Source organism: Lissotriton helveticus, chromosome 5_1, assembly GCF_964261635.1.
Source record: "Lissotriton helveticus chromosome 5_1, aLisHel1.1, whole genome shotgun sequence".
In the NCBI taxonomy this organism is placed as follows: Eukaryota; Metazoa; Chordata; class Amphibia; order Caudata; family Salamandridae; genus Lissotriton; species Lissotriton helveticus.
This window is the reverse complement of record NC_136065.1, coordinates 744693343-745831193: the sequence shown is the minus strand read 5'-3', so window position 1 is coordinate 745831193 and position 1137851 is coordinate 744693343. Positions and strand designations below refer to the sequence as shown.

General features: G+C 45.5%; 1 protein-coding gene and 2 pseudogenes across 1 annotated transcript; all 3 read left to right on the top strand.

The window, feature by feature from the left end:
- The first annotated feature begins 166266 nt into the window (after nt 1-166266).
- Nucleotides 166267-1106458, top strand: KIFBP (kinesin family binding protein). Its single transcript, XM_078643211.1, has 7 exons — nt 166267-166731; nt 357869-357967; nt 359158-359237; nt 715531-715714; nt 884188-884281; nt 988708-988811; nt 1105266-1106458. Exons 1-7 carry the CDS (start codon nt 166351-166353, stop codon nt 1106136-1106138), a joined length of 1815 nt encoding a protein of 604 aa, XP_078499337.1. The 5' UTR covers nt 166267-166350; the 3' UTR covers nt 1106139-1106458.
- Nucleotides 200818-229975, top strand: LOC144756469 (dnaJ homolog subfamily B member 1 pseudogene; annotated as a pseudogene).
- LOC144756468 (exosome complex component CSL4-like) lies at nt 615211-630661 on the top strand (annotated as a pseudogene).
- Nucleotides 1106459-1137851: the final 31393 nt, after the last annotated feature.

Genomic DNA, 1137851 nt, shown 5'->3' with positions numbered 1-1137851 from the left:
GGAAGCCGATTTAGTCGTTTCCGCGGTGGCTGTCTCAGCCAATGAATTCCCTGCAACGTGAACGCCATCACGCTGATGACTCAATGAGTGTATCACGTGAGTCTTTGGTAGTTCTTTTTGTAAAAGAACTACTTGTTCCCATAGCATTTTATGCTTGATTGTGCCACCTTTTGCATCTTTAAAACCGTTCTGAACCCAGATCTGCAAGTATTCATTATAAGACTGAACGCAATAATATGAATCGCACACTATGAGTGTGGGGAATTCGCGATCGGTATTTTCAAGCGCCATCTTAAATGCCAGTAGTTCAGCTCGTTGAGCTGTACAATCTCCTAGAGATTGTGTTTTAGTTACCAGTGGTTTAAATTTTCCTTCGTGCCAGCGACCTTTAACAATCGCGCACGCAGCACTGTAAGCTTGTTTACTCCCAACTGCGGGTTGTGCTGATCGGTCTGTATATATTATACAGCCGTAATGTTCTAGAGGCAGGATTTCGGTCGGCATAGGACATTCAAATTCATATTGGAGAAATTCTTGTGTTTTTAAATTAGGATCAAATTCGTATACCACGTCTGTTGCAGCAAGAGAATTCGCCCACTGAATCCATCTCGGATGTAGTGCTTTAGCATTCGGAATGCTTGCCTTTGTTACCGCCTCCAGGGCTGGTATTGGTGTCACGATGATTATTCGTTTACCTTGTGCTAGGGCTCTTTCTTTCGCTACAGCAGTCTGTACCGCGGTTAGAATTTTTTCCGTTGGGCTAAATTTCATTTTAGCTTTCGTGTACAAATGTGATTTGTATGATATTGGTACCGTTTCTCCCTCATTAGAGGTCAGGTATGTGAATCCGCATCTTCCTGGGATGACTCGGATTACAAGGTTGCGTGTGTTGTCGCGTGTTTGTAGTTTTGTTTTAACTAACATGTCTGTTTGTAAAGATCTCAAAATTTTGGTGTGTTTTTGGGTCCAATTGATTCTTTTAAAATCTGGTTTTATTAGATCATAGAGAGGTTTAACTCTCTCTGCATAATTTATAATGTAAGTTCTTCCAAAATTCAGGAAACCTAGAATTGATTGTAAGTTTTTTAGCGTTCTTGGTGCTTGGATTACAGCACATTTCTCTAAGAAATTGTCAGCCAGGCTTTTGCCTTCACTTGATAATTCATATCCTAAAAACAGGACAGTTAGATGGGCAATTCTTGACTTTTTAAAGTTGAATTTGTAACCCTCTGCTGCGAACCCAAGTATTATGGTGTTCACTCTTTTCAAGTGAGTATCCAAGTCATCATCTGTTAGATAGATGTCGTCGACATAAGATAATGCCTCGTCATCATATATTTGTAGTAACTCTGTTACTCTCGCTGAGAATAATCCTGGGCTGTTCTTGAACCCCTGTGGCAAACGACAGATATATTTTTGCGAGCCGTTTATTGAGAACGCAGTCAAATATCTGCTTTCTGGTGCTATATTTTGACAAAAGAATCCATTAGAGATGTCTAATGTTGTTTTATATTTTTTGCGCACTATGCTATTCATTAGTGCTGCACTGTGTGAGTTTTGTACTGCAAAGGTCTTGCAACATGAGTTCAAGTGTCTGTAGTCCAAAACAAGACGATATGAATCATCTGGTTTGGAGACAGGAAAAAAAGAATTGTTCATTTGTGAAGTGAAAGTTTCAATCACCCCCTGGTATTCAAGTTGATCTAAGATCTCCTTGACCTGTTTTTTTAGCTTCTTGCTTAATTGGGTACTGCCTCTGCGCAGTAGGTTGAGATTTTAACTGGATTTTGTGAGGAGGAGAGTCCTCATCCCATCCCACATGTTGTTTATATAATGCAGGAGCTTGGGCTACTGCCCACTTTCTTGCAAGTGTATATTTTTAATGAATTGGAATATGATTTGAGAAGGCAGGCATAATTATTTCTTCGCCATGAGGGCACTCCCTCACAAACTCTGGTGGCCAATCTTTTTCAGCTAGAAGGATGTCATAGCCCTTGGAGAGATTATCCCAAAATAGACCCCTTATTTTCCTAGTCTTATCTCCCTCTATACGTAATGTTATTTCGTATATTTTATGATGTTTGCTAACTCTGGTATCTGCAGTTTCCACCTGAATGTATTCATTCGTATCCACTGTCTCCAGATGATTCATCAGGATCTTGCGAGCTATGCTCACTTCTGCTGCGCTGTCTAGCATTGTCTGAGCCCACTCTCCGTTTTTCAGCTGTGTCCTCAGTATGTTCGGCATGTTTGATTACTTTAATACTGGCTACCTTCTTCTTTGAAAATTGTAATTTTTTATTTTGATGAGCAGGTTCCTTGTCTTTGGACTTGACGTGCTCTTCCCTGTGTTCTGATCGTCCTCTTCTTTCGGATTTCTGCGAGGAAGTCTGAAAAGATCGAGAGGGACGTGTATCAATATCTTGATATCTATCAGGTTTCTTCAAATTATCCCTATTTCTAAGGTTATATCTTTTCTCAGAGGTCTCCCTTTGGGGAGACTTGTGTCCTAGGTCTGGAGATCTTTCTCTCCGCCGAGGAGACCTTCCTCTGTACTGGAATCTTTTTTCTTTGGCGGTGGATTGTTTATTTCCATCCCAGCTCTTTTTTGCAGTGTTTAGATTATTTTTAATAAATACCTTTTCAGGATTTTCAATTAGTTGGGGTTTTACTGGTATTCCACCCGAACTATCTCTTCCTAGTTCTTCATAGGATTTTTCTATGATTCTGGCAAGTTCAAATGGTTGGTCTGCTATATCTGTCTCTTTTAACCTTTGGCGGATTGCCACATTCGCTGCTTCCCCCTTTATGTTGGCTAGTAATATTGCCGAGACCTGCTTGAAGTCTTTCAGTAATTTCATACCCAGAGTTAAGGCAGGTTCTGGACCGTATTCGCTTTGAATCTGTTTTAGCACATCTGGTATTACCGACATGGATGGAACACCATGTGTTTTTGTGTAAATGGAAGCAAAGACTGTGCCCCAAGTGTCACAGTCCTCTACATGTGGTGCGATCCCCATTGGAAGGCAGATAGTCAGAATTCTGTGTTTCTCAACAGGGGTGGTATCCGGAAATACCGCCTCTACTTGAGTGATTTTTTGTGCTAACCAGAATGGAATTTGTTCCCGTTTAATGGGTACTTTACCTAGACAGGACTGTATGTTCTGTGGTGTAATTTTATTTGTGTTCCCCTGATGAGGGGTCAGCTGTGGAATTTTAATAGCTGGTTGGACTGTGGAAGTCCGCATTACATATTGGACTAATTGTCTGTGTATTTTAATCAGTTGTTTTAGCTGTGCTAAAAGATCTGATACAGACATTTTTTCAATGTCTGGATGAGGTGTGTATCCGGCTAGAACCGGCCACGTTGCTCCTGGTCTACCTAGTGGACCGAGCCTGGTGATGTGTTCATTATGTTTTAGGGCACCATTAAACCAGAGCAGGTGCTCTTGGTATTTCAGTGGTATTTCCACCTCATCCAAAGGAGTGTACTCATTCGGAGGTTCCTCTATTTTGTAATAGTGGAATTCCTTTGTTACAGCGTTTGCTGCTGGAAAGTTTATCCATGAATAGAATACCTCTGTCTGCCGATATTCATGTGCCTCAATTACAAATATGACTGTACCACCTCTCGGTGTTAGTCCATTTTCTATAAGTTTTAAAGTTATAGTTTTTCTTATGTTGACCGGAATGATTATTGCTCCCGGTTCAGTTTGCAGGAGACTATTGTCATCCGCTAGGAGTTGAGCTGCTACTCTAGCTGTCTCCCTTTCTACTTCACTGTCTGACATTTTACTGACAGGAAGGTTTTTTTTTTGTTTTGTTTATTTGCAGATCAGGTTTCTACGGAAACAAAGATTAGATGCACAATATTTTGGAACAGTGTATCCTTCAACGTTGAATAAACCAAAAACTATACATAGGAGTCTCCTCCTACTAAGTTTGGCGGATTTAACCTTTCACCCACTACAGACGTCTTTGGAGTTTTATGGGACAAAGGAGAGTCTGTGTGAAAAAGCACGACTGAGTTACTCTAATGCCTTGCGTTAGATTTATCGCCTATCCAAACTTTGGGCGCCATCTAGTGTAGTTCCTATTTTCCCAATTGGCTCTGCGCATTGGAATAATATCTTCAATAGTATAGACGTAGGACTGAGGTTAACTAGGTCTTCTACTGACGATATTAGACTTAAAGTTATGTGTGCCAGCTAGCTCAGAGTTCACTAGAAACTTTCTCGAATAGGCAAGGAGGAGTTTAACCTCCCTGGATAGACAAGAAGGGATTTAGTTTCTGACAACCATAGAACATGACAACTTTGCTCCCCCTAATTAAGAGTATATCTCTAGAGTCGTGTGAAAACAAAAGACAGCTATTTTACTCAGTCAATACGTGCATTCTTAGTTTCACCAGATTGTAGAGAAAAGAAGAGACAGGCGTGTTCAATAAAAAGGTGTTATTTATTGATCAGTCTCTTTTCTCATACAAGAGAAATGAATCGCTACGATTGCAATACTTAAGGTTAAGTAAAGTGCATACAGTAAAAGCAGGATTATAAAATAATACTGTAAAAGCATTGATATGGTTTCTTAGCCATATGATACTTAAAATGGATAAAAGATATACATACTTGACTAATCGTTCTTAACTGGTGCTTCTAACTACGCCTACCCCGGTGTACCTGACCTAAGCCTAATACGTGGGCGGGAGTAAATAAGTAGCAGTTTAAGTTAAGTTTGTTTTGCCAAGGATCTGACTCAAGAATTCTCTGTAAGGGGTTAGTCAGTTCAGTACCTGGGATTTAGAAGGCTGGAGGGCTGGTATCTCTGTCTCAGAACTCGATATCCCAGTTACCTGCAAGGGCGGCTGGAAACGCCAGAGGCTGGATTTCTCGGCAGGAGAAAAGGCAGCGTCTCTCTCAGCGCGTCAAAAGGGAGGGGCAGCGTCCGTGGGCTTTCTGCATCAGCTGGGCTCTCCGGCAAGTAGCGCTGCTCCAAGCTCGTCACCACCGTGTGTTTGCTTAGGGCAATGTCGGTATTATTTATACCTAAAAGGTGCCGAGTTTGACGTAAGGATGGACATGATACGTCAATAAGGATGTCATAAGAACTGGTCGTTCTTACATTCTTTACTGGAGTTCTCGGCTGAATCAAAACAATAGCTGCGGGGATTTCCCAGGTCTGCTGGAGGTTTGATTTGTTTTGAGAACTCGGTATGCTTTCTAGGGGGGCTGGAGGAATAGTGCTTGCCTAATGTGATAGCATGCGCTATGACCTAATCAGAAAACGGGTTTCTGTGCCGTTGTATGGCTATTAGTGATTTATTAACCGGACAAGGGTCAGAAATAGGAGTATCGATACAGATCCCTAGATAAACATACTACAGTCTGTGGCAGCAGCATCCATTTTGTGATGCTGAGGCTCTGGTTAGATTTAACCGTGTTTAAGTAAAGCAACATGTAACACAAAAAGGTGGGTTTGCCTTAATTAATCCGCACATCTACTTGCTTAAATGAAGAAGAACAATTTCTTAGGTAAACATACGGTCAGTACGGGGTGCTTACTATGATGTACAACATCTACCCACTGAGATATTGCTTAAGCCAGAAATTCAAAGAATTCTGGTCTATCAATTTCAAATCTGTACCAGAGCACACCCAATCACTATATCTATAATCCACCTATTGTAACAGACATTGATAGGTCCTTTCAATACTGTAGTTAAGGATTCCAAATTGTCAATCTAAAAAAGGGATCCAGCCACACTCGTCAATCAGATCCATGAATTTTTTTATTTTCCAATCAGAGCATTGTTGGTATGACAGCAGCCGAAGCGCGTTTTGCCCTCAGGGCTTTTTCAAGGCTGCAATGAAATGAGGTGTACACTAGTTTTAGACATCATATTCCCATTATTCGAAATAATGTACACATATTGATTGGCCATTTTGAATTACAGATCTAGTTTTTAGAAAAAAGTGATAACTCCCGTGAAGAGATCATTTCAGTTAACAGTTTTAACCACACTGTGATTGTAAAAAATATTAAAAACATTTTTGGAGGAAGAGTATTCCGAAAGTATGCACTGTATATTCTCCTCATCCAAAAAGTCCCATTTATGCTGGTGGTAAAAGTCAGTCAATCACTTAAGTAATGCAAAAACAGATTCACCTCATCAGAATGAGGTGGACAGCATGATCAATGTGTATCGTGAGAACAACCACATCTTGTGACACCCGCACAACCATCACCAAGTATGTCATATGTTTGACCCAATACCCAATTGGCGATGTACCTAAAGTACATGGATGTGATTTTAGAGAGAGAACAACAGGCTGTGGGTCTGATTAGCAGGCCCACAGCCACATTAAGTCGAAAACCAGTGAAGCAATAAAGCAAAAAGTGGGGTGACCATAGGAAAGCAGACCCTACTCTCCTACATAACCCCCCCCCCCAAATGCAGGGACATTAAACTTAACCTTGACCAGATAAGTCTTCATGTTCTAAGTGGAAATACCTGGAGAGAGCATCTGCATTGCCATGGTCAGTCCTGGTCTGTGCTCCACTGTAAAGTCCATCCCCTGTAGGGAAATGGACCACCTGAGCAGTTTGGGATTTTCACCCTTCATCTGATTTAGCCACAAGAGGGGCTTATGGTCTGTCTGAATCTTGAAGTGAGTGCCAAACAAGTATTGTTCCAACTTCTTCAGGGCCCAACCCACAGCAAAGGCCTCCCTCTCAATGGCTGACCAACGTTTCTCTCTTCTGCTAATGAAAGCAATGGGCTGGTGTTGACCATCTACATTAAGTTGTGAAAGCACAGCTCCCACCCCAACTCAGAAGCATCTGTTTGGACAATGAACTCTTTGGAGTAGTCAGGACTCTTTAGGATAGGTGCAGAGCACATGGCCTACTTCAGGTCTTCAAATGCCTTTTGACAGCTAACTGTCCACTGAACCTTTTTTGGCATCTTCTTGGATGTCAGATCATTTAATGGTGTCACAATGGACCCATAATTCTTTACAAATTTTCTGTAGTACCCATACAGGCCCAAGAAAGCTCTGACCTGTGTCTGGGTGGTTGGAGGAGCCCAGTCCTGTATGGTCTCTAGTGGTTGAACCTGACCCCCACCTACAAGGTGGCCCAGGTACACAATCTGACTCTGCCCTATCTGGCACTTTGTGGCCTTGATAGTTAGGCCTGCCTTTTGCGGGGACTCTAAAACCTTCTTCAGGTGGATCAGGTGATCCTCCCAGGTGGAGCTGAAGACAGCAATATCATCTAGATAAGCTGCGCAAAAGTCATCCAACCCGACAAGGACTTGGTGCACCAACCTTTGGAAAGTGGCAGGTGCATTCTTCAAACCAAAGGGCATTACCACCAACTGATAATGACCTCCAGGGGTTGAGAAAGCTGTTTTGGCCTTGGACTCCTCAGCTAACCTGATTTGCCAATAGCCAGCTGTCAAATCAAATGTGCTCAGAAATTTGGCAGAATCCAATTTATCTATGGGCTCATCTGCTCTTGGAATAGGGTGAGCATCTGTCCTAGTGACAGCATTGAGACCTCTATAGTCCACACAGAACCTCATTTCTCTCTTTCCATCTTGGGTATGAGGTTTTGGCACAAGGACTACTGGGCTGGCCCAGGGGCTCTCTGATGGCTCAATAACTCCAAGTTCAAGTATTTTCTGCACGTCAGTCTTTATACAATCCCTGACATGGTCAGGTTGCCTGTAGATTTTATTCTTCACAGGCAGATTGTCACCAGTGTCCACCTCATGGGTGCACCAGTTAGTTTGACTGGGTGTTAATGAAAACATATGTCTGTGAGCCTGCAGAACCTGTCTGCAGTCCCATTGCTGCTGTTCAGAGACGTTGCCTGCCAAGGCTACTCCATCCACTGAACCATCATCAGGGTTTTGGGATAACAGGTCTGGGAGAGGGTCACTCTCTTCCTCCTGGTCCCCATCTGTAGCGATGAGTAAACCCATGTCTGTATCAACAAAGAGAGAGGTAGGGAGATTTCAAAGACACTCTCTTAGTCCCCGGTTAAATGTCAAACAACAAAAAAAGAGAGGTCTGAACTGGTCAAGCCCACGGCTACCAGAAATGTGGAGCAAAAAGATAAGCGAGATATTATTGATCACAGTCACTCTAGTTGAGTGGGATCACAGTCACTCTATTTGAGTAGGAAAGCCCTCACACACCGACCTAGTCAGTGTCATGCTTCATCATCGGGCCCCACCGAAGAGACCGAGTGTCTCTTCGGTGTGCTGCGACGCCAGAAAGACTGCGGAGCTGGTTGTGTGGGGAGGATGTGTTGTGAAGATTCTCAAATTAAAAGTGACTAACAGGGTATCAAAAAAACTTTAATAAGTGATCCCTAAGACACGTGTAAGTGGTATATGTGTCTGAATTTAATAGCCAAGGTTATTAGGATCTAGTTTAAATTCAGCTAAATACCACAAATTTATTAAAATCAGTCAACATGTTTCTGCCTTCAATGTGGTATATATTCACCATGGCATTCTTCAGGACTATAACCCCGGCGGTATGGACACTCTAATAGTCCACCCTGACCTGGGGGCGTGAAAGTGAAAAGGAAAAGTGAAAAAAGTGCTTAAAATGGGAGAGCAATTTGCTCAATCCAAAAAACCCCAAAATTAGGGGTGTATCAGCACCTGTAGGAAAAGATATACAGACAAACACATAAAGACATACATACAATTAGTATATGTCAGCGTAGACTTATCGTAGTGCTCCTAAGATGGTGGCAAACCTTTGTGTGCACACAATAATAGATAACTTATGCACCATCCAAGTAGCCCTTTGGGAATAATCGTATTTGCTAGGAGGTGAAGTGCTAGAGGTGGTTTAAAAACTACTATTGTAGTGAAGGAGATAAAAACGCGATGTGAACTCTCCATGAGAAGGGATCAATTTGACCAAATGGTCAGTGACCCCCACAAGATGGTGGAATATGGAGAACATCTCACTTTAAAAATGGGCGCTACTTGCACCATGGGTCTCGGGAGGGGGGTTGGAGCGCGATTGGCACATCCTAAGAAAAAGTACAGAGTCGAAATGTCAGCATAACCCATACAACACACAGGCACTTAGCTTTGTTAGTCGTAGTAATCGTTCCGCTGTGGATGTAGACTCACGCCCTCAGCGCTCACAGCCCGCTTTTAAACCTGTTGCGACCCTCTAGACCGGACCCCGACGATGGGAAGCGGGGCCGGTGAATGCGTATAAGAGCGCTTTGTTTACGCGCTCGATTCATGGTGCAAGTAGCGCCCATTTTTAAAGTGAGATGTTCTCCATATTCCACCATCTTGTGGGGGTCACTGACCATTTGGTCAAATTGATCCCTTCTCATGGAGAGTTCACATCGCGTTTTTATCTCCTTCACTACAATAGTAGTTTTTAAACCACCTCTAGCACTTCACCTCCTAGCAAATACGATTATTCCCAAAGGGCTACTTGGATGGTGCATAAGTTATCTATTATTGTGTGCACACAAAGGTTTGCCACCATCTTAGGAGCACTACGATAAGTCTACGCTGACATATACTAATTGTATGTATGTCTTTATGTGTTTGTCTGTATATCTTTTCCTACAGGTGCTGATACACCCCTAATTTTGGGGTTTTTTGGATTGAGCAAATTGCTCTCCCATTTTAAGCACTTTTTTCACTTTTCCTTTTCACTTTCACGCCCCCAGGTCAGGGTGGACTATTAGAGTGTCCATACCGCCGGGGTTATAGTCCTGAAGAATGCCATGGTGAATATATACCACATTGAAGGCAGAAACATGTTGACTGATTTTAATAAATTTGTGGTATTTAGCTGAATTTAAACTAGATCCTAATAACCTTGGCTATTAAATTCAGACACATATACCACTTACACGTGTCTTAGGGATCACTTATTAAAGTTTTTTTGATACCCTGTTAGTCACTTTTAATTTGAGAATCTAAACCCATGTCTGCCCTGTCCACATATGCTTCCAATCTGTTAAATGGAGCACCCTGTGGGGGCTCCTATGGGTGCCAAGGTCCACCAAGTAGGTGACCTCTCCCTTTTTCTCAAGTATGGTGTGGGGTCCAGACCATTTGTCTGGGAGGGCTGCTGGGGCCACTGGCTCGAACACCCACACCTTCTGTCTTGGCTGGTACTCAGTCAGCACAGCCTTTTGGTCATGCCAAGCTTTCTGTAATTCTTGACTGGCCTCATGGTTTTTGGTTGCCTTCTCCATGTATTCAGCCATCCTGGAGTGGAGACCAAGTACATAGTCCACAATATCAAGTTTAGGCTTTTTGAGAGGTAACTCCCATCCTTCCTTCACAAGACACAGGGGACCCCTTACAGGGTGTGAAAACAAAAGCTCAAAAGGGCTGTAGCCAACCACCTTTTGTGGGACCTCTCTGTAAGCAAAGAGTAGGCAGGGTAAAAGGATGTACCATCTTCGCCTAAGCTTTTCAGGTAACCCTTTTATCATCCCTTTTAGGGTCTTGTTGAACCTTTCAACAAGCCCATTGCACTGTGGATGGCATGGTGTGGTGAACTTGTAGTTAACACCACATTCTTTCCACATTGCTTTCAAATACCTCTGTCTGAAAGTACCTCCTTTGGAAAGCCCACTCTGGAGAAAACTCTAAGTAGGGCCCTTGCCACAACAGGAGCTGTTGTGGTCCTCAGGGGAATTGCCCCTGAATACCTGGTGGCATGATCCACCAGTATAAATCTGTGCCCAGATGCTGTTTGGGGATCCATTGGTCCAACAATGTCTATCCCAACTCTTTCAAAGGGTGCCCCCACCACAGGTAGTGGTATTAGGGGGGCCTTTGTGGTTCCACCTGATTTGCCACTGGCTTGGCAGGTGTCACAGGAGCGACATAACTTCTTGGTATCTTCTGACATGTGAGGCCAGTGAAAGTGAGGGACAAGCCTGTCTCAAGTCATTTTCTGGCCTAAGTGTCCTGCTAGGGGAATTTCATGGGCCAAGGTTAGAAGGAAGCCCCTAAATTGCAGAGGTATTACCAACCTCCTGGTAGCACTAGTCTTGGGGTCTCTAGCCTCTGAATAAAGGAGCCCATCATCCCAATATACTTTATGGGTACCTTGAGCATTCCCAGCAGCCTCAGCAGCAGCCTGCTGTCTGAGGGGTTCAAGAGAAGGACAAGATAACTGAGCCTGCCCCAGATCTGCCCTTCAGAGTCCCCCTGTCCTCAGGAACTCAACCTGATCAGGTTCAAGCTCCTCCAGGACATTCTCCTCTTGGATCACAGAATCATCCTCCTGAGAGGGCTGATCCTCAACCTGGGGCAAGGTGAAACGTACTGCCTTAACCCTCTTGCTCTTCCTCTTGGGTTGTGTCTGGTCTATAGTTTCAAGATCCAGAACACGTTCAGGTAGGCACTTCTTGGCCTGGGACCTGGTTACAGCAAGGACATGTGCTGAAATACCTAGCATCTCTGCATGAGTCCTATACTACACTTCTGAACATAAGGAATCCTCTAGATCATTGCCCAAAAGACATTCAACTGGGAGGTCTGCACTCACCACAACTCTTTTGAGGCCAGTTACCCCTCCCAGGAGAAGTTAACAACAGCCACACTATGTGTAGTAGTGGCATTGATAGCATTGGTCACTAGGTAATTTTCACCCAGTACAATTTGTCCAGGGTCCACAAAGTTAGGTGTCACCATGGTGACACTGGCACATGTGTCCCTGTAGGCCTGAGCCATTTTCTCATTGATCAAAGGTGTCTGCCTATACTTGCCCAAAGTATTGGGACTGATAGTAGTGGACATAGCCATGATCACATCATAGATCAGAACTGCCTGAGTAGGGATCCTGCCTAGGCCAGAATCTCCCTCAGTGCCCAGGGTTAACCCTACTAAAGTCTTGGGTTGTGTACCACCACTGCTTACTGTACTAGGGGGTGCAGGTGCCTTAGGGGCTACAGTGGTAGGGGCTGTACCTATCTTAGTGCATTCACTACCCCAGTGTGAAACTGATTTACAGGTATTGCACCAAGGTTTCTTTGGGCCATCATTCTTCTTCTTTTTCTTTCCAGTTTGGGACCCCCCCTCATTAGAAGTATTTTGGGGGCCTGAAGAAGACTTCTGGTCTTTTTGTTTCTGTTCTCCACCCTTCTGGTCTGCTTTTTTCTGATCACCTCCCTGGTTCTGGGGTTTCTGCTTAACCCTGGCTCTGACCCATTTGTCTGCCTTCTTTCCCAATGCTTGGGGAGAGGTCAGATCTGAGTCAATCAGGTGTTGATGCAACAACTGGTTCTGGCAATTATTAAGGATCTGTTCTCTCATTATTAGATTGTACAATCCTGTATAGTATGTAACGTTGCTTCCCAGCAACCAACCTTCCAGAGCCTTAGTGGCACAATCAACAAAATCAGTCCAGTCCTGAGTCTGAGCTTTTTGGATATCTCTGAACAACAACCTGTATTGCTCAGTGGTTAGGCCAAACCCATCAATAAGAGCACTCTTCAGGACAGTGTAGTTGTTAGCATCCCCAGGACTAACTGTGAGGAGCTTATCTCTCCTTTTCTCAGAAAAGGAGAGCCACAAGATTGCTGCCCACTGGTCTTGGGGGACCTGCTGTACCATGCAGGCCCTCTCCAGAGCAGTCATCCATTTGTGGATGTCATCCCCATCTCTGTAGGGGGGCACAATCTTACTCAGGTTCTTATGATCATAGGACCTGTCTTTATCTCTAGGGATATTGCTGCCACCAGTGGAATCTAATGCACTCAATTTTTGTTCCCTTGCTAAAGCAAGTTTAGCTTGGGCCAGGGCTATCTCTTCTCTCTCTATCTGGAGTCGGACAGCTCTCATCCTAGCCCTATGCTCTTTTCTCTAAGGTGAAGTCATTCCCCTTTGAGAAGCCCTTGAGGCACTAGAAAGGTTAGATTCCCTGGAAAGGGATCTCTCTCTTCTATTGCCAGGGAGTAGTCTACTATTAGTTCTGGGAAGGTGGATGTTGGACTTGGCCCTTCTGGCAGGTTCACCCCTAGACTTTTTGCTTTTAATGGTGACCTGGTGATGGTGATTTTTGGGTTCTGCGCACTTTCACTATGTCCCAGTGGAAAGTGCGTGCATACTTTGAGTGCATGTGTTGAGATAGGCCTGCCCTCCCGTAGGGATGCATGGGGAATGTGTGTGTCCCTGGTAGTTCCTGATGAGTGGGGTGTACAGGCTAGAGTCTGGTATGTGCGGACTCGTGTGATTGAATGCTGCGGAATGGTATGTACGGCTTGTATGTGTCTAGTGGGGAAGTGCCACTTCTAGATATGGCTATGTGTGTGCTGTGAAGGTGCTGGCGTGTGATTGGCTGGAGCTGGCTGGGATGCCAGGCTCCAGGAAGTCTGGATGGGTCTGCCCGGTGGTGAGTGTTGGATTAGCATGCTGATGGCTGGGGAGGGCTGCACCTGGTTCCTGATGGGGCTGGGCTTTACCCACACAATGCTGGCTCCGCCCCCTGTGGTGCGTCTAACGACCCTAGCCCTGCCAGTGAATAGAGTGAAGTGATGAGCACATCAAGGGTGCTCCAAAACCAGCTGCGACTGGTTTCTCCCTCACCCTGCACCTACAGACAAAGGAATTTACCTGTATAAAAAGGGGCTGTGTCCCCTTACAATTTGTTCTCTTCCAGGATCCTGCCTGAGGGGGCTGCTGCTGTTGCTGGGCCAGAGGACCGCCACTTGGACTGTCTCCCTGCCTGGAGACCCAGTGAGCTGGCTCTGGGCCCAGCCTTGCCCCCCCTGCCTGCCTAGAAGGACTTTTGCTGGTCTTGTTGGCCCCTAGCGCTTGGGAGCGCTTTTTATTGCCTTTTAGCGCTTGAGAGCGCTTTATTGTAACCCAGCGCTTAAGAGCGCTTTATTTTGCTTATAGCGCTTGGGGAGCGCTGTATTTGCCTTTTAGCGCTGGGAGCGCTTCTCTCTCATCCCTAGCGCCTGGGAGCTCTTTATTTTTCTCATCTAGCGCTGGAAGCGCTATATTTGTTCAGCCGGTGCCCACCCGGCATTGCCCCGCTCCTTGCCGCATTTTTTCTTTGCCAGTATCTCCGCCGCCGCCCGGCCGGAAGTCAGGCAGGCCGGGGGCGGGACGAGCGGTACACCAGGAAGCTGACGGGACACCCCGTGACATCGTTCCCCGGGCCGCGCTCTGATTGGCTGCCAGCCCGGGACCTGACTGGAGAGAGAGGAAGCCGGAAGCTGCCTGCCGGGGCTCCCATGTGAAGGGAGAGCCCCGGGGTAAAGGAGCAGAGGCGCGGCCGCCGGCAAGGCCCCGGAGGAGGAGAGCCCCGCCCGTGGCACCTGAGGAGCAGCCGGAGCACTAGGGACGATCCCCGCCAGAACCCGGTGAGTGCGGGTGCTTTCAAAGAGGAGAGAGGGGTGTCGGGACACATTGCCGGTGTCCGCCCCCTCCCCTCTCAGTAGCGCGACCTCTGGGGGTGCATTGTCAGAAGAGGAGGGCGTCGGGGCACATTGCCAGTGCCCGCCCCTCCTGCCTCCTCATTAGTAGAGCGGCCCCGAAGGCAGCGGGCCGCTCCCACCTTGCCCCTCCCTTTCGCTCGAGTCCAGAGGGGCTCCGGGGGCAGCACGTTGTTTACGAGCCCCAGAGGCTCACAGGGCACTTGCATTTGTTCCGAGTCCCCAGAGGGGGGGCTCCAATGACGGGCTGCATTGTTCTTTAGAGCCTGCGAGTTTCAGGGCAGCATTTGTTTTCAGAGCCCGAGAGGCTCGTGGCGGCCATTATTGATTTAGAGCCCGGAGGGGCTTAGGGGGCAGTTCAAGTTGCGCTGCAAAGCCCACGAGAGGCTCACATGCCCCACTGTTGTTTCCAGAGCCCAGAGAGGCTCAGAGGGGGCAGTCATTTGTTTAGAGCCCTGAGAGGCTCAGAGGGGACATTTTATTGCTTCAGAGCCTGGAAGGCTCCAACGTTGACCCCACCATTGTTTGCACCAGTTGCCCAGCACTTTGTGGGCAACTGCTCCGTTTAGGCCCCTGACACTGGGACACAGGGCGTCCTAGCCCTAGAGAGGCCAGGTGGCCTAGGGACAGTCACAGGTGGTGACTTATGTGAGTTTGGCGCAATTGTTCTTTCTGCACCTCTGAATGTGTTTTTATGCGTCATGTGCCTTGTTCTTACACCTCTGAATGTATTGTTGATGCATCATGTGTTTTCCTTCCTTACACTGCTGAATGTATGTTATGCATCATGTGTTATGTGCTTATACCCCTACAGGTATTGTGATACTTAGGATGTTTTTCTCCTAGTGCAGGTGGTGCTAGTGAGGTCCTGGTTACCAGTAATTACTGGTTGTGTGCTATTTTGTGCTAAAGTAATTTTACATTCTATATGCTATGTTCTAAGTGCTAATTCTACCAAGAGCTAAGTTCTAAAAGTGCTGATTCCTGACAGTGGTCCCGGTGGCCCTGTCTTGTACATATCCCCTGTAAATTCTGCCCGTGCCTGTTGGCACATTGTAAAGTGTGTGTTTTTATCTAATGTGTTTTGGTATAATACAAAGGCTATTTTTATATAACCTTGTGTGGAGTTTCCTTTGTGGTGGGTCTTGGATGTTGTTGCTGGGGTGCGTGCGCAAATACTTAACTCACAACGCCTCCAAGTTTAGCCTTGCTGCTCGCGCCACGTTACCTAGAGGGTGAGCAGGGGTTATCTTGGCGTGTAACTCCCTTGCCCTGACTTAGGAGTGGTGGTCTCTGACTGACTTTGGCGCAAGCCCTGGCCAGCCAGGGATCCCATTTCTAACAGTGGAACACCTCTCCATCCCCATGTAGGCTTAGGTTAGCCTGGCTAAGTCCTCTGACCTGTACCTGGCTATCCCCCTGATCATCTGAATCATCACCTCCATCTACCTCCTCTTCCTCTTCTCCTTCTGGGGTGATGGGATCCTCTTCTATGGGGGTTCCTCCTTCTCCTGTATTTCTTGAGGGGACTGCAGAAGCCTTCTCAAGATCATCTGCCTCTAGGACACCTATCAGGATTGGGTTAGTAGGGTTGTGACCCTTTTTCAGCCCCCTTGTAGTGCACAAGGCACTCAAGTCTCGGAAGCTGAGTTTTCCATAGCTGGAAGGTGCCTTGGAAGATCACCTGTCACAGGTAGAGAACTGGCTTGTTCACCTGTGCCAGACATGGCTAGGGAGGTGTAAGTGTGTGCACCTACCTACACTAAGTGTTTTCCTACTGGAACCTTGCTAGTGAGTTGTAGGCAGGATGTGCTAAGCCCTTTGGTCTACAACTACTAAGTTCAGTAGAACTTAAATATATTAGCTTTGTTTTTATGTACCTATGGTACTCAATGTGATCTTTCCAATGATATAAGATTACAATTGGTAAAACAACAGCAAGCTCAAATCCCAACCGCTGCACACCAATGTGAGAAGTCGGCCTGATGTATGATGTTCACTATTCTAGTGAGCACCTTGTATCAGTCCAAACAACCCTTATGGTGGTGGTTGTAAAGTCAACCTTATAGACAAGCCATCCTAGGGGTAGCATGGACCTAAGCAATCTTAGGCTTAACTCAAGAGGGCATGTGAAGCCAGCTGTTTTACCATATGCAATTGTGTAATATCAAATGAAAGGACACCATACAAGTTATATATTATAAAAATATATATATTTATTAATAGAATAATCCTATGTACTCTTTATGAGTCCAGAGGCACAAGCGTTTAAACAAAAGCACAGTTAAACATACAAAAGTTGCACAATTTTGGATAGGCCCGGTTGCCGCTCAAACCATATACTAAAATAGTGGTATAAGTACCACCTTTCGAACAATGGTAGGGCCTAGGGCCTTGTGAATCGCTGGGACTACTCTGGACTAACAGCAGTTAGGACGGGAGAGGCCCGCGGAATTCGGGTGCAGTGCCTAAAGCACACGCATGCACCAATGCAAAGTCAATGGCGCATAAAAGTTACAATGTTACAGTTTTGGAAGTCTTCCGACTGGACTAGAAATTAGCCACTTTAAACTAGGACACTAGAGGTGTAAACCACTACAGGAGCACCGGTGTTTGATCGTTACCTCACCCACATGAAGCGGGTGCATAGGTGCCAAAGTGTGTCAGGTTTCGTCGTGGAGTTCTATGGAGCCTGGAGATGAAGATGCTGCAGGCGGCCAGGAGAGAAGAGTCCGGTTGGATCCAAGGGTGGATCGAAGATGTAGAGTACCTGAAAGCAGAGGGGACAGAGTCTGGGTCACTAGCCAGTGACCAGGATAGAACCAAGAAGGAACCAGGCGATGTCGGGTGCAATCAGGTGGTTGTCGAGAAGCTTATCTCCGCTGCCACGTGGACTCAGGGGCATCGACGATGACCAGGAGTGGAACACGGACTCACCCACGAAGGCTCTCGCAGTCGGTGGTGTCAGCTTCCGGATTGGAGTCAACAGGCCTTGGCAAAGGCAACCCACGCAGGATTTGAAGATCGCTTCTTACTCGGACCAGCAAGGTCAGAGAGGTTGCTCCTTTTCAGGGGAGCGAGGGCCAATCTGGAGCAACCAAACTAGCAGAGTAAATTCAAAGGTTCGTAAAGGCCACTAGCCAACGGGCAAGTGACCGGACAGACGCGTCAAGCAGGAAAATGCAAAAGGGCCCCACGCAGTACTCAGTGAGTGTGGAGGGGTGGGCTTCGGTGCAAAAGCTGCTCGGGCTGGAGCTTATCAGTCCCCAATGCACAGCTTCGAGGGTGACTTGGGAGCTGCACGGGAAGCACTTCACAGTCTTTTCAAGATGGCCAGTCCCACGTCTCACGTCGCCTCCACGGGTCTCAGCTTTGCTGTGGCTGTGGATCAGGCTGTTGGATGTCTGGGAATCCGGTTCTTGTTGATCTCTGTCACTCGAGCTCTGGCGCGAGCTGCAACAAAGCAAACTGGTGGGCGCTGCATGGTGCCTGTTTGCACAGGGTGGTCACTCCTTGACCACAAGGGAGATTCTTCAGTCTTCCACGTCGAGTGGGATGTCGAACGGTCCAGAGTTTCGTTTCAAAGTTTCAGTCAGGATATCTAAAGTCTATGGACACAGCTCCTACCTTTATTCCAAATCAATGGGCTGGATTACCTGCTAGGTCCCTCCTATGGGTGGGACCCAGGAAGGGGGTGGTTACACCCCTTTTCCTTTGTCCAGTTTCACGCCAGAGCTGGGGCTGGAGTGCCCCAGCACCGGTTTGAACTGGGCTATGCATGGGGAGCCTTGTGCGCCCCAAGCAGTGTCTTCGGATCATGACGCCCACATCCTGCAACTCAACTGGTGCCCCCCACACCCTCCAGTTCCCACCTGGCGGCTACCTCTGGAGTGTCTGACTGACCAGGTCTTTAAACACGCACACACGCAGAGCATACAAGACTTTTTTACCCACAATGCAGGCTCAGCTTCGTCCCTGTTGGTAGAGTGGGATGCATTCTAGACGGTGGCTCGCGGGGAATGCATCAAGCAAATCACTGGGGTTCGGCGGACACTAGAGCAGGCGCTCACCAAAACGGAACAACATCTCGCCATGGTCACCAAGCGAGACGACCTCTCCGAGGAGCATGCTGCACTCACGGCAGAGGATAAAACGGCTTATCAGTTGGCTTGCGCCGACCTCCGCAAATACAATTTTAGGGCATATACTGCCAGAGTACATAAAGATAGGGATAAAACCGGCACAATGCTTGCCTGGTTGTCGCGCCAAGACACTGAGATCCGACCGATCACCGACATCATCGCTCCTGATGGTACCCTAGTGCGCTCCCAACACGAAATCCTCCTAGCGTTCCAACATTCTTATGCGGCGGTATATAATGCCCCACACATAATCTCACATTCCTCGGCGGACCATTTTCTTGACCCATTGACATTGCCTACGATCGCGGATGCTACCAAACAGACACTGGACTCCGCGATCACATCTACGGATGTCACCCACTCGATACGCGCCCTATCCCGTAATAAGGCCCCAGGCCAAGATGGGCTCCCGCTAGAATACTATACAACATTCTCCACACTACTAGTACCGCAACTAACTTTGATGTTTGCGACAGCCCTCGAACAAGGGAAGCTGTCCCATTCCCTACGGGAGTCTGTCATAGTGACCTTTCTAAAACCACACCGGGATCCACAACTTATGTCATCGTATCGTCCCATCACGCTTCTGTCGGCCGACTGTAAAATCCTAGGGAAAATATTGGCCAATAGATTTATTCAAATTATACGCCCCCTGGTACACCCGCATCAATGCGGGTTCGTCCCCGGCAGGAACACATCCCAAAACATTCGTCGTATTTTTCACGTACAGGATCAAGCGGAACATCTGTTCCCACGCTCTGCCTGCCTCATCCTAGACCTTGAGAAGGCGTTTGACACCCTCACTTGGCCATACCTGTTCTCTGTCTTGCGCCGGCTTAACATCGGCCCTGTCCTCACAGCGTACACGCAGATTCTGTACACAGATCTTACCTCACGAGTTCGAATAGGGAAACACATCTCTGTGACCTTCGCGGTGCAAAAGGGTACGAGGCAAGGCTGTCCGCTCTCGCCTCTCCTATTCGCCCTCGCGGTCGAACCCTTAGCCATTAGATTGCGTCAGGAGGGTGTCCACTGGGGCATTCCACTCGCAGATGTCACTCACAGCGGTGCAGAGCGGGAATATCGTCGTAAAAATATCGACTAACCTTAATATCGCCGCAGAAATATCGACAAGAAGAAATATCGATGACAAAAATATAGTTTGACAAGAATATCGACAGACAGGTAAGTAATATCGTTAACATTAATATAGTTGTAATAAATATCGTTTACAAAAACATAGTTTACAAAAATATCGTTTTTTAAATAATAATAAGTAATTAAGTGTTTTTAATGAGTATTGGTTGTCAAAGTAGTATTTTTTGTAGTATTTTATTAGTTAATACCGTATTTTATGTTGAATTTAGTGTTAATAGTTCCGTAGCGGGTTGTGGGTTTATAGGGGAGTAGGGTGGGAAGTAGTTTAAATATAATAAAATAATTGATTAATTAATGTGTTAATTGAATATAAATAGTGTAATAAATAATAGTTAATTAATTTCAATTAGTTAATTGATTAATAATTATGTAAATTAATTATGTTAATTGTTTAATTAATTTTAGGTGTGTGTAGTTGAATTTTTAAGTGAAAAAGTAGTGAATTAATTACATTTTAATTGAATAATTATTAAATTAATTATGTTAATTGTTTAATTAATTTTAGGTGTGTGTAGTTGAATTTTTAAGTGAAAAAGTAGTGAATTAATTACATTTTAATTGAATAATTATTTAATTAATGATTAATTAAATAAAAATAAAGATTTGTTAATTTTTAAACATTGTAAATACATTTAGTAATTTTTACCCCTACACTATCCAACGCTTTCCCTACTGTTGCACCCTCTGGAGTGGGAATAGTAATTTTTACCCCTACGCTACTCAACGCTTTCCCTACTGTTGCACACTCTGGAGTGGGAATAATAATTTAAACCCCTACGCTATCCAATGCTTTCCCTACTGTTGCACCCTCTGGAGTGGGAATAGTAATTTAAACCCCTACGCTATCCAACGCTTTCCATACTGTTGCACCCTCTGGAGTGGGAATAGTAATTTTTACCCCTACGCTATCCAACGCTTTCCCTACTGTTGCACCCTCTGGAGTGGGAATAGTAATTTTTACCCCTACACTATCCAACGCTTTCCCTACTGTTGCACCCTCTGGAGTGGGAATAGTAATTTAAACCCCTACGCTATCCAATGTTTTTCTTACTGTTGCACCCTCTGGAGTGGGAATAGTAATTTTTACCCCTACGCTATCCAACGCTTTCCATACTGTTGCACCCTCTGGAGTGGGAATAGTAATTTTTACCCCTACGCTATCCAACGCTTTCCCTACTGTTGCACCCTCTGGAGTGGGAATAGTAATTTTTACCCCTACGCTATCCAACGCTTTCCCTACTATTGCACCCTCTGGAGTGGGAATAGTAATTTTTACCCCTACGCTATCCAACGCTTTCCATACTGTTGCACCCTCTGGAGTGGGAATAGTAATTTTTACCCCTATGCTATCCAACGCTTTCCCTACTGTTGCACCCTCTGGAGTGGGAATAGTAATTTTTACCCCTAAGCTATCCAACGCTTTCCCTACTGTTGCACCCTCTGGAGTGGGCATAGTAATTTAAACCCCTACGCTATCCAATGTTTTTCTTACTGTTGCACCCTCTGGAGTGGGAATAGTAATTTAAACCCCTACGCTATCCAACGCTTTCCTTACTGTTGCACCCTCTGGAGTGGGAATAGTAATTTTTACCCCTACGCTCTCCAACGCTTTCCATACTGTTGCACCCTCTGGAGTGGGAATAGTAATTTTTACCCCTACGCTATCCAACGCTTTCCCTACTGTTGCACCCTCTGGAGTGGGAATAGTAATTTTTACCCCTACGCTATCCAACGCTTTCCCTACTATTGCACCCTCTGGAGTGGGAATAGTAATTTTTACCCCTACGCTATCCAACGCTTTCCATACTGTTGCACCCTCTGGAGTGGGAATAGTAATTTTTACCCCTATGCTATCCAACGCTTTCCCTACTGTTGCACCCTCTGGAGTGGGAATAGTAATTTTTACCCCTACGCTATCCAACGCTTTCCCTACTGTTGCACCCTCTGGAGTGGGAATAGTAATATTTACCCCTACGCTATCCAACGCTTTCCCTACTGTTGCACCCTCTGGAGTGGGAATAGTAATTTAAACCCCTACGCTATCCAATGCTTTCCCTACTTTTGCACCCTCTGGAGTGGGAATAGTAATTTAAACCCCTACGCTATCCAACGCTTTCCTTATTGTTGCACCCTCTGGAGTGGGAATAGTAATTTTTACCCCTACGCTATCCAATGCTTTCCCTACTGTTGCACCCTCTGGAGTGGGAATAGTAATTTTTAACCCTTCGCTATCAAATGTTTTATTTAATAATATATTTTATATTTTAATTATATGTATGTATTATTGTTGTTATATAAAGTAATGTGTTAAATATATGTATATGTACACATTTATTAAGTTTATAATGAAAAAGTGTAGTTAATTTGTTTTCAATAGTCAAAAAATAAAAGTAATGTAATGTATTTTGTTAATAGTACTTATATTTATGTAATATTGAATGTAATTTTAATTAATTAAAAAATTCGATATTTTTTACATCGATATTTATTACAACGATATTTTTGAGTCGATATTTATGTACTTACCTGTTTAGGTATAGGGTGTCGATATTTTTGTAAACGATATTTTTACAACTATATTTTTGTCAACTATATTTTTGTAATCGATATTTCAACACCCTATCACTCACAGCGTATCCATGTAAGCCGGTGACCTCTTGATTTATGTAAGAGACATCTCGGACGACCTTACTCCCATATGGTCGGCACTCACAGACTTCGCGAGCGCCTCCGGGCTCCGAGTCAACTGGGACAAGTCCACAGTATACCCATTTCATCCTGACTTGCCCCCTCGCGACATCTGGATAGGGACACAGAAAGTGTCCTGGACAGCGGAGGCCCCCCGATACCTCGGGAGCCGTCTCTACCACTCCCCGACCGATCTATTTGAGGGGAACCATTGCAGGGCGCTACCCGCATCCGATCGGCGGTCAGCTTTTGGTCCAAGCTCCCACTCGCCCCGATTGGTCACGTAGCCTTAGCTAAAATGATCATGCTCCCCCGACTCCTGTACCAATTCGTGAACCTACCGGTCATCCCACCCAGAACCTTTTTCCGCGACCTCGATTCTCTCCTGAGTACACTCATATGGGGATCGGGCAGGCACAGAATAGCGCTAAGGACACTGCTACTGACTACCACCCAGGGAGGCCTAGGAGCCCCATCCTTCGAGTCTTATTTCCTGGCGGCCCAACTCCAGTGGTTATCTTACTGGACGGCGGGGCGATACATGAGCGAAACACATACCCCGACGGGCGAGATCCCCATACCGGAACTCACCCGTCTCCTTCTTCCGGGAACAAAATCACGGCGTACATATTCCCTACAGGTGACGGTGGCGCGCCGATGCATGCTCAGGGTACATCGCATATCACCCGGTACACCCCCATATTCCCCACAGCTTCCGTTGATCGGTTGGCCTAGGCTCAAAACATACTTCCCGACCAACATGCTCACTGCATGGACGACATGTGGGATCAAGGAAATGGAATCCCTCTTTGAAGAGGGGCAACTCAAACCTTTCTGGCGGCTTGTGAACGAGTACGACCTCCCCCCAGGTCAGTTCCTACGATATCGCCAGCTCCTGGAAGGCTTCCTCCCCCATCACAACCTCCAGGCTGGGGAACCAAGTACGCATCCGGTTATACACGCAGTCCTACGCATGGGGATGGGCCGACACCTAGTTACCTGGCTATACAAGGCGCTACGAGACATTGCACACACACCCCTGACAGCTTTATGTGCCACATGGGATGATAAAATTGGACGACCACTACACGACTCTGAATGGGTCAAGGCCCTCGAAGCCCCCAAAAAGACATCTAGAAGTGCCCGTTTCAAAAATATACAGCACAACATTCAACATTCTTCATAGGGCATATTTAACGCCAGCACGCCTACAAAAATTCTACCCCGACTCCCAATTCCTTTGCCCCAGATGTCACTCCTAAGACGCAGACTTCCACCACACGCTCTGGAGCTGCCCTACCCTCCACACTCTATGGCAGATGGTCCATACCACTCTGACAGAACTCACAGGACTTACAACCCTTGCCGCATGGGAAGCCAGCGCGCTGGGCATATTCAGAATCCAAAAGGATCTCAAGGCACACAAGCGTTTCATCTCCCAAGCGCTATTACTGGCAAAGATGGGCATAGCCATGCACTGGCGATCCCCCGCAGGCCCCCCCTTAGCGGCATGGGTGGGAGGAGTATGTAAGTGGGCGGCAGCGGAGGAAGATGCTTTGCGAGAAGAAGAGGTTAAAGGGGTCCGGAAACATCCCATCTCCATGGAATGGGCCATGCTGCTGCATAGCTTTAAACAGCTGACATAGGAGAAAGCCCCGGAAACTCCCCCGCCCAATTCCACCACCCCTAGCCCCTCGGTGCAGTCATGATCCTAGTCCTTATGCCCCCTCTCTAACAGCACCACGATTCTACGATACAACTAGCCACGTCCATTCTCACCAGACCCGTACCGCCCCTTTGATAGGCGCACTCTGCACCTACATGCTTCTTTCCCTAGTTTATACCCCACACGTTTCTTGCTATTGCTACTGCTGATACACGGACCATACAGACCCGACCCAATTATCACTGTTCCCCTATTCTAGACTTCCAATGCTGTTGGTAGGAATTGTTGTTTATATGTCTCATGATATGGTCTGTATTGAGAAATATCAAAATGCTAATAAAAACAAGTTTCAATCTCTGCATTAGTCCTATACTCCACTTCTGACCATACTGAGTTTTCCAGATCATTGCCCAAAAGACATTCAACTGGGAGGTGTGCACTTACCACAACTCTTTTGAGGCCAGTTACCCCTCCCCAGGAGAAATTAACAACTGCCACACTATGTGTAGTAGTGACATTGCTAACATTGGTCACCAGGTAATTATCACCCAGTACAATCTGTCCAGGGTCCACAAAGTTAGGTGCCACCATAGTGACACTGGCACATGTGTCCCTGTAGGCTTGAGCCACTTTATCATTAATCAAATGTGTCTGTCTGTACTTGCCCAAAGTATTGGGACTCACAGTAGTGGATATAGCCATGTCCACATCACAGATCAGGACAGCCTGAGTTGGAATCCTGACTAGGCCAAAATCCACCTCAGTGCCCATGGTTAACCCCACTATAGCCTTGGTTTGGGAACTACCACTGCTGACTGTACTAGGGGTGCAGTTGCCTTAGGGGCTGCAGTGGTAGGGGCTGTACCTTTCTTGGTGCACTCACTAAACCAGTAAGAGGCAGTTTTACAACAATTACACCAAGGTTTCTTTGGACCTTCTTTCTCAACAACAACAATTATTGCTTTATTCGAGGGTTAACTCATAAAAGCTTTTACAAGCAGCATAAAAAAACCATTAAAACATATATATTTGTTGAAAATGAGGTTAAAAAGTTAATAAAAATGCATCAGTTACATTATCACTTAAAATATTGCTGATAAAATACAGTGTAAACACTCTGGTAATACCCTCGTCTTAATTCATCTGTCTGAAAACTTTTGTCTAATGGACCATGACCAGCCGAGAAATTTAGAGGTGGCTGTGGCTATAAACAGTGAGGAACTAGTACATATAATTCTTAAAGCCACAGCACTGCTGGTCGTACCTAAATTCTTACACATGGGGGTAAGCCAGATGCGTCTGGGCTCTGCATAGGATTTGAATGCGAATAAAAAATGTCCAATTGTTTCATCATGCACTCCACAGGATGGACAAGAACTATTTGATGGGCCTCCCCACCTGCCTGTTAGAGATCTAAGGGGAAGAGCACCTGCTCTAATCTGGAAAAGCAGCTTCCTATCCCTCTGGCTAGTGATGACATCCCAATAAGGTTCGAGGGAGGGAAGAAACTTTACTTCCAAAAATGTTCCCGCCATAGTCTCTGAGCTAGTTTCATTCCAGGTACATTCGACCACCTTCTCCCAATAGATCTCTTTTAAACTAGTCTTTGATGGGAATGAGGGGGCCTCTGGATTTTCCCATAGCGTATGGAGGCCAAGTACACCCAACATTTTTCTAAGTTCTTTTAGCCATCCTATTTTGTGGAACACATCTGCATTGATTATGTCCATAAATCCCTCTGCATAGTGTAAGAGTTCAGGTGTAGTCCAAAGTCTGCGCCAGTACATAATAGGTCTCAGTCTTGCTAAATCAGTTAATGCCTTCCTGCCTAAATCATACCTTAACGGCAATAAAGGGGTACCCTTGGGGAGGCTAGTAATAAGTCGGAAGAACTTATTTTCCGAAATTTGCAATTTCCCAAGGTTCTCGTAACCCCACAACTCGGCCCCATAAAGTGAAGATCCTAGGGCTTTGGCCTCATACACCTGGAGCACAGGTTTTACAGGTTTTGTTAGAGATTTTCTGTGCTCAGGGCCAAGTGCACCTGCTATTTGCCTGTGTCTTATAGTTGCAGTATCTATATGTTTAGTCCATCTTTGGTCATTTGATATCTGGATTCCCAAATATGTAAAGGCATTAACAGTCTCTAGTGGGTGATCGTTCATAACAATATGAGTTTTATGGCCTCGAGATGGATTAAAAGCCATTCGTTTTGTTTTGGACACATTGATTTCAAGTCCATGGTCCTTACAAAATTGATCAAAGATTGTTAAGGCGTGCTGTAGACCACTCGGGGTCTTGGATAAAATTAGAGTGTCGTCTGCGAACATTAAAATCGGTATCTTGGTACCAGCCAATGATGGGGCGTCCACGTTTTCAGACAACATACGGGAAACAACTCCATTAATATACAGCGTGAACAGCGTGGGGGCCATTGAGCATCCTTGACGTACCCCACGCTCCACAGGGAAATCTGGAGTGACCATACCATGTCCTCCCCACTGAATCCTCGCAAAATTTGCCTCATGTAGCCTCATTATCATTGTTAAAAGTTCTTCTGGTAGACCTAGATTCTTCAACACTTGCCACACCTTCTTTCTTCTTTTTCTTGGAATGTTGGGACCCCACCCCTCATTAGAAGTATTTTGGGGGCCTGAAGAAGACTTCTGGTCTTTTTGTTTCTGATCTCCACCCTTTTGGTCTGCCTTTTTCTGATCACCACCTTGGGTCTGGGGCTTCTGCTTAACCCTAGTTCTGACCCATTTGTCTGCCTTCTTTCCCAATTCTTGGGTAGAGGTCAGATCTGAGTCAATCAGGTGTTGGTGCAACAACTGGTTCTGACAATTATTAAGGATTTGTTCTCTCATGATCAAATTGTACAATCCTGTATAGTCCTTAACTTTACTTCCCAGCAACCAACCTTCCAGAGCCTTAGTGGCACAATCAACAAAATCAGTCCAGTCCTGAGTCTGTGTCTTCTGGGTATCTCTGAACATCAACCTGTACTGTTCAGTGGTTAGGCCAAAGCCATCAATTAGAGTACTCTTCAGGACAGGGTAGTTGTAGGAGAGTAGGGTCTGCTATCCTATGGTCACCCCAAATTTTTGCTTTTTGCTTCACTGGTTTATGACTTAATGTGGCTGTGGGCCTGCTAATCAGACCCATAGCCTGCTTTTCTCTCTCTAAATTGATGCCAATGCACTTTAGGTGCATTACGAAATTGGAACTGGTTCACCTTATTGGCCCCTGTAACAGTGTACCCAGGTACCCAGGGCATAGGTGCTTCCAAGGCCTACCAGGGGCTGCAGCACATATTGTGCCACCTCTGGCCTGACCTCCATATTTGACACAACTGGCTGATCACTCAGCTGGAGTAAGTCGGTGTAATCACCCCATACTTAGGTGTAGTATGCCTATACCTAATCCAAAATGGACACATATGTTCCTATCAGCCACTCCTATGGAAGGCCTCATCAATCCTGGAGGCAGAGTGCTTGGAAATATGTGAGATGGTGCTCTGGCATGAGCTGAGCCTGTCTGCAGCTTTCGTAACCATTTCCTTTAGCTGTTCCATGATACTGCCATACCATATACTTTTAAGTGCATTATGAACCTCGCGGTTAAATGCTAACTTAGGTTTGGCTTTATCAAAACATGTCGAGTAAGGTGTCATACGAATTGGGATACTACCCCCTTGCCAGTTCTGGCGACGGGGGTAGCATTCCACCCTTCTAGAGGGACACGATATGTACCTAACCTGAACCCCGGTTAAAGTTAAACTGAGCCTCAGCATCACAAAATGGATGCTGCCACCACAGACACAAGTCTGACCTCCTGCTGCTGGGAGTCCTTCCAGCGAGGGCAGCTTGGACAAAGGGTTTCCTGCCTTGGGAGGTGCTAGCACCACCCCAGACAGGATTTTGTGTATTGGGTAGGACAGGGCTGAATAGAATCAAACATGCCTGGGGCACACAAGGTGTCCCCGTGCATTTGCCAGTTCAAACCGGTGCTGGGGCTTTCCAGCCCCAGTCCTGGCGCGAAGCTGGACAAAGGAAAGGGGGTGTAACCACCCCCCTTTCTGGTCCCACCCAGAGGAGGGACCTAGCAGGTGATCCGGCCCCCAGAATTGGAATAAGAGTAGGAGCTGTGTCCTGAGACTTCAGATCATCCTGAAATCGACTTGAAACGAAGAAGAAGACTGGACTTCGACATTCTGCTGCACAGAAGACGGAAGAGAATCTCCCTTGTGGCCAAGGAGTGACCACCCTGTGAATACAGGCACCAACCAGCAACTCGACGTCTGCTTTGCCGCCGCCTCCCATCGGAGCCCGAGCCCAGAGCCTGACAAGACCCAGACTCCCAGACATCTCACAGCTTGATCCAAAGTCAAAGTCAAAAGCAAGCTTTATTCGATTACTTAAAATCATAAAAGCAACAAGACAATACATATTTAGAAAATTTGACATGTCACATAGTTCATATAATTAAAATCATTAATAAGTCAAACCCGGTAGCAGTATCTAGTGCATTCAAGTAGTTAAAAGTTGGTACAAAAACAATTCAATCACAATGTAATAAATAGGAGAATAATTAACTTAAAAACGTTAACAGAATCTGCAGTATAGTGACGTCACCCTTCCAAGTACCTCGGGGATAGCTTCCTGGCCTTCGTGCGCATGGCTGCGACCAGAAAGCTAGCAACCCCGAAGTCTATCCTAGAGCTACCTAGTAGCTGTAAGTAAAGTAGGGCTGGGCGTACTTGTACAAAACCTGCTTCCCTTAAGATAGGGGCCAAAAACAGCTTTTGTCTCTTCTTGAAGTGATCCACAGTCCCTGAAAAGAAGAGACCCGTGGAGGCACCGAGAGACGTGGGACCGGACATCTTGAAAGACCCCCGAGAAGCTGACTGCGCAGCACCCGAGGCACCCTCGACGCTGTGCTTTGGGGTTTAAGAAGCCCCGACACCGCGCAGCATTTGCACCGAAGATCAGCCCCCCAGCATCTCCAGGATCTGCGTGGGGCCCTTTTGCACTGTGCCACTCGACGCGCCGTCCCGGCAACTTGCCACGTGGCTAGCGGCCATCTTGGCGATGAAATCTACAAACTACACTGCTGGTCTGGTTGCTCCAGACTGGCCCCTGCTCCCCTGAAAAGGAGCACCCGCTCTGACCTTGCTGGTCCGAGTGAGAAGCTTGAATCGATTCCTGCGTGCTTGCTTTAGCCAAGGCCTGTTTGCTCCAATCCGGTTGCCGACACCGCCATGAGCGAGAGCCTTTGTGGGACAGCTCATGACCAATGCCTGGACGTCCTTGACCTCTTCGTGTCCACGTGGCTGCAGAGACAATCTTCATGACATCGCCTGTTTGCACCCGACATTGCCTGGTTCCATCCTGGTTCCACTGTAGTCACTGGCTAGTGACTTTGAACATTGTCCCTTCTGCTTTCAGGTCTTCACCTCTTCAGATCCACCCTTGGATCCACCGGAACTCTCCTCGACGACCCGCCTGCAGCATCTTCATCTTCAGGCACCATCGACCTGCGTGACGAAACCCGACACTACTTCGCACCTGTGCACCCGCTTCCTGTGGGTGAGGTAACTCAGCAACGCCGGTGTTCCCACACTGGTGTACACCACTAGTGCCTGTGTCTAAAGTCTTATCCTTGTAGGTCCAGCGGAAGGTTCCTAAAACACTAACTTTGTAACTTTTACGCACCATTGACATTGCATTGGTGCATGCGTGCGCTTTAAGCACTGCACCCGAGTCCCGCGGGCCTTTCCCGACTTCATCACTGCTAGTCCCGAACAGCTCCAGCGATTCCCCAGGCCCTAGGCCTCTTTCCTTTCCCCATAGTGGTTCTTATACCACTATTTTAGTATATGGTTTAGGTGGCCCCTAGGGCTCATCCATATTCGTGCAACTTTTGTATATTTAAACTGTGTTTTGTTTTAACGCATTTGCTTCTGTGCTCATAAAGAGTATAGGGGATATTTGTAGAAATAAATCTATATATTTTTTCAATATATATCTGTGTGGTGTCCTTTTATTTGGTATTCAAGGGGATTGTGTATGGTAAAACATCTTGCTTCACATGCCTTTACAGAGTTTAGCCTAAGACTGCTTTGCCCATGCTACCACTAGGATAGCTTGTCTATAAGGTTGACTTACAACCACCACCATAAGGGTTGCTTGGCATGGTACAAGGTGATCACTAGAACTAGTGAGCAGCATATACTAGGCCAACTTCTCACATTGGTGAGCAGCGGATTGGGATTTGAGCTTGCTGTTGTTTTACCATTACAATCTTTGAGAGTATCATTTGAAAGATCATACAGGTACCTGATAGGTACACTAAAACAAGACTAGTATACTTAAGTTCTACTGAACTTAGTTGTTGTAGAGGAATAGGGAGTAGCACACCCTGACTACAACTACTAGATAGGTTTAGTAGGAAAACACAAGTGTAGGTAGATTGCAACATATCCACCCACCCTAGAGCAATGTCTGGAGCAGAGGGGTCCACTGGACCTATCCCTGTTGAGAGTGACCCTCCAAGGGCACCATCCAAATTTGCTATCTTTACTTTTAAAGAACTGAGGCAGCTGTGTTCCTTAAGAGGAATCAAAATGGGTCCTACCCCTACAGCAGACCACCTCAGGGAGCATTTAGACAAGTCTGAAGCTCTAAAGACCTCCAAACCAGGCCCCTCAGGGACTGGAGTTGGAGGCTCTCCTTCTGAAGAAGAAAACACTGATGCCCCTGTCCCTGTCATCCAGATAGATGAGGAAGACCAGAACACTGGAGATACTCAGCCTGAGGATGAGGAAGAAGAGGAAGAGGAGGAAGAAAGTGGGTCTGATGATGAGAGAAATAGCCAGGTGTTAGTCAGCAGGCTTAACCAGGCTAACTTAAGCTTATTTGGGACTGAAGGTGGGTCCAACCCATTCAGACCCCCAAGTGGACTTAACCAGGAGCAAAGGAGGAGGAGGAATCACTCAGGTGAATCCAATAACTCCCAAGCTTCTAGAGGTTCTCATGGTCACTCCAGAAGGGAGTTGACTAGCCCTCAGAGAAGGGAACATGAGGCCAAAATGAGAGAGGCTGAACTTAGGATCCAGAAGCAAGAATTAGAAGTTGCCCTGGCCAAAGAGAAACTTGCTAGAGCAAGGCAGCCTAGAGAGAGTGGATTAGGATCCACTGGTGGCAGCACTATCCCTAAGGATAAAGACAGGTCCTATGACAATAGAAACCTGAGTAAGATTGTGCCCCCCTACAAAGTTGGGGATGATATCCACAAATGGATGACTGCACTTGAGAGAGCCTGCAAAGTACAGCAGGTCCCTCAGGATCAGTGGGCAGCAATCTTGTGGCTCTCCTTTGAAGGTAGAGGCCGAGACAGACTCCTCACAGTTAGTGATGGGGATTCTAGAAACTACCTGGTCCTGAAGAATGCACTGATTGATGGGTTAGGCTTAACCACTGAACAGTACAGGTTAATGTTCAGAGATACCCAGAAGACACAGACTCAGGACTGGTCTGAATTTGTTGAATGTGCCACTAAGGCTCTGGAGGGCTGGTTGCTGGGAAGTAAGGTTACAGACTATGAAGGATTGTACAATTTGCTTATGAGAGAACAGATTTTAAATAACTGTCAGAACCAGCAGTTGCATCAACATTTGGTTGACTCAGATCTAACCTCTCCCCAAGAATTGGGAAAGAGGGCAGACAAATGGGTTAGAACCAGGGTTAAGCAAAAGAACCAGAACCAGGGTGGTGACCAGAAGAAAACAGACCAGAAGGGTGGGGAGCAGAAAGCTAAAGACCAGTAGTCTTCGACAGGGCCCCAAACTAATACTGAGGGTGGGTCCCAAACTTCCAAGAAGAAGAAGAAAGAAGGTCAAAGAAAACCCTGGTGTAGCTTTTGCAAAAACACCACTCACTGGACAAGTGATTGTAAAAAGGGTGGAGCCCCCAACACTGCAGCCCCTAAGGCACCTGCACCCACTAGTACAGTTAGCAGTGTTGGTCCACAGACTAAGGGGGTAGTGGGTAACACCTTGGGAACGGAGGGAGATTCTGGCCTAGTCAGAATCCCTACACAGGCTGTTCTGATCTGTGATGGGCAGATTGATTTTTCCCCTACTGTCAGTCCCAATAATCTGGGCAAGTACAGACAGACACCTTTAATTAATGAAAAAGTGGCTCAAGCATACAGGGACACATGTGCCAGTGTCACTATGGTGACGCCTAGCTTTGTGGGCCCTGGACAGTACATACCAGGTGATAATTACCTGGTGACCAATGCCAGCAATGTCACTACTACACATAGTGTGGCAATTGTTAACTTTTCCTGGGGAGGGGTAACTGGCCTAAAAAGAGTTGTGGTTAGTGCTGATCTCCCAGTAGAATGTTTGTTGGGCAATGACCTGGAGAGCTCTCTATGGTCAGAAGTTGAGTACAGGACTCATGCAGAGATGTTAGGGATATCATCACAGGTCCTTGCTGTGACCAGGTCACAGGCCAAAAAGTGCCTCTCTGAACCTCAGGTCTTGGATCCTGGAACAATGGACCAAGTACCTCCCAAGACAAGGAACAGGAGGGTAAAGGCTGTGCCTTCCCAAATGCCTACAAGTGAGGATCAGCCTTCACAGGAAGATGATCTTGAGACCCCTGAAGGAACTGTCCCTATAGAGCTTGAACCTGATCAGGTTGAGTTTCTGGGGACAGGGGGACCTTCTAGGGCAGACGTGGGGCAGGCTCAGTTATCCTGTCCTTCGCTTGAACCCCTCAGACAGCAGGCTGCTGCTGAGGCTGCTGGGAATGCTCAAGGTACCCATAAGGTTTATTGGGATGATGGGCTCCTTTATTCAGAGGGTAGAGACCCCAAGCCTGGTACAACCAGGAGGTTGGTCATACCTCTGCAATTTAGGGGCTTCCTTCTTACCTTGGCACATGATATTCCCTTAGTAGGACACCTAGGTCAGAACAAAACTTGGGACAGACTTGTCTGTCACTTTCACTGGCCTCACATGTCTGAAGATACAAAGGAGTTTTGTCGCTCCTGTGTAACCTGCCAAGCCAGTGGCAAAGCAGGTGGTACCACAAAGGCCCCCTGATACCACTACCTGTGGTGGGGGTGCCCTTTGAAAGAGTGGGGATTGACATTGTTGGTCCAATGGATCCCCCTACAGCATCTGGGCACAGAATCATACTGGTGGTGGTGGACCATGCCACCAGGTACCCAGAGGCAATTCCACTTAGGACCACAACAGCTCCTGCTGTGGCCAGGGCCTTACTTGGAGTTTTCTCCAGAGTGGGGTTTCCTAAGGAGGTAGTATCTGATAGAGGTGCCAACTTCATGTCAGGATACTTAACAGCTATGTGGAAGGAATGTGGTGTCAACTACAAGTTCACCACTCCCTATCATCCACAGTGCAATGGGCTTGTTGAAAGGTTCAACAAGACCCTAAAGGGCATGATCAAAGGATTACCTGAAAAGCTCAGGCGAAGATGGGATATCCTTCTGCCCTGCCTTCTGTTTGCTTACAGAGAGGTCCCACAAAAGGGGGTTGGCTTCAGCCCCTTTGAATTGTTGTTTGGGCACCCTGTAAGAGGACCCCTATGTCTGGTAAGGGAAGGATGGGAGTTACCTCTCAAAAAGCCCAAGCAAGACATAGTGGACTATGTACTTGGTCTCCGCTCCAAGATGGCTGAGTATATGGAGAAGGCATCCAAAAACCTTGAGGCTAGCCAGGAATTACAGAAAGCCTGGCATGACCAAAAGACTGTCTTGACTGAGTACCAGCCTGGACAGAAAGTATGGGTGTTGGAGCCAGTGGCCCCAGCAGCACTCCAAGACAAATGGTCTGGACCCCATACTATCATTGAAAAGAAGGGAGAGGATATCTACTTGGTGGACCTAGGAACTCCCAGGAGCCCCCACAGGGTGCTCCATGTTAACAGGCTGAAAGCATATGTTGACAGGGCAGACATGGGCTTGCTCATGGCTACAGATGAGGGGCAGGAGGAAGAGAGTGACCCTCTCCCAGACCTGCTGACTCAGAACCCTGAGGATGGCTCAGTTGATGGTGTGGCCTTAGATGGCAGCCTCACTGAACATCAGCAAAATGACTGTATACAAGTTTTGCAGTCATATCGACATATGTTCTCCCTGACACCCAGTCAGACTAGCTGGTGTACCCATGTGGTGGACACTGGTGACAATCTTCCTGTAAAGAACAAAATTTACAGGCAACCTGACCATGTCAGAGATTGTATCAAGACTGAGGTGCAAAAGATGCTGGATTAGGTGTCATTGAGCCTTCAGAGAGCCCCTGGGCTAGCCCAGTGGTTCTGGTCCCCAAACCTCACACCAAAGATGGAAAGAGAGAGATGAGGTTCTGTGTGGATTACAGAGGACTCAATGCTGTCACCAGGAAAGTTGCACACCCTATTCCAAGGGCAGATGAGCTCATAGACAAATTGGCTTCTGCCAAGTATTTGAGCACATTTGACTTGACAGCTGGCTACTGGCAAATCAGGTTAGCTGAGGAGTCTAAAGCCAAGACAGCATTTTCTACCCCCAGTGGGCATTATCAATTTGTGGTGATGCCCTTTGGTTTGAAACATGCACCTGCCACCTTCCAAAGGTTGGTGAATCAAGTCCTTACTGGGTTGGATGACTTTTGCGCAGCATATCTGGATGATATTGCTGTCTTTAGCTCCACCTGGGAGGATCACCTGGTCCACCTGAAGGAAGTGCTAGAGGCTCTGCAAAAGGCAGGCCTCACTATCAAGGCAACCAAGTGCCAGACAGGGCAGAGTAAGGTTGTGTACTTGGGCCACCTTGTAGGTGGAGGCCAAGTTCAACCACTGGAGAGTAAGATCCAGACCATAAAGGACTGGTCCCCTCCAACTACCCAGACTCAGGTCAGAGCTTTCTTGGGCCTGACTGGGTACTACATGAAGTTTGTTAAGAACTATGAGTCCATTGTGACTCCTCTTAATGATTTGACATCTAAGAAGATGCCCAAAAAGGTTCAGTGGACAGTAAGCTGTCAAAAGGCATTTGATGACCTGAAGAAGGCCATGTGCTCTGCACCTATCCTGAAGAGTCCTGACTACTCAAGAGATTTTATTGTCCAAACAGATGCTTCTGAGTTGGGAGTGGGAGCTGTGCTTTCACAACTTAATGTAGATGGTCAAGACCAGCCCATTGCTTTCATTAGAAGAAGGCTGACCCCCAGAGAGAAACGTTGGTCAGCCATTGAGAGGGAGGCCTTTGCTGTGGTGTGGGCCCTGAAGAAGTTGAGACCATACCTGTTTGGCACTCACTTCAAGATTCAGACCGACCATAAGCCCCTCTTATGGCTTAATCAGATGAAGGGTGAAAACCCCAAACTGCTCAGGTGGTCCATTTCCCTACAGGGGATGGACTTTACAGTGGAGCACCGCCCAGGGACTGACCATGGTAATGCAGATGGTCTCTCCAGGTACTTCCACTTAGAACATGAAGACACAACTGGTCAAGGTTAGTCTAATGTCCCTGCGTTTGGGGGGGGTTGTGTAGGAGAGTAGGGTCTGCTATCCTATGGTCACCCCAAATTTTCTGCTTTTTGCTTCACTGGTTTATGACTTAATGTGGCTGTGGGCCTGATAATCAGACCCACAGCCTGCTGTTCTCTCTCTAAATTGATGCCAATGCACTTTAGGTGCATTACGAAATTGGAACTGGTTCACCTTATTGGCCCCTGTAACAGTGTACCCAGGTACCCAGGGCATAGGTGCTTCCAAGGCCTACCAGGGGCTGCAGCACGTATTGTGCCACCCCTGGCCTGGCTTCCATATTTGACACAACTGGCTGATCACTCAGCTGGGGTAAGTCGGTGTAATCACCCCTTACTTAGGTTTAGTATGCCTATACCTAATCCAAAATGGACACATATGTTCCTATCAGCCACTCCTATGGAAGGCCTCATCAATCCTGGAGGCAGAGTGCTTGGAAATATGTGAGATGGTGCTCTGGCATGAGCTGAGCCTGTCTGCAGCTTTCGGAACCATTTCCTTTAGCTGTCCCATGATACTGCCATACCATATACTCTTAAGTGCATTATGAACCTCGCGGTTAAATGCTAACTTTGGTTTGGCTTTATCAAAACATGTCGAGTAAGGTGTCATATGAATTGGGATACTACCCCCTCGCCAGTTCTGGCGACGGGGGTAGCATTCCACCCTTCTAGAGGGACACGACATGTACCTAACCTGAACCCCGGTTAAAGTTAAACTGAGCCTCAGCATCACAAAATGGATGCTGCCACCACAGACACAAGTCTGACCTCCTGCTGCTGGGAGTCCTTCCAGCGAGGGCAGCTTGGACAAAGGGTTTCCTGCCTTGGGAGGTGCTAGCACCACCCCAGACAGGATTTTGTGTATTGGATTGGACAGGGCTGAATAGAATCAGACATGCCTGGGGCACACAAGGTGTCCCCGTGCATTTGCCAGTTCAAACCGGTGCTGGGGCTTTCCAGCCCCAGTCCTGGCGCGAAGCTGGACAAAGGAGAGGGGGTGTAACCACCCCCCTTCCTGGTCCCACCCAGAGGAGGGACCTAGCAGGTGATCTGGCCCCCAGAATTGGAATAAGAGTAGGAGCTGTGTCCTGAGACTTCAGATCATCCTGAAATCGACTTGAAACGAAGAAGAAGACTGGACTTCGACATTCTGCTGCACAGAAGACGGCAGAGAATCTCCCTTGTGGCCAAGGAGTGACCACCCTGTGAATACAGCCACCAACCAGCAACTCGACGTCTGCTTTGCCGCCGCCTCCCGCCGGAGCCCGAGCCCAGAGCCTGACAAGACCCAGACTCCCAGACATCTCACAGCCCGATCCACAGTCCCTGAAAAGAAGAGACCCGTGGAGGCACCGAGAGACGTGGGACCGGACATCTTGAAAGACCCCCGAGAAGCTGACTACGCAGCACCCGAGGCACCCTTGACGATGTGCTACCACTAGGATAGCTTGTCTATAAGGTTGACTTACAACCACCACCATAAGGGTTGCTTGGCATGGTACAAGGTGATCACTAGAACTAGTGAGCAGCATATACCAGGCCAACTTCTCACAGTAGTTATTAGCATCCTCATCACTAACTGTGAGGAGCTTATCTCTGCCTTTTTCTTCAAAGGAGAGCCACAAGATAGTTGCTCACTGACTCTGGGGGACCTGCTGGACTTTGCAGGCCCTTTCCAAAGCAGTTATCCACTTGTGGATGTCATCCCCAACTTTGTAAGGGGGCACTATCTCACTCAGGTGCCTAGAATTCTCATGGGCCCTGTCTTTTTCCTTAGGGATATTGCTGCCACCAGTGGGTCGTGACCCACCCAACTTCTGCTCTCTAGCTAGGGCAAGCTTCTCTTTGGCAAGGGCAACTTCTAGTTCTTGCCTCTCAATCCTCAGATTAGCTTCCCTCATCCTAGCCTGATGTTCCCTCCTTTCAGGAGAGGTCACCCTTCTCAGAGCAAGGGTATTGGATCCCCTAGAGGCCTGAGAGTGGTGGGAGTCACCTGAGTGAGACCTCCTCCTCTCATACCCCTGGTTAAGTCTACTAATAGGTCTGTATGGGTGTTCCCCATTGTCAGCCCCATGTAGGCTTAGGTTAGCCTGGCTAAGTCTTCCTACTTGGACCTGGCTATCTTGAAAAATCTCTTCTTCAGATTCTTCCTCTGGTTTCTCCCCATCTTCACCTATGATAGTGGGGTCTGATGCATCATCTGTAGATGGCAAGACCTCTTCTGCTTGAACTGAGGGACCTTGTCTAGAGGCCTTCTCAGCATCAGCCCTTTCTAGGACTTCTATCAGGTGGGAAATGGTAGGGTTGGAACCCTGTTTCAATCTCCTTGAGGTACACAAGTGTCTCATCTCTTGGAAATTGAGCATTTCATATCTAGAGGGTGCCCTGGGAGGGTCACCTCCCACAGGGAGAATCATACTTGGCTCACCTGTGGTAGACATGATTCTAGTGAGGTGTGGTGTGTGCACCTACCTACACTATGTGTTTTCCTACTAGAACCTCTCTAGGAGTTGTAGTCAGGGTGTGCTAGGCCCTTTGGTCTACAACAACTAAGTTAAGTAGAACTTATGTATTCTAAGTCTTGTTATATGTACCTATGGTACCTAATGTGATCTTTCAAATGATATATCAAAGATTACAATTGGTAAAACAACAGCAAGCTCAAATCCCAACCGCTGCACACCAATGTGAGAAGTTGGCCTGGTATATGATGTTCACTATTCTAGTGAGCACCTTGCACCAGTCCAAACAACCCTTATGGTGATGGTTGTAAAGTCAACATTATAGACCAGCTATCCTAGGGGTAGCATGGACAAAAGCAGTCTTAGGCTAAACTCAAGAGGGCATGTGAAGCCAGCTGTTTTACCATATGCAATCCTTTTAATACCAAATAAAAGGACACCACACAGGTTATATATTCAAAATATATATGTATTTCTAAAATAATCCTCTGATCTCTTTATGAGAACAGAAGCACAAGAGCATAACAAGTAACTTAATATAACATACAAAAGTTGCACAAATATGGATAGGCCGTGGTGGCCCGCTAAACCATATACTAAAATAGTGGTATAAGAACCACGTAACGAACAATGGTAAGGCCTAGGGCCTTGGGAATCGCTGGGGCTACACTGGACTAACAGTAGTTAGGGAGCAGGAGGCCCACGGGATGCGGGTGCAGTGTCTAAATGCACACGCTTGCACACATAGAAGTCAATGGGTGCGTAAAGTTAGAAAGTTAAATATTTAGGAGTCTTCCGACTGGACTAGAAACTAACCACTTGAAACTAGGACACTAGGAGAGTTACTCTTCATAGCAGCACTGCAGTACTCGTTATACCTCACTCACATGAAGCGGGTGCATAGGTCCCAAAGTGTGTCGGGTTTCGTCCTGGAGTTCTATGGAGCCTTGGAGAAAAGATGCTGCAGGCGACCAGGAGAGAAGAGTCCGGTTGCATCCAAGGGCGGATCGAGGATGAAGAGTACCTGAAAGCAGAGGGGACAGAGTCTGGGTCATTAGCCAGTGACAAGGATGGAACCAGGAAGGAACCAGGTGATGCCGGGAAGTGATCAGGTGCTGTCATGAAGTTTGTCTCCACTGCCATGTGGACCAGGAGGTGTCGACGATGACCAGTAGCTGGGCATGGACTGGCCCACAAAGGCTCTCGCTGTTGGCGGTATCGGTTCTTGATTCCGAATCAACAGGCCTTGGCAAATGCAACCCACACAGGAATCAAAGATGGCTTCTTACTCAGGCCAGCAAGGACTTAGGGGCTTCTCCTTCACAGGGAAGCAAGGGCCAGTCTGGAGCAACCAGACCAGTGGTGTAGATTTTAGATTTCGTTGTCACAGAGGCCACTAGCCAACGAGCAAGTGACCGGATAGATGCATCAAGCAGGAAAATGCAAAAGGGCCCCACGCAGCACTCGGTGAGTGTGGAGAGGTGATCTTTGGTGCAATGCATGCTCGAGGCTGGGGCTTCTCAATCCCCAATCAAGAACTTTGTTGGTGCCTCAGAAGCTGCACAGAAAACGTTTTTCTGGCTTTCCAAGATGGCCGGTCCCACGTCTCGCGTCGCCTCCATGTGTCTCAGATTTGCTGTGGCTGTGGATCGGGCTGAAGCAAGTCTGGAAGTCTGGGTCTTGTCAGGCTCTGTGTTAGGGCTCCGGCAGGAGAAATGACAAAGCAAACCGTTGTGCGCTTGATGGTGCCTGCTTGCACAGGGTGGTCACTCCTTGACCACAAGGGAGATTCTTCAGTCTTCTACATCGAGTAGGATGTCGAAGGGTCCAGAGTTTCATATCAGAGTTTCAGTCAGGATAAATCTAAAGTCTTGGGACTCAGCTCCTACCTATATACCAAATCTAGGGTCTGGATTACCTGCTAGGTCCCTCCTATGGGTGGGACCCAGGAAGGGGGTGGTTACACCCCTTTCCCTTTGTCCAGTTTCACGCCAGAGCTGGGGCTGGAGTGCCCCAGCACCGGTTTGAACTGGCCTCTGCATGGGACACCTGGTGTGCCCCAGGCAGTGTCTCCTTTCATTCAGCCCTCCCTGCCCCAATACACTATAGCCTGTCTGGGGTGGTGCTAGCACCTCCCTGTGACAGGAAACCTATTGTTCAAGCCTCCCTCGCTGGTCTGTGGCAGCAGCATCCATTTTGTGATGCTGAGGCTCTGGTTAACTTTAACCGGGATTAATGGAAGCAACATGTCTTCTCCCTTTAGAAGGGTGGAATGCTATCCCCATCGCCAGAATTGGCAAGGGGGTAGTATTCCAAAGCGTATGACACCGTACACGACATGTTTTGATAAAGCCAAAACAAAGTTAGCATCTGACCGCGAGGTTCATAATGGACTTAAGAGTATATGGTATGGCAATATCCTAGAACAGCTATAAGGACATGGTTCCGAAAGCTGCAGTCAGGCTCAGCTCATGCTAGAGCCTCATCTCACATAAAACCATGCACTCTGCCTTTAGGATTGTTAAGGCCTGCCATAGGAGTGACTTATAGGTGCATATGTGTCTATATATAATGGTAGGTATAGGAATACTATACCTAAGCAAGGGGTGATTACACAACCTTTCCCCAGCTGATGGATCAGCCAGTTGTGTCAGTTTGGATGGCCAGCCAGGGGTGGCACAAGATATGCTGCAGCCCCTGGTAGGCCTTGGGTGCACCTATGCCCTGGGTACCTATAGTACACTGTACAGGGACTCATAAGAGTGACCCAAATCCCAATTGGTGATGTACCTAAAGTACATAGTGTGAAATTTAGAGAGAGAACAGCAGGGCTGTGGATCTGATTAGCAGGCCCACAGCCACATTAAGTCGAAAACCAGTGAAGCAAAAAGCAAAAAAATGGGGTGACCATAGGAAAGCAGACCCTACTCTCCTACAGCCTCTGTGATGGCGAAACCTTGAATCTACACTGCTGGTCTGGTTGCTCCAGACTGGCCCTTGCTTCCCTGAAAAGGAGAAGCCCATCAGACCTTGCTGGTCTGATCAAGAAGCCATCTTTGATTCCTGTGTGGGTTGCCTTTGCCAAGGCTTGTTGACTCTAGTCCGGAAGCCGACACTGCCGACAGTGAGAGACTTTATGGGACAGTCCGTATCCATTGCCTGGTCATCGTCGACACCTCCTGGTCCACGTGGCTGCAGAGACAAGCTTCACAACATCACCTGATTGCTTCGCGACATCGCCTGGTTCCATTCTGGTTCCATCCTGGTCACTGGCTAGTGACCAAGACTCTGTCCCCTCTGCTTTCAGGTATTCTTCATCCTCGATCCGCCCTTGGATCCAACCGGACACTTCTCTCCTGGTCGCCTGCAGCATCTTTCTCCAAGGCTCCATAGGAATCAGCGACGAAACCCGACACACTTTGACACCTATGCACCCGCTTCCTGTGGGTGAGGTAACGCGAGTATTTCAGTACTCCTGTGGGTATTGACTATCCTAGTGTCCTAGTTTCAAGTAGCTTTTCTCTAGTCCATCCGGAAGTGTCCTAAAAGAACTAGTTCCCAATTCTTTCATTCCCATTCTAACTCTATGGTAACTCGCATGCGTGTAAAGACACTGCACGCGCATCCCGTGGGCCTCCTGTTCCCTATCCTTTGGTAGTACAGTGTAGCCCCAGCGATTCTCCAGGCCCTAGGCCCTTCCTTTGTTCGTGACGTGGTTCTTATACAACTATTTTAGTATATGGTTCGAAGTGCCCCTAGGGCATTACTGTATTTTGTGCAACTTATTGTATGTTTATTAAGTATCTTGTTATGTGCTTGTGCCTCTGACCTCATAAAGAGTTCAGAGGATTAATTTAGTAATAAATACCTATATATTTTTGCGGAGGAGCTTCACGCACATCCGAGATGGCCGCGTGAGCACAGGGCTCCCGAGACCCTTGCCGCCCTCCACACATATTCTGAAAGATATCCTGCTTTTGATGACGGGTTCTCGTAGGTGAACCTCAGCTGATACCTTCGCTGTTTTTAAAATCTGATTTGGACTTCGGGAACTGACGCTACGCTGATTTGATCTTTTGAGACCCACCGAGGCGACACCGGGGGCTTGGCACACCAGAACGCCGAGGAGTAGTTGAACAACATCGGCCTGAGGGGTCGCCCCTGTCCCCCTGCTCTGCTTTCGGTTTTGTTTTTGGGTCTCCGGCCTTATCAGATCAAAGGGCTTCTCCGGTCCCCCCGAGGTTCGGCCTAACGCTGCCTATCCATTGTGTGCCTGCTGTCGTCGATCCTTGGGTGTTGCGCTACGTTGCTGCCTGTACCTCTGGGGCCCACCTTCGTGGTCTTGGTGGTTTGGTCTTGACCGGCCATTTTCACCAGGTCTCGCGGGCCCCTCCGGGGCACACTTTTTAAAATGGCGACTAGGGCTGACAACGAGAAACGGAAAACCAAAACGCCTCTTCGGGGGGACCGATCCAGACTAACGTTATGGATCGATATACCCATTCCAAGGGGTCCCCCGATGGCACCAGTCGTGCTCTGGCAGATTCCAAGGAAGACCCGGCCGCGTCGACTGAACTGACTCTGCAGGATGCCATGGGCGTCATTGCCAGCATGAAGGCATCCATTGGCCAGCAATATGAGGCTCTCGCTCTCAAAATTAACACTGTAGCTGTTGATGTTACTTTGATCAGAGCGGACTTGTCCAAGACCAATGAAAGGGTCAAGTCACTAGATCTGAAGACCTCCAGCCTCACGACCGATGTGTCCGACGTGCAGACGGAAATCGGAAACTTGCGCTACTCGAATGACCTCATGGCCCATCGACTGGAGGATTTTGAAAATAGGGCCCGACGCAATAACGTTCGTATTATTGGTGTCCCTGAAACCTCCGACAATGTGGCGATGGATCTCCTGGTGGAAGACCTTGTCCTGAATCACTTCTCCCCCATTGGACTGAGTAAAGTTTTTGCAGTGGAGTGTGCCCATCGTGTACCGGGTGGGAAACCGAAGCCGGGTGCCCCTCCGAGGCCTATCATCGCCAGAATTTTCAACTTTAGAGACAGAGATACTATTCTGCAGGCCTCGCTTGTGGGTGGCCCTGTCAAATTCGAGAACACGACGGTGAGTTTCTACCCGGACTTCACCCAGCTCGTACAGAGGCAGCGGATCGGGTTTCAGGGGGTGAAACGGAGGCTAAGAGACATGGGCCTGAAATACGCGATGCTATTTCCAACTAGACTCCGTGTTGAATATGAAGACCAAACATTTTTCTTTGATTGTCCCGAGAGAGTTAGTGACTGGCTGGATAGTCTTCCTAAACAGACTGACCGAACCGGGTACCCGGGTGGAGCCGAGGGTTGCCTGCTGGAACAAGAGTGACTCTGTGATTCCCGAGTCCCGAACAATTGACATATCGTACAGCTGGGTTTGATGCCTTTCATATTATTGTCATATTGAGCTATACCCGAGGGTGGCGGGGGGCAGTGGATCTCTATCCTCCTCAGGGGTTCTTCTTGTAGTCTAGTTTCTTGTTAGGGCGACAGGCACACTGCAAGTTGGGGTGGCTTCTGAGTCTAATGCAGGGGTGCAGGGTGGGGGGTATTGTAACGGTTCTAAGTTTGGGGGTGGAGGGGGGAATTTGGGTGTTTTGTGTTTTTTTTCCAAGGCAACGCATTGTTTTTCTTTCTGATTTGGTTATTGTGTTCATTATGGGGTGGATTCGGCCTTTCTTTCTGGGGTGGGGGGTAGTGGGTTGAAACTAATGTGTTGGAATGTCAATGGACTGGGGGATAGGATAAAACGGGGTGTGGTTTGCAGTTATTTCAACGCCTCTCCCCCGACATTGTACTGTTGCAGGAGACCCATCTGTTCGGAAATCTTTGTCAAGCCATGAATCGGCGAGGGTATCGCCTCGCAGTACATTCTGGCTTCACTTCTGGTTCTAGGGGCGTAGGCATCCTTGTCAGGTCCTCTCTCCCCTTGGAGATAGATGATATAATTCTCGATGATAGGGGGCGCTATGCTGCTCTCACCGGCAGATGGGAGGGGAGGACTGTTTCTTTGATCACTGTCTATGTCCCGCCCGGTCTACAGACCTCAACCTTTGCGGATCTTGGGCGTTTGGTACTGGGGCTCCCAGAGGGTATCCTAGTGATAGGCGGAGATTTTAATTCTGTTGTCTCCTGTAGCATGGATCGCTACCCCCCTAGAGATCTTCCCAAGTCTCAATCCTGGTTGGGTGGGTTTTTGGAGACCCTGGGTCTGGTGGATTGTTAGAGATTGATGCATCCAGAGCAGGCACAATACACTTTCCATTCTGGAGCCCATGGCAGTCTCTCTAGACTTGACTACGTTCTGATGCCAGCGGCACAAGCCTCCCATGTCAGGGAAATAAGACATCTGGCCCGGGGCATATCAGACTACTCCCCATTGTGGCTCAGCATGGACATCACTATGAGTAATGTGGGGCATGTCGCCCCGATAAACCCCTGGTACCTCCGCAACCCTAAGACCCGCGCCGAGTTGATAAAGTCCTTTGATCATTACTTTGTTGAAAATGTGGGGTCTGTGTGCTCTGCTGTATCATTGTGGGAGGCTTTCAAAACTGTGATCCGTTGGCAGGCCTTGTCTCTAATCGCTGGCGCCAAGAAAAGTAATCATGAAGAAGTTGCCCGTTTAGAGATTGAAATAACTGATTTAGAAAATGACTTGAAGCTTGGTGTGACCCGTGCTAAGCTTCACTCCCTTAGCCTTAACCAACTGGACTACAGAGCACTGGTGACTGATGCTGCAAAAGTCATGAATAGAGAGCAACAGGGCAGACTGTATGATGCTGGTGATAAGGCAGGTAAATTGATTGCGTGGTTGGACAAGAAAGAAAGGGCGAGTTGTGTGGTTCCCGTGATTGAGAGGCCTGATGGTGTGCGTGTTACGGACCCGGTTGATATTGTTGAGTGTTTCGTGGAACATTTCCGAACCGTTTACTCTCCGGTCTCAGATAGGCCGGAGGAAGACTCTCATCTGTTACGATCCGCGATATTGCTTTGCCCTGTCTGGCTGACAGAGACCTAATGGATGCGGCGCTTTCGATCGATGAGGTAGCTACCGCTATCCGTGCCGTGCGTTCAGGTAAGGCCATGGGTCCCAATGGCCTGCCCATCGCATTATACATACTACGTCCTGACACAATGGCTCCGTATCCTCGTGACCAACGTCTTGCCACTATCGTGGTGATTCATAAGGAGGGGAAGCCGCGAGATCGCTGTGCCTCATACAGGCCCATCTCACTTCTCAATGCCGAACCCAAAATTCTTGCCAAAGTATTAGCCAATCGTCTGATAACGGTTATCGGGGATTTGGTCCACCCGGATCAGTCCGGTTTTATCCCGCACCGTAATACGGCGCTCAACCTGCGGCACCTGCATGGTGTTCTCGCGAGGGCGGCGTCTCTTCGTGAGCCGGCCATCTTGGCTTCCCTGGATGCCACGATGGCTTTCGATACGCTAGAGTGGTCTTATCTCTGGGCAGCTCTTGCGAAGTTCGGTTTTGGTTCTGGGTTCATCGGCTGGGTGAAACTTCTGTATGAGGAGCCACTGGCACAGGTGGTTGTGAATGGCCGTCTGTCTGGGTCCTTCGTCCTCGGGTGGGGCACATGGCAGGGCTGTCCATTGTCGCCGCTGCTTTTTGCCCTTGCCCTGGAGCCGCTGGCCGCTTGGCTGCGGTGGGAGCCCTCACTTAAGGGTATTCAATGGACCCCGGACTTCGAGGATCGCGTATCGCTTTACGCAGATGATATTTTGTTGTACCTCACGTCCCCTCGGAAATCGCTGAATGTTTTGTTTGACATGCTTACTTCGTTTGGAAAGAACTCAGGCCTTGTGATCAATTGGGCCAAGTCCTGTGTGTATGTGCTCTCGGGTGGTCTCCCTCCCCTGCCTCGCAGGTGCCCTATTCAGATTTCGCCGATGGGATTTAAATACCTGGGGATTTTTATATCTCTAGACCCAGCTGCTCGCTATGAGAATAACCTGCTCCCTCCTCTTCAGAGGTTAAAGCTAGATGTTGTGCGCTGGCGCAGGCTGCCGCTGTCTCCACTCGGGCGCGCTGCTCTTTTTAAAATGATGTCCTTGCCGCGGTTTTTGTACGCCCTCCAAAATACGTTCGATACTATTCCGGCGAGCTATTTTCGAGAGGTTGAGAGCCTCCAGAGACGGTTAATCTGGGATGGCCGTTCGCGCATCGCCCTGGCTAAACTCACACTTCCCTGGTATGACGGAGGTATAGCACTTCCGGATATCAGGCGATATTACCGGGCCTCGCAGCTGAGTGCGATTAATCATACAACATATGCTCCTGCTCCTAACCCTGCATTTGAGATGGACAAATACCTGCTACCGGGCGGGGACTACAACAGGGCACTCTATTCTAAGGTGGCGGGTAAGGACTTATCTGGCCCCACCAAGATTGATGTACAAGTGTGGCATGATGCGACTGGGGCAGTGGGTTGGCGGGGTCGATTGACTCGAGCGACCCCTTTGTATGCGTCTGAAAGACTGGGATGTCTCAGGAAAACGAAAGGCTTTGAAACGTGGGACATGATTGGTATCAGTACTGTGGGTGACCTCTGGACCAAGGGCAAAGTCAAGACCTTTGCGGCATTGAAGACAGAATATGACCTGAGTGATCGTGAATTCTTTAGGTATGCACAGATTCACCATGCCCTGACATCGGCCTTACCGGCGGGGACTGAGGTCCCCGAGTCCTCTCCTCTTGAAGATCGGGTCCTCGACGGCTATGTGCCTGATAGCACTATTTCTTTGATTTACAAAAAGTTGATCAACAATCGAGTTGACTTGTTGATACGACTCATTTACATTTACATTTACTCAGGGAGGCTTGGACCGGTGACGGTCTTGAGCTGGATGACGAGGACTGGCAAGCTGCATTATCCTCGCCCAAGGAGGTGGCGATTCCGGCCCGTCTCCGACTCGTTCAGCTCAAGATCCTGCATCGTATATATGTAACAGGTCCGCGCTTGATCCGAATGGGCTATTCCTCTGATGGGTTATGTAAGCGCAGTTGTGGAATGGTTGGAACATTCCTCCATATCGTCTAGGAGTGCCCCCAGGTGGTGCAATTTTGGAGTCGTGTGCATGCTGTGATGGAAAGGGTCACTGGAGTGGTGTTGTTGCCCGAAGCCAGATGCTGCCTGTTGAATGTATGGGAGCCAAATGATTATAATGTGGCGCAGACGCAGTGGGCGACCCTTGGGAATATGATCGCCAAGAGAGACATCGCGCAATTGTGAGGTTCCCAGCGGCCGCCCACCATATCGGTGTGGAAGGAGAACATCGACTGGTGTATGTTCAGGGAGAAGACTGTGTATGTGGTGCGGGGTAAACCCCGAAATGGAACAAAATTTGGGGCCAGTGGAACACGTCTCGAGGCGACATATGCACGCCCCCGTCCAGCGTGAGCCAAGATGTCCCCCTTTCCCCTTGATCCGACATTCCACGTTTTTTGTATTATCTGTTATCACTAATTTGTTTCTCCGCTGGCCCCCCTCCCCTTACCTCTCTGAAGTATTGTTCTGCTGTGTAATAATTTGATTGATCGTCCTCCTCTCTGAGCACATATCCATACGTACTGCTTTTTTGCCTTGTATGTTGTTATTTTTCTTAATAAAAGTCTTTTTAAAAAAAAACTATATATTTTTTTTTTTTTTGTAAAATTTTTATTTTGCAGTTTTAAGTACAAACAAGAACATACATGAAAAGGTCAGCTAGGTGCTACATATTCCGCCTTACAAGGACACTGATTCAGGAGCATTGTTCCCACGGAAGTAAGTCCGTGTTCCGTGATGAAGGCCATAGCACCAACAGTTCGGCGAAGCCAGCGTCAGCAGCGGCCGGGGCGGATGCCAAGGGGAAGGGACCCCAGACCAAAGTTCTGTACCGCACAGCCGAATAGCCATGGCCCCAGCAATGAGCAACAAACACCAGAGTGACCAGAACAAGAAGAAAGTAAACAGTTCCCCCCCACCCCCCCCCACCCCCTCATGGTGGTGACCCCATCACACATACTCGCACATTCGGCCTCCATACTAAACCTGAAAGAGATGCAGTGACCTCAAGGATGCAGGACATACAGCTGCGGGCAGACCTTTGGACAGGAAGTCAACTAACGGGCCCCATTGGAACTGAAAATCCTTGAATTTACCCAGGAAGATGTCCGCCAACCTCTCCATGCTTAAAAGCTTCCAAAGTCGAGCATGCCACAGAGATATTGCCGGTGCCTCACTCCGCTTCCAGGCAGCAGCCAGTGTAAGCTTGGCGGCGCCCAGACAGAGCCATAAAATCTTCTTGTCGGCCCGAGTTTGATGTTCAAGACCGGGGTCACGCAAACCCAACAGAACGAAGGCAATATCGTCCTCCACTGGGTAGTGAAGGATGTCCCTGATATGCGAGAGAATCTCCTCCCAAAAGGGCCTAATCACTGGGCAGTCCCACCAGATGTGGCGGAAGTCCCCAAGCAGCCCGCATCCCCTCCAGCATAGGTCAGACGTGGCCGGATAAATACGGTGAAGTCGAGTCGGGCACATATACCACTGCGTCAGCGTCTTGAGGTGGGCCTCCCGCAAGTGGAGCGAATGATTAAATGTCGCTATGTCCCTCCACAAGGCCGACCACTCCGCATCGGAGATGTCTCTCCCCAGCATGACCTCCCACTGGCCCATGTAGCGGTGCCTAGGCGCCACAGCCGATTTAAGCAACAGCTGGTATAAGAAGGAGATGGCTCCCCTCATGACATTTGACCGCAGTATGAAAGCCTCGAAAGGCGATGGGGGTCTCGTCGCAGCCTCCATCATCACGGGTGAGGTGGCCCAGTGATACAGTTGTAAATGACGAAACCGTTCAGTATGGGCTAACCCGTAGTCCCTCATACAGTTAGCAAAGGTTAGGGGTACCCGCCCATGAAACAGATGAGTCAGTGCCCGGCAGCCTCCCTCCCTCCATGCATCAAAGACCCCCTCCCGAAGCGCCGGCGGAAAAGCTGGATTGAAGTGGATAGGCGTAAACGGCGATGGGAACGTAGTCCATCGCTCATCAGCAGCTAAGGAATCCCAGACCTTCAGGGTGGTACCGGTAGGAGTACTGATATAGGCGTTCAGCGGACGGTCCTTCTTAGGCTTCCACGCCAGGTCCCAGACTGACCTGCCAGCCACGCTCCGGTCCATATGCAGCCAATGTTTCTCCGACGTCTGCTGCGACCACTCCACCAGCACTCTCAATTGCGCCGCTTTATAGTAAAGCTGTAGATCAGGAAGACCCACACCCCCCTCGGATCTCAGCTGCCGCAACACCGTAAAGGAAAGGCGGGCCCGGCCCCCCTGCCATACAAAGCGCAGTATCTGAGTTCCGAGACGCTGAAAAAAATCGTTAGGAAGAGGGATGGGTAGGGCCTGAAATAAGTATAAATATTTAGGGAGGAGAACCATCTTAACAGCATGGACCCTGCCCAACCAAGATATCAATTTGGGCTTCCATTTCTCCAACTCGTCTCGGGTCTTTGCAAACAAAGGCGGGAAATTGGCCGAAAAAAGCCCGCCCACCGTCGGGGTCAGGTGAACCCCCAAGTAGACTAGAGATCCATCTGCCCAAGCCAAAGGAGTCAAGGGCCGCACTCGTTCTACCTCCTCCCGAGAGAGAGTAAGATTCAAGATATGGGATTTGCCATAATTAACCCTGAATCCTGCCACCGCCTCATAGGCCAGCAGAGCTTCCCGAAGGCATGGCAGTGAACGTTCCGGCTCCGTTACCGATAATAAAATGTCATCCGCGAAGAGCGTGATTTTATGTTGCTCTCCCGTGAACGGGATCCCCCGAATCCCCTCATGCTCTCGCACCGCAATCGCCAAGGGCTCAATACTTAATGCGAACAGGAGCGGGGAAAGGGGACACCCCTGCCTGGTGCCTCTGGAGTGTGGAAAAAACTCCGACACATGCCCGTTCACTGTCACCCTAGACCTCGGGCAGCTAAAATTGGCCCGCACCATAGTAATGAATTTATCCGAGAACCCGAAGGCGGTCAAGGTGTTAAATAGGAAGCCCCAATCCACCCTGTCAAAAGCCTTTTCGGCGTCCAATCCCACCAGCACCGCTGGGATACGGAACCTGTCGGCTTTTTCAAGTAAGTGCACCACCCTGCGAGTATTATCGTGGGTCTGGCGCCCCTTGATGAAACCGGATTGATCCGGGTGTATGATCGCAGGTAACAGATCCTGCAATCTATGCGCCAAGATCGCGGAATATAATTTGGCGTCTACATTTAGTAGAGCAATGGGGCGGAATGATGCACAATGGGCGAGATCCTTCCCGGGTTTAGGCAGGACCGTAACCACCGCCTCCGCCAGGGAGCCGGCCGAGGAGCCGGACACGGCCATGACGTTAAAAAGAGAAGTTAGGAAGTCACACAGTTCTGAGGCGTAAGATTTATAGAAGATCGCTGTATAGCCATCCGGCCCAGGCGCTTTGTGTAACTTCAAGCGTTGAATGGCTTCGAGTACTTCCTCCCTGGTAATTGGTGCTTCTAGCAAACCATTCCACTCGGCGGAAATCCGCGGGAGGGGCAATCGCCCCAGGTACTCCCTCTGAGCCTCCGCGGCGAGCCTGTCTCCCGCATACAAGTCCGCATAAAAGCGTCCAAAAATAGCCGCCTTCACCTCATCCTTGTGTTGCAATACACCCGCCTCATCCCGGATCCCTCCAATATATTCGCGCTCCCTCTTATCGCGCAGCTGACGTGCCAAGTGCCGACCCACCTTGTTCCCACCGGAGTAAGAATGTCGGCCCAGCCTCAGCATCGTTAGTTCAGCCCTGTTATTGTAATGAGCCCGCAGCTTCCCTCGCATCGCGGTCAAGGGTCGGAGGGTAATCCTCGAGGGATTGAGCTTATGGGCCTGTTCGAGGCGGGACACCTCCGCCTCCAGAGCCTCCCGGTCCTTACGCCGCTCCTTATTAAGACGGGCATTGAGGCCCAAGCACGTGCCCCTAACAGAAGCCTTAAAGGCATCCCAAGTGTTAGCGACCGACGTATCTGATACAGGGTTAAGCTCAAAGAACTCCCTAATGGCCGCCCGCAAGGCTTTGTTGGAGGCATCATCCCTGATCACTGAAGCCGGGAAGTACCACTTTCTCTGTCCACCGCTAGTCGACGACCAACGGAGGCTAAGCACCAGCAAACTGTGGTCTGACACCGAAAGCGGAAGGATGGTGGAGTCCAGGACATCTCCCTTAAGGGCCTGACTGATAAAAATGTGATCCAGGCGGGAATAGGAGTGATGTACGTGAGAGAAATAAGTGTAATCCCTGGCAGTAGGGTGGTAAAAGCGCCAGCCATCAACCATCCCCAACTCGCCCACCCGCTGCTGTGTAGCTGCTGAAAAAACCCCTGCCCCAGCCCTGTGGAGCCCTGAGCTATCCACCGACTTGTCCCACACCAAGTTAAAGTCCCCCAGGAGGAACAAATGACCGTCAGCAAAATCTCCCAACTTCTGCAATAAATCTTGTAAGAACTTATTCTGACCTGCATTAGGAAGGTACACCACAACAAAAGAACAAAGCCGCCCCTGAACAAGCCCTTTCACCATCAACCATCGGCCATCCCTGTCAGTGTGCACCTCAATGGGTTGGAAGTGTAGTGCAGCGCGAAAAAGGAGGGCCACCCCTCTATGTTTCTTAGAAGCAGAAGACCGGTATATAAGGGGATATGCCTTATGCTTGAGCCGCAGCTCGTCTCTGCGCGCCAAATGCGTCTCCTGAAGCCCCACAACATCCAACTGATGATCCATCACGTACTTCCATACTTTCTGCCGCTTCTGAGGCGAGTTGAGCCCCTTAACGTTCCAAGTCCCTATACTAACAGGCATACCAAAAAAAAAATATCCCCAAGCCCTCTACAGCCAGCGTACCTGGACCCCCACCGTACTCAGACCCTTCCCCAATTAGAGGACCAGCCGAGGGACCACCCTGGACATCCCATTGGAAGACAACTGATGCACCTAAGCCAACCCGTGTCCGGCGACCAAACACAGCATAAGGGAGGCAGCGGGACAGAGGCGGCATCAACAATGGACAACTCGACACCCCCCTCCGCAACCCAGCACTCATCCCCCCCTCCAACACTAAGGGGACCATGCCAGAATAGCCTACAGCAAGTACAGAGTCCAAATCTGGACCAAAAACAGCCGCCGGGCCCAAGAGGCGGCACCAACAACAGAAGCTAAGGAAAAACTCCTCGAGAGGCGACATCACTTCACACACCCAGCAGACAAACATCACCACCATCCCACCCCGCCCCACCCCTACCCCACACAAAGGGAAAGAACATTGTAAGATAATACCAAGAACAATAACAATAGAAACGATACTCATCGTGAGTTGCATCGCTCCAAGTAGTCCAAAAGTCACGGAGATCCGTCCACTCCTGGGACAGAACAGGGAGACCAATCCGGATCCTCCCAAGGTCACGATCCGGGGAGTCTTCTCCAAAAGTACTTCCATTCACCCAGACCAGGGGGGCCGATGCCCCCTCCAGCGCCGATCCGTCATCCACGAAATCTACGTCACGCTGCTCCGGAACTGGCCTGCGACACCGGCAGCGTCGTCGAAGCCACTGAAGCTACCGCGTTCACCCTTTCCTGCAGGCTGGCAATGCGGTCCGGGCGTACCCGATCCCGAGAGGACCCCACTCCGTGCCATGAAGAAGATCGACGGCGCCGCCGAGACGGGGACGCACTCGACCTCTGTGATGGAGCCGCGTCATCCAAACCCAGGAGATCCTTCGCTTCCCGAAGGGAGCGTATCTGCACCAGCCGATTTTGCCATCTGAAGATGATCCTGAAGGGATGGCCCCAGGAGTACGCGATGTCACGCTCCCGCAAAAAGGACGTTACTGGGCGGAAATCTCTCCTTTTTTGGAGTGTGGAGGCTGCCAAGTCCTGGAACAGCTGAGGACGATGACCCCTAAACTGCAGCGATGCAATGGCCCTGGCTTTACGGAGGATGCGCTCTTTCACTTGAAAATCATGGACACAGACAAGGATATCCGGGGGCGGCCCCCCCCTCTCCTGTGCAAACCAACGCGATGGGCTCTATCCATTCTGACTTCCTTTACATCGTCTTCGTCCAAGATCTGCAGAAACAGTTCCTGTACATAGCCTCGCAGGTCTCCTGCCTCGCCGTCCCATGGCACCGCCTTAATGCGTATGTTATTCCGACGGGATCGGTTTTCTAAGTCCTCCGTGTGCGCCTGCAGATCCAAGTTTTGCTCAGTGAGACGGAGGACATCCTGTTGGAGTAAGTGCACATCATTGGCTGTGCTCAAATCATGGTCCTCCAAAGTCGCCACTCGTTCGCCAATCCCATCAACATCCCTTCGTACCTCCCGAAGGTCGGATGCCAACTGCGCCCGCAGCTCGGAGATATCCTCCTTGATGGAGGCAAAAAGTTCGGTCATAAATGCCTTGGTAGCCGGGGCCTCATCATCGGACAGCCTCGGCGAGCCACTAGGACCGGGGGAGGCCGGCTGCTGCGAGGATTTAGAAGCTCCGTCTTTCACTACCCGCCCCTTGCGGGCCTGGTTAGACATGATGCCGGGCAGGTCACCACCGGGCGGCGTCCACCAGACACTCTCAAAGACAGGGGGGATGGGAGCCCGGGCCCGCAGATGTAGAGGACGGCCCCCACAAGGCGGCCCAACTCTGACCACCAGGCCGACAGCTCCCAGAGAGACCTCGATCTCCGAGAACCCAAGGGACAGGACCGTACAAAAGTCAAGGGACCAGGAAGCCCCCAGCCCCCGATGCCAAGTTCCGGAGGGGAGGGTGCAGCGGACAACTCAGATACCCCCTATCCAGACGCCGGCGATGGGCACACTAAGCGATCAGTAGAGCCAGAGAAAATGGCGCCGACACTCCCCCTGTCCAAGCCAAACCTTCAGAGGCAAACTCCCAGCTTCTTCACTAGCCCTTCTCCAGTCCGCAGCCAGTGAACTGGGCCAGCACGAGCCAAGTTTCAGGGAGGGGCGCGGGTTCCACCAGACCCCCCAGGCGATCACGCACTTCAGCCGGAGTTCAGCCTCCCCGGGCCCACACTCCTCCTGGGCCCCCGCAGGCCGCAACTCCCAGGGCTCTCCCACTCCGTAGGTAGCCGAGCTGGCTCCAAGGTCACTCCCCCGGCTCGGGCTGCTGGGCGCCACTCACATCCCCGTCCAGGCCAGTGCGCAGCTTCTCCTGCAGTGTCCGGGCCCCACAGCGAGTCACAAGGGCAAGCAGCAACCGGAATGCTCCCGGAGCCTCCTCCGGGCCTGACCCACGTGGTTTCCGCGCTCCCTCCAGCTCCGGCCCTCTCCTCACCTCCGGTCGGGACAGCCACACACCACCAGCGTCTTCTGGCACGCTGCCCTGCCCACCGCTGATCATACGGCTCGCCCCAGGGAGCCGGTGTATGGGGAGATCCCCAGTCGGGCAATGGGCGAGCCCCTCTCCGTCGCCGCAGCCACTCCGAATCTCCGGTCGGCCCTCTGGGTACGCGAGGCCGGGGATGTAGAGGCCGCACCGTCTCTCCGCTCCAGCAGCCGCCACGAGCGGCTCAGGGCTCCGCAAACAGCACCGGACCACTCCGCACCGTGTCGCCGACCTCCGACAACGGTCTGGAGCCAACCTGCACCGGGGACAGCGAGCAATCAGCAGCAATATCAGATCGGCGCTGGAGAGGCTCGGAAAAGCGTCTTACACCGACGCCATCCTGGCCACGCCCCAAAAAAACTATATATTTTATATATATCCTGTGTGGTGTCCTTTCATTTGGTATTATAAGGGATTGCATATGGTAAAACAGCTGGCTTCACATGCCCTCTTGAATTAGACTAAGACTGCTTTGTCCATGCTACCACTAGGATAGCTGGTCTATAAGGTTGACTTTACAACCATCTCCATAAGTGTTGTTTGGACTGATACAGGGTGCCCACTAGAATAGTGGACATCACATATCAGGCCAACTTCTCACACCTGCTATCATGAAAGACCTCAGGGCTGCATCTTTTGAGCCCAGATCTGAGCCTGAAAAGCGTTTTCAACCCCACTTACAAGTAAAACTTGCTACAAAGTCCCTGGCTGCTCTTCACTGAAAAGCTGGCTCTGCGTCGATTTTTGGCATACGTTTGCTCCTGCCGGGTAAGCCGAGCGGCGAATTCCCGCTTACCCACCTGCTATCATGAGAGACCTCAGGGCTGCATCTTTTGAGAGCAGTACTGAGCCTGAAAAGCGTTTCCAACCTGACTTACCAATTAAACTTGCTAGAATGTCCCTGGCTGCTCTTCACTGAAATGTGGTTCAGCAATTATTTTTGGCATACGTTTGCTCCTGCCGGGGCAGCCGAGCGGCGAATTCCGATTTACCCACCTGCTATCAGGAGAGACCTCAGGGCTGCAACTTTTGAGCCCAGTGCTGAGCCTTAAAAGCGTTTCCAACCCCACTTTCAAGTAAAACTTGCTAAAATGTCCCTGGCTGCTCTTCACTGAAAAGCTGGCTCTGCGTCGATTTTTGCCATACGTTTGCTCCTGCCGAGTCAGCTGAGCGGCAAATTCCTACTTACCCACCTGCTATCATGAGAGACCTCAGGGCTGCATCTGTTGAGCCCAGTACTGAGCCTGAAAAGTGTTTTCAACCCCACTTACAAGTAAAATTTGCTAGAATGTCCCTGGCTGCTCTTCACTGAAAAGCTGGCTCTGCGTCAATTTTTGGCATACGTTTGCTCCTCCTGGGTCAGCCGAGCGGCAAATTCCTACTTACCCACCTGATATCATGAGACACATGCCTGCATCTTTTGAGCCCAGTACTGAGCCTGAAAAGCGTTTCCAACCCCACTTACCAGTAAAGCTTGCTAGAATGTCCCTGGCTGCTCTTCACTGAAAAGTTGGTTCAGTCTCGATTTTTGGCATAAGTTTGCTCCTGCCGGGTCAGCCGAGTGGCGAATTCCGATTTACCCACCTTCTATCAGGAGAGACCTCAGGGCTGCATCTTTTGAGCCCAGTACTGAGCCTGGAAAGCGTTTCCAACCCCACTTACAAGTAAAACTTGCTAGAATGGCCCTGGCTGCTCTTCACTGAAAAGCTGTCTCTGCGGCGATTTTTGGCATACTTTTGCTCGTGCCGCATCAGCCGAGCAGCGAATTCCGACGTACTCACCTGCTATCCGGAGAGACTTCAGGACTGCATTTTTTGAGCCCAGTACTGAGCCTAAAAAGCGTTTCCAAACCTGTAGGAGAGTAGGGTCAGCTTTCCAGCTTCACTGGTTTTCAACTTAATCTGGCTGTGGGCCTGCTAATCAGACCCACAGCCCAGCTGTTCTCTCTCTAAATTCATACCATGTACTTTAGGTACATCACCAATTGGGAATTGGGTGACCTGTACGTCCCTGTGTAGTGTACCATAGGTAGCCAGGGCGGAGGTGCATCCAAGGCCTACCAGGGGCTGCAGCATATCTTATGCCCTCCCTGCCCCAATACACTATGGCCTGTCTGGATTGGTGCTAGCACCTCCCAAGACAGGAAACCTATTGTTCAAGCCTCCCTCGCTGGAAGGACTCCCAGCAGCAGGAGGTCAGACTTGTGTCTGTGGCAGCAGCATCCATTTTGTGATGCTGAAGCTCTGGTTAACTTTAACCGGGATTAAAAGTGACCAACATGTCTTCTCCCTCTAGAAGGGTGGAATGCTACCCCCGTCGCCAGAACTGGCGAGGGGGTAGTATTCCAAAGCGTATGACACCTTACACGACATGTTTTGATAAAGCCAAACCAAAGTTAGCTTTCTACCACGAGGATTATAATGCACTTAAGAGTATAGGGTATGGCTATATCCTAGAACAGCTATAAGGACATGGTTCCGAAAGCTGCAGACAGGCTCAGCTCATGCTAGAGCCTCATCTCACATAAAACCAAGCACTCTGCCTTCATGATTGTTAAGGCCTGCCATAGGAGTGACTTATAGGTGTATATGTGTCTAGATATAAGGTTAGATATAGGAATACTATACCTAAGCAAGGGGTGATTACAGGACCTTGCCCAGCTGAGTGATCAGCCAGTTGTGTCAGTTTGGATGGCCAGCCAGGGGTGGCAAAAGATATGCTGCAGCCCCTGGTAGGTCTTGGGTGCACCTGTGCCCTGGGAACCTATGGTACACTGTACAGGGAATCATAAGAGTGGCCCAATTCCCAATTGATGATGTACCTAAAGTACATGGTGTGAATTTAGAGAGAGAACAACAAGGCTGTGGGTCTGATTAGCAGGCCCACAGCCACATTAAAGTCGAAAACCAGTGAAGCAAAAAGCAAAAAAACGGGGTGACCATAGGAAAGCAGACCCTACTCTCATACATAACCCCCCCCCCCCAAACGCAGGGACATTAGACTAACCTTGACCAGTTGTGTCTTCATGTTCTAAGTGGAAGTACCTGGAGAGACCATCTGCATTGCCATGGTCAGTCCCTGGTCTGTGCTTGTGAGAAGTTGGCCTGATATGTGATAGCCACTATTCTAGTGGGCACCCTGTATCAGTCCAAACAACCCTTATGGTGATGGTTGTAAAGTCAACCTTATAGACCAGCTATCCTAGTGATAGCATGGACAAAGCAGTCTTAGGCTAACCTCAAGAGGGCATGTGAAGCCAGCTGTTTTACCATATGCAATCCCTTTAATACCAAATGAAAGGACACCACACAGGATATATATATATAAAATATATGTGCTTTTATTACTAAATTAATCCTCTGGACTCTTTATGAGGTCAGAGGCACAAGCACATAACAAGAGACTTAATCAACATACAATAAGTTGCACAAAATACAGTAATACTCTAGGGGCACTTCGAACCATATACTACAATAGTGGTATAAGAACCACGTCACGAACAAAGGATAGGCCTAGGGCCTGGAGAATCGCTGGGGCTACGCTGTAATACCAAAGGATAGGGAGCAGCAGGCCCACGGTATGCGCAGGCAGGTTCTTTACACACACGCGAGTTACCATAGAGTTAGAATGGGAACGAAAGAAATGGAAACTAGTTCTTTTAGGTCACTTCCGAATAGACAAGGAGAAAGCTACTTGAAAGTTAGACACTAGGATAGTAAATACCCACAGGAGCACTGAAGTACTCGCGTTACCTCACCAACAGGAAGCAGGTGCATAGGTGTCAAAGTGTGTCGTGTTTCGTCGCTGAATCCTATGGAGTCTTGAAGAAAGATGCTGCAGGCGACCAGGAGAGAAGTGTACGGTTGGATCCAAGGGAGGATTGAGGATGAAGAGTACCTGAAAGCAGAGGGGACAGAGTCTGGGTCACTAGCCAGTGACCAGGAAGGAACCAGGAGAGAACCAGGCGATGTTGCGAAGAAATCAGGTGATGTCGTGAAGCTTGTCTCTGCAGTCACGTGGACCAGGAGGTATCGACGATGACCAGGAGCTAGTTACAGACTGTCCCACAAAGTCTCTCGCTGTCGGCGATGTTGGCTTCCGGATTGGAGTCAACAAGTCTTGGCAAATGCAACCCACGCAGTAATCGAAGCTGGCTTACGGATCAGACCAGCAAGGTCTGATAGGCCTCTCCTTTTCAGGGAAGCAGGGGCCAGTCTGGAGAAACCAGATCAGCAGTCTAAATCAAAAGGTTTGTCGTCACAGAGGCCACTAGCCAATGGGCAAGTGACCAGATAAACGCATAAAGCAGGAAAATGCAGAAGGGCCCCACGCAGAACCCGTGGAGTGTGGAGGGCTGATCTTCAGTGCAGTTGGTGCTCGGGGCTGGGGCTTCTCAATCATCAAAGCACAACTTCGAAGGTGCCTCAGAAGTTGCACAGAAAGCAATTTGCTGGCATTCCAAGATGGCCGGTCCCCCGTCTCTCGTTGCCTCCATAGGCATCTGCTCTGCTGTGACTGTGGATCGGGCTGCTGGAAGTCTGGAAGTCTGGGTCTTGTCAGGCTCTGTGCTCGGGCTCCGGCGGGAGCGTCAACAAAGCAAACTGTTGATCGGTGCCTGCTTGCACAGGGTGGTCACTCCTTGACCACAAGTGAGATTCTTCAGTCTTCTATCTTCAAGTAGAACGTCGAAGGTTCAGAGTTTCGTTTCAAGTTTCAGTCAGGATAAATCTAAAGTCTTGGGACTCAGCTCCTACCTATATACCAAATTTAGGGGCTGGATTACCTGCTAGGTCCCTCCTATGGGTGGGACCAGGGAAGGGGGTGGTTACACCCCTTTCCCATTGTCCAGTTTCGCGCCAGAGCTGGGGGTGTTGGTTGTAAAGACAACCTTATAGACCAGCTATCCTAGTGGTACCATGGACAAAGCAGTCTTAGGCTCAACTCAAGAGGGCATGTGAAGCCAGCTGTTTTACCATATGCAATCCCTTTAATACCAAATGAAAGGACACCACACAGGATATATATATAAAATATATGTGCATTTATTACTAAATTAATCCTCTGGACTCTTTATGAGGTCAGAGGCACAAGCACATAACAAGAGACTTAATCAACATACAATAATTTCCACAAAATACAGTAATACCCTAGGGGCACTTCGAACCATAGTCTACAATAGTGGTATAAGAACCACGTCACGAACAAACGATAGGCCTAGGGCCTGGAGAATCGCTGGGGCTACGCTGTACTACCAAAGGATAGGGAGCAGGAGGCCCACGGGATGCGCGTGCAGTGTCTTTACACACGCAATTTACCATAGAGTTAGAATGGGAACGAAAGAAATGGAAACTAGTTCTTTTAGGACACTTCCGGATGGACTACAGAAAAGCTACTTGAAACTAGGACACTAGATAGTCAATACCCACAGGAGTACCAAAATACTCGCGTTACCTCACCCACAGGAAGCGGATGCATAGGTGTCAGAGTGTCTCGGGTTTCGTCGCTTATTCCTATGGAGCCTAGGAGAAAGATGCTGCAGGCGACCAGGAGAGAAGTGTCCGGTTGGATCCAAGGGCGGATCAAGGATGAAGAGTACCTGAAAGCAGAGGGGACAGAGTCTGGGTCACTAGCCAGAGACCAGGATGGAACCAGGAAGGAACCAGGCGATGTCGCGAAGCAATCAGGTGATGTCGTGAAGCTTGTCTCTGCAGCCACGTGGACCAGGAAGTGTTGACGACAACCAGGTGCTGGATACAGACTGTCCCATGAAGGCTCTCACTGGCGGCGGTGTCAGCTTCCGGATTGGGGTCAACAAGCTTTGGCAAAGGCAACCCATGCAGGAATCGAAGATGGCTTTTTGATCAGACCAGCAAGATCTGATGGGATTCTCCTTTTCAGGGAAGCAAGGGCCAGTCTGGAGCAACGAGACCAGCAGTGTAGATTCAAGGTTTCGTCGTCACAGAGGCCACTAGCCAACGGGCAAGCGACCGGACAGATGCGTCGAGCAGGAAAATGCAGAAGGGGCCCACGCAGAACTCGTGGAGTGTGGAGGGCTGATCTTCGGTGCAATTGGTGCTCGGGGATGGGGCTTCTCAATCACCAATGCACAACTGCGAGGGTGCATCTGAAGTTGTACGGAAAGCAATTCGCTGGCTTTCCAAGATGGCCGGTCCCACGTCTCTCGTCACCTCCATGGATCTCAGCTCTGCTGTGACTGTGGATCGGGCTGTTGGAAGTCTGGAAGTCTGGGTCTTGTCAGGCTCTGTGCTCGGGCTCTGGTAGGAGCGTTGACAAAGCAAACCGTTGATCGCTTGATGGTGCCTGCTTGTGCAGGGTGGTCACTCCTTGACCACAAGGGAGATTCTTCAATCTTCTATGTCGAGTAGAATGTCGAAGGTCCAGAGTTTTGTTTCAAGTTTCAGTCAGGATAAATCTAAAGTCTTGGGACTCAGCTCCTACCTATATACCAAATTTAGGGGCTGGATTGCCTGCTAGGTCCCTCGTAAGGATGGTACCAGGGAAGGGGGTGGTTACAGCCCTTTCCCTTTGTCCAGTTTCACACCAAAGCTGGGGCTGAAATGCCCCAGCACCGGTTTGAACCGGACTATGTATGGGACACCTTGTGTGCCCCAGGCAGTGTCTCATTTCATTCAGCCCTCCCTGCCCCAATACACTATGGCCTGTCTGGGGTGGTGCTAGCACCTCCCAAGACAGGAAACCTATTGTCCAAGCCTCCCTCGCTGGAAGGACTCCCAGCAGCAGGAGGTCAGACTTGTGTCTGTGGCAGCAGCATCCATTTTGTCATGCTGAAGCTCTGGTTAACTTTAACCGGGATTAGTAGGAACAACATGTTTTCTCCCTCTAGAAGGGTGGAATGCTACCCCCGACACCAGAACTGGCGAGGGGGTAATATTCCAAAGCGTATGACACCTTACACGACATGTTTTGATAAAGGCAAACCAAAGTTATCATTTAACCGCGAGGTTCATAATGCACTTAAGAGTATATGTATGGCTATATCCTAGAACAGCTATAAGGACATGGTTCCGAAAGATGCAGACAGGCTCGCCTCCTGCTAGAGCCTCATCTCACATAAAACCAAGCACTTTGCCTTCAGGATTGTTAAGGCCTGCCATAGGAGTGACTTATAGGTGTATATGTGTCTAGATGTAAGGTTAGATATAGGAATACTATACCTAAGCAAGGGGTGATTACAGGATCTTGCCCCAGCTGAGTGATCAGCCAGTTGTGTCAGTTTGGATGGCCAGCCAGGGGTGGCAAAAGATATGCTGCAGCCCCTTCTAGGTCTTGGGTGCCCCTGTGCCCTGGGTACCTATGGTACACTGTACAGGGACTCATAAGAGTGGCCCAATTTCCAATTGGTGATGTACCTGAAGTACATGGTGTGAATTTAGAGAGAGAACAGCAGGGCTGTGGGTCTGATTAGCAGGCCCACAGCCACATTAAAGTCGAAAACCAGTGAAGCAAAAAGCAAAAAAATGGGGTGACCATAGGAAAGCAGACCCTACTCTCCTACATAACCCCCCCCCCCCCCAAATGCAGGGACATTAGACTAACCATGACCAGTTGTGTCTTCATGTTCTAAGTGGAAGTACATGGAGAGACCATTTGCATGGCCATGGTCAGTCCCTGGTCTGTGCTTGTGAGAAGTTGGCCTGATATGTGATGTCCACTATTCTAGTGGGCACTCTGTATCAGTCCAAACAACCCTTATGGTGTTGGTTGTAAAGACAACCTTATAGACCAGCTATCCTAGTGGTACCATGGACAAAGCAGTCTTAGGCTCAACTCAAGAGGGCATGTGAAGCCAGCTGTTTTACCATATGCAATCCCTTTAATACCAAATGAAAGGACACCACACCGGATATATATATAAAATATATGTGCATTTATTACTAAATTAATCCTCTGGACTCTTTATGAGGTCAGAGGCACAAGCACATAACAAGAGACTTAATCAACATACAATAATTTCCACAAAATACAGTAATACCCTAGGGGCACTTCGAACCATATACTACAATAGTGGTATAAGAACCACGTCACGAGCAAAGGATAGGCCTAGGGCCTGGAGAATCGTGGGGCTACGCTGTACTACCAAAGGATAGGGAGCAGGAGGCCCACGGTATGCGTGTGCAGTGTCTTTACATACATGTGAGTTACCATAGAGTTAGAATGGGAACGAAAGAAATGGAAACTAGTTCTTTTAGGTCACTTCCGGATAGACAAGGAGAAAGCTACTTGAAAGTTAGACACTAGGATAGTAAATACCCACAGGAGCACCGAAGTACTCGCGTTACCTCACCCACAGGAAGCGGGTGCATAGGTGTCAAAGTGTGTCGGGTTTCGTCGGTGAATCCTATGGAGCCTTGAAGAAAGATGCTGCAAGCGACCAAGAGAGAAGTGTCCGGTTGGATCCAAGGGCGGATCGAGGTTGAAGAGTACCTGAAAGCAGAGGGGACAGAGTGTGGGTCACTAGCCAGTGACCAGGAAGGAACCAGGAAGGAACCAGGCAATGTCACGAAGCAATCAGGTGATGTTGTGAAGCTTGTCTCTGCAGTCACGTGAACCAGGAGGTGTCGACGACAACCAGGAGCTGGATACAGACTGTCCCACAAAGTCTCTCGCTGTCGGCGGTGTTGGCTTCCGGATTGGAGTCAACAAGCCTTGGCAAAGGCAACCCACGCAGTAATCGAAGATGGCTTACGGATCAAGCCAGCAAGGTCTGATGGGCTTCTACTTTTCAGGGAAGCAGGGGCCAGTTTGGAGCACTAGATCAGCAGTGTAAATCAAAAGGTTTGTCGTCACAGAGGTCACTAGCCTACGGGCAAGTGACCAGACAAACGCATTGAGCAGGAAAATGCAGAAGGGCCCCACGCATAACCCGTGGAGTGTGGAGGGCTGATCTTCGGTGCAGTTGGTGCTTGGGGCTGGGGCTTCTCAATCATCAAAGCACAACTTTGAGGGTGCCTCAGAAGTTGCAGAGAAAGCAATTAGCTGGCATTCCAAGATGGCCGGTCCCACGTCTCTCGTTGCCTCCATGGGCCTCAGCTCTGCTGTGACTGTGGATCGGGCTGTTGGAAGTCTGGAAGTCTGGGTCTTGTCAGGCTCTGTGCTTGTGCACCGGCGGGAGCATCAACAAAGCAAACCGTTGATCGCCTGATGGTGCCTGCTTGCAGAGGGTGGTCACTCCTTGACCACAAGGGAGATTCTTCAGTCTTCTATCTTCAAGTAGAACGTCGAAGGTCCAGAGTTTCGTTTCAAGTTTCAGTCAGGATAAATCTAAAGTCTTGGGACTCAGCTCCTACCTATATACCAAATTTAGGGGCTGGATTACCTGCTAGGTCCCTCCTATGGGTGGGACCAGGGAAGGGGGCTTTCCCATTGTCCAGTTTCGCGCCAGAGCTGGGGCTGGAGTGCCACAGCACCGGTTTGAACTGGACTATGCATGGGACACCTTGTGTGCCCCAGGCAGTGTCTCATTTCGTTCAGCCCTCCCTACCCCAATACACTATTGTCGTATCGGGTTCAGTCAGGTCTACATACTCTGCTAAAACTCACGAATACCATAAAACAGAAGTTGGCACGGAAACTGAAAAATGCAAGAGACAAGTTTATTAAGGCCCCATGGGGTGGTGGTACATTCCTACAGCACCCTTCGGCAATGCAAGAAGTATCACACCGAACATCGGTGTGCGACCTCTTTTATACAGTTTAACAGCAATAAAAAGAATAGGCGGTATACTTTCGTACAGTTTAGGTACATATAAGGGCATTTTTGGAACACAGCCAACATGTGGGAGGAGTTTAGTACCACTGGTCAGTTGAAGAGAACATTCCTGAGAGATGACCAGTCAGTATACAAATGCGCATGCGTGCGCTTGACCAGTACTAAAAATAGCCTGTTGCCGGGCAAGGTTTATAGTCATGGGTACAGAGAAAGGACAAAAGGGCATGCTGACCACGCGGCGGCATAATCATACAAAATGGAAGCCCACGAATACAAAATGGCTCCCGCACGTTTTGGTCAAGTTAACGTAAAAGCTCGTGTAGCTGAGCTAAATGCTAACTCAGGTGCTGCCAAATTACGACAGACGGCCCTTTTAGCATTTAGCTGAAGCTACCTCATAATGAAAGTAATCAGGATACTCGTCGTCAATATTGATCGCCATAATGTTCATCATTTCGGCATTGATCATTTGTTCGTGTTTTTGCAATAGCTCGTTTGGAAGGAATACAGGCTGTAATACATACAGAACATAAGGTGGGGCCACATTGAATACACAAACAGAGGAAAAAGAGTATTCCAATAATTATACATAGAATAGTTAATAATTTCTAACCCCAGGTGCTAAGTAGAGTCCAGAACCAACTAGAGAATGTCCATGTACCATTCTCAGGGTGAATTTCAGCAGCAATTTTATGCAATTTGGAAATAGCATCGTACACAGAAGGTGAATTATCTGGCACGTATACACAACAACTACTACCGATGATGCGGCATGCACCTCCACGGTCAGCTAGCACTACGTCTAGAACCATTCGGTTCTGGAGCGTCACAATTCTAGTAATCTGAAGTTCTTCAGTTACGTTTCCCAAAGCAGAGGCAGTTTCATTAGCAACAGCTTCCACAACACGTGTCAGCCGTCTTATTTTCCTACTGTTTAATGCAGCTCCAACAAAGGAGAACAAACCTAAATTAAAATCTACATATTGCTGTAAAGAGGTATCAGTTTGGTCTATAGTTTCAATGTCTAATGTTCTCTTGACTCTATTCAGTATAAAATCATGATACAATACAAAGTCATTATGATACATAGGTGAAGCAATAAACACAGGTGGTAGCACAAAGGATATATAACAAGTTCCTAACCACCCAAGGGGAAGACGGTGGTATCCCTTATTTCCACAAATAAAATACGTGTTACGTGATGCTACAAAAGTAATACCATTTGGTGTATCGAAAGCGAGAGTAGTGTTACATTCACTTTTCCCTACAGGGAAAGTTCCTATATTACGGATGCTTAGATCAGCTTTTGTATCAATAACAGTAATCACATGTAAACTAGACATATTTATACGTCTTTGATTAGTGAAGATGCGAGGTGTAGATACATTGTCCGGACGATATTCTTCCCACTCAAATTTAGTTCCTTCGGCTTGTGGATAGCCATCTCTATCATTGTAACAGACTTTGTTCAATCGAAAGAGTAGTCCACCTTTTGTTGGCCACCTTAAAGTAAAAAGAAGAGTGTACCAAGCATTACAGGAACCATTATGAGAAAACGGGAGAGGAATAAGTGGAGTTCCTCCCTTCTTTTGATGTCCAGGCAACATTCCACATACCCAACAGTTAGTAGTATTAGTCATGTTGTGGGTGTGATGCAGAATCTGAATGAAACTGTTATTCAAATAAGTCTGTATATGTCTCTCTTCATGATAAGGCAAAGTAAAATGGAAATGTTCAGATGGGCTTGGAGTGGTAGGCAGTAAATAATCTCGTGCAGGAAGCAATCGTTCAATAGTCCAAGGTATTACTGCTATTACCATATAGTCGTAACAAAAAGCACAGCACCAAGAATTTTCTTGCTTCTCGTTGTAGCAGGTGCCATAGTTCACAAAACAAAATTCTTCAGAAGCAAAACTAAATAATAAAAAGTTAGTGCTGAGAACTGAGGCTGCCGCCGGTGTCTTCTCCGAGATTCAAGACGGGTGTCGCTACACTGGGCAGAACTGATCCCCCCCCTTGATATTCCCGGCTTTCGTTTTCACAAACCTCAGAACGGTAACAAACCGGTCTTGAACAAAAATTATTTCCTTGAACGTAGATTATACTTCACTCCATCAGAAACAGTGTGGTCCGGGAAGGCTCCCTCTGATTCATTAGGTGTGGCAGCTGGGCTCTTCTCTGTATCCAAGATGTCTCGGTAGTCGGCTAATACTTCAGGATTCACCAGGTCCGGGGAAACACGACGGCAGTGGGTAGAATGGATCCACCGCTTCTTATACGTGACCCGCACGGCCGTCCGAGTTGTCAGCAGTATCTGTTCAGGGCCACGCCACCTCGGCTCCAAACTGCTGGATCTCTCGAACGCACGAATCATCACATAATCGCATGTCGCCAACACCGCCAACAGCGAGAAGCTTGCGTGGGACAGCTCGTGACTGACTCCTGAACATCTTCGACCCCTCGTGTCCACGTGGCTGCAGAGAGAAGCTACACCTCGACGCCTGTTTGCACCCGACATTGCCTGGTTCCAGCCTGGTTCCACGGTAGTCACTGGCTAGTGACTTTGAACATTGTCCCCTCTGCTTTCAGGTCTTCACCTCTTCAGATCCACCCTTGGATCCACCGGAACTCTTCACATCGAGTCGCCTGCAGCATCTTCAGCTCCAAGCACCATCGACCTGCGTGACGAAACCCGACACTACTTCGACCCTATGCACCCGCTTCCTGTGGGTGAGGTAACTCAGCTCCGCCGGTGTTCTCACACTGGTACACACCTCTAGTGTCTGTGTCTAAAGTTTCATCCTACTAGGTCACTCGGAAGGTTCCTTTTTAACTAACTTTGTAACTTTTACGCACCATTGACATTGCATTGGTAAAGCGTGCACTTTCCGCACTGCACCCGAGTCCCGCGGGCCTTTCCCGACTTCTTCACTGCTAGTCCCGAACAGCTCCAGCGATTCCCCAGGCCCTAGGCCTCTTCACTTTCCCCATAGTGGTTCTTATACCACTATTTTAGTATATGGTTTAGGTGGCCCCTAGGGCTCATCCATATTGTGCAACTTTTGTGTATTTAAACTGTGTTTTGTTTTAACGCATTTGCTTCTGTGCTCATAAAGAGTATCAGGGATATTTGTAGAAATAAATCTATATATATTTTCAATATATATCTGTGTGGTGTCCTTTCATTTGGTATTCAAGGGATTGTATATGGTAAAACAGCTTGCTTCACATGCCTTTACAGAGTTTAGCCTAAGACTGCTTAGTCCATGCTACCCCTAGGATAGCTTGTCTATAAGGTTGACTTTACAACCTGCACCATAAGGGTTGCTTGGCATGGTACAAGGTGATCACTAGAACTAGTGAGCATCATATACCAGGCCAACTTCTCACATTCACCTCTCTCAGATCAATCACAAATCTGTAAACAGGTGGCTGGGAAGGGTCAGTTCGTTTCAAAACAGGCAGAACAGGACTATTGCAAACGTGACCTCTTGTCTCTTCAATCACATCTTTTTCAATCAGATCGTAAACGATCGCTAACAACGCTTTTTCACCTTCACTAGAGATTTTGTATTGGGGAATGCATGGCATTTTAACATTGGCTTTCAATGTTACAACATATTGTGGTATTTCTAAAAGACCCACATCATTAGGACCAGTAGCCCAAAGAATATCAGGAAGAAACGACAATTCTGTTGGAAGTTTATCCCTTGACAAATACATTGAGGAAACCACTTTCTTACCTAAAGTAAGTTGTACTCCTGAAGGAGAACAGTGCAAAGTCGCAAACAATCTTTTTAACAGATCCAATCCTAACAAGTTTTCACCACAACCTGTTGTCAGAATAAGGGGTGCTTCTAATTCACAAGGACCAACAGAAAGGGACATAGGACTAGAAATCGGGTTCCTAACCGGGGCGCCAGAAAAACCTACAGAAACATTCATTTTGCCAGACAAAGGTGCGCCAGGGAGTTTTGAGTGCATAATAGAACTCTTTGTAGCACCAGTATCCAACAGAAAAGGCTCTGACACACCTGATGTAATTACCTCAACGTATGGTACACTCTGATCTACTGGAACTGAAACAACTCCCTCTCTTTGTCTATGGCTGTCATAGCAATCAATACCTTCCATATGCTCATCTTCTGCATAGTAATCATCAGCATAGTACTGAGCTGTCCTACCAGATGCGTTATTCTGTTGATCGAACCTATTCATTGAATTCTGAAGCGGGAGAGACTGTGTGTTCTGGGGGAAATTTCCACGTCCTCTACCTCTAGACGCTTGTTGAACACCTCGACCTCTTACACCAGAAGCACCATTTGTACGCTGTAATAAAATAGGACAACTATACTTGAAATGACCCTCTTCCTTGCAATACGAACACTGGTTGGGGCCTACAGGGACACGTGGTTGAGTATACTTGACTCTTTGCGAGTTCCTCTGATACTGTTGAGCCTGCTGATAATTATTCTGATAGTTATTCTGACCACCATTATTCTGGCCACCACCACCACATGGCGGATACGCTTGCTGTAATAGAACCTTTGTTTTTAACTCTTTGGTTTTCTTTTCTGCTCTATCTTTCTCATCTTTGTCTCGATTTTCGTAGTACTGTGCAGTAGCCAATATCTGTGCTGAAGAGGAAACTGCCCAAGAACTCACTGAATCTTTCAACTTTTTACACAACTCGGGAAGCAGATTGTGCACAAATTTATCGACGAACAATGGCTGACCACCTTCTGTGCTCATATCTTGACCACTGTGGTCGACAAACGTTTCTTCAAACCTGGTGAAGAAATCAGACACCGTTTCATCTTTCTTCTGCTTACACGCAGACAACTTATCCCAATTTACACGCATCGCAGGCATTAAAGTTTTCATATAATCAATGATCCTACCAGGAAGTTCTGCTACTAAAGGCTCAGGCTTAGCACCACCAACCTGTCGGGCATCTGCAGCAGCAATATTAGCCCATGAGTCACCTAATTCCTGATCATGATCTGCATGACGAATCTTTCCCCATAAAGGCTGTGGAACAACATTCCCAAATAACATATCGATATTGGCTAAATTCATAATGCATGAACCTGCAGTCTGCGACAATTCCTTGTAATACCCTGCAGGATTCTTACGGGGATCAGGCAATGTCTGTTTAAGGGCCAAAACTTCAGCTCGCTTCCAAGGAACATGTACCCACACACGCTGAAAGTGTGCTGGTATGGCTGGGGGGGTTATTACCAGGACCAGCCGCTACCTCTTCCTTCCATTGTGGAGGAACTTCTCTCATGGGATATTGTCTTCCCTTCTTTTTATCAGAAGGATCAGACTCAAACAATGACTTGGAAACACCTTCAGTCCTAAGTGACAACAACGTCGCAACTGCTTTCCTAACATCTGAACCCACTATTGCGCTTTTTGAAAACTCAAACCGTACATGGCTCAACTCAGGAGGATTAGAGTCCAAATCATTTTCCTCTAAATCTTCACACAGAAAAGCACACATTTTCTCAAAAACGTATCTCTGCTTTGATGCTTCCCACTGATGGAAGACATCCATAACAGATCCTAGATCATATATTGTCAGGTCAGTCACCCATCTATGTGCCAAATGATTTAACGTTTCTTTCTCCCTAGAATCAGGCTGTTGACTACGCAACTGTTTATGCTCAGAGACAGGAGCCGGACTTGCCGCCCCAAAGAAAGGATATAGAATACTAGTAACAGTACTAGCCACTCTCTGACGAACAGAAGGAAAAGTCGATGAAAAGACAAGAGGGAAAGCAGAGTGAGACGAGGCAGATGCAGAGGCAGTGTCAGGAGAAGTACCAGGAGTGGTAGTCGATATAGTAGTCAAAGTTGTAGGGAGTATAGGAAGAGCGGATGTAAAAGCCGGTGGCCCTTGAGGAGGCTGCACTGGAGGAGCAGGAGCCAGCTGAAGAGTAGCTGGTGGGTGCTGTGGAGGAGCAGGAGGCAATGCAACCACGGGTTGCGCAGCTAAAGGTTGCGGAGGTGCTGTAGCATTCTGCGCATAGGGGGTGGCGAACTTAACAAATGCGCCATTAACGGATCTTTTTCAAGCTCTTTTACTGCTTCTTGCTGAAGAGGCGGCAAAACTGGATAACATTTATTTATTACCATTTTACGTTGCCTGTGCAACTGCTCACTCATCTGTTCTTCTTCATTGTCTTTATACTGCATAGCAGCTTGCATTATCGAAATACCCCTTTCTCTCTTATTTTTCTTCGCTAATTTAATTTCCTTCTGTTTGGCCTCCTTACGCCATAGGCGGAAAGAGTCAAACATCGCCGGCCGGGCTTTCTTCTTAAAAAGTTTAACTTCGAGGTTGTCTAAGATTTCCGTGTCAAAGCTACCATATTGGGGCCATTTTAAAATACCATCTTTTCTGGTGTATTTGATCCACACTTCATTATATGTGATGGGGCCTACTCCATGTTTCACATATAGTTCATAAGTTGGAGTTCCAATCGGAAGAACCTGACACGAGTCCTCCAATCGGGAATCCCTATTATTACAACCAAGACAAAACAAATTTCCAAGTCTGCTAAGACCAGGGATCTTCGCTCTCTAGTCTAGCTCCAAACTTCAAAGGATTATCGATTACGATATTCTCGTGAATACACGAGTCCTTTGGCACTTGCAAGTTCCAAATAAAGATCCCAAAGGGATACCCAAAACTAAGAACCAACTAAGGACTGGGAAACGCTCCACTTATACTTAACTGAGATATCGATGACGTCACCAGAAGACTGGTCTTATCGTTTCGCTCTACCAAACTTCAAGGGTCCAAATCAGGGCGATAGCCAGGGCAGCAGTCCTTCGTAGCCGTCGGGAAGCGGGGAACCTCGCAGCAAAGACTTTCGGACCACGTCGACATGCAGGGGTCGATTGTCGTAATTTAGCAGCACCTGAGTTAGCATTTAGCTCAGCTACACGAGCTTTTACGTTAACTTGACCAAAACGTGCGGGAGCCATTTTGTAATCGTTGGCTTCCATTTTGTATGAACATGCCGCCGTGTGGTCAGCATGCCCTTTTGTCCTTTCTCTGTACCCATGACTATAAACCTTGCCCGGCAACAGGCTATTTTTAGAACTGGTCAAGCACACGCATGCGCATTTGTATACTGACTGGTCATCTCTCAGGAATGTTCTCTTCAACTGACCAGAGGTACTAAACTCCTCCCACATGTTGGCAGTGTTCCAAAAATGCCCTTATATATACCTAAACTGTACGAAAGCATACCGCCTATTCTTTTTATTGCTGTTAAACTGTATGAAAGAGGTCGCACACCGATGTTCGGTGTGATACTTCTTGCATTGCCGAAGGGTGCTGTAGGAATGTACCACCACCCCATGGGGTCTTAATAAACTTGTCTCTGGCATTTTTCAGTTTCCGGGCGAACTTCTGTTTTAAGGTATTCGTGAGTTTTAGCAGAGTATGTAGACCTGACTGAACCCGATACGACAAATTGGCGACCACGAAGGGACTCATCGGCGACTCGGATGCCCGAAGGAGAGGTCGCGACGAAGGATTGGAAACTCGCCATGGACGCGTACGCTGCCGTTGAGTGACCCGAGTCTTGGCACCCACGGTGTTTTTTCCTTTCCTTCTGATCTGACCTTCCAGGTGGCGCCGGTCCTCGACTGAGATCCTGATCGGTTGGGTTGTCGTGCAGTGCCCGTTTGGCTGATTCGATTAAAGAACTTGGCAGTTGGAACCTGGACGTTTTGAGGATACTTGGTAAGCTTGTGATTGGTAAGGTAGTCTACTGACACTTACTGTGGCTTTTTGAATTTGTTTGAGTTAGCTAACGTTTGAACCTATGAATTTGACTTATATGTGGAGTGCACCTCACATAGGCAGGCATGTAGGGATATTTCTCTGACTTTGTATTTGTTTGAACGGCACACCGTGCGTAAAGCATATTAAGTGCCATTTTATGTAGTATCACGTTTTCGTGATATTTTGACATGCCTGTTCTCAGCACACTTCGAGGAATGTGCTGTCTTGGAAATGGTACCAGTTATCGATTAAATGAATCTCAGCCGGATCCCCCAGAGGGGACGCCTAATCGCGATATGTACGTAAAATTTGGCCTTCCGCCTATAATGTATAGCACATTATGGCATAGATATACCAAAGCCGATCATGAATTACAATGGCCACTACATGGGTCATTTGATTTGCGAAAGGTTCAATACATAGAGCAGTGTTTGTTTCAGCGCAGGTCTAGGCAGGATATGTTTGATTGTGTGCGTATGTGGGAGAAAGCGGTGTGCGAACGAATGAAGCGTGAGGAAGCCTTGGCGGATAAGGAGCAGCGAAAGGCTGCTCGTGACAAAGCTTTACAGCTACAGGAGAAATAATTGCAGGAACAGAAAGAGAGGGAGACTCGAGAACGTAATTTACAGGTTAATGGTCAGTTCCCTATTCGACGTCCTCTTTATCCTGTCCTTACTAATGAATCAGATGATTTTTCATTCTTAGATCGTTGCCCGCCTCCGTATGTTCCGCCTACGGCCCCGGATGAGGAATTGGATGAGGATGATCAGAATTCACAGCGTACTAGGTTAACTGCTGATCGAACTGCGGAATTGCGTTCGCTTGCGCGCAAACTTAATACAAATTCTATAACTGTTTCAGAGATTAATGAGTACATGAGTAAATGGTCTGATAAGGAACGATTGTATTTTTTAGATCATTTTGGAGATGAAGTTGTTGAACGGTTTAGACGGTATTCCTCTGAATTAGAACCTAAGGATATATCAGTTGGTCGTGATAATTTTCGTAAAGGTCTCTTTGTTCTTACAGATGCGGATAAGTTTTTCCAGCGTTTGGTTCAGCTACGGGATGAAGCGTCACGGCTACGGGAGTCGAAAAAGACATCGGAATCGCCTGCGTCTGGATCGACTGAACTATCCAAAGAATGCCCTATCTTTGGAACAGATAAGAACGCTGCGATTAATGTTATGCCTATGCGAGAAGCTGCGCCTTTGTATGTTCCTCCTAAAGGCCAAGGTACAGACGATAATAAATCATCTGCGGATGCAAAGGGTTATTTTATATATAATTGGGTTTATACGCCTTGGAATAGAGCAGATGTTATGGCGCTTAAGAATGCTTTGCCTGACCCCCGTAAAAATCCAGCAGCTTTCTACGAAGGTGTGGAAGGTGCCATTTCTTCATGTGTTATGACATTAGTTGATATTGATCTTTTTTATGGGATGATATTGCCTCCTGATATGTGGAGGGCGATTCGTAAGTTTGATGATCGAACGATTTTTGGTGCAGATTGGAAGGACATAGTTCAAGCTGATTTAGACAGGGAACTCGCGTGTAAACCATGCCAATTAATATTAAATCTCCCAGAGGCTATTTTGACTAAATTGAAAACGCTTGTTCCCCCTAAGAAAATTGATTGGACAATGTTAGCGTTGTGCAAACAGAAGCCGGATGAAACGGTCTCTGATTTCTTTTCACATTTCGAGGAAGCGTTTCATGATTACAGTGGTCAATTATTAACAGAAGATACAGGCAGGCACTTGTTCGTTGATAGGTATGTGGCTAATCTCCTACCAGAGATTGCAAAACGATTAAAGGCTAGTGAAAGTTCATGGACCACGGCAACCCCTGCTTCTTTATTGACTATGGCTCAGTACTATGAGCGACAGGAATTGGAGGCTAAGGAAAGTAGTGATAAGAAAGCGAAAGATTTGAAGACGAAGGTGATGTTGGCTCAGGTTTACGCTACGCAGCCGAGAGGAAACGATAGAGGTAGACGAGGATCGTACAGTGCGTCTTCTCCCCGTTCCGATATTTCTGAGGATCAGTGTGCATACTGTAAGCAGTTTGGACATTGGGCTTCGGATTGTCCGGTGCTTCGAGAACAGCGTAATCAGCGTGGTCGAGGGAGTGGAAGGTCTAGGAATAGTTATCCAGGATCGAGGGGTGGAGCGAGTGATCGTGGAAGGTTTGAAGCAAGGGGTCGTGGACAGGCAGACCATAATACTTTCGATCGACGCAATCAGTATCAGATAGCTGAGGGTGAATCTTTGGAGTCACAGGACAATAGTTATGCATAGGATTGCGTAGGATGGGGTGTGGAATCGGTTGAAGTACCAGTTGATCAAAGGGGTCCATATATATCAGCACATGTCTTGGGTTCTACTGATCAGTTTCTGGTCGATACAGGAGCTACTCGTAGCGCTTTGTCCAAACACTTGGTTCCAAGGGCTCCCCTGTCTGGCGAAACGATTACAGCAATAGGGTTCGATGGAACACCTTCTTTTAGCCCACTATCTCAACCCGTTATACTTTCCATTGATAAATGTGCTGCCCCATGTCCGTTTTTGTTGTCTCCGAACATACCAGATAATATTGTGGGACTTGATATGCTAAAACATTTTCGAGCAACGATACGCTGTGCCCCTGAAGGGGTGCGGGTTATTCTGAATGAGAATTATCCAGAAGTTGAGAGGTTGTGCCTCCTTCAAGAGGCCGATGTGTTAGCTTCTCTTCCAAAAACGTTGTGGGCCACCTCCGATACTGATGTGGGACAGATGACTATTCCTCCAGTACGTATTACTGTAAAGGAGGGAGTATCTCTGCCTCGTGTCCCACAGTATAAAATCTCTAGAGAAGGCGAAATTGCATTGACACACATTGTGAATGATTTGATTATGGCAGGGGTGGTGGAGGAAGTCCCTTATAATGTTTGTAACAGCCCAATTCTTCCGATTCTCAAGAAAGACACAGACACCAAGGTCTATCGTTTTATTATTGATTTGAGGGGAATCAACAAGATAGTAGTGCCTCAGTACCCGGTGGTGTCTGACATTACCACAGTACTTACTTTGGTTCCGCCCACAGCAACTACCTTTACGGTCATTGACCTCAAAAATGCATTTTTCTCGATTCCCATACATCCTGATAGCCGATATCTCTTTAGCTTTACATTAAGTAACAAATCGTATAGATTTTGTAGGGTTCCTCAAGGCTACACAGAAAGTCCTAGCATTTACTGTCAGGCTTTAAAAAGACAACTTGATTCTTTCGACCTACAGTCTGGGGTGGCTCTTATTCAATATGTGGATGACATTTTGCTTGCAGCAGACACACAGGAACAATGTGAGGAGAGCACTTTTTCTCTGCTTTCTTTTCTTGCTAAGCATAATCACAAGGTTTCAAGGAAGAAGCTGCAATACTGTAGACCAAAGGTGACCTACCTCGGTCATCTTTTGTCTAAGGAGGGGCGCGCATTGACATCAGATCGAATTCAAGCAGTTTTAGACACGCCAGTCCCCCGCACTCAGAAAGATGTACGTGCTTTCATAGGTTTGACGTCCTTTTGTAGGCAATGGATACTAGGATTTTCACACATTGTAAAACCCTTGATAGCATTGTTATCCAGCACTACACCGATTCCCATTGAATGGACAGATGAATGTCAGAATGCTTTTGAACAATTGAGACAAGCTCTTTGTTCTGCACCAGTGCTAGGTACACCTGATTACACAAAGATCTTTACATTATATGTCCACGAGAAAGATGGGTGCGCATTGTCAGTCTTAGTGCAGACACACGGAGACAAACAGAGACCTTGTGCGTATTTCTCAGCGGTACTCGACCCTGTGGCTCGAGGACTGCCTGGATGTTTTCGGGCAGTTGCAGCAACAGCAGTAGCTATACGACAGAGTGAGGGAATAGTTTTGTCACACAAATTGTTGGTGTTAGTTCCCCATGCGGTAGATGCTTTACTGAATCAAACGAAAACACAACATCTAACTAGTGCCCGTCTAACAGGATATGAGCTAACGTTGTTGGCGCCACATATCACACTGAAAAGATGTGCCACTTTGAACCCCGCTACTTTATTGCCATATCCTGTTGCTGAGACCCAGAAGGAAGAACAACATGATTGTGTTTTTCTAACTGAGGAACAAACAAAGGGTCGTATCGATTTACAGGATACGCCACTTCCAGATGTGGATGGGGAACTGTGGGTTGATGGATCGTGCTTAAAGTTGCCAGATGGTACGACCTCTGCAGCCTATGCGATCACGACACTCAAGACAGTGGTAGAAGCAGCACGAATACCGCAGAAATCGGCCCAAGCAGCTGAATTGATAACCTTAACGAAAGCATGTGAGTTAAGTGCTGGACTGTGTGTGAATATCTACACTGATAGTCCTTACGCTTTTGGAGTAGTGCATGATTTTGGCCTACTCTGGAAGGAACGAGGGTTCTTGACCTCGCATGGAGTGCATATTATGCATGGAGAATTGGTACGTGATCTCCTGAATGCACTATTATGTCCAAAGAAAGTAGCGATAATCAAATGTAGTGCGCATAAGAAAGTGACAGACAAAATCGGACAAGGAAATGCTTTTGCAGATCGCATAGCGAGAGAGACTGCTACGTTACAAAATGTCTCTCCCATGTATGTGGTGAAATCACAGGCTGAGCGATGGCATGATGCTAGAGAGGAAATACTAGACATACAGAAATCAGCATCTGAAGCGGAACTTGCAATTTGGGCAACAGAGGGAGTGTTGGACGATGAGGGTTGTTGGCGTAGCAAAGATATGGAACGATGGAAATTGCCCGCTGCTTATTTGCAAACAATGGTTCAAATGACACATGGGCTGGCACACGTTGGAGCTCTCGCAATTACCAAATTGCTCACACGAGTTTGGGAGCATCCTGAGATTGCCAGCACGGCCAAGAGAGTAGTGCAGACCTGTCTGATTTGCTTACAGTACAATCCTGCTAAAGGGACTTATACTCCTAAAGGAGGGTTTGTTCCACCTACTGCACCATTCGAAGTACTGCAAATGGATTACATTCAGCTGGAGCGCTGTAATAACCTGAAGTATGTCCTAGTGGTGGTGTGTGCCTTCAGTAAATAGATTGAGGCTTACCCCACGAAGGATAATACAGCTTTGACAACAGCTAAGGTGTTACTTAAAGAGTACTTCCCGCGCTATGGTGTTTGCAAATTTTTGTGGAATGATAATGGTCCTCACTTTGTTGGGAAAATAGTGGAGTACGTCCTGAAAGGATTGGGAATTAAGCAAAAGTTTCATGCTGTATTCCACCCGCAGTCAGCAGGTCTGGTAGAAAGGTATAACGCGACTCTGAAGCTGAAGCTAGCAAAGATCGTGGCATCCACGTCTTTGAAATGGCCAGACGCTTTGCCTTTGGCATTGCTGTCTAGCAGATCAGTATCACATTCTCGATCAGGCCTCACACCTTATGAAGTGGTGTTTGGAAGGCCTATGAATATTTGGGGAGTACCTAAGCCTCGTTTGATACATGATGTGCCTTGTATAATGATGAACGATTATTTGGCACGATTAACAAATGATTTACTTTCTATTCATCAACAGGTTCGAGAAGCGGCAGCCTCAGTTCTCAGCACTAACTTTTTATTTTTTATTTTTGCTTTTGAAGAATTTTGTTTTGTGAACTATGGCACCTGCTACAACGAGAAGCAAGAAAATTCTTGGTGCTGTGCTTTTTGTTACGACTATAGTGGTAATAGCAGTAATAGCTTGGACTATTGAACGATTGCTTCCTGCACGAGACTATTTACTGCCTACCACTCCAAGCCCATCTGAACATTTCCATTTTACTTTGCCTTATCATGAAGAGAGGCATAGACAGACTTATTTGAATAACAGTTTCATTCAGATTCTGCATCACACCCACAACATGACTAATACTACGAACTGTTGGGTATGTGGAATGTTGCCTGGACATCAAAAGAAAGGAGGAACTCCACTTATTCCTCTCCCGTTTTCTCATAATGGTTCCTGTAATGCTTGGTACACTCTTCTTTTTACTTTAAGATGGCCAACAAAAGGTGGACTACTCTTTCGATTGAACAAAGTCTGTTACAATGATAGAGATGGCTATCCACAAGCCGAAGGAACTAAATTTGAGTGGGAAGAATATCGTCCGGACAATGTATCTACACCTCGCATCTTCACTAATCAAAGACGTATAAATATGTCTAGTTTACATGTGATTACTGTTATTGATACAAAAGCTGATCTATGCATCCGTAATAAAGGAACTGTCCCTGTAGGGAAAAGTGAATGTAACACTACTCTCGCTTTCGATACACCTAATGGTATTACTTTTGTAGCATCACGTAACATGTATTTTATTTGTGGAAATAAGGGATACCACCGTCTTCCCCTTGGGTGGTTAGGAACTTGTTATATATCTTTTGTGCTACCATCTGTGTTTATTGCTCCACCTATGTATCATAATGACTTTGTATTGTATCATGATTTTATACTGAATAGAGTCAAGAGAACATTAGACATTGAAACTATAGACCAAACTGATACCTCTTTACAGCAATATGTAGATTTTAATTTAGGTTTGTTCTCCTTTGTTGGTGCTGCATTAAACAGTAGGAAAATAAGACGGCTGACACGTGTTGTGGAAGCTGTTGCTAATGAAACTGCCTCTGCTTTGGGAAACATTACTGAAGAACTTCAGATCACTAGAATTGTAACGCTCCAGAACCGAATGGTTCTAGACGTAGTGCTAGCTGACCGTGGAGGTGCATGCCGCATCATCGGTAGTAGTTGTTGTGTATACGTGCCAGATAATTCACCTTCTGTGTACGATGCTATTTCCAAATTGCATAAAATTGCTGCTGAAGTTCACCCTGAGAATAGAACGTGGACATTCTCTAGTTGGTTCTGGACTCTACTTAGTACCTGAGGTTGGAAATTATTAACTATTCTATGTATAATTATTGGAATACTCTTTTTCCTCTGTTTGTGTATTCAATGTGGCCCTACCTTATGTTCTGTATGTCTTACAGCCTGTATTCCTTCCAAACGAGCTATTGCAAAAAACGAACAAATGATCAATGCCGAAATGATGAACATGATGGCGATCAATATTGACGACGAGTATCCTGATTACTTTCATTATGAGGTAGCTTCAGCTAAATGCTAAAAGGGCCGTCTGTCGTAATTTGGCAGCACCTGAGTTAGCATTTAGCTCAGCTACACGAGCTTTTACGTTAACTTGACCAAAACGTGCGGGAGCCATTTTGTATTCGTTGGCTTCCATTTTGTATGAACATGCCGCCGCGTGGTCAGCATGCCCTTTTGTCCTTTCTCTGTACCCATGACTATAAACCTTGCCCGGCAACAGTCTATTTTTAGTACTGGTGAAGCACACGCATGCGCATTTGTATACTGACTGGTCATCTCTCAGGAATGTTCTTTTCAACTGACCAGTGGTACTAAACTCCTCCCACATGTTGGCTGTGTTCCAAAAGTGCCCCTATATACTGTACGAAAGTATACCGCCTATTCTTTTTATTGCTGTTAAACTGTATAAAAGAGGTCGCAAACGGATGTTCGGTGTGATACTTCTTGCATTACCGAAGGGTGCTGTAGGAATGTACCACCACCCCATGGGGTCTTAATAAACTTGTCTCTTGCATTTTTCAGTTTCCATGCCAACTTCTGATTTAAGGTATTTGTGAGTTTTAGCAGAGTATGTAGACCTGACTGAACCCGATACGGCACGATGAAGTGGTTGGCCTTCCTCCAGAATTTTCACACGAAGCTCCTCACGAACCTCTGGCTGGACCGGTACCGCTGGTATCGCCCCACGTTGGGCGCCAACTGAGGTACTGGGTTTTTCAGAACCGGTACCGAACCGGTAACCCAGTGGTGTCAGGGTACACACCCAAAGACCTCGAGTACTTTCCTGATTTAGACCACAGAAACTCAGAGTCTTCTAGGTGAAGTCAAGGATCGATTTTATTGGCTGCAACCAAGTAACAGGCGTCCTAGAAGTACAACAACAGGGGATGTATATTCTCAGGAGACTGCTCAATCTTACAAAGTCAGGCTTCTCTTTTTATACGAAATATTGTGCTTTAGGCAAACATTCTTCAAATTTTAGTGTACCATTCACATGTTTCCACTACAAAGGAAAAGCAGAGTCATGATGACAAGCCCACATTTCAGTTCATCCAGCCCACAACAAATTACCCGGCAAGGCCCAACATTTTCATCAGATATCGGTGGACCCCCAATAAAAACGGGCACCTCCTCATCATAAAGCAAGTGAGAGAGAAAAGAGCAGGGACAGGTGTGAGCAAGATTAGGCAGGGTGTGTGTGCAATGAAAAGGGTTTATGGCATGTTGTGCCTTGATGCTATCTCTTTCGGCCACTGGGAGAGGATCTGACCAAACAGGTTTGGCCTGGGGCAATGGTTCCAGCTTACCCAGGTCACAGAAAAGTCAATTAAGGTGTACTTGTCCTTTGATATCGAATTTGGCTGTAGTTATAAGCCTATGTGAGGGCAACTCACAAAATGGCTGCCGTACACAAAATGGAAGCCAAGGGTTCAGGACGAAAATGACGATTTCGAGGTGAAATCGTCACTCGAATATGACAAAAATGCTTGTACATAGTGTACTAGCCATTCTCGGTCTTTTGATATAAAAATCGTCATGCTATGCTGAAGTTTAATTCTCGAGTCCAGAATTTTCAGAACCATAAACGTCACAACATATGGCGGAATCTCCAAGAGACCCACATCATTAGGACCAGTAGCCCAAAGAATATCAGGAAGAGAAGACAATTCCGTCAGACGTTTATCCTTCGACAAATACATCGGAGAGACCACTTTCTTACCCAGTGTAAGTTGTACTCCCGAAGGAGAACAATACAATGTCGCATACAATCTTTTCAACAGATCCAATCCCAACAAATTCTCACCACAACCTGTCGTCAAAATAAGTGGTGCTTCGAATTCATGAGGTCCAACAGAAAGGGACAAAGGATTAGAAATCGGGTTTCTAACTGGGGCGCCAGAAAAACCTACTGAAACATTCGTCAAGCCAGACAAAGGTGCGCCAGGGAGTTTAGAGTGCATAATAGAACTCTTCGTAGCACCAGTACCCAACAGAAAAGGCTCTGACACACCTGATGTAATCACTTCAACATAAGGTCCACTCTGATCTACTGGAACTGAAACAACTCCCTCTCTTTGTCCATGGCTGTCCTAGCAATCATTATCGTCTACATTCTCACCTTCGATATAGTAGTCGTCAGCATAGTATTGAGTCGTCCTACCAGGTGCACCATTCTGCTGATCAAAACTATTCATTGAGTTCTGTGGGGGAAAGAAACACGCGTTCTGGGGGAAATTCCCACGTCCTTTACCTCTAGGAGCTTGCTGAACACCTCGACCTCTTGCGCCAGAAACACCATTCATGCGCTGTAACAAAATAGGGCAACTATACTTGAAATTACCCTCCTCCTTACAATATGAACACTGATTAGGGCCTACCAGAAAACGCTGTTGGGGAGGCTCGAACCTTTGCGAGTTTCTCTGAAACTGCTGAGGCTGCTGAGGCTGCTGATAATCACGCTGGTTATTACGGGGCGGATACGCTTGCTGTAAAAGCACCTTCGTCTTCAACTCTTTAGTCTTTTTATCTGCTTTGTCCTTCTCATCCTTATCTCTATTTTCGTAATATTGCGCAGTAGCCAGTATTTGTGCTGATGAAGAAACGGCCCAAGAACTCTCTGAATTTTTCAACTTCTTACACAGCTCGGGAAGCAAATTGTGCACAAACTTGTCAACGAACAACCTTTGACCACCTTCCATACTCATCTCTTCAAACCTAGTGAAGAAGTCAGAAACAGTTTCCTCTTTCTTCTGCTTACATGCAGACAATTTATCCCAATGTACACGCATTGCAGGCATTAAAGTTTTCATGTAAGTAACTATCTTACCAGGGAGGTCTGCTACTAAAGGCTCAGGCTTAGCACCATCTACTTGTCTGCCATCTGCAGCAGCAATATTAGCCCATGAGTCACCTAACTCTTGCGCATGATCCGTATGACGAATCAATCCCCATAAAGGCTGTGGAACAACATTCCCAAACAACATGTCTATATCGGCAAAATTCATAACACATGAGTCTGCAGTCTGTGATAGTTCCTTGTAATACCCTGCAGGATTTTTACGGGGGTCAGGTAAAGGTTGCTTAAGAGCCAGAACTTCAGCTCGTTTCCATGGAACATGTACCCAAACACGCTGAAAATGAGCTGGTGCGGCTACAATACCAAGATTAACATTGGCTTGAACTGCCTCCTTCCATACCGGAGGAACTTCTCTCATTGGATATTGTCGCACTTTTCTCCTAACAGAAGAATCAGGTTCAAACCGTGACTGAGAAGGAGACTCACTCCTAAACGACAACAACGTCGCAACTGCTTTCTCAACATCGGAACCCACAATAGTTCCCTTCGCAAACTCAGACTGTATATTGAGAAACTCAGATGGAGCCTGTCCCACACCATCATCTTCCCATTCTTCACGAAGGAAAGTACACATTTTATCAAAAACATATCTCTGCTTCGGTGCTTCCCATTGATGGAAGATATCCATAACAGACTCTACATCGTATCCTAAAGGGCGAGTAACCCATCTACGCGCCATACGATCAAACATTTCTCTCTCTCTCGAGAATCAGGCAATTGGCTACATGACTGTTTACGCTCCGAACTAGGGGTCATACCAGATGACCCAAAGAGGGGAAATATAAGACTAGCCACAGTATCAGTCATTCTCTGTCGAACAGAAGGAGAAGTCGACAGGACGGGAGATAAAGCAAACTGAGAAAAAGTCAACGTAGGAGCAGTAGTAGAGGAGGTAGCAAGAACAGGTGAAAAAGTTACAGGGGGTAATGGCGGAGCAGGTAGCAAAGTCAGTGGCTCTTGAGGAGGCAGGACCATAGAAGTAGGAGCCAACTGGAGAGGAGCTGGCGGCTGTGGAGGAGCAGGAGGCAACACAACCGGAGGTTGCGCAACTATAGGTGGCGGAGGTGCTGTACCACTCTGCGCATAAGGGGGTGGCGAACTCAACAAATGCGACATTAGAGGATCTTTCTCAAGTTCCTTCGCTGCATCTTGCTGAAGAAGCGGCAAAGCTGGGTAGCATTTATCGATCACCATTTTACGTTGCCTGTGCAACTGCTCACTCGCTTGTTCCTCTTCATTATCTTTAAACTGCATAGCAGCTTGCATTATCGAGATACCCCTTTCTCTCTTATTTCTCTTCGCTAATTTAATTTCCTTCTGTTTGGCTTCCTTTCGCCATAGGCGGAAAGAGTCAAACATCGCCGGCCGGGCTTTCTTCTTAAAGAGTTTAACCTCTAAATTATCTAGAACTTCGGTGTCAAAACTACCATATTGGGGCCACTTTAGGACACCGTCTTTCCTTGTGTACCTAACCAATACTTCATTATACGTGATAGGGCCCACGCCATGTTTTACGTAAAGCTCATAGGTTGGAGTTCCAATTGGAGGAACCGGACTTGAATCCTCTAATCGGGAATCCCTATTTCGACCACAACAAAACAAATTTCCAAGTCTGCTAAGACCAGGCATCTTTGCTCAATAGTCTAGCTTCAAACTTCAAAGGATTATCGAATACGATAGTCTCGTGAATACACGAGTCCCTCGGCTTTGGTACTTGCAAGTTCCAAATCAAAGATCCCAAGGAGATACCCAAACTAAGAACCAAACTAAGGACTGGGAGACGCTCCACTCATACTTAACTGAGGTATCGATGACGTCACCAGAAGACCCGTCTATCGTCTCGCTCTACAAATCGTCTAAGGCTCCAAGACAGGGCGATAGTCAGGGCAGCAGTCCTTCGTAGCCGTCGGAAAGTGGGGTACCTCGCAGCAAAGACTTTCGGACCACGAGAACATACAGGGGTCGATGAAGTGGCAGGCCTTCCTCCAGAATTTTCACACGAAGCTCCTCACAATCTTCAGGCTTGGACCGGTACCGCTGAAATCACCCCATGTTGGGCGCCAAATGGAGAACCAGGTTTTTATGGACCCAGTGGTGCCAGAGAACACACCTGAAATCTCCTAGATTCACCTGTCTCAGAGTTACAGAAACGCGGCAACTTCTTGGTGATGTCAAAGTACAAATTTATTGGCTGCAACCAGTAACAGAGGTCCACAAAGTACAGTGGCTGTATATTCGTAGGAGACTGCTCAAACTTACAAAGCAAGTCATCCCTTTTATACCAAATATTGTGCTTCAGGCAAACATTCCTTGTTTACAATAAACCAATCCTATGTGTATACATCAAAAAGCATCACATGACAAGCCCACATTTCTTTGTCCAGCCCACCATCAATGACTTGGCAAAACCCAACACTCTTCATCAGATAGATGGTCGGACCCCTAATAAAAATGGGAACCTCCTTATCGTAAAGCAGGTCATAAAGCAAGGAGCAGAGACAGGTGTGTGTAAGATTAGACATAGTTGTGTGCAATAAAGGGTTTATGGTAGGCTGTGCCTTGATCTCAATCTCGATCGGCCACTGGGAAAGGAACTGGCCGAACAGGTTCGGCTCCGGGCAGTGGAGTCAGCTTGCCCAGGTCACACAGAAGTCAGCTAAAGGTGTACGTCTCCCCAAGACTCGTTCGGCCTTAGTCATCGGCCTATGTGAGGGCAACCACAAAATGGCTGCCGTACACAAAATGGTACCCAGGGTTCAGTACGGAATCTTTGATTTCATGGTGATCTTGTCACTCGAACATGAAGAAAACACTCGCATATAGTATACTCGTCATTCTCGGTCTGCTGATCCCAAAATCGTCATGATACGACGATGTTTATGACACGGGTCCAGAATCCACAGAACCACAAGTTCCCTGAGGAGGCTGACTCTCACCTAATGTCTGGTGGGAGGGAGACTTTTCTTCCTCCCCAATGCTCTCTGTCTGAGTGGAGTGATCCATAGTTTCAGTTTTCACAACACTAAAATCTGTTTGAGTTTGGGCTGTGACCATCACAGCCCTACCAACTTTTTCAGGAGGGAACTCTGTTTGCGTGTGGGTTGTGACCATCACAGCCTGCCAACCTCTTCAGGGAAGTCTGCTTGAGCTTGGGCTGTGGCCATCACAGCCATTCCAACATCTTTAGGAAGGAATTCTGCTTGAGCTGGGGCTATGGCCATCACAGCCCCACTAACCTTTTGTGGGAGGCCTACTATTTTGGTATGGGTTTCTTGTTCTACCCCAGCCCAGGATGAGACCTCTAGATCATTTCCCAGTAGACAATCTACAGGCAAGGTTGTAGACACTGCCATTCTCTTTGGGCCAGTGACACCTCCCCAGCTGAGATTTACTACTGCCATGGGATGATCTTTCTGTACTCCATCAATGTTGGTCACCTGAGAGGTGAACCCAGCTAAAAGTTGTCCTGAGGGGACTAGACTGTTAGTCACCATAGTGATTGTAGGAGAGTAGGGTCTGCATTCCTATGGTCACCCCACTTTTTGCTTTTTGCTTCACTGGTTTTCGACTGTAATGTGGCTGTGGGCCTGCTAATCAGACCCACAGCCCAGCTGTTCTCTCTCTAAATTCATACCATGTACTTTAGGTACATCACCAATTGGGAAATGGGTCACTCTTGTGAGTCCCTGTGCAGTGTACCATAGGTACCCAGGGCATAGGTGCACCCAAGGCCTACCAGGGGCTGCAGCATATCTTTTGCCACCCCTGGCTGGCCATCCAAACTGACACAACTGGCTGATCACTCAGCTGGGGCAAGGTCGTGTAATCACCCCTTGCTTAGGTATAGTATTTCTATACCTACCATTATATATAGACATATATATACCTATAAGTCACTCCTATGGCAGGCCTTAACAATCCTGAAGGCAGAGTGCTTGGTTTTATGTGAGATGAGGCTCTAGCATGAGCTGAGCCTGTCTGCAGCTTTCGGAACCATGTCCTCATAGCTGTTCTATGATATAGCCATACCATATACTCAGTGCATTATAATCCTCGTGGTTACTGCTAACTTTGGTTTGGCTTCATCAAAACATGTTGTGTAAGGTGTCATACGCTTTGGAATACTAACCCCTCGCCAGTTCTGGCGATGGGGGTAGCATTCCACCCTTCTAAAGGACGAAGACATGTTGTTCCTGTTAATCCCGGTTAAAGTTAACCAGAGCCTCAGCATCACAAAATGGATGCTGCTGCCACAGACACAAGTCTGACCTCCTGCTGCTGGGAGTTCTTCCAGCGAGGGAGGCTTGGACAATAGGTTTACTGTCTAGGGAGGTGCTAGCACCGCCCCAGACAGGCCATAGTGTATTGGGGCAGGAAGGACTGAATGAAATGAGACACTGCCTGGAGCACAATCAATCAATCAATCATGCCATTTGTATAGCGCACTACTCACCCGGGAGGGTCTCAAGGCGCTTGGGGGGAGGGGTATGCTACTGCTCGAACAGCCAGGTCTTGAGTTGTTTCCTGAAGGCGAGATGGTCCTGGGTCAGCCAAAGGTGGATGGGGAGGGAGTTCCAAGTCTTGGCAGCCAGGTAAGAGAAGGATCTTCCTCCGGCGGTGGCTCTTCGGATGCGTGGTACGGCTGCGAGGGCAAGGCTGGTGGACCGTAGCTGACGGGTGGGCGTGTAGAAGGTCAGGTGGTCGTTGAGGTACTTGGGGCCCAGGTCGTGGAGAGACTTGTGTGCGTGGGTGAGGAGCCGGAACGTGATCCTCTTGTCGACGGGGAGCCAGTGCAGGTTCCTCAGGTGGCTGGATATGTGGCTGCGTCGGGGGACATCCAGGATGAGTCGGGCGGAGGCGTTCTGGATGCGCTGGAGTCTTTTCTGTAGCTTGGCTGTGGTTCCGGCGTAGAGGGCGTTTCCGTAGTCCAGTCGGCTGGTGACGAGTGCCTGGGTGACAGTCTTCCTGGTCTCGGTCGGGATCCAGCAGAAGATCTTGCGAAGCATACGCAGGGTGTTGAAGCACGATGAGGAGAAGGCGTTGACTTGTCTGGTCATCGAGAGGGAGGGGTCCAGGATGAAGCCCAGGTTGCGTGCGTGGTCGGTTGGCTTGGGTGCGGTGCCCAGGGCTGGGGGCCACCAGGAGTTGTCCCAGGCGGAGGGCAAAGATCCCAGGATGAGGACTTCCGTCTTGTCCGAGTTCAGTTTCAGGCGGCTGTCCTTCATCCACTCGGCGACGTCTTTCATCCCTTCGAGTAGGCAGGTTCTGGCGGTGTCGGGGTCTCTGGTGAGGGAGAGGATCAGCTGGGTGTCGTCGGCGTAAGAGATGATGTTGAGGTTGTGCTGGCGTGCGATGGCTGCGAGAGGTTTCATGTAGATGTTGAAGAGGGTGGGGCTGAGTGAAGATCCTTGCGGGACGCCGCAGATGACTTCGGTGGCCTCGGAGCGAAACGGGGGGAGGCGGACTCTTTGTGTTCTTCCGGTGAGGAACGAGATGATCCACTCCAGTGCCTTCTCTTGGATACCGATGTTGCTGAGGCGCTGGACTAGGGTGCGGTGGCAGACCGTGTCGAACGCAGCGGAGAGGTCCAGGAGGATGAGGGCCACTGTTTCCCCCTTGTCGAGCAGGGTCCAGATGTCGTCGGTGGCTGCGATGAGGGCGGTCTCGGTGCTGTGGTTGGCTCTGAAGCCGGACTGCGAGGGGTCGAGGGATCCGTTCGTCTCGAGGAAGGCGGTCAGCACACAAGGTGTCCCATGCATAGCCCGGTTCAAACCATTGCTGGGGCACTCCAGCCCCAGCTCTGGTGCGAAACTGGACAAAGGGAAAGGGGTGTAAACCTGAGAAACCAGTAGCTTTTTTTGTATGTGGCAACTGTTCTGTATGTAAACATGGGATCAATAAGATTGAGAGTTTCTGTTACAACAGCTCCAAGAAACATAGGACCATCACATTCATAAGTTGCAATACCACTTATGTGGTGTATCTGATTATTTGTCATTGCGACATGATCTATGTGGGCAGTAGTCCTGTGGCACAACACATTCTAGAGTGTCATCCCCTAAAGAAAGAAATTAGGTTTCATGCTGTTGACAGTGTTGCTTTAAACACTCGGGGTGGAGATAGGACAACATATCTCAGACAATTAGAGGCACGTTGGATTTACAGATTGAGATCAGTGAACTTTGGTTTAAATATCAGTAATGAGTTTCACCACTTTCTGTAGGGCGAGGAATGTTTATGGGCCAACAACTTTGAATGGTAGTTTCATGATGAAAAGGACTGTTTCCATAGGTGTTAGGTTGGTTCTTGTGACAGCCACAAGACAAGCATGTTGTTACCTACCTATAAATCTGTGGACATTTAGCTGCAGCACAGACATAAAAACAAAAAGCTTGAAATTATTAATATACCTTTTAGCCACTTACAGATGACACAATAAATTTTGTGTCTTCTTAGTATGATTAGCATCCCCTCTTATTAGATCATGAATACCCTCTTAGTGACAATGCCTCATACCTATAATGTCAGATATTGTTACATTTGTAGACTGCAGTTGAGATAACAGGAACTATATTCTTGAGCGTGTTCTGTGTGGGCAAAAGATGGAAATTTAAAAGTAACAACGGAAATTTTAAAATTCAATGTACTTTTAGAGGCATATATTGTCAGGTTCACCGTGCTCTTCGGGATCCGGTTGATGCTCAAATGGGTCCACCTCCAGACCTCCCCAAACTCTGCTTGAATAATACCCAGAGCTTAGAGGTGATCAGGCGAGGGAAAAAAGGGGTAGGGAAGGTGCTGCGTGGGATTGGGAAACCTGAATGACAAGAGACAACCCATTACTAATGTGTTCACATTCTCACTACTATCTATATTCTCACTAGTGTTGTTCCACGTACCTGCTGACTTCGCTGTGGGAGACTAGTAATGTTGTCACTGAACGGCCTCTCCTAACGTGGAACAACCTGGCGTATAGCCTGCAAAACACAAGCAGATATTATACACCCGTTCAATCATTCAGATTCCCCCCCAGACCCCTAGACTCCCCTTCCTCATGCATACCTGGAATCATGCCCCAAGCAGCTGAAAAGGAGTGACCCAAAACCCCCCCACAGGAGCGAGTATTCACGGTATCAAAGTTGAAGTAATCCCAGACAACGCTATTCTGTTCACTCCACAGAATTAGTCGTGGTCCTCCGGGGGCTAGCACTGTAACGAAATGATAAGTGACCAAACGCCAAAACAAATAGTTCCCAGGATGAGGTATTCCCCAAATGCAGTGTCACCAAAGCACAGATTATCACGGAGTCTACAGTACCTCTGGGCTCCTAGGCTGTGCATACAATCCTGGTAATCCTTTAAAACAGAGTCCCCCATACATCCGCAGACATGGCAATCTGCACGGGTCTACGATGCTTGATCATGTAGTTGCGGCGGTATGCAGGGTAAAGAACACAAGGTCCCGAAATGAGATCCAGCGGCCGCTGGATCTTGAATCACCAATGTCCACGAGGAAACGGTTCCTCCACAGAGTTAGAAGACTCCTTGTTCGCAGCCGCGAACAAACAAAGGACTCACCCCTCCCATGACGCGTGCACAGATGAGACCGCGCAACCCCAGCGCTCCGGGTGACAGACAGCTGGAGTTCGTGTCTTCAGCAGAAACGTCTGCGAAGCACCACAGAACTCCTGGATATAGCGGGCAGCCACTCCATTACGGTACCGATGGCAAGAATCAAATACAACCCGACTTCCGGGTTGTATGTGTCTATATAGATCCCTCCTTCTTGTTGCAGGGATTTCTGGGACTGGTAGTTCTGGAATTGCTGGGTAGGCGCGAAACAGCATCAGATCCTGACAGTACGTCCTCCTCCCAAGCGCCTCCTAGAACCCGGCTTTCCGGGATTGCGAGCATAGAACAAACGCACAGCCCTAGGGACATGCACACCAGACCTGGGTTCCCATGAGTCATCCCCCGAGGTATACCCCTTCCAGGAAATCAGGTACCAAAGACGGCCTCATTTGAACCGGGAATCCACAATCCGTCGCACTTCATACTCCAACTGGCCATCCCGCTCCACCGGAGGCGTTGCCAACCGCCGTCTCCCGGTCGCTGGTTTCAGCAGACTGCAATGGAACACCGGGTGGATCCTCAGAGACGCAGGCAGCTTCAACCTGTATGCCACAGGGTTAACCTGACGCAGAACCGGATACGGACCGATGAATCGAGGATGGAAAATGCTGCGGCACCAGAACCGGATGTTCATGGTGGACAACCACACTTGGTCCCCCACCCGATACGTAGGTCCTGCCTGGCGATGTCGGTCCGCCCATTTCTTATAGGACAGTTTAGCCTGAACCAGCTCCGCTTGTATCCGCTTGGGCATCTCCAGCAGGTTCTCCACCTGAGCGTGTACTGAAGGGTGGTTCCTCACCTCACTAGGTATGTTCGGAGGCAGAGTGTTGGCATGATATCCGGCGTTAGCCCTGAAGGGCGTCTCCTTGATGGAACTGTGCCAAGTGTTATTGTAAGAGAGTTCAGCCAACCACAGCAACGAAACCCAGGACTCCGAGGCCTCTTTAGCGTAACATCTCAGGAATTTCTTAAGAGTCTGGTTCAGCCTCTCGGTCTGCCCATCCGTCTGCGGATGGAAGCTAGTGGAAGCTAGTGGACAGAGCCACCTCCACGTGAAGAGCCTTACACCAAGTCCGCCAGAACCTTGCGATAAACTGTGGTCCCCTGTCAGAAACAATGACCCTGGGGAGTCCATGCAACCTAAACACCTGTTGTAACAGCATCTGCGCTGTCTGGGCGGCGGTGGGCAAATTCTTGCACGGAAGAAAGTGTCCCAATTTAGTTAGACTGTCCACCACCACCAAGATAGCATTGCACCCTTGATCCATGGGTAATCCAACGACAAAATCGAGGCTGATGGTCTGCCAAGGACACGAAGGAGTAGGCAGCGGCATCAGAGCCCCCTTACTTCTGCTGTTATCTCCCTTAGCCCGGGCACAAGTATCACATTGGGACACCCACAACTTCACATCCTTCGTCATGGATTCCCACCAAAAAGAGCGCTGCATGGATTGAAGCGTTTTCTTGTAACCAGGATGACCTGCTAACACCGCATTATAACACCAGTTGAAAGCTTTTAGTCAGACACCATGCTGCGGTAAGTACAGACGGTTCTGATGTAAGGGTATGCTGTGTTGAAGAGTTCATTGTTTATTCTGTGCGGCCCATGCTTGCCACTGGACCAAGGTATGGTGGTTCTTCACCTGGTCCAGGAATTGGTCCACGGTGACCACACATAGAACCTGATCCGGAGACACGATAGCCTCCGGCATCGCCAGACATGGGCTGTCCTCATCACTCTGTCTTGACAGAGAGTCTGCTTTCCTGTTGTCATAGCCAGGACGGAAGGTTACCACGAAGTCGTATTCGGCGAAGAACAAGGTCCAACGCATCTGTCTTTGGGATAGATGTCGGGCTGTCTTCATGAATTGCAGATTGCGATGATCCGTGTACACTGTTATGGGATGACAAGCCCCCCAAAAGTACTGTCTCCATTCCTGGAAGGCTCTCTTGATCGCCAATAGCTCTTTCTCTGCCACTGTGTAGTTGTTCAGTTTTTTGGACAAAAACGCCACCGGATGCAGCTGCCCTGTCTCCCTATCCCGTTGTGATAGGACCGCTCCTATAGCCACATCTGAGGCGTGTGCTTCAACAACGAAAGGTATATCGACCTGAGGATGATGCAATATAGGTGCAGAACAGAAAGCCTTCTTGAGCTGTACGAACACTTTCGTTGCTTCGGGAGTCCAGAAAAAAGGAACACCTTTTCTCAACAGCCTGGTAACAGGGGCTGCCAACTGTGAGAAATGAGAGATGAATCTCCTGTAGTAATTGGAGAAACCAAGGAAAAATTGCACCTCACGCACATTCCTGGGAACAGGCCATTCTTGCACCGCCGCCACTTTCCTCTCAGCCATACTGAACCCCTGAGGACTTAAAATAACACCCAGAAACTCCACCTGTCGTACACTGAACTCGCACTTGCTAAGTTTGCAAAGCAAGCTGTTCTCCTGCAAACGTTGGAGAACCCTGCCCACATGTTCAGCGTGTTGTGCCGGAGAGGCTGAATAAACCAGTATGTCATCGATGAACACAATCGCTATGCGATCCAGGTATTCTTTCAGCACATCCTTTAAAAAAGACTGGAATGCCGCCGGGGCATTGCACAACCCGAACGGCATCACCAAGTATTGCGTCTTGAACGCTGTTTTCCACTCATCCCTTTTCCGTATGCGTACCAGATGGTAGGCTCCTCTGAGATCCAGGCGAGTGTAGATAGTAGCCTCTCTCACCTCATCCAGCAACACCGGGATGAGCGGAAGCGGATACCGGTTCCTCACAGTGTTCTTATTCAGGATGCGATAATCAATGCAAGCCCTCAGATCCCCATTGGCCTTAGCTGTAAAGAAAGGAGGAGAGGCTGCAGGGGCGCGCGAAGGCCGGATAAACCCAATAGCGCAGAAGTGGTCCAGGTATTCTCGAAGATGTCTGTTCTCGGGTTCGGACAAGGCATACACCCTACAAGAAGGAGTGACTGCTCCATCCACCAGGTCAATACGGCAATCATACTCGCGATGAGGCGGTAATACCTCAGCTTTAGCTTCACTGAACACCTCCTGATATGCGGCATACTCGAGAGGGAACTCCACCATTTTCTCTGCTGCCGTGGCCACTTGGTTAACAAGCGTGAGGGCCAAAGCGATCGAATGATGGTCTTTTATGCAATGAGTCAGGCACTCCATGGATTGGAAACAAATGGTTTTCTGTCTCCAATCCATGGAGGGGCTGTGTGGCCACAACCAGGGCATTCCCATGATGAGTTCGTACTGAGGATCCTCAATAATGTTTAAGATGATGTCTTCCACATGATCTTGAGAATCCCCTGGAAGAGTCAGTTCTAATGATTCTGTGTGTTCGGTTATTGGACCTGATTTCAGTGGGGTGCCATCCACCGCCAACACTGGTGCGGGTTTCTCACTGCGCACTCGGGTCAGTTCCAACCGATGTACCGGTACAAAAGGGGGTTCAGACATGGCTATATGCAAATCAGTCTGACCCTGTACCGCTTTTGGAAGCCATAAGTGTGGCAGGGTATGCTCAGACGTGAGTCCCTTGCTCACTTTGCCACTGGATTCAAGCAAGCCGGGCTGAAGACGGCTGGAATGCCAGAAACCAGTCCTCGGAAGCTTGTTTCCGGTCCAGGGAAGACCTGGCTTGGCAGTTCGGGCTGGACTGTTCCCATGAGGCACAGGGTCAGACTGATTTGCATATAGCCATGTCTGAACTGGGGTGGCAGAGTGGGCTAAAGAACGGTGATGGATCAAACCCAGATCTTTTGACTGGGTGTGAGTGTTTGATTGGCTCAGATGCTCCGTCCATCGCCACCCCCTTTTGTACCGCTTTGGCCGCCATAAGTGTGGCAGGGTATGCTTAGACGTGAGTCCCTTGCTCACTTTGCCACTGGATTCAAGCAAGCCGGGCTGAAGACGGCTGGAATGCCAGAAACCCCTGGGCCCGGCGCCTCTCCATTTCTGTCCTGGATAAAAGCGGTCTGACTGCCCCTATATCCATGGGTTCTGGCCCTGCTTCCTTATGGGTAGCCAGAGACCGGTTCTCATATTCCTTTACCATCCATGACCTGTCTCCCTTTCGGCGTTCCCCGCCTCTTTCTGCCATGCGGTGATCTAACCTCAGAGTGAGATTAATCAGGTTGATGCATGATGTGGGTCGATTTGTGCCAACATGTCTTTCATGTCCTCGCACAAGCCTTAATACTACAGAGACATCCTCTTCTCCTCTGGCCATGCGGTCTCTGCTACCAGGCGATTAAACGCCGTCATGTAAGACACCAGGTTTTTTTTACCTTGCTTGAGATCTAACAGCTCCTTATCTGCATTAAAGGAGGTAGCCCGACGGTCGAACACCCTCTCGAATTCCTTCCTAAATTCAGTCCAGTCTGAGAGCAAATGGTCATCGTTCCTAACCAACAGGACCGCCCAATCGGCAGCGTCCGCTGTTAGGTACGAAATCGCAAAAGCGACTCTAGACAGATTATTAGGGAATGACGCGGGCCTGCAAGAAAAATGTAGAGCTATCTGGGTAAGAAAAGTTTGTATCTTATGAGGATCGCCCGAATACCTCTCTGGCGTGGCTAAAGGAATGGGCGGGGGCACCGTAACTTGTATCTGTGGGGAGGATGTGGAAACATCAAAAGGGTTGCGAGCCTGCCTGTCCACCCTTTCCCTTAACGCGGCCGTCTCTGCCTTAGAAGCAGCCAACTCTTGCTGCACTAATACTAGCGCCTGTAACACATCCTCCAAAGACGCCATCTCGGAGGATCACCCAGACCAGGAAGAGCATATAATTCGTGGGTATTTGATTCTGTCAGGTTCACCGTGCTCTTCGGGATCCGGTTGATGCTCAAATGGATCCACCTCCAGACCTCCCCAAACTCTGCTTGAATAATACCCAGAGATTAGAGGTGATCAGGCGAGGGAAAAAAGGGGTAGGAAAGGTGCTGCGTGGGATTGGGAAACCTGAAAGACAAGAGACAACCCATTACTAATGTGTTCACATTCTCACTACTCTCTATATTCTCACTAGTGTTGTTCCACGTACCTGCTGACTTCGCTGTGGGGGACTAGTAATATTGTCACCGAACGGCCTCTCCTAACATGGAACAACCTGGCGTATAGCCTACAAAACACAAGCAGATATTATACACCCGTTCAATCATTCAGATTCCCCCCAGACCCCTAGACTCCCCTTCCTCATGCATACCTGGAATCATGCCCCAAGCAGCTGAAAAGGAGTGGCCCAAACCCCCCCCACAGGAGCGAGTATCCACGGTATCAAAGTTGAAGTAATCCCAGACAACGCTATTCTGTTCACTCCACAGAATTAGTCGTGGTCCTCCGAGGGCTAGCACCGTAACGAAATGATAAGTGACCAAACGCCAAAACAAATAGTTCCCGGGATGAGGTATTCCCCAAATGCAGTGTCACCAAAACACAGATTATCACGGAGTCTACAGTACCTCTGGGCTCCTAGGCTGTGCATACAATCCTGGTAATCCTTTAAAACAGAGACCCCCATACATCTGCAGTCATGGCAATCTGCACGGGTCTACGATGCTTGATCATGTAGTTGTGGCAGTATGCAGGGTAAAGAACACAAGGTCCCGAAATGAGATCCAGCGGCCGCTGGATCTTGAATCACCAATGTCCACGAGGAAACGGTTCCTCCACGCAGTTAGAAGACTCCTTGTTCGCAGCCGTGAACAAACAAAGGACTCACCCCTCCCGCGACGCGTGCACAGACGAGACCGTGCAACCTCAGCGCTCCGGGTGACAGACAGCTGAAGTTCGTGTCTTCAGTAGAAACGTCTGCGAAGCACCACAGAACTCCTGGATGTAGCGGGCAGCCGCTCCGCTACGGTACCGATGGCAAGAATCAGATACAACCCGACTTCCGGGTTGTATGTGTCTATACAGATCCCTCCTTCTTGTTGCAGGGATTTCTGGGACTGGTAGTTCTGGAATTGCTGGGTGGGCGCGAAACAGCATCAGATCCTGACATATATGGTAAGCAGCTTACATGAGTTGTACACTAACTTACGTGACTACTTACTGTTATCTATACCACTCTAAGATGGTGGTTCTTTGATTCGTAATGGGCACATGATTTTGATACATGAATCTGCAAGAGAATTTAAAGCCTAGCCTCAGATGCTCTACATCAGTGTTTCCCAAACTGTGGTCCGCGGACCCCCAGGGGTCCTTGACACATTCCCAGGGGGTCCGCAGGCAGCAGTTTTAAAAGCACTTGAACGTTCCTTGCAGAATTAGCAGTTTTCGAGCAACAATAAAAGTGTCAAGATAACACCAGTGATTAATGTACCTGCTGGAGATAGAGAGAGAGGAGAGTTTTGTCCAGTGGCAGCTTTAACTTATCTAATGTAGCACAGAGGGTTAATATGCCTACTGCAAAGAACATGTACCATGCATTTAATTTCTTTTAAATTTCATGTGCATGGGTCAGTCTGTTACTTACTGCTTTTGTCAGTAACTTATGTTTCTTCCCCAGATTGTCCTATCCTGGTGCATAATAAGGTCTTCATTTACTATTCTTTGAAAGCTAATAAAATTCAATATGTAATGATAACTGTGTTGTAGACTGCACTATTGTTTCCCAAAAACTTTTGGGGGAGAGCATTCCAAAGCCCCCTCTGTAGTGGCCAGGCTCACTCATTGCACTTGGTATGCGCCGTATGGGGACTGGTCTGAAAACATTTTCTAGGGCTGCTTTTGGTTTCCAGGCTGGCCCTGGCAGGAGCAGGAGCCTCGAACTGCAAAATAAAACCAGCCATGTAAAAGTTTGTCATTGGGATGCAGCACCAATCTTCCCATTAAATTATTTAGTTTTTTACAAATTATTTCAATATAAAATTTTAAGAGCGATATTTACAACAGAAGTGGAGGAGCGTGTCGTTAGCCTCCTTAGCTTAATGACACGGTCCACCACTTAGGAAACGTAGGGCTGCACCATATTTACAAGAATATGGTGCAGCCCTGCGTTTCCCCCTGTCCTGGTGCTAAACTTAGCAGGGTAGCGCCAATGCAGGCACCCTTGCACCATAGTGCAAGTGTGACTGCATGCAGGGGAAGATTGTTTATGTACAGGAAGACCCTCCTTCCTGAACGTAAAAAACGCAAGGCGTTTCGCTTTTTCCATGTGTACTGCATAAGGCAGCACACATTGAAAAAGCAAAATCGAGTAGAAAAGCATTTCTCCTCGTTTCGTCAAGTTAAGTCCAGGTGTTTCCTGGTTTTAATTTTGGCGCAGCCTCCTATTTACCCTGCCCTTGTAAATAGGAGGCAGCGTTAAAAAATCAATGGGTGTTGCAGTGGAACGCCCATCGCAACACCCACTGCCCACCTCTTTCACGTTAAGTATTGCATGAAAGGGGGTCTTATTTGCAAAGCTATTTACAACAAGGGGTGGTGATGGACAGAGTCTCTGAATTAAGCAGAGTACTCTCACCCAGTCAAGAGATCAGGGCTAGATCCAACACCGTTTTTTAGCTCATTGCACCATCCCAGTTTCAGAACCTGGCTGTATGCAAATTAGTCTGTCCCTGGCCCAGTGCATCATGGGAACAGGGCAGACCAGACTACAAAAGCCAATTCTTACACTGGGAAGGAAACAAGCTTCCGGGGACCGGTTTCTGCCATTTCAGGCGTCTTCGGCCCGGCTTGCTTAAATCCTGATGGTGCAATGAGCAAGGGACTCACATCTGAGTATACCCTTCCACGCTTAGGGTGGACAAAATTATTTACAACAAGGGGTGGTGATGGACAGAGTCTCTGAATTAAGCAGAGTACTCTCACCCAGTCAAGAGATCAGGGCTAGATCCAACACCGTTTTTTAGCTCATTGCACCATCCCAGTTTCAGAACCTGGCTGTATGCAAATTAGTCTGTCCCTGGCCCAGTGCATCATGGGAACAGGGCAGACCAGACTACAAAAGCCAATTCTTACACTGGGAAGGAAACAAGCTTCCGGGGACCGGTTTCTGCCATTTCAGGCGTCTTCGGCCCGGCTTGCTTAAATCCTGATGGTGCAATGAGCAAGGGACTCACATCTGAGTATACCCTTCCACGCTTAGGGTGGACAAAATTATTTACAACAAGGGGTGGTGATGGACAGAGTCTCTGAATTAAGCAGAGTACTCTCACCCAGTCAAGAGATCAGGGCTAGATCCAACACCGTTTTTTAGCTCATTGCACCATCCCAGTTTCAGAACCTGGCTGTATGCAAATTAGTCTGTCCCTGGCCCAGTGCATCATGGGAACAGGGCAGACCAGACTACAAAAGCCAATTCTTACACTGGGAAGGAAACAAGCTTCCGGGGACCGGTTTCTGCCATTTCAGGCGTCTTCGGCCCGGCTTGCTTAAATCCTGATGGTGCAATGAGCAAGAGACTCACATCTGAGTATACCCTTCCACGCTTAGGATGGACAAAATTATTTACAACAAGGGGTGGTGATGGACAGAGTCTCTGAATTAAGCAGAGTACTCTCACCCAGTCAAGAGATCAGGGCTAGATCCAACACCGTTTTTTAGCTCATTGCACCATCCCAGTTTCAGAACCTGGCTGTATGCAAATTAGTCTGTCCCTGGCCCAGTGCATCATGGGAACAGGGCAGACCAGACTACAAAAGCCAATTCTTACACTGGGAAGGAAACAAGCTTCCGGGGACCGGTTTCTGCCATTTCAGGCGTCTTCGGCCCGGCTTGCTTAAATCCTGATGGTGCAATGAGCAAGGGACTCACATCTGAGTATACCCTTCCACGCTTAGGGTGGACAAAATTATTTACAACAAGGGGTGGTGATGGACAGAGTCTCTGAATTAAGCAGAGTACTCTCACCCAGTCAAGAGATCAGGGCTAGATCCAACACCGTTTTTTAGCTCATTGCACCATCCCAGTTTCAGAACCTGGCTGTATGCAAATTAGTCTGTCCCTGGCCCAGTGCATCATGGGAACAGGGCAGACCAGACTACAAAAGCCAATTCTTACACTGGGAAGGAAACAAGCTTCCGGGGACCGGTTTCTGCCATTTCAGGCGTCTTCGGCCCGGCTTGCTTAAATCCTGATGGTGCAATGAGCAAGGGACTCACATCTGAGTATACCCTTCCACGCTTAGGGTGGACAAAATTATTTACAACATCACCACCCCCTTTTCTGAATCGATTTTGGCCACTATAGGTGTGGCAGGGTATACTCAGACATGAGTCCCTTGCTCACTGCTCCATCAGGATTCAAGCAAGCCGGGCCGAAGAGGCTGAAATGCCAGAAACCGGTCCCCGGTAGCTTGTATCCTTTCTGGTGAAGAATTGGCTTGGTAGTTTGGTCTGCCCTGTTCCCATGATGCACTGGGCCAGGGACAGACTAATTTGCATATAGCCAGGTTCTGAGCTGGGATGGGGCAGTGAGCTAAATAACGGTGATGGATCAAGCCCTGATCTTTGGACTGGGTAAGAGTGGTCTGCTTAATTCAGACACTCTGTTCATCACCACCCCCTTTTCTGAATTTATTTGCAAAGCAGCGTTAAGCCACAGTAAGTGGCTCAACGCTGCCTTGTACATGAGGCGAAGCCTATATCGTCACGGGAACATCGCAAAAAGTGACGTTCCCATGAGGATAGGGGCTTGTAAATATACCCCAAAAATTGTTAGTAATTCGAGTTTTTCTTTTGTGTACACCTGTGTATTTTGTTCGAATTACTGTTTTAATGTTTGAAATTTAAATCCTACAATTGCTTGGGGGTCCTCGGCTTTCGGTGGTGACTCAATGGGGGTCCACAGGAGTGAAAAGTTTGGGAACCACTGCTCTACATTGCCTATTTACAAAAAATTATGCTTTTTGTTGTTGTTCTGACAGTACTAAAATTCGTGATTGGACATATGATGCACAAATGAATGTCACTATATGGTGAATCTGCTACTATTTTATCATGTTTAGATGGCGGTATAAATTAGCATGCAATATGGAATGTGTAGTATCTTATGTAACGTCTTGGTGTTACTCGACACCATTCTAAGATGGTGGCCACTGTTTTGCTATGGGCACGTGACTTTGATTCATGGATTTCTGAGAGAGTACAATGCCCCGTTGCCGATGCTCTATATCGCGCGATTATACAAAATATTTTCGTCCTATTTTTGTTGTTGTTTTGATATCTTCAAGATTCTTAAATGGACATATGTTGTTCAAATGAATTCCTTTATGTGGCGAATCCGCTACTTTTTAACTGTGTTAAGATGGCGGTGAAGATCAAGCATATTATCCTAGAAATAGAAAAATAGACCATACGAGCCTATGACTACCTCTGACCGCTCTAAGATGGCGGTGATTGTCTGTTGACTAGAAACGTCATCAAAATACGATTAAACCAGGGTCAATTGGCAATTTACTTTTGGCAATTACTTGTTGATTGCTCTTTTATGGGGTATAAAGCGCGTGGTTCGCAACGCATTTTCAAACCAGATGACCACATGCCGGATTAGATGCCGATATCTTCCTGCGGTGAGTACCCACTAGAAGTAGATTTATGTATAGTTAGGGAGCTTTGCTCGTTGTTGATACCATTTACATTTGTTAAACTGGTTAGGATATGAGAATATTTCTCTAAGCTTTTAGCTACCCGAAATTGTAATATTGATAGAGAGTGCTCATGACTAGCTTAAAATGGCCGCCATATCGATGAGTGTTATATTGCTGGGTAAAATGAGGCTGGACGAAAGCACATTGATAAAAATAGAAATGATTGCTTCATTTGGAAGCAAGCCCCAGAGTAAAATGCGCAGTGTACCTGCACTGGCCCGATTCTGTGAATATAGTGATGTTTTCATTGAAGAAGAGAATACGATGTTTGTCTCCTTTTCGTGTGAATTTTGACTAGTTTAAGATGGCCGCTAGTCTGCCATAGTAAGAGGCATATCACGAAAGTGAACGTTAGGAGAACTTTAGTGCGTTTTAAACATGATAAAGTTTGAACATATGCTTTTGTCAAACGGGGCATTTATGAAAACTAAAAACTCTAAGTAGTTGTTGTTGGGACTAAATCACTCTAACAACGTGGTCCTTGGTATGTTCTATATGGAATGTGCTATACGAATAGCGTGTTTTTCGGAATGGCTCTATCTCGCTCTCACCAATAATAAAAAAGTAGTTTGAATAAGTACTCTTTATGGTGTGCATGGAATCTATACAAATCACCGAGAATGTTGGTACTAGGATAGAATTTGGATGCTGTTATTGCCATTATCAAGGTGGTGATGATAGGCAATATTATATATTCTTTTTATGATAAAGCGCATCAATAACTAGCGGGCACATGCATCAATGATTCATTTTGCGAATCGTTATTTGCGAAAATTAGGGAATCGCAAATAACGATTTGCAAAATGGAATGCATCATTATTTTCGCAAAATTTATGCGATTCGGTAAAAATCGCAATTTTTACCGAATCGCATAAAAATGCAAATTGCGAATTCACACACTTGATGCATCTCTGTACAATTGCTGCCAGGAAGCTAGGGAAGCAATCAAATGCACCTGATTCTGCATTTGTACTGCAGGAGAGATTTCTGGCAGTTGGAGCTGTGTCTGTTGGTAGTGGAGGAGCCTGTGTTCTCCCCAGAAGCAATGGAGTCAGAAAATTTGACAGAAGAGCAGCATGCAAGGAAAAGAAAAGTAAAATTTAGTGAACAGGAGTTAGAGATTTTAATAGAAGAGGTGACAGCGAGACAGGATCAGTTGTTTGGCAAACAGTCCCTTAAGGTGCCTTAAGGCGTGAAAAGGACACTGTGGATGGCAATACAAGCCAAAGTTAATGCAGTAGGCGTATCGCACAGATACATCACCAACCTGCAAAAAAGATGGTATGATCTGCGCAGTCGCGCAAAAGAAAGACTTGCTACCCGCATTAAGTCTGCCAGAAAGACTGGTGGAGGAACACCCAAAGACAAGCCACCTACACCCCTTGAGGACCTTGTTGAAGCAACCCTTTCCACAGAAGCGGTGATTGGATTCATAGACATTGACACATCAGAGCTACCAGGAACTTCTCAAGGTAAAGACGCATTCTGTGTTTTTAGTTGTAATTTTTGTGTCAGCTGGCTATTTCAAAGTACATTAACAGTGATGTTGATTTGTTTCACTAACTGCTTCTATGTGTGAACCAAGGACGTGTGTGTAATATTGCTTTACCTAGTTGCTGCACTGCATCATGGTACTTGTAGTTTTTTCTTGACATTTGCAGAATTCTTTTGCTAATTGTGTTTCGTTAAACAAAACAATACATGTAGTAATAGGCAACAAAAGTAGGCTGTAAACATGTAGTGAATATATACATGAAGTACTTTATTTAATGAAACATAAAATACTTTTCACACATACTAAACACATTTCTGCACTCTTTTAACCATAGATGCAGATCTGGACACACAATTCATAGACTTTGCTGAGTCTTTCACTGAGGATTTGCTGAATTCTTTAGAAAATCAGTCTGAAGCATCCTCGCCAACAGTCCAGAGAAGTAATCCACGTCACAGAGTATGTCAACTACCAGAGTCAGACAGCGATGTACAACAAAATGATACTGTTCCAGTCCAAGTTACTCCACCAAACCCTGCTCTTCCGCAAAGACAGCTTGGCAGACGTCATAGATTACAGCAATTCTTTAGGCGCAGGACACGTCATGGGCAGCGAAGGTCAAATAATGATGATGACCCCAGTGCCCAGTGCCAGTGTGGTAGAATTGAAGCTTTTAAAAATCCAGCATCTGCAAGGAAAGGACATTAGTGTCATTAAAAGAAAAATGAGTAACATGAGTGATGATTTCAGTGCCATTAGTGGAAGTTTAACACAAATATCTGCACTCATGGAAAATGCCCATGTGGTGTCCTCTCAGAAACTGGACCGAATAGCAACTTAAATTGATTCCATGTGTGCAACAATGAAAGCCCAATATTTACTACAGTCAAAAAGATCAAAAAGGTCACACATCTCTATGCTATCTTGTAGTAGGGCAATGAATAGAATGTGCATGAGCACAGCACAACTTGTAAAGAATGCAGTTACAATGCAGAAGGGCCTGACAAAGTGCTGTGATGATATTTCCAGGGGAATGTCCTCACTCATGACTTTCACACATAACATGCAAGTTATGAGAAATAGTGAAATGCCTGTGGAAGAGGAGGTCAGTTATGGTGGGGCAGATGTAGCAGAGCAAGGGAGTAGTAGTCAAGTAGTGGAACGCCGCAGCAACAGGAAAAGTTCAAAAGGAACCAGCATGACCAAGGGCACTGACAATGTCACAAGTAAAGCCTTAGGGGTGAGAGGTAGAAGGAAATAGCATGGTTTCAAAAATGATGTGATACATTTGTCATCATAGGACTTATGCTTCTCAAAAGATTATAACAACTAAATACATGTAACTTTACTTTATTCAAAAGCAATTATGATGACTACCTTTGTTTTAGCAATCTGTTCACATTAACCTTAATAAACAGAACATGTTACCAAAATATAAGCATTGTATGTGTCATACCTGAGTTAAAAGTAATGTTGAGTGATCCCTGGCCTCCTTCTCCTGCCCTCTGCAGCATCTGGTCCATGTATTCTGGCCTGGGGTTGTTGGGGTTGGTTGTCATTGTTTTGAAGACATCCTCAAAATCCAATTCAAGTCCTCTCTTAGTTGCTACGTTGTGCAGCATGGCACATGTTGCAACTATCTTACAGCAAACCTCAGGGTGATATTGTAAGGCACCTCCTGTTTTATGTAGTATGCGAAATCTAGATTTCCTAACTTCAAAGGTTCTTTCAATGACATTACGTGTTGAAATATGTGCATGGTTGTGCTGTTTCTCTTTGCGAGTAGTAGGTGTCAGATAGGGTGTGAGTATGAATGATCTGACACCATAAGCACTATCACCTACAACACATGAAAAGGTTTAAAACAAGCTATTAGTGTTAATGGTAAGTATCCATTCACTACTTAAATGTATTTCCATAAAAATTCACTTACCAAGCAAATAACCATCACCAAATTCTCCAGCCAGCAGTCTACCATGAATAGCACTGTGTCTAAAAATGTAGGAATCATGAGCACTTCCAGGAAAGCTAGCAACAAGATCAGTTATAATAGTTTTAGAGTGACATATAGCTTGAATGTTAAGAGAATGGTAACATTTCCTATTGCGGAAAATGTACTCATTGTCAGAAGGAGGGCAAATAGGAATATGTGTGCCATCTATGCAGCCTATGACATGTGGGAAATGTGCCAAATTGTAGAAGTCTAACTTGGTCTGAAGCAATTCCTGGGCAGTTGTAGGGAAAGTAATGTAATGCCTTATCCTTTGCAACATAGCATCTAGAAAATTATTTAAAAACCTAGAAAGTGAACTCTGGGACACCCCACCAGCAACAGCTATGTCACCTTGAAAAGATCAAGAGGCAAGAATGTGGAGTGAACAAAGTACCTGAACATGAGTAGGTATGGCTTGGGTCCTACGTGTCTGCCTCTGCAAAATTGGGTCCAAATCTGCAATCAACTCTAAAATAGAATCACCATTAAGCCTATACTTATCATAAATCTCTGGCTCTATCTGCCCTAATAAAGTTATGCGCAATCTAAATATTCTTTCACTAATCATCCTTCTCCTCCTAGCAGCAGCTCTCAACCTCATCCTACGTGCAACTACAATGACTGCAGCCATAATAAATGTTTCTAAGATGCATTTGTGTTCCCCTTATATGCCTTTCTAAACACTGTCACCTGATTCTCTATTTGGAAAAAAAAATATCACCAGCTCAGACCTCTTCTAAAAATATTAATCTCAATTTGCGATTTCTAAGAAAATCGCAAATTGCGATTTTTCATGCATGCACATTTTTGCACAGAAAATGCGATTCCTTAAAATTTGCGACTCAAAGTAGAAATCGCAAACACAATTGCGATTCCAAAATTTGCGAAATATACTTTCTCATTGATGCATCCCAAAATTCAATTTTGCATTCGCAAATGGCCGATTTCTGCGAATCGCTCCATTTGCGAATGCAAAAAAGAATGATGCATGTGCCCGTAAGTACCAAACACACATCTATCGATTAGTTTTCTTTTCTGTCCAGGCCTTCACTCTTCATCCTGAATTATCAAATTTGAATCACTCACACCATGGGACCATGACGATAGTCGTTCCCTGAAGTAAGTAACAGGAGTGGATAAGTCTGTAATATTTGGCCATTGAGCAGAGATGAATAGGTGTTACTACATAAAGGTTAGGTAAAAGGGCAATGGACATATGATAATCAGGCATTTCGATTAAATTTAAAGGGAGGAAGACTTTTTGCAGATTATTGTTTCATATAAACTATCTAAATATTGGACCATTTCTGGTTTTGCAGAATATTGTTCGATCCAATTAATATGGATATTGATTAGATGGTCTGGGACATTATGTAGGAAGGACCATCTCTGGTTTTATAAAACATCTGGAAATCAGATCCGCTTTACTCCAGTGTTAAGCATATATTGTTTTGCTTGCAGATTACCTGAACTTCATCAATGTGTGAAGATTTATGAGAAGCTTTTTTCTATAAAGAAACTTGAAAAGGTATTTGTTTTGTATATGATAATTTTTAATCACTATGGGCCAGATGTAGGTAATCCCCAATTACCGATTCTTAAATACCGAATCATACCGATTCGGTATTTAAGAACTGGCAATCGGGATGTAGGTATATTTACCGAATTAATTACTGAATCGGTATCATTCGGTAATTAATGAATCGGTATTTACCGAGTCTGTAACTGCCATTGTTTCCTATGGGCCTTGAGGCCCATAGGAATCAATGTCAATTACCGAATCGGTAAATACCGATTCGGTAATTGGGGGAAATATTGAAGGGTGGCAGGGTGTCACTTTGACACCCTGTTGCACCCCTCAATTGTGCATGGGTGCACATGTTGCTGACATATATGCCCTTAGGGCATGTATGTCTGCAACATGGCACTGTGTAAAAAGCAAAACAAATGCTTTTTAAATGGTTTTCTTAATTTACCACCAACTACTAGTTGGTGGTAAATTAAGAATTCTTAAACCCTTGTAGCACTGAAAACAGTGCTACCTACATCTGAAATTACAGAATCGGTAATTTTACCAATTCGGTATTTTACCGAATCGGTAAAATTACAGAATCGGTAAAATTACCGATTCTGTAATTTTACATGCCCCTACATACCAATGTCCAAATACCGGTCGGAAACGGCCGAAAATCGGTATTTTCGGCCGTTTCCGACCGGTATTTGGACACCTACATCTGGCCCTTAGTGTTAATGCGACAGTTTCTTCCTAAAAAGTTCAAATGAATTACGCATGAAATATAGGTTGATACTTGCTGTGTAAGAAAAATCATTTTTCGCATCATGGAAATACTATAGTGCAGGATATGTGAAATGATCAATCAACTGTATATAATACACTGACTGGCTAAAAGAATTTTCCTTATAATATAGATCTCGAGATCAATGTCTAGCAATTACTACCATAGCTCTCTAAAGTATTTGCCTATGAGAACATGTTAACAATATTTTGTGAACAGCTCATCAACATCTTGTCAATAGTTACTACAGTGGCTTTCGGATTGTTTGTTTTTTGTTTTTTTAGATCGTTTTCCCATGAGTAGGCTTATAATTCATATATTAAACATTGACTGCTTGTTATTGGATCTTATTCTGTTTTTTTCTTCTGTATATATATTTATGTTTGATATGTGCACTAAATCTTTGTAAATAGCACAAAAATATAAAAAATGTTTTATGTTTTGTATCTTCTATATAGCCCTGAAGAAGTCCGGTAACGGACGAAACGCGTTGGCTATTGATTTTAATCATCATTGTGAATAAAGAACTCATTCAAACTGAAGAACCTGACTTTGAAATTATTGGGAGAACGTTTAAAAACATCAAGGAACTTTGCAGATAACATTGTTGAAATGGAATAAACACTGTAATAATAACTGAAGGGTGCGGAGTCACCTTTTGTGTAACTCTATGGTAACTCGCGTGTGTGAATAGACACTGCACACGCATCCCGTGGGCCTCCTGCTCCCTAACTCTTGTTAGTACAGCGTAGCCCCAGCGATTCCCTAGGCCCTAGGCCTATCCTTTGTTCGTGACATCGTTCTTATACCACTATTTCATTATATGGTTTTACGTGCCCCTAGGGCCCTACTGTAATTTGTGCAACTTATTGTATGATAATTGAGTAACTTGTTATGTGCTTTAGTCTCTGATCTCATAAAGAATTCAGAGGGGTTGTGTTTATAATAAATACATATATATGTTATATATAACCTGTGTGGTGTCCTTTCATTTGCTATTCAAGGGGTTACATATGGTAAAACAGCTGGCTTCACATGCTCTCTGAAGTTTTAGCCTAAGACTGCTTTGTCCATGCTACCACTAGGATAGCTGGTCTATAAGGTTGACTTTACAACCATCACCATAAGGGTTATTTGGACTGATACAGGGTGCCCACTAGAATAGTGGACATCACATATCAGGCCAACTTCTCACAGTGATTACACGACCTTGCCCCAGCTGACTGATCAGCCAGTTGTCAGTCAGTCAGTCAAAGATCTTTATTCGGAAAGAATAAATCCATAAAAGTACACAACAAATGCAATGGCATACAGTACTATACAAGAATGAACAACCGATAAATATGATCTGATCTGTCTGATGTGCAAAAATACAGAAACATGTTAAAAAGACAAGACAATATGTACAGTATTTTTTTTAAAATTCTTAAAAACAGCGACAACTATCCGAACAAGTATATGTGTGCAAATTACAATGTGCAAAAAAGAAGATGATATAAAGTGCAATATGCAAATTGTGGGTTCTTATCAATCAATGTGCAAAGTAGCTCGTGAGCGAACAGCAGCTTTGAGAAAACAGCTCACTCTAAATATTATTTCATCAGTACCCAACATTAGCAAATTCCTCATTGCAATCTTAAAATCTAGGATATCGTGTTTCCTGCAATATGGCATTAAAAAGTGCACAGTAAACAATTTATAGAAATCACAGAAAAACATGAAATGCAAAAGGCTTTGTTTCATAGTCGGGTTACATGGACAACCTAACGTTTCCAAATGTTTGTTATAACCCAGTGGAAAATTTAACAAGTTTACTATGCTCCCGTCCCAGAAATGGAATAATAAACTTCTATTCCATCTACCAAGATTTAAACGTAGATATTTCTGGGGCGGGGCAGAGTAACTAGAAGTGAGCTCTAAATGGCCCATATATTTTACGACCGTACATTTTGGAAAATGTATCCTTTCCCGTTTTTCTCTGTACAGGTTGTACAAAGCCCTTTTAATACACTTCTTATGTGAACGATCTATAAGGTTAGGGGATGTAAACAAATGACCATGCCCTACATTTGTTAGACTTTCATTTACTGCTTTCAGCCATGGTATATAATGTGCCCTATCACATTTTAAGCAGTCTGATATTATATCTTGGGTCAATATGGCTGCCGGGTTCGTCCATATCTTTAACCAAAAAAGAGCAGGCCTTGATCTAACAAAGTCCTCAAATAGGGGATATTTAATTCACTATGACATATATAATTTGAAGCACAGATAACTCCATCCAACACCTTCCGGCAAAATCTGTTTTCTTCCGTCTGGATATGGAGACAATTTGTATATCCCCATACCTCTGCACCATAAGTGCCGGTAGGGATGCATTGTGTTTGATAAATCTTAATTAATGGTGTTATCACATCCGCATGGTTGGGTTGGCGTAGAGAGATTATTGAGTTAATAGCTTTACCCAATTTGTTTCTTGCATGAGAAACATGCGGTTGCCAGGAACCGCTGTTTGAGAACAACAGCCCCAAATATGGGAAAGTGCATGTGCTTTGTAGAACGTCCTCCCCTGAGATTATCCTTGTGATTTTATGCTTTTTTGGGCCACAGGACATAATAAATGATTTTTTTAAATTTGTACTTAAGCCCAAATCAGCCATAAAGCTAACGAAACCTGAGATTAAAATACGCAGTGCCTTTGGAGTGCGGCCCATTAGGACCGCATCATCAGCGTAAAGTAGGGTGGGTATCGGCATGCCGTTGATATACGGTACATCTTTAGTTAGGGTACTTAATGAGCTACTCAATTCATTAATGTATAAAATAAAAAGCAGAGGGGCCAGAACGCAACACTGTCTGACCCCCCTGCCAATTAAAATGTCACTGGATACTTCGCCAGTGGAGTTAATACGCACACGAGCTCTTAGGTTGCTATGAAGATAAGATAAAAAATGCACCAAATTTTCATCTAAACCATAATTAAGAAGGACGGTCCATAAACGGGAGCGGTTTACAAAATCAAAAGCAGAACTCAAATCCATAAAACCAAAATATAAGGGGGATTTTTTGGCAATTGTATATTTGGCCATTATCAAATTTAGGTTTAAACACTGTTCTACCGTGCCCAACTTACTACGGAACCCTAGCTGGCTCGGGTGTAAGATGGAACTTTCCTCCGCCCAAGTTCTAATTCTTTTAAAAATTACCCTACCCAAAACTTTCAGGGTGTTATCAATTAATGATATTGGGCGGTAACACCCGGGATCCAGCCTGTCGCCTTTTTTAAAAATGGGGACGATAGTACTGTTTGACCATGTTTCAGGAATGGATTCGTGTGTTAGGTTATTAAATACATTGCATAATAGTGGTGCCCAGAAATTAATTTCACATTTCAATTGGTCGATGGAAAGACCATCTGGGCCAGGTGCTTTATTGCTGGCAGATTCGGCAATAGCATCCTCTACCTCAAGCAATGTGATGTTTAAAGGAGTTGGGGGAGGGAGGTTTACTACAGGGTAATCAGATACAGCATAGATCTTTGAGAAGTGCTCCACCCACACAGGTCCCAAGATGTTACAGTTAATTGATGTTATATTTGAGCCAAGTGATCTTAAGTTCTTTACCTCCCTCCAGAACCCTGGAGTGTCTTTTAGGGCGGCTGTACGTACAAGGGATTCCCAATGATCTTTAACTAGTTCATTGGATCTAATACGCAGGGTGGATTTATACCTTGCTCTCAAGAGCCTTACCTGGGAAATATCCCGTGGTTTGGCCGTTAGAGCAGCCCTTAGATCCCGATTTGCCTTCGAGCAAGAGGCATCAAACCATTTTGGGGCTTCCTCAACTTTCCTTGATGTTGGCTTGGAAATCTCGCTTTTTATTGCGAAACAGAGTTCACCAAATGATTTGATCAAGTTACCCCCGCAGCTGTCAATATCTAGACAGTCCGAGATCAATGCAGGATGTTTCTTAATCACGGTACCCAAGACACCCCTATTATCCACCCCCCTCCAAACAACCCTTAATCCATCCGTCGTGGCAGCCAAATTTGCTGCCCCGATTTCCCTATGTGATTTTTTCTCCCCTAACAATTTTAGATAAATCACAATTGGGTAGTGGTCACTATATACATTACACACTACCTCTGCTTTTAATAAAACATCGGCAAGGGAAGCTGAAACAAATATATAATCGATAGTTGTTGCACATCCGTGACCGATATAAGTAGGAGCCGGTTTGGTGCTTATGTCATTGCCAGCGAACTCCATAGAGTTTATAAGTTCTCTAGTTGCAAGGAGATCAGATAGTTCTACACCTCTCCTGCAAGGGGGATTCCTTAAATGGATGTGAGCATTGAAATCCCCTCCTAAGCAGATCCCGTCAAACTTCCCGTATTTACGTCCCTCCACTATGTCATCAAAGAAATTAAACAAGTCTAAAAAAATTACAATTAGGATAGGATAAAAAATCATTATTATAAAAATTAATCAGACATAATTTTACCTCTCTTGCATATACCAATGCCATAAAACTTGGATTATTGGTTTGTATTACTTCTGTTTTTACCCCTGCTGTTATCTTTATCCAAATTGATAAACCCCCACTTGGACGACCTAAAGGTGGAGACGGCACAATACTATTGTGACAGCTGTACCCTTCTAATAACAGATTAGTTGTACTCCAAGTTTCCTGAAACATTAAAACATCATAACAATTTACCCAATCCTTCCAAGCTTTAATTTCTAACTTTGCCTTTAGCCCTGCAATGTTCCAACTTATAATGGACAAATTCTCATTAATACGTGGGCAAACATCATAAATGGCAATGGTTGTCAAATTAGCCAGTTGATCACATTGAGGGTTTGATGGCAGAGAAGGGTGGGGTAATGTCAAAGCCACCTCGGAATCTACAGTCTTTAAAAGATCGTCAGCAATGGGCACCGCTACGACAGAATCTTCCCGAGTTACTGGCAGTCAGTCTAAAGTGCCCTGGTCTGATAGTGCTGAAAATCTGTTATGTAACGGGAACATAGGGGGTGATTGCAACAATCTGTTAGGGGGTCTGTAAAAGTAACTCAGAGGTAAGGGGATCACCACGGTAGATACAATCCCCGTTGATGTTTTTAAACAGGGGTCCGACCCAGGTCACCCGGCGGGCAGAGAGAATTTCATTTGATATGTCGTAGCCGACCCCCTTGTGTTTGGTTAACCAGTCAATGCATTTGTTGTGTAACTGTACCCAAGATTCGCCTTGACCCTCCCTAAGTGGTGGTATACCGGCCAAAACCAAAACATATGGGCACGACTCAGGAGGAAGGTGTAAAGCAGGACCTTGATGTTTTATCGGTCTGTTATCCTCCGGTTGACCTCTGTGCTGGCCTGGCCTGGTAGGTACTTTCTGCTTAACTATACCACTGGAGGGGTTGCTCTTTTTGGTAATATTTGTGGTATTAGGCAGACCGGAAGATGGTGGAGGAATGGGAGGCGGAGTTATTGGAGAGTCATTTTGCCTTGTATTTGCTTCCACTGGAGGTTGTGTCAAGGGGGCAATATTGACATTTAATGCCCCTGTGGCCCCTTCAGATGTAGCTAAATTACAATTTTTATTAGGCTCTCCGCTAGATAGGGTGCTGGTGATAGACTCTAAGTCTTTTAACAGGCGATCACCTCTAATTTGATCTAGGCAAACCATACCTTTCCTCTTAGCTTCATAATTTTTCACAAGAGTCTCCAGTCTGTCAAACCTCTTAAAAATAATATTAAATTGTTTGATCATTTGACCTTCAAGTTGTTTAAAAATTGTATCTGCAATAGTCTCTATGAGGTTTCCCTGTGGTTTGAGTTGATGAACATTTTCATTAGGGAAATCCGTCTGTGTGCAGATTGAATTAGTGCCATCATTTATTATCACAGTATCACAATGATCCCCAGTGTCAGAGCAAACAGTTGGGACCTCTATTTGACGCTTCTTCCCCCTAGACCACATACTCTGTGGAGTTGGCTGATTAACACTCCTAGGAGGCTGCTTCCTCTTGTTTATTACAGTCTTTGCTGGGCCCCTTTTACGTTTCGCTCCTGTGATCTTAGTGTTTACAGATGGGAGCTCTAATAGCAACGCAGGATCACTAGCAGTAGCTATGACAAGGGTATTTCCTTCTTGTGATGCAGCAGATGAGCTCACCGCAGAGGTAGATTTTACTACAATTACCTCTGGCAGTAGGGGTATAGAGTGGTTAGGACTGATAATAATGGTCGGTTGGCCGTTGCTTTGGGAAGCCAAAGACAACCTACTTTCAGTCTCTGCAATCTCATTGAAGGCATTATCCAAGAGACTCTCAAATGAGAGTTGTAGAGATGCAGGGACTTCAATAGCCTGAGAGTCTATGTTGATTGTACTGGTGGACATATTATTGATTTCCCCCATGATAGACAATAAGGCTCACCTTCCAATGGAGGTTAGACGTTAGATGGGTGGCCCGCCCGACCACTGTTGACCTCTGAGGACCACAGAGGGCCCGCCCTTTGCCCGGGCTTAGCCCGGCGCACGCCCGCGCGCGTCCCGCGACGCGGACGAAGCCTACGCCCTTTGAAGCGCCTCCGGGCGCGCTGGCAAGCGGAAGTGGGCGGGAGTGCTTGCCGAGCACTCTGGGAGCTGTAGTCTCCCCGCGGCGTCCACAGGCTTCACTGGACCACTGCGGCGGGAGAGAGCTGCAGCGTGAGCACCCCAGAGGCGGCGAGGCAACGAGCAGGTAAGTGCCCCCAGGTCCGATGACAGCCGTCCCGCTCCTGTTCCGCTTTTGAAAGATGTCCTCCGCTCCTTAGATGGAGCCTACGCCCTTTGAAGCGCCTCCGGGCGGGCTGGCAGGCGGAAGTGGGCGGGAGTGCTTGCCGAGCACTCTGGGAGCTGTAGTCTCCCCGTGGCGTCCACAGGCTTCACTGGACCACTGCGGCGGGAGAGAGCTGCAGCGTGAGCACCCCAGAGGCGGCGAGGCAACGAACAGGTAAGTGCCCCCAGGTCCGATGACAGCCGTCCCGCTCCTGTTCCGCTTTTGAAAGATGTCAGCCAGTTATGCCAGTTTGGATGGCCAGCCAGGGGTGGCATAATACATGCTGCAGCCCCTGGTAGGCCTTGGATGCACCTATGCCCTGGGTACCTATGGTACACTATACAGAGGCTCACAAGGTGACCCAATACCCAATTAGATATGTACCTAAAGTACATGGAGTCCATTTTACAGAGAGAGCAGATAGCCTGGGGCCCTGAATAGCAGGATCCCAGGCCAACTAAGTCAAAAACCAGCTAAATACTAGGCAAAAAGTTGGGGTAACTCTATAGTCAGATATCCACCTTCCTACACCACCCATAGTATGGTAATTGTTCATTTCTCCTGGGAGGGCTAACTGGCCTCAAAAGAGCTGTTTTTAGTTCAGACCTCCCTGTAGAATGTTTGCTTGGCAATGACCTAGAATCTTCAGTCTGGTCTGAAGTTGAGCATAGGACTCATGCAGAAATATTATGTATATCAGCACATGCCCTTGCTGTGACCAGGTCACAGGTCAAAAAGTGCCGCACTGAACAGGCCCTGGATCATGAAACTATGGACCAGTTGCCTACCAGGAGGAGAAGCAGTAGGGTTAATGCAGTGCCTTCCCCCTTGCCTCAGAATGAGGATCAGCCTTCCAAGGAAGCTTACCGTGAGACCCAAGAAGGAACTATCCTAGAAGAGCTTAAGCCTGATCAGGTTGAGTTTCTTGGGACAGGGGGACCTTCAAGGGCAGATCTGAGGCAGGCACAGTTGGACTGCCCTTCTCGTGAACCCCCCAGACAGCAAGCTGCTGCTGAGGCTGCTGGGAATGCTAATGGAACCAATAGAGTGTATTGGGATGAAGGGCTCCTGTATTCAGAGGCTAGAGATCCCAAGCCTGGTGCTTCCAGGAGGTTGGTCATACCTTTGGCATTCAGGGGCTTCCTTCTTACATTAGTCCATGATAATCCCCTTGCAGGACATCTTGGCCAGAACAAGACTTGGGACAGGGTTGTCCCTCACTTTCACTGGCCAACATGTCAGAAGACACCAAGGAGTGTTGTCGCTCCTGTGTCCCCTGCCAAGCCAGTGGCAAATCAGGTGGCACCACAAAGGCCCCCTAATACCACTACCTGTGGTGGGGGTTCCCTTTGAGAGAGTTGGGATAGACATTGTTGGACCAATGGATCCCCAAACAGCATCTGGGCACAGGTGTATCCTGGTGGTAGTGGATCATGCCACCAGATACCCAGAAGCTATTCCCCTAAGGACCACAACAGCACCTGTTGTGGCAAATGCCCTCCTGGGAGTTTTCTCAAGAGTGGGTTTTCCGAAGGAGGTTGTCTCAGACAGAGGTGCAAACTTTATGTCTGGATATTTGACTGCTATGTGGAAGGAGTGTGGAGTGAACCACAAGTTCACCACACCCTATCATCCACAGTGCAATGGTCTGGTGGAGAGATTCAACAAGACCTTAAAGGGCATGATGAAGGGTTTACCTAAAAAGGTTAGGCGAAGATGGGACATCCTACTGCCCTGCCTTTCGTTTGCTTACAGAGAGGTACCACAGAAGGGGGTTGGCTACAGCCCTTTTGAACTTCTGTTTGGGCACCCTGTAAGAGGACCCCTGTGTCTGGTGAAGGAAGGATGGGAGTTACCTCTCAAAGCTCCAAAGCATGACATTGTGGATTATGTACTTGGTCTCCGTTCCAGGATGGCTGAGTATATGAAAAAGGCATCCAAAAACCCTGAGGCTAGCCATGAACTCCAAAAAGCCTGGCATGACCAAAGGGCTGTGCTGACTGTTTACCAGCCAGGGCAGAAAGTGTGGGTGTTGGAGCCAGTGGCCCCAGCAGCACTCCAAGACAAATGGTCTGGACCCCACACTATTGTTGAACAGAAGGGAGAGGTAACCTATCTGGTTGATCTTGGAACTCCCAGGAGCACCCCCAGGGTGCTTCATGTCAACAGATTGAAACCATATGTTGAAAGGGCAGACATGGGCTTGCTCATTGCTACAGATGAGGGACAGAGGAGGAGAGTGACCCTTTTCCAGACCTGCTTTCTCAGAACCCTGATGATGGATCAGTTTATGGTGTAGCCTTGGCAGGCAGCCTAACTGATCAGCAGAGGGACTGCAGACAAGTTCTGCAGACCTACAGACATATGTTTTCACTGACTCCAAGTCAGACTAGCTGGTGCACCCATGAGGTGGACACTGGTGACAGTCTGCCTGTGAAGAGTAAAATCTACAGGCAACCTGATCATGTCAGGGACTGTATCAGGACAGAGGTCCAAAAGATGTTGGAGTTGGGAGTCATTGAGCCCTCAGAGAGCCCTTGGGCCAGTCCTGTAGTTCTTGTGCCTAAACCTCACACCCAAGATGGTAAGAGAGAGATGAGGTTTTGCGTGGATTACAGAGGCCTCAATGCTGTCACTAGGACAGATGCCCACCCAATACCAAGAGCAGATGAGCTCACTGACAGATTGGCTACTGCCAAGTTTTTGAGTACATTTGACTTGACAGCTGGCTACTGGCAGATCAGACTTGCTGATGATGCAAAAGCCAAAACAGCATTCTCAACCCCAGGAGGTCATTATCAATGTGTGGTAATGCCCTTTGGTCTGAAGAATGCACCTGCCACATTCCAAAGGTTGGTGAACCAAGTCCTCTCAGGTCTGGATGACTACTATGCAGCTTATCTTGATGATATTGCTGTCTTTAGCTCCACTTGGGAAGATCAGCTGGTACACCTAAAGAATGTTTTGGACCCCCTGCAAAAGGCAGGCCTAACTATCAAGGCTACCAAGTGCCAGATAGGGCAGAGCAAGGTTGTATACCTGGGCCACCTGGTAGGTGGAGGTCAGGTTCAACCATTTGAGAGCAAGATCCAGACCATAAAGGACTGGACTCCTCCCACCGCCCAGACACAGGTCAGAGCTTTCTTGGGCCTATCTGGGTACTACAGGAAGTTTGTTAAGAACTATGGGTCCATTGTGACACCTCTTAATGACTTAACTTCCAAGAAAATGCCAAAGAAATGTCAGTGGGCTGTAAGCTGTCAAAGGGCATTTGATGACCTGAAGCAGGCCATGTGCACTGCACCTATTCTGCAAAGTCCAGACTACTCCAAGGAATTCATTGTTCAAACAGATGCTTCTGAGTTGGGTGTAGAAGCTGTTCTTTCACAACTAAATAAAGATGGTCAAGACGAGCCAATAGCATTTATTAGCAGAAGGCTGACCCCTAGAGAGAAACGTTGGTCAGCTATTGAGAGGGAGGTCTTTGCTGTGTTTTGGGCCCTGAAGAAGCTGAGGCCATACTTGTTTGGCACTCACTTCAAGATTCAGACAGACCATAAGCCCCTCTTGTGGCTAAATCAGATGAAGGGTGAAAATCCCAAACTACTCAGGTGGTCCATTTCCCTACATGGGATGGACTTTACAGTGGAGCACAGACCAGGACTGGCCATGGCAATGCAGATGGTCTCTCCAGGTATTTCCACTTAGAACATGAAGACACAACTGGTCAAGGTTAGTAAATGTCCCTGTGTTTGGGGGGGTTATGTAGGAGAGTAGGGTCTGCTTTCCTATGGTTACCCCATTTTATGGCTATTTGCTTCACTGGTTTTCGACTTAATGTGGCTGTGGGCCTGCTAATCAGACCCACAGCCCTGCGTCTCTCTCTCTAAATTTATAATCATGTACTTTAGGTACATCACCAATTGGGATTGGGTCACCTTATGAGCCCCTGTACAGTGTACTATAGGTACCCAGGGCATAGGTGCATCCAAGGCCTACCAGGGGCTGCAGTATATCTTTTGCCACCCCTGGCTGGCCATCCAAACAGACACAACTGGCTGATCACTCAGCTGGGGCAAGGTCGTGTAATCACCCCTTGCTTAGACATAGTATATCTATGTCTAAACCTATATCTGGACACATATACACCTATAAGTCACTCCTATGGCAGGCCTTAAAATCCTGGAGGCATAGTGCTTGGTTTTATGTGAGAGGGTGCCCTAGCATGAGCTGAGCCCCTCTGCAGCTTTCGGAACCATCTCCGTATAGCTGTTCTATGATATAGCCATACCATATACTCTTAAGTGCATTATAATCCTCGCGATTAATGCTAACTTTGGTTTGGCTTTATCAAAACATGTTGTGTAAGGTGTGAAACACTTTGGAATACTACCCCCCCCCCGCCAATCCTGGCGGCGGGGGTAGCATTCCACCTTCTAGAGGGAAAAGACATGTATGTTACTGCTTTACCCGGTTAAAGTTAAACAGAGCCTCAGCATCACAAAATGGATGCTGCTGCCACAGACACGAGTCTGACCTCCTGCTGCTGGGGGAAACTCCAGCAAGGGAGGCCTGGACAATAGGCTTCCTGCTAGCACCTCCCCAGACAGCCTGTAGTGTATTGGGGCAGGGTGGGTTGAATGGAAAGATGCTTTTTTAGACACTGCCTGGGGCACACAAGGTGCTCCATGTACAGCCCGGTTCAAACCAGTTGCTGGCGCACTCCAGCCCCGCTCTGGCGTGAAACTGGAAAAAGGGAAAGGGGTGTAACCACCCCCTTCCCAGGTCCGCCCATAGGAGAGACCTAGTAGGTAATCCAGCCCATTTTCTTAGTATAAAGATAAGTGCTGTGACCCCAGGACTTTAGATTATCCTGTAACGAAACTCTGAAATGAAACTCTTGGACCTTCGACGTTCTATTCTGACTAGAAGACCACCCTGTGCAAACAGGCACCGCCAGTAACTTGCCGGTCTGCTTTGTCGATGCTCCCTGTAGTACTGAAAATTCTGGACTCGTGTTATAAATATCGTCGTATCATGACGATTTTGGTATCAGCAGACCGAAAATGATCAGAATACTATGTACGAGTATTTTCGTCACATTCGAGTGACGACAACACCCTGAAATCATAGGATTCGTCCTGAACCCTCGGGTTCCATTTTGAGAACGGCAGCCATTTTGTGATTGCCCTCACATAGGCCAATGACTAAGGCCAAAAACACGCTTCTGAAGGACACGTACACCTTCCCTGACTTCTTTGTGACCTGGGCAAGCTGACTCTACTGCCCGAAGCCAAACCTGCCCGGCCATTTCCTTTCCCAGTGGCCGATCGAGATAGCATCAAGGCACAGCCTACCATAAACCTTTTCATCGCACACAAACCCTGCCTAATCTTACACACACCTGTCCCTGTTTCCTACTTTATGACCTACTTTACGATGAGGAGGTGCCCGTTTTTATTGGGGTCCGTCGATATCTGATGAAAATACTGGGCCTTGCCGGATAATTTGTTGTGGGCTGGACGAACTGAAATATGGGCTTGTCATCATGACTCTGCTTTTTCTTTGTAGTGAAAATATGTGAATGGTCAACTGTAAAATAAGGAATGTTTGCCTAAAGCATAATATTTTGTATAAAAAGAGAAGGCTGGCTTTGTAAGATTGAGCAGTCTCCTGAGAATATACACCGTGTTGTACTTCTAGGATGCCTGTTACTGACTGCAGTCAATAAACTCGATCTTTGACTTCACCTAGAAGACTCTGTGTTTCTGTAGTCTAAGCAGGAAGGACCCGAAGTCTTTGGGTGTACCCTGGTACCGCTGGGTTCCGAAAAACCCAGTACTTCAGTTGGCGCCCAACGTGGGGCGATTCCAACGATACCGGTCCAAGCCAGAGGTTCGTGAGGAGCTTCGTGTGAAAATTCTGGAGGAAGGCCGCCACTTCATCGACCCCTGTATGTCGACGTGGTCCGGAAGTCTTTGCTGCGAGGTTCCCCACTTCCTGACGGCTACGAAGGACTGCTGCCCTGGCTATCGCCCTGCTTTGGACCCTTGATGATTGGTAGAGCGAAACGATAGACAAGTCTTCTGGTGACGTCATCGATACCTCAGTTAAGTATAAGTGGAGCGTCTCCCAGTCCTTAGTTTGGTTCTTAGTTTGGGTATCCCCTTGGGATCTTTGATTTGGAACTTGCAAGTACCAAAGCTGAGGGACTCGTGTATTCACGAGACTATTGTATTCGATAATCCTTTGAAGTTTGAAGCTAGACTAGAGAGCAAAGATGCCTGGTCTTAGCAGACTTGGAAATTTGTTTTGTCTTGGTTGTAATATGGATTCCCGATTGGAGGACTCGTGTCCGGTTCCTCCGATTGGAACTCCAACCTATGAACTATATGTGAAACATGGCATAGGCCCTATCACATATAATGAAGTATGGATCAAATACACCAGAAAGGATGGTGTTTTAAAATGGCCCCAATATGGTAGTTTTGATACGGAAATACTGGATAATCTAGAGGTTAAACTTTTTAAGAAGAAAGCCCGGCCGGCGATGTTTGACTCTTTCCGCCTATGGCGTAGGGAAGCCAAACAGAAAGAAATTAAATTAGCGAAGAAAAATAAAAGAGAGAGAGATATATCGATAATGCAAGCTGCTATGCAGTTTAAAGATAACAAAGAAGAACAGATGAGTGAGCAGTTGCACAGGCAACGTAAAATGGTAATCGATAAATGCTATCCAGTTTTGCCGCCTCTTCAGCAAGATGCAGCAAAAGAACTTGATAAAGATCCTTTAATGTCACACTTATTGAGTTCGCCACCACCTTATGCGCAGAGTGCTATGGCACCTCCGCAACATTAAGGTGCACAACCTCCGGTTGTATTGCTTCCTGCTCCTCCACAACCGCCAGCTCCTTTTCAGTTGGCTCCTATTCCTTTGGTGCAGCCTCCTCAAGGGCCGCCGACTTTGCTACCTGCTCCACCTGCACTTCCTACGACTTTGCCTACTACATCTACTGCCTCTTCTGGTATTCCTCCTGATACTGCCTCTGCGTCTGCATCTGCATCTGCCTTGCCTCCCTCTGTTTTTCCTCCTGTTCTTTCGTTGACTTCTCCTTCTGTTCGACAGAGAATGACTGATACCGTTGCTAGTCTTATATTTCCCCTCTTTGGGTCCGTTGGTGTGACCCCTAGTTCGGAACGTAAACAGTCACGTAGTCAACTGCCTGATTATCGAGAGAGAGAAATGTTTGATCGTATGGAGCATAGATGGGTTACTCGCCCTTTAGGATATGATTTAGAATCTGTTATGGATGTCTTCCATCAATGGGATGCACCAAAGCAGAGATATGTTTTTGAGAAAATGTGTGTTTTTGTTTGTGAGGAATTGGAAGACAATGATTTGGAATCTAATCCGCCTGAGTTGTGCCGTGTACGGTTCGAATTTGCAAAAGGCACGATTGTGGGTTCCGATGTTGAGAAAGCGGTTGCGACATTATTATCGTTTAGAAATGAGGAAGATACTTCTCGGTCGTTGTTTGAATCTGATTCCTCTGTTAAAAAGAAGGTGAGACAGTATCCAATGAGAGAAGTTCCCCCGGTTTGGAGAGATGGGAACCCAAATACTAATCCACTCATTCCGCCACACTTTCAGCGTGTTTGGGTGCATGTTCCATGGAAGCGAGCTGAAGTATTGGCTCTTAAGCAGACATTGCCTGATCCCCGTAAAAATCCTGCAGGGTATTACAAGGATTTGTCACAGACTGCAGGCTCATGCATTATGAATCTAGATGATATAGACATGTTGTTTGGAAATGTTGTTCCACAGCCTTTATGGGGAAAGATTCGTCATGCGGATCATGATCAAGAGTTAGGTGACTCATGGGCTAATATTATTGCTGCAGATGGCCGACAAGGTGGTGGTGCTAAACCCGAGCCTTTAGTAGCAGATCTTCCTGGTAGGATCATTAATTACATGAAGACTTTAATGCCTGCGATGCGTGTGAATTGGGACAAATTGTCTGCGTGTAAACAGAAGAAAGATGAAACGGTGTCTGATTTCTTCACCAGGTTTGAAGAGACGTTTATCGACCACAGTGGTCAAGATATGAGTACAGAAGGTGGGCAACGATTGTTCGTTGACAAGTTCGTGCACAATTTGCTTCCTGAGTTGTGTAAGAAACTGAAAGATTCAGAGAGTTCATGGGCCGTTTCCTCTTCAGCACAGATATTGGCTACTGCACAGTACTACGAAAATAGGGATAAAGACAAGAAAGATAGAGCAGACAAGAAAACTAAAGAGTTAAAAACGAAGGTTCTTTTACAGCAGGCGTATCCGCCACGTGCTAATCAGAGTAACTATCAGCAACCTAAACAGTTTCAGAGAAACTCGCAAAGGGTCGAGTTTTCTCAACCACGTGTTCCTGTAGGCCCCAATCAGTGTTCATATTGTAAGGAAGAGGGTCATTTCAAGTATAATTGTCCTATTTTGTTACAGCGTATGAATGGTGCTTCTGGTGTAAGAGGCCGAGGTGTTCAACAAGCTCCTAGAGGTAGAGGACGTGGAAATTTCCCTCAGAACGCGCGTTCCCTTCCGCCTCAGAATTCAATGAATAGTTTTGATCAGTAGAATAACGCGTCTGGTAGGACGACTCAATACTATACTGATGACTACTATGCAGAAGATGAGAATATGGAAGGTGATGGTTGCTAGGACAGCCATAGACAAAGAGAGGGAGTTGTTTCAGTTCCAGTAGATCAGAGTGGACCTTACGTTGAGGTGATTACATCAGGTGTGTCAGAACCTTTTCTGTTGGATACTGGTGCTACAAAGAGTTCTATTATGCACTCAAAACTCCCTGGCGCACCTTTGTCTGGCAAAATGAATGTTTCAGTAGGTTTTTCTGGCGCCCGGTTAGGAACCCGATTTCTAGTCCTATGTCCCTTTCTGTTGGACCTTGTGAATTGGAAGCACCCCTTATTCTGACAACAGGTTGTGGCGAAAACTTGTTGGGATTAGATCTGTTGAAAAGATTGTATGCAACATTATATTGTTCTCCTTCGGGAGTACAACTTACGCTGGGTAAGAAAGTGATCTCCCCAATGTATTTGTCGAAGGACAAACTTCCGACAGAATTGTCGTTTCTTCCCGAAATTCTTTGGGCCACTGGTCCTAATGATGTGGGTCTTTCTGAAATACCACCATATGTTGTGACATTGAAAGCCAATGTTAAAATGCCACGAATTCCCCAATACAAGATCTCTAGTGAAGGTGAAAAAGCGTTGCTAGCGATCATTTACGATTTGATTGAAAAAGATGTAATTGAAGAGACAAGAGGTAACGTTTGTAATAGTCCTGTTCTGCCTGTTTTGAAGCGTAATGACCCTTCTCAGCCGCCTGTTTACAGGTTTGTGATTGATCTTAGAGAGGTCAATAAAATAGTTGTGGCACAGTTTCCAGTTGTACCTGATATCACTGCCCTATTGACTATGATCCCAGCTTCCGCCGCCTGGTTCTCGGTGATTGACTTGAAGAATGCTTTCTTCAGCATCCCGATTGCCGAGGAGAGCAGGGATATTTTTGGATTCAGTTTAGGAGGCCGAAGCTTCCGCTTCAAACGCGCTCCCCAAGGCTACTGTGAAAGTCCATCGATATATAGTCAGGCTTTAAAGACACAGCTTGATACGATTGTTTTACCTGATGGCGCTACCCTTATTCAGTACGTTGATGATTTGCTCGTCGCTGCAGATACTGAAGAGATTTGTAAAGAAGCCACGTTGTCGTTGTTGCGTCATTTGTCTAAATTGCATCACAAAGTGTCTCTTTCAAAATTGCAATATTGTCGACAAGAAGTGACCTACTTAGGTCATCTCTTATCGAAGGAGGGAAGGAAACTGACCCCAGAAAGAATCCAGGCAATAGCGAAATTGAGTGTGCCAAGGACAAAGAGAGAAGTAGGTGCTTTTTTGGGCATTACATCATATTGCAGACAATGGATACCAAATTTTTCTTTATTGGCCAAACCTTTGGTGGCATTAACTTGTAAAGATACACCGAATCCCATTCCGTGGTCTGAAGATTGTCAGAAAAGTTTTTCCGAATTGCGTGATGCACTGTGTTCGGCTCCTGTGTTGGGTACCCCCAACTACAGTAAGCCCTTTACATTGTATGTCCATGAGAAAGAAGGCTGTGCATTGTCAGTGTTGACACAGTTGTTCGGAGACAAGCAACGTCCATGCGCGTATTTTTCGTCGACTTTGGACCCGGTAGCTAAAGCATTGCCGAGTTGCTTGAGAGCTACAGCGGCAGCAGCTGTTTCTATTCCACAGTCTGCTGGGTTAGTGATGAATAATATGTTGATTGTGATGGTTCCACATGCAGTGGACACCTTGTTAAACAGGACCAAGACACAGCACTTAACTAGTGCTCGATTGTCAGGTTACGAGTTGACACTGTTAGCGAGTCATGTGCACATAAAGAGGTGCAATACGTTGAACCCAGCTACGTTATTGCCGATTTCAGTAGAGACAGATGATGTTGAACAGCATGATTGTTTTCTCAGGACAGAAGAAGAAATGAAAGGGAGAGTAGACTTAAAAGATACTCCTCTTGCGAAGTGTGATGGTACTTTATGGGTGGATGGTTCATGCTTCAAGCTTCCGAATGGTGATACGACGGTGGCATATGCTGTCACGACTTTGCATACGATTGTTGAAGCTGCACGTATTCCACATAATTCAGCTCAAGCAGCAGAGTTGATTGCACTCACGAGAGCATGCGTGTTGTCGAAAGGAATGAAAGTGACCATATACACGGACAGCCAGTATGCATTTGGTGTGGCTCACAGTTTTGGACGATTGTGGAAAGAACGTGGGTTTCTGACTTCGCATGGAGCTAAGATACAGCATGGTCAGTTGGTGAATGAGCTTATTGAGTCACTGACTTTGCCGCTACAAGTTGCGATTGTAAAATGCAGTGCACACAAGAAAGTTACTGATGATGTTGGTCGTGGAAATGCATTTGCTGACGAAGTCGCAAAGGAAACAGCAAAAGATGTGATGAATCGAATGTATGTTGCAGGCCCTGCAAGATGGGTTGGTGACGTTGGAATGCGTGAAGATACGATTGAGAGTGTGAAGTCTATTCAAGCTGAAGCTACAGAGAAAGAATTGAGCGTGTGGAGAGAAAGCACGGGTAAATTGGATGCAAATGGTTGTTGGATTGAATTGTCAGAGCATCAGCGATGGTTGTTACCCGATGCGTACGTGCTTGCAGTGGTTACAATGGCCCATGGAATGGCTCATATCAGCGTGAAAGGGATTTGCAAGTTGTTAGCTTCAGTATGGCAAAATGCTGGAATTCCTAAGTGTGCAGAGAATGTGGTCAAGAATTGCATGGTGTGTCTGAAATACAACCCTGGTAGGGGAACCCCAACTCCAGCTGGTCATTTTGCGCCTCCAACGTATCCGTTCGAGGTTTTGCAGCTAGATTTCATCCACATGGAAAGGTGCAACAATCTAAAATACGTACTCGTTGTTGTTTGTGCCTTTTCAGGATGGGTAGAAGCATATCCCCTGAAAGACAACACTGCCTTATCCACAGCAAAAGCCCTTGTCAAAGAATTCTTCCCTAGATTTGGAATGCCGAGAATGGTCTGGAGTGATAATGGGAGTGAATTTGTGGGTCGAGTGATGAAGAAAGTATGTGAAGGGCTAGGCATCCAACAGAAATTCCACGCTGCAAATCACCCCCAATCCGCTGGACTAGTAGAATGCTACAATGGCACGTTAAAACTGAAATTGGCCAAGATTCAAGCAAGCTCTGGTCTTAAATGGCCTGACGCTCTGCCCTTAGCACTCCTATCAACAAGAATGACTGTGCATTCACGAGTGGAACTTAGTCCTTACGAAATAGTGTTCGGCCGCCCGGCCAACATATGGGGAGTGCCAAGGCCAACAAAATTCAGTGAAATCGAACACCCTGTTCTGCTTGACTATTTGTATGAATTGACGGCTAAATTGCGTGTTTTACACCATCAGGTTCACGATACTCTACCTCTGGTCTCTGAAGCTCCAGGACATCCGATCGATCCTGGATCCTGGGTGCTGGTCAAGAATTTTCAGCGAACAAAGAATGACCAGCCCCGGTGGACAGGCCCCCATCTAGTCCTTCTCTCAACGAGATCAGCTGTTCGAGTGGAAGGAAAGAAAAACTGGATCCACGGCAGTCACTGCAAGAGGATCCCTTTACCTCTGCCATACGACCGGTGGGTCCAGGAGGGTATCGCTGACTCAGAGACTGAAACTATGCCTCGTTTTCTGCTTTCAGTAATGCACGTATAAAAGGAACAATTTCTGAAAAGGAAAGTGACAATCTCTTGCAAGCAGCTGTAGGGTCGCGGTTGCCCAAGTCTTTGGGGTGCAGCTGAAGACGTTAGGTCGACAGTTCTGGTTGGTCTAAGGGAGTTGCCTTGGACCGACAGAAGCATTCCTTAGCATAGAACACCCTATCATCATGAGCAGCATTTAGAGAGGATGGAGTTTTTCGAGATGGAGAGACCTGCCAAAACAACGAACTTTAATGCCAGAATATGTAGAATGATGACCAAGAAACGCTTTTTGATATTATGCATTTTCATGTTGTCCAGTGTAATGATGTTTTTTGTAGGATATGTTTTATTCTCTTTTCAAGTGACATTTGCACCCACTACACCGCCCATACCTCCTCCTACTGTTTCCTCGCATTCTATTCACCCCCTTCCTGAACATGAATCCACTAGGAGATTAGAGTTTATTAATAACTCTTTCGTTCAGCTTATACACCAACACCAACTAGTAGTGAACACGACTAACTGTTGGGTTTGTGGCCTTATGCCTCACACTACGGACAAAGGTATCCCTTATTTAGTTCTGCCTTTCAGCCATAATGGTTCTGTGTGGGCATACAGAACAATGTTCATCTACGCACATGAAGTCTACCCCCTACGTTCTGTGAAAGACAATCCTAAGAATAGTGCTCTAGTTAAGGGTATAGTAGACATGATTAGGAAATATATTTTCTATGAGACTATCCCGAGAGATGAGACACTTGTATATATAGGATGGAACGTGACCGGATATGGAGTTACACTGAGTGAGAAACAGCAATCTAAGAGATCTTCCCCGATTTGGATCGTACCCCATCAAGGTCACCTATGTCTGCAAGGTAATGGCAAGAATCCCAGAGCTCAGTTAGGGAAGAGTAGCTGTAACTTGACAGCTGAGCTCCAGTCGGATCGCCTTATGACTCTTCATAACAGGGTCGCGTTAGACGTCATACTTGCAGACCGAGGTGGGGTATGTAGAGTGATCCAATCGAGTTGCTGTGTTTTCATTCTAGATAACGCTCCAACAGTGTACCAGGCCATTTCCAAACTGCATAAGATTTCCGAATCTATTCATGTAGATAAAGGAGATTGGTCATTGATGGGATGGTTCTGGGAACTGATATCCGCTTGGGGCTGCAAGATTCTTATGGTCATTGGGATAATCTTAGCCATTCTTTTCCTGTTCTGTCTGTGCGTACAGTGTGCTCCTGCAATATGTGGCCTCTGTGCTACGTCATGTGTAAGGAAGCCTGTCTCAAGAGACGAGCTAAGTAATAGGATGATGCTACAGCAACATCTCAATGACTTCATGAATACAGACCTGGACTCAGATTAGCATGAGTGTAGGTTAATTGCCTATGTAAGGGCAAAAGGAGGGTCTGTAGTACTGAAAATTCTGGACTCGTGTTATAAACATCATTGTATCATGACAATTTTGGTATCAGCAGACCGAAAATGATCAGAATACTATGTACGAGTATTTTCGTCACATTCGAGTGACGACAACACCCTGAAATCATAGGATTCGTCCTGAACCCTCGGGTTCCATTTTGCGAACGGCAGCCATTTTGTGATTGCCCTCACATAGGCCAATGACTAAGGCCAAAAACACGCTTCTGAAGGACACATACACCTTCCCTGACTTCTTTGTGACCTGGGCAAGCTGACTCCACTGCCCGAAGCCAAACCTGCCCGGCCAGTTCCTTTCCCAGTGGCCGATCGAGATAGCATCAAGGCACAGCCTACCATAAACCTTTTCATCGCACACAAACCCTGCCTAATCTTACACACACCTGTCCCTGTTTCCTACTTTATGACCTACTTTACGATGAGGAGGTGCCCGTTTTTATTGGGGATCCGTCGATATCTGATGAAAATACTGGGCCTTGCCGGATAATTTGTTGTGGGCTGGACGAACTGAAATATGGGCTTGTCATCATGACTCTGCTTTTTCTTTGTAGTGAAAATATGTGAATGGTCAACTGTAAAATAAGGAATGTTTGCCTAAAGCATAATATTTTGTATAAAAAGAGAAGGCTGGCTTTGTAAGATTGAGCAGTCTCCTGAGAATATACACCGTGTTGTACTTCTAGGATGCCTGTTACTGACTGCAGTCAATAAACTCGATCTTTGACTTCACCTAGAAGACTCTGTGTTTCTGTAGTCTAAGCAGGAAGGACCCGTAGTCTTTGGGTGTACCCTGGCACCGCTGGGTTCCGAAAAACCCAGTACTTCATCCCGACGGATCCTGAAGACTCAGCGACACAGGAAGTGGACTCTCAGACTTCTCTGACTCCGACCCACATCCACAGCAAAGCTGAGACCCGTGGCGGACACGAGTGATAAGGACCGGACACCCTGGACATCCTGCATTTTGCTAACAGTGCAACTACCGAGGCACCCTCGCAGTTGTGCATTGGGGTACGAGAAGCCCAAGACCCGAGCACCATTTGCACCGAAGCTCAGCCCTCCACACTCCACGAGTGCCGCGTGGGGCCCACTCTTGCATTTCAGCTCAACGTGTCTTCCTAGTTGCTAGCCCGCTGGCTAGTGAGCCCCCTGAAGACACACCTTTGAAACCAAACTGCTTTCCTGGTTGCTCCAGGCTTGCTCCAGCTTCCCTGCAAAGGTGAAGCTCCTTAGACGTTGCTGGTCTGCTCCAAAGCCAATCTTCAACTCCTGCATGGATAGCGTTTGCCAAGGCTTGTTGGGTCCAGTCCGGATACCAACACCGCAGTCAACTAGATCCTTCATGGGACAGCTCAAATCCAGCTCCTGGTCATCGTCGACACCTCCTGGTCCTCGTGGCTGCAGAGACAAGCTTCACCTCTTCACCTGAGATCATCGCGACATCGCTTGGTTCCTTCCTGGTCACTGGCTAGTGACCCAGACTCTGTCCTCTCTGCTTTCAGGTTCTTCTGTTCTTCGATCCACTCTTGGATACACCCGGACACTCTTCCTTTGGTCGCCTGCAGCACTTCTTTTGCAGATCTCCATTGAAAGCATCGACGAAACCCGACACAAAAAGACACCTATGCACCCGGCTTCCCTGGGTGAGGTAACTCGAGTACTCTGGTGCTCCCGTGGGTATTGACTCTCCAAGTGTCCTAGTTTAAAGGGGTTTTGTCGTAGTCCATCCGGAAGTGCCCTTAAACAGTAACTTTGTAACTTCTTCGTTCTCCATTATAAGTCAATGGTAACACGCGACTGTGTTTAGACACTGCACACGTCTCCCATGGGTCTCATATTTCCTAACCTTTGGTTGTTCAGTGTAGCCCCAGCGATTCCCTAGGCCCTAGGCCTATTCACTATTTCTGAAGTGGTTCTTATACCACTTACTTAGTATATGGTTTGCGAGGCCCCTAGGGCATAACTGTATTTGTGCAACTTATCGTATGCTAATTGAGTAACTTGTGATGTACTTCGATCTCTGACCTCATAAAGAGTGCAGAGGGGTTGTGTTAGAAATAAATACATATATATTTGATATATACCTTGTGTGGTGTCCTTTCATTTGGTATTCAAGGGATTATAATTGGTAAAACAGCTGGCTTCACATGCTCTCTGAAGTTTTAGCCCAAGACTTCTGGTCCATGCTACCTCTAGGATAGTTTGTCTATAAGGTTGACTTTACAACCACCGTCAATAAGGGTCGTTTAGACTGGTGCAAGGTGCCCACTTTCCTACGTTTCCCTTCTCTGTCTTTTCCCTTACCCCTATTTTCCCTCGCTCCCATTGCTCCTTAATATCTTCTGTTTTTGTAATGATCTAATCATTAGATGTATTTGTATAACCTTGGTTTTCCTCTTCCTCGCAACGATCTTTCATGTAAATTTTGTAAAGTTTGTATTATGCTAAATGCTAAATTCCTCACGTAAAGCGCTCTGATACCTCTGGGTCTAGCAGCGCTATATAAAACTCTTAAAATAAATAAATAAATAAATAGAATAGTGGACACCATATGCCAGGCTAACTTCTCACATGCAGCAGCTATAAAACTAACCAAAAGCGGCATGAATGTGCTTTCTGTCTGTCTATTTGTGACGAAAACATGAAGACAGGTGAGCAAATCATGCATATATGTTGCTTTATTTGCTAGGTAACAACTTTCCTCTGATATCTTAGTAAGGGGGAGGTAAACAGAAGAGTTATAATTCAACAATTTACGTTTAAATTGTGTTTGTTTTTATGTTAGTTCCCGTTCAGGCCTCTGCGGCCTAGAACAAAATGGACGTAGAGTGACTTAGAGATTGAAGTGCAGTACGCATGCGCAGGATTGAAAGAAATTGTAGGCGAGCTCGAGATGCCTGTGCCTGTGCAGAATGGGTCAAGGACAGCGTGACTGCCAACAAAATGAACATTCGTATTGAAAACCGCGTGAAAGGAACTGAATATTGTAATTTGAAGGACATGGATGAAGTAGATATAATAAGGACAATGGTGAAATTCATTGAGCTGACTTTGCGGAAATCAAACAATAAGAAGATGAGGTTATGCTCATCACCCCTTGGACTGACCAATCAGAACTGTTGAAGACCCCAAATGTTTCAGAATTTAGATAGTTTAGTTAGTGAAAAAGGGTATAAAAGAGTAAGTTCGGACTTAAGAAAAAACTGTCTTCTTCGATTTGCATCTGTGTATCCTGACATGCTGCCGGAGTGCTGAATTTTCCTGGAGCGTAAGAACTTTGAATTTTTCTGAACTTTAACTTTACTTGAGCGAGTGAGGAGTCTTTACATGAGGTTAATAGCTAGAGAGAATAGGGAGATGAATTTTGGGAACTATCATGTCTTTTGCTAATATTCCTGTCCTATAATCTTGAAATTATTGAGCTTATTTTCTGAGCTTTGAATTAAAGAAATATAAATGTACGAGTTAAAATTCTTTCTTTCCTAATTTTGCATTAAGTTGAATAAATGAGTGAATAAATATAGATCTTGCTAGGAGATTTCTTTTTAAATAGAAATTAGATAAATTAAGAACTAAGCTGGTCTTGTTCATCCTTAGCCTAATTTTTTACTAGCAGATCCATTGACAAATAATGGTGGTGTGTCTGAATAAATTGTCTTGTTGATAATAAAAACCATGGTAAAACCATTTAAACTGCAGATGTATATATTATAAATAGTTAGCTTAATTAAGACACTCCGCTATGATACAGCAGCTCTCCTTTGAGTCTCACCGATCCATGAAGTATCGAGAACGTGTGTATGAGTGACTCGCAGTGTTATGAGCCCCACTGATGAGTAAAATGTGTGATTTGAAACTTCAGGGAAAGGTGACGTGGTTTTAGAAGATATTTCCGGAGTAGCACTGTATCAAGACCACATCCTCTCCTGTCATGCATCCAGATATATGATACAACAAGTAACATCATACCTACAACAAGTGAGGACAGGCGGGCAACTAGAGACAAATTTCGGGGGGGACTGAAAATATTTCGGGGACGGGCTAATTCTTCCAACCACGGACAAAGTGGCTGTGAGAAGGGGTGACCACACAACAAAAGCCTCATTTACAACTAAATGGTCTTTTAAAGACCTGTTAAGTACTCGGGTGCGGTTGCAATTACATGCTCGCCAGCCCGCGAAGCTGTGTCAGCCCGGGCTGACAGGCACGACGGGGGAGGCTGAAGCCCCACGAGCCCAATGGGTGTTGCGCACCTGAGTCAGGACTATTTGCTTTGTCAATGGTTGTTAGTTGCATCAGAAAAATAAGCAGCAACAATGGCTTGAATATAATATTGAAAACGTTTCCGCTTAAAGCCCTGGTGACACCACAACAAAGGATGTTTCTGCTCCTGAGTTTTAAAAAAGAGAAGGGAAATCCAGAGAGAAAATTACTCTCTTTAACTGATTTCCCTTCCCCGACAACGCTCACCTGGCATGACGTCATCCCCTAACTTTTCCACTAGTGAGAAGTGAGCAGTGTGAGCACTGGCATATGTGCCAGGACACAAAACAGAGCCCGATAGAGACCCGTTTCGGGTCCTCTTTAAACATGCATTTGCAATGCAATAGGTCTCGCAGCATTAAAGTTTGAGTTATTGCCATTGTATATGACAATGTGTTGCATTACATTTTTAGCAAAGTCTGTATTGGTGTATAAAGATGATTTGCAAGATGATAGCGATGGAGTGGGGGATGGATGGATGGATGGATGTAGTGGAGGGGATGGATGGATGGAGTGGAGGGGATGGATGGATGGAGTGGGGGGATGGATGGATGGATGGAGTGGGGGGATGGATGGATGGATGGAGTGGGGGGGATGGATGGAGTGGGACTTCCGTTCCCTTTCTTTTGGAGGCATGACACCTCTGGTAAAGTCCGCACTATATCAAAACGCATAAATAAACAAATCTCGGAATGGTAACAAAAATCCCCTCCATTGCCCGCACCCATATGCGTATCTCTCTGCATTCATTGTCCTGGACGGACCCCTCCCCCAACTCTTCTCATCCTTCCTTTACCCTGCAATCCGACCCTATTATCCCTCCTCCATGGTCACCTAATTGGCGCCCTTTCTCTGATTTGCCCAGATTCACAGGATCTTGACCCTCCCGCCGCGACTCAAACTCTGTTCCCCAGCATCAAAAGCAACCGCTCTAGCCGTTATGCCACATCCTGTCTTGGCGGCCGTGTCTCGCATTTCCCCTCCCCCTCCCCACAGCAATGCCAAGAGCATGTTATGCTAGCACATACGGCCGTCTTTTTGCCCCCACACTCCATACAAGTGCATGTGTTTGAACTCAGTCTCCTGTGTTTTTTCTTCACTTTAATATAAAGCAAACTCTACTTGATGTATCGGAGCGCTTTACATGATGAGCCAGTTGCAGTGCACACAGACAGATTCATTTTTATGCATGGAGAGATTAAGTGATTTGCCCAGATTCACAGGATCTTGACCCTCCCGCCGAGACTCCAACTCTGTTCCTCAGCTTCAAAAGCGACCGATCTAGCCGTTATGCCACATCCTGTCTTGGCGGCCGTGTCTAGCATTTCCCCTCCCCCTAGCAATGCCAAGAGCATGTTATGCTAGCACATACGGATGTCCTTTTGCCCCCACACTCCATACAAGTGCATGTGTTTGAACTCAGTCTCCTGTGTTTTTTCTTCTAACGCAAACTCGGCTTGATGGTATCGGAGCGCTTTACATGATGAGCCAGTTGCAGTGCACACAGACAGATTCATTTTTAGGTCTTGCCTGTCAATGCGCATGCGCATTGAGCTTGCGAGACTATAGGGGCTTAAACAGACTTTAACCAACTTGCGATTCCGTGGCGATTCCTTGCAGTGCCCGTCAAATTTAAGCTCAATGCGCAAGCGCATTGACATTAAAAGCGCGTGCACATGAAAGCGACAAGGCTCCCTCCAACGGCTATCACCACCCCCAGCCGCCAGCACCTCCCCTCGCTCTCCCCGCACACAGCCAGGCTCGCATTTCTCCTCCCCCTCCCCAGCCGCCAGCACCTCCCCTCTCTCTCCCTGCACACAGCCATGCTCACATTTCTCCTCCCCCTCCCCAGCCGCCAGCACCTCCCCTCTCTCTCCCTGCAGGTTCACAGCAGTGTCTTGTCTTAAACCCGCAACTCCACGACTCCAAGCGCCACCGCCTCAGCCTGCACAACTCGAGATAACAGACTATTTATTTTTTTAAATCGCCAGCCTTCGCCATCTGTTCCCCAGCCCCCAGCCGCCATCACCTCCCCCCGTACACAGCCAGGCTCGCATTTCTCCTTCCCCTCCCCAGCCGCCAGCACCTCCCCTCTCTCTCCCTGCACAACCACTACCAACAGAGCAAAGCTATTAAAGTGACCAGGCATCCCACCCCCTCCCTCTCCAGCGCGCGCCGCGCTCTCCCTCTGTTGCCACACGCATTACACTTAGTAGGCAGACCACCCCCTCCTCCCTATGCTCGCTCGAGTTGCAGGCAGCCCACCTCCTCCCTCTCCATACTGAGTGGATTTCAGTGACGATTGTTTTATCACTCATAGTTGTTTTGTTCAAATTTCCACTGAAATCTAAGCAAATCACCAGCTATGGACAGCTATGGACGCCAAAAAAAAACAAAAACACCCATGTTCTATCTCCACCAATCTTAATGGTGGCACTTTACTAAATTACAACTTCGCTAAGTGTAGAACATACTCATAGCAGAACAAAAACAACACTATTCTGACCGATGGTGCCGCAAAATTCATACAATGTTACTGACTCACAAAACAAACAGAACACTAACGGCAATCACTTATAATAACATACAAATAATCACTGATGAAAGCAAATCCACTCATGCAATGGAACATTGAGCACATAATGATTGCAAGAGGCAGGCAGCAGCAGGCCCATCACAATACTTTTGATTGAAAAAAAATCCATCTGTTTCGAGAAAAACAAAATGATTTGCTGTGATACGGCGAGCAGCGCTGTGTGTTGAGAACATCCACAAAACCTGAGCTCTCACTTACATCTTCGAAAGTAAACTTAGCAAAAACTGACCAAGCATTGACGTCCTCTATTGACTCTGTTACAAAAGCTGGGGATTTGATATGCATACAGGAGCAGACTGGAGGAACCAAATATCACTCCGGACAGCAAGTGCAATGCTTGACATATGAGTGCAGCCTTTATATGATTGTATTCGTAGCACTGTGGGGTCATTGTGTGGAAGTATAATCACCCACCATACAAGTCCAAAGCTACAACAACTCAGCATTAAAACAAAAAGCGTTTGCATTATTGCACTTGCTGCTGCCGACATCCAGAGGCTGGAATCCACGCACAAGCACTGGAGTAAGGCCCAGAGTTAGCGTATTCTCCAGCATGTACAACCTTGAGATGTACCTCTTACAGTAGTTGAATGATACAGCAAGTCCACACACCCACGCACACGCACTCTCTCTCACCCACCCACGCACACGCACTCTCTCTCACCCGCACATGCACTCTCTCTCACACGCCCTAGCACACTCTCTCTCACGCCCACGCACACTCTCTCTCATGCCCACGCACACTCTCAAACGCCCACGCACACTATCTCTCACACGCCCACGCACACTCTCTCTCACATGCCCACAAACCACCACCACCCACACACCACAGCCGCCCATACACCACAGCCGCCCACACACCACAGCCGCCCACACACCACAGCCACCCACACACCACAGTTTGGGGTCCAGCATACGACTGTCAGGCATCCGCTTCAAAACATGTATGTTTGCTATAGACATGGGCAGGAAGAAAAGCAGATGAGGCAACAAGTACTATCAAAAAGGTTTTTATGGTCAGAAAGAGGGAGGAAAGTCGTCATCGTTTACAAGAAGTGTGCAGCCAAAAAATAAATCAAAACACCCATGTTCTATCTCCACCAATCTTAATGGTGGCGCTTTACTAAATTACAACTTTGCTAAGTGTAGAACATACTCATAGCAGAACAAAAACAACACTATTCTGACCGATGGTGCCGCAAAATACATACACATACAACACTCACCCTCAAACTCTCAGCCTCACTCCCCAACACCTATCATCACACACTCTCACACCCCCTTACCCTGACCCCCTCATCCTCACACACCCTCACAACACTCACACCCTCACTCATACTAAAACCGTCACCCTCAATCACCCTCACACACCCTCACACCCCCGGACCCTCACATCCACTCACCCTCACACTCACACCAAGTCCACCCTCCAACTACACCCTATAACTACAATACCACCCTACAACTCTACCCTCCAACTACAACTCCACCCTCCAACTCCACACATAAATAGCGTTAGGCAACATTTATTTTAATAAGTAAAAATCGTATTACACACTTGTAGCTATTCAAATATAAAAACTTAATGCATCGCGAGGACAGTGCAGCAATTAATACACAAAAATGCAGAAAGAGATTGTAAAATAAATCATTTTTTTAACAAAAAACATAAATGCACACAAAATAGGGAAACATCTGAATACACTGCAAATAATACAACATTTTAAAAGTGGACAAAGCCATCTAAAGGACACAAATTCACAACAGAAAGCACTTACTAAAGTAAGGGAAAATAAACCATTAAACAATGCCGGGAAAAAAACAAAACACAAACAAAGTGCGTAATCACAAATGCACGAGACTTCACAGCCTAACTGCAATTCTTCCAAAACTACAATAAAGTATTCCACTCAAAGTAACCAAAAAATTCTAAACAATTAATAAAGGTGGCTTCATACGTATACTTGACCATTAATTAACATACATAGTACTTTAAAGTCATTCAAATGGTATTGAAAACATAACATTTCTTTTTGATAAAAAAATACAGGTTTTGAAAAGTATAAGCTTACACTCCATAAGTATTGCTTTAAAATGTTATAGTACTTACAAAAACATACATAAGGAATTGGTGCTCAAAAGCAGCAAAAACATGTAGGTTTCAAAATATACAGCAAATATAGCTTTTACGTACCAGTACAATAAATAGAAATATTTAAAGGTGGGCGAAATTCAGAAAGTATACGGAAAACAAAACAACAAAGAAAACATAAATACAATTTAATCAACACCAAAACACAAGGAACAATAAAAAAAAGTACAGTCTAAATAACACATTGTCAACTAAACAAATATAGCAACATGTAGAAAGAGTACATCCCAAAACGTTTTCTTTATAACATACATTACATAAAAGTAAGCAAAAATACATTAACTAAGGGAAATTAGAAACATTTCATAAAAGTACAATAGGTACATACACAAGCCAAGTACGATCGCAAAGTTAATTTTTAAAAAAACATTACTAAACATTACAAAACTTAATAAATATATATATAGTAAAGAAACACTAGGTAAACAACACAAAAAAATGATTAGATTGACAACTTACCTGTCAAACGACGCGGCTACAACGCGGGAAGCACGACGCGCCTTAGACATACGCCGGTTCCTGAAGATCTGGAAGTTTCAAAATTAACGTGACGCAATTGCAATGCTACGTAAGAAAACGTTGCAATTTGATTGGACGGAATACACGTCAATCAAAATCCAAGGTAAATCGGCAAAATAAACTAGAACGCTAACCTAAATAACATAGGTAGCGTTATGGCACAGGGTAGCGTCCGCAATTTTTACGCACGAACAAAAAAAAGGGAAAAGGGACTAATTCTAGGACTATGCAAAATTCCGTAATCAAAACGTACACACATACAAACTCACACTGCCACACACACACAAGCTCACAACAACACAACAACACACACACATACAACACACTTACAGTCACCCCCACACACTCACCCTCACACCCTCATTCACCCTCACACAATTACCATCACACCCCATCTCTCACCATCACACCATCACCCTCACACCCCATCACCCTCACACACCACTCACCCTCACACACCATCAATCACTCACACAATAACCATCACACACAACCACTTACCCTCACCCAATTACCCTCACACACCATCACTCACCATCACCAATAGCTCGTTTGGATGGAATGCAGGCAGTAATACATATAGAACATAAGGTAGGGCCACATTGAATACATAAGCAAAAGAAGAAAAGTATTCCAATAATCGCACATAGGATCGTTAATAGCTCCCAACCCCAAGTACTAAGCAAAGTCCAAAACCAGCTAGAAAATGTCCATGTTCCATTCTCGGGTGTATTTCAGCAGCAATTTTGTGCAATTTAGAAATAGCATCATACACAGAAGGCGAATTGTCGGGCACATATGCACAACAACTACTACCGATAATGCGGCATGCACCCCCGCGATCAGCTAATACTACATCTAGAACCATCCAGTTCTGGAGCGTAACAATTCTAGTAATTTGAAGTTCTTCAGTCAAGTTACCTAAGGCGGAGGCAGTTTCATTTGCAACAGCTTCTACAACACGTGTTAGTTGTCTTATTTTCCTGCTATTTAAAGCAGCACCAACAAAGGAAAACAGGCCTAAATTGAAATCTACATATTGCTGTAGAGAGGTGTCGGTCTGATCAATATTGTCAAGTTCTAATGTTCTCTTAACCCTATTTAATATGAAGTCGTGATACAATACAAAATCATTATGATACATAGGTGGGGCAATAAATACAGGGGGTAACACAAAAGAAATATAACAAGTTCCTAACCACCCAATGGGAAGACGGTGGTATCCCTTATTTCCACAAATGAAGTAAGTGTTACGTGATGCTACAAAAGCAATACCATTTGGTGTATCAAAAGTGAGAGTAGTGTTACATTTACTTTTACCTACTGGAATAGTGCCTTTATTACGGATGCATAATTCAGCCTTAGTATCAATAACTGTAATTACATGTAAACTAGACATATTCGCAGTTCTTAGATTGATGAAAATACGAGGTGTAGATACATTGTCCGGTCGATATTCTTCCCACTCGAATTTAGTTCCTTCTGCTTGTGGATGACCATCTCTGTCATTATAACAAATTTTATTCAATCGGAAAAGTAGTCCACCTTTTGTTGGCCATCTTAGGGTAAAAAGAAGAGTATACCAAGCATTACAAGAACCATTATGAGAAAATGGAAGAGGAATAAGTGGAGTTCCTCCTCTCTTTTGATGTCCAGGCAACATTCCACATACCCAACAGTTCGAAGTGTTCGTCATATTATGGGTATGGTGTAGAATCTGAATGAAACTGTTATTCAAGTAAGTCTGTCTATGTCTCTCTTCATGATAAGGCAGAGTAAAATGAAAATGTTCAGATGGGCTTTGCGTGGTAGGCAGTAAATATTCTCGTGCAGGAAGCAATCGTTCCATGATCCAAGCTATTACTGCTATTACCACTATAGTCATAACAAAAAGCACAGCACCAAGAATTTTCTTGTTTCTCATTGTAGCAGGTGCCATAGTTCACAAAACAAAAATCTTCAAGACAAAAATAAAAAAATTAAAAAATGAGTGCTGAGAACCGAGGCTGCCGCTGATTTCTTCTCCGAGATTCAAGACAGGTGTCGCTACACTGGTCAGAACTGATTCCCCCCCCCCCTTGATATTCTCGGCTTCCGTTTTCACAAACCTCAGAACGGTAACTCAGCCAGTTTTGGACAAAACAACAGCTTTTCTTGACCGCAAATTATACTTCGCTGCACCAGAAACAGTATGGTCCGGGAAGGCTCCCTCCGATTCGTTAGGCGTGGCAGCTGGGCTCTTCTCTGCATCCAAGATGTCTCGATAATCAGACAGCACCGCAGGATTCACCAGATCCGGAGAAACACGACGGCAGTGAGTAGAGTGTATCCACCGCTTCTTGTTCGTAACTCGTACAGCAGTCCGAGTTGTCAGTAAGACCTGTTCAGGGCCACGCCACCTCGGCTCCAAACTGCTGGCTCTCTCAAACACGCGGACCATAACATGGTCCCCAGGACGGAGATTGTGAGCCTCTCCAATGGAATTGTCGGGGAGCGCTTCTCGAACCTGTTGATGAATAGAAAGTAAATCATTTGTTAATCGTGCCAAATAATCGTTCATCATTATACAAGGCACATCATGTATCAAACGAGGCTTAGGAACTCCCCAGATGTTCATAGGCCTTCCAAACACCACTTCATAGGGTGTGAGGCCAGATCGGGTATGTGGCACTGATCTAATAGATAGTAATGCCAAGGGTAGGGCGTCCGGCCATTTCAAAGACGTGGATGCCACGATCTTTGCTAGCTTCAGTTTCAGGGTTGCATTGTACCTTTCTACCAGACATGCTGACTGCTGATGAAATACAGCATGGAATTTTTGCTTAATTCCCAATCCTTTTAGGACGTACTCCACTACTTTTCCAATGAAATGAGGTCCATTATCATTCCACAAAAATTTACAAACACCATAGCGCGGGAAGTACTCTTTAAGTAACACTTTAGCTGTTGTCAATGCTGTATTATCCTTTGTGGGGTAGGCCTCAATCCATTTACTGAAGGCACACACCACCACTAAGACATACTTAAGGTTATTACAGCGCTCCGGCTGGATGTAATCCATTTGCAGTACTTCGAACGGTGCAGTAGGTGGAACAAACCCTCCTTTAGGAGTATAAGTCCCTTTTGCAGGATTGTACTGTAAGCATATCAGACAGGTCTGTACTACTCTTTTAGCCGTGCTAGCAATCTCAGGATGCTCCCAAACTCATGTAAGCAATTTGGTAATTGCAAGTGCTCCAACATGCGCCAGTCCATGTGCCATTTGGACCATTGCTTGCAAATAAGCGGCAGGCAATTTCCATCTCTCCATATCCTTGCTACGCCAACAACCCTCATCGTCCAACACTCCCTCTGTTGCCCAGGTTACAAGTTCTGCTTCAGACGCTGATTTTTGTATGTCTAGTATTTCTTCTCTAGCATCATGCCATCGCTCAGCCTGTGATTTCACCACATACATAGGAGAGACATTTTGTAACATGGCAGTCTCTCTCGCTATGCGATCTGCAAAAGCGTTTCCTTGTCCTATTTTGTCTGTCACTTTCTTATGTGCACTACATTTGATTATCGCTACTTTCTTGGGACATAATAGTGCATTCAGGAGATCACGTACTAATTCTCCATGCTTAATGTGCACTCCATGCGAGGTCAGGAACCCTCGTTCCTTCCAGAGTAGGCCGAAATCGTGCACTACTCCAAAAGCGTAACGGCTATCAGTGTAGATATTCACACATAATCCAGCACTTAGCTCACATGCTTTCGTTAAAGCTATCAGTTCAGCTGCTTGGGCCGATTTCTGCGGTATTCGTGCTGTTTCTACCACTGTCCTATTATTATTAATTTTATTAAGCGCACAGCTACCCAAAAGGTTTCCCGGCGCTGACCAACAAAGGTATGAAATTGCAACAGATTACTGGTTGAATAACCATGTCTTCAAGTCCCTGCGGAACTTCAGATAGTTGGGCTCAGTCCGAAGACCGAGAGGAAGAGAGTTCCACAGGGATGGACCCAGGAAGGAAAAGGAGCGGCCTCCTTGGATTGGGAGGATGATCTAAGAGTACGGGAAGGAACATAAGAAATAATAAAAGATTTAAGGTATTGTGGGGCGTTGCCCGCAATGATTCTGTGTATAAAACACAGAGCCTTAAACTTAACCCGGCTCTCAATACGGAGCCAGTGAAGGCTACGTAGAAAGGGGGAGATGGAAGACCTGTTAGGGAGTTTGCCAAGAAGGCGAGCTGCCATGTTTTGAACAGTCTGCAATTTCCGGACAATCTCCCTGCCGGCACCCAGAAAGAGAACATTCCCATAGTCCAGGCGGGAGGTGATTAGTGCCTGGACTACGGTTTTCTGGGTGTCAAGAGGGAGCATCCAGATGATTTTCTTTAACCACTTGAGAATGACCGTACAAGTGGCGCAGACTTTCACAACATGGTCCCTCATTGATAATTGGTCATCAAAAATGATGCCCAAATTTCGAGCAGTTCTGGAGGGCAAGGAAGGAGTGCCCATTTGGTCAGGCCAGTGAGAGGGCCCCCATAGATCACAATTAGTACCAAACAGAAGAAGCTCAGTTTTCCCTCCATTCAGTTTTAATTTATTCTCATACATCCAAGCAGAGATTTTACTAAGCCCGAGACGTAGGGAAGAAGGGAGGGATGTGTGGCTGGTGGATAATGAAAAGATTAACTGAGTATCATCAGCATACGAGTAGATGGAGAGCCCCGCTTGCTCCGCAATCGTAGCCAAAGGTCTCACGTACAGATTGAAGAGAAGGGGGCTCAAGATGGAGCCCTGCGGAACCCCGTATGCTGATGTATGGGTTTTGGATGCTGATGAGGCTGAGAAAACATGGAACGTCCTATTATTCAGGAAACTAGTAAGCCATTCTAAGGCACGATGGGAAATGCCAATAGATCTGAGGGTGTTAATAAGGATAGAGTGGGAAACCGTGTCAAATGCGGCACTTAAGTCCAGCAGGATAAGTGCCACGGTTTCCCCTCTATCCACCAGATGCCTAATAGTTTCCGAGACTCCCAATAGTGTAGATTCAGTGGAGAAGCCTGAGCGAAAACCCGACTGAGAAGGATGTAAAATAGTGTGGGCTTCGATATATTTAGTAAGTTGTTGATTAATGTGCTTCTCCAAGATTTTTGAGAAAACTGAAAGAAGGGAGATGGGACGAAAGTTAGCCAGATTATTCGGATCAGCATTAACTTTTTTTAGCAGTGGTACAACCATTGCATGTTTCCATGATTGGGGAACCTTAGCCTCCCTAAGTGAGGTATTAAGTAGCTCCAGAATGAGATTGAGTGAAGGGGAATCAAGGGTGGACAGAATTTGAGGGGGAAAGGATCTAGAGGGGAACCAGATTTAATGGTACTAATAATATTGCGTAAAGTGAGTGGGGTCAAGGGAGTCCAAGCGGCAATTCCGGATTCTAATATGCAAAGATCTGGTTCCGGAGATTGGGAATTAGACGAGGGAGGGAAAGTAGTAGAAACAGCTGGGATAATGGAGCCAAAGTCAGAGTAAATGTCTTAAGTGTCGTGATCGCATAAGCTGCGGAAGTCGTACCATCTGGCAATCTTAAACACGATCCATCAACCCACAGTTCCCCATCTACATCTGGAAGTGGCGTATCCTGTAAATCAATACGACCCTTTGTTTGTTCTTTTTTTTAATTTTATTATCTTTTTATTGAGATGGTTCCGGGTATCAAAAATACATTAATCAACAGGATAAAATCACACATTGATATTAATATATACATCTTACAGTTGCAATAATAAAAGCCAAAAAACCATGTATGTGTTTTTAAGAAGGGTCAGACAGTAGACATGGTTACCATGTAGTTGAGAATACTCCTCGGGTAACATGATGCATCCTATTCCAGGATACATCACATTGTGATGGACATATTGACCTTTTGTCAGATTGGGTTACTGTGGTCCTTAAGTCCAACTATCTTTACCCAAGACTGAGCGTCGATGGGTCCCCCTGATTTATGTACATAGGGACCTCTTTGTTAAATATATTGCTTAAAGAAGATCCTTTAATCTTTTCATGTACATAGGGACCTCTTTGCTAAATATATTGCTTAAAGAAGATCTTTTAATTCATTCATGTACAGAGGGACTTCTTTATTAAATATATTGCTTAAAGAAGATCTTTTAATTTGATTGGGAGCTCCCTGTAACTCATGTCTCCTTATGAGGTCTGGAATCTACACTGTGGGAGACTATGTCCTTTAAGAACTACATTTCCCATTATCAGCGCGCTAATTGGCCACTGAGTATTAATTGTTTTTAAACAATAATATCGTCCTTTGACTAGCTCCCTGTTTGTTTAAATTAAGGGTGGTATTGTTTATGTTGCGCACGTCCTCTAAAGAGGACTCGAACCGGCGAACCGCGGCAGTTCAATACTCCGTGGGAACTACAATTCCCATGACTACCAGCACATCATTGAGGGCGCGCGGCGCGCTGTACGCTATGACGCACTACAGGCGTCAGGAAACGCCTGGCCCGCCCCAAACACTGAGGCGGATGAAGGCATTTAAACCGTGTCGGTGCACCGCGTCGGTTCCTCCCTACGAGAGAGCTTAGAGGGACGACCGGTGCACCGACGGATAGGTGAGTGAGCTTATGCCTGAGTGATGAGCGTTTGGCTATTAGCTGTGGATTTTGAACTTTGTAATGCATCAAGAATCTTTGAAAAATTGTAGAGATGTTTTAAAAGTGGCGCTTGGTCATGAGGTTTGGCATGGGAACCCAATAACTATCAATCTTGAGTTACATTTTACTAAGCTACCCACGCAACCAGGTGGGGTTCTGTGGCAATGACGGGGCGGGGCGCCGTGTGTGGCGCTTGTTGAGATCAATTGGGCTAGGACTACAGGTGTAGATACATCTGTTTAATTGTTGTTTTTTTCTTAGTGCGGTGCATCCACTACCTGAGCTCGTGCCAGGTGAGATGGGGCAGTTCCTTCCCATCACGTGGGTGAGTGAATTTACTTCTACACATTGATTGTAGTGGTGATTGTGACTGACCTTGACAGTCCGAGATGATGGTCGATAATTGTTTACGACCAGCACATTGAAATGATGGCACATAGTGCATGTTGTTTTTTGTTAAAAGTATTCTTGACTTTGTACCCTTCTATATACGTTTTTTCTCTTAGGATGAGAAGATGAACACACATACACCATCAGGTGATATGGTTTTTGTTATTTTAATTCAGCAGTAGCATTAATGGTCCTGAAGAAGCAGCAGGAGATCACTAGACTCCAACTGTCTGCAGAAACATGTCGACCTTACACCTTTTTTAGTGGTCATTTGTTACACCACTAATTTTGCACTGTTTTTATTGATTTAGGAGTGTGAGGGTGTCTATTAAAATTGTTTTCCCGATCACGACCTAATTTTAGAGCCTTTCTCTCTTTCACATACACCTTTTCTTTGCACTGCTTTTTAGTTCCCCGAGTATACACGCCTTCTTCGCACATCTATAATAACACTACGGTTTTTCCTGTGCATGGCTTAGCCATCTGCCAGCCCAGGTTTTTTTACCCTCTTTGTGTTATTTATAAACATAAAAGATCCCAGATGATGAAGGGCGGTCTCGATGGTGGACTGATGGGAACTTGTTTATAATTAAACTACTCCCTGGTGTTGCTATATTTTGGGTACATTGTCTGTTCTTGGACTCACTGTTAATTTTGGTTGGTGTCGGGTCAGACAGTAGTACATAAGGAAGTCAATTTACATCACCAATAGATCTACTCACTCTTATTTATCTGACTTCTCTCGAATTTCTAAGGGGAGCCCATATCTTCTTACCAAATTCTCTCGTCCTCTTTCCTTTAAAATCATACAGACATTCCTCTATATTATGAGTTCCCAGTAGCCTAGTTATCCACATCTGAAAAGTGGGAGCTACAGAGTCTTTCCATCCAGCCGAAATTAAAATCCTAAAAACGGCCATAGATAGAAAAATAAATGCTTCGGCATCTTGCTCTAGTTTTAAGTTTTCATCCCTGCCAACCAAAACAATAGTAGGGGATAGAGTGATCTGTTGCTCTAGCAGCCCCATTAAAAACTTTTCAATTTCTTTAAGAACTGGAGTAAGATTCTGACAGTGATAAAACATATGGGATAAATCTGCAGGGCCTTGGTCACACCTGGGACACCTGTCATTTTCTCTCTTACCCCACATGAACAGCTTGGCAGGCGTGTAGTACAAATTAAAAATAGTCTTATAGTGCTGTGCTTTCAAATTTGAAGCTCTTAATTTTTTCTTATTCATTACTAACGCATAATCGATGTCTATATCTGAATCCCCAATTCTTTGGGCCCAAGCTGATTCAATTTGTCCAATGTCATCTCCCAAACCTTGCAAAAGATATCTATACCCAATTTTAATCTTCTTGCCACCATTCCTAACATAGCCCACAATCGGATTAGGCTCCTGAATTGAAATCCTGGGTCTGATTGACTTAACTGTTTGATCCAATTGTCTATATAAGAGCCATTGGCTAGCAGGTATACCAAACTTTTGCTGAAGTATATCAAATCCCATTAATTCATCCTCAACCATGACATCCCCCAAACACCTAATACCCGGCTCCTTCCATAACCTACTATTGCTATTCTGTCCAAGATGAACAAATGGGCTTGACCGCCACAGATCTAATGTGCTATTGATTTTTGGTATCTTCAAGAATCTCATTATTGACTTCCAAGTACCCCAAGCACTAAGCATCACTTTACTTTTACTCCTTTTATAAAATCTACAGTTAATTTCTCGTGTTAGGAGCCCCAATGCTCTTTCCCCTACTAACAGCTCATATATTGTGGGGGTTCTGTACATACCAGTCGACAGGTCTATTTCCTCATATTTAAATAGGACATTCATCTGCATCATTAAACAAACCAAATGATACAGCCTCAAATTTGGTGCAGACAGTCCCCCTCCCTCCAGTGGTACAGATAGTCGGGCCAGAGATCTACGTATTTTTCCATATTGCCACACAAATTGGGAAAAAACAGCTTCCATTTTCTTCAACAGACCCTCTTCGACTAGCAGAGGGATGGCACGAAATAAGTACAGTAATTTCGGGAACATTGACATCTTCAGAACATTCACTCTACCAATCAGGGATAAATGTAAAACGTCTATTCTTCTTAGTTCTTTGTCTATTGTAGCAATCAGGGGAACATAGTTCTCTTGTATAATTTTATCCACATTTGCATTAATCCTCACCCCGAGATATACTGCAGACTCCACATACCTCTGGTCGACTTTATGGATATTATTGGTGCTAATTATTACCCTTTTTTCTTCATTCAGCTTATACCCAGAGCGGGTTCCATATGCGTTAGCCAGTTGACTCAATTCCACCATTGCCGTCTGCGGGTTAGTGGTGACAATTGCTAAATCATCTGCATATGCCAATAATTTAGTGGTGTGACCATTTACTATAACAGGGGAGATTTTATCTGACGCTAAAATTTCTCTGATAAGGGGATCTATATAGAGTGAAAAGAGTATAGGAGAGCAAGGGCATCCCTGACGGGTACCTCTTCTAATTACCACCTCTTCCGACTGCAAACCCATAGTTGTAATTCTAGCCAACGGATCCGAGTACATTGCCCTTATTGCTTTCCTACACTTCTCTCCAAAGCCTCTTCTAACCAGAACATCCCATAGAAATTCCCAGACCACACGGTCGAAGGCTTTTTCCGCATCTAGGAGGATCATGGCCATTTCTCCCCCCGTGACAGCCATAGCATCAAATAGTGAGATCGCACGCGAAGTGTGATCCGTTGTACCTCTCCCTGAGACAAAACCGTGCTGCCACGGAGAGACAAGTTGACCAATGATCCCCCCTAACATCTTTCCCCACACCTTAGAATATAATTTGGTGTCCGCATTTATCAGCGATATTGGCCGAAAGGAGCCCGGATTTTCCTCTGGTTTACCCTTTTTGTGGAATACCACTATATTGGTCTCTTTCCAAGAATCAGGAATCTTCCCGGAGCAGAATATACCATTAAATAGATCTAACAGCAATGGAAGAATTTCCTCCCCTAAAATATTATAAACTTCCATCTGTATCCCATCTGGGCCTGCAGCTTTACCTGCTGCTAGATCCTGTATTGCAGTCCTTATCTCCTCCAGGGTTATATCTTTTTCCAACTGCTCCCTATTTTTATCATCTAAAACCGGACATGCAGGCCCGAGCCCCTGACTAGAGGGTGACCCACCCACCTCCTGATCATATAGTTTTTGGTAAAATTTCTGGAACACCCCCATTATCTCTTTCGGGTCTGAATATTCTATCCCGTTATCTTGAATTCTGGGGATGTTATTTTTATTATTTTCTTGTCTAATCCGCAGCGCTAGTGCTCTTCCCGCTTGTTCACCTGTCTCATAACGCCTTGCTCTTGATGCCTGATATTCTTTAATCTCCTTTTGCGTAACCACTTTTAGAATGTCTCCCTTGATCAGAGCCATAGTTCTCGCCGTTTCACTACCATCCTTGCCTATCCCTATTTCCTCTATATGTCGTTTCTCTGTCCTCGCCAACTCTGAAATGAGCTTCTCCACTTTATTTCTATCCTCCTTCCTTAGCCTGGCGGAACAGCTAATCGTCTCCCCCCTTAAGGAGGCCTTGAAGGCTTCCCAAACTCCATTACGGGATGTACTATATCTGTTGGTATCAAAAAACTCTTTCGTCCATTGTTTAAGGTGCTTTACAAACCTATCGTCATTTAATAGTTTCCTTTCAAATGTCCACCTAGTTGTTTTCCTCGAAATATTGTGCACCTTGTATGTTAATATCAGAGGGTTGTGATCAGAGACTATCCTAGGAAGCTTGGCAATACTAACATTGCATAGCTCCCCCACCGAGACAAAGAAATAATCCAGCTTAGAATATTTCTGCGCTGGATGTGAGAAATAAGTAAAACCTGGATCCCCAGGCGCTTTTTCCCCCCATACATCTGTTAATCCATGCGACTGTAGTAGGGAGCCTAATGCCCAAAATACCTTATGTTTACGTCCTATATATTTACCTCCCTGCCTCCAATCAGCAGAAATATTCATGTCTCCACACAAAACAATGGGGGTACCCCAATCTGCCAGCTCCTCTTCCAGCTCATCAAATACTGCAGGCTCATCCTCATTTGAACCATAAATCACACAGAGTGTAATGCCTAGATTCAATTCTGCTAGAACCCATCTACCAGACCCATCGGATTTGGTACGTCTCACCCCCCCCCACATTGCATTTCCCCATGATGGCCACCCCCCTTATCATAGATGATTGCGACGAGCAACCCAGCATTGTATCATATTCAGTAACTTCCTTTTAGCCCAGGGCAGATGAGTCTCCTGAATGCAAAATATATCTATATTGTTGAATTTAGCAAAGTGGTTCAGTCTCTGCCGTTTCTTCCAATCATTTAACCCCCCTACATTGATGGTACATATCTTAATGTGTGACATTGTTAACATAGCTGCTACTTCCGACCTGTCTGTTATCCAAGATTCTGCTAAATGCCGACATCATACCCATTTCCATCTCAAAGCTTTTTTTTTTTATTCCCCCCTCTCCTCCCTCTCTTCCCCCGCCTCTCCCACTCCCTCCCCACTTTCCCCCCCCCCCTCACCCCCTTTGACCCCTCCAACCCTCCCTCCCACCCCCTCTTTTCAGAGGCGCTCAGACCCGCTGGTCTGTGCATGTGATGGTTCGCAGTAAAGACCGAGGAGATTTCTTAATACCCTATCCTAGTACCTGTGACATTCTTGACCCTACCACCCTACATGACACACCACACCCCACACATTATTCCTGATATCCAATTCACCCAATTTTGACATCGATCATATCTATCAGAAAGTAATCCTTGATCACCTCTACAGAATATTACTAAACCCCTTGTGTGACCAAATAATCCTTTGCTTTCACTTCGGAGTTGAAATACAGGGTTCTCCCACCGTTAATTATTTTTAGCTGTGCAGGATTGATCAGGTAAGCCTGCATACCCTTGTCCTGAAATGGTTTTATCATCTGCCTTAATCTCCAGCGTCTCTCCACAGTAACATGGCAGAAATCCGGGCGAACAAAAAAAGAGAAACCATCAACATTCTTTTTCAGGTCCGGTCTTGCCCTTTCTAATATTGCCTGCCTCAGATTATAGTTACCCAGAAATATTAAAATTGCTCTGGGCTTATCTCCCTCTTTGGCATTTTTATGAGTTTTGAAGGGAGTGCGATGCGCCCTCTGAATCTCCTTTGCCCAATCCCATCCCTTCAATTCCGTGAAATCATGTTCAAAAAGTTTTACCACAAAGGCTCTCATATCTGTATCCTCTGATCCTTCCGGTACCCCCAATACACGTAGGTTATTCTGTCGAGACCTATTCTCCGACGCCTCCAGCTTCCATTGCACATCTATCAACTGTTCGCTCTGTAGATCTACCTTGCTAGAGGCAGCCGCTGTCTCTGCTTCAGTCGACACCACTCTCTCCTCCAAGTTAGTGACACGTTCTCCCAGATTCACATACACCTTAGTCAGTTTCCTTACTACGCCTTGCATTTTTCTCACCGCCGCCTGTGATTTGCGACTTTCTTGCCGAGCCTCTTCCCTGTGTGCGATTATTTCCTGGTGTATCACCTCCAAAAGAGACATCTGTGCCGCTTCCCCTCCCGGGCTCTCCAGAAGCGTATTAGCAGTCGGATATTCACATTTCTGTCCTTGAATTTTTACTCCTGTATTGGATTTCACCGCTGTTGTTGGGGGACTGAAATCTTCCTTCTCCAACTCACTGTCGGTAGTCGATCCACTAGCCTCTTGCTCCAGACTATCATCTTCCTCCGACCATTCCCCCCCCCCTCTGAAACTGAGAAAAAAGCCTCACTGGTAGCTTCCTTCTTATCGCCTGTACCCTCACCGGACTCATCTTCCAGCACATCTTCCAGCACCAGGGGGGCTATATCGGGGGCCGAAGTCAAAGTTACAGGAGTATTATCCTCAGCTTCTTCGACAAAGCCTGCTTTCTCATTTAGGTTCTCCTCTTTATTTGTAGAAACATCTAACTGAGCAGGGGTATCCACCAAGTTTTCTGTAGCCCCACCATAGCCTTTAGGGCAACCATCCCCCTCCAACACCTCAGCGGTGATCTCAACATTGGAGTCCTTTTCTTTAATAATTTTCTGAAAAATGTCTGAGATCGGGGTAGTACCTTGATTGCCCTTGGCTGTGCCTTGTTGTTGCACTATTCTCTTAGCGGGGGATGTTTGCTTTTTCTTTTTGTTCCCTTCTAGTTCCCTCTCCGCTGTTAACTCTGCCAACTCCGCTGCAGCCTTCCTTCTCGCAGCTGCTTTGGCACTTGCACTCGTTTTAGGAGCCATAATCTCCCTCCTCCTTTCCTTATCTCCAAACTGCTCCTTACCGCCCGGTTGAGTGCTCCACTTTCTCTCTTCTGCCTCCGCGGCAGCCTCCAGGATGCTCTGTGATTTTTCCCCCGACTTTTGCTGCAGGCTTGTCTGCCGAGACTGCCAAGACCGCCGCTGCTTCCTTAGCCGCGAGCTCCGCCCGCTATGCGAACTCCGTTCCACAAGCTCGACTAGCTCCGCCAGCAGGCCTGCTCCTGACACGCCTCCCGACGTGAGCCACCTCGCTACCTGCGTTAGTTCCCACAGAAGCCGCTTGAGCGTCCGGCGGCAGGTAAGGAGCATACGGCAGTCGTTGGTCCGCTCTGTGCTTGCCGCTTTTCCTTTCCTTTACCAGACTTAATCCGACCCTTTACACCGTCCTCGCAGGTGAATATTCATGAGTATATGGCATGGGTATATGGCTGGTAGCTTCTTAACTCCGACTATCGAACTGTATCAGACCACATCTCCTCGGTCTCACTGCTTCCCGGTCGTCCTACGCGGCCGCCATCTTGCCTTGTTCTTCGGTCAGAAAAACACAATCATGGTGTTCTTCCTTCTGGGTCTCAGCAACAGGATATGGCAATAAAATAGCGGGGTTCAAAGTGGCACACCTCTTCAGTGTAATATGTGGCGCCAACAGCGTTAACTCGTATCCTGTTAAACGAGCACTAGTTAGATGCTGTGTTTTCGTTTGGTTCAATAAAGCATCTACCGCATGGGGATCTAACACCAATAATTTGTGTGACAACACTATTCCCTCACTCTGTCGTATGGCCACTGCTGTTGCTGCAACCGCTCGAAAACATCCAGGCAGTCCTCGAGCCACTGGGTCGAGTACTGCCGAGAAGTACGCACAAGGTCTCTGTTTGTCTCTGTGTGTCTGCACTAAGACTGACAATGCACACCCATCCTTCTCGTGTACATACAGTGTAAAGATCTTCGTGTAATCAGGTGTACCTAGCACTGGTACAGAACAAAGGGCTTGTCTCAATTGTTCAAAAGCATTCTGACATTCATCTGTCCATTCAATGGGAACCGGTGTAGTTTTAGACAACAATGCTAACAAAGGTTTTATAATGTGTGAAAATCCTAGTATCCATTGCCTACAAAAAGACGTCAAACCTATGAAAGCACGAACATCTTTCTGAGTGCAAGGGACTGGCGTATCTAAAATTGCTTGAATTCGATCTGATGTCAATGCACACCCCTCCTTAGACAAAAGATGACCGAGGTAGGTCACCTTTGGTCTACAATATTGCAACTTCTTCCTTGAAACCTTGTGATTGTTCCGGGCAAGAAAAGAAAGCAGAGAAAGAGTACTCTCCTCACATTGCTCCTGTGTGTCTGCTGCTAATAAAATATCATCCACATATTGAATAAGAGCCACTCCAGACTGTAAATCAAAAGAATCAAGTTGTCTTTTTAATGCCTGGCTATAAATGCTAGGGCTTTCTGTGTAGCCTTGAGGAACCCTACAAAATCTATACGATTTATTATTTAGTGTAAAGCCGAACAAATATCAGCTATCAGGATGAATGGGAATCGAAAAGAAAGCGTTTTTCAAATCGATTACCGTAAAGGTAGTGGCTGTGGGTGGAATCAAAGTGAGTAAAGTAGTAATATCAGACACCACTGGATACTGGGGCACTACTATCTTATAGATTTCCCTCAAATCAATAATAAAACGATAAATTTTAGTGTCCGTGTCTTTCTTGAGGATCGGCAGAATTGGACTGTTACACACATTATAAGAGACTTCCTCCACCACCCCTGCCGCAATCAGGTCATTTCCAATATGTGTCAAGGCAACTTCTCCTTCTCTAGAGATCTTATACTGCGCTATGCGAGGCAAAGACACTCCCTCCTTTACAGTAATGCGTACGGGAGGGATGATCATTTGACCCACATCATTATCAGAAGTGGCCCATAAAGTGCTTGGGAGAGAAGCTAACGCATCGGCCTCCTGCATGAGGCACAATCTCTCAACCTCTGGGTAGTTTTCATTCAAAATAACCCGCACCCCTTCAGGGACACAGCGTATAGTTGCTCAAAAATGTTTTAGCATATCCAATCCCACAATATTATCTGGCGTGTTTGGAGATAGCAAAAATGGACATGGAGCAACAAATGTATCAATGTGAAATGTAAGGGGTTGGGACAGTGGGCTAAGGGAAGATGTTCCATCGAACCCTATTGATGTAATCATTTCGCCAGACAGGGGAGCCCTTGGAACCAAGTGTTTGGACAGAGCGCTACGAGTAGCTCCTGTATCGACCAGAAACTGATCAGTAGAACCCAAAACATTCGCTGATATATAGGGACCCCTTTGATCTACTGGTACTTCCACCGATTCCATACCCCATCCTACGCAATCCTATGCATAAGTATTTTCCTGAGACTCAACAGACTCACCCTCAGCTATCTGATACTGATTCCGTCGATCAAAAGTATTATGATCAGTCCGACCACGACCTCTCGCTTCAACCCTTCCGCGATCATTCGCTCCACCCCTCGATCCTGTATAACTATTCCGAGACCTTCCACTCCCTCGACCATGCTGATTTTGCTGTTCTCGAAGCACCGGACAATCCAAAGCCCAATGTCCAAACTGTTTACAGTATGCACACTGATCCTCAGAAATATCGGAAATAGGAGAAGATGCACTATACGATCCTCGTCTACCCCTATCATTTCCTCTCGACTGCGTAGCATAAACCTGAGCCAACATCACCTTCGTTTTCAAATCCTTCACTTTCTTATCACTAGTTTCCTTAGCCTCCAATTCCTGTCGTTCATAATACTGAGCCATAGTCAATAAAGATGCAGGGGTTGCGGTGGTCCATGAACTTTCAGTAGTCTTTAAACGTTTTGCAATCTCCGGTAGGAGGTTGGCCACGTACTTATCAACAAACAAATGCCTGCCCGTGTCCTTTGTTAATAATTGACCACTGTAATCATGAAACGCTTCCTCGAAACGTGAAAAGAAGTCAGAGACCGTTTCGTCCGGCTTCTGTTTGCAAGACGCCAACATTGTCCAATCAATTTTCTTAGGGGGAACAAGCGTTTTTAATTTATTCAAAATAGACTCTGGGAGGTCTAAGATTAATTGGCATGGTTTACACGCGGGTTCCCTGTCTAGATCAGCTCGAGCTATGTCCTTCCAATCTGCACCCAAAATCGTTCGATCATCAAACTTACGAATCGCCCTCCACATATCAGGAGGCAATATCAACCCAAAGAACAGATCAATATCAACTAATGTCATAACACACGAAGAAATAGCACCTTCCACACCTTCATAGAAAGCTGCTGGATTTTTACGGGGGTCAGGCAAAGCATTCTTAAGCGACATAACATCCGTTCTATTCCAAGGCGTATAAACCCAATTATATATGAAATAACCCTTAGCATCTTTGGACATTTTATCATCATCTACGCCTAGCCCTTTAGGAGGGACATACAAAGGCGCGGCTTCTCGCATAGGCATAACATTAACCGCAGCGCTCTTATCTGTTCCAGAGATAGGGCACTCTTTGGATACTTCCGTAGTTTCAGACGTAGACGAACCCGGTGTCTTTTTCAACACCCGTAGCCGTGACGCTTCATCTCGTAGCTGAACCAAACGCTGGAAAAAAGTATCCGCATCTGCAAGAACAAAGAGACCTTTACGAAAATTATCACGACCAACTGATATATCCTTAGGTTCCAATTCAGAGGAATACCGTCTAAACCGTTCGACAACTTCATCTCCAAAATGATCCAGAAAGTGCAATCGTTCTTTTTCAGACCATTTACCCATACGATCATCAATCTCTGAAACAGTTATAGAATTTACATTAAGTTTACGAGCAAACCCGCGCAATTCCGTAGCTCGATCAGCAGTTATCCTAGTACGCTGATTATTCTGATCTTCCTCATCCGAGTCCTCATCCGGGGCCGTAGGTGGAACATACGGAGGCGGGCAACGATCTAATAATGAAAAATCATTTAATTCATTAGTAAGGACAGGATAAAGAGGACGTCGAATAGGAAACTGACCATTAGTCTGTAAATTACGTTCTCGAATCTCCCTCTCTTTTTGTTCCTGCAATTCTTTTTCCTGCAGCTGTAAAGCTTTATCAAAAGCAGCCTTTCGCTGTTCCTTATCCGCCAAGGCTTGTTCACGCTTCATTAGTTCACGCACCGCTTTCTCCCACATACGCACACAATCAAACATATCCTGTCTAGACCTGCGCTGAAACTAACACTGCTCCACATATTGAACCTTTCGTAAGTCAAACGACCCATGTAGTGGCCATTGCAATTCACGATCAGTTTTCGTGTATTTGTGCCATAATGTACTATACATTATTGGAGGAAGGCCAAATTTTATGTACATTTCGCGATTAGGCGTCCCCTCTGGGGGAGCCGGCTGAGATTCACTTAATCGATAACTGGTATCATTTCCAAGACGGCACATTCCTCGGAGTGTGCTTAAAACAGGCATGTCAAAATATCACGAAAACGCGATATTAAAAAATGGCACTGTGAGAAGTTGGCCTGATAGGTGATGTTTCCAATTCTGGAACCACCTGGTATCAGACCAAACAATCCCTTATGGTGTCTGGTTGTAAGTCAACCTTATTAGACAAGCTATCCTAGGGGTAGCATGGACTAAGCAGCCAAAAGGCTTAACTTAAGAGGTCGTGTTAAGTGAGCTGTTTTACCACATACAATCCTGTAATATCAAATGAAAGGACACCACACAGGTATATATTATAAAAATATATGTATTTATTACTAAAAACAATCCCCAGTATTCTTTATGGATAAAGGGGCACACGCGTTAAATCAAAAACACAGTATAACATACAAAGTTGCACAATTTTGGATGAGGCCAAGGGGCCACTCAAACCATATACTAAAAAAATGGTATAAGAGAGACCATTCGATCAGTGGTTAGGCCTAGGGCCTAGGGAATCGCTGGGAGCAGTCGGGACAAGCAATGCTGAAGTCGGGAAAAGCCCGCGGGATTCGGATGCAGTGCAGAAAGTGCACGCATGCATTAATGTTAACCAATGGTGCGTAAAAGTTACACAAATAGAGTTTAAGGACACTTCCGCTGAACCTAGAAGAACAAAACTTAAGACACAGACCCTAGAGGTGTGTACCAGTGTGGGAACACCAGCGTTGCAATGTTACCTCACCCACAGGAAGTGGGTGCACAGGGTCGAAGTTGAGTCGGGTTTCGTCACGCAGATTCTTGGTGCTTGGAGCTGAAAGGGCTGCAGGCAAGGTGAAGGAGAAAAGTCCGGTGGAGTCCAAGGGTGGACTCAAGTCGAAAAGTACCTGAAAGCAGAGGGGACAGAGTCTGGGTCACTCAGCAGTGACCAGGGTGGAACCAGGACGGAACCAGGCAATGTCGGGCGCAATCAGGTGGTTGTTGAGGAGCTTCTCTCCGCTGTCACGTGGGCTCTGGGGCATCTACGACGTCCAGGAGCGGGTCACGATCTGTCCCACGCAGGCTCTCGCCGTCGGCGCTGTCGGCTTCAAGATTGTAGCAAACAACACTTGGCAAAAGCAATCCACGCGGAACCGGGAGATGCCACGCGGAACCGGGAGATTGCTTCTCACTCGAACCAGGAGGGTCAGAGTGGGGGCTCCTTTTCAGGGGAGCTGGTGCAAATCTGGAGCAACCAGAATCACAGGTCGAATTTCAAGTTTTGTTGGCACAGGGGCCACAAGCCAGCTGGCAAGTGACCGGGCCAACGCGTTGAGCCAAAAGAAGCAGAAGGGCCCCACGCAGCACTCGTCGAGTGTAGAGGGGTGAACTTCGGAGCAAGAGTGGCTCAGGGTTGGGGCTTCTCAAACCCCGTTGTACAGCTTCGAGGGTCACTCGTGGGCTGCACGGTCAGCGTCTCGTGGTCTTTACAAGATGGCGTGCCCCACGCTTCCGGTCGCCTCCACGGGTCTCAGCTCTGCAGGGACTGTGGATCGGGCTGTTAGAAGGCAGGCAAGCTTGATCTCGTCGATCTCTGTCGCTCGAGTTCCGGCGGGAACTGCAACAAAGCAGACGTCGATGGCTGGATGGTGCCTGTTTGCACAGGGTGGTCACTCCTTGACCACAAGGGAGATTCTTCAGTCTTCTACGCCGAGTAGGATGTCGAAGGGTCCAGAGTTTCGTTTCTTATGTTTCATCAGGATAATCTGAAGTGCATTGGCACTGCTCCCATTCTTATACCAATCTAGGGGGCTGGATTACCTGCTAGGTCCCCTCCTATGGGTGGGACCCAGGAAGTGGGTGGATACACCCCCTTCCTTTGATCCAGGCTGCGCTGGCACGAGGGCTGGAGTGCCCCAGAACCGGTTTGGCCGGATTATGCAAGGGGCAGCCTTGTGCTCCCCATGCAGTGTCTGGTTTCTTTCAAACCTCCCTGCTACAATCCACTATCTCCTGTCTGGGGGGGTGTGACACCTCCCTGCGACAGGAAACCCTTTGTCCAGGCCCCCTTGGCTGAGTTTCGGTCAGCTACAGGGGGTCAGACCTGTGTCTGTGGCAGAAGCATCCATTTTGTGGATCTGAGGCTCTTTTAAAATTAACCGCATTTCAGTAAAGTAACATGTCTTCTCCCTCTAGAGGGGTGGAATGCTATCCCCGTCGCCAGAACTGGCGAGGGGATAGTATTCCAAATCGTATGACACCTTACACGACATGTTTTGATAAAGCCAAACCAAAGTTGCTATATAACCGCGAGGATTATAATGCACTTAAGAGTATATGGTATGGCATTATCCTGAAACAGCTTAGGGAGTTGTTCCCGACAGCGGCAGACAGGCTCAGCTCATGCTAGAGCTCCATCTCACATTAAACCAGGCACTCTGCCTCCAGGATTGATGAGGCCTTCCATAGGAGTGGCTCACGGGTTTATATGTGTCCAGATATAGGTTTAGATATAGGTATACTATATCTAAGTAAGGGGTGATTACACCACCTTACCCCAGCTGAGTGATCAGCCAGTTGTGTCAATTTAAGAACCAGCCAGGGGTGGCAAAAGATATGCTGCAGCCCCTGGTAGGCCTTGGTGGCTCCGATGCCCTGGGCACCTATAGTGCATTATTCAGGGCCTAACAAGGAGTCCATTTCCAATTGTGGTATGTGCCTATAGCACATGTATCATTAATTTAGAGAGAGAACAGCAGGCTGGGGGTCTGATTAGCAGGCCCACAGCCTCAGTAGTCCAAAACCAGTGAAGCAAAAAGCAAACATTTGGGGTGACCATAGGATAGCAGACCCTACTCTCCTACACAACCCCCCCCCCAAACGCAGGGACATTAAACTAACCTTGACCAGATAAGTCTTCATGTTCTAAGTGGAAGTACCTGGAGAGACCATCTGCATTACCATGGTCAGTCCCTGCGCGGTGCTCCACTGTAAAGTCCATCCCCTGTAGGGAAATGGACCACCTGAGCAGTTTGGGATTTTCACCCTTCATCTGATTTAGCCACAAGAGGGGCTTATGGTCTGTCTGAACTAGGAAGTGAGTTCCAAACAAGTAGGACCTCAACTTCTTCAGGGCCCAAACCACAGCAAAGGCCTCCCTCTCAATGGCTGACCAACGTTTCTCCCTGGGGATCAGCCTTCTGCTAATAAAAGCAATGGGCTGGTCTTGACCATATTGATTTAGTTGTGAAAGCACAGCTCCCACCCCCAACTCAGAAGCATCTGTCTGTACAATGAACTGTTTGGAGTAGTCAGGACTCTTCAGGATAGGTGCAGAGCACATGGCCTTCTTCAGGTCATCAAATGCCTTCTGACAGCTAACTGTCCACTGAACCTTTTTTGGGCATCTTCTTGGATGTCAAGTCATTTAATGGTGTCACAATGGACCCATGGTTTTTCACAAACTTTCTGTAATACCCAGTCAGGCCCAAGAAGGCTCTGACTTGTGTTTGGGTAACTGGAGGAGCCCAGTCCTGTATGGTCTGGATTTTGCTCTCCAGTGGCTGAACCTGACCTCCACCTACTAGGTGGCCCAGGTATACAACCTTGCTCTGCCCTATCTGGCACTTGGTAGCCTTGATAGTCAGGCCTGCCTTTTGCAGGGCCTCCAGAACCTTCTTCAGGTGGATCAGGTGATCCTCCCAGGTGGAGCTAAAGACAGCAATATCATCTAGATATGCTGCACAAAAGTCATCCAACCCAGCAAGGACTTGATTCACCAACCTTTGGAAGGTGGCAGGTGCATTCTTCAAACCAAAGGGCATCACCACAAACTGATAATGTCCACTAGGGGTAGAGAACGCTGTCTTGGCTTTTGACTCCTCAGCTAGCCTGATTTGCCAGTAGCCAGCTGTCAAATCAAATGTGCTCAGAAACTTGGCAGAAGCCAATCTGTCAATGAGCTCATCTGCTCTTGGAATGGGATGTACATCTGTCCTAGTGACAGCATTGAGACCTCTGTAGTCCACACAAAACCTAATTTCTCTCCTTCCATCTTGGGTATGAGGTTTTGGCACAAGGACTACTGGGCTGGCCCATGGGCTCTCTGATGGCTCAATCACTCCAAGCTCCAACATCTTTTGCACCTCAGCCTTGATGCAATCCCTGACATGGTCAGGTTGCCTGTAGATCTTATTCTTGACAGGCAGACTATCACCAGTGTCCACCTCATGGGTGCACCAGTTAGTCTGGCTGGGTGTGAGTGAAAACAAATGTCTGTGGGCTTGCAAAACTTGTCTGCAGTCCATCTGTTGCTGGTCAGTGAGGCTGCCTGCCAAGGCTACTCCATCAACTGAACCATCATCAGGGTTCTGAGAAAGCAGGTCTGGGAGAGGGTCACTCTCTTCCTCCTGTTCCCCATCTGTGGCCATGAGCAAGCTCATGTCCTCCCTGTCCACAAATGCTTTCAAACGATTCACATGGAGCACCCTGTGGGGGCTCCTAGGGGTTCCAAAGTCAACCAGGTAGGTGACTTCTCCCTTTTTCTCAATGATAGGGTAGGGTCCAGTCCATTTGTCCTGGAGTGCTGCTGGGGCCACTGGCTCCAACACCCACACCTTCTGCCCTGGCTGGAACTCAACCAGAACAGCCTTTTGGTCATGCCAAGCTTTCTGTAATTCTTGGCTGGCCTTCAGGTTTTTGGATGCTCTCTCCATATACTCAGCCATCCTGGAGCGGAGACCAAGTACATAGTCCACTAAATCTAGCTTAGGCTTTTTGAGAGGTAACTCCCATCCTTCCTTCACCAAACATAAGGGACCCCTCACAGGGTGGCCAAACAAAAGTTCAAAAGGGCTGTAGCCAAGCCCCTTCTGTGGGACCTCTCTGTAAGCAAAGAGCAAGCAGGGTAAAAGAATGTCCCATTTCCGCCTAAGCTTCTCTGGTAATCCTTTTATCATTCCCTTGAGGGTCTTGTTGAATCTCTCCACAAGCCCATTGCACTGTGGGTGATAGGGTGTGGTAAACTTGTAGTTTACTCCACATTCCTTCCACATTGCTTTCAAATAGCTAGACATGAAGTTAGTACCTCTGTCTGACAATACCTCCTCTGGAAAGCCCACTCTTGAGAAAACTGCAATGAGGGCTTTTGCCACCACAGGTGCTGTGGTGGTCCTCATGGGAATAGCTTCTGGATACCTGGTGGCATGATCCACTACCACCAGTATAAATCTGTTCCCAGATGCTGTTTGAGGATCCATGGGACCCACAATATCTATTCCAACTCTTTCAAAGGGTACCCCCACCACAGGTAGTGGTATGAGGGGGGGCCTTTGTTGTGCCACCTGACTTACCACTGGCTTGGCAAGTGACACAGGAGCGACAAAACTCCTTGACATTTTCTGACATATGAGGCCAGTGAAAGTGTGAAACAAGCCTGTCCCACGTTTTGTTCTGGCCTAAGTGTCCTGCAAGGGGAATATCATGGGCCAAGGTAAGAAGGAAGCCCCTAAACTTCAGAGGTATAACCAACCTCCTGGCTGTACCAGGCTTGGGGTTTCTAGCCTCTGAGTAAAGGAGTCCATCATCCCAATACACAGTATGGGTACCTTGGGCATCCCCAGCAGCCTCAGCAGCAGCCTGCTGTCTGAGGGGTTCAAGTGAAGGGCAATCTAATTGAGCCTGCCTCAGGTCTGCCCTTGAGGGTCCCCCTGTCCCCAGAAACTCAACCTGGTCAGGTTCAAGTTCCTCAGAGACAGTCTCCTCTTGGACTGCAGAATCAGTTTCCTGTGAAACCTGATCCTCAACCTGGGGCAAGGTGGAAGGCTCAGCCTTTCCTCTCTTGCTCCTTCTCTTGGGTTGTGGTTGGTCTATTGTTCCAAGATCCACCACTGGTTCAGGAAGGCACTTCTTAGCCTGAGTCCTTGTCACTGCAAGGACATGTGCTGAAATCCCTAGCATTTCTGCATGAGTCCTGTACTCCACTTCTGACCAAACTGAGCTTTCAAGATCATTGCCTAACAGACAGTCTACTGGGAGGTCTGCACTCACAAAATAACTACACAGTATTGCAGGGCTAGAGGGACGTTTAAAAGACCAAGCCTAAGTAGTATCCCCCACAGGAACAAACTACTAAACAACAAACTTAGGGGTCTATTTAGAAATCCACAAGTGATTCTATGCTTTTGTAATCATGTCATCAGTACATGAGAAACAAACACAGCAGATCCAACAAACCATACCACCAAAAAGTGAGGCACCAGTAAACGTGAGTCACCCCTGGTTAAGGATTCCCATCAAAAGTCTTGTATGGATCAATATTCTCATTTGGTAGTCCTTATCGGGTATCGTGTCTCTTGATCATTGAGACCGGCATACCCCGACAGCCAGTTAGGGGTAGCGACCCACAATCACTCGGTACTACCACATGATGTTGATACAATGGGAAGTGCAGTGCAAAAGCAAAAAAGTGGTGAATTAAAACAGGATAGGGAACTTAACACAAACCAGTTTTAATAAACGTTAGCCCCTTCCCCTTTAAAAACAAGAACAGTATAATAGCATCAACGCAGTCAACACAAATAGCTGCGAGGAGACCAACATGTTTCAGCCCCAGTGGGAAAATTGCCCAGGCTTTCGTCAGGGTCTCTGTTCTAAATATATGCTACTGCCTCCCCCTGACTCAGTCTCAGATCCAGAGACAACGACGGACAGAGCGGGGTCTCATATATCCTGAGCCAGGTCCAGGAAGAGGTGAGGTCCACTCCCCGGACATCCTGGTACTAAATCGACCAGGTGCCGAAGAGAGGAGTTGATACAGTTGAAGGAGAATTATATCCTTTTCTGGTCTTCACTTGTGTGTTTTTTTGTCTAGTTTTTTCACACGTTTATCACTTATAATGCAGTAGCATATATTTAGAACAGAGACCCTGACGAAAGCCTGGGCAATTTTCCCACTGGGGCTGAAACATGTTGGTCTCCTCGCAGCTATTTGTGTTGACTGCGTTGATGCTATTATACTGTTCTTGTTTCTGATTAGCAGGCCCACAGCCTCAGTAGTCCAAAACCAGTGAAGCAAAAAGCAAAAATTTGGGGTGACCATAGGATAGCAGACCCTACTCTCCTACAGGCACTTAATATGTTTTACACATGGTGCGCCGTTCAAACAAATACAAAGTCAGAGAAACATCCCTACATGCCTGCCTATGTGAGGTGCACTCCACATATAAATCAAATCATAGGTCCAAATGTTAGCTAACTCAAACAAATTGAAAAAGCCACAGTAAGTGTCAGTAGACTACCTTACCAATCACAAGCTTACCAAATATTCTCAAACGCCCAGGTTCCAACTGCCAAGTTCTTTTAATCGAATCAGCCAAACGGGCACTGCACGACAACCCAACCGATCAGGATCTCAGTCGAGGACCGGCGCCACCTGGAAGGTCAGATCAGAAGGAAAGGAAAAAACACCGTGGGTGCCAAGACTCGGGTCACTCAGTGGCAGCGTACGCGTCCATGGCGAGTTTCCAATCCTTCGTCACGACCACTCCTTCGGGCATCCGAGTCGCCGATGAGTCCCTTCATGGTCGCCAAATTGTGGTATCGGGTTCAGTCAGGTCTACATACTCTGCAAAAACTCTCGAACACCTTAGAATAGAAGTTGGCACGGAAACTGGAAATGCAAAAGACAAGTTTATTAAGACCCCATGGGGTGGTGGTACAATCCTACAGCACCCTTCGGTATCACCCCGAACATCGGTGTGCGACCTCTTTTATACAGTGTTAACAGTAATAAAAAGGTAGGCGGTATACTTTTGAACAGTTTAGGTACATATAAGGGCATTTTTGGAACACAGCCAACATGTGGGAGGAGTTCAGAACCACTGGTCAGTTGTAGAGAACATTCCTAAGAGATGACCGCTCAGTAGTCCAATTGTGCGAGTACGCATGCGCAAGATTGACCAGTGCTAAAAATAGCCTGTTGCTGGGCAAGGAAAATGGTCATTGGTACAGAGAAAGGACAAAAGGGCATGCTGACCACGAGGCAGCATGCTCATACAAAATGGAAGCCAGGGAATCTAAAATGGCCCCCGCACGTTTTGGTCAAGTTAATAAGAAAGTTCGTGTAGCTGAGCTAAATGCCAACTCAGGTGCTGCCAAATTACGACACAACCACAGCATCACTCAGCGCAAAATACAGCATCACTCAGCTTAACAAAAGCATCACTCAGCGCAACCACAGCATAACTCAGCATCGCCACAGCTTCGCTGGTTCAAATATGTTCTCTCAATGTTTCAAGCTTTATTACAAATGTCAACAAAAATATTAAAATTTCACTTCTGTTCTTGGATTTTCGACCCTCTAAAATACACTGAACAAAATATTCACTACAGTTATTTACAAAAAATTTAACTATTGCCAGTATAAATTACAATCACTTTTATTTAACTATTAATTATTTTAACCAAAAAAACCACAAAACTAATTACAATATCAATACATCTAAGTCACGTAAACACAAAAAAAAATAAACCATCAAACCATCGGCCTAACACCCCATCACACTCTCACACCATCACCCTCACACACCACTCACCTTCACACACCATCAAGCACTCACACACCGTCAAACACTCACACACCTCACCCTCACATTCTCATAACACCTCAGCCTTACACCCTCACCCATTCTCACTCACCCTCACTCTCACACATCCTCACTCACCTTCACACACTAAAAACGCTCTAGCGCACTCACACTCACACATCCTAAACAACACAAACACTCATTTCCTCAAAAACTCACTCAAACACTCACACTCACCTACCCTCACACCCACACACTCCCTCACACACCCTCACTCACATTCAAACCCTCACACCTTCACTCATTCACACCCTCAACACCTCCTCACACACCCTCACTCAACATATACACTCACCCTCACCCTCACACATCCTCACTCACCCTCACACACTAAAAATGCAATAGCACACTCACCATCACACATCCTAAACAACACAAACACTCATTTCATCAACTCACCAACAACAACTACATCCTCCAAATACACACTCAAACACAACACCCTAACGCCACAGCACCACTCAATGCCACAGCACCTCTAAATGCCACAGCAACACTAAATAACACTACACCACACAATGCCACAGCATTACTCAATGCTACAACATCACTCAATGCCACAGCATCACTTCATACAACAGCATCACTCTATGCCACAGCAACACTCAATAGCACAGCATCACTCAATGCCACAAACAAAAACAACGCCGCAGCATCACTCAGCACCAATCAACGCCACAACAGTCAACGCAACAAAACAATTAAATAGCACAGAAGCACTCAATACCACATCAACACTCAGCGTCACAGCGTCACTCAGCGCCACAGCATCACGCAGCACCACAGCATCACTCAGCGCAACAGCATCACTCAACGTCAAAGTGTCACTCAGCGCAACAGCATCACTCAGCGCCACAGCGTCATATAACGCCATAGCATCACTCAACGCCACAGCAACACTCAGTGCAACAGCATCACTCAGCAGCACAGCATCACTCAGCACCACAGCATCACTCAGCGCAAACATAGCATCAATAGTTCAAATATGTTTTGCCAATGTTACAAAAAATATTCAAATTGTCAAACTAAATCCCCAAATGCACTTCTGTTCTTGGATTTTCGCCACAATAAAATAAACAAAATCTTCACTAAATATATTTAATAAAGTTTAAGCTAATAGCAATATAAAATAACATGCATTTTTTTTACGTATTAATTATTACAAAAATGTAAAAGCCATTGATTTTTTTTATATCAATACATAAAAGTCACGTACATACTAAACATGTTGCTTTACAAATGCTAGAGGTGTCACATTTACAAAAATTATAACTATTGCCTTTGTAAAGAAGAAAGCTATTAATTTAGCTATTTACAAAAAAAACATACATAAAAAAATAAAAATAAAATAACACCTATAGCTCTAACTTTCCTACTGCGAGACCTATTGCATTTCCAATGCTTGTTATGCTTGTTATGCATGGAGAGATTAAGTAATTTGCCCAGATTCACAGGATCTTGACCCTCCCGCCGAGACTCCAACTCTGTTCCTCAGCTTCAAAAGCGACCGCTCTAGCCGTTATGCCACATCCTGTCTTGGCGGCCGTGTCTCGCATTTCCCCTCCCCCTAGCAATGCCAAGAGCATGTTATGCTAGCACATACGGACGTCCTTTTGCCCCCACACTCCATACAAGTGCATGTGTTTGAACTCAGTCTCCTGTGTTTTTTCTTCACTTTAATATAACGCAAACTCGGCTTGATGGTATCGGAGCGCTTTACATGATGACCCAGTTGCAGTGCAGACAGATTCATTTTTATGTATGGAGAGATTAAGTGATTTGCCCAGATTCACAGGATCGTGACCATCCCGCCGAGACTCCAACTCTGTTCCCCAGCTTCAAAAGCGACCGCTCTAGTTTTTTGTTTTTTTGGCATGGGTAGATTTTAATGATTTGGGGCAGGGGCACTCACTCACAGTGTCCGTCCCGCCTGCCTGCCTCCCTCGGCTGTTTCTGCCTCGCGCACACGGAAAGAGACAAACGAAACCGAAACCTAAGAGGCACGCGAAGTGAGCTGTGTCGGTAGAAGCTCACGCGCGCGACGCACCATGCCCCCTCCCGCGGCTCCGTGACGGGTCCAGTAGAGTGCAGGTAAACCTTGGCCGAAAAAACGCCGGCCGCGGCCAGGAGTGCACCCTGTGGGTTGCAAGCATCCGGCGGGGACCCTACAGATGCCACGCTGTTCTTTCTGTCAGGTGGAGGAGGATTTCAGCCCGTGATCCCGCAAGACGGACGTCGAGCTCAGGAACTCGACACCGAGGACTGCTTCGGGGTCAGGCTCTCACGGAAAGGTAAGAAGCAGTGGCGCAAGCGAGTCTGCTGTGCCTGGGGAAGCGTGTGGCTAGGGGGAGCACTGATTTGTGGTTGGGTTGAAGAGCGATGGCTGCGACAGGGGAGAGCAGACAGTGGGGACTGGGTTTCTCACCAACACGTCCCTAAACGTAACGAAGAGCACGCCTGCCCGAGACGCTACTCACAAGCGCGCGCTCAGAGCGGCGTCAGCCCAGGATGGGCTCTTAGTAGGCACTGATCGCCGATTAGATTACAGCACTGAAGTTTTCCTAGGAAATAGCCCTGGCGCTGAATTCAAGGAGGAAGGAGCTGTGTCCCGTGGTCCGGCCCCGGGGATCCTTTCTTGGAGCCCGGGAGCAGAAGCTGCCGAAATCAAGGTGAAACCAGACTGCGAGGGACACGCAGAAAGAGCCCAGTAAGTGGGGGGGGAAAGGAGATGTGTGTGCGTGTATGTGTATGTGTGTGTGTGTGTGTGTGCATGTGTGCATGCATGAGTGTGGCTGTTTGTGCGCTCAGGCGAGAGCCTGTCTTGCTGTGAATCTGAGGCAGGGGCTGGCCGTGCGCGCCCACGAGGTTAAGTCGACGCTCGTGCCCGGCCCCTGTCTCAGATTCCCAGGAGACTGCTGACAATAGTTTGATTGCTGGTGCTCAGCACCGGTGAGACCCGGCCCACTTAAAGCCCTGCATGGAAGATTAATCAAAAGAAGCTGAACACAAACACGACATTCAACGCAGAATAGAGTTGGGGCAGTAAGGTCTTCTGGGTTACAGTGAGCAGAAGAATTTCGATCTAGAGAGCGCATGAAAACCGGTTACAAGAGGCAGTATTCATATCGGTTTTATTGAAAAGCGTCGGCCATGTTACGTGTGGGTGGTCTCACGAAAGATGTACAACAGAGAAGAAAACAAATTGTGAACAACATACCCCGGTAGCGTGCGTTCATATAAAGTACTATTTGTTGAAAAGAAGCAATATATTTACGGATTTCCACACTCCGTGGAGTTATGTGCAGGCTAACATTGAGATGGCTGCTGCAAAACCATCAGTACGTTTGGAAGGATGCTTTCGTTTTTCATCCCTCTTCTATGTTTATATTGGAGCAGTGACGCTCCCCCTTTTAGTCCATCTTCCACTTTTATGCCAGCAGTGACGAATTAAAGGCTGTTGTTGTCGGGTCCCAAAAACAAGAAGAGATTGAAGATGGAATCTGGCAGTCTAATAAAAAACCTACGTGATAAATATCAACGCTCTCTGCTTCTGTCCGAAGAGGAGTCGAAAAAGGACCCCGACACCGATCCTTACCGTTCTAAATATAGCGCCCGAGAGCTGCTCAACGAGATCAAGGGGCATATGGGGCAGCTGGATGTGGGCAGGGAAGAACAGGCGAACGGCCCTGATCCCGCAGACTCCCCCGCCGGAATTTTGATTATACGGCTTGCTGTGATAGAACTGCAGCTAGGGGTTAATCACACTGAGACGGAGGAATTGTCAGCTGGTGAGGAGCACTTGGTAAACAGTTTGCGACTGTTGGAACCATACCGACTGAGTCAGGAGTGTGTATCGGCTTATGTGCAAGCCCAGGTGAGGAGGCTGGACACACCTACATTTAATAGGGGTAGGAGGGCTTTAAGTGAAATGCTAAAAGTGGGGGGCATTTGAATGGGGCGTGGCCTATGCAATTAAGGGACTGGTTTAAGTCCTTAAACTCAATTTGTGTGAATGACATAGCGTGCTGGTATTTTATTTCCGCTCTGAGCTTTCTGTTATTGCATCCTCCTCTAAAGCAACAACTTTACCTACACGTAAAACCAGCCAGAGCTGTTTGCTTTGTCAATGGTTTTTAGATGTTGAAGATAAATGAGTAACCACAATAATTTTTTTGTAAATAATATTTAAAAGGTTTTAATTCTGAGTATTAAACATTACGGAGGCGGTGGAAAAGCTAGTGGTCGTTAGAATATCCCAGTCACTCCTGTAATTTTCTCTCTCTATGTTAAAAAATGAAGGCAGGGCTTTAAGTGGGATCAAAAAACTATGGGGTATAATATCAAGAGAAGTATCGCCGCTTTATCAGCACATCGAAGAAAAACGGCGATTTTTCTATCGCACTATTAACAAGGATTCGCTAACAAGCATCAGCGCTTGTTACCTCCAGTTAGCAGCCGTTTTTTTTGCCAATTTGCATGTTAGCGATATTTATCGCTAATGACATGCGAAGTGGGCGGTCCTTCATACAACTCCATGACCAACACTCACTAAGACAGCTTTGAGATATTAACAGGGCTGCACCGGATTCGCGATGCGAGAATGAAAGCCGTGCTAAGCTCCCTTTATGGCAGGTTTTTAACTCCAACTAAAAATACGACTTAGCCATCTTTTATATGGGAGGTAGATTGCAAGGCGCTAAGTCCAAACCTGCCTATTAGCAAGGTTTTCAGTATCGCAGGAAAATGATTACTTTTTTTCAATTAAGAGGTGGTCGGCTAGGGCGTTACAGATCAATGCTTTAACATTGGAATATAATTTACATGCACTAAATGGTAGAACGCCCTCGGACCCAAATAGGGCCATGACTTTCAATAGACTTAACGGCCCTTCGCGTATTGATTACATTCTCCTGGATACAAGACTATGGGGGAATGTGGTCGATATGGAGGTCAAGCAAATGCCGGATAGTGACCACAACCCTCTCTGCATGGAAATTAGATGGGACCACAAGAGGAAGACAATAAGTGGTCCATTATTTACAAAAGAAGTAGTTCCGTCTAATTCCAACCGCAGATTAAAATGGTATAAGGTGGCATGCCAAGAGAATATCCTGACTAGCATAGGCGTCTTGGTTGCATCAAAGAGTGCTGAACTCACCATGCTTAATGCTGTGCAGGTTGAAGGGAATGGACCAGATCTTAGTGAGATCTATGGGGATTTTATAGTAAATTTAGGTTCATATTTTATGATCAAGGCTGCTAGAGGGCATACAAATAAATCAGCTAAAAGTGTTAATTTATGGTTTACAGCTGATTGTAGGAAAAAGAGAAAGGCTATCTCACTAGCTCTTCGCAAAAAAGACCCCATAGCCGTAAGGTTGGCCAGAAAGGAATACAACAGCACCATAGAACTTGCAAAACGGGCATGGGAGGAAGACCACTGGCAGGAACTCAAAAGGGCGGCCTCTGTAAAAGATTCTACTTTATTTTGGGACTTAATAAACAAACTCACTAGAAGGGGAGTAGAGCCTGTCCCAAATCATATAACTGAACAGCAACGGTACTCCCTTTTCTCGAACCTTTATTGCTGTGAGGCTGATTCAGAGCAATTGTTAGATGCCGAATCAGAACCAGAATTAGATCATATGAGTGCTGAACCAGTAGACCCTTTTACACTTCTTGAGGTTCAATCGGCTATTAAAAACATAGGGCCCGGAAAGGCCGCTGGCCCGGATGGCCTGCCAGGTGATTTACTCCTACATGATCCCACCCTATGGGCTAATTTTATCCTTCTCTTGATGAACCTCCTGGCCCAGGGCCACCCAGTCCCTGAGTCTTGGAAAGGAGCAGAAGTGGTCACAATATATAAGAAAGGCGCCAAAGAGGACCCTGCCAACTACAGACCTATAAGTTTAATTGATGTAATACAGAAGGTAGTTGGCAGGGTTCTCATCTCTAGAATGGTGTCCTGGCTAGAGGCGGAAAACATCCTGACGCACTTACAAGCAGGGTTCAGGCAGAAGGTGGGTAGGATGGACCAGGTTTTCAGATTTTCTGCGACATACTGGAAAACCGTGTCCATCGGGAAAGGCTCCCTATATCTGGCCTTTATAGATCTGAAAACCGCCTTCGACCTTGTGCCCCGTGGCAAACTTTGGCAGGTGCTCCAGGACATGGGTTTCCCACGATACCTCCTCGAGTTGATAAAAAGATTACATGAGGGCACCTATGCAAGAATTAGATGGGGGAGTCAGGGCGAATTGACTAAGAGTATACCAGTGAACAGGGGGGTCAGTCAGGGCTGTGTGATGGCCCCGACTCTGTTCTCCCTCTTTGTAAATGGGGTGGCAGACCTTTTGAGGGAGGACCCATCCGATGCCCCACCCTGGCGGGTGAAAAGATACCGACCATCCTCTTCGCGGACGATACCCTCCTGATGTCTAAAACTCCCTCTGGTCTCCAGAAACTTCTAGACAGGTTTAGCCTGTTCTGTGAAGAACGTGGACTAATTATTAATACTACCAATACAAAATTGATGGTATTGTCCCAGACCAAAAAATCCAAGAAGATTAATGTTGCCCTCAACGGATCAATGTTAGAGGGGGTGGATGCCTTTGATTACTTGGGTGTAAGGGTCCATTATAGAATGAGATGGAACTCCCATGTGGCCAAAATGCTTTTAAATCATAAAAGAGTGTCGGGAGCCATTTTAAAGGATCATCGAGCCTCTTTAGGTAGACCTATCGCCCCTGCTTTAGCCGTCTACGATGGAAAGGCTTTGGCCGCTGCAGTCTACGGGTCAGAACTATGGGGTTTTCGACAATATTGAAGAGCTAGTTAAAGCTGAGAATAAGTTCTTGAGAGACCTAGTTGGTCTCCCGCTCTCTACCCCCTTAAAACCACTTCTTCACGACATGGGCCGACGATCAATCAAAGACATAGTTTGCCTTAGCCCAGTATTATATTGGGTGCGCCTGAGAAGGACACCGGAGTTGGCAAGCTATGCAGCAGTCTTTGACGAACTTATCACTTTGAATAGCTCAAAGAAGATCGTATGGCTGAACAAATTGAGACAGTTGGTCAACAATTTGGGGTTGAGTGAAGCGTGGTTATCCCAGGCCCCCCCCCCCCCCTCCCCGAAAGAAACTGTTAAAAAAATCTACTGGGAATGGGTGCAGGCTAAGGGTCTAAAAGATACCAGGTGGGGTACTCTCAACTGATCAGTTCCTAGAGCACAAACCGGTGAGGAAGCTGGAACCCTTTTTAGATTTCATTACAAAACCCAGAGATAGAACTCTCTTTCTAAAATTGAGGTATGGGACACTCCCTTTGAATGAATTTACCAAGCGTTGGAAATCCTCCCAGTCCCACCAAGCTACCTGTCCGGGATGTGCAAACCCCACCGAGTCCTTAGCACACTTCCTGTTTGTCTGCAGTGCCTATAGGGGGGTCAGGAAAAGATGGTTAAAACCAGTATGCAGGGAACTGGGAGTGAGGCACCACACGATGGCCCTTCGCATTCTGAGAACGGACACAACATCTATGATGGTCGTTTGTGGAGTTGCAAAGTATCTGGGGAGAGCCTGGCAGATACGCTCAAAGCTTATGCAATCGAAAATAGGGTAGAAAACTAAGATTAATTAAATTGGCTCTTCAAGAAATGAATACCACTGCACTTTATGTCCTATGGCTTTTTAATTGTATATATTGATTTTCTATCTTAACATATCCCTTTCTCTGTATTATGAAATATGATTAATATGAATTGTATTCTTTTATGATGAAATTGTATCTACTTTTAGGATAAATCTTTTTATCGAATAAAGTATTAAAACAACAATTACTTGTTTTCTCACGATAAAGCTTGTTCTCACGGCTATGGCTGGATTTCATATCACCTTGGAGCAAAGCGTTGTTAAAACTGCGCTACCACGGGGATGAAATCCAGCGATAGCCGTCAATAATAAAAAACGCGCTAAGCGCGCTTTGCGATAATTATCGCAATCTGAGCATATTTTTATTGGTATTTAAAGGTGACCATGACAGAGTACACTTGGATATCGTACATTGTATTGCAATACTCTCCATTATTATATGGTACAGTGCTACTTAGTCCTGTTTTATATATTACTTTTTGATATATTAAATATTTTGATATATTTAAATACTTAGTCCATTTTTCTGGCAACAGTGAGGCGCCGAGTCGGATGACTGCCATGTAAAACTGGGGTACGAAACTGGGGGTGTTTATGAAATTCTGGGTACTGTTGTCATATGAAGGATCGGGGCATTGTATACACATTGGTCACTGCAGCTATGTCCCACTAGGCAGAACGGGGGATCCCCAGTATGACGTGGTCTCGTATCTGGCATTCAGATGTGACGTGGTGTATGGCACTATGTGTTAGTGGCTCTGCGTGAACACCTCAGGGGGAGAACTGGGGTGTGTATTTGTGGGCTGGTCTGGTGATTGTGAGGCCCTAGGTACTTGTGTGTTGTCGTCTAGGTTATCAAGGGGCGGAGACTGTTTGAATTGGTGCAGTAACAGCGCCAATTCCATGGGAATCTTGCGTATCCCTTTCACCTCCTCCTCGCGCAATGTTTCTTCCTCTGCCACAGCCCATTTGGGTACTGCTCCTACCCATGCCACGATCAAGGGGCCTTTGGGGGATCGCCAATGCATGGCTATGCCTCTGATAGAGCGATGGGGTTAAATTGCTTGGTTTTACCATACTCACCTGGGCCCATAAAACTCTTAACACTCACACTTGAACAGGTTACCATTACACTCCACCAAGGTATAAGTTTACCTATTAGGTCCTATACCATTGACTTACCAATCCCTGTCGCTGGTACCTAAAGACCTAAGTGTGAGAAAGTGCCATCTTTCTTGCCTTGGTATGCCACTTTTTCTGACTGCTGATGTGCTTTGACTGAGTGTGCCCTGGGCTCTTGCCAACCAGGTACCCAGGGCCTGTGTTCCTTCCCTAGAAACTGTGTTGAAACAAAACCCAATTGGCATCTCTGGCCACTTGTCAGCCCCTAGTAAATGGTACCCTAGGCACCCAGGGCATGGTGCCACCCTTAGGGGCTCAGTACCTTGGTACCCACACACTGCTTTTGCAGGGTGAGTGCCGAAGTACAGAACTAAACAAAGAGTTGACATGGCACACATCCCTGTGTGCCATGGCCACAAACCCACTGCCCTGGCATACATCAGTCACCCCTCTAGCTGGGTGCTCTATGCCAGTGGTGTGGGCACAGGTGCATGAGCCCTGTGCCCCTACAGTACCCAGGGCCATTCCTGGGCACTGTAAGTGCAGTGATGCCATTAAGAGTATATGGTGCTGGGAGGTTGTCATTACGAACTTCACAGCACCATAATGGCTACACTGAAGACTGACAAGTTGGTTACCAAACTTCTCAGCACATTAAACCCGCACTGATGCCAGTGTGAGATTTAATGTAAAATGCACCAGAGGGCATCTTAGAGATGCCCCCTGAAAACCTAACCTACAATCCACCTCTAGGCTGAGTGGCTGCAGAGGCAGCCACACAGCAGACATGTTGCTGGACCCCTGGGCGGAGAACACTCGCTCTCCCGGGCCTGCAACAATGCACATCATGGGCGAGGTGCTAGGTCTCCTCCCCCAGGTTGGGCAGGGGGAAGTTTCAAAGGCATGCCGCCTCTGTGAGCTTCTCCAGACCATTTGCTGTACCCAGCAACTGGCCCCCACCAGTTCTAACCCCCACTCTGGTGGGAAGACTGGCGGGAAAACCTATGTCAGGAAGGGGGGTGTGCCAACCCCACCCCTCAGGCGGGGGAGGCAAGGTGAAGCACGACCCCGGGCTCCGGCCATCTTGAAGATGGGGAGCTCTGCCCAATCACAGCTAGGCTCCTGCCCCCCTCCCACAGTAGAGAAGCAGGCTAGGGGGTGTACTCACCCCAGGACAGGGACCCCTTGGTCCCTGTCCTTGCCCTACCTGTAACGCCCCTTAATACAGTATTTAGGAGTTCCCTGAACCTTCCTTCCTTAGATCCCGAAAGAAAAAAGAAGAAAGACGATCAAGAGGAAGAAGACCCGCCGTGCAGCTGCTAACAACAGGACGACAATAACGGACTTGGCCCCAGCCCTACCGGCCTGTCGACCCTGGAACCTGCTCCTGCCTATTCCCGGCGATTCCTGCGGACAGCAATCTTGGGACACCCAGAAGACCAGCCTGCCTGGACATTCCTAAAGCTTGGGACTGCCATCAGCAGAGGCTCTGCTGCAACAACCCCCCCTGGTGCCAGCCAGGAAGCTCCAGACCAGCCCACTCTGTACCCTCCGAGCCCAACCGAACCAAGACCACAAGGACGTCCCCCCGGCGACTGGGACCCGAAGTCCAGTGCCCAAAGACCCTCCTCGATGAACCAGACGATGCCTGCAGACTCAGAACCAGGAGCCATCCCAACTGCGACCAGCTGAGGGTAAGCTTTTCCGACACCCAAAGACACCCTCGCACCCGGCGCCCTCCAGCCCCCTGTGCCTCCCTTTGGGGTACCTACCTGTGCTCTAAGATCCCAACTTACCTCTCAAAGTGCTGGTCGCCCCTGGAGAGTCTCCGTCCCCGAGCCTGCAGCCTGTTTTCCTTTTTGACCTTTCCTATTGGATAACATTGAGCGCCCGATGGCTCAAAAGCACCCTGCACCCAGCCGCCCGAGTGCCGCTGGCTGTGCCACCTTTGTTCTATCCTACTTCCCCCTTTGCCCTGAGCAAGGAACCAGGATCCCAGCTGCCACAGCCGCGTGGCCTGCTAGCCAGCAACCGAAGGCCCCCTTTTCCCTCATTGGATATCGTTGGGCCTAACTACCTCTGCACCCTGTGCTGCTGGGGCTGAACCAACTGTACTTACCTGACCCTGGGGGACCCCTGAGTCTATGCCCAGAACCTTAACTTCACCAGCCAAGTACTCACCTGGAAACCAGTAACTCACTTACCTGCCCTTGGATAACATTGACTAATTTTGACTCGCAAATGTTCTTAATGTGAAGTTTTGGAAACTGAAAATATTCATATAAAATCAGCCGAATTCCGAAGTACTCGCCTGTGAGCAGGGGAGAAGCCAGTACTGTACCTTGTAGCCCAGTACTGAACTATAAAAGTAATCCTTTTGGGGTTTACTAGTTATCTGTTTTTCTCCATAGGAACCCATTGTCTGCTTTTCAATTACATTTCTTCTAAGTGTCTACTTTTGAAAACTTGAAATATTCTTTAAAAATCATAAAAAATACTGAAACGCAATTACCTACCTGTTTTAAGTTAAGACCCCAGTGCTGGCCCTAGGAGCCCAGTACTGGATTACAAAAGTAACGCAATCGTACTTTACCTGCAACCTGAATTTTCCCCCATTGAATGACACTGCCAGATTTTCATTGAAAAGATTTTAAGTGTGAACTTTTAAAACCGCTTTATATTCATGAAAATTCACTACAGTAACTAAAACGTTTTTGCTAATCTGGTTTCAGCTTAGACCCCAGGACTGAATCTAGGATCTAGTCCTGGAACTACTAAAGTAATGTGTACTATAATCAACTGTACTTTTATGATGACAATCCATTGAGCTCAATGCTAAAGTGTGTTTAGACTGGTGTTGCCTACTGCAACCTCTCTATCTATTGTGTTCACACACTTTATTGCTTCCTTGAAAAGTAATTACATGAGTACTCATATCTAGCAAAGTATATTTTTATGCCTGTTGGTTCTAAAAATAAAACGACTATATCTTTTGATATAAAAACAATTGGCCTGGAGTTCAGTCCTTGAGTGTGTGAAATCCTTTGCTGACTGAGTGTCTACAACAAATGCTTTGCATTGCCCTCTGGTACTGCCTTACTGCTCGACCAAGCTACCACTTTTGAGAGTAAGGTCAGTCCTGACTTTAACCTCTGTTATACCTTTGGGTTTTGTGGACTCTATACACACTGTACTTCATTATAGTTCAGTATATATAGAGCCACTTTCTCACACTAAGGAATCAAAGGTGTTAGAATAATAGATAGTGAATAACATTTCCTATATACAAATGACCATAGACTCTGGAAACGTTTTAACCTTTTATCTATGAAAATTATTAAATGTCAGAATCCATATCACTTTGCAATAGCTTGTTCAGTTAGGAAAACAATGATTAAAGTGAAATATGCAATATTTTGATAAGAACTGTCTTTAAACATTTGAAAACATAGGAAGGGTAGAAAAAGGAAAAACATACAATGACGAACCCACATGTAAGTATAGTTACCTAGAATGGTATGGCGACCAACCCTGGCCACGGGTTTGGATAAAGAACAGGACTCCCGATTGGTTCAGGTGTCAGTAGACAGCTCAGATGCAGATCAGGACAGGTGAAAGCCAAATTGGGATGGATGCAGACTTAACCAGGTACCCTCAGCTTAGTGTAACGCCAGCGTCACACTTTTCTCCCTCTCTGCCGGCAGCTAACAGTTGGACCCTGACTGGGTTAGCGAAAGTCTTTTCCCTTTAGACCCCGATTAGGTTATCGATTCTTCTCCTTTGAGAACCCCGGTGGGGTTATGGTTTCTTCTCCCCGAAACCCCGATTGGGATATCGAATCTTCTAGTAGAGTGCTCCGCCAGCACCTCTGCTCTCGCTCACCTATTGAGTGTGTTGGGTCAGTGACAGGTCAGCTATTCGGACAAGTATGACAATCTAACTAACTAATCCTACCTTAGTTATACCATTTCCAGGGCAGTGTACCACCCCCCCAATGTTGTGAATTTGTGTATTCCCGCAATTTGATTGGGCAAAAGACGAGGAGAGGTCATCGCACCATACCAATTATTAGGTAACTTGATTTATTATTCAAAATCATGTTCCCTCCCATCAATTTATTTTCCCATGCATCTTTATTCCACCCAGCAGTGAATGTATCAATAAAAAATACAATGTATTCTAAATTGTACAGTCCAGCTTCCTCTTGCAGGGTCATCAGGTCGAGTTCCCAGGCACATCTTCTAGCAAGTCAGAACTTGGCTTGGATTCAATGACCATGACTTGAGTGTTCTTGGAGTCTTTACTCATGCGCGGTGTGGGTTTCAAAATGGAGTTCACAGCACATCCCAGGCCCAAAATGTGATACATGCAAAATAGAAGAGAAACAGTTTTAGAACACAGAAATAAATGAATGCACTGTATACCACTTATCTCTACTCTATTCCCATTAAATTATTTTAACTATTGCATTAGGGATTAGGCAGAACGAACAGCTTAGCAGAAGCAGCGATGCAAGCTTCTTGCACGTTAAGACACAGAGCAGCCATTTTAGTTCTAGTGCGCAGAAGCAAAAGTTTCCCTCCAAGCAAAGAAATACGTCATGTCACATGAGGGTGACAGACGCATGCGCAATGGAAAATCCCGCGTAGCAGCGGCCATTTTAGTGCAAGCAAATTATGATTAGTAAAAGAACATAGGCGAGCTTCCACTAGATACTAGAAATGTCGTGTGGTGCAATATTAATAAGGCGAAACATGCTAGTTAGTATATTATACGTTATTTCGAGAGGGCTGAATACAAACAAGTCGCTTTATGTGCGAATCCATGCTCCATCAATCCCCTCTTTGAGGATATTTTATATCATCACAAATTATTGAAACAGATGCCAATTTTCCCAACTCTCCCAACTCAATTTCTTCAAACTTTCTGTTTGGTTTCTTTCCATTATTCATGTGAAAGTTTTTCACTTTCTTGTACATCTTTCCATTCAACTCTTCAAGTTCTATTTCTTCAAAATTTCTTTTCTTTTCTTTCTTATTTACTGTATATGTCTTTTTGTTTCTGCAGCATTTACACCAAATTATTATTGCTAAAATCAGTAAAGCAACTCCCGATATTGGCATCAGTATTGTACCGACAATACTTTTTCCTACGTTAGAAAACCAACTACCTATAGAGGAGAGACCTTTTGTTAGTCGCTTCCATGCACTGTCAACCTCCAGTGGTTTGAGTTCTCTTTCCAAATGTGTAATATTCTTTACATACCTTTTTGATTTCAACACTTTTGTCAGGTATGTAAGTGCAACAGTGTTGCGCCCTCAAAATTCTACAGACTCCTCTCTCTTTTGCTAATAATGTATCAAGAGCAAGTCGATTTTGTAAAACCATCGATCTGATTGCAACTAATTCGGTATTGATCATCAAAAATCCTCCAGCAGTGTCAGTCGATAAGCGATCTACCACTGTTGATAATTTGCAAATTCTTTGAGTATTCAGAACCACTCCCACTGAAGGTATCAATGCATTAAATAGATAACCTACTGTTTCAGAAAAACTAGCTCTTTTATTACGTATTAGTCCATTTTCTTCATTGCTTCCAGTGATTTTGTTTACATGATATACCTTTGGGAATACTATTCCAAAATAGCAACTCCCATACCAATGATCTGGCAGTTTGTAATATGCCCAGGTTCCACATATATAATAAATTCCAGGAAATACAGGTTCAGTTCCATCTTTGAAACCCCAACCCCCAATTACCTTATAATTGTGATCACATTCACTGGAACCAATGAATATATTGTTATAATAACTTGTTCTTTCCCTATGGAGACAGAGTTTCCCCTTCTTTTAAAAATCCAGCAACGTAGCAGCGTGAGTCTTGCCATTTAAGGTAAACCCTATATTTTCAGCCCATTTAGGAATTTTATTTTTCTGTTCTTTGGCCTTTCTTTGGAAATCCTCTCTCCTTTTCTCAACTAAATTTAAACATATTTTCTCCTTTTCATGTAATATGCATGTTAGATTATTCTTGTGTGCTTCAGCTATATCTATTGTACCCATTGTTAGAAAATATTCACCCATATAACGTGTTATGTCACTCTTAGTATGTACAGGATTCAGGTTATTACGTATAGGAAGTTAAAAAAATATCACATCTGAGTTAGAATAGTAATAGTGTAAAGGTTCTTTCTTCTAGAATAAACTAGCTAAAATACTACAAGTCAGTGGTAAGTAACACCCTCAGCTACAGATGAAGATAATTTCATACAAACATAACAATCACTTATTTCCATTGCTTCTACATAGTGTACTAACAGTTTAGCAAACACGTTTAAATGAGTCCTGTTCTTAACTCTACTATAGTGTAATCCTTCCTCATCTGATGCTTCTAAATCTACCTTTTACTGTTTAGGACTAACTCCTCTTTCATGTATTTTTAACTTTTCAGGGGTATTTATCTTCTCATGTTTGTTACTGTCATTCTGCATATTTCTATTCATCAGATAGGGAATAGCTAATGTTAGTCCTAACCATACTATGAGTACTATCACTATACTACATGTGCATATTCTACAGCATGTTTTTACACCATTTCTTTTCAGTCTTCCATCAACAGTGCGATCAGCCATTTTTAGGTCTCACTGGTGTTGAAGCGCTGTCGCCAGCGAGACTTATTGTCGACGTGTAGGTAGCGAAGTGGGACAGGAGAGTTGCACAAGCTTAATAAACCCATTGCAGTCATTGGCTGTGACGGTGCGCTTTAGGAGGCACGCGCTGTAAATGCGCGTGCTTTAGGAGACACACGATGTGAACGCGCGCGCTTTAGGAGACACGCGATGTGAACGCGTGCGTCTCTTCTCGTGCTCTCCCACACTTTCACATTCACAGCGCGTGTCTCCTAAGGCGCGCGGTCACAGCCATTGTTTTTAGCTCGGGAGTAGGAAGCAGACCGCTCTGACGGCGGGCCCGGGGTGAAGGTATGTGAGGCAGCTGTTGTGTGGCCCCGCAGGGTGGGGTCGGCAGCCGGAGAGCCGCTCACACCATCCCAGGACCCCGAACGTGCACCCACAACCCGTCCACCTCGTGCGCACTCACCACCCATCCACCTCGTGCGCACTCACCACACATCCACCTCGTGCGCACTCACCGCCCATCCACCTCGTGCGCATTCACCGCCCGTCCACCTCGTGCGCCAGCCTTACCCGCACCTTGGGCCTGGACGAGGAGGAGACATGTCGGAAGTGCAGAGCTTCTACGAGGAGAAGATCATCCGGGACCTGCACACCAAGGAGATCGACTTGGTGGACACGGATCCCAAGCGGATCAACGAGGACGTGGTGAAGGTACGAGTCACGCACGTTTTTTCTGATGTCCATGCACTCCTCTGCAGCAGGTTCTTGCACAGAGATGAGGTCTTCAGGAGCGGAAGCAGGCACTCAGCTGGCCTGCACTGACGTCATAACCAGGAATCAGTATTTTGTCATCATATATTTTTTGCCTATCGCGATGTTATTAAAGTTAACGTTTCCATAAGGTCATAAAGAGCGTCTGATTTATAATTCCACTATCTTGGAAGGTCTCTTCTGTTCAGGGCCGTCTCCAAGTTGTTATTCAGTATGCTACAGGGGCACCAGTCTTTGAACGTTTAAATACTCCAAATTAACCCTGACATCAGACCGTGGAAACCGCAGTCTGTGCCCTTCTGCTGTGCTGCATCCTTCTTTCCCTGCAGCATGAGCCGATCGCCCAAGTAACCTCTCCTGGCTCTTCCATTTCACAAACTTCGTATTTGGCTTTTGTTTTCTCCCATACTTTTTAGCTTTCGTATCCACTGGCGTTGCTTGTAATGGTGCACCAGGTGCAGTGGCACCGGGGCCTAGGGACCCCTGAACTCTGATTTATTGCTGTATTTCACAGTTCAAACAGCAGCCAGTGGGTCGAATTACTTCCTTGCACAGGGGAGTAGCTTCCATTGGCATAGTGGCACCGGGCTCCAGAGGCCCTTGAGCTCTGATTATTGTTGTATTTTACAGTTCAGACAGTGGCATGTTTGCCCAATTCCTTCCTTGCACAGGTAAGAGGCTTCCATTGGTGCAGCCGGTGCAGTGGCACCGGGGCCCAGAGGCCACTAAACCCTGAATATTGTATTTAACAATTCAGACAGTGGCCCAGTTTGCCAAATTCCTTTCTTGCACTATAAACCATGATACACTGGCTAACCCACGTCTTATCCACACACATTTTCGGTTATCTCACCCATATGTTGATTTCTTTCTTGCATTTTCTCCTACTCTATTCTCAACACATCCTTTCATCCAGAACAGGAATACACTCCAACCTTTCTTTCAATGTCTACTCACCCACCTTCCTACCTATGATCAGATTTGATCTATTACCCCGTTTGACTGTTCTTCAAACTACTCCCAGAGATCTCATGAGCCTCCAGTGTCAAACAGGATTAGTTCACCATGACCATTTATCCTTTTGCATTCAGGGATTTTTAGGTCTCGCCTCTCAATGCGCATGTGCATTGAGCGGAGCGAGACTATAGGGGCTTAAACAGGGTTTAACGAAGCACACAATTCCACTGGCGATTTGATGCAGTGCATGTGCGCTTTTAGCTCAATGCGCAAGCGCAATGAGTTAAAATGCGCGTGCACAGCAGCAAATCGCCAGTCTTCGCCATCTGTTTCCCGTTCCCCAGCCTCCAGCACCTCCCCTCTCTCTCCCCGCACACAGCCAGGCTCGCATTTCTCCTCCCCCTCCCCAGCCGCCAGCACCTCCCCTCTCTCTCCCTGCACACAGCCAGGCTCGCATTTCTCCTCCCCCTCCCCAGCCGCCAGGACCTCCCCTCTCTCTCCCTGCAGTTTCACGGCCGTGTTGTTTCCCTTCCATTTCTTGTTTTTGCAGAAGTGCTTTTTTTAAAAACAAAATATAGTCCTCAGTTTTTTGATAATATGCAAAATATACGATGGCAAGAAAGGCTGTATGACGAGAGTTTGCGCGCCCCTCGTCTGTATTCCATCTCATGCAAATCAAAGCAGCATTGAAGCAAGCCTGTATCTGCATCTAAATAAATCAAAGTCAACTGTGTCCCAACTAAATTTCCTTCTCTTTGATGTCCAAGACAGCCGCTGGCTAATCCCTATGCATATGTGGCAAGCTCTGTCACCAAAGCCAACCTCACAGCGAACGAAGAAGGCCGCCATTTGCATGACACTCGGAGGATTACCATGTTGGCTACACGGTCATCCAGTCACGGTGCAGCCACTTTCCTGGCTCAACAAGCGGGTGCTCGGGAAATCTGCGTGTTTACAAGGTGATTAGCCTCTGTAACAGATTAGCATTTAAAAGGTATTGCGCTTCTATCATCAGACTGGCAAAGAGGGCAATCTAAGCAAAGATGCCCCCTCCCCCGAAGAAGTAAGGTGTTTATCTGATCTGCGCGCTTAGCTTAAAGGCACACTTCCCTCATTTCAATTACAGGTAACTCGAGACGTGTCTGATCTGTTTACCTAACTTCATGCCACTTGGTGTTTGCTTATTGAGCCGTTTGCTTGGATATTAGTTTTGGGGCCACGGTGATTTAAAACAGCTTTTTTTTACTTTGAATCGCGAATGTAATGTAGCTTTCTGCCCGTCAGTCATCCCATCATCAGCCTCCCTCCCACAGGCAGCCATCCGTTTGTCCCCCCGCACGCCCCCCCGCTCCGCCCCCTGCTGCAGGTGTGGTTTTCTCACTCTTGATTGCACGCAGGTTAACTTTATTTTACTGACATTCAATGCTCTACATCACGTGAAACTTTTCTACATTTTTGTTTCTCTCTTGCTATGAAATATGTTTCTACTTTATAATTTGTCCTAAGTGCTTTTTTGGCCACTTTTGTAAATTTTTTCTGTATCCGAATATGTAAGTGCTTTGGGAATTGGGAAGCAGGTTCACGTTTTTTGCTGTCAAATAGGCACAAGAGCATCTCCATGTGTATTTAGGGATAACTCCTAAGCCCTCGTTGGAAGAACTTAGAGTTCTGCTACGAGCGCACTGTTTCTCTCTCCTTCGTAGATAGAGAGAGCTGAAAATATGCCAGGCCCTCTCAGCGATGTTCACGGTTTTCAACATTATCCTCTGTTTAATGGGAGCCAATGTAAAGGCTTCAAGTTTTACATAGTATTGTCTTTTGGGGCATGCCAAAATAAGATAGGCCGCTGCATTTTGGACTAGTTGGAGTTTATTAAAAAGTCCTCTTGGTAGTCCAACTCACACCCTCACCCACCCTCACACCCTCACTCATCCTCACCCCCTCATCCTCACATACCCTCACTCACCCTCATACCCTCACAACCCTCTCACCCTCACTCAGCCTAACACCCTCACCCACACACACCCTCAAGCACCCTCACCCCCCTCACCCTCGCACCCTCTCACCATCACCCCCTCACACTCACACACCCTTGCCCTCATCCCCTCACCCTCACACACCCTCAGTCACCCTCACACCCTCACCCTCACACCCCCTAACCCTCACCCTCACCCCCCCACACACCCTCACACACCCTCACTCACCCTCACACACCCTCATCCTCACACACCGTCACCCTCACACACCGTCACATACCCTCACCCTCACACCCCCTCACTCACCCGCACCCTCACACACCCTCACCCCCCCTCACCCCCCCTCCCCCTCACACCCTCACACCCCTCGCCCTCACACCCCTCACCCTCACACCACTCAGTGCTACAACACATATTGTGTTACAATAGGTGTCACATTTGCGAAAGATAAAAATATTGGCATTGTAAATAACAAAGCTATTAATTTCGCTATTTTCAAAACAAGCACATAAATAAACAAGCACTGGCGTTGCCAATAGGTCTCGCAGTAGGAAAGTTGGAGCTATTGGTTTTGTAAATGACAAAGCCCTTTATGTTTTTTAAATGAAAACAAAAATAAAAGGCATTGTTATTTGCAATTGTAATAGCTCCAACTTTCCTAATGCGAGACCTATTGGCAACGCCAGTGCTTGAGCGTGTTTGAGTGGCGTTGCGAGGGTGAGTGGCGTTGCGTGGGTGAGTGGCGTTGCGTGGGTGAGTGGCGTTGCGTGGGTGAGTGGCGTTGCGTGGGTGAGTGGCGTTGCGTGGGTGAGTGGCGTTGCGTTGCGTTGCGTGTGAGTGGCGTGTGAGTGGCGTGGCGTTGCGTGTGAGTGGCGTGGTGTTGCGTGTGAGTGGCGTGGCGTTGCGTGGGTGAGTGGCGTTGCGTGGGTGAGTGGCGTTGCGTGGGTGAGTGGCGTTGCGCGGGTGAGTGGCGTTGCGTGGGTGAGTGGCGTTGCGTGGGTGAGTGGCGTTGCGTGGGTGAGTGGCGTTGCGTGTTTGAGTGGTGTGGCGTTGCGTGGGTGAGTGGCGTTGCGTGGGTGAGTGGCGTTGCGTGGGTGGGTGAGTGGCGTTGCGTGGGTGAGTGGCGTTTTGAAAATGCAAAATTGTTGTTTATTTATTTTTGTTTGTGAAATAAAGTTAAATAAAAACAATTGTGCATTTTCAAAACACAAGCAGCTGTAGCCAAGGATGGGGAGCGGGCGTGTACAGTGAGAGCTTTTTGTAAATATGAAGCGGCCAATAAAGCGCGACGTCCAAGCAGCTGTACCCAGACAGTAACGTAGTCTTAATTTTAAAAAAAGTTTGTGTGCCGAGCAAGCACATAATAGCTGAAAGTAATAATCTGCTAATAAAAAACAAAAATACTAGGCTGTTGGTTAAAAGGCACAAATGTAGCAGGGTTATAATATTTTAGTGCTAATATACTTTGTAATTGTTAATAAGCAACAGAAATGCTGTGTTTGCAGAGCGCAAGAACTGCTAGCAAGCAAGCACCAATGTAAACGGCGGTGGAGATGTAGCTGAAAGTGAAACATTGTGTTGAATGAAATGGGAAAGTAAAGCAATTATCTTTTTAACCCCGCTGCTGAGGTGTATAAGTATAGGATCAATATTGGCATACACAGAGCATCAATGTAAACAGGGGGGGATATCCGAGGGGGGGTCAGTATAGTCAGATGGGACAGAACATGCACGCAGATGAACGTGGCCCCCATCGGCGGACCAGATTCACACGAAGCCTGATGCCAAATATTAAATTGCGTGCCTTATGCAGGAGAGATGCACCTGGTTAGCATAAGCTTGCCCCGTGATGCAGCAGGACGTTGGACTCTTTCTGCCGCCAGCCTTCATGCTTCGGAGGTTGGTAAACTCCGTGCCATTAAATGATGCAATAGTTGCATCTGATGGTTACAGTGCTTAGAAATGACAGAAGCGCATTATGAAGCGCTGAATCAATAAACCTGTTTGTGGAAGGAGCCCGACCGAGGGAGGAGAGCCAAGTACCTGAAATCCATAAAAAAACATAGCCTTGAATCCATAAAAAAACATAGCCTTGAATTAAATGCTGCATATGTGCCACTGGCAATGGAAGCCCATAGGTTTGTGCTAGCGCCGCCGTTGTATTTTTGAAGCTCCGTTAACTGGACATGCACTAATAATGCAGGCAGAGAAATGCCGTTGCGAAAACTGAATTAAAAACACGGCAAAAGCAAAGCATTAGTTATAGTGGAATAAAAGACAATGATAATGCAGAGGAGAAAAGCTGTAGTGAAAACACAATGAAAAATACGTGACAATCAAAGCAGTTGTTATTGCGTAAATAAACGCCAAAGTTAAAAAAAAATTACCTTAGAAGAACCACTAAGTGGGCTGAGAAATGCTGTTGCGCCGACGCAATGAAAAACAATAAAAGCAAAGCAGTTGGGGACAGTTGAAAAACAGTATCCGAAATCTAACCATTACCTGGAACGAAATGGTTAAGTAAATAAAACATCACCTTATAAGAAATGGTACGGGGTTGACGCACATGCATCGGAGACAAAACGATCAGAAAAAAGCAAAGCCTAAAACGTGAGCGAAATCACATGCTACGGGAAATGCTCTGCTCTGCTATCGATGACAAAACAAACCCTAAAACCAGCATGGGGTGTGAGTGAGGCCAAGTGCGTGCCTCGGAGGTCGGTAAACTCCGTGTCATTAAATGATGCAATAGTTGCATCTGATGGTTACAGTGCTTAGAAATGACAGAAGCGCATTGTGAAGCGCTGTATAAATAAACCTGTTTGTGGAAGGAGCCCAACAGAGGGAGGAGAGCCGAGTACCTGAAACCCATAACAAAACAAGCAGAAACACGAGAGACGGCCTGCGGCCGTCAAAGTGAAGTGGACACGGCGGGCAGGGGAGGGGGCGGAGCGGGGAGAGCGGCATGAGGGTGTGAAGCAGCAGGGGCCTGAGACGAGGACGCCTTGCCTTTGATGTGGTAATGCCAGGCAAGCGGCTGGTGGCATTGTGCACGCGCTTTCACGTGCACTGGAAGAAATCGCCTGGGAATCGCCTGATCTCGGTAAGCTCTGTTTAAGCCGCAATAGATCGAGCTCCCGCTCTCAATGCGCACATGCGCATTGAGATAGGTCGCTCGACCTAAAAATGTGTCCTTTACAATACCAATAGCTCAAACTTTCCTAATGCGAGACCTATTGCATTGCTGTGCTTCTCTCCCCTGCTGCACTCTCCTGCTCTCTAGAGATGTGGCCTAACGACCAGAGCTGCCATCTAAGTCCCGTAAATACAAAACATGTATATTCCAAATGCTATAGGTGTCACATTCGCGAAAGTTATAACTATTGGCGTTGTAAATGACAAAGCTATCAATTTAGCTATTTTAAAAACCAACAAATAAATAAAATATTTGTCATTTACAAGACCAATAGCTCCAACGTTTCTAATGCGAGACCTATTGCATTTCCAATGCTTGTTAGGCTGGCAACCATCATTGGAAATAAAGATCCACAAGTCCAAGAATGCAAAGGATATAAAAAAGAGATCGGATAACATACTCCAGCCTGAACTCTGTTACGGAGCCATACGTAGCAATGCAATAGGTCTCGCAGTTGTGAGAGTTTGAGCTATTGGCATTGTAAATGGCAATGCCTTGTAATTACGTGTTGGTTTTTAAACCATAAATGAAAGGCATTGTCATTTACAATGCCAATAGCTTAAACTCTTGCAAATGCGAGACCTATTGCATTGTAAATGCTTGTTTAACATGATGCTATCACTTTGGAACTTAAAAGGTTTTCGAATTGTAATACTGCTAACGTGGTCTATTGTACATGGTGTCCCTGCCCTCCGATCTATATTTGACAAACAACCCAGCAGGTGAAGGCACAAATTGAATGTATAAATTCTTTATTAACCGTACGATTACTTAAAATCTTTGTCGGGGTCAGAGGAGGAACATGGTGGCCTCTAGCTAAATGGCAGCGGTCACGCTCCCTCGGTTTCTTCGTTTGGGCATTATGTCGAAGGCCTGATATCTTCAAAGTTTAAAAAAATACCCTTTCCCCCCTTACTTATGGTGGTGTGCGGCGACGAGATTTCCCTTGCTGACTCCGGAGGCTGTGCGGCTGCGGCTCTGGATCTTCGCAGTGGCCCAGCGGGGGTTGGAATTTGGCACTGGGGGTGGAGAAAGGCTGCATGGGAAAGGAGACGTCGTTACGCCCGCTTCCTGCTCCGGATCGCAGGAGGCAGAGACAGCACCTGCGTTTGCGATGGCACCTACTCGAGCTCCCGGATTAGAGTCGACCACGGGGGTGATTTAGGGCTGCAGTCGGCAGCCCACCCGGTTGTAGGCTCACAGGTGGGGTGTTGGGCTCTTACTCTGTAGTATGGCCTAAGGCCTGCTTTGCGTGCATTTTATCTTAGCATGGCCTATTAGAAGTTTAAACGCCATTTTACCTTTTGCTGCCTTTGCAAACTACAATTCATAGGTGTTTTTGTAAGTTAGCCTTCACGAAGGTCTACACATGAGAAAAGGTTTGTTTTCGACATCTCTAGACTTACATCGTGCCCCTAGTCTGAAGAGTGAGTGCTGAAGCCGTCAAGGTTATCAATACATGTTAGCTGTATTTCGACATGTTTGAGTAACGCTTTCTAGACACAACAATTTGGCAGCTGTGAGCCAAGTAAAATTCTGGCGCCTTTATTATTCCACACTTGCCATGATTTCACACACTTGGAAGATGTCCGTTTCCAGGGATGCAGAGAGCTTATGCTGATCCAGATGTAATTTACTCTTAATGAGCGAAAAGGTAATGGGGTCCCACACACAGGCCTAAGACACCTTCTTTAGTGAATAAATACATAGTTCCTATACAGAGAGGGTGTTGAAACTAGGTGCTATAATACCTATGTTTACCATCATTGTAATATGATTTCTCCTTTTGAATTTTATGGAATTGTAACAATGCTGACCATATTATTTTAAATCATATGTCTGCTTATTTTGGCTAAGATACTGCACATGAGATCACGTCGTTAAAATAAATATTTTAACCTTACCTGTGTCTCTAATTTACTCCTGTTGTGGACTGGTATGAGAGTATAACAAAAGAGTGTTCTCACTTCCCACCATTCCTGAGATGCTCCTAAGTCGCATGTTCTAGGTTGTCTAATCATTGGTTACTTTGCTATAGGACGAAGAGCTAATGTGACACTGATGCTAGCTGGTTGGGGGTTTTCTAGGTAATGGGGTGAGTTACTGGTACAATCCAAACAACTAGAGAGTGAGGGAGAAAGGCACTCTTAGTCCCCCAGTTAAATATACAAAACCAACGAAAGAGTGGCTACCTGGAAAATCATGTGGGGAACACACACATGTTTGTTTTAAGGACCCTCACTCACCGACCTGGTCAGTGACATGCTTCATCATAGGGTCCCCACCTAGGAGGCCGAGTGCCTCCTTGGTGTGTTACAACGCCTGCAGCTGCAGCGGAGCAGGTTGTTTGTGTGAGGGGTCAGTGCAATTTAAATAGTAACCAAATACTACCTATAAACCAATTTATTCAAGGTGACTTGGTTGCTATTAAAAACTGGTGACGGATCTATGTTTAGCTAATAAATGTAGCCAGGAGGATCCGATTTAAATAAGAACGTGTATACTGGTCAACATGTTTCTGCTTTCATGTGCAAATTCTGCAACCTTTCATCAGGACCTAGATAAAGACCATGGCGGTATACGCTCACTAAGGCGTACCCTAACCTCTGGTCTAATGTGTGGGCAAAACTCACGGTTTCACCATGTTGATCAAACGGAATTTCCGAGATCAGTCGTAGCCTGCAAAAGAAAAAACTACACACCACGTATATTCTTTAAACAGTTCAATATGTTTTTGTTTTCCCAGTTGGTGGCTAAGTACTCATCACAGCTGTTCCCTGAGTAAAGTGATTTAACAGACCTGAAATTCATTTGTGCTCAGGCGTTCCAATACATCCCCACCATGCTATATGTCTGTGGAGTGAGTTGTGCAAGAAGCTTTCATGCATCAGAAGGTATCCTCAAAATATCACAGGGCAAACTCTATTCTAACCCCCAATTTGAGGGCAGTTTAAGGTTCAAGTGCCGATCGCTATTGGGGTAAATCTTTTTTGCGAAGTGTGATGTAAAAAATACAAAACGTGTCCGTTAGCTCTTGTGGTCCTAGCACTATGGAGAGTGCGCTATGGGCATACACAGGACTTCGGTGCACGGATAAAAACAGCGGCATGCGGGAGAAACGCGGATTACTTAAAATAATGATGCAGCTTGCATCATGGATCTCAAGATGTGGGATCTGCCTGGAAATTACTGCGGAGGATAAAGGATAGTAAGGGTACAGTCGCACATTAGCTCGTATGTTGAAGCATAAATAGGAACAGAGTGCCGTCTTTGATTAACATTGGCCACTTACTTCCAAATGAGGCAAGATCCCGCCGTACACCTAACAGGTTTCGTCTTGGCCCGAATGTTATGGAAAATCGGCGTTGGGTCCCTAGAAAAGACTTGTTCCGGGTCACGTGAGGCGAAAAACGCTGGTGTAGCGCATGACTTCATCACGTTAGGTGTGAAAAGACTAGAACGTGTGGACCACTTCCCGATATATTGAATGTTCCCAACTTTAATGTTTAATGAGGTGCAAAGAGACACATTTATTTGTATGATGTCAGTATTTTGTGTTCAAGTGCGCTCGAAGGTATGCACATTGCTAGTGTCACTGTGATAAATTAATAGTGATTCTTGGGAAAGCACTAAAATCGTGTACCACATTTTACCACCCAGGCGTCTATTTAAAATAAACCGCAGCATTCGGGGACCAAATAGCGCCGGGAGACATGTTCAGTTTCATAATACCAATATCATTATTCGAATGCGCTCAAACTGAGCACCTGACCGGTCTCAATGAGGGTATGTAATTTTGGTGCCCGGGAACGCACTAAGCTCAGGTACAGCATCCTCTCACCCAGATATCAATTCGGGAGGGGCAGTCTTCAACCATATAAGCTGAGAGTGAGTCATACTAAAGTTCCCTCAATTATGAACTGTATAAAGAGGGGTACTATAAAAGGTGGCACAAGGCATGACTACAGATTCAATCGGACAAGACAAATACAGAACCACTCGGACAGGGAAGATGGTTATCTCAGAACAGACCCCCACGGGATGTTGTCATTCAGCCCTTGACGGTGGGTCGACAGACGATATATCCATCGTTGTTCTTTTTCGAATAATGTCTGCTGGGGGCAGGGACCTGGTTTGATCTGCTCTATGATAGTCCAAGTCAGATCGTTGGTGGTATGGTTCGAGGCCAGAAAATGATCTGTGAGTTTGGTACTTGCCTTGCGGCACCTAATATTGCTCCGGTGTTCGCACACACGTTGCTTAATCTTACTGGTCGTCATTCCCACATACATTAGTTTGCAGGGGCAGGTAATCAAATAAACCACGTTCGTGGAATTACAGTTAGTGTGGGTTGTTTGTCGCCAGACATTCCCTGGTTCCAGATTGAGTTGCTTGGTTGCTGTCGTCAGGTGGCACACACTGCACGCTCCACACGGGAAATGGCCTGTCACAGGTGGTAGGCCCCATGCATTGGTGATTGTTTGGATGGGAGCAGAGTCTTGGGCCTTGGGGCGGGTATGTACGAGGGAATCCTTGAGGCTCCTGGCTCTTTTGTATGAAAAGAGGGGCAGCTCCCATTGATGGTTATTGCTTTCTAAGATTTTCCAGATCAATTTGCTGACTTCATAGGAGGCGCTGTTGTACGTCGTCACACAGGTTAAAGGGATGTCCCCTGGGGCCTTAGTGATGTCCTCAAGGAGAGCTTCCCTGTTCTGGTTGCGAGCTCTCTTGTAGCTTTTCTTAAGGATCCTTTCCGGGTAGCCCCTTTTCTTCAGTTTTTGGGTAAGTTCGTCTGCCTGCGTCTTGAAAATTGCGACCTCACTGCAGTTACGCCGGAGTCTCAAAAACTGTCCGAAAGGAAGATTTTCACGTAAGGGGCATGGGTGGTAGCTGGTAAAATGTAATGGATTGTTCTTGGCTGTAGGTTTATGATGAGTCTGTGTCTGGAATGAGTTCCCAACCTTAGTAATCGCAACATCCAGAAACACCATTTCCTCCTTGTGGTATGCATAGGTGAATCTAAGGTGAGGGTCACAAGTGTTGATCCAGGAGAAAAAGTCCAATAATTTTATTTTCTGGACCCTGCCAGATGACAATCACGTCGTCTATATACCTTCTCCAAAAATTCAGGCAAGGGAGGTATGGATTCTGATCCGAAAGGATGTATTTCTTCTCAAAATTGAAGACGTACAACCCAGCCACACTGGGGGCAAAACACTGTCCGTCGAGGTACCCCTTGATTGTAAATAGAGGTCCCCTTCGTATTCGAAAAGGTTTTTCTTCAGAGCCAGGGTCGCGCATGCGATGACAAAATCCCTGGGGGTGACCTAGTCCCACGTGGTCTCTTCAAGGGTCGCCTCTATCACTCTGATGGTGTCATCCTGCGGAATGCAGGTATAGAGGCTTACTATGTCCTGGGTTACGAGAAAGATGGGTTCCACCTCCAGCTCCATGTCTCGTAGTAGAGCCAGAAGGCTCTTAGTGTCCTTCAGATATGTACTGGTTGATTCGACCAGAGGCTTCAGAAAGAAATCGTAATAGCGAGATAGAGGCTCCAGTAGTGATCAATTCCCGATACAATCGGCCTTCCAGGTGGGGGCATACGATTTTTATGCGTCTTGGGTAGCGTATAGAAATAGGGGATGATGCCCTTAGTAGTAAGGAGGAAGTCTGCCTCATGTTTGGTAATGTGTCCTGATGCTTCTGCCTCTGTCACCAGGTCCACAATAGTTGCCCGCGTGTTGGTGTAGGGTCTTCCGAAAGGCGGGTATAGCTGTCTTCATCGGACAAGAGGCGTCTGCACTCTTTGTCGTACGCTGCTGCATCTTGTATTACCACGCCCCCGCCCCTTATCGGCCGATTTTTATCACGATCTTGGGGTTGTCCTGTAAGGAGCGGAGGGCCTGGAATTCAAAGGCTTTTAGGTTTCTGTATGGTGTCCCCTCTTCAAAGGATTCTATGTCGTTAAACACTGCTTGCTCAAAAGCAGTGATATCTGGGGGCACACAGTGAGGTGCTGGGGTAAAGGTAGATTTCAGCCTAAACCCGGTATCACCCTGAATAATCTGAGTGCACTCGGAATCCTGTTTTTCAAAACAGCTCTTTAATTTCAGCTTACGAAAAATTCTGATAGCTCACAATGGAGCTTAAACCGATCCAGTCGAGCTGGAGGTATGAAGCCAAGGCCCTTCTCCCGGACATCTTTTTCTGCTTCTGTTGATCCAGCGGCCTATAGGAAATATGCCATAAGCTATGCTACCCAACTCCACAATATACACTATTAATCATAAATCAATCACAAGGCCCATAAACTAACATGACATATTTTGACCAACTGAATCATGTGACCTAATTAACCTATTCACAAATTATATACATTTATATACAACCGCGGTAAATGAATTCATCATACTTCTACAAACCTCACAATTAATTAAGCCACTGTGGCGAAAGGATCTGCTAATGGTAACCTAAACTCATGAAATAACAAGGCCAGCTTGTTTTTCAAAGTAAAATATTTATTAACTATTTATTTAGATAGTGAATTAGAAATCTTTATTAAAGCATTTTTATTAAAATCTTTGCAAATGGTAATGACATTTTCAAGTTAAATCAGATACATAATTCAAATAGAAAATAACAGTTTTAGCATCCTCAAATCCTAAGTCCCTAACTACACTTGCTATATTAGAGAATGAAGGGTAAAAGTCTTTAAAGTCTCTTATGTGCTCCAAGAAAGGTCCAACAGCACGTCACACCCATCTAAAGGTCAGCAAGAAGCAGCGCTCTCTTCCCCGGGGGAAGAGTTTTTATACCCTTTCTACGCTAAACTAATCTAAGAAAACTTATATTTTTCTGCTGAAGTCAAAGTCTGATTGGCTGTCAAGCGACAGGCCATCGTGTCGTTCCATTTTTTAGAACATCAGTTCCGTCACTTTCTTAGAGTCCATTGTTTTTAGCTTTCGAATTGCGAGGCTTCCTCCAGTTTGCAACATTTACTGAAAGAAAATCATAACTTCCTCGGCTTGTCAAACTCCTCTGCCGGTTCCTGGCCTTGGCCTTGCTTGACTAAAGAACAGTCAGCTCATCACGTTTCATTTTTCTCATTACGTCAATAAGTTTGGCAGGGATTTCGACCACATTTGGACTCTTGCCTTCTCCGAGCAGAATTTTGCCAATCACGTATGCACTAGGCCCAAAACCACTTTTACGATAACTATTATATAAACAAACACAAAAGAATAATTAATGAAAGAAATACAGTTTGTTCTGTTACCCACCCACCATTGCTAATGATTAACCCATTAGTCTAAATTACCTAGCAGAAGCACACAAACAAAGCAGCATTTATATCTACCATTCTTCATTTAATCCAGCAGGATTCTCCATGCACCTGTAAAGGAATAAAAGACACCACGTAGACAAAAGCATACATAAAATAGGCACATGCCATTAATTAAAAGAGCCGCAATTAGTTATGACATGACAATAGACAGGATTCATTTATTAATTTCCACATACAAGAAGATGCAACATAATGCACGTTTATGAGCACACATGTTAATTTCCCACATGTTTTGTGTGAATGCAACTTTTAAAACTAGGTTGAATTAATACACACAGCACAGATCATTAGTATTATTAATTCAGTTATGGAAGTGTGACTTCACGAGCTGAAATGAATACATTTCTGAAACTCGCTTCATCAACTCCCTCATCTGATGATTTCCAAATCACCACACCTAAAATTTTTATCTAAAATGAGTATGATTTCATTTCACTGTGTTAGTATTTCTAAAGACTTGTTTCAGCTGTTTCTTTGCAACTATCATATTGAGCTCTACGTAACTCTTCCAGCTCTACCTCCCTCTCATGTTCCTTTCTCATTTTGTAAATTCTTCTCTTTTCCTTCATGTACTTCTTTCTCTTGTGTAACATGCAACTGACCTTCAACAAAACTATCACAAAAATTATTACAAACAAAGGTGTTAAAATCTTGCCAAGAACTGAACCACCAATCTCTTGAAACCAGGTTTTGATAGCCTGAAATCTTTTTGAAAGACGCTCTGAAAAATCATCCTCTTCTAAGGGAACTATTTCTGAATGCATCTCTGTCATGTTCCTAATGTACATTTCAATATTCTTGCTCTCGTCTGGGATATACGTACAGCAGTGCTGGACATGTAAAATGCCACAGACTCCTCCCTCTTTTGCTAGGAGTATGTCCAAGGCAAGGCGATTCTGCATCACCATCGATCTGATTGCAATGACCTCGGTATCCACTAATTGGAAACCACCAGCTGTGTCAGTTGACAATCTATCAACAATTATGGACAATTTTCTGATTCTTCCTGCATTCAGGGTTATACCTACTAAAGGTATCACAGCCTCAAAAATGTCTCCCAAAATTTCTGAGAAACTTTCTCTTTTATACCTGTTTACATGATTACTGATTTCAAATGAGCCCTCTGCATTTCTGTCAACATGAAATATTTTTGGAAAAACAAGACCAACAAAACATGTTCCGTACCAATGGTCCGGAAGGTTATAATAAGCTTTATCCCCACAGATAAAATAAATCCCAGGAAAAAATTGGGTCTTTACCACCTTTGAATCCCCAACCCCCCATGATTTGATAAGTGTCCTCACAATTACTAGCACCTACAAAGTAATTATCAAAAAGTGTATTATCTCTCCTAATGCAAAGCTTGCCACTAATTGGCTTGTCTATGTGGATTGCAACATTGTCAAAAGATTTGCCATTAAACTTTTCGTCCTCCTTCTGCCAGAACTTGGATTTGGTCTGTTTGACCATCTCATTTCTTTTATAGATTGCCCTTCTCTCCTCAACAAGATTCAGGAAAGTCTTTTCCTCAGCTCTCAATTTGCAGGTTAGATTATTTCTGTAAGCATACTCATAAGTGAGTTCATTAGTAACTAAAAAGAATTCCCTCATCTGTTTAGCTTGTTTATGTTTTTTTAAAGCCTTCTCAATTTTCAGGTTAGCAAAAATCTCATCGTAGTTAGAATAATAATACTCCAAGCGACCAGTCTGATAAAATAAACTAGCTATCACACTGCAGGTTATGCCATAAGTAAGAGGAAGCATATTGTATGTCACTCCCTCAGAAACAGAAGCAGGTAACTTTACACAAATGTAGCAATCATTGACACCCATAACCTTAACATACTCTCCCAAAAGCCTCGAAAATGTATTGCTAGAAAAATCACCAACATACCTATCTTGATGAGCCTCTGGTCTGTGATCAATAACTTTGTTAGCTCTGCCTGTTGCACTATGTTTGTCTTGACTAACTGAAGCTTTGCTTGTCATATTGACTTTGTACATCTCCTTATCGATCCCGAAAGGAAAGATGACAGCTAAAAGTAACCAGAGCAGAATTAATATGAGCATACATATCAGAGTCATCTTACAGCAATTTTTAAGAATGGAACATTTCGAAGTACCACGCTTCAAAACAAAAGGCATTTTCACTAGCCTTATCACAGAAAAAGAAAACAAAAATTTAAAAATCTGTCTAATGTAAAACCTACATTTTTAAATACCCCCCTTTAAAAATTTTTTTTTTTTAACCCTCTAACAGCGTTTCTTCGACCTTACGTCACAAGTTATTTTCCAACTAAACACAATTTCTTCGACCTTGTGTCACCTAACACAATTTCTTCAGCCTTATGCCAAAAACAGAAACCTAAATTCTAACAGATTAGTACTTCAATCATTGTCACTATTGTCTTCAACTTCTTCCTGACTGCTACTATTTATCTCAACTACAGGCGGTATTATAATATAAGCCCATTCAGGAGACTTATACTTTTGATTTTGCTTTAAAACTCTCTTTGTTTTTCTTGAGATAACTTCTATTTTCTTTCCTTTCTCTGCTTTCTTTTCAGGATCCTCCTGACTAGTTATCTCATTCGTACATAAACAAAAAGAGAGAGGTCAGATCAATCTCTGATCAAACTTTCAGGGATTTTTAAAGACCACACGAAACGGAGTCAGAATAAGGTTAGCACACCCTATTTGGGTGATAAAGAAAGCCCTCACACACCGACCTAGTCAGTGTCATGCTTCATCATCGGGCCCCACCAAAGAGGCCGAGTGCCTCTTTGGTGTGCTACGACGCCAGAAAGACTGCGGAGCTGGTTGTGTGGGGAGGGAGTGCTCTAGATTACAGTGAAATAATTAAAAGTGCCTTAGAAAGGGTATCAAAAACAAAATTTAATGAGTGATCCCTAAGGCACAAAGAGTATTAAGTGTCTGGATTTAGTTGCCAAGGTTTATGGTTGGTTAAATACAGAATATACTCAAAATAGTTTTCTTAGTCAACATGTTTCTGCCATAAGGGTGGTTGTTAATTACCAAGGCATTCGTCAGGACTAAACCCCGGCGGTATGGGCTCTCTAATCACCCACCCTAACCTGGGGACGTGAAAGTGAAAATTAAAAAGGTGAAAAAAGTGCTTAAAAATGGGGGAAGAGTAAGTTACTCATTACAAAAAACTCCTTAAATTTTGGAGTGTTACAGCACCTGTAAAGAAGAAGGAACAAACAAACAGAAGACAAACATCAACATAATTAATATGTGCCCTTCTGAATTGTCATCGTGCTCCATGATATGTGGCTTAAAAGTGGTTTTCCCAAAGTAACCAATGAATTTACAGCACCTTCCAGATAGCCCCTAGAGGAAGATAGCGAATAACTCTGGGAAGTGCAGTGCTAAGGGTGTACTATTAACAAACTAGAATGGGGGGGTTTTAAAAACAAATGCGTGAACTCCTTCTGAAGGGATCAATGGACCTCAAAGGTCTGTGCCCCTCAAGCTGGTATCTCTAGATAGAAATCTCACTTTCAAAAGGGGCGCTATTAGCACCATGGGTCACGGGAGGGGATCGGAGCGAACCTGGCACATCCTAGGAGAAAAGGAAGAACCATTGCAGTAACCTGTGCAAATGTGGACACTTAGCTTATATTGTAGAAGAAGAGCGACCTCGAAAGTGTCTACTCACACCCTCAGTGCTCTCGATCCGCCGGAAACCTAGTTGTGGCCTCGATACCGGACCCCGAAGATGGGAAATCGGGGCCGGCAATGCGGATCTTAAGGGAAAAACAATCGCGTCTGCGCGCTGTTTCCGGATGGGCGTGTTCCGCCGCAAAGCGAGGCTTGGAACGCACCCGCCCACCCTGGAAGGTACGGTCCGGAGTGAGAGCGAGGCTTGGTTGCCGTCAAGCTCTCTCAATGGACCCCCTGATACAGCGGTGCTGTGTGAGCGGAACTGAAAAGTAAATCGCCGCGCTAGTGCCAAATGTTTGGAAATAGGGGCGCTGGCTTTGAAATAAACCCCAATTAACAATGGATCAGAGGTAGAATATAACCGCATACCAAATGGAGTGGGCGTGGCGCACCGCGTGTTTGTCAAAGTTTTTTGGAAAGGTGATAAGAGTATCAAGGTGAAGGTGCTCCTACAGGCGGCGTAACTGTTCAAAGTACGTCCTAAATGGTTGAAGGGTTGAGTGCGCTACAAGGGTGTAGGCGCATCCCTGTGGTGGGCACACTTATGTGGAGCTGTGCGTGGTGAGACAACACAGTGGTTTCCAAACAATTGTAATTAATAAGGTTCCAAAGTTGAATGTTTCAGGTAAGTTTTTAATCCAGGTTTGTCATATTATATTCATATGAATTAGCAGACCATCGTTTCATATCGTCTGAGAATGTACATAGCTCCGATGCATTTCGGACAATGGTGTCCTTTCTCAAGGAGCTCTAAAACAAAGAGGATATATAGCCACATCAATATCGTTAAAAGTCAAAGAATACAAAACATGTAATACATTTCAGTGTGTCAAGGATAATTTGACAATTATTCAACATGCATCAAATGGTCGGTGAAGCAAGGAAAGCAGACTGTGGAAATTAAATAGAGGATTGGCTTAGGGAGCGTGAAAGAAGAGAACTAAGGGAGCATGAAGACGAAAAGTGTGGGCATAGTAAATCAGGTGAACCATACGGGCTTAATGAAGCGCAGTACCATGGATCGGGTGCGGGGACGCAGGATAAGAAGGGCGCTCTGGTTTCGACATGGGAACGAGTGAGTAGTAATGGCTCGGGCGAGCTTCAAAAGCAGCAATGCGTAACTAAATCAACGAGCGAACCCGTTAAAAGGTATACGGGTCGCTGAAACTCTGCTGGGTGGCGGGTTGCGGAAAAAGGTGGTGCCATAAAGCTTACCGGGTCAGTCTCATCAGCGGGACCGGTAGAGGCGGTCTGTGAAGGTGGAACTCCGCGGAGTGAACGCGGAGTTTAGGGGAAGGGTGTAAAAACAAAAAAAGGACTAAGTGAAATGTGGATGGGTCGGATCATAAGGAAACAAGGGTAGCCATCTTGGAAGGGAAATTGGGAAGTGAGCTTCCTGCCTCAGTAATGTGACATGGTTGAGAAAATGACTATATCAAAAGCAAACAGCAAGACAGTGTTACAGTGCATCAAAAAGTGCCCGAGGGCGGCATTACAAATAGCAACTTAGCTCAGTCCGGTCATTGAGACCAAAAGGTTTCTGTGATTGTAGCCTGTACATCCAGGCTGTTTCTCTCTGCAGCAGCGCCTTGTTGTTGTCTCTGCCTTCTTTTTGTTGGACAATCTCAAGAACCAAATATTTAAGTTGAGATATATTGTGGTTCGCTTCATTGAAGTGAAGCGCAATGTTCGATTTGGAGTTCTTGGTCCTGATATTGGACTTATGCTCGTTCAACCTTGTTTTGATTTTCCTACTTGTCTTTCCCACATATGTTTTGCCACATGGGCACTTCAGGAGATAGATTAAGTTTGAAGAGTCGCATGTAGCGTCGACGTTCAGTTTGATATTAAACCCTCTCATTGGATGGCAAACGGTGTTGCCTTTAATAACATTGTTGCAATTACTGCAATGGTAACATGGCCGAGTTCCAGTGTGGATGATAGATGTGTTTGCAGCAAGAGGCTTGGATAGAATTTCCTTAAAGTTCATTGGCCTGGTGTAGGCGAAGATCGGGGGATCATGAAAGAGGTCGCCGAAATCCGGTTCTGATGATAGGATGCGCCAATGTTTCATAATGATCTGTTTATATTGGTTGCTTGAGGTCGAATACCTTGAAACCAATACCATTCTCTGGCTTTCAGTTTTAGATTTGCTAGCTAAGGCATCTGTTCTTGAGATGTTGGATATGCGATCCATGACGTCTTTAAGGATGGTCTCAGGGTATCCTCTCCGTTGGAATCTGGATGCCATGTCTGTGATTTGGTTCCTTCTGATGTTGGGGTCAGAAACAATCCTGGTTACTCTAAGCATCTGGCTGTAAGGTAAATGTCTCTTGAGAGAGTCTCGATGTAAGCTGCTATACAGTAGCGCGTTATTGCGGTCTGTAGTTTTCCTGTAAAGATCCGTCTGTATACCTTGTGGGGTTATTTGAATGAGCACATCCAAGAAGGCAATTTCTTGGTGGTTGATGTTCCAAGTAAAGTCTATACGGTCGTCCTTGGTGTTGAGATCCATTAAGGCCAGTTCTAAGCTTTCTTGGGAGCCTTTCCAAATAAAAAGTAGGTCGTCGATGTAACGTGTGTAGAGTTTGAGGTTGTCCATCCAAATTCTGTTCTGGTATATGTGGTTGTGTTCAAAATTACCCATGTATAGGTTCGTATAGGTAGGAGCCGCACAATTCCCCATAGCCATTCCGGACATTTGTAAGTACCAGGTTTGGTCATGTTCAAAGTAACTGTGGTACAGGGTATATACCATCAATTCTAGAATGAAAGGTTTTAAAGAGTCGTTGATTCCTGATGAAAGCAAGGCTTGTTCCACCGGGTTAATGCCTCCTTCATGCGGAATGGAGGTATATAAACTTCTCACATCTGCTGTGCAAAGAATCAAGTTCTCATCTTCACAAAATTCCATGGTCAATAATTTATTTAGTAGTTGTGTAGTGTCCTTAATGTAACTGGGTAAAGATTGGACCATTGGTTGCAAATACCGGTCTATAAATTTGCCAGTGGGCTCATGAATTGATCCTCTAGTGGAAACGATTGGACGAAATGGTGGGTCCAACAAGTTTTTGTGTATCTTCGGGAGCATGGTTATTGACGGACTCCGTGGATGTTCCATGATTAGATATTTCTTGGTTCTTTCTTCAATGACTCCATCAGTTGTGGCTTTGTTAACGATGGACACTAATTCCCTTTTGTATTCATTCGTGGGATTACCGTCTAAAGGTAAGTAGACATCACAGTCCATGACATGTTCTATGGTTCTCTGTCTGTAAAGATCCGTGTTAAGGATGACGAGAGCGCCTCCTTTGTCAGCTTTCACGCATTTTATCGCCTGATTTTTTGCAATGTTTCTGAGAGTGTCCATGTCTTTGTTGGTGATGTTCTTATGAGTCTTTTTACGAAAGTTAATCTTGGAGATATCCTGTTTCACCAGAGTTTCGAACATGTCGATGCTTTTGTGGCTGACTGGTGGTATGAAGGTACTAGAGGGTCGTAAACCCAACAATTCATCTGGTTTTTGGTTGGTAGCGGGATCCAAAACTTTTTCAAAGAAGTGTCTGAGGCGAAGTTTCCTTGTGAGTTTGAATGTGCTAACATCCAATTCAAGGAGGTTGGTGTCACTGGTGGGAACAAAAGTCATGCCTTTTTGAAGAATCTTGGTTTCGTGATCGGTCAGGGTAGTGTTCGAGATGTTGATCACTAGCGGTGCTTCCTGGTTTTCTTGTTGGTCTTTGGGGGTTGTTGAGTTTCTCCGTTGCCTTTTTCCAGCCCTCTTCCCCCGTCGAGGTCTGCGGTTTTGTCTGTGCCTTCCCCTAAAAAAGACTCAGTGGAGGTTAAATCGATATTTTGGGTTGAAGGTGTTTCACTAGATGCTTGAGCAGACGTGGTTGGTCCTGCGGGTGCTCTTCTAGGGGGTCTGTTGGTATTATCACTCCCGAAGATGAGGTATCTGTGTTTGGGTTAAAGGGTTTGTTTCTGCGGCGCTGGGCATAAACATCAGCCCACGTATATACCTCCCCTAGCTTGTAGTCCAGGGTGTCCCGTCGAAATTTGCGTATCTTCCTTTCATTTATTTCTCTTGTGTGTCTGTCCAGTTGAGCAGAAATTTCTTCTAGTGTCGCATTTAGTTCTTCAGGGGTGCTCAATTCTTTTAATTCACTTTCAAGCGTTGTTATCTCCTGAGTGAGATCAGATAGTATGCCAGATAATTCCTCCACAATTAACAAGATCAAGTCAAGGCTGCACTTATTTAGGATTGCGTTCCATCTCTCAATGAATTGTTTGGAATTTTTACAGAGTGACGGTTTCAATGCGATCCGTAGGCCACGGGGAATGCGGAGTACCTTGTGATATTTTATCAAGGTGTTGGCGTGTAGCTTCTGGTTAATTCGACGTCTTGATAGATAAAGAAGTTGCTTGATGCATTGTTCCTTTGTTCTGCTGGTCGCAGTTTGTGTTAGGTCATCGCTAATCAAAGCGTATATCCTCTCTGTGGCGTCTGTATCGAAAACTAAGGTTTCAGCTCGAGCTTCAGTGGATTTGGATATCTCTTCGTACTGCATGTTGTTAGGTGCGTGCCGTCAAGCCCATTAACATAAATGGGCTTAACGATGACATCCCATATCGACCAAGATCATTGCTGTGTCATTGTCTATATCAGCACTAGGTACCCAACGATCAGCGCTCTGTGCCCTGTATAGTTGGCTTATTGATCCATGTAGCGGTTATATTCTACCTCTGATCCATTGTTAATTGGGGTTTATTTCAAAGCCAGCGCCCCTATTTCCAAACATTTGGCACTAGCGCGGCGATTTACTTTTCAGTTCCGCTCACACAGCACCGCTGTATCAGGGGGTCCATTGAGAGAGCTTGACGGCAACCAAGCCTCGCTCTCACTCCGGACCGTACCTTCCAGGGTGGGCGGGTGCGTTCCAAGCCTCGCTTTGCGGCGGAACACGCCCATCCGGAAACAGCGCGCAGACGCGATTGTTTTTCCCTTAAGATCCGCATTGCCGGCCCCGATTTCCCATCTTCGGGGTCCGGTATCGAGGCCACAACTAGGTTTCCGGCGGATCGAGAGCACTGAGGGCGTGAGTAGACGCTTTCGAGGTCGCTCTTCTTCTACAATATAAGCTAAGTGTCCACATTTGCACAGGTTACTGCAATGGTTCTTCCTTTTCTCCTAGGATGTGCCAGGTTCGCTCCGATCCCCTCCCGTGACCCATGGTGCTAATAGCGCCCCTTTTGAAAGTGAGATTTCTATCTAGAGATACCAGCTTGAGGGGCACAGACCTTTGAGGTCCATTGATCCCTTCAGAAGGAGTTCACGCATTTGTTTTTAAAACCCCCCCATTCTAGTTTGTTAATAGTACACCCTTAGCACTGCACTTCCCAGAGTTATTCGCTATCTTCCTCTAGGGGCTATCTGGAAGGTGCTGTAAATTCATTGGTTACTTTGGGAAAACCACTTTTAAGCCACATATCATGGAGCACGATGACAATTCAGAAGGGCACATATTAATTATGTTGATGTTTGTCTTCTGTTTGTTTGTTCCTTCTTCTTTACAGGTGCTGTAACACTCCAAAATTTAAGGAGTTTTTTGTAATGAGTAACTTACTCTTCCCCCATTTTTAAGCACTTTTTTCACCTTTTTAATTTTCACTTTCACGTCCCCAGGTTAGGGTGGGTGATTAGAGAGCCCATACCGCCGGGGTTTAGTCCTGACGAATGCCTTGGTAATTAACAACCACCCTTATGGCAGAAACATGTTGACTAAGAAAACTATTTTGAGTATATTCTGTATTTAACCAACCATAAACCTTGGCAACTAAATCCAGACACTTAATACTCTTTGTGCCTTAGGGATCACTCATTAAATTTTGTTTTTGATACCCTTTCTAAGGCACTTTTAATTATTTCACTGTAATCTAGAGCACTCCCTCCCCACACAACCAGCTCCGCAGTCTTTCTGGCGTCGTAGCACACCAAAGAGGCACTCGGCCTCTTTGGTGGGGCCCGATGATGAAGCATGACACTGACTAGGTCGGTGTGTGAGGGCTTTCTTTATCACCCAAATAGGGTGTGCTAACCTTATTCTGACTCCGTTTCGTGTGGTCTTTAAAAATCCCTGAAAGTTTGATCAGAGATTGATCTGACCTCTCTCTTTTTGTTTATATACGATTGGTTGGGGACTGAGAGAGTGTCTCCTTTCCCTTGCTCTCCCTTTGTTGTTGAGTAGTTATCTCATTCACCTGTTCCTTTGATCTCTTTATTAACCTGACTCTCAGCCCTCCGTTTTCACTTGGCCAGGTATCACCTTTTCTTAGTAATTTTCTCTTTGGTTCAGTCACATTAGATTCTGTTTTCCACGATCTTTTTCTAAATTTCCTTATTTGAGATTCTTCATCACTTTCATCAAATTCACTGTCAGAAATTCCAGCTCTTGACTCAGGTTCTTCTCTACTCTGCAGCCTCACTCCGTTAGGAACATTACTTCATAACTGGTACTTGGCAATTCGTCTTCCTCCGCTTCTTCAATTACCTTCATCTTCCCAGTATCAGATTTCTTGTTCCTGCTTTCAGAGCTTCTTTTCTGCTTTTCGATACTCTCCTGGTCTTGCTTTGAACCTGATCAGACTCTCCTCCTGTTTCTGCTCCTTTTTCTTTATCTTGATCAGATTCTTTTGCTTTTTCTGCTTCTTTGTTAGATTCTTCTGCTGTTTCTTTTTCTAGCAGATCTCCATCATTGTCAGAATCTACTACAATAATTTTCAAGTCTTTTTCAGTCAAATCTCCATTCACAGATGTATTTTCCAGATGTCGACCTCCCTGTCGATCTTCAGAATCTGGATTTTCTTCAGCTTCTTCTTCAGAATCTGAATCAGCTGTTGTATCACTCTCTTCATCAGAGTTCTCAGGTGTAGGTATAGGAATAGTATGACTAGGATGAATCCACCTTTTTATTCCTCTACACTTTACTGCATTTGTTGTCACAAGTATCACCTGTCTCGGTTTCTGCCACCTCGGCACCAGACAGTTTCTTCTTCGGTGAACTTTTGTTCTCACCCAATCTCCAGGTCTCAGATCATGCGTTTGCACTTTGTCTTTTGACTGTACTTCAGTTCCCACCTGATTAGACACAGAAGTCACGACGTCAGAAAGCTTCTTACAGTATTCCAAAATTGCACTGTCATTAATGCTCAACAGTTTTCCTACTGGTATAAATGCTTGTCTCATGACTCTGCCCATTATGATATCATGAGGACTCAGACCTGTCTTTTTATCTGGTGTACTTCTTAGAGTCATCAGAACAAGTGGAAGAGCATCTGTCCACTTTATGCCTGTAGCTAGACACATTTTCCCTATTCTGTTTTTAATCGTCCCATTTATTTGCTCTACAACTCCAGATGCCTCTGGTCTGTATGCACAGTGTAACTTCTGCTCAATGTGTAAGGCTTCACAGATTAATTTCAACAGTCTGTTATCCAAATGTCCTCCTCTATCACTCTCTATAGTTACAGGGAATCCGTATCTCGGATTTATCTCTCTTAAAAGCAACTTTGCTACAGTAATTGAATCACTGTGACGTGTGGGGAATGCTTCTACCCATCTTGAAAACAAACAGACAATCACCAAAACATATTGCAGCCTGTTGTGTTTGGGCATCTCAATGAAATCCATCTGTAACCTGGTGAAAGGACCACCCTCCCGTCCTATGGTTCCCGTTCCCACAACCGACTTCCTGTTTGGGTTCATTTGTTGACAGATCAAACACCTTTGGCAGAGTGATTCTGCAATTGTTCTGAATTTGGGATTAAACCAAGTTTCTTTGAAAAGCCTAATCATTGAATCTCTTCCAATATGACCTGGGCCATGGTACATTCTGGCCATGTCAGCAATCATGCAATTTGGTAAAACTACCCTGCCATCTTTGTAAGTCCAAACTCCATCCTCATCTCGCTGTCTAAATTCTGCTCTCAACCATGTGTTTTTCTCCTCATCAACAGCTTCATTTTTCAAATCCTTGACTTCTTGCCATGTCTCAACTATTGATGTTAGCATTAGTGAATTCAAAACATACTCTTTGTTTTTCTCCCGATTAAGTGCAAAATTGTTTCTTGCACAATATTTTGCAATTTCATCTGCGTAAGCATTCCCTTTGGTGATAAAATCCTCACCCTTTTTGTGAGCTGCACATTTTACTACAGCAATTTCTTTTGGCAACTGTATGCCATCTATTAGCCTTTTGATAAATTTTGCATTTCTGATTGGTGAACCTGCTGATGTCATGTAGCCTCTCTGAGACCAGAGCTGTCCATAATCATGCACAACTCCATACCCATATTGGCTATCAGTTATTATGGTGACTCTCAAATCCTTTGCTATTTCACATGCACGAATTAAAGCAATCAATTCAGCCACTTGTGCTGAACGAATTCCTTCAAGACATGATGCTTCTGCAACATCTGCAACTGTACAGACTGAGTAGGCTGCTCTTAAAATGCCTCCCTCTGATCTCAGACAGGAACCATCCACAAAGTAAACATGATCTGACTCAGGCAATGGTACATCTTTAATGTCCTGCCTTGGCTTGGTACAATATTCCATAACATCCAAGCACTCATGCTCCACATCATTTTCATCACCAATTTCAGTATCAGGTAACAACGTTGAAGGATTTAAATTCACACACCTTGCTATAGACACATTATCTGATCCCAGAATGACTTTTTCATATTTGGTCAGTCTATTGCTTGTGAGGTGCTGAGTTTTGCTCCTTGTAAGGATAATCTCAACTGAATGGGGAACATAGACTTTCACAGGGAATCCCATTATGATTCCTTCACTTTGCTCAAGGCTAACACTGGTTGCTGCAACTGCTTTTAAGCAGCCTGGTAAAGCTTTTGCAACTGGATCAAGGACTGCTGAGAAGTAGGCAATAGGTTTTCTCAAATTTCCATGTTTCAGTATTAACACAGACAATGCACATCCTTCCCTTTCACTGCAATACAGCTCAAAATCTTTTTCATAGTCTGGCATGCCCAGAGCTGGAGCTTCAAACAAGCTTCTTTTTATTTTTTCAAAAGCTTCCAACTCACTTTCAGTAAGAACAATTGGATCTTTTATGTCTGATTTTGTCAGTCTCTGCAGTGGTTTTGCAATTACTGAAAATCCACTAATCCATTGACGACAGTAACCAACCATTCCCGGAAACATTCTGACCTGTCTTTGTGTTTTTGGAGGTTGCATTCCCTGAATCATTTTGATTCTCTCAATTGTCACCTGTCTCATTCCTTTTTCAATTCTATGGCCAAGATATTTTACTTCTTGTTTACAAAACTGCAATTTTGCAGGAGACACTTTATGTCCTTCATCTGCCAGATGATTCAAAAGAGTAATCGTATCTGTAACACAGTTGTCTCTTGTTTTTGCAGCTATCAACAGATCGTCAATATACTGGACTAATGTTGATCTGCCAGGTAAATTTAGATCTTCCAATGATTTCTTTAACAGCTCATTAAAGATAGAAGGACTCTCTGTATACCCCTGAGGAATTCTACACCATGCGAGAGTCCTATTTTGGAATCTGAACGCAAAGATTTCCTGACTCTCTGGATGCAATGGAACAGTAAAGAACGCATTGCAAAGGTCAATGACAGTATACCATTCTGCATCATGCGGAATCTGGTAAAGAATAACTGCTGGGTTTGGAACAACTGGACAACAAGGAACAACTATTTGGTTAACCTTTATCAAATCCTGAACGATTCTGTACGTTCCATTTGGCTTTTTGATCCCCATAAATGGTGAGTTACAAGGACTACTCTCAATTTCTTTCAAAACATCTTGCTTAATGAAATTTTCAATCACAGGAATAACACCCTCAATTGTTTCAGCATTCATTTTGTACTGAGGAATGTTTGGAAATTCTATTCCCTGTTTCACTGTAATTTTGACTGGATCAACATGTTTCATCAGATCCATTTCATTTCCTGTCAAATCCCAAATTTCATCTTTGACTGTCTCTTTCAATTCTTCAGGTAAATTTTCTTTATCAAATGCAGGAAATAATTTTGTTTCTTCTGCTTCAACCATTAACATTGTTAATCTGTACAACCCATCTTCCTCCATGGTTTGTAATTCTATTCCTTGTGGTGAGCAATATATTCTGCAATTCATCTTGCACAATATATCTCTCCCCAGCAAATTCACAGGACTGCTGTTGCAAACCACAAACCTGTGTTTGTCTTTGAAATTGCCAATTTCCACTTTCACAGGATCAGTCAGATCCGTTTTAATTTGCTGATTACTTACACCGACTACTTGGATAGTATGCCCAGAGAGAGGCAGGTTTTCAATTTCTACTGATCTAACAGTAGAACGGGTAGCACCAGTGTCCACAAGAAAAGTGATTTCTACATCATTCACTTTACCATTTACATATGGACCAGACTGGTCAACCTCAAGAGTGGCTCCAATTACACACTCTTCACCCTCTCTCGGGCACCGTCAGAAGCAGTCGTCTGAATCACTTCCTTGGTTTCCTGTTAACAAAAATTGTCCTGATGCATTTTGCACATTAGGTCTTTGAGCTCTTATTACCTGATCACCTCCGCTGAATCCCGTACCTGGATTATATTTTTGACCACCCCCACAATTGGGAAGTGGAGGCTGTGGAATCTGATTCTGCTGCTGAGCTAACTGTCGCTGTAGCTGTTGCTGTAGACTCAATTCATTTATTTGTCGCTGTAGCTGTTGCTGCAGATCCACATCGTTCTGCATCTGTGGATTTAATTATGTATTTTTAACATTTCTGGGCGGGTTTTTACACTCACGCTTCCAGTGTCCAATTTTGCCGCAATTAAAACAAGGTAATTTCTGTTTTAACTCTTCAATATTAACATTAAACTTTGGCTTGTTGAAATTATTTTTAAACTTTCTCTGATTCTGGTTCTGATTCTGAACAAAATCCACATTTTTGTTCTCAAGGCTTGCTATCTGATGTTCAGCCACCTTCACCTGTGCTTACATTGCCTTTTCCTTTAATTTCTTCTGTTTTGCTTCTAGCTCATCACTGCAGTATTTTGCTTTTCTCAAAATATCGTCAACTGAATTTGATTGCCATCCGACAATATTATTCCTGATCATTTCTCCAATTTCTGGTCTAAGACCGTAAACAAATCTGTAGATAAAGTGGCTCATATCCTTTTCATCTAATTTTTCATAGTCGCTGTACTGCTTAAAAACCAGTAATAACCTTTCATAAAATGAATGAACTGACTCCTTTGGTTCCTGATTTGTCCTGTCTATTTTTACCCAATCAACTTCTTTTGGGGCAATTTTCTTTTTCAACCAGTAAATCACTTTGTCATAAAGATCCATGACCTCTTGTGCCGGAGCACCTGTTTCTTTGTTTCGTTCTGGTTCCACTTTTGGCCAACTCACAGCAATTTTACATTCTGTCCAAAGATCTGATGGGACAACAATGTCAAAAAATCCATCCAGATCAATCCACAGAACTTTCGAAACCTTGATGAATCTGTCTACCTGTCGATACCATTCTACAGGCTTCTCTCTCAGCCGAGGAAAATCATTTGTAAAAAGCAGACTATCCTGTCTTGACCATGGGACATGAACATATCCACCACCTGCAATTTCCCTCATTGGAAACTGTTTAGACAGTTTATCCAACCTTTCGTCTTCCCTCTTTTTGGTCCATTTCACTCTCCATTTACTCAAGTCACCCAACTTTTTGATGTACACAATCAACTCTTTTATATGCGTAATTCTTCCCATTGTGTTAAAGTTCCCAATGTCCTTTTCTGTAAAATCTAATCTGTAATGCTTTCCCAAATTTTTCTGTCTACTCAAATCGATTTCTAATTCTGCAGCCAGTTCCTCCAACTGATCATATTTATTCTTTGTTTTCCATTGAATGCTCTTACTGATGAACAAAGGTTCATCATCTCGATAGTACTTCAAACTGTCAGGACCAATTGTACCAATTATTACTTCTTCTTAATCTGCTTTTAATTTCGCAACATCAAGTTTTGAATTAGACTCTGCTTTCTCAGGAGTCCCAGCATCTGACTCTGCACCCATTGGTGTCTGGTTAAAAGAACCTTGATTAAAAGTCAAATCAGACATTTTTGATTTCTCATGATGTATTTCAGATAAATCCGAATAAAACTTTTCAGCTACTTTTTGAATTTCTGCATTTAATGGAATTGTCAAACCTGGCTGTTTAATTTCCCCTTGATCAAAAACAGGCTGAACAGGACCAATCGTTACTGGAACTGTCACTGCTTCCATGCCCTTAGTTAACTGCCGAGTTAATTCCTCTTTTGATCGTAAATATTCTGAAGTATTTGCAACTTCCTCATCTCTGACAGCTCTCATTGAATATCTAGGGCCTTCCCTTTCCATTGGAGTTTCAGGAAAATTTCTGCTTTCATTATAAACACTGGAATTAGTTCTTGTTTCAAGCCTTTCTGGAGTTCCAAAAGATTCTGAATTATTTGGGTACAATTTAGGTGATTCATTTAATGGAGGTGCACTTGGTGTGGTTCCTGTAGAAACCATCGGAGTGGACCATGAACAAGGCGATCTCAGTGAGGCCTGCTTTTTATTTGTAGTATAAATTTCTTCTAAGACTGCATCTTCTGATTCACTTTCTACAACAGCATTATTTTTCTTTTCAGTACTTTTTTCACCTGGAGTCCCTAAGCCCATTTCTCTTATTAGATAGAGACCATCGCACATGTCTGCCTGTCTCCACACACGCATTCTATCTTCATGTGTTTCCCGTTTGTAAATCGATGTTTTAGGAGGTCTTTTTAGCCAATTCGCTTCCTTCTGAAGTTGAAACATCTCATCCGCCCATTCAACTAAAGCTTCAAATTGTGTTGGTCTAGGCTTTGGTACAAGAGCCGTCATCTTTTCTCTCAAATTTCTTAAAATTCTCATATTAAATGAACCATCATCCGGCCAGGCCAAAACACCGTCATCTTTGGTGTAATGTTTCCAAACATCAAACCATAGGCAAGTATTATGACCATATTCGCCTTCCATATACGCTGCAGGTGTCTTGTATTTATGAAGTAATTTACCACCTCGCGTCTCGATTTTCTTATCAGGAAAAATAAAAATTTTAAATCTTTGAAGCATTGTAAGTCTTTTCTCAATTTTTTTGTAAAAATAACTCATTTTTAAATCAAATCCGCTTAATTGGAAATGATCGTAAATATTTCCTGGTTGTTCCGCAACGCTAACCAATCCGTGCGCGAAACACACCAACAAGCCAATCAGGGTTGAGCTACGTCACCACCTTGCTCAACCAATAGAAATGATATTTTCCCAAAGAGCCAATCAGCTTACAGCTCGTCAGAGTCACGAGAGCCAATCCGAGCACAGCCTGTGACGTATGCTACCCAATCACTGCACGGACCGTGTGACGTACACAGCCACTGCGGTTTCTCTCGTCTCACTCTCAGCGCTCACCCCTCCTTCACAAAGACTTTTCACAGCGCCATTTTAAGAGCGCTTTTTCAATGAAACTCAATTAATAACGACAAAAAGAACAAACCATTTGTCTGTTTCTCTAAAATAAAGTGACAGGTTTTTACAGATGTGCAAGAATTCTTTTGCGTGGAATAGACGACGCTACTCTCACAGAATATACATGCGCCGATAAAGTAAACTTTTACTCTACCCTTCGAACAAGCAATTGCGAACGCGTTTCCCTCTGAATGCACATAAAGTAGCAATTCAAAGTTTGACTCGAACGGAATTACAAAATCATTTACGCACTTTTAAACGGAAAGTATCCCTAACCATACATACACAAAATCCTGGCAGGACTCTAACCAGCCACAGATAACCTAAATCGCCAGCAAAATAAACGACGTTACCTTACCCTTCACTCAAGCTCGAATATGTTCTAATACTTTTTCCGCAATGAGTTTTAGAACGGGCTCCTTGTCCCTATACTCAAAGCTTCGATTTCATAGACAATCCTCACTATACATACATTCTATCTAGCACACCTATAACCCTAACGCGTGTTGTACAACTACAACACTTGTGATATATATTAATACCACTATTCTGAAACGGATCAAATGCACTGTGTGACTTCACTCATATCACACCACTCTGTACCGGTACAACTAGGATTTTTCACACTGCAGGAAAAAACCTTTCGACTACATGTAATACAAATGAACAAACTCAACCTATGTTATACATCGATCCTATGTAACTACCATGTAGCATGTTGGTTACCATAGCAACCATCAGTCTGCTACCAGGAAATTGATCCAGCGGCCTATAGGAAATATGCCATAAGCTACGCTACCGAACTCCACAATATACACTATTAATCATAAATCAATCACAAGGCCCATAAACTAACATGACATATTTTGACCAACTGAATCATGTGACCTAATTAACCTATTCACAAATTATATACATTTATATACAACCGCGGTAAATGAATTCATCATACTTCTTCAAACCTCACAATTAATTAAGCCACTGTGGCAAAAGGATCTGCTAATGGTAACCTAAACTCATGAAATAACAAGGCCAGCTTGTTTTTCAAAGTAAAATATTTATTAACTATTTATTTAGATAGTGCATTAGAAATCTTTATTAAAGCATTTTTATTAAAATCTTTGCAAATGGTAATGACATTTTCAAGTTAAATCAGAAACATAATTCAAATAGAAAATAACAGTTTTAGCATCGTCAAATCCTAAGTCCCTAACTACACTTGCTATATTAGAGAATGAAGGGTAAAAGTCTTTAAAGTCTCTTACGTGCTCCAAGAAAGGTCCAACAGCACGTCACACCCATCTAAAGGTCAGCAAGAAGCAGCGCTCTCTTCCCCGGGGGAAGAGTTTTTATACCCTTTCTACGCTAAACTAATCTAAGAAAACTTATATTTTTCTGCTGAAGTCGAAGTCTGATTGGCTGTCAAGCGACAGGCCATCGTGTCGTTCCATTTTTTAGAACATCAGTTCCGTCACTTTCTTAGAGTCCATTGTTTTTAGCTTTCGAGTTGCGAGGCTTCCTCCAGTTTGCAACATTTACTGAAAGAAAATCATAACTTCCTCGGCTTGTCAAACTCCTCTGCCGGTTCCTGGCCTTGGCCTTGCTTGACTAAAGAACAGTCAGCTCATCACGTTTCATTTTTCTCATCACGTCAATAAGTTTGGCAGGGATTTCGACCACATTTGGACTCTTGCCTTCTCCGAGCAGAATTTTGCCAATCACGTATGCACTAGGCCCAAAACCACTTTTACGATAACTATTATATAAACAAACACAAAAGAATAATTAATGAAAGAAATACAGTTTGTTCTGTTACCCACCCACCATTGCTAATGATTAACCCATTAGTCTAAATTACCTAGCAGAAGCACACAAATAAAGCAGCATTTATATCTACCATTCTTCATTTAATCCAGCAGGATTCTCCATGCATCTGTAAAGGAATAAAAGACACCACGTAGACAAAAGCATACATAAAATAGGCACATGCCATTAATTAAAACAGCCGCAATTAGTTATGACATGACAATAGGCCGGATTAATTTATTAATTTCCACATACAAGAAGATGCAACATAATGCACGTTTATGAACACACATGTTAATTTCCCACATGTTTTGTGTGAATGCAACTTTTAAAACTAGGTTGAATTAATACACACAGCACAGATCATTAGTATTATTAATTCAGTTATGGAAGTGTGACTTCACGAGCTGAAATGAATACATTTCTGAAACTCGCTTCATCACTGTTAGGGTAATAGAAGACAGATTCGGGACTAGGCTTACTGATTGCTCAGACCTGCTTGTCGTTCTTGGGTTTTGCTCCTGGTGTTGTGCCCCACTGCTTCCTCCTCTTCCCACTGGACCTGGTTGTTGCTTTTTCTTCTCCCGCGGACTCTCGGGCCCCTCTCTAAACAAGCATTGGCATTGCCAATAGGTCTCGCTTGTGGGACCTTATAAGTATTTAGTTTTGCAGCACAATATCCTTGTTGCACCAAGGATATTGTGCTGCAAAACTAAATACTTATAAGGTCCCACAAGCGAGACCTATTGGCTATGCCAATGCTTGTTATTGTTGACTTCCCTGATGTTAAAACAATCACAGCCTGTAGAAAGCTCAAATCCATGCAGTCTTCTATACCCTGAAAAATCATGTGTACTGCGTGTCTTTACGAGTTCAAACCTGCAACAAGTTCGAAATATGGGCCGCTTTTTTTTATCTATCTAATTACACATGGGGGGCGCATTTATTTTGATGTCCGGGGCCGTAATCTTTCCCAGTCCGACAATGCCTTCTAACAAGCGGGCCGAGCTTTCAGGCACTTTGTGCTGGCCAATAACCAAGTGAGTGCAATATGCTTGGATGTGTGTGTGTCCTGCTCCGGAACTCAACCTGCAGATAAATCACACCAGGCAAACAACTTCAAGGCAGTGGAGGAGACAAGAAAGCAAGCTGCCACACTCTCCATCTCTCAATACTTTATAAACATCAACTGAACACAAGTGGAAATTATATAAATCACAGGAACCGGTTAGCCTGAAACAAGAGCTTCATCTGAGTCAGAATCACGTGGATTATACAAAGAAGGCCGTGCCGCTCTAAAAGGCACAAAGGGACAATGGGAAGTACTAGGTGTTACCATGGACTCACAGGCAGAAAGAGCAAATGGCAGAGACATGCAGACAGCTGCCATGTCCCCGAGGCACGCGCTGTCCCTGCACAGCTTATAGCTGGGCAGATGCACTCAGAATCACCGAGCTGGGGCGTTCGGAGGCGTGCGATGTACAGGCACTGAATGCGCCCCAGCGGGGGCCATGGCGAGCTGCAAAAGACACGGGGACATAGTGCCAACATGATACTACTGCTGTAAACCCCCCGCTGCGCGATCAATCAAGGTGTCGAAATTGTCCATGTTTTGGTAGTCAGAATGAACTCTAAATGGCGAAGTAGGGAAGCATACATCATATCTATTTTGAAGGAAGTTTAAAAAAAAAGAGAAAAAGGGACTGGAAGGCATGGTGGAGCAACAGGAGAATGGGCGAGGGAGGTGGGGGCAAGCAACTGGACGGGAAAGCACAAAATAAATAGAAACACGAAACAAAACAAACAAGCTCCTGGCATTGCTGTGGGGAGGGGGGGAAGAGAAATGCACGGCCGTGAAAGTGGCTCTCAGAGGGCGCATTCCTTTGAAGTGTCTGATGCAATTATGCGAGGCAGGCTGGTTAGGAAGCAAATGGCATGGGAGGGAGGCTGAGGCTTTGATGTGGGGAGTCACAAGTTAAGTGAATAATTAGGGGAGGAGAACTGGCAGGCTGATAGGCACAAGGCTCAGGCAAGGTCGTGCACGAAGGAGCTTGCTGTCACGTGGTTTACGTGAACTTAAAGGAAACCGCAGGGCAAGAAGCCCTTAGTTTCACGAGGATTTTGGCTACTTGAATTCTCGCTCTGCTCGGGTCGCGAGACCTAAAAAGGTGTTCGGTACATGTTCTGTTGGAACATCGGTGGTGGAAAAGGGGGATTCCATCCCATCATTTGTTGGTACTGGGGATGCTGGAACATGCCATGGTAGCCACCTGCACCAGGTTGTTGGAATGATGGCCAATTTTGTTGATAATTGGGTTGTCTTCTGTTCTTGCCTCTTCCTCTTTGGCGAGATTTTGAGCAGTCGCCGCTTGACCCACTTGCTGTGGAGTCACTGTCAGAACTGTCACTGCCCCCTGTTTTATCAAAAGACCATTTGGCAAGGTCTTTTTGGAACTTCTGTGCCTTAGATTGGGCTAATGAATCCTTATATTCATTGATCTCTTTGTTTAATTAGTCTAACCTCTTTTTATACCCTGTCAAAGTGGCTCTGAAGTGTGTTTCTGTGAGTTGTATCACCACCATTATCGCCTCAGACAATCTTAGGGCTGTTTTTATTATCAGGACTAACCAGTCGCGGGTACAGTGCCACGCGATCTGGGCCCATTCTTTTCGAAATTGTGCGTCGTCCAAAATGATTCGTGGTGCGTTAGTTACCAGCAAACCCTTTGGTGCAACATTATTTCTTAAATATGAAGTTAAAATTGTACCGTGCAAAATGGCCCTGATTCTACTTCGCTTCTGCTCTGTGAGTTTATCCCATTCCGTAGTTTGCAAAATGGTCTGGGCAATTGTAGGGTCAGAAAACAGTGAGGGGTCTGCCAGAAGGGCATCCACCTCTTCATTAGAATAAGATAAGCCGAGTTACTGGTACACCATAATTGACTGATGACGGTTGACCTCTCCTGAGTTAAGACCCCTTTATGCCTCTGCAGTGTCCGTAATAAGGGGTCTGGTTCAATACATTGCCCGCAACCTCCCTCTATGGTTACTGCGGTTATGGGCAAGCGTCCCCAAGATAAGGATGAAATGCCTTTTTGGCTTGCTGAAAAATTTGACCAACTGGAGGAAGTATTCCTGAATACCACTCCTGTGGAGAAACACAGGATCCTGACCATTCGTTTGCAGAAAGACTTAGTGCCAGACGTAAATGACTGTACCACTTGGGGTGTGATTTTTGCAGCAGTCTATACAAGGTGCTTTGGCACCCCGTCGATGGCTGTACTACCCTCCGTCATTAAGCTTGTTCAGGATCAACACGAACCGGAGGCGGCTGTGGAGTTGGGAATGCGTTTGACTTGGTTCGCGATCTCGTCCTTGCTAATGTCAAGGGAGATGCGGTAAGTTTCCAGGTGTATAATGCTTTGCGCGATATTCCAGAAACCGAGAAACCCTGTCAGTTACCGAGAATTATTACGGAGGCTTATAAGACCGTTGGCCGTAATAGTTTGGGTATTATCCCCCAGATTCATCAAGAACACATTTTGCTATTCCTAGATAGCGAAAAATACCGATTCGCTATTAAGGAATAGCAAAATGCTATGCATCAAGAAATCATTACAAAAATAGCGTAATTGCGACTCGCAAATTGCGAGTCGCAATTAACCCCTTCACTGCGGCGGCTATTCCGCCGCTGTGCTAAGGGGGCGGGGCGGAAGAGCAGCGGGCGCATGCTGGTGACGGAACCGCTCAGTCATCTGCGTCGGTTGCGCTGTGCTTATGACGGAGCGGTTCCGTCATAGCCCGCCCCGCTGAATAGAACGCTCAGCGCAGTCGCGGAATCCGCGCCGTGCAGGCGTGCCGAGCGGGCCATGACAGAACCGCTCCGTCATCAGCACAGCACGACCGCGGCTGATGACGGAGCGGTTCCGTCATCAGCAGGGGAGGGGTTAAGGAATATCTCCCCATTCATTCCTATGGGCCTAGAGGCCCATAGGAATGAATGGGAAGACAATCTCAATTTGCTAATCGCAATTAGCGATTCGCAAATTGAGATTGCGATTTGAAGGGTGCAGGGTTGTCCAAAGGACACCCTACCCTGTTGCACCCCTGAAATTGATGTGTGCACATATGTTGCGCACACACATGCCCTTAGGGCATGTGTGTGCGCAACATGAAACTTTGAAAAATGCACTTTAGTGCATTTTTCAAAGTTTTTGCAAATTACCACGAAGAAGTACTTCATGGTAATTTGCGTGCCCTAATAGCGAATTCGCTATTTTTTTCACTTTCATGCATTGCATTTAAGGAATCTCAATTTGAGATTCCTTAAATGCAAAGAATCGCATTTTAGTGAATTCTTAATTAGCGATTTTTAGGGCTCGGCCTCCGCCCACGAAAGTGGGAGGAGTTTCGAGCTCCTAATGTTAAAGAGAAAAAAAAAGTATCTCCTAGGGCTTTGGCGAGACACATTCCACACATTCCTTAGTGTGTTATGTCATCTGGCCAGTGATTCGTCTTCGCTGTGGTGTCTTTTTAATAGCCTTGAAGTGATAGGCTAAATGTCGTTTTGGTCGGCCATGTTTGGCATTTTTCGTTTGTGTGCGCGCAAAGAAGTACATTAATTATAATTAGGAGCTGTCAGGGCGCCTCCGTAAGTGAATCCAGATGGCCGGGCGCGTTCACCATTCAGCAGCGCTCAGCACGGGCAAGATTACCAAAATGAAACTCTTTGCAGGGCGCGTGGAATTGACATTCCTTTCTGAGAGAAATCAGAGCGCATTCGTTGGGAGGGGCAGTTCAGCGGTGCAGGGGAGGCTTGCAGCCCCCACGCTGGCGGTAGCCACTGCTAAACAAAACTTCTCTGGTTCTTCACCAGCCTTTTCCCAATAAAGAGCAGTTCTGTCCGATAGCTTTGTTTCGCACTCCAAGTACTAAATGTTTTTCCCCATTACTGTCCCCATTAATGTGTGTTTTGTCGCTCGTTTGTTTAGCACTTAATACCATTAGACCGTTTCGAAGCACTAGATCTGCCAAGAGAGATGGACGAGCGAAACACTCATTTGTGAAAAAGTGATATATGCGCTCTGTTACCCAGTCTGCGAGGCGCTCTGATGCCAGTCAGGGCCTTGTCCGCTCTATTGAAAACACACAAATACATGAGTCACTTGGATGCCTGTGGGCGCGCGTACCCTGCACACATCAACATTGCATCCACACATCGCAGACCAGCGGTCACCTCGCCTGACCCCAGCATGCGTGCTCCCAGGGGCCGGGTGCCAAGGCGCTTTCCCTCGAGATATTCGAAATTGCAGATAGACCAGCGCTGCACAGGGAGACACATTCCAGACACGACAAAGCGCTAAGAGGCCACTACAGCGGTAGATGTTTTTTCTATACATACCCCACTAACGTATTGTGGCACAGAGTTCTATAGATTGAGTGGAAATACAGCTCCCCCTTCCCCTCAGTTTTCCGTAACTGCCTGAGTCAGTTGTATTCTTGTTCGACAGAGTTTATAACGTAGCAGTGCAAGGATTTTTTCCGTTATAAACCTTTATACAAAGTTGAAATAACTCCCTTCTGTCCCCAATTATTAAATACAATCACCTGACCTTGAGACTAGACGTTGTATAGTGGTAAAGTACACGTTTTCTTTGGGGCTAGTGAGAAAATTCCAAGATAAAGCAGTAGGCGCAGGCGCGCCGCCTGGGCTACAGGGGACGAGGTTGAATCTGGCAGGGAATAATCAGCATCTCATCTTTACAGAATCGGTAAAATGAGAACCAAAGAGTTAGGTAAGATCAACACTTGTTATTCAGGCGCTGAGAGAAAATGCCTTGCGTGTATTGTGCAATGTGTACGTAGAGCTGTTGAAACGATGCTGCCTATAGTAACTAACATATTTTATAGGAATAGTGTTTTTTTATTTTTTGCTGAGAGTGTCAGGTTTCCCAAATACACGTTCGCCGATGTATTCATCCAATCGCATCCATTTTCATTTTCTGCCCAGGGGAACAGATTCTTAAGAAAGTGGTGGATTTGTTCTTGCCCAGTGAAGTTTCTCTTCGGTGGATCTCGAGTGTCTCACTCTCCTCTGGAATGTTTTACCCACACTAGCTGACGTAGTGTTCATACGTGTGCAGTTCTTTGATCAGGCTGCCTCGCTGTGCCCAGTAGTATGCACACGTGTGGCGCTGTGCAAACAAACACGTTCCAGCGCACGAGACGCCGTCTTGGTTCAGAAACCTCCCCCCTCAGATCAATAGTTACTAGACTGGGCCTGGATGACCCTCAGCGCCTCGTACAACTCACAAATCAACACTCTAGTGGCACCTTGGGAATGGGGACACACTTGGTACATGTCGGCGGGCTCGGGCCCTCTGAGAACGGAGTTCACTTCCTGCTCCTCTCCAAGGGGCACCTTGCGCCGAGGAGGTCACAGCCCCGGTCTTTCCCCCTCTAAATCTTTTTAATGGGAAACGTTTGGTGGTAATAACAGCCATTCTATACATTAAGGGCATTGATGCAGTTTAACTGTAAAGATCACCTTCACTGTGTGGGCAATCATTTACACCCCCCTTTTTTATCAATATTTAACGACAGCTTTAAGATTGATTTGTGGAGCATCGGGCCACTTGGGAGAGGTGAAGGGGGGCGGGGGGGGGGGGGGGGTAGCGTTTACCTTGCCACCCCTAAGCTTCTGAAAAAACATTGGTTAGTGGTCTGTTGACGATTTTATGGACAGTGGTCTGTGTAAAGGAGGCGCGCTATCTCTTTATTAATTGAATGTAACAAGTGTATGTTTTTATCTGCTTTTTTGATCATATATATATATATATTTATAATACGAGAGTCTGTGTTCTCACTAGTTTGTCTCATTTTTTTTATGGCAAAACTTTATTCTCTCCCTGTGTTCAACAACAGACACTCCCCGTTTGCATGTATACTGTTTTTATTTGTAAATTGTATTTATATAGCACTTACTACCCCTGACGAGGCCTTAAAGCGCTTTCCAACAAGTACCACGCTACTCCAAAACCCAATGTTAGATGCAGATAGGTAGATTAGTAATATGTGATTCCCTTGCCCCTGTAGGCTTGGTTGTGGTAAGTGTTTCGAGTGTGTGCTCCTGGGATCGCGTGGTCAGGAGCACATTGAGAGTTGAGAGTGCAGTTTGAGAGTTGAGAGTGCAGTTTGAGAGTTGAGAGTGCAGTTTGAGAGTTGAGAGTGCAGTTTCAGAGTGCAGCACGAGAGTTGTGAGTGCAGTTTGAGAGTGCAGTTTGAGAGTGCAGTTTGAGAGTGCAGTTTGAGAGTGCAGTTTGAGAGTGCAGTTTGAGAGTGCAGTTTGAGAGTGCAGTTTGAGAGTGCAGTTTGAGAGTGCAGTTTGAGAGTGCAGAGTGCAGTTTGAGAGTGCAGAGTGCAGTTTGAGAGTGCAGAGTGCAGATTGAGAGTGCAGATTGAGAGTGCAGATTGAGAGTGCAGATTGAGAGTGCAGATTGAGAGTGCAGTTTGAGAGTGCAGTTTGAGAGTGCAGTTTGAGAGTGCAGTTTGAGAGTGCAGTTTGAGAGTGCAGAGTGCAGTTTGAGAGTGCATAGTGCAGTTTGAGAGTGCAGAGTGCAGATTGAGAGTGCAGATTGAGAGTGCAGATTGAGAGTGCAGATTGAGAGTGCAGATTGAGAGTGCAGATTGAGAGTGCAGATTGAGAGTGCAGATTGAGAGTGCAGTTTGAGAGTGCAGTTTGAGAGTGCAGTTTGAGAGTGCAGAGTGCAGTTTGAGAGTGCAGAGTGCAGTTTGAGAGTGCAGAGTGCAGTTTGAGATTGCAGTTTGAGAGTGCAGTTTGAGAGTGCAGATTGAGAGTGCAGATTGAGAGTTGAGAGTGCAGTATGAGAGTTGAGAGTGCAGATTGAGAGTGCAGAATGAGAGTGCAGAGTGCAGATTGCAGTTTGAGAGTGCAGTTTGAGAGTGGAGAGTGCAGATTGAGAGTGCAGATTGAGAGTGCAGATTGAGAGTGCAGATTGAGAGTGCAGATTGAGAGTGCAGAGTGGCAGTGAGTGCAGAGTGACAGTGAGTGCAGACTGAGTGCAGAGTGACAGTGAGTGCAGAGTGACAGTGAGTGCAGAGTGACAGTGAGTGCAGAGTGACAGTGAGTGCAGAGTGAGTGCAGAGTGAGTGCAGAGTGAGTGCAGAGTGCGTGCAGAGTGGCAGTGCGTGCAGAGTGGCAGTGCGTGCAGAGTGACTGCAGAGACAGTGTGTCAGGGTGCACATTGTGTGAGTGTGCAGAATGAGTGTGCAGGGTAAACAGTGTGTGACTATGCAGGGTGACATTGGGAGTGTGCGGGTGAGCAGTGTGTGAATGTGTAGGGGCAGTGTGTGAGTGTGCAGAAAACACCACACACACATACACCACACACACATAACGCACACACAAACCACACACCTCAGTCTCTCAACACCACACACTTGTCACCACTCAACACAACACACTCACCACCACACTCACTCCCCAGGCTCACCCCCACAGACTCACCACCACACACTCACCAGCACATAGAAAACAACACACACAACAACACACCCCCAGCCGTCAATGAATGCTTTCACCATGCACAAACACCAACAACCATCATCCATCTGTGCACGCTTTTACCAAGCACACACCCACCAGCCGTCAGTGCACCCTTCCACCAGGCACACACACCTCCAGCCGGCAGTGCACTTTTCCACCAAGCAATCGCAGTATGGTACACTTTACTTTTAAACATATTCATATAAAGCACAGCATGCCACCATTGGTAAAATTACAATTCAACCAACATACTTCCACTACACACCACATGCACACACTCCATAACACATGGCAAAAAGACATTGGCATTTACAATGCCATTAGCTCAAACTCAAATAAATCCGAGCCCGATTGCATTTCTAATGCTTGTTGCATTTGGGATGATGCATCCCAAATGCAAAAATACCGCTCGCAAAGGCCAGATTCTCAGAATCTGGCCCTTTGCGAGTGGATTTAAGCTTGATGAATCTGGCCCTAAGACTTTTGCTAAGAAACATACGCAGCAGCAAACTCAGCAGGCGTCATCTGATAAAGATGACCACCAGAAAGTTCCGAAACAGAATTGGAGTAAGAACAAAAAAAACAGGGGAAAGAGCAGCAGAAACAGGGGTCCCGTCCTGCTTCACCTACACCTGCCTCTGCTGAGCGTACATATGAGTTGCCCGACGGCGCTACGATTAAATCACCTGATGGATTTCAGGTTCCTGAACAACGTTCTCCTCGCTCTTTGCAGGAAGCATCGGTTTCACCCACCAGTGGAGGAGGCGGCGGCAGAGGACGTGGTGCTCAACAAAGCCGTGAACAGCCTCGCAAGGCTGACCGAAAAGGCAAGCAGGACGAGTCACCGCGTCAAAGGCCCCAGTTTCAAAGAAGAAAGTTGCAGCAGTAACAGCGAGATATGCCACAGATAGTGAGAACGTTGCTTCGGAATCTGACATGGGCGCTGACATTACTGGACAGCGCGGCGGAGATTACCATATTTCGAGAGGCGCTGCGTCCACTACTGAAGGTGACCGCAACGGACACTTTTGTTGTAGTAGAGACGGCTGACTCTAGGGTGGCTCCCCCTGAAAGACTTCATGAAATTGTCCTTATAATTGAAGGTGACATGGCACGTACCATAAAAGGGGTATTTTGGGAAAATCTAACTACTACCTATGATATTTTGTTGGCAGAGGTCGACTGCCCCCACCCTTTGTCTTAGCTGCTCCGCAATGGGAGGAGGCGATCTCCCTGCTTTCGCACACATAGTGCTGAAGGAGCAGGCTCTGCATTTTGCAGAAGATTGGGCTAAGGCGCTTGCGCTGGCGTTGTACCGTACTCACTGTGGGTGGGATAAATTTTCCCCTCGACATGAGATTCCATTGTGGTCTTTGCCACAGCCTCAACCCCAATACCCCATGCGGCGAGAAGCGAAAGCTTTTGTTGCGGAAATCCTTTAACAATTGGAATATCAAGGTGTGATTGAACCGTCTGTGTCTCCGATGAATAACCCTCTCTTTACTGTGACCAATCCGGATGGTTCGTACCATTTGCTATTAGATTACCATCACTTAAACTCCCATTGTCGGACTTGTGCGGTGCAGAATAATCACAGTTCTGCTCTTGTGGATGGTCTCGTGCGTAAAAGGTTCAAAACCACACCTCTTGTGGATGGTCTCATGCGTAAAAGGTTCAAAACCACACTTGACATGTCCAATGTTTTTTTTGCCCATAATCTGTCCCCTCTAAGTAGTCAATGGACAGCTTTTACCAGGGGTGGCAAACAACGCCAATTTCGACGTTTGGCTATGGGCTATAAGAACAGTCCAGGCGTCTTTGTCGCCCGCATTGTCTCTCTCCTGGAGGGACTCGACGCAGATGCATGTTCGTATGTGGATAACATCTGTCTCACAGATGACTAATTATGCCGTGTAGACCGCCTAATTTGTCGTTTTGCGGATTTTGGCTATAAATTTAAATTTGCAAAGTCACATATTGCAGAGTACACAGTGTTGTTCCTGGGTTACGAGCTCAACAATGAAGGTGGAGGTTTAGCTCCTCACTTCTTGGAGAAATGAGCTCTTTTGCGAGCTCCCACAACACTGAAGAAACTACAATCTTTACTGGGCTTTTTCAATTTCAGGCGCACCTACATTCCTGAGTATGCCCAGCGTATCAAGCCTCTTTATGCCTTGATACAACCTTCTTTTTCCAAATCGTGCTGGCTGCCTGCACATTCAGCCACCTTGCAATCTTTGCAGGCTGATCTTCTAGAATCTAAATTCTTGTCGACTCGTGATAACCACACCAACCTGGTGATGAGAATCGTACCAGGGGCGGTGGGTTTCACGTACCTCACTTTTAATGAGGGTAACACAGTCCTATCGCTTACAAGTCACACTTGTACACTTTGGCTGAGTTGCAGTTTTCCACTGTGGAAAAAGTTTTGACAGCAGTGCAGATGGCGATTCTTAAGGAACGGGCACTGTCACAGGGAAAACGCATTTTGGTTGTTACTCCGTATCCTACCTTGGAGGCAGTGACGAAAGGCAGTGTACCAAATTCAAAAGCTTTGCACCAGCGGTGGATACAATGGGCCACGTCCTTGACATCCCCGGATGTCACGTTCATTTTTGATTCCTCTCTGCAGACTCAGGAGTTCTTGCAGTATGAATTTGTTCATCCTGCTCCTCTGACTATGCACCCACTTGAGGATTTCTGCACGCATATTCTTCGGCCTGTGCAATTGTGGTTGGTACTATGGTGGATGGTGAATTCAAGTCCGATGTCGTGCATACACAGACATTAGGGGACTGTACCGCCCAATTGGCAGAACTTCGTGCTCCGATGCTTGCATTGGAGTACTCCGATCCCAGTGTGACTACTCCTTATTGTAAGTGACTCTTACTACTGTGTTCAATCATACAATGACAATCTACCCTTTTGGACTCCAAAGGTCGCACAATAAAACATAAAATGATCTGGGTTCGAGTGGCTGAGCTTAAAGAACGGCTACCACTCGTGTTTGTAATTCATACTCTGGGTCACCAGCGTGTCGGAGTTCACGCTGTTGCCAATTCTCTCGCGGATGAAGCCGCTAAGACAGCAGTTGCGACATATGCAGTAGCAGCAGTTACACGTTCCAAAAGTAAGATTGATGAGGACATCTTGGCAGCTATTGCCACAACAGAGAAGGGAGGTAATTACCCTAGAGGTTTCCCTTCTAAATACTCTTATCATTTACGTCCTGATAAAGTCTCTTATGTGAGAATTAACGACGTTGGTGACAGGTTGATACCCAACGCGGACCGCAGGCAGACTTTGATTACAGCAGCCCACGCTGGGATAGCCTCATCGCATGCCGGCGTGTCAGCTACTGTATCTCTTCTCCAGCAACGGTATTGGTGGCGGGATTTGTACAATTAAACGTGTGATTGTGTCCTTCAATGAGGCATTTGTCAGCAAATTAAACCTTCTGCTGCACGCCCATCCCGAACTCAGTTGTACATATCTAATAAGCCACTTGCGTGCGTTTATTTAGATCACTGCGGTCCTTTCTCCTCTGATATTGCGTATAAGTACATCTTAGTAGTAGTTGACTCTTGCACGCGCTTTGTGTGGTTGTGGCCTCAAAGGAGTGCTGATTCCAGAACTGTCGTAAGGGATTTGCGTATCTTTGTAGGAATTTTTGCGTGTGGTACCTTTCATTCGCACCAGGGTCCTGCTTTTGCCTCTAAGGCATACAAGGATGCCATGCGTTCATTGGGGGTCCAAGTCAAATTTTCGTCTCCATACAGGCCTGAGGGTAATAGTGTTGTGGAGCGAATGAACCGTGAATTAAAGCAGTCCTTGACAGCAAGGTATTAGGTACTGGCCGAGACTGGCTTACCCACCTCAATAGCGTACAGCGTGCACTAAATAATCTCCCTAGAAGGTCTCTGGGTGGGCGGACCCCATACGAAATGCTCTTTGGCATCAAAATGTTTGTCCCGGACCTTAATGGTCTAGGCATGGCGGCGGCCGCATCCTTTGACGTAGATGAACATTCTAATGTTTTACAGAACCTACATAAGACCAGAGACAGCCTTGCAAAGGAACACTTGCCCTCCACATCTGATGCTGCGTTGCAGATTGCGGTAGTCGGTAGTTGGCTGGCTACCCCGAGTTGGAGAACTGGTCCGATAGAAGATTGAGAACAAGATGGAATTCGGTCCCTCCTATCGAGCACCAGTTCCTGTGCTTGGCGTGCTGAATACAAGAACAGTCATTTTACCTCCTCTTCCTGGACGAATGGGGAACAGGTACATCTCCATTGACAATGTCAAACTACACAGGGTGGCTGATTCTTTATGGTATGACACCTGCGGTTTCTTGTCCCACAATGGTGCGACACTCTGTTTTAGTCCAAGATCCTGCCATCAGGTCTGATGTTGCCATTGAGATTAATACAGTTGTGAATCCTTTATTGAATCTACCTGCCGGTGATCCTCTTGATGATACTGAATATACTTACCCCACTGACATGTCTATGCCTGATTTGGAGACCCGTGTGGCTAATCAATCACGTTTTACATTTGACACTGGCTATACCACATCAAAGTCCCCTTCAAAAGTTTCGATGTTTGCTACCTGGTTTAAAAAACATTTTTTGATTCCTCCTTGGATTTACATTTGGCTGGTGCTTTTTTCAATTTATTTTATTCATGTCCATCGGATTTGTGGTGTCTTTTTCGTTTTATAAATGGACACTACGTTCAAGAAAGAACTTCAATTAGACTAATTGATGGAACTTTGGCTCCCCACTCCTCTTCACCCAGAATGAATAGGGACCAGACCTTTGAGAATATAACTTCTTGGTCCGTTTTAGATGGGATTGTATGGGATGCTGTAAAGTTCCAGATTCATGGGCCCAGAGAGGTTATTAATGTTCCCAATGTACTCCGTGTTTCTATGGGGGATATGGTTAAACAAAATATTTGCTGTGATGATTGGGACGTCAAGGCCGTAGAGGCTTTATTTTCTGATTTGAAATATTATGCTGCCTTCGATGCTGAAGATTTATATTAAGACTCTGCAAACTATGGTGATTTGTACTGTTACCAGCATTTTCGCAATTACTACACACAGTGGGAACACTGTCCTGCACCTGTGGAAGGCAGCTCAAAAACTCTTTTGAAAAAGTTTTCTTATTTTACTGATTTTAATCAATTAAACCCTAATGCATTTTATTTTAAGATGACTGAGAAGTCCTCTTCCAAGGTTAGACTTACTCACACAAAATTGCTCTATTCGAAGTCTTTTATTGACCAGTGGCTGTTGGGGGCTATGAACTGTGGAAAGATACTATGGATCTTAACTCTGTTTGGGGTTTTAAAAATTGGCAAGTGCAAGGCACTGAGGCTTTGCATCGTGCATGTCTCATCCCGAACCATATGTTGTTTCTGAATGCTACTATTTCACAAACCACCTGCTTTGGATTGGCTACCTCTAAAAAAATTAAATGCTCCTTCATTTCCTGATTTGGGTGAATTTCCCCCTTGGAATAATTACACCAGTACTTCCCTAAGTGATTTACAAGCCCTGTTGAGAAATTCCTCTTAATGTTTCCGGCATTAATCCCGAAGGCTGGTTGCTATGGCAAAAAAGTGCAGATTCCTGCCAGCACCGTTTTCTGGGTCTAACCCCTGGCTATACAGAGGTTAGAGTAGAACCCGGTTTTCAGACTCAACATTCAGTCACCACCTATTCTGTCGGCAAATTGTGCCAGAGTTGGCTGAGACATTCAACCTTGGCGTCTGTTGAGCTGCATTCATCCAAATCACTCAAGCCGTTGACTTAAATGATTTTGTTAAAGGTCCTGCATCAGGCAGATCGAAAAGATGGATATATGCTGCTTACAACGAGGTTTGGAAACTGTCCCAGATTGAAGCTGCTAGTAGGCTCAGAGCTATAGATCGGGCCAATTTAGAAAAAGTGCTTGCTGTTGTAGATAATAGCATTAACACCCTTTCTTCCCATATTTACACATTAGACAATATTGTTTCATCTGTGGTTGATATTGTGCAAGAAGACGTTGCAGTACTGTACCATGGGCAGAATCAATTGTGTTCTTTTAGGCAGTTTGCTTGGCCTCTTCAAACGTTGAAAAATGGAAAGGTGCCCTGGGATTACATGAACACGACTTTGTTATTTTTATCTTTTAATTTGACTGTTAAACAACAATTTATGTCCATGAAGGATGCCGCGTTTTCCCTGTTGCATATTGAAAAACTGGAACCGTTACCATTTTCAGTGGCCGAGTCGAATTCAGCAGTTTGGCACATCCATGGGTTAATAACTCTACCTTTCCCCCTGTTTAAATTTGAGTCATGCATGAAACACTATGCCATAGGTAGATTTGAACCTTTAGGTAGTGCTTATCTTCATGAAGTTTGGAATCTCCCATTTACACATAGGTGCTTGAGGGAAGGAAAGGAAGTTTATCTGAAAGGTAAAGATTGCACAACCACACCAGATCATTCTTTAGTCTGTAGAAATCTGCATTTGCACGGTTCTTCTAATGTACTTGCACTGAACTTGCCTGTGTTTTAAAAGGCACTCCCACCCCGGCTATTACACCGACTTTCACGTTGATTTCAAACGGTAGTTATTTGTTATTGATTAATAAAGATTGCTGTGGTATGCTTGCCGGTATTCCTTATATCGTTACAGTTTCCCAGTGTGTAGTTTGCTGTAAGAATGTCTTGTTTCCTCCTCCACATGGGAGGCTCGATGTTTCCATCTGGCCTTCTATCCCGACTTTGAAAGCAGAGTTCCACAAGATGAGTCGAATAAGAGCCCTTTTGTCTCAGAAGGAAGTCCCCCTTACATCTGCGTGTGAGACATTCGTCCTTCACGTTGCAAATACTCGTAATGAGGTGCATGCCTTATTAAATACAGATCTGCCCCAGCATTTCGGTGCTTTGATTCACACAACCTTTAATGACTCGTCGAGCACAGGCCATGCACACTTTTTTAAAGTAGTAAGTTCTGGCCTTGTGACCTCATTCCAAACTATATTTGGTGTGATTCCTGCATTTTTTAATTTGATTTTTTTTTTTTTGTGTCTTTGGCGGTTTTCCTTTAATTCGCCCTTTGCGAGCGGGCATACTGCTGTTAATTTGTTTACTCCAAAATGGATGCACAGTCTGCCCCACGACGATCTGCCCCGGCTGCTCCAGCTTCGTAACCGGATGCTAGAATACTATGGATGGCTGCCTCTGGTGACTGAATGTGGGGTATGGTTTAACCTTCCGGTTCTCATTCTTCACTTGCGTGCAGCCTGTTTTCCATTGCCTGGATTGTGGATTTGAATGGGCCCTGGATTTGTGTCTCTGCAACACGGTGTCTCCTGACCTGGATTTTAATCTACTAATGAGTCCCTTAGTTGCTCATAAAATGGATTGTTCTAGTTTCGGGATTATGGCCTGTGCAGCGGCTTATGGGGTTCTAGGCAATTGGAACATATGGACTGCCGCCAATGACTTTCTGGCGCGCAGTTATCTTGAAGTAAGCCAGAGTTGTCCTCTGATGGTGCTAGAGGCTCCGGCAATTGAAGAACATGTATGTTCATTTCCATTACTTAATTGGATGGCTGAAATGTTAATGGATGATAACGACTTCCTATTGGATGCAGTTGCAATGTATGGTGCTTATACGCTGTTGGATTGAAGTTTGAATTTTTCTGCTTCATAGACATGTACTGAACTCGTGAGTTTTTTTTCCCTCTAATACCTTAATGTTTTTCTTAATTTTTTAGGTCTTTTTTCACACCATGGCCACCTGTGATTATTTTCACTGTCTTGATTACTTTTTAATTGGGATATCTACTTCCAATTCTCAAGTTGGGCAAAATTCCTGAACTTGGTTCTGTCTCATTCGAACTTGAACTCTGCATTCTATCAATCTTGCCCCCTTTATTGTGCGTTCCCCGATCAAGGGAGAGTGTAGTATGGCCTAAGGCCCGCTTTGCGTTCATTTTATGTTAGCATGGCTTATTAGAAGTTTAAACGCCATTTTACCTTTTGCTGCCTATGCACACAACACTGCATAGCTGTTTTTGTAAGTTAGCCTTCATGAAGCTCTACACATAAGAAAAGGTTTGTTTTCGACATCTCTAGACTTACATCGTGCCCCTAGTCTGAACAGTGAGTGCTGAAGCAGTCAAGGTTATCAAATCATGTTAGCTGGTTTTCGACATGTTCGAGTAACGCTTTCTAGACACAATATTTTGGCAGCTGTGAGCCAAGTAAGGTTCTGGCGCCTTTATTATTCCACACTTGCCATGATTTCACACACTTTGAAGATTTCCGTTTCCAGGGATGCAGAGATCTTATGCTGATCCAGATGCAATTTACTCTTACTGAGCGAAAAGGTAATGGGGTCCCCCAAACAAGCCTAAAAGACCTTCTTTACTTTATAATGCATAGTTCCTATATAGGGAGGGTGTTAAAACTAGGCGCATTAAGACCTGTTTTCACCATCATTGTAATATGCAGGGGTGGGGGAATCCTATCGCCCGACGCCCGAACCATGTTGTTTTTATTGATGGGCAAGAAGATTTATTGTCTATTACGTCCGACGGACAAGTAGACATTAAATCACATTAATACAACAGGCTGTGGGCACTCTGGGGCTCACAGCCAATCAGAAGCATGCAGACAGCCTTTGGATGCATCTGATTGGCTGCAGCCCATGACTCGGGTCTAGCCAGTGATTGGCTGGGGGGTGAAACGTCACTCAGCCTCTGCAAGCAGCAGTCCGTGTCCACCGCGAGGCTCTCATTCAGGTAAAATAAGCAGTTTTGCCCGCTACAGCATTGTTAGAATCTGGAAGTGTGAGGTTGGATGCTTGCATAAAACTATACTTTACTTGATTGCGTGAGAACCATGGGTAAACAGATGAATTAGTGCAAAAGCCTAGCCCTGGCACGCCGTGGCGCCTCAGAAGAGGACGTCATAAAAGCAACGTATGCCAAGCAGGCGCGCTGCGCTACCACGCTGACAAAAACAAGGAGCCAGGCTGCTTCAGACGTGGTTAGTAACCCCAAAAAACAAGAGTTCTTCGACAAGTACGGTGAAGATAATTATGAAAGGCGTGGTTGGCGGGCTCGGTGGACCTAATGGCCCGTCATTCAGTTACACTTCACTGCGATCCTCGTGCTATGTTTTCAGTGTTCTTCACAGGCCGCAATCGTTTTGATACGTTCTTCAGTGCACAGAACGAAACGAGGCCATGGAAGTTAATGACCCATTTGCCAGCTTTGGGATGGGGGCCGGTGGATTAGGTAACTGGTTTTCCGTGGGCTCGGCGAGGACGTGATCACATCAGCAAAAAGCAAGACCCTCCAGTAGTGCGTGAGCTTAAAAGGCATCTTGATGAAATCTACACTGGAAGCAGCAGTAAATGAAGATTTCTGATAAGCGCCTGAATCCAGACGGCAGAACTGCACACTCAGAAGGACGAGATCGTATTACCATAGAAATCAAGAAAGGGTACGAAGATTACCTTCCCTAATGAAGGAGATGAAACACCCACAAACATCCTCTCCGATCTAGTGTTTTTGTCTGAAAGATAAACCCCACCTAGTCTTTAGTGGGAAGGCTCAGACATTATCCACCGAGCAAAAATCACCCTGAGAGATGCGTTCTGTGAATGTACCGGTAATGCCCCAACCCTGGACAGCAGGACCATCCGACCGAGTTCAAGGATGACCTTATTGAAACTGAGAATCCCAGGCGAAGGCCTCCTGCCACCCAAAGCCCCAGAGCAGCAGGGCGACCTCATCCTCGAATCTGAAGCGAAGTTCCCAGACTAAATTCCTCCTGGAGCGGATACTGCCCACATAGCCACAACGCAGACAAGACAATCGAACCGTAAAGTTGTTGTTTGTTTCCAGCTGATATAATCTGTCAGGAGAGGGCGCTGTATGGCCTGAAGAAAAATTGTAAAAAGCAAGAGTAACATGCTTAAGCACTCTTGTATTCAAACTCGTTTCATGTTAAGTTTTTATCTACTGGGCCTGAACAAAGTTAGTCTCAGTGTGTGTGAAACTTGGGGTTGCATTTTGGCAAGCTGTTGTTTTTCACCGATATACAACGGGGTATCACGACTTCACTGTGCACCGAGGGTTAGGTTCTTGTAAAATAAAAATAAAAAATGTAAATGCGAATTTGTATAGCGCAGACTTGAACATCTGCATATTGAAATTAAAATAAGTCAGACAGCAGAGGCGCAATTAGAGCCACATTTCGGCGGGTGGAGGGGGAGGACTAATCTTTCAGCCATAGGCAGATAGTGGTGATGCAGGGACTCTAAGGGGCGAAAACACAATAAAAGCCTCGTTAACAAGTGAATGGTCTTTGAAAGACCTGTGAAGTACTCGGGTGTGGCTGTGTGTGTGCCCATGAAGCTGTCTCAGCCCGGGTTGACACCCACGACAGGGGTTGGGGGAGAGAGTGGGGGCTGAAGCCCTGTCCATTTTCAGGTGTAAGGGCCTTTGCTTCTGTGGAGCTTCTGAGAATCGTGGACAGTGTCTCTGTAAATCTCGCCTCTTGTAAGTAATCTACTTAAGATAGAGATTAAAATATCTTTTTTTTTTTTTAAAGCATTGCTAGAGTGTTCAAAAACGTTATTTTTTCGAGCAGATCGCTCAGAATAGAATAGAACTGCTGCGCCTGCTGTGACGGACCTTGTGTACTGAGATACCCTTGTGGCTGCAGGATGCGCAGGCTCCCATCGACCTCATCGCTGCTGTTGGAGCAGTGCAGACTGTGCACCTTTCCATTGGTGGGCAGAGCAGATTCAAACTCCCTTTCACACCAGACATGTGATAGAGATGCCACATTGGACAATTTTCCTCACAAATCGGTGATATTTTTCCCATTTGTGCGAGAAAATACTCAATTGGCCAGTGTCTTCTATTTTTCAAGCTTCATTTGGCCCAGTGTGCGCATTTTTATAAGCTGCGGCGGTGCAACAGCGTCAGCACTGCAATTTATCATTCTTGAGCTGCCAGGCTTGCTAAAAATTGTAAAAGGACACTGGCATTACTGGATAATGGGTAAGGAGGTACCCTCCAGAGTATCACATCATTAGAGGGAGGCGCAAAGGTGGCTTTGCATTTGCGGGACTCACTATGATGATTATGTCACCTCTTGAGTAGGGTCCTTTCAGTCTGGAACAGAGCCACGACGTGTAAATTGCACCATTCTCATTGTTTGTTAAGACCCAAAATGCCATGGCAGGGCTTCAGACCCAGATCTGAATGTGGGTGAAAAATATACTTATTCTGAAAAGTGAACGTTGTTTTCCATAGAACACAGTAGCCGCCTCAATGTACTAATAATATCAAATTCTGCTATTTGTGATATTGCAGAATTCTTCATGACGGTCCGGAACTATTTAAGTACTCTTTTGTGAAAGAGAACCTGGCTGGATAAAAAATGGCTTCCATGCTTAATTTGTGTGATCTTAGGCACAGATTTATTTAATCAAAACTTTATCTTCATAATGAAGAATAGAAAAACTTTCAAATGCATGCGTTCTGAATACCACCCGTACAAAAACCTGTAGTTTTTTTATTAATAGACTACAATGTTCTATAATATTCTGTCCACAGTAGTGTTCACATGACAACTGCCTTGCCTCTTGGTTCACTAATGGCACGCACGCAGTGTGGTACATCATAGAATGTTAAGACTGATGGCGCAGGCAAATCGAGCAGGAGGGTTCAGTTTTCTACCTATACATTTCAGATAAGACCCAGTCAGTGAGATTCTAGCTCCGTGGCAGGGCATGAAACAGGCTTCTGTGTCTGTAGGCAAGCCAAAGGGGGGTCCATTTTTGATCCGTTAATAAATATTTTCAAAACATGTGCCCCGTTATTCCATAGGCGCATGCATTTTTGATGATGCCCGCATTTGCACACATCCTCATAAATCTGTGAGCCTAGGAAATGGTCCAGTCATCATCATGGCTGTTTGTTTTTCCTCTTATATTCACAATGCTACACAGCATCAGCCAAAAGCTTTTTGCTAATGATGCACAGCATGGCCAAAAAGCACTGACAAAACCAATAGGTCAGAAAAGCAAGATCCTTCTCTGATCAGGCAGTAAATAAAAAAAAAAGTAATCTGCTCATGCAGCTTTCTGATAAATGTACATGATCATCAAGCATGCATGTGTAAGTGGTGCGACATGTGATTGCGTCATCACTTTTAGGTCTGGTTTTAGCCAAGACCTTTTGATTTTACTAAAATAATATGTATAATATTACTTAATTGGGCATTCCGACACCTCTATTCACCCATTGGTCTGTTGTTGTGTCATTCCCATTTGCTTCCACCCACTACAGCGTACAGCATGGGGAAGTGGGTCAGCACCATTACTTAATCCTACGGTTAAAGTCACTTTGAGTAGCTGCAGTGCATTTTTTCTCTTTCACAAGGTGCACATGCACACTCAAGGATTTTCCTTTAGTACCAGTGTTGCCAGATGTGATCGTAGGACACATTTGAAGTGAGCCCATGGCATATTTCAGCTTTATCAGTTCCTATCTCCTTCCAGCGCTGTTGTAAATTCTGTTTGAAGTTAACTGCTGCTATTTCATGGCATTCCTAGACTCTCTTTCACCAGTGGTTGTTTGATCAACTTTGTGCCGGGAAAAGAAACATTTTATGGTGTTTAATTTGCTACCGTTTTATTGTAATATAGGTGGGGTGTGTAACTTGGTTTTTAGTATCCAATATTTCTTTATACTTGGTACCCTCTTTCCTTCCATTTTCTTTCTTTCCTTTTTGTCTTCCTTCTTTTTTCTTTTTTTCTTTTCTGCCTTTTCTGTTTATCTTCACTTTTTCCATTCCTTTCTGTATTACCTACCTTCATCCTTTATTTTTCTTTCCTTTCTTTTTGCCTTATTTCCTTTTACCTTTCATTTTTTTCTTTCTGTTCATTCTTTCCTTTATTTTATCCATCAATCTTTCTCGAGCAGTCATTTACACATGCTTTCTAATGTTTTTCATTTATTTTTTTATTGGTAACGTTGGATGGTAGATTTGCATTATTATAAAGCATTTAATTGTTTACTGATTTCAATAAAACAAAAATATATTGAATGTTTCTCTGTCCGCCCTTCTAATTGTTGTAGGGACGGAAGTAGGTGGGACAAGTGGATTTTACAGGACATGTAGATCTCAGTGGCATTTTGTCCCTTGGCCAAGTAGATTATTTAAAAAATTCCACACCCCTGAATATGATTTCTTCTTTTGTATTTTATGGAATTGTAACAATGCTGACCATATTATTTTTAATCATAAGTCTGCTTATGTTGGTTAAGATACTGCGCATGAGATCACGTCGTTAAAATAAATATTTTAACCTTAACCATGTCTCTAATTTACTCCTGTTATGGACTGGTATGAGAGTATAAAAAAAGAGTGTTCTCACTTCCCACCATTCCTGAGATGGTCCTAAGTCGCATGTTCTAGGTTGTCTAATCATTGGTTACTTTGCTATAGGACGAAGAGCTAATGTGACACTGATGCTAGCTGGTTGTTTTTTTTTCTAGGGACTGGGGTGAGTTTCTGGTACACCACAATTCACTGATGCCCTAGGGCTCTGTGCACTGTTCTGTGTAAGAGCAGGATCCTTGCAACAACTCCCTCCAACGAAGGTTTCAAGGTCAGGTACTGTAAAGGGGAGAAGGGGCCTATTTTACTCCTGGAGTGTTCCATCGATAGCTCTACTGGCAGCATTTCTTCCTCTTGTTATAGGAGGGCATTTGTGGCTATTAGGCACTCAGGAGTGGAGGAGGCACTCCCTTACTGTATGGAAACTCGTGAAGCAACAAAAGTGGGTATTACACCGCATATAATCGCAGATACACACTGTGAGCTAGAGCAGCCCACTCTTCACTCACCACTGATATCACTCAACCTATCCTCCTATCCTCCCCCCCCTCCCCACCCAGAGTCTCCCTCCCTATCTCTGAAGTTATGCTGTCAGTTAAACAGCGCAAACTGAAAGAAGATACATCGGAACCTGGAATTGTCATCAAGGGAAGATAGACCGGGAAGGGGAAGGGAAAAGGCAGAGGTAAGAAACTGTCATTATTAAAAGTGAAAATAACTCCATCTCTGAAATCTTACCGTAAAGTAATGTATACCTCCACTGCAACTGCCAGTGAACCTACAAAGAATGTTGTGCAGGAAAGCCCGCAGAGGTGGCGCATAGTTCACAAGGTCTCCCAGAAGGTGGCATAAGTAACCCTCTAGACAAATTTAGCCTAGCTTCAGGAAACAGATCTACCATCCCACAGAGCAATTTGGAGGGGTTAAATTGATTCTTTCCTCTCAGTAATTCAGTTGTGAGTTCCGATACCCCACGGGCACTTGTAATAACTGCATCTGCGATTGCAACTGCTGTTCACCCTGCTGTGTGCCTTTCTAACAGATATTCCCCCATGGAATTACCAGACACCCAGGAAGATCAGCGGGAAGTCGTTAACGGCCCTATCGATATAAGCAATGCTATAACTGACAACTACAAGGCCTCAGATTCAACATCACGCTCTTTGGCAGATATACTACTTGCCATGAAAGACGAGATGACAAGCAGGTTTACAGTGTCGGAGGCAAACCAGGCTGAGGTGGGCAGTAGATTTTCTGTGTCGGAAGCAAACCAGGCTGCTATTCAATCGTCCTGTGAAGTACTGGCTCATAAACTAGAAGAAGTCACTATGAGGACAGATGCAATAGAGACGGAGATCCCTAAACTTAAGGAAGCCATACATACCACTTCCATGGATTTGCCAAAGTTATCAGCCCAAAATAAGGAATTAAAAGACAACCTTGAACGTTTAGAAAACCTTCCAAGGAAGAATAATTTAAGGCTCCTAAGCATCCCTTAAGATCTTGAGGGGTCAGATAAGAAGGGGTTTATGATTACTTTATTACAAGGAACAGTCTTAAAAAAACTCTCTCAGTATAGATCTAGTGTGCGAGATTCAAAGGGTACATCGCGATCCTTTTAAGAGGAACCCTTGCAGGCAAAGACCAGGAAGATACTGGTTAACTTTTTGTCTTACACCGTTAAGGAGCATATTTTATCTTCTGCTCTCAAGGAAGGCACCATTACCTCTACATCTATGGGTCAAACCCCCTTCTCCTTTTCTATATGATCTGATATTTCACATATCACGGCAACAAGGTAATGGGTGTTGGGGAAGAGACTCAAGGAGTTAAAAGGTTTGGGAGCCAAGGCTCAGTGAGGTTCCCTGCGTCACTGCGTGTCATGTGGAACAATCACATGCACCAGTTCCGTACGAGTGAGGATGTTGATGCCTTTATGGTTAAAGTCAAGATGGAGCAGGAGGCTAGAGGGGGAGAGTGTTGAAATTATGGAGGCTTCTCGGCATCAGGTCCCAGAATCACTCATTAATATGTATTTTGGTATTTTTAAGAAACCCAAGGGAGCAGTGATCGAATAGGCTTAGCCTATTGGAAGGGAGGGTTCCTTATGGGGGAAGGGGTCACAGGGTGTTGGGGGGAGGGAGGGTGGGGAGTACAGGGTGGGGAGCAGTGGATAAAAAAAAATATATATATATATACCTCGTTTCATCTGAATTTTAGGAAATATCTGTTTAGCCAGCACCAATGATTTGCAAGCTGGTGGCAGGAATTTCTACAAGAGATACTAAGATCAGCTTTGTCTCCTGGAACGTAAATGGGATAAGATGCCCACGTAGACAAAGGTTGATTCTGAAGTACTTAGAGCTTTCCCCAGCTCAGGTTTGTCTCTTGCAAGAGACACATTTGACCTCTGCAGAATGCCACCTGATATTCTCAAGAATTCACTGGATTAAAAGTCATTGCTCCTCTCAACAAACGATTAATAGTAGGGGTGTCCCTCCTCCAAATCCCACGCTTTAGACGCAAAAAGTGGGGTGGGTCCAATTTTTCCACCTTGGCCCCCACTTTCTGGAACTCCCTTCCAGACCACTTACGTGCGTCTACCCACTATGCATCCTTCCGTAAGGAACTAAAAACGTTTCTTTTTAAACAGGCATTCCCTGTGTAATTCTCCTTCCCCGGCTCTTATACCGGGCTCCACTTTTGTCTCTGTAGCCAATCCCCTCCACTAGCGCCAAGAAACCGTTCGGTGCACGCTGCGCTTTATAAATGTTTTAAATTAGAAATTAAATTAGGTGTCGCGATTTTGATTAAACAAGGGGTTTCTTGTTCTATTTCTTGCGCAGACCAGTCAGACAGGGAGATGGATAGTGGCACATCTCGATCATGGAGGGATTGAATTAGCTTGCGCATCCTTCTATGGACCTAATGTTGAAAATCCAACCTATATTTGCAAGTTGCAATCTAAACTAATTGTGGTAATTCCCCCCCTTGATCATAGGTGGAGATTTTAATGTCCTCCTAGACCCTCTAAAAGATAGGTCAAACAATAGCCATTATAAAGGGGCCCCTCGAATCCGACGAGCAATGGAAAATCTAATACATGACTTGGACCTGATAGATATTTGGAGGGCAAAAAAGGGAGATCTTCAGGGAATCACATTTTATAGTTAAAAGAATCACCATTCATCCAGGATTGATTATATTTTAACCAATAGGCATGTCCTAGATACTCTGACTGGGGTCTCAGTATTACCCCAGTGTGGCTCACCGATTAGAGTGGCAGACCCTGAGGCAGAGGTCTGGCCTGGGACCAGGGTTCAATTCCCGACGCGGCAGGGTCTTGGGCTCAATGTCCACGGATTCGATAATTCTCGCCTAGGTGCCTACTCTAATCATGGGTCCCACTCTGCAACTCTGGGCAATAGCTTGCTTAATCTCCACAATGGCCCTGAAAGCGCTAGGATGCTTGGCCTCACCTTGGAGGTGCCCAGTAAGGGGGCATCTCACAGGGAAAGCCAGGAAGGGTTCCACAGCGGTATACAGCGCCAAGATACCTTTCAGGTGATAGTGCGCTTTACAAGTATACACACATTTACAAGTATACACACACACACATTTATTACCAAGTCATCTCTCGGAACGTGCTCCAGGCATGCAGGCCAGACCATGCTTGGGAAGAGCAATACATTACAAACTAGATGGACGCTTAACAGAGCAATGTTGCTAGACCCCGAAATTATTTGAGCTGTTAAATCATCCTCCCAAGAATATTTTTTATTTAACATCGGCTCTGCGATCATGGACGCCTTTAAGGCCAACCTGAGGGGGAGGCTCCATGGCCTTATATCCTCCGAGAATCGGGCTGAGGCCCGGGAGCTACATATCATCGAGGGTAGAATCGCGTAATTGGAAGCAGAGAGGAACCAACTTAGCCATGGGAGCCCAAGAAAGTTGGTACAAGTTCAGGGAGATCTAGAGGGAGTGAGGCAGGAATACAGGGGTAAGCTGGACCAGAAGTGCAGCGCACAATGGCTCATTAAGAGCATGCACAATTTTGAGTACGGAGAGAATGCTGGTGCTCTATTGGCCTCCAAGGCCAGAGCCGGCCGCTCCAAAAATAACATCAATGAGCTTATAATAACAATGGGGAAAAATCTAGCAGGGTAGAGGACATGCAGACCTGCCTCCTCTCCCTTTTTTCGGACCTCTATAATGAGAATTTAGCCCCCTCCCCAGATCAAATACAAACTTGGTTGAGGGGTAAATCGTTGTCAACATTAACTGAAGCCAGCCGTGACCACCTCGACGCCCCTATATCTTTAGAAGAGATCAAAAATCAAATAAAGACTTCTAAAAACAATAAAGCATCAGGGATTGATGCACTGCCAAATGAAGTCTTCAAACTCCTATCTGAGGAATTAACTGCGGTACTGGGTACCTTGTTCAATTCAGTATACAGCTCCTACATGTCAGGTCCCCTGTTCATGGAAGGAAGTAACCATCGTACTGATATTAAAACCCAGAAAGGATCCCCTTAAAGCTGACTCTTATCATCCGATCTCCCTGCTGAATGCCTATTATAAGATCTTTATGGGTATTCTGTCAGGGAGATTGGACAAACTGGTCCCCAACCTGGTTAATATCGATCAGAAGGGCTTTGTAACTGGGAGATATATTCAGGAGCAGACACAATTGTTGATAGGCAACATTGACTTGGCCGTAGTAAGATCAGATCCTTTGGAAGTAGTTGCCTTGGACGCAGTCAAGGCATTTGATAGGGTCTGCTGGGTGTATCTTTGGGAGGTTTTAATGGCAATGGGCTTTGCTCTCATCTTTATTCAGACTTTGAGGAAATGTTATCAGGGAGCCTCTGCAAAGATCCTACTGAATGGTATGCTTACCTCCAGTTTTAACATTCAGAGGGGAACAAGACAGGGCTGTCCTATTTCACCCCTGTTGTTTAATATCTATATAGAGCCACTGGCCATTAGACTGGATGACTTAATTTACCCCTTTAAATCTCAGCATTATCATTGTAAACTAGCCCTGTATGCAGATGACATAATATTATACACCAGTAATCCCGGGGCGACTATTCTGGAGGTTGAAGCCCTTTTGGAGGAATTTGGAATTATCTCTGACTATTTAGCCAATTCTTCGAAAACTGAGGTGATGTATTGGAACATCAATCAATGGGAGGGCCCCACTAGTAGACAGTTAAAATACTTGGGATATATATTGTCAAACTTGATAAAATCCCCCAGAATAATTTGAATAAAATCATTAAGGAAATTGATCGCCTCTTCACCAGATGGGGGAATCTTCCCCTGACTAGCTACAGGAAGGTTAACCTGGTAAAGATGGTTATCCTCCCCAAGCTGACTTATCTGTTTAATGCAGTTCCCTTGGTTTTCTCCAATATGGGTAGTTGTAAGGTCCAAAGCAAGATCAGGAGCTTTATTTGGGGAGATAAAGGAGTAAGGCTATCATGGAAAAAGTGTAGGCTTACTAAGGGGGTTGGCTCTCCCAGACATCAGATGGTATTCTGTTGCATTCTAACTCAAAGGTGTTCGGATGCTACTCTCCTTACCAGTGGAGACATCATGGGGAATTTTATTGGGTGAGATGGCTACGATGGAGGGCGGAGAATGTTTTCTATATAAGTTCGGGGCCCCGAGGTACTTTAAACGAGTGCGTCTGAAGGTTCTCAGGGCTGCCCTAGAAACCTGGTATAAAGTGAGAAGTTGCTGGGTAATCGATATTACTCAGAATTTGCCCCTATATGGGAGTTTTTCGAGTTTTATTGTATTTGGTTTGGTTCTCCACTGAGAACCACAAATATTAAATACACAATGTAATAGTTTAAACAGTTTTGATAACATTTTCGTTCTAATACAAAATTAAAAATGGTTTTAAAAATGTGTACAGATTGTGACATACAAATATGTTTCGCGGGACTTTACATAAAATAATTAATTCCTGTACTGAGTTAATTCTGCATTTTGAATAAACTGGTTGTAAAAATCTTTTCCTTGCCTTTGCCACTGACGCATTTGTGCAAGTAGACAATAAATGTTCTAAATCCTGCTCTTCACCATTACATAGATTACAAATAGGGTTTTCTTCTAAATACCACCTAGATGTAAGGGTTTTTACAGGAAGTATTCCGAATCGGAGCAGAACAATCGATCTCCTAACCCCATGGTACAGGTTAAAATTAATATATTGTTGAGGTTTCTTATACTCAATAGTTTCGGTGACATTTTTATATAAAGACAGTTTAAGACAATGTTGAGAGTCAAGGTCAATACTTAGTCTTGTAGTAAAGTGCTTTAAGAAAAGTTTCAATTGGGCAGGAGTCCAAGAGAGTAACAGCTTGATGTTGACCTCTGATAGCTTAAAAGCAGATAGGGCATTTCTTGAAAATACATACTTCGATGATTCACGTTCAAATGTCTCAATTTTTAACAGGAATCGGAGCGTTCCTTCTTCAGCATGGAGGAGATTATACGCCCACCTGATGATATTGGCGATTCCTCGGGCATAGGAGCTAGTTAACGAAAACTCAAGACGGAGAGCTTGTACTGGAACCGACTGGGATAACTTCATTAGTTTCCGTAGGATCTTTCCTTCTTTTAAATCTAGAAAGGACCACTGACTTATTGGTATGTGTTCAAGTGCGTACGACAGTACTGGTGGAACTTTGGCACTATATACCTTAAGCATTGCAGAAAAATGTCTCTGTCCAGATGCAGCGTATAGCCGTAAAAGTGCTCCCACGTGAACGTCAGATTTCCGGGTCAGATTCAAAGTATGGGACCTATTTTGTAAGGACTTCGTGAAGATTCTTCCTAAGTAGGTGTATTCATTTACCACTTCCACCGTTTTCCCCCCTTGAGACCAAGTAAATTTAGTTTTTCTACCAGAGAACGGTACTATTTTTGTTTTCGAGATGTTCGGAATTAGGTAATTTTCCTCTGTAAAGTTATAGAGAGCCTGAAGGCTTCTTTGCAAACCAAATGGGGTTAGATCTAGGATGATAACATCATCTGCATACAATAGAGTATGTATTTTGTGGGAAGCAATTTTTGGCGGAAAGTTACTTATCTGCTGGAAACACTGAGGCAAATCACTAAGATAGAGGGAAAACAATAAGGGAGCAAGGAGACATCCTTGCCTAAGGCCATTTAGGGTCAGGATAGCATTAGTAAGACCTTTTTCCTTCCCCATTTGGACTTGGCACCAAGTATCTGTATGTAATGCTGATAATATATGTAGTAGATTGTCCGGGATACCCATATTACTGAGTTTTCTCCATAGTGTCACTCTGTCTACTCTATCGAATGCGGTGGAAAAGTCGATAAAAGCAGCATATACAACCTGAGATTTTATAGTAACATATTTATCTAAGATGGTTTGCAGAACAGCCATATTGTCGGTAACTGAATGCTTTGATCTAAATCCAGCCTGGTATAGGGGAATCTGTCCGGATGAAAAGGCCCAATCTTTTAAGTGATCTAATACTGTCGGCTGTAAAAATCTTTCCAGTTGCGTCCAAAAGGGCTATCTGTCTATAATTACAAGGATACAGCCTTGTTCCCTTTTTGTGTATGGGTATTATAATGCTCCCCTTCCAGGATTTGGGTATATCTCCAGTACTGAAGATGTAGTTGAAAAGGGGAGATAACATCTTACTCCACTCTTTGGGGTTGCATTGGAGGACCTTAATCGGTATTTGGTCCGGACCTGTTGCTCCTGTTGATCTTGCCTTTCTTATGTGTAGCTCAATAGAGAATGGGCTAGAAAATCCACAGTCTGAAGATTTTATTTCTGAGTTCCTAACAGAGTGGTAGCTCATTTATGCGGTAGTATTTAATTTATATAAATTTGTCAGATAAAGTTCCCATTCTGATAGAGGCACCGGGATAGTTTGTAATACTTTTTTCGTGCCTATTTCTTTAGCGATTATATTCCAATACACACGTTGATTGTTTTGTCTCGCTGCTATCTGCAGATCTACCCAGTTTTTGTCTTGGGTTGTTCTCTTGTTTTTTTCTCTTTCTCTCCTGCGTAGATTTTTCAATTTGTTAATTTCTAGCTGTCTGGATGGTGATTTTTCCAAAAATTGTGCTCATATCACTTTGTTTGGATAAGTTGTATTGGTAGCTAACTTTTGTTTTTTGTTTTGATTCTTTGTATGTTGCACCCGTTTTTCCTGTAATTTTTGTGTTAATTTTTTGATCACAGTTTTGAAATTTTATTATCGGATTTGCGGAGTGTATTCTTTGCAAGAGTTGTGTTGAGTCAATTATGGAGATTATTTTGGTAAGAGTGGCTGAATTCCAATGAATCCGTCTTTGAGATGGATTTACCAGGACTGTACTATGGCTATACATAATTTGATTTGATTGAGACTGTTGTGCTTTCCACTCTGTACTTAACTGTAGTATCGCATGATCACTACCATCAGCAAGGTTGATTTTGAGTTCTAAAACTGATCTAAACAGATCATAGCTACAGATCATGTAGTGCAGTAGTGAGGTATTACAGTTTCCCTGTCTAGTATTTGAGGCAGGGATGTCTCCTTCTACATTGCCATTTAATATTGTTCCATTTAGAATGGGTAGTGAAGCGATTAGAATCTTCCCTCTTTTATCTGCCTTATTTTCTTTAGGAAGAAGTGGAATAGAGATTCCCAGTGCCTTGTCTGTGAGCCAATTTGCCCATTTCGATAATAACTCATTGGATATTTTCCCGTTAAAATCACCCATGATAAAAAGCGATGGATAACCCTGCTTTTCTATTGTTTGTTCGATATCCTTTAGGATATCTATAGTAAGTGCATCCATTTTTACTCCAGGGGGGATATAGATGTTGTAAATTAGTAGATCTTTTAAGGTTTCTGAAGGATTTGTCTCGCACTTGATTTTAATACATTGGTGATTCTTAGAGTTAGTTGGAATTACTTCTTGTGCCCATTTGTAGTCTTCATTTAATAAGATCGCTATCCCATCTTTCGCGTGTCCCCGATCGACCTGTTCTGCAGGGATATCATATACAAAATATTTCTCATAATTGAAGTTTTGTGTAGACCAAGTTTCTTGGAGGGCCACTATTGCTGGGCAATCTTTTGTTATTTCAGCCAATTTTTCTCTAGTTTTTCCCGCTATGTTCCATGAAGAAATCGTAAAGCCTGTGCTAAACAGAGAATTTGTTATCCTTAGTCTGTTTATTACTGTTCAAGGTTTCTGAAATCCAGGACCAGGAATGATCTCTCTTTGTTATTTTAACACTGGGGGTTTTCTTACTCCAGATTTCTCTATCGCCGTTCTTTATGGACACAAATATATTTTCTGTAGCATGATCTAGGATATTGATGGTGGTGTTAAGAGATTGGTTAGACCGAGGCTTTTTGGGAGATTCATCTGGTATATGTCTCTTTTGAGGTTCGTATTTTAATACGGGGGCCAGGTCATACCCGTATTTGTGTAAAGTGTCACTCTCCTGCAGTATGATTCCTGGGATCACTGGAGACCAAAATTCAACAATCACAATTGACATTTTTGATTTTTCTGGAAACATAACTAGTTTTATTTCGTTACGCGCTAGAGATTGAAACGGCCGAATTTTCTGTAGCAAACTAATAATTCGGCCGTGGTTGAGTGGTGCTTCGTCAGAAGGGAATAGGTCTATAATTTCCAGAAAATTGGACGTAGTTTCCTCTGTTTGCAGATCCTTTTTCTGAGTAGAGAGAGTTTCTTTTGAGATCTCTCTTAACGCTGGACTTATCGGACCGTGTCCTGATGGTAGAAACTGTGATGCCTTAGGATTTAATTTACTCAGTTGGTCAGAGTTTTCTATTTGAATTTTTTTCGGCGATTTCTGCTCCTTTGTTCTCATAGTCAGGGGCATTTCTGCGCTTTCTTCTATTTCAGGTAAAAGAGGAGAATTGTTCTGAAGTCTTATTTTGCAAGCTTTCTTTTTCTTAATTCTTCTTTGCGTTTTTCTCCTTTTTAGTTTATTCAACTTTTGATTTCTTTTGTCATTAGCGCTTTTTTGGTCCTGTGTGTCATCATTAGATAGCACAATCTCAACAGTTGATTTAAGGTTAGATGTTGCCGGACTGGTCAAGGTGGAGTTAGATTTTCTTTTAGTGAAGATTGGATAGTAGGCTACGGGCTGCTGGGGAGACACTGATTTGGTTTCCTCCTTAAAAAGGTTTCTAAGAGAGTATGTATGATTAGAATCCTGTTTGCCCTTAGGTTCCTTAATTAGTTTGTTTCCGGTTTGGGTTGCAGTTTCCTTTGTTTGAGAAAGAGGTGTTTTTATTGTTTCAACTTTTGAGTTATTAGAATGTTCACCATTACATTTACCACAAGCTCCTGTTGTTGCTGTCGACTTTGTTTGATCTTTCTTCCTTTTTTTCTCAACTAGGAATTTGAGTATTCCTAGTTGGGTGTCAAGTGTTTGGTCAGAATTTTCTAGTATGTTCCCTAGATGAATGAGAACTGCTTCCAGGATGCTTTGCAATGTGAATAAGGATTTGGATATTGGATTGTGGTCATTATGAAAATCAATACTTTTAAAGAGAGAGAGATCTGGTGATTTTTCGAGGAATCCCTCTTGGTCTGATGATTTTTGTTGAGTACTGGTCTGTATGTTTTGGGTTTCCTTCTGTGGTCCCGTGTGATATATTAAGTCTTTGATATTGATATCTGGACAGGTAATGTTATATTCTAGGGATTGTTGTAATTTGAATGATTCCGGTATTATTGAACCAACTGTAGTGGAGGTCGGGATTAACTCATCCGATTCGGTGGAGATACTTTTTTGAGGAGCTTCAGGTGTCCTTTGGTTTTGGGTTTGAGTTTGATGTATTTCATCCTTTCCAACCTCTTTATTCCCTTTTTTTTCTTTAACTGTCTGTTCTTTTTTTGTTTGTTCCTGTTCCTCTAGGTTTAATTTTGTAAAATACTTTTTAATCCCGGGAATTACTACAGACTTTCCGGCGCTTACTGTCTTGCCCGTGCTCTTTCTAATTGCTTCTTCCGTTCCCATCCTCTTCATAAAAATGGTTCTTGACCTTAGTTTTTATAGGCCATTACAGTGTGGTGAATCACTTTGTATTGTTTTTAGTTGTAGTTTTAGCCGTGCTATTTGCACCGGCCGTATCTTACTTGGTAGATCTTGGCCACCTGTGTGGTTGAAATGCTGTTTCTTGTTGCCCACTACTTTAGTCCCAACATTGAAATAAAGATTCTTGCAGAATTCCAATTGACACAGCCAAGGAGGTAAGGTTCCAAAGTGCCAGTATAGAGGGGCGCCGCTCATGCAACACCAGGAACTAGCACCCTGTTTCTGCTCCCTGGCTCCGTTACTTGTGAGGTTATAACAGTTTCATGCACAATAAACATTAATTGTCTGTCTTTCTTTAGTTAGTTGTTATGGTTTAGTACCTCTATTGTAGTTGCGTCTTATAGCTCCAGCCTCACTTGGGACGTCGGTCGCGGCTGTTACCGCAGTCTCTCGTGGCTCTGGCCGCACCCAAGGCGCCACTCGCAGCAGCTGTCGCGTCCTGCGGGGCTTGCGGCTCCGGTCACACAAAAAGTATGCCAGGAGTAGAAGCAGGGGCTCCAGCCGCGCCCCAGACGTCCAGCAGGCGCTCACACTGCGTCCAGCAGGTACTCGCGGTTCCAGCCGCCGCCTGCCCACCTATCGCGGCAAATGTCTTGCTCCAACCGCGTCCAGGAGGGACTCACGGCTCAGGCCGCACCTGAGAACGCCACTCGCGGCAGCCGCCGCATTCAGGAGGCGCTAGCAGCTCTGGCCGCACCCAGAATGCCACTCGCGGCAGTTGCCGCGTCCTGCGGGGGCTCGCACTGCGTCCAGCAGGCGCTCGCGGTTCCAGCTGCCGCCTGCCCACCTATCGCGGCAAACGTCTTGCTTCAGCCGCGTCCGGGAGTGCCCCGCGGCTCTGGCCGCACCAGAACACCAGGAGGAGGAGCAGGGGCTCCAGGCACACCCCAAACGTCACCCGCGGCGCTCGCAGGCGCTCGCGCTCCCAGCCGCAGCCTGCCCACCGATCGCGGGAGTCGTTTTAGTCCAGCCGCGACCGGGACAGGTCAACACGGGTCCACAGGTCCACTGCGTCCGCGATACCTATCCGGCAGTCAGGCAGTCAGGAGTGGGGTGCGGCCAGACGCCACAGTCGGCGTCTCCTCGCCGTCCTTCTCGCCTCGCTTCGCTCACAGCCGGAACCCACAGCTCGTTTATTCCACCCTATATGGGACTCTCCCGGGACTCCACTCTGTCTTTAAGATGGTTTGGCGGTACCAATCAGGAGAGCTGGCATAACCATCTGGTCTGATTTGGAAAATGCAGAAGGAATTCACTCTTGGGAGCTATTAAGAGCTACAATAGGCCCTGGTTTTTCTAAGTTTAAGTATTTACAACTTAAATCTTGGTTCGAAGCAGAAAATGGGGACTTAAGTGGAGATTGGGACACAGAGATTCTTTTTCAATCAGTACAGCCAAATAAGAAAGAAATCTCAACTTGGTATAAGAAGTTCCTAGATGCAGAAGACACTGTACTTACACCACAATCTGCGGTCTGGAACCAATCCCCCTTTGAGCCGAACATTGTAGACCTACTTGAGCCCTCTCTGAAATTACTTTATAAATTCATCAAACCAGCCAGTTTAAAAAAGAACCACTTTTTTGTCACCAATTGCCTGCTAAGATAGCCAAGTTTGCCCCAGTGCCTATTCCCAAATGCCCCAGATGTATGACTCCCAACGACATACATATTTTCCACGAGTGCCTCGAAGTAAGATCTTTCTGAAAGGGGGTGGGAGATTCTCTCCGTGACATTTTCAAAGTAAACATCAAGGTTAACTCCTCATTAGTGTTTTTTGGGAATGATGGATTATCTACCTCAAACCTATCACAGATTCATAGCGGGTTGTTGTTATACTTGGTGTTGCTCGCTTGGAGAGAAATATGTATGAGGTGGAAAGATTCCCACCCCCAAAGAGAGAAGATTGGCTTAAAGCCTCATTTGCTATGGCCCGCCTAGAACAGGATAGGACTGGGGATAGTTCTATAAACATCTGGCAACCCCTTATGAGCTGGGGGCGTGACTTGAGATTAATATAATTCTTTGCTGGCTTTCCCCATCGTCCTATGATTACACCAAGCCTTCATCAAACGAGGCCAGCGAGGCAGACCTAAGCAAGTGCAGTAAGTCGTAGGGCGCCCAGTTGGAGAAAGAAGACTTTTTAAGATCTGCAGAAGCTTATTGGAGGGATGAGGACAAAAAAAAATCTTTACAGTAAAAACATTTAATAAAAAAAATCGAATGCACGATGCCTGCATGGGCGCAGTTTTGAGCAGTATACTCCTGGGAGAGACTATGTTACAATAGGTTAAAATTATAAAGACCCTCCTGAACATACCAATTGATTACTTTGTCCTGTAAAAATCCCTTTTTACATAGAATTCATCAGTCATTGTTGCCAAATCTAGTTAAGCCACCTACGCGGACCCGCTTTAACTTAGTCTATTTAACCACACTGTGGGCACCTAAGTTAGATGACTTCCACCAGGGTTAGAGCGCCAGCTGATTTAGTTACTGGGAAGTGGAAGCCCCAGGATCTGCGATCTGTAGCAGGGGGTCAAGAGCGATTCTTATTTGAAGAACGAATTTGCTGACTCTAGCAAAAAGGCAGGTTGTTGTTTCCGTAAAGCACCAGTCCGAGGCGTCCCTGCACAAATTGGACAACATCAAAGCAGGAATTGTTGTGGAGTAACCACTGTTCCCCCTTGTATCACACTACACTGATGGGCAACACATGTCCAACGATAAGAGATACAAAAGGGGGTGCTGATGGACGGAGCATCTGAATCAATCAAACACTCACACCCAGTCAAAAGATCTGGGTTTATTCAACACCGTTCTTTAGCCCACTATGCCACCCCAGTTCAGACATGGCTATATGCAAATCAGTCTGACCCAGATCTTTTGACTGGGTGTAAGTGTTTGATTGATTCAGATGCTCCGTCCATCACCACCCCCTTTTATACCGCTTTTGGCCGCCATAAGTGTGGCAGGGTATGCTCAGACGTGAGTCCCTTGCTCACTTTGCCACTGGATTCAAGCAAGCTGGGCTGAAGACGGCTGGAATGCCAGAAACCGGTCCTCGGAAGCTTGTTTCCGGTCCAGGGAAGACATGGCTTGGCGGTTCGGGCTGGACTGTTCCCATGAGGCACAGGGTCAGACTGATTTGCATATAGCCATGTCTGAACTGGGGTGGCAGAGTGGGCTAAAGAACGGTGATGGCTTAAACCCAGATCTTTTGACTGGGTGTGAGTGTTTGATTGATTCAGATGCTCCATCCATCAGCACCCCCTTTTGCAACGATAAGAGATGGCAAGTACTGGATGTGGCTAAGGTGCCTGAGCGAGGAGGGGATCTTTCTTTCATTCTACAAAAATACCTTTTTTGTTTTAATTCTTTTTATTAAAAGATGAAGCAAAGAAAACTGCGGCGACAGCAAACATCTCTGATTGAAATATAAAAACAGCCTTATCCACCGACAAAGTCCCATCATGATAGTGACAGAGTGACATTGGATCATTGCACCAACAATACACAGAGTAATAGTAACATCTCTACCTTCAGCATTACAAGACCTCATAATTAGTATCCACCAGAGTTTCACACAGCTCCCCACTATAGGAGTTCCATTTCCCCCATATTTAGTCCATTTATTTGGATAGCCCCTCCCCGCATAGACCACCCTCTCAGCCAGCATGCACCAATCCATGTTTCTCTTCTAGTCCTCAAACTGGGGTTTAATTCAGAGCTAAACATGCAACTACATTTCGCTTGGCCACCTATAGTCCCAATGTGAGCCAAAGACGATTGAGGTCCGTTTCAGCCCACACATTCAAGAGGCACCACTTAGCTGACAGACAAAAATCACTCACCACAACATTATTACGTCAAGATAGCACCCTCTCCCAGTAATGTTGGAGCACTGAGCAGCTTCACCACATGTGGACAAATGTACCCTTCAGACCACAATTTCAGGCACCCAAAACATTATCTACTGTACCCATTTTAACCAGTGTAGTGCATGCATAAGAACTTTGGTGAAAGATCTTAAATTCGAGGGTCAGGAGAGTTATTTAACAATTTACTATAGGTAACCAAGATAGCCTTTCATGGCCATCTCATAAAGACTTGAACATAAATGCTTTGCCATATGTGACACCATTTCAAATGGACTGAACTCCTTTGAGGAGTAGAGAGGATTTTTTCTCTACCTCAAGAGTAGTATGTACTTTATTCTGAATTCCTTGTAGGAACAGAAAGGATTTGGCTTTGTCTATGGGCACCATGGACTTCAATGTGATATATCGCACATTACTTGCGGTGGAATTGCATATTCATTTCGTTGCATGATTCCTTGCAATTATGTTCTTATTTCAAATACAGAGAGTCACTTATATATGCCTCCTACCCTCTGCCTCTCGCCTTTTTCTTGGATGGTTATTTGTCATTGTGTCTTTCATTTTCACTAGGGCCACTACCAAATAGTAAACCATGTTATATCTTGACACTGGCTGTCCCTCTTCTTTCACTGTGTAGAGCAGTATATACACTGAGCTCAAGTTGGGACTTGAAATGCATGACGCGTCTCAAGCCCCTTTTTAGAGCCATCTTGAAACATTCCTCCCAAGTGCGTGTTCGCGAGCCATCACGGACAGCGACGGTTGCCCCACACTGTCCTCTTTCTTAATGGAGCACTGACTCCTCGCAGCTGGATGCCAATCAATCAGTAAAGCCTATTCTGCTTATCACGGCTCCCAATCTCTGTGCAAATAAGGGGCAGCAGTTCCAATTTCATCCCCAAGTGTGGCTGGCGCTCTATTATTGACAGTAACAATAGCCTTGGGCTGGTTCTGATTTCTGTGAGCATTGACTCCCTGTAACAACAAAAAGAAATACACCTTTCCCCAGGAGGAGGTACTAAAACGGCGTAACCAAGCAAAAAAAGCAGCGTGCAGGGGGAAGAAAAAAAGGGGGGGATTCCCCTTTTGGAACTGAAACCCTCACACACCCAGCATGCTAGGTGTCATGCTTCATCATATGGGTTTTGCTCCTCGTCAGACTGGCGCTGCAATGTCTGACGGGCACCCATAAAGGGGCTCTTTATCGGAGATCTTTTGTTCCTGCCAGTTGGTGCATATGGGTATGAGGGTTTCAGGGAAAATGTAGACGTAAGTGAGAGTGGTGAAGGTTAAAAAAGGTTAGTGAATCCACGACAATCTTTATTGGTGTGGTTCACCACCTTACTAAAAACAGTGAGGTGAAAACACACGCTGGTGCAAAGATCCAGCCGTGTGTATCCTACCTAAAGGTCGACATGGACATGTTTCATGCTTTGAGAGCAATTCGTCAGGACCTACAATATTATAGTGCTACACAAACAGGAAGGGGAAATACTACCTTCCTCTAGAAGTAGGACTGCAGGCCAGATGGTCCTGCTCTGTCTAGGTGGGACCTAAGAAAGGGTGACATGAAGGTAAAAGAGTTAACCCTCAATAAGCGCTATAGTCAGTACAGGTCACCACAGCTTGGTTACAATGTTTTAGGACAGTGGGTAGGGAGCGTTGGGTTACCCATTCTGTACCATCAAATTAAAAGTACACAGTGATTGTATTCAACAATCGGTTAAAATCAAAGAGAGACAAAAGCAGTGGGAATCAGTGCGACTATGGATTACTGTGACTCAGTTGTGAACAATAAAATGTGTCAACCATTGCTCGAGTATCTCACCCCACTAAGACCAATATGGGCATCTCCAGTCTTCTCTGTAGTGCACGGCACCTGGGTAGTTGGTACCTTGGGAGGAAGGGGGGGGAAGAGATATCGTGAGGGAATCGGTAATGGGCCCCGATGGAGAGTACCATAATCAGACCCACACACTGGGGGCGCGTGGCGGAAACCCCGACGGTGGACATACCAAACTCACATTCTGCTCGCGGAGAGACAGTGGGGACCGCCATCAGAATATGTGGGCAGCACGATCGCGCATAACTCCGGAGGCCCCGCGCCCACCCCATCAACCCAGGAGTTAACGAGGGGGAGACGCGAAACCCCCGCAGCAGATGCACACATATAGAGCAAAACACACGGCAATGGCTCCCTGGTTTTTCGCGGCATCAAGGAGATGAGGCATACCACGACTCTGGAGCAACCGCAGCGTCACCCTCAATTCAAGGAGGCTGTGGTCTGGCAGCAATGGAGGTCATTGCAGAGGACGGACCCTGTGGGGGACGCTTACCTGTCCGAAGTACGGAACACACCGTGCCACCTACCCACACGTAAGGGTCGGGGAGAAGCCGGGGCACTGTGGCACACGAGAACTTTGCTATTTAGCTAGTCGTGCCGGAACTCCCGTGACCGCGTGTCACGTGGGGGGTGGGGCGATTGGAGGTTACGCAAACGTTGGGGCAGTGACAGCAGGGCAAGGCTCCAATGCAAGGCCCATGTGAGCCCCGTATCACAGTGGCAGCCATGTTTTAGTGTGTGTAGGTGCCGATCGAGACAACCCGCCAGGCAGAGCTATGTCACAAGACGCTCGTGAGATAGGCGTAGTAGATTATTAATTGTGTAGGGCAGGGATGCCAATGTGTAAGACATGCCGGCGGCGGTGCTGATGTGTGATTTTTATTGTTAGTTTGTAAAACCGGGTAACCAACCCAAAGGGATGATACAAAAGGGCAGGATAGCCCACCTCTAATTCGGTCATATAAAGGGGAATAGAGCCTGTAAATATGAATGGTATCAGGTCTAAAGGGGGTTATAAGGATGGTCGTAAGGACCCCGAAATATCAGGGTAACGGAAGGCCAGTAGAGCGGCCTTTGAGGACATGGTGGATATCCTCCCCCCTAGAGGTGACGTCCTGTATTGCATCTCAGGACGTCGGAATCAGTACCTAAGCGGTGGACCCACCTCTGCTCTATCCTGAGGAGCGCCTGGTGAGTAATCTGCTGATGTGCTTCCAGTATCGTCCACCGCAGGCTGTCTGCTGAGTGATTCATTTCCATATAGTGGCTGTAAAGCCTTGTGTGTGTTCTGTGGCATCTAATGTTGCTCCTATGCTCAGTGATACGCAGCTTGACCAGTCTCATGGTCATGCCTACATATCTCTTCCCGCAAGGGCAGGTGAGGAGATAAATGCACCTGGGGGAGTTGCAGTTTGTGTGTCGCTTTTGTTTCCACGTGAAGGTCTCAGTTAGTTTTAACTCCTTGCTAGGGCTGGTTTGCTTGCAGATGGAGCATCCGCCACAGGGAAAGTGACATGTCACCTATCACTGGGGGCAGATTCCAGAGGGTCCTCTGAGTGACCACTTCCCTATTCTTTGGACTGGTGTGTATTAGTTGATCTTTAAGGTTAGCTGTACGTTTGAATGCAAACCTAGGGCGGGGGAGTGAGAGGTCACCCGAGTTGATGATGTCCCAGTGTTTGTTTATGGTCTTCTTGATGTGTGTGGAGTGTTTAGTAAAGGAGGTCACACAGGTAATGATTTCAGACTGTTCATTGGTTCTTGTTTCAAGGAGAGTTTTTCTGGGGTTGTTCATCGCCCTTTTGTACGAGTTGTGAATTTGTCTGTGAGGGTAACTACTATCATGAAGTTTATGTTGAAGTAGTTTCGCTTCTTTTTTTAAATCAACCATGGTGGAACAATTCCTCCGGATTCTGAGGAACTGCCCGAAGGGTAGTTTGTCTCTCAGGGATTTGGGGTGGTGGCTGTTATAAAGTAGAAGACTATTCCTGTCTGTCTCTTTTGTGTGTAAGTTCGTACTCAACCCACTATCAGAGAGCCAGATCCTGAGGTCCAGGAAGGGAATGTTAGTGTCTGAAATGGTACTCGTGAACCTGAGGAAGGGGTTCTGCGTGTTAATCCATTGACAGAATGCTTGACAAGTGTTTGCGTCACCCTTCCATAGTATAAGGATATCATCGATATACCTGCGCCAGAGGGAGAGGTTTTCTCTGTATGGGTTTTGGTCCCCCCAAATGATGGTCTCCTCAAAAACTGCCATATAAATACAGGCCAGACTCGGGGCGAAGGTACTACCCATCGAGGTACCCTGTATTTGATGGTAAATCTGGGTGCCATATTCGAAAAAGTTATCAGTGAGTGCAATTGATGCACATTCCATTTGATCCCTGTGCCATTCGGAGTAACCTATTCTGCTGATCACAGCTCTCTATCCTTGAATTCTTTCTTTACTGTAGCTTCAACTTCATTCAGGGGTAAGTGATCTCCGAGTTGCTGAGTTTAAAGGTGACAGTCCCCTTAATTACTACTTTGGATTGCTCATTTAATATTTTTATTTTCACCCCCATTGGCCACATCACCCTCACTAAGTCAGGGGTGTGGAATTTAATGAAATATCTACTTGTCCATGGGGCACATTGCTTCTTAAATATACTTGTACTGTACCAAAATCCACTTGTCCCTGTTGTGCCTTGTAATGTGGCAACAAATTATGGCAGCAATCTCATTATAAGACCTTTGAAAGAGTCTCTCTGATTATGCCTGGGCTCATTCCATAGTAGGGTTTGAATACTAGCTATTCCCTTATGTTTCCGAAGAGCTACATACTCTGGCAGAAGGTAATGGTCCGCATGTTTCAGGGTTGGAATGCCCTTTTGCGTCTGTGCATATCTACAAACCTCCACGTTGTAAGGGTTTCCACCAACTCTTCTCTTTTCCCACACTGAGAAAGGTTGAAAATTTACTCCTGACAATGGCAGACATAAAACTTTTTCCAGGGTTGGAAAGAAATGGTTGGAGGGAAAGTGAACTTGTAAACACTCAGATTTTTCACATTAGCAAATGTACACCTGCATATTTGCTCGTGCTAAAATGCAGTTCACAAATATTTTCTAGGAGTACTATTTCTTGGCCTACTTCTGTAAAGTCTTGTGAATTCATGAAAGCTGCATATCTGCACTTAATGCAAGGAGATGGGTGCACTTTTGAGACGTTATTTAATAATTGAGCCTCTAATTAGGTCTGGTGTTAACAATGACCTTTTGTGTTTATTAAAATTCTCTCTGTCCATCGGATAGCTCTGCTGTGAGAGACCGCATTCTGTTCTTTCAGTAGTTTTGTTCAGTAACAGGAACTACTAGGACAATGTGTGCTTTTTGAGACCACATTTTGTTTTTGCTGTTTACAATGCTTGTTATAATGGTAAGGGCCCTCCAGCTCCCACACCAATAAGGTTTTACAAAAACTATGCTAAAACAAGTCACGCATTGACTAACCCCTTCCATGCTCATGACGAGCTCAGCTCGTCATGCAGTACAGTGCTCCTGTGCTCATGACGAGCTCAGCTCGTCATGACCACACCCGTTTCTATTGACCCTCAGCACAGAGGGAGAATTCATAGAGCAGTGATGTGGTTAAACCAAAAAGCTGACCAACAATTTCAGACCTACTGGCTTTACCAGTGCTTGTTTATTTTTGTTTCCCATAGTCTTATTAAAACTGGTTACACTGGTTTTCCACTATGAATATTTTTGGGAAATACTGGCATACATCAACACACTTTACTAAATGATGCTGCAAAGAAATTGTATATAACATTTTAGAGTAGTTTAGCGAAATGTTGAATTTTTTTGTGAACATTTTATTTAGAAAGCAAAGAATCATCAATCTTGCATTCAAGGTTCTGCAAATATTTGCATCTAATCAGAGAGCATTCTGGGAGCATTATACATAGCCTCATATTGCTAATCATTGAAAACGGATGTACCCATTTTTACACTGGAGCCACTGTCAGTAGTGCAATCTGAGCTTATATTTACTTAGAGCGCTCACCCTAATAATAAAGGCTTTGCATTAATGAACCATTAGTACAAGTTTTGAACAGCATTAACTCATGGACACAAATATTACCTTAATTGCAGGAAGTGCCTTTCCCTGATCCATAATTTCATACGGTCAACTGGCAGCCAAAGGGTTTGTGCTGTAGGGGGTTGGGCCTACTTGTCCCAACGTCAAAATATACATGAAAACTTGTTGCCCTTGACCCCAAACAATATGTCCCAGGCGTGGATCTATAGGAATTCCACATCCCTGTAAGTGCTTATCTTCCTTATCTCACTAAAGTACCTGTGTGTGTTTTATCAATGGGACACTTCCTTAACTGTGGCTAAAAACAAATCATTAACTGTGGTTATTTTCATCCCCTATTAATTAGGGATGTTCATGTAAATTCCTCATCAACACTCGTGGTTTACACAATATAGACCACTACCATTGCCTGATTCTGTTTTTATTAAACATTACAGTTGTGCCCACAGTCCTTTAGTCCTGATGAGACCCTTGTATCCTAATTAAGGGTCGAAACGTCGTAGACACAGATGAGTAACAAACAATGTAACTACTAATTTTGCAACATGAAATAATCCAAGAATTCTAAGTGGTTGTTTGGTACAAACACATCAGCCTTTCCTTATACTTTTACATTTTATTTGGTAGTGGGTGTTATACTGGGGACACATTGCACTATGTTTATGGACATATTGTTGAAATGTAATATTTGAAGATATAACATTTTTCTCTTTTATTTCACTTAGTACATTGTTGTTTTATCAATATGATGTTATTTATTGCATTAGGTTAGGTTATTTCGCCTCCTAATTAAATATCCTTTATCATACGTTACCAATGAGAACCACTGTTGCATTTACATTATGTTATACCCAGGTTCCCATGGGTTTAAGGTTTGCTCTTGTAGCTCAATGAGAATCAGAACTAAGAAGGGTAGAGTCCAAAAGTCCTAATACACAAACCACCCTCTATACTCCACAATAGATTTTAGGATATATTTGAGCCTCGAAGTATTAATTGCCTCTCCTCATGTACGCGGAAAAGAGGCCAAACATGGCTTATGAACTGGCACAAAGCCTATATGTACATGAACCGCTGCAGGCAGAATAGTTGTGCTTGAATGGAGTTCAGCTAGCATTTTGCAATGGGCTTGTGTGATAATGCTTATTCAGACAAAAACACTTTAAGCGGCATAAATGAATAACTTCTCAAAGGCTTGTGTCAGATGTGACTCCTTCAAACATTCTCTACTGTACAGAAGGAGTAGTTTCTTACCTGTAACTCCAGTTCTGTAGTAGGGGTATCTCTGTTATAGTCCTAATCTTGTGAATAGTCCCACCCTTGTGCGTGGACCCCAGAGCAATTGAAATAGTCTCTTAAGTTGTCTTCTTCTGCTGTCCTGCATAGACACTTAAGAGAAAATCAAAGACAAATAATGCAGCCTAAAACTGCAAGGCTACATTGGCCAGCACTTCATCTCGAAGTGAAAAAGATAGCCAAATAACATTACATTTTACACACTTTGTAAAGTTCCACACCTAGAAAACTCCCCTTCACAAAAATTCTTTGTCAAGATAGAGAGGAAGGGTTGGACAGACAAGCTCCATAGGCTGCCATTATGTGTCTGGAAAAAGGATACCGTGCCTTTAAGGAACTCTCCAGAGACCCTCGGTATCCCAGGATGCACAGCCTAAGGTCTTTTACTTTCAGTTCTTTTTGAAGGTGTATAAAGCCAGGCATTCAGTACATTATCGTTTCATCCACCGGGGAGGAGGGCGGGCGCTTATGACTATAACCGAGATACCCCTACTACAGAACTGGAGTTACAGTTAAGAAACAAGTCTTTCTGTAGTAGGGGATCTCTATGTATAGTCATAATCTTGTGAATAGAATGGCAAGCCCATCCCAACAAACTAACCCAGTGGTGGAGGAAACAGACAAATCCGCTACTGTGCAAACAGATTTCTCAACTAAGCCTGCCCAACCTGAGCGTCTGCCCTGGGGGAACATCCCTTTCGACGCGGATTTTACACCGCAGTACTTTTACAACGCACCCATTACAACGCAAGTCGTAACCACGACTTGCGCTGGAGGACGCTAGAGGATAAAGAATAATACATTTACTATTCCAACAACTTCCCTAGTATCCACGGGGACTGGTGTTGGAATAGTAAATTATATTATTTACTATCCGCGCCCCCAACGCAAGTCGTGGTTACGACTTGCGTTGTAAAAGACGCGTTGTAAAAGCACGCGTTGTGACGGTACGCGTCATACCGTCATAAATCCTCTGCCCTGGCATCAGAGTCCAGACAGTAGTGTTTGGGAAAGGTATAAACCGACTTCCAAGTGGCAGCCCTACAGATATCTGCAATGGGAACATTATGTAGCAAAGCTGTAGTAGCCGCTTTGCCCCTGGTGGAATGAGCCTTAGGCTTACCCCCTAAGGTCTTGTTAGCCTTTTGGTAACATAGCTGGATACAGGACACAATCCACCAAGAGAGGGACTGTTCAGAGGTGGCAAGACCAGTCCTGACCGAACCATAATTGACAAACAATTGGTCTGACCTACGAATGTCCTTGGTCTTATCTAAGTAGAATTTTAAAACCGTTCTTACATCCAGGGAATGAAGGGACCTCTCGGCCGGAGAGGAAGGATGTTGAAAAAACGTAGGTAAAGTTATCGTCTGATTAACATGGAAATCAGAAATTACTTTCGGAAGGAACTTAGGGTTAGTCCTCATGACAACTTTGGAAGCATGAAACACTGTATACGGCTCTTGACAACACAGAGCCTGAATCTCACTCACCTTGCGGGCCGATGTTATAGCCACAAGGAAAGCTGCCTTCCAGGATAAATGCTGTAGACAAACCCTATGAATAGGCTCAAAAGGCCCCTTCATCAACCTGGACAGCACCACATTCAGCTTCCAGGAAGGCGACGGACGCCGAACAGGGGGAAATACTTTCTTCAATCCCTCCCAAACATCTTTAATTACAGGAATGTGGAAGAAGGATGTTTGTGAAGGGCATTTCCTGTACGCAGTTAATGCTGCGAGGTGAACCTTAATAGAATGGAATTTAAGGCCAGATTGAGCTAAATGCAAGAGGTATGGAAGGATGACATCTTCATTGCAGGAGGTAGGATCAGCGTTCTTGGACTGGCACCAGATGCAGAACCTTTTCCACTTATAGGCATAGGAAGTCCTTGTGGAAGGTCTCTTAGCCTCCTTGAGTATTTCCATGCAGTTTTCAGGCAAGTTCAAGCGTCCATATTGTACTATCTCAGGAGCCATGCCGCCAAACTCAACGATGAGAGGTTGGGGTGCACCATCTGCCCCCGATCTTTGTGAGAAGGTCCGGCCGACATGGAAGCCGCAGATGGGGTTGGAGAGACCAGTGGAGCAGGTCCGTGAACCACCACTGTCGAGACCACTCCGGAGCAATGAGGATCATTCGTGCTCTGGATTGAGACCGCTTGATGAGTACTGCCGGAATCAGGGGAATGGGTGGAAAAGCATACAGAAAGCTGTTCGACCACCTGATCCATAGCACATTCCCCAGAGTCCCCGGTTGGTAGAACCTGGAGGCGAAGTCTCTGCATTTTCTGTTTTCGACGGTGGCGAACAGATCTATTTCTGGAGTGCCCCATCTTTTGAAGAGGTTTCCTAGCACCTCGTCGTTTAGGACCCACTCGTGGTTTTCCTGGGCCAGTCTGCTGAGTGCGTCCGCCTGTGCATTCTGTACACCTGGTAGATGCGTAGCCGTGATCGTCAGTCCTCTGGCTAGCAGCCAGTGCCAGATCCCTGCAGCCCTCTCGAAATCTGTGAGCGTGGACCAAAGTGTAGTGAGGTCTGCTGTAATATCTCTAACGTAGATGATGATATCATCCGCATAGGAGACGCAATGAGCGCGACCCACAATGGGATGCCCCAATGTTAACCCACCTCCCGCAGCCATGCTGCCAGCGGCTCCTTGGCAATGGCAGATATGACAGGGGACAGGGGGCACCCCTGGCGTTTGCAGCGCATGATCGAGATGGGAGAGGATATATAACGGCCTTGTGGTGATGTCGGTGTATAATTGCCGGGTGTACGCTATAAATTGGGGTCCTATTCCCACCTTCCGGAGTGCCTCAAAAAGGTATTACCACGCTAGGGTGTCAAACGCCTTTTCAAGATACAGTACAAGGCACGGCGCACGTGGGAATCTGCCCCACACCCCGTCCTGGACCTGGAACAGTCAACGTATATTCTGGGAGGTGTTTCTCCCGGGTTTCTCCCAGGTACAAATCCACTCTTGTCTGTGTGTACCAGTCTGGTTAGTCTGGTTAGTATCTCTGTGAGTCTATCTGGCAGGATCCTCCCTAGAATTTTGCAATCCGTCATCAGGAGGGTGATAGGGCGATAGGTAGTTCGGAGTAGAGGATCCCGATCGGGTTTGGGTAATGTTACCAGTACGGATTCCTGCATTGATTGCGGGAGTAGTTCCACTTCCAACGCCTCCCGAAAGATTGTGTCTAACTGCGGGACTAGCTGCTGAGAGAATGCGGAGTACAGTTCTATCAGGAAACCATCATGTCCCGGATCTTTGTTTTTGGCTAAGCGGCGAAAGGCTGATTTGATCTCCGCTGAAGTGAGTTGATCATCTAACGTTGTGCATTCCTCATACGTGATTTGGACTATTGTGTTTGTGGTTAGTATGCTCTGAATGTGTTCCCTCCTGTCCTGGGTCAGCTTCTTGTAAAGCATGGTGTAGTAGTCATGGCAGGCTGATAAAATGTCAGCCTGGGCGTATACCACCTCCCCCACTGCGTTGCGAATGCCGGTGATCGGTTGTGTTTGCGTATCCTGACGAATGAGCCACACTAGCAGGGTGACGGCGCGGTTCCCTTAATTGTGGGCTCTAGTGGTGTATGTGTGAAAATTATTGCGACGTAGATCGGCACATGCCTCCTCGTATTTGGTTTTGGCCTCCGCTAGTTGCGTGGGGGGGAGCTCCCGTTGATCAGCCGTTTTGGATAACTGCGCTACTTGTTGTTCTGATCTTTGTACCGTCCTCTCTAGTGTTTGTTTCACTCCTGTAAGTGTTGGATGGTGGCTGACTGCTCGCGGTGGAACACTGGGTCCAGAAGGCAGTCTCTGGGGAGGCGCCACGTAGGGATCGGTGGTACGGGTGGCCGCCATACGAGTGATACGATATGCGCGTCGTGATCTGAGATGACCCTGCCCAAGTAGTCAGAGTGTCTGATGCGTGAAGGGAGACTGTGTGCACATGACAGGATCCAGACGGACTCATAAGTTGTGAGGTATCGAGTGAAAGGAATATATTTTGGTGGTCGGATGTGTGTGTCTCCATGCGTCCGCTAGGGACCAGTGGGCCGACCAGGCGCAGAATGTGGCTGTGCACGTGTGGGCTGGGGAGTGTGTGGTGGGGGTAGGATCTATCCAATGCGAGGTCTAGGGAACAATTGTAATCCCCTCCTAGTATCCACGGGAATGTGTGAATCCCGCCAAGGTATTAGTCGGGGTCTCCCAAAATGGTGTCTGATCTATATTGGGGTGTAGATGCTGCCTACGAGGATGGGCTGCCCATCCAATAACCCTTCTAGTAGTGCACACCTCTACAGGTCTCGCGAAAGTGCACTTCGGGGCAGATCCAGATCAGTGCTCCACTCGCGAAGGCGGAGTAGGTTGTCGCGCCATTTTTTCTAGAGTTTGGGTAATTCCTCATTAGTGAGGTGGGTCTCTAGGAGGGATATGTTCTGTGCCTGCTGCGGCTTAATATACGCATAGATCGCATAGAGTTTCCTGGCCGTGTGCATCCCCGTACATTTTTAAAAAAAAATGTCTTTTTATTAATGCACACAAAAAGAAATCATAAACACATACAATAAATATACTGGGTTGCATTGTAATTCACTTTGCATATAGAGACGTCCTCCTGATCAAATATGTACAGCTATGATAACAACAAATGGTTTCAGGGATCTTCCGACCGTGTCGGGTCATCTGGCAACTCTGGAGGAGCATATATATCGCCCCTATACTGATTCCATGGCCCCAGATTTTGCCCCATTTCCTGGGTCTCCCTCTGGCCACATACAGCGCCCGTTCCCTAAACTTACACCAATCCAAATCTTCCTTCCATTTCCCTATCATAGGGGGTTGAGTCGCCCCCCACAATTGAGCGATATTACGCTTAGCCACCCCGCATGCCAATGTGGCCCACACCTTTCCATGTGGGGAGAGGTCAGATGGCTCCCAGACATTCAAGAGGCACCGCCGCGCCTTCAACTCACAACTCACCCCCCACACCTCCTGCACCTTGGCATGAATAGCGACCAATACCCTCTCAGAAGAGCACAGTCCCACAGGATATGGAAAAACGTTCCAGCCTCCCCACATCCTCTCTTACACACGTCACTCTCCGCCAAGCCCATTCACACCATCCGTGGGCCAGTAACATAGCAGCGGTGGAGGATCTTCAATTGAACCAGCCGAAGTCTCATTGGAATTGCAACGACCCTTGGTGAGGCCACCGCCTCCCTCCAGTCCTCACCCTCAAGGATCAATCCATCAGCTGTCCATTGGTCTCTAAGAACCACTAGGGGATCCTCCGTATGATTAACAAGTTTTTTATAAATCAAGGAGGTTGTCTTTGTTGGAAGATGCCCGTCCAACACTCGATCCTCTAAGGGGGATGCCTCCGGGAGCGTCACGTCCCCGGGAATCCCGGCCCGCAACGCGTGCCTAATCTGGAGGTAGCTAAACTTCTCACTCCCTTGCAGTTGATATCGTTCCTGCAACGTTTCAAACGGTAGGACCCCATCCTTACCCCACATGTCACCTACTCGGGAGATCCCAATGAGGTCCCATTTATCAAAACCCTTGGACTTCCGTAAGCTTCCCAGGCGCTCAGCGTTCCAGAGGGGTGTAGCCAATGTAATCCTCCCTTCCCACTGGAGGGAGCGATTGGCCTCATGCCAGACCTGCACTGCAACCGCCGCTAGTCCCACGAGGGGAAAACGCCCGCGCCTAGCATACAATGCTCTAGTAAACTCCCCGCCTGGAACCTGACTCCGATCCATAGCATAGCCTGGATCCATCGGTGAACCATATATGGCGTGATTAACCGCTGCCAACTGCGACACCCAGTAATACATACGGATATCCAGCAGACCTATCCCCCGTCATACCACGGCAACGTCAATTTCGCGAAAGCAATTCGGGGTCTACCATCCCAGAGAAGCTGTCTCTGAAGAGACTCAACCTCCCTGAAATACGACGGGGGAACCGGGTCCAGTGAGTTTTGGAGCGCGTACAGAAAACGGGGAAGGGCCATCACCTTAAACAGGACCGCACGACCAAGAAGGGAGATAGGGAGCGACTTCCATCGGGTCACATCCCGTCGAAGCCGGGCGAGAGGCGGTAACAAATTGTTGGAGTATCTACTCCGAGGGTCAAGGGAGATAAAGATGCCTAGATATTTAAAGCCCACCGTTTCCCGTCTGACCGGATATCTCGGAGGAACCTCCGGGGGATCACCACTCAGAACAAAAAGAACCGACTTTGTCCAGTTAATGGCGAAGCCAGAATACCTACCATACACCTCAAGGATATCCAGAAATGCTACCAACGAAGATCGAGGGGAGGTCCAATACAACAGAATATCATCCGCATAAAGCGATATCTTGTCCTCCCACTCAGACGTCCATCGAAGCCCCCTGATCGACCTGTCCCAGCGGACCCAGGCCGCTAGCGGCTCGGGTGCCAATGCAAATAACAGCGGGGAAAGAGGACATCCGTGTCTGGTGCCCCTTCCCAACGTAAAGTCAGCCGACCGATGGTTGTTAACAACTATTCGGGCCAATGGGCCAGAATACAAAAGGCGGACCCAAGACACGAACTCTGGGCCAAAGCCCATCTTACCCAGGACAGCAAAAAGATACGGCCATTCCACCCTGTCCAACGCCATAGTGGCATCCAAGGACAACAAAACCGCCGGCTCATGTATATGTGAAGCACCTCCCAGAACCCCATGCATCCTACGGAGATTGAGTGCCGTATTTCGGCGAGGCATAAATCCGGACTGGTCTGGGTGAATCATTTGCGTGATGACCTTCACAAGCCGGGTCGCCAACAGTTTAGCCAAGACTTTAGGCTCAACATTTAACAAGGAGATCGGCCGGTATGAAGAGCACTTTGTTTTCGATCTGCCTTCCTTGTGCAGGACTATGATGTTCGCTACACGCTGATCATACGGGAGTTGACCCATCTCCTTACTTTCCTCAAACATGTCTCTAACGAAGGGAGACAACTTATTCGCATTCACTTTATAGAGCTGAACGGGTAGCCCGTTAGGGCCAGAAGCCTTACCAGAACGGACCCCCCCGATTGCCTGTGCCACTTCGTCGTTAGTTAGCGGAGAGTCAAGGAATGCCTTGTCCTCATCCGAGAGAGTGGGCATCGGAATATCTCGAATCAAATCCGCATTCTCGTCCTCTGCGTAGTGACATTCGGCCAGGTACACCTTCTTATAATAGCTAGCAAACTCCTCCACAATCTCCTGAGGACTCGTGATTTTGTCCGAACCAGCGCGGTGCAGCACAGAAACGAACCGTGACGCCCAATCCCCCTTCTCCAACCAGGCAATCAGCTTCCCAGCCTTGTCCCCGTGTTCATAGACCCTACTCTGGGTATCCGCCAGCTGTGACCTCGCATTATCCCGGGCCAAGCTCCGATATTCATCCTTAAGGAGACGCAGGCGATGTAATCCCTCCGGCGTGGAGTCAAGCGACACCTCCCGTTCCAGAGCAAACAACTCCGATTCCACCCTGTCCACCTCGGCGCGCCCCTCTTTCTTCTTTCCGAAAACATACGCCAGCAGCTCCCCCCCGGAGGACAGTCTTATACGCTTCCCACAGGGAACATTTGGAATCCACCGAGTCAACATTCTCTTGAAAGTATCTATCGGCCACACACACTATCTCCTAGCCGCCGGGTCTCGGAACCGCCAAGCACTAATTGGAGCAACCCTGGCCACATCACGCCCGCCCAGATCCAAACTGATCCAAATAGGGGAGTGATCCAAAATTCCCCTAGCCAAGTGCCGCACCTCCTGTAGCCACGCAGCCTGGACCACAGGCACCAGTACATAATCCAATCTGAAGAGGGACTTGTGCGCTGCCGAGACCGGAGTGTATTGAGATTCACCGGGGTTTTTAAACCTCCAACCATCAATCAAACCAACAGTTTCTGCAAAATCAGCCAACCACCTCCGGGACGACAATAGCTCCCGAGCCGGCCACCTATCAACCATCCCATCCATGACTGCATTAAAATCACCACCAACAATCAACAACCCAACAGGCAACGTCTGAAAAATTTTCCCCAGATCCTGAAAAGTGTCAGACTGAAGGGCCGGGGGAACATAAACAGACATAAAGGTTTCAGTTCTTCCCTCCCACATCCCCGAAATACCAACATATCTACCCCGATTATCGATCCAGGTAGCCCGAATGGCCAGCGGGAAAGTATTCCTAATCAAAATCCCGACACCTCGTGATCCAGTCGTGAAACCTGCGTGTGCAACCAACTTATAGCCCCCTTGTGGAGAGCCATACATCGCTTTCCCATAAGGTGAGTTTCCTGCAGCAACACCACATCTGGGGAGTGTCTCCGAATCAACTGGCCAACCATACCCCTCTTGATCTTATCTCCCAGTCTATTTACATTCCAACTCAGGGCGGAGATCCCAACCACCCCTCTAGCGGAGGACATCACCCTTCCAGGAAATTTCAGATGTCGACACCCAGTGTAAAATAAAAAGACAGAAACACAACACAACAAACCACAATCCCAAACAAACCCCCTTCCCCCCACCCTGCACCCCTGCCTGTGACAAACGCCTCATCCCCAACTAGCAGTGTGCCTGTCGCCCCAAACTAATCTAAAATAACTAAAAGTAGTAAATAGAGGAGGGCCTACCCACAAGCCCGTCGTACCCTCCCCCTCCTGAACAATACCTCTACCCCCTCAGTGACTACTCATATGCTGTAACCAGACTAAAACATTTTTAAACAAAGGGTTCCAATATTCGCTCCCTTAACTCCTCAAGATGCAGAAGACTCCAGTCAAGGTCCCATGGGCACCCGTTCACCGCCTCACTGTTCATCGGATGCCGCCGGATCACCGGTCCCAGACTCCGGCCCATGGGAGCTGTCTAGCCAGTCCATCACCACTTCAGGATTGTCAAAGAACCACGCCTTACCACCGTACTCCACCTGCAGGCGAGCCAGATACAGCATAGCGTACTTGGCGCCCTTGTCTCTCAGCCGCCGTTTGACAGACAAAAACCCCTGTCGTTGTTTCTGTACCAGCTGGGTAAAATCCGGAAAGAAAAGAATGGACGCATTCTCAAATGCCAACGGGCCTCTGGTGCGGGCCGTCTGAAGGATGACATCTCGGTCACGGAAATTGAGAACTCTGGCTATCATAGGATGGGGATTTACTCCTGGCCTGGTTTTCCCTCCAGGGACCCTGTGAGCCCGTTCAACTGTAAAAAAATTACTTAGGCCCTTGGGTTTCAAATGATTCAAGATAAGGTTTTCCACAAATAGATCCGGCGTAGGGCCCTCCGATTTCTCCGGCACCCCTAAAATGCAAATGTTATTGCGTCGTGCCCGTCCCTCGTATTCATCAAGCTTCCTGTCGGTCAGGTCCCTCGACATTTTAAGATCGCGCACCTCCTGCTGCAGTACATTGACATCATCATTAAGGCTTGTGGCCTTGACCTCCAGAGACTTAACTTTCTCACTGGTCTTGGTGAGGTCTGCCCACAACAATCCCATCTCGATGGTAACCGTATCAAGTTTGCCGTCCATCGCCTCCATTTTCTGGCCCAGGGATGTCTGTACGCCTGTGATTGCGGCCATAAGATCCGACAGGGTAGGCTCCTCAGTCACCAGAGCGCCCTCCGCACCCCCTGCCAGCACTTCTTGACCTCAATTGGAGAACCCTTGGGAAGAGTATACCGATCAAGCTTGTTAGATTGAATCTACCTGGCACCCCTCGACGTCTTGGCCACCAGCTTGTCGGTATCCCCTCTCGCCGCCATCTTGTCCCTCGACGCGCCGTCCTCCGCCGCAGCTCCACCTCAAAGGAACAGCACCTCCGTGTTTCCGGCAACCAGAGGACCCCAGGAGCACCTTCGCAGCCCACAGACGTCTTTGCCAGGGGTCCAACCAGGATACCCCCAGGGCCCCCCTGGGGAATTCAGCGATCCACTCGGGGGCCGGCTCCAATCTGCACTCCCCCTGCGGTGCACACCCAAGGCCCACGTCGTGGTCCACCACCGCTGTGCACCAAGTCCAAATCGGTTGGGCCCCCCCTTACTCCTCACCGAGGCTCACAATTCACAGGCAGTTAACTGGTCTCCACAGGGCGCAGCACCCAGCAGTAGATTGACACCGGGCAGCCCCAGCAGTCCCCGAGCTCCCGGTGCCTCAGTCTTGAAGGCGATTAGCTTCCAATCCAGGTCCCCTTCCTCACGCTGACCGAGCCTCGGGGGGGGGGGTTAATACCCTCGCCCGCGCCCACAATCACTTACGGGGGGAAGACTGTGACCGCATCTGTGCTCCGATTTCCACCCCGCAGCCCTGCCTTCAGCAGAGCGCCGGGGTACATACGCCGCCCAGGCGCCGCACCAAGCTCGCGGTCCCCAGTCCAGCGGGCCGTCCCTCTGCCTCCGACCGGGTCCGCGGAGCAGCCGAGGGCACATGCAAAGACCTCAGAAAGGCGGCGTCCCAGGACGAGGGCCCCCAAGCAATGCCCCTCCTCAGCAGCGCTGGTCCCAGACCGTCGAGCCCACCAGGGACCTGCGGCAAATTTATTGCGGACTCCGACCGATCCGACCCTGCCACGCCCCCGTGCCCGCTGTTATCGCACTACAGGGCGGGCAGGCAGGGAAGCACTCGAGGTCCTGATCCAGCACCGAACAGGCGGCAAAACCATCGGGCGGCTCACAGGGGCTAACGATCTCTCCACGGGCCCCAAATTTCACCACCTACCACCGGAGCAGTTCCCCCACCCGAAAGTGGGACGGGAGCTCAGGATGTATGTTCAGGAGTGGGGGGCCGGCGGAGCAGGTCCCTAAGCCGCCATCTTGCTCCCCGGCTCGGCTCCTCCTCGATCCCCGTACATTTAGGGTTAGAAACTGGAAGTCTGCTTGTGCCATGTGGGATACTGGGGGGAGTGGTGTCTCCTAACTCTAGCTGATGGGTGTCGCATGTGACGCTGTGTAGAGTTGTCAGTGTGCGCCCCTGCCTTGTAAATGGGAGGTAATGAGAACATGGTATATGGGGTGGGTGAACTAAGAACTGGGATCGGGAAACAGTCCCAATACTGGGGACCTATCGCTGGGAGCGATACGTCCAAACTTGCACTCTGGAGGAAGGAGATCGTGCACAAGACGTTAACAACTATGGGGTGGAGGTGCGTGCCTGCGAGGGTGATCCTTGGGCGGGTCTGTGAAGGATCAGTGTGAGTCATCTGGTCCCTGGCAGGGTCGGAACATTGTTACTTGTGTAGCGGGGAGGACTGCCGTTGTGGAGGGGGTCTTGACCATCTGCTAATAGGTCTACCCTGTGTCTGTGTATTGCAAGAGACTGAGGATAGTGTTTCCAGGTAGTCTCCGTTGTGTCACCTTGCGTGCTCTCTAACCTATGAGATCTGCTGTCTGGGGGGTGACTTGTGGTAGGGTGATGGAGTCTCCCTTAGATGATGCTTCCTCGCTATCTTCTTCCCCCGCTGAGGAAAATAGGCACGTGGCTCTGTCCATGTCATCTGAGGGCGGTGAGACCTGTAAGGCTGTCACGGCCCGTAGAGTGTCTCGGCGTTCCTGCATGATTTGCTCCAGATCCGGGGAGTCTAGTGCGGGGCTCCGTGCTATAGTGTTCTCGCCATTTCGCCCCTTGTTTGGGTTTAGTTTCCTGGGATGTGGCGCCCTTTTTCTCTGTCCTCTCACGGTTCCTGACCCGGGCAGCTGTGGGCAGTGCAGGTCCGCCGAGTCCCTTGCTTCCTCCGGCATTTAAAAAATAACGCAGAGTCGTTGTAGATAATTCAGAGTCTGGCGGGAAATAACAGGGAGTATTGAATGTCATTTGCCCGTAGCCACCGTTTCACTTCCTGGAAGAGTGCTCTCTGCTGCTGCACCGCCAGTTCATAATCTGGAAAGACCATCACCTGTTTGACCTCGACCCGGAGGGGGCCCGATCGTCTAGTGGCTTTGAGCACTGTATCCCGGTCTCTGAAGTGGAGGAATTTCGCTAGCATCGGTCGGCGTGGAGGGTGGTGGGGGGGCGCGGCTCCTGGCTGGGGTCTTCCCACCGGGACTCTATGGGCGCGCTCAATGGAGAAAAAGGCTGACCGGTCGGCAGCTGGGGCAATTCCTTCGGTAGCCCAAGCACCCGTATATTACAGCGCCATGAGCGTCCTTCTAGGTCGACCCTTCGTTTCTCTATTGTGGATAGGCGGGTCAGGACATCGCGGATTGTCTTTTGTTGGTCTTTTACTCCAGGTTGCAAGTACGCCATGATCTTACCCCCTTCGTTGACCTTATCGGCCAACTTTCGGTGGTCGTCTTTGATGAGGCTGATGCTGGTCGTCAGAGTGCCCAGCCTCTCCTCCATAGATGCTCTGGAGAGTTCTATGGCTGCCAATACTCTGTCCAGTTTATCCGATATGGACAGGTCGGGCGGGGTCGCTGTTAACTTGGTCTCCGTCTTGGGCTGTGGCATATTTTCCGGCGCCGTCTCTGGCACCGCGGTGGTTTGCGTGGCCCTAGGTTTGCCTATTGTGCCTCCTGGGGTGCTTTGTCTCTCTAAGGTCCGTGTGTTGTGGTGCTGGGGCCCAGCGGACACTATGACCCCCACCTGCACTGCTGGCAGAGGCGAGTGCTCCGGTTGTCCGATCTGGGGGTGTTTCCTTCTGATAGCGCTCTGTGGTGAGCACCGTGTGGGTCACTCAGTGGGGCACAGCCATCGTGGGCGTTTGTACCTCCCTCCTTCCCTGTCCGCTGTCTTTGTTATTAGGTGACTGGTATAGCCAGAGGGGTCCAGACTGGTATGGCTCCCTAATGTCTTGTGGGGCCGATGGGGAGTGTATTGTGTCGCACTCTGTGGTCAGTTGGCTGGTGAGGGCTAAGTACTGCTCTGGGCTCCAAGCGACCTATTAATCCGTCATCTTAGAGTCAGGCATTTGTCAGATTGGGTCTTGGTGGTGGTGGGGGGTACCACACACACTCCCCGGTATCAGGCAGCCCAGGAGTGGGTTCCCCCCACCACTCACCATTTTTAAGGCTGCGTTGTTCACACCCAACCGGTTCGGTTTACTGATCTCTCCCCCAGGCTCAGTAGTAGAGTTCGCCGGGCACCATGTTGGGGTCAGGCAGCCTCGGTCTCAGAGGTGCTCCGGTGGCCGACGGCCCAGGAGGGTGAATCAACCTGGTGCCACCAGTCTGCATCTGCCCAGCACGCTTATTCCTCACGGTCTTCACCGGCTGTGGCAATCTGGTGCATCTGTTCGTCACCATCCACTGTGGCTTATGAGGTAGGGGCTCGGTGACCCGCTCGGTGTGCGGGGGCTTTCTGCGGCGTCTCGTCCCTCAAGTGCTGCTATCAGGCACCCGGGCTGTCCCGGTGCTTCACGCCAGGTCTTCCCGGTCTCGAGAGTGGCGCCTCGGGACGTGGCTCACTCAACGCATCCAGCCCCTTGGATGTCGGACAAAAGCGCGGGCGGCCGCCATCTTGCGGACCGGCACCGGGTCCCTTAAGCGCAGCGCTGGTACAGCAGAGTGAGACAGTGGCATTAAGATGTGTGACAATGCATTTCAGTGTGGTGATGCGGTACACCACACTGAAATGCGTTAGTCACACCTGCAGCGTGATACTTGGCAGGTCTGCTATATCACTAGACACAGTCAAACAATTAGATATGTGTGTGAGAGTGTGGTTATTTGGGTGTGCCTAAAGATAACTATAGCTCTAACTATAAACGTAAAAATGTTTGTCTATAATGTATACGCATATCAGTACATATACAACAGATACTCATTTTATATTCACAAGTGTAAAAGATATACGCATATGACATATTACACATGCCGGATTATTTATATATATGTTCCCATTTATAAGAGGTGTGGGCGTGTGTATAAATATGTTCATTAATTCTTTGTGTGTGATTTGTGTACTTTGGTGTATGTTTGTATAAAAACAAAGCGTAAATATTTAGTAAAGATTATGATGGGTTTGTGTTTGTTTGTTCTGAAGTTCCTTAAAACGCAGTTTGTAATTCCATGGAAAGCAGTGCACTTCACCCGGATCAATAACACACTGTCAAAGATGCTTGTTTGTGTTTTCGCTCTCACTGCCCCCTGGTCCCCGTGAAAATGTTTGCATTGCAGGCAGCAAAGGACGCTGCCAGCCCAGGGGTGGCAGGAGGGAAGGGGCCTGAGCTCCACCTGAGCACCGGCAGCACGGCCGCACTCTCTTGCCCTGGGCTGGCACCTGGCCCTCAGCCCTGCATCTCCACCTTTCGCATTTGGGATGCCAGGCAGCGGTCTGGAATTAACCATCTCTGCCTAACATAGACCTTATTTGAAGCTTTGAGGGCGGGACCTTAACTTATTTAAGACCACCTTACTGTATGTATACACAGTCCTCTTATTAGCATTTCTAAAGTTACACCCATTGCTGAAGCTGCTTTGTGCACGCACCTTCTGTGCATTATTCTGCCCATCTTATGTTTATGGTGAGCAGGCCTGCATAAGGGACTCCTCTCCCAACCGGACCGCTCGAGTTATCGTAGGGCCAGATAAACAAATAATTTTAACGGTCAACAATGCTATAATTCGGTCTTTGCGACCATTTAAATAGTTATTGCTGGTTACCACTCTAATTTGAGAAGTGGGAAATGCTTTTTGACTCCTAAAATGGAATTCCAAATGGCTACTGATTCTGTGTCAGAAAGGGGCGTGTGGTTGACAACCCTTCAAAATACCTGATTGGTATCATATTTATCAATGTTTTGCAATCAAAGTCAAGTTGTACTTCACTGCAAGTTATTATTTCAACTTTGGGGAAAGACCATGCTTTTTAAAGGACTCATTCATGTCTGCATTGTGTTAAAGCTCAGAATACTGCATGTCTTGAAGTTCCTGCAGGCTTGAGTTGCAAATGCTTAGTAGTGCCCCAAGGAAAGGCAGGCCCGTCGCGTTACTGTGGCAGAGGCCGCCATGTTAGAAGCACGTATTGTTAATATCAAGTCTGAAAAATGAGTGTTCGAGGCATATGAGCTGCAGATTACACACTGTTCATAGATTGCCACCTGGTGTTGGGCTCGGATGTTTGCACTTTGTTATTGTCCTGGAAAAGTCTTTGGAAGTCATGAGATAGGTGACTTCTCGTGTGGACCATTGTGCGCATGGGCATCGGCTCCATGTTCAGATTGTTTTTTGGCGCCATCGGGTTCGGATGTACTTGTAGAGCTCCAGTTCGGAACCGCTACCGATTCGATATCGACGTGCAATCCTTCACCCTTTCAACAGAATTGTTTCGATCGCGATCCCAGTCGACGCGCATCTCAACTAATTTGAAGTCCTCAATTCCGATCGTCGACGAGGGCCTTCGGGCCTACTTGGGCCTCAGTATCTGGCTCACGTAAAGGACTCATTTGAAGAAGTGTCCTCAATGTGGGTCCTAGTTTCCTCACACCAATCTGCATGAGGTGTGCAACCTCTGCCTTTCACCGGAGCACAAGGCTAGAGACTGAAGCTTGTGCCTCTTTCTGCTCCAAAAAAGACTATTCGAGATCGTCAAGCTCGAAGGAAAATGGCTCGTTCCTCGACTCCAATCCCCGACGACATCTTTCAGAAGGGCGTCGACGTACCGGAACAGGAGAGCATCGAACAAATCCTCAGCAGCGAATCTGAAGCAGAGGAATTCGACATTGAAGAAAGGACTCTGGCTCAGCGGTCGTAAGTAAGATCGTCGACCCCGACCGCCTCCGTAAAACACCAAAAAAGGCTTCGGTCACACCTTCACCTTCGGGCCCAGGTGCACACCGAGAGACTGCTTCCCATGCCCCGCCCTCGGGCTTGGCAAAGATGCCCATTAAGCCTTCAGGCAGCTCGGGCTCGAGCCAGCCTGCTGTCGGCACCGAAACACTGGCACTGAAAAGGAAACCGCCTACAGCCTCATTGTCTATCGCTGCTTCCACATCCAAGCACTCGGCACCGAAATCCACCAGCATTGAACCATCCAAACAGTCGGTACCAAAAGCCGCAGGCACCAAATCCTCGACTCCGAAAAAACACCCGAAGCCGAGCAAACAGCCAATCCCAAAAACTTTGGATCCAAGTCCTCCGGAGCCGAAAAAACCCTCGGTCTACTGACCCTAAGAAGTCGGTCCTGAAGAACTGCCTACGCCTCAGGAGCTTTTTACCCCAGATCCTAAACAAAAGATTCTGGTCAAGGACCCCAAAACTGGGAAACTCACCCTCAGCTCAAAGAAGAGACCTTTGGATGACCCTGCACCAGGCCCACCACCTAAAAAGGAGGACATTGATACATCTCCTCTCAGTGTCCCTTCTCCACCACCTCCTCCATCACCTCCTTCACCTTCTCCTCCACCTTCTCCCCTACCTCCACCACCACATCATTCTCCTACGCCATCTCCACCAGGAAATGAGGACCACTCTTCTGATGGAGACAGCCCATATGAGGAACCACTAGGGGGTCATAGTCCCCATCTTCCCCTGACCCATGGGATGACTATAATACACCAGATGTTCCTAATATTCCACAGGAGGAAATATACCCTACTAGGGCTTCCCCTCCAGAGGACACAACCGGCTTTAACCAGTTACTTCACAGGGCTGCTCAGTACCATGGTGTTACCTTACACACAGACCCTGTAGAATAGGATATCCTTATGGACACTTGACACCTCACAAAGGTCCACTTCCATTTTACCATTGCTAAAAGGGGTAATTAGGCATGCACCAGAAGTATTCAAAGATCCTGTGCGGGCTAGAGTTATTAGCCCCAGGATCGACAAAAAATATAACGCCCCACCTGGAGACCCTGCCTATATTAAAGGCCCTATCCCATTAGACTCACTCGTAGTGTCTAATGCCAGAAAAAGAGCAAACTCCCAAATGTGAGAAGTTGGCCTGGTAGGGGATGTTTCCAATTCTGGAACCACCTACTACCTGACCAAACAATCCCTTATGGTGTCTGGTTGTAAGTCAACCTTATTAGACAAGCTATCCTAGGGGTAGCATGGACTAAGCAGCCTAAAGGCTTAACTTAAGAGGTCGTGTTAAGCGAGCTGTTTTACCACATACAATCCTGTAATACCAAATGAAAGGACACCACACAAGTATATATTATAAAAATATGTGTTTATTACTAAAAACAATCCCCAGTATTCTTTATGAATAAAGGGGCACAAGCGTTAAATCAAAAGCACTGTTTAAACATACAAGTTGCACAATTATGGATGAGGGCGGGTGGCCACTCAAACCATATACTAAACAAGTGGTATAAGAGAGGCCACTCGAACAGTGGTTAGGCCTAGGGCCTAGGGAATCGCTGGGAGCAGTGAGGACAAGCAATGCTGAAGTCGGGAATGGCCCTCGGGATTCGGGAGATGTGCGGAAAGCGCACGCATGCACCAATGTTAACCAATGGTGCGTAAAAGTCATAGAGTTAAAGTTTAAGGACACTTCCGCTGAACCTAGAGGAACAAAACTTAACACACAGACCCTAGAGGTGTGCACCAGTGTGGGAACACCGGCGGAGCAAAGTTACCTCACCCACAGGAAGTGGGTGCACAGGGTCGAAGTGGCGTCGGGTTTTGACACGCAGGCTCTTGGTGCTTGGAGCTGAAAGGGCTGCAGGCAGGTTGAAGATGAAGTGTCCGGTGGAGTCCAAGGGTGGACTCAAGTTGTAGAGTACCTGAAAGCAGAGGGGACAGAGTCTGGGTCACTCAGCAGTGACCAGGGTGGAACCAGGACGGAACCAGGCAATGTCGGGCGCAATCAGGTGGTCGTCGAGGAGCTTCTCTCCGCTGTCACGTGGGCTCTGGGGCATCTGCGACGTCCAGGAGCAGGTCACGATCTGTCCCACGCAGGCTCTCACCGTCGGTGCAGTCGGCTTCAAGTTTGGAGCAAACAAGCCTTGGCAAGAGCAATCCACGCGGGATCGGAAGATTGCTTCTCACTCGGACCAGGAAGGTCAGAGTCGGGGCTCCTTTTCAGGGGAGCTGGTGTGGATCTGGAGCAACCAGATTCACGAGTCTTCTTTGTAGTTTCGTCGGCACGGGGACCACTAGCCAGCTGGCAAGTGACCGGGCCAACGCGTTGAGCCAAATAGAGCCAAAGGGCCCCACGCAGCACTCGTCGAGTGTGGAGGGCTGAACTTCGGCTCAGGAGCAGCTCAGGGTGGGGGCTTCTCAAACCCCGTGCACAGCTTCGAGGGTCACTCGTGGGCTGCACGGTCAGCGTCTCGTGGTCAATTCAAGATGGCGTGCCCCACGCTTCCGGTCGCCTCCACGGGTCTCAGCTCTGCAGGGACTGTGGATCGGGCTGTTGGAAGGCAGGCAAGCTTGATCTCGTCGATCTCAGTCGCTCGAGTTCCGGCGGGAACTGCAACTAAGTAGACGTCGAGGGCTGGATGGTGCCTGCTGCTGCAGGGTGGTCACTCCTTGACCACAAGGGAGATTCTTCGGGCTTCCACGTTGAGATGGAGGTCCAAGGGTCCAGAGTTTCGTTTCTAATGTTTCTTCCAGGAAATCTGATGTGCATTGGCACTGCTCCCACTCTTATTCCAATCTGGGGGGCGTGATTACCTGCTAGGTCCCCTCCTATGGGTGGGACCCAGGAAGTGGGTGGATACACCCCCTTCCTTTGATCCAGGCCGCCCTGGCACGAGGGCTGGAGTGCCCCAGAACCGGTTTGGCCGGATTATGCAAGGGGCAGCCTTGTGCGCCCCAGGCAGTGTCTGGTTTCTTTCAAACCTCCCTGCTACAATCCACTATCTCCTGTCTGGAGGGTGGTGACACCCTCCTGTGACAGGAAACCCTTTGTCCAGGCCCCATCTGCTGAGTTTCGGTCAACTGCAGGGGTCCAGACATTTGTCTGTGGCAGAGGCATCCATTTTGTGGATCTTAAGGTCTTTGGAGAAATTAACCGCATTTAGTAAAGGAACATGTCTTACCCCTCTAGAGGGGTGGAATGCCATCCCCGTCGCCAGAACTGGCGAGGGGATGGTATTCCAAATCGTATGACACCTTACACGACATGTTTTGATAAAGCCAAACCAAAGTTGCTATTTAACCGCGAGGATTATAAGGCACTTAAGAGTATATGGTATGGCATTATCCTGAAACAGCTTAGGGAGTTGTTCCCGACAGCTGCAGACAGGCTCAGCTCATGCTAGAGCTCCATCTCACATAAAACCACGCACCCTGCCTCCAGGATTGATGAGGCCTTCCATAGGAGTGGCTCACAGGTTTACATGTGTCCAGATATAGGTTTAGATATAGGTATACTATACCTAAGCAAGGGGTGTTTACACCACCTTACCCCAGCTGAGTGATCAGCCAGTTGTGTCAATTTAAGAACCAGCCAGGGGTGGCAAAAGATATGCTGCAGCCCCTGGTAGGCCTTGGTGGCCCCTATGCCCTGGGCACCTATAGTGCATTATACAGGGGCTGACAAGGAGTCCATTTCCAATTGGTATGTGCCTATAGCACATGTGTCATTAATTTAGTGAGAGAACAGCAGGCTGGGGGTCTGATTAGCAGGCCCACAGCCTCAGTAGTCGAAAACCAGTGAAGCAAAAAGCAAAAATTTGGGGTGACCATAGGATAGCAGACCCTACTCTCCTACACAACCCCCCCCCAAACGCAGGGACATTAAACTAACCTTGACCAGATAAGTCTTCATGTTCTAAGTGGAAGTACCTGGAGAGACCATCTGCATTACCATGGTCAGTCCCTGGGCGGTGCTCCACTGTAAAGTCCATCCCCTGTAGGGAAATGGACCACCTGAGCAGTTTGGGATTTTCACCCTTCATCTGATTAAGCCATAAGAGGGGCTTATGGTCTGTCTGCACCAGGAAGTGAGTTCCAAACAAGTAGGACCTCAACTTCTTTAATGCCCAAACCACAGCAAAGGCCTCCCTCTCAATGGCTGACCAACGTTTCTCTCTGGGAGTCAGCCTCCTGCTAATGAAAGCAATAGGCTGGTCTTGACCATCTTGATTAAGTTGTGAGAGCACAGCTCCCACCCCCAACTCAGAAGCATCTGTCTGAACAATGAACTGTTTGGAGTAGTCAGGACTCTTCAGGATAGGTGCAGAGCACATGGCCTTCTTCAGGTCATCAAATGCCTTCTGACAGCTAACTGTCCACTGAACCTTTTTTGGCATCTTCTTGGATGTCAAGTCATTTAATGGTGTCACTATAGACCCATAGTTTTTCACAAACTTTCTGTAATACCCAGTCAGGCCCAAGAAGGCTCTGACTTGTGTCTGGGTAACTGGAGGAGCCCAGTCCTGTATGGCCTGGATTTTGCTTTCCAGTGGCTGAACCTGGCCTCCACCTACTAGGTGGCCCAGGTATACAACCTTACTCTGCCCTATCTGGCACTTTGTGGCCTTGATAGTTAGGCCTGCCTTTTGCAGGGCCTCCAAAACTTTCTTCAGGTGGATCAGGTGATCCTCCCAGGTGGAGCTAAAGACAGCAATATCATCTAGATAAGCTGCACAAAAGTCATCCAACCCAGTAAGGACTTGGTTCACCAACCTTTGGAAAGTGGCAGGTGCATTCTTCAAACCAAAGGGCATTACCACGAACTGATAATGTCCACTAGGGGTAGAGAATGCTGTTTTGGCTTTTGACTCCTCAGCTAGTCTGATTTGCCAGTAGCCAGCTGTCAGATCAAATGTGCTCAGAAACTTGGCAGAAGCCAATCTGTCAATGAGCTCATCTGCTCTTGGAATGGGGTGAGCATCTGTCCTAGTGACAGCATTGAGACCCCTGTAATCCACGCAAAACCTCATTTCTCTCTTTCCATCTTGGGTATGAGGTTTTGGCACCAGGACTACTGGGCTGGCCCATGGGCTCTCTGATGGCTCAATCACTCCAAGCTCCAACATCTTTTGCACCTCAGCCTTGATGCAATCCCTGACATGATCAGGTTGCCTGTAGATCTTATTCTTGACAGGCAGACTGTCACCAGTGTCCACAACATGGGTACACCAGTCAGTCTGGCTGGGTGTGAGTGAAAACAAATGCCTGTGGGCCTGCAAAACTTGTCTGCAGTCCATCTGTTGCTGGTCAGTGAGGCTGCCTGCCAAGGCTACTCCATCAACTGAACCATCATCAGGGTTCTGAGAAAGCAGGTCTGGGAGAGGGTCACTCTCTTCCTCCTGTTCCCCATCTGTGGCCATGAGCAAGCTCATGTCCTCCCTGTCCACAAATGCTTTCAAGCGATTCACATGGATTACCCTGTGAGGGCTCCTGGGTGTTCCAAAGTCTACCAAGTAGGTGACTTCCCCCTTCTTCTCAATAATAGGATAGGGTCCACTCCATTTGTCTTGGAGTGCTGCTGGAGCCACTGGCTCCAGTACCCATACCTTCTGTCCTGGTTGGAACTCTACCAGCACAGCCTTTTGGTCATGCCAAGCTTTCTGTAATTCTTGGCTGGCCTCCAGGTTTTTGGATGCTCTTTCCATGTACTCAGCCATCCTGGAGCGGAGACCAAGTACATAGTCCACTATGTCTAGTTTGGGCTTTTTGAGAGGTAACTCCCATCCTTCCTTCACCAAACACAATGGACCTCTCACAGGGTGGCCAAACAAAAGTTCAAAAGGGCTGTAGCCAACCCCCTTCTGTGGGACCTCTCTGTAAGCAAAGAGCAGGCAGGGTAAAAGAATGTCCCATTTCCGCCTGAGCTTCTCTGGTAATCCTTTTATCATGCCTTTAAGGGTCTTGTTAAATCTCTCCACAAGCCCATTGCATTGTGGATGATATGGGGTGGTAAACTTATAGTTTACTCCACATTCCTTCCACATTGCTTTCAGATAGCTGGACATAAAATTGGTGCCCCTATCTGATAACACCTCCTTTGGGAAGCCCACTCTTGAGAAAACTGCAATGAGGGCTTTTGCCACCACAGGTGCTGTGGTGGTCCTCAGGGGAATAGCCTCTGGATACCTGGTGGCATGATCCACTACCACCAGTATAAACCTGTTCCCAGATGCTGTTTGGGGGTCCATTGGACCCACAATATCAATTCCAACTCTTTCAAAGGGGACCCCCACCACAGGTAGTGGTATTAGGGGGGCCTTTGTTGTGCCACCTGACTTACCACTGGCTTGGCAAGTGACACAGGAGCGACAAAACTCCTTGACATCCTCTGACATGTGAGGCCAGTGAAAGTGTGAAACAAGCCTGTCCCACGTCTTGTTCTGGCCTAAGTGTCCTGCAAGGGGAATATCATGGGCCAAGGTAAGAAGGAACCCCCTAAACTGCAGAGGTATGACCAACCTCCTGGTCATGCCAGGCTTGGGGTCTCTAGCCTCTGAGTAAAGGAGTCCATCATCCCAATACACAGTATGGGTACCTTGGGCATCCCCAGCAGCCTCAGCAGCAGCCTGCTGTCTGAGGGGTTCAAGGGAAGGGCAATCTAATTGAGCCTGCCTCAGGTCTGCCCTTGAGGGTCCCCCTGTCCCCAGAAACTCAACCTGGTCAGGTTCAAGCTCCTCAGAGACAGTCTCCTCTTGGACTGCAGAATCAGTTTCCTCTGAAACTTGATCCTCAACCTGGGGCAAGGTGGAAGGCTGGGCCTTTCCTCTCTTGCTCCTTCTCTTGGGTTGTGGTTGGTCTATTGTTTCAAGATCCACCACTGGTTCAGGAAGGCACTTCTTAGCCTGAGCCCTTGTCATGGCAAGGACATGCTCTGAAATCCCTAGCATTTCTGCATGAGTCCTGTACTCCACTTCTGACCATGCTGAGCTTTCAAGGTCATTGCCTAACAGACAGTCTACTGGTAGGTCTGCACTCACCACAACCTTCTTTAGGCCATCAACCCCTCCCCAGGAGAAGTTCACAACTGCCACACTATGGGAGGTAGTGGAGTTGCTGGCGTTGGTCACTAGGTAGCTCTCACCTAGTACAATCTGTCCAGGGTCCACAAAGTCAGGTGTCACCATTGTGACACTGGCACATGTGTCCCTGTATGCTTGAGCCAGTTTCTCATTAATTAAGGGAGTCTGCCTGTATTTGCCCAGGTTAGTGGGGCTTACTGCAGTGGGCAACTCAATGTCCACATCATACAGGAGAACTGCCTGTGTAGGGATTCTGACTAGGCCAGATCCTACTTCAATACCCAGGGTCAACCCAGCTACACCCTTGGACTGTGTTCCACCACTGCTTACTGTACTTGGGGTTGCAGTTGCTTTAGGAGCTGTAGTGGTGGGAACTGGATTTGCCTTGGTGCACTCACTGCCCCAGTGTGAAACTGATTTGCAGGTATTACACCAAGGTGTCTTTGGACCTTTGTTCTTCTTCTTCTTGTTACCATTTTGGGAACCACCCTCCTTACTATTAGTTTGGGGGCCTGAAGACTTCTGGTCTTTTTCTTTATCTTTCTGATTCTGGTTACCACCCTTCTGGTCTGTTTTCTTCTGGTCACCACCTTGGTTCTGGGGTTTCTGCTTAATCCTTGTTCTGACCCATTTGTCTGCCTTCTTTCCCAATTCTTGGGGAGAGGTCAGATCAGAGTCAATAAGGTATTGATGCAACAGCTGGTTTGTGCAGTTATTAAGGATCTGTTCTCTCATCATAAGATTGTACAATCCTGTATAGTCTGAAACTTTACTTCCCTGCAACCAACCCTCCAAAGCCTTAGTGGCACACTCCACAAAATCAGTCCAGTCTTGAGTCTGTGCTTTTTGGGTGTCTCTGAACAACAACCTGTATTGCTCAGTGGTTAGGCCATACCCTTCAATAAGAGCACTCTTCAAAACAGAGTAGTTTTTGGCATCCTCAGGTCTAACTGTGAGGAGCCTGTCCCTCCCTTTCTCAGAAAAGGAGTACCACAAAATTGCAGCCCACTGATTCTCAGGAACCTGCTGTACCATGCAGGCTCTCTCAAGAGCAGTCATCCATTTGTGGATGTCATCCCCTTCTTTAAAGGGGGGCACAATTTTGGTCAGGTTTCTATTGTCATAGGCCCTGTCTTTTTCTCTTGGAAAATTGCTGCCACCAGTGACATCTAAGCCACTTAATTTCTGCTCTCTTGCCAAGGCAAGTCTAGCTTGAGCCAAGGCTACCTCCTCCCTCTCTATCTGGAGTTTGACAGCCCTCATTCTGGCCCTATGCTCTAGCTTTTGAGAAGCATTCATGCCTCTCTGTGATTCTCTGGAGGCACTAGAAACATGAGAGTCCCCTGAGGGAGATCTCACTCTTCTGTTGCCTGGGAGAATAACATGTTGGGTTCTGGGGAGGTGCTGGCCCTCTCCATTCCCCAGTAGGTCCAAGTTGGCCTGGCTAAGCCTGGCAACTGGAACCTGGCTACCCTGATCCTGAACTTCTAAGTCCTCAACATCTGAGTCCTCATCTAAGTCATCATCATCCTCCTCCTCCTGAGGGGGATCAGTTTCAGGGGGGTTCCCTCCATTTCCTGTGTCCAGGGAAGCTGCCTTTGCCTTCTCTAAGTCATCCTGTTCTAGGATTTCTACCAGGATTTGGCAGGTGGGGCTTCTGCCCCTTTTTAACCCTCTTGCTTTGCACAAGGCAATCAAGTCTCTGCGGGTTAGTTTGTCATATCCAAAAGTTGCCTGGGTAAGGTCAACTGTCACAGGAGTAGACCCTGAGGCTTTTCCTGTGTCAGACATGGTTACTAGTGAGGTGTAAGTGGTGCACTTACCTACACTAAGTGTTTTCCTACTGTACCTTGCTAGTGAGTTGTAGTCAGGGTGTGCTAATCCCTTCAACCTACAACTACTAAGTTCAGTAGAACTTAATATGCTAAGCTTTTGATTTATATGTACCTAGAGGTACTTGATGTGATCTTTCAATTTGATATAAAGATTGCAATGGTAAAACAACAGCAAGCTCAAATCCGCACCGCTGCTCACCAATGTGAGAAGTTGGCCTGGTAGGGGATGTTTCCAATTCTGGAACCACCTACTACCTGACCAAACAATCCCTTATGGTGTCTGGTTGTAAGTCAACCTTATTAGACAAGCTATCCTAGGGGTAGCATGGACTAAGCAGCCTAAAGGCTTAACTTAAGAGGTCGTGTTAAGCGAGCTGTTTTACCACATACAATCCTGTAATACCAAATGAAAGGACACCACACAAGTATATATTATAAAAATATGTGTTTATTACTAAAAACAATCCCCAGTATTCTTTATGAATAAAGGGGCACAAGCGTTAAATCAAAAGCACTGTTTAAACATACAAGTTGCACAATTATGGATGAGGGCGGGTGGCCACTCAAACCATATACTAAACAAGTGGTATAAGAGAGGCCACTCGAACAGTGGTTAGGCCTAGGGCCTAGGGAATCGCTGGGAGCAGTCAGGACAAGCAATGCTGAAGTCGGGAATGGCCCTCGGGATTCGGGAGATGTGCGGAAAGCGCACGCATGCACCAATGTTAACCAATGGTGCGTAAAAGTCATAGAGTTAAAGTTTAAGGACACTTCCGCTGAACCTAGAGGAACAAAACTTAACACACAGACCCTAGAGGTGTGCACCAGTGTGGGAACACCGGCGGAGCAAAGTTACCTCACCCACAGGAAGTGGGTGCACAGGGTCGAAGTGGCGTCGGGTTTTGACACGCAGGCTCTTGGTGCTTGGAGCTGAAAGGGCTGCAGGCAGGTTGAAGATGAAGTGTCCGGTGGAGTCCAAGGGTGGACTCAAGTTGTAGAGTACCTGAAAGCAGAGGGGACAGAGTCTGGGTCACTCAGCAGTGACCAGGGTGGAACCAGGACGGAACCAGGCAATGTCGGGCGCAATCAGGTGGTCGTCGAGGAGCTTCTCTCTGCTGTCACGTGGGCTCTGGGGCATCTGCGACGTCCAGGAGCAGGTCACGATCTGTCCCACGCAGGCTCTCACCGTCGGTGCAGTCGGCTTCAAGTTTGGAGCAAACAAGCCTTGGCAAGAGCAATCCACGCGGGATCGGAAGATTGCTTCTCACTCGGACCAGGAAGGTCAGAGTCGGGGCTCCTTTTCAGGGGAGCTGGTGTGGATCTGGAGCAACCAGATTCACGAGTCTTCTTTGTAGTTTCGTCGGCACGGGGACCACTAGCCAGCTGGCAAGTGACCGGGCCAACGCGTTGAGCCAAATAGAGCCAAAGGGCCCCACGCAGCACTCGTCGAGTGTGGAGGGCTGAACTTCGGCTCAGGAGCAGCTCAGGGTGGGGGCTTCTCAAACCCCCGTGCACAGCTTCGAGGGTCACTCGTGGGCTGCACGGTCAGCGTCTCGTGGTCAATTCAAGATGGCGTGCCCCACGCTTCCGGTCGCCTCCACGGGTCTCAGCTCTGCAGGGACTGTGGATCGGGCTGTTGGAAGGCAGGCAAGCTTGATCTCGTCGATCTCAGTCGCTCGAGTTCCGGCGGGAACTGCAACTAAGTAGACGTCGAGGGCTGGATGGTGCCTGCTGCTGCAGGGTGGTCACTCCTTGACCACAAGGGAGATTCTTCGGGCTTCCACGTTGAGATGGAGGTCCAAGGGTCCAGAGTTTCGTTTCTAATGTTTCTTCCAGGAAATCTGATGTGCATTGGCACTGCTCCCACTCTTATTCCAATCTGGGGGGCGTGATTACCTGCTAGGTCCCCTCCTATGGGTGGGACCCAGGAAGTGGGTGGATACACCCCCTTCCTTTGATCCAGGCCGCCCTGGCACGAGGGCTGGAGTGCCCCAGAACCGGTTTGGCCGGATTATGCAAGGGGCAGCCTTGTGCGCCCCAGGCAGTGTCTGGTTTCTTTCAAACCTCCCTGCTACAATCCACTATCTCCTGTCTGGAGGGTGGTGACACCCTCCTGTGACAGGAAACCCTTTGTCCAGGCCCCATCTGCTGAGTTTCGGTCAACTGCAGGGGTCCAGACATTTGTCTGTGGCAGAGGCATCCATTTTGTGGATCTTAAGGTCTTTGGAGAAATTAACCGCATTTAGTAAAGGAACATGTCTTACCCCTCTAGAGGGGTGGAATGCCATCCCCGTCGCCAGAACTGGCGAGGGGATGGTATTCCAAATCGTATGACACCTTACACGACATGTTTTGATAAAGCCAAACCAAAGTTGCTATTTAACCGCGAGGATTATAAGGCACTTAAGAGTATATGGTATGGCATTATCCTGAAACAGCTTAGGGAGTTGTTCCCGACAGCTGCAGACAGGCTCAGCTCATGCTAGAGCTCCATCTCACATAAAACCACGCACCCTGCCTCCAGGATTGATGAGGCCTTCCATAGGAGTGGCTCACAGGTTTACATGTGTCCAGATATAGGTTTAGATATAGGTATACTATACCTAAGCAAGGGGTGTTTACACCACCTTACCCCAGCTGAGTGATCAGCCAGTTGTGTCAATTTAAGAACCAGCCAGGGGTGGCAAAAGATATGCTGCAGCCCCTGGTAGGCCTTGGTGGCCCCTATGCCCTGGGCACCTATAGTGCATTATACAGGGGCTGACAAGGAGTCCATTTCCAATTGGTATGTGCCTATAGCACATGTGTCATTAATTTAGTGAGAGAACAGCAGGCTGGGGGTCTGATTAGCAGGCCCACAGCCTCAGTAGTCGAAAACCAGTGAAGCAAAAAGCAAAAATTTGGGGTGACCATAGGATAGCAGACCCTACTCTCCTACACAACCCCCCCCAAACGCAGGGACATTAAACTAACCTTGACCAGATAAGTCTTCATGTTCTAAGTGGAAGTACCTGGAGAGACCATCTGCATTACCATGGTCAGTCCCTGGGCGGTGCTCCACTGTAAAGTCCATCCCCTGTAGGGAAATGGACCACCTGAGCAGTTTGGGATTTTCACCCTTCATCTGATTAAGCCATAAGAGGGGCTTATGGTCTGTCTGCACCAGGAAGTGAGTTCCAAACAAGTAGGACCTCAACTTCTTTAATGCCCAAACCACAGCAAAGGCCTCCCTCTCAATGGCTGACCAACGTTTCTCTCTGGGAGTCAGCCTCCTGCTAATGAAAGCAATAGGCTGGTCTTGACCATCTTGATTAAGTTGTGAGAGCACAGCTCCCACCCCCAACTCAGAAGCATCTGTCTGAACAATGAACTGTTTGGAGTAGTCAGGACTCTTCAGGATAGGTGCAGAGCACATGGCCTTCTTCAGGTCATCAAATGCCTTCTGACAGCTAACTGTCCACTGAACCTTTTTTGGCATCTTCTTGGATGTCAAGTCATTTAATGGTGTCACTATAGACCCATAGTTTTTCACAAACTTTCTGTAATACCCAGTCAGGCCCAAGAAGGCTCTGACTTGTGTCTGGGTAACTGGAGGAGCCCAGTCCTGTATGGCCTGGATTTTGCTTTCCAGTGGCTGAACCTGGCCTCCACCTACTAGGTGGCCCAGGTATACAACCTTACTCTGCCCTATCTGGCACTTTGTGGCCTTGATAGTTAGGCCTGCCTTTTGCAGGGCCTCCAAAACTTTCTTCAGGTGGATCAGGTGATCCTCCCAGGTGGAGCTAAAGACAGCAATATCATCTAGATAAGCTGCACAAAAGTCATCCAACCCAGTAAGGACTTGGTTCACCAACCTTTGGAAAGTGGCAGGTGCATTCTTCAAACCAAAGGGCATTACCACGAACTGATAATGTCCACTAGGGGTAGAGAATGCTGTTTTGGCTTTTGACTCCTCAGCTAGTCTGATTTGCCAGTAGCCAGCTGTCAGATCAAATGTGCTCAGAAACTTGGCAGAAGCCAATCTGTCAATGAGCTCATCTGCTCTTGGAATGGGGTGAGCATCTGTCCTAGTGACAGCATTGAGACCCCTGTAATCCACGCAAAACCTCATTTCTCTCTTTCCATCTTGGGTATGAGGTTTTGGCACCAGGACTACTGGGCTGGCCCATGGGCTCTCTGATGGCTCAATCACTCCAAGCTCCAACATCTTTTGCACCTCAGCCTTGATGCAATCCCTGACATGATCAGGTTGCCTGTAGATCTTATTCTTGACAGGCAGACTGTCACCAGTGTCCACAACATGGGTACACCAGTCAGTCTGGCTGGGTGTGAGTGAAAACAAATGCCTGTGGGCCTGCAAAACTTGTCTGCAGTCCATCTGTTGCTGGTCAGTGAGGCTGCCTGCCAAGGCTACTCCATCAACTGAACCATCATCAGGGTTCTGAGAAAGCAGGTCTGGGAGAGGGTCACTCTCTTCCTCCTGTTCCCCATCTGTGGCCATGAGCAAGCTCATGTCCTCCCTGTCCACAAATGCTTTCAAGCGATTCACATGGATTACCCTGTGAGGGCTCCTGGGTGTTCCAAAGTCTACCAAGTAGGTGACTTCCCCCTTCTTCTCAATAATAGGATAGGGTCCACTCCATTTGTCTTGGAGTGCTGCTGGAGCCACTGGCTCCAGTACCCATACCTTCTGTCCTGGTTGGAACTCTACCAGCACAGCCTTTTGGTCATGCCAAGCTTTCTGTAATTCTTGGCTGGCCTCCAGGTTTTTGGATGCTCTTTCCATGTACTCAGCCATCCTGGAGCGGAGACCAAGTACATAGTCCACTATGTCTAGTTTGGGCTTTTTGAGAGGTAACTCCCATCCTTCCTTCACCAAACACAATGGACCTCTCACAGGGTGGCCAAACAAAAGTTCAAAAGGGCTGTAGCCAACCCCCTTCTGTGGGACCTCTCTGTAAGCAAAGAGCAGGCAGGGTAAAAGAATGTCCCATTTCCGCCTGAGCTTCTCTGGTAATCATTTTATCATGCCTTTAAGGGTCTTGTTAAATCTCTCCACAAGCCCATTGCATTGTGGATGATATGGGGTGGTAAACTTATAGTTTACTCCACATTCCTTCCACATTGCTTTCAGATAGCTGGACATAAAATTGGTGCCCCTATCTGATAACACCTCCTTTGGGAAGCCCACTCTTGAGAAAACTGCAATGAGGGCTTTTGCCACCACAGGTGCTGTGGTGGTCCTCAGGGGAATAGCCTCTGGATACCTGGTGGCATGATCCACTACCACCAGTATAAACCTGTTCCCAGATGCTGTTTGGGGGTCCATTGGACCCACAATATCAATTCCAACTCTTTCAAAGGGGACCCCCACCACAGGTAGTGGTATTAGGGGGGCCTTTGTTGTGCCACCTGACTTACCACTGGCTTGGCAAGTGACACAGGAGCGACAAAACTCCTTGACATCCTCTGACATGTGAGGCCAGTGAAAGTGTGAAACAAGCCTGTCCCACGTCTTGTTCTGGCCTAAGTGTCCTGCAAGGGGAATATCATGGGCCAAGGTAAGAAGGAACCCCCTAAACTGCAGAGGTATGACCAACCTCCTGGTCATGCCAGGCTTGGGGTCTCTAGCCTCTGAGTAAAGGAGTCCATCATCCCAATACACAGTATGGGTACCTTGGGCATCCCCAGCAGCCTCAGCAGCAGCCTGCTGTCTGAGGGGTTCAAGGGAAGGGCAATCTAATTGAGCCTGCCTCAGGTCTGCCCTTGAGGGTCCCCCTGTCCCCAGAAACTCAACCTGGTCAGGTTCAAGCTCCTCAGAGACAGTCTCCTCTTGGACTGCAGAATCAGTTTCCTCTGAAACTTGATCCTCAACCTGGGGCAAGGTGGAAGGCTGGGCCTTTCCTCTCTTGCTCCTTCTCTTGGGTTGTGGTTGGTCTATTGTTTCAAGATCCACCACTGGTTCAGGAAGGCACTTCTTAGCCTGAGCCCTTGTCATGGCAAGGACATGCTCTGAAATCCCTAGCATTTCTGCATGAGTCCTGTACTCCACTTCTGACCATGCTGAGCTTTCAAGGTCATTGCCTAACAGACAGTCTACTGGTAGGTCTGCACTCACCACAACCTTCTTTAGGCCATCAACCCCTCCCCAGGAGAAGTTCACAACTGCCACACTATGGGAGGTAGTGGAGTTGCTGGCGTTGGTCACTAGGTAGCTCTCACCTAGTACAATCTGTCCAGGGTCCACAAAGTCAGGTGTCACCATTGTGACACTGGCACATGTGTCCCTGTATGCTTGAGCCAGTTTCTCATTAATTAAGGGAGTCTGCCTGTATTTGCCCAGGTTAGTGGGGCTTACTGCAGTGGGCAACTCAATGTCCACATCATACAGGAGAACTGCCTGTGTAGGGATTCTGACTAGGCCAGATCCTACTTCAATACCCAGGGTCAACCCAGCTACACCCTTGGACTGTGTTCCACCACTGCTTACTGTACTTGGGGTTGCAGTTGCTTTAGGAGCTGTAGTGGTGGGAACTGGATTTGCCTTGGTGCACTCACTGCCCCAGTGTGAAACTGATTTGCAGGTATTACACCAAGGTGTCTTTGGACCTTTGTTCTTCTTCTTCTTGTTACCATTTTGGGAACCACCCTCCTTACTATTAGTTTGGGGGCCTGAAGACTTCTGGTCTTTTTCTTTATCTTTCTGATTCTGGTTACCACCCTTCTGGTCTGTTTTCTTCTGGTCACCACCTTGGTTCTGGGGTTTCTGCTTAATCCTTGTTCTGACCCATTTGTCTGCCTTCTTTCCCAATTCTTGGGGAGAGGTCAGATCAGAGTCAATAAGGTATTGATGCAACAGCTGGTTTGTGCAGTTATTAAGGATCTGTTCTCTCATCATAAGATTGTACAATCCTGTATAGTCTGAAACTTTACTTCCCTGCAACCAACCCTCCAAAGCCTTAGTGGCACACTCCACAAAATCAGTCCAGTCTTGAGTCTGTGCTTTTTGGGTGTCTCTGAACAACAACCTGTATTGCTCAGTGGTTAGGCCATACCCTTCAATAAGAGCACTCTTCAAAACAGAGTAGTTTTTGGCATCCTCAGGTCTAACTGTGAGGAGCCTGTCCCTCCCTTTCTCAGAAAAGGAGTACCACAAAATTGCAGCCCACTGATTCTCAGGAACCTGCTGTACCATGCAGGCTCTCTCAAGAGCAGTCATCCATTTGTGGATGTCATCCCCTTCTTTAAAGGGGGGCACAATTTTGGTCAGGTTTCTATTGTCATAGGCCCTGTCTTTTTCTCTTGGAAAATTGCTGCCACCAGTGACATCTAAGCCACTTAATTTCTGCTCTCTTGCCAAGGCAAGTCTAGCTTGAGCCAAGGCTACCTCCTCCCTCTCTATCTGGAGTTTGACAGCCCTCATTCTGGCCCTATGCTCTAGCTTTTGAGAAGCATTCATGCCTCTCTGTGATTCTCTGGAGGCACTAGAAACATGAGAGTCCCCTGAGGGAGATCTCACTCTTCTGTTGCCTGGGAGAATAACATGTTGGGTTCTGGGGAGGTGCTGGCCCTCTCCATTCCCCAGTAGGTCCAAGTTGGCCTGGCTAAGCCTGGCAACTGGAACCTGGCTACCCTGATCCTGAACTTCTAAGTCCTCAACATCTGAGTCCTCATCTAAGTCATCATCATCCTCCTCCTCCTGAGGGGGATCAGTTTCAGGGGGGTTCCCTCCATTTCCTGTGTCCAGGGAAGCTGCCTTTGCCTTCTCTAAGTCATCCTGTTCTAGGATTTCTACCAGGATTTGGCAGGTGGGGCTTCTGCCCCTTTTTAACCCTCTTGCTTTGCACAAGGCAATCAAGTCTCTGCGGGTTAGTTTGTCATATCCAAAAGTTGCCTGGGTAAGGTCAACTGTCACAGGAGTAGACCCTGAGGCTTTTCCTGTGTCAGACATGGTTACTAGTGAGGTGTAAGTGGTGCACTTACCTACACTAAGTGTTTTCCTACTGTACCTTGCTAGTGAGTTGTAGTCAGGGTGTGCTAATCCCTTCAACCTACAACTACTAAGTTCAGTAGAACTTAATATGCTAAGCTTTTGATTTATATGTACCTAGAGGTACTTGATGTGATCTTTCAATTTGATATAAAGATTGCAATGGTAAAACAACAGCAAGCTCAAATCCGCACCGCTGCTCACCAATGTGAGAAGTTGGCCTGGTAGGGGATGTTTCCAATTCTGGAACCACCTACTACCTGACCAAACAATCCCTTATGGTGTCTGGTTGTAAGTCAACCTTATTAGACAAGCTATCCTAGGGGTAGCATGGACTAAGCAGCCTAAAGGCTTAACTTAAGAGGTCGTGTTAAGCGAGCTGTTTTACCACATACAATCCTGTAATACCAAATGAAAGGACACCACACAAGTATATATTATAAAAATATGTGTTTATTACTAAAAACAATCCCCAGTATTCTTTATGAATAAAGGGGCACAAGCGTTAAATCAAAAGCACTGTTTAAACATACAAGTTGCACAATTATGGATGAGGGCGGGTGGCCACTCAAACCATATACTAAACAAGTGGTATAAGAGAGGCCACTCGAGCAGTGGTTAGGCCTAGGGCCTAGGGAATCGCTGGGAGCAGTCAGGACAAGCAATGCTGAAGTCGGGAATGGCCCTCGGGATTCGGGAGATGTGCGGAAAGCGCACGCATGCACCAATGTTAACCAATGGTGCGTAAAAGTCATAGAGTTAAAGTTTAAGGACACTTCCGCTGAACCTAGAGGAACAAAACTTAACACACAGACCCTAGAGGTGTGCACCAGTGTGGGAACACCGGCGGAGCAAAGTTACCTCACCCACAGGAAGTGAGTGCACAGGGTCGAAGTGGCGTCGGGTTTTGACACGCAGGCTCTTGGTGCTTGGAGCTGAAAGGGCTGCAGGCAGGTTGAAGATGAAGTGTCCGGTGGAGTCCAAGGGTGGACTCAAGTTGTAGAGTACCTGAAAGCAGAGGGGACAGAGTCTGGGTCACTCAGCAGTGACCAGGGTGGAACCAGGACGGAACCAGGCAATGTCGGGCGCAATCAGGTGGTCGTCGAGGAGCTTCTCTCCGCTGTCACGTGGGCTCTGGGGCATCTGCGACGTCCAGGAGCAGGTCACGATCTGTCCCACGCAGGCTCTCACCGTCGGTGCAGTCGGCTTCAAGTTTGGAGCAAACAAGCCTTGGCAAGAGCAATCCACGCGGGATCGGAAGATTGCTTCTCACTCGGACCAGGAAGGTCAGAGTCGGGGCTCCTTTTCAGGGGAGCTGGTGTGGATCTGGAGCAACCAGATTCACGAGTCTTCTTTGTAGTTTCGTCGGCACGGGGACCACTAGCCAGCTGGCAAGTGACCGGGCCAACGCGTTGAGCCAAATAGAGCCAAAGGGCCCCACGCAGCACTCGTCGAGTGTGGAGGGCTGAACTTCGGCTCAGGAGCAGCTCAGGGTGGGGGCTTCTCAAACCCCCGTGCACAGCTTCGAGGGTCACTCGTGGGCTGCACGGTCAGCGTCTCGTGGTCAATTCAAGATGGCGTGCCCCACGCTTCCGGTCGCCTCCACGGGTCTCAGCTCTGCAGGGACTGTGGATCGGGCTGTTGGAAGGCAGGCAAGCTTGATCTCGTCGATCTCAGTCGCTCGAGTTCCGGCGGGAACTGCAACTAAGTAGACGTCGAGGGCTGGATGGTGCCTGCTGCTGCAGGGTGGTCACTCCTTGACCACAAGGGAGATTCTTCGGGCTTCCACGTTGAGATGGAGGTCCAAGGGTCCAGAGTTTCGTTTCTAATGTTTCTTCCAGGAAATCTGATGTGCATTGGCACTGCTCCCACTCTTATTCCAATCTGGGGGGCGTGATTACCTGCTAGGTCCCCTCCTATGGGTGGGACCCAGGAAGTGGGTGGATACACCCCCTTCCTTTGATCCAGGCCGCCCTGGCACGAGGGCTGGAGTGCCCCAGAACCGGTTTGGCCGGATTATGCAAGGGGCAGCCTTGTGCGCCCCAGGCAGTGTCTGGTTTCTTTCAAACCTCCCTGCTACAATCCACTATCTCCTGTCTGGAGGGTGGTGACACCCTCCTGTGACAGGAAACCCTTTGTCCAGGCCCCATCTGCTGAGTTTCGGTCAACTGCAGGGGTCCAGACATTTGTCTGTGGCAGAGGCATCCATTTTGTGGATCTTAAGGTCTTTGGAGAAATTAACCGCATTTAGTAAAGGAACATGTCTTACCCCTCTAGAGGGGTGGAATGCCATCCCCGTCGCCAGAACTGGCGAGGGGATGGTATTCCAAATCGTATGACACCTTACACGACATGTTTTGATAAAGCCAAACCAAAGTTGCTATTTAACCGCGAGGATTATAAGGCACTTAAGAGTATATGGTATGGCATTATCCTGAAACAGCTTAGGGAGTTGTTCCCGACAGCTGCAGACAGGCTCAGCTCATGCTAGAGCTCCATCTCACATAAAACCACGCACCCTGCCTCCAGGATTGATGAGGCCTTCCATAGGAGTGGCTCACAGGTTTACATGTGTCCAGATATAGGTTTAGATATAGGTATACTATACCTAAGCAAGGGGTGTTTACACCACCTTACCCCAGCTGAGTGATCAGCCAGTTGTGTCAATTTAAGAACCAGCCAGGGGTGGCAAAAGATATGCTGCAGCCCCTGGTAGGCCTTGGTGGCCCCTATGCCCTGGGCACCTATAGTGCATTATACAGGGGCTGACAAGGAGTCCATTTCCAATTGGTATGTGCCTATAGCACATGTGTCATTAATTTAGTGAGAGAACAGCAGGCTGGGGGTCTGATTAGCAGGCCCACAGCCTCAGTAGTCGAAAACCAGTGAAGCAAAAAGCAAAAATTTGGGGTGACCATAGGATAGCAGACCCTACTCTCCTACACCAAACATCAGGTGATGCTCCACCCCCTGATAAGGAATTCAAGCTCCTCGATGGCTCAGGCAAAAGAACAGCATCACAAGCAGCTAATATTTGGCGTATCCCCAATACTCAAGCTTTGTTGGCCAGGTATGATAGGGCACATTATGACAAATTAGAGACCCTATTACAACACTTACCAGATGAATATAAAAATAGGGCCAATTACCTCCTACAGCAGGGTAAAGTAATTACGAACACCTCCATTGTGCGCTCTGGACGTAGCTGATACCACCTCTAGAGCAGTAAATACAAGTGTATTCTTGCATAGGCATGCGTGGCTTCGCATCTCAGGATTCAAACAAGAAGTCCAAAATTCTATTCTAAATTAGCCTTTTGACCAAGAGCATTTATTTGACCCTTATGTGGATTCTTCATTAGAGAAAATGAAGAAAGATACAGACACAGCGAAATCTATGGGAGCCTTGCAATCGCAAGCTCCCAGACGTTCATTTTGTCACTCATTTTACAGAGGCACATCCAGAGGCGGCTACTCTGACAAACCTACCACTTCTTACATAGCTCCCACCCAGTCTACTTTTACCAAAGGTTACCAAAGAGGTGGTTACAGAGGCAATAACAATAAGGGAAGAGGCAAAACCAGCAACACCAGGTCTGCCTCCACCCCGACCCAATGACTTTCCTCCACTCCCCCCGGAACATTCCAATCCTGTCGGGAGCAGAATACAACAGTTCCTTCCTGTCTGGAACAAGATCACCACAGACAGGTGGGTGAGACAAATCGTTCAATCAGGCTGCTGTCTAGAACTGACCTCCACGCCCCAAACATACCACCCAGGCAGCGTCAAATGTCAGTGGATCATTTATCACTGCTCAAATAAGAGGTCATCTCCTTTCTACAAAAACATGCAACAGAACCAGTACCACTGCATCAACAAAACACAGGGTTGTACTCCCTGTACTTCCTCATTCCAAAAAAGGACGGCTCTCTAAGATCCATCCTAAACCTCGGAGGCCTAAACCTATACATACAATCGGACCACTTTCACATGGTCACGCCTCAACAGGTTCTCCCTCTACTGGCACAAGGCGATTTCCTTGCTACTCTAGATCTCAAGGACGCCTACTTTCATATTCCCATTCATACCTCTCACAGAAAGTATCTCAGGTTCGTAGTGGACGGTCAGCATTACCAGTTCAAGGTACTCCATTCAGAGTCACCACAGCACCCAGAGTTTTCACTAAGTGTCTAGCAGTATTTGCAGCTCATCTAAGGAGGCAAGACATTAGTGTTTACCCCTACCTAGACGACTGGCTCCTAAAATGAACTCGTACATCCAGTGCGTACAACACACTCACGCTACAATCCAACTGCTTCACGACTTGGGGTTTACCATAACCCATTACAAAGTCTCACCTGCAACCGTTACACATACAGCTATACCTAGGGGAAACATTAAATACCTTAAAGGCACTTGCATATCCAAATCCAGCCAGGATATCAAGCATACAAAGCCTTCTCACAAAGTTTCAACCACAACACTCTCTCCCAGCTCGAGTGTTCATGTAACTTATAGGGATGATGCCATTTTGCATTTTCATAGTCCCTCACGCAAGACTCCAGATGCGTCCCCTACAGGAATGTCTAGCCCGTCAGTGGAACCAGGCTCAAGGTCAACTTTCAGACCTGGTGTTGATGGACGGTCGCACTCATCACTCTCTGCAGTGGTGGAACACCAAAAACCTTTCCAAAGGGCAACTGTTCATCGAGCCAGTTCCACAGATAGTACTAACAGCAGACGCATCGCTCTCCGGCTGGGGAGCTCATCTGTTGCATCATACCATACAGGGCACGTGGACACCCTAACAAGGTTGCTCCACATCAATCATCTGGAATTGCTAGCCATATTTCTATCATTAAAAGCATTCCAGAAACACATTGTAGCCAAAGCTGTCTTAGTTCGCACAGACAATATGACAGCAGTATACTACATACAAAAACAAGGCGCAACACACACTCTCCAACTCTCCCACCTAGCACAGAGCATATGGAGATGGCCATTCCTCAAAAAATCTTTCTCCTAGCCCAACATGTTCCAGGGGTCCAAAACTGCATAGCAGACATGCTGAGTCGTCAAACACAACAGACTCACAAATGGGAACTGCATCAGCAAGTTTTTCAACCATTCTTCTACCTATAGGGGCATCCAGAGATAGATCTCTTCGCAACCCACGAAAACGCCAAATGCCCAACCTTCGTCGCCAGGTATCCACACCCACTGTCCAAAGGCAATGCGATATGGATGAATTGGTCAGGCAGATTTGCATACGCTTTTCCGCCTCTCCCACTCATTCCACTAATAATGCGCAAGCTACAGCAACACTCACTGATGCTCATCCTAGTTGCTCCAACATGGGCCAGACAACCGTGGTACACCACATTACTGGAACTCTCAGTAGTCCCCCACCAAAAACTACACCTCTCTCTACACCTCTTAAACCAGAGCCATTTAGAGATCAGACGTCCAGATCCAGCACAACTCAACCTAGAGATCTGGCTCCTGAGATCTTAAGAGTTTGGTTACCTTAACCCTCCGCCTGATTGCATGAATATTATCAAAGAAGCTAGATGCCCAACCACTAGAGCTTGCTATGCAGCCAAGTGGAAAAGATTTGTTATATATTGTAACAATAACAAGATCAATCCCTTAGATGTGTCAATCCAACACATTTATTTATTTATTTTATTTATGGGTTTGTATAGTGCTAAAATCGACTCCCGAAGGAGTATCTCTGCGTTTGAACAGACACTAAGGGGAGTAGGAACTGTTGAGGTTAATGAGTGAGGAACAGCAAGGTCTTTAGAAAGTTACTAAATATGTTTTTTTCTGAACAGAGTCTGAGAAGGTGCAGGGTGTCTTACAGTTAAGAACAGGAACTACTTCTTTAAAACAGGAACTATCTGCTGCTGGTTCCCAGAATTGGCAGAACCACAGAAATGTGTGGTCAATGAACGGGGGTGCCAGAGGCAGGGTGTCTTGCTTGTGGGTCTGAAGACAAAATGGATGTCACACACAAAATGGGTGCTTGTCTGAATGAAAAAAAATGGCTGTCAGGCAGAAATAGGGAAATGATGGGGCACAATTGTCAATTTTATTTCCACAGTCAGCTCTGTCATGGATGAGGAGTTTTTTGTCTGGTCGCTCGCAAAGTGTCAACCTCGGTCCTTATTGTTCCACCCCTATGAAACTGACCAAGGGGGTGCCACAGGGCTCTTGACTGAGCCCTACATTATTTAATATCTATCTCGTCTCCTAAGGACCTTTGGGTTTATCCCCGTTTCCTATGCTGACAACACTCAGCTCCTTTTTCCATTCAGCAAATTTACTATCACGGTCCAACAGGCCTTTTCTGATGGAATGCGAGCTGTGTCTCAGTGGATGGTTAACAACTTTTTGCAATGCAATGTAGGGAAAACAGAAGTCATGCTGTTCGGTGACGCTCCTCTTTTGTGGACCCCGGAATGGTGGCCTTCCGATCTCGGCCTCAATCCCGACCCTAAAGCAGTCGTAAAAAAACATAGGCATCCGTTTAGACCAGGCTCTTAGCCTAAAAGAGCAAGTAACTCAGACTGCTGGTTCATGCTTCCACATAATTGGGATGCTCCGGAGGGTCTTTCCTTTACTTCCTGACTCTACCCAGAAAACTTTAGTCCAGGCTTTAGTCATCAGTCGCCTGGACTATTGTAACGGGATCCTGATCTCAGCCAATGACTCCCTACTAAGCAGACTGCAAATAGTCCAAAATACTGCAGCTAGATTGGTCAAGAATGCACCTCCTAGGTCACCATCGCACCCTTTACCAGTGAAGCTCCACTGGCTACCCATCCGCCAACGGATCAGGTTTAAAGTCTGCTGCATTGTCCATAAAGCACTCCATGATTTGGGCCCATCTTATCTGGCCGACAAATTTATTCCCTACACTCCTTCACGCGCCCTGCGTTCCAGCAGTAAAAATCTTCTTGTAGTTCCTATCATTAAGAGAACAAGATTGGGAGGGAAGGCCCGCTCTCATCTCGGTCCTCGCCTCTGGAACGAACTTCCCGACTTCAGCCAATTCCCAGAACCAGCAGATAGTTCCTGTTTTAAGAAATAGTTCCTGTTCTTGACTGCAAGCCAGAGAGCAGATGGTCTCTGTTTTACACAAGATAGTTCCTCTTGGAGGAGGAGCTTTGCGGGCATCCAAGATGGTCGCGTGAGCACAGAGCTCCCCGGACCCACGCTGCCCCTCACCAATATCCTGGCACCATCCTGATTTTGAGGACGGGCTTTTGTTCGCATATCCTTGCTGATCCTCAAGCACTTTGAAAAATCAAATTTGGACGCTGGGGTCCACTTTTGCATCGTTTCTACTTTTTGAGGCCCACCCCGAGGCGGACCGGGGGCTCGGTTGCTGAGCAGGCCGTGGAGTAGTTGATCAACAACGGCTGCAAGGGTACCCTTCTGGTCGACCCCTCCTGACTTTCGGTTTCGATTTCTGCTCCCGGCTCCGATTGGCAGGGGTGAAGCCTTTCACCACCTTCGGCTGGCCTGCTGTCTCCTTTCTGCTTGGTACTGGCCCGACTGCCTACTTACGACTCGACCCCTTTTGTGCCTACAATACTCGGAATTGGTCTTGTTGACTGTGTGGACATTTTGTGCCCGGCCATTTTCACCAGGTCGCAAGGGCCCCTTCGGGGTCCCTTTTCCAAAATGGCTACCGGACAGCCTCTTGAGAAGCGCAAGACTAAGGCACCTCTTCGTGGTGGCCAAAACCAGACTAATATCATGGACCACTACTTGCAGGTCAAGGGGTCGCCCGGCGCTGCGGGCCGTGCTTCGGATACTTCTAAGACCCTCTCTCCGGTGTCCTCGGACCCTTCCTTGCAGGACGTCATGGGAGCCATAGCCAACATGCAGGCCTCTATGGGACAACAGTATGAGGCCTTAGCCTCCAAGATTGACACGGTGGCCGTCGACATTACGCTGATTAGAGCGGATCTTTCGAAGACCAATGAAAGAGTCGAGTCACTGGGCTTGAAGACTTCTAGTCTTACAGCGGATGTCACGGAAGCCCAGGCTGAGATCGGCAACCCGCGTTCCTCGTATGACCAGATGGCTCGTCGTCTCGAGGACTACGAAAATAGGGCTCGTCACAACAATGTGCGCCTTATTGGTGTCCCGGAGAACTCCGAGATTATGGGGGTTGACCTCTTAGTTGAGGACCTGATTGCCAACCATCTTTCTCCCGCTGGACTCAGCAAGTTCTTCGCGGTTGAGCGCGCTCATAGTGTTCCTGGCGGGAAGGCTAAGCCGGGTGCCCCCCCCGAGGCCCATTGTTGCCAGGTTGTTTCACTGTAGAGACCGGGATGCTGTTCTACAGGCTTCACAGGACAAGGGCCCAGTGAACTTTGAAAATGCCTCTGTTTCTTTTTACCCTGACTTTTCGCCGCTTGTCCAGAAGCAAAGACTTGGCTTCCAGGGAGTTAAGAAGCGATTGCGAGACTTGGATCTTAAGTACTCCTTGTTGTTCCCTACCAGGCTTCGGATTGAATATCAGGAACGTGTATTCTTTTTTGATCGCCCCGAAAATGTCAGTGACTGGCTCGACTCCCTGCCTATGAGAACTGAACATGCTGGGCACCCTGGAGGTGCCAACGGAGGTGTGGCCGAATGAGGACTTCGCCCGTGGATCCCGGCGTCTGAACTTTCTTGCTGTATCCGCTGAGTCTGGACTTGGGTCTTTGTTAGGCCTAGATCAGCCGGGGGTGGCGGGGGGGTGGGGGGGGGGGTGTGAATGGGGACTTTCCTCCTCCTGGGTTCTTTGCGTAGCTTAATTTAGTCATGGGGCGACAGGCACACTGCAAGTTGGGGTGCCTTATTAGTCTTATGCAGGGGTGCAGGGTGGGGGGATTAACATGGTTAAGTTGGGGGGTGGGGGGATGTGTGTGTGTTTTTGTTAATTCACGAGGCATTGTATTGTTTTTCTTATTTGCACTGATCGTGGTGTTCTATGTGGGTCCTGCTCTTTCTATTTCTCGGGGATGGGGGGCGGCGAGTTGAGACTTTTATCCTGGAATGTCAATGGATTAGGGGACAGGATTAAGCTAAGTATTGTTTTGCGATTCCTTAGGCGTCATTCCCCCGATATTGTCCTCCTACAGGAGACGCATTTAATAGGCAACGCTTGTCAGGCGATGAATAAGCGCGGTTATCGGTTAATGGTCCACGCGGGGTTTACTTCTGGGTCTAGGGGGGCTGATATTCTTATTCGGTCCTCTCTCCCTTTCGCAGTCGACGAGGTTAGACTTGACGACAGGGGGCGCTATGCGGTGCTTACTGGCAGGTGGGAGGGGAAGACCTTGTCCATACTTTCAGTCTATGCCCCCCCGGGTCTGCAGGCTTTAACCTATGCTGATCTTTGTAGAGTCCTATTGGATCTTCCTGAGGGGCTTCTGATCTTGGGTGGAGATCTGAATTCGGTGGTCTCTGGCACCTCTGATCGTCATCCTCCCAGAGACCTACCCAGGGCGCAAAGGTGGTTGTGTGATTTGTTAGAGACCTTCGGGCTTGTCGACGCCTGGAGGCTACTACACCCTACACAGTTGCAGTACACCTTCCACTCTGGGGCACATGGCAGTCTTTCTAGACTGGACTATTTCTTAATGCCAGCGGTCCAGTCCTCCTCCATCAGAGAAATTTGTCAGCTCCCTAGGGGTATTTCCGATCACTCCCACTTGTGGCTCCGGTATGAGGTAGGGGCGGGCGACGAGGGTAGAGTAGCTCCTATTAACCCGTGGTACTTTCATAACCCCAAGACTCGCTCGGACCTTGTGAAAGCCATCAAGCATTATTTTGATGATAATGTGGGGTCTGTTTCTTCTGTTGTATCGTTGTGGGAAGCATTTAAAACTGTTGTACGTGGTCAGTCTTTATCCTTGATTGTCGCTGCTAAAAAGGCTGCCAATGTGGAGGTTGTGCGCTTGGAGTCCGAGATATCCGCTCTGGAGGACGATCTTCGTCTGGGCGTATCCAGTACCAAGTTGCACTCCCTCGCTTTGAAGCAAGCAGATTACAAGGATCTTGTAACGGATGCTGCGAAAGTGATGTACAGGGAGCAGCAGGGACGACTGTATGATGTGGGTGATAAAGCGGGTAAATTGCTAGCGTGGCTGGATAAGGAGAGAGTGAATCGTGTGGTCCCCGTGATTGAGAGGCTTGATGGCGAGTGTGTCACTGACCCTGCTGGGATCGTTCAGTGTTTTGCGGATCACTTCGAGACTGTGTACACTTCCGTTTGTGACAGGGATGAGGAAGACTCCCGTTTGCTGTTGCGGGATATTGCTTTGCCTCGCCTCTCTGACTCCGACAGAGACCTCATGGATGCTCCACTTAAAGTAGATGAAATCGCGGTGGCTATCCGTTCCCTCCGTTCGGGTAAGGCGCTGGGCCCCAATGGTTTGCCCATTGAATTGTACAAGCTGCGACCCGACAAAATGGCGCCCTATTTACGAGACATGTTTCTCGAGGCCCTGAAGTCTGGCTCCCTCCGGCCCGACCAACGACTCGCTACCATCGTTGTCATTCCCAAGGAGCGTAAGCCTCGGGATCGCTGTACTTCCTATAGACCTATCTCTTTGCTCAACGCCGAACCCAAACTTTTGGCTAAACTACTGGCTAATCGCTTAGTAGCTGTGATCGGGGACCTGATCCATCCAGATCAATCCGGTTTTATCCCGCACCGCAACACTGCTTTGAATCTGCGTAGACTCTACTGGGTTCTCGCGAGAGCTGTGACGCTTACTGAACCGGCCATCTTGGCTTCTCTTGACGCTACTATGGCCTTCGACACTATCGAGTGGCCCTACCTTTGGGCGGCCCTCTCGAAATTCGGGTTTGGGCCGGGCTTCATAGCCTGGGTGAAACTTCTTTATGAGAGTCCCCTGGCCCAAGTAGTTGTTAACGGACGAGTGTCTTGCGTTTTTGCGCTTGGGCGGGGCACCCGACAGGGCTGTCCGCTGTCCCCTTTGCTTTTTGCTCTCGCTCTTGAACCGTTGGCGGAGAGGCTCAGTTGGGAACCTTCTATGCGGGGCATCCGATGGTCCCCTGATTTTGAGGATCGAGTCTCGCTATATGCGGACGACATCCTCCTACATCTCACCTCCCCTAAAAAGTCCCTTAATGTGCTTTTCGATGTTCTTACTTCCTTCGGTAAGAACTCCGGTCTTGTTATTAATTGGGCTAAATCCTGCGTCTACGTTTTGGCTGGAGATCTTCCTCCACTGCCGCGTAGATTTCCGATTCAAGTGACGGAGACCGGTTTCAAGTACTTGGGAATTTATGTTTCCTTGGACCCCTCCAGGCGTTATGAGCTTAATTTATTACCCCCCCTTCAGTGGCTCAAGCTCGATGTGGCTCGCTGGCGTAGGTTGCCGCTGTCGCCCCTCGGTAGAGCGGCGCTTTTCAAAACGATGTCTTTGCCCCGATTTTTGTACGCACTTCAGAACTCCTTTGACCCGATTGCCTCGGGCTATTTTCGTGAAGTGGAGAGCCTACAGAGACAACTGGTCTGGGATGGGCGTGCCCGTATCGCCCTTTCTAAACTCACACTTCCGTGGTACGATGGCGGTATAGCCCTCCCGGACATCAGACGTTACTATTGGGCATCTCAGTTAAGTGCAATTAATCATGCGACCTACGCACCGGGCCTTGCCCTGGCGTTCTCCATGGATAGATTTATTTTGCCAGAGGGGACCTTTAGCAGAGCGTTGTACTCTGGTTGCCTCCGCGGAGCACTGACCGGTCCCACCAAGATTGCTGTGAGAGTGTGGCGGGATGGAAATGCGGCCTTGGGCTGGTGTGGCAGATTTACTCAGGCCACCCCTTTGTATGATTCGGAATGCTTGGGCCATCTGTGGAAAACGAAAGGCTTTGATAAATGGGATATGATTGGTATTAGCAGAGTGGGCGATTTGTGGTCGAAGGGTACGGTCAAGTCCTTTGATGTGCTGCGAGTGGAGTATGAGCTTGGTAACACTGAATTCTTTCGGTATGCCCAGATCCGTCATGCTCTGTTGTCTGTGTTTGCAGCGGGTGCCGACATTCCTGAGTCTTCCCCTTTGGAGGACCGCATTTTGGATGGTCACGTGCCCGACAGCACGATTTCCCTAATTTATAAGAAACTCATTAATAACACAGCTGACTTGCTGGTCCGTCTCCGGGCTGTGTGGTGTACGGACGGACTTAAATTGGATGATGAGGACTGGCAATCTGCATTGTCCTCGCCCAAGGAGGTCGCCATTCCTGCTCGCTTGAGGTTCGTCCAACTAAAGATACTTCACCGAGTGTATGTCACTGGGCCTTGTCTGGTTCGAATGGGTTTTTCCTTGGATGGGTTATGTAAGCGTGGCTGTGGGATGTCTGGTTCCTTTCTCCACATGTTGTGGGAATGCCCGGAGATGGTCCGGTTCTGGTCTCGAGTGCATGATGTCATGAAAAGTGTCACAGGTGTGTCCCTGCTGCCCGAGGCCAGGCGTTGTTTGTTGAATGTTTGGGAGCCTAATGACTACAGCTCAGCTCAGATTATATGGGCGACTCTTGGAAATATGGTAGCGAAGAGGGACATTGCCCAGCTCTGGGGTTTGCACAGACCACCCACCCTGTCCACGTGGAAAGACAACATAGACTGGTGCATGTTCCGGGAGAAGACTGTGTAACTTTCCCGGGGACGGCCCAAGAAATGGGGTAGAATTTGGTCCCAGTGGAATGCTTATCGTGGTAATATATGTACTCCCCCACATGATGTGACCATTGACGTGTCTTTGTCCCCCTAATTGGCATTCACTCGTTATCTATTGGTATTTAGGTCGCTTGTTTCCTTGTCCGCCCCTACCCCCGTTTTCTTCGACTGTATTGTAATTAACCCTGGGCGTAGTGGGGCGTAGTGGGGCTCCGCGGAGCTACGCGGAGAGGGCGAGAAGCTACGCCCACTCCCGCACTCCGCGTAGCCCCACTACGCACCTCCCTCCCGCTCTCCCCTACATACTTTATTTAAGCATTTACACGGATTAAAACAAGTTAAAAGCACTTACCTTGTCCGGGGCTCGTCCGGGTCTTCATCTTTGAATAGCGTCCTTTGCCTGGATACCAATGCGCAGGCGCGGGCGGCCGCGCATGCGCATTTCTCCCGAGAAATGCGCATGCGCGGCCGCCCGCGCATGCGCATTGGTATCCAGGCAAAGGACGCTATTCAAAGATGAAGACCCGGACGAGCCCCGGACAAGGTAAGTGCTTTTAACTTGTTTTTATCCGTGCAAATGTTTAAATAAAGTATCTAGTGGAGGGCGGGAGGGAGGCGGGTGGCGGCCGACTCGGCTACGCTCACGGAGTGGGCGTAGTGTTGCCGGCTACGCTGTCTACGCAAAATGCGTAGAAGGCAACACTACGCCTACTCCGTGGGCGTAGCCGATTCGGACGCCCACCCTTAATTGTAATCGTCCAACCTCTGAGCTCCGCCCGCACGGACCCATGACAATGTACTATTATGTCTCTGCCTTGTGAAGTTTGGTTGTTTATTTGTATGTCTGTTTCTTTCAATAAAAACTTAAAAAAAATAAAAAAAATAGTTCCTCTTTTTGACTCTTGTGGTTCAGCCAATTCCCAGAACCAGCAAGATAGTTCCTGTTTTACACAAGATGGTTCCTGTTCTTGACTCTAAGCCAGAGATAAACCCCCGAATGAGGAAGGGCCTTCAACTGAAAGAGAACACATTTCCACACATTGCATGCCCTCTCACGAGACACAAGACACGCCCCTACCTTGACACATCTGTTGGAAATTACTGCTTGTCACTTCCCTTTTTCTTGTCACTTCTCTTTTCTTCTTTTTTCTATTGACTGAAAACTGTATAAATATTCTGGTGTGTGAATAAAGCTGCAGACCACTCCTGTACCCGCTTGGTGCTGGAGCTCTCCCCTTAACTCGAGTTACTGGACCTTTTTTTGTACTCGAGCACCACGGACTCCTCTCTTTGCTTTGACTGAAATTATGATTATTAAGTATAGAAATTTTGAGATGAGGTAATATTGAATTAATTTACCACATTAATTGGCGCCCGAATAGGAACGTTCCCTTTTCCCCACGCGCCAGCGATATTGGACCCGGTACTGTCCCCTCCTGACCTTTGACAGACTTCAAAGTGCACAACGCGGGGAATTCCCGCTAACTCCCTCGAGGCGAAGAGAGGGACCGACTGCAGCCCGGCATCCACACGAGGCGGTGAGGAAAATTGCGGAACGTCCTGAACCAGAGCCCAACCTGTGAAGAGACGAGTCTGAGGTTCTGCGAGCCCCACCTTAGAAGCTGCGCGCATTTCAAGATCTTCAAGAGGCCTTCCAGTTTTTTTTCCGGTGAGTACTGCTGATAAGTATAAAGACGAACCCACAGCTTTTGTGGGTGCGGTAAAGATACATGTTTTTGTTGGTTTCTCACTTATTTTGTGAGGACTGCTAAACTAGTATAAAAGACGGACTCACCACTTTCGTGGGTACGGTAAAGATATATGTTCTGTTTGTTTTTCTTTTTCTCTCAATTCTAAATCTTTGAAAAGTCTTGCCATCATGCCTATTTTCTCGAAAATACGTAAGATAGCAACCAAAGGGAGTATTCTTGAGAAGGAAATTCCCCTTCCTCCTCGGGATACTCCAGGACACTTCATGTATGCAAAACATGGTGTCAGTGCAATTATTTATTGTGATTTATGGGTGGATTATACTAAAGACCTAGAACACAGATATAGATGGCCTGAAAATGGTACTTTTGACATGGAATGTATTATAAAATTAGAGGAACAGTTGTGGAAGAAAAAGGGAGTCCGCCAGTCACAAAGTGACTCGGTGGAATTATGGAGAAAAGAAGCCCATAGGAGGCAACAGAAGGAATTACATAAAGTTGAAAAGGGTAAGAGAATGTCAGAGCAGGCCAAGAAAGAACAGTTACAAGAAATAGGGAAAGAAGTATTTAGTGAAAGGAATAAAAGGGAACCATCAGCCATTTCTACTGGTTGTTATCCTGTATTGCCATCTGCACCTGAAAACCTTAACATTGCACCACCTAAGACATAACCTGCCGCCCCATCACCAGAGGATACTTTCACCAATTTCCTCTTAGATACTCCACCCCCATATGAGGTTCCAGTAATTCAACACCCTCTGCCTCCGCCACCCCTTTTACAACATAACGCACCACCTCTCACTCCAGAAGGGGGTGCCGTAGGTCCGGACCCAGGTAAAACAATTCCCGACTGCCCCTATGACCCGACTCCGAGCAACACAGGGGAGGCGGGCCGAATAGGTAAAATACTTCATGACTACTGGGAAGAAATAAGACATCTACCAGCAATTGACACGTTTCTTCAAGCGGCCTCTGAGTTTCTTCGTACTGGAGAGAACTCACGAGCCATTAACGCTATGACTACAAGAAGATCACACCCTGTAAAAATGCACATGTATAGGTTCCTCCTTTGCTGTTTCATAAAACACATACAAGCAGAGGAAAGAAATGTACCAGTTTCACTTTTTGACTTATTAGATTCCGCATCCGACCACACTAGTCTAGAACTTATAAATGATGCACTAGACAGGTTCACCCGTAAGGTTACCCGTATTCTGCAAAACTTGCAAACAAATGAAGAGAATAAGAAACTTGAGGAGGAAATTACTGAACCTACTGAAAAAATCTTACCCGTTCGTTCTTCCGCCCCTAATTCACGAACACTCCCGCCTACATTCCTCCAAGGTCACTCTGAACGGTCATCTCCAGATGAGTTATTTGAAAATACATCCAATGCATTAGACTACTGGTTAGACCAGGAACCTCCGCTTACACCGGAGGAGGAGGAAATAGCCAGAACTGCGACCCTTTGGGTCTCTCAATATAAGATATATGACAATGATCTCATAGCCCAACTTTTTCTAGCATTACCACGCTCACATCAAAGATTAGCAAGTCTCTACATGGTACAACATCTCATCACACTCAATGACACTCATTTTAAACATGATCCAAGACTCGAAGATTTTCTGTCTGACTGCGCTGATAACATGTTCCTCCACAATAGTTCAGTTTTTCTCAACACATTTATAGATTTAAGACAGAAATACCAGAAAACGACTGAATATAAATCTTTCAATAATACTTGTGGACTAATTAATAACTTCCTCAAACACGCCAGTTCCCCATGAGAGAGGTCCACCCCAGAGCTGACACGAATGGCGCGCTACAACGCGTTTTATTTATGTACCCTTGACAAAACTTGAGTTACTAAGGATAAAAGAGATGGTTCCCTCCCACTCAAAGGATCCTGCTGGATTCTTTAAAGAATTAGGAGATGTATTAATGATGGGAACATATACTCTTTCTGATATCACAGCAATTCTGAAATTATTGTTGCCATCGGGTATATATGACAAACTAAGAGAAAAAGATTGGGAAGTAGCAGGTGAACACATTAGATGGACCGAACTTCAGAATGACGAAAATACTAGAGTAGCAGGTCAAGGTATAGGAGACAGACTAAAAGCACTTCCAGGCACTATTTTAAAGGTGCTAACACAGTTACTGACAGTGAAAAAGGAGGACTGGGATACCATTTCCTCCTGCAAACAGAAACATGGTGAAGACATAGGAGATTATTACACCAGACTTGAAAAATGTTTTGCGGTAAATAGCGGCCTTACGCCGACAAGCGAAGCTTACCCCCATCTGTTTGTTTCCAAATTAGTAGACAACGCCTTGCCAGCTATTAAGGAAAGAGTACTAAAAGTAGAAAGTACCTGGCAAGCACATACACCACCACAGGTGTTACAAATGCTACAATATCACCAAAATCGCATTAGGGATGAAGAAGAAAATGATACGAAACGCATGAAAGACACCAAGATGAAAGCATTAGTAGCCCAAACTGCACCCCAGCGCCAACAGACACCAGGTAGCCAGACAAACGTGAAGAGCACTTGTAATTATTGCAAAAAGACGGGACACTTCGTTAAAGACTGCCCTGTCTTAAAGCACAATTTGGCTACTGGTAACACACAGCCTCGTCCATATCAGCCAAAACAGAATGTTTCCCAAGGTAGTTCAACACCTTCAGTTCCACCGACAACACAAATGGCCCAAATGAACATTATAGACAGCGACTACACTGAATACTACCCAGATTTTTCATGATGTTGCCCAGGGAGAGAAGATGATAAACTGCCCCTAATCCCCATCCCAGTAGATCAGAAAGGCCCATTTATAGAGGTCCGACTTCTTGGGGAGGATAGAAAGTTTCTACTAGACACTGGGGCCAGTAAAACAACAATAAGCCATCAAGAGGTCCCAGAGGCTCCTCTCTCGGGTTCAAAAAGTATTTCTCTGGGTTTCTCCGGACAACCTGTGACAAACGCCATGTCAAAACCACTGCCCTTGCAGGTTGGTCCCCTCACAACAACTACAGATCTTATATTGACTAAATCATGTCCAGAAAATTTGCTTGGTATAAAAACATTGAAAGAATTAGGAGCTGTTATTGTTTGCTCACCCAAAGATGTCAGATTATTTCTACGAGATTTTAAGGGCCACTACACAAGTAGAGAATTAGCCGAGCGTTTGAAAGATTTGCCACACACCCTTTGGCCCACTGATTCCACCACAGTAGGATGTATGGAAATAACACATCACAAGGTTACACTGAAAGAGGGAGCCCAACTACCACGTATAAGACAATACAAAATTCCACCTCCAGCTGAACAAGCATTAATGTTAATTATTCAGGACCTAATGCAGTCAGGTGTGATTAAAGAAACAACTTTGAACATTTGCAATTCCCCTGTTTTACCAGTTCATAAAAAAGTGGAACCAGGAACACCACCTGTCTACAGACTAGTGGTGGATTTGAGAGAGCTCAATAAATGTGTTATTCCACAACACCCTGTGGTCCCAGACATCTCCACTTTACTCACAGCCATAGATGCAGAAGCAACGCATTTTTCTGTCATTGACTTAAAAAACGCATTCTTCAGTATACCCATTCACCCAGATAGTCAATACCTTTTCGGCTTCTCCTTACAAGGACGAAGTTTCCAATTCGCAAGAGCTCCTCAAGGTTTCACCGAAAGTCCAAGTGTATAAAGCCATGCGCTGAAAAGACAATTGGATACTATTCAAATGCCCACGGATACAGCCATACTACAATATGTTGATGATATCCTCATTACGGCCAGATCTGACGCAGCATGTGCTGAAGCATCACTACTAGTACTAGAATTCCTACCTGCAAATGGCCATAAAGTTTCCCCTGGTAAGCTCCAATTTTGTTTACAGCAAATGGCATACTTAGGGCACTTGCTGTCAAAGGAGGGTAGGCAGCTTACACAGGAACGCATCCAGCTCATACACAAAATACCACAACCAACAACACAGAAACAAGTTCGAGCTTTTGTTGGTCTCACCTCATATTGTAGACAGTGGATCCCGCAATTTGCACTAATTTCTAAACCATTAGTGCAGCTGACAACACTCGAAGCTGGCGCTATTTCACAATTACCCTGGACAGATGAACACACGCAAGCTTTTCAGTCTTAAAAAGGCTATGTGTCAAGCCCCAGTGTTAGCAACACCTGATTACACCAAAGATTTTACCTTGTTTGTAACAGAAAACTCAGGTACAGCACACCCAACTTCAAGCAGACAGACATAGACCATGTGGTTATTTTTCAAGTACATTAGATCCAGTAGCACAAGCATTACCTGCATGTCTAAAATCAGTAGCAGCTACTGCACAATCTATTAGACAAAGCGATGCTATTGTATTGGGACATCATCTGATAGTCCAGGTCCCACACGCTGTAGAACTTCTGCTAAACAGAACACAAACACAGCATCTGACAATAGCCAGACTCACCGGATATGAGATGACGCTTTTTCAGCCACATATTGAGATTAGACGATGCAACATTTTAAACCCAGCAACACTGTTGCCACTGACCTCTCCTACTGAACAACTTCACGATTGTATTGACATAATTGATTTAGTGACCAAACCCAGACCAGATTTACAAGATACTCCCCTTTCTAAGGCAGAAATTACACTTTTTGTTGATGGTTCTTGCATGAGACTCCCCACTGGAGAACTAGCAGCAGCCTATGCCGTCACAAATGGTACAAACACTTTGGAAGCACACGAGATAGAGATACTGTCGGCACAAGCAGCCGAACTCCTAGCAATAACACGAGCATGGCACTTAGCAAAAGGAAAGTCAGTTAACATTTATACTGATTCACAGTACGCTTTCGGGGTTGTACACAACTTCGGCACATTATGGAAAGAGAGAGGATTCCTCACATCACACGGGTCTAAAATACAGCATGCTACACTCATCACTGCCCTCTTAGAGGCCAGTCAGTTACCAGCGAAAGTTGCAGTATTAAAGTGTAAAGTGCACACAAAAGGAACCAATGAAATATCAAAAGGAAATGATTCCGCAGACAGTGCAGCCAAATTAGCAGCAAACACAGAATTGAATATACTACACCGCCAATACGCAATACGAGACCCCTTTTCTGACATCCAGGATGTCCAAAGTCACACCACACCACAGGAACTGCTAGAATGGAAGGAAAAAGGAGGGGTCCTTACAGATCAGGGTTGGATGACACCTGAAAGAGCAGTATGGTTTCTGCCGGATGCTATGGTACAGGTTATAATAAACACCATACATGGACCAGCGCATCTGGGAGAAAAAGCAATGTTAGACAGCATACAGAACATATGGCACAACAAACATTTGAGAGCTGCAGCCAAACAAAAAGTTAAAACGTGCATGATTTGTAATCAGTTCAACCCAGGTAAAGGCACAAAGGTGGAGCAGGTTGGATTCCAACCCCCTGACCATCCATTTGAAGTTCTCCAAATGGACTATATCCAGATGGAGAGATGTAGAGGCCACAAGTGTGTGCTAGTTGTAGTATGTGCTCTGACCAGATGGACAGAAGCCTATCCCGTCCCAGATTACACTGCAACGACAACTGCTAAGCAACTAGTAAGAGAATATTTCCCGAGATATGGGTTGCCCGCGTCATCTACTCGGACAGTGGCCAGCCCTTCTCCTCTGAACTCATGAAGCAAGTGTCTCTTCTGTTAGGGTACACTTGGAAATGTCACTGTGTAAGACATCCTCAAGCAGCAGGTCTAGTAGAGAGACACAACCAGACTTTGAAGAAAAAATTGGCCAAGATATGTACAGACAAAGGCGTGGACTGGATGGTAGCCTTACCGGTTGCCCTCTTCTACATGCGTATGGTAGCACATTCTAGAACTGGTCTATCCCCGTATGAGGTGGTCTTTGGCAGACCACCAAATATGGGGGGTACGCCAATGCCTAAAAGAATTACTGATGTAGACAGCAGAATATTGACTGATTACCTGGCTTCCTTGATGTCTGCACTCCAATCTTGTCGTTCACAGGTCGCTGCAGCCTTCCCTGACAAAACCGCCCCTGGAGAACACACCATCCGACCCGGCGACTGGGTGATGATAAGAAACTCCGACAGGACCAGTCCTCTTCAGCCCAGGTGGAAGACTCCGAAGCTCTCGCTCCTAACCACGCGGACCGCGGTGAAGGTCGAAGGCAGGAAGGGCTGGCTACACGCGAGCCACTGCCGGAAATATTTTGGACAAAGAGACACTGTTGCCGGCGACACTGCCAACCCTAGTGACATTGTAACAGAACAATCTTTTGTGCCCTTGGAACTGACCCCACAACAAGAATATAAATCAAAGTTGAGGTCTGCCATCCGGACTCTGGCTAATTAAGTCCACTGGGCGCAGGTCCAGTGGTGAAGCGGTTGGAGCATGGGGATGGATTTAAACACCTTGACTATGTGGGAAAAAGATAGAATGAAACGCAGAAACAAGAACTTTAAGAAATTGCGTAGTGGTTTTATCATATGTTTAATGATATTGTTTTTCTTCATAACCATTATGACGTGTCTTGGTTGGATCCTCCACACTTTTTTTCCTCCAGCACCACACACCTCTCATGCACCCAACAGCACTCAGGAACACACATATCATGACCTACCCCCTCATGAACAAGACCATAGACTAGCCTTGCAAAACAATACCTTTATGCAGATGTTACACTACACTCATCAGGCCAGCAATAGCACAATTGCTGGATATGTGGCCGCCTCCCACCTCATCAGAAAAAGGGAGGGATGCCTCTTTTCCCCTTTCCATTTTCCTATAATGGGACTTGTGAATCCTGGTTCACCCTAATAACAGCTGACGATACTACCCCCACCTCCTGCTCTGACGGAAATAATTCATGCAAGAATGGGTGGCCTTGGGGGGACTTAAACAAGGTACTTAATGCTGCCTGTTACCCAAATGAGGATGGAAATCCTCAGGCGACAGGTACAGTCCTAGAAAGTGAAAAATACAAGCAAGGGAACATGACCATGTCCTACAAGATGTTAAATACCAAACCTAAAAAGAATGCTGGTCCCCCTTCCATCTCGGTCTCACCAGTAAAAGGACACCTGTGCATCCAGAAAAATGGCTCTGTTCCATTAGGACGCAGTGACTGTCATACCACTATAAGTTTTGAAGACAGAGGAAAGTCCTCATTTCTAGCATCTCGCCATACTTATTTCGTCTGTGGCCAAATGGCCTATGTGCAGCTGCCCTTGAACTGGGGGGAACTTGCTATATGGCATTCCTGTTACCCCCTGTCTTTGTGGCCCCATCCACTTACCACCGAGACTTCCTAGTGCCCCATGTCAGACATAAAAGAACGATCGATACCTCCTTGGTTGACCAAACAGAAACCTCATGGGAACAGTATACAGATTTTAACAAAGGGTTCTTCTTCTTTGTTGGCCCTGTACAGAACAGCAAGCTTATACGCAGGTTGTCAAGGACCTTAGAGGCTGTTGTAAACCATACGGCGTCTGCCCTGGGGAGCTTAACCCAGGAGCAGTCTGCCATACGATTGGTTACTCTCCAAAATCGCCTTGTCCTTGACATCCTGGCTGACAGAGGCGGAGCCTGTAAAATTACAGGCTCTAGCTGCTGTATATTTATTCCTGATAATTCCCCATCTGTATACACGGCCACTGACAAAATTACACAAGATAGCCGTAAGTTTACATCAAGAACCTGGCACTTGGACGTGGTCTGATTGGTTCTGGAAGATAATACCGTCCTGGGAATGGCAACTGCTGTCAGCAGAAGGTATAATATTCCTGATAATAACTGGATGCTGCCTTTGCATCCAATGTGGTCCTACCCTGTGCGGTCTATGCGCTGCAAACTGCATTCCTAAACCACTTGTCCAGCAGAGAGAAAGGGAAAGAATTATGCTGCAAGAATGTATAGATGATCTCATGCAAATTGAGATATAATGTAGGTACACTCTGGGGCAAGGAGGGAATGTGGAAATAAAATTGACAATTGTGCCCCATCATTTCCCTGTTTCTGCCTGACAGCCATTTTTTTCATTCAGACAAGCACCCATTTTGTGTGTGACATCCATTTTGTCTTCAGACCCACAAGCAAGACTCCCTGCCTCTGGCACCCCCGTTCATTGACCACACATTTCTGTGGTTCTGCCAATTCTGGGAACCAGCAGCAGATAGTTCCTGTTTTAAAGAAGTAGTTCCTGTTCTTAACTGTAAGACACCCTGCACCTGGCATCTTGGTTCATTGACCACCCCTTCCTGTGCTTCAGCCAATTCCCAGAACCAGCAGATAGTTCCTGTTTTAAGAAATAGTTCCTGTTCTTGACTGCAAGCCAGAGAGCAGATGGTCTCTGTTTTACACAAGGTAGTTCCTCTTTTTGACTCTTGTGGTTCAGCCAATTCCCAGAACCAGCAAGATAGTTCCTGTTTTACACAAGATGGTTCCTGTTCTTGACTCTAAGTCAGAGATAAACCCCCGAATGAGGAAGGGTATTCAACTGAAAGAGAACACATTTCCACACATTGCATGCCCTCTCACGAGACACAAGACACGCCCCTACCTTGACACATCTGTTGGAAATTACTGCTTGTCACTTCCCTTTTTCTTGTCACTTCTCTTTTCTTCTTTTTTCTATTGACTGAAAACTGTATAAATATTCTGATGTGTGAATAAAGCTGCAGACCACTCCTGTACCCGCTTGGTGCTGGAGCTCTCCCCTTAACTCGAGTTACAGGACCTTTTTTTGTACTCGAGCACCACGGACTCCTCTCTTTGCTTTGACTGAAATTATGATTATTAAGTATAGAAATTCTGAGATGAGGTAATATTGAATTAATTTACCACATGACCCTCTTAGTCCGACTCCCACCTCTTCCAGTCTTTTGAGCATGATGTCATGGGAGACTGTGTCGAACGCCGCGGATAGGTCCAACAGCACCAGAATCATAGAATGTCCCTTATCAAGGGACAGTTGGATGTTATCAGTCACTGAAAGGAGTGCGGATTCGGTGCTGTACCTGGGCCTGAACCCGGATTGGGAGGGATCAAGACAACCAGTTTGTTCAACAAAGTCTGACAGGTGTGTATTAACGTGTTTTTCAGTCAATTCGCTCAGGTATGGAAACAGTGAGATAGGACGGAGGTTTGACAGCTTTGACCATGGAATGCTGGAATTCTTCTGAATGGGTCTCACCTGGGCCACCTTCCATTCCTGTGGCATGGTGCCATCAGTGAGGGACAGGTTGACCAGTGACTGCACTATGGGGCTGAGTTGTTTGGCCAGTAGGGGGATGGTTTTGGCTGGGATATAATCAGATGGAGAACCAGATTTAATCTGGCACATCAAAGTCTCAACCTCATTTGTGGTGATGGCAGGGAAGTTGTCAAACATCACGGAATTAGCTGGTTTATGGGTGTGAGAGAATACCGTACTGCTCGCCAGTCTTCCAGTCTTTAAGATTTTATCATATATCACCTCTATTTTATGAGAAAAATAAGAGGAGATATCATCACACATCCTTTGAGAAGGTGCCTCTAAACGTTCACATGCCTTAGGTTTGGTGAACGATTGTAAAATTTGGTATAGTGTTTTTGATGAGTTTCCGGCCTGCGTCAATTGTAATGATATGTGCATTTGTCGTGCTGATCTTATGTTCTTATGATAGTTAGTCAATTAACAATAGTATCGGGTTCTATCCTGTTCAGTATGTGTGGTCCTCCAGATTCTTTCTAGCTTCCTACCTGCTTTCTTTTGTGTACGCAGTGTATCATATGCTATCTACTACATCTACAAAGGACTAACCTAGCATACACATCTATTAGGTTACACCTTGATGCTATAGAAGCTTACTTGCAAAATAGACAACACTTGTCATTATTTAGAGTACCTGCCATCAAAGCCTTCATGGAAGGACTCAAAAGAATTATTCCACCCAGAGTACCACCCTCACCTGTGTGGAACTTAAATATTGTCCTCACAAGACTCATGGGTCCTCCGTTCGAACCTATGCACAAATGTGTATTGCAATTCCTTACATGGAAGGTTGCTTTCCTAGTAGCCATTACTTCTCTTAAGAGTTAGTGAGCTTCAAGCACTTACCATTCAAGAACCATTTTTACAAATACATCATAACAAAGTGGTTCTTAGGACAAACCCAAAATTCCTACCAAAAGTCATCTCTCCTTTTCATCTCAACCAGTCGGTAGAGTTGCCAATATTTTTCTCGCAACCACAAACAGTTGCAGAAAGAGCTCTTCACACCCTAGATGTCAAAAGAGCACTCATATATTACATTGACAGAACCAAAGCTTTTCGTAAAACAAAACAACTTTTTGTATCCTTCCCTCCACGGCATCAAGGCAATCCTATATCAAAATCTGTAATTGCAAGGTGGATTGTGAAATGCATTGCTCCTTAATATCTTCTGTTTTTGTAATGATCTAATCATTAGATGTATTTGTATAACCTTGTTTTCCCTCTTCCTCGCAACGATCTTTCATGTAAATTTTGTAACGTTTGTATTATGCTAAATGCTAACTTCCTTGTGTAAAGCGCTCTGATACCTCTGGGTCTAGCAGCGCTATAAAAAACTCTTAAAATAAATAAATATTCAAATTTTCTATCAGAAAGTAAAACGTACCTTAACTATTCCACCTAAAGCCCACTCTACAAGAAAAATAGGGGCTTCAATGGCTTTCTTAGGGAACATTCCCTTAGATGACATCTGCAGAGCAGCTACATGGTCTACACCACACACATTCACAAAACATTATTGTGTAGATGTGAAAGCAAAGCAACAAGCTAGTGTGGGTCAGGCTGTACTCAAAACATTATTTCAAACAATTGCAAGAGATACTGATGGTCGCCGCTAGGGTGGAGTACTGCTATACAATCTATGCATAGTGTGTAATCTGCAGCTCATATGCCTCGAACGGAAAATGCTACTTACCAGTATGCATCTGTTCTTGGCATGTAGAGCTGCAGAGTTACACATGCCCACCCGCCTCCCCGGCTACCTATATCTGTTCCAGTATTATCTTATTTAGATACACCATACATAGGCATCTTTTCTGTTCTCACAAAACTCCATCATGTCCCTTAACTGGCGAAAAAACAATCTGAAGATGGAGTCGATGCCCATGCGCACTATGGTCCTCAGGAGGAGTCACCTATCTTGTGACTTCCAAAGACTTTTCCAGGACAATAACAAAGTGCAAACATCCGAGCCCAACACCAGGTGGCGATCTATGCATAGTGTGTAAGTCTGCAGCTCTACATGCCACGAACAGATGCATACTGTTAAGTAGCATTTCCCTTTTAATCATTCATAATTACACAAACACACATGAAAATGCACTGCAGAACAGGCAATTTTTCAAGTGCTAAATATTGTTATCATGAGAATGAGTAAACAATCAAAATAATTACGTTACCAAACTGACAGCATGATTAATGGTGTGTTTCAAATGTACACAAACACACGTTCAGGTAAAAGTTGCAGACAAAGCTCAGGTTTTCATCCCTCAGTGTTTAACCATGCAACAGTTAATGTTGTTGCACCAAGGATATTGTGCTGGATAACTAAAAACTTATAAGGTCCCAAGGGGAGACCTTTTGGCTATGCCAATGCTTGTTATGTCTTCTTTGGTTTGTTGTTTTGAAAAGCTGTTTGCGCAATTTTCATGCACTTCCCTTTATAACAAACAGCGCTGCAAGTCAATTCAACCTTAAATATTGGGGCCGCTTCAGGAGGCCAGCGCCCGCAGGTAACATTTTAATTATCAGTTCAACAAACGCCCCAGCCTAATCTCTAAATGTTGCGGCTGCAAGCATTTCTTTTGTCCGTGTCAGTTTTCTCGTCCCCCACCCTGCTCTTTCACCATTGCAGCAGGCGAACACTGTAAAGACAGCATTCGCAGAAAGCACTAAGCACACCAAGGAGACCGCAGTCAGAAAAAATAGGAACATTAGTTCACAGACTTTATGCAACATGATTATAAAAAAAAAATATCCAAGTAATCCTTCACTGGTCCTGTTCTAATGGCAAAGATTAAGTAATGTACCTACTGCACTTATCTGAACTTCGAAAATTCACTGAAAAAAGATGGCGTTTTGCAGGAAGTACAGCAAATTAAATCATTGCAAGCACTTTTTTCAAGATATTCATGTAAAAGAATGCTATGTTCGAGAAACTAATTTTTATTGCGAAAAGAAAAGTAAGTTGAAAAAATTGTGAACTGGTGAATTCCCTATATCATAGACAAACACCCAAATGTGATTGATACCATAGATATACTTATAAAATAACATACCACTAGGCAGAGACTCACATTACGGATTTGATACATAAATACATTCACTCACATTAATAATGATATATGAAAAAATATACGTAAGACTCATTAGAAAACAAAACACATCCATGCATAGTTTATTATTTACATATGCAGCCATTTATTCGCATGCTTTTGTGAAACACCTTTCGAATCCATTTGCATACTTTATTATCCTAAGAATGAAAAAAATAAAGATTATTGAAGTCCTCAAAATGTTTTGGGTGCATGCCGAGGACTCGAATGGAATTCAGAACTACATGTTCGAAGGGCCTTTATGAACAGCCAACCCTCTCAGAACTGCTTGTGCAGCTCGGTCCAGTGGTAAATCGCGTTGATTGCATGGATGCCAGTACAATTTCTCACTGTCATTTCACTTGTACTGTTGGCAGGTCCATTTTGTAGCAGACTTTGCACGGTCATTTGGGATCAGTGCAAAGCTGCATCAGAACCAATGCATTTTACGAATTTAAAATGTAGTGTAAAAAAACAACTGCACTTTCAATGTTGACTTCTTTCTTTGAAAAGACATTTTTATATGGAATCAAGCTATTCTGGCTGAAGAGGGGTGAAACCCCGAAACCGGTCCTAGGATGCTTGTTTCCAGTCCAGGGAGGACCTGGCTTGGCAGTTAGGGCTGGACTGTTCCCATGAGGCACAGGGTCAAGACTGATTTGCATATGGCTGGGTTCGAACTGGAATGGCATGGTGAGCAAAAAACCATGGATTTAGGCCCAGATCTCCTTACTGGGGTGAATGTATGACATGTTTCTGCATTCTGTACATCAACTGTTGTTTTTGCCTATGTATGGTTTAGGGCACTATTCTTTTTCATTTGCACACATAATGCACCTGCTCCCAGCTGAATGTTGTAAAGCCTATCCTTATCTTGTTTTGTCTCATTTTGTGAAGGTTGTGTGCTTTTTTCTTCCTTTTTCCTGAAGTAGTGTGTTTCTTGTTTTATACATCTGCCTGGCCTGCGGCTTACACCTTCATCCGGTTGCCACCCTGGACGAACGTTACTAGAGGCATTATGCAATGAAGTAGGTGGCAGTATTGAAGTTCAGATTGAGGATGTTTTATTTAAGTTGGATGGTAAACACTATAGCCTCAGTAGTGTAGCCACCGGTAGACCAGGACAGGCTCTAATCAACTAAACTCCTTCAAGTACAAACATTCTATCACCAGGAACAACCATAGCACTGTCCCAACATTCTAGTTCAGCTAACACTGATTTACAACACATATCCGTGTTAGCTGTGATACAGGATATTACACATTACCCTCTGCTCCACCGAGAACAATAAATGCTGTATGTATGTCCAGCATTCAAATTTCTTATTGGTGATAAGAAGGCGGACGCGTGATTACTTACCATGTTGCCTTCCGGTCCTTCGGTGTCTGCCTGATGTTTACCAGCTTATTTTACTTCTATACACCATACTCACCTGGGCCCATAAACATTCTTACAATAAGCTGGTAACTCAACCACCACTGATATTCCGGACTTAGTGGACCTTGAAAATATACTCTTCAAGGCATATGGGCTGCAGACCACACACTATTGCATAGATCACTATCGGATGGTGGGCTGGATGATTACACTTTGTTTTTGTCTTACCCGAGTCTTTGTCTGTTGGATGACTCCTCCTGTAGATCGTAGTGCGCATGGGCATCAACTCCATCTTCAGATTGTTTTTTTCCACCTTCGGGCTCGGATGTGTTTATCGTTCAGTCCCGTTACCGATCTCCTTTCGACTTCCAGAACTTCATCATACCATCGGTATTGTCTTCGACAGCAATTCTGGTTACCCGCGTTGAGGAAAGGCTTGCGCTTCTCGATTCCAGCGTTCGTCGGGGCCGTCGGGCCCAACTGCGCCATTGGGCCTTTGGCTCATGGAAAGAACAACCTTCAAGAAGTACCTTCAGTGTGGACACAAATTCCCTCACACTGATCTTCATGAGGTTTGCAATCTGTGCTTTTCTCCAGAGCACAAGAGTCGAGACTGTGAGGCCTGCGCTTCGTTCTGGTCCAAGAAGACCATCAGGGACCATCGAGCTCGATGAGTCATTGCGCAGTCATCTTAATCGACACCAGACCTCATCATACACGAGGCTCCGATCGAAGTAGAGTCCGAAGAACAGCACCAGGACGACATAATTTCCGAAGCAGAGGATTCCGCTTCCGGAGCCGAGGACCGATCGGAAGACGACGATCTTCTTCCAGCTGGTCAACAGGTCGTGAGTATGAGCGTCGACCCTGTTCACCTCCCCTTCAGTTCCACCTCCGGGTCCAGGTGCACAACGAACAAAACCTTCCGACGCCCCGCCTTCTGGTTCGGCAACGAAGAATCCAAAAAAGCCTCCAGGCGACTCGGGATTGAGTCAGTCTGTCGGTCCTGACAAGCAAAAGGTCCTCAAACCAAAATTAACCCCGGCACCGAAGCCATCGGCGCCGAAACCGGTCGAGCCGAAAACATGCTCGGCACCGAAAGACGTTCCTAAGTCTGCTGAACCGAAGACCACTCCGGTTATGAAAAAAGTCGACCCGAAGCCTACTTCGGCATCGAAACGTACTTCGACTCCGAAAATCGATCATTCTAAACGGATTTCGGGAGCAAAGATTTCGGATCCAAAGAGCGCAGATCCGACAAAGACAAAGTCTTCGGAACCGAAACAAAAATCCGCTCCAAAGACAATAGACATTGTAAAACTTAAGAATTTTGGTCCTAAACAAGATAAATCAGCCCCAAAAAAGATTTCTTCACCAGAAGAGCTTTTCCAAACAGACCCAAAGCAAAAGACTCTGCGTATTTACCCAAAGACTGGACATGTTATTATTACAGTGCCTGAAAAGAGGAAAATGGACTATCCTAAACCACCTCCAATTCCTCTCAAAAAGCATGCTCAAACTTCCCCCATAAGAATTCCTTCACCATTAATAGAAATACCAGCAGATATTTGCCCAGTACACTCACCATCCAGCACACATAGCATTATACCACAGGATGATGATGATGATGACAATTATTCACAGGAGGTAGAAAGTGAGCATCATGTAGATGACACAGATGACACAGACAATATTCTTGAGCCATCAGATGATCCCTGGGGAGATTATAATGCACCAGATCTGCCACAAGATGACGTATACCCCTCGAGACCATCTCCCCCAGATGATACTATTGGCTTTACACAGCTCATTCATAGAGCAGCTACCTTTCACGGGATAGACTTACAAAACAGATCCAGCGGAAGAAGATTTCCTCATGGGTACACTACTATTACTGACACATAAAACCACGACCACATTACCAATACTTAGTGGAGTGGTGAGACATGCACCAGAGGTTTTCAAAGACCCCGTCAGAACCAGGGTAATTAACCGCAGACTGAAAAAGAAATATAAAGTGGCTCCAAATGACCCAGCATACATTAAAGGTCCACTGCCATTAGACTCATTGGTAGTATCAAATGCGAGAAAGAGAGCTAACTCGCAGACAACAGGGGATGCTCCACCCCCTGATAAAGAGTTAGTGCATTTCCCTGAAGCATCTAAAAGCTTTATCTCACAAGCAGCCAATGTCTGGAGGATTGCTTACACTCAAGCCTTGTTAGCGAGATGTGATAGAGTTCATTATGATGAGTTAGAATCACTCATGCAACATTTACCAGAGCAATACAAAACCAGAGCTTCTGATCTAATACAAGAAGGCAAGGTTATTACAAACACCTGAATACGCTGTGCATTAAACACTGCAGACACAGCCTCTAGAGCAATAAATATGGGAGTACTGTAGCGTAGACATGCATGGCTATGCATCTCTGGGCTTAAACCAGAAGTAAAAGCCAGTATTTTAAATCAACCCTTTGACCAGTAACATCTCTTTGGTCCAACAGTTGATAGTGCACTAGAGAAGATGAAAAAAGATACGGATACAGCAAAATCCACGGGAGCTTTACAAATGCAGACCCTTAGAGCGTCCTTTCGTCGCTCCTCATATAGAGGCGCCTCCAGGGGTTTTCAAACTGACAACACCTACTCTTCTTATAAAACGCCCACCCAAACATCACCCAGCAGAGGTTATTACAGAGGGTGATATAGTTGTACCATTAATAAGTGTAGAGGTATTGGCTACAACAACAACCGCAATGCCTCTACTCCCAAACAGTGACTTCCCTTCCATCCCCCCAGACTATCCCACTCCTGGCGGGGGGAGATTACAACAGTTCCTACCTGTCTGGAACTCCATCACCACAGACAGGTGGGTAACACAAATAATTCAATCAGGTTATTCCCTAGCTCTCACTTCCACTTCTCCAACAATACTACCCAGAGAACATCCCATGTCACAGGAACATCTCATACTTCTAAGACAAGAGGTGGCATCTCTATTAAAAAAGAATGCAATAGAACCTGTCCCAAAACACCATCAAAACACAGGAGTTTACTCCCTATACTTTCTCATACCCAAAAAGGACGGGTCCCTCAGACCTATACTAGATCTAAGACCCCTGAACCTGTACATACAATCCGACCATTTCCATATGGTCACATTACAACAAGTTCTACCGTTGCTAAAACCAGGCGACTTCCTTGCCACATTAGATCTTAAGGACGCTTACTTTCCCATTCCTATCCATCAGTCTCACAGAAAGTACCTTTGATTTGTACTAGAAGGTCAATACTACCAATTCAAGGTACTCCCTTTCGGAGTAACTACAGCACCTTGAGAGTTTACAAAGTGTCTAGTAGTAGTAGCAGCACACTTGAGAAGGGACAACATTCATGTCTTCCCATACCTAGACGACTGGTTAATAAAATCCAAGTCATACCACCAATGTGTACAGCACACGCATCAGACTATATGTCTGTTGCATAAGCTGGGGTTCACAGTAAATCAGAAGAAGTCACACCTCCCACCATCCCTATCTCAACAGTATCTAGGTGCCACAATAGATACCTCCAAAGCAATTGCATACCCCAATGTCACAAGTATACAAAGTATGCAAGCTCTTATACAAAAATTCCAGCCACAACACTCACTACCAGTTCGAGTGTTCATGCAATTAATAGGAATAATGGCATCTTGCATTTTCATAGTACCATACGCAAGACTACAAATGCGTTCCATACAAGAGCGCTTGGCAAGTCAGTGGAATCCGGCTCATCAACAAATAACAGATCTTGTGATGGTAGACGACCAGGCATATCGCTCTCTGCAATGGTGGAACACCAAAAACCTTTCCAAGGGCCATCCGTTCATAGAGCCTGTTCCGCAGGTGGTGCTAACCACAGACGCATCTCTCACAGGATTGGGAGCGCATTTAGACAAACACACAGTACAAGGTACATGGACACCGCAACAAAAGTTACTCCATATAAATCATCTGGAGTTGTTAGCGATTTTCCTAGCCCTAAAATCATTTCAACAGTACCTATCAACAAAGACTGTACTAGTCCGTACAGACAATATGACGACCATGTATTACATCCAAATACAAGGAGGAACACACTCCGTACAGCTCTCCCGGCTGGCGCAGAGCATAGGGAGGTGGGCCATTCCTCAAAATATTTTTCTGTTAGCAGAACATCTACCAGGAATTCACAGTCAAGTTGCAGATCTGTTAAGTCGTCAAAGACAACAGATACACGAATGGGAACTTCATCCGCAGGTTCTTCAACCATTCTTTCACAAGTGGGGACAGCCAGGGATAGATCTGTTTGCCACACACCGCAACTCCAAATGCCCAAGCTTCGCCGCCAGATACCCACACCCATTGTCCAAAGGCAATGCAGTATGGATGAGCTAGTCAAACAAATGTGCGTACGCTTTTCCACCTCTCCCGCTAATTCCATTAGTGGTACGCAAGCTACAGCAACATTCCTTCACATTGATTCTCATAGCACCAACGTGGGCAAGACCACCGTGGTACACCACACTACTAGAGCTATCAGTAGTAACACATCAAAAATGAAAACTCTCCACATCTACTAACACAGAACCATGGAGAGATCATGCATCCAGACCCAATGCAGCTCAATCTAGCGATTTGGCTCTTGAGATCTTAGAATTCGGATACCTCAATCTTCCTCCTGATTGCATGAATGTCATAAAAGAAGCAAGGTGCCCCACCACTAGAGCATGCTACGCAGCCAAGTGGAAAAGGTTTGTTGTGTATTGCACATTTATCAACATTAACCCATTAGATGCTTCTATACAAAACATCATATGCTACCTACTCCATCTACAAAGATGTAATTTAGCGTACTCCTTAATCCGGTTACATCTTGCTGCTATAGCAGTTTATCTTCAAAACAGACAACATTTGTCATTGTTTAGAGTACCTGCTATCAAAGCGTTTATGAAAGGATTAAAAAGAATAATTCCTCCCAGAATACCACCCTCTCCGGTATGGAATTTAAATATTGTTCTCACTAAACTTATGGGTCCTCCATTTGAACCATTACATAAGTGTGAGTTACAGTTCCTTACATGGAAAGTTGCATTTCTAGTGTCTATTACCTCACTCAGAAGAGTAAGTGAGATGCAAGCATTAACAATTCAAGAACCATTTATACAACTACATCACAACAAAGTGGTTCTTAAGACAAACCCGAAATTTCTGCCAAAAGGCATTTCACCGTTCTACCTCAACCAATCTATTGAGTTGCCAGTATTCTTTTCCCAACCACAGACAGTTGCAGAAAGAGCTCTACACACATTAGATGTAAAAAGAGCACACCTCTACCACATTGATAGGACGAAACCGTTTCGTAAAACAAAACAACTGTTTGTGTCTTTTTCTCCTCCACACAAAGGCAGTCTGATCTCAAAATCAGGCATTCCAAGGTGGATTGTTAAGTGTATTCAAATCGGTTACCAGAAAGCAAAACGCACTCTATCTATTCCCCCTAGGGCTCATTCTACCCGTAAGTTAGGGGCATCTATGGCATTTCTAGGAAATATATAATTAGATGATATATGTAAAGCAATTACATGGTCTACACCGCACACATTTACAAAACACTATTGTGTAGATGTGTAGACAAAACAACTAGCTACTGTGGGCCAGGCTGTACTCAAAACATTATTTCAAACTACTGCAACAGATACGGGTGGTCGCCACTAACGGAGAAAACTGCTGTGCAATCTATACAATAGTGTGTGGTCTGCAGCCCGTATGCCTCGAACGGAAAATGCTACTTACCAGTATGCATCTGTTCTTGGCATGTAGGGCTGCAGAACCACACAAGCCCACCCGCCTCCCCGGCTACCTATATCTGTTCCTGTAATATCTTAATTAGATATACAGTACATGGACATCCTTACCTATACTCTTACAACTCCATCATTTGCCCAATGGCGAAAACAATCTGAAGATGGAGTCAATGCCCATGCGCACCACGATCTACAGGAGGAGTCATCCAACAGACAAAGACTCTTCCAAGACAAAAACAAAGTGTAATCATCCGGGCCCAACACCACATGGTGATCTATGCAATAGTGTGTGGTTCTGCAACCCTACATGCTAGGAACAGATGCATACTGGTAAGTAGCATTTTCCTTACCTGTACACCCTTTTCTGTTACTATCTATAATTCCTCTGGTTGATGAATCAGGTGGTTAGAATAATAGGCATAAAATAACATTTATTTAGATAAAACTTCGGTTGCGCGGTGGATTGGCTGGAGTCCAAGATCCCATCGTGGAGTCGGCTCCCGCTGTCTTTGGCCGGTCGCATCGCCATCGCCAAAATGGTGGTACTTCCAAAATTCCTCTACTTGTTTTTGAACATTCCCATCTCCCTCACCGCTCATTTTTTCCGCAAACTACGCTCACTAATTATCTCTCTAGTCTGGGCTGGTAAACAACCAAGAGTAGCTTACGATATTCTCTACTTTACCCATGTCTGCTGGCGGAATGGGTGCGCCTGACTTCAAGCTGTATGCCCTGTGCGCTCAGGCCAGTTTCCTGCATTTTGGGATCCACACCTCTCCCTATCAGCCTCACGTCGCCATTGAGACGGACATAGCTTCTCCCTGGCCTCTTTCCACAGCTCTGTTTGCGCCAGCGGTGCGTCCCCGGGCCGAGGTCCACACGGTCGGGATGCTGCAATGGGCCTGGTCTGGCCTGCGTCGGCTGTCTGACTTCCCCTTGCTCTTCGCCAACTCTGTGCCCATAGTTAACCACCCATATTTTCCTTCCCTTCAGGCCTCCAGCATGTCCAGAAGTGCAGCGCGCAAAGGTCTGACGATGGTGGCAGACCTATATCCGGGGAATACCTTTATTCCGCTCCCTGGCGCATCGGGGCCACAGGACACGCTCCTGTTCTACCAGCTGCGCGCCACGTGCCGGAAGCTGCATTCCACTTTTCCTCAACCCCCACCCAATATGCCTGCTCTGGATCTCATTTATACCTCCTCGTCCCCACACAAATTAGTCACTAAACTATATGCCCTCACATTGGTGTCCATCCCCATCTCTTCTGATCGTGCTCGGGAGGCGTGGGGTGCTGATATTGGCGCCGACATCTCGCCAGCTGACTGGCTACACTGTTGTAATCAGACGAAGAAGCTGTCGCCAAATTACCGGCTTCGTCTGATCCATTTTAAGTAACTGCATAGGCTTTACCGTACCCCGGTGCAACTCCACAGGCTTGGGCTCACTCTCAGAGATAATTGTGTGCGTTGCGCCGTCCCTGCGGCGTATTTCGCTCATCTGGCTTGGCTCTGCCCTAAGGTTTCGGAGTTTTGGAAGTCAGTGTGCTCTGCTATCTCTGACATTACCGGTGCAACAGTGCAACCCGAACCACCTTTGTGCCTCCTAGGGTTTGTTAGGTTCTGTCCTGACGCCTCCTGTCGCCTGATCGCAATGCTGCTGGTCCTTGCTAGGCGTAGGGTGGCCATGTGTTGGGGGCGTAAGCCGGGCCCCAAGGTCGAGAGTTGGCCGGAGGATGCCTCCCGGTATCAGACTCTCCTTTCATAGTTTTGGGATTTGATGCCTGCTAGGTCCCGACCTGCTGACATTTGGGCCCCCCTGATTGCCTATCTCCTTTCTCGCTCTCCCCCTGGTGGCGCTGCCTCTCCCGCGCTCCCCGCCGGCCCTGAGTCAGCGGCGGCCGCCGGTTCTGGTCAGTGACTGCCCCCCCTGCAGTGTGCGCTGTAAAATAAGGATCCACAATTTGTAGGTAAAAGTAGAAGTTTATTCCAAGAAAAGATCTCATCCACAGGTGAACATCCAGCCAGCAATAAAGTAAGATACAACTGCTTAGTCGTCAAATGATAACATTCCATCTGAGAATCCAGTGTCTCATGACATCAGCGCAGCTATGTCATGAGGCACAGACATACAGGACCAGGATGCCACACATCTCCCTTCTAATAACAACAAGACAATTATAAGAGAAAACAAAACAATGTTAAAACAATGATCACACAGTGACGTAGTCTTTTAAATATTTAGGAGAATGAGAAACCCTTGCAGACTTGCGAAGAAGTGAGGAGGACTCAACTCTAGGAGTTTGAGAATGACGACTGCAAGAAGCTTCCACAAGATCATTACTAACCACCACCACCCTGTTTAAATTCCAAACTCGATGATCAGCAGTTTTGATGGCGTTCTTGAAAACTTTGATGACACGAATAGGCTTCTTAAAGGTAGCAGAAAGAGCCTTATTGTTTTTGCAGGGATTCTTAATAAGTACCCAATCCCCCACTTTAACAGGTGTGACCTTAACAGAATGTCTCTTATCAAACATCCTTTTTCTAGACTCAATTCTAGAAAGTTCACGCAACATCCACTCATCAGAGTCATCACGAGGAGGTGGTTGCAAGTCATTGACCCATGCTGGTACTACAAGGGTATTAGGAGTGCGTGATCTAAAAAGTTCAAAAGGAGTCTTTCCAGTAACGGCATGGGGAGATAACCTGTAAACCTTAACCTTCTTAAAGACATCTGTTCTCCAATCTGTACCAGCAGACTTAGCCATTCTAATAGTCTCCTTAAGGACACGGTTAAACCTCTCAACCATACCGTTGGTTTCTGGGTGGTAAAGGGAGGACCTTTTGTGTTTAATTCCTTGCTCTAACAGAAAATTCTCCATCTCTTTAGAGACTAATTGGGGACCATTATCTGTGAGGATGGCGTTAGGGATGCCCTCTCTAGCAAAAAGTTTAGTTAAAAATTCCACTACATGCCTAGTCTCGATACCACGAGTTATGGCAATTTCTGGCCATCTAGAAAAGAAATCAACCAGAACAAGAACATACCACTCACAACCTGCTGAAGTAATAGGCCCCAAAATATCTAAACCCACTTCTTTCCAGGGCGCATCCGGTCTGTCTCTAATCACCATGGGTTGGACTTTAGGTTTTACTACCTTCTCACTAAGAGCACAGTCAATGCAATCCCTAACTTTGCGCTCTACTTCCAAATCCATATTTGGCCACCAATACGAGCTCCTTAAAATTTCCTTAGTCTTAGAGATTCCTAAATGACCGATATGTGCTAAAGATATTAGCTCATCCCGAAGAGCTAGGGGTGGAACCAATCTAGTTCCTCTGAAAAGTAAGCCATCTTGTTCAGAAAGCTGATCCTTAACATGCCAAAATTTCTCGAGACCTTCACTACATTTAGGTTTAATCTTCCATCCTGTCATTAGAAGTTTAAGTACCTCTACCAGAGTCGAATCTTCCTGAACCATTTTCAACCACCTCTCTTTATTAACGACAGCCTCTTCCACAACACAAACCATCTCATCATCAACATCACAATCTTCCTCACCCTCAACCTCAGAACTGGGAACAAGGCGAGACAAAGCATCAGCTACTTTGTTTTCTACTCCAGGTAGATACTTTACACTAAAATCGTAATCCTGTAACCCAACAACCCATTTTGTGATTCTACTAGACACCGCATCTATACCTTTTTTCTTTAAAATTTCACAAAGCGGCTTGTGATCTGTCCTGACCTCAAAATTGGTTCCCCACAATAAGTTTTTAAGCTTCTTGACTGACCAGTAAACAGCAAGAGCTTCACGCTCAATCACTGAGTAACGAGTTTCAGCTCTCTTCAAACTTCTTGACAAGAAAAGAATGACCCTCTCAATGCCTTCAAATTTCTGTACAAGCACCGCACCTAAACCTTTCAGGCTTGCATCAGTAATCAAAATAGATTTCTCAGAAGGATCAAAACTGCTCAATTTCGGAGCAGAGGCTAGCCTTTCTTTGATGACCTCAAACTCACGCTGACATTTCTCCCCCCAAATGAAGTCTACACCCTTCTTCAACAAATACCTCATATTGGTACACAAAGAGGCAAAGTCTTTCACAAACTTGTTATAATACTCAGTAAGTCCCAAAAAACTCATCAACTCTTCCTTGTTCTGCGGGGGAGACATCTTAGAAATTGTAGAGATCAGATTTTCCTTAGGCAAAATTCCTCCTTCTGTAATAGTGTGACCTAGATAATCAATGGAAGTTTTTCTAAACTTACACTTCTCAATCTTAACAGTCAAACCTGCATCACACAACCTTCCCAGAACAGCAAATAGCCTAAGATCATGTTGAGGATCATCTATGCCAAACACAAGAATGTCGTCCTGATAGACTCTAACACCATGTAAACCTTTTAAAACCTTTTCTAATGCCCTCTGAAAAACCGATGCGGCTGACACTAAACCAAATGGTAGTCTAACGAACCTAAAAGTGCCATATGGTGTCACAAAAGAGGTTAAGTTTTTCGAGTCCTCTTCCAACCTAATCTGATGGTACGCGGACCTTAGATCAATGGTGCTGAAAATTCTAGCACCTTTAAGAAGCATAAGCATGTCCGCAATCTTGGGTAGAGGATAGTGATCAGTAACCACACACTTGTTGAGTTCTCTTAAATCAACACAGAGACGGAGAGAGTTGTCCGATTTCTTGGCTGCGACAATCGGGGCGACCCACTCCGTTCCCTCTACTGTCTCAATAATGCCTCCCTTGACCAGCTTATCAAGTTCATCTTTAACTTGTTCTCTGACCGCTACAGGTACATTACGCACTTTGCAGCAGACAGGTACAGCATCTTTCTTCAAGATGATACGATGACAATAGTCATTAAGGCATCCTAAATTTTCTGAAAAAACTTTAGGGAATTTGGCTTTCAGTTCACTAGTGAAATCATGAGAAACTAATGAAACAATTTGAGGTGTGCAGGGAAAGGGTTGTTTTAGGAGAATAGGGGGTGTCGAATTCGGATCAAGCATAACACCCAATTCCTTGAGAGCAAACCAGCTTATTATGCTATCTCCTTTTTGAGAAACATAAATTTTTGCCTTGGCCATCCTATTCTTATAATTAATCATACCTTCAAAAACTCCAAGTAGTTTAATGGGTTGGCCAGCATAACCAAATGGTCTTATATCAGGGCGTGAGAGCTCAAGTTTATGTCCCAACTTACTCAAGAAAAAATCTTTTGCCACAATAGTAATCTTTGCCCCAGAATCGAACAAAACTTTGGTAGGATAACCTTCTACCAAAATTTCATCACTAGGGGAATTCTTTGCTTCTTCAGCACTCACAGTTTGAATATAAATTTGTCCACAATCTAGGTGTTCATCTAGATTATCATCATTTTCAAAATCATAAAATATTTCATTCACTCTACCTCTATAGTTTCCCCCTTTACAACATGAGGTGAAATGTCCTTTCTTTTTGCACTTACTACAATAAGCTTTCCAACCTGGACATTGTCTATCAGTGGCAAAATGCCCTATTTTACCACATCTGTAACACTTCACTTGAGAGAAATCTAAACTGTTATCCTTTCTTTTATAAGGAATTTTGTTTGAAACATTTTCATTTCTAGAGTCTTTTTGCTGATTTTCACTTGATCTAGTAGTAGATTTCACAACATTTACAGTCTCTTTCGTAGTTTTGTTGTCACCATTCTTTTTGATGACTTCTACACACTTAATAGAATGTTCTATCCTCTTAGCAATAGTAAGAACCTCCTCTAAAGAAGGTTCATCCTTTTGCCACAATTCCTCTCTCACCTTTTCAATATAACACCCTAGCATGAACTGATCTCTAATATGTTCATCAAGACTTGCCCCAAATTTACATGAGGACGCAAGTTTCCTTAACGCTGTGATATAGTTCTCAATCGTTTCTTCTTCCATTTGTGTTCTCCGACCAAAATGATATCTTTCTAAAATTGTACTGACTCTAGGAAGATAATGTTCATCCAGTTTTGCAATACATATTTCATATTCATTTAAACTACTATCATCAATGTCGGGTAAATGATCGAATACCTCTTGTCCTTCTGCCCCCAAACAGTGTAAAAGTAGAGCTGTCTTCCTCTCAGCACTCAAACTAGATCCACACACCCTTGCATACCTTTCGAACACTTTACGCCATTTTTTCCATCTAATAGGTGGATCCCCAGGTGAAGACAAGAAGAAAGGGGGAGCAGTGACATTTTGCATTTTGTTGTTGAATAAATAAATTAGAGCACAAAATGGAAATAAGAAAAGAAGTATCTATTATGTGTGCGTGTCACAGAAGCAGGACACACTATAATGTGTGTGTGTCACAGAAGCAGGACACACTACCATGTGTGTGTGTCACAGAAGCAGGACACTTTACAATGTGTGTGTGTCACAGTGGCAGACCACACAACAGGGCTTTCCAGTGAGAGTGTCAAATATTGGAAAAGGAAAGAAAACAGTACCTTAATATTGTTGATATTGAGGGTGGTAAATATTGTAGATAATAAGAGAGTTCAGGGTAAAATAGAAGAATAGCGATGACTAGCGGTGTTCATAACGTGATTACCGCGTAACGTGTATATTGTGAACTGGAAACCGAAAAGTTCTCCAAACAAAGATGGCGCCGACGTCTGCGTGATTCCCAGGGTGCCTTGCGGCACGTTTGCGTGTCTCCCGGCAGGCTTTGTGAAGAGTCGAGAAGCGAGGTGAAGCAAGATGCCCACGTTCCAAAGCTTCGAGAATCTGGCAATGGCGCTCTCCTGGCAAAGGCAGCTCGCGAGAACACTCGCTCGTGAAGGCGCTTGTAAAGACGTTGGCAGGTAGGAGAGTATTTCAAAAAATGCAGGTTGAGAAATTGAGTGCGCTATGTAAAATACGCGCAAAAGTGTCTGAATTAGTAATTAAAAAGTCAATAAAGTTAACACCGCTAAGTTACACCATCAGAACTATGTAGGAAGAAAACAAAGTGGTTTGTTTTCTTGTTGAAATTTTAAGTTGGAATCTTCTTACCCTGAAAACGGAGGTAGAAGTCTCTTTCTCTTTTGAAGTCCGGTGTAAAGTTATTCAATTATGTTCCATGTTGAGAGTTGAATGTCACCAGGGTATCTCGGGTTGTTTCAAGTATCCAGGAATTTTCAAAGAAACAAATCCTTTTAAAAAGGAGCAAATGTTTTTTTTTTTTTTTTTTTTTAAAAAATCTTGAGATAGGTGTTGAGATCTTATCTTCTTCTTCCCATCCTGCGTCGCCAAATGTAAAATAAGGATCCACAATTTGTAGGTAAAAGTAGAAGTTTATTCCAAGAAAAGATCTCATCCACAGGTGAACATCCAGCCAGCAATAAAGTAAGATACAACTGCTTAGTCGTCAAATGATAACATTCCATCTGAGAATCCAGTGTCTCATGACATCAGCGCAGCTATGTCATGAGGCACAGACATACAGGACCAGGATGCCACATGCGCCTCCACCCCTTTCTCCCTAGCCCTTTATTGCTGATGAGGCTCGCCCTGTATTTATCCATTGGGGGACCTTGTTGTGATGGAGCTGTGATATTCTCACCTTGTTTATTCACTGTGTTGACATTTGATATCAATGTCTAATTGAATGCCTGCCCAGCTTTTTTATTTTGTGTATTGCACTGGACTATTGCACGATGTACAGTGTCTGGTTTGATCGTTTTCAATAAATCCCTGAGAGCTGGAAGCACGCCGAAATCAGCGCTCTACTAAAGAAACCAACAGCGGACCCCACCGAACTCAAGAATTACCGCCCCATCTCGCTCCTCCCGTTTCCAGCCAAAGTCATCGAGAAGACCGTCAACAAGCAGCTGGCCGCCTTCCTCGAGACGAATGGATCCCTCGACCCCTCACAGTCTGGCTTCCGAGCCAACCACAGCACCGAGACCGCCCTCATCGCTGCCACCGATGACATCCGAGCCCTGCTGGACAACGGTGAAACAGCAGCCCTCATCCTCCTAGACCTCTCCGCGGCGTTCGACACTGTTTGCCACCGCACCCTAGTGCAGCGCTTCAGCAACATCGGAATCCAGGAAAAGGCTCTGGAGTGGATCATCTCCTTCCTCGCTGGAAGGACACAGAGAGTACGCCTACCACAGTTCAGATCTGCAGCCACGGAAGTCATCTGCGGCGTTCCTCAGGGCTCCTCGCTCAGCCCCACCCTCTTCAACGTCTACATGAGCCCCCTTGCCGCCATCGCACGCCAACACAACCTCAACATCATCTCCTACGCTGACGACACCCAGCTGATCCTCCCGCTGACCAACGACCCCGCCGCCAGAACCAACCTCCACGAAGGGATGAAAGACGTAGCCGAGTGGATGACGACCAGCCGCCTGAAACTGAACTCAGACAAGACGGAAGTCCTCATCCTAGGCTCCTCGCCCTCCGCCTGGGACGACTCCTGGTGGCCCCCCGCCCTGGGCACCGCACCCAAACCGACAGACCACGAACGCAACCTGGGCTTCATCCTGGACTCCTCCCTCTCCATGACCAGACAAGTCAACGCCGTCTCCGCGTCCTGTTTCAACATCCTGCGCATGCTACGGAAGATCTTCCAGTGGATCCCCACCGAGACCAGAAAGACGGTCACCCAGGCCCTCGTCACCAGCCGACTGGACTACGGCAACGCCCTCTACGCCGGAACCACCGCCAAGCTCCAGAAGAGACTCCAGCGGATCCAGAACGCCTCAGCCAGACTCATCCTCGACATCCCCCGACGCAGCCACATCTCCGGACATCTGAGAGACCTGCACTGGCTCCCCGTCAACAAGAGAATCACCTTCCGTCTCCTCACCCACGCACACAAAGCCCTACACGACCATGGCCCGAGCTACCTCAACAACCGCCTCAACTTCTACGCTCCCAAACGCCACCTCCGATCGACCAACCACGCCCTCGCCGCCGTCCCCCGCATCCGAAGAGCGACAACAGGAGGAAGGTCCTTCTCCTACCTGCCCGCCAACACCTGGAACACCCTCCCTCCCGACCTTCGCCTGACCCAAGACCACCTCTCCTTCAGGAAGACCTGGCTGTTCGAGCAGTAGCGCCCTCCCCCCCCCCCCCCCCAAGCGCCTTGAGACCCTCCGGGTGAGTAGTGCGCTCTATAAATGCCTTGATTGATTGATTAAAGGTTTTTGTGAAATAAAATAACATTTATCTTGTTACTCTAAATGACCTCAGACTCTGGAGCGTTTTTAAAACTTTATCTATGCAATATTTTGTGAGTCAAATACCAGCATACATCAGTCACCAAATTCTCAAGGAGAAAAATAATGATCAAAATAAGAATCTTTAGAGACTTAGTGAAATTTCTAGACATTGGTACCTGGAAAGGGTGAGGAAGGGAAACGGTACAAAGGGATACCACACAGAGTTCTATTTACCTAGAATGGTGCAAGGACCAACCCCTAGGCAAGGGCTGGAAAGAAAAGGCTCCCGACTAGACAGGAGCCAACAGGTCAGGACAGGTGCAGGACAGAACAGGTAACCTCTTCTAAGTGCACCACCAGCGTTACACCCCTCTCTGGTGCTACTCTCATTCCCTTTTTAGATGGACGGATGCTTCTCCTTCAGCAATCTCCCAAAATCTTCATTCAGAGTGCTCGACCAGCCCTCTGAGCTCTGCGACATCCACAATCTCCTTCAGCACACGTTGGGTCAGTGGTAGGTCTGTGACAAGTCTGACAATCTAACTGACTAAACCTACCTTATTTATACAATTTTCCAGGGTATGTACCACTCCCCAATGTTTCAATATCCGTGTATTCCCTGCATTCGATTGTTCAGTGGGACCAGGAGAGGTCATCACACCATACTAATATGAAGTCATATTTTAGTTTAATTTCTAAGTTCCCACCCTTAAATTTATTTTCTCATGCTTTTATTCCTCCCAGCAACGTTCATATTATTTAATATACAATGTATAACATTTTATTTGAATCTTCTTCCTCTCTTCAGGTCAAGAGGTAAAGTTCTCAGGCACACTGCTGGTAAGATGGGAATTGGCAGCCCTTCAATGTCATTGTTCGAGGTCCTGCAGTGTTCCCAGCACATGCACATTCAGATTTCAAGATGGCGATACAAGTCACCCTTCAGGCCCAAATACGAGCTAATAGCAAAATCAAAGAAGGACATATTAGAATGTAAAAATAAATGAATGCACTGTATACCACTTATTTCTACTCTGTTCCCATTACTTTATTTTAACTATTGCATTAGCAGATTAGCAAAACACTCAAAGTTTAGTTCAAGCAGAGGCATATACATTAGCATGTGAGGTTCAAAGCGGCCATTCTAGGCACTACTGCGCAGCTGCAAAGAATTCCCACCAAAAACAAAGAACGTCCTACTACGTAGATGCAGTAGACGCATGCGCAGAAGAGTTACGGCGCGTTTTCAGCAGCCATTTTAATACACTCAGATTACTTGTTATTAAAGCACATTAAAAGCTTCCCCTAGATACAGAAATGTCGTGTGGTGTAATTCTTAGTAATCACAAAACATGTTGGTTAACTTATTACATGTTATTTAAAGAGGATTGAATTCAAGCAAGTTTCTTTATGTATGAAACCTTTCTCCATCAGTCCTCTCTTTGATGGCATTTTATGCCATCACTAATTACTCAACCTGATGCCAATTTTAGCAGTTTCCAAATTCAATTTCTTCTATTACTTTAGTATTTCCCTTTTCCCTTTTTTTGGGAAACCTTTCATACTTTTACAAATATCCCCTTTCAGTTCTTAAAGTTGAATTTCATCAAATTTCTTTTCCTTAAGTTTTCATTTACTGCATACCATTTTCTATTTCTGCAGCATTTACACTAAATCATTATCACTAATACTACTAGTGTTATTCCCATTATTGCCATCAGTATTCAACCTAAAATATTCCTTCCAATACTAGAAAACCAACTACCTACAGAAGAGAGAGACGTCCGTTAGCCTCTTACAAGCACTATCTACCTCCTGTGGTTTCAATTCTTCTTCCAAATTCATAATATTCCTGACATATTTCCCAATTTCAATACTTTGATCAGGTATTTAGGTGCAACAATGTTGCACCTTCAACATTTTACAGACTCCGCCCTCTTTTGCCAATAATCTGTCAAAAGCAAGTCGATTTTGCAAAACCATAGATCTTATCGCAACTAATTCGGTATTGATCAATAAGAAACCTCCAGTAGTAACAGTCGATAAGCGCTCAATCACTGTAGATAATTTACTAATTCTTTGTGTATTCAGAATTACTCCCACTGAAGGTATCAATGCACCAAATATATCTCCTATGATTTCAGAAAAACTAGCTCTTTCCTTTCGTGTTAGTCCATTATTTTCTTAATTGTTTCCAGTGATTCTTTTTACATAATATTTCTTAGGGAATACTATTCTAAAATAGCAACTCCCATACCAATGATCAGGCAGCTTAAAATAAGCTTTATTTTCAGATATAATAAACTTCAGGAAATACTGGATCAGTTCCCCCTTTTAGTCCCCAATCCCCAATTATTAGGAAGTTGTGTTCACATTCACTGGAACCAATGAATACGTTGTTATACTCTGTTTTTAACCTATGGAGACAGATTTTTCCTTTCTTTTCAAGGTCCAAGGACATTGCAGCATGAGTCTTGCCAGTTGCATTAAAATCTTCCTTCTCAGCCCATTTAGGTATCTGAGGTTTCGGTTCAGTAGCCCTTCTATGGGAATCCTGTCTCCTATTCTCTACTAAATTCAAAAATATCTTTTCTTCTTTGTGTAACTTCCATGTTAGTTTAACTTCATGTGCTTCAGCTATATTTATAGTTTTCATTGTTAGAAAATATTCACCCATGAATTGTGAATCTCTACTGCTAAGGACAGGATTCATATTTCTACGCAGTGGAATTTCAGAAAAAATCACACCTATGTTAGAATAATAGTATTGTATGTTTCCAGTTCTATAAAATAAACTAGCTAGTTTACTACATGAAATACCATATGTCAATGGTAAATGATATGTCACTCCTTCTGCTACTGATGTTGGTAATTTCATACAAACATAACAATCACTAACTTCCATGGTTTCTACATAATGTACCAACAGATTAGCAAAAACATTTAGATCTGTCTCATTTCTATTTATACTGTGATGTAAATCTGTCTCAATTGGTGCTTCTAATTCTACTCTGTCTTGCTTAAGGTCAGCTAGCTTTTCATGTGTACCAGTGTCATTCTGTTTCTTTGCATTCATTAGATAAGGCATGGCTATTGTCAGTCCTAATCATGCTATAAGCACTATGAGTATACTACATATGCATATTCTACAAGATGTCTTTATACAATTTTATTTCGGTTTTCCAGTAGCTCTTTTATCAGCCATTTTTGACTAAGGAGACTTATTCCCCTCTTTGTAACTTTTGTACAGAATACAAACTATAAAATGTCAATTATTTCGTTGGTCTCACTTCTTCGTCAATTCGATCATCATTCAATTCGTCATCACTGTCTCCACTTATTTCTATATTCTCAAAGTCTTCAAGAATCACATATGTCCATTCAGGACCCTTGAATTTATTATTCAGCCTGTTCAAACGTGGACTTCTTCTTTCAGGTTTTTCTGTTGACGGTCCAGATGACTTGTTATTTCATCTATTAGATCTGGTTCTTCATTTATTGTTTTAAGGTGATATTTCAGTCTTTTAATAATACTAGGCCAAGTATCACCTTTTCTGAGTCTTTTAGCTCGCACTGCGCTTTTCCAAATGCTCTTTTGTTTTCGTTGATTTGTGGCACAATTTGGTTATTTCCGTCTTCAGAATTCCTTTCTATCTGACCTTGACCAGGGCTTATTAACTTTGCCGTTTGTGCCTAGATGGGTTCTTCTACACTACTCTGACCCTGTTCAGGAGTTCTTTTGATTTGACTTTGTTTCCCTTCTTCTTCCTGAACTTTTTTTCTCTTTACCTAACTGGTCCTGCCCAGGTCTTCTAATCTCTTGATTGTCTTTTGCCTGGGCGTTTTTTCTAGTGCCTATTTGTTCCTCCTCAGACTCACGAATGCTGTTTCTATTTTCTTCTGGCTGAGTGCATTGTTATTTCCTTATCTGATCCTCCTCAGATTTGCTGTTTGCTATATTTTCTGTGATCTGAGTGCTGCTGGATACTTGGAGGTACACTCACCCTTTACGGAAAGAAGGGACTCACTACACGTCCTACACTGGCACTTGGGTGCGTCTTGATTTGCTGTTTGATATCTAGAGGGTTGAGCACGGGTCTCACTGATGCTACATACCTGGCCAGGACATATTCGGATCATTGTCCTGTTCGGATCCAGTTGCATATCCCTCGATGTCATAGACCAAAACCAGTTCGGCACCTCCAGCCTAATGCTTTGCTGGATTCAGTTTTTCAGACAGAACTTGGGGAAGAGATCGCAGCTTTTTTCCCATGCAATAGGGGATCAGTTGATAGTGTTGAAGTTATTTGGGAAGCTTTTAAAGTTACAGTGCGGGGTTACTGTATATCAAAGAGTTTTGGAGTATTAAGGTATATACAGCAGACACGTCGTACCTTAGAACGAGATCTGAAGAGATTAGAGGAACGCATGCGGTATTGCGATGTTGTACAAGCGCACAAGGATTTTAGGGTCAAATTGTCAGAATATGAGGAGGAAGCCGCTCGGGAAGCCAAAATTCGGGGTTGACACTGGGTGGCACGCAGATGCAGTGAGGGGGAGAGACCCGGGAAGGCGCTATCTGAAGTTACAAGAAGTCCGCGATTTAATACTAGCATACCAGAAATAGCCAGACCAGAGGGTGGGACATGTTGGGACACTGTAGATATATTAGATGTCTTCACCGCACACTACACTCAATTGTATACTAAGCAGAATATGGGTGAGGTAGATATTGCCCTGTGCTGGTTGAGTGATGTCCACAGAGAATTTCTCAGTGCTCCTTTGGAGCTTGATGAGATTCGAGAGGCGATTATGTCACTTAAGAATGGAAAGGCACCGGGGCTTGACGGGTTACCTGCTGAGTTCTACAAGTGTTACATTGATATTAAGGCTCCGGTGTTACGGGCGGTGTTTACATAGTCATTAGAGGTAGGGATACTTCCTCCAACGATGCGAGAAGTAATGATCACGTCCCTTTTGAATCCTGGTAAGGCTCCTGAATTATGTGATTCCCATCGCCCGTTATCATTTATAAACTGTGGCGCGAAAATATTAGCTAATGTACTGGCAACTAGGTTGTCCCTATTGATGATGAAGATTATACTCCTTGACCAGTCTGGGTTCGTCCCTGGAAGGGCCACTAATCACAATCTGCGTACACTGTTTTCTTTGATACAGACTGTGGCGCCTGATTTTCCGGTTGCTGCGGTGTTCCTTGATGCCACCAAGGCATTTGACTCTGTTGAATGGAAGTATTTATTTACAGTTCTGCAGAGAATGGGGTTCCCTAAGATGTATGTCCCCTGGCTGCAACTGCTGTATACCCAACCTACTGCTAGAGTACTTATAAATGGCAATCTGTCCTCGTCACTTTCTATAACGCAGGGTACCAGGCAAGGTTGTCCCCTCTCCCCTCTACTTTTTACTATAGCAATTGAGCTGTTAGCCTGTCGATTGCGACAACTTCATAGGGATAGTGCGTTTAAATGTTTCCAGTGCCAAATCTCGATCTCCCTATATGCTGATGATCTAACGCTTCACGTTACTGACCCGCAGCATAATTTAAATCCGCTGTTAAGGGAGTTCTTGGTGTTCGGTGGACTATCAGGGGTACATATAAACTGGGGAAAGTCGCAATACTTCCCACTTACAACTGCAGTAACTGAATTTCAACTGGATTACCCTCTTGAATGGTGTAACACGGACCTTCGATACCTAGGGGTCCAAGTGTCAAGGGATAGGGAGGAAACGCTAAGGCTTAATTATGGCACTGCCATCACTAAGCTGATTGCCAATGTTACGCGTTGGATATCTCTACTTTGTCCATGGCGGGTAGAGCCTCACTCATTAAAATGATCATACTGCCGCGTTTTTTTATACTTTTTTCAGACTATCCCTTACTATCCAGACGCTTTTTTCTTTAAAACTTTACGCAAGGAATAGATACGTTCATTGTGGGGTGGCAAACAGCCACGACTCAAATGGTCGATTATGGCGCAACCGTATGATAAAGGAGGGTTTGATATACCCGACTTTGAAGCCTACTATATAAGCGCGCAGGCTCAATATGCTTATCACTGTATGGTACCCACGCCTTATATGCCCCAAATAGCTACGGAGGACTGGCTGGTACATCCTTTACCATTGAATGGCATAATACATGGCTATGTCGAGGCCCTTGAGACTCCGCCCACAACGGTTACAGGCACGATCGATACTTGGAGACGAGTAGCAAAGATACTACAGGTTATGCTGTTGTACTCGCCGCAAATGCCTCTTACCTATCACCCCAAATTGGAATTGTTACAGGAAAAGGGGTTTCAGACATTGTGCACACGTCTTCGGATTGGTACATGGGGCGATTTATTTCTGGGGGGGATATTTCTGTCCAAGGCCCTGTTTTTCAAAGATGTACATCCCACTGCGCTTGAAGTTTTTTATTATATGCGGCTCAGACAAGGTATGAGGGATATTTTACCGGATTTGCCTCTGGAACCTGAGAGCCTGGCTCCGCTTCATCTCATGCTAAGTTCTGTGGATGATGCTCAACTGGTATCTAGTATATATGGCAGTATTAGGATGCAGAGGCGGGAGATAGAGGGGTCGGCTCGTATGCACTGGAGTGAGGACATGGGAACGGAAATAACTGATGATCAATGGAAGTTTTGCTGTGGGGTTACGGAGACTGCATCTGCGAGTAGTAGATTCAAACGACTCTACTACACGCCCGCCAAGAAATATAAGTTTCATTTGTCTGATACTGACAGATGCAACAGGTGTAGTGGAGCCGGAGCTGGCTTTATGCATCTGGCGTGGGAATGCCCAGATATATGGGAATATTGGACGCAGGTGCATGAGGCGTTGGAGACCATGCTAGCATTCACGTTTGAAAGAGACCCATTGATCATGCTGCTGGGATACACTGCGCAGATCCTCAAACAATGTCGGAAATTTCTAGACATCACTCTATTGGTGGCTAAGCGGAGACTAGCATGTTGATGGGGGAGAGGGAGAGCTCCGAAGTTTAAGGTTTGGCTAAATTATGTTATATATTGTCAGGAGCAAAATGTCACTCATGCTGAAACGCAGCCGCTTGCAACTTGGCCCAGGGACATATGGGGGCCGTTGCAGGCTTATCTTGAACTTGCAGTGGATCGTTACTCAGATGATCCATCTCAAACTACTGCTCAAAACTGCGAAGCTGTGGAAGGTCTGTCCCCAATTTAATGATATACCTTTTAAAACTTTGCCAACGTCATTGTAGAGTGAAGCATGTAAAGGGTTATTGTGTAAACTGCGATGTTACCACGGATTGTGGATACTTTAGAATATTTGTTTAATGGTTTAAACTGATATGGATTGTCTTAATCAATATAGTATTGTTCCTGCCATGCCTGCTGCATATGCTGGGAAATGTTACTGCACTCCTTAGATGAGTCTTCTGGGAACTGATGCCTTATTTCCACCATGCGACGTGTATAAGTTTTATAATTATCATGCCTATGATGCTGTATGTTACATGAGAAAGACCACACTGATGAATGCTTATGTTTGTATTACAAAAATGCTATAAATAAAGTTTTTAAAAAAGTTTTAAAAAAAAAGAATTCTGTGATCTGAGTGTGTTCTTTTATTCCTGTCTCATCTTCACTATCACTCCGACTTTCTAAATGAGTTTGACTTCTGGTTCTTACGACGATTTCAGGTATATCCACTATTGTGATTAAGTCATCCTGACTAGTGCTAGGTTGTTCTTGATCTGCTACATCAGAATGTATTGCCTGTGATTCTTCAGCTGTACAACTGTCAGTCCCTTCAACCACTTCAGCTTGTTGTGATTCATTTTCATCAGGTGCTGGTATCCTCTTTGTATGGCTGGCATGTATCCAATTAGGCAATTCTGCACATTTTACAGCTGTTGTCGTAACCAATTTAACCTGATGTGGCTTTCTTGCTATGCAAGATTCTTGAGTGTGCTCTTTCACTACTACCCTATCACCAGGGTTCAGATCATATGCATGGTTCGGCTGCCTGGCAACTGCGTCTTCCCCAACCTGGTGAGAGATAGAACGCACTTGGTCAGCCAACTCTTTGCAATATTCCAGTACCAAATCATCAGTTATATTCAACAGCTTATGTCCTTGTATACATGCTTGCTTCATTGCCCTTCCCATGAGTATCTCATGGGGGATCCAGCCTGTATTTTTGTCTGGAATGCTTCTGAGTCCCATCACAAAGCATCAGGCCCCTCCAGTGGGGTGGATGCACACACCTTTCCCAGTCTTGACTTGATTGTGCCTTTCGATTGTTCTACCACTCCAGAAGCCTCTGGGCGGTATGCACAGTGCAACTTTTGCTCCATTTTAAATGCTTCACAAATGAATCAAATTATTTCATTATTAAAATGAGACCCTCGGTCTGACTCAATTGTTACTGGAAAACCAAATCTAGGAATGAGTTCTCTCAATAAGAGTTTAGCCACAGTTAAACTGTCATTTCTTCTGGTCGGGTATGCCTCCACCCACTTGGAAAATAAACAAACAATGACAAGGACATATTTTAAGCCTCAACAAACAGGTAACTGAATGAAATAAATCTGAAGTCTTATGAATGGACCCTCAGCTTTCCCAATTTTTCCTGGATAAACTACAGTTTTTCTATCTAGGTTCATTTGTTGACAAATTAGCATCTCTGGCAAAGCCTCTTTACGATATTCCCGAACCTTACATTAAACCAATCTTGTTCGAAAAGTCGAATCATTGCATCTCTGTCTATGTGCGTATCTCCATGATACATTCTAGCCATTGGTGCAAGCATATAGTCTGGTAACACAGGTCTCTCACCTAAGTAAATTATTACACCATCATCAGTTCTTCTCTTACAACCTATTTTCTCCCATTCCCACTCCTCTTTCTCTTTTGTTTCTGCTTCATTTTGTAATTCTCTCACTTCTGCCCATGTTCCTATGCCCCCAAGTAGCATAAGTTGGCAGATGATTCCACATCCATCCATTTTCTTGTTTACTGCTATTTTGAACTTTGCACAATGTTGGACCACTTGGTCAGCATAACCATTACCAGCTGTCACTTTATCGTTTGCAGATTGGTGAGCAGCACACTGGACCACGGCCATTTCTTTTGGCAATTGATTTGCTTCAATCAATTCTTTTACAAAATGTCAATTTTTAATAGGGGTTCCTGAAGGAGTCAAAATGAAATCCCTTTGCATCCAGAGCTAGCCAAAGTTGTGCACAATCCCATAACCATACTGGCTGTCAGTGTAAATGGTTCCTTTCCAATTTTTCCCAATTTTGCAAGCTTTAAATAAAGCTACCAATTCGGCTATTTGTTCAGACTTGACTCTTGGTAAATATGATGCTTCGACTATTCCAGCCAATGTGCACACAGTATAAGCAGCCCTCAATCCTCCTTCCTCATGACGCATGCAGGAGCCATCTACAAACCGCTCATGTTCTGCATCCTTTAAAGGTTCTTCCTGTATATCTGGGCGTGGTATGGTACTTAGCTCAGTAACATCAAGGCATTCATGTTAGACCTCATCTTTTACTTCTTCAAAAGGTGAATCAGGCAACAGAGTTGGTGGGTTTAAAATAGTACACCTGACTCTTGTTACATTTTCTGCACCTAGTATAACTCGCTCATACTTAGTCAGTCGACTAGGAGTAAGATATTGGGCACGAGTCTGTGTTAACAGAATCACAACTGCATGTGGGACATATACTGTTATGGGGTGTCCCATTACAATGGATTTACTTTACTCATGCAAGGTGTAGCTACAGATGTTAGGCTCCCTGGTAATGCAGATGCAACTGGGTCCAATGTGGCAGAGAAATAAGCCACAGGACGTCGCATTAGGCCATGTTGCTGTGTTAGGACTGAGAGAGCACAATTGTCTCTGGCATCACAGAATAATGCAAACTCTTTGGAGTAATCTGGCATTCCTAACGCAGGCGCTTCACATAGACAGTTGCATAATTTCGCAAAGGCTGCCATGCTTTCATCATCCCAATCTACTGGATCTTTTGCTCTTTTCTTTGTCATTTGTATCAATGGTTTAGCAAGTACTGCAAATCCCGCAATCCACTGCCTGCAATATCCTACAACTCCGAGAAACATCCTGATTTCTTTCTGGGTTTGGGGTAATTTCATATTTCAAATTATTTTGATTCTTTCTGAAGTCCCTTTTCTGACTCCTCTTTCTATTTGGTGTCCCAAATATTTGACTGACGTGGTACAGAATTGTAATTTCTCAGGTGACACTTTATGTCCACCTTCAGCCAGGTGATTCAGCAATGCAATTGAATCAATGACCCAATCATCTCGGATTTTTGAAGCGACTAGTAAGTCGTCAATGTACTGCATGCACCAAGACGGACTGTCTGGGCAACACCAGAGATTCGAGACACTTTTTAAAAATCTGATTAAAGATTGATGGACTTTCTATGTACCCTTGTGGAACACGATTCCAAACGTAAACATGCTCGTCAAATTTGAACGAAAATAAAAGCTGACTGGATGCAATGGAATGGAGAAAAAGGCATAACATAAATCAATTACAGTGAAGCATCCTGCTCTCCATGGTATCTGATATAGGATCACTGCTGGATTCGATTCCAAACGTAAACATGCTCGTCAAATTTGAACGAAAATAAAAGCTGACTGGATGCAATGGAATGGAGAAAAAGGCATAACATAAATCAATTACAGTGAACCATCCTGCTCTCCATGGTATCTGATATATGATCACTGCTGGAGTCGGTACTATTGTGCAACATGGTACAACTATTTTATTTATTTTGCGCAAATCTTGAACCACTCTATATTTTCCCTTTGGTTTCTTTATGCCAATTATAGGTGAATTACAGAGACTACTCATGACTTCTTTCAATAGGCCTTGTTCGACCAAGCGTTCAATTTCGACTGCAACACCTGCTTTTAATTCTGGGCTCATCTGGTATTGTCAGGTATTTGAGTAAGCTGCACCTTCTTTTACAGTCACTTTTACTGGGTCTACATTTGCCATTAATCCTGTTTCTATTCCAGTAAAATCCCACACATCAGAATTTACAGTAATTTGGACCTCTTCTGGTAACTCATCTGGGGTCATTTTTTTAACTATAGCTCCCTGTCTGGCTAACATGATTTTGTAAACTCGGTCTTCATCAGGAGTCTAAATTCCAACACCCTCCTGTGAGCAATATATTGTGCAGTTCATTTTGCACAATAATTCCCTTCATAACCGGTTCACAGGGCTCGAGTAAGACTACGAACTTGTGCATTTCTTTAAAGTTGCCAATACATACCTCCATTGGTTCTGTGATAGGGGTCCTAATCTGTTTATTAGAAACACCCACTACTTGGATCGCTTAGTTTATGGATGTCTGCTGTTCTCACAGTAGAACGGGTAGCACCAGTGTCAAATAAAAAGGTGATGTCCTTTCCCTCAACTTTACCTTCTATGTACGGGCCTGAACACTTTACCGGCAAGGATGCGCCAAGTAAGCATTCCTCTCTCCCCCCCGGGCACCGCATTCAGTCTATTCGTCAAAAAATGTGTCCTGTAAAAGAAACTGTTGGGTTACAGAATTTTTCTTACCACTTCTCTCCCGGAATCCGATGTCCACACTGTACTTGGCTTGACTCACAAAATCTGGCATAGGGGCAGGTGGCAATTGACTCTGTATTACCTGTTGCCTCATTAACACCTCATTCTCCATTTGTGGATTACAATTTTGATTTTGGACATTGTTATTCTGTATACGTTTGCACTCGTTATTCCAATGCCCCAATTTTCCGCACCCGTGACAGGGAAACTTTTTCTTTGCCCCCACTACCTTCATTCACCTTTTCCTTCTCCTTTTCCTTGATTATTTGCCTGATTACTTAGCTGGAGTTCTTGTTGTTCTGCTAATTTTACTTGGGCCCACATTACTTTCTGTTCTAATTTCTTTAGTCTATTATACATTTTATCCCCACAGTATTTTACATACTTGGAGATTTCATCAATAGGCTTTGCTTGCAACAACTTATGTTCTTTAATCATTTGGGATATATCTGTCCTTAATCCAGTCACAAAGCGATATACAAAGTGTGTCATGTCTTTATTATCGATGTTTTACAACCCACTGTACTGTTTGAATCCCTGCAAAAGGCGCTCATAATATGCATGTACAGATTCATCCTTTTCTTGGGTTGGTCTGTCTATTTTTATCCAATCTGTTTCTTTTGGGGGAACCTTTCCCTTCAAATAAGTTATTACCTGATAATATTTTTTCATTACCTCGTCTGACGGGGTTCCTGTTTTTTCATCTCTTTGGTACTCATTGTTGGGCCAATCTACTGACATTTTACATTCTGTCCATAAGTCAGCAGGAACAACTATGTCAAACAAACCATCTAGATCTTTTAGCAACACTTTTGAAACCTTCACAAACCTTTCAACTTGCCTATACCATTCTACTGTTTTTTCTCTAAGCTTTGGGAAATTATTTGTAAATGATAATATAGCCTGTCGGGACCATGGGACATGTACATAACCTCCTGCTGGAACTTCTCTCATTGGACACAATCTTTCAAACTTTTCTGTTTCTTTCACTACATATTTAGATGTCGTTCGATTCGCCTGTGCGTCTTCCTTTTTCTTTGTCCATCTAGCTTTCCATCTATCGGAGTCTCCTCATTTTTGTAACAATATCAATAATTCTTTTATCTGCAATTTTCTTCCTGACACATTCATGTTCTCTAAATCTTTGTTGGAAAATTCTGCCCTATATGGTTTCTGCAACACTTAAGATTTACCGATGTCAATTCTCGTTTCTGAGGCCAAATTCATTAATTTCTCATGGAATGTTTTTGTATTTCAAGTGATGCTTCTGCATATGAATAACAACACCTCTTCGCTGAAAGAATTTAATCTCTCCAGCCCTACATTCTCAGCTATCATTTCTTCCAATTCTACCCTTAATTTAAAGATGTCTAACACCTTTGGCTGTGATTTTGACTTCTCTATTTCTCGTGTCCATCTTTCAATTTCTTCTGGGGTTACTACAGTGGCACTCTTTGTCCCTGTGGACATTTCAATCTGTACCTCTCTTGAGCATCCAGGGGTAACTTTTCTGAACGAATCATTTATTAACTCTCTTATAGGCAAATCCATTAGGGAAATTACTGACTCACACTTACTTACTTGCTTGATCATCAATTATTATTTTTTTCTTTTCTGGGTTGATTGATTGGTGTAGTCAGAACGAGAGTTTTAGGACTGGTTTGCTTATCTCCATACAAGGGAACAACAGGACCTATAGTCACTGGGATCGTTAGTGCTTCAGGACTTGTATTTAATTGGGTTATTTTCTGAATTAATTCACTTCTGTTTTTATTTATTGCTTGTCTTTCTTTTTCCTGTATAACCTATTCTATAGTAGTTTCATGTACAATCTGCAGAACCAAGGGAGTTTTTAAAAACTGGGCACTAGGGGTAATTCTGTTTGTCTCTTTCTGATAAGGTGGCAGATTTTCCATTAAAAGGTCTTCAAGAGAAAAGTCTTCAAAATCGCCATTACCAGTCCCTAATGTTTTGTTTTCTCTGTACATTTACTTCCTGTCGGTTCATCTGTGGTAAATATAGGATATAATCCTTCCACTATCATAGACTGTCTCCATTTTTTCATCTGCTTATCTCTGGTTTCTCGGGGGAATCTTGAATAAAATTTACTTAAGTTCCAGTAACACAGAGATCTGTCTCGCTCAAAAGCCTCTGTTTTCCACTCTTCTAAAGCTTCATACTGTCTAGGTTCTAATTCATTCATGCAAGTTCGCAAATTATGCAAAATTCTACCATTAAATGTTCCGTACTCTGGGAATGCTAATATTCCATCATCTTTTTTATACTCTATCCAATTTTCTAACCATACACAAGTGTGGTAGCCTCTTTCTATCCTCATATATGAAGTAGGTGTTTTCAGAGGAGGAATAATAATTCCTTCTCCCTCTTAATGGGTTTATCCTTTTTGAAATAATTCTTAATTTTCCTCATAAATTACATTTTTTTCTTTTCTCCGTACATGATGTTTGGTTTCCCTCTAAATTACTGCTCGTGAGCAAAGCCTATAAATCTTCTATTTGGACGGGACCCTATTATAGTTGGATCGAGGTTCCACATATAATCACCACTATCTATTAGCACTGAAAATTCTATTTTTGCAATTGAATCAATTGTTTACCTCTCTGAAATATTTTTCCAATACTGGCGTGTCTCTTATTTTAATGATCGAATCAACATTTATTTTACAAAACCACTTTATCCAATGCTTGCGCGGCTTCCCTGTGATGTAATTTTTTCACTCTCTGTACTCACCCCTCCTTTACAAAATTACCTCAGCTACACACCTGCTGTCTTAACCAATCCCAGCGTGGCTCTCAGTGACGTCAGTGCAGCACCCACGACAGGCCCCTCCTTTGCAAGGTAATATGACAACTCAATTTCTTTCAATTTTAATTACACATTTCATTAATTAACAACATAAAACATTCGCTAATGTGCCTGATTGACTAAATTCAAAGAAAAGTCAAATTATTTTCACTGCGAGTAAAACCTTTCCGTTTACCCTTCAAACACTGAGTAAAGCCTCTTCCGCTTACTCTTCACGCAAGCATAATTGAACCTGTTACTTCTTTAGACTTACCCTTTCTAGGTGATATAAGACCAAAGTTTCACCAGCGAACTCCTTTGCTCTCAATCACTCACTTTTACACGCAAAAATGAATCCCTACCTAGTGCTTCAAGTTGTACATAACTTTCCACACTTCATCCAGGCCAGTAACCTCACTGCTGTGTGGCTTCCATTTACCACCCGCTATTCAGTCAGTCAAAATAACTTTATTCAATTCTTGAGAATCCTAAAAGTTTATATGTATACATAGTATAGTTCCTAAAAGAAAACCTATAGAAAAAGACTCACAAAATACATAATCAAGCCTTAAAAATTTAAGATTTTAACACATATATCATCCTCCAACATCATTCTAACTCCCTCTGCAAAAGTGTCATAATGAATCAAATTAATTCATCATATTAGTGTTCCACACATGAATATTAAATAGATAATGCTATAAAATCATTAAAAAACTTAATTTCATATTACGATTCATACCGTTTCCTAATTGATAAGGCTGTTTGAGTAAAGTTAAGCATGGTAATAAAGATAGTAGCAGTAGATAAAGAGCGTAAGAAATGAAAACTCTCCTGATAGGAACAGGGTCTAATATCAGGCAAATCAGGTTTGATGAAACGTGTCCTTGGGTCTTTGTAGAGATTGCAGAACAATACAAAGTGATCGTGCTTTGTTGGGCTAAATTGTTGCACGGACAGGAAGTTAGTCTCTCACACCAACTCACCTGTTTGGGGAAAGCCACTAGAAAGTGCAATGTGCAGAGTCGCAATCTGGTCATAAGGAAACGTGGATGAACTTGGAGAGTGAAGGGCAGATAAAATTGCAGATGGTTTGGGCGTCCACCTACACACTTAAGTTTCGCAATCCCGACTAGACATTCAGCGTAGTAGGCATTTTTTATCATCAATTTCATATTAGGTTGAATGCAGTCGGGATTATTATAGTAATGCCCTAACCTGATCTTGTAAAGATTTTCTTTGGCATATCTGAGCCAGGGAATGGCTGGGCTTTTTCAAGGGACATGCAGTCTCTGAGAACATCCCTTGAAAATGATAAGTCCTCTGATGTCCACACTTTTCCCCAGATGATCAACGGTGCAATATTTATTCTATCCCTTACAAAGTCCAACCCCACATATAGGTGACTAAAAACATTGGAGGAACTAACAGGGATCATTAGTAATCTTTTTAAAAATTTATTTTCCAGGATTTGTACCTAATTGCTTTTGTGATGTCCCCATACACCTGCCCCGAAAGTGGCTACTGATAAACATTTAGATTTGTATAGGGTTATCATCTCCGCTACTGGCTTATGTCCTAACTTACAAGCAAAGCAAACAGTCCCTCCACTATTCTGCTAGTCTGTTGGACTCTGTCCGCAATCAGTTGCTCCCAATTTAATTTGTCATTAAAAACATTCCCTAAATAAGTAAAATTGTGCACCTTGTCTATTATCTTGTCCTTCACCATAAATGTCCTTGTTTTTGTTTGTTTAGGACCACACACCATAATAAAAGATTTACTAAAATTTACTTTCAAGTCTAGTGCCAACATAAAGTCAGTAAAGGCATTCAAGGCTTTTTGAAGGCTGTTAGCCGTCAAGGCCATCAGGACAATGTCGTCTGCGTATGACAGCAGGGGTACTGATTTACCTCCTATGCTGGGAAAATCTAGTTGTTGCTCCAAAAGAAAAGCCTCCAGACCATTTGTATAAAAAAGTAGCCAAGATGCACCCTTGACGAACCCCCTCCGTTTAAACAATTGACCTGGTGTTCCCACCGTGGGACCATAACGGATAGAAACAGTAGCAGAGGCATGCAACCTCCACAACAGGGTTATAAGGGGCTCCCCGCAGCCCATTTTTTCCATTAAATTCCATAACTTCCCCCTATTTACTGTATCAAATGCGCTGGATAAGTCCATAAAGACAAGCTGGATTGACCCTCTCCTCGCCTTCATGTACTTACCCATGATCAGGGACAGGTTGAGGCACTGTTCGTTTGTTCCAATGCCCCTTCTGAAACCATATTGAGTGTTGGATATGAGACCAGAGTCATTAGCCCAAGTTTCCAAGCATGCTAGAATTACCCTCCCCAAGACTTTACACGTGGCATCAGTTAGGGATATGGGCCTGTAGCATGATGAATCGTTTCTATTACCTTTTTTGTACATCGGCACCACTACAGCCTCTTTCCATGATGAGGGGATATGTCCCACTATTACAGCTTTAAAAACATTAACCAATAATGGAGCCCATAGTTCGTGGTTGCTTTTAAATAAATCCAGGGGCACCCTGTCCGGATCTGGTGCTTTTGAGGAAATACCCTTTGTTAGAGCGTCTTTAACCTCACCAACAGTCAGGGAGGAACTAAGGTGATACTCTGTATCTAAATTAATTACTAGGCAGTCCCTTTGTTCATCTTGACAGACGCAGTTTGGGTTAAAAAATGTTGTATTGCTATTCAATATCCTCTGGGAATTCTGGACAACATGAAACAATACAAACAGGTTTTGGTTAAAACATAAATCAATATAAAACCACGACTAACTACCTATCTTAACTAAAACCTAACCATCATTCTGCTACCAAGAACTAATACTGATGGCGTGAGTTTACCAGCTCGTTTTATTTCTGTACACCAAACTCACCTGGGCCCATAAACATTCATACAATAAGCTGGTAACTACCACCACTGATATTACGGACTTAGTGTACCTTGAAAATATACTTTACCTGTACACCCTTTTCTCTTACTATCTATATTTCCTCTGGTCGATGAATCAGGTGGTTAGAATAATAGGCATAAAATAACATTTATCTTGTTACTCTAAATGACAACAGACTCTGGAGCGTTTTCAAAACTTTATCTATGCAATATTTTGTGAGTCAAATACCAACATACATCAGTCACCAACTTCTCAAGGAGAAAAATAATTATCAAAATACGAATCTTTAGAGACTTAGTGAAATTTCTAGACATTGGTCCCTGGGAAGGGTGAGAAAGGGAAACGGTACAAAGACATACCACACAGAGTTATATTTACCTAGAATGGTGCGAGGATGAACCCCTGACCAAGGGCTGGAAGAAAGGGCTCCCTACCAGACAGGAGCCAACAGGTCAGGACCAGCGCAGGACAAGACCGGTAACCTTGTCTAAGTGGAACACCAGCGTTACACCCCTCTCTGGTGCTCCTCTCATTCCCTTTTTAGATGGACAGTCTTCTCCTTCAGCAATCTCCTGAATCTTCTTTTAGAGTGCTCGACTAGCCCTCTGAGCTCCGCGATATCCACGATCTCCTTCAGCATACGTTGGGTCAGTGACAGGTCTGTGACAAGTTGGACAATCTAACTGACTAAACCTACCGTATTTATACCATTTTCCAGTGTATGTACCACCCCCCAATGTTTCAAAATGTGTGTATTCCCTGAATTCGTTTGATCAGTGGGACGGGGAGAGGTCATCACACCATACTAATATTAAGTCATCTTTTAGTTTAATTTCTAAGTTCCCACCCTTAAGTTTATTTTCTCATGCTTTTATTCCTCCCAGCAACATTCACATTATTTAATGTACAATGTATAACATTTTATTTGAATCTTCTTCCTCTCTTCAGGTCAAGAGGTAAAGTTCTCTGGCACACTGCTGGTAAGATGGGAATTGGCAGTCCTTCAATGTCATTCTTCGAGGTCCTGCAGTGTTCCCAGCACATGCATATTAAGATTTCAAGATGCCGATACAAGTCACCCTTCAGGCCTAAATACGAGCTAATAGCAAAATCAAAGAAGGACGTATTAGAATACGAAAATAAATGAATGCACTGTATACCACTTAATTCTACTCTATTCCCATTACTTTATTGTAACAATTTCATTAGTAGATTAGCAAAACACTCAAGGTTTAGTTCAAGCAGAGTCATATGCATTAGCATGTGAGGTTCAAAGCGGCCATTTTAGGCACTACTGCGTAGCTGCAAAGGATTCCCACCAAAAGCAAAGAACGTCATACTACGTAGATGCAGTAGTCGCATGCGCAGAAGAGTTCCCGTGCTAGTAAAGCACATTTAAAAGCTTCCCCTAGATATAGAAATGTTGTGTGGTGCAATTATTAGTAATCACAAAACATGTTGGTTAACTTATTACACGTTATTTCGAGAGGATTGAATTCAAGCAAGTTTCTTTACGTATGAAACATTGCTCCATCACGCCCGGGCTTATAAAGAGACCACCAGGCAGCCCAACTGCAAGCGACTAAAGCACACTAAGCACTAGGCCTCTTGCACTCTCTCTGCAATTACTAATCATGCAGGCGGTAATTCACAACTGTTTAGTTCCTGAGTTCTGCAACCAGGCATCTTTTCTTTTGGGATTATGTGAGTAAACAACCCATTTCTTCATAATAGTATTGCCTCTTGAATTCCTGCACAGTGCTTCAAAGTCTTGTCTTTAAACGCGTTGTGAATGATTCTCTGTTTTGTGAAGTGTGGCACGTTTTACAAACGCATCATAAGAGCAGAGTAGTTCTACTGTGTAAAGTGTATAATAATTGCAAATGCTTTCTGTACTGAGGTGGTAGTTCACAAATCCGGTCTCTTGGAAATTAGCACAGCACACCTTTAAGATGGATGTTCTTATACACCAATTCCACGTTTGGAGTCTTTAGTTGTTTTCATTATCTATAATTCCAAATGAATAGATACGGAATACGATCAGATTTGTTATTACCTATGTTTTTTTATTGTTAATATAATGTCATCCAATCCAAAGCAGAGTACACAGTACCCTTAGTCTGAGCGTTATATACCAACACGTGTTTCTCACAGGATGAAGTTACCAGTGCGCTTCGTCAAGCCAACTCTTATGAAATCCATTATAAATTATGAGTGTATTATTAACCAGCTACCGTCGATCCAACGGTTTGAGACTTTGGATTGGACTGTGGTCTGTGGATAACTATTGAGTCAGACCACTATTAGGAAGATATTGTTTTATTTTCTTCCTTTGTCATTTGATTCAATTAAAATTGGCATTCTTCATGAAACACACTGGAATGTTCCATAAGCTTGAGACTATACTAGGTAATTCTGTAAGGATGCTAGGCCACATAAAGTAAACTTAACCTCTACACCATCCTCCAGAAGGCCTTGGGCAACACTGCACACCCTTACCAGTCCCTTAAAGAAAGACTAAAGGTGTTCTTTAGATACTGTCTAACTTGGACAGTGAAGAGTAGGGCAATGTTTAAATATCTGTATGAGGTTTTATCATTATACAAAGTGAAAGTTCACGTCTGAATGGATGTATATGACACTTTTATTGGGTGATTATTTTTGTTTTTCCTACTTTAAACTGACAGTCGCATGCATAACACTTCAACCAAATACATTGTAAACATTCTTCTCGTTCCTCGTGAAGGCTAGGAAGGGCTTCACGAGGAACGGAAATGAAAGAAACACACTACACATTCCCCTTTCTTAAAAACAAAATAAAAATACAATTAATTACAAATATAGTCGTCCCATAACCATGCGACCGGAACATCCTCCATAAAGTCATCCTGATTTTCAACTAACTGTGAAGAAAACCTTGAAAGAAAATCAGTGACTGTATTGTCCTTACCAGGAATGTAAACCACTTTGTAAATATAGTCTAAAAGTATCATTTAAATTCTCGCTAACCTAGCTGTAACATTAATCATACCAACATTGGATAATACTTTTACAAGAGGATTATGATCACACTTGATGATCATTTCCTTTCCCCACACAAAAGTTCTAAAGTGTTCTAAAGACCAGGCACAGGCAAGTGCTTCACGTTCAATAACTGCATATCTGCATTCAGCAGGGGACAAATGCCTTGATGCATAAGCTACAATATACTCTTGTCCATTCTCATCCAATTGTGAAAGGACAGCACCAATGCCGGTGGCACTGGCATCCGTAGTTATGATATTTTTCCCACAAGGATCAAAACCCTGGAGAGCAGGAGCAAATGCAATAGCATTTTTTATGTCATCAAACTAGTTTTGGCAAGAACTGGACCACAAAAATTCTACTTTCGCTTTAAGGAGTTGCCTGATATGAAACGTTCTACTTGAGACTTTTTTTATGAATTTAGAAAAGAACTCTACCATGCCTAGAAAAGAATTTACATCAACTTTGCTTTTTGGGTTTGGAGCATCGGTTATAGACAAAACTAACTTGGCCTTGGGTTGAATGCCCACTGCACTAATTTCGTGTCCCAAATAATTCACAATAGTAGCAGCAAATTTACACTTAGAATACTCCACAGTCAACCCAAATTTGTTTACCAAAGAAAGTACTTGGACCAGTTTAGCTTTGTAATCAGAGTTGTCCTTCTCCATAACCAGAATATCATCCTGAAATATAAGGGCGTAATCCAAATGACCACAGATGTTGTGCATAAGGAGCTGGAATACAGCGGCTTCTGAAGCCAGGCCAAATGGCATCCTAGTGTATCTAAAACAACCAATATGAGATACAAATGCAGTGAATTCTCTTCCAGGGGAGGATCCTCATCAATAGTCATAAGCACTAGAATATTCCCACCCAAGCGCGGGACCCTAGAAACACAATCCTATATGTGAAAACATATATGTTTTCCTCCACCTTGGCTGCCTTGCATTTTGATAACTCGAACTTCAGTCGTTGACTTTTTTTATTTTTTTATTTTTTACTTTCTCTTTATTTATTTTACTGGCCCTGTATGTATTTAAATGCTATGGACTCCTCAACATAGTTGTTTAATTTAAAATGGTCGCTTGCTGGTGTATTCCCACTACCCTATGACAACTGAAAGAGGACCATAGTCCCTACAATCACTAAACAGAGTAATAGGACTCACCAATGCTGGACACTAACAAAGGACTATATATCCGAGCAACAAGTCATACTAAGGATTCGGCCATCTTGGAATGTCCTCATTACATTGATTTAGACTGATCTCTCACATAGGTACCCCAAAGACTAGACTTTTTAACCACCTCCTGATCCTCGCTCTATTCTGGGGGAGTCCGAAACACATACATGACCGACTCCCGGTGGAGAAGGCTCCGACAGCTATAGTGGAGACTGGCTCTGGCACATCGCTATGGCCATCACCTACCCAGCCGGACTTTGGACATTTGTCTCGTTTTCTTCCCCGCTGCTGTCTCCTCCTGTGGTTTACCAGCTTTCCCCGTTCTTTCTGATCTTGATATACATGTTCATCTGTTTTTGGAACCTTATGTAAAGCCGTTGAGACGATCATGGCCATTGCCCGGTGGAGCCGCTTGGTTCGGCTATAGAGGAGTCTGGCGCCCGCGGCCGTCACCTACCCAGCCGGACATTGGTGCATGGCACTCCTCGTCCTTTCGCTGCTGTCTCTTTATATCTTCCTCCGAGGACCTCCTCTCCCTCTCTCAGAATCCCTTTTCTTGTCCCCATCTTCCTTCTCACCCTCTCCTCTGATCCTGACCTGCCGTCTTGTTCCGTCCTTTGGCGAAACAAAAGGGGATGATGGACGGAGCGTTTGAGCAAATCAAACACTCACCCCCAGACGTGAGTCCCTTGCTCACTTGGCCACTGGATTCAAGATAGCCTGGCTGATGAGGATTATGAATCCGAAACCGGTCCCAGGATGCTTGTTTCCGGTCCATGGAAGACATGGCTTGGCAGTTCGGGCTGTACTGTTCCCATGAGGCACAGGGTCAGACTGATTTGCATATAGCCATGTCTGAAATGGGGTGGCTGAGTGGGCTAAAGAATGGTGGTGGATTAAACCCAGATCAGTTGACTGGGGGTGAGTGTTTGATTTGCTCAAACGCTCCGTCCATCATCCCCTTTTGTTTCGCTTTGTTCGCCCTAAGTGTGGCAGGGTATGCTCAGACGTGAGTCCCTTGCTCACTTGGCCACTGGATTCAAGATAGCCTGGCTGATGAGGATTATGAATCCGAAACCGGTCCCAGGATGCTTGTTTACGGTCCATGGAAGACATGGCTTGGCAGTTCGGGCTGTACTGTTCCCATGAGGCACAGGGTCAGACTGATTTGCATATAGCCATGTCTGAAATGGGGTGGCTGAGTGGGCTAAAGAATGGTGGTGGATTAAACCCAGATCAGTTGACTGGGGGTGAGTGTTTGATTTGCTCAAACACTCCATCCATCATCCCCTTTTGTTTCGCTTTGTTCGCCCTAAGTGTGGCAGGGTATGCTCAGACGTGAGCCCCTTGCTCACTTGGCCACTGGATTCAAGATAGCCTGGCTGATGAGGATTATGAATCCGAAACCGGTCCCATAATGCTTGTTTCCGGTCCATGGAAGACATGGCTTGGCAGTTCGGGCTGTACTGTTCCCATGAGGCACAGGGTCAGACTGATTTGCCTATAGCCATGTCTGAAATGGGGTGGCTGAGTGGGCTAAAGAATGGTGGTGGATTAAACCCAGATCAGTTGACTGGGGGTGAGTGTTTGATTTGCTCAAACACTCCGTCCATCATCCCCTTTTGTTTCGCTTTGTTCCGTCCTTTGTCAGTTCCTCTCTCCCTGCTCCCACACATTCCCACGTTTCCCTTCTCCCTCTTTTCCCTTACCCCTATTTTCCCTTGCTCCCATTGCTCCTTAATATCTTCTGTTTTTGTAATGATCTAATCATTAGATGTATTTGTATAACCTTGTTTTCCCTCTTCCTCGCAACGATCTTTCATGAACATTTTGTAACGTTTGTATTATGCTAAATGCTAAATTCCTCATGTAAAGCGCTCTGATACCTCTGGGTCTAGCAGCGCTATATAAAACTCTTAAAATAAATAAATGTCAACCACAGTGTCTTGTGCCTCCGGAGTCAGTTGGGTGGACACTCACTGATGAATAGGGTACCAATGGGTGCTGCTTAGAGACACCTGAATGGTACATTTTGTTATCGGCTTTTAATAGTTAATCGAATCAAGTATCACCTCTCATAGCAGCATTTTGAACGCTTCCGTGTTCCATAAAAGGCTGGTGTAACTAGATCCACCAAAAAGGACACCCTTTCCCCCACCGTAAGCAACAGAATAATTCCCACAGGACACCGTATCCACCTGCAAACTACACTGTGCGGAAGAAACGGCATTGTACAGGATTCTCCCCCCCCATTAAACCGTAAGATTCAGAAAGCGAAGTAAACCCCAACAAAGCATCCTGTACAAACCAGGACACTTTTGTAGCCACTGTAATAGTTCTGACAGGCACATTCCACTCTCGTAAGAAAAAGAAACGGGACTTTCCTTCGCATCCAGGAGAGATACCGAGGAGTAGCAGCTCACCAAGCCTGGGTGGAGCAAACCCCTACCAAGGCTATCACCCGGCCAACTCTAGACTAAGCCATGCCGCCCCACCGCAAGGAACTGCAGTCCAGTTTGGGGACACTATAGAAGTTTCCAGCCCTGTCTGCCACGATACCGGATCTCCAGCATCAGTGGCTGGGCGGGGGGTGTAGGGCAGACCGAGCCTCCAACGTAAAGGGGACGAACAACTAACTGCACTACCGGTTGTCGTTCTCTCCGTGGGCCTCCAAATACGACCTGTCGCCACATTCTGAACCAGCCTTTTACCGAGAATGCCCAATGGCAGGTCTCTGGAAGAGAGCAACATGAAAACAGACTGCAGCTTTCGATCCAGAAAGAGGAAGGCAGATGTAGCAATCCACTTGCAGGACCCAGATGAAGAGGTGGCTCAAATAGAGATGTCCAGGAAGAAGCAGAATGAATAGGCTTCCTGTGAGAATGGCTCTTGTAGAAGTTCACACCTGCTTATTCCTACACCTGAAAAAGATGATGGCGAATGCAGGAGTGGTTTCTCTCCATTTGATGTTCACCGGTTCACTCCAGTGAGGGCATCTCTTCTGCCGATCCTTGGGTTTGGAAGCAAAGATGTTGTTTGGAAGAATATGGGCACCTTGAACTTTCCATCGGGCACGAGGCGGGCTCTGCAGAACAGTGGCGCAGCAGCACCCACAGTGCACAATGCCAGGGCATGTTTGAATAGAGCATGCGCAAATGCAAAACGTTAGGGGGTACACGGAATGATGGTGGGCGTGGTGGGACGTCATGTGCCGTAATGTGCCGTAATGTGCGCATGCGCACCATTCTTGCGCATGCGCAAAACGGGAGGGGTAACAGAGCTCGATAGGGTACAGAGCTCTATAGTACACCGGCTCAAGAAGAGGAGGGGCGAGAGGGAGGAGAAGAGGACGCCACAGAGCCAGTCAGAGCGCTGCTGCTGCTGCACAGGGAGAACCCAGAGGAGCTGGTGCTGCAGAGGGAGAACCCCGAAGAGCTGGAGCTGCGGAGGGAGAGAAAAACGCTAGGAAAAGGAATCCATGAAGAAGACGCCCGACCGAAGAACCGCCTATAGGTAAGGTCCCAGAGTCAAGCCGGCCTGAAGAGGAGGAGGGCGGTGAGGCTCCCCCTGCCAGGACCCTGGAGGGTCGTGGCCACAGGCAAGCGCCTTTCTTTACTTATTTTTCCACAGGCTGGTGGAGGTTGGTGCAGTGAAGGGCACCTGTATGTTCATGTCTACCAAAGTCCATATTCACTTCCACGTATTTCCCCAGAAACCTTGTACAACACAGCCCCTTTCAACCCTACACCATCCGACCCCAGGTGACGGTACACTGACTGGCTCAACCCCTTCATACCTGATCCCTGTCTGTCTTTTCTTCCGAGGGCCCTGTCTACTGACACCTCTCCCTACATCCAGCGGGCTGGAAGAACAGAACACGAGGACATCTCCTAGCAAGAGAACGGGAGGGAGAGACTGACCCAGAAGTCTAGAGACTGAGAGGGAGGACAAGGAGTCCTCCAGTTTATTTGATTTATTGTCTTTGCTGGACGTTTGTTTCACTTCCACGTCTTTCTTTTGATTTGACCATTAAAACCCCTATATAATTATTCCTGACGCACTGTTCTGTATAACCACGCGACCACACCAATGCTTGTTGTTTTTATATCACTGCTCAAAAGTGTAATATTAAGCTGTCTTGTAATGAATAAACAGTAACTAACTTATCTTGTGGTCTTCAATGTTCCTTCTTGTAAACTACGACCTAAATGACTGGCATGCACATTTCTATTTATGAATTACTATTAGCAATACCTGTTTTAAGAACCTGCACATGTATTCATATTAAACTTGATATGCTTCCAGAGTATCTCGATACATTTGTGTACCTATCCTACCTAAAGCTGAAGATCATCAAGCACTTTTTTTTGAGCAGTCATGTAGCTTATTAGAATGCCACAAATTAGTAAATTTGTCACATGTAAGGTATGTGAACATTATTATGCCTGTTTTAAAACGTCGTTACCTTTCTCTCTCCTAGCTTAGATCTGCTGAGTAACTATCTATGTGTTGTGTGAACACGAGTGTTTTTTCCTCCTAACTCTTCTATCTTTTAATTTTAGAATAATCTAGGCATTTTATGGGCAGGAAGAGGCGAAATTCAAGTTGCTCAAACTTACTTGGAATCTGCCGAGATCCTGTACATTAAATATATGAAACAGGTAATTATCGTTTTACTGCGTTGCCATTTTTATGCAATTCAGATTGTCTTTGTCCCAAGAACAAGTTCTGTTACATCTCATTTCACAAATTAAGTATAGTGAAAACTGTCTAGAACAGTTTTTACTCCTTTGCTTCTTCCGAAAACATGATGATTTTAATGTATGCCTTTTTTAAAGTTGTGAAGTTGTCTATTTCCTATCTAATATCTACTCCTCAAATGAAGCTAAACTTGATACGCATGTGTAATATTTGTGGTATAATTCCATACCTCTTTATGCGTTTTTAAAGGAAATAGTGTGTGGTTTGTATATTAATTAACATACAGGCACATGCATCAATATTGCATTTTGCGATTCCTTAATTTCGAAAAATAAGGAATCGCAATTAAGGAATTGCAAAATGCAATGCATCAAGAAATTGCTAAAAAAATTGCGATTTCTTAATATTCCTTAATTGTGACTCGCAATTTGAGAGTCGCAATTAAGGAATACCTCCCCATTCATTCCTATGGGCCTAAAGGCCCATAGGAATGAATGGGAAGACATTTTCAATTTGCGATTAGCAATTAGCGAATCACAAATTGAGAATGCGATTTCAAGGGTTCAGGGGTGTCCAAAGGACACCCTGTTGCACCCCTGAAATCAATCTGTGCACATATGTTGTGCACACACATGCCCTTAGGGCATGTGTGTGCACAACATGAAACTTTGAAAAATGCACAAAAGTGCATTTTTCAAAGTTTTCGCAAATTACCATGAGGTTCAACCTCATGGTAATTTGCTCCCCCTAATTGCGAAATCGCAATTTTTTAAAGTTTCATGCATTGCATTTAAGGAATCGCAAAATGTGATTCCTTAAATGCAATTGCAATTTGAGAATTCGCAAATATTTGCGAATTCTCAAATTGCGAGGGCCTTTACCCTTCATGCATTCCAAAAGCAGATTTTGCGATCGCAAATGACCCATTTTTGCGATTCGCACCGTTTGCGATCGCAAAATCCTTTGATGCATGTGCCTGATAATGTGTTAATTTCAACTACAAATTAAGTACAAATTAACGTTAAATCCTTTTATCTGAAGATTCTTATTTAACGTAGGCTCTAAATTAAAGTGCAACTAGCGGACTATATTTCACTTTGCGAAATTGCATGCAGATTTTTAAAATTGTGTTCTCACTTATTTGACTTAGATTGGAAGACCTCCTCTAGAGCTGCATGAACACTTTATGGGAGAAGAAGAGCGATTTACCGAACAAGAACGATTCAAAAGGTGGTTTTCTGTCACTGATTTCCTTTTTTGTTTTAAGGTAGGGCTAGAGCCAGCTCTAGATTTCTAAAGCAGGGCTAATTTGTTAGAGAAGAAAGGGATTGTGGTGACGAAATGCATTTCGTAGAGGTTTGTGGACGGGATAGTCTATCACAAACATGACAGATAGCCCGTTCCCTATATTACAAGTGCATTATAGCTTTCAGCTCTTCAAATAAGATAGACTGGATGTCCGCTAAAATAAGGCCCAAAGTAATTAAAAATGACCACATGCATCAGTTGTGTTTACCCTCCAAGGCCACGGCGGAAGCATGAACTCTAATGGCTCCCCTTAAGGATGGATTCCTTGAGCTTAAATAGGAGAGAAAAAAATGCATAACCCCCTAGTGGACTCCCTTCTTGCTTCTCACTTGTGCTGTGTGTGGTTCCGTCTGCAAAGACTAGCTATTTGACTACTTCTTTAACTATGTGTGTACCATCCCTCTGCATGTAACCTAATACTCACCAGCTGCGAGTGTTCCCATCTCTGCCCCTGCTCCTGAATCTAATCGCAGAGAGTATGACAGTAGTCAGAAGTATAGTGCAGAAAGGTGCCAAAGTCTTCTCAGTTGACACAAACAACGGTACTTCAGCTCCTTTTGTGGAAGCCTACTCTGCCACCTCATTTATCATTGCCACCTCTAAATATTGTTGACTCCCAACCACCTTTGCCAGGTGTACCTAATGTGAGTCACTTACAACCTGACCAGCAGTTGAGATGATGCACCTGCAATTCGTCCCAAGACCCATGATGATTACAGGAAGAATGGGTTTCTGCTAGGGCGCTTATTACAGAAAGTGTTTATGCAGTCAGAGAATGAACCAGATGAAATGTAATCCTGGCTTTTGTACCAGACTTCTGCATGTTCCTGATGAGAATACAGCAGTTGGTTTCTTCCCTCCGGAAATGCTTTTATTAGGGGTCCCTTTGTGATCAGTGTTTAAAAACTAATCCGGAGACAGGTTAGGGAACATGGTTTTCCAGTAGCCCTCTAGCAATAGTGCTGGGTTAAAAGGGAAGACTTCCAGACTTCTTCATTCTACACGCCACCAGTTTTTTCTTTCTTGTCTGTCTCATGCCTTCTTTTATGTGGCGATACAAGGGTATATGTGCACACGTCTAGCGTACCATATCCTAGAGATGGAGACTGCAAGTACGCAAAGGTATGCCTCAATAAAAAGAAAACAAAGTTCAGTACAGCGAAAACCTAGGGTCTTTATTTATTCAAGAAAAACTCTTCATCCAGCTGAGAAATACCTACATTTAATAAAAGTTGCGGTTGAGAACCATTGTTGGCTCAGTGTGTGCCTGACAAAAAATTAATTTAACAACAAGGGGTGGTGATGGACAGAGTTTCTGAATTAAGCAGAATACTCTCACCCAGTCAAGAGATCAGGGCTAGATCCAACACCGTTTTTTAGCTCACTGCACCATCCCAGTTCAGAACCTGGCTATATGCAAATTAGTCTGTTCCTGTCCCAGTGCATGATGGGAACAGGGCAAACCAAACTACCAAGCCAATTCTTACACTGGGAAGGAAACAAGCTTCCGGGGACCGGTTTCTGGCATTTCAGCCGTCGTCGGCCCGGCTTGCTTGAATCCTGATGGTGCAATGAGCAAGGGACTCACATCTGAGTAAACCCTTCCACGCTTAGGGTGGACAAAATATTTAACAACAAGGGGTGGTGATGGACAGAGTTTCTGAATTAAGCAGAATACTCTCACCAGTCAAGAGATCAGGGCTAGATCCAACACCGTTTTTTAGCTCACTGCACCATCCCAGTTCAGAACCTGGCTATATGCAAATTAGTCTGTTCCTGTCCCAGTGCATGATGGGAACAGGGCAAACCAAACTACCAAGCCAATTCTTACACTGGGAAGGAAACAAGCTTCCGGGGACCGGTTTCTGGCATTTCAGCCGTCGTCGGCCCGGCTTGCTTGAATCCTGATGGAGCAGTGAGCAAGGGACTCATGTCTGAGTATACCCTGCCACACCTATAGTGGCCAAAAACGATTCAGAGTATTCTGCTTAATTCACATGCAGAGGGGGACTGAAGCGATTCACTGCTGGCTTGGTTGGCCCGTTGGAGAGGCTCCCCGATCCTAGCTATTGGGGGGACTGATGGGTAATGTTATATCGGCGAGAGAACATAAATAGGAGATTCCTGGAGAATTGTACTGACTTTACAGATCCTGTTCGAGACAGGGAGACAGCACCATCAGAGAATACCGGACTGCTATCCCGCTCCCCACTCTGGAGGCTGATGATGTGGGGGGCCCCCATAGCTGTAAAGGAAATTAGAGTGCGATTAATTGTGTGGCTAGCGGCAAAACTCCTGGAACAGATGGGATGCCCATAGAGCTTTGCGTGGCCTATGTTGAAGGATTGGCCCCTAAACTATTGGAATTATGAGGCAGCTCTGGAGGAGGGCCGCTTCCCAAGTTCCACCCGGGAGGCACTGATTGTTCTGTTGCTCAAACCTCGCAAGACCCCAACTGAATGCGAAGCTTATAGACTGCTATTAATGCTAAATCTAGATTATAAAATTTTAAGTAAGATATCGGCCACGAGGCTCCAATCATTGTTGACTGGCCTCATACATCGGGGCCAGGCAGGATTCATCCCGGGGCGCAATACAGCTATTAACATCAGACGACTCACGGCACTTATGACAAGAGGGGACGAAAGGATGGGTGGTCTTTGCAGTAGATATGGAAAAGGCTTTTGACAGTTTTGAATGGGAGTTCCTATATGGAGTCTTAGATAAAATGGATATGGGACAGGGCTTCCCCAATTGGGTTAGATTATTGTACAAGAGACCGGTGGCGAGGTTTATATCTGGAAGGACGATATCAGTTGCGACGGGGGACAAGGCAGGAATGCCCCCTCTCGCCACTCTAGTTTGCACTTGCCATGGAACCTCTGGCCTCCCTGGACCGCACAGGAGCTGGATATCAGGGGATTCACCTAGGGAATAATACACATTACATTGCCCACTATGCAGATGATCTCCTGCTCTTCCTTGGAACCATAGAGGAGGGTTTACCAGGGGCGAAGGCACTGATGAAGGAGTTTGAAGAGATGTCCAGATTGAAAAATAATTGGCAGAAATCCAAACTGTTCGCACTAACACTCAGCAGGGCACCCTCAGTGGAATTGGGTGCTCTGAAATGGGAGCCCCACTGCCTAGAATACCTAGGCGCAAAAATATATAATTCCCAAGCAGAAATATTCAAGGGTAATTTAGGGACACCCTGAGATCATTAAAGACCAACATGGAATTCTGGAAGGGCCTCCCACTATCTTTGGAGGGAGAGTGGTCCTCCTAAAGATAGTAGTGTTACCACGACTATTATACTTCTTTACAGTACTCCCAATATGGATCCCCTGAAATGGCATACAGACTTAAATTCCATACTGACCTCCTTCCTGTGGGGTACGGGTTGCAGGCAAGTAGCTCAGAGTACAATGCATTGCTCAACAGAAGAGGGTGGACTAGCTGTTCCTGACTTTATTTTTTGTTGAAAATCTTTTTATTATAATCAAGGCACAAGTTAATCCGACAGTATGTACATACATTGCATCCAGACATCAACATTTTTATGACAATTTTCATAGTGATAGTGCTCACCGTATAGCAAATGAAAGTATTCCTCACATTAATCTCGCATCTCCCCGCCATTTTCGTCATCAGAGCTCTCCTCTGTCTGTTCCCTGGGTGGCTCACAGATGTATCCCCTGAATTTATTCCAGGCCCCCCAGACTCTGCTCCACTTTTGAGGACAGCCTCGATTGATGAATACTGCCTTCTTGGCCACCATAGCTGTGTCCATATCTTTGCACCACGCATCAAGTGTTGGTGACTCTTCCGAGCCACATTTTTGTGCAATGTTAAGCTTTGCAACCATTATCCCCAGCATGGCCCAAACCTGTGCTGGGCGAGTAAGATCATTTGGCTCCCAAACATTTAGCAAACATCTCCTGGGTTCCTGCACTAGTGACACTTCCTCTGCTTGCAATATTGTTCTCATCACCTTTACCCAATACTCCATGATCTTCGGACATTGCCTCGCGGTATGATAGAATGTACCCTCCTCTCTGCATCGCCTCAAGCAGTACAGGTGTGAAATTTTATAAAGGGTGAGCCTGGTATATTAGGTTCTATGTAGTATTTTGAGTTGCACTAGTTTGAATTTTGAGGGTTTTCCCACCTCCCGCGGGGTTGCCAGTGCGTCCTGCCATTCGGAGTCGTCGAATTCCTCCACATCTCGGGACCATATTTTCCTGAACGCCACATGAGCGTCCGGTAAGTTGTTGACTAATTTTCAGTAGGTGAAGGAAGTAGCCTGTTTGTGCATGCAGTCCGTCAGCAGTCAGTTCTCTAGGGGGGGTGGCCTCTGGGACCTCGGTACCAGATGGTATGGCAGCTTGTAGTGCGCGTTTTATCTGTATACATCTAAATATTTTGGAAGGCGCTAGCTTGTACTGTGTTTTAAGATGTTCGAATGCGATTACCTCCCCTTTGTGCCACGTCACCCACCGTGCAATTGCGTCCCACCGAGCAAATCCCTTACAATTCCTAAGTCTACCCAATCGCTGTATATCCCAAAGAGGAGTAAGTTGGGTCACCACTCCTTGCCATCCTAATTTAGTATGTGCCTCGTGCCATATGTTGATCGTCTGCTTTGTGGGCCCGGGAACAGTGGGGGCTCGCTTCTTATTATAAAGTGCAGACATCATTCCTTCTGCCCCTAAACCATGTCTGTCTGCTTTGAATGCGGGGTCCGTTTGTGTGGTGTGTATACATTGATTAATGACCTTCAGCTGGGCTGCCCAATAGTACAATTGTATGTTTGGAAGTGCTATGTCGCCATCATACCACCCTTTAACCAATTTACCCTGCGCTATGCGTGCCGGCTTGTTCCCCCACAATAGCCCGGAAACCTGAGCTGCTAGCTTTTTGAAAAAGCCTGGCGGCACTGGGAATGGTGTCTTTTCTAATGCGTACAGGAATCGAGGGAGCGCCATCATTTTAAAAAGTGCTGCCTTTCCCAGCAGTGTCAGTGGTAATGTGCCCCAGTGTATTGCGTCCCTTTTTAGGTCTCGACCTGCCAATGCACAAGTGCATTGCAGCTCGAGACATAGAGTTGGATCACGAAAGGTGATCAAGGGGCTTTGGCAGGCGGATTTCGCACAGTGCATGTGCCCGTGCACTCGCTTTCCGTTTGCTCCCCGAGCCGCCTCGCATCATCGCATCAGACCCGCCACAGCAATGCCGAGAGCTTCAGATTTCAAAGGAATGCACTCCCCCCCCCCCTGCGCAATGCCACTCCGAAGACTTTTTTTTGTTGTTGACTCGACGTGCCGTCCCGCACCACCTCCTGCTGCGTTTCCTGCTAGTCGGCGCCCGTTGCCATTGAAAATTCTTTTGCATGTCCTATGTGAAAGCTGCAGTATTTCTCTTTGGTCAGTCCAGGGTTGCTATTTAAAATATCATACTAAAGATGTTGTTACAGTATACCCTTACTTTATTGTTCTGACGACGGTTTGCTGCGCCAGAGAAGAGGAACGTCTGTTCCTTGCTGAGTGTTATGTAATGTACCCGTGGTGCGCATTCCTGTATTTTCGACTCAGCTTTGATTGCAGGCGTTTTCCGGAAAGCAGGCTTCTAACAGCCTGCCACAGTCTGCGTGATGCTCCGAGTTCCTCGGGGAGTAGCAGTTGAACACATTGTAGTATCGGTGTATGCGTTCTCTTTCGCGTCCGTGACATTTTAGTCAACCTACATGTGTCATCATAAACGGAAGGGTGCCCCTTCCCATCCGCTACTTCTCTGCGTGCGTTTTCCCACGTGTTTTTGTGCTGAAGTTCTGAACGATATATTTAGCACTGTGCTTCGAGGTGTTAAGATTAATTCACAACGACTTTGAATTCTCCACGTCACGCCTTGCTGTTTTTTTTGCAACTCCAGTTTTTGCCCCCTAACGATTCGCTCATGTAAGTACCACAGCGCAGGCAGCTTATCTGGAAGCTTTCTTAGACAGTGGCAGCAACAGTATTTGTATTTCATTCGACACCTTTTACAAAGCGTCACTGGCCAAGCTAGAAACGATTTCCATTTAATGTAAAAGCGTGTAGATTTTGCTATTCTTGTTTATTTTGGAAATTAATAAAAACCGGATTACATTTTGCCTCTTATGAATGTCTATTGTTTCACCAGAGGTAAAACGTACTAGAAGAAAACCTTGTCCTAAAAGTAATCTCTGATGTACTGTGAAGGGATGTTGCGAGTTGATATTGAAGGCATGTCCGGTCTTGCATTGTGTTCTATAGTTGTTGGTCCTTAAACAGAATAAAGTTTTACCACCTTGATTGCCGTGGTGCTGGAATAATTTTCAGACTTGAGCGCTGCCTTCGATATTACGTAATTGAAGTCACAAGGTTTATGAAGATGGATACGTGTAGAAGATGAGCCAAATTCATTTAGCCCGCCCCATCATACATCAAATGAATGTGCATGGAGAACTGGGGTTTTTTAGGAGTACAGGGAAATACTAGGCGCACAGCACACGTTAGTATTGGGTATGGATAGGTCTGGGTGCAAGTAGGCGAGGGGAAAAGGCCCTAAACCCCTCCAAGAGTGTGCGAGGCACACGCTATACAAAGCAAGAACAAAAACCCAATGCACACCAAATTGCAGTACAGAGAGAGATGTCTCAATGGGCATAAATAAGTACAAGTAACAAAGTTCAGAACAAAAAGGGGAAGCGATGTAGTGCGATTCCTCTTTAATTGCATGGATGTCCAGCCGACACGTGTTTCGTCGTCAAGCGGTAACAATGCTTGCACGACTCATCAGGGCTGGGGAAGATACAAAGTACATGATGGAATATGATGTCCACACGACCTAAGCATAAACGAATTTAAAAGAATTGCACTCGTGTCCAGTTTTCTAGTGCGCGTGAGAGTGCAAGTGGAGGTCGTGGCAATGATGAATTGTTTTAAGTAAAACAGATTGCATGGTGGAAGCACACTGTGCCAAACAAAGTGAAGGTGAAAAAACGTTACATCGGACGCCGGAGGTGATTGAATAGAGGTGCGTGAGAGAGTGCGGGTGCTGTGGACACCGGTCGCCATGTACGTTTGGTAGTCAGGTTCTCTGGGGGAAGACGGTTGAAAGTGAGTATCCCGTGATCGTAATGTGGGTGGTGGTGCCCAATGTGGTAGTTCCAGAAGACCATGAGGATTAGCAGTCCTCTACTGGTGGTGCGAAAACATGCCAACACGGGACGCAGGTAGATTCAAAAAAATTTTTTTTTAAAAGTGCATGTGCACAGAGTCCATTGAGGAAGTGAGGCGGATTGACTAGGCGCTTCCTACCTGTAGCGCGAAGGAAATGGACCACAGGTCTGTGGAGAGGAAAAAGGAGGAGGAAACAAAAGGGCAAAACAAAGTGTCAAGACCAGTTAAATCGTAGCATGGAGCACTGTACACCTATCTTAGGTCTCATGAGCGGGTACTATTACTGACGAGAGAATAAGGTAGACACAGTAAATAGAAACTCACCGCTAAGCCGGTGATACTTCCGACCCGGCCCCTGCTCGAGACCAGGTTGACGCTCGTTGGTGGATGTGGCTCCAGATTCCAAGGGTCATGCAGTGTAAACGATGCTAATGGGAAGCACAATGAGAATGCTGCATTTGTAACACCCCAAACGTATGTACTTTTTAGGTTAAAAAATGCCCCACAGGATCAGGGCGGTGCGCGAGTGAGGTAACGGGACCACTCAAAGTGAATGTGTCCCCAAGTAAGAGTAAAGAGTCTCACCTTTATGTTAAGAAAACAGTGCTCCAAGCGACTCCAGTAAATAGATGCCACCAAATGAAATAAAGCATCCGCTTCGAGGTACTAGAGTAGCTGAGTTGAAGGGTCAGTGGTGAGTGTCAAAAGTCTTGTGATCACTCAATAGCGCGGGATCTGTAGGGGACGAGATAAGGAAAGGCGAGCGTGTGTAGGCTCGTTACTGAAGACCGAATTGTGCGGTCTTAATTGGGGCTGTGAGGATCGGACTATACTGTCCCTGAGTTGGAGCAAAAGAACAATAACTTACCGGTAGTTTGAGCAAGAACTGCGGGATGGGTACCTCCACGCAGCGGTTCCGGGTGCGGACACGTGGTTCCGACCCGGAAGTGAATTTATCAGATTCTGAGACGGGGCCCGTATGCGGAAGACTAGAGCGCTACCTCCCCCGGTAGGTGGGTGTGTCTTGGAGAGCGTAGGGCTCGCAATGGAATGTCCGCAGGTGGGGCAGAGCGTGACAAGTCTGTCAAATAGCAATGAAGTTGACATGCATCTCCACTGCGGAGCCCGTATGTCGGGGAATGCAATGACAACTGCCCCGGTTGGTGGGTGTGTCACCGGAAACGTCAGGTTTGCAGCGGAATGCCCGTAGGAGATGTAAAAATGCGATGAATAATGACTCCGCCTCCCCTGTCTAGTTTACTTACTGGCTTTACTATGCGCGGCCGGCTCCAGAAAGGGGTTGTAGGCTTATCGCTGTGTTCACAATAAAAACAGATTTGAACAAAAAAAAAAAAAAAATGCGATGAATCTGTCAAACGACTACATAGTTGGCAGACAAGAGATATAAGTGAAACGAAAACGATTTTTATATAGAGAATATTCAAGATGTGACATGAATATATGTCAGAAAAAAGTGGGATGATCATTAATGCAGTAAATACCAACAACATGCAAAAGGTGGTCATGCATCCGATCCACAAGGTGCAAAAGTGGTTAGTGGCACATTAATTAAGACGGTAAAAAACGTATTACATCACATGAGTCTTATCACATCAATCAAAAAGGCATAGACGGGCAGAGAAACAGGTGATAAACATATCTCATCCCAACTCTCCTGTAAGGTCTTACAAGATATCCAGTTTAGGCATTGAAGCACATAATAAACAAAATGTTCCAGCAGGTTAATAGTATTACGCACCTGATATGACATGAAGGAAATGACATGGGTAATGCAATATCATTTGTGGCATGAGATTAACATTCATATGTTGTGATAGTGCATAGAGAAACAATAATGTCATAACCAATAGTAACCCCATGGGAACCTCATTGTGAGATGCCGCCGCAAGGGTGGTATCAGAGGACAAAGCAATGAGGTCTGGTACAATGTTCACTACAGAAATGACAAGATTATGGCCTGTAAAGCTGTATGTGCAGGAAATGGATACAGGGGTTCAGTCTCCTAGAAAGAATTGCATCTCCTGGTCATAGTTGAGCCCCTGAGACACGGTACGAAGGCGGAGAATCCATGTCGCCTCTAGGCGTCTTAGCTTGAGTTCTCTGTTACCGCCTCGTACACCAATAGGGACAGTGTCAATCCCATAAAACGAGACTTGTTTGTCCAGAGATTGTTCACCACACGCAGCCGCGTGTAGGGCAACTGGATATCTAGGATCCTGTTTGTGTAGCGCCCTTATGTGTTCTGCTATCCTTTCTTTTAGCGGGCGGATGGTACTCCCCACGTAGATTTTTTTGCATTTGCATTCGATTACGTATACCACATAGCGTGTGGTACAGTTAATGTTGGTCCTGATGATGTAGGTTTCTCCTTTGGTGTCGTGAAATTCAGTAGTTTTGTGTTTAGCCCACCGGCACATGGAGCAGAACCCGCATTTGTAGAAGCCAATATTACGTTTGGTCAACCAATTGTCCTCTGTGCTGCTTCGAGGGATTGAAGGGCTTAGTCTATTTCTCAAAGTTCTGCCTCTCCTGTAAGTGATCTGAGGATGTTCTCCTATGTAATTCGAGATGTTCTTGTCCTTCTTGAGGATATTCCAGTGTTTGCTAAAGGTCCTGCGTAGTGCCTGGTGATGGTTGCTGAAATCGGTAATCATGCGGATAGTCCCAAGATCGTCTGTCTTTTTGTTGGGCTTGTCCTTCAGAGTGTCTTTTCTTTGGATTCTCATGATCACTATGGATGTGGTAGCCCTGTACACCAGCATCAAACCAGATCTTGGACTCGAAGTCGTCACCAAAATTCTACAGAAGCGTCCAGCCACCATGTGGCAACACACCAACATGCTCATCTCCATGATGGACCTTATCTTGAATAACAATTCATTCATGTTTAACAACGCATGGTACAGACAAACTAAAGGAGTCGCCATGGGCTCGAAATTTTCCCCTTCGTTTGCCAATCTATTCATGGGCGCACTTGAAAACGACCTAATTTGGGGCACCAAAGGGGCGAACTTTATTGACTCAATAGTATATTGGGGGCGCTACATAGATGATTGCTTCTTGATTTGGTCCGGCACACATGAACACCTGATGGATTTTTACAGGCATCTCAACCACAACACGTGGGACATGAGGTTCACCATGGTGGCGAGCCTAGATAGGATTGAGTTTCTAGACCTGGAGATTTACATCCTAGACAACAAACTGAACAGCAAACTCTTCAGGAAGGACACTGCCTGTAATGCGATTCTGCACGCCAACAGCGCTCACCCATCCCACCAGATCAGCAGCATACCTTTTGGAGAATTCCTAAGAGCTCGCAGAAACTGCAGTAATGATCAAGATTTCGAAAAAACATTGAAAAGTATGCAGGAACGTTTCAAGAGAAGAGGTTACTCAGATGACCTGCTCAAAAAAGCGACATCTAGGATCATGAGAATCCAAAGAAAAGACACTCTGAAGGACAAGCCCAACAAAAAGACAGACGATCTTGGGACTATCCGCATGATTACCGATTTCAGCAACCATCACCAGGCACTACGCAGGACCTTTAGCAAACACTGGAACATCCTCAAGAAGGACAAGAACATCTCGAATTACATAGGAGAACATCCTCAGATCACTTACAGGAGAGGCAGAACTTTGAGAAATAGACTAAGCCCTTCAATCCCTCGAAGCAGCACAGAGGACAATTGGTTGACCAAACGTAATATTGGCTTCTACAAATGCGGGTTCTGCTCCATGTGCCGGTGGGCTAAACACAAAACTACTGAATTTCACGACACCAAAGGAGAAACCTACATCATCAGGACCAACATTAACTGTACCACACGCTATGTGGTATACGTAATCGAATGCAAATGCAAAAAAATCTACGTGGGGAGTACCATCCGCCCGCTAAAAGAAAGGATAGCAGAACACATAAGGGCGCTACACAAACAGGATCCTAGATATCCAGTTGCCCTACACGCGGCTGCGTGTGGTGAACAATCTCTGGACAAACAAGTCTCGTTTTATGGGATTGACACTGTCCCTATTGGTGTACGAGGCGGTAACGGAGAACTCAAGCTAAGACGCCTAGAGGCGACATGGATTCTCCGCCTTCGTACCGTGTCTCAGGGGCTCAACTATGACCAGGAGATGCAATTCTTTCTAGGAGACTGAACCCCTGTATCCATTTCCTGCACATACAGCTTTACAGGCCATAATCTTGTCATTTCTGTAGTGAACATTGTACCAGACCTCATTGCTTTGTCCTCTGATACCACCCTTGCGGCGGCATCTCACAATGAGGTTCCCATGGGGTTACTATTGGTTATGACATTATTGTTTCTCTATGCACTATCACAACATATGAATGTTAATCTCATGCCACAAATGATATTGCATTACCCATGTCATTTCCTTCATGTCATATCAGGTGCGTAATACTATTAACCTGCTGGAACATTTTGTTTATTACGTGCTTCAATGCCTAAACTGGATATCTTGTAAGACCTTACAGGAGAGTTGGGATGAGATATGTTTATCACCTGTTTCTCTGCCCGTCTATGCCTTTTTGATTGATGTGATAAGACTCATGTGATGTAATACGTTTTTTACCGTCTTAATTAATGTGCCACTAACCACTTTTGCACCTTGTGGATCGGATGCATGACCACCTTTTGCATGTTGTTGGTATTTACTGCATTAATGATCATCCCACTTTTTTCTGACATATATTCATGTCACATCTTGAATATTCTCTATATAAAAATCGTTTTCGTTTCACTTATATCTCTTGTCTGCCAACTATGTAGTCGTTTGACAGATTCATCGCATTTTTACATCTCCTACGGGCATTCCGCTGCAAACCTGACGTTTCCGGTGACACACCCACCAACCGGGGCAGTTGTCATTGCATTCCCCGACATACGGGCTCCGCAGTGGAGATGCATGTCAACTTCATTGCTATTTGACAGACTTGTCACGCTCTGCCCCACCTGCGGACATTCCATTGCGAGCCCTACGCTCTCCAAGACACACCCACCTACCGGGGGAGGTAGCGCTCTAGTCTTCCGCATACGGGCCCCGTCTCAGAATCTGATAAATTCACTTCCGGGTCGGAACCACGTGTCCGCACCCGGAACCGCTGCGTGGAGGTACCCATCCCGCAGTTCTTGCTCAAACTACCGGTAAGTTATTGTTCTTTTGCTCCAACTCAGGGACAGTATAGTCCGATCCTCACAGCCCCAATTAAGACCGCACAATTCGGTCTTCAGTAACGAGCCTACACACGCTCGCCTTTCTTTATCTCGTCCCCTACAGATCCCGCGCTATTGAGTGATCACAAGACTTTTGACACTCACCACTGACCCTTCAACTCAGCTACTCTAGTACCTCGAAGCGGATGCTTTATTTCATTTGGTGGCATCTATTTACTGGAGTCGCTTGGAGCACTGTTTTCTTAACATAAAGGTGAGACTCTTTACTCTTACTTGGGGACACATTCACTTTGAGTGGTCCCGTTACCTCACTCGCGCTCCGCCCTGATCCTGTGGGGCATTTTTTAACCTAAAAAGTACATACGTTTGGGGTGTTACAAATGCAGCATTCTCATTGTGCTTCCCATTAGCATCGTTTACACTGCATGACCCTTGGAATCTGGAGCCACATCCACCAACGAGCGTCAACCTGATCTCGAGCAGGGGCCGGGTCGGAAGTATCACCGGCTTAGCGGTGAGTTTCTATTTACTGTGTCTACCTTATTCTCTCGTCAGTAATAGTACCCGCTCATGAGACCTAAGATAGGTGTACAGTGCTCCATGCTACGATTTAACTGGTCTTGACACTTTGTTTTGCCCTTTTGTTTCCTCCTCCTTTTTCCTCTCCACAGACCTGTGGTCCATTTCCTTCGCGCTACAGGTAGGAAGCGCCTAGTCAATCCGCCTCACTTCCTCAATAGACTGTGCACATGCACTTTTTCCCAAAATTTTTTTTGAATCTACCTGCGTCCTGTGTTGGCATGTTTTCGCACCACCAGTAGAGGACTGCTAATCCTCATGGTCTTCTGGAACTACCACATTGGGCACCACCACCCACATTACGATCACTGGATACTCACTTTCAACCGTCTTCCCCCAGAGAACCTGACTACCAAACGTACATGGCGACCGGTGTCCACAGCACCCGCACTCTCTCACGCACCTCTATTCAATCACCTCCGGCGTCCGATGTAACGTTTTTTCACCTTCACTTTGTTTGGCACAGTGTGCTTCCACCATGCAATCTGTTTTACTTAAAACAATTCATCATTGCCACGACCTCCACTTGCACTCTCACGCGCACTAGAAAACTGGACACGAGTGCAATTCTTTTAAATTCGTTTATGCTTATGTCGTGTGGACATCATATTCCATCATGTACTTTGTATCTTCCCCAGCCCTGATGAGTCGTGCAAGCATTGTTACCGCTTGACAACGAAACACGTGTCGGCTGGACATCCATGCAATTAAAGAGGAATCGCACTACATCGCTTCCCCTTTTTGTTCTGAACTTTGTTACTTGTACTTATTTATGCCCATTGAGACATCTCTCTCTGTACTGCAATTTGGTGTGCATTGGGTTTTTGTTCTTTTTTTATCAAATGAATGTGCTCCCGCCCCCGCCACAGCAATGCCAAGAGCTTGTTTACCATCCTTTTACCAAGCTGACTTCCAACTTCCCCTCCCACCTCCCACGGCCCCTCTTCCCATTTACCCGCTCTGCAGGTCTGCTCGTTCCCTCCCACCCTTCCTTTGATGCCCCTATCAGACTTCGAAGGAATGCGCTCCAGATCTTGCTGGCTCGCTCTCGTGAACAAGCACCCATACCTCTAAACACCCCCCCCCCCCCCCCCCCCCTCGGCCACGCAATGCCGAGAGCTTGTCTGCTTTGGTGGGTGGAACTTCTATTATTAGGTTTCGCATGCACAGCCTTTACTGTGTACCATTCCCTAATCTCCCCATGGGTGCACGCGTTTCAAGCGTGCTTGTCGGCTGCATTTTTTTTTGTTGGTCCGATGCCTTTTCTCTTTATATCGTGGTACAAAAGGGGGTGGTGATGGACGGAGCATCTGAACCAATCAAACACTCACACCCAGTCAACAGATCTGGGTTTAATCCATCACCGTTCTTTAGCCCACTCTGCCACCCCCTTTTGTACCACTTTTCTCTTTATATCAGCACGCATTTCAAGTGTGCTTATTCCCTCCTCCCCCGACCACTCAACGGTGCATACTTACACCCACACCCGTGCATACACACACTCCAACACCAGACGGAGCCACGACCGAGCTATCTCTCCACTCATAAGCATAACGAGCTAATCTGTTTTATTAAATAATGTGTTGGTGTATGCTGCAAACATATTAAATGCTGGTGCACGTTAAAAGCTTAGCTCAGAAAGGATATCAGACTTCTCCCGAAACCAGCTCAATTTCGTTTGATTCCTGTTCTGCTCCATCTTATTTCAATTCAAAATATGTTCCGATCATGTCACACATGATACTTGCAACAAGGGGAAAAAGACACAAAGCTACAGAAACTTAAAGGACTAGCAGTGCCATACATACCCTCATAGCCATTTTAATGCTATACTGTTGAAAGTGTCAGCACCCTTGCTTGTTCCCTCTTCCCCTGACCGCTCAGCACTGCCGATGTACAGCCCCATCCCGCACACACACACACACACCTAACAAAACAGAGTCCTGAGCTATCTCCCCATTCATAACGTAATGAGCTAATCTGTTTTATAAAACACAGTGTTGATGTATGCTGTGAGCATGTGAAAGGATGCATGCTAAAAGCTTGGCTCAGAAAGGATAACAGCCTTCTACCAAGACTAGGTCCATTTTGCTTGATTCATGTTCTGCACATGTCTTAATTCAAAATATATTCTGATCAAGTCACACATAATATTCGCAGCCAGGTGAAAAGGCAGAGAGCAACAGAAAATCAAAGGACTGATCTTTCCATACATCCCCGTAAAGCCGTTTTAAAGCTATAATGTTGAAGTAAGATTTGATGCATGCCCCCGAGCGCTCTTTCTACATCATGCCAGACTTGACTGTATTTCCCGACTTCCCTGCATCAGTTCCGCACAGCCTATTCCTGCTTGTTTACTTTTGTACTCGCACTCCGAACCTGCGCTTCCTCACAGTTTGCAAATTATTGCTGTCTGTGTATCCCCTGCACTGTGAAACGTTTGCATCACTCGCTACGTGCATGCCTTGGAATCTGATGTTCAGTTCAAGAAACTATTGAAGGTCAGTTCAAGACACTAATGAAGGTCATATATCACAAAATGATCTCAAACACAACCCATTTAAGAAGAAATCGATCCTGTTTTCAAATTTTTCTCACTAAGCAGTTGCCTCTTCCTTCCCACACCAACGTGTTACTTTGCTCACGCTGTATTTTTATGGCTATGGTTTTTGTGCGACATTCAGTGCCCTCCCTGTATCTATCTATCGCCCTCACTCTATCGCCCTCCCTCCCTCCCTCTATCGCCCTCCCTCTCTTCCACCCACCTCCTTCTCTAACTCACTGTTCTCTTCTCTTCTCCCATGGTGATCTGCTGCTCTCTTCCACCCTGCCTCCTTCTCTCACTCTACCGCCCTCACGCTCTCACTCTACCACTCTACCGCCCTCACTCTACCGCACTCACTCTACCGCCCTCACTCTACCACTCTACTGCCCTCCCTCCACCGCCCTCACTTTACTGCCCTCACTCTACCGCCCTCACTCTACCGCCCTCACTCTACCACTCTACTGCCCTCACTCTACCACTCTACCGCCCTCACTCTACCGCCCTCACTCTACCGCCCTCACTCTACCAACCTCACTCTACCACTCTACCGCCCTCACTCTACCGCCCTCACACCCTCACTCTACCACCCTCACTCTACCAATACCGCCCTCACTCTACTGCCCTCACTCTACCGCCCTCACTCTACCGCCCTCACTCTACCGCCCTCACTCTACCGCCCTCACTCTACCGCCCTCACTCTACCGACCTCACTCTACCGACCTCACTCTACCACTCTAACGCCCTCACTCTACCACTCTACCGCCCTCACTCTACCTCCCTCACACCCTCACTCTACCACCCTCACTCTATCACTACCGCCCTCACTCTACTGCCCTCACTCTACTGCCTCACTCTACCGCCCTCACGCCACCGCCCTCACTCTACCACTCTACCGCCCTCACTCTACTGCACTCTCTACCGCCCTCACTCTACCGCCCTCACTCTACCGCCCTCACTCTACCGCCGTCACTCTACCGCCCTCACTCTACCACCCTCACTCTACCACTCTACCGCCCTCACTCTACCGACCTCACGCCCTCACTCTACCGCCCTCACTCTACCACTCTACCGCCCTCACTTTACCGCCCTCACTCTACCACTCTACCGCCCTCACTCTACCACTCTACCACCCTCACTCTACCACTCTACCACCCTCACTCTACCGCCCTCACGCCCTCACTCTACCGCCCTCCCTCTAACACTCTACCGCCCTCCCTCTAACACTCTACCGCCCTCACTCTACCGCTCTACCGCCCTCACACCCTCACTCTACCACTCTACCGTGCTCACTCTACCACTCTACCTCCCTCACGCCCTCACTCTACCGCCCTCACTAACTCTACCGCCATCACTCACTCTACCGCCATCACTCACTCTTCCGCCCTCACTCACTCTATCACACTTGCTATATCGTCCTCACTCACTCTATTGCACTCACTCGCTCTATCACCCTCGCTCATTCACTCTATTGCCCTCCCTCACTCTACCTATCTATCTATCGCCCTCCCTCCCTCTATCACCCTCCCTCTCTTCCACCCACCTCCTTCTCTAACTCCCTGTTCCCTTCTCTTCTCCCGTGGTGACCTGCTGCTCTCTTCCACCCTGCCTCCTTCTCTAACTCCCTGTTCTCTTCTCCTGTGCTGATCTGCTGCTCTCTTCCACCCCGCCTCCTTCTTTAACTCCCTGTTTTCTTCTACTGTGCTAATCTGCTGTTCTCTTCCACCCGCCTCTTTCTCTAACTCCCTGTTCTCTTCTCCTGTGCTGATCTGCTGCTCTCTTCCACCCACCTCCTTCTCTAACTCCCTGTTCACTTCTCTTCCCCAGAGCTGATCTGCTGCTCTCTTCAACCCGCCTCCTTTTCTACCTCCCTGTTCTCTTCTCTCATGCTGTTCTGCTGATCTCTTCCACCCCACCTCCTTCTTTAACTCCCTGTTCTCTTCTCCTGTGCTAATATGCTGCTCTCTTGCACCCCACCTCCTTCTTTAACTCCCCGTTCTCTTCTGCTGTGCTGGTCTGCTCCTCTCTTCCACCCACCTCCTTCTCTAACTCCCTGTTCTCTTCTCTTCTCCTGTGCGGATCTGCTGCTCTCTTCAACCCCACCCCCTTCTTTAACTCCCTGTTCTCTTTTGCTGTGCTGAGCTGCGGCTCTCTTCCACCTCCTCCTTCTTTAACTCCCTGGTCTCTTCTCCTGTGCTGATCTGCTGCTCTCTTCAACCCACCTCCTTCTCTAACTCCCTGTTCTCTTCTCTTCTGTGCTGATCTGCTGCTCTCTTCCACCCCACCTCCTTCTTTAACTCCCTGTTCTCTTTTGCTGTGCTGAGCTGCTGCTCTCTTCCACCTCCTCCTTCTTTAACTCCCTGGTCTCTTCTCCTGTGCTGATCTGCTGCTCTCTTCCACCCGCATCGTTCTTTAACTCTCTTGTAGGAGAGTAGGGTCTCCTTTCCTATGGTCACCACAATTTTTGCTTTATGCTTCACTGATTTTCGACATAATGTGGCTGTGAGCCTGCTAATCAGACCCACAGCCTGCTGTTCTCTCTCTAAATTCACATCCATGTACTATAGGTACATCACCAATTGGGAATGGGTCACCTTATCTGCCCCTGTACAGTGTACTATAGGAACCCATGGCCAGTGGCGGCTGGTGACATTTGAAAGTGGTGAGCCGTAACATTATTGTCGTACTGCACTGCGGCGAGCGAGCATAGCGAGCAAGCCTGAACAACATACTGGGCGCTTGGGGGGGTTCTCCGGCAAAGAAATTTTTGAAAAAAGAGTGCACAAATGGTGCATTTCCAAGCAAATTTGAGAAAGCAGGAAGGTTAATAAAGCAATTAGTGCAGGGCCTAACAAACATAGATCAGTCACTGCACCTCCCCTCCCTTCACACAGCTTTGCTTATATCTGTTTGGGATCAATGTAAAACAAGGTGGCGCAACTTCAGTTGGGTCAAAGATGTTGTGCCCCTTGAGGAGAAAACATTGGGTCAGCCAGAAAAGTGAAAATAGAACAAGTTGAAACAGCTGTCTGAAGAGTGTGTGGAGTTTCATCCTGGTACCCTAAGAAAATCACAAAAACACTCAATATATCACAATTCACATGCCACTTCACAAATCTGCATATAAGCAGTCTGGGAGCTTGGAAGCTAGGAGGACATACAATGACATACAATAACAAAACCACACACCACCCACCTATGGCACAGTGAAGGCCCTATAACGAAGTGTACTCATGCCATTAATGTATCTGAATTGCTTTGATTTGCAATTGCATTTGCCATATATAGAACACCTCTTACTCCTGGCGATTTTGAAAGGTTATCATAGGCAGTGACACGATCATTTTGTGATTTGAAATAAACTAAGTCGGGTGCAGAGGGTGAAAGGTAGGTGCATGCATGTTAAAAGGCAGATGCATTTTTCAGAATATTTGCACTGTACATTTCGCTGGATACACTGGTTCAGAGTTTCTCCCTCAGCGCTTACAAAAACACATTTACATTCCACCAAATGCAACTTCTGACATATTTTAAAAGCAAATATAAGAAAGTGATGTTGCGCTCATGTAATCCCAATTTTCTTGTTAACATGTATGCCAGCTTTAAATTATTAACATTGGTAACTGTAACTCATTAAAACACGAGAAGAGATGTTTTAAAACAGTGTAGGATTTCAACAGAAAAGCTGCTGTGCTTCTGAAAACGGACTTTCCGATGATATGCCTTTACTACTAGTGCCCAAAGAGCAGTTCTTTGTAGTGTCTTTCATGCGCTCTTCACAGTCCCCTTGTGCGTCTCTGAGAGTCCCTCTCACAGTCCCTGGGAGAGTTTCACAAAGTCGCTCTCACAGTCCAAGGGGTGTCTCTCCAGTCCTCAAGGTGCCTTCCAAAGCCCTTTCATGTGCTGATAACTCCCTCGGTGTATGTCTCAGAGCAGCCTCGGATTGGTAACGCAGGCATTCGGGCAATGCCCGAGGGGCCGGTGTCTGAGTCCCTGCTGTGGGCTGCTTTTTTTAGCAGTCTGGGGCCGATTTGGACGGTGTCTTTATTTTCCGAATACAGCCGGCGGCCAGGTGGGTGGCTGAGTGGCCTTTCTGCAGGCAAATGGGCGCTCATTACCACCCCCTGCCACCAACACCGCCGGTCCCCCACCCCCGGTTTAGCAACAGGCAGAGGTATCACTCCCTTTGTCTCGCTGGCCGGCCAATTAATGTATGCACATACTGAGCGGGGCAGAGGGCCTCTGTAGAAGTGGCCTCACTTGTTTTCAGGTGTGTTTCACTAGTGTAAACTAAGGCGTGCATTTTTTTAAGCCCCCCTTTTTAATGCAATTACACTGAATCAGTAATTTGAGGAAAGGCATTATGCAAATTTGGGCCGATTTTATTTGTGTGCCCGGACCGATTTTCAATCCCAATCTGACCCTGTCTCAGAGTCCCTCTCACAATCCTCTGAAGCGTCTCTCACAGTCCCTGGGGGTGTCTCCTAGTGGATCTCGGTGTGCCTTAGTCTTAGTCCCTCTTACAATCCCTTATGATGTGCCCCTCACAGTCACTCTCGTAGTGTCCCTCACAGTCCCTCTCGTTGTGCCCCTCACAGTCCCCCTCACAGTACTCCGAGGTTCTCCCAGAGTCCCCTGGATGCCCACCCCCGTCTACTTGTGTCCTTTCACATTGTCTGTGCCAGTCTGCAGCTCCTTCTCTCTCTCCATTTCTATCCCCTAAGCGCCTAGAGACGGTTCTGTTCGCACCGCTACGCTACGCTAGAAATAGTTCTCCCCTCGCTCCGGCCCTGTTTGTTATGGTCCCCTCTCCCTCACCCTTGCTGTGGCCCTCCTTCTCTACCCCTTCTCTCTGTCCAGCGCCTCTCCTGCCGTTACTCTCCTCACAGCAAACAAAGAGGAGTTAGGTCCGTAGCGGGGCTGAGGGAGGGCTGGACCCTATATATTGTGAACCAACAAAATGTGCCCCCTCACTCAATCACTTGAATGTTATTTCAGGACCAAATAAACATATACATTAAATCTGGTCTGGTATCTTTATTTATACCTTTTATGACTGATTTTTTCAAAAAATATTATTTCATATGGCAACAGTAGAATACAACATACATAATTATTTACAAAATAAAGCAAAACTTCATTAACACAATACTACTACCCCACTCTGTGAACATTATTTACATGTGACATTCCAATGACGACACAATACTCAAATCATAACCATCGTCACAAAGCAGTTTCATAAACCCAAAGAAATTTTTTTCAAATTGATCAACACACATATAAAGAGCCAATTCAAAAACAAGAGAAATAGCGTGAAGCACGTATAATTCGTAATACACAATGAATGTATATCTTTAACCCTTGCTGGATTGCCGACGCGTTTCAAGTTTGGACGTGAAGTTTCCAAACTATCATCAGGGCTCTTGTAATTTTTCTGTTGGAATGTAAAAAAATAAACTATTTTAATACAACCAAATGGCCTCTTCTCTCAGAAAAAAAGAAGAACCGTTTGAATGGAATTAAAAGTACCTGCACGTTAATGTTCGATTGGCCTGTGTATGGGTTTCTGTAGATGGACCAAATCCTATATTCAGGACACAACCTGGGTGACTTCAGTGGCAGCACCAACCTGGGAAAACAGGTGTTGCCTTTGTTTAACATGGGGTCCCTCAGGGCTAGGATTTCCTCCTACCCTTTATTTATAACCAAATACTGATAATAAAAAACACGCATTGTCATACCTTGAGTGGTTCAACTTTGTAGCCACAAAAAGTAGGGATTTTTCGGGAAGCAGAGGATTATCTCTTCTTTTAGTCCTACATGGAGAATATATACCCATTTAGCATAAACTCACATCTACCACATTGTCTCTCACTAGAATCATAATTGTCTTTCATTAGAAACAAAAATCGTGATAACATACCTTACACGATTTTCTGAAAAAAGGCGGCAGGAAATTCCACCCTGTATCTGTGGACACAATAGACTAAATCAATGCGCGCTTTACGTTTTGACAAAACATTATACAAAACTCAAAATTGAAATTTTGGAGTTCTGTAGGAAACTCAGGTTGAAATCCTTCTTTTTCAATCGACCGGTGACTCAAAATCTGGAAGTAACAGGATTAAGGAACAAGTCCACTTTTGTTCCTCATCAAAACATTCCCAAGCAAATAATAGCTTTTGAGCAAATAATGCTCTCTTCCATTAACAAAATGGAAAAATCCAAAAGATATGTGCCTTCTAACATCAGCAAGGGCGAATTGCAAGCACTACAAGGCCTCAAAGAGGATCCCACCCTGGTCATAAAACAGGCCGACAAGGGTGGTGCGGTCGTTGTTTGGCCCCGTGAAAAATATGTCACTGAAGGAAACAAACAGGTCAACAACACCATGTGGTATCGTCCTCTAAATGAGGACCCCACTAAACAGATTCAGGGTTTGATCTCCGATGTTCTCGCACAAGGAAAAGACGCTGGTTTTTTGGGCAGTAAAGAGTTTGATTTTTTGAATAAAAAATTCCCCCGTACACCGGTTTTATATTTACTCCCAAAAATCCACAAAAACTTAGCAGAGCCACCTGGACGCCCGATTGTGTCGGGAGTCGACTCTTGCTTAGAGCCACTATCCAAGTATGTGGATTTCTTTCTGAAGCCCTTTTTGACGGAGGTAAAATCATATCTCAGGGATACGACTGATTTTTTAACGAAGGTGGAGGGTATTGATTTTGATTCATCGAAACAGATCATGGCAACGATGGATGTCACATCGCTTTATACCCAAATTCCACAGGAAGAGGCACTGGAGGTTATTGAACTTGTTTTGGATAGAAGAGAGAGGCCACATAGGGTACCCACTGCATTCATCCTCAGACTTGCAGCTATAGCTCTACAAAAGATTTTTTTTACATTCAATGGCCAGTTTTATATGCAAATTAAGGGCACTGCCATGGGGTGTCCTTATGCCCCAGAAATGGCAGTGCTCTACATGGCACAATACGAGGCTCTGTTTGTAGATAACAACAATCCCTACAAGTCGAATATCCTTCAATGGTGGCGATACATTGATGATATCTGGCTCCTGTGGCAGGGGAGCCAGATTGAACTAGTTGAGTTCCATGAATGGATCAATAACAGACATCCGGATATTAAGTTTTCCATCGAAACGAGTACCACAAAGATGACGTTCTTGGACGTCGAGGTAACCTGTGAGGAGGGTAAACTTAAAACATCATTGTTTAAAAAAGCGACTGATAAGAATACTATTCTCCACCACAAAAGCTACCACCCAAGAAGTCTGAAGGCGAACTTGCCCTACGGGCAAATGCTACGCATCCGAAGGAATTGCTCGGAGCTTGGCGATTATGACCATCATGCCCAGACATTTTGTAATGAAATGATTCATAGAGGCTACCCTAGGAAGCTCCTTAAGAATTCATTTAAGAGGGCACGCTGTACCCCACGTGAAACCCTATTACAAACCAATGAGAAAAAGGAATTGGACAGGTTGGTGTGCGTAACCACATTTGGGCCAGATACTCATAAGCTAAGGCAGACAGTCCTCAAGAACTGGCATCTGTTAGAGGAACTAGAATGCCCCTTTCAACGCCCAATTTTTGCTTACAAAAAGAATCGCAGTTTGGGTCAGCATATTGTGCGAGCAGATCTCCCCAGGACACAACCCAAACAAGATCTTAGAGCCCTATGGGACATGAAACCGGTAGAGGGTCACCATAGGTGCGGGAATTGTGTCTCATGCAACAGCACCATCGAGGGTAGCGATTTTGAGCACCAAGGAATAAAGTGGAAACACTCGGGATTCTCGAATTGTAAAACCAAGAATGTGGTTTACGCCCTTATCTGCCCCTGCCAAAGGCTGTATATAGGGAAAACCAACCAGCAGGTGAATCTTCGAATGGGACAGCATCGATCAAGAATTAAGAAAAGAATATTAACAGCCCCAGTGGTAGAACATTTCATCGAAATGTCCCACAATGAAAATGATTTCAAATGGACTGTTTTATACACTATGAGTCACATACAGCGCCCTGCAGACATTGACAAAATGCTACTAACAAAAGAAGCATATCTAATTTTGAAATTTAATTGCATTATGACTGGCCTCAACAATATGTCTGAACTGTCAAGAATTTGAGACTTGTCGCCATACTGCAGTGTCGTCATGTTCTTGCTACTCCCATGAATTAAAGAGTGTAAATTATGCATCTTTCCCAGCATCACATAGATTAAATTCATTGTCGTTTTGCCATAAAATGTAGCACCTTGTAGTACTTTTCAGATTGAATTCCCGCTCCGTGGGCCAGAAAAACAACTCTGGATCGACTCTAGTACATCGGATAGGGTCACACACTGCAATCCCCAGAATGCACCATAGATCAAGCAGGTTGCCTCTGCGGTGTAACTTTAAGAATGAAACATGGCCGCCGCCCCTTGTAGCTAGCTGCGAGTGAGAAGCGCCGGTTGCATGGTGAGCAGAAAGCAGAGAGATCTGAGGTAAGCGCCTCTCAGGAGGGTCAATTACCCGTTATGAGTCTGCCGCTTGACGTGTAATTCCGCACTCTAATCTCCTGCGCGTCTCTCTAGATCACGACGGGACGCGAGACAAGGAGTTGAATCGGGTCACTGTTCCCCGCGAGTGCCCCGGCCGGGGCCCTGACATTTAAAGCGGTTAACAAATGAAAACGAAATAAAGGTACGTTTAGGATTGGCATACCGAATAGGTTGACAATCACGGGACAACGTTAGATGCAGCTTTTGTCAAAACGTAAAGCGCGCATTGATTTAGTCTATTGTGTCCACAGATACAGGGTGGAATTTCCTGCCGCCTTTTTTCAGAAAATCGTGTAAGGTATGTTATCACGATTTTTGTTTCTAATGAAAGACAATTATGATTCTAGTGAGAGACAATGTGGTAGATGTGAGTTTATGCTAAATGGGTATATATTCTCCATGTAGGACTAAAAGAAGAGATAATCCTCTGCTTCCCGAAAAATCCCTACTTTTTGTGGCTACAAAGTTGAACCACTCAAGGTATGACAATGCGTGTTTTTTATTATCAGTATTTGGTTATAAATAAAGGGTAGGAGGAAATCCTAGCCCTGAGGGACCCCATGTTAAACAAAGGCAACACCTGTTTTCCCAGGTTGGTGCTGCCACTGAAGTCACCCAGGTTGTGTCCTGAATATAGGATTTGGTCCATCTACAGAAACCCATACACAGGCCAATCGAACATTAACGTGCAGGTACTTTTAATTCCATTCAAACGGTTCTTCTTTTTTTCTGAGAGAAGAGGCCATTTGGTTGTATTAAAATAGTTTATTTTTTTACATTCCAACAGAAAAATTACAAGAGCCCTGATGATAGTTTGGAAACTTCACGTCCAAACTTGAAACGCGTCGGCAATCCAGCAAGGGTTAAAGATATACATTCATTGTGTATTACGAATTATACGTGCTTCACGCTATTTCTCTTGTTTTTGAATTGGCTCTTTATATGTGTGTTGATCAATTTGAAAAAATTTTCTTTGGGTTTATGAAACTGCTTTGTGACGATGGTTATGATTTGAGTATTGTGTCGTCATTGGAATGTCACATGTAAATAATGTTCACAGAGTGGGGTAGTAGTATTGTGTTAATGAAGTTTTGCTTTATTTTGTAAATAATTATGTATGTTGTATTCTACTGTTGCCATATGAAATAATATTTTTTGAAAAAATCAGTCATAAAAGGTATAAATAAAGATACCAGACCAGATTTAATGTATATGTTTATTTGGTCCTGAAATAACATTCAAGTGATTGAGTGAGGGGGCACATTTTGTTGGTTACTCTCCTCACAGCACTCCCACAGTCCCTCAGTCCCAGAGTGTCACTCACACTCACAGTCTCTCAGCGTATCACTCAGTCCTTCGGTGGCTCTCCCCTCACGATGATTGCCCCTGTTTCTTATGGTCTTGTCCCTCCCTTTCCCCCACACTTGCTGTGGCCCTCCTCCTCTCCCCTTCTGTCTGTCCAGCCCCTCTCCTGCCGTTACTCCCCTCGCAGCGCTCTCCCTCACACTTTACTCCTTCTCTTACACTAATCCCTCTTGTTCATTCCCTCTGCCCCCCACCCCGCTACTCTCCAGACGCTTCACTGGACAATTACTTCTCGTAGGGCAAGTGCGTGACAGAGCTCGATCATGTATACATATGACACCGTCCTTAGTGCGGAGCTGGTTGTTCCATTAGTGCAGTGCTTTGAGTATTATAAAACAAAATGCACAAACACAATTGAAATATATTTGTAAGGAAACAGGCAGGGTTTATTCACTTTCGGCCCAGAACAAAAGTGTGGAGAGGCGAGGGTCTTGTGTAGGTCAGCAGCAGCCAGGAGACAGACAGGTTTAGTCGCGGACGGCATGACGGGTGGGGGAGGTGGGGGGGGGGGAGGCGGGAGGGGTTTAATTAAAGAAAAATGATTAAAACTTACCTTCCCACGCCACCACAGTTCTAGATGGGTCCATCCTGCTGAAGTCTGCGGTAACTCAGCCAATCCTGGTGCAGCATTAACAGCGCCACTGCACCAGGATTGACTAAGAGCAGGGCTAATACTGCCCATATTGAGACCCGGGAGACCCGGGTCCCTGCCTGTATCAGTGCTAGGGGAGGAGGAGGAGGGAAGGGGCTACTGCGTGTGTGCGCATGCGCGGGCAAGTAAAAAAAAATGACTTGTCCAAAATGCGCACACACTGCTGCTGCCCTGCCTGCTGCGCTATTTCTTCTGCTGAGTGTCACTGTCACTCATACCGGAGGCCCGCCCCCACACCCTTCCGCGATGACGTCCGATGATTCTGTCGGGCTTGTCCCAATACAGCTTTCTCTGAGAGCTACACAGTACAGACTGTGTGTGTGTGAGTGCGCTCACGCTCAATAATGTATTTTATTTTTGAATTAATTTGTTAATCGCACGAATGCGTGACGTGACGGTCGTCCATGGCTAGTGGGGCAATGCCCCAACGCCCCCAATGGACTTGCCGCCACTGGTAGTCAGGCCTCGCCCAGCCCCCTATGCGCCGTATTAGACGCTGGGATTGCCCAGCGCGAGCGTGTGTGTCCCGGTGATCGCCGTGGCCCTCCGCTGGTCGCAATTATCTGGCCCCCTCCAGCCAAACACGGTCGTCAGGTAGAGGCCCCACAGCTCCCGGTCTACCATCGGTGCTCTGCGCCTCTTCCAAATCTTTGGTGGCCACACAGGATTGTGGTAAGTCTATCACGCCCCGCGGCAGACCCCCCCCAGCGCCAACCGTGCACCGGTCAGCGAACTCCGGTCCAGGCGCAAGGAAGACACGCGGCTCCACTGCCTAGCTTGCCGGTATGGCCTCAAGCGCTCTCCTCCCTCTCAGGCAGCCCGGGACTCACCGCGATCTCCCCCGATGGTGCAGTGAGTCTCCCAGGGTAGAGCCTTGCCACTATTGACTCTGGTGCACCGGCAATGTAGGGTCTTTGTGCAGTCGCGCCAATCCTGTGCCTCCGGTACGTGTGCCGCAACTCCGGCCGCACGTCGGGTGAAGCACGCCGGGCAGCTAGTTAATATAGTCCGGGGCTTCGCGGCCTAGGCTGCCGGCATGTGAGGCCGGCCGCCGCTTCGCCTCAGGCAGGTCAGGCTCCACCGCTGCCACCACTGATGTCGCCGGTAATCTCCGGGAGGAACCCCGTGCAGCGGACTTCATGGAACAGTGGTTCCGGGATCATGTAGCAGCTGATGGTTTGTCACTGTACTTTTCCAACTGGCCGACCCAGACCAGGCCGACCGCCCCGTCCGCTGATAGTAAAGATTCTCAATTACCGAGACAGAGATATTCTACTGCAGAAGGCCCGAGAGAAGTCCCTCATCCAATATGAAAATCATCGAGTATCTCTGTACCCGGATTACACAACAATGGTCCAGAAACAGCGCTCTTCGTATCAACTGGTGAAGAAGAACCTCCAGAAGGCCCAGTTAAAATACGCCCTCCTCTTCCCCGCCCGGCTGAAGGTCGTCCACGAAAAGAAGACGCACTTTTTTGAAAGCCCAACGGACATTGAGGAATGGCTGGAGGTGATGTGTATCGGAGGGAGCCAGGACTCTACTCGAGCGTTCAGGCCAGGGTTCGGAAGGTGGCGACTCAGGTCGGGTAGATAGGAGAGCCCCGAGGCGAGGTGGGAGGAGTGGACGTTCCGGTTTGTCGCGAGAGCAACAGAAGAAGGACAAATTGGGAGCGCTGGCGACAACTGGCACCTTCCGTGAGGACACGGGGAAAATCGCGACGGATTCCGAAGACAGCACGGTCCACTGGACAATTGAGGATAATGGCAGCCCAGTTCTGTGCAGAGACATAGTGTGAAGACACATGGTATCCTTTATAAAGTGCTGCTTGACTGTAATTATACTGTTCATTTTGATTACACTGTGAATAATGCATTGGGCAGCTGGAGCTCGGGGGTGGGGTAGTGGGAGGGATGCCTCTTGGCCCGGTCCCTTTGCGCTGGGCACAGAGGGGGAGCCTGAATGGGGCCTGGCCCTTGTGTGTGAGATCATCCATTACTATTGAAAATGTATCCCCACTCCTGTGCTACTGGTTTATTTTATCCTGTTGTCCCCGGGATGGTCTGCCGTTGAGCCAACGGAGTGTAACATGGACAGCGATGGGATCATACCAGTGCTTGGCCACCCCCCCTATTGGCGTATGCACCAGGATGTGGTTCTGTATGTTCGATATTTTAGTGTTGGGCCCAGCATTGTTTTCATGCTGTTCCATGTTTGGTTGGTTTTCAGGGTTGGGTTCAGGGTATACGGGCTCCTGGTCACTCTCCTTAGGTGATACTACAAAGTTGCTGCAGGTCCTCCTTTACCTGATAGCTGAAGACCATGGCTGACACCGCAGGGACATACAAGTTTATTTCCTGGAATGTGCGAGGTCTGGGGGCGATACAAAAACGTCATAGGGTACACTCATTTCTCCTTAGACATCACATTCAGGTCGCATTCCGTCAGGAGTCCCATCTCACTGACATAGAATGACAGAAACTGCGAAAGAGGTTGATAGGTACGGTTTATTCCACAATGTACTCGGCATTCTCTAGGGGAACAACTATATGGGTCCGCCACGGGACACCGTTTGTGGAGATGGAAAGGAGGGTGGATGATCAGGGCAGATACATTTTAGTGAAGGGTACATTAGATGGTACGTTAATAGTATTATTAAGTATATATGCACCGAATTACGACCAGGACAGTTTTTTACGCAAAATTGGTCTGGCACTGTCTGATTGGGTTAAGATCCCATGGGTACTAGGGGGAGATTGGAATGCGGTATTGGATTTGGGATTGGCTAGATCGCACCCCCCTCTCCAGGCGGCCGGAGTGACCAAGCTAACTGACCTTTTTGCTTCCTGGGCGGAGGGCTGGAGGTTGTGCTCAGGGGGGAGACGATAGGGAAATTGGTGGGGGCCAGACAGGAAATTCATAAGAAGTTATGTGACGTGGAGAACCGTCTGAAGGTACTTGAACGAGAGGCAGGACTTGAGCCAGGGAAGAAGGGAGCACTACAGATGGGATACATAGAACATGCAGAGGTGTTAGAAACATTACGGACGATAGACTATAAGGAATATTTACGCCGCCAACACACTGATGCCGACAGGTCTGGTACATTACTGGCTCGGTTGATACGTGATCAACCGGACCCACCGACCATAACCCAAATATATGATTCCGTAGGTACACTGGTCCGAATGCAGGGAGAGGTCAACAGGGCATTCTGTGACCATCTACGAGCTCTCTACGCGCCCACCGGCCCGGAGGACTCAGTACAAATTATGGAATTCCTGAAAGATCTTCCTTTTCCGGTCCTGTCGGAGGATACAAAAAAGACACTAGATGAACCTATTACGGAGCATGAGATACGTGCAGCGATCAAGAGCCTAAACCGTAACAAAACACCAGGCATGGATGGGCTCCCAGTGGAGTTTAATTTGACCTATTCGGACATACTGATACCGATACTCGAGAAGATGTATAAAGTGGCGTTTGAAGAAGGTCGATTGCCGGATTCGACCATGCAGGCACTAGTTACCTCTATACCTAAACCCGGCAGGGATGTACTAGAAATGACCAACTATAGACCGCTTTCCCTGCTGGCTACAGAATATAAGTCCCACCTCACCACACTTATACATCAAGATCAATGTGGATTTCTTCCAGGGCGCAGTACATTGCTGAATACACATAGACTGCATGCTCTAATGACTGCGTTGTGGCATGGAACATATCGGCATTCCAGTGGGTGGGACTCACCATTTGATATCTATTTATGCGGATGATATCCTGTTGTATTTGCGAGATTTGGAAGCAGATCATGCTGCGATTATTAATATATTTGAGCAATTCGAACTAGTGTCAGGCCTGGCGATTAATCCCGTAAAATCAACGGGTTTCTTCTTTAGGGAGGGTTCGCACTCTCCTTATATATGTTTTAGCGTATATTCGATTCCGGTGGCTCAGGCTTCCTTTAAATATTTAGGTACGATTGCCAGAGGACCAAATAGACGGCAACGTTAAACGTGCCATAACACGACTCCGTAGTAGCATAGGTTTTTGGAATTCATTGCCCCTGTCAATCATGGGCCGCATTGCTATTTCAAAAATGGTTATGCTTCCCCGATTATTATATTATTTTGTGAATATACCAGTGTTCCTCCCTCAACAGATTTTTATGCAATAAATACCTTATTAATCACTCTTATTTGGGTTAATGGACGAATACGGATTAGTCTGCGCAAACTTCAGCTAGGGACCAGATCTGGGGGTCTCGGGGTCCTGGATTTCAAGGGATATCACTACGCCAGCCAGCTTCAATGGCTTTCATATTGGACGGCGGGTAGGAATCTGCATGAGATTGATTTTACGAAGGAACGTCTGGACCGAGGGGAGCTTCACTCCTTATTACTACCGAGAGTCCGAATTCCTTCGGACTGCTCTCCCCTCCTACACACGGCCCTGACATGTTGGAAGAAAGCCCTGCTGTACACTTCCACAGTACCGCCGTTTGCGGCGAATATTCCCTTGTTGGGCATTCCGACGCCGCAGGGTAGGCTCACACGCCATGCGTTACATCAGTGGACGGAAAACGGGATAGAAGAGGAAGGGGCTTTTTTCGGCAATGAGACACTGCTAGACCATGAATCCTTTATGCAGATCACTGGGGCTCCCCTGAGAATGTACTTCTTACATGCCGCAGTGACATATTACATTAGGAACACATGGGCACCACTACGGCTCAAGCCTACACAACACGAATTAGTGTATCTGTCATGTTACATGGGTGCAGGGGGACATCTTGTGTGCTGGCTGTACACTGGAATTAGAGAACATGCAGCGATTCCGCTCACGACCCTTAGGATGACCTGGGCTCAGGACTCCAATTCGGAATTAACAGATAAGTCGTGGCAGCTAATACTAGAACACCCCAAAAGGGTGTGGCGTAATGTTAAATTTAAGTTTATTCAAGCAATGGTGCTCCATAGGGCATATCTGACCCCAAAGCGACTACACCGTATGTTTCCAAACTCCTCACATTCCTGCCCCCGTTGTAATGGTGATGAAGCTGACTTCATCCACATGCTGTGGACCTGCCCACGGTTACGGAACTACTGGGCCGAGGTGTGCCAGATAATTCATGCAGTGACAAGCTTGCCGGTCCCAATGGAAGTTCTGAAATGCCTGGTTGGGTTAAGGAAAAGATCTAAGATATTGAAAGTTAAGTTGAAATTTATAGACCTAGCCTGTTATCCTGGCGATCAGAGCCATAACGATGAGGTGGAAGTCCCCCAGGCCCCCTAGACTACTTACCTGGCAGACAGATCTAGTGCAGTGGGGTCGAGCAGAGGGTGCGGCCCTAAGGAAAGAAGAGGAGAGGGGTCACCGGAAACAACCTATAGCGATGGAATGGGATGTCATGGTGTTGGAGTTGGAAGAGCTAGACCTGCTTCCTTCTCAGGTGGCAGAGTCTCAGTAGCTAATTGGCTCTGGTGGGTACTAACCAGGGAAGGAACCCAGACCACTAGAGGGTGTGCGGAATACATAACACTTGAGTGCAGCGGACGGACTGTCTTGAATGTTGGTCCCGAGGGCATTCACCTGGATGAATAAGGAGTGACCAGGAGAAAGGGTGGGAACGGGGTGGGGGGATTGTTTGGGAGGGATGTTACTATGTTTTAAGACAATACTGATATAAGTATGGAAACCTCATATACAAAACAGCTACATGAAACTAGTCTCTGTTAACGAGGATAATTGTCTGTTATCTTTGATCAATGTGTAGTTACAGATGATTCGAGGGATTGGTGAATGCCATATGCATTAGAGGGGTGTAAAATGAAAACGGACTGCGATGCATATATTTCCTTATGTAAGAATGTTTTATTTCTGCAGTTGACAATAAAATGTTTGAAAAAAAAAAGACTAAGAAAAGAGGTGAGGAGGTCCAGGGCCCGGCCGCCAACCCCTATCTCCTTGAGGCGCTCCACCAGTCTCAAAGGGGACAGGGTGTGGAATGTGGCGGTGAGGTCAAGGAAAATAAGGAGAGTGGTATGCCCTGCATCCACTTGAACTTGTATATTGTCCAACACCATGGTTAGAGCTGTCTCCGTGCCATGCGCCCGTCTGAACCCATGTTGGGACCCATCCAGGATATTGTAGTCCCTCAGGTAGGCACTCAGATGTGAGTTAAGATGGGATTCAAGAATTTTTGCAGGGAGCGGCAGCAGGGAAATAGGACGGATTTTTTTTAGAATTAGTGGGTCTAGGTTATAAATCCAGGCAGTGGCTGAGACGTACAGCATCCGTCGGCGTCTCTGGGAATTTGCAAGAATTGCCATGACACCGGCCCTAGCTTATAAAGCCAACGTACACGTTAGGCAACGGAGCACGCTGTCACACGCGGTTACGTTGTGTTCGGTTACAGCGTAGACAGGCTGACTGGGGGCACGGGCTCGCCCGGTACATGAAAAAAGACTGTGAAGCTTAGGTGTCTATATGGGGGCAACACCAAGGGGGCATGTTTCAAATTACGACTGAGGGGGCCTTACATAGAACCAATTATTGCACACAGAGGCAATGGCTATAATATAATATTGACGATAACGTTTGGACATAAGCCAATTACTGTACAAGCACGTAGTGATGCGATTCTAATGGCAGTTCAACATCGTTTGCCATTTACTGTACATAGATGAATGTGATACATATCATATAAATACTATACAAAACCGGAGTGATACGATGCCAAATAACAGTATACCTAAGATTGTCAAAACAGTACATCATGTGCCCATTACTGTACATATATTAAGTGGTACATACAATATAAGTTAGGTAATGAAAAACAGTGGGTGATACATATAGTACAAATTCTAAAATGCAGAACAGGCATCATATTATCTCATGACAAATGATTGAAAATGGGAAGAGAGTGCGGCAACAATGTCTGCTAGTGAATGTGTTTATCCATTATGGAGGGTAGATATTTGTCTGGAAATCTCCTCATATTCATTGAGGCCCTTATGCACAGTGTCAAAGATATGCTGTTGCATATATGGTTCATTTTTGAATGAATACTCAGCGCAAATGAATAAATTGAAGTTTGCAAGCTAATTAATTTTGAAGGGGCCTGCAGTTTGTTTCAATGATCTCTTTGCTTTTATGAATGTGTCTATAGCCTCAAAATATTATTTACAGTAGTATAGTCTGTCACTGTTATAGAACTGAGTATAGATAAGGAGTGTCTAGGACCACTGTTTTCTATATCGATATATCTGAAGAGACACATACTTGGGATGTCTGGGATAAATATGCTAGAGTCACAGGGTAAAACTGATCCTGACCTCTATCCTACACACCCATCACCACCAGATGGCACCTCTACCTATCAAGACATAATAGTCCTAGCAGCAGCTTTTTATCAAGTGCCTTTACATAAAGACCCTATAGGGGATGACTTACTTTTCTAAACCCACTCCACTGGGTCTCATAATATTTACCACTCATTAAGGGAATGTTACTTCATGTAGAAGACATTTTTAAAGAGCCCTGTAAAGGCAAGAATAAGAAGACAAAAAATACAAGGCTGGTTCTATGTACATTAGAGGACAATTCACCACTGACTCCCTGGAAGTGTCTAATGCACGAAAAAGGGCAAACAACTGGGGAGGCACCTCCCCCAGAAAAGGAGTCAAAATGTATTTGCGCCTCAGGAAAACGCATAGCAGCACAGTCTGCTAATCATTGTTGTATTGCCAAAGGCCAAGCTCTGTTGGTTCGTTACAATAGGGCTCTTTTGGATGAAATGGAGGGGCTCCTCCAACCTCTTCCAGAAGAATACAGAAAAAGGGGGCAGGAAATTGTTAATGAGAGGAAGTTAATAACCAATAACTTTATAAAAGGCTCACTAGATTCCGCAGACACTGTAACCAGAGACTTTAACCACTTTTCTTTTATATAGGCCTGCTTGGCTCCGTGTCTCTGGCTTTAAACATGTGGTGCAACAGGCTATCCCTTAATCTTCCCTTTGGCAGGAAACACCTCTTCAGCCCTCAAGTGGACGCAGACCATGAAAAAGGATACTGATGTTGCAAAATCAAAGGGGGCCCTACAAAATCCCACCTACCGTGTGTCTTATTGTCGCCCCAATTTCAAAAACGGTGCTAGGTCTGCCTCCAAAGACCACAGGGTCCTCCCATAAAAATAGAGGACAATCCTACACTCCTAAAACCTTTTACTGGGACACATACAGAGGAAATAATGACAAAGTACGCAGTCGCTGTAATATCCAGACTACAAATGCCAAAAAGACTTCGCACCTTTCCCCATACCATTTAACACCAGTCGGAGGACGTCTTCAACATTTTTCTACCAGCATGGAAATCAATGACAACAGACCAATAGGTATAGGACATTATCCAACATGGTTACTTTCTGGAGCTCATCGCAACTCCTCCAAACATTCCACCTTGCAGACACAAACTATCAATGCAATACCAATCTCTCCTCAAACAGGAGATATCAGCTCTCTTGCTCAAAGGAACAATAAACCAGTCCAAATACAATATCAAGGAACAGGGGTATATTTACTATATTTCCTTATTCCCAAAAAAGGCGGTTCACTGACCCATTCTCAACCTCAGACCACTCACTCACTATATCCTATCGGAACACTTCCACATGGTCACTCTTCAGCAGGTAATACCACTATTACAAAAAAGGCGACTTCATGGCTGCCTTAGACCTAAGGGGCGCATACTTCCATATACCCATCAATCCCTCACACCAAAAATACCTACGGTTTATTTTCAAAGGAAAACATAATCAATTCAAAGTTCTTTCCTTAGGATTCATCTCTACACCACGGGTATTCACAAAATGTCGAGCAGTAGCAGTAGCACATCTGCACAGACAAAACATGTATGTGTTTCCTTATTTGACTAATAAAAGCAAAAAGCTCCCGCCTTTGCAAACCGCATACACAACAAACTCTCAGCCTTCTACATCAACTAGGGCTTACCATCAACCTGCAAAAACAAAAAATGCATCTACAACCATCTTCAATACAACTGTATGTTGGAGCCATACTCAACGCTCACTTGGGATTAGCATACCAAAAAACAGACCGGATACAAAGCATTGTGACACTAATCCAACACCTTAAAACTGGGACCTAGGTCTAAGTCAAAATAATCATGCGACTTTTGGGCATGATTTAACAACAAGAGGTGGTGATGGACAGAGTTTCTGAATTAAGCAGAATACGCTCACCCAGTCGAGAGATCAGGGCTAGATCCAACACCGTTTTTTAGCTCACTGCACCATCCCAGTTCAGAACCTGGCTATATGCAAATTAGTCTGTTCCTGTCCCAGTGCATGATGGGAACAGGGCAAACAAAACTACCAAGCCAATTCTTACACTGGGAAGGAAACAAGCTTCCGGCGACCGGTTTCTGGCATTTCAGCCGTCGTCGGCCCGGCTTGTTCGAATCCTGATGGTGCAATGAGCAAGGGACTCACATCTGAGTATACCCTTCCACGCTTAGGGTGGACAAATTATTTAACAACAAGAGGTGGTGATGGACAGAGTTTCTGAATTAAGCAGAATACTCTCACCCAGTCGAGAGATCAGGGCTAGATCCAACACCGTTTTTTAGCTCACTGCACCATCCCAGTTCAGAACCTGGCTATATGCAAATTAGTCTGTTCCTGTCCCAGTGCATGATGGGAACAGGGCAAACCAAACTACCAAGCCAATTCTTACACTGGGAAGGAAACAAGCTTCCGGGGACCGGTTTCTGGCATTTCAGCCGTCGTCGGCCCGGCTTGCTTGAATCCTGATGGTGCAATGAGCAAGGGACTCACATCTGAGTATACCCTTCCACGCTTAGGGTGGACAAATTATTTAACAACAAGAGGTGGTGATGGACAGAGTTTCTGAATTAAGCAGAATACTCTCACCCAGTCGAGAGATCAGGGCTAGATCCAACACCGTTTTTTAGCTCACTGCACAATCCCAGTTCAGAACCTGGCTATATGCAAATTAGTCTGTTCCTGTCCCAGTGCATGATGGGAACAGGGCAAACCAAACTACCAAGCCAATTCTTACACTGGGAAGGAAACAAGCTTCCGGGGACCGGTTTCTGGCATTTCAGCCGTCGTCGGCCCGGCTTGCTTGAATCCTGATGGTGCAATGAGCAAGGGACTCACATCTGAGTATACCCTTCCACGCTTAGGGTGGACAAATTATTTAACAACAAGAGGTGGTGATGGACAGAGTTTCTGAATTAAGCAGAATACTCTGAATCGTTTTTGGCCACTATAGGTGTGGCAGGGTATACTCAGACATGAGTCCCTTGCTCACTGCTCCATCAGGATTCATGCAAGCCGGGCTGACGACGGCTGAAATGCCAGAAACCGGTCCCCGGAAGCTTGTCTCCTTTCTGGTGAAGAATTGGCTTGGTAGTTTGGTCTGCCCTGTTCCCATGATGCACTGGGCCAGGGACAGACTAATTTGCATATAGCCAGGTTCTGAGCTGGGATGGGGCAGTGAGCTAAATAACGGTGATGGATCAAGCCCTGATCTTTGGACTGGGTAAGAGTGGTCTGCTTAATTCAGACACTCTGTTCATCACCACCCCCCTTTTCTGAATCGTTTTTGGGCATGATGGCATCCTATAACTCAATAATCCCACATGCCCAATTATACATGAAACTGCTTCAAGAATGTCTCAAGTCAATGGACACAATCACAGTGTCACCTTCACAATTGAGTGTTGGTAGACAGCCGCACTCATCACTCTCTGCAGTGGTGGAATCAACAAAACGTACACAAAGGGCATCCATTTCAAGACCCAGTTCCCCAAGTAATTCTTACACCGGATGCTTCTCTAACGGTTTGGGGAGCTCACCTTCAAAATCTTACAATTCAGAGTCAATGGGACTCCAAACACAGGGTTCTCCTTATCAATTACCTAGAGCTTCAAGCTGTTCACCTAGCATTGAAATCTTTCCAACCTCACTTACTACACAAAGTTGTCTTAATCCGAACGGACAGTATGACAAGTATGTACTATCTACAAAAACAGGGAGGCAGGGACTAGCTCTGCAATTATCACGCTTAGCCCAACACATGGTGCTTAGTTATACATCACAACATGAATTTATTGGCAGAACACTTACCAGGGCCAAGCAATCGGGTTGCAGTCCTTCTCGGCAGGATGCAGCAACAAGTCCACAAATGGGAACTCCACCCCAGAGTCCTCCTACAATACTTTCAGAAATGGGGGTTTCCACAAATAGACCTTTTTGCTACACCAGAAAACGCAAAATGCCCAAACTTCGTTTCCCGGTTCCCACACCCATTTTCCAAGTGCTATGCTCTGGATGAAGTGGTCAGGGCTATTTGCCTATGCTTTTCAACCTCTCCCACTATTGCTGTTAGTGGTCAAAAAGGTCAGGCAGGCCTCCCTCGCCCTAATGTCTCCTGTTTGTTAGGCTAGTCCTGTCATGTATACTACCCCTTTTTACTTACATTGTCCCACCCCACAACAATAACGGTTCAGAAGGGTGACCTTTTACCTAGTAGTCAGCTCTGTCCCTTTGTGAACAGGCTCTTGGTAAATTATGAAAATAACGCTGTACCTGACATACATAAGCATGTCCCCAGGCAGGGCATATTTACTCTGTATCGGGGTCACCACTTTTTTTAATCCTTCGCCAACAGGCCCCCTCTGCATGATCACATTGTTTTGAAAAACATTTGATTGTTTGCAAAACAATTATGGTTGTATTCAAAACATATTGGTTCCAGAAGAAACCCTGGAGTGCCCACTCTAGTATATAAGACCCTTATTCCCCCCTGCAAATTAGAGGAGAATTTCTTCCAAGCTGACACAGGGTCCTGCATGCTGAATCTTCGACACGTAGCGGTCTGACATCATTTGCCGGGTGTAATCCTCGGAGCAGAGACACGGTTCTTAGGGTCTCTACCATCAGGTAAGGGGGTTAGAGCTTCCCTAGGCGATTCTTGGGCAGCTATACTACTCCTACATTTAGGCAAATTAGGTAGGGTGCGCATTCTAGGAGTATGCAAGTGCTACTGTCTTATCTGAAAGGTATGTGTTAATCTGCTTAGCACTATGGTAGAAATGAATCTACTGTTTACTATATTGGTACTTTCAATTTCTTTCGTATGCTTCTGTCTCCTGCTTGTCGCAGCAAATATGTTTTGCACAAGATTGACGCTGGACTAATAAATACTTTTTGAAAATTTCCTAATCACCATCCTGTGTATTTTCTGAAAATAAGTGAACGAGAGTGACTGAGGGAAAAGTATACTGCTGTTTTCCACGAACACTGTGGAATCAGGGTTGTCATGTTAGGTGGTTGCCAGAAATTACCTACATCACTGTAAGATACAGGGGGGGTAGTGGCACTGTAGAGCTAGCTGGTCTAATGTCTGAAGTATCCTGTGGGGGTGTCCGGAGTCTGTTTTTACACCAAGCCCTCAGTTTAGGTCATCCAAAATGTGCAGGTCCTGGGAACTCCTAGAAACTACACGACATGGCACCGCCACCGTTTGTTTGGTTCTTATATTGACAGTTAAAGTCGTTCAGTCGTGCTTTCTCAGAAAGATCTACTCATACTTTTTCAGAGACTTCTGAAGTGGAAAGGGAAATTCGCCTCAGCTGAGCAGATATACTCTGTGTATTGGCTGAAGGTTTAAACAAGCTTGTAAGGATAACTTTTTTCACATTGTGCAAAACCCTAGCTCTTAATTTTTTTTTCTTCTGTTTTAAAAAGGACTGACCTTGCGAGTAGAAGTTCGGGTTCAGGGAAAGACCAATTGCAAATGCTCTGAACATCACAGAGAACTGCAGACATGCAGTAACTTAAAAATTGTTAGAACATGGAGTACCCACATCAGGCGGCTGTGTTACCTTCATGCATGAAGCACACGAGATGTTCTGATCAGAAGTATTCTATTCTTGGGTTCATTTCCCGCCTGCAGACACGGTGACTACATTTTTTTTATACATACATTGTAGTTGAACCACCGCAGAAATTCATTCCATACAAAGACATTGAAGTCCTGTTAATTTACCAGCAACACAAACTGGATTAGAGGTGCCCTCCCACACACATCTGACGGTAGACTCGGTCCACTCAGCATTGAAGGAGCGACCTGGCTGGTCTTAGCAACATACACTCCACATCCAGAGATAGATACACTACCAGTGGATTAGGTCCGAACAATATATAAAAGCATAGTGAGGCTAAACAGACACATTGTCCAGTTTGGCATACGAACATTAACAGGTCCAACCTGCAAGACATGCTCCAGTCGGTCCACATCAGACCACACCAACAACTAACCCACGGACGCTAGAATCAGTAATAGGAACAATCCCCTTCAAACTGGAACATATTCTTCCCTGGATACCACAAAAAGTTTCACAGCTGGAGGCAGTATTTCCCCACACGGGTCCACAGGAAAAACAGAATGCTAACCATTTGCTTGCCAATGGAGATGGTTCCCTCGCTTGAGGATCATACCACTTGGGGAACAATCTTTACTGCCGTTTACATAAGAATACATGCTACCCTTTCCATAGCAGTCGTTCCAGAGGTATTTAAACAGATACAGAATGAGTACGGGGCAGGGCCTGTCCTGGACTTGGGGATAAAACTGATGGGTAATATTGCCCAAAAGTCAGCAATAATGCTGAGCAACATTAAGGGGGAGGCAGCAGCAGTGGCTATACATAACCGCTTAAGGGTATAAGCTCCTACAAATAAGGAGCAACAATTGCCAAAAATTATCGAAGAAACCTGTGCCGCATTAGGTAGAGATTGTTTGGGAGCTAAACCGGGGAAGCCACAAATGGCGGGTAGTCCCGACAAGGACCATTCTGAACCAAGCACCATCTTCTTCTAAAAAGCAAATGGAAGAGCAATCTAAAAATAATATTACAGAAAAAATAATTAATGATCAAGGGGTGGGTCTCTCCAACGGGAATCCTCTGAAAAGAAGTATAACCTCAGGAATCGTGATAACATTAGGAAACCTGATCGGTTTTCAGGACACTGATACAAGTGTCTATCATTTTATTAAACACAAGGTCCGCCATCAGACATCATCAGGAATTATTCATACTTCTAGACACGGATAAACCTGATCTCTTATTCTTAACTGAGACATGGTTCTGTGAGTCTTCTCTTCCGTCTCTTCTGGCCGCCCTCCCTTCGACCTATTATTCTATCCGGGTTGACCGCCCAGCTGGGAAAACGGGTGGCGGTGTTGCTCTGATCGCCCGCACCGATTTTCAGTTTCAGACTCTTCCCTCACCCCCCTTGGGAGGTATCGACCACCTCGTGGTTCGCTCCTCCTCTTTTTCCCCTCACCTAGCCGTTGTGCTGGTCTATCGTCCACCCCAACCCACCCCGTCTTTTCTCCCTGCCTTTCAAGATTTACTTGGCACTCTGGCTGTCAACTATGCTTCAGTGTTGGTCCTTGGGGATTTTAACTATTGGCCCTCGGACCCCAAGGAATGTGCCCCATCCAAGGAATTTTCTGAAATTCTTTTGTCACTTAACTTTATCTCCCTAGTCCACACTCCTACCCACATTCACGGCCACATCTTAGACCAAGTTTGGCCTCTCAATTGCCCCCTGTCCTCACTCACAGTCTCTCCTTGCACTTGGTCAGATCACTTTTTAATCTCCTTCTCCCTTAATCTTCGTCCGACCAAGATACCTGCCCATGCCAAAAACTCTTGGGCACGCAACTGGGGCAAGGCCAATTTGCCGGACCTAACCTCCTCACTTCTGGCCTCCTCTCCTTCTCTGTCGGGCTTGGCGTCTGCAGCTCAAGCTAAGGCCATTGATTCCTGGCTTAAGAACGGAAGCGACAGCTTGGCTCCCCTTCGGCGCACCTCGATCAGGCGCCCTAAAGACGCCAATCGGTGGTTCAGTAAAGAACTGAAAGAGCAGAAATTAACGGTCCGACAAGCAGAACGTAGATGGAGACTGGACTATTGTCCCACCTCCAAGTCCCGCTACGTCCTTCTCTTAGGGACTTATAAAAAAAACATTATAGAGACCAAGAAAGCTTACTTCTCAGCCAAAATCCTGGCGGCAGAGAATCAACCCAAGGAGATCTTTTCCATCACCCATGACCTGGCCTTCTCTGACAGGACCTCATTGAAGCCCCTCCCCTCTCAGCATCTCTGCGATTCATTGAATTCATACTTCGTGGAAAAAATCGCGACAATCCAAACTAACACCCCCCCCCCCTTCCCCCCCCCCCCCCCCTTCCCCCCTCTTCGTAGACCCCCAGTTACCCCGGTTCTAGCTTCTCTCAATTCTTTTCCACTCCTTACTGAGGAAATCTTCCTCTCCCTTCTCCCTAAAATCAAATCTGGCTCCCCAGCAGATATCTGCCCTGCACATATTTTACGGCAGATCTATTCTGTCTGCACTCTGCCTCCTCTTAGGTTCCTCAACGATTCCTTGGCCCGGGGTGTAGTGACCCCGTCACTGAAAGCTGCCTCTATCGTTCCCATTTAAAAAAAAACAGGAGCCGACACCTCTGCCTTGGCCAACTATCGCCCCATCTCCCTGTTACCCTTTTTAGGCAAGGTGCTGGAGCGTCACGTCACTTCTGCGCTCAGCTCCTTTGTCAAGGAAAATGGGGTGTTGGCCCCTTCCCAGGCTAGGTTTCGACCTAGGCACTCGACAGAGTCAGTGGTGGTGTCGGACACCCTCAGAGAAGGTATGGACATAGGTCAACCTCAGGCGCTGGTCCTCCTTGATTTGTCCGCCGCTTTTGACACGGTGGACCATTCCATCTTACTCTCCCGTGTCAGGGCGGCGGGCATTGGAGGCTCGGCCCTCATCTGGCTCTCGTCCTTCCTGAGGGACCGGACCCAGGCGGTTCGTCTTGGGGAGTTTTCAGCTACCCCCTGTCAGGTCCAGTGCGGGGTGCCCCAGGGTTCTTCTCTGTCCCCTTTATTATTTAATCTCTACATTTCTCCGCTCATCTTTGCACTTCAGCAGCTGGAGGTCACGGTATACAACTACGCCGATGACCTCCAGCTCATTTTCAATCTGTCCTCTTCACCTGATTCTATCTCTAACTTTCAATCAATTCTATCTTTCATCAGGGACTGGATGAACTTCAACCACCTGAAGCTCAATCCCGACAAGACGGAACTTGTGCTTACGGGTGGTTGCTCCAGTCCCTGGAACTCCCTATTTTGGCCCCCTTCCTTTGGCTCTCCTCCCACCCCAGTCTCCTCTGTTAAAACTTTAGGTATCAAGCTCAACGACAAACTCACCATTCACTCCCAGATAGGCTCGGTGGTTTCTTCCTGTTTTCTCACTCTCCGCACTATTCGTTCTATTTCTCGCTTTTTTTCTTTTCCTGCACTCAAACTGATTATGTCCGCACTGGTCCTGTCCCGCCTGGATTATGGGAACGCCCTGTACAACGGTATCCCCCAGTACTGCATGCGCAAGCTACAACTGGTCCAGAACCAGGCGGCTCGCCTTGCCTTTGGTCTCCCTAAATTTCACCACACCTCTCCCCTATTGAAGACCCTCCACTGGCTCCCTGTCCGGGAACGCGCCTTGTTCAAACTAGGCTGTATGGCTTTTCAGGCCAGATCTGGCCTGGCCCCCTTCTTCATAGCTTCAGCCATCAAAACATACGTTCCCAGTAGAGACCTCCGTTCCTCGGCCCAACATCTTTTAGTAGCCCCTCGTTACAGGAAAAAAAGACTGGGCGGCTCTAAATTTTCCACCCTTGCCCCTGCGTTTTGGAACTCCCTTCCCCTTCACCTCAGATCCCCCACCCAGTACTCTACCTTTCGCAAATCCCTTAAAACCTTTTTGTTCACCCAGGCCTTTCTGTCTTAAAATCCTCTTTCCCCCTGCCTCAGTTTGACGCCCGAGCTGTTGATTCCGACACTTAGGCTGTTTTGCCATTATAGCGCCAAGAAACCGTTTAGGTGTATGTTGCGCTTTATAAATATTTTAAACTTAAACTTAAACTTAGTTCTTTCCAGGGTTTATCAAAAAAATCTGAAAGGGATGGGCAATCTGTACAAAAATCAGAAGATCGACCAAGAGAGAAAAGGGAAACTCATCATAATTCAGATTACATTATCAAACAGGAAGACCAACCTAAAGAAAAACCTCAATTCAAAAAGAAGAAAGTAGCTGGGTTGAAAGTTAGACATGCCCAGGCTACTGAGGACTCCGCTTCTGAACGGGCTCTGGCGATGCTACACCGTGTGGCAGAAGTAACATTAGCTCGCCAGAACCTGAAGGATTTTCTGGTGACAGCTGTATTGAATGAAGATATCCCGGTGGAAACACCTGATACAAGAGTTAGTGTCCCACATATACTATACGAAATTACACTCCAAATAGAGGGGAACATCTCAAGAAAAGTTAAAGGTCTCTTTTGGGGGAATTTAACATTTGGATATGACATCCTGTTTGCAGAAAAAGATTGGCCGCCGGAATTTGTGATGGATTGCCCAAAAGGTCAAAGCGTCATTTTGCCTGCTTTCTCTGACCTCCTTTCAGTATCTTTAAAACACTCATACGTGCAGGAGTGGGCGCTAGCACTAGCATTATACCGCAACCATGTAGGATGGGACGTGGAGTCCACTCACCACGAAATCCCATTCAAATCTACTCCAAATCCACAGAGACAGTACCCTATTACAAACAATGCAAAAAGACCTGTCAAAGAAATCTTAGACCAACTTGAATACCAAGGTGTGATTGAGACTTGTACCTCTTCAAAGAACAATCCTTTGTTTCCCGTAATGGAACCTGACAATTCATATTGTCTAGTTTTAGATTACCAACGTTTAAACACAAGCATGTGAATATTTGCAGTTTAAAACGCACATAGTGACTCATTAAAGAATAACATTGTGCGGAAGAAATACAAAACAACATTAGATATCTCAAATGGAGTCTTCTGCCAAAATATAGCTCCAGGAAGCAGATATTTGACAGCATTCTCTGCGTCAATTTTGTCGTTTGCCTTAAGGGTATAAGAATAGCCCGGGGCTATTCCCGGCAAGAGTGGCAGAATTATTACAAACATGCGACGATGAGGCAGTGTCCTAAGTAGAAGACATCTATCTGATGGACGATGAATTACTTGAACACTTGTGCAGGGTGAACAACATAATTGTGAGGTTCGCCAACTTGGGCTACAAATTTAATTTAAAAATAAATCAAACATAACCCATCTAAATGTCCTATTTTTGGGATATGAGCAATCAAGGAAGGCAAAAGCCTAGTAGCCAACTTTTTAGAAAAGTGCACGCTGCTTCAACCTCCAAAGACTCTGAAGGGTTTGCAATCCATTTTAGGATTTGAATTTTTTGGCAGAACATACATTCTGGATTACGCAGAACGAGTAAAACCTTTATACAACTTAATCAGACCTACTTTCACAGCACATCAGTGGACACAGGAACATAGAGATACTCTCCGTTCCGTTCAGGCTAACCTGATAGCATCAAAACATTTGCACACGTGTGAATTCGACCAAATTGGTGATCCGGGTTCTTCAGGATATACACACATCCCTTTCAATAAAGGTGAGACAGACCTGATTGCATACAAATCACATTTGTACACAAATGTTGAAATGCGATTTGCAGCCACAGAAAAAGTACTGACAGCCCAACAGACTGCGGTAGTGAGAGAAAGAGCGCTAGCACAGGAGAAATGCATAATCATTGTAACCCCAGTACCAACTTTAGAAGCTGTTTCCAAAGCGAGCATTCCAAATGCGAAGGCACTGCATCCACGATGGATACAATGGACTAATTCTCTCACTGCAACAGATGTAGATTGTAAATATGATCCTACTTTGAAAACACAAACATTTCTATACGAATAAGAATACCCTCTCCTGAATGAAATCTTGCCTCTAGAAAAATATGAATACATCATTTACACTGACGGTTCTGCTCAGCCTACCATTGCAAGTTAGCTACAGTATAGTGTAGGACGTACGCAAGATGGTAAGTTCCATCCCAGCAATGCAACCACACAATCGCTAGGAGACTGCCCAGCGCAACAGGCAGAACTAAAAGCCCTGATACTAGCACTACAATATACAGATCGGGAATACCCCACACCGATATTTGTTGTCTAAAATTCCATACATTTATCAAGCTGGTTACCCCACACAATTGTCCCCTGTCCTTATGATGACCTAACAAATCAATAAGTTTGAAACGTTGTTTACTCCTTCCTTTAGCAAAAATTAAAGAGGAAGCATACACCTGTTTTGTGGATTTTACCCTGTGAAATGTATGTTGTAATCATTGTTTGTGTATCCTTGTGAGCACAATTAGCATATTGTATGTTAGAGTTTTGTATCTCTTATGAATAGTGGCGGCTGGTGGAATTTGAAAGGGGTGTGATGCAAGCGTAATAAATTAATGTTTGCAAGCGTAGCGAGTGAGCGTGAATAGTACTGGGGGGTTCTCCCCCATTTTTTTTTAAGTGGTGCATTTTGGTGCCATCTTCAGCACTATATTTTGTCATAAATGGTGCAAAACTACTACTGGAGAATTTCCTTAGCAACTCTTCAATCAATCATTCTTTTCATGCAGGAAAGTCGGGGGCTTAATTGCCTAATTTGTGAAGCCTATGCTTGGCCATAATAATCATGCCTGTTGGTTATTAACACAATGAATGATTGAAGGCACAAAAATACCCTGTAATGTATTGCCGGTTTGCAAGCATTACCTGCACCTGCTTCAGATATGATTTGCCTGCATTGCTCCTGCTTAGAACGGAACGTATTGAACTAAAAAGTATTTGTTTATAAGGCTATGTCTGTGTTTTGAACCTAATCCTACATTTTGAGAAATTCAAGTAATCCCAGAATTCTTTTTTAATGTATAGAAATGGACATTCCACCATATTTTTTCTACTATCTGCTGCAGTTGGGATATTTGGAGGCAAGGCAGCAACTGCAGAAAGTGAGTGAATTGCAGGCTGCTGCTTCAAGTTCATCCTATTACTTCTGTCTCCCCACAATTCAGCTTCAGATTTATCATCAAAGGCAAAGGGTTCGATGAATGCTTCAAAGCAGTATTGGTTAAACAATGGAAGTTGAAAGTTTGACAGGATTGTGCCTAATCAGACACATTGCACAAATTAGTTTTTCAGGTACGCTGAGATTAAGTGATTTTCCCAGAATCACAGGATATTGAGCCAATGCAGAGACTCGAACCTGGTTCCCAGGTTCCAAAATCTGTAGCTCTGGCCTAACTCATCCTCTCCTGGTGCTTCTGGATGCCAGGGCAGTCATGTCTCTGACATTAAGGCTTAGTGGCGCTTGCACTTTCCGGTTGAATTAGGGGCCACTCCATTCAAGGTGTTCCCATTCATTTTAATGGTTTCTCAAAAGAAAAAACAGTCCAAAAGCTGTGTTTAACAGCACATTATTTGCCTTATTTGTGCTGCAGCTTGTCATCACTGAAATGCCTTTACAAACCGAGGCTATTCTCAATAAACCCGATTTCTGAAACTGCAATAGTGAGAGATTTGTATGATTATCGAATATACAGAGAAGGGTTTGCTACTTCTACAGTGCTTTTATATAAAGGGAAGATGTCCAAAACCCATTTCTTCTAAATTACTGAGGACTCTATGTTCTAGCTGTTCCTGATCATTGGACACAACGAGAGGAAATCTCATGCTCACTGGACCAGTAACATGCCCCTTGCTAGGGCCTGATAACTGGTGAAATGCAAAAGAGGAAAAGGCCTCCGTAGCCAGGTTGATAGTTCTCTCCTTAGAGGCCTTTTTTGGCAGCCTTATTGCCACCCGCCTGCAAATTATCTTGTCAGTCGGTCAAAGTATTTTATATTGGTTATAACCCACAAAAACAATAATACAATAAAGCAAAAATACTAATAACCCACTTTCATAAAAACAGTGGATATCTAATTTTACTGCCACATCAAGAAGTTACAAAATAAAAATGATCAAATCTAATTAATCATGGGGAGTGACAGAACCTATTATTATTTAGTGTGCATTTCCATTATCATCCAAGTAACTAGTAGAGAATGAGAGCGATGACACACGCCACATTTGTTTAACACATTACCACTAGCCTCTCAATTTCACTTTTACTCAATCCATTCTGGGAGCTGCCCAAGGCATCGTAAATGATAAGGTCATAAATGGGGAGGGGAGTGTCCCAAATACTCCATGCAGGCCCCCTACCCAGGACTCTTAGGATGGTGGTCCCAACGCCAACTCAGTGGATGTTGACGAGTCGGGTGCAGTGTTAAAAGGGGCTACAAAAGATGACAATGAGTTCTAAAGCCTCATCGCAGGACATAGAATCTGGGGAATATTTTTTCTCGTTATCAGACCAGTCCAATTCGTCAAGCGACGACCTTGAGTCTATACTGACAGCCTCAGCTATGATTGGTGAGCAGGGTGATGAAGGTAGTGATCGTAGTAGTATACACCTAGAGGACTCCGGCGATATATCAGATGGTAGTCTGTGAACAGTACATAAAAGACAGGATCTGAAAGGTGGCGCCAAGCAAATGAACGATGGCAATGGAAGTAATGACTTACAATGGGACTACTCCTGTTCAACTGACTTAAGTGTAGAGAATGGCCGTAACCCGGGGACTGCTACCGAACTACCAACCAATCTAACCAAGGATATATCACTAGCTCTGATCAATCAAACTATGGTCACCCACAGAGAAGAGGCAAAAGTAGAGACCCAGAGAGTCCATGGGTCATGTCGGGAACTGCAGAATTCGGTGCGGCATATAGCAAAGACCTGCTAAGAGTTCACAACAAGATTTAATGAAGCAGAAGCGAGAATCTCATGTCTTGAAGATGAATTGGTCGCACAGAAGGCTCTGACTGATTCTTTCGGTCCCTAAAAGACGATACACAGTGGAAACTAGCCGATATAGAAAATCGCTCTCGTAGAAACAATCTTAGTCTTGTAAGTTCCAGAGGGGGTTAAAGGATAGGATCCGTTTAAATTCATTATTGACTTATTTAAAGAAGCCTTTCCGGAACTGGGTAAATGGGACTGGGTGAGAGAAGTAGAGAGAGCACATCGCTTCCCATTTAACCTTCGTCCTAGATCTGGTCGATCTGTAGACAGACAGAGAGCAATCTTGATTTCTCTAAATACTTTTCTGGCTCAGGAAAATGTGTACTCTCTGGCACTGCCTGATTAAAAAAGGGCAGGGAAAGGGCTTGAGATCTTTGTTAGGCCTGATTTTTGTCATCTAACCGTGGAAAGACGCAGGCATTTACGCCAGCTCATCGCCCCAATACAGGCCAAAAGGGCTCAAGTCTGCCTGTTAAACCCAGCCAAGCTCAAAGTTATTGTTAAAGATCAAATCCTTTTCTTCACCTCTGAGGTATTAGCGAAAGAGTTTCTAAAATCTATGTAAAATGCGCACTACCTGGGGTTTTCAGTTCGAAACAGTTAGAATTAAGGTCAGGACCCGAACTAAGATGTAAATCCGAAACTATTTCTGCTTTCTACTTTTTTTCTCCTATTCTCTCTCTTGTGTATTATTTCACTCTATGTGATACTAGGGGATGCAATTAGGATAAGTTGGCACCGGCAATATGTATTTGGTCTAAGAATGCTGTGAATTCAATATGTTCTGTATGTTGCCATGCTTGGTTCATAGGGTGATGGGTGTGGTGTGGGGGCGATCACCTGGGTGGCGGTAGCTTGTCAACACAGGGACTATCGGTCCAAAAGCCTCGCGGAGGTAGGGGTAGGGTTGGGGGCTGGTTGTGCATCACGAGGGGTAAGGGGGGCTGGGCGGTTGGGGTGAGGTAAAATAAAAAAAATAATCCACAGTATCGATAAAATTTTTAGTTTGACAGATTTAATGTCCGTTTATAGACAATTGAGTATTGGATTGCCCCCCTATTTTTCTAATGGTTAAACCTGGGCTTCGGATATGCTCATTCAATGTATGTGGCCTAAATAGCTATAATAAGAGACAAAGGGTCACGGCTGAACTTCGGGTAATCCAACCAGATGCGGTGTGTTTACAAGAAACCCACGTATCCTGGGGAAAGCGGAAAATCTTATCAGAAATGGGTTTTGTGCTATTAGCAGCCTCTGAACAATCTACAATGACTCGGGTGGCGGTATTAGCCAAACCTGTAATACAAACCTTGGGCGGGTATTAGCTGATAAGTTAGGGTGATGGATTATCCTGGAATGTATGATAGGGGAGAATAAGTTTACACTCTGCACTGTTTACGGCTCCAATCTTGATGAAGCAATGGTTTTGGAATAACTTAATGTGGAGCTCGCACTATGGCCTACCCCCTTGGTGTTGTGTGGGGATTTATTTATTTATTTATTTTTTAACTTCTTTTTATTTAAGCGGTCACACACAGGGCATAGCAGCGTTATTAGTTATACATCTTCAGGAATACACATGAGTTAAAAATCTAGCAAATCAATATCTAGCATAAGTCTAAGTCCATTTCTGACAATATCATAATCATCAATCAATTAGTTTGTCAACAGTCGTAATCGTGGGGGGTTCACATATGTTTGCCCTGTATTCATTCCATTTGGACCACACCGCTACCCACTTCCTCAGGCACCCCCTAGCCACATACACCATCTTTTCCTGAACCATGCTCCAATCCATATCTTTCTGCCAAGCCCCCAGTGTTGGTGGTGTGGCTGCCCCCCATAACCTCACGATGTTTCTCTTTGCTATTGCCAGACCCAGTGTGGCCCATAGTTTGCATTTCGCTGAGAGGTCTGAGGGTTCCTATATGTTAAGGAGGCACTTCTTCGCCTCAGGCCGCAATTCCACCCCCCACACGTCCCTCATACAGTTAGTACCCGTGTCCAATAGGCATGTATCTCCTGGCATTCCCACAATGTGTGCAGAAAGGTTCCCACCTCCCCACACCCCCTACGGCAGAGTCCTTTGTCGCTGCACCCCATCAGGACTAGCCTGATACCAGAGATGTACACTCTGTGCAGGATCATCAATTGAATCAGTCGCCGTTTGGCTGATATTGCTATTTCCCTGAGTGACGCTAGCGCCTCTCGCCATTCTTCCTCGTCAATCTCGAGTCAGTCTTCCTCCCACTTCTCTCTAAGGGCTAGTAATGGATCTGGGGTATGGTTAATGAGCTTTTTGTATGTGAGCGATATGGCATTCTCCGGGAGGTGGCCATCTAGCAATCAATCTTCTAGTGGCGAGGACTCTGGGAGTTGTGTCCCATGAGGAATATTGGCCTGTAGTGCATGTCGGACCTGCATATAACGGAAGTGTTCCGTCCGGGCAAGATCATACGTGTGTTGAAGGGCATCAAATGTGAGTACTCCCTCTGGGCCCCATAAGTCCTTGATCCGAGAAATGCCTATGAGATCCCAGTGCGACTAAGGGTGCCTAGCTTCTCTGAAGCCCACAGTGAGGTTGCCTGGGTGAGTCTGCCAGCCCAGCCCAATTTCTTGTGAACTATATGCCACAGCTGGACAGAGTGTTTGGTTGGCCCCGTCAATCGGTACCTTCCCGGTCTGGAGTAGAGGGCCGCCTCGAAGTTTCCTCCCGGAAGAAGCCATTTGTCCATCTCGTACCCTGGGTCATTCCCTGCACAGTATGTCCACTGATTAATGGCTGACAGATGCGCCACCCAGTAATATTTCCTAATATCCGGGAGTGCTATCCCCCTATAAAACCAGCCCAACGTGAGCTTCTGGAGGGAGATATGAGGTGTCTACCAGTCCAGAGAAGGTCCCTCTGGGTTGCCTCAATAGCTGCGAAATACTTTGCGGGACTAGGTCCGGGTGATTTTGGAGGGCATATAGGAATCGTGTCAGCGCTATCATTTTAAATAGGGCAGCCCGGCCAGCCCGGCCAAGCAGCGATATCGGGAGGTTCTTCCAGACTGCGGCATCTCTTTGGAGCCACCGTAGGGGTGGCAAAAGGTTCCTCTCGTACCTTGCGGCACGGTCTTTTGAGATGTATATGCCTAGGTATGTAAAGCCGTTGCTGACTATTTGGATCGGGCAATCAGCCGGTGTCTGTGGGGGAGGTCCTTGCAAGACATAAATTAGAGTTTTCCCCCAGTTAATACTGTAGCCGGAGTACTTCCCAAAACTCCGATAGATATCTAGTGCTGCCGTTAGGGACTCATTGTGTGAGGATTTTAATATCAATTTGATTTACAAGGAACATCAGTCGAGTATACAAAATTATAAAGGTCGGAAACCTAGGGTTTTAAGGCACTATCTCACTTACTGATGGATCATGGTTTGGTCGATGTATGGGATCATATCTGCTTGCAAGATTCTGGTTTTACATGTTATTCTCATCCCCATCAAAAGTTAGTATGACTTGATTTTTTTTTGTATTGCCTGCTTTACTTACCGAAGCCAAAATATTTTTTTTTCCCAAGAACCAAATCTGATCATGCACCAGTGGTCATGGATTTTCCTGCATTAGGTTCTTGTATAAACCCACAAACTTTTACCTTTAATAGGAAACTGCTTCTTGAAAAAACTTTTATAGATCACATCAATCGCTGGATCAAGGGCTTCCATTGAGATAACCGGCACTCAACTTCCACTGGGGTTCTCTGGGATGCGTTTAAGGCCTGTCTTAGAGGGGGGGTCCTGAGCTTTGGATTACACCAGCAAAAGAAAGCTAAGTTTACAATGCAGGAACTGTATACTAAACATAAGACTGCAGAAGAAAGTCTGGCACAGGGGATCTTGGCTAGTCAATCAATCAATCAAAGCATTTATAGCGCGCTGCTCACCCGTGAGGGTCTCAAGGCGCTGGGGGGGGGGGGGGGGGGGGGGGTGCTGCTACTGCTCGAAGAGCCAGATCTTGAGGTGCTTCCTGAAGCTGAGATGGTCCTGGGTCAGTCGTAGGTGAGTGGGGAGGGAGTTCCAGGTCTTCGCAGCCAGGTAGGAGAATGATCTTCCTCCGGAGGTGGTTCTGTGGATTCGTGGGACGAGGGCGAGGCTGGTGGAGCAGGGCTGGCGGGTGGGGGTGTAGAACGAGAGTCGGCTGTTGAGGTAGTTTGATCCCATGTTGTGGAGCGCTTTGTGTGCGTGGGTGAGCAGTCTGAACGTGATCCTTTTGTTGACAGGGAGCCAGTGGAGGTTTCTTAGGTGGGTTGTTATGTGGCTGTGGCGAGGGATGTCAAGGATGAGTCGTGCGGCAGTGTTTTGTATGCGCTGGAGCCTAGTCTGGAGTTTGGCGGTGGTTCCTGCGTATAGGGCGTTCCCGTAGTCCAGTCGGCTGATTACGAGGGCCTGGGTGACTGTTCTTCTGGTTTCTGTGGGGATCCACCGGAAGATCTTCCGAAGCATTCTCAGGGTGTTGAAGCATGAGGATGAGAGGGCGTTGACTTGTTTGGTCATCATGAGGGAGGAGTCCAGGATAAAGCCCAGGTTGTATGCGTAGTCCGTGGGTGTCGGTGCGGTTCCCAGCGCCAGGGGCCACCAAGAGTTATCCCAGGCAGATGGGGATTGTCTGAGGATGAGGACTTCCGTCTTGTCTGAGTTGAGCTTGAGACGGCTGTGCTTCATCCAGTCTGCTACTTCTTTCATCCCTTCCTGGAAGTTGGTTTTGGTGGTGGCTGGGTCCTTAGTGAGAGACAGTATCAGCTGGGTGTCGTCGGCGTAGGAGATGATGTTGATGTTGTGTTTTCGTGCGATGGTGGGGAGGGGGCTCATGTAGATGTTGAAGAGTGTTGGGCTGAGTGAGGATCCTTGAGGAACGCCACAGATGATCTCGGTGGCCGCGAGGAAAGCAGTCAGCTGTTTGTTGACGGTCTTCTCGATGACTTTAGCCGGGAAGGGGAGAAGAGAGATGGGACGGAAGTTCTTGAGGTCTTTTGGGTCTCCGTCCATCACCACCCCCTTTTGTACCGCTTTTTTCCGCCATAAGTGTGGCAGGGTATGCTCAGGCGTGAGTCCCTTGCTCACTTTGCCACTGGATTCAAGCAAGCCGGGCTGAAGACGGCTGGAATGCCAGAAACCGGTCCTCGGAAGCTTGTTTCCGGTCCAGGGAAGACATGGCTTGGCAGTTCAGGCTGGACTGTTCCCATGAGGCACAGGGTCAGACTGATTTGCATATAGCCATGTCTGAACTGGGGTGGCAGAGTGGGCTAAAGAACGGTGATGGATTAAACCCAGATCTTTTGATTGGGCGTGAGTGTTTGATTGATTCAGATGCTCCGTCCATCACCACCCCCTTTTGTACCGCTTTTGGCCGCCATAAGTGTGGCAGGGTATGCTCAGACGTGTGTCCCTTGCTCATTTTGCCACTGGATTCAAGCAAGCCGGGCTGAAGATGGCTGGAATGCCAGAAACCGGTCCTCAGAAGCTTGTTTCCGGTCCAGGGAAGACATGGCTTGGCAGTTCAGGCTGGACTGTTCCCATGAGGCACAGGGTCAGACTGATTTGCATATAGCCATGTCTGAACTGGGGTGGCAGAGTGGGCTAAAGAACGGTGATGGATTAAACCCAGATCTTTTGACTGGGTGTGAGTGTTTAATTCAGATGCTCCGTCTATCACCACCCCCTTTTGTACCGGTTTCTTCAGGAGGGCTTTGATCTCTGCGTGTTTCCAGCTTTCAGGGAAGGTCGCTGACGTGAAGGAGCTGTTTGACGTTCCGCAGGTGGGGTGCGATGGTGGTGCTGGCTTTGTTGAAGATGTGGTGGGGGCAATGGTCGGAGGGGGAACCGGAGTGGATGGTGCTCATGACGTGGGTGGTGTCATCATTGCTGATGTGGGTCCAGGAGTTGATGGTGTTGCTTGGGGTCGTTGGTTTGTGTGAGAAGTTGGCCTGATGTATGATATCCACAATTCTGTGGGCACTTTGTATCAGTCCAAACAATCCCTTACGGTGGTGGTTGTAAAGTCAACCTTATAGACAAGCTATCCTAGGGGTAGCATAGCCCTAGCAGTCTTAGGCTTAACTCAAGAGGGCATGTGAAGCCAGCTGTTTTACCATATGCAATCCTGTAATATCAAATGAAAGGACACCACACAAGTTATATATTATAAAAATATATGCATTTATTACTAGAATAATCCTCTGTACTCTTTATGAGTGCAGAGGCACAAGCGTTTAAACAAAAGCACAGTTTAACATTCAAAAGCTGCACAATTTTGGATAGGCCCGGTGGCCACTCTAACCATATACTAAAAAAATTGTATAAGTGCCACCTCTCGAACAATGGTAGGGCCTAGTGCCTTGTGAATCGCTGGGGCTACTCGGGAGTAGCAGTGATGAAGTCGGGAGAGGCCAGCGGGATACGGGTGCAGTGCCTAAAGCACACGCATGCACCAATGCAAAGTCAATGGCGCGTAAAAGTTATAAAGTTACTGTTTTGGAAGTCTTCCGACTGGAATACAATCAAACCACTTTAAACTAGGACACTAGAGGTGTAACCCACTACAGGAGCACCGGTGTTAGATCGTTACCTCACCCACAGGAAGTGAGTGCATAGGTGCCAAAGTGTGTCGGGTTTCGTCGTGTAGATCTATGGAGCCTGGAGATGAAGATGCTGCAGGCGGCCAGAAGAGAAGAGTCCGGGTGGATCCAAGGGTGGATCGAAGTTGTAGAGTACCTGAAAGCAGAGGGGACAGAGTCTGGGTCACTAGCCAGTGACCAGGATGGAACCAGGAAGGAACCAGGCGATGTCGGGCGCAATCAGGTGGTTGTCGTGAAGCTTGTCTCCTCTGCCACGTGGACTATGGGCCATCGACGATGACCTGGAGTGTAACACGAACTCACCCACGAAGGCTCTCGCTGTTGGCGGTGTCGGCTTCCGGATCGGAGTCAACAGGCCTTGGCAAAGGCAACCCACGCAGGATTTGAAGATCGCTTCTTACTCGGACCAGCAAGGTCTGAGCGGTGGCTCCTTTTCAGCGGAGCGAGGGCCAGTCTGGAGCAACCAGACTAACAGAGTAGTTTCAAAGGTTCGTCGGTACTGGGGCCACTAGCCAACTGGCAAGCGACCGGACCAACGCGTCTAGCAGGAAAATGCAAAAGGGCCCCAGGCAGCACTCGATGAGTGTGGAGGGGAGATCTTCGGTGCACAAGCTGCTCGGGGCTGGGGCGTCACAAACCCCAATGCACAGCTTCGAGGGTGCCTCGGGAGCTGCACAGTCAGCACTTTGCCGTCTTTTCAAGATGGCCGGCCCCACACTTCACGTCGCCTCCACGGGTCTCAGATTCGCTGCGACTGTGGATCGGGCTGTTGGAAGTCAGGGAAGCTGGGTCTTGTCAATCTCGGTCGCTGGAGTTCCAGCGGGAACTGCAACAAAGCAAACCGTTGGGCGCTCGATGGTGCCTGTTTGCACAGGGTGGTCACTCCTTGACGACGAGGGAGATTCTTCAGTCTTCCACGTCGAGTGGGATGTCGAAGGGTCCAGAGTTCTGTATCAAAGTTTCAGTCAGGATAATCTAATGCTCCTGGGCACAGCTCCTACCTTTATTCCAAATCAAGGGGCTGGATTACCTGCTAGGTCCCTCCTATTGTGGTATTGGGTTTCAACAGATCTACATACTCTGCAAAAAACTCTCGAACACCATAGAATAGAAGTTGGCACGGAAACTGGAAATGCAAAAGACAAGTTTATTAAGACCCCATGGGGTGGTGGTACAATCCTACAGCACCCTTCGGTAATGCAAGAAGTATCACACCGGACATCGGTGTGTGACCTCTTTTATACGATTTAGACAGCAATAAAAAGGTAGGCGGTATACTTTTGCACAATTTAGGTACATATAAGGACATTTTTGGAACATAGCCAACGTGTGGGAGGAGTCTAGTACCACTGGTCAGTTTGGGGTACATTCCTGAGAGGTGACCATTCACTAATCTAAATGTTCGAGTACGCATGCGTGAGCTTGACCAGTGCTAAAAATAGCCAGTTGCTGGACAAGTTAAATGGTCATCGATACAGTGAAAGGACAAAAGGGCATGCTGACCACGAGGCAGCATGTTCATTGAAATGGAAGCCAGGAAATACAAAATGGCCTCCGCAAACATGGTCAAGTTAAACACGAAAGTTCGTGTAGCTGAGCTAAATGCTAACTTAATCACTGCCAAATTACGACAGACGGCCCTTTTAGCATTTAGCTGAAGCTACCTCATAACGGACGTAGTCAGGATACTCATCATCAGTATTAATCAACATTATTTTCGTTATTTCTTTACTAATCATTTGCTCATTTGTGGCAATAGCTCGTTTAGACGAATGCAGGCAGTAATACATACAGAACATAAGGTAGGGCCACATTGAATACATAAACAAAGGAAGAATAGTATTCCAATGATCATACATAGGATAGTTAATAGTTTCCAACCCCAAGTACTAAGCAGAGTCCAGAACCAATTAGAGAATGTCCATGTACCATTTTCAGGATGAATTTCAGCAGCAATTTTGTGTAATTTAGAAATGGCACCATACACAGAAGGTGAATTATGTGGGACGAACACACAACTACTGCCGATAATGCGGCATGCACCCCCACGATCCGCTAATACTACGTCCAGAACCATTCGGTTCTGAAGCGCTACAATTCTGGTAATTTAGAGTTCCTCAGTCAAGTTCCCTAATGCAGAAGCAGTTTCATTAGCAACAGCTTCCACGACACGTGTTAGCCGTCTTATTTTCCTGCTATTTAAGGCAGCACCAACAAAGGAAAACAGGCCTAAATTGAAATCTACATATTGCTGTAAAGAGGTGTCAGTTTGATCAATATTTTCTATCTCTAATGTTCTCTTAACCCTATTTAATATAAAATCATGATATAATACGAAGTCGTTATGATACATGGGCGGGGCAATAAATACAGGGGGTAGTACAAAGGAAATATAACAAGTTCCTAACCACCCAATGGGAAGACTGTGGTATCCCTTATTTCCACAAATAAAGTAAGTATTTTGTGAGGCTACAAAGGCAATACCATTTGGTGTGTCAAATGTGAGAGTAGTATTACATTCGCTTTTCCCTACTAAAATAGTACCTTTATTTCATACACATAAGTCAGCTTTGGTATCAATAACTGTAATCACATATAAACTAGACATATTTGCAATTCTTTGATTAGTGAAAATACGAGGTATAGATACATTGTCCGGTCGATATTCTTCCCATTCAAATTTAGTTCCTTCTGCCTGCGGGTAACCATCTCTATCATTATAACAAACTTTATTAAGTCGGAAAAGTAGTCCACCTTTTGTTGGCCATCTCAAGGTAAAGATAGAGTATACCAAGCATTACAAGAACCATTATGAGAGAACGGAAGAGGAATAAGTGGAGTTCTTCCTTTCTTCTGATGTCCAGGCAACATTCCACATACCCAACAATTCGAAGTGTTTGTCATATTATGGGTGTGATGTAGAATTTGAATGAAGCTATTATTCAAATAAGTCTGTCTATGTCTCTCTTCATGATACGGCAGAGTGAAATGAAAATGTTCAGATGGGATTGGAGTGGTAGGCAGTAAATATTCTCTTGCCGGAAGCAATCGTTCTACGATCCAGGCTATTACTGCTATTACCACTATAGTCATAAAAAGTACAGCACCAAAACTTTTTCTGTTTCTCATCGTAATAGGTGCCATAGTTCTAAAAACAAAATTTTCAAAACAAAGCTAAATAAAAAAAAAAATGAGTGCTGAGCTCCGAGGTAGCCGCTGGTTTCTTCTCCGAGATTCAAGACGGGTGTCGCTACACTGGACAGAACTGATCCCCCCCCCTTGATATTTTCGGCTTCTGTTTTCACAAACCTCAGAACGGTAACTCAACCAGTCTCGCACAAAAACAACTATTTTCTTGGCCGTAGGTTATATTTTGCTCCACCAGAAACAGTGTGGTCCGGGAAGGCTCCCTCCGATTCGCTAGGCGTAGTAGCTCGGCTCCTTTCTGCATCCAAGATGTCTCAATAATCAGACAGCACCGCAGGATTCACCAGATCCGGAGAGACACGACGGCAGTGAGTGGAATGCACCCATCGCTTCTTACTCGTGACTCGCACAGCCGTCCGAGTTGCCAGCAACACTTGTTCAGGGCCACGCCACCTCGGCTCCAAACTGCTGGATCTCTCGAACGAGCGGACCATTACATGATCCCCAGGACGAAGATCATGAGCCTCTCCGATAGAATTGTCTGGGAGCGCTTCTCGAACCTGCTGATAAATAGAAAGTAAATCATTTGTTAATCGTGCCAAATAATCGTTCATCATTATACAAGGCACATCATGTATTAAACGAGGCTTAGGAACTCCCCAAATATTCGTAGGCCTTCCAAACACCACTTCATAAGGTGTGAGGTCAGATCGGGAATGTGGCACTGATCTAATAGACAATAATGCTAAGGGCAAGGCATCCGGCCATTTCAAAGACGTGGATGCCACGATCTTTCCTAGCTTCAGTTTCAAGGTAGCATTATACCTCTCTACCAGACCTGCTGACTGCGGATGGAATACAGCATGAAACTTCTGCTTAATCCCTAATCCTTTCAGGACGTACTCCACTATTTTCTCAACAAAATGAGGACCATTGTCATTCCACAAAAATCTACAAACACCAAAGCGCGGGAAGTACTCTTTGAGTAACACCTTAGCTGTTGTCAATGCTGTATTATCCTTCGTGGGGTAGGCCTCGATCCATTTACTGAACGCACACACCACCACTAAGACATACTTGAGATTGTTACATCGCTCAAGCTGGATGTAATCCATTTGCAGTACTTCGAATGGTGCAGTAGGTGGAACGAACCCTCCTTTAGGAGTATAAGTCCCTTTAGCAGGATTGTACTGTAAGCATATCAGACAGGGCTGCACTACTCTCTTAGCCATGCTGGCAATCTCAGGATGCTCCCAAACTCGTGTAAGCAATTTAGTAATTGCAAGAGCTCCAACATGTGCCAGCCCATGTGTCATTTGAACCATTGCCTGCAAATAAGCGGCAGGCAATTTCCATCTCTCCATATCTTTGCTACGCCAACAACCCTCATCGTCCAACACTCCCTCTGTTGCCCAGGTCGCAAGTTCTGTTTCAGATGCCGATTTCTGTATGTCTAATATTTCCTCTCTGGTATCATGCCATCGCTCAGCCTGTGATTTCACCACATACATAGGAGAGACATTTTGTAACATTGCAGTCTCTCTCGCTATGCGATCTGCGAAAGCGTTTCCTTGTCCTATTTTATCTGTCACTTTCTTATGTGCACTACATTTGACTATCGCCACTTTCTTTGGACATAATAACGCATTCAGGAGATCACGTACCAACTCTCCATGCATAATATGTACTCCATGCGAGGTCAGGAACCCTCGTTCCTTCCAGAGTAGGTCGAAATTGTGCACTACTCCAAAAGCGTAACGACTATCAGTGTAGATATTCACACATAATCCAGCACTTAACTCACATGCTTTCGTTAAGGCTATCAATTCAGCTGCTTGGGCCGATTTTTGCGGTATTCGTGATGTTTCTACCACTGTCTTAAGTGTCGTGATCGCATAAGCTGCGGAAGTCGTACCATCTGGCAACTTTAAACATGATCCATCAACCCACAGTTCCCCATCTACATCTGGAAGTGGCGTATCCTGTAAGTCGATACGACCCTTTGTTTCCTCTTCAGTCAGAAAAACAATCATGGTGTTCTTCCTTCTGGGTCTCAGCAATAGGATATGGCAATAAAGTAGCGGGGTTCAAAGTGGCACACCTCTTCAGTGTAATATGTGGCGCCAACAGTGTTAGCTCATAGCCTGTTAAACGAGCGCTAGTTAGATGCTGTGTTTTCATTTGGTTCAACAAAGCATCTACCGCATGGGGAACTAACACCAACAATTTGTGTGACAAAACTATTCCCTCACTCTGTCGTATAGCCACTGCTGTTGCTGCGACTGCTCGAAAACATCCAGGCAGTCCTCGTGCCACAGGATCAAGTACCGCTGAGAAGTACGCACAAGGTCTCTGTTTATCTCCGTGTGTCTGCACTAAAACTGACAATGCACACCCATCTTTCTCGTGTACATATAATGTAAAGATCTTTGTATAATCCGGTGTACCTAACACTGGTGCAGAACAAAGAGCTTGCCTCAATTGTTCAAAAGCATTCTGACATTCATCTGTCCATTCAAGGGGAATCGGTGTAGTTTTGAACAACAATGCTAACAAAGGTTTAATAATGTGTGAAAATCCTAATATCCACTGTCTACAAAAGGACGTCAAACCTATGAAAGCACGAACATCTTTCTGAGTGCAAGGGACTGGCGTATCTAAAATTGCTTGAATTCGATCTGATGTCAATGCACGCCCCTCCTTAGACAAAAGATGACCGAGGTGGGTCACCTTTGGTCTACAATATTGCAACTTTTTCCTCGAAACCTTGTGATTATTCTTGGCAAGAAAGGAAAGCAGGGAAAGAGTACTCTCCTCACATTCTTCCTGCGTGTCTGCTGCTAAAAAAATGTCATCAACATATTGAATAAGAGCCACCCCAGACTGTAAGTCGAAAGAATAAAGCTGTCTTTTTAAAGCCTGGCTATAAATGCTAGGGCTTTCTGTGTAGCCTTAAGGAACCCTACAAAATCTATATGATTTGTTATTTAATGTGAAGCCGAACAAATATCGGCTATCAGGATGAATGGGAATCGAGAAGAAAGCATTCTTCAAATCGATAACAGTGAAGGTAGTGGCTGTGGGTAGAATCAAAGTAAGTAAGGTAGTAATATCAGACACCACCGGATACTGGGGCACTACTATCTTATTAATTTCCCTCAAATCAATAATAAAACAATATATTTTAGTGTCTGTGTCTTTCTTCAAAATCGGACGAATTGGGCTGTTACAAACATTATAGGGGACTTCCTCCACCACCCCTGCCATAATCAAGTCATTTACAATGTGTGTCAAGGCAACTTCACCTTCTCTGGAAATTTTGTACTGTGGTACGCGAGGCAAAGATACTCCCTCCTTTACAGTAATACATATGGGACGGATAATGATCTGTCCCACATCAGTATCGGAAGTAGCCCACAAAGTATTTGGAAGAGAAGCTAACGCATCGGCCTCCTGCATGAGACACAATCTCTCAACCTCTGGATAGTTCTCATTCAAAATTACCTGCACCCCTTCAGGGGCACAGCGTATAGTTGCTCGAAAATGTTTAAGCATATCGAGTCCCACAATATTATCTGGTGTATTTGGAGATAACAAAAACGGGCATGGGGCAGTAAACTTATCAATGTGAAATGTAAGGGGTTGAGACAGTGGGCTAAGAGAAGGTGTTCCATCGAACCCTATTGATGTAATCGTTTCGCCAGACAGGGGAGCCCTTGGAACCAAGTGTTTGGACAGAGCGCTACGAGTAGCTCCCGTATCAACCAGAAACTGATCAGTAGAACCCAAAACATGCGCTGATATATATGGACCCCTCTGATCTACTGGCACTTCAACCGATTCCACACCCCATCCTACGCAATCCTATGCATATGTATTATCCTGAGACTCAAAAGACTCGCCCTCAGCTATCTGATACTGATTCCGTCGATCAAAAGTATTATGATCAGCCTGACCACGACCCCTCGCTTCAAACCTACCACGATCATTCGTTCCACCTCTCGACCCTGAATAACTATTCCGAGACCTTCCACTTCCTCGACCACGCTGTTTACGCTGTTCTCGAAGCACCGGACAATCTGAAGCCCAATGTCCAAACTGTTTACAGTATGCACACTGATCCTCAGAAATATCGGAACGTGGAGAAGACGTACCATACGATCCGCGTCTACCCCTATCATTCCCTCTCGGCTGTGTAGCGTAAACCTGAGCCAACATCACCTTTGTTTTCAAATCCTTTGCTTTCTTATCACTACTTTCCTTAGCCTCCAATTCCTGTCGTTCATAATACTGAGCCATAGTCAATAAAGAAGCAGGGGTTGCCGTGGTCCATGAACTTTCACTAGTCTTTAAACGTTTTGCAATCTCCGGTAGGAGATTAGCCACGTACTTATCAACGAACAAATGCCTGCCCGTGTCCTCTGTTAATAATTGACCACTGTAATCATGAAACGCTTCCTCGAAGTGTGAAAAAAAGTCAGAAACCGATTCATCCGGCTTCTGTTTGCAAGAAGCCAACATCGTCCAATCTATTTTCTTAGGGGGAACAAGCGTTTTTAATTTATTCAAAATAGCCACCGGTAGATCTAAAATCAGTTGGCATGGCTTACATGCCGGTTCTCTATCCAAATCGGCTCGAGCTAATTCCTTCCAATCTGCACCTAAAACCGTTCGATCATCAAACTTACGAATCGCTCTCCACATATCAGGAGGCAATATTAACCCAAAGAAAAGATCAATATCAACTAATGTCATAACACATGAAGAAATAGCACCTTCCACTCCTTCATAGAAAGCCGCTGGATTTTTACGGGGGTCAGGCAAAGCATTCTTAAGCGCCATAACATCTGTTCTATTCCAAGGTGTATAAACCCAATTATATATAAAATAACCCTTTGCATCCGTAGACAACTTATTATCATCTGTACCTTGCCCTTTAGGAGGAACATACAAAGGTGCAGCTTCTCGCATAGGCATAATATGAACTGCAGCACTCTTATCTGTTCCAAAGATAGGACACTCTTTAGACACATCTGCCGATCCAGACGTAGTCGAACCCGATGCCTTTTTCGCCGCCCGTAGTCTTAACGTCTCATCCCGTAGCTGAACCAAAAGCTGGAAAAAAATATCCGCATCTGTAAGAACAAAAACACCTTTCCGTAAATTCTCACAGCCAACTGATATATCCTTAGATTCCAACTCAGATGAGTATTTTTTAAACCGTTCAACAACTTCTTCTCCAAAATGGTCTAGAAAATACAATCGTTCTTTGTCAGACCACTTACGCATAAGGTCATCAGTCTCTGAAATAGTAATAACATCAAGATTAAGTTTACGAGCCAACCCGCGTAATTCCGCGGATCGCTCAACACTAATCCTAGTACGAGTATCCCGCTGATCATCCTCGCCCGAGCCCTCATCCGGAGCCGTAGGCAAAACATACGGAGGCGGGCAACGATCTAGTAATGAAAAATCATCAGATTCATTAGTAAGGACAGGATAAAGAGGACGTCGAATAGGAAACTGACCATTAACCTGCAAATTACGTTCTCGAGTCTCCCTCTCTTTCTGTTCCTGCAACTGTAAAGCTTTGTCACAAGCAGCCTTTCGCTGCTCCTTGTCCGCCAAGGCTTGTTCACGCGTCATTCGTTCACGCACCGCTTTCTCCCACATACGCACACAATCAAACATATCCTGTCTAGACCTGCGCTGAAACAAACACTGCTCCACATATTGAACCTTTCGCAAATCAAACGACCCATGTAGTGGCCATTGTAATTCATGATCAGTTTTCGTGTATTTGTGCCATAATGTACTATACATAATAGGGGGAAGGCCAAATTTTATGTACATTTCACGATTAGGTGTCCCCTCTGGGGGAGCCGGCTGAGATTCATTTAATTGATAACTGGTACCGTTTCCAAGACAGCACATTCCTTGGAGTGTGCTTAAAACAGGCATGTCAAAATATCACGAAAAACGCGATATTACATAAAATGGCACTTAATATGTTTTACACATGGTGTGCCGTTCAAACAAATACAAAGTCAGAGAAATATCTCTACATACCTGCCTATGTATTGTATTGTATTGTATTGTGGCATACTTATATAGCGCAACCTGTCACCACCAAGGGCATCCTGGCGCTTTGACCCGTACTCAATGGAAAACAGTAGCTCAGCCTATCCTGGGAAAAAGATGAGTTTTTAGAGCCTTTCTAAAAGATAAGAGATCTCCAAGGCTTCTCAAGGATATAGGCAGAGAGTTCCAGAGTTTGGCTGCCGCTACTCTGAAAGAGCGGCCCCCCATCCTCACTCTCTGGAATCGTGGGACTACCAGTAGCCTGGATGACGAGGAGCGTAGGGCTCTAGATGGACAGTACCAGGCAAACATTCGCCGCAAAGGAATGGGGCCCAGGTCATGGGTAGCCCTAAACACAATACACGCCGCTTTGTAGCGCACCCGTAGATGAACTGGCAGCCAATGAAGTTCTCGCAGTGCTGCCGTAGAAGAGCTATGGTAGGGGCGAGAAAGGGCGAGTTTAGCAGCGATATTTTGCACCCTTTGCAACTTGCCCAAGAGTGTTACCGGGGCCTCCAGAAGTAGTGCGTTGCAATAGTCAAGTCGACTTAGGATGGTACAGCGCACTACTTCTGGTCTGGCTTGCGCAGGGAGGAGAGGGAGGACCTTCCGCAGCATGCGAATCAGCATCATACATGTGAGGTGCACTCCATATATAACTCAAACCATAGGTCCAAATGTTAGCTAACTCATACAAATCCAAAAAGCCACAGTAAGTGTCAATAGACTACCTTACCAATCACAAGCTTAACAAATCGTCTCAAACGTCCAGGTTCCAACTGCCAAGTTCCTTAATCGAATCAGCCAAACGGGCACTGCACGACAACCCAACTGATCAGGATCTCAGTCGAGGACCGGCGCCACCTGGAAGGTCAGGTCGGAAGGAAAGGAAAAAACACCGTGGGTGCCAAGACTCGGGTCACTCAGTGGCAGCGTACGCGTCCATGGCGAGTTTCCAATCCTTCGTCGCGACCACTCCTTCGGGCATCCGAGTTGCCGATGAGTCCCTTCGTGGTCGCCAATTTGTGGTATTGGGTTTCAACAGATCTACATACTCTGCAAAAAACTCTCGAACACCATAGAATAGAAGTTGGAACGGAAACTGGAAATGCAAAAGACAAGTTTATTAAGACCCCATGGGGTGGTGGTACAATCCTACAGCACCCTTCGGTAATGCAAGAAGTATCACACCGGACATCGGTGCGTGACCTCTTTTATACGATTTAGACAGCAATAAAAAGGTAGGCGGTATACTTTTGCACAATTTAGGTACATATAAGGACATTTTTGGAACATAGCCAACGTGTGGGCGAGTCTAGTACCACTGGTCAGTTTGGGGTACATTCCTGAGAGGTGACCATTCACTAATCTAAATGTTCGAGTACGCATTTGTGAGCTTGACCAGTGCTAAAAATAGCCAGTTGCTGGGCAAGTTAAATGGTCATCGATACAGTGAAAGGACAAAAGGGCATGCTGACCACGAGGCAGCATGTTCATTGAAATGGAAGCCAGGAAATACAAAATGGCCTCCGCAAACATGGTCAAGTTAATGATGAAAGTTCGTGTAGCTGAGCTAAATGCTAACTTAATCACTGCCAAATTACGACACTATGGGTGGGACCCAGGAAGGGGGTGGTTACACCCCTTTCCCTTTGTCCAGTTTCGCGCCAGAGCTGGGACTGGAGTGTCCCAGCACCAGTTTGAACCGGGCTATGCATGGGGAGCCTTGTGCGCCCCAGACAGTGTCTAGTTTCACTCGCCCTCCCTGCCTCAATCCACTATCTCCTGTCTGGGGTGGTGTAACACCTCCCTGTGACAGGAAACCTTTTGTCCAGGCCTCCCCTGCCGGAGTTTCGGTCAGCAGCAGGAGGCCAGACTTGTGTCTGTGGCAGCAGCATCCATTTTGTGATGCTGAGGCTTTGGTTAGATTTAACCGCGTTTAAGCAAAGTAACATGTCTTCTCCCTCTAGAAGGGTGGAATGCTACCCCCGTCGCCAGAACTGGCGAGGGGGTAGTATTCCAAAGTGTATGAAACCTTACACGACATGTTTTGATAAAGCCAAACCAAAGTTAGCAATAACCGCGAGGATTATAATGCACTTAAGAGTATATGGTATGGCAATACCCTGGAACAGCAATAAGGAATGGTTCCGAAAGCTGCAGACAGGCTCAGCTCATGCCACAGCACCATCTCACATAAAACCAAGCACTCTGCTTCCAGGATTGTTAAGGCCTGCCATAGGAGTGACTGATAGGCATATATGTGTCCACATATAGGTTTAGATATAGTATACTATATCTAAGCAAGGGGTGATTACACCACCTTGCCCCAGCTGAGTGATCAGCCAGTTGTGTCTGTTTGAATGGCAAGCCAGGGGTGGCAAAAGATATGCTGCAGCCCCTGGTAGGCCTTGGATGCACCATTGCCCTGGGTACCTATAGTACACTATACAGGGGCTGATAAGGTGTCCAGTACCAAATTGGTGATGTACCTAAAGTACATGTATGTGAATTTAGAGAGAGAACAGCAGGCTGTGGGTCTGATTAGCAGGCCCACAGCCACATTATGTCAAAAACCAGTGAAGCAAAAAGCAAAAATTGGGGTGACCATAGGAAAGGAGACCCTACTCTCCTACATTTTGGTGTCCTGAAGTGGAGTTTGGGGTCCGAAGGTGTTGTGTATGTCTGCAATTTTGTGGTGGAAGAATGTGGCGAGGGAGTTGCAGAGGTCTTGCGTAGGGGTGATGTCGTTGTTGCTGGCGTTGGGGTTGGAGAGCTCTTTGACGATGCTGAAGAGTTCCTTGCTGTTATCGGTGTTGTTGTCCAGTCGCTCTTTGAGCGATGTTCTCTTGGTGGTCCGGATCTGCTGATTATATTCGCGGGTGGTGGTTAATGACATTGCTGAATTACAAACAAAGGTTGCTAGATGTAAGGCTAACATCAATTTATATTGGAGTAAGGAAATCGCAGCTACATACTTGGTATACAAAAAAGAATGTTATGAGTATGGAGAAGCAGTAGGGCGTTGCCTAGCCAACAGATTACGTTCTAACGAAGCTGCTCATGGAATAGCCGAAATGAAGAATCAGTCAGGTGATAAGGTTTATGATCCCCAAGAAATTCTCCAGACTTTTTATGAATTTTATGAAAATGTATATCTGGGGAAAGAATCCAGGTTGCATTTGGGAGACTGCAATACAACAATTGGTGGAACAAGTTGGTCAGGAGGAGGCAGAGATCTAGGAGAGCCCTATTACCATGGAGGAGTTAGAACTAGCCTTAACCCCTTCCATGCTCATGACGGAATGGTTCCGTCATGAGCATCGGTGCTCCTGTGCTGATGATGGAACCATTCCGTCATGAGGCCAGGGGCACTAAATCCCTCTGCTGCAGACAGCAGAGGGATTTCCTTACCACCCTTCTGACCTTGGGAGCTGGGGAAGAGCTTTCCCAGCTCCCGAGGCCCCCTCCCTGGTTTCTGTTCAATGACGATCAGCGCGCACGTCGCGCTGCCGTCATTGATCACAAACCGAAACTAAAATAAGTCTTTAGGCTCATTTCAGTTTCACTTTCTACATGCTCAGTGGGCTATCTCAGCCCCCTGAGCACGTAGAAAGACGGGAGAGGAATCATTGGAAAGGGGAGAATCTTCCCTTTCCAATGGTACCCCTCCCGAGTGGATCCCTGCTAGGGGATCGCCCCAGGAGGGCGATCCCCAAGCAGGGATCCACCCACTAGACACCAGGGCGGGGGGAGCGGCCCCTTGGGCAAGGGCCTTCACTCCCCCCATAAATAAATTTATAGTATTTAGTCTTTCTGCCCCCCCCTGGGGGGCAGATGGGGCAATAGCCCCCAATCTGCCCCCCTGGGGGGGCAGAAAGCCCACTATACACCAGGACATTTTTTTGGGGGCACTTTTTTAGGGTGGGGGCTGCCCGAAATGGGCGCGCCAATGCCCCCACCCCCCCGGCACCATTACAGCCTTTCTACCCCCCCGGGGGGCAAATGGGAGCAGTAGCCCCCAATTTGCACCCCCCCCGGGGGGGAAGAAAGGCCACTATGCACCAGGGATTGTTTTGTGTGCACTTTTTTTAGGGTGGGGGCTGCCCGAAACGGGAAAGCCAATGACCCCAACCCCCGCCACCATTACAGACTTTCTGCCCGCCTCTGTGGGACAGATGGGGGCAGTAGCTCCCAATTTGCCCCCCCCGGGGGGGGGCAGAAAGTCCACTATGCACCAGGGATTTTTTTGTGTGCACTTTTTTTTTACGGTGTGGGCTGCCCAAAACGGGCAAGCCAATGCCCCCACCCCCCGCCACCATTACAGACTTTCTGCCCCCCCGGGGGGCAGATGGAGGCAGTAGCCCCCAATCTGCACCCTCGGAGGGGCAAAAAGCCCACTAGACGCCAGGGATTTTTTGGGGCAAATCTGAATTAGGGTGGGGGCTGCCCCTACCCCTCCCCCACAAAAATTACAGCTTTTTTGCCCCCCAAGGGGGCAGATGGGGGCATTAGCACCCAATCTGCCCACAGGGGGGGGCAAAAAGGCCAGTAGAGGTCAGTTTTTTTTTGGGCAAATGTTAATTAGGGTGGGGGCATTATCATGCCCGTTTTGGGCAGCCCCCACCCTAATTAAAATTTGCACAAAAAACTCCCTGCCGTCTAGTGGACTTTCTGCCCGCCCTGGGGAGCAGTTGGGGGCATTAGCCCCCAATCTGCCCCGCCAGGGGGGGCAAAATGGCCACTAGACGCCAGGGATTTTTTGAGGGGGCAAATATGAAATAGTGTGTGGCTTCCCAAAACGGGCATGCCCATGCCCCCACCCCCTCCCCGCAACAATTACAGCCTTCCTGCCCTCCCTGGGCGGCAGATGGGGCAGTAGCCCCCAATCTGCCCCCCAGGGGGGCAAAAATCCCACTAGACACCAGGGATTTTTTTGGGCACATTTTTATTAAGTTGGTGGCATTGGCATGCCCGTTTTGGGCAGGCTCCACCCTAATTAAAATTTACCCAAAAAACTCCCTGGCGTCTAGTGGTCTTTCTGACCCCCCTGGGGGGCATATGGGGGCATTACCCCCCCAATCTGCCCCGCTGGGGGGGGGCAAATAGCCCACTAGACGCCAGGGAATTTTTTGCGGGCAAATTTGAATTGGATGGGCTGCCCAAAACGGCATGCCTATGCCCCCACCCCCTCCCCCACAAAAATAACAGCCTTCCTGCCCCCTCTGGGGGCTGATGGGACAGTAGCCTCCAATCTGCCCCCTCTGGTGGGGCAAAAAGCCCACTAGACACCAGGGATTTATTTAGGCAAATTTTTATTAGGGTGGGGGCATTGGCATGCCCGTCTTGGGCAGACCCCACCCTAATCAAAATTTGCCCCAAAAACTCCCTGGCGTCTAGTGGACTTTCTGACCGCCCTGGGGGTAGATGGGGGCATTACCCCCCAATCTGCCCTGCCCGGGGCCAAAAAGCCCACTAGACACCAGGGATTTTTTGGGGGGGCAAATTTGAAATAGGGTGGGGCTGCCCAAAACTGGCATGCCCATGCCCACCCCCTCCCCTGCTAAAATTACACCCTTCCTGCCCCTCCCGGGGACAGATGGGGCAGTAGCCCCAATCTGCCCCCCCCGGGGGGGGCAAAAAACCCGCCAGACACACAGGATTTTTGGGCACATTTGTCTTAGGTTGGAGGCTGCCCAAAATGGGCATGCCAATGCCCCCACCCCCCACCTGCAACAATGACAGCCTTTCTGCTCCCCCTGGAGGGAGGATGGGGGCAGTAGCTCTGAATATGCCCCCCCGGGGGGGCAAAAAGCCCACTTGACGCCAACGATTACGCTGGCTTTTTATTATGTGTGGGGGTGGGGGCTGCCCAGAATGGGCATACCAATGCCCCCACCCCCCAAAAATATAGCCACAATGTTTCTGCCCCCCTTGGGGGCATATCGGGGCAACCCCAGCCCCGAAATCTTCCCCCCAGGGCAGCAGAAAGCCGACTAGGCACGGATTTGTTTTTAGCAATATGCCTACCTGTGGATTTTGAGTCCTAACGCAGCTGCCACATAGGGAAACCTAGCAAACCTGTACATTTTTGAAAACTAGACACCCAGGGGAATTCAGGATGGGGTGACACGACTACCTCCCACCAGGTTCTGTTACCCAGAATCCCTTGCAAACCTTAAAAATTGACAAAACAAACGCATTTTCCTCACATTTCTGTGGTGGAAAGTTCTAGAATCTGCGTGGATCAACAAATTTCCATCCACCCCGCGTTCCCCCAGGTCTCCAGGAAAAAATGGTACCTCACTTGCGTGGGTAAGCATAGTGGCTGCAACAGGAAAGGCCCAAATCGTACGGTGGAGAATTTAAAATAACCTATAGCAAAACTACCTTCTTTTTTGGGGGGTCACCTGAGTTTTTGGCCCGGGGCTCGGCGGCAAACATGTGAAACTACCACACCCCAAACTGTTCTGAAAACTAGACACCCGGGGGAGTCCAGCAAGGTATGGCATGTGTGGGTCCCCCAAGGTTTTCCTACCCAGAATTCCCTGCAAACCCTAAAATTTGGTTAAGAAAACACTTTTTCATACATTTTTGCATGGGATCTCCGTGCCGGCACAAATGTCCTGCCGCCCAGTGTTCCCCTTGTTATCCCGAGTAAAATGATACCTCATTTGTGTGGGTGGGCCAAAGGCCTGTGACTAAGGTGAGGTGCTTAATTTGTCAATCCCAAACACTACAATTTTAAAAAATTAATTTTTAGCCTGTTCTGCTTTGGGGCACCCACACAAGTGAGGTATCATTTTACTCGGGAGAACAAGGGGAACACTGGGCTGTAGGACATTTGTGCCGGCACGGAGATCCCACGCAAAAATGTATGAAAAAGTGTTTTTTTAACCTAATTTTAAGGTTTGCAGGTAATTCTGAGTAGGCAAACCTTGGGGGACCCATGCATGCCATACCTCGCTGGAATCCCCCGGGTGTCTAGTTTCCAGAAATGTGTGGGTTAGGTAGGTTTCCCTACATGGCCGCCAAGCCCCGGGCCAAAAACTCATGGGAACCCTCTTGCAAAACCAGGTTGGTTAGTGATAGGTTATTTTGATGTCGCCTCCTTAGGTTTGGGGCCCTTGCTTGTCACGGGTCCTTGAGCCACCCACGCAAGTGAGGTACCATTTTTATCGGGAGACCTGGGGGGACACTGGGCGGGAGGAAATTTGTGTGAGCCCAGTGGTGCCACGCATTCCCACACATAAAGGTGTGATAAAAACGTTTTTTCTCAGCAAAAAATGAGGTTTGCAAGGGATTCTGGGTAAGAGAACATTGAGGGATCCACGCAAGCCATAGATCCTTGAAAGCCCCCGGGTGTCTACTTTGTAGAAATGTGTGGGTTTGGTAGGTTTCCCTAGATGTCCATCTAGCACGGGGCCAAAAACCCAGATGACCACACTTTCAAAAGCTGGTGGGTTTGACAAAGTCAATGTTGAAGTCGCCTATGTCAAAACCTCCAGCTTTTGCTAGTGGGGACATCTGGATTTTTGGCCCCGTGCTAGACGGCCATCTAGTGAAACCTACCAAACCCACACATTTCTAGAAAGTAGACACCCGGGGGCTTTCAAGGAGCTATGGCTTGCGTGGATCCCCCAACGTTCTCTTACCCAGAATCCCTTGCAAACCTCATTTTTTGCTGAAAAAAAACGTTTTTTTCAAACATTTTTGTGTGGAAATGCGTGGCACCACTTGGCTCACACACATTTCCTCCCACCCAGTGTTCCCCCAGGTCTCCCGATAAAAATGGTACCTCACTTGCGTGGGTGGCTCAAGGACCCGCGACAGGCAAGGGCCAAGGACCCGCGAAGGGCAAGGGCCCCAAACCTAAGGAGGCAACATCAAAATAACAAAACACTAACCAACCTGTTTTTGAAAGGGGGTTCCCATGTGTTTTTGGTCCGGGCTCAGCGGTCATCTAGGGAAACCTACCTAACCCACACATTTCTTGAAACTACACACCCGGGGGAGTCCAGCGAGGTATGGCATGCGTGGGTCCCCTAAGGTTTTCCTACCCAGAATTCCCTGCAAACCCTAAAACTTGGTTAAAAAAACACTTTTTCATACATTTTTGCGTGGGATCTCCGTGCCGGCACAAATGTCCTACAGCCCAGTGTTCCCCTTGTTCTCCCGAGTAAAATGATACCTCATTTGTTTGGGTGGGCCAAAGGCCTGTGACCAAAGTGAGGTGCTCAATTTGTCAATCCCAAACACTACAATTTTTTAAAATTCATTTTTAGCCTGTTCTGCTTTGGGGCACCCACACAAGTGAGGTATCATTTTACTCGGGAGAACAAGGTGAACACTCGGCTGTAGGACATTTGTGCCGGCACAGAGATCCCACGCAAAAATGTATGAAAAAGTGTTTATTTAACCTAATTTTAAGGTTTGCAGGGAATTCTGGGTAGGTAAACCTTGGGGAACCCACGCATGCCATACCTCGCTGGACTCCCCCGGGTGTCTAGTTTCCAGAAATGTGTGGGTTAGGTAGGTTTCCCTAGATGGCCGCCAAGCCCCGGGCCAAAAACTCATGGGAACCCCCTTGCAAAACCCGGTTGTTTAGTGATAGATTATTTTGATGTCGCCTCCTTAGGTTTGGGGCCCTTGCCTGTCACAGGTCCTTGAGCCACCCACGCAAGTGAGGTACCATTTTTATCGGGAGTCCTGGGGGGACACTGGGTGGGAGAAAATGTGTGTGAGCCCAGTGGTGCCACGCATTACCACACAAAAATGTGTGAAAAAAATGATTTTTTTCAGCAACAAATGAGGTTTGCAAGGGATTCTGGGTAAGAGAACGTTGGGGTATCCACCCAAGCCATAGCTCCTTGGAAGCCCCTGGGTATCTACATTGTAGAAATGTGTGGGTTTAGTAGGTTTCCCTAGATGGCCGCTGAGCCCCGGACCAAAAACTCATGGGAACCCCTTGCAAAACCAGGTTGGTTAGTGATAGGTTATTTTGATGTTGCCTCATTACGTTTGGGGCCCTTGCCGGTTGCGGGTCCTTGAGCCACCCACGCAAGTGAGGTACCATTTTTTTCGGGAGACCTGGGGAAACTCTGTGTGGGTGGAAATTTGTTGATCCACGCAGATTCCAGAACTTTCCACCACAGGAATGTGAGGAAAATGCATTTTTTTCACAATGTTTTAGCTTTGCAAGGGATTCTGGGTAACAGAACCTAGTGGGAGGCAGTCGAGTCACCCCATCCTGAATTCCCCTGGGTATCTAGTTTTCAAAAATGTATAGGTTTGCTAGGTTTCCCTAGGTGCCGGCAGAGCTAGGGTTCAAAAACAAAAGGTAGGCTCTTTGCCAAAAAAGGGCACGATTTCACTGCGAAATTGAGTTGCGACCGCGTTGCGTTTTGCGCTGTTTCCTGTCGCAGGCACTAGGCAGACCCTGGCAAGCGAGGTACCATTTTTTTGGGGAGACCCGTGAGAACGCTGGGTGGGTGGAAATTTGTTGATCCACGCAGATTCCAGAACTTTCCACCACAGAAATTTGAGGAAAATGTGTTTTTTTTGTCAATTTCTTAGCTTTGCAAGTGATTCTGGGTAACAGAACCTGTTGGGAGGCAGTCGAGTCACCCCATCCTGAATTCCTCTGTGTGTCTAGTTTTCAAAAATGTATAGGTTTGCTAGGTTTCCCTAGGTGCCGGCAGACCTAGGGTTAAAAAACGAAAGGTGGGCTCTTTGCCAAAAAAGGGCACATTTTCACTGCGAAATTGCGCTGCGACCATGTTGCGTTTTGCGCTGTTTCCTGTCGCAGGCACTAGGCAGACCCAGGCAAGTGAGGTACCATTTTTTTCGGGAACGCTGGGTGGGTGGAAATTTGTTGATCCACGCAGATTCCAGAACTTTCCACCACAGAAATGTGAGGAAAATGCGTTTGTTTTGTCAATTTTTTAGCTTTGCAAGGGATTCTGGGTAACAGAACCTGGTGGGGGGCAATCGAGTCACCCCATCCTGAATTCCCCTGGGTGTGTAGTTTTCAAAAATGTATAGGTTTGCTAGGTTTCCATAGGTGCCGGCAGAGCTAGGGTGCAAAAACTACAGCTAGGCACTTTGCCATAAAAAGGTCCATTTTTAACTGCAAAATTGAGGTGTGACCACGTTGCATTTTGCGCCATTTCCTGTCGCAGGCACAAGGCCGACCCACACAAGTGAGGTACCTTTTTTATCGGGAGACTTAGGGTAATTCAGATTTGTAAATCAACTGTTATTACCTATTGTGTTTTCATGCATTTCTCCCTTCCCAATGAAAGACATTGTGTAAAAAAAAAATCTTTTTGAAAAATGACCAATAATTCTCATGCTAGTATGAGTATTCCCAGTTTTGAAAATGTGCAAATATATACTGTTTCTAAACTCTATAGTTTGTACCCAATTCAGTAATACATAGGTGTCTTTCATACCGATTTTTCCATGTATACATTTTCCAAGAATAAGTGCTCTATACCCAGTAAATAATAAAATACCATTGCAAGTTGCTGCTCAGTTTTTGGCTCTGGGTTCGTCTGGTTCTTGGTGAAACTACAAGTCCTATATATCCCCACAACCAGGAAGGTCAAACGGATGTAATGGTATATTGCTTTCCAAGAGCTGTCAAAATTACAAGAAGTTATTTCAATTATTCCAATATTTAACTGTTAGTTTCTATAAAGAAACCTTCGTGGATTTAGACAAATGACCCCTTTCTGGATTTAGAATTTTGTCTACTTTTTGGAAATGTATCGCTTTCCAGGATCCATTATTGCTTTCAAACTCATTTCTACCATTAACTGGAAGGAGGTTGAAAGCTCTAAAAATAGCAAAAATAGGCTATGTCCCAGAAAAATGCCAAAACTGTGTGAAAAATGTTGGTTCTCAGACAAAAGACCGTCATTCCCTAAAAGCTGAGAAAATGGAGATTTCAGCCCCACAAACCCTTTTTTGATAATATTTGCAGGGAAAAACCGAGAGGCTTTCATTTGCAACCCGTTTATCCCATTTTTCTGAAAAAAACTAACATTTCACTGTATTTTGCTTAATTTCTGGGACCCCTCCATGGCAATCCACAAACCCTGAGCACCTTTAGAATCCACATGATGTTGGAAGAAAAGGACGCAAATTTGGAGTGGATACCTTATGTGATCAAAAAGTTACAGGGGCCTAAGCGCGCACTACTCCAAATCGCCAAAAAAGGCTTAGCACAGGAGGGGAAAAGGCCTAGCAGCGAAGGGGTTAAATAGTGTGGGCCCTGATAGGCTCCCTTCGGAAGTGTAGAGGGCCTTTTTTCAGAATATCAAAATATCTGTTGGCTGTCTTCCAAGCAGCCCAAATGGGAAGGGCCCCCATTAATCCTGGGACAATGCCAATATCGTTATCTTTAGGAAAAAAGATAACCCACCGGACCTACCAGGATCATACCGCCCGATATCTCTTGTTAATTGTGATGGGAAGATCTATGCTAAAATTCTTGCGAACAGGTTATCAAAGGTTATTTCTCCCCTAGTCGCCCCAAAACAACATGGATTTATTCCTAGTCGGGGGACTGTGAATCACATTAGTAGAATAGCGACGCTCTTCGATATTGCTCCGGTCGAAGTCAGGGACTTAGGGTTGATTTTACTTGATGCCGAGAAGGCGTTCGATCATGTAGCCTGGGATTTCCTCTGGGTGGTTATGCAGCGAATGGGGTTTGGTCAGGGGTTCATCCAGGCTGTAGAAGCACTATATCGATCGCCTTTGGCAAGGATCTGCTCTATGGGTCTTGTATCAGATCCTATAAAAATTTCAAGAGGCACACGGCAAGAGTTGCCCCTGCTCTCCCCTGATGTTCACCTTATATATTAATCCTTTTTTAACAATGCTAGAGAGAAGTACTCCGATGAAACCCTTCCGTGTTCTGGAAGACCAGTTCCGTGTCTTCGCATATGCCGATGACATCGCCATCATAACATCGGATCCTGTCACGGCTGTACCTGAAGTCGAACGCCTAGCATGTGAGTTTGGCGCAGTTTCGGGTTATAAGATGAACACATCCAAAACCCAGATTCTGTGTACAAAACAGACTGTATTGTATCTATGCTTGTATAGCGCTTCTGCCACCCTACAGGTATCCTGGCACTTCAGATATCAAACACTTGGTCAGCTAGATGGTAAACAGAAGGATGGAGCGTGGATCACAGTTTCGGAAATAGCCACGTTTTCAAGTTTTTCCTGAATTCGGTTAGTGAAGCACTCTGTCTGATCGTTTGTGGCAGCTTGTTCCATAACTGTGCCCCTACCGCGCTGAAAGCCTACCCCCCCACATCTGAGAGCGTTTACATTTTGTGACTGCCAGCAAACCAGTACCCGAGGACCGGAGCTGTCTCTGAGGAAGGTACCAGGAGAATCTTTCCTGAAGTGGAATTGGGCCCATCTCATGTGAGGCTCTAAACACCTGGCAAAGTGACTTGAAAAGAACCCTTTCCCTGATTGGTAGCCAGTGAAGCTGTCTCAGTGCGGAAGTGGAGGACGGGTCGCGTCGCAGACTCAGCACTATTTTTGCCGCTGCAGACTGGACTCTTTGCAGCCCCTGAAAGATGTACTTGGGGCTCCTAAATATAGGGAGTTACAATAAATAGTCCTGTCAGCTCAACACTGTGCTGCTCACTACCAAAGAGCGCAAATCTCTTGGTAGGATGGGGAGAATTCGACGTAACAGGCGTAACAAGCCAAAGCAAACATTAGCTGTCTTAGTTGCCTGTGACTCCATCTGGAGGTTCTGGTCTATTAGGACCCCAAGATTCCACACCGTATTGGCCGGGATCAGTGGATCCTCCTCCGGAGTGAGTTTAACCTCCAACGGAGAATATGTGGACGGCCTTGCAGGAGAGCAGTAGAGCACCTCAGTTTTTCCGCCATTGAACTGCAAAGAGTTCTTCCGCAGCCAATCTTCAGTCTGGCGCATACACTCTTAAAAGTGCTCCAAGGAGACAGCCTGTTCTCCTTCCAAGGAGAAAGCCAGCTGTGTGTCGTCCGCATAGTTGACCAAGTCAACCCCGAACCATTTAATAATAGGAAATAGTGGCTGCAGGAGTGGCTGCAGGTAAGCATTAAAAAGAATAGGGTTGATGGCAGATCCCTGGGGCACCCCATGAGTGACCGATGTCTTGCAGGAGGTAAATGGTGCCATGTAGACTGTCTATTCTCTATCTATCAGATAAGATCGAAGCCATTGCAAGGCCCTACCCCTAACCCCCATCCTTTTCAGTCTCTCTAAGAGGATTCGAACGCGGCCGACATATCGAAGTACCAATATTGCGCCATTCCCATTGTCGGCCCGCATTCGTAAGTTGTCCATCATAGTCGAGAGGGCGGACTCCGTCCCGTGCCCCGGCCGGAACCCAAACTGATCCTTGTCCAACAGCTGGTGTTCCTCAAAAAAGTTGGACAAGGACCTGCTTACAGCCCTTTCCAAGATTTTAATAGGAAAAGGGAGCAGAGAGATTGGGCGGAAATTGACAGGGTTTGTGGGGTCCAAGGAGGGTTTTTTTAATCAGTGGTGTCACCACCGCCTGCTTCAATTCCCCCGGGACGCTGCCTTCTTCCAGGGACTGGTTGCCTATCTGTCTAAGCCAGGGGAGAGTCGCATGGCCATAGGTTTTCCATATTTTCTGGGGCAAGGGGTCCGCGGGAGATCCTGAGGATATACTTTGCACCACCTCATTAAAGGCAAAGTCAGAGAGAGCCTGAAAACTATCAAGGGTGTGTAACTGGCTCAGGGCCCCCTCCCTCTCCTGTGAGATGGGGATCTGGGTGTCGATATTATGCACCCCGAGCGAGCTAACAATCTTCCCCACTTTATCCAGGAAATGCGAGGCAATATAATCACATAGTTCCTGGGAGGCCACCACTTTATTGCTCAGACATGTTGGAGCTGATAGGTCTCTGACTATCCTAAAAAGTTCCCTGGTTCCATTAGAGGCATGTGAAATAGAGTTGGCATAGAAATGGGTCTTACGGTCTAAAATCTGTTGCTTATACACAATCGGTGCTGCCCTCAGCTCTAGCCTATCCCCCTCCGAATAACCCTTCCTCCATTTCCTTTCCGCCTTTTTGCACAGCAGGCGTAGATGTCTCAATTCGTCATTATACCATGGTTTATTTCTTATTCTGATTTTTTTTTATCGGGATTACTTGATCCAAAGCATCCACGATATACCCCCAGATGCATCAAAAACCCATTTAGCGATTCCTTAATAGCGAAAAGTACCGATTCACTATTAAGGAATAGCAAAATGGAATGCATCAAGAAATCACTAAAAAAATAGCGATTTCTTAGAATTCCTTAATTGTGACTCGCAAATTTGTGCTAAATTCTTGTGGGCTCCAGGGAAACCCCGGAGAGCTATGCATTTCATGACTCTTCCCAGACAGAGGGGGAGGGGGGTCAGTTCCTGACTTTACACTTTATTATTATTCCTGTTTATTATTAAATATGTGAATAATCTAGACTGGAGAAAATGTGAGCAATACTGCAGAGGCTCCCTCAATTTACCAGATGGTGTTAGGTAAAGAGGTCAAGCACTGGCTGTCTGCAAATCCAGGCATTAACTTATTATACTCCTATCATCTGTAGGGATATTACCATCCATATTTCATGACCAAGTCCCACTTAGTTGAAGACGGAATGGCATTTCCCAGATCGGGGACTTTTATGAGGTTGGGGGGCTTTATGCTTCGTTTACAGATCTAGCAGATACATTTTTTCTCCATAAAAATCAGTTTTTAAAATTTTTACAGATACAAGACTTCCTAAGTAAACAACCCACGGCGATGGTACCACTTAAAATAGTTGAAGCTATTAGGCGCCAGGAAAGTATAGGGGGTCTTTCTAAAATCCTTTTAGCTTCAAAGAGGGATGACTTGGAAAAACAAAACTGTAAGTGGGCAGCAAAAGTGGGAGAGCCATGGGTTTCTATACAGAAGGCAATTGCTATCACGGGGGAAATTTGTCTGCCGGCAAATCTCAAAGCCCAGTTTTATAAAACCATATTTAATCTCTATCATACTCCTGCCAAGATGATGAAATGGGGGAGGGGCAATGATGGTAAATGTTTCCGATGTGGCATGGATAATGCCATATTTTTTATGCTTGTGCTAAATTAGGGCCATATATACAACATATAGAGAAATTAATGACAGAGATCTCCGGGGTTAGTGTTAAAATATTGGCTTCCATGATGCTGTTGGGGATTGGTGAGGATCTCGAACAAGGGAGACCTGTGTATAAATTTCGATATTTGCTCTTCATTGCCACAGCGGTCGATCGGTTATGTCTAGCGTCTTCTTGGCTCCAGCCGGAAGCACCATCTTTTGAAATGTGGCGAGCCCGGTTTTATAATATGTTTAATTTGGAGCATAGTTTGTATTCTGGGAAAGGAACAAGGAAACGTAAATTAGGTATTTATGTATGGGGGGTCAATGATTGAGCAAATGAATTGCTGAAGGGGAAAGATAATGTAACTTAATTTATTTTATATTTTGTGGTATAACTGACTTAAATGAATTGCTTTTATGCCTTATCAGATTTGTATGTATTTATCGATGTTTTGATACTGTGGATAATTTTTAAAAAATTACTTAAAAAATAATATATATATTCCCTGTGGTAGCATATAAGGGCAAACAAATTACCTAACATCCTCAGTTTGATCTGTGCATATATAGCCCTTCTTTTGTATGCAGTCACTGGACTGCAGACACCTCTCCAGGCCCAATTTACACACCACACACAAATTGCTGATTGGTCAGTGTTACAGAGAAAGATCAGCTCAATCCCCCAGCAGGAGAAAGGAATCGGATGTGGTGATAAGAGCTGAACGAGGTTCCAGTCGCGGCATAGGCTCAACATCCTGAGATTCTTAGCAAAATCACGTATTCAGCCCATACCTGAATTTAATGTAAAATGATCCAATGCCTTCGGATCGAGTTCGCGCTATATAAAACATACTTACACTGACCCTATCTGTAAAAACATTACCTCAAGTTAACTATGCTTCTTGCTTTCCGCCAACTCCTAAGCTGACAGGGGAGTTACTTTAAAGCCTTTACTTTAGCAAGTATTTTATGGTAGCCAGCAAATAAGACGACGTGCGCTCTGCTTCAGCCACAGTGCACGGAGGGAAAACACATTGTGCCATCAGCTCATGCGCAGCTTAGAGGGAACTATGGCTGTAGTGAAACCCCTCCCTTTCCCAAGTCGTCACGCTGTGACAACTTGGGAAAGGGTTGGGTTGGTGAGTGGAAGGTTCATAATTGACAAGCAGCCCCAGGAGTCAACGGCTGATTCTGTACACGCCCGGCTGCTTTAAGAATACGTTGCTGCATTGCGTCAGAACTGGGCGGTCCCTGGGACCCCAAGTTTTGCAGACCCTGGCTGACAGCATGTCAGCCCGTAAACTACGTGAAATGCACCACCTGCCCAGCCAGCATACAAACTGGCACATGCGCAAAAGTGAATGTGCCTGATTACATTTTCCTCACTGCCTGACTTTCATTTCAGCGAACGGACGAGGCAAGCCAAGGTAATATATGCCTATTTTAATAATAAAAAATGGATGGTGATTGCTTCTTAGAATTACTATCCATAATGCCAGCAACTAGAAGGGTGCAGCCCCTCCGCCCAGCACCAGAAACCGCCACTGTTTATGAATATAACTGGTCATTTGACTTGCACATTGTAATGGGTACCTCTTTCCAAAGAAGACCCATCAGCCTGGTGATAGGTCATCAGTATATGCAGGGCATAGCTTATCTCCCTTGGTGTGACTGTCTAGAGTGAATGCACAAACAGGTTCCTGTCAGTCTAAACCAGACATTGATTCCACAGGCAGACAGAGGCAAAGGAGGACATGTAAAACACACCATGACAACTCCTACCTTTCACATACACTGCACCCTGTCCATAGGGGTACCCTGGGCCTACCTTAGGGGTGCCTTTCATGTAGAAAAAAGGAAGGTTAGGGCCTGGCAAGTTGGGGGAACTTGCCATGTCAACATGGCAGTTGTTTAAAATGGCACTCGCAGACAGTGTGATGTTTGCTGGCACATCCCTTTCATTTATTTGTACATTTAATTTTTTGCTCTGCAGCAGTAGTCCTAAACTTGAGTCCATAGAGAACTGAAGAGGAGTAAGATCGGACTGCCGCCAGAATCTGGAGATGTTCCTCCTTACCACTAGGTAGCTAATGGTAGTCCATATCCTCTAGGGAACGAGAATTCGCCCACCCATCCACGACCCCCAACAGTTATTTTTGTGTCTAAAGTGGTCCGTAAATAAAGTAGATGTGTAATGCCCCATCCCCTCAAACCTAGGCCTGCTGATTGGCTCCCCAGCTCTCCGGCAACCCTGAGTTCTCCTCACGCCTGCCCAGGCCCCTTAAGGGTTTGCTTAACATTGTCCTCCATTTTGTGAGTTCAGTTTACCTGTGAGCCAGATTGCAGTGAAAAAAAGTCCAGGAGGTGGTAAGGAGGCAGACTAGTGTTGTTTCATAACTGAATCATGGTTGGGAGATGATATGGCTCCAGTCCTACATGAAGCCATTCCTCTAGGCAATCAAACAATCACCAAAAATCTTATGGGCAAAAAAGGAGGTGGTTCCTTTTTGGAAAAATTCGACTTAAGAAGGATGCCCCATCACAACGGTCGGTCAGTGCATGGGTAAAAATGTTTGACGGAAATAAGTCTCCCTGCCTATATGAGAAAATTCAAGCTAGATGGTAGAAAAGGGAAGGGATGCACTTCTCTAATTTAACTTGCAGCAGGATTAATAAACTCAATGCTTCAGTACTGAGAGGCGCAAACCTTAAGCGTATGCAAGTTTATTCTAAATGGCTAATCTATAGGACTCCAGCTACCGGAAGCGTTTGCCAGCCTAATACCACTCAAAACCACACAACAGAACAAAAAAAATAGCACCTTGGAGAAATATAGAGATAAAGTCATAAAACAACAAATTTGAAAGCTGCAATGTACCTGGCTCAAAACAAACGCCAAACAAGACAAACTTCATCTACATAAAAGTAACAGATTACACAAGTCAGCCATCAAAAAATCTAAGAAAAGGTACTATTCAGACAGAATTCAAAATGCGAAATGTGCAAATAAAGAATTCTGTAAAATACTCAATGAATTTTGTAAACCAAATTGCTGAGAAGGAACTCATCCTGTAACTCAAGATTTCACAGACAAACTGGCAAATCATTACACGGACAAAACAGACATGTTGGACTCCTACTTAAAACAGATACAAAGCACCAGCACTAACCCTTTTACAAAACAACAATCCAAGAATACTCTAACCTGGCTGCTCCGTTCCTTCCAACACATCTCACACAATGAATTTATGGACCTGGTCAAAGCAAGCAGGCCTGCCAGCAGCCCATCTGACCCATGTCCACCTCAAACTTTCAAGACAATTCTTTTAACAACTGCTGCTGCCACTCCAGTAAGAAGAATCATCAACTACCGGCATACATCCAGAAAAACTCAGTCATACATCTGCCCTTTACTGAAAAAAAACAACTTGGACGCGCTGAACCCCTGACAAGTACAGATCCATTACAAATGGACCTTTTCTGGGAAACTGATAGAAAGAGCAGCGTTCGCCCAGATGTCACAATTCATTGAAGACCATGCCATACTTTCAGACTTCAAAACAGGATTCCGTCTGGGAAGAGGCACAGAATCAATGGGGTTGCTGCGCTACTCCTCTTGGACCTCACGGCTGCCTTTGACACAGTTGACCTTGACACTCTGAAACAAAGACTCTATGAAGCCAGCATAGAGTGGACTACTCTAGACTGGATCGCGTCCTACCTTCGAAACAGAACTAATGTCATCCATACCCCACCTTTTTCGTGCGAACCATACTTCACAAAAGCTGGTGTCCCTTAAGGCTGTATCATCTCACCCACGCTTTTCAATATCTACATGAAGTAATTACAGGTACTGATCAATCCATTTCACCTCATGTGCTATAACTATGCAGATGGCACACAAATACTCCTTCAACTGGACTGCCCCAAAGACATCGGAAACTCTCCAATTTTCAGTTGTCTCAGAGCCATGAATGACTTGGACCCATCTCAAATCGAATGCTTCCAAAACGGAAATACTCACGTTTGGCGATTGGAAACATTATGACCCACTTGCCACCTGGCCTGATGAACTGAGATCACCACTTAAAGTATTGAAGGAAGTAAGAAACTTCGGAATGACCATGGACTCCAAGCAATCTATAAATGCCAAAGTGGACAAACTAGCAAGATCAAGCTTTGTCACTATAAAAACGCTGTGACGAATTTACCCCCATTTAGGATTTCCACACAAGGTCCAAGCTACCATCTCCCTTGTTCTATCCAAACTCGATTATGCCAATAGCCTGTACCACGGATCACCTTTAACGACCATGAAAAGACCACAACAGATTCAGAACTCGGCTGCCAGTTTACTCGTGCATTTCAAACCACAAGACCATATCTCACCTGCCTTGAAAGCCCCTGCATTAGTTACCAGTTGCCAGAAGCAATACCTGGAATACGACCGCTCTTCATCAGGAATAAAATCACCATACACATTCAACAAAGGAACAAGATACAAGAAAAAAAAACGTGGGTGGCTCATGCTTTTCTGTTCAAGCAGCCAAACTATGGAACCCTTTACCTCCAAACATATGATCCACGGACAACCACCCTATCCTCAGAAACCTACTCAATAATTGGCTCTTCCCCACATAGCATCACACACAAACAGAAATTTACAGCACATCGCTCTGTATATAAGCATTTATTTTTACTATAGATATGTACCTATCTTTGTGTATTGCTTTGTTTAAACATGTGGAATCATTTTGTTAAAGATAAACATAACATTTTAAAGTACAATAACACTTGAAAACCAGAGTTTATCTAACCTATCTTCAATCTACATATACTTAATTCCTTTATGCATCTATATAGCTTCCATGTACTTGGATCTATATATTTATTACTTTTCTCCTAAAAAAGCATATCCAATGCACTACCCTACTTCTCATCCTATACCTCTATCAATATCTACTTATGCCTACCTCCTTTATGCATCTATATACTTTACATGTACTTGTGGATCTATATATTTATCACTTTTTTCTAATTCAGCATATCAAATGGACTACCCTATTTCTCACCCTATACTTCTCTCAATAGATCTTCTACCCCAACTTTCTGACTGATCTCAAACTTTTCTACTATTCTTTCAAATGCACTACCCTATTTCTCACCCTACCACTACTATGATCCCCAAAATAACCCTTTCTAAACTCTCCCCTACTCTACCCCTCCTTGCATCATCTGACAACTTTCACTATACCGATCCCCCAAAACAAGCCTTTCTAAACTCTTCCATCTGACTCTTCCCCTCCATATCCCCTTTATACTCATCCCAAGCCTCCTCCTACTGCTATGACCTCCAAAACATTTTTTTTTAAAAAGATAATTTACTCTTCTATTCCTCCACTATCCTCTTTATTCAAAATAACAGACTAACATGTTCACGTCTCAAATTTCATATTTCACTGTACTAATTCACCACTAATCCTTTATGGGTTCTGGAGTGGCGTGCTACTCGCCAAAAATCACTTCAATAACTCATCAGAGGTAGCAAGCGCTATATAAATGCAAACGTTTTTCCTTTTTCTACCCCTCCCCAACCCTTCTCAATCCAAATAACTGACTAACATATCCACCACTTAAATTACTTTCATGTTTTACTATACTAATTCAACACTAATCCTTTATGGGTTCGGGAGTAGCGTGCTACTTGTCAAAAAAGCGCTTTGACGCCTCGTCAGGGGTAGTAAGCTCTATATAAATGCAATTACAATACAATAGTGTGCGATTTGTTCCACTGTGTAAAGTTTTATAATGAATATCTTCATTACTGGGGCCAGAATAGGTTTAGATATTCCAAGGATTGCACAACAAAACATAAATTGTTATAGGAGCAAGTGTCAAACCTGAAAGAATGCCTGCCATGGGCTCAAATTATTCACTTCTTGAGTCACCAGCAAGTTGGTGTACACGTTGAAGGGAATTTACTGTCTGATGAACCCACCAAGGGGACAGTGCCAACTACTGCCATCACTCGTTCTTGCACGAGGATAGACTGAGACATATTGATAGCTATGAATGCCTCTAAGAACGCCTCTGCTGTGCCAAAAGGCTTTCCACTCAAGCACTCCAATAAATTATATGCTTAAAACACACTGTATGCTCAAATTCCTGGAGTGGGGGATAGTCATACCAAACATTGATCGCAGATTAGGTTTAGTTCTAGCTGCACATGAGGGTCTGGGCTCAGCACACGCAGGAGTCGCTGCAACAATTTCATTGTTGAAGCATTAGTGACCAGGTTTGTCTAAACAGACCAAGGATTATTTCCTGAAGTGCGACATCTGCCTGCAGATGAAAGGTTCCACCATCGCGTGGCCACCACAAACACCACTACTTATTTCAGACAGACATCGCGCATGTTTATTTTGACCACTGCGTCCCCCTGAATTCTGATGTCGCCTACAAGTATATCTTGGTGGCAGTAAATTCATGGTCTAGATTCCTAAGGGTTTGGCCTCAGCGTTCAACTGACGCCTGAACTGTTATAAAGGATTTGCAAATCTTTATCCGGACATATGCAATTGGCACATTATGTTCCGACCGTAGCCCTGTGTTAAGCTCGCGGGCTTGCAAGGAAGCCATTGGAAGTAGAAGTGTGGCCTTGCGGTACTCCTTCCCCTACCATCGTGAGGGAAATTTGGTTGGTGGAGAGGAAAAACCGGGACCTAAAGCAATCCTTAACTGCAAGGGTATTAGGTGCAGGCGGTAGTTTGGTCAGTCACCTATATAAAGTCCAGAGGGCACTAAACAACATGCCAGGAAAATCCTTTTTAGGACTGTTTAGGACAAGAATGTGGGTACCTGACCTCGATTGTGCCAGCACAGTGGCAAATACGAAACTATTTGATTTGAATGATCGTTTGGCTGTTTTACAGGAATTCAATGAATTCCGGGCATTACAAAGCAATGTCCAAGTAAAACGCACTGCCACTGGGGAAGTGAAACCAGTTCCTTCAAGACCTGCCTGGGTCCCGAAGATAGGGAACTGGTCAGAGAAAATATTGCGGACAAAAAGGAGTTTGGGCCATCTTACAGAATTCCTGTACCCATCCTGGCTGCCGAACCACACTATGTGGCTGATTCTCAACAGTAGTCGGGTCCTGGGTAGCCGCAGATCTCCCCTAGCTTCTAAATAGGAAGTTCAGATGGAAAGAATAATAACGTTTCAAGACTCCCCTGTACAAAGCACAAGAGTATCGAATAACGGAGTGTGAATAACATAAGTTGAAATTGAAAAACCTCAAATATGACTGAAATGCAAATTGCAATTTGGCCCAACAGTGACCTCTACATCAATGTGCCTTCACAAGAAGCACCTGCCGGTTATTTGAACGCTGCAGAGGTACCAAAGATAGATCGAACTGCATCTGTCTACTTCATTAACTTCAATGCCTTTTCCTGAGATCCAAGTGATCCTGAGCAAACGCCACCCGTTTCCAAAAAAGAAAAATTCCGACACTTCTATCTCTGGCTGAAAAATACTTACTTTGTGTCCCCTTGGTGCATCTTTGGTTTGCATTAGGGATCCTGTGCCTGTTAATTCGGATTGGTATAGTAACTGTCTTTTTCCTGCTAGTGAATGGACATTACCTCCCCTACCGCTCTGCAGTACAATCTGTGAACTTGGCCCTGAAACCAAATACGTCATCGCACCATATGCAGAGAGTCCTGTCCCTTGTGAACATTACAGCAGTTCCAGTACCTGATGGTATAGTTTGGTATGGGTTTCTTATGATGTATGTGGTCCTACTTAACATTTGAAAATTCTTCATGTATTCAATCATTCATTGAATGATTTAATTCCCCCAGAGTACGCGCTCTGATGATTGGGACATTGAAACTGTAAATACTATGCTCTCAGATTTAGAACAATCTGCTGCATTTTCTTACTGGGAATTGTATGACAACACACCTGATTTTGACACCATGTATTGTTACCAGCATTATTGAACATCACTTTTTGCACAGACAAAGCGTTCCATGCACTGTTAACACTCACCATCAATGGGAACATTGCCCAACACCACCGAAGGGTAGTTCTATGACCTTTGCACAAAAATTCGCATACTTTTCAGGGTTCAATACCTCAGACCTGACGTCATACTACTATACGCTTGCACAAACAAATGCACATGCACAGAAATTATGCTGAGAGACACAAAGCTGATATATTCAGCACCTTTTATCTCCCAACTGTCTATAAAGGGTTTTGACTATTGGAGGGACACAATAGACTCAAAGTCCATCTGGGGGAAAATAGATAGGCAGGTTCAGGGAACTGCGGCTTTATTTAGAGCTTGCTTCATACCATTACAGATATTCTTCCTGAATAGAACAGTGCAGCAGACTTCCTACTACGGGTTTGCTAAAGTAAAAGACCTGAAAACATCATGCATTTCCTCGCCCACACCTATTGAAGATATATCAAAGGATACATTGGCAAGCGAGGAGACACTGGGTTCAATGATACAGAATGATGCATACAATTCAACCTATTAACCATCAATGTTTCTCGATTTGGAACTGAAATGGCAAACGTGTCCGTTGTAGTTTAAGAATGATATCAATAACTTTTTTACCGATAAACATTGATGGTTAATAGGTTCCAACCAGTGAAGCCGAGACAGAAGTCTGTCGTCGGTTTCTATTACCGACCACATAGCAACTATGAGCAGGAAGGTCCCGGTAATCAGTTTCCGAATCCGGACACTGGGAAACATCGTCTGACCCGGTGCGAGCTAACTTTGAGATTCGGTAAGCCTATGCGATGAATTTATGGGCGATTCTGCCATTATATCTTGGAAGTAGTGGGCGGCTAATGGCGTTTGGGTATTTGCAGATGCAGCGTGGGGGAACACGGTGCCCCGACCTCGTGTCCCTTGACCTCGTTTTGTGATTAACCCGCAAGACTGAACAGTAATAATTTTTCCGGTAAAGATCCGGTAAGCATAATTAAGACGCTCATGAACTAAGATGTTTTAATAAAACACCCAATTATAGTGGCTCCTTTGCTAAATGTCGGCTGGTTTTTTCACAGATGCAATCTGTGGGAATGTATTGTCTTGACTTCTCCTGGTGAATTAAGTACAAGGTGGAGAATTAACTTACCGTAATTCAGCATGCAGGTACAGTGAAGTAACGTTGTGTTCTTTTGGTTAGCTTAACATTGGCCCAGAGTGAGTGTGTAATGTAGGCTCCACTGTTTTGACAGGTCGCTGTAGCGTTATAGTTGACGAATAAACCACTAATTTGAGCCAGATCAGGTTGATCTTCTAATGAACAGAATATACCTTCGACTTACTTGTGAAGATATATGGATCACCACAAGGTATAGTGCCCCTTTTTAAGAAAACCCTTTTCATGAATTTAACCCTTGTGGGTTGCCGAAGGGGTTGACAGATTTTTCTGTTATTTATTTTTTATAGTGCAATTCGCGTGAAAAGGACCGCACCTACCTCTTCTTGGAGTAATTCATCTCTCCTGAATTTTTTGGTAAATATTGACTTTGGAGTTCAATTAGGATTAATGGACTTTTTAGAAGGAGATTGCAGTATCTTCTTACAAATCACTGTTGTAGGTTAGAAGAACACCTTTTGGGATGTGGAAACAAGCACCACCCCGTGGAAGGGTAAGACACCTAGATACATTTGGCTCCTTTTTTAATAGAATTATTGGCAACAGCTTATAGATCTATTTTTTTTTTGTTATAGGGTCATCTACTACCCTTGGTTGCCTCTCTATTTTCTGTCCTGGTGAAGACTCGCATGGCCCAGGCTTAAATGACCGACAGGCCACAAAGACGAGTCGAAACGTCGACGCCTTTAGAAATAACCTGGACCAATTTGTTCCTATATATTGATGTGCAAAAAAATTTTGGACACTGATCAATCATGAATAGTTAAAAAGCCTGTTTCAAATTATTTTGCTGGCCAGTTTGAACAGTACGATGAATTGATTCTTTGTCTGTTATATATGTACAAATTGTTTTAAACATCTTATGTCACAAATATTCTCTGTGAATTCCTTTCCTTCTTAATTCCACACACTTTATCACTATACTTTTTCTATTGGCACGCTCTAATTGGGGCAACCGTTGTTATTTATTTATTCTAAAATGCTTGAAAAATTATCAAGTTGTTGACCTTGAGTTATTAAACATTACTCTAGGTTGTATATTGCTTTGCTGTTGCTTGTTTCAAAATCCTAATGTGGTAGATAATGAGATACATTAATTGAATATAGCTGATCCATTGTGACAAGCTTTCAATTTTGTTGAAACAAAAAACTACTGATTAATTCAGGCATCAAATATAGAGGTCTTGGACCATTTTTCTATACCGTACGTAACCCAGGTCCAGTACCTTTCTGGGTCACCCCATTACTTTAATGGGCATACAATTCATCAGCTTCAATTGAAAGGGATGGTTTGTTTGGCCTATCTCAAAAACAAAAGAGGGAGGTAGAGCGAAAAGTCTGGATTCTTGCTCCACGGGGGTACTTAGGTAAACACAGAGAATCCAACATGAAAATTGGAAGGGAAGAGAGTGATCAACGTGTGTTGAAGCACTCAGTGTTTTGTAAAATACCCCTCACACACCAAAAGGCCCCTTGGTGTCATGCTTCATCATCGGGGTCTTCGCACCCCTCTATCGGGATGCGGCGTGCTACGACCTACGACTACGCGGGAGCACTAGTAGTAATGACTATGTGTGGTGTTAGGTGTGTGGGGTGTATTTAGTTTAAGTGAGTGGTGGGATGTGGTGAAAAAAATTAAAAAATACCTGGCGCATGAGTTGAAGGAAAATTTTATTCTGAACTCTGGCTGGTATTATTAAAAAGAAGTGCAGTGTGAGGTCAGGGCTGTTATATTAGGGAACAGGACCTCTGGTGTGCGTTGTCGACATGTTTCGGAGCCAAGCTCCTTCTTCAGGACGGGGGCACGACCTCCCCACCTTACTCACGTTTTTTAAATAAAAAAAGTGTATTATACAGAAAAGTGGCAAAAAATAGGCTAAGTGTGCCTACAGCGGTCTGCTACAAGTACAATGACCTGTAGAAAGACAAAAAAGGGAGAAAACAACATTGGTTACCCTTGTAGCGGGTAGTTCAAGCAGGTGCAGTCACCTGGAACCTCACCAGAATGCTTGTTTTAAAGCCTGTGGAAGGAAAAGGACTTACAACACATATAACATAGAACACACATGTTTGGTACTAGGAGTTATTGTTGGTCATACTTATGAAGCTTGCTTGTGGGCTTTATGAGCAAAAAGGAACGTCTGGGGAGTTGCTATTATTGCAATCTGTTGGGAAGAATGATGCAGGTTTTAATAAATCATTCTTACTCACTCAGATGTCAGAAGGATGGTCTTGTTCAGGTCGATCTATGTAATACTCACAATGACAGGACGCTATGGACACCGTCTATCCCCACACGCTGCTCCGCTGGTTGTGAAGTGGTGAACCAGTGGGCATGCTATTTATACCATTCTTTTAATTGGGCGGAAGCATCTGTGTTGCCTAACATGGGCGTTCCGCTCCATGTTAATTGACAAATGCCCATGTACGGAGCGTCCGCCAATTAGCCCATATCATGCTTCTCTGTCCGTCATAGAATGACATGGAAATAGCGTCTTGTTATTTTCCCCGCATGCGCATGGAAAGTGTTCTGTCGCGCATGCGCAGGGTAGCGTTTCTAGCGCATGCGCTTTAGGTTCTGGCACTACTAAAAGGCACTGATTATCGTGCATGCTAAAACTCCTAATGCGCATGCGCGATAATCAGTGCCTTTTAGTAGTGCCAGAACCTAAAGCGCATGCGCTAGAAACGCTACCCTGCGCATGCGCGACAGAACACTTTCCATGCGCATGCGGGGAAAATAACAAGACGCTATTTCCATGTCATTCTATGACGGACAGAGAAGCATGATATGGGCTAATTGGCGGACGCTCCGTACATGGGCATTTGTCAATTAACATGGAGCGGAACACCCATGTTAGGCAACACAGATGCTTCCGCCCAATTAAAAGAATGGTATAAATAGCATGCCCACTGGTTCACCACTTCACAACCAGCGGAGCAGCGTGTGGGGATAGACGGTGTCCATAGCGTCCTGTCATTGTGAGTATTACATAGATCGACCTGAACAAGACCATCCTTCTGACATCTGAGTGAGTAAGAATGATTTATTAAAACCTGCATCATTCTTCCCAACAGATTGCAATAATAGCAACTCCCCAGACGTTCCTTTTTGCTCATGAAGCCCACAAGCAAGCTTCATAAGTATGACCAACAATAACTCCTAGTACCAAACATGTGTGTTCTATGTTATATGTGTTGTGAGTCCTTTTCCTTCCACAGGCTTTAAAACAAGCATTCTGGTGAGGTTCCAGGTGACTGCACCTGCTTGAACTACCCGCTACAAGGGTAACCAATGTTGATTTCTCCCTTTTTTGTCTTTCTACAGGTCATTGTACTTGTAGCAGACCGCTGTAGGTACACTTAGCCTATTTTTTGCCACTTTTCTGTATAATACACTTTTTTTATTTAAAAAACGTGAGTAAGGTGGGGAGGTCGTGCCCCCGTCCTGAAGAAGGAGCTTGGCTCCGAAACATGTCGACAACGCACACCAGAGGTCCTGTTCCCTAATATAACAGCCCTGACCTCACACTGCACTTCTTTTTAATAATACCAGCCAGAGTTCAGAATAAAATTTTCCTTCAACTCATGCGCCAGGTATTTTTTAATTTTTTTCACCACATCCCACCACTCACTTAAACTAAATACACCCCACACACCTAACACCACACATAGTCATTACTACTAGTGCTCCCGCGTAGTCGTAGGTCGTAGCACGCCGCATCCCGATAGAGGGGTGCGAAGACCCCGATGATGAAGCATGACACCAAGGGGCCTTTTGGTGTGTGAGGGGTATTTTACAAAACACTGAGTGCTTCAACACACGTTGATCACTCTCTTCCCTTCCAATTTTCATGTTGGATTCTCTGTCTTGTTTGGCCTATCAACACAAATAGGTGTCAGTCCAGATTTATGGGTACCACAAGAGGGTTTAGTATCCATAGTCCTGACCCTTGCTGTGTAAACAGACAACCCAGGGGTAGTGACTTCTTATAGTGTTGGAAAAGTTATACCTAGAATGGCTAAAGACCTCAACACTATCACAAGTGAAACACTTGTCCCTTCGTTCTGATAACCTTGATATTAGGGATTTCTTGTTAGGTCCAAAGAAACCACTTAAAAACGCTTCTTATATGTCATCTACAATGAACCGTGGAAAATCTCCCAACAGGAAGCTGCTGGGAGATTGTGTGAGATTGATGGAATTAACCTAGAAAAGGACTTCGCCATGGTGGACAATGGAATGACCACACTTTCTTTGCGTATTTATTCACTGGGCAACATTGTGTCCTCAGCAATTGACATAATGAAACAAGTCTTGTCTATTCTAGAACATGGGCAAACTCAATTACGCTCCATTATGCTTTTAAGCTTAACGCTACAATCATTACATTCTGGCCACGTGCCATGGCAGTACATTAACGGCACAAATCTGTTTTCGGCACATAATTTGACTGTCAGACAATTGATCATGGCACGCAGAGATGCAAAGTACACCATGCTGCTCATTAAAAAATTAGAAAAGTTACCTTTTACAGTAGCAGAGTCACCGTCTACGGAACAGTTAATTCCTGGCTATATCACACTGGCAATCATGACATTTCAGTTCCAGTACGGCTTTGAACAAGCCCAGGTAGGCAGGTATGAAGAATTGGGCGAAGGGTACATACAGGAAATCTGGGAGTTGCCATACAGATATAGGTGTAGTAATAAGGACACTAAAGTTTTCGTAAGCGGTACAGACTCTGAGAAGGCTTTAAGTGGGTCTTTGGTGTGCAAGGAGGTCTCGCTTCACGGAGCGTATAATGCTTTAATAGCAAACTTATCTTGCTACTTGAATGGCTCCTTAGCTGCCGGGATTCATCCGGTTTTTGAGTTGTCCGGATTGGGAATTATATAATGCTGACTGATCAGGGCTGTTGCGGGATGGTGCCAGGCATCGCGTATCTAGTCACAGTAAACTCCAGGGTTGTTTGTTGTAAGCAAATATTGTTTCCCCCAGCTCACACAGTTAGTGAGGCACAACTGTGGCCTTCAATGAATTTTTCCAGTATAAAGTTTGATTCGCTGGGCAGACTGAAAGCCATCTTTCAACAAAATGTGGCCTTAACTTCAGCCCAAGAGACCTTTGATCTCCAGGTTGCAGGGTCTTTGGTAGAGATACAAGCCCTGGTCCGTACGAAGTTCCCGGTCCATTTCAGGGAAAATGGTTCATCGCATCTATAACATGTCTGATACGAGGGGGGGGGGGGGTCGTACACTTATTTAAGCGCATTGGATCAGGTCTGCTAACCACCTTTCAGACCATCTTTGCAGTTATTCCAGGTTTCATACACTCCATATCGGGAGTGTTTTTGGAGGGCTTCCTCTGGTCCTGCTATCGTTGGTGGGCATCCTGATTTTAATCCTATTGCTTCGCAATGGACGTCTCAGGTCCTCAAGGGAGAGAACACTGCTGTAATTTTATTTCCTCCTCTTTAGCCAAGAGTCTTTGTCTTGGCACCTTGCCTTTAAGATCTGTAACGAGCCAGTGGCGCAAGTCCCTCGGTGCTAGTACTTGTCCGGCATGTGGCTTGGTAGATGAAGATGAAGCTCACATATTATTCTTCTGCCCAAGCATTCGCAGTCCGCGCCGGAAATGGATTATTCCTGTATGCAAAAATCTGAAGGTCAAAAAATATATAGTGGCCCCATAGAATACTCCGGAGCGACACAACTCCAGTAATAGCCATTGCTACGAGCTAATTTTTACAGGCTGTGTGGTGCAAACGTGTTAGAATATTGCCTGTGCCCCCAAGTGATTAGGCCTTTCTTTTTAATGTTTCTCTTGCTTTTTAACATTGATTTTCTATATATATTGCTGAAGATCGCTTTTTAAGCTTTCTTTATGTATCTATTTAAATATCCATTGCTCAATTTGCACATAGCTTTGGCTGATTTCTGCTTCCATCTGGCATACAAATAACGTCCAAAGAAAATGAAATTCTGAATGGTGCTGCTTCTCTTGTGATGATTTGTGCTGTAAAATCTTTTATATTGGTTTTATGAAATGTCTCTTGTAATATCTATGCACATGTGCACTTTGATGGTGCTTGGATACCGAATAAAGTTAATTTATTACTACTGCTGGAACGACGTTGTCGTGAGCGTATGGTGTTCTACCTGGATATGCCTCAGCTTCGAGAGCTGAGTGAGCATTGGTTCCGGTTTTTCAGATCCATCTGGCTAGACTCTGTCCTGCCTGTGTTATGCTTCCTCTTATAGACATGCTCCTGGAGGCCGACATGTACAGTTGTCCACAGCGTATTCCCATGTTGATGACGTATTCTTAGTGCCTCCAATGGATACTTCAGCTCCTATTGGAAGGGAAGTCGGCTCTTATCCTGACGTTTAGGTGTTGGTTCCAGGCGTGCAGGCATCTAATTCTTGCCCGGCAGCTACTGTGGGAACCAGAGATGACCATCTTTGCTCATTCAACATAATACTGGAAGTACTGGAGGGTTTGTTACCTGAGGATGCAATATTGGGTCTTCCACACAGGATTCATAAACAATCTGGCCTTCCCTGTGCTGGGAACAATTCAGTGATTTTTTTAAATTTACCAAATTAAAGGTCGAAACTGACTTTGTTTTATTTTTCCTTCTCTGCTCCAACTAAGCATAGTGGCTTTCAAGGTGCTCAGTGTAATAATAACCCCATATACAAGTTAGAGGACCTTTTTGAATCCTTTTAGGAAAGGGCTTTTTCGGCTTTGAATTTATGCTCTTTTATGGACATTTTTACAAGCTTTTAGAGTGATTTTAGTTTTTTTTTATAAAAGGATTTTATGCTTTTAATGGTCTTAGCTGTAGTATTACCTAGCTAACCCTGTTAACCTTTTAATGAGTGGGTGTCATGTTCGTTAGCCTTAGCCCTGTCAAGTATACCCCAGAGACGGTCCTTCCTTCTCTACCATCACGTGATGGGGTTGGAGCTTCCCTAAGGGATTCTTGACTAGCTACATACATATACATGCTACATATACATATCTAGGCTAGGTACATTTAGGCAAACTTACGTAGGTTGTGCATTCTAGGAGTATGCAAGTGCTACTGTCTTATCTGAACGGTATGTGTTCATCTGCTTCGCACTTTGGTAGAAATGTATCTACTGTTTATATTGGTACTTGCAATTTCTTTCGTAAGCTTCTGTCTCCTGATTGTTGCAGCAAATATGTTATACACAAGACTGCCCCTGGACCAATAAATACTTATTGAAAACATCCTAATCGCCATCCAGTGTATTTTCTGCACGAGCCAGGGAGAGTGACTACAGCCCCCTTGCTCCTTTACACCAGCCACGTCGTTTCGCCTGCAGGTGCATATCTGCACGCCAGAGGCCCTGCTGCGCGGGATGCACCCTGCACGAGCCAGGGAGAGTGACTACAGCCCCCAGTATCCTTTACAACAGCCGCATTGTTTTGCCTGCGCCTGGAGCCCCAATTTCCATGCCAGAGGCTTTGCTGTGCGGGGCACACACTGCACGATCAGGGGAGAGTGACTACAGTCTCCAGGTTTCTTTACACCGGCCGCATAGTTTCGCAAGCACCTGGAGGTGCATATCTGCACGCCAGAGGCCCTGCTGTGCGGGACGCACACTGTACGATCCGGGAGAGTGATGACTGCAGCCCCCAGGCTCCTTTACACCGGCTGCATTGTTTCGCCAGCGCCTAGAGGTGCATATCTGCACGCCGGTGCCCAGCTGTGTGGGCTGATCCCGGGCCATGGGCGGCCCCCCCTTTTCATCTTTACTTTAAATCTTCTGGCTCAACATGGGAAAGAAAAAAATCGCGTGCAAAAGAGGAGGGAACTATAACTTCTTTAGATACATTTGGAGCCTAGGCAACATCGACCTTAGAAAAAGGAATTGCCCTTACTGAAAAGAGACTCACTGGGAGCTGTGGTAGGGCAGGCTTCAAATACTGCTGTCACTCTAACCCAGGGGGGGCAACGGAGGGTCATGGGGGCGTTCCTTCAAATTCATCTGTGGTTAATCAGTCGCTTCCTGTTATTCTACAGCCGGGGTCTCCAACCGGTCGATCGTGAGCTACCGGTAGCTCGCGGAGACCCCGGGAGTAGCTTGTGTAGCCCTTCAGTAGTATTTGGTGGTATTTTGGGCTATTAGCCTTTCCGGATCCATTTGCCCGCCCTCACCCAAACCAGCCGCTCGGATTGGAGCTAGGCTGGGGTGGGCTGCGGGCGAAAAGTATGACGCTCCTCTCCTGGAGCTGTAGATTCCTCTCGTGAGAGTCTGACTCTTGTGACGTCATTGAGACGTGATTTCCACCGCCAGAAGCAGTCAGGAGATGTGCCTTCCACCGCAGGTAAGCTCTATGGTAGAACAGAGGACAGAGAACAGAGGGCAGAAGGGCACAAAAAAAGTGCAACAGAGGGCAGAAGGGCACAAAAAAACGAAGTAAAAACGAGTGAACAGAGGGCAGAAGGACCCAAAAAACGAGTGGAGCAGAGGGCAGAAAGGCACAAAAAGCTAAGCAAAAAACGAGTGGAACAGAGGGCAGAAAGGCACAAAGAATTAGTGGAACAGAGGGCAGAAGGGCACAAAAACGAGGGGATCAGAGGGCAGAAAGGCACAAAAAGCTAAGCAAAAAACGAGTCGAACAGAGGGCAGAAGGGCACAAAAAACAAGTGGAACAGAGGGCAGAAGGGCACAAAAAACGAATGGAACAGAGGGCAGAAAGGCACAAAAAACGAGGGGAGCACAGGGCAGAAGGGCACAAAAAATGAAGCAAAAACGAGTGGAACAGAGGGCAGAAGGGCACAAAAAACGAGTGGAACAGGGCAGAAAGGCACAAAAAACGAGTGGAAAAAAGGGCAGAAGGGCACAAAAAATGAAGCAAAAACGACTGGAACAGAGGGCAGAAAGGCACAAAAAAACGAGTGGAACAGAGGGCTAAAGGGCACAAAAAACGAGAGGAAAAAGTGGAACAGAGGGCTAAAAGGCACAAAAAACGAGTGGAACAGAGGGCAGAGAGTGCACAAAAAACGAGTGGAACAGAGGGCAGAAGGGCACAGAAAAAGCAAAAACGAGTGGAACGGAGGGCAGAAGGGCACAAAAAACAAGGGGAAAACGAGTGGAACAAGAGGGCAGAAGGGCACAAAAAATGAGTGGAACAGAGGGCAGAAAGGCACAAAAAACGAGTGGTACAGGGGGCAGAAGGGCACAAAAAACAAGGGGAAAACTAGTGGAACAGAGGGCAGAAGGGTACAAAAAACAAGTGGAACAGAGGGCAGAAGGGCACAAAAAACTAAGCAAAAACTAGTGGAACAGAGGGCAGAAAGGCACAAAAAACTAGTGGAACAGAGGGCAGAAAGGCACAAAGAATTAGTGGAACAGAGGGCAGAAGGGCACAAAAACGAGGGGATCAGAGGGCAGAAAGGCACAAAAAGCTAAGCAAAAAACGAGTCGAACAGAGGGCAGAAGGGCACAAAAAACAAGTGGAACAGAGGGCAGAAGGGCACAAAACGAATGGAACAGAGGGCAGAAAGGCACAAAAAACGAGGGGAGCACAGGGCAGAAGGGCACAAAAAATGAAGCAAAAACGAGTGGACAGGGCAAAAAGGCACAAAAAACGAGTGGAAAAAAGGGCAGAAGGGCACAAAAAACGAAGCAAAAACGAGTGGAACAGAGGGCAGAAAGGCACAAAAACGAGGGGAAAAAAAGTGGAACAGAGGGCAGAAAGGCACAAAAAAACGAGTGGAACAGAGGGCTAAAGGGCACAAAAAACGAGAGGAAAAAGTGGAACAGGGCTAAAAGGCACAAAAAACGAGTGGAACAGAGGGCAGAGAGTGCACAAAAAAAGAGTGGAACAGAGGGCAGAAGGGCACAGAAAACAAAGCAAAAATGAGAGGAACGGAGGGCAGAAAGGCACAAAAAACGAGTGGAACAGAGGGCAGAAAGGCACAAAAAATGAGTGGGGCAGAAGGGCACAAAAAACAAGGGGAAAACGAGTGGAACAAGAGGGCAGAAGGGCACAAAAAACGAGTGGAACAGAGGGCAGAAAGGCACAAAAAACGAGTGGTAAAGAGGGCAGAAGGGCACAAAAAACAAGGGGAAAACGAGTGGAACAGAGGGCAGAAGGGTACAAAAAACGAGTGCAACAGAGGGCAGAAGGGCACAAAAAACTAAGCAAAAACTAGGGCAGAAAGGCACAAAAAACGAGTGGAACAGAGGGCAGAAAGGCACAAAAAACGAGTGGAACAGAGGGCTAAAGGGCACAAAAAACGAGAGGAAAAAGTGGAACAGAGGGCTAATAGGCACAAAAAACGAGTGGAACAGAGGGCAGAGAGTGCACAAAAAACGAGTGGAACAGAGGGCAGAAGGGCACAGAAAACAAAGCAAAAACGAGAGGAACGGAGGGCAGAAAGGCACAAAAAACGAGTGGAACAGAGGGCAGAAAGGCACAAAAAATGAGTGGGGCAGAAGGGCACAAAAAACAAGGGGAAAACGAGTGGAACAAGAGGGCAGAAGGGCACAAAAAATGAGTGGAACAGAGGGCAGAAAGGCACAAAAAACGAGTGCAACAGAGGGCAGAAGGGCACAAAAAACTAAGCAAAAACTAGGGCAGAAAGGCACAAAAAACGAGTGGAACAGAGGGCAGAAAGGCACAAAAAACGAGTGGAACAGAGGGCAGAAGGGCACAAAAAACGAGTGGAACAGGGCAGAAAGGCACAAAAAACGAGTGGAAAAAAGGGCAGAAGGGCACAAAAAACGAAGCAAAAACGAGTGGACCAGAGGGCAGAAAGGCACAAAAACGAGGGGAAAAAAAGTGGAACAGAGGGCAGAAAGGCACAAAAAAACGAGTGGAACAGAGGGCTAAAGGGCACAAAAAACGAGAGGAAAAAGTGGAACAGAGGGCTAAAAGGCACAAAAAACGAGTGGAACAGAAGGCAGAGAGTGCACAAAAAACTAGTGGAACAGAGGGCAGAAGGGCACAGAAAACAAAGCAAAAACGAGTGGAACGGAGGGCAGAAAGGCACAAAAAACGAGTGGAACAAGAGGGCAGAAAGGCACAAAAAACGAGTGGTACAGATGGCAGAAGGGCACAAAAACAAGGGGAAAACGAGAGGAACAGAGGGCAGAAGGGTACAAAAAACGAGTGCAACAGAGGGCAGAAGGGCACAAAAAACGAGTGGAACAGAGGGCAGAAAGGCACAAAAAACGAGGGGAAAACGAGTGGAACAGAAGGCAATAGGGGCACAAAAACAAGGGAAAAACGAGTGGCCTTTTGGTGTTCTAGGGAACTCTTCAGTCAGGCCTGTCTTGGGTATTTTGTTCAAACCACAGTAAGGGCTCTGATGAAATTAGGCTTAAAGTCAATGAAACTGGACGTGGGGGGGGTCTCGGAAAAATGCGCGAGTTGCTTCGGGTTCAGTAGCTCACGTCGATTTTCATTGGCCAGAAGTAGCTCTGACTACACAAAAGGTTGGAGACCCCTGCTCTACAGACTTCCTCTACATTAAATGGCAATCCAATAGTTTCAAGTACCTCTAATGGGAAAGGGAAAAGAGGTCCAGCAAAATCACCTTTTAACTGCCCTGCCAAGAAGACCAGAAAGGCCACCATGTCAGCAGCATCCACATGTAGGATTGGATAAATACATCCAGAGACTATATCCAACCCCTAATTGGAGCAAGCTTTTTGATAATTTTAAACTACTCCTGGAACCGATCTATGCCCGTTTAGACTCCATAGATAGTGCTTTACAAAATTTGCTAGCGAACAATCTAGTGCCATATACAGCAGTAGATTCTAATAGCAGCTCTGCCAATTCCAGTGTCCAACCTCTTACCAGGGTTAACTCCTCTGATGCCTGTCAAATTTGTAAAATCTGTAAACTCTAATTCTGATTGTTATGATTTGTGTATGAACTGTAAAAATAAATGTTCGAGGCATATGAGCTGCAGATTGTACACTATGCATAGATCACCATCTGGTGTTGGGCTCGGATGTTTGCATGTTGTTTTTGTCTTCGAAGAAGTGTTGTTGTCACGAGGTTGGGGACTCCTCCTTCGGTCGACAGTGTGCATGGGCTTTGGCTCCATCATTAGATTGTTTTTTTCCGGCATCGGGTTCGGATGTGACTTGCTGCGCTACAGATCGGTATCGTTATCGAATTCCCTTCGACGCGTAATCACACTTAACCTCCGGTATTGTCTCGATCGCGTGCCTTCGACGTGCACCCTCGGCAACTTTTGATTAAACTTCGATGCCTGCGATCCTCAACGCAGGCCGATGGGCCTACCTGCGCCAATTGAGACGGGCGTCGATGGAACGGACTCCATTTAAGAAATGTCCACAGTCTGTTGCTAAGTTTCCACACTAGGACCTACATCCGGTTTGCAATCTGGGCCTCTCTCCAGAACATCGATAGGATGATTGTGAAGCTTGCCATTCATTCAAGGCAAAAAAGACCATTCAGGATTGTCGAGCTAGATGCCGCGAAATGCAGCGAGGCATGGGTTCCATTCCGGACATCTTCCATCCAGGCCCCGGTAACCTTCCGGAGCCAGAACAAGAAGAGGTTCCGGACTCCGAAGTAGACGTCTCCGGCGGCGAAGATGATATCACCCTGGCTCAAAGGGACGTGAGTACTGAGACACCAGCCCCGACCAAGCCCACACCAATGGCTTTGGTAACACCTTCGTCTTCGGGCTCTGGTTCTCACCGTACAAAAACTTTGAATGCCCCACCCCTGGGCCCGGCACCAAAGGACAAAGAAAAGCCATCCGGCTCGAGCCAACCTTCCAGTACCGAGAAACCACCTTCGGCACCGAAAGCTCAGTTGTCCGAGTTGCCACGCCCTCTTTCACCGGCACCGGAAAAACATTCGACACTGAAGTCTACAAAAGATCTCTCGGCACCAAAGCAGCCTGATAAAACAACGGCATCTCGGCGGCCGGATAAAACATCGGCACGGAAGCAGCCGGATAAGCCACCGGTACCGAAATATCCTGATAAAACCTCGGCCTAAAGCACACAGACAAAACTTAGGCACCGAAACACACAGAAAAGACTTTGGCACCTAAAACTTCAAAACCAAGACCATTAAAAGACAAGGCACCGAAAGCTTTGGAACCAGGGAAGGATGCTGTACCGGACAATGTCCCAAAACATCCCAAAACAATTCCCAAAGAGAAATATTAGACACCATGCAAACCTGTTGATCCCGAAGAGCTCTTCTTTCCCGATCCAAAACAGACTACCATCTTTATTCACCAAAAGACTGGTCACATAGTCACCAAGCTACCTACAAAGAGGAAGCCAGAACATTTGCCACAGGCTCCAGTTCCTCCAAAGAAAATTCATATAACTACTAACGCTTCACCACCACCTTCACCTCCACAACCACTTAACCCTAATTTAATCATTTCGTCGCCACACTCTCCACAATCGGAGGATAGTGACACTTCACATGGGGATGGCCAACTGGATGAAGATGTAATGCCATTAGATCCTGATGATTCACCACAGGAACCAGACCCACGGCATGATAACAATACTGATCCGGATCTAACCAATGATCAGGATTTGTACCCTCAAAACCATCCCCACCAGCGGACAATGAGGGTTTTGCCCAGTTAATCAATAGGGCAGCTACATACCACAAAGTCAAACTTCATTCAGACCCTGTAGAACAGGATTTTCTATTGGAGACTTTTGCCCAACCACAAAAATGTGCTCATGTCTTACCCATGTTACAAGCCTTCTTAGACAGGCTCCTGAGGTTTTCAAAGACCCAGTTAGAGCTAGCGTTCTTCACCCTGTAGTGGACAAAAAATACAAAGCAGCTCCCACTGACCCTATAAACACCAAGGGCCAATTTCCTTTAGATTCACTAGTGGTTGCCAATGCACGCAAAAGGGCAAACTCCCAAGGGTCAGGTGAAACTCTACCTCCTAACAAAGAATCTAAATTATTAGATGAGTCAGGTAAACGTATGGTGTCTCAAGCTGCAAATTCATGGAAAATAGCAAACACACGTGCCCTTCTAGCTAGATACGATAGGGCCCACTATGATGAGCTAGAAAAGATCATGCAACATCTACCTCAAGAATATAAGGACAAAGCCAGTGACTTTATACAAGAAGGGAAACTCGTAAGCAATACTTCCATCAAATGTGCGCTTGACGCAGCAGACACTGCATCATGTGCAATAAATACCAGTTTTTTGCTACGCAGACACGCCTAGCTCAGGGTATCTGGGCTTAAACAAGAGGTACAAAATACCATTCTAAATCAACCATTTGATCAAGAGCACCTCTTTGGCCCTGCAGTTGACGCATCTTTAGAAAAGAAAAAAAAAGACATAGAGACCGCAAAGTCTATGTGAGCCTTGCAGTCACCATCTACCAAAGGCTCCTTTCGTCGCTCCTTTTATAGAACAGGTTCCAAAACAAATACATCAGAACACCCGTCCTCCTCCCATAAAAGTCACAACCAGGAATCCTTTTCTAGGGGATACAATAGAGGAGGCTACAGAGGTAACAACAATAGAGTAGAGGCAGAGGTAATAACACCCGCAACTCCCCCAATAACATACAGTGACTTCCTTACTCTTCCCCCCCGATCATCCCACTCCTGTCGGGGGACGCCTCTCACAGTTCCTACCTGTCTGGAATTCCATCACAACAGACAAGTGGGTAAGACAGATTATCCAGTATGGTTATTGCCTGGAACTCACTTCCTCACCCCCCAACATTCCTCCAAGACAGCGTCCAATGTCATTAGATCACCTGACGCTCCTCAAACAGGAGGTCTTAGCAATGTTCCAAAAGGATGCACTAGAGCCAGTTCCCCAGCTTCATCAGGGCACAGGAGAATAGTCCCTTTATTTTCTAATCCCAAAAAGGACAGCTCTCTCAGGCCAGCTCTCAGACCGTTCAACTTTTACATTCAATCAGACCACTTCCACATGGTCACTTTACAACAAGTGCTTCCACTACTAGAGCAAGGCGACTTTCTCTCCACTCTAGATTTAAAGGACGCCTTCTTCCACATTCTGTAGTAGGGGATCTCTGTTATAGTCATAATCTAGTGAATAGTCCCGCCCATGTGCGTGGACCCCGGAGCAATCAAAAATAATCTCTTACAGTGTCGAAAAATGCAGAACTGCACAGACACTTAAGAGAGAATTTAAAGACAGATAATGCAGCCTAAAAAGGCTACACTGTCCAGTACTTCAACTAGAAATTCCACCACAAAATCCACAAAAACAGCAAAGCCTGTACAGATTTCCCTTGCTTTAACAGCAAAATCCCTCAGGAATGATAGAGAGAAGAACCTGGACAGACAAGCCCCATAGGCTGCCATTATGTGGCTCAGAACAGAATACTGTGCTCTTAAGAGAACTTTCCAGAACTTCACAGTATCCCCAGAATGCCCTGCAGGTCCCAGTTACTTTCAGTTCTTTTTTCCGGCTCCTGCAAGCAGGACCCTGGAGCATTGAGCTCTCCCTTTTCAAGGGTTTATTGGTATTTTTTCACTTTAAATTCGATTTGAGTACTTTCTAAGTACTTTTGTGCTTTTCTTCTTGGTTTTTTGCACCCTTTTGATGTCAAATATGCTGCTTCTCTGGCAGGACCCTGAAGGACAGAATGAAGATCAGGCTTCAGGGCCTCGAGGAAAGAAGGCTGAAGGCGCAAGGTGGGTCTGGAGGGGCTTCATCTGCCCATGCTGAGGCCTCTGGGGGGCTCCCCAGGGGCAGGAAGTCCAGCAAACGTCCCCATTCTCTGTCTGGGTCGGTGGCACCGACCACGACGTCGAGAGGGAGGTCCAGGCCGGCTCCCCGTCTCCCCAGGGCTCTGGGTCGAGGAAACGTCGCCCGTCGACGTCGAGGGACTTGCACAGGCCGCCGTCGAACCCCATGACGATTTCATCGTCGTCGTCTTCGGCGCCGACGTCGAGTGATCGGCGTCGACGGGCCCGGCGTCGGCGCTTGCCTTCGAGGCGACACCGCCGATCGCCGTCGACGGACAGGACACATTCGTCGTCGAGGGGATCCTCGTCGTCGAGACCGCCGTCGAAACGGAAGAGATCGCCGTCGAGGCAGAAGAGATCGCCGTCGAGGCGGAAGAAGTCGCCGTCGAGGCGGAAGAGGTCGCCGTCGAGGCGGACGAGGTCGCCGTCGAGGCGGTCGAGGTCGCCGTCGAGACACAAGGGATCGTTGTTGAGATGGTCTGGATCGACGTCGAGGCATGGAAGACGTTCGACTCCAAAGCGACGTCTGGTCACCGTTCTTCGGCGTCGAGGGATCGTGATGCAAGGCCTAGGACTGTGGGGGGCTCCCCTCAGTCCGGGAAGGATGGCGGATCACCGGGATCGGTGTACTCGGAGGTGTATACTCCGAAGAAGACTATTACACCTCCTCCTCCGTTGCCAAGAGGTCTACCTCCGAGGGCTCCTACCCCTCCTCCGTTGCCTCCTCTGCCTCCGCTTCCAACAGGACCACGGACCCCTGTGCCAGACAAGCCGCCACCGGTTCCACCGAGGTCGGTCTCGTTGCCCAGGCTTCCGACCCCTCCCAAGAAGACTCCTAAGTCTAAGGAACCGCCCAAGACGTCCACCCCGGGGAAACCGGCAGAACGTCCCAGACATAGGAGATCAAGGTCGCACTCCAGACGGAGAGAAAGATCGAGGAGCAGACACAGGTCCTCCACTAGATCTAGACATCGCCATAGGAGGCATAGGTCCAGGTCCCGTACAGCATCCTCTAGGACCCGTTCCTATTCGCCTACTTTATCGGACTCCCCGGAGACGAGGGTGTCCCCGGTAGACGACATTGGCACGTTCCAGGAGGTTCTCCTGAGGGGGGCTGCAAAGTTGGGTATCACGGTGACAGCTCCTACACCTACGACGTCCGTGATATTCGAGACTCTTCACAAGAAGCACCTGTCTCGCCCTCTGCTGCCGTTGGTACCAGGACTGGTTGAACCTGCGGAGGTGCTGTTCCTTACACCGGCTGTGGTGAAGGCTGCTCCCTCAAGACTCCTGAAAAAGTACAGAGCGCCTGACTCGGACCCGGATTTCCTACGTGTGGACCCAGTGCCCGACTCTGTGATAGTGACGGCGGCCAGGAAGTTACATTCTACCTCCCCGTCCTCCACCGTGCCACCGAATAAAGAGAGCCGCTGGATTGATTCGGCTGGTAGGAAAGCCTGTGGGACTTCTTCCACCACTATGAAAGCCTCCAGCGATTCAGCTTTGCTGGGGCGGTACGGCCGTGCGCTGTGGGACTCCCTGGAACAGTTCGCGGACCTTCTACCACGCGACAGGAGGGAGGACTTCCTAGAAATTGTCAAGGAAGGGATGCTGGTCTCCAACCAGGCCATCAGTGCCGCTGCGGACATAGCACTGTTGGCCGCACATGGCTACTGTCACGGGGTCAACCAGCGCCGCCATGCTTGGCTCAGGCTTACGTCGCTCAAGCCTGAGGCGCAACAGCAAGTGGCCAATCTGCCGTTTTCCGGTGAAACACTCTTCGGGAAACATGCCGACGATGAAATGGCCCTCATGAAGGCCGAGGCGGAAACCCTGACGGCTGTGGGTCTGGAGAAGCCCAAGGACAAAAAGCCCTACCGCCAGTTCCAACGGCGGTTCGGCTCGCAGTGTAAAGGAAGAGGACAATCTTCGGGACAACAGCAGCAGCAACAACAGCAGCAGTTCCGGAGACCCTTCCAGAAACGCCAGAGGGGTAGAGGTGGACAGCAGTCCTCTACCGCGAACAAGGGCCCGGCCGGGTCTCGACCCTGAGCGGTTACTTCCCCTTCATCCGTTACCCGCTCCGGTGGGGGGAAGCGTTCAATTTTTTCTGGCAGAGTGGAGAAAAATTACTCAGGACAAGTGGGTGCTGAATATTGTTTGCAATGGATACAGTCTTCGGTTCACCAGCCCTCCTCCATCGATTCCTCCGGTCAGCTCGCAGTATCAGCTGCGCGAGCTCCAGGCGGAGGCTGATATGCTGTTAAGGAAAAGGGTGATAGAAGATGTACCTCTGTCTCAGAGGAAGAGGTCTGTACTCCCGGTTCTTTCTGGTCCGCAAGAAGGACAAGAACGAGTTCAGGCCCATTCTGGACTTACAACAGGCAAACAAATGGATTTGCAGAGAAAAGTTTCGCATGTTGTCGTTGCATCAGATCTATCCTCAGTTGCAACAGGGAGATAGGCTATGTGCCATAGACCTACAGGATGCATACTTCCATGTGCCCATTGCATGCAAACACAGGAAGTTCCTGCGATTTCAAGTCGGCACCAATCACTATCAGTACACGGTACTTCCGTTCGGGCTGAAGTCTGCGCCCAGGACGTTCTCGAAGTGCATGGCAGTGGTAGCGGCACACCTGAGGAAGAACAAGGTGTTTGTCTACCCGTACCTGGACGATTGGTTGATCAAGGCCTCCTCCTTCTCGGAAGCTCAAGCACACTTCCAGAAAGACGTGCGTTCTATTGAACAAGCTGGGGTTGCACATCAACATGTCCAAGTCTGTCCCGACTCCGGTCCAGTGCATCCAGTACTTGGGAGCCTCCATCAATACGCTGTCAGCAAGCGTGTCTCCTTCGGAGGAGCGACGTTTATCACTCCTTCGGAAGGCTCGGGCTCTCATGTCCACTCCATCTACGACAGTGAGGTCGGTGTCTTCTCTACTGGGATCGATGGCCTCTTGTATCTTCCTGACGCCACATGCGCGGCTGCACATGAGACCGCTGCAAGAGTGCTTAGAGGATCAGTGGGACCAGAGGAGAGGATCTTGGGACGACAAAATACGACTGTCTCTACATGCCCTTCAGTCTCTGAAGTGGTGGTGTTCGGCGGAGATTCTCCTCAGAGGGGTTCCCTTCCACAAGGACATTCCCACACAGACTATCGTGACGGATGCGTCTCTCCAGGGATGAGGAGCGCACTCCGGAGACTTACAGATTCAAGGGACGTGGTCCCCGACGGAGTCCACGTACCACATCAATTTCCTGGAACTCAGAGCTGTTCACTTGGCACTGAAGGCTTTTCACACGTCCTTCCGGAACAACTCTCTGCTTGTGCAGACGGACAATACGACTACGATGTATTACCTCAACAAGCAGGGGGGCTCGAGATCCCGCACTCTGTCGCAGGAGGCGCAGGCGATCTGGCACTGGCTTCTGGCCCGAGGACTGTCGATCACGGCCACCCATCTGCCAGGTGTGCAGAATGTTCAGGCAGACGAGCTGAGCAGACTGATTCAGGAACACCACGAATGGGTCATAAACGACGAAGTACTAGGAGAAGTCTTCGCAAGGTGGGGAACTCCAGACGTAGATCTGTTCGCCACCGCCGAAAACAGCAAATGCCGAGACTTCGCCTCCAGGTACTACCAGCCTGGGACACTGGGTAACGCGTTATGGATCGACTGGTCGAACAGCTTTCTGTACGCTTTTCCACCCATTCCCCTGATCCCGGCGGTTCTCATCAAGCTGTCCCAATCCAGGGCGAGGATGATTCTGATTGCCCCGGAATGGCCCAGACAGTGGTGGTTCACGGACCTGCTTCACCGGTCTCTCCTTCCTCACATGAAGCTGCCGTGCAGGCCGGACCTTCTCACGAAGTTCGGGGGGCGGATGGTGCACCCCAACCTCTCGTCTTTGAGTTTGGCGGCATGGCTCCTGAAATAGTGCAATATGGCCATCTGAATCTCCCAGAGGATTGTATGGACATACTGAAGGAGGCTAAGCGACCTTCCACTAGGACTTCTTATGCTTACTAGTGGAAGAGGTTTTGCATCTGGTGCAAGTCTAAGAACTATGACCCTACGACATGCAAGGAGGATGTCATCCTTCCATATCTGCTACATCTGGCGCAGTCTGGCCTTAATGTTCATTCCATTAAGGTTCATCTGGCTGCTTTGACTGCCTACAGGAAATGCCCTTCACAGACTTCCTTCTTCCAGATCCCTGTGATCAAAGATTTTCTGGAAGGCTTGAAGAAAGTATTCCCTCCTGTCAGGCTTCCTTCGCCTTCATGGGACTTGAATGTGGTGCTGTCCAGGTTGATGAAGGAGCCCTTTGAACCTATTCATAAGGCTTTGTTGCAGCACCTGTCCTGGAAGGCGGCGTTCCTCGTGGCCATTACATCGGCCCGCAGGGTGAGTGAAATTCAGGCGTTGTGTTGCCAAGAACCTTATACTGTATTTCATGCGGCTAAGGTTGTTATGCGTACTCACCCTAAGTTTCTTCCCAAGGTTATTTCTGATTTTCATATCAACCAGACTATAACTTTACCTACGTTCTTTCAGAATCCTTCATCTCCAGCGGAAAGGTCTTTACATTCCCTGGATGTTAGGAGGGTACTGAAATTTTATCTGGATAAAACCAAAGATATTCGTAGGTCAGACCAATTGTTCATCAATTATGGATCAGTCAGGAGGGGTCTTGCTACCTCTAAACAGTCCATCTCGAGGTGGATTGTGTCCTGCATACAATTGTGTTACTACAAAGCTAATAAGACCTTAGGGGGCAAACCTAAGACTCATTCCACCAGGGGCAAAGCTGCCACGACAGCGTTGCTCCGTAATGTTCCCATTGCAGAGATCTGCAAGGTGGCCACTTGGAAGTCGGTCCATACCTTTGCTAAGCATTACTGCCTGCACGCTGATGCCAGGGCAGACGCTCAGGTTGGGCAGGCTTCGCTGCGAAATCTGTTCGCACAATAGTGCTATTATTTCTCTGTTCTCCACCGCCACTTTGGTGTGGGGATGGGCTTGCCATTCTGTTCACTAGATTATGACTATACACAGAGATCCCCTACTACAGAAGGAGTAGTTTCTGTCCTGTAACTCCAGTTCTGTAGTAGGGGTATCTCTGTTATAGTCATAAGCGCCCGCCCTCCTCCCCGGTGGAGAGAGATATTCATGTAAGGAATGCTACAGGTCTGGCGTGTTACGCCTTCAAATAGAACTGAAAGTAACTGGGACCTGCAGGGCATTCTGGGATACTGTGAAGTTCTGGAAAGTTCTCTTAAAGGCACAGTATCCTGTTCTGAGCCACATAATGGCAGCATATGGGGCTTGTCTGTCCAGGTTCTTCTCTCTATCATTCCTGAAGGAATTTTGCTGTTAAAGCAAGGGAAATCTGTACAGGCTTTGCTGTTTTTGTGGATTTTGTGGTGGAATTTCTAGTTGAAGTACTGGACAGTGTAGCCTTTTTGCATTATCTGTCTTTACATTCTCTCTTAAGTGTCTGTGCAGTTCTGCATTTTTCGACACTGTAAGAGATTATTTTTGATTGCTCCGGGGTCCACGCACATGGCCGGGACTATTCACTAGATTATGAATATAACAGAGATACCCCTACTACAGAACGGGAGTTACAGGACAGAAACTACTCCTTCCCATACATCCCGCTCACAGGAAATATCTCGGGGTTTTGGTAGATGGTCAACACTACCAGTTCAAAGTGCTCCCATTCGGAGTCACTACAGCACCCAGGGTTTTCACCAAATTCCTCACGGTGGTTGCAGCCCATCTTAGAAGACAACACATTCATGACTTCCCCAACCTAGACGATTGGCGCCTAAAAGCAAACTCCCACAACAGCTGTGTTCAACACACACTCCGGACAATACAGTTGCTTCACAATCTGGGATTCACAATAAATCTAAGCAAATCCCATCTCTAACCGTCCACAATGCAACAATATCTAGGGGCTACAGTGAATACTTCCACAGCTCTTGCATATCCCAATACTGCCAGGATAAATGCTATACAAAACCTAGTTCAAACATTTCAGCCACAACACTCCCTGCCAGCAAGAGTGTTCATGCAGTTAATAGGAATTATGACCTCTTGCATTTTTCTTGTTCCTCATGCAAGATTGCGAATGTGCTCATTACAAGAGTGTCTAGCACGTCAGTAAAATCAGGCTCAAGGTCAACTAACAGATCTGGTGTTGGTGGACGACCGCACCCATTGCTCTCCGCAGTGGTGGACCACAAACACTTTTCCAAAGGGCGGTCGTTCCTCGAGCGAGTCCCACAAATAGTGCTAACAGATGCATCGCTCACTGGCTGGGGAGCACATCTCCAAAACCATACCGTTCAAGGTTTATGGACATCTCAACAAAAACAATTCCACATCAACTACCTGGAATTGTTGGCAATCTCTCTAGTGTTGGAGTCTTTTCAACCGCAACTGCTAGGCAAAGCTGTCCTAATCCATACAGACAACATGACAGCAATATATTACATACAAAAACAGGGGGACACACTCTCTCCAGTTATCTCGTCTAGCACAGAGCATCTGGAGATGGGCCATTCCACGGATGATATACCTCCTAGCAGAACACCTACCAGGAGTACACAATCAAATAGCGGATCTGCTCAGCCGTCAAACACAACAGATTCACGAATGGGAACTTCATCCTCAAGTTCTTCTTCCATTTGTTCGTGGGAACATCCAGACATAGATCTGTTTGCCACACACCATAACGCAAAATGCCCAATCTTCGCATCCAGGTATCCACACCCATTGTCCAAAGGCAATGTGCTATGGATGAATTGGTCAGGCAAATTTGCTTACGCTTTTCCGCCTCTCCCACTGATTCCATTACTAGTGAGAAAACTCCAGCAGCATTCCCTCACAATAATCCTAGTTGCTCCAACATGGGCAAGGCAACCATGGTTCACAACTCTGCTGGAACTATCAGTATAGTGCCACATCAAAAGCTGCACCTCTTACCCAAGCTGCTCACTCAGCAGAACCATGGAGAGATAAGACACCCAGATCCCACTCAGCTCAACCTTGCAATCTGGCTCCTGAAATCCTAGAGTTTGGCTACCTTAATCTTCCGCCAGACTGTATGAACGTTATCAACAAAGCTACAACAAGGGCATGCTATACAGTAAAATGGAAGAGGTTCGTCATTTATTGCTCACACAACAAAATTGACCCACTGGATACTTACATTCAAAACACCATCTGTTACCTTTTGTATCTACAACAATATAACCTAGCTTATACATCTATAAGATTACATCTAGCTGCCATAGCGGCCTACCTACAAAACAGACAGCATTTGTCTTTGTTTAGAGTTTCCGCAATCAAAGCTTTTAAGGAAGGACTTAAAAGAATAATTCCACCAAGAGCTCCACCCTCTCCAGTGTAGAATCTCAATATAGTCATTACCAGACTAATGGGTCCTCCATTTGAACCTTTACACAATGTGAACTGCAGTTCCTTACTTGGAAAGTAGCATTTTTAGTCGCCATCACATCTCTCATAAGAGCGAGTGAACTCCAGGCATTAACCATACAGGAACCATTTTTACAAATCCATCATCACAAAGTGGTTCTGAGAACAAACCCACATTTTTACCCAAAGTGGTATCTGCCTTCCATCTAAACTAGTCTGTTGAACTACCAGTATTCTTACCTCATCCAGACTCTGTGGCAGAAAGAGCTCTACACACTCTGGATGTTAAAAGAGCTTTACTACTTGGGGCGTGGCTACGCGGGCGACGATGGTGGACGCAGCTTGTTAGAGCTCCCACCGGCCCGATCTTTATCCGACATTTTATCCTGGCTTCTGGACCTGCTCCGTTGCCCACACCAGCAGTGAACGTAGCGGAGGGCAGGAGGTGTTGTCCGGTGCACTTTTCGGTGCTCCCGGACCTTTTGCAGTGTCGATAGCAGCAGCGGCAGTCTGCGGCCTGGTCCCCGAGGGTGAGCCGGGACCTAGAGTTTGGCGCCTCCGGGTCGGAGGATCTCCGCGCCGGCCGGCTGGGCCTCCACTTCTTCAGGGCCGGCGGGCCCCCCTTGAAGGCGGAACAGAGAGCTGCTTAGCGGACTCACCGTCAGTGGTGGGTGCACTGACCTGGTCTACGGAGACAGCTGGAGGGCATCGCGGCCTACATCGGGGCAGATAGACCGGGTCCTCGATTTTCGAGGCTCCCAGCCGCAAACACAGCAGCAGTGCGGAGGCGGAGGAGCCGGCTGGGGCAGCTGGGGAAACGGTGCCCAGAAGTTAGGTGTGCTCCCTTTGCCTCGATCCTGAGTGGACCCGGTGGCGGCGCCTGGCGGGACGATATTCTGGTTGGTGACTCTGGTTGGAAAGGCGGTGCGCCGGCCGCCGGCCCAGGAGACACCGGTGAGTGCCCGAGATCATTGGCCTGCAGGGCGGGGGGGCTCCCCGGCTAGATACTGGTGGTGACTTGCCACGTGGACTGGAGTGGCCCCACGGGACCCCCCCACTTGTGGCTGGAGTAAAAGTGGGGTAGAGCAGAGCGGAGCCTGGGTCCGCCTGGAACGCCGTGGCGCACCAATATCTTTGGGACCACCTCGTGAGCCAGACGCCCCCCCCCCCCCCCCCGGCAGCAGACGGCGATTGAGGACTTGTGTGCCCGGAGATCCTCCTGTGGTGTGCTCTTGCCTCCATTCAGGGGTACGGGGGTGGGCTCCGAGTCTAGCTACAACTGGTCGGACGTTGGTTGGACCCAGGGGTGCTGTGGCCATGACCAGAGGTGGAGGTGGCAGCGGGTCCGCTAAGCAAGGGACCCTGGATAAGTTTACGGGGCCGAGTGGGGCGTCGGGTGCCTCGGGTGGAGGCCACGGGTCGGGCCCTAACAACGCAGCACTGATGGCGGCGATTACCCAGTCCAGGGACATGCTGGATGCCAAGATCGGGGCGGTAGGCGCGGATGTGACCCTCCTGCGTCAGGACCTGCGGAACGCTGTGGTGCGCATTACCGAGGCCGAATCCAGGATATCGGTGGTGGAGGACGACGTCGTGACCTTGAAGCGGAAAATGGCGGCGGTGGAAAATGCTGGAGGAGTAACCCCTCGTGGACAGAGAGTTATCTCTCTGATTGCGAGCTTATGTGCTCTACTCAGCAGCATATGACCCAACCTGTTGCTGGATAATGCATATCCTTATAGAAGACCCCTCACTCACCAACCTAGTTGGTGACATGCTTCATCATCGGGGTCGAGTTCCCACTTCACATAGTGTCGAAAAATACTTTTCCCTCACTCTCTCTTTTGTTATTAAGGCGGTGGAAAATGTCCAGAGAGGCCTTGCGCTCCGCGTGGAAGATGCGGAAGGGCGGGCGCGCAGAAACAACCTACGCTTCGTGGGCTTCCCGGAAGGTTGCGAGAAGGGAAACATGGAACTGTTCTTGTCCCAATGGTTGGAGTCCTGGCTTCCCCCCAATGTACTGTCACGATGCTTTGTGATTGAGCGCGCGCATAGTGCCCTGACACAGAAACCGCCGGCGGGGGAGCGGCCCAGACCGGTGATTGCAAGGATTCTAAACTTCCACGACAGGGACACTATCCTACGTGAGGCAAGGACCAAGTACTCTCTTCTATTTGAAAATCAGAAGATAATGATCTTTCCGGATTATACCAGGATCGTGCAGCAACAACGCCACTCGTTCATCGCAGCCAAGGCAAAACTGCGAGGTCTGAAGATCCAATACTCCCTCCTTTATCCGGCCCGCCTGCGGGTCATATTCCAGTCGCGAACCCACTTCTTTGACACTCCGGAGGACGTCTTTAAATGGACTGATGAGACAGTAAGGGTCCGGCCGCATGCTCAGCCGGGTCTGAACCCGGGCCACTCGAGGGGCCCTTCGCCGGAGCGGGAGGATCCAACCGCCAAGAGCAGAAGAAACAGAAGGTCAAGGTCGCGAAAACGCTCCCTTTCACGTGGTGGGAAGCGAGATGGCGCACCCGCAGACTCAGACCACTCTGGCAAGGACGGTGGTACCTCAGGGGACTGAACTTGCTCGTGATGATTACAGGCTCCCGCTGGGAGAAGGTTTTCCTAAGTTTGTTTGGACTGCAGCTTTCTACTAGACTGCGTAATTGCTGCTTGCTATACTTTATCAGTCTTGGGACGGTGTGGGGGACGGGGGGGGTTCGGATAGCTCTTCTATAAGGGCTTTGCCTCCTACTTAAGTGGGAGATGCTAGGGGGGGAGTCTGTTAGCTGGGTGGGTAGTTGGGACTGTTGGGGGAGAGGTTCGTGGGGATCCATTGGAGTGGGTGGCCGCTGACCTCCCGTTGGGGGTTAGGGCGCTCCTGCACCGCGACAGGTACTTCAATGTTGTTGAGGTATAGGGGAGGGGGGTGGTCGGTTTGCTGGGAGTTGGGTTGGGGTTGGGGTTGGGGCTGGGGGCTGGGGGTGGGGGGATACACGATGTTTGGGTCCACAGGGGCAACATGTTCACGCACGATGGTTCACCAGGTTCGCCTTCTGTCATATGAGCAATTGCGCTCTCCTATGCCCGGGCGGCTGCGCCCATTTGCTTTTAATGGCGGTTAGGGGTCCTGCCTTGGAGCTCCCCAGAGCTACGTTGAGAATTGTGAGTTGGAACGTGAGGGGCATGCTCGATAAAATCAATCGAGGGGCTGTACTGCGACAGGGGAAAAGAGAAAAGGTTGACGTCCTCCTGTTACAAGAAACTCATCTCCTAGGTACGAAGACTTTGAGTCTGCAACGCTATGGGTATCACCAGGTTTACCATGCAGGTTTTGCCCGGGGGTCCCGGGGGGTGGCGGTCTTGGTCCACCGAAGGGTTTCCTATACCCATTTCTCGCAGTGGATAGATGCCCAGGGCAGGTATGTCTTCATCAAAGGAATGATTGGCGAGGAACAAGTGGTGTTTGGTAGTGTGTATGCTCCCCCCCCCCCCCTTGCAATGGTCTCTAGTGGAGAAGCCGTTTGCGATCTGGGCCGAGGTGCCGGACGTCTTGTCGGTGATAGGCGGCGACTGGAACGATGTAATGAATGGATCTGCGGATCGCTTCAGGCCTGATGGCAGACAGCTAGTGGCTGCCCCTACGAAACTGAGTGATATGGTCGGAGGTATGGGATGGATGGATGCCTGGCGCTGCCAACACCCACACAGTAGGGAATTCACTTACGTGTCGGCGGTACATCGCTCCTTCTCGCGGCTGGACTATTTGTTTGTCCCGCGCGCCGTCATCGGAAGGGTGGCGTCGACCGCTATTCTGCCCAGGGGGCTTTCAGACCACTCCCCCGTCACGATTGATATCCTCCTTGACAGGCGGCGACAGCCGTTTCGATGGCGCCTCTCTACCTGGCATCTGCAACGAGATGATTACCAATCCCATATGCGTGAAGCCATAGCTCACTACTGGGAAGAGAATGAGGGGCCGGGCTTGGATGCGGTGACCCTCTGGGAGGCCATGAAGCCAACACTCAGAGGTGTAGACATAGCCTGGTGTGCGAGGGCCCGTAGGACTCGGAAGGAGGACCTGGAGAAGGCGGAAGATCGCATCCGCACTCTGGAAGTGCGGTCTACGGAGACGGGGGCAGAGGAGGATACGCGGCGGCTCCTGCAGGTGCAGAATGATGCTGCCTCTATTTTGCTTGAGGAGTCGCGCCATATATGGCTGGCAACGCAGAGTAGAATATACCAGTGGGAGGATAAATCCAGCTCTATGCTGTACAGGCTGTGCCAGGGCGCGTTCCAGGCTCAGACATTACCGGCGCTGATGGATGAGGCCGGGGCCCCTATCACTGACCCTGGGACCATGGCTGCCAGCTTTGCGCACTACTATGAGGCACAATACGCACCTAGAGACTCCCTTTTGGCGGCAGATGTGGACACATTTCTGGCGGATCTCCCACCGCGGGGGATCTCCGACGAGGAGCGTGATGATCTAGAGCTCCCTCTGTCCTCGGAGGAACTGGGCAAAGCATTGGGCGAGCTGAATGCCGGGAAGGCCCCTGGGCCGAACGGCTTCCCGTGCGAGTTCCTTCGGAAATACCAACTTCAGTTAGGGCCTCATTTCAAGAAGGCGTTGGATGCTGCAAGGGAGCGAGGTCGGCTGCCGTCGGATTGGAGACATGCCGAAATAGTGGTGTTCTGCAAGCCGGGGGGACCGCCGGATAGACACGAGTCATACCGCCCTATCTCTCTCCTAAATATAGAGGCGAAGATTCTGGCGAAGGCGCTTGCCAATCGTCTCCTGCCTCTCATTGCCACTCTGGTCCATCCGGACCAGGCTGGTTTCATGCCCAGCAGGGCCACTAGGCACAACATCAGGCGGGCCCAAGTGGCTCTGGAGATGATGAAAGCCACTGGCACCCAGGCGGCGCTCCTATTGGCTGACATTGATAGGGCCTTCGATTCGCTGAACTGGACATACCTACAGGCACTTCTGCCTCGCTTGAATCTTGGCCCTCACTTCCTCTCGTATGTGCGACTGCTCTATACAGACCTGACGGCGTCCGTGCGGGTGGCGGGTGCGACTTCCGACGCCTTTCCCATCGGGCGGGGCACCCGGCAGGGCTGCCCGCTCTCGCCATACCTGTTTGCTCTCGCAATGGAACCCCTTGCGGCTTGGGTGCGAATTGATGCACAACTGAAGGGGTTCGAGTGGGAGGCTGTGCCGTCGGACCGCATCGCGCTATACGCGGACGATGTACTGTTTTTCTTACGGACCTCGACAGGTCAGGCCCCAGAATTCTTGAGATTATGAGAGTGTTTGGTGAGGTGTTAGGGCTGAATCTCAATGTGAGGAAGTCAGTTTTGTGGACCCTGGGCAGCGGGGTAGCTCCCGGTGCCTGGGCGTCGGCTCTACAAATAGCGACGGGAGGCCTTAAGTACCTAGGGGTGTTCCTGACTGACATCCCTGGGGTATCGTGGGAGCGTAATATTGTTCCGGTTTGGGACAGAGTCCGATCGGACATGAAGACGTGGTCCCGTATGCCTTTGAATCTATATGGCCGATCGGCCATCTTTAAGATGGTCGCCCTCCCGCGCCTGCTCTACCAACTGCAGAACCACCCATATCCTATCTTGCCACAATGGTTCCGCCAGGTCAATTCAGCACTGGGCCGCTTCCTCTGGGCTGGGGGGGGCGGTACGTTTGGCCCTTCGCACCTGCTTCCTGTCTACATACTGCGGTGGACTGGCGTCTTCGGACATTCTATCCTACTACCAGGCGTCCCATCTCTTGATACTTAATGAATGGTGGTATGGGGATCGGGGCGACCCGGCGTATGCTCTGGAGAGGTATTTAATGGAACCCGACACCCTGCACACACTTCTCTACTCAGCCGGGAAAAGGAAGAAGCTCCCGGTGGTTACGCAAACTGTCTTTCAGGTCTGGCGTCGGGCGCTTGGTCGTATGGGGTGGTGGAATAGGCTGACTGGGGAGACCCCGCTGTGGCAGAATGGCCGCCTGCCGGCCTTGTCAACCCTGTCGGGGTTTCGTGGCTGGGACTCGATAGGAATCTCGGCGTTGGGACACATTATGAGGGGCACGGCCCTTAAGTCCTTTCAGGAGTTGAGGGACGAGTTTGAAATGCCGAGTACCCAGTTCTTCAAGCACCTGCAGTTTCGCCATGCTATCTCCCCCGCTTTGGAGGGGTTGGACTCCCTGCCGGAGTTCAGTCCCATAGAGGCTAAACTGTTCATGGGTGAATTGACAGAGAAGAAGATATCATGCATATACCAATCGCTAGTCACACACTGTGCGTCCTCCTTGGATGGCCTACGGTCCAAATGGGAGAGAGATGTGGGTGAGATTGATGAGGAAGGGTGGAGGGAGGCTCTTGCGGCCCGAGGGAGGCGGCTGTCGCCGTGCGGCTGCGCTTTATCCAATTTAAATACCTGCACAGGGCTTATTACACGAGAGAGAGGCTGTGGCGGGCTGGACTGATTGCCTCCCCTGACTGTCTGAGGTGTGGTAGGGAGATGGGCACGTTTTTGCATACGGTGTGGACGTGTGGGGCTATAGCCCGATATTGGAAGCGTGTTTGGGACTGCTTGGATGAGGTTCTGGGTTGGCAGCTCCCGCGCACATCGCAGCTGGGTCTTCTGCATGTCTTGGAGCGGGTGGGCGGCAACATCTATAAGAGGCATCTCTTACTCCTGGGCCTTACAGTTGCTAAGCGGGATGTGGCCCGTGCCTGGAAAGATCCGGGGGCGCCCCCGATTGGGGTCTGGAAACGGGGCATGGACTATTGCATGGGACTGGAACGCCCCGTGTTTGAGGCCCGAGGCTGCCCCAGAAAACATTATAAAATCTGGAAGAGGTGGGCAGAATATAGGGGGCTGTGGCTGGAGCCGCCGTCGCAGCAGGATACACTAGTGGATCAATTGTCATGAGTACCGGGGCAAGAGTGAGAGTGCATCGACATCTCTGTACAGCTTATGTTGTTTTAGATTCTGGTGACCCTCGTGAACGGGCGGGGGTGGGAACCGGGTGGAGGGAAGTTGTGAGGTTGGAGGGGGGGATCCGGGAGGTTAATGTCATTTGTCTTTTCCAACTTCTCATGCTGATTGCTGCAACTGTGATTCATGATTATCTGCTTACAGCCTCTCCAGTGTCTGGAGTGCTGTGAATGTTTCCGCAATCCATATTTGAAATGTTAATAAAATCTGGTTTTGAAAAAAAAAAAGAGCTTTACTTTACTACATTGAAAGAACAAAATCCTTTAGGAAAACCAATCAACTTTTCGTAGCTTTCTGCCCACCTCATAAGGGAAATCCTATATCCAAAACAGGAATTGCAAGGTGGATTGTAAAATGCATACTAATATGCTACCTTAAAGCCAAACGCACATTAACCATACCCAGCTCTACATGCCAAGAACAGATGCATACTGGTAAGTAGCATTTTCATTACTGGCTGTGAGTTAGATAAACTGTCCTCCACTCCAGCTGCACGAGCAGACAGGCTTATCCCCAAGGCAATGTGTAAAGTATTTGCACTAACACGCACAGTAACACAGTGAAACACCATAAATGTACACTACACAGGTTGTTCTAAAAATATAAATATCTTTATCTACTTTAGGCAAGATCAAAACGACATATCCAACATACCCAATACAGGTTGTTTTAAAAACAAAGGTTCTCTTGTAGTGTTCATTTTTTAAAATATGTAGAAAAATTTCCTTTGTCAAAAGCGCACTGAGGATGTTAAAAATACTTGTGGGCTCCGTAAGGCTGTGAGCGCGCTACCTGGGCGTGCTCACTTTCACCTTTGGGAAATCATCCCCTCACTAAAGCGTGAGCGCGCGCCAGTCACCAACAGGCCACTGCCGTCAATTATTGCCCACATTGTATTTTCAAAAATGCCCTCGTTGCCCTTTAATTCACATGGGGCACCGTTCTTTTAAATGCCCCCATTGCAGCTGCACTTTGGATCCAAAAGGGCATTGTTCTCTTAGACGCCCCCGCTGCACTTGAAATAAACCTGGGCTTTCAAAAGCATGAGCGCACGCTAGTTCCCGCCAAAGACGCGAACTTTGAATATTTCCCTCGCTTTGCTCTGTCCACTTTCTAAAAGTGCTATTTTCAAACACGGAATTTAAAAATCATCTTTCCTAAAAGATACTTTATCAATTTCTGAGTTCAGGTATACCAGACTTCAGCTTTCCATCTTGCTCCTATGGGGAGATATGCAGGTACCCATGGGACACAGCATTCCCCATTCTATCCTTTGACCAAGATGGCCATTAAATAGTGAAAAACTAAATTGGCAGTATTTCACTATCGGGACATATCACTCGCACCAGTACATGTCCTACCTTTCACATACACTGCACCCTGCCTAGGGGAGTATCTTGGGCCTACCATAGGGGTGTCTAATGTGTAAAGGGAAGGGTTAGGCCTGGCAAGTGTGTACACTGGACAGGACAACAGGGCAGTTCACCGACTGCGCACAGGCACTGCGGTGGCAGGCCTGAGACACCATTTTAGGGCTACTCCAGTGGGCGGCACAATCAGTGCTGCAGGCTCACTAGTAGCATTTGAATTACCAGCCCTGGCACACTCAGTGCACTTTACTAGGGACCTACTGGTAAAACAAATATGCCAATCAGGGATAGCCAATCATGGATAACCAATCACAATAACAATTTACAGGGAGAGCATATGCACTTTAGCACTGATCAGCAGTGGTAAAGTGCTAAGAGTATTATTGCCAACAACCACATGTCAGGAAAAAAAAGGTAGGAAGAAGCAAAACGTTTGGGAATAACCCTGCAAAAAGGGCCATTTCCAACAGTGACTTTTATTAATAATTCGCCTTACTTTCACATTATGCTAGCTGAGGGTTCTGGGGAAATTGATTTGTTATTGATAAACTTCTATACTAACTTCCAGAATTCCATTCAGGTGATAGAGGAGTTGGAGGTAAAAATGGAAGCTCTGTTAACTCACCACCCCCCTCAATTTTTATTATCTGGGCTGGTGATTTTAATGCACACTGTTGTATCAAAACAGACCAACGTATCTGTGGAGTAACTGATACTAATGACTCACTGTTGATTCATTTTTATTATGGAAATGTCTCAAACAGTGTATTATTTACCTGGGACCTAGTTATAATAAACCTGTGTCACCGCATTACAGTTCTGCCTCTCCCTACCTTTCAACGATCCGGGGCTATTTCGACAATTGATTTCACAATTATTCAAGCTAACTTTAAGAGATATATTAAGTCCTTAAAGGGTAAGTTGATATAATTCAGTGATCATGCTTTCCTCCTTTTCTGCTTTGTTTGGCCCCTTTTTGCTAAGGCCAACCCCCTATTAGCTCCAAAATCTATTTTGAGCCGTACAAATGGATTCACCCTTAAATGGGAGAAATTGGATTCAACTTACTTTCTCCCAAAGCTTGTGAAGGAGGTGTTACCTGAGATTCAATCTTGTTTAAATGGCCACTCTGATAGCTAACAAGTAGTAACAGCATTCAAAAGTGTTTTAACATCTATAAGTGCTAATCTCTCATACCCAGCAATAAGTAATACTCCACCGGTAACAAGATGGTTTGAGGTAACATTTTTGAAGGCCTCTAAACAACTCTGCACTGCTCTCAAAATACACCCCAGAAAGAAAGTCCTGATAAGGAAGTTACAAGCTGACAGCTAGGGAGGTGGGAATGAAGCAATTGCGGGACGAAGTATGGGAGAATTTGTGTGAGGCCTCTAGGAGTAAAGACAGCAAAACCTTTTGGGGGGTGGTAAATGCACCTTTCCTACTGGAATAGGGCGCCCCCCCTCTTGATCTTCATATAGATGAAGCCACCTGGCTGGTTCACTTTCAGAACATATATTATGTTGGAAGGGATAGTACCAAAAAAGAACCCGAGGATCTGGTGGTGGACCGACCAGGGCTGAAATTTTCCGTAGAGAAAATTGAGCTTACTCTTTCGCAATCATCTGCCTTAAAAGCAGCGGGTTCAGATGGGGTCCCATTGGATATTTTCTTTGTTCATAAACATTTGTGGGCCCTACTCCTGACCCAAGTTTTTAATGCTGTTGCCAAAGTGGGTCCCCTGGGATCTTGGAAACAATCAGTGTTTATTCTTATTTATGAGAAGGGGGATCCCTCGAACCCCGCAAATTATCACCCAATTTCCTTGCTGGACAGTACTGTTAAATTAATGGGGAGATTGCTTTTAAATAGATTGGAGGAGTGGGAATCTGAAAACAATGTTTTAGCTGAGGCTCAATGTGGGTTTAGAAAGGGGAGGAGTACGATCGACCAAGGATGAAACTTAGCCTTGTTCGCTGAGAAATATGTCCATGCCAAAAGGGTTCCGTTTTATACAGCTTTTATGGACTAGTCTGCGGCCTTCGACTGCGTGAGCCACACAAAATTGTGGGTTCTGTTAGAGGCGATGGGAGTCGACAATTCCATAATTCTCTTTATTAGAGAGTTGTATAAAGAGACAGGGGCTGTAATTGGGTTTAGAAAATGGGGAATGTACAAAAATATTTCGAATTGAAAAGGGGGTCTGACAGGGCAGTGTTCCTGCCCCTTTTCTTTTCTCCTTGTATACCAACAAAGTTAGTGAAGTTTTGACCTCACAGTGTAGAGCTGTTCCATCTGCAGGTGGCTTTTTGCTGCCAGCCCTTCTCTATGCAGATAATGCGGTCCTGATTGCTAGAACACTGTTGGCCCTACAGTGAGTGATTGGCATCTATTCAAATGATATGGTTGATCTGGATTTGTTTGTCAACAAATAAAAAACGTTTGTCATATCAGCGGGGTTAGGAAGGAAAAGGCAATTTCGCTCCAATTTGATGGGGTTCCCCTGGAATGTGTGCGGTCTTTTATGTATTGAGGCCTCCTTTTTGATTCCAAACTTAACTGGTCTGTTAGGATAGAAAATAGAACAAATATGTTGAAACGAAGTATAGATGCTCTTTGGAAATTTGGTTCTAATCTGGGTAAAAAAGACATGCAGGGAAATGGTAGAAGTCTACTTGGCAAAATCGGTAGCAAAAGCTACCTACGGCGCTGAAATTTGGGGCACAGCTCAAGTAGATACCTTGCAGATAGCGGAGCATGGATTTGTCAAAATGTTGCTTTCAGTCCCTCCAGCTTGTTCAAATTTGATTGCCCACAAAGAACTCGGTCAGCCTTTTATTACTGATTTGATCAATTTGGCTCCACGCCTTCTATGGCTGAGAATTTGGAAGAGGGACTCTGTTATGGTGTAGTGTAGCTCCTATTTTCCCAATAGGCTCTGCGCATTGGAATAGTACCTACAGCAGTAAAGGCCTAGGCCAGACGTTAACTAGGTCTACTACTGTCGATGCTAGACTTAATTTTTGGGTTTGCCAGCTAAGCTCAGAGTTCGCTAGAAACTTTCTCGAATGTTCAAGGAAGGATTAACTCCCCTGATTAGACAAGAAGGGATTTAGTTTCTGACAACCATAGAACATGACAACTTTGCTCTCCCCTAATCAAGAGTCAATCTCAAGAGTCGTGTGAGCACAAGGCAATTATTTTACTCAGTCAGTACGTGCATTCTTAGTCTCATCAGAATGTAGAGAAAAGGAAGAGACGGGCGTGTTCAATAAAAGGTGTTATTTATTGATCAGTCTCTTTTCTCGTACAAGAGAAATGGATCGATATTATTGCAATACTTATAGTTAAGTAAAGTGCATACATTAAAAGCAATAGTATAAAATAATACTGTAAAAACATTGATATGGTTTCTGAGCCATATGATGTTTTAAAATGATTAAAATATATTTACATACACATATACATTTGACTAAACGTGCTCAACTGGTGTTTCTAAATACGCCTACCCCGTGTACCTGACCTAAGTCTAATACGTGGGCGGGAATAGAAAGTTACAGTTTAAGTTAAGTTTGTTTTTGCCAAGTGAATAACTAAAGAATTCTCTAGGAGGGGTTATTCAGTTCTGTACCTGGAATTTAGGATGAATGAGGAATGGTATCTCTTTCTCTGCTCTCGATATTCCAGGCTGCCTGCGAGGGCTGCCCAGAAGCGCCGGTGCTGGGTCTCTCGGCTTGAGATAGCAGCGCGTCTCTCAGCGCGTCAGGAAGGCGGGGCTGCTGCCTGCGGGGTCTGCTTCTGCTCTCGGCTTCGGCAAGTATGGCTGCTCCGTCTTGTCACCACGCGTGTGTTTGCATAGGGCAAGGTCGGCAATATTTATACCTTAAAAGTGCCGGGATTGACGTAAGGATGGACATAGGTACGTCAATAAAGATGTCATACGACTTGCTCGTTAGCACATTCTTTACTAAAGTTCTCTGTGAAATCAAAACAATGGCCGCACGGATTATCCAGGTTGTCATAGGTTTGATTTGTTATGAGAACGTCGTATGCCTTATCAGGGGCTGGAGGAATGTCGCTTGTCTAATTAGATCTCAAGCGTTATGACCTAATCAGATAACACGTTCCTGTGCCGTAGTGTGACTGCGTCAGATAACGGTATCTGCATCATGGGGGATTTCTTGCCTCATGGGCTGACTGTTAGTTAACTAGCTAGGTAGTTTAACCAGAATAGGGTCAGGAATAGGGGGATCGATTCAGAACCTATAGAAATACACGACACCCACTCCACGCTAACTATGGTCATATCTACTAATCTATGCATAGTATAACATAGTACAACATACTATAGAGTATAGTGTATACCTTACCACCCCAAAATACATAAATGCATTTTGAAATTTTCAAATATACTGAAAAATTGCAGTCATATATATTGTATGCACTTAAGTTATGAATTAAATGCAAAAGTAAACACGCATTGTTATGCATTATTGCTTGTTGGTATATGAGAAATACACATGAAATGGCTCTTAATATGGCTATACAGAAAAAAAGTCGAAACCATTTCATCACATAAAATATATTGTGAACATACCAGCGGGCAGCTAAAGTCTATATAAAGTCTATAAAGTATCTAAAAAAAATAGAAATCTTAGTTCTCTAGGAATAGTTTCTTACTTTAAGCAGAAGGTCAGTGTCCCGGGGAAAAAATATATAGAAAAATATTTTAAGGGCTTGCTGAAAAAAGTTGCTGTCCGTGAACTGGATTGTAATTGTTCATGTGACTTTATTTTTTAAGTTGAAGGCCGGATTCAGGGAACGCCGTGTGCGAGTTTACTCAAAAGTCTCTATTTCTGTTCCGGAGAGAACATCATATCATTCAGGCTTTTGAAAAAACTGTCAACAGCTTCATGGGAAAGTTCCACTAAGTCGGAAATAGGGGTAACCATGCATTCATGCGCATGATTGTCTGCATTGACATTCTGATTTGCATTGCTGACAGAAGGTCGTACCTGTTCGATGCTGCTTTCATCTTGAACTTCACTACTCTTCAATCGTAATGGTGAAGATTCCAGGAATGCCGTCATCAGAATTGGCAGCCTTTGAGGGCAGCACAAAGCGTGAACCTTGGTAGGAACCAGCAGTGTATCTGCATCCACCGGCGCATCCGATTGTAGTGTCAGACAGGTGTCTAACACGCATTCTTCTCCGCATAGCAGACACCTTAGTACAGGTAAAACACACCTTTGCCACATTGGTCGAAATGATAGAAACCAAGTCATGTTCAGGTCTCTAAGCCGGGAAAGTCCCAGGATTTTTGATATCCGGTCCCGGTATCCAATGGCTAGGATCGTATCTTCCATTGTCGCGAGAGTTTGATCTGTGACATGGGTTGCCATATCGAAAAATAAGGACTAGGAATAGGATTCCTGCAATTAGTCCTAGGATCAGGGGAAGTCCGCCAAAAATCGAATGGACGAAATCTGGAAAAATACCCAGTATGGCTTTGAATGGTGTTAATGCCATCGAAAATACTGTCTTAAATACCTTTGAGACCCCTGTGGTATCAGAAATATTTAAGATTTCGCTCAGGATTTCCGCGAAATGTACAGGGGAATTGGTTGATAATAATGTATGTATCTCTGCAGTCGTCCTTGCGACTTGTAGATCATACGTTTCTTTTGATGACGTGAGCCTTGTAGGCGTCTGAAGAAGCACTGTTTTCATTCTGCTTAAAGTGTCTATTCGAATAGAAGTAATTTTCAAACCGGGCCATGCCCTTGCCTCCCTGTCTGGAAAGGAGCTGGGGAACAAAGAACGTCCACAGCACTTGACCTTCGCCGTCGTAGTGACGAGATAAGGAGTCCCGGGCATAAGACTACAACATCTGCGGTCTACAATAAGAATGTAACTCCCATTATAGAGTCTTTGAAAGAATGGTTCTATTTCAGTTGCAGGTGCGCCTTGCTGGTGACATGAAAGGTTGTATGAATTCCCTTCACAGGCTCCGTGCAAACTAATACCGTTACACAGAAGCGTGCCGCTTAGTGACATAGCACAATTGTTGCCACTAAGAAACACTTTCTGTCCTTTATTACTGACACATGCATGTGAATAGGGCAGGTTCCAAGTTGTTTTAAGGTACCCCTTCCCCAATTTCTCGTACATGCCAGCCTGTATATATTTTTGGCAGTATTGAAACCTGAAGGTTGAGATTGGAATATTTATGATTCCGTGGATTATCCATTCACTGACAGGTCGTTCTGACATTGTCAACGGTAATCTTTCTAGTTTTTCAATGCTCAAGATTGTATAATCAGCACCCTTCTGCGCCATACCGATTTGTCTATCAGTAAGGTTAAAGATTTGGAATAGTGACGTAGTGTTGATTAAACGCCAAGGCACATAGCCTGAACGCAGATTTTGTAACGTCCAGCCAAGCTGTACAATAGAACGCAATTGTGACTGACCATGTTGTAATAACAGTAAGTCTTGCGATAATATATCGATTGCTGAAGACACAATGCTGTCCAATGAAAAAATTCTGGAGGACAGAGTCATTAACCCATTGTCCACTACAGAAAGTGATTTTTCCAAATTAATACGATCAATTTCACGTATTCTCTCTGCTGTTTCAATTTGAGTAACCTTCCAGGCCTCATTGTATGCTGCATATACAGAGGCTGCTATGAAACGCTTTTGACGCTGTTTGCGTGGTCCCATTATGAAATCACGCAAGTCAGCACCATCAGTAAGTAAAGTTAGGTGTTGCTTAATTTCAGGCAGTGTGGAAGACTGTAGCCATTGAAGGCATAATTTGCCCACACTGTAGGTTGTTATTATCCCTGGGTGATGTCTTTGGGGATATCTAGGGTCTGGCCTGGTCATTTTGAAACCCTGTGTTTTATTCAGGAATCTATCTTGACAGTTATTTGTATCTGTGGGCCAGATCAACCATTTTTTCCAATCAGGATGTGTTCTGTTTTGGTTAAGTATATGGTTTATGTCTATTTCTTCATCTGTATCATAGTTATTGCTAAACATTGTTGGCTTTGGAATAGACGGGTTATTTAAATCTTTGATTTTGGCTAAGCCAAGACAGGTGGTTTGTTGAACAGTGTCATTTAAAAATATCATTTGTTCTGGGATCATGCAGGCTCTAAACAAAGCTTCTATACCCTGTACTTGCCATTCTTTTGTACCCCAAACACTTTTCAAATCAACATTTTTGTCCCAATAATCGAATCCAAAAGTATTCATTTTTTCCAAAGAATGAATCAGAATAAATCAATTTTGTGTTGGTTATCATGGTTTTGGTCCCTGTCTTGTTTGACAATTTATAATAAAATGTTTCAGCATTACTAGTGTTAAAACCTTGAAAGTATGAATATTTGTCATAAACGGTTCTAGAGCTCCCTTTTGGAGGTGTAGCACAATGTTCCCATTGATTAAAATTTAAAACATTTCTAGGTTGTGCAGATTTATGCAAGAAATGGTTACCATAGTGGTTATAGCAATACATACTATCATAATTTGTAGAACCTTGCAAATAATCATGTTTTGTAAATTTAGCAGACATTACTAAGTCAGACATCATATTGTTTATACTTTCAAAGTCCCAATCATCAGCAAATGAGTTTGGTTTTGCAAAGTCACTCAAAGAGATCTTAATTTGGTGTGGATATTTCAGGATCTCGACCGGACCATAAATTTCATAGTCAGTGTTGTCCCAGGCTACCCCACCAGGTATTGGAATTGCTGTGAAGTTGGCTGAAGAAAGTTCTGAAGAAAGTTCTCGTTTCTCGACGTGTGAAGATGTGTGTGGTTTGAGGACCAAGTTGATGTTCTGACTTGCTGTGTCCATTTTAGCATATTTTCCCTCAATGAAGCGTCCCAAAGTAAATACCATGATGAGCCAAAGTATGAGGATAAATGCACCAAAACCCACCCAAAATTCAATCCATGGAGAAATCAGATATGTTTCTTTTAGTTGTTTCAAAAGTTCCTTCGCTTTGTCTTTAAAGGATTTTGATGATGGCTGTGTCTTTTGTTCGCTGAAGCCTTCAGAGGAATCATCGAAGTTGATGAAGTAACCGGATGCAGTTCTGTCAATTGTTCCAATTGGTTCAGGATTTTTGTTTTTTGCATTTTCACTTGGTACTTCAGTATAGATTGGTGTGTCTCTGCTAAATGTCTTTATTTGGGTTTTCAGAGGTCTAAGTTCTATTGCATTGTTGCATAGTCCTTGTTGTTCTTCTGTAGGCGTTTCGAATGTGATGAGCCTCTTTGTTAGGACCTCTGTACTGGTAGCAAACCTTGGTGTTCTGCTACTTATTGGGAGTCCACTTGGCCTACTGTTTGTTATCGGCCACATGTTGTGGTTTTACCAGGTCGATGGATACAACTCGGTTCTCCTTTTTTCCAGCAAGTGGCGGTAGTACAACTGATCTTGTCCCGTTGACAGACAAGACAGGAACTGCTTTTCTGTAAGAAGGCCCAAATTCCTTCTTTACCGCGATCTTCTCCCTGACTAGATCCCCGACTTTTGGAATCCAGACAGTACTTGCTGGGACAGGTGGTGATTCTTCAGTGGTTGTTGGCTGTTGTTTCAACTTTATGTTGCTCAGGTCTTTTCTTGTTTTGTTTAAGTCCTGCAAAATAGCCAAACGGTCTTTGACCTCAAAGCTTTTTTCTGTTACCACTGAAGTCTGACTATCAAGGTCAGAGATCAACATCCTAGTTCCGAATAATAATTCGTACGGACTGAATCCCTTCAGAGAATTTCTTGGCAAGTTATTTATACTACGTTGGACACTTATTAGATGTTTGACCCACCCAGCTCCCGAACCTAATATCCTTTCTATTATAGATTGCTTTCTGTCTTGGTTTTTTCTTTACACCATCCCATACCCTCAGGAAGGAAGTGAGAAGATTCCCGCTGGGCTGTGCTCATTTGGCCATTCTTTCCCCCCCCAGGCTGGATTGCCTGAGAAAAAGAAAAAAATGGTCGAACGTAGCATGCTCTTAGCGTATATGCCATTTAGACTCGCAAATCTTGTATAACAGTCCGGACGTCAGCCGAGTGCTGTGGATCTACATTATAAGTGGGAACTAGCCTGTATATGTTAATCGCAAGCCATTCTTTTTGCTGGTAATATTATCTGCCTTGATACGACGAGGTATTAAACTGCTTCTCTCCCCACTGCGATCTCTGTTGCAGTTTGGGCAGTTTTTTACAAAGATGGTAAGATGGAGGCTCATGCCTGGCCACCAGTACCGTGATTGTAAATCTTCCAGAGAATCTTTTAATTTAAGGTGTCTGTGACCCTCGCCCATGTGTGCGTCTGCGATTAACAAGTTTCTCCTGTCCATGTTTGGAATCACTCTATCCCCCACTCCAGGGATTCGAGCAAAAGGGACGGAGTTTGCATCGATTATGTATGTATAATTGAGTGGATAGTTGATCGGTAACGCTGAGCAGTCGCCTTTTGATGACGTTTTCACCGCCAGCAATGTTTCACCGTCAATGTATTTTAATGTACGCTTTTTTCGATCTACGGGAGCCGATTTAGTGGCTGCCGCTGCGGCTGTCTCAGCCAATGAATTCCCCACAACGTGAACGCCATCACGTTGATGACTCAGTGAGTGAGTCACGTGAGTCTTTGGTAGTTCTTTCTTCAAAAGAGCTACTTGTTCCCAGAGAAGTCTCTGCTTTATTGGTGCATCTGTGTCATCTTTGTAACCGTTCTGAATCCATGTCTGCAAATCCTTGTTATATGCTTTGACGCAGAAATATGAATCTGACACTATAAGTGTCGGGAATTCGCGATCCGCATTATCTAGCGCCATTTTCAAAGCTATTATTTCAGTTTGCAGTTCTGAATTTGTTTCTACTGAGTGTGATTTTGTTAATAGAGGTCTTAGTTTACCTCCGCGCCACACTTCTTTTGTGATCTCACATGTGGGATTGTATGCATGTTCTCCCCAAACGGAGGGTTGAGCATGTCCGTCTGTATAGATTACACAGGCGTAATGTCGTAGAGGCAGAATGTCGATTGGCAGAGGATACGTTTTTTCATATTTTAGATTTTTTAATTCTTCTAGTTCTGGATCAAAGAAGTAGTATACTGTGTCCGTTGTGATTGAATTTACCCATTGTAACCATTCTGGATCCAATGTTGTTGTTGGTAAATTACACGGTGTTGTTAATGCCTCAAAGGCTGATTCAGCTGTTCTGACTGTGATATGTCTACCGTCAGCTATGTCTTTTTCTCTAGCTATTGCGGTTTGAACTGCTTGAACAATTTTTCCTTTGTTGCTGAATCTCTGTTCAGCTTTTGTGTACAAGTGTGATTTGAATGCAATTGGTACCTTTTCTCCCTCATTAGAGGTCAGGTATGTGAATCCGCATCTCCCTGGAATGACTCGGATCACAAGGTTGCGTGTATTATCACGTGTTTCTAATTTTGTCTTAATTAGCATGTCTGTTTGTAAGGATCTCAAAATGTCTGTGTGTGTTTGAGTCCAACTTGATCTTTTAAAATCTGGTTTAATTAGATCGTAAAGGGGTTTGACCCTTTCTGCGTAATTTGCAATGTAAGTTCTTCCGAAATTTAGGAAGCCTAGAATTGACTGTAGGTTTTTTAGTGTTTTAGGAGCTTGGATTACGGCACATTTCTCTAGGAAATTGTCTGCCAGGCTTTTGCCTTCACTTGATAACTCATATCCTAAGAATAGGACCGTCAGATGGGCAATTCTGGACTTTTTGAAGTTGAATTTGTAACCCTCTGCAGCGAAACCAAGTATTATGGTGTTCACTCTTTTCAAGTGAGTTTCCAAGTCATCATCTGTTAAGTAAATGTCATCGACATAAGATAATGCTTCATCATCATATAATTGTAGTAATTCTGTTACTCTCGCTGAGAATACCCCCGGGCTGTTCTTGTACCCCTGGGCTAACCGACAGAATTGTTTTTGAGTGCCATTTACTGAGAATGCAGTTAAATATCTGCTCTCTGGTGCTATGTTTTGACAAAAGAATCCGTTGGAGATGTCCAAGGTAGTTTTGTATTTTTTGCGCACTATGTTATTCATTAGTGCAGCACTGTGTGAGTTTTGCACTGCAAAAGTTTTGCAACATGTGTTAAGGTGTCGGTAATCCAAAACTAGACGGTATGAATTGTCTGGTTTGGAGACCGGAAACAAAGGATTGTTCATTTGTGAGGTGCAAGTTTCAATCACCCCCTGGTATTCTAGCTGATCTAGTATTTCATTTACTTGTTTTTTAGCCTCTTGCTTAATTGGGTACTGCCTTTGTGCAGTTGGTTGTGATTTTAACTGGACTTTGTGAGGAGGAGAATCCTCATCCCATCCTACATGATTTTTATATAAAGCAGGTGCTAAGGCCACTGCCCACTTTCTAGCAAGTGTGTATTTTTTATGAATCGGGATTTGATTCGAGAAGGCAGGCATAATTACTTCTTCGCCATGAGGGCACTCCCTGACAAACTCTGGTGGCCAGTCTTTTTCAGCTAAAAGTATGTCATAACCCTTTGAGAGGTTATCCCAAAATAGTCCCCTTATTTTCCTAGTCTTATCTCCCTCTATACGTAATGTTATCTCGTATATTTTGTGGGGCTTGCTAACTCTGGTATCTGCAGTTTCCACTTGAAGGTATTCATTCGTGTCCACTGTCTCCAGATGATTCATAAGGACTTTGCGAGCTATGCTCACCTCTGCTGCGCTGTCTAGCATTGTCTGAGCCCACTCTCCGTTTTTCAGTTGTGTCCTCAGTATTCTCGGCATTGTTAACTACCTTGATACTGGCTACCTTCTTTTTTGGAAATTGTGATTTCTTTTTCAGTTGAGCAGGTTCCTTGTCTTTGGACTTGGCGTGCTCTTCTGATCGTCCTCTTCTTTCCGATTTCTGCGAGGAATTCTGAAAAGATTGAGAGGGACGTGTATCAATGTCTTGATATCTATCAGGTTTTTTAATATTATCCCTATTTCTAAGGTTATATCTATTCCCAGAGGGTTCACTCTGGGGTGACCTTTGTCTCGGGTTTGGAGATTTCTCTCTTCGCCTAGGAGACCTTCCTCTGGACTGGAATTTCTTTTCTTTGGGATTGGATTGTTTGTTCCCATCCCAGTTCTTTTTTGGTGAATTATTATTATTATTAAAAAACATTTTTTCTGGACTTGTAGTCAGTTGCGGTTTTACTGGTATTCCACCTAGACTATCTCTGCCTAGTTCTTCATAGGATTTTTCTATGATTCTGGCAATTTCAGCTGGTTGGTCTGCTATATCTGTCTCTTTTAACCTCTGGCGGATCGCCACGTTTGCTGCTTCACCCTTTATGTTGGCTAGTAATATAGCCGAGACCTGCTTGAAGTCTTTCAGTAATTTCATACCAAGAGTTAAAGCAGGTTCTGGACCGTATTCATCTTGAATTTGTTTTAGCACATCTGGTATTACCGAAATGGATGGAACACCGTGCGTTTTTGTGTAGATGGAAGCAAAGACTGTACCCCAAGTGTCACAGTCCTCAATGTGTGGTGCGATTCCCATTGGGAGACATATAGTCAGAATCCTGTGTTTTTCTAATGGGGTGGTGTCAGGAAACACCGCCTCTATTTGGGTAATTTTCTGTGCCAACCAGAATGGTATTTGTTCCCGTTTTGCTGGGACTTTACCTAGGCAGGATTGGATGTTCTGTGGTGTAATTTTATTTGTGTTCCCCTGGTGAGGGGTCAGCTGTGGAAGTTTAATCGCTGGCTGAATTGTTGAAGTCCGCATTACATACTGAACTAATTGTCTGTGAATTTTTAGTAGTTGTTTTAGCTGTATTAACAGCTCTGCTGCAGGCATTCTTTCGATGTCTGGATATGGTGTGTATCCGGCTAGGACCGGCCACGTTGCTCCTGGTCTTCCTAAAGGACCGAGCCTTGTAATGTGATTATTATGTTTTAGGGCGCCATCAAATAAGAGCAAATGCTCTTGGAATTTGAGTGGTACTTCCACCTCCTCGAAAGGAGTGTACTCATTAGGAGGTTCCTCTACTTTGTAATAGTGGAAGTACTTTGTTATAGTATTAGCTGCTGGAAAATGTATCCATGTATAGTATACCTCTGTCTGCCGATATTCGTGTGCCTCGATTACGAATATGACTGTGCCACCTCTAGGTGTCAGTCCATTTTCTATAAGTTTTAAGGTTATAGATCTCCTTTTGGCGACCGGAATGAGTATTATATCCGCGTCTGCTGCTTGCATGGTAGCATCAGCATCTGCTATTTCAGTAGCTAATCTAGTAACCTCTCGTTCTTCATCGCTGTCCATTTTGCTGACAGGATGGTATTATGTTTATTTGCAGATCAGGTTTCTTATGGAAACAGAGATTAGATGCACAATATTTTGGAACACTGTTTATCCTTCAACGTTGACTAGACCAAGAACCATACATAGGAGTTCCCTCCTGCGAGGTTTTGGAGGATATTATAACCTTTCACCCACTCCAGACGTCTTTGGAGTATTTGGGAAAAGGGGTCTGAGTGAGAAAGCACGACTGAGTTACTCTAAATGTCTTACGTTAGTTTTATCGCCCTTTCCAAACGCGTTGGGCGCCATGTAGTGTAGCTCCTATTTTCCCAATAGGCTCTGCGCATTGGAATAGTACCTACAGCAGTAAAGGCCTAGGCCAGACGTTAACTAGGTCTACTACTGTCGATGCTAGACTTAATTTTTGGGTTTGCCAGCTAAGCTCAGAGTTCGCTAGAAACTTTCTCGAATGTTCAAGGAAGGATTAACTCCCCTGATTAGACAAGAAGGGATTTAGTTTCTGACAACCATAGAACATGACAACTTTGCTCTCCCCTAATCAAGAGTCAATCTCAAGAGTCGTGTGAGCACAAGGCAATTATTTTACTCAGTCAGTACGTGCATTCTTAGTCTCATCAGAATGTAGAGAAAAGGAAGAGACGGGCGTGTTCAATAAAAGGTGTTATTTATTGATCAGTCTCTTTTCTCGTACAAGAGAAATGGATCGATATTATTGCAATACTTATAGTTAAGTAAAGTGCATACATTAAAAGCAATAGTATAAAATAATACTGTAAAAACATTGATATGGTTTCTGAGCCATATGATGTTTTAAAATGATTAAAATATATTTACATACACATATACATTTGACTAAACGTGCTCAACTGGTGTTTCTAAATACGCCTACCCCGTGTACCTGACCTAAGTCTAATACGTGGGCGGGAATAGAAAGTTACAGTTTAAGTTAAGTTTGTTTTTGCCAAGTGAATAACTAAAGAATTCTCTAGGAGGGGTTATTCAGTTCTGTACCTTGAATTTAGGATGAATGAGGAATGGTATCTCTTTCTCTGCTCTCGATATTCCAGGCTGCCTGCGAGGGCTGCCCAGAAGCGCCGGTGCTGGGTCTCTCGGCTTGAGATAGCAGCGCGTCTCTCAGCGCGTCAGGAAGGCGGGGCTGCTGCCTGCGGGGTCTGCTTCTGCTCTCGGCTTCGGCAAGTATGGCTGCTCCGTCTTGTCACCACGCGTGTGTTTGCATAGGGCAAGGTCGGCAATATTTATACCTTAAAGGTGCCGGGATTGACGTAAGGATGGACATAGGTACGTCAATAAAGATGTCATACGACTTGCTCGTTAGCACATTCTTTACTAAAGTTCTCTGTGAAATCAAAACAATGGCCGCACGGATTATCCAGGTTGTCATAGGTTTGATTTGTTATGAGAACGTCGTATGCCTTATCAGGGGCTGGAGGAATGTCGCTTGTCTAATTAGATCTCAAGCGTTATGACCTAATCAGATAACACGTTCCTGTGCCGTAGTGTGACTGCGTCAGATAACGGTATCTGCATCATGGGGGATTTCTTGCCTCATGGGCTGACTGTTAGTTAACTAGCTAGGTAGTTTAACCAGAATAGGGTCAGGAATAGGGGGATCGATTCAGAACCTATAGAAATACACGACAATGGTAAATCAAGCAATATTAAAAGATATAATTAATCTTGATCGAGCCAACTGTATCCCATGGTTAGCATATGTTAAGCATTCCTTCACAGACCTTGGCTTAGATGTTTTGTATGCATCACCCTTAAAATGTCTGTCTTTCCCTAAATCGAAGATAAGAGAGGCCTTTGTTAAGAAGTGCATACTAGAAAGATGGAACCATTACCAAAATAAAGTTACGGTGTTATTTTACCAGACCCTGTCTAGTGTGGGTATGGGTCCTGATTCCCAGCTCTTTTGTCTCCAATATTACGCATAGATACTTAGTAACAAGGATGAGACTGGATTTATTTCACTTAATGCTATGTCCATGTGACGACCGATCTCCACAAAATGTCGCACATTTGATTTTTTTTGCTGTTTCTATAAATCGGAAAGAAAAACCGTTATTCTCCCTATAATAACAAAATTGGGGTTAACCTCTCATTTTTCAGCCCTTGCAGTTACCAATAAACTGGAAACCCCGTTTCTCTGTTTTATGACTGCAAAATTTCTGGGGGGCGTGGCTTATATGGCAATGCGAGGAGCAGACTAAGTCCGGAACTCCTCTATACCCTGAGACTTAACCAAGATTACCAGCGCGACAACACGGGACATTCCGAGACCCAAACAGAGAAAACAGAATCGGAACAACTCCTGCACGGAATGATAAGAGCAACACACGGACTGCACTAACCAGCGACCCAAACAAAGCAAAATCAAAAGCACCCGGTCGGCAAAAGCAGACTAGACAAGAAGGCGGCGGGGGTGTAAGGATTAACGAGGTTAGTGCCTGCGTTCACCCTAAGAAGTAGAGCGACCCCCCCCCCCCCAAAACAGAGCTCGCGAAGAGGAGCAGGGACCACCTTGGGCACAGCGCGCAGCGGACCGAAACTAAAGTGCGCGGAGGAGGCCATCTTCACAGGGGCTCACCAACACAACTGTGGTGTACCGGCGGTCCAAGAAGGGGGTGAGAAAAACAGCACAAAAACACAAGGCACACCAGCGCGGCACTAGGGCTGCCCAATCCAGCGAAAAAGCAGCCGTTGCACTGGCCAGCAAGCCGGGAGAGAGCGCTTAGAGGGAAAACGAGTGGCTGAGGCGGCCATCTTAACTAAGCTCAAGCCAAAAGAAACAGACAACAAGAGTGGCGAGCAAACAAAAACGACAGAGAAGGGGGTCAGAAAATCAACACAAAACACAAGGCGCACCAGCGCGTCACTAGCTCTGCCCAATCCAGCAAAAAGGCAGCGGTTGCACTGGCCGGCAAGCCGGAAGAGAGCGCTTAGAGGGGAAAACGAGTGGCTGAGGCGGCCATCTTAACCGAGCCCAAGTCAAGCGCCTCCCCCCTAAACAGAACTCGCCAAGACAGCAAGGACCATCCTGGGCATAGTGCGCGGCGGAACGAAACCAAAACTAATTTGCGCTGAGACGGCCATCTTCACAGAGAGTGCTTAGAGGGGAAAACGAAAGCGAGTGACTGGGGCGCCCATCTTAAAAGGAGCTCAAAACAAAGAAATGGACAATGAGAGCGGTGAGCAAAACAGTAACGGGAGAGTTGTGAGCTACTCCTCTCACATCAGCGCAACCCCATGAAGGGGAAGAACAATAGGTTTCGGTGAGCCAGAAAAAGCGCACCACGGGAGCCACGAACTCCGCCACGGGCTCCGCGAGAGCATAACGAAAGTGAAACCACGCCCCGTGAAGACGACGATCTTAGGCACCTTGAGCAGCAAACACCACAGCAACTGATGTTGCGTACCAAGAAAGTGGATCCTGCATCAAACGGGAAAACTTCAAAAGCCGGCAGCACAGGAAATTTATATTGCGAGCTTCGAGGAAACAAGCATCACTAAAGTGGAACTATTGCCAATGAAAGCGGCCATCTCAAACACCAAACTCCTTAACGTGAAGGAGAGCGGGAAGGGGGTAGCGGACCAACGATGGTGAGCGAACCAACGGCAGTAAATCTGCAATAAACGGCTAAGAGTCACCACAAAGAAGTGCGACGGGGTAAAAAATAACTCCAGATAAGGAGCAAAAAACGACTGGAGGAACAAAAGAAGCAACCAGCAACAACACAGAGAGAAACTCTAGGACAAGTACGCAACCTTCACCCAGCGTGGTGGGAACAAACAGCCAACATAAGAATAGCACTCTACCACCGCCGCTAAGCAACGACAGGAGATTTGCGATCCTACAAGTCAAAAGAGGCCTTCGAGAAATGGCAGGGAGCGAGGGCAAGGCGTTGCAAATACAAAAAAAGACTAAAGGCGAGAGCCCGCCAGAGTCCCCCTTCAAATAAAAATCAGACATCGGCAGCACGCTAGATAATATACTCAAAAAACTCGCCGAAGTCCTTGATTTGGCAAAGTCGACGAAAAAAAACACTGATGCCATGCAACTAGAAGTCGCAGCATGCAGAGCAGACATCCATACGGCCAACACCAGGCTGTCGACAGTAGAGCAAAGAGTGAGCGACATCGAAGACAAATCACTGCTAGCGAGCAAGGCGATGGGAAATATGGCTAAAGCAACTGCAGACATACAGAGGCAAACAGCTGACTTTGAAGATCGACAGGGAAAAGGGAATATAAGAATACTCGGTATTCCGGAGGGAGAAGAAGAAAAAGTGGGGTCTTGCGTAGCCATGCTACAGGACCTCATCCCTAAAATAACAAATCTAAAATTCGAAAACCCCTTCGAACCAGACAAAGCATACAGAGTGCCGGCGCACAAACAAAGCAATAGACAAACGCCAAGGCCAATAATCTGCAAACCCTTGCGCTCACATCAAACAGAAGCCATCTTCGGAGTTGTTAGAAAGAACCCAAACTTGCAATGGGGCGGAAACAGGATCATACTCACGCAGGACTACTCGAAATCTTCAGTTGACATCAGAAAGGGCTTTCTGATGCAAAGAGAAAGGTTACGGAAAAAAAACATTGTCTACTCTTTTGTTGGCCCATCAAGGTTCAGAGTAAGCAACAATGGATCAACGAGAATCTTCGATGATCCTACAGAACTAGCGCAATACCTGGCAACAACCGAACCGTAAGAAATGGAAATGGCAACAACATCATCAAAAAGAAGAGCCTCGCAAGACAATGAAACCGAGTAGATTCGTAAAAAGAACGCACAGGAGGGACCAGAAACCCAGGAAGGGGGATTGAGTACACATCTACCTCAATAAAGTACCCTAAGACACATCTACCTCAGTAAGGTAACCTAAAAGGGAAGGAAGACCCCGATGCAAAGAAAACAAGCACAACATAGAACTACCTCATATAAGGATACCACGCAGCGCAATCTACCTCACAGAAGGCTTCCACAGGAACTCTACAGAAGGAAGTACTAACATAAGAACTACAGAGACCCGAAGAGAGGACTCATCCTTAAGAACCAGCTTCGAGTGACACAAGAACAAAGATATCCTTTTAACGGGAGGGGCTAAAAAAGGGAATCCTGCTCAATGAAAACCATACAATCTCAGGGAGTGGGTTGGCAGGCGGACCAAAAAAGGTCGCTCAGTTACGAGAAGCACTATGACTCCATTCCAAGTCCCGGGGGTGGGGAGGGGGGAGGACCTTGCTGTCGCACGCTTCCAGTACGACAGTTTTGCAAGGAGGGGAGGGGGGAGAAGGGCAGAAGAGAGGGGGGGTTGTCGCGTCCGGTTTGTTGTGTTTGTCATGTTCGTCACGTTCGTCAAGTTTGTCCAACCCAGAAACTTAGCGCATGCTTAGACAGGAAACACGCTCTACCCTACAGCTCACCAGCCAAAAGCTCGAGTAGGCTACACACACAAGATGTCTAGCACGTCAATCACAGACAGAGAGAACAGCGATTAGCACCCGACCACGATGAGTAACAAGAAACACTCCAATCCGACCTCAAGGTTATATCCCTGAAGGTTAAAGGCCTGAATCACCCAATAAAGAGGAAGTAAATATTAGACTACCTGGCTAAAACGAAGGGGGATATCATCCTCCTGCAGGAAACTAAACTGTCATCAGAAGACGCAAATAAGATTAATGCGAGATGGATAGGCCAGCTAGCCTGTTCCCCCGCGGTGGGGAAAAAGGGAGGAGTGATCACCTTGGTGAACACAAAGTCCAAAATAACAATAGAAAGAGTAGAACAAGATGACAAAGGTAGACTTCTGTACACTAAGCTAAAGAGGGGAGAGGAAACAATATCAGTGACCGACATTTATGCTCCAAACAAAGAAGACCCAACATTCTGGGATAGGGTAACAAGGAAATTAGAGTAACACCAAACACACAATTTAAACATTGTAGCAGGAGACTTCAATCTAATCCTAGACCACACCCATGACAGACAAACAAGCTCCCAGTCTAGACCCCCAGCCTCCCACAACACCTTGAAGAATATCTGTAACAGGTTTGAACTACAAGACCCATGGAGGCTACAGCACCCAGACATCAGGGACTACACCTTCTACTCCAACCCGCACAACACATACAGCAGGATCGACTACATTCTCATCTCAAAGTCGCACACACATCTAATAGAACACGCAGACATCACAGCTAGAACGGTCTCAGATCACTCGTGCATCAGTCTACACCTCATGGGCAGGCACAATGAATACATTACCCGTAGATGGCGGTTCAACAACATAACAATAGCAAACACGGAAGACAAAGACACAATAGAGAGAGCAATCAGGAACTATATAACTGAGAACGACACACCAGATATATATCCCAAATGCCTGTGGGATGCCCTAAAGGCAACCATCAGGGGGAGCCTGATAGAAATCAAAGCCAGAAGGGACAGAGAAGCAAAAGCACAACTAGACGCATTAGAAAAGGACATAAAAAGACTAGAAACCAAGCACATAGACAACATCTCAAACACAGAACTCCTTCTAGAATGTACAGGAAAGAAATACCAATTCAACAGAATCCTCAGCGAGAGGGTGGGACTGTGGATAAAAAAGTACAAACAGATTAACCTCTGTGAGGCAAACAAGGCAGGGAAGACTCTAGCGACATACCTCAAACGCAAGCAGAGACAGCATTGCATAACCACCATCACCGACCAACTAAACAAAACACACACAGGCCACAAGGAAATCCTGCATACCTGAAGGGAGTTGTACAAAGAGCTATACACAAAAGACGACAACATCGACATGGCTGGCACCGCAGACCACCTAAAAAGACTGAACTTACCAAAGATTCTGATAGAGGTGGCGAAAACACTAGGCCAAGATTTCAAAGAGACAGTGATACCAATAGCCATGAACTCATTAAAAGACGACAAAGCACCGGGCCCAGACGGATACACAGCACCCTTTTACAAAAAGTTCAAGGAACTTTTTCTGCCAGTTCTGACCAAAACTTTCAACTACTGCGCTAAAGAAGGGTCAATAACAGAAACAATGGCACAAGCCAACATAATTGTGATACCAAAAGAGGGTAAAGACCCACAATGGCCAAAAAACTACTGCCCCATATCACTAATTAACCTAGTCTGCAAGATATACGCAAAAGTGCTGGCCACAAGACTTAACAAAATACTACCCCAGCTAATTGGAAACACACAAGTAGGCTACATGAAGTCAGAATGTCGCACGACAACACGAGACTCCTTTGCCAAGTCATACAACACTCTTCAAACGCACTAGGCCCGGCAGTCGCTATCACACTAGATGCCGAAAAGGCTATTGACAGAGTTTCCTGGCACTTCCTGGAGAGCTGCATGCAAGAGTACAAGTTAGGGGACGAGTATACTAAGAAAGTCATGGCACTATACAAAACCGAAAGCGCAAATAGCCATAAACGGGGGCTCATCGGCCCGTTCGAATTAGAAAGAGGTACGAGACAAGGCTGCCCGCTATCCCCGCTACTATTCCTACTAGCCCTAGAACCTCTGATCACAGACACACTAGCAAATAGGGACATCGCAGGGATAACAATTAACAACACAACAGCCAAGATCGCCGCCTACGCCAACGACATACTCAAATACTAACAAGCAAACCAGCCCACTCTATACCGGCTCTCATGGGCACAATCGAAACATACGCCAAACATTCGAGCTACAAACTCAAAGACAAATCTGAGTGTATGCCACTCGACATACACACAACAAAGGAAGTTATAGGCAGCTCAGGCCTGGCCTGGCATGGCAACCAAAAGCAGTCAAATATCTGGGGATTCAATTTAAAAGAAACCTAAGGGACACCCTAGATCTGAACGAGATGCTCACGCTAAGGAAGATTAAAGAACTATTAGATACATGGTCACCAAAGTTCATCACTTGGTGGGGTAGAATAGACATCATCAAAGTGATGGTAATGCCTATAATCAACTACCTGGCGTACATGCTCCCCCTGACCCTAACAGAAGACTTCCACAAAAAAATAGACCTAATGATCAACAAATTTATATGGAGAGGTAAAAAAGCTAGAATAGGCCTCCGGAAGCTGAGGTTGGGAAATAAAATGGGGGGGTCTCAATATAGCGAACCTGAAAACGTTCCAACTTGCATTCATCGCCAGGCAAGGGATGCATTGGTTACTACCTCCACAAAAAAACACCCCAACATGGCTAGCCATAGAAAAAGCATTGTTGAACAACACAGAGCCACTCACACTGCTAACATCTAACAAAGAAGCTCTCAACAACAACCCAATCCTAAAGTTAACAAAACAAGCCCTACTGAAGGTAGACCGCAATCTGGAATTCAGCATCAAAAACTCACAATGGGAGTCACTCTGGTGTAACCCCAAGATCAAATACAGAAGGAAAACACTGGACATGAATACATGGAAGTAGCGGGGAATTCAATTCCCAGCACAACTAGAAACGAAAGGAAAGCCATATACGTTTAACAACCTGAAAATTAAACACAAATTCCCAGATATAGAACTATATAATTTCCTAGCCATCAAAACAGCCTTAACTAAATCAAACCTACACAGACAAACTCCATCCATCTTCCAACTTATGGTAGACATAAACAAGACAGGGCACCAAGTCTCACACCTATACAAACTACTCCAACCCACCAAATCCAAACTCGACGCCAAAAAGTCGGCCTACTGGGAAGCCCAAACTAAAACCAAACTGACAGAACAGGAACTAGAGACACTGTGGGCGTCCCCATCGAAGTATATGATATCACCGGTACTAGCACAGACCACATTTTGGCTACTCCATCAAGCTCACTGGACACCAGCGCAACTAGCATCTATAGGCCTAAGTGACAGCGACACCTGCTGGAACTGTGGAATGGAGAGGGGAGATCTAGAACACCTCATCTTTAGCTGTACAAATGTCAAACAGTTCTGGACACAGGTCCTAGACTTCACAAACAGAACGTTGGGCTGCAGCCTTGGGCAAACATTCGCCACAATCATCACAGCACATATAACACCAGACGTCTCCACTCAAGAGGACAGGAATCTTCTTGACTTCCTCCTCACGTCAGCGGCAAAGATAGTACTCATGAACTGGAAGAACACCAGCAAGGCCAAATTCAAAGGATGGCTAAACTTGCTGATCTTCCTCAGAGAAGCAGACTACACCACGCTCAGGAACACTCCTGGAAGACACCCTCACAGAGAGATGTGGGTTAAACTAGACAAATTCATAGACTCCTTCAAACCACCATAGACAAATATAGCTGAACCACAAGGAAGGTCGTGCTCCTCTGTCAACAAACAACAAGCAACTCCATCGTTGTATGTTTTAGTGTTCCAACTAGGCAAAAATAGCTGAACCACTAGTATGGTTGTGTTTCTCTGTCAACAAACAACAAGCAACTCCATTGATGTATGTTTTTTAGTTTCCAACTAGACACCAGACAATGGAGACAGTATCTGTTACATGTTACGTGTTACGTGTTTTCGAGACCGTTGGGGCAAAATAAAACCGAACAGTCAAACTCATCAGATTGACCCAACGGGCGGACCATCGAAGAACATCAAGCTTATATGTATGTTATTAAATGTAAACTGCAAATACCAATAAAAAGATTAAAAATAAATAAATGACTGCAAAATTTCTATATTCAGTTTTGCCAATCAGTAAAGGTTAATCCGAGAGGGGAGTTGTTTTACTGGACTAGTCCTAATTGCGGGGTTTTTATTGTCTGTTGGTAGTATTTTAATCTAATAACCAGTGTTTGCTTTGGGATCAGGTAGACCCCGTATTGGTGAGGTGTTGTAACTCATTTGTTTTAAATATCTTTTTTTTTGTTGTTGTAGAAAATTAATTGTTGATTGATTTTTATATCTTAGTAAGGTGCGCTGTTAGTTTTTAGCATTGGATATTTTTGAGAATATTGTTAGTTTAACCAATAATCAATTGTTGATTTTAACATGTTTTTGCCCATTTTGCACTGTGATTTTTCTTTGCACGTTTATGCATTTGTAAAATGCGAATTGAGAATAAGTGAGCAGGAGTGACTAAGCGAAAAGTACTGCATTGTTTTTCACTGATCCTTGAGGAATCTGGGTTGTCCTGTTCAGTGCTTGCCAGAAACTACCTACACCCCTGTAAGATACAGAGGGGTGGTAGTGGCACTATAGAGCTAGCTGATCTAACAGCTGATGTATCCTGCAGGGTTGTCCGGAGTCTGTCTGTACACCAAGCCCTCAGTTTAGGTCATGTAAAACATGCAGTTCCTGGGGACTCCTAGAAACTACAAGACAAGTGCTCATATCTCCAACATGGGCTTGTCAACCATGGTTTACCACACTACTAGAACTTTCCTAGGTCCCACATGAGAAGCTTCCACTCAACCCGGACCTTCTCACATAGAACCATGATAAAATAAGACATCCCAAGCCCAAGGAAATGAACCTTGCAATATGGCTCCAAAAAGTCATAGAATTTGGATACTTAAACTTACCACAAAAATGGATGGATATTTTTAAACAAGCTCGTAGACCTACCACTAGACAATTTTATGCTGCCAAACGGAAATTACTTGTTCTATGCTGCCAGCATCAAAACATTAACCCTCTAAATGCACAAATGCATTTTTTTCTTATTTGTTGCATTGGCAAACCACAGGGTTTCTATACGCTTATACCTTGCTTCGATTGCAGCCTACAAGCAGAATAGATAACATTTGTCTTTGTTCAAAATACCTGTTATTAAAGCGTTTATCGAACGACTTAACAGAATTATTCTCCATAGACTTACACCTGTGCCAGCATGTAATTTAAACACTGTACCAACAAGGCTTATGGGGCACCCATTTGAGAAACCAAATTCTTGCCATTTCAATATTTATCTTGGAAAGTCGCCTTCTCAATCGCTATCATTTCATTTAGGTGTGTTAGTGAGCTACAGGCGCTAACCTGGGAAGAACCATTCTACAACTTCATAGACACAAAGTAGTGCTCAGAATAAACTCAAAGTTCCTTCCTAAAGTTATTTCACCTTTTCACATTATAATCAATCAATAGTTACCTGTCTTCTTTCAACAACCTGACTCGGTCGCAGAAATGAGTCTACGTACTTTAGATATTACAATAGCTTTATTGTATTATATCCACAGAACTAAAACTTTTTCAAGAGACTAAGCAATTATTCATTGTTTTTTCACCTCCTCACATTGGAAAAACCATCTCAAAAAGCAAAATTTCAAGATGGATAGTAAAATTCATCAAAACTTGTTATGCTAAATGTAGGAAGGTGGCTACCTGACTATGGTTAAACCAGATTTTTTTCCTTGTGTTTAGCTGGTTTTTGACTTAGTTGGCCTGGTTCCCTGCTAATCAGGGCCCCAGGCTATCTGCTCTCTCTGTAAAATGGATTCCATGTACCCTAGGTACATACCCCAATTGGAAATGGACTCCTTGTTAGCCCCTGTATAATGCACTATAGGTGCCCAGGGCATAGGAGCCACCAAGGCCTGCCAGGGGCTGCAGCATATCTTTTGCCACCCCTGGCTGGTTCTTAAATTGACACAACTGGCTGATCACTCAGCTGGGGTAAGGTGGTGTAATCACCCTTTACTTAGATATAGTATACCTATATCTAAACCTATATCTGGACACATATAAACCTGTGAGCCACTCCTATGGAAGGCCTCATCAATCCTGGAGGCAGAGTGCGTGGTTTAATGTGAGATGGAGCTCTAGCATGAGCTGAGCCTGTCTGCAGCTGTCGGGAACAACTCCCTAAGCTGTTTCAGGATAATGCCATACCATATACTCTTAAGTGCATTATAATCCTCGCGGTTATATAGCAACTTTGGTTTGGCTTTATCAAAACATGTCGTGTAAGGTGTCATACGATTTGGAATACTATCCCCTCGCCAGTTCTGGCGACGGGGATAGCATTCCACCCCTCTAGAGGGAGAAGACATGTTACTTTACTTAAATGCGGTTAATTTCTAAAAGGACCTTGGATCCACAAAATGGATGCTTCTGCCACAGACACAAGTCTGACCCCCTGAAGCTGACCGAAACTCAGCCCAAGGGGCCTGGACAAAGGGTTTCCTGTCGCAGGGAGGTGTTACACCCCCCCAGACAGGAGATAGTGGATTGTAGCAGGGAGGTTTGAAAGAAACCAGACACTGCATGGGGAGCACAAGGCTGCCCCTTGCATAATCCGGCCAAACCGGTTTTGGGGCACTCCAGCCCTCGTGCCAGCGCGGCCTGGATCAAAGGAAGGGGGTGTATCCACCCACTTCCTGGGTCCCACCCATAGGAGGGGACCTAGCAGGTAATCCAGCCCCCTAGATTAGTATAAGACTGGGAGCAGTGCCAATGCACTTCAGATTATCCTGATGAAACATAAGAAACGAAACTCTGGACCCTTCGACATCCTACTCGACGTAGAAGCCCGAAGAATCTCCCTTGTGGTCAAGGAGTGACCACCCTGTGCAAACAGGCACCATCCAGCCATCGACGTCTGCTTTGTTGCAGTTCCCGCCGGAACTCGAGCGACAGATCGACGAGATCAAGCTTGCCTGCCTTCCCACAGCCCGATCCACAGTCCCTGCAGAGCTGAGACCCGTGGAGGCGACCGGAAGCATGGGGCACGCCATCTTGAAAAGACCACGAGACGCTGACCGTGCAGCCCACGAGTGACCCTCGAAGCTGTACACCGGGGTTTGAGAAGCCCCAACCCTGAGCCACTCTTGCACCGAAGTTCAGCCCTCCACACTCGACGAGTGCTGCGTGGGGCCCTTCTGCTTCTTTTGGCTCAACGCGTTGGCCCGGTCACTTGCCAGCCGGCTAGTGGCCCCTGTGCCGACGAAACTTGAAAAACGACTTGCGATTCTGGTTGCTCCAGATCTGCACCAGCTCCCCTGAAAAGGAGCCCCCACTCTGACCCTCCTGGTTCGAGTGAGAAGCAATCTCCCGGTTCCGCGTGGATTGCTTTTGCCAAGTGTTGTTTGCTCCAATCTTGAAGCCGACAGCGCCGGCGGCGAGAGCCTGCGTGGGACAGATCGTGACCCGCTCCTGGACGTCGCAGATGCCCCAGAGCCCACGTGACAGCGGAGAGAAGCTCCTCGACAACCACCTGATTGCGCCCGACATTGCCTGGTTCCGTCCTGGTTCCACCCTGGTCACTGCTGAGTGACCCAGACTCTGTCCCCTCTGCTTTCAGGTACTTTTCGACTTGAGTCCACCCTTGGACTCCACCGGACACTTCTCTTTCACCCCGCCTGCAGCCCTTTCAGCTTCAAGCACGAAGAGCCTGCGTGACGAAACCCGACTCAACTTCGACCCTGTGCACCCGCTTCCTGTGGGTGAGGTAACATTGCAACGCCGGTGTTCCCACACTGGTACACACCTCTAGGGTCTGTGTCTTAAGTTTTGTTCCTCTAGGTTCAGCGGAAGTGTCCTTAAACTTTAACTTTGTAACTTTTACGCACCATTGGTTAACATTGATGCATGCGTGCACTTTCTGCACTGCACCCGAATCCCGCGGGCTTTTCCCGACTTCAGCATTGCTTGTCCCGACTGCTCCCAGCGATTCCCTAGGCCCTAGGCCTAACCACTGTTCGATTGGTATCTCTTATACCACTTGTTTAGTATATGGCCTGAGTGGCCCCTCGCCCTCATCCATATTTGTGCAACTTTGTATGTTATACTGTGCTTTTGATTTAACGCTTGTGCCCCTTTATTCATAAAGAATACTGGGGATTGTTTTTAGTAATAAATACATATATTTTTATAATATATACTTGTGTGGTGTCCTTTCATTTGATATTACAGGATTGTATGTGGTAAAACAGCTCGCTTAACACGACCTCTTAAGTTAAGCCTTTAGGCTGCTTAGTCCATGCTACCCCTAGGATAGCTTGTCTAATAAGGTTGACTTACAGCCAGACACCATAAGGGATTGTTTGGTCTGATAACAGGTGGTTCCAGAATTGGAAACATCACCTATCAGGCCAACTTCTCACACTAAAGCTAAAATACTTTTACCTGGTCCCCCTAGGGCTCACTCTACTTGTAAAATGGGTCCCTCTATGGCATTCTTAGGGAACATTCCTATTGCTGACCTTTGCAAAGTAGTTACATGGTCCGCACCACAAACCTTAACAAAACATTACTGTGTGAATGTATTAGCACGTCAACACTGTTGGCCAAGCAGTGCTATGGACTCTTTCAAACAACTGCAACACCCACAGGCTAACCACTGCTTACGGAGAGGTACTGCTTAACAGTCCATGTAAAGCATGTGTATGTATAGTGCACATGCCTCTAACGGATTATGTTACCCGGTAAGCATCTGTTCTTGGCATGTAGTGCTGTAGATTCACATGCACCCTCCCTCCTCCCCAAAAGCCTGCGTAGGTTGCAGTTTATTTACTTTAATTCACATTGTTCACATGGACATCACATTATTGATACTTACTACACAACTCCATTCTCACCCACCTGTGTCAAAGCAATCTAACAATGGAGTTGATACCCATGTGCAGTATCACTAATAGGAGGAGTCGCACAACCTTGTGATTCGAAGAAACATCTTCAAACAAAAACAACTTGTAAATATCTGGGCCCAAAACTAGATGGTGGACTTATGCATGTGAATCTAGAGCACTGCTTGCCAAGAACCAATGCTTACTGGGTAAGTAACATAATCCTCTTTTCACAGCTCCAATATGAGTTGACAAGAACTTTCATTAAGAGTTAAATCCCTCAGTGCTTCAGTTGTTCAGCTCTGTGCCCTTGGGTCCTAAATCTGACTTGAGTACTGACTGCTCATTATCAGGCCGTGCTATCTGCAGCCTGATGATGATGTAAAATAAACACAGGCTTCCCTTAACTTTATGAAAAAGGAACTCGAGCCTGTGAGCTACTCTGAAGGTGTCTGGGAACTACTGGTAGCTCAAGATCGACTGGTTGGAGATACCTGGCTTAGAGTTTCTGGCTTTAAGCCAGATGTACAGCAGCATCACTTGAACCTACCTTTGATGGCTAAAATCTGTTTGGACCACAAGTGGATGAAATGCTTGAAGCTAAAAAAGGATATGGATACACCTAAAACCATGGGAGCCCTCCAAACTTTTCAACATAAGGGTTTCTTTCAGTAATGCCCCAAAACAGCCAGGTTCCTATATGGCACACTACTCAAGAGGTGCATACTGTAGGTCACATTATAAAAACAATAGTGGAAGGGGTGGTGGTTCCACTCAAAAGCTACAACATCTACAAAACAGTGACCACCTAAGCTCCCACCTCAACATTTCACACCGGTAGGAGGATGGCTCCATCAGTTTCACCAACAATGGACACAAATCACCACAGATCAGTGGGTGCTATCTGTCATCCAGGACGGGTATTGTTTATAACTCATACACACCTTACACAAAACCACCAAGGACACAACATATGTCACTAGATCATCTTACACTCCTACAAGACGAAGTTCAAGGCCTCTTTCAAAAAGGGGCTATAGAAATAGTCCCAAAACAACTCCAGGGACATGTGGTGCACTCACTATACATCCTCATTCCCAAGAAGTATGGAATGTGAAGCCCAAGACCTCAGACCACTCAACATTAAATCTCCTCAGAACATTTTCACATGATCACACTACAGGACGTGATGCCATTACTACAGCAAGGATATTTCATGACCGCATTAGACCTCAGACACCTATTTCCATATTCCCATACATCCAGCCCTGTATCGCGAGCTAAGTTTCCAAATCAACAAACAGAACTACCAGTACAAGGTGTTATATTCAAAGTAACTACAGCACCAAGAGTAATCACCAGATGCCTCGCAGTGGTAGCAGCTCATCTCAGAAGGGGGCAAACATGTTTTCCCCTATCAAGATGGTTGCTCATCAAACATCCATTCAAACAACAATGTCTGCAGTACACACAATAGATAATTAACCTTCAACAAAAATAAGGGTTTACTCTCAATGTTATAAAGTCTCACTTCCGACCTGTGCAGGTACAGCCTTTTCTAGGCACACCATTAACCTTAATCAGAGTCAAAGTGTACCCGAGTCCAGAAAGGGTAAAAAAGTTCATGCTAGCATTTCCTCTGTTTCAACAACAAACTCTGGTCACTGTAACAATGTCAAGAGCTTTCTAGTAATGATGGCATCCTGTATAGCCATAGTATTAAATGCTCGACTACACCTGCCTCCCCTTCAACACACTCTTCAATCACAATGTTCTCAAGTGGAGGGGCATCTAAAAGCTCTAGTGTTAGTATGGCCAGTGACCCATCACTCTCTGTAGTGGTGGAACAACAGTCTGTTGCAGGTTCAGCCCTTCAAAGCCCCAATCCGCAGATCATCAGCACCACAGATGCATCCCTTCAGGGTTACAGACCACATATAATACAACACATTTTAGGTAGGGTCAGAGGCAAAAGTTTAAAGACCTATCGGGATAATAAGCCCCACATTAACTATACAAACAACAATATCCCAGAGTCTACACACAAATGGAACCACGCATTCTTAACCTAGCCAAGGCTATCACAAAAAATAGTAAATCCTGAAAGAATATTCAATACATTTTCGGATTCCCATCACTCACCGTTCCAGGTGACATGCTTTATCATCTGGGTCTCCTTTAATAGTCAACCTAGTGACTATAAGGGCTACAACTCCACCCTATTGATGGAGGAGCCCAAGGATGTTTTATAAACCTATACTAGATAGTTTATTCACACAGATGTGAGTAGAAGTATTATGGAGTGTATGGGAAAGAAATGCAGTGCAATCGTGAGTGTGAAGTTAAAATTGAAACGTGGTAAGACCACAATTTTATTCTTGTCTGCCACGGTCCAAATTAAAAACAGTGCAAAAGAACAGTTTCAACAGATAGCTGTTTCTAATAGTCAAATGGTCAACATGTTTCAGCACATCTCGGCAATGCTGTACCTTGTGCTTTCATCAGGACCTATCTAATTATTTTTGCTACTGCAAAAGTGAAAATATAAATCTAAAGAATGTCCATGCATATGCCTCACTTGGAAACAATACAACCTTGTCACCTGTTTCTCACAGTTCACAATTCTCGTATCTCTTGAAGTATCTACGAGAAAATACAAAAGGAGTACATATCATGGCAATCTAAAAGCCTTGGATGTAATCACACGTGTTCCATATTAATAACCATTGTAGAAACAAATTTGCCAGCCAGTCAACCCCTGTTTAGGGCACTCATCACTCTTTCTTACCTCAAGTATCCGGAGAAAATACCTCACCCCACCTGGCAACGGCTCAGGGTAAAGGAGGCACCGCTCTGAAAAGGAAGAAACGGAGCAACCCCACATTTAAATTTTAGTGCTCTGACTTGCCTTACATTTTCTACCTATTATTCATATTGTAGCAAAACCAGTGTATAACTTCTCACATTCCCACAACCTAACCCTTCTTGTTGGCATGGGCATGTCCCTTGTTACTGATATCATGGTGCTCAACTTTCTATGCACCTGACTCAACCTAGAGGTTCAAAAAACCTTTTCTCAATCACTGAATTAAAATAGTAGTGGAGATACCCTGAGAGAGGTAGTGGTATCTGTCTGAATGCTAACCATCCCTCCGTATCTACTCGGTATCTCTAGATCAAAGGTACAATTACACATAACTCAGGGATCGCCGCAAACACACATGATTAATGTTGCACATGCTTATATCCTGTTCCTACTATGTGGTCCGACATCACGGCTATGCAAACTAGTAATGCCCGAGTAAAAAACTGGGAAAAGTCTTCCCCTGAGATCATAATACGTTACCCCTTAAGCATCCCGAGTGACTCAGTGCAGCTAGCTAGAGGGACGTCATTGTCTATATCAAAGTGCTACAGAGCTTAATCGATAGGCGCTTCTCGCTCGCCATTGTCACTATTGTTGCTAGACCTTACCTTGTTGTCGGTACCTCTGACGGTCATCCAAGCCGTAGGGGAGGTACCGACTACAGGAACTTGTGGTTTTTATATTAACCGGCTCCTTTCTTCCTACTCCGTGTTGCCGGCGCGTAACCACGCTGGAGCGTGATTACGTAATCTCGTGTCGCCTCAGCCTCATGGGCAATGTAATAATACTCCCATCGAGTAAGATCGCGATGCTAAAGGCATGGTTGTGTCATAACATATCGCCTCAGCCTCATGGGTAATGTAGTCATTTACCTAATGAGTGCGAGCGCAATAATGAATGCTAATGCTCAAAGGCTATCCCTCAATCTTTGATCATTATGTCGATAGTATATGTGAATCATAGTGTGTTGTTTACTATAATAGACTTACAGTACAAATGGCAATACTTTAAAAATAGAATAGTTTGAATTGCCCCGGTCTCAATAAAGTTAATAAAGATAAAAAAATAAAAACATATACCTGAGTTATCGGCCATTAAGGTTATCTACTTTTTGGCCAAAGGTTATCCAATTAAAACTTCAAAAAACCACTGTATACCTAATAGTGGTTGTCACTCGCTTCCAAACAGACCCCCATAGATTAGTGATCTGAAAGGTGTGATCTATCTAGCACACCATTATAATCTATCTGACAGGGAACAATTAGCATAGTGATGGAGTCTGCGTATAGATGTAAACATTCTTCATGTCATGCATTGCTTGTGTCAGCAAATCTTCACATAACGCATTATAACATGGTCCAAGGAATGGAATCGTTCAGACCTATTTTATCGCTCTTGAGTCTGAAAACCTATTTTTGTTCCCTGAGCATGAGAAATTTAGATATATCAGTCACATGTTCAGGGATGTAGGGTTGTTCTAGAACTGTCCAGACAAACTCGTCTGGTCGATAGTTCAGTTCCAAAAAATGAGTTGCGAGTTATGTAGCTTGTTTTTTGCACCTCACGGTGCTCATGTGCAATATATCACAAAATCCACCTCCAAGCAGAATACCTACCAGAGGTGGAGAATGACTTTGCAGATATGCTCTGCAGCAGACTTCAACAACTGCACAAGTCGGAATCAATATAACACTCCTACTTCAAACGGTGGAGAATCAGGGCGATAGACCTATTTTCAACACAGCACAACGCAAATGCCAAAACATCGCCTCCAGGTTTCCTCACCCCAAATCCAAGGCAATGCCCTATGGATAAACTGGTCAGTAATACTTGCTTATGCTTTTCTCCCTTTTCCACTAATTCCTTACATGGTACAAAAGCTATCACAAACATCCTTCACACTAATGCTAACAGCCCCAACATTGGCACATCAAGCATGTTTCAAAACCCTGCTACAACTACCAGCAGTGCCATACAAGAAGTTAACTCTTTAGCCATATCGTCTAACTCAAGATCAAGGGAGATGAATGCATACATATGCCAAACAGCTCAATCTAGCGATCTGGCTCCTTAAAATCTAGAATGTGGACACCTCAATATACCACAGGAATGTATGGATATTCTCACACAAGCACACAGACCAACTACACGTACATGCTATGCAGCATAATGGAAAAGATTTATACATTACGGTCTAAATAAATTAATTCAACTTCTATCACCAACAGTGCAAGACTTTATTGGTTCTCTCTTCCATCTACAGCAAGCAGAACTTGCTTGTACATCAATTAGGTTACACATGGCAGCCATAGCAGTTTCACCGCCCCGGAAATTGAAACTCTGCACTCCAGTACTCCAGGCAGGGGGCAAGCAAGGCGGCAGGCAGCAGTAGGAGCTGAAACGGGCGGCTGGCCTAAGTTTCAGGGATAGAAGCTGTTTGCTTTGCCTCTTCAGCCGCACCTGCCGCATCAATTCACTGCTCTCCAATCCTGCCGCCTCCCCACTGGGTGTGCCCGCATCTAGCCGTCTTGCCATTCGGAGAAGCAAGCAGCAATCTTTGTGCAGTTCTCTCAGCGCGGCTAGTAAGGCTCAGAGCTGCTGAGGTCTTTAGGAGGTGTGGAGGCAGCCAGCAGTAGGCTGGTGTGGCTTGCTGTCTCCCGAGAAGATCCCGCCCTGCGTGTGCGACTGGGCTAGTGACCGCACCATAGCCAGGTAGCTATAGACCCCACAAAGCTGCCCACACATGCCCTCTGCCGTTTAGACCACTTTACCTTCACGCCTAAGAGGGGGGTAGGTGGGGATAGGGGACAGGTGAAAAACATGCTAAATCCATAAAAAGGGTAGAAAGGGGTAAAAAAATACCCGAACCGAGAGAGGGAAAAGAGGAAGGCAAAACAATTAAAGTCAAAAGACTAAAGGGGGGAAAAAAGTGCAAACTACATGGAGTAAATCGACAAGGCCACACAAGCTTCAAGTAACAAGCACCTACAAAATATCTGCTGGACCAAAAGGAAAGCGGAAAACTAATAGCGCTTCACTTGCCAAGCGGGGACGAAAGAGGAAGAAAAAAAAGCACCAGCCTCAAGTGCCTAGCCCTCCAGTAGCTAACACCAAGTAGAAGAAAGTAGCCTCAAGGGGTGGTTGCAGGACCATTTGTGCTTGAGGGCCTCTGTTCACCCTCAACAAATAACAAGCCCTCAGCAGGGCGTTCTGCAGTGACTGAACTGGGCTTGCTAGGGAGAGTTCCAGACTCAGAACTCTAGGGAAAACAGAGCTATCTAAGGCTTTGCTTCCTCCTTGCACAGCTCCTCCACGTAGTTGCTCCCAGTAGGGGCTGACACCAAAACCATACTCAGTTACTTGTGCACTAAGGCGCAATCAAAGTAGGTAGCAAACATTACACAAAACAAACAAGCAGTCAGGCAAGGCAATATATATCACCAGCATGAGGTCAGGAAGAGTGAGAGGGACCTCATAAGGCCCAAGAAAAACAAAAAGATAGGCAGTCCCAATCACAGCAACAGAATTACAGCCACCTCCAAAGACATCAAAGATATATCAGCAACCATTTCAACAATCGCAGCAAAGACAGCAGTAACGATAGAAGCTCAGCAGGAACAAAGAAGCAGAAAAAAAACAGTTGGAAAAGAGATCCAAAAAGTAGCAAACCAGAGGAACTCCTCACCATCGATGGGGCGACCCAGGTGAAAACTCATGCACACATCAACCAAAAGTTAATACCAAATTTGCGTTCCTGAAAAAATCCTGGGAAAGCAATCTACTTGAAGATCGAGGGCATCAAGGGTCTCCAAACCTCCTTCAGCGAGGGGGTTCTGAACACTACTTAGGGGCACCAACTTCATCATCTGGAGGGGGCACCCAACCTACGGCCGGTCCAACAGACAAAAAACCTACATTATTAATAGGAGTGGTAGAAGTTCACCCTGAGGCACTTCGATAATTAAGGACTTCCCCTGTCGAATAACACCTAACTAGCACCGGAACATTTAGCAAGCCTAAACATAGGAAAAAACTATGAATCTAAAGGCTCACATGCGCCCTCACCTACTTGAGCCTCAGAGATCAGGCAGAATGCCCCGCACTCACCACAACCAAAAAACAATTCTCCTTCAAAATCAACAAACCTACAATCCGCCACCCGACCGCCTTTAACCCACTGTTGCATAATCCCTATTCTACCCACTTCGCTCACCGACTAAGCGAAGATTCCCAAGGAACAGTTTGTGACTTGTCCTTTCTAACATCCCAGAAATGGGAGGAACTTGGTGCTTCATAGACTTTAAAGCCCACCTGAAGTGGCATCAACCAGCGGAAGCAGCTTGGAGAGAATTCTTCTCACAGAAACCATCTGGGAAACCCTATTCAACCCCATGCAGCTTTCAGCCACCGCCCTCCAATACCAATCAGATAAACAGGACATGCAGCTTACGGTCCTCTACACTTTAGCAGTCTTCACCTTGGGGATAGACAAGAAGCTCACAGGCCTTAATGGCCTCATCAACCATGGGCAAGCAGCCACCTGAGCCACCCTAATTGCACATCCTGAGTGCACATGTGCACCAATTCATGAGAAATGAATCACCCTGCCAACTAAGGCCAACTAAGCTAGAAAACCTATTAATAGGCTTGAAAACAAACATCAAACCCAATAGCACCATCGATACCACCAAGGAACAAAGGAACCCAGAAGGAAGTGCTATAGGCCAGGACACAAGGACAGGCAGAACCCACAGTTAAAGGAACCCCCCTTGAGCCCAAACCAATCAACAAGGGTGCCCATTGCACATATTTCAACCCAAGAGGGAGCCGGTAATACAAATCCTAGGAATGCACAAGCTTGCCGCAAACAAAGAAGAAAAGGTAGGAACAGGAAGTCTGAGATCACGGGCTACTTCAGGGTAAGCTCCCCCTCAAGCGGTCTCAATGACCCTAAGGAGACCACACATCACCCGGTCTCACCACAGCAACTCTAGGTCTTAATGACCTATGGAGAGGGGACAACTCTGTGGGCACATTTATACAAGTCAAGCACCACATCAGCAAATGCAGGCATTGCTGAGGTTCTGGATATTAAGAAACTAAACAGCGCACCTGGAAGGGCTGCTAGGGAAACTTTACAAGATTCATATAGCAGGATACCCCCATCACTGCAGAATGCCATGCTTCAGCAACCCAGAATAGAACAGAGCAAGGTGCGGATTCCCAGACATCTGAGGAAGGAAAAGACCACCAGAATCGGATAGCTACCTACTCACAAGAATCCTCACTCAACTCACAAGAATCGCTACCAGCCCGCAACTACTGTTGATCAGGCCTCGCCACAGTGCATGGAGACGTAAGGAGACGTAAGGTTCAGAAAACGCGCACACTGCAGGAGCTTTGATGTGGTGAGCCCCAGGCTGTTGCATGGGAGCCCATTCTTCAGGTCTGAGGTGAGGAGTAGCACAATAGCGCCTAGAAGGGTGGTACACTTGGGGCAAGCATTAAAGCAAAGGAGAGAGGCCTGATCAGACGCTGACTCAACATCACCCAGCCGCAGAGTCACCTGCAGTACTGGGGGCACTCTAACGTTTGCCCCCATCAGCACGCAGTAGGGGACGCCTGGTGCTCACTCCAGAGCCCTGTAGGGATTGCACCCACTCAAACACTGCCCATCACGCACTGAGAACGCTGCAGTCTGCGAGTGGATTCTAAGCTTCTCCGGAGGGCTGAGGACTGCGACCCCTGACACATAGGTGGCAGGGTCCGCTTGCCACGCACCAGATTCCCTCGGAGGCCATCCTAGGAGTCACCCGGCACTCCTATCTCCACTGGAGTGTTTAGCTTCTGGGACTTGCGTGGCCCCTGACTCGGCTGCGACCACTCCACACCAACCAAAGCAAGACTATGACCTCTATCTGGGGAAAGAAGGATAAGACGTTGAAGGAACTATTCGCACAACCCCAGAGTGGAGCTACAATGTAGTACCCCCTCCCGGGCGAGCCCACCAGTTCGCAGGCAGACAGCGCCAAGGAGGAACCAGTGACGCATGCCATCCTCAAATCTCTTTTCACGGCCCTCTGCGAGGACCTGCAGACAGTTCAGCGACCTCACATCCAAAATTAAAGATATCAGAAGAGACGTGGCCGAAATAGGGGAGCGCGTTGCCGCACTGGAGGACAAGGGTGACAACAGAGACACTGAAATGACAGCCTTACAGCAGGAAGTCATCCGCCTCCATGAACAGCAGTTGGATTTGCAAGCTCACCTCGAAGTTCTAGAAAATCGGTCCCCCAGACGTAACATCAGGATCAGAGGGGTGCAAACCAATGAAGAGGCCGGGGACATCTTCAACTACATGAGAGATCTCTTCAATCATATCCTTGGCAACCCACCCAGCACAGACCTTAAAATAGACAGAGCACACAGAGTGCGCCCACCTAGCTCTGATAAAGCCCCACGGCGGATATATTAGTCTATGTTCAAGACTTTTGCACGAAGGAGGAGAACCTCATGCAAGGCCAGATCCATGCACCCGATCACTTTCAGAGATCAGACCCCAATCCTGTATCAGGACCTTGCTGCGCTCACTCTGCCGAAACGTAAAGCCTTTCGACCCATCACTATGCATCTCCATCAGCACGACATCTCATACTCCTGGGGCCACCAGTTTCGGCTCATCTTCTGGATGGCAAACTTCACTAACTGTGCTCCCTCTCTGAAGCCAGCCAGCTGCTAGGTGTTGTTGTTCCTGAAGAAGACGACGGAAGCCACAGCCCCACCGCTGGGGACACACACCAGCAACAGGGCAACGGCAACAGGGGCGCTGACGCCGACTGAAACAACATGATCAGGTGGAGATCACAAAAGGACAGCAAGAGGTGTTAGAAGCCCTCCCAGAGGTGCTGGCAAAGACACAAACTTAGTGAGCATATCATGAGCTGCCTGTCTTTTCTTCTCCCTGCACCGGGGTGGGCAGAGGGCGGGACGAGGGGGACAAACTAGACCACACTATGGCCCCCTCAAAGACTCTCTACCGATCTCCCTGGATGACGCACTGTATCCTGAACTCTCACTCTCTCCTTATTCATGAGTTTGTTATGTTAGTTCATAAAGGGTTTTTCGTTATTGGGATCTCCTGTTCACTGCTCCCTGGCACGCATGGGCTTTTTAATACCATATTGAGCCCACTCTACACTTGCACGCTAGCCCGAACGTACAGACCCGGTAAAGAATGTCTGGGAACGCATGCGAAATACTATTACCAAGTCCTAACAGCTCCAGCTGGAACCCTAAAGAGCATGCTGAAGCCAATTTTTGGGGAGTTAATTAACCCGTGGCATCGCTACACAGAAGAAGCAGTGGAAACACTGGGATTAGAAACGGAAAATTGGGTTCAGGGAATGGTAAACTATCTGGCCATCAAAAATTCAATAAATAAACAATGTTATCAACTGTCGCACCAAAGTGATCTAGCAGAACACTCAACAGGAAGAGGCTCACCTTGGCTGAAAAAATCATTTGCCGGGAGTAAAATCCAGCCATATCTGAAGCAAGCTCTGGGAAGGAAAGCACTAAAAAACATTGTATGGGCCAGACTGGTGCCCCTCCCCATTAAGGAATTAAATCCCCGGTGGAGATCCCTAGAACAAAGAATCGATGCAGAATCTGTGATTACCAATCTGAATCTTTGCTAAACTTGATCTGTTGCTGCCCTGGTATGTCGCAGCCCCGTAGGATCCTTTTAAAACAAATATGGCTCCGTAACGGGGTACGGACAGTGAAAGAAGCAATTTCAGTTCTTTTTTCCTGTACAACACCACAGGACTTGGCCAGATTTGGGAGATACATGGCCGAGCTGCGTCTGAGGCTTATGGAATAAGAGGGGCCAGATATTACATAAGGCAACTTGGCCCGTTAAACCAGCATTTTCCAACATGGCCGAACCGACAACGAACTGACAATCATTCGCAGATTTTTAAATTGCATATAATACACTTTCTTACTTAGTATTTACACGGTTGCAAGTAAACCCAATGTCCTTTTATTTTAGAAGTATGTATGCTTTTTTGTTTTTAAAACAATTGTTTCAATTTGCTTTTAAAATCGCATGTAAGTTATATTGCAGATGGTTTTAAGTAACTGTGCAATACAAAATAAAATAAATAATAAAAAAAAAAATACAGTCTCCTGGGAGTGCCGATTCCCCTAACATACCCCCTCTTGTCCAAAAGAAGTAGCCAGATAGCGATAGCTCTGGGAACAGCCACTCAAAACATTTTTATTCACTAGAAGACTCCTCAAATTCCCACACACACAGGTTAGCTCCAGCGTTTGTGGCACATACTGGGAATGGAGAAAATATCCCTTACACTGGCAGGGAAAGGCTCGACTTTTGGAGACCTCTGGCAGCCACTCTTAGTCCTACTTGCCCAGGAGTTCAGAGAACTTACGTGCCCCATGTATCTATGTCTCCAATGTCTCACCACATCCGACACTACCACTTATCAGGACATGAAACCACAGTGAAACAGTCTGCACCCAAACTTGATTCCTAATTTGCAGTGGACGGCAGAGGGGAAGGGGTAGAGAGAATGGGTGGGGGAGATTTTATTTCTTTTGTTCTTTACATCCTGAGTTTGCACTTTGTGCCAAGTCACCTGCTCGGGCTCTGCATAGCCCACAATTGGATATTTCCTGCACAGCACATTGACTTGCTTGTTGTTAAATCAATACAAAAGATTTAAATCTAAAAGGTACACGTGGCAGTTCTCCAGTGCCCAACTTAAAAACACCCCATTAGGTAGTCAAGAGTTAAAGGGCTCAAAGCCAGTGACAGCAGATTCCAACTGGACCTCTTACGGCGAACAATCAAGGTTGATTATACCCAATGACGGGGAATCCCCCGCTTTTCTCCATTTTTGAAAGAGCTAAGAAGGATCCGCATGTGTGTCTGGAACATCAACAGCTTGTCCAGCAAGGCAAAGGACCCTGAGGTATTAAACTATCTAAAAGCATTAGATCTCATACTCCCTACAAGAAACCTGGGAGGAACTAGCGATGGAACTACAAGGGTTAATGTCGCAACTGGTTCCCGCGATAAAGAGGTCCAAATACGGACATCAGTCGGGCATTCAAATAATCTATGCCTCAATAATCACAATAGGAACTATCCACCCAAGGGCGTCTATAGCAGCCCAAAGCGCCATACAGGCTGTAACCACAGCAATCATCTTTAACAAAGTAGAATGGCCAATCATAATTAACACATATACCTGAAGCACAGGCTTAAAGATGGCAAAGAATTAAATAACTGACAAGAATCTCAGGAGAGTGTGACACATGGAACATCGTGCTAGCAGGAGACTTCGATCTCCACCTTCTTGGCACCACAGGCGAAGAGGAGCAGCTACAGGAGCTTTAGCAGAAGAGTGTTAAATTCCGATCCAGGGGCCAGCTCATTCAAATAATCAAACCAGACCATCAACTTTCTTACTGCGAGAGCTCAATCATCTCAACCTATCTAAACGGCCGCTTTATTGAGGATAAAGTCACCAGTCCTAACTTTCTCCACAACAACCCCCTTCCACCTTGATTTATACTTTTGACACACTCCCCTGTTCCACAAAATTTCTCTTACCAACTGGGAGATAATGAATGACCACTTACCCCAAGAGTTGACACTCAAAGCAAAAGTCAAATACTTAATGGAGCCAAGCAAAAGTATTGGCACAGAATACACCGCTGACTACAAGCGGATAAAGTATAGCTCTGCTTCAGTTGAGAAACTATCAGAGAAATTGACACGAGGACTCACACCCTAACGGTATGGGAGAAATTCACTGAGGCCCTCCGGGACAAATTTGCCACCAAGATAGCAATGAAAACTGGAGAAACATTGAATACCCCATCTGCAAACATAATCACCCCCCCAGATCAAAAGACTCAAATATTCAGTAAAGCAAACTTTAAGGCAGTTTCGCAGGAACACCTCAATATCCAGCCCTGGCGACCTGAGGAAATTGAAGGCATCTCTGGAAAAAAAAGAATGGGACAAAAAAAGCAAGAAAACTAATCACTCTGGGCAAGGTTCCTGCATGATTCAAAACTCAAGAATAGTGACCGGTTCGGCGGACAAGAAACACCCTCTGATCCCCAGCCTGACAAGGAATAAACTCTCATATCTCAGAGGAAGACTGGGCAAAATATTTATACCATCACTTTAATAACAGGAAACAAGGGGTGGAATAGACTGTGGGTTGAATCCTAAGCCAAATAAGGGGATAGATGCGACTTATCTAGTGAAGGGCCCGGACCCAAATCAGATCTGACACCACACTGAATAGTCACAAATTTGCCTCGGGCGTAAAAGCAGCAGGCTTAGAAGCACCTCCAAACAGCGACGAGGTATGTCACGGAATAACAGCGCTACAAATCAGGATGCAAATAGCCAAAGGAAGGCTAGAAGTTGCTCCAGTCTCCAATAGAATACCTCCAATTCTGTACAAACTATTCAGAGTACTGGAGCAAAGCCCTGGTGTCAGTCTTCAACAAGGTACTGGAAACTGAAATCATCCAGGAATCTTGGAAGGGATCCACAAATGTTCCCTTCTATAAGCAGGGAGACCAGGCCAACACAAATAATTATGATCTTGTCACCTTACTCGACAATGTAGCTAAGTACTATGTGGGAGAGATCCTGAAAGCATTAACATCCTTGGCCTCGTCAAAATCCATCATCCCTGTAAACCAGACCGACTTCTGAAGATAAATGGGAACCACCACTCATGCGAACCTGGCACTGCTGATTGACGCAGCCAAAGAGGCAAACCAACTGCTATTTCTATGTTTCATAAACAATAGCGTAGTATTCGATCATGTAGACCGCTCTAGATTATGGCAGAAATTGGCAAAATGGGTGATCCATCAGCCCTCCTAAACTTGTTGATTTTACTACACACAGACACCTGGGTCAAAATCGAGCTTCAACACTCCTCTCTAGGCGAATTAACACCTCCTAAGGCTAAAACAAGGTTGTGTCTTAGCACCCTTGCTCTTTAACCTCTTTATGGCAGACCTCCCCAGGGAACTGGATTAAAGCATATCACATGCCCCGAAACTAGGAAAAATGTACCTTTCCAACCTTCTACACATGGATGACCTGGTCTTAATAAGCAAAACGCCAATTGTACTGCAGCACCTCCTGGGCACCACCACCAACAACTTCTCACAAGTAAACTCAATACGCATCAATTTAAGCAAAACAAAAATGATGGTAATCAACTATTCCAGAAAGAGAAAGCTGAACTGGTATCTGGGCGGCCATTGCCTTGAACCAGCAACTGAATATATATTTCTCAGAGGAGATTAGATAGCAGAGGCTGTTACAAACCTCAGATGGAGGCCCTGCGCCGGAAAGGCATCACAAATTCACTAGCAATGAAGCCCCTAAAGAAAGCCCTACCAGGCCTAACCTTACAACCACTTCTACAGGTTATCCAGGCCAAATTACAACCAATTCTAACTTATGGAAGCGAATAAATGCGAGGTAGGGATGCGATTGATTTGGACAAAATCATAATGTGCAAACTGCGCTAGTATGCGCTTTTAAAATCGTCGTTTAGCTATTTTTTAAATAAAAACGAAATTGCTGTACTAAATCTTTTATAGCACACATAGCGCTTACCTGCACATAAACGGTAAAACTCACCGCTGTTTGGCGGATCACTTAGCTCCCTACACCCACGCACCCAGCCATCTTGGTGGTAGGCAGGGACAAAAACGCGGCGCCATTTTGGTGAGCGTCCTAGTCTTTTGCCTGGCTGAACTTGGACCTACTTAAACCTGCCAGATGCCTCGCAGCGGGAACGCGCAGCGGGAAAGCCGGACTCACGCCGGAGTCCGGCCAGAGTCCGGCCCGTCTGCGCTCGTCCGCGTCGAGGCTGCGGCGAGGGTAAGGGAGGTCACCCCCACATTAGTGAATTCCAGGGATTGGTTGGATTCTTTTAATACTCATTCTCCCTTTTGTCACAATCTTTTGAACCCAGATAAATGGAAGGATACAGTGGTATGTTTGCATTGTAGAACTGAGCTCAATCCAATATCAGGCTCTCATGCTTATTTGCATCCTACTATCCTTCGAGGGGGGCTTATTAACGCCAGATCGCTATGTAAAAACGCTCAGCATGTCCATGATTTGATCATCGAAATGGACCTGGATTGCCTATTTGTCACCGAGACATGGCTTCGGCCGTGGTGCAATCCGGACTTAGCTGTTGCCTTGCCCCATGACTTCTCAATTCAAAGATGGGATAGACCAGTGCAGCGGGGAGGCGGCCTGGCCATTATCCATCGTACCACCTTCAAATGTTCTACATTTGAACTGCCTGACATCAAAGAAGCTGAGGCCATGGCTTTCTGTCTTACTATTAATGACACCCTCTCTTTTTCTGGTGCTCTAATCTATCGTCCACCTGGCCCGCGGACAGCTTTTCTGGACAGTGTGGGAGACACTCTGAGCGAGCTCACTCTTAGGTTCGCACATTGTACAGTATTGGGAGACCTTAACCTTCACCTGGACTCCATTAAAGAGCCAGGAACTAGTGATTTTATGGATATCATAAACACACTCGGCCTTACTCTGCTGACATCGGAACCTACACATGCAGCGGGCCATGTCCTGGACTGCATCTGTACTAACATGGAGAGCTTGTCTGTTAAGGCCCCATACACCTTGACATGGTCAGATCACAAACTCATTCCATTCAACCTTTCTGCAAAACAGAAGGTTCCGATTCCTAAGGCAGACTCAAGTACGGCCGACCACAAGCCAAATTGGATTAATGCCCTGGCGCGTCCATTGCTCATTGAAAAGCTGAGGGCTAGCAAACCCGGTTTAACGGGTTGCACTTTAACAGATAACCAGCAATACTGCGATTGGTTATCAACTTTTGGCTCATCCCTAGATGCAAGGAAAAAGTGTGGTTACACACATGGTTCCATAAATAAAAAGAGCGCCCCTTGGTTTACATTAGCTCTGAGAATGGAATTAAGTGCAGTAAGATCCCTGGAGCGCAGATGGCGAAGGAAATATGAGCCAGCTGCACGTCATATCTATACAGTTGCACGTAACAACTATCACGTGGCAATTAAGCTGGCAAAAATAAACTACTATCTGAAGGCTATTTCTTCCTCTGAAGGGGGACAGAAGGAAATCTTCAAGATAGTTAAGAGTTTTACTAATCCCATTGCGCTTTCCCAGGAGATCCCCTCCTCGCAATCATTGTGTAATGATATAGCTGATTATTTCGAAAAGAAGGTCGTGGATATTGTCAGGGATTTTCCAGCGAGCTCCCCCATTCCGCCTAGTCCGGACAAAATGAGGACAGACGCCTTGACATCCAGGACCTCTTGCTTGGAATCATTTGCACAGGTCTCTTTGGAGGACTCATACCAAGCCATTTCGGCCATAAAATCTGGTTCCCCATTTGATCCATGCCCGCCCATAGTTCTTCGAACTCTGGTTGCGGATTTAAATCCAATAATCAACAGTATCATTAACTCCTCGCTGGCTACTGCTGTAATCCCAGAGGATTGGAAATGCGCAGCGGTTATGCCGCTGCAAAAGAAAGCCCTGTCAGACCCAACCACCCTGTCTAACCTGCGACCAATTTCCCTATTACCGGCAGTATTTAAACTGACGGAGAAGTTTGTCAATCATCAACTGTCAAATTTCCTAGAGGAGAATAACATCCTTCACTCCAATCAATCGGGGTTTCGGTCCAAGCACTCGACTGAGTCCGCTCTTTTGTTCTCGGCCGAGACATTACGCATGGCATTGGACCAGGGGAAGAAGGCCGTCTTGATTTTACTCGATCTATCGGCGGCCTTCGATACGGTCGCCCATCCAATCTTGATCGACCGCTTGAAGAATGCAGGTGTGGGTGGAACTGTGCTGGCATGGCTTGCTAACTTCCTGTCTCTGCGTCGTCAGGTAATAGTACTAGGTGACTACAAATCGGAGGAAAAGACTATCAACTCAGGGGTCCCACAGGGCGCTAGTTTGAGTCCTGTCTTATTTAATCTTTATATGGTCCCCTTGTTAGAGCTGATTGTGTCTTATCGGATTGAAGTCATAGCGTACGCTGACGACACTCAGTTGATCCTGGTGCTGGACAGGGAGCTGCCAGGGGCAGAAGAAAACTTGAGGAACTGTCTCCGGGCTACCTTTGAGTGGATGACCAACAATCACCTCAAGTGTAACTCGGGGAAGACAGAAATAATATCTTTTGGTCCTCTAAACATGTTTTCCCCCTCACAATGGTGGCCTGAGGGCGCTGAAGCTCCCCCTAACACTATTGCCTCTGCACAAAATTTGGGAGTCAAATTTGATGCCCAACTTTCTTTTAAACCGCAGGCAGTAGCCGTGGCGGGCTTGTGTTTCCAGATCATCAGATCACTGAAGAAGTTTTTTGATTTGCTGCCTTTAGAGGCCAGGAAGACTGTTGCAGTGGCCCTTATAACATCCAGACTGGACTACTGCAACAGTCTTTATGCAGGCACCAATAAAACGGTGCTGCATAGGCTGCAGATGGTTCAGCATGCTGCAGCTCGCCTGGTTTTACGCTGGCCAAAAAGATCATCGGCCACGGCAGCACTAAAAACTTTACATTGGTTGCCAATTCATAAGCGAGTTCTTTTTAAAATTCTCGTGATTGCTTTCAGAGCCTTTCAGTCCCAAGGCCCTAAATATCTTCGGAGGGGATTTCAACACTACACGCCAACGCGATGTTTGAGGTCTGCCAATCAAAACCTTTTAGTTGTCCCTAGATTTAGATTAGCCACTAAGGGAGGGAAGTCCCTCTTCGTGCTGGGTTCAAAAGCCTGGAATAAACTGCCAGCTCAGCTCCGTTGTATAGTCAAGGAGGTTGACTTCAGAAGATCATTGAAAACATGGATCTTTTCGCTCTCTGACGCAGCCTGCAGAGCTTTGGTGTAATAATTGTACAGTGTGTCACTGCCTTCTGTCTACCAACTCATCTCCATCAGGGTTGGGTGTGGAGCGCCAAGATGCTCCTCGGAGCGATAGCCGCGCAATAAAAATGTGTGCTTACATTACATTACATTACATTACATAATAAGCACCTACAGAGCGATCTTCCACCTACTGACCTACGCGTCTCCTGCCCAAATTAGTCTAGAATTTGTCCTACAGAAGCAGACTGTGGCTAGGAGGGGGGCGAACATAAAAAGCTGTCACAAGATTAGGGGAGCGGAGCAAGGATTACTAAATTCACACCTCTGGACTAAATGACATGCCATGGAAAATCACCTGCCAGAGAGTACCTCTTAGACTCCCTATTAAAAGTAGGTCTACCGAACCTGTGGACTACATCTGCAACCCCAACAGGGCTTCAAGAAGACAGTAACAAATGCAACAAAAAAACATATCCATAATCGAAGGCCAAGAAACCTTGGCCTAAAGGGCATATGGCTGGTCTGTGCTCAACTATTACAAAAGTCCTCAAATCACAACCATACTTAGGTGTAGGATTCAAAATGAAGACAAAATAAACATTCTTAAGACTCCATCTGGGCATCACTTGAAGGCAGACAGTGAAGCTTTGCTTCAACTCCACTGTTACCCAACTAAACTGCCTCCTCACAAAGTTTTTCAGTATAGTAGAAAGGAGACTGCCTCAAACGTTTCCTTACAACGAAGGCACAGAGAGCAAATCACAATCTGCTCAAAAGGATACTGATCACAACACAGGAAAAAGTAAGGACACTACAACAACATTCGGCGGCTGAGCACTCGCAAAAATTCCTACAGAACCCCCAATCAAGCATCCTGGGAACAGAAAAAGCTGGAAATCAACAAGATCTCATAAAACAAAACATATATATTTTTTTTTAATACGCATAATGAACAATAAACCAAGTAACGGTTTTATTCCTTAAAGTTGCACCAGGTCAGGCAAGTGAATCTGCAGAGCACAACAAAATAACCAATCGAGGGCGTGGCCAGCCGGGACCCAAGATGGCTGCTAATGGGTAGAGCTCTGATCACCGACTCCCTAAAGTTCCTCCACATCCGCACAGACATCTGAGATTTAAGCCAGCCCCCAGGCATACGCAGTGGCTCCGGTTCGAAAACTGAGCAATTCCGATGACCCAGAGTGGCGAAATCGCTTCAAGACCCTGGACGCACTGGGAAGCGATGGAGGTCCCAACAGTGATGGCAGAAGCGTCACCTTGTGCAGCTTCGATCGTCGGAGGTAGGACCTTGGTGTGCGGTGCACAAGTCGCTCCAGAAGTCTGAGTCCCCTCCGGGGACCCGAGGCTCAGAAAAATGCCTCCTGTTGCAGCGACCGGCAACTGCGGCATCGCCGTGTAGCCCCCGTGGCACTGTGGCCCGGTCCGTGTTAAAGCCCCACGGGGACTTCTCAACCAATGTGGCTGCTCGTTGCAGCTGCCCACTGCCAAGCGGGGCAGCTGGAAAAGGAGGTCAACGCAGCACCGGGCACGTGCGAGCCCCCTGTCTCTCTCTCTGCGGCTTGGGAATACTGGGGGAAGGCACCGACAGTGTGCCTCGACTAACCCCCCCCTCTTGGCTCGCCCCAAGCCCCACTCACCAGACTCTTCTGGAACTCCCGGCTCTCCTCTCTTCGGGCTGGTCTGAAGGTCGGCTGGCCCCGATCATGGGACCTCTTCTGGGCGGCTCCGGTCCTATTCACCCGGGCCGTCCCTCGTGGGACCCAGGACTTTAGCTGCTCTTGCCCGCGGGGCTGTCCCTTCCACCTGGGAGCCCTGCGAATCACTCACGGCTCTTCCTCACTGGCGAAGGCGGGGTAGACTCCCGTCCTCCTTTCTCCCGCACTTCTTGATGCCGGCCGGCAGTGGTTCAACACGCGGGGCACTCCTCTGCTCGCGGGGAGCCCCGCCAACGCCAGCACCTCACCGGACTTCACCCGGCCCCCTCCTGGGACCCGGGACTTCCTGGTGAGCTCGCCGACTCTGGACCTACCGCATCCTCGGTCGCTAGGTGGGGCTTCCGCCAGGCGCTCCCACCGGCGCAAATCCCAGCGCGGCTCCCCTGACGTCACGGGTGAGTCCGCGCAGTGCTCCTGGACCCCCGGGCTGGCAGCGGTAATCCCCGGCAGTTCCTCTGGGCGGCAATGAGGGGTGGGCTCCCTCCTGAGTAAAAGCACACACGCGGGATGGGCACCCGCTACTAAATTATGTGTAGAACGGGGGAGGCGCCACATTTTTAAAGCGAGAGCGCAGCAAAACGCGGGGTGGGCTCCTGCGGTGTTTTCTAAGTCACGGCTCTCCCTGGCAGAACGCGGGGTGGGCACCTGCTCTTCCTTGGATCGCGGGGCTCCCCCCCGGGCACACCAGAGCTCGCTGGGATATGGATTCTCTTCCTGGGGCACAAACGCGGGGTGGGCTCCCGCTGTTTGCAGGCAATGCGGGGGGAATCCCACACGCTGGGATTTCCTCATGGCACTTCGGCAGCACAGCGCTGCAGGGACGTACACGCTCCTCACCTCCTGGGAAATCCGAATGTAGCGCAGAATGCAGCATCAGATGGTAGCGCTCTGTCAGCACAGTGCTGCAGGCGACAGTCCCTCTTCTAGCAATTTGAACATAGCGCTCAAAAGGAGCTAGGTCCCAGGAATGCAGTCAGGGTCCCACACCATCAAGTAGCGCCCACGCTCCTCACCTCTCTGGAGTGCACCTACCAAAAAGAGCCAGACACTTCTAGAAGGTTCCTGGCAGTTCCAGTCCCAACTGTCACTGTGGGGGAGGTGTAGAGCACCCTGTCACTTCGAGCGCTAGACCACCTGTTGTGATTCTATCTAGGACCCTAATTCGATATTCCGGATTTATGCCCTTATATGGTTATAACAAATAATTTCCTTATAAAGGCATAGGAATCATATCCATATTTAGTAATAGCCCATGCGGTCCAAATACGGCAAGGCTACTCCCATAGACTCCTAGAAAAGTACAACGCGTTCTTTAAACAAACCAAGCCTCCAGTAGCCCGGGAAATCCCCCTGCTTTTGTTTTGATTTGAACAAGAACTCCTGGAGTCCAGAAAGAACTGTTAGTTCTTAGTGACGTCTTATGTCTAACCTTATGTCAAACCCGGCACCTTCCAGGTATAAATATACCAACGTTGCCTTAAGCAAACACACGGTGGTTTGGAGCACAGCGACTATCTACTTGCCCGACGCCCAGCTGATGCGAGAGCCGAAGAAAGCCAACCCTCCCCTTTTGACGCACTGAGAGAGACGCTGTCTTTTTCTCCAGCCGAGAAAATCCAGCTCCGGTGTTTCCAGTCACCCTTGCAGGTTGCTGGGAGATCGAGTCCTGAAAGAGAGAGAGATACAAGACCTCCTACATTTTATTACCAAGGTACGGAGCTGACTAAACCCTTAAGAGAATTCTTGATTCAGATTCTTGGCAAATAACCAACTTAACTTAAACTGCAACTTACTTACTCCTTCCCAAGTACTAGGCTTAGGTCAGGTACACCGGGGTAGGCGTATCTTAGAAGCACCAGTTGAGTACGTTAGTCAATGTTTTTATGTATGTATATAATTTATCCGTTTTAAAGTATCATATGGCTCAGAAACCATATACATGCTTTTACAGTATTATTTCATGATACTCCTTTTACTGTATGCACTTTACTTCATGACAAGTATTGCAATTGTGGCAATTCATTTCTCTTGCATGAGAAAGAAGACTGCTCAATTAATAACACCTTTAATTGAAAACGCCCGTCTCTCTATTTCTCTGCACTCTGGTGAAACTAAGTATGCACTGAGTGAAATAACTGTCTATTGTTTTCACACAACTCTAGAGATACACTCTTAATTCTGAGGGAGCAAAGTTGTCATGTATATGCGGTTGTCAGAAACTAATCCCTTCGTGTCTAAATCAGGATGGTTAACTCTTTCCTGAACATTCGAGAAAGTTTCTAGTGACCTCTGAGCTAGCTGGCAAAACTAATTAAGTCTAATATAGTCAGTAGAGACCTAGATGACCTCAGTCCTATGTCTACACTGCTGTTTATATTATTCCAATGCGCAGAGCCTATTGGGAATATAGGAACTGCACTACATGGCGCCCAACGTTTGGTAAAGCGATAATCTAACGCAAGACATTAGAGTAACTCAGTCGTGCTTTTTCACACCGTCCCCTTTTCCCGTAAAAACTCCAATAGACGTCTGGAGTGGGTAAAAGGTTAATATCCGCCGGAACTTAGTAGGAAGAGATTCCTATGTATTAGTTTTTGGTTTAGTCAACGTTGAAGGATACAGTGTTCCAAAATATTGTGCACCTAATCTTTGTTTCCTTGAAACTTGATCTGCAACAAAACTTTCTGTCAGTAAAATGTCGGATAGTGAAGAGGAAAGGGAGAGAGCTAAATTAGCAGCTCAACTCCTAGCGGATGACACAAGTCTCCAAGACAATGACCCGAATGCTATAATCATTCCGGTAAATGTAAGAAAAACTATAACTAAAAAACGTATAGAAAATGGAGTATCATCAAGAGGTGGTACAGTCATATTCGTGGTAGAGGCCCATGAATATTGCCAGACAGAGGTATTCTATTCATGGATACATTTTCCAGCAGCACACGCTGTGACACACAAATTCCACTATTGCAAAATAGAGGAACCTCCGGATGAATACGCTCCTTTCGAGGACGTAGAAATCCCACTAAGTTACCAAGAGCACATGCTCTGGTTTAAAGGCGCCCTAAAATATCAAAATCACATCACCAGGCTCGGTCCACTAGGTAGACCAGGAGCCACGTGGCCGGTTCTAGCCAGCTACACACCGCATCCCGACATAGAAAAAATGTCAGACCGAGAACTTTTAGCTCAGCTAAAACTACTAATTAAAATACATAGACAATTGGTCCAATATGTCATGCGGACTTCAACAGTCCAACCAGCAATAATAATTTCACAAACCACCCCTCACCAGGGGATCACAAATAAAATCACACCACAGAATATACAATCAGCCATTGGCAAAATACCCGCAAAACGGGAACAAATTCCATTCTGGTTAGCACAAAAAATCACTCAGATAGAGGCAGTATTTCTTGATACTACACCTCATGAGAAACACATAATTCTGACTATCTGCCTTCCAATGGGGATCCCACCACATGTGGAGAACTGTGACACTTGGGGCACAGTCTTTGCTTCAATATACACAAAAACACATGGTGTTCCGTCTATGGCGATAATACCAGATGTGCTACGACAGATTCAAAATGAATATGGTCCAGAACCTGCTTTAACTCTGGGTATGAAATTACTGAAAGACTTCAAGCAGGTCTCGGCTATATTATTAGCCAACAGAAAAGGAGAAGCAGCATCTGTGGCGATCCGCCAGAAATTGAAAGAAACAGATATAGCAGAACAACCATTTGAACTTGCCAGAATCATAGAAAAATCCTATGAAGAACTAGGTAGAGATAGTTTGGGTGGGAAACCAATAAAACCCCAACTAACTGAAAATCCTGAAAAAACATTTATAAAAAATAATCTAAACACGCCAAAAAGGAGTTGGGATGGTAATAAACAATCCACTCCCAGAGAAAAATGTTTCCAGTCCAGAGGAAGGTCTCCTCAACGGAGAGATAGATCTCCAGAACGAGGAGGCAAGTCTCCCCAAAGGGAGCCCTCTGAGAAAAGATGCAACCTTAGAGATAGGGATAAATTGAGAAAACCTGGCAGATATCAAGATATTGATACACGTCCCTCTCGATCTTTTCAGACTTCCTCACAGAAATCGGAAAGAAGAGGACGGTCAGAACACAAGGAAGACCATGTCAAGTCCAAAGACAAGGAACCTGCTCATCAAAGTAAAAAATTACAATTTCCAAAAAAGAAGGTAGCCAGTATTAAAATAAAACATGCCGAGGATATTGAGGACACAACTGAAAAACAGAGAGTGGGCCCAGACAATGCTAGACAGCGCAGCAGAAGTAACCATAGCTCGCAGGATCCTGATGAATCTTCTGGAGACAGTGGACACGAATGAATACATTCAAGTGGAAACTGCAGACACCAGAGTTAGCAAACCACATAAAGTATACGAGATAACATTGCGTATAGAGGGGGATACAACTGGAAAGTAAGGGGTCTCTTTTGGGATAACTTATGTAAAGGCTATGACAACCTGTTAGCTGAGAAAGACTGGCCAGCAGAGTTTGTCAGGGAGTGCCCTCATGGCGAAGAAATTATTATGCCTGCCTTCTCAAATCATATTCCAATTCATAAAAAATACACATTTGCAAGAAAATGGGCATTGGCCCAAGCTCCTGTATTATATAAAAATCATGTAGGATGGGATGATGATTCTCCTCCCCACAACATCCAGTTAAAAAATCAACCTACTGCACAAAGGCAGTACCCAGTTAAGCAAGAAGCTAAAAAACAAGTCAGGGAGATCTTAGATCAACTTAAATACCAGGGGGTGATTGAAACATGCACCTCACAAATGAACAATCCTTTGTTTCCTGTCTCCAAGCCAGACAGTTCATATCGTCTAGTTTTGGACTACAGACACTTAAACTCCTGTTGCAAAACATTTGTAGTACAAAACTCACACAGTGCAGCACTAATGAATAACATTGTGCGCAAAAAAAATAAAACGACATTAGACATCTCTAATGGATTCTTTTGTCAAAACATTGCACCTGAAAGCAGGTATTTGACCGCTTTCTCAATAATGGGGTCGCAAAAACAATTCTGTCGATTCCCACAGGGATTCAAGAATAGCCCAGGATTATTCTCAGCAAGGGTAACAGAGTTACTACAAATATATGATGATGAGGCATTATCTTATGTCGATGACATCTATCTCGCAGATGATGACCTGGAGACACACTTGAAAAGAGTGAACACCATAATACTTGGGTTCCCAGCTGAAGGGTACAAATTCAACTTTAAAAAGTCACGAATTGCTGGATGACGTCTGAACACGGGGACCCCCTCGAATTATTGTAATATCCTATTGTCCTATGTTTGCTTTTTTGAACCTCAATAAAAAGATTTAAACAAAAAAAGTCACAAATTGCTCATCTAACTGTCCTGTTTTTAGGATATGAATTATCAAGTGAAGGCAAGAGCCTAGCAGACCACTTCTTAGAGAAGTGCGCTGTACTCCAAGCACCAAAAACGCTGAAGAACTTACAATCAATACTAGGTTTCCTGAATTTCGGAAGAACATACATTCTAAATTATGCAGAGAGGGTTAAACCTCTCTATGAACTAATAAAACCTGATTTCAAACCAATAAATTGGACTCAGAAACACACAGAAATGTTAAGATCATTGCAAACAGACATGTTAGCTAAAACAAAGTTACAAACGTGCAAAAACGTACGCAACCTTGTAATCCGAGTCATCCCAGGAAGATGCGGATTCACGTACCTGACCTCTAATGAGGGAGAAACGGTACCAATAGCTTAAAAATCACACTTGTATACACAAGCTGAAATGAAATTCAGTTCTACTAAAAAGATTCTAATAGCTGTTCAAACTGCTGTAGAAAAAGGAGCCCAAGCCCAAGGCAGAAGGATATCTGTTTTAACAGCAGAATCAGCCCTTGAGGCATTAACAAGCCCACGCAATCTGAATGCTGTGGCACTAGATCCAAAATGGATACAATGGGAAAATTCTCTTACTGCAGAAGACGTGAAGAACTATTTTGACCTGAAAATGAAAAAAATAGAAGATCTAGAATATGAAGAAGAATATCCTCTGCCAATCAAAATTCTGCCTCTCGAACAGTACACATGTGTAATCTACATGGACGGATTTGCACAACACTACGATGTATAGACAAAATCCTACAACGCAGCGTGCGCGATTGTTAAAGGTCGCTGGCGCATTGGTAAATTCAGACCAATAATCACCAAAACTGAATCACTCAGAAACTGCTCAGCTCAACAAGCTGAAATAAGATCTTTAAAGATGGCGCTTGAAAATGCCGATCGCGAATTCCCCACACTAATAGTGTGCGATTCCCATTACTGCGTCAAGTCTTACAATAATGACATGCAGACATGGATCAAAAATGGTTACAAAGATGACACAGGAGCCACAATAAAGCATATAAAGCTTTGGGAACAAGTAGTTCTTTTGCAGAAAGAACTACGAAAGACTCACGTGATACATACACTGAGTCATCAACGTGATGGCGTTCACGTTGCAGGGAATTCATTGGCTAACAGAGCCACAACTGAAGCGGTTCAACCGGCTTCTGTAGCCACAAAAAAGCGTTCTAAAAAACACATAGATGGAGAAACCATGCTGGCGGTAAAAGCCTCGTTAAAAGGCGACTATGCAGCATTACCTCTCGACTATCCACTCAATAATACATACATAAATGATGCAAACTCCGTTCCTTTTGCTCAAATCCCTGGAGTGGGGGACAGAGTAATTCCAAACACGAACAGGAGAGTCTTCTTGATTGAAGACGCACACATGGGTTTGGGTCTAAGGCACCGAGAGATCGTAAAATCTCTAAAAGAATTAAAATCAGAATACTGGTGGCCGGGGATGAGCCTGCAAAATTACAGGTTTGCAAAGGATTGTCCAGACTGCAACAGAGGTTCGCAGTTGTGAACCAGACCAGACTACTGCCAGGACTCCTTTATTAGAAAGCATCAGTGTCGTAACAGGCCTCAGCTAGACCCGCTAGTGCAAGGGGTTCGCCTTTCTGTGCACAAAGTCCTCAGACTCCAAAGGAAAAAGTTGGCACGGAAACTGGAAAATACAAAACATAACGTTTATTACACCTCATGAGGTGGTGCTATAGTTCAACCAGTACCCTTCGGTACTGCGAGAAGTAGCACAAAGAGCTACTGAACACATTGTTTATTTATACCCACACAGGGGCTAAAAAGAAGGCGGTACAAAGCATAACAGCACATTTTATGTCCATACAAGGTAATATCGAGAAGCACAATCGGTCAGTGGGAGGAGCTAACAGTCTTGGGGTCTCGGCTAACACATTCCAATCTAAGGCTAACCATTAACAGATGTGGACCCTAACGGTCAGCAGCAAAACACAGGGATGGTAATAATAGCCTGTTGCTGGGCAGATTCAAAGGCTATGAGCAGAAAGGTAGGACAACGCACATGGTAAACACGAGGTAGCGTGTGGCAGACAGAATGGCCGCCGGGAATCCAAAATGGATGCAGCCAAATGTCAAGATAACTGCCAAAACTAAGATGTCTTTTGCTAATGCTCAACTTAATCGCCGTTAAATTACAACAGACGACCCTTTTAGCGTTAGCTAAAGACATACGCTCTTTTGGGGTAATCTGTGCATTCATCCTGTATATCTATGCACATTATATTTGTCACTTCTTTATTCAATGTTTGTTGTGCTTTCATGGCATTTCATGGCATTTCGTTTAGATGGTATACAAGCAGTTATGCACATAGAACATAGCATTGGGCCACAGTGGATACACATACAACAGGTGAAAATCACTGCAATGGCAATACATAGAAAAGTCAGTAATTTCCAACCCCAGGCAGAAACTAGAGCCCAAAACCATCCAGCAAAAGCCCAGGTGCCATTTTTTTTTTTTTTTAAACCTTTATTGTGCATGAAAAGAACAAATACGGGCCCACAACCGTCAGGCCGGACACGATACATTGAAGCACAAATGCAAGTAAAACAGTTCCCCGGCGGCTATAGGTGGTTTAGCAATAATCAACGAACGTTACACTGGATAGAAACATGGCGCCGGGGAGAAGGAGCAGTGAAGGTTAAGTTTTACATTTTCTGTTCGAAACATAAATCAATGAAGAATAAGAACAAAAGAATACTGAGTCCATACAATAGCATCACTACAGGAGCGGGAGGCATCATCACTAAAAACAACAATGGAAAGTAATACATCGGACAATATGGCGGTACTAAGAAAACAACAAGATCAGCAGCCAGCATTCACGTACCACAGACAGCGCCACCCCCTCCCCACTAACCCCCAGCACGGACCCAGAACAGAAACAGGTGAAGAAAGCGCAGAGAGATAAAAATGAGGCCCATAGAAACTAAATGGAGAAAACTAAAAACCCTACAGCAACGCGGAGGCTACGGCCTACCCCCCCCCCCCGGCAGGGTGTCTGTCGCCCATTAAAGAACCCGAAATATAGACAAGAAAAGAAAGAAGGAAAGAAGAAAAAAGAAAGAGAAAAGAAAAGAACAGCCCCAATAATCTCCCATGAAAGGGAAAGCGGGGAGGAGTCCACCACCCGTCCCCCAGCTCCACCTGACATGACGACCGGCGGCGGCAAGCATTACAAGCAAGAGAAGTCGGAAACACAAAGGCAACCCACATCATAAGCAAGGATAACGATCCACATCCCACATGTCTGCCCTCAGTATCACCCTCCCAAAAATCAATAGGGATGTAGAGTCCGGCGCAAAAAACATTACCAGCAGAGCAATTCACAAGGCACGAAGCCGGCACAGTGCACAGTAAAAGAAATCAGCACTTAACAGATCTGGCTCGGTCAGCAACGAGTAACCCATCAGTCAGTAATAGGAAGCGTTCACCCCTGTCCCGTTTTTTCACGTGCACCACAGATCACCAAAGTGTCCAAAAAAAACGCAAACAGCAACCCAAAATCGGCAAGTCGGTACAACCCCCCAAGCATGGCAGCTACGCTCAAATCCAATGATCCCATCCCGGGCAAAGAATGAACCATCCTCATGTCACAACGCGGAGCCAAGTCAGGAGGAAAAATGGCAACATCCAACAACTCCCGAGGCGACCCCCGGGCAGTGGGGAGCATGGCTAGGGGCAAATACTCCCATCGCGATTCCAGTCCGAAATCTTCACATCGCCCCGGGCATGTAACATCCGCAGCCTTGAAGTTTCCGAGGTCCGGAGATTCGGATCCGCCATTGTGAAACAGGGCAGCCATCTTGATGGAGACGGACGAGGAACAAGAACAGTAGAAATGTATCTGCGAATCAACCGTACGCGAACTCCCCAATGCACACATGATATCTTCCACCTTGTCGATCAGGATTTTAGCAGAGTGCGCCAGAACGTGACGAAGGGAGAGGATAGCAGCCAGAAGATCGCCATTTCCCAAATCTACACCACTCTCCCCTTCGAGTGTGTCCCTTTGCACTACACGTCCGCCATCATACTGGAGCACCGACTTCCCCAGGTTGTGTTCCATCATGGCCGCCGTTGGCGTAGGGGTAGACACTACGAAACAGGTCAGGGCAGTCAAAGTGGGAAGCCAGAGTTCCACTCAATATAATGGTCACAAACAGTGCCAATATGTTGCCACAAACTGAAGACCCAGAGAGACGCCGTCTTGTGAAAGTGAGCGGGAGCAGCAGATTCGGGAGCCTCCCGCCGATTGCGGAGCTCCACAAAAGCCGTTTCTCGGCAGCCAGCAGTTAGGGCACTAGCCGCTGTGCGGTGCCCCGAACGAAGCGTCAGGCACGATTCGATCCGTACCTGCAGGAGAGCGGGGCATGCGTGTTGAGATTCGGGTACCCCGCACCAGGAAAAATCCGACCGGCTCACAGCGATTGCAGGCCTCCCAAGTCGCGCACTGAGCGGCCGGCCTCACCATCCACTCGAGGTCCCGGTCTGAGAAGCGCTGCGGGCCGCATATTGTGATCCGTCATTTCTCCCGCTGGCGAAAACGGTACCGCTTCAGAATTTCTCCACCGGTCGCCGTACGTCATCACCATCACCAATCTGCCATGGCGGGCCAGGATAGACGGCAGGATAGTGGCCAAGGTGGAGATGACCCTCGGAGCCGAGGGACTGAGCGTCCTACCCGGACGCCATCTTGGCTCCTCCCCCCCCAGGTGCCATTTTTGACATGAATATCGGCAGCTATTTTATGCAGTTTAAGAAGAAGGCGAATTGTCGGGGATAAAAACACAACTACTTCCGATGACTTTACATGCTCCTCCTCTATCTGCTAACATAACATCTAGAACCATCCGGTTCTGAAGAGTTACAATTCTAGCAACTTGCAACTCCTCCGTAATGTTTCCTAGGGCTACAGCAGTTTCATTAGTGACAGCCTCCACAACTCTAGTCAGTCGTCGTATTTTCCTACTATTTAATGCAGCCCCCACGAAAGGAAACTAGCATAAATTAAAATCAACATATTGCTGCAAACTAGTGTCTGTCTGATCTAAATCATCAATTCGTATTGTACGTTTATAACGATTCATAGAAATGTTTCTAAACAGTTTAAAATCTCGGTGATATGAGGCAGGTGCTAGAAAAACAGGGGGCAATAGAAAAGAAACATAACCTATGCCAGACCACCCTACAGGCAGTCTGTGATATCCATGACTTCCACATACTAGATATGTGTTATGTGAAGCCAAGAAGATACTCTCATTTATTCCATCCATATTTAATACAACAACACAATCACTAGTTCCAACTGGAATTCGTCCAGTACTTTGTACACAAAGGTCTGCTTTTGTTCGTGTTACAGTAATTACAGATTCATTGCTTGTGGTAGAGTCTCTCGTGTGGGTGAAAACATAAGGCGTAGAAGCATTGTCCGGTCGGTATTCTTCCCATTCCCATATAGTTCCATTTGCTTGGGGATACCCATGTTCATCTTGGTAACACTCTTTATTCAAACGGAAGAGAAGTCCACCTACTGCAGGTTTTCTGTTCGAAAAAAGAAGAGTGTACCAGGCTCGACAAGAACCATTATGTGAAAAGGGAAGTGGAATAAACGGTGTTCCACCTTTCTTCTGATGAGCTGGAAGCATACCACATATCCAGCAATTCGTAGTGTCAGTTGCATTGTGAGTGTGGTGGAGCATCTGAACAAACGTATTATTCAAATAGGACTCTCGATGCTTATACTCATGATACGTAAGAGTGAAATGCTGATGCTCTTCTGGAATTGGGGTAGTAGGAACCACAACAAACTCACGAGCAGGAATCATCATTTCAACAGACCAAGTGATCACTGCTATATTTGTCAAAACAACAAAAACACCTAACACTCCTAAAATCTTTTTCTTTGTAGTTATCATAGTCACAAAGTCAAATCTTCAAACTAAAAGATAGAAAAAACAAAAATAGTCAATGAGCTCTTTACCCTGGGTAGACGTTGGTTTCTTCACCACAGATCAAGACAGGTGTCACTACACTACGCAGGGCTGATCCCCTCCCTTGTCATATTGGCTTTCCGTTTCCACTACCCAGAGCGGTTGCTCAACCAGTCTCGCAAAGAAAAACTATAAAAATCACTTTCTTGATCTCAAATTGTATCGCGCTGCTCCAGGGGTCGTCTGGTCCGGGAAGAACTCCGAAGATTCGTCAGGTGATACTGCAGGGCCTTTCTCCGTAGTCAAGATCTCTCACACAGCAGGTTCCACCAAGGTCGACAATACCTTCCGACAGTGGGTGCTAGGCACCCAGTTCTTCTTGTTGGTAACTCAAACTGCCGTTCTTGTGGCGAGGAGTACTTGTTCTGGTCCACGCCACCTCGGCTCCAGGCTGCTTGACCTCTCGAAAACTTTCACCATGACAAAGTCGCCAGGACGGAGTTCATGGCCCTCACCTTGGGATATATCGGGGAGAGCTTCTCGAACCTGTTGATGAATGGAAACTAAGCTATCAGTTAATTGTGCCAAATAGTCATTCATTAAAACACAAGGTACATCATACACAGAACTCAGTTTCGGAACTCCCCAAATATTCATTGGCTGTCCAAATCCCACCTCGTACGGGGTGAGACCCGTCCTAGAATGTGGCACTGATCTGATGGACAACAATGCCAATGGCACCGCATCTGGCCAAGTCAAATTCGTGGAAGCTTGGATTTTCGCGATTTTCAGCTTCAGAGTAGCGTTATACCTTTCCACCAATCCTGCTGATTGTGGATGGAACACAGCATGAAATTTCTGCTTGATTCCTAATCCCTTCAGAACATACTTGATAACTTCCCCAACAAAATGAGGTCCGTTATCATTCCATAGGAGCCTGCAAACACCAAATCTCGGGAAGAACTCCTTCAGTAGCACCTTAGCAGTAGTAATAGCAGTATTATCTTTTGTGGGGTATGCCTCAATCCATTTACTGAAAGCACAAACCACCACTAGGACATACTTTAAATTATTACACCACTCAAGCTGAATGTAGTCCATTTGCAGGACTTCAAAAGGTGCAGTTGGTGTGACAAAACCTCCAGATGGAACTCGTGTCCCTTTTCCAGGATTGTATTGCAAACAAATCAAGCAAGACTGCACTACTCTCTTAGCTGTGCTAGCAATTTCTGGATGCTCCCAAACTTGTGTAAGCATTCTTGTTATCCCGGAGGCTCCAACATGTGCTAGCCCATGTTCCATCTGAACCATAGGTTGTACGAAAGCTATAGGCAGCTTCCATCGATCCATCTGTTTGTTTCTCCAACAACCTTCGTCATCTAACTCTCCTTCTTTAGACCACTGCTCCCGTTCCTTGTCAGAAGCCGTCTTCTGTATCTCTCACACTTCCTGCCTAGCATCATGCCATCTTTCAGCTTGTGACTTCACTACATACATGGAAGTAGTGTTTCTCTGCATCGCAGTTTCACGTGCCACGTGGTCTACAAAGGCATTTCCCTGTCCAATTTTGTCTGTTACTTTCTTGTGTGCACTGCACTTCACTATGGCTATTTTTTTCGGGTATGTCAATGCAGTCAAGAGATTATGCACTAATTCTCCATGCATTATCTGTATTCCGTGAGATGTAAGAAAGCCTCTTTCCTTCCAGAGTAGGCCGAAATCATGCGCTACTCCAAAAGCATAGCGGCTATCTGTGTAAATGTTCACACACAACCCAGCACTGAGCTCACACACTCGCGTCAGAGCTATCAGTTCAGCTGCTTGGGCCGATTTCTGTGGTATGCGAGCTGTCTCCACTACTGTCTCAAGCATGGTAATTGCATATGCGGCTGAAGTCGTACCATCTGGTAGCTTCAAGCAAGACCCATCAACCCACAGCTCACCATCCACATCTGGAAGGGGCGTATCCTGTAAGTCAATGCGACCCTTTGTCTGTTCCTCAATCAGAAAAATACAATCGTGCGTTTCTTGTGACTGAGGCTGGGTCACCGGATATGGCAACAAAGTGGCTGGATTCAAAGTTGCACATCTCTTCAATGTAATGTGGGGGGCTAGCAATGTCAGTTCATATCCTGTAAGACGAGCGCTAGTTAAGTGCTGCGTCTTTGTCTGATTCAAAAGGGCATCAACAGCATGTGGTACTAGCACTAACAATTTGTGTGACAAAACTATTCCCTCACTCTGTCGAATTGACACAGCTGTTGTTGCAACTGAGCGAAAGCACCCAGGTAATGTCTCTAGCAACGGGATCAAGAACTGCTGAGAAATATGCACACGGACGTTGCTTATCGCCGTGTAACTTAACCAACACTGACAATGCACATCCATCTTTCTCGTGCACGTAAAGTGTGAAGAGCTTCGTGTAATCTGGTGTACCTAACACTGGTGCTGAACAAAGCGCTTGTCGTAACTGTCAAAAAGCACTTTCACATTCCTCTGTCCATGGAAGAGGTACTAGAGTATCTTTCGTCAAAAGTGCTAACAAAGGCTTAACAATGTGTGAAAATCCCAAAATCCACTGTCTACAAAAGGAAGTAAGACCCAGGAATGCACGTACTCCTTTCTGTGTGGTGGGAACTGGCGTATCTAAAATTGCTTGTATGCGATCTGATGTCAATGCACGTCCCACCTTAGACAAAAGGTGACCTAAGTAGGTTACCTTTGGTCTACAATATTGCAGCTTTTTCCGAGAAACTTTATGATGATGTGAAGCAAGAAAAGAAAGCAAAGATAGACTAAATTTTTCACACTGTTCTGGGGTGTCAGCGTCCGGGGGGCAAGATGGCGGCCGCTTAGTGGCCGGTGCGGAGGCGCGGTGAGGAAGCTGTTTGGTCTCAGCCCGATGGAGACCTAAGCAGGAAGCAAGGAGCAAGCGCAAAACAAACTGTGCTCTAACCTGGAGCCCGACCGCTGCAATGTTTTCGGCTCTTACCGGGTCCGCCCTGACAAAATTGCTTCTACGGGCAGCGGTGTCGATTTTGGAGAGACTCGCTACCGGTCGAGGACGCCTCTCAGCAGCAGGAGGGCGGAGCCTAATGCGGTGCCGGCGGAGTTCGCGGAGTAAAGGAAAAACGGGAGCGGAGACCGCGGGAGCCTTTAGTGGACACAGACAACTACTTGGAACCCAGCAGCAGCGGATTTCTGAGACTGAGGGCGCTGGTAGTGCTCATAGCCGATTCGGGAGGCTGCAGAGACGGTTGCTGGTCAGAGGTATGGCCCCAAAACAGAACCCGGGTTCAAAAGCTAACAGCCTGAAGAAAAAGGGGGCATTAAAGGGGGAAAATGAGCATAACGCCACTGAGGATATTTGTGAGGATAGCCAGCCCCAATCCCAGCCCCAGCTAAAGAAGAGGCAGCAAGGTGCCCCTAAGACTCGGCAGGCTGCTACGATTGTTGATTTATTCACAAAAGTGGGCAAGGAGAAAAGCTCTAAAGAGCTAGAAGTGGAAAATGTTTGCAACGTAGCTGGCAACCCGAATCTGGCTCCAGAAACCCTAACTGAGATCGCAAGCTTGGGTAGCAGCTTGGAGGCAGTAAATTTGGCTACCGCTAGTAAGGGGAGCCAGGAGTCCCTCACGAGCCCCCCTGGGATGGGGCAGCCAGCTGGAGACCCTCAATCCTCAGTGCAAAGCGAACTCCCTGGCTCAATAGTACCCCCGGAAGTTGTACTGGATGAAGCTGTCGAAGGGGCGACTGGAACCAGCATCGAGAAAGAAAGCGTCCCAAGCGAAGCCTTCTATTCTGTTTCAGATGGGGGGGCAGAGTGGTCTGAAGACGAGGATGAACGTAGCTCTTTTGTAGAGTCCGAAAGCGACCCCGGGAACGACCAGCCGGCTACAGCTTTGAAACTCCAAAATGCCGCGGTGGGTCAAGCTCACCTGCGACGGGAATTAACCTGGGACCACTCCTCGGCTCTACCGCTGCAAGGCAGCCCTCTGTTGGAGCAGACACAACTGTCTCTGCTGGAGACTATACACCAAGAGATCCTAGCGCATAGAGAGGAAACGCGTCAAGATAGCCATAAATCCCAGGCCGCCATGAGGAAGATGCAGGGAGTGGTTCGGAAACTTTCTAGGGCTTGTGCAACGACGGGGGATAGAGTGTCTAATTTGGAGGAGAGGGTGGTGGCTACAGAAGCCGAAGTGGCAGGAGCAGTCGCTAAGGTGGACTCGCAGAACTCCCAGGTCTCGGACATACAATGGAAGCTGGAGGAGATGGAAAATAGGCTTCGAAGGAATAACCTAAGAGTCCTGGGAATCCCGGAGGGGGTCGAGGGGTCCGACATCAGGTCTTACGTCATCAAGCTCTTCCAGCAAGCCTTTCCCGAGCTGTCCGGTTGGGACTGGTCAAATGAACTACAAAGAGTCCATCGCACCCCTTTTAAAATACGACGGAACGCTAAAGGAGATAAACCCAGGGCGGTGCTGATATTCCTTGGCAATTTTATTTTACGACAGGCAATTGCAGAGAAGGCAAGACCTGACGCCAGGAGAAGCTGTGATGGGGTGTCGTTTTTTGTCCACCCTGACTTTTGCCACGTGACTGTGGAAAGGCGCTGGCGCCTTAGGGGGCTGATCAAACCCTTCCAGGACAGGAAACTCCAAGCATATTTAATCAACCCAGCGCAGTTAAAAGTCATTAATGAGGGGAAAACATTGTACTTCTCTTCAGAAATCAAGGCCAAGGAGTACCTGGACAGCTTGGGCAAATAGGTTTCATATGGGGCATGTCATAAGGGTAATAGTCGGTGCCTCTAGCTGAAGGATAGCTGCTCCTGGTGCCCTGCTTTAGTGTTTAGATTTCCACATGTTTAGTATTTTTGGGCTTAATGTAGGTTTAAGAGGTGTTTATCGCTGTCCTCACCGCAAACACTGCACTTTCATCGCAAGCACAGTTTAGTTCTGTGCGCCCCATTGAGGGGGATGATGAGCGGGTTGGGTCACAGAAGGGTTGGGTGGGGGGGTGGGGATGTGAGGGAAGTGGGTGGGTGTGTTAGGGGGGGAAAAAAGAAAATGGGAGGGAAAGGTGCATCATCGGTATTGTTTTTGTGGTCACATTATTTGGACTTAAAGGGTATCTAAGGAACCTTGGAAGGTATAAGATATATGGTCGATTGGAGGGCCGAACTGAAAGCAAGGATGGCAGACATTAGAATTTGTACCATGAATGTGGGTGGACTAAATGACTGGCGGAAGAGACAGAGATTGGCCTACTTTGTCAAATTTAATAAGATTGATGTGTTATGCCTCCAGGAGACCCACATCCCTTGGTCTAAGCGGAATTTGTTGGCTATCAATGGGTATGAGTTGGCCGCTTGTTCATCCCAATCCTCTACAATCAGGGGGGTCGCTATATTGATTAGGAAATCTTTGGGAGGTGTGAGAAGGACAAAGGTGGATAGCTGTGGTAGATGGGCTATAGCAGAAACAGAAATGGGCTATACTTTGTGTGTTGTGTATGGCTCAAATAGTGATGACCCTGAGATTTTTAATCACTTGGAAATTGAACTAGCTGGTTGGCCTGCACCGTTGTTAGTATGCGGGGATTTAAATATCTCTGCAGACTGGGTCAATGGGGGGCATTATGCTGGGCGCAAACCCAGGGTTTTCAGGGCCATAAATGCTCTCATGGACTCGCTCGGATTAGTAGATATCTGGGGGACTAAGGAGCCCCAAAATCCCGGAGTTACCTATTTCTCAAACCCAGCTCAGAAATATTCCAAATTGGATTACTTTTATATTTCCACCCCCGAAATTAATAGAGTGGATATATCCAGGCTACCAATGGTAATCTCCGATCACAATCCTCTAGTAATTACGTACCAAAAAGAGAGGTGTGAAAGGGTAAGGTCCGCTTGGTCCTTCGAGAGGAAGCTATTGGAAGATACTAGATATGTGGCCCATATCAAGTGCTGGACGGATGACTTTTTCGCTGCCAACAGATATAGCTCCTCTCGTAATGTAGTGTGGGAGTCTTTTAAAGCGGCATTTAGAGGCGAAACAATCAGCACTGCAGCCAGGTTGAGGAGAGAAGATAGGACTGAGGAAATGAACTTGGTAAAGAGGTTAGCGACAGTAGAAGAAGAGCACATTAATGATATCACTTCTGGGGGTGATGGTAGTAGCAGCCATAATGTTCTATCTGTAATTAAGGCAGAACTACAGAAATTGATTACTCAGAAGGCGATAGGGGAATATCAGGCCACCAGAACTAAGAGGTATGAAACGGGAGAACATGCAGGCAGAGCCCTGGCCCTTCGTTTACGGCAAGAGAAGTCCAAAAATGTTATCTCAAAAATAGTAGAGAGCGGTAGGGAATTCACAGAGGCTAAATAAATCCTAGCGGTATTTAGAAAATATTACCAGAAATTGTATGGTGCAGAGGTCATGGTTGGGAGACAAGTGGATGATATTTTAGATATAGGACCCCGACTGGACAAGTCATGTCAGGAGGAACTGGATAGGGATATTACGGAAAAAGAAATTAAGGCTGCCCTTCAGGAACTAGCCTCTGGGAAGGCTGCCGGCCCAGATGGCATTCCATTAGAGGTGTACAAGCATATAGAACCAGAAATCATGCCGCTATTAATAGATCTTTTTAACGGGGTCATATGCACCGGGTTGATTCCGGATTCGTGGAAAGAAACTAATATTGTCATATTCCACAAAAAGGGGAAGCCTAGTGAGAACCCTGGGTCTTATCGACCCATCTCTCTAATCAATGCGGATACCAAGCTATATTCAAAGATCTGGGCTTTGAGGTTGGGCAGGATTATTGGTGGTCTCGTTTCCCCTTGGCAGCATGGGTTTGTCCCCGGTCGTGGCACTACGGATCATATCAGCCGGGCAATAGCCCTATTTGACACCCATGCTGCCACGGGAGGTGAGATGGCCATGATCCTGCTCGACGCAGAGAAGGCTTTCGACCGTGTGGACTGGAGCTTTCTCTGGGGTATCTTGGTAGGTAGAGGGTTTGGGCCGAAATCCATCAGAGCACTAAGGGCAATGTACTTAGAGCCTAGGGCCAGAGTTATAGTTATGGGTGAGAAGTCTGACCTGTTTTCCATAGAGAGAGGAACGCGCCAAGGGTGCCCGTGCTCCCCGATCCTTTTCTCTCTCTATATTGACCCTCTCATACAGGCTATTTTGGGCTGCCCCAGGCTAAGACCAGTGGTTTTTAATGGTTTCGAAAATAAAATTCTAGCATATGCAGACGATCTTGCGGTTTTTTCATCAAACCCCCAGCAGGCAATGGTTGTTTTGTCCGAGCTCACCAAACAGTTTGGTGCCTCCTCAGGGTATCTATTGAACGAGGCCAAGACGCAGATCATCTGCACAAAAAATATAGTAAAGACTGACTCCAGATTTGTTGATGTAGCAATTTATTTAGGAGTGAAAATTAATGCCTCAGTAGGGAAAATAGTCGAAGAGAACTATATACCACTTAGTAAATCCATAGAGACTGATCTGAGAAGAATGGATGGGCTACATCTTTCATTGATAGGGAGGATTAACGCGGTTAAGATGACAATGTTCCCTAAGGTATTATATCTCCTCAGGGCTATACCGCTACTTCTGGAAGAGAAAATAATAAAAAATTTGGAGTCTGTCTTTATTAGATTTATTTGGCAATTCGGGAAAGTAAGGCGTTCAACAAATTTATTGTCACTTCCAAGAGAAAGGGGTGGGTTGTCCTTGCCGAATCTAAGGCTGTACCATTGGACTTGTCTTTTATCACAAATGTCGGTACTATTTCAGACAGAGGTATGCTCTAACGATGTAAACTTTGAAGATCAGCAACCCCCCTCTATATATGAGCTGCTGTTAGGTAGGAAGGCAATGGGTTTAATGCTATGTGAAGTGGACCGTAGATTTTATAAGAAAGCCAGGTATAAGGTTATGGATAGTGTTTGGCGGGTGTGGAAGGCCTGTCGAAAGCATTGCAACATCCCAAAGGTTAACCCTTTCCTACAGATTTATAATTCAAGCCTCTTCTCAGGGATAGGGGCCGATAGGACCTTTAAAATTTGGAGGGGGTTGGGCATTAAGACCCTGGGAGAAGTAATGAATGGAGACGCAGTTGTAAGTTTTTCGGTCCTACAAAATAGGTTTGGAATTCCCTCCAATCACTGGTTTGTTTATGGTCAACTGCAGCGATCTCTGAAGGCACTTAGACCAAAACCGCCAAATCAGGATAACTGCCCGCTTTTGGAGGCACTGACCAAAGGATGTAAAAAAATTAAGATCTTGTATAACATACTTCTCTTGGAGGTTCAAGACGATGTTGATAAGGTGGAAGCAGCCTGGTCTAGGAAACTTGGGAACCCTGAGGTAGATCTCGATCTGGCTTTATTACTGAATAGAAAGATCCTTAGAGCCTCAAATTTACGGGCCCAGCACTACAAAACTGTCTTTAATCTGTACTTCACTCCCTCTAAACTGTTTTCCTGGGGACAGAGGGATGACGATACATGTCCTAGGTGTGGGGCTGGACAAGCAGATTTATTGCATATGTTTTGTAATTGTAATCTCTTGACCCCTGTGAAGAATGAGATTGAGAAGTTCTGGGAGGGGCTGCTAGGTAAAAAGATCGACCTATCCCCTACCCTAGCAATCATTGGTATTGATTTTAATCAAAAGTTGGGGAAAGAGGAAGAAGCCCTTGTTTTTATCTCTGTGGCTGTCCTTAGGATCTTAATCTCAGCAGGTTGGAAGGATGTGGTGGCTCCGTCCTTTCAAATGTGGCTCTCCAGGCTTCTGGGAATTCATAATATTGAATCGTGCTTGTACGAACAAAAAGGGGCGAAGGTAAGAGAGTTTGGAAGGAAGATATGGGCCCCAGTAACTAATTGGAGGCAGAATAAGCTGTAATCGCTGGAGCTATATTGGTTCTTAATCTCTATTATCTGCTTTTATCAGCCCGTTTTATATGATGAGTCAATCTGTATTGTTAGATAAGAAGTATTCTGTTATTTATTAACTATGGATTGTATTTATGAACTCTTGTTGATACCCGATATATGATTATTTTTTTTTTTATGACTGGATCAATTTATTAATATCTGTATTTTTTTATGATGCACTGTAAATCCCCCCCCCCCCCCCAAAAAAAAAGTTCTGGGGTGTCAGCTGCCAACAAGATGTCATCGACATATTGAATGAGAGCCACACCTTCGGGCAATACAAAAGAATCAAGTTCCCTTTTTAATGCTTGACTGTAAATACTCGGACTCTCAGTATAGCCTTGAGGAACTCTACAAAATCGGTACAATCGATTATTCAAAGTGAAACCGAACAAATATCGGCTGTCAGGATGTATAGGGATCGAAAAGAAAGCGTTCTTCAAGTCTACAACAGAAAATGTAGTGGCAGTCGGTGAACCAAAGTAAGTAGTGTCGGGATGTCGGAAACCACGGGATACTGTGGTACGACAATCTTGTTCACCTCCCTCAAATCAATAATGAACCTGTAAACTCGTGTGTCAGTATCTCTTTTTAAAATCGGGAGAATCGGACTATTGATACATTGTATGGAACTTCCTCAACAACCCCAACTCGGATCAAATCATGTACAATGCATATGAGTGCTTCTTCTCCCTCCTGTGAAATCCTGTATTGTGGCAAACGAGGTAACACAGCCCCCTCCTTGATACTAATCTGAACCGGAGGAATGATCATCTGACCCACATCAGTGTCTGAGGTAGCCCATAAAGATTCAGGAAGTGTGGCTAATGCGACGTCTTCCTTAACAAGACAAATTCTATCAAATTCAGAATAATTATCATTAAGGCTCCCGGTTTTCCGTTTAAACGGATTTTTACATATAAATACAGACGGAAAAATATTTTTCCTTTGTTTGCATTTATATGTAAAAACGGAAAAATGACAATAAATCGTTTTCTAAGACAAGTCTGTCCGAGCACAAGCAGTGAGAGGGCTTATCGGAGTTCAGCTGAATGAATACAAAGGTCGATGTTAAGGGGCCATTAGGGCCTCCTTTTGTTTAAGTATCCTGGCTTGGAGCTGTCCTGGCAGGAGCTGAGGTGCGGCGGGATGCACTTTTAAAAGAAATTAAGGGAAAACAAATGCACAAAGCTATTCACTTCACGGGGGAGGGGGGGGTAAGCTGCAGGGGCTCCTTTCAGCACATGAGTTAGGCCGGGCATTTGCAGGTCTCTGGTGCCAGAGACTTGCTCAGGTTTTGACACTTGTGACATTCACTCACATTTTTCGCCACAAGGGCATCTTAGAGCTGGAACCCGTACTTTCTGGTGTATTGGAGGTTTTGTTGCCACTGTCCCTCTGCGGCCGTCACGGCCTGGCTCCTCAGCCTGATGTTGTGGGAGACGTGTGCTCTCTCCCAATGAGTCCATGGCGGCTGCTGGCCAGTACTGTCCGTGGGTGCCTGAAGAACTTTAGCTGTGCCAAGGGGCTGCAAGTGCCGTCTGTGGGCGCACTCTGAGCCCCCCACTGCTTCGGGTCCCGGAGCGTAGAGGCGCCTGCTGTGCTGGACCACTCATTGACACTTGCATTAACACGTCCTTGCTGAATGCATGGTGTTTGACCGGCTTGACTTCATAGCTCAGGTATTTTTCAGGAAATTTCAGCCACTGAGAGTGCGGTGTAGTTATTTGCCAGGTGGAACCTGTGAATTATTTCTAGCCCTGTAGGCAGAGGCACCGCCTTTCTATTGTGAGGGGAAGTTTTGTTTTAGGATTTCTGCAGATTGAAATCAGAGAAAGGTGGTCCGCTACAAGGGTGAATAGTTTCCGTTTCACAAAAAAGATGAAATGCTCTCAAGGATTCTTATTCAGCTTCAGAATATGCCTGTCTGGCTTGCTGAGACTGTGGCTGGAATACAGTATGATTTCACAGGGTGCTTCGGGTCAGGTTCTCCTTGCATCATATCTCTCCCACGGCTACTGGGATGGCATTGACAATTACTCCAGTGTGTAGCGAAGGATAGTAGGCCACATTCCCCGCAGTTATCTGTCTGTGTCCAATTGAACAAGCATTTGCAATGCAATAGGTCTCGCATTTACGAGAGTGTGCGCTATTGGCATTGTAAATGACAATGCCTTTTATTTATGGCTTGTTTTTAAAACCAAAATAAAAGGCATTGTCATTTGCAATGTCAATAGCTTAAACTCGCACAAATGTGAGACCTATTACATTCTAAATGCGTTTGGCGCCTGTACTATAAAGATAAGCGTCAGGAGAGAGCGTGTCCTGCCTAAATAAATGTGAATAAATACTAGCTACAGCGTCTTTTTTTGCTCACAACAATATAAATATGGATAAATACAGAAAAAATGACCGAAAAGTAAATATGGATAAATACAGACGGAAATGTTAAAAAAAGAAATACCATAAAACCGGGAGCCCTAATTATCATTTAAAATGACTCGTACCCCTTCAGGAGAACATCGTATCGTGGCTCTAAAGTACTTCAACATATCAAGGCCCACAATATTGTCTGGTGTGTTAGGGGAAAGCAAGAACGGACATGGAGCACTGAATTTATCAACATAAAATGGGAGTGGTTGTGACAATGGGCTAAGGGAAGGTGTTCCATCGAAACCTATCGAAGTAATAGTTGTGCCAGACAGGGGAACCCTTGGAACCAATTGTTTCGACAAAGCGCTACGAGTAGCTCCTGTATCAACCAGAAACCGATCAGTAGAACCCAAAACATGTGCTGTAACATAGGGACCCATCTGATCTACTGGAACTTCAACTGATTCCTTACCCAATCCTAGGAAATCCTATGCATGAGCAGAATAGTACAGATCAGGCTGAACATAATCGGACATTTGATATTGATTTTGTCTAAGGAAAGTGTTCTGTCTATACTGAGGACGTACATTTGTGTCAGCTCGGGCACGATCATTCACATTTCCCCGGGGTTCCGAGGATCCTGAACCATTTCTCCCTTGGCCCCGCCCACAGGCATCCTGCTGTGGACGCAATAATGGGCAAATACGCGTCCAATGGCCAAGCTGCTTACAATATGCACATTGATTGATAGATAAGTTCGTACGAGTGTAAGGAGTATTGAGAGATGCTCGTCCACCTCTATCATAGTTTCTATCAGGGCCCCTATCGTAACCTCTAGAAGGCGGTCCATAAACCTGAGCCAACATAACTTTCGTTTTTAACTCTTTAGATTTCTTGTCCTCATTCCCCTTCGCTTCCGCTTCTTGGCGCTCATAATATTGAGCCATCGTTAAAACAGAGGCCAGAGAGGATGTAGTCCAAGAACTTTCGCTAGCTTTTAAAAGGCTGGCTATCCCTGGTAACAGATTCGTAACATATTTATCGACAAACAAATGCCTGCCGGTATCATCTGTTAAAGACTGGCCGCTAAAATCATGAAAAGCTTCTTCAAAGCGTGTGAAAAAATCAGAAACCGATTCATCTACCTTTTGTTTACACAATGCTAGAACAGTCCAATCAATCTTTTTAGGGGGAATAATCGTTTTTAGTTTAGTCAAAATGGCTGCAGGGAGATCTAATATTAACCGATGCGGTTTTTGGGCGGGCTCTCTATCCGCATCAAATTGTTCTAAATTTTTCCATTCAGTACTGAAAGTAGCACGGTCATCAATTTTCCGAACAGTCCTCCACATGTCTGGGGACAAAAGTAGACCGAAAAACAAATCTATATCACATAAGGTCATAGTACAGGAATTTAAAGCGCCTTCAACTTCCTCATAAAAGGCGGCTGGATTTTTACGCGGATCAGGCAATGCTGTTTTAAGCGCCATTACATCTGCTCTATTCCAAGGAGTGTACACCCAATTATAAATAAAATATCCTTTAGAATCAACAGAATTTTTATCATCACTATCACCCGTTCCTTTAGGAGGAACATACAAGGGCGCGGCTTCCCGCGTAGGTCTCATGGCAACTGGTATTATCTTATCTGTCACGAAGATAGGCGACTGCGCCTCTCCGGGCGGATTGGACTGTGGAACGCTGCCCGCAATCTTTTTCTGCTCCATCAGATGACACGCCTCATTTCGTATTTTAACCAGTCGTCTAATCATGTCTTCTACCTGGGAAAAAACAAAAGAACCATCACGTAGCTGTTTACGATCAGTTGCTATATCAGTAGGTTCTAAAACTGGAGAGTGTTTTCGAAACATTTCTACAACTTCATCAGCAAATGTCGCAGTAAAAATATATCTGCTCCTTTTCTGACCAATCCTTCATAATAGCAAAAAGATCGGAAGCAGGATCAATGCTACGTAATGCTTTACGAGCAGCTTGTCTGATTTGGGATGCACGGTCAGCAGACAACATGGATCGAGTGTCCCGCGCTTTCTGTTGGTCCGAACCAGAGTCCTCGTCGTCTCCGGACGGAGCGGACGGAACGGCATACGGAGGTGGAGGTCGATCTAATAACAAAAAATCAACTTGCAGTTTATTAAGGACAGGATAGAGAGGCTGTCGGACAGGATATTGGCCAGATATCTGCAACCTACGTTCTTTTTCCTCTCGCTCCTGCAATTCTTTCGCTTCTTTCTTTCTCAACTCAAGCGCTTTCTCATACACATTCTTTCGCTGTTCTTTCTCAATCAACGCTTGCTCACGCTTCTCTTGCTGTCGTACTTCTTTCTCCCACATGCGCAAGCTTTCAAACATATCACGTCTAGACCGTCGCTTAAACAAACATCGTTCCACATACTCAACCTTTCGCGCATCAAATGACCCATGCAGTGGCCAACGTAACTCAGGATCCTTTTTAGTGTATTTGTGCCACAATGTGCTGTACATTATGGCAGAAAGACCAAACTTCACATACATATCTCTATTAGGCGTCCCCTCGGGTACCCTTACAAAAGCAGCACAACCTTCGAAGTGCGCTAAAAACAGGCATGCCAACAATAATAGCGCAAAATATACACTATTTATAGGGAAAGAGCGCTAAAGGTACTTTCTTAGTACGTTGCGCTATACAAATCAAAAGTTGGAGAAAAAAAATCTCCATGCATTACCTGCCTATATGAGTTGCAACACATATATTTCCCACATGCAAATACACATACAAATACAAATTCCAAAGTAGACAAGTCTATTCCCAAATACAAATATGCCACAGTAAGCGTTCCTAAGACTACCTTACCATAAAAGGGCATCCAAATCCAAAACCTACAACAGGCGCCGCAAAACGGCTCTTACCAATCATAGGCTGTCCAGGTTCCAACTGCCAAGTTCTAAATTCGACCAAACGGTCACTGCACGCCAGACCAACAGAAGAGATCTCAGTCGAGGACCGGCGCCGCCTGGATGGTCGGATCGGAAAGAAGGGAAGAACCGCTGCGGGTGCCAAGACTCGGGTCTCCTCTGGCAGCGATCGCTTCCTCAGTGAAGTTGCGAACCTTCGTCACAACCAATCCATCGGGCATCCGAGTCGTCGATGAACCCCACGTGCTGGGCGCCAATTTGTCGTAACAGGCCTCAGCCAGACCCGCTAGTGCAAGGGGTTCGCCCTTCTGTGCACAAAGTCCTCAGACTCCAAAGGAAAAAGTTGGCACAGAAACTGGAAAATACAAAACATAACATTTATTACACCTCATGAGGTGTTGCTATAGTTCAACCAGTACCCTTCGGTACTGCGAGAAGTAGCACAAAGGGCTACTGAACACATGGTTTATTTATACCCACACAGGGGCTAAAAAGAAGGCGGTACAAAGCATAAGAGCACATTTTATGTCCATACAAGGTAATATCGAGAAGCACAATCGATCAGTGGGAGGAGCTAACAGTCTTGGGGTCTCTGCTAACACATTCCAATCTAAGGCTAACCATTAACAGATGTGGACCCTAACGGTCAGCAGCAAAACACAGGGCTGCTATTAATAGCCTGTTGCCAGGCAGATTCAAAGGCTATGAGCAGAAAGGTAGGACAACGCACATGGTCGACACGAGGTAGCGTGTGGCAGACAAAATGGCCGCCGGGAATCCAAAATGGATGCCGCCAAATGTCAAGATAATGGCCAAAACTAAGATGTCTTTTGCTAACGCTCAACTTAATCGCCGTTAAATTACAACATCAGGCTATCTATACGCAAAAATCCAGAGAAATGCGTTCCCATAAATATTAAGACTAGATTCACTTAAAATGTAGACCCCAGCGCTCGGCTGGCGCCAGAACTGTTATAAAAGATTTCCGAGTCTTTATCGGCACATACGCAATTGGCATGCTACATTCTGACCAGAGTCCTGCGTTTAGCTCTCGGGCTTACAAGGAAGCCATGGCCAGCATGGGCATTGCATTGCGGTACTCATCTCCCTTCCATCCTGAGGGAAATGCGGTAGTGGAAAGAAAAAAACGTGACATAAAGCAATCTATAACGGCGAGGGTATTAGGTTCGGGTGATGGGTGGGTCAAACATTTAACAAGTGTCCAACGTAGTCTTAACAATCTGCCAAGAAATTCTATAAAAGGCTTCACTCCCTACGAACTATTGTTCGGTACTAGGATGCAAATTCAGGACTAAGATAGTCACACTTCAGTGGTAGAAGAAAAAGCCTTTGATATCAAAGACCGTTTGGCTGTTTTACAGGACTTAAATGAAACAAGAAGAAGTCTGAGTAATATAAAGTTAAAGCCAACAGCCACTGAAGAAAAACCACCTGTCCCAGCAAGACCTGTCTGGATTCCAAAGATTGGGGATCAAGTCAGGGAGAAGATCGCGGTGAAGAAGGAATTTGGGCCTTCTTACAGAAAAGCAGTACCTGTCTTAGCTGTCAGTGGAACAAGATCAGTATTACTACCGCCCCTTGCTGGTAAAAAGGAGAACCGAGTTGTATCCATCGACCTGATAAAACCACAATCATGTGGCCAATAATAAGTAGTAGGCCCAGTGGACTCCCAAGAAATAGCAGAAGACCAAATCTTGCTACAATCCAAGAGGTTCAAACTGAGAGACTAATCACATTAGCTAAACCTGCAGTGAATAATAAAGGACTATGCAACAAAGCCATGGAACTTGTGCCTCTTGAAACCCAAAGTGCAACAGTTCGTCAAGAAACACCAGTCTACAATGATGTAGCATCAGACTATGCTAATGAAACAAAGAAAAATGCAAAGACAAATGAAAATCCGGAAGCAATTCCAACAATTGACAACTGCATCTGGCTACTTCATCAATTTCGATGACTTTTCTGAAGATCCAAGCGAGCATGAAGAAACGCCAGCAACAAAAACTTTCAAAGAATAAATGACTGAACTTTTTCACCAACTAAAAGAAACCTATCTGATTTCACCATGGATTGAATTTTGGATTGTGTTAGGTGTACTTTTCTTCCTACTTTGGCTCATCATGGTTCTATGTTTGGGAAAATTCATTGAAGGAAAATATAGTACAATGGACACAGCAAGTCAGAACATCAACTTGGTCCTAAAGCCTCACAGATCCTCTCACATCGAGAAAGAGAACTGTCATCAGTGAACATCACAGCCAATCCAATACCCGGTGGGGTAGCATGGGACAAAACGGATTATGAAATCTATGGCCCGATTGAGCTCTTGAAATATCCACACCAGTTTAAGGTTTCCTTAAGTGACTTTGTGACACCAAGTACTTTCTCTGATGATTGAGACTTTGAAAACATTAATAATATGATGTCAGATTTAGTAATGTCAGCTAAATTCACAGAACATGATTATTTACAGGGTTCATCAAATTATGAAGAGTTATATTGTTATAATCTCTTTGGTCATCACTATTTGCATAAATCTGCACAACCTAGAAATGTTTTTACTTATAACCAATGGGAACATTGTCCAACACCGCCAAAATGCAGCTCAAAAACATTTTATGAGAAATTCCAATACTTCTCAGGGTTTAACAAGAGTGATCCAGAAACGTTTTATTTTAAAATGTTAAATAAGACAGTAATGAAAACAATGTTGACAAATACTAAATTGATTTATTCTGTAAAAAGTTTATGAAAAAATGTCTACTTTTGGTTTTGAATTTTGGAAAAATAACATTGAAACAAAAACCATCTGGGGTTCAGAAGACTGGCAGGTACAGGGTCTAGAAGCATTATTTAGAGCCTGCATGATCCCAGAACAGATAATATTCCTAATTGACACAATTCAGCAAACAACCTGTCTTGGTTTAGCCAAGATAAAGGACTTAAATAAACCGTCTATTCCGAAGCCAATACCTGATAGTAATAGCACTACAGATATTGAGATAGACGTATCCCATATTTTACACCAAAACAGAACAAATCCTGATTGGAAAAAATGGTTGATCTGGCCCACAGACACAAATAACTGTCAAGATATATTCCTGAACAAACTACAGGGGTTAAAACAGAACAGGCCAGACCCAAGATACTCCCAGAGACAACATCCAGGGATAGTTACAACATACAGTGTAGGGAAACTATGCCTTGAGTGGCTACAGAAATCCACACTGGCTGAAATTAAGCAACACTTAACTTTACTTAAAGACGGTGCTGACTTGCGTGATTTCATATTGGGACCACGCAAACATCCTCAAAAACGTTTCATATACGCCGGTATATACGCTGCTTACAACGAGGCTTGGAAAGTAACACAGATTGAAACAGCTGAAAAAATACGAGAAATTGATCGTATTAATTTTGGAAAAATCCCTTTCTGTAGTGGACAATGGGTTAACGACTCTGTCCTCCAGAATATATTCACTGGACAGCATTGTATCATCTGCTATTGATATAATAGAGCAGGACTTGCTAATGTTACAACATGGTCAGTCCCAATTGCGTTCTATTTTACAACTTGGCTAGACGTTGCAAAATCTGCGTTCAGGCTACGTGCCATGGCGTCTAATCAACATAACGTCATTATTCTCTATCTTTAACCTTACTGATAAACAAATCAGTTTGGCACAAAAAGGAGCAGACTATACGATTATGAGCATTGAAAAACTTGAGAGATTCCCATTGACAATGTCAGAGAGACCTGTCATTGAATGGATAATACATGGAACAATTATAATTCCGATAACAACTTTCCAGTTTAGGTATTGCCAGAAGTATATACCAGCAGGCCTGTATGAAAGGTTGGGTAAAGGATACACCAAGTCAACATGGAATTTACCTTATACACACACATTTTATAATGAAGGGAAAAAAGAGGTCTTCCTTAGTGGTAACAATTGTAAAAAATCACTAAGCGGCACACTTATGTGTCAAGGTATTAACTTGCATGGAGCCTGCGAAGGTTCATCAAACAACCTTTCATGTCACCTGCATGGCACTCCTGCAACACAGATAGAGCCATTCTTTAGACAGCTTTCCAACGGCAGCTACGTTCTAATAAGTGACCACAGCTGTTGTGGCATGGTGCCAGGAAAAGCCTATCTCGTGAGCGTTACTTCCATGGTCACTTGCTGTATGCAAGTATTGTATCCAAACAGCAATCCAAACATGGAGGCTGCGTTGTGGCCTTCTTTAAATAGCTCTTCTATTCGAATTGATACTTTAAGCAGAATGAAATCTATTCTTTTACAGACAACTGTGCCTTTAACCTCGTCCAAAGAGACGTATGAACTGCAAGTTGCAAGGACAAGCTGCAGAGATACATTCCCTATTATCAACAAATTGCCCCGTGCATTTCGTAGAAATGTTAGGTCAAATCTTAAACATGTCTGATACCAGTGGCATCGCACATGTATTTAAGACAATTGTTTCGGGATTGTTAGCACCGTTTGAAACAGTTCTGGGCATCTTCCGATATGGCAAGCCAAGCCACAGACAAAACTCCAGCAACGATGGAAGAAACGATCATAGCTATACGCTACCGAGACCAAATCACTAAAGTCCTCGGATTAGCCCGGCTAAGAGATCTGAGTGCAACCTGATTTCTTTCATTCAGACGAATCTGGCAAGATTGCATCTTACCTGTGCTTCGATGTCTGCTATGCAGAGAAGAATGCGTGTTGGACGTCTGTCTTACACTACCATCAGCAGTACCAATGGATATCGATACTTTGCTAGGTCCGGTAACGACTCATGCAACGTGTTGTCCCCAGCGGCTACCTATTCTGATGACGGCATTCATTGAGACTTCACCACTACGAGTAGGTGGCGGTGAAGTACGAGAGGAAAGCAGCACCAAAGAGGTACAACCTTCTGTGAGCATTGCTGATCCAAACATCGATGATAGCAATCACTCTCACATATGCACTGTTTCAGCATTTTTGAACTTGGTCGAACTTTCATCTGATGTTGTAGACCAATTTTTTGCAAGCCTGTCTGATATGATGTTCTCTCCAGTCAACGAGAATAACTTTTAAAACAACGAGCACACAGCATTCCCTGAAATCTGAATTCGGCCTTCAGTTTTTGATAAACAAAACTACTGAAAACATTTGGAACTATTTTTTCCCCTGAAAGCGAAATTATTTTTTTTCCACTTCCAAAATATTTACCTTTTTTCTGGCACATGGTACTCTGCTTAAAGTAGAACTATTCTTAGAGAACAGAGCTTCTATTTTTAGGATAACTAGAGACAATATTTTACCTCAGGCTCTAGCACATGTACAGTATTGTATAAATATGTGATGAAATGGTCTCGAACTTCTTTTCTGTATACAGAGCCGTTTCATGTGTAATTTTCTCAATTCATTCAGCCGATATATATATATATGCATTTAACTGAATGATACCACTGCTTGAAAAACGTACAGTACCAATACTCATTTTCGTGTATTTACCATACACCATTTCAAATGTGATTTATGTATTTAGGGGTGGGTTGGAAAACACACATGCATCGTTATATGTTTAATATTGCTTAGTATTTAGTAATGATGGACATTAATACGTGGAGTGGGTGTTGTGATTCTATCTAGGACCCTAATTCGATATTCCCGATTTATGCCCTTATATGGTTATAACAAATAATATCCTTATAAAGGCATAGGAATCATATGCATATTTAGTAATAGCCCATGCGGTCCAAATACGGCAAGGCTACTCCCATAGACTCCTAGAAAAGTACAACGCGTTCTTTAAACAAACCAAGCCTCCAGCAGCCCGGGAAATTCCTCTGCTTTTGTTTTGATTTGAACAAGAACTCCTGGAGTCCAGAAAGAACTGTTAGTTCTTAGTGACGTCTTATGTCCAACCTTACGTCAAACCCGGCACCTTCCAGGTATAAATATACCAACGTTGCCTTAAGCAAACACACGGTGGTATGGAGCAGAGCGGCCATCTACTTGCCCGACGCCCAGCTGATGCGAGAGCCGAAGGAAGCTGACCCTCCCCTTTTGAGGCACTGAGAGAGACGCTGTCTTTTTCTCCAGCCGAGAAAATCCAGCTCCGGTGTTTCCAGTCACCCTTGCGGGTTGCTGGGAGATCGAGTCCTGAGAGAGAGATAGAAGGCCTCCTACATTCCATTACCAAGGTACGGAGCTGACTAAACCCTTAAGAGAATTCTTGATTCAGATTCTTGGCAAATAACCAACTTAACTTAAACTGCAACTTACTTACTCCTTCCCAAGTATTAGGCTTAGGTCAGGTACACCGGGGTAGGCGTATCTTAGAAGCATCAGTTGAGTACGTTAGTCAATGTTTTTATGTATGTATATATTTTATCCGTTTTAAAGTATCATATAGCTCAGAAACCATATAAATGCATTTACAGTATTATTTCATAATACTCCTTTTACTGTACGCACTTTACTTCATGACAAGTATTGCAATTGTGGCAATTAATTTCTCTTGCATGAGAAAGAAGACTTCTCAATAAATAACACCTTTTATTGAAAACGCCCGTCTCTCTATTTCTCTGCACTCTGGTGAAACTAAGTATGCACGATTGACTGAGTGAAATAACTGTCTATTGTTTTCCCACGACTCTAGAGATACACTCTTTATTCTGAGGGAGCAAAGTTGGCATGTTTATGCGGTTGTCAGAAACTAATCCCTTCTTGTCTAAATCAGGACGGTTAACTCTTTCCTGAACATTCGAGAAAGTTTCTAGTGACCTCTGAGCTAGCTGGCAAAACTAATTAAGTCTAATATAGTCAGTAGAGATCTAGATGACCTCAGTCCTACGTCTACACTGCTGTTTATATTATTCCAATGCGCAGAGCCTATTGGGAATATAGGAACTACACTACACACCAAACCACCTCAGGCACAAAGTACATCAAAATGGCGACTGTTGTAAGTGACACTTCTACCACTAAACATACATATTCATTGTGCTTCATTGTAAACCACCAATTTCGTGTTAGAAAAAAAACTAGGGGGAAGGCAAAAAGTTCCTTGATGACCCTGCAAGCAGGGCCCAGTCCAACAATTATCCTCACCTGGCGCCGGATGTTTTGAGGCCCCCCGCACATTTCCTCTCTATCGGAGTCCTGAAGTGAGACTGCTGTTTGTTTACCCTCCCCCACAGTCAGCATTGCGTGCCCTGGCAACCCAACTGAGGCTGAAGAATCCACAGGCAAGTCAGGTGGAACTATCAACGCACGGGCCCCCTTCCTCATCGGGGGTGCCAATACTGCGGGTTCTGTTGTCGGAAAAGCTGTCTTGTAAATTGAGGTTTTTGGCCAGTGGACAGAGACCGGTGTGCCAGGGTTGTGTCGAGGTCTGAGGGGTTGTCGGAGGCCTCTATAATAACTGGTTCTCCTTGTCTCTCTGGTGTCTGAGGTGGAGTTTGTCCGCAGGTGCATTTGAACTGAGCACTTGCTACTGACGCTCTTCCTTGTTTGTTGGTCGCGCTCGACCCCAACGCGTGCAGCCTCACCACCCCAGAGTGCCTCTGGAGCTCCTTTAAGACGGCGAGACGGCAATCTTTTGTTATTGTTATTTGTTATTGCGGGTTTATATCGCGCCAAATCACCTACAGGTCTCAGGGCGCCGCCACCGCGCAGCGATCCAAACTTACCCACATGTTAAAACCTGGCAAAATGTGCACAGTCCAAGGTGGATGCCACGGAGGAGAAACTTTCAGCACAGGACGCAAAGGAACAGGTGGAGGACGGAACCCCAACCCTTGTGGATGTTATGGAAGCCATACAGGGGATACTGTCGGCGCTAGAACACAAGATCGACACGGTGACGGCCGAGGTCACCCTCATGCATGCCGACCTACGCAACCTGGGGGACAGGTTCAAGGCGACCGAAGACTGTGTCAACGCTCCAAAAATCCACAAAATCAATAGAAATGACTGTCAAACAGCTCCTGGTGCAAACTTCAGACCTAGAATCAAAGCTTGAAGACTACGAGGGGCATGCACGCAGAAACAAAATGTGCATTTTGGGGGTTCCTGGAGAGAGCAGAGGGGAACGCTACTGACCTCTTTGTGGAGGAATTGATTCAGAAACATCTACGGCCCCGGGCGCTGTCCCAAAATTTCTCAGTGGAACGTGCTCAGAGTGCCTGTAGGCTCCTCAAAACCAGGCCTCCCCATGTCCTATCCTGGCAAGAATATTTCATTTTTACGATCTAGACATTATTCTTCAAACAACACACGCAACCCCACCGCATAAGTTCGAAAACTCGATGATTAGGTTCTTTCCAGACTTCACATCGAAATTGCAGAAGATGGGTAGATCCTTTCTGGAAGTAAAGAGGGCATTCCGCGACAAGAACTTGAAAGATGCAATGCTTTTTCCTGCCAATCGGAGGGTGCTGGCGGAGGGGAAGTCGTGGTTCCTTCAGACCCCAGAGGAAGCTTGGGACTGGCTGGAGGGTTGGAGAACCCCCGATGCCCAGTCATAACACTCCTAGCCGTTTCCAGCGACAAAATAGCAACGAAAGATCAAATGGTGAAGAAGGCGTTGTTCACTTCTACCCTTTGCGGCTGACGTGCTGACCTCCCAAGGACTGCGGAGCGGCATCGTATGCAAGAGTGGTGCTGAAAGCTGATCGGTCACGACAAGGGCTGGGTGAATATGTTAGGTGGAAGTCTGGACTTATGCTGGTTATACGAAGTATGCATAATTTGTGGGGACTGGCGAGCAGTGACTGACCTTGGTTCACATATATTAAACATGCCAGAGGGTGACCTACAGTTGGGCGGCAATTGTAATGCGGCTCTTAATGGCGATCTAGACCGACGTCCGCCCAGACGGGGGAAACACCCGGGGAACTGCTGACAGATTTCCTCTGAGCTTTGGGCCTGATAGATGCCTGGAGAATATGCAACCCCTCGGCCAAACAATACACTTTCCTCTCGGAGGTCCACGGTTGCATGTCCCGAATAGATTTTATTTTTTGTAAAGCTACCCAACTCCCCAAGTTTGGAGAACTCTCCTTCCTTCCCAGGGGCATCCCTGATCATTCTCAACTGGTGGCATATTATAGAGGTGCCCCCCCTCCCACATGCCACGAAATGGTCCTTAACCCCTGTTACCTCGAGGTGCCAGCTATTAGAGATAAACTCACAGAGACCACCAATAGTTATTTCGCAGAGAATGATGGATTCTGATGTAGTGTTGTGGGAAGCGTACAAATAGGTGGTTCGGGTTGGTGAGGTGGCAGCAATAGCGGACATAGGAAGGAAAAGCGTAGACAGCTAGAGGAGATAAAACGTGAGATTACCCTTCTTGAAAGTGGTCTTGTTACATCAGACACTCCAGTCACACAAACCGCTCATGAAACAAAGCAAATATTGAAACATCGCTATTAGGCCACTCAACACTGTGTTTGACATTGGCGATAAGGCAAGTAAACTGTTAGCCTTGTTGGACAAGCTGGACATAGCCAGTAGATGGGTGGTAGAGATTGTATGCCGAGGTGGTACGAAACAACAGGACAGGTCTGGGATTGCGGGGGCATTTGCGGTCCATTTTGAGCAGGTGTATACCTCCACTCAGGGCTCTACTCTACAGATGCAAAAGAATTGCTAGCTACCCTTAAACTACCCATTTTGGAGCCCCAGGACGTTAAACACCTGGCCACGACTAGACGTCCGATGAAGTGTCCAAGGCAATTGGCGCCATGCATTCCAGAAAAGCCATGGGCCCTAGTGGCCTTGTGATTGAACTTTACAAATCAAATGCTTCCACGATTGCCCCATACCTCATACAAATGTACGATGAAAGTGTGCACAAGGGGGTTTTGCCCGAAACGCAGAGATTAGCCAATATTGTTGTTGTACACAAAAAGGGTAAACATAAAGGCCTATTTCCCTGCTAGACCCAGAAGTCAAATTACTAGCCAAAATCCTGGCACGCCTTCTCTCCCCGTTTCTCCCTAAACTGATCCATCCGTACCAATCGGGCTTTATGCCAACTAGAAACACTGCTCTAAACCTTCGCATTTACGGGGTCCTGGGTAGAGCAGTTACAATTCAGGAAGACTCTGTAATTTTGTCTTTGGATGCCAAGATGGCATTCAACATGATCGAAAGGCCCTTTTTATTTGCCGCACTCGAGAGATACGGATTTGGAGACAGGTTCTTTTCCTGGAGGCGACTTCTTTACTCGAAGCCGCTGGCCCGAATCACAGTTAATGGGGAGCGATCAACAATGTTTGCATTACAGAAGGGAACGAGGCAAGGGTGCCCCCTTTCCCCCTTGCTTTTTGCCTTGGCTCTGGAACCCCTGGCGATATGGCTCAGGGGGGACCCCCTCATTAGAGGCCTCACCTGGTCGGTTGACTGGATGGACAAGATCTCCCTCTATGCCAGAGTTCTTCAAACTTTTGGAGGCCGAGACGCCCCCTGTTAACATTTCGAGGTGTAAGGACCCCCTCCTGACAAAAATTTGTAAGCTCACCTGGCCCTGGCCGGGAGAAGCAGGGGTCCCTTAAAACCCTGGCAGTTTTGTGCAGAGGTAAACAGTTTACCGATACAGCTTTCCTCTCACCCCCTCCCTTCCATCCCTCTCTCCTCTCCCAACCCCGGATCCCTCTCTTACTTTGCAGGCCATTTTCTTTCAACCCTTTTTACAACTTCTGAACTCTCCCCATTCAACCTCTCACTTAACCTTTAATCACCTCTTGCCATTCTGTCTTTTCACTGCCCTCATCTCTAACAGTCTCTCGCATTTATCTCATGGCCTCTCTGGCCACGACACCTCCCGTGCCCCTCAGCACTTCTCATTCACCTCGTCTCTCCATTCAAATATTTGTCTATTTCTATCTTACACCTCTCCAGTCCCCCCATTAATCTTTCACATCTTCCCTTTGGTCTAACAGAAGCCCTCACTTTTGGCTCACACTTACTTCTTGCGTGTCCACACTTTTCTTCGGCAATTCACATTTCTCCTCATCCCTGACCTCTTCAATCAAATTCTCTCACTCCCTTGCTGTCCTCTCTCATCCTCTCATCACCAAGCATACGGGTCGGACCCGTATGCTCCTCACGGCCTGCGCCACTCTGCTTATTGTTCCCGAACTCAAGAAGGCATGAGTTGCCTGTCTTGCTGTTTTGGTGCAGGCCGCGCAGTTATGGAACTTGCACCCTCCTTTGCTTCGCCCCACCAAGAATCTATTATCCTTTAGGAAGATATAAACAACTTTTTCTATGCTCTGTAGGTTACCCCATTTGGTTGGTTCTCCTTCTCCTTCTGTGTGTTCTCATTTGCCTTCAGGCAGCAGGTGATTATTAGCCCCAGGACATCTTTTGGTTACAGTAGCGCACTACAAATATAAATAATAATAATAGGCAGAAGCAGGGGAGCCACTAGACCAGAACTTCGAGGGAGGGGGGGGGGGCTAACACTCCCAGCCAGTGCTGGCCCTAACACTGGTTGCACACGGTGCAACAGTCTTTTTTGGTGCCCCACCCACCTCATCTCTCTATAGCACCTTTCTGACAAACATTTCATTTTTTTATAGCGCTACTCAAAGTTTACTCACACTCATTTCTGTGATCTGCATGGTACATATTCTTTGCAGCAGGCACATTAACCCTCTGCTCTGTGTTGGTGACAGGAGGGCCCATGTGAGTTCATGGTGAGTGATGCAACAGTGTGAGTGTAGGGTGAGAGGAGTGACTGCAGGGTGAGTGAGGAGGCCGTACAAATGTGGGTGCGGATGCAAGTTCAGAATGGGACAAATGAATGTATGATTACTGATGGGCTTGTTTGAGTGAGTTGCATATGGAGCAGTGAGGAGGACAGGTGAGTGACGTGTCACATGAGTGCAGGATGAGTAGTGTGCTTGTGTGACTGCAGGGTGAGGTATAGGGTGAACAGCGCAAGTGCATTGTGAATGCAGAGTGATCACTGTGAGTGCAGGGTGAGCGGGTGAATGGTGTGAGTGCATGGTGATCAGTGTGAATGCATGGTGATCGCTCTGAATGCAGGGTGCATTCCCAGTCATTTGAAGTAACTCAGCATGTTATTGACGGTGGCGTAGGGTTTAAGACCTACGTTAAACTATTGCTAAGATGGCATTAATCGGGGATTGAGGGTGGAGGAAATAAATAATGTGCTGATCGTGCAACAAACTTCCACTCCTATGGTTAGGGTTGCCAGCAGATTATTTTGATGGCCCTGTCGGTACAAAAATAAGAAGTCACCTAAAGCTGTATTTTAAGCACTTATCTGTGCATACTTCGAACAGCAAATATAAATAGAAATCACGTTTAATTGTGTTCTAGGGCTGCCTCAATGATCCATGACTGATAATTATTATTATTTGAATTTATAATGCACAACGGCTACCCAAAAAGGGCTTTCCGGCGCAGGGGCACCTCTGAGACGCAGATAGAAATATAACTGCAGGTTAGTTGTCAAAAAGCCATGTATTCAAGGATTTGCAGAATTGAATATAGTCCGTTTCGTTGCGCAATGCTGTAGGCAGTGCATTCCACAGTGAGGGGCCTAGATAGGAAAACGACCTTCCGCCCATCCGGGATAGTTTGATTTTGGGAATGATGAATTTCCCTTGCGTGGAGGAACGGAGGTTTCGAGAGGGGAAATAGGGACCGACTATAGATTGAAGATATTTTGGGGTGTTACCTGTTTTGATTTTATGCATAAAGCTCCGGGCTTTGAACTTGACTCGGTTCTCCACCCTGAGTAAGTGCAAGTGTAGTAAATGAGCAGAAATGGATGTAGCTCTTGGGACCCCACACAAAAGCCTGGCTGCAGAATTTTGTACCATCTGTAGCCTGCCGGAAACTGCTTTGTTTGAGCCCAAATAGAGCGCATTTCCGTAGTCAAGCCTTGACGTAATCAGGGCATTGACCACGGTTTACTGAGTGGACTCTGGTAGCATCCAGCACATTTTATTTAGCCATTTAAGAATGGCGAAACACGTAGCCATTACTTCCACTGATTGAGAGTGCATGCTAAGCGAATCATCAATCATCCAGATTTCAAGCTTGGGGGGAGGATGTGGGGAGAGCGCCCATTTCACACGGCCAGTGTTGAGGGCCCCAGAGATCTTTGTTTTGACCAAATAGAAGCACCTCGGTTTTCTCTCCATTTAATTTAAGAAAGTTTTGTTGCATCCATGATGCTATTTTGATTAGACCCATTTGTAGAGGGGAAGAATCATTAGTGTTCTTTGAGGAGAGAGAAAAATGATCTGGGAATCGTCGGCATATGAATATAAGGACAGCCCTGATTCCTCTACCACATCAGCTAGGGGTCTAACATACAAATTAAAAAAATAGAAGGCTAAGTATGGAACCTTGTGGCACCCAGTGGGGAAAATAATGAGTTTCTGAACAGGCTGTATGGGAAAAAAACTTGAAAGGTACGATCAGTGAGGAATGAGGTAAGACATTTGAGAGCGAGCCACGGATGCCCAGAGAACTGAGATTTTTTATTAGAACCGTATGAGACACCGTGTCAAATGCGGCGCTTAGATTCAATAGGATAAGAGCCACGGTGTCTCCAATATCCAGGTGACGGCGTATGTTTTCTGTAACCCCTAACAAGTGGTTTCGGTGGAGAAGCCTGTTCTAAAGCCCGACTGGGAGGGATGCAAAAGACTGTGGGTGGTCACAAACAGAGAAAGATGTGAATGAACATGCTTCTCTAGAATTTTTGAGAAGACAGGCAGCAAGGAAATAGGTCGATAGTTCACGGGTTGGTCAGGGTCAGCGTTTGACTTTTTTAGGAGTGGGTGTATCATGGCATGTTTCCAGCCAAGTGGGACAGTAGCTTCCTGTAGGAAAGCATTTAGGAGATCTGTGATCAAGAGTAGCAAAGAAGGATCCAATTGCTTAAGCACAGAGATAGGCAAAGGATCTTTGGGTGATCCTGATTTAATGTTATTAAGGAATTTTACTAGAGTGTCTATATTTAGCCGGGGCCAGGAATCAAGAAGGCAGTTAAGAGCGCCAGGTAACTCAAATTGGTTACGGCGAGTATTGTCTGTGAAGAGTACTTTGGGTAATTCAGCAGGGGAAAGGAGGTTCTTATCTTGCGCAAACACGATGTCTTGGTAAGTGTTTTCAACTTTTTGGACAAAAAAGGTGGCAAGTGCCTCACATTTCTGTTTATGTAGTGCAAGGGGAGTATTGTCTGTGAAGAGTGCTTTGGGTAATTCAGCAGGGGAAAGGAGGTTCTTATCTTGCGCAAGCACGATGTCTTGGTAAATGTTTTCAACTTTTTGGACAAAAAAGGTGGCCAGTGCCTCACAATTCTGTTTATTTAGTGCAGGCGGCATAGCTTGAGTATTTGAGCCAGCAAGCTCCTTGACCATATTAAAGAGCGTTTTGGAGCAGTTAAGGGCATCCGAGATGGTGGTGGAAACATAGTCCGCTCGGGCTGTTCTACAAAGATTGATACTTTTTTAACATGGTTTTGTAGTCCGTTTTAGATTCAGGTGTGTAGTTCTTTCTCCACCTATGTTCCATAACTTTGCATTGAGCTTTTTCTAATTTCAGTGATTCAGTGAACCAAGCTTCCAGGGGCCGGTGATTGCCTACTCTTGTTTTTTTAGAGTGGTAGACAGGTGTCTATAGCCGTAAGAAGCCATTTCTGCACTCCGGTAGACAAAGAGTTGACTAATTGTTTGGAACAGGGAAGGTGAGAATTTAAATATGTGTTTAGGGCAATGATACCTAGTTTTTTCCAGTTCCTAGTTTGCGATACGGATACAGAGGAGGTTGATGTATAATATGCTGGGAGTGTTACATTGAATCTATTAAGATAGTGATCAGACCAGCATATTGGAAGTGCAGGAGAACATATAATTTCAAAGAGATTAGAAAAGATAGGGTCCAGTAAATGGCCCACCTCATGTGTGGGCCCAGAATTAAGTAGATTAACGTTTAAGGAGGCCAAATCAGAAATAAAATTGCTGCTAATTTTGCATGCAGGATTTTCTAAATGAATATTTAAGTCTCCTAGAAGAGAAAAATTAGCTGTTCTCATAACCAAAGGAGTTATAAGTTCGGTGAAAACAGAAGCCCAGGAAGAAGCGGGTGCAGGAGGTTGATAAATGAGTACACCAGAAAAGGTGAAATAAGGGGTAAGAGACAACTTAAATAGGGCTGCTTCACAATTGGGGAATGGTAGATGTTCAAACTCACATTGGTAGTCTTTCTTGAATATAATGGCAATATCCCCCCCTGTTTTGGTGTTGCGATCTTTCCTGATTATTAGGTAATTGGTTGGTAAGGCAACAGCAATATCTGGACCTGAACTCTCATGGAGCCAGGTTTCCGTGAGGAAGATTACTTCAGGTTTGTCACTGATTAACAGGTCAAATAAATCAAGTTTATGTTTAGGGAGGGATCGACAATTTGTGCTAATAAATGAAAAGTTTTTATTTTGCAGAGTTGTTTGATTAGCTCTAGAAATTATTTTTTCCTTTTTGGTTTTAAAATATGGGGTAAAGGCAAAGCCACACTTTGAACATATTTCTGTTTGGGTATCAAAGTGTGATTTTATATATTCTGGGGACGGAGGTACATGAAAAACCTTTAATTGCTCAGGAGTGAACATGAGCCTATGACCTTTCTCAGGGCTGCGTTTTGGTACCATATTTGGCAAAAGAACCAGGATTTGTGGCCCTAGGCCCGGGCCAGGCGCGGACGGGTGCAGACGGGCTAGCCTTTGGCGCGCTAGCGGCACGCCCGCTGCGCTCGTCCGCTGCGCGTCCCTGGCATCGGTCCCTTATGTGCTTCCCACCTGATGAGTGGGCATGTCGCGCTCTGCCGGTCCGCCCTCCACTATAGCAGCCAACAGCTGTGGTGGACCGGGGTCAGAGCGAGCAGCGAGCGGTGCAAGATCGGACTTTTTAAAAACACAGTAAGTCTGTCCACAATACAATGTTTAAAAGAGTTGAGATTGAGTTAAAAATTGGCACAAATGAGCGCAGCCAGCAGCATTCACAACACGACTTACACTAAAACATAGACAGAAAAGTCACATAATGAATGAATACATACTTTTTTATTTATAAGTCTATTTAGTGTCAAGAGGAGGTCTTTGCAGGCTCTTTAACAACACACGGCAGGCATTTTCCTTTTGGCAACCCTACTTTATATTCCTTTTCATGAAATGCATTCTCACACTACAGCAGTAAATGCAAAATACAAATGTAAGGAATAGGCAGAGTTGGGACCTAGGGGGTACTGGAACCAGGAAAAAACACTAAGCCTCTGTAACCAGTTTCAAAGGCATGTACATATGCAAACGGTCTTCAATGACCTGTGAAAAACTTGGACGGGCGTGCCGGAGATAAGACTCCAGACACTGCCCAGCTGAGCCCCCAGCAACTCGAGTTGCACTGCAGCAGCCCGGGCTGAGACACAGAACGGGGGAAGAGGGGATCTGAAGCCCTTGGGCCTTGGCAGAAGTGTGACTGGGAATGCGCGACCCCCTTTGCATCGCTCCACGGCCCCCTTGGGGGTCGCGCCCCACAGTTTGAAGGTCCCTGCTCTATGCCGACGATATTCTGCTTTATCTGGCCAGGCCCCGTTTCTCAATTCACTGTGTCCTACATATATTTGCCCCATTCCGGAAATACTCTGGCTATACAATTAACTGAGATAAATCCCTGGTTTATGTTCTGAGCGGGGAACGCCTGGGCCTCCCTACGGGCTGCGAGGCCAAGATAGTTACAGACAGCTTTGTGTGCTTGGGTATATACGTTACTGTGAACCCAACAGTATTCTACGACCACAACCTGGTTTCTCCTCTGCCCAGTATCTAAGCTGACGTGCAACACTGGAAGACGCTGCCCATCACCTTATTGGGCAGAGCCGACCTCTACAAAATGATGGCGCCACCCCAATTTTCTCTGTGCCCTGCAGAATACACCCTTTTTGGTTCCCGCCACAATACGTTAACGCTATTGAGTCAGAAGTACGTGCCTTGCTTTGGAATTATGGTATCCCTCGAATAGCGTTGGCCAAACTCACAAAAAGTTGATACAACGGTGGTATAGCTCTGCCAGCAATTAAAAGTTATTATTGGGCCTCAACTTAACGTTCTCAATCCTTGGGTGCATCACCCAGGTACAGATCCTGCTTATAGGATGGACAGACACAGTATGCTCCCAGGCAATTATCCAAGGGCATTGTATGGAGGGAAGAAGCATGTACCAAAATGCACTCCTACCTCCACCACAATTACGCTCTGGCACACAGCAACCGCCGCCCTGGGGTGGAAGGATAAAATCACACAGGTCACCCCATTGCTCGTCACGTGCCAGTTGGGAATGTTATCGTCACAACCCGGGTTTGACAAATCAGACATGAAAGGTCTCACGATGGTGGGCAACGTATGGGCGGGCGGCAAGGTGATCCCGTTCAGTGATCTTCAATCGGATTATCAACTACTCAGCGGAGAAACATTTAGATACCTTAATTTTTTTTTATTTTAAATCTTTTTATTAAAAGTTTTTGTTATTACATACAGGACACGGCATTGTTACAAAAAACAAAATATATCGCATTGAGAGAGAAAACAGAAGTACATATAAAGTTAGCACCCAGTTAAAGAATAATCACAAATAAAAAATTCTATTCTAGAATGTTCCATACATTTACTTATATACAATTAAATCGTGCTCATCTATGTAGTATCCATCTTTTATGTCCCTCATAATATTACAATAATATTATTCAATACCCTATATGTTGTCCTAACTGAGCCTCATTTTACTCGCATGAAATTATTTTATTCTATTTCACCCTCTTTCCATCGTGTAATAGGGCCCCAAATTAGCTTACCCAACTTCCTTCCCCTTTTCCCTTTCCGTGCATAAATCTCTTTCTCCACATTATATGTTGTTATTAATTTGGCCAACCAGTTATGAAAAGTAGGAGGGATAGGGTCGATCCATGCAGAGGCTATGCATAATCTCATAACTGATAAGGCTACAAATAAGAATTCCCTCCCGGTTAATAGTTGTTGTTCATCCTCCACATTCACTCCTAATAATACGGTTCCGGGAGTTAGCACAATTTCAGTTCCTAATATGTTGTTTATAAAGCCTTCTATATCTTTTTTAAGTGTATGTAGATGAGGACACGTTGAAAATACATGTTTTAAATCTGCTTCCAAGCTTCCACACCTAGAACACTTGATACCCACGGTGCCACCCCATTGTGCTATTTTTGCAGGGGTATAATATAAATGATATAGCGTTTTATAATGTTGCGCCTGCAATGGTGCCGAGCATAAAAGAGAATATCCATATTGCAAAGAGGTGCCAAAGCTTTCCCCGGTAATATTAAGGTTTTCTTTCCATTTTGCATTCCATTTGTCATAATCATCCTGTTTTGATTTTATCAGTTCAGCATAGAGCCTCTTGATAGTACAATCTTCCCCTAATTGAATCAATTCCATAATCGGATCTTGGTTAAATCCCAGTGGACCTCCCTTTTTGCTCAGCAAAAAACTCCTAATTTGTAAGTATTTAAAAAATTGCCTGGTGTGTAGGTTGAATCTGGCCTGTAGTTCTGAAAATTGAAAAACCCCCTGATGTCCCATTACGTCCCCTATGCTTCTAATTCCCTTACTTTCCCACTCACTAAATGTGAAACCTGAGAAAATCTCTTGTGGGAGATTTGGGTTATCTATAAATCTGGTATATACATTATATTTCCCCAAGCCAGCTCTTTTACTAAAGCTTTTCCAAATTGTGCATGCTGCTATAAGCGTCTTAAACTTTGTCTTTTTGTAGTAGCTTGCCTCTGTAAACTTCAAAAATACATTTTCCACTTCTATTCCAAGGGTTAGTCCATATATTGCCAGTGTTCCAAATTCACACCAACCTTCTAACTCTGCCCCTCCCAGCAAGCCTGTCATATTTTGAAGAGCTGCCGCCCAATAATAGAGCTTTAATTCTGGTACTGCCCAGCCTCCCCTCTCTCTCGGGAGTGTCATAAATCTAAGGGCTCTTCTAGTTTTCCCCTTTGCCCAAATGAATCTATTTATAATATACTCTAACTTTTTAAATAATTTGACATCAAATAACAAAGGTATGGCTCTAAATAAATATAAGAATTTTGGGAGGATCAGCATTTTTATTATATTCGTCCGCCCTACAATTGACATGTGTAGATTATCCCATCTGTCTAAGTCTTTCTCCACTTTCTTAATTAAAGAGGAAATATTCTTGTCTACTAGCGAGTCCAAATCTGCCAAGATAGTTACCCCTAAATATATGCCTGTCTGCGTCACTCGGTTATCTGTACAAATAGTATAAGAATTTTTAATTATCTGTGTTTTCGATGTATTTAATTTATAGCCCGATATCTTTCCAAATTTTAACGCCTCAATTTCAACATGCTCTATAGATTCAGTAGGGTTAGGAGTGATTACAGCAAGATCGTCTGCATAGGCTAAGATTTTACAGTGCCCAATAAGTGTTGTTAAAGGTATAATCATCTCAGAAGCCTCTATTTTGCGGATTAGTGGGTCCATATATATAGCGAACAAAAGCGGTGAGCAGGGGCACCCCTGTCTTGTACCCCTTTTTATTTGAAATTGTCGCGTATTGCCAGCGTTCACGCGTACAGTTGCTACCGGGTTTAGATATAGAGTCTGTATTGCTTTAAGATAACCCTGTTTTACACCTATTCTCTCTACTACAAACCAAAGGTAATCCCAGGAGACCCGATCAAATGCTTTTTCTGCATCAAGTAACATTACTGCCATCGGGTCTCCTGTGACTGTTGTAACATCAAATAGAGTTATTACTTTGCGTATGTGGTGAGTAGTCCCTCTTCCCGGTATAAATCCACGTTGAACACAACTATTTTGTGTATTACTCTGGCAAGTCTTGACGCAAGTGGCTTGGAGAATACTTTCACGTCTGCATTCATTAAGGTGATGGGCCTATAAGAGCCTGGTTCCTCCGGATTTTTCCCTTTTTTTAATATTACTACCACCTCGGCACTCCCCCATGATTTGGGTGCTGAGTCACCCGCCTGTGCGCACTGCATGATCTTTATTAGCTCTTTTCCCAAAATATCCCAAAACACTTTGTAAAACTCTATAGGTATTTGGTCAGGGCCCGCTGATTTCCCTGAGGGAAGTTTCCATACTGCCTCCTTAATTTCTTCTGTCAACAATACCCCCTCTAAGCCATCTGCGTCATCCTCGTCCATTATATCTACCCGAATCTCTTGCAGGTACTCCTGCATGTCTTCTTTGATTTTCTCTATATCCCACCCCCTGTTCTGCGCTATCCCTATTAATAACGAAGAAATCACTAATCCGTTTATTCATATGTTCTATATATTTCTCATCTTTTAGTAACTCTCTTTCGAAAGTCCAATTTGTGTAATGTCTAGCATTAGTGTTTGTTGCTATTGTAAGTACTAAGGGGTTATGGTCACTAAGGATCCGTGGCAGCCTTTCAATATTTACGTTCGATATATTAGTACTTGAAACAAAAAAATAATCTAATCTTACACAAATTCGATGGGGGGCTGAATAATATGTAAAACCTTTGTTATCCAATCTCTTTTTCCCCCATACGTCTGAGAGAGCATTATTCAAGATTAAACTGTGTAGTGCCTGATTAACCCTCCTTTTCCGACCTTTATATTTTCCAAAAGAGCCCAATCCTAATCCATCTGCCCCATTTATGTTGAAGTCGCCAGCCAGTATAATTTTCGGTGCCCAAGTTGCTAACTCCACATCTAAAAATTGAAAGATTTCGGGGTCATCCTCCGTTGAACCATAAACGTTTAAAGCGTTGTCCACTCCCCATCTATCAGACACACAACCATAGCCCATCGTCCCCATTTATCCTGTGCTTTCTTCCTAGTCAAGGTATTTTTATTTCTAGCTAAAATAGCTACCCCTCTTTTTTTTACCCCTTGACTAGAATCTTCTAGTAAATGAAATCCTAGATGCCTAAGAAAATATGTTTGTGTTGCAATAACATGTGTTTCTTCAATACAAACAAAATCCACGTTCATTTGTTTCAAGGCTACTGATATTTTTGATCTTTTTTGAGCATCGTTCAAACCACACACATTCCATGTTACACACCTAACACCCATACCTTAACTTACAGTATAACTTTTCCCACATCTGGTCTCTTATTCACCCTAACCGTCCAACATCCTATAAACACTCTAACATCGTTATTTCTTATCTTTCTTTCTTCAAATTTTCGCTTCCCTACCCATTCTCCCAATTCTGCTGTTTCTGTTTCTAAGATACTTCTCTCTTTTATATGTCGTGCCGTGTCCTGTGCCCCCCTAGCTCCCCCCCAACTCCCTCCTCCTCCTCCTCCCCCCCTCCCTTACTGGCAAATAGGTCAATCCTGACCTATGTGTGACAGCCGAGCCCCCCCCAGGGACTTTCCCTCATCTACTCTCCCGTGCTCCCTTTCTTATATCCTTTATTCAAGGTGTAAAGAGCTTGTCTCCCCTTTTCGTTTTATCATTTTATTTCTTTGTTATGCAAGCTACTTGTCTTGTGTCTTCAATCCGGTTGGATTGGGTATTCCGTTCCCTATGTGTTCTCTCTTCTCGAAGAAAGGATAGATACTCCTGTGCAACTATTTTCAGAGAAAAATACTCTGAACTGACCATTACATCCTACTTTAAGGCGAGAAGGAAACAACAGATATACCTCACACCCTAGATTTTGAAATGGTACTATAAGTTGCCTCATGCGCCATCTTCTCTCGACTGTTGTGTGGCAAAAATCCGGACGAGCAAAAAAAGTTATGTCCTTGTATGTACGTTTCTTCATTGGTTTGGCCTTCCTAATTACTTCCTCTCTTAACAAATAATTTCCGACATACACAAGAATAGCTCTTGCTCTTGGGCTCGCATTACCCTTTTTCTGCGACAGGTGAAATCGATGCGCTCGTTGGACTTCCTTATCCCAGTCCCAGTTGTCCATCTCTGGAAAGGCACCTTTCAGCAGCTCCACCACAAAAGCTCTCACATCTCCTCCCTCTTTCCCTTCCTCCACCCCAAGCAATCTTATGTTACGTCTCTGCCTATTTTCAAAATCTTCGAGTTTCCACAATATATCAGACTCTGTTTTCTCATGCTCCTGTCTAAATTCCTGGATCTTTGCCACCTCGTCTTCCATTTTGCCAGTCCTCTGTTCGACCTCCGTCAATCTACCAGTGACTTCAGTGTACATTTCGTTTACTTTGTATAAAGATCTCTGTATTTTCTTATTAGCACGTTTTGCCCTTTTACTTTCCAATCGAGCTTCCCCTTGTATTTGTTTCAATGTAGAAAGTAGAAGATCGAATCTGTCTGTGTCTGTGTGTGACTCTGAAAAACCTTGGTGCTGATCCTGATCCTGAGCCTGTTCCCGTTCCTTGACCACCTTCACTTCTTGTGAGCCATCACACCTTACTCCATCTTGATGTTTCTGCGGAATGGGTATCTTATCCCAGTCAAGCTTTTTAGCCAGTCCTCTTTGTGACGTACTCTCTACTCTATTAGGTCTCATATGGGACCTCCCCCTGGATTTATAATTTTTGAGTTTCGGAATTTTTTTGGAAGCAATGTTCTGTTCCATCTCTAATGGCGAGGAGGAGTTGCCTGATTCTTCGGTGCCGCTTGACGAGGAGTGGTCTGGAGACGAGGTGAAACTTAGGTCCGTTTCATCACTCTCCTCTTCCTCCTTATCATCATCGTTGCATATTGAGAAACACTCGTCGCTAGGTGGTCCTGTAGCAGATAATTGTCTGATGTTATTTATATTTCTTTCTCCCTCCCGATCAGGTCTTCTAAAATCTGGTAATAAGACATCTTTAGCTCTAAGAGGTCTAGCCAGTCTGGAAGACTTCATTTTGATATTTTCTTTGGGGATAGCACCACTGCTTGGGTTTGTTGCTGCTTTTACTGTCAACGCTACGTTTGTCTCGCTTACTGCATTTAATGAAATGCCAGTGATTACTCTTTGCTGCATAGTTGTTTGCCCTTGTTGACCTTGTTGACCATTATATTCAATTCCATTTTTGATTGCATGTGAGGCTCCTGCTTGCCGAGAGGGTGCTTCCCTTCCCCCCTCTGCCAAGTCCGCCTGTATACTTAAATGATCAGGATGCGCTGTTGTTTCAGTCACCCTTGTGTCTAACCTTACCCCTTGCGGGTCGCCTTGCTGGCAAAACACAGATTGAGGCACAGATTGATAGATACCTTCAAGCCCACAGTGCATTACAAAGCGCTATACCCAAAGATACGGATCTACCGGTCTCCTTGCTCCTGGAGGACAGATTCCTACATTTTTTGAGATGGTTGAATTGATCAAGTATTTACACAGATGATTATAGAAGTACTATATAGTATGGTGAAGCAGTGTTTAAGGCCTGATGAAGTCATGATGCAATAGGATTTGCATGACGAAACACGTGTTGGCTGCACTTCTAGAGTTTTCAGTATCACCTGGATTTGTACAATAAATCCTTTCAAAGAAGATTTTGTTAAAATTGGGGACATTTTGGACTTGTGAATAATCAATGGTTTTGTGACCAACGGACATCCACAAGACTTGTAAATTGAATTGATGATCTAATATTTTGATATTTAGTTTGGGACTTTGAAGCAAATATATTTGGATGACCTGCAATTTGAATAATATTGCATTGTTAAAATTGTACGCTTGAATGTATGTTATTTTATTTGCAGTGCTCAGGGAGGAAGTGTCATATAGTTTTGGTAGTGCCCATTATGTGGGGACTTGTGGGATTGTCTGGTAACCGATCCCTCCACCCTTGGTAGCACGTAATCACTTTAGAAATCCTTAAAAACGAGTCTAGATAAGACGGTAGAGCGCCCAAATCTATACATGGTTACCATTCTTGTTGTTAAACTATTCAATTGCATGTTTATCGTTTCTGTCACTATATTACTCCTATCCTAAAGCTCACCCGATGAGCCAAAAACAGTCTAACAAAGAAGATAAGGAACATGCGCAATACACACTAGAGGAGGAGTTGCTATACCTCATAACTCGAAGACTTCTTCAAATAAAAACAATTTGAAAATGTCCTAGCCCAACACTGGATGGAAGGATATGCTCAGCATAAGAATCTACGGCACTACACGCTACAAATAGATGCTTACAGGGTAAGTAACTGTGAGAAGTTGGCCTGGTATATGATGTTTCCAATTCTGGAACCACCTTATATCAGTCCAAACAAACCCTTATGGTGTCTGGTTGTAAGTCAACCTTGTAGACAAGCTATCTTAATGGTAGCATAGACTAAGCAGCCTTAAAGGCTAAACTCAAGAGGTTGTGTTAAGCGAGCTGTTTTACCAATCACAGTCCTGTAATATCAAATGAAAGGACACCACACAAGTATATATTATAAAAATATATGTATTTATTCCTCAAAATAATCCCCAGTATTATTTATGAACAAAGGGGCACAAGCGTTAAATCAAAAGCACAGTATAACATACAAAGTTGCACAATTATGGATGAGGGCGAGGGGCCACTCAGACCATATACTAAAAAAATGGTATAAGAGATACCAATCGATCAGTGGTTAGACCTAGGGCCTAGGGAATCGCTGGGAGCAGTCGGGACAAGCAATGCTGAAGTCGGGAAAAGCCCGCGGGATTCGGGTGCAGTGCTGAAAGCACACGCATGCACCAATGTTAAATCAATGGTGCGTAAAAGTTACACAAATAGAGTTTAAGGACACTTCCGCTGAACCTAGAGGAACAAAACTTAAGACACAGACCCTAGAGGTGTGTACCAGTGTGGGAACACCGGCGTTGCAATGTTACCTCACCCACAGGAAGCGGGTGCATAGGGTCGAAGTGGCGTCGGGTTTCGTCACGCAGGTTCTGGGTGCTTGAAGCTGAAGAGGCTGCAGGCGATGTGTAGGAGAAGTGTCCGGTGGGATCCAAGGGTGGATCAAAGTCGAAAAGTACCTGAAAGCAGAGGGGACAGAGTCTGGGTCACTCAGCAGTGACCAGGGTGGAACCAGGACGGAACCAGGCAATGTCGGGCGCAATCAGGTGGTTGTCGAGGAGCTTCTCTCCGCTGCCACGTGGGCTCTGGGGCATCTGCGACGTCCAGGAGCGGGTCACGATCTGTCCCACGTCGGCTCTCACCGTCGGCGCTGTCGGCTTCGAGATTGGAGCAAACAACACTTGGCAAGAGCAATCCACGCGGAACTGGAAGATTGCTTCTCACTCGGACCAGGAGGGTCAGAGAGGGTGCTCCTTTTCAGGGGAGCGGGTGCAAATCTGGAGCAACCAGAATCACAAGTCGTATTTAGGTTTTCACCGGCACAGGGGCCACAAGCCAGCTGGCAAGTGACCGGGCCAACGCGTTGAGCCAAAAGAAGCAGAAGGGCCCCACGCAGCACTCGTCGAGTGTAGAGGGGTGAACTTCGGTGCAAGAGTGGCTCAGGGTTGGGGCTTCTCAAACCCCGGTGTACAGCTTCGAGGGTCACTCGTGGGCTGCACGGTCAGCGTCTCGTGGTCTTTCCAAGATGGCGTGCCCCACGCTTCCGGTCGCCTCCACGGGTCTCAGCTCTGCAGGGACTGTGGATCGGGCTGTAAGAAGGCAGGCAAGCTTGATCTCGTCGATCTCTGTCGCTCGAGTTCCGGCGGGAACTGCAACAAAGCAGACGTCGAGGGCTGGATGGTGCCTGTTTGCACAGGGTGGTCACTCCTTGACCACAAGGGAGATTTTTCAGTCTTCTACGTTGAGTAGGATGTCGAAGGGTCCAGAGTTTTGTTTCTTATGTTTCATCAGGATAATCTGAAGTGCATTGGCACTGCTCCCATTCTTATACCAATCTTGGGGGCTGGATTACCTGCTAGGTCCCCTCCTATGGGTGGGACCCAGGAAGGGGGTGGGTACACCCCTTTCCTTTGATCCAGGCCGCGCTGGGACAGGGGCTGGAGTGCCCCAGAACCGGTTTGGCCGGATTATGCAAGGGGCAGCCTTGTGCGCCCCAAGCAGTGTCTGGTTTCTTTCAAACCTCCCTGCTACAATCCACTATCTCCTGTCTGGGGTGGTGTGACACCTCCCTGCGACAGGAAACCCTTTGTCCAGGCCCCCTTGGCTGAGTTTCGGTCAGCTGCAGGGGGTCAGACCTGTGTCTGTGGCAGAAGCATCCATTTTGTGGATATGATGCTCTTTTAAAATCAACCGCATTACAGCCAAGTAACATGTCTTCTCCCTCTAGAGGGGTGGAATGCTATCCCCGTCGCCAGGACTGGCGAGGGGATAGTATTCCAAATCGTGTGACACCTTACACGACATGTTTTGATAAAGCCAAACCAAAGTTGCTATATAACCGCGAGGATTATAATGCACTTAAGAGTATATGGTATGGCATTATCCCAGAACCGCTTAGGGAGTTGTTCCCGACAGCTGCAGACAGGCTCAGCTCATGCTAGAGCTCCATCTCACATTAAACCACACACTCTGCCTCCAGGATTGATGAGGCCTTCCATAGGAGTGGCTCACAGGTTTATATGTGTCCAGATAGGTTTAGATATAGGCATACTATATCTAAGCAAGGGGTGATTACACCACCTTGCCCCAGCTGAGTGATCAGCCAGTTGTGTCAATTTTAGATAGCCAGCCAGGGGTGGCAAAAGATATGCTGCAGCCCCTGGTAGGCCTTGGATGCACCTATGCCCTGGGCACCTATAGTGCTCTGTACAGGGGCTGATAAGGTGACCCAAGCCAATCTAGTTATGCACCTAGGGTACATGGAATCCACTTTACAGAGAGAGCAGATGGCCTGGGCCCTGATTAGCAGGGAACCAGGCCAACTAAGACGAAAACCAGCTAAACACAAGGCAAAAAAATCTGGGGGAACCATAGTCAGGTAGCCACCTTCCTACAGTAACCTATACCTTCATTGGATCTATCATGTAGTCACCTGCTTGAATCATTCTCTGTTAGTCTGTGAATCCCAGGTAATAGTATATGTCAGTAAATAGTGCTAGAATGGCCATAGGCTTCAACAACAGTGTTTGCCGTGCATCCTCTAGCACCATGGTAGGAACTTTCTCCTGCACCCATTGTGATTTCAACTACAACACCGCAGACTCCGATACCACCCCTACCAAACTACCAAACTACCAGAGCTTGCGTGTAGCTCTGTGGCAGAGGGCTTGCGCGAGGCTGTCACTGCAGTCTTATTTTTAATACCTTGCGCCTTCCTTTGCTGATTACAAGCAGATCAGTCCCCCTCTCCCGCTGACTACGAGCGGAGGACTCGATTCTAATCTTTTAAAAATCACCTCCCAACCCGCCCTGCTGACTCCGCCCACCACCCTCGTCATCCGCCTACTTAGGCTTCCCCTCCTTCTTCCTCAGTGCTTGCGTGTAGCTCTGTGGCAGAGGGCTTGCGCGAGGCTGTCACTGCAGTCTTATTTTTAATACCTTGCTCCTTCCTTTGCTGATTACAAGCAGATCAGTCCCCCTCTCCCGCTGACTACGAGCGGAGGACTCGATTCTAATCTTTTAAAAATCACCTCCCAACCCGCCCTGCTGACTCCGCCCACCACCCTCGTCATCCGCCTACTTAGGCTTCCCCTCCTTCTTCCTCAGTGCTTGCGTGTAGCTCTGTGGCAGAGGGCTTGCGCGAGGCTGTCACTGCAGTCTTATTTTTAATACCTTGCTCCTTCCTTTGCTGATTACAAGCAGATCAGTCCCCCTCTCCCGCTGACTACGAGCGGAGGACTCGATTCTAATCTTTTAAAAATCACCTCCCAACCCGCCCTGCTGACTCCGCCCACCACCCTCGTCATACGCCTACTTAAACGTCCCACATGCGTCAGCGCAGCGGACGAGCGCAGCGGGCGCGTCGTAGGCGCGCCGGAGTTGCGCCAGAGTTAAGCCCGTCTGCGCCCGTCCGCGGCCGGACGGGCCCAGGGGCTAGGGACTCTGCCGCTGTGATATCCTACTCCTCCAGTGTGTTAAAGAGCTTACAATGTAACTCTCATTCCCCCCCGCCCAATGTCAAAGCGCTTATCGCTGCTTTAGGACTCTCAGGGAATACCCCTCCCCTATCGGGACCTCACACCTTACCCACCCCCAGTAAATCTAACATCCGGATTTTATATCTCAATACACGTTCCCTTGTAAAACATCAAACCGACATCTTTCTCCTACTTTCGGCTGAGAACCCGGATGTCCTTCTGCTCTCCGAAACCTGGCTAACCGATGACTCCCTCCCGGATATCTTGGTGGCATTACCCCCCAATTACTATCTGCTGAATGCCAACCGTCCTGGGGGTCGGTCCGGTGGCGGGGTGGCAGCTGTCGTACGTAAAAACATTAAAATTATTGCCACCGCCTCGCTGATCCTCCCTGAAGTGGATAATTTGGTTCTCAGCCTAGGCACTGAGGTAGGTGCAGTCATGGTTATAATTCTCTATCGCCCTCCCTCTCCTATGCCTTCCTTTCCGTCTTCCCTTACTGAGCAGCTCGCCAACCTCATCACATCTACCTCTCGCGTCGCCATTTTTGGCGACTTTAACTATTGGTTCCAACACAAAGATGCTGGGCCGCACGCTACTGAGCTCTTCGAGACCCTTTCTAGTCTTAATTTTACCCAACTTATCAATTTCCCCACGCATAGTGCCGGTCATATTCTTGACCATATATGGACCATGGGGGTGAAATCCTCCTGCCCGCAGATCTCTCCTTGTGTGTGGTCCGACCACTTCCTGATCGATATTATACTCTCGATCAGTGATAATATCAGAGCCCCCCCTTTAGAGGGTGGTGTGGCTCGCAAGTGGAGGTCTGTCGATTCTTCTGCATTTCTTTCTCACCTGGCCCGTTCCCACCCTCCCCTCCCTAGCGACATCTGTATTGACGAGCGAGATGGTAATATCTCTGCCTGGCTCACGTCTGCCAGTAACATCTTTGCTCCGCTTACGAAGTTCCCCCGATCACGGCATAGCAACTCCCACAAATGGTTTGACCATCAACTTAAAACCCAACATTTGGAGTTACGCCAGCTGGAGCGTAAATGGAGAAGAACCTACTGTTCTTTGAGCAGAGACATTTACGTTACTGCCCGCAATAAATACAAAAAAGCCATTGCTGTGGCCAAAGCTACCTATGTCTCTAACAGGATCCTCTCCGCCCCCTGTAAATCAAAGGAGATCTTCAAGGTGCTTGAAGAATTCTCTTCCGATCCCAGGACGCTCCCTACCCAGGCTCCGACTCAGGAATCCTGTAATGCCCTCAGCACTTTTTTTTTCTGGAAAAAATTGTCCTGATCAAGGACACTATTCCGGTTACCGTTCCTGGTGCAAATCTCACCTGCCCCCCTCCTAACGCTCTCACTTTCACTCACTTTCCCCCTCTAGATTCTAAATCTTTGGCCACCCTGGCCACTCGGATTAAATCTGGTTCTCCGGATGACTGTTGTCCACCTTCCATTCTACGGGACATCTGTCTCCATCTCCCTGATAATGTTCTCTCTCTGCTAAACTCTTCTCTTTCTTCTGGCTCCGTACCTAACTCCTTCAAGGCAGCTGTTCTAGTGCCTTTACTGAAGAAACCGGGAGCGGACCCCACGGTCCTGGCGAATTATCGGCCTATTTCTCTTCTACCCTTCTTCGCCAAAATCCTGGAAGCCCACGTCACCACTTGTCTCTCGCAGTTCATTGAGAGCTCCAGCTTCCTCGAGGGCAACCAGGCCGGTTTTAGACCCGGCCACTCCACGGAGGTAGTCATCTTGGCCGTACTGGACGCTCTCCGAGCTGGCGTGGACAGGGGCACCTCCCAGGCCCTGGTTCTTTTAGATCTGTCGGCCGCCTTCGACACGGTGGATCATAACATCTTACTCCACCGTGTCGAACAGGCCGGCATCCAGGGCCTGGCGTTGACGTGGGTCAAATCCTTCCTGTCCGGGAGGTCTCAGACTCTTAGCCTGGGTACTTTCAGGTCTTCCAGGGAGTGTTCACTCTGCGGGGTCCCCCAGGGCTCTTCCTTATCCCCTCTTCTCTTTAATCTATATCTTCAACCTCTTCTCTTTTCTCTGAGGCAGTGGGACGTCACCGTATTCAATTACGCTGACGACCTGCAACTCATCTTTCCTCTTGACTCTTCTTCTGCTGTTTCTAATTTCCAGGCGGCCATGACTCATATCCTCCAGTGGATGAGCCAGAACCAGCTCAAACTCAATCCCGGGAAGACGGAACTCCTTCTTCCCGGCAAGAGCTCTATTCACTGGGGCCCGCATTTCTGGCCGGGAGACCTCGGTGCTCCTCCTTCCCCCGTGGCTTCAGTAAAAAGTCTCGGGGTCATCATTGACTCCGAATTATCTCTCAAACCCCAAATAGGGTCGGTGGTCTCCACCTGCATGTACCAGCTGCGCAGGATCAGAAAGGTGGCGTACCTTCTGACGCCCGAAGCCCTGGTTTTAGTCATCATGGCCCTTGTCCTCTCCCGTTTGGATTTCTCCAACTCCCTTTATCATGGGCTGCCTACAGGCCTTCTCGCTAGACTCCAGATCGTCCAGAACCAAGCGGCGAGACTAGCCTGCGGGATTCCGAAATGGCAATCAGCCAAACCCTTTCTTGCTAAACTCCACTGGCTTCCTATTTCCTCCAGGGCAGCCTTTAAAATTGGCTGCCTTACTTTCAAATCCCTCACTGGCACTTTCCCTGCCTTTCTGAAATCCCTCATCAGTCCCTATTGCCCCTCTCGGAATCTCAGATCTTCTACCCTTCGCCTCTTGGTTGTTCCCTCTTTTAAACTTTGCAGAATGGGTGGCCGGAGATTTGCTCTCCTTGCCCCCACACTCTGGAACTCTCTTCCCCCCTCACTCAAATTCACTAACCCAATTTCGTAAATCCCTAAAAACCTGGCTTTTCCCACACTCTGGTTAATCCTTTTTCCCTCTCAGTGTCAGACTAGCGCCAGGAAACCCACGGTGACAGAGCGCTTTAAAAATGCCCCTTAACATAACATAACATAACATAACCAAACAAGTAACGCACCCCACCACCCCACCGAAACTTTCCGCCATGCTCTTCAACATCCAATCCCTCGGGAAGCACTCAACTGAAATCTGTGACCTCCTTAACAGCATTACACCAGACCCTCTTTCCTTTACCAAAACATGGCACAACCCAGCCTCCAATCCGGACATTGCTGCAGCCATCCCTCCCCCCTACAGAATCATACACCTGGACTAAACCCACAAACCAGGCGGAGGACTTGTGATCATATACAAAAACATGATTTACTGCACCACATACATGGACTCTGACACCAAACTCTTGGAATTCTTCCACTTTAAAATACTAACTGACTTTAATGCCACCCTTAAGGGATCCCTCGTCTACTATCACCCGGACCCCTGAGCGGAATTCTGCAACTACATTGATGACTTCATTTCTCCCCTCTCCATCAGATCAACCAACTACGTCCTCCTCAGGAGCCTCAATTTCTACCTGGAAGACACCGCTGACCATAACTCCATGGCCCCCCTCGTCCACCTCAGCAACCTCGGACTCACCCAGCTCGCCCAAAGACCAACCCACACAGCAGGTCACACACTTGACGCTATTTTCACCTCCCAAAAACAGGATCACATCCACCCACACTACTTCGCTCACATGGTCCAACCACTACTTCATACATTTCAAGATGCCACCCCACCAGAAAAACCTAAAGCACCATCAAGATACTGGGGCAAAATATCAAAAGAAAACTGGACCAAGACCCTAAAGGAACACCCACACAACCACAATGGGAACCTCTGCCGACACCATGCTCTTTCATAAATGGCTCGCCAACTGCGCCAATCACACCTCTTCCACCTGAAACAAGACCTACAAAACAACAAACAACCCAGTTGGTATATGAACGACCTCAGATAGTCCAAGCACCACTGCAAACCACTTAAGAGAAAATGGAGACTCAACAAAAGCACCACGATAAGATCCACATGCAAAGCTGTTCTCCACCTCTATCACCAATTGCTACTGGACACTAAGAAAAAGGCCAGAACTCTAATGCTCTTAGCCAGCTTCATCAACTGCAAAGAACTCTTCATCATCAAGGAGTTCTCCAATCCCACAATTGCCAGTAACCTCATTCATCCCAAGTGCTCTACAACGACCTCTCAAACCTGTTTGAACAGAGGATTGCCAAGATCTACAAGACATTCGACCTACAGCAAACCGATACGAACTCCCCCACCAGCCAGATAACCTCCTTCATTGCCAAACAGCAGCTAAGCAACTGGAAACCCTTTTGTACAAAGAAACAACCGGCCTGATGAATACCACCACCCAGGATCCCTCTCAGAACCTATGCCTTCACTTGTTATACAACCTTGTAAGAACCATTGTCACTCCCACACTGACCAGTATCAATTCCTCCATAACCACCGCCACCTTCCTGTCTTTCTGGAAAAATGTAGTAGTCCACACCTTATTGAAGAAGCCAACTGCAGGCTCCCAACACCCTCAGAAGCTACAGACCCATCTAGCTCCTGTGTTTTCCTTCTAAGTTCCTGGAGAAAGCCTACCTAGAACTCCAACTCCTAGACAGCTCTCCATCTGGCACTGCACCAATCCGGCACTGCACCAACCACAGCACAGAGACAGCTCTTATTACGGCCACAAATGACCTCAGAAGAATCCTCGACCGAGGAGAAATGGGCGCACTCCTCCTTCTTGACCTCTCCACAGCTTTCGATACAGTCTTCCACAAGTCACTCATTGGAAAGCTTCAGCACTTGAGTATGTCTGGTCCAGCCCTCAAGTAGATAGCCTCTTTCCTCACGGAAATAACTCAACGAGTTCGACTTCCACCCTACTCCTCAGAACCCAAGAAACTCCTCTGCGGAGTCCCTCAAGGATCGTCGCTCAATCCAACACTGTTCAACATCTACATGACTCCCTTCACGGACATCGTCTGAGCCCATAACATCAACATAGTATCCTACACCAACGACACATAGCTCATCCTCTCCCTTACCGACTCAACCAGCACCGCCAAAGCAAACTTCGCCAACTGCAACCTAGCTGTTTGGATCAAAAACAACTGCCTCAAGCTCAACAAAGTCCTAATCACTTGCAACAACCACTTCCCCCAGGTTAACTTCTTAGTGGCCCTCCAAACTTGGCCTCCCACCACCCCTGCAGACCATGCCCAGAACCTCCGGATCATCGTGGACACCAACTTTTCCATGAGCGGATGTGGAACACTGCCTTCTCATGCTTCCACATCCGCGAATGCTATGCAAGATTTTCAAGTGGATCCCACTGAACACCAGACGAACGGTCACCCAAGCTCTTATCACAAGTATACTTGATTATGGAAATGGCCTCTACATCGGAATCCCAGCCCAGGTCCTACACTGACTCCAGATCACCCAGTACGCTGCCAGACTCATCCTGAACATCCAGAAATATCCACATCTCCACACCACAACAATCTCCACTTGCTCCCAGTCCAGAAAATATTTAAGTTCAAGCTTCTCACCCATGCCTACAAAGCTCTCCACAACACTGGTCCAGCTTACCTCAACCACCACCTCAACTTCTACCAACCTACCAGACACCTTCGATATGCATACCAGGCAAGAGCACATCTGCCTCACATCAAGAAGTCCAGAAGCAGACAACACTACTCATACCTCACAGCCAAGACCTGAAATGACCTCCTGAAACACCTTAGAACCTCCCTTTCCCCATGGGCTTCCGAACGAATGTCAAGACATGGCTCTTTCAGACGAAACTGGCATGATCTCCACGCCCCTTTCAGGCCTACCTTACTCAGTACCTGGATACCCTCACGGGTGATTAGCTGTGTTCTACAAATTCACATAAAATGTTTAGTAGCACGTCCGCCTCTTTCAAAGAAACCCAAACTTCAGCCAGTGAGGTGCAATTATCAGCTCTTGCCCCCCCACCCCATTCTCCCCCACCCCTCCCCCCTATGGCCAGCATAGATCACATTTCTACTGCACATCATATGTGAGGGAGTCCAGTCAGATCTCTTCTGTAACCTTTCAGTGACCTTATATTGCTGCCTTTTCTGGACTGCCCTGGGGTTGAACCATCCCTGTCTTCAGCTTTTAGCCTACAGTAAGTTGTTTTAAGGAAACAAAATGTATTCTATGGACCAGGGAGACCTTGCCAGATACTTTCACCAACTGTCACAATGACTGACTGAGAGAAGGAAACACTCTTTTAAGGCCTACTATATCCGTGGCTAAAAAGATCGATTTTGATGACTGATGACAAATGTCTTCATTGCCTTGATCCTAAGCAAAAGATAATTGTAATACTTTTATTACAAAAACCATGAAGGACAAAGAAAGGAGACTGTCACATTATTCATAGGCGGAGAAGAAATAGCCTCCTTCTAATGAGAATGTACCACTGTCAGACGATGATTCATTGAAAAGTGCTATTCCAAGCACTACCACAAAGGCGATACATAAGATGAACCATGTGGTCTTTCCTAAGCTGGATCTTCATCCTAAAGCGCCTTCTGCCATCTACCTGCATAAAAGAACTCTGCTTTCCTCAGAGAAATGCCCGAAACATCATGAACGCAAGTCTGCGCAAAAACATACCTCTAAGCCTTCAAATTGATTTCCTGTCTCTGCTAGTGACTTCTCCATTGTTGACAGTGAAGAAAGATCCACCATCAACAATGTTTCCATTGACACCTATGACAGTCACTGACGACAAAGCTGCTGAGGCCACCATCGATGTTGATAGAAACATCTTCAATGGTGAGTACATGGTCGAACCATAGTGAATGAAATAATCATTGTTGATCGCAACACCAAAGATGTCCCTTACTGACGTCCATTCCATCAGTTTTCTCTACGCTGATTACCATATCACTTATCAAGTGATGACAAATCTTCAAAAACAAAATATATACTTTGAATTTAAAAGTGAATGCAGTGACCAAGGTACCTTAGAGACAGATTACAGTCCCATGCTCTTAAATGTCTACTATATACCAGAGTTTGAAGGTTGATGCCATAAATGAGGATGATCCTTACCACGTGAATGATTATTAGTCACAGGATTTTGAACCATGCCATCTTGGACACCTTATGACCGACCTTGTGCATATTCTGAAATTGAAATGCTTCAAGTGCCTGCGCTATTTTTGACTACAATGCAACAGATGATGGACATTTTTCAAAGATTACTACCCTTCCATCCTCATCCCGCCCACTACACCTCTGCCACCACTGCCTCCACCACCGGTTCATGCCATGTCTCAGCCGCCTCTTACATCTTCAAGATAGGTTTCCAAAGACAGGGACAGTTAACTTGGTACCACCAACTACAGAAGATATGGGAGATGGAGATTCTTCTGAGTCACTTTATTCTGACCTGGAAGAAGGTGAATTACCTCATGATGAGGGCACTTGAGTTGGATGACTGTGGCAACTAAAGGGGTGACAAGCCCCTCATTCAGCTGGATGGTCCTTTAGACGACCTAGCTAGATTACATACATTAATAGAGAGAGCTGCTTTAAAATTTAACTTGCATATTTTCTCTGAGACAGAAGTGCTTCTTGTATGAATTTAAAGAGCTACAACGTCGGGCTATAAACTCTATTCATATATTGGACTTCATCTGGTTCTGGGACCTGAAGTTAATGAAGACTCTGGCCACAGTTCCAGTTTTTTTGCCTAATGGAGAAGAAGTACAGGGCTCCTGACACAACCCCGGCCTCCCTTACAGGCCATCCTAAGCTAGATTTTGTGGTAGCCTCAGCTGATGATCGAAGCTGAAAAAGCCCAGTCACCTCTGCGTCTCTTGATAGAGATGGAAAACATATTGATAATTTAAGCCATAAGAGTAGGTCAATGGTGTCTACTTCTATCAAGGCCACAAATGCTTTAGTGGTTGTGGGCCATTACAGTCATCAGATGTACATGTACATGTATTTATATAGCGCAAATCACCGACACGGTATCTAAGTGCTTGCTTAGGGAACCCGTCCTGGTATTCCCCTGTGAGATACCCCGGCAGGGTATCCACAAGGTGAAAGCCAGTCATCCCGCCGTGAGGGGCCGTAGTGGAGATTAAGCAAGCTATTGCCCAGAGTCACAGAGTGTGACCCCGTGAGTCGAGTAGGCACCGGAACGAGAATTATCGAGTCCGTGGAATTTATGAGCCCGAGACCCGCCGAGGCGGGGAATCGAACCCTGGTCCACGGCCGATCTCAGCTTCCGGGTCTGCCGCCTCTAACCACTGAGCCACGCTTCTCCTGTGGCATGGCCACTTGATGCTAATTGACCTCATTGCGGGAGGATTAGAGGTACATGGCCAGGAATGTTCAAGAAGGTGCAACAACATCATTGGCTGTCGCTGACACATAAAGGGACTTTTCCAATATAGGGTTTCGTCAGTTAGCAAGAGCAGGTTTTTTCAACTGAAAGATTGGCTGCTGTCTACTTTCGTCCATCCAGAAGTTCAGGCAAAAATTTGATTGAGTCACTTTATTTGGCATACATGATACAGCGCAATTGCTGGGAGCGCACAGTTTTGCCGTTCCAGTTTCACACCTTTTCCTGGCTCACGAAGGTCTCAAACTTGGTGTCAATTTCTATCAGTAAAGAGGGCACCCATATTGTTGCTCAAGACAACCTAGGTATGATCAGGGTTCTACATCCAGCAGAAATAGGCAGAGCAATTCAGATATTCTGGATGAAAAAGGAGCGCCTCTCATTTGTGCTCCCAAAACAAACACAAACATGCTTGACTTCTTAAAGCTGCATTCCCCCCCAATTTCCCCCTCCCCCTTATGCGTCTTCTCATCTAACGGTAGAAGGAAGAATTTCCCTTTTCCACTCATGGGTGTCCATAACACTGGACCAATGGATGAGACAGATTGTTCACTCAAGTCATACCTTATAATGTCTTCAAAAACCACCAAAGAAGGAGCTGCAATCAATCCAACAAGCTTTATTCAACTTGTATGTCATAAAAGCACGATACATACAATACATACTCCGTAAAACACAATACAAACACGCCATTTAAAAATCATAATTGGATGCTTCAGATCTTGGATCGGAAATGATAAAACAGGATAAAACTGTTTAAAACGGCTAGAAAGATACTAAAACCTATAAAAACGTCATTCTATTAGTTGCTACTGGGCTACAGAGGTTAAATCACGAGCGTTAAACACGTGTTCACATATTTCATTTGTACCAGTTCAGATTAGAATTGACTGATAAAAACCTTCAATGTGCATGGAGTGCCTGTGATCTAATAGCCCAAGACCATCCCAGAAATTATGCTACTCCAATGACAATGGGGGATGAGGTGTTGTGTGCAGTATTCTTTACGCGTCACCACTCCTGGCATCCAGTGTCCTACAAATTGGCGTCCGCCACAATCGAGGAGGGGCATTGTATGCAAGGCAGATAAACTGGTTGGCTAGGGACTCCAGTTGTGCCTTACAGGTGGGACACGCTCTATAACCCAGAGTGACCCATCTTGCTGTATAGGATCTTATTGGTAGTGAACCTACCCTAAACTGGAAGTATAACTTCCAATTGTGCGGTTTGGTTATTGTGTCCCAATACTGTTCCATGCTTGGGGATGGTTTAACTTCTAGGAATCGTCCCGTGAGTGGGGATGTGTCAGTTTCTATAAATATTTCGGGTCACCAGGTGCCTATATTATTTTTCTTTTAGGATCTTCTTAGAGGGGAAGAGGTCGCATGAAGGATTTTCCCACAATGTAGCCATGCCCGTGCTTACTAGGGAGGCTCTAACCTCCCTTAATCATTTGATTTTATGGATTCTATTCCGTATTCTTTCTGGTAAACAAGAAAGGCCAATAAAGACCTATCATGGATCTCAGGGCAACAGGTTTCTTAGAAAACAGACCTTCCGCATGAGCATGTTCTAGGAGGTCCAGGAGAATTGACTACATGATGTCCCCGTCAGCAGCAGCTCCTCCGCAATGGCGAAGGAGCATCTCCCCACTGGCTCAGAGCCAGCAGGTGAAAAATAAAACTATCTTGGTATTGTTTTATTTTTTCATTTGTCTGCTAAGAGCCAGCTTGTGCAGGGAGGGGATGGAGCCGGGGCATGGGAGGGGGTGGAGGAGTGCTATATGCACTTTGAAGTACACATGTGTGCCTGGCTGTCCGTCTCATCCCGGCAAAACACACATGCCCACTTGGCTATTCAATACAGCAGGGCTTTAGAAACCCACAGGCTGCCTGTCTTGAGCAGAGCATCACTCAGGCTAATCCCCACATTCCTCTTACATGAGCCACGGTTGCTTCTTACCTCCGACGTTTGGGTCACCAAGTATACCCTTACTTGGATGACTGGCTGGTCTAGACTCCCTTGACAGAAGAAGCAAACACTTTGTTGTTTGCCTCACATCATGTTTTTTTTTTAATTAGATGTAAAAAAATGCCTCATTTCACATCATCACCCAAAGTTTTTAGAATGATGCTGCTGATTGTTTGACTCTGAAAGCGCACAGAGTCCAGCTCTGACCCTTAAATATATGTTTAATTGGCTCACCGACAATTGAAATAAGTTAACTTACTTAAGTCCCTGACACTGTTATATTTTGCAAGATACCCCAATATAGGCTTGAGTAGTCCCTTAACCCTTCACCTACTTTTACTGTACCATTGTACTACATATCTGGATTTGGTATTGACCTTTTACCTAGTTAAGCGCTGCATAAATGTGTGATTTTCCCCGAAAACTAGCCTCATTATTTATGCAGGAGGTTTTTCAGAATCGCAGCAGGATTACCATCTTCTGCATAATAGCTATGTAGAAGGGTCATCCCTTCCGTCTTCCTTGGCTGACATGACACAGCAAGGTAGAATCCCCTGAGGGTACCTTTTGGGTATATATACACCATATCTTTGCCAGGGCAGGTAGAGGAGAAAGAATTCCATGCTGACACACCGACACGAGACGCTGAGGTTCCTGCATGCAGACACTCCAGCACGTAGTGGTCTGACATCCCTTGCGGGGTGTGCATCTCAAGACCAAGATGGGGGTTCTTCATTCTCTCGCAGCAGGTAATGGAGTTGGCCTCCTCCCAAGGAGATTCTTGGCTCTACACCTACATACAAGCTAGGTACACTTGGGTGCATCGTAGGAGTGCGCTTGATTACTGTCATGTATTTACATACTTGCATATATTCATTGTTTTAGCACTATGGTAGAAATCTATCATCTATTTACTCGGTTGGTGATTATAATCATTTTTAGCTGTTTCTGTCATATGGTTGTTTCAGAACACTTATTTTACACTATAATGACGCTGGTTCAATAAATACTTATTGGAAAACGTATCCACTGTTTATTCTTTGTAGCTCTCTGACACAAAGTGAGCACGAGTGACTGAGCGACAAGTACTGTACTGTTTCCACGATCCCTGATGGGACAAGGTTGTCATGTTCGATAGTTGCCAGGAACTATTCTCTCCTTGGTAAGATAAGTTTACAGTGGCACTGTAAGCTAGCTGGTATACAGGGGAACCTATCCAGTGGGGGTGTCTTGAATCAGGCTGAACGCCAATCCCACAGTTTGTTGTCTAAACGCACAGATGCTATATAGATTTATAGGACCTACCTGAAATTGCGCCACCAACGTTGGTTTGGTTCTTATTTAATGAAAAAATGAGTAGTTCAGTCGTGCTTTCTCAGAGACCCCTACTCACAAATTATCCAGAGATGTCTGGATTGGGGAGGGAAAAATATGCCACAGCCGAGTAGGCAGATCCTATGTATTGGCTGTAGGTTTATTCAAACTTGAAGGATCAATAGTTCCCTATTGTCCATAAAACCTTATCTCAGTTCCCTTGAAACTCTCATCAATGACTGAAGAAGATTACTGTGCAGCCGCATTACGTGCGACTGCAATGGGGGAAGAGTGGCGGGAAGGTGCTATAAACATTTCAGAGAATGTTAGAACTGCCCTTACTTTTAAATTAGCGGACTATGGAGTCACAGCTAGAGGTGGGACAGTAACTTTCGTCATTGAGGCACACAAGTCATACAGGATGGAGGTGTTCTATTCCTTGGTCAAATTCCCACCAGCAGATGCACGCACAAACACATTTTATTCCTACACTGAAGATGAAATACCAGAGGAATACTTTCATTATGACGACATTGAAATTACGCTCAACTATCAGGAGCATATAAACTGGTTTAAAGGCGCCCTCCCCCACACAACAGATAAAGTAAGACTTGGTCAGCTCAACAGAGACGAACCAACTTGGCCAGTCCTAGCGGCTTACACACCGCATCCAGACATTGACACAATGCCAGTAGCAGACTTAACATCCACTACACAAAGAATTATTAAAGCTTTAGGGGGAATATCAACTTACTTTGCTGTTTGGCCCGTTTTGCTTGCTACAGAAAGAATCCAACTGGGGGCATTGCTGTGGGCTCGCTCCTTATCCAGAGGGGATTGCTGTTACACCTTGCTGCACCCGTTCTCCCCCTGCTGCCGCAGCTCATTTCCAACAGAGCGCGGCCGCCAAGGGGTGGAGAGCGCGGGTGTAAGGAACTACATTACCCAAGTGCCTTAGCGGCCGTATGCCGCAAAACGCAAGACAACGCGCCTGGAGGCGCATAAATTTGCGTGTTATCCCCCGGGAGAAGCCCGGGACAAGGGCGGGGCCATCTGTGGCCATCCGGGGCCAGAGGCGGCCGGGTCGGGGCACACCTCTTGGTCTCACGGTACAGGACTTACAGTAAGAGACTTTGCCTACGCTTGTGACTTGTTATCATAATTATAGGGGCCACGGTTCCACCCACCCATCTGTTTGTTCATTTTGCATATTATAAAGTTCCATGGTTAAAATTACAACAAGATGACCACACGCTTAAGCAGAAGCAGGAACTCCTTGGCAGGAGGGACGCTAGATCATTTTTTAACTTAGGCTGCTACAAAATTAGACCATGAAATAGCAGCCGCCAAACATTGCATGTCCTTAGAACTTTATCACAATAAACGTTCGTCCCTGGGTTCCATGCAAACAGTAATCTCCCCGCCTACACAATCTACTGAAGTAAATCTAAACAGTGACTCCGGTATTCCTCTACTCTTACAAGATCGATTAGTATCATTACCACCTTCTAAGGGGAAGACATTAACACTGTCAATCTGGACCCCTCCCTAGATTCCACCCTGGAGGAGTCCTCATCAATCTTGGCATCTAATCCTAATCCTAGGATTAAGAAAAATCACAAACCACAAAAATACCCCCGGGCAAGCGGTTACATCAAAAAGAAAGAGGGGTGGGGACTGTCATAGGGGCAGACGTGCAAAAATACTTAGAACCCGCATCAGCCCCATAAAGGGCCAAGGGACCTTAGTACCAAAGATCACGCTTGATGCACAACCCCCTGCGCGTACCTCCACCGAAGGACTACTAGAGAGCATAGAACATTTAGTAAAATCCCTTTTATTGCCCCTTTCTGAGAGAGTTAAGAGGCTCTGCGATCAAATGAGCATGATATTGGAAGTAACCACTACCAATAGTAAGTCATTAAAGGAATTGACAGTCCAAAATCAGCCTCAGGTAACATGCGGATTGATATCTACAGATATCAGCACCATTAGGGATATTCCATCAATACCAGACGAGCTCACATCAGCGCCCGCAAACAAAGTCAGCACACCAAGGATAACCAGGGAGATGGGAACAGTAGGACGCACGAATAAGCCAGTTACTAATGATGCCACAATTAGGAGGGTACCCTTTCTGGATAGGAACACAACAGCATTTATGCAACATATAGATCTGCCACCTGAGGCGGCCCCATACGTTATAGTTCTTACTGGGGTCCCTGAGCTAGCAGAAGGGAAAGAAGGAAGGTTATACTGACCTTAAAAATAAAGCAATTTATTGGCTAAGGAATAATAGACCCCTGCCCCCCAACATCAATGGGGAAATAGTATTTGTGAGAAGACTAGCCTGGGTGGGGCATAGACCCAAAGATATTGAGGGAGACATCCTAATTATCAACTTTAGGGACCGCAGGGTAGTCACTCATATAGTTGACTGGTACCTAGAGAGAGGTGGTAGAGGAATATCAACGCGTGATCTGAGTTACTTCTACCCCCAAGCGTTACTAGCCTCTCCAAATACTAGATCTACCTATGAGACATCTAAGAGTTCCAGACATATCTCTCTAGCTCAAACCACCAGACCCCCCATCCGATGGGCATCTTCCTACCTACCACAGCCATATGCAGATAGGCCTTCATTACCCCACCATGGCAGACAACAACATGTAGTTTTCAATCCACAATGGTCTATTCCTATAGGTAATCGATACGAGGCATTAACAGGCTTGGATGAATTAGATTGACAAATGACGAACGCCCCGGAGGGGATACCACTAGAAATGGTTCCTTTATCCTTATCGGATCTAATTAGCTCCCAGAGAAATGCATACCTAGCCAGGCCAAGGATCCAAAACACGGACATGGAAAGGGTGGCCGAAGGGGTTTCACAACATTTGGGCCAAAACGAAGTACACAAACCATCTATTGACTCTAAGCCTCAGATTAAACATCAACCTAAGACAGTTCCCCCCCTTATTTAGGGCTGCGACAGTCAGAGGTAAAACTGACAACACTCCCCCCAAGGAGCCAAAACCTAATTATAATATCCTCTCGTGGAACGTTGCGGGACTTGCTAATAAAGTAACCGACCAATCATGGCTAGACATAGCTACCAAGCATAATATCCTCTGTTTTCAGGAGACTTGGTCCACAGAAGAATCACACTTATTTGGGGTTCAAACCTTTCACACCCCTGCAGTAGTAAGCCCCCAGGGTAGAAATAAAGGGGGCCTGTGCACATATGTCTCTACTATAGGGGGGATCAGAGTACTTAGGCACTCATCAACCGAGTTCTATCAGATCCTAACAATCAGCTGGGGCCATCTAAATACCATGATCTTAATAAACATTTATAATAACGTGCCATTAAACACCTTGGAAAATGTAATTTATAAATTGATGCACAGCGTTACCACTCTTAAAGACCAGATAACAGGGGAGATGGCCTTGTTCTGGGTGGGTGATTTTAATTGCCATGTCTGCCCCAATAGCTCGACGGGCGTTTGTGGCCTAGGCGAACAGAAGGACGACAATCCCACCCAATTCACACACTCCAAACCTGGTAACACGCTCAACATGATTTTCCATTTTAATTTGTCCTTTGTTAATGAGTTATGCATCCCAACCATGCAGTTTCGGCCAACTTTCCATGGGAGGGGGTGTAACTCAAAGATAGATTTTACTCTTTTATCTTCTACTCATGCATGGTTAGTATCCTCATGGGAAACACTTGATGCTGTCTTAAGTGACCGCTACCCTATTTCTTTCAATGTACAATTGAAGGGTGTCAACAGACCCCGGGGGATAAACTCTCATATCAACCGCAGATTAACCTAGCAACTAGAAACGGATACTCCATTAAATGGGACAAGGTGGAACCCATTGACTTATCAAAAAATTAGTAATATCAACCCATGAAGACATGCTCATTTGTCTGTCACAAACGGCGGAGCCATTAAAAGTCCTGGGCTCATTTTCAAAAATTCAAGCAGAGTTAAAAAGGCTATTAGCCAGAGATTACAGACCAGTCTCAAACGGCCCTAATGGCTGATTTGACAACAACTGCACAAAAACACTCAAAGCTTTAAAAAAGGCATTGCACACAACTCCAAGATCCCCCACGGAGATTCGTCAAGCCAGAAAGCTCTACCTAGCAGCCTTTAAAACAAGGAAACTATCACTGAAGAAAGAGGCCTGGACGGCTCTGATTGCAGCCTCCAAAAGCAAGGACAATACCGCTTTTTGGAAAGCGGTCAATGCCCCTTATCTGCAGAAAAATGAGACGGACGTCTTAGACATAGCCATTGACGGGGAATCCTGGGTGAATCACTTCAAACATCTCTATAAGAAAGTGAACCCCCTGGAATCCGCAAATTCCATATCTGGGAAACTAGGAGTTGATCTTGATAACAATTCACCCAATGCATTCCCGCTAGGTATCACTTTTAATTGCGAGGAGGTCATCAAGGCAATCAAAGAAAGCCCCACTGGTAAAGCCCCCGGGCCGGATGGAGTCCCAATAGTTGTCTAAAAAACTGAGACTGATCTTTGGGATCCCATGTTAACTAATGTTTTAAACAACGCAAACTGTCATGGGTTCATACCGTCCTGGATCGAAGCAATAGTTGTCCCAATTTTTAAAAAGGGAGACAGAAATTACCCCACCTGCTACCGACCAATCTCGCTTCTTGATGCACTTATGAAGGTCGTATTATTTTAAACAGAATTCAAACATGGGCAGAAGAGGGAAACATCATCTCAAATTTACAGTACGGATTTAGAACAGGCAAGGGCACAACAGAGCAGGGTTTAAATCTGGCCCTAGTTATATCAAAGTACACCAGGGCAAAACAGGGAAACCTTTCTGTTACATTTGTGGACCTGAGCTCTACTTTCGATTGTGTGGACCATATGAAATTATGGTCCACACTAATCGATATGGGTATAGATGATCAAATACTCTCATTCATCAAGGAATTATACAGGGGTGCAGGCGCCAGGGTATGCTATGGTAGAATGGGAGAGTGCTCAGGCAGGTTCCCCATTAGGAGGGGTGTGAGACAGGGGTGCATACTAGCACCCCTTCTCTTCACCTTATATATAAATTCCATAGGCGAACATCTTAAGGAGTCACAGTTTGACTACCCGACCATTATGGGAACACCAGCACCATTATTTTTATACGCTGATGATGCCGCTAGTATGTCTAGAACTAGGGTCGGCCTACAGAGGGCTGTCTTGAAATTCACCAACTTCATGAGAGATAGAGGGCTTAAAGTTAATACCTCAAAAACTTACATCATGGTTTGTGGTCCTGGGACCAAGTGGGCACCCTGTCCAATTTTTCTTGATGGCCAGAGGATCGAGACTACGGATCAATTTCCCTACCTCGGAATACATTTTGATAGGAGGGGAAATTGGCACGCAGCCTTGAGTGCAAGAAACTTAGCCTTCTTCCGGGCAGTAGGCGCCCTGAAAAATTTTGCGGCAAAATTAGGGGGTAGACCCGTCAAAGAACTGATTCTGATTTATAAGGCTAAATGCATTTCCACAGCCATATATGGATCAGGCCTTTGGGGGATTGAGAATGCACAATTGATCCAACAAACTGAGAATCAGTTCCTCCAATATTTATTAGGGACCCCCAAATCGACGCCCATTTACATCGCACATATTGAACTGGGCTTACCGTATATTCTAGATGCCATAGAAATCGCACCCATACTATTATGGCACAAGGTATGGGTCACCCCATAAACATCGTTAAATAGAGATCTGATCTCCGATTGCCTCACCCTTGACGGAGCTAGTAACATCAAGTGGCTAGCCTAAGTTAAGAACATGCTTGCTGAGATTGGTCATCCTGAATATTTTTCGAGATCACCCAGCATGGAGCTAGTGGCTAGAAAATCACTGGCAAAAATGGCCCTAGACCACCTAGCTAGCAAGAGGTGGGGCTTGGAAAAAGCTAAAATCTCAGTTTTGGATTACCAGCAAATTACCATCAATGAAGGGCTCCAACGGTATCTTATAACTCAATCAAGCTGTTATGCTCGTATGCTATTGACCCGTTTCAGGCTTGGTACTTTTTTCCGCTTGACCACTTTTCCAGATTGTAACAACTGGTCAAGGGAGAACCTAGTATGCCCATTTGATGATACCTCTGTTCAATCAAACATTCATTGTATGTTATTTTGTAAATTTTATACTGTACCAAGGTTTTTTTTTTCTGAAACCTATTTTAAGGGCGTGGGGGTTTCGCAATTGTAGACCAGCTTTTATTAGGCTGCAACAGCTGGAAAATGACTCAGTTATCCATGCCGTATCTAGCTTTTTAAAACTAGTAATCAAGTTCAGAAATTCAATGTAAATAACCATGAGAACTAAACCTCTTTTTTAGATTTTGCGGCTTTTATCGGAATAGCATTGCTTATTATCGGCGAATGTTTTATAAATGTAACATTTTTAATTAATGTGTTAGGCACTTTTTATGTATGCTTTCATGATTTCAATTTTGAATATCGAATAAAGCTTTTTTTTAATTTGAATTTTGAAAATAAAGCTTTACAGAAACTTAATTCCGTTCATTATGAGAACACTCACACTTCAACCAACAAAGGTTACACGAACAGGTCAAATACAAGGATCTGCAACTAAAATAACTCCACAAACACTGAATGCAGTTATGGGTAAAATGCCCACTAAACGCAAACAAATGTCATTTTGGATAGCTCAGAAAATTACACAGTGAGCGACGATGTTCCCAAACACAAGCCTTCGAGAAAAGCACAGAATGCTAACAATCTGCTTACCAATGGGGTTAGCTCCCCCGATAGAGGATTGTGCCTCTTGTGGGACAGTTTTCACTGGCATTTATACCAGAACACAAGGCATCCCTTCAATAGCAGTAATACCAGACGTATGAGACAGATGCAGAATGAGTATGGAGCAGAACCTGCTCTGAACTTAGGGAGCATTATGTTAGCTAACATAAACGGGGAGGCAGCAGGAGGGGCAATACGCCAATGCCTGAGGGATTCCACTCCTATACAAGAGGAGCATGAATTGCCTACAATTATCAAAGATACAAACGCCAAATTAGGTAGAGATCATTTGGGAGCTAGAGCAACAAAACCAACTCATGGGTGGTCCTGAAATGGATAACACTAAGCAAGTACCTGATTTTTCTAAAAAGAAAAGGGGACAATATAAAACAAAAGAATGGAGACAATAGATCACAATCAAGGGGTGGATCTCCTTAACAGGAACTCTCCGAAAGGAGATACAACCGTAGGAATCGTGATAACAAAAAAAAACGAACAGGTATTAGGTTACTGATACATGTTCCTTTCGTTCCTTTCAGGGTTCATCAAAAAACTCAGAGCGGGAAGGACAGTGAGAACAGACCATAAGAATGGACCCAGTCCAGAGATACACACCATACTTTGGACTATAATTCCAAGAAAGAGGATAAACCAAAATGAAAACCTCAATTTAAAAAGAAGTTAGCAGGCCTTAAAATTAGAAATACCAAGGATACCGAGGACTCCACTTCTGAATGGGCTCTGACGATGATAGACAAAGCAGCAGAAGTAACAATAGCTTGCTAGAACCTGATGGAATATCTGGTGACAGCGGTGTTGAATGAACATATCCTGATACTAGGGTAAGTGTCCCACACCTGTTTTACGAAATAACATTCCAAATGGAGGGGGACAACCTCAGATAAATTAAAGGCCTCTTTTGGGAGAACCTGACCTTAGGATATGACATCCGTCTGGCTGAAAAAGATGGGCAGCCTGAGTTGGTTATGGATTGCCCTAAAGGGGAAACAGTAATTTTACCAGCTTTCTCTGACCTCGTTCCAGAATCACTGAAACATTCATAAGCGCAGGAGTGGGAGGTAGCATTAGCTACCTGCATTATACCGCAATCATGTAGAGTGGGATGCTAAGTCACTACATCATGTAATCCCAGTAAAAACTACTCCAACTCCACAGAGACAGTACTCAATAAAACAAGAAGCAAAAAAAACCTGTCAGGGAGATCTTAGAACAACTTGAATATCGAGATGTAATTGAGGATTGCACCTCCTCATTAAATAATCCTTTGTTTCCCGTAATTAAACCAGGTAATTCATATCGTCTAGTTTTAGAATACAGACCTTTAAATACATGCACAAAGACATTTTCAGTACAGAATGCACACAATGCCGCATTAATGAACAACATTGTGCGGAAGAAACACCACAAGATATCTCAAATGGATTTTTCTGCCAAAATATAGTGCCCGAACACAGAAATCTGACAGCATTTGAGACCTAGGCTCTCAGCATCAATTCTGTCGACAGCCCCAAGGATATAAGAATAGCCCTGGGTTGTTCTCAGCTAGGGTAACGGTTACTTAAAAATGTTGATGAGGAGGCATTGTCCTATGTGGATGATATTTATCTGACTGATGATGATTTATTGGATCATTTGACCAGGGTGAGCAACATAATTTTGGGGATTCGCCTCTGATTGCTACAAATGTAACTTTAAAAAAATCAAAAATAGCCTACCTCTGTGTCCAAGTTTTGGGATACGAGTAATCAAGTGAAGGGAAAAGCCGTATAGCTTATTTTTTAGACAAATGTGCACTGCTCCAACCTCCAAAGACTGAAAAATTTACAATCCGTTTTAGGATTTCTAAATTTTGGCAGAACATACGTTCTAGATTACCCAGAGAGAGTTGAACCTTTCTACGATGTAATCAGACCTGATTTTTCAATGAGACTTTGGACACAGGAACATACAGAAATCCTATGTTCCTTACAAGCTGACATGATAGCTTCAAAATACACATGTGTAAATACCACAAATCTAGTGATCAGTGTAATAGCGGATCAATCAGGATACACATACCTAACCTTCAATGAAGGCGAAAGAGTACCCATAGCATACAAATCACATTTGTACACAAACGCTGAAATGCACTTTGCTTCTTCAGAAAAAAATCTGACAGCAGAGAGAGAGTTCTGTCTCCGGGGAAACAAATAATTGTTGTATATACGGTACCGACCTTAGAGGCTGTTACAAAGTCAAGCGTTCCAAATGCAAAAGCTTTACATCCGCAATGGATACAATGGGCTAATTCTCTCACTGCAACAGATGTAGACTACAAATTTGATTCTACATTAAAAACACAATGGGATAGGAACAAGAATATCCTCTTCCGAATTAAATAGTGCCTCTAGATTAGTATGAATAAATTATTTACACTGACGGTTCTGCTCAGACTGCCATAGATAGTAAGTAGCAATGCAGTGCAGCTTGTGCGATTGTAAAAGGACGTATGTGGGAAGGTAAGTTCCATCCTAGCAAAACAAGAACACAGTCTCTCGGAGACTGCACGGCACAGCTGGCAGAATTAAAAAGCTCTACTACTGGCATTAATAAATACAGATCGGGAATCCCCCACACTTATAGTGTGTGATTCATTTTACTGTGTCGAATCTACAATGAATATCTTCACAACTGGGGTCGAATGGATTTAAAGACTCAAAAGGTTGCACAATAAAGCACAAATTGCTTTGGTAACAAGTGGCAGAACTGAAAAAAGACTTGCTGCGGGCTCACCTGATTCATACGCTGAGTCGTCAAAGTGAAGGCATTCACGTCGAAGGGAATTTATTGGCAGATGAAGCCGCAAAGGTGGCAGTACAATCTGCTGCCATAGCTCCAACCACTTGTTCTAATATGAGAATAGATGGATCCATAATGGTAGTTATCATTGCTTCAGGCGAAAACAGCAACGCCTTGCCAAAAAGCTTTCTGCTCAAGTACTCCTACAAGTTAGATGCAAAAAATCTTCTGTATGCTCAGATTCCAGGAGAGGGGGATAGAGTGATCCCAAACATGGATCATAGATTGTTTAATTCTAGCTGTACATGAGTGTTCAGGTCTGCACAATCAGAATTACCACAACAGCTTCTCTACTGAAGACACTTTATTGGTGGCCAGGTTTAACCAAACAGACAAAAGCATTTGTGCTTTAGTGCGACATCTTTCAGCAGATGAAGGGTCCAACCATAGCACAACCACTAAAAACGCCACTACTGATTTCAGACAGACCTCTTGCTACTGTCTATTTGGACCACTGTGGCCCCTTATACTCTGATGGGGCTTACAGGTATATCTTAGTGCCAGTGGATTTCTGCTCTAGATTCCTATGGGTTTGGCCTCAGCACTTGGCTGACGCTCAAACGGTTATAAAAGATTTGTGAGTCTTCATAGGGATACACGCAGATGGCACATTACATTCTGATTGTGGCCCGTGTTTAGCTCTAGGGCTTACAAGGAAGCCATGGGAAGTTTGGGTGTTGCATTGTGGTACTCCTCTCCATACCATCCTAAAGGAAATTTGGTTGTTGAAAGGAAAAAAACAGGACTTAAAGCACTCTTTAACAGCAGGGATATTAGGCTCGGTGGTAGTGTGGGTCAATCACCTATATGGGGTCCAGAGGGCACTTTATAACAGGCGAAGAAGTTCCCTAGGAGGCCATACTCCTTACAAGGTCATATTTGGGACGAGAATGTGGGTACCTGACCTTGATTGTGGCAGCACAGTGGTGGATTAAAAAACATTTGACATCGATAACCCTTTGGCTGTTTTACAGGAACTCAATTAATTCTGGGCACTACAAAGTAACCTGCAAGTAAAATGTACTGCCACTGGGGAAGTGAAATCGTCAATGCATAACCTGCCTTGATCCCAAAAGTCTGAGATCTGGTCAGAAAAAAGATTGGGGACAAGAAGGAATTTTGGTCATCCTGCAGAACGCCTGTGCCTGTCCTGGCTGTCGAAGGAACAAGAACAGTACTATTGCCTCTTGCTGGGAAAAAAGAAGAGATTTGTCTCCATTGATCTGATAAAACTGCAGTATTTGGCCGATCCTGAACAGTAGGCCACGTGGACTCCTGGGTAGCGGCTGCTCTCCTCTCGCTACCATACAGGAGGTTCACACAGAAAGACTAATAACATTTGAAGTTTCTACTCTACGAAGTAACAAAGTTACCAACAATGGGATGGAACTTGTGCCTGTTGAAATTGACCAACAACAAAATTAAAATGAAACTCTGAAGTACTGGGTTTTTCGGAACCCAGCGGTGTCAGGGTACACCCTAAGACTTAGAGTTCTACCTTCTCAGACCACAGAAACACAGAGTCTTCTAGGTGGAGTCAAAGATCGAATTTATTGGCTGCAACCAAGTAACAGGCGTCCTAGAAGTACACCACGGTGTATATTCTCAGGAGACTGCTCAATCTAACAAAGTCAGGCTTCTCTTTTTATACAAAATATTACGCTTTAGGCAAACATTCTTCACATTACTGTTGACCATTCACATGTTTTCACTACAAAGGAAAAGCAGAGTCATGATGACAAGCCCATATTTCAGTTCGTCCATCCCACAATAAATTATCCGGCAAGGCCCAGTATTTTCATCAGATATCGACGGACCCCCAATAAAAACGGGCACCTCCTCATCGTAAAGCGAGTCATAAAGAAAGGAGCAGGGACAGGTGTGTGTAAGATTAGGCAAGGTTTGTGTGCGATGAAAAAGGTTTATGGTAGGCTGTGCCTTGATGCTATCTCGATCGGCCAAGGAGGAAAGGAACTGACCGAACAGGCTTGGCATGGGGCAGTGGAGTCAGCTTGCCCAGGTCGCAGAGAAGTCAGCGAAGGTGTACGTGTCCTTTAGGAGCACGTTTGGCTTTAGTCATCGGCCTATGTGAGGGCAACTCACAAAATGGCTGCCATACACAAAATGGAACCCGAGGGTTCAGGACTAAAACTACGATTTCAGGGTGATTTAGTCACTCGAACATAATGAAAATGCTTGTGCATAGTGTACTAGCCATTCTCGGTCTACTGATATCAACATCGTCATGCTACGATGATGTTTATAACAAGGGTCCAGAATTTTAAGTACTACAGACCCTCCTTTTGCCCTTACATAGGCAATTAACCTATACTCATGCTAATCTGAGTCCAGGTCGATATTCATAAAGTCATTGAGATGTTGCTGTAGCATCATCCTATTGCTTAGCTCGTCTCTTGATACAGGTTTCCTTACACATGAGGTAGCACAGAGGCCACATGTTGCAGGAGCACACTGTACGCACAGACAGAACAGGAAAAGGATAGCTAAGATCACCCCAATGACCATCAGAATTTTCCAACCCCAGGCGGATATCAGTTCCCAGAACCATCCCATCAATGACCAATCTCCTTTATCCACATGAATAGATTCGGAAATTTTATGCAGTTTGAAAATGGCCTGGTACACTTTCGGAGCATTGTCTGGAATGAAAACACAGCAACTTGATTGGATCACTCTACATACCCCACCTCGGTCTGCAAGTATGACGTCTGACGCGACCCTGTTCTGAAGGGTCATAAGACGATCCGACTGGAGCTCAGCAGTCAAGTTACTAAGGGCACCAGCAGTTTCAATTACGGTGGACTCTACCACCCTCGTCAATTGACTTATATTCCTGCTGTTCACCATGGGTCCCCAAAACGGCAGAAAACCTTTCACAAAGTCTCCAATTTCTTGTCCTGCAGTGTCTTCTTTACTCAAGACACCTCTAACTATCCTTGTCTTATGGTAGTCTGCCGCAGCTGTGTAGGTGGGAGGCAACAGGAACGAAACAAAACATGTGCCCGAAAAGTCAGGGGGCAACCATGTATAGGCTCTATCATGGCAGATGAAATATGTACCCTTAGCTGCTAGAAACGAAGGGGAAGTCTGAGACGCAAAAACATACGTTTCAGTACAGATACTCTTCCCTAACTGAGCTCCGGGATTCTTGCCATTACCTTGCAGACATAGGTGACCCTGATGGGGTACAATCCAAATCGGGGAAGATCTCTTAGCTTGCTGTTTCTCACTCAGAGTAACTCCATATCCGGTCACGTTCCATCCTATATATACAAGTGTCTCATCTCTCGGGATAGTCTCATAGGAAATATCTTCCTTAATCATGTCTACTATACCCTTAACTAGAGCACTATTTTTAGGACTGTCTTTCACAGAACGTAGGGGGAAAACTTCATGTGCGTAGATAAACATTGTTCTGTATGCCCACACAGAACCATTATGGCTGAAAGGCAGGACTAAATAAGGGATACCTTTGTCCGTAGTGTGAGGCATAAGGCCACAAACCCAACAGTTAGTCGTGTTCACCACTAGTTGGTGTTGGTGTAAAAGCTGAACGAAAGAGTTATTAATAAACTCTAATCTCCTAGTGGATTCATGTTCAGGAAGGGGGTGAAAAGAATGTGAAGAAACAGTAGGAGGAGGTATGGGCGGTGTAGTGGGTGCAAATGTCACTTGTAAAGAAAACAGAACATATCCTGTTAAAAACATCATTACACTGAATAAAATATAAATGCATATTATCAAAAAGCGTTTCTTGGTCATCATTTTACATATTTTGGCTTTAAAGTTCATTGTTTTGGCAGGTCTCTCCATCTCGAAAAACTCCATCCTCTCTAAAATGCTGCTCGCGATGGTAGGGTGTTCTATGCTAAGGAATGCTTCTGTCAGTCATGGGCAACTCCCTTAGACCAACCAGAACTGTCGACCTAACGTCTTCAGCTGCACCCCAAAGACTTTGGGCAACCGCGACCCTACAGCGGAACCCGGATAATGGTTCGAAAAACAAAAATAAAAAAGTTTTTCAGATGAGAGAGCTGCACTTTCAAAAATAGCAATAGAAAAGGCAATTTTTATTAGTTCATAGTTCTCGGCCTCAGATTATATCTTTTCTTTCCATGTATTGTTTGGTCTCGGAACAGGAGTTCAGGCTCTGTAGTGTCCAATCGAATTGACGTTGGTACAGTTTGTTGCAAAATATTGTCACTCTCTTTTTCAGAAATTGTTCCTTTTATACGTGCATCACTGAAAGGCAGAAAACGAGGCACAGTTTCAGTCTCTGAGTCGGCGACACCCTCCTGGACCCACTGGTCGTACGGCAGAGGCAAAGGTACCCTCTTGCAGTGTACACCATGGATTCAGTGTTTCTTCCCTTCCACTCGAACAGCTGATCTTGTTGAGAGAAGAACTAGATGGGGTCCTGTCCACCGGGGCTGGTCATTCTTTGTTCGCTGAAAATTCTTGACCACCCAGGATCCAGGATCGATGGGGTGTCCTGGAGCTTCAGAGACCTGAGGCAGAGTATCGTGAACCTGTTGGTGTAAAACACGCAATTTAGCCGTCAATTCATACAAGTAATCAAGCAAAACAGGGTGTTCGATTTCACTGAATTTTGTCGGCCTTGGCACTCCCCATATGTTGGCCGGACGGCCGAACACTATTTCATGTGGACTAAGTCCCACTCGTGAATGCACAGTCATTCTTGTTGATAGGAGTGCTAGAGGCAGAGCGTCAGGCCATTTAAGATCAGTGCTTGCTTGAATCTTGGCCAGTTTTAACTTTAGCGTGCCATTATAGCATTCTACTAGTCCAGCTGATTGGGGGTGATTTGCAGCGTGAAATTTCTGTTGGATGCCTAGCCCTTCGCATACTTTCTTCATCACTCGACCCACAAATTCACTCCCATTGTCATTCCAGACCATTCTCGGCATTCCAAATCTAGGGAAGAATTCTTTGACGAGAGCTTTAGCTGTGGATAAGGCAGTGTTGTCTTTTAGGGGATATGCTTCTACCCATCTTGAAAAGGCACAAACAACGAGTACGTATTTCAAATTGTTGCACCTTTCCATGTGGATGAAATCTAGCTGCAAAACCTCGAACGGGTACTTTGGAGGTGCAAAATGACCAGCTGGAGTTGGGGTTCCCCTACCAGGATTGTGTTTCAGACATACCATGCAATTCTTGACAACATACTCTGCACACTTGGGAATTCCAGCATTTTGCCATACTGGAGCCAACAACTTACAAATCCCTTTCACGCTGATATGAGCCATTCCATGGGCCATTGTAACCACTGCAAGCACGTACGCATCGGGTAACAACCATCGCTGATGCTCTGACAATTCAATCCAACAACCATTTGCATCCAATTTACCCGTGCTCTCTCTCCACACGCTCAATTCTTTCTCCGTAGCTTCAGCTTGGATAGACTTCACACTCTCAATCGTATCTTCACACATTCCAACGTCACCAACCCATCTTGCAGGGCCTGCAACATACATTCGACTCATCACATCCCTTGCTGTTTCTTTTGCAACTTTGTCAGCAAATGCATTACCACGACCAACATCATCAGTCACCTTCTTGTGTGCACTGCACTTCACAATCGCAACTTGTAACGGCAAGGTCAGCGACTCGAGAAGCTCATTTACCAACTGACCATGCTGTATCTTAGCTCCATGCGAAGTCAGGAATCCACGTTCTTTCCACAATCGTCCAAAACTGTGAGCCACACCAAATGCATACTGGCTGTCGGTATGTATGGTCACTTTCATTCCTTTCGACAACACACATGCTCGTGTAAGTGCAATCAACTCTGCTGCTTGAGCTGAATTATGTGGAATATGTGCAGTTTCAACAATCGTATGCAAAGTTGTGACGGCATATGCCGCAGTCGTATCACCATTCGGAAGCTTGAAGCATGAACCATCCACCCATAAGGTACCATCACACTTCACAAGAGGAGTGTCATAGAGATCTACTCTCCCTTTCGTTTAATCTTCTGTTCTGAGAAAGCAATCATGTTGTTCAGAAGCATCAAACTCTTCTACCATCGGCAATAACGTAGCTGGATTAAGCGTGTTGCATCTTTTTATGTGCACATGCCTCGCTAACAATGTAAACTCGTAACCTGACAGTCGAGCACTAGTTAAGTGCTGTGTCTTGGTTCTGTTTAACAACATGTCCACTGCATGTGGAACCATCACAATCAATGTGTTATTCATCACTAAACCAGCAGACTGTCGAATAGAAACAGCCGCTGCCGCTGTGGCTCTCAGGCAATTCGGCAACGCTTTAGCTACCGGGTCCAAAGTCGACGAAAAATACGCGCATGGACGCTGCTTGTTTCCGAACAACTGTGTCAACACTGATAATGCACAACCTTCTTTCTCATGGACATACAATGTAAAGGGCTTACTGTAGTCGGGGGTACCCAACACAGGAGCCGAACATAATGCATCGCGTAATTCGGAAAAACTTTTCTGACAATCTTCAGACCACGGAATGGGATTCGGTGTGTCTTTACACGTTAATGCCACCAAGGGTTTGGCCAGCAAAGAAAAATTCGGTATCCATTGTCTGCAATATGATGTAACACCCAAGAAAGCACGTACTTCTCTCTGTGTCCTTGGCACACTCAATTTCGCTATTGCCTGAATTCTCTCTGGGGTCAGTTTCCTTCCCTCCTTCGATAAGAGATGACCTAAGTAGGTCACTTCTTGTCGACAATATTGCAATTTCGAAAGAGACACTTTGTGATGCAACTCACATAGATGACGCAACAATGACAACGTGACTTCTTTACAAATCTCCTTAGTATCAGCAGCGATGAGTAAATCGTCAACGTACTGGACAAGGGTAGCACCATCTGGTAAAACAATCGTATCAAGCTGTGTCTTTGGAGCTTGACTATATATTGATGGACTTTCACAGTAGCCCTGGGGAGCACGTTTAAAGCGGAAGCTTTGACCTCCTAAACTGAATCCAAAAATATCCCTGCTCTCCTCGGCAATCGGGATGCTGAAGAAAGCATTCTTCAAGTCAATCACCGAGAACCAGGTCGTGGAAGCTGGAATCCTAGTCAACAAGGCAGTTATATCAGGTACAACTGGAAATTGTGGCACAACGATCATGTTGACCTCTCTAAGATCAATCACAATCCGGTAAACAGGTGGCTGAGAAGGATCAGTACGCTTCAAAATAGGCAGAACAGGACTATTGCAGATGTTACCTCTTGTCTATTCAATCACATCTTTGTCAATTAAATCATAAATGATCGCTAGCAACGCTTTTTCACCTTCATTGGAAATCTTGTATTGGGGAATACGTGGCATTTTCACATTGGCTTTTAGTGTCACCACATATGGCGGTATTTCCAAAAGACCCACATCATTAGGACAAGTAGCCCAAAGAATATCAGGAAGAGACGACAACTCTGTCGGGAGTTTGTCCTTCGACAAATACATTGGAGAGATCACCTTCTTACCCAGGGTAAGTTGTACTCCCGAAGGAGAACAGTACAATGTCGCATACAATCGCTTCAACAGATCCAATCCCAACAGGTTTTCACCAAAACCTGTTGTCAAAATAAGGGGTGCTTCGAATTCACATGGTCCAACAGAAAGGGACATAGGACTAGAAACTGGGTTTCTAACCGGGGCGCCAGAAAAACCTACGGAAAGATTCATTTCGCCAGACAAAGGTGCGCCAGGGAGTTTAGAGTGCATAATAGAACTCTTTGTAGCACCAGTATCCAACAGAAAAGGCTCTGACACACCTGATGTAATCACCTCAACGTAAGGTCCACTCTGATCTACTGGAACTGAAACAACTCCCTCTCTTTGTCTATGGCTGTCCTAGCAACCATTACCTTCCATATTCTCATCTTCGGCATAGTAGTCATCAGCATAGTACTGAGTCGTCCTACCAGATGCGTTATTCTGCTGATCAAAACTATTCATTGAATTCTGAGGCGGAAGGGGACGTGTGTTCTGGGGGACATTTCCACGTCCTCTACCTCTAGGAGCTTGTTGAACACCTCGACCTCTTGTGCCAGAAACACCATTCGCGCGCTGTATCAAAATAGGGCAACTATACTTGAAATGACCTTCTTCCTTACAATAGGAACACTGATTTGGACCTACAGGGACACGTGGTTGAGTATACTCGATTCTTTGTGAGTTCCTCTGAAACTGTTGAGGTTGCTGATAGTTACTCTGACTACCACCACCACGTGGCGGATACGCTTGCTGTAAAAGAACCTTCGTCTTTAACTCTTTCGTTTTCTTGTCTGCTCTATCTTTCTCGTCTTTATCTCGATTTTCATAATATTGTGCAGTAGCCAATATTTGTGCTGAAGAGGAAACGGCCCACGAACTCTCTGAATCTTTTAACTTCTTACACAACTCTGGAAGCAAATTGTGCACAAATTTATCGACGAACAACCGTTGACCACCTTCTGTGCTCATGTCTTGACCACTGTGGTCAACAAACGTCTCTTCAAACCAGGTGAAGAAATCAGACACCGTTTCATCTTTCTTCTGCTTACACGTAGACAATTTATCCCAATTCACACGCATCGCAGGCATTATAGTTTTCATGTAATCAATTATTCTACCAGGGAGATCTTCTACTAAAGGCTTAGGTTTAGCACCACCAACTTGTCGGCCATCTGCAGCAGTAATATTAGCCCATGAGTCACCTAACTCTTGATCATGATCTGCATGATGAATCTTTCCCCATAAAGGCTGTGGAACAACGTTCCCAAACAACATGTCTATATCAGCTAGATTCATGATGCATGAACCTGCAGTTTGTGACAACTCCTTGTAATACCCTGCAGGATTTTTACACGGATCAGGCAATGTCTGTTTAAGGGCTAAGACTTCAGCTCGCTTCCATGGAACATGTACCCACACACGCTGAAAATGTGCTGGAACAGCATCAATGTTATTACCTACATCAGCCGCAACGGCGTCCTTCCATACCGGAGGAACTTCTCTCATGGGGTACTGTCTTACCTTCTTCTTAACAGTGGAATCAAACAATGAACGAGAAACACCTTCACTCCTAAAAGATAGCAATGTCGCAACCGCTTTCTCAACATCTGAACCCACAATCGTGCCTTTTGAAAACTCGAACCGTACACGGCTCAACTCGGGCGGATTAGGCTCCAAATCATTTTCCTCTAAATCCTCACACAGAAAAACACAAATTTTCTAAAAAACTTATCTCTGCTTCGGTGCTTCCCCCTGATGGAAGACATCCATAACAGACTCTAGATCATAACCCGTTGAGTCAGTGACCCATTTACGTGCCAAATAATTCAACGTTTCTTTCTCTCTTGAATCAGGCAGTTGACTACGCAACTGTTTACGCTCTGAGGTAGGGGTCGTACTTGTCGCCCCAAAGAAAGGATATAGAAGATTAGTGACCGTGCTAGCCACTCTTTGTCGAACAGAGGGAGAAGTCGATGAAAAGACAAGCGGAAAAGCAGGGTGAGGCAAGGCAGATGCAGAGGCAGTGTCAGGAGGAATACCAGGAGTGGGAGTCGATATAGTAGTCAAAGTTGTAGGAAGTAAAGGTAAAGCAGATGTCAAAGGCGGTGGCCCTTGAGGAGGCTGCACCGGAGGAATAGGAACCAACTGAAGAGCAGCTGGTAGTTGTAGAGGAGCAGGAGGCAATACAACCAAAGGTTGCGCAGCTAAAGGTTGCGGAGGTGCCGTAGCATTCTGCGCATACGGGGGTGGCGAACTCAACAAATGCGACATTAGGGGATCTTTCTCAAGTTCTTTTGCTGCATCTTGCTGAAGAGGCGGCAAAACTGGATAGCATTTATCACCATTTTACGTTGCCTGTGCAACTGCTCACTCATCTGTTCTTGTTCGTTATCATTGTACTGCATAGCAGCTTGCATTATCAATATACACCTTTCTCTCTTATTTTTCTTCGCTAGTTTAATTTCTTTCTGTTTGGCTTCCTTACGCCATAGGCGGAAAGAGTCAAACATCGCCGGCCGGGCTTTCTTCTTAAAAAGTTTGACCTCGAGGTTGTCCAGTATTTCCGTGTCAAAACTACCGTATTGGGGCCATTTTAAAACACCATCCTTTCTGGTGTATTTGATCCATACTTCATTATATGTGATAGGTCCTACGCCATGTTTCACATACAGTTCATACGTTGGAGTTTCAATCGGAGGAACCGGACACGAGTCCTCCAATCGGGAATCCCTATTATTACAACCAAGACAAAACAAATTTCCAAGTCTGCTAAGACCAGGCATCTTCGCTCTCTAGTCTAGCTTCAAACTTCAAAGGATTATCGAATACGATAGTCTCATGAATACACGAGTCCCTCGGCTTTGGTACTTGCAAGTTCCAAATCAAAGATCCCAAGGGGATACCCAAACTAAGAACCAAACTAAGGACTGGGAGACGCTCCAGTTATACTTAACTGAGGTATCGATGACGTCACCAGAAGACTCGTCTATCGTTTCGCTCTACCAATCATCAAGGGTCCAAAGCAGGGCGATAGCCAGGGCAGCAGTCCTTCGTAGCCGTCGGGAAGCGAGGAACCTCGCAGCAAAGACTTTCGGACCACGTCGACATACAGGGGTCGATGAAGTGGCGGCCTTCCTCCAGAATTTTCACACGAAGCTCCTCACGAACCTCTGGCTTGGACCGGGACCGTTGGAATCGCCCAATGTTGGGCGCCAATTGAAGTACTGGGTTTTTCGGAACCCAGCGGTGTCAGGGTACACCCTAAGACTTCGAGTTCTACCTGCTCAGACCACAGAAACACAGAGTCTTCTAGGTGGAGTCAAAGATCGAATTTATTGACTGCAACCAAGTAACAGGCGTCCTAGAAGTACAACACGGTGTATATTCTCAGGAGACTGCTCAATCTAACAAAGTCAGGCTTCTTTTTTTATACAAAATATTACGCTTTAGGCAAACATTCTTCACATTACTGTTGACCATTCACATGTTTTCACTACAAAGGAAAAGCAGAGTCATGATGACAAGCCCATATTCCAGTTCGTCCAGCCCACAATAAATTATCCGGCAAGGCCCAGTATTTTCATCAGATATCGACGGACCCCCAATAAAAACGGGCACCTCCTCATCGTAAAGCAAGTCATAAAGAAAGGAGCAGGGACAGGTGTGTGTAAGATTAGGCAAGGTTTGTGTGCGATGAAAAAGGTTTATGGTAGGCTGTGCCTTGATGCTATCTCGATCGGCCAAGGAGGAAAGGAACTGACCGAACAGGCTTGGCCTGGGGCAGTGGAGTCAGCTTGCCCAGGTCGCAGAGAAGTCAGCGAAGGTGTACGTGTCCTTTAGGAGCGCGTTTGGCTTTAGTTATCGGCCTATGTGAGGGCAACTCACAAAATGGCTGCCATACACAAAATGGAACCCGAGGGTTCAGGACGAAAACTACGATTTCAGGGTGATTTCGTCACTCGAATATAACGAAAATGCTTGTGCATAGTGTACTAGCCATTCTCAGTCTTCTGATATCAAAATAGTCATGCTACGATGATGTTTATAACACGGGTCCAGAATTTTAAGTAATACAACTCATATCAGTTCGGCCTAACACTGACTTCTACATCAATATGCCTTTACAAAAAGACATCTGCAAGTTCAACTAAACCTGCTGAGCTACCAAAGATAGATTAAACTGCATCTGGCTACTTCTTCGATTTCAACACTTTTTTCCCTCTGGATCCAAGTGAACGTGAGTCACCGCCAGCTCATTTCCCGTAAAAAACAACTTCATGATTTCTACATTTTTCTGAAAAAGACATACCTAGTCACACCATGACTACAGTTCTGGATAATAACTGGAATACTGTTCCTACTATTTTGGATAGGTTTGTCACTGTCTTTTTCGTACTCGTGAATGGACACTATCTCCCAGAACTCTCCGCTGTATCACATGTGAACTTGGTACTGAAAGCTCATACATCATCTCATCATGAAAAGAGAGACCTGTCATATGTTAACGTTACAGCAGTTCTAGTTCCTGAGTGAATAGTTTGAGATAGGGTTTCATATGATGTATTTGGTCCCATTGAACTTTTAAAAATACTACATGTATTCAAAATTTCATTAAATTATATCACCTCCAGTAGATATTCCGACGATTGGGATTTTGAAACTGTTAATAATATGTTGTCTGATTTAGAACTGTGTGCAGCATTTACAAAAAATTAAATGTCTTATGACTCATCTGATTTTGATACCATGTAATGTTACCAACATTATGATCATCACTTTCTGCATAGAACAAGTGCACCACGTAATGTTTTTACATACCATCAATATGCCCACTGCCCACAACCACCTAAAGGTACTATACAAACATTTGCAGAGGTTTGCTTACTTTTCTGGGTTTAATACAAAAGATCCACTCTCGTATTATTATAAGCTCGGATCTACATCTGCAAAGTAAAGTATGCTGACTAACACAAAACAGATATACTCTGCATCCTTTATTGCCCAACTGTCTGAACAGGGTTTCAACTTATGGAAAGACACTATAGACATTAAAGTCTGAGGTACTATTTAGGGCAGTTGATTTTCCTGAAAGACATAGTGCAACAGGCTTCCTGTCTTGAGTTAGCCAAGATTAAGGACTTTAACACACCACGTATTCCCTCACCTTCACACTTGGAGGGATGGCAGAACTATACAGAAAGTGGTGAGGGTATGCTCGATGACATCATGCATAACGTTTAATACAATTAAACAGACACCAATTGGAAGGGATGGTTAGTTTGGCCTATCAAAACAAATAAGTGTCAGTCGAGATTCAGTGGTACCACCAAAGGGTTTAGTATCCTAAGGCCAGACTTGCGCTATGTACACTGAGAACACCCAGGGGTGCTGACCAGTGTTCCCAGGAAGCTGCGCGCAAGTGCGCACGCGCACATCTTTCACTCCGAGCGCGCAGTCTCCTGTTTGAAGCGCACACACAGCAGATCCCTCGAAGCGTTCGCATTGCTGGGACTGGCAGGAGATAAGTTTGCTTTTTTTACTGGCAGCCTGTGCACGCATTCAGCAGTAAGAAGCTTGTGCACTTGCTGAATTTGATTTCCTAATGGGGCACGGCTGGGGGCTGATTGTGGGTCATTGTGAAAATATTTCTGTTCATTGCAGCGCATGACGGTGCTGCGATTAACAGGAATACTTTCACAAAGACCCACAATCAGCCCGCAGCCGTGCCCCATTAAGAAATGAAATGTAGTAAGTCCAAAACCACAAGGTGTGCTTTACACGTTGTGCTTTTGAACTACATGCATGTTTTTTTTGTTAGTGGAGCGCTGCTGCGGGCTGATATGAGCTTTTGTGAACAAATTCCTCTTAATTGCAGCGCATGACAAATGGTTGTGTGACAGAGCCCATCACGTTGGTTCACGGTCGTTAGAGCATGCATCGCTGCGCTAGAGTGTTTGGGACCAGCAGAGTGGTTGTGGTCATGGCTCCTGCACGATACTGTATACCTGGAGAACGGTTGTGCAGTCTTGAAGACTTTTACTCTGGCAGTGGGACATATAGCAGGCATGGGTATATTTATGTCTCCCTCTCTGGGTATATGATGAAGAAAAGTTATAATGGAATTGTTAGAACCGGGGGTCTCTAGTTGGCAGAGGTAGGTACCTTAGACCAAGTAGGGACCCTTGCTTCTAGTCAGGGTGAAGGAATAACCCTCTGAGATAACCCCTGCTCACCCTCTAGGTAGCATGGCGCGAGCAGTCTAGGCTAAACAGAGGCAATGTGGATAACATTTGCACTTAACACAACAATATTCCCCAATCCACCACAAACTGAGACCACACAGGTAAGTATATTTTATAAAAATATATAGCTTTATCTAGTTACAGCAAGTAAATGAAGCAGTTGCATGATAATCACTTCTTTAGAAAAATGTTGCAGTTAATCTTAAGGGTTGCACTTGATCTTCATGATGGTACTTGTAAATAGGAAGTTCTTATGTAAAAACAAGGATAGTCTCAAGTCTCTTTCAAGATCAGCAATTAAGAATAACACTTGGTAGTTATCTAAAATTAGCTCTCTAAAAATGAGCCAACTAGCTATGCCACTGATCCTCCTCGGTCAATTTCGAGCCCACAAAGCAATGGGCTCCTCACGCTGAAAGCGCGCCTCACCAGCGTCCCTGGGGACTCTTTGTTTTCTCACCGGCACTGCCTCAGGGCCTGGGGCGCACCTCGCCTGTCAGCGCTCACTCGCGCTCAGGCCCGGCCGGTCTCCGCAAGCTCTCCGCCCACTCTCAGTCCTTCGGGAGCGGCGGGGGCAGAGACGGCAGGCCGGGGGCTGGGACACTTTCACAATCCCTCGGCGAGGTCGGGTCTGTCTTTCCCGGTCCCGCCGGGTATCGCACGGCAATTCCGGGGTCTCCGCAGCAGCTCCTCCGCTGGGCCAATCAGGTCGCGGCACTGAGGACGAGCCTCCACACACACCCGGGAGTCAGCCAACGGCAGAGCGGCTCCCGGGACATGCAACGATGACGCTCCGCTCCTTCGGCCAATCACGGCCCAACACCACTGATGACGCTGCGCCGCACGGGCCAATCCCGTTGCGGCGTTAGTGAGGGGGCTCGGCTCCCTCCACCAATGGGAGCGCGGCGGCTTCGTTCTTCGCCGCTTCAGCTCCCCAACGATCGGCGATCTTGGGGGGGGGTATTCCTGGCCCCCGGGCTGCGGTGGTGACACAGCTCACAGTCGTTTTCAGTGCGCCTGGCACTGGGAAGGCCCACAAGTCTGTGGTCTGCCCCACACGCGTGTCGATGAACACGCCGATCTTGGCCACACAGCAGGCTGGGTCAGCGCGGCGCTCTCAAGCAGATTAGAGAGCCGCCCGTGCGCTAAGCAGGCAAACCACAGGGTTTCACGATCTCCTCGCCACACAGCAGCTTCAGGGGGCACAGCAGGGTCTTGTAGTCCTTGGGCAACCTTTATGTCCCTGGGTTGCAGACAGGGGCCAGCTCTTCTCAGGCCCTTGGAGATTCAAGATTGTAGACACAGCACACAGCAAAGTCTTGGAAGTTTCAAGCAGGCAGGGTCACAGCACACAGCAAAGTCCCTTTCTCCTCCTCAGCTTCCAGTTAGACAGCAGAACAGGTCAGCCCTCAGAGCACACAGCAAGGCAATCTTCCTTTAGTTCCCCAGCAGTCCTTCTTCCAGGAGAGGTTCCTCCTTGATTGTAGAATTTCAGAATCTAACTCTCTGTAGTCAGGGGTCCTTTCCTTATACCCCTCAAAGTCTTTGAAGTCCTTTGAAGTCTTTGTGCAAGCAGCCCTGAGTCCAGTCTAAACCAGTTCTGGGGGTTGCGGAGCACTGAGGTGTCTCTGGTTTTCTTCTTCCTGTCAGCTTCAGGGCCAGAGGTGTCAGTAGGCCGGCAGGAGGGAACTAGCATGGGGGGCCAGGCAGGCACAGCCCAGCACTTATCAGGCGTTTCTTCCTCCCACCTCCCGGGCAGCAGATGTGCCCTTTCATCCCCGGGCTGGCTCCGACCCTCTCCTCTAGGGGCTCTGCAGCCCCCCTGTCACACCCAGGCCAGACAGGCATTCCACAAACCCAGGCACACAGAAAGGTTTAGACAAGAGAACAGCCACTTTCTAAAAGTGTTATTCTCCATTACAGGATTTAAAAACACCCTTCACTAAAAGATGTGTCCTTAAATTCTGAGTTCAGGGATATCTTTCACTTATGTCCCATCTTGTTCCTATGGGAAGATAGGCTGGTATCACATGGGCCCAGCCTCCTCCATGTTACTCTATGGAGCAAGATAGCCTTACAGCAGTGAGCACATAAAATGGCTGCAGCCCACTACCAGAGCATGTGACCTGCACTAGTACATGCTCTACCTTATCCATACACTGCACCCTGCCCAGGGGGGTACCTAGAGCCTTCCATAGGGGTGACTGATGTGCACAGACAGGGAAGGGTTAGGCCTAGCCAGTGGGGACACTGGCCAGGCTGACATGGCAGTCACTGACTGCACACAGGCCCTGCGCTGGCAGGCCTGAGTCACCATTTTAAAGCTACTCATGTGGGTGGCGCAATCTGGGCTGCAGGCCCACTAGTAGCATCTGTCATCACCAGCCCTGGCACACACAGTGCACTTTACTAGGGACTCCATGGTGATACAAATATGCCAATCAGGTATATTCAATTAATATGGCAATTTACAGAGGGAGCACTTACACTCTGACACTGATCAGCAGTGGCAGAGTGTCCAAAGCATCTAAATCAGCAAAAACGAAATCCAGCACAGCATCAAAACACATGAGTCAGAGGCAAAAAGATGGGGGAAGAACCACGCCAAAAGGTGTCAGGTCTAACACGTGTCTCCTCCAGCTGAAAGTGGGGAGAACTACCCAACCTCTTGGGAGTCGTCATCACTAAGGCGGAAGAATCTGGACAGACCGTCAGCATTGGCGTGTTCTGTACAAGGGCGGTGCTCCACCGTAAAGTCCATCCCCTGTAGGGAAATGGACCACCTCAACAATTTCGGATTCTCACCCCTCATCTGCATTAACCATCTGAGGGGCCTGTGGTCGGTCTGAACACGGAAGTGAGTCCCAAACAGGTAGGGCCTCAGCTTCTTCAGAGCCCAGACCACAGCGAAAGCTTCTCTTTCAATGGCACTCCATTTCTGTTCCCTGGGGATTAGCCTCGGCTAATGAAAGCCACTGGTTGGTCTCCGCCCTCATCATTGATCTGTGAGAGTACTGCTCCCACGCCTTGCTCTGAAGCGTCAGTTTGCACAATGAACTCACTGGAAAAGTCAGGTGCCTTAAGCACCGACGCTGTGCACATGGCAGTTTTGAGGGTGTCAAAAGCAGTTTGACAGGCCTCGGTCCAATTCACTTTCCTGGGCTGATTTCTAGATGTCAGCTCTGTCAAAGGGGCCACAATGGTGCCATAACCTTTGACAAACCGTCTGTAATACCCGGTGAGACCTAAAAAGGCTCTCACCTCAGTCTGGGTCATGGGGGGTTCCCAAGCCAGAATGGTATCAATTTTTGCCCATAGGGGCGCCACCTGGCCGCTCCCCACCTGTTGTCCCAAGTACACCACAGATCCCTGCCCTATCTGGCATTTACTGGCCTTGATAGTGAGGCCTGCCTTCTGCAGAGCCTTCAACACTTCAGTGAGGTGTTGCAGGTGTTCCTCCCAAGTGGAGCTGAACACAGCAATGTCATCCAGGTAGGCTGCGCTGAATTGCTCCAGCCCTGCCAGTACCTGGTTGACCAATCTCTGAAATGTGGCGGGAGCATTTTTCAACCCAAAGGGCATGACACGGAACTGGAAGTGTCCTTCTGGCGTTGAAAATGCTGACCTCTCCTTGGCCCCGTCAGTTAAGGCAATCTGCCAGTACCCTGAAGTCAAATCAAAAGTGCTCAGGTACTGGGCAGCTCCCAACCGATCCACCAGCTCATCAGCTCTGGGGATGGGGTGCGCGTCAGTCTTGGTGACCGCATTGAGCCCACGGTAGTCCACACAGAACCAGAGTTCTGGGGTGCCATCCGGGGTAGCAGCTTTCTTAGGCACTAAGACCACTGGGCTAGCCCAGGGGCTGCTGGAGGGCTCAATAACCCCTAGCGTCAACATCTTGGAAACTTCTTCCTTGATGCTGGCTCTGACCTTGTCAGCCACTCTGTAAAACTTCTGTTTCACAGGCAGACTGTCTCCAGTGTCCACATCGTGGATGCACCACTTGGTGACACCTGGGGTCAGGGAGAACAGTGGGGCGAACTGACCCAAGACTTGGCGACAGTCCTCCTGCTGTTCTGGAGTCAGGGTGGGGGAGAGGACCACACCATCCACTGACCCATCATGCTCCTTGACTGCCAGGAGGTCAGGGAGAGGATCACTATCCTCCTCCCCTCCAACATCGGTAGCCATGAGCATAGTCACTTCGGTCCTTTCAAAGTGGGGTTTGAGGTGGTTCACATGTAGCTATGCCTGGGAGTCTTCAGGTTAACCAAATAGGTAACCTCGCTCTTGCGCTCCACCACCTCATATGGCCCAGATCACTTGTCACGGAGCGCACAAGGCTCCACTGGCGCCATCACCCACACTTTCTGACCAGGGTGAAACTCAACCAGAGAAGTGTTCTGGTCATACCACCTCTTCATTTCCTCCTGGCTAGCCTCCAGGTTCTCTTGAGCGAGCTTCCTGAAGCGCTTGGTCTGGTTGCGAATAGCCAGCACATAGCTGAACACATCCTGAGGGGTTTTCCCACGGGATTTCTCCCACCCCTCCTTCACCAGAGTAAGAGGCCCTCTGACAGGGTGGCCATACAGCAACTCAAAGGGACTGAACCCTAAGGATTTCTGAGGCACCTCCCTGTAGGCAAACAACAGGCATGGCAACAAGACATCCCATTTCCGCCTCATGGGCTCTTCCAGGCCCATAATCATGCCCTTCAATGTGCGGTTGAATCTCTCAACCAACCCATTTCCTTGAGGGTGGTACGGAGTGGTGAATTTGTATGTCACCCCACACTCCGCCCACAGGGACTTCATATACTTAGAAATGAAGTTAGTCCCTCTGTCCGAGACCACCTCCCGGGGAAATCCCACCCGGGAAAAGATTCCCATAAAGGCACGGCCCACCACGGGGGCGGTGACTGTCCTGAGCGGGATGGCTTCCGGGTACCGAGTGGCATGGTCCACCAAGACCAGGATAAACCTGTTGCCTAGGGCCGTTTTGGGATCCAGGGGCCCCACGATGTCAATGCCCACCCGCTCAAAAGGGGTGCTCACCACAGGAAAGGGTTGGAGGGGTGCCACGCACTTCCCTCCGCTCTTGCCACTGGCCTGGCAAGTCTGACAGGACTTACAAAAGGCAGCGACGTGCTTCTTCATCTGGGGCCAGTAGAAATGGGTGACAAGCCTGTGATAGGTCTTGTCTTGCCCCAGATGTCCTGCGAGAGGCACGTCATGAGCCAGACCCAGTAGGAAGTTCCTGAAGCGCTCCGGTACTACCAGCACACGGGCTGCACCGGGCTCAGCGAACTTAGGCTCACTATAAAGTAAGTCATCCTCCCAGTAGATCAAATGCTCCTTGGACCCCAGGCCTGCGGCCTGGTCGGCAGCCTGCTGCCGCACACCAATGAGAGAAGGGCACTCCTTCTGAGCCTGGCAGAATTCCTCCCTGGAGGGACCACCCTCTTGCTGCCACTGGGACAGCTCAGGCAATTCCCCTAGTTCGGCCACCTGCTCCCCTGTAGGTTCCAGGGCATCCCCCTCTGGGTCTGCCTCCTCCTGGACCGTGGGAACAGTGGGGGCCGGTTTCCCGTTCCCTCTACCCCTTCTTCTCTTGGCAGGTTCCTGGGCCATTGTTCCAGGCTCCAGTTCTGCTACACCGCCCTCTCTGGCTGTCATCGCACGGGTGGATACACAGATCCACGCGGGCAAACCCAACATCTCCAAGTGAGTCCTGTGCTCCACCTCTTTCCATGGGGAGCTCTCCAGGTCATTACCTAATAGACAATCTACAGGCAAGGCATCACTTACAACAATCTCCAGAATACCGGAGACTCCTCCCCATTCAAATGGAACTTTTGCCAACTTGCAGTAGCGCACTGAACTGTCAGCTGCCACCACAGGCCGGAGTACCTTGGGAACAATTTGCTCGTCAGACACCCACCGACACCTGACAGATGTCACGCTGGCCCCTGTGTCTCTCAGAGCCTCCACCTCCTGTCCATTGATGGTCACCTTCTGCCCGTATTTCTTAGTGTTTTGGGGCAGCAAGGTTTCCTGGGCCATCTCTTGGTCTCCTAGAGAGACAAGGGTCATCAATGCTAACCCCTTCTCCCCACTAGAAATCAAATCCCCTCCCAAAGCTACACTGGCTAACGCCGGAGCTGGAGCTGGATCACCAGTGGGTGCTGATTTCTTCTTTGGACTGTTGGGAGCAATGTGCCCCACCTCCCTACATGAATAGCAAGTAGGCGGGGTCTTTTTGTCCTGCGTGCCTTTATGGGGCCAGGACTTCTTAGGCTTGGGGGGTTGAGACACCTTCTCCTGGGAACTACTTTGGGGCCCTTTAGAAGACTCCTTTTGATTACCCGTGTCCCCCCCACTCTTCTGCTGGGGACCCTGTCCACCTTTGGCTGGGGTACTTACCACCCCCTTGTGGACCCTGGTGCTAGTCCAGAGGTCCGCCTCTTTAGCAAGCTCACTGGGATCAGTTAACTTACTATCCAAAAGATGCTGGCGCAGCTCTGGGACACATAAACTACTTAAGTGCTCCCTACTAATCAAGTGACACAACCCCACATAATCAGTAACTTTGCTGCCCTTCATCCAACCTTCCAGTGCACGCGTGTACATACTCACACACTCCACCCAAGTACTTGAATCAAGCTTCTTGAAGTTCCTAAACTTCTGGCGGTACTGTTCAGCAGTGAGCCCATACCTGAGGCACAAAGCATCCTTCATGGCGGAGTAGGATAAAGCATCCTCTGCTTCTAAGGGTGCCAAAACATCCCTCCCCAAGGCCTCAAAATGCTTCCACAATCCTGCTCCCCAATTCTTCTCAGGCACTTCATTCATCTTTAAGGCAAGTTCATACGCTCTGAACCACGCATAAATATCCTCACCCCTCTGATAATTCTGTACCAGATCCTTTGGTATGTACACTTTACCCGCCTGTACTGGTTGTGCGCTGCCACCTTTAGAACTGGACTCCTCCTTTCTGAGTTTAACGTCCAGCTCCTTCATGCTCAACTCATGAGCCAATTGGAGTTTCCTCTCCTCCAAAGCGAAAGCGGTTCTTCTCTCCTCCGCCTCTGCTTGTGCTTTGAGCTTAAAAAGCTCAATCTCATGGGCCCTAGCTCTCCGATTCTCCTCCACTTCCTCTGGAGAAATCCCCCTACCGGAGTGGTTGCTGCTGGGCCTAGACGCTTGCCTCGCCACTGGCAATTCACTGGACACAAACGCATTCTCCTGTGTGCCTCCCTCTCCAGTAGTGACTTCGGGAACACCATGTTTGGCCTCCCACCAGGCCCTCAGAGCTGTCCGTAGCTCTTCCTTGTTTGCGCCGCCCCTTACTGGGCATTCAAGCTGTTTGCAGACTTTTCTCAGTTGCTCCTTGTTATAGGTTAACAACTCCTGGATTTCAAATTCCACTTCCACTTCTCCATTCACGCTTGGCGCTTTCCGAGACATGATGCTTCCTAACCTTTTCAACTAACAAGGTTTCACCAAAAAGAAAAAATCTTGCGCAACCTGTTCTGCTAAACTAGACTAGTGATGTACAAGAAATCACTGCAGGTCAAGTGCAATTATTAGTTCAAAATCCGCACCGCTGTCCAACAATGTTAGAACCGGGGGTCTCTAGTTGGCAGAGGTAGGTACCTTAGACCAAGTAGGGACCCTTGCTTCTAGTCAGGGTGAAGGAATAACCCTCTGAGATAGCCCCTGCTCACCCTCTAGGTAGCATGGCGCGAGCAGTCTAGGCTAAACAGAGGCAATGTGGATAACATTTGCACTTAACACAACAATAATCCCCAATCCACCACAAACTGAGACCACACAGGTAAGTATATTTTATAAAAATATATAGCTTTATCTAGTTTTAGCAAGTAAATGAAGCAGTTGCATGATAATCACTTCTTTAGAAAAATGTTGCAGTTAATCTTAAGGGTTGCACTTGATCTTCATGATGGTACTTGTAAATAGGAAGTTTATTTATTTATTTATTTGGGCATTTATTAAGCGCCTGGTTACGCCACTGGCGTGTCCCCGCGCTGTGATAAGTGAAGTAGCTGTCCCCCCTCCTCCCACAAAAGGCTATCTGCTAAAAAGATGTGTTTTCAGTTTTTTTCTGAACAGGACTTCAGAGGGTTCAAGTCGCAGTTCCAGCGGGAGAGCATTCCAACGTTTGGGAGCAAGGTATCTAAAAGACCTGCCCCCCATGCGTGCTCTTGATACTCTGGGGACTTTTAACAGCTCAGTCTGAGAAGACCGTAGACTGCGTGTGGGCTCGTAGTGGGTTATTAGGCTCTGGAGCGGTCTAGGCGCTTTGCCGCTCAAGATGCGGTGACAAGTGGCAAGGGCCTTAAACTCCACTCTCCTCTCAATGGGAAGCCAGTGGAGGGCCCGCAAAGCTGGTTTAGCGGAAGACCTCCTGGGGAGCCTAAGTACCAGCCGTGCTGCCGCATTTTGAAGGACCTGCAGACGGCCCATAACCCTACCCGTGGCCCCCAGAAAAAGCAGGTTCCCGTAATCAAGTCGGGAGGTGACGAGGGCATGCACCAGCGTCTTTCGAGCAGAGATGGGAAGCAGATCTAACACTTTCCTAAGGGCTCTCAGGACACTGAAGCATACCCCCGCCACCCGTCCGACCTGTGGGCCGAAGGTAAGGTCCTTGTCCAGCCACACACCAAGGTTCCTAGCCTCACGGCAGGGGACCGGGACCTCACCCAGGCAGGGCGGCCACCACGCCGATGACCACGCAGACGGCCCACTCCCCACCACGAGCACCTCAGTCTTGCTGCCGTTCAATTTTAAACAGTTTGCGGACATCCAGGCAGCAAGATCATGCATGCAGTTCCTGAAGATGTCCGCTGCAAGACTGGGCGCGCGCGATAGGGAGATGACCAGCTGCGTGTCATCGGCGTAGGACACCAGACGAAGACCATATCCTTCCACGATGGCCGCCAGGGGGGAGACGTAGATATTAAATAGGGTTGGGCTCAGAGACGAGCCCTGAGGCACGCCCTGGCCCAACTCAATCTCCCTGGAGTAGCATTCCCCTAGCCTGACTTGAAAACGCCTGTCCGACAGGAAGGACGTGATCCAGCCAAGCGCAGCTCCTGTCACCCCTCCTCCGTTCAGACACTGTAGCAAGGTGGAATGAGCTACAGTGTCGAACGCTGCGCTTAGGTCTAAAAGGATCAATGCCATAGTTTGGCCCTCGTCCACACCCTGTCTTAGTGCTTCCACCGCCACGAGAAGAGCAGACTCCGTCGAATGACGGGGGCGGAAGCCAAATTGCGAGTCGTGGAGTAGCGAAGCCATCTCCACGTACTGCATAAGCTGTATATTGGCAATTTTTTCCGCCACCTTAGCCATATAGGGCAGGAGGGAGATGGGACGGAGGTTGTCCAGTTTGTCGAAACTGACGTTGGCCTTCTTCTGCAGAGGAAGTACCACTGCCTGCTTCCAGGCGTTCGGGACCACCTGGGACTCAAAGGAGGTGTCCAGTAGATGACGCACATAGGGCTCAAGTACTGGCAAGCTACCCTTTAACCGACTAGGAGTGGTCGGATCTCTAGGGGAACCGGTTTTTATTGATCCACAAACACGGAGGAGTTCCGCAGTGTGGGGAGTAACAAACGTGGATAACCGTTGTTCCCCTTCCATTCTAGTGGGTTCCGGGTAAATAGGGCCGCTATCTGTCCTCTGGGGGAAGGAATGATAGATATTGGTAACCTTTGTTGCAAAGAACTCAGCAATCCGGTTACAGCCCTCCGTAGTACATAATTTCTTAGGCACCACGGCTGGTTTCCCTATTGCAATAGACTTATAAATAGAGAAAAGCTCCTTGGTGGACTGCTCTGCTTCCTCTATCTTATTGCAATAGTACAGTGATTTAGCCTTCCTAATCAAAGTGTGGTAAATGCGCCTGCAATCAATATATTCTGTTTTGGCCCGAGTTGCATAGGCAGTCCTCCATTGCCTTTCAGCCCGTTTGCATGCTGCTTTGGCCGTTCGCAGGTCCGCGTTATACCAAGGTGCCGATCTTTGCACTCGGCCCCCCAATTTCGCCATACCCAATGGTGCCACCGAATTCAGGGCTTCCAATATGCGTTGGTTCAAGTTGGTGTTAATTTCATCAACCCCATCGCCCCCAGGAAGGCCCTTCTCAGTTAGTGCCAGATCGAATTTGGCTTGAGAGAACGCTGCCCATCTCCGCCTAGGGTGTTTGTCGGCGGGGGGGTCACTGGGGCGAGGTCCCTGCATTTCGATGGTAAAAGGGACGAGGAAATGGTCAGACCATGGGATGGAAATCGGGATTTGGGCGTTTACTTGATTCCAGTTTGCGAAGACTGGGTCCAAAAGGTGGCCCAGCTTGTGGGTGGGGTGCGACACCTTCTGCTCGAACTGTAAGCTAGCCATCGTATTACAGAAATCACTTGCCACCCTGTCCGTAGGGGTGTCTAAATGTAAATTCAGATCCCCTAAGACCATGAATTTATCCGTACGTAGCGCGGCTTCTGTGACGCCTTCCACTAGCTTCTCGATAAAGGCTGCAGTGGATCCCGGAGGGCGGTAGATTAGAAGGCCTTTCAGGGTGAAATAGCCATTGATAGAGATGGAAAAGGCACCAGCCTCGCTGTCATCAATCACGCTGCTGTCTAGCTGACATTGATAGTCTTGTCTAGCAACTATGGCTATGCCACCCCCTCTCCCCCGTATTCTGTCTAATCTTAACAGACAGTAGCCCTCTGGAATGGCTTCAATAATCTCTGGCATGGAGTCTTGGTCAAGCCAAGTTTCCGTCAGAAAAAACAGATCCCATTGTTTACCACTGAGGAGGTCATGGATGTCCAGAGAGTGTTTGCGTAGGGAGCGAACATTCAACAGGCCGCATATCAAAGTATGCTGGCCTGTGATTTGAGCCTTGCTGATGTCGAAGGTATAAGTACAATGGCTACAGCCCACGTTGTTTGCTGCCTTGATGCTGTGTGGACATAGTCCACCCAGCTCTCCACGGAGGAGAAGAAGTTCCTCTCGACTCCAAGTGGTGCGGCAAGAAAAAGGGGCATGGGGACTGGCCCTGGACCGCTGTCTGCCGCGGACGGGCGCAGACGGGCTTAACTCAGGCGCAACTCCGGCGCGCCTTTGTCGCGCCCGCTGCGCTCGTCCGCTGCGCTGCCGACAGCACATCCGCCTTATATTCCCCCCAGCGTCCCAACAACTAGAGCGCTGCTGTTCCCTGCCGGAAGTGTCTGGCTCGGACCCTCCACGCCCTCTGCTCAAACGGTACTAGTCACCGGCGTCAGACCGAGGCGGGAGGGAGGGGCGAGTCCAGCACTCCGTTGCCAGGCAGCAGCACCTGCTTGTCCGCCTACGGAGGCTCTACCGAGCAAAATGCGGAAGTAGCAGAAATCACGCTGTGCCTAGCAGCTTACACAAAGCCAGGTGAGGAGAAGAAGGTTGTGAGATTAAAAGTATAAAAAGCGCTCATGCGCTAGAAGGCATGCGAGCAACACGCAGAAGCGCCAGAGCAAAAAGCGGTAGGGACTGCACTGTCCACTTACCACACAAGGCTCCAGGCTCCAGGCTCCAGTGCCTTATATCCCCCCCAGCGTCCCAACAACTAGAGCGCTGCTGTTCCCTGCCGGAAGTGTCTGGCTCGGACCCTCCACGCCCTCTGCTCAAACGGTGCTAGTCACCGGCGTCAGACCAAGGCGGGAGGGAGGGGCGAGTCCAGCACTCCGTTGCCAGGCAGCAGCACCTGCTTGTCCGCCTACGGAGGCTCTACCGAGCAAAATGCGGAAGTAGCAGAAATCACGCTGTGCCTAGCAGCTTACACAAAGCCAGGTGAGGAGAAGAAGGTTGTGAGATTAAAAGTATAAAAAGCGCTCATGCGCTAGAAGGCATGCGAGCAACATGCAGAAGCGCCAGAGCAAAAAGCGGTAGTGACTGCACTGTCCACTTACCACACAAGGCTCCAGGCTCCAGTGCCTTATATCCCCCCCAGCGTCCCAACAACTAGAGCGCTGCTGTTCCCTGCCGGAAGTGTCTGGCTCGGACCCTCCACACCCTCTGCTCAAACGGTGCTAGTCACCGGCGTCAGACCGAGGCGGGAGGGAGGGGCGAGTCCAGCACTCCGTTGCCAGGCAGCAGCACCTGCTTGTCCGCCTACGGAGGCTCTACCGAGCAAAATGCGGAAGTAGCAGAAATCACGCTGTGCCTAGCAGCTTACACAAAGCCAGGTGAGGAGAAGAAGGTTGTGAGATTAAAAGTATAAAAAGCGCTCATGCGCTAGAAGGCATGCGAGCAACACGCAGAAGCGCCAGAGCAAAAAGCGGTAGGGACTGCACTGTCCACTTACCAAGTTCTTATGTAAAAACAAGGATAGTCTTACGTCTCTTTCAAGATCAGCAATTAAGAATAACACTTGGTAGTTATCTAAAATTAGCTCTCTAAAAATGAGCCAGCTAGCTATGCCACTGATCCTCCTCGGTCAATTTCGAGCCCGCAAAGCAATGGGCTCTTCACGCTGAAAGCGCGCCTCACCAGCGTCCCTGGGGACTCTTTGTTTTCTCACCGGCACTGCCTCAGGGCCTGGGGCGCACCTCGCCTGTCAGCGCTCACTCGCGCTCAGGCCCGGCCGGTCTCCGCAAGCTCTCCGCCCGCTCTCAGTCCTTCGGGAGCGGCGGGGGGCAGAGACGGCAGGCCGGGGGCTGGGACACTTTCACAATCCCTCGGCGAGGTCGGGTCTGTCTTTCCCGGGCCCGCCGGGTATCGCACGGCAATTCCGGGGTCTCCGCAGAAGCTCCTCCGCTGGGCCAATCAGGTCGCGGCACTGAGGACGAGCCTCCACACACGACCGGGAGTCAGCCAACGGCAGAGCGGCTCCCGGGACATGCAACGATGACGCTCCGCTCCTTCGGCCAATCACTGCCCAACACCACTGATGACGCTGCGCCGCACGGGCCAATCCCGTCGCGGCGTTAGTGAGGGGGCTCGGCTCCCTCCACCAATGGGAGCGCGGCGGCTTTGTTCTTCGCCGCTTCAGCTCCCCAACGATCGGCGATCTTGGGGGGGGGTATTCCTGGCCCCCGGGCCGCGGTGGTGACACAGCTCAGTCTTTTTCAGTGCGCCTTGCACTGGGAAGGCCCACAAGTCTCTGGTCTGCCCCACACGCGTGTCGATGAACACGCCGATCTTGGCCACGCAGCAGGCTGGGTCAGCGCGGCGGTCTCAAGCAGATTAGAGAGCCGCCCGTGCACTAAGCAGGCAAACCACAGGGTTTCACGATCTCCTCGCCACACAGCAGCTTCAGGGGGCACAGCAGGGGCTTGTAGTCCTTGGGCAACCTTTATGTCCCTGGGTTGCAGACAGGGGGCCAGCTCTTCTCAGGCCCTTGGAGATTCAAGATTGTAGACACAGCACACAGCAAAGTCTTGGCAGTTTCAAGCAGGCAGGGTCACAGCACACAGCAAAGTCCCTTTCTCCCCCTCAGCTTCCAGTTAGACAGCAGAACAGGTCAGCCCTTAGAGCACACAGCAAGGCAATCTTCCTTTAGTTCCCCAGCAGTCCTTCTTCCAGCAGAGGTTCCTCCTTGATTGTAGAATTTCAGAATCTAACTCTCTGTAGTCAAGGGTCCTTTCCTTATACCCCTCAAAGTCTTTGAAGTCCTTTGAAGTCTTTGTGCAAGCAGCCCTGAGTCCAGTCTAAACCAGTTCTGGGGGTCGCGGAGCACTGAGGTGTCTCTGGTTTTCTTCTTCCTGTCAGCTTCAGGGCCAGAGGTGTCAGTTGGCCGGCAGGAGGGAACTAGCATGGGGGGCCAGGCAGGCACAGCCCAGCACTTATCAGGCGTTTCTTCCTCCCACCTCCCGGGCAGCAGATGTGCCCTTTCATCCCCGGGCTGGCTCCGACCCTCTCCTCCGGGGGCTCTGCAGCCCCCCTGTCACACCCAGGCCAGACAGGCATTCCACAAACCCAGGCACACAGAAAGGTTTAGACAAGAGAACAGCCACTTTCTAAAAGTGCTATTCTCCATTACAGGATTTAAAAACACCCTTCACTAAAAGATGTGTCCTTAAATTCTGAGTTCAGCGATATCTTTCACTTATGTCCCATCTTGTTCCTATGGGAAGATAGGCTGGTATCACATGGGCCCAGCCTCCTCCATGTTACTCTATGGAGCAAGATAGCCTTACAGCAGTGAGCACATAAAATGGCTGCAGCCCACTACCAGAGCATGTGACCTGCACTAGTACATGCTCTACCTTATCCATACACTGCACCCTGCCCAGGGGGGTACCTAGAGCCTTTCATAGGGGTGACTGATGTGCACAGACAGGGAAGGGTTAGGCCTAGCCAGTGGGGACACTGGCCAGGCTGACATGGCAGTCACTGACTGCACACAGGCCCTGCGCTGGCAGGCCTGAGTCACCATTTTAAAGCTACTCATGTGGGTGGCGCAATCTGCGCTGCAGGCCCACTAGTAGCATCTGTCATCACCAGCCCTGGCACACGCAGTGCACTTTACTAGGGACTCCATGGTGATACAAATATGCCAATCAGGTATATTCAATTAATATGGCAATTTACAGAGGGAGCACTTACACTCTGACACTGATCAGCAGTGGCAGAGTGTCCAAAGCATCTAAATCAGCAAAAACGAAATCCAGCACAGCATCAAAACACATGAGTCAGAGGCAAAAAGATGGGGGAAGAACCACGCCAAAAGGTGTCAGGTCTAACAGGAATGTTGCCTACGGTTTCTGTGGTGAGAGATGCGCAGTTCCTGCTCCTACCTGATGTGGGTGCGACTGTCACTTGGGTGTGCAGCATTAATTCCCGCTTTGCTAAAGTTCAGATCCTCTACATTGCATCAACTCCATTGAAGAATACATTCAGAGGAACAACACGAAAGGAAAACATTTGAGCCACTGAAAAAGACAAGGGTGAAGTGTACAAGAGTTTCTGACCTGGTGACATCGTCCTGGCAAAAGTTATTTCACTTGGTAATGCACAGTCCAACTATCTATTGACAACTGCTGAGAACGAGCTGGATGTGGTGGTTGCCCACAGTGAAGCAGGAGTGCAGATGCTTCCCATCAGCTGGAGTGAGAAACAGTGCTCGCAGACGCACATGAAGGAGTTCAGGAAAGTCACCCGGGTGCAGCCAGAGTTTCTGCAGATGTAGTCCACTTGAATTTCTCAGAAGAGACTATAACTGGCAGTAGGGAACATCACAACCTGTCACGCGGCACTGGGCGACGCCCCGCATTCGAGTTGTGCAGTAGATCATACAAAAATGTATAATGTTAGAGTATGATAGGTGTCTCCAGTATTCAAGAAAGTGCATCTTAAACCAGCGGGACCATTAACTTTAATAATCAGATTATTTGAGAAGTACTTATTAAAAGTGTTTTTTAACATAAATTGAGAAACATTACTGCCTCCGTCTTGATGATTACTATCACTGAACAAAGATGCAGGTCAGGGTACCCGTGCACCCTATATGTTGCTTAAATTGTTATGGATCGAGTATCATAGGCTATTAAATCAAACTCAGCACCTTTTTTTGCACAGTGCATATCCCGGACTCACGTATTTGAAGGTCCTCTCATAAGTGAAACGGGGATGAATGAGGGTTTCAAGGATGAGAGTCCTAGAAAATGCTGGGCTGTTGCTGCTTGCAGGATCCTCTGAGATGGTGTGCCTCGAGCAGCCGTATGTTGCCAGGGAGAGGAACATTTGTAGGCCCTTCGAGTTGAAATGAGGAAGCAATCCAGAGATCTGTCTGCAAAGCACACCAAATCCGCTGTTATTGACTGCCTAAAGTGAGCTTTGTCAAATGACAGTTACACAGATAAGGGTCTTTGAGGCACTGCTGGGCACTTCATCTGCTCCTCACTGCCCCTACAGAAAGACAATGATGTAATTCAATACACGTCCCCCTGGCAGCTGGTTAACTTCTGTGGTCTTGACTTTTATTTGCTCACAGACTACACCAGCTAAGTTACAACAAGCACTTCTATGCAGTCCACGTTGCTGCACATACTATGTGGTAAAGGACTGGATGCTAACTCTTCAGCAAACTCTTGTCTTGGGTATAGGCCCATACCATTAGCAAAGCAAATGGCTTTAACTTAATAAAAGGCGAGACCTATTGCATTTTTAATGCTTGTTTTTTTTTTACAGATCCATGCAGACAGTCTGTATTTATGTTTAAATATGGAAGGATACAGAAAACATATTTCTTTTGAATGATTGTCACTACTGTCAGTCATGTGTGTTAGGTCAATAGCTATGTGGATTGACACTTAGGGGAGTTTTAAAAGAAGAAAAACAATCATAATGAAGCTTACACACCTGCAGTTGTTTAACCCCTTCGCTCATGACGAGCTGGGCTCGTCATGCAGTAGCCTCCTGCTACGCTCATGACGAGCCCAGCTCGTCATGATAAAGGGCATCTGCAGATTTCCAGCACAGGGGAAAAATCCCCATAGCGTTCAAGGTGTTAAGCTGTTCTATACTACAAATCATTTCATATAATTGTACTGTAAAAGGTGCCAATTATGTTTTACTCTCCAAATATGGTTTATGCCATGACTTTTTTTTATTTTAAAAAGAAAGCATCTAAGAAAACCAAGATACACCTCAGAATTCAATATTTTCTGGCCAATAAATGCTACTTCTGTCAACAGTCATGCTCCCTCAACCAATTGATGCTTTTCAGGGCTAAAACCAGAACAGCCACTTATGGAGACCATGCTGTTTGTACAGAAGCAGCCAAACTGAGTAACTCTCTTCTTTGAGTTTGGTTTGTAGGCAGAAACAAACCAACTGTTTTAGACACTAACTGAAAACCCAGATTTTTAATAATTATCTTCCGGGCTTTATTTCTCAGACACTGGCTTTATAGCTGTCTTCCAAAACCAAGAAGCATCTTTGTATGGTAACTCTACAAATAAACCCTACCATAACATATAAGAGAAATTACATTTATGCGGCGAGGCAAAAAAACATTGAAAAAGAATTGTGACTGTTAGGAGAGGTTTGTTTGTAGTATGCGTGGCTGTAAATACACATGCACTGCATACTCCTGCTATCTAGTGTTGGGCTCAGACATTTGCAACTATTTTTTCTTCGAAGAAGCAGTTTCGAGTCGTGAGGTATAGTGACTCCTCTTATTTGGCAGGGCACATGGGCACCAGCTCTATTGTTGGATTGTTTATTTCCAGCTGCTCCAGTTCAGTTCAGAGGCAAGCTCACATTAAAAAACGGAGGTTCAGTTACAACAATATAACCAGCAGCCTGTGATAATTATAAAGTAGTAACAATGGTATGGTCTAAAGGGTGGGGTAGATTTGCTGCAGGCTGGGCTACGCTCCACCTGGCCTTTAAAAGGAACCGTCCCTGGGGGTCCCATTAGATACAGTGCCCTGAGGGCCTTATTTATTTATTTAATTCACAGCATGACCACATTAAATTTAGCGGCCGTGCTACAAAAGCTTTCTTTCTTTTTAATACTTTGTGTAAAAGTGCCCCATACTCACTTTCACTTTAATGTTGGCCACGCCCCTTTCTTCAGACACTGCACCCACACGCGTGGTCTGGTTCCTGGTGCACATAGTCTTGACTGCAGCGCACAGAGACCTTACACTGACGCACACAGAGGAAAAAAATTAGAGGGAACATTGGTGCTGACATCATACAGTGTTGGGAAGTTATGCTTCGATTGGCTAAAAACCTCGACACTGTCTCAGGTGAAACTCTTGTCCCTTCTCTCAGATTACATGGATCTTAGGGATTTTTTACCAGGTCCCCAAAAGCTACGTCAAACGCTTCTTATACACGGTTTATAATGAAATCTGAAAAACCTCCCAATAGGAAGCTACGGAGAGATCGTGTGAAATTTATAGAATTAACTTAGAAAAGGCTTTGGTTGTGGTTGACAATGGCATGACTACACTAACATCCAGGATTTATTCACTGGGCAACATTGTATCTTCTGCTTTAGATACAATGGAACAGGATATGTCCATCTTACAACAGAGACAGTCACAATTACGTTCTATTGTATCATTAAGCTGGACGCTACAATTACTGCGTTCAAGTTATGTGCCCTAGTGATCTATCAAATGTACATCTCTGTTCTTTGCATATAATTTGACTGCTAAACCGATGACAATGGCACACAGGGATGTGAACTATATAATGCTGCGCATTGAAAAATCAGACCAATTACCTTTCGCCGTGGCAGAGGCACCATCTACAGAATGGTCAATTCATCGCCATATAACATTGCCAGTTACAACTTTCCAGTTTAAATATTGCCTAGAATATCACCAGGTAGGCAGGTATGAAGCAATGGATAGGGAATTCATTCATGAATCTTGGGAATTACCATATAGATTTAGATGCAGGAATTGGGACACTAAGTGTTTCTCAGCGGTACAGACTGCGAGAATTCTTTGAGTGGATCTCTAATTTGCCAGGATATTATGCTTCACGGGGCCTGAAACGGTTCAGTAGCTAACTTATCCTGTCATTTGAAAGGTTCCTCAGCTACTGTGATTAATCCAGTGTGCAGGCTGCTCTCAAATGGGAGTTACTTTATGGTGAATGATCAAAGTTGTTGTGGCATGCTTCCAGGCATCGCATATCTTGTCTGTAAGTTCCAGGGTTACTTGTTGTATGCAGGTATTGTTTCCACTGACCCACACAGTCAGAAAGGCGCTGTTTTGGCCTTCTGTGAAAGTTTCCTTTGTACAGTTTGATACTCTGACCCAAATGAAAGCCATGCTTTTGCAGAAGGCTGTGCCCTTAACCTCAGCCTGAGAGACTTTGGATCTCCAGGTTGCAAGGTCCTCAGCTGAGATACAGGCACTGGTACAAACAAATTGGCCTTTTAATTTCCGAGAAATGGTACAATGCATCTTTAATATGTCTGATACGAAGGGTATAGTACACCTATTTAAGACCGTAGGTTCTGGACTGTTAAGCACATTTCAGACAGCCTTCGGAGTGATTCAAGCATTTATACACTCCGTATTTGGAAGCATTTTTGGGAGGTCTTCTGCTGATACAGATAGTGGGTATCCTGATTTTTATTTTTCTGCTACGCAATGGACGTCCCAGTCACCAAGAAAATGGAAAAAGCGCTCTTGGAGCGACGTTACCATGATCCCATGGTACTAAATCTTGGCATTCCTCGACTTTGGGTCTGCGTTGACTGTGTTTTTTGCCTGTTCTCTGCTGCTTGTTCTGTGGACAAGAATGCGTGTTGGTCTAACACTTCCATGGGTTGCGCCACCGGACGTGGATGCACATGCTAGACCTGTTAACAGTCCACATACTGCAGTGTCCTCAGCGGATTCCCATGTTGATGTCTGCCTTCTTAGAGCCACCACTGGATGCTTCAGCTTCTTTTTGAATGGATACCAGCTCTACCACAGGTACACAGGCTTTGCAGATTTCAAATGTTTCCCCAGCATCGTCTGTGGGAACTGAAGATCATCTTTTCTCAATTGACCTGATCTGTGAGGTATTCCAGGGACAGTCGTCTGTGAAGGCAAGCAACAGTGATGTTGTGTCTACCACACAGGACACATAACCATTTGGCTCTCCGTGTGCTGAGAAAAATTCAGCTTTTTCTAAAAGAACCAAAATTGGAATTTAAATTAAAAAAATCTTCTTATTTACTTTTACTGAGCACCATGGCTTTCAGTCGTACTCCGTGTCTCAGACTTAATATAAAGGACTTTTTATAGATTTTATGAATTTTTTAATGCCTTTTAACAATGTTTAATGCTTGATTAGAAGGACATTCCCTTTTTAGTACGTCCAGTCAGATGTGTAGTGGGTGTTATGTTTCGTTAGGTACCCCAATATAGGAATGAGTGACTTAACCCTTCACCTACATTCACCGTACCATTGCAGTACATAACTGGTTTTGGTATTGACCTTTTACCTAGTTAAGCTCTGCATAAATGTTGTGTGGTTTTCCCTGACAACTAGCCTCATTAATTATGCATGAGGATTCTCAGAATCACAGCAGGATTACCATCTTCTGCATAATAACTATGTATAAGAGTCATCCCTTCCATCATCCTCGGCCGACAAGACACAGCAAGGTAGAATTCCCTGAGGGTACCTTTTGGGTATATATACACCATATCTTTGCCAGGGCAGGCAGAGGAGAAAGACTTACATGCTGACGCGAGACACTGAGGTTCCTGCATGCCGACACTCCAGCACGCAGTGGTCTGACATCCCTCACGGGGTATCCATCTCGAGACCAAGACTAGGTCCTGCATTCTCTTGCACCAGGTAATGGGGTTGGCCTAATCCTAGGGGGATTCTTGGCTCTATACCTACATAAATGATAGGTACACTTGGGTACATCTAGTTAGGGTTGCATCGTAGGAGTACGCTTTATTACTGTCATGTATTTACATACTTGCATATATTCATTGTTTTAGCACTATAGTAGAAGTCTACCATCCATTTACTCTGTTGATCCTTATAATAATTTGTATCTGTTTCGTCTATGGTTGTTTCAGCACACATATTTTGCACTAGAATGTCGCAGGTTCAATAAATACTTATTGGAACACGTCCTGTGTATCTCTCTGAGACAAAGTGAGCATGAGTGACTGAGTGAAAAGTACTGTATTGTTTCCACGATCCCTGAAGGGACAGGGTTGTCATGTTCGATTGTTGCTAGGAACTGTTCTCTCCTTGGTAAGAGGAGTTAACAGTGGCACTGTAAGCTAGCTGGTATACAGGCAAACATATCCGGTGGGGGGGTCTGGAATCAGTCAACACCAATCCCACATGTTGTCTAAACGCCCAGATTCTATATAGATTTATAGGAACTACACAACAGTACATGGTACTAGAGGTACCCCGGGCCTGTAAGTTTGAGTTTCCTTCGTGAACTGCAGCACGTATCGCACCATCCAAGTGTGACACAGCAAAGCATGACAACCAACTCGCATTTGCCGGCTGGCTGGTCAGTTTGTCAACTGCTAGCTTGACTTTGCCATTTAAACCAAAGGCAAAGCCCAAACATTGCTTTCAAATGTTTGTAAGTCACCCCTAAGGCAGGCCTACAGAGCCCTAAAGGCAGGGTGCATTATATTAATAATATGGACGTGTGTCCTTAACTTTACATGTCCTGACAGTAGAGGTCCTGCATTGTTGTCATTACTGTGGAAAGGCTAGTATTCTCCTTCGAGTAAAACGCTGAAAACTCAGCAAGGTTAACTTGTGTATGGAACTATTAAATGTAATACATCAAGGTATCTAAAATTGCTGCATTATACCCGATGTGATGCTCAAGTCAAAGTTAAAGTAACCCTTGCAGAAATGGCAACTTTAAAAATGTGCTGCTTTGTTGTATTAAGGCTATTTACAATTACAGAAGCTGTTGTCCTCTAGACAGTCTTCTGCCCTCCTGGCGATACGTGTGAACGACTCTCAAGAGAATCAACAAAGGTTCTTCTAAGAGTAGAGGTGAGAACTCCAAGCAGGATAGCTAGTTTTGGTGTGTGCCTTAAAGGTAGCTTCGAAAGGGAGCCGCCTTTGAAGGGCAAAAGGTAATCGCACACAAGAGGTGCTGCTCTTTCGTTTTAGCAGATAGGCAGTCTCTCTGACAGAGGGAGAAGCTATTGGCAAAGTGTTTCTTCCTGGGGCGTGTAGCTCCTAGGTAGCCACACTTCTGGGTTGGGCTAGGTAGCTTCACACATCAAGAGAAGGGTTCTGCCATGTTAGGAGTGGGCAGAATAGTGTGTTTGTGGCTAGCTAGATGCCTCACTGCACAGAAAGTTGTCAGCCCACTACCCCCTTTTAAACAGTGCCCTTATAACCTTTTTTAAGTTACTTGTCCTGGCTAACCCTAATCAGTCATGAATGGGAGCTCCATCAAGTCCAAGTGCATTATGTCTTCCCCAGATGGGGTCTCCCAATACTAGATTTGTTTGATCTCTGAACATCAAGAATTGCAGGTATTACGCAAGGAAGTTTTGGCAACCAGTGTCAGAGGGCAATGCCTTTTCAATTAAACGGTCCAACGTCTTTGCATCCGCCTTTCCCCCTGATCCCCAGGGTTCTCAGAAAAGTTAAGACTGAACACTGTACCCTGATTTTTACTACACCATCTTGGCCTTTGCAGTTCTGCTTCACGGAACTCCTGAATTTCTCTGTATGCCCTTCGGTTCCATTGGCGATGCACCCCAAGCTCCTTTCCAGGCAAATTCTACACCATAATCTTAGGTGGCTGAGCTGAACAACGTGTTTCCTGATGAGCTAGAATATGGTTATCTGGATCCCATAGCAGAATATAGAGACATCCTGGTGCAGGCCCAATCACCAGCTATCACAAAAAACACACCATGCTAAATGGAAATGTTTTGTGTCTGGTGCAAGTTCAAATAGCACCTCATTAGATACTTCTTTATTTACTCGGCTTAGCAAAGAATGGTTTAAAATCCAAGTCCAGCTGACAGCAGTGCCACGGTTCTGGGAACAGATGAAAACTGAACCATGCTTTTCTCTCAAAGGATCATAAAACAATTTATGAAGGAATTTTTTAGGGTTGTAACAATTGTTATCAGTTTTAAAATACAACAACCATTGCCAACATCCAAAGGCCGGCAAGGAAAACAAGACATAAGAGGGAGAATTAAAGGAAGAGTGGGGGAGAAGAGGAAGGAAGGGTTTACAAGTGAAAAGCAGAGGACTAAGACAAGCACTGTATTACAATATCTGTGGAGTCTGTCCGCTCCCATTATTGGTAGCGCCCTGGTTATCAGTTCTAGCTGTGAACGTGAGACGAAGGACTCATAAATATACTGGGCAGGTGAGTTTGCGGTAGATATCAGATAAGTGTGTAACACATGGTCCCCATGTCTTTTCAAACTTAGGTAGGGTGTAGGTCATTACTGCTGTTAATTTCTCCATGCCTAATAGATCCCAAAGTGTATGCAACCAGTCAGTGTGTGTGGGTACAATGTCATACCCCCACCTAGATAGCAGGACTTGTTTCGCTGCACAGAGTTCCATTGTGATGGCACTTCCCCTCGTGGATATGTTTGAACATTGGGTAGACCCAGCAAGACATAGCTAGGGAAGCAAGGTATTTCTGTTAGGAACATTTGGTCTATGTCTGCCAGGATGTCCGCCAAATAGCGATGACGCTTGGGACAGTGCCACAGCAAATGGACAAGTTAACCAGGATGGCCACAGTGGAGCCAGCATTTACCATCTTTCCCTATCTGCCACTGAACCAAACGGGCTGGGGTATAATACCAATAGTGTACAATTTTTAACAATGTTTCCTTACCGGAGGCACTTATTGCCGATGTGCAGGCACGGTGTAAGATATTTACCCATGCTTTGTCCGTAAAACTTCGTTCACATTCCCCTCCCCATCGTTTCCTGGCAGGTGAATGTGTGGGGTTGGGGACTGTGTTCAGGAATGTATATATATCTGATAACAGTCGATGGTAGTCTTTTCTTGACAAAAGCCAACGCTCAAATGGAGTAGATTTCCTACTTGGGTGTGGTCTTGTGGAAATCACAGATGAGTTCTCTTAGCATAAGCTGAAACCATCTTGTTTGTGGCATCCATTTTGTTAGCTATGTAGTTCCTCCATCCTCTGCTGCTTGTCTTTTTCCCTGCCTGAGCTGTCCTTCCTGACTCGGCTAAAAGCAATATGCATGCTAAAGAGTTTGTTGCTGCCAGAACACCTGGTCTCAGACTTAACTGTTAATCTTAGTGCTGCCATAAGCAGTTCTGTTCCCCCTCCCACTTTGCTGACTAAGTGAATACTCATCTGCCCATGTCTGGATGTAACTATTTCTGTGTAGGCCTCTACCTTCTATTTGAGTCTACATGCTTACTCTGCAACAAACTCAGTATAAAAGGCCCATGGTCTGTGTATTCAAGTCACTACCTCCTGGAACACTTGAGGGTGTTGCATGGACGTGGTGTCACTCATGAGTGAATAAACTTGTAATTTTGAATTTCAGCTTCAGTGTCAATCTCTATTTTGTTGGTATGAAGGACCCATGGACAAAGATAAGGGTGACCACTGCACTGGTATGCCCCTAAAAAGGCAAATTTCCACATTTGGCGCCCGACTCGTTGGGCTCATTGGAGATGCGGCCACCAAAATGAGTGGTCTTGATGGAAGAATGGAATCTTGCTGAGGAGACGTCCTGCATGAGGAGACCCTTGTCTTTGCAGACCAAAGTGTTTTTCCGACTTTCTTGATCTAACCCTCCAGGAGGTGGCCGGTCCAGGCTAAGATTTCCTTTGGTGCACGTTTTGAAGTGACCATTAAGTCGACCCAGAGATTGGCAGTTGGAGGTTGGAGACTTTTGTTTGGTAAGGTTACTGAAGCGGCACTCTTGATTTTGGATTTGCTTGGCCAAGATTCTAGTTGTTTTGTTTGTTTATCTGTTGCAATAGAGAAAGGCAGGTAATGTGGAGATTTTTCTCTACTTTGGAAAATTTTTGAAAAGTAATATTTTACGTAAATTTGGTAGCATGCCTGCTCCTAGCACACTTTGTAGGTTGTGTTGCTGTCTTGGAAGTACCAAAATGGATTTAGAAAGAGGTCAGCCAGCTCCCTCAGAGGGGACACCTAATAGGCATATGTACATTAAATATGGTATTTCTTCCATAATATATAGTACACTGTGGAACAAATATACAAAAAAGGATCCTGATTTATGATGGCCTGTGAATGGATCATTTGACTTTAAAGAGATTCAATATTTAGAGCAGTAGATCAGTGTTTATTTAAAAAGAAAACTCAACAAGATATGTTTGATTGTGTACGAATGTAGGAGAAAGAAGGGCAAGAGCGAGTGAGGGAAGAAGAAGCTATAACAGAAAAAGAGCAGCGTAAAACGATGTACCAAAAAGCAATGGAATTTAAAAATAAGGAGATGAAGGAAATAAAAGAAAAAGAAGATGGGGAGCATCGTTTAGAGGTAACTGGCCAGTACCCTATTAGGCGCCCTATTTATCCCATACTTAATAAACCTCAAGATGATTCCATCTTGTTAGATAGACCTCCACCCCCTTATAAATTCCTTAGTGCCCCTGAGACTGAGGTTTCTGACGAGCATTTGTCCTCAGATGAGAAGGATATAGATAAGCAAGGTGGGCGGCACACTTGCTCTACTTTGACCAAGGAGAGAAAGATAAATTACGAGTCATTGCCAGAGAGGAAGCGCAACGGACTAATACAGCGATGCCCCTCACAGTTACAGTTCAGACTTGGGAAACCGCCAAACAGTTATATTTTTCAGAAAAATTATCTTGGGAGGTAATGTATGGTTGGCGGCATAATTCTAATGAAACAGAGCCAGATGATATCAGTATTGATAATAAACAGTTAATAGATGGGACTTTCCTTTTTTCAAACTTACCTGATATGATTAGGCGAGTGGTCAAATTACGAGATGAAACATTGCATTTACGAAAAGGGAAAGAGTTAGCTAGAAAAAATAACATTGTAGAAATAGCTCCATCTCAGACAAAGGTAGTAGATGCTTCAGTAGATGCAAACAAACCTAGTAGTAGTGAAGCTGTTATGAAACCAATGCGTGAAGCAGCACCTCTGTATGTTCCCCCAAAGGGAGCGGGAATGGATGAGGATAAAACCCCAGATGATGCAAAGGGATATTTTATTTATAATTGGATTGGGTCTATACCCCTTGGAGTACAGCAGATGTTATGGCTCTTAAAGCTGCTTTGCCTGATCCGTGGAAAAATCCAGCCGCTTTTTATGAAGAAGTGGAAGGAGCTATTAGCTCCTGCACGATGACCCTGCCAGATATGTATATGTTTTTTTGGGGACTTAATTTGCCCCCTGATATGTGGAGAACAATTCGGAAGGTAGACGATATTGCAGCTTATTAACTGGGTGCATTTAGAGGAAATAGATGTGGCTAGAGAGCCTGCTCCGAAACCGCAACAGGTGATATTAGATCTTCCCAAAGCTATTGTAACTAAGTTAAAGACTCTCATACCCCCTAAGACAATAGATTGGACAACGTTGGCGTCCTGTAAATAGAAAAAGGATGAGTTCGTTTCTGATTTCTTTTCAAGATTTGAAGATACATTGCATGATTTTAGTGGTCTGTCATTGGCCACTGATACTGGTAAGCATGTGTTTATTGATACATTTGTTGCTAACATGTTGCCAGAAATAGCTAGTCGCCTAAAGGCCAGCGAGAGTTCATGGACTACGTCTTCCACAGTCTCCCTTTTGACTATGGCCCAGTATTATGAGTGTCCGTAATTGGAAGCAAAAGGCAGGGAGGATAAGAAGGTTAAGGAGTTAAAGACAAAAGTTATGTTGGCTCAAGTATATGGTCCACCATTTAGGGGAGGTGGAAGAGGCGGACGTGCAATGTATACACCTGGGGTGCCCCCTCTCCCTTTAGCAAATCTGTCCCCTGATCAGTGTGCTTATTGTAAAGACACTGGGCATTGGCGTTCTGAGGGCCCTCTTTTGCAAAGTCAGTAGTACCACCGGGGAAGGGGTGGTGTTAGAAGACGCCCAGGGAATTCAATCAATCAATCAGTCATTTGTTAAGCGCACTACATATCCACAAGGGTCTCAAGGCGCTGGGGGGAGGGGGGGCGCTACTGATCGAACAGCCAGGTCTTTAGTATCCTCCTGAAGGTCAGCAGGTCTTGGGTCTGTCGTAGGCTCAGTGGGAGGGTGTTCTATGTCTTTGGCGGCGAGGTGGGAGAAGGATCTCCCACCGGTGGTTGTTCTTCGGATGCACCGGATGGTGGCGAGTGAGAGGTCGGCGGAGCGTAGCTGGCAGTTGGGGGTGTAGAAGGAGAGCCGCCTGTTGAGGTAGTCTGGGCAGGTCTTGTGGAGTGCCTTGTGTGCATGGATGAGGAGTTTGAAGGATATCCTCTTGTTGACGGGGAGCCAGTGCAGGTTTCTCAGGTGGGGGGTGATGTGGCCGTGCCATGGTACATCGAGGATCAGTCGTGCTGAGGTGTTTTGGATGCGTTGTAGTCGATTGATGAGCTTGGTCGGGGCTCCCGCATAGAGGGCGTTTCCGTAGTTGAGTTTGCTGCTGACGAGGGCCTGGGTGACTATCTTTCTTGTATCTGTCGGGATCCATCTGTAGATCTTGCGGAACATGGGGAGGGTGTTGAAGCAGCAGGAGGAGACGTCTTTCGACTTGCTTGGTCATTGAGAGCGTTGAGTCGCGGATGATTCCCAGGTTGCATGCGTGGTCAGTGGGGGTCGGGGCTGCCCCCAGTGCCGTTGGCCACCAGAAGTCTTCCCAGGCTGACGGGTTGGAGCCGAGGATGAGTTCAGCTTCAGACGGCTGATCTTCATCCAGTCGGCGACAGCCTTCATTCCTTCATGGAGGTTGGCTTTGGCGGTGATGGGGTCCTTGGTGAGGGAGAGGATCAGTTGAGTGTCGTCGGTTTAGGAGATTATGTTGAGGTCGAGCTGTCAGGCGACCTGTGCGAGCCGGGCCATGTTAAATGTTGAACAGTGTCGGGCTGAGGGAGGATCCTTGGGGTACGCCTCAGATGATCTTGGAGGCTTCAGAACGGGGGAAGGCGGACGCTCTGGATTCTGCCAGAGAGGAAGGAGGTGGTCCAATCCAGAGCCTTGTCTCGGTTCCCTGCGGCGTGGAGGCGTGCGCGTAGTGTGCGGTGGCAGACGGTGTCGAAGGCGGCGGAGAGGTCTAGGAGGATGAGTGATGCAGTCTCCCCGTTGTCTAGCAGGGCCCTGATGTCGTCGGTGGCGGCGATGAGGGCGTTCTCGGTGCTGTGGTTGCTGCGGAACCCTGACTGGGAAGGGTCCAGGATTCTGTTCTCTTCGAGGTATCAGGTTAGCTGTCTGTTAACGATTTTCTCGATGACCTTGGCCGGGAAGGGGAGCAGAGAGATGGGTTGGAAGTTCTTGAGGTCTCTTGTGTCTGCCTTGGGTTTTTTGAGTAGGGCGTTGATTTCGGCGTGTTTCCAGCTTTCTGGGAAAGTCGCGGTCTCAAGGGAGAGATTGATGACATTGCGTAGGTGGGGTGCGATGGAGCTGCTTGCTTAGTTGAAGAAGTGGTACGGGAATGGGTCTGACGGAGAGCCGAGTGGATTGTGCTCATGGTCTTGATGGTGTCATCAACGCTCACGCTTGTCCAGGCTAGCAAGGGGACGTGGTCGATGGTGTGCGGAGGGTCTGTTGTGTTACTGTCTGTTGGGGCTGTCTAGGTGGTGAAGCTGTCGTGGATGTCTGCAATCTTGCGGTGGAAGAAGGTGGCGAGGGAGTCGCACAGGGCTTGCGACGGCGGGATGTCGTTGGTGTTGGAGAGTTCCTTCACGATGTTGAAGAGCTCCTTGCTGTCGTGTGCGTTGTTGTCGAGGCGGTCTTTGAAGGAGGTCTTCTTGGCAGCCCTGATGAGGTAGAGGTGGTTGCGGACGGTGTCCTTGTGTGCTGTGTAGCTGTCCGAAGTTTGTTCACTGTGGCATTTCTTCTCTAGTTTCCGGCATGCTTGCTTAGAATCTAGGAGTTCTGGGGTGAACCAGCTGGCCCTCTTGCTGGTGTCTCTGTGGGGGGGTTTCTTCAGCGGGCGAGGGTGCTGGCGCAGTCCTCGATCCAGCGTCTGAGGTTGTGGGCAGTGACGTCAGTGTTGGAGGGTTCGGTGGGTGGGCTGAGAGCAAGGTTTGCATGTAGTTGGTCTTTGGTTATTTTGCTCCAGCGGCGGCGGGGGATCTGTTGGGTGCGGTGGTGTGTGGTGGGTTTCTGGAAGGTGAAGTGGATGCAGCAGTGGTCGGTCCAGAGGAGTTCGGTGGTGTGGCTGACGGAGACGTGCGGGCTTGAGGAGAAGACTGGGTCGAGCTTGTGGCCGGCGGAGTGGGTGGGCGTTGTGACAAGTTGCCTCAGTCCGAGGTTGGCGAGATTGGTGATCAGGGTGGTGGAGTTGCTGTCGTAGTTGTTCTCAAGGTGAAAGTTCAGGTCTCCGAGGAGAATGTAGTCGGTGGAGGTCAGGGCGTGCGTGCTGATGAAGTCGGCGATGGCGTGGCTGAACTGGGGGCGGGGTCCGGGGGGTCGGTAGACGAGGGTGCCTCTGAGGGTGGAGTTGGGGGTCTATGTGGATCTGGAAATGAATGTGTTGACGGTGCTAGTCGAGACCCTGATGCTGTTCTTGTAGACGATGGCGATTCCTCCTCCGACTCCGTTGGTGCGGTCTCTGTGGGTGATCTTGTAGCCGTCTGGGATGGCTATGGCGATGTTGGGTGCGGAGGAGTTGTTCAACCAGGTCTCTGTCAGGAAGGCGACATCCGAGGAGGTTGTGTTGAGCAGGTCCCAGAGCTCGACGGCGTGTTTGCGTGCGGAGCAGGTGTTCAGTAGTATGCATCGGAGGTGGTTGAGGTCTTTCTTGGCGGGTGGTTCGTCGGCTCTGTGGCTGGTGTAGCTGCAGTTCCGGCAGGTGAAAGGACCATGTGTGCGTTTTGGGGCAGCCTTGAAGCAGTTGTGGGTCCGTCCGGGGTTGAGAGCGTGCAGAGTGTTGGCATCGTAGTGGCGGCGGTCGTCGAGGCGGGGGCCAGGGGTTCTGGCGCTGGGTGCAGTCCAGGCGCAGACGGGCTTGCCGTGCGCCAGCGGCATGACCGCGCAGCGGCTGGCATGTATGGGGAGGTGAGAGTGAGGAGCAGGTGGGAGGTGGGGGCAGCGAATGGGCAGTCAGGGGGGCAGAGCCGTAGGGGACGCAGCGGCCCGGGCGGTGAGGGGCGACGAAGGAAACAGAAGGCAAAAGGGCACAACAATTGAGGGGGAAACGAGTGGCACAGAGGGCAGAAAGGTCACAAAAAGGGCAAAAAGGTCACAAGAATACAGGGGGAAACGAGTGGCACAGAAGGCAAAAAGGTCACAAGAAGGGCAAAAAAAAAGGTCACAAAAAATGGGGGGAAACGAGTGGCACAGAAGGCAGAAAGGTCCCAAGAAAGGGCAAAAAGGTCACAAAAAACTGGGGGAACGAGTGGCACAGAGGCAGAAAGGTCCCAGGAAAGGGCAGAAAGGTCTCAAAAAAATGGGGGGAAACAAGAGGCCCAGAGGGCAGAAAGGTCACAAGAAAGGGCAGAAAGGTCACAGAAATGCAGGGGCAGCTAAGCAACAGAAGGCAAAAACGGGCAGACAAACACGGGGGCCGCGAGGGGAGCGGAAGGAAAAACCTGGCAGAGAGACACGGGGCAGCGAGGGGAGCAGAAGGGAAACCGGGCAGAGAGACACGGGGGCAGCGAGGGGAACAGAGGGAGAGAACAGGCACAGACCACGTACAGGCAGCGGGGAAGACAGACAACAGCAGTCACAGACACAACAATGAAAATGCAGTCACTACAACAAGAGCAATTAAATAAAATACAGGCAATACAATGGAGGATGAGCAACCCTACGGCCTACCACTGGCCACCAGGGATGAGGCGCAGGTGCTAGCCTGCGGGTGGAGGAGGGCCTCGAACTTCCTCAGCAGCGGCAGCTGGGGCAGGGACACACAGGCGGTGCTGTGCGGAGGTAGAGCGACCTACCTGGAAGGGTCAAGGGTCGCTCTCCTCACCGCGCAGCGGCCGGCCTATATGTTAGGAGCAGCTGAGAGGCGGGAGGTGGGGGCAGCGAATGGGCAGTCAGGGGGGCGGGGACGCAGCGGCGAGGGGCGACAAAGGAAACAAGGCAAAAGGGCACAACAATTGAGGGGGAAATGATTGGCATGGAAGGCAGAAAGGTCACAAAAAGGGCAAAAGGTCACAAATATACAGGGTGAAACAAGTGGCACAGAAGGCAAAAAGGTTCCAAGAAAGGGCAGAAAGGTCACAAAAAAACAAGGGAAACGAGTGGCACAGAGGCACAAAGGTCCCAAGAAAGGGCAGAAAGGTAAGAAAGGTCACAAAAGATTTTTTGAGTAGAGCGTTGATCTCGGCGTGTTTCCAGCTCTCTGGGAAGGTCGCGGTCCCAAGGGAGAGATTGATGACATTGCGTAGGTGGGGTGTGATGGAGCTGCTTGGTTTGTTGAAGACATGCTGCAGGAATGGGTCTGGCGGAGAGCCGAGTGGATTGTGCTCATGGTCTTGATGGTGTCATCCATGCTAACGCTGGTCCAGGATAGCAAGGGGACGTGGTTGATGGTGTGCGAAGGGTCTGTTGTGTTACTGTCTGTTGGGGCTGTCTGGGTGTTGAAGCTGTCGTGGATGTCTGCTATCTTGCGGTGGAAGAAGGTGGCAAGGGAGTCGCACAGGGCTTGAGACGGCGGGATGTCGTTGGTGTTGGAGCTGGGGTTGGAGAGTTCCTTCACGATGTTGAAGAGCTCCTTGCTGTCGTGTGTGTTGTTGTCGAGGCGGTCTTTGAAGGAGGTCTTCTTGGCAGCCCTGATGAGGTGGTGGTGGTTGCGGACAGCGTTCTTGTGTGCTGTGTAGATGTCTGTAGTTTCTTCACTGTGCCATTTCTTCTCTAGTTTCCGGCAGGCTTGCTTGGAATCTAGGAGTTCTGGAGTGAACCAGCTGGCCCTCTTGGTGGTGTCTCTGTTGGGGGGTTTCTTCAGCGGGGCGAGGGTGTTGGCGCAGTCCTCGATCCAGCGTCTGAGGTTGTGGGCAGCGAAGTCGGTGTTGGAGGGTTCGGTGGGTGGGCTGAGAGCGAGGTTTGCATGTAGTTGGTCTGTGGTGATTTTGCTCCAGCTGCGGCGGGGGTTCTGTTGGGTGCGGTGGTGTGTGGTGGGTTTCTGGAAGGTGAAGTGGATGCAGCAGTGGTCGGTCCAGAGGAGTTTGGTGGTGTGGCTGACGGAGATGTGCGGGCTTGAGGAGAACACGGGGTCGAGCGTGTGGGTGGGCGTTGTGATGAGTTGCCTCAGTCCGAGGTTGGCGAGGTTGTCGATCAGGGTGGTGGAGTTGCTGTTGTTGTTCTCAAGGTGAAAGTTCAGGTCTCCGAGGAGGATGTAGTTGGTGGAGGTCAGGGCGTGCATGCTGATGAAGTCGGCGATGGAGTCGCTGAACTGGGGGCAGGGTCCGGGGGTCGGTAGACGAGGGTGCCGCAGGGTGGAGTTGAGGGTCTGTGTGGATCTGGAAATGCATGTGTTCGGCGGTGCTGAGCGCGTCGGCGGTGCTAGTCGAGAACCTGATGCTGTTCTTATAGACGATGGCAATTCCTCCTCCGACTCCGTTGGTGCGGTCTCTGCGGGTGATCTTGTAGCCGGCTGGGATGGCTATGGCGATGTCAGGTGCGGAGGAGTTGTTCAACCAGGTCTCTGTCAGGAAGGCGAAGTCCGGGGAGGTTATGTTGAGCAGGTCCCAGAGCTCGACGGCGTGTTTGCGTGCGGAGCGGGTGTTCAGTAGAATGCATCGGAGGTGGTTGAGGTCTTTCTTGGCGAGTGGTTCGTCGGCTCTGTGGCTGGTGTAGCTGCAGTTCCGGCAGGTGAAAGGACCAGGTGTGCGTTTCGGGGCGCCCTTAAAGCAGTTGTGGGTCCGTCCGGGGTTGAGAGCGTGCAGAGTACTGGCGTCGTAGTGGTGGCGGTCGTCGTGGCAGGTGCGGGGCCTGGGGTTCTGGCGCTTGGTGTGGTCCAGGCGAGGACGGGCGAAGACAGACTTGCCACGTGGCAACGGCGTGACCGCGCAGCGGCCGGCATGTATGGGGAGGCTGGAGTGAGGAGCAGCTGGGAGGCGGGAGGCGGGGGCAGCGAATGGGCAGTCAGGGGGGCAGAGCCGCAGGGGACGCAGCGGCGGGGGCGGTGAGAGGCGATGAAGGAAACAGAAGGCAAAAGGGCACAACAATTGAGGGGGAAACGAGTGGCACAGAGGGCGGAAAGGTCACAAAAAGGGCAAAAAGGTCATAAGAATACAGGGGAAAACAAGTGGACACAGAAGGCAAAAAGGTCACAAGAAGGGAAAAAAGGTCACAAAAAACGGGGGGAAACGAGTGGCACAAAAGGCAGAAAGGTCCCAAGAAAGGGCAGAAAGGTCACAGAAAACAGGGGGAAACGAGTGGCAGAGAGTCGGAAAGGTCCCAGGAAAAGGCAGAAAGGTCACACAAAAATCGGGGGGATAACGAGTGGCTCAGAGGGCTAAAGGTCACAAGAAAGGGCAGAAAGGTCACAGAAATGCAGGGGCAGCTAAGCAACAGAAGGCAAAAATGGGCAGAGAGACACGGGGGCCGCAGGGGCAGCAGAAGGAAAAACCGGGCAGAGAGACACAGGGCAGCGAGGGGAGCAGAAGGGAAACCGGGCAGAGACACGGGGGCAGTGAGGGGAACAGAGGGAGAGAACGGGCACAGACCACGTACAGGCAGCGGGGGAGACAGACAACAGCAGTCACAGACACAACAATGAAAATGCAGTCACTACAATGGGAGAAATGAAAGAAAATACTGGCAATAGAATGGAGGATGAGCAAACCTACAGCCTACCACTGGCCACCAGGGATGAGGCTCAGGTGGTAGTCTTTGGGTGGAGGAGGGCCTCGAACTTCCTCAGCAGCGGCATCTGGGGCAGGGACACACAGGCGGTGCTGTGCGGAGGTAGAGCGACCTACCTGGAAGGGTCAAGGGTCGCTCTCCTCACCGCGCAGCGGCCGGCCTTTATGGGGAGATGGGAGGGAGGAGCAGCTGGGAGGCAGGAGGTGGGGGCAGCGAATGGGCAGTCAGGGGGCGGGGCCGCAGGGGACGCAGCAGCGAGGGGCGATGAAAGAAACAGAAAGCAAAAGGGCACAACAATTGAGTGGAAAATGAGTGGCACAGAAGGCAGAAAGGTCACAAGAACGGGAAGAAAGGGAACAAAAAACAGGGGGAAACGAGTGGCACAGAGGCGCAAAGGTCCCAAGAAAGGGCAGAAAGGTAACAAAAAATGTGGGGAAACGAGTGGCACAGAGGCAGAAGGTCACAAAAAAGGGCAGAAAGGTCACAAAAAACGTGGGGAAACGAGTGGCACAGAGGCACAAAGGTCCCAAGAAAGTGCAGAAAGGTCACAAAAGGTTTTTTGAGTAGGACGTTGATCTCGGCGTGTTTCCAGCTCTCTGGGAAGGTTGCGGTCTCAAGGGAGAGATTGATGACATTGCGTAGGTGCGGTGCGATGGAGCTGCTTGCTTTGTTGAAGACGTGCAGGCTAGCAAGGGGACGTAGTCGATGGTGTGCGGAGGGTCTGTTGTGTTACTGTCCGTTGGGGCTGTCTGGATATTGAAGCTGTCATGGATGTCTGCTATCTTGCGGTGGAAGAAGGTGGCGAGGGAGTCGCACAGGGCTTGCGACGGCGGGATGTCGTTGGTGTTGAAGCTTGGGTTGGAGAGTTACTACACGATGTTAAGGAGCTCCTTGCTGTCGTGTGCGTTGTTGTTGAGGTGGTCTTTGACGGAGGTCTTCTTGGCAGCCCTGATGAGGTGGTGGTGGTTGCGGACGGCGTCATTGTGTGCTGCGTAGCTGTCCGAAGTTTGTTCTTTGTGCCATTTCTTCTCTAGTTTCCGGCAGGCTTGCTTGGAATCTAGGAGTTCTGGGGTGAACCGAATTCAGGAAATGGGGGAGGTACAGTAGCTCGCCTCAGATTTAAAGCAGGTGAACCAGGACCAAATTATTCTAATACTTTTGATAGACGAAATCAATATCAAATGTCTGATTATTTGCTGATGCTCTTGCAGATTTCGATTATGGGTAGGGATGCCTAGGATGGGGTAAGGAACCGGTTGAAGTGCCAGTAGATCAGAAAGGTCCTTATGTTGATGCAAATGTTTTGGGCTCTACTGATCAGTTTCTGGTTGATACACGAGCTACTCGTAGTGCTCTGTCTAAAAATTGGTTCCTAGGGCTTCCCTGTCTGGCCCAATGAGCACATTGATAGGATTCGATGGGACACCTACACTTAGCCCACTGTCACATCCACTTGCATTTAGTCTTGATAAATTTACTGCAGCTTGTCCATTTCTGCTTTCCCTGGACACGGCGGATAACATTGTGGGTATCAATATGCTTAAACATTTCTGTGCTACAATACGTTGTTCCCCAGAAGGTGTGCGTGTTATTTTAAATGATAACCATTCAATGGTTGAGAGATCCTGTCTTATCAATGAGTATGCCGCTCTGGCGTCCTTACCTAGTGTGAAGAAGGAAGGAGTAGTTTCTTACCTGTAACTCCAGTTGTGTAGTAGGGGTATCTCCGTTATAGTCATAATCTAGGGAATAGTCCCGCCCATGTGCGTGGACCCCGGAGCAATAAAAAATAATCTCTTAAGTTGTCCTCTGTGCAGTCCTGCATAGACACTTAAGAAAAAATTAAAGACAATAATGCAGCCTATACCTGCAAGGCTACACTGTCCAGTACTTCAACTAGAAATGCAAAGGATATTCCATCAACATCACATTTAACACAGTCTGTTAAGTTTCACCCATAGAGAAACTTCCCCTTCACAAAATCCTTGGAGAGGAAGGGATGGACAGACAAGCCCCCACAGGCTGCCATTATGTGTCTGCAAAAGGGATACCGTGCCTTTAAGGAACTCTCCAGAGACCCTCGGTACCCCATGATGCACAGCAAACTCCTTTTACTTTCAGTTCTTTTTGAAGGTGTATAAAGAAAGGCCTGTAGCATATATTACAGTACCATTTTCTCCACCGGGGAGGAGGGCGGGCGCTTATGACTATAACAGAGATACCCCTACTACAGAACTGGAGTTACAGTTAAGAAACTACTCCTTCTGTAGTAGGGGATCTCTGTGTATAGTCATAATCTAGTGAATAGAATGGCAAGCCCATCTCAAGAATCTAACCGGTGGTGGAGAAAAAGACAACACCACTACTGTGCAAACAGATTTCTTAATGAAGCCTGCCCCACCTGAGCATCTGCTCTGGCATCAGAGCCCAGACAGTAATGCTTAGCAAAGGACTTCCACGTGGCAGCCCTGCAGATCTCTGCAATGGGAACATTACGTAGCAAAGCCGTTGTAGCTGCTTTGCCCCTGGTGGAATGAGCCTTAGGCTTACCTCGTAAGGTCTTATTAGCCTTCTGGTAACATAACTGGATACAGGACACAATCCACCTAGAGATGGATTGCTTCGAGGTAGCAAGACCAGTCCTGACCGACCCATAGTTGACAAACAGTTGGTCTGACCTATGAATGTCCTTGGTCTTATCCAGATAGAATTTCAATACCCTTCTCACATCCAGGGAATGAAGAGATCTTTCCGCTGGAGTGGAAGGATTCTGGAAAAAGGTAGGTAAAGTTATAGTCTGATTAACATGTAAATCAGAGATCACCTTAGGAAGGAACTTAGTGTAGTGTAGTTCCTATATTCCCAATAGGCTCTGCGCATTGGAATAATATAAACAGCAGTGTAGACGTAGGACTGAGGTCGACTAGGTCTCTACTGACTATATTAGACTAAATTCATTTTGCCAGCTAGCTCAGAGGTCACTAGAAACTTTCTCGAATGTTCAAGAAAGAGTTAACTTTCCTGATTTAGACAAGAAGGGATTAGTTTCTGACAACCGCATAAACATGTCAACTTTGCTCCCTCAGAATAAAGAGTGTATCTCTAGGGTCGTGTGAAAACAATAGACGGTTATTTCACTCAGTCAATCGTGCATACTTAGTTTCACCAGAGTGCAGAGAAATAGAGAGACGGGCGTTTTCAATAAAAGGTGTTATTTATTGAGCAATCTTCTTTCTCATGCAAGAGAAATGAATTGCCACAATTGCAATACTTATCATAAAGTAAAGTGCGTACAGTAAAAGGAGTATTATAAAATAATACTGTAAAAGCATTGATATGGTTTCTTAGCCATATGATACTTTAAAATGGATAAAATATATACATACATAAAAACATTGACTAACGTACTCAACTGGTGCTTCTAAGATACGCCTACCCCGGTGTACCTGACCTAAGCCTAATACGTGGGAAGGAGTAAGTAAGTTGCAGTTTAAGTTAAGTTGTTTTTTTGCCAAGGAATCTGAATCAAGAATTCTCTTAAGGGTTTAGTCAGCTCCATTACAAAAGGGGGTGGTGATGGACGGAGCATCTGAATCAATCAAACACTCACACCCAGTCAAAAGATCTGGGTTTAATCCATCACCGTTCTTTAGCCCACTCTGCCACCCCAGTTCAGACATGGCTATATGCAAATCAGTCTGACCCTGTGCCTCATGGGAACAGTCCAGCCCGAACTGCCAAGCAATGTCTTTGCTGGACCGGAAACAAGCTTCCGAGGACCGGTTTCTGGCATTCCAGCCGTCTTCAGCCCGGCTTGCTTGAATCCAGTGGCAAAGTGAGCAAGGGACTCACGTCTGAGCATACCCTGCCACACACTCAGCTCCGTACCTTGGTAATAGAATGTAGGAGGTCTTATATCTCTTTCTCAGGACTTGATCTCCCAGCAACCCGCAAGGGTGACTGGAAACACCGGAGCTGGATTTTCTCGGCTGGAGAAAAAGACAGCGTCTTTCTCAGTGCGTCAGAAGGAAGGGGCGGCGTCCTTCGGCTCCTCGCATCCGCTGGGCTTCGGGCAAGTAGATAGCCGCTCTGCTCCAAACCACCGTGTGTTTGCTTAAGGCAACGTTGGTATATTTATACCTGAAAGGTGCCGGGTTTGACTTAAGGTTGGACATAAGACGTCACTAAGAACTAACAGTTCTTTCTGGACTCTAGGAGTTCTTGTGCAAATCAAAACAAGAGCAGGGGGGATTTCCCGGGCTGCTGGAGGCTTGGTTTGTTTAAAGAACGCGTTGTACTTTCTAGGAGTCTAGGGGAGTAGCCTTGCCGTATTTGGACTGCATGGGCTATTACTAAATATGGATATGATTCTTATGCCTTTATAAGGATATTATTTATTATAACCATATAAGGGCATAAATCGGGAATATCGAATTAGGGTCCTAGATAGAAACACAACAGCCACTCCACGTACTAATGTCCATCATTACTAAAAACTAAGCAATATTAAACATATAACGATGCATGTGTGTTTTCCAACCCATCCCCAAAATACATAATTTGCATTTGAAATGGTATATGGTAAATACACGAAAATGAGTATTGGTACTGTACGCTTTTCAAGCAGTGTTATCATTCAGTTAAATGCATATATATATCAGCTGAATGAATTGTGAAAATTACACATGAAATGGCTCTACATACAGAAAAGAAGGTCGAGATCATTTCATCACATATTTATACAAATGCTGTACATGTGCTAGAGGCTGAGGTAAAATATTGTCTCTAGAGTTCCTAAAATAGAAGCTCTGTTCTCTAAGAATAGTTCTACTTTAGGCAGAGTACCATGTGCCAAAAAAAGGTAAATATTTTGGAAGTGAAAAAAAATAATTTTGCTTTCAGGGGAAAAAATAGTCCCAAATGTTTTCAGTAGCTGTGTTTATCAAAAACTGAAGGTCGAATTCAGAGTTCAGGGAACGCTGGGTGCTCATTGTTTTTTTTAAAGTTATTCTCGTTGTTCAGGGGAGAACATCATATCAGACAGACTTGCAAAAAATTGGTCTACAACATCAGGTGAAAGTTCGACCAAGTTCAAAAATGCTGAAATTGTGCATATGTGAGAATGATTGCTATCATCGATGTCAGGATCAGCAATGCTCACAGAAGGTTGTACCTGTGTGGTGGTGCTTTCATCTCGTATTCCACCGCCACCTACTCGTAGTGGTGAAGTCTCAACGAATGCCGTCATCAGAATAGGTAGTTGCTGGGGACAACACGATGCATGAGTCGTTACAGACCTAGCAAAGTATCGATATCCATTGGTACTGCTGATGGTAGTGTAAGTGCATTTTTCTCCGCATAGCATACATCGAAGCACAGGTAAGATGCAATCTTGCCAGATTGGTCTGAATGAAAGAAACCAAGTTGTACTTAGATCTCTTAGCCGGGCAAATCCGAGGACTTTAGTGATGCGGTCCCGGTAGCGTATAGCTAGGATCGTTTCTCCCATTGTTGCTGGAGTCTTGTCTGTGACTTGGCTTGCCATATCGAAGCAGAAGGATCAAAAATAAAATTCCTGCTACGAGTCCCAAAAGAAGAGGCAGACCGCCAAATAACGAATGGACAAAATTCGGGAAAATGCCCAGAACTGTTTCAAAGGGTGCTAACAGTCCCGAAAAAACTGTCTTAAATACATGTGCGATGCCACTGGTATCAGACATGTTTAAGATTTGACTTAACATTTCTATGAAATGGACGGGGCAATTTGTTGATAATAGGGAATGTATCTCTGCCGCTGTCCTTGCAACTTGTAGTTCATACGTTTCTTTGGACGAGGTTAAAGGCACAGTTGTATGTAAAAGAATGGATTTCATTCTGCTTAAAGTATCAATTCGAATAGAAGAGATATTCAAAGAAGGCCATAACGCAGCCTCCATGTCTGGATTGCTGTGTGGATACAATACTTGCATACAGCAAATGACCCTGGAAGTGACGGTTACGAGATAGGGTTTTCCTGGCACCATGCCACAACAGCTGTGGTCACTTATTAGAACATAACTGCCGTTGGAAAGCTGTCTGAAAAATGGTTCTATCTGTTTTGCAGGAGTGCCATGCAGGTGACATGAAAGGTTATTTGAAGACCCTTCGCAGGCTCTATGCAAGTTAATACCTTGACACAGAAGTGTACCACTTAGTGATTTTTTACACTGGTTACCACTAAGGAATACTTTCTTTTTTCCTTCACTATAACATTTATGTGTGTAAGGTAAATCCCAGGTTGATTTGATGTATCCTTTACCCAACCTTTCATACTGGCCTGCTGGTATATACTCTTGGCAATATTTAAACTGGAAAGTTGTTATCAGAATTGTAATTGTTCCGTGTATTATCCATTCAATGACAGGTCTCTCTGACATTGTCAATGGTAATCTCTCAAGTTTTTCAATGCTCAGAATCGTATAGTCTGCTCCTTTTTGTGCCAAACTGATTTGTTTATCAGTAAGGTTAAAGATGGAGAATAATGACGTTGTGTTGATTAAACGCCATGGCACGTAGCCTGAACGCAGATTTTGCAACGTCCAGCCAAGCTGTACAATAGGACACAATTGGAACTGTCCATGTTGTAACATTAGTAAGTCCTGCTCTATTATATCAAAAGCAGATGATAGAATGCTGTCCAGTGAATATATTCTGGAGGACAGAGTCATTAACCCATTGTCCACTACAGAAAGTGATTTTTCCAAATTAATACGATCAATTTCTCGTATTTTTTCTGCTGTTTCAATTTGTGTTTCTTTCCAAGCTTCGTTGTATGCAGCGTATATACCGGCCGCTATGAAAAGTTTTTGACGCTGTTTGCGTGGTCCCAGTATGAAATCACGCAAGTCAGCACCATCTTTAAGTAAAGTCAAGTGTTGCTTAATTTCAGCCAGTGTGGATTTCTGTAGCCACTCAAGGCATAGTTTCCCTACACTGTATGTTGTAACTATCCCTGGATGTTGTCTCTGGGAGTATCTAGGGTCTGGCCTGTTCTGTTTAAACCCCTGTGTTTTGTTCAGGAATCTATCTTGACAGGTATTAGTGTCTGTGGGCCAGATCAACCATTTTTTCCAATCAGAATGTGTTCTGTTTTGGTATAAAATATGGGATACGTCTATTTCCACATCTGTAGTGCTATTACTATCAGGTATGGGCTTCGGAATAGACGGTTTGTTTAAGTCTTTTATCTTAGCTAGGCCAAGACAAGTAGTTTGTTGAATTGTGTTATTCAGACATATTATTTCTTTTGGGATCTTGCAGGCCCTAAATAATGCTTCTAGACCTTGTACCTGCCATTCTTTTTAACCCCAGATGTTTTTTGTTTCAATATTGTTTTTTCAAAATTCAAAACCAAATGTAGACATTTTGTCATAAAATTTTTCAGAATAAATCAATTTAGTATTTGTTAACATTGTTTTCATTCCTGTCTTATTTAACATTTTGAAATAAAACGTTTCTGGATCACTGTTGTTAAACCCTGAGAAGTATTGGAATTTCTCATAAAATGTTTTTGAGCTGCCTTTTGGCGGTGTATGACAATGTTCCCATTGGTTATAAGTAAAAACATTTCTAGGTTGAGCAGTTTCATAATTTGATGAACCCTGTAAATAATCATGTTCTGTGAATTTAGCTGACATTACTAAATCTGACATCATATTATTAATGTTTCCAAAGTCCCAATCATCAGAGAAAGTACTTGGTGTCACAAAGTCACTTAAGGAAACCTTAAACTGGTGTGGATATTTCAAAAGCTCAATCGGGCCATAGATTTCATAATCCGTTTTGTCCCATGTTACCCCACCGGGTATTGGATTGGCTGTGATGTTCACTGATGACAGTTCTCTTTTCTCGATGTGAGAGGATCTGTGAGGCTTTAGGACCAAGTTGATGTTCTGACTTGCTGTGTCCATTGTACTATATTTTCCTTCAATGAATTTTCCCAAACATAGAACCATGATGAGCCAAAGTAGGAGGAAAAGTACACCTAACACAATCCAAAATTCAATCCATGGTGAAATCAGATAAGTTTCTTTTAGTTGGTGAAAAAGTTCAGTCATTTTTTCTTTGAAAGTTTTTGTTGCTGGCGTTTCTTCATGCTCGCTTGGATCTTCAGAAAAGTCATCGAAATTGATGAAGTAGCCAGATGCAGTTCAGTCAATTGTTGGAATTGATTCCGGATTTTCATTTGTCTTTGCATTTTTCTTTGTTTCATTAGCATAGTCTGATGCTACATCATTGTAGACTGGTGTTTCTTGACGAACTGTTGCACATTGGGTTTCAAGAGGCACAAGTTCCATGGCTTTGTTGCATAGTCCTTTTTTATTCACTGCAGGTTTATCAAATGTGATTAGTCTTTCAGTTTGAACCTCTTGGATTGTAGCAAGATTTGATCTTCTGCTATTTCTTGGGAGTCCACTGGGCCTACTACTTATGATTGGCCACATGATTGTGGTTTTACCAGGTCGATGGATACAACTCGGTTCTCCTTTTTACTAGCAAGGGGCGGTAGTACTACTGATCTTGTTCCGCTGACAGCTAAGACAGGTACTGCTTTTCTGTAAGAAGGCCCAAATTCCTTTTTTCACTGCAATCTTTTCTCTGACTAGATCCCCAATCTTTGGCATTCAGGCAGGTCTTGCTGGGACAGGTAGTTTTTCTTCAGTGGCTGTTGGCTTTAACTTTATATTACTCAGACTTCTTCTTGTTTCATTTAAGTCCTGTAAAACAGCCAAACGGTCTTTGATATCAAAGGCTTTTTCTTCTACTACTGAAGTGTGACTATCTAAGTCCTGAATGTGCATTCTAGTACTGAACAATAGTTCGTAGGGAGTGAAACCTTTTAGAGAATTTCTTGGCAGATTGTTAAGACTACGTTGGACACTTGTTAAATGTTTGACCCACCCATCACCCGAACCTAATACCCACGCTGTTATAGATTGCTTTATGTCCCGGTTTTTTCTTTCCACTACCGCATTACCCTCAGGATGGAAGGGGGAAGAGTACCGCAATGCACTGCCCATGCTGGCCATGGCCTCCTTGTAAGCCCGAGAGCTAAACGCAGGACCCTGGTCAGAATGTAGCATGCCAATTGCGTATGTGCCGATAGACTCGCAAATCTTTTATAAAAGTTCTGGCGTCAGCCGAGCGCTGGGGCCACATCCAAATGAATCTCGTGCAGGAATCCACTGCGACCATAATATATTTATAGTTGCCATCCCTTTGTAAGGGGCCACAGTGGTCCAGGTAAACGCATGCTAATGGTTTACCTGAGATTAGAAGGGGCGTCTGTGCTGGTCGTTTCACTGTTGATACTTTCATTTTTTGGCATATTTCACATTCTAGAACATAGTTCCTAGTTTGTTTTCTCATGCGCGGCCACCAATATCTCTGTTTTAATAACGATATTGTGGCAGAAACACCAGCGTGTGCAGAAGCGAGCCCTTCGTGTGCTGCTAAAATTAGTCCTAATCTGTGTTCCATGTTTGGAATTGCTCTATCCCCCACTCCAGGGATTCGAGCAAAAGGAACATTATTCGCATCAGTTATGTATGAGTACTTCACTTCACTTCAAAAACGACTTTATTTCGATTCATAACGAATCATAAAAAGCACGTAGACATGAAATACATAATTAAGGGGTACAGTTACAACGGTTTGCAGTCACTGTTAAAATAGATCAATTAAAATATTTACAAAATTTAAAAAAATGCAAAATTTTTTCAATAATTCCATCGGATATTGTCAAAAACTGATAAGTTATCTATTTCCAGAACGTTTTTTAAGACGGAAAGCAGCTACCAAGAAGTTAGCGACACTAAACATAAATAGTGGTGAATCTAACTTTTTTAAGTAAAATAGGGCAGGCTTGATTTGGACGAACCCCTTGTTCTTAAGCAATGGGACAATATACTTTTTCCTGGGCAAATCATACATACCACAGAAGAACATAAAATGAGCAGTGTCCTGCAAAGAAAAACCATCACATTTGCAGGCCGCTAAGTCCTCTGGCTTGGCCCATGCCTTCGAGTCATTTAACAGCAAGTGAATCTGGTTGAATCTTAGTTTGGTTAATAACCAGCGATGTAATGGAATAGACACTACTGTTAAATAAGTTTCAATGGCCGGTGTAGTTTTGGAAATATAGTGCTCCCTCACAGTGGGTTTCGCAAGCTCACAGCTCTCCCGCTCCATTTCTCTCACTTTAGAAAAAGTCACTTTGAACCATTCCAGGTCATTCTTAACGATGCAGTCTGGTTTATGGAAAAGATCTGGGCGGCCCAGGGAAGTTAGTGTTTTTTTAATGTATGCTAGCCACGGGATATTTTTCATATTGTCCAGAAGTAGGCACTCTCATAATTGTGTGGTTCAGAGTTAAGTTGGAGTTCAGCCATGTTTTTAACCACATCAAGATAGGGGATTGTTTGATGATGTCACTGATATACCCCTGGCCTAGTTCCATATGGACAGAAAAAGTGGCTGTAGATTGAGGTAATCCTAGTAGCATACGTAAGAATCTGTTTTCTTCCATCTGTATTGATTCTATATTTTTGGAATAACCCCAGATGGAAGCCCCGTATCTTACTACTGAGATTGATTTCGCTCTGTAGAGTGCCAGCATTGCTTCCGTGGGCTTACCTCCCAGACGTTTTGAGAAGCCGACAATGGCGGCTGCTGTTCTTTTCATGGCATTGGTTTTGACAGATATTTGAGGTGCCCACGTGCCCTTATCGTCGTATACTACCCCCAGGTAGGTAAAAGTTCTCACATTGGAAATAGAAGTATTAGCACAATAGAAGGTCTTCATGTCCTTATTTTTACTGCCACCTACAGCCATAACATGGGACTTGTCTGTATTGATTTTTAACTCAAGGGAGGTCATAAAGGCATCGAAGGATGTCAATAGTCTTTGTAGCCCATGTATGAGTACTTTACTGGAAAGCCTTTCGGGAGTATTTTTTTATCATCTTTTACTGAAGCACTGACAGCTTGCATTATATTGCTGTCTATTTTTGTTTTTGACCGGGTGATAGCAGCTACGGAAGCCGTTTGCACAGCTGCCTTCGCGGCTTCATTAGCCAATGAATTCCCTGCAACGTGAACGCCATCACGTTGATGACTCAGCGATTAAATTATCCGACATTACGGCCCCTTTGGGCCTGGTCCCCTACGTCTTTGAACCAACACATGATATAGGCCATACTTTAGATCAGGTCTTTTCCACGTCCCCTATTGAGGTGACGGCACTTTCACCGGTCCTATGGACAGACCAACGGCTGATCAATTTTCATGTATTGGGTACAAAGAAGCCTCCGAGCATGGCCCTCAGACAACAGGGACCAGCGTCGAGAGCATTTCATCGGGTGACCCCAGAAATGTTGATTCAGGCATCTTACGATCATCCTTGCCCCCTCATCGGGGATCTGGATAGGGATTTGGAGTCCCTGCAGATGTGGCTTCTGGATAGATTGAACGATCTAGCCCCTGCGAAGGCCTCACGGTTGACACCCAAACGGGCCTCCACCCCTTGGTTCACGGAAGCGCTGGCGGCTTCCCTTAGGCAGTGCAAGGTGGCCGAAAGGGCTTGGCGTGTTTAGTATGACTCTGCCGCCAGGCTCGCTAATAGAACTATGGTCAAAGCCTATCATCGGGATATCCTCCGGGAGAAGAAAGGTTATTTTGCCAGGAGGATTGAGGCCGCTTCTAACTCCTGCAAGGAGATTTTCACGATTGTTAGGGAATTCACGGCTCCATGGTCGAATTCGACCTTGGCCGTCCCTACCGAGACGTGGGTTTCCGATCTCGCCAACTTTTTTACGACTAAGATAAAGCTGATTCAGGACTCTTTTCCATCAAGATCGGCTGTAGTTTCCCCTAATTCTGTGGACGAACCAGCTTCATTGGTCCCTCTAGAATATGTTTTGTCAGACTTTCCGCCTATCTCTGCTACTTCGTCATTGACACTCATGGCCAATCTTAAATCGGGTTCGCCGCTTGACCTATGTCTGGCCAAATTTCTGGCGAAGATGGCGGCAGCTGTCAATCCGTTGGCGAATCCCCTCCTGAATCTCTCGTTGAGCCGGGGGGGGGTCCCGCAGGCTTGGAAGCAGGCAATGGTCATTCCCCTCCTTAAAAAGCCGGGCCTTGATCCCGAGGTTCCGGCCAATTATAGGCCCATTTCTCTCCTCCCAGCGCTGGCCAAAATCTCGGAGAAGCATGTACACAGTGTGCTCTCCAATTTTTTGGAAACTTGTGGTATGCTTCATCCCTGCCGGAAAGGAGAGGTTTTCGATGGAGAGAGTATCCGTGAGTGCCTATGGGCTGTCTTCAATTGGTTCCAGCTGAACAGCCTCAGGTGCAACTCAGATAAATCTGAGGTACTTTTCTTCGTTTGCCAATCCGATCCAGACTGGCAGGGATGGTGGCCCGCCGATATGTCGCCTCCAACTCGATCGTCTCAGTCGACCAGGAATTTGGGGATCAAGGTAGACAGTGGCCTGACTTTCAGACCTCAGATCCTTACTCTTACTGGCACCTGTTTTGCCCTCCTGAGGATGCTTCGGAAGTTTCTTCCTTTGCTCTCCGAGGATCATAGGAGGACCACGGTACAGGCCTTAATTGGTTCAAGATTGGACTACTCCAACGTCCTGTACCTTGGCCTGCCGGACTATCTCCTGCAACGGCTCCAGGTTGTCCAGAATACGGCCGCGCGAGCCATATTCGGCCCTCATAGGCGAGCCAGAGTCTCCGGCCTTTTACAGACTCTCCATTGGCTCCCTATTCGGAAGCGGATAGTCTTTAAGGCCTTGACCCTGGCTCACAAGGCTCTCCAGGCCTCAGGGGCTAAATATCTGCAAAGGAGGCTTGCCTTTTACCAACCGGCACGAGCGTTAAGATCAGAATCGATGTTCCTTGCCACGGTCCCGCGCGTGAAGAAGGCCCGCATTGGAGGCCGTTCCTTTAGGCTGCGGGCCCCACAGCTGTGGAACACCTTGCCTTTGGCATTGCGCTGTACCTCGAATCTGTTGGCCTTCAGGAAGGGCCTTAAAACTTGGTTGTTTGCCCTGTAGTTTCCCCCCTCTTCTTAGCTGATTCCGTTCTTTTTATCTATGTGTTGTGTTTGTCTTTCTCAGGCTGTCAATAAAGCGCCGGGACACTCTTTTGAGTAGCCGTGCGCTATAAAAGACATAATTAACATAACATAACATAACATATGTATCACGTGAGTCTTTTGTAGTTCTTTCTGTAAAATAACTACTTGTTCCCAAAGCGTTTTATGCTTGATTGTGCCACCTTTTGCATCTTTGAAGCCGTTTTGAACCCAGTTCTGCAAGTATTCATTATAAGACTGAACGCAGTAATATGAATCGCACACTATTAGTGTGGGGAATTCGCGATCGGTATTTTCAAGCACCATCTTAAATGCTAGTAGTTCAGCTCGCTGAGCTGTACAATCTCCTAGAGATTGGGTTTTAGTGACCACTGGTCTAAATTTTCCTTCGTGCCAACGACCTTTAACAATCGCGCACGCAGCACTGTAAGCTTGTTTACCCCCAACTGCGGGTTGTGCTGGTCCGTCTGTAATGTTCTAGAGGCAGGATTTCGGTCGGCAGAGGACATTCCTATTCATATTGGAGAAATTCTTGTATTTTTAAATTAGGATCAAATTCGTATACTACGTCTGTTGCAGAAAGAGAATTAACCCATTGTATCCATCTCGGATGTAATGCTTTAGCATTTGGAATGCTTGCTTTTGTTAGTGCTTCTAGGGCAGGTACTGGTGTAACGATTATTATTTGTTTACCTTGTGCTAGGGCTCTTTCTTTTGCTACAGCAGTCTGAACCGCAGTTAGAATTTTTTCAGTGGAACTGAATTTCATTTCAGCTTGTGTGTACAAGTGTGATTTGTAAGCTATTGGTACCGTTTCTCCCTCATTAGAGGTCAGGTACGTGAATCCGCATCTTCCTGGGATGACTCGGATTACAAGGTTGCGTACGTTTTCGCGTGTTTGTAATTTTGTTTTAGCTAACATGTCTGTTTGCAATGATCTTAAAATTTCTGTGTGTTTCTGAGTCCAATTGATTGGTTTGAAATCAGGTTTTATTAATTCATAGAGGTTTAACCCTCTCTGCATAATTTAGAATGTATGTTCTTCTGAAATTCAGGAAACCTAGTATTGATTGTAAATTCTTCAGCGTTTTTGGTGCTTGGAGCACAGCACACTTCTCTAAGAAGTTGTCTGCTAGGCTCTTGCCTTCACTTGATAATTCATAACCTAAAAACAGGACAGTTAGATGGGCAATCCGTGACTTTTTAAAGTTAAATTTGTACCCTTCAGCTGCGAACCCAAGTATTATGGTGTTCACTCTTTTCAAGTGTGTCTCCAGGTCATCATCTGTGAGATAGATGTCATCGACATAAGATAATGCCTCATCATCATATATTTATAGTAACTCTGTTGCCCTTGCTGAGAATAATCCTGGGCTATTCTTGAATCCCTGTGGGAGTCGACAGAAGTGTTTTTTGTGACCCCATTATTGAGAAAGCGGTCAAATACCTGCTTTCAGGTGCAATGTTTTGACAAAAGAATCCATTAGAGATGTCTAATGTCGTTTTATATTTTTTTCCGCACAATGTTATTCATTAGTGCTGCACTGTGTGAGTTTTGTACTGCAAATGTTTTGCAACAGGAGTTTAAGTGCCTGTAATCCAAAACTAGACGATATGAATCGTCTGGCTCGGAGACATGAAACAAAGGATTGTTCATTTGTGAGGTGCATGTTTCAATCACCCCTTGGTATTCAAGTTGATCTAAGATCTCCCTGACTTGCTTTTTAGCTTCTTGTTTAACTGGGTACTGCCTTTGTGCAGTGGGCTGATTTTTTTTTTTTGTTGTTGTAACTTTTTATTACATAAAACAGAAAAATAGGAAAACACATCAACAAACATTCAAGGCAATATAGCAATAGCACATCCATTAGGTCTGTGCTCAAGGAGGACGGGAGACACATGTAAACAGAAGAGAAGATTCTTCGAATACAGATAAGGGGGGGGGCAGAGGCAAAACTGCATATAAACAGCACAATGTACCACAGCTCAGAAGGAATGCAGTTCAGGGCGAATGAGAAGGACTAGGAATTTCTGCGAGTGAGGGCGTACAGATATCTCCCCGGTATGAGTTCCACTGGTCCCAAATCTTTCCCCATTTTCTGGGTCTGCCTCTTGCTATATACACTGTCTTCTCTCTGAACATGCACCAGTCCACACTCTCTTCCCAAGCAGTCACTGTAGGCGGCCTCGGGGACCCCCACAATTGTGCATTATCTCGTTTGGCAACCATATTGGCAAGAGTCACCCACCGAAGCTGCAACATGTTATAATCATTCAAACCCCATACATTCAATAAACATTGCCGGGCTTCTGGCATCATCACAACACCCGTTACTTCATTCATCACATCCTGTATACGGTTCCAAAAACGCACAACCTCAGGGCATTCCCATATTATATGAAGATAGGTGCCAAGGAGACCACAACCACGCCTACACAAGCCATCCGTGGAATAGCCCATATGGATCAGACGGGGGCCGGTGACATAGATTCTGTGGAGGATCTTGAGTTGGACCAGACGGAGGCGGGCCGGAATCGCAACCTCCCTGGGAGAGGAGATCGCAGACTGCCAGTCCTCATCATCTAGTTCAATACCATCAGCAATCCAGGCTTCACGAAGGCGATCAAGCAAACTCGAACGGTCATTAATCATCTTTTTATAAAACAATAAAATAGTACTATCTGGCACATGACCATCTAATATACGATCTTCGAGGGGGAGGATTCCGGAATATCACTACCCACAGGCAACACAGAATTCAAGGCATGGCGTACTTGGACATAACGAAAAATTTCCCTGTCACTCAGCTTATATTCCGCTTATAGGTCCGAAAAGGTCTTCACCCCTCCTTTAACCCAGAGATCACGCACTTTACTAATACCGATCGTGTCCCATTTATCAAATCCCTTCGTCTTCCATAGACAACCCAATTTTGCGGATGCATACAGCGGAGTTGCGCCGGTTAGTTTATCACTCCAGCCCATAGCCGCAGTCGCGCTATGCCATACCCGCACGGCTATAGCGGTAGGTCCCGAAAGTTGTGAACGGGAGGATCCCGAGTAAAGCGCCCTGTAGTAGTCACCACCCGGGAGCAGCCACCTATCCATTTCAAAAGCCGGATTCAATGCCGGACCATACATCCCATGGTTGATGGCAGCAAGTTGGGAAGCCCAATAATACCTACGAATATCCGGGAGTGCTATGCCGCCATCATACCAGGGAAGTGTTAATTTTGGAAGAGCGATGCGTGAACGTCCGTCCCATATCAATTGCCTCTGCAACGATTCTACCTCCCGAAAATATTTCGACGGATTACATCAAAACTATTCTGAAGTGTGTATAGAAATCGCGATAAGGACATCATTTTAAAGGGAGACAACGGTAATCTACACAACGCGCTACATCCGAGCGCAACCTTTGGAGTGGGGGGGAGTAAATTACGTTCGTAGCGAACCGCCGGATCCAGCGAGATAAACACACCCACGTATTTAAAACCAGACTGCGACAATTGGATTGGACAGCCCCGCAGTAAACGAGTGACATCACCCGCGAGCACGTAGATATAGGATTTTGACCAATTAATAACAAGGCCCGAGTTCTTCCCGAAGGAGTTAAGCACGTCGAACAATACGTTAAGCGATTTTTGGGGAGATGTGAGGTACAATAAAATATCATCCGCATATAAGGAGATACGATCTTCAAATTCCGGAGTCCAACTTATGCCCTTCATTGAAGGTTCCCACTGTAGCCAAGCGGCGAGTGGCTCCAATGCAAGAGCAAAGAGAAGCGGGGACAATGGACAACCCTGCCGCGTGCCCCTCCCAAGAGCAAAAGGCATGGATACACGACCATTAACCACCACCTGCGCCAGTGGCGTTTCATACAGGAGTTTGACCCAACCAATAAAGCCAGCGCCAAATCCAAATTTGGCGAGTGCGGCCCAGAGATACGACCATTCAATTGTGTCAAAGGCCATCGTGGCGTCCAAGGACGCCAGGATGGCCGGTTCACGCAACGTCGGGGCCCTCGCGAGAACACCATGCAAACGTCGCAAGTTTAATGCCGTGTTACGATGAGGGATAAAACCCGACTGATCCGGATGGATCAGGTCGCTGATCACCATAATCAGACGATTAGCGAGTAGCTTGGCGAGAATCTTAGGCTCCGCATTTAAGAGCGAAATGGGTCTATAAGACGAGCAGCGATCCCGTGGCTTGCCCTCCTTGTGGATCACCACAATGGTCGCAAGACGCTGATCCCTAGGGAGGGAGCCATTTTCTCGTGCAGCCAAAAACATATCTCGGAGATAGGGAGCTAGGGTATCAGGGCGTAATTTATACAATTCTATAGGAAGGCCATTGGGACGCAGAGCCTTGCCGGAACGAATGGAGCGCAGCGTGAGAGCCACCTCATCCACCGAGGGTGCAGCATCCAAACAATCCCGATCTGAGTCTGACAAACACGGCAGTGCTATATCTTTAAGCAACAACTGAGAATCCTCCTCGGGCCTGTTGGACACCGAGGTATACACTTCTCGGAAATAATCAGCAAAGCATTCAACAATTTCAACAGGGTCCGTTACACGCACACCATCCAATTTCTCAATCACCGGAACCACACAACTCGCTCTCTCCTTTCTGTCCAGCCAGACAATCAATTTTCCTGCTTTATCGCCCACATCATATAACCGTCCCTGCTGTTCCCTACTCATCATCTTGGCCGCATCAGTAACCAAAGTTTTATATTCCAATTGTTTAAGGTGGAGAATATGCAATGCTTCTCAAGTCACATCTCGCTCCAAAGCAGTCTCTAATTCTGTAATTTCTGTCTCGAGATGAACAATTGCCTCATTCTTACATTTCTTAGCACACCCAATCAACGAAAATGCCTGTCCCCTGATAACAGTCTTGAAGGCTTCCCACAGCGAAACAGGTGAGGACACAGAACCCACATTTTCAGCAAAATACAGATCAAAGGATTTAATCAATTCAGGGCGAGTTTTGGGGTTAAGAAGATACCAGGGGTTAATCTGGGCCATCCTCCCTTCAGCGCCTGTGTTAAGATTAAAATGAAACCAGATAGGGGAATGGTCCGATATACCCCGAGCCAGATGTCTAATCTCTCCAATCGAAGGGGACAGGGCAGCCGGTATCAGGATATAATCCAATCTAGAAAGACTACCATGTGCTCCCGAGTGGAAGGTAAACGGAGTCTGCTCTGGATGCATTAGCTGCCAGCAATCTACAAGCCCCAATGTCTCCAGAAAGTCACCCAACCAGGATTGCGCAGCAGGAAGGTCTATGGGCGGATAGCGATCCGCTCCGCCAGAAATAACGGAGTTAAAATTACCACCCAATATCAAAATACCCTCCGGGAGACCCAAAACCATCCGCCCCCAAGTCAGCAAATGTCGTGGATTGTAGGCCAGGAGGAACATACACCGACACCAACAAAACCGTTTTTCCCTCCCACCGCCCAACAAGTGCAACATATCGACCCCTGGCATCAAGGACCACCTCATCAACCTCGAAGGGGAGGGAAGTCCTAAGCAATATACCCACCCCTCTAGAACAAGATGTAAACCCAGAATGGGCAGCAAGACGATAACCCTGTCTATTAAGAGCGTAGCAAGTATTCCCAATCAAGTGCGTCTCTTGTAGCAGAACAACGTCGGGCGAGAGGCGCCGCCAAAGCTGCATAACCACCTCTCTCTTTATCCGATCACCCAACCCATTCACATTCCAGCACAGTACCCTCAACCCCCTACCCCCATCCAGATCCACAATGAACTCCCATCTCAAAACGAGCACCACACCAATGTCAGAAATAGTGAAAGTTCTTTGCCTTGAAAAAGAAAAAACGAACAATCCCAAAACATTTCCCTCCCTCCCCCCAATGTTCCCAACACAACTCCCCCCCCCCCCCACCCTGCACCCCTGCACAGACTCAGAAGCCACCCCAATTTGCAGTGTGCCTGTCGCCCTAACAATTACAAACAAACAACTAATCTACACAAAGGAACCCCAGAGGAGGAAAGGGTCCCGTCATCCCCGCTACCTCCCAGGATACGAAGGGAATGATCAAAGAAGTCAGTGAGTCTCAGCTGTTCACGGTGAATAGTGTTCCGGACACAGACGCCATAGTCATTCTTGGTCCATTAGACCCCCCTCAGCGCCACCAGTATGATCCTGGCCAGCACGGCGAGCCGGTAAAGTGTCCAACCAATCACTCGCTTCCTCAGGCCGGACAAAGAAGAATGTTAGCAGTCGGGCCGGGAACAACATCACGTATTTTAACTCCATGTCTCTAAGCCGCCGTTTCACCCCTTGAAATCCCATTCGTTGTTTCTGGACCGATTGGGAAAAGTCCGGATAAAAGTTCACAGCAGCGTTCTCGAACTGCGTAGGACCGCTTGTCCGTGCTGCCTGCAAGATGGCGTTGCGATCTCTGAAGTTGAAGATCCGTGTGATAATCGGACGGGGGGGAAAACCGGGCTTCGCCTGTCCCCCCGGCACCCTGTGTGCACGTTCAATGGCAAAGAATTTGCTCAGGCCCTTGAGTGCAAGGTGATTGAGGATAAGGTCCTCCACTCGAAGATCAGTGGAGAATGAACTAGAATCTTCCGGGACCCCAAAAATTACGCACGTTGTTGCGCCGTGCACGGCCCTCAAAATCCTCCAAGCGACGCGCAAAGAAGTCATTGGCAGTTCTAAGGTTACGCACTTCTGTTTGCAAGTCGGACACATCCGTTGTGAGGCTGGATGTCTTTAGGTCAAGCGACTTCACCCTCTCGTTCGTCTTAGCCAAATCAGTTCGAATGATGTTGACCTCGATGGCTACCGTGTCCAGCTTCAGAGCCAGGGCTTCATATTGTTGGCCAATAGAGGACTTGATACCAGCAATGGCGCTCATCACGTCCTGTAGCGTTAAGTCCGCTGATACAGCAGGATCGTCGACAGCCTCCTCCCGGGTCTTAGGTGTGCCACCGGGGGATCCTTTAGAAAGTGTGTAGCGATCCATGACATTCGTCTGGGTTGAGCCTCCTCGGAAGGTGGTCTTGACTTTCCGTTTTTCACCCTCGGGCTTGCCCGTCATGGCGAGCCGGGTGCCCCGAAGGGAGGCTTGGGACCTGGTCCAAATGGCTCCTTAGAATTCACCCACGAGAGTACCAGAGGCAGAGTTGAGTCAATTTGAGTTCACAGCCAAACTGTCGCTAGCTCCAAGCCCAATGAACTGGCATATGAGCCAGCCCGATCATCCGTCACCCAGCGGAGGGAAGACGGTGCGCAGGAGAAACTAAACCGAAAGTGAAGTGAGGCTGTGTACTGATCCCCGCCAGCCGTTGTTGTTGAATTACGACCTGGGCAAAACCACAACTCAAGGCCCAGGCGGTTCCATGGAGAAGGCCACAAACTTCAGGACGGCATAACTCGGGGACCCTGCGTCCGATTCCGACCCAGAAACCTGCTAGTACATCAGCCGGGTTGTGTCTTCAATGACCTTCCATCAAATCAGGATATCATCCAGGATAAATGCGGGAGGCATCGAGGGTCCTCGGGAGCCCTGTGCTCACGCGGCCATCACAGATGCGCGCGAAGCTCCTCCTCGTGGGCTGATTTTTTAACTGGATTTTGTGAGGAGGAGAGTCCTCATCCCATCCTACATGATTTTTGTATAATGCAGGGGCTTGGGCCACTTCCCATTTTCTTGCAAATGTGTATTTTTTATGAATTGGAATATGATTTGAGAAGGCAGGCATAATCATTTCTTCGCCATGAGGGCACTTCCTGACAAACTCTGGTGGCCAGTCTTTCTCAGCTAACAGGATGTCATAGCCTTTCGAAAGGTTATCCCAAAAGAGACCCCTTACTTTCCTAGTCTTATCCCCCTCTATACGCAATGTTATTTCGTATAATTTATGGGGTTTGCTAACTCTGGTGTCTGCAGTTTCCACTTGAATGTATTCATTCGTGTCCACTGTCTCCAGAAGATTCATCAGGATCTTGCGAGCTATGGTCACTTCTGCTACGCTGTCTAGCATTGTCTGGGCCCACTCTCCGTTTTTCAGTTGTGTCCTCAGTATCCTCGGCATGTTTTATTTTAATACTGACTACCTTCTTTCTTGGAAATTGTAATTTTTTACTTTGGTGAGCAGGTTCCTTGTCATTGGACTTGACGTGCTCTTCCTTGTTTTCTGACCGTCCTCTTCTTTCCGATTTCTGTGAGGAAGTCTGAAAAGATCGAGAGGGACGTGTATTAATATCTTGATATCTATCAGGTTTTCTCAATTTATCCCTATCTCTAAGGTTGTATCTTTTCTCAGAGGGCTCCCTCTGGGGAGACTTGCCTCCTCTTTCTGGAGATCTATCTCTCCGTTGAGGAGACTTCCTCTGGACTGGAATCATTTTTCTCTGGGAGTGGATTGTTTATTACCATCCCAACTCTTTTTTGGACTGTTTAGATTATTTTTAATAAATGTTTTTTCAGATTTTTCAGTCAGTTGGGGTTTTACTGGTTTCCCACCCAAACTATCTCTACCTAGTTCTTCATAGGATTTTTGTATGATTCTGGCAAGTTCAAATGGTTGTTCTGCTATATCTGTTTCTTTCAATTTCTTGCGGATCGCCACAGATGCTGCTTCTCCTTTTATGTTGGCTAATAATATAGTCGAGACCTGCTTGAAGTCTTTCAGTAATTTCATACCCAGAGTTAAAGCAGGTTCTGGACCGTATTCATTTTGAATCAGTCGTAGCACATCTGGTATTATCGCCATGGACGGAACACCATGTGTTTTTGTGTATATAGAAGCAAAGACTGTGCCCCAAGTGTCACAGTCCTCCACATGTGGTGCGATTCCCATTGGAAGGCAGATAGTCAGAATTCTGTGTTTCTCATGAGGTGTAGTATCAGGAAATACTGCCTCTATCTGATTGATTTTTTTGTGCTAACCAGAATGGAATTGGTTCCCGTTTTGCAGGTATTTTGCCAATGGCAGATTGTATATTCTGTGGTGTAATTTTATTTGTGTTCCCCTGGTGAGGGGTGTTCTATGGAATTATTATTGCTGGTTGGACTGTTGAAGTCCGCATTACATATTGGACCAATTGTCTATGTATTTTAATTAGTAGTTTTAGCTGAGCTAAAAGTTCCCGGTCTAACATTGTTTCAATGTCTGGATCTGGTGTGTAGCTGGCTAGAACCGGCCATGTGGCTCCTGGTCTACCTAGTGGACCGTGCCTGGTGATGTGATTTTGATGTTTTAGGGTGCCTTTAAACCAGAGCAGGTGCTCTTGGTAAGTTAGTGGGATTTCAACGTCCTCGAAAGTAGCGTATTCATCCGGAGGTTCCTCTATTTTGTAATAGTGGAATTTGTGTGTTACAGTGTTTGCTGCTGGAAAGTTTATCCATGAATAGAATACCTCTGTCTGCCGATATTCATGGGCCTCTACCATGAATATGACTGTACCACCTCGTGATGATACTCCATTTTCTATAAGTTTTTTAGTTATAGTTCTTCTTACATTTGCCGGGATGATTATAGCATCCGGGTCAATCTCTTGGAGAGTTGTGTCATCCACTAAGAGCTGAGCCGCTATTCTAGCTCTCTCTGTTTCATCGTCACTTTCCACCATTTCTATTGACAGAAAGTTATTTTTTGTTGCAGATCAAGTTTCAAGGAAACAAAGATTAGGTGCACAATATTTTGGAACACTGTATCCTTCAACGTTGACTAAACCAAAAACTAATACATAGGAATCTCTTCCTACTAAGTTCCGGCGGATTTTAACCTTTTACCCACTCCAGACGTCTATTGGAGTTTTTACAGGAAAAGGGTCTGTGTGAAAAAGCACGACTGAGTTACTCTAATGTCTTGCGTTAGATTATCGCCTTACCAAACGTTGGGCTCCATGTAGTGTAGTTCCTACATTCCCAATAGGCTCTGCGCATTGGAATAATATAAACAGCAGTGTAGACGTAGGACTGAGGTCGACTAGGTCTCTACTGACTATATTAGACTTAATTCGTTTTGCCAGCTAGCTCAGAGGTCACTAGAAACTTTCTCGAATGTTCAAGAAAGAATTAACTCTCCTGATTTAGACAAGAAGGGATTAGTTTCTGACAACCGCATAAACATGACAACTTTGCTCCCTCAGAATAAAGAGTGTATCTCTAGAGTCGTGTGAAAACAATAGGCGGTTATTTCACTCCGTCAATTGTGCATACTTAGTTTCACCAGAGTGCAGAGAAATAGAGAGACGGGCATTGCAGAAAAATAGAGAGACAGGCATTTTCAATAAAAGGTGTTATTTATTGAGCAGTCTTCTTTCTCGTGCAAGAGAATTGAATTGCCACAATTTCAATACTTATCATAAAGTAAAGTGCGTACAGTAAAAGGAGTATTATAAAATAATACTGTAAAAGCATTTATATGGTTTCTTAGCCATATGATACTTTAAAATGGATAAAATATATACATACATACAAACATTGACTAACATACTCAACTGGTGCTTCTAAGATACGCCTACCCCGGTGTACCTGACCTAAGCCTAATACGTGGGAAGGAGTAAGTAAGTTGCAGTTTAAGTTAAGTTGGTTTTTTGCCAAGTAATCTGAATCAAGAATTCTCTTAAGGGTTTAGTCAGCTCCGTACCTTGGTAATAGAATGTAGGAGGTCTTGTATCTCTTTCTCAGGACTCGATCTCCCAGCAACCTGCAAGGGTGACTGGAAACACCGGAGCTGGATTTTCTCAGCTGAAGAAAAAGACAGCGTCTTTCTCAGTGTGTCAAAAGGGAGGGGCGGCGTCCTTCGGCTCCTCGCATCAGCCGGGCTACTGGCAAGTAGATAGCCGCTCTGCTCCAAACCACCGTGTGTTTGCTTAAGGCAACGTTGGTATATTTATACCTGAAAGGTACCAGGTTTGACTTAAGGTTGGACATAAGACGTCACTAAGAACTAACAGTTCTTTCTGGACTCTAGGAGTTCTTGTGCAAATCAAAACAAGAGCAGGGGTATTTCCCGGGCTGCTGGAGGCTTGGTTTGTTTAAAGAACGCATTGTACTTTCTAGGAGTCTAGGGGAGTAGCCTTGCCGTATTTGGACTGCATGGGCTATTACTAAATATGGATATGATTCTTATGCCTTTATAAGGATATTATTTATTATAACCATATTAGGGCATAAATCGGGAATATCGAATTAGGGTCCTAGATAGAAACACAACATTAGGGTGAGTACGCATCACAACCTTAGCAGCATGGAAAACAGTATAAGGTTCTTGGCAACATAATGCCTGAATCTCACTCACCCTTCGAGCCGATGTAATGGTCACAAGGAAAGCCGCCTTCCACGATAAGTGCTGCAGTGAAGCCTTATGAATGGGTTCAAAAGGATCCTTCATCAATCTGGACAGCACCACATTCAACTCCCAGGAAGGCGAAGGACTCCGAACAGGAGGAAACACTTTCTTCAATCCTTACAAAAAATCCTTAATCACAGGGACCTGGAAGAAGGAAGTCTGTGAAGGACGCAGTTAACGCTGTGAGGTGAACCTTAATAGATTGAAAATTAAGGCTGGACTGAGCCAAATGCAAGAGATATGGAAGGACATCTTCCTTGCAGGTAGTCGGATCATAGTACTTGGAAGTACACCAGATGCAGAACATCTTCCACTTGTAGGCATAAGACGTCCTAGTGGAAGGCCGCTTAGCCTCCTTGAGAATGTTCATGCAATCCTCAGGCAGATTCAGGTGTCCATATTGCACTATCTCAGGAGCCATGCCGCCAAACTCAACGATGAGAGGTTGGGGTGCACCATCTGCCCCCCGAATTTCGTGAGAAGGTCTGGCCAACACGGCAGCTGAATGTGGGGTAGAAGAGACCGGTGAAGCAGGTCCGTGAACCACCACTGTCGGGGCCACTCCGGAGCAATGAGGATCATCTGTGCTCTGGATTGAGACAGCTTGATGAGCACCGCGTGAATCAGGGGAATGGGTGGAAAAGCGTACAGACAGCTGTTCGATCAGCTGATCCATAGCGCGTTCCCCAGGGTCCCCGGTTGGTAATACCTGGAGGCGAAGTCTCTGCATTTTCTGTTTTCGGCGGTGGCGAACAGATCTACGTCCGGAGTGCCCCACCTGTCGAAGATGTCTCCTAGCACTTCGTCGTTTAGAACCCACTCATGGTTTTGTTGCACCAACCTGCTGAGTGCGTCCGCCTGAGCATTCTGCACACCTGGCAGATGGTTAGCCGTTATCGTCAGTCCTCTGGCTAGTAGCCAGTGCCAAGATCGCCTGAGCTTCCTGCGACAGTGTGCGCAATCTCGAGCCCCCCTGCTTGTTGAGGTAATGCATTGTGGTCGTATTGTCCGTCTGCACTAGCAAGGAGTTGGTCTGGAAGGACGGATGAAAGACCTTCCGTGCCAAGTGCACAGCTCTGAGTTCCAGGAAATTGATGTGATACATGGATTCCGCCAGGGGACAACGTTCCCTGGATCTGTAAATGGTCTGAATGCGCTCCCCAGCCTTGGAGAGAAGCATCCGTGACAACAGTCTGAGTGGGAATGTCCTTGTAGAATAGGACCCCCTTGAGGAGATTCGCTGCAGAGCACCACCATCTTAGGGACTGTTGAGCGTGGAGGGATAGCTTGATCCGGTCGTCCCAGCTCCCTCGCTTCTGGTCCCACTGATCCTCCAGACATTCCTGCAACGGCCTCATGTGTAGGTGTGCGTGTGGCGTGAGGAAGATGCAAGAGGCCATCGACCCCAGTAAAGAAGTCCCATCCTCACTGTTTTTTTTTTTGTTTAAATTTGTTTATTGGGTTTTGGTTAACATTGTACAGGTAGCATGTCAGCGATAATGCAGTACAGTGGTACATATTCGTAAATACACAGTATCGAAACACACCAGTAGCCTTCCCCATGCAGTGTACATGTGGCAATCAGCCCTTCCAAGCTGTACGGGCCACTAATATTCAGCACATAGTTCCCCCCACCACCCGGGGCATACGTCCCAGGCAAGTAGAGGTTGTCCATGGTGATCAATTCTACTAAGCGTAGTGTAATAATGACTCTGTGACACGTTGTTCCTTACTCAGTCTTCCCGTATGGCGTCGACGAGGTCGGCAAGATACGTGTCTGCATATGTCGTCGTGATGTTCCTGCCAACCGGTTCCGCCAATAAACTATCAGTAGGGATAACTGTTCCCACAATCTAAACTTCCAATTGTTTCAACTTTTGGGGTTAACTTAGTGTGGTGGGGCGAGGGGTTGGGTGGGAAGCGGGAGATGGTCTGGTGTGTCAGGGGAGGTGGTGGTAGATCTTACGCATGGGGAATAGCAGTGTGGCACGCGGGTGGTCGTGGGCGCGTGCTGAAGAGCAGGGATCGCGGGTAGTGGGGTCATGTGGCGTTTGGGAGGTTGCGTGACTGTGTCAGTGTGGTGTAGGGGACGAGGCGACTGCACAGGTCTGGGACTGTGAGGCCTAAGTGACTCTGGTGGGTTCGTCGCCTGAGTGAAGTCATGCATCAACTGGGCCCAGTCTAGGGAAATTGGGTGTTTTCGGTGCCCCCTCACTTCCTCTTCCCGGAGTATCTCCTCCTCTGCTTTACCCCATTTGCGTACTGCGCCGATCCAGGTTGCCACCGGTGGTCCGGCGGGGGCTCTCCAGTGCATGGCTATGCCCCTCTTTGCTAGGAGGGTGGCCAGTGATAGGAAACGATACTGCATTTCTCGGTCTTCCGCCTGCGGAAGATTCCGAGTGCGCATGTCTCCCATGTAGACATAGTCGTGATGGCAGTCACCTCCTCAAGGGTCCGATGGACTGTGTTCCAGAACCCGTGGAGTGTGGGGCAGTCCCAGAAAATGTGTTTAAAGTCTGCCATCGGGGTTTGACAGCGGGGGCAAGCAAAGTGTGTATCCGGAAAGAAGCGATGTAGTCTATGTGGTGTGAGATATGCTCTATGGAGGAAATTAAATTGTATGTTGCGGAATCTTGCATTCCGAGAGACCTTTTTTGGGTATTCCAGGGCCATGTTCCATTCTGTGTCGTGGACTACCCTGCCTATGTCCGTCTCCCATTTCTGACGTAGGGGCTGGAGGGATGGAAGGAGTAGTGTGCGTATTGCCTTGTATAGCCAGGTAGCCACGTGGCGCCCCACTCCCATGTGTAGGATCGTGTGTATCACTGGGTGTGGCGTGGGCTCTCCCTCGGCAGGGTCCCAGTATCTACGACTACTCTCTAGTAGTTGTCTATGGAGTAAAAATTGTCCGGGGGGGAGATCGTATTGCTCCATCATTTGGTCATATGTTTTCAATCGTCCCTCTTCGAAGAGTGATTCCACCTCTGTGACTGTCAATTCAGTCCAGACTCGTAGTGTACCCTGTGTATAGTACGTGGCTCCTCTTGGGAAGCCCACCAGTGGAAGTAGGGGTGAGTATGGTGGGCGCGCTCTAGACATGCGGTGAACACGCATCATACAGGTGCGAGCTATGGAGAATTGCAGGGGTCGGGTACGCATAGGTTTGGTACCCGGGAGCAGCGTTCGGTGGATTGCTGGTTGCGGTATGGGGCCGTCCGCCGTGATGGTCTCTCCCATGTGTCGCCCCGCTGTCCAGTATGACAGCCATTGGAGCTGGGCCGCCAGGAAGTACGCCTCGAAGGCCGGTGCTCCCAATCCACCGTCCGTGGTGGGTAGGTAGAGTGTCGACAACGCCACCCGTCGCCGTCCCCCACCCCACACCAGTTCCGTGAGGAGACTGTCCAGCTCCTTAAAGAACGATCGCGGCGGGATCACCGGGAGGTTGGCAAAATGATACAGTAGTCTGGGGACCATGATCATTTTGGCCAGGGCTACCCGGCCTATAGGCGCCAATGGAAGTTTCTTCCAGAAGCCCACCGCTGATCGTAGTCCAGCTAGGGTCTTGCGATGGTTCCCGTCGTATAGATCCTCTGGGGTGTGATATAATCGCACTCCCAGATAACGGGGGGCCTCTGCATCCCACGTCAGTATTTGGGGGCCTACTCGGGTCTCGAATGGGGCCATATGGTGGCTCAGCGGGTATAACGAGGATTTCTCCCAGTTGACCTTGAGGCCCGAGACGTCTGCGAAGTCTTCTAGAGTTCTCCAGATACTGGTCAGGTCCTTAGTGGCGTCCCGGATATATATTAAGAGGTCGTCCGCGTATAAGGACACGCAGTGTTTCGTATCCGCTAGAGGGATTCCCCATTCCTCGCCCTCCCGTCGCAGGCGTATTGCGAGGGGTTCGACCGCTAGGGCGAAGAGAAGGGGCGACAGCGGGCATCCCTGTCTCGTTCCTCTCTCCACCGTAAACGCCGACGAGATGTACCTGCCCATCCTGACTCGAGATGTGAGGTTCGTATAAAGGAGCCTTGTGTACGCTAATAAGTTCGGGCCAACGTTATATCTCCGAAGGACCTCGAATAAGTATGGCCATAAGAGAGTATTGAATGCCTTCTCGAGGTCTAATATGAGGCATGCTGCCTTGGGGAACTGCTCCCGTGTCTCGTCTTGGACATGGAACAGCCTACGGAGGTTGTGGGATGTGCTGCGGTTGGGGACGAACCCGCTCTGGTCGGGGTGGATTAACGGAGGTAGGACCTGGGTATACCTTTCTGCTAGAATTTTGCCTAAGATCTTGCAGTCCGTATTAAGTAACGTGATCGGTCTATAAGACGATGGGAGCGTGGAGTCCCTGTGTGGTTTGAGGAATGATACTACTATCGAGTCCCTAAGGGACTGTGGTAACATCCCCGCCTCGAGTGCGGCATTAAACATGGTGACCATTCGGGGGCCCAGGAGAGTCGAGAATGTACTATAATATTCGAGGGGGAAGCCGTCCATCCCAGGGGCTTTATTTCTAGCTAGTGCCCCTATCGCCTTTTTCACTTCGGGTAGGCCTATCTTACTGTCCAGGTCTTTCTTATTTGTCGGTGAGATTTGGGGGGTGGTCAAAGTGTGGAAGAATCCATCCATCTCTTGGGAGTCTCCTTGTCGCGGGGCCTTGTATATGTTGGAGTAATATGTGTAGAAGACTTGAAGGATTGCCAATTGGGATGTGTGGAGCTGACCAGATTGATCTCTAATTTCTGTGACAGGTTTCAGATCAGGGTCCTGCCGTCCCGTCCTCACTGTTGTAGATGGAACAGCTATGAGAGCCTGAGCCTTCCGAAAGATTAATAAATGTCTCTCCTCTGAAGGAGACACGCTTGCTGAAAGAGTATCGATGGAGGCTTCCAAGTACTGTAGGCACCGCACAGGCGTCGGAACAGACTTGGACATGTTTATGTGCAACCCCAGCTAGTTCAACAGAAAGGTCGGCCTGTTGAAGTGCAGTTGCGCTTCCTGGCAGGTGGTGGCTTTGATCTACTAGTCGTCCAGGTACGGGTAGACAAACACCTTGTTCTTTCGCAGGTGTGCTGCCACCACTGCCATGCATTTCGAAAAAAACCTGGGTGCAGACTTCAGTCCGAACGGTAGTACGGTGTACTGATAGTGAATGGATGCCGACCAGAAATCGCAGGAACTTCCGGTGTTTCCGTGCAATGGGCACATGGAAGTACGCATCTTGTAGATCTATTGCGCAAAGCCAGTCTCCCCTTTGCAGCTGAGGATAAATCTGGTGCAAAGACAGCATGCAAAACATTTCCCTGCAAATCCATTTGTTTGCTTGTCGCAAACCCAGAATGGGCCTGAACTCGTTCTTGTCCTTCTTGCGCACGAGGAGGAACCAAGAGTAAAGACCCTTTCCCCTTTGAGACAAAAGGACGTCTTCTATCGCCCTCTTTCTTAACAGGGTATCCGCCTCCACCTGAAGCTCACGCAGTTGGAACTGCGAGCAAACCGGTGGAATCGCTGGAGGCGGGCTGACGAAACGAAGACAGTATCCATTGCAAACAATATTCTGGAACCACTTATCCTGAGTAATTTTTCTCCACTCTGCCAAGTAATGTTGTATGCTTCCCCCCCCCGGAGTGGGTAACGGACGAGGGGGAAGTAGCACCTCAGGGCCTAGACCCGGCCGGGCCTTTAGGCGTCGAGGAGGACTGCTGGCCGCCTCTACCCCTCTGGCGTTTCTGGAATGGACGCCGCTGGTACGGCTGCTGCTGGTGTTGTTGCTGCCCAGCTTGACGACCTTGCCCTCTTCCCTAGGCACCAAAACGTCTCTGGAAGGGGATGAAGGTCTTCTTCTTCTCTTGCGGCTTTTCTAACCCGACGGCCGTCAGGGTTTCAGCCTCCGCCTTCATGCGGGCCATCTCCTCATCCGCATGCTTTCCAAATAGCTTAGCACCAGAGAGCGGCAGGTTGGCGACTCTCTGCTGCGCCTCTGGTTTTAGCGAAGTCAGGCGCAACCAGGCATGACGCCTCAGATTAATCCCGTGGCAGTATCCATGAGCCAAATCAAACAAAAAGAGGAGTACCCCCAACGGAGAGTTTGAAAAATTCTCTGGAGGGTGGACTTACTGGCAAAAAGGAAACAATTCATCCTTGTATATAAAACCCCTCACTCACCAACCTAGTGGTGACATGCTTCATCATCGGGGTCCACCCTGGTGACCTAGCGTCACCAGGATGTGCTTCGACACCTGTAATACAGTGGAGCGGGTTGTGACTGTAGGTGCAAAAAAATGATGTTAAAAATAGTCCTGGTTTAACTCAAAACATAATTTTTATTTTAGAGCAACTGAACAATGTTAAAAAGTAATGGCGAGATACTGGTAGGAAAGTTACGACCAGAGTATCTCTATATGTGTCTTTGTGGGTTGGTCAACATGTTTCTACCAGATGGGCAAATACCCGGTATTCCTCAGGACCAAAAACCAGGGAGACGGACGGTATGGGCCCCCTAAAAGGCGCATCCTATCCTGAACCCCTGTGTACCTAAAGGCAAATGGCCAGTGGTATAGACGCTCAGTCGATTGGACGAGCATGCGACGGTAGAAGTAGGTTAATGGCCGGTTTCTTCACCAACCAACTAATATGTTCCCCTTGTGTGAAGAGCCTACCCCCTGCCCGCTGAAGCACTTGAGAGCCTATAACTAAGTCTCTTCTTTTCTATTTTTTTGCATGCTCGTCCAATCGACTGAGCGTCTATACCACTGGCCATTTGCCTTTAGGTACACAGGGGTTCAGGATTGGGTGCGCCTTTTAGGGGACCCATACCGTCTGTCTCCCTGGTTTTTTAGAAATATGTTGACCAACCCACAAAGACACATATAGAGATACGCTGGTCGTAACTTTCCTACCAGTATCTCGCCATTACTTTTTAACATTGTTCAGTTGCTCTAAAATAAAAATTATGTTTTGAGTTAAACCAGGATAATTTTTAACATTATTAGGAAGGTGCTTCAGAAACTGTTGTAGGGAGTCCCATGAAGACCGGTCATACCGTCCCAGGAGAGCCGTGGCACTAGCGGCTTTCATTGATGTCGCTGCCGTACCACACACCTTTCTTCCCGCTGAATCCATCATACGGCTCTCCTTATTTGGAGGCATCATAGAGGACTGGGCAGTGGCGTGCTGCTTCCTAGCCGCCATGACGATCACTGAATCCGTCACCGGGTCTGATCTAAGGAACGCCGGATCGGAGTCTGGGGGTCTGTATTTTTTCTGCAGCCGGGAAGGAGCAGATTTCCTCGACGCCGGAGTCAGGAAGAGCTCCATAGCCGGCTCCTCCAGCCCTGGCACCAAGGGCAACAAGGGCCGAGACAACTGCCTCCTGTGCTGGGACTCGAAAATCACTGACGTAGAAGGTGTTGGGACTGTCAGCGTAATTCCCAGCTTCGCCGCCCCTCTCAACAACACCTCTTGGAACGACACGATGTCATCCACCGGTGACACCCTCGTAAGTGGTGAATCCGATAAGGTGGGTGAGTAGTCGCGGGCACTGGAAGAGCCCTTGTGACGGGACCTGGACCTGTCCCTCCGGTGACGGTGTCTGGACCATGTTGAAGAGCGACGGTCACTCCTTGAACGGTGTCTCCGCCTAGACCGTGACCTTGACCTCCTAGGCCTAGGGCGATCCACTGGCTGTACTGGAGGGGTAAGCAGCACTGAGTGTCTATGCAGCACTGCACTGAGGACAATCTAAGAGATTATTTTTGATTGCTCCGGGGTCCACGCACATGGGAGGGACTATTCACTAGATTATGACTATACACAGACATCCCCTACTACAAAACACTGTTATTGTTCCTCTTTCTTGTCTCCCATCATCATAAAGTCTCTCGGAAGAAATTGCAATATTGTAGACATCAGGTTACCTACTTAGGTCACCTCCTGTCTAAGGAGGGAAGTGCACTTACACCAGATCGCATTCAAACTATTTCAGACACTCCTGTACCCCGCACTCAGAAGGATGTCTGTGCACTGATTGGCTTTACCTTTATTTTTGTAGGCCGTGGATCCCTAGTTTTTTACACATTATTAAACCTTTGTTGGCCTTTTTTGACTAAAGACACTCCAATGCCTTTCCCATAGACTACTGAATGTCAGATTGCTTTTCAACAGTTACGTCACACTCTTTGTTCTGCACCAGTATTTGGAACTCCAGACTACACTAAGGACGCCTTTGGCGTGATACATAGCTTTGCCCAACTTTGGAAAGAAATAGGCTTTCTCACTTCACATGGGACACAACTAGTGCATGGGGAATTATCCTAAGAAAGTGGCAATTCTTAAGTGTAGTGCACACAAGAAAGTGACTGACAAAATAGAAGCAGGCAATACTTTTGTAGACCACACAGCTCGCAAGACTGCAATGCAACAAAGTACCACATCTATGTATGTAGTTAAATCCCAGGCTGAACATTGGCATGATGCCAGGCAAGAGGTCCTGGACATGCAACAATCTGCCTCTGTTGATTAATTAGACCAGTGGTCCAAGGAGGATGCATTGGACGATGAAGGCTGTTGGAGCAATAAAGAAATGACAAAATGGAAGTTACCCACAGCCTATTTACACCCTATGATTCACATGGCACATAGGCCGGCACATGTTGGAGCATCCGCAATAGCAAAGCAACTTATATAAGTTTGGGATCATCAAGAGATTTTCAGTACAGCTAAGAAACTAGTCCAGTCCTGTCTGACTTGACTTCAGTATAATTCTGGAAAGATAACACAAACTCCAACAGGAGGGTTTGCAATACCTACTGCACCTTTTGAGGTTCTGCAAATGGATTATGAACGCTGTAATAATCTGAAGTATGTCTTGGTAGTGGTTTGCGCCTTTAGCGAATGGGTGGAGGCACATGCCACAAAAGATAATACAGCTCTTACTACAGCAAAGGTGCTCCTAAAGGAGTTTTCCCCAGATTCTGCATTTGTCGAGTTTTGTGGAGTGATAACGGACCCCATTTCATTGGGCAAGTTGTTGAATATATCATGAAAGGGTTTGGGATTAAGCAGAAATTTCAGGCCGCTTTTCACCCACAGTCAGCAGGTCTGGTGGAGCATTCCAACTCCACCCCGAAATTGAAACGGGCCAGAATACAGGCTTCCACATCTTTGAAATGGCCTGATGCACTGCCATTGGCATTGCTATCCATTAGATCGATACCACATACATGATCTGGCCTTACACCAGATGAGGTGGTTTTTGGAAGGCCAATGAATATTTGGGGAATCCCTAAGCCTCGCTGTGAGAAGTTAGCCTGATATGTGATGTCCAGTATTCTAGTGGGCACCCTGTATCAGTCCAAACAACCTTTATGGTGATGGTTGTAAAGTCAACCTTATAAACCAGCTATCCTAGTGGTAGCATGGACAAAGCAGTCTTAGGCTAAACTCAAGAGGTTATATATATAAAAAATATATGTATTTATTACTAAATTAATCCTCTGAACTCTTTGAGGTCAGAGGCACAAGCACATAACAAGATACTTAATTATCATACAATAAGTTGCACATAATACAGTAATGCCCTAGAGGCACTTCAAACCATATACTAAAATAGTGGTATAAGAACCACGTCACGAACAAAGGATAGGCCTAGGGCCTGGAGAATCGCTGGGGCTACGCTGTACTACCAAAGGATAGGAAGCAGGAGGCCCACGGGATGCGTGTGCAGTGTCTTTACACACACGCGAGTTACCATAGAGTTAGAATGGGAACGAAAGAATTGGAAACTAGCAGCCTGATTCATGTAGCTAAAAGCGCTCGCAAAAGGGCCAGATTCTGAGAATCTGGCCCTTTGCGAGTGCGATTTTTGCATTTGGTATTCATCATCCCAAATGCAAAAATCGCTATTTAAGAATTCGCATATTTGCGAGGAATGGCATTTAAGGAATCTCTAATAGAGATTCCTCAAATGCTATTCATGACACAATAAAAAATTGCGATTTAGCACTTTTGGGCCGCTATTTACCGAGAGGTCAGACCTCTCGGTAAATAGCAAAAACTCAGAAAAATGCTTTTAAAAGCATTTTTCTAAGTTGCATGTTGCACACACACATGTCCTTTGGACATGTGTGTGCGCAACACCTGTTCAATTGTGCATTTTAGGGGTGCTACAGGGTGTCCTTTGGACACCCCTGGCACCCTTAAAATCGCTATCTGATTTGCGAGTAGCAAATTGCTACTCGCAAATAATAATAAATAATAATAATGTGATTTATAGAGCGCGAACAGCTACCTCACAAGGAGGTGTCCCGGCGCTGTAGGAATGTAGCACAGAGGTCCAGGGGCAGGAGGGGGAGACCTATCGAGGCTGGGAAAAGAGCCACGTTTTTAGCAGCTTCTTAAAGCAGGATTCAGCAGGGGCCTGCTGGATTGCTTGCGGTAGGGAGTTCCATAGCGCAGAAACATTTGCTGAAAAGGTGCGACCACCAAGGCGTGCCTTTTTTGCTCGTGGTACAGCCAGCAGGATACGGTCATTCGACCGTAGTGCACGATGTTGTGTATACCTAGGGAGGCGTTTTCTTAGGTAAGGAGGGCAGGAACCATGCAAAGATCTGAACGCGAGTGTCAGGGCTTTGAATTTTATCCGGTTGGCGACAGGGAGCCAATGCAGGGTTCGAAGATGCGGAGAGACCGACTGTTTGAATGGAATTTGCAGTAACAGCCTTTTGGCCCATAGGAATGAATGGGGAGTTATTCCTTTTTTTGCGAGTAGCAAATTGCTACTCGCAAATAGAGAACATGTAGGAATCGCTATTGATTTAGCAATTCCTACATGAATGCCGTTTTGCGTGTCCTCAATAGCGAGTCGCTATGATTCGCTATTAGGGCCACGCAAAACGGCCCGTACATGAATCAGGCTGTAGTTCTTTTAGGTCACTTCCAGGTGGACTAGGAGAAAGCAACTCAAAACTAGGACACTAGGATAGTTAATACCCACAGGAGCACCGGAGTACTCGCGTTACCTCACCCACAGGAAGCGGGTGCATAGGTGTCAATGTGTGTTGGGTTTCGTCGCTGAAGCCTATGGAGCCGTGAAGAAAGATGCTGCAGGCGACCAGGAGGGAAGTGTCCGGGTGGATCCAAGGGCGGATTGAGGATGAAGAGTACCTGAAAGCAGAGGGTACAGAGTCTGGGTCACTAGCCAGTGACCAGGAAGGAACCAGGCGATGTCGCGAAGCAATCAGGTGATGTCGTCTCTGCACCCACGTGGACCAGGAGGTGTTGACGACGACCAGGAGCTGGATACGGACTGTCCCACGAAGGCTCTCGCTGTCGGCGGTGTCTGCTTCCGGATTGGAGTCAACAAGCATTGGCAAAGGCAACCCACGCAGGAATTGAAGATGGCTTCTGGATCAGACCAGCAAGGCCTGATGGGCTTCTCCTTTTCAGGAAAGCTGGGGCCAGTCTGGAGCAACCAGACCAGCGGTGTAAATTCAAAGGTTCGTCGTCACAGAGGCCACTAGCCAACGGGCAAGTGACCGGACAGACGCGTCGAGCAGGAAAATGCAGAAGGTTCCCACGTAGAACTCGTGGAGTGTGGAGGGCTGATCTTCGGTGCAGATGATGCTCGGGCTTCTCAATCCCCAATGCACAACTTAGAGGGTGCCTCAGAAGTTGCACGGAAAGCAATTCGCTGGATTTCCAAGATGGCCGTTCCCACGTCTCTCATCGCCTCCACGGGTCTCAGCTCTGCTGTGGCTGTAGATCGGGCTGTTGGAAGTCTGGAAGTCCGGGTCTTGTCAGGCTCTGTGCTCAGGCTCTGGCGGGAGCGTCGAGAAAGCAAACCGTTGATCGCTTGATGGTGCCTGCTTACACAGGGTGGTCACTCCTTGACCACAAGGGAGATTCTTCTGTCTTCTATCTTCAGGTAGAAGGTCGAAGGTCCAGAGTTTCATTTCAAGTTTCAGTCAGGATAAATCTAAAGTCTTGGAACTCAGCTCCTACCTATATACCAAATTTAGGTGCTGGATTACCTGCTAGGTCCCTCCTATGGGTGGGACCAGGGAAGGGGGTGGTTACACCCCTTTCCCTTGTTCCAGTTTCGCGCTGGGGCTGGAGTGCCCCAGCACCGGTTTGAACCGGACTATGCATGGGACACCTTGTGTGCCCCAGGCAGTGTCTCATTTCATTCAGCCCTCCCTGCCCCCAATACACTATGGCCTGTCTGGGGTGGTGCTAGCACCTCCCAAGACAGGAAACCTATTCTTCAAGCCTCCCTTGCTGGAAGGACTCCCAGCAGCAGGAGGTCAGACTCGTGTCTGTGGCAGGAGCATCCATATTGTGATGCTGAGGCTCTGGTTAACTTTAACCGGGATTAGTAGGGACAACATGTCTTCTCCCTCTAGAAGGGTGGAATGCTACACCCGTCGCCAGAACTGGCGAGGGGGTAGTATTCCAAAGCGTATGACACCTTACATGACATGTTTTGATAAAGCCAAACCAAAGTTAGCAATTACCCACGAGGTTCATAATGCACTTAAGAGTATATGGTATGGCTATATCCTAGAAAAGCTATAAGGACATGGTTCCGAAATCTGCAGACCGGCTCAGTTCATGCTAGAGCACCATCTCACATAAAACCAAGCACTCTGCCTTCAGGATTGTTAAGGCCTGCCATAGGAGTGACTTATAGGTGCATATGTGTCTATATATAATGATAGGTATAGGAATACTATACCTAAGCAAGGGGTGATTACACGACCTTGCCCCAGCTGAGTGATCAGCCAGTTGTGTCAATGTGAATGGACAGCCAGGGGTGGCATAATACATTCTGCAGCCCCTGGTAGGCCTTGGATGCACCTTTGCCCTGGGTACCTATGGTACACTGTACAGGGGCTCAAAAGGTGACCCAATATCCAATTGGAGATGTACCTAGAGTACATGGAGTCCATTTTACAGTGAGAGTAGATAGCCTGGGGCCCTGATTAGCAGGATCCCAGGCCAACTAAGTCAAAAACCAGCTAAACACCAGGCAAAAAATCTGGGGTAACCATAGTCGGGTATCCACCTTCCTGCACTCGCCCTATACATGATGTACCCTATGTATTGAGGAGTGACTATTTGTCCCAATTAACTGACAGCTTGTCTACCATTTATCAACAGGTCTGGAGACTCTTCCAGACAGGTCACAAGGTCAGGGCCACGGTTTGCGCCCTGGAGACTGGGTGGTCACTAAGTCTTTTCAATGGACAAGCTCCTTGAAGCCTCTTTGGCGTGGCCCTGAGCAGGTGCTCTCAGCTACCAGGACTGTGGTTCGAGTGACCAACCGGAAGAACTGGGTCCACGCAACAGATTGTTGGAAGGTGTTGCAAGACCTAGTCAGCCCAGCTGTGTTTGAAATCATCGGGACATCCTGGCTATAGAGAAAGAACAAGCTACGTCACCTGAAGGACGTGAGGAAGTCTTCCCGGACCACACGGGGGCGCTAGGGGGCGCTAGGTGGTGCACATCCAACATGGTCGCACACCTGTGAGGCTCTTGACATCCGGTGAAGAAATCCGCCATAAATCCGCATCTCAGCCTGTCCTCTCTCCCTGATGATGCCTGCATCTGATGCCTGAGATCCCCCGGAGCTCCTGTTGTAGTGTAGTTCCTATATTCCCAATAGGCTCTGCGCATTGGAATAATATATCCTATAGATTAGACGTAGGACTTAGGTCGACTAGGTCTCTATCGAATATATTAGTCTTAATTGTGAGTGCCAGCTAGCTCAGAGGTCACTAGAAACTTTCTCGAATAAACAAGAAGGGAGTAGTTTCTGACAACCGCATAAACATAACAACTTTGTTTCCCCAAGATAAAACGTATCTTCAGAGTTGTGGAAACAATAGATAGATATTTTACTCAGTCAATCGTGCATGCTTAGTTTCATCAGAGGTGCAGAGAAATAGAGAGACGGGCGTTTTCAATCAAAAGTATTTATTGAACAGTCTTCTTTCTCATGCAGAAGAAATGAACTGCTACAATCGTAATACTGGCTGTAAAGTATAATACGTACAGCAAGAAGAGTATTATAAAATAACACTGTAAAAGCATGGTATGGTTTCTAAGCCATAAAATACATATATAAATAACAATGACTAAAAGTACTCAACTGGTGCTTCTAAAATACGCCTACCCCAATGAACCTAACCCAAGTCTAGTAAGAGAAGTAAGTATTGTGTAGCATAGGTTTAGTATTCTTTTGCCAAGAATCTATCCAAGATTTCTCTTCGGGTCTAATCAGCTCCGTAGCTTGGTTTAGAATGAAGGTGGTCTGGTATCTCTCTGTCTCGGGACTCGATTTCCCAACACCCCGCAAGGGGAGCTTGGAAACACTGGAGCTGGATTTCTCGGCAAGAGAAAAGACAGCGTCTCTCTGTGCGTCTGCTGGAGGGCCGGCTTCCTTCGGCACTTGCTGTAGCGAGATGCGTCAGGCAAGTAGATAGTCGAACTGCTCCAAACCACCGTGTTTTTGCTAGGGCAAGTGTGGGCATATTTATACCTTGAAGGTGCCAAGTTTGACGTAAGGTTGGACATAATAACGTCATCAAAGAGTCTTGGTTCTTTGAAAACTCCATGAGTTCTTGGACAAATCAATATTCAAGCAAGCGGAAGTCCCTGACTGCTGAAGGCGAGTTTTCCAAGAAATCGTTGTGGATTTTCGGAACTAGTGGAAGTAGCCATGCCGTATTTGGACTGCATGAGCTATATCTAAATATGGTTATGATTTCTATGCCTCTATAAGGATAGGGTGATTTATACATATATAAGGGCATGAATCAGGAAAATTACACTAGGATCCTAAAATGCTATACAACACTGTGGGGAAATTTGCTGCCTTTGCTTTGCTTCCTGAGGAGCTACAGTGCCTCGCAATACACCGGCCTGTGAGCGCTTGCTGATACTGGAGCTGCTGCTGGGCCATAGGTGCTACGTGACTCCCTGGTCGCCCACGAGGTGCTACGCCGCTGTGGCCTCTGTGAGGACTGCGTGTCTGCCTTGGCGGGACAACTCGGAGACAACTCGCACCTCCGCTGTACATCCTGAGGTGAGCCGCGCACCAAGACCTGTTTGCTGTGACCTCCCCTGCATGCGGCTCAATTGCGGTGCATGCGGCAGCTTTGATCCGGCCCCCTCCTGAAGTGCAGGGCATCGGTGATCGCAGCGGATGCCCGCCACTTCAACACGCAGCGCATTTTCTCCTGTGCTCACCTGCTCCTCATCGCACCGGCAGAGAACTGGCACCGCCACTCCGATCGCGCTGTGTGAAGCGCTTTGAACTGTTGTTGACAACCCGCGCCTCCGCTATTCATCCTGAGGTGAGCCGCGCACCAGATCCTGCTTGCTGTGACCTCCCCTGCATGCGGCTTAATTGCGGTGCACGCGGCAGCTTTGATCCGGCCCCCTCCTGAAGTGCACAGCATTGGTGATTAGTAGCGCATTTTCTCCTGTACTCACCTGCTCCTCCTCGCGCCGGCAGAGAACTGGCACCGCCACTCCGATTGCGCTGTGTGAAGCGCTTTGAACTGTTGCTCTCCCTCGGAGCCGCACTTGCACCCCCATCGCCTTAAGGCGGATAAGTGCTACCCAGCTGCTATACCACTTGCCAATTGCTGCTGTGAGGTGGGAGGCATTGCTTGGCCACCCCACCTGCTGAGCTTCTTTTGTGCCTTATACCAAGCCAACGCCTGGACACTGAGCCTCTCACCTCTTCCTTGTGCTGCCGAGTGTGGAATGGGCTGCGTCTGAAGGGATGTTAACTGCGTGTGGCCCACCCCTCAGTGCCCCGTGAAACCTCTGGGCGTTAGGGTGCTGTCTACCCTCCTGCCATCACTGTGCCCCCCTTCTTCTGGTGGAGGTTGCCCCACCCCACTGTCTCATCTGGACACTCCACCTCGCAGGGTCTCAGCCATCATCTTGGTTTGCAGCATAGGCAGGGCCTTGCCCCTGCCATCACACTGCTAATATAGCATGTCCAGGTTTTTGCCATTTCGTGCGCTGCACGCCACCAATGGCTCCCCGCTGCATGCTGACATCATAGCTACCCAGGATTTACCCGCAACACCCCAGCTTTGTATGGACGGGCGAGCTAGTCGGCCAGCCGGAGGCCTCTCCTCCAGGGTTTCACTCATTATAAGGAAGGTAACGACCGTCGCGCCTGGCTCATACGATTCAGCGGCCTGCTGCGCCTCTCTTTGGTCCTCGCGGCTATGGGAAAAACCGACGCCCGTCAACCTTGGTTGACATTTGATTCCAAGAAAGCCAACACTTGCTCTGCCTCATTTGACTCAGAGTCAGATTCAGATTCAGAAAATGCTTTATTCGATTTTAAGTACTAGAGAAAAAATTTTAAAAGCAAAAATACCAACAAACAATTCATAAATACATTATATCTTTTTAAAATGCATTACAATAACAGCTACCCCCATAAAGCACAGTTTATTACAATTATTAAAAGCAGTTAAAAATTTAAGCTTCTCCTTTTTTAAGAAACCAGCCATGATTCCAATAACATACACATTTTCCAATATTTGTAAAAATGGAAAGGCCGGATGACATTGCCGCCATGCTCCTTGCTTTAAAAAAGGGATAATCCATCTTGCACGTTCATTAGCATAACATTTACAAAAAAGAATCACATCCATTGTGGTTTGAGGAGATAGAATATTGCAGGGACATGGACAGAGCTGCCTAGACCAATCATTTGCTGCTGGAAAAGATACTAAGTGATGAAAACAGTAGAACCTGAACCTGGTCAGGATGCATCGGTCATAACCACCTAGGCACCACACTAAGTGTAGTTGAATAGAGCTATAGGCCAATGTCATTTGGTGGCGAAGCACTGTACTTTTGTTAATTTCCAGCCCAATTCTTCTAGACTCAAAGTGATTTAGACAAAGAGCTTTAAGCACTTTTCTAGATAAGGAGCACATTGAATCCGGGTTAGTATAAAAATCAGATCTACCTAGCTCATTAGACCGCTTTCTAATCTAGTTCAACCAGGAAATTTTTACAGAATTTTCTAATCCCAATGAATCTTTTCTGATGTCTCTATTTAACCCTAAATAGGGCGACGTCCATACTCTATGGCAAAGTAACATGGGCTCATTTTAATCACATCGGCAATATGGGACAATTAATCCTTTCGATGCTCATGACGGAACGGTTCCGTCATGAGCTACGGTTGAGCTGTGCTCATGACGGAACCGTTCCGTCATGAGCCGGTAGGCTCATTAGAACCTTCAGCACAGCGCAGGAATCTGCGCCGCGCTGAAGGTGTTAAAAACCAACGAGCTTTGAGGGACAGCTAATATAAATCTTAAAAAAGCATTTTCTATAACTTGTAAAGAGGAAACGTCATTAAACCCCCAGATTCCTGCCCCATAAGTAGCTATGCTTAAACATTTAGCTTGGTAGATTTTTAATAGGATCCCCGGGGGCCTTCTGCCCATTTTCTTCGCCAATAACAGAGGTCGATCTCTTAAAAAGGAGGGTCCTATTCTTAATTGCAATCAATCCATCAATCAGTCATTTGTTAAGCGCACTACATACCCGCTAGGGTCTCAAGGTGCTGGGGGGAGGTGGCGAACAACCAAGTCTTTAGTGTCCTCTTGAAGGTCAGCAGGTCTTAGGTCTGTCGTAGGCTCAGTGGGAGGGTGTTCTATGTCTTTGGCGGCGAGGTGGGAGAAGGATCTCCCACCGGTGGTTGTTCTTCGGATGCACCGGATGGTGGCGAGTGAGAGGTCGGCGGAGCGTAGCTGGAGGTTGGGGGTGTAGAAGGAGAGGCGCCTGTTGAGGTAGGCTGGGCCGGTCTTGTGGAGTGCCTTGTGTGCGTGGTTGAGGAGCTTGAAGGATATCCTCTTGTTGACGGGGGAGCCAGTGCAGGTTTCTCAGGTGGGGGATGATGTGGCCGTGTCGTGGTACATCGAGGATCAGTCGTGCCAAGGCATTTTGGATGCGTTGTAGTCGATTGATGAGCTTGGTCGGGGCTTCCGCGTAGAGGGCGTTTCCGTAGTCGAGTCTGCTGCTGACGAGGGCCTGGGTGACTGTCTTACTTGTATCTGTCGAGATCCATTTGTAGATCTTGCAGAGCATGCGGAGGGTGTTGAAGCAGGAGGAGATGGCGTTGACTTGCTTGGGCATTGAGTGCGTTGAGCCGAGGATGATTCCCAGGCTGTGTGCGTGGTCGTGGGGGTCGGGGCTGCCCCCAGTGCTGTTGGCCACCAGGAGTCGTCTGACGGGTTGGAGCCGAGGATGAGGACCTCCGTCTTGTCCGAGTTCAGCTTCAGACGGCTGATCTTCATCCAGTCGGCGTCGGCCTTCATTCCTTCATGGAGGTTGGCTTTGGCAGTGATGGGGTCCTTGTTGAGGGAGAGGATCAGTTGAGTGTCGTCGGCGTAGGAGATTATGTTGAGGTCGTGATGTTGGGCGACGTGTGCAAGGGAGACGGGAAGACAGAAGGGAGACAATCTGTTATTGACTTGTGGAGAATCTCTCGCCCTGGCCACCAGTTCCTCCTCCAGAGTGTTGGTGTCTAATGAGAAGAGGAACGGGGCCAGTACACAACCTTGTCTAACACCCCTCTCCACGCGGAACCACTTGGAACATTCCCCCCTTAGACCATACCTCACCCTTGCTGTGGCTCCTGCATATAATTGCCTTAAGAATAACACCAGGGAGTACTCAACGTTCAGGCCCTCTAAAATTTGCCTTAACCTGCTATGGACAACACAATCGAAAGCTGCGGTAAGATCAACAAAAACCACACATAATTTCCCCTCCTTTGCTTGAGTATACTTCCCCTGTATTAAAGAAAAATTTAAAACCTTTTCAATGGTTCCCCTACCCTCCCTGAAACCGTATTGGACCAGACTTAGAATGTTATTGTCTTCGGCCCACTGTTGGAGTCTATTGAGAATGACCCTTCCCTCAACTTTCATAAATGAGTCTAGGAGGGATAGGGGCCGGTAACAAGCGGGGTTTTCCCTATCCCCCTTTTTAAAAATTGGTATAATTACGGACTCCAACCATGTTTTGATAAAACCCTCGGCACAACAAGCTGCGAGCACTCGGGTTAACAATGGAGACCAGACATCCATCGTAAATTTATACAGGTCTATTGGGGTCCCATTAGGACCCGGGGCCTTTCTACCTTTGCTCTCATTTATGGCCATCAAAACTTCATCATGAGTGAAGTGAATATCGATCGGCACAAAGCGAGTAGGGATATCCGATGATGGATCTTTTGAGATTATAACGGTTTTACCCTCTTTACCATAAATCTGGGAGACAGAAGACACCACGTCTCAACTTCGAGACCGCGTTATGACCATGGATACGTTGCTGCAAGTTATCGCAGCCAAGAACGAGGACATCGAGGCGCGCGGACGACTCAATAACAGACTAGTTGGTATACCCGAGTCGACCAACACAGGCTGTTTAGAAGACTATGTTGAACGTCTCCTTAAAGGCTGCTTTGGCGCTGACTCCTTTTCACCCCACCTGGTCGTTGAGCGCGCCCACCGATCCCTGGTGCCGCGCCCGCCCCCAGGCACCCCTCCTCCTCTTATTATTGCCAGGCTATTGAACTTTAGAGACCGTGATGTGGCACTACAGAAAGCTCACAAAACGAAACCTCTGCAATTCGACGGCAATGCCTTTTCAATTTATCCAGATTTCACCCTCGCGGTACAGGAGGCGCGTCGGAAATTTCTACCTGCGAAGCAAAACTCCGGAAGGCTAACATAGAATATGCACTCCGGATCTTCCACGACGATAAACACACCATTTGTGCAAGTCCAGAGCAAGCTAAAGACTTCTTGAAGAAGCTGGTGCGAGGTTCACCTCGGCGCAACCAGGGCTCTGGACCTTCCTCGCCTACTGGCAATTGAACTCCCACCAGGCTTGAGGTCTCCCGGCCACCTGACGTCCCTAATCTTGTGCTTTGATCCTACGAGGCACATGTCGAACTCTCGTTCCCCTCCATCTGGCCACCTCGCATGTTATGCTTGTCGATCTACTGCATTTTGGCGAAGGTTCCTATTCAGATAAGTGCTATGGGGGGTCTGATTGTTTTGACTTTCATTGGTATATGTGTCGCAGTCAAACCTCTGCCCATTGGACAGGTACACTTACTATTTCACTGCCCCCCCCCCCCCATGCTGCTGGTCTCCCCTCTGGCGAGAGGACATGGTTCTCCTCTTCCTCTTTGGGTGTATGACATAGCGCTGCTGGATACGGGGAGGTGGTTCATGCCCACCTGGCGCCCCCCCTACGGGAGCTCCCCACTGCATGCTTGTCTTTTTGATTTTTTATACTGCTATTCAATGGCCTTGCGCCTGTTTTTTGGGGACCCTGTTGTGTTTCTTTTGTTCTGGGTTTCTTCGGGTGGTAGGTGGTATACCGGCACGATTGGGGTGGTGTTGTGGGTGGGTTGGGTTCCAAATGATGATGACTGTTCTCCATTGCTCCTGCACAGATGCTCTTTGCTGTTGGGTGGGCTGGGTGGGGGTGGGGGTGGTTTTGGGCTGGAGATTGATGGGGATTTTTTTTTCTCCATTCACCGCACTGTTGTGCATATTGTACATGTATCTTGTTATGCTGTTCAATACACTGGTACACACCACACTGCTTTATGATTGCCTATATGACAGTGCCTTACTTCTCCCTTTCTTATGGCGACGCACCCTAAGACCCCAGGCATAAAATTCCTTACATGGAATGTTAGAGGTCTTTGTGACCCCCGTAAATGGAGGCATATTTTGGCATATTTATACCGGCACGAGGTGTATATTGCACTACTTCAGAAGACAAGTTTTGGCTCCAGATGGGCCTCAGTCCGCGCCTTCTCCTCTTACTCTACCTATTCTAGGGGTACCGTCATTCTGATTAAAAAGAATACACCGTTTATACTGGGAGGCACATACTGCGACAACTCTGGCCGCAGTTGTACAGTGTGGGGGTACTCTATGCACACACTCAGTTGCCCGGCGTGTAGCTACGGCTCTAACCAGGACGACCCACAATATTTCTCCTCCTTCTGGGGCTGCATATTAGATAAGGGTTCTACACATGTGATATGGGGGGGGATTTTAATATAGCATTGCACCCAGCTGCGGACCGCTCCAACCCCCTCAGCCTCACCATTACACCAGGGCACGGGATACGCTTTTAGGGCTACTGGAAGAGCACTGGCTAGTCGATGTATGGAGGTATACACATCCTGGTAGGAGGGAGGGCACATGCTACACTTCTGGTCACACCACATGGTCTCGCCTTGACTACTGGCTTTGCTCCCGGGGTACAGCGCCGTGGATCCAATCTGTAACTCACCTTGCCCCTACATACTCTGACCACGCTCCAGTGTGCTTTGAGACAGCCCCCCCACTTGCTGTGGCCACCCCTCGCTGCTGGCGTCTCCTTCCGGAGTCCCTTTTAAATGCAGTCTTCGAGGCTGAACTTGGGGAAGAAATCAAGGATTTCTTTGACAGGAATAAGGGCTCCGTCGATCTTCTATCCACATTATGGTAGACTTTTAAAGTTACCGTCCGAGGCATAGGCATATCCAAGGGCTGCGGTGTCCTCAGGGACATTAGACGTAACTTGCATTGCCTTGAGGTCGAGATACGGCAGCTGGAGTCTGACATGTGGAGGGAGGGATCTGGCAATCGTAGAGCACTGCTTCGAGAAAAAATGACTGACTATGTTACCACCGCGGACCGAGAAGTGAAATTCCGAGGCAAATACTTCACAGCTCGCCGATACGGGGAGGGGGAGCGACCTGGTCAGGCTTTAGCTACAGAGATTAGACACCCTCGCTTCTCCAACTTCGTGCTGGAAGTGGTTGACGAGGACGGCGTACGACATAGGGATAACCGCGACATTTTGCACACATTCACCTCGTTCTACAAGTATTTATATAAAACGCACTGTACTTCCCCATCAGACTTCACACCTCTATTCGGTGACCTTTATTTGGGATGACTGGGGGACACACAACATGAGTTTCTGGCTGCGCCTTTTGAGGACGACTAGCTCAGAGAGGCTATTATGCAGATGAGGTCGGGCAGAGCCCCGGGCTCTGACGGCCTCCCTGTAGATTTTTATAAATTATATATCGAACAGCTACTCCCTGTGTTGAAGGAAGTCTTCATTGAAGCCCAAGAGACCCAAATCCTTTCATGAGAGAAGCCCTAATCACCTCATTGCTAAAACCAGGTAAACCCCCTGACCGGTGCGAGTCCTACAGACCGCTATCTTTGCTGAATACTGACACCAAAATTCTTGATAAGCTTTTGACGAACCGACTGTGTCTCCTGCTAGACAAATTGGTCCTTCCAGACCAGTCTGGTTTCATACCAGGCAGGGCGACGTCACACAATCTCCGCACCCTTTTTTCCATTTTGCAGAGAGTTGATCCCAAGCTGGCACTTGTGGCAGTTTTTTTGGACGCCTCCCAGGCCTTGGATTCTGTAGAATGGGATTATTTATTCGCTGTGCTTCAATGTATGGGACTACCCGTTGGTTTCCTCTCCTGGATTCGCCTGCTGTACACATCGCCAACAGTGAGAGCACTGATTAATGGGCAAGCTGCACCATCTTTCACCTTATCCCACGGCACCCGCCAGGGATGTCCCCTCTCCCCCCTCCTTTTTGCCCTCATTATGGAGCCACTGGCAGCGAGAATTAGACGGCACAACCAACATGTAGGTCTTCGTTGCCTGTTGCGCCCCATCCTCATATCCCTATAGGCGGATGATGTCACCCTTTATGTAAAAGACCCCAGCCATAATTTGAATCCTCTTCTGCGTGAATTTGTACGATATGGTGGCCTTTTAGGCGTTAACATAAAGTGGTCCAAATCGCAAATCTTCCCCTTGACTAGTTCTGCTGTTCCTTTGGAGATGGACTACCCAATAGTGTGGTGCGAAGACGAGGTCAAATATCTCGGGATCAAAATCACGACGAATCGCGAGGAACTTATGCGCCTCAATTATGGATGCGCCATTAAACACATTGCTAGCCCTATCACCAGCTGGATAGCGTTACACCTAACTATGGTGGGTCGTATTTCCCTTATTAAAATGATTATATTACCGAAATTCCTCTATCTATTCCTTAATATCCCTTATAACCCTGGGCGCCACTTCTTCTGTTCCCTTTGGTCGGAAATGACTAGACTAATGTGGGGGGGCAAACAACCCTGTATCCAATGAGACACGCTTGTACGACCATACGAGCAGGGAGGCCTGGATATTCCAAACTTTGAGTTGTATTACGTCAGTGCACAGGCACATTTTGCTCATTATTGGTTCCATCCACCCATTACACCCCTCACGTGGTGCTGAGCATTGGTTGTCAGATCCCATCCCGTTGGATGATGTTCTACTATCTAGAGTGGTACCTCGCAAGAAGGAGCCGACCTCAATTGACTGCACAAACGCAGCCTGGGCTCGTATTCTAGCTCCTACGTCTGCACCCTACCTTTACTCTCCTCTATTTCCTTTGACTTATCACCCTGATGTGGCATTGCTGCAAGAAGGCATTTTTAAAAACATGACACGTGCACGAAATATTCGCACCTGGGGTATCTCTTTGATAAAGGTAAATTTTGCACTCCCCAGCAGTTATGTCATGACCCTACACCCTCTACCATGGACACATTTCTGTATGCCTGCCTGAGACATGGGATACGAGCATGCCATGCCACGTTCCCCTCAGAACCTTCCACCCTGTCGCCTCTGCAACGTGTGTTTCAAGCGGAGAGCGCTAGTCACCTGGTGTCTGTATTCAACCACTCCCTGTACACCGATCATGACTATTCGCCTTGGATTTCCCGCGCTAAGGGGGGGATTAGATCGGAGTCAAGAGCTCACTGATGAGCAGCGGGCATATTGCTGTCAACAGACGGAGGGGATCTCATCAAACAGCAGGTTACGCATTATCCTTTACCGTTATCTTCAACCCTATTACCACACTCCCGTGCAGCTACACAGGTACGCGCTGCGCGACTCTGACAGCTGTGCTAGGTGCCAGACGGGACAGGCGGATTTCCTTCACCTTGCCTGGGCGTTCCCTGGGGTATATGACTACTGGCAGCTGGTATTTGATGCTCTCGATTCCATGACTACTGCACTCCTCCCTAGATCTCCACTCACTGCCCTCCTGGGCTACACTGCGCCTATCCCTACCACATACAGTTTGTTTCCTTCAGCCTGGTTCTGGCGAAGCGGCGTGTGGCCTGCAGGTGGGGCCGTGGCCGCGTGCCAAAATTCAAGGAATGGTTGGGAGATATGATCCTCTGGCAGGACCAACTTTGCATGTATGCTGATTTATTACCTCGCTCTTCCTGACCCCGAGATATATGGGGACCGCTACAGTCCTATTTGCTAGAGCATCCTCTCACTGTTGATTCCTAAACCTGCATGCGGGGCATGTGGTCCAGAGATAATCTTGCCATTCTTGTGGTTTCTGGGGTGGGACTCACAGCCCTGTCTTGTTCCATTTGCCAACATTTACTGAACAATGTACCCTGTTTCCTCCATTGTCATTGAACGCCCAATATATATACTATGCAGCTCTATTGTTGACTTACGTTTCTTGGGTCGTAAATCTTCAATTGTATGCGTCCTTGCACAATGATAATGTGATTTAATGTACCTTATGACTACATCACTTGTACCCTGCTGACGGTTGTTTAATAAAAATTATTTTAAAAAATGTATTTTAAAAAAGTCTTCCCGGACCACACGATTCCTGGTACATCTCAATATCAGCTGCGACCCAGGAAGAAAGACACTCCATTGTTGAAAAAGACTGTTTGAGCCACTCACCTGGGTGGTTAAAGACTGACTTCAAAGGGGGGTAGCCTTTTAGTGACTACTTGTCTCAATGTTAGTGAAGAAACCCTCGCCTGCCCAGGACCTTAGGGCACCATCTGTTTTGTTGTTTGCCGATGAAAATGAGCTCCACTAAGAATAAGGAGATCGCTGCGACAATGTGAAACAGCTGTACAATCTGCATTCTTGGTCTAACTTTGACTGTTGCCATCCTCGCTACTGTAATGTGGGTAGTGGAGGAAGTAATGCCTGGAGCCTCCTTACCTAACATTACTGTTACATCACTTGCTGCAAAAGAGCATCATCATTTTGATTTGCTGCAACATGAACGGGGATATCGGCAAAATCTGAGAAATAATTAATTTGTTCAAATGTTGCATCAGACACACCAGCTAAGCAATGCTACTAACTGTTGGGTTTGTGGCAAGATTCCTCCTCATCAGAACATAAAAGGAATTCCGTTGTCACCGTCGCCATTCTCTCACAATGGCTCATGCCCAGCTTGGTTCAAATTACTACATTCCTCTAATGAACAAAATCTGTTAACCCAATGTGGAGAAGATGCGGCCCTTACCACCCCGGGGCGACATCCGAACGTGGGGCCCCTGCCCACTGGGACCGGGCATGCAGTGTCCCTAACCTCCAGGACCCCTCCTTTCTCTCTTCCCCTACAGGACCCGGCAGCAGCAGCCGAACGCGGACAACCGGAAGTGAACGCCCCTGACCCCGGAAGTCAGGCATTCCTCGAGGAACCGGAAACCAGCTGCCCCGACCCCGGAAGCGCTTGGACGAAACCCTGCCCGGAACACAGAAAACCCGACATCAAGGAGGACAAAGGGTTCCCAGCAGCTGACTCGTGGCAGGAGGCAGCAGCCAGCAGAGAACCACGGACAGAGCCGAGCGGAGGAGACGAACCACGACGAGGACGAAGAGGAGGACGTCTGGACCGAAGACTGGTGGCGTCCTCTGGAGGTGGCTGGAGAGCGGCCGCAACTCGGAGAAGAGTTGCGGCGGGGCACGTGAGTACACTCTACCCTTTCTCCGTGTTCCTCCCTGTAGTTAACTGTAAATAAGTGTATATTCCCCTCACAAGCACCCAGCACTGTATGTGGTAGTATAGCACCTGCACTGTATTAAAGACCAGAGCACCGGTACCCCGAGACACGCTGACCCACTTCCTGTTCCCTCTTGCGTGACTGTTCCCGGCCTACCCTACCAACCCCCCCCTCACTGTCCTATTTCCATTCCCTCACTCCCCGGTGGAGGTGGAGGTACTCCGGAGACCTTTCACAAGGACTAACCGCCCTGTATTCCTCTCTCCCTTATATACCTCCGAGGAGTGCCAGGATTCTACCGGAGTACAGATGACATCAGCCCAGGAGAAGAAGCCCTCCAGACTACCTCGCCGCACCAAACCATCGTTCCTGTTATCCCTGCCCTACCCATCCATCCGGGACACTCTCTTCCTACTCCACTAAGATAAAGACTTTTGTCCGGAAATCAATAAAAGTCGCTGATCATTGCACAATATATCCGGCCTCCCCGCCTGTTATTCCAGTCCGCCCGCACCCCTACTCCACACCCAACGAAGATGGGGACCCACAAGCAAAAGGGACTTCCTTAGAAATTAAAGATTATAGTAAAAGAAGTGTAGCATCAAACTATGTTTATTCAAATTCTAGGTTGGCTAAAGGAAATGGACCCCTTGTTATCTCTGTTGCCATGACCACTGTGCCCCTTTGTGTACAAAGAACAGGCGATGTGCCAGTGGGCCACAGTAACTGTACTGCAGTGTGGCAGATGTCTACGAGAGGCCAAAATAGCTTCCTTGTATTATGTCCCACTTATTTTTGTGGAACTAAGGCTTACTACTTCCTACATCCAGGCTGGTCTGGTACCTGTTACATAGTCTTCCTTCGCCCACCTGTGTTTTTAGCTCCCCAAACCTACCATCAAGATTTTTAATTGTTCAATTATTATACTGGAAGTAGGGGAAAACGTGCAATTGATGTCTTTGTAGTCGACCATACAGATGTTTTATACCCTTTGTATTTCTACCTGTACCTCGTGTATACCGACTAAACAAAATGCTAAGAAAGTTAATGCTCGCTTGGCAATGGACCAGGAAATTACTGAATTAATGCAGATAGATGTGCACAATGTTTTCCGTACTCCCTCAAAAGCATATGCTAAAAGGGCAGTCTGTGGAAATTGCAGTTAATCTGTTAACAATTAGCTGAAACAATCTTGTTTGTGGTATCCGTTTTGTCAGATATGTAATTCTACCATCCTCTGCTGCTCCTCTTTTTCCCTATCTGAGCTGTCTATTTTAGTTGACTTCCTGACTCAGCTAAAAGCAATATGCATGCTAAAGAGCGAGAACACCTGGTCTCGGACTCGACTGTCAATCTCTTAGTGTAAGACAGGGTACAAACCCTTTTGTTTGTTCATGAAGCCCTCACCACCAACCTGGTTGGTGGCATGCTTCATCATCGGGCCCACCCAGTGACACAGAGTGTGTCCGGGGTGTGCTTCGACGCCTGAATACAGCGGAGCAGGTATGTTTCAGAGTGTCAAAAGGGGGTGGGGTCGCACACTACTCACACACGGCGGTGTCGCCCCTAGGGACTCTGGTCAATGTAGTAAAGTGTTCGCGATGCATCATCTTTCGATCTTCTGCTATCTTCGCTGTCTTCGCCATCCCTGGACACGTGTTTCGGGGTATCACCCCTCGTCAGCAGGGATAGGCCGTGTACTGGGGTTGCCGATGGCTGCCAATATCTGCCAGGTATAGTACCACTCAGGCGCGTAGGTGCGGGATCCCAGGCTCGTCAGCCCACTGCTCACGGGAGCTTTAAAGTTACAAAAGGGGGTGGGGTCGCACACTACTCACACACCGGCGGTGTCGCCCCTAAGGACTCTGGTCAATGTAGTAAAGTGTTTGGGATGCATCATCTTTCGATCTTCTGCTATCTTCGCTGTCTTCGCCTTCCCTGGACACGTGTTTCGGGGTATCACCCCTCGTCAGCAGGGATAGGCCGTGTACTGGGGTTGCCGATGGCTGCCAATATCTGCCAGGTATAGTACCACTCAGGCGCGTAGGTGCGAGATCCCAGGCTCGTCAGCCCACTGCTCACGGGAGCTTTAAAGTTACAAAAGGGGTAGGGTCGCACACTACTCACACACCGGCGTTGTCGCCCCTAAGGACTCTGGTCAATGTAGTAAAGTGTTCGCGATGCATCATCTTTCGATCTTCTGCTATCTTCGCTGTCTTCGCCATCCCTGGACACGTGTTTCGGGGTATCACCCCTCGTCAATGCTTCTCGGTGAGTGAGCGTTGCCACTTCACCAGGAAACGCAGCTGTGCCGCTTGATAATATCTAGTTAAATGAGGTATACTCAATCCTCCCTTGGCCACTGGAAGGTAGGCTCGCTCCCGAGCCATCCTAGCACGTTTACCACCCCAGATGAATGACTCAATAGCAGATTGTAATTTCTTAATCACGGAAATGGGTGTTTGTAATGGCGTGACCTGCAAGAGATATAAAATCTTGGGCTGGAGAGTCATCTTACTGCTGCTTGCGCCCCAACCAAGAGATGGTTCCCTCATGCCAAGATTGAATAAGTGTCTGCACAGATGTCCAGAAATTAGAGTAATTATATGATATTGATAATAATAATAACAATTTATTATATTGTTTAGTTAATAAAAACCATAACAAATTGTCTTTACGTTTGGCCAATGTTAGCTTAAAACAACCAAAACAACGAAAACAGTAAACATAAAATTTCAATAAAATTACTTTCAATCGTTATCTTTCCTAAAACCTTTAAAAAAAACTATCATTAGTTTGTATTTACATATGTAAATGAGAGACTTCCTTCAGGCTTAGTCCGCAGTGCTAAAGGGGCTTAATAATATCAATTCATTATAGACACGTTTGCTTTCAGGCGTTTTTCAAGAGCTAGCAAAAACTTTATCATTTTGCAGTTCATTTGGGGATCAGTTGAATCCAGGCCCCCAATAATAGCTGTCCTGCACGTACGTATTCTCCTTACCAGAAAGGCATTCTTCAAAAAAGTTACTCGCTCCTTGTGCAGCTTCTTACAATGGCATATTATATGGATTAAATCTTCCTTTATGTTTCCGCAGAGACGGCAATCTTTTGACTCAATGTGCCTCCAAGATGGTTCATCGGCTAAAGTTGGAAATTTGCCAAAACCCAAGGCCATTAGTCGTTTTTTAATGTAAATGGGAAACGTTGTGTCTAAGTAGGCCGCCGGTTGAAGAGTTTTATAATTATTGATCACAGTCCAAGAGTGGGAGCGATGAGAAAAAATACCTTTATCTGTAAGCAACGAGTGAAGTTTGGCGGCTCTATTTAGTGCCTGCTTGAATTATATGAATTGCACATTTTTATTCCAGAGGTTAGAAGAACATGTTGTCTCCAGTGCACTGGTCATTTGTTTGTTAGCCTGCGATTTTTTTTGCATTTCTAGTTCCTGCCATAGAAATTTGTTGAGGTTATTTTCACTAGCACTTTGCGTGATTCGATACCACACCTTTATGTAAGTATAAAGTCTACCCAGTGATTTGTTCATTAGTCCGAATTCTAATCGTATTTGCGCTGGTGAAGCTGAAGTGGGAAGTTGAAGAACCTTTTTATAGATTTTTGTTATTAGGTTATTAAGGATTTCGGAATTTTTGCCATGCATTGCGACGCTGGCATAAGATAAGGTGGCAGTGCTTTGCTAGCGATCACAGTCAGGAGAGGCCTCAGTGATGGTCCTTCCAATTTTTTTGCCAATGAGCTAAATGCAAATATTAAGGCCCCCGCTCTCTGTGTCATGTAATTTTCCTGATCTTTTAAGGATAACTTGTCGTCTATGTAATATCCCAAGTATTTATAGTAAGATACTTTTTCCAGTGGTTTTCCTTCTAGCCAGATGTTATGATGAGCGGCTCGTCAATTAGTAAGTAGCATTGTTTTTGTTTTTGATGAGTTAAGGTCCAACTTGTTTGTAAACAGGAAATCTGAAAGTTCTGTTAGAAGCCTCGACAATCCAACTTTTGTTAAGCTCAAACAAACAATGTCATCTGCATACGCTAGGTGAGAAAGTTTTAGCTTGCCTAGTTTCGGTGAGTGAGTATTGCTGTTATCTAGTTTTCCGGAGCGATCTGATATGAACAGATTGAATAAGTGTGGTGCCAGGACGCAACCCTGTTTTAATCCGATAGTAGTATACACTTTTCTCGATAGACAGGTACCGTCCCCAAGTTTTACATATGTCCAGGTGTCGGAGTAAAATAATAACAGACCCCTCAGTATACTCTCTGGTATATCCCATGCTTTAACTTTGCCCACAGCTGATTCCGGTCCACACTGTCAAAGGCAGCTTTTAGGTCTATAAAACACAGGTGCAGCTCCTGTTTCTCAAGCTGGCATTTTTCGGCAACCATTATAATAGATAGGATGTTCGAAGTTGTTCCAATCCCTTCTCTGAATCCCGTTTGATTAATTGGAATCAGGTTTCTTTCTCCGGATCAGTTTACCAGGTCTTTCAGAAGTAATGATGCGAAGTATTTAGCTTCAACGTCCTGCAGTGCAATTAATTTGTAATTAAGTGGGTTTCTTCTTTCTCCACCTTTGTATATGGGCATTATTATCGAGCCTTGCCAGCTGTCCGGTACTTGGTTATTGATCTGCACATCGGCAAAGAGTTTCTCGAGTGAGAGCTCCAGTATTCTGGTGCGTGTTTGTAAATCGCTTGAGGAATGCCATTCGGCCCTGGAGCCCCATTGCTTTTACCCTTTTTAATTATTTTTGCTATCTCCTCTGCTGAGTAGATGACATGATTTACTACTGGCATGGATGTTTTGCGTTGGTCTATTGTTAAGGACTGACGACGACTTTCTTCGTCAGAGTTCATTTTTTTCAGATTTTCCTAAATGGATTGTTTCCATGGAGCTTTTGATAAGTTTTCTTTAAATTTTTGCGAGAGGAAGCTGACCCATTCCGTTTCCTGCACATTCGATTTTAAGGTGTTTCGATGTCTAGTCAATTGATTTAATGTCTTCCAAAATGTATTTGAGTTTGGGTGCTTAATACTAAATTGCAATTTAGACCAAAAACTCTCAGTTTTCCTTTTTTTGAATTCCCAGACCTTCTTTTGTATTCTTTTCTTTGAAGGAGGAAAGTCTTCAATAGTCGTCCTTCTGTGTTATTTAATTGTAGCTTCTTTTGTGTTCTTCGTAAGGCCCTTCTTAGATCTTGCACCTCTTTCTGGAGTTTACTATTTGGACAGGGTCTTTTGTCCTTCATGTTCGGGACTTTCGTTTTCGTCTTTAGTTTCTCTAAGAAGAGAGACCAGGCTTGAATCTTATTTGTTGAAGCGTTTCCTAATTCAGCCAGTATATCCTTTATTATCGAAACCCACTCAATTTTATTTGTATTTGTCCAATTTATGCGTTTTTAATTAATTGAGTCTATTTGGCCCTCCAGTATATGAGATGGTTGAAATCTTTCCATGCAGAGATTGAATTTGATGTGTTGAAACGCATGATCACTCAAGGGGGTATAATCTATATGAAAACTGACTAGCAACGGGATTAGCGAAAGACTTACAATTGTAAAGTCAAGTGTTGATTGGGCCCGCAGGCCGTAGTAAGTTTTTTTTGGCGGACGGTCTTCATCTGTCCTTCCATTCAGCACTCGCATACCTTGATACTCAAGATCTGTCACTAATTGCTGGCCCAGTCGATCCGTTCGAGACCTCGCCCCAATTTGAGACTGTTGTGGGACACACCAATACATATTATCTGCTGTCAGTATTTCATCTTCTTCTGGCGAAAATATCAGGTTTGAATTGAAATCACCAGTCACTATTATATTCCACGAAGGCTCGGTACTGCGAAGGCCTGTAATTACTTTGCTTAGTAGAGCATTTTTTATCTTTTTGACTAGGAGCTTCGGTTGTGTGTAATAATTAATCAAGATTGTCGTTCTTTTGTTAATTACGTTTTGTTCTGAAAATTTAATTAGTTGGATACTTGGGTCAGGAGATTTAAGCTGTTCCGAATTAATCATTAAGGCTGTAGATACGTAGACTAATAATTAGAAAAAAGGGGACCCCTATACGTAATCGTAGCACCTGCTATACATAGGGAACAAACAGAGTTAAGAAAAGTCTATAGCTAAGTGACACATACCAATTGTACTTAAATTAATACAGTCTAGATGTATGATTGAAGATAGAAAGTCCAACTGTATAATGATAGTCTCCAAACACTGAAAACTTCTGTTATGATTTTATTAGTATGTATTATTCATATCAATCAATTTTTTGGGGAGAAATTACATATTTTATATAGTTTTTTAGTGTATTTCTCTTTTGTTTTTGTTTTTTTAGGATTATATTTCAATATAACAAATAGTCAGTTAAAACCATATTAGAAAAAGGACAAAACCAATAGACATAAAGCTGAATGCATTGTTGAAGGCAAAGCGGTAGATGTCACACAACGCGCGTTTCGGCTCTTGAGCCTTCCTCAGGTTACCGTCTACTGCTAGAATAAGGGCGAACTCTGATCTGGTTGTTAACTCAGATGTAATTGGTGCATCTTTATTGAAAATCTCTGTTATCTTGAGGAAAAAGTGGATGCCATAAAACTAGTTGATGGATAACGGTGATGGCTAGAAGTCACTAGTGTGGATCCTGTTCGTTTTATACAATGTTTATGGTACTCAATATAGTGTAGGTATGAACTGTCTTGATTGTAGGTTTATAGTAAACGACGATAATGATGATACACGATAAAATCAGCAAACAAGACCAGTCAAATTCTGGTTTTATATAGAAAATCGATTTCCAGGAGTAGGGATCTGTCTAACTGATGACATTCATGTAGTCATATCTGTGGTGAAACGCTGATAGTATTCAACTCCCGGTATTTGCACGAATTGGCCGTCTGTTCGTTAGATCGCTCAAAGTTATCCTGTTAGTCTGTAGATACGTAGACTGTCAGGCCGCCTATTGCGCGACCGTAGTATTTACATTTTTTTGCTGCTACAGTGTAGTGGACGGAGCCTGCTAACGGGATATCTTCTTGCAACCATGTTTCTTGTAGGGCAATTATATCGCAATTAGCCCACTCTTTTATAGCTACTCCGTCCTCTAGCAATTTTTTAGCCCCTGCTATATTCCACGATAGTAAATGAATACCGTCAGTTGCTACGTGTTTCTCCCTTATGATATTGATGTATCTATTGTTGGCAGGATTTGTATACCCAGATAGGAAATCCCTCTTGTAGCCCAAGTAAAGGGGAATTCAGATGCCAGCTGTTCCTGCTCGCTATGTGGAATGGTAATGTTTAGTGCTTGAGATTTGGTATTGTTTACTTGGAAACCCAAGACTTCCCCGAATTCAGTGAATTCCTCTAGTAATGGAAGCAGAGAATGGCGAGGTTTAGTGATAGTTAACAATTCATCATCTGCATACAAGACCACCTTGTGGGACTGCCCCCCCCCCATCCAGACCCCTTCAATGACGGGATTCCTACGGATATGCTTTGCCAGCGGTTCCATGTATAGCGCGAACAGTAGCAGTGAAACGGTGCACCTTTGTCGCATTCACCTGAGAATAGGTAAGTGGGGAGATACAGAGTTGTTGACGCAGGCCAGTGCCATTGGATTCTCGTAACTGGCCCAGATCCAACTCCTAAAGCGAGGACCCAGGCCAAAAGCCTCTAGCACCCCCTGCAGAAACGGCCAGTGTACTCTGTCAAATGCCTTTTCGGGATCTATTGACAGAAGTAGGGTTGGTGTCTAAGCTCTGAGTTTTGTCCATCAAGTGGAAGAGACGCTTTGTGTTATCCCCACATGGGTGGCCCCGCACGAACCTAGACTGATCAGGTTCCACCAACCCAGGAAGATGCTGTCCCAATCTGTGTGCCAGTATGCCGGTAAAGATCTTAGTATCTACATTAAGTAGCGAAGTGGGACTGTCTTTACCCGGCTTTGGCAAGACAAATATAATAGCAGTGCGCATAGATTCTGCCAGCATTCCAGAGTCACTGAAAGAGTTGTATAGCCTAACCAATATGGGGGATACTAAAGCAACATATTGTTTGTAAAAGGCTGCTATGTACCCTTCCTGCCCAGGTGCTTTCTCCAACTTGTGCCTCCCAATTGTTTCCATGACCTCAGGCTCAGTATATCGACTTCTAGGGGTGCTGCTACATGGTCCAGGAGAGTGGTCAGAGGTGTCTGTTTTACATAGGCAAGGCCATCTTCCTTTGAGAGTTGATCTCCTCCATATAATTGATCGAAATAAAGGCCAAATTCAGCAGCTGTATCCTCATCATGTGTTTTGAGTTGCCAATCGTGGCCTATCAATCTACGTATGTGGCGGAAGTGAGTTTGAGCTCGCCAGCTATGGGCCAACAGTTTCCAAGCCTTATTACCTCCCGCATAATACTTCTGTCTTGTGCGGAGCAGAGCATGTTCTGCAAAATCCATATTCAAAGCCTTCAGTTGCTTCCGAGCAATAGTAAGCTGTCTCCCAACAAGGTGAGAGCCTGTCCTCCTATGTCCTGCCTCATAGTCCCTTACTGACATCTCCATCTCTGCTCGCTTCACCTTACGCTCCTTATTAAACCAGCAACAAGGGCAAGGTATACCCCACACACCCCTGCTTTAAGAGCGTCCCATATTATCTCTATTTTTCTACGTCAATTGTCATTCACCTCCAAAGAGTCTATAATTACTTTTTCTACTTCCTTGACAGCTATTTTGTGGGATAGCAATTTTGGTTTAAGCCACCGCATTATAACCCGCATATTCTGTGAGGTTAAATTCAGTGTAAGATGAATGGGGACATGGTCAGAGATGGAGGCCACATCAATTTCTGCTTGTCACCCACGGAATTAATGATGCAGATACCAGAAAAAGGTAAAGTCTAGCGTAGGACTGATGTACAGCAGAGAAGGAGTATGACTAAGTGGGGTGCATTTTCCTCCAGACGTTCACTAAACCTGCGTCTGACAACCTGTGGGCGCCCTCTGGGGAGATTGAACCTGTAAACCCCGCCCGCTGAGATCGATCCAAGTTGGCATCTTGCACCAGGTTAAAATCGCCACCTATCACTATACTTGCATCAGGTGTTGTCAATATGGTGCCAATGGCTTGCTTTAAAAAGGGTTCCTGGTGGTCATTAGGGGCATAACTGCAAGCTACAGTGAATGTATAGGTGTGAAAGGATCTACGCAATGAGCATAGGGCATGTAATTTCAGATTGAGTCTGTAAGACCTATCCTTGAAAGTGTGTGGCTATTAATATAGCAACTCTTTCTTTCTTCCCTGGTTCGGGCTGACCAATACGGTCTATCAAACCATTTGGATCGCATACTACCCCAATCTTTTTAATGGAGATGGGTTTCCTGCAAGAGGCAAATATCAGGCGCCACCCTGAGTTGAGATAGCAATGCTTGTCTTTTAGTGGGTGAGTTCAATCCCCTTACATTCAGAGTGAGTATTTTCACCATACCGTATCAAAAACAGTGGCTGCTAATGAGACCCTGCTATGACGGGTGGTAATTTCTTACCTAACTGGTGCATTGGGGCCTGACAGTGTGGCAAGCAAGTGTGCATGGTAACATATATTAACAAGGCAAACGTCAAAATAATTATCGGCACCAAAAGGTGCAAAACTTGCAGTTCCGTGAGAGGGGTCCATGTCATCGGCAACCCTCTCCAGTGGTCCGCCGGAAGGAGGGGGGGGTTGCATCTGCCGCTGCCTGCTTTTATAAAATAGTTAAAGCACAGACCCAGGGGTGCCCACCCCGGTACCCGCCCAACAGCGCCAGCGGGGCAGCACTGTTTCCCAAATGAAATGGTCAAGAGGTCGCATAAAATTTCAATGCGTGGGTGCCATATCTTATCTGGCAGTCACAACTCAGTGCCCATTATTCATTTGTACGTTCTGGGGACTGCCTATGATCCTTAATTTGTTGTAGCACTGGGGACCACTCCCTGAAGCTTTCCGATTTGGTCGGTTTGCTCACTTGTGTTTGCGACCTATTCCTTAACTGCTGTCTACGACGGGACTCCTCTGATGCCGACTAGGAACCAGCCTGTTGCTATGAGTACTCTTGCTTCATATCTGAGTATCTCTGCTACTTCGGAGTAGTACAGACCCTGTGAGTCTGCCCATTTCAAACAAAAACCAGTCAGAAGGGGTGTCCTCATTTGTATCTCGCACCCTGGTCTCGCAAAAAATCTGCAATCAATCAATCAATCAATCAGTACATTTGTAGAGCGCGCTACTCACCCGTGAGGGTCTCAAGGCGCTGAGGGGGGGGGGGGGCTATTGCTCGAATAACCAGGTCTTGAGGTGTTTCCTGAAGGTGAGATGGTCCTGGGTCAGTCGTTGGTGTGTGGGGAGGGAGTTCCATGTCTTGGCTGCCAGGTAGGAGAACGATCTTCCTCCGGTGGTTGTTCTGCGAATTCGTGGGACGGTGGCGAGGGCGAGGCTGGTGGAGCGTAGCTGGCGGGTGGGGGTGTAGAACGAGAGGCAGTTGTTGAGGTATTCGGGCCCACGTGGAGCGCTTTGTGTGCGTGGGTGAGCAGCCTGAACGTGATCCTCTTGCTGACGGGGAGCCAGTGCAGGTTTCTCAGGTGGGCGGATATGTGGCTGTGGCGCGGGATGTCGAGGATGAGTCGTGCGGAGGCGTTCTGTATGCGTTGAAGGCGTTTCTGAAGTTTGGCTGTGGTTCCAGTGTATAGGGCGTTCCCGTAGTCCAGTCGGCTGGTGACGAGGGCCGGGGTGACCGTCTTTCTGGTTTCAGTGGGGATCCACCGGAAGATCTTTCGGAGCATGCGCAGGGTGTTGAAACAAGAGGACGAGACTGCGTTGACTTGCTTGGTCATCGTGAGGGAGGAGTCAAGGATGAATCCCAGGTTTTGTACGTCGACCGTGGGTGTCGGTGCGGTGCCCAGCGTCGTGGGCCACCAGGAGTCGTCCCAGGCGGATGGGGATTGTCCGAGGATAAGGACCTCCAACTTGTCCGAGTTGAGCTTCAGACGGCTGTGCTTCATCCATTTTGCGACATCTTTCATTCCGTCCTTGAAGTTGGCTTTAGCGGTGAGAGGGTCTTTGGTGAGGGAGAGTATCAGTTGAGTGTCATCGGCATAGGAGATGATGTTGACGTTGTGTTTGCGTGCGATGGTGGCGAGGGGGCTCATGTGGATATTGAAGAGGGTTGGGCTGAGCGAGGAGCCCTGGGGTACGCCGCAGATGATCTTGGTGGCTTCGGAGCGGAAGGGAGGGAGGCGGACTATCTGGGTTCTGTCGGAGAGGAACGATGTGATCCAGTCCAGGGCCTTTTCTTGGATCCCAGTGTTGTAGAGGCGGGTTATTAGGGTGCGGTGGCAGACGGTATCAAAGGCTGCCGAGAGGTCCAGGAGGATGAGAGCGGCTGTCTCTCCGTTGTCCATCAGGGTCCTGATGTCGTCGGTGGCTGCGATGAGGGCGGTCTCGGTGCTGTGGTTGGCTCGAAATCCGGACTTGGATGGGTCGAGCGAGTTGTTTTCTTCGAGGAATGCAGTCAGCTGTTTATTGACGGTCTTCTCGATGACTTTAGCCGGGAAGGGGAGAAGAGAGATGGGGCGGAAGTTCTTGAGGTCTTTGGGGTCCGCTGTTGGTTTCTTCAGAAGGGCGTTGATTTCTGCGTGTTTCCAGCTTCCATGGAAGGTGGCTGACGTGAAGGAGCTGTTGATGATGTTCCGAAGGTGGGGTGCGGCCGTTCTTTGAACGATGTCCTTTTGGTGGTGCGGATCATCTGGTGGTATTCGCGGGTGGCGCTCTTGAGGTCTGTCATGTTTTCTGATGTCTGTTCGTGGCGCCAGGCTTTCTCGAGGGTTTGGCATGATTTCTTTGTGACTCTGAGGGCGTCTGTGAACCATGCAGTTTTTCTGTTGCTAGTCTTGCCTGGGGGGTTCTTCAGTGGAGCGAAGTGGTTGGCGCAGTTGGTGATCCACTGTGCGAGATTGTGTGCTGCGTTGTTGATGTCGGGGGTGTCTACAGGTGGGTTCCGGCTCAGCGATGTGGTCAGTTGGTCTGCGGTGACTTTGCTCCAGCATCTGCGGGGGATCTGTGGCGTCTGGTGGTGGGAGGTGGTCTTCTTGAAGGTGAAGTGGATGCAGCTGTGGTCGGTCCAGTGTAGTCTGGTGGAGTGGCTGAAGGAGACGTGGTTGCTGACGGAGAAGATAGGGTCGAGCGTGTGGCCGGCGAGGTGGGTGGGCGTGTCCACCAGTTGCTTGAGTTCGAGGTTGGCGAGGTTGTCGAGCAGGGCGGTGGTGTTGTTGTCGTTGTTTTTCTCCAGGTGGAAGTTCAGGTCCCCTAGCAGGATGTATTCAGGTGAGGCTAGGGCGTGCGGGCTGATGAAGTCGGCGATGGTGTCGCTGAATTGTGTTAGTGGACATCATGGATCGCCTTCGTTGTAGGGTGATAATGGATACGTTCTGGAATAGCTGGATTTTACCTTCAAAGGAGATGAGAGACTGGTCCTGGGTTGTTGCCATTATGAGGTTTTTACCTGTAGTCGTGAAAGCAAGTAAGGATGTCCTGTGGAGAACCTGGCGACGACTAAGGGCGGCCAGCTCTATGCGTGCGAACCAGCGGGAGGGCTTTTGATGCCAACTCCGGGACAATCTGACAGAACAGTAGCAGGACATAATCCTCCAGGCGGCCTGCGTCTGCTTGCAATGGAACGCCCTTAATGCGGCTGTTAGATCTATGAGATTTATGAGATCGTCTTCCAAATGGTAATTGAGATCTGGGTTCCGATCCTTGAGCTCTAGAAGCTCCCTACAGTAGTCCTCCAGCTTTTCTTCACAAGAATCCCCTGATCGCTCAAATGAGTCCACACTTTGTTCTAGCTCACTCATGTTGTGGCGCAGCTCCTTCACCTCCCTCGATACCTCGGTCTTCAGGGCCGCTATGTCATCGTACAGTGAGCTAAATAAGACCTACATGAAGCCATGCGTGACAGGTGCACCTTCAGACTTCTTCTCCGAAAGGTCAGCGTGGCTCAGAGAGGCCGATCCCGAGGCTGCTCCAGACCGCTTCGTAGCACCTTTAGCAAGGAGGTCCTTGATAGAAGCCTTTCTTCGGCCTGGACGTTGTCATTATGCTCATGCCCGGTTCACAATAAGGTGAGAATCAGCTTGACCAGTGTATCGCATTTTCCCTTTGCCGACCACTCTGCTCAGGGTTTCGGACAAGTGGCTTGGTGTCATGAACAGCTAGCTATCACCCCAGGACGTCGACAAAGTCTCTCCCCCACCGCGATGTAGGGGTTAAGGTCCTGTGCGCTGCTCAGGGGTTAAGGTCCTGCGAATTGTGCATATGGCAGGGATCTCCATCCTATCAAGCCCCACCAGCTCACCACTGGTCCAAACTCGGTCATACACAAGTGGCGACATGGCCTATGCAGGCAAGAATGACCCACACCTTCCGGTGTTCTCCATCTCACCGCTGCTATCCGGGAGCCGCCGAACTCAAGAGAGTGCCTTTCCTAAGTCAACAGCACCCGGCCAGCACAGCGTCTATACTGGCGATAGTCAGCCTCTTCCAGCGCTCCTGCAATGCCCAGTGTCCGTCCTCCGCGGCCGCGCCCCCAGCCGCTCCAGACAACGCCGACGTCACTCAGGCCCAGCGGGCATCACCAAGATGGTCGCCGTGGCTCTCTTGGCACTATCTCCAACCGCACACCAGCTGTCAATGTAGCACCTTCCCTGCGGTCGCGGTCCCCAGCACCGGGACTCCCGACTCACTCTGCCTCAGTGAGGGCCTCCCTCAGCCATCTTGTCGCCGATCATTCTGGGATGTCCAGCAAGCATTAGGATAGCCCCCTCCGGGTTCTGCCACCTCAAGACGTCCGAAGGTGAGGCACCGGGACAAGCTGACACCCGGGATCCGTATGTTTGAAATGCGGCGCGGTGGAGCTCCGTAGAAGAGCTACTGCATGGCTGCCATCTTGGACACGCTCCCCTGAAGGAATTTTTTAAAGCCTTTTCCCTAGTACAAGGTCCACCAAGTACTATTGGAAGTTCATCCTTTTCTGACTCAACTCCTGTTGCCTCCCTTCACACCAATCCATAAAGCCCATCTGAAATTCCTTTCTTGGAAAACATTACCTCTTGCCCTCACTTCAGCACAAAAGAGTAAGCGAAATCCATGCATTTACTGTGAAAGAAAGTTATCTTGGGCCAAACCTGAATTTATTCCTTAAATCCTTAATGCCTCATCACAATGGTCTAGTTATTATGCGGTCCTTCTTTCCAAATCCACAGAGAAATCCTTACACTTACTTTATGTACATAGGTACATTAACAAAACGAAGGTATTTCGCACTACTGACCAACTGTTTGTGTCATTCGATCACCCAAGAATAGGCTGACCCCTTTCCAAGCAAGAAAATGCGTGTTGGTTAATAGCCTGCATACCACAGCAAGTTTGAGCATCCACTCCAGGGGCAATGGAATGCAAACTCCCTTGGCAAGGGAGTTTGCATTCCATCAGGAGCATGGTTATGACTGCAGCTCTCTACACTGGTGTGCCTTTACTTAACATCTGCCTTGCAGCTACTTGGAAGAGTGGTCACATGTTAAAAGTTCTACTGCCTTGATGTGAACGCAGATGCAGACTCCGCAGTGCAGCAGGCTGTCCTTAATAATCTGTTTCATTAAGGGTGAGCGTGCTTCCCGCTTTCTTATATTTATCATTGCCATGTACTTCTACCTGATCATGCATGTGAATATATGAAAGATCCAATGCTGGTGCAGTTAGTTACTTAACTAACTCCTTTTTTCCAGCGTTGGTATCTTTCATATATTCACATGAAGCCATACCTCCTCCGCAGTAAGAGGCTTATTTATTATAAACTCTTCTCACACTTGTGATATGAATTCTGAGCCATGATGTGCTTTAGGAGGTGTAGGAGAGCTGGCACCTCCACCTCACTGGCTGAAGTTCTGGTTGTTTCAAATGAGGTGGATGTTCTACTAAACAATGTTGTTGAGACATATGGCCATTTTATCACTGTTTACTTCTATTTAAGATTTCTGGGATTTCCCAGCCAGATGACTGAGAATGATTCAAGCATGTGAATATATAAAAGGTTCCCACACTGGATAAGTTTAGTTACAAGTAAGTAATTTCTTCTGTGGTATGTAAACCACCATTACAGTTGGAGCGTGCACATTGCCCGTTTTGTACATAAGGACCATCATGCCAGATTTCATATTGAAGTTGGGCATAGCACCATTATCATGCTAGAAAACAAATTGTCTTGACATGTAAAGCCCCATTTCATTAGAAGATCTTTTGTAGCATATTATGAGCCAATACCTCTACGCTCTCCCTTCTCTTCTTGTTTACGCTCCGGGGCCTCCGCTACAATAAATTTTGCAGGCTGTGGATGCATACACCAATTACCATAAAGAGCACTAGCTGCTTTGTATCCATTTTCTTTCTTTATAGTGCATTGTCATTTTTACATTCTTTTACACTCAGATGCATATTAGCCCTCGTGCTCCAAGTTTCCTCTACAGAGAACCTGCATTGGAAAATCCCAGTGCACAAGTGCATGTGTTGTAGCACTGTTTTACTTTGTGGTCTGGAAAAGCAATCTATGGTGCTGCATTAAGTCACTGAAGCAAGCATTTCAGTTTCCAGAAGCCTGCCAGTGGAAGGGGTCCAAAACCACTTTCATGATTAGATCATAGCAGTCGGTCTAGTCCTTAACCCCTTCCGCGCTCATGACGAGGTCAGCTCGTCATGAGTTACGACGCTCGTACGCTCATGACGAGCTGAGCTCGTCATGTAACGCGGCTTTTTAAAAAAAGCAGCGCACAGCGGGAAAACCGCTAGCGCGCATGCGGTTAAAGCATCTCCTGTTTGTACCAGTCTGGGGGGGAAATGCAAAAATGGTTTACTGACCAGTCTGCCACTACTTCATTGAATGTTGCTTTGTTTTTGTAAAAATGATAAAAAATGTTACCTTCAGGTCATTAGCAAATGTCATCCCCTAGCGAATGCACAGCATCTTTTACCATTCAAAATCGTACACAAGCAAATGTAATCAACTGTTACCATATATATCAAGCTTGATTGTCGGATCAATGCTTATTAGTTATACTAATGCAAATTTTAAATCCTTTCTTTGCAGGTTTGAGAGGGTCCACACCCATACTCTTTATTATTTAGCCCAAGTATACAAACACTTGGAGTTGAACGAGAAGTCAGCTCAGTACTGTCACACCACTCTTCAGCGCCAATTGGAATTCACCACCTATAATCCACTGGAATGGGCAATCAATGCTGCAACACTTTCACAGTATTATCTTCCTAAGGTGAAAATCTAGCTATGTTTACTAGTTTCTGTTAACCTGCAGTTCTGTCAGAATTGCCCTCTTGAGTTTTGTGTATATTATGTGATATTGTGCTGTAAAGGCTTTGGGTTCGTGATGCCAGTAAATACACACTATTGAAAATGTTATGCCAGGTTCTGCAGAGATGTTGGACCAGAGCAGGAGAATATTTTCTGTTTTTCTTACCTTAAAGACATTCAAATGTAGTGTACTGTAAGGTGAAGCATTCTGATAAAACTCAGTATTTCAGATGTGGCCATTTTCAGCAGTTATCTTCTTTTTCTGTCCCTGGTATTGGGCCCAAGAGCTCTTCTACTCGGAGATGCTGAATTGGTCTGGGGCAGGACACGCTTTTGGAGCTACATGCACTATGACACTTTCCTCTCACTCTTCTACCATTGTAGTTGAACACTGTGCCGCTAAGCAGAATATGAAAGTCGCCTACATGGTAAGGGTCGTGCACCTTTGCTGTGAGTGCTCCAGCTGTGTCAATACTTGGATCCTTGGTACCAATTTTCTTCATGAGCTAACGAGAATCATTCATGTGCACCATGGCTTGGGCTTGTCTCACAGATTGCTGTCTTTTTAGAGTGGGAAATACATGCAAAGCATTACCCTGGTAGTGGTAAAGGGCTACTGCCCTTACCCATAGTTCAGTAGCATGAGTGCAGTGTTGGCAGCATGTTATTTTTTATTTGTAACCATGATCAGTAAAGGGAACAGGCCTTTTTACCTGTCTTACTGGAGTGGGGTTTAAGAGCCCACTTGTGTAAACTTCTGCTGCTGTGTACCTAACTTCTCCTAACCCTACATCATTTTAGTATGCAGGGGTATGCAGCAGGTGTGTCATTGTGTGTGTTGTAATGTACGAGTGCCTGTCTATAGGACAGTACATGGAGGCCTGCAAGTTCCACATTGAAAGCCCAGTGCCGTGGAGAATTTATGTGGAGGAGCCATGCCAGACATATCTGTGGACTGCCTGCATTCGTGAGAGGAGGAATGACGAGCCAAGCGCTTGCCTTGCACTTCAAAAGGGTTCTTTGATTCTGAAAAGGTCATTGGTTTGTGGACCTGGACACGTTTCGGGAACCAGATAGAGTGCTAATAAGGGAATGTTAATGAATATGCTGGGAGCCTTGGTAACCCTTTGATAGGCTTATATCAGTGAAGCAAGCATCTAAGTTTGATCCTCTAGTCACACCCATGGCTTGTGTGTGGTGCTTTCATGTTTGGGGTCACTTCTGATATGACAGACTGCATCCTGGACAAAGGACATGACAGAGGAGTAGTGGGCAGTACAAAAGGGGCACCTTCACAAGTGAAATTAGAGAAACTTTTAGAGTTACCCCCCCCCCCCACATCTGGTTCTATCTCACCTGCCCAGGCTCTTAGAGATATAGGGTGACAAAGGACTGTTGTTTAAGTTGTGTGTGTAGACCGCTCCTTTGAAATACATGTGATACAGGGAATAGCTCAGCGCCACATGTCCTAGCAGGATCGCCCATCCACTCAAAATCTAGTCCCCCTTTACCTCACTGTCTGGGAGGAATACGCAAAGGCCAAATGCCATGCTAATCAGGCATGGGACACAGGCTGCAGGCATCAAATGCTTAGGACAAGAAATGCCAATTTTTGAAACGTGTCATTTTCAGAATTGTGACTTGAATCCGACTTTACCCATAAGGAAGATTTTAAATTTCTTTTCTTTTTAGACCAAACATGATATTTCTACCTGCTCCCAATCAAAAGTTATCACTTATTAAATCAAATAAGGTAACCCAATGTTATTGTATGAGAGATGTAGGCCTCACAGTAGTGAAAAAAATAATTTGGGAGTGTTCCACTACCAAGCCATGTAAAAATACATGTCCAACGTTTTAAATACATTGCACTCCGCCCTAATGGATGTTTACGGCCTAACTTAGGGGTGATTTATATGTATTAAAAAGGGATGTTTGGGCCTGACAAAAAGTTTATTTTGCCAGGAAGAATTAGTAGTTTAAACCTGCATTCACAGCCGCAGCAGCAGACCTGAGTCATATTTTAAAGGGCTACTTAAGTGGGCAGCATTTAAGTGCTGTAGGTCCACTAGTAGCACTTAATTTATAGGCCCTGGGTACTTGTAGTACCACTGTGCTAGGCACATATAAGTACATTTCATGTGTTACAAATGGGGTCTCTAGTTGGAAATGGTTTGCACCTTTGTCCAAATAGGGGCACTTCCATCTAGTCAGGATAAAGGGGATACACTCCTAAAATAAACCCCTGCTCGCCCCCTTGGTAGCTTGGCACGAGCAGTCAGGCTTATCTTGGAGGCAGTGTGTAAAGCATTTGCACATAACCAACAGTAATATAGTGTAAACACTACAAAAGGACACCACACCTGTTTTAGAAAAATAACCAATATTTATCTGTGCAAACAAGACCAAAACGATAAAAAAAATCAACATACAGTAACATACAGTAATCAGAAATAGGAATTTTGCAAGTATGAATTAAATATGCAGTTCCTTGAAGTTGGTGGCTCCATCCGGGGCTACAGCGGTGCTGACAACAGAATCCACCAGTACTGTCCGATTGCATCTGTGTGGACCGGCGTAAACAGAACCTTTAGTTCCGGATGACTGCGTCTGAGCGGGCCGGTCGTGGCAACCGTTGAGGTTGCGATGTAAAGCATAGCAATGTGGTCTGCGGTGCCCCGTGCAGGCAATGGCTCGTAAAGGTCGTCCAGTGGCGCCTGTAAGACCAGGGCTGCGGTGCAGAGTGAGGCGGTGCTCGTGGTGGTGCTGACAGGTCACGGTGCAAGCAACAGAGCCAGTTTGATGGAAGCTGGTGTCGGTCGTCCAAGACAGCTGTGTAGGGCGGGCAGTGCATCGTGTGACTTATGAGCAGGTCTCCCAAACCACGGTGCGGTCACAAGTTTTGTGGTCTGCGGGCAGCGACGTCATCGATGAGACAAGGGCGGCGGCATGAAGCGAGGTGGTGTGGAGTCCAGTGCCCACAGGTCGCGTTGCAAGCAGCACCTCGGTGGCGGTGGTCATCGGTGAGACCATAATTGCTGTGCAAAGTGTGGCATGCCCTCTGCAGTGCCTTCAGTACCCGTAGTCCACACTGCTGCAAGCATCTAATGTACAGTTTCACATGTATGCAGACGACACCCAACTCTACCTCAAAATACAATCCCCTGAAGATATCAAACTATTCAACACAACACTTAGGTACACACAGTCATGGCTGGCAGAGAATCATCTCAAACTTAACGCTCTAAAAACGGAATTCCTTCTAATAGCACCTCCCACTAAAATCCCCATCACTCAGGCTTGGCTTAAACACCTAACTGCACTCAACGTCCAACCTACCATTGTGGACTCAGCAAAATCTTTAGGCGTAACCCTTGACGCCAATCTCAATATGCAACATCATATCAGCACGGCAACTAACGGAGCTAATTTCCAAATCAATACTTTGAGGAAGCTTAAACCCTTCCTCCCAGCCAAGGACTTTAAACCGCAGTACAAGCCCTAGTTATCCCTCGGATAGACTATGGAAGTGTCGCCCTCTGTGGTCTCCCCATATCTACAACCGCACCACTAAGACCCTCTTTGAACGCCGCAGCGAGACTTATCACTGGATCAAAAAAACGCTCGCACATTTCTCCTGACTTAAAATCCCTGAACTGGCTGCCTTATGAAGCTAGAATCCATCTGAAAATCGCTTGCATGACACACAAGGCTATACACCACAACTCGCCCAGCTACCTCACTGGTGGTTCAAGAGCCACAAGAAGCACACAAAATCTTCTTCTGAAACCACAATAATTCCACAAGGAAAAAACCTATAAACGCTCCTTCTCAGGGATGGCACCCAGGATCTGGAATACCCTCCCTCCAGAAACCAGACTTATCTCCTCCACGGCATATTTCAAAAAAGAAGTAAAAGCGATCCTCATGGCTAAATTCACTGGAATATAAGCTATGGAACTCTCGAGACTCATCATCTACCCTTTTACTACATGTCTGGACTGATCTACTATGTACCCTGTTACCTTACCTTACTTTGCTCTCCACTGATAACCTTCTGCTCCTATGTGCACAAAACCTTTGTTAATCACTCACTTGTTTTTCTTATCCCATGTATTTGTAAAGCGCTCTGATATCTGCAAGGATCTTGTTCGTGCTATATAAAACTTTCAAAATAAAAAAAATAAATGGAGATGATACTGATGATGATGGTGATGACACACACCAATAGATTTTTTAAAAAAAAAATTTGTATTTTATGGAGAAAACAGAGAGAATAAAACAAGCGACAGTCCCACAGTGCTTCCCGCACAGGGGGTATTTAAAGAGGCATAAAGCATAGGCAAGGCGTTATAGAGAGGTACCACATTGCAGTTCGAAGGATCAGTCCCGGAGGGCAGTAAGACGGGTACTCAAAGTCAATCCCCCTCCAGAGTCCTAGAGGAGTAGAAGCACTGCGAAGAAGGGGTAGTGGAACCAAGGCGAGTGATTCGATGCAGAAGATTTTCGAGGCCTCCAAGTGCCCTTTGGGCGTCGCAACAAATAACATAACCACATTACCCCACCCAACCCCCCTCCCTACCCACCCCCCAGGTGGTGGTGACAACCACATGCATTCATTCCTACATTCATACGACCGTGGTTATATCTGAAAGAGGTGGAGCGCGCGTACTGAGGATGGGCAGACTGCAGATGGTAAGCCCCGTGAGAGGAAGCGGACCAAGGGACCCCATCGAAACATAACATTTTTGAAGTTGCCTAGAAAGATGTCCGCCACTCGTTCCACGCTCAGTAATCTCCATAGTCTCACGTTCCACAGGGAAATTGCCGGGGCGTCCGGTCTCTTCCAGGCTGCTGCCAAGGTGAGTTTGGCCGCTCCAAGACAGAGCCACAAGATCTGTTTGTCAGCTTTGGTTTGATGTTCGAGAACTGGGTCCCGGAGACCTAGCAGGACTTGGGCCATGGAGTCAGCTATCGGGTAGCCGAGAATTTCTTTGATATGGGACAAAATCTCTTCCCAGTATGGGCGGATGACCGGGCAATCCCACCAGATGTGGTGGAAGTCACCTAATAGACCACAGCCCCTCCAACATCGGTCCGAGGAGGCCGGGAATATGCGATGTAGCTTGGACGGGTACAAGTACCAATCCATAAGGGTCTTAAGATGGGCCTCCCGCAAATCTACCGAGTGGTTGTGCGTCGTAATGTCTCGCCAGAGGCCCGACCACTCCTCATCTGTAATGTCCCTGCCGAGAAGTTCCTCCCAGTGCCCCATATAACGGGGACGTGGTGTCACAGCAGTGGTAAGCAGTAGATTATAGAGGAAGGAAATAGCCCCTTTCATAGCATTAGTTCGCAGGATGAAGGCCTCAAACGGGGATGGAGGTCTCGTGGCTGCATCGCTAACCCCAGATGAGGTAGTCCAGTGGAGTAGCTGGATGTGGTGAAACCTCTCAGAGGCCGGGACCCCATAGTACCTTATACAGTTGGCAAAAGTGAGCGGCGCGGATCCGTGGAACAAGTGTGTAAGGGCCCTACAACCCCCCTCTCTCCACAGTTGAAAGGGGCCGTCCTGCATCGCCGGCGGGAAGGCCGGGTTGAAGTGGATCGGTGTAAAGGGGGAAGGAAACGTAGTCCAGCGATCATCACTGAAGACTGTGTCCCAGACTTTCAGGACAGTGCTAGTGGGCGTACTGATGTAAGCGTTCTTGGGCCTATCTACCTTAGGTTTCCAAGCCAGGTCCCATACGGACCTCCCTGCGACACTCCTGTCCATGTGCAGCCAGTGTTTTTCCGAGAGTTGCTGGGACCATTCCCCCAGAACCCGTAGCTGCCCCACTTTATAGTACAGGTGCATATCGGGGAAGCCCACCCCCCCTCCCTTCGCGGCCGTCGTAGAGTAGTGAAGGAAAACTGCGCTCGCCCTCCCTGCCAGATGAAGCGCAGCATCAAGGACTTAAGGCGCCGAAAGAAGTCCAGGTCTATCGGAATAGGAAGAGCTTGGAAGAGGTATAAAAATTTGGGGAGGAGGACCATCTTTAGAGCATGGATTCTACCCAGCCACGAGATATACTTCGGTTTCCAACGATCCGGATCTGCCCGCATCGATGCCAGCAACGGGGGGTAGTTTGCGGAGAACAGTTTCCCTATGGAAGGCGTCAGCCGAACTCCCAGGTATAGGATAGAGGCGGTCGCCCAAGACAGAGGTGTTAATAGCCGCACACGTTCCACCTCAGCAGGAGGGAGTGTGAGATTGAGGATATATGATTTATCAAAGTTGACTTTGAAACCGGCCACCCCCTCAAAGCGAGACAGGACTGCTTGGATGTTCGGGAGTGAGTGAGTCGGATCTCCGATGGATAGCAAAAGGTCATCCGCAAACAGGGAGATTTTGTGCTGTTCACCGGTAAAGGGGAGACCCCGAATCTCCTCGTGCTCCCTCACCGCCAGCGCAAGCGGCTCAATGCTCAGCGCGAAGAGCAGGGGGGAGAGGGGACAGCCCTGTCTGGTACCGCGGGAGTGTGAGAAAAAGGTGGATAGGTGCCCATTAATCGTCACTCTAGAGCGGGTATCACTATAGTTTGCATGGATCATTGTGATAAACTTGTCTGAAAAGCCAAAGGCGACCAGGGTGTGGAACAGAAATCCCCAGTCCACGCGGTCGAAGGCCTTTTCCGCGTCAAGGCCCACCAGCACTGCCGGTATGCGAAACCTATTGGCCTTTTCTATCAGGTGGATCACTCGTCTCATATTATCGTGGGTCTGCCGTCCCTTGATGAAGCCGGACTGGTCCGGATGGATGAGGACCGGCATTAAGTCCTGGAGCCTACTTGCAATGATAGAAGAGTATAACTTAGCACCAATATTGAGGAGGGCTATCGGGCGATATGAGGAGCATTGGGATGGGTCCTTCCCTGGTTTAGGAATAACGGAGATCACTGCCTCCGCCATAGATCCCGAAGTTCTACCCGTTTCTGCCATTGCATTAAAGAGGGAGACCAAATAGTCACACACCTCTGCCGCGAACGTCTGATAGAAAAGCGCGGTATAGCCATCTGGACCCGGTGCTTTATGGAGTTTCAGAGCTTTGATAGCATCCAGCACCTCTGTTCTGGAGATGGGGGCAGCCAAGAGATCATTCCATTCCTTAGAAACCTGGGGTATGGGAAGATCTGCCAGATATCTCTTCTGAGCTTCATGATCGAGGGCATCCCCCACGTAAAGTGCGGCATAGAAGCGGCCAAAAAGGGCCGCCTTGTCCTCATCCCGGTGTTGCAGGTCTCCCGTCGAATCCCGGATACCCCCAATGTAATCCCTCTCTCTCTTATCCCGAAGTTGGCGGGCCAGGTGCCTTCCCACTTTGTTCCCCTGCGAGTACGAGAGAAGCCGTAGCCGCAGCAGGGTGAACTCCGCTCGGTTATTGTAGTGGGCTTTCAGTTTTCCCCTGACCGCTGTCAGCGGGCGGAGGGTCAGTCTAGAAGTGTTCAATTTGTGCGCTTGTTCCAAAGTGGCGAGCTCCGCCTCCAACCCTTCCCGCTCCCTCCTCCTCAGTTTGTTAAGGTTAGCGTTGAGAGCTAGGCAGGTGCCCCGCAGCGAAGCTTTGCATGCGTCCCAGGTAGTGAATACGGACGTATCTGAAATGGGATTGAGGGTCAGGAAGTCCCGAATGGCCTTCCGCAGTTCCCTACATGACGTGTCGTCTCGGACTAGCGCGGCTGGAAAGTACCATTTGCGCAGGCCGTCACCCTTTGCCGACCAGTGTAACCCGAGGACTAGCAGGCTATGATCAGACACAGAGAGTGGAAAAATGCTGGAGTCACGGACATCTCCCCTGAGGGCTTGGCTCAAAAAAATGTAGTCTAGGCAGGAATAGGAATGGTGGACATGAGAGAAGAAGGTGTAATCCCGGGATTGGGGGTACAGAGAACGCCAGCCATCAATCAAGCCCAAGTCACCCATCAGTCGCTGCGTTTCAGTAGAGAACAGACCGGCATCAGATCTCTGAGTACGGGAGCTATCCAGGTCCCTGTCCCAGACCAAATTAAAGTCTCCCAGAAGGAACAAGTGTCCCTCAACAAAGTTCCCAACTCTACGTGCAGATCTTGGAGAAAGCTATTTTGTCCCGCATTGGGGACATACACCACCACAAAAGTGCACAGCCTACCGAGCAGCATCCCCTTGACCATTAACCAGCGGCCTTCCTTATCGCAACTCACCCCTATAGGCTGAAAGTGAAGGGACGCACAGAACAAAAGGGCCACCCCCCAGTGTTTAGTGGAGGCAGAGGACCTGTAAATGAGGGGGAAATGTCTGTGCCGGAGGCGAAGCTCATCCTTGCGCGCCAAATGGGTCTCCTGGAGGCCCACCACATCCAGTTGATGATCATTCAGGTATTTCCAAAGTTTCTGGCGTTTTTGCGGGGAGTTCAGACCTTTCACATTCCAAGTACCAATACTAAGTGGCATTGTAACACATTGATTCCACACTCGCTTTCCCTACCTTGTCAATGGGCCCCAGCGTTCCTCCCACCTCCCATGACCGAACCCCCCCCCTGCTCCCCATCCCCACATCCCCTCCTGCCGGTATGCCACTTCCCCCTCCTGAGCAACCTCCAGATCCATTCTCCAGGCTTCACCGGAGACCTTGCCAACCGCGGCACCAGATCGGCGCCAACAGAACTAGGAGCATAGGCAACACCACGGCCGAGGTCCAAGCCAACAGAACGCATACATAACACAAATTCAGAAGCAGCAATCACATCAAACCACACATTCCGGTCACCACCACCCCCTAGTGCAGCCCCACCACCTTCCCCATGTCCCCCCTCCCCACTCCCTCAACATACCATCCCGGATCCCACCCCTCCCAAAGAACTGAAGCAATGAAAAATAGTAAAACAAACAGTAATGGCGAACCTAACAGTCCCCATGTGTGGACACTTGTAGTCGCCCCCAAGGGGCGGGGGGAAGGGCAGCAGGAGGTGTGCCCTCCGAGGGCCGGACTGGGGTGTCTTCCCAAAAGTACAATTTTACCCACAGTACCTGATGGAGAAGGGCCCCTCCGGCGCCATGCAAGCTCCGCTGCAAGGCTCAAGCTGCCCCGGAGCTATCTTGTGATGATGGCACCATCACAGAGGCGACAGATGCAACCGCCGCCCCCCGCTCCTGCAAGCTGGTCGCACGGTCAGGCCTCCTCAGATTCACCTCTCGCCCCACTCTCTGCCATGACGGTGACCGCCGTCTCCGCCTCGAAGAAGAGCCCCTGTCATCTGGGGCAGGAGCTGCATCATCAAGGCCCAGGATGTCCATTGCTGCTTGAAGAGATCGGACCTGTACCAATCTGTTCTGCCACCTGAAGATGAGGCGAAAGGGGTGGCCCCAGGAGTAAGATACATTTTGTTCTCGCAAATAGGTGCTGACAGGGCGAAACTCGCGTCTCTTCTGGAGCGTCGATGCCGCTATGTCCTGGAATAACTGGGGGCGGTGGTCTCGGAATTGCAAAGATGGGGTCTCCCGTGCCTTCCGGAGAATGCGCTCCTTCAGTTGGAAGTCGTGAACGCAAACCAAAATATCGGGGGGAGGGCCCCCTCCGCGTCTAGGCAGGCTGACCCTGTGGACCCTGTCCATCCTGATGTCGCTCACGTCTTCGTCATTGAGGATCTGCAAGAAGAGCGCTCCTACATATTCCCTAAGATCACCAGCTTCCCCGTCCCATGGCACAGCTCGGATGCGGATGTTGTTCCGGCAGGAACGGTTTTCCAAGTCCTCCGCATGCGCCTGGAGGTCAAGATTCTGTTCCGTGAGTCGGATCACATCTTTCTGCAGTTGGTGCACATCGTTCGCCACGCTCAGGTCATGATCCTCCAGAGTAGCTACCCGCTCTCCGATGCCATCCACATCTCTCCGCACCTCGCGAAGGTCCGAAGCCAGCTGAGAGCGGAGATTAGAGATGTCCTCCTTAATGGAAGTGAAAAGTTCCATCATAAAGGCTTTAGTTGCGGGAGCCTCATCGTCCTGTGGCTTAGGCGATACGCTGGGCCCAGGAGACGCCGGCTGCTGGGTCCCCTTCTGAGGTGCATCCTTACCAGGCTTCCCTTTACGCTGTGATGTGGACATTGCGGCGCCGCCGGTCCTCCCCCCTCCCAGCGGCGAGAGGCGGCCCGGAAGCGCCGGGACGGTACGCCACGGGACTTCTTGTAAATACCGTTGCCGCTGCAGCGAATAAAGGGCCGGTAGTACCCCAGCCCAGGAGTCGATCCTTCCGCGACTACAGCAGCGGCTTCACCGGACCCGTCTCCAACGGCCAGTCCTCTCTCCTTCTCAGCTCAGCTTCCGGCCCCGCGCAAGATGTTAGCGCTCCGCGGATCGCCGTCTGGTATCGTGCTCCCACGTGGCTACTCCTTGCGGAATCTGCCTGCCATTTCGCAGCCTCCGACAGGTCCACCTTCAAGAAGAGTCCCCCTGCGCCTCTCCACACGACTCCTGCAGGTGAGGTGCTCTGGATTGACAGTCCCACCGGTCACCGCGGCTGGAAGCCAAGCCACAGGACTGTAGCAGGTCGTTGGGGGGGGCCAAGCGGGGACAGCTCCTTATGTCGTGGCGAGCACCCGCACCCCAAGCGAGTCCGGCAGGTCCCAGCTTTGAAGTTGAAGGCCACGATTGCGGGGCCCCGCCTCGCCAAAGTCCCGCTCCTCCTCGTCAATGCAGTCCCCAGCCAGGCCCAGGGGGAGATCGCTTCAGGAGTCCCAGGCCGCTCTTGGTATGTGTTGCCCTCGGGATCCGCCCCAGACCTGTCGTCTCACTCTGTGGGGTGTGCTGGGTGCAGGCGGGAGTGTTCCCCCTCCAACCGTTGTTGCGCCGGAATGCCTCGTGGGGCAGACCCCGCGCCGACTAGACCTCCAATCCCCGGCCTCGGGTGAATCCGGTGATCGGTCTTGCCGTGCGCTGCCAGCCGCGCCACTCCAGTTGTCAGCAGCGGCTCGGCACCGCCGCCCTCAGTCACCGGGCAGTAAGTCCTCCAGTGTCCCCTGGGGCGGGCCCCGCAGCGCCCAGGCCACAAATCCCCGGCCTCGGGTGAAGAAGCTAGCCGGGCCGGGATCCACCTCTCATAGCCGTCCGCGCCGCTCAGATCTTCCCGGCCTCAAGGGCCCCGGAGCTAGCGCTATTCCCCTGCCGCTCTCCGCTTCGGGCCGCGGGCCCTTCAACGCACCACGGGGCAAGGTTCTCGAGTCCCGGCGGCGGAGCCTCTGATGCCTCTCTGTTCCGCCCGCCCAAAGGTCTCCGCGCTCAGAGGCCCACAGCAGCCGCTCCCGGCACCTCCGCACTCCGGGCAGCCAGAGACACCGGAAGGGTGTCGCGCGGGTCCAGATCGCCTCACGGGGCCTCCCTAGCCAGTCCGACGGCAAGCTGTGCCCCCGAGAGGACGCTAGTCAATGCTATGAATTCGTGGCGCCGGAGGGACCTGGAAAAGCGTCCTACTCCGTCGCAATCTTGGACACCCACCACCAATAGATTTTTTGACGGATTATGCCATTGATCCTCCACAGGATACAGACCCAGATCTTTACCCTGCCAGACCATCTCCACCTGATGGCAATCTGTCATATCAGGAGCGCATGGCTGGAGCTGCACAGTAGCAAGGGGTGGAGCTCCATAAAGAGTTCTTAGATGAGGATTTTTTTTTTTGAAACTCTAGGAACACATAAGTCCAGTCAGTCACTGCCTATGCTTAAGGGTATGTTAACGGTACAAAAGGGGGTGGTGATGGACGGAGCATCTGAATCAATCAAACACTCACACCCAGTCAAAAGATCTGGGTTTAATCCATCACCGTTTTTTAGCCCACTCTGCCACCCCAGTTCAGACATGGCTATATGCAAATCAGTCTGACCCTGTGCCTCATGGGAACAGTCCAGCCCGAACTGCCAAGCCATGTCTTCCCTGGACCGGAAATAAGCTTCCGAGCCGGTTTCTGGCATTCCAGCCGTCTTCAGCCCGGCTTGCTTGAATCCAGTGGCAAAGTGAGCAAGGGACTCACGTCTGAGCATACCCTGCCACACTTATGGCGGCCAAAAGCGGTACTGAGTCCCTTGCTCACTTTGCCACTGGATTCAAGCAAGCCGGGCTGAAGACGGCTGTAATGCCAGAAACCGGTCCTCGGAAGCTTGTTTCCGGTCCAGGGAAGGCATGGCTTGGCAGTTCGGGCTGGACTGTTCCCATGAGGCACAGGGTCAGACTGATTTGCATATAGCCATGTCTGAACTGGGGTGGCAGAGTGGGCTAAAGAACTGTGATGGATTAAACCCAGATCTTTTGACTTGGTGTGAGTGTTTGATTGGTTCAGATGCTCCGTCCATTACCACCCCCTTTTGTACCACTAAGGGTATGTTAAGGCACATAGACAACATCTTTAAAAATCCTTTACGTGCTAGGATCCTCACTCCTAGAGTAGATAAGAAATACACACCTTCCCCAACAGACCCTATTTTTACTAAGGGTCAGTTACCTCTTCACTCTGTAGTAGTATCCAATGCTCGAAAGTGGGCCAATTCTCAAGTGTCTAGAGATGCTCCTCCTCCAGATAAAGAAAGAGTCAAAACTGATTGATGCTTCTGGCAAACGTGTAGTTGCGCAAGCATCTAATCACAAGCATCTAATCACTGGCATATTGCTAACACCCAAGGGCTCCTAGCAAGATATGATAGGGCACACTGGGACAAAATAGAGCATTTACTACAATTTCTCCCAAATGTGCATAAGGCCAAAGCACACAATTTATTTCAATCCGACAAATGGGTGATTGGAATTATCCAACATGGTTGTTGCCTGGAGCTTACCAACAACCCTCCAAACATTCCACCTCAATATCATAAATTGTCAACAGACCACCAGCACTTGCTTCAACAAGAAGTGCGATCTCTATTACTCAAAGGGGCCATAGAACCAGTCTCACTTCAGTACCAAGGGTCGGGTTTATTCCCTTTACTTTTTCATTCCCAAAAAGGATGGCTCATTAAGACTATTCCAGATCTCAGAGAGTTAAACAAATACATACTGTCAGAGCACTTTCACATGGTGACTCTTCAACAGGTACTTCTTCTTTTACAACAAGGTGACTTTATCTACTCCACATCTAAAAGACGCCTACTTTCACATTCCAGTTCATCCAGCTCATCGCAAATACCTCAGATTTGTGATAGCAGGTAAACATTACCAGTTCAAGGTACTTCCATTTGGCATCACTACGTCCCCCAGAATGTTCACCAAATGTCTCGCAGTAGTAGTAGCAGCTCAGCTCAGGAGACTGTGTATCCATGTCTTCCCCTTATCTAGACGACTGGCTTGTCAAAGCGGGCACTTACCAGAATTGTATAGTGCACACTCAGGCAACAGTACACTGCTTCATCAGTTAGGTTTCACAATCCATGCACAAAAATCTCATATGTGGCCTGCACAAGTGCAGTCTTATCTAGGAGATTCCCTCTACACTCTCAAAGCTCTAGCCTCTCCCAATGTAGCCCCGATTCACAATATTCAGTCCATATTACTACAATTTCAACCCAATCAAACATTACTAGCCAGAGTTTTTATGCAACTGCTGGGAATTATGGCATCCTGCATTGCAATCGTACATCACGCAAGGATTCACATGCTTCCTCTGCAGGTTTCTCTAGCACTTCAGTGTAATCAGTCGCATGGTCAATTAACCGATCTAGTGTTGGTAGACAGCTTCACCCATCGCTCTCTGCAGCGGTGGAACCCTCAAAACTTATCAAAATGGGGGCCTGTCATAGAACCGATTCCACAGACAAATGACAGTAGACACATCTTAAAACCGGTTGGGATGCCCATCTCTAACATCTCGCAGTACAAAGGCTGTGGTGGAATATTCCCCTAGCCGACATCTGTAAGGCAGCAACATGGTCAACACCGCACACATTCACCAACCACTTTTGTGTAGATGTGTTTGCGAGACAACAAGCAAACGTAGGCCAAGCAATACTTACAACACTGTTTCAAACAACTACAACCACTACAGGTTAGCCACCGCTTTGAGAGTATACTGCTATATACTCTATGCAAGCATGCGATCTACAGCTCACATGCTGAACGGAAAAGGTTACTTACCTAGTAAGCATCTGTTCTTGGCATGTAGAGCTGTAGACTCGCATGCGCCCACACGCCTCCCCAGTCTCCTGTAGTTGTTTTAGTTCTCAATTTACATTCATACACCTGAACATCTCTATTCTACACTTACTAACGCCGAAGAAAGAAGAAGAAAAACAACTTGCAAACATCGGGACCCAACACTAGATGGCAGGAGTATGCAAAACATGTGATCTACAGCTCTACATGCCAAGAACAGATGCTTACTGAGTAAGTACACTTTTCCTTCTCTATCTTGTCCCAATGGGAAGATATACTCATGAAATGTTACCAGGTAGTCCCCATTCTATCCTATGGGACAGATAGCCTTTCAACAGTGAAAAACGAATTACACTGTGTAGGAGGATGGATATCTGACTATGGTTACCCCCAACGTTTTTGCCTAGTGTTTAGCTGGTTTTTGACTTAGTTGGCCTGTGATCCTGCTAATCAGGACCCCAGGCTATCTGCTCTCACTGTAAAATGGACACCATGTACTTTAGGTGCATAACCAATTGGGAAATGGGTCACCTTTGTGAGCCCCTGTATAGTGTACCATAGGTACCCAGGGCATAGGTGCATCCAAGGCCTACCAGGGGCTGCAGCATATCTTATGCCACCCCTGGCTTGCCATCCAAATTGACACAACTGGCTGATCACTTAGCTGGGGCAAGGTTGTGTAATCACCCCTTGCTTAGGTATAGTATTCCTATACCTACCATTATATATAGACACATATATACCTATAAGTCACTCCTATGGCAGGTCTTAACAATCCTGAAGGCAGAGTGCTTGGTTTTATGTGAGATGAGGCTCTAGCATGAGCTGAGTCTGTCTGCAGCTTTCAGAACAATCTCCTTATAGCTGTTCTTTGATATAGCCATACCATATATTCTCAAGTGCATTATAATCCTCAAGGTTATTGCGAATTTTGGTTTGGCTTTATCAAGACATGTCGTGTAAAGTGTCATATGCTTAGGAATACTGCCCCCTCGCCTCTGACGACGGGGGTAGCATTCCACCCTTCTAGAGGGAGAAGACATGTTGTTCCTGTTAATCCCGATTAAAGTTAACCAGAGCCTCAGCATCACAAAATGGATGCTGCTGCTACAAACACAAGTCTGACCTCCTGCTGCTGGGAGTCCTTCCAGCGAGGGAGGCTTGGACAATAGATTTCCTGCCTTGGGAGGTGCTAGCACCACCCCTGACAGGCCTTAGTGTATTGGGGCAGGGAGGGCTGAATGAAATGAGACACTGCCTGGGGCACACAAGGTGCTCCATGCATAGTCCGGTTGAAATCAGTTGCTGGGGCACTCCAGCCCCAGCTCTGGCGCGAAACCGGACAAAGGGATAGGGGTGTAACCACCCCCTTCTTTGGTCCCACCCATAGGAAGGACCTAGCAGGTAATCCAGCCCCTTTTATTGGTATAAAGGTAGGAGCTGAGTCTAGAGACTTTAGATTAATCCTGAACTGAAACTTGAAACGAAACTCTGGACCTTCGACAATCTACTTTACAGAAGACGACTGAAGAATCTCCCTTGTGGTCAAGGAGTGACCACCCTGTGCAAACAGGCATCATCCAGCGATCAGTGGTTTGCTTTGTCGACGCTCCTGTCCGAGCACAGAGCCTGACAAGAACTGGACTTCCAGACTTCCTTGAGCCCGATCCACAGCCACAGCAAAGCTGAGACCCATGGAGGCGACGAGAGACGTTGGACCGGACATCTTGAAAAACCTGCTCCTTGCTACTTATGCAGCTTCTGAGGCACCCTCGAAGTTGTGCATTGGGGATTGAGAAGCCCCAGCCCGAGCACCTTTTGCACCGACGCACAGCCTCCCACATTCACCTAGTGCCGCGTGGGGCCTGCAAGTACTTTTGTGCTCGACGCGTCTGTCCGGTCACTTGCCCGTTGGCTAGTGGCCTCTGTGACGACGAACCATTGAATTTGAACCGCCTGCCGGGTTGCTCCAGGTTGGCCCCTGCTTCCCTGAAAAGGAGTAGCCGCCCAGACCTTGCTGGTCTGAACAGAAGCCCATCTTTGATTCCTGCGTGTTTTGCATTTGCCAAGGCCTGTTGACTCCAATCCGGAAGCCGTCACCGCCGACAGCGAGAGCCTTCGTGGGACAGTCCGCCTCCAGCTCCTGGTCATCGTCGACGCCTCCTGGTCCACGTGGCTACAGAGACAAGCTTCGCATCTTTACCTGACTGCACCCGACATCGCCTGGTTCCTTCCTGGTTCCTTCCTGGTCACTGGCTAGTGACCCAGACTCTGTCCCCTCTGCTTTCAGGTACTCTTCCTCCTCGATCCACCCTTGGATCCAACCGGACACTTCTCTCTTGGTCGCCTGCAACATCTTTTTACAGGTCTCCATAGGATTCAGCGACAAAACCCGACACATCTTGACACCTATGCACCCGGCTCCTGTGGGTGAGGTAACGTCAGTACTCCGGTGCTCCTGTGGGTATTGACTATCCAAGTATCCTTGTTTTCAGTAGCTTTCTCCTAGTTTATCCGGAAGTGTCCTAAATCAACTAGTTTCTAACTTGTACGTTCCCCTTGTATCCCTATGGTAACTCGTGTGTGTGTGTGTGTAGACACTGCACACGCTTCCCGTGGGCCTCCTGCTCCCTAACTATTGTTAGCTCAGTGTAGCCCCAGCGATTCCCTACGCCCTAGGCCTATTCCTTGTTCGTGACGTGGTTCTCATACTACAATTTTAGTATATGGTCTTCAGCGCCCCTAGGGCTCGACTGTATTTTGTGCAACTTATTGTATGATAATTGAGTAACTTGTTATGTGCTTTAGCCTCTGACCTCATAAAGAGTTCAGAGGGGTTGTGTTTATAATAAATAAATATATATATATATATATATATATATATATATATATATATATATATATATATATATATATATATACATATATATATATTTATATATATATATACATATATATATATTTATATATATCCTGTGTGGTGTCCTTTCATTTGGTATTCAAGGGGTTGCATATGGTAAAACAGCTGGCTTCACATGCTCTCTGAAGTTTTAGCCTAAGACTGCTTTGTCAATGCTACCACTAGGATAGCTGGTCTATAAGGTTGAATTTACAACCATCACCATAAGGGTTGTTTGGACTGATACAGGGTGCCCACTAGAATAGTGGACATCACATATCAGGCCAACTTCTCACACCCTGTAGTTCACTATCAGGACATGTCACACACACCTAGACATGTCCTACCTTTCACATACACTGCACCCTGCCCATAGGGTTACCTTGGGCGTACGTTAGGGGGGACTCGCATGTAATAAAAGGGAAGATTAGGGCGTGACTAGTGGGTGCACATGCCAAGTCGAAATGGGAGTAAAAACTGCGCACAAACACTGCAGTGGCAGGTCTGAAAACCCTTTGAATAGCTGCTCATATGGGTGGCACAACTTACCTTGGGCCTACATTAGGGGGGACTCGCATCTAATAAAAGGGAAGGTTAGGGCTTGGCTAGTGGGTGCACTTGCCAAGGCAATATGGCAGTAAAAACTGCACGCAGACACAGTAGTGGCAGGTCTGAGAACCCTATGAATGTCTGCTCATGTGAGTGGCACAATCAGTGCTACAGGCCCACTAGCAGCATTTGATTTACAGGCTCTGGCACTCTGTGCACTTTACTAAGGACTTACCAGTAAATCAAATATGCCAATCGGGGCAACACTAATCCATAATGCAATTTACAGTAGGAGCACTTGCACTTTAACACTGAACAGCAGTGAGAAAGTGCGCAGAGGCACTAAACCAGCAAAAACAGCGTCAAAACCAGGAGGTCCGAATGCAAAAAGACAGGGGAAACACTCCAAGAGGCGCCTGGTCTAACACGTGTTCCCTCCAGCTGTAAGTTGGGAGAACTACCCAACCTCCTTGGAGTTCTCTTCACTAAGGCAGAAGAACCTGGACAGACCATCTGCGTTTGCGTATTCTGTACCAGGGTGGTGTTCCACCGTAAAGTCCATGCCCTGTAGGGAGATTGACCACCTCAACAGTTTTGGGTTCTCACCCCTTTTTTGCATCAACCATCTGAAGGGTCTGTGGTCTGTCAGAACTCGGAAGTGAGTCCCAAACAGGTAGGGTCTTAGCTTCTTCGGTCCCCAGACCACACCAAAAGCTTCTCTTTCCATGGCACTCCACCTCTGTTCCCTTGGGAGTAGTTTCCTTCTAAGGAAGACTACAGGCTGGCCTCAGACACCCACGTCATGGTAACATTGGAGAAGGAACCTGGACTGGTGCCAGCAGGCTGAGGAGAACATCTTTAAGAGCAGGGGATGCCCGAAGAAGTGGAAAAAGATCTGGGGACAGTGGTGAAAGTACAGAGGAGTAACCCGGCCACTGGTCATCCTGATAGTGCCCTATTGTATTTACGGCATTGAAAACCACGGTGCTAACTACTTGTATGATCATTGTTCACTGATTGTAGTGACTGTATACTATGAGCATTGTTCAAAAATAAAAAACATTTTTTTAAACTTCCCAGAGGTGCTGCAAGTGCTCTTCCCAGCTGGAATGGAACACTGCAATGTCGTCCAGGTAGGTGGCACTGAAATCCTCCAGCCAAGCCAACACCTGGTTGACTAACCTCTGAAACGTGGCAGGGGCATTTTTCAACCCAAAGGGCATCACCCGAAACCGGTAGTTCCCCTCTGGGGTTGAAAATGTTGACCTCTCTTTGGCCCCCTCGGTTAAGGCAATCTGCCAGTACCTCCAACTGAGCTCATCAGCTATGGGGATGAGGTGCACGTCAATCCTGGTAACTTCTTTGAGCCCACGGTAGTCCACACAAAACCTCAGTTCTGGGGTGGCACCGGGTGCAGCAGCTTTTGGGACCAAGACTCCTGGGCTGGCCCAAGGACTGTTGGAGGGCTCGATCACCCCTAACGCTGACCCAGTCAGTCAACCTGTAAATACTGTTTCACAGGAGTGCTGTAACCAGTGTCCAAGTCATGGGCACACCAGTGAGTAACACCTGGGGTTAGGGTGAACAGCGTGGCGAACTGCCCCACCAATTGGTGAGGTCACACTTCTGCACTGTGGTCAGTGTATGGGAAAAGATCACACCTTCCACCTTCCCACGCCCCTTGCCCTTTGACTTGGCGGGAACCTGTCTCAGGCTTCAGGTACTTCTGATCACCTTTACCGGCTGCCATTCTGTCAACCCAGCATCTCCAAGTGAGACATGATCTCAACATTCTTCCACAAGGACTGCTCCAGATCGTTACCTAGCAAACAATCTACAGGGATGGTAGGGCTCACAACACCCTCAAGGGATCTCAGACCCCCTTGCCCCACCCACATTGAAAGGGAACCTGCGCCACCATACACTGGCGCTCTGAGTTGTCCACAGCAATTATTGGTGGAATGCCCCGGGGACCACTTGCTCCTCAGAGACCAGTTGACACCGGACTGAGGTCACACTGGCTCCAGTAACTCTGAGAGCCTCTACCTTTTTCCTATTGATGGTCACCCAGGCGCTGTATTTCTTAGGGTTAGCAGGCACCTGGTTTCCCGGGCCCATCTCACTGTCCTCTAGTGAGACAAGGGTAATTTCTGCGGGACAGTTGGGTTCCCCCTTCCAGTGATCCACCTGCTCACAGGCATAGCACTTGTGAGGGCCGGTCTCTGCAGGCTTTCTGGAAGAGAACCCTTTTTTCTTATCTACTGGGGGATGGGAACCTTTATCCTGGGTATTAGTTTGGGCCCTTTAGAGAACTCCTGTGCTTTATCCTTGTACCCCCCCCCCCCCACTCTTCTGCTGGGGACCCTGCCAACCTTTGGCAAAGTCTTCCGCCATACATCTTCTTGTGGACCCTGGTACTCACCCAGCGGTTCGCCTCCATAGCAAGTTTCCTAGGGTCAGTCAGCTTACTATCAGTTAAGTGCTGGCACAGCTCTACAAAACATGGACTAGACAAGTAATCCCACACAATCAAATTGTACAGCCCCTGAAAATCTGTTACATTGCTGCCCCTGACCAAACCATCCAGTGCCCTACAGAAAGAATCCACACATTCCATCCATGTTGGGAAATCCGTTTTCTTACTAGACCTAAACTGATCCCGGTATTCATCAGGAGTGAGAACATACCTAGTGAGAAGGGACTCCTTCATGTCAGTGTAGGTGAGGTTGTAGCCCTTATCTAAAGCCAACAGTGTCCCTCCCCTCTTCCGAGAAATTATGCCACCCCCCCCCCCCCACAATGCTTTTCAGGGACCTCATTCATGTGTACACCTGCCTCATAGACCGTAAACCACCTTTGTCTTCAATCTTCTTAAATTCCTTGCCTACATTCTTGGGAATGTGCACAATTCTGTCTGATTGCACTGAGGAATTGCTACCACCATCTGTGCTGGATTTACTCTTTAACTCCAGCTCCTTGAGCCCACGCTCTGGGTCTAAAACCATTTTCTGTGATTTCATCTTGAGCCTCTCAAGCTCTATCTGATGCCTCCTAGCTTCCCTTCTGTCTTCCAGCTCCTCTGTTATGTTACATAAATTTGTAACGCGCACAGCTACTCATGAGTATCCCGGCGCAACGCCCAGCGGGGAGGAGACGGAATACTATCAGGAGAATAAGTGTGTTTTCAGTTTCCTCCTGAACACACCTGGGTCCTGGATGGAGCGTAACGCAAGAGGGAGGGCATTCTAGGCAGTCGTCACCTTCAGCGTGAAGGAGCTGCCCCCTATTCTCTGAAACTTATAACGAGGGACCCGAGCATAGCAAAGGGACGAGGACTGCAGAGAACGTGCGGGAACATAAAAAGAGAAATGCCTCTGTAGGTAAAGAGTGCCACAGCCATGTAGGGCACGGTGGGCCAAAGTCAAGGATTTACATTTAACTCTCTCCAACATGGGGAGCCAGTGAAGAGAGCGTAGCTGTTGGCGGACACTGTTTCTAGCCGGAATGCCCAGAAGAAGTCTGGCTGCTGTATTCTGAACCACTTTCATTTTTTCATCAGGTACCCAGGAACACCAGCATACAGGGCATTGGCATAGTCCAGCCTTGACAAAATCAGCGCACAGATGACTTTTCCTCGCTGCTTGAGGAAGCAGGGGAAAGCATCTTCTAAGAGTTTTAAGCAGGCCAAAACAGCATCTTCACTGTCTAACGAATGACAGCACCTCATGAGTGTCTGCTCACTGAAGGAATTCCAACATTTCCATATACATTATTTACTGACATTTACAACCCGCGTTTCTTAACGGGGTGCACTGCAGGATTAGGGACCACACGCAGCTCACGCTTACCTAGGCCTGGTCATAGTATAGGGAACGACATCCTCTTGTGTTTTTTGCCCATTAGCACGATCGAACCATACAAGACCCTTTCTAAGATGGCCACCACAGTTGTGAGAAGTTGGCCTGGTATATGCTGTCCACTAGTTATAGTGGGCACCTTTTACAAGTCCAACCCTTATTGATGATTAGGTTAAAGACAACCTTTATTGAAAGCTATCCTAGTGGTAGCTATGGAAAGCAGCCTTCAGGGTAAGTCTTGAAGGAATGTAAAGCAGCTTGGTTTAGTGTCCGGATTGGAGCTCAACAAGCCTTGGCAACTGCAACCCACGCGGTGAAAGAAAAAGTTGTTTCGGTGAGGACCAGCAAGGTCCTGGGGACTCCCCAAGCTATGGAAAGTTGGGCACGTCTGGAGCAACCAGGAAAGCCCATGGAAAGTCAAAGTTAACCTTCACAGAGACCCACAGGTTGACGGACCAGGGATCACGAAAGGACCTCGAGAGGAATCACAAAATACCAGCCCACGGAACACCCATTTCAGTTGCTAGAACACAGAGCTTTAAAAAATGCCAATGTCACTGCTCTGTGAAAGCCAGTCTTTAGTTATTTGTGCTCACGCTGCTACTCACAAGCTTTTTTTATGGATGCTCCAGGAAGGAGACAGCCTGATAAGATAAGGATCAGCAGTCAAAGGCTATGTCTGTTTTCAAGAAACATGTGCTGCTTTTCTGTTACTATAATATGATACATCGTGAAATTTGTCAAAATCATCCATTTCTTTTTCTTTTTTAAGAAACATTTACACGATAATCCCCACACTACTAGCCTATCATAAAAATATTTGTGATGCTTCAAATGCTTTTGTTATTTAATAGTTTTAGAATAGTATTCTGCTTTTGTAAAACTTTTCCTTTTTTAATCTTTTTATTTTCTAAAGTGTCTAAAATATAATTCAAAATCCAAGGGAACTCCAGACCTGTAAACAGTGCATATTGATGTAACCAATACATCTGGGCTATTTGTTTTAAGCAAACAATTATAACCCACAAGTTTCTACAAAAGGACTCCTCCTTTACTGGAATGAAAAGAAAAGTGTGCTCACTCAGGAACTATACACAGGACTGCTCTCTTTCTAGAAATTGTATGAATGTTAACAGTGTTTTTCTGAAGCTTTTGTGTGATGTTTGGACCGTTTTTAAAAGGAAGGCTTTTTTATATGTACTCAGCACTGCTGCAGAAAAAACAACAAGGATTCAGCGCCATATAAATCAAAACAATGCCACACCATACAACATAATTACAATCCACATAATACCACTTAACACTACATAATTCAACTTCACCTAATTGCACGCTACTCAATACAACCTAAATACACCCCACATATGTCCACTCTGACACACAACAATCCACATGAATACACTCCACGCCACATAATTCCATTCAACATATTTTCCCTCAACACCACCTTATTCCATGCCACGCTATTCAACTCCACACAAATCCATTCCAAGCTACATAATCAACACTAAACCACGTTATTCCACTCCACAGCACAATTCCACTACACACCACATATATTAGATTTAGAACACAGAATTCATCATACCACAAAATTCAACTGCACACCACATAATTAAACTCCACTACATAATAATCCACAACATTCCAATGCAATAAACACCAAATTACTATTCACATAATACAACTGCACACCATGCCACATAACTCCACTACACAAATCCATGCCACACAACAATGCCACAACTAACCATTCTAATCTCACCCACATAATTCCACTACACAACACATACATCCACTCCATAACACATAAGTAAGATATTTACATTTACAACACCAGTAACTCTAACTCTTATTTTTAATACCCAAACACACAGATCTGGAGCTTAGCTCCTAACCATTTGGTTTTTTTCGTCACAGAAATGCAACACTATCCACACAGTTCCACGCCACACAATTCAACTCTACACTTTTCCAACATACACCACATAGTTCAAAACCAAACCACATTATTCCACTCCACAACACCATTCCACTACAACTCAACACAATTGCACAACACACCACATATATACAGTCCACCACACAAATCCAATCCTTACCACACAGTTCCACACCATGCCACAAAATTCAACAGTGCGCCACACAATTAAACGCCACTACATACCACTCCACAACACAAAATACCATTCCACATAATTACACTCCATAACACAGAATCCCACTCCACCTGATTCCAGTACACTAAATGCCACATATTTGCTATCCACATAATAAGACTGTACACCATGCTACATAATTCCACTACACAAATCCTATCCACACCACACAATTCCATGCCACACAATTACACAACTAACTAATCCAATACAACCCACATAATTCCACTGCATAACACATACATACACCCCATAACATATCGGTAAAAGACATTGCCATTTACAATGCCAATAGCTCTAACTCAAACTAATGTGCAACTGATTGCTTTTTTTGTTTAAAAATGTCCCAGCAGTGGAATAAGTATGGGTGCAGTACCCTTTATGGCTAATAGAGGTCCCTTTACAACTCCACAAAGACACCTAGTAACAGCCTGTGGTCTGCACCTTTTTCTTGCTTTGTGGATTTTCTTTCATTACTTACGCTACTGCTGGGATATTTTTTAACAAAACAAAATCTACAAACATTATCATTTGCAACGCGAATAGCTGAAACTTTTAGTAAGGCGAGACCTATTGAATTGCAAATGCTTGTCAGCTAGGTGGGAGAGCGACAGTTATCTATTTCAACACGCTCTTGGAAGGGGTTGTTCCGGATGGACAAGAGCAGAGCTGGGCACTGCGCTCTCTTTGACCAAGCTGGTGAAATGGGTTGTCCAGGGTGGGGGAGGCAGCGAGACCTAGTCAGTTTAGTTGGCCCCAAGGTAAGGTGTGGTTAGGTTTCCTTGCAGAAGGTTGCAGCTGCCTTGCCCTGATATGAAAGGGCCCTTTTTCCGCATGTAGCTAGCCAGCTGCGCTGGAGCTGCCAGGAAGCTGACATGCTTTTTTCGGCAATGAGTTACGTTTGCCAGGTGGAGCTCTGCCCCCATCCCACTGCGGTAACGCCAGAGGAACAGGAGTTGAAGTGGAATCTGAGACTACTTGCCGACTGATCCAGCACTCAGGAACATATAATTTCCCAAAGTCAAGGCCCAATTTCCATTACCCAAGAAGCTCCTTTGCACTTGGATTTTTTTTTTTTTGTAAAACCGTTTTTATTGCAGAGCCACATCACATATACATCTTACATTTATGAGCTTCTTGCATGGTCATTATCAGTTCTTATGTCCTGTACGGGTAATTCGCATACACAGCCTGTAAGCCCACAACCCGGGGGTCGGGCGGCGTCAATCAGTGAATCATCCCTCACAGGTACCCTTGAGCCCTTCGATTCCCCATACAAGGCTTTCTTCAATCTGCTTTTAAACTTTTCACCCCTCCACCCCCCCCAAGCCCCTCCTCCCCCCCAGCTTCTAAACTCCCCACCCCTCACCCATTGCCTGCGCCTACGCCTGGTCTCGCTGTTAGTGTGGGTATATGAGTTCTATCAGGAGTCATCTGGGGTGTGCAAAGAAAGTGTCCCTGGTGCGGCGGTGGGATCCTCAGCTCCTGAATTGGGATGTCCTTCCCCCTCCTCCAGCATACTATCTAGTAGTGCCTGCACTAGCGCTTCCCATGCTGCCGCCGCCTCCAATGCTCTATCGTCAGCCTTGTGGCGAGCCATTTGGTATCTGAGAGTACTTTCGCTTGCCGCCCATTTGAGATATTCATTAAGCCATCTTTTGTGCGTGGGCCCCTTTCTTGATTTCCAATTTCTAGTTATTTCCCTCTTAGCCAGTATCAGTCCCATATCTATAAACTTGCTCGTGATCCTATTCTTGGGTGTGTGCGGAAACCAATGCAGTACTCCTACCGCCTTAGTGTACTGTAGTTCTCTATCCGTTGCATTGTTCAATGTTTCGCCTATCTCCTGCCAATAGTTTTGTACGTGTGGACAGTCCCATAACATATGCCCCAAGTCAGCCTCCGCTGTGTTACATCTGGGGCAGCCGCATTTTCCACCCCAAAATATTGACCGATTTTTCCTGGCGTTAGGTAGGCTCTATGGAGAATATAAAAATGTATCAATTGGAAGCGCGCATTCCTCGTGCTCTTTCTTGCCCGCCTTACTAGTTGTGCCCACGTTGTGTCAGGGATTTCCATCTGGAGGTCCAGTTCCCATTTAGCCTTCAATGTTGTCAGAGGTTTTATAGGTTCTCGGAGCATTCTAGAATAAAGGCACGTCACTGCCTTATATGTACCAGCTGCCATCATGGAGTATTGGCAGGCCATGGAGGTGGCGGGCTCCAGCAGTCCCTCCCCCCAGTGTGCCTGTATAGCCCTGGTCACCACGGCGTGCATCAGGTAGTTCCCTCTCAGTAGATCGAATCGGTCTTGCAAGATCTGGTACGAAAGTAATACCCCGTCCTCATACAGGTCACCTAGCATTTGTAGCCCCAAATCTTCCCACCCCTGCAACCGCGACCAGTCACCGCCGTGTGGAAGTGCTGTCACCATTCCCAGCGGTATCTCAGGTGCATACATACGCCGCACTCCCGCTCTCCGCCGTGCACGATTCCAACAGAGCCTGAACGTCTGCTCTTCTAGGGACAAGTCTTTAAGGATAAGTTTCTGCTGTAGCGTAATGTATGCGAGCACATGCCGGGGGGTACCTTCGTCCCTCCCCTGCTCCGGGCCTCGATACACCCTCGCCACCTCCTGCGTAAAGACTTGTAATTGAGCCGCTAGGTAGGAAAACTCAAAGTCCGGAACCGCCATGCCCCCCTCATCCTTAGGCCGGATCAGCGTATCTAACGCTATTCTCCGTCTGCCCGTGCCCCACAGGAACGATATCAGCAATGATCGCAATTGCTGACAAATAGAGCTAGGAATCCACACCGGTAACGTGCGGAAGTAGTAAAGGAGGCGCGGTAGAGCTATCATTTTCACCAAGGAGATGCGGCCTGTCACCGAGAGTGGAAGTGTGGCCCAAAAGGACATACTCCCTTTCAATGCCCTGATACAAAGGCCCACATTGCCTTCTAACATGTCCACCGCCTTGTGGTACACATATACCCCTAGATATTTCAAGCAAGTAGGCTCCCAGTTGAGTAATGGGCGATTGGCAGGTCGCTCCTCTCCCTGTCGCAATGGGAATAGACAGGATTTAGACCAATTTACTTTTAGGCCTGATAACTTTCCAAAAAGTTCAAGAAGCCTTTCTGCCCTCTCCAGCGCCTCATCGGCATCCTCTAGAAATAATAAGAGGTCGTCCGCATACAGCGAAATAGCCTGCGGTTTTCCCCTATAGACCAGGCCCTTGTAATACCGTCCTGCTTGTGCTTCTGCTGCAAATGGTTCCATCGCTAAGGCAAACAGTAGAGGGGATAGCAAGCACCCTTGCCTAGTGCCGCGGCACACTCGGTACTGGTGCGATATTAGGGAGCCTATCCGGACTCGCGCCGTTGCGGACATGTATAGTACCTTAGTCCAGCCTACATAATTGTCGCCAAGGCCGAAGCGCTTCATGACTCTATAGAAATAACCCCATTCCAGACTGTCAAACGCCTTTTCAATGTCTACAGATAATACTAAAGGTGTTTGCGCCGCTGGCGTCTGGTCACCCATTAGCCGTATCAAGCGGCGTATATTGATGGTTGTATTCCGTGTGGGGATAAAGCCGGATTGGTCGCTATGAATCAACCCCGTCATGTGGTTCAGTAGCCTAGTGGCTAGTATTGTACTCAAGATTTTGTAGTCTGTTGTCAACATGGACAGCGGGCGATAAGAGGTCAGCCTGGTCTTCTCCCTCCCTGGCTTCAGTAAGGGGACCATCAGGGCTTCGCACATGGATTGAGGCAGCCTTCCCCTAGATTTAGCTTCGTTGTAAACCACCTGGAGCCGCGGGGCCAGTTGCTCCAAGTATTGGCTGTAAAATTCTATGGGCAATCCGTCCAATCCCGGGGTTTTGTTTCGAGCCATCTGCTTCACCGCGCTCCTTATCTCCCCCAGCGTAATATCCCTGCCCAGGTCGTCCGACTGTTCCTGATCTAAGTGCGGCAATTGCAGTCCCTCCAAGAAGGTGTCGATCTCACATTCTCGTCCTTCCAATCCACTTGCATAAAGCGCTTCATAATATGACCGGAAACTATCCAGGATCCCCGCTTGGTCGTTGCACATGCGACCCCCTTCTTCTTCAATGGCCAAAATCGGGTGGCTACGCCTAGTTGGGTTAGCCAACCAAGCTAGCATCGTCCCTGCCTTGTCCCCCTCGGCGTGCGCCCTCGTCAGGTAAAGTTCATGGTCGAAGCTCCGGAGCCGCTCCATTTCAACCGCCACCGCCTCCTTGGCCTCACCAACAGCTTCCTGCAGTTCAGGATGGTTAGGACGTGCCAGCTCAGCCTTCCGAAATGCCCTCTCTGCCTTATCCAAATCGTCTAATAGCGTTTTGCGGGCTCCTGCATATTTCCCGATACAGTGGCCCCTAACTAAGACATTGAAGGCATTCCACTCCATCGCTCTGGTGGCCGTGGTGCCATCATTTTCCCCGAAGAATTGTGTAATCCTTTCCCCTAGTGCCTCCCGAAACGGTGGGTCATCTAGGGTGTCTGGGCGTAGTTGCCATGTCGGGATCTGCGAAGTCTCAGTCACCCAGTTTAAGGTAAATAATAGAGGATTATGGTCGGACAATGTGCGCGTTAAGTACTCAGCGCTTGCTACAGTGGAGATCACGAGCGGGGAACACAAGAACATGTCCAATCGGACGTGGAGGTCGTGCAGACTAGAGTAATACGAGTAATCCCTCAGGGTAGGGTGTCGCGCTCGCCAGGCGTCCACCAGGTCCCAACTCTCCTGCCATTCAAGCCTACGCTTTGCCAATCGATGCACTGGTGACGCCCCCCAACGGCAGATGAGATCTGTCCAGAGCAGTGTCTACTACTGAATTAAAGTCCCCTCCCATAATTATTGGGCCTGCTAAGTAGCTCGCCAGCGCACCAGAAAGCTTTGTTAAGAAAGTCGACTGGTCAACATTGGGTGCGTACACGCTGCAAAGCACTATATCCCTGCCTCTAAGTTGCCCCTCTACGGCCACGAATCTGCCCTCCGGGTCTATTACCTGTCTAGTCACTTGGAAGGGAACCCCGGCTCGGATCCAGATCAGTGCCCCTCTTGCGAAAGCAGAGTATGTGGTGTTGAACAGTTGCCCTCTCCACCTTCGCTGTAGCGCAATACTCTCTTGTTTTGTTACGTGTGTTTCCTGTAACAGCGCTATCTGAACCCCTCTATGAACTAAATAAGCATGCACCTTGTGCCTTCTAGCCATTGTGTGTAGTCCACGCACATTCCAGGTCACACATTTCGTTGTTCCAGAGTTAGCCATAGTCCCACAGTAACCTGCATTTAACTACACAAGTCCACATCCAGGCGTACGTAGTGGCACCCCCCCACCCCAAACCATCCCCCAAAACAATTGTCTCCTCCCCCCCATGTTCTTCGCCTTGAGCCACCCCAACTACTCTCGGCATCCTCCCCCCCCAGAACAGGACCTGACTTCGACAAAGTAGCTCCCATCCAAACTTTAACCAATAACTAACTAATCCCCTGCAACCACCGACTATTCCGCAGTCTGCCCTACGGTGGCCTTATGGGCCAATGGGGCGTCTCTCGACCCCGAGGGTGGTTATCACGGTCCCAGCCCCTCCACCCCACAATCCCCCAAAGTCACTCACGAGTATCCCAGCTGCTCCGTTGGTCGCTACTGCATCGGGAGCTTCTGGCTTCCCCCGAAGCCACACATAGGAAGATTGTTCGTTTCTCTCATTAGGCCTCAATAATTTCTTCTGATGTCTGCGGCGTTACCACTGGGCCCTTTGCACCTCCGAGGTCGGACAGATCTGTTTCTGACCCTGTTCGATGATCGTCCCAGTCCGATCCCCTGCGTGAGCGGGTGCTCCCCGCCCCCGACAGGTCTACCACCGCCTGCAGCGCTGCCCTCCTCTCCTCTTCTGTTTGCGATTCTGTTGATTTCCTGGATCTCTGCCGGCGCTTCCGAATTCTCTGCGATTTCCGCACTGGCTGTTGACGTTTCGCCTCTTCAGCTCGGTATTTTGCTCCGTCCGTTCCATCTTTGTAAGTGTCCCACCACGCCCAGGCGTCTGCTGATGTCAAAAAGAAGAGCGCCTTGCCATCCACTTCAATTCTAAACTTGGCTGGGAAAAGAAGCGAGTATTTTATTCCCTCTGCACGGAGTTCTCGTTTAAGCGATAGGAAGGAGGCTCGCAGTTTCTGAGTTTCATACGTAAAATCTGGGAACAATGTCACGTTGATATTATCCACCTGAAATGGGCCCACATCCCTGGCCCTTTGTAGCAGCCAGTCCCTGTCTTTATAATGCAACAGTTTTATCACCACTGGGCGGGGCGGCTGGCCCGGCTTGGGAGGCCTGGCCGGGACACGGTGTGCTCTTTCCAGGGTGAAGAAGGATGAAAGACCCTCCGGCGCCACTTCCGTCCGCAACCAGTTGTCAAGGTACCCCACAATGTCTTCTCCTTCCTTTTTCTCCGGCAGACCCACCAAACGCACATTATTGCGTCTGCTGCGATTTTCAGCATCCTCCGCTCTCCGTTCCAGTGCTTGTATTCGGTCGAGTGCATCCGCCAATCGCCACTCTATAGATTTATGCTCTGGTACTATCTCTTGTAATGTAACCTCCGCATTTTTGACTCTGTCTCTCAATTTGTCGTGGTCCGCTCGGAGGAGCCCCAGTCCCGATGCCACCTGCGCTATATCCTGTCGCAGCGCGTCTTTCGTGGCCGTAATGGCATCTAGGATACAAGTTTGCAGTTGTTGTAGCTCCGTCTGGCTTTGCGTTGTGCCGTCCGGCACATCAGAACCGGCAGCACCGTCCACTCGTCCCTTAGGTTTCCCCATCTTACACCGTGTTCAAGCCAGCAGTGCACCCCCTGAGGGTCCCAGGAATTGTCTCCTTGCGCCCCCACGAGCGGTGCTCTCACAGTAGGTGCGCTCCCCACACCAATTGGTTCGCACACCTGCGCCGTGAAGCCGTTGTCAGGGTTCTTCTGGGGATGGGTCACAAGCCGGGCAGTGTCCCTCCGCAGCTCAGCGCCTCGTCGCAACAGGCGTAGGGGGCAGCAGCCAGTTCGGAGGGGTCACTCTCACCCGAATTGCACTCAGTTCCTTGTCTCTAATTTCGCCCAGCGTCCGTGATATGTACCACTGTCCAGTGCCCCGCCAGGCTGGCTAATCCGCAAAGTTCAGAAGTCCCCTCTTGCACTGCGACCGCTACTCCACTCTTTGTTCGTCGCAGAGCGCGGGTACAGCTCACCACAATGCTCCAGTTCGCACCTCCTTTCAGGTTCTTTATGCCAGTGCCTCTCCGGCCTCCTATGCTCAGTACAGTGTGGGTGCAGGGTCATCCACCGTTAGGGTCACGTAATCCACCACCAGAGTTCTGATGTGGGCAGTGCTGGCCCCGGGGCTGCTTTGGAAAGGGTGGGCTCGCACACGAAGCGCTCCGTTAATCATCCGCTTCTACCTGCTTCAGGCATTGTCACTCCCGTTGGCTGTCCAATCTCGTGACTACTCCTCCTAAGTTTACTCTCCAGGGGTTGTCCTGCTTGCAACCCGGTCAAGGCGCCTATTCGCGCCGTCTCAGAGGAGCCGCCCGTCTCAGCGCCGCTCTGGTCTTGCGCTCTCTTAGTGGAGGGTATCTCCTACCCGTTTACCGCACGGCTCGTCTCTCACGCCCGTAGAAACACCGGGCACACTCCGCTCCCGGACCCCGGCGGGCCGGCGGACGGCTCCCCGATTGGGCGCCTGTGCTGCCTCCTCGGCCGTCGATCCTCCAGGACAGGGCCCCCAGTGCTCATCTCTTTCCAGGGTCCGTACCTTTCACTAGGAGCCGTGGGCTTCTTTGTTGCCGATGGAAAGGGCGGCCGCCATCTTGATGTCCTTCCCACTTGCGACGGGCGGCTGCCGGCTGTGATTTTGACCACTGGTAGAGGTCAGCTCCCTAGTCTCTGTCAGGGACCCTATTTATCAGGCCCCGATGGCTCCACTGTTTGTCCGGTGCCTCCGAGGAGGCCGACGACCTCCTTCAGCTTCAAGCGCAATATTACCGAGCCCCGTCCGCCATTTTGGGCCAGCCCGCCGTGGCAATCTCCACTCCCGGTGGAAAAGCGTAGAGGCTGCGGATCGGTGTCCTGCACAGCTCCTGAGGTCCCTTTGGCCCTCCGATGCCTGGTGCTGTCAAGGAGTATTCAAATACAGTGGAATACGTGCCTTTTCTCAGGATGTCAGTGGGGATCGGGCGCGGAGCTCCGGGCTCACGCTGCCATTACCAACGGCATCCAAGCCACGCCCCGAAGCTCCTTAGCACTTGGATTAGTGTAATTCTAAACACTATACCAATTTACCAATCTTCATTATTATGCTCTTCCTAAATTACCAAATATGGTGATGCAAACTTTATATTGTTGATCATGTAGACAAATCAAACTCATGAATGCAAATTACTCTAATAAAGACACTCATTTGTATATTTATAATTTATTATCTAAATAATGTAAAGTAATGCTCATTAATTACCAAAATACAGCACCAAAGCGTAGACTGTCACAAAGCAAACAACATCCTTAGAGCAAATGTCAAATTCATAATCACAGACAATGCTTTAAGGAGTGGATAGGAAAAGAGACAAAAGATTTAGAGACAAAATATATTTGCATATCAGGCTATACTAACCCAATTAGGAAACCATATTCCCTGGCAAGGGAAGCAGCAAAGGCCCCTCAAGAAGATTGAAGAGTCGAAGACTAAGTCAGGAAACACATGAAGAACAGCAAACCGATGATATGCAACAGTCTCACCCCAACAGTCAGCAACGATGTCTGTCAAAAAACCCTCCCTCCGGGCACCTTAATTATACCCTAAAACTCCAAAGACCAACCCACAGAAGTATCTAACTTGGGTCACGCTTCACATTTGATTGGTTAAGGAAGGGGCTGTACTGTCACATCACTCTCTACACACACATAGGTTTTAAAGACTTCTTTGTTTTAGTCATCTATATGACATCAACTTTTCTCCCCAGGAAATAAAGTTCAATTCTCTATCATTTGTTTCCTCTTCTCAGGAATTTATCTATTACTTTGTATAACTTTCCCGCTGAGCGCCTCTCTGCAGAGGAAGCTTCCCTCCACGTTCATAACATTTATTCTTTTCATTTGGATCTTGGCAAGCACCTTGGATTCGAAGGACAAAGTCAGGTTCCTTTTTCCCTCTTGCTCACATTTTCATTTTTTCTAGGATTGATTTTCAACGCAGCTGACTTTAACCCTTTATCTGTCATGCAGAACGCAACCCATGCTTGTTTCTACAATGAACAAAACACAAACATTTTTCATTTTTAAAAAGCATTGCTCTTCGCACCATCCCAAATGCTGCATTTATCTCCGCACAATCCATGTTAATGTTTACATTACAGCTTTTATTAATAACGTGCACTAAAGCAGCATTAGTCCTTTGTTTGAATTAATCAAAAGCACTTTTGCTGCCTACTTCAGTAGTTTAGTTTGCGCTTTCGCAGAAGCATTTTTCCCATGTTAAGCTTCTCTCGTTTTATTTTCACTGCACACAGTTAATAAATGTTACTGAGGGTTCAATCCAAGCAGGCTTTATTTTCACGAAAACGCTTCTCCATCAATCCCCCCTTCGATAGCATTTTAAGCCATCACCAAAATACCCACCAATACAGACTGTTATTCTTGAGAAGGCAGATGTCCTCTCACGTTTGGTCACTATCCCATCTAATTCCTTCATGACTTCTTTATAATTCTCTTTCATATCTTCTAATTCTATTTCTTATCTCTTTATTTTCCTTGTTCTATGTTTATCATCTGACGTATCTTTTACATCTACAACATTTATAGATCAGAAAAAACATTAGTATTGTTGTAGCCACAGCAACAATAGGTGTTAATATTCTTCCCAAAATACTATTACAAAGGTAGAAAAACAATTACCCACTGAGGAAAAACTCTTACCAAGTTTCTCCCAAGCACCATCTACCTTCAATTCAGACAAATCGTGATGAAGATCTGTAATATTCTTAATATACCCTTCAAGACTCTTACGCTTGTCACGTATATAAGTGCAACATTGTTGTATGGGGAAAAGCAGGCAAGGGGAAAGATTCAGGGGAGGGGGAAGGATCTGGGGAAGTAGAGAGGTAATGAAGACGGGAAAGAGGAGGGGAGAGTGAAGGACACCGCATGGAAAAAGGAGGGGAAAGACGACGGGGACACAAACCGGTAGACGAGTCAAAGCAACGTCCAAAGTCCAGTAAGCTGTGAACCCAGGGGAAGTGGTATCACTTACATATCTCTGTTGCGGGAGGCTCCCTTTACGCAGTGGACTCTCTCAGAGGGGTCTCTGAAACTCCAAGGCCTACATACTGGATCCTTCCCTCTCCCCTTCCAAAAAGGGGAGAGGGAGTGCTTTGGCAAGGGGTGCCATACCATACCTCAGCTGTGAGTGGCTCCCTTGGCACAGTGGACTCTCTTAGCGGGTTCGCTGAGACTCCAGGGATCTTTCCCCAATAAGGGGAGAAGGAGTGCTTAGTCAAAGGGCACAAATGACAGGGGGCTAGGCAGACTAGCAGGCAAGGTCAGAGATTCAGGGGAGAAGGGGATAGGAGCTAGGAGCTAGGGAGGCAGACAAAGAGGGAAAGAATACTAAATGGGAACAAGTATCATTAATGAGTTAATATATAGCGCTGGCTAGACCCGAAGGAATCTGAGCACTTTAGATGAGGAACAATAATGTTGCAATTTACATCAGTTAAAAGTTACATTAGTATCAAGAAAGGCATTTAAAGAACATAGGGGACAAGGTGAATGGAGCAATGAAGAGTAAGGGGATAGGGTAAAGGGGTAGGAGGAAGATAGGACGTAGAGACGAGGGGAAAATCTGCCCAAGGTCCGGCTGGGTAGGTGAGGGCAGGGGAGTGGGTGGGATTCCACAACCCATCTCCTCTTTAGCTATATGGTAGCTCCACCGGGCATCAGCAAAATCGCTAGGTCTCCGCAGTCTGGGGTACGTTCCGCAGGTTCCAAGTCCTGATGTGTAGGCAGGTTAGGGGATAGGATCATGGTCTGTTCAATGTCCAATTGTTGTCCCAGGGTAGTAAAACAACGTGTAGGGGACCACTATGGAAGCCATCATTGCGGTCTGGCAGGGGACTGTACTGTACACTGGTGGCCATCCTAAGGTCAGGCATCTGGCAGTTAAAATCAATATCCAGCACAGCGGCCGCCAGAGAATAACAAAGCCAGCGTGCACACACCATCACACGCACAGACATGCACAAGCACACACTAATGTGAGCACACACTCTCATATGTGCACAGATGCATACACACAAACACATATACAGAAACATCCAAAAAACACAAGCACACATACTATCCCATGCTCTAATACAAAAAACACCCAAATACATGCACACACAAACACCATCACATGCACAGACATGCACAAGCACACACAAATGCGCTCACTCTCAGACACGCACACATACAGAAACTATCAAAAACACAAGCACACATACAATCACATGCTCCAGAAGAAAAATACCCAAGGACGTACACCCAAATACATGCACACGCACACACACACACCATCACATGCACAGACATGCACAAGCAAATGTGCGCACACACTCTCATACATGAACAGAGGGCGTACACAAACACGCATACAGAAATATCCACACACACAAGCACACATACAAACCCATGCTCTAATACAAAAACACTCAAATACATGCACACACCATCGCACGCACAGACATAAGCACACATACAGAAACATCTGCGCGCACAAACACAAGCACACATAGAATCACATGTTTTAATCCAAAAACACCCAAATAAATGTCCACACCATCACACGCACAGACATGCACAAGCACACAAATGTGAGCATAGTCTTTCATACACGCACATGCGCACACACACACTCAGTGTCCGCACACACCCCCTCATACACGCACAGATGCACACCCAGAAGCACTCCCATGACACATTTCTCCAGGACTGCCGCAGCATTGATGGCACACTATGGCAGGTTTGGATAGACTATAGTGAAAGAAGGCTAGTTATACACGCACTTATTGCCGCTGCTGCATCCTCCGTTCCATTATGCAATTTGGTGTCTTTATGGGCGAGCCGTGTCCACATCTGATATTGCTGGTCCGTCATAGCTGTTGGGCACTGAAGTGGGCTCCGAGGTCTTTGCCCTGCCTTGCTGCCCAATCACACGCTGATTATTGTCTGCCTCATGTCTGCCCGACGGGGCCAGTCGCTCGGGGGGTGTCCCTGCCGCCTTCTCAATATGGCGAGGCCAGCATCCGCAGGGACGTGAGTCCCCGGCACTGCAAGCCATCTCCCGCCGGCGCCGCTCCCAATTACTCCACAGTATTGGCATCGGTTCTACCGCATGCACCCACCGGAGGAGTGGAGAAGGCAGCTCCTCGATGTCGTCTCCCGGGGCGGCCGCCCCTGTTTTCGCCATCTCCGCTAAGTTAAACAAAGAGCCGCTTCCAGCGCCATTTTGAGGCACGATCGCCCGTCGAGATTTCTGCTGATTTCACGGCAGCAAAGCGGTTTAGTTGTGAGGCTTTTTGGCGTGTCTCATGGGTCCGTAGTGCACGCTGTTTCACAGCTGCGATGGATCACAGTCCGCTCATTATATTTTGTACCAACTCCTCGTGCCGCCATTTCAGCCGCAGGGGGGTATGTGCGCTCATTTGCTAATTAAGTATACAAAGCTGCACAGATGCTACATACAGCCACACCGCAAGGCCAGCACTTGTCACTAAAATGTTCAGTGAGTGCCCTTACATATAATCACCGACGCTGTGTGCTGCAATTACGATTTTTCTCCGAACTCATTCAGTGGTCGCCACCATTTTCTTGTCCACTCACATGGATCGGTATCCTCGCGAATTTTCTCGAGCAATGTAAGAGTTTTAGATGGACATCCTGGTATCAACTTGTTCCGCTTTGGTTCCGATTTCTGAATCTGTTGTTTGGGTGCTGCAATAAACGATATTTCCGCCGATATTGAGACAAAAGATGATTGTTGGCGTCGGGCTGCGCCTCTCCCCACTCAATCAAATAAATAAAACATTTTTTTTTAAAAAGCTAACAGCTCTCCAAACGTCAGTGTCCCGGATGATACATTAATTTTGTATCCGGCTATAATTTGTGTAATTAGCACATGTTGGCATATGTATTTAAATGTAAACAGAAGATGTTAGGTTTAATTAATTGTATTATATGATTTACCGAATGACATGTGTGAAATATAGTCATCGAGTCAAAATTTGAAAAACGTGGCTGCAAAATGAATTTGTTACTCTGATTTAATGCAATTATGGTCCATGTTTATGAGCACAGTAAATGCTACAAAGTCTGTTTTCACTCATCGCTGTGAGAAGGATCACATTGTCTGTTTTTGAATATAACTTTATGGAGATGATGGTGCACCCGTACTCGTGACAGAGCGGCTGAAACGCGTCGGGTGAGGTAATTGTGCCGAAAATAAACTTCATGTGAGGAAATGACTATGGGCTGCAGCTTCTTGTTTTATTGATTGGAAGAAAACAGCTACTCTGTGGATTTATCGGGGCTGGCGAACCCCGCTGCGGCCCGCCGTAGTCAAGTTGGCGCTGGTTGACATTAGCCGAACTTGTGTGGATATCATACATACATACATTTCTGTGTGTATGCCCATTCAGGGTTAGATTGATTTGGAAATTATTATATTATTTGTGCGTTATGTATTGTGTTTGCCCATCCAGGACACAATTATGACAGTGATTGTAACTGAACTCACACCACTTAGAAATGATGGCTGATAGTGCACAAAAAATGTCCATTCTTTATTTTGTCGATTGGCTGTATTTAAACTCTGCCTGATGGTGGCGCCGGCCTCTAATTGAGAAAGGCGGTTGTCGAAACGCGTCTTGCGAGAGTGTCTTTTGTCCAATAAATATATTGGAATTGTCCCCGTGAGTGATGTGTACTTGTGTGCAACGGAGCTTTTGTCTCATCGTGACCTGCGTGGTGCCGTCACCCGCCGCTCTAGCACCCGGCCGAGAGTGAAGGAGAGCAGACGGATAGTGAGCTTTAATATATATATATATATATATATATATATATACATATTACCTACTGGCGGTCGCCAGTAGGTATATATAGTTAGGATTTTTTCTCTATGGGTTTTTTGAAAATTCTATGTCTAATAACTTTGGCGTTTGTGGACGGAATTGGCTGAAATTTTCAGGAAAATGGCACATTTTGTTTCTGAGCAGCCCCTGAAAATTTTGGGGGGGTTCGTCAAGGGGGGGCCGAGAAAAAAGGGGGGTCCCAAAACGCGTTTTTCCCATGTTAATTTCCATAGGGCTGTTGGCCTCACTTTTAGCCCGAACGGCTGAATGGATTTGCACGAAACTTGGCAAAATTGTAGGGACTGGTAGCCCGATGTGCCTTTTGTAGGTCTCAATATATGTGCTTCAGTGGATTTTGAGAAATTAATGTTCAAAAAAAGATATATATCTGTAGCAGCGGACTGGGCAGCGCTCCGCTACGCGTACTTTTCGCGCAACGGAGCTTTGTGAAGCGAAGCTGATTGGTTCTCCGGCGTCTGTCAACATTCCAAACAGTCCGTAGCGGCCGCCATCTTGTCTCTCGGTAGGATCGAGAGACAAGAGGAGGCCAAAGCGAAGGGGCAAATGACCATAAGGGGGCATAGTACATTGTCGCTCACCCCCTAGGTTTGATGTGGAGGTTTTAAAAGGGCCCCGCGGGGCAAAAAAAAATAAACATAATAATAATCGAACAGCTGAATGGATTTGCACGAAACTTGGCAAAATTGTAGGGACTGGTAGCCCGATGTGCCTTTGCTAGATCTCAATATATGTGCTCCAGTGGATTTTGAGAAATTAACGTTCAAAAAAAGGTATATATCTGTAACAGCGCACCGCTTCGCGTACTTTTCGCGTTACGGAGCTTTGCGAAGCGAAGCTGATTGGCTCTCCGGTGTCTGTAAACATTCCAAACAGTCCGTAGCGGCCGCCATCTTGTCTCTCGGTAGGATCGAACAGCTGAATGGATTTGCACGAAACTTGGCAAAATTGTAGGGACTGGTAGCCCGATGTGCCTTTGCTAGGTCTCAATATATGTGCTTCAGTGCATTTTGAGAAATTAACGTTCAGAAACAAGATATATATCTGTAACAGCGCTCCGCTTCGCGGAGATAAAATTATGTGTGTATTACCTAGCTGTTGCTAACACCAGTTAGCGACGGCTAGTAGAAGATAGCGACCATCTTGGGCCCCACTTTGCATGTGAGTGATATTTATCACTAATGACATGCAAAGTGGGCATGCCAAGATGTTAGCGACTGGAAACAGTCGCTAACATCGCTATCTCCTATTATCAACTTTTGGAAATATTCGAGATAAGGGCGAATATCTCCAAAAGCTACCACCTGCCCTGAGCAGTTCTTAGCCATGTTATCCAATGGGAGGTGGATAACATGGCTAAGAGCATTAGCTCGGTAATGCATGAATATCGCTGAGTTTTCAGCGATATTAATGCATTGCGGTCGTTTTTTATCGTATTTCCGATAAACCTTGATAATAGCAAGGTTTATCTGCGATAATTTCTGACGGTAAAAAAATCGTTGCTAAGCATCGTTAGGGATAAATATCGCTTAACTTTGGTAATATGCCCCAACGTCTGTTAACGTTCGATTCGAAGGAAATCAGGAAGTGTTGAAAAACATTGTCTGCGCCATCTTGTCTTTTTTCAAATGCCACACTTTTGTCGTGCACGGCAGCCATTTTAGATGCCTTGACCAGACCCACTCTGTGCACGCTGTCGATCCTTAGCATGGCTCCCCACCCTCGCAAGCATCTCCCCCAGGCAGTGGTCACCCCCGCTCTCTGTCTTATGCATGGGTAATAAACCTCCCCCATCTGCGCTGCTGTTCCCTGAGAATCACACCCTGTGCCCGCCCGACACCTCCCTTTCGCCCTATTCACTACCGCACCCTCTGACACTCCTTTTCCTCTGTGTCCGATTGTCCAGGCCGGTCCTAGGCTATCAGCTAGCCCTGCAGATGTAGTTTATGGCCACAGCTGTAAAGAATCACCCCTCTTCAAAGGAGTTATAGTAGATCAAGGCCCACACTCGATGAGATCCGTCACAGCAGAAGCGTTGCTATTATCTGAAAACCATCCTGTATTGTGATTGGGGAGGGGACCGAGCCTGAAGCGGAAGATTCCAGGGATGACTGTTTGTACATCAAAGTTTTTACAATTATGTGTCACATTAAAAATATATAGCACTCCGACAAAGTAGTAAGATTATAAAACTTTAATAATTTATAAATATATACAAGAAAACAAAAATAGTAATAACATATAAACATTTTTAGGGAAAAACAACGAAGTAGCGGTCGGCTGTGCGAATAGTCCCAACGCAGCACAACGTCCAGATTTCCAGCGTGGGGCGTCGCGGGGGGTGGGTCATCAGTAGCAAACTGTTGTGCGAATAGTTCCAAGGCAGCAGAACGCGCCGAAATCTAGATGACACGAAAGTGATGTCTAGTAAGTTGCCACCCAGCAAATAACGGCATGGGGCGTCGCGGGGGGTGGGTCATCAGTAGCAAACTGTTGCGCGAATAGTTCCAAGGCAGCAGAACGATGGCACCAAGGTGATGTCCAGTAAGTTGCCGCACTGGTTTTGGTATCCTACAATGCTGCTCCGAATAACGGCGTGGAGCGCCCCGGGGGAGGCGGCGTGAACGGGCCTCTCCAGGTGGAGTGTCATCTGTTGTAGTGGGGCGCCCCTTTACCGTTTCAGTTGCCATTCCGTCCGTTTTTGGTCCACTGTGTCAAAAGCCGCAATTCAGCTGAGTTGCGCCCACTCTTGCGGTGCAGCGATAGGCGGCTGTCACAGGACTCTCAAAATGGCGGCAGGCTGTTTCCTTTTTGGGCCTGGTCCACTGAAATGGCCCTGGGACACCTTGGAAATCGGACGCTTGTCTGCTAGGTCTTGGACCCCATTCTCGAAAGCGTCCCCTCCGCCTTGAGAATTCATCAAAAGTTTTGGGGGCTCCGACTCCTGCAGGCTTCTGGTGGGGAGCGGCTGCCATGATTGCTCGCGGAATGACCACGACGGAGCTACGAGATGGTGGTGCTCTCATGCTGACGCCAGTTTCAGTCTGAAACATCCAGAAACAAGGTGGGGCTTTCATCGTTTGGGAAAAAAAAAAAAGTTTTCATCCTATGAAAAGTGTTGTTTTTAGGTCACATGATCATGCCTTCCATTATTAGGAAACCAAAAGTAAAATGAACCAATGAAAAGTTTTATAAACAAGTCACATGACCTGTTATGCGGCATAGGGTATAAAATGCGGAGAAAATACGTTGGCACGTGAGGCGGCGTCAGTAGCGGACCGATGTGCGAATAGGCCGAAGGCAACACAACGCGCCAAGATCCGGATGGCACCGAGGTGGTGTCCAGCAAGTTGCAGCACTGGTGTGGCCATCCTACAATGCTGAAAGTCGGCGTGGGGCGCCCCGTTGGCCTGTGAGTTTGCGTCAGTAGCGGACCGATGTGCGAATAGGCCGAAGGCAGCACAACGCGCCAAGATCCGGATGGCACCGAGGTGGTGTCTAGTAAGTTGCCGCACTGGTGTGGCCATCCAACAATGCTGAAAGTCGGCGTGGGGCGCCCCGTTGGCCTGTGAGTTTGCGTCAGTAGCGGACCGATGTGCGAATAGGCCGAAGGCAGCACAACGCGCCAAGATCCGGATGGCACCGAGGTGGTGTCTAGTAAGTTGCCGCACTGGTGTGGCCATCCTACAATGCTGAAAGTCGGCGTGGGGCGCCCTGTTGGCCTGTGAGATGGCGTCAGTAGCGGACCGATGTGTGAATGGGGCCGAAGGCAGCGCAACAATATTTTCTACTATATTTCCGGAGTAGAAGACACCACAAGGCGCTGAGATGCCAAGATCCGGATGGCACCGAGGTGGTGTCTAGCAAGTTGTGGCACTGGTGTGGCCATCGTACAATGGTAAAAGTCGGCGTGGGGCGCCCTGTTGGCCTGTGAGATGGTGTCAGTAGCGGACTGATGTGTGAATGGGGCCAAAGGCAGCGCAACAATATTTTCTACTATATTTTCGGAGTAGAAGACACCACAAGGCGCTGAGATGCCAAGATCCGGATGGCACCGAGGTGATGTGTAAGTTGCGGACCGATGTGCGAATGGGGCCAAAGGCAGCTCAACAAAATTTTCTGAAGAGAATACACCACAAGGCGCTGAGATGCCAAGATCCGGATGGCACCGAGGTGATGTCTAAGTTGCGGACCGATGTGCGAATGGGGCCAAAGGTAGCGTAACAAAATTTTCTGTATGGAAGATACCACTAGGCGTTGAGATGCCAAGATTCGGATGGCACCGAGGTGATGTCTAGCAAGTTGTGCCACTGGTGTGGCCATCGTACAATGGTAAAAGTCGGCGTGGGGCGCCCTATTGGCCTGTGAGATGGTGTCAGTAGCGGACTGATGTGCGAATGGGGCCAAAGGCAGCGCAACAATATTTTCTGACTGACACCACAAGGCGCTGAGATGCCAAGATCCGGATGGCATCGAGGTGATGTCTAAGTTGCGGACTGATGTGCGAATGGGGCCAAAGGCAGCGTAACAATATTTTCTGTATGGAAGATACCACTAGGCGTTGAGATGCCAAGATTCGGATGGCACCGAGGTGATGTCTAGCAAGTTGGTGTGGTCATCCTACAATGCTGAAACTCGGCGTGGGTCACCCCATTAGCCTGTGAGATGGCGTCAGTAGCGGACCGATGTGCGAATAGGCCGAAGGCAGCACAACGCGCCAAGATCCGGATGTCACCGTGGTGGTTTCATAGTTGAGAGGCACTTCATCTGCAGTGGGGCGCCGAGATCCGGATGGCACCGAGGTGATGTCTAGCAAGTTGCTGTACTTGTGTGGTCATCCTACAATGCTGAAACTCGGCGTGGGTCGCCCCATTAGCCTGTGAGATAGCTGTTCTTTGGATTTGGGCCTGGTCCACTAAAATGGCCCTGGGACACCTAAGAACTCGAACGCTCGATTTTTTTTTCCTTTCCTGTACATGCAAAAAAAGGTAAATGCCCGGTATGTTACACGCTTCATCTGCCACGATGAACTCTCCAGAGGAACCGAAAAAATATATAGTTGTGGTAACTATACCATGCATCGTCATATGGAGAGGTGGCACCAATTAATTATAGTGCTGCATAAAAGAGAGATTTGGAGGAGAACCCCTGACCTGCTAGTACATTCATTAAAGAAGTGGCACTGAGAGCTTCAGAGGCAAGGGAAACGGTCCCAAATATTTAGAAGAACTTTGGAAAGATTAAAATGACATGTTTAGATTGTGGTAAATTAATTTCATGTGGGCAGATGAGTGTTAATCTAATAAATACAGCATATGAACATCATCATAGTCGATGGTTGGTAGAGACATTTTGACTATATCCTGGACCTGCCCGTCCTCGCCCAAAATGGCGCCGGAATAAATGGGACTCGTAACTCCTTGTTGTGTACTGGTTGCACAACCTTGATATCACGAGATACGTATGCAGTTTTGAAGCACATGGCAGGCGGGGATGAGAATTGATTGAATATTTCGACATCCCTATTGATATTAAGTTCTGATGTGTTATTGATTACTGTACTGTTGAAAATTCGAATTAACGTCACCCATGGTACTTGCCCGCAAATGTATATCTAGATAATTTTATTGTAACTGGCCCTGTCGTATTTTAATTATAAAATGTACGTCCACCGATTCCGTAGCTGTTAGACACCTTAGTTTTTGCAACCTAATGGCCCGCCCGTTACGTTCCTCTACAGTGTAAATGTCTATTCATCATATACGATTACAGTTTGCTCCGTGGCAGGCCCACGTGGTTATAGGCTCGTATTTGTATAATGAAATTTTCACAATAAAGGTTTTTAAAAGAAAACATGGTAGTAGTGTATACATTGGTAAAGTTTTTAATAATAGTCACTGTTTTAGAATCAGTAAAAGGCAAGTGAAATAAAGCAGACCAATTACATGAAGGGTAAAAGGTATAATACGAAGGAACGCAGTAAAGATAAATGGTCAAGGGCTGTTGTGTTTTCTATTCCTGCAACATAAAGTGATCGATAAGAATCTCATATTCAGGCGTATCGGCGACTAAGACAGCAGGTCGACCCTCTTTTGCTCAACGGCTCCGTCATGGGACGAAGAAACGCTCTTTTTCTCGAAAAAATAATATATTTTACTTGCAGGACAGTTGTAAAATTTCCGGGAAAGTACATTAGCCTGGAACATTATAACATATATTTAAGAGAAAATAATGTTCGGAAGTAATTAAAAGCGTAATTTTTAGGTGATATGACCAAGGCTTTCATCATTAGAATAAGAAAAGTAAAATGAACCAATGAAAAGTTTTATTAACAAGTCACATGACTTGTTATGCTTACGTTACGCGCTGCGCGCCCCGGATGACTTCCGGATGCGCTAACGCGGCGCGTCATATGACGCATTACGCGACAACGCAGGTCCAGAATATAGTCAAAATGTCTCCACCAACCAGCGGTCGAAACACAACCCCTTTCAGCAGGCTAAATAGTTCTGTTAAATGACAACAGAAGGGACAGGCAACAAGAACCATCAGTCAAAGAGGGGAGGGCTAGTTCTTCTCTACCGGGTTACATTGGGGCGCTACCGGAACTGATCGAATTGGTAGTCTACAGTGTTTCTGGATGTTTCAGACCGAAGCTGGGGTTAGCATGAGAGCAGCACCATTTCGTAGCTCCGTTGTGGCCATTCCGCAACCAATCATGGCAGCCGCTCTTTATCGTTATTTTGGGCGGGGTGGGTGGCGGAGCCGAGCTGTTTTGCAGCCATCATTGTGTGGAGTTCAGTTCATCTCACTAGTTTTGTATTTGTCATGAGGGGTTGTTCCTAATGTTTCTATTTTAGCGAGGTCAAAAAGAGATCCCATTAGTGGCCTACTGATTTTGCTCGATTCCTTTTCTTTTTTTTTACACGATTTTTCGTTATCTGCAAAGACTAAACAGAGTATTGCGACTCTGTGTTTGTTTGTAAATAGAGAATGAACCAAAGAGAACTAATTCTAAAACAGTAAATACTTGGATAACAATCAATCAAATGGAGAGAGAAGCAGGCACGACGGATTACAACGGGGGCAAAGGCCTGCGTTAACTACCTTTCACTATCTGCAAAGAGAGAGTACTCCTAATAGAAATGAGGGGGGGGGGGCACCATTCAAAGCAGATCAGTGTGCATAAACACGAAAATGTTTTCACTTACCACGTACTTGACATTCGACAGCTTATGATATTTGCTATTAAAAAACCATTGAAATTCACTTAAAAAACCATAGGTTATAGACCATATATAGTTAGGAATTAGCATTTACAAAACCTTGAAAATTCACTGAAAAAACCATAGGTTATAGACCATATATAGTTAGGAATTAGCATTTAAAAAACCTTATTTTACTCACACAAAACCATTGAAATTCCATATATAGTTAGTTGCACTAACTATATATTGCGCACCCGCAATCCACTGCTGATCATGTCACATATTACATCATTCATGACATGGTCAGTGACATCACTGATGACATCACTGATGACATCTCAAATGACATCACTGATGACATCACTGATGACATCTCATTTGACATCAATGACCACATCACTGATGATATCATTCATGTGACAATACAATGCATCTCCTCACATTTTAATATAACCTCTGTTTCACCCAGTGTTAAATACAGAGTATAATTTTTGAAACCATTGACACACCAATACTAGTTACTACATACGTACTCACTGATTCCTACGTCTACACACACATTCACTCATTCACCCATACAATCATTCATACATACAATCACTCATCTTTACAACACTATCATATGCACTCATACACCTATACAGACACTCACACTCTGCCACTCATCCATGGAGTTACTCACACACCTAGTCAGTCCTGTAAAGAATCAATCACACTTCCATTTTCTTGTCTATACAGTTAAACATAGAGCACCTTACATTTTCAAACATATAGTAACACATACTTACTTTCTTATACAATCATTGATACAAGTACACATTGATCTGCACAGAGTCACACACCTCCCAGCCAGCCACACACACACTCAGTCTCCCATACAAATACTTGGACAATCAATCAATAACCCATATAGTTAATCATATAGCTACTGATCAACACATGCAGTAGTTTACAGAACAACAGACATAATGATGCACAAATTAAGACAGTTTAGTCACTAACCCATGCACTCAGTGAGACACATTTAATCACTCACTCATACATTCAGTCATGCACCTACTAAATCCTTCGTCCAGACAGTTATACATCTACTCATTCTTCAATATCTAAAACATATTTAAACTTTACAGAAACACACAGTCACTGGATGATGTCATCAGTGATGTCATCAGTGATGTCATTTGAGATGTCATCAGTGATGTCATCAGTGATGTCACTGACCATGTCATGAATGATGTAATATGTGACATGATCAGCAGTGGATTGCGGGTGCGCAATATATAGTTAGTGCAACTAACTATATATGGAATTTCAATGGTTTTGTGTGAGTAAAATAAGGTTTTTTAAATGCTAATTCCTAACTATATATGGTCTATAACCTATGGTTTTTTCAGTGAATATATATATATATATATATATATATATATATTACCTACTGGCGGTCGCCAGTAGGTATATATAGTTAGGATTTTTTCTCTATGGGTTTTTTGAAAATTCTATGTCTAATAACTTTGGCGTTTGTGGACGGAATTGGCTGAAATTTTCAGGAAAATGGCACATTTTGTTTCTGAGCAGCCCTTGAAAATTTGGGGGGGGTTCGTCAAGGGGCGGCTGAGAAAAAAGGGGGGTCCCAAAACGTGTTTTTAACATTGAGTTTTCCATAGGGCGGTTGGCCTCACTTTTAGCCCGAACGGCTGAATGGATTTGCACGAAACTTGGCAAAATTGTAGGGACTGGTAGCCCGATGTGCCTTTTGTAGGTCTCAATATATGTGCTACAGTGGATTTTGAGAAATTAACGTTTAAAAAAAGATATATATCTGTAACAGCGGACCGGGCAGCGCTCCAGGACGCGTATTTTTCGCGCAACGGAGCTTTGTGAAGCGAAGCTGATTGGTTCTCCGGCGTCTGTCAACATTCCAAACAGTCCGTAGCGGCCGCCATCTTGTCTCTCGGTAGGATCGAGAGACAAGAGGAGGCCAAAGCGAAGGGGCAAATGACCATAAGGGGGAATAGTAGATCCTCGCTGACCCCCTACGTTTGATGTGGAGGTTTTAAAAGGGCCCCGCGGGGCAAAAAAAAATAAATAAATAATAATCGAACGGCTGAATGGATTTGCACGAAACTTGGCAAAATATTAGGGACTGGTAGCCCGATGTGCCTTTGCTAGGTCTCAATATATGTGCTCCAGTGGATTTTGAGAAATTAACGTTCAAAAAAAGATATATATCTGTAACAGCGCTCCGCTTCGCGTACTTTTCGCGTTACGGAGCTTTGCGAAGCTGATTGGTTCTCCGGCGTCTGTCAACATTCCAAACAGTCCGTAGCGGCCGCCATCTTGTCTCTCGGTAGGATTGAGAGACAAGAGGAGGCCAAAGCGAAGGGGGAAATGACCATAAGGGGGCATAGTAGATCCTTCCTGACCTCTTAGGTTTGATGTACCATTTTGCCAAGTTTGGTGTAATTCCGTTCAGCCATTCAGGCTGTAGACGTATGTAAATGTCCTATGGAAAATTGCATGGGGAAAACCCATTTGAAAGTGTTGAAATTTAGAACCAATTAAAATGTTAGTTTGGTTTTGTATTTGTGTGTGATGAAAGTTAATTGGTTATGTATATATTTCAAATGAGAGGAAACCACAGCCATTTTGTGATACTACTGTCTGAGGTACATTTGTGAGGAATTTTTGGTGGTGAATTTCTGGTGTTTGATTTACACAGTACTAACACTTCTCCTACTTTTAAAAAGGTGAGTTGTTAATTTGTAAGGGGAACTATGTTGTACACTTGAAGATAATTTGAAAAATGTTTTCTGTTATTTATTTGCAGTCCTTCTGTTATACTAAATACTTGATAAAGTTAGTTTTATATTATGTATTACTAAAAACGATAAATGAAAGTGATTATTTTTTTCTGCAATTTACAGCAAGCAATTTCAAAATAAAATGGCTCACAATGAAGAGACCGTGGCAATTTCTTTTGAATTGTCCACTACATTGATTGAAATTGAGAGCACCAATAATGAAATATTGTCACAAGGAGGAGATGACTTGTATGATTCCATTAGATTGATTGAAATGGACAGCACCAATAATGAAATATTGGCACAAGGAGATGACTTGAATGATTCCACTACATTGATTGAAATTGAGAGCACCAATAATGAAATATTGTCACAAGGAGGAGATGACTTGTATGATTCCATTAGATTGATTGAAATGGACAGCACCAATAATGAAATATTGTCACAAGGAGGAGATGACTTGAATGATTCCACTACATTGATTGAAATTGAGAGCACCAATAATGAAATATTGTCACGAGGAGATGACTTGAATGATTCCACTACATTGATTGAAATTGACAGCACCAATAATGAAATATTGTCACAAGGAGGAGATGACTTGAATGATTTTTTTGATCAATCTCTTGATGGCGAATGTATCGAATGTTTGGAGACCATAGAGTTACAAGAATCATCATTGCAGACTTTTCATGAGGACATTGCTGATGAGGACATGTTACTAGTTCTTTCAAATTTAGAAAATTCTGAAGAATACATTTATATTTAGAAATCAAAAATTGTTTGAGACATTATTCATTTTTATTTTTAATTTATGAGGTTGTAGCGAAGTGATTGTAGTATAAAATGAGACTTATAGTATAGAGTGCAACATTTTTATGTTACATGGTAAGTTTACTCATATTTACTTCCCTTCTGCCACTATATTATCTCCAATGTGTATTTGACATCTCTTCTTCATCTCCGGCCTCCTTTCTCTCACTGTGTCTCCGATGCATCTTATCGCTGCTATTTTGTGTAATTACAGAAGAGAGTAAAATAAAATAGTTCGGAACGTGAAAAGGGGGCAAAGTAGAGTACTCCTCACCCCCTAGGCCTTTTTAGGCGGTCCCAAAAGGATCAGTTTCTGCTTTCCTGAGAGATTATGGTATGAGTTCCATATACCACAATAACTTGCATTACAACATGCAAGATATCTATCTCCTTTTGGAGATATTCGCGCTAAGCGCGAATATCTCCAAAAAGTAACACCTGCCCTGAGCAGTTCTTAGCCATGTTATCCAATGGGAGGTGGATAACATGGCTAAGAGCATTAGCTCGGTAATGCATGAATATCGCTGAGTTTTTAGCGATATTGATGCATTGCGGCCGTTTATTATCGCATTTGCGATAAACCTTGATAATAGCAAGGTTTATCTTCGATAATTTCTGACGATGCTTAGCGGTAAAAAATTCGTTGGTAAGCGACGTTAGCGATAAATATCGCTTAACTTTGGTAATATGCCCCAAAGTCTGTTAACGTTCGATTCGAAGGAAATGAGGAAGTGTGGAAAAACATTGTTTGCGCCATCTTGCCTTTTTTGAAATGCCACACTTTTGTGGTGCACGGCAGCCATTTTAGATGTCTTGACCAGACCCACTCTCTGCACGCTGTCGATTCGTAGCATGGCTCCTCACCCTCGCAAGCATCTTCCCCAGGCACTGGTCACCCCCGCTCTCTGTCTTATGCATGGGCAATAAACCTCCCCCCATCTGCGCTGCTCTTCCCTGAAAATCACACTCTGTGCCCGCCCGACACCTCCCTTTCGCCCTATTCACTACCGCACCCTCTGACACTCCTCTTCCTCTGTGTCCGATTGTCCAGGCTATCAGCTAGCCCTGCAGATGTAGTTTATGGCCCCAGCTGTAAAGAATCACCCCTCTTCAAAGGAGTTATAGTAGATCAAGGCCCACACCCGATGAGATCCGTCACACCACACGCGTTCCTACTATCTGAAAACCATCCTGTATTGTGATTGGGGAGGGGACCGAGCCTGAAGCGGAAGATTCCAGGAATGACTCTTGGTACATCAAAGTTTTTACAATTATGTGTCACATTAAAAATATGTAGCACTCCAACAAAGTAGTAGGAATATAAAACTTTAATAACATATAAATATATACAACAAAACAAAAACAGTAAAAACATTTAAACAACGAAGAGACCGTGGCAATTTCTTTTGAATTATCCAATAGATTTATTGAAATTGACAGCACCAATAATGAAATATTCTTGTCAGTAGCGGTCTGTTGTGCGAATAGTTACAAGGCAGCAGAACGCGCTGAAATCTAGATGGCACGAAAGTGATGTCTAGTAAGTTGCCGCCCAGCAAATAACGGCGTGGGGCGCCGCGGGGGTGAGTGAGACCAGTAGGCACCACAGCTATTCTTACCGGCATCGCAGAATTACTGCTGGGGACAATGCCTGTGCTGTAGCAGGGTCACAGCAGAAACAAAAAGGATTTTGTTGAAGATGTTGTTGGTTTTAAATTTGAAAACAGTTCTGGTGTCAACTGCTATGCTAATGTAGTGGTTAATGTTTTGTTTTCTCTAGAAAATGTAAAAGAGGGGGAGGCAGTCCAAAGTTCCGTTAAAAGGGCAAAGGAAAGGATCGGTGGTTTGAACTATCAGTGAAAAAGGGGAGGGGGTGCAACAATTTTTCCTACCGGGTCACACTGTGCTTTCACCGGAACTGAGGTCTGCAGGATTCTAGTAATTCAAAGTGAGGCTGGCGCCAGCATGGGAGCGCCGACGTCCCGCGGATACAGTTTCGTCACTCCACGGGCGATCATGGCAGTCATTCCCCATCGGGGGTCGGAGACTCCCGCGGCTCCTATAGAATCTTCAAGGTCGTGGAGGACTACGGTGGTGGAGTCAAGCAGTGACCGGGCCATTTCTTTATGCTGGGCCCGCTCTTGCCAGGTCGACCGCCATTTTGAGAGTTCGGTAGCTACTGGCGATCGCGGGGTCAAATGAGCGGACGGGCTCCACCCTGCCGGGCGAGACGTTGCAGCATGGCCACAGTGGAAGAACCCTTTTCCGGGCGCCTGGAGCGCTGAGGGTGCAGCTGGGAAGCCTCCACCTGGGGAGGCGGGAGAGGCCTGTTCGCACCGTCTCTCCCTCCCAGTGCACCCCACGGCGTCTCGCTTGAGATTTGTTATGGCCGGACCAGGCGATGAGGACGAGGGGGGGGGGGTCGGAGGCATGTGCAAGAAATCCCCCCCCCCCAGTGTTGTCGCAGCCATTATTCAAGAAAGAAGAAGTGTCCCGTCCGTCTTCGGGCCGGGCTTCCGGTAGATGTCGGCCGGACGCCCCTGGCTCTGGCCCCATGAACGGGTTTCTTGGTTTATCGGCTGCAGCCGGATCCCGTCGTCCTCGGCCCCCCGACCGTTGGTGGCCGGACCGGAAGAGCATGTGGCGGGAGTACCTGCAACTCTCAAGGGCCACCGCGGCCGGACTGGGAGAGAGACGGGAGGGTCGAGGAGACATTCCCCCCCCCCTGCAACTGTTCAGCGTTGTAAAGGCAATCCCCTGGCCGGGTCCCGCTGGCCTCGGCCTCTCCTCCGGCTACACCCTACGTTAGGATCTCCTGGCCGAGGCGTGGCAGCAGGACCTGCCTTATATGGGCTGCTCCCGGCTGGGCGTAGCCGCAACCCTGCCCCACCTTGGAAGTTTCCAGAGTGGGGGCGGATGTTCTACTGACTTGCATTTTCCCTAGTCTATCGATTTTTTTGGCTTGGCAGGCGGTGGGACAGCGAGGGGTGATTTGGTTTCTCTTACTGTTTTTCTGGTCTCTCACCACTGGCATATTTTAACGTTTTCTTGTTTCTAGGACATTAATAGGTTTTATCATTACGTTATGTTATCGTTTCTTTGTTCGTTGTTTAATAAAAGTTCATGTTCATCAGTGGCCTACTGATTTTCGTTTTCCTATTCTTTTCTTTCCAGGTTGTTTCATGCTAAAGTTTCTGTTAACAGGATACAGTGATCACTTCGTTATTATTGCATATGTCCTTTTCACTAGGGGTGCTCTCTGGTCGGGCCAGATAACGTATCTCTAGTAAATGGTCCGGGTGAAACAGGTGCATCAATCAGTGGGGAGTAGATAGGCATGACAGATTACAACGGGGGAGAAAGGTCCGCATTACGTACCCTTTCACTACTTGCAAAGATTTTCCTACGTTTATTTGCAAACAGGGAATACCTCCAAAAAGAACTAATTCCCAAACAGTCAATGTTCGGACAATCAATCAATCAATGAGGAATGAAATAGGTACGACATGTTAAAGGCTTGCGTTACCTACCCTTCACTATCTGCAAAGGGAGAGAGAATATTCCTATTCTTCCTCGTTTGCAGGCAGAGAAGATCCTTAAGAGAACCAACTTCGAACAATTCAATGCTCGATTGAAACAATCAACAAGGGGTACTGTGAACACAAATGAACGCCGCTTATGTACATACGCATTGCTATTTTCAACAGGTTGTTCCTAATGTTTCTATTTTAGCGAGGTCAAAAAGAGATCCCATTAGTGGCCTACTGATTTTGTTCGATTCCTTTTGTTTTTTTACACGATTTTTCGCTATCTGCAAAGACTAAACAGAGTATTGCGACTCTGTGCTTGTTTGTAAATAGAGAATGAACCAAAGAGAACAATCAATCAAATGGAGAGAGAAGCAGGCACGACGGATTACAAAGGGGGCAAAGGGCTGCGTTAACTACCCTTCACTATCTGCAAAGAGAGAGTACTCCTAATAGAAATGAGGGGTGGGGGGCAGCATTCAAAGCAGATCAGTGTGCATAAACACGAAAATGTTTTTACTTACCACGTACTTGACATTCGACAGCTTATGATATTTGCTATTAAAAAACCATTGAAATTCACTGAAAAAACCATAGGTTATAGACCATATATAGTTAGGAATTAGCATTTACAAAACCTTGAAAATTCACTGAAAAAACCATAGGTTATAGACCATATATAGTTAGGAATTAGCATTTACAAAACCTTGAAAATTCACTGCAAAAACCATAGGTTAGAGACCATATATAGTTAGCTGGACATTTTATTGACATAAAACCAATGAAATTCCATATATAGTTAGTTGCACTAACTATATATCGCGCACCCGCAATCCACTGCTGATGATGTCACATATTACATCATTCATGACATGGTCAGTGACATCACTGATGACATCACTGATGACATCTCAAATGACATCACTGATGACATCACTGATGACATCTCATTTGACATCAATGACCACATCACTGATGATATCATTCATGTGACAATACAATGCATCTCCTCACATTTTAATATAACCTCTGTTTCACCCAGTGTTAAAAAGAGTATAATTTTTGAAACCATTGACACACCAATACTAGTTACTACATACGCACTCACTGATTGCTACGTCTACACACACCTTCACTCATTCACCCATACAATCATTCATACATACAATCACTCATCTTTACAACACTATCATATGCACTCATACACCTATACAGACACTCACAGTCTGCCACTCATCCATGGAGTTACTCACACACCTAGTCAGTCCTGTAAAGAATCAATGAGACTTCCATTTTCTTGTCTATACAGTTAAACATAGAGCACCTTACATTTTCAAACATATACTAACACATACTTACCTTCTTATACAATCATTGATACAAGTACAGATTGATCTGCACAGAGTCACACACCTCCCAGCTAGCCACACACACACTCAGTCTCCCATACAAATACTTGGGCAATCAGTCAATAACCCATATAGTTACTCATATAGCTACTGATCAACACATGCAGCAGTTTACAGAACAACAGACATAATGATGCACAAATTAAGACAGTTTAGTCACTAACCCATGCACTCAGTGAGACACATTTAATCACTCCCTCATACAGTCAGTCATGCACCTACTAAATCCTTCGTCCAGACACTTACACATCCACTCATTCTTCAATATGTAAGACATATTTAAACTTTATAGAAACAAAAAATCACTGGATGTTGTTATCAGTGATGTCATCAGTGATGTCATTTGAGATGTCATCAGTGATGTCATCAGTGATGTCACTGACCATGTCATGAATGATGTAATATGTGACATCATCAGCAGTGGATTGCGGGTGCGCGATATATAGTTAGTGCAACTAACTATATATGGAATTTCATTGGTTTTATGTCAATAAAATGTCCAGCTAACTATATATGGTCTCTAACCTATGGTTTTTGCAGTGAATTTTCAAGGTTTTGTAAATGCTAATTCCTAACTATATATGGTCTATAACCTATGGTTTTTTCAGTGAATTTTCAAGGTTTTGTAAATGCTAATTCCTAACTATATATGGTCTATAACCTATGTTTTTTTTCAGTGAATATATATATATATATATATATATCTCCACACAAACATCCTCCAAGTAGAAGAATCAGAGGCCACACAGGGAAATCCTTGAGAAGCTCTTTATTGGACCAACAGGGCATAATGCCTTTCGGTGTGGAGTGAGCCTTCATCAGACGCCCTTCTCACTTGGAAATCACCAACACCCTCCTTTTGTGCAGCTGCGATCCTCCCCCTGGGTTGGGAAGTCAGCTGACTCCTCCTTGCAGATTGCTCACAACTGCAGTCCGATGTCTGAAGACTGCAGCCCCCAGAATGCATCTTTGTGATGGGTACTATATATATATTCTACTGGCGGTCGCCAGTAGGTAGTTATAGTTAGGAACTAGTTTCCATAGGAAAAGCTTTTTTTCTTATCTCAATATCTTTGGTGCCGGTTGACAAATCTTCGCGAAATGTTCAAAACTAGTGGCCCGTTCCCGTCAGCTCCTGTCTTGATAGTTTCGGGTGATTTGACAGACGGGCTGAGAAAAAAGGGGGTCCCAAAACTTGGGCTAAAACCCTCCACTTGGATTCATAGAAGGTAGACAAAACCGTGCCCTCGAATTTAGCCCCCAGCAAAATGGCCACCCCATTAGTTTTCGCCACCCAAGAAGACCAGAATTGGCACAGGAAGCCTCGGGAGCGCATGCGGGGAGTATCTTTAGCAAGCAAATGGGTCTCATAAAGCATGCAGATATCTCCTTCGGACTGCTCAAGGAGGGAGTAAATCGCAGTGCGTTTCGTGGGGTTGTTCAGGCCTCCAACATTGAGGCTAACAATTTTCAGGTCTCCAGGCATAGTCAGCGGTGGGTAGCATGCAGGATGGGCTCTCAGGACATTGGGAGTGCCGCGCAGGAGGTGGGCTGGAGCATACGAGGGCTAGCACGAAGGGGCAGTAATTGCAGTATGAGAAACAGAAAGTCCCCTAAGAAAGGAAAAAAAACCCTACCAGAATACATCACAAAAATTACATCCCAAAAGAACATAGTACCAGAAGAAAACAATAGCCATGAGTCTGCCTGTGGGAAGAACAAAGAGCGCATCTTAAAAGCTTCGGACATTAAAAAAACAAGAGAACAAAGTGTCTGGTGAGGAGATCAAGGGGGAACGTGACCGTGGCGAAATATCTCAAAACAAAGTACCTGCCGGCCGCAAAGGGAAGTCCAGGGAGTCAGGAAAAGGCGGTCCACTCCTGTGCCCCTCCGGCTCTCTTTTTTTTTTTTTTGATTTGGTTCTCCACTGAGGACCACAAATATTTAGTACACCATATTCAATTTGAAACCACTTTGTTAAAAAGTTTTCGTTCTAATACAAAGTTAAAAATGGTTTTAAAAATTTAAAACAGTTATAACATACAAATTCATTTGGCGGAGCTTTACATAGAATAATCATTTTGTGTGCTGAGTTGATTTTACATTTAGCGTTGACCTGTTTTAGAAACCTTTTTCTTGCCTTAACAACTGTTGCATTTGGGCAGGTGAACAATAGATGCTCTAAGTCCTGCTCTCCACCGTTTTACAGATTACAAATAGTGCTTTCTTTTAAGTGCCACCTATATGTAACGGCTTTTACAGGAAGTATTCCTAATCTGAGCAGCACAATCGATCTCCTAGCCCCATGGTTAAGATTAAATTTAATATACTGTTGAGGTTTCTTGAAAACAATAGATTCTGCGACATTTTTATAAAGAGGCAATTTAAAACAATGCTGAACGTCAAGGTCAAAGCTAAGTCTTGGGGTAAAATGTTTTAAGAAGAGTTTCAGGTGTGCAGGTGTCCAGGATAGTAGCAGATTAGTGTTAGTCTCTGAGAGTTTGAAAGCAGTTAAGACATTTCTTGAAAATACATGCTTCGATGATTCGCGTTCAAATGTTTCTATTTTAAGCAAGGATCGGAGCGTTCCTTCATCCGTGTGTAGGAGATTGTATGCCCACCTGATGATATTAGCAATTCCTCTGGCATAGGCACTAGTTAATGAATACTCTAGGCGGGGGGCTTATACCGGTACCGCCTGGGACAGCTTCATGAGTTTCCGTAGGATCTTGCCTTCTTTTAGATCTAAAAAGCTCCATTGGCTTATTGGTATATATTCCAGAGCGTATGACAGTACTGGTGGGATCTTTACGCTGTATACCTTAAGCATGGAGAAGAAGTGTCTTTGTCCAGAAGCGGCGTACAATCTTGAAAGTGCATATCCGATTTCCGGGTCAAATTCAGAGTGTGGGGCCTATTCTGTAAAGACTTAGTGAAGATTCGACCTAGATAAGTGTATTCATTTACGACTTCCACCCTTTTTTCCCCTAGGGTCCAATGGAATTTGATGCTCTTTTTCCTTTCTGAGAACGGGACTATTTTTGTTTTCCCGATGTTCGGGATTAGATAATTTTCCTCACGAGTATTTGTGAAGTGCCTGGAGGCTCCTTTGCAGTCCAAATGGAGTTAGATCTAGTAAAATTATATCGTCTGCATATAATATCGTATGTATTTTGTGGAGGGCAATTTTTGGTGGAAAGTTACATATCTGCTGAAAACGTCCCGCTCCGTGATGTTACTGCCATCCTGTCGATGTACGTTCAGATGATTCAAGAGGAACACGGGCAGTCCTGAAGTTAAGACAAGGTCGAAAGCACCGCCTCATGTTCTCTTGCCATCTCCTCTGGGGAAAGTTTTGTGGAGGCTGATGGTTTGCCAACAGTCTGCCATCGGGGACGTTTTCACATGACCTGGTTGGAGGGGCTGTCCTTCGGTTCCGGGTTCGTGTCAGCATCCAGGCCCAGAAGATCCAGGGTCTCGGCGAGGGAGCTCATCTGTTTCAACTTCCCTTGGTGTTTAAAGATAATACGGAAGGGGTGGCCCCATGAATACGGGTTCTCTTTGTCTCGAAGGCAGGACGTGACCGCTCGCAATTCTCTCCGTTTAGCTAGAGTAGACGCTGCTAAGTCCTGGAAGAGGGCTGGTGTGTGCCCCTGGAACTGGATCAGTTGGGCTGCCCTAGTTTTGCGTAAGATCTGTTCTTTAAGCTGAAAGCCACAAACAAGCACATCGGGCTGGGGGGGCTTTCCGCCTCTGCGTAGGCCGACCCGATGTACGCGGTCCATTTGGATTTCCTGTGTGCCATCGTCACCCAGAATTTGCCGGAAGAGGGACAGGACATATTCTCGTAGGTTATCACCTTCTGCCTTCTAGGGCACTACGTGGATGCGGATGTTATTTGTCCGTGATCGGTTCTACAAGTCTTCCGCGTGGGCCTGGAGGTCTAGATTTTGGTCCCGCAGACGGAGGACCTCATGCTGTAGTTGATGCGAATCGTCTTCTCTCGCTAACTCATGCTCCTCCAGGACGGCTACTCTTTCGCCAACCTCATCGACATCTCGGCGCACTTCCTTGAGATTTGACGCGAGCTGGCCCTTCAACTCAAGGATGTCTTCCTTAATGGCGGAGAACAGTTCCAGCATGAAAGCCTTCGTGGCCAGGCCATCTGCCCCGTCAATTGAGTCTTTGTGCCCCTGATTCTTGGACGCTCCCTGGGATGTCTCTGGGCCCCCGGGCTGTTTGAGTAGTTGTTATTTAAGGGACTTCTCACTCGGGCTGAGACCATCCCTGCGCATGAAGGCGTAGAAGGTGATTGGGGAGTGATCGCAAGCCAGGAGTTTCACGACAGCCCTTGTGAAGAGCGGGCCGGGTTATTGAGTTCTCAGGCTATTCAGCTGTGGAGCCTGGGCGGGAAGGGATCGCTGACCCGTGCAGAATCTGTCCCGTGTTCTTACCAAGCCCCAGGGTCCGCTGCTTGGATGTCACATAGGGCCCGCCATTTGGCGTTCAAGCGGTGCGCGACCCACCGGTGGGCAGCCATCTGCAGATCTTCGTGTAAGTAGTCTCGTAGTGGGCGGGAAGCCAAACCTTGCTGTATACAGGGTGAGCCACTGGGTGAACGACACCTCCTATTGTGTGGAGAGGGCCCCGGAGCACAGGTCCCGGAGCCTCACAGTCTGAAGCGGGGAAGGGGACAAAATGGTGGGTCAGAGGCCTCCTGTTCACTAGGCAGGACCCACGAGTCCGCGGCGTGTGAGGTGCCCTCCGGCAGGCCTCCTCTTCTGGCGAGGCAGTCCGCTGGGCATCTGATTGCTCAGGATTCCGCAATAGCCGCCGAGTCGTGTCCCTCCGGCGCACAAGCAGGCCGAGGCAGGGAAGGCGGTAAAATGGCGGCTACCCGACAACCCGCGCCCCAGGCCGGATCCGCTGCCCCGCATTTCAGGGACCTCCCAGCTCCCAGGACCTGCAAACCGGCATTGAAGGCAGCAACCGGGAAGGTGCAGGTGCTCTGGTGGTCTCAGGGGCCGCGCTACAGCACAGCGAACGGAGGCCTCTCCAGCGATGACCCTGCAGCCTCCGCCGCGCTTACAGGAGCCCCAGCGCAATCTTCAGCAAAAGCCCGGCAGGAGCGCTTAGGCTGTCCGCAATCGGTCTCACCGCCACACTGGAGGCATCAGGGATCGATACCAGCCAATTTCATGTGAGTTGCAAGCAGGGAGTGGGGTAAATACAAAGCTATGATTCAGCAGGCCGGAGGAGCAGAGTTTTGCATCCTACCGCGCCGCCATCTTGGCCGCGCCCCAGCCCTTTATTTTAAATGGTGTAAATCTGTTCAGTAGTTCCTGAGAAATAAAATAAAAAAATAAAAATTTCGATATCTGGGCAGAGACTAACCACAGATCTCATTGTGGGATCTGATTGACTGCCAGCACTCCAAACCAGGAAGTGTTGGCAGCCATCTTGTAACTCGGTAACCGAGTCCCAAGAAAAAGAGGGGAAAAAGTGAATAATTAAGAAAAGGGGGCAGGATAGAAACCCCCTAACCCCGTAGGCCTGCTCAGTGGGTCTTAGAAGGACCCCTAGTCCCCAAAAAAACCTTTTTTTTTAAAAAAAAGACGGCAGATTTTGCGTGTGTGCGCGCATTCCCGCCACATTGCTAGAATAAACACCAATCAGTAGGATAAATTAACAAGTAAACATGTTGTGGTAAATGCAGCCATCATCACTTATTTGCCATTTAGACAAAACTCGCTTGCCTGATTTGTGCATCAGTAGTCAGGGTAGAACCACGTCTTTTGCGCTCAAGAGTGAGTGTAAAGATTCGAAACCCAAGCATTGTCCATCCGTCTGTGCTCCCTTCTTCCCTGTGAGGTGCTGGTCTTCGGCCAACCGAGGTGTGACGAGCGACTGACATTGCACGGTCTGCTGATGCACATGCACTACAAGCACATGCGGGCGTCACAATCTATGTATGTTGAATTTTCAGTGTTTACATTTTTTGAGAGAGACCCCTTATGTGCCAGGGGATTGGAGTACTTAAACAGTAAAGAAAAGGTTTTTCCCTTGGCTAACACGCTAATATTTTCATGCCTATTCGCATGAATTCCTACCGGGCCACATATATTGCAATCTATCCACACATTTGTTGTATAGTTAAAACATTTATTCTTAAAAAAGTCTTTTACTTTTATACAAAATCATTAGACAATTTATAAAAAGAGGTTCTTCATAATCAAAAGATACATTCACAATATAACATTTAAAAATTCATTTACACAGTATCATACACTTCATTTGATTAAAAAGCGCAATAGTAAATATTTTGCACTGGGTTATACAAAGGAGAGAATCACATAGGGGGAGAGACGTACAAAAGACATAAACAATTAGTCATAAAAATTACACATCTGAGACACTACTATTATCGAAATCTAAACCTAGGCCCGTTATTTTCTGAACTCCAGGGTAGATTGGTTCTCTTGATTGTGTATATGCTGCATCGACGTGTTTCGATGGCTATTTATTGATACTCTGCCATCTTTTTCAAGACTGTACAATTAGTCTCTCCTATACACTGGGCACTGGATGGTTGCCACTTGTCAAGGATTCTCCTGTTCACATGACGGTTATCTCATTAGTGGTTTTTTCGCGACCTCAAGACTCCGGACATGTCTTTTCTCAAAACTTGTAATAGATATGGTGGTTCCTAGAGTCTGCCTATCTCTTAGTTTCTTTCGGTTCATATAACTTGTTGCCAATTTGCTTTATGTGATCTTGTTATTAATTGGCTGACAGGCTCTAGTTTCTTTGCTCTGGGTTCCCCGTCCTGATAAGATGCTCACGGCTTCTCTCGTGTTAGATCGGGTGAACCTCCTAATGGGGAGTGGTTCAGCTACAGCCTTCTTGGGATAGTATTCTGTCTCTACATAGCCTGCTCGGGCAGTCCTTAATCGGCTATCTCTTCCAGCACAGCGTTCCACTCCCTTCTCTAGCGGTGATCCTAACGTCTCCGTTCGCGGCAAAAAAGATCCTAGGAAAGGGAGTTCTCTTGCCTGCCCGTGGTGTTTCCTTGCCGCCTGCTTCACAGCAACTGCCTTTTTAAAAGCCCCTGGTGGACGAGGGTCCCAGGGACAACGCTGCCACTGTTGCGCCATCCGCGCTGGTCTTCATACTCTGGGGTGGACTTCAACCCCCAGAGTGCACCGCTGTACCCCGCAGCTGACGCAAGTGAGGGGGAGGCATGTCCAATGCGCTCACAGCCCAGCCTCTCCCACCGCAACGTGGGACGCGCGCTGGACGTAGCCTGGACGAAGCCCGGACCAAGGGCGGGCCCATCTGAGGCCATCGGAGGCCGAAGGAGGCTGGGCCATCCCCCCCACCCCTTCCCTTCGCTGTGCAAGACTCTTTGAGCCCTGGACTTTGATCAAACTTTTAGTTTTTTTGTTTTTATGTTAGATTTTTCCTGACTTATCTGCTAGGGCCAGAGGGTGGTGTCATATACTGAGGCACTGGTCATGACTACTAAACGTAAGGCCACAGGTTTGAGGGTGGGGGGGTAGTGGGAACGCTGGATGCATTTTTATCAAGGGCGGAATCAGTTTTAACGCACAAAATGCAGATCACAGAAAAAAGGCTCTCTTTGGGGACGTATGCAGGGCAAAAAAGATCATCCCTGGGCGCTATAACTTTAGCCAGATCTCCCGTAGGTGCCCGGCAAGCCATGGACTGTGTAAGTCTGGATGCACTAGTTGCCAGTCCCGCTGCGGGACCAGTTGATGGCCTAACTTTTAAACCAGGGGCTTTGGAGGCAGATCACTTAGGCATCACAGAACTTGCCCAAGGCTGAGCTTACCTAGGGATCCGGTGCCGACCGCATCTGAGAAGAAATTAGACTTGCCCGCATCCCCTGTCTTATCCCAAGCTTACACTTAAACCATGTCCTTTGTAGCCCAAGGCGACCCCACCACCAGACCTAAAAGAGTGGTTAGGGAAAGAAAAAGTGTGGCATGCTCCTCTAAATCTAGGCAGGGAGCTAATGGTGAGGGAGGAATGGGGAACCACCTGCAAAACATACAAGGGGAGATATGGCAATGAGGAACAAGGCCAAAGCTAAGCTCAAACATCAAGCTTTAGGGACATGTAAGAGTCACTCCCCGAAACCCAATAGTGGTACGCCTTTTATTCTGAACCCCGATTCCCCCACTATGGTGGATTACGGAGGCTACCCCGATCACTGGAAGCGCTTGGAGACTTTAATATCTGTTCTCCTAGTGCCTTTTTAAGTAAACTAGGGACGACTGAAGAAAAATTGTCTTACCTTCTAAAATCAAGCAATATCCCAGATAATCCGGAGGCAAGTGGGTGTCACTGTGCAACACGGGGGAAGTCAAAGCACCCGCGGCACCACTGCTGCCAGAGGCCATTGGCCTCGTGGGGAATTACAACAGGAAAGTGGCCCCTGAGGTAGGAAAGGAGCTCACCGGCAATGCGTGCCCTGTCACGTCTCGATCATTATGCTTGACATCTGGTTTGGGGGGGGAACACCACACAGTTGACCCCGGAGGCCAGGGGGCAGGTGGCTTGGTGAATTCCTCTCGCCCAGCTGAACAGATTCTGCCCAAGCCTGTGGGTCCTCTGAGACCGCTATCTGTTGATCAGGCCAAGTCCACCACAAAACCCAATAATCACCATAGCGACGGTTCTATTGTGTTGAATGTTGTGACCACTAAGCCCTCTGGGGATGTCTTAGACCTTCACCCGGCCGCATGTCCTTATGTCTTGGTTCTGGCTGGTGTTCCCCCGCTCAGACCAGACCAAACTGAATCTTGGACCCAACTGTGTAATAAAACCGTAGATTGGCTATCCAGACATAAAGGCTTAAGGGTACCCATGAGCAACAACATCATTATGGTGAGTAGAGTCGGGTGGGTGGGATGGTCATTAAAGAATATCGAGAGGATTTGTGTGGTTGTTAATTTTTGAAACTCCTCGATTGTCCAGATGATTTTAAGGGCGCAGGATCTGTGCCCCATGTCTGTTACCTCCTTCTGGGCCTTACCACTGGGATATTTTTACAAGCCCCCATTGAGTACATTGATGCAGATAGCTCCCTCCATCTCTTCTTCAAATAGTTTCCAGCACTCTCTGGACTAGATACCCAAGACTGACTACCTGTTAGCAATATAGCATCAGCGGTTTTATACAATTTGATGGAAATGCTGGATGATGAAACACATGTTCCCACGGTCAGTCCACCGAATTCGATTACATCTTCTCCTTTGAACTACCAGCCTCCTCCTTCTGGTACAGCAAATCCTAGCTCTACCTTGACATTAACTGATGGAGGTAGTATGAAAGTTTTATCATGGAATATAGCTGGTTTAAGGGCTAAGTTGGGAACTCTTCCTTGCTACACGTTATATCATAGCCCTTCAGGAAACATGGGAAGCTAATGAAACCTATTATCTGGATGGTTTTATATCTTTTTGTAAATGCACTATACCATCTAGTATGGGTAGAGCAAGGGGGGGGGGTTATTATTGTTGATCTACCTTAAATTGTCATAAAATGCAAAGTTGATGATATCATGTTCCTCTAATATTTTGGCAGTAGAGCTGACAGGGAAGAATCTGCCTACTCTTCTAGTGTTAAATGTTTATAACTAGTTCACTAGAAGTGATGAGCTAGAGCACCTAAGAGCTCTTACTACCTTTTTGGTCAATTATGCTGACGGCTCTGTAACTCACTATAATATATTAGTCCTGGGAGATTTTAATATTCATGTTTGCCCTTCCAATTGTTTAGTAAGGCTGAAAGAGGAGTGTGGCCCCCATGGGCTAACTCATTTTGAACACACCTCCTCCGGCACCTTTTTAGAAAGTTTTTTATCAACCCACAACTTGATCTGCTCTGCACAGTCGGATAGGATCCCTACTGTACCTACATAATTGGGCATGCCCGGCAAAGTATAATTGATTATATTTTGGTCTCCTCTTCATTGTTGTCATCACTAGGCACACTAAGTGCAACAAATAATTGTTTTAGTGATCACAACCCGTTGATACTGGACCTTAATATTTGTACTGTAAACAAAGGAAGGCCCATGACCCAACTCACCAATGCTAATATTGCACCCATAGAACAAGCGCGCAGAATAAGGTGGGAAAGGGTTACCCCTGACAGCTTTATTGACAATCTAATCACTGATTGTACACAGAAGTTTGGGATCTGCTCAGATCAGGACCACCATCCACTATCAGTCCTTGATGCCTTTGACCGAATCACAAAGCAGGTTGCTTTAAACCTAACTGTATCCCGCAGACCAAGGCCCCCAAAACATAAAAAATGGTTTGATGAAACCTGTATGAGAACTCATGCAGGAACTTAAGCAAACCCCCAGGGTAGCCTTAGGCATTAAGAATGCTAGGAGGGCATACAAACTTGCAATGAAAAGGCGGAAAAGGCAACTGAGGGAGATGGCGTGGGAGGAGCTTAGTCAGGCCAGTGTTCTGGCCAATAGTACTAGATTCTAGTCCGTTGTAAATAGCCCAATGTTTGATGAATCACCAAACCCCGGTAAAGACTGTTTAGTTACTGCTGAGGGGTGGGTTCAACACTTTGGGAAAGTGTATGGTGATGTGATCACCGGAACCCCAGCAGGGACAGTAGGTAGTGATCGTGTTTCACATCCCTTAGTCTTTACTATGGATGAAGTCATTAAGGCAATTACATCAACCTCAGGGGGGAAAGCCCCACATCCCGATGGAGTACCGGCTGATCTTTATAAAGCAGATCCTAAGCTATGGGCCAAGATTTTAACCCATGTTTTCAATGCAGCCACCCTGTATGGTTTTCCCCTGTCTTGGGCCAAGGCGGTTATTATACCGATCTTCAAGAAGGGAGCGAGAGACGATCCAGCCTGCTATAGGCCCATTTTGCTTCTTGACTCCGTGGCCAAAATCATGGGGAAAGTTGTCCTTGCACGCCGAACGGAAACTTTTCTTGCTTGATCAAGCCACTCTGACCTCCAATATGGCTTTAGGCAAGGGAAAGGTACGCTGGGTCAATGCCTTAATCTCCATTTGGTGATAGGGAAGTATACAGCAAGGGGATCTCCATCTGGCCTTTATGGACCTAACCTCTGCTTTCGACCTTGTTAACAGATCAAAACTTTGGGCGACCCTCCAAGACATAGGGTTAGACGCTGACTTGATCTCTTTTTTGGCGGCAATCCATGGAAACACAGCAGAGGCAGTGCGCTTTTAACGAAGATGGTAGCCTAACTGATTCTTGGGCAGTTAAAAGAGGGGTCCGGCAGGGGTGCATTTTGGCCCCCTTGCTGTTTACACTCTATATTTAGAAGCTAGGGGCGCCCTGATCTCTTGCTGTAAAGATATCCCTAGAGCTGGCACCAAAATGATTCCCGCACTTTTGTATGCCGACGATGCGGTGTTGGTGGCACGGACTGCAAGGGGGCTGCAAACGCTTGGACTTAATCACTAATTTTAAAAAGTCACGTGCCATGTCCATAGGTTCAAGGAGGGCAATGAAGGTCAAATTCTATTGCCAGGATCTAGAATTAGTAAAAGTCCCTGTTTCTCCATACTTAGGGGTTCTTTTTGATGACCGGTGCTCATGGCGCACGCAGCGTACACACAAAAAGAATGTATTAGCCAGAGCTTCGGGGGCTATTTTAGTCTTTGCAAAAAGAATCGGATCAAAACCACTCCCCGCGCTTATGAAGATCTACAACGCCAAGTGTCTCCCTATGGCAACATATGGGAGTGACATCTGGGGATACATAGTCAGAGAAATCCAGGGGGCCGAAAACACTTTTTTGCGCAGATTGCTGTTGGTCCTGGCTTCCACGCCAATTTTTAACATACACGAGGAGTTAGGAGCAGGTTTTATTTCCGACCAGATTGCGGTTGCCCCTTTATTGTGTTGGCTGAGAATTTAGTCACAACCCACACCAAATCTTAATCAATTGATTATCCAAGATTGCCTCTCCTTAGATAAGGTGTGAGATATCCCATGGATTAGATACATCAAGGTCCAGATGGAAACCCTTGGCTGCCCTGATTTATTTTTGAGCCCTTTAGCATTGGGCAAACCAGCCATAAGGGACTTCAAGCAGCAGTTCTTGGATAGATGTGTGTTACTAAGGGAGGAGAACGAATTGTAAAAGCCTATGGTGAGAAGTTTTGTCACACTGAGCCTGGGTAGACAGCTGCAACCATACTTATCCTACATAAACAAACCATACCATCTGTTTGTTCTAATAAGATTTAGGCATAATATGGTCCCCTGGCTCTTAGCGTTTCCCAAAGGGTATTTCAAAGAAGTAACATTAAATCCTTGCCCCTGTGATAACTTCTTGGACCAGAACACCCTTCAGTTAATATTTTTCTGTACATACTTTAATTCATTATGCAAAAAAATAATTAATTATTCCCCTACTTAGAGGCTGTAACTTTGAACAAGTTAGGCCGGCGCTGGCGTACTTGAACAGGAGCATTCAGGTATAGGAATAGGTTACCACTGAACCACTCTGTGGACTCTGTTTTAAACCTTGTAATTTAAGTATCTATTTTATGTCTTCTTATGTGTGACACTGGATAAGATTAAGATGGGCTAATTTTATGTTATTTATTTAACTCCCAGGCCTAATTATTATGTGTTGGTGGGCGGTATTCTTTTCCCCCCCTATGGATTTTTGGGGTGTCCTTTTCTTCGTATGAAGTGTCATGTAATCCCACAAATTGCAACTTAACCCATTGTAGATAATGACCCTGAGTAGAGCAAGACTCTACGAAGAGTAATAATTGTTTTTATTGTTCTCTTTTAAAGATTTAATGTCTGCCATTTTTTTTAAAGATGGGCGAATTTAATTGAGTTTACATTCATGTATTCTATGTTTGTAGATTTCATCGGTTCTGTTTTGTAATTTGTACTTTGATGGTTTTAATCAACCGAATAAAGTTAACTTTGACTTTGACTAGGAAAGAAGGCTTGTCTAAGTATGTAGACACTTGCAGTTTCGTGTCACAAACACAGCACACAAAGAGCGTGAACTAAGGCGCACTGTGTGATCTTGGACACAATGACTCCCTTGGTTTGTGACCGCTCAGGTCATGTGATGCTCGTGTTCTGCATTGATTACGTATTCACCCCTTCTCTGTGAGTCAATCCGGGAAACTTATGTGCGTTAAAAGTCGAAGCCAGCATGAATGCTGCGGGTCAGGGGCCGTTTCATATCTGTGCTCCCTCCTTGCCCATGAGGCGCTGGTCTTCGGCCAACCGAGGTGTGACGAGCGAGTGACATTACAGTCTGCTGATGCACATACACTAAAAGCACATGGGGCGTCACACACTCTTTGTATGTTGCATTTCAAACGTGAGCTTGTCTAAATAAGTAGACACTTGCAGTTTCGTGTCACAAACACGGCACACAAAGGGCGTGAACTAAGGCACTCTGTGTGATCTTGGACACAATGACTGTCCTGGTTTGTGACAGCTCAGGTCATGTGAAGCTCGTGTTTTGCATAGTTAAGTATTCACCCCTTCTCTGTGAGTCAATCGGTTAAAATCATGTGCGTTAAAAGTCGAAGCCAGCCTTCATATCTGTGCTCCCTCCTTGCCTGTGAGGTGCTGGTCTTCGGCCAACCGAGGTGTGCCGAGCGATTGTCATTACACGGTCTGCTGATGCAGATGGTCTGTACATTTATACGCATAAACAACTATACGTTTATTTTTGCCAGCACTTACAGCCTGAATCGCCTCTCAGCACAGGCAACTACCATCAGATCATATCTATAGCGTGAATAGCATGTAAAGATTGCTTACTCTTTAGTATGTTGTGTATACTGATGCTAGCTATGGAACAAATAAATTAATTATTTTGTTCAGTGTACGCACATACACCACAAGCGGGCGCCTCACACTATGTATGTTGCGTTTCAAATGTGACTAGGAAAGAAGGCTTGTCTAAATATGTAGATACTTGCAGTTTCGTGTCACAAACACTGCACACAAAGGGCGTGAACTAAGGCACTCTTTGTGATCTTGGACACTCTGACTGGCCTGGTTTGTGATAGCTCAGGTCATGTGAAGCTCGTGTTTTGCATAGTTTACGTTTTCAACCCTTCTCTGTGAGTCATTGTGGGAAAACCATGTGCGTCGAAGCCATCCTGAATGCTGCTGGTCAGGGGCCGTCTCATTAAAAGCACTCCAGCAATGAACTGCAATGCAGACATTAAAGAGAAGTATTTTTCAATTAGAGCTGACGAATTCAATCAAAGTTCCATAGATTAGGAAGAAATGAGGCGTGGGTCATTTACAGGGGATTTAAGTGCACAGCCATTAGACAAATAGTATGTGTGCCAGTCTCTGAGAATTCATCATCTCCGACATCAATACAGGCACAGCGGCCCCAGCTCTGCAGCACTCTGAGCCCTCACCCCTCAGCACCTCTCTGCAACACTATGAGCCTCACCCTCAGCACCTCTCTGCAGCACTCTGAGCCTCACCCTCAGCACCTCTCTGCAGCACTCTGAGACCTCACCCCTCAACAGATCTATTTAGCACTCTGAGCCCTCAGCACCTCTCTGCAGCACTCCGCGCCTCACTGCTCAGCACCTCTCTGTAGCACTCTGAGCCCTCACCCCTCATCAGATTTATGCAGCACTCTGAGCCCTCACCCCTCAGCACCTCTCTGCAGTATTCTGAGCCCTCATTCACCCAGCACCTCTCTGCAGCACTCCGAGCCCTCACCCCTCAGCACCTCTCTGCAGCACTCTGAGCCCTCACCCCTCATCAGATTTATGCAGCACTCTGAGCTCTCACCCCTCAGCACCTCTGTGCATTATTCTGAGCCCTCATTCACCTTGCACCTCTCTGCAGCACTCCGAGCCCTCACCCCTCAGCATCTCTCTGCAGCACTCTGAGCCTACACCCCTTAGCACCTCTCTGGTGGTGCAGCACTCAGAGCCCTCACTAGCCCAGCACCTCTCTGACTCCGAAGCACTCTGAGCCCTCACCTACCCAGCACCTCTCTGGCTCAGCAGCACTCTGAGCCCTCACCCACCCAGCACCTCTCTGGCATCGCAGCACTCCGAGCCCTACCCCTCAGCACCTCTCTGCAGCACTCCTGAGCCCTTACCCCTCAGCACCTCTCTGCAGCACTCCCAGCCCTCACCCCTCAGCACCTCTCTGCAGCATTCCGAGCTCTCACCGTCTCAGCAACTCTATGCAGCACTCTGAGACCTCACCCCTCAGCACCTCTCTGCAGCACACCGAGCCTCACCCCTCATCAGATCTCTGGAGCACTCTGAGCCCTCAGCACCTCTCTGGAGCACCTCTCTGCAGCACTCTGAACCCTCACCCCTCAGCACCTCTCGGCAGCAGTCTGAGCCCTCACCTCTCAGCGCCTCTTTGCAGCACTCCCAGCCCTCAGCATTTCTCTGCAGCACTCCGAGCCCTCACCCCACATCAGATCTATGCAGCACACTGAGCCCTCACCCCTCAGTGCCTCTCTGCAGCACTCCGAGCCTCACCCCTCAGCGCCTCTTTGCAGCACTCAGAGCTCTCACCGCCTCAGCACCTCTCTGCAGCACTCCGAGCCCTCACCCCTCAGCACCTCTCTGCAGCACTCTTGAGCCCTCACTACCTCTCTGCAGCACTCTGAGCCCTCACCCCTCATCAGATCTATGCAGCACTCTGAGCCCTCAACCCTCAGCATCTCTCTGCAACACTGAGCTCTCACTGACTCAGCACCTCTCGGCAGCACTCCGAGCCCTCAGCACCTCTATGCAGCACTCTGAGCCCTCACCCCTCAGCACCTTTCTGCAGCACTCCGAGCCTCACCCCTCAGCACCTCTCTGCAGCACTCCGAGCCTCACCCCTCAGCACCCCTCTTCAGCACTCCGAGCTCTCACTGTCTCAGCACCTCTCTGCAGCAATCCGAGCCCTCAGCACCTCCCTGCAGCACTCCGAGACTTCACCCCTCAGCACCTCTGGCGCTGCAGCACTCCAAGCCCTCACCCACCCAGCACCTCTCCGGCTCTGCAGCACTCAGAACCCTCACCTCTCAGCACCTCTCTGGCTCCGAAGCAGTCCGAGCCCTCACCCACCAGCACCTCTTTGGAGCTGCAGCACACCGATCCCTCACCCACCCAGCACCTCCCTGGTATTGCAGCACTTGGAACCCTCACCCATGCAGCACCTCTCTGGCTCTGCAGCACTCCGGGCCCTCACCCACCCAGCACCTCACTGGTTTTGCAGCACTCCGAGCCCTCTACCAGCTAGCACCCCCTTGGCTTTGCAGCTCTCCGAGCCCTCACCCACGCTGCACCTCTCTGACTCTGCTGCATTCTGAGCCCTCACCTACCCAGCACCTCTGTAGCTCAGCAGCACTCCGAGCCCTCGCCCGGGGCGGCACTGGTCTGACACCATTGCACCCCTAGCTCTCACCCTGGCTGTCATCTCTCTACTGTTGGAGCAACCAGACCCAAAACCGGGCCCTCAACATTTCTAGTGCTGCAGAACTCCTGATCAACACCCACCCTGGCCAGCACCTCTCGCACTGCTGCATCCTGAACTCTCAACCAGGCCAGCACTTCTCTAGCGCTGCAGCCCCCCCTAGAAATAAACTTGTGCGGCACCTCTCTGAACATGCACCCAAGCCAGCACCTCCTTATATCACTTTAGCAACCATAATCATCACCTTACCTGGGTCCTCTCTAGCGCTGCAGAATCCCAAACCTTCACCCAGGGCGGCACATCTCAGGCACTGCAGCACCCAAAACCCTCACCTAAGCCTGCACCACTCTAGACAGCCTTAGCACTCTGAGGTCCCACCAAATCCAGCACAGCAGAATCTCTCTAGTATTGCAGCAGCCATGGCCACCATCAAGGGTGGTACCTCTCTCTCACTGCAGTATTCCGAGCTCTCGCCATCTAGCACCCCTCTAGTGCCGCAGCACCTCTGGTTACCGCCTCAGCTGTTACCTGTCTGGCACTGCAGTATGCTGAGCTTTTGTCCAGGCCAGCACCTTCGCACACTGCAGCGCCCTCACACACCACCCAACACAGCCCCTTCTTGCAGCAGGGTACCCTGACACATCACCCAGCCTGCCCAGAAGGAATCTTACAATAAAACAGTCTGAGTGATCACCACCTAGTGTCGATAGAGACCCCTCTTATACCGCAGCAGCTTTAGAGAGATAGCTCATCTCTGGAAGTGCCTCACCTTGAGCCAGAGGAGTGTGCATGTCAGTGTCTGTGTCAGTCAAGGGAGCAATGGTCACCCAAACAGAACGGAGATCACATATAGCAACCAAAAGAAGCAATGGTCAACAACAGGTCCCCAAAAGGAACAAATACCACCAAGAGAAACTAGAGCCCACCCAAAGGGCACAATGACCACCAAAACAGAACAACCATCAACCAAATGGAACAATGATGACCAAAACAGAACAATGACCATGAAAAGAGAACAATGCTAACCCAAAGGCAATGGAGATCACCGAAAGAAAAAAAATTATAACCCAAAGCGAGCAATGATCAAAGAGATCAATGACCACTTAAACAGAAGAACAACCAAAACAAAAAATTATCACACACGCACAACAGAGATCACCCAAAAGATACAATTGGCAATCAAAAAGAGCAATTATTATCTTGAATGAAAGCAATAAAAACCAAAAGAAACCAGTGATCACCCATAGTGCAGAATTAACACATATTGAGGAGAATAATCATTGACACTCAGTAGAAATCACCCAAAGAAAACATTGATTACTCAAAGAGAACATAGATCACCCAAACCGAGGGCCTGCGAAGAAAACAGAGTTCTCTGAAAAATAGGATAGGTTATTCTTTGTAAAGACAAGAGAATGACATAGAGGTAGCATCAAGGCAAAGTAAGACTAACCAAGGAGAACAGAGAGAATCAGGAAAAAGAACAGCATTTTTAACAGAGCAGTGATTAGTGTGGTCTATGACCAGAGTCTTTAGGTTATCCAGCCGGGAGGCAAAAATTAGCTATTTGAACCTACATCAAATATCCAAAGAGAATAGATGTTCACTAATAGTTTAAATGAAAAGAGGCACATGGAAGAGAACATTGAGTTGTCAGAGACAAAACAAATACAGGGAGGAGAGACTGTTATATGTAAGTGGAAATGTTTCAGGATCTTTCATAAACAGAGTTCAAAGTCAAGTGATTGCCTGATGAAAAATGCTATGGCTGAAAGATAAGCAAAACCATCAAAAGTGAAGACAGCGCCCAACAAGAAGCCGTATTAAGCAAAGAACTAAGAGTTCTTCTGAAAATAGAGAACATAACAAAAGCAGAGTTCTTCCCATTCCAGGCGGAATTGCCCACACAGAACAGGCATTGATGGAAACACAATGCACAAAAAGGCAGTCCTAGGATTGGTGTGAAAGATTGTTCGAAGAACAGAGTTGCTAAATCTACAGAAATGAGCACAGACCACTAGCAAGGAGATGATCAATACAGAACAGGAAGGACACCTTTTACAAATGGGATGATTTATCCAAACAGAGTGTTTATATCCAAAAAGAGGTACAATTGTCCCAAGAGGAAGACTTGTTAGCAAAATCAATAGGTCTGGTCTTTGCAAGCTCATGACGGCTATTTTTTTTATTGCAGGCATATACCACAAAAATAATAGGAATTAAAAAAAGCACTGCCTAATTGCGGGGGCCATTGCTTGCACATAAACCTTAATTAAAAATACATTTTCCATCAAACTGAATTTTAATAAAATATTACTGTGCCACAACTGAGCCATTCATTCATTGAAATTAATCAAATCTTGACCAATTTTTTAAATTTTCAAAGTAGGGGAATATTTCATTGTTAATATGTTGTCTCTCAAACATGCCCACATATAGGCAGGCTAGACTAGGAGCACAGGTCGCTCCCATGCTCGTCCCTTTGGTCTGGCAATAAAAATTGTCATCAAATAGAGAAATATTGTTCATCAAGATTATCTCTGTACATTTTGCAATAAATTGAGTGGGGATAAGTCACCCTCTTCATTGCTCAGTAAGTCCTTTATCATCTCCACTGTGTCTCTTTGTGGGATGTTTGTATATAAAGACTCTATGTCTAACATATTAGCCACTCTTGCTTGTTAAATCTCATTCTTTTTGTATCATGCCCTTGTATCCTTGATGTATGAAGGAAGTTGTTTCACAAGTGGTCTAATGAAATAGTCCAAATATTTACTCAGTGGCTCTGTGATGGAATAAATGCTTGATACAATGGGTCACATTGGGTGATTCATAAGGATCTTGTGGACTTTTGGGAGACCGTATAGAGCTGGTATGGTTGACTGATCATTGTACATGAATTTATATTCATCCTCACGAATAATTTCATCATCCCTAGCTAATTTCAGTTAGTTGTTAACTTTAATTTTCAAACTGTTCCACTCTTCTCTACTTGATTTTCTATAGTGCAGTGGAACGTTTAAAAGTGATTGTATGCGTTTGTTATAGTCTAGAGTGTCCATTATAACTATACTTCCTCCTTTATCTCCAGTTTTTATGTTTATTGTATCACAATCTTGGAGTTGTTTTAATGCCTTGTTTTGTTCTGCTGATAACTTTCTATTTACCCACGCATTTTCTTTTAAAAGATCTTCTAGTCTTTTTTTAATAACTTTTTCAAAAGTTTCTACTTCTTGACCCACCAGATGTTTAGCTGGAGTCCAAGTTGAGGGTGGTTTCAGACCGGATTTATTATTCCCGACAGTCTCTTTCTTTGTTTTCAAAGAACTTTTTTATTCTAATTTTCCTAAAGAGATCTCTCACATTTTTTTCTATTCTGTATTTACAAAATAGAGCGCCAGGAGCAAAGCCTAATCCTTTTTCTACTAACGGAGCCTGTAGTGTAGTTCCTATATTCCCAATAGGCTCTGCGCATTGGAATAATATAAACAGCAGTGTAGACGTAGGACTGAGGTCGACTAGGTCTCTACTGACTATATTAGACTTAATTAGTTTTCCCAGCTAGCTCAGAGGTCACTAGAAACTTTCTCGAGTAAACAAGGAGGAGTTTAACTTCCCTGGATAGACAAGAAGGGATTAGCTTCTGACCACCATATAACATGACAACTTTGCTCCCTCAGAATAAGAGTGTATCTCTAGAGTCGTGTGAAAACAATAGACCGCTATTTCACTCAGTCAATTGTGCATACTTAGTTTCACCAGAGTGCAGAGAAATAGAGAGACAGGCGTTTTCAATAAAAGGTGTTATTTATTGAGCAGTCTTCTTTCTCATGGAAGAGAAATGAATTGCCACAATTGCAATACTTATAGTAAAGTAAAGTGCGTACAGTAAAAGGAGTATTATAAAATAATACTGTAAAAGCATTGATATGGTTTCTTAGCCATATGATACTTTAAAATGGATAAAATATATACATACATAAAAACATTGACTAACGTACTCAACTGGTGCTTCTAAATACGCCTACCCCGGTGTACCTGTACTAAGCCTAATACGTGGGAAGGAGTGAGTAAGTAGCAGTTTAAGTTACGTTGGTTTTTGCCAAGGAATCTGAATCAAGAATTCTCTTAAGGGTTTAGTCAGCTCCGTACCTGGGTAAAAGAATGTAGGAGGTCTTGTATCTCTCTCTCAGGACTCAATATCCCAGAAACCCGCAAGGGTGGCTGGAAACACCGGAGCTGGAATTTTCTCGGCTGGAGAAAAAGACCGCGTCTTTCTCAGTGCGTCAAAAGGGAGGGGCGGCGTCCGTGGGCTCTCGCATCAGCTAGGCTCTCGGGCAAGTAGATAGCCGCTCTGCTCCAAACCACCGTGTGTTTGCTTAAGGCAACGTTGGTATATTTATTCCTGAAAGGTGCCGGGTTTGACGTAAGGTTGGACATAAAACGTCAATAAAAGATGTCACTAAGAACTGGCCGTTCTTACAGTGCTCGCAGGAGTTCTAGGACAAATCAAAACAGAAGCATGGGGAATTCCCAGGTTGCTGGAGGTTTGGTTTGTTTAAAGAATGCGTTGTACTTTCTAGGAGTCTAGGGAAGTAGCCTTGCCTAATTTGGACTGCATGGGCTACGACTAAATATGGATATGATTCTTATGCCTTTATAAGGATATTATTTATTATAGCCATATAAGGGCATAAATTGGGAATATCGAATTAGGGTCCTAGATAGAAATACAACACTCACTCCACGATTTAATGTCCATCATTACTAAAACTAAGCAATAGTAAACATATAACGATGCATGTGTGTTTTCCAACCCACCCCAAAATACATAAATCGCATTTGAAATGGTATATTGTAAATACACGAAAATGAGTATTGGTACTGTACGCTTTTCAAGCAGTGGTATCATTCAGTTAAAATGCATATATATATCAGCTGAATGAATTGCGCAATTTACACATGAAATGGCTCTAAATACAGAAAAGAAGGTCGCGACCATTTCATCAGATATTTATACAAATGCTGTACATGTGCTAGAGGCTGAGGTAAAATATAGTCTCTAGAGTTTCTAAAATAGTTCTACTTTAAGCAGAGTACAAGGAAGTGAAAAAAAATAATTTCGCTTTCAGGGGAAAAATAGTTCCAAATGTTTCCAGTAGCTTTTGTTTATCAAAGCTGAGGCCGAATTCAGAGTTCAGGGAACGCTGTGTGCGCGTTGTTTAAAAAGTTATTCTCGTTGTTCAGGGGAGAACATCATATCAGACAGACTTGCAAAAAATTGGTCTACAACATCAGGTGAAAGTTCGACCAAGTTCGAAAATGCTGTAACAGTGCATGTGGGAGAATGATTGCTATCATCGATGTCAGGATCAGCAATGCTCACAGAAGGTTGTACCTGTGTGGTGCTGCTTTCATCTCGTACCCCACCGCCACATACTCGTATTGGTGAAGTCTCACCGAATGCCGTCATCAGAATAGGTAGCCGCTGGGGACAACACGATGCATGAGCCGTTACAGGACCTAGCAAAGTATCGATATCAATTGGTACTGCTGATGGTAGTGTAAGACAGATGTCCAACACGCATTCTTCTCCGCATAGCATACATCGAAGCACAGGTAAAATGCAATCTTGCCAGATTGGTCTGAATGAAAGAAACCAGGTCATTTTCAGATCTCTTAGCCGGGCTAATCCGAGGACTTTAGTGATGCGGTCCCGGTAGCGTATAGCTAGGAACGTTTCTCCCATTGTTGCTGGAGTCTTGTCTGCCGCTTGGCTTGCCATATCGGAGCAGATGAATCAAAAATAAAATTCCTGCTACGAGTCCCAAAAGTAGAGGTAGACCGCCAAAGACTGAATGGACAAAATTAGGAAAAATGCCCAGAACTGTTTTGAAGGGTGTTAACAGTCCCGAAAAAATTGTCTTAAATACATGTGCGATGCCACTGGTATCTGACATGTTTAAGATTTGGCTTAACATTTCTACGAAATGCACGGGGCAATTTGTTGATAATAGGGAATGTATCCCTGCCGTTGTCCTTGCAACTTGCAGATCATACGTTTCTTTAGACGAGGTCAAAGGCACAGTTGTCTGTAAAAGAATAGACTTCATTCTGCTTAAAGTATCAATTCGAATAGAAGAGATATTCAACTAAAGCCACAACGCAGCCTCCATGTCTGGATTGCTGTGTGGATACAATACTTGCATACAGCAAATGACCCTGGAGCTAACGGTTACGAGAAAGGGATTTCCTGGCACCATTCCACAACAGCTGTGGTCACTTATTAGAATGTAGCTGCCTTTGGAAAGCTGTCTGAAAAATGGCTCTATCTGTTTTGCAGGAGTGCCATGCAGGTGACATGAAAGGTTATTTGAAGACCCTTCGCAGGCTCCATGCAAGTTAATACCTTGATACAGAAGTGTACCACTTAGTGATTTTTTACTGTTTTTACCACTAAGGAATACCTCCTTTTTTCCTTCACTATAACATTTGTGTGTGGAAGGTAAATCCCAGGTTGATTTGATGTATCCTTTACCCAACCTTTCATACAGGCCTGCTGGTATATACTCTTGGCAATATTTAAACTGGAAAGTTGTTATCGGAATTGTGATTATTCGGTGTATTATCCATTCAACGACAGGTCTTTCTGACATTGTCAATGGTAATCTCTCAAGTTTTTCATTGCTCAGAATCGTATAGTCTACTCCTTTTTGTGCCAAACTGATTTGTTTATCAGTAAGGTTAAAGATAGAAAATAATTACGTGGTGTTGATTAAACGCCATGGCGCGTAGCCTGAACGCAGATTTTCATCGTCCAGCCAAGCTGTACAATAGAACGTAATTGGGACTGACCATGCTGTAACATTAGCAAGTCCTGCTCTATTATATCAATAGCAGATGATACAATGCTGCCCAGTGAATATATTCTGGAGGACAAAGTCATTAACCCATTGTCCACTAAAGAAAGTGATTTTTCCAAATTAATACGATCAATTTCTCATATTTTTTCTGATGTTTCAATTTGTGTTACTTTCCAAGCCTCGTTGTATGCAGCGTATATACCGGCCGCTATGAAACGTTTTTGACGCTGTTTGCTTGGTCCCAGTATGAAATCACGCAAGTCAGCACCGTCTTTAAGTAAAGTCAAGTGTTGCTTAATTTCAGTCAGTGTGGATTTCTGTAGCCATTCGAGGCATAGTTTCCCTATACTGTATGTTGTAACTATCCCTGGATGTTGTCTCTGGGAGTATCTTGGGTCTGGCCTGGTCATTTTGAACCCCTGTGTTTTGTTCAGGAATCTATCTTGACAGTTATTTGTGTCTGTGGGCCAGATCAACCATTTTTTCCAATCAGGATGTGTTCTGTTTTGGTATAAAATATGGGATACGTCTATCTCCATATCTGTAGTGCTATTACTATCAGGTATGGGCTTTGGAATAGACGGTTTATTTAAATCTTTTATCTTGGCTAGACCACGACAGGTTGTTTGCTCAATGGTGTCATTCAGGAATATTAATTGCTCTGGGATCATGCAGGCTCTAAATAATGCTTCTAAACCTTGGACCTGCCATTCTTTTGTACCCCAGATGGTTTTTGTTTCAATGTTGTCTTTCCAGAATTCAAAACCAAATGTAGTCATTTTTTCAAAAAAATGTTTCAGAATAAATCAATTTAGTATTTGTCAACATTGTTTTCACTCCTGTCTTATTTAACATTTTAAAATAAAACGTTTCTGCATCACTTGTGTTAAACCCTGAGAAGTATGGGAATTTCTCATAAAATGTTTTGGAGCTCCCTTTAGGCGGTGTTGCACAATGTTCCCATTGGTTATAATTAAAAACATTTCTAGGTTGAGCAGATTTATGCAAGTAGTGATGACCAAAATGATTATAGCAATACAATTCTTCATAATTTGATGAACCCTGTAAATAATCATGTTCTGTGAATTTAGCTGACATTACTAAATCTGACATCATATTATGAATATTTTCAAAGTCCCAATCATCAGAGAAAGTACTTGGTTTTTCAAAGTCACTTAATGAAACCTTGAACTGGTGTGGATATTTCAAGAGCTCAATCGGGCCAAAAATTTCATAATCCGTTTTGTCCCATGCTACCCCACCGGGTATTGGATTGGCTGTGATGTTCACTGATGACAGTTCTCTTTTCTCGATGTGAGATGACTTGTGAGGCTTTAGGACCAAGTTGATGTTCTGACTTGCTGTGTCCATTGTACTGTATTTTCCTTCAATGAATTTTCCCAAACAAAGAACCATGATGAGCCAAAGCAGGAGGAAAAGTACACCTAACACAATCCAAAATTCAATCCATGGTGAAATCAGATAGGTTTATTGTAGTTGATGAAAGAGTTCAGTTACTTTGTCTTTGAAAGTTTTTGTTGCTGGCGTTTCTTCAGCTCGCTTGGATCTTCAGAAAAGTCATCGAAATTGATGAAGTAGCCAGATGCAGTTCTGTCAATTGTTGGAATTGCTTCCGAATTTTCATTTCCTTTTGGATTTTTCTTTGTTTCATTAGCATAGTCTAAGGCTACATTGTTGTAGACTGGTGTTTCTTGACGAACTGTTGCAATTTTGGTTTCAAGAGGCACAAGTTCCATGGCTTTGTTGCATGGTCCTTTTTTATTTACTGCAGGTTTATCAAATGTGATTAGTCTCTCAGTTTGAACCTCTTGGATTGTAGCAAATTTTGGTATTCTGCTATTTGTGGGAGTCCACTGGGCCTACTACTTATTATGATTGTGGTTTTACCAGGTCGATGGATACAACTCGGTTCTCATTTTTACCAGCAAGGGGCGGTAGTACAACTGATCTTGTTCCGCTGACAGCTAAGACAGGTACTGCTTTTCTGTAAGAAGGCCCAAATTCCTTCTTCACCACGATCTTCTCTCTGACCAGATCCCCAATCTTTGGAATCCAGATAGGTCTTGCTGGGACAGGTGGTTTTTCTTCAGTGGCTGTTGGCTGTTGCTTTAACTTTATGTTACTCAGGTTTCTTCTTGTTTCATTTAAGTTCTATAAAACAGCCAAACTGTCTTTGATGTCAAAGGATTTTTCTTCTACCACTGAAGTGTGACTATCAAGATCCTGAATGTGCATTTGTGGTATCAGGTTCAGTCAGGCCTACATACTCTGCAAAAACTCACGACACCTTAAAACAGAAGTTGGCACGGAAACTGGAAATGCAAAAGACAAGTTTATTAAGACCCCATGGGGTGGTGGTACATTCCTACAGCACCCTTCGGCAATGCAAGAAGTATCACACAGAACATCGGTGTGCGACCTCTTTTATACAGTTTAACGGTAATAAAAAGATAGGCGTTATACTCTTTCACAGTTTTAGGTACATATAAGGGCATTTTTGGAACACAGCCAACATGTGGGAGGAGTTTAGTACCACTGGTCAGTTTCGGAGGACATTCCTGAGAGATGACCAGTCAGTATACAAATGCGCATGTGTGAGCTTGACCAGTACTAAAAATAGCCTGTTGCTGGGCAAGGTAAACGGTCCTTGGTACAAAGAAAGGACAAAAGGGCATGCTGACCACGAGGCAGCATGTTCATACAAAATGGAAGCTAGAGAATACAAAATGGCCCCTGCACGTTTGGTCAAGTTAACGGCAAAAGTGCGTGTAGCTGAGCTAAATGCTAACTCAGGTGCTGCCAAATTGCGACACATTCTAGAACCGAACAATAGTTTGTATGGAGTGAGAACTTTTAGAGAATTTCTTGCCAGATTATTAAGACTACGTGGGACACATGTTAAATGTTTGACCCACCCATCACCCAAACCTAATACCCTCGCCGTTATAGATTGCTTTATGTCCCGGTTTTTTCTTTTCACTACCGCATTACCCTTAGGATGGAAGGGAGAAGAGTACCACAATGCAATGCCCATGCTGGCCATGGCCTCCTTGTAAGCCCTAGAGCTAAACGCAGGACCCTGGTCAGAATGTAGCATGCCAATTGCGTATGTGCCGATAAAGACTCGCAAATCTTTTATAACAGTTCTGGCGTCAGCCGAGCGCTGGTGTCCACATTTTAAGTGAATCTAGTCTTAAAAATATTATGGGGACGCATTTCTCCTGCTGGATTTCTGCGTATAGATAGCTTGCTGCTTTCTAAAAAAGGGGTCCTGGCAATACTCCGGTCGGTTCACGACTGCGATCTCTGTTGCAGTCTGGGCAGCTCTTTGCAAATTTGTAATGTTGCAGGCTTATCCCCGGCCACCAGTATTCTGATTGTAATTCTTTTAGATATTCGATGATCTCTTTGTGCCTTAAACCCAATCCCATGTGTACCGCTTCAATCAAGAAGACTCTCCTGTTCGTGTTTGGAATTACTCTGTCCCCCACTCCAGGGATTTGAGCAAAAGGAACGGAGTTTGAATCAATTATGTATGTATTACTGAGTGGATAGTTCAGAGGCAGTGCTGCATAGTCGCCTTTTAAAGACGCTTTTACCGCCAGCATGGTTTCTCCGTCTATGTATTTTTTACAACGCTTTTTTGTGGCTACGGAAGCCGGTTGAACCGCTGCCGCTGTGGCTCTGAGAGCCAATGAATTCCCTGCAATGTGAACGCCATCACGTTGATGACTCAGTGTATGTATCACATGAGTCTTTCGTAGTTCTTTCTGCAAAAGAACTACCTGTTCCCAAAGTTTTTTATGCTTTATTGTGGCACCTGTGTCATCTTTGTAATCGTTTTGAACCCAGTTCTGCAAGTCATTATTGTAAGACCTGACGCAGAAATGCGAATCGCACAATATTAGTGTGGGGAATTCGCGATCGGCATTTTCAAGCGCCATCTTTAAAGATCTTATTTCAGCTCGCTGAGCTGAACAGTTTGAGTGATTCAGTTTTGGTGATTATTGGTCTGAATTTACCAAAGCGCCAGCGACCTTTAACAATCACTCACGCTGCATTGTAGGAATTTTTCTCTACATCTTAGTGTTGTGCAAATCTGTCCATGTAGATTACACATGTGTACTGTTCGAGAGGCAAAATTTCGATTGGCAGAGGATATTCTTCTTCATATTCTAGATTTTCTAGTTTTTTCATTTTCGGGTCAAAATAGTATTTCACGTCTTCTGCAGCAAGAGAATTTTCCCATTGTATCCATTTTGGATCTAATGCCACAGCAGCCAAATTGCGTGGGCTTGTTAATGCCTCAAGGGCTGATTCTGCTGTTAAAACAGTTATTCTTCTACCTTGGGCTTGGGCTCTTTCTTTTGCTACAGCAGTTTGAACCGCTATTAGAATCTTTTCAGTAGAACTGAATTTCATTTCAGCTTTTGTGTACAAGTGAGATTTGTAAGCTATTGGTACCGTTTCTCCCTCATTAGAGGTCAGGTACGTGAATCCGCATCTTCTTGGGATGACTCGGATTACAAGGTTGCGTACGTTTTCGCGAGTTTGCAATTTTGTTTTAGCTAACATGTCTGTTTGCAATGATCTTAAGATTTCTGTGTGTTTCTGAGTCCAATTAATTTGTTTGAAATCAGGTTTTATTATTTCATAGAGAGGTTTAACCCTCTCTGCATAATTTAGAATGTATGTTCTTCCGAAATTCAGGAAACCTAGTATTGATTGTAAGTTCTTCAGCATTTTAGGTGCTTGGAGTACAGCACACTTCTCTAAGAAGTTGTCTGCTAGGCTTTTGCCTTTACTTGATAATTCATATCCTGAAAATAGGACAGTTAGATGGGCAATTCGTGACTTTTTAAAGTTGAATTTGTAACCCTCAGCTGCAAACGCAAGTATTATGGTGTTCACTCTTTTCAAGTGTGTCTCCAGGTCATCATCTGTGAGATAGATGTCATCGACATAGGATAATGCCTCATCATCATAAATTTGTAGTAACTCTGTTACTCTTGCTGAGAATAATCCTGGGCTATTCTTGAATCCCTGTGGGAGTCGACAGAAGTGTTTTTGTGACCCCATTATTGAGAAAGCGATCAAATACCTGCTTTCAGGTGCAATGTTTTGACAAAAGAATCCATTTGAGATGTCTAATGTCGTTTTATATTTTTTGCGCACAATGTTATTCATTAGTGCTGCACTGTGTGAGTTTTGTACTGCAAATGTTTTGCAATAGGAGTTTAATTGTCTGTAGTCCAAAACTAGACGATATGAATCGTCTGGCTTGGAGACAGGAAACGAAGGATTGTTCATTTGTGAGGTGCATGTTTCAATCACCCCTTGGTATTCAAGTTGATCTAAGATCTCCCTGACTTGCTTTTTAGCTTCTTGTTTAACTGGATACTGCCTTTGTGCAGTGGGTTGATTTTTTAACTGGATTTTGGATGGATTTCCCATCCTACATGATTTTTATATAATGCAGGAGCTTGGGCCACTGCCCATTTTCTTGCAAGTGTATATTTTTTATGAATTGGAATATGATTTGAGAAAGCAGGCATAATCATTTCTTCGCCATGAGGGCACTCCCTGACAAACTCTGGTGGCCAGTCTTTCTCAGCTAAAAGAATGTCTTAGCCCTTCGAAAGGTTATCCCAAAAGAGACCCCTTACTTTCCTAGTCTTATCTGCCTCTATTCGCAATGTTATTTCGTATATTTTAGGAGGTTTGCTAACTCTGGTATCTGCAGTTTCCACTTGAATGTATTCATTCGTGTCCACGATCTCCAGAAGATTCATCAGGATAGCATTGTCTGGGCCCACTCTCCGTTTTTCAGTTGTGTCCTCAGAATCCTCGGCATGTTTAAATATTTTAATACTGGCTACCTTCTTTCTTGGAAATTGTATTTTTTTACTTTGATGAGCAGGTTCCTTGTCTTTGGACTTGACGTGCTCTTCCCTGTGTTCTGACCGTCCTCTTTTTTCCGATTTCTGCGAGGAAGTCTGAAAAGATCGAGAGGGACGTGTATCAATATCTTGATATCTATCAGGTTTTCTCAATTTATCCCTATCTCTAAGGTTGTATCTTTTCTCAGAGGGCTCCCTCTGGGGAGACTTGTTTCCTTCGTCCGGAGATCTTTCTCTCCGTTGAGGAGACCTTCCTCTGGACTGGAATCGTTTTTCTCTGGGAGTGGATTGTTTATTACTATCCCAACTCTTTTTTTGGAGTGTTTAGATTACTTTTAATAAATGTTTTTTCAGGATTTTCAGTTAGTTGGGGTTTTACTGGTTTTCCACCCAAACTATCTCTACCTAGTTCTTCATAGGATTTTTCTATGATTCTGGCAAGTTCAAATGGTTGTTCTGCTATATCTGTTTCTCTCAATTTCTGGAGATATGTTATATCCTCCATTGCCAATTGAACTAATTCTCTATATGCTTTTGTTAATTCTTTTATTTTAACTAAGAGTTCTTCGCTTGACATTTTTTCAATGTCGGATTCTGGTGTGTAGCTGGCTAGAACCGGACACGTGGCTCCTGGTCTACCTAGTGGACCGCGCCTGGTGATGTGATTTTGATGTTTTAGGGCGCCTTTAAACCAGAGCAGGTGCTCTTGGTAATTTAGTGGGATTTCAACGTCCTCGAAAGGAGTGTATTCATCCGGAGGTTCCTCTATTTTGTAATAGTGGAATTCTTTTGTTACAGCGTTTGCTGCTGGAAAGTGTATCCATGAAAAGAATACCTCTGTCTGCCGATATTCATGGGCCTCTACCACGAATATGACTGTACCACCTCGTGATGTCAGTCCATTTTCTATAAGTTTAATAGTTATAGTTCTTCTTACATTTGCCGGGATGATTATTGCATCCAGGTCATTTTCTTGGAGACTTGTGTCATCCTCTAGGAGTTGAGCTGCAATTCTAGCTGCCTCCCTTTCGTCTTCGCTTTCCGTCATTTTTACTAACAGAAAGCTTTGTGTTGCAGATCAAGTTTCAAGGAAACAAAGATTAGGTGCACAATATTTTGGAACACTGTATCCTTCAACGTTGACTAAACCAAAAACTATACATAGGAATCTCTTCCTACTAAGTTCCGTCGGATATTAACCTTTTACCCACTCCAGACGTCTATTGGAGTTTTTACGGGAAAAGGGTCTTCGTGAAAAAGCACGGCTGAGTTACTTTAACGGCTTGCGTTAGATTTATCGCCTTGCCAAACGTTGGGCGCCGTGTAGTTCCTATATTCCCAATAGGCTCTGCGCATTGGAATAATATAAACAGCAGTGTAGACGTAGGACTGAGGTTTGACTAGGTCTCTACTGACTATATTAGACATAATTCGTTTTGCCAGCTAGCTCAGAGGTCACTAGAAACTTTCTCGAGTAAACAAGAAGGAGTTTAACTTCCCTGGATAGACAAGAAGGGATTAGCTTCTGACAACCATATAACATGACAACTTTGCTCCCTCAGAATAAGAGTATATCTCCAGAGTCGTGTGAAAACAATAGACAGCTATTTCACTCAGTCAATTGTGCATACTTAGTTTCACCAGAGTGCAGAGAAATAGAGAGACAGGCGTTTTCAATAAAAGGTGTTATTTATTGAGCAGTCTTCTTTCTCATGCAAGAGAAATGAATTGCCACAATTGCAATACTTATAATAAAGTAAAGTGCGTACAGTAAAAGGAGTATTATAAAATAATACTGTAAAAGCATTGATATGGTTTCTTAGCCATATGATACTTTAAAATGGATAAAATATATACATACATAAAAACATTGACTAACGTACTCAACTGGTGCTTCTAAATACGCCTACCCCGGTGTACCTGACCTAAGCCTAATACGTGGGAAGGAGTAAGTAAGTAGCAGTTTAAGGTAAGTTGTTTTTTGCCAAGGAATCTGAATCAAGAATTCTCTTACGGGTTTAGTCAGCTCCGTACCTGGGTAAAAGAATGTAGGAGGTCTCTCTCTCAGGACTCGATATCCCAGAAACCCGCAAGGGTGGCTGGAAACACCGGAGCTGGAATTTTCTCGGCTGGAGAAAAAGACAGTGTCTTTCTCAGTGCGTCAAAAGGGAGGGGCGGCGTCCGTGGGCTCTCGGGCAAGTAGATAGCCGCTCTGCTCCAAACCACCGTGTGTTTGCTTAAGGCAATGTTGGTATATTTATACCTGAAAGGTTCCGGGTTTGACGTAAGGTTGGACATAAGACGTCAATAAAAGATGTCACTAAGAACTGGCCGTTCTTTCAGTGCTCGCAGGACTCCTAGGACAAATCAAAACAGAAGCATGGGGAATTGCCAGGTTGCTGGAGGTTTGGTTTGTTTAAAGAACGCTTTGTACTTTCTAGGAGTCTAGGGAAGTCGCCTTGCCTAATTTGGACTGCATGGGCTACGACTAAATATGGATATGATTCTTACGCCTTTATAAGGATATTATTTATTATAGCCATATAAGGGCATACATTGGGAATATCGAATTAGGGTCCTAGATAGAAATACAATAAGCCTGAAGGTTAACATGCTACCAGAGGTAACGTGTAAGGGGGGAGTGTGTCTTAAATGTATACAAGAGCCCTAATACTGAGTGTGAGAAGTTGGCCTGATATGTGATGTCCACTATTCTAGTGGGCACCCTGTATCAGTCCAAACAACCCTTATGGTGATGGTTGTAAAGTCAACCTTATAGACCAGCTATCCTAGTGGTAGCATGGACAAAGCAGTCTTAGGATAAAACTTCAGAGAGCATGTGAAGCCAGCTGTTTTACCATATGTAACCCCTTGAATGCCAAATGAAAGGACACCACACAGGTTATATATAAAATATATATGTATTTATTATAAACACAAGCCCTCTGAACTCTTTATGAGGTCAGAGGCTAAAGCACATAACAAGAAACTTAATTATCATACAGTAAGTTGCACAATATACAGTAGGGCCCTGTAAAACCATATTCTAAAATAGTGGTATAAGAACCACGTCACGAACAAAGGATAGGCCTAGGGTCTAGGGAATCGTTGGGGCTACGCTGTACGAACAAGAGTTAGGGAGCAGGAGGCTCACGGGATGCGTGTGCAGTGTCTTTACACACACACGAGTTACCATAGAGTTAGAATGGGAACGAAATAATTACAAACTAGTTCTTTTAGGTCACTTCCGGATGGACTAGGAGAAAGCTACTGAAAACTAGGATAGTTAATACCCACAGGAGCACCGGAGTACTCACGTTACCTCACCCACAGGAAGCAGGTGCATAGGTGTCAAAGTGTGTCGTGTTTCGTCGCTGATTCCTATGGAGCCTTGAAGAAAGAGGCTGCAGGCGACCAGGAGAGAAGTGTCCGGTTGGATCCAAGGGCGGATCGAGGATGAAGAGTACCTGAAAGCAGAGGGTACAGAGTCTGGGTCACTAGCCAGTGACCAGGAAGGAACCAGGAAGGAACCAGGCGATGTCGCGAAGCAATCCGGTGATGTCGTGAAGCTTGACTCTGCAGCCACGTGGACCAGGAGGCATCGACGATGACTAGGAGCTGGATACGGACTGTCCCTCGAAGGATCTCGCTGTTGGCGGCGTCGGCTTACGGATTGGAGTCAACAGGCCTTGGCAAATGCAACCCACGCAGGAATCGAATATTTGCTTAGGTTTAGACCAGCAAGGTTTATGGGGCTTCTCCTTTGCAGGGAAACAGGGGCCCACCTGGAGCAACCAGGCAGGCGGTGTAGATTCAAAAGTTCGTCGTCACAGAGGCCACTAGCCAACGGGCAAGCGACCGGACAGACGCGTCGAGCAGGAAAATGCAGAAGGGCCCCACGCAGATTTCGTGGCGTGTGGAGGGCTGATCTTCGGTGCAGTTGATGCTCGGGCTAGGGCTTCTCAATCCCCAATGCACATTTTCGAGGGTGCCTCAGAAGCTGCACAAGTAGCAAGGAGCAGGCTTTTCAAGATGGCCGGTCCCACGTCTCTCGTCGCCTCTACGGGTCTCAGCTTTGCAGGGACTGTGGATCGGGGTCAGAGAAGTCTGGAAGTCTGGCTCTCGTCGGACTCTGTGCTCAGGCTCCGGCAGGAGTGTCGACAAAGTAAACCGCTGATCACCGGATAGTGCCTGTTTGTACAGGGTGGTCACTCCTTGACCACAAGGGAGATTCTTCAGTCGCCTTCTGTAAGGAGATCGTCGAAGGTCCAGAGTTTCGTTTCAGGTTTCAGTTCAGGATAAATCTAAAGTCTCTAGACTCAGCTCCTACCTATATACTAATCTGGTGGGCTGGATTACCTGCTAGGTCCCTCCTATGGGTGGGACCAGGGAAGGGGATGGTTACACCCCTTTCCCTTTGTCCAGTTTCGTGCCAGAGCTGGGGCTGGAGTGCCCCAGCAACTGGGTTGAACCGGGCTATGCATGGTACACCTTGTGTGCCCCAGGCAGTGTCTCATTTCATTCAGCCCTCCCTGCCCCAATACACTATGGCCTGTCTGGGGTGGTGCTAGCACCTCCCAAAACAGGAAACATATTGTCCAAGCCTCCCTCGCTGGAAGGACTCCCAGCAGCAGGAGGTCAGACTTGTGTCTGTGGCAGCAGCATCCATTTTGTGATGCTGAGGCTCTGGTTAACTTTAACTGGGATTAACAGGAACAACATGTCTTCTCCCTCTAGAAGGGTGGAATGCTATCCCCGTCACCAGAACTGGCGAGGGGGTAGTATTCCAAAGCGCATGACATCTTACACGACATGTTTTGATAAAGCCAAACCAAAGTTAGCAATAACCGTGAGGATTATAATGCACTTAAGAGTATATGGTATGGCTATATCATAGAAAAGCTATAAGGACATGCAATGGTTCCGAAAGCTGCAAACCGGCTCAGCTCATGCTAGAGCACCATCTCACATAAAACCAAGCACTCTGCCTTCAGGATTGTTAAGGCCTGCCATAGGAGTGACTTATAGGTGCATATGTGTCTATATATAATGATAGGTATAGGAATACTATACCTAAGCAAGGGGTGATTACACGACCTTGCCCCAGCTGAGTGATCAGCCAGTTGTGTCAGTTTGGATGGCCAGCCAGGGGTGGCAAACGATATGTTGCAGCCCCTGGTAGGCCTTGGGTGCACCTATGCCCTGGGTACCTATGGTACACTGTACAGGGACTCACAAGAGTGCCCCATTTCCCAATTGGTGATGTACCTAAAGTACATGGTATGAATTTAGAGAGAGAACAGCAGGGCGGTTGGTCTGATTAGCAGGCTCACAGCCACATTAAAGTCGAAAACCAGTGAAGCAAAAAGCAAAAAGCGGGGTGACCATAGGAAAGCAGACCCTACTCTCCTACACTGAGTGCAAGAACCAGGACGGGCATACGAGGGCATTTTAACAACTAAGGACTGAGTATATGTAATTTTAAAACGAGTACTCTCGGTACACGAGATGAAATACCGGACACAAGGGACTACCGAGAAAGAGTTTGATCGTTATTACGGGGAATAGTGTAACGGGAAGACTGCAAGCAAACTAGTATGCGAGTACTAATCCCCTTGAGGTGTTTTTTAGAAGAGATCCATGCCCTTTAATAATAGATTAACGAATAAATGTAACGCTGCTATTTTAGATGGATGAACAAAATAGCATAGTAACCTCTCGTAGGAGATATAAATTAATGTATAATTAAGGTCATGGATTACAAATGTTAAAATTGATCCAAATAAAGACTCGTGGAAGGACTTTTGAGAGTAATTCTTTTAAACGTACACATTTCTTTCTACTGACTTTTTTCCTGGGTAGATAACATGTACAAAAGTTCGGAAACAATAATTTAGTGTGATAATTCTAAGCACTTTTCTTTCGAAATAGTTAAAATCGAAAATTAAATCATAATAGTAGAAAAATATGCCCACCTAAAATACGGGGCCCTGTGACTAAAAATGTGTATATTTTTATACAAATACTGAGACCGGAGATCTGATTAAACTGAAACAAAAATCAGAGGAAATCCGGGGTGAGGGATAAAGAATTGGGAAGAATACACCACCATGAAATAATAAAATCAAATAAAGATTAAACAAATCAAGGGTAAGTTTGAATCTGCATACAGTATCCAGCCATCAGAACCTCTAGGGAATGAACAAAGCACACAGGATCCAGGCATCAGTACCTTTACAGACTGAACAAAGCATAAAGGATCCAGCATTCAGAACCTCAAAGCTATTTATAGTCCAGTGGTGCCCAGCACTCAGAGCATAAAACAGTAGATGGGAATACATGTGTGAGAAGTTGGCCTGGTATATGATGTCCACTATTCTAGTGGGCACCTTGCACCAGTCCAAATAACCCTTATGACGGTAGGTTTAAAGACAACCGTATAGAAAGCTATCCTAGTGGTACCTGTGGAGAGCAGCCTTCAGGCTAAGTCTTGAAGGAATGTAAATCAGCTTGTTTTACCAGTCTATAATCTTGTGAATGACCAAATGAAAAGAGAACCACACCAGGTATATATATATAAAATATTTGTATTTATTCTAAACACACCCCTCTAGTCTCTTTATGAGGCTAGAGGCAAAAGTACAATACAAGAACTTAAATAGCACACAGTAAATTGGCACTGTGTACGTTTTGCCCTAGGGGCCTCACAAACCAAATACTAAGAAAGCGGTATAAGTACCACTGTGAACATAGAGACAAGGCCTAGGGCCTGTAGAACTGCAGGGGCAACCAGGAACCAGCCAAGGTAGGGACGCAGGAGACCCACGGGGGACGCGTGCAGTGTCTAAACACAGCCGCAAATCACCATTGACTTCTATGATGAAAGTTAAGGTTACAGTTTTAAAGAATAACCACACTTAGGAGTGGACTACAGTAAAACCCTTTCAGTACTGGACACTTTGAGAATCAAGACACACGGGAGCACCAAAGTACTTGTGTTACCTCACCCAGAGAAGCCCGGGGCATAGGTGTCTTTTTGTGTCTGGTTTTGTCATCGTTTCCTATGGAGAGCTGGAAAGAAGTGCTGCAGGTCACCAGATGAAGAGTGTCCGGATGGATCTAAGGGTGGATCGGAGATCTGAAGAACCTGAAAGCAGAGGGGACAGAGTCTGGGTCACTAGCCAGTGACCAGGGAGGCAACAAGAGGATGCCAGCCGATGTCTGGTGATTTCAGGTGATGTAGGTGAAGCTTGACTCTTCAGCCACGAGGACCAGGAGGCGTTGAAGACAACCAGGAGCTGGATTCGAGCTGTCCCACGTCGGATGTCGAGTGCTGCAGTGTCGGTATCCGGATTGGACCCAACAAGCCTTGGCAACAGCAACCCACGCAGAATGCACAGCAAATGTGCTGGATGTCCAGGAGTTCTGGTCCCACGTCTCTTGTGTCGGCTGCGGGTCTCAGCTTTGGGAAACAACCTTAATAACGAATTTCTAACAAAGAGTGGGCTTAAAAACGAAACCTAAACAACGACCTGTACCTGAACCACGACCTACTTAACCACTACTTGACCTGAACCACGACCTCCTTAACTACTACTTCATTTACAACGAATTTTCAGAGGTAAGTGTATTATAAGTTCACAAATATGGTTTACGTTTTCAACAGATCATATTAGTATAAATGGTTTAATTAAAGAATTCAACAATATCATGTTAACTAAAATATGAACATCTTTTTAAAAGCAAGCACGACAATTAGTGATCCATTGGTATTTATTTAAATTATGTGATAAGGGTAGGAGGGTAAAAAGTATGTCCATGTTCATGACCTTGGGTTTAAAACCCCGACCTAGTGCAAAAACCGAAACTGGACTGATTATAAGCAGACGTTTCTAGCTGCAAATGAACAGCACTTGTAGAGTAATTTTGGCAAAAATGGCATCTAGTGGCTGGATGTAAATTGACACGCACAGTTAAAGTTACACACTTGCTTATTATATACTTGGAAAGCACACAAATAACAAATATAAATTAGTGACCAGCGGAAGTGATGACCCAATTTCCAAGACAAGCATTTTCGGAAAGAGGTAACACATTTAGTAATAGTCGTGGCAAAAGCGCTTCTGGGTTTTATTTGAAAGGGCTGATTTGCAGCAATACATTGCTTCAGCGGGAGTCACTGGAACAGTAGAGGCACAAGATTCTTTATTAAAAATAGTTTTTAATAGAAGTGTTGTTTAATATAATTAAATTACATTTTTTGGAACATGTTTCAAACATGCGTTGTTATAAACGTAGTGGTAGATTCAGAGTATATGCCAATACATTAACTTTCGTGGATCAGTAAGTCGTGGTTCAGTACATAGTTGTTTGGCTTAGGTCGTTGTTTAGCCTTCGTGGTTTAGTCATTCGTTATTTAAGAGGTAGTTGTTGAATCATACATTCCTCAGCTTTGCTGGGATCTCGTGTCGGCCTCAGAGATGTCTGGAAGCCTGTGTCGCAGATTCTTCGGGATCCGGCAGGAGCCTTGAAAATGCAGACCGGTAAAATGCTTCTTTGGTGTCTGTTTGAACAGGGGGGGTCACTCCTTGACCCCAAGGGAGATTTCTTCCGTCTTGCAGTCGATATGGAATGTTGAAGGTCCAAGATTTATGTTTCAGAGTTGCGTACAGGGTAAACTAAAGTCCTAGTGACTGGGTTCCTATACTTATACCAAGTTTAGGGGATGGACTAACTCTAAGGTCCCACCTATGGGAGGACCAGGGGAAGGGGTGCTTACACCCCTTTCCCTTTGTCCAGTTTAGCACCAGAGCAGGGGCTGCTCGACCCTGTAACCGGTTTGTACTGGGGTATGCACAGGGACACCTTGTGTGCCCCAGGCAGTGTCTGAAAAGCATTCAGTGAATGCACCCACCCTGACCCAATACACTAAAGTCTCTCTGGCGAGATGGTTACACCTCCCTTGACAGGAAACCTATTGTCCAAGCCTCCCCTGCTGGAGTGTCGTCCAGCAGCACGAGGTCAGACTTGTGTCTGTGGCAGCAGCATCCATTTTGTGATGCTGGGGCTCTTTTAAACTTCTACCGGTTAGACCAGTGTGTCCATGTCTTCTCACTCTAGAAGGGTGGAATGCTACCCCCACCGCCAGGACTGGCCAGGGAGGGATAGTATTCCAAAGTATTTGACACCAAACACAACATGTTTTGATGTAGCCATTCCAAAGTTGTCATTAACCGTGAGGATATGCACTTAAGAGTATATGGTATGGCTGTATTACAGAACACCCATATGGAAGGAATTCCGAAAGCTGCAGAGGGGCGCAGCTCATGCTTGCGCACCCTCTCACACAAAACCAAGCACTCTGCCTTCAGGATTGTCAAGCCCTGCCACAGGAGTGACATATAGGTTAATATGTGTCTGTTTTAAAAGGTAGATATAGTTATACTATATCTAAGTAGGGGTGCTTACACCACCTTATCCAGGCTGCAAGTGCAGAACTATGGTGGCATTTTGGAAGGCTTCCTAGGGGGGCATAATACATGCTTCTGCCCACGGTAGGCCTCTGCGGTACCTATGCCCTTGGTACTCAAGGTACTATATACCAGGGACTCACAAGGGTAACCCAGTAACCAATCTGGAGTGTACCTAATGTACAGGCAATCAATTTAGAGAGGGAACAGACAGGCTGGGGCCCTGAATAGCAGGATCCCAGCCAAACTAAGTCAAAAACCATCAAAACACCAGGCACAACGTGGGGGTAACCATGCAGTCAGATTCCACCTTCCTACAACATGGAACTGCACATCTTTTGCACAGAGTCCACAGACGCCTACCATATACGGTCACTCAGGGGTCAAAACCCATTTGGTATTTTTTCTCACAGATAGGTGAAACTCCATGGAAGGTCCACCACTAAATCCACATCACATTGAAAGTCTGTCACTGAGAGTCCACTGCCCATGGAAAGCCTTTCACTGGGAGTACCCTGCCCATCAAAAGCCTTTCACTGAGTGCCCACTGCCCATGGAAAGGCATTCACTGAGAGCCCCTTGCCCATAGAAAGCCTTCCACTGAGAGTCCCCTGCCCATGGAAAGTCTTTCACTGAGAGCCCCCTGCCAATGGAAGGCCTTTCACCGAGAGTCCCCTGTGTTGGGTCCCGTGGTTAGTGGGTGGCCTTTTCATTTCTTCCTCACCTTTTTGTGTGTGTGCTGAGTATCTTGGTTGGGTGCACCTGCGGGGATTGCAGTGTAAAGGCAGCAGGTATTTAAACACCGCTCGCCTTCACTTCCTCGCTTGGTTTTGCATCCGGTGCACGCCGCCGGAAAGACTTTGCCTGCAGCATCTTTAGATTACATGCTGTGTTCATTGTGCTCTGCGCCACTTTGGATTTCCTGTCCTTGGGACGCTGAATACTGCCATTGTTTTGGTTCCTAGATCTGTATTATCTTTAGGACATTCGTCGGTGAGTACAGGAGGGACATTTGGTTTCCCCATCTCATCTTAGATTTGGTTTCCTCATTTTTTGACCTATCACTTTTTTTGTGGGTGTTTTGGGCGCTTCTACGAAGCAGTTCAAAGCCAAGCTACAAAAAGGGATCCCTTACTACTTTTAGCATTTTAAGTTTTTTTTTGCCTGGTTAGATATTTTTTCCAGTTTAAGAAGGTGGTAATAGGTGTTCTTTTGTTTGGACAATTTATCTATGTGTTTCCAGTGACTGCATCATACTTGTTACACCACAACTGGATGGAGTAGAAACTAGGTTGTTTTTCATACCCTCTTGGCCTAAGACTATACAGAAAGGGGTAAGAAATACATACATTCCTGTTTGGGAATGTGTACCTGGTCATGTATGAATGGATATATTTACAGCACATATTGCTTAATACTTTTTTCTTTTTCTCTTTCCCAAAAGGCTATCTGTTCCTTCCCTGTGTTCCAACTACAGCCACAGACGGATAGTCCACCTTGTTTTGTTTTGTTTTCCCTTGTTTTCCCCCACCTTGTCCCAGTGCCTTCTTCTGCAGTTGCCAATATATATATATATATCTGACCGCCAGTCAGAGCGCCAGACTTCCCCGACAACGGACCAACGAATTAAGGGGATAGCGGCTGCCGCCAAACACTGGAGTTAGGTATGGTTCCTTAGAAATCTCTAGAAAAAATAGATTGCAGGTGGAGCTACACGACTGGGAACTGTTTTTCCAGCGAGACAACAAGTAATGTGGCATAATCATCTGGCAGGATTGCAAAGAACGGTAATCGTGGACTACGAGAACCATCATGCCGTGCCAAAATTAAACCTTGGGTGTCCACCAGAGGGCCGGTAATGTTTGAAGAAGGACACCACCTGTGGCTCACGAACAGTTCTTACCTGCTGGGGTGACCTCTGAAGAAGTTTAAGGTGTTAAACGAAACGCGTCAGGACTGCTCCATGATACTCGAATAAAATGCCTACAGCATACGTGTAGCGAGTGCGGCTCATTATATATATAAATATACATCACTGATGACATCTCAAATGACATCACTGTTGACATCATCCAGTGAATGTGTGTTTCTGTAAAGTTTAAATATGTTTTATATATATATATATAAATACACACACACATATATATATATATATATATATATATATATATATATATATATATATATTAATTACCTACTGGCGGTCGCCAGTAGGTAGTTATAGTTAGGACCTAGTTTCCATAGGAAATCCGCAACATTCTATTGGGAATAACTTTGGCGCCGGTGGACGAATTTCTCAAATTAGGTGGCCAGCTCCGCTCCTTCCCTGAAATTTGGGGGGGTATTCGTTAATGAAATATTGTGGGGATATGGATTATACACGTGGATTTTCACTGTTTATTGCGCATTGGTGCTTTAATTATATCATGTGTTGAGAAGGGGCGTTTTGATACCAGTGTTGATTTACAAATTAGTTATGCACTGTTTGATTATATTGCACATTGAATATGCTATTTTGAAGTGCCTGTAAAATCATTGTTCATTGGTTTTCAAAACTCCAATATGGCGCTCAAGTTCCCCTCCTTCTCCTTTCCCCTTGTCCTTTCCCCGACGGCATGTCCTATGTTTATTTTCATGACCCGGATGCATTAAAAGTGAACGCCTCTGTCGGTTCGGTAAACTTAGACAAAGGTTCCGACCAAAACGCGTCAGTTTGCTGTGGTGTAATAAATTGGAAAATTGTACCTCCGTGAGTGCTTTCCTTTCTTCCTGCGGGAGATACGCTACTGGGAGGTGGAGCAGTACTGGATTTGCGAGTGCACCCTCGCAACGGAAGTACCCGCCTGGGAGTGCGGCGCTTTGGTGTTTTTTGGAGCTGATATATATATATATATATATATATATATATATATATATATATATATTCACTGAAAAAACCATAGGTTATAGACCATATATAGTTAGGAATTAGCATTTAAAAAACCTTATTTTACTCACACAAAACCATTGAAATTCCATATATAGTTAGTTGCACTAACTATATATTGCGCACCCGCAATCCACTGCTGATCATGTCACATATTACATCATTCATGACATGGTCAGTGACATCACTGATGACATCACTGATGACATCTCAAATGACATCACTGATGACATCACTGATGACATCATCCAGTGACTGTGTGTTTCTGTAAAGTTTAAATATGTTTTAGATATTGAAGAATGAGTAGATGTATAACTGTCTGGACGAAGGATTTAGTAGGTGCATGACTGAATGTATGAGTGAGTGATTAAATGTGTCTCACTGAGTGCATGGGTTAGTGACTAAACTGTCTTAATTTGTGCATCATTATGTCTGTTGTTCTGTAAACTACTGCATGTGTTGATCAGTAGCTATATGATTAACTATATGGGTTATTGATTGATTGTCCAAGTATTTGTATGGGAGACTGAGTGTGTGTGTGGCTGGCTGGGAGGTGTGTGACTCTGTGCAGATCAATGTGTACTTGTATCAATGATTGTATAAGAAAGTAAGTATGTGTTACTATATGTTTGAAAATGTAAGGTGCTCTATGTTTAACTGTATAGACAAGAAAATGGAAGTGTGATTGATTCTTTACAGGACTGACTAGGTGTGTGAGTAACTCCATGGATGAGTGGCAGAGTGTGAGTGCCTGTATAGGTGTATGAGTGCATATGATAGTGTTGTAAAGATGAGTGATTGTATGTATGAATGATTGTATGGGTGAATGAGTGAATGTGTGTGTAGACGTAGGAATCAGTGAGTACGTATGTAGTAACTAGTATTGGTGTGTCAATGGTTTCAAAAATTATACTCTGTATTTAACACTGGGTGAAACAGAGGTTATATTAAAATGTGAGGAGATGCATTGTATTGTCACATGAATGATATCATCAGTGATGTGGTCATTGATGTCAAATGAGATGTCATCAGTGATGTCATCAGTGATGTCACTGACCATGTCATGAATGATGTAATATGTGACATGATCAGCAGTGGATTGCGGGTGCGCAATATATAGTTAGTGCAACTAACTATATATGGAATTTCAATGGTTTTGTGTGAGTAAAATAAGGTTTTTTAAATGCTAATTCCTAACTATATATGGTCTATAACCTATGGTTTTTTCAGTGAATTTTCAAGGTTTTGTAAATGCTAATTCCTAACTATATATGGTCTATAACCTATGGTTTTTTAAGTGAATTTCAATGGTTTTTTAATAGCAAATATCATAAGCTGTCGAATGTCAAGTACGTGGTAAGTGAAAACATTTTCGTGTTTATGCACACTGATCTGCTTTGAATGGTGCCCCCCCCCCCCTCATTTCTATTAGGAGTACTCTCTCTTTGCAGATAGTGAAAGGTAGTTAACGCAGGCCTTTGCCCCCGTTGTAATCCGTCGTGCCTGCTTCTCTCTCCATTTGATTGATTGTTATCCAAGTATTTACTGTTTTAGAATTAGTTCTCTTTGGTTCATTCTCTATTTACAAACAAACACAGAGTCGCAATACTCTGTTTAGTCTTTGCAGATAACGAAAAATCGTGTAAAAAAAAAGAAAAGGAATCGAGCAAAATCAGTAGGCCACTAATGGGATCTCTTTTTGACCTCGCTAAAATAGAAACATTAGGAACAACCCCTCATGACAAATACAAAACTAGTGAGATGAACTGAACTCCACACAATGATGGCTGCAAAACAGCTCGGCTCCGCCACCCACCCCGCCCAAAATAACGATAAAGAGCGGCTGCCATGATTGGTTGCGGAATGGCCACAACGGAGCTACGAAATGGTGCTGCTCTCATGCTAACCCCAGCTTCGGTCTGAAACATCCAGAAACACTGTAGACTACCAATTCGATCAGTTCCGGTAGCGCCCCAATGTAACCCGGTAGAGAAGAACTAGCCCTCCCCTCTTTGACTGATGGTTCTTGTTGCCTGTCCCTTCTGTTGTCATTTAACAGAACTATTTAGCCTGCTGAAAGGGGTTGTGTTTCGACCGCTGGTTGGTGGAGACATTTTGACTATATTCTGGACCTGCGTTGTCGCGTAATGCGTCATATGACGCGCCGCGTTAGCGCATCCGGAAGTCATCCGGGGCGCGCAGCGCGTAACGTAAGCATAACAAGTCATGTGACTTGTTAATAAAACTTTTCATTGGTTCATTTTACTTTTCTTATTCTAATGATGAAAGCCTTGGTCATATCACCTAAAAATTACGCTTTTAATTACTTCCGAACATTATTTTCTCTTAAATATATGTTATAATGTTCCAGGCTAATGTACTTTCCCGGAAATTTTACAACTGTCCTGCAAGTAAAATATATTCTTTTTTCGAGAAAAAGAGCGTTTCTTCGTCCCATGACGGAGCCGTTGAGCAAAAGAGGGTCGACCTGCTGTCTTAGTCGCCGATACGCCTGAATATGAGATTCTTATCGATCACTTTATGTTGCAGGAATAGAAAACACAACAGCCCTTGACCATTTATCTTTACTGCGTTCCTTCGTATTATACCTTTTACCCTTCATGTAATTGGTCTGCTTTATTTCACTTGCCTTTTACTGATTCTAAAACAGTGACTATTATTAAAAACTTTACCAATGTATACACTACTACCATGTTTTCTTTTAAAAACCTTTATTGTGAAAATTTCATTATACAAATACGAGCCTATAACCACGTGGGCCTGCCACGGAGCAAACTGTAATCGTATATGATGAATAGACATTTACACTGTAGAGGAACGTAACGGGCGGGCCATTAGGTTGCAAAAACTAAGGTGTCTAACAGCTACGGAATCGGTGGACGTACATTTTATAATTAAAATACGACAGGGCCAGTTACAATAAAATTATCTAGATATACATTTGCGGGCAAGTACCATGGGTGACGTTAATTCGAATTTTCAACAGTACAGTAATCAATAACACATCAGAACTTAATATCAATAGGGATGTCGAAATATTCAATCAATTCTCGTCCCCGCCTGCCATGTGCTTCAAAACTGCATACGTATCTCGTGATATCAAGGTTGTGCAACCAGTACACAACAAGGAGTTACGAGTCCCATTTATTCCGGCGCCATTTTGGGCGAGGACGGGCAGGTCCAGGATATAGTCAAAATGTCTCTACCAACCATCGACTATGATGATGTTCATATGCTGTATTTATTAGATTAACACTCATCTGCCCACATGAAATTAATTTACCACAATCTAAACATGTCATTTTAATCTTTCCAAAGTTCTTCTAAATATTTGGGACCGTTTCCCTTGCCTCTGAAGCTCTCAGTGCCACTTCTTTAATGAATGTACTAGCAGGTCAGGGGTTCTCCTCCAAATCTCTCTTTTATGCAGCACTATAATTAATTGGTGCCACCTCTCCATATGACGATGCATGGTATAGTTACCACAACTATATATTTTTTCGGTTCCTCTGGAGAGTTCATCGTGGCAGATGAAGCGTGTAACATACCGGGCATTTACCTTTTTTTGCATGTACAGGAAAGGAAAAAAAAATCGAGCGTTCGAGTTCTTAGGTGTCCCAGGGCCATTTTAGTGGACCAGGCCCAAATCCAAAGAACAGCTATCTCACAGGCTAATGGGGCGACCCACGCCGAGTTTCAGCATTGTAGGATGACCACACAAGTACAGCAACTTGCTAGACATCACCTCGGTGCCATCCGGATCTCGGCGCCCCACTGCAGATGAAGTGCCTCTCAACTATGAAACCACCACGGTGACATCCGGATCTTGGCGCGTTGTGCTGCCTTCGGCCTATTCGCACATCGGTCCGCTACTGACGCCATCTCACAGGCTAATGGGGTGACCCACGCCGAGTTTCAGCATTGTAGGATGACCACACCAACTTGCTAGACATCACCTCGTTGCCATCCGAATCTTGGCATCTCAACGCCTAGTGGTATCTTCCATACAGAAAATATTGTTACGCTGCCTTTGGCCCCATTCGCACATCAGTCCGCAACTTAGACATCACCTCGATGCCATCCGGATCTTGGCATCTCAGCGCCTTGTGGTGTCAGTCAGAAAATATTGTTGCGCTGCCTTTGGCCCCATTCGCACATCAGTCCGCTACTGACACCATCTCACAGGCCAATAGGGCGCCCCACGCCGACTTTTACCATTGTACGATGGCCACACCAGTGGCACAACTTGCTAGACATCACCTCGGTGCCATCCGAATCTTGGCATCTCAACGCCTAGTGGTATCTTCCATACAGAAAATTTTGTTACGCTACCTTTGGCCCCATTCGCACATCGGTCCGCAACTTAGACATCACCTCGGTGCCATCCGGATCTTGGCATCTCAGCGCCTTGTGGTGTATTCTCTTCAGAAAATTTTGTTGAGCTGCCTTTGGCCCCATTCGCACATCGGTCCGCAACTTACACATCACCTCGGTGCCATCCGGATCTTGGCATCTCAGCGCCTTGTGGTGTCTTCTACTCCGAAAATATAGTAGAAAATATTGTTGCGCTGCCTTTGGCCCCATTCACACATCAGTCCGCTACTGACACCATCTCACAGGCCAACAGGGCGCCCCACGCCGACTTTTACCATTGTACGATGGCCACACCAGTGCCACAACTTGCTAGACACCACCTCGGTGCCATCCGGATCTTGGCATCTCAGCGCCTTGTGGTGTCTTCTACTCCGGAAATATAGTAGAAAATATTGTTGCGCTGCCTTCGGCCCCATTCACACATCGGTCCGCTACTGACGCCATCTCACAGGCCAACGGGGCGCCCCACGCCGACTTTCAGCATTGTAGGATGGCCACACCAGTGCGGCAACTTACTAGACACCACCTCGGTGCCATCCGGATCTTGGCGCGTTGTGCTGCCTTCGGCCTATTCGCACATCGGTCCGCTACTAACGCAAACTCACAGGCCAACGGGGCGCCCCACGCCGACTTTCAGCATTGTTGGATGGCCACACCAGTGCGGCAACTTACTAGACACCACCTCGGTGCCATCCGGATCTTGGCGCGTTGTGCTGCCTTCGGCCTATTCGCACATCGGTCCGCTACTGACGCAAACTCACAGGCCAACGGGGCGCCCCACTCCGACTTTCAGCATTGTAGGATGGCCACACCAGTGCTGCAACTTGCTGGACACCACCTCGGTGCCATCCGGATCTTGGCGCGTTGTGTTGCCTTCGGCCTATTCGCACATCGGTCCGCTACTGACGCCGCCTCACGTGCCAACGTATTTTCTCCGCATTTTATACCCTATGCCGCATAACAGGTCATGTGACTTGTTTATAAAACTTTTCATTGGTTCATTTTACTTTTGGTTTCCTAATGATGGAAGGCATGATCATGTGACCTAAAAACAACACTTTTCATAGGATGAAAACTTTTTTTTTTTTCCCAAACGATGAAAGCCCCACCTTGTTTCTGGATGTTTCAGACTGAAACTGGCGTCAGCATGAGAGCACCACCATCTCGTAGCTCCGTCGTGGTCATTCCGCGAGCAATCATGGCAGCCGCTCCCCACCAGAAGCCTGCAGGAGTCGGAGCCCCCAAAACTTTTGATGAATTCTCAAGGCGGAGGGGACGCTTTCGAGAATGGGGTCCAAGACCTAGCAGACAAGCGTCCGATTTCCAAGGTGTCCCAGGGCCATTTCAGTGGACCAGGCCCAAAAAGGAAACAGCCTGCCGCCATTTTGAGAGTCCTGTGACAGCCGCCTATCGCTGCACCGCAAGAGTGGGCGCAACTCAGCTGAATTGCGGCTTTTGACACAGTGGACCAAAAACGGACGGAATGGCAACTGAAACGGTAAAGGGGCGCCCCACTACAACAGATGACACTCCACCTGGAGAGGCCCGTTCACGCCGCCTCCCCCGGGGCGCTCCACGCCGTTATTCGGAGCAGCATTGTAGGATACCAAAACCAGTGCGGCAACTTACTGGACATCACCTTGGTGCCATCGTTCTGCTGCCTTGGAACTATTCGCGCAACAGTTTGCTACTGATGACCCACCCCCCGCGACGCCCCATGCCGTTATTTGCTGGGTGGCAACTTACTAGACATCACTTTCGTGTCATCTAGATTTCGGCGCGTTCTGCTGCCTTGGAACTATTCGCACAACAGTTTGCTACTGATGACCCACCCCCCGCGACGCCCCACGCTGGAAATCTGGACGTTGTGCTGCGTTGGGACTATTCGCACAGCCGACCGCTACTTCGTTGTTTTTCCCTAAAAATGTTTATATGTTATTACTATTTTTGTTTTCTTGTATATATTTATAAATTATTAAAGTTTTATAATCTTACTACTTTGTCGGAGTGCTATATATTTTTAATGTGACACATAATTGTAAAAACTTTGATGTACAAACAGTCATCCCTGGAATCTTCCGCTTCAGGCTCGGTCCCCTCCCCAATCACAATACAGGATGGTTTTCAGATAATAGCAACGCTTCTGCTGTGACGGATCTCATCGAGTGTGGGCCTTGATCTACTATAACTCCTTTGAAGAGGGGTGATTCTTTACAGCTGTGGCCATAAACTACATCTGCAGGGCTAGCTGATAGCCTAGGACCGGCCTGGACAATCGGACACAGAGGAAAAGGAGTGTCAGAGGGTGCGGTAGTGAATAGGGCGAAAGGGAGGTGTCGGGCGGGCACAGGGTGTGATTCTCAGGGAACAGCAGCGCAGATGGGGGAGGTTTATTACCCATGCATAAGACAGAGAGCGGGGGTGACCACTGCCTGGGGGAGATGCTTGCGAGGGTGGGGAGCCATGCTAAGGATCGACAGCGTGCACAGAGTGGGTCTGGTCAAGGCATCTAAAATGGCTGCCGTGCACGACAAAAGTGTGGCATTTGAAAAAAGACAAGATGGCGCAGACAATGTTTTTCAACACTTCCTGATTTCCTTCGAATCGAACGTTAACAGACGTTGGGGCATATTACCAAAGTTAAGCGATATTTATCCCTAACGATGCTTAGCAACGATTTTTTTACCGTCAGAAATTATCGCAGATAAACCTTGCTATTATCAAGGTTTATCGGAAATACGATAAAAAACTACCGCAATGCATTAATATCGCTGAAAACTCAGCGATATTCATGCATTACCGAGCTAATGCTCTTAGCCATGTTATCCACCTCCCATTGGATAACATGGCTAAGAACTGCTCAGGGCAGGTGGTAGCTTTTGGAGATATTCGCCCTTATCTCGAATATTTCCAAAAGTTGATAATAGGAGATAGCGATGTTAGCGACTGTTTCCAGTCGCTAACATCTTGGCATGCCCACTTTGCATGTCATTAGTGATAAATATCACTCACATGCAAAGTGGGGCCCAAGATGGTCGCTATCTTCTACTAGCCGTCGCTAACTGGTGTTAGCAACAGCTAGGTAATACACATATAATTTTATCTCCGCGAAGCGGAGCGCTGTTACAGATATATATCTTGTTTCTGAACGTTAATTTCTCAAAATGCACTGAAGCACATATATTGAGACCTAGCAAAGGCACATCGGGCTACCAGTCCCTACAATTTTGCCAAGTTTCGTGCAAATCCATTCAGCTGTTCGATCCTACCGAGAGACAAGATGGCGGCCGCTACGGACTGTTTGGAATGTTTACAGACACCGGAGAGCCAATCAGCTTCGCTTCGCAAAGCTCCGTAACGCGAAAAGTACGCGAAGCGGTGCGCTGTTACAGATATATACCTTTTTTTGAACGTTAATTTCTCAAAATCCACTGGAGCACATATATTGAGATCTAGCAAAGGCACATCGGGCTACCAGTCCCTACAATTTTGCCAAGTTTCGTGCAAATCCATTCAGCTGTTCGATTATTATTATGTTTATTTTTTTTTGCCCCGCGGGGCCCTTTTAAAACCTCCACATCAAACCTAGGGGGTGAGCGACAATGTACTATGCCCCCTTATGGTCATTTGCCCCTTCGCTTTGGCCTCCTCTTGTCTCTCGATCCTACCGAGAGACAAGATGGCGGCCGCTACGGACTGTTTGGAATGTTGACAGACGCCGGAGAACCAATCAGCTTCGCTTCACAAAGCTCCGTTGCGCGAAAAGTACGCGTAGCGGAGCGCTGCCCAGTCCGCTGCTACAGATATATATCTTTTTTTGAACATTAATTTCTCAAAATCCACTGAAGCACATATATTGAGACCTACAAAAGGCACATCGGGCTACCAGTCCCTACAATTTTGCCAAGTTTCGTGCAAATCCATTCAGCCGTTCGGGCTAAAAGTGAGGCCAACCGCCCTATGGAAATTAACATGGGAAAAACGCGTTTTGGGACCCCCCTTTTTTCTCGGCCCCCCCTTGACGAACCCCCCCAAAATTTTCAGGGGCTGCTCAGAAACAAAATGTGCCATTTTCCTGAAAATTTCAGCCAATTCCGTCCACAAACGCCAAAGTTATTAGACATAGAATTTTCAAAAAACCCATAGAGAAAAAATCCTAACTATATATACCTACTGGCGACTGCCAGTAGGTAATATATACCTGGGAGTGCGGCGCTTTGGTGTTTTTTGGAGCTGATATATATATATATATATATATATATATATATATATATATATATATATATATATATATATATATATATTCACTGAAAAAACCATAGGTTATAGACCATATATAGTTAGGAATTAGCATTTACAAAACCTTGAAAATTCACTGAAAAAACCATAGGTTATACACCATATATAGTTAGGAATTAGCATTTAAAAAACCTTATTTTACTCACACAAAACCATTGAAATTCCATATATAGTTAGTTGTACTAACTATATATCGCGCACCCGCAATCCACTGCTGATCATGTCACATATTACATCATTCATGACATGGTCAGTGACATCACTGATGACATCACTGATGACATCTCAAATGACATCACTGATGACATCACTGATGACATCTCAAATGACATCACTGATGACATCACTGATGACAACATCCAGTGACTGTATGTTTCTGTAAAGTTAAAATATGTCTTACATATTGAAGAATGAGTGGATGTATAAGTGTCTGAACAAAGGATTTAGTAGGTGCATGACTGACTGTATGAGTGAGTGATTAAATGTGTCTCACTGAGTGCATGGGTTAGTGACTAAACTGTCTTAATTTGTGCATCATTATGTCTGTTGTTCTGTAAACTGCTGCATGTGTTGATCAGTAGCTATATGATTAACTATATGGGTCATTAATTGGTTGCCCAAGTAATTGTATGGGAGACTGAGAGTGTTTATGGGTGGCTGGGAGGTGTATGACTCTCTGCATAGATGTGTGAGCAGTTGATTCACTAGGTGTATGGGTTCAAAAGTGCATGTGGAAACATCTGTATGGGCGGTTGACTGTGTGCATGATTGTATTGGTGAGTGAATGGATATCTCAGTGCTACATGTCAAAGTAAGTACATATGTAAAACACAGTACATGTGAGAGTTGACATATATAAATAACTGTGCATAAGAGCCAGTGAATGTGTGAGTGGCTGTATGGATCATTGTGAACTTGTATCCAGGATTGTATAAGTGAGTAAATATGTGTTAGTATATGTTTCAATAAGTAAGGTGTGTATAACTGTATAGTTGAGGAAATGGAGGTGTGATTGATTCTTTGCATGACTGACTAGGTGTGTGAGTAACTCCATGGATGAGTGACAGTCTGTGAGTGTCTGTTTTCACTGAGTGTATATAAGGTTATATTAGAGTCTGAAGAGGTTCATCGTATTATCACATGAATGATGTCATCAGTGATGTGATCAGTAATGTCAAATGAGATGTCATCAGTGATGTCATCAGTGATGTCATTTGAGATGTCATCAGTGATGTTATTTGAGATGTCATCAGTGATGTCATCAGTGATGTCATCAGTGATGTCATTTGAGATGTCATCAGTGATGTCATCAGTGATGTCATCAGTGATGTCATCAGTGATGTCACTGACCATGTCATGAATGATGTAATATGTGACATGATCAGCAGTGGATTGCGGGTGCGCGATATATAGTTAGTACAACTAACTATATATGGAATTTCAATGGTTTTGTGTGAGTAAAATAAGGTTTTTTTAAATGCTAATTCCTAACTATATATGGTGTATAACCTATGGTTTTTTCAGTGAATTTTCAAGGTTTTGTAAATGCTAATTCCTAACTATATATGGTCTATAACCTATGGTTTTTTCAGTGAATTTCATTGGTTTTTTAAAAGCTAATATCTATAGCTGTAAAATGTATTCTTCTTTAAATCCAAAAATATATTTTATATGTTTATTAATAATTTTTTTTAAATATTTTTTTTGTTTCGCTCCCGGTCCGCGAACCGGGAAGCTTCCCGTTAGCTCAATTTAAAGCCGCGACCCGGTCCGCGAACCGGTAAGAAATCAACATAGTGACGGTATCGCGTTGCCGCGTAATGCGTCTTATGACGTACTGCGTTAGCGCACCCGGAAGTGCCCCAGGGCGCGGACCGAGGCGCGAAACGCAGCTCCCCGGAAGCGATCCGCGTCGCGAAAACGCGACATTTCGCGTTGCCGCGTAATGCGTCTTGTGACGTACCGCGTTAGCGCACCCGGAAGTGCACCGGGGCGCGGACCGAGGCGCGAAGCGCAGCGACCCGGAAGCTATCCGGGGCGCGGACCGGAGCGCGTAACGTAAGCATAACAGGTCATGTGACTTGTTAATAACACTTTTCATTGGTTCATTTCACTTTTGGTTTCATAATGATGTAAGGCTAGGTCAGGTGACCTAAAAATAACACTTTTCATTGGTTGAGAAGTATTGTTTTTCCCAAATGATGAAAACCCCTCCTACTTTCCTCACTCTGACTTTCATCATTGTGAGAGGAAGACCTTTACTACTACATGAGAAATGGCTTCATTGGTAGCTTCAGCTGGTGGACCCCCACCACCACCTCCACCTCCTCATGGGAAGAGAGGACCACCTCCCCAGGTCATTACCAACACTGAGGAGGAAGATGAAGAAATGGATGAGGAGGGAGAAGAACCACAGTTCTTAGAAGAGGTGCCCCGGGTTTCCAGAAAGAAAGCCAGTTTCATCTGGCAGTTTTATTCGATCCCTCGTGGCCAAAAAAAAGTCAATGCGAGGTATGTCACCTGCCGCATATGCAAAGAACAATTATCAAGAGGGACGGACAAGAAATATAGCTACGGAAATCACACAATGCACAGGCACATGACAAGGAAGCATCCACTAAATTACAGCCGGGCGGAAATAAGGGATATGCAGGACAATCCAAGACCAACTCCTGTGGCCAGACCAAGATTACCAATTGCATTAACACCAGAAGAGGCACGGGAAACTGTGCCAAATATACAAGAAAATTTTGGCCACATGATACACTCTTGTATGCACTGTCGTGCGTTGTTAGCGTGTGGCAACATGAGCATCAATGCTATAAACCTGGCGTATGAACACCATGATTGCCCTAACCGCCCCCAGTTGAGCCCTTTTCATCGCCTGTTTTTTGTTGTTTCCCCCCCCCAAAAAAAACCAAAAAAAATATAAAATCGTTCAAAAAATACAAAAAAAACAAAAAATGTTCAAAAAAAAATATATATATATAAAACAACAAAAATATAAAAAAAAAGTTCTTTTCAGAACTACCTTCCCTTTCAAAAAAAATTGCTAGAATGTTTAGCACTCTGGCAAGCTCTATTTCTTTTGGTTCGCTCCCGGGTTAGCTTCCCGGTACGCGGACCGGGAGCTAACCCACAAAATAAAAAAAAATAAAAAAGAGTAAGTATAAGGAAAGTAAACAGAGAGTGATGTTAAAAGAAAGACAGCTATAGGGAGTAAAGAAGAGATACTGTTTAATAGATCTATTTACCGAAGAAAAGACGGAAGAGGGTATAATTGTGAAAAACAAAATAGATAACGAAGTGAAAGAAAAAAAAAGAGAGTATAACATTAACAAAGAAGAGTTTCTTGGAGAATGTGAGTGAATGTTCAAAATAAATGTAAAATGTAAATGTAAATGTGGGATACTTGTAAAGCGCACTGTTACTCTACCCGAGTGTCCTGGCGCTGTAGACCGCTGGGGAACCCGTCCTGGTTTTCCCTGTGAGATGGTCCCTTTCTGGGTATCTCCAGGGTGAAACCAGGCATCCCCGGCGTCTGTGGGGGGCTGTTGTAGAGATGAGGCAAGCTTAATGCCCAGAGTTACCGAGTGTGTTCCCTGGTTAGAGTAGGCACTGAGGCGAGAATTATCGAGTCCGTTGACCCTGGTCCAAGACCCTGCCGCATCGGGAATTGAACCCTGGTCCCGGGCCGTTCTCGGTTTACAGGTCTGCCGCCTCTAACCAGTGAGCCACACCTCTCCACTAATAAGATTAAAACATGAGGAATAACAGAGAGAAAAAATAGAAAACAGAAAACAAAAAATAACAGAAAAAGATTAATTGAAACAGCAAAGAAATGTAAGTAACATAGAGCCATATCATCAACATAGGCAATAAAAGTTTTGCAGCTTTTATTGGCAGAAATGTGTCGCTAAAGCTGCTTTTAGCGGCAGAAAACTGCCGCTAAAACCACTTTTGCACCAGTTTTCTGCCAATAAAAAGAGCAATAATTTTATTGGCTGTATTCATAATATGCCCCTTATTGTGCTTCAACTACACAGAGAAAGCATTATGAACAAGTAGTGATAGAGTGATCAGTCAAAGACACTAAGAGTAATAGACACGGAGTGAGTGAACAAGAGTGAGGAACTATGAGAAGAGAGGGACTGAGAAAAAGAGTGGAAGGAGTTGAGTAAGTAGGTAATAGAGAAAGGAATGAGGGAAGTAGCAAAGGCAGGAAACTGAGGGTTAAAGAAATGAAGCAGTGGAACTAATAGTAGGTGAATGTGATAGAAATGTAACGAAAAGAGTACAAAGCATTTACCTTATAATTGTCGTTAAATTACTCACTTTTTGTTTTTATACTTTCAATCTGTGAAAGAGAGAACAAACATTTCAAAAATATTAAAACATGTATTTAAAAATTACAAAAGACAAGGGAAAAGATTGAAGGACAAACAGTTTTTCAACAACTTTTAACACTTACAGAAGCTTCTGCTTCTCCAGGCCCCCTACACAGTCCTAAAGATATACATTTTAAACTAACAGTATCTTGATGCAGATGAAGTGAGGCCTATCTTAAAACATGGTGCATCTTTTGCATTGCTGTTGTCTCAGAAAAGTGTCGCAAGACACTAAAATTTTAAATAATTGCTTCAGGATGCCAATAAGATGTGTCCTATCCAGAGGTTTGTTTGAGGTGAGGCCTACTCAGGGTTGCAGATGAAATTTCGAGTTGTTGAAGAGAATAGAGGACATAATACATGTAAAGGTCTACCAATGAAGTGAGTCATGTCCACTGCACTCTTGAACAAAGTCCAAACCTCCTATGTTTCCCTGGACAGACCTAAACTTGATCTGCACAATGTGATTCGTAATGATAGGAAACACAGGTGATGTAATTGAAATACGTGCAATTTATTTTGCTCATTTCACAATCACATCACTTGTGTTTCCTTTGCTTAGGTATCTCATTGTGCAGATGTAGTCTAACATATGAAAGAATACGCAGAAGTGCAGCACTGCATGCAACAACTTTGACACTTACAGAAGCCTCACCTTCTCCATGCCTCCTACACAGTTCTACATATACATCATAAATGCAAACAGTACAGAATTAATTATACATGTTAAATGGTTTATTTTTGCTGTTCTCAGAATGTATCAAAATTCACTAAAAACAGTGACTTGAAGGTATTCATCATATAACAGCGGGGAAAAAAAAACACAATCAAAATGATTGTGTTTAAAAAACCCATACAACATAAGAAATCAGAATTCAGAACTCCTTAAAGTTAACTTACTTTCCATGACGTCAAAGGATGTCCTATGAACAGCTTACACTCTTTTGTGCTGTTATTACTTTCAGCCCGCCACTTTCTGAAAGAAAATCTCCATCGTTTTTAAAAACATGTTACATGCAATAAATGACTTCTTGCTCTCTACCACAAGTTTCCACAAGGCCAAATCTTGTCAGACCCATTTATAACTCTTGGATTTCTTGTAAGCCAATCCTGTCATTTGGCATTTCCGCAACTTTCAGAATTAAAATGTTGAAGATCATTTTCACAATCCTGGAATAGTAATATCTTCCCCTTCTTGCTCAGTCATGTTCTACATTTCCTATGACACTGATACTGCTTACTATGAAGCAGACTTACACTAACTCTATGACTACTTACATTATTTAATTCTCTACATCACTTTCAATCACAAAGCAATGTAAAACAGTAGACAGCGTTGCAGACTTACATTCCCTCTACTCTATGTTTTGATTGGCTGCTTCAATTAGCTTATAAAAAGAAATAGTTTTTCTGAACTCATTCAAAGTGCATTTATTTCTCCATGACGTCCAGTCTTATGGTTAGAACTTATGTCTCTGAACTACACTTATCCTCAAGGCCAAATTGTGTAGGAGACATTAGAACTTCTTGAAATTCCACAGAGCACATCCCAAGATTATTTCCCTAAAATTTTGGTTTTAAAAACACCAGGTAAGAGTTTTTAAGGTCATACGGCAATTTTTTTTTGAAAATTAAAACAGAATCGTTGCAGAATGACCAGCCATTTCTAGACTTTAAATAAGCTGTGTAATGTCCTGATGTTATTGAAGGGCCGTCATGATATATAATTGCTGCAGTTACAAAAGTCCTTCCTGATATTGACAACTGCGAAGCTACAAAATTTTTAATTAAAGTTGTCAATTTTGTTCCATCAGGCCTACATCGTTGGAACATTAAAATGACATACTGGCCATATGTTCGTATAAATAATGTGGACATAATTTCAGATTTACATTGGCTACACTCCATGTTGTGATCAGCTGCTTTTACTAGCTTATTAAAGGAGACTGATTTACTGTCTGGCAAAGTTAAATATATAAATCTTTCTGAGTCTACACTAGTAGTACTTGATACCATACAGTTCTCGCAGTCATGCTGCCATTGATAAGAAAGCCCAAACAGCTGATCTACATCTACACCTTCAGCATGCAATACATCAAGCATATACATTAAAAACTCCTGACAATCTTGCTGAATATTTTGAGAGGATTGTGTTTGGCCTGAACATCTGTCTAACAGATTTCGAATTTCAGGCACACTTTCTATGTTTCTTCTATCAGTGCTACATTTCTCTAACACAGAATTTAACAAACTGCAAAATCTTTGATCAGAATTGACCACAATCTCTTCTTTTACATTTTCTAGAGAAAACAAAACATTAACCACTACATTAGCATAGCAGTTGACACCAGAACTGTTTTCAAATTGAAAACCAACAACATCTTCAACAGAATCCTTTTTGTTTCTGCTTGTAATTTTAGGTTCATCGACTTTTCGTCTTTTTGCTACAACCTCCCCAGTATTGGTCACATTTCTTCGTTTCCGGCCTACCACACGTTTCTCAAACAAAGGATACTGAGGCAAATGTGACGCATACTCTCTTCTTAACCTATTGTATTCCTTAACACAATCTAGATCCGCACAAATGTTTGTGACATCACACTCAATCAAGTACAATCCCGATAAAGTTCTAACTCGTGACAATGCCACGTATGCCATACCCTCCTTGAACACAGAACTGCCAATATTCACCAATGCACAGTCTACACTTAAACCTTGCGATTTATGGATTGTCACCGCATATGCCAAGCAAACAGGAAACTGCTTACGGCGAACATATAAGTCTTTTACAAGCAAAAATCTAGCAGAGCAACGACCAATTAGCTGTACTTCCTCAATGCCATCAAATTTAATTTTTAAAAATTCAATTCCATCTCTATTTCTGTATTTTACAAAATCAACAACATTACCCATTGATCCATTTACCAGACCTCTTTCAACATGTAAATTCCTTCTTAAAATTATACGGCAGTTCAAGCACACATTCAGAGTCTTTTCAAAACCTGCAGTTTTAGATATACTCTTCTCTAATGAATCCAATTTTGTTTTCAGATTCTCAGACAAAATAATTGTTGATCCCATATGCTCTACTCTGTCAATAGCTTCCAGTTTCACAATCTCTTGCTTTTCTAAATGCAACATTTTGTTGTTGAATTTGGCACATTCTGCAAGAGTTGGCATCAAACATATTCCAGATTTCTTATCAGTAATTTTCTGAAAAATATTCTCAGGCACAACATCTTGTTCTGGATATAAATTTGACAGTAATCGTGCATGTAAAGCTTCTTTCCCATGCTCGGTCACTTTTCCAATTCTAACATCTTGTAGAATAGTCTTGTAAACTTCATCCTTCGCCTGACGCATATTTTCATGCAGTTCAGCATAATTGAAGTTTAACCATATATTGACGTTGCCAATGCTGCCTAGGCACTTCCTGGTATCTTCATGCGTGAGCATTTTGAACACAGGTTGCCCTTTCACTGGTGTCAGCTGCAGAAGATCTCCGAAAACAATGATGTGTTTGCCACCAAATAACACATCATACTCTGTTTTGAGAACTTCTTGCATCCTCAAATGCACAAAGGCAAGCATGACATTGGAAACCATGCTTACTTCGTCAATGATAAGAAGTTTCATTTTCCTCAAGATTCTTGAAACTTCAAAACAAGCATCTCCAGATAGCTTGTGATATTGTAATTTGTTGTCATGCTCCACTGGCAGCATCAGTAAACGATGTAAAGTAATCCCTTTAATGTTATGTGCTGCCAGTCCAGTTGGAGTGGTGACAACACAAGACAGCGATGACTCTGTCCTTTCCTGCAAATAGCATGAAATTGCTTTAATGAGGAAACTTTTTCCAGTTCCCGCTTCTCCACTCACGTACAGTCGGACAGGCTTCAACGACGTACATGAGCACTCTTTCTTGTCATGACTTAATCCATGATCAATTTGCATGGTAACTTCGTCATATATTTTCCTCTGCTCAACGTTGAGTTGTCTTTCCAACTCTTCTAAGTTAACCGCATCCTCCTGAGCATGTGCCATGGCTCTTTCCACTTCATTCATGGCAGTGGCAGCTTCATTTTCGATAACAGGTCCTCCTAGTGGATCCTGACTCAATGAAGCAGAACTCTGACTGTCCTGAGAACTGTCTCTGGCAATCTCGGCTGCAATCGTTGCTTCCTGCTCAATTTCCGCATTCAACATTTCTACATATTTGGGAAAAGCAGGACATTCTATGGTCTCCTTGGCGGCATTGAAAGAGTCTTCGTAACAGAGGAAATCTCCAAGCAGTTCCTCTTCTGCACGCCAAGGCTTGAAAAGTTGCAAAAGTGCTAAATAGAAAAACTCCTTTTTTTCAGGAGATTCGCCACTCAATTTTCGATGGTTTACCAAGTGGCATTTTCTTTGCTTGACCAGACATCCCTCACTTCCTATTACAGCATACACTCCTTTCTCAGTATCTTCTTTGATGTTCCTCTTGAATATGTAATTTTGAAGAACCTCATACAGACAAACATTGTCGAGGTGACTGCTTCTATTTGGATAATATGTATCCAACATGTTGGTCTTCAAAATGTCGGTACTGTTTGGCTCCTTTTCCGCCAAATACTCAATTTCCCGCACAGGTTTCAGAACTCGATTACGCGTTGCAGCAAGACCAAGACTCGCCCAAACGATACTCCTGGACTTGGCATAGAGACTTGCTGAAGACAACCGGTCAGAGCATTCGTAAGCTCCAATTTCTCGATGCGACAACATCTTCAGACTGAAACTGTACAACTTCTTGCTGAGGCTCTTTTCATGGGAAATGTCCTCCCACATATCCTTCAATTCTGTCTTCTCTTTTTTGGTGATGTAAGACGTCACATACCGAGCCACAGCCATACAGTTATCAGCCACAAAGTGTATATCCATGCTAGCATTCCACATGGACAAAATCACCGGGTTGTAGTCGTTGATGTACTTGGACTCTTCGTTCCTCTTCAAATTGTATGTGTTTTTAGGTGATTTCTTCATGACATTATGTCGCAGCGAAGACATCAAACTGTTTACTCTTCCTTTAGAAATCACCGGTCGTGGAAAGCCGAAACGACATTTGGTGTAGAACTTGTCCTTGTTTCGGAATTTACGACGGCAGTACTTTCCACATCGATGGCTTTGGAAACGCAGAACTTTTTCTCTTAGGCTTTTCTTCTCCTTTGCGTTTGGAACAGCACACGTAGAATACTGTTGGATGAAACTCATCACTGAGTCTTCTGGATCCGTTCCAAATTTAGGTGCATCCTTGATCCACAGCAACATATGTATATGAGGAGCACCTCTTGCTTGGTACTCCTTTCTCCAGAAGAAATCCAACACCTCTCCAAGAGGTGGATTCTTCTTATTCATGATGAAAGACATCATAGCTTCAAATCTATGATTGAAGTACCTACATACATTGACTGGATCCAAAGAGCACAGTTCTCCGGGTGTCTTGAATTCGATGTTATCTACGTTAGCATTTGCCTCTCGTAGAAATTCAAGTAAGTCTTCCCAGCCATACTCGGCACAGCTCAGAGTGAGGAACCATGTGGGAGTACCTAAGTTCCTCAGCATACATTTTAAATCACCATGACGACGGTACCAGTACTCATTAGTACCACGCTGACACGCCATGAGATTAATCAGGTGAGAATCCAAAATACTGTCTTGGACATTGACTTTATCCATAAAGTCACTTGCCGAGATGTTTTGCATGTGTATACCACTTTTCAAGATGTGGTTCACTGCATATGACAGTCCAGACAGATCGCTTTCAAACAGGAGATGAAACAAATAGGGAATGCATTGTCGAAACCTAGCATCTCCTGCATACAATCGCAAAGTCCGGTATTCAGAAGCAGGAATTTGATGAGGTCGCTCATCATATCTTCCTCCCTGACCTGTTGGAAAAAGCTGTGGGAAACACCGAGCTTCCAAACTTTCCTCCCAAACACTAATGGGACTCCCTTTGGCTTGTTTCATTTGAAACAACTCAATAGCATTCCCCATGACTTCTTTGGAATGCAAAGGATGAACACTATAATGTTCATATATTTCTTCACTAGTAGAGGGTTCTACTTTCTCAATTTGACCAGCACACAAATCGCTATCCTCTTCCTCACTTACTTCCTCTTCTGCAACATATACATTCTTATAGTATTTATTATTTTTTTTCAAATACAATGTTGCCTTTTTAACTTTCCTAACATCTACTAAATCTTGCCATATTTTCTTATTCTTTGTCGGAACCCCATTAACTAAGATAACCCTATTGTGTTAATGTTTTTCTTCAAATCTAGAGGCAAATAAACAACTCTTCCCTTTAATCCTCTCTGTAAATCTGATGGAGGCAATTTCCCTGTCTTTGGCTCCATTCTTACAATAGCCTGAAAGGGATGGATACTTTGAATCAAAATAGATTCATAAGTATTTAAATCCTTCAATTCAGAAGGAATCTCAACCAATTCCAGATTATTATGAACTGCTCTAGCAGGCATCTGGTTTTGATTTAATTTGCAACAACAATAAGTACACACACGTTGATCAAATCCCAAATCAAAACAATTTTCTACCATCAAGTATGTTGCAAAATCCTTCCATTCACTATTATTTTCCCTTTCACTTTTTGCATATAAATCCACTAACTTAGTCTGATTCTTATAATAAGTGCGTCGACAACACACACAAGTGAAATTAGGCCTCTCACTTGATTTCACCTGAAACGTCGCAATTTCCCTCTGGAAATTATCTGTACTGGAAACCTGTACACTATCTTCCACATTACCCTCTTCTTCTGGGTCAATTTCAACATTCTCCTCTTTACTTCCAAAGTAACAAAACTCAATTTCTTCACATATGTTCTTCACATCTATTTCAGAACCATGCAAAAGAGCAGCGCATAATTGTTTAAGCATAATTGCTGGACTCTTAGCATAATACAACATTCTAACTAATTTCCTCACTTTATTATGATGCACTGCTAGCATCCTGAAATGATGAAAAACACTCTGGCATACTCTCCTGGAAAGACAAGCCAGTGAATGACCATGCAAACCTGTCACTTCTCTCACTCTGCAAGGATCTAATTCTTGCAACAACTTCATTTTCTGCTTCATTTTTTTTTTTTTTTTTTTTTTTTCTTTTATTTTTTTTATTTTTTTTTTCTTTTTAATAACACCAGAGAGGGAAGAGAAACAAAAAGATGACAAATAAAAATAAAAAATGACAACAGAAAAAAAAAATATATAAGCAGATTAAACGATCAGGGATCTGAGAAACAGAGGAGATGTCCATTAATCATCGGCAGAACCTAATTGGCGAACCTCATTTGTGTACCATCTTGTAATCGGGTCCCAAATCTGTGCTCCTATTGCTTTCATTTTTCTCCCCCTAGTAGCATATATTGCGATTTCTTGTTTGTAGATTGCAAGAAAGCGACTAAGCCACATATGAAAAGTAGGGGGGTCTACGTCTTTCCAGCGAGCTGCCAAAATGATACGAAGTACTGCATACCCCAGAAAAACTACCGCTTGCTCCTCTTTATTATGACCCAGTGAGTCATCGTGGCCTAGTATACAGAGAGTTAGTGAGTCCTTTATCTGACGTCCAAAGACCTGAGCCCAGAACTCCAACATCATGGTCTTTAACCGCCTCAACTCCGAACATTCTGAGAACATGTGAAGTAGATTGGCCTGTGGCTGTTTGCATCTTGGGCAGTTATCGTCGGCCCGAAGACCCCAACCAAATAATTTTGCGGGTGTATAGTATAGGTTGTATACTGTTTTGTAATATTGTGCTCTTAAATTTGAGGCTATAAAGTATTTTGCAGATAGCGCTAGTGAAAGATCGATATCAACATTAGGATTTGCCAGTTTTACAGCCCAAGATTGTTCTGTTTTTTCGATATCATCGAGGAGATTACCCATAAGAATCTGATACAGAGTCCCTATTCTTGTCGTTTTCTTACCAATAGCTTCAAGAAGTGGGAGTCTGTCTCGTACTATTATTGGGAAAGCATTGCGGATACATGACAGTATTTGAAAATATTTAAGAAAATCTTGCGCGGGAACACAATATTTTACTTGAAAATAATCAAAAGATATAGGGATATTATGTCCTAATATGTCGCCAACTGTATTGATACCTAGATGTTCCCACCTCTGCGAGGTAGCATCATTAAGGGATGGGGGGATGATCTTACTATGCCAAAGAGGGGTATATCTTGTAAACTTGGGAATTGATAGGTATTTAGAGATTGCTTTCCAACCTACCCATGCGTCTGAGACTGTCTTCAATTTGATTTTTTTATAGTATGAAGGCTCTACCTGTCTTAAAAAAAGCCCTTTACACTTATCACCGAGACTAAGTTCATAGATCGATGGGATATATAGGTCTGGGGGCGTATAGGTATTAGTTTTTTTGTCCGTAAGCAGGGGATCCATAGATTGCATCAGTGTTGCCCAGAGGTATAATTTTAGATTGGGGATAGCTAGTCCCCCTCTATCCTGTGGAAGCGACATTAAGCGGAGGGATCTTCTTATCTTTCCGTAGCCCCATATAAATTTAGATATAGCAGACTCAATGGTCTTAATGAAGTTATCTCCAGCTAGCAACGGGATCGCTCTAAAAAGGTAGAGGACCCTCGGGAAGATATTCATTTTAATATAGTTAGCCCTCCCAATTATAGATAGATGTAAGTTGTCTATTCTTTTGAGGTCTATTTTAATTTTATCAGTGAGGGGAGTGTAGTTCAAATGGATAATTTTCTCCACTTTAGTAGTAAGGCGTATGCCTAAGTATGTAGCTTCTTCAACTTTGAGAGCACTTTCATAATGGATATTATCAGTAGCTAACACCATGGTTTTGTCCCTATTTAACGAATATCCTGAATATGTGCCAAAGGCCTGGGTAATTGATTCGATTTCCAGGATTGCCACCGTGGGGTTGTTAGTTACAACGGCAATGTCATCCGCATATGCCATGACTTTGGTGGAGTATGGCCCTATTTTAATAGGCTGTATTAGAGGGGTCAAAAGTAATTTCTGAATAAGGGGGTCTATGTACAGTGCGAACAGGATCGGAGAGCATGGGCATCCCTGTCTTGTACCTCTATGTACCCTGATAAGCTCTGACTCATTGCCACATATAGAGATTTTTGCACTAGGATCAATATATAAGGCTTTGATGGCTCTGATGAATTTGTATCCAAAATTCTTTCGTTCTAATATGTTCCAGAGAAACTGCCATGCTACTCGATCGAAAGCCTTTTCGGCATCGAGGAGAATCATCGCCATCTCGCCCCCCGTGGTTCCCATGATATCAAAAAGGGTAGTGGCTCTCCGGGTATGATCTGTAGTGCCCTTTCCGGGTATGAATCCGTGCTGCCAGGGGGATACGAGATGTTTGATAACCCCGTTGAGTCGGTTGGCTAGTATTTTTGAGTAGAGCTTTGAGTCAGAATTTATCAGGGATATCGGTCTGTAAGATGAGGGAAGCTGAGATGGTTTACCTTTTTTGTGAAAAATTATAATATTCGTTATTTTCCAGGAGTCTGGTGGGGCGGAGTGATGCTGCACTCCGAGAAAGAGATCTAACAGTAACGGGATTATTTGTTTACCTAGGATTTTATACAGTTCTAAGGGGATTTTGTCGGGGCCTGCCGCCTTACCATTGGAAAGTTCGGTTAGGGCAGTCTCTACCTCAGAATAGGTAATTTCTCTCTCGAGTATTATTTTAATCCTATCATCTATCCTAGTATTTATGTCTTGGTCTAGGAGCCAGTTGTTCAGAAATGACGTGATGTCCGAGTCCGAATTTGTCAGATCGCTATGATACAATTTCTTATAATATTTTTGAAATACATTTAGGATATCCTGCTTGGATGTATATTCCTTGGCTTCATATTCAATCATCTGTATATTGCCTTGTGATTGTTTTTGGCGTGTTCGTAATGCTAGGTGTTTGCCTACATTCTCCCCTGATTCATATAGCTTATTTTTGTTAGCTTGATAGGTTTCGGCTGCTTTTTGGATCAAGGTGTTATTAATTTCATTTTTTAATATCAGTATTTTTTTAGAGGTTTCAGATGTTGAGACCCCCTGGCCTATCTGAGTGGCATGGCGTGTCTCAAGATCAGAAAGTTCCTCCATGAGCTGTGTATTGATATTGTCTTCCCGCTTCTTTTTATTGGCGACAAATGAGATAGTTTCTCCCCTTATTGCCGCTTTAAAACAGTCCCAGACCGTTACTCGTGACGCGCTAAAGCGGTTACAATCGAAGAAGCCCTGTGCCCAATTTTTCATATGTGTTATGAATTCCTGATTAATCAAGAGTCTTCTGTCAAAAGTCCAATTAAACTTTGGTTTAACCAATTCGGGGAGATCAAAGACAAAGGTGAGCGCATTGTGGTCCGAAATTGTTTTAGGGGACTTGATCATATCAATCATTACCAAGCCCTCTAACGATGACATGATGTAGTCAATCCGAGAATATATATTGTGGGGGTAAGAGAAGAATGTATGACCGTCCGTCTTTTTGCCTGACTGAACCCACATATCTAGTAAGTTATGGGTTTCCATTAATTGCTTAAGTGCGCTAAATACCTTTGGTTTGCGCCCTTTAAAATTCAAAGTGAAACTGTTACTGATGAATACGCCTATATCTATGTTGAAATCCCCACAAAAAATTAAGGAGCCTGTCCAGGAGGCCAGTTCTATCTCTAACTCTTGGAAGATGGTGGGATCATCCATATTCGAGCCATAGATTGCGCATATTGTGAGACCGCATTTTAGTTGAGCTATCGCCCATCTGCCATTCTTATCCGCTAATCTGCGAGTCGGGGGGCCCATAATAGGTTTAGCTAGAATAGCTACCCCTCTAGTTTTAGAGGATTGGGTTGTGGCTACCAGCAGATTATATCCAGGTAATTTAAGTAATTCCCTATCAGCAGTTACCAAATGAGTTTCTTGCAGGCAAAGTATGTCTGTTGGATTCTGGCGTGTTAGTTGGAATAGTTGAGCCCTTTTAGTTTTATCGTTTAAGCCTGCCACGTTCCATGAACAAAGACTCACTCTCCCCATTTAAAAAAAAATACGTTCAACCTGGTTTTCATATATCGACCAAATGAGCTGTAACTAGCGTCAAAAATTATAATGTCTCTTGTTTCTCTGCCATATTTGTTGTAATCCACAAATAATATTTGCATATACTTTACTTTGCAAATGAATTTACAAATGAATTTGTACATTTTTTTGCATTTTCCCCCACCCCCTTTCCCCCTCCCACCCCTTGGCTGCCCTCCCCCACCCCCCCCGCCTCTCCCCCAGTGAGGCATTTAGACTCTAGCTAGAGTCTGTTGTGATGGAGAGACATCGCTACCCAGTGCCACCCATATAGACTTATAGCTTGTAATGTCCTTTTTAGAGGGCATAAGATAGGAGAAAATACATGATGAGAATAGAATAAGAAAAACAAAAAAGGAGAGAAAGAGAAAAAAAAGAAGCAGTAGTGAGTAAGATGGAGCCAGAGAACTTAGAGAGCAACAGTGTGACCCATTATAGAACTTTTATATAGAAAGCTAAAAAAAATCCTGTCTGGAGAGTATGAAAAACATCAGTTCTATGTATATTTTGGTTATCGTTTAGTTAGAGGAATTAGATAGGACTTAGTTAGCCCAAATGCTAGCCCCCTAGGGATTTCCTTTTATTTTTTTTTTTTTTTTTTTTTTTTTTTTTTTTAAGAATATTTAGTAACTAATTGGTGGCTATCTCACAAAGACGTTATCTAATTCAAAGCCTTGACTAGGTGTACTGTTTCCCTCTTGCTCCCTCTAGTTCCCTCTAGTCCCACCCTCTTTTTACGGCAGTAAGGCCCAACGTAATAATGAAAAAGTACATCTCTAGTTCATGCTGTCAAGAAAGTCTTTTGCTTTAATTTCTGAAGTGAAAAACTTAGCGTGGCCCTTATAGATGACTTTCAGAGTTGCCGGGTTATTCAGGTACACCTGGGCCTTTTTCTCCAAGAAGGGCTTAATAAGTTGACGAAGCCGCCACCTCCGCTCCACCGTGGTGTGGCAGAAGTCGGGTCTAACAAAATAGGAGATTTCACCTCTTGTCCGATGAGCATCTGGTCTTGCTTTCTCGGCAATAGCTTGGCGGAGGAGGAAATTTCCAAAGTACACTAAGATAGCCCTTGGATATTTAGACTGTTCCTTTGTGGCCCTTAAAGTAAATGGGGTTCTGTGGGCGCGCTGCACCTCTAACTCCCAGTTCCAGGTGGAAAGTTCAGGGAGCGTATCCTTGAAGAGCTGGATTACAAACCTACGCACATTTTCGCCCTCAATTTTTTCCGGAACACCAAGTACTCGGAGGTTGTTGCGTCGCATGCGATTTTCCATTTCCTCCAGTTTCCACCTGACGTCTTTTAATTCGGCATCATGAGCATCTACTTGTTCCTTTACAGCAGTGGCTTCAGCCTCATTTACCACTATGCGGTCCTCCATGTCGGTCATTCTTGCATTTGATGCAGCCACTGTTTTAGAAAGTTTGCGTACAACTCCCTGGACTTTATGAAGTGCTTGTTGAGCCCTGCGCCCATCTTTTGACGTCTGTTCCCTATGGGAGGCAATTGCCTGAAGCACTGTGTCCATGACAGATGTCAAGGTGGCATTTTGCTGATCAAAAAAAGTGGAACTATCGCTATGGGGTCTGGAGGGAGGATCCTGCATGCTAGTATGAGGAGATTGGGCCCTAGGGCGACCACTAGCACCAAGGTGGCCTTTTTTCTTTTTTAGAACTGTGTGCCTCCTGTGTCTGCCCATGACTACGTCAGGATCACTATCTTGTGAGCTTGCATCCGTGTTTGTACAGATTTCTGAATCAGAATGGGGTTCAGAGAGAGAGTAGGAGTCTGAGTCGATGTCTTGGTCCTGAAGCAGTATAGACTCCTCCGCACCTTCAGAGATGGTAAAAAACTCTGATGGTTCCTTGTCTGTATCTGACACTAAGCCTGACCCCAATTTGAAGTCAGTTGCACACTGCCCGTCATTTAAATGCTGCCGAGCGATGGTAGTCTCCTTACCCAAGCTGGACGTAACTGTCTCGAGGGGGGTTGTGCATGCCGGGGGATGCACTGGAGCTGGGACTGATTCATGAGAGTTGGGCTCGACAAAAACAGAAGAAACATCACTGTGGAGGGTGTGCGCAGCCTGTGTTGGTTGAGGTACTGGTGTGGATGCAGGCCTTACCTCCTTATGGATCGGTGCCGACCCTCGCTGAGAAGATACCAGTCCCACTGATGTAGGTGCCATTTGCATTGTGGACTTAAATGATATTGGTGGCATTGCCTCTGTGCCAGGCCCCCCATCCATTTGGGCCTGTGAATCTAATTGTCGCTGTGCGGTGGTATTTGCTGCCTCTTCCATCTCTTCAGCCTCTTCAGCCTCAATCGCTTCAGAAGGGGTCGGATCTGCCGGGTTTCTGGCCTCTGCTGCCTCCGCCGGTTTTGAGCGTTGTGAAGCCTCAGGGACTTCAATGGGAACCACTGTACCGGGCTCCAAAGCAAACACTGCCTGGGGAGAAAGCAGCGAATCAGGGCCGGCGGGAACTGCGGCAGCGGCAGCAATCACCGTCCCGCTCTTTGCGTGGTGAACAGGGGAGGGAGAAACAGCTGCTCCGGCGGGTAGTTTTCGCAGCAGGTCCACCACTGACGGCCCTGGCCCGGGTCCCGGTGTAACGGGAGTCTTTGCCATCTTGGACTGACCTCGCTCTCTCTTGTGCGGTTGCGGTTGTTGTTCAGGGCAGGCTCCTTCCTCAGATACAGAACCGCAGGCGCGCCTTGCCGCAAGCTTCTGTTCCCGGATGGCCTGCTTAGCCGCTCGGGCTTTGGAGGCAGCAGTACCTGAAGCGGCATTTTTTGGTGCCATCTTTGCAGGGTTACAGGCGCAAATGGAGGGACTCTCTGTACTTCTCTGTGCCTCTCTGCCTTCGCTCAGAGCGCTCGGAGCATTTGGACGACGGTGCCAGGAGAGAAGCCTCAGCAGCGCGTAACCGAGCACCGAGGCCACCAGGTGCAGAGATGGATGAGGCCGGTCTGCTATAGAAGGAGAATCAGATGCCAGGTAAGCTCCACGCATATTACTTCTTTCCTCCTGGATATATGAGTTCATTCATTATATCTTCATTATGTCTTTCTGCAACCAACGCGGGTATAGATCACTCTCGTGTCATTCTCATAAAAAGGAGATTGCCCTTTTTCGGTTTTCCCAGGCACTGGGTAGAGGGTGTCTCACAGCGGTCTAGGGAGCCGCCGCCATCTTGCCGTCCTCCTCATTTTCTGCTTCAAACTTTTCTTATTAAATGACCGTACAAAATCACAAAGCAAATTGATGGAATCCTGTCGCACACTGCAAATACTACTACACTTCCAGGTGTACACAGGACCTAACACCTCTTCTGCCTCTGTTGTCACAAGTTTTTCTTTTTCAACTGGACAACCATCTTTCACTTCATAAGCACGACCACTGGTGTCAACTGCATGCACCAAATCATTATCCTGGAAATAACTCTCCTCATTAAAAAATGCCTCACAGCTTGAACTATGCATCCATTCTCCAGAAAAAACTTCACAAAAATTACTACGATTAACTATTCTCTTCCATCTACTATTTCTTTTGAAATCATAAATTGCCTTGTTTAGCTTCCTAATTCTATTGATTATCAAAATAAATAACTTACGTTTAATTTCAAATGCCTGATCAATAACTTTCTCAACTTTTTTTTTTCTCTTATAAAAAACCAGTTTCTGTTGACCTTTCTTAATATTTTTTAACAAATTGCCAATTATCCTGTTGCGGAACATTCGTTTACGAATGTCCCTAAACTGTTGTTTCCTTCTACTATCATGCACAGAGTTATCTCTTGCTCTAGCAGTAACATTTTTGATTGGCCTTTCCTTTCCATTTGATTTGCTTATCTTTTTATGGACTGAAACATTTTCTGTAGTAATATTTTTTTTACTACACATATTTCTTATGAAATATTTTGTGCTCTTACCCGGTGCTTTCTTCGTGACTTGACAAATCTTTTTGTTAGAGGACTGCTGCTTATTTTGTTTCACCTGCTGTCTTTGACGTTTTGCAGCCTTTCTCTGTCTTTCTATTGTTGGCATGGTGAAATCTTGAAATGATCTGCAGTTGAATCTGTGGTAAAATATAATAAAAACTGTTATTAACCATTATTACCAAACAGTAAATCAATAACAATGATCAAAAACTTAACACACTACTTGACATTTTAAATAGAAGATTTTTTAGTCCTTGGCAAATTTACAATACAGAAATAGCAGAAAAGAAATGACATTTATATTTATGTTACCTGTGCTATTTTATATGTGAATCTGATCTAATTTTATGAGCATATTTTAATATTTTATTGAAGACACTACACATAACCTGTTTTTGAAGGTGTCTTTATTTTTAAATTAAACGGTTTACATTTTTACTTTTTATTAATTATACATTTTAAAAATAAATGTTTATATTTCCATAGGCTCAAGCAGGTCAGCTTCCCACCCTATGTCATATAATTCGGACAAATCTGCATCCTCATCACGCTCTTCTTCATCCTCAGGATTTAAATCATCCAATGGATCAACATCCACTGATGTTTCAATTACAAGTTCAATGATGAGGTCAAAATCAACTGATTGCAGATTGTCACTCATGTTGATGTTGTCTTTATCTTTAAAGAAAGATAACAACAATGAGATGTTGCAGAGTAAGAGACAAATCTCAGAGATTATAATAGTAAAATTGTTTAACAAGAGTAATATTTTGCAGCTATTATTTAGCCATGTCCAGCAATGCTGATCAGGTGAAGACTATGTCTAATTTTTCAGTGAACAGGACTCATCTCTTCTTAACCTTGGATAAGCCTCACCGACTCTGTGTGTCCTGCACATACTTAAATGTAAAGGGGCAGATTTATGTTAAATGGCCCATCCCCAGGCATGCACCAGTTAACGTGCACCGCTGCTCTGCCACCCATGGTGTGCCGTATTTACAATCAGATAGGAGAAAACTGCGTCAAAACCCTGCGCCTGCTTTAAGCAGGCATAGGTCTTGACGCAACATTGTGGAGATGGGGCACCCCTGAGCCTTGCTTGAGCTGCATCGCACTTGCGATACAACTCCAGCAATCACTACCTTTACATCACAGATACATCACGCATCTGTGCCATTTTTGCCCCATGATGCCCCGCATTGTAAATGCAGCACACCATGGGTGGCGGAACAGCGGCACAGGATGACTGACACATCCCTGGTGATGCACCAGTCATCATAAATCTATCCCTAATCTTCTTATCTTGTTACAGATGAACCGCCATATGTACCATCAAACTATTTTGCATTTCCTAAATAGCGAATTTTAAGGAATAAATAGCAATTCTTTACCATTCCTAATTTGCAATGAGCAAATTGCTAATTGCAAGTTACCCATTCATTTCCATGGGCTAGGAGCCTCATAGGAATGAAGGTTTAATTTGCGATTAGCAATTTGCTCATCACAAATTAGGAATTTTTCCAAGGGTGCAGGGGTGTCTCAAGAACACCCTGCTGCACCCCTGAAAAAGAAATTTGGGGGCATATGGCACACATACATGCCCTAAGGGCATGTGTTGGCGTCATATGGGACCTTTTGTTTTTTTGAAAAAAAGCTTTTTGAAAAGAATTCACAAATTACCACCAATTTACCACAATAGTTTCCAAATCCTTAATGTCATTTTTTACATATTTTTTGTTTGATACATTGCATTTAAGTAATCGCAAAATTTGCAAATCCTTCAGTGCAATCGCAAAATAAGGAATAGCAAATTTTGCTATTCCTTATTTTGCATCAAACTTGTTTGATACATACCATTTGTCTAATTAGCATTCGCAAAGGCCGAAATTCGCAGAATTTTGATCTTTGCGAATGCTAATTAGCTTGATACATATGGCCCCAAGTGAGGCCTGTCTTGCAACATGGTGCATCTTTTGCATCACTGCTGCATCGGTTTCATGTGGTACGTTTTTTTTACACCATGACATATCTGCCTAAAAGCATCAATTTGTAATTTTGTCGCCTCATAGCAAATCTTTTGCACCGCCGCTGCATCATAAAAGTGACGCACAGTGGCGCAAAAGAGGCATACACCTATCATAAATCTGTCCCTAGCATTTTAAATGATTAATCCAGGATGACGATAAGGTGTGGCCTATCCAGAGGTTTGTTTAAGGTGAGGCCTACTCAGGATTGCAGATTAAAGTTACGCTTGATGAAGAATACAGAAGAGATAATACATGTAAAGGCCTACCAATGAAGTAAGTGATTTGCACTTTATTTCGCCAGTCATCATAAATGTATCCCTAAGCTTCTTATCTTGTTACAGATGAACCACCATATGTACCATCAAACTATTTTGCATTTCCTAAATAGCGAATTTTAAGGAATAAATAGCAATTCTTTACCATTCCTAATTTGCAATGAGCAATTTGCTAATTGCAAATTACCCATTCATTTCCATGGGCTAGGAGGCTCATAGGAATGAAGGTGCAATTTGCGATTAGCAATTAGCTCATCACAAAATAGGAATTTTTCCAAGGGTGCAGGGGTGTCTCAAGAACACCCTGCTGCACCCCCTGAAAAAGAAATTTGGGGGCATATGGCGCACATACATGCCCTAAGGGCATGTATGGGCGTCATATGGCACCTTTTGTTTTTTGGAAAAAAAGCTTTTTGAAAAGAATTCGCAAATTACCACCAACTAGAAGTTGGTGGTAGTTTCCAAATCCTTAATGTCATTTTTTTACATATTTTTTGTTTGATACATTGCATTTAAGTAATCGCAAAATTTGCAAATCCTTCAGTGCAATCGCAAAATAAGGAATAGCAAATTTTGCTATTCCTTATTTTGCATCAAACTTGTTTGATACATACCATTTGTCTAATTAGCATTCGCAAAGGCCGAAATTCGCAGAATTTTGATCTTTGCGAATGCTAATTAGCTTGATACATATGGCCCCAAGTGAGGCCTGTCTTGCAACATGGTGCATCTTTTGCATCACTGCTGCATCGGTTTCATGTGGTACGTTTTTTTTACACCATGACATATCTGCCTAAAAGCATCAATTTGTAATTTTGTCGCCTCATAGCAAATCTTTTGCACCGCCGCTGCATCATAAAAGTGACGCACAGTGGCGCAAAAGAGGCATACACCTATCATAAATCTGTCCCTAGCATTTTAAATGATTAATCCAGGATGACGATAAGGTGTGGCCTATCCAGGGGTTTGTTTAAGGTGAGGCCTACTCAGGATTGCAGATTAAAGTTACGCTTGATGAAGAATACAGAAGAGATAATACATGTAAAGGCCTACCAATGAAGTAAGTGATTTGCACTTTATTTCGCCAGTCATCATAAATGTATCCCTAAGCTTCTTATCTTGTTACAGATGAACCACCATATGTACCATCAAACTATTTTGCATTTCCTAAATAGCGAATTTTAAGGAATAAATAGCAATTCTTTACCATTCCTAATTTGCAATGAGCAATTTGCTCATTGCAAATTACCCATTCATTTCCATGGGCTAGGAGGCTCATAGGAATGAAGGTGCAATTTGCGATTAGCAATTAGCTCATCACAAAATAGGAATTTTTTCAAGGGTGCAGGGGTATCTCAAGAACACCCTGCTGCACCCCTGAAAAAGAAATTTGGGGGCATATGGCGCACATACATGCCCTAAGGGCATGTATGGGCGTCATATGGCACCTTTTGTTTTTTGGAAAAAAATGCTTTTTGAAAAGAATTCGCAAATTACCACAAACTAGAAGTTGGTGGTAGTTTCCAAATCCTTAATGTCATTTTTTACATATTTTTTGTTTGATACATTGCATTTAAGGAATCGCAAAATTTGCAAATCCTTCAGTGCAATCGCAAAATAAGGAATAGCAAATTTTGAATTAAGGACATTTTAAGTCATTTCCACATGTGCAGTGTTTTCAAATTATGATTTGAAAATCGTTTTTGGGGAAAAGTAATGGTTTGCAAATTTATGACAAGGACATAATGGTGTATGCTTCTCTATAAGGCATTTCAGTGTCTCTGATGTCATTTTTCCCATATTACATTATAAGACCTTTCCCCATGGAGCACATTCCTTGTAAATATGCTCCCACCTGTGCATGGTGAATTTAGATTTTGACTGTTTGAGTCACATAGCCATGTTAAAAGTGACCCAAAAAAATTGCAAACGCTTTAAAAAAACACATTCATGTGTCTTAAGGACATTTTAAGTCATTTCCCCATGGACAGTGTTTTGTAAGTGGCGCAAAAGAGGCATACACCTATCATAAATCTGTCCCTAGCATTTTAAATGATTAATTCAGGATGACGATAAGATGTGGCCTATCCAGAGGTTTGTTTAAGGTGAGGCCTACTCAGGATTGCAGATTAAAGTTACGCTTGATGAAGAATACAGAGGACATAATACATGTAAAGCTCTACCAATGAAGTAAGTGATGTCCACTTCATTGCGCCAGTCATCATAAATCTATCCCTAAGCTTCTTATCTTGTTAGACATCAACCGCCATATGTATCATATAACTATTTTGCATTTCCAAAATAGCGAATTTTAAGGAATAAATAGCGATTCTTTACCATTCCAAATTTGCGATGAGCAAATTGCTAATTGCAAATTACCCATTCATTTCCATGCGCCAGGATGCCCATATGAAAGAAGGTGCAATTTGCAATTAGCAATTAGCTCATCGCAAATTAGGAATTTTTCCAAAGGTGTAGGGGTGTCTCAATAACACCCTGCTGCACCCCTGAAAAAGAAATTTGGGGGCATATGGCGCACATAAATTTTAACAACATTCCTTTACCTCAAAAACGATTTTCAATTCATAATTTGAAAACACTGCCCACAGGGAAATTACTTAAAATGTCCTTAAGACACATGAAAGTGTTTTTTTATTGCCTTTCCAGCATGGTTGGGTCACTTTTAACATGGCTATGTAACACAAACATTTAAAATCTAAATTTGCCATGCACAGGTGGGAGCATATTTACAAGCAATTTGCGCCACAGAGAAAGGTCTTACATTAAAATGGGAAAAATAACATCAGGGACAGTCAATTGCCTTATAAAGAAGCATACACCATTATGTCCTTGTCATAAATTTAAAAACAATTCCTTTTCCCCAAAAACGATTTTCAAATCATAATTTCAAAACACTGCACATGGGAAAATTACTTAAAATGTCCTTAAGACACATAAAAGCGTTTTTTAATTGCCTTTGCAGCATGTTTGTATCACTTTTAACATGGCTATGTAACACAAACATTAAAAATCTAAATTTTCCTTGCACAGGTGGGAGCATATTTACAAGCAATTTGCGCCACATAATTCATAATTTTCTCCTTAAAGCACACTATTCTCTATCTAAATTAAAGAAATATTTTCTCACCTTAGCAAATACTTTGAGTTTGAAAACAGTCTCAGAAACACACCAATTTGTCTTCAGCAGAGCAAAAGGTATGCACTCCAGAGTCTGCAGCTATCAAAAGCACAGAAATGCTGTAATTCTTCACACATATCTCTCATGTCACCCAATCAAAACTCTTCCCTCACTTTTTTTCAAATGAAAACCCTTCCCCCCTCTGCCCTTTCTGCCTTTTCAGCATGGCAACCACCTCTTGGAAGACTTCTGGTGTTTGCAAGTTCACACAACAATGTTGCAATTGAACTCTGAACTCTCAGTGCACCTGCATATCCAGTGCATTCTTTCATTTAATGATTTTTTATTGACCATTCAAAATACATCTTTCAAATAACTCATCCGTGCACCCTAACTTTCTGTTTTCAGCAATCAAAATCCACCAATCACTGTTACTGCTTCATGAACACAGAAACTCCACATTTTTTTTCATTTTAAACTCTCATTTTTTTAACTGCCATTTCATTGCCACACTTCATCTGACTGCAGGAGAACCTTCTCTCACCATGTTTTCTGTCTGGATTGTTGGACATAGTTATATTCACTGGGCTCAAAGGTACACTGAAAACAGGAATTTACCTAACCTCAATTTACAAGATGTGGAAATTAAGTGGTTTGGCCACAGAGGATTAAAATGTCACCAATTGATACCATTGGTGAAAACCTTTATGCATTTGCCCAAACCTGACCTGTTAATTGTGCACTGTGGAGGTAATGACTTGGGCACTTTGACTGGTGTAGGTCTGGAAATGCTTTTAAAGGACACCTTTGAGCAATTAATGGCACTTTTTCCTCAGACTGCCTTGGTATATTCAAATATATGCCAAAGACAGAAATGGAGGTGGTCAAACCAATTTTGTCCACAAATTGAGAAGTCGAAGAAGCATGTAAACAAATCTGTTTCAGCTTACATGAGAGACCATGGAATGGGCTCCCTGTACAACAATAACTTGCGTTACTACATGCAAGATATCTACAGAGGAGATGGAGTTCACTTCTCAGATGAGGGCAACAGAATTTTCACTCTGAATTTAAGAATGTGCATTGGTACCTACTTATAAGTACCTAAATGTACCATAAACCCAAAAGCTCTTCTCAGAGCTACCCTACATCTGATCACTCACAATTATTATTTTACTCTAACATTTTTCACTAATTTTCAACAAAGTACGCTCCCTGGGGCGCTACCCGGTACGCGAACCGGGAGCTAACCTCGCGAAATTTTTAAAAAAAATGTTTTTTTTTCGCACATATGGGCCTCCTCAGCCACCCTCACAAAACCTAGGGGGTCAAGATAAGTCTACCGTGCCCCCTTCTACCCATTCTGAACATTATTTGCCCTCCATCTTGTATCTTAATTCGACCGAAACACAAAATGGTGGACTCCCGTTACGCTTAAGGTTCGCGAACCGGGGCGTTCAACGGTTCGCGTACCGGGTCGCTCCCTGGGAAGCGCACCATCAAAAAAGGTGGGAAAGTAGTTCACAGAAAAGCCACTGGAGACAATTTCACCAAATATAGACTAGCTCATACTACATACCAATCCCTACCATTTTCACAAATTTGATTGGAATTCCATTTAGCCATTTAGCCTGTAGACCTCTCTAAATACCGTGAGGTAAATTACTTCACAAAACACATCTGAAGTGTTGGAATTGACAACCAATTAAAATGTTACTTTCATTTTCTACTTTTTTTACCTGACATTTGATTGGTTATATACCTGAATATATATAAAGGAAGAGAAGAAAACACAGCCATTTTGACTACTACTTCTTGGTGTACATTTCAATAGGATTTTCACTAATTCCTTCAACTTCTATCTAAAGGTAAGTTTTTATTTTTAAAACTGAAGTATATTGTACACTATAAGTTAATATGGTAAACTTTTTCTGATAGTTATATACTATCCCTCTGTAGTAGTTATAGATTTAGATAGACTTCTCTGTTATAGTTATGGATGGAGTTAGGCTTCTCTTGTATAATTATGAATTTACGTACGTTAAATCACATACACTTTTTTATATTCCTACTTCCACTCTGATACTATACACTGCCCAAAATTAATCCCAACAGTGCCCTATCTCTACTAATATATATTTTTTTAATCTAAATTTCAGGCAAAATGGAAGGCGAACAGAAAGTTGAATTTCAAATTGTCCTGCAAGAGAGCAGCCAAGAAATCAATGATGAAAATGATATTGAATTTTTCGATGAAACTTTAGACAAAGAACTACTGCAATGTGTACAAGCAGTAGATAACCTCCTTGAAAATGAGGACATTTTACACCCTCAGAGACTACAATGTATATTCAATGATAATTATGAAATTTCTGACAATGAAATGTTAGAAAGTTTAATAAATTATGAAACACAATCACAATAAAAAAAATGCTTAAAAAATAAAGAAAATAAAAAATAATCAACAAAACCAACAATCAATTAACATACAGCATTTGAAAAGTCTATCATTCATTTTTCATTGCAGTACGCTGCCCAGAACGCTTCCCGGTTCGCGGACCGGGCGCTCCCCACGCAAAAAAAACAAAAAAATGTTTTCGTTTTTTTTGCCCCGCGGGGCCCTTTTAAAACCTCCACATTAAACCTAGGGGGTCAGGGAGGATCTAGTATGCCCCCTTATGGTTATTTGCCCCTTTGTTTTGGCCTCCTCTTGTCTCTCAATCCTACCGAGAGACAAGATGGCGGCCGCTCCGGACTGTTTAGAATGTTGACAGACACCGGAGAGCCAATCAGCTTAGCTACGCGAAGTTCCGGTACGCTTAAGGTCCGCGGACCGGAGCGCTGCCCAGAGCGCGCTTACAGATATATATCTTTTTTTAAACGTTAATTTCTCAAAATCCACTGGAGCACATATATTGAGACCTAGAAAAGGCACATCGGGCTACCAGTCCCTACAATTTTGCCAAGTTTCATGCAAATCCATTCAGCCGTTCGGGCTAAAAGTGAGGCCAACCGCCCTATGGAAAACTCAATGTTAAAAACACGTTTTGGGACCCCCCTTTTTTCTCGGCCCCCCCTTGACGAACCCCCCACAAATTTCCAAGGGCTGCTCAGAAACAAAATGTTCCATTTTCCAGAAAATTTCAGCCAATTCCGTCCACAAACGCCAAAGTTATTAGACATAGAATTTTCAAAAATCCCATAGGGAAAAAATCCTAACTATATATACCTACTGGCGACCGCCAGTAGGTAATATATATATATATATATATATATATATATATGGGAATAACTTTGGCGCCGGTGGACGAATTTCTCAAATTAGGTGGCCAGCTCCGCTCCGCTCCTTCCCTGAAAATTTGGGGGGTATTCGTTAAGCGGGGGCCGAGATAAAAGGGGGGTCCCAAAACGTGTTTTCCCCATGTTAATTTCCATAGGGCGGTTGGAATCACTTTTAGCCCGAACGGCTGAATGGATTCCCACGAAACTTGGCAAAATTGTAGTGACTGGTAGCCCGATGTGCCTTTGCTATGTCTCAAGATATGTGCTCCAGAGTATTTTGAGTAATTTAGGTTAAAAAATATATATATATCTATAAGCGCGCCCCGGTATGCGCACCGGGGAGCTCACCCGGCGCGTAACGCGAGTTCGCGTGCGGAAAGCTGATTGGCTCTCGGGTGTCTGTCAACATTCCAAACAGTCCGTAGCGGCCGCCATCTTGTGTCTCGGTAGGATCGAGACACAAGAGGTGGAAAAACAAAAGGGGAAATGACCATAAGGGGGCAGGGTAGACCCCCTAGGTTTGATGTGGGGGTCATAAAAGGGCCCCACGGGTCAAAAAAAAAAACGATTTTCGCGGGGGTAGCGCCCGGTACGCGCACCGGGGAGCGTACCATGGAGACAACCAAGTGAAACAGTAAAATAATAATTTAAAGTGCTTAGAGGTAGGGTAGGTCTGAATAGAGTTGTGTTGTGTGGGTGATTTAAGTACCAACATGTAGTTACCAATGCAGAGTCTTAAATTCAATGTACACCTTTTTTTCTGTAGATATCTTGCATGTTGTTACAGAAGTTATTGTGGTATATGGAATCCATATCATAGTCTGTCAGGAAAGCAGAAATAGTTACTTTAAGCACTCCCTGAGAAGGCCTAGGGGATCATGTGTAGTCTATCCTGCTCCCTTATGATGATGAAAACGAGTAAACTTACTATGTAAGACAAAAAAGTTGCACAGAATACTATAAGTCTCACTTTATATTATAATCATTTTGGTAGTACTTCATGAATTACATATAAAAATGAATAATGTCTCAAACAATTTTTGATTAATAAATATAAATTTATTCTTCTGATTCTTTTTCAAAACTTCTATCATTATATTGTCTGGAATTTCTTCATAATTATCATTGCATGATTCAATTTGTTCCAAACAGTCAATTAATTGTTGGTCTATAGAGTCATCCATGAAATTCAAGACATCGTTTTTTTCATCTGGATTGTTTTCAATCTTTACTTCGAAAGAAATAACATTGGATTGTTGTTGTTGTTTTTCTTCCATTTTCTTTCTGTAAATTGTATAAAAAATAACTTTATCAGTTGAGTTAGGGTACTTTTGGGTTTAAGTTCAGACAGGTATTTCTGAGTTTTTAACAGTGAAGTAAATTTTCGGCAGTGTATGGTTTCAGGCAGGAAGTAGAACTATTAAAAAGTGCATGTGATGAAACCTAAGTAAATTCATAATTATACCAGAGAAGCCTAACTCAATCCATAACTATTACAGAGAAGTCTATCTCAATCTATAACTATTACAGAAGAATAGTATATAACTATCAGAAAATGTTTTCCCAAATTAACTTAAAGTGCACAACATACTTCCCTTTCCAAATTAACAACTTACCTTTGTGAAAGCAGTTGAAGTTTTCAGTGAAAATCCTTTTCAAATGTACTTCAGGAAGTACTAGTCAAAATGGCTGTTTCCCTCTCTTATTTTATATATATTCATGTACATAACCAATCAAATGTCAGCACATATAAGTACAAAATGTAAGTAACATTTTAATTGGTTGTAATTTCTAACACTTTCATATGTGTTTTTGTCATGTAATTTACCTCAGGATATTTAGACAGGGCTATAGCCTAAATGGCTGAATGGAATATCACCAAATTTGGGAAAATGGTAGGGACTGGTATGTAGTATGGCCTATTCTATATATGGTGAACACCTCTACAGAGGTTTTTATGTAAATTACCTTTTAAAATTTTTTGGGAGCGCTTACCGGTGAGCGCCCCGGTACGCGCACCGGCAGCGCTACGGAAGTCCTCCATCTTGTGTTTCGGAAGAATTGAGACACAAGATGGAGGACAAACAACGTTGGGAATGGGTAAAAGGGGGCACGGTAGACACCCCCTGACCCCCTAGGTTTTCTGAGGGGGGCTTAGGAGGCCCATATAGGCAAAAAAAATTTAATCATTTTTCGTGGGGGGAGCGCCCAGTACGCGCACCGGGGAGCGTACCGTGGAGCGTACTTTGGTGAAAAACAGTGAAAAAAGTTAGAGTAAAGTCATCATTTTGAGTGATCAGAGGTAGGGTAGCCCTGAAAAGAACTTTTGGGTTCTGTGGATGATTTAGGTACCTACAAGTAGGTTCCAATGCACAGTCTTAAATTCAGGAGGAATATTCTATTCCCCTCATCTGAGAAGTGCACACCATCTCCTCTGTAGATATCTTGCATGTTGTAACGCAAGTTATTGTTGTATATTGAACCCATTCCATAGTCTCTCATGTAAGCAGAAACAGATTTATTCACATGTTTCCGTGCTTTCTCAAATTGTGGACAAAATTGGTTGGACCCCTTCCATTTCTGTCTTTGGCATATATTGGAATATACCAAGGCAGTTTGTGGAAAAAGTGTCATCAATTGCCTAAAGGTGTCCTTTAAAACCATTTCCAGACCTACCCCAGTCAAAGTGCCTAGGTCATTTCCACCACAGTGCAAAATTATAAGGTCAGGGTGTGGCAGATGGTGAAAGGTTTTCACCAATGGTATCAATTGATGACATCTCAATCCTCTTTGGCCAATCCATTTGATGTGCACATTTGGTAAATCAAGGTTGTGAAAAATTCTGAGAGCTGCATACCTTTGAGCCCAGTGGATGTAGCTATGTCCAATAATCCAGACAGAATACATGGTGAGAGGAAGTTCTGGTGCAGTCAGATGAAGTGTAGGAATAAAATGGCAGTTGGAACAGTAGGAGTTTGCAAAAAAAAACTGTGGCGTTTCAGTGCTGTGATTGGTGGATTCAGATAGTTGAAAACTGAAAGTTAGGGTGCATGGTTCTGTTCTGTGAAAGAAATAATTTGAATGGTTAAAAAAAAGTCATTAAAAGAAAGATTGCATCTGATAAGCTGGTGTATTGAGAGGTCAAACATCCTTGCTGAGTTCATTTGCAACATTGTAGAATAAACTTTTAATCCTGAGAGCTCAGTGAGGAGGGAGTTGCTATGGTAACAGGTAGAAAGGGCTGAGGGGGGGAAGGGTGTTGGTTTGAAAATAGAGAGGGGAGAGTTTTGATTGGTTAACATGAGGGATATGTGTGTAGAATTAGAGGTTTTCTGTGCCATTCATGGTTGCAGTGCCTGGAGTACATACCTTTTGCTCTGCTAAAGAAATATTGGTGTGTGTATCTGACACTGTTCTCAATCTCTCAAAGCATTTGTAAAGGTGAGTTATGATTCATTCAATATAGATAGAGAGTTCAGATTAGGAAGCACATTGAGCTTTTTTGCTGTTGGTTTGTGTGATGCTTTTTGAAAATGCATGGTATCAATATTTGCAAGATAGAGGATTTGTATTTTGTGAAATAGTGAGGTTTAGTTGTGAAATTGAATGCTTGTACATAGGACCTGCGCTCTGTTTCTAAAATGTTATTTAAAAAACGATTTTTGGGCAAATCAATGGGTTTCAGTAGTGAAATTGAATGCTTGTACATAGGACCTGCGCTCTGTTTCTACAATGTTTTTAAAAAACAATTTTAGGGCAAATCAATGGGTTTAAGTAGTGAAAATGAATGCTTGTAGATAGGACCTGCGCTCTGTTTCTAAAATGTAATTTAAAAAACAATTTTAGGGCAATTCAATGGGTTTCAGTAGTGAAATTGAATGCTTGTACATAGGACCTGCGCTCGGTTTCTAAAATGTTATTGAAAAAACGATTTTGGGGCAAATCAATGGCTTTTACATTTTTAAGAAGGAATAAATAGTGTGGGCATGATTACATAAAAGTATTTGAACCTTTCACAATCATGTCACCTGTGTTACCTCAGATTAGGAAGCACACTGAGCTTCTTTGCTGTTGGTTTGTGATATTTTTTTGGTAATGCTTGGTAGGAATGTTTGCAAGAGACAGAAAATGTATTTTGTAAAATAGTGAGGTTTAGTTGTGAAATTGAATGCTTGTACATAGGACCTGCGCTCTGTTTCTAAAATGTTATTTAAAAAACCATTTTGGGCCAAATCAATGGGTTTCAGTAGTGAAATTGAATGCTTGTACATAGCACCTGTGCTCCGTTTCTAAAATGTTATTTAAAAAACGATTTTAGGGTAAATCAATGGGTTTCAGTAGTGAAATTGAATGCTTGTACATAGGACCTGCGCTCTGTTTCTAAAATGTTATTCAAAAAACGATTTGGGGACAAATCAATGGCTTTTACATTTTTGAGAAGGAATAAATAGTGTGGGCATGATTACATAAAAATATTTAAACTTTTCACAATCATGTCACCTGTGTTACCTCAGATTAGTAAGCAGACTGAGCTTCTTTGCTGTTGGTTTGTGTCATGCTTTTTGAAAATGCATGGTATCAATATTTGCAAGATAGAGGATTTGTATTTTGTGAAATAGTGAGGTTTCAGTAGTGAAATTGAATGCTTGTACATAGGACCTGTGCTCTGTTTCTAAAATGTTATTTAAAAAACGAATTTAGGGCAAATCAATGGGTTTCAGTAGTGAAATTGAATGCTTGTACATAGGACCTGTGCTCTGTTTCTAAAATGTTATTTAAAAAACGATTTTAGGGAAATCAATGGGTTTCAGTAGTGAAATTGAATGCTTGTACATAGGACCTACGCTATGTTTCTAAAATGTTATTCAAAAAACGATTTGGGGGCAAATCAATGGCTTTTACATTTTTTGGAAGGAATAAATAGTGTGTGCATGATTACATAAAAATATTTGAACCTTTCACAATCATGTCTCCTGTGTTATCTCAGATTAGGAAGCAGACTGAGCCTCTTTGCTGTTGGTTTTGCTCATTTTTTGGGTAATGCTTGGTAGGAATGTTTGCAAGAGAGAGGAAATCTATTTTGTAAAATAGTGAGTTTTCAGTACTGAAATGGAATGCTTGTACATAGGACCTGCGCTCTGTTTCTAAAATGTTATTTAAAAAACGATTTTAGGGCAAATCAATGGGTTTCAGTAGTGAAATTGAATGCTTGTACATAGGACCTGCGCTCTGTTTCTAAAATGTTATTTAAAAAACGAATTTAGGGCAAATCAATGGGTTTCAGTAGTGAAATTGAATGCTTGTACATAGGACCTGTGCTCTGTTTCTAAAATGTTATTTAAAAAACGATTTTAGGGCAAATCATAGGGTTTCAGTAGTGAAATTGAATGCTTGTACATAGGACCTACGCTCTGTTTCTAAAATGTTATTCAAAAAACGATTTGAGGGCAAATCAATGGCTTTTACATTTTTTAGAAGGAATAAATAGTGTGTGCATGATTACATAAAACTATTTGAACCTTTCACAATCATGTCACCTGTGTTATCTCAGATTAGGAAGCAGACTGAGCTTCTTTGCTGTTGGGGTTGCTCATTTTTTGGGTAATGCTTGGTAGGAATGTTTGCAAGAGAGAGGAAATGTATTCTGTAAAATAGTGAGTTTTCAGTACTGAAATGGAATGCTTGTACATAGGACCTGCGCTCTGTTTCTAAAATGTTTTTTTTCAAAAATCGATTTTGGGGCAAATCAATGGCTTTTACATTTTTGAGAAGGAATAAATAGTGGGTGCATGATTACATAAAAATATTTGAACCTTTCATAATCATGTCACCTGTGTTACCTCAGATTAGGAACCACACTGAGCTTCTTTGCTGTTGGTTTGTGTCATGCTTTTTGATAATGCTTGGTATCTACATTTGCAAGATAGAGGATTTTTATTTTGTGAAATAGTGAGGTTTCAGTAGTGAAGTTGAATGCTTGTACATAGGACCTGCGCTCTGTATCTAAAATGTTATTAAAAAACGATTTGGGGGTAAATCAATGGCTTTAACAGTTTTGAGAAGGAATAAATAGTGTGTGCATCAATACATAAAAATATTTGAACCTTTCACAATCATGTCACCTGTGTTTCCTCAAATTAGGAAGTGGATTGTGCAGATGAGGTGAGGCATGTCCAGGGGTGCAAAGGAGTTGAGGCCTGTGTCCATGAGTGCAATGGAGAGGACTTACCTCGTCTGAACCTTAGACAAGCATTATCTAATCTGTGCCCCTTGGACAGACCTCAATACATTGAGTATAATTGATGGTAACAGGGTGCAGATGAGATGAGGCGTGTCCAGGGGTGTAGATTAACTGAGGCCTGTCTAATGGTGCAGATGTGTTGAGGTCTATTCAGGGTTGCAGATGTGTTGAGGATTGTCCAGGGGTGCATAGGAAGTGATGCCTGTGTTGAAGAGTGTAGTGGAAGAGAGGTCTGTCCAGGGGGTGGAAAGAAGGTGAGGGCTGTGTGTAAGAGTGTAGTGCGGGATAGGCTTCATAAAGTCCAGTCCAGTGCACTCTTAGACACCGGTCTCACCACCTATGCTCACCAGGACAGGCCTTACCTCATGTGTACAATCTGCTTACTAATCTGAGGAAACACAGGTGATATGATTGTGAAATGTGAAAATATATTTTTTTAATCATGCAGATACTATCTAATCCTTGTCAATAATGTAAAACCAATTCATGTGCCCGAAATATTTTTTTAGAATTACATTTAAAAAACAGAGCTAAGGTCATATGTATAAGCATTATAGTGTTTATATTGTTTGCTTATTGTCATTGTTTTGTTGTTTGGTAATAGTAGTCTATAATGAGTTTTTTTTGTTTTTTTGTTTACCACAGATTGAAATCAAGATTTCAATAGTAAGGAAATATGCCCTCAAGGCAGAGGAGACGGAAAGATGCTAAGCGGAAAAAATCAAAAACAGCAACGGAAATAAAGCAGTCTCCTACAACAAATACTTCAAAAAACAGGAAAAAAGCTCCTGGTAAGACAACTAAGTCTTTCTTACGGAACATATGTAGATCAAAATAAAATGTTGGTCAGAATGTGGATAAAGAGAAGGAGAGAGCAAATTTGAAAAGGAAGGAGAGGCCCCCCAAAAATGTTACTACTGGAGCAGGAGAGAATAATATGTGTAGGAATAGAAGGCAGAATCAATTTAGGGACATTCGTAAACGAATGTTTCGCAATAGGGAGGTTTTAAATTTGTTAAAAAACATTAAGAAAGGTAAACAGAGAGCTGCTTTTTATAAGAAAAAGAAAAGTGTAGAGAAGATTGTTGATCAGGCTTTTGAAGTTAAGAAAAAATTATTTATTTTAATAATCAATAGAATTAGGACACTTAACAAGACAATTGATGTTTTCAAATCAAAGAGTAGATGCAAAAGAGTAATCGGACTAATTTTTGTAAAGTTTTTTCTGGAGAATGGATGCATAGTTCAAGTTGTGAGCCATTTTTTAATGAGGAGAGGTACTTCCAGGAGAATTATTTGGTGCATGCAGTTGACACCAGTGGTCGAGCATATGAGGTGAAAGACGGTTGTCCGATTGAAAAAGAGAAACTTGTGCCTAGAGAAGCAGAAGAGGTGTTAGCTGATGAAGTTTTAGGGAGACGTACTAAGGGTCCAGTGTACACTTGGAAGTGTAGTAGTATTTGTAGTGTGCGACAGGATTCAATCGATGTGCTTCGTAATTTCTTACGTACATATAGTAAGAAAAGTCTAAAACAGAAAATGAAGATGTTGCAAGACTTAGATCCTTGCAGAGTGAGAGAAAACACAGGTTTGCAAGGGCATTCATTGGCTTGTCTTTCTAGAAAAGTCTGTCAGAGTGTTTTTCATCATTTTAGGATGTTAGCAGTGCATCATATCAAAATGAGGAAATTAGTGAGAAGGTTGTATTATGCAAAAAGTCCAGCACTTAAGCTTAAACAGTTAAATAGTGCTCTTTTGCATGGAACTGAATTAGATGTGAAGAAGATTTGTGAAGAAATTGAGATTTGTTATTTTTGTGAAAAAGAGGACAGTGTAGAAATTGACACAGTAATACAAGGTAATGTGGAAGACAATGTACAGATTTCAAGTACATAAAAGTCTGACCAGGAAATTACCAGGTTTAAGGTGAAATCAAGTGAAAGGCCTAATTTTACTTGTGTGTGTTGTCGACGAACTCATTATAAGCATCAAACTAGATTAGTTGATTTATACGTAAAAAGTGAAAAGATAAATAATTATGAGTGGAAGGATTTTGCAACTTATTTGTGGGTGGAGAATTCTTTTTATTTGAGTTCTGATCAGCATATTTGTAAATATTGTTATAATAAATTAAATCAAAACAGAATGCCTGCTAGAGCTGTTCATAATAATCTTGAGTTGGTAGACATTCCTCCTGAATTGATGGATTTAAATACATATGAGTCTATTTTGATTCAATGTGTCCATCCTTTTCAGGCAATTGTTCGCATGGAGCCTAAGATAGGGAAATTGCCTCCTTCAGATTTACAGAGAGGATTAAAGGGAAGAGTTGTTTATTTGCCTCTAGATTTCAAGAAAAATATTGATACAATTGATGTAGAGAAAGTGGAAGAGGAACCTCTGGTTATTCTAGTTAATGGGGTTCCGACAAAGAGTAAGAAAATCTGGCAAGATTTAGTGGATGTTAGGAAAGTCAAAAAGGCAACGTTGTATTTGGTCAAAAACAATGAGTACTACAAACATGTATGTGTTGGAGCAGAGGAAACAGCTGCAGATGAAGACAGTGATTGTTCAGCTGGCCAAATTGAAAAAGTTGATGTGCCTACAAGTGAAGAAATTATACTGTTCATCCTTTGCATTCCAAAGAAGTAATGGGGAATGCAATTGACTTGTTTCAAATGAAATCAGCAAAACGAAGTCCCATTAGTGTATGGGAAGAAAGTTTGGAAGCTTGTTGTTTTCCTCATTTATTTCCAACAGGTCGAGGTGGACGATATGACGATCGAGCACTTCAAATTCCTGCATCTGAATACCGGACTTTAAGATTATATGCTGAAGATCCAAGGTTTCGTCAATGTATTCCATATTTGTTTCATCTACTGTATGAAAGTGACTTGTCTGGGCTTTCTTATGCAGTAAATCATATACTGAAAAGTGGAGCACATCTGCAAAATGTTTAGGCGAGGGACTTTATGGAGAAAATCAATCTGCAAAATAATATTTTGGAATCTCATCTAATCAATCTCATGGCATGTCAGCGTGGTACAAACGAGTATTGGTACCGTCGTCATGGGGAATTGAAATGTATGCTAAGAAACTTAGGAACTCCTACATGGTTCCTCACTCTTAGCTGTGCCGAGTATGCATGGGACGACTTACTTCAATTTATACGCGAGGCAAATGCAAATATACAAAATATAGAATTCAAAACACCTGGAGAACTGTGTTCTTTGGATCCAGTGAATGTATGCAGATATTTTAATCATAGATTTGAAGCTATGATGTCTTTTATTACCAACAAAAAAAATCCTCCCCATGGAGAGGTTTTGGATTTCTTTTGGAGAAAGGAGTATCAAGCGAGAGGTGCTCCTCACATGCATATGTTTTTGTGGATTAAAGATGCACCCAAATTTGGAACAGATTTGGATGAAACAGTGATGAGTTTCATTGAAGAGTATTCAACATGTGCTGTTCCGAAAATTACCGAGGAAAACAGTTTAAGGCAACAAGTTTTACGCTTTCAATCCCATCGTTGTGGGAAGTATTGTCGTAGAAAATTCAAAAACAAGGAAAAGTTCTACACAAAATGTTGTTTCGACTTTCCACGACCAGTGATTTCTAAAGGAAGAGTAAATAATTTGATGTCTTCTCTACGACATACTGTGACGAGGAAATCACCCAAAAATACATACAATTTAAAAAGAAACGAAGAATCCAAGTACATCAACGACTACAACCCAGTGATTTTGTCCATGTGGAATGCTAACATGGATATTCAATTTGTTGCTGACAACTCTATTGCTCTGGCTCGATATGTGACGTCTTACATCACAAAAAAAGAAAAGACAGAACTGAAGGAAATGTGGGAGGATATTTCACATGAAAAGAGTCTAAGCAAGAAATTATACAGTTACAGTCTGAAGATGTTGTCACATCGAGAAATTGGAGCATATGAATGTTCTGATCGATTGTCATCAGCAAGTCTATATGCCAAATCTAGAACCATCATTTGGGTGAGTCTACGTCATGCTGCAACACGAAACCGAGTTATGAAATCTGTACAAGAAATAGAGTATTTGGAGGAGAAAGAACCAGAAAGTACAGATATTTTGAAGACAAACATGTTGGATACATACTATCCAAATAGAAGTCCTTACCTTGAGAACGCTTGTCTCTATGAAGTTCTGCAAAGATATATTTATAAGAGGAACATCAGAGAAGATATCATTAATGGAATATATGCTGTCATTGGATGTGAAGGATGTCTAGTGAAACAGAGAAAAGGTCATTTGATTAATCATCGAAAATTGAGTTGCGAAAATCCAGACAAAAGGGAATTTTACTATTTGGCTCTTTTGCAACTCTTTAAACCATGGCGTACAGAAGAGGAACTACTTGGAGATGTTCTCTGTTACGAAGACTCTTTTAATGCAACAAAGGATACCATAGAATGTCCTGTTTTTCCAAATTATCTGCAAATGTTGAACGAAGAAATAGAGCAAGAAGCAACAATTGCTGCAGAGATTGCGAGAGACAGTTCTCAAGACAGTCAGAGTTCTACTTCATTGAGTCAGGATCCACTAGGAGGACCAATTATTCAAAATGAGGCTGCCACTGCCATGGATGAGGTGGAAAGAGCTATGGAACAAGCTGAAGAGGATGTAATTAACTTAGAAGATTTGGTGAAACAACTAAACATTGAGCAGAAACAGATATATGACGAAGTCACAGAAAAGGTTGAACATGGATTCAGTCATGAGAAAAAAGAGTGCTCATGTACATCATTTAAGCCTGTCCGACTGTATGTGAGTGGAGAAGCGGGAACTGGAAAAAGTTTTCTGATTAAAGCAATTGCAACTTATCTGCAGAAAAGGACTGAATCAGCGTTGTCTCGTGTTATTACTGCTCCAACTGGGCTTGCAGCACATAACATTAAAGGGATTACTTTACATTGTTTACTGATGCTACCAGTTGAGCATGATAACAAATTACAATTCCACAAGCTATCTGGAGATGCTTGTTCTGAAGTTTCAAGAGTCCTGAAGAAAGTGAAACTTCTTATCATTGATGAGGTAAGCATGGTCTCAAATCTAATGCTTCCTTTTGTGCATTTGAGAATGCAAGAAATTCTTAGAACAGACTATGATGTCTTATTCGGAGGAAAACACATTATTGTTTTTGGAGATCTACTGCAGTTGACTCCAGTGAAAGGACAACCAGTGTTTAAAATGGTCATGCATGAAGATACCAGGAAGTGCCTAGGAAGCATTGGAAACGTTAATATATGGTTAAATTTCAAATATGCAGAACTGCTTCAAAATATGCGACAGGCAAAGGATGAAGATTATAAAAATATTCTACAAGATGTAAGAATCGGAAAAGTAAGTGAGCATGGGAAAGAAGCATTACATGCACGATTAATTTCAAATTTGTATCCAAATGAAAACATTCTTTCAGAGAATATTTTTAAGAAAATTAACGAGAACAAATCTGGGATATGTTTGATGCCAACTCTGAAAGAATGTTCCATCTTTAACAACAAAATGTTAAAGTTAGAAAATGAAGAGATTGTAAAACTGGAAGCTATAGATAAAATAGAGCATATGGGAGCAACAATTATTTTGTCTGAAAATTTGAAATCAAAATTGGATTCATTAGAGAAGAGTATATCTAAAACTGCTGGTTTTGAAAAGACTCTGAATGTGTGTTTAAATTGTCGTATCATTTTGAGAAGGAATTTAAATGTTGAAAGAGGTCTGGTAAATGGAGCAATGGGTCATGTTGTTGATTTTGTGAATTACAAAAATAGAGATGGAATTGAAATTTAAAAAATTAAATTTGATGGCATTGACGAAATAGAACAAATTTGTCGTTGTTCAGCTAGATTTTTGCTTGTGAAAGACTTATATGTTCGCCGAAAACAGTTTCCTGTTTGTTTGGCATATGCGGTGACGATTCATAAATCTCAAGGTTTAAGTGTAGATAGTGCTTTGGTGAACATTGGAAGTTCTGTGTTTAAAGAGGGTATGGCATATGTGGCATTATCACGAGTCGGAACTTTATCAGGATTGTACTTGATTGAGTGTGATGAAACAAAGATTTGTGCTGATCTAGATTGTGTTAAAGAATACAATAGGTTAAGAAGAGAGTATGCTCCACATTTGCCTCAATATCCTCTGTTTGAAAAACGTGTGGTAGGCCGAAAAAGAAGAAATGAGAATAATTACAGTGAGGTAGTAGCAAAAAGACAAAAAGTAGATGAAACTGTAATTGTAAGCAGAAAGAAAAAGGATTCTGTTGAAGATGTTGGATTTCAGTTTGAAAACAGTTCTGGTGTCAACTGCTATGCTAATGTAGTGCTTAATGTTGTTTGTTTTTTTCTTCAAAATTTACAAGAACAGATTGTTGAAAATCGGGATGAAACATTATGCTGTTTATTGAATTCTGTGTTTGAGAAATGTAGCAGTGATAGAGCAAAAATAGAAAGTGTTTCAGAAATTCGAAATCTTCTAGACATATGTCCTGATAAAAATCAATTTTCACAGAATATTCAGCAGGATTGTCAGGAATTTTTAATGTATATGTTTGATGTATTGGAAGATGAAGGTGTAGATATAAAAAATCTTTTTAGCCTTTCTTATCAATGGCAGCATGACTGCGACAACTGTAGTTTATCAAGTAGTACTAGAATACACACTGAAAGATTTATATATTGGACTTTACCAGACTGCAAATCAGTGTCTTTTAATAATCTAGTTAAAGCAGCTGATCACAATATGGTGTGTACCCAATGTAAGTCTGCAATGCTGTCCACATTATTTTTACAAACTTATGGTAAATATGTCATTTTAATGTTCCAACGATGTAGACCTGAGGGAAGTAAATTGTCAACTTCTATTAAAAATGTTGTGGCTTCTCAGTTATCAATTTCAGGAAGAACTTTTGCAACTGTAGCTATTATTTATCATGACGGTCCTTCAACAACATCAGGGCATTACACATGCTATTTAAAATGTCGTAAAGGTTGGACCCACTGTAATGACACTCATTTGACTTTCAAACAACGTTTGCCTTTTGACTTAAAAAATTCATACCTAGTGTTTTTAGAACCAAAATTTAAGTAAAGGTAATTGCCCTATGAAGACGGGAGCAGTTAATAAAAGTTAGTTTGCTGTTTAAAATTATATTGTGAGTAAAAGTGATGAAGATAATATAAAAATGTATAGTTCTCATAAAGGTACGGTAAGTGGATCGCATATTAAGTGATATCAGTATTATAGGAAATGTTCAACATGAGAGAGCCAGAGCTGAAATTATGAATATTTAAATATTGTGAAAATGTTGTTTGAGCCTTTCTTTCAGAACGTCGGAAAAAAGGTAATTTTAGAATTTGTTTTAAGTAATTTGAAAATATACTGATACATCTGACACTATTTGGCCTTAAGGAAAAGTGAAGGAATAAGCAAAGAGTCATGCCTGAAAAAAAGGAGTATATGAAAATAATGAAAATATTTCAGATGTTCTTCGAGCTTTTCTTCTAGAAAGTCGGTGAAATGGAATTTTTAGAGAACAGCAGAGTACTTTCCAACGAAAAGGACCTTCATGATGTACTATTTGGCCTAAAGGAAAAGTAAGTGAATGAAAGATTAGTGTACATTTGTGATTTTTAAGTTTAGATGTTTTTTTTTAAAACACAATCTTTTTGATTGTGGTTTTTTTTCCCGCTGTCATATGATGAGTAGTTTGAACTCACTGTTTTAAGTGAAATTCAATATATTCTGAGAACAGCAAAAATAAACTATGGAACATGTTGTACAAGTTATTCTATAGTTTGTATTGTGTAATTTAAATTGTATTCCCATTGTCTCAAACTCACTTTGCTTTTTGCATCCTCTTTTAGCTCTTTCTCTCACTCTGTTTCACACCCATTCATTTACTGCACTTCTTTCACAACCCCTCATTTTCATTTCAACTGTCTGCATCCCCTCTCTCCCTTGCACCACTTTTCAGCTTTCAGTCTCTCTGCTTTACTTCCCTTTTCCGTCTTTTCCTCCTTTGCTCTTTTAGTAATTCCTCTTTACTCACTCAGCAGTATTGTCGCACTCTATCACTATAACTCACCCACTCTCCCTCGCTCATCTTTGTTTGCTCCTTTCTTTTGACCTCTTCTCTCTATTTTCCGTTCACTACCTCTATGTCCTCAGTCCCTCACTCTCCTTGTGTTATGTTCACTTGTGTTTATCTACCTTCTATCATTTCTCTTACAACAACTTCACTGCTCCTCTCTCATCGCTCTTCATCCCATTTATTTTACTCTGGTTCCATTACTACCCTTCATTTCCTATCTTTCAGTGTCCTTCTCTTTACTTTCATCACCAAATCACTTTCTCTCAGTACCACTGTTTTAGTCCTCTTCTCCTCTCTTTCATTTTTTTTGCTCCCTTACTCATTTCCTTTCCTCACCCATTGTACTCCACTTCACTCAGTCCTTCTCTTAGTCTCTCTGTCTACTAACTTCCTCACTCCTTTTCCCTCAATCCTTCTATATTATCCTCTCTCCCTTCATCCCTTCACTCTATAACTCTCCTTCACTTACTCTGTTATCTTCCATTCCTCATTCTTCTAAATGCATCCTTAATTAGACTCCTTTCCCTCTCAGTCATTATCTCTTTACTTACTCCTGTTTCCTTATTTAGTTTTGCTAACTCACATTCTTTTAGTATCTTTCTTACCTTCAGTTCATTTCTCTCTTCCTCTCTTCCTCTCTGTCAGTGAATCTATATGCCTTACTCTTAGTAATTTGCTCTCCTTCTATTACTTTTCCCTCTTTTTGTCCTTCTACCTTACTTTATTTCCCTTTCTGTGTCCTTCACTCTTACTTTATTTCTAAATACACTGTTATGATTTTTAACCTCTTCATTTGTATCTTTTATTTTAAAATACATATTTGACTAATTATAACTTATTTTTTCTTCTCTCTTTCACAGATACAAAGTGTGGTAAAAAAATGTAATTAAAGTTATATTAATTATATGGTAAGTGTGACTAAAAAAATGTAGTTTGTCATCACCCTTTGCTTTAACCTCACTACTATTTTCTCAACCTACCTCACTCCTGTTTCTTTACTCTGCTTCCCTCACTTATTCTTATCCTCCATGTTTACTCCCCATTCCCTAACTCCCCTCCCACATTCAACTTCTTTCAGTCCCCATTCTTTACTTCCCTTACCCTCTGTTCCCTTCCTTTGCTTCCTCACTCATTCTCTTTCCCTTAATCATTTACTTCACTCCGACACACACACCTCACCCCCCACCACACACACACACCTCTGACACACATCCCACACACACACCACACAAACACACACACATCCACACACACACACACATCCACACACACACACACATCCACACACACACATTCACACACACACTCCTCACACACACACACACACATCCCACACACACAAACACCCCACACGCATACCCCCCACACCCACACACACCCCCACACATACCTCACACACCCACACCCACACCCAAACACCCCACACACCCACACCCACACCCACACATACACCTTACACACCCACACCCCCACCTACACCCACACACCCCCACCCACACACACCTCACTCCCCCCCCACACACACACACACACCTCACAGACACACCCCACACATCCCCCACACACACCTCACCCCCCCACACATACACACCTCTGACACACACACCCCACACACCTACCACACACACACCTCACACACACACACACACCCACACACACACCCCACACACCCACCCCACACACCCACACATCCTACACACACCCCACACACATACCCCCCACACCCCCCACCCACCCACCCCCCCACACCCCCCCCACACCCACCCCACACACACACCACACACACACACACTCATTATTTTTTTTCTTTTCTTGAGGGGGTGCGCGCCCCGGTACACGTACCGGTACACGTACTGGTACGCGTACCCTGGAGAAAATAAGAAAGACAGAGTTCTTTTTAAATGTAGCATTTTTATATAAATTGGAGGTAGTTCTGAAAAGAACTGTTTTTTTAAATTCTTTTTGTTGTTTTATATTTTTTTATTGTTTTTTTGAACATTTCCTTTTTTGGCTTTTCTGAACAATTTTATATTTTTTTGTAGTTTTTCTGGGGTCAAACAAAACACAGGGAATTGCAAACAGCTCAACTGGAGCAAAAAAAAAATAGAAAAAAATTAAAGTTGCTTGCTGCAGTGATGGTTGTCTGCAGCTCGATTGAGTAAAGTGATGCTTTGCTCACCATATGAAATTGTTTTGTTGCAATATTTGCAAACAAATTTAAAATTTGCAAACCTGGTTTGTACATTAGGGGGACCATCTCCCTAGCCTCTGCACCCGATGGAGTGGGTTGATTGGAGGCGCTTGAAGAAAAAGGATGGGGAGGGTTCTTGGTCAGTTCCCTGACCTCTGCTGCCGAATAATTGTTCGGGCGCTTCCTCTGCATATTTTGAATCATAGTGTGGTTCCCAAAAGAATACTTCTTCTTTGGGTTCCCTCTTGACAGTTGTTCGCCACAGATGAGGCAAGTCACCTTAGCTGCATTTACTTTTTTTGCACCCCTTGGCATCTTGTAAAAGTTCCAAATAAAATGTTCCTTGGGTATTGCGGATTGTCCTCAGGCAGAAAGTGCCTCTCCTCCTCCTCCTCTTCGTCCTCCTCTTCTTCTTGACCACCAATGTGGTCTTGTGGTGGTCCTTGTGGTGGTGGTGGAGGTGGTGGTGGTGCAGATGCACCTGCAGCTGCTACTAGTGAAGCCATTTCTCACAGAATGAATGCAGGTCTTCTTCACTCAAACAACAAAGTGAAAATGAGGAAAAAAGGTGGGGTCTTTCATCATTTGGAAAACAAAACTGTTGTGAACCAATCAAAAGTGTTATTTTCAGGTCTCATGACCTGGGCTTTCTCATCATTTGGAAACCAAAAGTGTTCTGAACCAATCAAAAGTGTTATTTTCAGGTCACATGACCCGACGCGCTTACGCTACGCGCCCCGGTGCGTGCCCAGGGGCGCTTACGTTGCTCGATCGTATGCGCTCAGGTGCTTCTGGGTGCGCTTACGTAGTGCGTCATATGACGCACCACGCGGCTACGCGATACGTCACGATGTTGTTTTCGTTCGCGGGAATAGCGCTAACGGGACGCTCACCGGTACACGCCCCCGGGGCGCGCCGAAGCACTGGGCTTACCGGTGAGCGCATCGGTAAGCGCCCCGGGAACGCTCCGGGGGCACAAAAAAAAATACTATTACATAATTATACAATATAAAATTCGTTAGAAAAAATTTTACTTTTCATACCTATAGAGATTTGCTATTAAAAAACCATTGAAATTCACTGAAAAAACCATAGGTTTCACACCAGTAATGGTTAGGAATTAGCATTTAAAAAACCTATTAAATTCACTGAAAAAACCATAGGTTTCACACCAGTTATAGTTAGCTGGAAATTTTACTCGCATAAAACCATTGAAATTCCCACGTTATAGTTAGTTGGACTCACTATAACTTGCGCGTGCAATGCACTGCTGATGACGTCACATGAATGTGTGTCTTTCCGAGAAATAAATATGTGTTATATATGTATATGTAAAAGTTGATGGAAGATTAAATGTTTAAATAAGTGTTTAGATGGGTTTTTGTTTTTTAAATTGATTGGTTAACTGGCTTATTAAGTGTATCTTAGGCAATACATATATTAGTGAGTAATGTTTAAATATTTAAATATAAGCATTAGTGTTTCACTTTCTGTATAAGTGGCTGCATGGTTTGGTGAGTAGCTACATGTGTATGTATATGGGTTATTAGATGTTTGTTTTAGTATCAGTATGAGTGTTTGTATGGTTTGGAGGGGGTATTACTTAGCACATAGATGCATGAATAACTGACTCTCTGTATGTGTTTTGAAGACAGCATATGTGCAGGACTGTATGGGTGGATGAGTGTGTATATGTGTGTGTTAGTGAGTGAGTGACTGTCTCACTAGTGTCTTTATCAGTAACTACATATGTTTTAATCTAGTATATGTGAATATTGATGTATGTAAGTGAGTATATGTGAGAGTATGAGATTGTAAGAGTTCCTGTTTAAATAAGTATGTGTTTCTATAAGTGATTGTTTAAGAGAGTAAGTATGTGTAAGTTTACTTAGAAGTAAGGTGGTTGTGTGTGTATAGCTGTATATGCAAATAAATGGATGTTCAATAGTTTATTTGCATGTGTGAGTATGTGTGAGAGTAACTTTTGGATGACTGTCGGTGTGTAACAGGATGTATAGGTGTATCACTACATATGATGAGTGAGTATATGTATGAGTGACTATGTAGAACTGTGAATAAGTGGATGTGTATATAGATGGTGGAATTATTGAATTGGTTGTTGTAATAGATATGGGTATCTCCATTTTTTTGAAAATTTTTGTTTCTATTTTTGAATATGTGTTTCAAGGGTTACATTACAGTGAAAGGAGGTCTGTCACTGTGTCACAAGGATGGTGTCATCAGTGATGTCACTGACCATGTCATGAGTGATGTAATATGTGACGTCATCAGCAGTGCATTGCACGCGCAAGTTATAGTGAGTCCAACTAACTATAACGTGGGAATTTCAATGGCTTTATGCAAGTAAAATTTCCAGCTAACCATAACTAGTGTGAAACCTATGTTTTTTTCAGTGAATTTAATAGGTTTTTTAAATGCTAATTCCTAACTATAACTGGTGTGAAACCTATGGTTTTTTCAGTGAATATATATATATATATATATATATATTCACTGAAAAAACCATAGGTTATAGACCATATATAGTTAGGAATTAGCATTTAAAAAACCTTATTTTACTCACACAAAACCATTGAAATTCCATATATAGTTAGTTGCACTAACTATATATTGCGCACCCGCAATCCACTGCTGATGATGTCACATATTACATCATTCATGACATGGTCAGTGACATCACTGATGACATCACTGATGACATCTCAAATGACATCACTGATGACATCACTGATGACAACATCCAGTGACTATGTTTCTGTAAAGTTAAAATATGTCTTACATATTGAAGAATGAGTGGATGTATAAGTGTCTGGACGAAGGATTTAGTAGGTGCATGACTGAATGTATGAGTGAGTGATTAAATGTGTCTCACTGAGTGCATGGGTTAGTGACTAAACTGTCTTAATTTGTGCATCATTATGTCTGTTGTTCTGTAAACTGCTGCATGTGTTGATCAGTAGCTATATGAGTAACTATATGGGTTATTGATTGATTGCCCAAGTATTTGCATGGGAGACTGAGTGTGTGTGTGGCTGGATGGGAGGTGTGTGACTCTGTACAGATCAATGTGTACTTGTATCAATGATTGTATAAGAGAGTAAGTATGTGTTAGTATATGGTTGAAAACGTAAGGTGCTCTATGTTTAACTGTATAGAGTAGAAAATGGAAGTGTGATTGATTCTTTACAGGACTGACTAGGTGTGTGAGTAACTCCATGGATGAGTGGCAGAGTGTGAGTGTCTGTATAGGTGTATGAGTGCATATGATTGTGTTGTAAACATGAGTGATTGTATGTATGAATGATTGTATGGGTGAATGAGTGAATGTGTGTGTAGACGTAGGAATCAGTGAGTACGTATGTAGTAACTAGTATTGGTGTGTCAATGGTTTCAAAAATTATACTCTGTTTTTAACACTGGGTGAAACAGAGGTTATATTAAAATGTGAGGAGATGCATTGTATTGTCACATGAATGATATCATCAGTGATGTGATCATTGATGTCAAGTGAGATGTCATCAGTGATGTCATTTGAGATGTCATCAGTGATGTCATCAGTGATGTCACTGACCATGTCATGAATGATGTAATATGTGACATCATCAGCAGTGGATTGCGGGTGCGCAATATATAGTTAGTGCAACTAACTATATATGGAATTTCAATGGTTTTGTGTGAGTAAAATAAGGTTTTTTAAATGCTAATTCCTAACTATATATGGTCTATAACCTATGGTTTTTTCAGTGAATTTTCAAGGTTTTGTAAATGCTAATTCCTAACTATATATGGTCTATAACCTATGGTTTTTTCAGTGAATTTCAATGGTTTTTTAATAGCAAATATCATAAGCTGTCGAATGTCAAGTACGTGGTAAGAATTTTTTTTTTCGTGTTTATGCACACTGATCTGCTTTGATTGCTGCCCCCCACCCCTCATTTCTATTAGGAGTACTCTCTCTTTGCAGATAGTGAAGGGTACTTAACGCAGCCCTTTCCCCCTTTGTAATCCGTCGTGCCTGCTTCTCTCTCCATTTGATTGATTGTTCTCTTTGGTTCATTCTCTATTTACAAACAAGCACAGAGTCGCAATACTCTGTTTAGTCTTTGCAGATAGCGAAAAATCGTGTAAAAAAACAAAAGGAATCGAGCAAAATCAGTAGGCCACTAATGGGATCTCTTTTGACCTCGCTAAAATAGAAACATTAGGAACAACCTGTTGAAAATAGCAATGCGTATGTATATAAGCGGCGTTCATTTGTGTTCACAGTACCCCTTGTTGATTGTTTCAATCGAGCATTGAATTGTTCGAAGTTAATTCTCTTAACGATCTTCTCTACCTGCAAACGAGGAAGAATAGGAATATTCTATCTCCCTTTGCAGATAGTGAAGGGTAGGTAACGCAAGCCTTTAACACGTCGTACCTATTTCATTCCTCATTGATTGATTGATTGTCCGAACATTGACTGTTTGGGAATTAGTTCTTTTTGGAGGTATTCCCTGTTTGCAAATAAACGTAGGAAAATCTTTGCAAGTAGTGAAAGGGTACGTAATGCGGACCGTTCTCCCCCGTTGTAATCTGTCATGCCTATCTACTCCCCACTGATTGATGCACCTTTTTCACCCGGACCATTTACTAGAGATACGTCATCTGGCCCGACCAGAGAGCACCCCTAGTGAAAAGGACATATGCAATAATAACGAAGGGATCACTGTATCCTGTTAACAGAAACTTTACCATGAAACAACCTGGAAAGAAAAAAATAGGAAAACGAAAATCAGTAGGCCACTGATGAACATGAACTTTTATTAAACAACGAACAAAGAAACGATAACATAACGTAATGATAAAACCTATTAATGTCCTAGAAACAAGAAAACGTTAAAATATGCCAGTGGTGAGAGACCAGAAAAACAGTAAGAGAAACCAAATCACCCCTCGCTGTCCCACCGCCTGCCACGCCAAAAAAATCGATAGACTAGGGAAAATGCAAGTCAGTAGAACATCCACCCCCACTCTGGAAACTTCCAAGGTGGGGCAGGGTTCCGGCTACGCCCAGCCGGGAGCAGCCCATATAAGGCAGGTCCTGCTGCCACGCCTCGGCCAGGAGATCCTAACGTAGGGTGTAGCCGGAGGAGAGGCCGAGACCAGCGGGACCCGGCCAGGGGATTGCCTTTACAACGCTGAACAGTTGCAGGGGGGGGGAATGTCTCCTCGACCCTCCCCTCTCTCTCCCAGTCCGGCCGCGGTGGCCCTTGAGAGTTGCAGGTAGTCCCGCCACATGCTCTTCCGGTCCGACCACCAACGGTCGGGGGGCCGAGGCCGACGGGATCCGGCTGCAGCCGATAAACCAAGAAACCCGTTCATGGGGCCAGAGCCAGGGGCGTCCGGCCGACATCCACCGGAAGCCCGGCCCGAAGACGGACGGGACACTTCTTTCTTTTATAATGGCTGCGACAACACTGGAGGGGGATGTCTTGCACATGCCTCCGACCCCCCCCTCGTCCTCATCGCCTGGTCCGGCCATAACAAATCTCAAGCGAGACGCCGTGGGGTGCACTGGGAGGGAGAGACGGTGCGAACAGGCCTCTCCCGCCTCCCCAGGTGGAGGCTTCCCAGCTGCACCCTCAGCGCTCCAGGCGGTGGCATCCTAACAACTACAGTGCTGCACAGTTTCGGAACGACCTAGATAACGGTTCTTCCACTGTGGCCATGCTGCAACGTCTCGCCCGGCAGGGTGGAGCCCGTCCGCTCATGTGACCCCGCGATCGCCGGTAGCTGCCGAACTCTCAAAATGGCGGTCGACCTGGCAAGAGCGGGCCCAACATAAAGAAATGGCCCGGTCACTGGTTGACTCCACCACCGTAGTCCTCCACGACCTTGAAGATTCTAGAGGAGCCGCGGGAGTCTCCGACCCCCGATGGGGAATGACTGCCATGATCGCCCGTGGAGTGACGAAACTGTATCCGCGGGACGTCGGCGCTCCCATGCTGGCGCCAGCCTCACTTTGAATTACTACAATCCTGCAGACCTTACTTCCGGTGAAAGCACAGTGTGACCCGGTAGGAAAAATTATTGCACCCCCTCCCCTTTTTGACTGATAGTTCAAACCACCGATCCTTTCCTTTGCCCTTTTAACGGAACTTTGGACTGCCTCCCCCTCTTTTACATTTTCTAGAGAAAACAAAACATTAACCACTACATTAGCATAGCAGTTGACACCAGAACTGTTTTCAAATTGAAAACCAACAACATCTTCAACAGAATCCTTTTTGTTTCTGCTGTGACCCTGCTACAGCACAGGCATTGTCCCCAGCAGTAATTCTGCAATGCCGGTAAGAATAGCTGTGGTGCCTACTGGACTCACTCACCCCCGCGGCGCCCCACGCCGTTTTTTGCTGGGCGGCAACTTACTAGACATCACTTTCGTGCCATCTAGATTTCAGCGCGTTCTGCTGCCTTGGAACTATTCGCACAACAGACCGCTACTGACAAGAATATTTCATTATTGGTGCTGTCAATTTCAATAAATCTATTGGATAATTAAAAAGAAATTGCCACGGTCTCTTCGTTGTTTAAATGTTTTTACTGTTTTTGTTTTGTTGTATATATTTATATGTTATTAAAGTTTTATATTCCTACTACTTTGTTGGAGTGCTATATATTTTTAATGTGACACATAATTGTAAAAACTTTGATGTACAAAGAGTCATTCCTGGAATCTTCCGCTTCAGGCTCGGTCCCCTCCCCAATCACAATACAGGATGGTTTTCAGATAGTAGGAACGCGTGTGCTGTGACGGATCACATCGGGTGTGGGCCTTGATCTACTATAACTCCTTTGAAGAGGGGTGATTCTTTACAGCTGGGGCCATAAACTACATCTGCAGGGCTAGCTGATAGCCTAGGACCGGCCTGGACATTCGGACACAGAGGAAGAGGAGTGTCAGAGGGTGCGGTAGTGAATAGGGCGAAAGGGAGGTGTCGGGCGGGCACAGAGTGTGATTCTCAGGGAAGAGCAGCGCAGATGGGGGAAGGTTTATTGCCCATGCATAAGACAGAGAGCGGTGGTGACCAGTGCCTGGGGGAGATGCTTACGAGGGTGAGGAGCCATGCTACGAATCGACAGCGTGCAGAGAGTGGGTCTGGTCAAGACATCTAAAATGGCTGCCGTGCACGACAAAAGTGTGGCATTTCAAAAAAGGCAAGATGGCGCAGACAATGTTTTTCAACACTTCCTCATTTCCTTCGAATCGAACGTTAACAGACGTTGGGGCATATTACCAAAGTTAAGCGATATTTATCGCTAACGATGCTTACCAACCAATTTTTTACCACTAAGCATCGTCAGAAATTATCGAAGATAAACCTTACTATTATCAAGGTTTATCGCAAATGCGATAATAAACGGCCGCAATGCATGAATATCGCTAAAAAGTCAGCGATATTCATGCATTACCGAGCTAATACTCTTAGCCATGTTATCCACCTCCCATTGGATAACATGGCTAAGAACTGCTCAGGGCAGGTGTTACTTTTTGGAGATATTCGCGCTTAGCGCGAATATCTCCAAAAGTTGGTAATAGGAGATAGATATCTTGCATGTTGTAATGCAAGTTATTGTGGTATATGGAACTCATACCATAATCTCTCAGGAAAGCAGAAACTGATCCTTTTGGGACCGCCTAAAAAGGCCTAGGGGGTGAGGAGTACTCTACTTTGCCCCCTTTTCACGTTCCGAACTATTTTATTTTACTCTCTTCTGTAATTACACAAAATACCAGCGATAAGATGCATCGGAGACACACAGTGAGAGAAAGGAGGCCGGAGATGAAGAAGACATGTCAAATACACATTGGAGATAATACAGTGGCAGAAGGGAAGTAAATATGAGTAAACTTACCATGTAACATAAAAATGTTGCACTCTATACTATAAGTCTCATTTTATACTACAATCACTTCGCTACAACCTCATAAATTAAAAATAAAAATAAATAATGTCTCAAACAATTTTTGATTTCTAAATATAAATTTATTCTTCAGAATTTTCTAAATTTGAAACAACTAGTAACATGTCCTCATCAGTAATTTCCTCTTCAATCATCTCATCTGGAATCTCCTCATTAAAAGTCTGCAATGATGATTCTTGTAACTCTATGGTCTCCAAACACTCGATAAATTCGCCATCAAGAGATTGATCAAAAAAATCATTCAAGTCATCTCCTCCTTCTGACAATATTTCATTATTGGTGCTGTCCATTTCAATCAATGTAGTGGAATCATTCAAGTCATCTCCTCGTGACAATATTTCATTATTGGTGCTCTCAATTTCAATCAATGTAGTGGAATCATTCAAGTCATCTCCTCCTTGTGACAATATTTCATTATTGGTGCTGTCCATTTCAATCAATCTAATGGAATCATACAAGCCATCTCCTCCTTGTGACAATATTTCATTATTGGTGCTCTCAATTTCAATCAATGTAGTGGAATCATTCAAGTCATCTCCTTGTGACAATATTTCATTCTTGGTGCTGTCCATTTCAATCAATCTAATGGAATCATACAAGTCATGTCCTCCTTGTGACAATATTTCATTATTGGTGCTCTCAATTTCAATCAATGTAGTGGACAATTCAAAAGAAATTGCCACGGTCTCTTCATTGTGAGCCATTTTATTTTGAAATTGCTTGCTGTAAATTGCAGAAAAAAATAATCACTTTCATTTATCGTTTTTAGTAATACATAATATAAAACTAACTTCATCAAGTATTTAGTATAACAGAAGGACTGCAAATAAATAACAGAAAACATTTTTCAAATTATCTTCAAGTGTACAACATAGTTCCCCTTACAAATTAACAACTCACCTTTTTAAAAGTAGCAGAAGTGTTAGTACTGTGTAAATCAAACACCAGAAATTCACCACCAAAAATTCCTCACAAATGTACCTCAGACAGTAGTATCACAAAATGGCTGTGGTTTCCTCTCATTTGACATATATACATAACCAATTAACTTTCATCACACACAAATACAAAACCAAAGTAACATTTTAATTGGTTCTAAATTTCAACACTTTCAAATGTGTTTTCCCCATGCAATTTTCCATAGGACATTTACATACGTCTACAGCCTGAATGGCTGAACGGAATTACACCAAACTTGGCAAAATGGTACATCAAACCTAAGAGGTCAGGAAGGATCTACTATGCCCCCTTATGGTCATTTCCCCCTTCGCTTTGGCCTCCTCTTGTCTCTCAATCCTACCGAGGGACAAGATGGCGGCCGCTACGGACTGTTTGGAATGTTGACAGACGCCGGAGAACCAATCAGCTTCGCAAAGCTCCGTAACGCGAAAAGTACGCGAAGCGGAGCGCTGTTACAGATATATATCTTTTTTTCAACGTTAATTTCTCAAAATCCACTGGAGCACATATATTGAGACCTAGCAAAGGCACATCGGGCTACCAGTCCCTAATATTTTGCCAAGTTTCGTGCAAATCCATTCAGCCGTTCGATTATTATTATTTTGTTTTTTTTTTGCCCCGCGGGGCCCTTTTAAAACCTCCACATCAAACCTAGGGGGTCAGCGAGGATCTACTATGCCCCCTTATAGTTATTTCCCCCTTTGTTTTGACCTCCTCTTGTCTCTCGATCCTACCGAGAGACAAGATGGCGGCCGCTACGGACTGTTTGGAATGTTGACAGACGCCGGAGAACCAATCAGCTTCGCTTCACAAAGCTCCGTTGCGCGAAAAGTCCGCGAACCAGAGCGCTAACCGGTCCGCTGTTACAGATATATATCTTTTTTTAAACGTTAATTTCTCAAAATCCACTGGAGCACATATATTGAGACCTACAAAAGGCACATCGGGCTACCAGTCCCTACAATTTTGCCAAGTTTCGTGCAAATCCATTCAGCCGTTCGGGCTAAAAGTGAGGCCAACCGCCCTATGGAAAACTCAATGTTAAAAACATGTTTTGGGACCCCCCTTTTTTCTCGGCCCCCACTGGACGAACCCCCCCCAAATTTTCAAGAGCTGCTCAGAAACAAAATGTGCCATTTTCCTGAAAATTTCAGCCGATTCCGTCCACAAACGCCAAAGTTATTAGACATAGAATTTTCAAAAAACCCATAGAGAAAAAATCCTAACTATATATACCTACTGGCGACCGCCAGTAGGTAATATATATATATATATATATATATATATATATATATATACACACACACACACACACACACCAAGGTGTATTGAAGAATGACTGGGTGTATAAGTGCCTGAATAGATGATTTAGTAGGTGTGTGACTGACTGTAGAAGTGAGTGATTAAATGCGTCTTACTGAATGCATGGGTTAGTGACTAAACTGTGTAAATGTCGGTATCAGTCTGTCAGTTGGTGTGTAAGTGGCTGCATTGGTTGGTGAGTAGCTAAATGAGTATGTATATAGGTTATTGATTGGTTATCTGAGTATCTGTATCGGTGCCTGAGTGTCTGTGTGGATGGGCGGGAGGTGTGTGACTTTGTGCATAGATATGCGAGTGGTTGATTCACTGGGTGTATGGGTTCAAGAGTACATGTGGAAACAGCTGTATGGGTGGGTGAGTGTGTGTATGGGTGTGTTGGTGAGTGGATGGATGTCTCAGTGGTACATGTCCGAGTAACTTCATATGTAAAAGGCATTGTAATTGCGAGTTCGAGTATATAAATGACTATATGTGAGAGTGAATGATTGTGAGAGTGACTGTATGGATGAGTGTGTACTTGTACCAGTGATTGTATAAGTGAGTAAATATGTGTTAGTATCTGCATGAATAAGTGAGGTGGTGTGTATATAACTGTATAGGTGAGTAAATGGAAGTGTGATTGATTCTTTGCATGACTGACTAGGTGTGTGAGTAACTCTGGATGACTGGTGGTGTGTGAGTGTCTGTATAGGTGTATGAGTGCATATGATGGTGTTGTACTGATGAGTGACTGCATGTATTGTTATATTCAATATTTGTACGCTAATATAGGTCCAGGGAACATAGTACACTTTCCGTACATCAGCTCCCGTCACTTCATATAAACAAGCCTTATAAGGACATAACACCAAATAAGGAAAGACTGCCTTGTATGGACATAACCCCTTATAAGGTCTGCAGCCTTTTATGGACTAAACCTTTCACCTAGTTCATGACGAGGGTGGGTTCCGCCCGATCGATACTAAGACGTCATCCTTAGTACATATGAATAATTGATGAGTACACTCTCCAGGAGGTACACTTCACCTCTCCCATCGACGCACAAGGTTTAATTCCCAAACGTAATCCCCATACTGAACAATGGGTAACACACGCACATAGAATGTATTAATACAGCACCTCTTGCTATCAGTAAGCAGGAGGGACCCGAGACTTCAAGGCTGACACACTGACTAGAGACACTGCGACTCCGGCATGACATCGCTCCAGCTGACAGTGGTCTAACCATTCCTTGCGGGGTGTCCAACACGAGACCAGGACCGAGTCCCACACTCTCACTACTCCGGTATGGGGGTTAGACTAAATCCTCGCGGGATTCTTGGCTCTTAGATTCTAGGCTATTAGGCTCATTAGCTCTTTCGCACCTACTCACATGCTAGGTACACTTAGGTACGACTGGACAGCCATCTTAGGAGTACGATCTTTATTTTATAAATGCATTCTATTTACATGTATAGGTTTGTGACCATTGCGAAATGGTACAGCAATGCTATTTCTTTGTATTCACTGTACTGCTGGCTCTATATCTCTTACTGTGTTACATTCGTAACAGAGACCTTATTCTACACGAGAAGAACTACTGTACAATAAATTCTTATTGTAAACACGTTCAACTGTTTCTTCTCTGTATCTCTCTGAGAGTAAAAACAAGCAAGCATGAGTGACTGGGTGAAAAGTAATATATTGTTTCCACGAGTCTGAGGTTATTGTTTTCTAAAGTTGCACAAACTAATCTCTCTGTTAACAGGAGATTCTAGTGGCACTGCAAGCTAGCTAATGCGAGCCATAGGTTAATATATGCGGCGGGGGTGTACACAGAGTCAGTCTGCCACCAGATCCACAGTATGTGTTATACGTAATCGTCCTAGGTCCTGCATGACAGGGTACTTTTTGGCACTACACTACAGTATGAGTGTCTGTATGGGTGAATGAGTGGATGTGTGTGTAGACCTAGCAATCAGTTAGTGGGTATGTATTAACTGGTATTGGTGTGTCTATATTTTCGAAAATGGTATTCTGTGTTTTAGAATGGGTGTATCAAAGGTTATATTTGGGTGTGAGGAGGTGCATCAGATTTTCACGTGGATGATGTCATCAGTGAGGTCATTTGAGATGTCATCAGTGATGTCACTGACCATGTCATGAATGATGTAATATGTGACATCATCAGCAGTGCATTGCAGAGACGCTAGTTATAGTTGGCCGAAATTCTCTGGTTTTGTATGTGTAAAATGTCCAAATAACTATAACGTCCCTGAAACCTATGGTTTTTTCAGTGATATACATACACTATACACTCGATACACAATTACCAGGAAGTCATGTTGCTCCGATATGGTACTAATGACCTATTTTGAACTAGGGCGTTCAATACACACTGAATCAATTGTATACATCCTGGATACAAACACCATCATCTTTTAAATGTCCAGAATGCGTTTAAGCTAAAATCTGCGCTTATGATGATCAAATTGATCTCAAAACTGCACAGATCATGTTGGGCGTACCTCAGAACTTTGGAAATATCTCAATTAATCTTAGAGAAAATAACCAGATAGGAGGCAAAGTAATGTGGCCTTAATTGCTCTTTCCCATTTGGGACATACAACTGTGACCTCACAGTTGTCATCCACTCTTTCTTTTTCAGGAAGCCTTACTTAAGAAAACTGTGATTACAGATACCTTACTTGTCATTCTATCTATCTGTGGAGAACCCAGGTAAAAATCAGTTTTGGGAATACTTACTTTTTGCTAGTGTTTAAAAAAACACAGTGTCAGCTCCTTTATAGCACAAGTATTCTTTATCTATTGTAAAACCACCCTTTTATTTTCTCCTATCCTAAGCATAGGGCGTTCTTTTTCATGAGGTCTTTTTTCAACATCCCTTTTTCACGCTGGAATAAGAAATTTCTTTGAATGACGTCACACAGTGATCCTTTCATTTGTATCATCACTCCTCAATCTTTAATAATATCTTTAAGTAAAAATGGTTTCATGTGTTTTTTTGGTTTCATATAGCCTTGAAAAAGCCCTAGGCTTGCATGCCTTTACAGGGCAAAACGCGTGTTTGCTATAACGTTCATAATAATGTAATTTTGAAACACTTTTGCATGAACTGAATCCTTTCTTTATTAATTTACTCTAAACCAACATCGCCAAGATAAACTTGGGAAGAACCAAATGACAAAATCTTTGGATGACACACTTGTTTTCTCTTTGCAACAGAGTTTAGGAGCAGTGGTTATTTGTACATCTCTGAATTTGTGGGAACCCATACTAGCATGTGAGTCAGATGGCATGTTTCAAAATGTTGTCTTTCTTACACACTGGCTTACATTTGGAAGGCTCAAATTCTATTCTGTATTCCCACATGTCTCCCAATAATAATGGTACCTCACTTGTGTGGGTTGTCTTAGGGCCCACGACAGGAAAATCCCCTAAATACAATGTGCAAACATCAACATTTCCTGTCAAAAAATGTATCTGATTTGGCAGTGGGGGTAGCAACTTTCTTTTTTTGGGGTCAAAATCGAAGGCCACCCAGGGAAACCTACTAAACCCATACATTTCTGAAAACTGAACAGCCAGGGGGTCAGTGGTGATGTGCCTGGCACAGATCCCACAAGATTATCTTTACCCACAGTGACAGGGAAGCCTTAAACTTTTCCTAAAATTGCACGTTTTCCTTATATTTCTGTGATGTACATTTCCAGAATCATCAGAAATCTATATTTCTACCACCCAGCATTCCTCTTCTTGTCCAGATGAAAAATACTACCCCACGTGTGTGGCTGGGCATAGTGCCCACGACAGGCACACATTAAACCAAGATCAGTGGGAGTTTCACAGAGCAACTCTCATTGACCCTGGTTTGATTTGTGCGGATCAGCTCATTTCACTTTAACTTGTAATGATGTCAGCAAGCCAAACGCGCTGATCATCATTAAAAAAAATAAAAAATGCGTTGGGTTGCTGTGGGTATTAAAAAAAGGAAATCCCTCTGGTGCATGTGCCAGAGGGATTTGCTGCTGCAAGTGCTAGGGTGTGCTGGAGCCATCCATAGTACCTGAACATTGGCCTGAGACATGTTTTAAGGGGTTACTTGAATGGGTGGCACAATAAGTGCTGCAGGCCCACTAGTAGCATTTGTTTTACAGCCCATGGTACATGTTATACCACTTTACTAGGTACGTATAAGTGGGTGTTAGCCAATTTTTCCATGTTTAGAGTATTGAGCACAAGCACTGGTTAGCAGCGGTAATGTGCGCCGAGTCCTAATGTCAACAAAATGAAATTCCTAAAATGAAGTCCAAGAGTTTTCGGGGTGAATCTGCAAAGAGCCAAGTCCAACATGTGGCATTTGGGAATTGTATCGGGTCAGGGATAATAGTCAAACTGTTATTTAAAGCAAAAAAGTACAGTGTAGTATAGATATTGACCTTTGAATCTGCTCCTATCAACCTTTTATTTTCATGTGTTTTTCTTGGTTTGCGATTTCTTGGTTTGCGATTTCTTGGCTCTATTGTTGAGCACATTTTATTACATGGATGGTTACATTTTCCCATTTGTATTCTGGTTATAGTGGTTGGTCATCAATTGTTCCCGTTGGTAGTCTGCAAGTGAAATGACTACCACTTGTACTTGAACACCAATGTAGTGGTTGTGATCTGGTTACTTTTTTGATCCATTGACATTTTAATTTAATGGTTTATGATGTTTTCTGTTTAGGAAGTGTGTGCTTGTATGATGCTTTTGCCTGTCATAAGGACCTGTACAGTTCACTAATCACCCTTGCCTGTTCTCTAGTTTTACTTTGCTGTCATACTATGCTGTAAGGTGTATGGATTCATTGCTCACAAATTAACAATGTTTGGGCTTCCTGAAGGACACAACCGAAATTCTGTCAAAATATCAAATGTATTTAGTAAACTGTTTTTGCTGGGTTTGCCTTTCAAATTCTTTTGTTAAAACACAAACACCATTTTCTGACTCCTTTTCATAATAATGTTCTTTTAGGTTCCTGCTTCACTTTTCTAATGCTATCTTGTTTGCCCAATGAACACTATCTCAAACTTAAACTTCCATTTTTAGGTCTCAGCCTGCGTAGGATGCGCTTGCGCAGTCTCGCCGGCGAGATCTTATGTTTTAGAGTGTGGGGCTTGAACCCGTCCCTCTTCTCCATTGGCTGACTTCCTAAACGGAGGCCAGCCATTGGAGAAGAGGGGCGTCTGTTTAAGCCCCGTCATTTGGGGATTCAGGGCGTGTTTTTTCATGTTCTTTCTCTCCTCTTCCCATTGGCTAGAATTTTACATTCCAGCCAATGGGAAGAGGAGAGAAAGAAAAACACGCCCCCGAATCACAAAATGACGCTGCGTTTCTCCGAGACATTTCTGCTTCACCTCGGAGAAACATGCACTCTGCCCGCAGCCCTCCTCCGTCCCGCTCTCACCTCCCCCCTCCCTCTGCCCGCAGCCCTCCTCCGTCCCGCTCCGTCCTCCGTCCCGCTCTCGCCTCACCTCCCCCTTCCCTCTGCCCGCAGTCCTCCTCCGTCCCGCTCTCCCTCTGCCAATGCTTGTATTTTGTTGTTGTTTCGATAGTTGTCTGCTCCTTTCAGGCAGATGTTGCAGTTCTTTAGGATTTTATGCAGCTTTCATCAGACAGCCGCATGAAGCTCTAGGGCTTATCTTTGACATCCGTTAGCCCGGCCTCCTGTTCACATAGGGCCAGCATTGCTGACATTCCTGCACAGTCTGAAGTCGGTGCATTTATATTGTTGTTAGGGTTCACTTTTTTTTGTGGACTTGGTCAAGTGAGCATTTAGTGAACCCAGGTCAGGATTCTTTTTCCACTCACGCTCTGCTCGCCTCCCCCTTCCCTCTTCCCGCATCCCTCCTCCCTCCTCCGTCCCGCTCTTGCCTCCCTTCCCTCTGCCCGCAGTCCTCCTCCGTCCCGCTCTCGCCTCCCCCTCCCTCTGCCCGCAGCCCTACTCCGTCCCGCTCTCTCTTCCCTCTGCCCGCAGCCCTCCTCCGTCCCGCTCTCGCCTCCCCCTCCCTCTGCCCGCAGCCCTCCTCCGTCCCGCTCTCCCTTTGCCAATGCTTGTATTTTGTTGTAATTCCACGGAGCTGTGACACATAATGGCTATCAGGAAAACTGAACCCAATTCCCCTGGAACCGAACCTATGGTTGGAATATAAAACGTAAGATTACGAGGACAAAACCCGGAATGGTAAGTAGACTTTCAAGAACCTTGAGGCTTTAACGTAATGTTCTCCTTATGAAACCACCCTATCCGGTTTGGGTTGGGACTCCTCAAACAGAAGCAAGGACTTGCCATGCCGGGGCAGCTCTAACTTGTATGTATAATCCTCAACATGACTGTTTGCAAAGTCTACAAATTGACCAAAGTACACACATCTATCCATTACAATTGAGTGTAGAAGGAAAATGAGAAACTTACCACCTTGGACAAAGATAGGGTTGTATATTAGACCGATACAGCACTGTACTACACGCTTGATGATTGGGCCACATGCAATACATTAAAAAACTATGGTTCTAGGTGGAATCAAATTAATATGTCTGAAAGTGTTTTGATTATATAAAAATGCATCTATGATTTTGTTGTTACTCTATGAACAAAGTTCACAATTAAATATTTTTCCCTACTTAGCAATATGACGAATACAGTGACATTCTTAACACAAATTTTCTTCTGTGTAATACCAAAGTACTATAAGCCAGAGTGGTTTCTCTTCTGTGCTTGTCAGGGAAGCTTAGCCATGGTAGATGGATAGCATATGCACTCGGGTGATATTGGTAGACCAAGCCCAGTGTTGGCCATGCTGAGCATACTGGAGTTGTGCTGCCTGTCTTCTGCTGATCCTGCTAATTCCATAAATACTATGTTGGGCACAAAGTCTGTTGTACCTTCACTGCTTGCCGGTATGCACTCTGGACACTGTATATGACCGGTTACCCTAGCAGCAGGTCATTCCGTCTCCTTTACGCAAGCACTTGTTCCAGGCTCCTTTCTGTCCCAGATGACTGCTTGTGTTAATACCTTTTTCAATCTTCAGTCAGAAATAGTACTACAAGATGTTTAGTATGGGAGACATTCATTGATGTGCAAGCGTTTTCTCTAACATAGTTAAAAGTATGCCTTGGTAAATACCAACAAGACTTGATTGCACCAGTAGACAGCAGTGGGATAGACTATTACACACCATTGGTATATGGTATTATGGCTACATCAAAATGTCCATGATGGAGAAGATGGAATTAGCATAATGGTAGAAAACTCTATGGAGTGTTACTCATAGTGGAGTGGGATATAGAAAGGGAGCTCTACAAATGAGCAGACAGAAGTGGCATAGTCATTAATATTAAGGAGGAGTATGGGTTTGGACTTCCTGTCTTGGGGTAGTAACGTTTCACGAAGGAGACTTCACACTAATGGTTATTTATTCACATAAGAGGAAGCTGTTGCAGTACTCTTCGCTTTCCTGCCTGCCACCAACTATCTCCACACCACATTCTCTTGTCTCCCAGCTTGTGACAATACTACATTTTAGAATGCAGGATGCCACAGGTAGTCCATAGTTGTGATGAATGGGATTAAACAGGCCATCCAGTTTAGAGAAAAAGTGGTTCTTTGCCCATTTCTGCATCCCCAACAGACATTAAAAATAGCCATGTTAAAATGTCAACTGAGGTTTTGAGTTGTACTGTGACATCATTCACTGGATGGCCACTTTAAATTAATGCAAATGCGGCACGGAAAGGCCCTGTCATGATTATATGGCGTTAGGGATGGGGTATATGTAAGGTAGGGAAGGGAGGTGGGTCATTCATGGGTGGACAGTGTGAGTATTTGACAAAACACAGTGACAGTATTCCAGTCAGAGAGTGGGACAGAAAGTGTAGCACCCTCCTCCCAGGATTTGATCGGTGTATTGACTGCGTTAGGTTTGAAGTTGTTAAACAAGCCACACTGAAATGCCAATATTGTGTGCCTTTGTTTATTTCAGAGCAGTATGGGGACTGTGCGAGAGTTGCCCAAGGCTCTTTACCTTATTGTTCTATGCAGCAGCTTTACTAGTCATTTTCTGTCTTGGGGAAAAGAAGAGCACAGCTCAAAATGATTCCATTAAACATGTCACTGTAAGTTGTACTGGTTATGCTGTTAGGCACTAGGTGTACTTTCAGTATAGGTTCCAAGCTTCATTTTTACACGGTGGCAATCGGAATGAAAATTGAACTTGATGATCCGATGTCTGTTTCATGAACGTGTTCTAATGCAGTATGCAGGCTCAGAATGGGTTCATGCACCTCAGTTTTTAGTGAAAAACAAATATTCAATTTCGTGGTGTTTTATCAGGTAAAATCAGTTTAACTGAAGACCGGAAACCCTAATTGTATATTACAATTTACTCCAAACTACCCCTCTCTTGAAGTGCATACTTCGGTCTTACATTGTATATTGTAATTTACTTCAAATGACCCCTCTCTGCAGTTTCAGCAGGGGCAGCACATCCACCAACACCACCACATCCACCACCACATCCACCACCACATCCACCACCACCACATCCACCACCACATCCACCACCACCACATCCACCATCACCACCACACCCACCACCACCACATCCACCACCACCACATCCACCACCACCACCACATCCACCACCACATCCACCACCACCACCACATCCACCACCACCACCACATCCACCACCACATCCACATCCACCACCACATCCACATCCACCACCACATCCACCACCACCACATCCACATCCACCACCACATCCACCACCACCACATCCACCACCACCACATACACCACCACCACATCCACCACCACTACATCCACCACCACCACTACATCCACCACCACATCTACCACCACCACATCCACCACCACCACATCCACCACCACCACATCCACCACCACCACATCCACCACCACCACATCTACCACCACTACATCCACCACCACCACATCCATCAGATCCACATCCACCACATCCACGTGTGTGTGTGTCTCTGGCTTTGTGTGTGGCTCTGTGTGTGTGTGTGTGGGTGCAAATGCAATAGGTCTCCCATTTGCAAGAGATTAAGCTAGTGGCATTGTAAAGGACAATGCCATTTATTTATCAGTTTTCAAAACCAACACATAAATAAAAAAATTGTCATTTACAATGCCAATAGCTCTAACTTTTGCAAAGGCGAGACCTTTGCATTGTAAATGCTTGTTTGGTACTCCATGAGATTACTTCATTAGTGGAGTTTCTCTGTAGGGCAGCTGAAGACCAACAAAGTTACTCAACTATTATGAAACACATTCCCTAAATTAAAAACATCCTTTAGCTCTGCTTGTGTTTTTTAGCATATTTCATCTGTCATGTTTTTCAGATGTTGTGTTGATGTGCTTCTGATCTACATTGGATTGTTTAGGCGGCATTTTATAAATGAATTTTTTTTTTTTTTTTTTTTACTAGCAATTGTACATGGAATCGAGACATTGCTTAGCAGCTGCTAATGTTGTTTTACTTCAGGCTGACCATAGAGTGCCTTCGGAATCTGTGGAAGAAGGTACGTTTTTTCAACTAAATAACAAGAAAGTGAAACTATAGCAGAACTGACCTGTTTAAAATGTGTAGGGTACTCTATTGCTAATCTTTTAGCACAGGTACATCATACTTGTACTTTTAAGCCAGCCTTTGCACTCATTTGATGTCGTGCCTAATACCAGAAGGGGTGTAATGAATTGCCTAAGGGGCTGGGAACACCCCTCTGTACCTAGGACGTTTTCCACCCCTACCACCCGCCCCCAATAGTACCTCTTCAATACTTTCCACCCATCAAATACATTCTGATATTAGGCTCAAGAGCGGGGAAGCCGACTGGTTAGTGTTTAGGTCCTTTCCAGCTTGCCACTCCTGTTTTTTGTGCACTCTTCTGAAACTCCCATACGTTCACTATATCTATTTTTGTGAATATCCTACCCAGCATGCGCAGTATAAGGTTGGCCAGTGAGATATCTACATCACTGGGGATTCCCAATAATGTGAATTGACCCTGATTTCTGTTGCACCTCCAGTTCATTTGCATGAGGAACCTTCTTACGTTGTGTATAGAAGGCAATTTCTGTCCCAACCCATACTATTAACCCATATACCTTAAACTCCTAGCCATGAAGTGCAATACCTTTAATTCTCATCTACCCCAACTCCTAATATGCATGCTTAGCCCCTATACACACCCCTTTGACCATTACCCTCTCTATCATTGAGCCCAAACTCTTTACCATTTTCACACTGTCCTTGTTTTAATATATTTTGGGAACAAACAGTTTGGGAGATGTTAAGTATTGATTTTAGAACGAATAAATAAGTAGTGTTCTTTTTTAGATGTTTTCGAACTATTGAGGCAATAATAATGCTTGGAGTTTTTTTTGTAGATACTTTGGCTCTTTGATTTACATGATTTTGATAAATATGCTGATACACTTAACAGGTTTTTCATAACCCCCTTTGAACCAGTACTTGTATTTTATCACAAGTCATCCATGGATGATTCATTAAGAGGTTTAAAATTGAGATACTATTTGCGCTAGAACAATGTTTCTTTAATAACTGGTCCTAATGGCTGGTACTGCTGATTATCTTTTCTGAGTACTTGGAGTTTTAGGAATATCTTAGCCCGCATAACTTACTTTCATATTAGATTGTGTTATTTGGTGCAAATGTTAACTGAATGTTTGTAGCATAAGTGACGGTAGATACACAGGCTCTGCATGCTCCTGCCACCTAGTGTTGGGTTCAGACGTTTGCAAAATGTTTTCTTTGAAGACGTAATTTGAGTCACAAGGTATAGTGACTCTACCCTTAGTCTGACTATCAAATAGAGTCCGTCCGTCCATGTTGTTTGGACTTTAATTCCACTCTTTCTTTTAGATAGACAACAGAAAGTGTTCTTAAAATAACCATCACCCACCACGATGTCCCTTGGCGGCATGCTTCGTCATAGGGTTCTTCCCGTCCCGCTGCTGGACAGGCGTGCTGCTACCGGCTAATACGCAGGAGCACTTTTGATCATATACTATGAAGAGGTGGGAGCTATAAGAGTGGGAGGGTCTTTTCTAATGAAAAACTAGAGATAAAAATACCTAGCTAAATAAGAAAAAATGATTTCTTCTGGCCTCTTGCTGGTATGATTAAAAGAGGAATTGAAAGACATACTTTTATGTGTATGTATTTCAAAGGTCTACATGTTTCAAGCCATTACCCAAGGCTTTTCATCAGGACCACCATATGACCCCTAGTACCACTCCTATTGGTGAACGACTCATGTGAGTATCCTTAATGAGTAGTAATAAATATATACACAATATAATACCCAATCAGTAGTGTTTCTTTTAGATATGTATTTGGCCACAATTTGGCCTCACGAGCTCAGGTAGCGGAAGGGACGCTTATAGTCAAACCTTCTTCAAAGCTACTCCTTTACCAGTGTAGATAGCCTGCCTGATGTCCCATAGTTGGCAATCTCATGGGCACCAGATCTATTGTTAAATTGTTTATTTACCCCCCATCAGGTTCATATGTGTACCAATCCGGTTTGTGTTGAGCACCAAACAGAATTTACCGCCAGACCCACTCAATTACTCAGCTCATGTACTTATGGGAGAACTCGACAGATCCTTGCTCCCTTTTCTTTTTTGTCTCTACTTGATGACCCATGAAAACTAGACTGCCCTCAGTGTCTTTCTGCCAGGGCCTCAGCCCCTTCCCGGGTAAGAAATAAAAGGATGCTCTTCCAAAACTGCACCGAGTAGCATTCCAAGTTCCCCTGGACCAACCATCAAGTCTGCAGTCTTTTCATCTCCTCTGAGGATAGCGTCACCACGTGCCAGGCGTGCCTCAGCTTCCGGTCGAAGAAGACTCTTATACAGACGCAAGCTGAAGTGGGCCCATTGTAGACTGCAGAGGCAGGTATCCAGCGGCACTCCCAATACCTTCAGGGAGTGCCACATCGAGACGGAGGAGGAAGCTGGTCACTCAGATGCTCTGCTGGTCCAATCCAGTTCGGAGGCAAGATCACCACCCCAGTAAAAGGGAAAAAAGCTGCAAAATCTTAATGCTTCCCAATTGCTGAATACTTTGAATTTTTGAATTAGAATTTTTAAAAACTTATAAAGCGCTCGTATACAATGCAGTTTCATGGCGCTAGAGGAGCTACCTGGGCAAGGAGAAAGGAAGAGGATTATAGGCCGAAAGCTTGTTGGAACAAGAGGGTCTTGAGGGCTCTGCGGAACTCCATGTAGGAGGGGGAGGTTCTGATGTGGAGTGGGAGGGAGTTCCAAAAAGTGGGCGCAGGGACCGTGAATTTCTGGCCTCCAGATCTAGATTTCTTGAAGCGAGGGGTGACTAGTAACGATTTTGTGGAAGAGCGGAGGTCTCTGGACGGGGAATAATTAGTAACGGCGGAATTGATGAATGCAGGGGCTGTGCCCATTCGAACTTGAAAGGTAAGGCAACCAAGTTTGAATAGGGCCCTTTGTTTGATGGGGAGCCAGTGAAGGGAGAAGAGATGGGGTGATGAGTGATGAAATTTGGGCAGGCCATGTACCAGGCGAGCAGCCTGATCCTGCACTAGCTGAAGGCGTTGGAGTGCGTAGGCGGGGGCACCGTTATAAATGATGTTCCCATAATCAATTTTGGATAAAACCATGGCCATGACAATTAGTTTAAGTGCAGAAAGAGAAAAAAAACGTGAAACTTTCCTAATGGTGCGAAGGGTAAAAAAACAAGAGGATACTACCGAGCTAATGTGGGAATGCAAGGTCAGTTGATGATTGAGAATGATACTGAGAGTTTTAACAGAATGGGAGGGGGTGGGAGGAAGACCAAGGGAAGGGGGTCAGAAAGAGGGGGACCATGGGTTGCCACTGCCTCCGGTCAGAATCAGCTCAGTTTTATCCGGGTTGAGTTTCAGGTGGTTGGCATTCATCCAATCCCGGATAAAAAGCATGACCGACTGGAAGGCAGTGACACCAGAAGAGGAAGAGGCGAAATTAAAAATAAGTTGGAGGTCATCAGCGTAATTGTAGACTGTGACCTCCATCTGCTGAAGTGCAAAAATGAGAGGAAAAATATAAAGATTAAATAAAAGGGGGGAGAGAGAGGAGCCTTGGGGTCTCCGCATTGCACCCTGCGGGGTGGGGCAGTGAATTTGGCGAGGTGGACGGCCTGGGTGCGGTCAGCTAGGAAGGAGCCTATCCAGGTCAATGCTTGTCCTCCTATGCCCGCCGCCTCGACACGGGACAGAAGAATGGAATGGTCCACCGTGTCGAAAGCGGCAGACAGGTCTAGGAGGACGAGGGCTTGGGGGGTATTAGTGTCAAGCCCCTCCCTAAGTTGGTCCATGACCGAAATAACCACCTTCTCAGTGGAATGGCGGGGACGAAAACCCGCCTGGCAGGGTGCAAGGTAGTTACTGTCCTCAATGAAGGTGCTGAGTACCTGGGTGGCATGGGACTCAGCTACCTTGCCCAAGTAAGGAAGAAGGGAGATCGGGCGATAGTTTGCCGGGGAGGAGGGATCAGCCCCCGGTTTTTTTAAGATGGGGAGGCTTATAGCAGTCTTGAATGTGTCAGGAACGGAACTGTTCACATAACAATCATTGAGAAGAGTGAGAGCAGGGGAAGGACATTCAAGAAAAATCTCACGAAGAATGCGAGCCGGGCAGATGTCGGCTGGGGAGCCCGACTTGACGCGACTGAGTAGGGGAGGCAAAGATTCACTGGTGAGGGCAGGGATGACAGTAAGGGACATTGTGTTAAGGGGGGCTGGGGGAGGGAGAAAGTAAGCGGGGGGAGGGAATATTGGCTTTAATGCGAACTATTTTATCAATAAAAAATTCGTTAAGTGAGTCGCATAGGGCCTGGGAAGGGGGGATCTTGGGGTGAGTTCTGTCAGAGGATGCCAACTCGTGAATGGTAGCGAAGATCTCGCGCGGTTGGCTTTCTGCAGCAAGGATGCGTTTCGAGAAATAATCTGATTTGGCTGCCAAGATGGCTTGTTTGTAATCGTTAAGGGTGGAAGTGTAGTTTTTTTTTTAATAGGGCAGTATGCTCTGCGCCAGGCTCGTTCGGCCTGGCGGAGCACAAGTTTCTTAGCTTTGAGAGCTGGGTTGAACCACTTGTTGGCATTGTATTGTAATTGCATTGTATTGTAATTGCATTTATATAGCGCTTACTACCCCTGACGAGGCGTCGAAGCGCTTTTTCGGCGGGTAGCACGCTACTCCGGGACCCACAGAGGATTAGTGTTGAATTAGTATAGTGAAACATGCAAGTACATTTTAAGTGGTGGATAAGTTAATCAGTTATTTGGATTTGGAATGATAGCAGAAGGATAGAGTAGGACAAAGGTTCGTATTTATCTATCGCTCGCTTGTTGACGCATGCTATTCAGGGAGCCTATAGAGGATTAGTGGTGAATTAATATGGTGAAATATGAGGTAATTTCAGTGGTGGATATTAGTCTGTTACTTGGAGTGAGAAGGATAGCGGATGGATAAAAGGGGAAGAAAGATTTGCATTCATATAGCACTTGTTACCCCTGATGGGCGTTGAAGCGCTTTTCTGGCGAGTAGCACGCCACTCCGGAACCCATAAAGGATTAGTGTTGAAAATTAGTATAGTATAAATATGAAGTAATTTGAGTAGTAGATATGTTATTCAGTTATTTAGGCAGTATATTAGTATAGTTGAATATGGAATTTGAGAAGTGAAACATGTTAGTCTGTTAATTTTTATTGAAAAAAGGATAGTGGAGGGATAAAAGAGTAAAAGATTTTTTTTTATATATATATATTAGTAGTAGGAAGAGGCTTTTGGATGAGTAAAAAGGCGTTTTGGAGGGAAGGAGTCAGAGGGGAGAGTGTATTGCTGTATTTGTCGTTGTGGATGGTATGGGCTGGGTATTGTTAAATGAGAATAAGGGCAGCATTTCTGGCCCTAGTCCCGACCAGTCTCGAACAGGCCCAAACAGGCAACTACCCTTGTCCTCTACACCCTTAGCCTCGACGCCCGGGCTGAGATGCCCTAAGCCTGGCATTTTTGTAGCCCTAGTAATCAGGTGACCCCTTCAGCCAATGGGAACCCTAGCCCTAACACTATCCAATCACAACACTAGCCCTAGCATCTAGAACCAATAGGAGACCAGGACCTTGCAGCCAATCTTAACCCTAGTCCAAGTATCCATTCATTTCAAAAACCCTGATCTCTACGTCCAATAAAGGCCCTAGCCCCATCAGTAGTCCCAACCCAAGTCAAAGCAGCCACTGGTACAGGTAGCCCTAGTCCCTACTTCCAATAGAAAGCCTAACCCTACTCTTAGTCCCACAACTGGTCCAACAACCAATCACACCAGAAACCCTAATCACTACTTCCAATTAAAGCTCTAACCCTAGCCCTAGTCCCAACCCTGCAATGATAGAATCACAGACCGAGAAACCAATCAGAACCCTCAAATACCCAACCAATGAGGACATTAACCCTAACCCAATAGAAATACCTGGTACAACCACCAATCAGTGTACACATGTGCCAACCACTAGCACACCATATAAGGTCCCAGCAACCTCAGACAAGGTTTGCTGGCCAGGGAGTTGGAAGCTGTTTGCTCCTGTTCAGAATCTCCTAGGAGACAGACAGGCTCAATCCACAAATTTGGACTTCAGCAGGTAAAGGCTTCACTAACTCGAAATCTAACAATACTGATTGAATAAAGCTTTACTCCCCCTGCTGGCCAAAAAACGAAGTGCACAGGCCCCAGTAAATACAGTTTCAACAGCTCACAGAAGCACCCTCTGATGTAGAAAATCCCTGTTGCTGGGAGGGGGGGGGCAGGGGGGCTGGCCTCACTGGCTTGTGAACACAAAATGGAGGCTGGGGGTGCACTGTTTGAGCACACAGGCCTAAGCACAGAGCAAAGGAGAAATTTGGAGGGAAAACTGATTTGTCACCAAGGAGAGCGGTTGATGGTAATCCGCCTCAACGGAGCCACAGGGTCGCAGGCTGTAGAGAGCCAGTAATCAAGGGTGGCGGTCTGAGAGTGGGTAGTCAGCCCCGATAGATCTGGGTAAGTGGCGACTAGCGAGTTGCACAAGGATGGAATATCAACTCTGTTCCAATTTCTTGCCCGGGTGATCTTAGGGCGGGGAGGGGAAATTTTTTGACTCCGAACCAAGGAAAAGGCAAGAATGTAATGATCTGACCAGGAGCAAGGCCAAATGATTGGAGAGGAGATCGGGATATTTAAAGTCCAGATCTGGTACAGAGTATGGCCCCGGTTGTGAGTGGGGCCTTGGGCGTGCTGGGTAAAATTGAGGCTGAGCAGTAGTTCCGTGAAGTCCTTGGATTTCATATCCTCGGCGGGGTCAGTGGGCCAGAAGTTAAAGTTACCCAGCACGAGAACAGTAGCACTATTGACTACAAGAGTCGCAAGGAAGTCCTGGAGGGCGGAAAGAAAGCCTGCGGGTGATTGAGGAGGTCGATAGATCAATACACAAGTGATAGGGATGTTAAAGGAGGTAGAGCGAACTACAAGACAATCAGCTGCAGGTAGCGTGGGCGACGCAAGAGTCTGGAAGTGAAGGCCCTTACGAGCAATCAAGGCAACCCCGCCGCCTGCTCTTTTCTCAGGACGGTCGAAGTGGAACATTGAGTAGAGAAGAGGGAGGGCCGCCAGGATGCTTGGAAGGAAATCAGGTCTGTACCATGTTTCAGTTAGGAACAGTAAATCCGGGGATTCGGAATCTAGGAGATCAAATATTTTGTATTGATGCTTAACAGCTGACCTCGTGTTCAGAAGGAGAGCAGTGGTGGTGGGCAATGGGGGCGGTGGGCGGGCCGGTGTAGGAGGTTTAGCTGAGGCTATGCCGAGTTGTTGAGCATAGGAGAGTGTGGCGGAATCCAGTGACCAAGAGTTGTTTAAGGCATGGAGTTGAGCCATATATATATATATATATATATATATTACCTACTGGCGGTCGCCAGTAGGTATATATAGTTAGGATTTTTTCTCTATGGGTTTTTTGAAAATTCTATGTCTAATAACTTTGGCGTTTGTGGACGGAATTGGCTGAAATTTTCAGGAAAATGGCACATTTTGTTTCTGAGCAGCCCCTGAAAATTTTGGGGGGGTTCGTCAAGGGGGGTCCGAGAAAAAAGGGGGGTCCCAAAACGCGTTTTTCCCATGTTAATTTCCATAGGGCGGTTGGCCTCACTTTTAGCCCGAACGGCTGAATGGATTTGCACGAAACTTGGCAAAATTGTAGGGACTGGTAGCCCGATGTGCCTTTTGTAGGTCTCAATATATGTGCTTCAGTGGATTTTGAGAAATTAATGTTCAAAAAAAGATATATATCTGTAGCAGCGGACTGGGCAGCGCTCCGCTACGCGTACTTTTCGCGCAACGGAGCTTTGTGAAGCGAAGCTGATTGGTTCTCCGGCGTCTGTCAACATTCCAAACAGTCCGTAGCGGCCGCCATCTTGTCTCTCGGTAGGATCGAGAGACAAGAGGAGGCCAAAGCGAAGGGGCAAATGACCATAAGGGGGCATAGTACATTGTCGCTCACCCCCTAGGTTTGATGTGGAGGTTTTAAAAGGGCCCCGCGGGGCAAAAAAAAATAAACATAATAATAATCGAACAGCTGAATGGATTTGCACGAAACTTGGCAAAATTGTAGGGACTGGTAGCCCGATGTGCCTTTGCTAGATCTCAATATATGTGCTCCAGTGGATTTTGAGAAATTAACGTTCAAAAAAAGGTATATATCTGTAACAGCGCACCGCTTCGCGTACTTTTCGCGTTACGGAGCTTTGCGAAGCGAAGCTGATTGGCTCTCCGGTGTCTGTAAACATTCCAAACAGTCCGTAGCGGCCGCCATCTTGTCTCTCGGTAGGATCGAACAGCTGAATGGATTTGCACGAAACTTGGCAAAATTGTAGGGACTGGTAGCCCGATGTGCCTTTGCTAGGTCTCAATATATGTGCTTCAGTGCATTTTGAGAAATTAACGTTCAGAAACAAGATATATATCTGTAACAGCGCTCCGCTTCGCGGAGATAAAATTATATGTGTATTACCTAGCTGTTGCTAACACCAGTTAGCGACGGCTAGTAGAAGATAGCGACCATCTTGGGCCCCACTTTGCATGTGAGTGATATTTATCACTAATGACATGCAAAGTGGGCATGCCAAGATGTTAGCGACTGGAAACAGTCGCTAACATCGCTATCTCCTATTATCAACTTTTGGAAATATTCGAGATAAGGGCGAATATCTCCAAAAGCTACCACCTGCCCTGAGCAGTTCTTAGCCATGTTATCCAATGGGAGGTGGATAACATGGCTAAGAGCATTAGCTCGGTAATGCATGAATATCGCTGAGTTTTCAGCGATATTAATGCATTGCGGTCGTTTTTTATCGTATTTCCGATAAACCTTGATAATAGCAAGGTTTATCTGCGATAATTTCTGACGGTAAAAAAATCGTTGCTAAGCATCGTTAGGGATAAATATCGCTTAACTTTGGTAATATGCCCCAACGTCTGTTAACGTTCGATTCGAAGGAAATCAGGAAGTGTTGAAAAACATTGTCTGCGCCATCTTGTCTTTTTTCAAATGCCACACTTTTGTCGTGCACGGCAGCCATTTTAGATGCCTTGACCAGACCCACTCTGTGCACGCTGTCGATCCTTAGCATGGCTCCCCACCCTCGCAAGCATCTCCCCCAGGCAGTGGTCACCCCCGCTCTCTGTCTTATGCATGGGTAATAAACCTCCCCCATCTGCGCTGCTGTTCCCTGAGAATCACACCCTGTGCCCGCCCGACACCTCCCTTTCGCCCTATTCACTACCGCACCCTCTGACACTCCTTTTCCTCTGTGTCCGATTGTCCAGGCCGGTCCTAGGCTATCAGCTAGCCCTGCAGATGTAGTTTATGGCCACAGCTGTAAAGAATCACCCCTCTTCAAAGGAGTTATAGTAGATCAAGGCCCACACTCGATGAGATCCGTCACAGCAGAAGCGTTGCTATTATCTGAAAACCATCCTGTATTGTGATTGGGGAGGGGACCGAGCCTGAAGCGGAAGATTCCAGGGATGACTGTTTGTACATCAAAGTTTTTACAATTATGTGTCACATTAAAAATATATAGCACTCCGACAAAGTAGTAAGATTATAAAACTTTAATAATTTATAAATATATACAAGAAAACAAAAATAGTAATAACATATAAACATTTTTAGGGAAAAACAACGAAGTAGCGGTCGGCTGTGCGAATAGTCCCAACGCAGCACAACGTCCAGATTTCCAGCGTGGGGCGTCGCGGGGGGTGGGTCATCAGTAGCAAACTGTTGTGCGAATAGTTCCAAGGCAGCAGAACGCGCCGAAATCTAGATGACACGAAAGTGATGTCTAGTAAGTTGCCACCCAGCAAATAACGGCATGGGGCGTCGCGGGGGGTGGGTCATCAGTAGCAAACTGTTGCGCGAATAGTTCCAAGGCAGCAGAACGATGGCACCAAGGTGATGTCCAGTAAGTTGCCGCACTGGTTTTGGTATCCTACAATGCTGCTCCGAATAACGGCGTGGAGCGCCCCGGGGGAGGCGGCGTGAACGGGCCTCTCCAGGTGGAGTGTCATCTGTTGTAGTGGGGCGCCCCTTTACCGTTTCAGTTGCCATTCCGTCCGTTTTTGGTCCACTGTGTCAAAAGCCGCAATTCAGCTGAGTTGCGCCCACTCTTGCGGTGCAGCGATAGGCGGCTGTCACAGGACTCTCAAAATGGCGGCAGGCTGTTTCCTTTTTGGGCCTGGTCCACTGAAATGGCCCTGGGACACCTTGGAAATCGGACGCTTGTCTGCTAGGTCTTGGACCCCATTCTCGAAAGCGTCCCCTCCGCCTTGAGAATTCATCCAAAGTTTTGGGGGCTCCGACTCCTGCAGGCTTCTGGTGGGGAGCGGCTGCCATGATTGCTCGCGGAATGACCACGACGGAGCTACGAGATGGTGGTGCTCTCATGCTGACGCCAGTTTCAGTCTGAAACATCCAGAAACAAGGTGGGGCTTTCATCGTTTGGGAAAAAAAAAAAAGTTTTCATCCTATGAAAAGTGTTGTTTTTAGGTCACATGATCATGCCTTCCATCATTAGGAAACCAAAAGTAAAATGAACCAATGAAAAGTTTTATAAACAAGTCACATGACCTGTTATGCGGCATAGGGTATAAAATGCGGAGAAAATACGTTGGCACGTGAGGCGGCGTCAGTAGCGGACCGATGTGCGAATAGGCCGAAGGCAACACAACGCGCCAAGATCCGGATGGCACCGAGGTGGTGTCCAGCAAGTTGCAGCACTGGTGTGGCCATCCTACAATGCTGAAAGTCGGCGTGGGGCGCCCCGTTGGCCTGTGAGTTTGCGTCAGTAGCGGACCGATGTGCGAATAGGCGGAAGGCAGCACAACGCGCCAAGATCCGGATGGCACCGAGGTGGTGTCTAGTAAGTTGCCGCACTGGTGTGGCCATCCAACAATGCTGAAAGTCGGCGTGGGGCGCCCCGTTGGCCTGTGAGTTTGCGTCAGTAGCGGACCGATGTGCGAATAGGCCGAAGGCAGCACAACGCGCCAAGATCCGGATGGCACCGAGGTGGTGTCTAGTAAGTTGCCGCACTGGTGTGGCCATCCTACAATGCTGAAAGTCGGCGTGGGGCGCCCCGTTGGCCTGTGAGATGGCGTCAGTAGCGGACCGATGTGTGAATGGGGCCGAAGGCAGCGCAACAATATTTTCTACTATATTTCCGGAGTAGAAGACACCACAAGGCGCTGAGATGCCAAGATCCGGATGGCACCGAGGTGGTGTCTAGCAAGTTGTGGCACTGGTGTGGCCATCGTACAATGGTAAAAGTCGGCGTGGGGCGCCCTGTTGGCCTGTGAGATGGTGTCAGTAGCGGACTGATGTGTGAATGGGGCCAAAGGCAGCGCAACAATATTTTCTACTATATTTTCGGAGTAGAAGACACCACAAGGCGCTGAGATGCCAAGATCCGGATGGCACCGAGGTGATGTGTAAGTTGCGGACCGATGTGCGAATGGGGCCAAAGGCAGCTCAACAAAATTTTCTGAAGAGAATACACCACAAGGCGCTGAGATGCCAAGATCCGGATGGCACCGAGGTGATGTCTAAGTTGCGGACCGATGTGCGAATGGGGCCAAAGGTAGCGTAACAAAATTTTCTGTATGGAAGATACCACTAGGCGTTGAGATGCCAAGATTCGGATGGCACCGAGGTGATGTCTAGCAAGTTGTGCCACTGGTGTGGCCATCGTACAATGGTAAAAGTCGGCGTGGGGCGCCCTATTGGCCTGTGAGATGGTGTCAGTAGCGGACTGATGTGCGAATGGGGCCAAAGGCAGCGCAACAATATTTTCTGACTGACACCACAAGGCGCTGAGATGCCAAGATCCGGATGGCATCGAGGTGATGTCTAAGTTGCGGACTGATGTGCGAATGGGGCCAAAGGCAGCGTAACAATATTTTCTGTATGGAAGATACCACTAGGCGTTGAGATGCCAAGATTCGGATGGCACCGAGGTGATGTCTAGCAAGTTGGTGTGGTCATCCTACAATGCTGAAACTCGGCGTGGGTCACCCCATTAGCCTGTGAGATGGCGTCAGTAGCGGACCGATGTGCGAATAGGCCGAAGGCAGCACAACGCGCCAAGATCCGGATGTCACCGTGGTGGTTTCATAGTTGAGAGGCACTTCATCTGCAGTGGGGCGCCGAGATCCGGATGGCACCGAGGTGATGTCTAGCAAGTTGCTGTACTTGTGTGGTCATCCTACAATGCTGAAACTCGGCGTGGGTCGCCCCATTAGCCTGTGAGATAGCTGTTCTTTGGATTTGGGCCTGGTCCACTAAAATGGCCCTGGGACACCTAAGAACTCGAACGCTCGATTTTTTTTTCCTTTCCTGTACATGCAAAAAAAGGTAAATGCCCGGTATGTTACACGCTTCATCTGCCACGATGAACTCTCCAGAGGAACCGAAAAAATATATAGTTGTGGTAACTATACCATGCATCGTCATATGGAGAGGTGGCACCAATTAATTATAGTGCTGCATAAAAGAGAGATTTGGAGGAGAACCCCTGACCTGCTAGTACATTCATTAAAGAAGTGGCACTGAGAGCTTCAGAGGCAAGGGAAACGGTCCCAAATATTTAGAAGAACTTTGGAAAGATTAAAATGACATGTTTAGATTGTGGTAAATTAATTTCATGTGGGCAGATGAGTGTTACTCTAATAAATACAGCATATGAACATCATCATAGTCGATGGTTGGTAGAGACATTTTGACTATATCCTGGACCTGCCCGTCCTCGCCCAAAATGGCGCCGGAATAAATGGGACTCGTAACTCCTTGTTGTGTACTGGTTGCACAACCTTGATATCACGAGATACGTATGCAGTTTTGAAGCACATGGCAGGCGGGGACGAGAATTGATTGAATATTTCGACATCCCTATTGATATTAAGTTCTGATGTGTTATTGATTACTGTACTGTTGAAAATTCGAATTAACGTCACCCATGGTACTTGCCCGCAAATGTATATCTAGATAATTTTATTGTAACTGGCCCTGTCGTATTTTAATTATAAAATGTACGTCCACCGATTCCGTAGCTGTTAGACACCTTAGTTTTTGCAACCTAATGGCCCGCCCGTTACGTTCCTCTACAGTGTAAATGTCTATTCATCATATACGATTACAGTTTGCTCCGTGGCAGGCCCACGTGGTTATAGGCTCGTATTTGTATAATGAAATTTTCACAATAAAGGTTTTTAAAAGAAAACATGGTAGTAGTGTATACATTGGTAAAGTTTTTAATAATAGTCACTGTTTTAGAATCAGTAAAAGGCAAGTGAAATAAAGCAGACCAATTACATGAAGGGTAAAAGGTATAATACGAAGGAACGCAGTAAAGATAAATGGTCAAGGGCTGTTGTGTTTTCTATTCCTGCAACATAAAGTGATCGATAAGAATCTCATATTCAGGCGTATCGGCGACTAAGACAGCAGGTCGACCCTCTTTTGCTCAACGGCTCCGTCATGGGACGAAGAAACGCTCTTTTTCTCGAAAAAAGAATATATTTTACTTGCAGGACAGTTGTAAAATTTCCGGGAAAGTACATTAGCCTGGAACATTATAACATATATTTAAGAGAAAATAATGTTCGGAAGTAATTAAAAGCGTAATTTTTAGGTGATATGACCAAGGCTTTCATCATTAGAATAAGAAAAGTAAAATGAACCAATGAAAAGTTTTATTAACAAGTCACATGACTTGTTATGCTTACGTTACGCGCTGCGCGCCCCGGATGACTTCCGGATGCGCTAACGCGGCGCGTCATATGACGCATTACGCGACAACGCAGGTCCAGAATATAGTCAAAATGTCTCCACCAACCAGCGGTCGAAACACAACCCCTTTCAGCAGGCTAAATAGTTCTGTTAAATGACAACAGAAGGGACAGGCAACAAGAACCATCAGTCAAAGAGGGGAGGGCTAGTTCTTCTCTACCGGGTTACATTGGGGCGCTACCGGAACTGATCGAATTGGTAGTCTACAGTGTTTCTGGATGTTTCAGACCGAAGCTGGGGTTAGCATGAGAGCAGCACCATTTCGTAGCTCCGTTGTGGCCATTCCGCAACCAATCATGGCAGCCGCTCTTTATCGTTATTTTGGGCGGGGTGGGTGGCGGAGCCGAGCTGTTTTGCAGCCATCATTGTGTGGAGTTCAGTTCATCTCACTAGTTTTGTATTTGTCATGAGGGGTTGTTCCTAATGTTTCTATTTTAGCGAGGTCAAAAAGAGATCCCATTAGTGGCCTACTGATTTTGCTCGATTCCTTTTCTTTTTTTTTACACGATTTTTCGTTATCTGCAAAGACTAAACAGAGTATTGCGACTCTGTGTTTGTTTGTAAATAGAGAATGAACCAAAGAGAACTAATTCTAAAACAGTAAATACTTGGATAACAATCAATCAAATGGAGAGAGAAGCAGGCACGACGGATTACAACGGGGGCAAAGGCCTGCGTTAACTACCTTTCACTATCTGCAAAGAGAGAGTACTCCTAATAGAAATGAGGGGGGGGGGCACCATTCAAAGCAGATCAGTGTGCATAAACACGAAAATGTTTTCACTTACCACGTACTTGACATTCGACAGCTTATGATATTTGCTATTAAAAAACCATTGAAATTCACTTAAAAAACCATAGGTTATAGACCATATATAGTTAGGAATTAGCATTTACAAAACCTTGAAAATTCACTGAAAAAACCATAGGTTATAGACCATATATAGTTAGGAATTAGCATTTAAAAAACCTTATTTTACTCACACAAAACCATTGAAATTCCATATATAGTTAGTTGCACTAACTATATATTGTGCACCCGCAATCCACTGCTGATCATGTCACATATTACATCATTCATGACATGGTCAGTGACATCACTGATGACATCACTGATGACATCTCAAATGACATCACTGATGACATCACTGATGACATCTCATTTGACATCAATGACCACATCACTGATGATATCATTCATGTGACAATACAATGCATCTCCTCACATTTTAATATAACCTCTGTTTCACCCAGTGTTAAATACAGAGTATAATTTTTGAAACCATTGACACACCAATACTAGTTACTACATACGTACTCACTGATTCCTACGTCTACACACACATTCACTCATTCACCCATACAATCATTCATACATACAATCACTCATCTTTACAACACTATCATATGCACTCATACACCTATACAGACACTCACACTCTGCCACTCATCCATGGAGTTACTCACACACCTAGTCAGTCCTGTAAAGAATCAATCACACTTCCATTTTCTTGTCTATACAGTTAAACATAGAGCACTTTACATTTTCAAACATATAGTAACACATACTTACTTTCTTATACAATCATTGATACAAGTACACATTGATCTGCACAGAGTCACACACCTCCCAGCCAGCCACACACACACTCAGTCTCCCATACAAATACTTGGACAATCAATCAATAACCCATATAGTTAATCATATAGCTACTGATCAACACATGCAGTAGTTTACAGAACAACAGACATAATGATGCACAAATTAAGACAGTTTAGTCACTAACCCATGCACTCAGTGAGACACATTTAATCACTCACTCATACATTCAGTCATGCACCTACTAAATCCTTCGTCCAGACAGTTATACATCTACTCATTCTTCAATATCTAAAACATATTTAAACTTTACAGAAACACACAGTCACTGGATGATGTCATCAGTGATGTCATCAGTGATGTCATTTGAGATGTCATCAGTGATGTCATCAGTGATGTCACTGACCATGTCATGAATGATGTAATATGTGACATGATCAGCAGTGGATTGCGGGTGCGCAATATATAGTTAGTGCAACTAACTATATATGGAATTTCAATGGTTTTGTGTGAGTAAAATAAGGTTTTTTAAATGCTAATTCCTAACTATATATGGTCTATAACCTATGGTTTTTTCAGTGAATATATATATAAATATATATTACCTACTGGCGGCCGCCAGTAGGTAGTTATAGGTAGTAGTAGGTAGGTAGTTATAGGTAGTTATAGTTAGGACCTAGTTTCCATAGGAAATCCGCAACATTCTATTGGGAATAACTTTGGCGTCGGTGGATGAATCTTTGTGAATTTCTCAAAGAAGATGGCCCGTTACGCTCCGCTTCTTCCCTGAAAGTCTCGGGTAGATTCGTCAAGCGTGGGCTAAGAAAAAAGGGGGGTCCCAAAATGTGTTTTCCTCATGTTAATTTCTATAGGACGATTAGACACGGCTACAGCCCGAACCGCTGAACGGAATTACACCAAACTTGGCAAAATGGTAGGGACTGGTACGTAGTAGGGCCTTTTCCATATTTGGTTAAAATCGCTCCAGTGGTTTTTATGAAAATTAACTTCAAAAACACATATATATCTATATGCGCGCTCCGAGCGCTTTGGGTACGCGTACCGGTAAGCGCGCCACGGAAGTGCGCGAGCGGAAAGCTGATTGGCTCTCTGGTGTCTGTCAACATTCGAAACAGTCCGGAGAGTCCGCCATTTTGTGTCTCGGTAGAACCAAGACACAAGAGGTGAAAAATAAAAGGGGAAAACATTGAAAGGGGGAAGGGTAGAGACCCCCTGACCCCCTAGGTTTTCTCAGGGGGGCCTAGAAGGACCACGAAGTGCAAAAAAAAAGTAATTTGTTTTTTGAAAATTTCGCGGAGTAAGCTCAGGGTGCACGTACATGGGCGTTTACAGGTATGCGTACCCTGAGCGCACCACGGGGAAAAACAGTGAAAAAAATTAAAGTAAAATAAGAATCTAGAGTGCTTAGAGGTAGGGTAGCTCTGAAAAGAGCTGTTGTGTTATGTGGGTGATTTAAGTACCTACAAGTAGGTACAGATGCAGAGTCTAAAATTCAAGAGGAAGACTCTATTCATCTCATCTGTAAAATGAACACCATCTCTCCTATAGATGCCATGTTGTAACGCAAGTTGTTGTGGTACATAGAACCCATACCATAGTCTCTGAGGAAAGCAGAAACAGATTTATTCACGTTTCCTTGCTATCTCAATCTGTGGACACAATTGGTTGGACCAGTTCCATTTTTGCCTTTGGCGTATATTAGAATATACCAAGGCAGATTTTGGAAAAAGTGACATCAATTGCCCAAAGGTGTCCTTTAAAAGCATTTCCAGACCTACCCCAGTCAAAGTGCCCAGGTCATTGCCACCACAGTGCACAATTATGAGGTCAGGGTGTGGTAGATGCATAAATGATTTTACCAATGGTATCAATTGGTGACATCTCAATCCTCTCTGGCCAATCCACATAATATCCACATTTGGTAAATCAAGGTTGGGAATACCTCTGTTTGCTGCATACTTTTCACTCCAGTGAACAAAGCTATGACCCACAATCCAGACTTTAGGCATCTTGAAGGTAGATGTGGTTGTATTCAGATGAGTTGTGGAAATGAAATGGCAGTTTGAAAGTAGGAGTTATGAAAAAAAAGTGGTTGAGATTCAGTGCACTTGAAAAAGAAGAAACGATTGTTGGTTTCTTAAAATTCTCCACTGAAAATTAGGGTGCATGCTCCTGTTTTTTGAAAGAAGTAATTCTAATGGTTTAGAAAAAGTCATTGAAAGAAACATTGCACAGGATAAGCTGCTATATTGAGAAGTCAAACACCCTTGCTGGGTTCATTTGCAACATAGTATCATGAACTTTTGACCTGTGTGCTCAGGTGATGTGTGGAGTGTTACCATGGTAACAGGCAGAAAGAGCAGTAGGGGGATGGGTGAATATTATGTGAGTTTCAAAGTGTTGAAATGTAGAACCAATTAAAATGTTAGTTTGGTTTTGCATTTGTGTGGGAAGAAATTTCATTGGTTTTGTACATGAAAATGGGTCTGAAATCAGAGGGAATCTGTGCCATTATTCTCAGGCTGCAGTGAAAGAAGCATTATTCAGAGACTCTGCATAAGAAAATCTGGTTTGTGACTGCCACTGTTCTAAATCTTCAAAAGCATTTTTAAAGGTGAGTAATGATTCATTTAATATAGATAGAGTGCTGTATACACTATGGGGAAGATTAACAAGCATATTGGGCTTCTTTATCCTTGCATTGTGTCTCATGTTTTTTTGTAAGGCTAGAAAAAAACTAATGGTGCATATTGGAAATGTATTTTGGAAATGAGTCAGGTTTCTGCACTGTAATGTAGTGCTTATTTATATGGGCTGTGCTCTGTCTTAAACAATTTACTATGCTAAATGTTTTTTCGTAAAATGTATGACTTTAACATTTGTGACTAGAATCACATGTCTGTCAGGCCTCTTAGTTCCCAAATAGGCTCTAAGCTGTGCAATAAAGATCCAGGGTGTGCTGTTGAAATGAAAAAGGAATGTTATGTCTTGCTTATATATGTATATGGTCTGTTTTTCGCCAGTAGACACAGTGAGATAGTATGAGCACAGACACACATAGTGCAAGCAGAGACAGACATGATAGATTACATGTAACTTCCTGGTCATGTGTCTAAGATCACACTGTGAGTCAAGCTTGATTTTAAATGTATCTTGGTGAATAATTTCCTTAGTGGATGTTTAAAAATATGGGAATACATGTATGCTTGAAGTCAGTTAGGCTTTAGGGTATGTACTAGTAGAGAATCTTAGGCAGCATGTGTGTCAGGCCTCTTAGTTCACAAATAGGCTCTAAGCTGTGCAATAAAGATCCAGGGTGTGCTGTTGAAATGAAAAGGGAATGTTATGTCTTGCTTGTATATATATATGGTCTGTTTTTTGCCAGTAGAGACAGTGAGATAGTATGAGCACAGGCACACATAGTGCAAGCAGGCACAGACATGGTAGATTACATGTAAAATCCTGGTGAAAACTTTAAAAGTGCTCATTTTACTAAAACCATTTATCACAGTCATTTCTTTAAGACAGAGAACTCAGCCCATGTGTTGAATATTAGACAGATTTGTTGGCATGAGCTGGAAGCCATTTTGTATTTCTGGCAGCCATTTTCTTTCCCATGTGCTCTCTCCTACCTTTCTGTTAACTGTCCCAGTAGCCTGTCTAGAGACAAACTATGTTTAACATACTCCACTTCTCACATGCCCAGAAGGGCCTAACTAACAGAATGCATCTACTTCTCTAGTATAAGTGTCAGGCTATTTTGACCAGGACCACAGAGAGTGTCTGGCTGAAAGAAAGAATTATATTTGCACGAGAGAGATGAAATACGCAAAGATAGAGATGGCGCAGGCAGAGAGTGAGATGACACGCGCAAAGAGAGAGATGACACACGCAAAGAGACAGATGGCGCAGGCAGAGAGTGAGATGACACATGCAAAGAGAGAGATAGTGCAGTCAGAGAGTGACATTAATGTTGAACCTGTTCTGCACTGCCATAAAGTGAGAAACAGCACTCACTGCATGATTTCCTACTCTGGTGAGACACAGTTTCTGTGCTGTAAAATTACTTATGTTGTAAACTAGTGTTTATATCGTTTAGTTATTGTAATTGCTATATAGTATGTTAGTAGTGGTCTATAATATGTTATTTTTTCTTTACAACAGATTGTAATTATCAAGAAAAAGAAGAAGCACAATGCCTACAAAATCTCGTCAAAAAAGAAAATATAAGAAAACTTACTTTTCCAAGAAAACGCAATTACAAGATGTATGTAAAAAACAAAATACGGAGAAAAAGAAGAGTGTTCCTGGTAAGGCAACTAAGCATTTCATACGGAAATTAACTGAATGTAAAAAAAGTCAAGATAATGCACAAAAGAAAAAAAATGATTCTGCAACTACAAAGAAAAAGCAAAATCCCAGCAAAAATGTAGAAAAAGTTTATGGAGATAATATTGTCTATATTAATAGACGAACAAATCAGTTCATTGACATTCGTAGGCGAATGTTTTATAACAGAATTGTTTTAAATTTATTAACACATGTTAAAAATTGCAAAAGGAAAACTGATTTATATAAGAAAAAAAAGTATAGAGAGGATAGTTGATCAGGCTTTTGAAATGAATAATTTTTCATTTATTTTAGTAATCAATAGAATTCGTACACTAGACAAGGTAATCAATGTTTTGAAATCAAAAAGTAAGTGGAAAAGTGTAGTTAATCGGACTCAGTTTTGTGATGTTTTTTAAGGAGAATGGAAGCATAGTTCAAGTTGTGAGCCATTTTTTAATGAAGAGAGTTATTTTCAGGATAATGATTTGGTGCATGCAGTTGACACCAGTGGTCGAGGATATGAGGTGAAGGACGGTTGTCGGATTGAAAAAGAAAAAATTGTGCCTAGAAATGCAGAAGAGGTGTTAGCTGATGAAGTTTTAGGGAGAAATCCTAAGGCTCCAGTGTACACTTGGAATTGTAGTTGTATTTGTAGTGTGCGACAGGATTCAATTGATTTGTTTAGCATTTTCTTACGTACATATACTAAGAAAAGTCTAAAACAAAAATTTTAAATGTTGCAAGAGTTAGATCCTTGCAGAGTAAGAGAAAAAAAGGTTTGCATGGGCATTCACTGGCTTGTCTTTCTAGAAAAGAATGTCAGAGTGTTTTCCATCATTTTAGGATGTTAGCAGTACATCATACTAAAGTGAGGAAATTAGTGAGAAGGTTGTATTGTGCAAAAAGTCCAGCACTAATGTTAAAAAAGTTGAACAGTGCTCTTTTGCATGGATCTGTATTAGATGTGAACAACATTTGTGAAGAAATTGAGTTAAGTTACTTTGGTGAAAAAGAGGGCAGTGCAGAAACTGATACAGTAATAGAAGGTAATGTGGAAGAGAATGTACAGAATTTAAGTACAGAAAATTTTGACCATTAAATTACAAAGTTTAAGGTCATTTCAAGTGAAAGGCCAAATTTTTCTTGTGTGTGTTGTCGACGAACTCAATATAAGAATCAGACTAGGTTAGTTGATTTATATGTAAAAAGTGAAAAGGAAAATAATAATGAGTGGAAGGATTTTGCAACTTATTTGTTGGTAGAGAATTGCTTTGATTTGGGTTCTGATCTGTGTATTTGTAAATATTGTTAGAATAAATTAAATGAAAACAAAATGCCTGCTAGAGCTGTACATAATAATCTTGAGTTGGTGAACATTCCTTCTGAATTGATGGATTTAAATACTTATGAGTCTATTCTGATTCAATGTGTGTATTCATTTCATGCTATTGCTCGCAACGAGCCTAAGACAGGGAAATTGCTTCCTTCAGATTTACAGAGAGGATTAAAGGGAAGAGTTGTTTATTTGACTCTAGATTTAAAGAAAAATATTGGTACAATTGGTGTTGAAAAAGTGAAAGAGGAACCTCTGGTTATTCTAGTTAATGGCGTTCCTACAAAAAGTAAGAAAATCTGGCAAGAATTAGTGGATGTTAGGAAAGTCAAAAAGGCAACGTTGTATTTGGTAAAAAACAATCAGTACTACAAAAATGAATATGTTGGGGAAGAGGAAACAACTGTAGAAGAGGACAGTGATTTCTCAGCTGGGCAAATTGAAAACGTAGATGTGTCTAGAAGTGAAGAAATTTATGAATATTATAGTGTTCATCCTCTGCATTCCAGAGAAGTAATGGGGAATGCTATTGATTTGTTCCAAAAGAAAGAAGCGTATGGGAAGAAAGCTTGGAAGCTCGTTGTTTTCCTCAGTTATTTCCAACAGGTCAAGGTGGTCGATATGATGACCGATCTGTTCAAATTCCTGTGTCTGAATACCAGACTTTAAGATTATATGCAGAAGATCCAAGGTTTCGCCAATGTATTCCATATTTGTTTCATCTTCTGTTTGAGAGTGACTTGTCTGGACTTTCTTATGCAGTGAACCATATACTGAAAAGTGGAGTACATCTGCAAAATGTTTCGGCAAGGGACTTTATGGATAAAGTCCAACAGCAAGACAGTATTTTGGAGTCTCAGCTAATTAATCTCATGGCATGTCAGCGTGGTACCAACGAGTATTGGTACCGTCGTCATGGGGAACTGAAATGTATGCTAAGAAATTTAGGAACTCCTACATGGTTCCTTACTCTTAGCTGTGCTGAGTATGCTTGGGAAGACTTACTTCAATTTCTTCGAGAGGCAAATGCAAACATAGAAAATATAGAATACAAGACACCTGGAGAACTGTGCTCTTTGGATCCAGTTAATGTATGCAGGTATTTCAATCATAGATTTGAAGCTATGATGTCTTTTATCACAAACAAAAAAAATCCTCCTCTTGGAGATGTTCTGGATTTCTTTTGGAGAAAGTAGTATCAAGCAAGAGGTGCTCCTCACATACATATGCTGCTATGGATCAAAGATGCCCCCAAATTCGGAACAGATTCAGATGAGACAGTGATGAGTTTTATTGAACAATATGCTACATGTGTTGTACCAAAAAGTACAGAAGAAAACAATTTAAGACAACAAGTGTTACAATTTCAAACCCATCGTTGTGGAAAATACTGTAGTCGAAAATACAAATCGAAGGACAAGTTCTACACAAAATGTTGTTTTGCATTTCCACGTCCAGTAACATCGAAAGGAAGAGTGAACAATTTGATTTCATCTTTACGACATACTGTGACAAGAAAATCACAAAAAAATACATACAACTTAAAAAGAAATGAAGAGTCCAAATACATAAATGACTATAGCCCAGTCATTTTGTCCATGTGGAATGCTAACATGGATATTCAATATGTTGCTGACAACTCTATTGCTGTGACTCGATATGTAACGTCTTACATAACAAAATCAGAAAAGACAGAACTAAAGGAAATGTGGGAAGAAATTTCTCATGAAAAGAGCCTAAGTAAGAAAATGTACAGTTACAATCTGAAGATGTTGTCGCATCGAGAAATTGGAGCATACGAATGTTCAGATCGGTTATCATCAGCAAGTCTATATGCCAGATCTAGAACAATCATTTGGGTGAGTCTAGGTCTTGCTGCAACATGAAACCGAGTTTTGAAATCTGTACAAGAAATTGAGTATTTGGCAGAGAAAGAACCAAACAGTACAGATATTTTGAAGACAAACATGTTGGATACATACTATCCAAATAGAAGTACTCATCTTGACAATGTTTGTCTCTATGAAGTACTGCAAAGCTATACTTTTAAGAGGAATATTACAGAAGATATCAATAAAGGAGTATATGCTGGAATTGGCTCTGAAGGATGTCTGGTGAAACAAAGAAAAGGACATTTGATTAAACATCGAAAATTGAGTTGCGAATCTCCTGACAAAAGGGAATTTTACTATTTAGCTCTTTTGCAACTCTTTAAGCCATGGCGTACAGAAGAGGAACTACTTGGAGATTTTCTCAGTTATGAAGATTCTTTCAATGCAAGCAAAAATACTATAGAATGTCCTGCTTTCCCTAATTATCTGCAAATGTTGAACGATGAAATACAGCAAGAAGCTACAATTGCAGCAGAGATTGCTAGAGACAGTTCTCAAGACAGTCAGAGTTCTGCTTCGTTGAGTCAGGATCCACTCGGAGGACCAATTATCCAAAATGAAGCTGCCACTGCCATGGATGAGGAGAAAGAGCAATGGAACAAGCTCAGGAGGATGTAGTAAACTTAGAAGAATTGGAAAAACAACTAAACGTTGAGCAGAAACAAATATATGACGAAGTCATAGAACAGATTGAGCAAGGTTTATGTCATGAGAAAAAAGAGTGTTCATGTACGTCATTTAAACCTGTCCTACTATACGTGAGTGGAGAAGCAGGAACTGGAAAAAAGTTTTCTAATTAAAGGAATTGCAACTTATCTACAGAAAAGAACTGAGTCATCGCTCTCTTGTGTTGTTACCGCTCCAACTGGGTTGACAGCACATAACATTAAAGGGATTACTTTACATCGTTTATTGATGCTGCCAGTAGAGCATGATAATAAATTACAATACCACAAGCTATCTGGAGAAGCTTGTTGTGAAGTTTCCCGAGTCCTGAAGAAAATGAAACTTCTTATCATTGATGAGGTAAGCATGGTATCAAATGTAATGCTTGCTTTTGTGCATTTAAAAATGCTACAAATTCTTAAAACAGAGTATGATGTGTTATTTGGAGGCAAACACATCATTGTTTTTGGAGATCTACTGCAGCTAACTCCTGTGAAAGGACAACCAGTGTTTAAAATGCTTACGCATGAAGATACCAGAAAGTGCCTAGGGAGCATTGGAAATGTTAATATATGGTTATATTTTAAATATGCAGAACTGCTTCAAAATATGCGACAGGCAAAGGATGAAGATTATAAAAATATTCTTCAAGATATAAGAATTGGAAAAGTAAGTGAACATGGCAAAGAAGCTTTACAGGCACGTTTACTTTCAAATTTGTTTCCAAACGCAAATATTCTCCCAGAGAATATTTATAGGAAAATTGCTGAAAACAAATCTGTGATATGCTTGATGCCAACTCTGCAAAATGTTCAATCTTCAACAACAAAATTTTAAAATTAGAAAATCAAGAGACTGTAAAACTGGAAGCTATTGATAAGATAGAGCATGAAGGAGCTACTATTATTTTGTCAGAAAAGTTGAAATCAAAATTGGATTCTTTAGAGAAGACAATATCTAAAACTGCTGGTTTTGAAAAGAGTCTATATGCATGTTTAAATTGTCGTATAATTTTACGACGGAATTTAGATGTGGAAAGAGGTTTAGTAAATGGAGCAATGGGTCATGTTGTTGATTTTGTGAATTACCGAAATAGAGATGAAATTGAATTTTTGAAAATTAAATTTAATGGATTTGAAGAAGTACAACAATTGAGTCGTTGTTCTGCTCGATTTGTGCTTGTGAAAGATTTATATGTTCGCCGAAAACTGTTTCCTGTTTGTTTGGCATATGCGGGAACTATTCATAAATCTCAAGGTTTAAGTGTAGATAGTGCTTTTGTGAATTATGGATGTACTGTGTTCAAGGAGGGTATGGCATATGTTGCTTTATCTCGAGTCAGAACTTTATCTGGATTATACTTGATTGATTTTGATGAGACAAAGATTAGTGCAGATCAAAATTGTATAAAAGCATATAATAGGTTAAGAAGAGAATATGCTCCAAATTTACCTCAATATCCTTTATTTGAAAAGCGTGTGGTAGGCCGAAAAAGAAGAAATGAGAAAAACGTTAGAGAGGTTCTAGCAAAAAGAAAAAAACTAGATGAACCAGTAATTGTAAGCAGAAAGGAAAAGGATTCTGTTGAAGATGTTGTTGGATTTCAGTTTGAAAACAGTTCTGGTGTCAACTGCTATGCTAATGTAGTGGTTAATGTTGTTTTTTTCTCCAAACTTTACAAGAGCAGATTGTAGAAAATCGGGATCAAAGATTTTGTTGTTTGTTGAATACTGTGTTTGAGAAATGTAGCAGTCATAAAACAAAAATAGAAAGTGTTTCTGATATTGGAAATGTTTTAGACATATGTTGTGGTCTAAATCAATTTTCACAGAATATTCAGCAAGATTGTCCGGAATTTCTAATGTATATGCTTGATGTATTGCAAGATGAAGGTATAGATGTTGAAAATCTTTTTGGCCTTTCTTATAAATGGCAGCATGACTGCGACAATTGTTCCTTTTCAAGTAGTACTACGATAGACACTGATAGAGTTATATATTTGACTTTACCAGACTCCAAATCAGTGTCTTTCAATAATCTTGTTAGAGAAGCAAATCAAAACATGGTCTGTACCCAATGTAACTCTGCAATGTTATCAACATTATATATACAAAGATATGGACAGTATGTAATTTTAATGTTCCAACGATGTAGACCTGATGGAACTAAATTGACAACTTTAATTAAAAATGTTGTGGCTTCTCAATTATCAATTTCAGGAAGAACCTTTGTAACTGCAGCAGTTATTTTCCATGATGGTCCTTCTAAAACATCAGGACATTAGACAGCTTATTTAAAACGTCAAAAAGGCTGGGCTTATTGTAACGATACTCAATTGACTTTCAAACGTTTGCCTTCTGACTTACAAAATTCTTACCTAGTGTTCTTACAACCAAAATTTTAGGAAATGTAATTGGCCTAGGAAGATTAGAGCAGTTAATAAAAGTTAGTCTGCTGTTCAAAATTGCTTTGTGAGTGAGAGTGATCAAGATAAAAAAAAAACGATACTAAGTGTATCACATAGTGAGTGATATCAGTAGTATAGGAAATGTTGATCATGAGTGAGCCAGAGGTGGAAATATAACTTTTGTTAGATGATCGAATAGATGTTGGAGCTTTTCATTCAGAAAGTCGGGTAAATGGAAGTTTAAAAGTACTATTAAGTAATTTCCAAAAAAAGGACTTTTCATATACTATTTGGCCTCGTGGAAAAGTAAATGAATAAAAAATGAGTATTTCGGGTAAATGTTGTTAATTTATGTTTCTATATTACTTTACTTTGAGAGTATAATAATGACATACTAATGTTTTATTAATTTGTGATTGTTGATATGTACGTAAGAAATTGTAGTTTGGAAGAAAACATTTAAGATATGTTTTTTTCTAAGTTTTACATTAGTTATTGAAACGTATGTTTTTTAAACACAATCTTTTTGATTGTGTTTTTTTTGCCCGCTGTCATATGATGAGTAGTATTGAGCTCACTGTTTTTAGTGAAATTCAATATATTCTGAGAACAGCAAAAATAAACCATATAACATGTTGTACAAGTTATTTTGTATTGTGAAGTATATATTATACTCCCCTTGTCTCACGCCCACTCACCTTTATCCACCCTCTATTACCCCTCTTTACTCACCCTCACTGCCCTTCTCTCACCCTCCTTCACCCCGTTCCCTTACTCCACTTCCCTCACTACCCCTCATTCCCCATTCCTTCACTCCCCTTCCCCTCTCTCCCCTCCACCACTTTCCAGCTCTCAGTCTCTCTGCTTCATTCCCCTTCCCCTTCTTTCCTTTCTTTGTTCCCTCAGTAATTCCCCTTCCCTCACTCACCTTCCTCCACTTCACTCACTCCTTCTCTCACTCCCTGTGTCCTCTCACTTCCTCACTCCCCTTCCCTCACTCCCTCTCTCTTACCCTCACCCTCTCCGTCCCCTCAATCTCTCACTCCTCTTCCGTCACGCTCACTCCCTATAACTCACCCACACTCCCTCACTTACCTTTCTTTGCTCCCTTATTCAGTCCCTTTCTCTCACTCCTTCTTTCACTACCTCTATGTCCTCACTCCCTCACTCTCCCTGTCTTACGCTCACTCGCCTTTATCCACCCTCTATCACCCCTCTTTCCTCAACCTTACTGCCCTTCTCTCACCCTCCCTCACCCCGGTTCCCTTACTCCGGTTCCCTCACTTATCCTCATTACCCATCCTTAACTCCACTTCCCCTTACTCTCCTTCCGCACTCACCTTTTCCCAGTCCCTCTGCTTTACTCCCCTTCCCCTTCTTTCCTTCCTTTGCTCCCTCAATAAATCCCCTTCCCTCACTCACCTTACTCCACTTTACTCACTTTTCTCTCTGTCCTCTCACTTCCTCACTCCTCTTCCCTCACTCCCTCTCTGTTACCCTCACTCCCATTGTCCCCTCACTCTCTCACGCCCCTTCACTCACCCTCACTCACCTTCCATCCCTCATTGTCGTGAATGCACCCTCACTCACTACCCCTTCCCTGACACTCACTCCTCTTTCTTTACTCCCCTTTCCTCATTTAGTTTTGATAACTCACATTCCTTTAGTATCTTACTCACCTTCAGTTCATTTCTCTCTCCTCCTCTTTGTCACTAAATCTATCCCCCTCATTATCCTCTTAGTAATTTGCCCTCCCTCTATTTCTTTTTCCCTCTCTCTGTCCTTCACCATTCCTTTGTTTTCCTTTCTGTGTCCTTCACTCCTACTTTATCTCTTAGTACCCTTTTATGACTTTTAATCTCCTGCCTTGTCTCTTGTATTTTGAAATATATATTATAAAAATTATAACTTATTTTTTTTCCTCTTCCACAGATATTACATTTATTAAAAATATATCATTAAGTTTACATTACTTATAAGGTAAGTTTGACAAACAAAATTTAGTTTCTCGTCACTCTTTTCCTTAACCTCACTACTCTTCTCTCACCCTCCCTCACCCCCGTTCATTTACTCCGCTTCCCTAACTTATTCGCATTCCCCATGTTTACTCCCCTTTCCCTCACTCCCCTCCCACACTCACCTTCTTTCAGTCCCTCTGCTTTACTTCCCTTCCCCTCTCTTCCCTTCCTTCGTTCCCTCACTCATTCCCCTTCCCTCACTCACCTTACTCCACTTCACTCACTCCTTCTCTCACTCCCTCTGTCCTCTCACTTCCTCACTCCCCTTCCCTCACTCTCTCTCTCTTAGCCTCACTCTCTCCGTCCTCTCACTCTCTCACTCCTCTTCTGTCACGCTCAGTCCGTATAACTCACCCACACTCCCTCACTTACCTTTCTTTGCTCCCTTACTCAGTCCCTTTCTCTCACTCCTTCCTTCACTCCCTCTATCCCCTCACTCCCTCACTCCCCTTGTCTTACTCTCACTCACTTTTATCCACCCTCTTTCACCCCTCTTTACTCACGCTCACTGCCCTTCTCTCACCCCCTTACTCCGGTTCCCTCACTACCCCTCATTCCCCATCCTTCACTCCCCTTCCCTTTACTTTCATCTCCCACTCACCTTCTCTCAGTACCTATGCTTCAGTCCTCTTCCCCTCTATTCCCTTCCTTTGCTCCCTCACTCATTCCCCTTCCCTCACTCACCTTAGTCCACTTCACTCACTCCTTCCCTCACTCCCTCTGTCCTCTCACATCCTCACTCAACTTCTCTCACTCCCTCTCTCTAAGCCTCACTACCTCCATCCTCTCACTCTCTCAGTCCCCTTCCCTCATGCTTACTCCCTTTAACTCTCCACAGTCCCTCACTTACCTTTCTTTGCTTCCTCACTTAGTCCCCGTCTCTAACTCTTTCCTTCACTCCCTCTATCTCCTCACTCCCCTTCTCTCACGCTCGCTTGCCTTTATCCACCCTCTATCACCACTCTTTCCTCAACCTCACTGCTCTTCTCTTACCCTCCCTCACCCCCGTTCCCTTACTCCGCTTCCCTCACTTATCCTCATTCCCCATGTTCACTCCCTTTCCTCTCACTCCCCTCCCACACTCACCTTCTTTCAGTTCCCCTGCTTCACTTCCCTTCCCCTCTCTTCCCTTCCTTCGCTCCCTCACTCATTTTCTTTTCCTCTCTCACCGTACTCCACTTCACTCACTCCTTCTCTCGCTCCCTCTGTCCTCTCACTTCCTCACTCCTCTTCCCTCACTCCCTCTGTCTTACCCTCACTCCCTTCATCCCCTCACTCTGTGACTCCCCCTTCACTCACCTTTCATCCCTCACTGTCATCAACTCACTCTCACTCACTCCCCTTCTGTCATTTGTTTCCTCAGTCACTTTCTCCCCTTCATTCAGTCATTTTATCCATTCATTTATGCAGTACACATTCATTGATAAAAAGAATGACACAATATATAAGGAATATAGATCATTTTGGAGAATTGGAGGTAGTTCTGATAAGAACTTTTTTTTCCTTTTTTAGTTTTTACATTTTTTTTATACTTTTTCAGAATGATTTAAAAAAAATTGTATTTTTTCAGGACAAAAACAAAAGCAGGTAATGCAAAACTGCTCAACAGGAGCAAAAAAAAGGAGAAAAATTAGGGATGGGTGGAGCAGGGGTGTTCCTCCTTCCTTCGAACATTTATTTCAATGCTCTGCTCCCCGTAGCAGAGCAGTTCATCACACTGTTTCCATTTTATTTTTAAATCTGCAAACACCGGCTGTATGTTCGGGATTAAAGGTGCTGCTTCTCTTCCAGAAGGTGCTGGCGCCATCTCTTGGGGGATTGCGTGCCAAGACCCTGGTGCTCTCCCTTGCAAAGTTATTAGGGTGCCTCCTCTCCACATGCCGGATCAAGGTGGCATTCCCAAAACTGTATGTGCGGGTAGGATCCCTACGTGACAGAGTTGTGTCACAAATCCGGCAGGTCACTTTGGCTGCATTGCATTTTTTTCCCCCTCTGGGAAAGTGAAGAACTTCCAGATTACATTTTCTTTGACTTTTCTCTGGGGGGATCTTCAGGCACAAATTCAATATCAGAGTCTGAGGAGGACTCCCTGTGAGCAGACATCTTTCCAAAAAAAGAGGTGTTATTCAGAACAATGCACAAGAGGTGTTCTCTCAGCAATTGCAAAGATGTAGTGAGGGAAATGGGTGGAGACTTTCTATAGTTGTAAAAAAACTGTTATTAACCAATCAAAAGTGTTGTTTTAAGGTCACATGGCTTGACGAGCGCTTACGCTGCGCGTTCTGGGGCGCTTACGCGGCGCGTACGTAGGCGCTTATGGAGGCGCTTCCGGGGTCGCTTACGCGCCGCGAATGAATGACGTTTTGCTCGATTTTCGGAAATGTGTTTAAAAGTTAAAATACAGTTATTAAAAATCAAAAATACTACTTTTATGAGTATGCTACTGAATGTCTTCCATTATTATTTACTTTAAATACATAAATATAATTTTTTTTCGCTCGCGAGAATAACGCTCACGCTACGTGTACGGGTGCGCGCACCCTGAGCGCTCCGGAGTTAAAAAATAAAAACATTGGAAAAATACATTGAAAAATGAATATTACAAAAATATAGAATATTTGAAAAATTAAGAAAATATATAATAATTTAAAAAAATTAATAATTCACTTTAAAAACCGTACGTTTCAAACTCGTTATAGTTAGGAATTAGCATTTAAAAGACCTTTGAAATTCACTGAAAAAACCATAGGTTTAACACTCGTTATAGTTGGGAATTAGCAATTAAAAAACCTTTGAAATTCACTGAAAAAACCATAGCTTTAACACTCGTTATAGTTAGGAATTAGCATTTAAAAAACCTATGAAATTCACAGAGAAAACCATAGGTTTCACACCAGTTATAGTTAGCTGAACATTTTACTCATACAAAACCATTGAAATTCCCACGTTATAGTTAGTTGGACTCACTATAACTCGCGCGCCCGCAATCCACTGCTGATGATGTCACATATTACATCATTCATGACATGGTCAGTGACATCACTGATGACATCACTGATGACATCTCAATTGACATCACTGATGACATCCTTCATGTGATAATACGATGCACCTCCTCACACTCTAATCTAACCTTTGATACACCCAGTGTTAAATACAAACTACCATTCTTGAAACCATTGAAACACCAATACCAGTTACTACATACGCACTCACTGATTCCTAGGTATACACACACATCCACTCATTCACCCATAAAATCACTCATACATACAGTCACTCATCAATACAACACTATCATATGCACTCATACACCTATACACCTATACAGACACTCACACACTGCCACTCATCCATGGAGTTACTCACACACCTAGTCAGTCATACAAAGAATCAATCACACTCCCATTTTCTTGTCTATACAGTTATACACACAACACCTTACTTATTCAAACATATACTAACACATACTTACTCTCTTATACAATCACTGATACGAGTACACATTGATCCATACAGCCACTTGCACAATCACTGGCTCTCATGTATAGTCATTTATATATACCAACACTCACATGCACTGTGTTTTACATATGTACTTACTTGGACATGTAGCACTGAGATATACATTCACTCACCAACACACCAAAGCACACAGTCAACCGCCCATACAGCTGTTTCCACATGCACTCTTGAACCCATACACCTAGTGAATCAACTGCTCACACATCTATGCACAGAGTCACACACCTCCCAGTCACCCACACACACTCAGTCTCACATACAAATACTTGGGCAACCAATCAATAACTCATATAGCCACTCATATAGCTACTGATCAACACATACAGCATCTTACACAACAACAGACATGCTGATGCACACATTCAGACAGTTTAGTCACTAACCCATGCATTCAGTAAGACACATTTAATCACTCAGTCATACAGTCAGTCACACACCTACTAAATCCTTCATCCAGACATTTATACATCCACTCATTCTTCAATATGTAAAACATATTTAAACTTTACAGAAACACACAGTCACTGGATGATGTCATCAGTGATGTCATCAGTGATGTCATTTGAGATGTCATCAGTGATGTCATCAGAGATGGCTCCGCGCAGCGGACGCGTACAGCGGGCGCGCCGGTCGCGCGCCGGAGTCAAGCCAGAGTCCTGCCCGTCTGCGCCCGTCCGCGAACTACTGGGACGCGGGGCAGCACCCCTTGATCCATCAAACCGTGAGTCATTGTCGATTAAGTCTATACACCGACTATGTTACACCAAAATGGAGCTGCTTTCACTCAATCATAAATTGGGTAGCAGCTGTTCCCATACGTTATTGGCTAACTTGCTACCCCCCTACTGTAAGACGTGTAATTTGACACTGCCACTGTCCAGAGGGGAGGCTAAGGAAACAGCCAAATTAAAGCTGCTATTACTGAACTGTAGGTCTATGAGGAAGCATAAAGTCGAGATACATGACTTACTGCAAGATAGAGAACCGGACGCCTTGTTTCTTACGGAAACATGGTTGGATGAAACATCTTCCCCGGAGGTTCTTGAAGCAATCCCCCCTGGCTATAGTCTGTTGAGACTAGACAGACAAAAGCAACGTGGTGGGGGACTAGCTTTAATTTATAAACAAGAACTAGAATGTGCGCTAACTAAAGCCACTATACCTAACACAGAGTGCGGTCTTTTCACCTTAAAAGTAGACCCCAAAAACACAGTAAACGGATTACTGGTATATCGCCCCCCAGGGAGTGCAGCTCATTTCGGAAACCAACTTTTGGACCTAGTACATCAACCAGTAATTAGATACAAAAAGTTTCTGGTCTTGGGAGATCTTAATCTCCACTGTGAAGACAAAGAGTGTAAAGAGGCACAAACCGTGATAACAGCACTGAACTCTGTTGGGGTTAGGCTGCTATCCACTGCCCCCACACATCAGCTGGGTCATACCCTGGACCCCATTTTTTCCAATTGGGAAGGTGTTAGGGTCCTACCCCCGGTCCAGTTGATCTGGTCAGACCATAGCATCGTCCCGTTCGAAATAGAAGATGCCCCCCCGCGAACTAAACTGAAAGGATCCTTACCTCTTAAGCGCAGGGTCTGGAAGAAATTCTCCCCTGAACTATTCGAACGCTCCTTACTTAAACATCCCCTGTCCCCATGCAATACACTACAGGAAACATGGAACAATTATGAGAACTGGATGTCTAAGGCCCTGGATGAGGTAGCACCCTGGGTGATTAAACCTCCTACCAGGCAATCCAAAACAGCTCCGTGGTTCTCTGAAAAACTTAGATTGGCTAAAGCCAAATGCAAAATGTTGGAGCGGAGGTGGAGGCAGAACTATGCCCCTGAACTCAAAGAAGGCTATAAGATAGAGATAAAAAAATATCAGAAATTAGTAAGATTAGAAAAGGGCATCTATTTTAAAAATAGAATTGAGTCCGCAGACAACCCCACCAAAGAACTCTTTGGTATCTACAGAGAACTCACGACTCCATCCAGGCACGAAGCTCAAGATACTTACTCTACTGAGCTATGCGATCTTGTAGCCGATTTTTTTGTGGATAAGGTGGACAAAATTCATGACACCTTTACAGCTGGTAACAATCTGTCAACCAGCCCTGGGGTCATGGAAACTGTCCCCACACAAAAATCCCGGCTTACATGCTTTACAACGCCAGAAAGAAATGAACTATTGGGAATTTTTAAGAGCATACAATCCGGATCTCCATCTGACGCGTGCCCAGTGGCGCGGTGCAAAGGAATTATGGAGAGCATGTTAATTGACCATATTAGCCACATGGTCACCTTGTCTTTCCAGGAATGTCATGTACTGGAAGCGTGGAAGACTGCTCAGGTTATTCCCTTAAAGAAAAAACCCAACATTCCCATCTCACAACTGCAGAATCTCCGCCCCATCTCCCTTCTTCCCTTCTGTGCGAAGATTGTGGAAAAAATTGCCAATAGACAGCTTATGAAACATCTAGAAGAAGAAGCCCTTCTCCACTCATCACAATCTGGATTCAGAGCTGGCTACTCGACGGAGTCGGCCGTTCTGTACTCCACCGAGCGTATTAGGCAGATAGCGGATGAAGGCGAGACAGCAGCATTAGTTCTATTAGATCTGAGTGCAGCGTTTGACACCGTGCTGCACTCTATGCTGCTGTCTTGCCTGATGGAGATGGGGGTGACGGGGTCAGCGCTGGCCTGGCTGAAATCCTTTCTAGCCGATAGAAGCTTTCAGCTGCACTGTCCACCTTTCAGATCTTCCCCACGTAAGGTAAGCCACGGGGTTCCCCAGGGCTCAAGTTTGAGCCCTACCTTGTTCAATATCTATATGGAACCCCTGGCTCGCGTGGTGGAGGTATTTGGGGTGGACATTGTTAGCTATGCTGACGACACTCAGCTGGTGTTTAAGCTCACACCCAACTGTAGTGAAGACGCCACTAACTTCTCGAACTGTATGTCAGCAGTGGCAGTATGGATGAATGACAACTGCCTGCGCCTTAATGGCGAAAAGACGGAGTTGTTGGTGGTCGGGAAAGCGACATCTACATGGTCAAGGCTATGGTGGCCTAGTGAACTCGGGGACCCCCCCATTCCGAGGGAGTCGGACGAAATCTCGGCATTATGCTGGACACCGACCTCTCGTATAAGACCTATGTCAATAAAGTTACGGGGAGATGTTTTGGTCTACTTAGGGTCCTCTGTAAGGTCTTAGATCTCTTCCCTGCCGCAGCTAGAAAAACTATTGTCCACGCCCTAGTGACTCCGCACCTCGATTATGGCAACGCCATGCTGATAGGGCTAAGTCAAAAAGCATCTCACCAACTGCAGTGCGTGCAGAATGCTGCCGCACGTCTAGTGCTTGGCCTCCCGCGCAGAGCATCAGGGAAGTCCGCCCTGGCCAAGCTCCACTGGCTTCCTGTCAGGGAGCGAATTAAATTTAAAGCCCTCTGCTACGCGCATCGCATAGCCCAGGACAAAGGTCCGGACTACCTTAAGAACCTCCTGACCATACATCGCCCTACTCGGAACTTAAGATCCTCTGGCGTGATGCTGTTCAAAACACCCCGTATTCTTAAGGCCAGAATGGGCGGACGCTCATTTAGGTACTTAGCCTCCAAATATTGGAATGCTCTACCGCTGCACCTTAGGATGGAGCCATCTGAAATAGGATTCCGGAGGAAATTAAAAACATTCATTTTTCCCATTTCATAACCCCCTTGCCTGATAACATCGATCCCCTGAAGAATTTATCAGTGATTAGCGCGGGGACACACTGTTCTTGGTGTAGCCAGGCGCTCTATAAATGATTTATTATTATTTATTATTATTATTTGAGATGTCATCAGTGATGTCATCAGTGATGTCACTGACCATGTCATGAATGATGTAATATGTGACATCATCAGCAGTGGATTGTGGGCGCGCGAGTTATAGTGAGTCCAACTAACTATAACGTGGGAATTTCAATGGTTTTGTATGAGTAAAATGTTCAGCTAACTATAACTGGTGTGAAACCTATGGTTTTTTCAGTGAATATATATATATATATATATATATTCACTGAAAAAACCATAGGTTATAGACCATATATAGTTAGGAATTAGCATTTAAAAAACCTTATTTTACTCACACAAAACCATTGAAATTCCATATATAGTTAGTTGCACTAACTATATATCGCGCACTCGCAATCCACTGCTGATCATGTCACATATTACATCATTCATGACATGGTCAGTGACATCACTGATGACATCACTGATGACATCTCAAATGACATCACTGATGACATCACTGATGACATCTCAAATGACATCACTGATGACATCACTGATGACAACATCCAGTGACTGTATGTTTCTGTAAAGTTAAAATATGTCTTACATATTGAAGAATGAGTGGATGTAGAAGTGTCTGAACAAAGGATTTAGTAGGTGCGTGACTGACTGTATGAGTGAGTGATTAAATGTGTCTCACTGAGTGCATGGGTTAGTGACTAAACTGTCTTAATTTGTGCATCATTATGTCTGTTGTTCTGTAAACTGCTGCATGTGTTGATCAGTAGCTATATGATTAACTATATGGGTTATTGATTGGTTGCCCAAGTATTTGTATGGGAGACTGAGAGTGTGTATGGGTGGCTGGGAGGTGTATGACTCTCTGCATAGATGTATGGGTTCAAAAGTGCATGTGGAAACAGCTGTATGGGCGGTTGACTGTGTGCATGACTGTATTGGTGAGTGAATAGATATCTCAGTGCTACATGTCAAAGTAAGTACATATGTAAAATACAGTACATGTGAGAGTTGACATATATAAATAACTGTGCATAAGAGCCAGTGAATGTGTGAGTGGCTGTATGGATCATTGTGAACTTGTATCCAGGATTGTATAAGTGAGTAAATATGTTTTAGTATATGTTTGAATAAGTAAGGTGTGTTTAACTGTATAGTTAAGGAAATGGAGGTGTGATTGATTGTTTGCATGACTGACTAGGTGTGTGTGTAACTTCATGGATGAGTGACAGTCTATGAGTGTCTGTTTACACTGAGTGTATCTAAGGTTATATTAGAGTCTGAAGAGGTTCATCGTATTATCACATGAATGATGTCATCAGTGATGTGATCAGTAATGTCAAATGAGATGTCATCAGTGATGTAATCAGTGATGTCATTTGAGATGTCATCAGTGATGTCATCAGTGATGTCATTTGAGATGTCATCAGTGATGTCATCAGTGATGTCACTGACCATGTCATGAATGATGTAATATGTGACATGATCAGCAGTGGATTGCGGGTGCGCGATATATAGTTAGTGCAACTAACTATATATGGAATTTCAATGGTTTTGTGTGAGTAAAATAAGGTTTTTTAAATGCTAATTCCTAACTATATATGGTCTATAACCTATGGTTTTTTCAGTGAATTTTCAAGGTTTTGTAAATGCTAATTCCTAACTATATATGGTCTATAACCTATGGTTTTTTCAGTGAATTTCATTGGTTTTTTAAAAGCTAATATCTACAGCTGTAAAATGTATTCTTCTTTAAATCCAAAAATATATTTTATATGTTTATTAATAATTTTTTTTTAATATTTTTTTTGTTTCGCTCCCGGTCCGCGAACCAGGAAGCTTCCCGTTAGCTCAATTCGATTCCGCGATCCGGTCCGCGAACCGGTAACAAATCAACATAGTTACGGTATCGCGTTGCCGCGTAATGCGTCTTATGACGTACTGCGTTAGCGCACCCGGAAGTGCCCCGGGGCGCGGACCGAGGCGCGAAACGCAACTCCCCGGAAGCGATCCGCGGCGCGAAAGCGCGACGTATCGCGTTGCCGCGAAATGCGTCTTGTGACGTACTGCGTTAGCGCACCCGGAAGTGTCCCCGGGCGCGGACCGAGGCGCGAAGCGCAGCGAACCGGAAGCTAACCGGGGAGCGTTCCGCAGCGCGTAACATGAAAGTTAGAGTCATGTGACTTGTTAATAAAGCTTTTCATTGGTTCATTTCACTTTTAGTTTCATAATTATGGAAGGCTAGGTCAGGTGACCTAAAAATAACACTTTTCATTGGTTGAGAACTATTGTTTTTCCCAAATGATGAAAACCCCTCCTTCTTTCCTCACTCTGACTTTCATCATTGTGAGAGGAAGACCTTTATTCATAGTAGAGCAATGGCTTCAGTACTTGCTTCAGCTGGTGCACCCCCACCACCACCTCCACCTCCTCATGGGAAGAGAGGACCACCTCCCCAGGTCATCACCAACACTGAGGAGGAAGAGGAAGAAATGGAGGAAGAGGAGGGAGAAGAACCACAGTTCTTGGAAGAGGTGCCCCGGGTTTCCCATAGGAAAGCCAGTTTCATCTGGCAGTTTTATTCAATCCCTCCAGGGCAAAAGAAAGTGAATGCGAGGTATGTGACCTGCCTCATCTGCAAAGAGAAATTATCAAGAGGGACTGATAAAAAGTATAGCTATGGGAACTATACCATGCATCGGCACATGACCAGGAAGCATCCACTTAATTACAGCCGGGCGGAAATACGGGATATGGAACAAAACCCAACAGCAACTCCTGTGGCCAGGTCAACATCGTCAATATCATTGACACCAGCAGAGGCACGGGAAACTGTGCCAAACATCCAAGAGAATTTTGGGCACATGAAACATACTTGTATGCACTGTGGTGCGTTGATATCATGTGGTAACATGAGTATTAATGCCATCAACCTGGCTTATGACAATCATAATTGCCCTAACCGCCCCCAGTAATTTTTTTTTGCTCCTGTTGAGCCCTTTTCAACGCCTGTTTTTTGTTGTTCCCCCCCCCCAAAAAAACCCAAAAAAAATATAAAATCGTTCAAAAAATACAAAAAAAACAAAAAATACAAAAAAAATACAAAAAAAATATAAAACAACAAAAATATAAAAAAAAAAGTTCTTTTCAGAACTACCTTCCCTTTCCAAAAAAATTGCTAGAATGTTTAGCACTCTGGCAAGCTCTATTTCTTTTGGTTCGCTTCCGGTTTAGCTTCCCGGTACGCGTACCGGGAGCTAACCAAAAAAAAAACTTTTTTAAAAAAAAGAGTAAGTATAAGGAAAGTAAACAGAGAGTGATGTTTCAAGAAAGACAGCTATAGGTAGTAAAGAAGAGATACTATTTAATAGATCTATTTACCAAAAAACAGACAGAAGATGGTATAATTGTGAAAAACAAAATAGATAACGAAGTGAAAGAAAAACAAGCATTGGCATAGCCAATAGGTATCGACTTTTGGACCTTCTAAGTCTTTAGTTATGCAGCATAATATCCTTGGTGCAGCAACATCAACTGTTGCATGGCTAAACACGTATAAGGTCCCAAAGGCGAGACCTATTGTCTATGCCAATGCTTGTTTCTTAAGTAGAATTGCAATACGTATGGCTCTTCCATGTAAAAAAATCTTATCTTGTGCTCTAAAGATTGCTAAAGTCTCGACAGAGAACAGGCTAGATTGTAAGTAGGGTAAATTGCGCTTGGTGATCTGTTTGAGGGAGCGTCTGCTTTGCCTGGTGTCTTTGGAGAGCAATTTTGATTGTTATACTGGACAATATAGCCCTAATGTAAATAACATAGGGGCATATTATCAACATAGGCAATAAAAGTTTTGCAGCTTTTATAGGCAGAAATGTGTCGCTAAAGCTGCTTTTGCGGCAGAAAACTGCCGCTAAAGCCGCTTTTGCACCAGTTTTCTGCCAATAAAAAGAGCAATAATTTTATTGGCTGCATTCATAATATGCCCCTTAGTGTGCTTCAACTACACAGAGAAAGCATTATGAACAAATAGTGATACAGTGATCAGTCAAAGACACTAAGAGTAATAGAGACGGAGTGAGTGAACAAGAGTGAGGAACTATGAAAAGAGAGGGACTGAGAAAAAAAATGGAAGGAGTTGAGTAAGTAGGTAATAGAGAAAGGAATGAGGGAAGTAGCAAAGGCAGGAAACTGAGGATTAAAGAAATGAAGCAGTGGAACTAATAGTAGTTCAATGTGATAGAAATGTAACGAAAAGAGTACAAAATACTTACCTTATAATTGTCGTTAAATTCCTCACTTTTTATTTTTATACTTTCAATCTGTGAAAGAGAGAACAAACATTTGAAAAATATAAAAACATGTATTGAAAAATTACAAAAGACAAGGGCAAAGATTGAAGGACAAACAGTTTTTCAATAACTTTGACACTTACAGAAGCTACACAGTCCTAAAGATATACATTTTAAAGTAACACTATCTTGATGCAGATGAAGTGAGGCCTATCTTAAAACATAGTGCATCTTTTGCATTGCTGTTCTCTCAGAAAAGTGTCGCAAGACACTAAAATTTAAAATAATTGCTTCAGGATGCCAATAAGATGTCTACTATCCAGAGTTTTGTTTCAGGTGAGGCCTACTCAGGGTTGCAGATGAAATTTCAAGTTGTTGAAGAGAATAGAAGACATAATACATGTGAAGGTCTACCAATGAAGTGAGTCATGTCCACTGCAATCTTCAACAAAGTCCAAACCTCCTATGTTTCCCTGGACAGACCTAAACTTGATCTGCACAATGTGATTCGTAATGATAGGAAACACAGGTGATGTAATTGAAATACATGCAATTTATTTTGCTCATTTCACAATCACATCACTTCTGTTTCCTTTGCTTAGGTATCTCATTGTGCAGATGTAGTCTAGCATATCAAAGAATACGCAGAAGTGCAGCACTGCATGCAACAACTTTGACACTTACAGAAGCCTCACCTTCTCCATGCCTTCTACACAGTTCTACATATACATCATAAATGGAAACATTACAGAATTAATTATACATGTTAAATGGTTTATTTTTGCTGTTCTCAGAATGTATCAAAATTCACTAAAAACAGTGACTTGAAGGTATTCATCATGTAACAGCGGGGAAAAAAAAACACAATCAAAATGATTGTGTTTAAAAAACCCATACAAGATCAGAAATCAAAAATCAGAACTCCTTAAAGTTAACTTACTTTCCATGACGTCCAAGGATGTCCTATGAATAGCTTATACTCTTTTGTGCTGTTATTACTTTCAGCCCACCAGTTTCTGAAAGAAAATCTCCATCGTTTTTAAAAACATGTTACATACAATAAATGACTTCTTGCTCTCTACCACAAGATTCCACAAGGCCAAATTTTGTCAGAGCCATGTATAACTCTTGGATTTCTTGTTAACCAATCCCATCATTTGGCATTCCCGCAACTTTCAGAATTAAAATGTTGAAGATCATTTTCACAATCCTGGAATAGTAATATCTTCCCCTTCTTGCTCAGTCATGTTCTACATTTCGTATGACACTGATACTGCTTAATATGAAGCAGACTTACACTACCTCTATGAGTACTACAATTATTTAATTCTCTACATCACTTTTAATCACAAAGTAATGTAAAACAGTAGACAGCATTGCAGACTTACATTCCCTCTACTCCATGTTTTGATTGGCTGCTTTAATTAGCTTATGAAAAGAAACAGTTTTTCTGAACTCATTTAAACTGCACATACATGTCCATGATGTCCAATCCTATGATTAGAAGTTATGTCTCTGAACTACACTTATCCTCAAGGCCAAATTGTGTAGGAGCCATTAGAACTTCTTGAAATTCCACAGATCATATCCCGAGATTATTTTCCTAAAATTTTGGTTTTAAAAACACCAGGTAAGAGTTTTTAAGGTCATACGGCAATTTTTTTTTGAAAATTACAACAGAATCATTACAGAATGACCAGCCATTTCTAGACTTTAAATAAGCTGTGTAATGTCCTGATGATATTGAAGGGCCGTCATGATATATAATTGCTGTAGTTACAAAAGTCCTTCCTGATATTGACAACTGCGAAGCTACAAAATTTTTTATTAAAGTTGTCAATTTTGTTCCATCAGGCCTACATCGTTGGAACATTAAAATGATGTACTGGCCATATGTTCGTATAAATAATGTGGACATCATTTCAGATTTACATTGGCTACACTCCATGTTGTGATTAGCAGCTTTTACTAGCTTATTAAAGGAGACTGATTTACTGTCTGGCAAAGTTAAATATACAAATCTTTCTGAGTCTACACTAGTAGTACTTGATACCATACAGTTCTCGCAGTCATGCTGCCATTGATAAGAAAGCCCAAACAGCTGATCTACATCTACACCTTCAGCATGTAATACATGAAGCATATACATTAAAAACTCCTGACAATCTTGCTGAATATTTTGAGAGAATTGTGTTTGGCCTGAACATCTATCTAACAGATTTCTAATTTCAGACACACTTTCTATGTTTCTTCTATCAGTGGTACATTTCTCTAACACAGAATTTAACAAACTGCAAAATCTTTGATCAGAATTGACCACAATCTCTTCTTTTACATTTTTTAGAGAAAACAAAACATTCATTACTACATTAGCATAGCAGTTGACACCAGAACTGTTTTCAAACTGAAAACCAACAACATCTTCAACAGAATCCTCTTTGTTTCTGCTTGTAATTTTAGGTTCATTCACTTTTTTTCTTTTTGCTACAACCTGCCCAGTATTGTTCTCATTTCTTCGTTTCCGGCCTACCAGACGTTTCTCAAACAAAGGAAACTGAGGCAAATGTGGCGCATACTCTCTTCTTAACCTATTGTATTCCTTAACACAATCTAGATCTGCACAAATGTTTCTGACATCACAGTCAATCAAGTACAATCCCGATAAAGTTCTAACTCGTGACAATGCCACATATGCCATACCCTCCTTGAACACAGAACTGCCAATATTCACCAATGCAGTGTCTACACTTAAACCTTGCGATTTATGAATTGTCACCGCATATGCCAAGCAAACAGGGAACTGCTTACGGCGAACATATAAGTCTTTTACAAGCAAAAATCTAGCAGAACAACGAGCAATTAGCTGTACTTCCTCAATGCCATCAAATTTAATTTTTAAAAATTCAATTCCATCTCTATTTCTGTATTTCACAAAATCAACAACATTACCCATTGATCCATTTACCAGACCTCTTTCAACATGTAAATTCCTTCTTAAAATTATACGGCAGTTCAAGCACACATTCAGAGTCTTTTCAAAACCTGCAGTTTTAGATATACTCTTCTCTAATGAATCCAATTTTGTTTTCAGATTCTCAGACAAAATAATTGTTGATCCCATATGCTCTACTCTATCAATAGCTTCCACTTTCACAATCTCTTGCTTTTCTAAATGCAACATTTTGTTGTTAAATTTTGCACATTCTGCAAGAGTTGGCATCAAACATATTCCAGATTTCTTATCAGTAATTTTCTGAAAAATATTCTCAGGCACAACATCTTGTTCTGGATATAAATTTGACAGTAATCGTGCATGTAAAGCTTCTTTCCCATGCTCGGTCACTTTTCCAATTCTAACATCTTGTAGAATAGTCTTGTAAACTTCATCCTTTGCCTGACGCATATTTTCATGCAGTTCAGCATAATTGAAGTTTAACCATATATTGACGTTGCCAATGCTGCCTAGGCACTTCCTGGTATCTTCATGCGTGAGCATTTTGAACACAGGTTGCCCTTTCACTGGTGTCAGCTGCAGAAGATCTCCAAAAACAATGATGTGTTTGCCACCGAATAACACATCATACTCTGTTTTGAGAACTTCTTGCATCCTCAAATGCACAAAGGCAAGCATGACATTGGAAACCATGCTTACTTCGTCAATGATAAGAAGTTTCATTTTCCTCAAGATTCTTGAAACTTCAAAACAAGCATCTCCAGATAGCTTGTGATATTCTAATTTGTTGTCATGCTCCACTGGCAGCATCAGTAAACGATGTAAAGTAATCCCTTTAATATTATGTGCTGCCAGTCCAGTTGGAGCAGTGACAACACAAGACAGTGATGACTCTGTCCTTTCCTGCAAATAGCATGAAATTGCTTTAATGAGGAAACTTTTTCCAGTTCCCGCTTCTCCACTCACGTACAGTCGGACAGGCTTCAACGACGTACATGAGCATTCTTTCTTATCATGACTTAATCCATGATCAATTTGCATGGTAACTTCGTCATATATTTTCCTCTGCTCAACGTTGAGTTGCCTTTCCAACTCTTCTAAGTTAACCGCATCCTCTTGAGCATGTGCCATGGCTCTTTCCACCTCATTCATAGCAGTGGCAGCTTCATTTTCAATAAGAGGTCCTCCTAGTGGATCCTGACTCAATGAAGCAGAACTCTGACTGTCCTGAGAACTGTCTCTGGCAATCTCGGCTGCAATCGTTGCTTCCTGCTCAATTTCCGCATTCAACATTTCTACATATTTGGGAAAAGCAGGACATTCTATGGTCTCCTTGGCGGCATTGAAAGAGTCTTCGTAACAGAGGAAATCTCCAAGCAGTTCCTCTTCTGCACGCCAAGGCTTGAAAAGTTGCAAAAGTGCTAAATAGAAAAACTCCTTTTTTTCAGGAGATTCGCCACTCAATTTTCGATGGTTTATCAAGTGGCATTTTCTTTGCTTGACCAGACATCCCTCACTTCCTATTACAGCATACACTCCTTTCTCAGTATCTTCTTTGATGTTCCTCTTGAACATGTAATTTTGCAGAACCTCATACAGACAAACATTCTCTAGGTGACTGCTTCGATTTGGATAATATGTATCCAACATGTTTGTCTTCAAAATGTCGGTACTGTTTGGCTCCTTTTCCGCCAAATACTCAATTTCCCGCACAGGTTTGAGAACTCGATTACGCGTTGCAGCAAGACCAAGACTCGCCCAAACGATACTCCTGGACTTGGCATAGAGACTTGCTGAAGACAACCGGTCAGAACATTCGTACGCTCCGATTTCTCGATGCGACAACATCTTCAGACTGAAACTGTACAACTTCTTGCTGAGGCTCTTTTCATGGGAAATGTCCTCCCACATATCCTTCAATTCTGTCTTCTCTTTTTTGGTGATATACGACGTCACATACCGAGCCACAGCCATACAGTTATCAGCCACAAACTGTATATCCATGTTAGCATTCCACATGGACAAAATCACCGGGTTGTAGTCGTTGATATACTTGGACTCTTCGTTCCTCTTCAAATTGTAAGTGTTTTTAGGTGATTTCTTCATCACATTATGTCGCAGCGAAGACATCAAACTGTTTACTCTTCCTTTAGAAATCACCGGTCGTGGGAAGCCGAAACGACATTTGGTGTAGAACTTGTCTTTGTTTCGGAATTTACGACGGCAGTACTTTCCACATCGATGGCTTTGGAAACGCAGAACTTTTTCTCTTAGGCTTTTCTTCTCCTTTGCGTTTGGAACAGCACACGTAGAATACTGTTGGATGAAACTCATCACTGAGTCTTCTGGATCCGTTCCAAATTTAGGTGCATCCTTGATCCACAGCAACATATGTATATGAGGAGCTCCTCTTGCTTGGTACTCCTTTCTCCAGAAGAAATCCAACACCTCTCCAAGAGGTGGATTCTTCTTATTCATGATGAAAGACATCATAGCTTCAAATCTATGATTGAAGTACCTACATACATTGACTGGATCCAAAGAGCACAGTTCTCCGGGTGTCTTGAATTCGATGTTTTCTACGTTAGCATTTGCCTCTCGTAGAAATTGAAGTAAGTCTTCCCAGCCATACTCGGCACAACTCAGAGTGAGGAACCATGTGGGAGTACCTAAGTTCCTCAGCATACATTTTAAATCACCATGACGACGGTACCAGTACTCATTAGTACCACGCTGACACGCCATGAGATTAATCAGGTGAGATTCCAAAATACTATCTTGGACATTCACTTTATCCATAAAATCACTTGCCGAGATGTTTTGCATGTGTATACCACTTTTCAAGATGTGGTTCACTGCATATGACAGTCCAGACAGATCGCTTTCAAACAGGAGATGAAACAAATAAGGAATGCATTGTCGAAACCTAGCATCTCCTGCATACAATCGCAAAGTCCGGTATTCAGAAGCAGGAATTTGATGAGGTCGCTCATCATATCTTCCTCCCTGACCTGTTGGAAAAAGCTGTGGGAAACACCGAGCTTCCAAACTTTCCTCCCAAACACTAATGGGACTCCCTTTGGCTTGTTTCATTTGAAACAACTCAATAGCATTCCCCATGACTTCCTTTGAATGCAAAGGATGAACACTATAATGTTCATATATTTCCTCACTAGTAGAGGGTTCTACTTTCTCAATTTGACCAGCACACAAATCGCTATCCTCTTCCTCACTTACTTCCTCTTCTGCAACATATACATTCTTATAGTATTTATTATTTTTTTTCAAATACAATGTTGCCTTTTTACCTTTCCTAACATCTACTAAATCTTGCCATATTTTCTTATTCTTTGTCGGAACCCCATTAACTAAGATAACCAGAGGTTCCTCTTCCACTTTTTCTACTCCAATTGTGTTAATGTTTTTCTTCAAATCTAGAGGCAAATAAACAACTCTTCCCTTTAATCCTCTCTGTAAATCTGATGGAGGCAATTTCCCTGTCTTTGGCTCCATTCTTACAATAGCCTGAAAGGGATGGATACTTTGAATCAAAATAGATTCATAAGTATTTAAATCCTTCAATTCAGAAGGAATCTCAACCAATTCCAGATTATTATGAACTGCTCTAGCAGGCATCTGGTTTTGTTTTAATTTGTTACAACAATAAGTACACACACGTTGATCCAATCCCAAATCAAAACAATTTTCTACCATCAAGTATGTTGCAAAATCCTTCCATTCACTATTATTTTCCCTTTCACTTTTTGCATATAAATCCACTAACTTAGTCTGATTCTTATAATAAGTGCGTCTACAACACACACAAGTGAAATTAGGCCTCTCACTTGATTTCATGTCAAACGTCGCAATTTCCCTCTGGAAATTATCTGTACTGGAAACCTGTACACTATCTTCCAAATGACCCTCTACTTCTTGCTCAATTTCAACATTCTCCTCTTTACTTCCAAAGTAACAAAACTCAATTTCTTCACATATATTCTTCACATCTATTTCAGAACCATGCAAAAGAGCAGCGCATAATTGTTTCAGCATAATTGCTGGACTCTTAGCATAATACAACAGTCTAACTAACTTCCTCACTTTGTTATGATGCACTGCTAGCATCCTGAAATGATGAAAAACACTCTGGCATACTCTCCTGGAAAGACAAGCCAGTGAATGACCATGCAAACCTGTCACTTCTCTCACTCTGCAAGGATCTAATTCTTGCAACAACCTTATTTTCTGCTTCAAACTTTTCTTGTTAAATGACCGTACAAAATCACAAAGCAAATTGATGGAATCCTGTCGCACACTGCAAATACTACTACACTTCCAGGTGTACACAGGACCCTTACCACGTCTTCCTAAAACCTCATTACCTAACAACTCTTCTGCCTCTGTTGTCACAAGTTTTTCTTTTTCAACTGGACAACCATCTTTCACTTCATAAGCACGACCACTGATGTCAACTGCATGCACCAAATCATTATCCTGGAAATAACTCTCTTCATTAAAAAATGCCTCACAGCTTGAACTATGTATCCATTCTCCAGAAAAAACTTCACAAAAATTACTACGATTAACTATTCTCTTCCATCTACTATTTCTTTTGAAATCAAAAATTGCCTTGTTTAGCTTCCTAATTCTATTGATTATCAAAATAAATAACTTACGTTTAATTTCAAAAGCCTGATCAATAACTTTCTCAACTTTTTTTTTTCTCCTATAAAAAACTAATTTCTGTTGACCTTTCTTAATATTTTTTAACAAATTGCCAATTATCCTGTTACGGAACATTCGTTTACGAATCTCCGTAAACTGTTGTTTCCTTCTACTATCATGCACAGATTTATCTCTTGCTCTAGCAGTAACATTTTCATTTGTCCTTTTCTTTCCATTTGATTTACTTGTGTTGTTATGGATTGAAACATTTTCTGTACTAATATTTTTTTTATTATAAATATTTCTTATGAAATATTTAGAGCTCTTACCCGGTGCTTTCTTCATCGCTTGAGAAATCTTTTTGTTAGAGGACTGCTGCATTTTTTTTTTCTCCTGCTGTCTTTGACGTTTTGCAGCCTTCATCTCTCTTATTTTTGTAGGCATAGTTGAATCTGAGGAAAAATATAATAAAAATGTTATTAAACATTATTATCAAACAGTAAATCAGTAATAGTGATCAAAAACATAACACACTACTTGACATTTTAAATAGAAGATTTTTTAGTCCTTGCAAATTTACAATACAGAAATAGCAGAAAAGAAATGAGATTTATATTTATGTTACCTATGCTATTTTATATGTGAATCTGATCTAATTTTATGAGCATATTTTAATATTTTATTGAAGACACTACACATAACCTGTTTTTGAAGGTGTCTTTATTTTTAAATTAAACGGTTTACCTTTTTACTTTTTATTGATTATAAATTTTAAAAATAAATGTTTATAATTCCAAAGGCTCAAGCAGGTCAGCTTCCCATCCTATATCATATAATTTGGACAAATCTGCATCCTCATCACGCTCTTCTTCATCCTCAGGATTTAAATCATCCAATGGATCAACATCCACTGATGTTTCAATTACAAGTTCAATGATGAGGTCAAAATCAACTGATTGCAGATTGTCGCTCATGTTGAGGTTGTCTTTATCTTTAAAGAAAGACAACAACAATGAGATGTTGCAGAGTAAGAGACAAATCTCACAGATTATAATAGTAAAATTATTTAACAAGAGTAACATTTTGCAGCTATTATTTAGCCATGTCCAGCGATGCTGAGCAGGTGAAGCCTATGTCTAATTTTTCACTGAACAGGACTCATCTGTTCTTAACCTTGGATAAGCCTCAACGACTCTGTGTCCCCTGCACATACTCAAATGTTAAAGTGCAGATTTATATTAAATGGCACATCCCCAGGCATGCACCAGTTAATGTGCACCACTGCTTTACCACCCATGGTGTGCCGCATTTACAATCAGATAGGAGAAAGCTGCTTCAAAACCCTGCGCCTGCTTGAAGCTGGCATAGGTCTTGACGCAGCATTGTATAGATGGGGCACCCCTGATCCTTGCTGGAGCTGCATCGCACTTACGATACAACTCCAGCAATGTGCCACCTTTACAGCACAGATGCGTCACGCATCTGTGCCTTTTTTGCCCCATGCTGCGCCGCATTGTAAATGCAGCACACCATGGGTGGCGGAACAGTGGCGCAGGATGACTGTCACATCCCTGGGGATGCGCCACTCATCATAAATCTATCCCTAAGCTTCTTATCTTGTTACAGATGAACTGCCATATGTATCATCAAAATATTTTACATATTATAAATAGCAAATTTTAAGGAATAAATAGCGATTCTTTACTATTCCTAATTTGCAATGAGCAAATTGCTAATTGCAAATTACCCATTCATTTCCATAGGCTAGGAGGCTCATAGGAATTAATGTTGCAAGTTGTGATTAGCAATTAGCTCATCACAAAATAGGATTTTTTTCAAGCGTGCAGGGGTATCTCAAGAACACCCTGCTGCACCCCTGAAAAAGAAATTTGGGAGCACATGTTACATCTACATGCCCTAATGGCATGTATGGGCGTCATATGGGACCTTTTTTTTTTTAAAAAAAAAAATGCTTTTTGAAAAGAATTCGCAAATTACCACAAACTAGAAGTTGGTGGTAGTTTCCAAATCCTTAATATCATTTTTTACATATTTTTTTTTGATACATTGCATTTAAGGAATCACAAATTTTGAATTATTGACATTTTAAGTAATTTCCACATGTGCACTGTTTTCTAAATATAATTTGAAAATCGTTTTTGGGGAAAAGTAATGGTTTGCAAATTTATGACAAGGACATAATGGTGTATGCTTCTCTATAAGGCATTTCAGTATCTCTAATGTCATTTTTCCCATATTACATTATAAGACCTTTCCCCATGAAGCACATTCCTTGTAAATATGCTCCCACCAGTGCATTGCAAATTTAGATTTTGACTGTTTCAGACACATAGCCATGTTGAAAGTGACCCAAAAAAATTGCAAACGTTTTAAAAAAAAACATTCATGTGTCTTAATGACATTTTAAGTCATTTCCCCATGGACAATGTTTTCTAAGTGGCACAAAAGAGGTATACACATATCATAAATCTGTCCCTAGCATTATAAATGATTAAATCAGGATGACAATAAGATGTGGCCTATCCAGAGGTTTGTTTAAGGTGAGGCCTACTCAGGATTGCAGATTAAAGTTATGCTTGATGAAGAATACAGAGGAGATAATTTATTGTAAAGGCCTACCAATGAAGTAAGTGATTTCTACTTCATTGCACCAGTCATCATAAATGTATCCATAAGCTTCTTATCTTGTTAGACATCAACCGCCATATGTATCATATAACTATTTTGCATTTCCAAAAAAGCGAATTTTAAGGAATAAATAGCGATTCTTTACCATTCCAAATTTGTTTGAGAAAATTGCTAATTGCAAATTACCCATTCATTTCCATGGGCTAGGAGGCTCATATAAATGAAGGTGCAATTTGCGATTAACAATTTGCTCATCACAAATTAGGAATGTATTCCAAAAGTGCAGGGGTGTCTCAAGAACACCCTGCTGCAACCCTGAAAAAGAAATTTGGGGGCATATGGCGAACATAAATTTTAACAACATTCCTTTACCTCAAAAACGATTTTCAAATCATAACTTCAAAACACTACACATGGGAAAATTACTTAAATTGTCCTTAAGACACATAAAAGCGTTTTTTGATTGGCTTTCCTGCATGGTAGGGTCACTTTTAACATGGCTATGTAACATAAACATTCAAAATCAAAATTTTCAATGTACAGGTGGGAGCATATTTACAAGCAATTTGCGCCACAAAGAAAGGTCTGACATTAAAATGGGAAAAATAACATCAGGGACAGTCAATTGCCTTATAAAGAACCATACACCATTATGTCCTTCTCATGAATTTAAAAACAATTCCTTTTTCCCAAAAACGATTTTCAGATCATAATTTCAAAAAACTGCACATGAGAAAATGACTTAAAATGTCATTGAAACACATGAAAGCGTTTTTTTTTGGCTTTCCTGCATGGTTGGTTCACTTTTATCATGGCTATGTAACACAAACATTGATAATTAAAATTTTCATGCACATGTAAGAGCATATTTACAAGCAATTTGCGCCACAGAGAAAGGTCTTACACTAAAATGAGAAAAATAACATCAAGGACAGTCAATTGCCTTATAAATAACCATACACCATTATATCCTTGTCATGAATTTAAAAACAATTCCTTTTCCACAAAAACGATTTTCAAATCATAATTTCTAAACACTGCACATCAGAAAATGACTTAAAATGTCATTAAAACACATGAAATCATTTTTTGATTGGCTTTCCAGCATGGTTGCGTCACTTTTAACATGGCTATATAACAAAAACATTCAAAATCTAAATTTTCCATGCACATGTGAGAGCATATTTACAAGCAATTTGCGCCACATAAATCATAATTTTCTCCTTAAAGCACACTATTCTCTATCTAAAGTAAAGAAATATTTTCTCACCTTAGCAAATACTTTGAGTTTGAAAACAGTCTCAGAAACACACCAATTTGTCTTCAGCAGAGCAAAAGGTATGCACTCCAGAGTCTGCAGCTATCAAAAGCACAGAAATGGTGTAATTCTTCACACATATTTCTCATGTCACCCAATCAAAACTCTTCCCTCACTTTTTTTCAAATGAAAACCCTTCCCCCTCTGCCCTTTCTGCCTATTTTCCATAGCAACCACCTCTTGGAGAAACTCTGGTGTTTGCAAATTCACACAACAATGTTGCAATTGAACTCTGAACTCTCAGTGCACCTGCATATCCAGTGCTTTCTTTCATTTAATGATTTTTTATTGACCACTCAAAATACATCTTTCAAAGAACACATCTCTACACCCTAACTTTCTGTTTTCATCAATCAAAATCCACCAATCACTGTTACTACTTCATGAACACAGAAACTCCACAGTTTTTTTCATTTCAAACTCACATTTTTTCAACTGCCATTTCATTGCCACACTTCATCTGACTGCAGGAGAACCTTCTCTCACCATGTTTTCTGTCTGGATTGTTGGTCATAGTTATATTCACTGGGCTCAAAGGTACGTTGAAAGCAGGAATTTACCTAACCTCAATTTACAAGATGTGGAAATTAAGTGGTTTGGCCACAGAGGATTAAAATGTCACCAATTGATACCATTGGTGAAAACCTTTATGCATTTGCCCAAACCTGACCTGTTAATTGTGCACTGTGGAGGTAATGACTTGGGCACTTTGACTGGTGTAGGTCTGGAAATGCTTTTAAAGGACACCTTTGAGCAATTGATGGCACTTTTTCCTCAGACTGCCTTGGTATATTCAAATATATGCCAAAGACAGAAATGGAGGTGGTCAAACCAATTTTGTCCACAAATTGAGAAGTCGAGGAAGCATGTAAACAAATCTGTTTCAGCTTACATGAGAGACCATGGAATGGGCTCCCTGTACAACAATAACTTGCGTTACTACATGCAAGATATCTACAGAGGAGATGGAGTTCACTTCTCAGATGAGGGCAACAGAGTTTTCACTCTGAATTTAAAAATGTGCATTGGTACCTACTTATAAGTACCAAAATGTACCATAAACCCAAAAGCTCTTCTCAGAGCTACCCTACATCTAATCACTCACAATTATTATTTTACTCTAACTTTTTTTACTAATTTTCAACAAAGTACGCTCCCTGGGGCGCTACCCGGTACGCGTACCGGGAGCTAACCTCGCGAAATTTTAAAAAAAAATGTTTTTTTTTCGCACATATGGGCCTCCTCAGCCACCCTCACAAAACCTAGGGGGTCAAGATAAGTCTACCGTGCCCCCTTCTACCTATTCTGAACATTATTTGCCCTCCATCTTGTATCATAATTCGACCGAAACACAAAATGGTGGACTCCCGTTACGCTTAAGGTTCGCGTACCAGGGCGCTCACCGGTTCGCGTACCGGGTCGCTTCCTGGGAAGCGCACCATCAAAAAAGGTGGGAAAGTAGTTCACAGAAAAGCCACTGGAGACAATTTCACCAAATATAGATTAGCTCATACTACATACCAATCCCTACCATTTTCACAAATTTGATTGGAATTCCATTTAGCCGTTTAGCCTATAGAACTCACTAAATACCGTGAGGTAAATTACTTCACAAAACACATCTGAAGTGTTGGAATTGACAACCAATTAAAATGTTACTTTCATTTTCTACTTTTTTTACCTGACATTTGATTGGTTATGTACCCGAATATATATAAAGGAAGAGAAGGAAACACAGCCATTTTGACTACTACTTCCTGGTGTACATTTCTATTAGAATTTTCATTAATAACTTCAACTTCTTTTTAAAGGTAAGTTGTTATTTTTAAAACTGAAGTATATTGAGCACTTTAAGTTAATATGGCAAACTTTTTCTGTTAGTTATATACTATCCCTCTGTAGTACTTATAAATTTAGATACACTTTTTTATATTCCTACTTCCACTCTGATACTATACACTGCCCAAAGATAAATTCTCTGTTAAAAACTGCCTATCTAAAATTAATCCCAACAGTGCCCTACCTCTACTAATATATATTTTTTTTATGCAAATTTCAGGAAAAATGGAAAGTGAACAAAACATTTCATTTGAAATTGTCCTTCCAGAGTCCAACACAGAAATCATTGATCCAAATGAGATTGAATTTATGGATGAATCTTGGGACCAAGAACTACTGCAATGTGTACAAGCAGTAGATAACCTCCTTGCAAATGAGGACATTTTACAACCTCAGAGACTACAATCTATATTCCATGATTATGAAATTTCTGACAATGAAATGTTAGAAAGTTTATTAAATTATGAAACACAATAAAAAAAACTTAAAAAAAAAAAAAATAATCAACAAAACCAACAATCAATTAACATACAGCATTTGAAAAGTCTATCATTCATTTTTCATTGTGATACGCTCCCCAGAACGCTTCCCGGTTCGCGTACCGGGCGCTAACCACGAAAAAAAACAAAAAAAAATTATTTTTTTTTGCTTCGCGGGGCCCCTTTAAAGCCTCCACATCAAACCTAGGGGGTCAGGGAGGATCTACTATGCCCCCTTATAGTTATTTCCCCCTTTGTTTTGGCCTCCTCTTGTCTCTCAATCCTACCGAGAGACAAGATGGCGGCCGCTCCGGACTGTTTAGAATGTTGACAGACACCGGAGAGCCAATCAGCTTAGCTACGCGAAGTTCCGGTACGCTTAAGGTCCGCGGACCGGAGCGCTGCCCAGAGCGCGCTTACAGATATATATCTTTTTTTAAACGTTAATTTCTCAAAATCCACTGGAGCACATATATTGAGACCTACAAAAGGCACATCGGGCTATCAGTCCCTAATATTTTGCCAAGTTTCGTGCAAATCCATTCAGCCGTTCGGGCTAAAAGTGAGGCTAACCGCCCTATGGAAAACTCAATGTTAAAAACACGTTTTGGGACCCCCCTTTTTTCTCGGCCCCCCCTGGACCAACTCCCCCCAAATTTCCAGTGGCTGCTCAGAAACAAAATGTTCCATTTTCCAGAAAATTTCAGCCAATTCCGTCCACAAACGCCAAAGTTATTAGACATAGAATTTTCAAAAATCCCATAGGGAAAAAATCCTAACTATATATACCTACTGGCGACCGCCAGTAGGTAATATATATATATATATTACCTACTGGCGGTCGCCAGTAGGTATATATAGTTAGGATTTTTTCTCTATGGGTTTTTTGAAAATTCTATGTCTAATAACTTTGGCGTTTGTGGACGGAATTGGCTGAAATTTTCAGGAAAATGGCACATTTTGTTTCTGAGCAGCCCCTGAAAATTTTGGGGGGGTTCGTCAAGGGGGGGCCGAGAAAAAAGGGGGGTCCCAAAACGCGTTTTTCCCATGTTAATTTCCATAGGGCGGTTGGCCTCACTTTTAGCCCGAACGGCTGAATGGATTTGCACGAAACTTGGCAAAATTGTAGGGACTGGTAGCCCGATGTGCCTTTTGTAGGTCTCAATATATGTGCTCCAGTGGATTTTGAGAAATTAACGTTTAAAAAAAGATATATATCTGTAACAGCGGACCGGGCAGCGCACTGGTTCGCGGACTTTTCGCGCAACGGAGCTTTGTGAAGCGAAGCTGATTGGTTCTCCGGCGTCTGTCAACATTCCAAACAGTCCGTAGCGGCCGCCATCTTGTCTCTCGGTAGGATCGAGAGACAAGAGGAGGTCAAAACAAAGGGGGAAATAACTATAAGGGGGCATAGTAGATCCTCGCTGACCCCCTAGGTTTGATGTGGAGGTTTTAAAAGGGCCCCGCGGGGCAAAAAAAATAAATAATAATAATAATTGAACGGCTGAATGGATTTGCACGAAACTTGGCAAAATATTAGGGACTGGTAGCCCGATGTGCCTTTGCTAGGTCTCAATATATGTGCTCCAGTGGATTTTGAGAAATTAACGTTCAAAAAAAGATATATATCTGTAACAGCGCTCCGCTTCGCGTAACGGAGGTTTGCGAAGCTGATTGGTCATTCTGTCACTGGGCTATAGTTGGGCTACATCTGGCTGATATTTGGGCTACATTTGTTTTTTTGTGTGTCTGGCGGCCATCTTTGGGCTACATTGGGCTACATTGGGCTTCATTGGGCTACATTCGGCTAATTAGCAAATAGCTCATCGCAAACTAGGAATGGTAAAGAATCGCTATTTATTCCTTAAAGTTCGCTATTTAGGAAATGCAAATAACTTTGATGATACATATGGCGGTTCATCTCTAACAAGATAAGAAGCATAGGGATACATTTATGATGACTGGCGCATCACCAGGGATGTGTTAGTCATTCTGTGCCGCTGTTCCGTCACCTATGGTGTGCTGCATTTACAATGCGGCGCATCATGGGGCAAAAACAGCACAGATGCGTGATGTATCTGTGCCGTAAAGGTGGCGCATTGCTGGAGTTGTATCGCAAGTGTGATGAAGCTCCAGCAAGGGTCGGGGGTGCCCCTGTCGCAGGGTTTCTGTTCTCACACAGAACTGTGGACAGAGGATTGGAACCTCGGCGAATGCATTGCTGGAGTTGTATCGCAAGTGTGATGAAGCTCCAGCAAGGGTCGGGGGTGCCCCTGTCGCAGGGTTTCTGTTCTCACACAGAACTGTGGACAGAGGATTGGAACCTCGGCGAATTAGGGTGTCCCAAAACTCACGTTAGTAATCAAAAACTATTTAGCAAGCTAGGTACAGTGTCACATTGGATATAACAAACTCTCAATGTTTAGACAATCCAGAATATGAACTTATAGTACCTCAGGATACGTGGAACTCATGAACAGTCGGTCGTTATAGATTTCTTAGAAACCAGAACATGGAGTTAAGAAGAACAGATGTGTATTTGAAATGTTTATTTACTAATGCCGTCTTCTCAGGCGTAGTACCTTAGATAATAAAAGTACACATATTATCAGTAGCAAAATTACCAGCATAGTTACTAGTACATAAAAAGTGAATGGTGATAGTATGTTAACATGCTGTAAATGAATAAGAGTTAGCAACACTTATAAGCAGCCGCGGGCCGTGGAGGGAGTTACGGTGAGGCAGGGAGGCGGGGAGGGGGAGAAGCAGGGTGGAGAATACAAGTACACATATTATCAGTAGCAAAATTACCAGCATAGTTACTAGTACATAAAAAGCGAATGGTGACAGTATGTTAACATGCTGTAAATGAATAAGAGTTAGCAACACTTATAAGCAGCCGCGGGACGTGGAGGGAGTTACGGTGGGGCAGGGAGGAGGAGAGGGGGAGGGGCAAGGTAGAGAGGGCTCCACCCTGCTTCTCCCCCTCCCCGCCTCCCTGCCCCATCGTAACTCCCTCCACGGCCCGCGGCTGCTTATATCTCACCCTCCCTAATACACATATTATATTATTTGCTAAGAAGGTCTCTTTGTGTTGGTTTAGGGCGTGCCCATACTTTAGTGTCTTAGATTTGAAGGAATCACATCAGCATACACCAGCTCTCTCTTCATGTGAACCGCATCAACTGTTGTGTATGTGTGTTCGGCAAAGCAATATAAAACCCGCCTCATGCCCAGAATTGGCAGAAGTTGCACTTATGTTATGAGTATGAAGTCGTGGAGATCAGACCTCATAACAATTCTGTATCGTGTTGTTCTTGAAACTTTAGCACTCGCTGTACAGATATAGTTTAACAAGTAAAGCAGATAGTAGACCAATAACATATTATTCTCATGTAAACCACGATGAACTACTAGGTGGAAAGCTAAAGCAACAACTAAGTGTCGTGTGCAGAAGTTGCAAAAAAGGAAAAATGGCGTTTAAACCGGTAATGAGCCCATGCTAACTTAACACGGTGTAAAGATATCCAGGACCTAGATGACACCTCCTCATGATCCGGAAACGAACTGAATAAGATAATAGAAGTGCCATCTCATGAGAGCAGATTGCAAGTTTATATGTGGACGGTCCGCAAGGTAAAGCATTAAAAACTAGGAACATTTAATGCTAAAGAAAAATAAAACAGCCAAGTACTTTATCGAGTCTTAAGCCAATAGGCAAGGTAAATAATAAAAACTTGACAAATAAGTCAATGAATTGTCAATGAAATGCTAGTACTCAGCATATCAAACATGAAAAAGGTCTATGACATAACTGTGTATGCAAAATAAGCTGCAACAGCCTCCAATAGGAAGTCACCGTCTTCATCCGAAAACAGTTCAGCCATCCAATTTAAAAGCGGAAAAGAACATACGTGCTCTCCCAGCACCGGATCCTCTATCACCATCAGAGGACAGCTCGGTGGGTATTCAAGAAAGCTCTGTTCCAAGAAAGACTGTGCTGCCGCCAGTAAATTCCAGGGACCAAGTAGTCCATGCATCAATGCCACAGCCATAATCCTTTCGCCAGGACAAACCAACTCGTGAGTAATGATAGGAGTCATCAGCTGATTAAAGTCGACGTCAGGAGAAACCGGTCCGCAGAGACACAAATCAATGGCCCAATCGAAATCACAGGTCAGGCAGTGAAATACAGGCTGGACACAGGTGAAGTAGGAGAACCGAAAAGATAATCCATATGCCGTGCTTAATATCGCCAACGGCATTGTGCCATAATATTCTAGCATGCGATTGCGGAACAGTGTCAGCAGCTGCAGGGTCGGAGGTTGCATAGGAGGGACATCCATATTTAAAAATGTAAAAAAGCACAAGAGCGTCCGCTGGTAATGCAAGTAAAAATGCCAATCCACGAACCAGAGTGCAGAAAATACAATGAAAAGAAGCAGGGATGACTCCAAAGATTTTCTCAAATGAAGTCACGAGACCACTGGTAACAACTTTAAAAAAGTGTGCCAGGGATTTTGTGGAGGATGCGTTAAAGATAGTCGGAAACATGTTGCTGAAATTGAAAGGCAAACCTGTGTACGGGTGTTCGCTATGTGAAGTACGAAAGTTTCACGGGCCGAACTCAAGGCCACCTCTCTCTGAGACAAAAGAGCTCTTATTCTTGCCATGCCGTTGAAACGTGTCCCAAGGTTGGTATTTGTGGCCAGATTGAAAACTCCCTATGTTCATGTGTGGGAGGAAATAGAACATTTCTGCAGCAAATAACCCGTTCACTTACTGTTACGATAAAAGGAATACTTTTAATTAACTCAGAACAATCTTCATTATTGAGCATCAAATAACTACCATTTTCCAACAACTTGAACGTGGGGATGATAGCAGGAACTGGCGTGCCTTGCAACACGCAAGCCATATTTGGTCGGTGTTTGTTGCATGAATCGTGTAACTGTATGTGCCTACACATTAGTGAATGATCTGGCGTCTCAGTGCATTCCTCTCCATTCAGATAAACTTCTTGATCATCTTTGAAACATCTGTATGTGTATGGAAGCGACCAGACCTCATGAAGAAAAGCACTACCTAAAGGTTCATAACGACCTATTGGTATATATTTCATACAATTTGAAAACTTATATAAAGCAAAAGGCAGCGTTATTAAACCGTGGATAAGGCATGTTGCCAAAAAACCCGCAATCCTCTGCTGATGATGTCACTGAGCATGTCATGAATGATGTAATATGTGACATCATCAGCAGTGGATTACGGGTAATGGTATCTCTAGTTTACTCCCCTATAGCTGTCTTTCTTTTAACATAAGTGTGTGTTTCCTTCCCTTATACTTACTGTTTTTGGTTTGCTTCCAGTTCGCGTACCAGCGAGCGAACTAGGAAGCGAACTAAGAGAAATAGAGGTTGGCACAGTTCCAAATATTGTACCAATTTTTTAATAACGGGGAGGTAGTTCTGAAAAGAACTTTTTTTTTTATTTTTCTGAACATTTTTTTACTGTTTTTGAATTTTTCGGAACAGTTTTATATTTTTTTGGGTTTTTCTTGGAGGGGGCAATGAAAACGATTCATTGTAAAGGGCTCAACAGGAGCAACAAAACAAAAAAAAGAAGTATTTATTATTTTGGGCGTTTCGGACAAACTTGCATATGATAGTCAATAGCTCTGTTGATCAGAGTGATGCTTTTTTCTCCGTAGGAAATGAATCCATCGCAAAATGCGCAGGTGTGTTTTACATCACCAAATCTCATTTGTATATTTGGCACCATCTCCCTGCCCTCTGGTCCCGTTACTTCCGGTACAACAGATCTTCTGGCCATAATAGGGAGATTATCTAGGTCGTTCCGAAACTGTGCAGCACTGTAGTTGTTAGGATGCCACCTAGTCATATGGCGATGCATTGTGTAGTTTCCGAAACTGTATTTTTTGTCGGTCCCTCTGGACAGTCTATCTTGACATATAAGGCAAGTTACGTATTTTGCATTTACTTTTTTCTGACCTTTGGGAATTTAAAAAAATTGCCAAATGAAGTTTTTTTTCCGGTGAGACGTCCTGGGCTGCTCAGGCAAAAACTGCCTCTCTTCGTGCTCGTCCTCCTGTTCCTCTTCTTCTTCTTCTTGTTGAATTACAACTTGAGCAGGTGGTCCACTCTTCCTTGGATGTGGTGGAGGTGGTGGGGAAGCACCAGCTGAAGCTACTAAAGAAGCCATTGCTCAGTGATCACAAAGGGTCTTTCTCTCACAATGATGAAAGTCAGAGTGAGGAAAGAAGGAGGGATTTTCATCATTTGGGAAAAACAAGAGTTCTCAACCAATCAAAAGTGTTCATTTTAGATTATATGACCTAGTCTTACATCATTAGGAAACCAAAAGTGAAATGAACCAATGAAAAGTGTTATTACCAAGTCACATGACTTGCTGTGTTTACGTTAAGCGCTTTGCAGGGCCTCCCGGTTTGCTTCCAGAAACCTGCGCTTTGCGACTCGCTTCGCGTACCAGTTCGCTAACGTAGCACGTCATATGACGTATCACGCGACAACGTGAAACGTCATGCGGACGGGAGGCGTCACGATGTTGTTTTCTAACGCGGCACTTGCGGTAAAGAAACGTTTACCGGCTCGCGGTCTATTTCGCGGCATCAAGGTCAGCTAACGGGAAGCTTCCCGATTCGCGAAGCGGGAACGAAGAAAAAAAAATATTTTAAAAAAAATTATTCATAAACATATAAAATATATTTTTGGATTTAAAGAAGAATACATTTTACAGATATTAGCTGTTAAAAACCAATGAAATTCACAGAAAAAACCATAGGTTATAGACCATATATAGTTAGGAATTAGCATTTACAAAACCTTGAAAATTCACTGAAAAAACCATAGGTTATAGACCATATATAGTTAGGAATTAGCATTTAGAAAACCTTATTTTACTCACACAAAACCATTGAAATTCCATATATAGTTAGTTGCACTAACTATATATCGCGCACCCGCAATCCACTGCTGATGATGTCACATATTACATCATTCATGACATGGTCAGTGACATCACTGATGACATCACTGATGACATCTCAAATGACATCACTGATGACAACATCCAGTGACTGTATGTTTCTGTAAAGTTAAAATATGTCTTAGATATTGAAGAATGAGTGGATGTATAAGTGTCTGGATGAAGGATTTAGTAGGTGCGTGACTGACTGTATGAGTGAGTGATTAAATGTGTCTCACTGAATGCATGGGTTAGTGACTAAACTGTCTTAATTTGTGCATCATTATGTCTGTTGTGATGTAAACTGCTGCATGTGTTGATCATTAGCTATACGAGAGGCTATATGTGTTATTAATTGGTTGCCCAAGTATTTCTATGGGAGATTGAGTTTGTGTGGGGGTGGCTGGGAGGTGTGTGACTCTGTGCATAGATGTGTGAGCAGTTGATTCACTAGGTGTATGAGTTCAAGAGTGCATGTGGAAAAAGCTACATGGGCGGTTGACTGTGTGCATGAGTGTATTGATGAGTGAATGGATATCTCAATGCTACATGTCATAGTAAGTACATATGTAAAACACAGTACATGTGAGAGTTGGCATATATAAATAACTGTGCATGAGAGCCACTGAATGTGTGAGTGGCTGTATGGATCATTGTGAACTTGTATCAGGGATTGTATAAGAGAGTAAATATGTGTTAGTATATGTTTGAATAAGTAAGGTGTGTATAACTGTATAGTTGAGGAAATGGAGGTGAGATTGTTTCTTTGCATGACTGACTAGGTGTGTGAGTAACTCCATGGATGAGTGACAGTGTGTGAGTGTCTGTATACACTGAGTGTATCTAAGGTTATATTAGAGTCTGAAGAGGTTTATCGTATTAGCACAAGAATGATGTCAAATGAGATGTCATCAGTGATGTCATCAGTGATGTCATTTGAGATGTCATCAGTGATGTCATCAGTGATGTCACTGACCATGTCATGAATGATGTAATATGTGACATCATCAGCAGTGGATTGCGGGTGCGCGATATATAGTTAGTGCAACTAACTATATATGGAATTTCAATGGTTTTGTGTGAGTAAAATAAGGTTTTCTAAATGCTAATTCCTAACTATATATGGTCTATAACCTATGGTTTTTTCAGTGAATTTTCAAGGTTTTGTAAATGCTAATTCCTAACTATATATGGTCTATAACCTATGGTTTTTTCTGTGAATATATATATATATATATTCACTGAAAAAACCATAGGTTATAGACCATATATAGTTAGGAATTAGCATTTAAAAAACCTTATTTTACTCACACAAAACCATTGAAATTCCATATATAGTTAGTTGCACTAACTATATATTGCGCACCCGCAATCCACTGCTGATGATGTCACATATTACATCATTCATGACATGGTCAGTGACATCACTGATGACATCACTGATGACATCTCAAATGACATCACTGATGACAACATCCAGTGACTGTATGTTTCTGTAAAGTTAAAATATGTCTTAGATATTGAAGAATGAGTGGATGTATAAGTGTCTGGATGAAGGATTTAGTAGGTGCGTGACTGACTGTATGAGTGAGTGATTAAATGTGTCTCACTGAATGCATGGGTTAGTGACTAAACTGTCTTAATTTGTGCATCATTATGTCTGTTGTGATGTAAACTGCTGCATGTGTTGATCATTAGCTATACGAGAGGCTATATGTGTTATTAATTGGTTGCCCAAGTATTTCTATGGGAGATTGGGTTTGTGTGGGGGTGGCTGGGAGGTGTGTGACTCTGTGCATAGATGTGTGAGCAGTTGATTCACTAGGTGTATGAGTTCAAGAGTGCATGTGGAAAAAGCTACATGGGCGGTTGACTGTGTGCATGAGTGTATTGATGAGTGAATGGATATCTCAATGCTACATGTCATAGTAAGTACATATGTAAAACACAGTACATGTGAGAGTTGGCATATATAAATAACTGTGCATGAGAGCCACTGAATGTGTGAGTGGCTGTATGGATCATTGTGAACTTGTATCAGGGATTGTATAAGAGAGTAAATATGTGTTAGTATATGTTTGAATAAGTAAGGTGTGTATAACTGTATAGTTGAGGAAATGGAGGTGAGATTGTTTCTTTGCATGACTGACTAGGTGTGTGAGTAACTCCATGGATGAGTGACAGTGTGTGAGTGTCTGTATACACTGAGTGTATCTAAGGTTATATTAGAGTCTGAAGAGGTTTATCGTATTAGCACAAGAATGATGTCAAATGAGATGTCATCAGTGATGTCATCAGTGATGTCATTTGAGATGTCATCAGTGATGTCATCAGTGATGTCACTGACCATGTCATGAATGATGTAATATGTGACATCATCAGCAGTGGATTGCGGGTGCGCGATATATAGTTAGTGCAACTAACTATATATGGAATTTCAATGGTTTTGTGTGAGTAAAATAAGGTTTTCTAAATGCTAATTCCTAACTATATATGGTCTATAACCTATGGTTTTTTCAGTGAATTTTCAAGGTTTTGTAAATGCTAATTCCTAACTATATATGGTCTATAACCTATGGTTTTTTCTGTGAATATATATATATATATATTCACTGAAAAAACCATAGGTTATAGACCATATATAGTTAGGAATTAGCATTTAAAAAACCTTATTTTACTCACACAAAACCATTGAAATTCCATATATAGTTAGTTGCACTAACTATATATTGCGCACCCGCAATCCACTGCTGATGATGTCACATATTACATCATTCATGACATGGTCAGTGACATCACTGATGACATCACTGATGACATCTCAAATGACATCACTGATGACATCACTGATGACAACATCCAGTGACTATGTTTCTGTAAAGTTAAAATATGTCTTACATATTGAAGAATGAGTGGATGTATAAGTGTCTGGACGAAGGATTTAGTACGTGCATGACTGAATGTATGAGTGAGTGATTAAATGTGTCTCACTGAGTGCATGGGTTAGTGACTAAACTGTCTTAATTTGTGCATCATTATGTCTGTTGTTCTGTAAACTGCTGCATGTGTTGATCAGTAGCTATATGAGTAACTATATGGGTTATTGATTGATTGCCCAAGTATTTGCATGGGAGACTGAGTGTGTGTGTGGCTGGCTGGGAGGTGTGTGACTCTGTACAGATCAATGTGTACTTGTATCAATGATTGTATAAGAGAGTAAGTATGTGTTAGTATATGGTTGAAAACGTAAGGTGCTCTATGTTTAACTGTATAGAGTAGAAAATGGAAGTGTGATTGATTCTTTACAGGACTGACTAGGTGTGTGAGTAACTCCATGGATGAGTGGCAGAGTGTGAGTGTCTGTATAGGTGTATGAGTGCATATGATTGTGTTGTAAACATGAGTGATTGTATGTATGAATGATTGTATGGGTGAATGAGTGAATGTGTGTGTAGACGTAGGAATCAGTGAGTACGTATGTAGTAACTAGTATTGGTGTGTCAATGGTTTCAAAAATTATACTCTGTTTTTAACACTGGGTGAAACAGAGGTTATATTAAAATGTGAGGAGATGCATTGTATTGTCACATGAATGATATCATCAGTGATGTGGTCATTGATGTCAAATGAGATGTCATCAGTGATGTCATCAGTGATGTCATTTGAGATGTCATCAGTGATGTCATCAGTGATGTCACTGACCATGTCATGAATGATGTAATATGTGACATCATCAGCAGTGGATTGCGGGTGCGCAATATATAGTTAGTGCAACTAACTATATATGGAATTTCAATGGTTTTGTGTGAGTAAAATAAGGTTTTTTAAATGCTAATTCCTAACTATATATGGTCTATAACCTATGGTTTTTTCAGTGAATTTTCAAGGTTTTGTAAATGCTAATTCCTAACTATATATGGTCTATAACCTATGGTTTTTTCAGTGAATTTCAATGGTTTTTTAATAGCAAATATCATAAGCTGTCGAATGTCAAGTACGTGGTAAGAATTTTTTTTTCTCGTGTTTATGCACACTGATCTGCTTTGATTGCTGCCCCCCACCCCTCATTTCTATTAGGAGTACTCTCTCTTTGCAGATAGTGAAGGGTAGTTAACGCAGCCCTTTCCCCCTTTGTAATCCGTCGTGCCTGCTTCTCTCTCCATTTGATTGATTGTTCTCTTTGGTTCATTCTCTATTTACAAACAAGCACAGAGTCGCAATACTCTGTTTAGTCTTTGCAGATAGCGAAAAATCGTGTAAAAAAACAAAAGGAATCGAGCAAAATCAGTAGGCCACTAATGGGATCTCTTTTGACCTCGCTAAAATAGAAACATTAGGAACAACCTGTTGAAAATAGCAATGCGTATGTATATAAGCGGCGTTCATTTGTGTTCACAGTACCCCTTGTTGATTGTTTCAATCGAGCATTGAATTGTTCGAAGTTAATTCTCTTAACGATCTTCTCTACCTGCAAACGAGGAAGAATAGGAATATTCTATCTCCCTTTGCAGATAGTGAAGGGTAGGTAACGCAAGCCTTTAACACGTCGTACCTATTTCATTCCTCATTGATTGATTGATTGTCCGAACATTGACTGTTTGGGAATTAGTTCTTTTTGGAGGTATTCCCTGTTTGCAAATAAACGTAGGAAAATCTTTGCAAGTAGTGAAAGGGTACGTAATGCGGACCGTTCTCCCCCGTTGTAATCTGTCATGCCTATCTACTCCCCACTGATTGATGCACCTTTTTCACCCGGACCATTTACTAGAGATACGTCATCTGGCCCGACCAGAGAGCACCCCTAGTGAAAAGGACATATGCAATAATAACGAAGTGATCACTGTATCCTGTTAACAGAAACTTTACCATGAAACAACCTGGAAAGAAAAAAATAGGAAAACGAAAATCAGTAGGCCACTGATGAACATGAACTTTTATTAAACAACAAACAAAGAAACGATAACATAACGTAATGATAAAACCTATTAATGTCCTAGAAACAAGAAAACGTTAAAGTATGCCAGTGGTGAGAGACCAGAAAAACAGTCCGAGAAACCAAATCACCCCTCGCTGTCCCAACTCATGCACTCTGAAAGTTCAAAGTTTTGAGGAGTGCTTGTAACATTGTCTGAAGCCTATTTGCAATTGCTTCATCTTCACTATTCTTAAAGTAAGTGGGGGCTGTTGTGATGCGGTGCCACCCTGAACCGCTTGACGGAGGCCCCCGAGGGACGGTGTCATGTCGCGGACTCGGAGGGGGCGCTTGGCTCCGGCCCCCTCCCCAAGTCGTGTTGCCCTGGTGTGGCCTGAGATCGCCCCCGACATAGGTGGCCGGCTCCCGGGGTCAAGCGGAACTTTTTTCCTTTTGGTGACTCTTCCATTCTTCACCTTGTCCCACAATCCGTTTCACCTAAAGACACGCTGTAGTGGGGCACCCCTTTTCCGTTTCATTTGCCATTCAGCCCGCTTTTGCTACACTGTGCCTCTTCCGCTATTCAGCTGTTTACCGCCCGCTCTTTCGACTACAGCGTCTCGCTCACCATGTACTTGAGTTGCTCCCGCTCTTGCGGTGCAGCGATAGGCGGCTGCCACAGGACTCTCAAAATGGCGGCCATCTCTTCAGATTTGGGCGTGGTCCACTAAATGGGCCTGCGACACCTTGGAACTCGGACGCTTGTCTGCTAGAGCTTGGGCTCCATTCTCGAAAGCGTCCCCTCATCCTTGAAGATTCTACAAAAGTCTTGGGGGCCCCCGACTCCCGCAGGCTTCTGGTGGGGAGCGCCTAGCATGATTGCTCGTGGAATGGCCACGACGGAGCTACGAAATGGTGGTGCTCTCATGCTAACCCCAGCTTCAGTCTGAAACATCCAGAAACACTGTAGACTACCAATTCGATCAGTTCCGGTAGCGCTCCAACGTCACCCGGTAGAGAAGAACTTGCCCTCCCCTCTTTGACTGATGGTTCTTGTTGCCTGTCCCTTCTGTTGTCATTTAACAGAACTATTTAGCCTGCTGAAAGGGGTTGTGTGCCGTCCGCTGGTTGGTGGAGACATTTTGACTATATTCTGGACCTGCGTTGTCGCGTAATGCGTCATATGACGCGCCGCGTTAGAAAGTTTAATAAATTATGAAACACAATAAACAATCCTTAAAAAAAAAAAAAAAAAAAAAAATAATCAACAAAAGCAACAGCTAGGTAATACACATATAATTTTATCTCCGCGAAGCGGAGCGCTGTTACAGATATATATCTTGTTTCTGAACGTTAATTTCTCAAAATGCACTGAAGCACATATATTGAGACCTAGCAAAGGCACATCGGGCTACCAGTCCCTACAATTTTTCCAAGTTTCGTGCAAATCCATTCAGCTGTTCGATCCTACCGAGAGACAAGATGGCGGCCGCTACGGACTGTTTGGAATGTTTACAGACACCGGAGAGCCAATCAGCTTCGCTTCGCAAAGCTCCGTAACGCGAAAAGTACGCGAAGCGGTGCGCTGTTACAGATATATACTTTTTTTTTAACGTTAATTTCTCAAAATCCACTGGAGCACATATATTGAGACCTAGCAAAGGCACATCGGGCTACCAGTCCCTACAATTTTGCCAAGTTTCGTGCAAATCCATTCAGCCGTTCGATTATTATTATTATTATTTTTTTTTGCCCCGCGGGGCCCTTTTAAAACCTCCACATCAAACCTAGGGGGTCAGCGAGGATCTACTATGCCCCCTTATAGTTATTTCCCCCTTTGTTTTGACCTCCTCTTGTCTCTCGATCCTACCGAGAGACAAGATGGCGGCCGCTACGGACTGTTTGGAATGTTGACAGACGCCGGAGAACCAATCAGCTTCGCTTCACAAAGCTCCGTTGCGCGAAAAGTCCTCGAACCAGTGCGCTGCCTGGTCCGCGCTTACAGATATATATCTTTTTTTAAACGTTAATTTCTCAAAATCCACTGGAGCACATATATTGAGACCTACAAAAGGCACATCGGGCTACCAGTCCCTACAATTTTGCCAAGTTTCGTGCAAATCCATTCAGCCGTTCGGGCTAAAAGTGAGGCCAACCGCCCTATGGAAATTAACATGGGAAAAACGCGTTTTGGGACCCCCCTTTTTTCTCGGCCCCCCCTTGACGAACCCCCCCCAAATTTTCAAAGGCTGCTCAGAAACAAAATGTGCCATTTTCCTGAAAATTTCAGCCAATTCCGTCCACAAACGGCAAAGTTATTAGACATAGAATTTTCAAAAAACCCATAGAGAAAAAATCCTAACTATATATACCTACTGGCGACCGCCAGTAGGTAATATATATATTACCTACTGGCGGTCGCCAGTAGGTATATATAGTTAGGATTTTTTCCCTATGGGATTTTTGAAAATTCTATGTCTAATAACTTTGGCGTTTGTGGACGGAATTGGCTGAAATTTTCAGGAAAATGGCACATTTTGTTTCTGAGCAGCCCCTGAAAATTTTGGGGGGGTTCGTCAAGGGGGGGCCGAGAAAAAAGGGGGGTCCCAAAACGCGTTTTTCCCATGTTAATTTCCATAGGGCGGTTGGCCTCACTTTTAGCCCGAACGGCTGAATGGATTTGCACGAAACTTGGCAAAATTGTAGGGACTGGTAGCCCGATGTGCCTTTTGTAGGTCTCAATATATGTGCTCCAGTGGATTTTGAGAAATTAACGTTTAAAAAAAGATATATATCTGTAACAGCGGACCGGGCAGCGCCCCAGGACGCGTACTTTTCGCGCAACGGAGCTTTGTGAAGCGAAGCTGATTGGTTCTCCGGCGTCTGTCAACATTCCAAACAGTCCGTAGCGGCCACCATCTTGTCTCTCGGTAGGATCGAGAGACAAGAGGAGGCCAAAGCGAAGGGGCAAATGACCATAAGGGGGCATAGTACATTGTCGCTCACCCCCTAGGTTTGATGTGGAGGTTTTAAAAGGGCCCCGCGGGGCAAAAAAAAATAAAAATAATAATAATCGAACAGCTGAATGGATTTGCACGAAACTTGGCAAAATTGTAGGGACTGGTAGCCCGATGTGCCTTTGCTAGATCTCAATATATGTGCTCCAGTGGATTTTGAGAAATTAACGTTCAAAAAAAGATATATATCTGTAACAGCGCACCGCTTCGCGTACTTTTCGCGTTACGGAGCTTTGCGAAGCGAAGCTGATTGGCTCTCCGGTGTCTGTAAACATTCCAAACAGTCCGTAGCGGCCGCCATCTTGTCTCTCGGTAGGATCGAACAGCTGAATGGATTTGCACGAAACTTGGCAAAATTGTAGGGACTGGTAGCCCGATGTGCCTTTGCTAGGTCTCAATATATGTGCTTCAGTGCATTTTGAGAAATTAACGTTCAGAAACAAGATATATATCTGTAACAGCGCTCCGCTTCGCGGAGATAAAATTATATGTGTATTACCTAGCTGTTGCTAACACCAGTTAGCGACGGCTAGTAGAATATAGCGACCATCTTGGGCCCCACTTTGCATGTGAGTGATATTTATCACTAATGACATGCAAAGTGGGCATGCCAAGATGTTAGCGACTGGAAACAGTCGCTAACATCGCTATCTCCTATTATCAACTTTTGGAAATATTCGAGATAAGCGCGAATATCTCCAAAAGCTACCACCTGCCCTGAGCAGTTCTTAGCCATGTTATCCAATGGGAGGTGGATAACATGGCTAAGAGCATTAGCTCGGTAATGCATGAATATCGCTGAGTTTTCAGCGATATTAATGCATTGCGGTCGTTTTTTATCGTATTTCCGATAAACCTTGATAATAGCAAGGTTTATCTGCGATAATTTCTGACGGTAAAAAAATCGTTGCTAAGCATCGTTAGGGATAAATATCGCTTAACTTTGGTAATATGCCCCAACGTCTGTTAACGTTCGATTCGAAGGAAATCAGGAAGTGTTGAAAAACATTGTCTGCGCCATCTTGTCTTTTTTCAAATGCCACACTTTTGTCGTGCACGGCAGCCATTTTAGATGCCTTGACCAGACCCACTCTGTGCACGCTGTCGATCCTTAGCATGGCTCCCCACCCTCGCAAGCATCTCCCCCAGGCAGTGGTCACCCCCGCTCTCTGTCTTATGCATGGGTAATAAACCTCCCCCCATCTGCGCTGCTCTTCCCTGAGAATCACACCCTGTGCCCGCCCGACACCTCCCTTTCGCCCTATTCACTACCGCACCCTCTGACACTCCTTTTCCTCTGTGTCCGATTGTCCAGGCCGGTCCTAGGGTATCAGCTAGCCCTGCAGATGTAGTTTATGGCCACAGCTGTAAAGAATCACCCCTCTTCAAAGGAGTTATAGTAGATCAAGGCCCACACTCGATGAGATCCGTCACAGCAGAAGCGTTGCTATTATCTGAAAACCATCCTGTATTGTGATTGGGGAGGGGACCGAGCCTGAAGCGGAAGATTCCAGGGATGACTCTTTGTACATCAAAGTTTTTACAATTATGTGTCACATTAAAAATATATAGCACTCCGACAAAGTAGTAAGATTATAAAACTTTAATAATTTATAAATATATACAAGAAAACAAAAATAGTAATAACATATAAACATTTTTAGGGAAAAACAACGAAGTAGCGGTCGGCTGTGCGAATAGTCCCAACGCAGCACAACGTCCAGATTTCCGGCGTGGGGCGTCGCGGGGGGTGGGTCATCAGTAGCAAACTGTTGTGCGAATAGTTCCAAGGCAGCAGAACGCGCTGAAATCTAGATGACACGAAAGTGATGTCTAGTAAGTTGCCACCCAGCAAATAACGGCATGGGGCGTCGCGGGGGGTGGGTCATCAGTAGCAAACTGTTGCGCGAATAGTTCCAAGGCAGCAGAACGATGGCACCAAGGTGATGTCCAGTAAGTTGCCGCACTGGTTTTGGTATCCTACAATGCTGCTCCGAATAACGGCGTGGGGCGCCCCGGGGGAGGCGGCGTGAACGGGCCTCTCCAGGTGGAGTGTCATCTGTTGTAGTGGGGCGCCCCTTTACCGTTTCAGTTGCCATTCCGTCCGTTTTTGGTCCACTGTGTCAAAAGCCGCAATTCAGCTGAGTTGCGCCCACTCTTGCGGTGCAGCGATAGGCGGCTGTCACAGGACTCTCAAAATGGCGGCAGGCTGTTTCCTTTTTGGGCCTGGTCCACTGAAATGGCCCTGGGACACCTTGGAAATCGGACGCTTGTCTGCTAGGTCTTGGACCCCATTCTCGAAAGCGTCCCCTCCGCCTTGAGAATTCATCAAAAGTTTTGGGGGCTCCGACTCCTGCAGGCTTCTGGTGGGGAGCGGCTGCCATGATTGCTCGCGGAATGACCACGACAGAGCTACGAGATGGTGGTGCTCTCATGCTGACGCCAGCTTCAGTCTGAAACATCCAGAAACAAGGTGGGGCTTTCATCGTTTGGGAAAAAAAAAAAAGTTTTCATCCAATGAAAAGTATTGTTTTTAGGTCACATGATCAAGCCTTCCATCATTAGGAAACCAAAAGTAAAATGAACCAATGAAAAGTTTTATAAACAAGTCACATGACCTGTTATGCGGCATAGGGTGTAAAATGCGGAGAAAATACGTTGGCACGTGAGGCGGCGTCAGTAGCGGACCGATGTGCGAATAGGCCGAAGGCAACACAACGCGCCAAGATCCGGATGGCACCGAGGTGGTGTCCAGCAAGTTACAGCACTGGTGTGGCCATCCTACAATGCTGAAAGTCGGCGTGGGGCGCCCCGTTGGCCTGTGAGTTTGCGTCAGTAGCGGACCGATGTGCGAATAGGCCGAAGGCAGCACAACGCGCCAAGATCCGGATGGCACCGAGGTGGTGTCTAGTAAGTTGTCGCACTTCTGTGGCCATCCTACAATGTTGAAAGTCGGCGTGGGGCGCCCCGTTGGCCTGTGAGATGGCGTCAGTAGCGGACCGATGTGCGAATGGGGCCAAAGGCAGCGCAACAATATTTTCTGATTTGAAGACACCACAAGGCGCTGAGATGCCAAGATCCGGATGGCACCGAGGTGGTGTCTAGCAAGTTGTGGCACTGGTGTGGCCATCGTACAATGGTAAAAGTCGGCGTGGGGCGCCCTGTTGGCCTGTGAGATGGTGTCAGTAGCGGACTGATGTGTGAATGGGGCCAAAGGCAGCGCAACAATATTTTCTACAATATTTTCGGAGTAGAAGACACCACAAGGCGCTGAGATGCCAAGATCCGGATGGCACCGAGGTGATGTCTAAGTTGCGGACCGATGTGCGAATGGGGCCAAAGGCAGCTCAACAATATTTTCTGAAGAGAATACACCACAAGGCGCTGAGATGCCAAGATCCGGATGGCACCGAGGTGATGTCTAAGTTGCGGACCGATGTGCGAATGGGGCCAAAGGTAGCGTAACAAGATTTTCTGTATGGAAGATACCACTAGGCGTTGAGATGCCAAGATTCGGATGGCACCGAGGTGATGTCTAGCAAGTTGTGCCACTGGTGTGGCCATCGTACAATGGTAAAAGTCGGCGTGGGGCGCCCTATTGGCCTGTGAGATGGTGTCAGTAGCGGACTGATGTGCGAATGGGGCCAAAGGCAGCGCAACAATATTTTCTGACTGACACCACAAGGCGCTGAGATGCCAAGATCCGGATGGCACCGAGGTGATGTCTAAGTTGCGGACTGATGTGCGAATGGGGCCAAAGGCAGCGTAACAATATTTTCTGTATGGAAGATACCACTAGGCGTTGAGATGCCAAGATTCGGATGGCACCGAGGTGATGTCTAGCAAGTTGGTGTGGTCATCCTACAATGCTGAAACTCGGCGTGGGTCACCCCATTAGCCTGTGAGATGGCGTCAGTAGCGGACCGATGTGCGAATAGGCCGAAGGCAGCACAACGCGCCAAGATCCGGATGTCACCGTGGTGGTTTCATAGTTGAGAGGCACTTCATCTGCAGTGGGGCGCCGAGATCCGGATGGCACCGAGGTGATGTCTAGCAAGTTGCTGTACTGGTGTGGTCATCCTACAATGCTGAAATGTAGTGGGGCGCCCATTTACCGTTTCAGTTGCCATTCAGCTGAGTTTCGGCTGCTCTTGATGCTACAGCGACAGGCGGCTGCAAGAGGACTCTCAAAATGGCGGCCTGTTCTTTGGATTTGGGCCTGGTCCACTAAAATGGCCCTGGGACACCTTAGAACTTGGACGCTCGATTTTTTTTTCCTTTCCTGTACATGCAAAAAAAGGTAAATGCCCGGTACGTTACACGCTTCATCTGCCACGATGAACTCTCCAGAGGAACCGAAAAAAAATATAGTTGTGGTAACTATACCATGCATCGTCATATGGAGAGGTGGCACCAATTAATTATAGTGCTGCATAAAAGAGAGATTTGGAGGAGAACCCCTGACCTGCTAGTACATTCATCAAAGAAGTGGCACTGAGAGCTTCAGAGGCAAGGGAAACGGTCCCAAATATTTAGAAGAACTTTGGAAAGATTAAAATGACATGTTTAGATTGTGGTAAATTAATTTCATGTGGACAGATGAGTGTTACTCTAATAAATACAGCATATGAACATCATCATAGTCGATGGTTGGTAGAGACATTTTGACTATATCCTGGACCTGCCCGTCCTCGCCCAAAATGGCGCCGGAATAAATGGGACTCGTAACTCCTTGTTGTGTACTGGTTGCAGAACCTTGAAATCACGAGATACGTATGCAGTTTTGAAGCACATGGCGGGCGGGGACGAGAATTGATTGAATATTTCGACATCCCTATTGATATTAAGTTCTGATGTGTTATTGATTACTGTACTGTTGAAAGTTCGAATTAACGTCACCCATGGTACTTGCCCGCAAATGTATATCTAGATAATTTTATTGTAACTGGCCCTGTCGTATTTTAATTATAAAATGTACGTCCACCGATTCCGTAACTGTTAGACACCTTAGTTCTTGCAACCTAATGGCCCGCCCGTTACGTTCCTCTACAGTGTAAATGTCTATTCATCATATACGATTACAGTTTGCTCCGTGGCAGGCCCACGTGGTTATAGGCTCGTATTTGTATAATGAAATTTTCACAATAAAGGTTTTTAAAAGAAAACATGGTAGTAGTATATACATTGGTAAAGTTTTTAATAATAGTCACTGTTTTAGAATCATTAAAAGGCAAGTGAAATAAAGCAGACCAATTACATGAAGGGTAAAAGGTATAATACGAAGGAACGCAGTAAAGATAAATGGTCAAGGGCTGGTGTGTTTTCTATTCCTGCAACATAAAGTGATCGATAAGAATCTCATATTCAGGCGTATCGGCGACTAAGACAGCAGGTCGACCCTCTTTTGCTCAACGGCTCCGTCATGGGACGAAGAAACGCTCTTTTTCTCGAAAAAAGAATATATTTTACTTGCAGGACAGTTGTAAAATTTCCGGGAAAGTACATTAGCCTGGAACATTATAACATATATTTAAGAAAAAATAATGTTCGGAAGTAATTAAAAGCGTAATTTTTAGGTGATATGACCAAGGCTTTCATCATTAGAATAAGAAAAGTAAAATGAACCAATGAAAAGTTTTATTAACAAGTCACATGACTTGTTATGCTTACGTTACGCGCTGCGCGCCCCGGATGACTTCCGGATGCGCTAACGCGGCGCGTCATATGACGCATTACGCGACAACGCAGGTCCAGAATATAGTCAAAATATCTCCACCAACCAGCAGTCGAAACACAACCCCTTTCAGCAGGCTAAATAGTTCTGTTAAATGACAACAGAAGGGACAGGCAACAAGAACCATCAGTCAAAGAGGGGAGGGCTAGTTCTTCTCTACCGGGTTACATTGGGGCGCTACCGGAACTGATCGAATTGGTAGTCTACAGTGTTTCTGGATGTTTCAGACTGAAGCTGGGGTTAGCATGAGAGCACCACCATTTCGTAGCTCCGTTGTGGCCATTCCGCAACCAATCATGGCAGCCGCTCTTTATCGTTATTTTGGGCGGGGTGGGTGGCGGAGCCGAGCTGTTTTGCAGCCATCATTGTGTGGAGTTCAGTTCATCTCACTAGTTTTGTATTTGTCATGAGGGGTTGTTCCTAATGTTTCTATTTTAGCGAGGTCAAAAAGAGATCCCATTAGTGGCCTACTGATTTTGCTCGATTCCTTTTCTTTTTTTTTACACGATTTTTCGTTATCTGCAAAGACTAAACAGAGTATTGCGACTCTGTGTTTGTTTGTAAATAGAGAATGAACCAAAGAGAACTAATTCTAAAACAGTAAATACTTGGATAACAATCAATCAAATGGAGAGAGAAGCAGGCACGACGGATTACAACGGGGGCAAAGGCCTGCGTTAACTACCTTTCACTATCTGCAAAGAGAGAGTACTCCTAATAGAAATGAGGGGGGGGGGCACCATTCAAAGCAGATCAGTGTGCATAAACACGAAAATGTTTTCACTTACCACGTACTTGACATTCGACAGCTTATGATATTTGCTATTAAAAAACCATTGAAATTCACTGAAAAAACCATAGGTTATAGACCATATATAGTTAGGAATTAGCATTTACAAAACCTTGAAAATTCACTGAAAAAACCATAGGTTATAGACCATATATAGTTAGGAATTAGCATTTAAAAAACCTTATTTTACTCACACAAAACCATTGAAATTCCATATATAGTTAGTTGCACTAACTATATATCGCGCACCCGCAATCCACTGCTGATCATGTCACATATTACATCATTCATGACATGGTCAGTGACATCACTGATGACATCACTGATGACATCTCAAATGACATCACTGATGACATCACTGATGACATCTCATTTGACATCATTCTTGTGCTAATACGATAAACCTCTTCAGACTCTAATATAACCTTAGATACACTCAGTGTATACAGACACTCACACACTGCCACTCATCCATGGAGTTACTCACACACCCAGTCAGTCATGCAAAGAAACAATCTCACCTCCATTTCTTCAACTATACAGTTAAACACACCTTACTTATTGAAACATATACTAACACATATTTACTCTCTTATACAATCCCTGATACAAGTTCACAATGATCGATACAACCACTCACTCATTCAGTGGCTCTCATGCACAGTTATTTATATATGCCAACTCTCACATGTACTGTGTTTTACATATGTACTTACTATGACATGTAGCATTGAGATATCCATTCACTCATCAATACACTCATGCACACAGTCAACTGCCCATGTAGCTGTTTCCACATGCACTCTTGAACTCATACACCTAGTGAATAAACTGCTCACACATCTATGCATAGAGTCACACACCTTCCAGCCACCCCCACACAAACTCAATCTGCCATAGAAATACTTGGGCAACCAATTAATAACACATATAGCCTCTCGTATAGCTAATGATCAACACATGCAGCAGTTTACAGAACAACAGACATAATGATGCACAAATTAAGACAGTTTAGTCACTAACCCATGCACTCAGTGAGACACATTTAATCACTCACTCATACATTCAGTCATGCACCTACTAAATCCTTCGTCCAGACACTTATACATCTACTCATTCTTCAATATGTAAAACATATTTAAACTTTACAGAAACACACAGTCACTGGATGACGTCATCAGTGATCTCATCAGTGATGTCATTTGAGATGTCATCAGTGATGTCATCAGTGATGTCACTGACCATGTCATGAATGATGTAATATGTGACATGATCAGCAGTGGATTGCGGGTGCGCGATATATAGTTAGTGCAACTAACTATATATGGAATTTCAATGGTTTTGTGTGAGTAAAATAAGGTTTTTTAAATGCTAATTCCTAACTATATATGGTCTATAACCTATGGTTTTTTCAGTGAATATATATATATATATATATATATATATATATATATATATATATATATAATACTTATTTAAATAGTGAACCAAACCACATTCCCTGGATGTTGTCATCAGTGATGTCATCAGTGATGTCATTTGAGATGTCATCAGTGATGTCATCAATGATGTCGCTCACCATGTCATGAATGATGTAATGTGACATCATCAGCAGTGGATTGTAGGCGCGCGAGTTATAGTTAGTACAACTAACTATAACGGGGGAATTTCAATGGTTTTATACAAGTGGAATGTCTAGCTAACTGTAACACCCCTAAATCCTATGGTTTTTTAAGTGAATATAAATATATATATATAGATATATATATATATATATATATATATTACCTACTGGCGGTCGCCAGTAGGTATATATAGTTAGGATTTTTTCTCTATGGGATTTTTGAAAATTCTATGTCTAATAACTTTGGCGTTTGTGGACGGAATTGGCTGAAATTTTCAGGAAAATGGCACATTTTGTTTCTGAGTAGCCCTTGAAAATTTGGGGGGGGTTCGTCAAGGGGGGGCCGAGAAAAAAGGGGGGTCCCAAAACGTGTTTTTAACATTGAGTTTTCCATAGGGCGGTTGGCCTCACTTTTAGCCCGAACGGCTGAATGGATTTGCACGAAACTTGGCAAAATTGTAGGGACTGGTAGCCCGATGTGCCTTTTGTAGGTCTCAATATATGTGCTCCAGTGGATTTTGAGAAATTAACGTTTAAAAAAAGATATATATCTGTAACAGCGGACCGGGCAGCGCTCTGGTTCGCGGACTTTTCGCGCAACGGAGCTTTGTGAAGCGAAGCTGATTGGTTCTCCGGCGTCTGTCAACATTCCAAACAGTCCGTAGCGGCCGCCATCTTGTCTCTCGGTAGGATCGAGAGACAAGAGGAGGCCAAAGCGAAGGGGCAAATGACCATAAGGGGGCATAGTACATTGTCGCTCACCCCCTAGGTTTGATGTGGAGGTTTTAAAAGGGCCCCGCGGGGCAAAAAAAAATAAAAATAATAATAATCGAACAGCTGAATGGATTTGCACGAAACTTGGCAAAATTGTAGGGACTGGTAGCCCGATGTGCCTTTGCTAGATCTCAATATATGTGCTCCAGTGGATTTTGAGAAATTAACGTTCAAAAAAAGGTATATATCTGTAACAGCGCACCGCTTCGCGTACTTTTCGCGTTACGGAGCTTTGCGAAGCGAAGCTGATTGGCTCTCCGGTGTCTGTAAACATTCCAAACAGTCCGTAGCGGCCGCCATCTTGTCTCTCGGTAGGATCGAACAGCTGAATGGATTTGCACGAAACTTGGCAAAATTGTAGGGACTGGTAGCCCGATGTGCCTTTGCTAGGTCTCAATATATGTGCTTCAGTGCATTTTGAGAAATTAACGTTCAGAAACAAGATATATATCTGTAACAGCGCTCCGCTTCGCGGAGATAAAATTATATGTGTATTACCTAGCTGTTGCTAACACCAGTTAGCGACGGCTAGTAGAAGATAGCGACCATCTTGGGCCCCACTTTGCATGTGAGTGATATTTATCACTAATGACATGCAAAGTGGGCATGCCAAGATGTTAGCGACTGGAAACAGTCGCTAACATCGCTATCTCCTATTATCAACTTTTGGAAATATTCGAGATAAGGGCGAATATCTCTAAAAGCTACCACCTGCCCTGAGCAGTTCTTAGCCATGTTATCCAATGGGAGGTGGATAACATGGCTAAGAGCATTAGCTCGGTAATGCATGAATATCGCTGAGTTTTCAGCGATATTAATGCATTGCGGTCGTTTTTTATCGTATTTCCGATAAACCTTGATAATAGCAAGGTTTATCTGCAATAATTTCTGACGGTAAAAAAATCGTTGCTAAGCATCGTTAGGGATAAATATCGCTTAACTTTGGTAATATGCCCCAACGTCTGTTAACGTTCGATTCGAAGGAAATCAGGAAGTGTTGAAAAACATTGTCTGCGCCATCTTGTCTTTTTTCAAATGCCACACTTTTGTCGTGCACGGCAGCCATTTTAGATGCCTTGACCAGACCCACTCTGTGCACGCTGTCGATCCTTAGCATGGCTCCCCACCCTCGCAAGCATCTCCCCCAGGCAGTGGTCACCCCCGCTCTCTGTCTTATGCATGGGTAATAAACCTCCCCCATCTGCGCTGCTGTTCCCTGAGAATCACACCCTGTGCCCGCCCGACACCTCCCTTTCGCCCTATTCACTACCGCACCCTCTGACACTCCTTTTCCTCTGTGTCCGATTGTCCAGGCTGGTCCTAGGGTATCAGCTAGCCCTGCAGATGTAGTTTATGGCCACAGCTGTAAAGAATCACCCCTCTTCAAAGGAGTTATAGTAGATCAAGGCCCACACTCGATGAGATCCGTCACAGCAGAAGCGTTGCTATTATCTGAAAACCATCCTGTATTGTGATTGGGGAGGGGACCGAGCCTGAAGCGGAAGATTCCAGGGATGACTGTTTGTACATCAAAGTTTTTACAATTATGTGTCACATTAAAAATATATAGCACTCCGACAAAGTAGTAAGATTATAAAACTTTAATAATTTATAAATATATACAAGAAAACAAAAATAGTAATAACATATAAACATTTTTAGGGAAAAACAACGAAGTAGCGGTCGGCTGTGCGAATAGTCCCAACGCAGCACAACGTCCAGATTTCCGGCGTGGGGCGTCGCGGGGGGTGGGTCATCAGTAGCAAACTGTTGTGCGAATAGTTTCAAGGCAGCAGAACGCGCCGAAATCTAGATGACACGAAAGTGATGTCTAGTAAGTTGCCACCCAGCAAATAACGGCATGGGGCGTCGCGGGGGGTGGGTCATCAGTAGCAAACTGTTGCGCGAATAGTTCCAAGGCAGCAGAACGATGGCACCAAGGTGATGTCCAGTAAGTTGCCGCACTGGTTTTGGTATCCTACAATGCTGCTCCGAATAACGGCGTGGAGCGCCCCGGGGGAGGCGGCGTGAACGGGCCTCTCCAGGTGGAGTCTCGTCTGTTGTAGTGGGGCGCCCCTTTACCGTTTCAGTTGCCATTCCGTCCGTTTTTGGTCCACTGTGTCAAAAGCCGCAATTCAGCTGAGTTGCGCCCACTCTTGCGGTGCAGCGATAGGCGGCTGTCACAGGACTCTCAAAATGGCGGCAGGCTGTTTCCTTTTTGGGCCTGGTCCACTGAAATGGCCCTGGCACACCTTGGAAATCGGACGCTTGTCTGCTAGGTCTTGGACCTCATTCTCGAAAGCGTCCCCTCCGCCTTGAGAATTCATCAAAAGTTTTGGGGGCTCCGACTCCTGCAGGCTTCTGGTGCGGAGCGGCTGCCATGATTGCTCGCGGAATGACCACGACTGAGCTACGAGATGGTGGTGCTTTCATGCTGACGCCAGCTTCAGTCTGAAACATCCAGAAACAAGGTGGGGCTTTCATCGTTTGGGGAAAAAAAAAAGTTTTCATCCTATGAAAAGTGTTGTTTTTAGGTCACATGATCAAGCCTTCCATCATTAGGAAACCAAAAGTAAAATGAACCAATGAAAAGTTTTATAAACAAGTCACATGACCTGTTATGCGGCATAGGGTGTAAAATTAGGAGAAAATACGTTGGCACGTGAGGCGGCGTCAGTAGCGGACCGATGTGCGAATAGGCCGAAGGCAACACAACGCGCCAAGATCCGGATGGCACCGAGGTGGTGTCCAGCAAGTTGCAGCACTGGTGTGGCCATCCTACAATGCTGAAAGTCGGCGTGGGGCGCCCCGTTGGCTTGTGAGTTTGCGTCAGTAGCGGACCGATGTGCGAATAGGCCAAAGGCAGCACAACGCGCCAAGATCCGGATGGCACCGAGGTGGTGTCTAGTAAGTTGCCGCACTGGTGTGGCTATCCAACAATGCTGAAAGTCGGCGTGGGGCGCCCCGTTGGCCTGTGAGTTTGCGTCAGTAGCGGACCGATGTGCGAATAGGCCGAAGGCAGCACAACGCGCCAAGATCCGGATGGCACCGAGGTGGTGTCTAGTAAGTTGCCGCACTGGTGTGGCCATCCAACAATGCTGAAAGTCGGCGTGGGGCGCCCCGTTGGCCTGTGAGTTTGCGTCAGTAGCGGACCGATGTGCGAATAGGCCGAAGGCAGCACAACGCGCCAAGATCCGGATGGCACCGAGGTGGTGTCTAGTAAGTTGCCGCACTGGTGTGGCCATCCTACAATGCTGAAAGTCGGCGTGGGGCGCCCCGTTGGCCTGTGAGTTTGCGTCAGTAGCGGACCGATGTGCGAATAGGCCGAAGGCAGCACAACGCGCCAAGATCCGGATGGCACCGAGGTGGTGTCTAGTAAGTTGCCGCACTGGTGTGGCCATCCTACAATGCTGAAAGTCGGCGTGGGGCGCCCCGTTGGCCTGTGAGATGGCGTCAGTAGCGGACCGATGTGCGAATGGGGCCAAAGGCAGCGCAACAATATTTTCTGATTTGAAGACACCACAAGGCGCTGAGATGCCAAGATCCGGATGGCACCGAGGTGGTGTCTAGCAAGTTGTGGCACTGGTGTGGCCATCGTACAATGGTAAAAGTCGGCGTGGGGCGCCCTGTTGGCCTGTGAGATGGTGTCAGTAGCGGACTGATGTGTGAATGGGGCCAAAGGCAGCGCAACAATATTTTCTACTATATTTTCGGAGTAGAAGACACCACAAGGCGCTGAGATGCCAAGATCCGGATGGCACCGAGGTGATGTGTAAGTTGCGGACCGATGTGCGAATGGGGCCAAAGGCAGCTCAACAATATTTTCTGAAGAGAATACACCACAAGGCGCTGAGATGCCAAGATCCGGATGGCACCGAGGTGATGTCTAAGTTGCGGACCGATGTGCGAATGGGGCCAAAGGTAGCGTAACAAGATTTTCTGTATGGAAGATACCACTAGGCGTTGAGATGCCAAGATTCGGATGGCACCGAGGTGATGTCTAGCAAGTTGTGCCACTGGTGTGGCCATCGTACAATGGTAAAAGTCGGCGTGGGGCGCCCTATTGGCCTGTGAGATGGTGTCAGTAGCGGACTGATGTGCGAATGGGGCCAAAGGCAGCGCAACAATATTTTCTGACTGACACCACAAGGCGCTGAGATGCCAAGATCCGGATGGCATCGAGGTGATGTCTAAGTTGCGGACTGATGTGCGAATGGGGCCAAAGGCAGCGTAACAATATTTTCTGTATGGAAGATACCACTAGGCGTTGAGATGCCAAGATTCGGATGGCACCGAGGTGATGTCTAGCAAGTTGGTGTGGTCATCCTACAATGCTGAAACTCGGCGTGGGTCACCCCATTAGCCTGTGAGATGGCGTCAGTAGCGGACCGATGTGCGAATAGGCCGAAGGCAGCACAACGCGCCAAGATCCGGATGTCACCGTGGTGGTTTATAGTTGAGAGGCACTTCATCTGCAGTGGGGCGCCGAGATCCGGATGGCACCGAGGTGATGTCTAGCAAGTTGCTGTACTGGTGTGGTCATCCTACAATGCTGAAATGTAGTGGGGCGCCCCTTTACCGTTTCAGTTGCCATTCACCTGAGTTTCGGCCGCTCTTGATGCGACAGGCGGCTGCAAGAGGACTCTCAAAATGGCGGCCTGTTCTTTGGATTTGGGCCTGGTCCACTAAAATGGCCCTGGGACACCTTAGAACTCGGACGCTCGATTTTTTTTTTCCTTTCCTGTACATGCAAAAAAAGGTAAATGCCCGGTATGTTACACGCTTCATCTGCCACGATGAACTCTCCAGAGGAACCGAAAAAAAATATAGTTGTGGTAACTATACCATGCATCGTCATATGGAGAGGTGGCACCAATTAATTATAGTGCTGCATAAAAGAGAGATTTGGAGGAGAACCCCTGACCTGCTAGTACATTCATCAAAGAAGTGGCACTGAGAGCTTCAGAGGCAAGGGAAACGGTCCCAAATATTTAGAAGAACTTTGGAAAGATTAAAATGACATGTTTAGATTGTGGTAAATTAATTTCATGTGGGCAGATGAGTGTTACTCTAATAAATACAGCATATGAACATCATCATAGTCGATGGTTGGTAGAGACATTTTGACTATATCCTGGACCTGCCCGTCCTCGCCCAAAATGGCGCCGGAATAAATGGGACTCGTAACTCCTTGTTGTGTACTGGTTGCAGAACCTTGAAATCACGAGATACGTATGCAGTTTTGAAGCACATGGCGGGCGGGGACGAGAATTGATTGAATATTTCGACATCCCTATTGATATTAAGTTCTGATGTGTTATTGATTACTGTACTGTTGAAAATTCGAATTAACGTCACCCATGGTACTTGCCCGCAAATGTATATCTAGATAATTTTATTGTAACTGGCCCTGTCGTATTTTAATTATAAAATGTACGTCCACCGATTCCGTAACTGTTAGACACCTTAGTTTTTGCAACCTAATGGCCCGCCCGTTACGTTCCTCTACAGTGTAAATGTCTATTCATCATATACGATTACAGTTTGCTCCGTGGCAGGCCCACGTGGTTATAGGCTCGTATTTGTATAATGAAATTTTCACAATAAAGGTTTTTAAAAGAAAACATGGTAGTAGTGTATACATTGGTAAAGTTTTTAATAATAGTCACTGTTTTAGAATCATTAAAAGGCAAGTGAAATAAAGCAGACCAATTACATGAAGGGTAAAAGGTATAATACGAAGGAACGCAGTAAAGATAAATGGTCAAGGGCTGTTGTGTTTTCTATTCCTGCAACATAAAGTGATCGATAAGAATCTCATATTCAGGCGTATCGGCGACTAAGACAGCAGGTCGACCCTCTTTTGCTCAACGGCTCCGTCATGGGACGAAGAAACGCTCTTTTTCTCGAAAAAAGAATATATTTTACTTGCAGGACAGTTGTAAAATTTCCGGGAAAGTACATTAGCCTGGAACATTATAACATATATTTAAGAGAAAATAATGTTCGGAAGTAATTAAAAGCGTAATTTTTAGGTGATATGACCAAGGCTTTCATCATTAGAATAAGAAAAGTAAAATGAACCAATGAAAAGTTTTATTAACATGTCACATGACTTGTTATGCTTACGTTACGCGCTGCGCGCCCCGGATGACTTCCGGATGCGCTAACGCGGCGCGTCATATGACGCATTACGCGACAACGCAGGTCCAGAATATAGTCAAAATGTCTCCACCAACCAGCGGTCGAAACACAACCCCTTTCAGCAGGCTAAATAGTTCTGTTAAATGACAACAGAAGGGACAGGCAACAAGAACCATCAGTCAAAGAGGGGAGGGCTAGTTCTTCTCTACCGGGTTACATTGGGGCGCTACCGGAACTGATCGAATTGGTAGTCTACAGTGTTTCTGGATGTTTCAGACCGAAGCTGGGGTTAGCATGAGAGCAGCACCATTTCGTAGCTCCGTTGTGGCCATTCCGCAACCAATCATGGCAGCCGCTCTTTATCGTTATTTTGGGCGGGGTGGGTGGCGGAGCCGAGCTGTTTTGCAGCCATCATTGTGTGGAGTTCAGTTCATCTCACTAGTTTTGTATTTGTCATGAGGGGTTGTTCCTAATGTTTCTATTTTAGCGAGGTCAAAAAGAGATCCCATTAGTGGCCTACTGATTTTGCTCGATTCCTTTTCTTTTTTTTTACACGATTTTTCGTTATCTGCAAAGACTAAACAGAGTATTGCGACTCTGTGTTTGTTTGTAAATAGAGAATGAACCAAAGAGAACTAATTCTAAAACAGTAAATACTTGGATAACAATCAATCAAATGGAGAGAGAAGCAGGCACGACGGATTACAACGGGGGCAAAGGCCTGCGTTAACTACCTTTCACTATCTGCAAAGAGAGAGTACTCCTAATAGAAATGAGGGGGGGGGGGCACCATTCAAAGCAGATCAGTGTGCATAAACACGAAAATGTTTTCACTTACCACGTACTTGACATTCGACAGCTTATGATATTTGCTATTAAAAAACCATTGAAATTCACAGAAAAAACCATAGGTTATAGACCATATATAGTTAGGAATTAGCATTTACAAAACCTTGAAAATTCACTGAAAAAACCATAGGTTATAGACCATATATAGTTAGGAATTAGCATTTAAAAAACCTTATTTTACTCACACAAAACCATTGAAATTCCATATATAGTTAGTTGCACTAACTATATATCGCGCACCCGCAATCCACTGCTGATCATGTCACATATTACATCATTCATGACATGGTCAGTGACATCACTGATGACATCACTGATGACATCTCAAATGACATCACTGATGACATCACTGATGACATCTCATTTGACATCAATGACCACATCACTGATGATATCATTCATGTGACAATACAATGCATCTCCTCACATTTTAATATAACCTCTGTTTCACCCAGTGTTAAATACAGAGTATAATTTTTGAAACCATTGACACACCAATACTAGTTACTACATACGTACTCACTGATTCCTACGTCTACACACACATTCACTCATTCACCCATACAATCATTCATACATACAATCACTCATCTTTACAACACTATCATATGCACTCATACACCTATACAGACACTCACACTCTGCCACTCATCCATGGAGTTACTCACACACCTAGTCAGTCCTGTAAAGAATCAATCACACTTCCATTTTCTTGTCTATACAGTTAAACATAGAGCACCTTACATTTTCAAACATATAGTAACACATACTTACTTTCTTATACAATCATTGATACAAGTACACATTGATCTGCACAGAGTCACACACCTCCCAGCCAGCCACACACACACTCAGTCTCCCATACAAATACTTGGACAATCAATCAATAACCCATATAGTTAATCATATAGCTACTGATCAACACATGCAGTAGTTTACAGAACAACAGACATAATGATGCACAAATTAAGACAGTTTAGTCACTAACCCATGCACTCAGTGAGACACATTTAATCACTCACTCATACATTCAGTCATGCACCTACTAAATCCTTCGTCCAGACACTTATACATCCACTAATTCTTCAATATGTAAGACATATTTTAACTTTACAGACTTATACAGTCACTGGATGTAGTCATCAGTGATGTCATTTGAGATGTCATCAGTGATGTCATTTGAGATGTCATCAGTGATGTCATCAGTGATGTCACTGACCATGTCATGAATGATGTAATATGTGACATGATCAGCAGTGGATTGCGGGTGCGCGATATATAGTTAGTGCAACTAACTATATATGGAATTTCAATGGTTTTGTGTGAGTAAAATAAGGTTTTTTAAATGCTAATTCCTAACTATATATGGTCTATAACCTATGGTTTTTTCAGTGAATATATATATATATATATATATATATAGATATATATATATTTTCACTGAAAAAACCATAGGTTTCAGACATGTTATAGTTAGGAATTAGCATTTAAAAAACCTTAGAAATTCACTGAACAAACCATAGGTTTTAGGGGTGTTACAGTTAACTGGAAATTTCACTCGTACAAAACCATTGAAATTCCTCCGTTAAAGTTAGTTGTACTAAGTACAACTCGCGCGCCCGCATTCCACTGCTTGATGACATAATACATCATTCAGGACATGGTCAGTGACATCACTGATGACATCTCATGCATAGTGCTGCAGTGAGGGGGCGGGGCCTCAGCGCGATGCAATTCTTTTTTTTTTCTCATTTTTTAAGAAGGGGAGCTGTGTGGCCCCCATTCTTTTCCTATTTTTTTGGCCCTGGGGGCCCCATCCCCCAGGGCCTGACCCCTTTTTTAATGTAAAAAAAATAAAAAAAATTGGAAGGGGGTCTCGTGGCCCCCCAAACCCAAGGCCTTAATCAGCCCCGGGGACCCCATCCCCCTGGGCCGGCCCTTTTTTTAATAAAAAAAATAATAATTTTACTTTGGGTAGGGGGGCCACATTGCCCCCCTACCTGGCCACTTAGGGCCCCAGGGACCCCATCCCCCAGGGCCTGGCCTCTCGTTGGAGACCATGGGGGGGGTCCCAATCCCCCCACGGTCCCAGCCGGCTCCCATTGCTTTTCCACATGGGGAGCAGGTAACATGCTGCTCTCCATGTGGAAAAACTATTTGGTTTGCATTTTAAAAGAGAGAGCAAGTTTCCTTGCTCTCTCTTTCAAAATGCAAACCAAGTTTGCTATGGCAGGGTGGGAGCCTCGCGGCTCCCGCCCTGCCATAGCAAAGTACAGTGTCCCTGGGGTGGGCACCCCGGGATACTGCAGGAACCGGCCCTGGGGGGTGACGGTCCCCAGGGCCCTCTAGGGCCCCCTCCCACCTTTTTCAAAGCCCGGGGGGGTGGTGGTCTCCGGGCTGACGGGGTCCATCACAGACCCCTCAATTTACATATTTAGAGTCCCGAAGAGGTGGCGGTCCCCGGGGCATGTGAGGGGCTTGAGCCCCCCACACAGGATATTTTTTTTTAAGAAGCCCCGGGGTGGCGGTCCCCAGGGCTGCAGAGGGCCGTGAACCCCGCCATTCTTTTTTAAAAGCCCCGGGGGTGGCGGTCCCCAGGACTGGGGGGGCCTGTGAGCCCCCCGCACATAATTAAAAAAAGCCCTGGGGGTGGCGGTCCCCGGGGTTGGGGGGCCAATTACCAAAGAAGCGCGAAAGTCAGCGCTTTGTTTTTTTTTTTATCGGCAGGATTTGCTGATCTTGAAAAATAAATACTTTTTGGAGCCTTGGGGGACCCTGTGGGACCCCTTGAGCAGGCCTAGGGGGTCAGGGTGTTTCTACCCTGCCCCCTTTTTGCGTTTTGCGTATTTTTTTTATTAGGTTTCTTGTGCCTCGGTTCTACTGAGGCACAAGATGGAGAAGTGGAGGTGGAGGTGGAGAAGTGTGGCTCACCGGTTAGAGGCGGCAGACCCAGAAGCAGAGGTCGGCCTGGTACCAGGGTTCAATTCCCGACGTGGCAGGGTACGGGACCAATGTCAGCGGGTTCGATAAATCTCGCCTCGGTGCCTCTCTAACCATGGGTCTCACGCTGCAACTCTGGGCAATAGCTTGCTTAATCTCCACAACGGCCCCCTCGCTGCCGGGGATGCCTGGCTTCACCTTGGGGATGCCCAATAGGGATCATCTCACAGGGAAAGCCAGGACGGGTTCCCCAGCGGTACACAGCGCCAGGAAACCCAAGGGTGAACGTGCGCTCTACAAATACATACTAACATAACATAACATAACAAGATGGCTGCCAACACTTCCTGATTTGGAGTGTTGACAGCCAATTAGCATGCAGCTCGTGCTCGGCAGGGTGCGTGGATCCTGCATGGCAATAGATATATATGTACTTTTAATTGTGTTTTTCTCAGGAACTACTGAACGGATTTACACCATTTAAGCAAAAGGCAAGAGTCTGAACCAAGTACTACCTCTGTGCCAAATTTGGTGTCATTCCATTCAGCAGTTCAGGCTGTAGCCGCGATGAACGGTTCCTATGGAAAATTGCATGGGGAAAACACGTTTTGGGACCCGCCTTTTTTCTCGGCCCCCGCTTCAAAAATCACCTTGAGACTTTCAGGATAGGAGCGGACCGGAGCGCCCTACTAGTTTTGAAAATTTGGCGAAAATTCGTCAACCGGCGCCAACGTTTTTCCAAATAGAATGTTGCGGATTTCCTATGAAAAATAGGTCCGAACTATAACTACCTACTGGCGACCGCCAGTTGGTAATATATATATATATATCATTAAAGCACTCCTCTGGTTCAACTTATTGCAGAGAACAAAAGCGCACTCACAGGAGTGTGCAATAAATGGTTTATTGCGTGAAGAACATATACAAGTCCAGCAGATGGATGATAACCCTCAATGTGTTTTGTCGTTCCAGATGCCTTGCTCATGAATGGGTGGCTGTTTGTATTTAACCATATCTTATAACATGTGAAATCATTAAAATAAACAAAAGACATGCATGTCTTATATGTAGGCAAATACTGTGCTGGCCATTTTGAAGTTCGACAATTATACCATAATCTGGTATCGTTTGAAAGTAACTCTAGATTGTAGCCAAGTTAATTAATGCTCATGATAATTACCCAATCATATGATAAACACTGAACATCAAAATAATAAAGAGGTAAAAAATTGAGATAAACAACAATTGCCTCATTTGTGTTGCACTCGTAATATGAAGTTTGTAAATGCCAGAATTATGCCTAATTCGTAGGATAGAGCATGTTAATAATTCTCATGCTCGAGGCATGTGAGCTGTAGATCACATGCTGTGCACAGATCGCCATCTAGTGTTGTGCCCGGATGTTTGCAGTTTGTTTTTCTTTGAAGAAGTCTTCCTAGTCACGAGGTAGGTGACTCCTCCTTTCGGTGATAGTGAGCATGGTGACTTCACACAATATTGCAAAAAAAAATATTGACTGGACAGAATATCGAGTTTTTTATATAGAATGGGCAGAATATCGACTTGCAAAAATATAGTGGTACAGAATATTGAAATTCAGGTAAGAAATATCGATTTTCATAATATAAAAGTTAGTAATATCGACAGTCATAAAATAGTTAAAAATATCGAATTATTTTATAGTGTTTTAAGTGTTAGTATATGTGTTAAAAGTATGTCATATTTTTGTAATGTATGTTTTAATTTTTTTAAAGTAGTGAATTGTATGTGTTTTAATTTTTGCGTAATTTAATTCCGTGGCGGGTTGTGGGTTTATAGGGGAATAGGGTGGGAAGTAATTTAATTATAGTAAATTAAATATTATTTTTTAGGAATTATTAATTATTTTTAATTTAATTTTGCATTTTAGTTCTGTAGCGGGTTGTGGATTTATAGGGGAGTAGGTTGGGAAGTAATTTAATTGTAATTAAGTAATTATTTATTTTAATTTATTGGTATTGATAATTATTTTATTGTTAATTAAATATTCGTAATTAATTTGTATTAATTGGTAATTAATTTGTATTAATTGGCAATCAATTTTTATTGATTAATTGATAATTATGTTAATTGTATTAATGAAATATTCGGAGGGGTTGTGGGTTTATACGGGAATAGGGTGGAAAGTAATTTAATTGTAATCTATTCATTATTGCAATTATTTTTGTGCATTGATACTTAATTTACTGTTAATTAATTAATTGTTTTTTTAATACTTATTATTTTTGGTATTGAAAATTAATTTAATTAATATTAGGTAATGAATTTTTAATAAATACTATTTATTGGTATTTATAATTAATTCATATTTTGTAGTGGGTAATTAATTTTAATTATTTTTTTATTAGTATTGATAATTTTATTTTTATTTAAATATTAAATCACTTTCCCTACTGTTGAACTCACTGGAGTGGAAATAGTAATTTTTACCCCTAAGTTATCCAACACTTTCCCTACTGTTGCACTCACTGGAGTGGGAATAGTACATTTTACCCTCCCGCTATCCTACGCTAAAATTATTTAATGTTTTTTAATATTATTAAGTTAATGTATATGTATTATAAAAATAAAAATGCATGTTTATATGTTTTATTACATTATTTATTCATTTTAAGGTTATTTAAGTATTTTTAAGTATGTTTTACTTAATTATATTAATTATTTTATTATTTTACATTACTTTTAAGACAGTTAAAAAATTTGATATATTCACAAACTATATTATCTACAACTATATTTTGGATTCAATATTTTTGTACTTACGTATTTGTAGACAGGAATTCGATATTCTGCCATTCTACATTTTGCCATCGATATTTTGCCAGGTCGATATTTTGCTCCTCGATAAATGTAAATGTATTTGAGCTTGTAAAGCGCACTGCTACCCGTCCATAGGTCTCCTGGCGCTGTATAACTCTGGGGAACCCGTCCTGGCTTTCCCTGTGGGATGGTCCCTGCTGGGAGTCCCCAAGGTGGAGCCAGGCAGCCCCGGAATTGCTGGGGCCGTTGCTGTCAGTGATTCAGTCAGCATGGTCATCGACTCCATTTTCAGATTGGTTTTTTCTGTCATCGGGTTTGGATTTTAATCGATGCGCTCCGGTTCGACGCCGATCCTTCGTTTTCCCTCTGTGTGTAGAACACTCACCCTTGACGGTATTGTTTCCTATCGCGTATTCCATTCTCCGCATATTGTGTTTATTGACAAAAACCCTATTTCGATTGGAGAGCTCGTGGTGGGCCGTCGGGCCTAGCCCCCTGTTCGACTCGCAGTCGATGGAACAAACTCCCTTTAAATTCTGTCCTCGGTGCCACGCAAAATACCCGCACACCGGCTCACACGAAGTGTGTAATCTGTGTTTGTCACCAGAACACAGTGAACAGGACCGCGATGTGTGCCAAGCTTTCTGCTCCAAGAAGACTCTTCACGACTGTCGAGCTCGACGACGCGACATGCATGGCCAACACACAGGCTCCATCCCATACCTCTTTGGACCTGAATCTGATGAACCCAGCGACGCTATCGGAGTCGAGGAGGAACAGGAACAGATCTCCCTTTCCGAAGACGGCTCCGACCAGGATGAAGACAACTGGCATGGACAATGTACTGTAAGTACATTCCCTATATCGCCCTAACTACCATGTCAACCTAAAAAGAAGGTTCCGGACCAACCTGCACCCTCAAACCACTGTCGGCACTGAGACCAAGCTTCCACCACCCCTCCTTCAGGCTTGGCACCGAAGCTTACCAAAAAGCCTTCTGGCTCCGAAAAGCCCCATTCCAAATCAGGCACTGAGCCAAAGCCTACGGGATCGAAGTCCAAACCTGGCACCGAAAACCACTTCAGATCCTAAAACACTAAGCCTGAAGCCGTCTACACAGAAAAGTTCAGCACCAAAACAGGCCGATGCACCGAAATCACCTAAAAACAATGTTTCAACGATCCACTCGATAAACCGGACCCGAAACAGAAACCGATATCCATCCTAAAACTGAACACATTACCACCAAAGTTACTCTAAAGAGAAGGACTGGGGGGGGCATGGCCAAGATGGCGACCGCAGCGGACGTGTGCTGAAGAGGCTCCCGACCCGGCCCCGGTAAAATGCCTGATTAGCAGCACTAGACCCCCCTCCGACACCCGCAGTGGGGCCCCCGGCACAGAAACCACAGTGCGCCCCTCGACTGCACGGCCGGAGCCGCGGCGACACTTAAAATCGGAAATCCAGCCGCAGCGGCGCGGCCGCGGACCACGAGCTGTGTGTCCCTGGGCTGCGGCCTGCCAGGGCTGGAGGGTGCAGGCTGGGCCGCGTGAAGTGAGCGGTGGGCGGCGGCCCGGTCATCGAGGGCCCCCCACTGGAGAAGCGCACAGCAGTCGCCGAGGAGAGAAGCTCCCTGGGGCAGCGAACGCACACACCCGGGGAGCACCAAAATCGATGTCCCGGCGCGGAGGCCTACTCTCAGTGAAGCCGGGGCGAGCGGAGTGATCTTTGCCCCAGGGCCGCCGGCGGGAGGCTCCGGGAGACCCCCCCTGGTGCGCGACACAGAGGGAGTAGGCGAGGTACGTCGCAGGAGCAGCGAAAGCGGGCGTAGCCGATTTGAGGCCCGGCGGGCGCAGTGAAAATCGAGGCCGGGGACTGGAGGCCTACTGCGGCAGAGGCGCCTAACAAGCCGGGTGAGTGCAGAGACCTGATGGCAGACGGTGCCTGAGCGCTGGGGCCCGAGAACTGCACGTAGTGCGGGACGCTTGCGGTGGTAAGGCCTGCCCTTGCACAGAGTGGGGTCCCTGCGGTGGCTTCCATCTTACCTGGCGACCTAGGAGAGACTTGAGACACCCCTGAAATGGCAGTGAGAGACCTGCGCCGACGGCCGGCCTGCCCATAGATTGTGCCTCGGCCCTCGAGACCTGTGTGGGGGGGACCCCTCTTTATAGCCCTGGTTGGTGAGCGGGAGGCGGCCTTCGGGAAGGGGCCCCCGAGACACGTGACGCCTGGAGTGTGGCGCAGGCGAACTCCTCGAGCACCCAGTGGAGAGCTGTCTGAAACTGGACTGGGATGGCCCCCTTGAGCCCGGGAACTGGGCGACCGCCATTGCATAGTCCGACTGACCCCCCCACCTGAAGGTACCGCTGCAGAGAGTTGGCGGTAGAACCGGCGGGAGGCAACCTTGAGCCACAGAAGAGAGCCCCGGGAGGCGCTTATCCGGCGGGCCCCGCCATGTCAGGGGGATCACGCAAGGGAGGACGCACCATCACCGACATGTTGACGAAGGGAGCTCCTAAAGGGACCAAGAGCCCCTTGGGCCCGGCAGCGACCGCGGACTCTGTGAAGCGAGAAGATGAGGGGGCCCCGATCACCAGGGTGTTCCTGGAATCCCTGTTCAACTTCCTACGGGAAGACTTCCAGACCCTAAAACAGGAAATGCCGGGAGAGTATCGGGAGCTTCGCCACGACGTCAATGGACTTGGAGAAAGGGTGGCCGCTGTCGAAGAGGTCGACCAAGCGCGGAGTGAGGAAGTGGAACAATTACAGCAGGAGGTGCTGCGCCTGCAGGAACAGCAGCTCGACCTACAGGCCCACGCGGAGGACTTAGAAAATCGCTCCCGGAGGAATAACATACGCGTCCGAGGTGTACCGTCCAAAGCGGAGGGGGGCGACATCACCCAGTTCTTGCATGGCCTGTTTTGGGACGTTTTGGGTGAAGGGGAAGACTTTGTGATACGCATCGACAGGGCACACAGAGTGGGATTAGCAAGAAGGGCGCCCGCCCCTCCACCGGACATTTTGGCGTTCCTGCCGGATTTCCCACTGAAGGAGAGGATAATGCAAGAAGCGCGCCGGAAACAACCTCTGCGCTATCGAGACCTTCAGACTGCGCTGTATCAAGACCTTTCCGCTATTACTTTGCAAAAAAGGAGAACATTCAAGGTGGTCACCTCGTTCCTCCACGAGAAGGGGGTCCCTTACTCTTGGGGTCACCCCTTCCGCCTGGTTTTCAAATGGAACGGCCCACTTCATCAGTTCCGATCCCTGACGGACGCGTGCGCCCTGCTGGGGATAGAGTTGGAGGAGTCCTCGAGGGCCAGAGAGGATGCAGACAACCCCTCGCAGGAGAGAACCCCCCCGCTCCTCGGGGGAGAGCTGGCAGAAAGTGCGACGTCGACGAGCGTCCAGACTGGCCTGTAGGCCGGACCCGGAGACAGTGGCACAGGAGAAGGCAGCAGCCATCGAGGAGGTGTCCAAGGATACTGCAACACAAGATTGAGTCTCTTCCTCATGCGCAGTGGAAGGGGAGGGGGGTCTTCTTCTTCTATTAGCATTGATATTGTAAGGGCTTGAATGGGGCCGGACGGGAGGCCGCTGGGATCGCCAGTGCCACGTTACCCGTCACCACTTCATTCCGGGGGCCTGTACAACGACCTGACCGGCTCAGGGCTATTTTGACTATTGGGGGGTTTCGGGAGTTCTGGGGGGGAATGGTGGTTGGGGTTAGGGAGGGATCCAGGGGTGGGGGTGGGGGTGGGGGGGTGTTGTGTTTCAGGAGGGGGGAAGGGAAGGGGGGTCCTCCTTGTCCACGGGGGGGTTTGCCAGATTTTCTTTGTACACCACACATCGAGCGCAGCGCGGTGCCGTCCCGGCTAACTACTTAGGATGTCACGCCCATTGACTATCCTCTCTCTTAATGTGAGGGGCCTTAACAACCCTATCAAACGTCCGGCGATACTTTCCCTCCTGGAGCTCTCCGCTGCAGATATTTGCCTCCTACAGGAGACGCATTTACTACCCAAAGATCAATACCGACTTCGGTCGCGGTCCTTCCCTTTGCAGTTTTTCTCATCGGCGACTAAGAAGGTGGTGGGGTGGCGACCATAGTTTCCAAGTCCTTCGAGGGGCGGGTTATGCAGAAGGAAGCGGAGATAAAAGGCAGGTTACTGATCCACCGCTTTCTCATTGCCGGGCACACACTCTTAGTGGGCTCTATATATGCACCCAATGAAGGGCAGGAGAAATTCCTACACACTGCACTAGAATCGGCCACAGCTAATGCACAACCACACTTGCTTCTAGGAGGCCATCTCAACCTGGTCTTCCATAACACAGCAGATCGTTCAGTCCAACGTAGTGGTCAAGTCGGAGCACTTTCTGGGATGGGCCACACTCACCTCTCCGGCCTGGGCCTTGTTGACTTATGGAGGCACCTCCACCCTCAAACCACAGCATATACCTACTATTCAGCCGCCCACAAGTCTTATGCGAGACTTGTCTAGTTTCTCTGCGCCTCACAACTGATGCTCCGCGTAAAGGATGTCGACAGCCTCCCGGCCTCTCTGTCCGATCACTCTCCGGTGCTGGCCTCCTTTCTTCTCCCACCCAAACCTGGCCCGCAGCGACACTGGCGCCTGAGAGACACCCTGCTCCAGAGCCCTGCTGTAATGGAGCGGATCAAGACCGCCATCGCCCAGTTTCTTACTCCTAATGCCAACACAGACACAACCAAGGCCACCCAGTGGGCCGCTCTCAAGACGGTCCTTCGCGGGGAATTCATCTCCATCGCCACAGCCAACAATCGAGATCGTGCCCAGAAACGGGCGGAACTCACTCAACGTGTGGCGGAGCTGGAGCAGATGCATCAGCCCACCGGGGCGGCCCGAGCATGGCGCCAACTTTGTACGGAGAGAAAGATGCTGGCGGCCCTGGACCAAGATGTGGCCGAATACGCAGCCTTACACCTACGGCACGTGTATTACACTGGGGGGGGTCGCTGCGGGATACTCCTGGCGAGCAAATTGGGAGAGCCAACGCCAAAGACAGGGCGTTCGCACCGTCAGTTCTAGTCGGGGTGACCTTGTCACTGACGACACTGACATCGCCGCTACCTTCGGGGACTTTTACAGCGACTTATGTGCTGCAGACTCGCTTGGCACGCAAACGGGCCAAGCTTACCTAGGTGGAGCGCCGCTGCCGACCTTGAACGAGGCGCAAGCGGAGTTCCTTGATAGACCCATTGGGCTAGAGGAGGTGATCTCGGCTATATCCCGCCTCAAACTGGGGAAATCGCCGGGCCCTGATGGCTATTCGGCGGCCTTTTATAAAACTCTATGCCACCAGGTGGCCCCGTTATTGCGGGACCTCTTCAATACATTCGACCAGCCCGGTGCCATTCCCGCGGATCTGCTGGAAGCGGCAATATCGATTATACCTAAACCCGGCCGTGACTCCACCCGGTGTAGCTCCTACAGGCTGATCTCCCTTTTAAACGTTGACCTCAAACTCTATACGGGCATCCTCGCGAATCGATTGGCACCCTATATGCAGCAGCTAGTGGAACCTGACCAGACAGGCTTCATCCCCCAGAGACAGACCAGCGACAATACGAAACGAGTCCTCCACCTCATTGAGGCCGGGTCGCGGACGCAGCCGGACTGCTTGTTGCTGACTATCGATGCCGAAAAAGCATTCGACAGAGTGCACTGGCCATATCTGGAGCTGGTGCTGAAGCGGGTTGGGATGGGGGAGACGCTCTATAACCGCATAATGAACTGCTACCGCCAGCCTAACGCCACAGTCCGGGTCAATGGGCATACCTCCCCGTGCTTTCCAATTAGCAGAGGCACCAGGCAAGGGTGCCCGCTCTCCCCAATCCTGTTTGCCCTCTACATGGAGCCGTTGGCGCAGCGGATCCGGCACCATAACCTCATCAAGGGCATTCCCTCCGGTGGGGATGTGCACAAGATCAGCCTCTATGCGGACGACATCCTGCTGTCCCTGACAGACCTGATGCAATCCCTCCGGGCGCTCTTTATCGAGCTTCATACCTTCGCACTAGCCTCGGGTTTTAAAATCAATCTAGAGAAATCTGAGGCACTGAACATATCCCTGTCACCAGACACGCTGGCGGAGGCCAAGAGTGAGTTCGACCTGCAATGGTCTGACACTACTATTCCTTATCTGGGAGTTCTGCTGGCCCCTACCATTCAGGCCACTACCGAAGCCAATTATACCAAACTCCGCTCGCGCCTTAGCGACGAACTCAGACGGTGGAAACGACACTCGTTCTCCGGGCTTGGACGGATAGCGGCCGTCAAAATGACTCTGCTACCACAGATCCTCTATGTGTTTCAGACCCTCCCTTTGCGCCCCCCCATAGGCTGGCTTCAGCGGACGCAGTCGGTTCTGGCACGCTTTATTTGGAACGGTCGCCACCCGCGCTTCAAGCATGCGATCGCAATTCTTCCCCCCGCAAATGGCGGAGAGGGGGTGCCTGACCTCGCCCTATTCTACCAAGCAACGCAACTCCGCACCCTCGTGGAGTGGTACCAGCTGGAATCCGGCAAGCACTGGCTCTTCCAAGACCAGGCTGTGGCGGGCAGACCCCTTCAAGGGGTTCAATTTCTACCGCGATGTCACAGGCCCCCCAATCTCTATGCATCACTGATCACGAGCACCGTACTAGACATGTGGGACAGAGTAGCGGTCAAACACGACCTCACCTCATTTCCCTCCCCAATGACCCCACTTTTCGATAACCCTGACTTCTCCCTGGGACTGGACCCCAAGGCGTTTGTTGCCTGGAGACGTTCGCCCTGTAGAGAACTGGGACACCTGTTCGATCTCAACGGCATCCTTCCCTTTCAGAAGGTGAAGGAGGACTATGGCATACCAGAGGCGGACCGCCTAACCTACCTGCAGGTCCGTCACTGGGCCTTACAGCCGACGATCAGACCCAACGCACAGCGCTTCCTCACCCCGTATGAAAAGTGGCTGTTGACGCGCACCTCAGATAAAAAACTGATCTCCGATCTGTATCGACACCTCCTCCTCACCAACATATACACCTACAACGCAGGGAGGGTCAGATGGGAGAGAGACCTGGGGAGACAACACACACACAAGGAATGGGAGGGCATATATGATAGAGCTAGGCACTCGGCCTATCACACTGGTCTCACAGAAACACTGACCAAGGTGGCCACCTACTGGTACCACACACCGGACCACCTACACCGATGGGATCCCCGCATTAGTGATCGCTGCTGGAGGGGATGCGGGGAACTCGGCACACTAGAGCATTTATTATGGAGCTGTGACCGCTTACAACCCTATTGGAACACAATCCTCGATGAGGTAGACTCCCACATGGACACCCAACTTCCCAGATTCCCCGCTTATATTTTGCTTGGACTCCCCAATGCCTCGATATACCCCCTGAAGTCCAGAAGAGGGGGGCTCATAGCGATAGCGCTGGGGGCCGCCGTCCAGAACATAGTAGCGCACTGGAGGACCATTCAACCCCCCCCCATTTTGTAGTGGGTAATTAATTTTAATTATTTTTTTATTAGTATTGATAATTTTATTTTTATTTAAATATTAAATCACTTTCCCTACTGTTGAACTCACTGGAGTGGGAATAGTAATTTTTACCCCTAAGCTATCCAACACTTTACCTACTGTTGCACTCACTGGAGTGGGAATAGTAAATTTTACCCTCCCACTATCCTACGCTAAAATTATTTAATGTTTTTTAATATTATTAAGTTAATGTATATGTATTAGAAAAATAAAAATGCATGTTTCTTTGTTTTATTACATTATTTATTAATTTTAAGGTTATTTAAGTATTTTTAAGTATGTTTTACTTAATTATATTAATTATTTTATTATTTTACATTACTTTTAAGACAGTTAAAAAATTTGATATATTCACAAACTATATTATTTACAACTATATTTTGGATTCAATATTTTTGTACTTACCTGTTTGTAGACAGGAATTCGATATCCTGGCATTCTACATTTTGCCATCGATATTTTGCCAAGTCGATATTTTGCTCCTCGACAAATGTAAATGTAAATGTATTTGAGCTTGTAAAGCGCACTGTTACCCGTCCATAGGTCTCCTGGCGCTGTATAACTCTGGGGAACCCGTCCTGGCTTTCCCTCTGGGATGGTCCCTGCTGGGAGTCCCCAAGGTGGAGCCAGGCAGCCCCGGAATAGCTAGGGCCGTTGCTGTCAGTGATTCAGTCAGCATGGTCATCGACTCCATTTTCAGATTGGTTTTTTCCGTCATCGGGTTTGGATGTTAATCGATGCGCTCCGGTTCGACGCCGATCCTTCGTTTTCCCTCTGTGTGTAGAACACTCACCCGTGACGGTATTGTTTCCTATCGCGTATTCCATTCTCCGCATATTGTGTTTATTGACAAAAACCCTATTCTGATTGGAGAGCTCGTGGTGGGCTGTCGGGCCTAGCCCCCTGTTCGACTCGCAGTCGATGGAACAAACTCCCTTTAAATTCTGTCCTCGGTGCCACGCAACAGTGCCTTCTTTAAGAAAGTTGCAGGGGAAAGCACCTTTGTGGCTTCTGTCAGCTTGTGCAACTTTCTGCTAAGTCCCCATAAGCAAAGTCAGATTCCATATTTTAAGTTCCACTTGCTGAAACACCATAATGTATTGTAGTGGGTTAATCACAGCAATCCTGCTTTTAGTTACCCTATGTGTGCTGCTTTACATCTCACAATAGAATTCAGATATGAGATGCTATTAACAGTCTATCTGAGCAGATCTTCCTGACCACTTCTCTCACCAAACATGCCTGCTCATGAAAATGAGTTGTAAGCAAAATATCAGACTGGACAACCCAGTGCAGTAACCATATAAATAGATTATTATCATATGAAATACTACAAAAAGACCTGCACCTTTGCTCAAAGCTGCACGCATACCGAAAAACGATTGCCTCAACCAAATATAAAACTTATTTTGACTTGTACTTAAGTGGTTGTCTATTTACTTATTATTATACTATCGCACAACTTCCTCTGATGTGTCTGTAAAACATACCCTTTGTCCAGGAGTTTTGTCCTGAATTTTGACTTTCTGTCCTGAATTTTTGTCCTGAATTTTGACCCTCTGTCCTTAATTTGTACACTAACCACCCTGATTTTGCACACGTCAGTTGGTCACTATACTTCAGACATGCATCTGGGCTACTCCCTAGTCTTTGACCAAACTTTTCTACCAAATGTTATCCAGTGTGCAAGGCCACCATCACCCTCTAAAACCACAGTATGTCAGGGCCACCATTTTGAAACGGCTGTCTGCCGCTCCCTGCTCCCCAATATAACACTGTTGTACCCCCTGCACCAACAATTGCCTCCAGTATGCTAGTGCCTGTGTCTTGCCAAGAATTTATCATAATCCAAGGTTTACCTCTAGTGTGGCAGCACCAGCATTTTGTCACAGGTGCTCCCGGTGTCAAGGATTAACGTCCATATGGCAGCACTAGCATTTTAAGATGGGTGCCCTAATGCCAGAAATGATTTCCACTATGCCAGTGCCCTCATTTGCTATGGGAAGTTAATATGGTAAGAACTACCTGTGGTATCTTGCTCCTGATCTCCATTGGAGCAGATTCTGAGTCTGTTTTCAACACACTCTAGGTTTTCAGGGCTGTTGGCAACACTGCAGGTAATGGAAGCTTTTTGGGAGGACATGCTGCATATTTTTGGCATATTACCGGTTCCTTCTAATGAACCTTCGGGCCTCAGAGTTCTTCTGGAACCTCCCTTCAGGGCTGTATATGCTGTTTCGACCCGTATGAGGTTTAACACTGACTCTAGTGCCTACCTCGACTCCTGCTCCATTTATGGCACCAATCCCACTCGCATAGATGCTAGGTCTTGATATGGAGCCTATTGCGTTATCAGACTTTGAACTGAATCTACCATGACCTCGACAGAATTCCAGCACTGACTGGAAGGCAACCTGTTGGCAACCCTTCTGAGTAAGAGTCCTTGTTTATACCATGCGCTAGGGGCCAAACTTCACATAATCCATTTGGCACGGATTCTGGCAATTACCATGATGACAGGTATGGTTACATCCCAATATGATGCGGACAACTGGTATCAAGAGCTTTAGGATGCCTGTGGTCTTGACACTTCCCCTGATATTGGCCTTTTGTCATCCCTGGGTCTTGCAACAGATGAAAGCACCTCTTTGGTTATAATGAAGCATAGGATCACTAAAGTGCTAGATCTGCAAATTCCAACCATGGAACTGAAAAAAAATGTATTGACAAGTTATACAACCTGACCATGCTGCCACTGAGCCGCTTTTACCATTTAATGAGGCACTTACTGACGACAGCCTTTTGGACACCAGATCTAAGTCCTGTCAGGGCCGCCTGTTAATGTACAGTTTGCCTGTTCCCATTGCCCTGCACCTAGTGATCCTGCCTTCCAAAACAAAATTTAACCCCATAAAAACTGGTGGTACAGGTGTCAACCAGGAGAGTCAACACAAATTCTTTCCTTACCACTCTTTCTGATTGTGAGTCTAAAAGGATAAAGACTTTTGGCAAGAGAATTCCCTCATCTACGACCCTTGCTCTGAGATATGTACGTGCCACGTGTCTCCTCTGCCGTCACTCCCATGCCGTTTGGAATACAGTGGCTCAAGTCTACAGGCTGTTTCCGCACAACGTTTAGATGTCCCTTACTCGGGTGATTCGGGACGGCCGCGATGCAGCCAAAGTCGTGTTGCGCTCCAGACTGGACATGACTAATTGTGCCACGAGTACCAGTGTAGCCCTCCAGCACATGACTGAATGAGGTCTACAGGCTTCACTGGGGACGTCCAGAAATCTTTAATGGATATGTGCTTTGAGGATTCTCACTTTTTTATGGCAAAGCAGACTCTGTCTTAGATCATTTCAAGGATAGCAGAGCCACCGCACGTTCCTTGGGCCTTTCTGCTTCAAGGCAGTTTTGCCCCCTCCGTTCCTGCAGTAGAGGTTTTCCCATCCGTCGACGCTAGATTGATCCTCCAACACAACATGCTTTTACAGCTCTTTCGTAGCAGAAACGGTGGCTCTAAGACACCAGGACAGCAGGGACAACATGTGGCTCCGTCCCCCGCCCCTCCAGTAACTACAACCGCAAAACTTCTTTATTGTGACCTTGTTGGCAGACAGATACTCTTTTGGAGGCAGAATAAGATATTTCCTCAAAGGTTCGAAGGCCATCATAAAAGACAAATGGTTCCTACAAATTGTCCAGCAGGGTAATGTTATTCCATTGATTTCTACCCTGCCGCATCTTCCCCTGCCTTCAAGGCGGCTGTCTGAGACCAACTATGTCAGTGCAGAGCCGCTCAACACCACCCAGTGGTGTGCAGAACTGCTCTGAAAGTTTCCAGATCTAGTCACCATGGGGTTATTCACAAGGTGAGGAATCTGTACTAGATAGAGCATCCACCAGAAATATATTTACCTAAGGTAAGCAACTTGTTCATCATCTGGTGCAATGAAACTCTCTTTAGAATGGTATTAAGACATAATATCGAAGTAAAAATATAGAATAGACATAATATCGAATAAAAAATATAGAATGGACAAAATATCGAATGGACATAATATAGTTAAAAATATCGAATTGAAGGTAAGTAATATCGATTGTCAAAATATCGAAGTTTAAAATATCAAAGTTTAAAATATTGAAGTATATAACATAGGCATTAAAATATATCGAATTTTTAATAATATCGAATTTTTTAAAGTGTTTTGTATGTTAGTATGTGTGTAAAAGTGTATATTATTTTTGTAATGTATGTTTAATTTTTTGTAAGTAATGAATTTTATGTTATTTAATTTTTGCGTAATTTAAGTCTGTAGCGGGTTGTGGGTTTATAGGGGAATAGGGTGGGAAGTAATTTAAATATATTAAATTAAATATACATTTTTTAACAATTATAAATTATTTTTAATTTAAATTTGCTTTTTAGTTCTGTAGCGGGTTGTGGGTATATAGGGGAATAGGGTGGGGAGTAAATTAATTGTAATTAATTAAATATTTGTATTTATTTATTGGTATTTATTTTTAATGTATTGCTAATTACTTTTTTAATTGGTAATTAATTTTTATTAATTGCTAATTAATTTTTATTAATTGATAATTGTTAATGTTATTAATTTGTTTTCCATAGCGGGTTGTGTGTTTATAGGGGAATAGGGTGGGAAGTAATTTAATTGTAATTAAGTAAATATTTTTGATGTATTTATTGGTATTGATTTTTAATTTATTGTTAATACATTTTTAATAGGTAATTAATTTGTATTAATTGTTAATTCGTTTTTATTAATTAATTCTTTGATAATTATGATAATTGTATTAATTTATTTTCTGTAGCAGGTTGTGGGTTTATAGGGGAATAGGGTGGAAAGTAATGTAATTGTAATTAATTGCATATTAAAAATACTTTTCGTGTATTCATAATTAATTTACTGTTAATTATTAAGTGGTATTAATTTGTACTAATATTTCGTTTTTGTTATTGAAAATTAATTAGTTAATTATGAATAGGTAATTGATTTTTAATAACTAATATTTGTATTTCTAATTAATTAATTATTACATAATATTAAATTGGTAATTAAATGTAATTAATGTTTTATTGATATTGATACTTAATTTATTTTTATTAATATATTAAATCATTACTTTCCCTACTGTTTAACTCACTGGAGTGGGAATAGTAATTTTTACCCCTACGCTATCCAACGCTTTCCCTACTGTTGCACTCTCTGGAGTCGGAATAGTAATTTTTACCCTCCCCCTATCCAACGCTTTCCCTACTGTTGCACTCACTGGAGTGGGAATAGTAAATTTGACCCCTACGTTATCCAACGCTTTCCCTTCTGTTGCACTCACTGGAGTGGGAATAGTAATTTTTACCCCTACGCTATCCAACGCTTTCCCTACTGTTGCACTCTCTGGAGTGGGAATAGTAATTTTTACCCTCCCCCTATCCAACGTTTTCCCTACTGTTGCACTCACTGGAGTGGGAATAGTAATTTTTACCCTTCCGCAATCCAACGCTTTCCCTATTGTTGCACTCTGTGGAGTGGGAATAGTAATATTTACCCCTACGCTATCCAACGCTTTCCCTACTGTTTCACTCTCTGGAGTGGGAATAGTAATTTTTACCTCTACGATATTCAATGTTTTCTCTACTGTTGCACTCTTTGGAGTGGGAATAGTTATTCTTACCCTCCCCCTATCCAACGCTTTCCCTACTGTTGCACTCACTGGAGTGGGAATAGTAATTTTTACCCTCCCGCTATCCAGCGCTTTCCCTACTGTTGCACTCACTGGTGTGGGAATAGTTATTTTTACCCCTACGCTATCCAACGCTTTCCCTACTGTTGCACTCATTAGAGTTGTAATAGTAAATTCTACTCTCCCCGTATCGTATTGTAAAAATATTGTATATTTTTTTATTAATATTACATTTATATATATATATATATATATATATATATATATATATATATATATATATATATGTATTACAAAATAAAATTGTACTTTTTAACTTACATTAATTATTTATTCATTTTAAGGTTATTTAAGTAATTTAAGTATGTTTAAGTTAATTATATTTATTATTTCATTAATTTTCAATTACTTTTAAGACATAAAAAAAATCGATATTTTGACTAACTATATTTTTTACAACGATATTTTTGATTCGATATTTTTGTACTTACCTGTTTGGATATAGGAATTCGATATTTTTGCATTCTGTATTTTTTCCTCGATATTTTGGTAGTTCTATATTTGTGTAATCAATATTATGTCAGTGATCCCTTTAGAATACCTGCTTTGGTTACCCATACTTTTAGTCCATGTATCTTTTGAAAGTATTTAATATAAGATGCAAATAGTTAAAAGTAAAATTATGCGTTTGAATTGTTTGTAGAAATTTAACTTGTTTTCCTGTTCGGCTATCTCAAAATGTAATTAAAATTAGAGAGAGCATGGTGGTGCGCACTGGCAGAATATACTTTCTGTGATCGAGGTTTCATTTATAATTTTTTTAATCTTTCCTTTGTTTTTGGTTTTTTGGATTGATGCAGAACAAAAACACCTGGAAATTCTTGGACGAAGGAAAGCTGAAATCGCTCGATGTTGGATTAAGTATTGTTTGAATCTCTTACAGGATGCTATGAAAAAGCTTGAGGTATTTATTATTATTATTTTTTTATAAGGTAATGGCTCATTGGATTAAACCCGTTAAAGCACTTTCATGAAGTTGATTACTATGATTGTACAGTTAAGAAGCATAGTAATTCGTACATGACTTTATGATGGCCAATTTTTCAGTAGACCCTTTTCCTTTTTCATTTCTAGGTGTTCTCCTAAATATTAGTGAATTTAAAAAAAGTTCTATTCTACTTTCCCAAGTTTGAACGTTTAGCACTTATGCATGTTTGGCTTGTACGCTTACTGGCTTTATGTATGTATTTGTTTGTCTTTAAACAGCAAATATAGTAATACAGGAACAGGTGCATCTCAGTGTTAATTAAAAGCATACGTTCTGGAGGCAGAGCTTACTGAACTCTTAAATCCCAGCAATCTTTGGAGCACCACAGCAGTTGTGAATTCGAGGCCACATTGATGGAAGGAGGCTGCTAATCAATGGCAGAGGGAGCATTGTGTCTGACATTCTGTGTGTGCTTCCCGGGTAATATGATAAGGTTGAAAGTTTTGCCCTAAACCAAGCTGGCGTGCTGTGGGGAGGGCCAAGATGGCAACGCAGTTCACATGTGACCGGAACTTCTGGGGTGTGGACCTGGAATCAAAGTCTTAGAATGCAATTGGGATGGGGAACAGTCAGAACACTGCATTCTAAACCACGGGTGTTCAGACTCCGCAAGCTTAACCGCGCTTGCCTTAACCAAGCATATTCCTTAACCACGCTTGTGTGTGGTTAAGGCAAGGTGCAGTGTAGCTGCAGGCTGCATTGGACTGAAGCAGAGAGAGATCCGCGGTGAGGTAAGTGGGGCTGGTTCGGGGTACTTTTGCGGGCTGGGGGGATCAGATTTGTTTGGTGGGCTGGGTCGGGTTGTTTTGTGGGCTGGTGGAGTGTCGAGGTTGCTTGGTGGGCTTCAGGTGGGTCAGGGTTGTTTTACGCGCTGTGGGGTAGGTCGGCGTTGTTTTGTGGTTCCATCATACAACCCATCGGGAGCTGTGCTTTTGTTTACAGCTGGAGAACAGGATGCCAGGGGGAACTCTGGACAGTCTCTGTGTACCACCAAAGCATTTTTCCAGTTCCTGACCTCCCGACTTTGGTCCTTACTCATTATGTTGTAAATCTGAACTGGTTTATTTTCTGCCCTGTCTCTTAAAGTGCTATGATTCCCCTCCTTACTGTTACACCACATCCTGCCCCATATCCCCCCCCCCCCACCAGCCCAAAAATGTATCTAGGGAAAATTTACATACTTTTCCCCTTACATATTGGACATTCTAAAGTTAACCACAATTTGCAGAATTCTTTGGAAGGAACCAAGAAAATAGCCAAAATGTACCAAGATTTTTTTCTTTATTCGTTTTTAAATGGCCTCCACAAAATATTTGCTGTGCTAAGACCGGGAATGAGCAAAGTTGTCAAAAACAAATATATACACCAAATCTTTGCAATTTTCTAATCGGTATTCAGTGTTTCCCATTTTTGTGGGTTATACCTGCTTGGATTTTGTTTGGGGGTTGAGGAGAGGTGTAAATCTCATGGGTTATCCTGAAAAACAGTGCATTTCTGAAAAGTAGACAAGATTCTGAATACAGCAAGGGTGTAGATCACTCACGAGTTTCCCAAAGAAACTAGTCATTGAAATAATAACAAACAATACAAGCAAGTGTTAACAAATAGAGAAAGGTGATAATGTTTTCAGCTATGATTTTTTTGTGCCGACGTCAGAGTTACAACAGTAACATACTATTGCGTCTGTCTGACTTTTCTAGTCACAGGGATCTATAATGTTTTCCGATTGTCTGAAAACAAGCAGAACATAGAGCTATCAACCAAGCTGCAGCTTATAATTATTTTTTGTGTATTGACGGTGCATCAAGTTATAAGGTAAAATGTAATGAATGAAAAATTGGTTAAAACAATAGCTGTGCATTTTTGAAAGGTGATGAAGATACTATGTTTATAAATAGTGGTTATTTGTCTAACTCTGAATTTGTAGTTACTCATAATATCGTATGATTATGAGGTCAGCTTGCAAAATGTGTTGTATTCCATACTGGCTTACATTTGGAAACCAAAATGGATCGAATTCAATAGATAACAGCAAATGTTCTACTGTTCGGTGTGCCCACACTTCTCCTGATCAAAACAGTACCCAATTTCTGTTTATGGGAAAATCACCCACGATAAGGAAGGCCCTGCACCCAGGAAGACCTACTAGCCTCAGGGGATTCTGAAAGCCAGTTTAGATTCCACTACTATTTGCCCAGAACACCCAGCAGACCTCAAACTATGGCTAAAATAAGTTTCCGCACATTTCTGAGATGGAAGCTACCATAATCTGCAGGGTTACACAAACGTTCTACCACCCAATGTTTATTCACTCCTCCTGAAGTAAACAAAAAAAGGTTATAATCATCTGCATTTCTGACAACTGACCACCACCCCTCCACCAGTTTGGATTCTACTACTATTTGCCCAGATTACTCAGAAAACCTCAAACTATGGCTACAATTACAGATTTTCCTCAGGTTACTGAGAGGGAAGCTTCTGTAATCTGCAGGGTTACACAAACGTTCTACCACTCAATGTTTATTCACTCCTCCTGAATTAAAAAATGTTTTTATAATCTTCTGCATGTCTGCCAATTGACCACCACCACCCCACTCCCTTCTTGGAACCGTGACTGATAAAATGGTCTCATCATGAACTTTAGTGATGATATGTACTTCCTGTCTGTTTGAGACTTTTGCAGCTAGTAGTACATTGCAATGCAAGGTACTGCACAGACCTTTATGGAGCTTTTTGAAGTGAAGCTCCTGAGGGAATCCTTTGCAAGGTCTTCATGTTGTCCCACATGCCAAAACACCAAGGTTGTACAGCTCAGCGTGAACAGCTTTATTCCTCTATCTACATTGTCCACCTAAACATAACTTTTATAGAAGATTGAGCAAGATCACACACAATCTTTTCACTAGTTCTTAATGTCAAAGGACAACTACCAAGATTTAAACTACAATCCTCAAGCTTTCTTGCTTGGTATATACTGCCTGAACAACAGCGGCTCTTTGTACAGGATCAAAGACTCAGAAGTATATTTTTCCCTGAAGTATAAATCTCAGATAAGCTGTTGAAGGGATGTTCCATGAAAGTTTACATTTTTAACAATCTGTCATGGTCTGAATGGCTCTGTGGTAATTGTGAGAAGTTGGCCTGATATGTGATGTCCACTATTCTAGTTGTCACCCTGTATCAGTCCAAACAACCCTTATGGTGATGGTTGTAAAGTCAACCTTATAGACCAGCTATCCTAGTGGTAGCATGGACAACCGAAACCGGTCCCAGGATGCTTGTTTGGTCCAGGGAAGACATGGCTTGGCAGTTCAGGCTGGACTGTTCCCACGAGGCACAGGGTCAGACTGATTTGCATATAGCCATGTCTGAACTGGGGTGGCTGAGTGAACTAAAGAATGGTGATGGATTAAACCCAGATCAGTTGACTGGGGGTGAGTGTTTGATTTGTTCAAACGCTCCGTCCATCATCCCCTTTTGTATCGCTTTGTTCGCCCTAAGTGTGGCAGGGTATGCTCAGACGTGAGTCCCTTGTTCACTTGGCCACTGGATTCAAGATAGCCTGGCTGATGAGGATTATGAATCCGAAACCGGTCCCAGGATGCTTGTTTCCGGTCCAGGGAAGACATGGGTTGGCAGTTCGGGCTGGACTGTTCCCACGAGGCACAGGGTCAGACTGATTTGCATATAGCCATGTCTGAACTGGGGTGGCTGAGTGAACTAAAGAATGGTGATGGATTAAACCCAGATCAGTTGACTGGGGGTGAGTGTTTGATTTGCTCAAACGCTCCGTCCATCATCCCCTTTTGTTTAGCATGGACAAAGCAGTCTTAGGCTAAACTCAAGTGAGCATGTGAAGCCAGCTGTTTTACCATATACAATCCCTTTAATACCAAATGAAAGGACACCACACAGGATATATATAAAATATATATGTATTTGTTACTAAATTAATCCTCTGAACTCGTTATGAGATCAGAGGCACAAGCCCATAACAAGATACTTAATCAACATACAATAAGTTGCATAAAATACAGTAATGCCCATGGGGCACTTCAAACCATATACTAAAATAGTGGTATAAGAACCACGTCACGAACAAAGGACAGGCCTAGGGCCTGGAGAATCGCTGGGGCTACGCTGTACTACCAAAGGATAGGGAGCAGGAGGCCCACGGGATGCGTGTGCAGTGTCTTTACACACACGCGAGTTACCATAGAGTTAGAATTGGAACGAAAGAATTGGAAACTAGTTCTTTTAGGTCACTTCCGGATGAACAAGGAGAAAGCTACTTGAAAGTTAGACACTAGGATAGTAAATACCCACAGGAGCACCGAAGTACTCGCGTTACCTCACCCACAGGAAGCGGGTGCATAGGTGTCAAAGTGTGTCGGGTTTCGTCAAGGAATCCTATGGAGCCGTGAAGAAAGATGCTGCAGGCGATCAGCAGGGAAGTGTCCGGTTGGATCCAAGGGCGGATCGAGGATGAAGAAAGCAGAGGGGACAGAGTCTGGGTCACTAGCAGTGACCAGGAAGGAACCAGGAAGGAACCAGGCGATGTTGCGAAGCAATCAAGTGATGTCGTGAAGCTTGTCTCTGCAGCCACGTGGACCAGGAGGTGTCGATGACGACCAGGCGCTGGATACGGACTGTCCCACGAAGGATCTCGCTGTCGGTGGTGTCGGCTTCCAGATTGGAGTCAACAAGCCTTGGCAAAGGCAACCCACGCAGGATTCGAAGATGGCTTCTTGGTCAGACCAGCAAGGTCTGATGGGCTTCTCTTTTTCAGGGAAGCAAGGGCCAGTCTGGAGCAACCAGACCTGCGGTGTAAATCAAGGGGTTCATCATCACAGAGGCCACTAGCCAACGGGCAAGTGACCGGACAGACGTGTCGAGCAGGAAAATGCAGAAGGGCATCACGCAGAACTCGTGGAGTGTGGAGGGGTGATCTCCGGTGCAGTTGGTGCTCGGGGCTGGGGCTTCTCAATCCCCAATGCACAACTTCGAGGGTGCCTCAGAAGTTGCACGGAAAGCAATTCACTGGCTTTCCAAGATGGCCGGTCCCACGTCTCAGCTTTGCTGTGGCTGTGGATCGGGCTGTTGGAAGTCTGGAAGTCCGGGTCTTGTCAGGCTCTGTGCTCGGGCTCTGGTAGGAGCGTTGACAAAGCAAACCGTTGATCGCTTGATGGTGCCTGCTTGTGCAGGGTGGTCACTCCTTGACCACAAGGGAGATTCTTCAGTCGTCTATGTCGAGTAGAATGTCGAAGGTCCAGAGTTTCGTTTCAAGTTTCAGTCAGGATAAATCTAAAGTCTTGGGACTCCGCTCCTACCTATATAGCAAATTTAGGGGCTTGATTACCTGCTAGGTCCCTCCTATGGGTGGGACCCATGAAGGGGGTGGTTACACCCCTTTCCCTTTGTCCAGTTTCGCGCCAGAGCTGGGGCTGGAGTGCCCTAGCACCGGTTTGAACTGGACTATGCATGGGACACCTTGTGTGCCCCAGGCAGTGTCTCATTTCATTCAGCCCTCCCTGTCCCAATACACTATGGCCTGTCTGGGGTGGTGTTAGCACCTCCCAAGACAGGAAACCTATTGTCCAAGCCTCCCTCGCTGGAAGGACTCCCAGCAGCAGGAGGTCAGACTTGTGTCTGTGGCAGCAGCATCCATTTTTTGATGCTGAGGCTCTGGTTAACTTTAACCGGGATTAGTAGGTACAACATGTCTTCTCTCTCTAGAAGGGTGGAATGCTACCCCGTCACCAGAACTGGCGAGGGGGTAGTATTCCAAAGCGAATGACACCTTACACGACATGTTTTGATAAAGCCAAACCAAAGTTAGCATTTAACCTCGAGGTTCATAATGCACTTAAGAGTATATGGTATGGCTATATCATAGAACAGCTATAAGGACATGGTTCCGAAAGCTGCAGACAGGCTCAGCTCATGTTAGAGCCTCATCTCACATAAAACCAAGCACTCTGCCTTCAGGATTGTTAAGGCCTGACATAGGAGTGACCTATAGGTGCATAGGGAGAGGTGTGGCGCCGCGGCCAGGGCGACTGACGCTGGAATCTGGGGATCACGGTTCGATCCCAGCGCCGGCGGCAGGTTAGCCCAGCACCATGTGACTCTGGGCAATAGCTTGCTTAATCTTCCCGACGGCCCCCAGCGCCTAGAGACCCTAACGGGTGATTGTGCGCTTTACAAATGTGGATTATATATGTCTATATATAATGGGAAGGTATAGGAATACTATACCTAAGCAAGGGGTGATTACACGACCTTGCCCCAGCTGAGTGATCAGCCAGTTGTGTCAATTTGGATGGCCAGCCAGGGGTGGCATAAGATATGCTGCAGCCCCTGGTAGGCCTTGGATGCACCTATGCCCTGGGTACCTATGGTACACTGTACAGGGACTCACAAGAGTGATCCAATTCCCAATTGGTGATGTACCTAAAGTACATGGTGTGAATTTAGAGAGAGAACAGCAGGGCTGTGGGTCTGATTAGCAGGCCCACAGCCACATCTAAGTCGAAAACCAGTGAAGCAAAAAGCAAAAAGTGGGGTGACCATAGGAAAGCAGACTCTACTCTCCTACAGTAATGCTGCAGAGTTATCACTGAAATGCAGCGTATATTGCAGAAGCAAAAATCCAACTCTTGTTAGGACCGATGGGAGGCGAGTAAGACAGTACTGATGGCTTGTGAAATATTCCCATAGCAAAGGTCACAAAAATGTTCAGCTCCTTCACCCCTTCGCTGCTAGGCCTTTTTCCCCCATGCTAAGCCTTTATTTTGGCTATTTGGGGTAGTTCGTTCTTAGGCCCCTGTAACTTTTTGGCCACATAAGGTATCCACGCCACATTTGTGTCCTTTTCTTCCAACATCATGGGGATTCCAAAGGTACCCAGGATTTGTGGATTTCCCTTGAGGGAACCCATAAATTCGCCAAAATATAGCTACATTTTGGTTTTTGGGGGAAAATGGGAAAAAAGTTCTGCAAATGAAAATGTCTGTTTTTTGCTTCGATAAAATGGCATAAAAAAATGGTTTGTCGAGCTGAAATAACCATTTTCCCAGCTTTTGGGGAATTACAGACTTTTATCAGAAAACTAACATTTTTTACACAGTTTTGCCATTTTTATGGAACATATCCTATTTTTGCCAATTTTTGTGCTTTCAACCTCATTCCAGTTAATGGTAGAAATGAGTATGAAAGCAATGATGGATCCTGGAAAGCTATACATTTTAGAAAAGTAGACATAATTCTGAATTCAGCTAGGGGTCACTTGTGTAGATCCTTCAAGATTTCATCCTAGAAACTAACAGTTAAATATAGGAAAATTTGAAAATTAGTTGAAAAAAACAGCCATTTGTGTCAACGTTTTCACCCGTAACTTCTTTTAATTATCACAGTTCTTTGAAAGCAATATACCGTTACATCCGGTGGATCTTACTGGTTGTGGGGATATATAGGACTTGTACGTTCACCAAAAACCCGATGATCCCAGAGCCAAAAACTAAGCTGCGATTGCAATTGTTTTTTATTATGTACCAGGTATATAGCAGTTATTCTGGGTAATGTATACATGGAAAAATCGGTATGAAACACACCTATGTATTTCTGAAATGGGACAAAAATATAGAGTTTAGAAACAGTAGATATTTGCACATTTCCGAAATTGGGAATACTCATACTAGCATGAGAATTATAGGTCATTTTTCAAAATGACTTTTTTTTACACAATGTCTTTAATTTGGAAGGCAGAAATGCATTGAATGTCAATAGCTAATAACAGTTTCTCTACAAATCTGTGTTACCCTAAGTCTCCCGATAAAAATGGTACCTCATTTGTGTGGATCGGCCTAGTGCCCACGACAGGAATCGGCTCAAAGCGCAACGTGAACACACTACATTTTCACAATGAAAAATTAGACTTTTTTTGCAAAGTGCCTAGCTGTAGTTTTTTAAACCTAGCTCTGCGGGCACCTAGGGAAACCTAGCAAACCTCTACATTTTGTAAAACTAGACACCCAGGGGAATCCAGGATGGGGTGGCTTGACTGGCTCCCACCAGGTTCTGTTACCCATAATCCCTTGCAAAACTAAATAATTGTCCAAAAAAACAAATTTTTCTCATATTTCTGTGGTGGAAAGTTCTGAAATCTGCGTGGATCCACAAAATTCCACCCACCTTGCGTTCCCCAAAGTCTTCCGAGAAAAATGGTACCTCACTTGTGTGGGTAGACCTAGTGCCTGCAACAGGAAACGGCGCAAAACGCAACGTGGACACACCACAATTTCACAGTGAAAAATGACCCTTTTTTTGGAAAGTGCCTAGCTGTAGTTTTTTAACCCTAGTTCTGCCGACACCTATGGAAACCTAGTAAACCTATACATTTTTTTAAACTAGACACCCAGGGGAATCCAAGATGGGGTGAATTTTTTATTTTTTTTTTATTTTCAAAAACCTTTATTAAGGATTTGGACACAACAAGATTACAGAATTGCACCAAGACAAAATAATATGCATTGCGATACAGTATACTACATCGAAGGCTGCCACTTACATGCACCACAATCAATAGTGACAATGAAATAGGTTTGGAAGACACCAACAGCAAAGCAAAGGAATAATCGCGAATGGCACTATACATGGAAGGGAGAAGAGCTTGGGGAAGGGGGGAGAAGAGAGGAGGAGACTCATTGACATTCACCGGCGGCGGCCGCGGGCTTGACGCCGGCAGGGAGCGCGGGAGAGGTCGCCGGGTTCTGGGAAGTGTGACTAAGAAGAAAGCAAACAAACGGACCCCAGATATCGAGAGGGCGGGACCTGGCCAGCATTAAGTCCCAGAATTCAGACAGGAGAGTCTGGTTGGAAGATGCTTCCCGTTGCCAAAGGGCCACCCTGGGGGTGGGACGGCGACCTCAGCACATGGAAACCTTTTGCCGTGCAAGAACGAGCAGCATGGCAATCAGTCTGCGGGAAGCATCTAGGCAAAATTTGACAAAGCCTAGGAGGCAAATCAGAGGATCAGGTTGAAGTGAAAAAGAAGTGATTTCAGAAATAACAGTGCATACATCGCGCCAATAAGCGGAGACCTTGGGGCATAGCCAGGCAAGATGGGAAAAGGCAGGTGCAGAGCAGCGCAGGAATCTATCACTGGTAATGAGTCCCATTTTGTGCAATTGTGCGGGGGTCCGGTAGAGCCTGTGGAGATATTTAAAGTGGATAAGGCGCAGACGATAGTATGGGGTGACTTGACTGGCTCTCACCAGGTTCTGTTACCCAGAATCCCTTGCAAACCTAAAAAATTGTCCCAAAAAACACATTTTCCTCACATTTCTGTGGTGGAAAGTTCTGGAATCTGCGTTGATCCACAAAATTCCACCCACCCCGCATTCCCCAAAGTCTTCAGAGAAAAATTGTACTTCACTTGTGTGGGTAGGCCTAGTCCTCGCAACAGGAAGCTGAGCAAAACCAAGGTGGCCAAACCACAATTTAACAGTGAAAAATTACCCTTTTTTGCAAAGTGCCTAGCTGTAGTTTTTGAACCCTAGCTCTACCGGCACCTAGGAAACCTAGCAAACATATACATTTTTTAAAACTAGACACCCAGGGGAATCCGGGATGTGGTGACTTGGTTGGCTCTAACCAGGTTCTGTTACACAGAATCCCTTGCAAACTTATAAAATTGTCAAAAAACCCACATTTTCCTCGCATTTTTGTGGTGGAAAGTTCTGGAATCTGCGTGAAACCATAAAATTCCACTTACCCCGCGTTCCCCAAAGTCTTCAGAGAAAAATAGTATCTATCTTTTGTGGGTAGGCCTAGTGCCCGCAACAGAAAAAGGTGCAAAACGTAATGTGGACACACCACAATTTAACAGTGAAAATTGACCCTTTTTTTGCAAAGTTCCTAGCTGTAGTATTTTTAACCCTAGCTCTGTCGACACCTAGGGAAACCTAGCAAACCTATACATTTTTTAAAACTAGTTACCATGGGGAATTCAGGATGGGGTGACTTGACTGCCTCCCACCAGGGTCTGTTACCCACAATCCCTTGCAAACCTAAATAATTGTAAAAAAAAATTCCCCACATTTCTGTGGCGGAAAGTTCTGGAATCTGCGTGGATCTTGAAATTTCCACCCACCCCGCGTTCCCTAAAGTCTTTCGAGAAAAATGGTACCTCACTTGTGTGGGTCGGCCTAGTGCCCGCAACAGGAAACGGCGCAAAATGCAACGTAGACGCACCTCAATTTCGCAGTGAAAAATTACCCCTTTTTTGGCAAAGTGCCTAGCTGTCGTGGTGGGTCTCAGCCAGGCCTACCAGTGCTAGGGGTTCGCCCTTCTCTGCACAAGTCCTCAGACCAATAGTATAGACGTTGGCACAGAAACTGAAATATAAAAGAAAGTACTTTATTAACCTCAAGAGGTGGAACTACATTCACACAACACCCTTCGGTAGTGTATGTGTAGCACAAGGAGTAGAAGGACCATGGGTCTTTTATACCCACAAAGGGGCTCAAAAGAAGACGGTACATGTACAGAAGAGAAGGTTTACATACATAAAAGGCCATACAGAAATGCACAGTCAACAGTAGGGCGGAGCTTAGCAGTTTGCTAATTGCTGTAAAAATACCCTGGCAGTTACAGACTAAAACATATGTGAACAGTTGCAGTGTCTTCTGCGCAAGTGCAGAGTAGCAGAATCTAAATATAGTCTGTCCATTAGCAGAGTACAAGAGTCATTGACAGCCAGGAAGAACAGAGCACATGGGGAGCACATGGCAGACAAGATGGCTGCCAGAAAGAAGATGGCTAAACAAACAAATGGTTCTGTTGGGTAGGACAAATTTCTTTGAGAAATGCTAATCTATGCAAATGAAACAACAATGAGAGCTCTCTGATACACATATACAACTGAGAAATCAATGCTCAAGCTGAAAAAACAAAACAAATAATATAGCCAGGTGTTGAATTCATAAGTATTTATATTTAGAATTCAATTTAGTATTTGCTGAATTACTACATTCAGTGACAAAACAATCAATACAAAGTACGACCATCACACATATATACAGTTAAGTGACAATTGGTGAAAGAAGTGCTCAAGTGTTGAGGTATATATACAAGAATCAATGCAATTATATACACAGGTGATAGATAGGCCAACAATGAATTGATCTCCAATGAGTCCTGGTGTTTTATAGAGGAGTCATGGAGTGTTCTGGACCTAAAATGGGCGTCGACGTTTCGACCCTAGTGCGCCCCAGTTGGTGGTCGCTGCGGGTCTTTATCAAGACAGGATGCGGTCGGTGACAGTATGGATCAGGAAAGACGATTTGCCTGAAGTGTAGCCACACGTATGTTATCCAAATCCGTCGTGGAGACGATCAGAAATGCTTGGTCCAAAGCGACTGGGAGTGATGTGAACAAGATGGCTTCAGCTAAATGCCAACATCGATCGCTGCCAAATTACAACATCGACCCTTTTAGCATTAGCTGAGGACATTTATGATTTAGGATAATTCGAATATATATCTTGTATGTCTATTTGCATCATACTATCAATTTCTTAGTTTAGTATATGCTGGGCATTCATTTTGGCAACATTTCGTTTAGCAGGTGTACAGGCAGTGATACAGGTGGAGCAAAGCACTGGACCACATTGTATACATACACCGCATGTAAATAATATTACTAGTATTACACATAGGACGGTCAATAGCTTCCAGCCCCAGGTAACAAGTAGTGTCCAAAACCAGCTGGCAAAAGTCCAGGTGCCAGTCTCTGGATGAATTTCAGCAGCAATCCTATGCAATTTAGAGATTGCAACAAACACTGAAGGAGAGTGATCCGGAATGTAGACACAGCAACTACTCCCAATGATGCGACATGCACCACCTCGATCAGCCAAAATCACATCTAGGGCCATACGATTTTGGAGTGCTACAATCCTCGCAACTTGCAGCTCTTCTGTAATATTCCCAAGTGGTGCCATAGCTGTATGATTGGTAACAGCTTCTACAATACGAGTAAATCGTCTTCTTTCTCCTGTTTAATGCAGCACCCACAAAGAAAAACAAGCCCAAATTAAAATCAACATATTGTTGCAAAGTGGTATCAGTCTGGTCCACTTCATCAGTACTTATTGTCCTCTTATATCTGTTCTTGTAAATGTCATTGCATAGTTTAAAATTCTTATGATACGATGCAGGCGCTAGAAACACAGTAGGCAACAGAAAGGACACATAGCATACTTCAGACCATCCAACAAGTAGTTGGTAATATCCCTTGTTACCACAGACAAAATAGGTATTATGTGAGGATATGAAACTGCTCTTATTGGCACCTTCAATAGTCAGAACCACAGTACACTCACTTCTTCCTACTGGAATTCTCCCAACACTGCCTATACACAAGTCTGCTTTAGCTCTAGTAACAGAAATCACAAATGGTCCAATATTCTTAATAGTTCTCATATTTGGGAAAACATATGGTGTAGAAATATTTTCAGGTCAATACTCCTCCCATTCATTCATTCTCATTCAGATTAGCTTTATTCGATTTTTCAGTATCATAAAAGCAACAACAATACATAAATATACACCAATACATTTCATTTCATAATAAATAACATCTGTTAAAATGGGATTAAATCAATAGAATAAATCAGCTAATCATTGAAGAACGATTCCTTAAGACATTTTTTAAAAATCCAATCATTACCATGACACATGTAGTATTACCCAATTGCTGCAAACTAAGGTACGCAGGTCTGCATTGCCGCCAGGCACCTTGCATCAAATAATGTCGAATCCATCTTTTCCGTTCTTTCACGTAGAATTTACAAAACAGCACTACGTGAAAGGTGGATTGCGACGACATATTGTCACATGGGCAACAGACAAGCGTTCTAGGCCAGTCATTTTTAATCGGAAATATGACCAGCCGGTGAAATAGGTTAAACCTAAATCTGGTCAGAATGAACCGGTCAAAGCCCAGGTTACACAAAGTTAAATATGGCTGTATTTTAAAGGTGCTCAATGACAGTTGATGTTCAATTACCGTTTCCTTGGTAATTTACCCTGAGCATCTAAGTAAGTTAAAATGGGCCATACATAAATTCTTAAGTTCTTGTTTCGAGACAGTCCTGATTGAGATCGGGTTTGTAAAAAGATCAAGGCGTTGGAGGTCATTTAGGGTTTTCTTAACATATTCTAGCCATACGATACGCTTGGCTTTATCTAAACCCATGACGTCCTTTATTATGTCCTGGTTTAAACCCATGTCTTCTGAGACCCACACTCTTCGCCAGAGCAATATGGGCTGCAGTTTAATCAGGTCTGCAATATGGTCCATCCCTAGTTCCTCATGGCAATTAAAGACTGAGGTACCCTTCGAAAGTGCTAAAAGGTATCTAAAACATTTATTTTCTTCAGTTTGTAGTTCTGTTTTGTCCTGATATCCCCATATCCCTGCCCCGTAGAGTGCAATGCTCCGGAATTTGGCTACATAGATCTTTAACATAATTTCCGGGGGTCGTTTGCCCAACTTTGAGGAGCAATTTGCGTTTGAAAGATAGGGTCCTATTCTTGACTTCAGGACCCCAGGAACCTGAGCCATCAATTAAGACCCCCAAGTATGGGAAAGTTTTAGTATATTCAATTTCTAGGCCGGGAACTTTAAGAGTTTTACACGATCCCCGGACTTTACCACACTGCATCACATAAGATTTCTTGGCATTGATGCTAAGGCCCCTAACTTTCATAAAATCAAGATATTTAGTTAGGGCCTTCTTAGCTCCCACCTTCGTTCTTGCCATCAATACCGCGTCATCCGCGTACAGTAGTGAAACTATTTGCTTATTACCATACCTCGGGGAGTCGATTTTACTGGCCCCCAATTCTGCCTCAAGGTTGTTTGTATAGAGGGAAAAAAAAAGGGGGCCAACACGCAACCCTGTCTTACGCCTTTTTCTATACTAAAGGATCCAGTACACTCTCCCCTCAGCCCGTATCTTACTTAGGCTGTAGCCCCAGAATAGAGCTGCCTTAAAAATAAGATACTCCTCCCATTCCCATTTAGTCCCTTCAGCTTGAGAATAACCATCTTTATCTGGATAATACACCTTACTGAGATGATAATTAATCCGGCCTACTGCCATCCTTGAGATGTTAGTCTTTTCAGTAGCGAATAAAAGTGCAAACCAGGCTTGGCAAGAACCATTGTTAGAGAAAGGAAGAGGAATAAAAGGTGTTCCTCCTTTCTTCTGGTGAGCAGGTATCATCCTACACACCCAACAGTCAGTAGTGTTTGTGGCATTGTGAGTGTGATGCAACATCTGAACAAATGTGTTGTTCTAATAGGATTGTCGATGCTTTTGCTCATGGTATGGAAGAGTAAATTAATGGTGTTCAGCTGGTACTGGAGTAGTGGCAATCAGCTGCTGCCGAGCAGGAGCCACTTTCTCAACAAACCAGGTTGTCACTGCTACAGCTACCATAGCAACAAAAAAATCCTACAGCACAAATGGTCTTTTCATTACAGATCTTAGCAACAGTTGATCTTGCTGCAGACATGATCACTTCATTGTTGAATCAATCGTTGGAGCTCTAAAGTCCTGGGCAGCCGTTGGTTTCTTCACCGAGGGTCAAGACGGGTGTCACCATGTAGGACTACTCCCATTTCCCCCTTGCCACATCTGCTCCGTTTCACAAACTCAGGATTGTAGCTCAACCAGTCTTTCAACAATACAGGCCCTTTCCGAGGTCTCAGTTGGTATCGGGATACTTCAGGGACGTGTGGTCCGGGAAGACTTCCTCAGATTAGTCAGGTGATATGGCTTGGTTTTTCTCCGTATCCAGAATCTCTCGATGGTCAGTCAGCACAGCAGGTTCCACCAAAGTAGGCGACACTCGCTTACAGTGAGTGCTGTGAATCCAGTTCTTCCTGTTCGTCACTCGAAACGCTGTCCTCGTGGCAAGGAGCACCTGTTCTGGTCCTCGCCACCTGGGCTCCAGGCTGTTCGACCTCTCAAAAACCTTGACCATTACTGTAATATCCACAGGACCCTTCCGGATTCGAGTGATGCTCAAAAGGGCTCAACCTCCAGACGTCCTCAAACTCTGAAAACAGCTCACAGAGCATTAAGGCAATTAGGCGAGGGAAAAAAGGAATTAGGGTAGGAACAGCGGGGAAAAGGATACCTGCAAACAAAAAATACAAGGTTAGTATGAAACCCTAAATACAGACTACTCTCATATAATCTCGCTAGAACTATCTACGAACCTTGTGGGAACGGAGCTGCACTCTTGAGCATCAAATCAGAGTTTCTCCCCACCAAGGTCAACGTAGCCTACCTACAACAAATAATCAAAATATAAGATCACATGTATAACTTCCTCATTCAGCATTCTATTATCAAAGAGTATCATCATACATATCCAAACATATTCCTTAAACTCAAGAAGAAAAGAATACAGAAAAGAAGTACAGGCTTCCAAGGATGTAAGCTTTGTTTGTCATTCCATCTGAATTAAGCAGTTCAGAATATAGAGTGTCATTCCATCTGAATTAAGCAGTTCAGAATATCGAGTGTTATTCCTCAAAGCTATGATCCTCGATTTATTGCATTCTTGTCATAGTCTTGATAAGCCAAAAGAACAATTTAGCAAACACATCCAAAGGAAGCACATCCATAAGAAAGCAAATACAAAAAAGAATCTCAACACGGTAAACCCAGATTGTTATAAAGATTCAGTTCAAATGGAAGTCAGAAACAGAAATGCTAAACTCAGCCTATCTATTTCAAGAAATGAAATGCCTCTCCTTACGCTTACGTCAGCGTTACGAAAAGCACCAGGATACTAAAAGGCAAAGTCCCGAACTAATTGAGACTTCAACAGTCCCCACAGCGCGCCCTAGGCAACGCGGTTTCCAGATACCGATCTCCAAGCCACGACGGCTGAAATCGGAGCGCTTACCTCAGCGCGAATTTATCAGGCATGATTAACTCCTAGGAAATTTCTCAGAGCGCTCAGAACGCCAAATCCATGGAACCAGCCCGGCTCCTCGAACAACAAACAATGGCCAGAATTACACGTGAGGAATCGTCGCGCTTGTTGCACTATGAAAGGAGATGCCCCGCCCATTCTCTCCTGCGGGTTTTCCGGGAGTTGTAGTGTTCCTTCTCCCGCTTTGGTAGGCGCCAAGATCAGCACCTGATAGTATGCCCTCCTCCCAAGCGCCTCCTAGAACCAGGCTTGCCCGGATGGCGAGCATGAAACAAACGCACAGCCCTCGGCGCATGGACATTGGACGCAGGCTCCCAAGAGTCATCCTCCGCTGCGTATCCCTTCCAGGCGATGAGATACCATAGACATCCATGACGGAATTTGGAGTCCAGAACCTTTCGGACTTCGTACTCCACCTGACCCGCCCGGACCACCTGCGGAACAGCCACCCTCCTAGCTCCATGAGCTGGTTTCTGCAAACTGCAATGAAAAACAGGATGTATACGCAAAGAAGCGGGCAACCGCAGTCTGTAGGCCACCTCACCAACCCTGCGCACCACCACATAGGGTCCTATGAATCGAGGATGAAAGATGCTACGGAAACGAATGTTCCTGGTGGATAACCATACCAGATCACCTGGATGGTATACCGGACCCTCCTGACGATCGGCCCATGACTTGCACAGCTTCTTCGCCTGAACCAAATGCCGTTTCACTTTCTCGTGTACTTCCTGAAGAACGTCCATTTGCGAAGCCACGGTCGGTTGGTTCACCACATCACTGGGTATGGACAATGGGAGGAATTTAGCATGAAAACCATGATTAGCCTTAAAGGGAGATTCCTTGATGGAGCTGTGCCAAGCGTTGTTGTAGGACAGTTCTGCCAAACACAGCAAGGACACCCAAGACTCGCCTGCCTCTTTAGCATAACACCTCAGATAGGTTTTGAGAGTTTGATTCAAACGTTCGGTCTGACCATCCGTCTGTGGATGGAAGCTGGTTGACATTGTCACTTCTACCTTAAGAGCTTTACACCACATTTCCCAAAATTCGGCAATGAATTGCGGTCCCCTGTCAGACACAATGACTCTTGGAAGTCCATGCAGTCTGACCACATGAGCGAGCAACAATTGAGCGGTCTGTCCTGCAGTGGGTACATTTTTGCAAGGAACAAAGTGTCCCATTTTAGTGAGGCTGTCCACTACCACCATGATTGCATCACAACCTTTATCCAAAGGAAGTCCAAGAACAAAATCCATGCTTATGGTCTGCCAAGGCTGAGAGGGCGTAGGCAAAGGAACCAGCTTACCCATGGCTTTCGAATGTTCACCTTTTGCCCTAGCACATGTGTCACATTGTTTCACCCATTGGTTAACTTCCTGAGCTATGCGTTCCCACCAAAACTGTCTCTGTATCAAACGTAAAGTTTTGTTGCATCCTGGATGACCTGCCAATAGTGAATCATGACACCAGTTGAACGCTTTTAGGCGTAAAGGCAAGTACAATTTGTTTCCTATAAAAGGCAAGCCATGTTTGAGTGAACTCAGCGAGTTCTGAGCAGCCCATTCCTGCCAACCTACAGTTGTTTTGTAAGCCTTAACTTTGTCAAAAAAAGTATCCACATGGATAGTACACACCACCTTATCGGGTGAAATGATGGCCTCAGGGTTGCTTTGTTTGATCCCTGGAACCCCTTCCTGTCTGGACAGAGAATCAGCCTTTCTGTTAGAAGATCCTGGCTGATAGGTAACCACAAAGTCAAACTCTGCAAAAAAAAGCATCCACCGCATCTGTCTTTTGCTGAGAGACCTGGCCGTTTTCGTGTATTGCAAGTTTCTGTGGTCGGTGTATACAGTTACAGGGTGTTTTGCCCCCCCACAGGTAATGTCTCCACTCCTGAAATGCCTTCTTAATCACCAACAACTCTTTTTCTGCCACTGTATAGTTGATTTCAGCTGGGCTCAGTTTCCTAGATAGAAAGGCTATGGGGTGTAGTTGACTAGTATGGCGATCACGTTGAGACAACACCGCCCCTACTGCGACATCGGAGGCATCTGCCTCCACAATGTATGGCACCTCGATTTGGGGATGTTGCAGGATTGGAGCGGTTGTAAAGGCTTCTTTCAAGTACGTAAAGGCCTTCATGACCTCCGTGGTCCAACAAAAAGGAACACCTTTTCTTAGCAAACTAGTGAGGGGAGAGACTATTTGAGAAAAGTGTGAAATGAATCTCCTATAATAGTTGGAGAAACCTAAGAAGCACAGCACTTCCCACACACTCTTTTGCACCGGCCATTCTTGCACCGCCATGACCTTTCTCTCTGCCATGCATTAACCGGATGGGCTCAGGATTACCCCCAAAAACTCAACCTCTTTCACATGAAACTCGCATTTATTCAATTTACAAAACAAGTCGTGTTCTGACAGTCTATGCAGAATCTATGATAAGTGACTGACATGTTCTTCCTGATTGCTAGAATAAATCAATATGTCATCTATGTATACCACTACTGTTTTGTCTATATATTCCTTTAGCACATCATTCAGAAAGAACTGAAAGGCCGCCGGGGCATTGCAAAGCCCGAATGTCCAGTCCAGTCAAGCTATCCTGGCTGAAGATGGCTGATAGCCAGAAACCGGTCCTAGGATGCTTGATTCCGGTCCAAGGAAGACATGGCTTGGCAGCTCGCGCTGGACTGTTCCCATGAGGCACAGGGTCAAGACTGATTTGCATATGGCCATGTCTGAACTGGGATGGCTTGGTGAGCAAAATAACGATGGATCAAACCCAGATCTGTGACTGGGGGTGAATGTTTTGCCATTGTGCAACATTCCGTCATCGTCTTGTGTGTTTTGCTGTTCACCCTGTGTGGGAAGGGTATGCCCAGACGTGGGTCCCTTGCTCACTAAGCCACTGGAGGCAAACTATCCTGGCTGAAGATGGCTGATAGCCAGAAACCGGTCCAAGGATGCTTGATTCCGGTCCAGGGAAGACATGGCTTGGCAGTTCGGGCTGGACTGTTCCCATGAGGCACAAGGTCAAGACTGATTTGCATATGGCCATGTCTGACTGGGGTGGCTTGGTGAGCAAAATAACGATGGATTAAACCAAGATCTGTGACTGGGGGTGAATGTTTTGCCATTGTGCAACATTCCGTTCATCATCTTGTGTATTTTGCTGTTCACCCTATGTGGGAAGGGTATGCCCAGACGTGGGTCCCTTGCTCCCTATGCCACTGGAGTCAAGCTATCCTGGCTGAAGATGGCTGATAGCCAGAAACTGGTCCTAGGATACTTGATACCAGTCTAGGGAAGACATGGCTTGGCAGTTCGGGCTAGACTGTTCCCATGAGGCACAGGGTCAAGACTGATTTGCATATGGCCATGTCTGAACTGGTGTGGCTTGGTGAGCAAAATAACAATGGATTAAACCCAGATCTGTGACTGGGGGTGAATGTTTTGCCATTGTGCAACATTCAGTTCATCATCTTGTGTGTTTTGCTGCGCAGCTCATTAAAGCAGTCAGTAGATGCGCTTTAATTAATGTAAACAGAAGAAATGTTAGGTTTTCGGCCGTGATTTATTGCCTGCTTGTAGGTATCGCCGTGCTATTGACTAATACTGCTAAATGGGTGCTCATAGCGCGCTGTATCAGTGGTGTGTGAAGGCGCTTCATGATAGAGCGGAGAGTCTTGCAAGAGGTGCGACTGTCAGAATAACATTCGCTCTTTCAGTCAGCTAAGCCCCTTGTTTATTTGTGGGCACTTCCTATATTTTATCTATTGACATAAGACGCATACTGTGAAACTGGAGGTGCCCATGGAATTTCTTCTGGTGAAGTAATTCTCCCGTTCCTAACCACCCCATTCCCCGGGCCTGACTCCGGGCTTGCCATGGAGCCGTGGCACGGGTGAGGGATGGCACTGCAGTCCATGTTTGATGGGCACTGTGTACATATCCCTGCGCGCACCACATAATAACCTGCAGACGCCTTTAATGGCCTAGCGGTGCGCGAGGACTTGTTTACCCCCCCTTCCCATTTACCTCCAGCATGCCTGGAGAGGGCTGCTGTCTGCGTGCAGCTCTCTCAATGCTTTGACATGAGGAGGCAGATTTAATTTGGCAGCCTGAACAAATGCTCCCTGAAAGGTTCCCTGCTTAAAGACAGGGAGGAAGGTGGGGGATGCATGCAGTGGTCGAAGTGGGGGAAAAATGTAGGGGCACTGTGGGAGGAGCATCAGGAGGTGGGAATAACAGAGGATTAGGTCAGTGGGCGGAGTCAGAGGTGTGGCTAAAAAGAGCAAAACATACCAATTTTTAATATGTTTAATATGTTTGGCATTTCACTGACCAGTTACATCTTATAACTAACTTTATTTAATACAACCAATAGATACACGTTTATTTGAGGTTTAATATATCCATTAATGACATTAAGACAGCTCCAGCTGCCATGCATGGAGAGTGACAAATTAGAGATTGTCCCCAGGCCCTTGTCATGAGTTCCTCCTGTTGAGACCTCAGAAGACATCAGAGATAGCAGAACAGAAAAACAGTGAAGTACTGGCGTAACGAACCTTGAGGGGTCCCCCCTGCAGGGTACGTGAAGGGGCCCCCTCCGGACTCAATCTAGAGTTCTCCAGCAGAGTGCGGTGTTGACGGGGGCCCCTGGAGGGTGAGGGCCCCCCGCACCGCGTGGGCTGCAGGGGCCTGTGTTACGCCCCTGGAGTGAAGCTGCAAGCCAATGCAGGTAAGCAAAGACCTGCACACTGAACATGGGAGACCTTGTGTTTCTGCTGCACACCAATCAAAGTGGAGGGAAGTTCAAACCACATTTTGAACCCCAACCATGGTATGTTTCAGATCAAAGCTACCATAGTAACGGCAACTCAAGAGGATGCCAATATACTTGCAGTATCTCCCACATCAAAAGAATCTTAGTACAAGCAGCACAGAAGCGTTTGCCTGCCACTATACATAGAGAAATAACACCACAGTAGCTAGACAAGAAGGCTGAGGCCTATGTTTCCTTCCTGCTCTCGAGCTGAGAAAAGAGTTGGGGTAGAGGGATTGAGTGGTTGAGAGAAACAGGGTTGATGAGGGAGGGGTTAGAGATTAGGAAAAGAAGAAGAAAATTTAGAGAAGGGGACTGGAGGGATCGTAACAAGGAGGTAGTAAAGGCTGGAAACAAAGAGGGAGCCAGAGGAGAATGTGAGATAACTGTAGGGGGGTGGCACGAGAGAGTGAAAAGCAACGGAACCAGGAGGGTGGAATATAAGCGTGAGAAATTAGGGATTAAATAGAAGAATGATGGGAGGGGGAGAACCAAGATAAAGCGGAAAAGTATAGACAAGAGGTGATATACAAAGGGGAAAGGAAGTTCAAAGAAGGTGAGACAGTCTGGAAGAAAAGGGAAGAGTAAGTTGGCGAGACAAGAGGACAGACAAGGAGCTGGAAACAGAGACCAGGAAAGGAGAGAGACAAGAGCGAAGGCAGCGTAATGACTAAATGGCGGTAATTTTTTTAAAAAGAGGCGCGATTCGAGTGACAGAAAGAGCAAGTATTGGAGGGACAGAGAGCGAAAGTAAACTCAAGAGACAGGGTTGTAAAATAAACAGATTTTGTTTTTTAAATGTGGAGCCATTGTTACAAAACTCAACTTTTCCTTCCCTGCTCACCACAGATTACTGCAATCTCTGCCGGGCAAGAAGAGGGTCGGATATGTCTTTCAGTCTGTGTTCTCAAACATGTTTATTGCTAATTTCTTCAAAATGTTCGAGTGCCATTGGTTAATGCGTTGGAGATCTTTACAGTACACAAATCCGTGACCTCTCTGGCACCGTATCTATGTATGCCCTTCACATATGTGAGTTATACAGTTAGAGGGGTGTGTGCCTGGAGAGAGATATGCGCATGCCACGCCTCTTGAAGACCCACGCTGAAGTGAAATCCCCCTCCATGCCTCACTTCGTGGTAAGAGCCCAGGGCGGGGGTGGGAGGGTGTTTAGGAGAAGAGAAGATGCAGAAGAAGTCTGCAAGTAATGCGCACTGTTCCAGAGGAAAGAAAACTATTTCCACAATATTAACAACATTCTTGTATTTTCAAACATTATTTGCATTTATTGATACAATAAACTTGATAAATCATATTTTTATATCATAATACCATAAGTAATACAAGGTTATACATTATGTGCTGCAAATCATTATCATCATTGCATGTAGTTATTCAATTGTCTATGCTATAGCATTTCATAGCAAATAGAATTATTAAATCAGTGGGCCTATTTACAAAAAATCAGTCATGAGAGCCAAGAAATCCCTTCTTCATGTAGAGGTTACCAGTACAAAGGATTATAAGTATCTAATGCATTAGATACATATAATCCTTTGTACTGGTATTTATAGGATATTTCCCCTGATGAAGGGAATCGTTTTCCCGAAATGCATTGGGCATTGGACCGCAAGAAAGGAAGAATAACATCTGATAATGATGATGATAATGAATTGCAGCACATAATGTATAACCTTGTATTACTTATGGTATTATGATATAAAAATATGATTTATCAAGTTCATTGTATCAGTAAATGCAAATAATGTTTGAAAATACAAGAATTTTGTTAATATTGTGGAAATAGTTTTCTTTACTCTGGAACAGTGCGCATTACTTGCAGCAGACTTCTTCTGCATCTTCTTTTCTTATACTTACGGTGTTAGCCAATACACGATTGTAATGCAGCACCCCAAACAGATGAACGTAGCAATTTGATTACTGTGATTAAAACATTAGACAATTTAAGTTGTGCACCTCATTATCGAATTTCAGGGTGTTTAGGAAGCCTGGAACTTCTCACTCACTTCACAGGCAGGGGGCTTTGTCACTAAATGAAGTGTAAATCACTGTAGCACCAAAGGAAGCAGTTTTCGCTGCTGATTGATTACTCCTACTGTGAAACGCTTCTCCTACAGTGTGGCCTCAGAGACAAAGGGGGAGGGGAGGTCGTGGCGACTTCAGAGGCCTTCCTTAAACTGCATCACAGAGGGCTGGGCTGAACCATCACGCAATACTTTTTACATTTAGACCATCCCTGCCGTCCTGGGATGCATTTTTAAACTAAATAAGTAGGGGAACGGACAGAGTTAAATTTAAAAAGTTGTGGCACGCCGTGCTCTTCCGATCCCGCCCACTTCCACCACTGGGTGCACATAGCTGCCAAGGTTTCAGATTGCCATGTGTGACATTTTCAGAATTTCAGTGAAATTATGAGTGACATTTCAATGACTATGAGTGACACTTTCTGGCGAGCAAAAATCGTGCAATGAAGATGAGGGAAACTTCTAAATATCACAAATACAGCCGTTTGAGCAACAAGAAACTCCAAGAAGTTCTTGAAACTGCTGCAGAGCACCAGAAAAGGAAGGTCACTAACCCTAGTGCTCCCTCCTGTAACTTGACAAAGGTAACAAAACTACTAAAGTCCGTGGCAGGCTGGGTGCCTGACCAAAAGGATGACGAGACAGAGCAGCCCTGCACATAAAATAATGATCACATTATCACAGATCTGCAGTGCGCACACCATGCTGCTGACATTACAGAACAACATGGCAAAACTCAGTGAGAAAAAGAAGTAGAAAGTGTTTTCCATCGAGCAAACAGGGTCCTTTATTACAATTACTCACAGCCTTATCCCGTGAACATGTGGCAAAAATGGTGCTGCGCAGTGCCTTCCGTCACAAGCCAGTGCTCTACAAGACAAAGAAATACACAATGTGTCTGGTCAATTGAATCTGAGATCTGCTTCATCAATGCGTGTCGGAATTTGCACCGATGAAACGCAGAATAGAACAGAAAACAGATTTACAAAAGTGCTCGTACTGGTCTAGATTAGGTTTTGACAAAATAGAAGGGGGTTCCCCGTTGGGATTTCAGATGAGGGCAGGTTAGGGGGTTAAACAGCAAAAAGAATGAGCAAAACCCTGCCCGTATCATCTATAGAGGTCCAAAAGAGGATCCTAAATTTCAACAGCCAGGGACATGGAGTGGCATCAGAGTCAGATCACATAAAGTCTTAGTTTCATTTTTTAGTTCCTTTCTTTATTAATCATTACATTAGGAATTTATTACAATATCAAAATTCAGCCATTAAATATACATAGTATTATGTGCATTAAAATATGTGCAAAATTTCCAAAGAAAATAATAACAATGGCAGTCCCACACACACCTCAAACATCAAATCATTAAATCTCAATCATATCATCAGCACTTCACAAACTTTCATACCTTCTATCAAACATCCGTACAAAACAATCACAGTGGTACAACAAAGCCTTAAAATGCAGTCAAGATGAATAATGCTGCATTGGTGGAGATGAAAACAACGTGTGGGGCGAGAGGAGGTGAAGAGGTCATCTACAACAGAGGATGTCCTGCCATCAACACGAACCACGCCGACGCGCGTTTCGGTGTAAGGCCCAAATTAGGCCGCACCTTCGTCAGAGCGATGAGGTATCACGGAGTGGGGGACAAAACAACTGAAAATATAAAGAGAATATATGTGCATATGTACAAATCTAAAAACAATGGCATAATACTTCATCTTACATTTTTCATTTATTTAGTTTGTCAATATGAGTCTTGGCTCTGATACCCATTGTCACTTGGCACAAATTAACCATATTCAGGGGTGGGGGGTTAGCCTCCATAGCACGGGGAAGAGGGAACTTCGGCATCCATTCATGGGTTACAAGGACCCATCATTCAATCGTCTTTCATTCCTTCACTTTCAAGTCATCAAGGAGTCTCGCACGGTAAGTATTGTCAGTCAGCCAAAGGAGACTGAAGAGAAACCCTTTAAGTTTTTAAAGGCTCCCGGGATAGGGGAATGAGTAAAGGGGCGCGAATGAAAGGGCCACTCTTAAACTATAGCTGAGATGCTGGATATAGCAAGCACTTACCAGGAGAAAGAACTTTAATTAATACCACCATTCGATAGTGGTGGAATTATCTAATACTGCACTTGCCGAGTTCCAACTCTTGGGCAGTGGCCGGTCCACAGTATCTTTACATAAGGCTCACAGTCTCTACAAACAAACACAGGGACATTGGCAAGATAATGAGGGTGAACGATGGACATACATATTTATTTAAACGGTTCTTTTCTCCCCCGACGGTCAGGCTGAGTTTAAATAACGCCAACACATTAAAGTCAGAGCCTTGAACCCCGTAAAGTTCATAGAGAATAGGGTTGAGAGCGAGTCCCTCTGGATTATTACTCTAATAGAGGCACTCGCTAATTAACTAATGGACTGTATGTGTTGATCTCGATATGCATTTTCCAATCTCCGGTTCTCAAAAGATATTCATAGGATCAATGGTTAAGAGTATGGATCTCGGGTCCTATCCGCACTCGGCATTAGAGAGGTAAACTCTAGCCCCATAAAAAATTGTCTAACCGACTGAGAGTCTAGGCTGGTCGGACAGCTCAGATCACAAAGAGTAAAGCGTCATACATGCATAGCGCTGGAATTAATATCCCAGATACTCTAACTTCCCAGTACATTAGAAGCTCCAATAATGAGATAGAATAGCATAGGAGTTGTTTACCTCGAAGATACTCTGTGTTCGCTATGTAATTGGAACACTTCCAAGTCGGGAGTACAGATAGCACAAACACTTCCGGATCAGCTAACATCCTGCCGGGGACAAGTCAAAGTCACGGGGTCTATGGAAGAAATGATGAAGTGCACCGTAAACAACTTTTGAAGTGAGCATGCAGGTCGCCAAACCTAACAGACACTGAACAATAAGACTCTAAATGTGATCAAGGCAGGGTTTACCTCAGGATAATTGAGGTCTGTTCTGCAAATACCTTTCCGAGTCAGGGAGCCAAAAAGTACTTCCCAATTATTTGGGGCCCCGCCACAACTTTTAGTAGAATCAGTGTCACGGGGTCTATAGGAAAAATCAAAAAGTAAGGAATAAAAAAGCTGCCAATGTGAAGCTACACTTGCAGACCAAAAATAATTAGAGGTCATGGACATTACAGGTCTCAGTATCATTAAACTCTGATGCCACTCCATGTCCCTGGCTGTTGAAATTTAGGATCCTCTTTTGGACCTCTATAGATGATACGGGCAGGGTTTTGCTCATTCTTTTTGCTAGATTAGGTTTTGGCCACAAAAACGGTTCTCATTAATGTTCGTACTGGATTGGTTTTAAGGCGAACAAAGTGTTAACTGATTAGATTTGGAGAAGATTCAAATTTAAAAGTATGTTAAAATCAGTACAAGTATCAGGAAACATACAATAAATAAACTGCAATGTAAATGAGCAAAAGTAAAACTGCGGGAATGCCTGGATCCTGTGTTCAGTGGGTACAGATAGGCGCTTCTGTAAGGAGGGGATGCTTGGAAGCTTCCAGCCATGCACAACAGCCGCCGTAGGCAAGATGGCGGCTGCGGCTGGCCGTGCCCGGAATCGGCGAGCGAAAAGACAAAGACTGGAAGCGCTCTGATAAGGGAACGAGCGCGGATGGAATTATTGGCGCCATGGTGAGTGGGGACTGCAGGCGCTTCACCCCCCCCCCCTTTTGGGACATAGCTGCATACCAGGCTGAACGCGTGCGGAGTGGCGTGATATTGGAACCTGAGGGGGGGAGGGGGCGCTCCTGACAGTGTGCTGGACATTGCTGCTCCCTGCCCTGTGTGAAAGGCAGTCCTCTGCGTGGCATTGTATTGTGGCGATTTACACACGCTACCCCTGCATTGGAGGTATACACTTCATCTTTATGGTACTGGATTTCTTTAGGACTTACTTTCAGTCCTACCTTGGGCCAGAACTGCTGCTGGGGGCTGGACTCTCCTGTAGCTGTCCCTGGACGACGGACGGACGGACGGACGAAGGAGGCCCCTGTGTTCTCGCTGCGTGTCTCGTGTGCCGGCCCCCGGGACTACATCCCCCAGAGTCCCCTGCAGGGCGCACACCACTTGTGTCATCAATGAGCACCTAGAGGCGCTTAAAACAACTCTGCGCCTTCCGCGGTGCAGGTTTATTTAGGACTTACTTTCGGTCCTACCTTGGGCCAGAACTGCTTCTGGGAGCTGGACTCTCCTGTACCTGTCCCTGGACGACGAACGGACGAAGGAGGCCCCTGTGTTCTCGCTGCGTGTCTCGTGTGCCAGCCCCCAGGACTACATCACTCAGAGTCCCCTGCAGGGCGCACACCACTTGTGTCATCAATAAGCGCCCAGAGGCGCTTAAAACAACTCGGCGCGTCGCGGGACGCGCGCGGGCGAAACCCGGGGACCGGAGGAGGCCGGGCTGGGCCCCCTCCCTGAGAACTGCTTTTCTAACTATATTTCGCCAGAGTGGACCCTTTTGTGAGTACATTGAGAAGTGTAATTGCAAACACAACAGTGATGGACAGAATGTGGATCAATGTCACACATTCACCCCAGTCCAAAGATCTGGGCCCAAATCCATCGTTTTTTCACTCCACACCACCCTGGGTTAGACAATGGCGATATGCAAATCAGCGCTGACCCTGTGCCCCATGGGAACAGTCCAGTCCGAACTACAAAAGCCATGTCCTTCCCAGAACGGAAACAAGCATCCGAGGACCGGCCCGGTTTCGAGGTAACACCTCTCATCAGCCCGGCTAGCTTGATTCCAGTGGTGTGGAGTGCCTGGGACTCACGTCTGAGCATCCCCAGTACACTTAGAGCGGTAATTGCAAACACAACAGTGATGGACAGAATGTGGATCAATGTCATGAATGTGTGACATTGATCCACATTCTGTCCATCATTGTTGTGTTTGCAGTTACCGCTCTAAGTGTACTGGGGATGCTCAGACGTGAGTCCCAGGCACTCCACACCACTGGAATCAAGCTAGCCGGGCTGAAGAGAGGTGTTACCTCGAAACCGGGCCGGTCCTCGGATGCTTGTTTCCGTTCTGGGAAGGACATGGCTTTTGTAGTTCGGACTGGACTGTTCCCATGGGGCACAGGGTCAGCGCTGATTTGCATATCGCCATTGTCTAACCCAGGGTGGTGTGGAGTGGAAAAACGATGGATTTGGGCCCAGATCTTTGGACTGGGGTGAATGTGTGACATTGATCCACATTCTGTCCATCATTGTTGTGTTTGCAGTTACCGCTCTAAGTGTACTGGGGATGCTCAGACGTGAGTCCCAGGCACTCCACACCACTGTAGTGTAGCTCCTATTTTCCCAATAGGCTCTGCGCATTGGAATAGTACCTACAGCAGTAAAGGCCTAGGCCAGACGTTAACTAGGTCTATTACTGTCGATACTAGACTTAATTTTTGGGTTTGCCAGCTAAGCTCAGAGTTCGCTAGAAACTTTCTCGAATGTTCAAGGAAGGATGAACTCCCCTGATTAGACAAGAAGGGATTTAGTTTCTGACAACCATAGAACATGACAACTTTGCTCTCCCCTAATCAAGAGTCAATCTCGAGAGTCGTGTGAGCACAAGGCAATTATTTTACTCAGTCAGTACGTGCATTCTTAGTCTCATCAGAATGTAGAGAAAAGGAAGAGACGGGCGTGTTCAATAAAAGATGTTATTTATTGATCAGTCTCTTTTCTCGTACAAGAGAAATGGATCGATATTATTGCAATACTTATAGTTAAGTAAAGTGCATACATTAGAAGCAATAGTATAAAATAATACTGTAAAAACATTGATATGGTTTCTGAGCCATATGATGTTTAAAATGATTAAAATATATTTACATACACATATACATTTTGACTAAACGTACTCAACTGGTGTTTCTAAATACGCCTACCCCGTGTACCTGACCTAAGTCTAATGCGTGGGCGGGAATAGAAAGTTACAGTTTAAGTTAAGTTTGTTTTTGCCAAGTGAATAACTAAAGAATTCTCTAGGAGGGGTTATTCAGTTCTGTACCTGGAATTTAGGATGAATGAGGAATGGTATCTCTTTCTCTGCTCTCGATATTCCAGGCTGCCTGCGAGGGCTGCCCAGAAGCGCCGGTGCTGGGTCTCTCGGCTTGAGATAGCAGCGCGTCTCTCAGCGTGTCAGGAAGGCGGGGCTGCTGCCTGCGGGGTCTGCTTCTGCTCTCGGCTTCGGCAAGTATGGCTGCTCCGTCTTGTCACCACGCGTGTGTTTGCATAGGGCAAGGTCGGCAATATTTATACCTTAAAGGTGCCGAGATTGACGTAAGGATGGACATAGGTACGTCAATAAAGATGTCATACGACTTGCTCGTTAGCACATTCTTTACTAAAGTTCTCTGTGAAATCAAAACAATGGCCGCACGGATTATCCAGGTTGTCATAGGTTTGATTTGTTATGAGAACGTCGTATGCCTTATCAGGGGCTGGAGGAATGTCGCTTGTCTAATTAGATCTCAAGCGTTATGACCTAATCAGATAACACGTTCCTGTGCCGTAGTGTGACTGCGTCAGATAACGGTATCTGCATCATGGGGGTTTTCTTGCCTCATGGGCTGACTGTTAGTTAACTAGCTAGTAAGTTTAACCAGAATAGGGTCAGGAATAGGGGGATCGAATCAGAACCTATAGAAATACACGACACCCACTCCACGCTAACTATGGTCATATCTACTAATCTATGCATAGTATAACATAGTACAACATACTATAGAGTATAGTGTATACCTTACCACCCCAAAATACATAAATGCATTTCGAAATTTTCAAATATACTGAAAAATTGCAGTCATATATATTGTATGCACTTAAGCTATGAATTAAATGCAAAAGTAAACACGCATTGTTATGTATTATTGCTTGTTGGTATATGAGAAATACACATGAAATGGCTCTTAATATGGCTATACAGAAAAAAAGTCGAAACCATTTCATCACATAAAATCTATTGCGAACATACCAGCGGGCAGCTAAAGTCTATAAAGTCTATAAAGTATCTAAAATAGAAATCTTAGTTCTCTAGGAATAGTCTCTTACTTTAAGCAGAAAATCAGTGTCCCGGGAAAAAATATATAGAAAAATATTTTAGGGGCTTGCTGAAAAAAGTTGCTGTCCGTGAACTGGATTGTAATTGTTCATGTGACTTTATTTTTAAAGTTGAAGGCCGAATTCAGGGAACGCCGTGTGCGAGTTTACTCAAAAGTCTCTATTTCTGTTCCGGAGAGAACATCATATCATTCAGGCTTTCGAAAAAACTGTCAACAGCTTCATGGGAAAGTTCCTCTAAGTCGGAAATAGGGGTAACCATGCATTCATGCGCATGATTGTCTCCATTGACATTCTGATTTGCATTGCTGACAGAAGGTCGTACCTGTTCGATGCTGCTTTCATCTTGAACTTCACTACTCTTCAATCGCAGTGGTGAAGATTCCAGGAATGCCGTCATCAGAATTGGCAGCCTTTGAGGGCAGCACAGTGCGTGAACCTTGGTAGGAACCAACAGTGTATCTGCATCCACCGGCGCATCCGATTGTAGCGTCAGACAGGTGTCTAACACGCATTCTTCTCCGCATAGCAGACACCTTAGTACAGGTAAAACACACCTTTGCCACATTGGTCGAAATGATAGAAACCAAGTCATGTTTAGGTCTCTAAGCCGGGATAGTCCCAGGATTTTTGATATCCGGTCCCGGTATCCAATGGCTAGGATCGTATCTTCCATTGTCGCGAGAGTTTGATCTGTGACATGGGTTGCCATAACGAAAAATAAGGACTAGGAATAGGATTCCTGCAATTAGTCCCAGGATCAAGGGAAGTCCGCCAAAAATCGAATGGACGAAGTCTGGAAAAATACCCAGTATGGCTTTGAATGGTGTTAATGCCATCGAAAATACTGTGTTAAATACCTTTGAGACCCCAGTGGTATCAGAAATATTTAAGATTTCGCTCAGAATTTCCGCGAAATGTACGGGGGAATTAGTTGATAATAATGTATGTATCTCTGCAGTCGTCCTTGCGACTTGTAGATCATACGTTTCTTTAGATGACGTGAGCCTTGTAGGCGTCTGAAGAAGCACTGTTTTCATTCTGCTTAAAGTGTCTATTCGAATAGAAGTAATTTTCAGACCGGGCCATGCCCTTGCCTCCCTGTCTGGAAAGGAGCTGGGAAACAAAGAACGTCCACAGCACTTGACCTTCGCCGTCGTAGTGACGAGATAAGGAGTCCCGGGCATAAGACTACAGCATCTGCGGTCTACAATAAGAATGTAACTCCCATTATAGAGTCTTTGAAAGAATGGTTCTATTTCAGTTGCAGGTGTGCCTTGCTGGTGACATGAAAGGTTGTATGAATTCCCTTCACAGGCTCCGTGCAAACTAATACCGTTACACAGAAGCGTGCCGCTTAGTGACATAGCACAATTGTTGCCACTAAGAAACACTTTCTGTCCTTTGTTACTGACACATGCATGTGAATAGGGCAGGTTCCATGTTGTTTTAAGGTACCCCTTTCCCAATTTCTCGTACATGCCAGCCTGTATATATTTTTGGCAGTATTGAAACCTGAAGGTTGAGATTGGAATATTTATGATTCCGTGGATTATCCATTCACTGACAGGTCGTTCTGACATTGTCAACGGTAATCTTTCTAGTTTTTCAATGCTCAAGATTGTATAATCAGCACCCTTCTGCGCCATACCGATCTGTCTATCAGTAAGGTTAAAGATTTGGAATAGTGACGTTGTGTTGATTAAACGCCAAGGCACATAGCCTGAACGCAGATTTTGTAACGTCCAGCCAAGCTGTACAATAGAACGCAATTGTGACTGACCATGTTGTAATAACAGTAAGTCTTGCGATAATATATCGATTGCTGAAGACACAATGCTGTCCAATGAAAAAATTCTGGAGGACAGAGTCATTAACCCATTGTCCACTACAGAAAGTGATTTTTCCAAATTAATACGGTCAATTTCCCGTATTCTCTCTGCTGTCTCAATTTGAGTAACCTTCCAGGCCTCATTGTATGCTGCATATACAGAGGCTGCTATGAAACGCTTTTGACGCTGTTTGCGTGGTCCCATTATGAAATCACGCAAGTCAGCACCATCAGTAAGTAAAGTTATGTGTTGCTTAATTTCAGGCAGTGTGGAAGTTTGTAGCCATTGAAGGCATAATTTGCCCACACTGTAGGTTGTTATTATCCCTGGGTGATGTCTTTGAGGATATCTAGGGTCTGGCCTGGTCATTTTGAAACCCTGTGTTTTATTCAGGAATCTATCTTGACAGTTATTTGTATCTGTGGGCCAGATCAACCATTGTTTCCAATCAGGATGTGTTCTGTTTTGGTTAAGTATATGGTTTATGTCTATTTCTTCATCTGTTTCAGAGTTATTGCTAAACATTGCTGGCTTTGGAATAGACAGGTTATTTAAATCTTTGATTTTGGCTAAGCCAAGACAGGTGGTTTGTTGAACGGTGTCATTTAAAAATATCATTTGTTCTGGGATCATGCAGGCTCTAAACAAAGCTTCTAAACCCTGTACTTGCCATTCTTTTGTGCCCCAAACACTTTTCAAATCAACATGTTTGTCCCAATAATCAAATCCAAAAGTATTCATTTTTTCAAAGAAAGAATCTGAATATATCAATTTTGTGTTGGTTATCATGGTTTTCATCCCTGTCTTGTTTGACAATTTGTAATAAAATGTTTCAGCATTAGTTATGTTAAAACCTGAAAAATATGAATATTTGCCATACACGGTTCTAGAGCTCCCTTTTGGAGGTGTAGCACAATGTTCCCATTGATTAAAATTTAAAACATTTCTAGGTTGTGCAGATTTATGCAAGAAATGGTTACCATAATGGTTATAGCAGTACATGCTGTCATAATTTGTAGAACCCTGCAAATAATCATGTTTTGTAAATTTAGCAGACATTACTAAGTCAGACATCATATTGTTTATACTTTCAAAGTCCCAATCATCAGCAAATGAGTTTGGTTTAGCAAAGTCACTCAAGGAGATCTTGATTTGGTGTGGATATTTCAGGATCTCGACCGGACCATAAATTTCATAGTCAGTGTTGTCCCAGGCTACCCCACCAGATATTGGAATTGCTGTGAAGTTGGCTGAAGAAAGTTCTGAAGAAAGTTCTCTTTTCTCGACGTGTGAAGATGTGTGTGGTTTGAGGACCAAGTTGATGTTCTGACTTGCTGTGTCCATTTTAGCATATTTTCCCTCAATGAAGCGTCCCAAGGTAAATACCATGATGAGCCAAAGTATGAGGATAAATGCACCAAAACCCACCCAAAATTCAATCCATGGAGAAACTAGATATGTTTCTTTCAGTTGTTTCAAAAGTTCCTTAGCTTTGTCTTTAAAGGATTTTGATGATGGCTGTGTCTTTTGTTCGCTGAAGCCTTCAGAGGAATCATCGAAGTTGATGAAGTAACCGGATGCAGTTCTGTCAATTGTTCCAATTGGTTCAGGATTTTTGTTTCTCGCATTTTCACTTGGTACTTCTGTATAGATTGGTGTGTCTCTGCTAAATGTCTTTATTTGGGTTTTCAGAGGTCTAAGTTCTATTGCATTGTTGCATAGTCCTTGTTGTTCTTCTGTAGGCGTTTCGAATGTGATGAGCCTCTTTGATAGGACCTCTGTACTGGTAGCAAACCTTGGTGTTCTGCTACTTATTGGGAGTCCACTTGGCCTACTGTTGGTTATCGGCCACATGTTGTGGTTTTACCAGGTCGATGGATACAACTCGGTTCTCCTTTTTTCCAGCAAGTGGCGGTAGTACAATTGATCTTGTCCCGTTGACAGACAATACAGGAACTGCTTTTCTGTAAGAAGGCCCAAATTCCTTCTTTACCGCGATCTTCTCCCTGACTAGATCCCCGACTTTTGGAATCCAGACAGGTCTTGCTGGGACAGGTGGTGATTCTTCAGTGGTCGTTGGCTGTTCTTTCAACTGTATGTTGCTCAGGTCTTTTCTTGTTTTGTTTAAGTCCTGCAAAATAGCCAAACGGTCTTTGACATCAAAGCTTTTTTCTGTTACCACTGAAGTCTGACTATCAAGGTCAGAGATCAACATCCTAGTTCCGAATAATAATTCGTACGGACTGAATCCCTTCAGAGAATTTCTTGGCAAGTTATTAAGACTACGTTGGACACTTATTAGATGTTTGACCCACCCAGCTCCCGAACCTAATATCCTTTCTATTATAGATTGCTTTCTGTCTTGGTTTTTTCTTTACACCATCCCATACCCTCAGGAAGGAAGTGAGAAGATTCCCGCTGGGCTGTGCTCATTTGGCCATTCTTTCCCCCCCCAGGCTGGATTGCCTGAGAAAAGGAAAAAAAATTGGTCGAACGTAGCATGCTCTTAGCGTATATGCCATTTAGACTCGCAAATCTTGTATAACAGTCCGGACGTCAGCCGAGTGTTGTGGATCTACATTATAAGTGGGAACTAGCCTGTATATGTTAATCGCAAGCCATTCTTTTTAGTGGTGATGTTATCTGCCTTGATACGACGAGGTATTAAACTACTTCTCTCCCCACTGCGATCTCTGTTGCAGTTTGGGCAGTTTTTTACAAACATGGTGTAGTGCAGGCTCATGCCTGGCCACCAGTACCGTGATTGTAATTCTTCCAGAGAATCTTTTAATTTAAGGTGTCTGAGACCCTCGCCCATGTGTGCGTCTGCGATTAACAAGTTTCTCCTGTCCATGTTTGGAATCACTCTATCCCCCACTCCAGGGATTCGAGCAAAAGGAATGGAGTTTGCATCTATGATGTATGTGTAATTGAGTGGATAGTTGATCGGTAACGCCGAGCAGTCGCCTTTTGATGACGTTTTTACTGCCAGCAATGTTTCGCCGTCAATGTATTTTAATGTACGCTTTTTTCGATCTACGGGAGCCGGTTTACTGGCTGCCGCTGCGGCTGTTTCAGCCAATGAATTCCCTACAACGTGAACGCCATCACGCTGATGACTCAGTGAGTGTGTCACGTGAGTCTTTGGTAGTTCTTTTTTCAAAAGAGCTACCTGTTCCCAGAGCAATCTCTGCTTTATTGGTGCATCTGTGTCATCTTTGTAACCGTTCTGAATCCATGTCTGCAAATCCTTGTTATATGCTTTGACGCAGAAATATGAATCTGACACTATAAGTGTCGGGAATTCGCGATCCGCATTATCTAGCGCCATTTTCAAAGCTAATATTTCAGTTTGTAGTTCTGAATTAGTTTCTACTGAGTGTGATTTTGTTAATAGAGGTCTTAGTTTACCTCCGTGCCACACTTCTTTTGTAATCTCACATGTGGGATTGTATGCATGTTCTCCCCAAACGGAGGGTTGAGCATGTCCGTCTGTATAGATTACACAGGCGTAATGTCGTAGAGGCAGAATGTCGATTGGCAGAGGATACGTTTTTTCATATTTTAGATTTTTTAATTCTTCTAGTTCTGGATCAAAGAAGTAATATACTTTGTCCGTTGTGATTGAATTTACCCATTGTAACCATTCTGGATCCAATGTTGTTGTTGGTAAATTACACGGTGTTGTTAATGCCTCAAAGGCTGATTCTGCTGTTCTGACTGTGATATGTCTACCGTCAGCTATGTCTTTTTCTCTAGCTATTGCGGTTTGAACTGCTTGAACAATTTTTCCTTTGTTGTTGAATCTCTGTTCAGCTTTTGTGTACAAATGTGATTTGAATGCAATTGGTACCTTATCTCCCTCATTAGAGGTTAGGTATGTGAATCCGTATCTCCCTGGGATGACTCGGATCACAAGGTTGCGTGTATTATCACGGGTTTCTAATTTTGTTTTAATTAGCATGTCTGTTTGTAAGGATCTCAAAATTTCTGTGTGTGCTTGAGTCCAACTGGATCTTTTAAAGTCTGGTTTAATTAGATCGTAAAGGGGTTTGACCCTTTCTGCGTAATTTGCAATATATGTTCTTCCGAAATTTAGGAAGCCTAGAATTGACTGTAGGTTTTTTAGTGTTTTAGGAGCTTGGATTACGGCACATTTCTCTAGGAAATTGTCTGCCAGGCTTTTGCCTTCACTTGATAACTCATATCCTAAGAATAGGACCGTCAGATGGGCAATTCTGGACTTTTTGAAGTTGAATTTGTAACCCTCTGCAGCGAAACCAAGTATTATGGTGTTCACTCTTTTCAAGTGAGTCTCCAAGTCATCATCTGTTAAGTAAATGTCATCGACATAAGATAATGCTTCATCATCATATAGTTGTAGTAATTCTGTTACTCTCGCTGAGAATACCCCCGGGCTATTCTTGTACCCCTGGGCTAACCGACAGAATTGTTTTTGAGTGCCATTTACTGAAAATGCAGTTAAATATCTGCTCTCTGGTGCTATGTTTTGACAAAAGAATCCATTGGAGATGTCCAAGGTTGTTTTGTATTTTTTGCGCACTATGTTATTCATTAGTGCAGCACTGTGTGAGTTTTGCACTGCAAAAGTTTTGCAACATGTGTTAAGGTGTCGGTAATCCAAAACTAGACGATATGAATTGTCTGGTTTGGAGACCGGAAACAAAGGATTGTTCATTTGTGAGGTGCAAGTTTCAATCACCCCCTGGTATTCTAGCTGATCTAGTATTTCATTTACTTGTTTTTTAGCTTCTTGCTTAATTGGGTACTGCCTTTGTGCAGTAGGTTGTGATTTTAACTGGACTTTGTGAGGAGGAGAATCCTCATCCCATCCTACATGATTTTTATATAAAGCAGGTGCTAAGGCCACTGCCCACTTTCTAGCAAGTGTATATTTTTTATGAATCGGTATTTGATTCGAGAAGGCAGGCATAATTACTTCTTCGCCATGAGGGCACTCCCTGACAAACTCCGGTGGCCAGTCTTTTTCAGCTAGAAGGATGTCATAGCCCTTGGATAGGTTATCCCAAAATAGTCCCCTTATTTTCCTAGTCTTATCTCCCTCTATACGTAATGTTATCTCGTATATTTTGTGGGGCTTGCTAACTCTGGTATCTGCAGTTTCCACTTGAAGGTATTCATTCGTGTCCACTGTCTCCAGATGATTCATAAGGACTTTGCGAGCTATGCTCACCTCTGCTGCGCTGTCTAGCATTGTCTGAGCCCATTCTCCGTTTTTCAGTTGTGTCCTCAGTATTCTCGGCATTGTTAACTACCTTGATACTGGCTACCTTCTTTTTTGGAAATTGTGATTTCTTTTTCAGTTGAGCAGGTTCCTTGTCTTTGGACTTGGCGTGCTCTTCTGATCGTCCTCTTCTTTCCGATTTCTGCGAGGAATTCTGAAAAGATTGAGAGGGACGTGTATCAATGTCTTGATATCTATCAGGTTTTTTAATATTATCCCTATTTCTAAGGTTATATCTATTCCCAGAGGGTTCACTCTGAGGTGACCTTTGTCTCGGGTTTGGAGATTTCTCTCTTCGCCTAGGAGACCTTCCTCTGGACTGGAATTTCTTTTCTTTAGGATTGGATTGTTTATTTCCATCCCAGTTCTTTTTTGGTGAATTACTATTAAAAAATATTTTTTCGGGACTTGTAGTCAGTTGCGGTTTTACTGGTATTCCACCTAGACTATCTCTGCCTAGTTCTTCATAGGATTTTTCTATGATTCTGGCAATTTCAGCTGGTTGGTCTGCTATATCTGTCTCTTTTAACCTCTGGCGGATCGCCACGTTTGCTGCTTCACCTTTTATGTTGGCTAGTAATATAGCCGAGACTTGCTTGAAGTCTTTCAGTAATTTCATACCAAGAGTTAAAGCAGGTTCTGGACCGTATTCATCTTGAATTTGTTTTAGCACATCTGGTATTACCGAAATGGATGGAACACCGTGCGTTTTTGTATAGATGGAAGCAAAGACTGTACCCCAAGTGTCACAGTCCTCAATGTGTGGTGCGATTCCCATTGGGAGACATATAGTCAGAATCCTGTGTTTTTCCAGCGGGGTGGTGTCAGGAAACACCGCCTCTATTTGGGTAATTTTCTGTGCCAACCAGAATGGTATTTGTTCCCGTTTAGCTGGAACTTTACCTAGGCAGGATTGGATGTTCTGTGGTGTAATTTTATTTGTGTTCCCCTGGTGAGGGGTCAGCTGTGGAAGTTTAATCGCTGGCTGAATTGTTGAAGTCCGCATTACATACTGAACTAATTGTCTGTGAATCTTTAGTAGTTGTTTTAGCTGTATTAATAGCTCTGCTGCAGGCATTCTTTCGATGTCTGGATGTGGTGTGTATCCGGCTAGGACCGGCCACGTTGCTCCTGGTCTTCCTAAAGGACCGAGCCTTGTAATGTGATTGTTATGTATTAGGGCGCCATCAAATAAGAGCAAATGCTCTTGGAATTTGAGTGGTACTTCCACCTCCTCGAAAGGAGTGTACTCATTAGGAGGTTCCTCTACTTTGTAATAGTGGAAGTACTTTGTTACAGCATTTGCTGCTGGAAAATGTATCCATGTATAGTATACCTCTGTCTGCCGATATTCGTGTGCCTCGATTACGAATATGACTGTACCACCTCTAGGTGTCAGTCCATTTTCTATAAGTTTTAGAGTTATAGCTCTCCTTTTGGCGACCTGGATGAGTATTATATCCGGGTCTGCATCGAGTGCTGTAGTATCAGCTGCTGCTATTTCAGTAGCTAATCTAATTGCCTCTCTTTCTCCATCACTGTCTCCCATTTTACAGACAGGATGGTATTATGTCTATTTGCAGATCAGGTTTCTTTATGGAAACAGAGATTAGATGCACAATATTCTGGAACTGTTTTATCCTTCAACGTTGACTAGACCAAGAACCATACATAGGAGTTCCCTCCTGCGAGGTTTTGGAGGATATAATAACCTTTCACCCACTCCAGACGTCTTTGGAGTATTTGGGAAAAGGGGTCTGAGTGAGAAAGCACGACTGAGTTACTCTAAATGTCTTACGTTAGTTTTATCGCCCTTTCCAAACGCGTTGGGCGCCATTTAGTGTAGCTCCTATTTTCCCAATAGGCTCTGCGCATTGGAATAGTACCTACAGCAGTAAAGGCCTAGGCCAGACGTTAACTAGGTCTATTACTGTCGATACTAGACTTAATTTTTGGGTTTGCCAGCTAAGCTCAGAGTTCGCTAGAAACTTTCTCGAATGTTCAAGGAAGGATGAACTCCCCTGATTAGACAAGAAGGGATTTAGTTTCTGACAACCATAGAACATGACAACTTTGCTCTCCCCTAATCAAGAGTCAATCTCGAGAGTCGTGTGAGCACAAGGCAATTATTTTACTCAGTCAGTACGTGCATTCTTAGTCTCATCAGAATGTAGAGAAAAGGAAGAGACGGGCGTGTTCAATAAAAGATGTTATTTATTGATCAGTCTCTTTTCTCGTACAAGAGAAATGGATCGATATTATTGCAATACTTATAGTTAAGTAAAGTGCATACATTAGAAGCAATAGTATAAAATAATACTGTAAAAACATTGATATGGTTTCTGAGCCATATGATGTTTAAAATGATTAAAATATATTTACATACACATATACATTTTGACTAAACGTACTCAACTGGTGTTTCTAAATACGCCTACCCCGTGTACCTGACCTAAGTCTAATGCGTGGGCGGGAATAGAAAGTTACAGTTTAAGTTAAGTTTGTTTTTGCCAAGTGAATAACTAAAGAATTCTCTAGGAGGGGTTATTCAGTTCTGTACCTGGAATTTAGGATGAATGAGGAATGGTATCTCTTTCTCTGCTCTCGATATTCCAGGCTGCCTGCGAGGGCTGCCCAGAAGCGCCGGTGCTGGGTCTCTCGGCTTGAGATAGCAGCGCGTCTCTCAGCGCGTCAGGAAGGCGGGGCTGCTGCCTGCGGGGTCTGCTTCTGCTCTCGGCTTCGGCAAGTATGGCTGCTCCGTCTTGTCACCACGCGTGTGTTTGCATAGGGCAAGGTCGGCAATATTTATACCTTAAAGGTGCCGAGATTGACGTAAGGATGGACATAGGTACGTCAATAAAGATGTCATACGACTTGCTCGTTAGCACATTCTTTACTAAAGTTCTCTGTGAAATCAAAACAATGGCCGCACGGATTATCCAGGTTGTCATAGGTTTGATTTGTTATGAGAACGTCGTATGCCTTATCAGGGGCTGGAGGAATGTCGCTTGTCTAATTAGATCTCAAGCGTTATGACCTAATCAGATAACACGTTCCTGTGCCGTAGTGTGACTGCGTCAGATAACGGTATCTGCATCATGGGGGTTTTCTTGCCTCATGGGCTGACTGTTAGTTAACTAGCTAGTAAGTTTAACCAGAATAGGGTCAGGAATAGGGGGATCGAATCAGAACCTATAGAAATACACGACACCACTGGAATCAAGCTAGCCGGGCTGAAGAGAGGTGTTACCTCGAAACCGGGCCGGTCCTCGGATGCTTGTTTCCGTTCTGGGAAGGACATGGCTTTTGTAGTTCGGACTGGACTGTTCCCATGGGGCACAGGGTCAGCGCTGATTTGCATATCGCCATTGTCTAACCCAGGGTGGTGTGGAGTGGAAAAACGATGGATTTGGGCCCAGATCTTTGGACTGGGGTGAATGTGTGACATTGATCCACATTCTGTCCATCATTGTTGTGTTTGCAGTTACATTGAGAAGTGTGGCACAGCATACTTATTATCGTCCACATTAAGATGTCGAAACGTAAAATGAGTAACGTAACAACGGATCGGAAGGGAGTGGGGCAGCAAACACTTTTGACCTACCTCACATGGGCCATGGGAGCTCTGGGTGAACAAATTCATAGGGTGGAAGAAACACTAATACAAGGGGGAGGGGAGGGGGAAGCAGCAGAGAAAGAGGACACCATTAGGCCTACAGCACTCCAAAAGGATGGTAAACGGAAGAGCCGGCAGAATTGTTGTATTCAGATCATGGATGATCAAACAATTCTAAGTATTTATAGCGAGCCGGGAGAGGACCCACACCCACCCCCTAAACGCAGTAAGACATCGGCACGTCAGGAGGGACGTCAGGTAACTGAAGTAGCTGACTCACAAACGTCCACCGACATATCCAATAAAGGGGCAAAAAAGAGAAAAACTTTTAAGAAACAAACTGTCCGAAATTCTTACACAAAGAAAAACCAACATGGTGGGGGTGACAATTTAATTGCTGAGATATTAGTTGGCCAAAAAAGGATAAAAGATGGCCTCCAGAATACTATGGACTTAAAATCTTACATCTCACAAGCGCTTGGAGCATTGTCAGATAGGATGACCAACATAGAAACTATTATACGTGGCTCCATAGATAATTACAAAGAGGGAACACATAGGAACACCTGGGGTTTGCAGGATCCAAGTATAAAGTCTCCCGTTAAAATAACTAACACCAAGATGATGGTTAGAGATCCCAATGATATCACTCAAGTACAAAGATCGTGTAGGATAGACGAAAATGGAAAAAATGATAGGGAACAGAGGAAGTTGATTAATGCAAATACAGGTCCAGATGCGATTCTACTACGCGGGGATCAAAACCTCGATCAATCAACAAGAGGGCAATTTTCCCTGGATCTACCCCCAGCAGCCAACCCCGTATGTGGTTATTTTAGCTAATGTCCCAGTTTTGGAGCACCGAGCCCAAGAAACATGGAGTGAGTTGCGTAACAAATCATTTTACTGGTTAGGCAAACGGACTAGGTTGTGTGATCCATTATTTAAGCATTTTAAAATGGCAAGACGAGTATCATGGGTTGGGAAGGGGCGAAAGGAGTCCAAGGGGGATTGCATCGTCCTCACCTTTAGTGACCCCAGACTAACTAGGGAGATTTTGAATAGGGCCGGGAATTACCACTATGATCATTTTGGTATCAATGCACTGCCTCTGGGGTTTTTTACCCTCCAACTCTGATAAGTTCAAATGCAGAATTGAGACGCCCTGCGGATGCACCCCCGGGGAGGAGACCAGGGAGGGACCCCAAAAAAATACAACCTATAGGCATAAATTGGTCACACCCAAATCGTTATGAACCCCTGTCACGATTGGATGACCAGGATTCACAGACTATCAACCCGTCTAGGGAGGAAGCTCATGGGAACCCCAGTACATCCCCATGGACAAAGGTAGCATAAGACTTAATGAGGCGATTATAGGTAATAATCTGTGTAGCAAAGAGAGTAACTTACAGCGACGGGAAAGCTACATCCAGCTCGAAGCTACATCTATATATCGATCTCCAAGAAATAGGGAAAGGATAGATATAATTGAACAGACATGTACCGCACAGGGAACACCTGACAATTCAAAAGAAGGGGAGGGTGAAGCAAGCGCCTGTAAATTGTTGAGCTGGAACTTAGCGGGCTTAGCCGCGAAAGTACATGATCCCGAGTGGTTGTCATTCATGGATAGGTACGATATATTATGTCTTCAAGAAACATGGACAGAGAGGGAAATCCACATTCAGGGCGTTAGCACAGTCAACACCCCCTCAATTGTCACTGAGTATGGCCACAATAAGGGGGGTCTATGTACCTACATCTCAGTGGAGGCCGGGGTAGAAAATGTCAAGATCAACTAACTGAGATTGAAATATGATTAATGATAGAGTATGAACTTCTCCCAATAAATGATATGAATAAATGAAGAGCAAGAGCAAGATGGCCGCGGGGAGGGAGCTCAGGTCCGGAGCTCTGGGGCGAGAGGATCACTTCATGATATAAATCCCTACTGCCCCCTCCACGGAATATGCTACAGAGACAATCGGGACTCACCGGATCAAGATCAAGAAGTTAAACAGGAACCGGGCTGTGTGTTCACTGCGGCAAGTGCAGGAACGTCGATCTACACCTCGCCATCCCCAGAGCTGAATTTGTGGCCTCGGAGGCGTTCAGCGGATTACACAGCTACGGTTTTGAAAAACTTCAGCTCATCTGACCCCACGGGGGCGGCTGACTGCAGGAGGAGACGAAGAGGGGCAGCGCCAGAATTCACCAAACAGAGTGCCCGTCCCTCGCTACAGCCTCAAAGTAGAGGCAGCACCGGTGAGTGGCTGGGAGGTGGGGGTGAGATCACACTCACCGGGCAGCGGACACCGTCGCTCTGGTGGGCGGGAGGCACAGGACCAGAAAACTTTGTTTCCTGTTGAGAAGGAATAAAAGCGGGCTGCCTGACTCAAAGATGGTGGCCCCTGGCCACAATTGAACCTAAAAAGATGACCTTATTAACAAAGAGGTACATCTACCAATCCTTGTAACATTAGCGGGCAGCGGACACCCTTGCTCTGGTGGCGGGAGGCACAGGACCAGAAAAATTTGGTGCCTGTTTAGGCAAAATAAAATCAGGTTGCCTGACACTAAGATGGCAGCCCCCGGACACGGTTAAAACCAAAGAGACAACCTCATCAACGAAGAGGTACATCTACAATTCCTGCAACGATAGCCTTGGCCCCAAATTGCAACTTCTCACGCCTATCCTGCAGCTGGGAAGAACAAGAAGTGTGATGTATTTACTATGGGTACTGTATCGGTCCCCCTATTTCTGACCCTTGTCTGGTTAATAATTAACTAGCAGCCATTCAACTGCACAAAAACCCGTTATCTGATTAGCCATACAACGGCACAGAAGCCAGTTATCTGATTAGGTCATAGCGCATGCCATCTCATTAGGCAAGCACTATTTCGCCAGCCCCCTAATAGGCATACGGTGTTCTCAAAACAAATCAAACCTACCACGACCTGGGAAATCCCCGCAGCCATTGTTTTGATTTAGCCGAGAACTTCAGTAAAGAATGTGCGAACGACCAGTTCGTATGACATCCTTATTGACGTATTTATGTCCATCCTTACGTCAATCTCGGCACCTTTCAGGTATGAATAATACCGACATTGCCTTAAGCAAACACACGAGGTGGTGACAAGATTGGAGCAGCGAGACTTGCCGAGGAGCCCAGCTGACAGCGAAGCCCACAGACGCTGCCCCTCCTTTCTGACGCGCTGAGAGAGAGACGCTGCCTTTTCTCCTGCCGAGAAATCCAGCTCCGGCGCTTCCAGCCGCCCTTGCAGGCAGCTGGGATATCAAGCCCTGAGATAGAGATACCAGCCCTCCAGCCTTCTAAATCCCAGGTACTGAACTGAATAACCCCTTGCAGAGAATTCTTGAAGCAGACCCTTGGCAAAGCAAACTTAACTTAAACTGCTACTTATCTACTCCCGCCCACGTATTAGGCTTAGGTCAGGTACATTGGGGTAGGCGTAGTTAGAAGCACCAGTTGAGTACGATTAGTCAATGTATATATGTATGTATCTATTTTATCCATTTTAAGTATCATATGGCTAAGAAACCATATCAATGCTTTTACAGTATTATTTTATAATTCTGTTATTACTGTATGCACTTTACTTAACTATAAGTATTGCAATAATAGCGATTCATTTCTCTTGTATGAGAAAAGAGACTGATCAGTAAATAACATCTTTTATTGAACACGCCCGTCTCTTCCTTTTCTCTACAATCTGGTGAAACTAAGAATGCACTGAACTGACTGAGTAAAATAAGTTGTCTTTTGTTTTCACACGACTCTAGAGATACACTCTTGATTAGGGGAGAGCAAAGTTGTCATGTTCTATGGTTGTCAGAAACTAAATCCCTTCTTGTCTATCCAGGGAGGTTAAACTCCTCCTTGTCTATTCGAGAAAGTTTCTAGTGAACTCTGAGCTAGCTGGCAAACACTAAACTTTAAGTCTAATATCGTCAGTAGAAGACCTAGTTAACCTCTGTCCTATGTCTATACTATTGAAGATATTATTCCAATGCGCAGAGCCTATTGGGATAATAGGAACTACACTACATGGCGCCCAACGGTTTGGATAGGCGATAAATCTAACGTAAGACATTAGAGTAACTCAGTCGTGCTTTTTCACACAGACCCCTTTTTTCCCATAATACTCCAAAGACGTCTGGAGTGGGTGAAAGGTTATATCCACCAACCTTAGTAGGAGGAGACTCCTATGTATGGTTCTTGGTTTATTCAACGTTGAAGGATACACTGTTCCAAAATATTGTGCATCTAATCTTTGTTTCCATAGAAACCTGATCTGCAAATAAATAAAATAACTTTCTTGACAGTAGAATGTCAGAAACTGAAGAAGAAAGGGAGACAGCTAGAATAGCAGCTCAACTCCTAGCGGCTGACAATAGTCTCCTACAGCAAGACCCGGATGCAATACTCATCCCGGTCAACATAAGGAAATCTATAACTTTAAAACTTATAGAAAATGGGCTGACACCGAGAGGTGGTACAGTCATATTCGTAATTGAGGCACACGAATATCGGCAGACAGAGGTATTCTATTCATGGATAAACTTTCCAGCAGCAAACGCTGTAACAAAGGACTTCCACTATTACAAGATAGAGGAACCTCCTAATGAGTACACTCCTTTCGAGGAGGTGGAAATACCACTCAAATACCAAGAGCACCTGCTCTGGTTTAATGGCGCCCTAAAACATAATAATCACAACACCGGGCTCGGTCCACTAGGTAGACCAGGAGCAACGTGGCCGGTCCTAGCCGGATACACACCACATCCAGACATTGAAGAAATGTCTGCACCAGAACTTTTAGCACAGCTAAAACAACTAATTAAAATACACAGACAATTAGTCCAATATGTAATGCGGACTTCAACAGTCCAACCAGCTATTAAAATTACACAGCTGATCCCTCACCAGGGGAACACAAATAAAATTACACCACAGAACATACAGTCCTGTCTAGGTAAAGTACCCGCGAAACGGGAACAAATTCCATTCTGGTTAGCACAAAAAATCACTCAAATAGAGGCGGTATTTCCAGATACCACCCCGGTTGAGAAACACAGGATTCTGACTATCTGTCTTCCAATGGGAATCGCACCACATGTGGAGGACTGTGACACTTGGGGTACAGTCTTTGCTTCCATTTACACAAAAACACATGGTGTTCCATCCATGTCAGTAATACCAGATGTGCTAAAACAAATTCAAGATGAATACGGTCCAGAACCTGCTTTAACTCTTGGTATGAAATTACTAAAAGACTTCAAGCAGGTCTCGGCAATATTATTAGCCAATATAAAGGGAGAAGCAGCAAATGTGGCGATCCGCCAGAGGTTGAAAGAAACAGATATAGCAGACCAACCATTTGAAATTGCCAGAATCATAGAAAAATCCTATGAAGAACTAGGAAGAGATAGTTTGGGTGGAAAACCGGTGAAACCCCAACTTATTGAAAATCCTGAAAAGGTATTTATTAAAAATAATCTAAACACTCAAAAAAAGAGCTGGGAAGGAAATAAACAATCCACTCCTAAAGAAAAAAGATTCCAGTCCAGAGGAAGGTCTCCTCGGCGGAGAGAAAAATCTCCGGACCAAGGACACAAGTCTCCCCAAAGGGAGCCCTCTGAGAAAAAATACAACCTTAGAAATAGGAATAATATAAAGAAACCTGATAGATATCAAGATATTGATACACGTCCCTCTCAACACAGGGAAGAGCACGTCAAGTCCAAAGACAAGGAACCTGCTCATCAAAATAAAAAATTACAGTTTCCAAAAAAGAAGGTAGCCAGTATTAAAGTAATCAACCATGCCGAGAATACTGAGGACACAGCTGAAAAACGGAGAATGGGCTCAGACAATGCTAGACAGCGCAGCAGAAGTGAGCATAGCTCGCAAGATCCTTATGAATCATCTGGAGACAGTGGACACGAATGAATACATTCAGGTGGAAACTGCAGATACCAGAGTTAGCAAACCTCATAAAATATATGAAATAACATTGCGTATAGAGGGGGATAAGACTAGGAAAATAAGGGGTCTCTTTTGGGATAATCTCTCCAAGGGCTATGATATCCTTCTAGCTGAAAGAGACTGGCCACCAGAGTTTGTCAGGGAGTGCCCTCATGGCGAAGAAATAATTATGCCTGCCTTCTCAAATCATATTCCAATTCATAAAAAATATACACTTGCAAGAAAGTGGGCAGTTGCCCAAGCTCCTGCATTATATAAAAACCATGTGGGATGGGATGAGGACTCTCCTCCTCACAAAATCCAGTTAAAATCACAACCTACTGCTCAGAGGCAGTACCCAATTAAGCAAGAAGCTAGAAAACGGGTAAAAGAGATCCTAGATCAACTTGAATACCAGGGGGTGATTGAAACTTGCACCTCACAAATGAATAATCCTTTGTTTCCTGTCTCCAAACCAGACAATTCATATCGTCTTGTTTTGGACTACAGACACCTTAACTCATGTTGCAAAACCTTTGCAGTACAAAACTCGCATAGTGCTGCACTAATGAATAACATAGTGCGCAAAAAATACAAAACATTAGACATCTCTAATGGATTCTTCTGTCAAAATATAGCACCAGAGAGCAGATATTTGACCGCGTTCTCAATAAATGGCGCGCAAAAACATTTCTGTCGTTTGCCCCAGGGGTTTAAGAACAGCCCAGGATTATTCTCAGCAAGAGTAACAGAGTTACTACAAATATATGATGATGAGGCATTATCTTATGTCGATGACATCTATCTAACAGATTATGACTTGGATACTCACTTGAAGAGAGTGAACACCATAATACTTGGGTTCGCAGCAGAGGGTTACAAATTCAACTTTAAAAAGTCAAGAATTGCCCATCTAACTGTCCTGTTTTTAGGATATGAACTATCAAGTGAAGGCAAAAGCCTGGCTGACAATTTCCTAGAGAAATGTGCTGTAATCCAAGCACCTAGAACACTAAAAAACTTACAATCAATTCTAGGTTTCCTAAATTTCGGAAGAACTTACATTATAAATTATGCAGAGAGAGTAAAACCTCTCTATGATCTTAGAAAACCAGATTTTAAAAGAATCAATTGGACTCAAAAACACACAGAAATTTTGAGATCTTTACAAAAAGATATGTTAGTTAAAACAAAATTACAAACACGTGACAACACACGCAACCTTGTGATTCGAGTCATCCCAGGAAGATGCGGATTCATATACCTGACCTCTAATGAAGGAGAAAAGGTACCAATTGCATACAAATCACATTTGTACACAGAAGCTGAAAAAAGGTTCAGCATTAAGGAAAACATTGTTCATGCGGTTCAAACAGCTGTAGCAAAAGAAAAATACCAAGCCGACGGTAGACAGGCTACAGTCAGAACAGCAGAATCAGCTTTTGAAGCATTAACAACACCATGTAATTTACGGACAACGGCACTGAATCCAGAATGGATACAATGGGTAAATTCTGTTGCTACAGACAAAGTAAAATACTATTTTGACCCGGAAATGAAAGAATTAAAATATCTAGAATATGAGAAAGAATACCCTCTGCCAATCGACATTCTGCCTTTACGACAGTACGCCTGTGTAATATATACAGACGGTCATGCTCAACCCTCAGTTTGGGGGGAGCTGGCTTACAACGCCACATGCGAAATTGTAAAAGAAGTGTGGCGCGGAGGTAAATTGAGACCTCTACTTACAAAAACACACTCAGTGGCAAATAATTCAGAACAACAAACTGAAATAATAGCGTTAAAAATGGCGCTAGATAATGCCGATCGCGAATTCCCGACACTTATAGTGTGCGATTCGTATTACTGCGTCAAATCATACAATAACGATTTACAGAAATGGATTCAAAACGGTTACAAAGATAACACAGGTGCAACAATAAAGCAAAAAGTGCTTTGGGAACAAGTAGTTCTTTTACAGAAAGAACTACCAAAAACTCACGTGATACACTCACTGAGTCATCAGCGTGATGGCGTTCACGTTGCAGGGAATTCATTGGCTGAGACAGCCACAGCGGTAGCAACTAAATCGGCTTCCGTAGCTACAAAAAAGCGTGCAGTAAAATACATTGAAATGAAATGAAATGAAATGAAATTGGATTTATAAAGCGCATGGCTGCCCGTGAGCGTCCCAGCGCTACCATACGAAAATAAGAAGCTCTAAGGGGGGCAAGGGAGATTAGGAGGCTTTGGGAAAAAGAAAGAATTTGAGACATTTGCGAAATTTGCTAAGGGATGGTTCAGTGCGAATGTGCCTGGGGAGGGCGTTCCAGGTCTTTGCTGCATTTACCGAGAAGCGACGGCCTCCCGAGCGGGCTTTCCTAATTCTGGGGACTATAACCAGATTTTCAAGGTCCGATCTCAAGGCCCGTGGGGGTCTGTATGGGCGTATCAGGCCACTTAGGGCCTGGGGTCCTTTGCCTTGAAGAGCTTTGTGAACAATGCATGATGATTTAAAGGAGATGCGCTCACGCACTGAGAGCCAGTGCAAGGTTCTCAACAATGGTTTTGCTGATGCTCTTCTTGGGGCTCCCAGGAGCATCCTGGCAGCAGCGTTTTGTACTCGTTGCAGTGTGTTGATAGTGGCTTCCGGGGCTGCCAGGAGTAGAGCATTACTAAAATCCAATCTGGACAGGATCAGTCCCTGAATTAATAATTTTCTAGATTGGAAGGGAAGCAGTGGGAGGACTTTGCGCACAGTTCGGAGCAAGCCGAAACATGTGCCTGCCACTTTCTGGGCATGTGCCCTGAAGGTTAGTTCAGGCTCGAACCATACCCCGGTGAAACTGTGCTGGCAGTAAAAACGTCATCAAAAGGCGACTGCTCAGCGCTACCGATCAATTACCCACTCAATTATACATACATAATCGATGCAAACTCAGTCCCTTTTGCTCGAATCCCTGGAGTGGGGGATAGAGTAATTCCAAACACGGACAGGAGAGGCTTGTTAATAGCAGACGCACATATGGGTGAGGGTCTCAGACACCTCAAGCTAAAAGATTCTCTGGAAGAATTACAATCAGTGTACTGGTGGCCAGGCATGAGCCTGCATCATCACATTTTTGTAAAAAACTGCCCAGACTGCAATAGAGATCGCAGTGGCGAGAGAAACGGTTTAATACCATGGCATTTCACTCCAGAATGTATCAAATCAACAAAAAGAATAAACCCAGTATGAATAATGCGTCACATTAACATGTAAAGACTATTTTTCACTTATATAGTAGACCCCAACTTTCGGCTGACGTCGGAACTGTTATACAAAGATTTGCGAGTCTAGAATGGCATATACGCTAGAAGCATGTTACGTTCTGACCAAAATCTTTCCCTTAGCTCTAAAACAGCTTATGGGGGTGCCTGGCCAGAATGAACATTGCATTGCGGGACTCTTCTCACTTCCTTCCTGAGGGAAACGGGATGGTGTAAAGAAAAAACCAAGGCATAAAGCAATCTATAACAGCAAAGATATTAGGTTCAGGAGTTGGGTGGGTCAAACATTTAATAAGTGTCCAACGTAGTGTAAATAACCTGCCAAGAAATTCTCTGAAAGGACTCAGTCCGTACAAACTATTGTTTGGGACTAGAATGTTAATCCAGGACTTAGATAGTCAGACTTCAGTGGTTAAAGAAAAATGCTTTGATATCAAAGATCGCTTGGCTATTTTACAGGACTTAAATGAAACAAGAAAAGACCTGAGCAACATAAAGTTGAAACAGCAGCCAACAACCACTGAAGAAAAACCACCTGTCCCAGCAAGGCCTGTCTGGATTCCAAAAGTCGGGGATCTGGTCAGAGAGAAGATCGCAGTAAAGAAGGAATTTGGGCCTTCTTACAGAAAAGCAGTTCCTGTCTTGTCTATCAACGGGACAAGATCAGTAGTACTACCGCACCTTGCTGGTAAAAAGGAGAACCAAGTCATATCCATCGACCTGGTTAAACCACAATCATGTGGCCGATAACAAATAGTAGGCCAAGTGGACTCCCAAGAAGTAGCAGAACACCAAAGTTTGCTACATCCACAGAGGTTCAAACTGAAAGACTGATCACATTTGGAAAATCTACAGTGAAACAACAAGGACTATGCAACAAAGCAATGGAACTTGAACCTCTTAAAACCCAAATCAAAGCTTTTCATCAAGAAATACCGACCTACGATGATGTAACTACAGACTTTTCTAATGAAACAAAGCAAAATCCAAAAGCAAAAAGTAATCCAGAAGCAATTGGAACAATTGACAGAACGGCATCCGGCTACTTCATCAACTTTGATGATTTTTCAGAAGATCAAAGTGAACCAGAAGTACAGCCATCAACAAAAACTTTTAAAGACAAAGCAAAGGAACTTTTTCATCAACTAAAGGGAACCTATCTGACTTCTCCATGGATTGAAATTTGGGTGACATTAGGTGCATTTATCCTCATACTTTGGCTCATCATGGTACTATGCTTGGGACATTTCATTGAGGGAAAATATGCTAAAATGGACACAGCAAGCCAGAAAATCAACTTGATCCTTAAACCACACACATCTTCACACGTCAAGAAAAGAGAACTTTCTTCAGTGAACTTCACAGCCAATCCTATACCAGGCGGTGTAGCATGGGACAATACTGATTATGAAATCTATGGCCCGGTTGAAATCCTGAAGTATCCACATCAATTTAAGATCTCGTTAAGTGACTTTGTAAAACCAAGCACATTTGCTGATGATTGGGACTTTGAAAGTATTAATGATATGATGTCTGACCTAGTAATGTCTGCTAAATTTACAGAACATGATTATTTGCAGGGTTCGTCTAATTATGATCAAATGTTCTGCTACAACCACTATGGTAACCATTATCTCCATAAATCTGCACAACCTAGAAATGTTTTAAATTATAACCAATGGGAACATTGTGCTACTCCACCAAAGGGTAGTTCTAAAACATTTTATGATAAATATTCATATTTTTCAGGGTTTAACACAAGTAATGCAGAAACATTTTATTTCAAATTGTCGAATAAGACAGGTATGAAGACCATGCTTGCAAACACGAAATTGATATATTCAGATTCATTTTGTGAGCAAATGAATACATTTGGTTTTGATTTCTGGAACAATAACATTGAAGCAAAAACTGTTTGGGGTACAAAAGATTGGCAAGTACAAGGTATAGAATCATTGTTCAGAGCCTGCATGATCCCAGAACAAATTATATTTTTGAATGACACTATTCAACAAACTACCTGTCTTGGCTTAGCCAAAATCGAAGACTTAAACAAACCGTCTATTCCAAAGCCAACAACGACCAGTAATAGCTCTATAGATGTTGAGATAGACGTGAACCATATTTTAAACCAAAACAGAACACATCCTTATTGGAAACAATGGTTGATCTGGCCCACAGACACAAATAACTGTCAAGACAGATTCCTGAACAAAATACAGGGGTTCAAATTGACCAGGCCAGACCCTAGATATTCCCAGAGACAACATCCAGGGATAGTAACTACTTACAGTGTGGGCAAGCTCTGCCTTCAATGGCTACAAACATCCACACTGGCAGAAATTAAGCAACACCTAACTTTACTTCAAGAGGGTGCTGACTTGCGTGATTTCATTATGGGACCACACAAACAGCGTCAAAAACGTTTCATAGCGGCCTCTATATATGCAGCTTACAATGAAGCTTGGAAAGTAACTCAAATTGAGACAGCTGAAAAAATACGGGAAATTGACCGTATTAATTTAGAAAAATCACTTTCTGTTGTGGACAATGGGTTAATGACTCTGTCCTCCAGAATATATTCACTGGACAGTATTGTGTCTTCAGCAATCGATATAATATCGCAAGACTTACTGATGTTACAACACGGTCAGTCCCAATTGCGCTCTATTGTACAACTTGGCTGGACGTTACAAAATCTGCGTTCTTGGCGTTTAATCAACACAACGTCACTATTTAATATCTTTAACCTTACTGATAAACAAATCAGTTTGGCACAGAAGGGTGCTGACTATACAATTCTGAGCATTGAAAAACTTGGGAGATTACCATTGACAATGTCAGAACGACCTGTCATTGAATGGATAATACATGGGATAATAAATATTCCGATAACAACTTTCCAGTTTCAATACTGCCAAAAATATATACAGGCAGGCCAGTATGAAAGGTTGGGTAAAGGGTACATTAAGTCAACATGGAACCTGCCCTATACACACACATGTGTTAGTAATAAAGGCCAGAATGTGTTTCTTAGTGGCAATAATTGTGCAAGATCACTAAGCGGTACACTTCTGTGTCAGGGTATTAGCTTGCATGGAGCCTGTGAAGGGACTACAAATAACCTTTCATGTCACCAGCTAGGCACACCTGCAACACAAATAGAACCATTCTTTAGGAGACTCTCGAACGGGAGTTACATTCTAATTGTAGATCGCAGATGTTGCAGTCTGCTGCCCGGAAAACCTTATCTCATAACCGTGACTACGAAGGTCATGTGCTGTGAAAGAGTATTGTTCCCAAACGATGCTCGAGACAGGGAGGCAAGGTTATGGCCCAGTTTGAAAATTTCTTCTATTCGAATTGATACTTTAAGCAGAATGAAGACTGTGCTCCTACAGACGCCAACCATGTTAACGTCATCAAAAGAAACGTATGATCTCCAAGTTGCAAGGACAACTGCAGAAATTTATTCACTGTTATCAACCAATTCCCCCATACATTTCGCAGAAATACTGAGCGACATCTTAAATATTTCTGATACAAGTGGAATCTCGAGTGTATTTAAGACAGTGTTTTCGGGAGCTTTACCCCCATTCAAAGCCATCCTGGGTATTTTTCCTGATTTTGTCCATTCCATCTTTGGCGGACTTCCTCTCCTTTTGGGACTAGTGGCAGGCATCCTATTTTTGATCCTGTTACTTCGCTATGGCAAACCACGTCACAGACAAGACACCAGCGACAATGGAAGAAACGATCCTAGCCATACGCTACAGGGACCGCATAACTAAAGTCCTTGGAATAGCCCGGCTTAGAGACCTGAACATGACTTGGTTTCTTTCATTTAGACCGATGTGGCAAAGTTGTGTTATGCCTGTATTAAGGTGCTTGCTATGCGGCGAAGAATGCGTGTTGGACACAGAGACTTTGTTGGGTCCGGTAACGGCTCATGCATTGTACTGTCCCCAGCGGCTACCAATCCTGATGACGGCATTCGTGGAGACTTCACCACTACGATTGAAGAGTTGTGAAGTACAAGATGAAAGCAGCATCGATCAGGTACGACCTTCTGTCAGCTATGCTGATCGAAACATCAATGAAGGCAATCATGCTCATGAATGCATGTTAAATAATATTTCCGAGTTAGTGGAACTTTCGCAAGAAGCAGTTGACAGTTTTTTCGAAAGTCTCAACAATATGATGTTTTCACCATAGCAGAAAGAATGACTTTGAACAAACTAGCACACGGCGTTCCCTACACCCTGAATTTGGCCTTCAATTTTAAAAATAAAACAATAAGAAATTTTCTCACCAGTTTTTACGGAGAGCGAGACATTTTTTTTCCCCTTCCATTTCCAAAAATATTTACGATTTTTTGGGACACTTATCTTCTACTTAAAGTAAAACTATTCCTAGAGAACAACATTTCTATTTTTAAACTACTGTGGAGACATTAGCTACCCTCTAGCATGTTCACAAGTATTTATGATTTTGTGATGAGATGGTCTCGAATTTTTTCTTCTGTATTAAGAGCCATTTCATGTGTAATTTCCGCATTTCGTTCATGCTGATTTCAAAATATGCGTATTAGATTTAGCATTATTATACTGCTTGAAGTGCATATAGTAACTATACTCATCTTTCCGTGTATTTCGCACTTCCAATTTTCAGAATGCATTTGATTGTATTTTGGGGTGGTTCGGTATACACATGCACTACTAGCTTTGTTTACTATGCCTAGATTTGTAAATATGGACATAGATTACGTGGAGTGGGTGTGATGTATTTACTATGGGTACTGTATCGATCCCCCTATTTCTGACCCTTGTCTGGTTAATAATTAACTAGCAGCCATTCAACTGCACAAAAACCCGTTATCTGATTAGCCATACAACGGCACAGAAGCCCGTTATCTGATTAGGTCATAGCGCATGCCATCTCATTAGGCAAGCACTATTTCTCCAGCCCCCTAATAGGCATACGGTGTTCTCAAAACAAATCAAACCTACCACGACCTGGGAAATCCCCGCAGCCATTGTTTTGATTTAGCCGAGAACTTCAGTAAAGAATGTGCGAACGACCAGTTCGTATGACATCCTTATTGACGTATTTATGTCCATCCTTACGTCAATCTCGGCACCTTTCAGGTATAAATAATACCGACATTGCCGTAAGCAAACACACGAGGTGGTGACAAGATTGGAGCAGCGAGACTTGCCGAGGAGCCCAGCTGACAGCGAAGCCCACAGACGCTGCCCCTCCTTTCTGACGCGCTGAGAGAGAGACGCTGCCTTTTCTCCTGCCGAGAAATCCAGCTCCGGCGCTTCCAGCCGCCCTTGCAGGCAGCTGGGATATCAAGCCCTGAGATAGAGATACCAGCCCTCCAGCCTTCTAAATCCCAGGTACTGAACTGAATAACCCCTTGCAGAGAATTCTTGAAGCAGACCCTTGGCAAAGCAAACTTAACTTAAACTGCTACTTATCTACTCCCGCCCACGTATTAGGCTTAGGTCAGGTACATTGGGGTAGGCGTAGTTAGAAGCACCAGTTGAGTACGATTAGTCAATGTATATATGTATGTATCTATTTTAGCCATTTTAAGTATCATATGGCTAAGAAACCATATCAATGCTTTTACAGTATTATTTTATAATTCTGTTATTACTGTATGCACTTTACTTAACTATAAGTATTGCAATAATAGCGATTCATTTCTCTTGTATGAGAAAAGAGACTGATCAATAAATAACATCTTTTATTGAACACGCCCGTCTCTTCCTTTTCTCTACAATCTGGTGAAACTAAGAATGCACTGAACTGACTGAGTAAAATAAGTTGTCTTTTGTTTTCACACGACTCTAGAGATACACTCTTGATTAGGGGAGAGCAAAGTTGTCATGTTCTATGGTTGTCAGAAACTAAATCCCGTCTTGTCTATCCAGGGAGGTTAAACTCCTCCTTGTCTATTCGAGAAAGTTTCTAGTGAACTCTGAGCTAGCTGGCTAACACTAAACTTTAAGTCTAATATCGTCAGTAGAAGACCTAGTTAACCTCTGTCCTACGTCTATACTATTGAAGATATTATTCCAATGCGCAGAGCCTATTGGGATAATAGGAACTACACTACAGAAGGTTCCTACCACCGGCTTAACTGAGCATTCGGGTTGCCTGATACTAAGATGGTGGCCCCTGGCCACAATCAACACTAAAGAGTTGACCTCAGTAACCAAGAGGCGAATCCTATGACCGCACTAACCAAAAGGTGAACCCCAAAACTGCACCTTCTCATGCCATCCTACAACGGGGAAGAATAAGAAGGATCCTACCACCGTTTGAACAGAATCCCTCGGGTGCCTGTCACTAAGATGGTGGCCCCTGGGCACAATTAACACTAAAGAGTGGACCTCATTTTTCAAGAGGGGAATCCACAACCTAGCAGCGTTAGCACCTGCCCTAAATTGCACAATCTCTTGCCTATCCTACTGCAGGGAAGAATAAGGTTCTTACCACCTGTCTAGCAGATTACTCAGGTGCCTGACACTAAGATGGCAGCACCACCCACACAACTATCACTAAAATGATGATTTGAATAACTATGAGGATGCTTGCGTGACCTCTTTGGAAGGTGAGACAGAAAAGTCTCAGAGGATTTCAATGACTCAGGAGACGTGTCTGACCGCGTCAGAACAGCCACAGAGGATTTTAAGAACTCAGGACCCTTTCTACCCACGTCTTTTTCAGCACTTTTTAGCACTTACGGACCACATACCAGAGAGCTGCCAGTGAGTTGATGTGAGGCTGCAAAATCCTCGCTGCAGAAACACATCTTCCCCTTCTCCAGATCGCTAACTCTAAGGAAACCACCCACCTATCCAAAAAAAAAATAGTAAGTAAATGGTACCAGCCACACCAATTTTCACGAACCCCCCATATCGACCTACTTGAAACCCCATGGCCCTAACTCCTTTGCGATCAATTTCCCCCCAACCTCTCACTCAAAGCGCAAAGAAACTTAAAACCTAGTATGATTAGACATTACCCAGAAACACTTTTTGCAGACACTTACCATTGCTCCTACAAAGGGCAGATAAAAATGGATCTCATTTTCTCACAGAAAGACCTGATAACTGGATTGCCTCGTTCAAAACGCAGCTTCCCATCTCCAAAACTACGACCACTCCTCATAGCTGCAAACTGACAACCTCACTCACTAACCGCCCGATACGGAACGGGAACACTTTTATGACCATCTACACGAACAGCACAGTCTTGATTCAATCCAACAATGGGAATCTAGAAGCCTTCAACTCCCTCTACCCCTCGCTGTGAATCGCCCCCTTGCACACGCCCCTTCCCCGTCCTAATCTGCATCCCCGGCCAGCCTGCCTCACCAGGAGAGTCTTATCAACCATTCCCGCACCCTATGCCAGAACAACCATCCCCCCTCCACGAGTCACCACACGCTCCTCCGCCCCCAGGAATCAGGAGCTCCAACTTCTCGCCAAGTGCCACCCACACCATCCTCCACCCGATCACCCTCCCCTACCTTCCCAGCCCTACTCCGTACCCCCAGCCAGCCTGCCTCGCCAGGAGAGTCGATCAACCATTCCCGCGCCCTGTTCCAGAACAACCATCCCCCCTCCACGATTCACCACCCGCACCTCCGCCCCCACGAATCAGGAGCTCCAACTTTTCGCCGAGTGCCACCCACAACCTCCTCCACCCGATCACCCCAATCCAGGAGTGACCCTCTCCTGCATTCTCTGACCTCTAGCTACTGCACTCCATTCATGGGCAACAGGCCTGCGCAACCGCATCACGACTCACTGCTCCCCTGGCCCACGGCCCCAAACTCCGACAGCACATTCACCAATAGGCCTCACTACACTAACATGCCCACCTCCTCCTCGGCAAACATGGAGCACCCTCTCACCGACTTCTAGAAACCCAGCTAGAAATGATAACCCGGGGCCTGAGCGAAATCTTATCCAACCTCAACATGACCCGAAAGCCGAGGCTAACTCCTCCCCAGACTCCCACTCTGACCAGCTCCACACAACTAAGACCTGACATCATTCCACGTCCGAGTGAGTTCCCAAACACCCACACAACCCTGTCACAGAAACCTATAATAACCGATACTGAGAACCGAACACAGAGACCCAGAAGAACTAAAGTCGCTATGTCCGCAAAAGAAGCGGTGGAGCTATCTTTAACGTATGACATGACTCCCCCAAACCCCCCCACACAGCCTCCCCTAAATCCAAGATTCAATTTATCAACGGTTTCAGAAGGGAGCACCACCCACTGAATCCCCCAAGGCTCCTGGCCCTCCTCACCACCTTACCCAGGACCCCCTCGTAAAGAAACACAACAAAGAGGGGTTCTCTACCAACTGCATGCTCATAAACTGCAGCTCAGCCTCCAAACATGCAACAGAATTAGCAGAAACCCTCCTCTCCCACGACATAGACATCGTGTTCATCACTGAGACTTGGCTAAATGAGTTCTCCGCACCAAACTTAGATATGTTGGTGCCCCCAGGCTTCACTATCATCAACAAAGACAGAAAAGAGCAAAGGGGTGGAGGTACATAAGAACAACATTGCCATTGTGGAAATGGACAGCTTCAATTACAGCACCATTGAATGTCTTACCGCAACATCAAGACAAATGACAATAGAGCAATACTCTGCCATCTTCTATACCAACCCCCAGGCAATACCTCTGCATTCGGGGAATACTTTTCGGACCTGGTTGCTCACTCGGTGACTCAAACAACCTAATTCTAGGAGACCTCAACCTATGGTGGAATGATGTTAACAACTCACTAATTCAAACCCTTAACAATCTCCTGCAGAACAATCATCTTACCCAATTCTGCTCAGTAGAAATGCACAATAAAGGAGCAACCTTAGATGCCATTATCGCTCAACGTGACACAGTCACGATCAACCGCATCCTCCCCGTTGACTGGTCCGATCACCATAACATCCTATGCCACATCAACCAAAAGGTTCTATTCCAGCCCCCTTCGCAAGACCCCCCCCCCCAAATGGTCTAGAAATCTTACTAAAATTCCCATAGCCGACCTAGAGGAAAGGATATGCTCGATCCTCCCTATCGCCTCTGATCTCCTTACCACAACTGAACTCACCTCACCAAAACTGAACTCACACTGCAACTCGAACATGACGTCCATTCTCAATCAATTAGCCCCCTTGAAATTAAAAAAAACCAGGAATATTCCATCAAGGTCATGGTTTAACACTGACATCAACTCTGAAAGGAGACAACTAAGAGCCACAGAGAGACTCTGGAGAAGGAACCCGTCTATTATCCTCCGGGAGCAACTCAAAGCAGCTCGCAGGAAGTATAAAAAACACATCCAGAACAAAAAAAACGAATTTTTCTGCACCGCGGAGGACAACGCAAAAAACAGGCCCATGGAGCTCTTTAACATCATCAGACAACAAACCTCCAAGCCCGCTACCTCCTCAGTGCAGGCTTCCAAAGAGCTATGCGACAACTTCGCCAACTTCTTTGAGGACAAGACCAACAAGATTGAGCTCTCATTGAACATCAGTATCACCCCCTCCCGCAAGAGCATCTCGCGTGGGACCAATGACAACGCATCCAAGCCCCCTATAAAGCCCTGGCAATCTTTCAACCCGATACAGGAAGCTGAGATATTCAAACTGATCGCCACATCCAATCCCTCCTCTCACACTCTAGATCCTCTAACTCCACAAGTGACCAAAACGCTGAAACTTTCCCTTGCTCCGCTCTGGTGCAAGATCATTAACACCTCCCTGAGAACCGGAGTCATTGCAGACTGCCTCAAAGTCGGTCAAGTCACGCCACTGCTGAAAAAACCTGGCTTAGACACAAAAGATATGAACAATTTCAGACCAGTTTCTAACTTACCTCTTCTATCCAAAACCTTGGAAAAATGCGTGCTCCTTCAACTAACTCAGCACTTGGATAGCATCAACCTCCTCGATTCTCACCAATCAGGTTTCAGAAAAGGTTGCAGCACTGAAACCGCGATTCTCAATATCATCGATGATATCCACAAATCACTTGATGCAAACCGATGTTGCCTTTTCATTCTACTAGACCTATCGGCAGAATTCGACATGGTCGATCACAAATTGCTCATTAAGGTGCTTCAAGAAAGGGCAAGTGGTCCTGCACTGGTTCTCCTCCTTCCTTCATAATCTCACCCAAAGAATAAAAATCAAAAACTTTGCATCTGACCCACACCCTGTCAGCAGGGGAGTCCCCCAAGGTTCAGTGCTCTCCCTGCAACTTTTCAATATTTACATGGAACCCCTCACAACCCTTCTCAAAAAAGCCAACATTCCCTTCCATCTGTATGCAGATGACACACAGATATATCTGGAAACCACCTCCATCGAGGACATTCGGAGACTCAATGACACACTCAGAGAAGTCCAACACTGGCTTTCAAGTAACCACCTAAAACTCAATCAGGACAAAACTGAAATAACAAAGAAGAGAACCCCCAAATTATGGAATGGCTAAAAGCGATCGATGCGCTCAACAGCCAGCTCATCCTGGCAGACTCAGTAAAATCACTAGGTATCACTCTAGACTCGAACCTGGACATGACCAAACACATTAAGAACTCCTCCAAGAGCGACTTCCTTAACCTAAAGCTACTGAACAAAATAAAACCTTTCATCCCGTCCAAGGACCCTCAGGAGCTCGAACACACTTCTACTCATCCCACTGAAAGCTCACAAACAAAAAAACGCGGTCCATTCCTTTGCGGGTAACGCGCCCACAATCTGGAACTCTATCCCCCCACACATCAGAACTATTGCATCCTTTTCAAAATTCAAAGGTCAGCTCAAAAACCTTTTCCTGGATCGCTCCCTAGCTATAGGACAGGAGCCGCAGAAGCGCTGAAAACATTACTCCCTGGAAGAGGAGTTCCGCCCAATGACTGACACTTGTGAAGGCATTCCAAGTTTCCAGTGCTTCTTAGTTACACAACCCGCTGAAACTCTCCGTCCATGTTCTTTACTATTATTGTATTTTGTGATCTTTTGCATTCCACTGTTGTAAAGTGCTCCGATACCCTCGGGTCTGGCCAGCGCTATATAAAACTTCAGAATAAATAAATAAATGATAACTTCCACAGGTTCTTCACTCCTTATATAATGGTTAAGAAGGACCAGATTGTTATCAGCCACAGTGCTACTTAATAGGTCACCTTGTTTTGGATGCTCAAAATTGGACTTACAATCTAAGGGGGTGTCCTTTCTGACTGAACAGGGTAGGGAACACAAGTGGATATGAAAATCCCCAAGCAAAATCATCGCGGATGGGGTACATTGTGTTACCAAGTATCTACCAAAAGACGTTTTTAAAGCCACTAAATAATCAATAGAGGTGTACTGCAAATATCAATTTTAAACATTTATCACTAACGGACTAGGGGATGTTTTAAATCTCAAGTTAACCGCCAATAAAAACTGTGAGCCCCTATTAACCTGAAACACTTTACAGGGAATATCAAGGAAAACCAGTGTGAGTAATCCACCCTTGGCTCTGCCCCTGGGAGAGGGCATTGCCTGAGAGAAGAAAGAAGTATATCAATCTAAATAAAAAGTATTGCCTGTATCCAAAGACACAGAAACGGACAGCCATCTACCTTCAGAGTGCTTATTGGCTAAGCCAGCAATGTTTCATCTCAGAAGCTTAAAAAAGGTATTCGTCTTAGATGTTATAGCGGGAATGTTACTGGTCGGCAGATCAACACTCCTCTGAATCAGGTGTGCGTTGGTATCCGAGTTGGTCAGTCATTTCAATCATGGGTGCTTAGTGGGTCATGTCTGTTCTCTACATGTATAGGTTTGGTCCAGACTTGCTGACTCTCCTGTTTCCCTAAGTGTTTCGCAAAGAATCTCAAACATTTGGCAGGTAAAAATGCCCTAATGGTAAAACCTTGCTTCCTGTTAAAGCTGGGCTAATCTGAGAGGTTTGACACATTGGTCGCCTTTTGCAGTCTGGATGATTAAAGTTGATGATAAAGCAATCCCCCTCCCTGGTTTTCTCCCTATGCCCAAACCACTTAATTCTTCTGACAATGTTTCATCTCAGAAGCTTAAAAAAGGTATTCGTCTTAGATGTTATAGCGGGAATGTTACTGGTAGGCAGATCAACACTCCTCTGAATCAGGTGTGCGTTGGTATCCGAGTTGGTCAGTCATTTCAATCATGGGTGCTTAGTGGGTCATGTCTGTTCTCTACATGTATAGGTTTGGTCCAGACTTGCTGACTCTCTTGTTTCCCCAAGTGTTTCGCAAAGAGTCTCAAACATTTGGCAGGTAAAAATGCCCTAATGGTAAAACCTTGCTTCCTGTTAAAGCAGGGCTAATCTGAGAGGCTTGACACATTGGTCGCCTTGTGCAGTCTGGATGATTAAAGTTGATGATAAAGCAATCCCCCTCCCTGGTTTTCTCCCTATGTCCAAACCACTCAATTCTTCTGACAATGTTAATGTAGGCAGCTATGCGATACCCACTCCCCATCTGCCTGTTACACCAGTGCATTACTTTGTCTTTTTAGTTGGTGGGAAGTTTCACTTAATCCAGGACTTGTGGTAGGGCTCCAGTTAAGATAGCAGCTACCTAAGAGATCGAGTCAGGAGGCAAGTGGTGTCTATGTAAAGGAATCATTGGTCTTTCTGGAGGAATTGAGGAGAAAAATAGACTTTGCCTCCCCTGTCCTTTTTGTCACCCACTTCTGTGCTTATTAAATTGTCTGTTCCCAGATCACTATTATATGACTGTATCAGTGGGGGTTTAAACCGCTCACAGCCAGAGCTTCTGTCTCCTATGTCCCCAGATGGGATAAACTTATGTTCCCTGATTTTTCCTCTGTCTGGTTCAATGCCGAACCGATAAGGGGGAGAATGAGGAATACGATTCTGTACCAAAGTGCTATGATAGTCTAGACAAGGATGTAACAACTCATCACAGGGGCATTTGTTATCAGTTCTTAGATTCAATTTAGCACTTCACACAGTGCCTGAATTCGTAAGCTTAGACTCGATCAATGACATTTTCTCAAATAGTCCAGCCAGTGCATTCTTGATTAACAGTTCAATTTTCCCAAATAAGTTATTCAACAGCGAGTCAACACTGAACATTATACAGTTTGATAAGAGTTTAAGTCCTCTTTAATGATCTGGGGCAAAGCATCTACCTTGAGAGCAGGGCCATCTTCAATTGTATTAATTTTCCCAGAGGCAGTCCCTTTTTTCACACCCTTATCTTTCTTTTACTGTCCCATCTAAACTGATTCAAAAAAAGATGCACATAATTTGTGATTAATATAAGTCACTGTAACCCCTGTCTGCACTTCTTCCTTTAAAGGGACGACTCCTTGGCCATGGGCATCTCCGCTCTTATTTTTCCCCATTTGGCAAACCAAAGGTTTTTTATGGAGTTTCCCTGAAGCCTAGTTCTTCTTCTACTGACTGGATTTGATCTTCTAAGGCTCCCAATGCAGAAGTTAAATATGAAATAATAGAGGGACAGTCCTGAAGTCCCCCTGATGCCACTGCGCCAGTAGAACTAAGACTTCCTCTTGCCCATGTTATGCTGGGTTCCAGATGTAAATGGGTGTCCCAGCCTCTTCCAGTCTCTGATGGGTGCAGATGGGCCCAGTCTTTGCCTGGGCATGCACCCGGACGTGTCCCTCGCTGCGGGCTTGCTGCGCACCTCTGTGGTGTTGTGGCACTTCCTCTGGCCTTGGGGGCTGCAGGGGGACAAAGTCTCACCCCCGCTATCATGCAAATAGTCAGTGCAAGGCAGAGAGCAGGTTCAAAGATTGTCCCTGGCTGTAGACTGTCTGTACTCATTTTTGGCATTGTGGCCCCTCCTCTGGCCTTGGGGGCTGCAGGGGGACAAAGTCTCACCCCGCTATCATGCAAATAGTCAGTGCAAGGCAGAGAGCAGGTTGAAAGATTGTTCCTGGCTGTGGACTGTCTGTACTATTTTTTGGCATTGTGGCCCCTCCTCTGGCCTTGGGGGCTCAGGGGAACAAAGTCTCAATCCCGCTATCATGCAAATAGTCAGTGCGGGCAGGGAGCAGGCTGAAAGAGCGTCCGTTTAATTTTGCCAAATGTTGGAAATGGGATCCCTGGCTGGCCAGGGCTTTCGCCAAAGTCAGTCAGAGACCACCACACCCAAGTCAGGGCAAGGGAGTTACACGCCAAGATAACCCCTACTCACCCTCTAGGTAACGTGGCGCGAGCAGCAAGGCTAAACTTGGAGGCGATGTAGGCTAAGTATTTGCGCACGCACCCCAGCAACAACAACCAAAGGCCCACCACAAAGGAAACTCCACACAAGGTTATATAAAAATAGCCTTTGTATTACACCAAAACACATTAGATAAAACACACTTTACAATGTGCCAGAGGCACGGGCAGAATTTACAGGGGGATATTTACAAGACAGGGCCACCTGGACCACTGTCAGGAATCAGAAGTAGCATTTTCAGAAATAATACTTTCAGAAATAAAGCAATACCTTCAGTAATAAAGCAATACTTTCAGTAATAGCACTTTAGCAATACCTTCAGTAATAAAGCCATACTTTCAGTAATAGCATACAACCAGTCATTACTGGTAACAGGGCCTCACTAGCACCACCTGTACTAGGGAGAAAACAACCACCTACACGTCACACTACCTGTAGGGGTGCAAAAGCAACACACATGATGTCGTAACATTCAGAGGTGTAAAAGGACAAAGAGAACACATGATGAATAATCTACCCATTCAGAGGTGTAAGCCAACACATGATGCCGTAACATTCAGAGGTGTAAAGGCACATGACGCATAATCAATACATTCAGAGGTGCAGAACAAATACCAATTTCCCCAAACTCACCAGTCACCACCTGTGACTGTCCCGGTGTCCCAATGTCAGGGCCTAAACGTGGCAGTTGCCCACAAAGTGCTGGGCAACTGGAGCAGGGAAAGTTAGGGCACTGTGGAGCCTCTCTGGCTCAAGAACCACCACTGTGGCACTGCGGAGCCTCTCTGGGCTCAGAAGTAAATCAAAATGCCCTCCTAGAGCCTCTCTGGACTCTTGCAAATGTGGCACCACCGTTGGAGTCCCCCCTCTGGGGACTCGAAATCAATGAAGGCCCCTTGAGCCCCTCTCAGGGCTCTAAACACGACTGTGGCACCTTTGAGCCTCGCTGGGCTCTAAACAAATAAAGGTGATGCCCCCTGAGCCTCTCAGGGCTATTAACATCAAGCAATGCCCCCAAGAGCCTCGGGGCTCTAAGAACACTTGCCCCTTCGTTGGAGTCCCACTCGGGGGACTCTAGAGACACCAATGCCCCCTTTGCCGGTGGAGCCTCGCAGGCTCGAAAGAAGATGTGGGCGGGAGCCTCTCTGGGCTCTGCACAAATGGGGCGCCGTGAGCCTCGCACTGGAGGGGAGGGGCGGGCACCGTCAATGTGCCCCGACGCCCCCCTCTCCCTGAGCAGTCACTCACCGGCTTCTGCAGATGCTCCCTCGGTCTGGGGAGTAGCGCGTCTCCTCTGCCCGGCGGCTCTTCTTCTCCCCGGGGCTCCGGCAGGCAGCAGCTTCCGCCTGCCTCTCTCCTGCCCCCGGCCTGCCTGACTTCCGGGTCGCGGCTGCGGGGGCGGGACTTCCGGTCGGCCCGCTCTCCGATTGGCCGGCCGGCGAGAACACTTCCGGGTCGCACTTGGCAGCGGCCCGGCAACGTTTTTAAACACCCCGGGCTGCGGCGGTGAATCTCGAGGGGCAATGCCGGGTGGGCACCGGCCTTAATTACCATAAAGCGCGGTGGGCACGCGCTCGATTATTCAAAACCAGCGAGGTGGGCACTCGCTTTACAAGGTCGATAAGGCGCTCCCAAGCGCCAGGGGGCAATCACAGCGCTCCCAAGCGCTACAATTCCAAATAAAGCGCTCTCACAGCGCTAGAGGCCAATAAAGCGCTCCCTCAGCGCTAGGACCAAAAGAAAGCGCTTTCAAGCGCTAGGGCCCCAAGTAAAGCGCTCCCAGGCGCTTAACAGAAGCAAAGTCCAGCAAAGTTCAGGGAAGTAGGCAGAGGGGCAAGGCTGGGCCCAGAGCCAGCTCACTGGGTCTCCAGGCAGGGAGACAGCCCAAGTGGCGGTCCTCTGGCCCAGCAGCAGCAACAGCCCCCTCAGGATCCTGGAAGAGAACAACCTCTGTGGGGACACAGCCCCATTTTTATACAGTGCATTCCTTTGTTCAAGGGTGTAGAGTGGGGGCGGAACCAGTCGCAGCTGGTTCTTGAGTACTCTGTTTATCTCAACCACCCTCTCTATTCACTGGCAGGGCTTGGGTCATTAGACACACCACAGGGGGGCGGAGCCAGCATTGTGTGGGGAAAACCCAGCCCATCCAGGACACAGGTACACTCCTCCCACACATCACTCATGCTGATCTCCCACTCACCACCGGGCAGACCCATCCAGACTTCCTGGAGCCTGGCATGCCAGCCAGCTCCAGCCAATCACACGCCAGCACCCTCACAGCACACGTACAGCCATGTCTAGAAATGGCGCTTCGCTACTAGACACATACATGCTGCATACACCGTTGCGCAGCATTCACTCACACGAGTTCACACATACCAGACTCAAGCCTGTACACCCCACGCATCAGGAACTACCAGGGACACATACATTCCCCATGCATTCCTATGGGCGGGCAGGCCTAGCTCAGCACATGCACTCAGAGTGCGCACGCACTTTCCACTGGGACACAGTGAAAGTGCGCAGAATCCCAAAATCACCATCTCCAGGTCACCATTTCAAGCAAAAAGTCTTGGGGTGAACCTGCCCTAAGGGCCAAAGTCCAACATAACCCCCTTCCAGCCAAAACGCAGGGGAGACCAATCACCACCGTGATGGACTTCCCTGCTTGGGGCGATAGAACACGGACGCGGGCCCGCAACTGCAGGGACACCCTCCTGTTCTATGCCACGGTGAACCCATGGGATTCCTTCTCAACACACTGTCTGGACCAACTGGGCTACCCCACTGGTACTCCCAAGTTGTCCGCGGCCAGGACCAGGCCCTGGGCCACCCAGGTGCCACTGGTCCATGCCAATTCGCAGAGCGGGGGGTAGTAACCCCTGGCACATAGGAGCCATTCTCCACTCTTCCTGTCTGCAAGACAGGACTAGACTGCCACTGGTACTCCAGCCTAGGGCCTACAACCTCAGGCGGACCAGGAGTCTCAGGGAAGGCTCTCCTCCCCTTACCTCTTCTTCTAGGGTTCCTCCTCCCTCTGCGAGGGGTACCCCTAGAACGCCATTCCAACCCAGGACTTATCCACTCAGGTTGCACCGGGGTCAGAGGTGGGCTCTCCCACCCTCTGCACCCCCTTCCAGAGGTCTGCCCTCTCCCACCTGGAGAAGTTCCTCTGGAAGAAGACCCGGTCAGGACACTGGTTACAGTCGTCCTACCCTTCAGGTCCGGCTGATCCTGAACCTGGCCTTCCAACCTCTGGTCTAAAACCTTCGGTGGAACAATTGCCTGGCACTCCAGGACTTCTGGGGATTCACACTCCATCCCCCTGAGGCTAACAAATGTCACATCTGTTGCGTGACTGTCTGTCTGGCGCAGATCTCCCGCCCTCTGTCCACCTGACAGTGCGTGACGATCCCCCAGACCAGAAGTGGTGTCACCATGGTCACTACACGGGAACCTAGCCCAACTGGGTAGTCCCTGACCCACTGGTCCTTCCACTGGGGAACTCCCCCAATCACTCCTCACTCTGGACTCCTGTACCCTCCCTACCGGAGCGGTACTGCCAGACTCTAGAACCACAGGAGCTCTGGTTACAGACACTCCAGGTCCTCTACTCACTAGGAGATCCTCCTCAAGTGGACTAACAGGACAGCCTAGGTCCCCAACCTGGTGTTCCCTCAAGAAACCATCCAAGTCCTGAGGCAGGGCTTCGGGCGTCTGGGGAACCTTGGTCTCCCCCTCACTCCTGCTCCACTGAGCCAGGCAGTGAGCCCCTACACCCTCCTCGCTATCCTGGGACCTAGCTGGGCTACACTGAGCCTCCTCCACCACGCTGGGCTGGAAGATCCCTGAACCACTACTTTTGGAGTCACTCACCAATGACTCTAGAGAACCTCTGGCCCTTTCCCAGCGGTCGGCTTCCCTTGCCAGTAACTCTGTATCAGTAAATCCAACTTGCAACAGGTGTTGGCGCAACTCTGGCGAACAACCACTGAGCACCTGCTCTTTGACTATAAGATCAAACAAGACTTCAAAATCAGAGTCAGTGTGAACCTCTACCCAAGCCCACAGTGCTCCACAACATTCATCCTCAAACTTCTCCCACGACTGGTGAGGCAGCTTCCTACTGCCCCTGAATTTCAACCTATACTCCTCCTCTTGGGAAACAGGTACCAGACTGGGGGAACTGGGACTGGGATTTCCTACACTGGAATCTAAATAGCTGCCACCACTGGACCCAACCCTCCCTGGGGGATCCAGAAACTCAACACTGCGCGCAGGGGATAGTCTACCCTCCAGAGCTACTTCGCCTCTGGTGGAGGCCCTCTCAGCCTCCTCTATCCTTTCCTGCGCTAAGACCCTCTCGGTCTCTAGCTGTTGCTTTCTAATGCCCAGCTGTGCCATAGCCTGGGCATGCTCCAACCTGAGCCTCTCTAAAGCCAGCTGGTGCTCCCTTTCTCTCCTCCTATCTTCCAGCTCCTCTGGGGACAGGGAAAGGGATGAGGCGCTGCCTCCTATGCTGGACCCAGCAAGGGACTCCCTATCTATGGGGTCCTCACTATCTGCTGGCGTCCCTGTGCTATCATTTTCTTCCTCCTCTTCTGAATCTTCAGGGCTCCCCACAGACCCACCACCCTCCTGGTGTGAAGCCCGGGCCCTTTCCTCACTGCGCTCAAGGTCCCACTGACACTTTTGCCATAGGATCAGGCTGCTCCTAAGTTCGGACTGAGTGTCTAACTCATCCACCCCTATGTCTCTCTCTTCACAGAACCTTACCAACTCTCCCATACTGTATCTAAACAAATCACAGACATCAAAAGCAGGCACCATTCTGGCGGACGTTCTAGTGAAGAGATCACACAGGGAACCTAGGGGTCTGAGCTAACACAGGAGTACACAATTCACAAGGTATTCAGCAAGCTCTCTACCCCAGAGAACTCACACTCACTTGCCTAGTGCCACACACCATTCATCCACACACAACCCCCCCCTCGGACTAGTAAGGCAGTTTCTACCACCCCTGACTTCTCAACCTGACCACAAGTGACACAGGTACCAGACTCTGGGCGCGGGGCAGGGGAACAAATGTACAGGACACAATTGCACAATGATACCTTCAGGAGAAGAAAATATGAAACTTCCAAAAAAACAATCCCCTTAAAATGTGGTCATCTAAAATGCAGAGTTTTGTGGTGCCGCCAGCCGCTACTAAGGTACAAGGCAAACACAAATCCTTATCCCACCGCTTGCCGCCAATGTTGGAAATGGGATCCCTGGCTGGCCAGGGCTTTCGCCAAAGTCAGTCAGAGACCACCACACCCAAGTCAGGGCAAGGGAGTTACACGCCAAGATAACCCCTACTCACCCTCTAGGTAACGTGGCGCGAGCAGCAAGGCTAAACTTGGAGGCGATGTAGGCTAAGTATTTGCGCACGCACCCCAGCAACAACAACCAAAGGCCCACCACAAAGGAAACTCCACACAAGGTTATATAAAAATAGCCTTTGTATTACACCAAAACACATTAGATAAAACACACTTTACAATGTGCCAGAGGCACGGGCAGAATTTACAGGGGGATATTTACAAGACAGGGCCACCTGGACCACTGTCAGGAATCAGAAGTAGCATTTTCAGAAATAATACTTTCAGAAATAAAGCAATACCTTCAGTAATAAAGCAATACTTTCAGTAATAGCACTTTAGCAATACCTTCAGTAATAAAGCCATACTTTCAGTAATAGCATACAACCAGTCATTACTGGTAACAGGGCCTCACTAGCACCACCTGTACTAGGGAGAAAACAACCACCTACACGTCACACTACCTGTAGGGGTGCAAAAGCAACACACATGATGTCGTAACATTCAGAGGTGTAAAAGGACAAAGAGAACACATGATGAATAATCTACCCATTCAGAGGTGTAAGCCAACACATGATGCCGTAACATTCAGAGGTGTAAAGGCACATGACGCATAATCAATACATTCAGAGGTGCAGAACAAATACCAATTTCCCCAAACTCACCAGTCACCACCTGTGACTGTCCCGGTGTCCCAATGTCAGGGCCTAAACGTGGCAGTTGCCCACAAAGTGCTGGGCAACTGGAGCAGGGAAAGTTAGGGCACTGTGGAGCCTCTCTGGCTCAAGAACCACCACTGTGGCACTGCGGAGCCTCTCTGGGCTCAGAAGTAAATCAAAATGCCCTCCTAGAGCCTCTCTGGACTCTTGCAAATGTGGCACCACCGTTGGAGTCCCCCCTCTGGGGACTCGAAATCAATGAAGGCCCCTTGAGCCCCTCTCAGGGCTCTAAACACGACTGTGGCACCTTTGAGCCTCGCTGGGCTCTAAACAAATAAAGGTGATGCCCCCTGAGCCTCTCAGGGCTATTAACATCAAGCAATGCCCCCAAGAGCCTCGGGGCTCTAAGAACACTTGCCCCTTCGTTGGAGTCCCACTCGGGGGACTCTAGAGACACCAATGCCCCCTTTGCCGGTGGAGCCTCGCAGGCTCGAAAGAAGATGTGGGCGGGAGCCTCTCTGGGCTCTGCACAAATGGGGCGCCGTGAGCCTCGCACTGGAGGGGAGGGGCGGGCACCGTCAATGTGCCCCGACGCCCCCCTCTCCCTGAGCAGTCACTCACCGGCTTCTGCAGATGCTCCCTCGGTCTGGGGAGTAGCGCGTCTCCTCTGCCCGGCGGCTCTTCTTCTCCCCGGGGCTCCGGCAGGCAGCAGCTTCCGCCTGCCTCTCTCCTGCCCCCGGCCTGCCTGACTTCCGGGTCGCGGCTGCGGGGGCGGGACTTCCGGTCGGCCCGCTCTCCGATTGGCCGGCCGGCGAGAACACTTCCGGGTCGCACTTGGCAGCGGCCCGGCAACGTTTTTAAACACCCCGGGCTGCGGCGGTGAATCTCGAGGGGCAATGCCGGGTGGGCACCGGCCTTAATTACCATAAAGCGCGGTGGGCACGCGCTCGATTATTCAAAACCAGCGAGGTGGGCACTCGCTTTACAAGGTCGATAAGGCGCTCCCAAGCGCCAGGGGGCAATCACAGCGCTCCCAAGCGCTACAATTCCAAATAAAGCGCTCTCACAGCGCTAGAGGCCAATAAAGCGCTCCCTCAGCGCTAGGACCAAAAGAAAGCGCTTTCAAGCGCTAGGGCCCCAAGTAAAGCGCTCCCAGGCGCTTAACAGAAGCAAAGTCCAGCAAAGTTCAGGGAAGTAGGCAGAGGGGCAAGGCTGGGCCCAGAGCCAGCTCACTGGGTCTCCAGGCAGGGAGACAGCCCAAGTGGCGGTCCTCTGGCCCAGCAGCAGCAACAGCCCCCTCAGGATCCTGGAAGAGAACAACCTCTGTGGGGACACAGCCCCATTTTTATACAGTGCATTCCTTTGTTCAAGGGTGTAGAGTGGGGGCGGAACCAGTCGCAGCTGGTTCTTGAGTACTCTGTTTATCTCAACCACCCTCTCTATTCACTGGCAGGGCTTGGGTCATTAGACACACCACAGGGGGGCGGAGCCAGCATTGTGTGGGGAAAACCCAGCCCATCCAGGACACAGGTACACTCCTCCCACACATCACTCATGCTGATCTCCCACTCACCACCGGGCAGACCCATCCAGACTTCCTGGAGCCTGGCATGCCAGCCAGCTCCAGCCAATCACACGCCAGCACCCTCACAGCACACGTACAGCCATGTCTAGAAATGGCGCTTCGCTACTAGACACATACATGCTGCATACACCGTTGCGCAGCATTCACTCACACGAGTTCACACATACCAGACTCAAGCCTGTACACCCCACGCATCAGGAACTACCAGGGACACATACATTCCCCATGCATTCCTATGGGCGGGCAGGCCTAGCTCAGCACATGCACTCAGAGTGCGCACGCACTTTCCACTGGGACACAGTGAAAGTGCGCAGAATCCCAAAATCACCATCTCCAGGTCACCATTTCAAGCAAAAAGTCTTGGGGTGAACCTGCCCTAAGGGCCAAAGTCCAACATTCTTCTACTGACTGGATTTGATCTTCTAAGGCTCCCAATGCAGAAGTTAAATATGAAATAATAGAGGGACAGTCCTGAAGTCCCCCTGATGCCACTGCGCCAGTAGAACTAAGACTTCCTCTTGCCCATGTTATGCTGGGTTCCAGATGTAAATGGGTGTCCCAGCCTCTTCCAGTCTCTGATGGGTGCAGATGGGCCCAGTCTTTGCCTGGGCATGCACCCGGACGTGTCCCTCGCTGCGGGCTTGCTGCGCACCTCTGTGGTGTTGTGGCACTTCCTCTGGCCTTGGGGGCTGCAGGGGGACAAAGTCTCACCCCCGCTATCATGCAAATAGTCAGTGCAAGGCAGAGAGCAGGTTCAAAGATTGTCCCTGGCTGTAGACTGTCTGTACTCATTTTTGGCATTGTGGCCCCTCCTCTGGCCTTGGGGGCTGCAGGGGGACAAAGTCTCACCCCGCTATCATGCAAATAGTCAGTGCAAGGCAGAGAGCAGGTTGAAAGATTGTTCCTGGCTGTGGACTGTCTGTACTATTTTTTGGCATTGTGGCCCCTCCTCTGGCCTTGGGGGCTCAGGGGAACAAAGTCTCAATCCCGCTATCATGCAAATAGTCAGTGCGGGCAGGGAGCAGGCTGAAAGAGCGTCCGTTTAATTTTGCCTGGCCTGTTGAGGTTTTGGTGTCAGGTGTAGCCCTCAAATCCTGGATTAAGGGACATTAGGGATGTGGGTATAAGTGCCCAATGGACTGCTTGCCCCAGCAGCTAATCTAACCCAGTGGTGACCACAAATGGGGGTGTAGGTCACCTTTTCTTCCCAGAAATCCACTATTCCTACCATTTCTATAAATGGTAGACCGCTTCCTTAGATGTACAGACCAGGCAGCCCACCCTAGAAATGTGAGTTGCCTTCTGAGGACATACACCTTTGCATACCTAATTTCCTTCCTGCCCGGGTGCAAATGTGCCTGTGACAGGAGGAGGGTTGTTTCCTCTTTTGGGAGTCCGGTCTGATGCAGACAAATAAGGGGTAGCCTTTAACGCTCACCGCCTTGATGTGCCACTTCACTAGCCTTCCTGTGAGGGAGGAGGTGTGACCTCCTTCCTGCCCAGGCCTTTGTTCCGGACTCCTGGTAGTGATCATACTGCCTGGAAGGAGGTCACAATCCTGTCTTGGAAAGGTCAGGCAAGGGCTGCCAGGGAAGCCGAGGCAACCAGGTGGGCAACCTCTAAGGCAGCCACCAGGGTGCATGCGCATCACCCTCGGCACAAGATGTGTGTCTGTGGTGAGAAGCCATATCATTTAATACCAAACATGATCTATTTAGGTGGTACCATAATGGAGCTGCCAGCCTCTGGTTTGCCCGTGTGGCCCGGGATGGTAAATCCACTATACGGACATATACGCTTGCACTTACAAGCCCACACCTTTAGTATAAAGCACCCTGCTTTCTGTGCTTTAGGAGACCTTCCTTAGGGGTGACTGGCATATATTAAAATCAGTGCATAGAATTTGCCACACATGGTGTGGGCAAATTCGAATTGGAGCAGTTGAAACTGTACCTGCAGTCTACAATAGCAGGCCTGCTGTCAGTAGTTTACTCAGGTCATTCAGGGTAGCACAAACAGCTCTGCAAGCCCCAGGGATTCCCTTACCACTCATGCCCTGGGTACCATTGGTACCATATATTAGGGACTCATAAGGGGGTGTAAAATCCTTGTCAATTGGGGGTACCAATTTACACATAAGTTTTAGGGAGAGAGCACTGGGGCCTGGTCAGCAGAGTTATAACCATCAACATTGGAGCAAAAAGTGTGGGGGGGGATGAGTATTCAAAAGGCACTTTCCTACAATGTGCACACCCTTTGGCCGTAAGCACAGTTAATGTTCAAGACTCTTAACACTAAAAACGGTGTTCTTCATTGCCATTATGTCATTGCACCACCTGAGCGAATTGCAGATGATGTCAGTCCATACTCCTTATGCCCCCTTTTTTTCCAAATAAGTTGGTCCTGAGAACCAGGACTTCCTTCCTTTCAAAAGTTATGACACCCTTCAGTGTTAGCCAGTCAATCACTTTGCCGCTTTCTTTGTGTGCCACCGCATCCCCCAAAAGTGGAGTAGAGTCCATCGTCTTGACCCGAATGGACCATTTAGTTTTTACCTATTTCTCATAAAAGACCTTTAGTTAGACATCAGCTCTGGGTCAGGTTTTCAAGGTCAAAGAAGGTTAAAGTATGGTAAAAGAGGACATTGTGAAGATTAAATGGAAAGTGCCCTGGCCAAGAAGCAACCCCAAAGGGCCTGAGGGCGACTATCCGAAAAAAGGCTACTATTGACTGCGCTGACACACACACTATTGTTAACATCTGCAACATTTGTGTCTGTAAATACATTCATGAAGCACTATTGCCTCAACGACCAGGTCCATTTGCAGGGTCACTTTACCCTTTCAATCTTACAGGAACTTTTTTATTTAAGTACACTCAACAGACCCTGCACTTTGATATCTATTTAAAAGATGAGTAATCTGCAGTTGGATGCACCCCTCAGAAGAACAAACTACTCACCTTTGGTAATGCTCTATCTGGTGGATACTGCAGACTCCTCACTGCCCTCCCACATCCACGGTCTGTGCAGTGACCTCTTTAACGTGGTAACTTTTTCTACATGTCATAGTTCAGCACACTGTCACCATCATTTGCTCTACACAGCATCTGAAGGCGCGGAAAGGAAAGGAGATAAGATACTGATGTCATCGCCCAGGGGTGGTGCAATACATGCTGGCACCACCTCCAAGCATGTCGGAGCACTGCTGTATGTTTTCTGAATCCAATTTGCTCATAAGGAATATGCAAAAGGTAGGGAATCTGCAGTTAAATTCAGTATCTACCAGAAAGAGTGCACTACCCTTAACATGTAATTTTTCTTCAAAAATATTCTATCATAAATCTCAAGTATAATAATACATAATTGTATTTGTTTAGGTATCTTTGCACACTTCTTCAGTGTATTTGTGTCCCTAGGGAAAAGTAGATCCTACCCATGCTCGGAGTGTGCTTTATCCCACAAATCTTTTATTTTCAGATTTTTGCTTCTACGTTGTGGATCCTTCTACTTCGGGGGGCCTATTTTTCTTCATAAGGGTTACCTGGCAGTATTGTCTGCATTTTGATCTTTCTGATCATCTTTCCCTGTTTAATTCACCAATAGTGATGCATTTTCTGAAAATGATACAAAGGGGGATGATGGACGGAGCGCCTGAACAAATCAGACACTCACCCCCAGTCAACTGATCTGGGTTTAATCCATCACCATTCTTTAGTTCACTCAGCCACCCCAGTTCAGACATGGCTATATGCAAATCATTCTGACCCTGTGCCTCATGGGAACAGTGCAGCCCGAACCGCCAAGCCATTTCTTCCCTGGACCGGAAACAAGCATCCTGGGACCGGTTTCGGATTCATAATCCTCATCAGCCAGGCTATCTTGAATCCAGTGGCCAAGTGAACAAGGGACTCACGTCTGAGCATACCCTGCCACACTTAGGGCGAACAAAGTGATACAAAAGGGGATGATGGACGGAGCGCCTGAACAAATAAGACACTCACCCCCAGTCAACTGATCTGGGTTTAATCCATCACCATTCTTTAGTTCACTCAGCCACCCCAGTTCAGACATGGCTATATGCAAATCAGTCTGACCCTGTGCCTCATGGGAACAGTGCAGCCCGAACCGCCAAGCCAAGTCTTCCCTGGAACTGAAACAAGCATCCTAGGACTGGTTTCGGATTCATAATCCTCATCAGCTAGGCTATCTTGAATCCAGTGGCCAAGTGAACAAGGGACTCACGTCTGAGCATACCCTGCCACACTTAGGGCGAACAAAGTGATACAAAAGGGGATGATGGACGGAGCGCCTGAACAAATCAGACACTCACCCCCAGTCAACTGATCTGGGTTTAATCCATCACCATTCTTTAGTTCACTCAGCCACCCCAGTTCAGACATGGCTATATGCAAATCAGTCTGACCCTGTGCCTCATGGGAACAGTGCAGCCCGAACTGCAAAGCCATGTCTTCCCTGGACCGGAAACAAGCATCCTGGGACCGGTTTCGGATTCATAATCCTCATCAGCCAGGCTATCTTGAGTCCAGTGGCCAAGTGAACAAGGAACTCACGTCTGAGCATACCCTGCCACACTTAGGGCGAACAAAGTGATACAAAAGGGGATGATGGACAGGGTCAGACTGATTTGCATATAGCCATGTCTGAACTGGGGTGGCAGAGTGGGCTAAAGAACCGTGATGGATTAAACCCAGATCGTTTGACTGGGTCTGAGTGTTTGATTGGTTCAGATGCTCCGTCCATTAACACCCCCTTTTGTACCGCTTTTGGCCACCATAAGTGTGGCAGGGTATGCTCAGACGTGAGTCCCTTGCTCACTTTGCCACTGGATTCAAGCAAGCCGGGCTGAAGACGGCTGTAATGCCAGAAACCGGTCCTCGGAAGCTTGTTTCTGGTCCAGGGAAGGCATGGCTTGGCAGTTCGGGCTGGACTGTTCCCATGAGGCACAGGGTCAGACTGATTTGCATATAGCCATGTCTGAACTGGGGTGGCAGAGTGGGCTAAAGAACGGTGATGGATTAAACCCAGATCTTTTGACTGGGTCTGAGTGTTTGATTGGTTCAGATGCTCCGTCCATTAACACCCCCTTTTGTACCGCATTTTCTGAAAAGGTTTGTTTTACCTGTTACTTCGCACTCTATTTATTATTCTCCAGTTGGATTTGTATCATGTTCTGTTCGCCACTGGAGTCTATGCTCAGTTGCCCAATTCAGTTTCTAACACTGAGAAACATTTTGTTCGGGGGGAGTTTTATATAGCGTGAACTAGACCCGAAGGTTTCAGAGTGCTTTACATGAGCACTCGTTACTTTACAGACGGACACATTCATTGTTGTTAGGCACGGGAAGATTAAGTGATTTGCCCAGAATCACAAAATGTTGACCGTCCATGCTGAGACTCGAAAAAGGTTCCCCAGCTCCGAGGTCGACCGCCCTAGCAGGTAGGCCATATTCTCTCCTTTGCTTGCAGTAGGTTAGGAACTTCAAACTGTTTAGGTTTGTCCTCACTTCACTTTTCTATTTGGATAATAGGGTCCTTTGCATCTTCCCAGCCTTATTGGACTAGGTGGTTTCGGTCTTTCACATGACCCAGTCTATCATTCTTCCACCTTTCTTTCCTTCTCTGCATCCAAACTAGGATAAGGAACATCTCCATAACCTGGATCCCAGGGAAGTGGTGTTGTAGTACGACATGTGACAGGACAGGGTTGATGACCTGCTTTTTTGTACTTTTCCTTGTAGCTACAAAAGGGCGAATAGTTTGACAAATGCTCTGTTTCATGTTGGTTCAGAAAAGGGGGTGGTGATGAACAGAGTGTCTGAATTAAGCAGACCACTCTTACCCAGTCCAAAGATCAGGGCTTGATCCATCACCGTTATTTAGCTCACTGCCCCATCCCAGCTCAGAACCTGGCTATATGCAAATTAGTCTGTCCCTGGCCCAGTGCATCATGGGAACAGGGCAGACCAAACTACCAAGCCAATTCTTCACCAGAAAGGAGACAAGCTTCCGGGGACCGGTTTCTGCCATTTCAGGCGTCGTCGGCCCGGCTTGCTTGAATCCTGATGGAGCAGTGAGCAAGGGACTCATGTCTGAGTATACCCTTCCACGCTTATGGTGGACAAAATGATTCAGAAAAGGGGGTGGTGATGAACAGAGTGTCTGAATTAAGCAGACCACTCTTACCCAGTCCAAAGATCAGGGCTTGATCCATCACCGTTATTTAGCTCACTGCTCCATCCCAGCTCAGAACCTGGCTATATGCAAATTAGTCTGTCCCTGGCCCAGTGCATCATGGGAACAGGGCAGACCAAACTACCAAGCCAATTCTTCACCAGAAAGGAGACAAGCTTCCGGGGACCGGTTTCTGCCATTTCAGGCGTCGTCGGCCCGGCTTGCTTGAATCCTGATGGAGCAGTGAGCAAGGGACTCATGTCTGAGTATACCCTTCCACGCTTATGGTGGACAAAATGATTCAGAAAAGAGGGTGGTGATGAACAGAGTGTCTGAATTAAGCAGACCACTTTACCCAGTCCAAAGATCAGGGCTTGATCCATCACCGTTATTTAGCTCACTGCCCCATCCCAGCTCAGAACCTGGCTATATGCAAATTAGTCTGTCCCTGGCCCAGTGCATCATGGGAACAGGGCAGACCAAACTACCAAGCCAATTCTTCACCAGAAAGGAGACAAGCTTCCGGTTTCATGTTGGGTCATCCTCTGTAGCAGGTGCTGCTATGCCCTGGCCATGAAAGTAGAACATTCATGCCCATTCCACTCAGCCGATGTTTGTTTGTTTCTATGGCCATTTCAGAGGCGTATTTGTTGCTCACATTTATTTTTCAGCTATTTCATCATCCTTGCATACTTTGGCGAAACATTATTGCCTAAGGTTTTAGGCAGGCAGTGACGCTTACTTTACCCATGCTGTGTTGCATTATTTCCTTGGTAATCAACACTACTCGGTCCTACCTCCCTATTGATTATTGCTTGGGGACAAATTCATAGGATGAGGAATCTGTGGAAAATGTACTCTGAGAAGAAAACGTTACTTATCTTTGGTAGCAATATTTTTGCTGATACAAACTTTTTGCCGATTCTTGATCACTCTCCAGCTTCCCTGATGAGCTAGTGCCTTTACTTTACTCTTAAAGTTGGATTAAACAATACTATTTTGGAAATGCCATTTTTGGAAAGTGGACATTTCTCTGCTCTTACTGCTCTATGTGCCTGCAGCCTGTTTCTAATACATGTCTGTCTGGGCTAGGTGACAGCTACACTTTGTGCATTTCCTCTAGACAGACAAAAACACAGGACGGGTGGGTGTGACAGAGAATTACTCTGCATTCATCTACATTCGGATAGCTTTTCCTGGCAGGAAGAAGGGGGGGAGAGCTGATGCTTACACCTTGATAGGCAGTGTTGTGTTCCCCACACAAAGGGCTGATTACCACCCACAGATACCCTGGCAGACAGGGCTTGGTTCGAAGGGGAGATATGCACTTCAAGGGACTGCTTTGAAGTCAATCCCACTTCAAAAGACTATTTGGGTAAACGTACTGGGGCTCTGATCCTATTAAGACAGTTGACTACTGGACCTGTGAAGAAATCTGCCAGGAGTAAAGACTGATGTACTCCAAAGATTAACAAGAAAAGGAGTTGTCCAAGCCATCTCATTCAGATGGTGTTAAAGCAATTTAGCAGACTAAAGACCATAAATTCAATTAAAATGCTTTAACAACATCTGAATGTGATGGCTTGGACAACTCCTTTCTTGTTAATTATATGGCCCTCTCCAGCCGCCTAGGGCCAAACCCTTTCCTGCTATTTCGTGTGCCCCAAAGATTGACACTTTGCCTGCCTGCTTCTGTGAATGAACCACTTTCTACTTTGCTGAGCTGCCCCGCTGCCTGCTGATCTCTGCTGTGCTGAGGACAAGGACTGGACCCTTCTCACTTGAAGCCAGAGTGACTCCAAGGGCTTGCTGGCTTGCCCACTGTTCTGAAGTGTCAGGGCCACCAAAGACTTCCTTCAGTTCTTCAAACAACACCTGGACTCTGCCATCTGTGAGTCCTGCCCTGCCAAGTGGTGTCAATCCTACCCTGGGCCCTTAAAAGGCGATTTCTGCTGCCCAGATCATCAAAATTGATGCAGTGATGACTTTGCACTAAGCAAAACCTACTCATTGCCCTTCGGTTCTGACCCAGAAGCCAATAGACAACAACGCTTCGACAGACTGCACAGCTTGACGACAATGGCCAGCGTGGCTCGAAGACGATGCAGTGTCTGCATCTTAAAGGGAGTTCTTCATCACCTGCTCTGATCGGAACTGACGTATTGCCCTTCGATGCCGACGGAGTGCACGACTCTGTGGCGACGGACAAGTGCGGCTCGATGATGATGTAGTGCCTGCATCGTAAAGGGGTTCTTCATCACTTGCGCTGATCGGAACGGAGGCATCAAGACTTCGATGTTGATGCTTTGCTCCTTCCAAGGTACTTTCTCAGCGGGACCTGCATGAGTCCTGTAGCCGACCTGCCCTCAATGGCAGTTGGTCTAAACTTTGGGTTTGCCCTGGTCCAGCAGAACCTCAAATCATCCCTAAGCATTATTTAATTCTAAGCACTATCTTTTGATGTATTCTTTAAAAATTCCTAACTCCAGTTCTACTTTTTGGATTTTTTTCATTTTGGTTTTGATTGACTCATAAAATCATTCTCTTTTTCTAAAACTGTGTAGAGTATTTTTGTGGTGTTTTCATTGTGTTACTGTGTGTGTGGGTTGCACAGATATTTTACACAATGCCTCTTTAGATAAGCCTGACTGCTCTGAGCACAGGTTATATTTTAGTGTGTATCTAGCTTACCATGGCTAGGATTCTGGTCCCTACTTGGAAAGGGTGCATACCTCTGCCAACTAGAGAGCCAGATTCCAACAGTCCTCACATAGATTGCTGCGTAATATAATCAGGCGACATCCCTTCCAGCAATGGAGCCATGGCCTGGTCTGTGGGGTGCCACTGCATTGCTGTGCAAAACTGTTTCTGAACCAGTCTGAAACCTGGATGGAATATAAATTAATAAGACAAGAAATCTAGAAAAAGATTATGTATCCACCAGAAATATTGTATTTGTAGCATGTGTTGGCTGCAGATACACATGCTATGCACACTCCTGCCATCTAGTGTTGGGCCTGGACTTTGCAAGTTATTTTTCGAAGAGGTCTTTTACTGTTGACATTGTGTTGTGTCGTGTCTCCTCTTCCTCTTCGTAATGCGCATGTTCAATGGCTCGTTGGTTCGATCGTTTTAGAAGGACAGCGTCGATTTCTGCACTGCTTCAAAGCCCTTGCAGCCTATGGACACAAATCGCAACTCAACAACATGCACACGGCTCCCTCCACTATTCAAACCATCCAAGATTCTAACTAAACAAAAGATTTCACCCAACTTTGACACCATGGCCTTAATGTTTGTTTCCAGGTACTGGAGGGTAAAATGGCCAGGCTTTTTTTTTTAAGTGCCCTACGGTGCAGAGCGAAATATGCTTACACCCACACAGACGACGAGGCAACCTCTGTCTGCCGAGCGGAGCATAAAGAACAGGACTGCGCCGCGCGCTCCCTATTCAAATATAAAAAATACCTTTAGAAGCAGACAGGACCAAAGATTGGCCCATACCCTGGAGATGACAGTGGAGGTTGAGCTTTCGCCCAGAAGAAGCCCACCAGCTCCAAACCATTGAGGGCTAGCTAGACACAGACGTCGCAGCTGGAGAGGGCTACATCATTGTCAGCCCTAACTACGTCGCCTCAGAGTTCAGTGTGGGAGAGGAGTCGGATGTGCAGGTCCAGTACACTATGCATGAGGCTCCATCACCAGGTTTGGGGCCCTGGATGAAGACAACCCGCAAGCCTTGAGTACAATTGACCCACCCCACACGAAAAAGACATAACATAATCCTCCGCCACCATGCCAAGGTATGCCACAGCCCTCCGGCCGACACCAAGAGCTAGCCGATACAGGACGAGAACATTCTCGATCCCAATCTGATATCTAGGCATAAGGAAATGCATGGAACCAACACTAGGTCGATATCAATGCCGAAACAACCATCGACCGTGGCACATACAAAGGCGCCAGCAGTGCTTAATTTATGCCAATGGTTTCCAGTGCTCAACACCAACACTTCATTGTCCGCACCAGCTCTAGTAACAGTCCACCACATAATGGCACTGTCTTCTTAATTTTGAGATGAGCACAACAACCGTGTTTATTGAGACAATATAGATTAAAACTGAGTGATTCCAGCTTCTCGTGCCATTATTATAGCTTTGTGTGGCCTGAAATAGCCAGAATTGTCACACTTGTAGGAGTGAGATGATTAGGTGTTATGTTCGTAATGCCATTGGCAGCACTGGCAGAGAATGGGTGCTGCAGGCTGCTGTGGCCCTCCGAAAAGGGCCCTGGCACTTAAGCTTTTACAAATAAAGCACTGGGCACCAGCAAAACCTCCACGCAACGCTTCGGCGCCGGACAAACATTTGGAGCCACACAGGTGTGTCGAGCCATACGGAGCTGATATAGTCCTCAACTTCGACGAAGGGGAAAGAGCATGGTCACTCCTTGACGCCGAAGACAACCTCTGCTCCTAGAATGCTAAAAATAAAGACACCTTTCTCCGCAACATAAACAGTGACTGAAAAAACAGGCAAAAAAAAACACGTACGCCCATAGTTCCAGCAGATGAAGGCAGCGTCTTCAAAAGACCTTCAAGACTTCATGTCGAAACGCCATCAGGCAGTTGAAGACAACAGGCAAGAAAAAACGTCCAAGGGACAAAGCCAAAACTTGGTTATTACACAGTTGTTGCCAAAGTGGGTGGCAACACAAAATAGAGCCACAAGCCCCGTGTTACCAAGCTGCCCAATGTCACCATGTACTAGAGAGACTAGAGACTAGGAGAAGCGTGGCTCAGTGGTTAGAGGCGGCAGACCCGGAAGCTGAGATCGACCATGGACCAGGGTTCGAATCCCCGCCTCGGCGGGTCTCGGGCTCAAAATTCCACAGACTCGACAATTCTCGCTCTGGTGCCTACTCAACTCACGGGGTCACACTCTGCGACTCTGGGCAATAGCTTGCTTAATCTCCACTACGGCCCCTCGCGGCGGGATGCCTGGCTTTCACCTTGTGGACACCCTGCCGGGGTTTCTCACAGGGTAATACCAGGACGGGTTCCCTAAGCAAGCGCCGGGACGCTTACGGGCAGCTGTGCGCTTTACAAGTCCAACACATTTACATTTACATTTACATTTACTAGCTCACTATCGCCCCCTCACAGAGCAGAGAAAGTAGACAGCTGACCATGAGACTTACTATTCAGATTCACAGGGAGAAACACCACAAAACCCAAACCCATGGGATGACTACTATGAGGTGGTCCTTCCAGACATGGATATAGAACCACCTATCCCAGCCAAGGCATCTCCACCAGATGACACCTCTTCATATCACAGTGTAATACAGTGGGCAGAAGAGTATCATACGTTACCACTGCACAGTACAGAAAAGGGAACAGATTTCCTGGTCGAGCGCACAGTGCAGGACCTACCAATGATAGGCTCAGTGATTAAAGTTTCAAAGGAAAATTTCAAAGACCCAATAAAATCAAGGATACTCACACCCAGAATCGAGAGGAAATACAGACCTTCGCCCTCAGATCCTCTCTACATCAGAGGTCACCCTACTGCCGACTCCTTAGTGGCAACTACAGCACACAAAAGAGTTGCATCAAAAAGCACTGGGGATGATCCACCTCCTGATAAGGAAAGTACGCACATTGAAGCTGCATGAGTTGCTACAGGTCATGCCAGCCATTGGCGGATTGCAAACTTGGTGGGCCTCCTATTTCACTACAACAGAGCGACATGGGAGAAAATGTAAGAACTCTTACATTATTTTTCTGAGTAATATAAAAAGAAAGGGGAAGATTTAGTTGCAGAGGGTAGACATGCAATCAATCAACAAATAAGCCTTATTCGACAATACATGTCATAAAAGCGTGGTACATACAATACTAATAAAAAGAATGAAGCAATGAATTAAAAAACATGATCTAATAATCTTTGGAAAAATCAGTTTAGCCTAGTACATTAAAAAAAATAAAACAAGTTCATAAGGTAAAAACAGCAGAATGGGTATCTATAGATAAGTAGCCAGCACATTTAGTTCTTTAATACAAAGTTCCAAGGTCAGTTGTTCGTGATCAAAAATAAAGATCTTAAAGTCCACATCCATCTCAAGAACTTGGCCATCCGAGGTGATGGATCTCAGGGCGACACTACTTTGTCTAGTACCCAAGTTTCTACAAATGTTAACAAGCCATGCTTTGCGGGGGCCAGCATAGGCGGGGCAAACAATGCATGGGAGTATGTTACTTTCTGGTCCATACAGATAGGGCATTTGTTTTCACCTGTTGTGGCCCATTTACCCGTAAAGAACTTTAATGGAAGGCAGCCCACTCTGAATTGAAAATACAGTTTACAATCAAATGGTTTTAAAATTAAATCCTAGTACGGTTTGAGACTCTGCCAAGATAGAAATTCCCCATTAGTGATGTCCAGTTACTTTTTCTAATGTTATTTTGTGCAATGAGTTCCCAATTTTTTTTATGGGAACTGGATGCTCTGTGGGAACTCACACAAATCCGACAAACCCATACTGACCAGTGCCGCTCTGAAATCTCATAACCAACTGATTTTATGAAAATGATCCACCTCAATAATGTCCCTAAACCCGTCTGCACAGGTGGCCAGTTCCAGGGTGCACCAGATTCTACGTCAGAATAAAATGGGCTTAGACTTTCAAGGTCTACCAGTGCTTTCCTACCTAGAACATTCAGCAAGGGCAACATAGGGGTACTTTGTGGTAGGCTGGTAATAGCTCGAAGGAATCTATTTTCCAAGGTGGCTAGCTGTGTGAGATTCTCAAAACCTCATAGTTCTGCCCCATAAAGGACCGAGCTCACTACTTTCATATTATAAATCTGCAACACCGGATTGACTGGTTTGGGCAGAGATGTTTTTAATTAATTAGTTAAAACACCTGCTAATTTATGATGTTTCAGTGTCATAATGTCAATGACTTCCATTTCATTTCCTTCTGCCAGGTAATACCTAGGTATGTAAATGCATCTACCTGTTGTAAATGGGTCCCATCAAAAATAATTCTACCCCTAAATATCCTATGCCGATTAAATGTCATAAACTTCGTTTTTGCTGCATTGATTTTTATACCTCGTAAAGCACAGGCATTTTCTCAACGGGTCAATGCACGCTGTAAACCACTAGGAGTTTTTGCAATAATTAATGTGTCGTTGGCAAACATTAAAATTGGGATCTTTATACCTGCTAAAACCGGTGCGTCAGTAGGTATCATAGTAAAAAATGTGGAAGCTCCATTAATAAAAAGGGAAAATAATGCGGGTGCCATCGCGCACCCTTGGCATACTCCCATCTCTACAGGAAATGGGTCTGTTATGTTTCCCTGTGTATCCCATCGTATTTGTGCAAACCTTTTCTCATGGAGACGGGCAATGAGAGAAAGCAGATACATAGGCATCCCCAGCTCCTGTAGAACCACCCAAAGTTTGTTACGTGAGACCAGGTCAAAGGCAGACTGGAGATCAACAAACGCAGCATACATGCTGTCCTTGCCAAGAATTACTGTCTGCCAATATATTAAAATTCATCGAAAGACCTGGTCTATGGTACTAATGTGCGCTTAAAAACACGCCTGAATTGGGGTTAAAATGTCGTTAGCATCAATCCACTCTTGAGCCTTTGTCAGGACAAGGCGGGCTACCACCTTTTGAACTGAATCAATTAGGCTTATTGGGGGGGCGTGGCCAAGCGCGATCCAGGATGGCCGCTTAGAGCCTGAGCTCCGGTCTTCTTTAGCCCAAACATCTATCCTGCATTACAATCCTGAACTCCGAAGCACAGCCTCTGGTGCCTGTGGAGCGGCGGAGCCTGCACCGCACGCCCCGGAGTCTTTGAGGCTGTATTTATGGAGGTTTGGCCGCGGCGTGAGGTGGGCCGCGCCTAGGCCTTGAAGCTGGGGCCCACAGTGTCCGTGTCGGCCGGCGACCAGCGACTTCCGGTCGGCTGGAGGGAGGAGCCTTGGCCGCAGACGGGCCGATTTGCTGCAGAGCTCATCCCGCTGCAGGACGGTGTGGCACATCGCTCCGAGGTAACGAGGGTCCTGGCGGTGAAAGGGGCGGTGGCGGCGTTGTTGCTGCAGCAGTCGCAGCTGCAGCGGACACTGCATATTTGAACAGCTGCTGGGCCCGGAGGGCGTCATGTGCCCCATGGACAAACTGCCTCCTTCCTTCCCCCCTCTTCCCCCAGGAGAAAGTTGCTTAGCGTTTGTGGGCTGATGAAGATTCGGAGGCAGAGGCTCGTCCGTCTGTATGTGTGCGGGGTGGGCAGCCTGTTCCCTGGGGGCTCTACCTGGTGACTCTGCGGAGCCCCAACTCTTCCCTGCCTTCAGGAGTGCCTGCGGAGTCCACAGTGCGGGTCCCACTCTGTGTTGCGAGTAAGTCTTGTCTGCCATTGGGGACACAAGGTATAACACTGGCCCTGAGAGCCTCTGCCCGCTGCATTGGTGGTGTTTCCGCCCCTCCCTGCAGGGCCCTCGGCGATTCTGATAGACTAGGAGAGTGAGTCTTGCCAGCTAGAGTACAGGTCGTCTGTGGAGCAGGGAGGAGGGTGCTGTTGCCTGCACAGTGTGGGTGGAGGCCTCCTCGGGTTGAAGTAAACTGCACACTCGAGGGTTGGTCCATTGGAAACCCTAAGACTATACCACTTTGTGTGTTTCTTTGGCGGATGCTGGGAGGGGGGTCTTCCAGCCTTACACCATTCCATTCTCCGGTTCTGGAGGTAGGCACAGCAAGCAGGTGTTAGATTCAACTGGAGTGCGCTGTTGCTTCTCTGGCTGCAGGAGCTGGTGGGTCCAGGCGTGGGAGCAGTGAGAGGGTGCGGTGATGCAGCAGAGCAGTCTCTGGTGGTGGTTGAGGCTACGTAAGTGGTGACCCCTGAAGTGGCGAATTGCAGCGGGCTGCTATATCCCTGATTCGGGGTACCTGGATTGTGCTTCTTGGAGGACTGAATCTTTGACGGATTGAGGGGATTGCCCTTGGTGCAGCAGTGTGCAGGGAGCCTGTGATTCGAATTGTGGTGTTTTAAGTCTTAATCGGCTGTCTCTGGCGGCTGGCCCGCAACGGACTATCGCTGTTTGTGAAATGGAGCTTGTGAAAGGCACCGGGGCCAAGGGTCCGAAATCAGTCCAAGCCAATAAATTGGATAGATACACAGTCACTAAGGACACACAAAAGGGAAGGCTTTCTGAACACTCTATGTAAGGGGCTCTGCCTGGGGAGGAACCCGAGCTCTCTCTGAAAGATGTTATGGACGCTATCACTGGGGTTAAAACCTCGCTGGAACACAAGATGGACTCCATGGCCATAGACATAAACTTGATCCGTGCAGACATACGGAAACTAAACGAAAAGGTGAAGCACGTTGAGCTCACAGCTTCCAGTTTGGTGGAAGATGTTTCTCAGTTGCAAGCGGAAGTCAGGAAGCTGCGTGACTCTTGGTGGCCTTCGACCTCACACTGGATGATTATGAGGGCCGCATTCGCCGTAATAATCTACGCCTTTTGGGTGTGCCTGAGAAGACAGAGGGTCAAGCCCCGACCTCTTTGTGGAGGATATTATCCTCAAGGATCTGAAACCGAAGGGCCATAGTTTTTTTGACATCGAACGGGCGCACAGGGTCCCGGGTGGCCGCCCTAGACCGGGCGCTCCCCCGTGGCCCATGTTGGCCCGAGTCCTTAATTATCGTGACAGAGATGCTATACTTCAGAGCTCGAGGGCCAGTGCCCCCTCAGGTACGAGAACGCGGCCATCTCTTCCTTCCCTGACTTTGCGCAAAGAGTACAAAAGCAGAGGAAATTCTTTCTTTCGGTAAAGCGAGACCTACGGGAGAGAGGCATGAAGTACTCTATGCTGTTCCCTGCCCATCTTAGAGTTGAGGCGGAGGGCCGAGTATGGTTTTTTGATCAGCCAGAGGCGGTGATGGATTGGCCTCAAAATCGGGGTTCTCAGGCCTCGGCGGACAGGGGAGAGGATGGTGGTGCGGACGCTCAGCCTTCCTGAATAAGCGGCCAGTTAAGATGTTGGTAATGCAAGAGGAGGTGGGGGGTGGGTATGTGGGGATGAGGGATTGTGACATATCCTTAATTTGATCGGTGGGGTGTGGGGTTTGAAACAGCATAATAGTTGTTTCTTCAGACTAAATACTATGGGCATTTTGGTGCTGGCCGTGGCTCCTGGACTCTATTCCCCTAAGTACCTTTTTTGTTCTTTCTTTTGAATGTTTATGGCAACAGGCACTCTGCAGTTTTTAATGGGCAGTTCTAAGCCTAGTGGGCAGGGCAGCGGGTGGGGGGGGAGTTGGGGAAACAGTTAGTTTCACCTGTTGGGTGGTTTGTTAATGGCATCAACACATTCCCTGTTGGGTGGTTTGTTAGCCTTGTCAGCACATTGCACTTGATTGTTATGCAGCGTACAGAGTATTGTCAAATTTTCTATGTAAATGATGGGGGCTAGGGAAATTAAGCTTTTGATCTTGAACGTGAATGGGTTGGGGGACAAGATTAAGCGTGGGGTGGTCCTTCAGTACCTCAAGAGGCAATCGCCAGACTTGGCTATGCTCCAGGAAACGCATCTTGTGGGGAACTCATGCAAAGCCCTGCATAGAATGGGGTATAAGCTAGTGGCACATTCAGGTTTCACGTCAGGCTCCAGAGGAGTGGGCATATTGATGCGCAGGGCGTTCCCATTGGTAATCGCTTCCGTGTGGGAGGATGACAGGGGTAGATATGTTGGGGTCACGGGCACATGGGAAGGACATAACATCACCCTCCTGTCAGTCTATGTTCCACCGGGGCTGCAGGGCACCACAATTGCAGACTTGGGGAGGCTTTTGCTTAATCTCCCGGAGGGCCTCCTGATACTGGGGGGCGATTTTAATGCAGTAGTCTCTGGAGTGCTTGACAGACATCCCCCGCGGGACATGGGGGGGAGCTATGCGGTGGTTGCCTTATTTTATGGAGGCATTGGGACTGGTCGATAGCTGGATACTACTTCACCCTGATCAAAAGCAATACACATTTCACTCGGGGGCACACAATAGCCTTTCCAGACTCGATTACTGTTTAGTCCTCGCCTCACAAGCATCTTACATAACTGAGGTCACACACCTGGCTAGGGGCATTTCGGATCACTCTCCGTTGTGGGTCCACATGACTATTACTCGGACAACAGCCGGCAAAGTAGCCCCCATTAATCCTTGGTACTTGCGCAACCCCAAAATTCGTAAGTACCTCATTAAAGCATTGGACGACTACTTCCTCATAAATGAGGAGTCGGTCTCCTCCTCGGTGTCCCAGTGGGAGGCCTTTAAGACAGTTATCAGGGGCCATGCCCTCTCACTCATAGCGGGCTCAAAGAAAGAAAGGAACAGAGTCTTGGTATTTATTTATTTATTTATTTTTGAATTTTATAGAGCGCGCGGCTACCCCCGAGGGGGTGTCCCGGCGCTAACAACTAATGAGCCCTGAGAAGGAGGAGAGAATCAAGAAGAGAACAGCCAAGTCTTTAGTTTGCGGCGAAAGATGGATTCAGTGGGGACAAATCTTAGCTCCAAGGGGAGGTTGTTCCACAGTAGATCTGGAGACTGAGATTGGTTTGCTTGAAGGGGAATTGGAACTAAGAGTGACGCAGGCCAAACTGCATCTCCTGAGCCTTAAGCAGCACGACTACAAATCGCTGGCAACGGATAGGACCAAGATTCTAAGCAGGGAACAGCAGGGCAGGCTTTATGTCCTGGGTGATAAAGCGGGGAAACTCATTGCGTGGTTAGACAAAAAGGACTGGGCCAGCCGCCATGTCACTGAACTCCTCACGAAGGAGGGAACTCTACTCTTACAGACCCACAGGCTATAGTTGACAGGTTCGCAGCCCAGTTTATACTGCGGTCTCTGCTCGGTCGGAGGATGACTCTCATCTGTTACTCCGGGATATTCAGCTCCCGTGTCTCTCCTCGGAGGATCAGGACTTCATGGATAGTGCTCTAACCTCAGACGAGATTGCTCAAGCAATTCGTTCCCTGAATTCCGGGAAGGCGCAGGGCCCAAACAGGCTCCCAATTAAACTCTACAAGCTCAGGCCAGATAAGCTAGCTCCCTACTTGAAAGACATGTATGTTGAGCCACGCGATAGCGGGATCTTGCCTGGGGACCAAAGGGTGGCGTCGGTGGTGGTTATTCATAAAGAGGGTAAGGTCAAAACTAATTGTTCCTCATACAGGCCTATTTCCTTACTTAATACTGAACCGAACCGAACCGAGAATTTCGGCTAAGCTTTTATCGAACAGACTGGTACAAGTGATGAGCGGCTTGATTCACTCTGATCAGTCGGTCTTTATGCCCCACAGAAATACGGCCCTACATTTGCGCAGGCTACACGGGGTAATCGCTAGAGCCCATACATTGAGTGAACCTGCCGTAATTGCTTCACTTGATGCAACCATGGCCTTCGATACCATTGAATGGTCCTATTTGTGGACGGTTCTAACTAAGTTTGGGTTCTGCCCCGAATTTATTAGCTGGGTGCGTCTGCTGTATTCTAAACCGATGGCCCAAACAGTTATAAACAACATGGTTTTGGCGCTAATTCTGCTTGGTCGGGGCACCCGGCAGGGATGCCCCCTGTCCCCCCTCCTTTTTGCGCTGGCCCTCGAACCGCTAGCAGCCTGGCTGCGATGGGAACCATCTATTCGGGGTTTGCGATGGTCCTCGGAATGGGAGGATCGAATATCCTTATAAGCAGATGATATTCTGCTTTATCTGACCTCGCCCCGGAAATCCCTTATTGTTGTTTTTGATGCCTTGGCATAAATTCGGTACTCTCCATTAATTGGGGGAAGTCCCTACTGTTTGAGTTGAAGGGTGACCCTCCGGTCCCCCCTCGGAACTGTCCCATACAAATCAATACGGATGGGTTCAAATATTTGGGAATTTTCATCTCTCTGGACCCCGCAGCAAGGTATGCCCGAAACCTTCTTCCCCCTTTGCAGAGGCTCAGGAGCGATATTGCTAACTGGAAGAGACTCCCTCTCTCCCTTTTGGGTCGGGCAGCCCTCTCCAAAATGATGGCTCTGCCTCACTTCCTTTATGCCCTTCAGAACACCGTGGATCTCGTGCCGGCTAGCTATTTTCGCGCGGTCGAGGGGCTACAGCGTAGTCTACTATGGGAGGGCAGACCCCGTATTGCGTTAACTAGGCTTACACTTCCCTGGTATGACAGAGGCATTGCGCTCCCGGATATCAGAAGGTACTATTGGGCTTCCCACCTGGCAGCAATTAACCACTGCGCGTACAGTCAGTGGCGGATCCGGCCTATGCCATGGATAAATGGCTTCTCCCTGGGGGGAGGGTATAGCAGGGCGCTGTACTCGAAACCGACGAAATTGGACTTGACTGGCCCATGCTAATAGGATCTGGCATGATGCCACCTGTTCCTTAGGGTGGAGAGAGAAACTCACTTTGGCCACCCCACTCTTTGACTCGGAGAAGCTGAGCAAGCTTTGGACGACAAAAGGGTTTGACAAATGGGATCTAATAGGGATCTCTACCATTGGGGATGTCTGGCGGTAAAGGGCAGATCAAATCGTTCGTAGAAATGCAGGCGGAATACAAACTGACAAATTCTGAATATTTCCGTTATGCACAAGTCCGGCATTCGCTCCAGGCGGCTTTGCCCAGAGATGTTGAGCCCCGGGAGGCATCACTGCTTGATGATAGGATCCTCGATTGCCACCTCCCCGAAAAAACGATTTCCCTAATATATAAGAAGCTAATTAATCTTAAAGCTGATCCCTTTGGAGTGCTGATGGCTAAGTGGGTCCAAGACGGGATAGAATTAGATGATGAGGATTGGCAGATGGCAGTGTCCTCCCCTAAAGAGGTAGCTATTCCGGCTCGGCTGAGGCTGGTTCAACTAAAGGTACTGCATAGAGTCTATGTCAGGGGACCCTGGCTGGTGAATATGGCTCTATCGGATTCAGTTCTGTGTAGGCATCAGTGTGGTCTGACTGGTTCCTTTCTCCACATCATTTGGGAATGTACACACATCACCGAAAACTGGCGCAAAATTAATGACCCCATGCGTAGGGTGTTGGCGGTCTCGTTGATGCCGGAGGCGAGGAGGTGCATCCTGAATATATGGGAGCCGACCGACCTAAACACTACACAGACACAGTGGGCTACACTGGGCTACATGATAGCAAAAAGGAACATTGCCCAGCTGTGGGGAGCCGTACAGCCTCCCACCTTGGAAGTATGGGAAAACAACTTAGACTGGTGTATGTTTAGGGGAAAAAACTGTCTATCTAGTGAGGGGACGCCCTCGGAAATGGTCATTGGTATGGGGACCCTGGAATCGTCACAGAGGAGAGATGTGTGTGCCACCCAGAACTGTTAAATTCGATGTGCCCACTTCCCCATGATATCCCTAATCATGTGTTTATGTATTTTTCTTTTACCCCTTGATGTGCTATTGGTATTAAGACATTACCTCTGTACTGTGATGATTGCTGACGTTTTGTTTAATAAAAAGAATTATTAAAAAAAATTAGGCTTAATGACCTGTAGTTTCCCTGCAAAGACTTATCGACTTTTTTATAAACTGGGATGATCTCCGCCCCCCCCTCCAGGTATCCACTTGCTCTTATCATGTAAAAAGATGTCTGCGGGAATACTATCAATACCGGGCACCCTCCCCCTGCAATAGTGCTAAGGACAGCACCTACATCAGCCAAGTAAAAAAAAATCTCAGGTAAATAAGGATGGGTGGCGAAGGACTCACTAACCTCCAAATCATCATTAGCATATTGTATAGCAAAATGACTAACCCAGGAATCTGGTTCTACATAGTTTTGAGGGGGCAGTTAGACTCCACTCTGACCCCATTTTACTAGGTTCCAGAAATGCTGATCGTCTGTTCCTGGAGCATGCTAATTTTAGATCCTGCCATCTTTTCTCGCCACATGCTTTTTTGGCATTTGCCAGTGCTTTTTTATAAAACTTCCTAGCATTCTGCTCCCTACGTTGATCTCCTGACCTAATAGCCCAATCTAAGAAGCTACAGGCTTGCTTGCATTCCTTTATATCAAATTCAAATTTCAAATCTTTATTTCGATCATGTGATCATAAAAGATATACAATATAACACATCATTTAAAATTCCAAAGTGTCACTAATCATTTAGTATAAAATACATGAGATAAAAAAAGTGTTAAAACAGAGAAAAATGGTCCAAAGGAGAAGGATTTTCATGGGTCTCCAGCCATCTTAATGTAACGTGTTCTGACATGCCACATTGCAGTTAAAAATTTAGCTAGTGCAAACACAGTTGGGGGAGATAGATCTGTCTTTAGAACTCTAAATGCAGGTATGAAAGTTCTAAATCCAAGGTTTCTAAGGAGGGGGACGAGACAAAATTTCCTGCTTTTTTGGTAGGCTTTGCAGAAGAAAATAACATGTATTTCGTTCTCCTTAGTGTGAGCACATGCGGGGCACATCTCTATTGAGGACCGGCCAGGCCATGCTTTGGTAAAAGACATTAAGGGAAGTGTCCCATACCTCCATTGCAGGAATAATTTCCTAGTTAAGACAGGGGACATACCGTCCAGAACGCTTTCAAAATTGTATAAGTCTTTAGTTGTAATGAAACTATATGTCAGAGATCCCTCTCGTGAACTGTCCAAGGCTCGGGAGAGCATCTTATCGTAGTATGCTCTGGAGAGCACTTTCCTTGGGATCCTGATGCTTGTGCTTTCCGGATGGGACCACAGTTCTGGTAAACCAAGAAGCTCACAAGTTATTTTAATGTAATTTAGCCAAGTAATCTTGATGGCATTGGGTAGCAATAGGAATTCCTTTAACTCAGTTCTGTAAGAGGTGAGATCTTGGCTACTCCAGAGGCGGCGCCAGAATGATAAAGGTTTGAGCCCTAGTTCCTCCGTAATGGGTCTTAACCCCAAATCCAATCTGAGGGGCATGAGTGGGGTACTTAATGGGAGAGCGGTCAACTGCCTCAAAAATTTGTTTTCTGTGATCAGCAGGTTGGAGGAAGAGGTATGACCCCACATTTCTCCCCCATAAGTGACTCCCGCCCGCGTCTGGGCTTTATATATTTGGATAGCGGGACTCAAAGGGCGGTATGTTGACTTAGCCGCAATTCTCATAATGGCACCCGCCCTTTGGGCCAACTTCATATTCGCTCTGATCTGGTGGGCCCCCCACGTGAGATTTTGATTTAAAGTAATCCCCAGATACTCTATTGTGTGGACCCTTTCCAAGCGTACTGCACAAAGCGAAGGATTTGGGCACTTGGAGGACTTGGGATTTAAGATCAAAAATTTCGTCTTCTGCGGGTTGATTTCAAGACCCCTTTTTTAGCAGAACTCCAGAAAACCGTCAAGCACCCTCTGAATGCCCATCGGGGATTTGGACAGCAGCAGGGTGTCATCTGCAAACATAATTGCAGGCACCCTGCTGCCAGTCAATTTTGGGGCATCAATATTCGCAATCCCGGATAGGTGTGCGATTACCCCGTTCACGAAGAGGCAGAACAGGGTCGGTGCCAGCACACAGCCCTGTCTCACCCCTCTGCGAACGGGGAATCTTTTGGTTAGATTACCGCTTCTTCCACACCTGACCCTTGCGAAGTTGTTATGATGTAATTTCATCAGAATTGCGAGGATATCTTTCGGGATGCCTAGCTCTGCCATTACCTCCCACAATTTTGACCTTGGCACTAAATCGAATGCGGCACGTAGATCCACGAAAACCGTGTACAAGGTGCCGCCCTCGATTACTGCAGTCCTCCAGTACATGAGGTTTAATCTAAATATTTGGTCAATTGTGGAGACCCCCCTCCTAAATCCTGCCTGGTATGGGCTGAGGGTATCTGTTTCCTCCAACTAGATCTGTAGCCGATCCAATATTAGCCTACCGAAAAGCTTCTGTGAGACGTCGATAAGGCTTATTGGACGGTAGTTGGCTGGGAGCAGAGGGGAACCCTTTTTAAATATTGGGACCACCTCTGCTCCCAGCCAAGTGTCCGGGACCTCCATACCCTTGAAGACCGCATTAAATATCAGCAGAAGATACGGGGCCCATACCCCCGGCTCTTGTTTAAAAAGATCTCCTGGGACCCCGTCAAGCCCTGGTGCTTTTCCTCCCGCCAACCCCGCAATTGCAAGGCGGACCTCCTTTTCCGTAAAAGGTTCGCTCTCGCAATTGCTCAGAGTAGTAGAATTGGGGGTACTCTGGGACGCCTCCTCGATTGCATATAGGGACTGGTAGTGCTCTTGCCAAACACCAGGAGCGATGTTGGGTTCGATTGCGGAAGGGAGATCTTCTGACCCATGGTTGACTAACCGCCAGAAATTGCGAGAATCTTTGGTGACTAATGCACCCGCAAGTTCCTCCCAATGTTTTTGGTCCCATTCTGCCTTAGCATTAGCCAACAATGTCTTATAGGCCCGTCTTTTGGCTTGTATCACCTCCCGACATCCACGCGCCTTTATAGCAAGTAGGAGCTCTCGTTTTGAGTCCCGGCAGGTCGTATTATACCAGGACTTTTTGTGTGACCTCTTAGATTTAGCTACTCCTTTGGCAAATAGGTCTAGCTCCAGGGTCTTTATTAGGTCTTCATGGGTTCGCCCTAATTGCTCTCTGTTTTCCCCCTTGTCTAGTCCATTGGTGAGAGCGAATACCTTTGCCAGCACTGGCGTAGAGCCTAGGTAGCTTAACGCCACATGTGGCGAGTTTCCCCCACCTAACTCGCCTTCTGCTGTTCTCCAAGAGTAGTCCTGTAATTGCATTCTCTTTATCCAGACCCATGTCCTCGATGCCTGGCAAAGCATATTCGAGTTCCAGGGCGTTGTGGTCACTGTCCACTCTATCCAAAACCCTAAGTCAATAATTTGTGACCAACTTGAAAGTTGAACTAGGATATAGTCAAGTCTAGATTCACTACCTGGTTTGTTGAAAGTGCATTTGCTTGGGTTGTCAGATTTAGTACGCCCATTGCATGCTCTTAAGCCATGGTTAAGGGTCATTGCGGTTATCTGAAGTGCAAGGGGAGTCCAAGCTCTTGGTGAGGGTGCCGTTGTGACTGGTATCCGCCATCTCAAATCCTCCTCTAGGGAGGGTCCATCGAGAAGGCCAGGGAGTGGCTCATAGTGCGAGTTCAGATCCCCTGCTACCACATGGGGGAGATCCCATTTTACTAGGTTCCAGAAATGCTGATCGTCTGTTCCTGGAGCATGCTAATTTTAGATCCTGCCATCTTTTCTCGCCACATGCTTTTTTGGCATTTGCCAGTGCTTTTTTATAAAACTTCCTAGCATTCTGCTTCCTACGTTGATCTCCTTACTAAGCATGAGCGCAAAATCCGCTCCGATCGCGGATTTTGCGGATTTTCGGCAAATCCGCGATCCGCGAACTCTCGCGGATTTGCCGAAAATCCGCAATCCGCGATCGGAGCGGATTTTGCGGTCAAAAGTTCAAGCGCGCCTAATTAACGATGGCGCCGGCAAGCTGCCAGCGCCCATCCTGCAATAGTTACTTAATTAGCTTCAACAGGAAGCTCTAACAGATAAGATACAGCAGGGGCTCGAGCGCCTGCTGTATTTTAGCAGTTGGAGCTTCCTGTTGAAGCTAATTAAGTAACTTTTGCAGGATGGCGCTGGCAGCTTGCCGGCGCCATCGTAAATTACTTCAACAGTGGTGTCTTCTTGAATAAATATGAAGGGCAGGGTTCATTCGGGCACGACGGTCCTGGCACAATTAAATAATTAATCTGCTGCTCTGATCGGTCTCTGTCTGACCTTTTATACACACAAGAGGCATGCTCGCATGGACGCCCCGTCCGTTTGGCCCCGCCCACACACTCGAGGTGTGCACCGTCTTCCCGCCATTTACCCACTATGATGGACATTTCACTCAAGGGACCCCTGCGCACTTCGGCGCGATTGCATAGTGACACACACTTGGTCGCTGGAACTAGTTGAAGCGCAAATGCAGTGACTCATTCAGCAGCCCAAAAAAAAACGTGAGCGTTGGGAGGCTGGGCATCTTTGACTTTTACGAGCGCAACCCCCGTGCTGTTCCTGTGACCAGGGGCTTCTGTCTCTTAATCTGCTGCTCTGATCGGTCTCTGACCTTTTAGACACACAAGAGGCATGTGCGCTCGCGTGGAAGCCCCGTCCGTTTGGCCCCGCCCACACGCTCGAGGAAGCCCCGCCCCCAAATCCGCAAATCCGCTGAATCCGCGGATTTTGCGGATCCACGATCCGTGAATCCGCTGAATCCGCGAATCGTGGATCCGCAAAATCCGCCCATGCTTACTCCTTACCTAATAGCCCCATCTAAGAAGCTACAGGCTTGCTTGCATTCCTTTAATATATCAGTTATGCCAGGGCATGGTACCCTTCTCCTTGAACCTATACGGTATTTGAAAGTGTAAACGCATCCTAGCAAATAAAGTGCTGTGAAGCGTTATTTCCTTAAGTGGCTGAGAATTAAGAAGGGAAACCTCCATCTCTGCCAACGTCTTCTCAATGTCACTAGAAATAAAGGACAATGTTTCCGGCTTTTCTAGGACCATCAGCCATTTAAGCCACCGCTTATTATTTGTAGGTTACAAATGCCTGGTGGTAAAAAGGTTATGTGGATATATTGTTTCCTGTAGGTTCTTCAGTTGAAATATGGAGCATAATGGTTTATGATCACTCTCTACACGGTCCAACACGACCATGTCCTCAAGTGGGTGTCATCATTTTAGATTCATTAAAAGGTAGTCAATACGGCTAGAATTATAGCCATTATTGAACGTGATGACCCCTTGCCTATCAGAAATGGTTAGATCATTTGCAGCCTTTAAACCTTTTTCGAGGCAGATAGCTTTGAGTTGAATTGCTCCCTCGGTTCATCTTTTAATTGTAGATATTTCAAGGAATGGAATACCCCACTGTGCATCTTCCTCCACCACCAGATCATTTTCCTCACTGTCAAGGGGCTCAAAAGTAGTATAAAAATCCCCCGCTAATAGCTCATCTAGGGCCATTATAGTATCAGACTTCCGCCCTCCACTCAGAACTTTCTCATATATATTATAAATATTGAAGTTAACATGGGGGCCAGCCAACTGGATGGCAAGGATGTTGTTACTCCGAGTCGAGAGTGCCCATATCTTAAGACTAATGTCCTGGCGAACCCAGATAGTTAGCACCCCTCCCTCCTCGGATGGGCGTCCCTTGCCAACATGAGTTGCAGGGATCTAATAATTTAGATACCCTGGATGATAAAGTGGTGGATCATCCACGGTCCTGGTTTCCTGGAATATAAAAATATCGTACTGTTCAATAAAGTTATTCCAGTCAGGTGAAACACCCTTAGACCTCAACCCAGCGATATTCCATGATAGGAGGGCTATTCTACGTGGTGTCTGGTGGGATCATAGGGTCATCCTGACACCAGGATCTAGGATCCCTTGTGTATAACCCGCCTCGTCCCTTGCTATAGTGGGGGTGTTCCCCTCTAGAGAAGATTTTACAACTGGGAGGAGTGCCGCGGGCTCAGTGATGTAAACTGACATCATAACCTGTGTATGACCAGCATGGGAACAAGAAGACCTTCAATTTATCTTTCGCAAAGGTGACACACCAATATGGTAGGATATAGGACAAACTGGATTTGTTTGTAAGGCAATTTCTGGAGGATTATATTTAAAGCGAATACTGGTTTTGGTAAGGTGTTGGGTACGTATGTTGAAAGCCACCAGATTCTTGACAAGATCACAATGTGATAGCGTGAGTGCAATAAAAATCAAGGGTGACCCCCCCGTATGTGGTCCCTTATTACTGACTGACAACCCCTTACCTGTCGGGTCCATTGGGTGCACTTGTTTATTAGGGATCGATCATCTTCATTAGGTAGACTTGGAGAGAGCTTTGATACGTTTATCATATATACTGTTCTTCTCTTGGCAGGGGCCCTTACAGCACTTCGCGGAGCTTAAGTCATGCGTGCCTGTTGATGAACAGAGCTTGATAAGGGGCCTAATATGGCTGCAGTGGAGTTAGTGGTTTGCTGATGGCCTACCCTATTATTATCTGTCCTACTATGTTGTATGAAGTCAGGTGGATCAGCTAGGGTACACATAGATGAAGTTTCCCTACCAGCTCTATTCATGCTATGCTTTACAATGCCCCTGTTATGACCAGAACACTGCCTACCACGGTCCGCTCCCCCTTGGTCTTTAGCTATGCACTTTGTGTGGATGTTCAGTTACTTTTTCATTTGTTGACGTCTGAAGATACCTTACTTAGGGAATCAGAGAGACTACTAACGGTTAGTTTAAGAGCTCTGATTTCCTGGACCAGATCTTTATTTGCAGGGTATGCAGTCTGAGAGGATTCTTTAGTGGAAATAGCAATCCTATAATTTGACTGCTCATCACTGTAGGAGAGTAGGGTCTGCTTTCCTATGGTCACCCCTCTTTTTGCTTTTTGCTTTACTGGTTTTTGACTTTAATGTGGCTGTGGGCCTGCTAATCAGGCCCACAGCCCAGCTGTTCTCTCTATAAATTCATACCATGTACTTTACGTACATAACCAATTGGGAATTGGGTCACCTTTGTGAGCACCTGTTGTAGTGTAGTTCCTATTATCCCAATAGGCTCTGCGCATTGGAATAATACCTCCAATAGTATAGACCTAGACCAGACGGTAACTAGGTCTTCTACTGTCGATATTAGACTTAAAGTTTTGGGTTTGCCAGCTAGCTCAGAGTTCACTAGAAACTTTCTCGAATAGACAAGGAGGAGTTGAACCTCCCTGGATAGACAAGAAGGGATTTAGTTTCTGACAACCATAGAACATGACAACTTTGCTCTCCCCTAATCAAGAGTATATCTCTAGAGTCGTGTGAAAACAAAAGACAACTTATTTTACTCAGTCAGTACGTGCATTCTTAGTTTCACCAGATTGTAGAGAAAAGGAAGAGACGGGCGTGTTCAATAAAAGATGTTATTTATTGATCAGTCTCTTTTCTCGTACAAGAGAAATGAATCGATATTATTGCAATACTTATGGTTAAGTAAAGTGCATACAATAAAAGCAGAATTATAAAATAATACTGTAAAAACATTGATATGGTTTCTAAGCCATACGTTATTTAAAATGGACAGAATATATACATACACATATACATTTGACTAATAGTACTCAACTGGTGCTTCTAACTACGCCTACCCCAGTGTACCTGACCTAAGCCTAATACGTGGGCGGGGATAGAAAGTAGCAGTTTAAGTTAAGTTTGTTTTGCCAAGTGACTGACTCAAGAATTCTCTGCAAGGGGTTATTCAGCTCTGTACCTGAGGTCTAGGATGGTTGAGGGATAGTATCTCTCGTCTGAGGTCTTGATATTCCAAGCTGCCTGCGAGGGCTGCTCGGAAGCGCCGGAGCTGGATTTCTCGGCAGGAGAAAGGCAGCGCCTCGTTCTCAGCGCGTCGGGAAGGCGGGGCAGCGCCAGTGGGCTTCGCTCTCTGCTGGGCTTCGGCAAGTCTCGCTGCTCCGATCTCGTCACCACCGCGTGTGTTTGCTTAAGGCAATATCGGTAATATTTATACCTGTAAGGTGCCGAGATTGACGTAAGGATGGACATAGATACGTCAATAAGGATGTCATATGAGCTGGTCGTTAGCACATTCTTTTACTGAAGTTCTCGGGGAAATCAAAACAATGGCCGCAGGGTTTTTCCCAGGTTGTCATAGGTTTGATTTGTTTTGAGAACTCCGTATGCCTTATCAGGGGCTGGAGGAATATTGCTTTGCCTAATTAGATGGCAAGCGTTATGACCTAATCAGATAACGCGCTCCTGAGCCGTGGTCTGGCGTAATCAGATAACGGTTTCTGCATCATGGGATGGCTGCTAGTTAACTTGTTAACCAGAATAGGGTCAGGAATAGGGGGATCGATACAGAACCTATAGGAATACATCACACTGTAGAGTGTACCATAGTTACCCAGGGCATAGGTGCATGTAGGGCCTACCAGGGGCTGTAGCATATATTATGCCACCCCTGGCTGGCCATCCAAATTGACACAACTGGCTGATCACTCAGCTGGGGCAAGGTCGTGTAGGGCAAGGTCGTGTAATCACCCCTTGCTTAGATATAGTATTCCTATATCTAACCTTATATATAGACACATATGCACCTATAAGTCACTCCTATGGCAGGCCTTAACAATCCTGAAGGCAGAGTGCTTGGTTTTATGTGAGATGAGGCTCTAGCATGAGCTGAGCCTGTCTGCAGCTTTCGGAACCATGTCCTTATAGCTGTTCTATGATTTAGCCATACCATATACTCTTAAGTGCATTATAATCCTCGCGGTTATTGCTAACTTTGGGTTGGCTTTATCATAACATGTTGTGTAAGGTGTCATACGCTTTGGAATACTACCCCCTCGCCAGTTCGGCCACGGGGGTAGCATTCCACCCTTCTAGAGGGAGAAGACATGTTGTTCCTGTTGATCCCGGTTAAAGTTAACCAGAGCCTCAGCATCACAAAATGGATGCTGCTGCCACAGACACAAGTCTGACCTCCTGCTGCTGGGAGTCCTTCCAGCGAGGGAGACTTGGACAATAGATTTCCTGCCTTGGGAGGTGATAGCACCACCCCAGACAGGCCTTAGTGTATTGGGGCAGGGAGGGCTGAATGAAATGAGACACTGCCTGGGGCACACAATGTGCTCCATGCATAGTCCGGTTGAAACCAGTTGCTGGGGCGCTCCAGCCCCAGCTCTGGTGCGAAACTGGACAAAGGGAAAGAGGTGTAACCACCCCCTTCCCTGGTCCCACCCATAGGAGGAACCTAGCAGGTAATCCAGCCCCTTTGATTAGTATATAGGTAGGAGCTGAGTCTAGCGACTTTAGATTTATCCTGAACTGAAACTTGAAACAAAACTCTGGACCTTCGACAATCTACTGCAACTAGAAGACTGAAGAATCTCCCTTGTGGTCAAGGAGTGACCACCCTGTGCAAACAGGCACCAACAGCGACTTGCCGGTTTGCTTTGTCGACGCTCCCGCCGGAGCCCGAGCACAGAGCCAGACAGGAACTGGACTTCCAGACTTCTCTGACCCCGATCCACAGCCACAGCAGAGCTGAGGCCCGTGGAGGCGACGAGAGACGTGGGACCTGACATCTTGGAAAACCTGCTTCTTGCTAATTGCGCAGCGTTTGGGGCACCCTCGATGTTGTGCATTGGGGATTGAGAAGCCCCAGCCCGAGCACCTTTTGCACCGACGCACAGCCCTCCACACTCACTGAGTGCCGCGTGGGGCCTGCTTTTGTTTTTGTGCTCGACGCGCCTTTCTGGTCACTTGCCCGTTGGCTATTGGCCTCTGTGAAGGCGAACCTTTGAACTTGCACCGCTTGCCTAGTTGCTTCAGGCTTGCCCCTGTTTCCCTGAAAAGGAGAAGCCCCCCAGACCATGCTGGTCTGAACAGAATCCCATCTTCGATTCCTGCGTGGGTTGCATTTGCCAAGGCCTGTTGACTCCGATCCGGAAGCCGACACCGCCGACAGCGAGATCCTTCGTGGGACAGTCCGCATCCATCTCCTGGTCCTCGTCGACGCCTTCTGGTGCACGTGGCTGCAGAGACAGGCTTCGCATCTTCACCTGATCGCATCCGACATCGCCTGGTTCCTTCCTGGTTCCTTTCTGGGCACTGGCTAGTGACCCAGACTCTTTCCCCTCTGCTTTCAGGTACTCTTCATCCTCGATCCACCCTTGGATCCAACCGGACATCTTCCTCCTGGTCCCCTGCAGCATCTTTTTACAGGTCTTCACAGGATTCAGTGACAAAACCCGACACAACTTGACACCTATGCACCCGGCTCCTGTGGGTGAGTTAACGCGAGTACTTCGGTGCTCCTGTGGGTATTGACTATCCAAGTGTCCTAGTTTTCAGTAGCTTTCTCCTAGTCCATCCGGAAGTGTCCTAAATCAACTAGTTTCTAACTCTTACGTTCCCATTGTATTCCTATGGTAACTCGCGTGTGTGTGTGTAGACACTGCACACGCTGCCCCTGGGCTTCCTGCTTCCTAACTCTTGTTAGCTCAGTGTAGCCCCAGCGATGCCCTAGGCCTACTCCTTGTTCGTGACGTGGTTCTTATACCACTATTTTAATATATGGTTTGCAACGCCCCTAGGGCTCGACTGTATTTTGCGCAACTTAGTGTATGATAATTAAGTAACTTGTTATGTGCTTTGGCCTCTGACCTCATAAAGAGTTCAGAGGGGTTGTGTTGGTAATAAATACATATATATTTTATATATAACCTGTGTGGTGTCCTTTCAATTGGTATTCAAGGGGTTACATATGGTAAAACAGCTGGCTTCACATGCTCTCTGAAGTTTTAGCCTAAGACTGCTTTGTCCATGCTGCCATTAGGATAGCTGGTCTGTAAGGTTGACTTTACAACCATCACCATAAGGGTTGTTTGGACTGGTGCAAGGTGCTCACTAGAAAAGTGAACATCATATACCAGGCCAACTTCTTACAATCACTGCTAAGTATATCACAACTACATGAATGTAAGATTGGGCTAGTTACTAATTGGTAATTTCTTATGTAACATGTGCTATCTGCCCATATCCTCCCTATGCACATTATTCCCTGGGCTAGTGGGGGTGTCTAGTGGTTCTGCCTGGCCTGAGAGTGGTGAGAATCTATTGCTACAGGGAAAAACAGCCAAATGATCCGCAATCGCTTCTGCTGTAATGTCTCCACACAAGAGTGCTTGCGGTGGTGTATTTGGAGCTTCCAGAGGCTGATTCCTACTAGCTGCCTTCTTAAACATATCTGGTATACGCCCAGTATGTATAGAGCTTCCAGATACCTGCAACTTACTATGCTTGGGGGGGATATCGTTGGGGGCTGGATCAAGAAGTCCCTCACACTCCGATAGTAAGCGGTCTATGCGATCCAGTACACCACCCACAACAGCTGGGCTAGGAATCCATGCTTTCTTTTTCGTCCGCTTCTTATGAACTTTGCTCGTTCCTACCCCAAAAACTTTGTTTCCCCATTACAATTACAATAAAATAAGAAGAAGAATGAGAAGAGGAGAGGAAGCTCAGCCAACAAGCACCCTACTAAAGGGCTCAAAGTGTTTCAAGAAGGCGCTACCTTGTCACAATACCTTCCCCTTGTTATAGATGTTGTGGAGGTTGGGTTCTGGAACAATAAATGTCAGAGGGATTGCCCAGCCCAGCCTCTTCCAGACTATGATGGGCAAGGACGGGCCTGCCCTTGGCCTGGGCTTTGCCCGGGCGCGGCCCGCGAGCCTCCAGTGCAGCAGGGCCTCGCGGCTATTTTGTTGCGCCTTCTGGCGCCAACAATGGTGTGGCGGAGGCTGAGGGCTGTGATCTTCTGCCCTGACTCAGTCATTATCAGGCAGACATGCTTCATAGACATGCATGGCTTCGCATCTCAGGACCTGAACTATAACAACAATTCATAAGCGTTCTATTAGATGGACAGCACCTCTTTGGTCCAGAGGTCGATACACAACTTGAAAAAATCAACAAAGACACAGACCGCAAAATCAGTTGGTGCCTTTCAGTCTACAGCATAGAAACACCAGTCCTTTTGTAGGTCCTAAGGAAGAGGCACATCAAAGAAGAGCACCCCAGAGACTGCAAGTTATCATGCCAACAGCAACAAGACCACCGATAATCGGGGAAAGGATACTACTGGAGTGGTTTCAAACCAAGAGGTAAAGGTAGAGGAATACCAGCAAAGGGGGCCTATACCCTCAAACAGTAACTTCCCAACCATTCCTCCCCATCACCTGTTGAGGGAAGCCTACAGCAATTCCATCAGTTGTGGCCAGAGGTAAAGGCGTTCCTTTAAAAAGGTACTGATAAAGAGTTCCAGCAAACAGAAATATCTACAGGACACACAGACCACTATCAATCAGTTACACAAATTAAGATTCACAACAAATTCAACAAAATCCCCTTTACTGCCGCACCAAATTCTGCCTTATCTGGAGCGAAAGTCAATTTGGTCACAGTAGTGGCTTACCCCAATCCGCAGAGGGTTCTCAATCGCCAGAACCAATTGGTTCTTTTTCAGCCACATTGTTGCCTGCCAGTTAGCATGGTAATGGGCCTCTTGGGAATGATGACATATTGCATAGCAATAGTTCCACATGCAAGGCTACATATACAATTTTTACAGGAGTGTCTAGGATCCCAGTGTTCACAAGCAGGGTGCAACGTGGAGGATCTAGTGTTGCTTTCACCCAGTGTCCATCAGGCATTGAAGTAGTGGAATACATCGCTAAGGAGAGTTAGTGAAATTCATGCGCTAACTATAGAGGAACCTTACTTCCTGATTTTCCAAGACGAAGTTCGACTTTTTACAAAGCATTCCCCTCTATGTAGTTATTTTTCTGGTTACTGATCTGAAATACCAACTGTTGGACTTGGGCCTTAGGGCAGGTTCACCCCTAATCTTTTTGCTTTTATTTGTGACCCTGTGTAGTGATTTCTGGGTCTTGGCGCACTTTTTCCCTGTGTCCCAGAGTAAAGTGCGTGCGTGTAGTATGGCTGGCCTGCCCTCCCATAGGAATGCATGGGGAATGTGAGTGTCCATGTTAGTTCCTGATGTGTGGGGAGTGCAGGCTCGAGTTTGGTATGTATGAACTCGTGAGAGTGAATGCTGCAAGATGGTGTATGCGGCATGTATGTGTCTAGAAGGGAAGTACTACTTCTGGACATTGATGTATGTGTGCAGTGAGGATGCTGGAGGGTGATTGGCTGGAGCTGGCTGGCATGCCAGGCTCCAGGAAGTCTGGATGGGTCTGCCCGGTGGTGAGTGTGAGATCAGCATGAGTGATGTGTGGGAGGAGTGCACCTGGGTCCTTGATGGGCTGGGGTTTTCCCCACACAATGCTGGCTCCGCCCCCCTGTGGTTTGTCTAACGACCCAAGCCTCCCCAGTGAATGAAAGGGGTGGTTGGGCCATCAAGGGTACTCCCAAGCCAGCTGCAACTGGTTTCCCCCCACCCTGCACCCTGAAGACAAAGGAATTTATGGTATAAAAATGGGGCTGTGTCCCCACAGAAGTGGTTCTACTTGTGGATCCTTGCCAGAGGGGGCTGTTGCTGCTGCTGGGGCCAGGAGGACCGCCACTTGGCTTGTCTCCCTGCCTGGAGACCCAGTGTGCTGGCTCTGGCCCTGCCTTGCCCCCCTGCCTGCCTCCAGACCCTGCTGGAGCCTTTGCTTTACTCTTAGCGCTTGGGAGCGCTTATTTGCCTACTAGCGCTGTGGAGCGCTTTTCCTTTTGCTCATAGCGCTTAGGAGCGCTTTATTTACGAGCCAGTGCCCACCCGGCATTGGCCGCCGGAATTGCCGATTTTCGGCATAGCGAGTGCCCACCTCGCTTTATCTTTGATTTGGAAGCCGGTGCCCACCCGGCATTGCCCCGTCCTTGGATAGTTAAATCATCACGAGGGAGCCCACTCCTCGGATGCTGAGAGCCCGCCTGCCTACCTGAGACGAGCCGCCGCGCTGCCCGCGGCGACCCGGAAGTATTGGGCCGGCCGGCCACTCACAGCGCGGCCCGGAGAGGCCGACCGGAAGTCCCGCCTCCCACCGAGCTGCGAGACGAAGGAAGCAGCCGGCGTGTCCTGCCCGAGGCTCCCGATCGAAGGGAGAGCCCCGGGACAAGAGAGAGGAGCCGCCGCAGCCCGAGACAGACGGTGAGTGGGGCCTGAGAGCCGACCGAGAGTGAGAGGTGCCGCCCGGGAAGCAGCCAGTGAGTGCGGGGGCTTTCCTCTTTGTTCCCGAGCGGCCCCAGTTGGCAGAGGGCCGCTCCAACGTGGGCGGCATTTCATTGTGGGAGCCAAGGGCTCCGGGGGGCAATTGATCTTTGTTGAGCCTGCGAGGCTCCCGCCCTATGTTAATTTGAGAGCCCCGAGGCTCTGAGGGGCCATTCTGTTTGTGAGCCGGCGAGGCTCAGACCCAGCCCCATCGTTCTCTGAGCCCCGAGAGGCTCAAGGCAATTTCATTGATTTAGAGCGCTGAGCTCTTTTGTACCTATTTGTCCACGAGCCCTGAGAGGCTCTTGGGGGGGCCCAGTTCGTTGGTTGTAGCCCCGAGGCTCCCACGCTGTGTCTCCCCACCATTGATCTTTGAGCCCCGAGAGGCTCTGGGGCCATTTTAATTGATTGAGAGCGCTGAAGCTCTTAAATCCCAGCCCATATTTGTTTTGCGAGCCAGAGAGGCTCAGGGGCTCATCTGTTCTTCGAGCCCATGTGGCTCCAACGTTGCCCAGCCCTATTTACAACTGTCCAGCACTTAGTGGACAGTTGCTACGTTTAGGCTTTGTGTTCTGTGCGGCCTGCGCAGACCCCCTGACATTGAGACTCAGGGCATTTCAGCCCCTTTCGAGGCCAGTTGGCCTGAGGGACAGTTCTAGTGTTGTGCTTCATGCACCCTGCACAATTTGTGATTTACTTGTCAATTTGATTCCTGCGCAAATGTTCTACCTGCACCTCTGAATGTGTTTTAATGTTTCATGTGCCATTGTTTGTTATTACCTTTGCTAAAAGTGACCTGCTTAGGTGATTCTTTGTTCTTTTATTCCCCTTTGCTAAAAGTGACCTGCTTAGAGGAATGTTTGTTTTTACCTTTGCTACAAGTGACCTGCTTAGGTAATTCTTTATGTTTTTATCCCCTTTGCTAAAAGTGACCTGCTTAGAGGATTGTTTGTGTCATTACCTTTGCTAAAAGTGACCTGCTTAGGTAATGCCTTGTGCTTTTATTTCCCTTTGCTAAAAGTGACCTGCTTAGAGGAATGTTGATGTTTTATTGCCTTTGCTAAATGTTACTTGCAATTTTAGATAACCACATTTTGGGGATTATTGTTTTTAGGGAAGTTCAGTTTTGCTTCTCCTGAAAGGTGTCATTTTGTGATTTGTGTCCAGTACATTTGTTCCCCGCCCTGCTTCCAGAGTTTGGTACCTGTGTCACTTGTGGTCAGGTTGAGAAGTCAGGGGTGGTAGAAACTGCCTTACCAGTCCGAGGGGAGGGTGTGTGTGAATGAGTGGTGTGTTACACTGGACAGTGGAGTGCAAGTTCTCTGAGATAGGAATCTTGCTGAATTGTGTAATTGTGTACTCCTGTGTAAGCTCAGACCCCCAGGTTCTCTGTGTCAAACTCTTCTTGAGAACGTCCGCCAAAATGGAGCCTGTTTTTGATCTCTGTTGTCTTTTTAGGTACAGTAGGTCAGAGCTGGTCAGATTCTGTGAAGAGGGAGGCATGGAGGTGAGTGAGTTGGATACTCAGTCCCAGCTTAGGGACAGCCTGATCCAATGGCAAAAGGGTCAGTGGGATCTTGAGCACAGTGAGAGAGATAGGGCCCGGGCCGCACGTCATGAGGATGGTGAGTCTGTTGAGAGCCCTGAAGGATGTGAGTTGTATGATGATGACAGTGGATGGATATCAGCAGATAGTGAGGACCCCATAGATAGGGAGTCCCTTGCTGGGTCCAGTGTCAGTACCAGCGCCCCATCCCTTTCCCTGTCCCCAGAGGAGTGGTTGGATAGGAAGGAAGAGAGGGCCTTGTTCAGGGAGAGTAGGTTATCCCCTGAGTGTAAATGTAATTGTCTGGATTCCCCAGGGAGGGTGGAGTCCAGTGGTGGCAGCTTTTTAAATATAAGTGTAGACAGTCCCATTCTCAGTTCCCCGAGTATGGTGCCTGTTTCCCCAGAAGAGGAGTTAAGGTTGAGATTCAGGAATCTTAGGAGACTGCCTCACCAGGATTGGGAGGAGTATTCCGATGAGTGTGAGGATGCACTGATTGATTGGTTAAGGGTTCACGGAGAACCTGAGTATTATAAGCTGTTCAACCTAGTTGTCCGGGAGCAGCTGCTCAATTGTTCTGCGCCAGAGTTGCGCCAACACCTGTTAGGGTGTGGATTGATTAAGCCTTGTGAGCTTGCAAGGGAAGCAGAGCGCTGGGACAGTGCGAGAGGTTCTTTAGAGTCACTAGTGAGTGATTCCAACAATAGTGGGTCAGGTGTCTTCCAGCCCAGTGTGGTGGAGGAGGGTGAGAGTAGCCCAGCTAGGTCCTTGGTTAGTGAGAAGGGTGTAGGGGCTGACTGCCTGTCTCAGTGGAGCGGGAGTGAGTGTGTGACCGAGAGTCCCCAGACGCCCGAAGCCCTGTCACTGAGCCTGGATGGTTTCTTTAGGGAACACCAGGAAGGGAACCTAGACTTGCCTGTTAGTTCACTTGAGGGAGATCTCCTAGTGGGTAGAGGACCTGGAGCATCTGTAAGCGGAGCTTCTATGGTTCTAGAGTCTGGCAGTACCGCTCCAGTGGGGAGGGTACAGGAGTCCAGCGAAAGGAGTGATTGGGGGATAGGATGTGAGTCCCCAGAAGTCCTGGAGTGCCAGGCATTGGTTCCACCAAAGGCTCTAGACCAAAGGTTGGAAGGCCAGGTTCAGGATACGCCTGACCTGAAGGGTAGGACTACTGTAATCAGTGTCCTGACCAGTTCTTTTTCCAGAGGTACCGCCCCGGTTGGGAGGGAGCAGGACTCTGGAAGGGGGTGCAGAGGATGGGAGAGCCCACCTCTGACCCCGGTGCAACCTGAGGGGTTAAACCCTAGGTTGGGAGAATTGTGTTTAGATGGTACCCCTCGCAGGAGGAGGAGGAACCCTAGGAGAAGAGGTAAGGGGAGGAGAGCCTTCCCTGAGACTCCTGGTCCGCCTGAGGTTGTAGACCCTAGGTTGGAGAACCAGTGGCAGTCTAGCCCTGTCTTGCAGACAGGAAGAGCGGAGCATGGCTATTATGTGCCAGGGGTTACTACCCCCCACTTTGTGAGTAGGCAGGATCCAGTGGTACCTGGATGGCCTAGGGCCTGGTCCTCGCCGAGGGCAGCTGGAGAGTACCAGTGGGGTAGCCCAGTTAGTCCCTACAGTAGTTTTAGAAAGAACCCCAGGGGTTCACCGTGGCGTAAAACAGGAGGGTGTCCCTGCAGTTGTGGGCCCGCGTCCTTGTTTTATCGCCCCAAGCAGGGAAGTCCATCACGGTGGTGATTGGTCTGCCCTGCGTTTTGGCTGGAAGGGGGTCGTGTTGGACTTGGGCCTTAGGGCAGGTTCACCCCTAATCTTTTTGCTTTTACTTGTGACCCTGTGTAGTGATTTCTGGGTCTTGGCGCACTTTTTCCCTGTGTCCCAGAGTAAAGTGCGTGCGTGTAGTATGGCTGGCCTGCCCTCCCATAGGAATGCATGGGGAATGTGAGTGTCCATGTTAGTTCCTGATGTGTGGGGAGTGCAGGCTCGAGTTTGGTATGTATGAACTCGTGAGAGTGAATGCTGCAAGATGGTGTATGCGGCATGTATGTGTCTAGAAGGGAAGTACTACTTGTGGACATTGATGTATGTGTGCAGTGAGGATGCTGGAGGGTGATTGGCTGGAGCTGGCTGGCATGCCAGGCTCCAGGAAGTCTGGATGGGTCTGCCCGGTGGTGAGTGTGAGATCAGCATGAGTGATGTGTGGGAGGAGTGCACCTGGGTCCTTGATGGGCTGGGGTTTTCCCCACACAATGCTGGCTCCGCCCCCCTGTGGTTTGTCTAACGACCCAAGCCTCCCCAGTGAATGAAAGGGGTGGTTGGGCCATCAAGGGTACTCCCAAGCCAGCTGCAACTGGTTTCCCCCCACCCTGCACCCTGAAGACAAAGGAATTTATGGTATAAAAATGGGGCTGTGTCCCCACAGAAGTGGTTCTACTTGTGGATCCTTGCCAGAGGGGGCTGTTGCTGCTGCTGGGGCCAGGAGGACCGCCACTTGGCTTGTCTCCCTGCCTGGAGACCCAGTGTGCTGGCTCTGGCCCTGCCTTGCCCCCCTGCCTGCCTCCAGACCCTGCTGGAGCCTTTGCTTTACTCTTAGCGCTTGGGAGCGCTTATTTGCCTACTAGCGCTGTGGAGCGCTTTTCCTTTTGCTCATAGCGCTTAGGAGCGCTTTATTTACGAGCCGGCATAGCGAGTGCCCACCTCGCTTTATCTTTGATTTGGAAGCCGGTGCCCACCCGGCATTGCCCCGTCCTTGGATAGTTAAATCATCACGAGGGAGCCCACTCCTCGGATGCTGAGAGCCCGCCTGCCTACCTGAGACGAGCCGCCGCGCTGCCCGCGGCGACCCGGAAGTATTGGGCCGGCCGGCCACTCACAGCGCGGCCCGGAGAGGCCGACCGGAAGTCCCGCCTCCCACCGAGCCGCGAGACGAAGGAAGCAGCCGGCGTGTCCTGCCCGAGGCTCCCGATCGAAGGGAGAGCCCCGGGACAAGAGAGAGGAGCCGCCGCAGCCCGAGACAGCCGGTGCGTGGGACCTGAGAGCCGACCGAGAGTGAGAGGCGCCGCCCGGGAAGCAGCCAGTGAGTGCGGGGGCGTTCCTCTTTGTTCCCGAGCGGCCCCAGTTGGCAGAGGGCCGCTCCAACGTGGGCGGCATTTCGTTGTGGGAGCCAAGGGCTCCGGGGGGCAATTGATCTTTGTCGAGCCTGCGAGGCTCCCGCCCTATGTTAATTTGAGAGCCCCGAGGCTCTGAGGGGCCATTCTGTTTGTGAGCCGGCGAGGCTCAGACCCAGCCCCATCGTTCTCTGAGCCCCGAGAGGCTCAAGGCAATTTCATTGATTTAGAGCGCTGAGCTCTTTTGTACCTATTTGTCCACAAGCCCTGAGAGGCTCTTGGGGGGGGGGCAGTTCGTTGGTTGTAGCCCCGAGGCTCCCACGCTGTGTCTCCCCACCATTGATCTTTGAGCCCCGAGAGGCTCTGGGGCCATTTTAATTGATTGAGAGCGCTGAAGCTCTTAAATCCCAGCCCACATTTGTTTTGCGAGCCAGAGAGGCTCAGGGGCTCATCTGTTCTTCGAGCCCATGTGGCTCCAACGTTGCCCAGCCCTATTTACAACTGTCCAGCACTTAGTGGACAGTTGCTACGTTTAGGCTTTGTGTTCTGTGCGGCCTGCGCAGACCCCCTGACATTGAGACTCAGGGCATTTCAGCCCCTTTCGAGGCCAGTTGGCCTGAGGGACAGTTCTAGTGTTGTGCTTCATGCACCCTGCGCAATTTGTGATTTACTTGTGAATTTGATTCCTGCGCAAATGTTCTACCTGCACCTCTGAATGTGTTTTAATGTTTCATGTGCCATTGTTTGTTATTACCTTTGCTAAAAGTGACCTGCTTAGGTGATTCTTTGTTCTTTTATTCCCCTTTGCTAAAAGTGACCTGCTTAGAGGAATGTTTGTTTTTACCTTTGCTACAAGTGACCTGCTTAGGTAATTCTTTATGTTTTTATCCCCTTTGCTAAAAGTGACCTGCTTAGAGGATTGTTTGTGTCATTACCTTTGCTAAAAGTGACCTGCTTAGGTAATGCCTTGTGCTTTTATTTCCCTTTGCTAAAAGTGACCTGCTTAGAGGAATGTTGATGTTTTATTGCCTTTGCTAAATGTTACTTGCCTAGGTGATTATTTTAGGTTTCCTCCCCTTTGCTAAAAGTGACTTGCTTAGGTGATCGGTTTTCCTTCCATAGGTCCTGATGTTAAGGTCCTAGTTCCCTGCGTGATTTCCCTACAGTGTTTAGGGTGGCGTAGGAGGTATTTTCCCTTTACCAGTAGTTACTGGTTGTATGCTACATATACCTATTTTGTGTGCTACATTCATTATGTTTATGTGCTAAAGTGTTATACCTACAAGTGCTATTTCTAAAAGTGCATTCCCCTGACAGTGGTCCAGGTGGCCCTGTCTTGTACATAATCACTTGTAAATCTTGCCCATGTCTGTTGGCACATTGTAAAGTGTGTGTGTTATCTAATGTGTGTTTATTATTATAATACAAAGGCTATTTTTGATATAACCTTGTGTGGAGTTTCCTTTGTGGTGGGCCTTTGGTTGTTGTCGCTGGGGTGCGCGCGCAAACGCTTTACACATCGACTCCGAGATTAGCCTTGCTGCTCGCGCCACGTTACCTAGAGGGTGAGCGGGGGTTATCTTGTTGTGTGACTCCCTTGCCCTGACCTTGGAAATGGTGATCCCTGACTGACCTTGGTGCAAGCCTTGGCCAGCCAGAGGTCCCGTTTCTAACACCAACATTTAGAGGAGATAAGTAATTTTACAAATAAGTCTAGGAATACCTATTGTTGCTAGTTTTTTTGTGCTGCAGTGGTTCACATCAGCCAGACCTGTAGGATCAGGGTCTGTATATATTGTGGTGAGATCATATCCAGTACTATCTTTCTTATTCTTCATTATACTTAGTTGGTTTTTTGCTCTTTATATTCATTAGGTGTCACACCCTCAATACGGGTGCTGTACATTTTATACTAAAGAGAACTTTGAAGCACAAAATCTTCTACTATTGTTGATTAGGTAAGATGTGTTCCCATTTATACGGTTAGTTGGGTGTTATACCAGTTTGATCTCTATTCCAATCACTATCTTGATGGTGGATTCTATCTTCTCTATTTTGTGGTGTCACACAAATAGTTTTTGCCATGTCACTGGAGGAGAGCTTACTATTATGATGATTCTTGTACGTTTTTTCATTTCTGTTCTTCGAATGTGAGAATGGGAACCACCAGCTCTTGGGGTAGATATATAGTGTATATATTTTTTATTTGGATATGGACAGATTTAGAACGAGGGTATTAGTACCTGGTTTATCTGTTTTTACAACATACCTCTTGGTTCTGAATGGTTTCCTCACGGCGCAAGCCTGTGGTGTCTTTTCTTCTTCTTTCATTCTTGGGAGCAAATGGTTAAAAGTCCAACATTTGTACTGTCACCAACGTCACATATTGCTTTTTTATCTTCTTTTTAAGTTGTATTTATGGATATTGCTATATTATCCACTGTTTTAATTGTAGCTCTAAAATTATTTGCAGCCTTGAGAAAGTCCTTTTGGACGAAACACGTGTCGACTGCCTGTTTCAAGTCTTATGGAATTGTAAGATATGAAATAAAGGACATACAAAGGAAAATAGAGACCGTCTTATGGACTTTCTTTTTGCATATTTGGGTGGCTAAAGCCAGTTATACAGATGTGGACTTCTTTTTGTGCCTCGGCATTTGTTTATCGTGTATATAAACCTCAAGTGTGACGTCTTTCCATCTTGAGAGTTGATTTAGCCTCCTACTGGCAGAGTTAGGCTTATTGCTTGGAGAGCACTACAGCATACCAAATTCCGGAGAAATTATTTCTGACAGACGAAGGGGGTAGATGTGCATCTGGAAAGTGGCATTTCTGCTGTTTTCTTTTTTGTGTAATGACACCGCTAAGGAGAGTTAGTGAAATTCATACACTAACTATAGAGTAGCCACACTTCCTGATTTTCCAAGACGAAGTTCGACTACACACTAACCCAAGGTTTCTGTCAAACGTAATCTCACCTTTTCACTTAAATCAAATCTAGATTTACAGATTTTCTTCCTGAAACTAGAGATGGTAGCAGAAAAGGCACTGCATACACTTTATGTTAAAAGGGCCTTCATGTACTATGTGGAAAGAACCAAAACCTTTCGAAAAACCCAACTATTTGTAGCTATTTCAAACCCATGGAAGGGTAATGCCATCTCAAAGGCAGGAGTTGCGAAAGGGTAATGTCATATCATAAGCAGGAATCAGGAGGTGGATTGTTAAATTCATCCAAATTTGCCACATAAAAGCAAAAATGGTCCTGCCCACTGCTCCAAGGTCACACTCTGCAAAAAAGGGAGTATCAATGTCCTTATTAGGAAATATCCAGTTGGCAAACACATTTCTAAAGAGGTTACCTGGACACACCACACACTTTCACCAAACACTACTGGGTGGATCTGCACGCCAGACAACAATCTCTAGCGGGACAAACAGTTCTACGCACATTATTTCAATCAAATACACCATCTAACACTTTAAGCCACCACAAGAGTACAACTGCTTTACAGTCTATGCATAGCATGTGTATCTGCAGCCAACACATGCTAAGAATGGAGCGTTGGCTCAAAATTGACCCTACACCGCAGAAACACAAGCAATCTATCTTGTAACAGCAATGTTGCATCATATTTCAAAGGCAGAACAAAATATAAGACAAATAGCTCCCCAAAGAAAAGACCAAACAATGGCATTTTTGACTGTAGAGAACGTGGTCCTTTTTATTCCAAAATTTGTTTTCTTAAAAGACACGACAAAATTGCTCACCTGCTTGAGACCTGAAGAAGTCCTAAGAGGGATGAAACATTCCTCTTAGGACTTCTTCAGGACTCAAGCAGGTTCTTTAACTGATGTCGTTTATTGTGTTGACAGTTTTGATAAATTATTTTAATCAGCAAAGGGCATGTGGAGTATCTGAAGTCAGTGCTGTATCTATATGAACAGGTGGCATCAACAAGGCATCATGTAGCCCATCATTTCAATGTAAAGATTAGGGAATAGGTGTCCCCACCGCGTGTGTACGGGTGTCCTGTTCAGAAAAATTACAAAGAGAATGGAGCCTTTTAGGTACTCTGTAATTATCTAATCGTAGTGTGTAGTGCTGCAGATTCATATGCACCCTCCCTGGCAGGTATAAAATCGTGTGAACTATACACAAAATTGAAGCATGTTCAACAGAAAACACTAACCTACATACTATATCTTCTCTCCCCGCATGTCAGAGAAAACAAATATGATCTAACAAAGGAGCCGTTGAACATGCACACTACCTCGAGGAAGAGGAGAGACAACGTGTGACATCAACAGTAAAAGACTTTCGCGAGTAAAAACAACTTGCAAAGTCTGGGCCCAACACTAGATGGAAGGAGTGTGCACAGTATGTGAATCAGAAGCACTGCACCTAGGAATAGATGTTTTCAGGGTAAGTAATATACTCCTTCTGAAGGTAAGTAACTTTTTTTTAATAAGCTGAACATGATAGGAGGAGATGTTATTTATCCATAATCATAGTTCTCATTTCTGCACTTAAGCATATTCTCAGTTACAAGGTTAATTTTTATTTAATGTATGTACACCTTTTACATGCTAATTTTACATCGTAAGAATGGTGTGTTTATGACGCAATTTATTTCTGTGCTTGTGACACAAATAAAACAAGCACTGCCACTAATATTAGTAATTTTTCCTTTGATGTACATTCTGAAAGACGTTCATGGTAACGAAGTAAAGATACAAATTTGAAAGTCAATTATGTTTTTTCGTTGTAGGACAACATTGGTGAACTTGATGCAGATAGACAGTGCGATCTGAAAGCACGAAGGATAAAAGAAGAGGATGAAGGGGAAAGAAAAAAGGCAGTGTTGTTTGAATCAAGTGAAATGTATGACTCCGTTTTGGCAATAGAAGAGAAAGTGCCATGTAGATACCCATTGGATTTTGAAGAAGCAAGAGTACTTTTTTTGGTGGGACAGTATAATGTTAATGAATCCAAACAGTATTTTCAGTTGGATGGCCATGCAACTGACCATATCGAAATTCTTCAAGACCATAGTGCTCTTTTTAAGGTACTTGCTTTTTTTGAAGAGGATTATGAGAGGCGTTGTAAAATGCATAAGCGTAGAATTGATATGTTGGAACCTCTGTGTAAAGAGATAAACCCGCAGTACTACTTGTTGATTTGCAGACAACTTCAGTTTGAATTGGCTGATACATATTATGAAATGATGGATTTGAAAATAGCTATTGGCAACAGGCTGGATGAGCTTGATTGTCATACAATCAAAAAAATTAACACACTTGCACTGTCAGCAATTAAGTACTATGAAATGTTTTTAGACTCATTAAAGAGTCCAGATAAGAAGTTTCCTGAAATTCTTGAGGAAGATGTTGTACGCCCAGCATTAGTGGCAAAGTTTCATATTGCACGACTTTATGGCAAGCTTATAACCACAGATGGGAAGAAGCAGCTTGAGAATATGCAGACTTCGTTGGAATATTACTCATTTCTTCTAAACTATTGTGCGAAAAACGAAGATGCTATTAAGGTTGTAGAAACTGAATTAGAACTTAGTAAGGAAATGGCTGGTCTCCTTCCGACAAAAATGGAGCGATTGAGGGCAAAAATAGCATCTTTCCATTAACTTATCACACCATTTCAATATTTATCATGAATAGCAATGAGTAATATTAAAGTGATTATCTTAAAAAGTGCTATTCATATTTGTGTCTGGCTTTCTTTTCTTCTAAAAAGATGGGAGCTGCGTGCCACAATATGCCTGAATCAGTGTAACTTTACTAAAAATGTTGGACACAGTCTGTTTAATTTATAATGTAACGTAGCTGTTTCAAAATGACTAGCCGCCATCTGTTATTTATTTCGGTATCGTCAAGTCATTGTAATCATGCTATCTGCCTGCTTCTTGGTAACTGCTCTTAACTAAAATATTCATAAGCAAGTGTATCAGCTTTGCTTTCTTTCTTGCACACTTTTTATTATAATTGATGGACTAATGTATTCAGTTTTTTATGGTATAAGGATTTATTGAGTGCAAACAGGTACCCTAAGGCCTAAGGTGTCAAGGCGCTAGTCCACGGAGACATCGGCCAAAGAAGATTTACTTTGGAAACAGGTAAGTTTTTAGTTTGTTTTGTTCTAAATTGAAGGAGGTATATTCCTCAATTAGCGTTGTTACATGTATGTAGAGCAGTGATCTCCAACCTTTTGTGTAATAAGGACTACTTATTTTCAATTAAAAGCATTGTGAACTACTAATATTATTAGTGTTGTAATAGTAACCACATCAGGCAAGTTTACATTAGTGGCCACTGTATGAAGGGGGAGTATTATGTAGTGATACTGGCTAGGCTTCACTATGCAATACTCTCCCAATACCCCAAAGATGGTACTTGTATTCACAATACTAAATCCTTGGCTCAGTCCTTGTAGAGTGGCAAAAAGCAGTCAGGCTTTACTAGAGGAACATGTGTTAAGCATTTCAGAGTAACAACATGGGCAATAATTAATTGACAGGACTTGAGAGAAATACAACACCAATTTATAAAAATAATTTTGTATATAAATTTAGACACCAAAACGAAGTCAATTGGATAAGTATAACTGGAGTTATAAATTTTAGAAGCAAAATTAAATCAGTGCAACACAATACTGCAAAACTTTATAATTGCGGTCAATTGGAAAAAGCACTAGTGACAATCGGTCACTTGCAAGTCGAGTTGCATGGAACCCAAGGAGGGTAAAGTTGATGCTGGGTCCCAGTACCAAGCCCCGACAGTCAGTCCTGGCTGTCCTTGGTGCTGAAGTGGGAGATGTAGTGGAGCTGGTTTTACAACTTACATGGTGCTAGTGAGGAAATGGGTGCAAAAAGTCGACAAATAAGCCACTCACTGGTGATGTCGGATGAAGCTGTTACGGTGTTCCCTCGAGTTACAGGGTCGAGTAAAGGTGGTAGTTGGTGGACTGGCCACCAAAAAGCCTTGTCCGCCGTAAGCTCAGCAGGAAGGTATTTCGACATCTGAAGTGAAAAGGTAGCTGATTGAAACTTGCTGGAAGTCAGGACTATGTTCCCCACAATCCACTGGACCATCTACTTTTGGGCGATCCCTCAAAGAGCCTGATGGCCAGTAATTCTTTGGTTATGGTACGTTGTTTTTACCTGCGGTGTGCAGGGGACTAGTGCCACTAGTCCAGGGGAGGCCTTTGCCTCTCAAAGTGGTCACTTTTCATGGGGGAACCGTTCTTCGGTGAGGGGCGAGCCATCGTGCAGCTTTAGGAAGGTTTCCACAAGAGCAGAGTATCATGCTTTTGGTTTGTGCAGCTCATGTTGTTGCAGACTCCTGTCTCTTCTGTGTCCTTTGTTGTGAATCCGATCAGAACTGCGGTTCTGGTGCCAGGGGTAGCCCTTAAATCCTATATTTATGGGTGTTAAGGGGTGTGGGTGCAAGTGGCCAATTGACTACTAGCCCCAGCGGTTAATCCACCCCTGAGGTGACCACATCCGGGCCTGTGAGTCATCTTTTCTACCCTGAACCCTTTATTCTGCCCCGTTTTAAAATGACAGAAACCTTTCTAAGCTGAACAGACCAGGCAGCCCACCCAAGAGGTAAGGCTAGCCTTCTCTGGGTGTATACGTCCTGAATGGAAAACAGACATTACAATGCGGATGTTCCCACGCCTAGCCATTACCACGCTTGCATTACAACGCGTGCACCTTTATTATATGCTCAGAAATAAAAAACATTGCATAAAATACACTGATTCAAAATATTAAAATGTGGGAAACGATAAAAAGTCCTCCTACATATTCTTAAAGTGGCAAGCAAATGAGACGCAGGGATCGCGATTGCATAATTGCTTTTGTAAGTTCATCTGGGAGGCACTCCGTAGCTTATTCTTTTTGGTTCATCTGGATGATCTGGTAGTCAGATAGTCTTAAAGGCTATCGACATCATTAAAGGAAACAGAGAAACCCTTCTGCTTCCTCTTGAAGGCCTGTGCCATGCCTCAGAAGAGTTGCCTATCGTCCAGTTAAGGTAAGGGGGATTGGGCTTGGGGCGGGGTGGGGGGAGGGAAGGAGGATACGGATTAGGGCTTCAGACGGGGGTTTATTTACAGATTCGTGCCAGGGGGAGGTCGCACCGGAGTACGGCTTTAGAGCAGGGGTCGGGTACATTTAACAAGAGCTGGGCAATGGTGCGGGTCTACCTTTAGGTTTCAGTGCAGGGGTAAGTACAGATTAGGACTTTAGATAAGGGGTGGGGTCTTATTTAGGGCCTGGGGGAGGTTGCCCTGGGGTATGGTTTTAGGCCTCAGGGCAGGGGCCAGGTTAATTTAACAAGGGCTTGGCAAGGAGGTTTGGGTGGTTGTGCTGGATTCTACTTTTAGGTCTCTGGGCAGGGGGCGGGTAATTTATAAACAACTGGGGGCTGGGCAGGTTCACGCTAGGGTCTAGTTTTAGGACTTAGGGCAGGGGTTGGGTATTTGATAAAAGGGATAGGGGTTGGGGAGCTGTGGGGACGGCATGGACCAGTTTGAGGGCTGAGGGCAGGGGTCAAGGAAAACCTTTACCATGCTTAGGCTTTTAAAATACATGCCATTACAATGAACTTCGTTGTAAAGACATGCATGGTAAAGACATACTAGTTATAAAAATGCGTGGTAAAGGTTATGCGTGGTAAAGGCATTTTCATTGTGACATGTGTTGTAAAGGCATGCATTGCAGCAAATGTGTTCCGTCATGCAACCCTCCTGAATTCCTAACTTCCCACTTGCCCAGGTGTAAATGTGCCTGGGGCAGGGGGAAGGCTGTTTCCTCCTTTAGGAGGCAGCCTGGTTGCATATCACAGGTGGTGTAGGCTTTGAAGGTCACCACCTTGATGTGCCACTTCACTAGCCATGCCTTCAGGGAGGGAAGTTCCCTCTTTCCCTCCCAGGCCATATTTTCTAACTTTCAAAACTCACACCTCCTGGCAGGGAGGGGTCAGATTCCTGTCTTGGCAGCAGCAGCTGCAGGCTGGCAGCCAGAGCACAGGGAAGGCTGGAGCAACCAGGTGGGCAATCTCTAAGGTAGCCACCTGGGTGCATGTCACATCGACCTCAACACAAGCTTTGTGTAAGAGGTGATAAGACGTGTTGTTTGATAACAAATATAACATATTACGGCAGTAACATAATGGAGCTGGCGACCTCAAGTTTCCCGGTTGCCAGGCCATGTTATCCTATGGATCACTGATCACTTACAATATTGCTTAATGGTAAAGTCTACTATAGGGACATATACACTTGCACTTTCATGTCCACACCTTTAATATAATGCACCTGGGCTCAGGAGGCTTTCCTTAGGGGTGACTTGCATATATTAAGAATAGTGCATTGACCTTGCCACACAGGGTGAGGGCAAAGTCAAGTTCGAACAGTTTGCACTGCTCCGGCAGTCTGCAATGGTAGGACTCCTGTCATATATTTACTTGTATCACTCAGGGAGGAAGAAATGGTGCTTCAGGCCCTGGTGACCCCTTTAAAACCCATGCCTGTTAACCACTGGTACTATATACTAAAGATGTTTAAGGGGGTTAAAGTCCTTGCCAATTGGGGTTGCTAATCACATGTATTCATTTTAGGGAGAGAGCACTGGCAACTGGCACTGGAGCCTGAGTAGCAGACTACAAGTGCTCTTTCAGAGTTATTACCATCAAAATTAAAGGAAAAAGTGGGTGGTGACCATACAAAAAAGGCACTTTCCTACATCCACCATATCCAAGATTACCAGCAGTTATCACCTCAGTGCATCAGGAGGGTTGCCGACAGTAATGTGAACAAACATTTGCAATGCAATAGGTCTCACATTTACGCAAGTTGTAAATGACAATGCCAATAGCTTAAACTCAAGTAAATGCGAGATCTATTGCATTGCAAATGTTTGTTTTACTTTAAAACTGAGCACGGCGACGCTTCAAGGACAATGCGCTTGGTTTCTCTTTTTTTTTCTACTTTAACACTGAGCACGTTGTCCTCAAAGCGGTGCTGCGCTCAGTTTTAAAGTAAAAAAAATAAAATAAACGGAGCGTGGTGTCCCTGAAGTGGGCACTGCGTTCACTATGCGAGTTTACATTTTTTTTAATTAAACAGAGCGCAGTGTCCCAGAAGTGGACACCGCGCTCAACGTGAAAAATGAAGAAAATTAACATTGAAAATGATCGCGGTGTCCCTAAAGCGGGTGCTGCAATCATTATGCACATTCCCCAAAAAAGTAGCTCCCATTGTCCCCATCAGTGCCAACCAATAACAAAAGTAGTCCTCCCCCCTAGATAAGGTTTCAGGACTGCTGACTGAGAAGCGCAGAAACCCACAGACGTTTTTCCTGGATGTTCTTTGAATTAACTCCAGTTTCATTGATTCCCAACAAACTCGACATAGGACACAACATTGCTGTGTCACTTTAAGACAAATTATTCATTTAACCTCATCTCAAGAGATTCGCCTTACCTGAGCCTTCCTGACAAGTGCAAATCTTTCTGGCAGCCTCCACTCAGCGAGGGACGCCTTGGGATACCTCCCACTTGCTGGGCTGTCCTTATTGTCCTGAAGAAGACCCGCTATGACACCATATAAACGCTGTATGCAACGAGAGTATGAAGTTACTCTATGATTCAAGATAAAGCAGGGGAGATAATGTAGAGTAGAGTGGGTCACTTAAGACCACTTATGTGTATGCAAAAAAGGGGGGAATTCCCAGTTCGGAACTAGGGCTCTCAAACATCCAGCAAGCTAGGTGTCATGCTTCATAATATGAGCCTGCCCCTCGTCAGGTCGGCGCTGCAATACCCGACGGGCACCTAGACCGGGGCTCTTTATCGGGGATCTTTTGTTCTTGCCGGTGGGTGCGGTGGGGGTGAGGGGCCTAGTGTGTGTAGATGTGAGGGGTTGGGAATCTAAAATAGGTCAGTTAGTCCTAACAAACAGTTTATTAAGAAGGTAAACTGCCTAATTTAAAAGAGCAAGAGGGGCAAAGGACTAGTGAAAATGTATCTAGTTGTATGTGCCCTGCTCTCGGGTGATCAACATGTTTCTTGTTATAAGTGTCAATTAGATCAGGGCACTTCCTCAGGATCAAAGTAACGCTATCTACACCAAAAGGGTAAGTGAATTATACCACGTTCTCTGGTTGATAACCTATACTGTCGTCAAGTAACTACTTGCAACAGTAGCCAGCGGTTGAAAAGTACACCGATTGGGTCCGGCGTAAAACGCGTCTAGCGTACGACCTACCCTTCCGCCGGTAGATACATTGTCACTAGTCAACTAGGTCAGTTGTTAGGACTAACTGACCTATTTTAGATTCACAACCCCTCACATCTATACAGACTAGTCCCCTCACCCCCACTGCACCCACCGCAAAAACAAAAGGTCCCCGATAAAGAGCCCCAGTCCGGGTGCCCATCAGGTATTGCAGCGCCGACCTGACGAGGGGCAGGCTCCTATGATGAAGCATGACACCTAGCTTGCTGGGTGTGTGAGAGCCCTAGTTCCGACAAGGGGAATTTCCCCCTTTTTTGCATACTCATAAGTGATCTTAAGTGACTCACTCCACTCTACAGTATCTCCCCTGCTTTATCTTGAATCATAAAAGAACTTCGTACTCTCGTTGTACTCAGCCTTGTTGGAGCATGTACACTGGACCTCTGTAAACTTGCCCCTGAGTCCCTCCTTTTGTTTGATACCATACACATGCATCATAAGGGTCGAAACGTCGACGCTAACACATGGTTCAGCATTAACAAATCTCTAACACCCACATGCATCATCCCGGCCGTTTGCGAATTCTAAATTGCAAAAAATAGCGAATCGCAATTTTGAATTCGCAAAATGGGATGCATGTATATTTTCGCATAATATTAGCGATTCGGTAAAAATCGCAATTTTTACCGAATCGCAAATATGCAAATTCTAATTTGCTAATTCGTATTTCCCATTGATTCCTATGGGCCAAAAGGCCCATAGGAATCAATGGGGATTGCGAATTCGCAAATTAGAATTTGCATAATGTTAATGCATTCCATAGGTGCAGGGGGGGTCCAAAGGACCCCCCCTGCACCCATGAAATGTATTTTAAAGTGGATGTTTCACACACACATGTCCTAAGGACATGTGTGTCTGTAACATGACAGTTTAAAAAATGCATTTTTTAACGTTTTTGAAGATTTTCGCAAATTAACACGTGGGTCAACCTCGTGTTAATTTGCACTTCCTATTTCATAATTCTCTTTTTTTTTTTTTAATTGATGCATTGCATTTAAGGAATCGCACAAATGCGATTCGTTAAATGCATTCGCATTTTTAAGAAATGCAAAAAAATGCGAATTGTGAAATAGTGTTTGATGCATACCAAAAACGTATTTAGGAAGCGCAAACGGCTGAATTTACCAATTTGCACCGTTTGCACTTCCTAAATAGGTTGATGCATGTGCCCATTAATGTATAGCATTGAGCGACTCTGCCACAACCGAAGATATTGTCTTTGTTGCTGTCACTTTAAAACGCTGATCACTTTGCAATTGCACCTCACTTTGACAGCCCTTGAAAAATGTGTTTTTAGAAATGGTTTGAGAAAACTCGAAAAAAACATAATAATAATTTTTTGCAAGCAATTTGGAGTTTCTTGTTGTATTGTGGTGTTCCAATATTCATGTTGTTGCACGCTGTGATTTAGCCCACGTGTACATATTGGTTACGCAGAGAGGTTTATAAAGTAATCACAATAAGATTCGTCTTTATCATATTGTTCGATTCTTGAGGCAAGATGGCTGCCGTGGCGTGGGCTGTGTGAACAGCTCGCTCCCTGCTCCGAGTTTCCCAGGGGGGGGAAATGTTCTACATGTAGCTGGATTTCCTCGACCTTTGGAAGCGTCTTTAGCTTTAATTTTTAGCTTCTACGGTATCTGAATTTTATCGCAGCAAGTAGCGAGCAAGCAGCATGAAATTGACATCAAGCGGCTCCCTGTCTCGTTTGACTCAGCTGGAAGCTCTCCTCACCTGTTTCCGCAGTTCGCGGTTCGTGGATGCTTGTTGGTCTGTTTCTCTCTCAGCGGTGCGCCCCGTTGTGGCATCTCCCCGTGCTGGTATTTGGTCCCCGAAGCTTCATGGTTCGTGGCCGTGGTGGGACTCGAAAAAAGAAAAAGCCGCCCAAGGACCCCAAGGAGCCAACTAAAACTGTTACAAGGAGCACCGCATCAAAAACTGCCGCAGCTAGCGCAGGAGCCGCGGGAGGAAACAGTTCAGGAATGGTGTCGGCAGGCGGAAAGAAAACACTGGTAAGCACTAATGCTGATACGGATACACCCGCCTCATTGAAAAGGAGGGCATTGACTGTACCAGCGCTCTTTAAGAAACAGACTGCTAGAAACTGCAAGGAGAGTGATATGAATGAAACTGATAGAACCGGCAGAGCAGAGCAGAATTCTGATGAGGCGGAACAGATTATAAGTGATAATACCTGTTAGAAAGGCGATCCCGGGGGAGGCAGAAGATGTCTGACTGACCACCCCTAGGTCCACCCCTCCTTCTGGAAGTGGCCGAGCGTTGTCTAGAGGCCTCCTGTGTGAGGTTCCTCTCCTATAATTGTAACAGCAGAGCAATCACACCACTACAAATGGACATCACACAAGAGGATAGTTTCTTAGGCTTTATCAGTAATAAAGGTTGATTATCTTCGGCAATATGTACAAGTGGATCGAGGGATCCGTAAAGTCTCGGTAACAGGGAACAGGGGTAGCGGGACAGTCTCAGCACCGGTTGGGTACAGGGATACCCTGCGCACAGCTCTCAATCCTCGAGCTGGGGGGTTCTGAAAGGTCGAGCCGCGGCAGCGCCAGCAGGGCTCCAAAGATGGTTTCAGTGAGGTTGGGCCGCGGCAGCGCCAGCAGGACTCCAAAGATGGTTTCAGCAAGGTTGGGCCGCGGCAGCGCCAGCAGGCTTCGAGGTAGTTTCAGCGAGGTTGGGCCGCTCCAGCGCCAGCAGGACTCCAAGGATGGTTTCAGCGAGGTTGGGCCGCGGCAGCGTTAGCAGGACTCCAAAGATGGTTTCAGCGAGGTTGGCCCGCGGCAGCGCCAGCAGGACTCCAAAGATGGTTTCAGCGAGAATGGGCCGCGGCAGCGCCAGCAGGACTCCACAGATAGTTTCAGGGTTCAGGGTAGCGAGTTCTTCTCGGGGTCAGCCACGACAGCGTCGGCAGGGCTCTCGACTCCAGGATACAACTGCTGTCCTAATCCAGGGCTAGCCCAGATATAGGACTGGCGTCCTTTGATGTCCTGACCCTCCCGCCTGGGGGGGTCAGAGGGGCCGGGATGAGGGTGTCCAGACACCCAGCAGGGGGGTGGAGCCAGCGCCCAGGGAGGCCGGAGGGCGATCGATACCAGGCGTCCGGGGACGGCTGGAGGGCCATCGAAACTCCCCTCCTCTTAGATCCGTCGAGTGGCCACTCTACCACCTGGGGGGATCTTGGTGCCTCGATGTCGGGGCTTCGCTGGGGCCGTGGCCGGGTTCGGGCCGAGGCCACGTGCTCGGGACGTGATGGGCCCAAGATGGAGTCGGGCCTGAAATGGTGGTCCGGAGTGGTAGCCGGACCTGCAGAGTTGGGGCGTGTAGGGTTCGCCGGGTTCCAGGGGTGAGAGCGGTTGGTTGCCGGGGTGGCTGCTCTCGACGAGAGTTCGTGGAGGGTAGTGCCGGGGGGGGCGACAGCGGGTCGATGGAGGGCCGATGTCGTCCCGGGCCCGCCATGCGGGAGGGGTAGGACCACGCCAAGAGGCCGGGTCCAACACACGTCCCCTCCAGCTGAAGGCAGGGAGAGTCACCCATCCTCTTGGGGGTTCTCCTCGCTGAGGCGGAAGAAGCGGGACAGGCCATCAGCATTGGCGTGGTCGTTGCCAGGGCGATGCTCCACAGTGAAGTCCATCCCTTGGAGGGAGATGGACCATCGCAACAGCTTCGGGTTCTCGCCCCGCATCTGCATCAGCCACCGCAGGGGCCGGTGGTCGGTCTGTACCCGGAAGTGGGTGCCGAAGAGGTAGGGCCGGAGTTTCTTCAGGGCCCACACGACGGCAAAGGCTTCTCTCTCGATGGTGCTCCATCGTTGTTCTCTAGCCAGCAGGCGCCGACTGATGAAGGCCACAGGAAGGTCAACTCCCTCGGGGTTAACTTGCGATAGGACCGCCCCGATGCCGTGCTCCGAGGCGTCGGTTTGGACCACAAACTCTCGGCTGTAGTAGGGGGCTTGGAGCACAGGGGCGGTGCACATGGCAGTTTTCAACGGCTGTTTGACACTCAGGGGTCCAGTTCACCTTCTGAGGTTGCCTTTTGGATGTCAGTTCAGTGAGAGGCCCCACAATGCTCCAATAGTCTTTTATAAAGCGCCGGTAATATCCTGTGAGCCCCAGGAAGGCTCGGACGGCTGTCTGGGTGACCTGGGGCTCCCAGGCCCTGATGGCGTTAATCTTTGGTTGGAGGGGAGCCACCTGGCCGCTCCCTACTTGGTGCCCCAGATAGGTCACAGACCCTTGGCCTATCTGGCACTTGCTGGCTTTTATTGTCAGTCCGGCCCGTCAGGACCTACCAGAGGTGTGTCAGGTGCTCGTCCCAGTGGAGGCTGTACACCGCGATATCGTCCAGATATGCGGCACTGAACTCTTCTAGCCCCACCAGCACCCTATTCACCAGTCTCTGGAAGGTGGCCTGGGCGTTTTTCATACCGAAGGGCATCACTTTGAAATGGAAGTGGCCATCGGGGGTCGAGAAGGCAGATCGCTCTTGGGCACCAGGGGTGAGGCCGATCTGCCAATATCCGGCTGTGAGGTCGAAGGTGCTGAGGTACCTGGCGGCCCCCAGGCGATCGATCAGTTCATCGGCCTGGGGGATGGGATGGGCGTCGGTCCTGGTGACGGCATTCAGCCCCCGGTAGTCGACACAAAACCGGAGTTCCGGGGGGGGCGGCGGCTATAGGGACCAGGACAACTGGACTGGCCCAGGGACTGTCTGAGGGCTCGACCACCCCCAGGGCTAGCATCTTGGCAACTTCGGACTGGATGCAGGCCCGAACTCGGTCGGGAACTCGGAAAGCCCGGTGTCGCACGGGCGGGCTGTCCCCGGTGTCTGAGGGCTCGACCACCCCCAGGGCTAGCATCTTGACAACTTCGGACTGGATGCAGGCCCGAACTCGGTCGGGAACTCGGAAAGCCCGGTGTCGCACGGGCGGGCTGTCCCCGGTGTCGACATCGTGGACACACCATTGGGTGACCCCGGGGGTGAGTGAAAACAGGTCCGCAAATTGCCCCAGCAGCTTTCGGCAGTCCTGGTGCTGTTCGGGGGTCAGGGCGGAGGAGAGGAGTATTCCCTCGACGGAGACGTCTTTTGCTGAGCACTTCAGGAGGTCGGGTAGGGGCTCGGAGTCGTTTTCCGCTCCGTCATCCGTAGCCAGCAGCAGGCTCAGCTCCGTGCGGGCAAAGTGAGGCTTGAGCCGGTTGGCGTGCAGAACCCGGAGGGGGTTCCTGGGGGACTCCATGTCCACCAGGTAGGTGACGGGGCTCTTGCGCTCCACCACTTTGAAGGGCCCTGTCCATTTGTCCTGGAGGGCACAAGGTTCGACCGGGGACATGACCCAGATCTGCTGGCCCGGCTCGAAATCGATGGACGAGGCGTTCTAGTCATACCAGCGTTTCATTTCCTCCTGGCTGGCCTCAAGGTTGGCCTCGGCAAGTTCCCGGAACTTCCGAGTCTGGTTGCGGAGGGTCAGGAGGTACCGGTAGACATCAGGTGGAGCATCTCGGACTGCAGTCTCCCAGCCTTCTTTGACCAGGCTGAGGGGACCTCGGACAGGGTGTCCGTACAATAGTTCAAATGGGCTGAACCCCAGGGACTTCTGGGGCACCTCCCGATAGGCAAACAGGAGGCAGGGCAGCAGGACGTCCCATTTGCGGCGTAGGGGCTCTTCTAGGCCCTTGATCATCCCCTTGAGTGTCCGGTTAAACCACTCCACAAGTCCATTCCCTTGGGGGTGATATGGGGTGGTGAACTTATATGTGACCCCGCACTGTTGCCACAGGGACCGCATATATTTGGATATAAAGTTTGTGCCCCGATCACTCACGACCTCGCGGGGGAATCCTAATCTGGAGAAGATCCCCATCAGCGCCCGGCCCACCACGGGGGCTGTTATGGTCCGGAGGGGGATGGCTTCTGGGTAGTGGGTGGCATGGTCCACCAGGACGAGGATGAAGCGGTGTCCCTGAGAGGTGCTGGGGTCCAGGGGCCCCACTATGTCGATCCCCACTCGCTCGAAGGGGGTGGTTACCACGGGAAAGGGTTGGAGCGGGGCCTTGAACTTTCCCCCGCTCTTCCCGCTGGCTTGACAGGTCGAACAGGTTCTGCAGTGATTGTGCACATCGTTGCGCATTTTTGGCCAGTAAAAATGGGTCACTAGGCGGCTGTAGGTTTTGTCCTGCCCCAGGTGCCCGGCGAGGAGCACGTGGTGTGCCGGGTTTAAGAGGAAGTCTCTGAATCGTAGGGGGACCACCAACACTCGGCTGGCCCCCAGTTCTGCAATTTTCTGCTCGCTGTAGAGGAGATCGTGGTCCCAATAGACCCAGTGGGACCCCGCTGGGTCTCCGGCGGCTTGAGTGGCGGCTTGCTGTCGGATTCCCTCGAGGGAGGGACACGTTTTCTGTTCTTGCCGGAACTGTTCTCGGGTGGGGCCACCTTCTTGGCGCCATTGGGCTAGTTCGGGGAGGTGGCCGAGCTCGGTGATGTCTTCATGGCTGGGTCCCCGGGGGCCGGGCTCTGGGTCGGCGTCCTCGGGGACTGCGGGCGGCGGAGGTGCGGGCCACTCCGGTTCTTCAGTCGGGGTGTCTTCGTTCGGGGTGGTGGCCCGGGTGGCCATCGATCGGGTGGTCGCACAGACCCACTCGGGAAGGCCCAGCATGCCCAGATGCTCTCTCCGCTCAACGTGGGCCCAGGGGGAACTTTCCAGGTCGTTCCCGAGGAGGCAGTCCACGGCGGCATCGTCCCGGACAGTCACTTTCAGCATGCCTGACACCCTCCCCATTCAAAGGGAATACGGGCCATCTGGCACAGGCTCTCGGAGTTGTCCATCGACCGTACTGGGCACAGGACATTGGGCAAGATCTGGTTGGGGGCCACCAAATGGCAGCGGACCCCTGTCACGCTGGCTCCAGTGTCACGGAGGGCTTCGGCCCGCTGTCCATTAATGGTGACCCATTGGCGGTACTTTTGCGTGATGCCTGGGATCGGGCCCGGGGGATCATGTCTCTTTCACCTAGGCACACCAAAGACATAGCGGCGGGCTCCCACTCGGCCTGGTCGGGCCGTCGTCTTCTTCTTCGCCTCTTTCTTCGCCCAGGGCGGCGGCCGTGATCTGGCGGCTTGGAGGACCGGTGGTGCAGGGTCATTGGTTCATCGGGCAGAGGGGGTCATTAGCATAGTGACCGGGCCGCTGGCATCTGTGGCAGGTAACGGTAGGGCGGGGCCCCGGTCGTGGTGGGGGGGCCCCCCTTCTGGCCAGGGAGGGCGAAGTGGAGGTCGGGGGTGGGGGCGTCTCTGCCCCTGTTCTGGCCTCCTCTGCCGCCTCGTGGCCGGTGGCTCCCCGGGGATCCACGGCCGTACTCTCCCATCGGGCTCCGGGGGACTCGGGTGCTCACCCATCGGTCGGCCTCCACGGCGAGTTTCCGTGGCTCTGTCAGTTTGCTGTCGAGGAGATGCTGCCGGAGTTCGATGAAACAGTTGTTGGAGAGGTGTTCCCATACAATGAGGTTGAACAACTGCTCGTAGGTGGTGACCTGGCTGCCCTTGATCCACCCCTCTAGGGCTCTACTATAAAAGTTTACGTACTCCACCCATGTGGTACCGGGGAGTTTTTTACAGTCTCGGAATAGCTGCTGGTACATTTCGGGGGTGAGTCCGTAGCGAGTGAGGAGGGCGGCTTTCATGTGTTCGTACGAGGTCATCTCGGCATCGGGGAGCTCTAGCAGAGCGTCTCTCCCTTCGTTGACGAACTTCCCCCACAAGCCGGCGCCCCAGTCCTTGAGGGGTACTCGATGGGCGGTCATGGCTACTTCGTAAGCTTTGAACCTCTGTTGGATGTCGTGGTTTTTATAGTACTCTTTGACGACATCCTTGGGGATGTGAACTTTCGTGTCCGCAGGTGGAGGCGGGTTCCTGCTCCCGGAGGCGCTGGCTTCACTCGTTTTGGACTTGATTTCAAGTTCTTTAAGGCTCTTCTCTTCTAGGTCTCTCTGCCTCCGTTTCTCCTCAAGGTCTCCTTCCAGCCGTAGTTGCTCAAGGGCTATTTTTCTTTCAGCTAGCTGCAGTTCTCCGTCCAGCCGGAGTCGGGCGAGCTCCAATTCGTGGAGCCGGTTCCTCTCTCGCTCTCGGGCGTCTTCGTGGGAGAGGCCCGTGTCTATGTTTGCAGGTCTTTCCCCCGCGGGGGTTGCGTCGGTCTCCGGGCGTACGTTCGGGACTGGGTTATCTTCGCTCTGGGGTGGCGTCGCTCCTGCCTCCACCCATGTTTGCAGGGCCGACTTGAAATCTTCTTTGGTGTTTAGTCCAGTGGTAGCGATGCCCAGGTCTTTGCAGAATTGCTTCAATTCCTTATGACTGTAATCTTCCAACTGTTCTTTCTGGAACTCTGCGGTCGGTCTGGTTTCTTTGGTAGTCATGGTCGCGGTGTGTTTCTGTCGGTAGTGGGTGAGTCACTCTCTGTACGATTTGCGTTGGCTCGGATCCCACCGCCTGCCACCAATGTTAGAAAGGCGATCCCGGGGGAGGCAGAAGATGTCTGACTGACCACCCCTAGGTCCACCCCTCCTTCTGGAAGTGGCCGAGCGTTGTCGAGAGGCCTCCTGGGTGAGGTTCCTCTCCTATAATCGTAACAGCAGAGCAATCACACCACTACAAATGGACACCACACAAGAGGATAGTTCCTTAGGCTTTATCAGTAATAAAGGTTGATTATCTTCGGCAATATGTACAAGTGGATCGAGGGATCCGTAAACTCTCGGTAACAGGGAACAGGGGTAGCGGGACAGTCTCAGCACCGGTTGGGTACAGGGATACCCTGCGCACAGCTCTCAATCCTCGAGCTGGGGGGTTCTGAAAGGTCGAGCCGCGGCAGCGCCAGCAGGGCTCCAAAGATGGTTTCAGCGAGGTTGGGCCGCGGCAGCGCCAGCAGGACTCCAAAGATGGTTTCAGCAAGGTTGGGCCGCGGCAGCACCAGCAGGCTTCGAGGTAGTTTCAGCGAGGTTGGGCCGCGGCAGCGCCAGCAGGACTCCAAGGATGGTTTCAGCGAGGTTGGGCCGCGGCAGCGCCAGCAGGACTCCAAAGATGGTTTCAGCGAGGTTGGGCCGCGGCAGCGCCAGCAGGACTCCAAAGATGGTTTCAGCGAGGTTGGGCCGCGGCAGCGCCAGCAGGACTCCACAGATAGTTTCAGGGTTCAGGGTAGCGAGTTCTTCTCGGTGTCAGCCGCGACAGCGTCAGCAGGGCTCTAGACTCCAGGATACAACTGCTGTCCTAATCCAGGGCTAGCCCAGATATAGGACTGGCGTCCTTTGATGTCCGGACCCTCCCGCCTGGGGGGTCAGAGGGGCCGGGATGAGGGTGCCCAGACACCCAGCAGGGGGGTGGAGCCAGCGCCCAGGGAGGCCGGAGGGCGATCAATACCAGGCGTCCGGGGACGGCTGGAGGGCCATCGAAACTCCCCTCCCCTTAGATCCGTCGAGTGGCCACTCTACCACCTGGGGGGATCTTGGTGCCTCGATGTCGGGCCTTTGCTGGGGCCGTGGCCGGGGTCGGGCCGAGGCCACGTGCTCGGGACGTGATGGGCCCAAGATGGAGTCGCGCCTCAAATGGTGGTCCGGAGTGGTAGCCGGACCTGCAGAGTTGGGGCGTCTAGGGTTCGCCGGGTTCCAGGGGGGAGAGCCGTTGGTTGCCGGGGTGGCTGCTCTCGACGAGAGTTCGTGGAGGGTAGTGCCAGGGGGGGCGACAGCGGGTCGATGGAGGGCCAATGTCGTCCCGGGCCCGCCATGCGGGAGGGGTAGGACCACGCCACGAGGCCGGGTCCAAAAATACCATCGACGGTGGGCTAATGCGGCTTGGTATAAGGGACTTAGGGCCCGATGTAGGTAATCCCAGATTACCAATTCTTAAATACCGAATCATACCAATTCGGTATTTAAGAACAGGCAAATGGGAGGTAGGTAATTTTACCGAAAAAATTACCGACTCTGTAAGTTTCAGTAATTACCGAATCGGTAAATACCGATTCGGTAATTGCCATTCGATCCTATGGGCCTGGAGGCCCATAGGAATGAATGCCAATTACCGAATCGGTATTTACCAATTCGGTAAAAGAGGGAAACATTGAAGGGTGGCAGGGTGTCACTTTGACACCCTGTTGTACCCCTCAATTGTGTATGGGTGCACATGTTGCAGAGGGCATGTATGTTGCAACATGGCACATGGCAAGGTTTTCATTTTTTACCACCAACTTGTAGTTGGTGATAAATAACGATTTCTAAAAGGGGAAAAGCACTCATTTGAGTGCTCCCTACATAGCAAATTTGGTAATTTACCGATTCGGTATTTTAAGGAATCGGTAATTTACCGATTCCTTAAAATACCGATTCGGTAAATTACCAAATCAGTAAAATGCCCACCTACATCTCATTTTCCAAATACCGGTCGCTAACGGACGAAATTACCGAATTTCGGCCATTACCGACCGGTATTTGCCTACCTACATCTGGTCCTTAACCTCAGGAGACAGTCGTATTATGGGAGATAGAGTCCCAATAGAACTACAGGGTGGAACAGTGCCGGATTTTAGTGCTGGTGCGATGCCGGGTAATATAGGAGGGGCTGAGATGACTGATGTTTCATCAACACCAGCAGAATTGGAGAACTTTGTACCACAAGCAGCAGTGGAAGCAGTGGAAGTAGTAGAGAACTTTTTTTCTTTGTCTGATCCCTCTTCAGACGAGACCATGAATCATAGTAAAGATTGGGCAGACTACGGCGAAGAAAGTAGTTCTGTCGAAGTTGAATCTGAGGAATCAAGACTCAATGTAGTATCGCCACATTCAAATGCTTCCACCATTAAAAGGCGAAAGAAAAGGGTCTCGCAACGCGTAACTGGTAGGATCAGTGACGACTCTGCTGAAACATGTCAAGGCCCAGAAACAGTTACTTCTGCATCATTGGAACTAACCGAACAAGTGGGATTAACAATTGGAGAAGGTTCCGGAAAAGAGATCATTCCAGTGAACCAACAAGAGATAACCCTTACTACAATTTACCATACTATGATGACTCACCGTGCCGAAAGTAAGTCAGAAAATCAGCGTACTCCGGCAACTTGCTCCAAAGTTAAAAATGCTGTGCGACGAGCTGTTAAACTTTGCACTGAGACGGCTAGCAGAGTATCAGAGGCTGAGGCGAGAATTTTGGCACTGGAGGAAGAGACTATGGCACAAAAACATGAACTCGAGAGTGTTAAAGCGCATAAAGAGGATATCTCATATAAACTGGCTGGGCTGGAAAATCAGGCACGTAGGAATAATTTGCGCTTTCTCGGAATACCAGAGAAAAAGGAAGGAGCAGATGTAAGAAGATTTATCATCGAACTATTGACTGAAGCATTTCCCGACCTCACATCCTGGGATTGGTCAAAAGAAGTGCAAAGAGCGCACAGATTCCCGTTTAGGATAAGAAAGCCTAGGCAGGGCGAGGAGGAATATCCTACGGCTATACTAGTCTCTTTCAATAATTTTCTCGCTAGGGAAGAAATTTATAGTCTAGCCCGTCCCGATAAAAAAGTCACGGGCAAGAACTGTGTATTTTTCGTACGACCTGATTTCTGCCAGGCCACAGTTTCCCAGCTCTGGCATTTAAGGCAGTTAATCCCAGAATTTCAAAAGAAGGGGGCTACTGTCTTTTTGCAAAATCCAGCTAAATTAAAAATAGTGATCAAAGGGCAGATTAAATGTTTCCTCTCTGAAATCAAAGCTAAGGAATATTTAGATTCTCTATGAGGTGTAAAAAATAAGGTTCTGATTAACTATCAACTAAGAAGCTTACTTAGAAGTCTAACCACTAAACATAGATTTGGTACTGTTATCGGGATGTGAATATCGATCGAGCTGGTCTATGTTATACGATCTATGCTATATGTATGCTAAATATATGCTAGATGTATGTTATATGTATTCATTGGGATGCTCTTTGATTGCAAAACGGTTTTGAATTTTTTTTTTTCCCAGGGGTGCCCGTGGGTGGGGGGACATGGCACTCCATACTTAACAGAACTGATTGTTCCTGAGCCTCATATGCTGGGGAGGGGGAGGGGGGTGGGTTGTGGGGTGGGGGGAATGGTGGGCACGGGGGGTGGCGGGGTTGTAAGGCAGTGGTAGTTGTTAAGGTACAGAAAGTCAAGAAAACCGATATAACCGGTACACATTTTTGCAGAGGAAGATCAATGATAAGTTTGGTAATAATTTTTTGTCACGATGGATAAGAAGATCAAAATTTGTACGCTAAATATTAACGGCCTTAATGACCCTAAAAAGATGGGGATTTTGTCCAGATTAATTCAGCTGACATGAATCGATATACTGTGTTTACAGGAGACGCACATTTCTTGGGACAAAAGAAATATATTGAATAGGCTGGGTCTTGACCTTTTAGTTTGTTCTAAGCTGACCGGTATTAAAAGAGGGATTGCGATATTTATGAGAAAAGGAGTTGGGAAATGTGTTAGAACATTAGCTGACAAGTGGGGGAGATGGGGGCTCGCAGAATTGATTATAGAATGCAACAAATTTACAATGTGCTGTCTATACGGTCTGAATCTTGATGACAGTGAGGTATGTGACACTGTAGTATGTTTATCTAGGGACCTGTATCGATACTCCTATTTCTGACCCTTGTCCGGTTACTAAATCATTAATGGCCATACAACGGCACAGAAACCCGTTTTCAGATTAAGTCATAGCGCATGCTATCACATTAGGCAAGCACTATTCCTCCAGCCTCCCTAGAAAGCACACCCGAGTTCTCAAAACAAACCAAACCTCCAGCAGACCTGGGAAATCCCCCGCAGCTGTTGTTTTGATTTCGTTCGAGAACTCCTGTAAAGAATGTAAGAACGACCAGTTCTTATGACATTCTTACTGACGTCTTATGTCCATCCTTACGTCAAACTCGGCACATTTCAGGTATAAATATACCGACGCTGCCCTAAGCAAAGACACGGTGGTGATGAGCTTGGAGCAGCGCTACTTGCCGAAGAGCCCAGCTGATGCAGGAAGCCCACGGACGCTGCCCCTCCCTTTTGACGCGCTGAGAGAGACGCTGTCTTTTCTCCTGCCGAGAAATCCAGCCTCAAGCGTTTCCGAGTTGCCCTCGCGGGTAACTGGGATACCGAGTCCTGAGAGAGAGATACCAGCCCTCCTGCCTTCTAAATCCCAGGTACTGAACTGACTAACCCCTTACAGAGAATTCTTGAGTCAGATTCTTGGCAAACCAAACTTAACTTAAACTGCTACTTATTTACTCCCGCCCACGTATTAGGCTTAGGTCAGGTACACCGGGGTAGGCGTAGTTAGAAGCACCAGTTGAGTACGATTAGTCAATGTATATATGTATGTATAACTTTTATCCATTTTAAGTATCATATGGCTAAGAAACCATATCAATGCTTTTACAGTATTATTTTATAATCCTGCTTTTACTGTATGCACTTTACTTAACTATAAGTATTGCAATAATAGCGATTCATTTCTCTTGTATGAGAAAAGAGACTGATCAATAAATAACACCTTTTTATTGAACACGCCCGTCTCTTCTTTTCTCTACAATCTGGTGAAACTAAGTATGCACGTACTGACTGAGTAAAATGATTGTCTTTTGTTTTCACACAACTGTAGAGATATACTCTTGATTAGGGAGAGCAAAGTTGTCATGTTCTATGGTTGTCAGAAACTAAATCCCTTCTTGTCTATCCAGGGAGGTTAAACTCCTCCTTGCCTATTCGAGAAAGTTTCTAGTGAACTCTGAGCTAGCTGGCACACAAAACTTTAAGTCTAATATCGTCAGTAGAAGACCTAGTTAACCTCAGTCCTACGTCTATACTATTGAAGATATTATTCCAATGCGCAGAGCCTATTGGGATAATAGGAACTACACTACATGGCGCCCAACGGTTTGGTAAGGCGATAAATCTAACGCAAGGCATTAGAGTAACTCAGTCGTGCTTTTTCACACAGACCCTTTCTCCCATAAATACTCCAAAGACGTGGGTCAAAGGTTAAATCCGCCAAACTTAGTAGTAGGAGACTCCGATGTATGGTTTTTGGTTTATTCAACGTTGAAGGATACACTGTTCCAAAATATTGTGCACCTAATCTTTGTTTCCTTTGAAACCCTGATCTGCAACAAAAACCCTTCTGTCAGAAAAAATGTCAGAAACTGAAGAAGAAAGGGAGACAGCTAGAATAGCAGCTCGTCTCATAGAGGATGACAATAGTCTCCTGCAAACTGACCCGGGTGCAATACTCATCCCGGTCAGCATAAGAAAAACTATAACTCTTAAGCTAATAGAAAATGGACTAACACCAAGAGGTGGTACAGTCATATTCGTAATTGAGGCACATGAATATCGGCAGACAGAGGTATTCTATTCATGGATAAACTTTCCAGCAGCAAACGCTGTAACAAAGGAATTCCACTATTACAAGATAGAGGAACCTCTGGATGAGTACACTCCTTTCGAGGAGGTGGAAATACCACTAAAATACCAAGAGCACCTGCTCTGGTTTAAAGGCGCCCTAAAACATAATGATCACATCACCAGGCTCGGTCCACTAGGTAGACCAGGAGCAACGTGGCCGGTTCTAGCCGGATACACACCACATCCAGACATTGAAAAAATGTCAATACCAGAACTTTTAACACAGCTTAAAATACTGATTAAAATACACAGACAATTAGTCCAATATGTAATGCGGACTTCAACAGTCCAAACAGCTATTAAAATTCCACAGCTGACCCCTCATCAGGGGAACACAAATAAAATCACACCACAGAACATACAGTCCTGTTTAGGTAAAGTACCCATTAAAAGGGAACAAATTCCATTCTGGTTAGCACAAAAAAATCACTCAAATAGAGGCGGTATTTCCGGATACCACCCCTGTTGAGAAACACAGAATTCTGACTATCTGTCTTCCAATGGGAATCGCACCACATGTGGAGGACTGTGACACTTGGGGCACAGTGTTTGCTTCCATTTACACAAAAACCCATGGTGTTCCATGCATGTCGGTAATACCAGAAGTACTAAAACAGATTCAAAGTGAATACGGTCCAGAACCTGCTTTAACTCTGGGTATGAAATTACTGAAAGACTTCAAGCAGGTCTCGGCAATATTGCTAGCGAACATAAAGGGGGAAGCAGCAAATGTGGCAATCCGCCAAAGGTTGAAAGAAACAGATATAGCAGACCAACCATTTGAACTTGCCAGAATCATAGAAAAATCCTATGAAGAACTAGGAAGAGATAGTTTGGGTGGGAAACCATTGAAACCCCAACTAATTGAAAATCCTGAAAAGGTACTTATTAAAAATAATCTAAACACTTCAAAAAAGAGCTGGGATGGAAATAAACAATCCACTCCCAAAGAAAAAAGATTCCAGTCCAGAGGAAGGTCTCCTCGGCGGAGAGAAAGATCTCCGGACCAAGGACACAAGTCTCCCCAGAGGGAGCCCTCTGAGAAAAAATACATCCTTAGAAATAGGGATAATTTGAAGAAACCTGATAGATATCAAGATATTGATACACGTCCCTCTCGATATTTTCAGACTTCCTCGCAGAAATCGGAAAGAAGAGGACGGTCAGAACACAGGGAAGAGCACGTCAAGTCCAAAGACAAAGAACCTGCTCATCAAAGTAAAAAGTTACAATTTCCAAAGAAGAAGGTAGCCAGCATTAAAATAATCAAACATGCCGAGGATCCTGAGGACTCAGCTGAAAAACGGAGAGTGGGCTCAGACAATGCTAGACAGCGCAGCAGAAGTGAGCATAGCTTGCAAGATCCTGATGAATCATCTGGAGACAGTGGACACGAATTAATACATTCAAGTGGAAACTGCAGATACCAGAGTTAGCAAACCTCATAAAATATATGAAATAACATTGCGTATAGAGGGGGATAAGACTAGGAAAATAAGGCGTCTATTTTGGGATAATCTCTCCAAAGGTTATGACATCCTTCTAGCTGAAAAAGACTGGCCACCAGAGTTTGTCAGGGAGTGCCCTCATGGCGAAGAAATGATTATGCCTGCCTTCTCAAATCATATTCCAATTCATAAAAAATATACACTTGCAAGAAAGTGGGCAGTAGCACAGGCTCCTGCACTATATAAAAATCATTTGGGATGGGATGAGGACTCTCCTCCTCACAAAATCCAGTTAAAATCTCAACCGACTGCACAGAGGCAGTACCCAATTAAGCAAGAAGCTAGAAATCAGGTCAGCGAGATCTTAGATCAACTTGAATACCAGGGGGTGATTGAAACTTGCACCTCACAAATGAACAATTCTTTGTTTCCTGTCTCCAAGCCAGACGATTCATATCGTCTAGTTTTGGACTACAGACACCTAAACTCATGTTGCAAGACCTTTGCAGTACAAAACTCACACAGTGCAGCACTAATGAATAGCATAGTGCGCAAAAAATACAAAACAACATTAGACATCTCTAATGGATTCTTTTGTCAAAATATAGCACCAGAAAGCAGATATTTGACTGCGTTCTCAATAAACGGCTCACAGAAAATTTCTGTTGTTTGCCACAGGGGTTCAAGAACAGCCCAGGATTATTCTCAGCGAGAGTAACAGAGTTACTACAAATATATGATGATGAGGCATTATCTTATGTCGATGACATCTATCTAACAGATGATGACTTGGATACTCACTTGAAGAGAGTGAACACCATAATACTTGGTTTCGCAGCAGAGGGTTACAAATTCAACTTCAAAAAGTCAAGAATTGCCCATCTAACTGTCCTGTTTTTAGAATATGAATCATCAAGTGAAGGCAAAAGCCTGGCTGACAATTTCCTAGAGAAATGTGCTGTAATCCAAGCACCAAGAACGCTGAAAAACTTACAATCAATTCTAGGTTTCCTGAATTTCGGAAGAACTTACATTATAAATTACACAGAGAGGGTTAAACCTCTCTATGACCTAATAAAACCAGATTTTAAAAGAATCAATTGGACTCAAAAACACACAGAAATTTTGAGATCTTTACAAACGGACATGTTAGTTAAAACAAAACTACAAACACGCGATAACACACGCAACCTTGTGATTCGAGTCATCCCAGGAAGATGCGGATTCACATACCTAACCTCTAATGAGGGAGAAACAGTACCAATAGCTTACAAATCACATTTGTACACAGAAGCTGAAAAAACGTTCAGCATCAAGGAAAACATTTTTCATGCGGTTCAAACAGCTATAGCAAGAGAAAAAGACCAAGCTGACGGCAGACGTATTACAGTCAGAACAGCAGAATCAGCTTTTGAGGCATTAACAAGCCCATGTAATTTACCTACTATGGCATTAAATCCAAAATGGATACAATGGGAAAATTCTCTTGCTACAGACAAAGCAAAATATTATTTTGATCCAGAAATGAAAAAATTAAAAAATCTAGAATATGAAAGAGAATATCCTCTGCCAATCGACATTCTGCCCATACGACAGTACGCCTGTGTAATATATACAGACGGACATGCTCAACCCTCAGTTTGGGGAGAGCAAGCATACAACGCCACATGCGAGATTGTAAAAGACGTGTGGCGCGGAGGTAAATTGAGACCTCTGTTTACAAAAACACACTCAGTAGAAAATAATTCAGAACAACAAACTGAAATAATAGCGTTAAAAATGGCGCTGATAATGCCGATCGCGAATTCCCGACACTAATAGTGTGCGATTCGTATTACTGCGTCAAATCATACAATAACGATTTACAGAAATGGATTCAAAACAGTTACAAAGATGACACAGGTGCCACAATCAAGCAAAAATCGCTTTGGGAACAAATAGTTCTTTTACAGAAAGAACTACCAAAGACTCACGTGATACACTCACTGAGTCATCAGCGTGATGGCGTTCACGTTGCAGGGAATTCATTGGCTGAGACAGCCACAGCGGAAACAACTAAATCGGCTTCCGTAGCTACAAAAAAGCGTTCAGAAAAATACATTGACGGGGAAACAATGCTGGCGGTGAAAACGTCATCAAAAGGCGACTGCTCAGCGCTACCCATCAACTATCCACTCAATTATACATACATAATCGATGCAAACTCCGTTCCTTTTGCTGAAATCCCTGGAGTGGGGGATAGAGTAATTCCAAACACGAACAGGAGAGTATTGTTAATAGCAGATGCACATATGGGTGAGGGTCTTAGACACCTTAAGCTTAAGGATTCTCTGGAAGAATTACAATCAATATACTGGTGGCCAGGAATGAGCCTAGAACATCACATATTTGTAAAAAACTGCCCAGACTGCAACAGAGATCGCAGTGGCGACCGAGACGGTATATTACCATGGCGTTTCGCTCCAGATTGGATTAAACAATAAAACCCAGTATGAATAATGCATCATATTAACATATAGAGACTATTTTTCACTTATAATGTAGACCCCAGCTCTCGGCTGATGTCTGAACTGTTATATAAAGATTTGCGAGTCTAAAATGGCATATACGCATGGAGCATGCTACATTCTGACCAATGTCCTGCCTTTAGCTCTCGAGCTTATGGGGGGGGGCATGGCCAGCATGGGCATTGCATTGCGGGACTCTTCTCACTTCCTTCCTGAGGGAAACGGGATGGTGTAAAGAAAAAACCAAGGCATAGAGCAATCTATAATGGCAAAGGTATTAGGTTCGGGAGCTGGGTGGGTCAAACATTTAATAAGTGTCCAACGTAGTCTTAACAATCTGCCAAGAAATTCTCTGAGAGGTCTCAGTCCGTACGAACTATTGTTTGGGACTAGAATGTTAATCCAGGACCTCGATAGTCAAACTTCAGTGGTGAAAGAAAAATGCTTTGATATCAAAGATCGTTTGGCTATTTTACAGGACTTAAATGAAAAAAGAAAAGACCTGAGCAACATAAAGTTGAAACAACAGCCAACAACCACTGAAGAGAAACCACCTGTCCCAGCAAGGCCTGTCTGGATTCCAAAAATCGGGGATCTGGTCAGAGAGAAGATCGCGGTAAAGAAGGAATTTGGGCCTTCTTACAGAAAAGCAGTACCTGTCTTGTCTATCAACGGGACAAGATCAGTAGTATTACCGCCCCTTGCTGATAAAAAGGAGAACCGAGTTGTATCCATCGACCTGGTTAAACCACAATCAGTGGAAGCAGTGGAAGTAGTAGAGAACTTTTTTTCTTTGTCTGATCCCTCTTCAGACGAGACCATGAATCATAGTAAAGATTGGGCAGACTACGGCGAAGAAAGTAGTTCTGTCGAAGTTGAATCTGAGGAATCAAGACTCAATGTAGTATCGCCACATTCAAATGCTTCCACCATTAAAAGGCGAAAGAAAAGGGTCTCGCAACGCGTAACTGGTAGGATCAGTGACGACTCTGCTGAAACATGTCAAGGCCCAGAAACAGTTACTTCTGCATCATTGGAACTAACCGAACAAGTGGGATTAACAATTGGAGAAGGTTCCGGAAAAGAGATCATTCCAGTGAACCAACAAGAGATAACCCTTACTACAATTTACCATACTATGATGACTCACCGTGCCGAAAGTAAGTCAGAAAATCAGCGTACTCCGGCAACTTGCTCCAAAGTTAAAAATGCTGTGCGACGAGCTGTTAAACTTTGCACTGAGACGGCTAGCAGAGTATCAGAGGCTGAGGCGAGAATTTTGGCACTGGAGGAAGAGACTATGGCACAAAAACATGAACTCGAGAGTGTTAAAGCGCATAAAGAGGATATCTCATATAAACTGGCTGGGCTGGAAAATCAGGCACGTAGGAATAATTTGCGCTTTCTCGGAATACCAGAGAAAAAGGAAGGAGCAGATGTAAGAAGATTTATCATCGAACTATTGACTGAAGCATTTCCCGACCTCACATCCTGGGACTGGTCAAAAGAAGTGCAAAGAGCGCACAGATTCCCGTTTAGGATAAGAAAGCCTAGGCAGGGCGAGGAGGAATATCCTACGGCTATACTAGTCTCTTTCAATAATTTTCTCGCTAGGGAAGAAATTTATAGTCTAGCCCGTCCCGATAAAAAAGTCACGGCCAAGAACTGTGTATTTTTCGTACGACCTGATTTCTGCCAGGCCACAGTTTCCCAGCTCTGGCATTTAAGGCAGTTAATCCCAGAATTTCAAAAGAAGGGGGCTACTGTCTTTTTGCAAAATCCAGCTAAATTAAAAATAGTGATCAAAGGGCAGATTAAATGTTTCCTCTCTGAAATCAAAGCTAAGGAATATTTAGATTCTCTATGAGGTGTAAAAAATAAGGTTCTGATTAACTATCAACTAAGAAGCTTACTTAGAAGTCTAACCACTAAACATAGATTTGGTACTGTTATCGGGATGTGAATATCGATCGAGCTGGTCTATGTTATACGATATATGCTATATGTATGCTAAATATATGCTTGAAAAAATAGCGGAACGCTCGGTGAGAGGAAACGAGTAAGCCGCCTTCGGACTCCTTAATATCTGGAGTGGAAAGTCATCTTCTCTCCGCAATAATTTGGAGGAAGGATATCATTGAAAAATATATAAACATCCCGGGATCACCACTAAGGATCACCGGCCCACAGGGATTATTCAGAGCTACCGAATATGAGCAATATCATGTGAATACGAACATAACCCTACAAAGAAGTTTGCCCACGCCACGTTAGGCTGGGCCGGAAATATAACCAGCTAGAAGGCATAAAGGTCGCTTATTAATCGTTATCAGCCCTGAGGAAGTCGTGGGTATCCGCCCAGGCGACGAAACACGTGTTGGCTGGACTGAGGGAAAGACTTTGAAATTAAATGAATTCTATTTTTTGTCACATTGTGCCTTTATGTTGAATTTAGAGATAACTATATAAGCTTGCTTAATATTTTCTGTTGGTGTGATAGGTTTGTTCTTGAAATTCTGATCTTTTGAGTATTGGTGGGTTAGGATGACAACCCATGCCTAAGCACCCAACAACCTATATATGACCTATTGGAATATATGCCTGTATTCTGTAAAGCGCCAATTCCACCAAAAAAAGCCATCCATTCACAAATTTTAAATATATGCTAGATGTATGTTATATGTATTCATTGGGATGCTCTTTGATTGCAAAACGGTTTTGAATTTTTTTTTTTTCCCAGGGGTGCCCGTGGGTGGGGGGACATGGCACTCCATACTTAACAGAACTGATTGTTCCTGAGCCTCATATGCTGGGGAGGGGGAGGGGGGTGGGTTGTGGGGTGGGGGGAATGGTGGGCACGGGGGTGGCGGGGTTGTAAGGCAGTTGTAGTTGTTAAGGTACAGAAAGTCAAGAAAACAGATATAACCGGTACACATTTTTGCAGAGGAAGATCAATGATAAGTTTGGTAATAATTTTTTGTCACGATGGATAAGAAGATCAAAATTTGTACGCTAAATATTAACGGCCTTAATGACCCTAAAAAGATGGGGATTTTGTCCAGATTAATTCAGCTGACATGAATCGATATACTGTGTTTACAGGAGACGCACATTTCTTGGGACAAAAGAAATATATTGAATAGGCTGGGTCTTGACCTTTTAGTTTGTTCTAAGCTGACCGGTATTAAAAGAGGGATTGCGATATTTATGAGAAAAGGAGTTGGGAAATGTGTTAGAACATTAGCTGACAAGTGGGGGAGATGGGGGCTCGCAGAATTGATTATAGAATGCAACAAATTTACAATGTGCTGTCTATACGGTCTGAATCTTGATGACAGTGAGGTATGTGACACTGTAGTATGTTTATCTAGGGACCTGTATCAATACTCCTATTTCTGACCCTTGTCCGGTTACTAAATCATTAATGGCCATACAACGGCACAGAAACCCGTTTTCAGATTAAGTCATAGCGCATGCTATCACATTAGGCAAGCACTATTCCTCCAGCCTCCCTAGAAAGCACACCCGAGTTCTCAAAACAAACCAAACCTCCAGCAGACCTGGGAAATCCCCCGCAGCTGTTGTTTTGATTTCGTTCGAGAACTCCTATAAAGAATGTAAGAACGACCAGTTCTTATGACATTCTTACTGACGTCTTATGTCCATCCTTACGTCAAACTCGGCACATTTCAGGTATAAATATACCGACGCTGCCCTAAGCAAAGACACGGTGGTGATGAGCTTGGAGCAGCGCTACTTGCCGAAGAGCCCAGCTGATGCAGGAAGCCCACGGACGCTGCCCCTCCCTTTTGACGCGCTGAGAGAGACGCTGTCTTTTCTCCTGCCGAGAAATCCAGCCTCAAGCGTTTCCGAGTTGCCCTCGCGGGTAACTGGGATACCGAGTCCTGAGAGAGAGATACCAGCCCTCCTGCCTTCTAAATCCCAGGTACTGAACTGACTAACCCCTTACAGAGAATTCTTGAGTCAGATTCTTGGCAAACCAAACTTAACTTAAACTGCTACTTATTTACTCCCGCCCACGTATTAGGCTTAGGTCAGGTACACCGGGGTAGGCGTAGTTAGAAGCACCAGTTGAGTACGATTAGTCAATGTATATATGTATGTATAACTTTTATCCATTTTAAGTATCATATGGCTAAGAAACCATATCAATGCTTTTACAGTATTATTTTATAATCCTGCTTTTACTGTATGCACTTTACTTAACTATAAGTATTGCAATAATAGCGATTCATTTCTCTTGTATGAGAAAAGAGACTGATCAATAAATAACACCTTTTTATTGAACACGCCCGTCTCTTCTTTTCTCTACAATCTGGTGAAACTAAGTATGCACGTACTGACTGAGTAAAATGATTGTCTTTTGTTTTCACACAACTGTAGAGATATACTCTTGATTAGGGAGAGCAAAGTTGTCATGTTCTATGGTTGTCAGAAACTAAATCCCTTCTTGTCTATCCAGGGAGGTTAAACTCCTCCTTGCCTATTCGAGAAAGTTTCTAGTGAACTCTGAGCTAGCTGGCACACAAAACTTTAAGTCTAATATCGTCAGTAGAAGACCTAGTTAACCTCAGTCCTACGTCTATACTATTGAAGATATTATTCCAATGCGCAGAGCCTATTGGGATAATAGGAACTACACTACATGGCGCCCAACGGTTTGGTAAGGCGATAAATCTAACGCAAGGCATTAGAGTAACTCAGTCGTGCTTTTTCACACAGACCCTTTCTCCCATAAATACTCCAAAGACGTGGGTCAAAGGTTAAATCCGCCAAACTTAGTAGTAGGAGACTCCGATGTATGGTTTTTGGTTTATTCAACGTTGAAGGATACACTGTTTCAAAATATTGTGCACCTAATCTTTGTTTCCTTTGAAACCCTGATCTGCAACAAAAACCCTTCTGTCAGAAAAAATGTCAGAAACTGAAGAAGAAAGGGAGACAGCTAGAATAGCAGCTCGTCTCATAGAGGATGACAATAGTCTCCTGCAAACTGACCCGGGTGCAATACTCATCCCGGTCAGCATAAGAAAAACTATAACTCTTAAGCTAATAGAAAATGGACTAACACCAAGAGGTGGTACAGTCATATTCGTAATTGAGGCACATGAATATCGGCAGACAGAGGTATTCTATTCATGGATAAACTTTCCAGCAGCAAACGCTGTAACAAAGGAATTCCACTATTACAAGATAGAGGAACCTCTGGATGAGTACACTCCTTTCGAGGAGGTGGAAATACCACTAAAATACCAAGAGCACCTGCTCTGGTTTAAAGGCGCCCTAAAACATAATGATCACATCACCAGGCTCGGTCCACTAGGTAGACCAGGAGCAACGTGGCCGGTTCTAGCCGGATACACACCACATCCAGACATTGAAAAAATGTCAATACCAGAACTTTTAACACAGCTTAAAATACTGATTAAAATACACAGACAATTAGTCCAATATGTAATGCGGACTTCAACAGTCCAAACAGCTATTAAAATTCCACAGCTGACCCCTCATCAGGGGAACACAAATAAAATCACACCACAGAACATACAGTCCTGTTTAGGTAAAGTACCCATTAAAAGGGAACAAATTCCATTCTGGTTAGCACAAAAAAATCACTCAAATAGAGGCGGTATTTCCGGATACCACCCCTGTTGAGAAACACAGAATTCTGACTATCTGTCTTCCAATGGGAATCGCACCACATGTGGAGGACTGTGACACTTGGGGCACAGTGTTTGCTTCCATTTACACAAAAACCCATGGTGTTCCATGCATGTCGGTAATACCAGAAGTACTAAAACAGATTCAAAGTGAATACGGTCCAGAACCTGCTTTAACTCTGGGTATGAAATTACTGAAAGACTTCAAGCAGGTCTCGGCAATATTGCTAGCGAACATAAAGGGGGAAGCAGCAAATTTGGCAATCCGCCAAAGGTTGAAAGAAACAGATATAGCAGACCAACCATTTGAACTTGCCAGAATCATAGAAAAATCCTATGAAGAACTAGGAAGAGATAGTTTGGGTGGGAAACCATTGAAACCCCAACTAATTGAAAATCCTGAAAAGGTACTTATTAAAAATAATCTAAACACTTCAAAAAAGAGCTGGGATGGAAATAAACAATCCACTCCCAAAGAAAAAAGATTCCAGTCCAGAGGAAGGTCTCCTCGGCGGAGAGAAAGATCTCCGGACCAAGGACACAAGTCTCCCCAGAGGGAGCCCTCTGAGAAAAAATACATCCTTAGAAATAGGGATAATTTGAAGAAACCTGATAGATATCAAGATATTGATACACGTCCCTCTCGATATTTTCAGACTTCCTCGCAGAAATCGGAAAGAAGAGGACGGTCAGAACACAGGGAAGAGCACGTCAAGTCCAAAGACAAAGAACCTGCTCATCAAAGTAAAAAGTTACAATTTCCAAAGAAGAAGGTAGCCAGCATTAAAATAATCAAACATGCCGAGGATCCTGAGGACTCAGCTGAAAAACGGAGAGTGGGCTCAGACAATGCTAGACAGCGCAGCAGAAGTGAGCATAGCTTGCAAGATCCTGATGAATCATCTGGAGACAGTGGACACGAATTAATACATTCAAGTGGAAACTGCAGATACCAGAGTTAGCAAACCTCATAAAATATATGAAATAACATTGCGTATAGAGGGGGATAAGACTAGGAAAATAAGGCGTCTATTTTGGGATAATCTCTCCAAAGGTTATGACATCCTTCTAGCTGAAAAAGACTGGCCACCAGAGTTTGTCAGGGAGTGCCCTCATGGCGAAGAAATGATTATGCCTGCCTTCTCAAATCATATTCCAATTCATAAAAAATATACACTTGCAAGAAAGTGGGCAGTAGCACAGGCTCCTGCACTATATAAAAATCATTTGGGATGGGATGAGGACTCTCCTCCTCACAAAATCCAGTTAAAATCTCAACCGACTGCACAGAGGCAGTACCCAATTAAGCAAGAAGCTAAAAATCAGGTCAGCGAGATCTTAGATCAACTTGAATACCAGGGGGTGATTGAAACTTGCACCTCACAAATGAACAATTCTTTGTTTCCTGTCTCCAAGCCAGACGATTCATATCGTCTAGTTTTGGACTACAGACACCTAAACTCATGTTGCAAGACCTTTGCAGTACAAAACTCACACAGTGCAGCACTAATGAATAGCATAGTGCGCAAAAAATACAAAACAACATTAGACATCTCTAATGGATTCTTTTGTCAAAATATAGCACCAGAAAGCAGATATTTGACTGCGTTCTCAATAAACGGCTCACAGAAAATTTCTGTTGTTTGCCACAGGGGTTCAAGAACAGCCCAGGATTATTCTCAGCGAGAGTAACAGAGTTACTACAAATATATGATGATGAGGCATTATCTTATGTCGATGACATCTATCTAACAGATGATGACTTGGATACTCACTTGAAGAGAGTGAACACCATAATACTTGGTTTCGCAGCAGAGGGTTACAAATTCAACTTCAAAAAGTCAAGAATTGCCCATCTAACTGTCCTGTTTTTAGAATATGAATTATCAAGTGAAGGCAAAAGCCTGGCTGACA

Excerpts from the sequence above, each read along its gene's own strand:
- KIFBP (XM_078643211.1), top strand. The coding sequence starts at position 166,351 with ATGGAATCTGGCAGTCTAATAAAAAACCTACGTGATAAATATCAACGC. Across the intron at positions 715,715-884,187 it reads CACAGTATTATCTTCCTAAG|CAATTGTACATGGAATCGAG; the intron begins GTGAAAATCTAG and ends TTTTTTTACTAG. Across the intron at positions 988,812-1,105,265 it reads ATGCTATGAAAAAGCTTGAG|GACAACATTGGTGAACTTGA; the intron begins GTATTTATTATT and ends TTTTCGTTGTAG.